At 40.1% G+C, this 1,153,433-nt stretch overlaps 4 protein-coding genes across 6 annotated transcripts; 2 read left to right on the top strand and 2 right to left on the bottom strand.

The window, feature by feature from the left end:
• Positions 1 to 236,697: 236,697 nt before the first annotated feature.
• On the top strand, positions 236,698 to 720,317 carry inpp5a (inositol polyphosphate-5-phosphatase A). 2 transcript variants are annotated; one of them, XM_073027526.1, is made up of 16 exons: positions 236,698 to 237,253; positions 405,705 to 405,746; positions 468,717 to 468,817; positions 473,108 to 473,195; positions 554,991 to 555,054; positions 561,903 to 562,006; positions 584,490 to 584,542; positions 588,169 to 588,288; positions 624,582 to 624,666; positions 661,260 to 661,355; positions 661,437 to 661,511; positions 679,073 to 679,146; positions 693,743 to 693,854; positions 708,864 to 708,932; positions 718,514 to 718,550; positions 718,760 to 720,317. In XM_073027526.1, exons 1-16 carry the CDS (start codon positions 237,179 to 237,181, stop codon positions 718,807 to 718,809), a joined length of 1,245 nt encoding a protein of 414 aa, XP_072883627.1. In that variant the 5' UTR covers positions 236,698 to 237,178; the 3' UTR covers positions 718,810 to 720,317. The 2 variants fall into 2 exon arrangements, with proteins under 2 accessions (XP_072883627.1, XP_072883628.1); XM_073027527.1 differs by having other exon boundaries at positions 718,514 to 718,601.
• Positions 720,318 to 723,182: 2,865 nt separating this feature from the next.
• On the bottom strand, positions 723,183 to 726,159 carry nkx6.2 (NK6 homeobox 2). Its single transcript, XM_073026827.1, has 3 exons — positions 725,494 to 726,159; positions 724,846 to 725,018; positions 723,183 to 724,050 (listed from the first exon to the last, which is right to left on the bottom strand). The coding sequence occupies exons 1-3, from the start codon at positions 725,906 to 725,908 to the stop codon at positions 723,796 to 723,798; spliced, it is 843 nt and encodes a 280-aa protein (XP_072882928.1). The 5' UTR covers positions 725,909 to 726,159; the 3' UTR covers positions 723,183 to 723,795.
• A 145,318-nt stretch (positions 726,160 to 871,477) lies between these two features.
• Positions 871,478 to 907,653, top strand: valopa (vertebrate ancient long opsin a). 2 transcript variants are annotated; one of them, XM_073027524.1, is made up of 5 exons: positions 871,478 to 871,783; positions 881,150 to 881,360; positions 895,866 to 895,983; positions 898,890 to 899,129; positions 904,666 to 907,653. In XM_073027524.1, exons 1-5 carry the CDS (start codon positions 871,552 to 871,554, stop codon positions 904,882 to 904,884), a joined length of 1,020 nt encoding a protein of 339 aa, XP_072883625.1. In that variant the 5' UTR covers positions 871,478 to 871,551; the 3' UTR covers positions 904,885 to 907,653. The 2 variants fall into 2 exon arrangements, with proteins under 2 accessions (XP_072883625.1, XP_072883626.1); XM_073027525.1 differs by lacking the exon at positions 898,890 to 899,129.
• A 48,034-nt stretch (positions 907,654 to 955,687) lies between these two features.
• On the bottom strand, positions 955,688 to 1,152,375 carry cfap46 (cilia and flagella associated protein 46). Its single transcript, XM_073027519.1, has 58 exons — positions 1,152,189 to 1,152,375; positions 1,149,247 to 1,149,311; positions 1,141,364 to 1,141,528; positions 1,140,099 to 1,140,222; positions 1,135,101 to 1,135,195; positions 1,130,812 to 1,130,970; positions 1,130,275 to 1,130,374; positions 1,121,985 to 1,122,083; positions 1,120,419 to 1,120,609; positions 1,117,181 to 1,117,409; positions 1,116,325 to 1,116,442; positions 1,107,857 to 1,107,983; positions 1,088,517 to 1,088,644; positions 1,088,265 to 1,088,416; positions 1,087,917 to 1,088,050; positions 1,086,190 to 1,086,402; positions 1,085,576 to 1,085,789; positions 1,083,013 to 1,083,162; positions 1,082,267 to 1,082,308; positions 1,076,300 to 1,076,407; positions 1,075,197 to 1,075,378; positions 1,064,868 to 1,064,999; positions 1,063,768 to 1,063,933; positions 1,058,499 to 1,058,580; positions 1,057,905 to 1,058,052; positions 1,056,511 to 1,056,694; positions 1,055,478 to 1,055,637; positions 1,054,418 to 1,054,653; positions 1,052,439 to 1,052,552; positions 1,050,087 to 1,050,251; positions 1,047,953 to 1,048,101; positions 1,047,171 to 1,047,269; positions 1,034,757 to 1,034,886; positions 1,032,576 to 1,032,728; positions 1,029,704 to 1,029,904; positions 1,028,541 to 1,028,647; positions 1,026,180 to 1,026,362; positions 1,025,772 to 1,025,907; positions 1,023,598 to 1,023,795; positions 1,017,698 to 1,017,886; positions 1,015,123 to 1,015,320; positions 1,011,557 to 1,011,736; positions 1,006,761 to 1,006,928; positions 1,005,946 to 1,006,043; positions 1,004,249 to 1,004,325; positions 999,974 to 1,000,167; positions 997,481 to 997,599; positions 991,081 to 991,172; positions 988,195 to 988,359; positions 986,167 to 986,234; positions 985,170 to 985,230; positions 984,022 to 984,057; positions 981,124 to 981,226; positions 980,695 to 980,807; positions 977,269 to 977,350; positions 974,407 to 974,543; positions 958,134 to 958,250; positions 955,688 to 956,192 (listed from the first exon to the last, which is right to left on the bottom strand). Exons 1-58 carry the CDS (start codon positions 1,152,282 to 1,152,284, stop codon positions 956,038 to 956,040), a joined length of 7,986 nt encoding a protein of 2,661 aa, XP_072883620.1. The 5' UTR covers positions 1,152,285 to 1,152,375; the 3' UTR covers positions 955,688 to 956,037.
• Between the last annotated feature and the right edge of the window lie 1,058 nt (positions 1,152,376 to 1,153,433).

Below are 1,153,433 nucleotides of genomic sequence, written 5' to 3'. Positions count from 1 at the left end.
CTCAAATCTGCAAGCCAAAGTAAGAGGTGTTTCCATTTTTATAGATTCATCAACTTCTTTTATACATCATGAAACAATTTCAGATCCGCAAGGTAGATTTTTGCTTATTACTGGTCTACTTTTTAATCAAAAAGTTGTTTTAGTTAATGTTTATGCTCCAAATACTGATTGTCCTGAATTTTTTAAATGTTTATTTACATCCTTTCCTAATTTGAATCAATATAGATTGATAATGGGTGGGGATTTTAATAGTTGTTTAAACCCTTTGATGGATAGATCCAAGCCCACCCAAACTCTTCCGAATAAATCAGCTTCTCTCATTAACTCTTTTATGATTGATTCAGCTATTTGTGAAATTTGGCGTTTTTTACACCCTAATGACAAAGAGTTTTCATACTTTTCCCATGTTTACCATAATTACTCAAGAATTGATTACTTTTTCATTGATCACCATTTACTTACAGATGTTATGGATTGTAAATATGACTCTATTACCATATCTGATCATGCACCTTTGAAGTTATCTATTAAGATGACGGATTCATATATTAATACTAAAGGTTGGAGGTTTAATCCTGTTTTATTGCAGGATTCTGACTTTGTCGACTTTATTAAACAGCAAATTGATTTGTTTTTCTCAACAAATTTTACAGCAGAGATCTCTAGTGGAACTTTGTGGGATACCTTTAAGGCATATATTTGTGGACAGATTATTTCATATTCTGCTGGAGTTAGGAAACGAACTAATTCTAAAATATTAACACTAGTTGATAAAATCAAAGCAATTGACAAGATTTATTCAATGACCCCTAGCAAAGAACTTTATAAAGAAAGAGTGGAACTTCAAATGGAGCATAGCTTACTATTATCCTCCTCGATTGAAAGTCAGTTAATTAAATCAAAAGCCCAATTCTATACATATGGAGATAAGTCTGGTAAATTACTAGCTAACCAATTGAAAATTGCTTCGGATAAACGATAGATTACTAGGATTCGTAAACAAGATGGTACTTTGACGATTGATCACAAAGAGATAAATAAAGCCTTTCAAGATTTTTATAATTCCTTATATCAATCAGAATGTACTAAGGGCTCTTCTATAATAAATGAATTTTTAAGGAAATTGAATATTCCAAAAGTAACTGTTGAGGATAGTGTATTTTTGGTTACACCAATTACTGAGTCTGAAATAGAAAAAGCTATTTTTTCAATGAATTCAGGTAAAGCTTCTGTTTCAGATGGTTTTTCTTCAGAATTTTTAAAATCTTTTTCTTCCATACTTTCTCCTTGGCTTTGTAAAATTTTTAAAGATGCATTAAGTATAGGCAAACTACCACAATCTTTTTATGAAGCTTCTATTTCTTTAATTCTTAAAAAAGATAAATATCCTACTGAATGCGCATCCTATCGGCCTATATCCTGGATTTTAAGATTTTCAGTAAAATTTTGGCTATTAGATTAGAAAATATATTACCTCGAATTATTTCTGAAGAACAGACTGGATTTATTAAAAATCGCTATTCATCTTTTAACATTAGAAAATTAATTAATATTATTTATACCTCTTCATCTAAAATACCAGAATGTGTCATTTCTTTAGATGCCGAAAAAGCATTTGATAGAGTCGAATGGCCATATTTATTTAATACAATGAAACATTTTAATTTTAGTTCAAAATTTATATCATGGATTAAATTAATATACCATAAACCCTTAGCTTCGGTTTTTACCAATAATCAAAGATCCCCTTTTTTTCAGTTATTTCGGGGTACAAGGCAAGGTTGTCCTTTAAGTCCTTTATTATTTGACATTGCTTTAGAACCCTTGGCTATAGCGTGAATCACCCAATATTTTCGGTATTACCCGTGGGGAGACGACGTATAAGGTATCATTATATGCGGATGACTTGTTATTATATATATCTGACCCTGAAAGATCTATTCCTGCTATTTCTTCTTTGCTTGCTCAATTTAGTAACTTTTCTGGTTATAAATTGAATTTTAATAAGAGTGAACTACTTCCATTAAATATGCATGTTCCAATCTATAATCATGTACCATATAGAATTGTTACAGATTATTTTACTTATTTAGGTATTAAAATTACTAAAAAACATAAAGATTTATTTAAAACTAATTTTCTACCTTTAATCGATCAAATTAAGCAACTTGCTAATAGGTGGTCTCCACTATCTTTGTCTTTGGTAGGCAGAGTTAATGCCATTAAGATGATGATATTACCTAAATTTTTATATTTATTTCAAGCATTACCAATTTTTATTCCTAAATCTTTTTTTGATATGGTTGACTCTAAAATATCTTCTTATTTGTGGCAGAACAAAAATCCTAGATTAGGCAAAAAATATTTACAGAAGCCTAAGAAGGAGGGCGGCTTGGCTCTACCAAACTTAAGATTTTACTATTGGGCAGTTAATATACGGTATTTAATATTCTGGACACAAGTATCGACTACAGCTGCTTGCCCACAATGGGTAAATTTGGAATGTAAATCTGTGCAAGATTTTTCACTGATCTCAATCTTAGGATCTTCACTTCCTTTTTCGTTACTCAAAATGAATAAACAGATAACTACCGTAGATTCCGGACTACAGAGCGCACCTGATTAAAAGCCGCTGGCTCTAATTTTAGAAATAAAATCAATTTTTTACTTGTACAGGCCACACCGGATTTTAGGCCACACCGGATTTTCGGCCGCAGGTGTCCCACGTTGTAATATGAGATATTTACACAGAAAGATATTACACGTGAGGATTTTTTAACTTTTAATTAAATCCATATGGTAACATAAACAAATACATATTGCAACTGCTTTTTTTTGAACCGTGCCTGTAACAGGGCTACTTTTAAATATACGTTGCGTATACTTTTTTACTGAACAACATTCCAATATCTCCTAACGACTGGTAAAAAATATATATACTGCAGCCTACCAGGAAAAGTTATTGATCGCCTTTAACTTAAAAGCAGCGTTCGCTCAGATCCAAAGCCGCTCCGCCGCTCCCCCCCGTCGTCCCGTTTATCGCAAACCGGTATCCCACAAGACGCGGCGAAACCGGGTGTGATGTCATAGCACCCCGCGATGTAGTACAGAAAACAAATATAGTTAAAACAGTTGTAACTTTAACTAGAAAATGAATTACTAAGCGAAAATATTATAAACTAAATAACTGCCATAAAGGCAGCACAATGCTTTTCTTCGAATGTTTTCCATGTTGATGAGGGTGAGTACAAATGACTGATTTACAATAATTTAATTGTGAAAGTGCGCTTGATTTATCGTACAATTTCATTGGACCTCTGTGAACTACTCATCAATTTTATTGGTCTACTGTTACGAGGCAAAATGTTTTTGGCGGCATGAAAAAAATAATGTATTAGCCGCTCTGGATTAAAGGCCGCAGAGTTCAAAGCTGTTCAAAATGTGGGAAAAAAGTAGCGGCTTAAAATCCGGAATCTACGGTAATCCCATAGTCAAGTATACATTACGAATTTGGTTTCAATTTCGTAAATTTTTTGGCTTGAATAAGTTTATGCTGTCATGTCCTATAATATCTAACTACTTTTTTTGGCCTTCATCTATAGATCAAGCTTTTCTTTTATGGAAAACAAAAGGTATAACATGTTTTCGTGATCTGTTTTTGGATGATAATATTATGTCCTTTGAACAGCTATCTAATAAATATAATTTACCTAAAACCCATTTTTTTAGATATTTGCAAGTCAGAAATTTTCTGTATAATGAATTAAAGTCTTTTTCGAAAGAATGTCCATTGGACATTACAGAAAGAATTTTAGCCCTCAATTCTTGTCAAAAGGGTTTAGTAGCTATCATTTATAATATGATTATGAGTGTACAGCCTGATGTATCAGAAAAAATTAAGAAGGAATGGCAAGAAGAATTGCATTGTCCTATATCTACTGAGCAATGGGAATTTTTTTTATCATTGGTAAATTCGTCCTCTATTTGTGCTAAACATGCCCTAATACATTTTAATGTTGTACATAGAGCTCACATGTCTAAAGATAAACTTGCTCAATTTTATTCTTATGTTAATTCTACCTGTGACAGATGTCATTCTGATGTTGCTTCATTGACTCATATGTTTTGGTCTTGTCCTTGTTTACAAAATTATTGGAAAGATATTTTTAATATTATTTCAAGAGTTTTAAATATCAATTTCCAACCGCATCCTTTTACTGCAATTTTTGGTTTACCAATGATAGATAATAATCGTCTATCCGCTTCATCTCAACGAATGATTGCATTTGTTACATTAATGGCTAGAAGATCTATTTTCCTGAATTGGAAAGAAATTAACCCTCCAACTGTATTTCAGTGGTTTTCTCAAACTATTTCTTGTTTAAGTTTAGAAAAAATTAGAAGCGTGGTTTTTGATTCTTCAGTTAAATTTGAGGAAACTTGGAGACCATTTATTCAACATTTTCATATGAGTTAAGTGGTCTGATCCTGAACCTTACTGTTATTATCCTTAATTATTTGGATGGAGGTTCAGAGTTATCGGCACTACTGTATGTATTTAACATTATGCAATTGCCCATGTTGGTTAGTTTTTTTAAAAGTTTTTTTAAAAGTTTTCTTTTAGTTTTTTGGGGGGTTTTTTTCCCCTCTTTTTTTTGATTCTTTTACATTAATACTATGAGTTTGGGAGGCCTTATATATTGATTATTACATATCTGATTGTCTATTTAAACTATTAATTATGTACTCTCAAATGTTTTATATTCATATTTCACTTATGTTTTTCTTAAAATTAATAAAAAGATTTAAAAAGAAAAAAGAAAGGATGAGGTTATAGAGTACTTGATGACACAAGACAAGATAGGACAAAGTCAGCATGATTTCCTTAAAGGAAAATCCTGCCTGATGAACCTGTTGGAATTCTTTGAGGAGATTACAAGTAGGATAGATAAAGGGGATGCAGTGGATGTTGTATATTTGGACTTTCAGAATGCCTTTGACAAGGTGCCACACATGAGGCTGCTTACCAAGTTAAGAGCCCATGTTATTACAGGAAAGTTCTAACATAGTTAGAACACTGGCTGAGCATTGGTAGGAGGCAACAAGTGGGAATAAAAAGATCTTTTTCTGATTGGCTGCCAGTGACTAGTGGTGTTCTGCAGGGGTTGGTGTTGGGACCACTTCTTTTTATGCAGTATATCAATGACTTAGATGATGGAAAAGATGGTTTGTTGCCAAGTTTGCAGGTGATACGAAGGTTGGTGGAGGGGCAGGTAGTATTGAGGAGACAGGTAGGCTGCAGAAGGACTTAGTCAGATTAGGAGAATGGGCAAGAGAGGGGCAAATGAAATACAATGTTGGAAAATGCATGATAATGCATTTTGGTAGTAGAAGTAAATGTGCAGACTATTTTCGAAATGGGGAGAAAATCCAAAAATCTGAGATGTAAATGGTCTTGGGAGTCCTTGTGCAGAATACCTAAAGGTTAACTTGCAGATCGAGTTGCTAATGAGGAAGGCACATGCCATGTTAGCATTCATTTCAAGAGGACTTGAATATAAGAGCAGGCATGTGATGCTGAGACTTTATAAGGCACTCATGAGGCCGCACCTTGAGTATTGTGAGCAGTTTTGGGCTCCTCCTCTATGAAAAGATGCACTGGCATTGGAGAGGGTCCAGAGGCAGTTCACAAGGATGATTCCAGGAATGAAAGGGTTACCTTACAAGGTTTTGAGTCTGTACTCGCCTAAATTTAGAAGGATGAGGGGGGATCTCATTGAAACCTTTCGAATGTTAAAAACCTAGACAAAGTAGATGTGGAAAGGATGTTTCCTATGGTGGTGGAGTCTAGGGCAAGAGGGCACAGCCTCAGGATAGCGAGGTGTCTATTTAAAAGAGAGATGCAGAGAAATTTCTTTCTCCATCAGAGGGTAGTGAATTTGCAGAATTTGTTACCACAAGCAGCTGTGGAGGCCAGGTCATTGGGTGTATTTAAGGCAGAAATCGATAGATTCTTGATTGGTTAAGGCATCAAAGGTTATGGGGAGAAGGCCAGGGAATGGGTTGAGGAGGGGGAAAGTGAATCAGCTATGATTGAATGGCAGAGCCAAATCGATGGGCCAAATGGCCTAATTCTGCTGCTTATGTCTTATAGTCTTTCAAATTACATAAAGAATTGAAAGGAAGTTTGAGGAATGCAGGGAAGTCTGGTGCATTACATTCTTTGTCAGCTGACACGATTGATCATTCTGGTAAAAGAACAGTGAGAGTTTTACTCCGCAAGGGTGAAGACAGACAATGTGGTAGAATGGATACAAAAAAATTCAAGCATTTCTGAGCTCCCTGCCAAGCAGTGTAGAAGTAAAAGTTGAAATGTTATAGATAACCTATGTATGTACAGTATCTATAATATACAAGAAGGCCATGGGTGGGGTATTGTGAACCTTTTTTCATATTTCCAAAACATGTAAGTACAAGGTGTATTGTAAAGCATAGACCCCAGGAGAAACATTGTCCCAATGAGTGTTGTCGGAAGGTGGAATGCTCTGGTGGAGTTAATGATTGAGGTGGAGATTGCAACAACATTCAGAGGGAAGTTTAATGGACTTTTGGAAAGGAGATTGAAAGAACTATGGGAATATGGGGCTCGGACTATTGCTCATGTAGAAAACAAACAGCCCAAAGATTGGCTCAGCAAAACTGAGTATCACCACGCTGGCATTTTCATGTAAATAATTCCATCGGTGGCCTGATAACAGGGATAGTTCAGGCAGCACGTTAATTACCCAACATTTCAAAAGAACACTTTGTTAGTCAGTGACTCAGCAGTCTCATGTAATTAGACGGAAATGGTATTCAATAAACCCGTGCAACTGATGCTGACAACAGCCTTAATCATGCAGAGTGACAAGTCCCTCCTGCTGACTCCACTTCCTTTCAACACCCTCATGTATAGAAACTCAGGGATATCATATTGCAGTATTCACAAAAGCTCTCCTGTACTTGACACTGTCATTGATTGGCAAGCACAAAAAAACAAAGTGCGTTGGCTGCAAAGATGGGCGCATCTCATTGCAGGTGCCAAAAGAGATCAGAATCAGAATCAGGTTTAATATCACTGGTACAGTGTATGTTGTGAAACTTGATAACTTTATGGCAGCTTGCAATATATGATAATATAGGGGGGGGAAACTGCAAATTACAGTGTGTATATATATGTAAATAAATGTTAAATAAGTAGTGCAAAAACAGAAATAAAGAAAGTAGTGAGGTAGTGCTCATGGGTTTAATATCCATTAAGAAGTTGGGTGGCAGAGGAGAAGAAGCTGTTCCTGAATCGCTGAGTGTGTGCCTTCAGGCTTCTGTACCTCCTTCCTGATGGTAATAATGAGGAGAGGGCAGATGTGGATGCCTCATCTAAACTCTCTCCAGAAAACCTGCTATTCTACTTACATGCAATGTTCACCTTTTTCCTATGACAATAGACAGTCCATTCGGCCCTTCTAGCCAGCACCGCCATTCACTGTGATCATGGCTGATCAAACACAATCAGTACCCCGTTCCTGCCTTCTCCCCATATCCCTTGACCCCGCTATCTATAAGAGATCTATCTAACTCTCTCTTGAATGCATCCAGAGACTTGGCCTCCACTGCCTTCTGGGGCAGAGCATTCCACATATCCACCACTCTCTGGGTGAAAAAGTTTTTCCGCATCTCTGTTCTAAATGGCCTACCCCTTATTCTTAAACTGTGGCCTCTAGTTCTGGACTCACCCATCAGCGGGGACATGCTTCCTGCCTCCAGTGTGTCCAAACCCTTAATAATCTTATATGCTTCAATCACATCCCCTCTCATCCTTTTAAATTCCAGTGTATACAAGCCCAGTCGCTCCAATCTTTCAACATATGACAGTCACACCATTCCGGGAATTAACCTTGTGAACCTACGCTGCACTCCCTTAATAGCAAGAATGTCCTTCCTCAAATTTGGAGACCAAAACTGCACACAATACTCCAGGTGGGGTCTCACCAGGGCCCTGTACAGCTGCAGAAGGACCTCTTTACTCCTATACTCAATTCCTCTTGTTGTAAAAGCCAGCATGCCATTAGCTTTCTTCACTGCCTGCTGTATCTGCATGCTTGCTTTCATTGACTGATGACTTTTCTCTTCTTCTTAAGCAGTCTTTTGAGATCAAGGATAATTTATGTCATCTAGTATTCTACGCATTGATTTGGGTGATGAGTCCAATGAGAAAGCTGCAGACTACCTCAGATCACATTATCCAGATCTTTTGTTGATTACATTCTTAAGTTCAACCTCGATTACTTGCGCCGAGTCCTGCCTGTGGTTGATTCAAAAAGTCTGAATTTTATTTTTTTCAAACCTCCAACTCTGAAGGCAGTCATTGGTATTTAGTCAATTAGTCATTATGTCAGATCATCAGAAGATAAAATCATGGCATCAGCAATTTAACTGCACTTTTACATTAAATCTGCAGCATGGGTTTGAGATTTCTGTCATATCTTTATTTTACATTTGTCATTACTTCAATTCTCTGTGTATTTCATATTAATCCTTTTGTCAGCCAAGTGGCTACTGTATGCCAGAAACTGAAAGCCCGTGTTCCAAGCCAAATTTCTCTCTATTTTAAAACTAGAATAATTTAATGGCTGAACAACCACTTTCCTGTGACAATGGTACATATTAGACACAAACAGACTGGAAGATGAGATGAGGATCAGAGACAATGAACAGGATTATAAAAGACTCTTTCTTTTCTGAGTGTCTTGTGGACTACAGATTAGTTAGGGTGCCACGTGGTTCTCCAACGGTGCAATGCATGAGCAATAGGCCAAATGTCAATTCTTCCTTCAGTGTCGTGTATTGCAGCTGAGCAAAGCTAATGCTGTAGATAGTTTTCACAAAAGATAATGGTCAAACTGGAGTAAGTAAAAAAACTGAAAGGGGAGCCAGACAGAAAAGGAACACGTCTCCTATACTCATGTTAAACTATGGACCATTTTTATCCATCACTTGCCAGTTTCCCATCTTCCATTCCTTCTCTCATCTGTTACTTTCCACTACATGCACAAGAGATTTTGTAGATGCTGAAAATCTTAAGGAACACACATAAAGTGCTGATGGATCTCAGCAGGTCAGGCAGTTCGATAGGGTGGAATACATAGTCATTTTGGGCTGAGCCGAGAGACTTCATTGGGACTGGGATAGAAGGGGGAAGAAGTTAGAATAAAAAGGTCTGGGGAGGGGAAGGAGTACAAACTGGCAGGTGATAGGTGAAACCCGGTGAGGGGGAAGGGGAGTGGGTGGGGGAGAGGGGATGAAGTAAGAAGCTGGGAGGTGATAGATGGAAAACGTAGAGAACTGAAGAAGAAGGAATCTGATGGGAGAGGAGAGTGGATCATGAGAGAAAGGGAAAGGCAAGAGGCTCCAGAGGTAGGGGTTGGGCAGGTGGGGAGAAGAGAAGGGGAAGGAGGAGAAATTACTGGAAGTTAGAGAAATTGATGTCCATGCCATCCAGTTGGAGGTTGCCGAAATAGAATATGAGGTGTTGCTCCTTCTGAGTGAGTCTTTTTTCACTAATTTATTCCTTCTTCTCCCGCTCTCTAGGAGATCTAATGATCACTGTTATTGCTTTGGAGCAATTCTGGTACTTACTTACAGAATACCAGTCTTGCCTTATTAGTGCAAAGGGACCAATTTCCTTGCTTGTCTTGCTTTTCTGTTTTTCATTAACAGGACAACTAATCTCCTAGTTGAATACCCAATACCCAGCACCCAGCACTACTGATGTGCAAAGGAAAGTTCAGCTCCAAGATCTCCAGGAGAGATCTTCAAGACATCTTCATTTTTATTTTAGCAGAAAAATTGGTATAACAGTGAAAATGTTTCAGTTGGATTTTTTCTATTGACAATTATTTTAGCAAATTGCTCTCAGAGTATGAAAGCCAGTTAAGATTATTAGCATCTGGCACAAAGCAGGTACAGGTAGACATAATGTTACCTTGGCTAATTACCTTAAAATTAAACCATAACCACAATATAGGGCTTTGATTGGATTCAGAATGTTATCAAGAGAAAACTTGTGGGCACTGCTTCAGCACAGTAAGACTATATTACAACTCTGTATGCACATTTAACACTGAGAAACAAAACACAAAAGAATGGACCTAGAAGCAGGAAATGACTAAATTCACATTGCAAAATTGGCTTTGCATAGTTTATTCTTTGGAAAGTTACGCCTATCCACTGCCCCACCACTTTTGCAAAATTCTATTACACCTGAAGTCTGAAGACATGAGTGAGAGGAAGGATATGGATAAATTGTTGTAAGTTGTTGTTCATGTTTGGGCAGAAGTGTCATAGGGAAAAATCTGGGTTGAGAGGGTCAGAGAGTTGACAGTTGTGTCAGATGTAGATGATGGGAGATGGGAAGAGTGCCACAATCAGCTGGTGGTGCGAGAGGTTCTGTTTTGTAGTTGGTTGTGATGGGGTGTTAATCAGTGTTGGGGAGAGGGAAAGGAGTGTATGGCAGGAGGCTGAAAAAGACTGGCTACCAGCGATAAGTATAGAGCTTAAAATGAATAACATTTCCATGCAGTGGACTTTGTAGCCTTGGATCTGATGAGGACCTCACATGCATTCATTGTGAAAGGCTGTTCTTGGTGGAATGGGTGTGCTATGTTGGGGTTTGAGGTATTGATTCGTAGGTATCTATGAAGGAATAAGTTGAATGATCCAAATGGTGAATCTCATTTGTAGCTTACTTTTGTGTTTCTTTTGCTCTTTGCATCTACCACATTGATCCCTTCCACATTCATGAAGAGCTGCATGATATCTGAACTTTCCTCCACATGGAAAATCTGATGGAGATTATATCTTTTAGACAAATTGGGATCTTCACTGAAATTTTCAATGTACCTTTGTATTGTTGACACTTCTTTCTCCTCGTTCAGTTATTAATGAAGCAATCATCGTCAACGATTTCAGTAATGAATTTCCCTCAGGAATCAGGAGCAGACTTGTCACAACTAGTTCTACAGTGTTCAGCTCCAATTAGTAGAAATTGGATAATGAAGTAACCCATGCAAGCTGACATCCATGTTGACCAGACAATTGACTGCTGATATTTATTCTTCCAGGTAATAATCATCTTTGTCAGGAAAATGTACAAACAGCTCTAATCGTGTCAACATGAGCAAGCCCCCCCCATCCTCAGCATATTGGGATCACCACTAAACAGACGGCTAGCAGAAAAAGCCTTATCAACACCATGGATATAAATGCAGGGCAGCTGGCCACTTGAAAGTGAATAAATTACCTCTCTTGTCCCTTCCACATTTGGCCCCCAACTCTGAACAGATGTAAAACTCAGATCAGGATCTGAATTCTTAACACTGCAGTCACAATGAAATTGAAGAAGATTTTGTATAATAAAGATGAACTTCTGACTTCACAACCTATACATTATGACCCTTGCACCTTATTGTTCGTCTGCACCACACACTCCCTGTAACTAACTGCAACACTAAATTCTGCGTTTGTACATTGATTGTCCTGCACGGACTCTGCCTGCATTTCTCACTGCCTTGCTAACCAAAAATTCTGCTCACCTTGGACACCCTCTCTTCTCCTCCCTCCCATCAGGCAAAATATGCAAAAGCATGAAAATAGGAACCACCGGGCTCAAGGACAGCTTCTACCTTGCTGTTATAAGAGAATTGAATGGTCCTAGTTCAATCAGAAGGACTCTTGACCTCACAGACTACCTTGTAATGGACTAATGCCTTATTGTCTACCAACGCTCCACTCCCTCTATAACTGTAACACTTTCTGTATTCTATTATTGTTTTTCCTATGTACTACCTCAATGTACTTATGTGATGAAATGATCTGTATGGATGGCATTTTCCACTGTAGTTCGGTGCACACAACAGTAGTAAAACTCTTATTAATTACATCCAGTATAAAGTAGACTGCTTGACCATTGGATTCAAATTCCCACCATATCCAATTTCCCTGCATACTCTTCCTGAGAAAATATTAGCACAGGATCAGCAGAAGCTGTTCAGTTTAGTTTAGCGGCATCTCCCAGTCCTCTAACACTTCCTACCCAGCAGGACAAGAACAGGAATACAGTGGGAATACAACAACCCCAATTCCACTCAAGGCCATACACTATCCTGATGAACAATTATGGCAACATTTTCATGACTGTCAAATCAATATTTCAGCCCTCCAACTTCAAATGTCCTTTTATGATGTGCAGACGTGGATCCACACATTCTGGAGACATGAGCGCAAAATGCACACTGGCAATCAAGTGTATTGCTAGAGAAGCCCTACATCTTTCAGAAGAGAGTTTAACCTGAGACTTATTTTTTCAGATGGTTATAAAGTTTCCATAACACTGTATTGTAGAGGAGCAGCCATGTTATCCTTGGCGTTGTGACCACTACTTACCTTTGATTAACATCACTGAGGCAGATTATCTCGTCGCATTAGATTGCTGTTTGTGGAGCTTGCTGTGCGCTACCCAACTTGATGTGTTTTCTGCCTCACAACAGTGTCTACATCATATTCTCCATTGCTCTAATATGTTTTAGTATCTCTCTGAGGCTGCACAGGTGCTTATATAATTCCAATGCAACAGAATGCAAGATGGAGACACAAGCGATTGTGCAGATGCTGGAAATTTTGAGCAACACACACAAAATGCTGGAGGAACTCAACAAGTCAGGCAGCATCTATTGAGGGAAATAAACAGTCAACTTTCCAAGCTGAGACCCTTCATCAGAACTGGAAAGGAAGGGGGCAGAAGCTAAAATAAAAAGATAGGAGGAGGACCATAAGACATAGGAGCAGAATTATGTCATCATCCCTCTCAAACCCTGCCTCCTCCAAACATTTGATGCCCTTACTAATCAAGAACCTATCAACCTCTGCTTTAAATAGATAGATAGATAGATAGATACTTTATTCATCCCCATGGGGAAATTCAACTTTTTTCCAATGTCCCATACACTTGTTGTAGCAAAACTAATTACATACAATACTTAACTCAGTAAAAAATATGATATGCATCTAAATCACTATCTCAAAAAGCATTAATAATAGCTTTTAAAAAGTTCTTAAGTCCTGGCGGTTGAATTGTAAAGCCTAATGGCATTGGGGAGTATTGACCTCTTCATCCTGTCTGAGGAGCATTGCATCGACAGTAACCTGTCGCTGAAACTGCTTCTCTGTCTCTGGATGGTGCTATGTAGAGGATGTTCAGAGTTTTCCATAATTGACCGTAGCCTACTCAGCGCCCTTTGCTCAGCTACCGATGTTAAACTCTCCAGTACTTTGCCCACAACAGAGCCCGCCTTCCTTACCAGCTTATTAAAGTAGTACCTTTACCCCCAGTACTTTGCCCACGACAGAGCCCGCCTTCCTTACCAGCTTATTAAGACGTGAGGCGTCCCTCTTCTTAATGCTTCCTCCCCAACACGCCACCACAAAGAAGAGGGCGCTCTCCACAACTGACCTATAGAACATCTTCAGCATCTCACTACAGACATTGAATGACGCCAACCTTCTAAGGAAGTACAGTCGACTCTGTGCCTTCCTGCACAAGGCATCTGTGTTGGCAGTCCAGTCTAGCTTCTCGTCTAACTGTACTCCCAGATACTTGTAGGTCTTAACCTGCTCCACACATTCTCCATTAATGATCACTGGCTCCATATGAGGCCTAGATCTCCTAAAGTCCACCACCATCTCCTTGGTCTTGGTGATATTGAGACGCAGGTAGTTTGAGTTGCACCATATCACAAAGTCCTGTATCAGTTTCCTATACTCCTCCTCCTGTCCGTTCCTGACACACCCCACTATGGATATACTCAGTGATTTGGCCTCCACAGCTATCTATGGCAATAAATTCCACAGGTTCACCACATGCTGGCTAAAAGCATCCCTCCTCATCTCTGTTCTAAAGGGACATCCCTGGATTCTGAGGCTGTGCTCTCTAATCCTAGTCTCCTCCACTATAGGAAACATCCTCTTTATGTCCACTCTCTGCAGCCCTTTCAGTATTTGATAAGTTTCAATGCTTGCAGATAATAGGTGAGTCCAAGTGAGGGGAGGGGAAGGTAGGTGGTTGGGGGGGCGGGGAGTAGGTATGAAAGGGAATGATGTGAGAAGCTAGCAGGTGAAAGATGGAAAAGGGCTGAAGAAAAATGAATCTGATAGGAGAGTACAGTGGTCCATAGAATAAAAGACGAGTTGGGGAACCTGAAGGAAATCATGGACAGGTCGTGAGAACAAGGCAGGAGAAGAAAAGGGAAGAGAGGGCCACCAGATAGAGGGAGAACATGGGGAGGAGGTAAACAACAAGGAAGCTAGAAGGGAGTGGTTACTGGATATTGGGGAAATCAGTGTTGATGCCATCAGGTTGAAGATGACTAAGACAGAATATGAGATGTTGCTCCTTCAACTTGCATTTGGCCTCATTGTTGTAGATGTCTGTGTGGGAATGGGATGTGGAATTGAAATGGGTAGCCACCGAAAGATCCTGACTGTAGTGGCAGATGGAGTATAGATAGTTGATGAAGCTGGCCCTCAGTCTGTGTCTGGTCTCATTGGTGCAGAGAAGTCCATACCAGGAGCAACAGTTGCAATAAATGACACTGAGAGCCTTGCAGGTAAATTTCTACCTCACTTAGCAAGACTGTTTAGGGCTCTGAATGGTGGTCAGGGGTGAGGTGTGGGGACTGGTGTAGTATTTAGCACAGCTACAGGGATAAGTGCCAAGAGGGAGATCAGTAGGGATCAATGAGTGGACAGGGGAGCCGTGGAGAGAGTAATCCCAGCAGAAAGGGGAGAAGGGTGAATCAGGAAATGATATTAAGAGGAATAGACAGAGTGGACAGCCAGCGCCTCTTCCCCAGGGCACCACTGCTCAGGACAAGAGGACATGGCTTTAAGGTAAGGGGTGGAAATTTCAAGGGGGATACTAGAGGAAGGTTTTTTACTCAGAGAGTGGTTAGTGGTGTGGAATGCACTGCCTGAGTCAGTGATGGAGGCAGATACACTAGTGAAATTTAAGAGACTACTAGACAGGTATATGGAGGAATTTAAGGTGGAGGGTTATGTGGGAGGCAGGGTTTAAGGGTCGGCACAGCATTGTGGGCCGAAGGGCCTGTACTGTGCTGTACTGTATTGTTCTATGTTGTTCTATGTGGCTGGTGGCACAATCCTATTAGAAATGGTGTAAGTTTTGGAGAATGATAAGTCAAATATAGAGGCATGTGAGGTAGTAGATGAGGACAAGGGAACTTTGTTATGTAGGTGTGATGATGAGGTGAGGGCAAATGTGTAGGTAAATGGAGGAGATATGGGTGAAGGCAACAATGATAGTGGTGGAAAGGAAACGTCTTTTTCTGAAAAAAAAGAGGATGCCTCAGATGTCCAGGAATGGAAGACTTCATCTTGAAAACAGATATGGCAGAGGTGGAAGAACTGAGAGAAGAGAATTACATTCTTAGAAGTGACAGAGTGAAAAGAGGGAGAGTCAAGCAAATAAGACCTTGTTGACTGGTTTGAAGAAGGGTGGCAGGGTACTAGTGAATGTGCTGGACAATATTTAGCCCCTTAACACACATCATGAAAATAGACTATCAGTCTCATATCATGTTGCTGTTGGTGGGCCTCGCAGTGTATACATTGGCTGCTGCACAACAACAGTGGCCTTCATTAAATCTAAAGTGCTTTGCTGTGAATGTGCTGTATCAAAGCTGCATTTCTTTCCAAAACCTTCATGGAGTCATCAGGACAAGAATATGACCATTCAAGGAGAAAGAAGCATTAATGCCTTCTAAGTGCAGTCGGGAAAGGGTAACAAATGAAGTATAGCCAACAGTATCCTCAACCTGAGGGCAATTAATGTTCCCAGAAATCGAACAGTTAGCCTAAGTCAGAGATCAGGTTCTAGATTAAAATGCTGCAAATCTAAAATAGCTTCACCTCAATTAACATTTCAGAAAACTGAAAACAGACGTCTGATCTGCATGCCTGTGGTGAGCAGCACAGTGTGGTAGTATGCAAGTGCAAGCTGATGCTTTGGGAGCTGGGCTGGCACGTGACCAGGAGCTGGCTGTCTCCCCACTTACTTAACTAAACAGCGCATGCTGTCAGCTGGGGCTGATAGGGCAGGGAAGTGAGAGAGAGAGAGAAAACAAGATGAAGCCCTACAGCGTGGGCTTCAGCTTTTTTTTCCAAGAATGCAGAGGCTCCCAATAGCAGTTCCCACTGTGTCAGCAGTATGACACAATTCGTATCCTGGGGCAAGAGGCGAAATCAAAGCCCAGATCCAGTTCTCCCAAGAATTAGCACACTCTTATTTGCGTAAATGTTGAGTTATCTCTTTCTTTGTTGTCATACAGGAATAATTGTTCATTGCTTGGGAATGTGTTTTGAGACAATCTTGCGCTAGTTATGACTAGCTGTGCTGATTGACGCAACACCCATGTTTCTTAAAAGGGGAATGGCTGATGCCTGTCACTGGTTCTGGAAGCCATGGCAGAGAATGAATTAGGGCAGGTGCTACCATTTACAGATCAACCCTTGACTGATGAGCTCAAGAGAATGGCAGCACAGGAGACTATCTGACTCGGTAATCAGACAGCCAGCACTGACCTAAGGGGGTAAATCCCAGGATGGAGTTATCTGCCACATGAGTAACACAGTGGGTCAGCCGATAATTCTGTTGCCTCATTCCTCCAATAACCAACGTATGATCCTGTCCTTTGGATACGACAGTAAGACCAAAGAACTAGTTGTAGACCTCAGAAAGGAGAAGACGAGGGAACACACGCCAGTCCTCATAAAGGGATCAGAAGTGGAAAGGGTGAGCAATTTCAAGTTTCTGGATGTCAGTATCTCGGAGGATCTGTCCTGGGCTCAACATACCAATGCAACTACGAAGAAGGCATAACAGTGGACTAGTCTATATTTCATTAGGAGTTTGAGGAGATTTTGTATGTCATCAAAAACAATTGCAAATTTCTACCGATGTACCGTGGAGAGCATTCTAATTCATTGCATCACTTTCCGGTGTGGGGTGGGGGTGATGCTACTGGACAGGATCAAAATAAGCTGCAGAGACTTGTAAACTTTGCCATCTCCACCTTGGGCACCAGCCATATCACCCAGGACATGCCTTGTTCTTATTATTACCAACAAGAAGGAGATAGGAGCCTGAAACCATACAGTCAACAATTCAGGAACAGCTTTTTCCCCTCTGCCATCTGATTTCTGAATGGACTTTGAACCCATGAAAATCACACAAAATGCTGGAGGAACTCAGGCAGTATCTATGGAGAGAAGTACAGTTGATGTTTCAGGCCGAAATCCTTCAGTAGGACTGGAGAGGAAAAAGCTGAGGAGTAGATTTAAGCGGTGGGGGCAGGGGAGAGAGAACCACAAGGTGATAGTTGAAACCTGGAGGGGGAGGGATGAAGTAAAGAACTAGGAAGTTGATTAGTGAAAGAAACAGAAGGCCATGGAAGAAAGAAAAAGGGGGAAAGAACACCAGAGGGAGGCGATGGGCAAGCTAGGAGATAAGCTGAGAGAGGGAGAAGGGGAGGGAAAATGGACATGGGGGGAGGGGTTGGGGGGATTACCAGATTTCTCAAAATCGATGTTCATGCCATCAGGTTGGAGGCTACCCAAACGGAATATAAGGTATTGTTCCTCCAACCTAAGTGTGGCCTCATCATGACAGTGGAGGAGGCCATGGATGGACATATCGGAATGGGAATGGGAAGTGGAATTAAAATGAACTCTGCCTCACTACTTTTTTAAAATTTTGCACTACTTATTTAATTTAACTATTAAATATATACATATATACTTACTGTAATTTGCATTTTTTCTCTATTATTATGTATCGGAATGTACAGCTGCTGCAAAGACAACACATTTAACGATATATAGTAGGTGGGTGAAGTTAAACCTGATTCTGATTTTGGTACTGTCTACATTGAATTTGCACAGCCTTTATAGTGAATTTATAGATTCCTCTTGGGTGCTCTTGATTTCGGCCACATTCCAGTATCTGGTGGTTGACGAGATAACAGTACTGTAACTCTCTAGTGCAGTTAGGTCAGGGAGAGTCGATGGGCGTGGGGAGAAAAAGAGATGATGGTGGAATGGGACTGATGGTATTGCTCTGAGAGACGAAATAGACTTAATGGGACAAATGACATTCTTCTCTATCGTAGGAAAATGTGAAAAATCTTTGAGAGGGTGCTCCAGTTTCCTCCCACAGCCCAATGGCACGCACCCTGTCGGGGGTAAGCTGACCTAGTGTATAGGTGAATGATGGAATTTGGGGTAGTTGGTAGGGTGAATGGATGCGGACTGTTGTAGAATTTGTGTAAAAGTGTGCTCAATGGTCAAAATGGATTCATTGGGCTGAATGGCCTATATTTGTGCTGAGTCTGGCTTCTCACATTGCTCCGCTGGAATAGACATCCAGTATTCACGTAGCAATAATTTCTGTAATCAAGGACTTTATCAGACAGTTTTTACTCTTGATGTTCCACTAAGCACTCACCGCCACATTATACCGCTATCTCTCAGCTTACATTCTGACCAACCCATAACCTTCTTTATTGCAAGGTTCCCACTAACAGTGATCAGTTTGTTAGGTACCTCTTGTACCTTGGTTATTTGAGCTACAGCCGCCTTCCTATCAGTTTGAATCAATCTGGTCATTCTCCTCTGACCTCTCTCAAAAACAAGGCATTTTCACCCACATCCAACTGTAGCTCACAGGATTTTTTTTGCATCATTCTTTGTAAACTCTAGAGACTGCTGTACATGAAAATTCTAGGACATCAGAAGTTTCTGAGATACTCAAAACACCCCATCTGGCACCATGGTCAAAGTCACTGCCATGTGACTGGCTGATTAGATAGTTGCATTATCAGGCAGGTATGCAGGTGTACCCAATAAAGTGGTCACTGGGTGTACCTGCTTTCTCTGACACTGCTGAAGCCAGCAACAGCGGAAGGCAGGCGAGCAATCTTATGTTCTTCATCTCGTCGCCATCCGGACCACAGCAATGCTTGTCCCTCTGTGCCAAGGAGAAGTCTTTGAGTATGGCTCTAAATAATCAAGATAACCTGAGAGAAGCAAACCTTGTGTGGCTAACACGTGATGGTACGTAGCGGTGATAAGTTAGTATTGCATGACCAATTGTACACGCATGAATGCATGAAGGGACCCAACAGTCAAAAGATACAAATCATTAAAAAATGCACTCTTGTTACTTGCATTCAGAATTAAAAGCAAGCTTGCATCCACCGTGCCAAAGAATTTCAGCTCCTTGTTGTTTAAACTTCCAGCATTTGATTTCTTTCTTCCACAACGAGAGGCAAATCCATGCATGGCCTCCTCTACTGCCATGATGAGGCCAAACTCAGGTTGGAGGAGCAACACCTCATATACCGTCTGGGTAGTCTCCAGCCCCTTGGTATGAACATTGAATTCTCCAACTTCTGGTAATTCCCTCCCCTTCCCTTCCCCCATCCCAGTTTCACTCTGCCTCCTCCTCCAGCTGCCTATCACCTCCCTCATGGTTCCACCTCCTGCTACTACCCATAGTGTTTTCCCCTTACATTCCTTTCCACCTTTCCTGCTTATCCCCTCCCTGCTTCCCTTCCCCCACCCCTTGATCTGTCCTCTTACTGGTTTTTCACCTGGCACCTACCAGCCTTCTCCTTCCCACCCTCCCCCACCTTCTATATAGGGCCCCCTCCCTCTCCCTCTTCAGTCCTGACGAAGGGTCTCAGCCCAAAACATTGACTGTTCATTTCCATGGAGGCTGCCTGACCTGCTGAGTTCCTCCAGCATGTTGTGCATGTTGCTTTGACCACAGAATCTGCAGATTATTTCGTGTTTATGAGAGGCAAGTTTTAACATCCAAGAACTTCAGGATTTGGATCAGGGGTAAATAAAAATGTAAAAAGCACTCAAAGCTGACACCAGTTTTAGGAGAGGCAGGGGGTCACTCTCCCGGGGTAGCTGGTTGTTTATTCAAATATGTTAATGAAGCTGTGTGCTTTGTTCTGTTCTAACTTCAGCAATGCTCAGCTGGAATGCAGGGTCCAAGACATCTTGGTCATTCAAAGGAGGCAAGGAACACACGAAGAAACACTACCTGTGGGCTAGAAGGATCAATAATAACTCTTTGTCGTCCAGCATGCTAATCCGCAAACCTCCTCACCTGTGTCTGGAAAATAAGGGGTGGGGTCGGTTGTAGTTAACAGGCCTGGGATTGATGGCCTAATATCCCAACAATCACACCCTTCACCCTCCGCTACTATCATCATCCTCAGTCCAGTGTTCTCTCTTGACCTCAAAACACACAGTGTTGCCTTGCTGACCTCTGTAATTGCAAGACACTGTATCGGGGACACAAGAGGCTGCAGATGCTGGAATCTGGAGCAACAAGCAATCTGCTGGAAGAACTCGATGGGTCGAGAAACATCCGTGAGAGGAAAGTAATTGTCAACATTTTGTGTCCTGGGTTTTGACCTGAAACTTTGACAATTCATTTCCTTCCACAGAGTGCTCGATTCAGTCAGTTCTTCCAGCAGGTTGCTTGTTGCTCTTACAGGTATATGATATTGCCCAATTTTCTTCCCTCTTCCCTCCAAGGTATCGCTCTCACTTCCCTTCTATTCTTCCCTCTGTTCCTTGTTACCTTCCCAGCTTTGGCTGTGCCCTCATCCCTACACCTTCAACCTCTTCCTCACCCTTCTCTACCCTCTTTAGCTGCAGCCTAGTGCTAAAGAATTGGTACGGATCGTAAACCAATCTCTTGATTTGGATAAAGATAAGAAACAGTTCTTTTCACATGGTAAGCAGTTCCTGCCATTAAGTTAATCAGGAAGAACATGAAGCCCTCATTTATTGAAGTTCATTTGGACTGCATTCAAACAATGACTGATTGGATTTTCTGCTTGAGTGGGTTATAAATATTTTTTCTACCACCCGCTGTGTCTGTGTCTTTATTTTCTCAAACTTGTCAATTCTTTCAACTCTTCTTGTCCATAAGAGCTGTCAAACACTTGAGAGATGCTTCACCCCTTAAGAAATCTGGCTACGACTCAGTATACAAACATCAAACTATAAGAACGATACAAAATCATGGTTAAATATGTAATACAAAAACTATAAAGCTTTTGTTTTCATTGAAATCTGCAAAATTGGCTTTATCATTGCCTGTATATGGTATTAGTATGAAACATTACAATGCTACGACGTCGTTATTTTACATAATTTTGCAATCAGTGCTATCGGGTGATTAGAAAAATAATCTAGACTAATTGTGTGATTGCAAAAGGAATGGAGTATTAATTGTGGTTTTACTCTCCTTATAAAGCAATTATGGAATACAAGAGTTTTGTATAGGGGCTTGCCAGTGAACCAATTAACCAGACTTGCAGTAGTTTATATTAGCAATGTCCAACCAGGCCTTGCAATGACAAGAAATATATTTAAGACAAACGTTTGCACCATTTTTGGACTGCGCACCACTTTCGCACACCGCTTTCAACACTTTCTTCCCTAGGTGACTGGAGCAAGCAGCAACATGGCACGCAATAAGCCTATGATGTGTAGCTCCTCTGTTATCCAGCAACTCACTGGTGAGGTGGCCTTGCATTTCTTGTTGTTCTTAACATCCAGCAGTGTCTTGTGATCATGAGAAAGATGTAAAAGAAGAACAATTGCACCATTACGCACAAAATGCTGGGAGAACTCAGCAGGCCAGGCAAGCATCTACGGAAAAAAGTACAGTCGATGTTTCAGGCCGAGACCCTTTGACAGGACTGGGGCCTGCTGAGTTCCTCCAGCATTTTGTGTGTGCTGCTTCGATTTCCAGCATCTGCAGATTTTCTCTTGTTTGACAATTACACTATTTGTTGGACCCTAAGAGGCCACTGTGACCAACTGCACCACCATCTTACCTGAAGATCTTCACTCTTCCCATTTACTTTCTCCATCCTCTTTCTTTCTCATTTCCTCTCTCATCCACTCTTTTTGTCAACACTCCCTTCTTTTAATTCCTCCTCTCTATCTGCCTGTCTGGCACAGTCTTCTTTCACTCTTCCTCAAACTCTTCTGTCTATCCACCTCTCTCCACCCCACTGTTTCTCGTAACCCTTGCTTCTGTTCATGACTCCCTCTTTCTCATTTTCCCCTTTCTCCCTCTCTCTTGCTCTTCTACCTCTTCCCTCAGTGTCTCTTTCTTCCACCCTCTTATAATTCCCTTCTCTCACCCTCATTCTACTCTCTCTACCTCCCCCACCTACTCTCATCCCTTTTTCAAGTGCTTCAACCTCTCCACTTGGAGCTGAGGCCTGTTTCCTGCAGTCTTTGGTTCCATGGGATTACAAGACATCCCACCAGCTGGGATGGGTGATATGACCCAAGGTAACAAACTGAACTTGGGAAATTGCCAGGGCAAATGCCCAGCCTAAAGTGCAGGAATACAGTTGCCAGCATTAAGGAACAAGGTGCGAGTCCAATCTTGGGGAATGAGATGTGGGTCAAGTTTTAGAAGTGAGGGAGGGGTCTGTTTGGTCTCGAGGAGGTGTGGATAGATCCAGTCTCAGTTGACAATAGTATGTCCATCTATAAAGGAAGCTAGCCGTGAATGCATCCAACCTTGCAGGGAGAAGTAGCATTATCTAGATTTGGGTACAAGGGAACCCAGCAGAATTTAGCCTCTTGTGAGCAGTTCTGGTGGCATGAGCAAGGCTGAAAAATGACTTAATTTCCTGTATGATTTTAGTCCAAAATTCATTAATTCAATTTAAACAGTAAATCATTACCTATTAAAGTAGCCATGGCTCAATGCAATATCAAACAGAGCACATTGATCAGATAGCATTACCTAAAGGAGGGCATTTGTTGGAACTTCAGTCACTATTATCTCTCAGCCATGACCCACCAAAGCAGTCCCTCACAAAGGCATTAACTGATTTCTCTTTCTGCAGAGGCTGCTTGGCTGGCTGAGATCTTCAGCCTTTTCTCTTTGTTTCAGATGAGACAATCAATTGCTTCATATTCAGAATTGCAGTGGCCCTGGGTAGTAGGGTCCAGGGCGTTGGGAATCATAGACTGGATGTCAAATGGAAAATTGCAAAAAGTTGCAGCTGCTTTTGTTTAAACATAATTAAGTACATAATTAATTGCCTTTGAAGCACTCTGAGTCATTTCAAGGATGTAAAATGCTTATTTAAATACAAACTCCTTTATTTTCTTTTATTAGCAGACAATAATTAGTGAGGGCGTGAATATTTTTTCCAGTTTTGTAATTTTCAATTAAGTGAAGAGCTGTGACTTACCCTCACACAGTTTCTCAATGTTAGCAGTCTGCTGGCATCTGGAAACCAGAGACACAAGAATACAAAGGGGTGTGGGGGGTGGTGTTGGAGGGAAGAGAAGGAAAGGAACAGCAATCATCAGGGGTATTAATTTTTCAGTGAGAGACAGGTAGAAATAAATTGCAGTCAAATGTTTCATTGTGTGACTTCATCAGGCATTGTGCTAGTGAAAATAACATGAGGTTCTTCCAAATCAGAAAGGAGAGATAATTAACATGAGAAAGTCTGCAGATGCTGGAAATCCAAAGCAGCAAACACAAAATGCTGGAGGAACTCAGCAGGTCAGGCAGAGTCAATGAGAGTGAGTAGATGGTCAACATTTTGGGCCAAGATTCTTCTTCTGGACTGGAAAGGAAGGGTGTAAAAAGATTGGATGGGGGTAGGAGGCTAGCTGGAAGGTGACAGGTGAAACCTGGAGGGCGGGAAAGGTAAAGGCTGGAGAAGAAGGAAGCTGATAGGAGGGGAGAGTGTACCATAGGAGAAAGGGAAGGGCAAGAGGACACAGGGAGAAGTGGTAGGCAGGTGAGAAGAGGTAAAAAAAAAACCAGAGTGAGGAAGAGGGGAGTGGGAGAGAAAAAATACTGGAAGGAGAAATCAATATTCATGCCATCAGGTTGGAGGCTACCAAGACAGAGTATAAGGTTTTGCTCCTCCACCCTGAGGTTGGCCTCATCTTGGCACAAGAGGAAGTCATGAATAGAAGAGACAGTACCCTTTACGTACTGCAATGCATATGAGTGACTGTGGCAAAAGACATGGAAGGAATGGCTTTCTTTCTGGAAAGTTAATACATTATGTCTCACACACTCTGTCCCAAATCAAAATCAAAGCCGTGTGAGAACTGTGCAGATTGATTAACTTGGTTATCAACTGCTTTGAAATCTGTGAAGCCTAGAACGCATCATCAAAATGACACACTCGTCAGTTAAGTGCTTGCTTGTTCCATTGACGTCAAACTGAACAAGCCGCACGCCATTCCAATTAAAATTTCCAGCCATCTCTGATGTCAGTTGTGCAGCTAATAATTAAAGGGCAGAAATCATTTTCATCATGCATGCTGTTATTGCTGCATTAATGTTGACATTTTTATGCAGAATTGAATTTAAATGACTGGATCAGCTGCCAGCAGAGTATCACATTAGTTACATCAATAAGCGTTGATTGATTGCTTCATTTCCTGCTTATTAAAGGACCTCCTTCCCTTCCATGTTATTTTCCTCCCAATCTGGGATACCTCATGCAACAAAACTGACTTAGAAATGAGAAGGTGAATAGGCTTGAACCACTACAAATGCTCCCCTTCCTTGGGAATTTCTCCCTTCCAATGTTGACCTCTATTTACTGAGTCCCTCAAGTAGAAGGAAGGAGAGAGCTGACTCATGCCTAGGTAGGCTATAGGTTTCACATGGTTGTTCCAGAGACACAAATAGGGTCATACATATTCCTCCATGCATTGGTTTACATTCGGGAATCAATTTTGTTAACAGTCACTAAGTGACAGTCAGCACTGTTTATATATCATAGTGAATGGACGACTGAATCTGTGTTAACTTTAAGCTCCCCATTACATTAATCCTATTTCTTATTTTCTCTAGACTCCAACTAACTTCCCCATACTTCTAGGGCAGTGGTTCCCAACGTGGGGCGTACGCCCCACAGGGGGGTAATTTGATTTTTAAGGGGGGCAATTCGAGAATGAGTTATTAATAGTGAATTTTTTCTAGTAAGTCTGTGTGAGTATGAGTGTGTGTGCGAGTTAATACATATGTGTATATACAGTATGCATACATAAAAATACTTGTGTGTATGTACATGTGTAATTGCGTATGTACTGTATATATAGTGTATCACCATCATTACAACCATCAAATGGCTTTCATAATTAAATTAATGAATTGACTGATGTAGGAAGGAACGAATGAACAAGTCCAAACGCGTAAGAAACTCGTACGAGGTCGCGCCAATGCTGCTTTTTGCAGTAGCTTTCGGTTCTTGGTGGTGTGAAGGTGTGTACATTGCGTCATCTCTTTTAAACGGTGTATCTGTCTTTGTATGCTGTAGAAACGAATGGGCATTGTTTTACTTATTAATTATTATTATTATTTTAATATCACTTAATGTTCTTTTTTTTACAATTTCTTAGTAATTTCTTCCTCAGAACTTTAACAGTCCTTTGGTTCTTTTATTTTTCTCTTTCATGAATGCCATGTTCTTTGGAAGCTTGTTTAAACCAAGTTAATGGTCTTTTAGGCTTCCTCCAGGTGAATAGGAGTTCACTTTTTGAATAATAAGAATTATATATCACCACAGGGGGCATCAGGATTTTAGAGGTGATTAGGTGGGGCATGGCCAAAAAAAGGTTGGGAACCACTGCTCTCGGGGTAATTTACAATGATCAGATCACATGCCTTTATAAGGACACTGGAGCACACATTCACAGTGAGAACTCCAGGCAAGCAAATCCAGAAATGAAGATTGAACTTTGGTAGCAAGAGCGATAAGATGGCAGCTTTACTAGCTGTGCCACTGTGCCATCTGCAAGGACTTTCAATTTTGAGTTTAGAAGATGTGATTTGGTATTGGTGAAAGTGAAGATCTGATTCCAAACAACTCATCTTCCTGGGCAGCCTTGCAAATGGATCTACCAAATACTTCTTTTAACCTTTTGGTCATAGGAGCACATTGACAGGTAAGGGCATTTTCCAATATTGGTTGCTTCTTTTAAGAACAGGCTTTCGTACATACACATCCTTGCAGAAACCTCCTTGGCAACCCAATACCGAGGGCCCTTTTGTGTAAAATATGTGGCTTCTGAAAGCATAGTTCTTCACCCATCTGTCCTGGTATCCTCCGACTCTTTGGGAGTGCATCCCATCGCTCTCCCATTGTTGCAGCATTCCTTTCACTCAACAACAGCACTTTGTGGTGGATGGAAGAATGCTGTTTGCACTCTGATATGTCTCTTTAAGATCCGATTGCAATAGATGCTCCCACTTTGCTAAATATTAACAGTTTTGAGAACTTTTGACAGATCTAAAAGGCATGCAGTGCTGAAGCTTACAATGTCCAACATGTTTCAGGATAGCATTACAAAAGGAAACCTGGCAGTTGCACTCCATGAACCTTACTCTTTATCCAACTTTATCCAATAGAGTGACTCATAATTTTGGAGCATAAAAACATCATCTAATGTCAAAGGCTCTTCCGCTGGAAGTTCATAGTCATCAAGAGGGTCATACAGTCATGTGCTTGCTAAAAGTGCTCCTTCTCCAGTTAAACCAATTTGTCCAGTTGGAATTTCATGACATCATTACATCATGCATTTAAGAAATATGTATCTTGCAGTTATCGAGGCTTCATCAAGAGACTATAAAAATTCACCCATTGTCCGCTATTCACCACAGCCACGTGATGTTATTGGAGAGACAGATAGTAGTTTAAGGGGTCATTCAACCCAAACGATGATGACTTAAGTTGCTCTCAGCAGTGTTGCTGATTCACAGACCAACTTTCACCTACTTACTTACTGCCTGTTATGCCAATGGCGTTTAGGATAGCAATGAAAGTCCATCCCTGGCAGTATTCAAGGCTTCCTTCATCATGTCAGTAGCTTCCCCTTGATTTTTGTTACTGTCAGTCATGCAAATCCTGGTTGGAGACTCAGGAATACCATCACACTCAGATGTAGAAGGATTCTTCATTGCTGTTTCTGTCACAATTTTGTTTTCCCAGTCATGGTTGTTAGCCCTGAGCTGACTCCTCAAACCTGAAGACTGGCAGACCACTCTTAGTCTGGCCTCTACCCTTTGACCTGTTTGGCATGGGCGACCATACCAAGAGCCAAAGCAGAAAGCCTTGACTCCAGCCACCATAGCTCTCCAGGTCATCGAGGCAAGCAAGCCTAGAAATCACGGCAACATTTTTGTCCTCTTGGATCAAGTTTCACAAACTGACTGAAACTGATTCTGTGGATTGTCTCCAATCCAAACTTTGTTTCAATGAACTTTCCAATTTATTTTGGTAAAATCACATAACTGTTCAGTAGATTCAAAGTAAATCAATCATTGATTGAATATAAAAAATCCTATGTTAGAACTACATTTAAAAGAAATGTTATAATAGAAAATTTACCAGTGGTGAAAATTTACCAGCGGAGTCTTTGGAAAAAAATGTCCCTGGGGTGTAAGAGGAAGGAGAAGTTAATACTAAAAAAAATGTGAAATGAGAGCAATAACCAGCTGGAGATAAACATGGGGATCAGCGTCAAAACAACTAAGGAACTTTTAACTGAAACATAGATAGAAAGATTATGGTTAGGATGTGATCCTTAGATGAAAACCTAACAATGTTTAATGCAAGGTTGACATGGTAGGGGCAAGAATAGTGAATCTACAAAGAATAACTGCTTTTTGGAGGCTCAGAATTGTTGAGAAAACTAATGGGCCATCATATGCAACTCCAACAAAGGGATATCAGTTAGGATAATGGGTTAATAGAATTATCAGCATTAAGAAATCAAAAAAAAAACTTCCTAAGTTATATATCAGCAGGAGATTGTAATTTTGCAGAACATCTTGAACAAATATTTAATTCAGAAAGGCGCAGTTGGATCAAAATAATTCTCTTCGTGTCAACTTTCACAGAAAGAGATTTAGTAGACTGCAGACCAATATAATTGCTTCAGGAATCTATGTTGTATGTGGATGTGAATAAAACATGTTTGGAAGAAAATTGGAAGAATCCTAAGAGTACAATGTGCAGAGATCAGCCAAGACTCGCCTATAACCCTGAAGGAAATGAGTGAGGAAGTAGGCGAGGCTCCTAATATTTTCGACCCTTTCATAAATAAAACACTCCAAGCCGAAAGATTAAAACGTCTTTGAAAGTGTTCAGAGAAAATTTACAAAGAATATAACGATTTATAATTACTTTGTTTCAAAATGAAGAAAACTTAAAATACTGTATTTGATGTTACCGATATAAGAGGATTGGCAGTGGAAAGATATGGTACAGGTCTGCAAAGTAGAAAATAGAAGTTCAAGTCAGTTGTTTAACTTTGACACCAAACATAAAATTGGCATACAGAGGTACCAAATAAACAAGCCTTAATTAAGGCAGAAATTTTATTTTTTTTCTCAAATAACCAAATACTATGCTATTAAAATTAATGGCCTGTCGATGAACTCCTTTAAAGAATAAGCTGAACAAACATTTCATTAGGACAGAATTGGCATTTGCCAGGATCACAATCTAAGGGAGTCAAGTACTCTGTGGAACATGGAGGCTTATGCACTATTGGGAACATGAAAACATTTGTGGAATGTAACTAGCCAGAGCTGAATAGACAGTCTGTTATAACATCATCCAGTCTAATATCCTGGAACGATGGTGAATTGGGGCGATAGTGAAATCGGGATATGAGGGGAAATATCAGGACTTTAATTTTTTGGGGGTAGGTTTTCCTATATTATTTATCCCCCCCCCCCAAATGAAATTAAATAAATGCTGTATATTATTCTGCAAGGCAAATTACGTGTGGTCTGGAAAAGTAGTGCATGTTTTGTTCTTCATTAATGATTTTTGATTTTGGTTGAACACCTAGAATAGACAACAATTTTGCAAGTTCCATCAATCTGCTTGTTAATTGCTTAATTGCTGACAGCTCTTGTGAATTTGAAACTTGCTGGAACGTCAGGTTTGTGGCTTTTTCATCAGCCTTGAAGCAGCTCCAGCTATCTAAATAATAAAAGCTCAGCTGGCCTTGACAGAAATTTAAGTAACAGACTTTGCTTTTGGTGTGAGCTGCCTGAAATATTATACTCAAAGAGTTGAAACCCTTTTTATTGATTTAGATGTGATGGTATTAAAGTCTAACTTGATTTAACTTGCTGTAATGCAGTCTTTTCATGTTTCAAACTTAAGTGTTTCTTTCAAAAAAATCTGCTTAGAATTGACTGCAGATCTTTCTAGAGATCACACCATTGTCCTTTATTTTCATTCTCTTGGTTTGTTAGAGGAGCATTATGTCTGGTAAATGTTGTTTTATAAAGTAAAACTTCCTTTATAAGGATGAACAGGGCATAATGTTTACATCAATGTTGTCATTCATAAGTTATTCAATAAGATATTTTAGTAAGTAAGAGAAAGTTGTATAAAATACACTTATTTTTACAAAAATTAAGTATTCCACTTCTCTGAATAGCCATAGTGTTGCCATTTAAGCAAAACCTCAGGAAATCTGCTCCAAGATTGCAATGGGAAGACAAATTAGAAGGCCATAGCTTTGCTGAACATTAGAGTACTGATTCTGCAGTAAGTTTAAGATGTTTGAAATAAATTGCAAAAAGACTTGATTCAATCATTCATCATTTTATTGCAGGGTGAAGAACCTTTGTTCTTCTGCAGCCTTTGATTTTGCAGGATTGCATAGTTTCAAGAACACCAAAACAAGCTGGAGCCTTTGTAAAGGTAAAGAGCTTTTGTGCTTGTATAGACTTTGATTTTGTGTGATTGCTTAGTTTTAAGGACACCCAAAAAAAAAAACCTGGAGCCTTTGTGTGAAATGAACACTCAATGGGTGCATCAGCCTTTGTAAGAGAAATATGATTGACTTCTCAGAAGCATTCCTGATTTTAAATAGATGTATTGACACCCTGTTTATTATTTGCCATTCTGGGTGGAACTTTCTCATGGCCATTCAATGTGGAGAGATAACATTTGGAATGGCACCGAGACCCTGGGCCCTACGTATCAGGGGGACATGGAGCTTCAATGTAAACAATACAAGTGGCAAACCATCTCATCTACCCTCCGGTCACTCACCGTCTGTGGGTCCCACTGTGGCCTCATCAGTCAGCTCACAATCTGTAGAGTAATAACAGCTGCAGGTTATCCACAATCCTGAGGGAATGCTAAAGAAGATATTATTTCTTAGTCTGACGATTCCTCTTCAGTCAATAAGGTTGTCAACCATCTGACACATTTTTTTCTCACCCCTTCCTTAAACATGATTGAGTTTTCCCTGTGCTTAATATCACTCCATTCATCAGTGATTCTTATATCCATCGTTACCACATCTTCCTCGCCACCTCTAAACTTCACAGGGACCATTCCCAATGTGCACCAACATGCCAGAAATGGCTGGGTCAGCCCTTTTCCCTCTGCTGATGCTTCTTTTGGTAATTGTAGTGATTTACATGTAATTCTTTGAATTTAGCTTATTGCATTTACAGTGTACAGTGGGGTCCCTCTACACACTGTAAAGATTAAGCACAGATTAACGGATAATTTTTCAGAACGCTTTCGTAGTCTCCGAAAATATGGCCCTGGGATTTTGGTACCCAGTATACTAATGCTCTGTCCCACTTCCACTCTGAATTCTCAGCCTTGACCTTCTGTTCTCTTTGACATCCTGTTCTCTTCTAATGTAATTCCACAGGAACTAGTGAAGCAGTGCCTCATCTTTTGATTAGGAAAGTTTTTTTTTGTAATCATATTGTTACGGCTGTCATTTAGACAAATCTTTTGGCACAGACACAAAAGAGTCAGCAGATGCTGGAAACCTTGATCAGGACCTGTCAAATCCTGATGAAGGGTCTTGGCCTGAAATGTTGTTTGCGTATTCCCCCTCCATCAAAGCTGCCTGACTTGCTTGAGTTCTTCCAGCACCTTGTGGGCAGACTGATATTTTGATTTGTTACCTCTCCATTATAATGCCACTCAAATTTATGACTAAATAACTTTTCAAGGTAAGTTTTTTGGAGTGAGGACGGGGCTACTAAATAACGAAGTTTAATGCCCTTACAAACCTTGAAATCTGATTTTCAGGAAGTTGGCATCTTTAGAATAAAATACGATTTCCATCTGTGAAAACTATTTTAGCCTTCGTGGAAGTCTGAAACAGCATCAAGCTAATATCATTGACATGTGTCATGAAATTAGTTGGTTTGTAGCAACAGTAAAGTGCAAAACATAAAAATATTACAAGTTACAATAAGAAATGTTTTAAAATAGTGTTAAAAGAAAGCCAAATAGTGAGGCAGTGTTCAGGGGCTCTTCAGAAATCTGTTGATGGAGGGAAAAAAGTTGTTCCTAAAATATTGAGTGTGCATCTCCTGTTAGCCTGGTAGCAATGGGGAAAAAGGCACGTGCTGGATAGTGAGGGTCCTTAATGACGAATGCCACTTTTTTAGGCACTGCTAATTTATAACATGTAATTATAAGCAAATATTCTAAATTAACCTTCATAATTAGAAATATTGCGCTGTAAATCATTACTGCTTGCATCAAGTAGGCACTTATATTTTGAAGATATTTTCAGAAATAGCATTCTGGAAGCAATCTAAATATTATACAGGGTTGTAGTCCATGTAGGAGGCCAGTCGTCAGTATGTTGCCTATATTTAAATAGAATTGCAATTTTAGATATAAAGTAACATCAACTCATCAGAGCCCTATACTGTTATTACTTTCAAAATAATTTAATCACTGTGTATGAATGTTTTTCTGTTCTCGGGGAAAAATGACTCCCCTTTGCAATCAAATTCAGAGCACATTCGATGCAATGGCAATGCAATCTTTTGTACTGAGTTGGATTGCAGGCAAAATGAGAGATTCTGCAAATGTGTGTCATGTAATTAAGCTTTGGTTGTGTGTGCTGTTCACTGTCAGGCTCCCATCAGGAAAACCTAGTAAATCTCGACATTTTGCAACTCAGCACTGGGGATTACGAAGCAAGTGAGGAATTCGGGGGCAGTTTCATGATCTGGTTTTTAGCAGCACTTGATAGCCATGTTATTTGCTATGGTGAAGTTATTCATCAGCATTAGTCACATCATTCCACTTAGTTTTGTGTTCTTAAAGATATATTGGCACAGTTCATATTTCTGTTTCAAAGCTTTGCTGAGAAATTAGTATTTTAGTTGGTATAGTCAATGAGTATTATTAGTGACCAAATATCTACAAATGAAAGCTATTTTAGAATTAATCTGGAGTGCTACATTTGAATGCTTGGATCTGGAATATGGGACTATTATTTTCTGGTTTTGGCTGGCTTTACGGAAGTATCAATTTTGTGCCTGACAGCCTGGAACCTGTTTTAACAGATCTAAGTGATGAAGATTTCATCTGTATTTAATATGCTGACTTGTGTATTAAGGAAGAAATAGTATTCAGCAAGCAAGTCCGTGATCGGTCGGAAGCAGCTGTGTTTTAAAATTAAATGCCATCTACTGGATCTCTGTACATTGTGCAGTGAGGCTACATTGTGTTTCTTTCAATTACACATGATGTAGGGGGTGACTGAAATCTGACAGCACTTGTTGACACGAAAGAATTATTTTCATTGGAGCAATTGACAGCTTGAGTCGTCACAATTCATTTTCATGACCTTGAGGTCAAAGTGCCAATACAGCCAGTGATCTACCTTTTTGGTTCATTACTCTTATCAGTTACTTGTACTCGATAATAGCCAGGTTCTGCTTTTGTGTTGTAACTAGGGAGCTGCTCCAATTTGTGATGTTTGGGTGGAAATGAAAGAATTGGGAGTAAATTGGAAAGAATCCGTCTATTGTTTACATAGTGACAATTAATTATAGATTGGATAAATTATATCTTTGTTATAAATAGGATCTTTACTGCCATCTAGAGAACTTAAGCGGATATTGGCCACGTACAACCAATCTTGAAAGGCTGTGTTTGTCCCAACATAAATGCTGTGTAAGGATGCCTGTTCAAAGCTTAATCGTCAGAGCAATACAGTAGTTTAGGTGGAGGCCATACATTTTCCAAGAGACATGCTATCAGGAGTAAGTTGAATGAAATTGCATCAACTGTTTTCACTTGAATGCCTGAAATAACACATGATTATTCATATCATATGGAAGAATGTTATACGATTGATTAACACATTTCAAAGTCACAGAGGTTAATCTACATATTAAAGTGATACAGAGGGATGTATTAACACCACAAGCAGAGTTCCACTGGGGTGTGCATAATGCACATTCAGTGGACATTTAGTTCTTTGTTTGGGATGTTTATTTATTTATTGAGATATACCCAATATCCAAGATACCCACGATTTAACCCTAGCCTAAACACAGGCCAATTTACAATGACTAACTAACCTATCAATGGGTATGTTTTTGGACCGTGGGAGGAAACCCGAGTATCTGGAGGAAACCCATGCGGTCACAGGGAGATTGTACAAGCCCCTTACGGACAGCGATGGGACTTGAACACAGGTGGCTGGTACTATAAAGCGCTGCGCTAACCACGATGCCACTGTGTATCGTTCACTCCAGCCCTGGATAGAATGAATTTGCTCCAAGTTGGTCACCTGAATGTTCAGGGGAATAACTTGCGAGAAGGCAGTAAGGATTGTTAGAACTTTGGAACAATCCATTTAAATACCGCGTATGTCCCCTTGAGCAGGGGAACAAGTGTCTCAGATGTTACCACCACTTCAATGGCCAGTTCGGTGTGGGAAATAAATGCAGGACTTGCCCATGGTGCCCAGATCATCAAAGATGGATTTGCTACAAAACTGATTCACGGCATATGAGCAACTCACAGTGGCCAGAGCAGAAATGAACTGACCATGCTTCATTTTGATATGGTGTGTCCTATGCTTCATTTATCCCACATTCAAATTAGCTTACTGTCAAATACACCAGGGTGCAATGAAATCCCTAGCTCACATGATGAAAACAGAATAATTTGTGTAAATACAGCAATTAGGGCAAAACAGAGGAATGGTACAAGGTAAAGTAGGGCAATAAAATTGCTGAAATAACAATAAAGGAAGAGGTATAATTAAGAGAACATGTAGCACCACCAGGAAAGTATTGTAATAGAGGAGGCTGGTCTAATGTGTGTGTTTCGGAAGTAGCTACTCTTGAGTCAGGTCCTCAGAACTTTCAAACTCCTGTATCATCCCTAAGAAAACAGAAGAGAGGAAAGGGAATGGCAGGGTGGCAGGGATCTTTGATAATATTATTAACCTTTCTGAAGACACGGACTGTGAAGATGAACAGGATGGAAAAATGTTATCAGCTTGTGATAAACTAGGCAATGTTTACCACTCTCTACAGGATCTTATCAACCAGAGCTGAATAGTTGCCATATCACACTGAAATGAAACTTAACTGGCGACTTCTTTTCCTCTTGCTCCCATTTCGCTGTTGACAGGTGATATTTTCAGATTGATTTTTAAGATATTTGAAAGTTAACCTTTTGTGGACCTCCCGTACGAGGGTTCCCACTTTCAGTTATCGGTAAGTGCGTCAGATTGGCCAACACTGTGATGGATATTCACTTTCCAGGGCCTGAGAGATTAATTGCTAATCTCAGCTCTCTAGCGCAGCGGCGTGACCTTTCCAAAATTTATTGGTGAAAAAGTTTAACATGCGTTCTTTGCTCAGCTTTTTGTTCTAAGCATGAACCAGATTCCAGTTCTTAATGTGAATTGTGGGTAGTAATCAGTTTGAAGTGAAAAGCACAGGCTACTAGCCCACGGCAGGTGATTGGTGCTTAGGGGTCTGGTTTGTAAAGTGAAATGACCAGGAGTCTTCTTGCCTGCATTAGCCAAATGTAAGACACTAGGATTCTGTCACATCAAACATGGTTACAAGTTGGAATGTTTGTATACTCGATGGGTCAGCCACAACAGCATTCAATGTGGAAGTTTAGGTCTCTGTCATCAGAAGCTGTTAAGACCATTTGTGTGAGTTACTTCGTCCCACCAAAGGTATCTGGAAGACATCACATGCAGATGGATGTCATCCAGTGGAAAATAGTATCATTATCAGAAGCATTGGGAGTTGTTAGGAATGACAGAACGAACTACAATTCATTCCACAACCTTCAGTTTTTGCGATGGATAACCTGTACTATTTTCAAGGATAAGATTAAGACGTAGGATCAAGCTATTTATTGAGGAAGGAGGAGCAAAGAAATGTGGCTGCTTTCCTTAACATGTTCTGAGCAAAGCTTGAAGTTGTTGTCAATGAACAGCAAGGCACTCGTGCATGCCTCTGATTGATGTCAATTGCCATCATACCTTTTGCAGATCCAGTGTTATTAACAACTTGGAAGCTGGACCGATCGTCGATAGTTCTTGTGTAGAACCAGACCCAGGGAGCAAGCACTGTCTGTGAAACAGACACATTAATAGCCATCAAAGCCCCAGTCCTTTGCCTAGCACACTCCCATATAATATTGAATTATTGTTGTTCACATCACATACTTTGGAGCATAGTTGTGAAATAATTAGTGAAGACTGGCCAGATAATTCAGAAGTTCTATATTCATGTAGGAAATCCTGAAATTGATAGAAATTGAATGGGAAATGGTAACAGTTTGGAACGTCATTATTTTGCACATTGATTGTGCAAGATTTTAACATTTTACACATTGGTTACTTGTTCATGTATAGTTTGTCATATATTCTATCATATTTTCTTTTTCTGTTCATACCTGCAAGAAGATGAATCTCAGGGTAGTATATAGTAACATATGTACTTTGATAATAAATTTTACTTTGACTACTTTGAGTTTGATTCTCTTAGCATTTTCCTATACAAGTTAGCCCGATAAAGCTAAAAATAGATACTAATCTTCTTGGTTGCTTTTACTAAAAGAAAATGCATTCTTGCTTTTCAAGTGATATATGTACAAGAGGCTAACTGTAATGTGATGAGATTATTCTGAAGGAGAATGCTTGAGGCAATTTTGTAAATTCTTCAATAAGCAAGGAGTTGAGAAATGAATTCCTTCTGAGGCAATGCCTATAGAAAGCAAACCGAGGATAGCCTGGATTATATTTACTTCAATAGTCTAGATCTTGCTAAGAGTCTCATAATTCTAACGTAGCAATATATCATACACGTGGTGTAGATTCAGAAATATCCAGGTTTAATTTAAGTTCATCCTGAGGTTTTTGTATGTAATGAAGATAATGATGGAGGTCTTGCAATTAGAGGCCAGGGTTCATACAACTGATTACCATTATTGCATCTGAGGTATTTGTGTGCATTAGATCCTTAAGGCTGAACTCGGGTAATTTTCTGAGATTTATTAACTTGGACTGGGAGCTGGTAATACCAGTGAGGTACAACAGGCAGATCAGTCTCAGAAGCTAGGACAATGTCATTAAAAGATAGCATAGTAATACAGCAGTTGTTGCTACGGCTTCCCAGGTCCGGATTCATTGGTTTGAACTTGACATTGGGTGCTGTCTGTCTGGAGTTTGCATGTTCTCTCAATGACTCTCTGTGTCCTTTCCTTATACATGCTGATCAGTTAATTGGCTAATGTTCAGGAAGCTGGCAAAAAAAAAAAATCAAAGGGAATTAATTGATGGGTATAGAGTCAGAGTTACTTCAGATGGAAACAGGCCCTTAAGACCAAATTGACCATGTCAGCTATGAAGCCCATTAAATTAGGCCCATGTGCCTACGTAACACCCACTATTCCTCTAACCAGGACTGTCCAATCTGGTTTCCATAGATCCCTTGCTTAATGGTAGTGGTCCATGGCATAAAAAAGGTTGGTAACCCCTGTTCTGAATGTTTCATATCCATTTATCTGTCTGAATATTCTTTAAGCTTGTAATTGTACTTGCTTCTACAGCATCCTCTGGCAGTTTATCAAAAATAACCACTACTTTCTGTAGTTTAATTAAATGCCTTTCATACCAAATTTAAATCCCTCCTCTCTCACCTTAAATCTATGCCATTGAGATCCCCTTACTCTTGGAAAACTGCATTCGCTCTGTCCCTCATGATTTTGTATCTTCTACATGGTCAGTCCTTAGCCTCTCAAGCTCCTGGACCCAGTGCAGTTTGCTTTGATTGAAATTGTGTGGAGACATGTTTTATTCAGAATTGTAAACCATCAATCTGAATGAATGGATATCACATAGGATTCGTTCTATGAACGTTCTGAATTCAGTACTGCCCTACTTACCGCTTTTTTCAAATATCAAAATTATCAGCACCAATGGTGCTTTGACATTAGCAGGACAGCAGCACAACAGGATGAGATAGAACAGGTATAGTCTAGTAACTCACAAAACTGAGAGCAGAATGACACTTTCTTCAGTTACATGCCTTGCAAATTTCTGCCTGGAACACATCTCTTTTAAGGAAAAGCCAAGTCTAATATCGTTTGTTATTTGAATGGTGTGATGAGCCAGCCAATAATGTGCATGTTTCATAGAATGCAGGCCCCCAAATTATCCATTGGTTTGGATGGAAGAAATAAAGCTCCTAAACAGAAGATAATGAGTGACAGCTACCTTAAATTTGAAAAAAAAAATCTCAAGAAGTTACACTCTTGGTATAGGGTGTATGATGTATTGACAGGTTACTTGATGATCTATTGCATTCCTCAGCTTCATTCTGATCTGATGTTCCTGTGAGTATATTTACCAGCAGGGCTCAGTCGATACCAGAAACGCTGGGTTCCCAGCTCAACGTTGGGTCAAATTGTCATTGATGCCTATGGTGGAAAGAACAATCATTTGCTAGATACTTAATATGCACAACTTGGTGGTGCAGTGATCCTTTCAGTACATTGTGATCCATTCATTCTCTGAGCAATTGGCTAAGTACAACAAATTGTAATTATGGTGACATACTTGAGTTGCTAAGATGAAAAGAGACTAGCTGTTGTGGTTAATGCACCAAGTATAAATTATCAATGTGTTTTTATCATTTTCATTAGCCCCCATTATTACAGACACTTGTGTTGAGACCACTTCTGCCTACATTTCAATTTTAATTTACTCTAAATCAGGCAACATTATGGATGCATTGTTTCTATAATAGATCCTGAAGAAGGGTATTGGCCCAAAACATCAACTGTCTACTCTTTTCCATAGATGCTGCCTGACCTGCTGAGTTCCTCCAGCGTTTTGTGCGTGCTATTATAGAAACAAACTAGATGTTTTATCTAATACTATATCAGTGTAATTTTCTGTTCTTTCCAGCACTGGCCGGAAGCAAAATTGTACACCTTCTGATTATGGAGGTGTCAAGGAGACCACAGAGCTGGGTACTTTAATGACAGGAGTACGTCAGCTTAGTACTGGCTGCTCGAGTATCTTGCTTGCAACCAGGGCCAATTATTCATTGTTTTTCTGCCTCAGTAATGATTTCTTGAGTGGTTGACAACAAATAAAGTCAGTCTGGTTAGAAGAGAAGTGGCTGCAGCAAGTGCTGGTAGGCATGCTGGACGTTGTCCTGTGTCTTTTGGACTGAGTCAGCCTGCAGTGACTGTCATCTCCCAAGTCCAGAATTATCAAAGCTTGATGTTGAGGTCACTAAGTTTCTGTGGCCAAGAACCATCATTTAAGACTATAGTGAGAGGCTAGAACCTATACTTAAACTATACATTATTTGAAATATTTTGGTTATGAACTATATATACACAAGAAAAATACTGATTTAATATGACAATATGCTGGAGGAGCTCAGCATGTCAGGCAGCATCTATGGATGGGAATAAACAGTCGACATTTTGGGCTGAGATGATTCATTAGGACCCAAAAGGAAGGGGGGAAGTCAGAACAAGGACTTTTTGTTCTAGATTTCCAGCATCTGCAGTACCCCTTGTGTCTATTAATATGATCTCTTGTGCTCAGAATGGCTTCATATATATGCAATGTATTATGTATTTGCAAATGTTATGAATAAAATATATTTTTGGAAAAACCTAAAACTTGCTGACTTTTTACAAGGAGTTGTTACAATATGCCAATCTGTAATGTCCAGGATTATATGGTAAGGAATGCATTGAAACTTGGTGCAAAAGCTCTGTAAGGACAGAGACACCAGGGGATTTTGGACTCTTTTTATTATGGAATGTATCAAAAGGAATAATTGATGACATACTGATTAATATAATTTTACCAAGTCACTGAAATGATCTGTACTCCACTGAAACAGGAATGTACTGAAATATACAGACTGCCAAATGTTTGAATAACCTGTGCTAGGGATGCATGCTGCAATATCGGGTATGGACTCTGTGTGTGGAAGGGCCTGAAGATTGTCACAGAAAACCAACAAATTTTCCTCTGACAGACTGCAAATCTTCCGAAGTTCTTCCTGAATCCACACAACACATTTCATCTGTACTCCCTCAGAGGAGTGACAGTTGTAATCTCTCCAAATATTTAGCTGCTCGTGTCTTTGTAGATTCCTGGCAGCTGCCACAGTCTTCAATCGTTTCTGTTGAGTTTGGTGCAGGTCCTCAGAGATTTTATTCTAAGACTGTCTGCATTCTCCTTCACTTGAGCAACCGAACTGTGGAAGAGCTTCTCGATGAAGGCATGGGGATGACATGCACTAAGTGAAAGCCAAGGCTCCCTGAAATTTTTGAATCTGTTGATTTGTACGTTTGGTTTTAGAAGTTTATTCTGAGTTCGCCAATGGGATCCTGTGATGGTCAACAACAATGACAATGTGTCAAAGCTGGTGAACGAACAAGTCTGCTTGAGTTTCCTATATTGCAATCAGATGCATTAAGCCTATGAGTGTGATGGTTGCTGCTGGAGTGAGCAGCCCTGCAGACAACCCTTATGATAACATAAGGGAGCAAGGCAGGACAAAGATATTAGACTACTGCTGGCTTTCTGGTTGTTGACTTGCAGTGCACTGTATAGTCACGCACCAGCTAGACACTTTTCATTAACAATTTAACAAGCACCTTCAGACAGTTCTGCACGGCTTCAGGGTGGAAGCTTGCAGTCCTTTTAAGGACTCTCCCTGCTACACTATACTTCAGGGGTATGCCTACAAATGCACTTGTGCCGAGCAGAAGCAAACAAAGGACTGAAGTCTAGACAAATGACTTTCAGCATCTGGCATAGGGTTCCCTGTGGATTTCAGGAACTAGAAAGATCCCAGGAAAACAACAAACACTTGTAGAGTTGTTGCAGCTGCCATCATAAATGAAGGAGTAACCAGGGAGCAATGGATCAACAAACCTGTCATGTTTCCTGTGAGTACCTGAGTGGTCCAGACTGCCTGTTCTGAAAGGGAGTGATGAGGAATGTGTACTGAAATAGAAAAAATGGTGGGTAAAGACAAAAGGTTCCCCTTGTGCTTTTTACCTGCCAACCTTCAGATTCAACAGATGTCACCTTGTAGTCATAGATTCATGCAGCAGGGAAAAAGGCCTTTCGGCCCAAACTGTCCATGCTGACCAGGATGCCTATCCTATTTGCCAGAATTTGATCCATAACCTTCTAAACCTTTCCAATCCATTTACCTGCCTAACTGTATTTGAAAAGTTGCTATTGTACCTGCCTCAACCACTTCTTTCAATCAGATTCCCTTGGATTCCATCCTTTGAAATCAGATGTATTTTCCCTTCAACTTCCCTTTCAATATTCCAAAGGACTGCTGCTTCTATAACGCCCCGGTTCTGCCTCCCATCTCCATCAGCAGCAATCCTCATGCCTTGGCCTCTTCCACCATATCTACAGTGATATAACACTCACTGTTTAACCTTTCGCTCCCTATTACTCTGCTCGTACACTAACAGATAACATCAAAATAGGAGATACTATGGATAGTGAAAAGAGTTATCTAAGATTAGATCATGGGCCGAAGAATACAGATGGGATTTAGCTTGGACTTGTGCGTGGTGTTGCACTTCAGTAAGTTAAATCAGTGTAGGTCTTGCACAGAAAATAGTAATGTTGTAGAACAGAGACTGAGAGTACCGATACATAGTTCCTTGAAAGTAGAGATACAGTTAGACTAGATGGTAAAGAAAACATGTTGCATGCCTCATTGGTTAGGGCAATGAGCCCTGGAGATGAGACATCCTAGTATAACTGTACAATTTTTTTAGTGAGATCACACTTGGAATATTATGTGTAGGTCTGGTCGCCCAGCTTTAAGAATGATGTCATTAAGCTGACAAGTGTGCAGAAAACATTAAGAAGATGTTACCTTGACGATAGGGCTTATTGGAGCAGGTTGAGGAGTGACCTTGTTTAGATAGCGTTCTACGGGTCATAGAAAAGGTGAGTGGCCACAGAGTAGGAAGCCTTAAAAACCAGAAGGTATAAGTTTAAGGTAGAGGGGAAAAATTTAAAAAGGATCGAGGGTCAACCTTTTCATCCAGAGACTGTTGTGTATGTGGAACAAACTGCCAGAAAAAGCTGCAGAAATGGGTATGATTACACTTAGAAAGATTTTAGACAGGTATATGAATATGAAAGTTTAAAAGTGATAATGGACAAATGTAGGCAAATGGGACCAGTTTGAGTAGACAACATGGATGTGTTGGGCTGAAGGACCTGTTTGCCTGATATATACTGTATCTCTGACCAAACATTCCTTCACTTGTATTCCTTTACATTTAATGTACTGCATTTGGTGCCCATGATGTGGTCTTTTCTATACTGGAGAAACCCCAACCACAAAGCTCTGTTGTGTGGACCTACCCGGAGCTTCCAGTCTCATGTAACTTTAATTCACACCTTTAGCTCTTGCATGGTTCCAACTAATCCTAATACAAGTTTAAAATAAAAACAGAATCTCATTTTCCAACGCGTCACATTGCAACCCTTGGAATTGCATATTAACTTCAAATAACCATCCTTTCCAGTTCTAATACAGTAGCAAGTTGAGCAATTTGACCAGCATCTGTGGAAAGAAACAAATAATGTTTTGAATGAGTGATCCTTCATCAAGTATAAGAAGGGAGAGGAAAATACTTTATATTTTATATTTCCAGCATCAACACTTTGATTTTTTTTTTCTTTTCAGTTCTACGTTCTATGTAATATGATGAAAAATCAATAGTTTGTAACATTAACTTTTCTCCCTCCTGCAAATGTTGTCCGGCCTGTTAGGCATTTCCAGCATTCTCCTTTATTTCACATTTTCAGCAGCTGTTGTGTTTCAGTTCCACTTTCTCTCCCTTTCAACTCCATCTAGTTCAGGGATTCCCAACCTGGGGTCCACGGATCCCTCGGTTAATGGTAGGGGTCCATGGCATGAAAAGGCCCGGCAAGCCCTTATCTAATTACATTTCCTTCCTGGACACCAGTTGTGGATAACTAGCCTTTGCCATTCTTCTTCAGCTGGCACCAGCATAATTTATTTCATGAGCATAAGGAATAGGGGCAGGTGTAAAGCACTTCATTCCTCAAGTTTTCTTTGCCTTTCAACAACGTCATGCTGATCTTTTACAACAGTGTTTTCCTACCATATCCTTTGATTCCTCTAACATCCAGAAATCTATCAATCTGAGCTTTTAGTTTGGCCAGTGACTGAGCCTCCACACCCATCAGAGATGGACAGTTCTGAAGATTCACTTCCCTTTGAGTGAAAGAATTGTTCTTCATTTCGGTTCTAAATGGCCTGCCCTCTTATTTAGAGCCTTGGTTCTAGCCATCCTCTAGGCAGGGAAAACATCCCTTCTGCTTTTGTTATGTTGAGGCCTTGAACAGACTTGAATGCTTCAGTGAAATTACCTCATTTTTCTAAGCATTGACAAACTATCCAAACTCTCTTTGTGATTATGACCCTCCATTCCAGACAAAAAAAAAACTTAGTGAATCTCCTCTGCACTCTCTCAATTGATACCACATCCTTCTCATTGTCTGGTGACCAGAACTAGACACAAATTTCTGTACAAAAATAAATTACGCTGGAGAAGGTCACATTCTGTTCCTGTTTCTGATTTATGCATCTTCAGTATTTTCCTTTCTCACCTCTTGGCCTTGATGATTTCTATTTTTGTGTAGCACCCACGTGCTCGCCACTGTAAACAACTTCTTTTCGTATTAACGATGGTTGATGGCAGAGCACACAAAAGAATGACAGCCAGAAATTTTCCCTACATAACTTGTAAGAATGTAGTGTTAGACACTGCTAACAGCCTCCACCCACCCACCCTGCCCAGCAAGTGCTTACATTTGCCTAAAGCAGTTATTTCTTAAACTGCTGAACAAAGCTTCTTAATTTACACAAAAAATAAGTTCTGCCCTTTAGCAAAATGTCAATCATAAACCAAATTTTGCTTGACTTTCCTCCAAATTGTATCACATAATTCTATTAAAACTATAAATTCCAAACTTTCTTCTTACTAATATAAAGTATTAGGAAGACTCAATCATTCAAAACACGTTAATGCTGATCTGAGTTCAATGCTGATTGAGCTTACAGACAGCAGTGAGAGGGTTGAAGTAATTTCCAAGATACAAAAGACTGCAGGTGCTGGAGACTAAATATTTCCACTGAATGTATTTTAAAGGCAATAGAAAGAATGAAGGCAGCAGTTTTTTTTTTTGTTTTTGCTACAGATGAGCAGTGAAGCAGACTAATTTAGTTTCTTTGCCAAGTTTCTCTTGTCATCACATGGTTTAAACAAGCATCCACTTGTTTGGGTATGTTGCACCATCAGGATAATCTTTAACCATATTATATCCATAATCTACAACTAATGCTATTGGTATACAAATTAACAATTGTACATTCTCCTATAAACACCCTCTGGTTGATTTCTTAAATTCCATCTTACTTTAGATAATCTATGCTGCTCTATATATTTTAAAACCTTATAACACTTCTAGATAATGAAACTTTCAGAGACAACAGTTAAAACTTAGTCCTTTGTTGTTTGAACCAGATATGCACTGTGGTAACATATGTACATAAAATTTTATTAAATGTCACTCTTTTGACTTTAACGAATATGAATTTTAGGAGCAGAGTGCATGGAATGTACCACACTGTGAGTTTTTAACTTATAGGGTATGAATGTCTTCCCATGTCTTCATGCAACATCTTTTTGTGGTCACAAGCTTCAGTTGCCTTGCAGACCGCCAGGGAGCCATGCTGATTTCCTGGACGGCTAATGCACAGACTTCTCTAAAATGTGGGTTATATGCATGGAAACTGTTTGGACTGGGTCGATGGTTTGCCTGGTGTGAATTCAATTTCCCCTCTCCACTATCTTTCTGTCATGGGAACAGAATTCTGGAGCCAATTTTTTTTTAATTAATCCCCTTGTGGGAACTGTGCATCTGTCTGTACGTTTTTGTGTTAGATAAATTTTGTGTTGAGACATTCTCATGTAGTAATGATCAGACCTGCAGAGAATTGGTAGCATTGAAGATTCATGAAAATATGGATCTGCAAAGAATGCAGCCCCTGTTACAGATGGATAAGGGGCTCAGTTCATCTGTCTGCATCATTTGCAATCTGCCCTACCCATTGCTATGTAAAGACTAGCTGTCCCTATGGCAAATCTAAATGAGCGCCTAGACTACTAGACTGCCCCAACAGTGCTTATGCACAAAAGCTTCTTTATGGAGCTTGCGAATGTTTACTGGCAGTGGGATTTTTCTGTTTGCTAACTAACAACACGATCACTTTTGCAATTTCCTTTCAGTATCTCTGAGGATCTATCCTGGGCCCAACATATTGATGCAATTACAAAGAAGGCACAACAGCAGCTATATTTCACTAGGAGTCTGAGGAGACTTGGTATGTCACCAAAGACACTCGCAGATTTCTGCAGCGGTATCAAGGAGAGCATTCTAACTGGCTGCCTCACGGTCTGGTATGGAACAGCCACTGCATAGGATTGGAAAAAGTTGCAGGAAGTTGTAAGCTCAGACAGCTCCTCAGCATCAAGGACACCTTCAAAAGGTGATGCCTCAGGAAGGCTGTGTCCATCATTAGGTACCCCCATCACCAAGGACATGCCCTCTTCTCATTGCTACCATCGAGAAAGAGGTACAGAAGCCTGAAAACACATGCATGTTTCAGCAACAGCTTCTTCCTATCTGCTATCAGATTTCTGCATAATCACTGAACCCATGGGCTCTCGGTAACCCTCAGTAATTTTTTTCTCTTTCTTTTTACACTACTTGCTTAATTTAATTTTTTATACCTATTTCTTATTGTAATTTAAAGATTTAATACACATTGTAATGTACTGCTGCCACAAAACAACAAATTTCATACAACATACTGTATTCCAGTGATATTAAGCCTGATTCTGATGAAGTACTCACATTTTAGATTGCATTAAGTGGAGCGCATGGCCTTGATTTTTCTTAGCACTGGAAAATTAACAGATTAACATTTAACAGATTACTTTCCCGGGCCAATGCATGTTATACTGCATTTCTGGTTTGCCATTCCAGAATTCTATTGCATGTGAAGTTCAAGACAGAGAGGGCAATGGATTATAAGACCATAAGATCCAGGAGCTGAATTAAGCCATTTGACCCATCGAGTCTGCTCCGCCATTTCCTCATGGCTGATCCATTTTCTTCTCAACCCCGTTCTCCTGCCTTCTCCCCATAACTTTTCACGCCCTGACTAATCAACAACCTAACAAACTTCACCTCAAATACAACCTGGCCTCCACAGCCACCTGTGGCAACCAGTTCCACAGATTCACCACCCTCTGGCTAAACAAATTTATCCTCATCTTTGTTCTAATTCCGTAAATTAAAAATCCTTCCATTCTGAGGCTTACGCACTCCAGTCTTAGTCTCCCTCGCTATTGAAAACATCCTCTGCATGGCCACCTTATTTAGGCTTTTCAATGTTCAGTATGTTTGGAGATAAGAGGGCGTACAGAAGCAAGGTACACCAGCTAGTTGAGTGGTGTCACAGCAACAACCTTGTACTCAGTATCAGTAAGACCAAAGAACTGATTGTGGATTTCAGAAAGGGTAGGACAAGGGAACACAAACTAATCCTGATAGAGGGATCAGAAGTGGAGAGAGTGAGCAATTTCAAGTTCCTGGGTGTCAAGATCTAACCTGGTCCCAACATATTGATGCAGCTATAAAGATGGCAAGACAGTGACTATATTTCATTAGGAGTTTGAGAAGATTTAGCTTGTCTCCTAAAACACTCAAACTTCTACAGATGTACCATGGAGAGCATTCGGACAGGCTGCAGCACTGTCTGGTATGGGGGTAGGGTAGGGCTATTGCACAGAATTGAAAGAAACTACAGAAAGTTGTAAAATTAGTCAGCTCCATTTTGGGTACTAGCCTCTGTAGTATGGAAGACATCTTCAAGGAGTGGTGCCTCAGAAAGGCAGTGTCCATTGATAAGGACCCCCATCACCCAGGCCATGTCCTCTTCTCATTCTTACCATCAGGAAGGAGGTATAAAAGACTAAAGGAATGCATTCAGTGTTTCAGAACCAGCTTCCTCCCCTCTGCCATTTGATTTGTAAATGGACATTGAACCCATAAACGCTACCTAACTTTAAAAAAATATATATTTCTTTTTTGCACTATTTTTAATTTAACTATTTAATATACAAATATACTTACTATGCTGGCCTGTGGTGTGGTGGCATAAGCACCAGAATTTGAAGCGAATGGTCCTGAGTTTAAGTTTGGCTGGCTGCTTGCATGCTTTCCATCTGTGCTGGGTTGAGCATTGAGCTAGCAACTCAGCCTTGTAAAAAAACAGTCAAACGCTATGGAAATGGCAAAAATGCCACCTGTTGTGTCACAACAATATACTTACTGTATCTGATTTACTTACTGACGTATTTTTTTCAATATTATCATGTGTTTGCATTGTTCTGCTGCCAGTAAGTCAACAAAGTTCATGATTTTTGCCGGTGATATTAAATCTGATTCTGATTCAATGAGGATCCCCACACATCCCCCCCACCCCCATTTTTCTAAACTCCAGCGAGTACAGACCCAGAGCCATCAAGCATTCTTTATACGTTAACCCTTTCGTTCCCATGATCATTCTTGTGACCCTCCTCTGGACCCTCTCCAACAGCACATGCTTTATCAGATACGAGGCCCAAAACTGTTCACAGTACTTCAAATGTGGTCTGACCAATGCCTTATAAAGCCACAGAATTATGTTCTCGTTTTTCTAATCTAGAAAGAAATGAATTCCATTTGCCTTCCTTACTACTGACTCAATCTGCATTTTAACTTTTGGGGAATCCTCCCAAGTCCCTTTGCACCTCTGATTTCTGAATTTGCTCCCTTTTTAGAAATCTGTCTATACCTTTATTCCTGCTTCCAACATGCATGGCCATACACTGTCCTACACTGTATCCCATCTGCTACTTCGTTGCCCGTCCTCCTGATCTGTCTGAGCCTGGTGAGGGAAATGTCCTTAACAAAAAGGAAATATATTTGGTATAGTTCAGAGTACAGAATTCCAGTACCTTGGAATTGCTCTGGTGTTTAAAGCATATTAAGCTTCTCCATTTGCCATCTGCCAGCCATGTATTTGTGATTGACTTACTCCAATCAAACCGCATAAAACTGAGTGCCACTATGTATGTTCTATGTATTGGAACATCATATTTGCAGTGAACCATGAACTAATTCCCCATTTTTACTGAAAATGGAATAGAATTGAAACATAAAACAGCACAGGAACATGTCCTTCAGCCTGTGCCGGACATAGTGCCAAATTAAACTAAATCACTTCTACCTATACATGTTCCATGCCACCTATCATTCACCGTGTAAACACAAAAACTTGCCCTGCATATCGCCTTTAAGCAATGCCCCTCTCACTGTAAACGCACATCCTCTAAAATTTGACATTTCTACCTTGGGAGAAAGATTCTGACCCGTGCCTCTCAATTTTATGAACTTCCGAAAGGTCTCCCCTCAGCCGCTGATGAATCCGAGAAAACAACCCAAGTTTGTTCAACCTCTCCTTATAGCACGTGCCCTCTAATCCAGGCAATGTCCTGGTAAACCTCTTCTGCACCCTCTAACTTTAGTAACTTGAACCTCACTAACTTTAAATTCCCAGGTGTCACTACCTCAGAGAACCTGTCCTGGACCCGTCATATAAATATTACAGTCAGCCCTCCTTATCCGCGGGGGATTGCTTCTGGGACCCCCCGCGGATACCAAAAAACGCGGATGCTCAAGTCCCTTATTTAACCTGGCTCAATGCAGTGGTCTTTAGGACCCAGCGGAACCCCGGACCTGATTTAACCTGTCTCAGTGCGGTGGACTTTAGGACCTGGTGCAGCTCTGAATCTGCAGGGTTTCTGTTCACTGTTTCTGTTCATGGTCACTATTGAAAATAAAGTGGAAGTAATAAAAGCGATTGGAAAGAGGTGAAATGCCATCGGTCATTGGAAAAGTGTTAGACTACAGTCGGTCAACGATTGGAACAATTTTAATGGAGCATTTGAAAGGCCCTGCCCCGATGAAAGCTACAATTATTACTTAGCAACACAGTGGTTTAATTATTGAAATACATATGTGTTTTATATGCATAGAAAGGTAAAATATATTCTATATACTAAGACAAACGTTTTACTAACTGACGCTAAATAATACTGGATGTACCTGTCCTGACTTCAAATCCGACTTAAAGACGGACTCAGGAACAGAACTCATTCATAACCCAAGGACTACCTGTACTTTTAAATCATCTCTAGATTACTTATAATACCTAATACAATGTAATTGCTATGTAAACAGTTGTTATACTGCATTGTTTAGGGAATAATGACAAGAAAAAATAGTCTGTACATGCTCAAACAACGAGTGCTGGAGAGAGAACTTCTGGGTTTTCCTGATCCGCGGTTGGTTGAATCCGTGGATAAGGAGGGCCGACTGTATTGCGAAGAAAGCACGACAGCGCCTCTACTTCCTCAGGAGTCCGTGGAGGTTTGACATGTCATCGAAAACCTTCGCAAACTTCTATAGATGTGATGGAAAGTGAGCTGATTGACTGCATTATGGCCTGGTATGGGAACACTAATGCCTTTGAGCAGAAATTCAGTGATTCAGCCAGTACATCATGGGTAAAGCCCTCCCAACCTTTGAGCACAACTACATGAAACGTTGCTGTAGAAAAACAGCATCAGTCGTCAAAGATCCTCACCTCCCAGGCCATGCTCATTTCTCACTGCTGCCATCAGGCAGAACGTACAAGTGACTCAGGACTCGCACCACAGGTTCAAGAACAGTTACCACCCCTCAACCGTCAGACTCTTGAGCAAAAGTGGATAGCTGCACTCATTTAAGGACTCTGTTATATTGTTATTTCATGCTTGTTATTTATTGCTATTTATTTATATCTGCAGTTGCACAGTTTGTTTATAGTTTACAGTTCCTGATGTTTACGCATTTCAGTCACTGTTCTATAGGTTTGCTAAGCATGCCTGCAGAAAAAGAATCTCAGGGTTGTATGTGGTGACATGTATGCACTCTGATTATAAATTTTAGTTTGAACTTTGAACTTTTCAAAAGCCTCTACATCCTTCCTGTAAATCGGATGAGCAATACTGCACACAATGTTTCTAGATGCGCCCATTGAATTCCTTAGACTGTAGTATTAAACTGAATAGAAATATTTTGGCTCACAATGTACTGTACTTGAGCCTGAAAACCAGCACACAAACAGGAAGCAGAATGGTTCATTGTTGACATTAAACTTCGTGATAACAAGTGGAAATGTAGAACTTCTTCTCCCACCCACTATCCCTACAATAGATAATTTGGCATGGATCCGGGAAGATATGATTAAAGAATCTAGACATTACATGAGAATAGGACAGGAGCAGAAACAACAAACTTGGCTCTTAAAATAATTCTGTTCTTTAAAGAACTCACCTGGAAGTCACATCATTCTCTGAAACTTCCACCATCTTGATAGGGATCCTACCACCACGTACATTTTTACCTCACCCCCACTCTCTGCCTTCTGCACGGATCGCTCCTTCCATGATACCCTTGTCCATTTGTCCCTCCCAGCACCTATCTCTGCAAGTGACACAGTGCTACACCTGCCCGTTCTCCTCCCTCACCTACATTCGGGGCCCCAAACAGTCCTTCCGGGTAAGGCAACACTTTATCTGCGAATCTGCTGGGGTCATCTGTTGTAAATTGGGGGGCTGCTTCATTTGCCTAAAGGGGAACTTCCCAGTGGCCAAATATTTTAATTCTGATTCCCATTCCCAGTCCAACACGTCGGTCCATGGCCTCCTCTTGTGTCACGATGAGGTCATCCTCAGGGTGGAGGAGCAACACTTGATATTCCATTTGAGTAGCCTCCAACATGAAGGCATGAATATTGATTTCTCCCTCCGGTAAAAAAAAAGCAATTCCATCCCACTCCCCCTTCTTCTATTTCCCACTCTGGCCTCTTACCTCTTCTCATTTGCCTACCACATTCCCCTGCTTCCCCTCCTCCTTCCCTTTCTTCTATGATCCACTCTCCTCTCCTATCAGATTCCTTCCTCTCCAGCCCTTTACCTTTCCTACCCACCTGGCTTCACCCATCCACTTTAAACTATCCTCTTCCCCCTCTCCATGTCTTTTTACTCTGGAGTCTTCCTGCTTCCTTTCTAGTCCCGAAGAAGGGTCTCGGCCTGAAATTTGACCTGGTTGTTCATTTTTCTGGATGCTCCCTGACCTGCTGAGTTTCTCCAGCATTTTGTGTGTTTTGACCTGGAATTGGTCAGAGATATGTTAGGATAGTAATTACTAGATTCACAAATGCAGTTCTGCCTGAACTCTTAACCAGTATTTTTTAACTTTCTGATCAGTTTTCAATCCCGTTTTCTACCATTCATGTCATTGCATCATCCTCAATTTTCTCCATTATTGTCTTATATGGGATATTTTACATAGTTCCCATGCACCACATCGTCCATTTATTTACACTGTTACCAACTCAAAGAATTGTCAGCAGTTTTACAAGCACATTTTTCCTATTTTAAATCCACACTGGCTCCTTATAATTATTTATTTGTTGAGAAAGCATAGGTAGGTATGAGTCAGACAGAAGTGACCACTGCTGGACCAGTTTTCCTGGCAAAAGTGGGCTGGTATTGAATAAGGGAGAGGTGCATTAGTTCAGATTTGTGGATCTTGTACAATAAGTAGGTGCAGCTTACTTATTGCACAAGCCACAACCGATAATGTCAGTCACCGTGAACAAGATACGTTGTTATTCATCCTGCCCAACCAGTCTTTTACTGTCAATAGCATCAATCACACCATTGTTTGACAGCTCTCTCCTCTGCAGTTAACTGAGGACAACCCTCCATCTGATTTTACCTACCGAGTTGTAACTAACAGGCCGGCTGGTGGTGTAGTGGCATCAGCACTGGACTTCAAGGCAGATGGTCCAGAGGTCAAACCCAGAATCCCAACCTGGGCAGCGGAAGTATCTGCGCAGAGGAAAGCCCTGGCTATCTACCATGAAAACTCTATGGTCCACGAGGTCACGAAGAGTCGGACTCGACTTAATGACTGAACAACAACAATTGCAACTAACAGCAGCATCTCTTCTTACCAATGCATTGATATTTCTAGAGTGATCCACTGATCCCAGTCTGTGACTGTTAAAATTTACAAACATGGTGATTGGAAGGTACTGACTTCCCATTAAGCTGAATGATTGCATACAGTGGCAATACAATGTGGCCTCCGTCGGTCACGGTCGACCATGGGTACTGCGCCTCTGGTAGTCACTGGGAGTGGCTTCTCCAGGGCGCAAGCCAGCGCAGAGTTGGTATGGAGATCCACCTGTCGCCCATGCAGTGGGACCCTCCTCTCCATGCTGACGACAGGTCCAAAGGAACGATGAAAGTCGATACAGTTTGGTGACAGCAGCATCGCAGGAGTTGCCGTGCCAGTGCTGGGTACAGCAGTCAGCCGCCTTCCGGACTCCGACCGTATTTTTCCTCGGGGTTTACTCCCAAAGCCTTTCCCGTGAGCGAGTATAGCCACAAGGTAGCGGAGGTTTGAAGTCGGAGTTTTCCCTCTCCTAGATGAGCTACCATCTGTGGTTAACAAGCCCTATCTGCCCGGTGAAACTGGTTTTAAGACGCCAGTGGCCCGCCTTTGCCCCTTCCCCTATCAATGAGAACAGCTCTGCCAGGCATGAGAACTATGCCACACGTGAAGGCCAGGAGTTGGACTTGGTTGTCAGAGGCTGTTTGAGACTCACGCCATGAAGAGCATTTGTTTAGCAGTGGGAGCTCGTCCCCACCACCACCCTTTGGCTATGACTACCCTTAATTTTTCTATTCCAAGAAAAAGTAGTTAATCCCACAGTCAGTCAAGCCAATACACACTACTGGCATGTTGGCACTGGAGTTTCTGTGTAATTTCTATTTACACTGAACTTTGTTTTGTAAATGGCTTTGGAGATTATCAGGGTGTTGAATAAGCATTTATAGTCAGAGTGATGAAATGCACTATTTACTCAAGGGTTTCTGTTTGACAAACTCTTGCATAAACAGTGCATTTCAAATTGTAACAAATCAATGAATCTCATTTTGTTTGGCCACATGATGGAAATAATGTTCAATTAGTTTTTTTCTCTTCTGCTTGTCTCAATGTGCAACACTCATGTTTTCATGAGACAATTACTCTAAGCTAAGATTAATATCTGCTCAATTGTTTCCAACCCCAGCACACCAGCTGAACCCCACTTCCATCCACCATTCAGGCATTTGAATTTCCAATAAGTGGTCTAGAGATCTTGATTACTCAGGAAGACCCCATGGTCACAGCCACCTGTATTTGGTCTTAGTGTAGCAATGGTTGATATTACCATCCTGATGCTGATATTCCCGATGAAGCATGCTGCGTATTCTAGGGTGCTGTGGTCTATGTCTTTAAGCTTTCTGAGGTGCCAGCGATCACCTATGGGACCCCTGGAAGGTGTCTTTGTATGATATTAGAAGCAGGGAAGTTAGAAAGTTACGTTTTATTATCTGTGCCGACAGCCACATATATGGGAGTGCCTGCATGTTGTACTGTCCTGAAGTTCAGCTTTATTAATGTCAGAAGCAAGACACAACATGCAGCTTGTATACGATGAAGTCATGTTGAATCATATGATAGTACTTCCAGTTCGTCCTCTGTCAAGTGTTGACTGATAACTCAATGATAACATTTAGGAATTTAAGTCAGCAACTTACCTTGACATCTCCCCTTGGCTGTATGCCTATTGTAGTATTAGATGGGATTATTTATATTCCAGGTGAAACACTAAAAGCTCAGACTTCCTCTGCCTATTAAATAGACAAGAAGGAAACTGTTTAAAGAAGATCAAGGGACAGTTCTAAGTGTACTGGGCAACCTATGTTCCTCATCCAAAGCGAACCTTTGCTGTTTATTTGAGTTGAGTGGATAGGCAAACTGTGCCAAGTGGAAATTGGCTGAACATTCTGAAATTTGGTTGGAAAGCCATTTGCTCCATCTTTATGGCTGGATGATCCAGTTCCAAGGAGAAATGAAAGACCATTCAAAGTCTAGAGATATTAAACATCGCAAGTTTTGTACTAAGTCCTCCACGAATCCAATGAGCTAGTGAGTGGAGGACTAACGTACTTAACTCCAGTGGTCACAATATACACTACTGGACACCACCCCATAATTTCCAGATGTGTGTACACAGCCCACACATTCCATTGACCTTGCAGTAATAGACTTTACAGCGTCCAGCAGTCCCGCCATTTGAGTGACTAAAAAGGGGACTGGCAGCAGAGGCTACAGGCTGCATTTGGAATTCCTCTCAGGTAGGATCCCTTTAAGGTAAGTACTTAAGACCATAAGACCACAAGACATACGAGCAGAATTAGGCCATTTGGCCCATCAAGTCTGCTCCACCATTCTTTCATAGCTGATTTATTATCCTCTTCAATGCCATTCTCCTGCCTTCTCCCTGTAACCTTGACACCCTGACTAATAAAGAACCTATGAACCTCCACTTTAAATATATTTAGTGACTTGGCCTTCACAGCCACCTGTGGCAATGAATTCCACAGATTCACAATCCTCTGGCTAAAGAAATTCCTCATCTATGTTCTAAATGGATATCCCTCTATACTGAGGCTGTGCCCTCTAGTCCTAGATTCACTCACTACAGGAATCATCTTCCGTACATCCACTCAATCCAGACCTTTCAATTTTCAAAGGGTTTCAATAAGATTCCCCCTCATTCTTTTAAACTCCAGTGATTATAGGCCCAGAGTCATCAAATGCTCCTCACACATTAATCCTTATATCCCCGAAATCATTCTCATGAACTTTCTCTGAACAATCTCTAAAGCCAGCACATCTTTTCTTAGATAAGGGGCCCAAAGTACTCATCATACTCCAAGTGCTGTCTGACCAATGCCTTATCAAGTCTCAGCATTACCCCTTACTCTAATACTCTAGTCCTCTTGAAATGAATGCTAACATTGCATTTGCCTTCCTTACTACCAATTCAACCTGCAAGTTAACCTTTAGGGAATCCTGCACAAGGACTCCCGCATCCTTTTGCACCTCTGATTTTTGAAATTTCTCTCTGCTTAGAAAATAGTCTATGCCGTATTCCTTCTGTCAAAGTGTATGTCCATACACTTCCCTACACTATACTCCATCTGCCACTTCTTTGCCCGTTCTCCCAATTTGTCTGTCTTTCAGCAGACTCCCTGTTTCCTCACCATCTGTTTGCCCCTCCACCTATTGTCATATCAATCAGCAAACGGCCACAAAGCCATCAATTCTTTCATCCAAAGCGTTGGCATGTAATGTGAAAAGAAGTGGTCCCAACATCGACTCCTACGGAGCACTGGCAGTCAACCAGAAAAGACCCACATTTATTCCCACTCTTTGCCTCTTGCCAGTCAGCCAATCTTCTATCCATGCTAGCATATTTCCTTGTTAAACAGCCTCATGTGCAGCAACTTGCCAAAGGCCTTCTGAAAATCCAAGTAATCAACATCCACTGATTCTTCTTTGTCAAATCCTGCCTCTTATTTCCTCCAAAAAAAAATCGGCTGATTTGATAGGCACAATTTCTCCTTAAAGAAACCACACTGGCTTTGGCCTATTTTATTACGTTCCTCCACATATCTTAAAATCTCATCTTTCCAACCACTGGTGCTTGTGTAGGTCAGTGGAAGTAGGCAGTTTAAATAGCTCAGCACAGAGTAGATGGGCCAAAGGGCCTGTTTCTGTGCTGTACTTTTCTATGACTCAATGACATTGAAGTCATGCTAACTGGCTGAGAATTTCCATCTTCCTTTTTTAAAGAATGGAGTGAAATTTGCAATTTTCCAGTCCTCCAGAACCATTCCAGAATTTAGTGATTCTTGAAAGATCATTGCTAATGCCTCCACATTCTCTTCAGCTGCCTCTTTCAGAACACTGTGGTGTAGGCCATCTGATCTTAGTGATTTATCTTCCTTCAGACCTTTCAACTTTCCAAGCAGTATCTCATTAATAATAGCAACTATACCCGCTTCTGCCCCCTTGACTCTCTCAGATTTCTGGCATAATAATTACTAATAATAAACTTATTTGCATAATAGATCAATAATAATTAACTGGCTTTCATTCAGCAACTCGAGCTCTCACTGTCTCCTGGTGTTACTTACCACCTCCCTCATGTGTCCTCCGACATCCAGATATTAAAGCTTACACACCTACAATCCCCACCCCTCACCTCCAATTGTAATCTTATCTCTCATGTTGACTGTAATACTACCTCCTTGACTGTTGTGACCTTTCACTACCTCAGCAAGCTATCTTGGGATTGGTGCACTGGTAATCTTCTCAGCAGCAAGCCCTCCAATTGCTGAGATACCAGAACTGAATAAGACACTTTGGGTCTTCGAGGTCATTTGGCCCTCCAAATCTTGTACTGAAACTCACCTACCCATTTATTCATCCTATTTCAATCCTATTTGCTATTCTCCCCACATTGTTATCAAGTCTCCCCGGATTTTACCACTCACCAACACAAAGGCAGCAATTTACAATGGCCAGTAAACCTACCAGCCTGCACATTTCAAGAATATGAAAGGAAACAAGAGCACCCCAAGAAAATCCACAGTCATAGGGAGAGCTTGCAAACTCCACAGCGAGAGCATCCAAGGTCAGGATTATCTCTGGTGCTATGAGGCATCAGTTCTACTAGTTGTGCCAAAGCACAGCCCTTCTTTCCTTTTCTTCTCTTTTTTCTATTTAAAAAAAACCTCTATAGAAAGAAAATAATATTTCATCTTTCTCTCCTCAGCCACACTTACTTGCATTTAATGACAGCAACCAATTTTTAGCCATGTGGACCTTTCGGAGTATATGAAACACATAGGAAGAAATTGGCTATTAATCATTTTGATTGTCTCTCTTATCCTATTTTAATTCTGTTTCCTCGTCCTTTCTTTCCTTCCTTTATTTTACTCTCCTCATTTCTTTCCGTGACATACTATAGATCTACATTCACAGTAAAGAGAGTAGAACTGTAGGTACCTTTCACTTACTTGGTGGGGAGAAAGAAATCTCCTCTTCGTTCTTGTCTCTATCATTTTCTCTTTTGTTGTATGCAAATTTATTTTTATTGCATAAGCTTAATGGGCAAAAATATTTGGCACAATCTTTATCTAACAGTATTTGCCAAACATTGTAACAGGATGTGTCAGATCAGGCTATGTTATTAAAATAACTCTGCAATGCATTTGCGTGCCCTCATTATGGTGAAGATTAAGCATGTGGCTCTACTGGAGCTCTGTTTAATAGAGCATCTCTGCAAGGAGCTATGTCCTGTAATTAATATTTCATTCTTTTTCTTTTTATAAATTTATTTCTTGATAGTAATACTTGCAAAAAAAGAAAAAAATCCTTTATCCCTTCATGCCTCGCCCTCAAACCCTTGCAGTCTCCTGTGTCTCCCTGTCCAGTAAATCTAAAGTACTGACCATTATTCTGCAGCATCTACAAATGTCACGTCCAATTATCAAGCTTTGGTTCTAAATCTTTTGGCTATGACTTTGTTGATAGCTGTCTCACTTCTGAGATGGAAGGTTCTGCTAACCCAAACCGAGATCTTGCATAAATTCTGTTGCATTTGATATATTAAACTGCCCACTCAGCAGCTGTTGACTGGGTATTTTAATACATAAAATATTAACTCAATTTATGTAAGATCCGTGCCATTCCTAGAGGTACAGATGACATCTTCTCCTGTTGGCGATAAAGTTTACAAGAGTTTTTGTAATCCTCCTTGAAAGCAGCACAGAGTGAAAGCACTTTCTCAGTTTCAGGCTGTAGTGAAAACTCGGGGCAGTTCAAGAGGTTGACAATGAGATTAAGCATTTTTAAAATTATCTTTGGAGCTAAGTGCATAGAGGTAAGCAAGAAGCATTGTTCAGTGCAGAGAACTTTTAGATCTCTGATTACAGCCTTGTGAGTGATGGAGTAAGAAATAATGCAGCTGCAGCTTTCTGTATATATTTCAGCCACTGTGATTAAACAGGTGATTCATATCAAGTCAGTAGTGATCTTCTGAATGGTCCTATTGAGTGTAATGGGCAATGGTAATGTAAAAGGAAAATAGCATCTCATTATGCTGTACTTAGATTTCCAGAGGCCAGGAGATAGGTACTGCATCTAAAGTTATTGCAGAAAGTGGAGTCCCATGATGTAGGAGGTTTTTTTTGGGATGGATAGAAATGAGGTCATTTACAAGAAACAGAGTCAACATAAATATTTTTTTCTCATTGGCAAAATGCAGTGATGCACCATGTTACTGATGCCAGATTGTAGAGGAAGGGGCAGAAAGTTCGGAAGCATGAGCTTCCCTCGGAAGAATGCTGCAAGGTCCCATGTGTCCCTGAGCAGTCCAGTTCTTCATCTAGAACAGGGGTTCCCAACCTGGGGTCTATGGGCCCCTCGGTTAATGGTAAGATTCATCGGCATAAAAGAATGTCGGGAACCCCTGATCTAGAAGATCCTAAAGCCATTGTCCACTTACTTTTGACACTCCAGTAGATGTTACTGTAATTATGCTGTTCAGCACCGACTGGAACTCAGACCAAAGAGTAGAAGGCCTTTACAAAATGAGAATTATCCATCTATCTGACTTGGTGGATGAGATATGTTGGGGGCAGTGAGAGCCCCAGGATAATTATGTCCTGTACATCAGGCTTCCATTAAAGACTGCTGAAAGAGAAGGTGATGAATTCCCATCTCCTTGTTTAGGGAGTATACATATATCTCAATAATAAAACGATTCCAATTCCAATCACTTGAGAAGCAATGAACTACAAAATGGCAAATGTGGCATTAGTCAGTTGTTGCATTCAAGCACAACTGTAGAACAAGTGCTGGAGGGTGACTATGAAAGGTGAATAAATCTATTGCTATGGCATCAGGAAACTGTCACTTCCAGAACAATTATTCCTTGGTAGATTTGCTAGGAGTGTGACTTCAAAAGCCACTTTGGCACTGGTCTAGAGAACCTGTTGCCTTCTCACCTCTGTGTTTGGTCTCCCCTGATAAGTTAGAGTTGCACATGGCTCCTATTCTCTGGAATTATTGGATTCACGGTGGGACAGCAACTGAAGTGCCACCAGACAGGCTACCATGGTTCCAGTGCTCACACAGACTTGCTACTGCATCCTCATCCCTTAGCTCTAAAGTAATCCCTAATCCAATAAATCTGTAAGTAATTGCATGTTTCTTAAAATAGTGCAGGTGCATGGCCTGTCCCAGTTGATAAGACTTGCTTTTAGCTCTCTGGTTTTTATTTCATATCTACAGGGGAACCATCGGTTGGTACTGCTCTAGAGTCGTGGTACCCATGTGCACTCTACAGGTTCTGTGAAAACATATGAAAGGGTGTCACTGGACATCTCATTACACAGTAAGAGTAATAGAAGGTTGTGATCATGTTTTGTAATCAATATATTGCGGAAAGTAACTTGCTTGCGAAATAGATGCTCCAAGTTATTCTTCAATACGACAACACTGACTAGGAACTGACTGTTTCCTCCCTGGCATATTTCCTACATTAAGGGAAGAGGTCAAAGCAGAGATTATTGCAATGTTTAAGAGGCATTTTGACAGATACAGGCCCGGAACTGAGGGATTTAAACCACGTGCAGGCTGATGGGATTAGTTCGATTGACTCAGACAAGGCTTGAAGAGCTTACTTCGGTGCTGTTTCCACTTTTTGATGCCTGAGCAGCACTTTGGAAAACCCAAGCAAGGTGCCACATAAACGTAGATTGTTAACTAAGATTTCTGCATTCGGTGCCTTGCAGATGATTACATTCTTGATCCTTTGTGCGTACTAACAAGGTGCAGCATTAGGATAAAAATTTAGGAATACCCAGGAGAAACTTGGTCAGTACTAGTGTTTAACATGGAGACAATCTCTTCGTATTTCACCTCTTATCCTCACCTTATTCCATTCCTGAGCTGTTGAGCCCTATTACAACATGCAACAGATATTTTTTGTACCAAAATAAATAATGACTACATATTTTTACCAACGAAATGTCTTTGACGTACAGAAGAATATTGTTTAGTTTTTTTTCTGCTCACTGCACCTTACAAAAGTAATTTACTTGGCTGCTACAATGATATTCTCTTCTCATCACTTCTTTTTCCTCTCCTTATCGGTTTATGAGAAACGCTTCAAATATTGAATGTCAAAACAAAGCTCGGAAGAACTGATTATCTGATAATACCCTCAGGGGGCAATTATGAAAGAACAATTTATGTGGATTATTACAATCTGCTTTACAGTATATGATTCTGACCTACAGACATGATGTCTCTAATATAAATTATATTTCCACAGGATTCCTAACTTGCCTTGAAGTTGTTCTGTAACGGTGGCTATGTGGGAGAGGAAAGGGATATTTACTTTAAAGAAAAATAAATCCTTCATCCTGTTTTGATGATGCACTGGAGGCTATACTCTCGATCTGACCAAAATCACATTAATGGAGCCCCCAGTTGTAAAATCTATGGTTAGAGCACAGAATTGCCTGTTAATTCTCATCCCAGACTCAGGAAGACAGTAAATTATATTTAGTATGTCAGCTCCACTTCAGAATGTGAAAATTAATGGAGTAATTGGAAAATTAAGATGCTGTTTTGCAAACGAGAAGCCCACAGATAATGTTGGATGGCGTGAGGGAATAGAAAAATATCTTCCACGGATCGAGAGACAGCTCATCGCACTGCATGAAGTGAACGCTGAGTTATATGTGGCAGTGGAACTGGCCAGTGTGTCAGAGGAACCAGACTGGGTTTGGAGGAGTTGGCCTGGGTGCAGACCGTGTTGCTGCCTGCTACCCGACGGCATCAGAGTTGGTGCGTGATGGCAGCGTACCGTGTACTCTATGGTGATTGTCTTGGACACTTTTGTTGCAATCGCAAGACCCTGGTGGACATTAATAACGTAAGACAAGGTCAGCATGTTTTCCTTGTTTGGTGGTCTGACAGGCAGTGTTGGGAGCTGCTAGGCCTTAGTTGTAGTGAGGACCAGGTCTCAAGCTGCAGGCTTGCCTGCTGCTGCAGTCCAGGAGGGAGACTCCAGAGGTGGTGTAGCAAGGTGTCCATGCTTGGTTGGGGGTTTGGCCTCTTCCATTGGTGCTGCCCCCCAGTGTTCAATCAGTGGAATGACAGGCTGGATTGCAATGGTTCCACACTGTTAGGAATCTGTACAATCAATTTGAGGAACATGTTACTTAGGGTTTTGGACTACACATGTGTGTTTTTTTTAGCTCACTATTTTGAACGTGCTCGGAATGCTTGCACCTTGGTCACTGAGGAACGCTGTTTTATTTAGCTGTATTCATGTATGGTTGAAATGATAATTAAACTTGAACTTGATTTGATGTGAATTATGCTTTATTAATTTATGCAAGTATATCAATTCCTAGAAGGTTGCTGCTGTTACTATTATTACAAATAATCAACACTTTGATGTTCCTGTTGTCAGGATACAGCAGGTTTTCAATAAGGTGTTTTCTTTGTGAGATCATTGCCATTATTTTCACTATGGCAGCATTTCTACTGTAGTCTTCATTTAGGTGTTGTGGTGATGGAGATGACAGGCAGGATTACCAATGCCCACAAAATGCTGAAGGAACTCAACGGGTCAGGCAGCATCTATGAAGGAAAATAAACTGTCAATATTTCAGGCTGAGACCTTTATCGAAATCTATTAACCTGAGAGATCCTATGTTTATTTCTCTCCAATGATGCTCCCTAACCTTCTGCGTTCCTTCAGCATTGTGCATGTGCTGCTCGACATTTCCAGTATTGGCAGAACATCTTGTGTCACGGACAGGATCAGGAAGTGTGCTGTCTATTAATCATTAACCCTTGGCGTGGTGTGAGTGATGTGGGCAAACTTGAGGTCCCTCGCTCTGTTCTGATGTCTGGAATGCAATGAGATCTTGTAGCTATCTGCCTGATGAAACAAGGTGGTGATAACGTTAAGATTATGCTCCAGGTATTAATCAGGAGTTCCACTGAAGTTAGATTTCCCTATTTTTACCTGTGCCAATCACATTCTTCCAGAGGAATATAACTTCTCCATTTCTGGGATTGAGGATGTCAAGGAGTATGAGTGAAACTCGGGCCATGGATTGCTCAAGAACAGAACAAAATTCATTATTGGCCTCATCTGTTGCTTTCAATGTATGTCACATGCATTGACTGCATCAGAGTGAGCTCAACATCCATGTTGAGTTCAGTTGACCCACGGTGGATTTCACTGAAGTGTCAAACTAGCTCATTCTTGACGTTGATCCCAACTGCATAAAGATGGTGTTGTGGAAGCTGAAGTGGAGTTACAAGACAGACAAGAAACTGTTCTACTCTGTCACTTCCACTCCACCGCCAAGCTCACAAGAAACTCAGTTATTAATCTACCATATACAGGCAAGGTTTTTCTACATTCATACTTGGAAGCTTAGCTCCAAGACATTAAATATTCCTTAAATATAAGTATATGAGGGGGTAGGTCTTATTGCCGAATATCCAAAGAGCAAAGGTCCTCCACCAACATATTACTTCTGCATAATATTGCCATCAGAGAATCCAGATCCACCACAAGACCATGGAAAATGTATTTCAAATTCCACTTGGCTGGATCTATCTCTCAGCAGACAGCAGGAGGAACACACAATATCCTGCGGGATGGCATGTGCAGGCTCGCATGCCCAACACCAGACGCTTAAAAACTGATGCTCATCCAATCTCTGTCAAGGTAAGAGTCTACCAGGTAGACAGTGGGGAGGATTCAAGGATGTTCTGAAACCCTCCTTCGAAAGGTAGAAGGTACTTACCAACTTGGAGTCAATGAATTATTAGCACGAAAAGTCTGTGCCAGCCATCAAGCTACATTTTTACACTAATCCTGCTCTAGTCTATTTTATTCTTTCCTCATTCCCACCAACACCACCCAAATTCTTTCACTCATCCGTGCAATAGAGCCAATTTCCAATGGCCACCGACCTACGCATTTTTAGTATGTGAGAGGAAACTGGAGCAGCAGGAGGAAATCCGCACCGTCACAAGGAGAACATGCAGACTCCACACAGACAGCATCAGAGAACTGGAATGAACCCAGGTCATGGCAGTTGGGAAGCAGCAGCTCTTCTATCTCTTCCACGACAGGGGAGTGAGAATCTTTTGAGAATCGTTGGTCTATGACCGCTCAGAATGGAGAAGAACCATATGGATTGGCATTAAGGCAATTGCAAATCATGAATTCACGCAGCAGAAGCAACAGAAGTCTCGTGTAAATGGCAGAAGGCTTGCAACACTTTCCAAACTACTTCCTCCCCCACTCGCTTCAGCCACCTTTGTTCCGATCAGTTGGAGGCTGACTCTAAGTCCTTCACAATCTTAGCGGTTCTGATGATCATGACTAAACCCACTGAGTCATCCAGGCAGCCCAGGCATAAGAAAACAGTCATTAAAATCGGAGTGTCACAGAGGGCCAAGAGAAGTGGAACAGAGCAGAATCTGTAGCACTGGAGGCTGGAAAAGGTTACAAAGAAAGGGAGAGGAGAGGCCATGTTGGAATTTAAAATGAAGGGATCATCAGCAATTCATTTGGATTTCCTAATACTTAGTTGGAAGAAACATCTGCTTGCCGAGTACTGGAAATAGAATATAAGCTGCCGGTGGAAGTGATGGAGGGAAATGCACAGTTGATGTTTTACATTGACACCCAAATGGATTGATTGTCCATTTCCCACCACAGATGCTGCCTGACATATTGAGCTCTTCCAGCTGTTTGTTTTTTTTGTGCTCCAGATGACAGCATCTGCAGCCTGTTGAGCCTTTGGAAGCCTGATAATCACTCTGAGAAACGGATGGACTGGTGGTGAGGGGGAGCTGGTTGAAGGGCAACCTGGCAGAAGAGATAATAAATAAGCAAGGAGCAGGAATATCATTAAGTGTTGAAGCCTTTGAGATTCAGTGTGGTACTGACATCTGTGCTCAGGATGGGAAGGCTTAGAGAAGAGACATGGCTAGAATCTGCTTTGATAGTTAGAATCCCCAGTGACCCATTGCAAGATACCTGACTGCAAGAGAGCTGCTGACATGTGTTAGAGAGGGCAAGTAGACTGTTGTATACAGTCAACACGAGGAAATCTGCAGATGCTGGAAATTCAAACAACAACACACACAAAATGCTGGTGGAACACAGCAGGCCAGGCAGCATCTATAGGGAGAAGCGCTGTCGACGTTTCGGGCCGAGACCCTTCCTTGTTGTATACAGTCAATTGGTTTCTGCCTCTGACGTGAACGTGGCTTCAGGTCTAGGCAATGATCCCACTCAAACAAACATGTTATTCCTGTTTTCTGGAATTTTCTTTTGTAGCTGTCGCTGATCACATTTTCTTGTTTTTTTTAAAAGAAAAAGTCCACCATGACGTTAGTTTATAATACGGTACTTCCATTGCCAAAACTTTTATTTGGAATAACATTTCTCTGGCAAACAACACTGCCCTCTAATGGCAAAAGTGAAGTAAGCAACACTGATTCCCTCTGTGGGCTCCCCTGTCTCTTTGATCAGTTGCAAATGGATATCCAGTGGTAAAGACAAAAATGATCATTTTTGAACTTCTGTTCCAGTACCACAAGCTCTCAAGGAGTACGATAATTTTTGTTTTATTTAATTGTGTCACACAGGCGGGAACAGAAGAGCACTGTATTTTTCTTCTCTGCTATTTCTGTTTTATTTCAAAATGACAAAATCTGAGTTTATACTTGTCAGAGCAGGTTTCCCAAACAACTCTGGTCAACCTGGAGGCCGGTGCAGAATTTAGTCATCTGATCTAGGTTGGGTACACCCTGAGTCAATGAGGTTCACAGGGACCACAAATCCTGACAGAGAAGAGATAATTCAATATACCTATTGAAAAGGACAAACATTGTAAAAGACTGGATGGGGACAATTTTATCCCTGATTGCACGTTCAGTCTTATTAACAAAGGGGAAAATCTACAAACTCAGTGGCATAATGTTTGAATTTCCAGGTTATTTCCTTTCCCTGCCTCAGTGGGACAAATCTATCCCAAATTCTGTGTAATTGCTCCCTAAAACAACCTCCACATTCCTGTCAACAACACACACAAAATGCTGGTAGAACACAGCAGGCTAGGCAGCATCTATAGGGAGAAGCGCTGTTGACGTTTCGGGCCGAGACCCTTCGTCAGCCTGAGTCCTGACGAAGGGTCTCGGCCCGAAACGTCGACAGCGCTTCTCCCTATAGATGCTGCCTATCCTGCTGTGTTCCACCGGCATTTTGTGTGTGTTGTTGTTTGAATTTCCAGCATCTGCAGATTTCCTCGTGTTTGCTCCACATTCCTGTCGTGCATTTCCCAGAGTACATCTGTTTCCAATGCACGCTCCCAAGTTCCTGCCTAACAATATCATTAATCACCCTTCCCCATTCAAACACTATCTGCTATTATCCCTCAACAAAGCTATGGTAAAGGTCACGGAGCTGTGGTCACTGTCTCCGAAATTCTTACCCAGTGAGTGATCTGTCACTTGACCAGATTCATTGCCCAGTATGTGATCCAGCAAGACCTCTCCTTTAGCCGACCTGTCTATATATTATGTGAGGGATCCTTGCTGGACATGCCTACAAATTCCACCCCATTTAAACCTTTAGCACTAAGAAGGTGCCAATTTATATTAAGGAAGTCACACATGACAACAATCCTGTTATTTTTGCATCTTTCCAAAATGCATTCCTTTACATGTGTCTTAGGCACGTATATATGGCTAAGGAGCCTAAGACTTTTGCACAGTACTGTAGGAATTTTATGTATTGCACTTTCCTGTCGCTGATGCTGCAAAGACCAAATTTTATAAGATATGTAAGTGATGATAAACCTGATTTTGATATGGGTCTCTATTGTGGACTGAAATTGGGAAGGGGCAGGGAGAGGGGAGGGAACTGGAAGCACCATTCTGTAATGATCAATAAACCAATTGTTTGGAATCAAGTGACCTTGTCCGTTGCCTCAGGGCTTGGTTAATCTGCACCCGCCCCGGCATTCCTTCTCCATCACCTGTCCCGCATACCTCCCACGGCGCTCCACCCTTGCCATTCCCAACATCCTTTGCTCCTGCCAGATTTTCAGACTCGCTCTGCTCCACATTGACTGGATACAGTACTGTGCAAAACTACAGTAATCTGGCACCTGAGTGCTCAGAAGTCCTGTTGGTTCATCCAAAATGTGGACTGAGGGTCCTGAGGGTAAGTCATGCTGGGGTCCACCTGTGGGCCAGGTGTGCATCTTGAGCTTAGGATGGGCAACCTGTGGGCCAGGTTTGCATCTCAAGTTAAGAATGGGCAACCTGTGGGCCAGGTGTGCATCTCGAGCTAAGGATGGGCCACCTGTGGGCCAGGTGTGCATCTCGAGCTTAGGATGGGCAACCTGTGGGCCAGGTGTGCATCTCGAGCTAAGGATGGGCAACCTGTGGGCCAGGTGTGCATCTCGAGCTTAGGATGGGCCACCTGTGGGCCAGGTGTGCATCTCGAACTAAGGATGGGCAACCTGTGGGCCAGGTGTGCATCTCGAGTTAAGAATGGGCCACCTGTGGGCCAGATATGCATCTCGAGTTAAGAATGGGCCACCTGTGGGCCAGGTGTGCATCTCGAGCTAAGGATGGGCAACCTGTGGGCCAGGTGTGCATCTCGAGCTTAGGATGGGCAACCTGTGGGCCAGGTGTGCATCTCGAGCTTAGGATGGGTTCCAGAACTCAAGGACAGGAATGTATGTGCATTTGTAGCTGGAGCTGGGATCAGAAGCTTGCATATATCCCAGGCCCTTTAAACTCAGAAGGGTCATTGGGAAAATTATTATGTACGGCATCTAAAAAGAGTGAGCTAAAAATGTGTCCTGGTATAAACAGGACTAACAACAACTCATCCCAGAAAATCTTCTAGTCCAGCACAACAAAAGAATGCCACATTATGACAGTTTACTGCACTGTGCTTTCTTCTTATTTTTTATATCTTTATTTTACTTAAAACAACTTGTTTTCTTGCTAAGTACACCTTCTGTGTTGGGAAACGTGAGCCTTTTTAGACTTTGGCATCTACTGAAAGGTTGATGACTCACTACCATATGGAATGGGAGAAGGATTGAATGCTCCAAGTATCCCAACAATTAGCTTTTACGCAACCTGAGAACAGGGCCTGGAGCAATGTTAATGTTTCCATTTCTCAATTCTGGCATTACCAAATTGTGTTGTTATAGTAGTTTTTGTGTAGCAGACATCCCAAGACATTCTTTAAGTGAAAGTAGCCAGGGAAGTGGATTTTAAACAGGAAAGAGGCTTGGCTGAAAAGGAGTGGTTTATTTAGATGGGATGGAGGAGGATGGTAGAGGCATACTATCTTCCTCCACTGCCTTCACCTGCATATCCTCTATTTCATGAACATCCACACTCACCCCATCTTGTTGCCATCTTAGCAGGGATCGTGTTCCTTTTGTCCTCACCTGCAACCCCATGAGCCTCTGCATCCAACATATCGTTCTCCACAACTTCCAACATCTTCGACAGGATCCTACCACTAAATACATCCTTACCTCCCCTCACTCGCTGCTTTCCACAGGGATCGCTCTCTCCATGATCCCCTTGTCCATTCGTCCCTCCCAGCTGATCTCCCTCCCGACACCAATCCCTGCAAGTGACAGAATTGCTACACCTGCTATTAATCTTCTTTCTTCCTTCCATTCAAAGCCCCAAACGTTCCTTCCAGCTGAAGGAACACTTCACCTGCGAGTCTGTTGGGATTGATGTGGCCTCCTCTACACTGGTGAGACCTGATGTAAGTTGGGGGACTGCTTTGTTGAGCACCTCTGCTCCATCTGCCAAAAGTGGAAATTCCCAGTGGCATCCATTTTAATTCATATTTCGACGTGTTGGTCCGTGGCCTCCACTTTTGCCACGACGAGGCCACTCTCAGGTTAGAGAAGCAGCACCTCATATTCTGTCTAGGTGGCCTCCAACCTGATGGCTGAACCTCGCTTTCTCCTTCTGGTAATTTTCTTCCCCACTCCCTTCTCTCTTCTTCTATTCCCCACTCTGGCCTCTTCCCTCTTCTCCTCACCTGCCTATCACCTCCCCAGAGCCCCTCCTCCATCCGTTCCTCCCATGGTCCACTCTTCTCTTATCAGATTCCTTCTCCTCAAGCCCTTTATCTTTCTCACCCACCCGGTTTCACCGGTCACCTTCCAGCTAGCCTCCTCCCCTCCCCCCCACTTCTTTTCATTCTGGTGTTTTCCCCCTTCCTTTCCAGTCCTGAAAACGGGTCTCGGCCTGAAATGTTGATTGTTTATTCGTTTCCATGAAAGCTGCCTGACCTGCTGAGTTCCTCCAGCATTTTGTATGTCTTACTCTGGAGTTCCAGGATCTGCAGAGACTCCTGTGCATGTCAAAGATAGTTGTTTACACCAAATGTTAGATACAAGGATCTTTCAAGCCTGTTCTAACATTTAAATGCATCACACACAAAATGCCGGAGAAATTCACTTGGTCATTCAGCATCTATGGAGGAAAACATACAGTTGACATTTTGGGTTAACACGGAATCCCGATGAAACACAATATGTCAGATTTTTTGAGAATGAACTAATATATGTCCCAACAATCAGCAGTAACAGAAAACACTAACTTATGGAGAATTTATTAAAATAATGATCAAGGAACCGTCAGTCTGAAAAAAATCACGAGTACATAATCAAAATCTGTGAATGATTTCACTTGCTTGAAGCACAAGAAAAACTATTGAAAGCATTGGAACAGTTGGTCTTTATTAATAACTGTCTGATGGATCTCCAGAACCTACTTTGTTCTCTGTTTCCAATATATCCACTAAACAAACAGCCACTGGATTGAATAATTTCATCACTTGTTCATACATTTCAAAGCTTTAATCTGGCATCAGTTCTGGATATTATTCTTTGAACTCCATGGCCAGCAAGACTCGAACAGAACAGTAAAAGACTGTACAGAGCACTGTGGGGAGAGAGGCCTCCTTGTGCTGTCATGAATCACGCTGAACTATCGCCAGTGTCCAGCTGTCCTTATTGGCTGATTTCCTTCGAAGCGGGGGGAGGGAGGGAATCTGTGACCAAAGTATTCCAATCAATCCTCTCAAATGATAAGAAACTGGCAGAGGCACTTGAACCTTGATCAAATTTTCTTCTTTGAATCTAGTTATTTCACACGGGTGCAAACCGCAATGGGACTTCTGTAATGGATTCCTTTCCTGCTACTTTCCAGGAACATTGAGCTAATTGTTCAATTGCCTCTCACTGTGTTCATACAGATACCACAACTAGAGCCTTACTGACACTTAGAACTCAGAATCACAAGGCGGACAGCACATTTAGCCATTGGAGAGAGTCCTGTTTCTAATTTCTGCCTCAAATGCATATTTTAAAGCATATTTCCCTCACTCCTGCATGCAGTGTTAAATTCTTCAAAGTTCAAAATGCAAGGTACATTTATCATCAAAATATGTAAGCTATATACAACCTTGAAATTTGTCTCCTTACAGGCAGACACAAAATAAACCAATACAACCCATTAAAAAAAAAGACTGGCAAACACTTAATGTGAAGAAAAAAACCAAATCGTGAAACAATAAAAGTAAGCAAATAACATCCAGAAGTGAAGTTTGCAAAAGTGAGTCCACAGCCACGAAGCCAGTCATCATTGTAGCAGACTCAAGAGCCCATTAGTTGCAGGCCACAGCCTCAGTTCAGTGCAGAGACACATAAACCTTGTGGAGTAGTGAGGGGAACTGGCCCATCCCTCGCCTTCTGCCCAGAGACCCTGACCTCTTCAATCTGGCCTGGTGTGTAAATCATTCAAACCTTGGGTCATTGCTCACTCTCAGATCAGGGCCTTGCTGCTTTGATATGCTCTCAGGCCTGGGCCTGGCTGTCTTGATTCAGTCCATATCAACCTTTCCAATTCAACCCGGCACTTAAATCGTTCCAGCCTCGGGGCTTTCCTCTCTCTTGTGCTCGGACGCCGCCACCTTGACTCTTGCTTCATCTCCGCTTGCCCAGCCTTGGTTCTGCTGCATTGAATCTCCTGCAAGTCCACTGCAGCAATGGGCAAACATTGGCTCATTCCTCACCTTCGGGCCCAGGTCCCAGCGCCTCACTTCAGCCCGTACATGTCATGCCGTGACCAGCACCCTGCACCTCCGAGACTCCTGTTCACACCACAAAAACTAATACTAATACTCTGCTGATATTAACTAATATTCCTTTGCCAGATAAGAATTCTGATGCTTTTTAAGCAGATGGAATTATTTTGAAGGGTCCAGTCCTTTGCACTGGCAGGTACAGTTAAGGAGTAGGCAGTGGATGATCATTCCTCAAAGAGGACTACAACCTTGTCCGGGTTTGAAGGATTGCGAGCCTCAATGACCCGGAGAGCTGTGTTGGCTGGAGTCAGGACTTTATGGTTCGGCTCCTGGTAGGGTCACCCATGCCAACCAGGTCAAAGGGTAGAGGCCAGACTAAGTGGTCCACCAGTCCTCCAGGTCTGGGGCATCAGTCCAGGGGCTAATAACCCTGACTGGTAAACAAATCTGTTACGGAGCAAGCAATGAAGAATCCTTCTACATCTGAGCATGATGGTATTCCTGAGTCTCCACCTGAAACTTGCATGACTGACGGTAGCGAAAGCCGAGCTACTGACACGATGAAGGAAGCCCTGAACACCGCCAGAGATGGAGAACCTTCATTGCTGCCCTAAACTCCAGCAGCGTAGCAGGCAGTGAGTAGATAGGTAGTGGATGTTCATTGTCCATCACTGTCACTGGCTCTGGAGCCTGGCTGCTCCCTGGCAGCAGTACCACAGATGGGACTTGGGTGAGGGAGGTATCATTAAAATGAAATGGAAATGAATTTATCACGGTGATAACTTCCAGAGCTTCCTTCATGGCTTTGCACTGTGGAATAGCTGAGCCGACCGTTACACCCAGTGACGCTGCTTTTTGATCTGAGACTGGTTGAGTTTCTAGTTGAGGTTGGATTCTTTCACAAGAGACTTCAGATGCTCGAGTCTGGAAGTAGCAAATGTTCTGCTGCTGGGGAGCTCAACAGTCCAGGTGGCATTTGCAGGAGGAAAGGAATTGTCAATGTTTCAGGTCCTGATGCAAAGTTTCTTATAAAAATTATTATAGGAATTGATAAGACAGGCAGGAAAGTCGTTTCCACTGGTAAGTGAGACGAGAACTCAAGATTCAGGGGAACTGATTTAAGCTGTAGATAAGGAGAAACTGGTTGTGTCCAGAGAATGGTGAATCTGTAGAATTCTCTGCCCAGGGAAGCAGTACAGGCTACCTCATTACATCTATTTAAAACACAGTTAGATTTTTGCATAGCAGTCAAATTAAGGTTATGGGGAATAGGCAAATAGGTTGGGCTGAGTCCAGTAATGATCTTATTGAAAGGTGGAGCAGGCTCGACGGGCCAGATGGCTGACACCTGCTCCTACTTCTTATGTTCTTATGAGTACTTGTTCACGAGTCACACCTCCTTTACTGCAAGGCTAACTTTTGAGATCTGAGGGTACCACTTAGTGCGACCTTCATACACTGTTGAAGTGGACATGTCTGATTAGCTGCTATGTACTGCTGTCATTAAAGGATGTTTAATGAATGGTTCTCACTTTTTATGATAGCTTCTGCTTGTGTAATACATAGAAATGCATAATCACAACATTAATATTATTTTTCAGGTGTTACGGCTTGAGGGGGATGGAGGAAATCAAAGAACATGGTCCCTTTAAGTAGAGCGAAGACAATAGCAGGCAGTGTATAGAGTATGTTGTTTACAGCAGCGAGTTTGGAAAGGATGAGCAGGCTCAGTCCTTTGCTTAATAAATGGAATGAGTTGAAATGTCCATGATGAATGGCCTTGCCAAGTACTTGGAGAGAGCGCAGAGCAATGTGAAAAAAGGAGGACAATATTTTTATTAAAGCTACGGCTGGAATTGTTAGAGAAGGTAGTGAGTCTAACTGCACAATGCACTGTGGAAGAGGTCCTATATAAGGGCATGGTGACTTTTTTAAGCTGTTGTCAAGTTTATGAGGTACAACAAGTAAACAGAGGAAATAATTGGTAAAACCATTGTCAAGCTGACAAAGATGTACAATCCCCTCAACAGGGCAACGTGGATCTCTCTGTGTAAGTACTGGTGAAGGAGAGAACTGAACCAACTTATTTTATATATCTAACATTTTAAATAGTATGAAGGGAAGCCACCAGTATGAAGGCATGAAGTCATAAAGTTGAGTTTATTATTATGGGTGCAAGGCACGTGTCAGGCTGGCCAGCCAGCAAGGATGAGGACTGGTGGCGAGACTGGAGTTCTGAAATAAATATATGTGCAGTAGCTTCACAGGTACATAGCATCATGTAAGCAGCACTCACCAGAAATAAAATAAATTAAATATAAATTATACACAAGATTTACAAAAAAATTAGAACAAAAATAACCTATAAAATCTATTTTATAGTGGCTAAAGTGTTGCTAAACTGTAATGGTGATAGGGGTTGGTTCAAGAACTGAATGGATGAAGGGAAATAGATGTTCTTGAACCTTATGGAGTTGGACTTCTGTATCTCCTGCCTGATGGTAACTGTAAAAGGGGGGAATGGCCTGGATGGTTGGAATTTTGCTGATGCATGTTGCCTTCTTGAGGCAGCACTTGCTGAAGATACTACCAATAATGGGGAGGGATGTGCCCATCATGTATCAGGCAGAGTCCTCTACTCTCTGCAACTTCATACATTGGAATAGCCATAGTAATAGTGTGACTACTCGAGTCAAGTTTGATATTCTCCTGAGGTGTTGTCTATTGCTGGGTCCTCAGGTGGCTGTAGAGGCTGATCCAAGATCTAGTTATTCTGGTGTAGACTGGTCAAGAGTAGGTGGTGGCTATGGTTAGCGTCTGGGGCATTTGGCTGTTCAGTCCCTCTGCTCGCAGCTGCTGCTTGCCTTCTATGGCACGACGGAGGTCGCTCTCATGTAGCACAGCTCCCTTCTGAGCAGATTTCTTCCAGGTGTATCTATTGAGTGCAATGTCTTCCCAGTTTTTAGATGTCACGTTCAATTTCTTCAGACTGATTTTGTTGATATCATTGAAGCTTTCCCTTTGCCCACCAGGGGCTGGCTGACCTTCCTTCAACTGGGAGTAAAGGATCTGCAAAGGGAGTAAAGGGGACCATGAGTTAGGCATCTGAATAACAGGACCTACCCATAAGAGTTGGCATTGCTTTATCATGATGGAAATGCTGTTCATTTTGGCCTCCTTCTGTACATTGGAGTTTGTGTGTCTGTCCTTCTAGCTGATCCTTAAAATCTTTTGTAAAGATCTTTGGATAGCGTTCTAGGGCTTTCAGGTGCCTACTGTAGGAGATCCATGATTCAGCTCCATACGGTAATGCAGGAAGGACAAATGCTTGATAGACCTAAAGTTTTGCTTGGAACTGTATGTTGCGGTCTTCAAAGACGCTTTTCTTTAATCTAGCATAGGCTCCATTAGCACTACTCAGGCAATGGTTGATCCCTGAGCTGACGTCTGCTTTTGAAGGGAGAATACTACCAAGGGAGGGAAAGTGGTCTGCATTTTCAAGGGGATGTTATCAGCTTTTATACAAGGCTGGATAAATGGTTGGTTGGGCAGCGGCTGATAATGGACCTGTCTCATTTATATTCAACACAAGGCCCAGGGTCCTGCATGCCTTGGAAAAAGTGTTCAGAATACATTGGAGATCTTCAGAGTGGGCTGTAATGGCATTGTCATCCACATACTGAAGCTCCATGGTAGTAGCGGTGTTGACCTTGTTCTTGGCCTTGAACCAGTGGAGGTTGAAAAGCTTGTTGTCCATTCTGTACACAATTGGGAGGTCTTGGCCGATGAGGTCAAGGATTTCAGCAATAAAGATGACAAGGGTGGGTGCAATGATGCAGCCCTGTTTGACTGCTGTCTTAACGGTGAAGGGTTCTGATTCAGCAGCACTTTTGCTGAGTACTGTGGCTGACATGCCATCATGCAGTACCAGACGTGTGTCAGGGCAGCCAGGTCTTGATAGTGTACACCAGAGAGCTTGGCAGATTACTCTAGCAAATGTCTTTGCCACACTGTAATTCAAGGAGTACTTCAGACAGCAGAAGGACTTGGTCGACTTGATTAGTTGTACCAGACCAGTAATGATATTCTCAATAGCTCTCTCATCACTACCTGCGATGCATACAATAGCAATATCATCAGCAAATTTGAAGGTGATATTGGAGTTGTGCTTAGCCACACCATCCTGTGTATAGAGAGTAGAGCGGGGGGCTAAGGACGCGGCCTTGACATGTACCTGGGTTGATGATGATCTCCGAGGATGAGGTGAGGATTACATTTGCTGTTGACCTGTTGCGGTGCTCGGCGAATTGGAACAGATCCAGGCTGTCTCTGAGGCAAGAGTTGATTGGTTTCACCATAACCATCCTCTGGAAGCATTCCCATCATGGTTGACGTATGTTTAAGAATGTGAGCCAGTTTTGCTTAGGGTTTGAATGCTGGACATGCAAAATGAGATGGTGATGGCGACCTCATCTTTATCAACTGTGATGGGTTAAGTGGTCACAAGAAGTGATTTTAGCTGGAGTTCTTGCATCTTAATGGTTGAAAAGATCAGATAGAGTAACGTCCACCTGGCATGAGTGGAAATCAGTGATCTGAGTCCTGCAAGCACATGTGGAAATCTAAAGATTTTAGCGATCTAAAGATTTAAAGATTTCACTGCCACACATTCACCACCTTAGTGGTGCTCTCTTTATTATCTTTTGAGCCCTTTACGTAGAGATGGTAGGTATCCATCCAGGGAAGATGGGACTTGATACAGGTATAGATCACTCAGTTATGTTCTGTTGACAGTATGGGAAGTTACCCAGTGCAACTTGTTAGACAACCTGTTATAGATCTCCTTCCAGGGTGGAGATACATTAATACCAAAGGAGGTGGAAGGTGCTCTTTCTCTTCGCTATCCCGTAGGTCACCCTTGGATAAGTTGGTCCTCCCAATCAGGATCACATGAAGATATGGGAGCAGGTGGTGGATGGTCATATGAACAGCTGGTGCACATCACAAGCCCTGGTTGTGTGACCACTGATGCCAGGCGGAAATCTCTAAAGAGTATTTCTAATGGTTGGGGGTCACCTGTCTTGAAAAGACACTGCCCAGAAAATGGCAACGGCAAGCCACTTCTGTAGAAAATTTTGTCAAGATTGTCATGGCACCATGATGGCCTATCTTATATGACACTTCACGTAATGATGACGATGATGATTCTTGCAGATTTTAGGCCAGTTATCATGGAGTCATGAGATACATTACTGAAGTGACATTACTAAAGCACATGATGATGAAATGTATTTATACTCCTCAATTGCCTTCAGGTTTTCTTATGATCTTTCCATATTCATACTCATTGAGGCATATTAAGACATATATTGTGGGGTGCCACGATAGCTTAGCTGCAGTGTGGCACTATTTCAGCATGGGGCATCGGAGTATGGCACTCAATTCTGGTGTCTTATGTAAGAAAGATTGTATGTTCTTGCCATAAGCATGTGGGTTTCCTGCTGGTCCTCTGGTTTCCTCCAACAGTCCAAAACATACTGGTTAATAAGTTAATTGGTCATTGTAAACTGTCCTGTGATTAGACAGGGTTTAAATAAATGGATTGCTGGGCTGTCCGGTTGTTAGGCCAGAAGGGCCTGTTCCATGCTGTATCTCTAAATAAACAAACAAACAAATCAATATCAGCACACAGGTTGGATTGAAAACAACATTAGATTAGATTCAACTTTATTGTCATTGTGCCAAGTACAGATACAAAGCCAATGAAATGCAGCTAGCATCTAACGAGAAATGCAAAGAATGGTGTTATTTACAAAATAACTGTGAATAAAAAGTAAGTGCTACAGCATACAAATATAAAAGTACTGAGACAGTACAATATGGATGCAATACTGCCTAGCGCTGTGATGTGAGGTTCATCAAGGTCACAGCCTTAGGGAAGAAGCTCTTCCTGTGCCTGCTGGTGCAGGAGCAGAGGCTCCTGTAGCGCCTACTGGATGGGAGGAGAGTAAAAAGTCCATGGTTAGGGTGAGATGCATCCTTGATAATGCTTTTCGCCCTGCCCAGGCAGCATTTATGGTAGATGTTCTCAAAGGTGGGCAATTGGGTGCCGATAATCTGTTGGGCAGTTTTCACCACACGCTGGAGTGCTTTGCGGTCCAATACGGGACAATTGCCATACCACACTGAGATGCAGTTGGTGGGTATGCTCTCAATGGTACAGTGGTAAAAGTCCATCAGTATCCTGGGAGAGAGTTAAGTTTTCTTGATGCTCCGCAGGAAATAAAGGCGCTGCTGCGTCTTTTTGATCAGGATGGACGAGTTCAGGAACCAGATGAGATCCTTGGAAATGTGGACACCAAGGAATTTGAGTATCAAATCACAGATGAATGACTTAGTGTTCCTTTTGTGTTTGAGCCTCCTCCAAGTTTTGAGATTACTCTTGTCATGTGCTTACTTCATTAAGGCTTGACTTTCGGTGAGTTGGTAGTCTAAGTTGTGTTTCAGAAATAGTTTGCATGGTATTACTGAGCAGTGCAGATTGGCAATCAGCCAGAGTGATTGTCATATGTTGGCAAATGCCCCAATTTGATTCAGTCACACAGGTTCTATGTTGGTGCCAATGACCAGTGCTCATACCAGTTGCATGTTGAAGCTGCTGTGGGTGCACTACTGGCTTCTTTAATCCTAGCTATCCAGATTTTTCACACTCTTGCTCCTGTTACGAAAACCCCGTAACCAGGTAACTTACCAGCAAAGATAGATGGATCAGCTGAGTCGGATGCTACTATTTTCAAACGTTTTATTCAACAAGGGCACAAACGTATGGTTAATACAAAACATTCAGATCGTCAAAACTCAATCTAAAACACCGGTGTAATAATAATCATTCAAACCACAAGCTCGCTCGTCGTCTAGGGGTAATGTAGATTTTATATCGTTCGCTGGATATCTAAAAGTCTTTTAGATCACGGCAGTTTCACTTAGTTGCCGGCGGAAGTGTCGCGTTGGTGCACTTTTGTTAGAAAGACAGAGAACATGAAGCATTTACCCGACAGGTTTTCCAACCTGTAGGAGGTAGTCGGAAGTCTCGTTGGGGGAATGGACTCTCATCTGTGGCTTCCCCTGTAGCTAGGCCGTCTTCCGTGGTGAAGTCGCCAATCCCAGGCAAGGGAAGGACGCACACAAACCCCACCACCGGCTGTAGCTATTAAAACGCTGTCGCAGGATTTCTAGCGTTTCTCCTTCGTGTTTCCTTGGTGCATCTGGGTGCGTCTGAGGGTCCTCCCCTCAGACACTCCTTTATACTTCTTCACGGGATCGCAGGTGTCAATCAAGTTGCAGGTATTGCGATCTCTCTCTCAACCAGCCCACCCTGCCCGAGGGCCTTTCACGTGGTCTCCATGAGACAATAGTCAAAGTCACCTTTATTCTGCTTCTTGGGAGAACGTGGTCTTCCGCACGTCTCTCTCTCTTGGGTCAGTTGACCCCCCCTTAACTAGAGTTCTTGCGATTTTCACAAAGGAGGGGGCCAACGGCATAACACTCCTACTTGTTTCATTCTTCTTTAACAGGTAACAGTTCTTGCTATTTCATTGCTTGCCCTGATCTCAGGTCCAAAATAAATTCATTTCTGGTAGGCTTTATTTAGTCCTGCACTAAATGATTGATTCTTCTTGCAATCAATAGTATTTAGATCAGGGGTTCCCAATCTGGGGTCCATGGCCCCCTTGCTTAATGTATTGGTCCATGGCATGAAAGCAGTTGTGAATGTCTGATTTAGAGTTATATTCCTCAACAATAAGTTTCCTGTCCTCTTCCTCTAACTTATTTTGAAAAAACCCAGTTTTCGTATCTGTACAATGCTGCCAGGAAAATCAACAAGATTAGTATTTTTATGTTAAATACCACAATCACTTTTAAAAAAGACCTTTCATCATCGGCCCTTTGATTTTGTCACACATTCCCCAGTTATGAATAACGTTGACCCTATGAGGAAATTCTTTTCTTCTCGATTCACTTGCTGGGTACATTCTTTGAATTCTTTCATCAATGTGACAAAATGATAGTCACACACACAAATTGCTGGAGGAACTCAGCAGGCCAGGCAGCATCAAAGGAAAAGAGTAAACAGTTGATATTTCGGGCTGAGACTCTACATCAGGACTGGAAGAAACCGATGAGAAGTCAGAATTAGCAGGTGGGGGAGGAAGAAGTACAAGGTGGTAGGTAATAGGTGAAACCAGAAGAGAAGGAGGGTGAAGTAAAGAGCTGGGAAGTCGATTGGTGAAAGAGATAAAGGGTTGAAGAAAGGGGAATCTGATAGGAGAGGACAGAAGGCCATGGAATAAAGAAAAGGGGAGGAGCACCAGAGGGAGGTGATGGGCAGGTAAGGAGATAAGATGATAGAGGGAAATGGGTTTGGGGAATGGTGAAGTGGGGGGAGGGTAATTACCGAAAGTTCAAGAAATCGATGTTCAGACCATCAGGTTGGAGTCTACCCAGACGGAATATAAGGTGCTGCTTCCCCAACCTTGGTGTGGCCTCATTGCGGCATAGAGGAGGCCATGGACTGACATGTTGGAATGGGAATAAAGGCAGAATTGAAATGGGTGGCCACCGGGAGATCCCACTTGTTCTGGTGGACAGAGCACAGCTGCTTCTCATCTCTTTTTTTCTCAGTCTTTGCCTGAAACGTCAACTGTTTACTCTTTTCCATAGATACCGCCTGGCCTGCGGAGTTCCTCCAGCATTTTGTGTGTATTACTTTGATTTCCAGCATCGAAAAGACCATACAATGTAGCAGCAGAATTAGTCCATTTGGCTCATCTGCAAATTTTCTGTTGTTTGTGAACATGTTAGTTATCTGATGTTGAATAAGAGGGCATTAGAATACATATTTGACTTCATAACAAGTTTATAGAGTCATAACTAGTGAGCACCCATACATATTAATAGATTCTAAACAGTAAGAAACCATCTGTATTAATCCCATATTCCAGCATGTAGTCTATAACCTTTGATACCCAGGTGATTCAAGTGCTTATCCTGACACTTTTTAAATGCTGTTATCGACTTTGCTTCTACCACTCTCTCCAGCACTGTTTTCTAGCTACTCACCACTCTTTGGGTGAAAAATGTCCTCCTCAAATCCCCTTTAAATCTCTTATCCCTTAATCTAAACCTACGCCCTTTGGTTTTTGATCACTCCTAAGGGGAACAAAAAATCTGTATTTTACTCTACTTCCACCTATTCAATACCTTCCTAAATCTGTACTGCCATCTTCAAAGATTCAAAGTATATTTATTATCAATTTGTGTACAGTATACAACTCTGAGATTCATCCTCACACGGACAACCATGAAACAAAGAAACAACATGGAACCCATTCAGAGAAAACATCAAACACCCAAGGTGCAAACAAAAGAAAAAATTGTGCAAACGGCAAAAAATGAGTGAAAACACACAGAATATAAAACATCAAACTACAGAGTCCTTGAAACGGTCTAGGGATGTTCGGGTTAGTTCAATTCTGTTCAATTTAGCTCTGTGTCATACATTGACTGTGGGCTGCAGAGCCAGTCCACCCTAACCAAAATCGCACAAAATAGCAATGAAAAAGGGAGTGACCGAAAGCTGACCACAAACTGCATCAATTAAACCTTGCCCAAGACCCCAGACTACTGCAGCAATGAGCGAGAAGAGTCAAATCCAGGCAGACAGTGCTGAACACCCGCTCACTTTCTGTTCTCATCCTCATTGATTTCAATCTTGCTTACACTTTAATGAGCGAGAAATAGAGTTGGTCATGGGCTCAAGCCCCATCTCTAGGCTTTTTAGCCTCCAGGCCACACACTCTGCTCCAAACCTCACCGAGCTCCCTTGGTGATAGCAAAGCACCAGATTGCTCAATTGGCCTGAAAACACACCATCAGAATTTAAATCACAGGTTCCAATCGCACACAGCTTATTGGTAGAATCATACTCGAAAGAAGTAAAACTAGTAGATTTGTGAACTTTTTTTATGTACTCATTTACAGGATGTGGACATTGCCAGCTAAGCCAGCATTTATTGCCCATCCCTAGTTGCCCTTTAGAAGGTGGCGATAAACTGCCTTCTTGGACCGCTGCAGTTCCTGAGGTGTAGGTGCACCCACAGTGCTGTTAGGGAGGGAATTCCATGATTTTGACTTGGCGACAATGAAGGCACAGCGATATATTTCCAAGTCAAGATGGTGAGTGACTTGGAAAGGAATATCCAAGTGGTGGTGTTTCCAGGTATCTGCTGTCCTCGTCCTCCTAGATGGTAGTGGTTGTGGGTCTGGAAGGTGCTGCCTTAGGAACTTTGGTGTGTTGTTGCAGTGCATCTTGTAGATAGTAGACACTGCTGCAACTGTTCACTGATGGTGGAGGGATTAGATGCTTGTGGAAGGGGTACCACTCAAGTGGGCTGCCTTGTACTGGATGGTGTAAAGCTTCTTGAGTGTTGATGGAGCTGCACTCATCCAGGCGAGTGGCAGGTATTCCATTACACTCCTCACCTGAGCATTGTAGATGGTGGACAGGCTTTGGGGAGTCAGAAGGTGTGTTACACACCACATAATTCCTAGCCTTTGACCTGCTTGGTAGTCACAGTCTGAAGGATGTTACCTTTGATCGTGTTGTTCGCCAGTGCCATCTTTAGACTTGCACACCAAGGTCCTCTGTTCCTTAATATTCTGAAGGACATTTTCTAGCATATATCTTAGGCACAGTGGTACTCCAAAAATGTAACGTCTCCTACTGATCTGGATTTTATTCCATTTGCCAACACACCAATATCACCCTGTAAAGCTACACTTCAACATCTCTACCAATCCCAGTGTTTTCCAATTTTCTCTTCATCTTCATCTAATAGGGTGAAAGCATCTAATATGTGAACTTCCATTCTGGGCTTCTATTTATCGCTTTCCATTTGTCAGTTTATTTTTTATTAGGAATCAAAGAAAGCCATTTTTGAATGTGGCCACATTTCCTCTGGGCATCAGTTTTGTCTGTTGATGTTTTGTTTAATTTCCAAAGCAATTTGGAGTTTTCTTTTAATGTGTTTTTTTTTGCATGTACTGACTTTTATTGTGGCTGTTTCGGTGGTGGTCTAATAGATTGATGAGTATCCATTTCAGTTCAACTCCTTAGTGTTATGGTAATAGAATGTTTCAACCTATTCATCTGGTTAGAAGGACTTTGATTTTTTTTCTCTGTAGTCTGAGATATCACGCACAATTTCCTTGTGATCTAGGTAATTTCGGAAATGACTTTTAGCTTCCCTCTTACTAGGAGCATTTTCTCAGTTGGCCTTGTAGTTCTCAACCTTGGCTTAGTGCGGATACTGTAAAAATCTGAGTCAGAAAATCATGTGTTCAAATTCCACTCAGAGTCTTTAGTCCCTAATTTAGTCTGACATTTCAATGTCAACACTGAAGTAGTATGCTGCATTTCAGCAGTTCATCAGTGACTATGCTTCAAAAATATTTAATTAGCTTTGACATGCTGCAAGTTTTTTCCCCTCTTTCTGCTTTACTGCTTTTTTTTCTTTATGGTTGATTGTTGGCATGGCAACACAATAAAAGTGAAACATCTACAACACTTCTCCCCTAAACTCTCTGTAATGTGGGAAAATAAGCCACACATCTTTTCATATTAGTTTACCATTTTTAAATAGTATTGATACATAATTATGAAGAGCAAACTTCATCAAGGTATGTATTTTAATTCTTTGTTAATAATGTATATAACCAAAATATTTGTGTATTATTTTTATATATGTTATTAAGCTGAAAATTACTTCAAAGCTAATCATTTCTGATTAGGGAAGCAACTAGCTTTTAAACTCTTGGAAGAAGTAGTAGGAGATTAAAATAATTTCTGCAAATGAGGGGGAGAAAATGCAGACTAATTCAGGGAGCCCACATCTTCCCTGATGACAGGATGCATGTTTGCAGGCACCATCTGTATGTGGTTTGTTTGTTATGCACCACAATAATGTAGGCAATCATGATTTTTCCATGATTATGATTGCTTTTGGCAAATTTCTCTACAGAAGTGGTTTGCTATTGCCTTCTTTTGGGCAGTGTCTTACATTTCCTTTGGTAGTGACGTATCTCCAGCCCACCACCCACAACATATTGTACAATATTAAAAAGGACAGAATAACTTCAACTCAGATAAAGAATTTGATTAATAGCAGGGACAAATTATCTTATAACCTTCAACCTTGTTAATGCTGTAGATGGAAGAAAATGACCATAACATATAGGAGCAGAAGTAGGCCATTTGACCCATTGAGTCTACTCCATCATTCAATTATGGGCTGATACAATTCTTCCAGTCATCCCACTCCCCTGCTTTCACCCCATACCCTTTGATGCCCTGGCTAATCAAGAACCTATCTGCCTCTGCCTTAAATACACCTGATGACTTGGGTGTACCTGACTGACCTCCACAAATACCACAGATTTACCACCCTCTGACTAAAGTAATTTCTCTGCATTTCAGTTCTAAAAGGACTTCCTTCAATCCTGAAGTTCTGCCCTCTTGTCCTAGAATCCCCAACCATGGGAAATAACTTTGCCATATCTAATCTGTTCAGGCCTTTTAACATTCGGAATGTTTCTATTAGATCCCCCCTCATTTTCCTGAGCTCCAGGGAATACAGCCCAAGAGCTGCAGGCATTCCTCATACAGTAACCCCTTCATTCCTGGAATCATTCTCGTGAATCTTCTCTGAACCCTCTGCAATGTTGGTATATCCTTTCTAAAATAAGGAGCCCAATACTCCAAGTGTGGTCTCTCAAGTGCCTTTTAGAGCCTCAACATCATATCCCTGCTCTTATATTCTATACCTCTAGAAATGAATGTCAACATTACATTCACCTTCTTCACAACCGACTCAACCTGAAGATTAACCTTTAGGGTATCTTGCACAAGGACTCTCAAGTCCCTTTGCACCTCTGCAGTTTGAATTCTCTCCCCATCTAAATAATAGTCTGCCCATTTATTTCTTCCACTAAAGTGCATGACCATACACTTTCCAACATTGTATTTCATTTGCCATTTCTTTGCCCATTCCCCTAAACTATTTAAGTCTCTCTGCAGGCTCTCTGTTTCCTCAACACTACCTGATCCTCCACCTATCTTTGTACCATCAGCAAATTTAGCCACAAATCCATTAATACCATAGTCCAAATCATTGACATGCATTGTAAAAAGCAGCGGTCCTAACACCGACCCCTGTAGAACTCCACTGGTAACTGGCAGCCAGCCAAAATAGGATCCCTTTATTCCCACTCTCTGTTTTCTGCCAACCAGCCAATGATCCACCCATGCTAGTAACTTCCTTGTAATTCCATGGGCTCTTATCTTGCTAAGCAGCCTCATGTGTGGCACCTTGTCAAAGGCCTTCTGAAAATCCAAGCCTACTGCATCTCCTTTGTCTACCCTGCTTGTAATTTCCCCAAAGAATTGTAGTAGTTTTGTCAGGCACGATTTTCCTTTCAGGAAACCATGCTGGCCTTGGCCTATCTTGTCATGTGCCTCCAGGTACTCCGTAATCTCATCCCTAACAATCAATTCCAACAACTTCCCAAACAACTGATATCAGGCTAACAGGTTTATAATTTCCTTTCTGCTGCCTCCCACCCTTCTTAAATAGTGGAGTAACATTTGCAATTTTCCAGTCATCTAGTGTAGTGCCAGAATCTATCGATTCTTGAAAAATCATCGTTAATGGCTTTGCAATCTCTCAGGCTACTTCTTTCAGAACCCGAGGCTGCGTTCCATCAGGTCCAGGAGATTTATCCACCCTCAGACCATTAAGCTTCCTGAGCACCTTCGCAGTCGTAATTTTCACTGCACAAACTTCATTCCCCTGACACTCTTGCATGTCCAGTATACTGCAGATGTCTTCCACTGTGAAGGCTGATGCAAAATATGCATTCAGTTCCTCTGCCATCTCTGCATCTCTTATTACTATATCTCCAGTGTCATTTTGTTATGGTCCTTTTTCTACCCTCGACTCGCTTTTACCCTTTATATTTTAAAAAGCTTCTAGTATCTTCTTTAATATTAGTTGCCAGCTTCCTCTCATAATTCAACTTTTCCTTCCGAATGACCTTCTTAGTTTCCTCCTGCAAGTTTTTAAAAGCTCCCCAATCCTCTGTCTTCCCGCTAGCTCTGGCTTCCTTGTATGCCCTCTCTTTAGCTTTTACTTTGGTTCTGACTTCATTTGTCAGCCATAGTAGTGTCCTTCTTCCCTTTGAAAATTTCTTCTAATTTGGAATATATCTGTCTTGCACTTCCCTCATTTTTGACTCCAGCCATTGCTGCTCTGCTGTCCTTCCTGCAAATATCCCTTTCCAGTCAACTTCGTCCAGCTCCCTTCTCATGCCATTGTAATTTCCTTTATTCCATTGAAATACCGACCCATTGGATTTTATTTTTTCCCTCTCAAATTTCAATGTGAACTCAATTATATTGTGACCACTGTTCCCTAAGGGTTCCTTAACCTTAAACTCTCTTATCACCTACGGATCATTGCACAACACCCAGTCCAGAACAGCCGATCCCCTAGAGGGCTCAACAACAAGCTGTTCTAAAAAGCCATCCCTTAGACATTCTACAAATTCTCTCTCTTGAGGTCCAGTTCTGGTCTGGTTTTCCCAATCCACTTTCATGTTAAAATCCCCAACAGTTATCATGACATTGCCTTTCTGACACACCTTTTCTCTCTCCTGCTGTAATTTGTAATCCACATCCTGGCTGCTGTTTGGAGGCCTGTATACAACTGCCATTAGGGTTCTTTTACCCTTGCCATTTCTTAACTCAACCCATAGACATTCTACAGTACTATACACCTTCCAATTCTATGTCATCTCTTTCCAATGATTATTTCTTACACACAGAGCCACACCACCCCCTCTGCCTACTAACCTATCTTTCCGATGTACCGTATATCCTTGGACATGCCAGCCAGCAGGCCACTTCATCATCTTCCAAGGCCACTCACTCACTCAAGTGTCTCACACTTACATGTACATACTCGGGGTCCAGCTTTGGCGCATGTCTCCACAATTGCCACATCCATCCACGTCACCGTGCTCCAAGCAGAGCTGTGTGGGTTTGGTATCTCTCTTAAAAGTGGAGAGCTCAATTATTTAAAGTTTTTGTTAGTTTTTGGAGTAGCATGTAACAATATGTTAAGTGTTTCATTATTTACCTGCAACAGCCAAGCCATTACAAATCTCACAATTTGGTTGGTGGTGTTTAATTCTACACTGCTCTGAGATGCTGGCTTTTTTTTATACTGTAATGTTGAGATTTAACAGTGAACCATCAATAACATCTACTGTTTGATCGAACACTCAGGGTTATGGAAACACTTGCTGCTTCTGTTTTTTTTTGATGAACATCTGAAATGGAATCACAGTTTCTTCTACCAATTCGTGGTGGCAGTAGAGCTGGCAGCTGAACGTCAGAAGAATTCAGTGTTATTCCTGTCAGTAAAATGCTTTTGGACTACAGGTAGTCTGAAATGAGTGCACCTATCTTGGAAACATACATCTTGCTTATTCACCCAGGGGCAGAGCTTTTGCTTGATTGCACATGTATTTATAATCAACTTGCATGCAAATAGTCAAATGATTGAGGAATTTAAAGTGATAATTGCATCCAATGCCAATTGCTCTGATCTGCATCACAATTGAGGGTGACACTTCCCTCAGAACTGGTCAGGTCTGCACGTTCTGACTGAATTCCATCTGCTTGTGCATACTGAGAAATCATTTAAAATAACATTTCTTTAGGCAAACAGCCACCAACTGATATTCTGCAAAAGATTTTAATTATAACTTTTAATTAGCCAAGAAACTGACTACATTATACCAATCTAACAATCATTTAATTCACTATCGTTTTTATAGCTCTTTTCAATTGTTGGAATCTTCTTCCTCAGACATATTCAACTAATTGATCCATGTCCTCTTCACACAGAGAGTGGTGAATCTGTGGAATTCTCTGCCACAGGAAACAGTTGAGGCCGGTTCATTGGCTATATTTAAGAGGAAGTTAGATATGGCCCTTGTGGCTAAAGGGATCAGGGGGTATGGAGAGAAAGCAGGTACAGGGTTCTGAGTTGGATGATCAGCCATCATCATACTGAATGGCGGTGCAGGCTCGAAGGGCCGAATGGCCTACTCCTGCAACTATTTTCTATGTTTCTATGTTTCTATATGATTTTGAGACCCAGACTTCCAACAGCAGGCATCGAGGAAAAATACCACAATGTTGTCTCCGCAAAATCTACCAAATTTCTTGAAATGGTTAAGTGAACCAGTGTCAATATACTCTTTCAGGCTCGCATTCACTGTATGGGACTCTGGTCACATTCAGAGGGATGCTGGTGCACCATCAATAACTCTCGGAGATGGGAGGTGAACGATAGGCTTTTATTAGCAGCAAAAAGGGAGCACGACATCTCGGAGACTGAGGGAGGAGCGGTGACCCAATCGCCTTTATACAGGGGTCTGTGGGAGGAGCCACAGGAGCAGTCAGCAGAGGGGCGTGTCCAGACAGGTATACATAGTTTACCTCAGATGCATTGCTTACTTACCCAAAGCCAATCTTCAAAAACTGATCACAAACAGAAAATCTGCAATTGCTGGAAATCCAAAGCAACACACAGAAATTGCTGAAGGAACTCAGCAGGCCAGGCAGCATCGGGCTAAAACAGGAATGGAGAAATAAAGATAAAGAGTCAGAGTTAGAAGGTGGGGGTGGGGGGAGGGAGGGGAAGAAGGACCACAAGATGATAGGAGAGTTCTTCCCGTCGACAGGAGTTCAGGGAAACCCTATCTCACTGCTCCCCCTCTGTGATATCTCCGACTCTTAGACCACATGTTCACTCAGACCCACTACCACAGCCATGGACTTCCTAACTCTCTACTTCACCCCCCACCCCCCAGTTTCACCTATCACCTTATGGTTCTTCCTCCCCACCCCCACCTTCTAACTGTGACTCCTCATCTATTTTTTTCCAGTCCCGTTGAAGGGTCCTAGCCTGAAACGTCAACTACACTCTTTTCAAAAACTGATGCCGTATTCCAATCTTTGTTGTGGGAAAGTACTATCGGCTGGAAATTTTTTGTTCCGGAACTTCCTGCTTACTATCTGTATAGTGATTCTGTGAATGTATAAATGCTGCTAAATTGGGGATGGGATGACTTGGATTAACACAATTACTGCATAAACCCTGTCCTAACAGGCTAAAAAAAAACAACAGCTAGTTAACCATTTTAGCCAGCTGTAAAGCATATCAAAAACCATTGCTTCAGATATTCAAAACTATTAACACCACTAAAACAGTTAAACTGCTTTAAATATTAACTTAATAATGAACAAAGGAGTTTAGAATAGTGGTCACCAACCTTTTTAAGCCCAAGATCCCCTACCTCGGCCTTAGTAAAAGGCAAGATCGACCCCTGATCAATTAGTTACACACATGCGCACCGGGGCAGAAAAGACCGGAAGTAAAACCAACCCCGCAACCCAGAAGTAGAAATAATGTATAAACACCAGGGGTACCCACCCTTTTTTTGCACTGTGGACCGGTTTAATATTGACAATATTCTTGTGGACCAGCCGACGGGGGGGTGGTGTTAAACACGACGGGAATACAGCGATACTCGAAGCAAGTTCCTTATGTCCAGTCTATTCCGCAATTTAGTTTTCGCGGCTCTCAGCACTTAGCTTCTGTCCCGTGCTGCTCACATTTTTTCCGCTCACAAAACTCAGCGGGTTTGTTTTTAAGTGCAGGGTGCTTGGACTCAGGGTACCGAAGCAGTTTTGAGGGCTTCATTGCCTCATTGGACAGCCTCTGGGCCCGAACTCCAGCCTCCCGCCCACCCGCCACCAGAAGCCTTGGCCAGGTGTGGCTGGTCATGGGTCGGGTGAGAGGACAAGGTCAGGGCCGGAGGTCCCCGTGCCGGGGCTGCGGCGGTTGCAGTCCGGAGAGAGAGTGACCGACCGAGCGAGGAGTGCGACAGGGCCTGCCCGCCCCCCTTGTAGGATCTATCGGCCGACAAAAGTTTGTTTCAGTAGATCGCAGTGCGGTAGCTGCTTTGATACTTACGAAACGCTGAGCCCGAATTAGATCGTCTGTGAATATTTTAGCACCAGATTCCCCATGAACGTTCGGTGTGCTAAGCAGGTTCAGAGGTGGTGCCCATCTGTCTGCACTCCAGGCCAGTACCAATGGCACTTCCCGCCGGCTGCGCGAGGCAGCCAGTGATCCCTGGTGCGAGGGTGTCACTGTGTTTAGGCAACTGATGGCCTTGTGTGGGTTCAAGTTCAACAGTGGGCATGACAGGGAATGAGGAAAGGTGCAGCTGGCTCCTATCTTTTCTTCGCGGCCCGGTGGTTGGGGACCACAGAATTACACTGTGTAGTGCGGGGGAGCTACACGCATGCGCACTGGGCAGAAAGAACGGAACTAAAACCCCGCAACCCGGAAACAATCTCTCAACAGCATTTGTGTATTTTTTTTGGGACCTACTGGAAAAGTCTCAAAGATCGACTAGTCGACCGCGATCGACGGGTTGGCGACCACTAGTTTAGAACAAGTAAAATCATTCAAGTAAACAAAAGTGCTATTAAAATATACAATTTCTCTGTTACCTTTCATCTCTCTTCATCTTCATTCCTCCTCATCCATCTGAATCAAGATGCTCGTCCTGGACAAGAAAATCTGCAGGCAGAGGAAATCCAAGCAGCACACATAAAATTCTGGAGGAACTCTGTTGGCCAGGCAGCATCTATGGAAAAGAGTAAAGAGTCATTTTTTTGACAACTTCCTCCCCCTATCACCATTCCCATTCCCACTTCCTTATCTCACCTCATCTCCTTAGCTGCTCATCAGTTCCCTCTAAGTGCCCCTCCCCTTCCCTTTCTTCCATGATCTTCTATCCTCTCCTACTAGATTCCCTCTTTGCCAGCCCTTTACCTCTTTCACCTATCAGCTTCCCAGCTCTTTACTTCACTCCTCCCCCTCTCCTGGTTTCACCTATCATCTACCTCCTTTGCGTCCTCCTCCCCTTCCCCCATCTTCTCACCTAACTCGAACTTCTCACCTGCAAATTCACTCTCCACAAGAAGTCCAAAACTAGATTAACATTGAATAAAGACTGGTGATCACCCGCCATTGAATTAACAGCACAGAAAGTTGCCCTTTGGTCAAAAGAGTACGACAATTTTACTGCTTCATAGAAACAACTTTCTACCTTGGTTCAACCAAACCAATCTGCATATCAATTCTTCCTTTCTCTCTTTTGTACTTATCCACATGCAGAGTTATTTATGCACATTTTTAAATCTAAACTGGAATATTGGCTTCTAATGTCAATATTGAATTTTGTTTATCAGATTTGTCCTTTTTGAGAAATATTCCTTTATATGAGGGGTGATTGATAAGGTCATGGCCTAAGGTAGGAGTCAATTTTAGAAAACCTAACACACTTATTTTTCAAAATAGTCCCCTCCTACATTTACACACTTAGTCCAGCGGTCGTGGAGCATATGGATCTTGGACTTCCAGAAAGTGTCCACAGCAGGGGTGACTGATAAGTTCGTGGCCTAAGGTAGAAGGAGATGAGTTATACAGCTCTCGTTACATGCACATGCAGGTCAACTCTTTGAGTGATTATGCAGAAAGTTTGAAGTTAATAACTCATCTCCTTCTACCATAGGCCACGAACTTTTCAATCACCCCTGATGAGTTGTTAACTGATGAATATACCATTTCTGCTAATCTCCCATTATTTCTTGGCCAGTTAACTGTTAGAATTTTTAACTAAGACACTTTCTCTACTTGCAAAATAATATTGCTGAAAGTAGTTCATATAAGATTCATTTGCCTCTCTGCTGGGTGGGATACTTCACTGCATGCCCATAGGTGTTAATTTGGTCCAATGTCATCCAACAACAGCAACAAATACTACCTCTCACTTGAAGTTTTTCTACAGATGTTCAGCTGTAGGTTCCAACCAGCCAGAACACGCTAAGTTCTCTACACCCTGCATGAATTGCAAAGGTGGGGAATAGAACAGAATAGTTAATAATGCTTGAAACTTAACCTAACCAGACTTCAAACCTAGGAAAAAAATTAACTGTTGTGGTTATTTATGTAACATTTTCCTGATTACCATCTCTTAAAATAGCCAGCTGAAAACATTCCAACATAAGAATAAATAATTTAATATTGTTAACTGTGATATTCCCACGGTGGAATTTAAAGGCAATTTTTTTTTTAAAAAAGGAGCTTGGCATCTGCATTAGCTTTACACAATGGGATTTGGCTCTCTTGAATCAAGATGATTACACAAAAGATTTGATCACAAGGCACAGCAGATTGAAAGGTCCGGTCTGGTCAAAATGATGCCAGCAAACAACGATTCCTCGGATGACATCTTCCAGCTAGCCAATCTCTTCAATTACTTCACTGTCTTTTGCTTGTTCTTTTGGTCTTGATTGTGTTACAGAAACTGTTGGAGCCAATGACATGCAGTTTAAAATTCAATCGATTGATCTAGCTCTCTGCTATGTCCAGAGAGGGCTGAGAACACGAGCTGCCTTGTAGAGAAGACCAGACACAGGGTCCTGAAGTTGACTAACAACATGAGTTTGCCTCATGGAAAAGACCAGAAATGGAGCACAGGGTCAGGAACGACCATTTCAAAGCATCAAATAAGATTGAAGCATCGAGGTGAATGTGGAGGACCCAGTGGTCACTCTCTACAGAGGCCATAGAGGCAACGGTAAACAGTGGCCAGGTCTGTGGCATTTGAACCCAGCATGATGGTCACTCTTCATGGAAGGACTGAGTTTATCTGGCCGCTCTCCTCAAATGCTGACGGGAAGATGTTTTCAATATTCTGAGATTTATGTGATTATTGGACTGTAGTTTATATTTGTCTCCAGTTTTCAGTGTTTTCTTTCTTGTTGCCGCTTGGCAGGTGGGCAATGTGTTACTTTTTGTGAGAGGGAGCGGTTGGCGATTTGTTGTCTGATGTTCTTGTTGGTATTTTTCTGTGTGGGCGATCTCTTCATTTTTTGTGTGTGGAAGAGGGTGTTGGGATTTTGATGCTATTGTTGCTGTTCTTTTCTATGAGGGGGGCCTTGGGGGCTTGGCGTTGTTGTCACAGTTCTTTTTTGCGAAGGAAGGGGTTGGGGATTTGAGGTGTTTGATGTTCCATCTGCCGTTTTCTGTGTGGGCAATCTGTTAGATTTTTTGTGCGAGGGAGGGAGTGGGGAATGGTTTGGGGTTTGCGAGTTTTGTTTTTTTCTTTTTCCATCCTGGGGTGGGGGGTGTTGACATCTTTCAACAACTTCCGTTGTTTTTCTCTGTTTCATGGCTGCCTGGAGAAGACTAATATCAAAGTTGTATTGTACAAGCATACTTTGACAATAATATGAACCTTTGAATAATTGAATAGTTCAGTAAGTTCCACTTTTAAAAAGGTTTTACCCGTGCAAATTTTTAAAGTTAGAGTATCAATTGGAAGCAGTTCACAGAATGACTTGGTACATTTTACACACCAGTCACAGTTCCTGGTCATGGACAGGCCTCTGCACAAGCAAGCACAAGCCATTAATAGATAGCAGTCATCATTTTGTAGCAGACGTAACTGCATCGTTCTTACTTGCATCATGAGCAAGGAAAATGCTACCTGGTTTGAGGATTAATATATAGGTACTGGGTGCAGGACATTGGGGCAGGAATTTTCTTTGCTTCAGTACCATTTCTCCTCCAGTGCCTCCTCCTATTGGATGTCATGTAGCATGAACTATCAAATAAGTTAAGTGTATCTGTCTTATCCCTTACTGCTCACATTGGACTTAGTTGCCAGTCAATACACACACACACACACACTTATTATTTACTTATTATCATTTAATTATTTATGGTTTTATATTGTTATATTTCTACACTATTCTTGGTCAGTGCGACTGTAACGAAACCTAATTTCCCTCGGGATCAATAAAGTATGTTTGTCTGTCTCTCACACACACACACACACACACACACACACACACACACACACACACACACACACACACACACACACACACACACACACACACACACACACACACACACACACACACACACACACACACACACACACACAAGCAAAATGCTGTAGGGAACTCAGCAGGCAAGGCAGCATCTGTGAAAAAGAGTACCGTCAAAGTTTCAGGCCAAGACGTCGACTGTACTCTTTTCCATAGATGCTGCCTGGCCTGCTGAGTTCCTCCAGCATTTTGTATATGTTGCTTGGATTTCCAGTATCTGCAGATTTTCCATTTTTGTCAACTGCCAGTGTTTGCTGAGAAGCCCAGACCCTTTTCCTGCAATGCGGGTATCTCAATTAGGCCCAAATTCAGTGTTTTCTATGGCTGTTCCCCTATCATCAGGGCAGATTTCAATAAAGGGAACATATTGAAAATACCATTGTTACTTCTGTCTTGCAGAACAAATGGAGAATGCTGGGTACTCTAACTTCTAAACTTCAGTGAGCTTCTCTCTTGAAGCAACTAAGTGCACACCAGGAATCCTTTCCTAAGTGTTACACACTACTTTCAAAGCTAATGTAAAGCATAAGTTTTTTAAAATGTGTTTCTTTGCAGAGGGTACAGCTTATACACATGAGACACAAGGATCTCAGTAAAAGTGTATGCATTTCATTTGAAGGCTCTTCAGAGACTGTATCTGGAACTTCCAACGGATGCTACTGTAGTCTGGAAAGAAGTTGATTGTCCCCAAGCCTTAAAGGGATGACATCCACAAAGGAATAATTTAAAGATAATTTATATGGGTAGCAGCTATTCTAACAAACCAATGCCACCACTGGTGACCTAGCATGAGTTGTTATCCTTGTTTGATGTGCCCTCTGATCATTCCAATAATAATGTAGCAAAAGTCAAAGAACTGTATTTGTTCCTTAATTAGCAACTAACAGAACGAATAATCTTGAAGTGATCCCATTTCTGAAAGTAAGACGAGCAACATTAAATGTAACTAAGTGGACTTGACAGAAGTTAAGTAGAGTTAAGAGATTTCAAATGTGATTGAATAAAGTTAAGCGTAATTAAGTGATCAACAAAAGATATGACACCCATTGATCCCCAGTACTAAACTAAACTGCCCAGAGCAAAGCACGAATACGCAACTTATTCCCTTCGCTTTTACTACGCCCCCACCCATGTGACTAGTTCCCATATTAAACATACTGAACACGCAACGCAGAATACAATGCAGACAGAGAATGGGTGCTTGGCCCCTACAATATGTTTAAAATTATGAGTGACATGAATAAGGTGAATGGTACAGTCTTTTTCCCAACTAAGGGGAATTCAAAATTAGAAAGCATAGATCTAGAGCAAAAAGGGAAAGATTTAAGAGGGGCCTGAGGTGTAACTCTTTCATGCAGGGGGTTTTGCATATATAGAACAAGCTGCCAGAGGAAGTGGTTGAGACAGGTACAACAGTATTGGTTAAGACTTTCTTAAAGGTACATTGAGTGGTGGGGTTTGAGGGATATGGGCTGAAGGCAGGAAATTGGAATCTTATGAATTTGTTTAGTCAAAGAGCCTGCAGCTATGCTCTATTGCTGTATGCATTGCTAATTCTTATTCATTACTCATTATTACATAGGCTATGGGTTATTCGAGATTCAAGGTTGTTTAATGTCATTTCCTGTACTCAAGTGTATAGGAGAGCACAATAATTGTTACTCGGCATCCAACGCAGCACAAAGAAAACCACAAAAGATAAAGAACATAATACTAATAATACGCAATAAATATAAATACAGCTTATATAATTAGATTAATTGGATGTCCATAAATTGACACTAAGCACAGGAATATCTGTACATAAGGTGACAGATATGAAATGATCAAGTAGTGGTGGTTGGCAGTATGGAGGGGTGAGTTAGCTGTAAAATCAAATCCCTTTTCTGTCTTTCTCCATTTAGATTCACCCTTCAGGAAAGTCAACTGAGTGTCTTTATTTTTCAATAAATGTCAACTGAAAATTGGCATTTTCATTAGCGCTACATGGTAAATTCTATTTCTGGGATGTTCTACATAGAAAACTGAACCACCGTTTCCTGTTGTAGTATGAGTTGTGCATCAGACACCCACAGAATGACATAATTCTTCACATCACCACCCTCCTGGACCATTGCAAAGGAACTTCACCATGTTGCTCCAGAGGACTAGAAAGAATTTAGATGGGTGTTGTTGGTGGCTTTGGTATATGATACTAATGGCGATGCCTGACCACCTGCAAGGACAATAAAATCTTAAATCTGCTGAGCTGATCTGGGAGATCTGCCAGTAAAATCATTGGTCCATATCCCCAAAATAAAACACTCCCTGCAAATTCTGAACTCCTGGTGCACCATCCCATCTAATAATGATCCAAAGACCAATCTTTCCCAAGGTGACCTACCTGCCTTCAGACTCTTGATTCACCCACCCCTCCCCCTCTGTTCTATACTAATTCCAGTGTCCAATCACCTTTTCTATCTGAGCCTCGCCAACAGATCCTCAACCTGCATCCTAATACCCACTAAAATTCATAGAAACAATTTTTTCCTGCTCTCATTGAAAACCCATAGTACAAAAACACACTGGCAGCAGTAACCTGCTTCAGATTGTAACGCCATCATCCCCAGAGACCGAGTTCTAAGGTCCCCACAATGGCTAAATGCTTAATTGAGTTTCACAGTAGAAGCCTTGGGAGTCTGTCAAAACTTAAGTTTAATACAATGGAAATCAGAAAGCACCCTGGTGGATGCACAAGAACTTCTTCGTATCACTGTCCAACAGATGTCTCCAAAGAGCGTGTTATTGGGCAGCAGTCTTCCATCTTTGCCCTTATAGGCAACTCTCTCCAGTTGCAGTTCCCTGAATTTCAGCTGTCTTTCTAAGTGAAATTTATTTCAGAGGCATTGTAAAGGACGGGGACGGGGTGTGGCGGGGATCAAATTTCCCTAGCTACTTTTGAAAGTTCGGGAAAAACTCTTCCTCTGCCAGACACAACACAATGAATCATTAATCCACAGATACTTATCTACTGATACAGAACAGAGGAGTTTCTGAGCCCATCCAGCTAAACTAAGGGTGAGGTTGGATCAATCTAAGCACTGGGCCAATTTCGAAAGGTCGGGTATGTTATGGAACATGGTGGCGGTGTCCCAGCCCAGAGTGCGTCAATGTGGTGGGGCCCAGGTCTTAGCGTGGGACACAATCGGACTATTTAAATGCCAGACCAATCAGATTGAAAAGGCAGGATGTTAGGACCAGTGGTGAGGGTCGGGCCAGTTCTGTTTGCTGCCCCGCAACATTTACCCCACTGTCCGCAGCACTGACGCTGAGGCCATGTCCTACTACAGCTGCTCTGGGTTTTGTGTCTTTGAGTTTCACTATGATTTGACCTGCTGCGTGATGAACTGAGGCTGAGGGTGTGGGCCTGCTCTGGTTGCTCCAGGATTCAGGGCTGCGGACTCACTTTCGTTCTGAATGCTGTTGCTTGCTTTCATTGCTTGCGTGATGTGTGTTTTTTCTCTCTCTCTCTGGGCGCTGGGTGTTGATCTTTTTTTTAAATTAGGTTCTTTTGGGTTTCTTGAAGCAGATGAATCACACGGTTGTATAATTTACACATATTTTGATAATAAATGTACTTTGAACTTTTGAACTTTGATTTGCTGTTGACCATAGTAAAGAATGCTGGGGATCACAGTTCTATCCATCTCCATTCAATCCCTGCCTGCGGACCAAAAGTAAGGTCATTATTCACCTTGTAGTCTCCTTATGTTTGTTGGAGACAGGTGCTAGTGACCTATGTAGAATTACCCGAACCGTAGCACTAAGGTTAGGCCATTCATCCAAATGAGTCTGCTTTGCCATTTAATCTTGGCTGTTTTTTTAAACTTTACTTTTCTCTATTCACCACCTTTAAACCTTCTTATCAATCAAAAGCCTGTCAATCAATCTCTGCCTTATATACACTGAGTGACTTGAAGTCCAGGACCCTCTGAGGCAATGAATTCCCCTGATTCACTGCTCTTTGAAAGAAGCAAATCCTCAGCATCTTATTTCTAAAGAGATGCCCCTTTACTCAGAGGCTGCGCCCTCAGATCCTAGACTTCCCTACTCATGGAAACATCTTCTCCATATCTACTCTATCCCAGTTTCAGTGAAATTCTGCATGCCCCCCCCCCACCCTGCAACTATTCTGAATTCAGTTGAGTAAAAGCCCAAAGCCATCAAATAACCCAATGTTCACCATTTTTTCATACGGTTGGAAAAAGGTTTGGATTCTCTCCCAGGATACGTTTTAAAATCTTCTTTCATCTTTCCTATAGTTCATCTTCCTGCACAGTGTACGTTAATATGCTACTTGAAATGTTAGTGATTTACATATGTGCTTTAATCCAAACCCAAAACGTTGACCGGTGTAGCAGTCCACTGCAGTTTCACAATTATTTGTACATTGAATCGTCTGTGGAGGTTGGCACAACTTGAAAGAGATGGCATTGGTTTACCTTCATGTAATTCAGATACCCTGCCAAACAAATTTATCAAACAGCAGAATGTCTTATTCAGTTCTACTTTGTTTTAAGTATTTAAACAACATGATAGATGTAGGTCAGCAGACCTAGTGGGTCTACACCAACACCAAAATAAATTTACATAAATGCTTGGAGTATTTATTCAATTCTTAGTCTACGCCTTTCAACTATAGTCACCTATCAATGAAATAATTTGTTTTAGCCAGTCATCAATCATAATGTTGCTTTAAGCTGTTTCCTGCCAAATGTTTGACTCTAACCATGATGGGATTGGGTGGGGAATGTGGTAAGTCGTGTATGGAGGGAAGTATATTGACACATTAATCTCAGACTGACATTATGGTGTTTAATATTAACAGAAAGCAGAGCTGTTTATTTAATTTATTCATTATTCAGAATGTGGGTGATGTTTCCAAGATCATGAATTATTGCCATCCCTACATGCCCTTGTGAAGATGTTGGTGAGTCAGTTTCTTCAGCCGCCGCAGCCCTTTCCACCAGATCAGAATCAGGAGACAGAGGAGTTGACACTCTTCTAAATTCTACCTCTTCATGGTCCCATTCTGGGTTTTTGAGGATACAAAAAGCAGGGCACCAAGGCAAGGTCAAATGTCGCTTTGAGTACATAAATTTGTAGATTTTTGCCTACAATACAGAAAAATGTTCACAGATTACATGCTCCTCAGCAAAAAACAGTACCTCTTGTACCTAATAAAGTGGCTACTGAATATATGTTCCTGATCTTCTGCTGCTGTACCCACACATTTCAAGGTTTAACGTATTGTGTATTCAGAGATGCTCTTCTGCACACTACTGTTGTAATGCATGGTTGTTTGAGTTACTGTCCCCTCCCTGTCACGTTGAACCAGGATGGTCATTCTCCTCTGACCTCATTTTTGCCCACAGAACTTCCACTTACTGAATGTATTTTGTTTTTTCTGCACAATTCTATTTAAATTCTTGAGACTGCTGTGCATGAAAACCCTAAGAGATCAACAGCTACACACACAAAATGCTGGTGGAACACAGCAGGCCAGGCAGCATCTATAGGGAGAAGAACTGTCGACGTTTCGGGCCGAGACCCTTCGTCAGGACTAACCGAAAGGAAAGATAGTAAGAGATTTGAAAGTAGTGGGGGGAGGGGGAAATGCGAAATGATAGGAGAAGACCGGAGAGGGTGGGATGAAGCTAAGAGCTGGAAAGGTGATTGGCGAAAGTGATACAGAGCTGAAGAAGGGAAAGGATCATGGGACAGGAGGCCTCAGGAGAAAGAAAGGAGGTGGGGGGGGCAGCACCAGAGGGAGATGGAGAACAGGCAAACAACTAAATATGTCAGGGATGGGGTAAGAAGGGGAGGAGGGGCATTAACAGAAGTTAGAGAAGTCAATGTTCATGCCATCAGGTTGGAGGCTACCCAGCCGGTATATAAGGTGTTGTTCCTCCAACCTGAGTTTGGATTCATTTTGACAATAGAGGAGGCCATGGATAGACATATCAGAATGGGAATGGGATGTGGAATTAAAATGTGTGGCCACTGGGAGATCCTGCTTTTTCTGGCGGACCAGCGTAGGTGTTCAGCAAAACGGTCTCCCAGTCTGCGTCAGGTCTCACCAATATATGAAAGGCTACACCGGGAGCACCGGACGCAGTATACCACACCAGTCGACTCACAGGCGAAGTGTCGCCTCACATGGAAGGACTGTCTGGGGCCCTGAATGGTGGTGAGGGAGGAAGTGTAAGGGCAGGTGTAGCACTTGTTCCGTTTACAAGGATAAGTGCCAGGAGGGAGATCGGTCGGAAGGGATGGGGGGGACGATTGGACAAGGGAGTCACGTAGGGAGCGATCCCTGCGAAAAGCAGAAGGGGGGGGAGGGAAAAATGTGTTTGGTAGTGGGATCCCGTTGGAGGTGGCGGAAGTTACAGAGAATTATACGTTGGGCCTGGAGGCTGGTGGGGTGGTAGGTAAGGACAAGGGGAACCCTATCCCGAGTGGGGTGGTGGGTGGATGGGGTGAGGGCAGATGTGCGAGAAATGGGAGAGATGCGTTTTAGAGCAGAGTTGATGGTGGTCGAAGGGAAGCCCCTTTGTTTAAAAAAGGAAGACATCTCCTTCATCCTGGAATGAAAAGCCTCATCCTGAGAGCAGATGCGACAGAGATGGAGGAATTGTGAGAAGGGGATAGCCTTTTTGCAAGAGACAGGGTGGGAAGAGGAATAGTCCAGGTAGCTGTGAGATCAGCAGCTTCTAGGAGACTCAAGCCATCCAGTCTGACACCACAGTCAACGTCACTTCGATCACATTTCTTCTCCATTCTGATGTTTGGTTCAAACAATAAATGAACCTCTTAACTGTATCACCATGCTTTTATGCATTGATTTGCTGCCACGTGATCGTCTGATTAGATATTTGCATTAACGAGCAGGTATGCAGGTGTACCTAATAAAGTGGCCAATGAGTGTATATTAGAATGCTTAATTCTGGAGCTGATTTTTGTGTAATCCACCTCAGTAACACATACTACACCAGTTCCTCCAAATGTACAGGTCCTTTCAAGTCATTTATTTTATTACAGTCTTTGTGCACTGCTACTCAAAGTATTAATGCAATAGTTTAACAATGTCCTAATTGCAGAAATTGAATGTTGTATTGAGGTGTTAATTACCTAATTTCCATGTTGTATGTTTCTTCAGTGTTTATCCTTCAGGACAAATATCAAGTTAGAAGAATTTGCAAACCATACTTACAGATAAAATTACTTCCAAGCTTTTAGTATTTAGACTTTGAATATGCATGATACTGGCACCTGTAGGGAGTACACTTGTCAAGAAATGGTGGAGCATATATTGTCTGAATGCAGTTCCTATAAGATGCAAAGGAAATATCTAATTGTTAAATTGAGATCTTTGGGGCAGACACAGTTTAACATGGAAAGTTTGTTAAGATATCATGCCATCATAATGTATACAAGTGTGTATTAGACTTTCTGAAAAGTATTAGACATTTTGATATTTTTTGAGGTTTTTTTTGTTGGAGGAGAATTTTATGGGTATACTTTTGTCTCTTTGCTCCACGATCCAACTCAGTAGGTAGCAGTGATAGACCATATGTTGGTCTGCCAACCACCATTAAACTTCACAAGAAGAAGGAGGAGTATTCGGACTTCTTGTAATTTGGTCAATTCAATGGCCTCTGTTCTTTCCTCAAAAATTAATCCTCACATTTCAAATGGAGCAGGTTAGAGAAAAGGGAAATACCTCGTACAAGACAATTCCCATATGGGAAATGACATTGTTACATATTAACTGAGAACTACAACCATTTTTGAAACTGGCATGTGTATAATTTGAAAGAATATATTAGTTGATAGAGGATTCACCAGGAACCTCAATGACAAATCTATAATGCTTCACAGTTCAAAAAGTTTGAAGTAACATTTATTATCAGAGTACATTCCTGTCACCACATACAACTCTGAGATTCTTTTTCTGTGGACATACTTTGCAAATCTATGGAACAGTAACTGTAAACAGGATCAATGGACAACAAACTGTGCAAGTGCAGATATAAATAAATAGCAATAAAAATCAGCATGAAATTACAAGATAAAAGAGCCTTTAACTGAGTCCTTAAATGAGCGTAGCTATCACTTGTTCAAGAGCCTGATGGTTGAGGGGTACTAATTGTCTAATTCTGGTTTCATATCAAATTTGGGACCACCTTAAGAGTCCTCACAAGAATTATGAAGTCCTTGATGCTGCCAAAAATGTATTAGTGTCTTTGATAAAAAGAGAACATTCATGAATTTTGCCATGAAAGTTAAAATAAAATGATGTGTTTCTCTATGTCAATTTTTTATGATCCCATCTAAAATTGTTCCTTAAAAATGCTGCACTGTAATTTGAACCTATTACACTGGGTATAGCTGAACTTCTGATGTGCCTTCCCATAAAATTTCCCCTCAAGAGAATTGCTTAAAGTAGAAAACTAACCTTACAGTGGAAACAATGTAGTCATGGATATTATTTAATAATCTAATATGTATTTGGAACTGTGTGTGTGTGTGTGTGTGTGTGTGTGTGTGTGTGTGTGTGTGTGTGTGTGTGTGTGTGTGTGTGTGTGTGTGTGTGTGTGTGTGAGAGAGAGAGAGAGAGAGAGAGAGATAGAAACAGGCTTTTCATTGGAGCTGATTTATTTCTTTAACTTTGTGTAACTTCTTAAATTGGATTAAAAATAATAAAGCTGAGATTTGCGTCAGCTGACAGATTGATATCCTTTGCAGCCTTTGTGTGGGTTGTTGAGCTTATGGATGTACGTTTACCCGAAGAATATAAATGGCATTTTATGCAATGATCATTGGCAAGCAGCACTTCCATGGGAGGTGTTCTGGCATTGCAGCAAATCTGTCAACAAACACTGCCTTTGTGTTTCTGAAACATTTTGTAAGATGAGTTCTCTCTACAATTACTCTGAGCAAAGGAATACAGTGCCTTGTAAAAGTATTCTTCCCCCAAATCTTTGTTCACATAAATGAGTGTTACACCAAGGATTTTGTTCAATTTAACTGAGAACTTTAATTTGTGAATCTCATGCTGTTTTTTTTCACAGTAGAGCCCAAATCAGGGAAATTTTTGCAGCATGAAAAACTAAAAATTCAAAAACTGAAATGTCATCAGTTCAAAAGTATTCATCCCTTTTTCCTTAGTACTTCCTTGAAACGCCTCTTGCAGCTATTACAGCCAACTTGGATAAATCTCTATTAACTTTGCACAACTTGATGGAGCAAGATTTGCCCTTACTTCCTTGCTCAAGCTTTGCCAGGTTAGTTGGGAAGTGTGGTGAACTAGATATACCTGTCTGACTGCTCCTGTGGCTCCTCCCACAGACCCTGCTGACTGCTCCTGTGGCTCCTCCCACAGACCCCTGTATAAAGGCGACTGTGGTCTGCTGCTCTCCCTCATTTTCCCAGGATGTAGTGTTGTTCTTCAGTCAATAAAAGCCGATATCTCACTTCCTAAGTCTCAGCGTGAGTTATTGATGGTGCATCAGGAAGCGAGGGTGGACAGTGTGGTGAACTACATATACCTGTCTGGGCTGCTCCTGTGGCTCCTCCCACAGACCCCTGCTGACTGCTCCTGTGGCTCCTCCCACAGACCCCTGCTGACTGCTCCTGTGGCTCCTCCCACAGACCCCTGTATAAAGGTGACTGTGACCTGTTGCCCTGCCTCATTCCCCAGGATGTAGTGTTGTTCATTCTTCCAGTCAATAAAAGCCGATACCTCACTTCCTACGTCTCAGCGTGAGTTATTGATGGTGCATCAGACAGCAATCATGAGCTCTTGCCAGAGATGTTCGAGCGGATTAAGGTCAAGACTCTGGCTGGGCCACACAAGGATATCAGGTTTCTTCATTTGAATCTGCCCCATGGTTGTCTGGCAGTGTGCTTTGGGTTGGCATCCTGCTGAAATATGAACTTCCTTCCCAGTTTAAGCTTTCTGGCAGAGGCAAGCATGATTTTATCCAAGATCACTCTGTATTTAGCAACGTTCATCTTCCATCAATCCTGACTAGATTTTCAGTCTCTACTACTGAAGAGCATCCGCATTACATAATTCTGCTTCCACCATACTTTACAGTAGGGATGGTGTTACCTGACTGTTGCACAGTATCAGATTTATGCCGTGCATATTGCTTAGGGTTGAGGCAAAAAGTTCCACTTTAGTCTCATCCAACCACAAGACCTTCTTCCACGTCTTTACAGTATCTTCGTAGACGCTTTGCAAAGTCTTTATGGGCAAGGATATACTTTTTTTTTAGCCAGGGCTTCTTTCCTGCAGCTCTTCCATACACAGTATATCGTTTTGTGCAAAGCCTTAAAGATTGTGGAGCCATGGACTTCATCTTCATTTGCAGCCACTGACTTCTGCAGCTTACTCAGAGTGACTGTTGGCATCACAGTAGACTCGCTTACAAGTGCCATTCTTCTCCGTTGACTAAATTTAGAGGGGCTGTCTGACTTAGGCAGTGTGGCTGTGGTGTTGTATTTTTACCACTTTTTCTCAATGAGCTGCACTGAGCTCCGAGCTACGTCCATGTACCCTTCCCCAGATTTGTGCTTCTCTATTATCATTTTCCTGACTTGTCCTGAATGCTCTTTTGTCTTCACTTTGGTTTGACCTGTTGAAAATCTACCATACTGCTGGACCTTACCAAGAGAGGGGTTATTTATTCTTTTGAATTCATTGAAAAGTGGTGATACTCCAATTTTCTACATCAATAAATTGGATGAATTGGTAAGGGAATACGTATGTTGCATCTAAGGAAAGTTAGCATGTAATTACAAAGGGGATGAATACTTCTGATTTTTAATTTTTACTGATTGTGGACAGGTTTTGGAATTTTTTAAAATGTTCATATGGATTTTGAAGTGATGCTTGGAAGCCTGTTGGTCAAATTACATTTTATTCTGAAATTTACTTCATTCACTTACTCATGTAAGATGTTCTGTGCAACTCATCCCCCAATTCCACTGCATATCAGAATCACAATTTCTTTGGAATGCTATTGTGAAATCCATCTGCTGTGTAATTATTGCAGATCAGGGTCATAGAATTGCAGAACCCTACAGCACAGGAGCAGACCCTTCAGCCCATCTATTCCATGCCGAACGATTATACTCACTAGTCCATTGATCTGCACCCAGACCACAGCCCGTGTATCTCCCATCCATGTACTTATCCAAACTTCTCTTAAGTGCTGAAATTGAACCCACATCCACCACTTAGGCTGTCAGCTCATTCCACACTCTCACCACCCTCTGAGGGAAGATTTTCCCCCTCATGTTCCCCTTAAACATTTCATCTTTGCTTCTAATATACGTCATGCTTATACTCTGACAGGAATGGCCAATTTACACTGACCAATGTTCTTTGGTATAGGCCCCTTGGTGTCTGGAATTATAATGATAATCTTTGTATGAGCATAATCTGAATGTACTGCAGCTTGAAAGATTTTAGCAAGCAATAAATACGGGGGCACATGCAGATGGTTTCATGTGGCATGGGCAGATAATTAAAACACGGCTAATGATACAGTACCATTCCAGGATCTCTTCTTGATTTTCTTGACAAAGGTGGAAGATACCTTTTGTAAGGAATGTAATTTTCTGCTGCCATTGATGCCGATCCAATTCTGCCATAATTGAAGCTCGCTGTCCTAGTAGCAGCAATAGGGAGCTTGAAATTTTACTACCCAGAATGACTTGGTTCTAACTTACAGGAGATTCACAAATGATTTCCTCTCCTGTAACAAAATTTTATTTTACTGTACCTCAAATGCTGATGATTTCATTGACATTGCCACTTCAAAGCAAGCACTGCGGAAAGTAGTTTCTCAATTTAAAAATGACTAATTTTCTGTGGTTTAATGTATAAAAAGCAACAAAACTGAGGGCAGTCAAGTGAAGCATTGAATTGTTAGGATGTATTTCAAAAGTCTAAACAATTAACAATCCATTTCTGCATTTGTTGCTTTTATGACGGCACTGTTAATATATTATATTTCCTTTGGATTTCCTGCATACGGAAGAATGCTTTGTGAACAGGTAGGGAATCAAAATTCCATTTGACTTATGCTGTCAACAATTTCTCTGAGTTCATTTTGTTCTTTAGAAAATTGTGACCTTATTGTTGTAGTGTTTTTAAAGCTATACAATATTTTAATTCCTTATACAGGAGAGAGATCTTAACTAGCACAATTAAAATTGTGAAGTTTTATCTTGTAATGTAATTAAAGGATTGACCATACAAAATATTATTTGGGTACTTAACTAGTGGAAAATGGGTGAGAGAAATTCTTTATGCCAGTTTTATTTGACAGTGGAGCCTTCCAGAAAATACACATTAGAGATTCCTGCACAAAACCATTTTTAAACCTCTTACACACCTTCAGCCCATTTGCAAATAAACCCTTATAGCTCTGGGTGGCCCAATGGCACAGCAGTTAGTATAGCTGCCCCACACCTCCAGTGACCTGAGTTCAGTCCTCACTTGAGGTGTTGTGGGGAGTTTACACATTTTCTGTGCAATTGTGTGCATCTCCTCCCACCCACCCCAGGTGTCTAGCATCTCCTCCCACCCACCCCAGGTGTCTAGCTTCCTCCTCTTGCAGAAGACATGATGGTTGGTAGGTTAATTGGCCTCTGTATATTGCTTACTTTACTGGTTGAGCCATCCAACTGTGTCAATTGGTGATGGGTGAATGAGGTGCAATAGAGATGATGGGAAAGCAAGAGGGAAAATGGGATGCACATAAATGGGTGCTCAATGGTTGACATGGAGACATACTGTACGATTCATCCTTTAACTCCCAGATTCCACTATTCCAATGCTGTACTGAACCGACTACCATCTCACATCCCCAGTTAACATGATCTGCACAGGATTTCAAAATTCTAATCTTAATGATCAAATCCTTCCTAGCCTTCAACCAGTACACACCACACCACTCTGCACATATGCACATCTACCTCAGCCTTTATTTGAGACATTTGGATTAGCTTTTTGACATAATCTTTTTTGGCAACAATAAGACTTTCAATATTTTGTTTTACATTTAAAAATATTGTATTCAGTGCATAGAAAATGCAGCACATCACAAATTATATCTTGTTATTCCCATCTCCGCTCAACCATCTAGCCTCCTACGTGGAAAACTAAATATCAGAACTTCGAAAACAATTTGATTCTGATCCACATTAGCTCCCTATGTCAACCTTCTCCCAGGCCACATCCTGAAATTGAAGAAGACTGCACATTGCACATTGGGATATATATTTGTATCAACGGTAAGACTGTATTCGCTTTTAATAGAATCAAATAAATTTATGTCACAGAAGGAGATCCATACCAAGTAAAAATGGACTTCAGGTAAATTGCAGCCTTCCAGGATATGGGCTACCCAGATGTTTTCTCAAATGTGGTGGTGAGTTTTGTCTTCAAACTCCTTTGAGGCAATGAGCGAAAAAATAATTTTCTTATCTCTTTTTTATCGTCTTTAAATTTGAGATGAAGATTAGCTTTATTTGTCACGTACTTCGAAGTATACAGCAAAACGTGCTTTTTGCATCTAGACAAATCAGTGAAGATTGTATTGGGCAGCCTGCAAGTGTCACAACACTTCTGACACCAGCTTAGCATGCTCATAACTCACTGACCCTAAATGTACATCTTTTGAACGTGGGAGGAAACCAGAGCACCTGGAGGAAACCCACACGGTCATGGGGAAAATATACAAATTCCTTACAGACAGTGGCAGGAATTGAACCCCAATCTCATAGTTGTATGCTAACGACTACACTAAAATGAGGGAGGCCAGCTGAGGCTGTGCTGGAATAGTCAGCCCTGAAGGTAATGAATTGAATGAGGATTTCAGTGACAGATGAGCAACAGTGGAGAGAAGCAATCTTCCATTGGTATATTTATGTAATTGGAAGAAGAGGGCACTTAAAAATAAGGATTTCAGCTCCTGCAACAGCAAATCCCAGCATTTATCACTTCTGTGCTCAGTGACCTACACTTAAGCATTGCCATGATTTAAAAATAAACTCTCTTGTTTACGAATCCCTCTTCAGCTATCCATTCCCCTTTCCATCTCTGTGATTTGCTCCAGCCATCCATCCTCAGAGAAACTTGCAGATCCCCTGCATTTAATTGCTTCGTTAGTTACAGACAAGACTTGAGCAAAAGTAGCCTTAAGCTCCAGTAAAATTGTAAAATTCACTGCCTTTCTAACATCACTTAAAAGCTACCTTACTGACAAATCCTCTGAGGGTCTAACATCTACTTTGATTAGATGCTGAATTTCTCAAGGTATCAATACTGCAAAGCACCTAGAGGTCTTTGCTCCATTAAAGATATTACTTAAAATTGTTGTTCTTATCCCTCCCAATGGATTGAATTGACTTTATTGCTTACATCCTTCATAATGAGGAGCAAAAATCTTTACGTCATGTCTCAGTCTAAATGAGCAATGTGCAATTTATAGTAATTTGTAATAAATAGTATGTACAACAGGCCTGTCACTAGAACATAGAAATACAACTGTACATGTACTGTACAGTACACCCTTGTGCTTCATTTTCTGAATTAGATTTTAGTGAGTTGGTGTACTTGTTGTTCTCAAGACAAGCTGCAGCTGAATATTATGGCAATTCTTAAGTAAAGATGAGACCTAGTGAGAGTTGCAAAAGAAATTATTTTGAGTATCTAATGCAAATATTCTATCTTCCAAATTGCAATGAAACAGTTCTTGTTATCACACTGGTCCAGCTGAGAGTAGCGACGTTTTCTGTGTAACACTTGGCTCAGAAATAAGCTTCAATGTGTTACCTCCACCACCGTTCAAAGCAGCACATTCCCTGTGTAGGAGCCGCACATCGCTTCTCTATCTGCGCGTTTCCCATTTAGGAGCCATGCATCTGTTCTCTATCTGCATTATATTATGTCTGGCACATTTACTATGACAACCAGTTCCGTGAGTGAGGGCGTGGTAAAACAAAGGGGATAAGTTACATATCCATGCCTTGTTCTGGGCAGTTTGTAGCTGGGGACTGATGGATGTCATATCTGTTGTTGACCGCTTAGTTACGCTCAATTATGCTACATTCATGCTTAGTACACTTAAGTTTCATTGCTTCAAGTTTGTATGTTTGCCAGTTGCCAATGAAGGATCAATTACAGCTCTTTGACTCTTGGAACAATCTTTATTGGAGTGAGTGGAGGGCATGTCATATAAATATAACAAATCCATGGGGGTCGCCAGCGGTCGGCAATCGGCTTGTTAGAACTGACTGCTACACCCTGAATATAGTGAAGATGGAGGCAGGCACAACAGAGTTTACTGAGAGGCTCTGAGATGGGAAACATGAATATGCAGAGATAGATAGATATGGATCATGTGCAGGCACGAGGAATTGGGAGCATTCGTTTAATTAGCTTGGCACGTTGTAGGCTGAAAGCCCTGTTGCTGTGCTTTACTGTTTTATGTTGGATACAAACGCAGGTAATAAACACCTCAGAGCAAAGCTGTCATTCCACTTTGCTGTAACAATGCCGTCCCAAAATAGACATTTAGCTATTTCTCGCATGGCAATTAGCTCTAAATAATATCTTGACTGCTTGTTTACTGTTGAAAGATGATAGGGCTTCTTTTGATGTTCAACTGAAATTTAGCACTGTGATTTAAACTAATTGGTTAAACAATGGCAGAGCAATGCAGATTTTGTAGGAAAATATCTCTCCTGTGATAGACTTGGAGATACATAAGAAAATGTGATGAAAACTATATGAACAATGGGAGAAACTCTGTTGCTTTATTGTGGCTAATCAGTCAACATCTTTATGCTGGCAGCCACAAGTGGGGCATGTATCCAACACTCCAATACCACTCAGTCACATTATAGATTTAGCTTCCTGTTTACCATCTGCTTAAGACATAACTTCCTTATATTTGCCTGATTACACAAGCAAACATAACCTTTTTATTTCACGGGCAACAGAGATAATTTAAAGAAAAAAAAACAAGCATTCGCAATCAGTGAAACTTCGTAAACAAGGATTTCAGTAGGTTTTTGATGTAGAGATCGGTATAAAATTCAAAGTTCAAAGTAAATTTATTATCGAAGTATATATATCTCACCATCTACAACCCTGATTCATTTTCTTGCAGGCATACTCAATAAATCCTATGACCATGGTAGAATTAATGAAAAATACACTCAGTCAGGTGGATAACTAGCGTGCAAAAGAGAACAAACTAAGTAAATACAAAAGAAAAAAAGAAATAATAAGTAAATAAATAAGCAATAGATATCGAGAACAGGAGATGAAGTGTCCTTGAAAATGAGTCCATTGGTTGTGGGAACAGTTCAGAGATGGGACAATTGAAATTGAGGGAAGTTATCCCCGCCGGTTCAAGAGCCTGCTGACAGAGGGGTAATAACTGTTCATGAACCTGGCAATAAAGCTCCTTTTCTGATGGCATGAATTAGCACCAAACAAATATCCAAATATTCATGGAAAAGCTCAGAGCAGGGACAATTTGCTGATGGCTCACCTTTAAATTAATGTAAATAAATAGAAAAGAGGAAATAAAAGGATGTTAAAATTTACCCCGCATGCAGTCATTCTAAGCCAGATGTGCACTGCTTGCTACATGGGCCACACCGAGAATTGGGTGTTGAATAGTTTTCTTTAGATGATGTTCGATCTTGCGAAGCCCAGCTCTGATATTTAGATGCTGAATCTCCATAGTGCAACAGGGATTTACTTATTTATTTATCTATTTATCTATCTATCTTTATATTCATTTACTTATCTATTTGTTTATTTGTTTGTTTATTTAGAGACACAGCTTAGAACAGGCTCGTCTGGCCCATCAAGCTGTGCCACCCAGCAACCCACCTATTTCACCCTAGTCTAATCACAGGACAATTTGCAATCACCAGATAACCTTCTAACCATTGCATCTCTGGAGCGTAGGAGGAAACCACAGCAGCAGGGATAATCCCATGTGGTCATGAGGAGAATGTACAAACTCCTTACGGCGCTGGAACTGAACTCCGAACTCTGACACCCCGAGCTGTAATAGCATTGCGTTAACTGCTACGCCCTGGCGGAAAGATTGGATAACAGGTATCCCCAGTACTTGCAAAGCAGGTGAAATATGTGATGGGCGATTTCCCATGTCCATACTATTCCACGTTTACTACTCGCTGACTCTGCCAATGATTTCCTGGTATTGTCAGTCTACTGTGAGAAAACAAATGGAAATCAATAAAACCGCAGATATTGGAAATCTGAAATAAAAACATAAAGCAATAGAAAGCACTTAGCAAGTCAGGTAGCATGGGAAAAGGAAAAGGATTAACATTTCAGGTCAAAAATCTGTTCCCAGTTTCATCAAAGGATCTTTAATCTGAAATATTAACTGTGTTTATTTAGCCAGAGATGCTGCCTGACCTGCTGAGTGTTTCTGGCATTTCACTTTTTTTGATCCAAGTACTTCACTAAGTGTATCATTTGCCAAGTCTGGAGTCCTCACAGGAAGAACGTGAACCACTGTGCACTCAGTTGTGTTTTGCACTGAAGTTCCGTTACTGTCCTCTCAACTTCTCCTGTCACTTCGACATTCAGGTCTGTAAGCTTTGGGTGTACGATTCCTGAATCTTTGTCTGTGACAGAGTGTGAACACATTTCTGCTCTTGCAGCAGAATTTGACACACCACAGGATGGTGGAAAACAGCACAGATGGGGCTTTTCTTTTCCCTGACACTTGGTAATGGAAGACGGGGGGAATGTCAGCATTCTGCAGCTGGTTCTTGGCATTTTTTTTCCTCCTCTTCAAGGTGCGTAGTTACACATTGGTGTGTCATAAGCAAGCACTAAACTGCTGGGATTTACCATCACAGCTACATCTACATCCACCAGCCATGTCACCCCATTTCCCCAGTTCATTCTGAAGATCTGAAAGTAGCTGAGGATCTCAACCAAAACCATCGACTGTTTATTTTCTCCTCTTCATAGATGCTGCCTGACTTGCTGCGTTCCTACAGCATATTTTTGTGTGTAGCTTAACTGTCTGTTTGCAGTCTTTTTTGCTAGTGATATATATACTGTCCATTTCCTTAATGTTCAAATAAACTTCTGAACCATGAAGTACTTCTCTCTACTGTCATCAGAAATGCCATTAAAATTGCTTTTGTTGCTTGTCCTTGTCTTTTTTAGGGATCATTAAGTAACTTTAATCAGGAGTTATGGGAGTGGTAGCTTTTTGCACTATTTAAACAGAACATCCATTGTTACTGAACCCAGACATTAGGCATAGGACATCTTGAGTTTGGTACCATTGTTCTGTAAATCATGCAGGAAAACAATGGATACTGGTCTATGTTAATTGGACATATTGAAACCCCCAGGATGAGTTCAGGAAAGGATACCAGATAGTCTTCTTGTCACTTAACACATGGTCGATTACATAGTCAGTCAATATTTGCAGTGTTTTCTTTCTGTCCAGAGAACCACCCTCAACATAGTGATAGAAGAAGCTTGTCTGAATTTACAACAATGTTGTTTGAATATCCAGAGGCAATCCTGTTATTTTGAGATGGGCTCCAGGTGAAGGGTCTCACCCTGTAAATCTGACATCCATTTCCACTCACAGGTGCTACCTGACCCGTTGAGTTCTTCCAACTGCCTATATTTTGCTCCTAAGTCTGCTTGTTGTGCTGAATTAAGACCTTTAACATCTGCAGCTGTGATCTCCTTGTGGCTCATTCAAAGTCATGACTCCCATAGCTGTGCAAATTTTGAAAATAAGATTTCTTTTGGGCAAACATAACACTTGCCTGTTCTAAACTGATAAGACTGTGGTAAGTGACAACTGTTGCAGTGATAACAACTGACTAAACTGGTCTCACATTGTTACACACTGAAATGGAGGACTGTCACATGATTCTTACATCCAATCAGGTATCAATATAAACACACAGAAATAGGAAAATAAATCAAGTTTCATAATTAAGGGTAAAGTACAATCACTTGAATCAGAAATATAGCAATGTCATTGGAGACCGTAGTAACATCTGTACAGAAATCAGCATCCTATTAGACAATTTTACTGAGACATTTGTGAGAGGTGGTGAGCTGAAGAAGGCAAAGTTCATAAAGACAGCCATAGGATTGCTAACTAGAAGGCTTGTTCGTCTTCCAGCTCTATTGAGAGACTGAATTAGGGGTTCAATATTTAACTGGAGTTTGTTTCAGTGGGCTGGTAATTGTGCAAGTGGTTGAATTATAGGCCAGGAGATTTTTCCAGTACACCAGGTGGCATGGTAGAGCTCAATAAGATTTCCTCACAAGGAAGTGACAGTGGATCTCTCCTGAAGGGTTTGTTACCTTGATAGATTCTGCAATAAGTTGTCTCTGATGCCACAGATTGTGGTTCTTGTATACGCTACACTGGGCTCTGGATTCAAGTCTTTCCTCTGTGCAGATTGCTAACAAGAGTGCAAACAGCATTTTGACTCCTCTGGAACCTATTTTCTCATAAATCCATACAACTGTCTGTCCCAGACTATGAGCATGACATTTCTGTTCAGGAGATGCAATATCAAACACGAAGACAGAAAACGTTTGGTGTGGTCAGTTAATTGGGCAACATATTTAGAGAGAGATTTGGGTGATACAGCTTCACTAGATTCTAAGATACTGCAATGTTCTTGTGAGTCCCTTCAGACACAAGCTCCAGGAGACTGCAGTGTCAAACAGCTCATGAACTCTTGTCTAAACCGTAATGGACTCCTCCACCCAGTTACAGTATCAGGCTGAGGTAGTACCAGAGTGGTATTTGGAGCACCTAATAAGGATATTAGCAACCCAATAACGTGTAGCTGTTTATGTACACTGGTAAAACTTTGATACTGATTGCTTTCTCTTTTTGAAAAGTGGGCATTGGTCTTGAGCACTGTAGACAAACACCTGTTCCACTCCTGTCAGACAAATTAGTTTCCAAGATGCTAAAGAGAGAGGAATAGTCTAAGTCACTTATTTATGTATTGAAAGGTGGTTTTATGCAGGCTTGGGTGAAACTTCTGGTCTACTAGTTTATCTAAATCAAGGGATCATTATACTGGCACAGGATGTTAGGCTCTCTGTGTGGTTGATAACTGTTCAAAAGGTGGATTCATTCATTTTCACACTTGCATTTCTGCTTTTTGGTTCATGATCATCACACATGAGATGTCATTAACAAAACACCATTTCACCAACTGTTTATTGTCAAATGGAAGAAAATCAGTGGAGATATGGGATGTCACGTTTAATGGAACTCCACAAAGTTCACTGCAATGTGCTATTGCTGAACAGTTCAGACTTGAGGTGACCATTGGGCCATGGAGCCCTGTCCTGCAGTTCCTTAATGATGCGTTATGTGATGACTATTCTCGTGAACAATGCATTGGTTACCTGTTTAGTCCATAAACAGTCGGAGACTTTCGGGAATTGGAACATAAGCACTCTGATTGTGTGGTGTACTGCTACTTAACTCAAGATATTAAATGCAGGTCTGCCACGGGATCCAGTTTAACTTTGACAGTCCTGACGAAGGGTTTCAATCCAAAATTACAGCTGTCCATTTCCCTCCTTAGATGCCACCTGAGCTATTGATTTCTCAATGCGGCCATTAGTGAGGGGATGCAGGAGCCTGAAGGTACACACTCAATGATTAGGAACAGCTTCTTCCCTTCTGCCATCTGACTTTTCAATGGACCATGAAAACCACCTCACGTTTTGCTTTCTTTTTGCACGACTTACTTACTATTTTAAAAATTTCTAATTGTAACTTACAGCAATTATTTATGTAATGCAATGTAATGGACGTTTGTCCATGATAACGATCCTGATTCTGATTCGGAGTTCGTCCAGCTTTTTGTGTGTTGCTCCAGATGTCCAGCGATCGCAGTTTCTTGTGTTGCTTAACTTTGTCTTGCAAAACAAAGGAAGCTGGCCGACGCACTAATTTTCAGAGAATTGAACAGGCATACTGGGAAGTGATGAAGAAAAGATTCCCATTTATAGACCTTTCACTGCTTGCTTTGTTTTGCTATTTCTCCTCCTCTTCTTCCCAATTCCAGAATGTGATTCCCTGGAGGATCCATAAAATAAAACAGTTGCTGTGTGAGATGCCCTGGAACAATTCAGAATGGATCTTAACCACCCAAGCACTTCATTTAAAGTAAAATTAATTAACAGGATGTGGACTTTGCTATGAGCATTTACTGTGATCTCATCAGGCAGTGCGTGCAAATACAAACGTTTGTATTTAAACTGTCAAAAAGGATAGGCTTTTAACAGGACAACTGCTTGACATGTGTAGCCCATGGTTAGCAAGCAGTAGTAGGGCTAAATTAGTGAGGCTGCACACTCAATTAATGGGTATTGAGGCGATTTGAGTTTTAATTTAAACATTTTCAGAAATCTTCAAGTTGCATTGTTGTCAAAAGAATCTCCTGGGAAATCAGGATTGCATAATAACAGAAGAAAAATGTAAAACTGGTGGCAAATGGGACTAACTTTGATGGGGCATCATGGTCAGCATCGACCAGGTAGGCCAAAGGGCTTAATCCCATAACATTTTTAATATATACATAAAATTAGTCAGCCCCATCAAGGGTACTCATCCGCATAGTATCCAAGACATCTTCAAGGAGTGGTGCCTGAGGCAGGTGGCATCCATCATTAAGGACCTCCGCCACCGAGGACATGCCTTCTTCTCATTGTTACCATCAGGGAGGAGGTACAGAAGCCTGAAGGCACACGCTCAGTGATTCAGGAACAGCTTCTTCCCCTCTGCCATCTGATTTCTAAATGGACATTTAACCCATGAACACTACTTCACTAATTTTAAATTATTTCTGTTCTTGTACTATTTATTTTAACTTAACTATGTAATATACATATAGATACTTACCGTGTGTGTGTATATATATATATGTATATATATATATATATATATATATATATACACACACATACACACTTAAGGGAGAAGAAGAAGAGGATATACCCACGATACTATTCAACATCAATGACGGCCCATTCACCATAGAGGAACTGAAGAAGGCCAAATATGTACTCAAACAGGGCAGGAGCACTGGACCAGATGGGATACCACCAGATGTCCTGAAGAACTGTGACCTGGACAACATCTTGCTGGACATATGTAATATTGCACTGATGAAAGGTGACAAAACAGAACAGTGGTTACTCTCAAACATTATCCCTGTCCCAAGTCTGGATCCCTCACGAAGACAGATGACTACTGCGGTATCAGCTTGACCTGCATCTTAGCAAAGCTATACAATCGGATGATCTTGAACAGGATTTGCATCGCCATTGACCCTAAGCTAAGATTCAGTCAGAATGGTTTTCGGCAGAAGTGCACAACAGTAATGCAATCACTTGCTCTCCGTAGAATCATCAAGGAAGTCAAGAAGAACAACTTACCAGCCGTGCTTGCTTTCATTGATTTTCGCAAAGCTTTTGACTCCATTCACCGAGGTAAAATGCTGAAGATTCTGAAAGCTTACAGAGTGCCAGATCATCTACTGAGAGCAGTAGAGTCCAGCTATACCAAGACCATGGTGAAAGTTGTATCACGAGATGGAGAAACAGCAGTGTTCGAGCTCCTAGCTGGTGGGCTGCAAGGAGACACTCTGGCACCCTACATCTTTATAATCGTCCTTGTTTATGCTCTACGTCAAGCTACCAAAGATCATGACAAGCTTGGTTTTACCATAAAACCAGGACAAACCAAAAAGGTCAGACCAGTTATGCTCACAGATCTCGATTTTTGCAGATGACATAGTCCTGCTCTCTGACCAGATGGAGGAAGCACAGCAGCTACTGACAAAAGTGGAAATTGAGTGCAATAAAGTTGGAGTTCACCTAAACGCTAAAAAAAACACAGTACGTGGCATTCAACTGCGATAAAGGTACTCTCAAGACTGTAAAGAATGATACTATTAAGAAAGTCTTAGACTTCAAGTACCTTGGGTCAAGAATGATGAGTTTGAAGAAGGACATAAAGATATGGAAGGCGCTGGCGTGGAGGGCTATGAACGACATGAAGGAAATCCGGAGGTCGAACCTGACCAGTGGGCTCAAAAAGAGGATCTTCATAGCAGTCAGAGAGTCCATTCTCACATACGGATGCGAGACATGGACACTCACCAAGACCATGCGAAAGTCACTAGATGGTTGCTGTACACAAATCTTTGGATGGTTCTTGACATGAATTGGCAACAACACACGACAAACATCAAGCTCTATGACGACCTTCCGATGCTCACCACTAAAATCGAGGCGAGAAGACTGCAACTAGAGGGGCACTGCCTACGCCACCCTGAGCTACCTGCCAGTCTAATCATTGCATGGGAGCCCAAGCATGGGAGGATGAACCCTGGGCGCCCTCCCAAGACTATGGTCAACACGCTCCTAGAAGATAGCGGCACGGCTAATGTCGATGAACTGAACACACTGATGAGTGAGAGGGAGGAGTGGAGAGTCCCTCATCATGCCCCTCGCCGGCCCCACTAGGCCTGAGTCGACATAACTAACTAACTACTTATCGTAATTCAGTTTTTTGATGTTTATCATGCATTTCATTGTACTGCTGCCACAAAGTTAACAAATTTGACAACATATGCCAGTGACATTAAACCTGATTTTGATATATACTTACTGTAGTTCACTGTTTTTATTATTATGTTTTACAAATGTACTGCTGCTGCAAAACAACACATTTCATGACCTATGTCAGTGATATTAAACCTAATTCTGATTCTGAATAACTCTATGACAGTAAGTAGGCAATGGGAAGAGGCACTTCAGTTCCCTTCATCCTGTTGCCATTTCTCTATTCTGGTTAAAACAAAAGGATGAGTTCAATGGGAAAACATCACATGATGCACTATGCTTTGGAAATGAATACAACTTTCTTTTTGAAGTCTTGGAAATGCTATGCAGTCAGTGATTAATTCCAGCCAAACCTGCTCTGATATTTAGGATTCATGCTGAGAGTTTCGACACCAGATGGCACCACAAGGACAAGTATTTTCCTGCATCATAAGCCCAAAGGCTGCAGGTCCATATAAAAGCCCACAGGAATATCAGGAGACTTGTTTGGGGGAAGCATTCTGCTTTCTTTGCTCTTGTCCTGTTTGTTGCAATATATTTACGTTGCTTTTGAAACAACCAGTCTAGGGATTTGTAAAGAATGACTTGTAAGGGCAGTTTACCTTCTCTGAACATCTTAAATTGGAGCTCATATGATTTTTGCATTATGTACTCTATCACGTTATGTAGTCATCACAATATTAATTTAAAGTACTGTTCAAAATTCTTAGCACATACAGGATATATAGCTAGGGTGCCTCTGACTTCTTCACAGTACCGTATTTATCAATGTGGAGTGGAAAGCAAGCTTGTAAACCTGGCAGCAATGTTGGGAATAGTGAGGATGGAGCACCATGGGAGGGGGTGTCAGACAGGTGGCAAAGAAGGAGTACTGGGGCGGGGTTAGCACGGGTGAAGACACACTCAGCCCTGAGACACCGGGCAAGGTCATTTGATTCCAAACAATTAGCTTATTGATCATTACAGAATTTCTCCCCAGTGCTTCCTGCTCACTCCCCCCTCCATTCCCTTTTTCCCAACCATGATCCCGTTCTCCTTGCCTCCTTCCCACTCTCAGTCCACAACAGAGAGCCATATCAGAGTCAGGTTTATCATCACTCACATATGCCATGAATTTGTTTTTATTTGCAGCAGCAGTGCAGTGCAATACTTAACATAGTTACAGTACTGTGCAAAAGTCTTAGCTCTACATATTTGCCTTTTGCATGTCATCAAAACAGTATGCATGTCATAACAAATATATGTAGATAGTCACACGTTATGTTCATCATCACAATATTAGTTCTATCACTTACTGTATATCCTTGAAAACATCATGCACATCATTACAACATTATATTGTATGTGCCATCACTACACCATAGATATGATGTTTCTGTGGTGCCTCAGTAAGAGTCATCTGGAACATGCCCAATTTCCTTCGCTCTTTGAGAAGTTGAGGATCAGTGTGCTTTACTGGCTTTGGGTACTAAAAAGGGGAGAGGTTCTCTTACTAACCTATTGAAAAAAATGTCTAATGGATGCCTTATGCATACTTAGGGAAAGCTTCTGGTCTACTACCTTACTCAAAGCACTGGACCATTACACTGGAACCATAAGACTGGACTCTATATGTGCTCGATACCTGGTGAAAAGATGGACTCATTTGGTTCATTTTCAACCCCATGTTGCTGCTGCATGGTTCACGATCTACAAATGAGATGCCACTTACAACTTCGGTCACATTTTTTGCCTGTTATTAATTGTCAGATGAAAGAATCAGTGGAGATATGTCATAATGTTTGATGTAACTTAGCACAGTTAGTTCACATGAAATTCACATCAATATTCTAGTCACAAAGTTGGTCTGATTTGGAAGATAAGCATCTCATGAGAACTGGAAGGAGAAAATATAAACCAAGAGAAGCAGTTACCCCAGGTTGAGTGGAGTTGTTAAACCAGTTCTGTATGTGCAGCAGAACCATCTGTTCAGTTGCTTTGGCCCCACAAGATAAATTCTCATCTACTACCCATTCCTGACCACTGAATACTAGCAGTTACCTCCCCCATGCCAAAGAAAGTCCTCAGTACTCTGGTACTGTCATTAAGAGACACTACTATGTAGAACATTTTGCATTATTCAGAAGTAAAGCAACACACAGTTGTTACATCTTGTGATACGGTATTTATGCTACTCAATGCAATTTTGTCAGGAAATGTTTTTGTTACACTGCATTCTACAAAGTCAATAATTCATCTCCAGGGTCTTCCATGAGTCTCATGTGTATACAATTGACAGCATTCAGGCTCAATACTCTAATCCCCAATATATTGCCATGGATTGTATCTTCTGGGCTTGACTGTCTGCATGTATAAGAAGACAGAATGACTGGCACACGGAGTGGCTTTTCAGGAAGTAGGGAGAAGGTCGTAGGATGAGGTTCAATCAACAACATTAGGGTGGCAGGGTAGTGTGGCGGTTAATGTAATGCTCTACACTGCCAGTGATCAATCAGAAGATCGGGCTTCAGTTCCCACCACTGTCTATAAGGAGTTTGTAAGTTATTCCGATGACTGCACGTGTTTCCTCCAGCTGTTCCGACTTCCTCCCACATTCCGAAGACATATTGTTAGATTTGGTAAGTTGTAGGTGTAACACACTGTAAGGTTTCACTGCTAATGGAATGGCCTCTCTGTAATGTTCCACCGCTGAGGTAATGGTTTCTCTATAGCAGCAATGTTTGGGTTATGACTAGAGATAACGGAGCCTTTGGAATGTATGCTAGCCAATGAGCGGGATGTTGTTCTTTCTTGTGGGTCTGGGAGCAGGGATTTTGTGGACTTTTGTCGGCGACGGATGAAGAGGGAAGATGCGTGTGGAGCGAGCTGGTAGACTACCAGACAGGGTGGATGGGCAGTGAGGGTCCGAAGGTCAGCGATGCTCGGAGGAGGTCGATGGTGGTCGAATGGCCTTATCAATGAGCTCCAATGTGCACATTTGACTTTTTCCTTAAAATGGGCCCTTTTTTCTTTTTCTTTTCCTTACTAACCCTATACTCAGATTAAGATTTATAAATTTCAATCATTTAATTGCATACAGTGCACTGTCCAATATTTTGCAGTTCGGATTTATAACCAGGCAGCATATCATGCAGCATCCACACAAACGAGATTTTTAAGTTTTGTTGGTGCCAGAGGCTGTCTTCCCCTGGCCAAACCTTTCCCTCCCACCCACTTACAATTTTCCACAGAGATCGCTCCCTCATGACTCCGTTGTCCATTCATCCCTCCCCACTGATCTTCCTTCTGGCACTTATCCCTGCAAGCAGAACAAGTGCTACACCTGCCCCTACACCTCCTCCTTCACTACCATTCAGGGTCCTAAACAGGCCCTCCAGGTGAGATGCCACTTCACCTATCTGTTGGGGGTCATATACCGTGTCTGGTTCTCCTGGTTTGGCCTCCGGTATATCGGTGAGACCCAACGTAGTTTGAGAGACCGCGTCACTGAGCACCTGTGCTCCATCCACCAGAAAAAGTGGGATCTCCCAGTGGCCACCCATTGTAAGTCCACTTCCCATTGCCATTCCGATATGTCCATCACAGGCCTCCTCCACTGTCATGATGAGGCCACACTTAGTTTGGAGGAACAACACCTTATATTCCATTGGGGTGGCCTCCAACCTGATAGCATGAACATCCATTTCTCAAGCTTCCAGTAATGCCCTCCCTCTCCTTCACTGTTTCCCAACCCCTTTTCCCTCTCTCACCTTATCTCCCTGCCTGTCCATTGCCTCCCTCTGGTGCTCCTCCCCCTTTTCTTTCTTCCATGGCCTTCTGCCTCTTTCACCAATCTACTTCCCAGCTCTTTACTTCATCCCTCCCCCTCCAGGTTTCACCCATCACCTGGTGTTTCCCTCTCCTCTCCCCCCACCTTTTAATTCTACTCCTCTTCTTTTTTTCTCCAGTCCTGCTGAAGGGTTTCATCCTGAAACATCAACTGTACTCTTTTCGTACATGCTGCCTTGCCTGCTGAGTTCCTTGAGCATTTTGTGTGTGTTGTTCGAACTTCCAGCATCTGCAGATTTTCTCTTGTTTGTTGTTATAGTATTGATCTCCTTATTTAAAGAAGGTTGTAATTGAAAGAAAGAAAGAAAGCTTTGTAATTAAAAGAAAGAAGCAGGTTGGAGAAAGTTTACTAGCTTTATACTGTATCTGGAATAACCTGGTTGTCTTGGGAGTGAAGACTAGACAGGTGAATCTGGAGGTTAGATAAACGAAAAGTACTTGATTGAAAGATATTAGATCCTGAGGCATCTTGACAGGGTAGATATGGAGAGGACATTTCTTGTGGAAGATAACAGGACTAGATATCACTGTTTAAGATTAAGGAGTTTTCCATTTCAGGTAAGTCTTTGGAACTGGTATCAAAGAGCAATGGAAACAGTACTTTTGATCATATTTAAGGAAGAAGTAAAAAAAAATGCCTTTTGACGAGCAAGTAGTTAAGAACTTACTGGGAGTAGATTCTTCAGAATGCTAAGGAAATTCAACACATCCCCGTTGACCCTCACCACATGTTACAGATGGACCTTAGACAGCATCCTACCCAGATACATTGCAGCTTGGTATAGCAACTGCTCTGCCAAAAAATTGCAGACACCTGTGACTGCAGCCCAGTCCATCATGGAAACCGGCATTCCCTCCATTGACTTTGTCTACGCGTCCCACTGCGCTGGGAAAGTAGTCCAGGGCAACCCATCCCTCACCCTGCTCATTCTCCCTTCTCCAGGAGATACAAAAGCTTGAGAACAGGTATCACCTGCCCAAGCACAGTTGCTTTCCTGCTGTTATAAGACTATTGATCAGAGCCATAACATGAACTCATGATCTCCTAGTACATTTCTTCATGAAATATTACTTGCTTACTTGCACTCTGTAACTGTAACACTGTATTTGATGTTCTGTTTTTTCTCTCTTTTTGTGCTTGTTCATCAGCTTGATGTACTTACGTAGAGAATGATCTGTCTGGGTGGCATTTAAAGCAAAACCTGATACATGTGACAATAATAAACTAATTCTGCAGGACAGCTACCTGACCAATGCAATACCTGTTTAAAGATTTATCACTCTTCCTTGATCATGTCTCCTTGTTTTATTTTAGGTTCATAAGAAAGATTCTCACTTCATTTAATTCATAGCAGAGATTGTGGCGTTGTTCACAAGTCTAGTTTTCAGGCTTTCTTTTTATAAAATAGAATCAACATATCTCTGTCAATTTCTACCTGTGTACAAAAAAGAGAGAAGCTATGACAGAGTTCTAGTGAAGAGGATACTTATTACTGGAAAATAATTTAATTCTTTTGCCTTAGACGTAATCTTAGTGTTAAACAAGCCTCTTTCCCTTCTCACAATGAAACCCCGCAGTGTATTTTTTGTCATCGATCCAGTTTCTAAGCTAAAAGCAAAACGAAGAAGAGTACTTGAAAAAATGCTAAATGCAGAGCCAATGCAGATTGCCAGGTTGAAAATGGTTATGCAAAAATCAAAGGTGGCAGGGAGTTTAATGTTACAACAGGAATGATCTTAACCTCTCTTTTCTTGCAGGGAAAGCTTCATCAATTGCACCAGTTCTACAGAAACCCTCTTATTCCATTCTCCAATGTTGGCTGAATCTATCCATGTAAAGGCTGAGGAAATGCATATTTGTAAAATCATAAAAGGGTTCCACTCTTGATTGTCATCCATATCTCTTGCCCCATTGTTTATCCTAGTAGCCTCACACAAGGCAACAAGTTTGTGCAAGAATAGATGAGTGCTAATTAACATATTAACCTTCATACACCAGCATCTTTCACTCTGGATTAATAATCCTCTGGTATTAAGCACTTTTGCACTGGGCAGACTGCAAACCCAAAGCATTTTTGGCAGCTTCAAACTGAGCATTCACCAAAGGAGCAAGACAGTTGCTAGCAGTTGCTGCTGTTATTTTCCCTGTCCACAAGATATCATTAATTGAAATAGAATTTTATTTTACAGAGATGTAGTCTGCAGCTGGGAAGCAGGGATGTAATATAATCTTTCCAACGTGCACTAATGCACCAGCACTTTCCTACTGTAGTGGGGAAAACACTTTGGCCTAGAAATCCAATCATGCAGTACTGACATTTTCCAGAGTGTCACTGTGGAAATTTGACCATACACAGTTTAGATAGCTTATTGTAATTCAGTACACATTGCCCAGATAGTGGCCATTGAATTGAATTGACTTTATTACTTGCACCCTTCATATACATGAGGAGTAAAAATCTTTGTTATATCTCAGTCTAAATATGCACTGTGCAATTTATAGTAACTTATAATAAATAGTATGTACAACAGGATAGTCAATATAACATAGAAATACAGTTGTGTCAGCATGAATTAAGCAGTCTGATGGCCTGGTGGAAGAAGCTGTCCTGGAGCCTGTTGGTCCTGGCTTTCATGTTGTGGTACCACTTCCTGAATGGTGGTAGCAGCTGGTGCAATTTGTGGTTAGGGTGACTCAAGTCCCCAATGATCCTTCGGGCCCTTTTTACACACCTGTCTTTGTAAATGTCCTGAATATTGGGAATTTCACAACTATAGATGTGCTGGGCTGTCCACACCACTCTCTGCAGAATCCTGTGATTAAGGGAGGTACGGTTCCCATACCAGGCAGTGATGCAGCCAGTCAGGATGCTCTCAATTGTGCCCCTGTAGAAAGTTCTTACGATGTGGGGGCCCATACCTAGCTTCCTCAACAACCTGAGGCGAAAGAGGTGCTGTTGTGCCTTTTTCACCACACAGCTGGTGTGAACAGACCACGTGAGATCTTCGGTGATGTTTATGCCGAGGAACTTGAAGCTGTTTACCCTCTCAACACCAGATCCATTGATATCAGTAACGGTTGTCCTGTTTCCATTCCTCCCGTAATCCACAACCAGCTCTTTTGTTTTTGTGACATTGAGGGAGAGGTTGTTTTCTTGACACCACTGTGTCAGGGTGATGATTTCTTCTCTGTAGGCTGCCTTATTATTATTTGAGATTAAGCCAATCAGTGTAGTGTCGTCAGCAAATTTAATTAGCAGATTGGAGCTGTGGGTGGTGACACAGTCATGGGTATAGAGAGAATAAAGGAGGGGGCTCAGTACACCTACACTTAGTACACTTGGTTACTTACAGAACAGTAACTTTTTTCACAATACTCTACAACCAGGACAATATAAGATATGTTCAATGCCTACTTCTAACCTCTAGGCAACCCCACATTGATTACCATACTCGCCTTCCCAACAAACCAATTTCCTTATGACAATTTACCAGGCCTTTGACTGCTAATGCTTGTGGAAAACACACATCTGGACTCAGATAACATTTTTTTTCCCAACTTGGTGCAATTCAGCAAGTAATGCCTGATCAGAGCCCTCAGCATTCACACTGCAAACTAAGTGGGAGTGTGTTCCATTGCTTATCCTCTACACTCCTGGGTACAAAGCTTTCTCTTTGCACAAGACGAACTAAAGATAAATCAGTCTTCTCTCTAACTATTGGTCCTTACCAATGGACATTAGTGGTTGCATTGGCAGAAGCTCAGAGCATTACCAATAGCTTTGGACACCTCTGTCAATGCGGAAAGAAAGATGTAACTATTCAACATGCCACTACCCACTTGCAACATGCACTGTACCTAAGCTAGCTTCCTCAGAGTCTGGCTGGATCAAACCCTTGGACCACTCTAACTGATAGCACAGAGTGGACTGAAGGGAATCACGCAGACATAGTTTTCCACCTTCTCAGGGCAACTATTAATTCACAATAATGTGCACCCCCTTCTGGTCATACAACAGTCCTGGAAGTGATTAGATTTATTAACACTGTTAGCTTGAACTTTACCTAGGTGTTTGTACTACATTGATGATGGAATATCCTCACCAAGGAAGCTGTACAGGCCTGCTTTTAAAACAAGGGAACACGTTGTGGATAACAATAGGCTTGTATGCCCTTGAAAATTAAAACATTATAAATAGCCAGAGGGTACTGACTCATCATGAAAGCAGCATGCAAAGCCAGCACGTGTACTTTGCTGTTGAAATGACCCATTACAGGGAAATTTACACAGGCAGATATCTATATAAATTTACGCATACAAGCTATTGTTCTATTTGCATCAGTTTCAATGGGTGGTAGCACATGATGCAAGCAACAGGAGGCAAGATACTTCACAGTCATTTAGATTGAGGCTGACCACATCAAGTGTCTTTGGATGATTGCCTCTGACATTGCACAAAAGGAGACCATTCAGCCCTAGAGCCTATGCTACCATTCAGCACACTCATAGCTTTGTGATATCTGCAAACTTGAGATGTTGCATTTAGTTACATCATCCAGATCACTGGTGTCTAAAATGAGACAAGCACCAATCCTGCCTGTCACCTGGGAAATCACTTTCTTACACTGTTCCCCATCCAACAATGATCATGTTTTATGTTAAAAGGTAAGGCCGGTGTCAAATTAATATCCACCAGGTTTGCTTCCACTGGAGAGAGGACTTAGCTGTCAATCTACTCGATTATCCTATATTTGGCAACAGCAAACCACAGCACTCCCCAAGTGAAGCTAAACTTGTAAGAAACTAAGAACATCAAAAAAGTTGTAGATGCTGAACTAAAATTGAAAATTAAATGTTTGCTGTCTCTCGTCCCACAGACGCTGCCTGGCCCAATTATTGTTTCAGCATTTTGCAGTAAGTAAGTAGGTTTAATGTGCTCATCTAAAGAATGTGGACTTCAGTGGGATTATTGTCTGTGTCCAGTTGGCCTCTCAACTGAATGGCTGATAAAGTCAGTTCAGAGGGCTGTTAAGAGTGTAGCACATTGCTCTGTCTAGAGCTACACACAGCCCAAATAAGTAAACAGGAACACATTCTTTCCTAAGTTCAAAGTAAATTCATTATCGAAGTACGTATATATCACCATGTACAAACCTGAAACTCATTTTTGTGGGCATACTCGATAAATCCAAAATAGAATAATAACCATAATAGGATCAATGAAAGAACACACCAACTTGGCAATATCCTGGAAGATAGTAATGAATTTAATGGTTTTTACAATCCAGTAGTTTCATGGTCTCTGCTACTGATTCCAGCCTTTTTAATCCTTGATTTATTTAATTGCCTGAATTTAAATTCCCCTGCTCCCATGGTGGGTTTTCAAAGTCATGTTTCTGAATCAATAGACCAGTATATTGGTTATTGGTGCAGTACCTGAGCAGAGTGCTTCCCAGCTGCACAGCCATTTGGCAATTAGATGTTTCAATATCCCTCTGCTCTAATGAAATCAGGCAAATAGAAATAGCCGGGGAAAGCTATTTATAGCTCCTCAGATCCAAACTATATGGAAAACGTTAACCAATTTCATGTATGTTCTTCACCAGTGTGCACTGACTCCCAGACTAAACCAGAAATCCTTGGAAAATCTATAATTTCATTCAGCGAGGGACCTCACACAACATTCAGCCACTTAACTCATCTGGAAAATCTTTTTGCAACTTGGATCCTGAATAGCAGAGACTTCCACCAGTATGCTAAGGGACTGCCTTCATCAGTGAGTAAACAGCCACAAGGTAGCTGCATCACTGAACTACAAGCTACTTAATTTTTAATGCTTTCACAGTCCCATTGCTAGATGATCTGGTTACCTTCCACGTGAAAGCAAAGGGAAGTCCCACTCTAGTCACTGTTAGTCGGTGGTCGTCAATTGCTCAATTCAAGTGCAACTCATGCATCTCTTAAAAGGGAATTGAAGTGGCTTTATAGAAGTCCTGAAACTTGCCTGGGTGATATCATAGGCTGATATTGAACTAGAAGAAGTTTGATTCACAGTTCAGGATACAATTTCAATTATAATATCAACTGTTAAAAGTATGTGCTTAATTTCATTTCTTGGCCTCCTCTTTCCTTAAGTTGTCTTCAAGTTTTGCTGTAAAGAGCATACAGCATATTGCTTGTTGCTGTAGTAGTGTAGCTCTATCCCCTGCTCAGAATAATAAAGTGTTACTCAGAGGCTCTGGTAAAGTACTTCACTATCTCTGTTTTAACCCACAATATGATCTTATTACATTTTTTACTCTGACAGTGAGGAAATTGAGTCCTGTAACTCTGAATTTACAACAGATGTCCCGCTTGTGAGTTTCATAAGTGGACTATCCCCTGTTAATCTGGTGAGCTTTTAATAGTTTGTGAAGGTAGATAGAATAAAAATCTTTTGGTAATGAATCTGATTTCCTGACACATCATGAGCATCCATATTTTCAACGGCTGCAAGGAGAAGAACGGCCACTCCATCAGGCTATAATCAAATACTTATTTTTCATTAAATAGGTAAGTGAATAACATTCGGTGTAAGCAGAACATCTACAATAATTACACACTTTATTATGCTTCTCTGTTGTTTTGCCTTCTATATGAGATTTTCCATGGAAGACTGAAAGATAGCTAAGGTTGTTCCACTGTTTAAAAAGGGCTCTAAGAATAAACCAGGAAATTATAGGCCAGTGAGCCGGGCATCAGTAGGAAAAGGTTATTGGAAGGTATTCCAAGGGACCAGATATATGAGTATTTGGATAGACGGGGACTGAGTAGGGATCGTCAACATGGCTTTGTGTGTGGTAGGTCATGTCTAACTAGTTCTATGGAGTTTTTCAAGGAAGTTACCAAGAAAGTTGATGAGAGCATGGCAGTGGATGTTGTCTCCATGGACTTCAGCAACTCATTTGACAAGGTTCTGCATGGGAGATTGGTTAAGAAGGTTCAGTTGCTTGGTATTCAAGATGAGGTAGTAAATTGGATTAGATATTGGCTTTGCGGGAGAAGCCAGAGTGGTAGCAGATGGTTGCCTCTCTGACTGGAGGCCTGTGGCTAGTGGAGTGCTGCAGGGATCGGTGGTACATCCATTCTTGTTTGTCATCTATATTAATGATTTGGACGATAATATGGTTAACTGGATCAGCAAATTTGTGGATGACACAAAGTTTGTGGGTGTAGTGGACAGTGAGGAAGACTAGAAAAGTTTGCAGTGGGATATGGATCTGCTGGAAAATTGAAGTAAAAATGGGCAGATGGAATTTAATGCAGACAAGTGTGAGGTGTTGCACTTTAGAGGACCAACCAAGGTAGGTCTTACACAGCGAGTGGTGGGGCACTCTTGAGTGCAGTAGAACAAAGGCATCTGGAAATGCAGGCCCATAATTCATTGAAAGTGCTGCCACAGGTAGACAGAGTCATAACAATTTTGGCACATTAACCTTCAAAGGTCGAAGTATTGAGTACAGGAGTAAGGATGTTATGTTAAAGTTCTATCAGACATTGGTAAGGCCTAATTTGGAGTACTGTGTGCAGTTTTGGTCACCTACCTACAGGATCAAAGGTTCAATTTAATATTAGAGAATACAACCTGAAATTCCTACTCTTCACAGACAAACAGAAAAACAAAAACAAAAGATGAATGACAGAAACATCAGAAACCTGAAGATTCCACTCCCCACACACAAGCAGGGAAGATGTAAATAAGATTAAAAGAGTACAGAGAAAATTTACAAGGATGTTGCTGGGACTGGAGGATCTGAGTTATAAGAAAAGATTGACTAGGTTAGAACTTTCTTCCCTATAATGTAGAAGATTAAGGGGAGATTTAATAGAGATGCAGTATACCAAATTATTTTATGTATGGATAGGGTAAATGCAAGCACTTGGTGACGGGGTAGAGATATGTCTCTACCTAAGGAGATGTCTGGTGCTCCTTCCCTCCACTAGCCTGCAGGTCACCCTTCGGCAAGGTGTAGCATCTGCTTAGCCCCACGATCAGAGTCACAGGAAGCCATGGGGGCAGGTGGTAGATGGTCATATGAGCAGTCGCTGCATATTACATGTCCTGGTTATGCAACCGCTGATGCCAGGCAGACGATCTCTGAAAAGTATTGATAATGTGTGGGTTCTCCCATATTGTAAAGGCACTGCCCTGTAGAAAAACTTGCCAAGAACAATCATGATCACAAAGACCATGATCGCCTACGCTATACGACGTGGCTCATAATGATGATGATGATGATAATGAAATGCAGCAGGCTTTTTCCACTGAGGTTGGGTGAGACTACAAATAGAGGTCACGGGTTAAGGGTGAAAGGTGAAATATTTAAGGGGAACATGACGGGAAACCTCTTTATTCAGAGGGACGTGAGATTGTGGAACAAGCTGCCAGCGCAAGTGGTGAATGTGACTTCAATTTCAACGTTTAAGGGAAGTTCGGATAGGTACCTAGATGGAAAGGGTATGGAGGGCTATGGTCCAGGTGCAGATCATTGAGACTAGGCAGTTTAAATTGTTTGGCATGGACTAGCTGTGGCGAAGGGCTTTGTTCTGTAGTTTTCTGTGACCCTGTGTCTCTATTTCTGTTATAAGTCTGCATCTCTTTATCCCTGTTCCTTTGTTAGGTTCAGCTACCTATTAACTGGGAAAAAAGGGCAGCCTCAGAATTGTCAGGCAAATTGAAGATACACTAAAGAAAGGAAAAGGCTCAATAAACTGATTATAAGGACTGGTTCTGTTACAGGAGTCAAACTGGACACACTGGAGGCTGTGGTAGAACGAAAGACTCTACAGAAAATCCTGGCAATTCTGGACAATGTTTCTCATGCTCTGCATGCCACCTTGGCTGAACAGAGGAGCATTTTTAGTAATACTTAGACAACTGCACTGCTCCAAAGAGCGCTACATGAGGCCATTTCTACCTTCGGCTACCAGGCTCTATAATGTGTCAACCTATAGTAGGGAAAGTGATGACCCCCCCTTCCTGTTAGAAGTAACATTTTTTTTATTCTTTCTTACTCCTCCTCCTCTAATATTTGTATATCTGAGCACTTGCAATGCTACTGTGACACTAATTTCCTTTGGGATCAATAAAGTATCTATCTATCTAATAACTGAACTCTTCGCATCAAGTGGATAATGTTATTCAGGTTGTCAAGATTAAAGGAACAGACAAGTGAACTGAGATTGCTGATGTGCCGACCTGCTTCAAGCATCTTGAATAATTAAATCCTTTACCGTGTAGGGAAGGAAGTATTAGAGTTTGCAAGCAAGTATTTTGTTCTTTCTTTTTATGAAGCTGTTTAAAACAGAGACTGTAATGCATATTGCATGCAATTTACTGAAAGAACTCCCATATTTGTGTACTGTGACCAGTAAGTAAGGGATTCAACAAGTAAGCCATCAGACACACTCTTTGCACCATATATAGATATAGTTATATTAGGACAAATTCAACAGTATGTTATAAATTCTTACTGTACAGACTTTTAAGGCTGAGAGGAATACAATTTTGGCATGGATATCAACATTTTCCACTATTTGTTGGGATCATGGTTTATACATTCAGTGAGCCCAGCCCATCTGAAAATAACCCAGCAAACGGATAAATATCTTGTTTTAAATATGTGAAACCCAGTAGCTGATTCAAGGCAGTGAATACTTTCTGTGTCCTTTATGATCATAACTAAGCTTTGCTTTCATGTTCTCCAAATTCAATAAATGTTTGCTTCCGTGCCGTTTGCTTTCACTTGCTCTGCGCTGTGAACAGCCTCTGGTTAATACCAAAAATAAATAGATTGCAAATGATTAGTTTCTTCTTTTCAGTATTACAAAGTACAGTAATCATTTACTGTCTAATTACACTTCAAACAGGAAGATGATTTATTTGCATCAAAGCCCAACAAATGTAACTCTCCCTCAATTAAATTGCTGTAGAATGTTTTAAAAGTTGTTTTTAAACCTTCTTTTAGGTGGAACATACAGGACTCATATTTTGCATTTATTTACTTTGCCTCCATATGTTCTAGTGCATTTCCTTTCATTTTATTTTAACGATACATCGCAGAGTAGGCACTTTGAGCCGTGCTGTCCCAACAAACCCCGAAAACCCGATTAACCCTAACCTAATCACGGGACAAGTTACAATGACCTATTAACCTCCACTGTACGTCTGTGGACCGTGGGAGGAAACCGGAGGACCTGGAGAAAATGCACGCATGCCTCAGGGAGGATTTACTGAGACTCCTGACAGGATGACACTGGAATTGAACTCTGATCTCCGAATGCCCTGAGCTATAATAGTGTCATGCTAACCTCTGTGCTACCATGGCCCCCAATATTCAGCAGTTCCATATAAAATAAAATATCTGACAGCTTCATAGATTAGCTCGAAGAGGACAAACACTGAACCTGGAAAAAATTACTCCGGCGATTGAAAGTTCAGCCAGATAGGTCCATGTATGCAGTATATTCTCTTTTTGTCTATTTCAACCTTCCTCACTATTTTCTCAGAAGTGGGGGACATGGAGAATAGACTTCAGGCAATTGATCTCTCTCCTGGAGCTAACAATGGAGATGTATTTGATCCCCAACCCTGAGGAAAGGACCATTCCTGAGAAGGGTTAGAAGGAGAACCGCACTTGGAATATTGTCAACAGTTTTGAGCCCTATATTTCAGAAAGGATGTGTTATCATTGAGAGAGTCCAGAGGAGGTTCACGAGGATGATTCTGGGAATGAAGGAATTAACATATGTGGAGTGTTTGGCAGCTTTGGGCCTGTACTCACTGGAATTTAGAAGAATGCTTGGGGATCTCATTGAAACCTACCAAATGTTGAAAGGACTAGACAAGATGGATGTGGAGAGGATGCTCTGTATGGTGGGGGTGTCCAGAACTAGAGGGCACAACCTCAAAATTGAAGGGCAACTCTTTAGAACAGAGTTAAGGAAGAATTTGTTTTTAGCCAGAGAGCAGTGAATCTGTGGAATGTTCTGCCACATACAGCTGTGGAGGCCAAGACTGTAGATATAGTTAAAGCAAAACTTGATAGTTTACTGATTGGTCGGGGTACCAAAGGTTATGGCGAGAAGGTAGGTGTATGGGGTTGAGTGCGATTAGCTATGATGAAATGGCGGAGCAGACTCGTTGGGCTGAATGGCCTAATTCTGCTCCTATATCTTATGGAGAATGATGGATGCTGCAAGATCCCAAGGAGGTTAGAAGAGGTGGGTGAATATTTAAAGCCTTGAGATGGGAATGCTGAAAACGATTTGAATCAGATATTAGACCAAAAGATACGTCAGAAGAATTAGGCTATTTGGCCTATCAAGTTTGCTCCACAAGTTATTACTAATATATTAACGATGAGCAAGAATTGTTTCAGATTGTTAAACGAACTTAAATTCTTCTGGATTGTATATTTTATTATTTATCAGTTTATTTGTGGTAATATTACATTAGTGTTGTGTGAGTTATATATACAATGCTGTGCAGCTTGGACCAGAGGAACATTGTTTTGTTTGGGGGTATGCATGTTTACAGTTGAATGATAATAAACATGAGCTTGAACTTCTTGCTATGTTCTTCCATGGTCGAGCAAATTTCACACATTATCGAGCAAATTTTAGCCAGGACAGAATGTATCCAGCACGTGTTTGGGTTTTATGGAAGATGAAGGCTAAGAACCCAAAGAGGAGAATTATAGTGTGAAGACTGCAGGTGATGTAGCAATATAGAGGGATTTTACCAGCTGAAGTACAGCAGAAGCTTCTGGATTAGGATTTGTTGCAGAGAGAGAAGGTTATTATTCTATCATGGATTTATTGAGCATGCTTGCAAAAAAATGAATCTCATGGTTGTATATGGTGACATATATGTGCTTTGATAAGAAATTTGAAACAGTCTATGTGGTAGGACAGAAGCACTGAATTGGAAAATCAGCCCAGGGACCAACATGGCTAAAGCTGCAAACAATTTGATCAAGATGCGTGAAATTTGACTGTGCTGTGAGCTGCTCTCTATCATGTTATACGTGGTTTAGTCCAGAAGAAAGAAAGGCGTTAGTAAGCATCCATTGAAATTATATGAGATGTGCAGTCCATATGTACAGTGTATGTATGGTAAGAGATGCAAAGACCTTAGCATTTTCCAAACAAATGATCTCTACTACCACAAGAATAAAGATAACTGACAAATACCCCTGGGTTGTGCTCTATCACGCCTTGGAAATATATTGCTGGTCTTTCATCATCTCTGGATCTAAATCCTGGACTTCTGGTCCAGCATCAATGTAGAAGTGCTTTCAACAGAAGGCTTCCAGAGGTTCAAGAAGATGGCTCATCACCAGTTAGGAACCAGAAAACATTTTTTGTCTTGCCAACATTAACTAGACACTAAAAATGAAATTTGAAGTGTAGCTGCATTCCTTTTTGAATACAACATAATTCAGGGAATGAGCAGGGGGCACACAGTTTGAGCCAACCTGTTGGAAGATGGAGCAATGGGAGGAGGTTGTAGTGAAGACAGCTGAAAGAAGGAGGCAATTCCAACAGCTCCGTGCAAGCTGACAACAGTAAGACCGAGGCGTGGGAGGAACGTTTGCTTCACCGCTTGTGGGTGACTGATTTGAACATTTCATTTAACATTATTTCCCTGTAGGTCAATGTTTATCTGCCATTATGATATCCTTAAATTAGTTGCTAAGAATTTCAATTACGAAGAGAGCTACTGCATTAAAACTGGAGTTCAAAAGTTTTAAGTAAATTTATTATCAAAATACTTATATACCAGCATATACTGTACAACTCTGCGATTCATTTTCTTGTGGACAATCACAGTCAATACAAGAAACACAATAGAATCAATGAAAGACCGCACTCAACAAGATGGACAATAACCAATGTGCAAAAAAACAAACTTTGCGAATACAAAAAGTGAAGGAAAAAAGAAATAATAATAATAATAAATAATAAGCAATAAATATTGAGAATATGAGATGAAGAGTGGATCCATAGGTTGTGGGAACAGTTCAGCGATGGGATGAGTGAAGCCCCTTTAGTTCAAGTGCCTGATGTTTGAGGGTAATAGCTGTTACTGAAGCTGGTGGTGTGAAATCTAAGACTCCTGTACCTCCTTCCTAATGGCAGCAGTGAGATGGGAGCATGGCCTAGATGGTGGGGGTCCCTGATGATGGATGGTGCTTTCCTGCAACAGTGCTTTGTATAGATGTGCTCAGTGATTGGGGGGGGGGGGGCCTTACCTGTGACAGATTTGGCCGTAGGTTTTTCTGTATAAGGATATTGGTGTTTCCATACCAGTCAACATGCTGTCCACCACACATCTATAGAAGTTTGTCAAAGTTTTAGATATCACGCCGAATCTTCACAGACCTCTAGGTAGAGACACTGCCGTGCTTTCTTTGTTATGGCACTTATGTGCTGGGCCCAGGATGGGTTCTCTGAAATGATAACACCAAGGAATTTATAGTTGCTGACCTCTCCAGCTCTGATCCCCCAGTGAGAACTGGCTCATGGACTTCCAGTTTCCTCCCCCTGAAGTCAATAATCATCTCCTTGGTCTTGCTGATAAGAGTTTGCTGTCATGACATGGTTCGGCCAGACTTTCAATCTCCTTCCTGTGTATTGATTTGTCACAACTTTGTTTCAGCCAACGGGCGTGGGGTTGCTGGCAAATTTGTATGTGGCATTAGAGCTCTGCTTAGCCTCACATTCATAAGTATTAAGTGAGTAGAGCAGGAGGATAAGCACACAGCCTTGTGATGCACCTGTGCTGAGGGAGATTGTGGAGGAAATGTTATTGCCAATCCATAAAGACTGGGATCTGCAAGTGAGGAAATTGAGGCTCCAGTTGCAGAAAGAGTTATTAAGGTCTAGGTCTTGAAGCTTGTTGATTAGTTTTGAGGGGATGATAGCATTGAATGCTGAGCTGTAGTCAATGAAGAGCATCCTGATGTACGTATTTTCATTATCCAGATGTTACAGAGCTGAGTGAAGAGCCGATTAATCAGCTGTTGACCTTCTGTGTTGTAACATTGCTATTTTCAGGCTTTGGAAATAGAACAGATGTGCAATGTTTAAATTATCAAAATAATTATACAAAAAACAAAACTTACAATTTAGATACAAGTTCCAAACTTATCAAGACATCTGAAGGGAATTTAAGTTCTGCTGATTAAGTTATCTGATCTAATAATGACAAAGAATATGGAAAATAATAACTTGAAATTAAAAAGTACATAGTCTTGCTCATGACAATGACAGAAAAAATTATGGTGTTTGAGATAGTGATTGTCAAAGGCTTGATATTGATCAGCTGGAAAGCTGGGCAGTGCAATCCAGATGGAATTTAATCTTTGAAGTATGAAATGATACATTCTGGAAGATAGGACATTCACAAAAAATGATAGGGCCCCAGAGGTGTTGATGAATAACTTGGACATTCCACACTTGAAGTTCAGGTCACACGCTATAGGAAAGATATAATTACACTGAAAAGGATACTGAGGAGGCTCAGCAGGATTTTGCTTGGACTGTCGTTTCAGTTATAAGGAGAGATTGGATAGGTGGGGATTGTTTTTCCTGGAGAGAAAGAGGCAATGGGTTGACCCAAAAGAGACATACAAAATTATGAGTGTGATAGATTGGTAGATCATAAGAATCATTTTCCAATGGTATGCATGTGTCAAACAAGCGGGCATGGGTGTAAGGAGAAAAATAAGAGGCCTACGGGAAATCTCGGAAAATTTTGTTCACAAAGAGTAGTTGGAACATGGACACAAAGAGTTGATGGAGGAAGGTTCTAAATTAGCTATCTACCTAGAGTTGTTTGAAAAATTTTAAAAGATTTATGCCATTTCTTCAAACCAGTTGCAAAGCAACACCAACAGATTCTCTGCAACAAGGACAGTAAATGTACAGGGATCAAATTCCTGCATTGGTTATACCTTTCCTCATATTCTAACCTCAAGAGCCAGCCATTACAGAGTCACAGCATAAAACAACCAACACATTTCCAACTACACATGAGTTCTGGTAAGGAATGACTGCTAAAGTGATGGGAGGAGGGTGGAAGGGTGCAGTAGAGGAACCTGCATATGCCTCTGAAGAATAATGCATGCAGAAGCAGAATACTTGTGCAAAGAGCTCTCCTGGAAGGAAATTACTGTGAACTCATGAATGCAAAATTCATTGAAGATTCCCTGCTTTGCTACAAAGCCTGGATTCAATATTTTGAATCAAGAGCAACTATGGCCTTGGCTTTGAATCTGAAAGCAATGATGGTGCTGATTTGCTAGAAAAACATGAAGTAGCAGATCATTTCATTTCTCTGGTTGCCTCTAGGAGTGCTTTATCTTTGCACGCCTGACATGACCCCAGCATCAGGACCATTTCAGATGACATGAACTCCCATAGTATGGTCCTTTTACACCATGTTGGCCATTGTGGTCAATGGGCACTTCTGACTCTTAGGGTAATGTATGGTGATATATATGCACTTTGATAATAAAGTTACTTTGAACTTTAAATCAACACAGAGTGTTTATTGATTTATTGCGATAGAGTGCAGAATAGGTCATTCTAACCCTTCAAGCTGCACCACCTAGCAATCCCCGATTTAACCCAGGCCTAATCACAGGACAACTTACAATAGCCAATTAACCTACCAATCAGTATGTCTTTGAATTGTAAGAGGAAACCGGAGCACATGGAGGAAACCCACATAGTCAAGGGTACAATCTTACAGGCAGTAGCGGGAATTGAACCTGTGTCGCCAGTACTGTAAAAGATGGTGTTAACCACTACGTCGCTATGCCAACCTAGTTTCCAGGCAGCTCTGGACTGGGATGCTGTCAGGCATGTCAATATCTTACCTTCATCCTTTGGGAACATCTCTCCCATCACATCCTCAGTACCGCAATGATATCCTCCCCTCAATGCAGCTAGTATCGCAATCCCCACCAACTGAACTCAACTCCAGTTGATATCCTGATCCCCACGACTCACCAACTCAACCACAGTTGACATTTCAAACTCATCAGCCATACCCTAATCTCATTCTTCACCATCCAAAGTTCAAAGTAAAATTTATTATCAGAGTACATACATCTCACCACATACAACCCTGGGATTCTTTTTCTGCGGGCATACTTAGCAAATTTATAGAACAGTAACTGTAAATTGTTAACATCAGGCACTGTAAACAAACTGTGCAAATGTGGATATAAATAAATAACAATAAATAATGAACATGAAATAACAATATAAAAGAGTTTTTAAGTAAGTGTAGCTATCACCTTTTGTTCAAGAGCTCGATGTTTGAGGGGTAGTAATTGTTGTTGAACCAGGTGGTGCGAGTCCTGAGGCTCCTGTACCTTCTACCTGATGGCAGCAGCAAGAAATGTGCATGGCCTGGTTGGTGAGGGTCTTTGATGATGAATGCTGTTTTTCTATGGCAATCTTTCCTGTAGATGTGCTCAATGGTCAGGAAAGCTTTACCCATGATGTACTGGACTGAATCCACTACTTTTTGTAGGATTTGCTGTTCAAAGCAATTGGTGTTGTCATATCAGGCCGTAATGCAGCCAGTCAGCACACTTTCCACCACGCATCTATAGAAGTCTGAGCAACACACACAGCATCTGCAGACTTTCTATTGAAGTTTGCCCAGGTTTTCGATGTCATGCCAAACCTTCGCAGACGCCTGAAGAAGTAGAGACATTGTCGTGCTTTCTTCACAATAATATTTATATGATGGGTCCAGGACGGGTTCTCTGAGATAGTGACATCCAGGAATTTAAAGCTACTGACCCTCTCCACCTCTGATCCTCTGGTGATTACTTGCTCATGGTTTCCCTCCCATGGTCTACTATCAATCCTTTGGTTTTATTGACATTGAATGAGAGGTTGTTGCTATTACACCAATCAGCAAAATTTTCAATCCCCCTCTTGTATGCTGAACCATCACCGCCATTGATACAGACCACAACAGTAGTGTCATCAGCAAACATGTATATGGTGCTGGAGCTGTACTTAGCCACACAGTCATAGGTACAAAAAGAGTAAACCGGGGGCAAAATACACATCCCTGCAGTGCTCTTGTGCTGATGGAGATTATGGAGGAGATGTTTTTGCCAATTTGAACTGACTGGGGTCTGCAAGTGAGGAAATCCAGGATCCAATTGCACAAGGGGACATTGAGACCCAGGTGTTGGAGTTTACTGATTAGTTTTGAGGAGATGATGGTGTTAAATTAATCATTAAATCATTAAAGAACATCCTGATGCATGTATCTTTGTTGTTGAGGTGTTCCAGGGTTGTGTGAAGAGCCAATGAGATAGCATCTGCTGTAGACCTGTTGCTTTGATAGGCAAATTGGAGTGGATCCAAGTCACCATTCAGACGGAGTTGATATGCTTCAATGCCAGCCTCTCAAACCTCTTCATCACTGTGGATGTACGTGCTATTGGGCGATAGTCATTTAGACAGGATACCATGCTCGTCTTGGGCACCGGTACAATTGAAGCCTTCTTGAAGCAGGTGGGTACCACACACTGCCAGAGCGAGAAGCTGAAGATATCCATGAATACACCAGCCAGCTGGTCAGCACAGGTCTTCCGTACTCGGCCAGGTACTCTGTCTAGACCGGATGCTTTCCTTGGATTCACTCTCTTGAAGGCAGCCCACACATCATCTTCAGATACTGAGACCAAAAGATCATCAGGAGGCTTGGAGGGTGCGCAATGGTTCCTCCCTGTACTGATGGTCAAAGCAAGCATAGAAGGCATTGAGCTCATCTGGAAGTGAAGTTCTGCGGTCCCCTACATCATAAGATATAACTTTGTAGGAGGTTATGGCATTCAAACTGTGCCACAACTATTAAGCATCCCTCATTGACTCCAGTCTAGTCTGGAATCTCCACTTCGCACAAGAGATGGCTTTCCAGAGATCAGACCTGAACATCTTGTAGCATTTTTGATCTCCAGACTTGAATGCCTCTGATCTGGCTCTCAGCATGTTCTGGATTTCATTGTTCATCCAAGGCTTCTGATTGGGGCAAATCCTGAATGATTTCATGGGGACACGCTCATCCACAGCTGTTTTAATAAAGTCTGTAACAACCCTGGTGTAGTCATTTAGGTCCTCAGATGAGTTCTTGAGCACAGTCCAGTCCACTGAATCAAGACAATCCTGTAACCATTCCTCAGCCTTTCTTGACCACCTCTTATCTGACTTGATCTCTGGAGCCTTGATATTTTGGCTCTGTCTGTATGCAGGTAGTAGCAGTACAGCCAGATGATCTGACTAACCAAAATGCAATAGGCTTTCCTTATCATAGTGTAGCAGTGGTCCAGTGTGTTGGGACCCCTGGTGCAATAAATTACATGCAGTTGATAATTGGGCAGGGTTTTCTTCAAACAGACCTGGCTAAAGTCGCCGACTATAAGTTGAAGTGTGCTAGAATGGGCCATTTACAGACAGCATTGTGCAGTTCCGTGAATGCTTGCTTATAATCAGCCACTGGTGGTATGTAAACTTCAGTCAGGATCATGGATGAGAAATCCCAAGGCAAATAGAATGGTCTACATTTAATCAATAGTGGGGAAACAAGAAGTTGACATAACCCTGACATTCATGCACCAATGTGAATGGACTGAAAAGTATACGCTGCCACCTTTTTCCTTACCAGAGTTCGAGGTTTGACCCATTCTGAACATTGTAAAACCTTCCGGTCGTATCACTGCATCTGGTGTATCTGCATCTAACCAAGTTCCGGAGCAACAATTGAGATCTGCCTCATCTGTCTCTGACACAGCAGCCTTGCCCGAAGATCATCAATCTTACTTGCAAGTGACTGTACAGTAGCCAACAAGGTGCTTGGTAGAGGAGGCCTCAACCCTCTGCATTTCAGCCTGGTTTGAATTCCGCCTGTCCTGCCACGTTTTCAACGATGGTGTTGAACCCTTAAAGGAGCTGCGCTTAACTCCACATTTAACCGTTGAGCGTGAGGTCTGAATATCATTGTTGTAATTTCATAGTATGATGTTGAGAGAAAATTTACGCTGTAGTTCAAAAGGAATCTATTTAAGAGGAAAGAGAGAAAAGATGTACACTGGCGCCATCTTGAAAGAGATCAAATCACAATAGGTATCCCAGTCCCTACATCCCTTCATCAAACCACAGCAGTATCCCAGTCCTTCCCATCTAATCCGCAGTTAGTATCTCTGTTCCCCACTCCCCATCATCTCAACTGCAGTTAGTATTCCAGTCCCTAAAACCCCACCTAAAATCTTCTGATATCCAGATCAGCTTACTGGTTATCCATGTTACAACCCTTATTATAGAAATCTCTGTCACTGTGTACAAATTCTCTGCCCCCCCCCGACTTCCTCCCCACAATGTCATCCAAAATTTTGGTAGCCTGGTCTTCTCCCCACCACTCCACCAAGTATGAGTACTATAATCCTGATTCTTTTCCTCCCAATGAGCATCCTCCTGAAGTCCATGCAGTTGGCTTCAGTACTGGTCTGATTGACCTGAGGTTCTCATCCATCCTGAACTCAGTGTTCCAACTATAGGCCAGCTGAAATAATATAACACAACCCACTGTCCTTGAGCTCATCTGAAGTTTGGCATGGACAAATCAGTATCTGATATGGACCACTGCTATTCTGCTGCTGCGCTCATATAATGCTCCTATTGAGATGCAAAAGAACATCTAATTTGATAACAACAAGGCAATGAATCATGATTGAGTATTAATGAGGCAAAATGAAGACTATTCAAAACAGATGTCAAATTGATATCATAGTATTTGAATATCACTTGGAATAAGGTTCTGTGTCAGGTTGTAAAACAAAAATTCTGGAGCTGCTGAAGGAATTATTAGCTGCTGTGATGGTAGGCATGCAAATGTTTTTTCTGTTTTGATGACTTGGGACCAAATGGTCTTTCTCATCTCCTATAATGTGCCAAAAGATGATGCTGTCTGCTGGGTTGAGTGACCCTTTGTTTCTGTTGCCATTCCCCATCCTCTCATGATTTGCAAGAACTGTAAGTTCCCTCTGAAAGCGCTTCCTGGGAGTGAACACTTCCATTACATTCTGTGTTTATGAATAAATTATTTTTGAACTCTCCACAATTTTAAACTCTCCATAACTAGATGCAGGCTAATTGTTATCCAAGTAATGTGACTAAAATCACTTGCTTCAGTTTACAAGTTGAAGGAACAGATGTTATAATAAAATAATTTTGTAATAAAACATGTTGAATTTTTGCCAAAATGATAATATGTCTTCCTTCATGTGGTGCTTGCTGAACATTGAGATTTGCCTGCTGTGAAAAATGTTCCTTAAGAAAAACAAATTGCAGTTGTCTTGGATACAGAGGTAGCAATTTGGGTTGAAATTGACCATCAGTGTAGCTTCGCTCCAGGGAATTGTTTATTTGTGAAGGTCATTTGCAAGATGCTTTCAGAGAATAAAAAGAGAAACACATTTTTGTGGCAACCACTATGAATTGACGTTGTTTTCAATGTGTTGTTATTATTCTGACCTGGCTTTTCTTTCTATTTAGAACATGGTAGGAATGCCCTTTATATGACCCTGCTACAGCCTCTCCCTACACCCTGCCTATCAGTTTCCCTGCAGTCTGGTTAATTTATTTTTTAATGGATATACTTTTGGGATCTGGCTGCCACCCGCAGGGTCAGCATTTATGGCTGATCTTTATTTTTGAGAAGGTGGCTGTGAGGTGATTCTTTGCTTTCCTTCTAGAGAAGATACTCCCCTGGTGTTGTGGTGCAGAGAATGCCAGGTCTAGACCCGATCGTGGTATATTTCCAAGTCATGATGGTGCACAGTTTAGTGGGGAACCACAAAGGTAATAATCTCTGGATTACTACCAGTGCCACATGCTAGTCAGAGTAGAAACAGGAGGATATTTCAGATGAATACGTGCCTTGAAAAATGGTGCAAGGGGGAGGGATCCAAATTTCTGGGGCATTGGAACCAGTTCTGGGGGAGGTGGGACCGGTATAAACAGGACGGTCTGCACCTGGGCTGGACTGGAACCAATGTCCTAGGGGGAGCGTTTGCTACTGCTGTTCAGGAGGCTTTAAACTAATGTGGCAGGGGATGGGAACAAGTGCAGAGAGACAGAGGGGTGTAAAATGGGGGTAGAAGCAAAAGGTAGTAAGGTGAAAAGTAAAAGTGGCAGGCAGGCAAATCCAGGGCAAAAAGCAAAAAGAGCCACTTTTCAACATGATTGAATAAGGGCTAACAGTGTTGTAAAAACAAGCCTGAAGGCTTTGTGTGTCAATGGGAGGAGCATTTGTAACAAGGTGGATGAATTGAATGTGCAGATAGTTATTAATGAATATGATATAGTTGGGATCACAGAGACATGGCTCCAGGGAGACCAGGGATGGGAGCTCAACATCCAGGGATATTCAATCTTCAGGAGGGACAGACAGGAAAGAAAAGAAGGTGGGGTAGCATTGCTGGTTAGAGGAGATTAACACAATAGAAAGGAAGGACACTAGCCTGGAGGATGTGGAATCGATATGGGTAGAGCTGCATAACACTAAGGGGCAGAAAACACTGGTGGGAGTTGTGTACAGGCCACCTAACAGTAGTAGTGAGGTTGGGGATGGCATTAAACAGGAAATTAGAAATGCATGCAATAAAGGAACAGTAGTTATAATGGGTGACTTCAATCTACATATAGATTGGGTGAACCAAATTGCTAAGGGTGCTGAGGAAGAGGATTTCTTGGAATGTACGCGAGATGGTTTTCTAAACCAACATGTCGAGGAACCAACTAGAGAGCAGGCCATTCTAGATTGGGTATTGAGCAATGAGGAAGGGTTAGTTAGCAATCTTGTCGTGCGAGGCCCCTTGGGTAAGAGTGACCATAATATGGTGGAATTCTTCATTAAGATGGAGAGTGACATAGTTAAGTCAGAAACAAAGGTTCTGAACTTAAAGAAGGGTAACTTTGAAGGTATGAGACGTGAATTAGCTAAGATAGACTGGCAAATGATACTTAAAGGGTTGACAGTGGATATGCGATGGCAAGCATTTAAAGATCGCATGGATGAACTACAACAATTGTTCATCCCAGTTTGGCAAAAGAATAAACCAGGTAAGGTAGTGCACCTGTGGCTGACAAGGGAAATTAGGGATAGTATCAAGTCCAAAGAAGAAACATATAAATTGGCAAAAAAAAAACGGCACACCTGAGGACTGGGAGAAATTCAGAGACCAGCAGAGGAGGACAAAGGGCTTAATTAGGAAAGGGAAAAAAGATTATGTGAAAGCTGGCAGGGAACATAAAAACTGACTGTAAAAGCTTTTATAGATACGTGAAAAGAAAAAGATTGGTCAAGACAAATGTAGGTCCTTTACAGTCAGAAACAGGTGAATTGATCATAGGGAACAAAGACATGGCAGACCAATTGAATAACTACTTTGGTTCTGTCTTCACTAAGGAGGACATAAATAATCTTCCGGAAATAGTAAGGGACCGAGGGTCTAGTGAGATGGAGGAACTGAGGGAAATACATGTTAGTAGGGAAGTGGTGTTAGGTAAATTGAAGGGATTAAAGGCAGATAAATCCCCAGGGCCAGATGGTTTGCATCCCAGAGTGCTTAAGGAAGTAGCCCAAGAAATAGTGGATGCATTAGTGATAATTTTACAAAACTCCTTAGATTCTAGATTAGTTCCTGAGGATTGGAGGGTGGCTAATGTAACCCCACTTTTTAAAAAAGGAGGGAGAGGAAAACTGGGGAATTATAGACCGGTTAGTCTGACATCAGTGGTGGGGAAAATGCTAGAGTCGGTTGTCAAAGATGTGATAACAGCACATTTGGAAAGAGGTGAAATCATCAGACAAAGTCAGCATGGATATGTGAAAGGAAAATCATGCCTGACGAATCTTATAAAATTTTTTGAAGATGTAACTAGCAAAGTGGATGGGGAGAGCCAGTGGATGTGGTATATTTAGATTTTCAAAAGGCTTTTGACAAGGTCCCACACAGGAGATTAGTGTGCAAACTTAAAGCACACGGTATTGGGGGTATGGTATTGATGTGGATAGAGAATTGGTTGGTAGACAGGAAGCAAAGAGTGGGAGTAAACGGGACCTTTTCAGAATGGCAGGCGGTGACTAGTGGGGTACCGCAAAGCTCAGTGCTGGGACCCCAGTTGTTTACAATATATATTAATGATTTAGACGAGGGAATTAAATGCAGCATCTCCAAGTTTGCAGGTGACACGAAGCTGGGCGGCAGTGTTTGCTGTGAGGAGGATGCTAAGAGGATGCAGGGTGACTTGGATAGGTTAGGTGAGTGGGCAAGTTCATGGCAGATGCAATTTAATGTGGATAAATGTGAGGTTATCCACTTTGGTTGCAAGAACAGGAAAACAGATTATTAACTGAATGGTGGCCAATTAGGAAAAGGGGAGATGCAACGAGACCTGGGTGTCATTGTACACCAGTCATTGAAGGTGGGCATGCAGGTACAGCAGGCGGTGAAAAAGGCAAATGGTATGTTGGCATTCATAGCAAAAGGATTTGAGTACAGGAGCAGGGAGGTTCTACTGCAGTTGTACAAGGCCTTGGTGAGACAGCACCTAGAATATTGTGTGCAGTTTTGGTCCCCTAATCTGAGGAAAGTCATTCTTGCTATAGAGGGAGTACAGAGAAGGTTCACCAGATTGATTCCTGGGATGGCAGGACTTTCATATGAAGAAAGACTGTATCGACTAGGCTTATACTCACTGGAATTTAGAAGATTGATGGGGGGATCTTATTGAAACATATAAAATTCTAAAGGGATTGGACAGGCTAGATGCAGGAAGATTGTTTCCAATGTTGGGGAAGTCCAGAATGAGGGGTCACAGTTTAAGGATAAAGGGGAAGCCTTTTAGGACCGAGATGAAGAGAAACTTCTTCACACAGAGAGTGGTGAATCTGTGGAATTCTCTGCCACAGGAAATAGTTGAGGCTGGTTCATTGGCTATATTTAAGAGGAAGTTAGATATGGCTCTTGTGGCTAAAGGGATCAGGGGGTATGGAGAAAAAGCAGGTACAGAGTTCTGAGTTGGATGATCAGCCATGATCATACTGAATGGCGGTGCAGGCTCAAAGGGCCAAATGGCCTACTCCTGCACCTATTTTCTATGTTTCTATGTGGCAGCATTCCCATTCACCTGCCTGTAACATCGGATCCCCATCTCCAAGAGTGATTCCACTACATCAGAGAGGAGGAGGAAGGTCAGAAGCACTTTAGTTAAGTCGGTTCATAGTTTGGGAAGCATCCCAAATATCTGCAGAAATTTCAGGATGTACACTGCCTCCTCGATGGCAATGTTGAGTACGTCTGTGAGCAGCTGGAGAGGGAGGATAAAGCAGTCAGAGACAAATAGGTTTAATAGCCACCAGCCCTGGTGTGCAGGAATCTGGAGGAATTATTGGAAATATAGCAGGAACAAAATGGGATTAGCACAGATTTAATGAGTGCTTCTTTGTTTGTGTGGGCTTGGCCTGCTGAAGGACATTCTTCTGTGCTGTATGACACCATGATTCTAGGTTGTGATCTACATCAATATTGCTGATATTAAAAAAAAAATCTCACGGATCCATTGAAAGCATCTACAGTAGGCACTGCCTCAAGGAGACAGCATTTATCATCAAGGATTTCCACCATCAAGGTCAAAGTTCAAAATATTTTATCAAAGTATATACACAAGTCACCATTTACAACCTTGAGATTCATTGTCTTTAGGGCATTTGTGGTACATACAAAAAACAAGATAGAATATTTGAAAGACCACACCCAACAGGACAGACAAACAGCCAATGTGCAAAAGACAACAAACTGAAAATACAAAACCAAAAAGAAAAGTAAATCATAATACTAATAATAAATAAACAAACAATAAATATCGAGAACATGTGACGAATAGTCCTTGAATGTGAGTCCACAGGTTGTGGGAACAGTTTAGAGATGGGGTGAGTGAAGTTTGGTGAAGTTATCCCTTCTGGTTCAAGAGCCTGAAGATTGATGGTTAATAACTTCCTGAACCTGGTGGTGTGGGCCCTGAGGCTGCTGTACCTTCTTCCTGATGGCAGCAAGAGGAGACCATGGCCTGAATGGTTGGGTGCTCGATGATAGATGTTGCTTTCCAGCGAAAGTACTCCATGTAAGTGTGCTCAGTGGTGGGGAGTGCTTTGCCTGTGATGGACTAGCTGTATCCACTCCTTTATGTAGGCTTTTTCATTCAAGTGCATTTGTGTTTCCATGCAAGACCAAGGTACAGCCAGTCAATGTACTCTCCATTACTCACTATAGAAGTTTGACAAAGTTTTAAATGGCATGTCGAACCTTCACAAACTTCTAAGAAAGCAGAGATACTACTGTGCTTTCTTTGTAATGGCACTTACATGCTGGACCCAGACAGATCCTCTGAAATGATAACACCAAGCAATTTAAAGTTGCTGATCCTCTCCACCTCTGATCCCCTGATGAGAATTGATTCATGGACCTCCAGTTCCCCCCTCCTGAAGTCAATAACCTTGGTTTTCCTGACATTGAATGAGAGGTTGTCATTGTGGTACCATTCAGCCAGATTTTCAACCTTCCTCCTATATGCTGATTTGTCTTCACCTTTGATTTGGCCAATGATAGTGGTGTCATCAGCAAACTTAAATATGGCATTGAACCTGTACTTAACCTGACAGTCATAAATATAAAATGAGTAGAGCTGGGAGCTAAGAACACAGCTTTGTGGTGCATCTACGCTGATGGTGATTGTGGAGGAGAAGTTGTTGTCAATCTGAACTGACTGGGATTTGCAAATGAGGAAATAGAGGTTCCAGTTGCACTAGAAGGTATTAAGACCAAGGTCTTGAAGCATATTGTTTAGTTTTGAGGGGATGACAGTATTGAACCCAAGGTGTAGTCAATAAATAGCATCCTGATGTATGCATATCACTGTCCACAGGTTCCAGGGTTGAGTGAAGAGCCAATGAAGTGGCATCTGCTGTTGACCTGTCGTGACGGCACGCAAATTAGAGCAGATCCAAGTGGCTTCTCTGACAGGTGTTGATACGTTTCATCACCAACCTCTCAAAGCAATTCATCACCATGGATGCAAGTGATACTGGACAATAGTCATTGAGGCATTTTGCCACTTTCTCCTTCGGCACTGGTATAATTGAAGCCAGTATGAAGCAGGTGGATATTCAGACTGGCAAAGTGAGAGGTTCAAGATATCAGTGAACGCTCCAGCCGGTCGTTCAGCACAGGTCTTTAATACTCAGCCAGGTACCCCAACTGGGCAGGATGCTTTCCATGGGTTCACCCTCCTGAATGATACTCTTACGTTGGCCTCACAGACTGAAATTACAGGGTCATTAGGGGGTTATGGAAGTTATTGAAATTTCCTCCATGTTTTGATGGTCAAAGGGAGCATAAAAGGCATGGAACTCAGCTGGGAACAAAACCTTGTTGTCACCTTTGTCACTTGTGTTCACTTTGTAGGAGGTGATAGCACTCAAGCCCTGGCACAGCTGTTGTGCATCATTCAGTGACTCAAGCTTGGGCTGGAATTGTCACTTCACATGTAAGATGGCTTTCCAGAGATTGTATGTGGACCTTCTGTATTTTATTTAGCCTTAGAGCTGAATACCACTGATCTGACCCTCAATAAACTGCCTCAATGACTATAGTTCATGGCTGGGGAGAACTCTCAATGATTTTGTGAGGATTCACTCATCTACGACTATTTTTATGACGTCTGTGACTACCATGCTGTTTTTGTTCAGATCCTGTTGAACACAGTCCAGTCCACTGACTTGCAGCAATCCCATAGCCTCTCCTCTGCCTCTTCACTATCCTACTTCTGGGCTCTTGCTGTAGCCACTGCCTGTATGCAGATAGGAGGAGGAGGACAACCAAATGATCAAATACCCCAAAATGTGGCTTAGGGATCGAACAGTAGGCTTTACTTATGGACTATAGCAGAGGTCGAGTGTGTTGGGGCTGCTGGTGCTACAAGTGAAACAGTATGTTGATGATAATTGGGCCTAGAGATTTCTTCAAACAAGCCTGACTGAGGTCCCCCATGATGATTTGAAAAGCATTGGATCTGTGTTTCTTGTTTGCAGATGGTGGCACTCAGTACCTTGGGTGTCTGCTTAACATTGGCCTTTGGCAGTAGGTAAACTGGTCAGGATCAGAGAGGAGAACTCTATTGGTAAATAGAACAGCCAACACTTAATCATTAGATGTTCCAAGTTGGGGAACAAGAGTGTGATGAGACTGTTTTGTCTCAGCACCAGAAAGAGTTTATCATGAAGCATAGACCCCTACCTTTTGCTTTCTCCAAATCAGCAGTTGGTCCATCCAGTGTATTGAGAAGACTTGCCTCTGATCACCAGATCTGGTGTGTCTAGATTGAGTTATGTCGCTGTGAAACACAATGCACCAATTCCTCATTTCTCTCCAACAGAGCAATCTTGCCCTCAGGTCCTTAATCTTGTTCTCCAGTGACTGTACACTTGCTAACAAGGTACTGAGTAGAGGAAGTTTCATCCTCTGACATTTCAGTCTAGCTTGGAGTCCTCCCGTCCTCCCTCGCTTATGGCCTTGACAATGTAGCTCAGTCCACATAAAGGTGCCGTACCTGTACTCTTGAGAGGCTAGTCCGCTGAGTCCTTCTGAAGACTCTTCTGGAATCACTAGTTTGTTAAGATGGTTCAAAAGGTACATTACTTAAAGGTAAATTACAGGCCGCAGATTGCAATGAGAATAGTTCAGAAGGAATATATTTAGAAGATTTGTAAGCTGCCTGCAAAACATTACCATTTTTCACTAGCACCATCATGGTCTTCCTCTCACTATTACCATCAGACAGAAGGCATAGAAACTTGAAGTCCCTCACCATAAGGTTCAGGATTAGTTACTTTCCTACAACCATTAAGTTCTTGAACTGACCTGTACACATTAATCCTATCTCAGCAATGGAACACTGCAGACTGCACTGTGCATTGTCTCAGACTTGTCTATGACTGTGTTTTTCCAATTACGTTTTGCACAGTGCATTCTTTTCTTCACTGTCTTGTATGATTTATGTATATTTACGTTCTGTGTGTTGTCAGAACCTTCATGCGCAAAGACAATAAACTCAACTTGGACTGAAATACTTGTGCACACCCCCAGCTCTTTTCACAGTCTCCTCCACTTACAGTGTTCAGTTTGCTCAACAATTAGCAAGTCTTTGGGATGTCGGATCACAGAACTCAGCAGAAATCAATTCCCTTGAGTCCTGCTGAAGAGTTTCGGCCCAAAACATTGATGGTACTCTTTTCCGTAGATGCTGCCTGGCCTACTGAATTCCTCCAGCATTTTGTATGTGTTACTTGGATTTCCAGCATCTGCTGATCTTCTCTTATTAGAGATCACATGGTCACATTTAAGCTCCACACAGACAGCACCGGAGGTCAGCATCAAACCTGTATCACTGGAGTTGTGAGAGATCTCCACTGACTGCGGTGCCACTGTTCCATTGTACTATGGAGATCAATAGGTAAAGAAATATGATAATGCAGAGGAAGGTGCAGCTGAAGAGAAGGTGCAGATTTGTGGGGCATAACAGCTAGTTTAGGCTAAGCTGGAAGCTGTGAACCAGATGGGTAGCCCCTCAGACAACAGAGTCAATGTATTCAGGCAAGTAAAGCGGGTAACTAAAGGATATACATTGCTTCTATTGAGAAGAGTTTAAACTGGCTAGGCAGGGTAGGGAGTCTAAGCATAAACTTGAAAGGGAGTAAAACAGAACTGGAAATGCACTGTTTGTAGTTAGTAAAAGCAATAAACGTAAGAACTACCTAATGGTAAGCTTGAAATGGAAGTAAAATGGTGAACAAAGCAGATAAGCTAAGCCAGTGATAGAAGGCAGAGTGTTATATATTAGTAATTATTGATATATAGTTAAAAAAGACAGGGCTGCTAGTTCAATACAGTAGTTACAGGATTGCAAATGATGTAGAGAGGGGTATAAACTTGATTTGGGATGTACAGTATATAACAATACTGGTTAAAGAAGCCAATACACAGGGAAAAAGGATGATATGTTTGAAAGATCATCTAATGAGGCATTATGTGTGAGTTATGGGTGAGTTAAAGAACAGAACACCATATACTGGAATATATTTTGTCTTTAAGCTGTCCAGGGAAACGGTAAAAGATTTGACAACTTAATAAAATGGGACAGAAATTCTGGGATTTAAATTACCCAGAACTAAAAGGGATACAGGCTGGGTGAAAGAAACAAGATACAGAATTCACAATTTGCATTCAGGAAAAAAAAATCCTCAGTTTGCACTTAGCAAGGCCTCAAACAGATTGATGGAAAGTCTGGATTTATTTTTAGGGAATGAAGTTCAGCAGATGGGAAGTGTTTAGTAGCAATGATCATAATTCAGTTAAGTTTAGGTATAGATATGGAAATGGATAACAGTACCATAGAAATTTATGCTCTGAACTGGGGAAAGCACATTTTACCAGGATGAGAATGACTTAATAAAAGCAGATGCAGCTACTTAAGGATTACTCTGTCATGCAGGAATGGCAGAGATTCAAGAAGGAGCTTCAAGGTAAATATGTTCCCCACGGGTGAGATCACCAAATCTAGCAAGCCTGATGGACAAAGTTGTTAAAAGGTAAGTTAAGGCAAAAAAGGGAATCTTAACTCAGACATTGAGAAGTTAATACAGCAACAAGCCTAAAAGTATGTAGGAAATACTGAATCAGGAGAGAAAATTGAAGACATACAAGTGCCAGCAATTAAAATAAAACCCAAAGATGTGCTATAATTTCTTTAAGAACAAGATAATAACCACCATGGAAAGAATAGGACCTATGAGAGACCAAAAGGGTAACATGGTAGATATGGTAAAGTTCTGATGAATATATTTAAACTATCTTCACAAAAGAGGAATGCTGGATGAAAAATAAATAAATAGTGCAAATTAAATTAATAACGAACTAGTATTCATGGATTTATGGACTGTTCAGAAATCTGGTGGCAGAGAGAAAGAAGATGTTTCTGAATGGTTGAGTGTGAGTCTTCAGGCTCCTGTTCCTCTTTCTTAAGCTGGCATTTTCCCAAATGGTGAGGTCCTTAGTGACTGGCTTTACTGTTCGGTTTTGGCCTCAAGGTGGATAAGTGAATGGAACCTGTTCTGAAATAAATTCCAAATCCTCTCATATAAAGTCCCAGCAACAGTTACCCACCAATAGAAAATCAACTGTGTTTGCTTAAACTGTTAGTGGGCTTTATTTGTCATAAAGATTTGTTAATCTTATGTCTCCTCTCAATAAATGAAACACAGAATTTTCAAATCATTGCCAATGCCATCATTGGGAGACACACAAAGTGCTTTAGTTATGAGCATTTCCAGCATAAGACACAATGCACTTGAATATAAAATTTTTGCCCAATGATCCACATAAATCATGAATCTGGAATTCAGATTATTTTTCTGCCATAGCTCAACATTAGCATCTGCCACCCATCAGCTCTTGAACCTTAATAGGTTATATTAAGCAACTGGACTTGCTGTGTTGTCTAGAAGACATTTCGCCCCTCTTCCGAGAGGCTACTTCAGCTCTGTTGCATGGTGGGTAATTTTCCGGCTGATAAACTCTGAGAGTTGTTTTAAAGTATAGCAATCACATGAGGGTCGATAAGAGTCATAGAAGTAATGAGACAGTCACCTATCAGCTACTTACAATGTAGTCCTAACACCTTTATCCCAGCATCTCCTCAACAGTTCACACCTTCATTCATGCAAAGGTAAGATTAATGATCCTCTCATTACCTCTACGACTCCTAACAACCTTCATGTGATTGCCATGCCTTTAAACATCTCATAGAGTTTATAAACCGGAAAACTACCCACTATAGTTCAGAAATGATGAAGCCTCTCAGATGAGTGGCGAAATGCCTTCTAGACAACGCAGCAACTCCAGTTGCCTTGATTTACTACTGCTTGATATACAATGACCTGGGTGACTGAGAACCTTCATAGACATATTCTAACAGGTTGATAATGGGACTATCAGCTTCCTGCCAGTCTTTTTTAGCATTCTGTCACGTATTATATCCATGTTTCCCTATTTCCACTTGGTTGAATGAGTCTATGTTGGCTCATTGAGCAATGCCATTTCCCTGTAACTAATTCTTCCCACATTCCCTTCAATTCTACCACCAACCTGCAGGAGGCAATTCATTAACCCTCCAAACCTCACACCCTTATGAATGAGAAGAGAACAGGAGCACCAGGATGCTTTGAGGAGAAGTATGCAGCAATCAGGGGAACTGCAGACTCCACATAGGTAGCACCAGATGTCAGAATTAAACTCAGATCCACACAGCTATCAAGAAGTGAATATACGTGCTGTACCACTGTGACGCCCTTATTTCACTGGCAGTAATTATTTCCTTCAACAAATTAAATGAGTTTTAAATCCGATCTTTTTGTGGTGGAAATCTGAGTCAGAAGTTCAAATGGTAGGTGCCCACTTTGTGTCTGTGGGGAAGGGTAGCCAGGTGTTGAGAATCACAGAGAGGACATCATGGTTCCTTGATGTCATATTTGGGCTGCTTTGCCTGCTCATATGGACTGGGCATTAGGTCTCTTGTTCTAGTAAAGAAGTATCCCTTGCAATCTTGGGGAATCCAATTGCGTTTATAAAGTACAAAGCTCATTGCAGAGAAGTAATATAAACCAAAATGGTAATTTTATCTGGCGTCAAGAAGAACTAATGTGCTACTCGGGGCTTGCAAGAATAGTAAACATCACTCAGTAAATGAAATTGGAAAATAAACTGCAGATGCTGAGAATCTATGGAAAAAAAACAGAACATATTGGAAACACTCAGTAGATCAAGCAGCACCCGTGTAAAACAAGAAGTTAATATTTCAAGTCCTAGTTCATCCTGCATTACGAATCACTGTTGTCCTAGGACCTCCTCCCCCAGTGGAGACACAAGAGACTGCAGATGCTACAAGGTGTAGCAACTCATAAAACACTGAAGGAACTCAATAGGTCAGGCTGCCTCTACAGGAGGACATGGGGAGGTAACATCTCAGATCAAGACCCTTCATGTAGGTTAAGTTCCTCCAGCACTTTTTATGTTGCTCCTCCCCTGGTGATTATTTTATCCTTTTCAAAGCAATCTTTCTACAAGTTAGATCAGCGTTCAGATCAGGTGATCTTGGACTGCCCAGAGACAGCAAGGAGTTTCGAACTTACATTATGTCAATGCCATGGGAGTGGGGAGCCGGCCTAAATCTGGCTTTGACATCAAGCTGCCATCCGAGGGAGGACAGAGGCTGCTTTAGGACAAAGTCCAACATCTTCCACAGACAGTCTGAGTGCTGGTCTTTGTAGCCTATCAACAGCAATGGATAAAGAGAATGAAATTATTCAACCAACAACTATTTTTGCGTTAACTCTCAGGAATAAAAAGCTTTGTTGCCAGAAAATTTAAAAAAAAACACTAGAAGCACTTAACAGGTCAGCCAACATCTGTTGCAATAGAAACCAAATTAAGTTTTAGGGTGATGACCTTCCTTCAGAACTGGCAGTAAAACTGGAACAAATGTATGTCAAATTCTTTACGTGATTTTCAGTTATATATTAATACAAAATGATTTACTGACAAGTGCTGGAATTCTCTGGGTAGCGTATCTACGCGTATGTACACAAATATGCACCCGAAAATAAATAAAGTTAGCACATACACTTTCAGTACCTTGACACTCTAATGTAGAGTTTATTACCAAGCTTGAATATAGTGTTTAATGAAGTTAGATAAACAAAGTAAGTTTCTTGAGATATAACACAGCAGAAAAGTTGGTGATTGGCAAATCTAGACCAAATTACATGCTACGTGTCAAATCAGCCCATTCCATTGTTGAAAGCTGAATCATAAATTAGTATAAATCACACCTCTTTGGGAGCCTCCACTTTGCATATAATTAAACATTACAATTGGAATGTAATTTGAATTAAATAACAGAAGCTACTTGTTAGTCCACAGTTATAGTCACTTGCATTCTCTTTCATTCCTGTAGAAATGAACATGAAAGGATTGATTCTATTCAGGAATGAGGTAGCTCTTAACTTCTGTATCCTTGAACTCTACTTCTTCCTAGCTCCCCACATCTCTCCCCCCCCCCCCTTTATCCATTTGCCAGACCTTCCTGGAAATAAGGCTTGGGAGGATTTTCCAACATTTTCTAGATATCTTATCTGAATTGCGTTTCTTTGAATGTAGTTTTCCAAGTGCAATCCAATAGTCTTGAATTCCAACTGACCTCAGGTTATGTAAACTTCGATCTGGTTCAAATGCTGTTTCCATGAATTTTGGTTTTACTAAGAATACTAGTCAATTAGAAAGATGGTACTGAGTCAGGCAGTATTCAGTCAGATGATGTATAATTTCCATCTGTTCATACTGATGAATTCATTGGATAGGATAACAATATTTGGTGTGCAATACACTGAGGCTGATATTCAGCCAAGAAAGTCATTCCTTATCCTGATGTTCCACACTATGATCCTCCATTTTCAGCAGATCGTCTCTTACCAGTTTCACTATATCAAATCTGATGTTCTCATCAAACAACATTTCCCTCTCCTACCCATACAATGATTCCAAAGGAATGTTTGTTCCCTCCCTAGTATCAGGGTTCACTCCTCAGTTGTTATCAAACCATCTCTTACTGTGCAGAAATACCTGTTCTTCGATATCATTCCTTCCTACCTTCTAGCAAGGCAACTCTTCCCAGCTGAAACAATCAATATAGCACACCGCATTCATGATCCAGATTTGCAAACTGCTTTAGTTAAAGCTTCAAGTGAATGCCACACATTTTCAGTCACTTAACATTAATTTTATAATTCACTACCAGTCTGATCTTTAATTCCTAAGTTTCCTATACAGTCCCAGTGGAGTTGAACATAAACTTGAGGAGCCACATTTCATTTTCTAATCAGCCAGACACATCACATTACATTCCCAACCCAACATTTTGTTGAGCAATGTCAAAATTTCCGTGATTGTCATTTATCCTTGTTACACATTGCTTGCTACTTATTTATCCCACTATCATTTCTAATTTACCAGACACACCATCAATCCTTTTCCAATTTAATGTAACTTCCATCCTAAACCCCCTTTGTTCTTTCCTCCCTCCCTTTCTCTTTCTCACCCAATTAAAGCAGCCTTATCTTTAACTTTTTGCAGTTTTGTCGAATAGACTTGAAATTAAACTCTGTTTCTCACTCTAGATAGGCTGCTGATGAGCATCTCCAGTACTTTCTGTTTTTCTTTCATCATTTTGTTCTCAGAATATGTTACTTTATGATCTCATTGGATCACATTATTTGAAGACTTCTATTTATGACTCAGTCTGAGAACAACAGCACTGACCTCTCCCAAATGAACAGCTAAACAGCTTTTTAAAATCTCTTTTAGCTTGTAGGCTAGTATTAGTTGCATTAAGTATAAACAAACCAGCAGATTTCAATGAACTTTTAATGTCATTATTCTTCTTAACAAAATAATGTGAAAATGAATGTAAAGAGATCCTGAGATCTCCACTACTATAGACACTAATCCTTAGCAAATTTGATTTATTCAATATGACAGCAAGAAATAGCTGAGAGCACTGGAGACAGTCAAGGCTACATGATTTCTACTAGAGATATGCACTTTAAAATTAGTCGCTTCTCCAGCTAAGCTGTCAATGCATTTACAGTACTGGCATCTACTGCCAGACACCATGGAAGTTTGCCGAGTTATGACCTGTTCACAAAAGCCAAAGCAAATCTAGTTTAATCTCCTGCCCTATTTGTCTAATTTCAATCAGCAACAAAGTGATAAAAGCTGTAGCTGATATTAACTTCAAGTAACACCTGCTCACAAATAACCAACAGACTGCTGACCATTTTGAGTTTTGCCAAGAGAACTTGGCTCTGGAACTTATCAGAGATTTTATCTGTGGCCTTAAGAGATGAATTCCAGGAAGGATTTGAGCATCACAGCCCATGACATCAAGGAACTTTGGTAAAGCTGAACTCAATAGGCATTGAGGGGCAGATGTCACAATGATTGACTGTACCTTGCATAAGCAAGGTGGCTGTTGGCAGTCAATCATCTCAGCTCTAGGACATCACTGTAGAGCAATGTCTTCAGTCCAACCATCTTCAGCTGCTTTATTCATGGCATTCCTTCCATTCTTAAACTCTATCCCACGATTGATGAAGGCCAATACACTGTATGCCTTCTTAACCACAGAGTCAGCCTGCGCAGCAGCTTTGAGCATCCTATGGACTCAGACCCCAAGATCCCTCTGATCCTCCACACTGCCAAGAGTCTTACCATTAATACTATATTCTGCCATCATATTTGACCTACCAAAATGAACCACATCACATTTATCTGGGTTGAACTCCACCTGCCACTTCTCAGCCCAGTTTTGCATCCTATTGATGTCTCGCTGTAACCTCTGATAGCCCTCCACACTATCCACAACACCTCCAACCTTTGTGTCATCAGTAAGCTTACTACCCCATCCCTCCACTTCCTCATCCAGGTCATATATAAAAGTCACGAAGAGTAAGGGCCCCAGAGCAGATCCCTGAGGCACACCACTGGTGACCGACCTCCATGCAGAATATGCCCTGTCTACAACCACCCTTTGCCTTCTGTGGGCTAGCCAGTTCTGGATCCACAAAGCAATGTCCCCTTGGATCCCATGCCTCCTTACTTTCTGGATAAGCCTTGCATGGGGTACCTTATCAAATGTCTTGCTGAAATCCATATACATTACATCTACTACTCTTCCTTCATCAATGTGTTTAGTCACATCCTCAAAAAATTCAGTCAGGCTCGAAAGGCACGACCTGCCCTTGACAAAACCATGCTGACTATTCCTAATCATATTATACCTCTCCAACATTCTTACAACATTCCTCATTGTATCCACACCACATGGTAAAAGTTTAGCTGTCCTCTTTAGCAAATCCTTGTTTGAAGGATCTACATTTTCATAATATTCATGAAAATAATTACTCTATGAGCCACAAGCTACTTATAATGTTTAATTTATTTTCAAAATTCTTTATGAAACAGAACACTGTAATTAAGGTATGAAATGTACATGACTGAAAATTGAAAACAATCTGCAATGATAGTGCAGAATTTACATCTGACCAATTTAAAATTAAATTCCTTCTTTGAAATTTAAAAGAATAAGGGGTGATTTTATTGAAACATACAGCATCTTTAGGAAACATGACAGGGTAGATATTTATTAGTGGGAGAATCTTGAGCTTGAGGACATAGTTACAAGATCAGGGCTGGTCATTTAAATCTGAGGAATGTAGGATTGTTTTCTCATAGAGTGGTAAATCTTTCTCTACACAAAAGGATTGTGAAAAGTAGATCGTTGGGGATATTTAAAGTAGAAGTAGATACAGTTGTGAAAGATTGGATGACTGAGGGCTGTGGAGGACTGGCAGAGAAGAGAAGAGGCCTGAACCAGATCAGTCATGATTGTTTTGAAAGATGGAGCAGCCTTGAGAAGCAAGTGGTCTCTTCCTGCTGCTATTTTCTCACATTCTTATGATTTGCTGCTCTTAGCAGAGATATTTGTTTAATGAGACACCACCCAAGGAACTGGGGTTAGGGCATGCAGATAAGTTTCCACAGAGCAGTACAAGTGCATGTGATAAGTCATTGTCTTCCTTTCTGAATCTCTTGCTGACAGCAATAAATTAAAAATCTACGCTTGCCATTTGAATTTGCTCAGCTATCTCAAAGAAATAGCCTTGTAAAATGTAGCTATTGGATCTATGTACAAACACCAAATATATTAATTTATATCACATTGTGCCCAGGACTAATATGCTACACCTCTGGAAACTGGTCAGTGCTCATTTTGATCAGCTATTGAACATGATACACCAGAGTATTGTTGTACTTCTGGACTAATGATTAAGAGAACAACAGCTCAAATTGCACAGTGGGAATCTGAATAGGTTTTTTAAAAATCTGTGAATAAAACATTAGCGTCAACAAAATTGATCCCGAGGCTGCAGTGTTCTCCGTTATCCTTTAATCAAAGAAGAGCAGCTGCCAGACCTTTTCCTGATCGTACACCACTCCTATTCCCCCACGACCCTCGCAAATAGCCAACAACACCTTCAGTAGAGTCACACTGTTTCAGTGACTCAAGAAGAAGGTGCGATAAAACCTCCTTATTTAATAAATGCCAGGTTTGCCAAAAACAACACATCACTAAAAATGGTGGAAAAAAGACACAAATATAAAAATTGCCCAGTTGTATAAAAGCACTAACCATTTTTTCATTGCTCATTTACAGGTAGTCCCCGAGTCACGAACGTCTGACTTACGGACAACTTGTATTTACGAACCGAGGAAGGGGAACGCCGTCTGCCATTTTAAGTTGGATTGCGACGCCGTCCACCCTTTTAAGTCGTTGCCATTGTCTCTGTGTTGAGTGTTTAACTTTGTATTTGGCTTAAATTTTTCTTAGTAAGATTCACCCTGACCCTGCTCCCCCCCCCCCCCCCCACCATTCCGGTTGGTAAGTGGCGCAGTCAGATCAGCACCGGGCTTGAGAACAGAGGTTTCTGAGTTCGATTTCAGTGACAGACCGCTCCCGTGCCGGGTTGATGTCGATCTAGTGACTCTCGTATCATCCGTGCCGGTTTGATGTTGAGCTCGCAACTCGACCTCGTTTTAAAAAAAACACTGCCACCTCCAGTTTAAATTCCTACGTGGAATATTGTGGAGGATTAAATACCCAAACCCAGCACAGCCCCCACTTGTCCCATTTAACCTGCCTCAGTGCGGTGCAGTTTAGGACCCGGGGAATCTGGTGCTGTGGTCCTTAGGACCCAGCAGACCTCGGGACCCGCCGCCCGCAGTGTTTCTGTTCCATTGACGGGAAGCGATCGCAATTGAAAATAAAGTGGAAATAATAAAGCATTTGGAAAGAGGTGAAACGCCATCGGTCATTGGAAAAGCGTTAGGCTACAGTCGGTCAACGATCGGAACAATTTTAAAGGATAACGGATAAAGTGAGAATAATGGAGCATGTGAAAGGCCCTGCCCAATGAAAGTTACAATTATTACTAAGCAATGCAGTGGTTTAATTATTGGAATACATACATTTCTTAAGTGTTTTATATGCATAGAAAGGTAAAATATATACTATATACTAAGACAAACGTTTGACTAACTGACGCTAAATAATACCAGATATACTAGTTCTGACTTATGTACAAATCTGATTTAAAGACGGACTCAGGAACGGAACTCGTACGTAACCCGGGGACTGCCTGTATTGAAGAAAAAAATACAAATTATTTACATTTAATTGCCTGTTACTAATTAGAATTGAATGAGGCATTCAATAATTAATGTCGGTTTTCAATTAATTGCTTATAACTTGATATGTTTTGTAACTCCAAAACATAAAACTAATTGAAAGAAAAAACACAGACCTAGCTGATGCTTGTGCTTTGCTTTGTTTTTACTTCAGTGAGGTGCACACATGTGATGTGGTGGCATAATGATGTGTGCCATTTATGTACTCTTACATATAACCCATAATGAATTATTTAAACAACAAAGAATGCTTAATCAAACAATATATTCACAATATTATTTAAATATTACTGAAATATTAAATACACAACACTCTTCTCTGCTTAGCTATAAACTCCAACTCAATATGAATGCATCTCAAGCTCTGTTCTTAACCTTTCCAAGTATCCACTTTTGATTACCTCTGTTATCCCTCACTAGGACTTCTTGTAATATCACACCTCCTTGTTTGAGGAGCCCGCAGTTTGCCTCAGCTGTTTGCCCTGCATATGCCATAGAAGACTGGGTTTGAGAACATCCAAGTGTGAGCACAAGAGATAAGCCAGTAACAGCGTAGCTGGTGATTGTCGGTTGTGGAGTGTGCTGTGTTGTGATATGCAAGGAGGAAATTAGTGAACTTCTAATTCAATGTCAGTGTAGTGAGTTCCACTGACATTGCTCGCAGTGCATTCTTTGGCCTCTCGACAAACCTTCCCACCATGCCATTTGTAGCTGGGTGGTACAGAGCAGATGCAATATGTCTTTCCATACATGTTCATGAATGCATTAGGGTTCTGCAATAAACTGTGGTCCATTGTCACTGACTAGGTGTTCTGGAACACCAGTCCTTGAGAAGAGGCTCCTCAACACATCAACAGTGTGCAAGGGGTAGTGCAAAGCTATTGGGAACACTTCTGGCTAATTTATAGCTGCATCCACTACTACCAAGTAACTTGTACCCATGAATGGTCTGGCAAAATCCACATGAATCCTCTGCCAGGGCAATGTAGGCCATCCTCAAAGATGGAGAGGCACTGCTCTTGGCATCTCCTAGGCATGTTGGCATCCCAAATATTGCATGGCAAGCTGCTTGATCTGCTGATCTATCCCAGACCACCAGGATAAAGCTTCAAGCCAATGTTTTCATTTTGACCACACACAGATGACCAGCATGTACCTCCTCCAACATTTTAGCTCTCAACTTGGATGGTACAATAACTTTCAATCCCCAGAGAAAACAATCTCTGTCAAGGACAAGTTCATACTAGTGATGGTAAAAATTGGGGAGCCAGAGTTTCTGCTGCAGATTCCAGACATTTTGGGTGGCCTTGTAGATCTGAAACAGTGAGGGGTCTTTTCTAGTTTCCCTTTGATTTCCACAACTTGTAAGGCATGAAAATACCCGACGCTGGCCTCTCAGGCCTGGGTCAACATCATCATCTCACATCAAGTGGAGTGTCCTCCTTTGTACATTTTTCAAGTATTTACTTTTCCAAATGTAAATGGAACAATTTATCCGCATTTCCATGATTAGCCATTCTCTGGAATTCTATCTTGTACTTGTGACCTCCAAGAAACAGATAACCTGTCTGCATTCATGCTGATGCTGTTAGTGGAACACCCTTCTGTGGATTAAAAATGGACACTGGTGGTTGATGATCAGTAATGAAGGTAGACTCTCTCCCATACAAGTACTGGTTGTAATGTTTTACACCACAAATCACATTCAAAATCAATCTGTGCATAATTTTTCTCTGCAGCGGTAAGGGAATGTGATGCAAAAAGCTAATGGGGCGTTCACTTCCATCACTCATAACATATGACATGATTGCACCTCTACCATCAGACGAGGCATCACAGGCAAGTTTCACTGGACAGTGTAAATCACGATGTGTGAGTACAGTGTCTGATGTCACCATTTCCTTTCCCCTTTTAGTAGCTACAGTACCTCGTCCATTGCCACTTCTTCCCGACCTGTGGTAATGAGTGCAGGGAGCACATTAGCCAGGTTTGACAGGAATCTGTTATAGTAATTGGTAAATCTTAAAACGAACAGCATCTGTGGTACATCCTTTGGCCTTGGGGCATCCACTATTTTTTGAATTTTGTGAGCACGCGTGTAATTCTTGTGCATTGATGGTGTGACTACAGTAAATGATGCTCGGTTTAAAGAATTCACACTTGTGCTGTGCTCTGAGACTATAATCTTCTAAACTTTTTAACACTGTCTTGAGATTTTGGACATGCTCCTTTCCATCCTTATTGGTAACAGTGATTCATCCAGGTAACACGCAGTGCCTAGGCAGCCTGGCAGCTTTCTACCAGAGCACTGGAACAGATGCTACCCCATTATAGGGATAAAGCCTTTGTGAGTGCTTATGGTGAGACAAGCTTTAGACTCTGCTTCTATCTCCCTCCAGAAAGATTTGCAAAGATACTCTTGATAACGGTGATAACGGTTCGAGGCCAGGTAGGTTATCTGTGAAGAATAGAAACAGGAAGTATGTCTCTGAGGCCACTGTTCTGCACTGGGTGTCAGATGTGGGAAGTCCAGGAGACTCCCAGCCTCCCGGACGGCCACATTTGTGCCAGGTGCATCGAGCTGCAGCTCCTTAGGGACAGCTTTAAGGAACTGGATACGCAGCTCGATGACCTTCATCTGAACAGGGAAAGTGAGGAAGTGATAGAGAGGAACTAAATAGTCACACCAGGGCCTCAGGAGACAGATAGGTGGGTAACAGTCAGAAGAGGGAAGGACAAGAGTCAGATACTAGAGAGTACCCCTGTGGCTGTCCCCCTTAACAGTAAGTACTCCTGTTTGAGTACTGTTGGGAGGAATGGCCTACCTGGGGGAAGCAACAGTGGCCGTGCCTCTGGCACAGAGTCTGACCCTGTGGCTCAGAAAGGTAGGGAAAGGAAGTAGTAATAGAAGACTCTATAGTTAGGGGGTCAGACAGGCGATTCTGTGGATGAAGGAAAGAAACGCAGATGGTAGTTTGCCTCCCAGGTGCCAGGGTCCGGGATGTTCCTGATTACGTCCACGATATCGTGAAGTGGGAAGGTGAACAGCCAGAGGTTGTGGTACATATGGTATCAACAAAATAGGCAGGAAAAGGGAGGAAGTGCTGAAAGCAGACTACAGGGAGTTAGGAAGGAAGTTGAGAAGCAGAACTTCAAAAGTAGTAATCTCGGGATTACTGCCTGTGCCACACGACAGTGACTACAGGAATAGAGTGAGGTGGAGGATAAATGCGTGGCTGAGGGATTGGAGCAGGGGGCCGGGATTCAGATTTCTAGATCATTGGGACCTGTTTTGGGGCAGGCATGACCGGTACAAAAAGGATAGGTTGCACTTGAATCTGGGGGGGGGGGGGGGGGTGCAATATCCTGGCAGGGAGGTTTGCTGAGGCTATTGGGGAGAGTTTAAACTAGAACTGCTGGGAAGTGGGAACCGAACTTAACAGACAGAGGAAGGGGCTGTTGGCTCAAAAATAGAAAAAGCTTGTAGACGGTGCGAGACGGAGGATAGGCAGGTGATAGAGGAGGGACGCAGTCAGACCGATGGTTTGAGATGTGTCTATTTTTAATGCAAGGAGTATCATGAACAAAGCGGATGAGCTTAGAGTGTGGATCAGCACTTGGGGCATGGTTACTAATAGTGCCAGGCCATAGACGTTTCAGAAAGGACAGGGAGGGATGCAAAAGAGTTGGGGGTGTGGCACTGCTGATCAGAGATGGTGTCAAGGCTGCAGAAAAGGAGGGAGTCATGGAGGGATTGTCTGCTGAGTGGAAGTTAGAAACAGGAAGGGGTCAATAACTTGACTGGGTGATTTTTATAGACCACCCAATAGTAACAGGGACATCAAGGAGCAGATAGGGAGACAGATTCTGGAAAGGTGTAATATTAACAGGGTTGTTGTGGTGGGAGATTTTAATTTCCCAAATATTGATTGGCATCTCCCTAGAGCAAGGGGTTTAGATAGGGTGGAGTTTGTTAGGTGTGTTCAGGAAGGTTTCCTGACACAATATGTAGATAATCCTACAAGAGGAGAGGCTGTACTTGATCTGGTATTGGGAAATGAACCTGGTCAGGTCTGTCAGTGGGAGAGCATTTTGGAGATAGTGATCACAATTCTATCTCCTTTACCATAGCATTGGATAGGAACAGACAAGTTAGGAAAGCATTTAATTGGATTAAGGGGAAATATGAAGCTATCAGGCAGGAACTTGGAAGCATAAGTTGAAAAGATGTTCTCAGGGAAATGTACGGAAGAAATGTGGCAAAGGTTCAGGGGTTATTTGCGTGGCTTTCTGCATAGTTATGTTCCAATGAGACAGGGAAAGAACATTAGGCTACAGGAACTGTGGTGAACAAAGGCTGTTGAAAATCTAGTCAAGAAGAAAAGAAGAGCTTACGTATAAGGTTAAAAAAAACTAGGTAATGATAGAGATCTAGAAGATTATAAGGCTAGCAGGAAGGATCTTAAGAATAAAATTAGGAGAGCTAGAAGGGGCCATGAGAAGGCCTTAGTGAGCAGGATTAAGGAAAAACCCCCAGGCATTCTACAAATATGTGAAGAGCAAGAGGATAAGATGTGAGACAGTACAACCAATCAAGTGTGACAGTGGAAAAGAGTGTATGGAACCGGAGGAGATAGCAGAAATACTTAATGAATACTTTGCTTCAGCATTCACTATGGAAAAGGATCTTGGTGATTGTAGGGAGGATTGAAAAACTTGAGCATATAAACATCAAGAAAGGACGTGCAGGAGCTTTTGGAAAGCATCAAGTTGGATAAGTCTCCGGGACCAGATGAGATGTACCCAAGGCTACTGTTGGAGGCTAGGGAGGAGATTGCTGAGCCTCTGACAATGATCTTTGCATCATCAATGGGGACAGGAGAGGTTCCGAAGGATTGGAGAGTTGCAGATGTTGTTCCCTTATTCAAGAAAGAGAGTAGAGATAGCCCAGCAAATTATAGACCAGTGAGTCTTACTTCAGTGGTTGGCAAGTTGATGGAAAAGATCCTGAGAGGCAGAATTTAGGAACATTTGGAGAGGCATAATATGTTTCGGAATAGTCAACATGGCTTTGTCAAAGGCAGGTCATGCCCTATGAGCCTGATTGAATTTTTTGAGGATGTGACTAAACACATTGATGAGGGTAGAGCTGTAGATGTAGTGTAGATGGATTTCAGTGAGGCATTTGATAAGGTACCCCATGCAAGGCTTCTGAGAAAGTAAGGAGGTATGGGATCCAAGGGGACATTGCTTTGTGGATCCAGAACTGGCTTGCCCACAGAAGGCAAAGAGTGGTTGTAGACGGGTCATATTCTGCATGGAGGTCAGTCACCAGGGGTGTGCCTATGGGATCTGTTCTGGGACCCCTTCTCTTTGTGATTTTTTTATAAATGACCTAGATGAGGAAGTGGAAGGATGGGTTAGTAAATTTGCTGATGACACAAAGGTTGGAGGTGTTGTGGATAGTGTGGAGGGCTGTCAGAGGTTACAGTGGGACATCAATAGGATGCAAAACTGGGCTGAGAAGTGGCAGATGGAGTTCAACCCAGATAAGTGTGAGGTGGTCCATTTTGGTAGGTCAAATGTGATGGCAGAATATAGTATTAATGGCAAGACTCTTGGCAGTGTGGAGGATCAGGGGGATCTTGGGATCTGAGTCCATAGGACACTCAAAGTTACTGCGCAGGTTGACTCTGTGGTTATGAAGGCATACAGTGTATTGGCCTTCATTAATCGTGGGATAGAGTTTAAGAACCGAGAGGTAATGTTACAGCTATATGCAACCCTGGTCAGGGCCCACTTGGAGTACTGTGCTCAGTTCTGGTCGCCTCACTACAGGAAGGATGTGGAAACCATAGAAAGGATGCAGAGGAGATTTACAAGGATGTTGCCTGGATTGAGGAGCATGCCTTATGAGAATAGGTTGAGTGAACGTGGCCTTTTCTCCTTGGAACGAAGGAGGATGAGAGGTGACCTAATAGAGGTGTATAAGCTGATGAGAGCCATTGATCATGTGGATAGTCAGAGGCTTTTACCTGGGGCTGAAATGGCTGCCACAAGAGGGCACAGTTCTAGGGTGCTGGGAAATAGGTACAGAGGTGATGTCTGGGTTAAGTTTTTTTACACAGAGAGTGGTGAGTGCATGGAATGGGCTTCCGGCACCAGTGGTGGAGGCGGATATGATAGGGTCTTTTAAGAGAGTCCTGGATCTGGAACTTAGAAAAGTAGAGGGCTATGGGTAACCTTAGTTAATTTCTAAGTAACTACATGTTCGGTACAGCATTGTGGGCCGAAGGGCCTGTATTGTGCTGTAGGTTTTCTATGTTTCTATGTTTATCCTGGGCAGAGTGTATTGATAGGCCATTTAGGAATCAGGTGGCAGAGGGGAAGAAGCTGTTCCTAAATTGCTGAGTGGATGCCTTCAGGCTTTTGTACCTCCTACCTGATGGTAACAATGAGAAAAGGGCATGCCCTGTGTGCTAGGGTCCTTAATAATAGATGCTGTCTTTCTGAGAAACCACTCCTTGAAGATGTCTCGGGTACTTTGTAGGCTAGTACCCAAGATGGAGCCAACAAAATTTATTGCCGTCCTGTGCAGTAGCACCCCCCCGCCCCCAACATATCAGCAAGTGATGCAGCCTGTCAGAATGCTCTCCACTTTTCTTGAGTGTTTTTGTTGACATACCAAATCTCTTCAAGCTCCTAATCAAGTATAGTAGCTGTTTTGCTTTCTTTGTAGCTGCATCGATATTTTGGGACCAGGTTAGGTCTTCAGAGATCTTGGCACACAGGAGCTTGAAACTGCTCACTCTCTCCAGTTCTGATCCCTCTATGAGGATTGGTATGTGTTCCTTCATCTTACCTTTCCTGAAGTCCATAATCCGCTCTTTCATCTTTCTGACATTGAAAGCAAGTTGTTGCTGCGACACCACTCCACTAGTTAATATATCTCGCTCCTGTACACCTCTTGTCTCCATCTGAGATTCTACCAACAATGGTTGTATCATCAGCAAATTTATAGATGGTATTTGAGTTATGCCAAGCCACACAGTCATGGGTATATAGAGAGTAAAGCAGTGGGCTAAGCACACACCACTGAGCTGCACCAGTGTTGATTGTCAGTGAGGAGGAGATATTATCACCAATCCACAGAGATTGTGGTCTTCCAATTTCAGGAGGTAAGTTTCTGTTTAGATGTTGCAATTTTGTTCATGCTCACTTTCATTCCTGACTGCAACTCAATTGCATCACTTTCTACTGCTCTGCTTCCATTGATAAAGTAATTTCAACTGCTTTTTTAAATGTGAATTGTGCTTCAGTTAGGAGCCATGTTTGAATGCTTTCTTGTAAGATTCCACAAATGAATAGTTCTCTCAGTACATCATTAAGCCCATACCTGAACTGATAATGCTCAAACAATCTCTTTAATTCAACCACAAAAGTTAAATTAGGCTCTCCTACCTTTTGATTCTGTTAGGAAACCTAAAACATTCTGCAATCAACAATGCTTTTGGTTGTAAATGTTCCTGCATTACTTTCAGAAGATCAACAAAGCTCATTTTTGGTTGGTTTTGTTGTAGCTGTTAAACTTCTAAGTAAACTGTATGCTCTTCCACCAATACCACACAGCACACCTGGCCCTCTTTTCTCATTGTCTTTTCCATTTGCTTTAATATACCATTCAATTTTCTCTCTACATATCAGCCAGTTGACAATTGTGCAATCAAATCCATCTATCTTTCCTTTTGTAGCCATTTACTTCTGTGTTCCTTTTCATTTATTTGTGATCACTACCACCCAGTACTCACTGTCTAGCAACACATGAATTCATCTATTTTCTGTCTTTTTTAAAAAAAATTGAATGTCTCACTGCATTTCAACGGGTGGATAGTTGTCTTGGATTCATTCAACGCTTCCTTGTTGCCACTATTATGTTTTATAATGCCACAATATAAAACTAATTGAATGAAAAGCACGGAGCCAGGAGATGCCTGTGCTTAGTTTCATTTTTACTTTAGCGAAGCACACACATGTGACGTGGCAGCATCATGACGTATGCCATTCACATACTTTTACAATATAACACATAATGAATTATTTAAACAACAAAGATTGTTTAATCCAATAATATTACTCAAATATTATGGCAATATTAAATACACAATATAACTAATTTTATTAATGAATGAGGCAACAAAAAGGTTCTTTTAATCAAATTAATCATGTGTCTATTTCTGTTTATTTACTTATATAATGATACAGTATTGTAACCATCTATTCTGACCCAAAAAGCCCACACTGCCCAATTACAGCAATGGGATCCATTAGCCAACTGACCCATTCATCTTTGGGGTGTGGGAGGGAAATGGAGCACACAGAGGACACCCACACCATCGCAGGGAAAATGTATAAACTTACAGACAGCAGCATTGAACCGGAGTCGCTAGCGCTGTAATAGCGCTCTGCTAACTGAGTTGCTACCGTGCCACCCCTTGAAATATACAATTACAGGTTATTTTTCTACTTAACCACCATAACTAAAATGTAGACACACCTCCCTAATTTTAGACTTTAAAAATAGCTTTCTGTCTTGAACGCAAGATTGCTTTAATTACAACATACTCTGCTGCTGGCTTGATGTTCATATCCCACAATTTTATTTAATTTAAAGTTGGCTTACCCATGGAAAAAAAATTATCTTTTGAAGTGGCATATACATGCAACTGTATCATTAAGTATTTATAAAATCAAAAACCAAGACTAGATCCGTAAATGTTTCCTTCTTAAGTAATTCTCCTTTCTGTTTGATATGTTTTTGATTTTTCTCTGGCCTTGCCAGAGCTTTAGTTTCCTGTTTTTTTCCACTAACTAGGCTGGACCTCTACTGGTGTTGTCTGGGAAGCTGAAAGGAATAAACAATGTCCCACTGGTGAAACTTTCAGTTCACACTGTCCTCTCTACCCCAGGTAAACTTCTGTGGCCTCTACTGCCATCTCCTGCTTGGCACGGCACACAACACAAAGGGTGCAGAATGAGTGACAGAATTTGTCACTTCTCTTACTTTTGACCTAATGAATTGCACAAGCTATTCTTAAACTGAAGGCAAAATACAGATTTTCAATTTATTTTTAATTGAACAGCCATTGCTTAAAGGCAACATGGAATGAAACAGCTTAATGCCTTTGAGAAAAGCAAATTTTGAAGTTTTCAGAACCTACTTGCACAATTTCTATTGCAGCATTATCTCAAATAACTTTTTCCTAAATTCCCACAAGGGTTTGGATCTGGAGCATCCTGTGCTGTGGATGATGTAATACTATCTCATTACTCTTCACATTTGTATGTAAAGCACAGCAGGCACAGACTGAATGTATTGAAAAGCCTGCTGCTAGAATTGACTAGGCCCAGAATATGTAACAGGTGACCGTGAACTTTTCAAAGGCTCTCTTCTGTGTTTTTTTTTGGTGTTCAAGTAGCTCAGTGGCTCAAAACAGTGCACCTCCAAGTGTTTGAATCTTGACTGAATTTTTTTTTACCAGAGTTAACACTTATAATAATAGAAGTTGTGTGTGTGTGTGTGTGACCAAAATTTGTTCTACCATTGTCTCTGCCACAAGTAGCAATTACTTGCTTTCACTGTACTGCTGCCACAAAACATGCAAGTTTCACATCATAAAAACCAGTGGCAATAAATCAGATTCTAGTTCTGATTAGTGTGTTCATGAAGTGGATTCTGTTTTGTTCAATCAAAGGCTAAGTCAGTATTTAATCGCCCATCTCAAGTTGCCCTTGAGACAGTGTGTGGTGAACTACATATACCTGTCTGGACACGCCCCCCCCGCTGACTGCTCCTGTGGCCCTCCCACTGACCGTGGCTCCTCCCACAGACCCCGGTATAAAGGCGATTGGGGCCTGAGCCCTGCCCTCAGTCTCCAGGATGTAGTATGGTGGTCAACTACTGCTTGTTCTTTCTTCCAGTCAATAAAAGCCAATATCTCGCCTCACGTCTCAGAGAGTTATTGATGGTGCATCACAGTGGCACTGTGCCTCCTTCAGGAACTACTACAGTCCTTGAGGTCTGTGTAATACCCACAATCCTACGAATAATGGAGTTCCGGGATTTTGACCCAGCAGCATTAAAGGAAAGGATACATTTCCAGGTCACGGTGGCTTGCGTCCTGGAGGGCAACTGCTGGTTGTTAGGGCTTCAATTCTTTTTCAGCCCTTGTCCTTCTGGCTGGTAGAAGTCATAGCTTTTGAAGATGCTGTCCAAGGAACCTGATGGATGTGACATGTTGTTACTCCAGAGCTGCATCCCTGGTCCTCCTGTTCTTCTGTTCACTTCATTGCTTTCATACTTAACACCCTGGTTGACACCCGTGATCATGAATCAATCTGTTATAAATTGAATTTGGAGATATGCAAATTCAACATGCCTTCTGCACCATGTTCAGTTGTCAGAATCAATTAAAGGGGTAATTGGAAGCCATTTCAAAGAAAACAAATTATGTGGCTTATTATTATGGCTTTCATTGCCAGAGTGCCCCAAAGCATTATGAAATCAATTAAATCATTTTTAAAATGTATATTGTATTACATTGAAGCACAGCAGAATATTTGCATACATCAATATTCTAAAATGAACACTAAGACGGTAACAAGGTATGAATAAATGTTGCCTGGAGCACCAGAGGAATTATTTCTAAATATACCAAAGTACCAGAGTCTTTTCTGGCCATCTGAATGGTTTGTCCTAACTGAGAATCTCCCTCAGAGGTAATGATATACTCCAACCATTGGGCTGATCCCTGTGAACTCTGACTTGGATAAGAGAGTAATTCTTGTAACTGAAAGATAGCATTTAATAATTTTTACTTTATATCAGAATCAGGTTTATTATCACTGACATATGTTGTGAAATTTGTTGTTTTACAGCGGCAGTACAGCGTAATACATAAAAAAAACTGTAAGTCGCAAGTTTTTATGGTTGTCCATTATGTCCAATTATGACAGGAAACTTGTGCAGAAGGGTTTTTTAAATTGGGAAATCTGTTGCTCCGGAGCAGTTCCACTCCCTCGACCTCAGAAGTCTGCATCCAGTGGGACAAATAAGTGTGATAAACTGGGGTCTTCCTTGGTTGTAGTGGATAACCATGATGATTTCTCCACAGAGTGTTGCAGTACCACCTTCCTGGCCGTTGGATCTCATCCGCCCAATCCACTGGAGCTGATGTCACATTTTAGGACAAGCATCACTATGGTATGAGGTCACCAGCTACCCTCACCTGGTTTAGCCTGCTTATCAAAGCAGTTATAGTGGGGTGTGACCATTGTCGCATGCAAACAGCTACTTGGAGCCACGAGTGAGTGCTGGTGGGGACCAAAGATGAGTGAGTTGCCCCAGAATGGACATGACACACCCCTTCACCAAAAGGGCTACCCCTCCCTGGACACCCCATACGCCAGATAAGGTACAATAAGAAAACATAAAAAAAACTAGTGTAAAAAGAGTGAAAAATGGTGAAGTAGCGTTCATGGGTTTGTGGACCTTTCAGAAATCTGATGGCAGAGGGGAAGAAACTGTTCCTAAAAAGCTGAATGTGTATTTTAAGTACATCAAGTATATTACTTTTTTGATATTATTCATAATTGATAAATGGTTTGTCCAAAATGTTACTTTACTCCAACAGAGAAAAGCATTTGCTCCATCTATGGTTCCCTAAAAATAGGGTCATAGGTGGTGAAGAAAGCTTTTGGCACACTGGCCTTCATCAGTCAGGCACTGAGTACAGGTGAAGGAACATTATGCTGCAGCTGCACAAGACATTGGTGAGGCCATATTTGGAAAATTGTGTTCATTTCCGCTCACCCAGATATAGGTAATGTGCCATTAAGCTGGAAAGAGGCAGAGAAGTTTTAAGAGGATGTTTCTGGGACTTGAATGACTGAGTTATGGAGAGAGGTTGGACTGATTGGGACTTTATTCCTAGGGGAGAAGGTGATTGAGGGTGATCTTACAAGGAGATCTACAATTACGAAGGGAATAGAAAAGGTGAATGCACTCAGCCTTTTTCACAGGATTGGAGAATTTAGAAGTTGATGGCCTAGATTTAGAGTGAGAGAGGAACCAGAAGGGTAACTTTTTTCACCGTGAGGTTGATTTATATATGGAATGAGCTGCCAGAGGAAGTTACTGAGGAAGGTACATTAAAAACATTTAAAAGACACTTGGACAAGAACATGGATAGTGAAGGATTATGGGGCAAGCACAGGCAAATGGAACTAGATTAGATAGGCATTCCAGCCCATGTCTGTGCTGTGTGACTCTATGATTGTATGATTGTTTGATTGTATCCACAGGCAAGCTCACTTAGAATGAATTTGTAAGACCTTGTTTGGAATGGCAGTCTCGGAATGAAATGAGATGGCTTATTGGCTTATTGGAAGGAAACTGTCCTGTCTTTGGTGTACCAAGGAATTAGAAATAGCTTTTGGCCTAAAACAGATGGAAAAATATAAGCATAAATGCAGTTTTTAAATATCCTGATAGTAAATTGAATTCTGTAGCTTTCCTATGGATATTTTACTCCTCATTCAGAACAAATTGATTTGTGCAGTAGTTCAATGGGAACTGATGACTTCCAGTATTACCAGAGGTAGTGTGTCTCCCTGTGTTACAATATGCACATGACCGCACCAGCTTCCAGGGGTTAGACGCTCTGATCTCCAGAATATGGACAGCTGAAGCAGCCCTGTTAAAGATTCAGGCTAATTGGCAGTGATGTTTTGGCACCGGGATTTTAAAAGAACTGAGGTCTGGTGCTCAATTTTCAGTTTTACTTTGGATTCCTGTCTGCCGCCTTGTTTAGAACCTGTTCTCGCCTCAGCCTCGTATTGTGTCTCAATTCTAGTCTCGGATTCTCCAGCACTTGGTCATTACCATCCTCACCTGGGTCTCTGGCCATGCTCTGTCTTGGAGTATCAAACCATTAGGGAGCTAAATTCAATGTTTGTCCCCTCTTCAAAAAGAAAAACAGATATGGAGATTATAGTGTCTGTGATTCCATTGTAGACAACATGCCAACTTCATGCCCTCTGCTCAATTTGATGATTTCAGCATCCAGTCAGTGCTAACTAATTTGTTAATTAGCTGTAAGCTTCGGCAGGGTTCCAGTAGCATGAGTTTCTAGCATGAATTAAAAGATGATCCTGGATTACTTATAATCAATCTGCACCTCCTAGAGACATCCTGTGTCAGGAGCATGTTCTGGCAGGCATTTTGCAAATGAATGTAATGTGGGAAGGAGTCATCCCATCATCATTTGATTTACAAGCTGCTTCAGTCTAAATTTCCCCTCATCACAAAATGGCACTGTCACGACTGCAGCTGGAACAACACCCAATGACCTGTGTGGTGCACTTCCTGTTACCATATCAACAGAATAACAATGAAGGAATAGAATGCTTCTCAGGTACATGTTCAGTGGCCCCCTATACCACGGCAAAAACAACTGTGCAGCCCATCTGTGGTCAGCCAATAATGAATGAATTGTGTTTTTCTCTCTTTGGTGTGGTTTTTATTTTAGTTACCTCCCTTGAATAACAATGGGAGACAAATCTTGGGAGGTGCAGACATCCTTGTCTCCAACTTCTAAGAATCCAGGTGCATGAAAGCTATTTATAATGTGGTTCAAATTGCAATTTGTGTAAGATTCAGATGTTGGCAGATTTTGAAGATGATTTTTCCATTAAAGCAATGCCATCCTGCATATTTGCCTAGAAATTCAACATCAGTCATTAACAGTAAACAGATTGCTTTGTAAAGTCACTGAATTTCCATGGAATGGATTTCAGAGCATGTTTAGCCCTAAAAATTGACAAAACTTCAAAGGAAATATTCCTAACTGAATGTCAAGCAGAGAACTGGCTCCTGAGCAACTTGTGTGGTATGACTGAAAACACTAGAGACTGCAGGTGCTGGAATCTGGGACAACACATAAAAGTTGAAGGAACTCAGCAGGTCAGGCAGCATCCACAGAGGGAAATAATAGTTGACATTTTTGATGGAGCCCTTTCATCAGGACTCAAGTTTCAAACAAGTCCATAAATTTCCAACATTGGAAATTACAAAATATTATTTTAAAAATAAGGAGGCCCATTCTTCAAAAGTAACTTTAAAATGCGAATGAATTATAATTGTATTCTCTTTCTCATTCAACTGCACAAATACTGAAACATTCTTTCTGGAAAGGACTCATTGTTGAATACTACACTCCATGCACAATCAGAAGGCTGGAGCAAGGGGTTAGTAACTATGACAGAGGAAGTAACAGGTGCTTTGCAAAACTATTAATAGCACTCTAAGAGCTGATCAGATAAAATCCACATAAACTTTTAATCAACAGGAAGCACTACTGGATTTGTCATTTGGTGGAAAAGTGCCATGAGTTCCAGTGAAGAACAGCAAAATATTAACTGCATTCTGTCCAAAGTAATGAGCAGTGGTTGGAAACAAATGTAATTGCGAGCACTACAAGTTTTTGGGCTGCAAAATTTCTATTCCAAACATGCCCAAATTTGCTGATGACATGTTGGAACACATAAAGGTTGAAGTAGAACAAAGGAAATTAGCCCCTTTGGCAATGAAAGGAACACTCCAAGAAAATGAAATTCAATCAACTTGCCAGAAGTTAATTCGTAGAAGAATCATACCAGCAAAGGCTTTGGGCTCTGGTCTGTGCACGGGAAAGAATAGAACCTAAGGAAAGTTGATACGTGTGGTCATGTAACAATTTGTTCTATCAAATAGTTCCCCGAGAGCACACACTTCCAAGTTTTCTTAACAAACAAGAGGAATTCTGCAGATGCTGGAAATCTGAGCAATGCACGCAAAATGCTGGAGGAACTCAGCAGGCCAAGCAGCATCTATGGAAAAAAGTACAGTCAACATTTAAGGCCGAAACCCTTCAGCAGGACTGGAGGGGAAAAAAAGATTTGAAATGTGGGGTGAGAGGAAACTTGGAGAGGGAGGGATGAAGCAAAGAGCTAGGAAGTTGATTGGTGAAAGAGACAGAAGGCCATGAAAGAAAGAAGAAAGGGGGGAGAGCACCAGAGGGAAGCAATGGGTTGGCAAGGAGATAACATGAGAGTGGGACAAGGGAATGGGAAATGGTGAAGGAGGGTGTGCAGTCAAAGAGTAACATGAGAGTGGGACAAGGGAATGGGAAATGGTGAAGATGGGGGTGCTTGCTGTGTATCAGCAAGTCAAAAAAGAGACAAGGCACTGCAGATACTATAATCTGCAGCAAAAAAAACACTGCTAGAAAGATTCAATGGGACAGGCAACATCTGTCGAGGCAGAAAGATGGTTGCCATTTCATGTCGACACCTTGCAGAAGGACATAATCATTAATTAATCAGAGAGAATCTGTAGCAGTGCTCCAGCCTATGAAATGAAGGTAGGTATGGTGTATGATTCACACCAAGTACTCCACTGACATCATATTTTATTGGAAATGTAAGATACAAAAGCAATGGCAACTTCTGCCAATATAAACAGCATAATTCCTCTTTAAAAATACTGTAAGAGCTGCAAATACTGACCAGCACTGGTGAGAAGAAAGGAATTCAAAGTTCAAGTTCAAAGTAAATATTATTATCAAAGTACAGATACGTTGTCATATACAACCCTGAGATTGGTTTTCCTGTGGGCATACTCAATAAATCTATAAAATAATAACCATAACAGAATCAACGAAAGACCACCCAACAAGGGTGTTCAACCAGAATGCAGAAGACAACAAACTGTGCAAATACAAAAAAAAAGAAATAATAATAATAATAATAAATAAATAAGCAATCAGTATCAAGAACATGAGATGAAGAGTCCTTGAAGGTGAGTCCATTGGTTGTTCAGACATTCAATGATGGGGCAAGTGAAGTTGATGAAGTTACCCCCTTTGGTTCAAGAGCCTGATGGTTGAAGGGCATTAACTGTTCCTGCACCTGGTGGGGTAAATCCTGAGGCTCTTGTATCTTCTTACTGATAGCAGCAGCGAAAAGAGAGCATGTCCTGTGTGGTGGGGGGTCCCTGATGATGGATGCTGCTTTCCTGCGAGAGCATTACATGTAGATGTGCTCAATGGTTGGGAGGGCTTTACGCATAATGGACTGGGTCTTATCCACTACTTTTGTAGGATTTTCCATTCAAAGTCATTGGTGTTTCCATATCAAGCTGTGATGCCACCAGGCAATATACTCTTCACTACACATCTATTGCAGCTTGTCAAAGTTTTAGGTGTCATGCCAAGTCTCTGCAAGCTCTTAAGGAAGTAGAAACACTGCCATTTGTTCTTCATAATTGTACTTGCATACGGGGCCCAGGTCAGGTCCTCCAAAATAATAAAACCTAGGAATTTAAGGTTCCTGATCCTCTCCACCTCTGATCCTCCAATGAGGACCTCTGGTTTCCTATTCCTGAAGTCAATAATCAGCTCGTTGGTCTTGCTGATGTAGAGTAAGAGGTTGTTGTTATGACACAGCTCAGCCAGATTTTCAATCTCCCTCCTATACGCTGATTCATCTCCACCTTTGACGCAGCCCATGCCAGTGGTGTCATCAGCAAAATAGAATATGGAATTGGAGCTGTGCTTAGCCACACAGTCATAAGTTGTGGACTTGTGGAATTGTCAAAGCTTCGTCTGTCAAAGAAATAATCATTGGGATTGTTGGTAAGAAAATACGATATGGAATCTGCAGTAGCTTATCTTTCACAAATTTCTGATGAATGACATGATTGAGAACATTGAGGACAAAGGAGAATGTACATACATTGAGAGAAAGGTTGTCACAAGGGGGCCTGGAATATGCAATCACTGGGGGAGAATAATCCATCATTGCTGACCACAAAGTTTTTTACAAAGACCTAATGATCAAAATACAAGAAACTTACCCAACATCTGTGACTCTTAGGTGATGGCTGGAGGACATTCCTAGCATTTAAACATCCTCCCAAGTCATCATCAAATTATCATAGACAACAATGCAGGAGTCAAAAAGAGCAATTTTTAGTTAACATTTTAAACATTATTTACATATTGAATGAAATGATTAAAGTGGAAATTGAAATTCATAAATAAACCATGCTAGTATTTTTCAACATTTAAGACACCTTATACATGTCTAATCTGAATAAAATTTTAAAAATCATAAATAAAATTGATATTTTAATCCCAAGTATATTGTTGAGCCATAATTATGGTTTTGTACTCTATTAAAAAATCACTTAGAATTATAGGGAATTTTTTACAATGGCACTGGTTTGGTAAAAATAGTTTAAAGTTGCATCAGTTCTGGTCTTCTGTTTTGATTACAGTGGAAAACGCTGGAAATAATATGGCCTGTGGAGTCACAGTGAAATGCCAGCAGAAATTTTGGGATCTTAGTGTTAAACGATGTGTGCATAGAAATTGAAAAGGTGTCATTAGTTTCCCAAGTACCCTTAGCGAACAGCCTGTGACTTCATCATGTTGTTAATGCAAATTTAAACAAACTGTATAACTTTGAATAAATTTACATTTGTAACAATGATGAGGTAATGGCATTAGGATCCGAATCTTGGTTATTTGAACTGTCTACATGATGTGAAATTTGTTGTTTTGCCACAACAGTACAGTGCAAAGACATAAAATACTAAGAAATACAACATAAATAAAGTGTTGAAAAAGAGGAATAATGAGATAGTGTTCATAGACCACTCAGGTCTGATTACAGAATGGATGAAATTGTTTCTGAATAGGTGAGTGTGCATCTTCAGGCTCCTTTATCTCCTTTCTGATGGTAGTAAAGAGAAGAAGGCATGCTGCAGAAGGCGAGGGTGCTTAACACCTTCTTGAGACACAGTTTCTTGAAGAAGTCCTCAAGGTTGTGCCTATGATTGTGCTGGCTCACTCTTCAACCCTCTGCAGCTTCTTGCAAATTTGTTAATTGGAAGTTCCATACTAGGCTGTGATACAACTAGTCACAATGTTCACCAACGTATATCTATGGAAATTTGTAAAAGTCTTTGGTAACATGCCACATCTCCTCAACTCCTAACTAAGTAGAGCAGCTGCTGTGTCTTTTGTGTGATTGCACCAATGTGTTGGGCCAGGACAGATTCTCCGAGATGTCAACACCCAAACATAAAGCTCCTCACCCTTTCCATTGTTGACCCCTCAATGGGGATTGGTGTGTGTTCTCCAAACTTCCACTTCCTGAAGTCCACTATCAAATCCTTGGCCTTGAGATTTTTGTTGTGACATCACTCGACATCACTCGACCTTCTAAGTACCTGTTTACGTCCATGTTTCCATCTGAGATTTTACCAACAGTGGCAGTGTCATCAGTGAATTTATTTGAGGCTTCCATTGGTCAGGGCTGATCATGGATGTCATATCCTAACTATCTAGATACGCAAGCCAGGACAGTACAATATGGAGAGCAAGCTTTTCCCATGTAGCTCCCTCTCTCCATGCATCTGGTGAATCCAAAGGAATGGCCGAGACCGATACAGTTTGGCACCAGCAACATCGCTGGAGTTGCCAGTCAGTGTTGAATTCAACATAGGAATATCTTAGAGAGTTCAGATTTTCCCCTCGGGGTTTACTCTGAAACCTTCCCCGTGGGTGAGGTACAGCTGCAAGCAGGGGAGCTGTTACAAGACGCTCCTAGCTGTGCCAACTTCACAACGCTCTTCAGTATTGTGTATGTTCCAGCACTTTCCAAGCCTTTATGCTCTGGGATACACCCCATAAGTATGCTTTCATCTACTTGGGTGATATCCTAATCTTCTCAAAGACCATGAAGGAGCATGTCACTCAGGTCAGGGACATTTTTAAGAGGTTTCTAGACAATGGACTTTATGTCAAGTTGGAGAACCCTGAGTTTCATGCGATGACTGTTTCACTTTTGGGTTTCATCATCTCCCATGGCAATCTCAAGATGCAGACAGTCCGAGACTGGCCACCACCATCCAGTAACAAACAAGTGCAATGATCGCTGGGGCTTGCAAACTGCTACCAGAAGCTCATCAGGAACCCCAGCTTGGTGGCAGCTCTGCTGACCGCGCTAACCGAAAGATCCATGGGACCTCTTGTCTGAACTACTGAAATGGAGCTCAAGCAGTGGTTCACAACAGCTCCTATCTTGGATTCTCCTAACCTGAATCTTCCCTTCATAGTGGAGGTGGACGCCTCAGGTATCAGAGTGGGTGCCGTCATGTCCCAACAATCACCTTCAGATGGTAAGTGACACCCTTGTGCATTCCTCTCCAGGGGGCTATCCTCCTGGCAGAGGGGAACTAAGACATTGGGGATCAGGAGCTTCTTTCAGTTGTTAGCTTTGGAGGAATGACATCACTGGATAGAGGGGGCCAAGAACCCTTTTGTCATTTGGACTGACCACAAGAACCTGGCTTATATTCAGAAGGCCAAGAGGCTGAATTCCAGGTGGTCTTTGTTCTTTAACCGCTTTGATTTCATCCTGACCCATCAACCAGGATCAAAGAACCAGAAGCCAGATGCCCTGTCCCATCAGTTTGATGAACCGAAACAAGAAAAGCAGCCCACCATCATTTTGCCCAACGCCAGGGTGGTAGTGCTGATTCATTGGGGAAATTGACATTCTTGTCCTTAAGGTCCAAGCGCAAGGGGAGATTTGTAAGAATATCCTCCAGGTCGGCCATTCACCCCAAGTTCAGTCTCTTCCCAGGTACTCCAATGGGAACATTCATCAAGAATGATCACTCGCCTAGGGATTGCCGGGATCCTCAGATTTATCAAGAGGAGATATTGGTGGCCCAGAATGATGAAAAAGATACAGCAGCACGTGCAGGCACGTAAGCAGTGCACTCAGATAAAGGAGCACTCCAGCCAACCTCATAGGCTCGTCCACCCGCTACCTGTCCTGGAAAGACCTTGGAAACACATCTCCATGGACTTGGTCACAGGTCTACTGCCATCCAAGGAGAAGTCAGTCATCATGGTAATTGACAATTGTTTTTTAAAAGCCTGCAAGTTCATTGCCTTGGAGATGCTAACATCTGCGGCGGAGATGACCAGAATTGTCCTGGACCAGGTCTCCAGGATCCAGAGACTTCCAGTGGACATTATCTCAGATCGTGGTCCACAATTCACATCACATTTCTGGAGGGCATTCTGTAAACTGAGAGAGGCAACAGCAAGCCTTTTCTCTGGGTTTCACCCACAATCCAACAGCCAGATGGTGTGGACCAACCAGGATTTAAAACCAAGATGCTTAGCCTCAGAAAGACCTGATGAGTGGTGTGACCATTTGATGCAGGCAGAGATCGCCTACAACACCTTGCAGCACTTGGTGCATGGGATGTCAGTGCTCAAAGGCCAGTTGCTTATCCTCCACCTCTCTTTATGGAACAAGAAGCCAAGGTTGGGGTCCCTGAGGCTGAAAGTCTCGTCCTGCTCTGCAACCAAAAACGGATTAGGGCAAGAGAGATTTTGATGGCCTCTACCCACAAGGCCAAGACCGAAGTGAACCAAAGGAGAAGTCAGGGACCCACTTTACAGCCTGGGTAACAGATTTGGATGTCCACTCATGATTTGCCTCTCCAAGTGGAATCTAGAAAGTTGGCATCCATGTTCATTGGACTCTTCAACGTTCTCAAGAAAGTAAACCCAGTGGCTTACACCTTGCAGCTTCTCAAGACCCTAAAGATTAACCCCTCCTTCCAACTCTCTGAATTAAAACCTGTCTACACCAGCCTCTTACCCCCACCACCATCAGCTCTGCTGCCACCCTGGTTTATTGAGAGGGAACAGGTCTTCACAGCGAAAAGACTTCTGGACTTGTGTACTGTTCAGGGGAAGGATTCTGAACCAAGGAGAGGTGCTGGGTACCTGAAGGAGATATCTTGGATTTGGCTCTCATTCAGGATTCTCCTATCAGTAGAGTCGGGTCAACTGGGCTTAGTAGCTAAGCTGCACGTGAAGGCCAGGAGCTGGACTTGGTTGTCAGAATGAATGACCTGTGTAGATGATTTAATCTGAGCTACGATGTCATGAGTGTTGAGGGAGGAGAGTAATGGGCTAAGCAAACTTATTTGAAGGGTGCCAGTGTTGACTGTCAGCGAGGAGGAGATGTTATTACTGAGCTAGTCTTCCAATGAGGAAATCAAGGATCTAGTTTCAGAAGGAAGTACAGAGTCCAAGGTTGAGAAGCTTGGTGATTAATACTGAAAGAATGATGTTATTGAACACAGAGCTCTAATCGAAAAACAGCAGCCTGACACAAAGCAAAATGGAGAGCTAGTGAGATTGTAGTCTCTGTAGATCTGTTCTCTGCAGCAGCAAGCAAGTTTCAGCGGGTCCAGGTCTTTGCTCAGGCGGGAGTTAACTCTAGCCCTAACCAAACTCTTGAAGCACTTCACTATTGTACATGCAAATGCTACTGGTCAATAGTCATTGAGACAGTTCACCCTGCTCTTCTTGGGTACCATTACAATTGCTGCCCTTTTGAAACAGGTGGGAACTTCAGACCGCAGCAGTGAGAGGTTCAATGTATCCTTGAAAACTCCAGCCGGTAGTTCAGCACAGGTTTTCAGTACCCAGCCAGGTACACCATTAGGGCCTGATTCTTTTTTAGAGTTCACACTCTTGAAAGATGGTGTGACATCAGAAGAGATCATGGGCCACAGAATGCTGTGATAATTTGCACAGGTATACTGTTATTTTCCCATTTTAGGTGTGAATAAGAGGCATTGATTGAGCTCATTGGGGAGTGAAGCATCACTGCCATTTATACTGTTTGGTTTTGCCTTGTAGGAAGAAACCCTGCCACACCTGTTCTGTATCTGATTGGGTCTCTAAATTCACACAGAATTGCCTTTTCACTCTCACAATGGCCCTCCATAGGTCATGCCCAGACTTCCTGTAGACTTCTGGATTATCAGTCTTGAACACCACAGATCTATCCTTCAGCAGAATGCAAATCTCCTGCGTCATTCAGCACTTAGTTAGGCAAAACTCAGTATCTTCCTTTTTTGAATTAGGGTGTAGAATTGTGTTATGTTTCTTGTAGTTTAATTTTCCAATGCTTGCTTATGATTTTTGTATGATCATCTGTGTGTGTTTAATTGTTCAGTGAATTTTCCAGTAATTGTAGTATAGATGAATCTGTATTTTCTAGATGTTTCTGAGTTTTTCTGCAGCAGGTGTTATGCCATTTGCATTGAGTTACATTGACTATTTTATTGGTTACATCTATTCAATAGAATGTGTTTTATCTCTAATCTAAATATCAGACAACCACAGCGTCCTTTTCTTTGTCTCTTTTATTGTTCGTTATTTGCTCCTGTAATACTTTATGAAATGGTTATAACCACCAGGTTCTATGCCTCATTCCTGACTTCCAAAGAGCCTGCAGATCAAAATCACCAGATCCAACGTCTTGAAAGCATACACTCATCCATGTGGGTCTTGATGAAGCTAGTGATGGCCGTGGCATATTCATTCATATCAGAAGATGAATCCCTGAATCTGGTCCACTCTACTGATTCAAAGTAGTCCTGAAAAATACTCGTCCACATCTCTTTACCACTCTTTTGCACTCAGCACCACTGGTGCTGTGGTCCTCATTCTGTGCCAAAATGCTGGAAGTAGAAGTAAAGCCAGGTGATCAACTCATGAAAGTGAGGACATGAGATGGCATGGTAATTATTCTTGATGGTGGTGTAGCAGTGATGTAGTGTTTGGTTCCACAGGGGCCATATTGGTGGTAGTTTGTCAGAGACTGTTTCAAGATGGCCTGGTTGAAATCATCTGCAATGATCAGGAAGGCATCAGGGTGCATTGTTTTGTGATTGCTGATCAAAGTGCTCATTACCAGCCTGACGTTCACCAGGGATGGAATGACCACTGCTTCCAGGACGATGGTGGAGATAGCAGATAGAATAGGTGACACTTGATTGCCAGATGTTCCAGATGAGGGGAGCAGGACTGAGACAACTACCACATCTGTGCACCACGAAAATTTAATCATGAAGCAAACATCACCACCTCTGCCTTTTCATGATCCTACCATCTGGTCCATGCAGTGGATGGTGAAGCTCTTGGGCTGGATTGTTGTGTCCAGTGAGCTATGTCTCTGTGAAGCCTAGTACACAACTGTTCCCGATGTTCCTCTGGTACTGCAATCTCGCTCTGAGGTCTTCAGTTCCATCTTCCACAGACTGTACATCAGCCAGGAGGGTGGTAGGGAGGGAGTTTCTTAGGGTTGTGTGTTTCATTTTTACCTTCCCCAATGATTACTTCAATGTGACCGTTCTGGTCTCTAGCGGTACCTTTCATTTTGTGTCAACATCACTTCCTAACATGAGTAAAAACACTTCATCACATGAATATTGATTAATCCTTCTGGTAAAGAAATTTCCTCCCCCCCTTCTCTATTCCCCACTCTGACCTTTTATCTCTTCTCATCTGCCTATTGCTTACCCCTGGGTCCCCTCCTCCTTCCCTTTCTCCTATGGTGCACTTTCCTGTCCAATCAGATTCCTTCTTCTCCACCCTTTGACCTTCCTCACCCACCTGACTTCACCTATCACCTTCCAGCGAACTTCCTTTCCTAAACCCCACCCCCCACACCACAACTTTTTTAATCTGGTTCTTCCCTCTTCCTTCTCAGTCCTGAAGAAGAGTCTCAACTCAAAAAGTTGGCTGTTTATTCATTTCCACTGATGCTGTCTGATCTGTGTGCTGCTATGGAGTTCCAGCATCTGCAGACTTTCTCGTATTTATTGTTTCTTATACATAAGCTGTTTTTTAAAATATAATTTCCGGTGTGGGTTAGTTTTGATTTGATTTGATGCATGGTGGAACAACACTTATCTCCATCCAGTCTTTATTTGCCCTTGAAACAGCAATATCTGTGAGTCTTAAATTTCTGGTGAATTGGTAAATATTTAGTGGCTGTATATATTTTGATGGAAGTATTATGTTTAAATGGTGGTGGGGTGGAGATGTGTCTCTACCAAAGGAGGTGTAAGGAGTTCCTTACATCTCTGCTGGCCTACAGGCCTCCCTTGGGAAAGGTGTAGCACCTGCTTAGATTCCCCCCCCCAACCCCAATCAGTGTCATGTGAAGCCATGAGAGCAGGTGGTGGATGGTCGTATGAGCAGCTGGTGCACATCACAAGTCCTGGTTATGTGACCACTGACGCCAGGCAGACAATCGCTGAAGAGTATTGATAATGGCTGGGGTCACCCAACCTGTAAAGACACTGCCCAGAAAAAGGCAATGGTAAACCAATTCTGTAGAAAATTTGCCAGGAACCAACACAGTCCTGGAAAGACCATGATTGTCTACATCATACGACATGGCACATAATGACCAAAAAATTATGTCTAAGTTTAAAGTTGCACCGCAAGTTTACTCTTGCTTACACTGCATAGTTACGGAGTGTTGCGAGTGTGTATTACCTTGGTTAACAGCAGTTTTGAGAATAATCAACTGTATTCGCAAAGATTACTTATCGAATTTAATACGTATTTTACTTAACTTTCTGAGTTTCACAAGTAAGAAATATCATTGACAACCCTGAAGAAAGCTTCCATTTTGGGTGATTTCTGAGAAGCTGTTTAACCCGCTGTAGAGATGCACAGCAAGTAGAGTGAAAAGATAACTCATCTTAAAAGGTTTTGCCCATGGACTGGATTTGTATCTGTATGTTGTCGATGATAATGCCAGCTTCAAACCCAAGCAATATTGATTACCAAGACTTGGAAGTCAGGTCGGAATGTGACTCATCGATCGCTCGAGTGAAACCATAATTAGCATAGCGGCAGCACAAGTTGGCACCAGAGCTTAAGCAACAAGAATAAGAGCGGCTTATGCAAAGCATGAAGTTAAGATGCAAATAGAGAAAGCTTGTGTAGACATGGGGAAGCCATGCATAGATTTGGAGAGGCTACATTAAGTGAGCTCAAGGAAGAGTGTGAAGCTGTGGCTGCCTTAGCAGAGGTAAAGGTGTATGAAGCAGCAGATGACTTAGACAGTGGTGAGTCAGCCATGCTTTGCCATCACAACTGCCAATGCATCTTACTAAAGAATATGCCCAAACTCATTTTGGACAAAAATGACAGTGCTTCAGCTCTACAAGGAGAAGCTGTTCACACTACGCAGCCGAGATGTCTTTCACACAGCACAGGTATTGACAGTCAAGGTCTACAGCAGCAAAGACCCACAGCTCCCCCTTCCACATTGCCACCTTAGCAAAGACCTCAGACAGGAGTTGCTACTGATGCCAATCCCATCTGCACAAACATGGGTGGACTGAACTTCAATCCATCCCTGTACACACCCTTGGCAAACCAGGCTCCACAACGCTCTCGTTCAGGAGCAACAGGTGCATTAGATTTGGCTTGGTATCTGTGTTTGTATCTGTGGTATCCTTGGCTTCGACCATAAGTCTGCCACTTATCTGTCCTGGAAGTCAAGCTCCACGATGCCATGGAAAAACGAAGTCTCTAGCCTAACAAGGAGCTAGACCTCTGTAAGTGGCTTGCTGGGGAGTCACTGCAACACCCAGAAGGATTAGAAAAATTCACAATAATAATCCAGCTGTGCATTTCCAAATGCAGAGCCTGGACAAATACCATGACTCTCCAGAGACAGTCAAAGAATCTCTCTTCAGTAGACTAGATAATTTTCCAGAGCTCTCACACAAAGAAGCACCGAAGCTACAGGAGCTTGCAAGTCTCAAAAAACCAAGGTTGCTTTCTGGTCAACACACACAAAATGCTGGGGAGCACAGCAGGCCAGGCAGCATCTATGGAAAAGAGGACAGTCGAAGTTTCGTGCCGTGACCCTCCAACAGGAAGTCAGCAGGAAACTCTGGGGCATTCTATGAGTTTCTTGAATGTACCAGGAGAAATAAACCCTAAAGTGGAGAACATTCAAGAAGAGTGGATAACAGAAGTCTTCAGATACAAAATGAAGTACCATGCCCTCTATATGCCATTTTCATTCTTTGTGGAATTCATCTGCCTCCTTGCAGGAATGCAAACTGACCCTATTTTTATGCTTTCAACTTCCGGTAACACCTCATTCAAAGAGAGGCATCCAGCAAAAGCATGGGAAATCAGAAACCGTATCACAGTCAGCAATACTGAAGTAGAAAACTCTTTTATGAGCTCTAATAGACAATGCCCCATCCATAAGAAACTTCATACCTTAAGGAAATGCAGAGGTTTCAGAGAAAAACCACCTGTAGACCAAGACACTCTCTAAAGGAGCATTCAATATGTTTCAAATGTTGTGCTTCAACAGCACACCAAGCAAAAGTCTGTAAAGCTATCATGCACTGCGCTGAGTGTGACAGTGACCGGTGCATATCAGCACTTCATTCAGGGCCAGGACCCTGGGCCATTCCTAGTTCCAGCACCCCCACAGCAGAGTATGGCACAAAGCCATCAGATAGAGCTACTTCCTCAAGCACAGAGAAATGTGGGAAAGACTTCCAAGGGAAATCTTGCTCTAAAATATGCTAGCCAACATCTACCAGAATGGACACCCTGAGCAACAAATAAAGGCATGTGTGATATTAGATGATTAGAGAAATGTATCGCTGGTAAGGTCAACATTCTCTGCCATACTCAGTTTTCAAAGTTCTGTTTCCTCATACATTCTAAGGATAGGCTCTGGGACATCAAAGTTGCCAGAAGAGCCAGTGAATGTGTTGTGGAGTCAATAGGAGCACTGAGGTGAATGCAGAGGGCTTCTGCAATGGCTCTCAACAGAGATGGTCAGCAACCAGATCAATATGTTTGGACCTGGACCGGCGCTTCCATCCCAGATCACATTCTTGCCAACCCTCATTGAAAACGATCATGTTCCCAACAGCAGGATGAAATCCCAACTCCTGAAGCTACACGCAGTCATTCACACCTTAAGGCCATAGCCGACTCCTCTGCTGAGATTCTCCTGTTGCTTGGCAGGGACACCATCCAGGTACAAAAAGTACGTGAAACGGACAATGATCAGCACAATGTACCTTGTGCCCAATGACTAGATCTGAGTTGGGTCATAGTGGGTGAAGTCTGACTCAATGGTGTTCATCAGCCTACTGTCAACACATTTTAGACTAACGTCCTGGAGTGTCATGAACAAAGAGTTTAGCAAAGATGAGTTTGGTAGCTCCCCTTCCTTTTCGCTTTCCAAACAATAGAAGGCAGGTCCTCAGTTGACTCGTGCTCCTCAGTTTCACAATCAGAAGGAAACCAGAACTGAAAGATCTCATTATGTGGAATTCATGGAGAGACAATTCAGGAAAAATCATGCAGAACTATCTCCTCCTCCAGATCCAAGAAGGGAAATTAATATTTGCCCAACTTTGGTGTCTACCACCCAGAAACCTGCACAAATACAAATTGTCTTTGATTCAAGTGCACAGTTTAAAGGCATATCACTGAGCAATCTGCTCTTGCAAGGTCCAGACCTCAAAAACAGTCTGCTCGGGGTCCTCATGCACTTCAGAACTGAACCTGTCATAGTGATGGGAGATATCAAACAAATGTTCCACAGCTTCCTAGCGAAAGGAGAGATTATCTCAGGTTACATGACCACCAACTGGACAACAATATGCTGGAGTACCGCAGCAGAGTTCATGTATTTGAAACTGTTTGTCACTAGATGTGGCAATCCATTGCCTTAAGAGGAGAGCTATTGAGGGAGAGAGGAATTTGGGACTGAAGCACAGAGGTACATAGCAAGGCATTTCCATGTTGAAGGTGGTCTTACATCATCGTCTAGTGCAAAGGAAGCAGTCAGTATGCTGAAAGCAGCTTCAGGCGTGTTGGTAAGTCTGCATAAGATTGCATCCAACTGTGCTGAGGTAATGCAACATTTCCCATCTGAAGATCTGGCCAAAGGTCTACATCTTGATCTTGGACAGGAACTCCCACCTATGCAGCGCAGTCTGGACCATGGATGGGACCTCGTCACTGACAACCTTTGTTTCCAGGTCGCTGATATTTGGCTTTTTTATTTTATTCCCTTTTGCTAAATGCAGTGAATGGAGTGATGAAAAGGAATGCCCAAAGCTGCCAATAATGCTCCAGAGGACGGCGGATGCAGCCTCCTCCTTCCAGGCTGATTCCCCCCAAAGGTCAGATCATGGATGGCTTTTAATGCTTGGTTGAATTAAAGTATTGTTCAACGTGGATGTCCTTAATGGGAAGAACACAGAATTTCACCCAAATGATAGATGACTGTCAAACAACAGTCATCACATTGCCAGTCTAATTTTGGACAAAGGAATAATTTAAATCAGGATATACACTCCAAGGAAAGTGAAACAATGCCCAGAACTTCTTTTGCCTAATGCAATGTTTCTGTGTTGTACTGGAGATTTTCATCTAGAACCAGATCACTAAACACAACGGAATTCTTTGTACATGAAGCATGCAGTTGACTGGATTAGATAAAGATGCTCTGGCACTTGAGGCTCTTGATTTAATCTCGCCAACTGCCCACTTTATGCAAACGGAGGCCACTGCACTTCTATCGCAGCATCAAACAGCATACTTCGCACATTTGGATGTCATGTGAGCCAGATTCAATTTGCATACATTTGTCCTGCAGTGACAAGAATGAGCAAGGCATTTTCTGATCTCAACTCCTCACACCCTGCTCCCAAAGTTCTTGGTTCATTTACTGACTCCACTCGTCTAATTTTTATTTAATCAAACAGAGCCCGGGACCTTAAGCCAGGATTTTAACTTTGGTTGCATCTCCGGTGACTCATTTCCCCACCACCACTGAAGCCTGGCCTGGTCGTATACCAACCACTTCCACCAACGCATCCTTTGGTATCTTAACCTTAGTACTCCAATAACCAAACTCAGTCTGACTCTCCAAGTCTCAAATTACTCCTCTTCTCAGCTTTAGTTACGATCATCCTGCCTAGCTTTCTCACATCACTCTCTCTCTCCAAGCTTTTCCTAACCATCCAATCTCCTTTGTTTTCATGAGGTACCCGTTCTCCCTTTACAAGCTCCATATCTGTGCATCTTTGTATGTGTAACATCTGTCTATCGTGCATAGTACCTTGGGAAGAATCAACAATTTTCTTACGATAATTTTCTTCTGAGATGTTGGCTTGATTGAAATAGATCGTTGGCACCATAAAAACACTTAATTTGCAATTCCTTGAGTAATTCAGATATACAAATTACTTTTAAGCTAGCTAATCATGAAGCTCTCTAAAAGGCATTGTTTGCAGTATGGTTAGAGGGTGGATTGCTTAGTTGTTTTATTAAATAGAATAATAAAGTTTAAATGATTGGACTATCTATATGATTCATCGATACAATGTTGAAATTATATCAAATTGAATATGAAACACAGGTTTCAACTGAGTACGAACTCCAGTCATTTCTTGCAAATTAACTTGAAAAGTGAACAATCCCCAATTCTCAAAGGGTAGAAGAGACACTTGACATGAAAGCAGGCCCCTGGGGCAATTGTGTCCAAACCAAGTACACCAATGTATAACACAAACACAAAAAAAATTACAGATGCTGTATATAAATCCTATTTTGCCCCCCTCAATTTGTAGCTATTTATGCTATTGCATTTTACGTGTTCAGTTTTAAAGACTATTATTTTGATGACCAAAGTGAGCAATTAAACAGAGGTAATACTGGTGTATTTATAGGGATGCCCTTATTTAGCAGGAGAATTTTATTTATGGCAATCGTCAGTGCTTCCTGCAGGCTGACAATGCTTCACAGTATGTCTCCCGTAGTCAGCTTGTGCTGACACAAAGCAGATGAGCATTTTCCATTCTCACATTGCCACACCATTGCCCTGAGACTGCCACAAAAAGGTCCTCTATCAAATCTTTTCCAGATTTATTTACCTTTAATACCCTACATTAATTCATGAGGTAATGATGTCTGGTAGGGAGACACTATACAAAAAGCAATATTTAACTTGTACTGGAGATGCTGGTCTGAAACTTACAGTTACTATGATTCTGAAACTGCATTTATTTTTCAAAACTTATAGCAACCTCGCACATCAGTACGTGGGACTTTGGAAGTTTAGAAAATATTGGATGCTCATTGTACATCTGCAGACATCATTGACAAAATCAAAATGAGAAAAAAATTACCTCAATTTCTTACTCACTACTTCTGTTATTAAAAATATTGAAGATTACTTTCCCTGAAAATAGCATTTGAAACTCCATTCATAGGTTAGAAATTTAATCTTTCTTCAATTGTGCTACATTTATTATTTATTGCTAAAGATTCAAAAGATTCAGAGTATTTTATTATCAAAATATGTATGCAGTATACAACCCTGAGATTCATCTTCCCACAGACAGCCACAAATCATAGAAATCCATGGGATCCGGTCAAAGAAAAAGATCAACCAGCCCCCCCATGTGCAAAAAAACACGTAAACAGCAACAAAAACCAAGCAAAAATAGAATATAAAACAAAAAAGAATCAGGGCCATGAAAAAAGGCATATTCAGTTCAACTCAGTGTTCATTATCTGCAGGCCGCCTTGATTCAAAGTCACTCAAAGTAGCAACAAAAAAGAAGCAACTAGATACACATCATAATGTGAACTACAGCATTGAATCCACAATTTGCATCAACTAAACCTTGCCCAAGACCCAGGACTCCAGAACTCTGGCACCATCGTCCGACAGTGTCGATGAAGAGAGAGAGAGAGCATTCAAATGCAGGGACCTTCCGTTGGGTAGCGAGTGAGAGGCAGTCACGTGCAGATGCCTTCCTCGGGCAGCAGAGAGCAAGAGGCCAGCAGAGGGTACTGAATATTTGCTTGCCCTCCCTACTTGCCTCGATGATTTCAATCTTCTTCAGTGCTTTAATCGGCAAGATTGGCGAGAAATAGAGTCGACCATGGGCTCACGGCCCCGTGTCCAGGCTTCCTGGAACCGTCTCACCAGAGATAGCAAAGCACCAGATTGCTCAATTGGCCTGGAAACACACCACCAGACTGTAGATCACAGGCTCTAACAGACCAGAAACACATTGGAAAGAAAAAGAAGACGAAAAAGAAGTGAAAGAAGTAGTTTTGTCAGCCGTCTGGAGGATGTCGCACTTGGTCGTATTGTTCACTGGCACCATCTTCCTCTGGGCTCATTTATTATTATTATATTTTTAGCTTTTAGCAGCTCAGTCTAGTAAAACCTGAGGTAGGGGCACAGCCAAGCACACTCATTTCTCAAATTGCTAGGAACTTTCAGATTATGCTGGTGGTATTTTTGTATTGTGGCTTTCTGGAGGTTTACATAAATATTATTGTGTATCCCTATTTATTATTTACTTATTATTATTGTTTCTTTTTTTTCAGTTTGTATTTGCACAACTTGTCATTTGCACACTGGTTGCGAGTAGTTACTCTTTGATTCTATTGTGTTTCTTGTATTTACTGTGAATGCCCGTAAGAAAATGAATCTCAGGGCCGTATATTGTGACATATATGTACTCTGATAATAAATTTAATTTGAACTTTGAAGATAGGCCCACTATCATGGGACATCTCTTGTACTGTCACTTTATAATCAGATCCATTAAAACTATCTTATATGTGTTTAAGGGGTAAGTAAATGATAGATGTGAAGTCAATCATATTTCAGCATTTGCTTTTGATATTTCAATTTCCAATTTAATCCCAAATGCACACACTGTCTTTATTTTGTTTTCAATAAAATGTTCAAAGGTTTTTAAACATCAGTGTATTTTTCTTCCTGGTTTAGGACCTGTCCAAATTCAAATACCCGACTGACAGTTCAAGAATGCGTAGAACATTATCAAAAACTATTGACACATTTAGGAATTATTTCATCTGAATTTGATAATGAGCCTACTGTCTGAATTAGTGTGTTTACGGTACTATGGAATGCAATTGTAGATTGGTGGATGATGTATTAAAATACTGCCATCATTCCTTATCCCACAACATTCCTTATTTCATCTCAACCACCACTGCTCTGTTCTTCGCCTCCAGGGTGCTCCTGCTTTCTCCCACATCTCAAAGACATGTTGCTAAAGGAGGTCTATTGGTTACTCATGTTGATGGATGGAATGATAATCAAGAGGACCAGAAAGAATAGAATACAGGAAAATCAATGAGGGAATGGAACTGATAGGAACATCTGAGAGCTGGAATAGACTTGATGGACTGAATGGCCTCTTTCACTGACATAGGGAAATAAAAGAAATAGGAGAAAAATGTTCCTTAAATGAACATGCCTTTACACCCGTCCCTGGAATTAATTCGCAAGACCCATGCACAACCCACAAGTCATGGAAAGAAATTTCTAACCTTATCATGACTGTACCAGAAGTTAAGCATTTCATTCCTTTATTATAAGTTTCTAATTATAAGGCAAACCTTTTGAATGATGGGAAGGATTACCATCTGGGAAATATAAACACAAGAACCACATGATTCAATAAGTGGAAATATTCATTACATCCCAGATTTATTAATGGAAGGGTTATAATTTTACTCAAGAGCGGAAGACATTGAAGGAATTCTAATAAATGTGATGTGTAGGTCAGGGATGGGAAAAATTGTTGATGAACAGGAATAGTCTTTTGAGAAACATACTTATTAGTAGGCATGCTGTTGAATAACAAAGCATACCCAAAAGATGCTAAGAACACAAAACAGAGATGGTGAGTCAGTCAACTAATCTGGAAAGGAAAGTTATTTATTAAGCAGAACATTAATCTTTACAGATACAAAACTAGACAAGATCAGAAAACTAACCAGGATGAAACAAATGAGTGTACTATTAAAAGCATGTGGCATATAGTTATCATTTATCTTGTTGATAAGGAGGTTTCTGTTATTAATTGATTCAAAACAGAATTTACTTACATCTTTTCCTTTGCATAGCCACACACAGCCTGTAAAATAAAAGGGAATAAAAATTCTGAATTATCTCACTCCTTGATGTCTGTCTACTTTTGGAAAGATCAGAGCCACATACAAAGGAAAGGCAGAATGTCTAGTTTTAATCACTGGAGATCTTATTGTTGCATTATTATAATAGGTTTCCCTTTTATACAATGCAATTTTAGACAGCAGACAGCTATTCATCAACTGCTCAGTCTAAAAAGGAAGTAACAACCATCATTGCAACTTGAGAAACTGACCTCCCATACAAAAACAAATGAATATATCGTGACATCTTGTCATAGAAAATCAACTGAAAAACTCACACTTTCTGTGCCAGTGTTAGCCCACAGAAGTTCTATTAATGGTGAGCAAGTCACATCTAATTTTGAATGTAGTTATTGTTTACACAAATCCTAAAATGACAAAAACATTATGACAATTGCTACAAAATGATATACATGACTTGGCAGATAGATAAATGGTTTTGGAGAAAATACAGAGTTCTGAGGAAGCTGATAGGAAGAGAGCAAAACTTGAGGTACTTGTATTTAATGTCAGGTCCCATCCCTTACGCATAATCAGGATATCAATGCAAGCAAATCCATTGGTGCAGACCACTAATGTTTGTAGTCTTGCTGTGACAACAGAGATTTCACAGTCCTCAATTGCTCAACCTACGGAACATAATAGTCATCAAGTAACCTGAACCTGTGGGATAGATGCTTAACCCACTGCTCCACTCTATCAACACACAGGACTCTATGGCTAGGCACATCTCAAATGCTTCTACAAATTTGCTGAAGACACAACTATTGTTGGCAGAATTTCAGATGGTGACAAGAGGGCTTACAGGAGCAAGACCTATCAGCTGGTTGAGAAGTGCTGCAGCAACAACCTTGCTCTCAGTGTCAGTATAACCAAAGAACTGATTGCGAACTTCAGAATGGGTAAAAAGAGGGAACACATGCCAGTCTTCATAGAGGGATTAGAAGGGGAAAGAGTGAGCAATTTCAAGTTCCTGAGTGCCAATATCTCCGAAGATCTATTCTGGGCCCATCATGTCAATGCAGCTACAAAGAAGGCACTACAGCAACTATATCTCATTACAAGATTGAGGAGATTTGGTATGTCACCAGAGACAATCACAGATTTGTACAGATGTACAGTGGAGAACATTCTTGCTGGCTGTATTACCATCCGGAATGGAGGTGGGTGGGTGGAGGGTGCCTACTGCACAGAATCAAAATAAGCTGCAGAGACTTGTAAACTTAGTCAGCTCCATCATGGCCACCAGCCTCCGCAGCATCCAAGACATCTTCAAGGAGGGGGCTTCAAAAAGGTGACATACATCATTGGGTCCCCCACCTCTGAGGACGTGCCCTGTTCTCATTGCTACTATCAGAAAGGAGGTATAGAAGCCTGAAGGCGCACACTCTTTGATTCAAGAACAGCTTTTTCCCCGCTGCCATCTGATTTCTGAACGGACATTGAACACGTGAACACTACCTCATTACTTCTTTATATTTTTATTTTTGCACTCTTTAATACAACTTAAGTGAGTCCAATGGATTAAAAAAAAGTGACCAACTTCAGTTCACATGAAAATTAGACTTCATTTTCTGAGCATCATTTGAATGAATATGCTCCCACATTCTAAAGGTTCCAAGGTATTAAGGGGTTAATTTAGCAGATAACATCCAACTGTACTCTACAGCTCGGGTGGAAAACATTAGCTAAATGGCTAATAGCCAAGCACTGGAATGCTTGTAAGTTTCTGACGTTTTAAGAGAAAGCAGAATAGTGGTAACCATCACAGATAAGGAAACCCTTGGCATTTTAGGAAGCTACTTGGTCACACATTAACTGCGGTTTAGGAACTGACAAACCTAACAGAGAAGAGTTCAACAGGAATAGAGTCAAAATATTATTTACTTTTTCAATTATCAAAAGTAGTTCAAGTTAAGCATGAAATCATTTCAATTTGCATTAATTAGCTGAAACTTATTAACAGAGGGTTCCCATGTCATTTATTTTGGTTACTTCCTTAAGGGACTTTTCTACAGATCTCAGTAGGATCAAGAGGAGAGCCAACATTAGATTTTGTGGGTCAGCAATTTCCACAGGAGAGAAATGCCCTAATTTAAAAAAAAAATAAATTGGGTACATCTTGCGATTTTGTATTAATAAATGATTGAATGGTAATCCAGAAGGCAGTTGCTGAAGTGTACTTCTTATAGGCACATCACCACCAAAATCTGGCTTAACTTTATTCCATAGAGAGCATCTGGTTTCCTATAATGGTTAGGGTAACTATAAGAAAATATAAAACACACATCATTTATGGAAGCATTCTTTCCAGAATTCAGCTAGGAATATTTCCATAGAAATTTAACAATGATCAGTTTATAGGTTAGTTTACTCTTGATAAGGAAAGTACAGTATGTAAAGCTACACACATAATTTTTAAGTCACTAGACGTTGAGTGGAAGCATAGACAAAGGAACAGAGGTCACATCATGCATATTTGTTCACATACTGAAATTCCTGCATCACTTTTTCCATTACCAGCATGGAGGGAGGGACAACAATCGGTTACTACTTTTATCAACCAATAAGATTTTGTTATTGAGTCCTGACAACTCCATTATTAGTTTCCCAATGTAAATTTCAATGGAAAAGTCTCAGAGACAATGTTGCAGCAGCTTGCTCTCCTGATATGTAGAGCTGTGTGAATTAGCTGTCCAGTGCAAATTTTGCTCTATGCATTCTTTAATAGTATGCCTGTGATCAAGGGACTTCCAAATGCTGAGAAATTGTCTTTTTGTTGATGTAGGTTATGTTTTACAAGAGATAAAATCTGTGAAATGGATATTAACTTCTGCTATGCTTTAGATTGCTTATTCAATTCTGATTATATTTCAGCATTACTTACTGTCCATTATCAAGCTGTTCCTCTATCTTTGTCTGTCCTTGGCCATCTTGTCCATTGTACCCCAGGTGTGGTTCAGGGTTCTCAGTTGCACACAGATACAGAAGGATTCTTCATTGCTGTTTCCATAATAGTGGTTTTTTTTGACCAGTCAGGGTTGTTAGAGCTGAACCCACAGACCAGGAGGACCGGTGGACCACTCTTAGTCTGCATTCTACCCTTTGACCTATCTGACATGGGTGACGCCACCAGGAGTCAAAGCACAAGGCCCTGAATCCAGCCAACATAACTGTCTGGGTCATTGAGGAAAGCAAGCCTCCAAACCCTATAAGGATGTGGTCCCCTTGGAGGATATTTCAGAATGGAGGCAATCAAACTATAATTTGTTGTGAATGAGTGTGAATTGTCCATCATGTGCCTATTTATATGTAACTTTATTTATGAGGCAAAAGGTTTCAGGTTCTTCAGAAACTTGAGAATATGATTCAAGTATTGGGGAAAGCTGATGTGTGTAGCATTGTGCCATCTTGTACTGAAGACTCCATAAATCCTTATCAAGTCATTATAAAATATCCTTTAGGACTATATGAGGAAGAATGATGACAATTTCCCATTATATGAAGAACCACTTATACCTGAGCTAGAAAAGAAAACTTTTAACTGGTTATTCATCTGACTGCTGCTTGTGGGATCTTGTGGTGTACAGCATTTGCCAGCCAGGCTAAACCAATTGAAGGTAGCTAGTGGGCCTCATACCCTGCTGAGATGGGAACAAACAAGCCTGTTGTGGTGAACTACATATACCTGTCTGGACATGCCCCCCCCCGCTGACTGCTCTTGTGGCTCCTCCCACGGACCCCGGTATAAAGGCGATTGGAGACACAGCCCCGGCCTCAGTCTCCAGGATATAGTGTGGTGGTCAATTGCTGCTTGTTCTTTCTTCCAGCCAATAAAAGCCTATATCTTGCCTCACGTCTCCGAGAGTTATTGATGGTGCATCACCTGTCCTAGCATCCTAAGTCAGCTCCAGCAGACTGGGCAGATGAGATCAACGGGGAGATCCAACGACCATGGATGTGGTTCTGCAATGCTTCATGAAAAGAGAAGGATATGACAAGGCACAGAAGAAATCACTACAAGTTCACTGCAAAGAAAAATGATTCCAGTTGTGATGACTCTTCGTATCACTGGGCCCAGACTTCAGAGGTCCAGAGAGTGGAACTTCCTCAGTGCAATGGGTTTTCCACTTCAAAAACTCTCCCACACAAGTTTCAAATCTATCATCGTCAGATACAGTGGACAACCAACCAGTCATTTAGATATGATTTTCTTCTTCAAACAGTTCTTTTAACATGAGTAGGAGAAAAGAGCTTTCATCATTTTTGAGTTCTGTTACTTCCATTAGGATTCAAAACATTGCAGCGAAGAATACTTTATTAATTTTCCTTCTGTGCCCATGTTGGAAAGTATCTTTTTTCCCTTCCCCTATTGTAGACTCCCCTGTTGTGAGATTTTTGATAACTCTTGCTGTAGGGAGGAATAATTGCAGGCCTTTAAGCACACATTGTTGAACCCCTACAGCGATGTATATTCTGAGTTGAATTTGAGAGTAATTCCCTTCAGATCATTCTGCAATCTATTCAAAGATAATTATTATTCCAGCAAAAAACCCTGACTTCTTTTGCAGTCAGGAAAACCAGTGTGAAATGTCCTTTTTACCCCCCTCCTCTTTATTAGAAGAGGGTTTCAGACAGAAAAGGCTTGATGGTCTCAAAGATACTGTATGTGAGTATGGCAAAGGAGATGGCCGTTGCTTGGAAACAAATAACATGAGGGACAGAAGGCAATTAGTGCTTTTAAAGCCCCAGGCTTCCACCTTGTCACAAATGATCATGAAAAGCTATTTAACACAAAACTGCACAGGCTGTACATTTTTGTTAATGTATTTTATTAGAAGATTATGCACTGGAACTGTATTTTCCTTAGGATTCTTGATTCCCTGAAATACCTAAGAAATTAAATCTACCCCATTTAATTTAAGCAAGTTTCAGCTTCATCATGGCTTCACTGATATGAAAATGGCCATTTGGGAACTGTTCTATGGGTCTTGAATAGAAATTCACAGCTACTTATCTGCCCCGGCCAATATTTTTCATAACGCTAAAAATAATTGAATGCTTATTAAATATTAAAATATTCTGGCAGGAAGCCACTATGCAAAGGTTGGTATTTTGTGTTCCACTTTATCATGACTATTCAAAATAACCTGTAACTTCACATATAGATTTGAACTTTCTAATATATTATGATGTAAGAGATTTTATCCAGAAGGCTCCTTGTCCTAATACATTTCCAAAGACGTTAATCGATGAAATTTCCACCCAGCCACTATTTTTGGATTTCTTGGAAGTTAGTTACAGATAAATACCGATAGAGCAGATAAGATTTAATATTAGGATAAAACTGTGAAAGAATTACAAGCTGGAGTTACAGGAGTTTCCCACTTTGCTGAGTATACAGAGTTTGTGTTGCAAACATTTTGGCTGGAGTTACTGCAACACTTTGATCTGCCTCTTCATGTTCCTGCTATTTTTGTTCTCTCAGAACAACATACCAGATCATCAGTTCAAAATTTCTCCTAAGAACATTTTCAAACCAGTGCAAAAGTGATGGGATCCTTTGCAATCATTCAGGTCACCCCAACTCTTTTTAAAAAAATACAGCAAATAATGAATAGGTAGTTCTTTCTGATTTTTTAAAAATCAGACTCAAGTTAGTAAGTGGCATGACAAGTTGCAATATTACTTTTTTTTAAATCCCAAATCAGTTATTCCTAAGGTTTTCAGAGTTTAGTTAATTAACCTTAAACACAAGAAAGTCTGCAGATGCTGGAAATCCAAAGCAACACACACAAAAATCTGGAGGAACTCAGCAGATCAGGCAACATCTATGGAAATGAATAAACTGCTGATGTTTCAGGCCAAGACCCTTCTTCAGAACTGAAATAGAAGGGACAAATCATTAGAATAAAAAGGTGGGGGGGATGGGAAGGCTAGCTCGGAGGTGATTGGTAAAGTTTCCCCTAGGTCCTCCCTTCCCTCTCTTTCTCCTATGGTCCACTTTCATTTCATATCAGATTCCTTCTTCTCCAGCCCTTTACCTTTCCCACCCATTTGGCTTCACCTATCACCTTCCAACTAGCCTCTCACCCACCTTTTTATTCTGGCATCTCCCCCCTTCCATTTCAGTCCTGAAGAAGAGTCTTGGCCTGAAATGTCGACTGTTTATTCTTTTCCATTGATGCTGCCTGACCTGCTGAGTTCCTTCAGCATTTTGTGTGAGTTGCTTTAGTTAATTAATCCGTCTGGTTTGTGTTTATTGATCCACATTTGCTTTCTCAAAGTTCTGAGAAGATTAAAATTTTGGTAGCAATTCAGATGAACAAATGCAGCTAATTATCAGTTTTAAGCTTCTTTGCAAAGCAGCATCGTTTGTATTCAGGAACTGTTTGGGACATGCTATCACACTAATATGGTTGTAGTTAAATGTTCTAGATTTAGGAAACAGACATTGTTTATATAATAGTGTGTAACTGTGCCAGAAGCTGCTTGAACTGCAGTGGGCAGATGGAAAAATTTGATAGTAGTATTTATGGGCAAAATCAAAAGCCTTCTTAAGGTTAATGCAGCAACAGGAAGTTTTTACACAACTGTGTCCAATATCAAAGAATTTCAGTCCATTTGCTTTTCCTCAGTTAAGGTAGAATAGAGACTAAATGACTCCACTCATAATCCAGAGGCTGTACTGATGATCCAAAGTCATGAGTTCAAATCCACCAGTAATTATTTAAGTTCATTTAATTAAAAACATCACTGTCTTCAAAAGGGAGGTTTTACAAATAAAATGCAAAATACTGCAAATGCTGAAGATCTAAACTAAATCTGTTTGCCCTTTTGTTTTGTGTGCCTCTGTCCACAAATGTGGCTAATCTGTTAAGCATCTTGCATTCTTTACATTTATTATAGTACTGTATCAGTAAAGGTGCAAATAAGAGTGGACAGCCCGTAATGAGCTCTTCGGGACTGTGTGTGGTGCCGGAGAGCATTGGGTTCCAAGGTTTTTAAGAGCACCTGAATTGGTTAATTGTTGTTTAATAGAAGTCATAGATCATTTAGAGTTCTTTGTGTTTTTCTCTTTGTAGTGCGGTCTCCTAGTGCTTTCTGTTTAAGCTTGTTAAATTTATTTTGATAGGCTCAGGGACTCTGCGGTATTTGTATTGTTTAAGCGGTCACCCGATTAGCGCTAATCGTGGGGTCCTAGTTTTGAGAATGTGACTTCTCATGGTGTCAATTGGCTGAGCTGCCAATGTTCTTTTGGAAATATCATCGTCTCTACTACAGGGTCTGTCTTTCCTCGACACTTGGGTTCTAATATTGCCAACACACATTGTGACACAGCCAGTATCTTTTTCCCGGTGTTGAAATGTCTAATACTAGAGGGCATAAATTGAACGTGAGATATGGTAGGTTCAAAGGAGATGTATTTTTATTGCAAGTATTTTTATACCAAGAGTCATGAGTGCCTGGAAGCAACTGCCCGTGTGGTGGTGAAAGCAAATATGATAGAGGTGTTCAAAAAGCTCTTAGAGAGGTAATGGAAGAAATATGGACATTGTGCAGACAGAAGGAATTAGTTTAGTTGGGTATTTGATTTCTTATTTAGTTAGTTCAGCACAACATAGTGGGCTGAATGGCCTGTTCCTGTGCTGTACTGCTCTATGTTCTGTATTCTATGCCTAAACTCATTGGTTTTACTGATGTGCCATTACATTACTTAAATGGTTTGAACTATAGGTAATTGGTTCAAGGTCCTTAAGTTTCTTTAGACTCACAGCTGTCTTGTGATGCAGCATCACATACAAGTTAGTTCAAGACAAACTGAAGGTGTGCATTAGGTCCTCACCAATGATGGATGCCTAGATCCAATGAATTAAATACGGTAGAGCATATATACAAAGAGTGCTATGCCATCACACAGAATATCTGCTTAAAAGCCTTGAGGAACTGCTGTCTTTTGTTCCTATAAATGCACAGAAGCTTGGGTCCCATTCATGTACCAAGTCTCTGCCTAGAGGACCGTGCTGTTATCCCTACTTGTGTGTTCCCTCCTCATGATCAAGCAGCAGAGTGCAAACATCTACAGCTTCCTAGCAAATACTTGGGAAATTATCCACTGAATGTGAGCCAGTTTAGTCCCAATGCCGGTTTAGTGACTCCATTAATTTCAATGGAGTGGGCGAGCTGTGAGGGCTTGAGAAACTTCCGTGAAATTTTCAATATTTCAATTTAATTAACTTATTTTAAATGTATTTAATTGGTTTAACATGCTGTAGTGGTCACTTAATTTTCTTACTTTGTAACTTAAAATAAAATAAGTTAACTCTAGTTTTTAATGGTTGCTTTTTAAAAAGGTCAGTTCAGATGTGACATGGTTTCACCAGCAATCAATGAGATTTGATTAGCTGATCAGAATCATCAGATTTAACAAGTAGGCAAGTGCTCTCAGAGTGCTCAGGCTGTTGATTAGTTGTACCAGTTGGAAGGAGACCCGTCAAACTCAGCAGAGCCAATAATCAGACTCGTTGCATAAATTTACCATGCCAAGGGTTCAGCACTTACTAATAGCTTAACAGCAAGCAGATAAAGGCAAAGAGTCATTCCTTCCCATTCTTCTTCTCCTCGCTTCCCTGGCCATCTCATCTCTCCACTCTAAATCCCAATGCAGGGCTTCAGTCTGAACCGTCAAGACCTTTCCTTCCCCTGATGCTGCTCAATCTGGTATTCGGTGTGTGGAGAATTCCTACACTGACTGGTCCATTCTTGGCCTTCTCTGCTGCCAGGATGAAACCTAATGCAAAATGGAGGACCAACACCTTATATTCCAGCTGGGTAGTTCTTCCAGCAAGTTCTATGTTGGTCCAGATTCTAGTGTGTCTAGTCTCTTGTATCTCCAAAAGATAGTGGATTTGTGCTCCACAGAACAACAGCCAGGGGTGGCTCTTCTCAGACTCTAGTAATCCACTCAAGAAATGATTGCTTAAAAAGCTGTGAAATCCAAAGATCCCTGTGAATACTGAGAAACTCCACTCTACTGCCAATGACATGAACACAGAGGTTGAAAGGCAGCTCTTATTGGATACTGATCGAAGATTAATTGACTTCTCGTCAGTTGTTTGTTTTATGTTGACGAATTTGCGTTTGGGATTTTCATTCTATGATTTTTTTTTGTTGTTCCAGTATTGTGTAAGTCGACTCTGGCATCCAAATATTAGCCAGTCTCTGCTTCTGCTGCAGTGATTTTGCTAATGAGTTGCTGCACAATGATTAAGCTATAAGTGTGCTGGTGAGATTATCCAGCATTTCCACAGTGCTCCAAGTTGTGCATGAACATGTGATCATCTGACGTGTGCACCAGAGAAAGCACCCGGCCCAGATGCATCATGGCCTGGGATGGCAATTGACCTGCATGTGATGGCAAGAAATGGCAGAGAGTTGTTGGATTGTGGATGCAACTCTCAAAGGAAATTGCAGAGAGCTCTGAACGCAGCCCAATCCATCACACAAACTGTCCTCCCCTCCAAGAATCTTGTCTACACTTCTTGCTGCCTCAGTAAAGCAAGTAGCATAGTCAACAATCCCACCTATTTTGGACATTTTCTCTACTCCCATCCCCCACCATGCCTGAAAGCACATACCACCAAGCTCAGAGACACCTTTTATCCTGCTATTATAAGGCTATTGAATATTTCCCTATTATGATAAAGATTGTCGGGTAGGAGCCATGAAAGCCCAGATACACATGTTGGTTACACTGACTGTAGCTTCAATGGAGAGCAGCTTTAATGTTTGCTATATCCTTTGGAACCTGAGAGCATAAAGCAGGACCATCTAACCACATTGAAGGACACCTTTATTTGACTCAAGCATAGACATTGTTGAAGTGATCCAGATGCCCCTGATCCTCAAAGGCTGACCCCTATTTTCTAGGTGAGAAGCAAGAGTCCAATCATGCAGTGATGTTTTGTTTACAATTTAAATTCGCAATAAACTGAGCTCTCGGCAACTCACGGTGAGGATAACTGAAGTGTGTTGAGCTGACAGATTGGGAGTTATGGCTCACAATGTTGAAGAGGGGTTGTAATTTCCACTGTCTGCAATTTTAAATGAAATGCAATCTTTCAATCTAAAGCACAATTAATGTAGCAGAGAAACCACATGCAAGTGCATATATCACCATCAGCAGCAGTAATTTCAGGTATACAGTTCTTAAAAAAGGCATAAAGTTGGTATCTAGGTTTCATGTCCTCTAGATCTCTTTGGTTGAAGTGCTTCCTACCCTAATTATATTTTATAAATAAGTTTTCTTGTTAAGTAATAAGTTGAGTTCGTCCTAATGAACAAGGAAAATTCTCAACGGCCTATATATTTTTTTCTGCCTTCAACTTCCTCACCACACGTAGAACAAAGTAGATTTGGAAAACCCAGCCTTTTGATTTAAGCTGAGGTTCTGAAAATGAAAGGGATGATGTTACTTGAATGATCACACATGGAATTGTAATTTCAGCTTTAGTTTTCCATAAAGCCAAATACATAGCTAAAAATCATCAAAAAGAAACCTTCATGTCCTGATCTGTGAAAATGTTCCATCTGATTTATTAATCGGTTTAGTCACCTTCACAAATGCAAGTGGTCTATTGTGTTATACTCAGCAATTTTTCTTAGCATGACACATCACCTCAGAATCAGAATCAGGTTTATTATCACCGGCATGCATCCTGAAATTTGTTAACTTAGCAGGAGCTGTTCAATGCAATACATAATATAGAAGAGAAAAAACAAAATAAAATAATAATAGTAATAAATAAATAAGTAAATCAATTACAGTATATGTATATTGAATAAATTAAAATTTGTGCAAAAAACAGAAGAAATGTATATTAAAAAAGTGAGGTAGGGTTCACGGGTTCAATGTCCATTTAGGAATCAGATGGCAGAGGGGATGAAGCTGTTCCTGAAATGCTGAGTATGTGCCTTCAGGCTTCTGTACCTCCTACCTGATGGTAACAGTGAGAAAAGGGCATGCTCTGGATGCTGGAGGGCCTTAATAATGGATGCTGCCTTTCTGAGACACCGCTCCTTGAAGATGGAATCATGACTATCCCTCAATGTCGAGAATGATGGTCTTCATTCCATTGATCTATAAGAAGTGACCCACAGAGCGAAGACGCCTGTGTGTGTATTTGTTTAACGTGTACTTGATGTTGCACTGCAAGAAGCACACGATACTTTACAAATCAACCAACTGATTCCAATGGCATGGAAACCATGACGATAGGAGCTGATGGATTTGTTGCAGCCTCCATCCACCTTCACAGTTGTTGAGTTCGAAGTAACTTCATCCGTCTGTTCCACCATTGAGGTCTTGGTTGGATTGTTCTTTGTCAGGGACCTCACCCTCAACCTTACCACCATGGGTGACCCTACCAGGAGCATAGCTCCAGACTGCATCACTCTCAGGATCTCAGGACCACACAAGCTTCTCCACCAAGACAAGGTGACATTCCACGGCGAAGAAGATGGAGCACTTTGTATTTTGTCCTGGGTACCTTGTAGGCTAGTACCCAAGATGGAGCCGACTAAATTTACAACCCTCTGCAGCTTCTTTGGTCCTGTGCAGTAGCCCCCCCCCCCCCCATACCATACAGTGATGCAACCTGTCAGAACGCTCTCCATGGTACATCCATTAAAAAAAATTGTGTATATTTGTTGACATACCAAATCTTTTCAAACTCCTAATGAAGTATAGCTGCTGTCTTACCTAGTTTATAACTGCATCGATATGTTGGGACCAGGTTAGATCCTCAGAGATCTTGACACCCAGGAACTTGAAACTGCTGACTCTCTCCACTTCTGATCCCTCTATGAGGATTGGTATGTGTTCCTTCATCTTACCCTTCCTGAAGTCCACAATCAGGTGTTTTGTCTTACTGACGTTGTGCCAGGTTGTTGCTGCAGCACCACTCCACTAGTTGGCATATCTCGCTCCTATACACCTCATTGTCACAATCTGACATTCTATCAACAATGGTTGTATCATCAGCAAATTTATAGATGGTATTTGCCTAGCCACACAGTCATGTGTATAGAGAGTAGAGCAGTGGGCTAAGCACACACCCCTGAGTTGATCGTCAGTGAGGAGGATATGTTATCACCAATTCGCACAGATTGTGGTCTTCTGGTTAGGAAGTTGAGGATCCAATTGCAGAGGGAGATGCAGAGGCCCAGGTTCTGCAAAATCAAGATTGTGGGAAAGATGATATTAAATGCTGAGCTATAGTCAATGAACAGCATCCTGACATAGGTGTTTTGTGTTGTTCAGGTGGTCTAAAGACATGTGAAGAGCCATTGAGATTGCGTCTGCTGTTGACCTATTGTGGCGATAAGCAAGTTGCAATGGGTCCAGGTCCTTGCTGAGGCAGGAGTTCAGTCTAGTCATGACCAACCTCTCAAAGCTTTTCATCACTGTCGATGTGTGTGCTACCGGGCGATAGTCATTAAGACAGCTCACATTATTTCTTCTTAAGTACTGGTATAATAGCTGCCTTTTTGAAGGAAATGGGAACTTCTGGCCATAGCAGTGGAGGTTGAAAATGTCCTTGAATACTCCCGCCAGTGGGCACAGGTTTTCAGAGCCTTACCAGGTACTCCATCGGGACCTTCCGCCTTGTGAGGGTTCACTCTCTTTAAAGACAGCCTAACATTGGCCTCTGGAACAGAGATTACAGGTTCATCAGCTGCAGCAGAGATCTTCACAGCTGTAGTTACTTTCTCCCTTGCAAAGTGGGCATAGAGGCATTGAGTTCAGCTGGTAGTGAAGCATCGCTGCCATTCATGCTATTAGGTTTCGCTTTGTAGGAAGTAATGTCTTGCAATCCCTACCAGAGTTGTCGTACATCTGATGTTACCTTTAACCTCGTTCAAAATTGTCTCTTCGCCCCTAAAATAGCCCTCCGCAAATCATACCTGGTTTTCTGGTACAGATCTGGGTAACCAGACTTGAATGTCACAGATCTAGCCTTCAGCAGACGATGTACCTCCTGGTTTATCCACGGCTTTTGGCTTGAGAATGTACAGTTAGTCTTTCTGGCACAAACTCATCCACACAGGTTTTAATGAACATGTTCATCCCAAAAACTTGTCCAAATCAGTTCTTACGTATTGTGAAGGACATCAGATATCAAACGTACATATTAAGTAATCTAAAGATTAGCTTTATTTTCACATGTACATCAAGACGCACAGTGAAATTCATTATCTGCATCCAATCAAATATGAGAGGATTGTGCTGGGGCAATCCGAAATTTTGCCACACTTCTGGCACCAATTGACTAACTTAACCCTAACCATATGTCATTGGAATGTGGTCACGGCGAGAATGTACAAGCTCCTTACAGACCCCGGTGCGAATTTTACACCAATCAGTGAGCTACCATACTGCTATGTTCCAGACTAAGCATAAGGTTTCTAATAAGCTCCCAAACTCTGTGCAACATGGCATCGCCTCAGATAAATGGAAAACCGTGCTGTATCTGGAGGTGAAGCTCAGATCTGGGCTAAAACTAAAACAGAACAGGACTTATTCTTAATAAGGAGATGAAATAACATCACGAAAACTGAGAAACAGCTCAAGATGGAATGTCAATTGAAAACTCTAGTGTCTTCACTGCATTATCCATTTTGGTGTTCCAGTGCAGCACAGTATATATGATTCCCTGCTGAAGGTGTTACATTTTAGATGAAACTTCAAACTCATGTCCCCTCTCTAATGGAAATAAATTCTCCTAATGTGTGACTTTGTACCAGAGTCAAACTAGCATTCTCATTAACTTTTATTTAATTGTATTCCTTAGAATTACATTGTTCTAATTGTGCTGTTGGATAAATATTACTCCATACAATTGGTTGCTGCATTTCCTACATTAAAACAAAAACTTAATTGGCTTAAAAGCACTTTGGGAATCTCAATATGAAACATGCAATATAAACACAGGCTTTTTTTATTTCGTATTTAGCATCATTACCATGCTTTGTTCAATATCTTCTGTAATTCTTACACTTCATTTTTTCCTTAAATTATTCCTCTCCCATTTTTTCGTTCCTTTATCAGTGGGGGATATTTTTCTGGACAAATTTTATTTAAACTGTCTATAATCTTGAAATTTTTTATTGGGTCGCATTAAGATCTTCTCTTTCTTATTATTTCTGAGTGATTTTTTGATTCTTTGGTGAAACGAAGGAATGCATCATGCAGATTTTATTTACTGTTTACATTTTGTGGGAAAAAAACATCAATTTCACTCCCAACTTGCTTGTAAATTTCTGAAGAGTGGAACTCTTCATTGGCATTGGAATTCAGTAATCTGAGGTCCAGAGGGGCATTGGTTTATAAAACACAGCAATAGAATTTATGTCAAACAGCTTGATGGCAAAGCAAGCTCTTGAGCAAAATGCAAACACGAGGAAATCTGCAGATGCTGGATATTCAAACAACACACACAAAATGCTGGTGGAACACAGCAGGCCAGGCAGCATCTATAAGGAGAAGCACTGTCGACATTTCGGGCCGAGACCCTTCGTCAGGACGAGACCCTCCTGTTTAGAATGATGGAGATTATTCTAACATATGAAAGAGGACTAAATTACAACAAAAAAACAGAAGGGTTTAAATACATTGTGTGACATAAAGATCATCAAAATAATGAAAATATAAAATAAATAAGATGAAAAGGATATGGTTTAAATATAAATCTTACAGATTACAAAGGACTTTGTTTCCCACAGGGTAAATAACAAGCTTTCAGAGAAAGTAACTGATTTAAGATGAACTGATAAAGATTTAAAAAAGGAATTGATTCATTAACTCATGAGAGGTAATTTCTATTGCAACAACCAATCATAATCTCCAGATTAATGCTTATTCCATAAAATAAGTATAGGTTTTGAAAATTAGATACCCACTGCAACAGGAAGCTCTCTTACAGGAAGTGCATATCAGAAATTAGAATGTACTCACATGCACAGATTTTCCATCCATTAACTTAAATGAGGACTTTATTTTTATTATTAACAGATTGTGAAGACCACAAAGCCTACTTAAGTTTTAAGTGCACTATTGCTGAACCAGACTTCCTTACAGCTGAGGGGAGTTGGAAAATGACCTCTACAGTTTAAAATGTTACTAAAATAAGACTGATAACATGATTTATGGGAAGTTTTAAATTCCAAGTTATTGTCTGTGCTATCCCGACTTTAAATTTTGTGCTTTGTATCAGATTCATCCAATTTATAAAGCAAAGTTTTATTTTGTTTAAATAATTCCATTTAAGTACACCTTTATTATTTTCTCAGAATCCAATCAAGTATTAGCTTAATATCACTGATCCTTATTTTCATTATTAATGGAGCACATGCTGAGAAGTCCATAAAGCTGCTTAGCTATGCTTCAGCTTTTGCATGCTTCACAGTTTTAGTTTCACACAGTTTAACCATGGGCCTGATTTTCACGTAGAAGATGCTGCAGGAACTCAGCAAGTCAGGCAGCATCTATGGAGGGGAATACGCAGTCAACATCTAGGGCTGTGATTTTTCATCAGTACTGGAAAGGAGGCTGTCCACTTTCTTTCTAGTCCTGATGAAACTTCTTGGCCTGAAACCTCAGCTGTTTATTTCCTTCCATAGATGCTGCTTGACTTGCTGAGTTCCTCCAACACTTTGTATGTGTTGCTCAAGATTTACAGCATTTGCACAATCTATTATGTCTCTGATGAGCCTGAGTTTAATGGGTCTGAGTTTGTGCTGTCACACTAATTACTTTTGCACTTTCAAATTAATCTGTCAAAAATGCATGTCTTGCTAAAGGATCTTGGCCCAAAATGTCAACTGTACTCTATTCCATAGATGCTGCCTGGTCTGCTGAGTTCCTCCAGCATTTTGTGTGTGTTGCTTGGATTTCCAGCATCTGCAGATTTTCTCTTGTTCCTCCAGCTTTTTGTGTGTGTTGCATTGGAGTTCCAGCACCTGCAATCTTTCTTGTGTTTATGCATGTAATCAGTTTAAGAAAGAAGTGTCTTAGTAGATATACTAAAGTGGTTTCTCACAGGTGTTTCAAAGGACCTCTTATACAATTATTTAAAGTGTAGTCATGGGCTTTGTTTATCTGAGACATAATGAATCTTATTGTACTTGTATGTTAGATCAAATCAAACAATTCTTTCATCAAAATTTCACTTCATTATCAATATGTGAAACATACCAGAATTGATTGTGGTTCAGTGCCAGGCACAAGGCACAGGGCAATACCATAACAGACAACACAACAGCAACCAAGGATTTACAAGACAATAGTGCAAACAGCCCTGAGCAATCAACAATTAGCAGAACAGTCACACGCACAAATGGCAATAACCAAATCTATATAAATGTGAACATATGAACAAACTCGATAATTATCAACAGAACAAGGAGAGCAGTAAAGATCATTTAAAGGGTGTTGTGCAGGGACAGTTAGAGTGAGTGAGTTCTGTTGAGAAGCTTAATAGCCACAGGAAAGAATCTTCGGAGGTGATGGATAAGTGAATAGGTGACTGCTAGGGTGGGTGGAGTCAGCAGTAAATGTTCCAGTATTTTTCTTCACTCAGTGAAAGTTTGAGGAATGAAGTTCAGAGCCAGCAGAATTAAGTATGTTGTGGATACACTGTAGTCATCTTTTTTTTTACTTCTATCACATTTTTGATCGATTTGAAAATACATAATGGATTGGGAGAGAAATGGAAGGGTAAACACTGTTGAATTTAATGAAGGTGATTCACAGTTTTGCACAGATAGCTGATGCAAAATGGTGAAATTCTGAACAAACTACTTTATTTTTTCCAAGTTCATTCCTCTTGCCTATTGTATTTTTGTAGCTCAGTTATCTTTGGTCCTTGTCTGGGAGTCTGTGAGCTCTAATAAGTTTGTTAACTGTAGCGGCATTTTAGCTGAATCTCAACCCAGTCCCCACATTTACCTTCCAGCAGGGGGCATTAAGGTCTGGAAAGGGGAACCCCCAGCTAAGAGCCATCTCCCCATCTGATTAACCCTGGAGTATACAGGGTCCTGAAGAAGGGCCATGGCTCGAAATGGCAACTAACTACTCATTTCCATTAATGCTGCCTGACTTGCAAAGTTCCATCAGCTTTTTATGTGTTGATTTGCATGTTGCCTGTAAGATTCCCGCAGCAGTCTGATAGGCCACAAAATCCAACACTCAAACTCAGAACTAGCACTTTGCATAGTGTTAGATAATGGGTTCCCTTGTGCTTACCACTAATTATGTCACAGGTGGACACATCTTCTCTTTCTTTCATTTTCTGCATTGATAAGCGAGAGCTGAAATATATACTGCATTACAAAAGGTTACGATGACTTTTAAGCATAATTGCTTTACTGCGTTTGCTTCCAGAAATAAAGTCAAATTTATTTAGGAGACCATATCAAACCAGCTAAATGTGACACAGTTTAAAAAAGGTATTTTGGGAGTATTTGGTGAAGGTTTTATTATAACAACAGAAGATGCTGGGAAAGGCAGCATCTTTGGAAGGAGAGAACAGTTAAAATTCCAGGACCATTTGGTGGAAGTGGGATGGAGAGAAAACAAGTTGGTTTTCAGTTTATCAAAACCATTAAAATTTATAGCAACTTGCATCAGGAAAGCAAGTATGTTTTTATAGCAGTCTCCTTGGAAGAAAGCTAGAACACATCATTTTTTTGTGCCTCTATGAAAAGCTCTAAAGTAACCTCAACAATGACCTCAAGTCATTGGGACACACAGAATGCTGGAGGAACTCAGCAGGCCAGACAGCATGAATGCAAAAGAGTAAGCAGTCGACATTTCAGGCTCTCTTTCCATAGATGCTGCCTGGCCTCTGTGTGTGTGTGTGTGTGTGTGTGTGTGTGTGTGTGTGTGTGTGTGTGTGTGTGTGTGTGTGTGTGTGTGTGTGTGTGTGTGTGTGTGTGTGTGTGTGTGTGTGTGTGTGTGTGTGTGTGTGTGTGTGTGTGTGTTGCTTTGGATTTCCAGTATCTGCAGATTTTCTCGTGTCAAGTCATTGAGAATGGTCTAGTCAATGACTCATGGAGCGGAAGGATCGCCTTGATTTATATTTCATGGACGCGTAACTGCTTGGTATGGCAACTGCTCCATACGTGACCATAGGAATCTTCAGAGAGTTGTGGACGCAACTCAGAACATCACAGGAATCGGTCACCCCTCTATACTCCTCCCTGCCTCAGTAAAGCAGACAGCATAATCAAAAACCCCACCCACCCTAAACACTCTCCCTTTTCCTCTCCCATTGGGCAAAAGATACAAAGGTCTGAAAGTGCATACCTCCAGGCTCAAGCACAGTTTCTATCCCACGGTAAACAGACTCTTGAATGGACCTCTTGTGCTATAAGATGAACTCTTGACTTCACAATCTCCTTCATTATAATCTTGCATTTTATCATTTACTTGCCCTGCACTTTTTCAGTAGCTTCTACGCTTTATTCTGCATTGTTAATATTTACCTAATTCCAGCTCAATGCATTGTGTAGTGATTAAATCTGTATAAATAAGACAAGATTTTCACTGTATCTTGGTGCATGTGACAATAATAAACCAATACCAATAGCTTCAAGTGGCACTTGATTCTGTTTGAAGCATTCTGACATTTAAATCAGATGTTTTTTTTCCCCTTAAAATGTCTTTAACCATTCTCTCTTTGGAAAAGTAACTTAAATTTATGAGTATTCCAAGCACTTGCTATATTTATTTTTGAACTCAAAACTGTGTTCCAAGATTTGAACATTTTAACTGCCTTAGAGTGCAGAGTGGAATGTGTTGTTAAGAGTTCTAGGGCCTAGACGGTTGCAGTTTGGATGCATTAGCACCATTAAAAAACAATTAACAGTGGGTTCTGTGTTGTAGAATTTAATGGCCCTTATCTATTAATTAAGAAGGGATTAAATACAATGCAATAAAATGGAAAATGCATGAAACACTCAACTGGGCAGGCAGCATATCTTGGTTCCAGAGTAGGTTTGGATGAAGGAAATTTTATGTATTTCTCTCTCCACAAATACAGCCTGGTCTGTCAAATGTCAAAACATTTTAAAAAATCAGACTTCAAACATTTCTTTTTCAAATTTACTTCTAGAGTTCTCATTGCTGGGATTTGTCTTGTGTTTACGATTTGCTGCCGTACTGCCAAGTCTCCAAGGTATGCCTACCCTGAAGAAGTTTAAATCTTTTCTTCAGTGAGACCCTGTTTTATTGCTCCCTCTCTGGGCTCACTGCTGCAACAGTTCTGATGAAGGGTCTTGGGCTGAAATGTTGGCTGTTTATTCCCCTCCATTGAGTTCCTCCAGTATTTAATGTGTGTTTTCTGGCATTTGTTTACTTTGTTAATACTCAAATAGGTACGGAACTTCAAAAAGTAATTTTCTGCGGTTTTATGCTATATCAGGGATGTAATATGGATCTTTGGTAAGTAGTAACTAATGCAAATCACATCTGGGTAGATTAGTAGTACAATAGTAATGATCTCTTTATTTTTAAACCATCATATAGATGGATGGTGGCATTTCAGTAGCTCAGGAGTGTATGAGGATGACTGGCTGGGTCAATGTAGTAGGGTCCAGAATAGACTCACTGGGCCAAATGGCCCCCCCTTGGTGCTGCAGTAATTCTATAATTCTGTGATGTTATAATAAAACTCAACAGAACTGAAGCCTTAATACTCCTAGTGGCCAGTTTAAAAGATGATTAGCAGCAGGCAACATATTTGTCCTCTCTGACACAATACATATGGCATCAGTCCAACAGCAGAGTTTTCATAAAAGGGAGTTTCCATTATATCAATGGAAGAGCACCTTTAGCGTAAGGCCTGTGATATGACACAAGGGAATGGAAAATGCAAAACCTATTATTGGAATAAGAGCAGAACCTGTTCCTGCAATTGATGTAATTTTTTTCCTTACCAATCCAGATGCCACATTGTGCAGAAAAATAAACCAAATTTAACCGATGAATCCCAGGTTAATTTTCTCCAAAACGAATCTGAAGATTAATACTTCATTTTCATAGTTATCTCTCATTACATATACCAAAACTTGAAAGTAGATTTAAATTACTTTTTTTAAAATGCACACAGTAAATAATTTATAATTAGAGTTCTTAAAATGAAATTCTCAAAGCATTGGTTAAAAATAAATATCATACTTGATTTAAATGGAAGGATTTTCAATGTATAATCTTCCACCATTAACTTCTGTTAATGTGTCCATTGATTCCTGTGACATAATAAAAAGAAGTCAAGAATTGAATTTTATTTAATGCATCAAGATGATTCAAATAAAATGTATCCTGATTGTTTTAATCATGCCAGGACAGCAAATGAATGATAATATTAAGAACAATCTTTAACTGAAGTAAATGACCTATTATTTAAATTTGAATGTGTGTGTTCTGGAATGGTGAAACAGAGGAAGAAAATCCACTTTAATCCAGGATATTAATAAAGTTACAAAAAATGTAGCACCATCACTGAGAGAGAGTCATAACATTAATGCTACATTAGTGTAAAGGATTTCCAGAACTGATATACACTGACTTTTCCTGCCTATTGTTTTCACTATACCCGATGCACCTTCACTCTCAACAGGAAACAAGAGATGGTGTTTCAATCATCTTGCATACCACAGACATTACGAGGAAGTTTTACAATGCTGAGTCACAGGCTGCAAACATCATTCAAATACAGTATTTTATACCCATCTGTTGTTTCTTGTATGTTGTAATAAAAAAATTGTTTGATCAATTTAAATGAATTTGCTTTATCATTTCATCAGAAGTAATAAGACACCCAAATGTGGTTAGTCATACATTTTTGCATAGCCTCACAAGATGTGAAATCTACCATATTAAGATTGATTGCCCAGGATTATAGAATGAGGTGTACTATTGACATCTGTCTTCTAACACTGTTAATATCCACTCTAAAACTTTTCTTCAGTTGGGGTCTTTCTCATTTTAACTCTAGAGGAGATTATATTGATTTATAAAATATACCTGGAATAAATGACAGCCTTCATGATCTTTATGGAAATACGTGTTAATTTATTTAAAGTACCTTCGAGAGGACCACAACCTTGTCGTGGTTTGGAGGTTTGCATGCCTCAATGACCTGGAGAGCTATGTTGGTTGGAGTCAGGTCTTTATGTTTTTGGTCGGGTCACCTATACCAAACGGATCAGAGTAGAGGCCAGACTAAGAGCAGTCCAGCAGTCCTCCAAGTTCAGAGGTTCAGCTGGGGGCTGACCACCTTTACTGTAAAACAAAATCGCTATGGAAACAGCAATGAAGAATCTTTCTACATCTGAGAGCAACAGTATTCCCGAGTCTCCACCCAGGACTCGTGTGACTAACAGAAAGAAAAATTGAGAGGAACCTACTGGCACAACGAAGAAAGCTCTGAGCACCCTGGAGATGGAGGACCTTCATTGCAGTCCTAAGCGCTGGTGCATAACGAGCAGCAGGTTAGTGAGTTATTTATGGTAACGTCAGCCTCATCCGAAGCTTTGAACAAGTGGTCATTCACTATGACCTGACTGCTTGACTGATGGATACCATTTTTTAGCCTTGGTCTCACAGCACCCATTTTTCAGGCACTGATAAGATCGATGAAACTCATTATGCAGGCAGGAGGTATGTACACTCCCTGGCTGGAAATATACTTCGTCCCAAACAATGCAAGAACAAATGAGGGGAGTTCGAAGCACCCTTGAAATAGACATCATCCCTTTTTGAATGGTGGATAAATATTCAGTGAGAGTAAAAGGAGTTTCTAGTTCACAATTTCATCTTATGCAAATACAAATTCTGCTTCTTCCTTTTCTTATGGATGGCTTCTATTTTTTGCATTAGTTGTTTGCATTATTAGTCAGCAATTGTGTTCTTTTACTTCTGTATTAAAAGACTTCTTATAAATGAATTCAGTTATCAATCTGATTAATATGGTTTGAGCACATGGTGACATTCATCTTTTAGAACAGAGAGTAATTTTTGGGTGACAATCCTTGCAATCTCCTTTAAGTTATTTCAGTCAGTATGCTGGACGTGGGAATTGCAGGCAAAGTGAAAAATTGTCCTTGAGAAGGTTACATTTCACATTCTTAAACTACTGTCAGTGAAGTTACTCTTCCAGGATTCTCACTCAAAGTCATTAAAACTACAATGACATACTTCTAAGTCAGGGTGATGTAAGACTTAAAGTCTTGTTGTTAGCAAACTGTTAATCTCTTCTTTCTGCTACGATAGGAATGATACTAGCATGGACAGAAGATTGGCTGACTGGCAGAAGGCAAAGAGTGGGAATAAACGGGGCCTTTTCTGGTTGGCTGCTGCTGTCTAGTGGTATTCCGCAGGGACTAGTTTAGGTCTGCTTCTTTTAACATCTTATGTCAAAGATCTGGATGATGGAACTGATGGCTTTGAGTCCAGGTTTGTGGATGATGTAAAGATAGGTGGGAGGGTAAGCAGTGTTGAGGAAACTGGGAGGATGCAGAAAGAAAGACAGATTAGGAGAATGGGCAAAAAAAAAGTTATGGGTGGAATACAACATAGGTAAGTGTATGGTCATCCACTTTGGTAGAAGGAATAAAGGTGTAAACTATTTTCTAAATGGGAAGCTGTGGCAAACTATGTATACCTGTTTGGACACGCCCCTCTGCTGACTTCTGCTGACTGCTTCTGTGGCTCCTCCCACAGACCCCCGTATAAAGGTGATTGGGGCACAGCTCCTCCCTCAGTCTTCGACATGTCGTGCTCCCTTTTGCTGTTAATATAAGCCTATCATTCACTTCCAGTCTCCTAGAATTATTGATGGTGCATCAGAAGCAAATTCATAAATTGGAGGTGCAAAGGGACCTGGGATTCCTAGTGCAGGATTCCCTGAAGGTTAACTTGCAGGTGGAATTGGTAGTAAGGAACGCAAATGCAATGTTAGCATTCATTTTGAAGGGACAAGCATACAAAAACAAGGATGTAGGTCTGAGGCTTTAAAAGGTATTGGTCAGACCACCCTTGGAGTATTGTGAGCAGTTTTGAGCCTCTTATCTAAGAAAGGATATGCTGGCATTGGAGAGGGTCCAGAGAAGTTTCACGAGAATGAATCCAGGAATGAAAGGTTTAACATATAAGGAATGCCCTGGGCCTATTCTTGCTAGAGTTTAGAAGAATAGGGGGAAGGGGAATCATTGAAATGTATTGAATATTGAAAGGTCTAGATAGAGTGGATGTGGAGATGATGTTTCCAATAGGACCAGAGGATGAAACCTCAGAATACAAGGAGGTCCCCATAGAAGAGAGATGAGAAGAAAATCCTTTAGCCAGAAAGTGGTGATTCTGTGAAATTTACTGCCACAGGCACCTATGGAGGTTATGTCATTAGGTATATTTAAAGCAGAAGTTGATAGGTTTTTGATTGGTAGGGGCATCAAAGGTTACAGGGAGCAGGCACGAGAATGGGGTTGAGAGGGATAATAAATCAGCCATGATCAAATGGCACAGCAGACCCAATGAGCCAAATGGCCAAATTCTGCTCCTATGTCTTAAGGTCTTAGGATCTTACCTGGGAAGTTAAAAGTCAAATTTATTACTATGGATAGAGCCCAAACTGGATAAGGAGGGGAGATTTCTGAACATACTGCCTGAGTGAATGGTAGAAGAAGGTAATCTCATCACATTTAAGAAGTATACTGGCCGGAATTGCCAGGCTATAGAAATTTATGGTCCAGCTGCAGTTAATTGGGAGTAGTATGAGAGGATAATTGATGGTCAGCATGGGCAAGATGGGCAGAAGGTCCTGTTTCTGTGTTGTCTGGCTCTATGACTCTATAACCTTTCTGTGAACTAAATGGGCTTTTAATGCAATCCAGCAGTTTCATCTTCACCATGATTGATCCTGTCTTGTTTTCTTCACACTTAAATTTCAATTACATGTGCCAATTGCCAATATGGAATTCCAGCACAGAACTGGACCAATATATCTGAGAGTTTACAAATGTGAAATATTGATGGATTGATTGAGAAAATATGTTACAATTAATTTTCTGTTAGGCCAATATAAGAATTATTATCTCCAATGGTTTTAGCAAAACTTTGCTGAACATTCTCAAGTTGCCATCATAAACTGGTTTACCCCTCCATAGTATTCCTCAGGTAATTAGATGATGTTCAGGAAATCCATGATGTTTCTTCACACAAAGAGAGAACCATCAATAAAATAACAACATAATGTTTTGCTGTGGAATAGGGGATGTGGCAAATAGTCAACAGCCTAAATGAGAGGGATAAGCGTGACTCTTAAAGAAAGGTGGTGAGATGGTAAGGGTTACGGATGGAATTCACGAACTTAGGATCTGGATATTTGAAAGCATGGGCACCCCAGTGACTGTCAAAAGACAGGAAATGGAGGGGGACAGAGATAGGGAAGGTTACGTGGTAGAGTTCATTACAGAGATAAAAAAAAAGACGAGGCACACAAGTATAAGGCGGAATCGAACCTGGTAAATGTTAGGATATGCTGTAGTATTTTTGATGACACTGAACTTATGGAGAATACAACAAAGATCATTAGTCAAATGTGTTTTGGAATAGAGCTAATCGTGACTTGGAAGAAAGTTTCAATTGCATATGAACTAAAGAATAGACATAGTTGGGTAATGTTTCTGAGAAAGCTGGGAAGCTGTGTACAGCTGAAATAGAGCACCAAAATTGGTTTAGTCTTACTCATTTGCCAGGGAGAGGAATAGATTTAAAACTACTTGCCTTCAAGATTGGAGGATAATTCGTCTGTGCTCAGCAACACATTTGTAATGTAAAATGACTAACTATACTGCTGAGTAATCCAAAGTAATCCAAAAATAGAATTTTTATTCACTGATATCTCATTTGAAATACCTCACAATCTGAGTATAGTGCACTTGGCCAAATGAGCCGAGTATCTGGGTTAGGAGCAAGGTAGCATGGTACAGTTTTAATCTGTGTAACTCTAGCTTGTCCATCATCTGTCTCCACTTGATCCTTGATGACTGAATAGAAAGAGAAAACAAAACCAAAAGAAACAAACCATTTTGTGATGGAGAGTTTATGTATTTTTCTTCTTGTAAAGTTTTCAAATATTGATAGCAGTTTGCACAACCATGTTCTTAAAAGTTCTTGTTATGCTGTGAATGGTGCATTGTTCTTATTGAGATAGTAATAATTGGCCTATTTATTCTTTTTTTAGTGTATCTAACATGCTCATACCAGCATACTCCATCAAGTGTTGGGCTTAGAACAGAATGTTTTGAAGCAGGCTGTTCCATGACATTGGACATCCTGAAAGCTTGAACCTTATTATCAATTCAATTAGCGTATTCCTGTCCTTCAGGGTTTTTTTTTCATTTTGTTGTACTGCTTCAATTTCACTGAGGCTACTGATCTGACTCAGCTTCAGCTGCAGTTGTCCTCCAGTAAACCCTATAAAACCATTATGATAGAATCTTTGATCATACAGCATGGAAGCTGGTCCTTTGGTCCACTATAGCAATCATCAAGTACCTTTCTATATTCATTAAGTTTTCCAGATCTCCACTCATAGCATTCGTTGATCTGAGCTAATTTTATTCCAAATGGTTAGTTACATTACAGATTCATAGTTGTACCCCATAGTGATTGGAAGACTTGATGCATTTTCCCTCTTCAAGTGCAAGGTTATGCACAGATGCAACTCGAATAGGACTGTTGCTGCCTAAAGCTATTAGCAATATTGAGTGCAGAAAGATTTAGCAAAAAAAAGAGTGTTTAAAGACTGAGATAAACATTGTCCTTTTTGTAAGCATAGGTCATTGGTAAGAATCTGTTCTGCCCAAAGTGTTAGTGAAAGCTAGGAACCATTCATAGGGTGCTACCTAATATTTCCTTAGCATGTGAAATTAAAGGCCAGTGCTTCCACAAATTGGTCACATTGCTGACTCTTTTTTTTTCCAACTGCTGTTTTTATTTGATTGTAATCCAGTCCTGAAATCATCATAACTTTTATGACATTTATAAAATGATGCATTTTAACTGTCTGATGACAGCCCAGTAATTCTATATAAAGTAGTATCAACAAAAATAACATTTTAGAGTGAAGTAAGCAGAAGGTCTTAACAATTTTCCATTACGTTATTTGGTTTTGTAACTCACTTTTATTGACGACTCTTTGTTCTCCAGGTTTTATTACACCTCTCAGTGCATAGCAAGCAGTTTGTTTTAAAATATATATTTCTCCAGCCTTTCAATTTTATAATGTTTATCTCAGTCTTTTTGACTATCCTCTCGCACAAAAGCCATTTCCAGCCAAGTGCGTGTTCAGTGCATTCTATGCAAGTTTCTATCTGCACTCTCATAACTGATGCCAATGAGATGGGCTGAACGAATCTGGAATGAGTGGTCTGTGAATGTTGTGTGTCATCCAGGAGGGCAAATTTCCTGAGTTTGCTCTGCAACATCTCCTGGAGATGATTCAGAATTTAGGATATGTTGCTCTTTCCTTGCTCTGATAAAGGATGTTGTACTGCCAAGTCATTGCAACACCAAAGTATTACTAAATTCTACTAAAAAATAATATTTTCAATGCAGGCGTATTCGTTATTCTCAACAATTGGTTATAATTTTAAGAGGGTGGAGCATTACTGGAAAAGTTGCTGTTCTTGTCAAACTAACAAGTTTGTGAATTTGAATGCTAACTTTTCATTATCAGTTAATGAATTCTTCACAAGTAAATTATTCTGGCAAAGACCTGCAGTTTTAGAATATATTGGCCTGAAGTCCGTGGGACATGGAAGACTCACTCTGGGCATAAAATGCTTGTATGTTGTTCACAATTTACTGGACATGTTTTGGAGCATTAATCCTCCTATATGGAACTACACTAATTGCAAAATCAATTCATTACATTTCATACCCTTTCCTGGACAACTTAACTTGTTTATTTCCCTATGTAATTATAGGATTACTTACTCAAGTGCGTCACAATCCTTCCATTACTTGGTTAGATGCATGAGTTTTGTTGCTATTTGCCCATTGCAAATCATCCTATGTATTAATAATGAAAATCGTGTTACTTATTGAAGCTGACAATGTCAAAATAGTATAATAGTCTTCCTCCCATGATCCCCTTGTTCATTTAAACCACAAGGCTCTTCAAATTTATATATATTTTCAGGGTCATAGACTCATAGAGTCATAGAGTATGTAAACAGGCCATTCAGCCCACAATTGCAATGTTGGCAAGTGGGTATCAATTCACTTTCCAGAACTAGCCTTAGACAATTCAAGTGCTCAACTAGCCACTTCTTAAATGCTGTCAGCAACTTTGTTTCTACCATTCTTTTGGACATTGTGTTCCAGATACTCACCACTCTTCAGGTGAGAAAGGCTCCACTCAGACCCCTCTAAATCTTTTACCCCTTTCCCTAAATCTATGTCAGCTAGTTTTATCTTCTTTTAATTTTGTTCCCAGTTTCTAATCAGGTCCATCATACTTATTCTAATTTATTCACAAGGTGTGGGTGTCATTGGCAAGATCAGCCTTCTTGGCAGTCTGTGATTGCCTTTAAAAAGGTTGTGGTGAGCCATCTGCTGTGATCTGTGTAGCGCAGGTACTCCTACAGAGTGATGTGCAGTTTGTTCCAGGAATTTGCCTCCACAATGCTATAAAGGAATATTGGCCAAGTCAGGGTGCTGTGTGATTCAAAGGGAACTTGGAAGCAGCGATGTCTCCACACATATTTTGCTCTTGTGTTTCTAGATGTTGGGCTTTGAAAATACTGCGTTTAGAAGCTTTGATGAATTGTTGTGGTACATTATGATGATGTCCTTGCTTGAAGTTGAAGCCAGGAGTGAAATGGTAAGATGTTGGATCAGATGCTAATCAAGTAGGCTAATATATCAGAAATGTTCTTAATCTTTTGAATGTAATTGGATCTATACTCCTGGAAGAAGCTTGATTACACTTGACTTGTCCCACGTTCAAAGGTGACAAAGCTTTGGGAAGACAGAGTCGCTCACTGAAGAATATTCAAGTCTAACTTGTTGAATTGAATTGACTTTATTTCTTACATCCTTCACATACATGAGGAGTAAAAATCTTTATGTTATGTCTCCGTCTGAATGTGAAATGTGCAATCATATTAATTTATAATAAATAGAACAGTCAATGTAACATAGAGTACAATTAACTCAGCGTGAGTTAATCAGTCTGATGGCCAGGTGGAAGAAGCTGACCCGGAACCTGTTGGTCCTGGCTTTTATGCTACAGCAGCAGGAATAGATTGTGGTTGGAGTGACTCAGGTCCCCAATGATCCTATGGGCCCTTTTTACACACCTGTCCTTATAAATGTCCTCAATCATGGGAAGTTCATAACTATAGATGTGCCGGGCTGTCCGCACCACTCTCTGCAGAATCCTGCGATTGAGGGAATTACAGTTCCCATACCAGGCAGTGATGCAGCCAGTCAGGATGCTCTCAATTGTGCCCCTGTAGAAAGTCCTTAGGATTTCAGGGCCCATACCAAACTTCTCAAACATCTGAGGTGAAAGAGGTACTGCTGTGCCTTTTTCATCATACAGCTGGTGTGTACAGACAACATGAGGTCCTTGGTGATGTGGAAGCTGAAGAACTTAAAGCTGTTCACCTTCTCAACCCTTGTTCTTGATGCCTCAGCACTTTTCTGACTATCTGGGGAAGTTTTGGAACAATGGTCATTTTTGGGATGTTGATAGATGCAGTTCTGGTGATGATGACAATGATGATGATGATGACGATGGTGATGATGATGATGATGATGATGCCATTGAAAGTCAAGATGTGGATGATCACATGCAGCACAAATGTTGCTTGTCACTCATCAGCATATACCTGAATTTTTTTTTGATCTAGTTGCAGACTGGGAAAATCTGCTTCTGTTTTTCATGATTTGCAAATAGAACCGAACATTGTACATCATTATTATATATTCCATCTCAGACATAAAAATGGAAGGAAGATACTTGGTAAAGCAGCTGAAGATGGTTGGTGCAAAGCAATTGAACTAAGGGACTCCTTCAATGAAATCATGAGACAGGGACCAGAATCTTTCCCTGTTTTAGGGATGATTCCAACAAATAGTGTTTCCCTTGACACTGTTGACATCAGATTGACGAAACCTCCAAGTATTCTTAAAATCAAAGGTAGCGCTCTCATCTTGACTCTGAAGTTCAGCTTCATTGCCCATGATTAGACAGAATCAAGTAACAAACTCAATCTATGTATCACTAATAGGGTATTGGTGAATAAACTTAGGTCAATATCACAGTTAATGACACCTTCTATTACTTAACAGTAGACAGATGGGATACACCTCGATTTGTAGAGAACCACAGCATGGAATCAGGCTCTTCAGCCCAACTCATTCATTCTGACCAAGATGCCTATTTAAGGTGGTCCTATTTGTCTGCATTTAACCCATTACCTCCACCCAACCTTTCTTATCCATATACCTGTCATAATATTTTGTAAATGTTTTTATTGTACTTGCCTTAACACATCTTCCAGCAGCTCATTCCATATACTTACCATCATAAGCATGAAGAAATTGCCTTACTGGTTCCTTTTAAATCATCCCCTTTCATCTTAAACTTATGTTGTCTTGTTATTTATTCCATTTCCATGGGGAAAAGATTGCATGTATTTACCCTATCAATGTTCCTCATGATTTTATACTCCTCTAAAATGTCAACCCTTAATCTCCCATTCTCCAAGCAATAAAGTCCTAGACTGTCCAACTGCTCTTTATAACTCAGGGTCTCAAGTCTAGACAACATTTTTGTAAATCTCCTTTGCACTTTTTCTAGCTTCTTCTGGAAGATAGGACATCCTCCCTACAAGAGAGTAACAAGAGCAATACACAATTCTCTAGATGTAGCTCACAACATCTTGTTCAATTTGAAGGATTGTTAGTGTCCTAGTTTTCATAAAAAATGTAAAACCTGTATTGTTATACAGATATCTGAAATGCCTCAGACTGGAAATGTTTCTGATTTTGGATTTTGGAATATATAATAAGATAGCTTAGGAAGCCACCATTTCCAACATCAGAATTTATGTGTTACTGATAAGCAGTCTTTGTCTTACACTTGCTCATCACACATATCAGCTTCACAGTAAAAATTATTACAAACCATTAATATAGTGAAAATATAACATGTGCAGGGTAACAAAAACAGCACAGCAGCATCGGGAGAATACCTGAATCAGTGTAGAACAACAGCAAGCAACGACAGGCTTCAGTCTCCACCTATGGTGCCATGTTTTGATTAAAAGGCTACAGTACACTGAATTTGCAGTTCACTTTTTTCTGGCTTTATGTAAGGTAGAAAAACAATCAGCATTGTAGACTTGATCCGGTGTTGGATTTTCATCAGCAGCAATCTTGGCAAACTCACTAATGAATTTCTCTGCTGCTTCGTGATCGACAGATGCTTTAAAAATTTAATGCCGAGCCTTTTCTTAAATTTCTGCAACCAGCCTGCTGAAAATTCACAATTACCTTCAATTTTCAGCTCATCGTGATTGATCTTTGCCTGTTTCATGATCAGCATACTGTTAAGCTGCACATGTTCACTCTGATGCTGACAAATCCACTCTTCAATACACGATCAAAATCTTCATTTTTCACTTTGTGTAGTGTTTCTCTATTTTTCATTAACTTCTGTTCATTACGGAGGTGAGGTCACTTTTCAGACCTGTCTGTGGTGCGTAGAGACATGTGCATCACCTGAAAGCCTTCCCAGTGCCTTGCGGAACTTTCCTTCTGTGACATCATGCCAGCACTTCAAAAAAATATTTGGATTTTGGAGGTTTTTGGTTTTTGGATTTTCAGATAAGGGGTACTCAACCTGTATTGGGATAGCTCAGATGAGTTTTGGCTAGTCATCAAAGTTAGTTTCTCAGTACCACAATTTGGCTCACATATTTACTCTTTCAATAGGATTTGGTCATTTATTGAAAGAATGAGGAGTGAGCTGAATTGGCTTCTTTGATGATGGGCCTCCTAGGAAAAGCCTGAGATGCACCATTTACTGGGCACTTTGAGCTGAAAGAGTTTGCAAATTCTCTAGGATTGTCCATTGAACTCAAGGATGGGACCCTGCCCTTTAACAGGATAAACATATTTGAAGGGCCTTCTACCTCTGTTAGCTGTTGAATTAACCACCCAGTTCTAATGATGAACATAGCAGGACTCCGGAGTGTTGGTGCTGATTTTGAAATCATTTAGCTCCATCTGCAGTATTTTACAGTGAGTCAAGAATCTGAATGCTACAGATTTAGATTCAGTAACAATTGAACACTGCTTTGTTTCTCAGCTGTCATTATGCACTTGAATTTGGGTGTGTTACATTTAACATTTGCTCAACTTTCAACAATGTGATCAGAAAGAAATACACAAAATGGGTTACTGCGCAATTTTCATTGAAAGCACAGCAAAACCCATTTTATTTTCTGGTTAACTAAGGGGTGATTTTAGTTGCTAAAATTTCTTCTGCAAATAAAGGGAGCAAGGTTTTGTCAGTTAAACCCATTGCAATAAGCTGATTTCTGGTACTCTTATTACACTGCCGAAATAATGAGAACCTAAATGCACACACAGCAGACAATGCCATTTCCTGCCCTTTCAGCACTTAGCTCAGACATGTCCCACTCTTCCACTATTTTTCCTTTATCCTAAAAATGAATCCTTCTCTTCTGACAATTTGCTGTAATTGTCTGCACCACAGGGTGTCTGCAGTGTTCCTGCCCAATTTTGGCTGAATTTTCCGATTGAATCACCTGTCATCTTCAATCAACCATTTCGATGCTAATAGCTCTAAGTGCATGGCAACCACCTTCAGTCACTTCTTGGGAGATAACAGAGGTGAGCAATTGGTGAAATATAAAGGAAGGCAGCAGTGACCACTGATTGTTGAGTCATTATCTGAACTTCAGTTTCAATATACTGTTCTGAAGCAATTCAGCTGCTCCAACATTTTAAAGTATAAAATTACAAAAGAAATAACAGGTATATTAGTATATAAAGCGCAAAGCAAAGTCTGATTATATTTTGTTCATTGGGTTATCTGTATTCATTCTTATATTCTGATTATTTTCACCTATTAGTTACTGTGAGGATTACTACTAACTGTATTACTACCTGTGGTTAGTAAAACAGTACTTCATTGTGAATTTTAATTTGTTAATACAAAATATTCTTTGTCCGGAAACCTAAAATGTATTGTTTAAGGAATGTTTCAATGACAACAAGCACTCTCAGATCACTTTATAGGCTAAGGTTATGTACACCTGGCTCAGATCTTTCCCCCTTCTACAATGTAACATTTCTCTTTTGTTACACAACATGATTTATCCTGTGTGGTGCCATGTCAGTGTTAGTTTCTGCTGTCCTTCCACATCTGAGTGGAATATGGTTAACCACACAAGGCTGGCCCTGGCAGGACCAGAACTAGTTAAATGCACATTCATGCAGGTCAACTCTTTGAGTGATTATGCAGAAAGTTTGAAGTTAATAACTCATCTCCTTCTGCCATAGGCCACAAACTTACCAATTACCCTGATGAGTTATTAACTTCAACCTTTCTGCATGATCACTCAGAGTTGAACTGCATGTGCATGTAACGAGAGCTGTATAACTCATCTCCTTCTGCCGTAGGCCACAAACTTACCAATTACCCCTGATGAGTTATTATCTTCAAACTTTCTGCATGATCACTCAGAGTTGAACTGCATGAACGTGTAACGAGAGCTGTATAACTCATCTCCTTCTAGCTTAGGCCACGAACTTATCAATCACCCCTGCTGTGGACACCTTCTGGAGGTCCAAGATCCGTATGCTCCACGACTGCTGAACTAAGTGTGTAAATGTAGGAGGGGACTATGTTGAAAAATAAATGTGCTAAGTTTTCTAAAATTGACTCCTTCTACCTTAGGCCAGGAATTTATCAATCACCCCTCATATAGTCAATGACTATATTTGACACTGTCAGGTTCAAGCAAGTTTTAAGTGTTTTAGATTTCATTTTTGGTTCTGTTTAGTTTTTTTAAATTTGTGTTTAGAAAAATTAAGTATATTCAACAATAAAAAAATAACCACTGCATGCCTCAACTTTTAATCACAATGATAATCCTCTACAGCAAAATCTAAATTTCTGGGGAAGTATAAACGGACTCTGCAGCATTCTTGATTTCATATTTCTTTTAATCTCATACTTTCTTATGACATAACAGAAGCCAATCAACTCATTGAGTCTATGCCAGCTTCCGGAACATTCTCTCTGTTTGATTCCTCAATTTATTTCCTGTTAACATTTTTTCTCTCACGCATTGCATCAACTTCTTCTTGATTGTCTAGAGACTCTCTTACACTAGGGAAATTTACAGTAACTAATTAACCCATTAATGATGTAGGGAAAGGTTGGCTAGGTTAAAACTTTATTCCCTGGAGCATAGGAGAATGAGGGGAGATTTGAAAATAAGGTATACAAAATTATGAGGGTATAGATAAGGTAGGTACGAGTAAGCTTTTTCTAATGACATGAGTGAGACTAGAACTAGAGGTCATCGGTTAAGTGCGAGAGATGAAATAATTAAGGGGTACCTGGACAGGAGGGATCTTTTTTTGTCAGAAGGTGGTGCCAGCAGAAGTGATGGCTGCAGGTTCAATTGCAATACTAAGAGAAGTTTGGATAAGTACATGGATGGGAGGGGTATAGAGGACTATGGTCTAGGTGTGGATCAATGGGACTAGATAGAATAATACTTTGGCATGGACTAGATGGACCAGGAGGCTTGTTTCTGTTCCTTGTCCTCTGTGACTCTATAACCCAGCAGTATATTGTTGGGAGGAAGCCAGAGGCCAAAGGGAACACCTGGACGGTCACAGAGAGAACATGTAAACTCCACACAGAAAGCATGCAATATCATAATTGAACCTGGGACTTGGTGTGTTGCTGTACCGCTGTGCTCCCCCATTCAAAGTGATTAAAGACTTAAGAACATTGCTTCTTTCATAAATGTTAATATCTGGTCCATTTAAACAAGTCATCACCCTGAAATTGCAGTGTGTTGATGAAGCACCCTGTTATTGCCGTTACTTGGGAAACACATTTAAAAGCTGCTTCCAACCTTTCACATACATTAAATAGTTGGAACTATAGCATAGCACAGATTTTACACCCTCATTAAAGTCTTCTTTGGATTTCTGGTGAAGAATGTTTTTAATTTAATTTAAAGTAATAATTATATTTTTTATCTCCTCCAGGGCTTGGATAAATCAATCAGAGGGATAATGTTCTCTGTCACAAACCTAAGATGGCAAAACAGAATATCATTTTCTAAACACTGGTCAAGTTGTACAGTCAAAGGGATCAAACTGCAGCAGAAACCTTATAAATGATTTATAGTATTTAACCCAAACAGTTAACACCTTGATGAAAGAAATCCAATGAGACATTCTAAATGAGAGGATCACTTTCTGTACTGAAGCTATTTCCCGGCAGAGTACAAAGAAAGCTCACATTAGCTGTCATGTACTTGTGAATAAAGCATCTGTATGAATGATGAAAGTTGCTACCTCCTCGAACTACTCTAAGTCAAATCAGCTTCCACACAGTCTAATAATTGTTCCTCTACTGTTTCAAATCATGTTGCCTGCCGAATCTTCCTACAGCCATACCACATATCATTAGTGGGTTAATTCACATCAATTTAGGATCTACTGAGTGCATAGAAAACTTTTACCAACCTATGTTTTCAAAGAGAGACAATAGTACACTTGGATATTTTCAATATTGGCTATTATAGTGCTTCTCCATTTTTTGTTTTGTGGAACCTGGAGAATTGTAAATGGATGAACTGTGCCTAAGGGATTTCATCAAGGGTAATAGATTTTTTTTTAGCCCTCCAGTGCTTGCAATCCTTGTCATATAATTTCTTGGGCAATTACTTGCTCTAAAGCTGGTCCATTTGTGACAGGCAAATTCTGTTACAGAAACTTTTCCTTAAGGAGTAATAACAATGACAAATTAGGAATATAAAGCTCCGATAATCTAGCATTTAAATGCTTCGAAATCCTGATGGTTTGATATTTAACTCACTCATTAGTACAGAGTGTGTTATGTGTGTGAGTTACATGTATCGTGTTGTGCACCCATGCTCTGGAGGAACAATATATACTGAACTTGAACTTGTTATCTACACAATATTCTAATTCTAAAAGCCACATGTGTCATTCATAGAGCAAAATGTGTGAAAACATGATTGACACCTATCGTGTACATACCTGCTACTGATGAAAAAATATTAAAACCTATTTTTCCAAGCAAGCTTTCAACTCCCAATAGTTAAAACAAAAAAAAAGCAAGCGGTAAAAATCCAGTACAGTAATTTCTTTTGGCTGACATGGAATGTCACAGAGGAGAATAATTTCCAGTGCCGACTTTAGAAGCTTTTGTCAATGGCCTGTAATATAAATTTGTTAAAAAGAAGGTGGCAATGAATCAATATGGAACATGACTACAGGAATATTTTAGCTACAACCTGATAAAAGCACAATAAAACTCTGATAATCTGGCACCTTCAGGACCCTGATGGTGTTGTACTGGTAGATCATCCAGACAATTGGATCCTAATCTTATTGAAAACCTCAAAACACCATAATCTAACTTTTTTAAAAGTGTGAGTTCAAAGGGAGCAGCAAAGAGAATGCAGTGAGTTTCATTTGGTAAATTTCAGCTTGTCCTGAAACACTCAGATACTCTGGATCCTAGCACAATATTCCCATGTTCCTGTGTTACCAACCCCAACACTAACCCCAGTTGTATACCTTCCCTTCCTCTGGACCTCTTGCTCACACTCTGCACTAATGAATGTGTTAAATATCAAACCGTCAGGATTTCTAAACATTTGAATGCTGGATTATCAGTGTTTAATTATATTTCCATTTTTAACGTCAAAACACAAAATCTTTCACCTGAATTTTGCAGAGTATTATTCCCTTATTAAATTCTCACAGAGAACTGATGCCAATGTTCTCACTTCTTCTAAAACCTCCAATGTCTGCATACATTTCCAAATATGGCAACTACTGCCCTGAGAAAGCATGATTGCCCTTATTTTCCCCCAAGAAGTGTGAGTATTTACTTGATAATTCGGTTGCAGTCTGATTTCTTGGCCAGGAGATGGATGAGATCTTAGTGATGGAACCATATTGTCTCATCTCTGATCTTATAATTTTGAATAAATAACTAGTTGGTTTCTGATAAATAATCTTTGCATAATTATAGAACATTCCTTTCACAGCCTGGTGTGACTATGACCTCATAATGGAATGGAATGACTTGATCAGTTTAGTAAAGATCACTTCAGGTAACCTTGATAAAACAGGTGTGATTGATCTTGGTTTATTCCTCCCCTATAATCTACCACTCTAATCACTCCAATTTTACTTCCAACAAGAAGCTTGTATAATTACTTATAACAACTCTGACCATCAGCTCAGCTGAGAGTGTAGGTTCCCACTTTCTTTCTAGCTTAGCAGTTCAAGTTCTTTGGAGCTCCTAGCTTCTGAACTCATCCTAAGCCCTTCAGACTTATCAAGAGCTTTGACCCAATTCTAAGTAAACTACTGACTGCTGATTTTTCCTTCTGGTCCCCACATCTCTCTGACTGTGTCTCTGTCTCTCTCTCACACACAAGGCATCATCTTCTTCTCCTTTTAAGGAGTAAGTCTGGAGACTCTGTACTTGCCTCTCTTCTTAACCCTATTTCCCTCCACAAAATCCTTGAATATACTTTTGTCTCCCAATTCTTCAGAATTTCCTCCAAATTCTTTGAATACATCTCATCACACAACACTTGCACAGGACTTATTTGAATGTGTCTAAGGCAATCTGTTCCTTCTTGACATACTAGCAGCTGTTGATCACAGCATTCTTCTCCAGTGCCTCTCCACTGACGTCCCTAGAGGATGGAAGCCATTTCCCATTACTGATTCTATTTCCTAGCCATAAACTTTCTAAGCTGCATTCTGAATCTGAATCATTCTTCTGCAACCAATAGCATACAATCCACTAAGATCTCTTATTTACAATTCAATAGCATCAGCCAAAGCTGTCCCTACCTCAGTCAAACCTTAACACATACCCCTGCCACTTCCAGATTAATCTATTCCAAAGCAGTTTTGCTGTTTTCCCTTGTTGTATTCTCAATAAAGGAAAAGCCGACCAAAACTTCTACTGCCCCTGTCCTTACACCCAGTAGGCTGATGCTTCCTGCTCCAAATTTGCTCCCATTCAAACAATAATTTGACTTAAAAATGATCAAACTTGTTTTCAAATTCTTCCTTGGCCGCACTACTACGACCCATCATTATTGCCATCTCCATGTATTGCATTTTCCCTGTAACCTTCTAGGGCACATTCTTATCAATATGTACTCTTCCAGTAGCTACTCAGACACAGTTTGATGCTAAGTTCAGACCTGCCCTCCAGATCACTAGAGACAGAGATACCATCAAGATCAAAAGATGTGAAGAATTGCATCAACACTTGGGCAATGGTTTTCTGCTTCCTTTCATGCATGTCAAAACTGAAAGCAATGTACTACTCTCCTACTGTGACCACTAGAACTATGAAGTTATATATGTCCTTCAGAGACAGAATCAAGTCTACTATTGCTGGCATAGTGTATGCTGAGAATTATGTTTTGCAGCAGCATTATGTAGCAATACAAACTAAAACAAAGAAGCTATAAATTACAGTAAGAAATATATAGAAAATTAAATTATATTAGTAGTGTAAAAAGAAAGACAAAAAGTGAGATAGTGTACGTGGGTTCATTGTCCATTCAGAAATGTGATGGTGGAGAGGAAGAAACTGTTCCTGAAATGTTAGGTGTGTGTCTTCATGTTCCTGTGCCTCCTCCTTGATGGCAAAAATGAGAAGATGGCATGCTCTGGTTGATCAGGGTCCTTAATGATAGATGCTGCCCTTTTGAGGCTTGCCTTTTGAAGATGTCCTCAACACTGGGGAGGCTAGTGCCCATGTTGGAATTGGCTGAGTTTACAAATTTCTGCAGCTTTCTGTAATCCTGTGCACTGGCCCCTCCATACCAGATGGTGATGCAACCAGTTAGAATGCTCCACGTTATTTTGTACACCTTAATCAGGTCCGACACGATCTTCTGCACTCCAAGGAAACAATCCCAGTCAATCCAGTCTCTCCTCACATCTGAAGCACTCAAAGACAGCCAGTATCCTGGTGGATCCTCTCTGGCTATTCATCTGTAAAACCTTGCGAGAGTTTGGTGGCATACCACGTCTCCTCAAACTCCTCTGTCCATGGTGAGCATGAAATACCCTGCTATACTAATCCCATTTACCAGCAATCAGTTTGTAACGCTCAATGCCTTGAAGATTGAAGTGCTCATCTAGGTACTTTGTACCTGTCTCCAGCACTCATTTGAAATCTTTTACCCATTACTATAAACCACTGCCCTCCAGTTGTAGATACCTCTGCAGTGGGGGGGGGGGGGGGGAAGTTACCTACTACCAACACTATCTCTGCTACACATTATTTTGTACACCGTAATCAGGTCTGACATGATCTTCTGCACTCCAAGGAAACAATCCCAGTCAATCCAGTCTCTCCTTGCATCTGAAGCAGTCAAAGACAGCCAGTATCCTGGTGGATCCTCTCTGGCTATTCATTCCAAGCCACCAGGTTCAACATTGAAAACTAGAAATTGATTTGTAACTAAAGCATCTGCATGGCTCAGTCAACATGGAGTAAACTACTATTTATTACTATTTTTTGGTCCCAATTCTAAACTTGATTCTTAAATGCTTCCTTTTTATCTCGATGCTTACTTTAATGTGATGCAAATTGCCATCTGATGTAATTGTACCAACGCTCCATAGCTTCCTTAATGAATTACCTAATTTTATGTTTCATTTTAGCAATTTACACATTATTAGCAGGAATGCATTACATAATTGTAAAGACTACTCAAGATCAAAGTGTGGTGTTTCCAGTGGTGGAGACTTAAATTAAATGCCATGGAGCTAACTTTGCTAGTCAATGGCATTTGCGAGTCCCTGCCCTTTATGGGCTTATGCTATTTTTGACATCTAAAAGTACTTGAGTTAAATTACAACAATATGTAGTACAGAATACACAAATGCAGCCAATGGCTGAAAATCCTTAAATGGTGAGCTTCCAATCTCAAGTGTATAATTTGAGTTATCCCCCATGGTGTAAACAAGGACATGGGCATTGCCGCAGCCTTCTGTCATGTATTTTACAAAGCATAATTAATGACACATGATCTTTCAGTGAACCAACTTCCCTGGGATTGCCAGGAGCAACAGCAGGAGGAACACTGAGAATATTAGATTTGGGAAAAGGATTGATCCATGGGAGCAAGATAGTGTGAAGTGTACAACCTAGATGCTGGTTACAAAGAGATTTTCAAAAGATGCCCACCCTTTCTCCACTGAACATTGGGTGAAAGGTCTTTGAAACTGGAACCCAGAAGTACGTTTTGCTTTGGAAAATCCCGCCATCCATAAAATATTGCAGGTTGCCTGGTCAGTGGTTCTTAAATGGGACCTCTGTAAATCTTTCCTAAAGTGGCCAATACATTTTAAAACCTTTGCCTTTGTGAAAGCGGGAGAAAAGAACTCGTTCTTTTGAAATTTCATAAAAATCCCCATTTGGCTGCAAAAACACCCCACCCTGGGACTGGTTCCTGTTTCTGAGACTCAGCCTATAGGATGGGGTAATTTTCCATTCTTCCATAGGCAGAATTTAGGTTTATTCCAAATCAGGAGATGTTCTGATCCTCTTAAACATTAGTGAATCATTAACCTCAATCCTGTTGCATCTACACAATCTCCAAGTCAAAGGTCATGAGGGTTCATGTTAAAGTCAGGAATGGAGAAAAAAAGTGGCAGATTCACCAGTAATTTTTAACAAATAACTGGGAAAATACTGGAAGAAAGAACAACATCTACCCAATGTTGAAAGAACAGGACAGTGGAATTACTTGGAATTTTATTTTGCAGGCTAGGTACAAGCAGCAGGTTGTGTAATACCAAGACAGTAAATATCTTCAAAGTGGGATTAATGAGTTTAAAAGAAATACATGCAGGTACCGGAAATCTGAAATAAAACAGAAGATGGTGGAAAGTGTCAAAACATCAGCTGGCTTCTAAGGAGAAAATAGGAGAAGTCAAGTAGTAGCTGTGAAGACAAAAGCAAAGGTGATGTTTCATTAAAATATCTGACAGTCGCCTAAATATATTAAGGCTCTTCACTGGAACTGAAGAGATATCAGGGCAAATGATGAAAAGCCTGATAAAAGAAGAGTGTCTTTAAAGAGGAGAGTTAGAGAGGTGGAGGGATTAAGAGAGGGCTGGGCTGAGAATTTTTAAAAATGTTGATTTTGTGAAGTGACTGAATCTAGGTTAGAAGGAAAACTAGAGTTCAAGAATTACAGGGCATTTAAACGTTCGGAGGTACTATAAAGATAGGGGGATATAGGACAATGGAGGGACTTGGAAAAAGGTGTAAGCACTTTTAAATCAAGATGTTGCTTTATTGGAAACCAAGCACTGGGGCTGATATGAGGATGGGTTGTGTGTGGATTAGGAATGTGGGCAACCATATTAGGATGTCCTCAAGCTTACAAAGGATGGTCAAAGAAGGTCATACAGAATCTTGCAGATATAGCCTAGTCATGAGGTAATAAGGTGTGGATGTTGATTTCAGTTGGGCCAAAGGTAAACATCAGAGTCAAGTAAAAGATTGAGAAAGGTGGTAAGAGTAAATAAATGGTTAGGTGGTCTGGACATTATTAGGGGTTAGATATGATATCAAGGCTTAATTCCAAACAGATTCTGGGTGAAGTTCGTTGCTGGAATACTTCGTCATGTTTCTCAATTAAATGTAAAATACAGAAGGACTGGAAAGTCTGAAATAAAAACGGATGCTATTGAGACCAAGGCCAAGCAGTAACTATGAAGTGAGAAACAATTAGTTTTCCATTTGGTGACCTTTCATTTGATAGGAACATGGTAAATATAAAACTAATTATGAGGTGCAAACAAAAAAGCGGCGAGAGAGAACAAAGATGAGATCTATGACTGGGTCAAAGGCATGGACAGTGAAACACCAGGGAGAAGGGCAAGATGTCTTCAGGGAATCAAAGTGGCCATATCGTAAAAAAAATAATGTCTGTTATTCATTCACGGGACATGGCTGTTGCTGACCAGGCCATGATCTATGATCTGGCACTTTCAGATTGTGAGGTGGATGCAGGGAAATTGTTTCATTGTTTGGACCAGCATAGAATAGATATGACACTTGGGGGTAGGGGTTGTAGAGTGAATTGCATGGCAGGTGCAGAGCAGAGGGTCTCCTCACCATTGGGTCTGAACCAGGAGGGTAAAATTCCCCTTCTGATGGTATCACATGACCCATGGCTCTGCACTAGGAGGGATTTTGGGGTGGGTATCAATAACATGTGCATACAAGTTGAACTGTGGTTTTGGATGATGTTGCTTAGAAGTGGCATACGGGGTGAAGGCCAAGGATAGAACTTTGAAGATGCAACAAGTAATGGAATGGGTACAGGAAGACAAGTTGTCACAGGTGATTCTCTGATTTGGTATAGTCATGAACATATTACTTAGAATCAGAGCTGGCTCCTAAAACCTGATTCAGCTAGCCTGATTGTAACCCAGATTCCGCAGTCCCTTGTACCTGCGGTAACCTTTCATCCCTTTGTGAAAGTTAGATTGAGTAAATATCGATCTGTTTACCTCTGCCTTAAAAGTACTCAATGACTTGGCTTTCACCACTCTGAAGAAGAGAATTCCAAACATTTTGACTCCCTGAGAGCAAAAATATTCTCTCATTTGTTTTTACAGGCGTTCATTTTTGATATGTTTTCCCCCAATAGGAAGCATTCTCTCCACACCCATCCAATCAAGACCTCTCATGAGTTTACACAGTTTTTCATGCTTCAAAATTCTGGATAATTGAGAATTAGCTTGTCTGGGCATTCCTCATAAGAAAACCATCAATTCCAAAGATTCAAATACATTTATCTTATAAGCATGTATGTAGTATTCAACCCTGAGATTCATCTTCCCACAGATATCCATGAAATAAAAGAAGACTATGGAACCTGTATAAAGAAAAATATCAACTCCCCACCCACGTGCAAATGGCAAAAAAACAGTATATAAAACACCAACCCACAAAGTTAATGGAAGAGTCCAGGCATATTCAGTTCAATCTGCGCTGTGTTGTTGATTATCTGCAGGTTGCCCCATCAAAATTGCCATAAATATCAACAAGAAAAGGAATGACCAGAAACCAGAAACACATCATAACATGAACTACCGAGTCCAATCCACAAAGCATATCAATTAAATTTTGCCCCAGACCTAGGCCTCCAACAACATCCTCCAGCAGCGTCAAGTGAGAGGGGGAGGGAGATCATTCAAATGCAAGGACCTTCCTCCGGAAGCAGTGAGCAAAGAGGGAGAGAGAAAGAGATGTCACATGCAGATTCCTTCCTCCAGTAGCAGTGAATATTATTTTAGTAAATCTTCTCTGAATTGTTTCCAGTATAGCACCATTCTTTCTTAAACACAAAGATAACTACTATACACAGTAGTCTAGAGTATTCTCACCACTGTCCTACAGTGCTGATGTATAACCTCCTTACCTTGTGTTCAACTCACCAAAGTAATAACAGTAAAACTCTGTTAACTTTCCCCAATTAATTTCAGTACTTGTATCCGAGCCTTTTTTAAGTGATGCTCTAAGATCATTGGATCCTTTGCACCTCAGAGGATTGAAGACTCTCATAATCTAGATTATACACTCGGTGGCCATTTTATTCAGTAACCCCTGTACTTAATAAAGTAGCCACAGAGTGTATGTTCATGGTCTTCTGCTGCTGAAGCCCATACACTTCATGGTTTGACATTTTGTGCATTCAGAGATTCTCTTCTGCATAATTTGTGGTTATTTGAGTTATTGTTGTTTTCCTGTCAGCTTGAAACAGTCTGGCTATTCTGCTCTGATCTCTCTCATTAACAAGGTGTTTTCATTCCTAACTGTGATATTCACCCAAAACAGCCACCCGATGTTTTGTTTCTCGCACGATTCTCTGTAAACTCTAGACACTGTTTTGTGTGGAAATCCCAGGAAATCAGCAGTTTCTGAGATACTCAAACCATCCCATCTGGCACCAACAATAATTCCACAGTCAATGTCACTTAGACCACATTTCTTCCCCAATCTGATGTTTGGTCTGAACAACGCCTCTTGACCAATTCTGCGTGCTTTTTGTGCATTGAGTTGCTGCTAAATGATTGGCTGCATGCATTAACGAGCAGGTGTATATGTATCTAATAAAATGGCCAGAGTATATATGTCATTTTCCCGCCAATGGAACCAGGGTTTGCAATTCCATATAACTGAATGCTAATTGGTGGCAATGAACGAGGCTGATGTGATTAACCATGATGCTGGCTACATACAAGTAGATACAGATGAGGAAGATTAGATGCGGTTGTTCAGTTCTTATGTAATCCCCTGGAACTAGGATGATTTACTTCACTTTCAGCTAAGAGATAGCTGATGGATTCAATGTGAGTTCTGTAGGCTCTGCCACGGGTAGGACAGAAGATGCTCAATGGGTGTAAAGGAAGTATGTGAGGTATTCGATTCCTTTCACCATTTTTATTGGGCTTCTTCATGCTTCTGATGAAACTATCTGCAATTGTAATGCCTTCTCTGATGTCTCTACTCCATTTAGATCAGTCACAGGCCAGAGACTCTCAAGTTGGTAAGGGAGGCTACACATTTTCAAATGGACTTTGAGAATATCCTTGAAGCTTTTTTCCTTTGTTCTCCAGTAATCCCTTGTTGTGACTGAACTTGGACTAGAGTACCTACCGTACCTTGGGAGGTTATTGAAGGGCGTTTGAGCGAAGTGGTTGGCCCACTGGAGCCAATTAGAGCCTTAAAACTGAGAATATTGACTTGGGGGAGAAGATTGACTTTAACTTGTTCAGCCTGCCAATCGATATGGAGGATTTTGTAAAGACAGAGTTTGTGCTACCTCTCCAGCATTTTGACATAGTGGTTAGCCCATGTCGCTGAGGTATAAGGAATGGTGTTTGTTCGACCATGAGTTACAGCAGATCTGTGAAAATTCTTTCCCTTAGACGGTCAAAGGCTGACCTGGTGCACTGATATCATGGTGTATTTCTTCATTAATGTTTGAGGTGATTCATGTTTTCCAGAATCTTTTCACCAGTTACTTGATGACAATGCAAGTTGTGATTCTAACCAATGGATACATCAGTGAAGGCAGCAAGTCTGTGATGCTGCTCCAACCTACTTTGCAAATTTTGTCTCGGTGGCTTCCTACACATACAACGATTTGCTGCTGGAGTGGAATTAATCTTTAATTTCCATTGTCTCCAATCAAGGACCAAGTGAAGTACATTCTCAAGTCACTGAGTTAACACTGAGCTCTGAATGATCTCTGAAGTTGTAACAGTGGGCTTTTCACAAAACATCTGCAAACCATGGCTCTTGTATTAGATTGTCACACCACTTATTAATGAATTTGCTAAAAAAAAAACCACTTCAACACCCACAAGAAGGTGAAAACCTGATCAAAAAAATTCAAAGCAGCGGTGCCAATATGTTAAAGTACAAACAAGAGAAAATCTGCAGATGCTGGAAATGTTAAATTAGAACATGTTCAGGGATTTTAGAGATATGAGGCAGATTAGAAATGGATCAGTTGTTTGCAAAAAGTAAGGAGTAATTTTGAGAAGAGAAGGGATTGCAGATAGGAAGATGAAGGGATTATAAAATTTGCCTTTGCTGATTACCATGCCAGTCGCATAGGAAAATCCGGACTGAATCTTGCTGCAATTTGAGGCTTTTGCATCTTTCCCAACCTCAGAGCGTCCCAGAGCGTTTTAGAGCCCTCGAAATACTTCTCCAAGTGCAATCGGTGATGTCATGTCGAGAGTCAAATACCACATCGACTAAACTGAGGTTGAATTCACGGTGCAGAAATTAGAATAAACATAGATCACTTGCCATCATCTTATTTCTTGCTTTACTTTTTTCACGGTCTTGCATCAGTTTTAAATCCCGTCCCCGTCCCACCCCCCGACCCGACCCGACCCGGTTTATGCTTCCTTTTAGCGGAGCGGCTTGTAGATGGGCCCCACTGACAACTGAGACAGCGCCCTTTTAAGAGCGAGATCGTTTTCATCTGGTAACTGACGTCAAGACAGTTTAGAAAAAAAAATTCATGCCTTACGAGTCAATTTCACGCAATGTTTCCTGGGCGACAGATTGCCCGAAAAAAAGAGCCGAGGCAAAGATCGCGGAGAGAGTGAAATGTTTGGAAACAGAGCGATCGAAGGCTTGTGTTGAGAGGCGGCGGGGAGGGAAGGCGAAGAAAGTTTCTAGTTGTTGGCGAGAGGCTGAGAATGAGCGAAGGCAGCGGCGAGCACTGAGCAGAGCCCCTGGGGCAGCGAGAGCTGGAGCCGGAGACACACAGCCAGAGAGAGAGAGAGAGAGAGAGAGAGAGAGAGAGAGAGAGAGCGATAGAGAAGAGAGAGAGAGAGAGAGAGAGAGAAAGAGAGAGCGGCGCTGCGAATGAATGAAGGCGCAGTGATCACGGCGTGAGCACGGGATATAAACAGTGCGGGGGAGCAGCCTGAGCGACTCTGACAGCCCCTTCTGCTGACAAGAAACAAGGTGTGCTCACACCCGCAGATTATGGCGGTGAAAACGCCTGCACAGGGCACCGGAGTCTTGCTGATAACAGCCAATGTTGGATCCTTGTTTGAAGATGTAAGTCTACCTCTTGTTTTTAAACAGTATGGGCTGAGTTGGGGGAGGTTAGGCGCTGAGTTTGCGTGTGTGTGGTGTGGGAGGGGGTGTTGGTGGAGATGGTCTGTTTCTTCTCTCTGTACTCTTTTGATCATAGTATTTAAGCAGGCCTGGGGTTTCGCACGCTGGTGGGATTCCTCTCATACTCGCCCCCTCTCTCAGTCTTCAGGAATGAGCAGCCGGAGCTGCGGGTTTGCAGCCTGAGTTGTCCGCTCCCCGTTCCCCCACCGGCGCCGGCTGCAGGGTCTCAGCCCGACCGTGGTGCAGCCGGAGCTGGGATCGCCACCCAGCAGCAACTCGGGCTTGCCAGGTCTGTTGTCAGTAGGATGCGCACTTTCAGATCGGGCACTGGACGGAGAGAAACGGTCCCGTTGCTACCCTGTGACAGTCCGAAATGTGTTGCCGGAGTGGTGACGGGTGCAGAGTAGTTTGTCTGCTCGTTGTCAAAGGAACTCTCTCCGAGGGGCATTACATGAGCCGAGCAGCTGAGTGTGACAGACTGGATTGAACCCTTCCCTCCCCCGCAAATAAGCTGACAGAAAGGGGAGATGTTGTTCTGTGTGTGAAACTGTAATTCATCTCACTCCCTTTGTCCTTTCACCAACAGTGGCGCGTAGTTTGTACCGAGGCGCTTGAGGTATCGTGTGTATATCAACAATTCAGATGTTTTAGAGTTAATGTAGTCCCCAGATTCTCCTCACTAACTCAGATCTGAAACGTAATTCCGACTGTTAAACTGGCTTGACACCTTGACACGGGATTCAATTCCGGAGCTCTGCGTTTTTGGTTCTCAACAGTAACGACGCTCATGTGTGGAATGTGAATGCAAAGTCAGTTTTGAGAAGTTGGCCGAGCTTGGCATGGGTTAAAACTATTTGTCACAAAGTAAAATGCCGCATGTGTTGGAAATAAGGATAAAAAACATTTTAAATACGAAAAGATCTGGCAGCGTGTATGGGGAGAGGAACTGGAGGTATAGTGATTATTGATTATTTTTGGTGCTTTGAAGAAAGGTCAGTGTCCTTAATTTTTTTTCTTCCCGGAGAAACCCCCTGAACAGTGGAGTACATTTTTTTTTGTTTTTGTATCGTCCAAGTTATCCGGATTTGGAACAGTCCAGCGGGAAAAGTGAACATGAATGGGGCCGGGTGGTGTGTAAGACTGTGACAGTCTTTGTTAAACTCGTACATCACTTTTTTTTTCTGATCTAAAAACCAAGTCCAAAGCACCACAGACGCTTAAGGGCTGCAAAGACTAGTTGTTACAGTTGATAGTGGAATTGGTTTATTTGAAGTTTTTGTGGGGCTTGGAATGCAGCAGGGCTGACAATCTACCGTAGTTAGGGCTTTAAGTCTGAAGTACCATTATACTTTTGATGAAAAATTAGTCTCAAGCTCGTCTGTCTACTTATGCAGTCCCATGGTATTACTGCAAGAAGTATAGTTGTTTTTTTTTTAAAGATGAAATTCATGTTTTAAGCAGGAGTTTCAAAATGTAGTTAATTGACCATTCAATTGACCATTGTGGGATCACATGGGCTTATCACGAACAACTGGGAAAGTTTAAGTGAAGAGCTTTCACTGTTTTTAGAGAGGCCTTAGGAAACTATATTGCAAATTCAAATCTCTCTCTCAGCAGAATGACCCAGAATTCTGTTTTCAGTTAAGCGTGAGGAGGAAAGCTGCACATGGACTTCCCTGGGCTTTATTCAGCTAGGCCATTGCTGTTACATAATGTGTGACAGCATTTGTGAGAGAAAGAACTTTTAGCAGTTGGGTAAATTAACTTTGAAAAGAAGGAAAATAGATGGATATTTTCTGAAAAATTGCTGTGAAAATTGATCATGAAAAAAATATGCAAGCTCTGTTTCACTCCTGGACAGTGCTTGCCAGAAATGTTGCATTTTTTGTGAAATTAAGTCTTCAGGAAGATCCTTATAATTTGCAGAAGATGCAGAGAGAGGTCTTCAGTTTACTGTTCCTTACAATCATTAAGTATTACCCTTTGCTTTATATATACAGTTACAATATACACAAGTGTTGTTTAGGGGCCTAGCCTCTATATGACTATTTCTTTGAAAACATTATGGTGCGTCAGAGCTTGGTCATATATAGAACTAATGAGCCCAGATCCCAGCTCAACAAGAACTGCATATTCAAATATAAACTTTAATCCAATTTGAATATGTGAAGTACAGTAGTCATATAATCTATAATGTGTTGCCTTCACATTTTGATATGGTTACTTAATCATTAATGTCAGGATCAAATTAAAGAACACCAATGTCAACTGAAGTGACTACAGTTGTCTAGAGCTGATCCCAGACTAACTTATCTGTAGTATTTTTTATAACTGGTGCACAGTTCACCTCCGCTTGTCAGTAGTGCTATCGGCACATTAGTAAATGCCAGTGAAAGTAATAACTCTGCCTCAAACGTGTGAATATTGTGCGAATTGTGATTTTGCCCTCAAAATGTGTAAACCCAGTGATATAATTAGATATCATATATCCAGCAAAAATGCGTAGATATCATTAAATTAAAAATAAATCCTTAAAAAAAAATCAATGTAAGTTTTCGCTCGATTTTTAGTGTGAATATAGTACAAGTGAGAGAACAACCTATGCTGTTGCAGTCTGGCCTTTAATTGTTGTGTTCTTTGTCATACAGCAGTACAGCAACAGTGCATTTCAATGAATTTGTAGAATAGTAAATCAATGATTAATTTTAAATGTATTTTTTACTTAATTACATTTGAGCTCGTGGCATCAATAAAATTGGGATTAATAATTTTGTCAAATCATTGATACTTAATTGGCAATTTTCTTGATAATCAGGATGCTTGTTTAAGCATGACATTACAGGAAACCAATTTGCACAATTGTGGTGTTGTTGGGCCTGCTTTGAATTTTTATTTCTGTTTCTAAATAAATCGTAATTGTTTTAGAAGCAGTTTTGCTGGCAGAAGCCACATTTATAAGTATCGATTCAGTACTTTATTAGTGAATCAGAATGTGTGTGCTGAAGTCCTACTTGAGAGACCTGAACACAATCTCACTCCACTGTAGTAGTATTAGAGGTGCTTCTTTGGAAGGTGATGTAAGATCTCACCTGCCCTTCCAAATGAATATAAATGTCCTCTGGCACTATATGAAGTCCAATGCTGTGGATAGTATTAATTCCTCAATTAACCCCAGTGAAGGGAATTAACTGTTCATTGACAATCAAGCAAAAAGCTGTATATTCCAGAAGTATAAAATAATATCGTATTGTGGCCCTCTGTTGGTTAAGATCGACCATGGATGTTGCGTCCTAGCTGTTTATGAGAAACGCAAGCCAGGGAAGTACGATATGGAGAGCATACTGTTGCCCATACAGCAGGCTCTCTTTCTCCATGTGGCTGATGAACCCAAAGGAATGGCAGAGACTGATACAGTTTGGCACCAGCAGTGTCACAGGAGTGGCCAGTCAGCATTGAACTCAACATTGAGTCTCCAGCTCCGGTCCTTTCCTCGGATCCCATGAGTGCGTAAGGTTTGAGATCAGAATTTTCCATCTCCGAGATGAGTTGCCAACCACGGCTGACGAGCCTCATCTGCCCGAAGCAACTGGTTTTAAGGTGCTAGTAACCCACCTTTGCCCCTTCCCCTGTCAGTAGAAACGGTTCCGCCAGAATTAGTAGTTAAGCCACACGTGAAGGCCAGAAGCTGGACTTGGTTGTCAGAGGCTTTTTGAGATGCATGCCATTGGAAGCGTATCCCCACTACCTCCCCTAGCTATGACAACCTTGGGCAATCGAAGTAAAAACTGAAATCCATCTGTGGGAGTGATTCTGTACTGTTTCAAATGGTGATTCTTTTCATTAGAACATTAGACAGTTTGACACTTCAAACCAGTTTGAGTCTCTGGCTGTTGCCTTATTTGGTGTGTATTTACATCATTTTTAAAATTATCTGCTCATTGTCTCTTTGCTCTTTGTTGTATGAATTCTGTTGTCACATTTCCTGCATTACAACAGTGGCTACACTTTCAGGTATGTTTAATCCTTTGTAAAGCAGCTTGGCACTTCCTTGGATAATAAAAGATATTATGTGAAGGATAGGTCTTTCTTCATGTCTTTCTCTATTGCATTTTTGGACTTGATTCAAAACCAACGAGCCCTAGGTTGCTACTGGCTTGCTGAATTTTTGAGGTGAAATTAATGTTCTTTTACAAAAGCAGGATTGAGAATTTGTTTCACAAGAAAGCCTGCAGATGCAGCAACACACACAAAACGCTGGAGGAACTCACCAGGTCAGGCAGCATCTATGAAAATGAATAAACAGTCAACATTTCAGGCCGAGACCCTTCTTCAGGACCCTGATTAGATTTAGATTTTTGCTCTGCCAACCCTAGTGACCTCAGTCCTGACGAAGGGTCTCGGCCCGAAACGTCGACAGTGCTTCTTCCTGTAGATGCTGCCTGGCCTGCTATGTTCCACCAGCATTTTGTGTGTGTTGCTTGAAACTCCAGCATCTGCAGATTTCCTGGTGTTTGCCTCTGAGCAGTGCTGAGTTCTGAAGTATCGGTTGGACCTAGGATTGTTACCTTTCTGTTTAAGCAGAATGTTGATGATAAGTGAAAGAAAGTAGTGTTGAATTAATGTGTAACATTCTGTGTATACAAGTTATTTACCATATTTCTGAACTGCACCTTGAAGAAACACATGTTGCGAATGCATTGTAAAGAATAAGCTATCATTTGCTGCTTTGTCAGAGTAATTCATTTTCAAATTATGTTCAATTGGTAATATATTGTGCATTAATGGGTAATTTATTGTGAATCCTTGCATGAAGCACATTACTTATTTCTTACATATTAAAAATAAAAATAATGCATAAATTTCCTTTCAATAATATTCTTCATTCCCCATAAGCTACCACTGAAAAACAAGAAGTTGGTTGTGATGTTTTTTGTAATTCTATTCCTAACTCGTATGTTTAGCTCATTAGTGTCCATACAATGCCGAGAGTTGGATTAGCTCTAAGAATGTTGTTCATTTGTCCGGACTGTGGTACAGGATGATTATGCAGCATGGCACTTGGTCAAATAGTCTAAGTGAAACACAGGCTGCTGTATAAATTGAGCTGTGCTTTCGGAATCTGCTCTATAGTTTGATGATATGTCATTGCACTGCGCCATCCAGTTCTATGAATGAGAAATAATTCAATAAATTCCACATATTCAAAAGAGGTTCTTTCTCTATCAGTACATCACTCGATCAGATAATGTTAATTGCTTTAAATATTATTGACCTGTGTTAGTACTACAATAAAAGTAAACAGTATGTAAACCACATGGTAAACATTTTTTAAAATGTACTTGTAGAAGATTTACTGTAATCTTCATCTTTGATTTGGATGTGGGAATTGATGTACCTCAGTTTACTGGTGAATCAAAGCTTCCTGGCAGTGTGGGCTATGAGGAGGATACAGAGAAGCCTCAGAAGCATATTTACGGGTTAAGTGACTGGCAGATAGGAATGTAATATGGAAATACCTGAGGTCATCCAGTTTGGTAAAAATATTAAAACCTTTTTTTAAAAATGTTGAAAGATTGAAAGGGGTAGGTGTTAAGAGGGACATCATAGTCTTTGTACATAATGCATTAATGGTTAATATCCCAGCACAGCAAGTGTACATGAAGATAAGTGGTACAGAGGATTTGAATACAAGACAACTTTCACAAAATGCTGGAGGAACTCAGTTGATTAGGCAGCTTCTGTGGAAATGAACAAACAGTTGATGTTTCTGGCCGAGAACCTTCTTCAGGTCTGGAAAGGAAGGAGGAAGATGCCGGAATAAAAAGGTTGGGGGGAGTGGAAGGAAGATAGCTAGAAGGTGACAGGTGAAGCCGGGTGGGTGGGAAAGCTAAAGGACTGGAGAGGAAGGAATCTGATAGGAGAGGAGAGTGAACCATTGCAGAAAGGGAAGGAGGAGGGGATGCAGGGGGAGGTGATAGGCTGGCATGAAGAGGTTAAGAGGCCAGAGTGCTGAATAGAAAAAGAGAGGAGGGGGGAAGGGAAACAGTTTTTTACCGGAAGGAAAAAACAATATTCATGTCATCAGGTTGGAGGCTACCTGGATGGAATATAAGGCGATGCTCCTTCACCCTGAGGGTGGCTTTATCAAGAGGAGGCCGTGGACCAACATGTCAGAACAGGAATGGGAATTGAAATTAAAATGTATGCTCACCGGAAAGTTCTACTTTTGGCGGATGGAGTGGAGGTGCTCAACAAAGTGGTTCCCCCAGTTTACCACAGGTCTCACCAAAGTAGAGGAGGCTGCATCAGGGACAGCGGATACAATAGATGACCCCAGCAGATTTGCAGTTGAAGCACTGCCTCACCTTGAAGGCCTGTTTGGGACCCTGACTCTTGAATTCAGGAGTAGTGATATCTTGCTCCAACAATATAGGGCTATGGAGAGACTGGGCCTGGAACGTTAAATGAAGTTCTGGTTTTCCATAGTCCTATATACTTGTAATAGAGTGCAGCAGACTGATTTCTGGGAGCACAAGCTTGCTGTATGGGGAGAGATCAAGCAGACTGAAACTTTATAGAGGAATGAAAGTTGATGTCATTGAAATACTTAAACTTTTTATGAGAGTCTTGAAGGGTGGTTGTAGTTTGAGGTTTTACTGGTCTGGTTAGGATGCTTAGAACCAGGTTTGGCAGACTCAGAATAAGGATGTAAATGAGAAGAAAGTTCTTCATGCAGTTGTTAATTAAGTTTGAGGGTTTTTCTCCCCATCAAGGTTCTGAAGCAGTCATCCCAACCTTTTTATGCCATGGACTAATACCATTTAGCAGGTGTCCATGGAACCCCAGCTTTGGAAGCTCAGTCACTAAGTACATTAAAGACAGAAATCAATAAAATATTTGACACCAAAGGGTTCAAGAAATTTGGTGTTGGTGCAGGCAAGTAATACTGAAATAAAAGTATCAGCCATTAATTTATTGAATGTCAGTGCAGGAATGAGGGGATGAATTGACCGGTACTGGTTCTATATCTGCTGTGCTGTGTAAATTGAATGCCTCAGTAATTGACCCTGAGAGAACTTCATCAAGTGCGGTTTCAACAAGCTCTTTAGAAAAAAATTGTATAAACTTCCTTTGTAAATATGCTTTAATAAATATATTTCAGTTGCATAGTTATCAAGCATACTAATTGAGAATTTTCAGAGGAGTTACAGACTAATGTTCCAAGATAAAAAGCAAATTTAAAAATAATTGCTGCCCTAGATGTTGTAAATCTACAGTGATTATCAAGGTTTAGCGATGGGTTGAATACAGTATTAGAAATGAAACATTTGTAAATGGTTATCAGGGTTGCCTGGATTGTAAAATATTTAGTCTTGGCCGCTTGGTAGCACTTGCATCTAATTCTGTGCGCGACATGAGGTACTTGTGGACATAATCTGAATTCCATTATAGCAATTAAATATTCAGAAGTGTTGGAGATATACATTTTGGATGATGCATTGTCTGCGCCTGTCCTCTTGGGTGGATGCAAAAAGATCATTTGGTAGAATTGAGAAAAGAGCAGGGTATTCTGATGACGTTTATCTCGTAATGACAGAAACCGCAGCTCCTGGTTGTAAGATTCATTGAGTTTTATAAATAGAAGTCAAAAGATCACAAGGAGATTCAAAGAGGCATTTCCAAAATGAAAATGTATGCCAAGCTCCATAAGGAGATAGTAGTAAGACAGATGGTCCAAACCGTGGTCAAGAAGAGGGCATCAAGGCAGCTGAAATGAGCAGGGAAGATTTTGATAGGAATTTTATAGCTTAGGGCGTTGGCAGCTGAAGGTAGATCGCCAAGAGTGGTGCAATTAAATTTAGAATGATCTAGAGGATAAAATTAGCAAATAGATATCTCAGGGTTACATGGCAGAGGAAATTATGAAGAAAGTGAAATGAAGTATCACCTGAAAACAAGAAATAAGATTTTAGGTTGAGGCGCTTAAATGAGGGTTAATGTGAGCCATTTGGCTCAGGTCAGATGGTCAATAGGTCTTAGGATTCAGAAGTAACAATGGCCTAGTTAAAGAAAATCGATGGAGAAAAATACTCTCTGGTCAAGCCTAGATATAATTGACATTTTTTTTTACATTGTTAAAACAAATTAAGTGCTTGTCTCACTGTTGTGCCAAAATTTGTTGCTGTGTTTCCCCAACTTACATAAAGCTTCAAATGTATGTCATTAACTGCAGATTGAATTGGACATCTTGAGGTCAGGGAAGACTTTGTTAATGCAGGTCTTTTTCCTTTTCTAATTTAGGACCCGGTTAGTATAGTATATTGGCATTACAGAAAGCAGTTATAGGGATGTACATCATGTTATTTTCCTGCAAGTTTCAATCCTGACCCAATATGGAGATTAAGAAAAAAGAATAAGCCATGTGATTCCTTGCAAAGAAAGAAGAGTTGTTTGATGCATTGTTAGTCAGGGTCGGAATTAATTCCAACAGAAGTCATTGTTGTTAAGTCCATCACCCCTATTGGTCTGTAGACTGCTGACCACAGCTTGCCAGAGTCCTCTGTCCTGGGCCTATCTTTCCTGGATGATAGAAGGTTGATCGGCCCTGTGGCTTCACCGCACAACTTCATATGTCTTCCAGGTGAAGATCCTTCCTCTCCCAGGGATGGAGCTTCTCTTGGGCATTTCTGTAGTTTTCGCAGATTGCGTTGCAAACCCCAGGCCCAACCCTTCTCTTTTCACATCCGAGCTTGGGACCATTCATGGCAGAGTTAGTTATGTGTGGCAATTGTCAAATAATTATACTTTTGTTTGCAAAGCAGAAAAGAGACCAGATGTACCAAAAGATAGTGGCAAGATCTCATTGCAATTTTATAATAGTTCCTTGAAACCACATTCCGAAGAAGACTTTTTATAAAACAAATTAATTTGATAAGTATGTCACATTCTGTAGTGTCTGCCACATTGTTACTTGATAGCTGTCTTGTGTATAACTCGAAAGCTGATGGATTTTAGGGAATTCAAGCTCAATTTTTAAGACGACAACCCAAACCAGTTGGCCTGAATTGGTGGGAGTGCCAACATTTACTTAAAAGCTGGCACTATTTTTCATAATTTCCAGGCTAATACATATTTCTTAATCACCAATTAAATTGGCCATTTTTTCCATATTATATTTTGTTGAACCTTGTTGTACAATTATATCTTACTGATTTCTTGCTTCTTCTGTTATGTCATTAACTACACTTCAAATGTATTGCCATCAAGTGCTTTGAGACTTCCTGAAGTCAGGAAGTGCTGTGCTTACAAACACGTTCTTTCTTTCTTTGCTGACATACATTTCTTCAGATGCCAGGTTGCTATGGTGTTGTGGCTAGTGTACTTGTGGTGGCCCCCCCACCCCCCCGCTGACTGCTCCTGTGGCTCCTCCCACAGACCCCTGTATAAAAGCGATTGGAGGCACTGCTCCTCCCTCAGTCTCCAGGATGTTGTGTGATGGTCTCTTGCTGCTGACAGTGCTTTCTTCCAGCTTATAAAAGCCTATCTCTTGCCTCACGTCTCCGAGAGTTATTGATGGTGCATCAGTACTTTCACCCCCACCTGAGGGCAGGTAATGCCTCACCTGAAAGACAGACTCTAATAGCACAGCAATCTGATGATACCATGCCGGTAAAATTGAAAATTGATAATGAGGACAGGTGAAAGAATGGGTGGAATAAAAGGAAGAGCCAAAAATGTGGCAAATGTTTATACAGGGTGATGTGTTATACTGTGCTGAGGATCAGACTTCACTGATGATTAATATAAATCTTTTCATAACTATTTTAATGGAACTGAATGGTAAAATAATGATTATAGTGCTGAAACAAAACAGAAAAAGGAATGTGCTCAGAGGCTTAACCAAATACATTGATTTAAATAAGTAACCTAAAGACAAAATAATTTAATAAAGAGGTAAATAAATTTAGGAAAGTAATTCCAAAGGTCAGGGTCCAGATTTCTAAAGCCATGGCTATTCAGCAGAAGTAAGGTCAAGGTGATGGTGCAAAAGACCGGAATGATAGGAACAGGGAGGTTGGATGTGAAAATCACTTCACTGAAGGAACCTGCATGAATTAAAGGTGAACATTAAAATATGGGATAACAACATTCATTTTTAGGTGTTGGACTATTGGCAGTCAACAAGGGAACTGATGATAGGCAAGCAAAATTTTGCACAGCAATTCATTTTGAGCTGAAGTCAGTGCGCGGCAGAGAATGGAAGTTTAATTGTGGGCGATAGAGGGAAAAAGATGCAAGTCTACGAAAGTTGAATGTTGAGGCCATTTGGCTCAGCTGATAATTGAAGTGAGTAGCCCCTTCGTAGCTGAACCCAACGCTGCTCGCAGTTACTCAAACACAATCAGAAGCTCTTCACAATGGCTTTTCTTTCATATTGCATTGAATAGAATGCAGATTTCAATTTGTGTGATGGTTGCAAACTTAATTATTGGTCTGAATATCATTTTTAGCAATATGCCACGTCTTAATTGGTATCAAGCACTCACATACAAGGACTCTGTAACTCATTTTCTTAGTATTATTAGTTTTTCTGTATTTGCTCTGTGGTTGTCAGTCTTTGTGTGTAGTTTTTCATTGATTCTATTGTATTTCTTTGTTCTACTATGACTGCCTGCAAGAAATTGAATCTCAGGGTATTATACCATGGTATATATGTACTTAAATAATAAATTTACTATGGACTTGAAATTTGAACTTTGAAGCAACTTCCCTGACACTGAAAATACAATTTTTGGAAGTGTGCAGCTTCATTCTTTCAGCTTCTAAGTATTGTTTGAGATTTTTTTAAGTACCCCTTTCAATATCTGTTTCTGTCTATTTTATTTCTCTCCTAAATCAGTATTGGTATTTATTTTATTTAAAGGTGCAGGATGGAACAGGCCCTTCTGGCCCAATGAGCCACACTGCCCATCAACCCACCTATTTAACCCTAGCTTAATCACAGTGACCAATTAACCTACTAACCGGTATGTTTTTGGACTGTGGGAGGAAATCGGAGCACCCGGAGGAAACCCACTCATTTACTGGGAGAAGGTACAAATTCCTTACAGACAGCACCAGAATTGAACTTTGAACTCTGAAGCCCTGAGCTGGATAACGTTACACTAACCGCTATGCTACCGTGGCGCCTGGGTTTATTATTGTCATGTGTACCGCGTAACAGTGGAAAGCTTCTGTTTGTGTGGCATCTAGGAAGATTATGCCATGCCTAACTACTTCAAGGTAGTAACAAGAACACAGAGTGCAGATGAGAGTTTAGCAGATATAGAGAAAGTGCATTGCAGGTAATTAAATAAAGTTCAAGAGCCATGACAAGGTCGACTTGTTTCTTTCTTTTTATTTTAGTTATTGAGCCTAATGTGGCATTGAATTTATCATTCTAATTCATGCTTCCTAGTTCATACATGGCTTTGCTCATTAATGAATCTTTTTGTTTTGTTTGATCTTCATTTTATTTGATCATTTTTTAGCATCTGATTGTCGAAGGTAGTAATAATATTTAATCTGATTGCTATGGAGATGCTAACTTGCTTGTACTGTTCACAAGAGGTCTATATGTTCTGTAGAAGGCATTATGCTGCTTGATAGCTCTTGGCCGCAAATGTAATGCAAAGCTCTGTAGAGACTCTGGATAAGTGGAAGTACAACAAATGGTTGTACAGTTTATCCAGTGCTCATCACAAAATTTGGCCTATTATTTTAAATGAGTTTGTCAGTCATAGGTATTTCTAGTGCCCAGACATTACAACTGTCAATATTAGGAAGAATATGCACAATAAATCCCTCTCTGCTGTTATAAATAGAATTCAAATGGGTTAAAGCCTTTGTTAAAACAGTAGACAGAGGGATGATCATGAAAAGCTATTTGGATGAATTCCAGTTTCTGTCAAGGATATAAATATGTTTCATTTCAGAACTATATTTTGCATCTTTCTTTTTCTGTCATGACAAGGCATTTCCTCCCAACTGAAATTGCATCTTTTAGTGTAAAAAAAACTGAGGATGCTTCATTGCAGCTTAAAGTGTCCCTGTTGTTTCTTCCATTTAAGTAAGATTGTTAAGAATAATATTGGGCAAATCTCGAGCATCTGAGCACATTTACTCCGGTTGTCATTTCTCTACCATTTAGTGGATTTATATTTTACTGTGCTGTTTACATTTCTGGCAGTAAGTATCTAAGGTATAGAGGGATTTATCAAATGATAACAATCAGGGAATTAAAGAGGACTATGACTTGGTTTAAAGCCCCCTAGAATAGATGCTTGAGTTAAGCAATATGATTAAGCGTTGTGACATTGATGGGATGTGTCATTTGAATTCCCTAACTTCACTTCGGCAGAATCTCACACTCCCACGACCAGAGGTAATATCAGAACTGTGGATGACCAAACCAGCTTGTTTTAATTTTAGTTGATTTTCTAATAAGAAGACCATGAGACAGAGGAGTAGTATTATACTATTCAGCCCATCGAGTCTGTTCCGCCTTTCAATCATAGCTGGTTTATTATCCCTCTCAATCAAGAAGCTATCAACCTCTGCTGGTGCATTTGGAGAAACGGGTACCCGTTAAAAAAGAGGAGGTGAATGCTCAACATGTAATTCAAAGAGGTGCATCAATCACTGCAGTGGGGTGCAGGGCTGGGGGTTTTCAGCAACAATGTATGGATAAGTTGTATGACTGCTCTGAGAATTGTTGCTATTGTTGCTCCAGAAAAGGAAGCCAGAATCTCCCACGTGCAAGTGGAGTTTAGCCTTCTGAAAAAAAACTTATTGTAACTTTGATCTACAGTACTGTGCAAAAGTCTTAGGCACATATGTATAGCTAGAGTGCCTAAGACTTTTGCACAGTGCTGTATTTGTCAACGTGGAAAGGAGTGGGAGTTTGTAAATCTGGAGGGAGCAAAGTATTTTGGGAATAGCGAGAGTGGAGCAGCACGGGAGGGGTGTGAGAAGGAGTGCTGGGGTGTGGGGTGGTGCAGGGTCAGACAGACCCAGCCCTGAGAAACCAGGCAAGGTATTTTGATTCCAAACAGTAGGTTTATTGATCATTACAGGATGTCTGTCTGGTGCTTCCCACTCCCTCCCCTCTCCCTTCCTGTTTTCCCAATGATGATTCCTCTTTCCCTGCCCCCATCCCACTCTTGGTCAACAATAGAGACCCATATCAGAATCAGATTTATCACCACTCACGTATGTCATGAATTTTTATTTGCATCAGTTACAGTACAGTACATAAAATTGCTACAGGCACCGTAGCTATACTTATCAGTCTAAAACTTTTACACAGTACTGTACTTCTATATTAATCAGTATTATATTAATAGTATTTTGCATGCTAATTTCAGTAGAAGATGCTCATATTATAGCTTGAATGGGAAGAGAGTCAAGAATCATCGAACTCACCAGAAGATCTGACCATCCTGGGAAGTTGTCAGAGTTCAATGAGTGTCAAATTCAATTCACTGGGACTGTCTCTCCCTGGCAGATGCTAATGTTTCACCCTTGGTTTATAAAGGGATGAGTCCTGGTTTAAGGTTCTTCCAAGGTTCTCCTTGAAACCAATGGATGTAGCCCTTCCCCTGCTCTTCACCAATATTATCCATAAAGCTGGCTTGTACTGGAGAAGAAATTTATGAAGGCAAAATTTAAATAATTTCTTGAAGTAAACTGCTGTCTTAAAGGGGTTCTAGCTGAGAGCAGACATTTATTTGACACCACAGTTCCCAACTTTTTTTTTAATGCCATGGACCATTACCATTAAGCAAGAGGTCTGTGGACCTCAGGTTGGGAGCCCCTGAAAGGAAGCAGGCTCTCTATGTAGAGTGGCACCACTTATTCACATGTACGTGCCCCACACACAAAGGTGCTGTTGCTTCAGATGTTGGGTTATGTATTTTCTGTTTAGCTCAATCAAGAACATACAACATTATAGCACATTACAGGCCCTTCAACCCACAATGTTGTGTTGACCTTTTAACCTACTCTATAATCAATTTAATCTTCCCCTCCCACATAGTCCTCCATCTTTCTGTGCCTGTCTTAAGAGTTTCGTAAATGTCCCTGATGTATTTATTCCTACCACTACCCCATCTAGTTTGCTGTATCCAATGTATCCACAGCCTTAACAAGAACAAGACCACATAGCCACACAGAATTCTTGTTCAGAACTATCCCCAGGCTCCACAGCACAACTTTTTATTCTCATGTGTAATTTCAAATTAAAAATAAACTCCAGTGTGGTTCTCCCTTCACTGAGAAGGAGTCGTGCAATTTAAAATAGTTGCTTGGCCAAGTACTCTTCATATGAATAGATGTAACCAAAGTGTTTCTCTGCCTTCTAAGTCAGTGGCTTCATAGAATGTTCCAAAGCAGGTTGTCTCAGGATTCCTGGTCAATGGTCTCTTCTGCGTCCCTCAAAAGAAAAGAATAACCTCAGTTATTTTGCTCATTTCCAAACTTGGTCAGATTACACACCTGTGTCTGAGCACCAAAGCTTTCAGGTTCTCATCTCTCACATTTCTTTTGCCTTCTGGCCCTTCTTTAGGCCTATCAGTTTCTTTGTCAAACCCCTGTATCTATTTAGTGTTATAAGAATGTACGGTAATAAATAAAAGTAGGAGTAGGTATTTCTGTCCCTTTGGTCTGCTTTACCATTCTACTTTTTTACTTCAGTGATGCTCTCATGTTCTAAGAACACTTACTGTTAGCATAGAATGGTACAGCACAGGAAAAGTCCATTTGATGTCTGTGTCAGCATGATGTCATTGCAAAGTCAATTAATATTTTTCTTTGACTTTACTCAAGTAATTAAGCATCCACGGCCCTCAGGTGTTAAGGATTCGAAAGATCCACCGTCACCTGGGTGAATACATTTCTTCTCATCTCTGTCGAAAATGGTCAGTCCCTTATTTTAAAACGGTGACTGCTGGTTCTTGTCATCCAAGGCAGAGGAATCATTGACTTAGCAGCTACCTATCAAACCCTGTACGAATGTTAATGGGGTGACCTCGCACTCTTCTAAAGCTCAAGAGAATTTTTGTTTCTGTTGATTACATGCGCGTAGTTCTCTTGGGTTTTATCTATTTTTTTATTTGCTGCTTTTAGTTTTTTATTTTTATTGAGGTGCAGCGTGGAACAGGCCCTTCCGGCCCTTCGAGGCCCGTCACCCAGCAATCCCCTGATTTAATCCAAGCCTAATCACGGGCCTATTTACAATGACCAATTAACCTAGGAACTGGTACGTCTTTGGACTGTGGGAGGACACCGAAGCACCCAGAGGAGATCCATGTGGGCACGGGGAGAACCTGCAAACTCCTTACAGGCAGCAGTGGGGATTGAACCCTGGTCGTCTGTACTGTAAAGTGTTGTGTTAGCCACTACGCTACCGTGTCACCCTTTGATTATTTTATTGTGCTTTCCATTACTTGTTTTTCAGTTTGAAGTGGGATTCATCAGTGAACCTGTGATTTATCTCCACTTGCACTTACTGAACTCCTATCTGTCTTGTTTCCTTGATCAACTGTGTTTTTTTAACATGTCCGATTCAGTCAGGTTGACTGCCTAACTACCCCCCCCCCCCCACCCCCGAGCCTTGTAAAGTGTGCAAAAATTTCTTCTTCTTGAATAATCCCCCAGGACTGGGAATGTTTTGCTTGCAGTGCAGTTTTGTGAGCTCTATACTATCTGAACGGTGTAAAGTTAGGTAAACTATCTGAACGGTGTAAAGTTAGGTAAACTATCTGAACGGTGTAGAGTTAGGCAAACTATCTGAACGGTGTAGAGTTAGGTAAACTATCTGAATGGTGTAGAGTTAGGTAAACTATCTGAACGGTGTAAAGTTAGGTAAAACTATCTGAACGGTGTAAAGTTAGGTAAACTATCTGAACGGTGTAGAGTTAGGTAAACTATCTGAACGGTGTAAAGTTAGGTAAACTATCTGAACGGTGTAGAGTTAGGTAAGGGCGAAATACAAAGAGATCTAGGAGTCCTTGTTCATCAGTCACTGAAGGTGAATGAGCAAGTGCAGCAGGCAGTGAAGAAGGCTAATGGAACGTTGGCCTTTATTACAAAGGGAATTGAGTACAAGAGCAAGGAAATCCTCTTGCATTTGTACAGAGCCCTGGTGAGACCACACCTGGAGTATTGTGTACAGTTTTGGTCTCCAGGGTTAAGGAAGGACATCCTGGCTGTAGAGGAAGTGCAGCGTAGATTCACAAGGTTAATTCCTGGGATGTCAGGACTGTCTTACGCAGAGAGGTTAGAGAGACTGGGCTTGTACACGCTGGAATTAAGGAGATTGAGAGGGGATCTGATTACAACATATAAGATTATTAAGGGATTGGACAAGATAGAGGCAGGAAATATGTTCCAGATGCTGGGAGAGTCCAGTACCAGAGGGCATGGTTTGAGAATAAGGGGTAGGTCATTTAGGACAGAGTTAAGGAAAAACTTCTTCTCTCAGAGAGTTGTGGGGGTCTGGAATGCACTGCCTCGGAAGGCAGTGGAGGCCAATTCTCAGGATGCTTTCAAGAAGGAGCTAGATAGGTATCTTATGGATAGGGGAATCAAGGGATATGGGGACAAGGCAGGAACCGGGTATTGATAGTAGATGATCAGTCATGATCTCAAAATGGCAGTGCAGGCTCGAAGGGCCGAATGGTCTACTTCTGCACCTATTGTCTATTGTCTATTGTGGCAGATGAGTTAATGTAGGAACAAGCATGCTCTTATACAAATGTGGCAATGGTAGCATATTGGTGGGCAGGTGTGTGGTTTGTGGGGAGATGTCCTCGTTTAACTGCCTATATAGAGCACCCACATGCTCCTGACGCAATCCTTTGAGGATCTCAATATTATCCTGACTCTTCCTTCCTCATTTAGGATGGTCAGTGGCCAGAGTTTCCCAAAGCATAAAGGGTTAGTAGATGCCCACAGGCTTCTTTCTAAGGTCAAAGTACATTTATTATCAAAGGGTGTGTACTTTATACAACCTTGAGATTTGTCTCCTAACAGGCAGCCACAAAACAAAGGAACCCAAAGGAACCCATTAATAAAAGATTGTCAAACACCCAATGTGCGGAGAGAAAATAAACAAGTCATGCAAGCATTAAGTGCAAGCAAACAGCGTTCTGAACTGAAGTCCACAAAGAGAGTCCGTCCTCAGACCCTTACTTCAGTGCGGAGTAGAGATCACAAGACAAAGGAGCAGAAGTAGGCCATTCAGCCCATTGAGTCTGCTCCTTCACTCCACCATGAGCTAAACTATTCTCCCGTCTAGTTCCAATTTCCGGCTTTTTTCCCATATCCCTTGATACCCTGACTAATCAGATACCTGTCAACCTCTTTTTTTATATAAATTTTTTTTATTGAATTTTCAAATTCTTCTCCTTAAAAACCTTCAATGATTGGGCCTCCACAGCTGTATGTGGCAACAAATTCCATAAATCCACGACCCTCTGGCTAAAGAAAATTCTCCTCATCTCTGTTTTAAATGGGTACCCTCTAATTCTAAGACTGTGACCTGTGACTCTCTTGTCCTGGAGTAGCGAGCTGAACTGGCCTACCCCTCACCCTGACCTTTTCAGTCTGGCCTGGTGCCTAAATTGTCATCCAAACGTCGGATTCAGTTGCCTTGATACGCTCTGGTGCTTCAACCCCGCCGCCTTGATTCGGCCGGCGTTTAAATTGGTCGAACCTCAGGACTTCCTTGCTCTTGGCGACGAATCCACTGCCTCACCTACCCTCAGTTCTGCCACATTGAATTGCCTCATCATTGTGCAAAACACAAACAGCAAATAGCACCTTTTCTGGGGTTTCCACAGCTGAGGTTAAATTAATGGAGTTGGAGAATCCCTTAAGTTAATCTCAATTCCTGTTTTAACCATTTAACCAATGTAAACAAAAGTTATTGAAAATTGAAATTTGAAGTATTTCTGCAGAAAGTTAGAGTAGAATAAGATATATTCAAGTCTATGATTTCCCATTGAATGCATGTTTGTTTGGTATGGCATCACCAGTGTTATATGGCACAGGGATAAAGTTGGTTTCCCAGTGAGTGAAACTGGCAGATAGAATTACCCTCCATTAGTCATGTGGGTTTAACGTTTTTTTTCATTACTGCATCAGATTTGGGAGGCAGGTATTCTCTTACTGAAGACTTGGCACGAGGTGGAGCATTGGCTGAGCATGATGGTAGTTGGTAAGTTGCCAGTGCATCTGGCAGTAAATTGCAAGGTCCACATCTGATACAACAGGTACGGTAAATTGGGTAATTGAGTTCTATTATACTGAGGCTGAAGGTGAGGAAATTGCACAATTATTATTAGGTTCCATTTGTAGAAACCCTTTGTAAGGAATCAGCATGCAGAAAGGCCTGTGGAATAGTGCCTTTAATGAAAAGATCCAGGTTCTGAGGAAATATAAAAGGAAGCAAAACCAATTGATTTATAGTGCTGTACTCAGGATGACACAGCACTAGATTTTCCGTGTGAAAGCAGGGCTAATGTCTGGGATCACATCCTTTGCTGTTTATTGTTTGAGCTTATCTTTGCAAATCCTTTCAATCTCTGAAGCAAGGAATAAGGATAGTTGATGTGTATCATTTATTTAGTAGGCTTGTATGAATTTTAAGTGTTTAGCTTTTTTTCCAGAAAAAAAGCCTTTATTCTGCAAACCTTGATTCTAAATGCTTGGTTTCCAGGCATAAAACAGAATCCTAGGATGGTGGTTATCATGCCCGTTTACTTGAATGGGATTTTTGAGACACCCAGCTGACTTGCAACCTTAAGTAGACAAAAACATCAATCGAATATTGCAATAGAGTTACCTACTTAGGCGGTCAGTTTTGTGGTACAATTGAAGAAAATGGATTGCTTCTCTTACTCTTACCTGTCGTTCATCCACATTTGGTTCTGGCTAGGGAGTAAAGAGGGTCAACAGAGACAATAACATGTACAATAGGGTTGAGGACAACTTGGTTCTGAGGTACATGAAGTCTTCTGGTTTTCTGCAATTTGTGTTGTCTTGCACAATGCAAGACAGCAGTCGCCCATGGTTCAAAAACAAAAAAAACCCCAAAATTTAAACATTAATTTATATCATTTGATCCATATTCAACATGCTTACCCTGTATTGTTCAAACTGGTAACTATGAGGTTGAGTTGCTGTATTTCCAATTCTGTCCTCTGTTCCTCTCTCTGTTTCTTGGGTATATTCTGGTTGAGGTCAGCCTCATAAATTCATAAACGACTTGCTACTAACATTCTCCAAAATATTTTAGATAGTAAGAGATGAAATAATAACAGTAAAGCTTTGCCGGTTATTTCTTTTCTCTGGACTTTTAATAGGCCGATAGTTTATCAGAACCTGCAAGCTTTACTATTTTTCTCTCAAGCAATCACCAAAACTGCCAGCATTTGAGTCATCACTGTATTGTGCACTGTCTAAGAGGTCACAGATAAGCTCAAATGTAAATATATTCCCTCTGAAATTGAATTTAAATGGGTGAGCTCCCCTAACATATTGAACAACATCAGATCTTTAACATCAGCACAGCTCATAGTTTCTTATGGAAATCCACTGTATACGAGGTGGCAATAATATTTGCACTGATACAATAAAGATGGTAAATTTAACCATAAAATACTTTGCTGTCCTCTGAATGCATGAAAGTTATGATATTAATACAAGATACGTTTTTTTCATCTTCCCAAGACCTGTGTCATACGAAAATGATAACCGTGCAGGTCTCCCCAGGTTATGTTCCTGTGATCTGTGAACTGTTTATTAGCTGGACAGTTCAGCAGTCAGAAATAAGATCACAATCCAAGTTCCCAGGTAGCAGAAAAGGCCTGCAGTCCTGCAGCATTTGCTGAATCCTTCCCACTGGTCTTTCAAGTGTTCATTTGTATGTCGGGGCTGTGTGTAAATTGGGTGTTTGTAACTTGGGGAGGATCTGTACAGCGATTTAGAAATAAAATGAACAATAATGGATGTTTTTGAGGCAATTGTATTAACATCGATCTGAGGCTGTAAAATGTCCGGGAACTGATGTATTTATTGCATGATTCATATTGGTACTTGCTGTGTGTTGGGATCTTCAAGGGATCCATATGTTTATTGCAGTTTGAGCCATTGGAATTAGGTTTATTAAGCAGTGTCAGTGTAATGACACTCCACTTGTTGACTTCCTGGTAAGTAATTACTAACCAAATGTGGTTATCTTTTGAATGAGTGATGTATTTTTAACATAAGATAAAAAAAATTCTTGGGTGTGTATCGGTTTGTTCAGGGTTCATTGCAAATGTGCTGATATTTGTAAGAAATCACAGGAAGTGCATCAATATTGTGGGGAATCCGAGGGATTATGTGACTTCGTGCAGAGAATCTTTGGCAATATGCCAGAATTGTACAGAACAATATTTGCTAGGGATGTTTCGAAATATCTCAGTATTTTTGAAGGAACCCCAATACTTAAAATATTTGAGACAATGCAAGGAGTACAGGATATAAGTTGGAAGGACTGAACAAGAGACAGATAGAGACGACGTTTGAGGAAATAAGTTCTGTGTGCTGACAAACCCATCTTTACCTCGCTATCTTCTTTTTCAATCCTGCCATTGTCTAAACTGTCACACTGTTTGACATCCAGTACTGAATGAGCAGAAAATTAAATTACTGCCGTTGATTCCCAACGCAAATTGTGTTCTCCAGCCAAAATGAACCATCTCTCTTTCTAAAAAAATCTCTGCAGTAGATCATTTGTAGCATTACTGCAACAATGAATGTTAACATGAGCTTCTGTGAACAAGGCAGTAGTCTATTTCTACCCCTGTAATTACTCTTCACCATCCATGTTTCGTTCATTTGGTCCCTTTATCACCATGCGTTCTTTATTTATTTACTATGAGATAACAGGGCAGAACAGATCCCTCAGGCCTGACGATCTGCACCGCTCGGCAAACCACCTATTTAGCACTAGCCTAATCACAGGACAGCTTACAATGACCAGTTGACCTACTGACTGGTGCGTCTTTGGACTGTGGGAGGAAACTGGGGCACCTGGAGGAAGCTTATGAAGTCACGGGGAGAACATACAAACTCCTTACGAACTGCACCAGAATTGAACTCTGGAACACCCTGGGCTGTAAAGGCATTGCGCAAACTACAACACTACCTTATCTCTAGGCTTGTAATTTCAACGCACCTCTGCTTGACCTTCCACGGGCAAGTCATTCTTATTGCAATCACTTGGCTCTTCATCCAGTTCGAGTAATGTCTTTCCCAGACAATTTCAGAATGAGCCTTGAAGAACATCAAAGTGTAATGGAAAATTGCCTATGGCATCAGCGTTGTGGTAGGATGACAAAAGTTTGTACACCTATCTCTCTGTTAACATTGGAGTTGGTGGATGTACAGTGTACGTCAGAAGATGATCAGGTTCAACACTGAATTCCTTTGACAGGGTACATGTAATTGTGCCAAGACTATGTCAGCAACGATTAATTGCATTCCAGTACTTGGAACATCAAAATGTAAACTCATTCTCCAAAGCAAGAAAATAAGAGATAAACATTTTATTAGAGACTGGGAACAAGTCAGTTATATCAGTAGCAGAGAACATTAGCTGCACATTTAAAACAATTTATTGTGCTTGACATTACAGGAAACTATTTAAAATATTATAATGGTTCTTGGTTCTTTTAACATTGTCTGGTGTCTTACTATCCCATGTAACTCTGTCTTACTTAGACTAAATATATCCTTCTTTCATCTGTGGAGAATCCAGTCACATCTGAACTAGCACTTAAGAACTGACGCAAACTCTGAAACCAATAGGAAGATACAATTCTTTCCAAGTGACAACTGTTTACAAATGCGCTGTTGATGCTGACAACATTGTTTTTTTTTCTCAGGGGTTTCAGATCAGTGCTTGTTAACAGAGCAAAATTAAAACTGTTTATGTATTTTAAGAAACATTCAGGAAACTTTACATTCCTGCTACTTCCCTATTTCTAACCAGAGAGTGACAAACGATTGTCAGCTGAGAGGTTCTTGTGCTTTTTTATATATAAGTGTAAGTCTGAGGTTCCAAACAGGAATATTGACAAACAGCTTGTCTGATTTTAAAAACAGAGGTAGCTTTGGAATAACTCAGTGGATCTCTAGGGGTACTGAACTGTGCAGCCTTGGAAATCTTTAGGGTTAATTCTTTATCTGTGCTGATAGCTCTGTCATCTTTGTCCTCTATCGCATTCAACGATGATAATTGAAGAGTGGGGAGGATGTTGCGGAATGGGTGTAGGGATTGTCTGGGATTCATTGCCACATTTTCTTTGGCGGTAATCAAAGAAAAATTGGCAATGAGCCACTCAGGCAGGTACAGGCACTCAAAGGCTTGATCAAAATGGTTAGGTTTTAAGGAACGTCTTTGGAACTCCATCTCTAAATGAATTTTCCTGTACGGCGGCACGGTGTGGCTTACAGAGGGGTTTCCAGAGTTGGATGAAAGCATGACAGTCAGTGATAGAGCAATTAAATTCACTTGTAACAGAAAAGCAGCTGTAACAAAGAGAGTGCTAATTCACCATAACTGATACTTTCAGGCTTTGAATTTTATCCTCTGCTTTAAGATATCTATCAACATTGTCTAGGGAAGATAATCCCCCACACTTAAAACAAATTCTCTCATAATGATTTTTTATAACTAGTGAAACCACTCATGAAATCAGTGCACGAGTCTCATGTGGACTTGGAATGTGTGCTGCGCTTGTACAATAACCAGATAAGTGTACCAAGTAGCACTTAAGTTACCCAAACACAACTATTCAGACGTGCATGTTCTCAGCCAGATCACATCGTGAGTGCTTAATTCTTTCAGTACACAAACAAAACTGGTGGCTTGGGATGTTGTGAGGAGAGGGGGGTTGTCACTGCATAGTTTTCCAGTGTTGAAACTTGACACAGCACCTACTTAGCAGGACTTGACAATTATTTATGGAGATACAGCGTGGAATAGGCCCTTCTGGCGTTTGAGCCATGCTGTTCACCAAGCCCCCAATTTAAACCTAGCCTAATCATGGGCCAATTTACAATGACCAATCAGTCAACCTACTGGGACATATTTGTACTCTGGGAGGAAGCTCGTGGGTCATGTGGAGAATGTAGAAACTCCCTACAGACAACGGCAGGATTAGACTTGCACAATTGTGCAGACGATGATAACAATTTTTTTCATGCAGTTGTGCCATAACACTGGACAACAAAGATTTTGCTTCCTGAATAGCTTTGGGTGTATCTTATGGATTTTGGGCTGCTGATCATGAAAATCACCACAGAATTTCGCTGTCACCCACCATTTAAAAAAAAACACCTATATCTGTTAATTCAATTCATAATACAAGTCAGAATAAGTGATGCCAAGACTTTGGAAAGTATTTATGTTGGTCCACAAATCAAAGAGGTCATCAATGACAGGCAATTCGAAGAATTTCTAGCGGGACCGGAGAAAATCGCATGGAAGATATTCAAGGATGTTGTTGAAAATTTTCCAGGCAACTACAGAGCACCAGCTATGTGCAGTGGGTTGACAAAATGCTTCAAGCATACAAAACCATGAAGTGCAACATGTCACTAACAATTCATTTTCTGCATTCCCATTTAGACTTCTTCCCTGCAAATCTTGGTGGCTGACAGTGATGAGCATGGGGAAAGGTTTCACCAGGACATTGAGGTCACTGAGAAATGGTATCAGGGCAACTGGAATCCATCAGTGCTGGCTGATTATTGTTGGGACGCTTAAGCAAGAAGCCTCAGACACTAAGTACAAATGAAAATCATCAACAAAGCACATTTTTAGCTTAGTTGAAATTGGGGGCTTGGTGAACGGCATGGCTCAAACGCCAGAAGGGCCTATTCCACGCTGTATCTCCATAAATAATTGTTAAGTCCTGCTAAGTAGGTGCAAAGTGTCAGCACCGTTATGCAGTTAAATGCATTATATTCAATGAAAGTTAATTTTTTGTTTCTCCAAATTCCCACATGATACAAATAGTCTGAAATTAGGTTTCTGTTTATCTTCAAGTGGTCTATCGGAAACAAAAAAAAATTCTGAGGAAGCAACACTTTCAAAAACATTTGTTGTCCAGTGCTCTGGCTAAGAACCTGTGCAAGTGATTGTCTGAACATACCAGAGACAAGAAAATCACTACAGCAAGCAGTTGCCTTTTGGTGTTTCTATACATAGCAGGAAAATAAAACATCATTTAGCAATTTGCCTCTGAAGGATATACAGTATATTATCTAATTTACAACTTTGTACCCCCTTGAACTTCTGTACAGAATCACAGGAAGTACAGATCCTACAGAGACAGTAACTTTATCATCTGTTGAATAGGAGGGTGTCATTTAGTACATCATACCAGTGCTGGCTGTTTGAAAGGACTTTGCATTTAGTTCCACTCGTATTTGCTTTCCGTGCGAGTGATTTTCTTTCTGACTGAAATCCATTTTATTTAAGAATTAATTATTTCATCTGCTTCCACCACTCTTGCTGGTTGTGATTTCCATATTAAAACAACCGGCAACATTTAGCGAGAAAAGATCTCCCCCCATCTATTCCTAATTATCTTAAATCTGTGTCATCTGGTAATCAAATCTCCTTCCAGTAATTGAGAACAGATTCCCTTTTAGAGATTAAATTCAAATCTTTAATGCTTTTGTAGTGAAAGATGTAAGATTCATTGCTTTTCTTCAAATGAGCTTGGTTTGCTTTGACATCAGTAGAGCTGAATACCTTATGATGAACCCATGTGCTTATTTTGATGTCCAACCCGTATACTATTTTAGTTCATTTTTTGTGCTAAATATTTTTGCAATGACAAAACAAGTCATGCAATACAAGAATCAAGTTGAATAGTTCACTGGATATTATTATAGAGGCCATGGAGTTCAGCAGCTTGCCGTTGAAAGTACTTTGGCAGCTTAATGCCTCTAGCTTTCCACTGTACACATACCCTGTCTGCCCCCTGTGCACTATTCCACTCTGACAATAAAAGCTCAGGAGGAGATGCTGGAAAAAGAGGACCATTTCTCGAGAGTTGGCACCAATGCTTCTCTGCAGAATCTTCTGTAATCACTAGAAAGTTCAAAAGTTTGAAGTAAATTTATTATCAAAGTACATATATGTCACCATACAACTCTGATATTCATTTTCTTGTGGGCAATTTCAGTAAGTACAAGAAACCCAATAGAATTGGTGAAAGATCGCATCCAACAGTTTGGACAACCAATGTGCACAAAGAAACAATCTATGCAAATATAAAAAGAAAGAGAGAAAAACTGAAATAATAATAATAATAAATAAACAAGCAGTAAACATCGAAAACATGAGATGAAGAGTCCTTGAAAGTGAGTCCATGGGTTGTGGGAACGGATCAGAAATGGGGTTAGTGAAGTTTGCCCTCTGGTTCAAGGGTAATAACTGTTCCTGAACCTGTTGATGGGGGTCCTGAGTCTCCTCTACCTTCCTGATGACAGCAGCAAGAAGAGAGCATTGTCTGGATGGTGGGGTCCTTGCTAATGGATGCTACTTTCTTGTGACAGTGATCCATGTAGATGTGCTCAATGGTGGGGAGAGCTTTACATGTGATGAACTGGGCTGTACCCAGTTTTTGTAGGCTTTTCCATACAAGGGCATTGGTGTTTCCATAATGCAACCAGTCAAAGTACTCTCCATCACACATCTATTGAAGTTTGTCAAAGTTTTAGATGACATGCCAAATCTTCACAAACTTTAAGAAAATAGAGGTGCTACTGCACTTTCTTCATAAATGTACTTGTGTGCTGGATCGAGGGCAAATCTCCTGAAATCATATCACTGAGGAGTTTAAAGTTGCTGGCCCTCTCCACCGCTGATCCCCCAGTGAGGACTGCCTCATGGACTTCTAGTAGTCCTCCTCCTGGTGTCAATACTCATTTCTGTGGCCTTGCTAACATTGAGTGAGATGTTGTTGTTGTGGAACTACTCAGCCAGGTTTTCCATCTCCCACCTACAGCTAATTTGGCCAACAATGGTGATGCCATTAGCAAACGGACATTGGAGCTGAGCTTGGCCTCATGGTCATAAGTGTAAAGTGACGTGACAAGTCACGTGCATGGTTGGGAGGTTTGTTAAAGAAAGACATGTGAACTGACATCTTGACCAGTCCCAGGCCAACAGCCTTAGCACTGAGGCCCAAGTAACACTGTGTAGGTTATTTTGTGCAGGCCACTTCATTCCCCTCATTGGCAGGTGAACTTGGTGGTGAACAAGGAATGCAGCATCCCAGAGGTTCCTGGAAATGGAGAAGTAGCAGTTAGTATAGTACTTAATGTTTTTGATCAGGTCTACACAGATATCAGTGGCAGAAGAAATGTACTACCACAAAAACTACCCACTTGGGCCATCATCCACTTCCTGTCCCATCCGTGGAAGATTTTATGGTTCCCATTTTTGCTTCATTAATTTAGCCTGAATCCACAAAACTGGGTGGAAGCAAGACATCTTTGATCTCGGGACAATCTAAGCAGAGCACACTGTCTGTTGACAAATGAGAGAAGCAGTGGTGGGGAAAGAAGGTGGAATATCAAATATCTCAGAATGACAGCAATGAGTTACAGTCATATCATGTTTCCCACATTTGAAACAATCATTAAAACTGTATAAAGCAGAAAATGCTGGGACCTTGGATGCCTGCCCAACCAAGTAGCGCTCTCTATCATCTCTGTATTTGTACATTTTAATTTAAGTGCACCACTAGTCTCAGAGCACTGAGAAGTTTTTAACTCTAGAATAATTGAAGGGATTCATTAGTTGTTCAACATTTCACATTGGAAGTAAATTGAAGCTGGCTTTAAAGTTGTAGGTTGTGGATTGTGCAGCGTGTTATAGAGCTTGTGTTTTTACTACCACAGTGAGTCAGTCCTTTCATTTTTAGTTTCAATCTCGAGTGTTACGTATCACTAGGAGGTTGCATTGCTATTCATGGGTAGTTACAAGTCCTTTTGTGTGTGGTGATTCCACTATGAGTGGGTAGAGATTTATCAGGTTCTGAATCAGCAATGACGTGATTTATTTTTTTTGAGGAATTTGGGGTTGCCAGAATTTCCTTATTTTTCTGGCTGGAGGATCATAGATTTTTGGAGGTGCCCCTTCAAGAAGTCTAGGACATAGGTCTATGAAGGTTCTCAGTCATTCAGGTCATTGTGTATCAAGCAGTAGTAAATCAAGGCAACTAGACTTGCTGTGTTGCCTAGAAGCAAGTCCAAGAGGCTTCTTCAGTTCTGACCCATGGTGGTTAGTTTTGCAGCTTATAAACTCTGTGAGTCGTTTAAAGGTATAGCAATCACATGAGGGTCGTTAAGAGTGGTAGAAGTAATGAGAGAGTCATTAGTCTTATCTTTGCCTGAATGGAGATGTGAACTGTTTTGGACACACTGGGGTAGAGATGTAGATAGCTAATAGAAGGTGTCATGTCCCACCCCATCAGTTCAGGGATGGGTTTTCCAGTTTGACAAAGATGGCTTCTTTAACCTCTCATTCAAACCACCTGTCCTCCTTTTCCAAAATGTGCACATTGTTACCATGAAAGGTGTGTCCCTTTTCCTTTAGATGTAAATATACAGCCGAGTCTTGACCTGAGGTGTTAGCCCTTCTATGCTGCGCTATCTATTTGTGAAAGGGGTGTTTTGTCTCACCGATGTGCAGTTCTTATTGCATTGGATAGCATATAGAATATTGCTCTGTTCATGTTTGGATCCTTGGAGTGGACGTGTTTCTGTCTGAGTGTGTTTGTAGGTTTGTCACACTGGACAGAGGGGGTGAGGTATGACACCACCTATCAGCTACTCACAATGTAGTCCTAACATCTTTACCCCAGCATCTTCTCAACAGTTTGTACCTACATTCATGCAAAGATAAGAACGAATATTCCTCTCATTACCTCTACAACTCTTAATGGCCCTCATATCATTAAAACAACTCTTGAAATAACATTGAAACATACCTTTAAACAACTCAGTGTTTATAAGCCAGAAAACTACCCACCATGGATCAGAACTGAAGAAGCCTCTTGGATGGGTGATGAAATGTCATCTAGACAACACAGCAAGTTAAGTTGCCTTGATTTACTGATGCTTGGTATAAGTCTTGGACAGTTGTTGCTGATTGGAGAGGCTGGTTGATTGGTGCTGTCAGAATGGGCTGTTGTGCGTGAGGCATATCAGTTGGAAGACACACACTTGTACTGATGTAATGGTGAGCATTATCCCAGTGTTTTGCAATTCCAGTGACATGTCCTTGCAGAATGTTCTTGAAAGAGCCCCAGGATATTTTGTCTTTCATACACCTCCCTAGATTGTCACGTACATGGTGGGAGGTTCGTTAAAGATCATATGAATGCTGACTAGGCTTGTCAGCTCTGTTGCTGTGATTGCGATTAATGCTATTCTGTGAGGTTTTCACTGCTGCTTGTTTGTTGCTCAGAGTCTGGTAGCATAGTGGTTAGGCCACTAGCGTAAACCACTGAGGCTTGAGCTAATAAGTGGAAGATGTGGTTCATTTCCCTGTGTGACAAATGGGGAAGTTATATTCAATGACAATTCACTAAGAAGTTAGCAATAGTGACCATGAAGATACTGGGTTACAGTAAAAACCAGTGCAATTCCAGTAAATGTGTTACTCTTTATGCAATCACAATGTTTGATTCATAAATGACCAAATAAGCCTTTCAGGTTTATCAGGCTGTTGCAATCGTCAGGAAGTGTAGAGGAGGCTTGAACCAAAAGCAGAGCAGCAGAGATGATTTAGCGGTGAGTGCTAACTTTGATAATAACAGCAAAATTGTCAGCCACAAGAAGCAGCGAAATAGGTGCTGAACACCACGGTCAACTAGGCACTGGGAGCAACTGGTTGAGGCTGGTTAGCTTGAGAGCTGGGTTTAAATAGGCTGCAGGATTACGAGTTGGAAATGACTGGCAGGTGATTCCTACTCCTGTTAGCTGGGAGGTGCCTCCCTGAAGCAATGAAGTACAGAACGGCTGGCCCTGAAGGAACAGCTGGCGTCAAGCACATCCAGCCCAGCACGGTTAACTGTGTACAGTATTGTCTTTCTGAGGAACTGTACTGATATTAAGTGAGCTCCCCAATAGACTGTCACGACAGATGGGGAATTTAAGTCTTTTCCTAATTTTCGTTTTCCAGTTACAAATACAATGGAAGAAAGCTATAGAATCATGGTGGCTCATGGCCCATGGCCAAACAGAGGCAAGCGAACAATTTGCTGAATTCCATCTACTGTATTTCCATAACAGATGTAGCCTTAGTCCTCCATATTAAAAGAAAGCACTTGGCTCAAGAACTGGAGGTGTCAAAGACATTAAGTGTTGACTGAAGGGGGACTTCATTGTCTGGGACTGGCTCCAATGTTTATTATTACAGCACAGAATAGGGCCTTCCAGCCACCTAGCAATCTCCAGGACATTTTACAATAATCAGTTAACCCACCAACCAGTGCGTCTTTGGAAACTCGAGCACCTGGAGAAAACACACCCAGTCACGGGGAGAACGTACAAACTGCTTACAGGCAGTGGCGGAAATTGAACCTGGGTTGCTGGTACTGTAAAGCGTTGTGCCAGCCACTATGCTACTGTGTGCCCCAATGCTTGTTAAGTTATTTCAAGTGCTTTAATGAATATCTGAGTGCGGTCTGGAAGACTTCACCAGAACATTGCCTCAGGCTTAACCATTGTCAGCTGCTTCATTAGTGACCTTCCTATGGTCTCATTAGAAATGGCGTTTTGTTTATCATCACATGTTGTTCAGTTCTCTTTCCGTGTCCTAAATATTTTAACAAGGCTGACATACCAGTATGGGCTTTTCGGTAGAAATCAGTAGGCACAGCATACAAGTCCCAGGCAGTTAATCGGGTAGATGGAGCTCGTCAGCCTGGGAAGGCTGTCCATCTAAGAGAGGGAAAACTCTGATTTCAAACCTACTCTGATTTCAAACCTGCTCTGCCTTGCTGTCATACCCATTCATGGGAAAGGCTTTGTGAGTAAACCCTGAGGACAGATCCGGAGCTGGACTCCCTAAGGCAGTCCGACGTTGTCTTCAGCCTCACTCTGGCAACTCCTGCGACAACACTGGTGCCAAGCTGTTTCGGCCCTTGCACTTCCCTTGGACAACATCGGTGGCGTGGAGAGGGGAGACTTGCAGCATGGGCAACTGCCGGTCTTCCATACAACCTTGCCCAGGCCTGAGCCTGGAGCGGACACTCCAGCAGACTTGACAGGCGCAGATCCTTGGTTTCGCGAGACTAACGGATGCCACCTATGCAATAAGAGTATGGGGACAAACACAGATCAGAAAACGGGCATTCTGCAACTGAATCTCTGAGTCTCAAAAGCGTTCCCACATTTGGGGGGCATTTGTCAGGTAGACGTTGGACCGGTAGCCAATTTTTTGTATGCCCTTGCTTTAAGTCGAGAACCTGCTTGATCGATACCCCATATTCCACTTTTAAATAGTCGTTAGCTTCTTGACAGATGCAAATGATTACAATGTTTCTACCTACATGATGCATTGCAACAACTGGTTAAGTTTTTGACAGCATCTCCCAAATCTACTGAGAGGATCAAGAACACAAGGGATTCTGTAAATGCTAGAAATCTTGAGCAGCACACAGAAAGTGCTGCAGGAACTCAGCAGGTCAGGCAGCATCTGTGGAGAGGAATAAAGAGTTGATGGGCTGAGTCTTGATGATGAAGGTCTTGGCCTGAAATGTTGGCTGTTAATTCCTCTCCATTGATGCTGAGTTCCTCCGGCACTTTGTGTTGAGATGATCAAGAATGTATTTTCCTCCCACTCATTCCTCATCCTAAATTGGTGTTAAATTATTAAAGCCCCACTTGTTGTGAATTTACATAAATTATAGATTATGCAATCACAATAAAAATTACTATGAGTAATGACTGCATCCCCTGTTCACTCCCTCATTCTAACTCTCTCTCCCACACAGACTTTCTAACACTCAGACCAGAAAGGAGTAAGAGAGACTAGTACATTGAGGGGAAGTGCATTGGGATTTTGTCAGTGCATATGGGTCCTGGTCAAGGGTCAGTTACCATCAAAGGGAAAATGATGGATGTTTGTGGAGTGCCTATCAAGGTTTTGGGGAAGAGCAAAGTGGGGAGTAGCGGGCCCACAAGTGAGAGGCAGTTAATAAGATAGTGGGAGCAAATGTTGGTGCTCTGGCCTTCTATCAGCTCCAGTGTAAGAGGGAGCAAATGCTTCTCCAAATTAGCTCATGCTGGCCCATGGGGCTTTCAAGGATCATTTTTATTCGTCATGTATTAAGAATTTCATGTGGAGTGTTGGTCAGGACATGACATGCAACAAAAAACATTATGCAATTATAAAAACTGAAGAATTATATCTAAAAATATGTTCATTGACTATAGCTCAGGCTGCATCGCTGTCTGGTATGGGGGGGGGGGCACTGCACAGGACTGAAAGAAGTTGCAGAGGGTTTTAAATGTAGTCGACTCCATCTTTGGTACTAGCCTACAAAGTACCCAGGACATCCTCAAGGATCGGTGTCTCAGAAAGGCAGAGTCCATTATTAAAGATCCCCAGCACCCAGGGCATGCCCTTTTCTCATTGTTACCATGAGGTAGGAGGTGCAGAAGCCTGAAGGCACACACTCAGTGAATCAGGAATAGCATCTTCCCCTCTTCTGTCCGATTCCTAAATGGACATTGAACCCGTGAACCCTACCTCACTTTTTAAGTAGATTATTTCTGTTTTTGCATGATTTTTAATCTATTCAATATACATATATTGTAATTGATTTACTTATTATTATTAATTTTCCTCTTCTATTTTATGTAATGCATTGAACTGCTGCTGCGAAGTTAACAAATTTCAGGGCACATGCCGGTGATAATAAACCTGATTCTGATTCTGAAATATGGCATCGTTGTCCGTTTCATTGCAAGTCGAGAAAGGTCAGTAGCTGCTTTTCAGCAGGAACAAGTTTAAAAATATCTAAAAGGAAAAGGAGTGTTTTTGTATTTTAAGCAGTGTCCCTTCCAACAGTGAATATTCTCCTGACTTCTAGATATGTTCATTATTAATAAAAAGCCACTATTACTCTTCTGTAATTAACATAGAGGCATAGGAATCTGCAGCATGTTACAGACCCTTCGTGCCAACCATTCTAGAAACTGCCTAGCATAGCCCTCTATTTTTCTATCCCCCATATACCTTTCTAAGATACCCTATTGTATCGATTTGTCTGTCTTTTCTGTAACTTTCAGCTTCTCAAGGATGGGGAATAAATGCCCTGCCAGGGACGCTCGTGTTCAGCCGTTGAAATGGTTGCCAGATGAGAGGTGTGGCTTTGAATAAATTACCTTTTATATCCCCCAGTCTAGTCAATCAGCGCAGTGTAAACACAAATGTGTTTTTCATTGAAATCCAGTGCAGGAGTAAAGTTGGTGTTTACTGCTGGCAAGGGTGATAAGAACTGGTTAATTTCTTGGAGAGAGATGAAATTAAAAAAGTAAATCTCCACAGAGGGCAATTCACAGCTGAATGGAGACCCAACTGCTCTGAAAAAATGATTGATAGATTTTTATATATTATGGGATCAAGGGAGTTGGTGCTCAGGTAAAAGAGGAGCCACGATATTATGATATAAAGCCCTAAACAGGCTGAGCCTTTCTCTTTGTAGTGAACAATAATGAGAGGAAACTTGATAGAGGTGAACAAGATGACGTACGTTCTCCCCGTGGCCGTGTGGGTTTCCTCTGGGTGCTCCGGGTTCTTCCCACAGTCCAAAGATGTGCCAGTTGGTAGGTCAGCTAATCATTGTAGATTGCCCTGTGATTAGGCTAGGGTTAAAAATTGGGGGTCGTAGGTCAGCAAGGCTGGAAGGGCCCATTCTGCATTGTATCTCAATAAAAAAAAGAGGCATAGATACAGTCAGTACCTTTTCTCAGGGCGGCAATAGCTAAAACGAGAGGGTGTAATTGAAGATACACACACACACACACACACACACTCACACTCACACACACACACACACACACACACACACACACACACACACACACACACACACACACACACACACACACACACACACACACACACACACACACACACACACACACACACACACACACACGTCAGAGATGGACTTTCACCTAGAGAGTGGTAAGTGAAAGCCAAGATGGTGACGTGACGCAGCTTGCAGCGGCCACTCCGGAGCTGATTATCTGTTATTTGTGAAGCGGGGTGCCGTGTGCAATCATAATCGGATGAAAAACGGATGTGGGACGTGGGAGCACGGAGGAACATCTGGAAATCTCCAGAAAGACCTTCTTCATTGCTGCTTCTGTGAGGTCCAGGTCTCTGCTGGGAAGAACAGGCCCCCAGTCCTCGGAGTCGTGTTGCCGATGGCCGTTGGTGGGGGCGTCTTAATACGCTCGGCAGAGGATGGTGCTCGGAGAAGCTGTGCCGGAGGGGATGGTCGGAGGCTCGGAGGTTCGACGGACTCGGAGTCCGCTGTGGTCAGAGCGCTTTCACTGTGTGCTATGTCTGCGAGGCTGGATTCGACGGAGCATTCATTGTGTGCTGCATCTGTGAGGCTGAGTCGGGCGGCGCCATGGAAGTCCATAGCGGGGGTATTCCCTTCTGCCGCCTGTGTGGGATGACCCTGAGGACTTTTGGAAACTGTGTGGTGGTTTCTTTTGAACTTATAGTCTTTTAACATCTTTGGGCTATTCTTACTGTGCCCATGGTCTGTTTTTTTTTAATCAATTATGCTATTGTTTGCACTGTTGTAACTATATGTTGTAACTATGTGGTTTTGTGCAGGTCTTGTAGCTTTAGTTTTTGGTCTTGTTTGTCTGGTGGATTTGGAGCTCCTTTCCAGGGAACGCGCTAAGATGGTAGCGCGATATTAATACGCAGCAGCCTCTCCGGACTCTGGATTGGGAATTGCCAAATGTTATGTGGATTTTCTGGTGTAGTCTGTTTTGTCATATGCTTTTATGATATCATTCTGGAGGAACGTTGTCTCATTTTTTAACTGCATTGCATTTGTGGTTTCTAAATGACAATAAACTGAATCTGAATCTGAATCTAAATGGAGCACAGTACCAGAATGGTGGTGGAGGCAGATACATTAAGGGCATTTATGGGACTTAAATATGCATGTGGATGAAAGCAAAATAGAGGGCTATGTGAGAGGGAAAGATTAAGTTGATCTGGAGTAGATAAAAGGTCAGCAGTACGATGTGGGCTGTACTGTGTCTATGTTCTAATGGTGAAGCAAGCACGTGTGGCTAGATAACCTGCTCATGCTTTTATTTCTTATGTTTCTGTACCAGCAGTGCAATCCAGCCCTGCATTACTCTGCAGGAAGTATCCCTGTAACATAATCTTCATGTAAGTTTTGCCACAGTAATTTTGTAGGGCTTTTTACTGATTAAGTATATGATTTTTATGCAAAATATCATGAGGGCAAGAAATATTTATCAATTTGTGACATCAACAACTCTAATTGATGACTGGCAACACACACAAAATGCTGGTGGAACGCAGCAGGCCAGGTAGCATCTATAGGGAGAAGCACTGTCGATATTTTGGGCTGAGACCCTTCGTCAGGACTTGTTGCTTGAATTTCTAGCATCTGCAGGTTTCCTCGTGTTTAATTGATGACTGGTTGTTAATGTGGAATGCCAGTTTGTTGTTGGATTGGGCAAACCTGTTTGAGACCGAGATCACCAAAATGTTGCACCAAAATATATTTGTGAAACCTGACACAGACTGGGAGACCGTTTCGCTGAACACCTACCCTTTGTCCGCCAGAGAGAGCAGGATCTCCCAGTGGCCACACATTTTAATTCCACACCCCATTCCCATTCTGATATGTCTATCCATGGCCTCCTCTACTGTCAAGATGAAGCCACACTCAGGTTGGAGGAACAGCACCTTATATACCGGCTGGGTAGCCTCCAACCTGATGGCATGAACATTGACTTCTCTAACTTCCGTTAATGCCCCTCCTCCCCTTCTTACCCCATCCCTGATATATTTAGTTTTTCGCCCCCTTTTTTTTTCTTTCTCTCTGCCCATCACTGTGCCTGTTCTCCATCTCCCTCTGGTGCTCTCCTCCCCCTTTCTTTCTCCCTAGGCCTCCCGTCCCATGATCCTTTCCTTTCTCCAGCTCTGTATCCCTTTTGCCAATCACCTTTCCGGCTCTCAATTTCATCCCACCCCCTCTGGTCTTCTATCATTTCGCATTTCCCCCTCCCCCTCCTGCTTTATATCTCTTACTATCTTTCCTTTCAGTTAGTCCTGATGAAGGGTTTCAGCCCGAAATGTCGACAGTTCTTCTCCCTATAGATGCTGCCTGGCCTGCTGCGTTCCACCAGCATTTTGTGTGTGTTGCTTGAATTTCCGGCATCTGCAGATTTCCTCGTGTTTGCCACCAAAATGTTTATTTGATTTGAGTGGGAATTATCAGGTTGGTTGGCTGGAATGGGTTCCTTAAGGTTACTTAATAAATTAAGTCTCTTAAGAAATTTAAGTGACTACTAGACAGGTATATGGAGGAATTTAAGGTGGAGGGTTATATGGGAGGCAGGGTTTAAGGGTCGACACAACATTGTGGGCCGAGTGGCCCGTAATGTGCTGTATTGTTCTTTGTTACTATTGCTGTGGGGTGGCAGTGGGGATAAGCTCCCACTACTAATTAAATGCTCTCAATGGCGTACATCACAAATGGTCTCTGACAACCAAGTCCACATCCTGGCCTTCACGTGTGGTTTAGCTACAGAGCTTGGTGGAGCTATTTATACGAACAGGAGAAGGGGCAAAGGCGGGCTACTGGCACTTAGGGCAGATGGGGCTCATCAGCCATAGTTGGCAGCTCCTTTGGGAGAAGGAAAACTCTGATCTGAAACCTCTGCTGTCTTTTGGGTTATACCCAATTATGGGAAGGGAGTAGGCCCCGACGAAAAAGTCTGGAGCTGGAGGCCCTAAGGCAATCCTATGTTGAGTTCAACTCTGACTGGCAACTCCTGTGACACTACTGGTGCCTAACTGGTCTCTGCTGTTCCTTTAGCTTCATCAGCTGCATGGAGAGGGGGAGCCTGCTACATGGGCAACAGCTTGCTCTCCACATCATGCTGCCTTGGCTTGTGTACTGGCTTCCATGTCACGTAGGCAGCTGGGATGCAACGTTCATGGTCGACCCCAATCTACACAAGGTTCTTTGGTATGATTGCAGAAATGTCTGTAATTAAAGTGAGGTCAACTAGAAAAGTGAGTTGTTTATGTTGCTATTACGTGCCAAGTAATCAGCAGTTGAAGCTTATTTCTGAGCACTTGTACTGGCGTCAGTTTGGAACTTTGCAGTAAGCTGAAGTTCTCTGGTTTGCTGATTGGCGATTAATCCTAATGTGTTACTTAGGAGGATGTGAAATGATGCAGACGGAAAATCCTAGCAGTTTATAACAATCAGAAAGATTTTAAAGACATCATTTTGGGCATGTGTTTACACCGGCTTTAAAATCTATCTGACAAACAGCGTTTACTTCTTAACTCTCAATAATTTATGGCATTTAAATGATTGAGATCAAGTGTGCTTTTGCTTCATTTAAAAATATACTGTATGTCAAAAACCCTGCACTTCAATGTAATACAGTGGCTTCAATTAATTAGGACACATTGGGACCAATATGTTTTGGCCCAATTAGCTGAGGTTTCATGGAAATAGTTAAAAAGTATAAAAATGACAAACTGAGTAACAAATTATGTATTTCAATGAAATACAGAACAAGTTAGACCACCACCAAAACTATTACGGTACTATAAAACTGTGCATTATAAAAACCAGCACAGACAGCTAGTGCAGATAATGGACTGCCTTCATAACAGTGCTGTCTACGACTGCATCATCGAAAAGAATTGGAGTACAAATCTTCATTGTAATATTCAACATGTTACCTTCATAGTAGAAGTTACTAAGAACTCAATATCTTCAAATTATTTGTAGTTTCTATCTTGTTAAAGGAGTGAAATAGTTTCATTTCCACTCCTGGCTGTTTCTGGCATCTCCAAGCCTGAATATTTGAAACTGCAGTAAACAAAACAGTTCTGAATTGTCTTATTGCTTATTTCTTGCCGACTGTCAGTGACAAAAATCACTGCTTTTTGAACACAAGCACATACAACTGAGGTTATTTAAAAATCATTCACATGAAATACTGTGTGTTTAGCGGCTCACATAGGTGCATGAAACTAACACTAGTTAGAAACTATTCAGCAACAGTCTCCTGCCCAAATTAAGCGACATAGTGTCCATAATAAACAAAGGGTATCCCGACTTATTCTTGGTTAGTTTTTGATCTTTAAGAATTGTCCCATATATTTTGGATATATACCTCAAGAATGGTTGAAAAGAGATCAATATTTAATGAATATACTGTTGGTGGCTGGTAAAAAGACTCTTACTAGGAAATGGTTATCACAGGAGAGTCCATCTTTAAATACATGGATGGAAATCACAATGGACATTTACAAAATGGAGAAGATAACAGCATCTGTTAATCATAAGCTGGAACAATTTGATTCATACTGGGAAAAATGGTTTAACTACATAATGCCTCATAGGCCTGATTTTATTCTCACAAATCAATGTTGTTTTTAAAAAAAAGATCACTCCCTACTTGTACATAGTTCTTTCCTTTTGCTTGTTTTTTCTTTCCACTCTTTTCTATAAGTGTATACCCCAGATAAATACTTTGTGGAGATTTGTGATATATATGTACAATGTCTGAAATACATCTTATGGAAATGTTTGTTTGATGATGAACTTCAATAAAAAAATAAATTACAAAAAAAAAGAGTTGTCCCAAATAAGCGACTGTCCCAACTAAACATTGGCCAAATTAACTGGAATCCATTGTATTGGGAACTATTTTTGTTCACAGATGTATCATGGGATGTAAGTTTACATTTATGACTTACTGCTTTTTATTATTGCTTCTGCCTATGTTGGAATTTATTTACCGATGGGTGTAAAATTTGGAAAGGATGTTATCCAGGGCAGTTTTGAAACAGAAATGAGTCTTTTGTATCACTTAGTTTACATGAGCCAGTGAATATTAAAGGCTGATACCAACTTACGGTCATACCTGAAAGCAGAAACGAAGAATCGGGTTTCAGTAAAAATTCTTTCACTGCAAATGTCTGGACTAGAGGGCGCAGACTCATAATAAAAGGATATCCCTTGAGAAAACAGATGAGGAAGAACTTCTTTAACCAGAGGGCTTTGAATCGATGGAATTTATTGCCACAGATGGCTGTGGTGGCCAAGTCATTGGGTATATTTATAGAGCGGGTTGATAGGTTCTTGATTAGTAAGGGTATCAAAGGTTATGGGGAGAAGACAGGAGAATGGGGTTGAGATGGAAAATAAGTCAGCCATGATTGAATGGCAGAGCAGACTCGACGGGCCAAATGACCTATTTCTGCTCCTATGTCTTATGTCATAAGTTTAGTGGTGTAATCCCACATGATTAATGTTTGACTTAACAAGCAGGGTAATAGTGAGCTAGCAGCAATGCATATTTCAAAAGGTCGGCTGGAAATTGGAAGAGATGTTGTTTCCTTTGCAGTGTTACTGATATAAATTAAAGGTGTATTAAAGTTAGCATCAGCGTTCAGCAATTGTACTACGCCTCAACACTCTCAGGATCCTCTGCTTTTAAATTTTTCATTTCTTATGTCCAACTGTCGTGCCATGTTACAAGTTATTTTAAACCAATGCCACGTACGCAATTTCAGGTGGACATTAAAGATTCTGTGACTTTGTTCTAAGTTTCACAATCGAGTTCTGGTTAATATTTGTTCCCCAACTACTATAACTGAAGTTCAACTTCAGTCCTACTGTGCCTCAAGATAGACGGGAAAAGAGGTGACAAAGTTAGCAGAGGAAGAGCCACGCGCCTGTTTTCCAAGTGGGTCCAAGAAAGTATTAAATGATCAGCACGGTTTTACATCCAATAGAGGGTTCCTCTCACCTCTGCCGATCTGTGTTCAGTCCTGCTCGTGACATTATCTGGGTGGGGCTGGCAAATTCTCCCTGTCACCCTGTGGAATCGGTTTATTCACACATCCAAAGACATGCAGGTTCGAGGGTTAAACTGACCACGGTAAATTGCCCCTGATGTGTAGATGAGTGGCAGAGTTCAGGGAGAGTTGTTGGGAATGTGAGGAGAGCCCAAGGGGATTTGGGTAGCATAGTATGGATTTAGTGGGTAGAACTGCCTTGTGAGTCTAATTGGCCTTTACCTGTTCACAAACAAGAGAAAATCAGCAGATGCCAGAAATCCAAGCAACATTTGAGCAGTTGAAGTTTTAGGGCTGAGATCCTTTATCAGCACATCAGCAAATGAAGGGTCTCAGCCCGAAAAGTCACTTGTATTCTTTTCAATAGATGCTGCCTGGCCTGCTGAGTTCCTCCAGCATTTTGTGTGTTGGCCTTTACCTGTTCACAGGTTTCTACGTTTCTCTGTATTGGCTTAAAAAAAAAACTGAAAAGAGTTTGGCACTGTGCAGTCAACTTAGTTTACATTACGAATACTTCCTAAATCTGACTTAAATTGCTTGAGAGGAACCAGGAAAAATTCATTTGGTAGAAATTTCTGGGTACCATAAAGTACAAATTCTGAAGGTACAGCCTCAACATCTTTTGATTAGTGTAGAAAAGAAAATCCATATCCATCAAAAGCGATTTTTAGTTCACTCATGTTTGAATGAATGGAAGTGACACTAATGATTTCAGAAGAAAATATTTCAGACATTTCAAATGGATCGCTCTTAGTTCCATTTGTGGACTAAGGTGCAATCTTCCCTTTTGATTCTGTTTGAAACTGAACCTTTGTATACTGCATTCCTGCCGCTATATGGGTTCAGCTGCAGCTGTAGGCAACTTGCCATTTTAAGGAGACTGCCCATCTGCTTCACTTCACATTTTCTACAGTGACACAGGACTGCTTAATGGCTGCTCAAGATTCTTCATCCTGAAAGCATGTAGGTGTCTCCTGTCAAGACCTTCCACATGGACATTTCCACAAATTATCTTTCCAACTTCAAGCAGTATGAGGCTTAGACAAAGATTAGTTGATAACTAACCACTTGGTACTCATCATGTTTAGCAGCTGGACCTTTTAGAGTCAACAGCAATTGTCATCCCTATAAGTCTTTGATTCAATCATGGGACATAGTTGTTATTGTCAAAACATTTAGTTCCTTGAAACGTGTCGGCTGGTGGGCTATTCCAAAGGGCAATTAGGAATCCAGCACATTTCTCTGAACAAAAGATTTCCTTCTCAAAATTATTTAGCAGGACAGACTTTCAACAACTATTTAGAGTTTTCATTGTCTAGCATTCTACAGCTGGCTTTTAGAATTAATTAACAATGTTGATTTGCTAGATACCAGGGTGGGATTTGAATTCATCTCTAAACCATTACTTAATTTCTCCGGACTAGTTCATGAACATAAAGACAATGGTACAGTGGCCATCCTTCATGACAAAAAGGCAGCTAGGGGAACTTTAGAGATAAAGGCACAGTGTGTAGAAAGGGATGGTAGAATAAATGAAGATGAAAGGCTCTGAAAGCTAATGAGAAACATTTCAAGCAATACTTCATGTTAATTCTGTATGTTTGCCAATGTTACTTATCTAAATCTGAAATCCATGTATGCCTTTGTTACCTCCAGATTTAACCTATCCATTGAAGTGTTGACCAGGCTTGCTCACCTATCTTTATTAGGCTTGTTATTTGATGCCCGTGTCCAAATTTGTGATGTTCTAATCTCCTTACTCCAGATAACAAGGTCTTAGTTTTAAAATATTGATACCTGTGTTCAAACCTCATGGTCATCTACCTCCTTATGTTTGTAATCTCCAGTAAGAACTGGAGAAATCTGCTGTCATCTATTCTGGCCCTATCATACAACAGTTCCAATATTTGTAGATATGCCTTCCGCTGTTGAGGACTAGGGTTTGGAATTCCTCTTGAAGCTTCCATTCCTCAACTTTTTCTTCAATGATATTCTGCCGCATGAATGCAATTTGTTATTGTTGTAATTCTTTCCAATTCACCTATCGTCCAGCAGAGGGTAAATTGGAAGAATTAACATGAAGTCAACACGGTGAAAAGATCATCAGATCAAAGCTGCACAAGTCTCAGGTCTTAATCTAACTTGAGTGGGAGATCATGGTTTTAATTTAATCAGATGAGAGTATTATGTTTATTATCTGTTTATTATTTATAACTGTTTATTATCAGTTATATATTTGTGTCTGTGAAAACAAAATTAAAAATCAATTGATAAATTACAACAGGCTGCGTCTTCACATTCATTCAGTTTACACAATTACAAATTGACAAGTCCTTTCCTCATGTGGCTCTGTCATCTTGCATAGATGCAGTTAAGTGTTTTGGTGCACACTTAGTACACAGCTTATTCCAAGATTGTCTATGACACATGAATATATGTACTGTCTGTAGACAAAATAAATCGTCCAGATCAACTTTTCCAGACTCCTAATAATATAAAATTTCCAATTTGTTGATATTGGTTGCAGTTAAATTGACCTTAACTGAGTGCAATATCATCTTGCTGTTGGCTTGTCTTTGTAGCATAAAATTTGGCCTCATGTTAGTTGAAGGAGATTTCTAAGTGGGGTAGAAAAGCCAAGCTATAGATTTTATTGATAGCAAATTACTAACTTCATACTTTGAATTTGCTTTTCAGACCCAATAAATAAAGGGCTGCTTGTAGCTGTAAGGGTTTAGAAAATTGGATGGGACCCTCAGCAGAGATGACTTTTAGAATAAAAGCATAGAAAAAAACATAGAAAATAGGTGCAGGAGTAGGCCATTCGGCCCTTCGAGCCTGCACCGCCATTCAGTATGATCATGGCTGATCATCCAACTCAGAACCCTGTACCTGCTTTCTCTCCATACCCCCGATCCCTTTAGCCACAAGGGCCATATCTAACTTCCTCTTAAATATAGCCAATGAACCGGCCTCAACTGTTTCCTGTGGCAGAGAATTCCACAGATTCACCACTCTCTGTGTGAAGAAGTTTTTCCTCATTTCAGTCCTAAAAGGCTTCCCCTTTATCCTTAAACTATGACTCCTCGTTCTGGACTTACCCAACATCGGAAACAATCTTCCTGCATCTAGCCTGTCCAATCCCTTTAGAATTTTATACATTTCAATAAGATCCCCCCTCAATCTTCTAAATTCCAGTGAGTATAAGCCTAGTTGATCCAGTCTTTCTTCATATGAAAGTCCTGCCATCCCAGGAATCAATCTGGTGAAGGGTTTTTTCCTTCAACAAATAACCACCATAATTCACTGGATCCCTTGTGTATTTTTCATCCAAATACACCATTAAAAATAGAAAAATTAGGTAATTAAAGGTAACTTAGAGTAACACCAGAGGGTAGTTTATTTGTTTTCATCTGCATCCAAATTGAGCACAAATGCTTAACTTAGTCTTCGAGTTATAGTGTCAGCATCCATTATAATTAACACGTGAACAACAGCAAAAATAATAAGATATCCAAAATTTCTTATTGTAAACTCTATTGAATAAATAATAATGAAAAATGAATTACAATAATAGTTTCATTCTAAGGCAACAAACACAAAATGCTGGAGAAACTCAGCAGGCCAGGCAGCATCTATGGAAAAGAGTAAACAGACAATGTTTCGGGCCGAGACCCTTCATCAGGACCTGTCTCGGTCTGAAACGTTGACTCTTTACTCTTTTCCATAGATGCTGCCTGACCTGCTGAGTTCCTCCAGTATTTTGTGTGTGTTGCTTTGGATTTTCAGCATCTGCAGATTTTCTTGTATTTATGTTAGCCTAGTTCTATGAATTTCTTTCTCTGTTTTAGTTTTCATTGACTTATAAGGAGGTTATTGTAAGTGTTGCAACCAGTATGTATAAGAGGTGTTGACACGTGCATGTGTATATTTGAAATTATACATTTTGTGGTACAAATAGCTGAGCCTGGCCTCTTTGAGACAACCGTAACAGGACCTGACTCTGATTAAATTGGATCAGTTGTGGGAAAAAGAAACTTACAAGTCTTTGGGACCAGGGTGAATGAGTCCGGTCAGATCTCTACAAATAAATGCACTAAGATCCAGGATCCTGCAAACAAATACTTTACTTCATAAATACATGTGTTGCTACAAACGAGCAGGGGCCTTAGGGGGCATCTGAACTGTTGATTTGATTGGATGTTTTCTGTTTGTGGGACTCTGGATGGCGATGGTGATGGGTTGGGTGTGCTATCACAAAATAAAATTATAAGTCTTGGCTCAGGTTTGGTTTTGACATAGAGTAGTTGTTTGAGTTTTCAGCAGCCATATAGGAACGCACCACTGTAGGTTTTCTTCCAAGACACATTGTGGCAGAGATATGTGTCGTTGATTCTTCTTTGTCCCTATCGCTGAGTCTGGATCCTGGAACTTCCTAGCAAGTACCATTATTGGAGTGCCGTAAAGAAGAGGACCATAGCAATTCAAGAGGGCCCCCCGTCTTCTCAAGGCCAGTTAGGAATTGGCAATAGATGCTGTTTTGCCAGTGATATCCAGGTGCTGAAAAATGAACGAACGGAAGAAAAGCCTTTTACTAAGTGCTTGTGTATCCCCAAACCTTTTTCAGTATTTCTCAAGCCATCTTTTCCCAATTTTAACTCTGAGTTTCTTACCACCTGTTGGAAATTGAGACTGTTCTTTTATGTGAGAATATTGGATTTTCCCCCTCTGACAGTGCTGCCACAACTGATTGCCAGGGTGCCTTTTGAACTGCCAGTAAGATGCAAAGTCCTTATGTAGTCATTAACTCACGGGAGGAAGGAGTTGCAGCTTCGTAACCTCAGGGTGTCCAAATGAGTGCCTCATTGCTATTGGTGTTATTGTACTGTAATAAATAGAGCAGCTACTTCCATTGAGTAAGGTCCTTCAGACAATAATCAAGTTCAAGTTTATTATCATCTGCCTGTACATATATCCAACCAAACAGAACAAGGTTCCTTCAGACCATGGTGCACCCACATGACATAATACAGACAGCACATAAACTAAAATATTATACTATAAATAAGGTAATAAAATAGAATTCAAAGTGCAAGTAATAAAGCACAGCCCAGCTGAACAGTAAACAGCTCGCTGTCCTATAGCAAGACTTCGGTGGAAACGGTAATAATGAGGTGAATTTAGTTGTTTTTTTTAAACAATGTTTGTCAAGTCCTGAATATTCAGCAGTTCTTCTCATTTATTCATTTGGAAGTTAGTTTGCTCTGCCTGAAGCAGGCACAAGCCAAATTTGGCAGAGATGTATGGACTGAGTAGTTGAGTTTTATATTGTTTGTTCATTCCTGGAACCTGGGATATAAGGAAAAATACCTTGCTCATCTTAAGTTAGTGAAATAACACGTTTGAGTGCAAATGGGATGTCCGCTTAAAGTTGTCACCCGTCTTTGTGTTGCACTGGAGCTTCAGCAGAGTATTTGCTCCTGTCCTGGACCCGGTATCTTCTTCCTCAGTGCTAAGATCACCATGTGCTTGGCTTACTTACTTACTGCCCATCATTCTGCTGCCGCTTAGGACAGCAATGAAGGTCCGCTATCTCTGGCAGTCTTCAGGGCTTCCTTCATCATGTCAGTAGCTTCCTCTCATTTTTCACTCCTGTCACTCATGCAAGTCCCAGCTGGAGACTCAGGAATACCATCATACTCAGATGTAAAAGGATATTTTGTTGTTCTTTCTGTAATAATTACCCTTTGAATTGTTTGGCATGGCTGACCCTACTAAGAGCTAAAGCATAATACCCTGACTCCAGCCAACACAGTTCTGGGAGTTTTTGAGGCATGCAAACTTCCAAACTCTACAACAAGGTTGTGGTCCTCTTGGAAGATATATTTAACTAATTCTCTGGAAATCAGGGATCAGTTGTTCTGGAACGCTATGCTGTGGACGACGGAGACCTTTCATTACTTTTCCATGAGTTAGAGTGCACGCATGGGTCTTGAGGGGACCAGAGACATTTTCAAACACTTAAAGTTTTTGTCATCCTCACTTCAGCTCACTAAGAACAATGGCACTGGAAGTGGATTCCTCAGAAACTTAGTAGAAGAAGAGGGAGCATTCAGCTTCTGCCATACAGCAAGATTATGGCTGATCCTCAACTTCTAACACTAATTTCTTTCCCTATTCCTGTATTCCCAACATTCTTGAGTACTCCAAAAACTATCAAAGTTGGGTTTGAATGAAATCTATGTCTCTGTGCCTCCATGGCCCTAAATGAATGAGAAGATACCATCTTTTGAGTGAAGAAATTTATTATCTTCATTTCCAAAATGATGAATCCTCATCTTGAAACTGTTACCCTTCATTCGAAAGGACAACTTTCTTCCTACATTTACTCTGTCGAATTTTCTAAGAATTTTGACTGTTTCCATGAGGAAGCCTCTCAGTTTTCTAAATTCTTTAAAGAATAGAGGCCTAGTACAGTCAACCTATAGAAGACATTTCGTAGATACTTAGTATTTGGGACAATAGTGGTCTTTATTCTTTTGTCATAGATTTAACTTCTACTGTTTGCAACTTGTGGTGATAATGGGCAACACGGTAGTGTTCCAATCACAAATAAGAGAAAATCTGCAGATGCTGGAAATCCAAACAACAGAAATAAAATGCTGGAGGAACTCAGCAGGCCAGGTGGTATCTATGGGAAAAAAGTACAGTCGACGTTTCGGGCTGAGACCCTTTGGCAGGACTCATGATAGTGTAGTGGTTACCAGAACGCTATTACAACACCAGCAGCCTGGCTTCAATACCTGCCACTGCCTGTAACTGTTTTTATGTTCTCCCCATGACCATGTGGGTTTCCACCGGTTTCTTCCTACATTCCAAAGGCTTGGGGTTAGATTGGTTACATGGTGTAAATAGGCAGAAGGGCCTGTTACTGTGAGGCATCTCTGAACAAAAAATAAAAATAAATAACTGAAGTTGCAGCCAGGACAGATAACATTGACATTTTAGTCCACTAAAAGGGAGCGCTGTTTTTTTAAAGTTGCTTTTTTTTTTGCAGCTGCATTAATTATAGTAAAGAACTTAACCTAAATCTACTCAATTATTTGGTTCCTGTTGCTGCCGTGAATATTCAGGGAGTTAATTTTAGTCAGGCCTTAAAGAGGTTTTCCTTCCCGATTCTGCTAAAAATACACCATAATTAAATAAATACAGTATGAGATATTCCTCACTTATCAGACACTGCAAGTGACCTTGAATGGAGAGCTACTTTTCTTGAAAACAAAATATTAAGTAGTGCTCATTAGTAGGGCAGCAGAGTGGTGCAGATAGAGGATTTGCTGCCTTACAGTGACAGTGACCTGGTTCAGTCCTGACTTCAGGTTGCTATCTGCGTGGGATTTCCATGCATATGTTCCCTGTTTTCTCTGGGTGCCTGGGTTTCCTCCTACTTCCCACGAGCAGCTTGTTGCCTCTAGTGTGTAGGTGGATGATGGGATTTGGGAGGATTTGATAGGGATTTAGTGAGGAGAATAAAACAGGTTATGGTGCAGTTAGTGTTAAAATATCACTTGTTATTTACTTTATTTATTTATTGAGATAGAGCTTGGAATAGGCCCTTCCAGCCCTTTGATCCGTACCACCTAGTGATCCCCTGTTATTATCCTAGCCTAATCTCGGGACAATTTACAATGACCAATTAACCAACCAACCATTTGGTATGGAATTAAATGTCCGAAGGGCCCGTGTTTCTACGTTCTTGCATTAATATTAGATCCTCATGTTGACAGTGAAAATAATAATTTTCACTAAACTATCAACTGACAAGAATTGATCTTTGAAACCAGTAAGTGCCAAATTTAGACCAGTTAGCATATTATTTCAGCTATCAGCTGAAGAAATCAAGGATGTTCTCCAACTCTTTGGACTTGACATTTATTCCATAATTAATGCCCTCACAAAGTAGATTAACTGGCCATTAATCTCAGCTGATGTTGCTTGGAATCTTGCTATCTGCAGAATTGTTGCTGCATTAACCGGTTAGGCAACAGTAGCAGGATTTATGAAGTAGCTGTTTAGTTGTGAATTATTTCTGGAGTTTCTGTAAGTTGGTACATAAATGGAATTTTGTTTTTTTTCCACTTTTAAATGTATTTTATTTAGTTGACTGATTGGATAAGGTATGGAACAAAAGTTTGTAAATTGCTGAGTTTACAACTTTGATGTTGATTGGTAATGTGCTTAACGGAATTGAACACTTAACAGTACTACTTATCAAAAAGAATGTGTTGTCCTTGGCATGAGCCTTTATAAAGGAGATGCTGCTGAACTCTTGACATTAATTTATCCATGAAATTCTTGGTTTGACAAGAGTCATTGCCTAAGGTATATGACTCCCTCAGAATTCACTGAATAATTCTGCAGATGCGGTGCAGAAATTAGGAAGGGTGGCTCTATACAGCATAAAGCAATATAGCCTACCTTTTCTAGAACATTGAATGAAATAATTCCATTGGATTTTGAATAAATTATGCTTAATATATATTATAATCTTTTCCCATTATGTTATAGATTTAGAATGAATTTGATATGGCAAACCTTTTTGCTGCTGTGATTATCGGATTCATTTTGCACAATCTGCATTTTAGATTCACCTTAAAGTGCAACTAAAACACTCTTTTTTAAAAATGTCTTTATTGCTCCCATTTTCAATGTATGCTGATGAGACCTGTGTCTCTTTATGGTCCCTTTACAAAATTTTCAGGAGGTTATCTTTTCTCTATTTTGACCTTTACTCACCAAAAATCTTCTAGATTTTGCTTTTTTTTCCCATTAAAATGTTTTCAGGTTCCATAGTATCTGCACTCTTTGTCTAGGATAATGCAGCTAAATTCAAGCTTTCTTGACAATTTCCTTTTAGTTGATGTTAAGGTATTCATTCCATTCTCTAATATGTACCCACTTCTAGATTTATCACATGATTCTACATCTGTGAACATTTTGTGCATTTTAACCCTGTAAATGCCGGTTGATATCACCCATGTGATCACCATCCCTCTCCCTCCCCAACATCCTCCTCTGGCTCCTCCACAACATTTCCTTTTTATGACCCTCCCTTTCACTACCACCCTCCCTTAGGCTTCACCCACTTCTCACTTCCTATGACACCCCAAGGCAAATTTCCATGACTTAACCGCCAGTGTACAATACTCTTCTGAGATGCCTCTCTTAACCTTAGAGGTAAGCATATCACAGCTTGAACTATAGTTTCAATTTTAATCAAATATTTCATTATTTCACTGACAGTAAGCTGATAAAGGACTCAGTACAGCCTGTCTTCCTTTCTGACTGGTCTGCTTCCTATTTGCAATATTTCTGACTTCCATTTTCTTTACAGCCTTCACAATTTTGAAAGATTTTAGATGAATTTTAGTCACGTGGCCAGTGAACTGAGGATTAAGAGGCTGGCTTTTCTGAACAACCCTGGAACATCTGAACAGTGAAGATGCATTCATCAGGATGCTGTTCATTGATTATATCTCGACATTCAATACTATCATCCCCTCAAAACTAAATTATGCAGCTGGATCCTTGATTTCCTCACTTGCGAACCCCGATCATTTCAGATTGGCAACAACATCTCTTCCACAATTACCATCAGCATAGGTACACTATAAAGCAGTGTGCTTAGCCCCCTACTCTATTCATTTTACACTTATAACTGAGTGCTTAAGCATTGTTCCAATGCCATATTCAAGCTTGCTGACAGCACTACTGTTGTTTCGAATCAGAGGTTGTGAGGAATCAGCATATAGGAGGGAGATTGAAAATCTGGCCGAGTGCTGCCTTAACAACAATGTCAGCAGGACCAGCGAGCTGATTATTGACTACAAGAGGAGGAAATTGGAGGTCTGTGAGCTAGTCCTCATCGGAGGATCAGAGGTGGAGAGTCAGGAGTACTAAATTCCTCAGTGTTATCATTTCAGAGGATCTGTTCTAGATCAAGCATAGGAGTGCCATGACAGAGAAAGCACGGCAGTGCCTCAACTTTCTTAGAAGTTTGCAAAGATTTGGCATGTCCTCTGAAACTTCGTCAAACTTCTATAGATGTGCAGTGGAGAGTATATTGACTCATGGCCTGTCATGGAAACACCAGTGCCCTTGAATGGAAAATACTACAAAAAGTAGTGGATACAGCCCAGTCCATCATGGGTAAAGCCCTCCCCACCATTGAGCACATCTGCACAGAGTGCTGTTGTAGGAAAGCGCCATCCATCATCAAGGAGCACACCATCCAGGACATGATCTCTTTCATTGCTGCCTTCAGAAAGGAAGTACAGGAGCTGCAAGTCCCACACCGCCAGGTTCAGGAACAGTTATTATCCTTCAACCATCAGGTCTTGAACCAAAGGGGATAACTTCACTCAAATCCACTCACCCCAATACTAAACTGTTCTCACAACCTATGGACTTGCTTCCAAGGACTCTTCATCTTGTGTTTTGATATCTTCCATAGACGCTGCCTGACCTGCTAAGTTCCCCCAGCATTTTGTGTGTGTTCTTCTCTATTTTTTGATCGTTTGTCTCTTTCTTTCTTTCTTTCTTTCTTTCTTTCTTTCTTTCTTTCTTTCTTTCTTTCTTTCTTTCTTTCTTTCTTTCTTTCTTTCTTTCTTTCTTTCTTTCTTTCTTTCTTTCTTTCTTTCTTTCTTTCTTTCTTTCTTTTTACTGTGAATGTCACAGGAAAATTAATCTCAAGGTATTATATGGTGACATATATGTTCTTTGGTAATAAATTTACTTTGAACTTTGTAGGTTAAATGAGCACAATAAAGCTGAATAAAAAAATCAAGCTCCATGTTATGGTAAAGGTCTATTTAGACCAGCCGAATGATGTTGATATATTTACTCTGTTCAGTAAGTGTGGGCACTTATCGTTCAGTGCTGCCATTTCAATTGTCTTTATCTAATAATATGATTCTTCAATTTTAGTGACTTGGGGAAACAAAATGTTAACTTTCAGTCAGTTATTTGTTGTGCACAATGTACATGAACAGATAATAGTGTAGTTTCAATTTCCATTAAATGACACAAATTCACGTTATGGAGTTTGTAACAACTGCTTTTGTGTTGAACAATTAGTAACATCAGTTGTACGTGAAAACAAGTGCAGTCAGGAGTGACAACCAGTGAATTACACATTGCGTGTTTATATGATGCCATTGAGAAGGAGAAAGTGCGGAGGGAAGACTGACACAGTATTTATGGAAACTATGTCAGTGGATTTAGTTGGGCTTTTTCTGGAGGTAGTCAAGCTGTGGCAGAACGAAGGGACGTCAGCCAATCAAAGGTCTGACCTTTCACCCTCAGAATAAAGCCTTAAAGAGGGAGTCAGGTAATGGAAGAGAGCTTTACACAAACAGAATTCAGCGGCTGTATAAGATTTCTAATAGACAAAACTAAGGAAACATAGTGAAGGTTCAATTCATCAGTTTAAGCTCTTTCATACGTAAATATTCTCATCATTGTTAGAAAGTCTTGGAATTGTACAGCATAAAAGCAGGCCTGTGGGGCCATTGTGTCTGCACTGTATTTACAGCCTTTGCACTTTACAAAGATTTTAATCATATGATCATTGACCTGAGGATTATGAAACAGTGAGTCATCATTTAATAACTCTGTGAACCGTATGTTAAGTGGTTACAATAAACCTTAGTTTATACCGAATACAAGACCAAGCAACCAATGTTCCATGTTATTGTAAAAGCCTACTTTGGTATATTCACTCTGTTCTATAATTGTGGGTACTTATCACTATTACTTATACTAGTTAAGGCTAAAGTCACCATTCAGCAGGTCTCTGTCTATTTGCTGCCTTGGTTTTAACTTCACAACATAAATCACTTCACACTTCTCTGGATTAAGTTCTCTGTCGGTCATTCTCTTGCCTGCTTTTCTAGTTGATATATATCCTGTTGTAACTTGAGGCAACTTTCTTCACTGTCCACCCTATTACCAATTAAGTATAATCTGTAAACTTACTCATCATAATACCAACATTCTCATCAAAGTTGTTAATATATGTGACAGACAACTGATGGTCCGGCACAGATTCCTGTGACACACTGCTGGTCACAGGCCTCTTCATTTACCAGTGACCCTTCACGCCCACCGTCTGCTTCCTACCGCATAGACAATTTTGTCACCTGTATTCCACGTGCTATAAACCTTCTCAACCAGCCTACCATGTGGGCCTTGTCAAAGGCATATCTGAAGTCCATGTAGTGAAGGTCAACAGCTTTCCCCATGTCAATCTTCTTGGTCCCCTCCTCAGAAAATTCAATCAAATTTGTAAGATATGCTCCAAAACGCTGGCATTCTATTTGCTGTTGCTCACTCATTTCAAATGTGCTTAATTGTCTTCATTTTGAATTTTATCTGAACTTAAAAAAGCATTTAATACAAATTTCCTTTTGCAGAAAGAGCTCAAAGGCCGTTCTTTTTATATCCTGCCTTATTCGAGGAATTGCTTCAGCATTAGTTGCATTAACTCATTATATGTTTGCAGTCTAAACACTTTCATAGATGTAATTTGTGGATTTTTGCATGGCTCCTCTCTGACAAGGCATGCAAAATCCTACTCATATCTTCAAAATGTTGGGGAATTTTACCATAATCTGGCTTCGGCCAAGCATGGCTAAAGCAAAGTGGCATAACTTTAAGGTTTAGAGAGGAAACTATATGGCGATGTTGAGAAATGCACGGTCAGGGTTGGTGGTAAAGGTTGATACAATAGGGACTTCTAAGAAACTTTTTGATAGGCACATAGATGGCAGAAAAATAGATGACTATGCAGGAGGGAAGGGTTAATTTGTTCTTGGGGTGGGTTGAAGTGTGTCGGCACAACATTGTGGGCTGAAGGGCCTGTACTGTGTTGTACTGTTCTATGCTCTATATGCGTGCTATAATCCATTAAGAAAATATTGCAGTTTTTTTGGATTCAGACGTTGGCTGTAGATACGGCTGTCTCTGCTGATGAAGAACATATAGCCTGCTTGCCAGTAACGTACCTGACATAGCAATTGTTGCTTATTGTAGCATATCTTAACCTCTGGGAAGGTTGATGCTTGCATTGGTTGGCAAAGCTATGATGTCAACTAATGGATTGTATTTTTCATACAAAATATTTGCATTAGAACCTGACACGATTATTTAAAAAAATCAATTTTGGCGATTTCCACTGCATTTAATAAAAATTGCTGAAACCAATGGGATTAAAATATGCATATTTATTTTCCCAGATAAGTTATATGTGGTTACCATTATTTGTGATATATGCTTTGTAAGGAAGATATCGACCTCTGTTCAACTGTTCAAACCACATTGCCACATTATGCAATTATGCACACTTCAGAGATTATCATGCTTTAATGTCTAACAAACCAATGAAAACCAAATATTTATGTGGCATAAATAAAAGCTCACATTCTATAAAGCAGTTCACAATTCCTTTCATTTGTTAAAAAGTATTTTATATTTTATTGTTATCATTACTCTGATTATTTTGTAACCTATGCTGCAACCCAGTTTGCAAGTCTCTGACAGTTTACCACATATTATTTTCCACCTCTGTGTATGCATTTCCTGCAAGCTGTGGCTATTTTTGGTTCTTCATTCTTTGGCAGAGTTGTTGGCTTCATATCAATACTCGACTTGAAACTGATCCAGTCTAACCAGTACAGCGCGCAAGTCTCAAAAACTCCAAGTGATGGAACATTTCCAATAAATGCTTCAGTCTTTCCAGAAAATGCGGCAGCACATCAAATGTTTGCCTGATTTGGTTCTACTAAAAAGATAAAGAAAGTGAATAAAATGAGAAGTAAAAAGTGTTACCATTTGTATCTTGTATATGACCCTTTTCATTGCAGTAAGATGTGATATTTCGTGGTCATCTTCTCCTTTTGCATCTAAGTCCTACTTGCAGTCTACCTTTTGCTAGTCATGAGAAGCAAAGAGGAAATGCATTTCCTCCCTCATTGCCCAGTTCTTAAACCATTTGCTTTTATCGTTGTGTGATTATGTGAGATTTTTTCGAGAGTGATTGCCGTATTTTAGGCAGCTAAGTGCGTTCCTTCCCTTGTCAAAGGCCATCATGTTTTGCAGTACAGAGTCCTGCTTTCAAGTGCTAAGTAGCCTCAAGAAAGCCTCACATGCAGCAGGCAGGAAATACATTAGAAGTGTACCAACTGCCAGAGTGATAAACGCAGCATGCAGTGTCCTCGCTTGAAATGAATGCGGGCATATGTTCACGCCAAGTGAACAGAGTTGTAGGAGACTTCACCTCAAAGCTAGTTGAGGCTGAGCCATGCTACACCAATTAACCTAATATTTAATTAACACTTCTGTCAATTGTCAGGTACCCCCCAGCCCACCCATCAACATTTACCCCATTAGGTACCAACTGCTCCACCTGTGGGAAACTCTGACTAATTGGCATCATGAGTCACCGCAGAACTCACAGAAGTTGAGTGGAAGCAAACCACAGGTCTAACACATTAGTTAATAAAGAACTTCTGTCTTCCTAAAAGTGATATACTTTCCAAATCGCTTTGTGAATTTTGAATAAGTCTGCATACTCAGTCAGACAGTATTTTTTTTACGCTTCCTTTTCCATTGCATATCATCTACTCACAGGATTTCTCAGTGTTTCCTGCTAGATGTGATAAAAGGGCTAACAATGCAGCCAGCTATATATGCTCTTTCAGCTGCAACATCTCACAATGGCCCCTTTACTGGTCTCTGGCTCAAAGCAACTGTTCACAATAACTTCTTCTTCAGCTGTTTTGAATGAGGCCGTATGAATGGCAATACCTGCAAAGGCCCTTGGCTTTGAAATGGCGATTGCTTATGGAGCCAAGGTCAAAGAATAGATTAGCTATGTTATAATGAAATGGTTAAGGAGGCTCCAGAGGCCCCCCCCCCTTCCTCCTTCCCCTCTCCTTCCTCCCCTCCTTCCTCCCCCTTCCTTCCTCCCCCTCTTTCCTCCCCTCTCCTTCCTCCTCTCCTTTCTTCCTCCTTCCTCCCCTCCTTCTTCCCTCCTTCCTCCCCTCCTTCTTCCCCCTTCCTCCCCCTCCTTCCTCCCCTCCTTCCTCCCCTCCTTCCTCCCCTCCTTCCTCCCCTCCTTCCTCCCCTCCTTCCTCCCTTCCTTCCTCCCCTCCTTCCTCCCCTCCTTCCTCCCCTCCTTCCTCCCCCTCCCCTTCCTTCCTCCCCTCTTTCCTCCCCTCTCCTTTCTTCCTCCTTCTTCCCTTTCCTTCTTCCCCCTCCTTCCCCTTCCTTCTTCCCCCTCCTTCCCCTTCCTTCCTCCCCTTCCTCTCCCCTCCTTCCTCCCCTTCCATCCTCCCCTTCCATCCTTCCCTTCCATCCTCCCCCTTCCTTCCTCCTGCTTCCTTCCTCATGCCCCCGTTCCCCTTTCCCCCTTCCTCGACTCTTTCCCCTTCCTCTCGCCCTTCCCCCTTCCCCTCCCCTGTCCCCCTTCTCAAGCAGTCCCACAGGATTAAATATAATTTTTTTTCACTTTAGTTTTCTGGGTTCTGTGGTGACAGATGAGGCCAATGTGGGAAGTATAGGTTGTTCCATTGATGGGGCCTCTGTGTGCATTGATTTACAGAAATAAGGTTGTTAAGATCTGGACGTTTGTCAGCGAATCCCAGGAGTCATTTCTCAGGAGGCTTTGACCACATCATTGAATCATTTCCTCCATCTGCTAGTGAATCTCGTCCCACAGCAGTGATGCTGGATATTGGAGAATAACACCAAAGTCCTGAGGCTAGATTATTAGAGGATGCATTAATGTTTGCTGCTTTAAAGTCTGGGTGTCAGCTGATGCTTTTTATTCATTCAGACTTCACAGTAGCTATATTATTTAATTTGACGTTACATTGACCAGGTTGACAGTATCTAGTAAACAATCTAGTGTGTCAGAAAAAGTTAGATCCTTAATTTCAAATTCTTGAATGTTGGGAATTCTTGGTCTGGCCTTAGTTGAGTAATTTCAATCTAGTAACTTCAATCTCCACACAAAATGATGTGGAAAGCCTCGTGTGAAACTGAACCTGACCCAAAATATTCAGCTTGATGCTACTTTAGTAGAATTGTACCACAGCTTACCTTTAACATACTGTTACAGCATGTGTGAAGACATTCCATAATTATTGAGAATTTTCAAGTAAGAAGTTGCAAATTAGATATTATGATTGAAGAGTGGTAAAATTTGTACAGTGCTAAACTTGAAAGCCTCCATAAATGGAACAATATCTCAATGAGATTAATTTGAGCCAGTTGTTTAGTATGTCAGCAACATGCCAACTTTATATTACTTCTCTTCTCCTCCTCTGAAAGTGTTCTGCTCTTTCTCCTACTTCTATTATATTCCGTGGGGATTGCTGATAAAAGTGTGCATATCTGGAAGGAACTGATTTCATAACAATCTTGGTCAGAAAACACATCCGTTAATTCATGGTACACCATTCTCTGCAGACGTTTGTAACTTTAAAGAAAATCAGTAATCATGAAATCGTTGTAATTTTAGGCCCTGCCAATAGAAATCTGAGCAGTTCATAATCCTTTCTAATTGCGTCTCTCCTTATGCTCAATAACAGTGTAGGAGTGGATGGTCTTAGCAAAGAGCTTCAGAGTGGCACCTCCTTTGTCAAATATGCTTATGCTTTGATGGATATTGTACTTTATCTGCTCTGCAAACTTTAGGCAGGAGTGAATTTCAACACCCTCACTAACATGGGCTTCAGCAGGATTTGCATGCATGCTCAGATCAAGTCATCATCTGTAGGGAAATATTAAGTAACTTTTAAGGCAGATAGACAGGTGGTAGTGTATCGGGAGATTGTCACAATGTGGGGGCAAGGGTGCTGGGGGAGGACACAATACACTGTTTTGTGGGGTTGACTAAATAGAGTTTATTACTAGTTACAAGGAGAGCTGTGACGCAAGGATAGAACAGAGAGAAATCAAGGAGAGCAAAGTGGAAACGGGAATAGGCGTAATGGACAAGGACTCAGGTCCTGGACTAGGCCGGGACTCAGGGTCTGGTCTAGGACTTGGAGATTGGGGATCGGAGCCAGGATTTGGAGCTTGAGGATCGGAGCCAGGACTTGGAACACGGACCTCGGAGCTTGGACTTGATACTTGAACACAGGACTTGATACTGGAACACCAGAGCCAGGACTTGATACTGGAACCTCGGAGCATGGACTTGATACTCAAAAACAGGACATAGAACACAGAGCTGGGAATCCTCCTTAGACACAGGATGGAGTCGGGACTCTTCTTGACACAGGGTCAGGACCCTTCTGGGGTACTGGCCCGGGACCCCTATTAAACACAGGACATGGATATGGAGAGCACACAACGATAGACGGTACTATAACTGGGCACAAGTTTGCTTCAAACAGCGGTGAGCTCCTGACTCACCCTGGCGGGTTAACCATGCCGGATCTGCTCTGGCAAGGGATGGTGGCTTGCTGGCACTTGTTTCGGGAGACTTGGCTTGCTCCAGCAAGAAACTTAGTTGGCTCTGGCTAGATGACTTTGGCTCGCACTAGCTTCGGTGACTTTGTTAATGCTCCATAACACTCTCGTGCCGAACAGCTGAAGCCGGAGACTTACAAACTGCCGGTTTGGTCAAGACTAAATTGCCTTTAATCATCAAGCCTGAGGGACACGGGAAAACAGGGAATTAAAGGGAAACAAGGAGTCAATGGTCTGGATGGTAACACAAACAGGGTAAATTTAAAGGGAACCCAATCCGGATCATGACAGATATAGAGTAATGGATAATGTGGTGTTGTGACAAATGAAGGCTCTCCTATTAAGTGTACAGAGAGGCTGAGAGCGTACATTTGGCAGAGTCAGAAGAAGAGTGGATGAGGGCAGACATTGACATATGCAATGAATAGGAACTATATCAAACAATGGTGTATTTGTAGAGTACATTCCAATTAAACCCAAGACATGAGACTAAACTATTAAGTTCTAACTCTGTTTTGCACCATAATTCTAAAAGTAGAAGATTAAAATATCATGAGAATCGGTGCTCAATTGACTTAATCTATTATTTTCTGATAGCAGAATAAATATTCATCAATAAAGTATCTGACTTTCTGCCTTCTGACTACCAATGCTATTTTTAATTCTGTTGCTTCTGTGGGGTCAAGTACTTAATTTCGTGCTGAGGTATTCTACTGAGGATTATGAGAGGAGCTGCAATGCCAGGATTTAAGAGGTAATTTTGGGTCTGTAGTGAGAGACAATTGGTAGAGTGTTGAATCTGCAGAAACTGGTAATGTGTTGGGAAGACTCTCCTAACCAGACGGCTTCTGCATTTAAATTCAGCATGGAAAGCTGTGCAGGAGCAACATCCATGGGAAATGTGGATTGCCAATTTTCAATATGTTAATAGATCAATTAGAATCATGTTAACAGGGCCATCACTAATTAACAGTGCGCCCAGGGGTGTTTTGTGCTTTCTGGAAGGTCTGTAAATGTGAAGAGAACTCTGACATTTGAGAGGGAGCGAGAAGTACTTGTAAAGTAGTGAAACCTCATATCAACTTTCTTAGCTGTTTTGACTGCTTTTATTGTGGAGGCAGGCCAAAAGGTTTTTGAATCTGGGCATCAAGTGGCTGCATTGGTGGGGCTCAAGTGAAAGTGGCAGTAGTGAGCATATCCTGAGAATCTCGCTACACACTTCTCTTGCAATGGGTGTCTCACATTCTGTGTACTCCTCAGATTCTTGGAAATCATGTGCAGAGACTCCATGCTCTGAGCTTTTTTATGAAGAGCACAACCACCCTGGAAATCTCAGGGGATGCTTTTTCAAGTGATCAAACCAGGCAAAAACACACATGTTCAACATCCTTATGGCTTGCTTCTTGATATATCTCTTGGTTACCTTGCAACTGTGCCTCCTGTGCCTCATACCCTGATTTTCAGTGACCTTTTAGCTGTGTCCCTTACCTGAGAACATGCTGAGATAAGGAACACGGAAAGAGTTTAAGTGAGTGGGTGGCTGTGGGGGCAAAAGCACACGTGCAGAAAGATCTTCTTGTAGTTTCACACCCAGCTACTTACTGATGAAGGTGGAAACCTTTGTGGTCTGTAGCCACTTCTGGGTGATCTGGCAGTGACTTCATTATTCTTTTTGTACAGTCAATGGATTTCTAATAATGTGGGTAGTTGTTCAGAACCAAAGTACCAACACCTGCTCATCCTGATGGGCCTTGTTGCAGGAAATGGTGGTGTAATTGCTTCTTCTAGAGAGCAACTGTCTTAGAAATCAGTGTGTGGACTGTAATATCTTTGCAGATACAGTACTGTGCAAAAGTCTTAGGCGCTGTAGAATTTTTATAACGTTTCAGATGGTATGGCCTCTGCAGAGCCCTGATCTCAACATCATCAAGGCTACCTGGGATTACCTGGAGAGAGAGAAGCAAGTGAGACACCCCAAATCTGCAGAAGAACAGTGCCAAATTTTCCAAGATGCTTGGAAGAATCTACCAGTGAATTTTCTTATGAAACTTCATGATAGTGTACTTGAAGAATTGATGCAGTTTTAAATGCAATACTAATGATTTGATTTAGTTTATTTTACTGTTTTCTGCTCTTTATAATATTTTTCTTGGTATTTAGTAACTTTTCATTTCATTAATTTTGAATGCATCTTCACTTAACAGAATTTTTTTTACATGTGCCTGAAGCATTTGCACAGTACTGTAACTCCAGGAGAGCTTGGAATGATCCAGAGATTAGGAAGTTAGCGCTGTGGTAACTTTGACAACAAATGAAAAAATTTGGCCAGCAAGTCCACTTAGCAATACTTCTTGTTCCAGCAAGTTGAAGCTGCCTATCAGCATGCAAAGTGAGACTCTCGACTTCCTTACGTATTGACATTCCAACTTGTTGAAAAAGTTTATCATTGGTTATAAACCAATTGTGCTGGTAGGACCTGGATAGCTGAGCACCATAGATCTAATCCAGTGGAAAACATTACACTGTATAAGACGCTTCCATTCCCATTGACAGATCTCCACAGTGGAAATCACATGTGCTATTGTTCATATACTCTTATCTTTTATCACAAGTGGGGTACTTGCCAGTCATGGAATAGAAATCGGTAGGTGGTTGAAATAAATGATATTAATATGGATCAAAATTACATAGGTAGATTTTTGAGGGGCATTGATAAGGTGGAAGCAAATAGGCTTGTCACCCTCAGGGAGGAGGTTCTAAAAACAAGATGTTATAGGGTTAAGATCAGAACTGAGATATTTAAAAGGGACATCAGGGATAGCTTCTTTATGCAAAGAGTGGAAGAAGCTGCCAGAAATAGTGGTTGAGGCAGGCACATTAGCAAAACTTAAATGTTGTTTAGATCAGTACGTAGGTGGAAGAGGTTTTGAGGGCTCTGTGTAGATGGGACGATCTTACATTTGGCCTGGATGAGTTGGCCCGAAGGACATGTTTCCATTCTATAATTCTCGGTTACTCTATCATACCTTCTTTCTCTGGGAAAGATTGCAGACTATTGCCCCATGTACCTGTTCAGGTATAAAATATCCCTTGGAATTATTGGAAGTAAAAACAGATTATCCTTGATGTTTGTCCTTTTATCCACTTTGTTAAACGTTTCAATGGTTATCTGTTGATTTGTGAGATCCCACGAAAGCAATATGTCCATAATGATTCTCTCAACTGTACCCACGTGGTATAAATTTACAAAGAAGAAACAGAGAGTTGATCAAATTGCCATAGGAATTTGAGAGATCCTGAGAAGAGAGTGGAATTCTCCATGAACGCAGCAACACAGGAAGTGCTGGAGGAACTCAGCAGGCCAGGCAGCATCTACAAGTTGAAATGAACAGAAAGTGATTCTGGCTGAGAACCTTAGTCTGATGGAGAGTTCAGATAAATGGCCTTGGCCTGAATTGTCAACTGTTCATTTCCCTCCATAGATAGATAGATACATTATTGATCCCAAAGGAAATTATAGTGTCACAGTAGCATTACAAGTGCACAAATATATAATATTAGAAGAGAAGTAAGAAGAATAAATCAAATATAAGTTACCCTAAATAGTTTAACAGGAGGGGTCATCACTTCCCTGGCCATAGGTTGACTCATTATAGAGCCTAATGGCCGAGGGTAAGAAAGAACACATGTATGACCTCATAGACCTCATATATATGTGAAAGACCTCATATAACTGTGGAGCAGCACAGTTGTTTTAGTCTATTACTGCAAGTGCTCCTGTGTTCATCCAAGGCGGCGTGCAGAGAGTGAGAAACATTGTCCAGAATTGCCAGGATTTTCCGTAGGGTCCTTTGTTCTATCTCAGCCTCCAGTGCGTCCAGTTTGATTCCTATAACAGAGCCAGTCTTTCTAATCCGTTTATTGAGCCTATTAGCATCACCCGTGTTCTGTGTGTTACTCAAGGTTTCTAGCACCTTCAGAATCTTTTGTTGCTTAATGTATACAAATTCTTTCTTCTTAGCTTTTTATTCAGAAATGTTTAAAATCTATATTCAATGCAGAGTTATAAACAAATTCTTTGGCTTCTGTGTATAACTGAAAACTCTTTACACTCCCTGTTAATGCCTTGGGAATAACTCAGTTGAGTTTATCGATAACAAAGTTGGTAATACTGCAAAGAATAAATAAGGCAAGACAGTATGGCTATAGAAAACAATTGTATAGAAGGTTGGCTGTTAAACTGAACAGGGATCATATTCCATTTCAATTAATTTTTTATCAATAATAGTATTTATCAATAATGCATACACACGGTCTAGACAACTATACCACAGAGGACAAATATTTAAGAAATTTGAGCCCCATGGACTAGGTAGATGAAAGCTAAGGTAGAAGGGGAATTCATCAAGTTGTATAGTATAACAATGCAGGTAAAACAATTCCAGAAGTTTATGGTTGCACAAGTTAGGATGCTGCGATGAGAGGACTCCATTTTAACTGTGAAATTCACAATTGAAAAGTTTTCATTTTAACCTAGAAAACTCTCCTGTCTGTCAACTAAATTAGAAATGTATACTTATAAAAACATTGTAGTTGACTAAAGTACCCTTTTGGAGATTTGTGATTAATGAATAAAAAGACAAGCTTGAAATGTTGCAGTTTGAAAATGCTCAGTTGGGACTTTAACAGTAAAGTGAAAGCTCAAAAAGGCTTATTTCAAATACTTAATGCTATTAATAGGAACAATTTCAATCAAATATGTTTTCTTGCTTGTGCAGTTAAACCATTCCAAAATTATGCAATCCAGCCTCAGTGGCGGTTAGCTACGAATAAACTGTTGGGGATTGCAGATGGTTCACTACTACACTGCTGTTTTTCCAACCTTATATCTGGCGGTACTTTTAAGAATTGCTTTGGCTTTCTGAACATTGAATGATACAAGATTAAACAAGGCACAATCAAAGGTATTGTAGAAAAAAAGAATGTAACAAATTTTCCAAATTCTGTGACAGCATGTGTTTTACAATATTTTATATTTATCACCATTCAGTTATCTTCTGTCACTTGCACCAGCATCATAACCCATGCTAACCAATACTGAGATGGAATGCCATGCCATTCTTGGGGTTTATGGCTCAGGGTGCATTGTCATGTATATTTTCCCATGCTCTCCATCACCCTCCTTTCTCAATTCTGAATTCTCCTCAGACAATTGTTAATGGCTTTAATCATTTTGCACTTTGTGTGAGATTATTATTAGTTCCCATAAGTGATGTGGAAGCCTGAGAAAGGTAAGAAGAAAGGGAACGTGGCTCAGACTGCATGTGGAATCCAGGAGAATATTGTGTGTGGTTTGGAGAAGATGGGTTATTTTTGATGCAGATTATCATGAGAGTAATGAAACATCTGTGCAGGCAAAAGGTGAATGTCAGTGTTTTGTGTGTCGAGCATCAGGACTTAGAGGGACGAGGTAAGATTGCTGGTATGTATGAGTATGAGAGACAGGTTGGACAAAGGCTGCTTGATGGTAGGTGCAATCAGTTTGGAGGGGTGGGGAATGAAAATAGAGAAACCTAGATGAACAGGTCTGCAATCCTACAAAAAGCAGTGAATATGACCCAGTTCATCAAGGGTAAAGCCCTCCCCAGCATTGAGCACATCTGCAAGGAGCATTGTCGCAGGAAAGCAGCATCCATCATCAGGGATTCCAGCACCCAGGGACCTGCTCTCTTCTCACTGCTGCCATCAGTAAGAAGGTGCAGGAGCCTCAGGACGCTCGCCACCAGGTTCAGGAAGTTAGTACCCCTCAACCATCAGACTCTTGAACCAAAGGGAAATAACTCCATTTGCCCCATCACAGAAATGTTCCCACAACATATGGACTCACTTTTAAGGACTCTTCATCTCACATTCTCAATATTTATTTCATATGTATTTATTATTAATATTTCTTTTTGTATTTGCACAGTTTATTGTCTTTTGCACGCTGGTTGAATGTCCAATGGGTGCTGTCTTTCATTGATTCTATTATGGATTTATTGCGTATGCCTGCAAGAGGTTGAATCTCAGGGTTGAAAATGGCGACGTGTATGTACTTTGGTGATAAATTTACTTTGAACTTTGAAGAAGTGAGTAAATATGGTACAGGTATATTTAGGGCAGAGTTAACTAAAATTAGAACTATGTGAGCAATGCAAGTGGAAAATGAGATGCTGTTCTTCCAATTTGTATTTGGCCTTATTGTAGCAATGAGAAAGACCAAGAGTGGCATGGGAGTGGGTAGGAAAATTAAAATGATATGCAACTGGAAGACTAGGATGACCATTGTATAGGTATTGTGACTGTAGATAGTCCTCAAAATGATCATCTTGTCTACACTTAGTTTCTCCAGAGTTTTGGAAACCACATCATGACCAGCAAATGCAATTGGTCAGGTTTGAAGATACCTAGGTAACTCTCTGCCTCACCTGGAAAGGATCCTAAAGACTGTGGAATGGTGGTGAGGGAGGGACAGAGGTACAGGTGTTACACCTCCTATGATTCCGGGGGAAAGTACAAGGGAATGGGTAAGAGTGGCTGGAACTGTATTTGTCTGCAAACACCTCTTTTACTGGGATGTAGCACTCTTCAAGCCGACAGGAAAACAAAGTTTTAGAACTCTGCCAATCGATTCAGGAGGTTACATGGCCCTTACAGACCTGGGAATCAGGTACTGAGCTAAACTAATAGCTTGAAAATATTGGCTCAGTTTCACTTAACGAGGCTTTAAGTCCCATTTTATCTTCAGACCAGAAACAAAAGAAAGTTGGCAAAAGGTGAAAGTAAGCATTTTAGTACCAGTTGTTTGCTACCCCAGTGTTGAGATTACTCAGTAAAAAGAAGTGGCCTTCTTTGAAATGGCAATGGAGCAAAATGGCCAGAATAATCTACAATTGGCTACATTCCATACTGGATGGGAAATCTGGGCCTCTCCAGGCCAAATGTCAGTGTTTGAAGCAGCATCCATCATTAGGGAACCCCACCACCCAGGACATGCTCTCTTCTCATTGGTGCCATCAGAAAGAAGGTACAGGAGCCTCAGGACTCACACCACCAGATTCAGGAACGGCTACTACCCTTCAACCATCAGTTTCTTGAACCAAAGGGGATAACTTCACTCAACTTTACTTGCCGAATCACTGAAATGTTCCCACAACAAATGGACTAAATTTCAATGACACTTCTTCTCATATTCTTGGTATTTATTGCTTGCTTATTTATCTATCTATTTATTTATTTATCTTATCTGTTTATTTCTCTGTTTATTTATTTATCTGTGTATTTATTTATTTGTCTGCCTGTCTCTTTCTTTCTTTCTTTCTTTATTTGCAGTTTGTTGTTTTTTGAACTCTAGTTAAATGCCCTAATTGGGCAGCCTTTCATTAACTCCATTATGGTTATTATTCTATAGATCTATTGAGTATGCCCACAAAATGAATCTCAGAGTTGCATACGGCAACAAAATATAAATACTTTGATAATAAAATTGCTTAGAACTTTGTACTTTGCTCTTTTTCCTGATTTATAGAAAGTTTCTGCGTTTTACATAGAAACTTTGGTTTAGGATTAAGAACAAAATATTCAACTTTGACATGCATTGATCTTTGATCTTAAAGGGATGTGAAATTCAAATGCCATTTCAATATTCCTTAGTTTAAAAAATGTAAAAATCCATTGAATTCAGTTGATTTCTTTATGAGTACAATGAATTAATATCCTGACTTCCTCCTTGCATGGCATTGCAGTAAATCATGAAGGCACAGTGGGTGTACAGTCGAACTGTTGCCCCACAGCTTGTGTGATCTAAGTTTATATTTAACCTGCCTGTGGGAGTTTATGTGTTCTGCCTGTGATTGTTTAGGGTTCCTCTGGCTCTGATGAGATTTCCTGGCACACTCCAAAACTGTATAGGATGGTAGATTAGTTGCCGATGGTAAATTGCCTCTGACGTTGATAAGTGATGCAGTCGATAGGGTTATGGGGAGATTAGGTTGCAAGGAAAACGATTGAGGTGTGCATTTCTCTTTGGGGCAGCAGAAACACAATTGTCTGAATAACTTACCGGTAGATGAGGTAGACTTATTGTGGGAATGGAAAAGGACATGTTCCTTTTTAGATTCCCATCCACCAAAAGAAATCTAAGGCTTGAATTTAAATTCATAATTTTGACTATGTTTGTTTTATTTTAAAAATGGAATAAACCTGGAATTGTTTTTCGTGTTTTAAGGATAAGGCTTCACTACCAAGGCTGGCATTTGTTGCTCATCCCTAGCTACCTTTAAGAAGGTGATGATGTGTTGGAAACAGAAATAACGAGGGTGGCATGTTAGCATAGTGGTTAGTACAACCTTTCACAGTACAGGCAACCTGGATTCAATTCCCCTGCTGCCTGGAAGGAGTTTGTGAGCTCTCCCTGTGACCTTGTGGGTTTCCTCTGGGCGCTCCGGTTTCCTCCCACAGCCCAAAGATGTAGGTTAATAGGTCATTGTAAGTTGTCCCACGATTAGGCCAGGATTAAATTGGGGGGGTTGCTGGGTGGCGTGGTTTGAGGGGCATATTCCGTGCTGCACCAGGTGCCGTGGCTGCATGTTTGCCGGTAACACCATGTCCTCGTTTAGTCACTTCTAATTTATACTGAGATTGTTCCCCAGTGTACTGCTTCAAAATTCTGTTGTATGACATGAGCAGATTAATTCAATTACATACTTCATTCTTCTGTTCCATCTTATTTCTCTTTTCACATCCAAGGGACCACAAAATTAATTGACTTTTCAGGCTGGCCTATTTTAGTTTTCAAATATATTGGCAACTGGGCCCAAAGTTTTATTTCTTTCTTCTGACCTATTCCACAATCGGTGCAAAAAATTTAAATTGGATTGTCCTGTCGAAAAATACATCTGTTAAAATAACTCTCATTCTGTGACTCTCTCCAAATTCAAATGTACCAGTAACAGGAATCCTCAAAGTAATTGTGTCAAAGAGTTGAACCAAAGCAATATTGTGATTAGGTCATGGCCAGAAAATATTGTTTGTTGGACATAAGCCAAGCAATTTTGAATTGAATTATCAATGGATAATACAAAAACAGGGGCAAGGCTCCTGGATGAATTCAGAAGCTCTGAGAAATGATTGTATTCTCACCCTTAGATACAATAGCTGATAATCCTGTCTGTGAATCAGACCCTGAAGGGTCTGTAAAGTAGCCTTGTCTGCTGATATACATCAAGCAGGTTTTAATTGATGTGTTAGCCTATACCTGAGTGTTCACATTAATGACCTGAATAGTTTTGTCCGAACAATATTTTAAAATCCATGTTGTCCTGTTGCAGTGTTGCGATTTCTCTGGAAAAGGCAGGCACTTCCGAACAATATGCCTACCACTGGGAAAAAAATTCTGCTGATGCCACTGTAAGCCTGTATTAAAATTAATAGTTCTGATTTTTATGGAATTAGCTCCTTTCCTTCAAATTTTCACTGCCATTTTAAAGATTTGCATTAGCATACGGTTCAGAAACTGATTAGAAATGAGAACAGTCTTTAGTTGGCTCACACCAAATGATGTGGTAGTTTCTATGCAGAAAATAAAAGATAGATTTGATGTTCTAGTACATGTACCTTGATATATATGATCACATTGTCAAATTATTTGTAGGTAATTCATATATATCCTTATTAAGACTAGTTTAAAGAGGAAAGATTTTAACTGTTCATTTTCCTTTTCAGAATAGCAAAGAGATTACTGAGGTGCAGTATGCAACTAAAAGGTTTCATAAAGGGACTGGATATACATGCTAGAATCATGAAAAGATAATGACCTATTCAGCACGAATTAACACTACTGTATTATTGAGTGCTCTGTCACATTTTTAACTTATAATGAAGCTGCCCCTTTTTTATTTAAAGGTTTCAGTTAATAGGATTTGGGAGTAAAGAGGGATGCATTTTGGACTGCAATTTTCTGTAAATTAAGGCTTTTTGCATTTATACGGCTTTCGCTTTCTCTGGTAGGGAATTCTTTAATGGAAGCTGGGAGCAAAATGCTGCAGTTAGCCCGTAACCTTCACAAATGGATGTTTTCTGACCTTGTGGTTGAAGTGTTACTTTGTATTTTATTTATTGCTGTCAGTTTGTATGGTGATAGTGTTGCTGGAAAATTCAAGGTCCCATATTAACATGTCACATCATAGTTGCTAAAAACGGTATTTTCGTGCTAACTGTGCATCACGTTTTCCCTGTAACATGTACAGCCTTGTTCCCATATACCTTTGTGCTTTTCTTATACGTCACGCCCACCTAAGCCATATTTTGATGTACTTTAGTTTATAAGTACCCCAGGGCATCACGCAACATGCTGATGACAATGTTTTGCGTAAGCCGGCAGTCTTTCAAACAAGAGACATCCGGTTGAAAGTTTCAAGTTAAAAATCATCTCTGCTTCTTTGCCTGTCTGCCTTGCAGCACAAAGTTTTTCCTCAGAGGCATTCTAATTATTCTAAATGAGTATGTAATATGCATGTAAATTCCTGATCTTGCAGTAGTGTGTCACAGATTCAAGGAAAGTTTAAAGGAAATTTGTGAGCCAAACTCTTTATACTTAGAGGGTGGGCGCCTGGAAAGGTGTTAGAAGCAGACAAGGTGGCAATGTTTAGGAGCAATTTAGTCAGACACTTGAATAGAAGGGTATGTGCTGGCAGATTAATTTAAATTAGTGTCATGGTTAATGCAGGCATGGGGGAGCTAAAGGACCTATACTGTCCCTCTGCTGTATTGTTCTATGTTTCTATGTATGTCTCTGCTATTGATAAGAATAAAGAGCCAACTTCTCTTTCTCCCATAGTCCACTCTCCTCTCCTATCAAATTCCTTCTTCTTAAGTCCTTTACCCTTACACCAATCACGTCCCAGCTTCTCACTTCATTCCTCCCTCCCCCATCCACCTACCTTCCCCCTGCAAACGGAAGAAGTGCTACACCTGCCCCCATACTTCTTCCCTCACCACCATCCTAGGCCCCAGACAGTCCTTTCAGGTGAGGCACCACTTCACCTGCGAGTCAACTCGGGTGATATACTGTATCCGGTGTTCCCGATGTGGCCATTTATACATTGGGGAGACCTGCCACAGACTGGGAGACCGTTTCGCTGAACACCGGCGCTCAGTCCTCCAGCAGTGGCGGGATCTTCCTGTGGCCACACACTTCAATTCCACAGACCACTCCCACTGTCTGTCCATGGCCTCCTCTACCGTCAAGATGAGGCCACACACAGGTCGATGGAGCAATACCTTATCTCCCGCCTAGGTAGCCTCCTGCTTGCCGGCATGAACATTCAACTCACAGACCTCCGTTGATACCCCTGCCCCCCCCTTACCCCATCCCTATCTATAATTTTAGTCTGGTTCTCTTTCTCTCTCTTTTTCCCCCCTCACTATAATCTCCCCCCAGCCCTACCTTTCTTTCTCTTTTATTTCCCATAATTCTCCACCTCCCCCCAGCCCATTTCCCTCCAGCCTATCACTTCCCAGCTCTCTACTTCATCCCTCCCCCCACTTCTTATCCTCCTCGACCATCCCACGTTACTTCACTCCTGATGAAGGGTTTCGGCCTGAAATGTCGTCACTGCCTCCTCCCATAGATGCTGTCTGGCCTGCTGAGTTCTGCCAGCATTTTGTGTTTTTATTACCTTCCCCCTTGCCTTGTTTCACCTATCACCTTCTATCTTGTACTCCTTCTGCTCCCTCTACCTTCCTATTCTGTTTTTTTAATCCCTTTTTCAGTCCTAATGAAGGGTCTCAGTCTGAAATATCAGCTCTTTATTGCCCTCCATAGATGCCTCCCTGACTTCTGATTTCCTACAGCAATTTGTGTTTAGCCGCAGTGAGATGTTTTGTTGCTGAAGTTCAGGGAAAATCCTCAAATCTTTGCAATTGCCATGTTCTATAATGACAATAAAATATTTGTGCTTCTAAAGCAATATCATGACACCCCAATGCATTTTTCAACTAAATCATTTTTTAAGTGTAGCTACTATTATACAGGTTGAGTACCCCGTATCTGAAATTCCAAAATCCTAAAACCTCTGAAATCCAAAATTTTTTTGAGTGATGGCATTACGTTACAAATGGAAAATTTCACCAGATGTTGGGAAGGTTCCCAGGTGATGCACAGGTATTTGCACCACAGACAGTTCTGAAAAGTGACCTCACACATATAATAACAAGAGGTTAGTGAAAACTAGAAAAACACTGCATAAAGCAAAAAATGAAGATCTTAATCGTGTATTGAAAGAAAGGATTCATCAGTGTCAGAGTGAAGATATGCCACTTAACAGTATGCTGATCATGAAACAAGCTAAGGTCTATCATGACCAAAAGAAAATTGAAGGCCATTGTGAATTTTCAACAGGCTGGTTGCAGAAATTTAAGAAAAAGCGTGGCATTACATTTTTAAAGCATTCACTGAACAAGAAGCAGCAGAGAAATTCATTAGTGAGTTTGCCAAGATCGTCGCTGATGAAAATCCAACACCAGGACAAGTCTACAATGCTGATTGTATTTCTATCTTACATAAAAACCTAAAAAAAGTAAAATACAAATCCAGTGCGCTGTAGCCTTTTAATCAAAACACAGCACCGTAGGTGGAGACTGAAGCCTGTCATTGTTTGCTGTTGTTCTACACTGATTCAGGTATTCTCCTGATGCTGCTGCACTGTTTTTGTTACCCTGCACACGTTATATTTTCATTATATTAATGAGATGTAATAATTTTTACTGTTAAGTACAGATGTATGATTAACAAGTGGATGACAAAGACTGCTTATCAATAGTACATAAATTCAGTCAGAAATGATGGCAACCCCAAGCTTTCTGATTATCCAAAAAATTTCCGAATTCCAAACACTTCCAACCCCAAGCATTTCGGACAAGGAGTACTCATCATGAAATGTAAAAATGTGGCAGACGTTTGACACAGTGCATGATCCAAGAAACATTCATGATACTGACCACAGGCTAAAACGTTATGGTGGAACACATTTTCTTGTGCCACTTGAAGGAATTAATATAAATTCCAATTATTTACTTTCAAAAAATTGATCCGAACCCGGTTTGTGTAAGATGTGCTAATGTATGAAAGCTGTTGGATAACCAATCAGTCGGGCAAAGCAGGTTTTGGTGCCACATACTCCAGGATTCCCTTCAAGGTAGGCAAATGCTATGAGTCATTTACACAGAAAAAGGCCAAAACCGGAATGAAAAGGGAGCAGTTTTATCCGGTCCATTCCGGGGGAGTTTAAGGCATTGATAAGTTGGGTAGATCCTTCTCATGAATCGTGCTGTTTCAACCCACTCTCCACTCTCTCCCTCCTTCTCCTCCACCTACAAACTCCTCACCTCTGATAGCATTTTTGGGCACCACTTGGCCTTTCAGACCACCACCCCAACTCTCCCCACCTCTCACTGAATGGGTGCCCTTTCTTGTAGTGTCTCATTCCCCTGAAGAGTTTTCCCCCTGAAGTTACTTGTGACCAGCTGCGGGTCTGATCCTAGGCCTGGTATCAGATCTTTCACAATCGCTCCACAACAGTAGTAGGCCCAAAGCAGAGGGGTTTGTGGAGGGAAATACTGTCCTTTTTTCATGTTAGGCCTATTCTATTGCATGCCATAACTTAGCAAAATGGAATACTGCGGTGTGAGAAGTTTGAACAAAACTGGAATCAGTTCCACTCATAGACTCAGAGTTGTGTCACATGGAGCAGGCTATTTGGTCCACATTATCCATTTCAACCTATGTCCAGTCCCATTTACCTCAATTCCTTTCCTATCCAGCTTTGACTGTTTACAGGGAGTACAAACTATTTTGGTTGGGCACATGCTGTAATAGAACTTTTAAATTCATCTGTGAGGCCTTCACAGGATGTCACAGACTTACCTTGGTGCTGAAGTGTTATGCTGAGTTCACTGGACTGGTACTTAATCCACATCTGAGGTGTCTGAGGAAAGTCAGCTGAAGGAATGAAACATGAAGGAATCGGCAGGTGCTGGAAATCCAAGCAACAGACACAAAATGCTGGAGGAACTCAGCAGGCCAGGCAGCATCTGTGGAAAAGAGTAGCTAGTCAACGTTTTGAGCCAAGGAATGGAAAAAAAGATGAGAGGTCAGAGCAAGATGACGAGGGGATGGGATGAAGAAGTATAAAGTGATAAGCGGAACTGGGAGAGGGGGAGGGGTGAACTAAAGAGCTGGGAAGTTGACAGGTGAAGGAGGTAAAGCGCTGAAGAAGAGGGAATCTGATAGGAGAGCATGAAAGAAAGGAAAAAGGTGAAATGTTGGAAGAAGATTTGTGTCTGAATGATCTTTATTTGGATGCATGTGCAGCATTATTCACAGACATCTGTTTTTCTCCCCTTGGTGGCTTTGTCAGTTTAGACTTTGAGCTGCTGGTCAGTTTTGTTTTTGGGGTTTCTATGTTGACGTCACGTAACTTTCATGCAAACTGTTTGATAAAGGTCACTTTTAAGAAGGAAAAGTGTTTTGGATTTATCTTAATGGGCTGCAGCAATAAATTACCTTGAAGTGCAGGACTTTGCTATCTCCACTAATTTAATAACCCTTTTCCCAAGATCTCTGATTAGTGTATCTGCTAGAACACAAGGCAACCATAGTAATGTGGAGCACTTAATATCACAGTGGAACAGCAGACCTGGCAGATACAGCCTTAAGCAGCCGACACTTACGTAGCAAGCACAGAGGGTGCAATTCCTAATGGGAATTCAATTTATTCCCATAAAGCAACCAGGAAGAAATAATTAACACCAGTAATTCATTCCATAAAGCATATTATACCTTGCGAGCCATTACGCAGTGGCCCAGATGTTTGGGATCAGTGGTGAAGGACGGTTCTTGCCGCTGGCCTCAAAAGCCTCATGCTTACCGACATGAAGTAGGCTCTGTGGTCTAAACTTCCTCTTTTCTGATGTGACTTCAATTGTGTATGTACCAGAAGGAATTCATGGCATCAAGCCACAGTGAGAAGGCAATCAAATTGCAAAATCATGACAAGTTGCTGTATTATAAGTTACAGTTTTCACTCTCAAGTCTGTTTTACACGCTCAGTTGTACAAGCGGAGTGTGTAAGATTTTTGCAGAAGGCGAAATAAAGATTTGGACATTCTCACAGGATTAAAATAGAATGTGAAATTTCATATACAAAGGAAATATTTCAAGTATTTAAAAAAAAATCGAAGGATTTATAACTGGTTAGTGAATTGCAGGCCATGCGTATCAAATTGATTCCTCCCTAGCAGAGGTGTATTGCAACATACACACACAAAGTGGCGGAGGGAGTCAGCAAGCCAGGCAGCATCTGTGGAAATGAGATTTTGTGATTTGCGATATCATTGTGTTTAGGTTGCTTTTGGAAGTCACACCCTTTTCAACAGATTGTAATAGTTTAGAAGAATAATAGAAAAACATAATGATTATGTAAGTAGTTTAGTAGAAACACAACGGTATGAAATCATAAAGATCCAGTGACATGAGTTCAAGTCTCATCAAGTACAGATTTAAATTGAAGGTTCAAAGGTTCAAAGCTCAAGTTTAATGTCAGAATATTAATGTATACAATATACATCCTGAAGTGCTTTTTCTTCGCAAAACATCCATGAAAACAGAGAAATGCCCCGAAGAATGAACAACAGTTAAACGCGAGAACTCCAAAGTCCCCCCCCAGCTCCCAACTCCCATGTGTAAGTGGCAGCGAGCAACGATCCCCCTCTCCCCACCAGCAAAAATAAACGCGCATTGGTACCATCAATGAGCCCAAGTGTGTGCTAAGCGATAGCAAAGACACAGACCAAAGTTACCCCAAAGGTTTGCATTTCAAGTCAAATCAAGTCGTCACTTTTATTGTCATTTCGACCATAACTACTGGTACAGTACATTGTAAAAATGAGATGACGGTTTTCAGGACCATGGTGTTACATGGCACAGTACAAAAGCTAGACTGAACTGCGTAAAAAAAAAAAACAAAAAAAAACAACACAGAGAAAGGTATACTAGACTACAGACCTACACAGGACTACATAAAGTGCACAAAAACAGTGCAGGCATTACAATAAATAATAACCAGAACAATAGGGCAAGGTGTCAATTCAGGCTTCAGGTATTGAGGAGTCTGATAGCTTGGGGGAAGAAACTGTTACATAGTCTGGCCGTGAGAGCCCGAATGCTTCGGAGCCTTTTCCCAGACGGCAGGAGGGAGAAGAGATTGCATGAGGGGTGCACGGGGTCCTTCATAATGGTGTTTCCTTTGCGGATGCAGTGTGTAGTGTAAATGTCTGTGATGGCAGGAAGAGAGACCCCGATGATCTTCTCAACTGACCTCACTATCCGCTGCAGGGTCTTGCGATCTGAGATGGTGCAATTTCCAAACTAGGCAGTGATGCAGCTGCTCAGGATGCTCTCAATACAACCCCTGTAGAATGTGATGAGGAAGGGGGGGGGGGGTGGGTGGGAGATGGACTTCCCTCAGCCTTCACAGAAAGTAGAGACGCTGCAGCTGTTTCTGTGCTATGGAGCTGGTGTTGAGGGACCAGGTGAGATTCTCCGTCAGATGAACACCAAGAAATTTGGTGTGCTTTATTATCTCTACCGAGGAGCCGTCGATGTTCAGCGGGGAGTGGTCGCTCTGTGCCCTCCTGAAGTAAACAACCATCTCTTTTGTTTTGTTCACATTAAGAGACAAGTTGTTGGCTCTGCACCCGACATCCGACATTATCCGACATTAGACAAACCACAGGTTCTCTCTCTCCCTGGCAAGGGAGAGGGAGGTGTCTCCCATTTTCTTTATTTCTTGAAGTAAAGAATCACTGAACTGATAACTAAAAAAAAATTAGTTGAATAGTTTCTGGGTCTGGTCTGTTTGCGACAGAAGTCCATGGTTTCTGAAGCGGTCCAGCAAGACTCATTTCAAGGCTAAGGAAATGTGTGTATAATGAATACTAATGGATGAGTAAAACATTTCCATGTAAAGGTGAGGCTCATAACAAGTTTCTGAGTGCATTAGTAATGGCACAGCCTATGGGTGAACAGACATCAGTGACTGCAACTTTTCAGGTGCTGCATGGCGAAGGTTGAAACGCTGCCTTGAGATTTGCAGAGAAGTGATGCTGAATGTTGACGAGCTTCAAAGTGAAAACCAATAATTTTGACAAATGAGTCTGCCAATAGAGATCATTTAATCTTGCTAAGAAGAAATCATGTTTTCATTGGTAGAGGAGATGTTGTTTGCTGAAGTGTTGACAGTCATTGAAAGCAGATTTAGGGCAGGGCAGGACCATCGTACGTTATATTGTAAAGTGAGACTGAATAATACGAAGAACATTTTCTGTCAATGCTTTAGTTCAGTTATGGATAATCTATGGTAATAGAGCAGCCTACAGTAAACGTGAAAGACCGCCCACCAATGGCACAAATGAATGCCAAAATTAATCCTAATTTTTGGTAAACACATTAAAATAAATGTCCAAACTATCTGGCTTCTTGCAAATTTATCTGAGCATGTTTAGAATAGAAATTCCTCCTTGATCAATATTGTATATTCCCAAATTATACATTTTATGACAGTAAATTACAACAATCACCTTTTGTGCAAACTCTACATTTTCTTATAAACATACTTGGATTTTATCTACAGTGCCATTTAAACTGAAGGATATAAGTGCTGTAAACAGTTTCCTAGAAGACATACTTCCACCTTATGAGAGCTCTCTAATAATTGCAACACAGACTGCTATATATCTGCAAGATGATTCAATCCCAAGTCTAAAATCTGTAAGTTAAGTCTAGGTCCTTGGGCTCTTCTACTATTTATTGTTGGTCCCTATTTCTTGAGATGTGGTGGTCTCCCTGTTGGTAGTTAAGGTTTTGGCAAAGGGTCACTTTGCGTTCCCAAGCAAGTGGACCAGGACCATGTGGTTTTGTGGTGACTAATCTTGCCCTGACATCCAGCTCATACAGCTACAAAAATGTTGCGGATAAATGATCATACCAAATCTTTGTGAAGTACCCAGTTATAGAGACATGCACACAGTAATATCTGGTATTTACTCTAGATTTCTATTGGAAAATTAAAAATATCGGGCAAACTGGACTGCACTTCACTATCTATAATTTCTGGCACTCCTCTTGGTGTGAGAAAATGGGTGCCCCACATCTTTTTCCAGTTAGTCTTAATGTGGCACTGCTTCCTTTAAGTTGTGCAGGTGTGAGGCCATGCACTGACTGAAATGCCCCCACGCACATACCCTTTGTTGCCACACTGCTGGGATTTTATATAAACATTTAAAGTGTTGCACAGTTTTCAGGTCACATAAAAATTTCCAGCTCAGAGCAATGGTTGGTCCACACAGTTGTAAAAAAAAATTAGAGGGGATCAGGTGTCAGTCATATTCTAAGTAGGCAATTTACACTGACACTTGGTAGCCAAATAGTAAAAAAAATCAACAACTTGTAATCTCAAAGTTGTGTGCTATTGCTGGTTTATTTTGCATTTCCCGCAGAATTTTAAAATGTCCTTTACTTACTTTAACCCATCAGAGAAAAAAATGAGATAGATTGTTGGGCACTTGGAGCTTCAAACTGGTGACTGAGGTGCACCTGAGGGGCGAATTGAATATGGAACAGTGTGTGAAATGTTTGCACTTCAGCAATAATGTCCTCTTTGAAATTTGCTCTATGCTGTGTCCATAACAGCAACATCAGGGTGACGTAAGGAGTATAGTCCGGGTGGCTGTCACTGACTATGGCAATAAACTTTTATGTTATAGTTTCTGAATTTGGAAGAATTCGCAGCATTTTTCAGTTTATCATTGTTGCCCAGTGGAGGTTCGCTATTAAGAAAGAAGTTATTGTGAGGCTTTCTCTCTCCTCAGATACAAACCGGTACTATACGCTTTTCGTTGGCACAGTACCTGCACCCATGTTGGTGTCAACTCTGTCCTGCCCCTGAACTGAAAGGGAATCATTTTGTGTAGAACTGTGATGAATTGATGCCCAATTCCTCCATGCATCTTGACATTGACAACTTTATAACGTGCCTGCCTATCACTTGCTTCATAGCTCACAGCATTCTTCACAGGATATCATTGCATGGGAAGTTTGATTTGTGTGAAAATATTCTAAAATAAGGAAACTCTCACTTGACCACAGACCTCCAGCGCAGACTGATGATCGTACCCCAACCACAGATCCTCACCAGACCAAGGATCAAGCCATTTCCACACCGTTGACTAAACAGCAAACATTCCTGATATCAAACCACCACCTCCAACCAAGAATCAAATTGCTGTTCACCCGCCCTCCCCCACTATAGACCACCATCCCTGGCCAAGGAGCTCTATACCTGACCAGGCAGCACTAATGATGCATTGGGCACCCTCAACCAGCAATTCATTCCAATGGCTACAGTCCTCTAACACTGAGTGTGAATTTACTGCACTGCACAACTGCTTAATGTATCTTGGCTGTCAATGTTATCTTTGAGTGCTGAGACAAAGAATTATAATTATACCAGAAAGTAACACTGTTCTCTATGTGTGGTGTTTGTATAATTTGCCTGCCAGCACTTCTGATGATTCATGCCCGCACCATAAATATTTGAAACTTAGATATATATTTACATTAAAATTCTTTATGTAGCTTTTTCCACTTGTTCTCCCCTCATTGACACAGCAAAGATCACCTTATTTTCATGTTTGTGTGGGCACAGTATTAACTCTCTATACACAGCTAAATTCACAGTTTAGGATTCCTCTGTTGAACTATAAAGAGAGAATAATTTAGCTCAGTAGAAGGTTGTGGTATAGAGGAATAATAGTCATAGAGCACTACACCACAGAAACAGGCCGCTTAGCCCATCTAGTCATGCCGGACCATTAATCTTACTAGTCCCATTGGCCTGCACAGGACCATAGCCCTCCAATCCCCTCCTGTCCAAGTACCTATGCAAATTTCAATTTCCTCACATTGTCAGAATTAGAATCAGAATCAGGGTTACTATCACACACATATATCATGAAATTTATTGTTTTGTGGGAGTAGTACAGTGCAGTGCATAGAAATTATATAAAAGTACAGTGCAATAAAAAACAGTGCAAACAGAGGCAAAAAAAATGAAAGAGGTGGTATTCATTGGTTAATTGTCATTCAGAAACCTGATGGTGGAGAGAAGGAAGTTGTTCCTAAAACTTTGAGTGTTTATCTATAGGCTCCGCTCTGATGGTAGTAATGAGAAGAGGAGTCTTGCGTTCACCATGATGTATTACGGTCAGACTGGAAGATGTCCTGCCTGTTTTCTTTGTTTCTGTAGCCTGATACTGAATAATGTTAGAATTGATTTTGATGCCACCTTAATGCTTGTATTAAGGATGAACATTAAATCCCAAATGTATCAGTGACTCCCACATCCTGTAGTGAAGAAAAATAAATCTTTGAAGTTTTGTTTTAATCAGAAAACAGAATTTAAGTGTTACATTACTCTTCTCATTCAGGAAACTAAGTTGAATTATTTCTTTCAATATATTTAGAGGAAAATATTTCATTTTAGTGGATTATATGTTTTGTACTCTGTTTATTGATATATTGAAGAAGATTAATTAGATTGTGAATTAAGCAAAATTTAGTAGTGGGATGTCTGTTGACTGGAGGAATACACACAACTGAAGTCGGCTACTCTTGGCACAATGCAGACTGCAGCCCTAACTTTGGCAAGGATTATAAATTCAACGTGATGCTGAGTCTTTAAAGGGCATTGGTCAGAACTCACTTGGAGTATTGTGAGAAGTTTTGGGCTCCTTATGTAAGAAAAGATATGTTGACATTGGAAAGGGTCCAGAGGTGGTTCACAACAATGATACTGGGAATGAAAGGGTTAACATAGGGGAGCTTTTGGTGGCTCTGGGCCTGGAGTTAGAAGAATGTGTGGGGGTCTCATTGAAACCTGTTGAATATTGAAAGGCCCAGATAGAGTGGATTTGGAGAGGGTGTTTCCTATAGTGGAAGAGTCTAGAACCAGAGGGCACAGCCTCAGAATAGAGGGACATCCATTTAGAAGAGAGATGAGTAGAAGTTAGCCAGAGGGTGGTGAATCTGCAGAATTCATTGCCATGCATGGCTATGGAGGCAAAGTCATTGAATATATTTAAAGTGGAGATGGATAGGTTCTTGATTTATCAGGACATCAAAAGTTGTGGGGAGAAGGCAGGAGAATGGGGTTGAGAGGGATAATAGAACAGAGAAGACTGTGGGCTGAATAGCCTAATTCTGCTTTTCTGTCTTCTGGTCGTATTGTCTTACGGTTTTATGGTCTAATTATTCTGGTGGATGCAAGACGCCATTTTAGCAATGTTTGTTCCAAGCGTTCTGGGTAATAGAGGCTGGTATCTCTTCTGGACATTAATGCCCTATTGCTGAGGTGGCTTGCATGGGTAACTCACCTGTTGTTTCTGCAGTCCTGCCACGTCAGAGTGTTTATTGCCCAAAGCAGGGCAAACAAATTGAACAGAAGTCATCAGTGATTATATGTAGTGGCTGATCATGAATCCTTTGTTACAAAATAACACAAGACTAAGTTTAAACAGTTGCATTTGCTGAGTTTCTTGTGAATTTTATTCTTGGCCCCTTCCATTTGGGTCTGTCCTATCAACAGAGGGCATTTGAAGCATCCCTGTCTGCATTGAACCAATAGTTCAACATGCAGTTGACTTTATAATAATCTTAATTGCACCTTTCTTTTCTCCCTTACTCATAAAAAAAATACCAAGTCATGATTTTCAGGGACTTTCAGCTGCTGTCCCAGAGGAACTGGGGCGTTGAAATTGCTCTAGGAGCTGAATTTATGCCACTATACACTGCTGTTTATAATGTCTGAAAATCCGGGGAAGCTCAGGGCCTACAAAATTTTGCCAGTAATAAACCAAGAGGTTAGTGCCTTTCGTTGATGCCTCTACTGAGCAGAACTACATTTTACTTTTGTTGCTAAGAAAGAGTGAATTATGTTTTGTACGGTTTTTCTTACCAGCTTCTTGACTTTGACACCAACTGAGCGATTCTGCTGAAGTAGGTGATACAATCACTGCTCAGTGGGACGCAGGGCCCCAACTAAATACAAGATTGGCACATGCATTATGAATATTTTGTTCTTAGCCAACAGCTTAATAACAAGTTGTTGTATTTCTGGAGGAGGCCTGTAAAATGTAAATGCTTATTACAGCCCTGTTTTTTTGCTAGTTTCACTTTAAAGGTCTGTATTTCATTACAGAAGCAGAGGAGACACAGCTAGGATCGAAAATAGTGTCAATTGTCCAATCCTTGATTCTAGGTTTACTTTCAGTTTGCTTTGCCAGCTTGGAGGATGTCAGTGCACACATTTAACATATTTTCCATCACAGGTCACAAAGACAAACAGGTATTTTGTCGAAGTGTTATCTTGAAATGCCCGTGTGTGGCACAAGGCTTGAACAAACGTGGGAGAGGTGAAGCAAGATACAAAGAGCATTGCTGGACAGTTCAGTTACGTGAGACTAAGCAGACTAATTTTTGCAATGGTAGGTCATCATTATAAAGGTGATGTCAACATTACCCAAAATGGTGGAAGAAGGTGAATTTTTTTATGACAACTGGCATTTTAGATACAGCATGCTTCAAGCAGGTTTCACCTTGGAAGCTCTTCATGTTTTCAGAATGAATTTTCGGTTGCTCTCTTGGAAACTAAAATAGGCGGGCTTCAGAAAGAAGCAAATGTACTTTAGGTTAATATAAAAGTGTACTTGGCAATATGCAAACAAAATGTACTTTTTATCTCTTTAATCATGTTTTTGTTTTAGTATCAATTAAAATCCCGTGAGCATTTGTATTCTGGCAGGGTTTGTATGGTTTAACAGCCCAGGAGATTTCAAGGCTGTGATGATCACAGCCAATACTGTCGCTGCTTTATTTCCTCCGCACGCAACTTCTCATAGTTGTTTGAGAGGAATTAATTTTGACAATTTAAAGTAATTCCTGTGGTCTGTCAGATAGCATAGACAGGATTTTGCCAAGTATTGCAGTTGTGCAAGCTACTGTGTGTTCTGGAACTTCTGCTCTGAAGCACAGATAAACCAAAGTTGTATTCATGTGGAAATCCATTGAATACATTCCAGTAGTTTTGATGCCCATCTGTCTAGGGATGAATATTGCTATATTAGGGGGATTGAGACTTGTGGGAGAAGAAGTTAGTTGTAGTAGTTATCATGGAGAGTAAACTATCTGGATCTCCTAGTCCAATTTCTTTCTCAGATCATTTGATATAAATGATTAATAAAACGGATTCCTGGAAATATTAATTGCCCTTTCAATCTTATGGAGGACAATCTATTGGAAAATATTGGTGCTGCTGAGCAGTAACTTAAAACTGCAGAATTTATCATCCTATTGATTCTACGTGTGATTCAACAAAACACCATTGAATGTAAACGAACAGTGCTAAATGTTCAAAAAGTTCAAAGTACATTTATTATCAAAGTATGTATACATCATACAAGTTTGATCTCTATTCAATCAACTTTACTCATCTTCTAACAGGCCGCCATGAAGCAAAGAAACCCAAAAGAACCCATTTTTTAAGAAAAGACCATTAAGCACCCAATGTAGAGAGAGAAAAAAAATCATACAAACAATGAATGCAAGCAAAAAGCATTCTGAACTGAAGTTCACAAAGACTGTCCTGTCTGATGCACCATCAATAACTCACTCTGAGACGTAAAGGCGAGATATCGGCTTTTATTGACTGGAAGAAGGAACAAGCAGTGGTTGACCACCATACTACATCCTGGAGACTGAGAGGCCGGGCTCAGGCCTCAATCGCCTTTATACCGGGGTCTGTGGGAGGAGCTACAGGAGCAGTCAGCAGGGGTCTGTGGGAGGAGCCACAGGAGCAGTCAGCAGGGGGCGTGTCCAGACAGGTATACGTAGTTCACCACATTCACCCCCCCTTTGTTTTAAAACAGAGTCCCCGTGGGGCGAAGTTTCTTACAAGTATATTTACAGGTTAAGTCTATCAGGCGGTCGAATCTGTTGCTGCGATCTACGTAGCACTGGCTGTGATTGCACAGGTGCCGGTGGTGATTGCACCGGAGACGGTGGTTGTGCTGGTTCCGGCCTAACTGGAGGTGTCAGCCCACTAGGCGTCAGTGATCCCTCACGCGTGTGTGAGGCGCCTGGTATATACGCGTACGAGACGCCCGGTATAGGAGTGTCGTGAGGAGTCTGTGTAGGGCTCGGTGTGCGCGGTGTCACCTCGGGTACAGGGTCCATAGTTACCGTGGAGTGCTCGGGGTAGTGGTCTGCTGCTCCTGCGGGCGCCAGGTCGCGGACGGAGACCGTGTCCTCCCGCCCATCAGGTAAGACCACGTAAGCATACTGGGGGTTCGCGTGTAGAAGGTGAACCCTCTTGACCAGCGGGGAGTATTTATTGCTCCTCACATGTTTCTGGAGCAGCACTGGCCCTGGGGATGTCAGCCAAGCCGGTAGGGTGGTCCCAGTGGCAGACTTCCTGGGAAAAGAGAATAGGCGCTTATGAGGGGTGGCATTGGTGGACGTACATAACAGGGAGCGGATAGAGTGGAGTGCCTCGGGGAGGACCTCCTGCCATCGAGAGACCGGCAACCCTTTTGACGTAAGGGCTAAAAGTGTGGCCTTCCACACTGTGGCATTCTCCCTCTCCACCTGTCCATTTCCCCGGGGATTATAGCTCGTGGTCTGACTAGTAGCAGTGCCCCTAGCTAGCAGGTACTGGCGCAGCTCATCACTCATAAAGGAGGACCCTCTATCACTGTGGATATAGCAGGGATATCCGAACAGAGTGAAGAGCTGGCGCAGGGCTTTTATGATGGACGTGGCAGTGGTGTCGGGGCAGGGGATGGCAAAGGGGAACCGCGAGTACTCGTCGATAATGTTGAGAAAGTAGACATTGCGGTCGGTGGAGGGAAGGGGGCCCTTAAAGTCAACACTCAGTCGCTCAAAGGGGCGGGTGGCCTTGATAAGTTGCGCCGTTTCAGGATGGTAGAAGTGCAGTTTGCACTCAGTGCAGACTTGGCAGTCAGTGGTCATCGTCGTGATGTCCTCCAGGGAGTACGGCAGGTTCTGGGCTTTCACGAAATGGTAAAATCGGGTGACCCCCGGATGGCAAAGATGTGCATGGAGGGCGTATAGTTGGTCGAGCTGTGCACTAGCACATGCTCCCCAGGATAGGGCATCAGGGGGCTCATTGAGCCTTCCAGGCCGGTACAGGATATCATAGTTGTAGGCGGAGAGTTCTATTCTCCACCGCAAAATTTTGTCATTTTTGATTTTGCCCCGCTGTTGGTCGCTGAACATGAATGCAACTGAGCGCTGGTCGGTCAGCAAGGTGAACCTTTTGCCGGCGAGATAGTGCCTCCAGTGCCTAATAGCTTCCACTGTGGCCTGGGCTTCTTTCTCCACCGTGGAGTGCCGAATTTCAGAGCCTTGAAGGGTACGAGAAAAGAATGCTACTGGCCTGCCTGCCTGATTGAGGGTAGCGACAAGCGCGAAATCGGAGGCGTCACTCTCTACTTGGAAGGGAATGGTCTCGTCCACCGCATGCATCGTTGCTTTGGCAATGTCCCCTTTAATGCAGCTGAAGGCCGCGCAGGCCTCGGCAGAGAGGGGAAAAGTGGTAGACTTGACCGGGGGCGGGCCTTGTCTGCGTAATGAGGGACCCATTGGGCGTAATAGGAAAAGAAGCCCAGGCACCGTCTGAGGGCTCTGAGGGTGGTGGGAAGAGGGAGTTCTAACAGGGGGTGCATACGGTCGGGATGAGGGCCAATGACCCCGTTTTCCACGACATACCCAAGGATAGCGAGTCGGGTGGTTCCGAACACATACTTGTCCCTATTATAAGTAAGGTTCAGGTCTTCGGCCACTTGGAAAAATCGTTGGAGGTTGGCGTTGTGATCCAGACAGTCGTGACCACAGATGGTGATGTTATCCAGATAGGGAAATGTGGCCTTCAGTTGGCACTGGTCCACCATCCGGTCCATTTCCCTCTGGAAGACCGAGACACCATTTGTGACACCGAAGGGGATGCGCAGGAAGTGATAGAGCCTGCCGCCCGCCTCGAAGGCGGTGTAGGGGCGGTCCTCTGGGCGGATGGGGAGCTGGTGATAAGTGGATTTCAGATCTATTGTCGAGTACACCTTGTACTGAGCTATCTGGTTGACCATATCCGCGATGCAGGGGTTGGGGGTATGCGTCAAGCTGCGTGAACCTATTGATGGTTTGACTATAGTCCACAACCATCCTATTTTTCTGCCCGGTCCGAACAACAACCACCTCGGACCTCCAAAGGCTTGTGCTTGGCTCAGTGATCCCCTCCCCGAGCAGCCGCTGCACCTCTGACTGAATGAAGGCCCTGTCCCCCGCGCTGTACCTCCTGCTTTTAGTTGCCACAGGTTTACAGTCGGGAGTCAGGTTGGTGAACAGTGGTGGGGGAGGGATCTTGAGGGTGGAGAGACTGCAAGTGGTGTCAGTAGCGCAGCTGTCGGCATGGTGCTGAGCGGGACGTGTGGTTCGGTGTGTGTGTGTGGTCAGTAGCGGGGTATATGGCGAAGATCCACCAAATTGAGGATTCCTGACTGAGTGGTGGGAGGGGCCCGTCATATGCCATAGTCACACTTTCGAGGTGGCTCTGGAAGTCCAGCCCCAATAGCAGGTGCGCACAGTTGAGGCATGACCAGTAGAGCAAAGTTCCGATATTCTGTGCCCTGCACCACCAATGTCGCTACACAACCCACCCGGATATCTGTGGAATACGACCCAGAAGCCAAGGTGATCCTCTGGCTTACCGGCCGTGTCACGAGTCCGCAGCGTTGCACTGTGTCCAGGTCAATAAAACTCTCAGTGCTGCCTGTGTCAAACAGGCAGCTAGTCCTGTGCCCCTCCACCAGGATGTCCATCATTGACCTTGCAAGCTGGTGTGGGGCGCTTTGGTCGAGGGTTACGGTGGCCAGAGTTGAACTGTCGTCTTGGTGCCCGGTAAGCACCGGTGGGTCGGGGGCGGGGTGAGTTGACGACGACAAAGATGGCCGTCCACATCCGGGCAGGCAAGATGGCGGCCCCCATGCCTCACACGCAGCGCTGCCCGACCCCGCTCGTGGTTTAGACTTACAGACCTTGGCGAAATGGCCCTTCTTCCCGCAGCTGGAGCAGGTCGCTTCTCGGGCCGGGCAGTGCTTTTGGGGGTGCGTTTCGAGTCCGCAGAAGTAACACTGCGCGGGCTTTTGACTGGCCGCAGCTGTGGTCGGGTTCGGGGAGTTCGTGGAATCGCGACTGGCAGCGGCGTTGGCGAATTCGCTCGCGGGAACCGGCGGCGGCGGGGTCTGAGGCGTCCACGGGACCGGCGGGGGATCGCGCAGCTGGACAGCGTCAGCGTTGTGCAGCGCAGCCTCCAGCGTGTCGGCCGTCTCGATCGCCGAGCGTAAGGTAAGATCGGCATTTTCCAGCAGCCGCTGACGCACATACACTGACCTGATTCCTGTAACAAAGGCGTCTCGTACCAAGAGTTCCACATGCTGTTCCGCCGTGAGAGTTTTGCAGTCACAAGTTCGGACGAGTGTCTGTAGGGCTCGGAGAAACTGGGCGCTCGATTCTCCAGGCCGCTGTCGTCGCGTAGCTAAGTGATGCCTTGCGTAGACGGTGTTCACCGGCTGCAGGTACTGTCTTTTGAGGGCGTCCAGTGCCCCTTCGTAGGTCGACAGGCCCCTGATAAGTGAGTAAACTTTCGGGATGACCCTCGAGAGGAGAATTCGGTGCATAACAGCGGGGTCAGTTGCACTAACCTCCTCCAAGTATGATTGGAAGCATGTAAGCCAGAGTTCAAAGGCAAAAGCTGCTTCAGGGTCTTGGGGGTCCAAATCCAATCTTTCCGGACGTAAAACGCTTTCCATGTTTTAAAACTTCCAGTCAATAAAATTGATGCACAATGAATGCAAGCAAAAAGCGTTCTGAACTGAAGTCCACCAAGACTGTCCTGTCCACAGACCTTTAGCCCATCTCAGAGTGGAGAAGCGAGCTGAACTGGCTGGTCTCTCACCTTGGGCCCTGACACCCCGACCTTTTCAGTCTGGCAGAAGCGTGTGTTTAGTTTTCAAAAGTAGAAACACTACAGTACAAAGTAGTGCATTTGGTACGATTGGATTGCGCACAAGCTTGCTGTAAGACATAATGCGGTGTAAAATTGGCAAGGATAGTACCTCAGGTAATGTTTAGGAAGCAAAGTGGTATTTGTTGAACATAGATATTTTGCAGCAAATGTCAAACAGATGAAGGAATTAAATGAGTCCAGAGTAGGGAGGCTCATGATGGCATCTTTAAGTGTGTAATGATGATTTGTCTTCAGCATTGCAAGTTCAAACTTGCTGCTCCCTCCCAACATTTATCCCTGTGAGCAGCCCATTCATCCCCTCCTTCACCGCCATTCAGGGCCCCAAACAGTCCTTCTAGGTGAGGCAACACTTTGCCTGCCGATCTGCTGGGGTCGTCTTTTGTGTTTGGTGCTCCTGATATGACCTCCTCTACATTGGTGAGACCCATCGTAAACTGGGCGACCACTTCATCAAGCACTTCTGCTCCAGCCTCCGAAATCAAAACTTCCTGGTGGCCAAGCATTTTAACTCTGATTCCCATTTGCAGTCTGACGTGTCAGTTCATGGCTTCCTCTTGTGCCAAGACGAGGCTGCCTCAGGTAGAGAAGGAACACCTTGTTTTCCACCTGGGTAGCCTCCAACCTGATGGCATGATTATTGATTTCCCCTTCCGATTTAAAAAAATAATAATTAATAATAATTACCCCCCCCCCCCCACCGCTTCTATTTCCCACTCTGGCCTCTTAACTCTTCTCACCTGTCTAACCACCTCCCCTGGGTCCTCTTCTCCTTACCTTTCTCCTGTGGCCCACTGTCCTGTCCTATTACATTCCTCCTTCTCTAGCCCTTTATCTTTCCAACCCATCTGGTTTCACCTTTCACCTTCTAGCTATCCTCCTTCCCCTCCCTGACCCTTGTGTTTAGGTGTCTTCCTCCTCCCTTCCCAGTCCTGAAGAAGAGTCTTGGCCTGAAACGTCTATTTGTCCATTTCGACAGAAGGTGCCTGACCTGCTGAGTTCCTCCAGCATTTTATGTGTGTTGCTTCTTATCTATAGCTGAAGGCTTGGTTGCGGGTTGATTTTTGCTGCTATGGGTCTACAAGTGTTCATTGTTTTCCACAGTAGTTTTAAGTTATTGATTTCAGTACTTCTGCATTATCAATTACTGCAGGACTTGTTTGTTGTTCCTCTCCACGCCTTGTGGCTCATCGGGCAGCAGCCTTGCAGTTTCTTTAGTCTTTGTTTTATTTACTGAGGCTCAACGCTCAAGGAGCCGGCCAGATTCGAACCTGGGACCACTTGCCTCGAAGTCCTGTGCGAATGCCACTACACCACTGGCTGGCTAGGATTTGGTTGTAATAATTACATATCACCTTCATTGCACTGTGACTGAAGGCCCCCCCCCCCCCCCCGGGAGATGGGATTGCATTGTAGACAGCCGTCAATGTGTCCACGCTATTGAACTTTTAAATATCTGGCTTTCTGGGCTAGAGCTGGAAGTAGTTGCATCACCTTGGATTTTGCTTTCTGCCTTTCCAAATGGAACTTAGAAATGACCCTTGTATAATGTCCAGTGATGGGTAGGCCATACAGGCACATCTGTCTACCCAAAGGTAGATCTTATGGGTTCTCATTATGCACTTCTCCTGAGAGAAAGGGTGGCAGGATATATATAATATGCTTCGTTGTTTTGCTTTCAACTCTGAATAAAGTGCCTGAGCTATGAGGTATGAATGGAGGCGTGTCAAGTTGTGCCGTTCCCTGCATGACAGTCTATGCATTTCCCTTTCTGAGAGGTGCAAGCTATCCAGGAGTAGTGGTGCCCATCATTAACTAGTGGTGACAACGTTAGATCCCTGCTGATGAATATGACTAATTAACAATGTGGTTAACAGTGTCCAAGTGTTAAATGTGCTTGCAGCCCGTTACACTGCTGGAGTTTAGGCAGCAATGAAGGTCCTCCATCTCTGTCTGTATAGAAGGACTCTTCATTGCTGTTTCCATAACAATTATTTTTTGACCAGTCAGGGTTGTTAGCTCTGAACCTGTGGGAACCAGTGGACTACTTTAGTCTGGCCTTCACTCTTTGATCTTTTAGGCATGGATGACCCTACCAAGAGCCAAAGCACAAGGCCCTGATTCCAGCCAACATAGCTCTGCAGGTCATTGAGGCACGCAAGTCTCCAAACCCTACGGCAAAGTTGGAGTCCTCTGAGAAATTGTTAAATACAGGCAGTACAAAGTTGGCATGCTGCCTGTGTTGTGAAGAGGACACAAGTTTTTAAAAATTATTTTTCTTCCAACCGAGCTCCCCACATTAGTCTGAGTATGTTTTCTATTATTACAATGGACTTTCTAGGGAAATGTACAGGATAATTGAACTCTTTATCAATTTTTTTCCCCTCACCCACGAGCAACTGTAGTTATGTTAAATTTAACAGAGGCGCAGTCATCTCGGAAAGTGTAACATGGGATTCAACTGTGATTAGATCCTGCTTCAGTTCAAATCTAGGCTGCTGTGAACCGACGCACATAATTGAGCTGGTATAGGTGCAGGTTTGATGGGCCACATGGCCTGTACTGTTTGTTTCCTGGAATTCTATGACTTACAACATTAAATCATCTAGACTATTTCTGATTCCTGGGAGCAACTGGAACCAAAGAGACTTGAAAGCCATTCAAGTAATTAAAAAAATACTTTTAAGTGTTGACATTTGCAGAAAAACAAATTTTAGGACAGTCATCAGGTAATATTTACACAGTCTGTGTGTCAACATGTTATGTTTGTCGCAATGCATACATTGTAGAAGACAGTTGAGATCAGGTAGCAGCAGGCTGGAACTCTTAATAAAATAGCTTGCAACATCTAATAAAATGGTGATCCTTCTACTCAGCAGAAGAGATACTCTATTGCTGAATCTTACATTTCTTTCTAATCTCTTCTCTTTGTCCTGAGGTGAAGGCTCATGCTGAGGCTGTTGGTAGCCCTCTGCTTGTCCATGTAAGATTAGATCCATACAACAGTTTCTAATTCTCCTCAAAACGGTATGGATTGAACACGAAAAGGGGTGAAAATATTTCTGCTGATGCCATTGGTGAGCTCAGCCTGTCTTATAGTCCGCAGCTTTCGGCATGTTATGTCGAACAGTGCGAAGTAATTTTTTCTTCTGGATCAGCGTGCCCTGAAAAGGCTTCGCAGTGGAGTAGTAACGTGAAGGGGCTGCAGATGCTGGAACCTAGAGCAAAGAACAAACAACTGGAGTTAGCTCAGTAGGTCAAGCAGCATCCTTGGAGGTGAAGGTACCTTGATGGAGGATATCCAGCTGAAATATCGACACTTCCTTTCCCCCAGGAGCTACTGTGCTCCTTCTGCAGTGTGTTTTTGTTTTATTGAGAGGATCCTGTGACACTGTGATAAATCATTCACCACTCAGAACAGGGTGATTTCAGAGTTTAGAACACTGAAATTAGAAGAAGGCTTTTGTTAAGACAACAATATGATACACAGCTTTTTGAATAAAATCGTGAAAGTAAATGCAGAATACATTGATAAAGTTAAGGTATGATTGGAGATTGATTAACTTTATTTCACGATAGGACTGTGAATGATTGAAATGGAGGATCATAATAAGTAATTCATAACTACGAGAAAGTCTGCAGATTCTGGAAATCCAAAGCAGCACACATAAAATGCTGGAGGAACTCAGCTGTTCAGGTAGCATCTTTGGAAATGAATAGATAGTCGACATTTTAGACTGGGTCCTGAAGAAGGGGCTTGGCTTGAAACATCGACTATCTATTTATTTCCTTGTGCTGGCTAACCTGCTGAGTTTCTCCAGCATTTTGTGTGTGTTGCTAAGTACTTAATTCATTGTTTACTTATAATTTTAGGGAACAAAACTTCCCCCATCTGCTCTACACTTGATCAAACATGCGCTGACCCAAGAGACTCCTAACTGCTTTCTCTGAGGGGCTTTCAATCCACTTGCTAGGGTTAGAGGAAAGAAAGGCTTTAAGTTGTGTATAGGCTTTCATGTTCTCAAGATATCTTTACAGGTAACTGAGGACCTGTTTGACGCACCTGTTATGCAAACAGATTTTTATTCTCTCTCCTAGCTGCACCATTAATAATCTTATACACATGTGAACTCAACTGCCTGTGTGTTTTCCTCCAAACTTCAGACTCCCTTGGCTTTGAGGTATATCTCTGTCCCTTCATTGCCACTGGACATAAATATTGGATCTCCTTATTCAAACAGTATTGCAGGAATACTTTGGAAGGTTTTGCAGTTGTTCAGGAAAATGGTCCTGCTAACTTCCCAATGGGACTTAGTGAAGGGTTTCCCAGAACCATCCTGATCTCAACAATGGAAGGAAGCAAAAAGCGCAAAGGTGGCATCAACTTAACAAAGGAAAGAAATTACGGTCTGGGATCTGTCAAGAATTATACATTAAAGTTGAATTAAATCAGAAAGAACATGTCAGGTTAGTTGGGTTGGGTCGGTGGGAAGAGGCTAAGGTAAACTTCGACAGCTACAAACCAGCAAAATTTGTCCTAACATGTACTTAAAGAAACAGTCCTCAATGTTATTTATGTAAATAGGAACAATAGAAACAGAATACAAATGTACTTGTAAAATATGATTCAATTTCTGTAAGGTATTATTGCACAGTACAGATGGAGAAAGAAAGTGTTTTGGAAAGCTGTAGGGCCTAGAATTCCATCACTCAGTTGTGTACCAGGCATAGAATGTCATCTGAAATTTAATTACAATGCAGAATCAAACTTAACTCACCCAACATGAAGTTGACATTCAGATTCAGTATTCTTTGTCTATTTGATATGCTAATGTGTGCTAATGCCAATATTTGGCATGCATATTGACGTCCAGAGGCATGTTATGGATACAAATTCTGAAATTCAGTCATGCATGCATGGCCCTTGCATGGTTTGGGGAAGACCTTCAGATGAGCGTGAGACACAAGACGCTGCAGGTGCTGGAATCTGGAGCCAGAAACAAACTGGTGGAGGAGTCAGGGTCCCACTTCCAGTAACCGATGCCCCAAGCCATCCTCAGGACTCCAACTTTCAACATTATCTTCGTGACCCCAGGTCATTCCCATGTGAGGCCTCCAAGCCGTGCCTCAGTATTGCAGCCCGAAATGTCGACTGTACTTTCTTCCATAGATACTACCTGGCCTGTTGAGTTCCTCCAGCATTTTCTGTGTGTTGCTCGGATTTCCAGCATCTGCAGATTTTCTCTTGTTTGTACCGTGAGCCCACCTTGTTTTATTAGACAAACTGGATACCGTATATTCAGTTTCAATAGTGGTCTGGGCCTAGTGTGCACTAGAAATCTGCAAAGGTCGTTGGTCATTTTAATCATGCTCTGGCCCACTCTACGTTGTGTGTTTAGCATAACTTTCCTGGAGCAGAAAAAATTTAAATGACTTAGAAATGTCAAGGTAAGGGTACACTTTCTCTGAATAAAGACTAACGATCGTCCATTGTTTTTTTCCCTCCAATTGATATGCAATACTTCTTTTTGACTAGTCTAATTATTTACCAATATTTGCTTCATTTTCTTTGTGAATGGTTTGGGGATATAAAAAACAATTAGCAGCTTGCAAGAGGAGTAAAGTACATGCAATAAAAATACAGTTGACTTCAAACTTTTGATGCAGAGCGTGTAATGACGTGTAAAGTGCATTTAACTCCTTAAGGGAAGAATTCATGTCGCATTGTCATTGTGGAAAGAGAATAATAATAATAAAAATAGTTATCAGCAAAACAGAACAGTATCATTTTTGGTCTTTGCTTTTGAGCTAGACCTAGTTGAAAACTATTAAGGAGGAAGTATAATGTACTCAGCTGTCAAAGTTATAAATATTACATAAAAAGCACCCTACAGGCAGTCTATTTGGACAAGCTAGTGTACCTGCCAGCTCACGGACTTTGTGTTCTGCACTAAGAGATCAATCTTTGAACCCAGCCAAGGCCTTGTGTAGCAATTCTGATTCATCTGCTGATGTGGGCTTTATTCACCCTTCAAGGAAAGTGTTTCATAGTCCTGATATTGCAGGAGAGAATTTCACATCAAATGAGTCATAGTTTTGATTTTAACCATCAGCAATATAAGGCATAAAATATTACAAGGAGTATTGACAGAGAACAGCTCGTTGGTGGTCAGGCATTTTCCTGGTAGCATTTTATGACAGGGACCACAGCTCACTATGGTAACTTCCCTTTTTTTTATAGTGTTGAATAGGCCAGATGATTAATTTATGTAAGAAAAACTTTCTGAACTGTCAGTTAGGAATGATAGTGATCTCCTTAAAGCAGGTGGGGACCTCAATTTGAAGCAGAGAGAAGTTAAAAATGTCTGCAAGTACCCCCACCAGCTGATCTGCACAGAATCTAAGGACATGGCCAGGAAATCCATTGGGGCCAGATGCTTTCCATGAGGTCACTCTCTGGAAGACTGGTCTTACATCAGCAACGGTAGCTGTGGCTCTCAGGGTGGGTGGCAGCATTCCAATCCCATTATGTTCAAAATATGCAGAGAATGCATTAAGCTCATTGCGAATGGAATAAGATCTGTTTCAGAGCTCCGATGTTGCATGCCACATGCAAGATACAATATTATTGCCAGGCAACCTTACAAGAAGCTGGTGTACTTCTCGCATGCTTTGATGGCACCTTTTCATGACTCTTAGTTTTTCAGAGCCAGGTTGGAAATTTTTAGTCCGTCCATTGGTTGAGGTCGACCAGGGATGTTGCATCCCGGCTGTTTACGTGATGCGCGAGCCAGGGTAGTATGACATGGAGAGCAAGCTGTTGCTCATGTAGCAAGCTCCCCCTCTCCATACGGCTGACGAATCCTAAGGAATGGCAGAATCTGATACAGTTTGGCCTCAGCGGCGATGCAGGAGTTGCCAGTCAGCATTGAGCTGAACGTCGGAATGCCTTAGGGACTCCAGCTCCAGATTTTTCCTTGGGGATTACTCCTAAAGCTTTCCCCATCAGTGGGTATTGTCGCAAGGCAATGGAGGTTTGAGATAAGAACTTCACTTCTCTAACCACGGCTGATGAGCCCCATCTGCCTGAAGTGATTGGTTGTAAGGCACATGTAACCCGCCTTTGCCCCTTCTCTTGTCAGTAGACGTGGTTCTGCTGGGTTTAGTAGCTAAGCCCCACGTGAAGGCCAGGAGCTGGACTTGTCAGAGGCTAATTGAAAAACACACCATGGGGAGCATTTAATAGATAGCAGCAGCTTATCCTCATTATTACCCCCAACTATAACAACCTTAAAGAACTGGAAGTTATGACAGGCAAAAAATGTCAGGCAGGTGAACCCCTGTTTAAGACTGAGTTTGCAAATTGCTGCTGCTTGAGCAAAATGGGGAGGTTGGAAAGATATCCAGTGCTGCTACTGTAATGGGCACACCAGTACTTTGAGTAGGAGACCATTAAAATATGTCTGTCAGTAGCCAAATGACAAATAACAGAGACAAAAAATGTGATTGCTGAAACCTTGCAGGTATCATTAATTCACGACTTGGGACCTCTCAGCTGGGTCATGAACGATCATCTCCCATGATACCAGCTACCTAATTGGTACTTCATCAATCACTTTGCTAATGGCAGATAGTGGCTACAATGTGTGCAGTGCAATTCCTCATCTACAATACTTCCACAGCACTCCTCAATCTCGTAAACTCCCCCAACTCAAGGGCAGCTGGCATCCAGGAGTACCACCTACACCACCTACACTTCCCCTCCAAGTTGCACTACTAGTCGAATTTGGAAGTATATCACTGGTTTTTTCATTGTTGCTGGGTAGAAATCTTAGAACTCACTACCTAAAAACACTGTTGGACTACCTTAACCAGAATGATAGCAGTGGTTTAAGGAAGTGACTTACCATTTGCATCTTAAAAGCCAGTATGGATAGGTACTAAATTCTGTCCTAGCCAGTGATACATAGAGCCCAGGAAATTGTACATCTAAAAGGTTGTAATCATGTTATTTTATGCAGTTTACAGGCAGGGATTATGTGGTGTTTATAGGCTTGTCAGCTTGATCGCATAACAAGATTATAGCTCAGCAGGGGTGGCATGGTAGCGTAGTGGTTAGCACAATGCTTTACAGTAAAGGTGACCCGGGTTCAATTCCCGCCACTGCCTGTAAGGAATTTGTACGTTCTCGTCGTGATTGCTGGGTTTCCTCTGGGTTCTCTGGTTTCCTCCTACAGACCAGAGACATACCAGTTGTTAGGTTAATTGGTCATATAGGCTAGGATTAAATCGGGGGATTGCTAGGCAGTGTGGCTTGCAGGCCCAGAAGGGCCCATTTCATGCTGTACCAAAATAAACAACTAAATAAATAAATGAATGAATAAGTAAGTAAGTAAATAAATAAATAGATAGATAGACTGCCATTTTGTTTTATCTCTTTACTGTTTCCACCTTTATTTCCTTCAGAGAAAACCCTGTAATTCCAGGCATTTCTTCAAAAACTCTTCCTATTCGCCATAACTTAGGTGAAAGATTAGGGGAGAAAACATTAACACCTTTTAAATGGGGCTTTCTCTGACCTTTCGCCTAATTGAAGTTGACTGCTGTGGTGAATCTGCAGCAAACTTTAATGGCAAGTGAACTTCTTCTGGCCAAACTGATTGTTGTCATTCAGGCAAATATAAAAGTAGGTTATGGTGCTTCAAACGGTGTGAAGATTGGGATCAGTAGATTTAATTGAGAAAGAATTAATCAGAGGATTTCTTGTAATTCTTTGAGTAATCACTGGAGATTCACAACAAAAGGCAAGTGGAATCTTAGGACAACATCTTGAACTTACAGACATCTGTACAAGACTGACAGATTTCATGAGCAGCGAGGTATCTCATTACAACTAGGCATGTGTTTGCCTCGACAATTAAGACAAAATGGGTAAAGACTTGTGACGATGTAAACACTTTATGAACATGACCCAAACAAGAGAAAATCTGCAGATGCTGGAAATCCGAGCAACACGCACAAAATGCTGGAGGAACTCCGAGGCCAGGCAGCATCTATGGTAAGAGCACATTGATTGTGTTTTTCTCTATAGATGCTGCCTGGCTTGCTGAGTTCCTCCAGCATTTTGTGGATGAACTCGACCCGTTTTACTTTCTATGAATGAGGTGTTCAGCGTGCAGATTTACGCAGCTGGCAATCTAAGGATGTAGGAACCTGTTCATTCATTAAAATGTTTATAATCCCAGGCAGCGTAAAAAATACAAATCTTCATCTCTTGGAAATCTTACTTTGTTGTTGTTAGAGTAGTAGATTGCAACATGGGGAGAATTTAAATTTTCCATCTGTTAGGCAGCACTTAGAGTAATGCAGCAGCCCTTCAGTATTACTTTATAATGTTTAGCTGGATTGTATGTCCATCCCCTGTACTGATAATTGCACTGTTGGATTCCTTTTGACTCAGAGACAAAAACTGTATGAACTGTACAATACTGTGCATATTGTCAACCGCTGAAAAGATAATTGGGGCTGCAATTAGAGTTAGTCACCAGTAGGTAAAGAAAATAAGTAATTACATTGTAAAAGTGTTGTTTAAAAGGTTGCCTTCTGCTCCCGGTTCAGTACATTTTTTAAAATCTGGGGGGTAGTTTGTATATAATTTATACAGCCATTTTAAGTCTGGTCAATGGCATTATCTTTGAAGAAGCAGGGAAAGGTCCTTCTGGGCCAGTAATTCCATAAACTCTTCCTTGACTTTAAAGGACAACGCAGGCCAAGAGACAAGGGCACTGCAAATGTTGATTCACATGGGTGTGCCTTCTATCCTGCCTCTGATTGCTAGGAATCAGGAAGATTTTTATTGCACAAACATATCTGGTGAAAATTGCTCAGAAAGGGCAGATCTGTTTGAACTTGTGCTTCTGTAAAGTTCTGTCCTGGCTGCTTAGGTGAATGAATTTGGCTTTAATCGTCCTCATACATATACCGCATAAAATGGTTCATGCTTTTTAAAAGTCATTCCGTACTATTTTGTAACATACTCACTGATAAAATTGCCATAATTTTAAAACTGTTTCTGAGTTTGTTTATTATACTTACCCACAAAACAATAAAGGGCTTTGTGATTAGCACAGGAATATGATATTATATTTGCTGCTGGTGCTTTTAAATGTATTTTTCTCCAGAGAGAAATTCCATTCCTTTGCATGGATTTTCCTAGTTCTGAATGTGATACTTTGTATAACCGCAAGTAATAATCATACAGCACTGACTCTTTTTAGTAAGCATTTAAAATTAAAAATCCTTTTTGCAACATAAAGGAAATGTTGATGTCTTCTTGTTGGTAAGCACACTTCTGAAAAAAAATTCTAATTGCTCGTAAGTCCAAAATGAAAACTACTCCCAAAAAGATGAATTGAAGCAGCAATTGTTCTTGGCAAAGGAAATTCGCTGTGGCTGTGGACTTTGTTAATGGAACAGGCAGCAGTGGAAAACAGGATTTCCTGTGGATGCAGCTTTGATAAGCCCAAGCAGCAGTTTCAGCACAAGCTAGCTGATGCAGATTCTGATCAGAAAATTGTGGGGGTGTTGTGTGTTGAATGAACCATTTCATTGGAGCAAAGAATAAAATTATGACAACATTCTAATAACCGCAGGGCAACCTGTGCTTTGCTTTGTACTTGTTTAAATTACACACTATTCTAAATCTATCATTTTTGCCTTTTTAAAAAATCCTGTCACTTTTAATCTGCCACAGTGTTTTCAAATTTATTTTTGGGTTTCTGTGTCACTTACCATCCCTTTGGTATAAGGGTCCAAAGTGATCACTTCTCAGACTTTCAATAACAGGAAGATTCATAAAAGTTGAGGCAAAAAAACCCCCCAATGTCTTCTATTTTGCTGTGGCTTCCATTTATAATTTTCTGACAGTACCTGAGAAATTTGTATTAAAGACGTTATGCTGTTGGTCTCCTGATGGCCCTTTCTGTAGACTCATTTTGTTGTATTATCCTTCCTGGCTCCATTTAATTCCTTAAAACACGCAGGCAGATGTGTTAACATGAATTATTTGTTTGAAAATCCTTAAAGAATGTAGCTCTGTCTAAGGTTAGTCTTGCTGTTGTCAGGCTTTTGATATATTGTTGTTCCATCGGAAAATCAAAAAGCTGTTAATCCAGTTGTGTTGTAAATACAGGTTTTGATACAAGGGTTATTTCAGTTGTGTACTTTTATAGGCAATAGGAACATGTATTTTGATTTCATCTCCATACATCTCTGCCATCTGCAGAGCCATCTGTAGAATTTCCTTCTCTTAATGAGCCACTTGACAAATTCTTATGGAGGGCTGATAAGTGAAGAGGCCATTGGAAGGGATGGTGTGCCAAGGGAAAATGAGCTGGCAGCAAATCCCCAGCACCTGGGAATATTGCAAGTTTAGATGCATTTTGACAGAGGTGTAGAACTGAGGCAAAGCCACTGACTTACCACTGAGCATTTGCCATCGGGATATTCAGATGAGCCCTGTTTTCAGTTTTGGGGGCAGACATTACAATCGCCGTCAGCCCTGCATGGTGGCATCCCCTTAGTCCATGAATGGTGACTTCTCCTTACACCAGGAATGCAGACTATTGTACATACCATTCCTTATCCCATAGATGGAGGGTTTCTCACGGCACCTGATGCAGTGACTGCTGGCTATTGCAAGGATAGTATGCACTCCAGGTCTCAGTGATGCTGACACCACAATGCTGAGAGTTGTGATCACTCTCTAACCCAGAGATGGTGACCACTCCATCTCCCAGTCATGGTGGCCACCCCCTATCCAAGGAATGGTGATTCCCCCCCCCCCCCCCCCCATCCCACTACTTCCTATCTTGGAAATGGTCTCTCCACTTACTGATGCTGACCTCTTTCTATTCTGGGGATTGTAAGCTCTTATTGTATCAGTGAAAGTGACCTTCCTCTATGCTCAAGACCTTGAGCTGTCTATCACAAGAATAGTGACAACTACCAAGAAAGCTCACCAATGCCTGTAACTCCTCAGCATGCTAAAGAAATTTGGCATGTTTCCCATTGACCCTTACCAATTTTTATCAATGCACCATAGAAAGCATCCTATCTAGATCCATAACAGCTTGGTATGGCAGCTGTTCTGCCCGTGATTGCAAGAAACTACAGGGAGTTGAAACTAATCCCCTCCATAGACTCTGTCTGTATTTCTTGCTGCCGCATTAAAGCAGCATAATTAAAGACTCCGCCCACCCTGGATATTCTCTCCTCTGTTCTCCCGTGGGGAAGAGGGGATGAAAGTCTGAGAGCACATGTCTCCATTCAAGAAAAGTTTCTATCCTGCTGTTAAAAAGACTATTAAATAGTTCCTTAGTACAACAATATTTCTACTTCCTTAGAAGTTTGTGAAAATTCAGCATGACATCTAAAACTTTGGCAAACTTCTGTAGATGTGGTGGAACGTATATTGACTGGTTACATCACAGCCTGGTGTGGAACATAAAATCCTAGAAAAAGTAGTGGATATGGCCCAGTCCATCACGGGCAAAGCTTTCTCCACCACTGAGCACATCTACATTGAGTGCTACCTCATCCATCATCAGGGACCTCCACCACCTAGGTCATGCTCTCTTCTCAATACTGCCATCAGGAAGAAGGTACAGGAGCCTCAGGATTCACACCACTAATTTCAGGAATGGTCACTGCCCTTCAACCATCAGGTTCTTCAACCAGTGGGGATAACGCCACTCAACATCACTTGCCCCATCACTGAACTATTCCCACAGCCTCTAGACTCACTTTCAAGGACTCTTCATCTCATGTTCTTGATATTTCTTGCTTATTTATTTATTATTATTATTATTTCTTTTTTTTGTATTTGCACAGTTTGTTGTTTTTTGCAAATTCGTTGTTTACCTGTTCTGTTGGGTGTGGTCTTTCTTTGATTCTAATATGGTTCTTGGATTTACTGACTATCTCAGCTCAAAAACGAATCTCAGGATTGCATATGGTGACATATATATACTATGATAATAAATTTACATTGAACTTCACAATGGACTCTTGACCTCACAACCTACCTCGTTATGAGCGTGCATCTTATTGTTTACATGCATTTTTACTTTACTTTTTCTGTAGCTTTTACATTTTATTCTCCATTCTGTTATTGGTTTAACTTGTACTACCTCAGTGATTTGATCTATATAAATAGTATGCAAGACAAACTTTCCTCTCTGCTAAAAATTTCAGTTCCAAATTTGTTCTACTATGTCACCTTAAAATGGTGATCTCTCCCTGTCTTGAGGTCAGTGATCTCTTTTTGTTCCATGAATGGTAATCTCATTACATTCTGTACACTTGGTGGTCAATTTCAGTGAACATTGATCTACAGAGATCTTTAGGGGAATCATGAATGGGAAGAATATAAAGAATCAAAAGTAGACAACTGCACGGGGAGGATAAAGGGGCAAGAAATTTCCCAGTAATGCTACCCCAATCATGCAGAGTGTTAAAAATTGTTGGTAAGAGTGGTGAAGATGCTATTCTACTCTGGGCTATAGACTGTTAGAGAAAAGCCTGCCTTGTATGTTTTTGTTTTGCTTCAATCTGCTCCATTTTTAAATTCTGCTCTTATATTAGTACATAATCAATTTATGCTATCAGGAGTCTGGATAACACAGTTTTATCTTCTTGTTCATAAAACCAAATTAACCTGCTAATGGAAGTCCCAGTATGCCCTCAAGTAGAGTTTCTACTTTAGATTGCTGTTTGTTGGGTTTCACGGTACCTGCTAGGCTAATCGTTAACTCACACAAAAAAAAAGACAAGATACAAGCCCAATATTTCAAGTAATAACAGTCTGTTGGATGTGCTATTTTAAAGGCTTATGTACAATTTCAAAAGATGATAAAGGATGATAAGACCATAAGGAGCAGAATTATGCCATTTGGCCCATCGAGTCTGCTACACCATTCAATCATGGCATTATCCCCAACTCAGTCCCACTCCTAGTCTTCTCCCTATAACCTTTGATGCCATATTCAATCAAGAACCTATCATTCTCTTCCTTAAATACACCCAACGACCTGGCCTCCACAGCTGCCTGTGGTAATAAATTCCACAAATTCGCCACCCTCTGGCTAAAGAAATTTCTCCGCATCTCTGTGCCCCTCTGTCCTGAGGCTGTACCCTCTTGTCCTAGACTCATGACTATAGGAAACATCCTTTTCACATCTACTCTGTCCAGGCCTTTCAATGTTTGAAAGTTTCAATGAGATTCCCCCCCCCCCACCCCCCTTCTAAATTCAAGTGGGTACAGACCCAGAGCCATCAAACACTCCTCGTACGATAGCCCTTTCATTCCCGGAATCATCCTCGTGAACCTCCACTGAATCTTCTCCAATGCTAGCACATCTTTTCTTAGACAAGGAGCCCAAAACTCTCCACAATACTCAAGGTGAAGCCCCACCAGTGTCTTATAAAGCTTCAGCATCACATCCTTGCTCTTGTATTCTACACCCCTTAAAATAAATGCTAACATTGCTTTTGCCTTCCTTGCCACTGACTCAGCCTGCAAATTAACCTTCAGGGTGTTCTGCACAAGGACTCCTAAGTCCCTTTGCATCTCAGGTTTTTGGATTTTCTTCCTGTTGAGAAAATAGTCTGCACATTTATTTCTACTACCAAAATGTATGACCGTGCATTTTCCAACATTGTATTTCATTTTCCAACATTGTATTTCATTGCTACTCTTCGCCCATTCTCCTAATCTGTCTAAGTCCTTCTGCAGCTTACTTGTCCCTCCAACAATCTTCATATCATCTGCAAACTTGGCAACAAAGCCACCTATTCCATAATCTAAATCATTGATATACAGCATAAAAAGAAGTGGTCCCAACACTGACCCCCATAGAACACCACTAGTTACTGGCAATCAACCAAAAAAGGATCCTTTTATTCTCACTTGCTGCTTCCTATCAATCAGCCAATGCTCTAGCCATGCCAGTAACGCTCCTGTAATACCATGGGCTCTTAACTTGGTAAGCAGTCTCATGTGTGGCACCTTGTCAAAGGCCCTCTGAAAGTCCAAATATACAACACCCACTGCATCCCCTTTAGCATCCTACTTGTAATCTCCTCAAAGAATTCCAGCAGGTTTGTCAGGCAAGATTTTCCCTTAAGGAAATCATGCTAACTTTGTCCTGTGTCTCCAAGTACTCCATAACCTCATCCTTAACAATTGACTCCAACACCTTCCCAACCACTATCGTCAGGCTAACTAGTCTTTAATTTCCTTTCTGCTGTGTTCCTCCTTTCCTACAAGTGGAGCGACATTTGCAATTTTCCAGTACTCTGGCACCTGCCGGAGTGCAATGATTTTTGAAAAATCATGACTAATGTCTCCACAATCTCTACCGTGGCCACTTTCAGAACTCTAGGGTGCAGTTCATCTGGTCAGGATGACTTAAGTACCTTTAGATCTTTCAGCTTCTTGAGCACCTTCTCTCTTGTAATAAGAACTGCACTCACTTCTCTTCCCTTACACCCTTCAACACCTTGCACATTGCTAGTGTCTTCTACAGTGAAAACTGATGCAAAATACTCACTTAGTCCAAGCGCACATTTCCTTGTTCCTTGTTATTTCTTTGCCCTCATTTTCTAGCGGTCCTATGTCCACTCTCATCTCTCTTTTATTTTTTACATACTTGAAAAAGCTTTTACTATACACTTTGATATTTGACTCTAGTTCCCACCTCCCTGCCAAATTAGTTTAAAACCTCGCTAACAGCTCTAACAAACCTGCCCATGAGAATATCGGTTGCCATCTGGTTCAGGTGTAACCTCTTCATTTTGTACAGGTCATACCTCCCCCAGAAGAGATCCCAAAGATCCAAGAACCTGAAGCCCTGTCCCCTGCACCAGCTTCTCAGCCACACATTCATCAGCAAAATCATCCTGTTTCTACCTTTACTGGCACATGGCACAGGTAACAATTCAGAAATTACTACCCTGGAGGTCCTGCTTCTCTTTCTGCCAAGCTCTGTGAACTCCCTCTTCAGGACCTCTTTGCTTTTCCTTCCTATGTCATTGGTACCAATATGTACCAGGACATCTGACTGCTCCCCCTCCCTGTCCAAGTGCTGTAGACGTGATCTGAGATATCCCTGACCTTGGCATCTGGGAGGCAACATGCCATCCGGGTATCCCATTCACATCAACAAGAATCTCCTTTCTGTTCTTCTGACTACTGAGTCCCCCATCAGGACTGCCCCTTCTTCTCCTTCTTTCCCTTCTGCACCACAGACCCATGCTCAGTGCCAGTAATCTGGTCTCCATAGCATTCCTCTAGGAGGTCATCCCCCAATACAATATCCAATACGGTATACTTGGTATTGAGGGGAATGGCCTTATCTCAAATAATAATGAGGCAGCCTACAGAGAGGAAGTCATCACCCTGACACTGTGGTGTCAAGAAAACAACCTCTCCCTCAATGTTGCAAAAACAAAGGAGCTGGTTGTGGAGTACAGGAGGAATGGAGACAGGCTAACCCCTATAGACATCAATGGATCTGGGGTTGAGAGGGTGAAGTTCCTTGGCATACACATCACTGAGGATCGCACGTAGTCTGTACATACTGGCTGTGTGGTGAAAAAAGCACAACAGTGCCTCTTTCGCCTCAGATGGTTGAAGAAATTTGGCATGAGTCCCCAAATCCTAAGGACTTTCTACAGGGACACAGTTGAGAGTATCCTGACTGGCTGCATCACTACCTGGTGTGGGAGCTGTACTTTTCTCAATCACAGGACTCTGCAGAGTGTTGTGCGGACAGCCCAGCGCATTTGGAGATGTGAACTATTCATTGACAAAGATAGGTATGTTAAAAGGGCCCAAAGGATCATTTGGGATCTGAGTCACCCCAACCACAAACTTTTCCAGCTACTACCATCCGGGAAACGGTACAGCAGCATAAAAGCCGGGACCAACAGGCTCTGGGACAGCTTCTGCCACCAGGCCATCAGACTGCTCAACTCATGCTGACACAACTGCGTTTCTATGTTATATTGACTATCCTGTTGTACGTACTATTTATTATAAATTACTATAAATTGCACATTGCGCATTTCGACAGAGATGTAACGTAAAGATTTTTACTCCTCATGTTTATGAAGGTTGCAAGTAATAAGGTCAATTCAATTCAATTCGGCTGGATGCACCTCACCCAGATGTGGTTCCCTGGGAAACTCTGGGTCACCCAGGGCTTCAACATCCAGCATGAAAAACACACAATAGCCATTTACTACACTAGGTACAGCAAGAGAAACTTTAACAGAAACCTACCAAAAACCACCACCTCTTTGGAGCCGAAGCCTCCTTTGAGTCAAAGCCTAACACTCCTGCTCTCACCGCTGGCCTGCTCCCAACAATGATCACCCTTACAATGGCTGCCTGCTTGTCCCTTCTGTACTTTTATTTAATTTGTTCTCACCGCTGGTTGGGCCGCCGGAATGAGCTCGAATACCCATGAAGCTCTCCTTTCAAGGAAGTGTTTGTCTGATGAAGGAAATCCACTCTGTGCATAGCTTGCAGAGCTGTGTTTTTCTGTGACACATAGGCACCTGAGCTTGTGGAGTGAAGGGGGATGTAAATCAAAATTACTGCCAAGGTACTTAAAACACAAAAAAACAATTGTAGCTGTAGGCCTTCTAGTCCCTGCTCTGCCATTCAATTTGGTCATTACAGATCCATATAAGGCCTCAATTCCTCTCTCTGTAGATCAACGTCTCTGAAGTCCTAACTTCATATTCATTGAGCCAGGTTTAAAAAAAAACTTGCAAAGTGACTTTGAGAGCCTGCTGTTATTAGAGTGCTTTTGATCAGAATTCTGGGGTCAACAGCCATCTCTATCCCACCCCTGTTTCATCAATCACCTCTTCTTATGTTAAAGGTGAAAGTCGACAGGCAGGTTGCTAAGATCCTCGAAGAATGAAGCAGTCCACATCCCATGCATCAAGACCTGGATAAAATGGAGACCTCGTTTATATGATGACTTTAATATTTACTCCAGATATTTATCAAATAATGTTGGCTCCCTTGACATTGAATAGTACAAGCATCACATCAACTATTGTCAATGCCTTTCCATAAATTTCAGTGAAACACCACAAGTATTGTAACTACCAGAAGAAAGAAGGATCTTGTGATCCTCTGATGACTGCATGCCTCTTGATTAACCAGAATCTCTCTATTGCTCATGAGCTGCAAGTCAGAAGTGTGTTGCAATATTCTCCACTTATGTGTACAAGTATGGCTATAGCAACACTTAAGAAGTTCAACACCGTTCGGAACAAAGTGGTTCCCTCCACCACTGGCACAGCTTGACAGCACAGTGAACTAGTTACAAGAAGCTCAAGCAATGTCTTGTTGACATCTAATCTGATTTCTACCACGTAGAAGGCCACAGGCAGCAGGAATGGCACCATCTGCAAGTGCAGCTTCTTGTCACACAACACCCTTCCTGACTGGGAAACAATTGCTGTTCCTTTATTGTCACTGCTAATATTTCTGGAATTCTTCATCCAACAGAACTTTTACCACTAGATTTGGAAGGAATTGGTTCACTATTGCCTACTCAAGGGCATTTGCGATGGACAGTATGAATTACTTACGTCAGTGAAACTAAAACAGAAACCTATTAACATTTCAGGTCAATGACTCTTCCTCAGAACTTGGAAGTCCCAGAAAGCACTAAATTTCTTGGTGTTCACCTGACGGAGAATCTCACCTGGTCCCTCAACACCAGCTTCATAGCAAAGAAAGCCCAGCAGCGTCTCTACTTTTTGCGAAGGCTGAGGAAAGTCCATCTCCCACCCTCCCCATCCTCATCACATTCTACAGGGGTTGTATTGAGAGCGTCCTGAGCAACTGCATCACTGCCTGGTTCGGAAATTGTACCATCTCGGATCGCAAGACCCTGCGGCAGATAGTGAGGTCAGCTGAGAAGATCGTCAGGGTCTCTCTTCCCGTCATCACGATATTTACACGACACGCTGCATCCGCAAAGGAAACAGCATTATGAAGGACCCCATGCACCCCTCATACAATCTCTTCTCCCTCCTGCCGTCTGGGAAAAGGCTCCGAAGCATTCGGGCTCTTACGACCAGACTATGTAACAGTTTCTTCCCCCAAGCTATCAGACTCTTCAATACCCGAAGCCTGGACTGACACCTTGCCCTACTGTCCTGTTTATTATTTATTGTAATGCCGGTACTGTTTTTGTGCACTTTATGCAGTCCAGTGTAGGTCTGTAGTCTAGTATAGCTTTCTCTGTTTTTTTTATTATTATGTAGTTCAGTCTAGTTTTGGACTGTGTCATGTAAACCATGGTCCTGAAAAACCATTGTCTCATTTTTACTATGCACTGTACCAGCAGTTATGGTCGAAAGGACAGTAAAAGTTGACTTGACTTGAAGTTCATTGACCAAAATGAGTAATAGTTTTTTCCTTTCCATAGACACTGCTTGACTGGCAGAGTGGTTCCAGCATTTCTGTCTTTGCTTCAGATTCCATTAACTGTAGTTGTACTTGTTTATCCTTGTGTCAGTGAAGCCCACATCAAATCCACTGGTATAGGTGAAAAACGGATTTTTAAGGGAAAGTAAAAAGCTGAGTCTACTAGGAGAAGCTGTGCATTGAAATAAAGACCAATATATTAATTTATTGAAGAAGCAGTGAAGCATGTTACTTGTTAGAAATTACTTTTCTTCAAAACAACGTTTGATTATTTAAAATTGAGAAGATTGACTAAAGCCATTTTAATGTTCTGAATAATCAATCATAATATGTTAATAATGTACTTATTAGTGTAAATAGATTCATATTGTGATTAAAGGACCTTCTATATAAAGAATTATATTGTAGTTGTGTGTTGACATAAAATATTATAATAAATCACAAGATAGGCAGTGATATTATTGAACAGGACACATACACAGAACATTTAATTTTAAATTACATACTGATACCACTAAACCATGTGATTGTTTTAATTAATTTCCAAATTAAATTGGTTTACTTTATTATAAATTCTTTATTATTTACTTTATTATAAATTCTGTTTACAAATACAGTTTATAGATCTCTCATAATTTATTTTTTGAATAGCCTCAGCCTCATTTATAATTAATATAACTATTACTGCTTTGCTCCATTAGTTAATATCAGGGCTTGCATGTTTTCATGGAGCGAATGTAAAAGGGAGTTGGATTTCTTTGAGTCAAGACTGATGAAATCAAAGTGGTAAGCTTGTGAAGTCTACGTATCGTGCCTGGTGAAATACCCTGGAATTTTCTAGGAGTTAGAGCATGATGAGGATTATCTCCACTGTGTTTTAACGTGAACAGTATCCACACTGTGATTTGGGCAGGAACTGTTTGGCCAATGGGTGACGATGGTTCAGAAGAACCTATGATGAGTTTCCTTGTGGTTGGTAACGAGAAGACCTGTCTGCAATTGCCACAGCTGTAATTGTTTTGTTTTTTGAAGATGGTCACAGTAACATCTATCTTCTTCTTCCTTATTGTGGATAAGGGGATAGTGGATTTGTGGATTAAAGTTCCCATGTTCTTCCATCGCCTTGTTATTTCTGAGTTATCATATGAACTTGTCAGCATCTTGTTAGTCAGGGGTGGAACAAGATTGGCCCAATTGGGTTACTGGCAGATGGAGTCAAGCACAAGTTGTGGTTCAGTAGGAAAATCAGATTAGAAGAACAAAGCCTGTGTGTCTCATGGGCACAAATGATCCGGGCTCTCCTACTTGTTTCTGAGGTCTGGCCAACCTACAAGAGCCCTCCATATTTAGCACATCATTCTCCCTATAACTTCTGCCATCTCAAATTCACCATTTCAACTTGACTTCCCATTCCCATTCTGATGTGTTTGTCTATGGCCTTCTCTACTTATATGATGAGGCCAACCTCAATTTGGAGGAGCAACACCTCATATTCCGTCTAGGTAGTCTCCATCTCAATGGCATGAACATCAATTTCTTCAACTTCTAGTAATTTCTACCCCTTTCCTCCTTCTCTCCACATTCTGGTTATTCGCTTACATATCTTCTCCACCTGCACATCACCTGCCTCTATTGCCCTGCCTATTTTCCTTTCTTCCACAGTCCAATGTGCTCTTCTTTCAGATTACTTCCTCTTCAACCCTTTATCTCTTCCACCTATCCCCGCCCAGCTTCATTCCCCCTCCCCCACCCACCTTCCACCTCACCTTGTCTCACCTATCAACTGCCAACTTGAACTCCTTCCCCTCTCCCCAAGATCATATTCTGGCTTCTGCCCCTGTTCCTTTCCAGCCCTGATGAAGTGTCTTGGTCTGTTCATCGACTGTTAATTTCCTTAATAGATACTGCCTATCTTACTGAGTTCTTCCAGTATTTTGTGGGCATTGCTCAAGTTTTCCAACATCTGCAGAATCTCTTGTGTTTATGGAAGCATCCCACAGATGCTATCTCTACAAAATCTTCTTAATTCACTGGAACCAAGATCAATATGCCCAGTAACGAGGACTTAGTTACTGTATATTAAGTCAGCTAAGTTGAGCAGACGACATCATTTGGATGTTCCAAAACAGATACTATATTCTCAGCTTTGTCAAGAGAAATGATTCACAGGCAGATGCATGAAAAGATTCTACAGAAAGATTTTACAGAATTTGCCACAGACTGCTGGTCCATGACCAATCAAAACAGAATAGGAACATTTAGGATGAATAGGAGCATTGAGGATTTAGTGTGGAATAGGAACATTGAAAATGCACCAGGGACATCCGGACACCCTGATTAAACAGCGGAAGGAGTACACCAGCTCCCAAAATAGCCAGCTGTCCCATTGGCTTCCTTTTGCTCCAATTTGGAAAAGTGTGTGGTTCTCACAATAGCATATCAGAACCCTCAACATCTTAGTGCAAGGAAAGCATCGTTAACTTTCAGGGACTACCTAGGAAGAATGCTTATTGAATAATGTATAGATTTATTGAAAAAATAGTGGATCCCTGGGTTATAGAAACGCTTTACAGAAATCTGACTTTATCCAACTGCTCCCAGGGCACATACTTCACTGCAAATTCTCCCATGAATATATATAAACAAACATTGTCTCCATGAAAACAAACCTGTCAACTGTATTTGATCGTGGATACATGGTGTAGTCTTCAAATTTGAATAATTTATGTCAAAAATGTCTATATGGGCAAACGTCCAAGTGTTTTAACCATGGTTTGATGAAAACAAGATGTCTTGGATTTGTTTTGCCTTTGCTGGTGCTCTGTTTTTTTTGACCATATCGACATTGACTGGCTGTAAATGGATGAACTCCCGTTGGTGCTTACTTGTGTTTTTCTTACTGAGGAATTGTTTATTTATGATCTGGAAAAATTGGTTTATGGGCTCTTCTCAGGAATAGACACTTCACTTAACTTGGGGAGTGCCTGTATATGGTTTTATTGAAGATTATATGGGCTTAATAAGTTTGTAAAGGCACAACAGAACACAGAACAATTTGACAGGAGGAGGACGCAATCTGTTTTATATAAGAAAATGTTCTCTCACATTTAGCTTACATGTTGGCAAGGCCAAAGGCTTTGCCAGACAGGGCCACATGAAGTTTAAGAAAAATGCACATTTACTTTGGATGCAGAAAATCTTCTTGTTTTAGTTTCTGTTTCAGGTTTAATACTTAATGGGAAACAATTGATCCTAATTCACCTCAGCAAACTGTGACCAGGTCATCTAAGAGTGCATCTTTATATAACAATTTAATGATTATATCCTCAACATGCCTGTTACTTCTTCAGTTAGGAAGGCATAAAAGTAGATCTTAAATATTTTGTTTATGACTTTATAAAGTGATGTAATCTGATTTCCTTCTCAGTTGGATTTTTGTACTTCTTCCTGTATAGAAATGCTCGTTTTCTACCGAGAATTCCAGTTTTCCCTATTGATGTAAAAGCCAGATGAGGCATGACCACACACTGGAAAATTAAATGATGAAATAAGCTCACCAACATTGTCAGTATATAAACATAGTTCAGTGGGCAGGCTGTGAAAATATTGCAATGAGCAATACTCAGTTTAGCTTGCCTAATACTAATTCACCTGCGATGGTGCTGGTATTTAATTGCTTCTTTTCAAACTGAATAAGGGAATACATTATTTATTTCTCTTTTGGTTTGCCCTTGAACAGAAATGTGCATAAAATGGGCAGGTCACAAAATGTCAAGGTTGCCATTCCCCACAATAGCCATCCAGAAAAGATGTATGTCTATGAATGTGCGTGCCAATGTTTGCTACATTATATTAAGGATATCTTAGCATGATCCTCCAAAAGATAGCAAATGTATGTATACTTTTGCATTCACCTGCTTCATAAAAAATAGGTCTTGCATCTGGTTACTGATGGCGTCCCCTAACTTGTGGCTCTCAAGCACATTATCAACAATGTGAACAGCATTTTGCAGCAATTCAGACAAATAAATGTGCACAGTGGTACTCTGAAAGACTGATTTGTAATGCAGATATTGTGAGATACATAATCACCAATGGAATTGCTTGTCATTACAAGAGATCAATTGTTTCGTGAGTACATATTGTTCCCTTGCCCTCAAAACTGAGAAGGCACTTGGTAAACAAATAAGGTTCTGCAGATGCTGGAAGTCCAGACTAGCACGCATAAAATGCTGGATGAACTCAACAGGTCAGGCAATGTCTATGGAAAGGGGGAGTACTACTGTATAGAAATTTTCAGCTACTAGTGACACTGTTTATCTGCTGGCTTACAAGGCACGCTTAAAATTCTAGTCAGTTTGCTCATCTTTTCTGAATTTTTTGTCCTATTTACTTGGTGATATTTAAATTAGGCTTATTTTCTCTCCTCCTTACTCAAAATAGTTATTTTTAGAACAACGCGTACACCTGTGAAAGTAACATTTCTAATTCTGTCCTTCTCAGAATCCTTCCCACCACCCCACCACCTCTCAAATCTACTCCTCAGCTTTTTTTTCCCCTCCTGCTGAAGGTTTTAGGCCCAAACATTGACTGTAGTCTGTTCCATAGGTGCTCCTTGGCCTGCTGAGTTCCTCCAGCATTTTGTGTGTGTTGCTTGGATTTCCAGCATCTGCAGATTTCCTCTTCCCAGGTTGAGCCTAGTTTTCTTACACTCAGCTGGTCAATGTTGAAATAAATGTTTACCACCAACAGCTCTCTCAGAAACCAGAACTGGATCGTGGTCTCTTTGCCACGGTATGAGCTGAGTTGACTGGCTGACTGTGGCTGCAGGAGCCAAAGATTAATACACTTGGGTAATTTTCTACTTTCCATTGATGTGCAAATAAATGTCAGAGAAGAATTAAACTCTGGCGGAGATGTGCATGGAGAATTCATCTGAACATGCTGCCATTAACTGCAGCCTCAGTTTTACCTGTGATTTCCTCAGCCCTGCTTTCAGACTACTCATGCCTGGTGACTTGCTACCAGTGGTTCCGTTTCTCTGGGTACCACTGAAGCACACACGGTGCCAGTGTGTGAGCTGGGGACTGCAAAACGGTGAAGTCACGAACAGTACCCGGGTCAAGGAAATCACAGGTAAAACTGAGGCTCCACTTAATGGCAGCATATTCCGATGAATTCTCCGTGCACATCTCCCACTTCCCAGCCAGTCCAGCTGAGATGAAAGCAAAATTAAACAGATTAGATGATGGTGGGAGGAGAGCTGAAAAGATGCTTCTGCCACCAAGTGCCTATGAATCAGCCGCGATTGTGGGATAGAAGGAAGTAGGATGTGAAAATATGATTACATTTAAAAATACCTATTAAATTAGTTTATATCTTAAAGTTCAATATAGGTGTAGCCAATGAATTCAGCACCATCTGCTCCATGGGCCATTTTCTTGAAATTTCACGTCATCTTTCTTGCAGGAAAGAAGTAAGTATACCAATAAACATCATGCAGTGTATTTGAGTGCAGTGGCCTTACATTTTAACCTGCTGCTGGTGATTATTTCAGACCAAACCACATCAATTAATTGCCTCTGAAGATGCCAGTACCAAAAAGCACACTTTTCAGTGTCTTGCACTTTGCTCCTTTACTATTTACTCCAATTGCTTCTGTGTCTAAGCATGCCCTAATTCCCCATAAACACAGGACAGTTTTTCTTCTTTCTGCTTCTTCTCATAAGCACCCCCCCACCACCACCCCACCAGGTTCAGTGAATGAAATGTTTGGAGTTGCTCTTTCATTCACGTGGAGCTATCTACTCTTCGAAGTACCTCAGGTCTAGGGTCACTTTCAGAATATCTGCCAGCATCTGTCTCCAATTACAATGAACCTTTCTTTCAAGAGATGCAGGCGAGTTCTGAATAATACAGCCTATCTTTAACTGGAGGAAAAATGTTATAACAATTGCTTTTGGCTTCATTCTGCACCCACTGTTTATGGGTCAGTCAAAATCTTGTCATCAGCTTTTGGGCTCTGCACGCACATAGTGGAATAGCAAGTTGAGAAGCTGCTCAGGGATGGGTTTGACTCTGCCTCCCCCACTGCCTGTATAAATTTAGCAGGTACCCACATCGGCTTCATTTAGGTGCTTTTGTTTTCTCCAGCATCCAAGTTATGTTGGTATAATGACTGACTACTATAAATTAACTCATATTGTGTTAATTCCTTGAAGAATCAGAGTAAATGTTGATAGCATTAGAAGCACAGTAAGACACAGGGAGAGGCAAGAGATCGAGGTTGCTGCACAAGAGCTGGCATGGAACAGATGGGCTGAATGAGGTCTGTTTTTGCATTGTTCTAAGATGGGAACAAATGGAAATTAAGAAGGCAATTTGCATGAAGCAACTGAGGAAGAAGTGTTTTGAATGTTCCAATCTGTACTGTAAGTATGCCAGAAGCAACATCACCAAACGGAATGTTGTCATCTGGCATGAGACCGTCTCACATGTTGCCAGATCAGCCATGGGCTGGCTTAGTAAGCATTTATGTAGACTGCATATGGCACTGTAATATAACCTGAAAAGGCATTCCTCATTTTAGTCATTTGGGAAATATTTTGGCCCAATTTACTGCTTTTTTAGCTAGAACCTTGCACTCCTTGGTGCTGATGTGATTAAAGGATATCACATAGTTTGGAAAAGGAAAAGAATACATTTCTGCTGAGTGTCAACTCTGCCTTCTTTGTACTCTGTAGGAGGTGGAGTGGATAAGCGGCACGTGATCAGTAATATTTTTACTTCCCTCCTGAAACTGGTACATGCTTTATTATTTGCTGTTGGAAAGTACTCCTATTTGGTCATTCCACCCATACACAATACTAGCTGTCAGTCTCACCCGGTGATGTTGAGGGTGTCTTTCAATGAAAGCCACCAGAGAGAGACATAGTTGGCCATGGAGGAATTAAAATATGGAAGGAAACATCAAATTCAAGATCTCAGGAATCAGATACACCAATCATCTTTGCTCTTACCATGTGCTTGCAGGTGATAGAGGCTGCCATTTTGTGAAGCTGCTATGTAACCTCCATCTTGTGAACTGTTTGATGAACTGATTCTGGTCCTGGGGTAATCTAATCAGAGCAATTGCACGTGGTCACAGAGTTTTTTTTGCTATGGATGGTATGAAACTTTATTCGGCGTATAGAACCCGACGGCATTTTGAGTCACTCTGGAGAAAGGCTCCCTGACCCAACATTACAACACATTTTTATATGCGAAAGATCAAAAGTAACAGCAGGACGATTTCTATAGTTACAATTTATTCATAATGCTTCCTTTGAGTTGCATATAACTTTCAAACATGTAGATCTTCACTTCAACACTCCAGACACCCTAAATTGAATGCTAATGATCACCATCTCTGAGCTGCATTCATGCATATGCAGACATCTCAGGTCATTTGGGTGTTTATTGGTCAATGGGGTGTTTTCTGTTTCGCAGTCGACCCCAGTCTGCAGCTCCATTGTTCTGGGCCGCATTTTAAATTCAATCTACAATCAACATTCAGATCTGAAGACTGGTTGCTGTTGAAATTTAATAGTTTCTATTTTCCATAACATCAGAATGTACCCTAACAACTGTATGAGAGCACATGGAAACAATTCAACGATGATAAGATAATTTTCTCAATAGATATTCCTTAAAAGTTTTTCTTTATGCTTTGTTAATAGTTTCTAACAATCGCATGAGCCATCATGTTAAATGTTGATGAATGGTCCAGTTACTGTAAAGCCACTGTGTGCCAAACGTGTTTTCTCTCATCTGATCGAAGGACAAACAATAAAATATTGCCCGAATGTGAAGCTATAGAAACTGTGCTCTAAGTAGCCATCAGTTTCTACTGTCCTGTGAAGAGCAGGAATTACAGAAGGAGGAGGTGTTTTCTCTAATGCATTTTAAGTTTATTGAATGTTTATTTGATTATATTTCCAAATAGCCTGTTTAAATACACCCATATAGCTTTTGTTAGGACATGCCATTTAAAAAACAAAATTGTTGTGCATTTATGTCGGGAGGGTGGAGATATGTGTAATAGTTCTGAAGCTAACCTATTCATTGGGATCAAAGCAGGATATTGTGAATCAGAATCATCACATATCATTGGGCCTTCTGACTCAGCCTCAGTTTGGTGATTTGATCTAACAAGCTTCTGAATTTGTTATTGGAACATGAAGAGTACTTTTGTTCTTGACCCCTTTTATAATGCCAGAAATTTCAAAACTCTTGTTACTGAAGCAATTGCTGTTACTTTTCTCCTGAACTTTGGATTATATAAATAAAAGACCCCTCATGCCTCTTTCTAACCATCCTATGTATTACATGATAAAGTGCCATATGGTCAAATTTTTTTCTGATGAAACGTGGTATTACCAAATACAACTTGTTCAAAATTTTCAGTTCCTTGTCTGAATTCGATGTGGCAAACAGGGTGAGGATGGACTTTATTCATTGCTATTTTGGGGAGCTATTGACCAGCTGCAGTGGAACAAACTTAATCCATTTATCAGGTCATTGTCCCATTTTCTTCCTATTTTCACGGGCCTACTTTGTGTTTGACTGGAACCCAATTTTACTGTCAACCCGGAAGGGCACACGCCATGAGTTCTACAGCTCAGGACTAGCTGTAGGAATCAGGCTGTGGAACAGAAATGGCTTAAGATGAAAAAAAAACCCTGCAATAATAGACATTTTTTAGCTACCAGGCCTTCCATAAAGAAAAAAATAAACCCTGTTTGTTAAGAAATTCATCCCTAGATCAGATGTCAGTGGATTTTGAGGCAGCTTGAAAATGTGCTGATCTAATGAACATTGCAGACCACAGATGAATTTCTCACCAAGTAATGCATCAATTTCTGACTTTATTTGCATCTTTTTATTCAACCTGTGTATATGCAGATAGTTAAGTAAATCTCTCAGCAATTTAATGCATCATATCTGACATTTATTTGCATCCTTTTTCTTTATTCAATATGTGCATATGCAGATAGGTAAGTAACTAGATAGTTAAGGATTGAAGTAAGCTGGAGAGTTGTAAAATTAATTTGCTCCATCATGGGTACTAGCCTCCATATTATCCAAGACATCTTCAAGGAGTGGTGCCTCAAAAAAAGCGGTGTCCTTCATTAAGGGCCCCACCACCCAACACATGCCCTCTTCTCATTGTTACCATCAGGTAGGAGGTACAGAAGCCTGAAGGTGCACACTCAGTGATTCAGGAACAGCTTCTTCCCTTCTGCCATCCGATTCCTAAATGGACACTGGACCCATGAACACGACCTCAGTAATTTCTTTAAATTTCTGTTTTTGCACTACTTATTTAATTTAACTATTGAATATACATATTGAATATGTATCTGGGAGTACAGTTAGACGAGAAGCTAGACTGGACTGCCAACACAGATGCCTTGTGCAGGAAGGCACAGAGTCGACTGTACTTCCTAAGAAGGTTGGCATCATTCAATGTCTGTAGTGAGATGCTGAAGATGTTCTATAGGTCAGTTGTGGAGAGCGCCCTCCCGTAGCCTACTCAGCGCCCTTCGCTCAGCTACCAATGTTAAACTCTCCAGTACTTTGCCCACGACAGAGCCCGCCTTCCTTACCAGCTTATTAAGACGTGAGGCGTCCCTCTTCTTAATGCTTCCTCCCCAACACGCCATTGGAAAAAAGTTGAATTTCCCCATGGGGATGAATAAAGTATCTATCTATCTATCTATCTACATATATACTTACTGCAATTCACAGTTTTTTCCTATATTATTCATGTATTGCACTGTTGCCGCCAAGTTAACAAATTTCATGACATATGCCGGTGATATTAATCCTGTTTCTTATTCTGAAATGTTTGTTAAATATTTGTTGGCTGAATCTTTGAGCTACCATTTACACTCATTCATGTCATCTACCTCACACTGCAGCAGGTAAGAACTGATGACAGTTGGGAGTGTTCTTCATATATCTCATCCCAACTCAGTGTTTTCATCAATGCTTAATGCTGCCTCGTTCTGGCCACACACGAGCAAGAAGTACAGAATTGATGGATTATGTCAAAGACTCTGAACCTTATCTGAATTTCATTTCTCTTTTATCATAAGTGCTGAGGCCAGCTGTCGCCTCTGCAATTATCAGTGCCAAACTGAACAGATTCCAACAAATTAACACAGAAATTGTTAATCCCCAGGACATAATTCCAGAATACACAATATATTTATTCAGGTTTAGAAGGATGATGTCTTGGAAGTGGTGACTAAATGGTAGTTTTTAAAAATATTTATTAATCATCGTCTGTCGTATTCCACAATATGAAGTGCCTCTCGTTATTTACAACTCCCATTAGTTCAAGGAAGGCTAAACTCTTTAGTTGAAACCCCTTTGAAGTAAAGAGCTCAACTTCAGTTTCTAAAAGTTGTCCTTGGTTTGCTTCTCGTTATTAGGTTGGAAGTGCTGAGATGGATTTGGAGAGCCCTGGGATTAAATTCTGTTCAGGAACAGGGACAGACATGAGGCACATATCAGAACGAAGGAATTTTGGAGAGTTTAATATTGGTAGGCAATTCTAGCATTGGTACAGAATTCCAGAATTGAAGTCTGTTTTAGTTTCTAAGGACCACTGTGTCCAAGTCTTTGAAATCCTCAGAACGCTAGTCCTTTCTTGTCAAAATGCTTTGAAGGTATATGGACAACATTCAGATAGACTTCCAGTGCCCTTCAGTGAACAGCATTTGTGAAATTTGAAGAGGTACTCAACAATTCAGAATCTGAATCTGAATCGTAATCTGGTTTATTATCATCTGCACATGTTGTGAAATTTGTTAACTTATCAGCAGCAGTTCAATGCAAAACATAATATAGAAGTAAGAAAGATAGATAGATAGATAAATAAACAGGTAAATCAATTATAGTATACATATACCGAACAGATCAAAAATCGTGCAAAAAACAGAAATAATATATATTTAAAAAATGAGGTAGTGTTCAAAGGTTCAACGTCCACCCAGGACATTGCTGTTACCTGCAAGTTACCTGACATATTTATTTATTGAGATTCTGCTCGGAGTAGGTCCTTGCAGTCCTTCAAGCTACACTGTCCAGCAAACCCTTGATTTAATCGTACCCAGTCATGGGATACTTTACAATGACCAATTGATCTATCAACTGTTATGTCTTTGGACGGTGGGAGGAAACCCACATGGTCTCAGGGAAAACGTACAAATTCCTTACAGGCGTCACCTGCATTGTAAAGTGTTGTGCTAACCACTACACTACCCTGCCGTCCCAGTGCTCGTTGAATACTTGTTATTTCAAACAGTTTATGGAATTTTCAGTAGTTAATCTGATAAATGTTAAAATCATTCATTAATCTGTAAAAAGTAAATTTATCAAAGTATATTTTGAGTAGTTGGATATTCATATCAGAAATGTGATTTATTTTGACATGGGCTCAAGATATAAAATTGCAGCTTAATGTGAAAAAGACTAAGGAGCTGGTGGTGGACCTGAGGAGGGCTAAGGCATCTGTGACCCCTGTTTCCATCCAAGGAGTCAGTGTGGACATGGTGGAGGATTACAAATACCTGGGGATACGAATTGACAATAAACTGGACTGGTCAAAGAACACTGAGGCTGTCTACAAGAAGGGTCAGAGCCGTCACTACTTCCTGAGGAGACTTTGAGGTCCTTTAACATCTGCCAGACGATGCTGAGGATGTTCTACGAGGCTGTGGTGACCAGTGCTATCATGTTTGCTGTTGTGTGCTGGGGCAGCAGGCTGAGGGTAGCAGACACCAACAGAATCAACAAACTCATTCGTAAGGCCAGTGATGTTGTTGGGGTAGAACTGGACTCTCTGACGGTGGTGTCTGTAAAGAGGATGCTGTCCAAGTTGCATGCCATCTTGGACAATGTCTCCCATCCACTCCATAATGTACTGGTTAGGCACAGGAGTACATTCAGCCAGAGACTCATTCCACCGAGATGTAACACTGAGCATCCTAGGAAGTCATTCCTGCCTGTGGCCATCAAACTTCACAACTCCTCCCTCGGAGTGTCAGACACCCTGAGCCAATAGACTGGTCCTGGACTTATTTCCACTTGGCATAATTTACTTATTATTATTTAATTATTTATGGTTTTATATTGCTATATTTCTACACTATTCTTGGTTGGTGCGACTGTAACGAAACCCAATTTCCCTCGGGATTTTTCTTCGGCAGTTTAATGGGGGCACGACTGCACAAGCGCGTGTGAGTTGGACCGTGAGGCAGCGGGAGTATTTAAAGAGAACAGTAGACGGAGCGGGCAACGTTGTAGCGGGCGACAGAGTAGAGAGAGACAGAATAGGAAGGCTTTGTCTCAAGAGGCTTCGGTGAGCAGAGGCTGAGGACGAGCTTCACTCCAAGTGAGGTAAGGCTTCCTTTCAAAGGAGAAAGTTTCAAAAGTCGAGACAAGTATTGGGTAGGTCATGGCAGCTGAGATTGGCCCCGTGGTCTGTTCATCCTGCAGCATGTGGGAAATCAGGGATACTTCCAGTGTCCCTGATGACTATGTGTGCAGGAAGTGTGTCCAGCTGCAGCTTCTGGCAGACCGCATTGAGCGTCTGGAGCTGCAATTGGATTCATACTGGAGCATCCGCGATGCTGAGAAAGTCATGAATAGCACGTTTAGTGAGTTGGCCACATCGCAGGTAAAGGCTACACAGGCAGAAAGGGAAGGGGTGGGCACTAGACAGCGTAGCAGTAGGCAGGTAGTGCAGGAGTCCCCTGAGGTCATCTCCCTCCTAAACAGATATACTGTTTTGGATACTGTTGGGGGAGATGTCTCATCAGGGGAAGGCAGCAGCAGCCAAGTTCATTGCACCATGGGTGGCTCTGCGGCACAGGAGGGAAGGAAAAGGAGTGGGAGAGCTATAGTGATAGGGGATTTGATTGTAAGAGGAATAGATAGGCGTTTCTGCGGCTGTAAACGAGACTCCAGGATGGTATGTTGCCTCCCTGGTGCAAGGGTCAAGGATGTCTCTGAGCGGTTGCAGGACATTCCGGAATGGGAGGGTGAACAGCCAGTGGTCGTGGTGCACATAGGTACCAACGATATAGGTAAAAAACGGGATGAGGTCCTACAAGGTGAATTTAGGGAGTTAGGAGACAAACTAAAAAGTAGGACCACAAAGGTAATAATCTCTGGATTACTACCAGTGCCACATGCTAGTCAGAGTAGAAATAGGAGGATATTTCAGATGAAAACGTGGCTTGAAAAATGGTGCAAGGGGGAGGGATTCAAATTTCTGGGGCAGTGAAACCAGTTCTGGGGGAGGTGGGACCGGTATAAACAGGACGGTCTGCACCTGGGCTGGACTGGAACCAATGTCCTAGGGGGAGTGTTTGCTACTGCTGTTCAGGAGGATTTAAACTAATGTGGCGGGGGATGGGAACAAGTGCAGAGAGACAGAGGGGTGTAAAATGAGGGTAGAAGCAAAAAGTAGGTGAAAAGTAAAAGTGGCAGGCAAGCAAATCCAGGGCAAAAGGAAAAAAAAGGGCCACTTTTCAACATAATTGTATAAGGGCTAAGAGTGTTGTAAAAACAAGCCTAAAGACTTTGTGTGTCAATGTGAGGAGCATTCGTAACAAGGTGGATGAATTGAATGTGCAGATAGTTATTAATGAATATGATATAATTGGGATCACAGAGACATGGCTCCAGGGTGACCAAGGATGAGAGCTCAACATCCAGGGATATTCAATATTCAGGAGGGATAGACAGGAAAGAAAAGGAGGTGGGGTAGCATTGCTGGTTAGAGAGGAGATTAACACAATAGAAAGGAAGGACATTAGCCTGGAGGATGTGGAATCGATATGGGTAGAGCTGCATACCACTAAGGGGCAGAAAACGCTGGTGGGAGTTGTGTACAGGCCACCTAACAGTAGTAGTGAGGTTGGGGATGGCATTAAACAGGAAATTAGAAATGCGTGCAATAAAGGAACAGTAGTTATAATGGGTGACTTCAATCTACATATAGATTGGGTGAACCAAATTGGTAAGGGTGCTGAGGAAGAGGATTTCTTGGAATGTATGCGGGATGGTTTTCTGAACCAACATGTTGAGGAACCAACTAGAGGGCAGGCCATTCTAGATTGGGTATTGAGCAATGAGGAAGGGTTAGTTAGCAATCTTGTCGTGCGAGGCCCCTTGGGTAAGAGTGACCATAATATGGTGGAATTCTTCATTAAGATGGAGAGTGACATAGTTAATTCAGAAACAAAGGTTCTGAACTTAAAGAAGTGTAACTTTGAAGGTATGAGACGTGAATTAGCTAAGATAGACTGGCAAATGATACTTAAAGGGTTGATGGTGGATATGCGATGGCAAGCATTTAAAGATCGCATGGATGAACTACAACAATTGTTCATCCCAGTTTGGCAAAAGAATAAACCAGGAAAGGTAGTGCACCCGTGGCTGACAAGGGAAATTAGGGATAGTATCAAGTCCAAAGAAGAAACATATAAATTAGCAAAAGAAAGTGGCACACCTGAGGACTGGGAGAAATTCAGAGACCAGTAGAGGAGGACAAAGGGATTAATTAGGAAAAGGAAAAAAGATTATGTGAAAGCTGGCAGGGAACATAAAAACTGACTGTAAAAGCTTTTATAGATATGTGAAAAGAAAAAGATTTGTCAAGACAAATGTAGGTCCCTTACAGTCAGAAACAGGTGAATTGATCATAGGGAACAAAGACACGGCAGACCAATTGAATAACTACTTTCGTTCTGTCTTCACTAAGGAGGACATAAATAATCTTCCGGAAATAGTAAGGGACCAAGGGTCTAGTAAGATGGAGGAACTGAGGGAAATACATGTTAGTAGGGAAGTGGTGTTAGGTAAATTGAAGGGATTAAAGGCAGATAAATCCCCAGGGCCAGATGGTCTGCATCCCAGAGTGCTTAAGAAAGTAGCCCAAGAAATAGTGGATGTATTAGTGATAATTTTTCAAAACTCCTTAGATTCTGGATTAGTTCCTGAGGATTGGAGGGAGGCTAATGTAACCCCACTTTTTAAAAAACGAGGGAGTGAAAAACTGGGGAATTATAGACCAGTGAGTCTGACATCGGTGGTGGGGAAAATGCTAGAGTCGGTTATCAAAGATGTGATAACAGCACATTTGGAAAGAGGTGAAATCATTGGACAAAGTCAGCACGGATTTGTGAAAGGAAAATCATGTCTGATGAATCTTATAGAATTTTTTGAAGATGTAACTAGTGGAGTGGATAGGGGAGAGCCAGTGGATGTGGTATATTTAGATTTTCAAAAGGCTTTTGACAAGGTCCCACACAGGAGATTAGTGTGCAAACTTAAAGCACACGGTATTGGGGGTATGGTATTGATGTGGATAGAGAATTGGTTGGCAGACAGGAAGCAAAGAGTGGGAGTAAATGGGACCTTTTCAGAATGGCAGGCAGTGACTAGTGGGGTACCGCAAGGCTCAGTGCTGGGACCCCAGTTGTTTACAATATATATTAATGATTTAGACGAGGGAATTAAATGCAGCATCTCCAAGTTTGCGGATGACACAAAGCTGGGCGGCAGTGTTAGCTGTGAGGAGGATGCTAAGAAGATGCAGGGTGACTTGGATAGGTTAGGTGAGTGGGCAAATTCATGGCAGATGCAATTTAAAGTGGATAAATGTGAGGTTATCCACGTTGGTTGCAAGAACAGGAAAACAGATTATTATCTGAATGGTGGCCGATTAGGAAAAGGGGAGGTGCAACGAGACCTGGGTGTCATTGTACACCAGTCATTGAAGGTGGGCATGCAGGTACAGCAGGCGGTGAAAAAGGCAAATGGTATGTTGGCATTCATAGCAAAAGGATTTGAGTACAGGAGCAGGGAGGTTCTACTGCAGTTGTACAAGGCCTTGGTGAGACCGCACCTAGAATATTGTGTGCAGTTTTGGTCCCCTAATCTGAGGAAAGACATTCTTGCCATAGAGGGAGTACAAAGAAGGTTCACCAGATTGATTCCAGGGATGGCAGGACTTTCATATGAAGAAAGACTGGATCGACTAGGCTTATACTCACTATAATTTAGAAGATTGAGGGGGGATCTTATTGAAACGTATAAAATTCTAAAGGGATTGGACAGGCTAGATGCAGGAAGATTGTTTCCGATGTTGGGGAAGTCCAGAACGAGGGGTCACAGTTTAAGGATAAAGGGGAAGCCTTTTAGGACCGAGATGAGGAAAAACTTCTTCACACAGAGAGTGGTGAATCTGTGGAGTTCTCTGCCACAGGAAACAGTTGAGGCTGGTTCATTGGCTATATTTAAGAGGAAGTTAGATATGGCCCTTGTGGCTAAAGGGATCAGGGGGTATGGAGAGAAAGCAGGTGCAGGGTTCTGAGTTGGATGATCAGCCATGATCATACTGATTGGCGGTGCAGGCTCGAAGGGCCGAATGGCCTACTCCTGCACCTATTTTCTATGTTTCTATGAGATCAAAAAAGTATGTCTGTCTGTCTGTTAACTCCATCACAAATTTTATCCAGCAACCTGCTGCGTTAATTCTTGTTAATTTATCAGTTGCCATGTTTACTCAATGGTTCTTTCTGTTGCTTTTGATTGTCGAAGTGAGCCAAAGAGGAACAATCCCAGTTGGTGTGTCTTTTCTTGCCTTGTCTGATTTCTTCCAGGTCTTCTTCAGTTCCCCATAAGTGATGATATTAATGTGGAGGAGAATAGTCGGCTGAGTCAAGGCTCATGAAACATTTTGACTCACACCAGTAGTGGTATTTAACTAGAAGTGGTGTTCAACAGAAGGATAGAAAATGAGAATTTTTTTTCCTATGTCCTCTACCTTTTAAGTGCGACGTTATCTAGAAAGAAAGTTATTAGATTATTTGTGATAGATTATTGTGACATTGAGCTAGATGTTGACAAGCAGCTGTAGCTGCTTTAGGACTTACCTCATAGGACTACGAGCATCTATGCATAATTAAGTTTCCTCTTTATACCAATTGCCTTCTTGGGGTGCTTGAGTAGTGGTCTTAAGAGGACGTCTTGGCAATTAAAATTTGGAGATTAGTGTCAGTGTTCTTTCTTCTACTGAGGTAGTCCCTTGAAATTAAGGGTGGCCTACTTCCTTTGGGTTCTGAGGTGCCTAAAGAGGTCAATGTAGGAAGTTTCAGTTCTTCCGTAATGGGACAGGAGGTGTCTTTTGGGATAGGTTGGTGGGTAGTTCGTGCAGAAGTACATTCCCTTCTGCTGTCACCTCGGATCCCTAAACCCTGTCTTTTCCGTCTATCTGGGCCGATGTTTAAATGGATCAAACAACAAAACAGCAGAAGGATGCCCTGGAGAGAAAAGTGGGCATTGCAGAGTGCAAGCGAAATCAGCTCTTGCCTCTGATCTGGGCCAGTGTTTAAATTGTCTAAACAGCGTATCGTATCTTGCAGTAGGACCTGGCTACTGCAAAAGGCTCGGGGCCTAAACCATGCCATCCAGCAACTCATTACAGGCCAAGATTTTGTTGCCCAGCCCAAAGCCACTCTCAAGCTCTTCAAATCAGCTCAGTGCCTAGAGTGATCCAACTTCACACCTGGGCCAGTTGTACAGACAGCGAATTTCCTCTGCCCCGACTCCGACTTCTCCTCTCTGAGTTATTTGCTACAATTATTTCTTAATTGGTTTTAATCATTAACAAAAGGCTCTCACATTATTACGTTACCCCTTTGTACAATACACACAAATAAATGTATCAACAGTACCTTCATCTTTTAGATTTCTCTTTCTGTGCATTTTTCAGTGAATATTTTGAATTGAGCTGTAAATGCTAATGATCTAGTAACTTGAAAAGTCCATCAAATTTGTTTTTGTGTTGGAGTTAAGAGTCAAGTAAAATGCCATAATATCAAGACCTTAGCTGAACCGTGAACTGTCCTAATCTGCTGCCAGAATGTAATTATCAAATTAGCTGCCTGATCCCATTTTGCATTCAGCCTAATCTTTACGACGTGCTGCAGTTTCATGTTTGACCTTCCACACAATGTTTCCATTGCTGGGATTCACTGAGCGTTGTCCTTCTGAGTGATGTGAGCTGTAGATTTTGCAAATATTCAGCCTTTGCATCAGTGCTTTCCTCATAATGAACAACAATAATGCTCTCAGTTCAAGTACGTTATTCTTGGTGTAGTAATTATTTCCTATTTCACTAATGATGTTGCAAGTTTTTATCATGCAACCTAAAGTACATCTGTTCAGAAATTCCAAACATGTTTAATCCTGTTTGTTCCTGATACTCATTCTTTGTTCTTTACAATATCTGTTCTTACCATGTTGCCTGTGTTGATCCTTAAGTAGACACGATAGTGAATTTTGCAATCCTATGGACTAGAAGATCATGTGGTAAAGCATTCATAAGGGGTGGAGAGATTATTAAAAACATCTTTTACAATTTCTATCCTATCTACACCTTTCAATTTTTTACATGAGCTTGCTAATGTTCACGAATAGTGATGTTTTCAATAAGTTCTGATCATTTCCTGTTAGGCATGTGAAAGATAATACCATGAGCCTATGATGAAGCTTTTAAACAGGCAAGGAAGAGTTTATTTATTCAGACACGAAGAAGAGAACAGAAATGTAATTTGGTCTTGTGCTTTGTAGATGGGAGAAACATACTGAGATGTCAGGTGGTGAATATGCCAGGATACTCAGCCCACTCTCACTTTACCCCTGGAATACCATCCTCTGATCCACGTTTTAACCGAAGCTGCAGCAATATCTTGAGCCAACTAGAAACCCAAGATGGGCATCTGTGAGCAGGTTATTAATGAGTCTGGTTTGAAGCCTCAGGCGCTATGTGGCTGTCCCATTGAGCTTCTGGTCATTGGTAAGGATGCTGATGATGGAGGACTTCTGTATCGCTCTCTCTTGTTGAAGATGGTCATTGACATCTTTGTGCAATAAAAGTTTCTACCATTTATAACCCCATACCTGAAGCTTGTGGATGTCTTCTTACATGTAGGCAAAAACAGTTTCATTTACTGTGGAGTTGCAAATGGGACTGAACATTATGAAATCATCAGTTAACATTGTTGCTCTGAACTTATGATACATCGACGGCTCCTTGGTAGAGATTGTTAAGAGCACCAAATTTCTTGGTGTTCACCTGGCGGAGAATCTCCCCTGGTCCCTCAACACCAGCTCCATAGCAAAGAAAGCCCAGAAGCATCTATACTTTCTGCGAAGGCTGAGGTAAGTCCATCTCCCACCCTTCATCCTCACCACATTCTACAGGGGTTGTATTGAGAGCATCCTGAGCAGCTGCGTTACTGCCTGGATCGGAAATTGCACCATCTCGAATCGCAAGACCCTGCAGCAGATAGTGAGGTCAGCTGAGAAGATCATCGGGGTCTCTCTTCCCACCATTACAGACATTTACACCACACACTGCATCAGCAAAGCAAACAGCATTATGAAGGACCTCACGCACCCCTCATAAAAGCTCTTCTCCCTCCTGTCATCTGGGAAAAGGCACTGAAGCATTCGGGGTCTCACGACCAGACTATGTAACAGACTCCTCAATACCCAGAGTCTGGACTGACACCAACTTACTGCCCTCTACTGTGCCTATTGTCTTGCTTATTATTTATTGTAATGCCTGCAGGCCCAGGATAATTAGGCCCAGGAACTGCTGTCCTGGGTTTCAGATAATTGACCTTCTAAAACCTATTGCCGTCCTCCTTTGTGCAATGTATGTCTTTCAGGGTGTTCGTTCTTGATGTCAGTGATTTCAGTCTTGATACCAGGCTCAGTCAAACGCTGCACCAAAAAGAATGACAGTAATACTCACCTGACCCCTGGAATTCAGTTTTGTATTTGAGTGAGGCTAGAGCTGAGTGGTTCTGGCATTGGTGAGCAGATTATTGTTGAGTAAGTACTGCTAGATGTTACCGCTGATGGCATTTGTTGTTATTTTGCAGATGATTGAGAGTAGGTTGGTTGTCTGTAATTGGCTGGTTTTGATCTATCCTGATTTATATGGACAAATCATCTTTTTCACTATTTTTGGCTAGATGCCAGCATTATAACACCTTGGTGAGAGACACAACTATTTCTTCAGTTCTGCAGGCTACTTCACAGGCAGGATATTATTTCATTTTGCAATTCTTACTGTTTCAGGTGCTTTCTGCCATTTCTGGACATCACATGGAGTGAACCGAATTGGCTGAAGGTTGGCTTGTGTAATGATGGATTCCTTGGGAGGAAACTGAGATGGATCATCCACACTATGTCTGATTGAACGTATTTGTGAAGGTTTCAACCACGTATTTGCTTTTCAAAAGCAGGAGGCTGATTATATTTTATGATTGTCCTTTTCTCATTTGATGAGTAATTTTTTTTTCTCCAGAATTCATGGCTTTGACTTGATCCATTTGTGTGGGATCGTTTAGCTTTGTCTGTGGCATGTTTTTGGTATTTTGTACACATGTGCCTGCAGCTTATCAGGTTGCAGCTGAGGTTTTACATCTGTCTGGTGTTGTTCCTGGAGTACAGTCCTACGCACCGTATTGAACCAGGGTTGATATACTGGCATGAATTGAATAATTCAGTGAGAGAGATGTCTGACCATGAGCATTGGTGCAGCTACTAATTATCCACTGTGCCTTGTGGATGGCCAGTTTTAATGAGCCAAGTCTATTCTGAGCCTGTTCCATCAATTGCCACAAGAACAGTGGGGTGCATCCTTGATATGAAGATGGGACTTCTCCTCCCCACGGAGACTGTATAGTGGTCACTCCAGGCGCATCTTCTACTGGTAGGTTATAGAGGACGAGGTCTGATAGGTTTATCCCTCATTCAGCTAAGCCATTGGCTGTATTTAAGGCAGAGGTTGACAGGTTCATTAATGGTAAGGGGTTAAAAGTTTGCTGGAGAATGGGGCTGAAAAAGAAAATCAGCCATGATTGAATAGTGGAGCAGGCTTGAAGGGCTGGATAGCCTAATTTTACTCATGGTCTTAAAGTTTTATGCTCATGTTAGTTCACTTGCTCTCTACTGCTGATCTATCTGCCAGCTGAGTACTGCATCTTGGTCACTGTTGGTCATAGGCATTGAAGTCTCCCACGCAGAGTATAGTCTGTGCCTTTGTTACTTTCTGTGCTTCTTCCAGGTAATCTCATCCCACTTGAACTTCAATGATGTGCGAACGCATGCCTTCATGAAGAAGATTGTTCCATATATGACCCTGCCATCTCATGACAGCTGTATTGTTTATCCAGCTGAAGCTGCCTTTTGAAAAGAAAAGTGATTTGGTTTGTTGATTGTACTTTGTGAAGTGCCACGAGTGTTTGTACACCTTCCTTACTAAATATTTGCACTATGTTCTGTCTGACCCCTGGAATGACTTGTTAGGAAGCCGCGGCTTAGCTGCCTCAGGCAATGGGAACATTTTCTTCCAATGAAGTTGCCATGCCAGACCCACCTCTTTACCACATGGAATAATCATGCAGTGTCCTGTGTGGCAAAGTACAGCAGGGTGTACTTTTATGAAGGGTGGGGTTGAATTTGGGGCAGATTAGAGGTATCGTATTGGGACCTAGCTGGTATAAAATGGGTTGGGTCAGATAGCAGGATGAGGGTCGGGTCAGAGAGGGCAGGAAGCTGACTGAGTGTTGAACTGAGAATTGATTAATGTGGGCAGTTGTATTCTGAATTCAGGATGTTCATCTTTGGCTGGGACTGGAAAGAAGCTTAAATAAAGGCAAGGTTAGGCAAGAGATAAGTGCAGGAAGGAGGATGTAATATTTTCTAATGAACTGAGAGTGTTGTATCATTTAGTTTACATGGCCCAGTGAATGATAAAGGATTATTCCAGTTAACAGACATATCCTGTTATAGAAACAAAGAATAGGGTTTCAGAAAGAATTTTTTCACCGCAAATGTCTAGGAAAAAAGGCCACAGCCTCAGTATAGAAAGATACCCCTTTAGACCAGAGATGAGGAGAAATTTCTTTAGCCAGACTGGTGAATTTGTGGAATTCATTGCCACAGATGGCTGTGGAGGCCAAGTCACTGGGTATATTTAAAGAGGAGGCTGATAGGTTTTTGAGTTGTAAGGGCATCAAAGGTTACGTGGAGAAAGCAGGAGAATATGGTGTGGTGGGTGAATAGATCAGCCATGATTGATTTGCAGAGCAGATTTGATAGGCCAAATGGCCTAATTCTCTCATTTGTCTTATGGTCTAATGGCCTTTGCTGTGCAGGGCTTGTTAGAGTCATGGAGTCTTAGCAGAGCACAGCACAGAAACAGGCTGTTCGGCCCATCCAGTCTGTGCCAGAACATTCAAGCTGCCTACTCCCATCAACCTGCACCGGCGCCATAAATCTCCATATCCGTCTCATCCATGTACTTCTCTTAAATGTTGAAATCGAACTTACATCCACCTCTTGCCCTAACAGCTCATTCCACACTCTCTCGACCCTCTGAGTGAAGAAGTTTCTCTTCATGTTCCCCTTAATCTTTTTACCTATTACCTTTAACTCATAATCTCTAGTTGTAGTTCCACCCAATCACAGTCTAAAAAGCCTGCTTGCATTTACCCTATCTATACCCCTCATAATTTTGTATACCTGTATCAATTCTGCCCTCAATCTTCTACGTTCCAAGGACAAAAGTCCAAAACAATTCAATATTTCCTTTTAACTCAGGTCCTCCATTCCTGGCAACATCCTTGTAAAAATTTCTCTGCACTCTTTCAACCTTATTTACATTTTTCCTGTTGGTAGGAAAGATGCACACAATGCTCAAAATTAGGCCTCACCAATATCTTATACAACTTCAACATAACATCCCAGGCTTAAGAGTGGTTTACCCCCAATACTTCGTCCAATATTCTTATATTCTTACAGGTGGATACATGTAAGCATAACATTCCAGAGAGTGTTAGGATTGTGAAGGTTGATGGTGGAACAAAGAAACTGGAATATGAAGAGATCAAAACTGAAGGAAGATAGAGAGCTCAAATGATTGTAAGACTGCAGAAGATTAGACTTACAGCAATAAAAAATTGAAAGCAAAGGCGAAAGTATTAAAATCAACCGAGTCCCAATAAGGAAATCTGGATAGGTTAGGGCACAGCAAGCATGAAGGCAGTGGGAATATGGAAGACATGACAATTCCTTTTACTCTACAGTCTTCAGCCAGATTCTCAGTCCATGTTTCACTTCTGCACCAAATGCAAAAAAAAAGATTTCTGTGGGAACCAGTAAGTCAGCTATCAGTATTTTTTTAAGAACAGTTTTTATGTCAAAATGTTGCTTGAGAAAATATTGACCTTTCTCCTAGGGCATACTTTTGTCTTTTGGCTTGCTGTAACTGTCTCTGGATAGTAGAAACTGCTGTAAATAATTTTATCTTTAATCTTCATAATGCAAATTTTATTTGTCTGAAGTTTGTAAAATGCCACTCTTTTGGCAATCTAGCTGTTCCATTCATTGACTGGTGCCATGAACACTAAACGGTCGTTCCTTTACCTACCACAGATACGGACATGTTATAACTATTGTCTCGTTGCCTACCACAGACATGGCTCTAATATTATCTAGACTTCAGTAAGGATTGAAAACGCTTTTAAATGCCAACATGCAGTGAATGTAACATGCAGTTTTTCTTCAATCAGGGCTTCTAATAATGAACATGGGAACTATGAATTTAAAATGGAACATCTGGAAAAACACATGAACATGAATAAAGACACCCACACTTCAGTTTGAAGTTGGAAATTATAAAAATACACTTAGAATTTTCTTTCAAAGATAAAAATCTATATCTTATTGTTTTACCTTGTTCATGAGGAATTCAGCTGATAGGTCTCAAACGTAGGAAGAAGAAAGGATTTCTAAGAGTAGGGAGTGGTAAAATGTCTTTCAAGAAGCGTGGTATAGAGTGATATAAGAGAGAGGAAAAGAGAAAGGCAGGCACAGTGAAACTTATAAGACCAAGAGAAAAAAGGGGCAAGCCTTTACTTGAGAGAATGGATTTTATAAACCAAAGGGCCAAAGGTATTATCTGCGATTATTAAAGAAATGAATACTTATCTCATAGTAAGTGTATGTAAATTTTCAAAAATATCGTCTGTACTGATACTAAAGAAAAAGTAAAGTACATTTTATTTAGTTCATATGTGATATCACCAGGGCAATTAGTCAAATTTTATTTGCTGTTTTGAATTTAAAGATACCTTGTGAAACAGGACCTGCCAACCCTTTGAGCCAAGCTGCCCAGCAATCCCCCGATTTAACCCTAGCCTAATCACAGGACAATTTATAATGACCAATTAACCTACCAACTAGTACGTCTTTGGACTGTGGGAGGAAACCCACATGGACAGGGGGAGAACATACAAACTCTTTACAGGCAGCGACGGGAATTGAACCTGGGTTGCCTGTACTGGAAAGTGCTGTGCTAACCACTATGTTACCATATTGCCCAAAGTGAAAATGTCTTCCTACATTAGCAGGAGGAGTAGGTCCTTCAAAGTCTTGAGTCTGTTCTGACATTCATTTATATAATGGCTGATTTTAGTTCAATAGTCTTTGTTAACCTTGCATAACAGTAAATGTCAGTTTACCTTTGCATCCCTTTGAGGGAGGTTATCTCACCTTCATATCACCTTTTATGTGACGAATTATTTTATGACACCATCTTTGACTAACTCTGTTTTACTCTTAAGGTCATCCCTCCCTCTTTTTTTCCTCAAAAAGGCATCAACAATGCCTATATCACTGATGTCTTTTGATAAGAAAGCCAGAGGGGTTTGTTTCTGTTTTTGCATGATTTTTGTCCGTGGTGGCTGTAAAAAGACCTGCTGAAGCCTTCAGGAATTTGTCACTTTATCCTGCCATTTCTTTTTAGTCTCTGGTTATAAAAGTGTGTTGATATAGCACGTTACACCCCATTACCCGTAGTTCACTTTTCATCTACCAGCTCACCCCTTAGTCTGAGCACTGCTCCAGGCCCGTGTTATATGTATAACTCCATCACCTCATTTAATTCTTCAAATCAGAAAGCACATCTTGAGTTTTACTTCTCTGCACTGATGATTGCAGGATTATGTGTATACCTTTGGTAACTGTCACTTAGTGATTGCTTCGATCTCCTTTATCTCCATACAGATGTGAATGCTGGAATTGGTACAGTGAACTGACAAACTGCCCTTTTACCTCCTGTCCAAATTGATGGCATAAAAGTTTCTGTTCTCATACAGACACCCTGTCCAGCTTTCCATCTACCTTTATAGAATCCAAGCTGTCAACATTAGACAAGTCTAAGTGAGGGATTATCAATCTAGATCTCTGTGGCTGATACATTGACTCATGACAAGAATATAATTGTAGTTAAATTCATCAGGCTACACCTGTCAGAAGGGGCTCAGAAAATGATTGTAAATTCAGTACATATCTGTCATTTTTAATTCTCTTTTGCCAGTCACGATTTTCACTTTCTTTCTTCAGTGTCTTTGTGTTTCTCCTTCACTTACTGTGCAGTGGCTGAGAGATTTACAGCTTCACATTCTCCCAGCAGGAAGATTGGGCTTTCTTATGGATGTAAAGTCAACTCTACATCTTCAGCAATAGAGGAAGCACTTCACTAAATTTGTTAGGTTTATTATTTCCTTTAGGGCTTTTAGCTGCGATAGGAATTCTGATCTGGGCTCACCTCCATGTCAGAAGCTCCTTAACTACCCTCAGCCTCAGTACCGAAAAGCCGTCACAATCTGTTTCGTGAAGCTATGATGTTAGCATTCTACCCAATAGTTGTTTTCATGGTACCACATATACCACACTTGCAAAGCGTGATGATGCATGCAAAACAAGGAGCATTGCAAAAGAAAACGCACATTCAGCCTTTGTACTGATGAGCAATGGAGCAAAAGATGAACAAGTTGGAATGTCAGATTGCAAGCTGAGTAAACAAGCCCTTGACCTACCCAATGCTAGGAGGCCTGAGTCATTATTGGGTTTGTGTCTAATTAAATTGCTGTAAGAGAAATCTGTTGTCTGAGCATAGGATTGACTTCTACTTAGTCCTGAAAGGTTCACGTTTGTTTGTTTATTTATTTATTCATTTATTTATTTAGAGAACAGTGCGCAACAGGCTATTTTGGTCCACCGTCTAGCAACCCAACTATTTAATCCTAGCCCAATCCCAGGACAATTTACAATGACCAGTTGACCTACTAATAAGTATGTCTTTGGACTGTGGGAGGAAACCAGAACACCCGGATGAAACACACATAGTTTGTGGGGAGAACGTGTAAACTCCTTACAAACGGTGACATAATTGGACTCCGAACTCCTGAGCGCTGTGAGCTGTAATAGAATCGTGCTAACCACTACGCTACCGTGGAACCCAACAAACATGTTTGATTGGATCATGGGGCAGGGATGGGCCTATGCTGAGAGGAAGTGGAGAAAAGACACTTAAGTAGATAGACAGCAGTTCAATCCTTCTAGCAGTATTATTTGGTAACCAACGGGATTATCATTAAAGCTCCTGTAAGTGGAGTACAAATGAGGGGCCAACATTCTCCCATTCTTTTATGTTTGATTTAAGTCAATAACAGGAGTAAAGCCCCAATTTGCTTGAGGCAGTGGTAAATATTTTACAGGTGGCAGGTGCTTATTCATTTATGGTAAAAATTGTATTGGGCAGTTGGGAGCATTATGTCCAAAAGGATCAAAGATAATTTCCCACCAAATATGAGGTAATCCAGTGTGCTTTGGGTACTGTAGTTCTGGAGTGCAGGTACCATAGGTTGAAGAGTTCCCGATGACTTTTGAAGATTAGCTCCATTCCTCTAGGAAGTTAGTTGGAAATGGGATGCAATAGTATGGCAAGAAAGATTGGGAAAAGTGTTGTGGCTATGACACGACCTTGTTTGACATGGGTCTGCACTGAGATTGGCTTTGTTAGTTTGCATCATGGATTGTATACAGTCATTGAGTAAACACAGTATGGAGTGGAAATCTGTGGCAGCTGAGTTTGAGAAGGGTTTTCTACAGTACCTTTTGACTGATGAAGTTAAAGTCTCCGGTGAGTCAAATACGGCAATATATCATGGTTGATGCTCTTTGCTGGATTTTTCTTGGAGACAGTGACAATCATGCTCACTATGTTTCTGATGGGTGGAATCCACATTTTGATTGAGGAATATAGAGGAGGCAGTTGAGGAGGAGCCTGGCAATGTATTTTCTTGTTACAGATAGCACGGAGATCCTTCTGCAATTACTACACTTGGATTTGTTTCGTTGCTTGCAGATGTTCATTGTTTTGACATCTTTGAAGTCCCCGGTTGAGGACATCGAGATGGTGGTTTTGTGACTGAAGCTTTCACAACTGAGTTTTTGGATTTTGACAGGAATACCATCTGCTTCCATGGCTTATTATTTTTGAAATGAGATGTGGACTTCTTGATTTTTTTGGTTGATCAAAGTAGCAGCAAGGGTGGGCCAAATCTGTTGTTTGGGTTATGGCATTAAGGGCACATCATGGACAAAGTCAAGATTGAGAGTGCATTCAGAATGCTTCACCTGGGGACATTGTTGGCTGCTGTCTCCCTGGTGAATTCATCACTGTACTTTCAGTGGTGAGAGTCTAGGGTGTATGTGTATTGGATGGCTTTGACAGTGTAGAAGTGGCAGCATTCGGGATTCAATCCCTCCACTGTCCGTAAGGGGCTGATATATTTTTCACATGACTGTGTGGGTTTCCGCCGGGTGCTCCGGTCTTTTCACATGGTCCAAAGGTTTGCAGGTTTGGGTTAGTAAATTGTGAGCATGCTATGTGGGTGCTGGAAGCACGGCAACACTTGCAGACTGCCCCAGTGCACTCTTGAACTGTGTCCATTGTTGGTGTAAACGACACATTTCATTGTATATTTTGATGTACATGTGACAAGTAGAACTACTGTTTATCTCCTGAGGTTACAGGCGATTGATTTCTTTTCCCTTCAATAAAGGAGGGGCTTTCATTCCAGAATCGGAATGTATTTATGGTTAATTAGCTTCTTCATTTCCTTGTCATTCTCATCAAACCAGTTTGAGTTCTTCGAAACACAGAAGCTGAGAGCCAGTAACAGCAGATTTGATGGCCTTCTGCAGCTCCTGTAATCTGAGTGATGACAGGTTTTCTGAAACCTGTCTGACTGAAAAGAATTGCCTTTGGTTGCTGAGAACTTTAACATTGATCAGATGGCTACATATCTGATGAAACCGATGTTTTGAGATCAGTTTCACTGAGATAATAGTGGATCAGGCAGTGGTCAGTCCAGTCGTCACCAGCGCCTGAAATGGCATGGGTAATGTGAACATTTAAAAAGTCTCTGGCTTAGAAGATGATGGCTTAGTAGGGGTCAGTGTCTGGACCTGGAGTGTTGCCATGATGTGATGAAACAGGCTGCCCGTTGTGATGGGTCTATACTTTAGCCTTCCCTACTACCTTCTTGTCAATCATATTTTGCTGGAGGGTAGATCTGTTTCATTGCTGGTATTGATGAGGCCGCATGAACATAATTTTTATTTTGCTTTGTGGTGGGCACCAGGATCTTTTCAGGTTTGAAGTTGGCCTTGGCCTTCATCTGTAGCCTGCAATGTGAGGCTGTAAGAGCTGAAGACCTTTGGTATTTAGGTTCCATATGAGAATGGGCCAGTGGGTCAAAAGGTGTTTGCTAATTTTGCAAAGAGCACTGCAGAGACAGCGGGCCAGCCTATACTAGGTAGCTAATTATGTTTGATCCTTTTGGATCTCTCTACCACCACTTTTGTTTTCAACTCTCGGACAGAAGTTTAGTGCTCCTAGACCCCACTGATCTTCTGACCTCACTTACTTTTGTGATTTTCAAAGCTCGGCAGTTTCCAACGGCTCAAGCCCCAACCATCTGACCACTACCCGCAAGGCAATGGAAGTCTTCCATTAAACATTCTTCTTTCTCCTGACCATTCAATCAACCCAAGATTGTGACCCACAATTTCCTCTATGACCCTTCAAAGTAGACATGATCTCCAGCCTCATTCTGCTGCCTTTGATCTGACCCATTGCTCTGAATCTCCAGTGTGCCTACCCTCAAGTTCAGGCAGTTCTCTCCATTACAGAAAAGTGCAGTCATCTTTCAGCAGAATTCAAATCCTTACGATGAAATTTACAGCGGAGTTGGGGAGGGCAAAAGAGTTGAGAGCTCCTTGTTACAATACCCACCCATTTGGATAGAATGGGTTTTCTATGTAATCCTACGTAAAATATATAAAACTAAATGTAGTGCAAAGAGAGAAGGAAAAATTACTGAAGGAAAAACTTCAATCATAAACAAGGGAAAATCTGCAGATGCTGGAAATGCAAGCAACACACACAATGCTGGAGGAATTCAGCATCGATGGAAAAGAGTGCAGTCAATGTTTCAGACTGAGGCCCTTTCTCAGGACAGAGGCAGTATTCATAGGTTTATTGTCCATTCTGAAATCTGATGTGGAGGGGAAGAAGTTGTTCCTGAATCATTGAGCAAGTTGAACCAAACCATCCTCAATTTCTAGATTTGCCAGGCTATGGATGGCATGAAGCTGTTACAACTATAATTTTAATAGCAGTTGAAGTTCCTCTTTTGCAAAAGAAACCTCTTTATAGGTCACTGAGTATTTGCTCTGTCTTGACATTAAATTACCCAGTTCACACTATAAATTAGCTGAACTCAGTCATTGAAGCAGTGGGCTGGTGACGTATTTGGAAGTGAATCCCCTTTTCCCAGTTTTGTGCACTTTATGTAGTCCTGTGCAGGTCTGTGGTCTACTGCAGTTTTTATGTTGTTTTACGTAGTCTAAACTTGTAGTCTTTACTTGTGCTGTCTCACATAGTCTAGTGTAGTTTTGTGTTGTTTCATGTAGCACCAGGGTCCTGGAGGAACGTTGTTTTGTTTTTACTGTGTACTGTACCAGCAGTCTATGGTCACAATGACAATAAACTTGACTTGACTTGACTTGAGTCAGCTCCCCAACAAAAACAAGAGAAAATCTGCAGATTCTGGAAATCCAAGCAAAGCGCACAAAATGCTGGAGGAACTCAGCAGGCCAGGCAGCATCTATGGAAAGGAGAACTGTCAACATTTTGGTTTGAGACTCTTCAGCAGGACAGGCTGCTCCCCAGTCTGTTTTCCAACCTAGTTTGTTTGTCCGAGCTGAGAAGCCCTATCTGTGTAATCGACTCTTTGAAGGTTCAGAGGCCGAACCATTTCCTGCAGCTTTACTCTTCAAGCAATTAACTAAGTAAAATACTGAAGATGACTGTGAGGCTTGTGACATTTTATACAAGAGTGTGGTTAAAGTGCCTTGCTGAACATGTCAAATGTACTTACAGACTCACTTTAATCTCTTTTACATATGTGCACACATACACACACACGGCATTCACGAGTAACTTTCATGGTTTAATGACAGTCTGGCTGGAATCCTATTGGATTTGCAGTCCAATGTGCCTGGGGCTTCATTGCAAATTCTGGAGAGATGTATCAGAGGGTATGAGGGAGGAGAGGAGAGGTATTTTGTGGTTTTTGTGTCGTGATCCATATTCAGATGTATTTATCACTTTGAAACATACAGTGAAATATGTCATTTTGCATTCACAACCGAGGCACCAAAGGATTTGCTGGGGGTAGCCGGCAAGTGTTGAAAATATCCAGTGTGAACATATCATGCATACAATGTTGAGCAGAAGAACACAAGCGGCAATAACAACAACAGCAGCAGCAAAGCAAGCCCCTTTCCCACTCACACACACAGACAGGCCTCCAGCTCTAACCATCCAGTCCTTGCCTCCAGTCTCTCAGCCTCCCAGACAGCAGGCCTCCATTCTTCACACCCTGTCCTGGCCTCGCAGACATTGGGCTGGTGAACTCTGGACAACCCAACGTAGGAGCTTCCGCTCGCGGACTCACTAAATTCTGTCTTCGCCCTTGGGACTCACCGAGCTCTGAGCTTCGCTGACATCTGCGTATCCACCTCAAGTCTCAGGGAGGTAAAAAAAACAGATCATGCAAACAATAAACGTAAGCAAATAATCTTTTGAACTGAAGTCCACAAACAGAGTCCGTCCACAGACCCTTAGTTCAGCACAGGGCAGAGCAGCGAGCTGAACTAGCCCAACCCTCACCTCCCCGACACCCTGACCTTTCCAGTCTGGGCCAAACATTGTCCAAACATTGGGTTCAGTCGCTTGAATACACTCTGGGGCCTGGACCCCGCCGCCTCAATTTGGTCTGTACCCGACCTTTCCGATTCAGCCTGGTGCTTAAATCTTTGTCCAAAAGTCAGGTTTAGTTGCTTCAGTATGCTGTTTGATGATGCTCCTGTGGTTTTCTCAGTTAAGCTGAGGCTTTGGTTAGTGCAGGTCCTGAGACTGGTGGCAAATCAATCGAGGAATGACTTTGAAGCGGGTTGAGCAACAGTCTTAGAGGAAATGAGTGGCCCGCCAGCTGAGGTGTTCCATTTGGGGAAAATAAAATAACTTTTCTCGCTGTCTCCCCTGCAAATGCCTTGCTATTTTAACCACAGAATGCTGACAGTTTTTCCCATCAATTTTCTTCAAGCACCTGGCACCCTGATGCTTGAAGAACAACCAGCCCATTTCTTGAAAAGTGATTTTAAGTTCTGATGCATTAGCAGCAGCTGATATCCAGTCAAAATGTATTTCCAGCAGGAAGTTTGGCCATTTTCTCTTTTCTCAGTCCTGCAATGTTAAAATGTAGGAGATGATTTTGCTTCCAAATCTTTGCCACCATAACTCTTTTGGATGTCTTTACCATTTCCAATGCCCATATGTCCTCTATTGCCCTCCCCACCATTCTTCATTCAATGTATTTTTTCACTTAACGCCACAGTTTTCAGTTCTGCACACTCCATCTCAACCAGCATCTTGCGGTCATGGACTTACTGATATATCAAATTTACTCTTGTGTTTAATTCCTTCCATGGACAGCAGCTCATAGGAGTGCAGACAGTTTACTGAATCCACATCTCCTTTGAAGATTATATTCATGTATGTAGCTGTGTCTATGAAGGTTGCGTTGCTAAAGGAATATTTTAAAAGTACTTAGAAGAATTCAATGTCCTCATTGAAAGTAATTCCATGCCTGGGCAATGAAGGGAAATATGAGAAGCAATGTCTGTTGGGACCAGAAAAAGAGCTTGAAAGAATCTATAGAGCATCACAAGTAGTGAAGGCTTTTAGCAAACAAACTTTTTTCAAAAAATGGCAAAATTAAAATATTCACTACGAAGTGAGAAAGTAATATAAATTCAGCTTTATTACTGGCTTGTGGAATAGACTTCAGTCTTGGTTGAACACAGAGTTATACAATGGAACACAGAGTAGGCATGGAAGAGGTTCTTCTGTTTCTCACTGATCACCATGGCTTAGCACAAGCACCCAAGGCCTGCAGATGTGCTTATATGTTCTGCCTTTTCTGCTGATTCTAGGCCATATTTAGGCATAAGCTGCGCTGGTGTACCACCCTCATAACAACTCTCTTCCTCAACCAAATCAACCATATGACAAGAACAGAATATGAATTTTGCAAAGGAAAATATTTTTAAAAATTTGTCTGATTCTCAAATGATGAGTCAATCTCATCAGCTGAATAGTCTCCATTTTGACATAGTGATTTTCTTCCCTTAGCTGATGAAGTAATATATCCCTGAAGATTGACTAAATGAACTCAGTGGAAGGACTCCAGTAAACAGAGAAATGGCTTCATAGCTGCACATCCCTATTCTCCTTGGTTCTGGTATTGTTACCATTGTGGTATATATATGCTCAGCACTTCCATGGTCTTCTTGGTGATCTCACAACACGCCCACAATCATAGGTACCACCACTATACCCCTCTGACAAGATGCACAGCTTGTCATGTGGTTGGGCCAATCCGCACTCCTCCTGCCATTGGTCATGCAACATGTCCGTTCTGAAGGCACTGTCTTCCTGCACCAATTGGAGCTGCTCTGTTGAGAACTGGCATCCACCCATTATAACAACTGGACCCATTCATAACAGTAAAGAATAATAATTAATAGTCGGAAAGTTGGCAAAGTGGGAGTAGTCTAGGATAGTTAACACTTGGCATGTGCATGAAGGGTGGAAGTGCTGATAACCGTGGACTGCTATAGTGAAAAAACAGTAACTATTTTTAGTCATTGGGTGTAAACACATAGCTTTATTGGTTCATTTTCAGAACTGATTGATAAATGTTGATCTTACGCAGATAGTGAATAAGCCATGGAAGAACTATTTAAATGGTATACAATAAAATCTAAATTCTACTATGCTAAATCTAATCAATGCTTTGTTTGAGACTATCCCAGTAAATGGGGCCCGTGTGTGAACAAACACACTCGTGTTTCATCTTGACAGTACAATTAGGGAAGCGAATTAGAGTTGAGTGTTGTGTGTAGCTCATGCTGATTAGAAATGAGAACTTGAATATTCCTGACCTTCTGTGAAATTTGGCCACACCTGTCTTTGCTGTTTGGATGGGCTGACTGAAATCGTTAAATGTGCTGGTCACATCATAACTTTGACAGCATGCTGCTTGCCAGGGTGGCAGTGCACCTTCTGCCCTGTTACTTGGACTAGTAACAGGACTGTAGGTGCCTTGGCTGCTCATTCACAAGGTAGTGCTTGATATGACACTTCGTCCCAGCAAGAAACTTAAGTTCCACACGTGTAAATTTGGAACTAGGAGACGGGAATAATTGTGTTCTTGCTTTGTATATCTGCAACATGTACAGCGCAAATGTAGTAACGGGCTGGGAGCAAACATGACAATTAAAGTTTGACCATATATAGGAGGCCTTTAAAACAAGTTAGTTTTGTACCATTTGTTCACAATATTTCAGTGAATGAACCTCCCATAGCATTTACCCCGAGTCCCTTATGCAGTCAATATGTGCTTTGTTAGAGCCTCACTGAAATCGGAGTCTTTAACTCCTGTCTCTCCGTCTGAATTATTTCAACTCCTCCTGATACCTTTGCAGGCAGAATTACTAGCATTGATTCAGCACTTGACCACTGTATATTGTATCCATTAAAACATATATTAAAACATTTTTATTGTTGGGAACAGTTCAATCAAAAGCTTTCATATGGAGGCAGGAACTGAAATTGGATTAGGACGGGGGCTAGTCTGGTTTGGATATATCAGCAGGAACAAAGTAACTATCATTGTAGATTTCTCGTGCATGAAAGTTTGTGCCTCTCCAGCTTGACCCTGCCATGATGACCTTTGCAAGGATGCGATTTTAAAATTCAGTTAGTTGTTTTATTTGGGACTTAATAAAAGTTCTTTTCAGATTCAACCTCCTAAAGGATATGCTTGACTGAAGGAGCATTAAATGAACAGATTGAATATGAATGTAGGAAATAAATATATATTTTAAGCTAATGAAAGCGTGCAAACCTGCAGATCTTGTATATTGGTTATCTTCAAAGCTTATCTTCACTTGGCCTTTAAATACAGTAATATACATTAAAAAAGCCCCGTAAATCTTAATCGAAAGAAGCTGGAGGTAAGGGATTTAAATAAAGAAAAAAAATAGGGATGAACCCTTAATCTAAATGGGAATTATGAAAATATTCGAGAAAAGGTCCCCACACCTTTTGGAACTTTATGTCCGAATTAAGAAGTTAATAATGAATCTTTTCAAGGTCTAAGCAGGCCATAATGTCTCTGAGCCATTCAGCATGAGTGGGTGGGGCAGCATCTCTCCATCTAAGAAGAACTGCGCATCTGGCCAAAAGAGAGGCAAAAGACAATGTACGACGTTTAGACAGACTCAGATGCTTGTCAGCTTCTCCCGAGGTGACAAGAAGCTATGTGTAAACATATCACAGCTCAGGTAGTAGGCAGTATACCTTTTTTTTTAAACAAATACAGCTCTGTGGCGATAGAAGTTCTGATTAACTTTTCTATACATCGTAAGGTTGGCTTGGAGTTGGGTAGAGGGAGGGTGGGGTGGTAACTAACTTTATACGATTCTACTATGGGTGCTTTTCCTTAACTGTTATGAACTGTACATCTGATACATTTGTTTAAACCTTTTTTTTACTGTTTTTTTGTTGCATTGTAGAAACATAAAAATACAGTAGTATGATCATAGCAGAGGTCAATAAAAAATCATTAGTGATATTTCGTGCTGACGACAGAACAGTCATGTTTGAATTGAATGACCGCAGTGGAGGGGAGGTTAAAATGCAAATATCTGGCTGCACGGAGGTTGCTTTTGCATGTAGTAAGCTTACTGAATGTACAATTACAGCTGTCAAATATGCAGTGCCAGTTATATCAGTGGGCATTACTTGTGAGCTCCTTCAAGCACACTGTTAGGGAGCACACAGGCATTCAATATTATTGCAGAACAAGCATCTGCAAAAAGGCAATATAATGGAAATGATTTAAACTGATGTTTAATGGGCATTACACACTATGTCACATTAAACTCACTCTATCTGAGCTCAGAGTATTGGAGTGTACAGTAATTACTTCCATGTAGCCACTATGTCTCATTTAACTGCAACTTTCTAAGTTAGCAAGCACCATTATAGCTGTAAGATTACTGAACTGGATTTATATGATCAAAAAGTTTTGATACATGTGACAAACTTATTTGAGCATGGATCATGCTGAATTTGAAGGTTGCAAAACAGTCCTTATGCTCAAAACATCGCTTGTTTATTCCTTACCGTAGATGCTGTCTGATCTGTTGAGTTCCTCCAGCATTTTAGATAGATAGATAGATAGATAGATACTTTATTCATCCCCATGGGGAAATTCAACTTTTTTTCCAATGTCCCCTACACTTGTTGTAGCAAAACTAATAACATACAATACTTAACTCAGTAAAAAAAAATGATATGCATCTAAATCACTATCTCAAAAAGCATTAATAATAGCTTTTAAAAAGTTCTTAAGTCCTGGCGGTTGAATGGAAAACCAGATTTTTTTTAAGTAACTTTAATGAATTTGACCAAATGCTGTTGATCCTTGATATTTGATATGAAATGAATCCTGAAAAATCTCCCTTTTCCTTTTCTCGCAGAGGTACGGTTGCTTTGGAAATACAAACAGCAGTGTATACCAGGTTAATTGCAACAATGGCATTGCATTCTTCACCCCTGAGCAATGATCTGGAATGATTTTATACATTAGTCCAGAAAAAAACTAAATTTCAAAAGAACAATTTTGAAATAAGTTCGTGCATGCATAGATTTACCTTGTGTAAAATTATTAAATTTTACTTTAATTATTTTTTCAGAATCTGGGAATTGCAAGCAGAGAAGCCAGCATTTATGCTCTATCTCTTATAGCTCTTCGGATGAAGGTGGCGAGCCATTTTTTGCACAAATGCAGTCCTTTTTGTTGTGGTACTCCTAAAGTGTTGCTGGGGAGGGAGTTTAGGATTTGGACCCAGTAATAATAAAGAAATGATCATGTATTTCCAAACTAGTATGTTATGTGACTTGGAGGGAGAAGTGCTTGATATTATGTTCTTTTGTCCCTGAAGCATTTGTCACTTGTATTAGACATTCGGAGTTGGGGAAGTGCTGTTGGACCAGCCTAGCTGGGTAACTGTGAAGCATTTTGGAAATAGACACACCATAGCCACTGTACAAAATAGTGGTGGGAATGAATGTTTAGAGTGTTAGATAGGACACCAGTCAAACAGCTTAATTGATTTTGGACGTGTCAAGCTTCTTTGGTATTGCTGGAGCTGAGCTCATCAAGGCATGTGGAGAGTAATCTGTCATGTTCCTGACTTGTGCTTTGTAGATGGTGTTAATGACTTTGGGGAATCAGGAGTTGAGTCACTCACCATAAGATTACCAGTCTTTCACTTGCTTTTGTAGCCATTCGTTTATGACTGCTCTATGTAATTTCTGGTTGGTGATCATTTCCAGGAAGTTGATGTTGGTGCCGTGGTGATAACAATGTCATTAAATGTCAAGAATAGGCTTTTAGACTGTTGCGTTGGGAAAGTCATTGCTTGACGCCCTTGTGATGCAAATTTAACTTGCAATTTGTCAGCTGATGTGTGTTAGATAGCTCTTGTTGCATGCTTCATTTTGTTGTATCAGATCCAGAGTAACAATTGTTTCATTCTCCTTTACACTTGTATACTGAAGAATGACAATAAACAATCTTGAATTTTTGGAGGAGTTGCAAAAGGAATTGAAAATGCACAATCATCTCCTATGTTTTCTTGCTTTCCCTCCATTTAACCATTTCCTTATCTTCCTCATTCTCTATCTCCTTATTAGTTATGGTGTAAGAATGTCTATATTTTTATATATTATTACTATAACATGGTGTGAAGGATGATTGGAGTCCCCTGGCTTGCTCTGTTCACACTCTGACCAACACTCTCCAACTTTTTATGTTTCTGTACTGCTGAACTAACCCCTAAAGCAACCAAAATGCTAAAGCTGAAAATCTTCAACCAAGAGAAAATCTGCAGACGCTGGAAATCCAAGGAACACACCCAAAGTGCTGGAGGAACTCAGCACGCCAGGCAGCATCTATGGAAAAAAGTACAGTCGATGTTTCAGGCCAAAACCCTTCAGCAGGACTAAGGCTAACCCTTCTGTCCTGCTGAAGGGTTTCAGCCTGAAATGTACTTTTTTTCCACAGATGTTGTGGCCTGCTGAGTTCCTCCAGCATTTTGTGTGTGTTAAGCTGAAGAGCTTTGCAATCAATGGAGCGTGTATTTAATCTGGAGCTGTACATTGTCAGTTATGACTCAAATAAATTTGAGCAGATTCTGGAAGATGTAAGTATGTATAAAATAATTTGCTATCTCTTCTGAGCTGACTGTATAATCCAGAACAGTGAATTAAAAGAAGCTGTTATAATATTCTCTGCCAGAGCTGTTCAGTAGTACCATGCAGTGGTTATTCAAAGCAGCCAGCTCTTAGCAGACCCTGCCATAGCACAATTTGTAAAATTCATTCGGCATTCTGGAAAAAAATAAAATGACACAGAATAAATGGAATATATGAGGCTACAGAAAATGGCACCATAAAGGAACCTTTTATATTGTATTACTGTTTAGTTGGAATGCTGGAAGCTTCTGGTGCTTTGTTTAAAACATATAATCTTGAACTAGATCACTGAGCCAAGTTAAACGTAAAAGAGTATTTCTAGCTTGAATAGTAGTGTGAAGGTTCTATCAATAGCAAATGTTAAATTACAATCTTGTTAGTGATGTGGATTTGACCAGAAAATCTAAGGTGAAAGGCTGGCCTCAGAGTTTCTGTTCTTTGAATTTATTATCCTCCAGTTAAATTGTTTCAATGCTTTGATCTGTCATGAATCACCAGGGAAAGTTATTTTTGGCACCGCAATCATGGCAGAATACCTGTCCTGTCAATAATGAACTTTACTATTCAGCGAGCCTTTTTTTTGCAGTATGGAGCTTGCGGAACAACTTAGGCTGTCAGGGACGGAAACATTTTGTCATACTTTTCATTTCCGGAGGGAGCTCCCATTTCAGAGTTGTCTCTCTTTCGGCCAAATGACACAGTATATGATAAGAGATATTTTATTTTGTTGACCTGCCCAGTGTAGTTGGGCAGGAATATTTTATACGTCTTTTCTGCTTGGACTATTGCTTGGGGTTGGGGCTGATAATCAGCCTGCCAAAACCTGGTAGCATCTTACTTTAAACATTCTGTACCGAAGATGGTAGAGAAGCAGAAAATGTTGGAAACACTTCACGGTTCAGGGAGCATCTGCTGAAAGAAGAACAGAATTAATTTCGAGTTGAAGACCCTTTATCAGAACTGGGAAAATGAGACATTTCATTTCTAGAGATGGCAGAGGAGGAATAAGTAGGACATGGGACAGAATGAAACAAGGCTTACTAAAGTGTTTCACTGCGTATGGAACTATCTGGTTGATAGATTAGTGCAATTAAACACAATACTTAGCGTGCAGTCTGTGCAAATCCACAGAATTTGGGCCTATATTTTCTAACTTTGCTTGACACTGGGGATATTGGCCTGGCAGAGGGCACATATTGATTTATATATCCTTTTTGTAAATTTGTTAGATTTTGCAAAGGTATTTTTGGTGATATTTTCCAGTGCCTTGATTTGCCTGTGGTAGCTAAACCAGGTATTGGAAGAAGTAAAGGAGGGTAGGGATCACTACTACCCATAGGCCCCGTTTTGTGCTGGGTCTGAGATCTTCGTTGTCAAACAACCTTTTTGTCAATCAGCCTACTTACTTTATTGATTGTGTGGTGAATTTCATAATCCATGTCTGACTTCACCAAGAGGTTGTTCCTGAGCAATGGGAATTCGTCCACAGTTTCCAGGGTGTCACCATCTTTATTGCCCGAGGGCAGTGAGGTGCATCATGGTAGAGGACCTTTATCATGTGGATGTTAAATGCAAGGACCATCTTCTGTGTACTTCCATGATCAAGTTGGGGCTTAGCCTCGAAGCACATGTAAACTCAAGTTGCACTTCAACCACATAGCCTCAAGATTCGGGGGGAATGGATTTAGGATGGAGATGAATAAAGACTGCTTTTCCCAGAGTACTGAATCTGTGCAATTTGCCACCCTGGGAGGCAGTAGAGGCTGCCTCATTAAATATATTAAAGATTTTTGCATGGCAGGGGGCTTAAGGGTTTCAGGGAAAAGGTAGGTGGATGGAGCTGAGTTCATGGCCAGATTAGCCATGCTCATATAAAAAGGTGGGACAGACTTGATGGGCCAGATGGCCTACTCCTACTTCTGTTTCTTATGTTCTTATTTACTGAGGTTTGGGTGACAATATTGTGTAGTTAGAGAAGTAAGTAGAGGAGTTTGATCATGAGAGCAAGGCCTGTTTGCTCCTATGTTTCAGTGTAAGCGCTGCCAGTGCTTTACACCTTGGAGTTGAGCATGTGCAAATGCAGGTGTAGTTTGTATAATGTGGCTTGTTTAAGGTCCAGGTAACTACGGCTCTGGTGTATTCTCAGAATCAAAATCAGAATCAGGCTTATTATCACTGGCATGTGTCATGAAATTTGTTAACTTACCAGCAGTTCAATGTAATACATGATATAGAAGAAGAAAAAGAAGAGAAAAAGTAAGTAAATAAATAGATCAATCAATTACAGTATTTGTATGTTGAATAGACTGAAAATCATGCAAAAAACCAGAAATAATATATATTAAAAATGTGAGGCAGTGTTCACGGGTTCAATGTCCCTTTAGGAATCAGATGGCAGAGAGGAAGAAGCTGTTCCTGTATCACTGAGTGTGTGCCTTTAGGCTTCTGTACCTCCTACCTGATGGTAATAGTGAGAAAAGGGCATGCCCTGGGTGCTGGGGGTCCTTAATAATGGATGCTGCCTTTTTGAGACACCACTCCTTGAAGATGTCCTGGGTACTTTGTAGGCTAGTGTCCAAGATGGAGCTGGCTAGATTTACAACCCTCTGCAACTTCTTTTGGTCCTGTGCAGTAGCCCCTCCATACCAGACAGTGATGCAGCCTGTCAGAATGCTGTCCATGGTACATCTATAGAAGTTTTTGAGTGTATTTGTTGACATACCAAATCTCTTCAGACTCCTAATGAAGTATAGTCATTGTCTTGCCTTCTTTATGACTGCATCGATATGTTGGGACCAGTTAAGGTCCTCAGGGATCTTGGCACCCAAGAACTTGAAACTGCTCACTTTCTCCTTCTGATCCCTCTATGAAGATTGGTATGTGTTCCTTCATCATACGCTTACTGTAGTCCGCAACCAGCTCTTTCATCTTACTGATGTCAAGTGCAAGGTTGTTGCTGCGACACCACTCCACTGGTTGACATATCTCGCTCCTGTACACCTCTTGTTTCCATCTGAGATTTTACCAACGATGGTTGTATCATCAGCAAATTTACAGATGGTATTTGAACTATGCCTAGCCACACAATCATGGGTATAGAGAGAGTAGAGCAGTGGGCTAAGCACTCATCCCTGAGGTGCACCATTGTTGATCATGAGTGAGGAGGAGATGTTGTCACCAATCCGCACTGATTGTGGTCTTCCAGTTAGGAAGTCGGGGATCCAATTGCAGAGGGAGGTGTAGAGGCCCAGGTTCAGTAACTTCTCAATCAGGATTGTGGGAATGATGGTATTAAATGCTGAGCTATAGTCGACGAACAGCATCCTGACATAGGTGTTTGTATTATCCAGGTGGTCTAAAGCCACGTGAAGAGCCATTGAGATCGTGTTTGCTGTTGACCTATTGCAATGGGTCCAGGTCCTTGCTGAGGCAAGAGTTCAGTCTAGTCATGATCAACCTCTCTCTCAATGATCACCATAGGTTGATTATTTTCCTTTTACTTCTGTGGGAAGTTTGTTAGATATAATAAGCAAAGTTGCATCATTATAGTCTGAGGAAATTGCTGGCAACTTTGTTTAATTCCTGTCTTCATTGAGTGTAATTATTTTGTAGACTTGTTGGTTAATTTCATAGCTTTTATATTTCTGGCTTAAAGTTAGATTACATTATAATTCTGAACCATGAAATAATTTATTTTATCCACTCTGTTATTTGAATTATATATTGTGTTTTGTGGTATATTGGTTGCCCAGACTATGATTCAATCATTTCACTGGTAATCTTTTTACTCTTATGACTAATGAGATAAATTGATAGTTTTAACGGGAAATGAAATTTTGTCACAGGAAGATGGAAATACTTACTGCATTAATTGCGGCATTTTGTACACAAAAAAAAACTTTAAAAGAACACAAAATGTGCGAAAAGTAATGCTGGTCGAAATCTGGCTGAATGTTAAACAGCTATTACTTTCTCAGCACCTGTCCTGGTTGGACTTCAAATGCACTGACATTTGGTTCTTGATAGAAGATGACCTACTTAATAGAATCTGATTGTACATTCTCAGTGTTGTAAACTCCAGTGTAAATAATTTTTCTCATTATTACACAATGTAATTTTTTTGAAAGTATATCCTATGAACATGTAAACTACTCAATTTATAAATAACTGTTCACAGTTAACATGTAAAATCATCAGGATAAAGGGGTAAAGCCTTGCATTTCTGACATCCCCATCATATTGGTCCTGGACCCAACCTTTCAAAGCAGTGCAACCCCAGGTTTCTGCCCTTATACCCTTACCGAAATCCTAATAGAGTGGTGAACCAGCAACGGAAAATGGAGAAGAATTTGTTGCTTGTTTGCATCTTTCAACTTTAATCAGAACCAGGAACATTGTTTGTAGGGTCAACCTGGTGTCACAAAACTATGATGTAAGGAGCAAATACACAAACATGAACACGAGGAGATCTGCAGATGCTGGAAATTCAAACAACACACACAAAATGCTGGTGGAACACAGCAGGCCAGGCAGCATCTATAGGGAGAAGAACAGTCGACACTTCTGGCCGTGACCCTTTGTCCTGACGAAGGATACACAAACACATTCCTTTGTACCTTAAACATTACTGCCAAGAGATATCAGGCGTAATATTCCACGTGATGAAGCTCAAAATAACTATTTGTCTTTCATATTAAATTAGAGTATCTTAATTCACTCTGCTAGATATAAAATGAGAACTATTTAATTAGTACAGATATAGAATATGGAGCTTAAATTTTATGTCACACCTTTTAAAACCTCAGAGTGTCTCAGGTAGTTTAGGTAATAATATACTCTTGAAGTTATAACATTGGGAATTATGGAAGAAATTTATGGCACAGCAAGTTTGCACAGACAGGAATGAAACCAATGACCCCAAACCTACTCTGTGGTGCTTGATGAATCATAGAGTTGGCAGGACACTTGGGGGAGCTGCTGTGCGCATTAACCAATTTTCATTATTAGAGGGCAGAAGGACCTTGGTTTAACTTCTTATTTGAAAGATGCAGCTCGCAAGCATATATACTCAAGGTGTGACAAGATTTCACTAGTTCAGAGGGCAAAATTTACATCATTTGTTATATCCGCCCGCAGGTTACAGGTGGATTTTTAGAGCCTTATTAATTACCAGTATGAAGTGAAGTTAGCATGCATGCTCTATGTTAAGCACAATTCACAGGTTTGTGAAACAGTACATATTGTGCAGTCCTGCCTGCGTCTACCACCTGACAAGGCTTAAACAGAGCTGGAACCTGACAATCCTTAAACATACTATCTAATCTCCTCAATTGACCTGTTTCTACTTATTGAACAGTATATTCTCCTCTTTTCCCCCATACAGTAAGCTGTGCTCCTTTTCAATTCCATCCTTTACTGCAACCTCCACATCATTCTTATGCTGGCTTTTAGAAGATGTAAGGGTCAGCTTCTATATACATGCTGATGTAATCACGCACTGCTACATTCTTCAACTTCAAACCAGATGTTTACTGGTTTGGTTGAGCTGAAATTAATTGTTCTTGAGTCAGAATTTCTCTGAATTCAACTGCAGGAAGACTGAGACCATAGTGAACAACTCTGGTTAAAAAAAAATTCCCACTACACGTTAGAATGTAATTAATTGTGCGAAGAGCTTTGAGGTGTGATCTGAAAAAATACTTCAAAAATGTGAGCTATTAAATTTTATTTTGTGCATAATTGGTAAACTTTGGACCTGATGATTCAGGATTTCTATGCTTTTTTTTTGAAAAATAGCATTTGGACTATACAATTGCTTTCCTAGTATTCACCTTGCAATTGACATAAATATTTATTGAGGCACAGTTCCTTGTTGATGTATAATGGAAAGATAAATGGGGGAGAAAGATTGCAAGGTCCAGGTGAACTAGGCTTATTATGAACTAATGGAAAGTGATGTTTGAAAGCCTAATGAAGCACAAACTGTGTTCCTTACACAAACAACTGTTTCCATGGTTTTGGAAGCAAATAGAAAAAAAACCAGAATAGCATTAATATCACGATAAGACTATTATTGCATTAAAGTGTTAGCATTCTTAATTAGTGAATAGTGTGATTGAACAATGAGTATGTCTCCTAGCTGCTTAAGTGCAGAAGGGTTCTTTTTCCCCCCTGATGCCTACTGTTTTGGCTGATGCAAATAGAAATTATGTTTAATTTGTTCATAGAAGGAAGACACATGCCCCAGCATAAGTGCTTTCATGTGAGACTAGCTTTGTGTACTGAGCATCTGATGTAAATATCATTATTGGACCATCTGGAGTTCTCAAACTCTTAAGTACGTTTTGCCAGACAATCCCCTGATTTACAGCATTCGAAGTGTGGAAGATTATTTGCAAATATATATTTAAAATAAAGAAATGTGATTTTTGTACTGGATAAAGCCTGTCTAACCACAGTAGCTTTCACTTAACAAGTGATACTCTCTGTCAAATAATTGGAAATATTTGTTCTGGTTGTTTTGGTCAACGAATGATTTTATTTCTGTCATTTTTAAAACTTCTTTCTTCTTCCATAAGAACATTTCCTTTGTTACCTTTGATGTTCTTTGCCAAGGACCAACCCTAGCTGAGAAATCAGACAAGCTCTTGTGTAATCTTCTGTCATCAAGTTAATATTCTTGGTTCTAACTTTATACCTTATTGAACTCTTGGGTCTGTGCTGTATGACTCTGACTCACTCCATCCTATTGAGTTTTAAGGCAATAGTACACAGAATTAGAACGTCTCATCCATTGGGGATAGTAGGCCTTTATGCAAGACAAGATTAGCATTTCATCCTTGAATAGTCAGTGCCCTACCACTACTGAAGTGTAATATCCATAGCGGACAAACTAATTTTTTAAACAATGAATTAGATAATAACTATTGTATCATCTGGCAGCTCTCGACTTTGGCATAATGTCTCTTGCTTTTACGGTAGTTTGAAGTAAACTTATTATCAAAGTCCATATATGTCACCATATACAACTCTGAGATGTATTTTCATGAGGGCATACTCAGTAAATTCAAGAACCATAATAGAATCAATGATGGCTTTGGCTTCAAGCCTCATCCAAAGAGTGGGGCATGTTCACTAGTCTGATTTTTCGGTGTTTTAGTCAAAACATGCTGCACTGTTAGAAGTACCATTTTTCGGACGGTGTTCTGTCAGCTAAATATCAATGAACTATTTTGAGGAAAATCAAGAACGTTTCTCAAGATGACTTCACTAATAACATTGACATTGCAGAATAAAAAACCATTTGTTCTTTTCCCTTATATCATTAAGTAACTATATTGCAAAAGTGCTGTTATCTGTACTGATGTGTCCAGAATTGTTGCCATGTAAGGAAATGAAAACACAATGAGGCTGTATTCCCAGAATCACAGTCCAGTTGGACATATAATCTGTTTTATTTCATGCTTCTTCAGTATGCATTAATTATCCCTCCCTTTCAAATGACTGCATTACTACTGGGAATATTTTAACATTATAGACAACAGACAATAGGTGCTGGAGTAGGCCATTCGGCCCTTCGAGCCAGCACTACCATTCAATGTGATCATGGCTGATCATCCACAATCAGTACCCCGTTCCTGCCCTCTCCCCATATCCCTTGACTCTGCTATCTTTAAGAGCTCTATCTAACTCAAATAACTCTTAGCCTCCCTTCTGGGCTTATACACTCCAGATTGGTGGATTCTGACATATACAATGAAAAAGTCAGTGGAAGTAAGCAGACTTCTTTGGCTGACTGGGATGGGGAAGGGCAGTTCTATCAAGACAAACCGTTGCTGCTTCATTCTTTATTCTTGCTGTAACTGTCTGTGAGGAAGTGTTTACCCTGCATGGTGAAGTTGAAGTGTAACTGTGGATTCAGAACACTGGCTTCCTTTTCCCAGCATGGTCTCAGATCAGAATGATTTCTCCGGCAGCTAGCACCAATGTCATAATGTAAATCAGTTTGAACTCCTTTCTGTCCAATTTACAATTCTCTCCTCCTTCTGTGCAGATCATCTGATTGAAGATGAGCTTTTCAGTCGGTGCATGGAATGACCAACCGGAGAGTAAAAATAAACCAGTTCATAAGTCCCTTTCCTGCTGGAACTTTTCTTGCTGCCTGCTTGACTCCCACTGTCTGAATGTGCCTGCTTCACTTGTTGCTTTGTTCACTCACAGTGTGGTAATCAGCTACTTAGAGCCATGGCAATTTGTTCATATTTCACTTTTTACATGAAAAAAGCACCGCCAACACCCATGACTCACTGTTTTTGTATAAAAGTGAATTTTCTTTTATACCTGATGTTTTTAGGGTAATGAATATGGCTGGGAAATTTCCTGTTTGGGAAGGATGTATTGAGTAGGTAGTACAAAAGCAGCGGATTCTTTTGTCTCTGCTGTGCATGCTCGCAACTTTCTAATTTGCACTAATAGGCACAAATCTATTTTGGCCATATGTGCACCAGGATATGTCTTGTAAATCCACAAGCACAAAGGATTTCCCTCTGTTCATTCTACAATTGTGAAGGAGGCGGAGAAACGTGTGGGTTGCAGGAGATCTCTGTGAGGAACTAGGTTGGACTGGACCACGGTTGGGCATTGCGATTGGAATCAGTCTTCTTGAATTGGGTTACGTAAAAAAAAGGAAGTGATTGTCTGGGGTATCTAACCTCACTTTCTCTGAGTTATTTTCCAGTAAAAGTAGTTACAGACTTTCATGGTAATGCCTCAGGTGCTTGGTTAAAGGCAAGCACAGTGTTTGTGCTTTATTTAGCATTCCATGTGTATGCTTAGAAATCAACCCCTGGTTGGTAGCATACAGTGTGATTACATAGTACATTAATGCTTCTAACCAAGGATAAATTTCTTGGGGTTATGATTTGCTTGCCAATTGTTAGATGAGAAACATGGGCAGTACCCTTTGTGTAGCCATCTACCGCTACTATTCTGAACTAGGAAGGCCAGGGTTGGTAACTTGCCCAATTCCTACCAAATAAAGTAAGTTTTAGATGTTGTATATCGTTACAGAACAAGGTCTGTAGCACTGAAACTGGAAGGTTGGAAGCAAGACAGAAGGCTTGTGTGTCATGACTTTAGTAGTCCATTATTCTGCCTTTCTTTTTCAAGATCCTGATCTGCAAACATATTAACAATCGTATTTCCTTACTGAAATCATTGATGTGTATTTCTGATCCTTTGAAGATTATTGAAGTTATCTATTCACTAAATATCTCCACTTACAACTGAAAGGTTGTAATGCTGTAGATTCTGTACTTCAAGTTAGGAAATGACAGTGAACTATATGCTGAAGATGCTTACTGAATAATCTCTTCGCCTGAATATGTGTGGTTTCTCTCCTTGTGGTCCATTGGGTGGCAACCTTGCCGTTTCTTTAGCATTTATCTTTTTTTTCAAGGCCGAGTTGTTGGCTTGACGCTCAGCCCGTCACTGATGGAAAGCGTGCAAGGATCAGGCCGGATTCAAACCCGCAGTCAGGCGCAGATGCCAATACATCACTGGCTGGCTTTCGACTACATACAGTGGCATGCAAAAGTTCGGGCACCCCGGTCAAAATTTCTGTTACTGTGAAGTAAGTAGAAGATGAACTGATCTCCAAAAGTCATAAAGTTAAAGATGAAACATTCTTTTCAGCATTTTAAGCAAGATTAGTGTATTATTTTTGTTTTGTACAATTTTAGAGTGAGAAAAGGAAAGGAGCACCATGCAAAACTTTGGGCACCCCAAGAGATTTGAGCTCTCAGATAACTTTTACCAAGGTCTCAGACCTTAATTAGCTTGTTAGGGCTATGGCTTGTTCACAGTCATCGTTAGGAAAGGCCAGGTGATGCAAATTTCAAAGCTTTATAAATACCCTGATTCCTCAAACCTTGTCCCAACAATCAGCAGCCATAGGCTTTATGATGCCCACAAAGCAGGAGAAGGCTATAAGAAGATAGCAAAGCGTTTTCAGGTAGCCGTTTCCTCAGTTTGTAATGTAATTATGAAACGGCAGTTAACAGGAATGGTGGAGGTCAAGTTGAGGTCTGTAAGACCAAGAAAACTTTCCAGAGAACTGCTCGTAGTATTGTTAGAAAGGCAAATCAAAACCCCCGTTTGACTGCAAAAGACCTTCAGGAAGATTTAGCAGACTCTGGAGTGGTGGTGAACTGTTCTACTGTGTAGCGACACCTGCACAAATATGACCTTCATGGAAGAGTCATCAGAAGAAAACCTTTCCTGTGTCCTCACCAGAAAATTCAGCATCAGAAGTTTGCAAAGGAATATCTAAACAATCCTGATGCATTTTGGAAACAAGTCCTGTTAACCGATGAATTTAAAATAGAACTTTTTGGCCACAATGAGCAAAGATATGTTTGGAGAAAAAAGGGTGCAGAATTTCATGAAATGAACACCTCTCCAACTGTTAAATATGGGGGTGGATCGATCATTCTTTGGGCTTGTGTTGCAGCCAGTGGCATGGGGAACATTTCACTGGTAGAGGGAAGAATGAATTCAATTAAATACCAGCAAATTCTGGAAACAAACATCACACCGTCTGTAAAAAAGCTGAAGATGAAAAGAGGATGGCTTCTACAACAGGATAATGATCCTAAACACACTTCAAAATCCACAATGGACTACTTCAAGAGGCGCAAGCTGGAGGTTTTGCCATGGTCCTCACAGTCCGCTGACCTAAACATCATCAAAAATCTGTGGATAGACCTCAAAAGAGCAGTGCATGCAAGACAGCCCAAGAATCTCAGAGAACTAGAAGCCTTTTGCAAGGAAGAATGGGTGAAAATCCCCCAAACAAGAATTGAAAGACTCTTAGCTGGCTGCAGAAAGCGTTTACAAGCTGTGATACTTGCCAAAGGGGGTGTTACTAAGTACTGACCATGCAGGGTGCCCAAACTTTTGCTTCGGGCCCTTTTCCTTGTTTGTTATTTTGAAACTGTAAAAGATGAAAATCAAAAGTAATCTTGCTTAAAATATTAAAAGAAATGTGTCATCTTTAACTTCATGCCTTTTGGAAATTAAGTCATCTTTTGCTTGCTTAGCTATTCACAGTAACAGAAATTTTGACCAGGGGTGCCCAGACTTCTGTATGTCTCTGTATACTGCTGGTTAATGGGACATGCAGCCACGTTGAGTCTGGCACTTGTGCACTCAGTACAATAGGTGGACATTTTCATTTTAGGGTTGGAGTCTGTAACTTGCAGCTCCAGAGGTGCCTAACCGGAAGAAGTTCAAAGCTTTGCTTTGACAGGAGTTCAGTGAAACCCTGTCTCACTGCTCCTCCTCTGTGTGATCTCTGCTGCCCTCCAACTCTGTGACCATGTGCTCACCCAGACCTGCTACCACGGCCTACCACCTTGTACCTCTTCCACCCCCCTCCCCACCTTCTTACTCTGACTTGTAATCTCCTTCCTCCAGTCCCGATGAAGGGGCTCAGCCCGAAACGTGGACTGTTTACTCTTTTCCAGAGATGCTGCCTGGTCGGCTGAGTTCCTCCAGCATCCTGCAGATTTTCTCTTGTAAGTTATGATTGGTGTTTACTTTTAAATCAGGTTTCTCTTGTAAATGCAAACCTCGTGCTAATTAGATAGGGCGAAGGAGAGAGGCCTTGAATGAGGTATCTGAGCAGAAATATTCTGTGCTGTGAGATGCATCTGTGGAATCTACAGGTGGAAGCTAACCACTACTTCTTCCTGAAGCAATAGCCTGTAGATCAAAGTGAATGCTAAAACACCGTTACATAAAACTTGCAAACTTTTAAATATGTAACAATGGGCAAGTTTCATTTACAATATTTGTTTTACCTTGTTATGAGGTTTTCATTAACCATGGTCTAATTTACAACATTCATTTATTTATTCCTCTCAAAATTCTCTATAATCACATTTTGATTAGCATTTTCTTGTTGTGGTTAAAATACGAACAATTCTTGTTGTTATAAGATAAATATCTATGCATTACAGACTTTTTGTCTTGAAATAATATTTGATTCTGTTTGAACTAAGTTGTTTGCATTTAACACTTTCTGACTATCAGTGAATCAGTTACCACTTTGAATGCCAAATACTCAGTGTGGTTATACATTTTTATCTCTGGGATCTACATTTCAGCTTGGTCCAGAATAGTGATATGGGCGTATTTTCTGGTATGTAAGGCATTTAGCAATCACGTATTATTTCCTGTGAATATGTACCTATGCAATCATTCAACATAAATTTGCATAAGATGAGGTGGAATCAAAAAGCTCCTGTGAGAAATAAAAGAAAGTCGCCATGATCTAGTTGGAAATGGCGAGTGTGTTCCACTAGAATACTTGAATTTGTGTGGTTCCTTTAATACAGTAAGTTAGATGTGTTGCCAGCTCTTCCAAAACCCTCACTGGAATAAAAAGCAGAATTTGGCACAGAGCCGCAGAAGGGGAGCCAAAACTGGCAAAAGTGACAAATTTGAAGGAATGCTATAAAGGAGAAATGAAAGGTAGAAGGACTTTTATGAGGAAGAGCATTCTGGAGTAAGGCAGTTGGAGGCGTTGTTAATGGACCTTTGAAAATTTAGGGTATACAAATAGCAGTGTCATAGAAATGAACGGATAGTCCTCAAAGCTCTTCCTGTATATGATACCTCATTTTCACCTTATACAATGCTAATACAGGGTAAAACGTTTGGTGCGTGCTCTTTCTTCAGTGCTGATATTCTCCAACTCCCTCAGTGGCATAATGCACGATTAAACTTTAAGTTTGGAAATTCTGCTTCTGCCTTAGTGTTAGCCAATTATGCTGATAGAAAATAAATTTGCCCAAACAAATTTTTGTCATTCATTGGAGGTGACCTTATCAGTACATAGGCCCAATTGTAATTGATAATCATAAGAGATGAGCTTGTCATTTTTACTTATGATGAAGAATACTGCAATTCACTGGGAGTAATCAGGAAAGCAGATGGAAATAGCTGTCACAATAAGTATGACATTTCTTTTTGTAAGATTCCATTAAGCTTGCATGTACTCCTGCAGAGAAAAAGAAATTTCACTATTTCTGAATTTCATTTTATTAAACTGGAATTATTTTGGAGCCTGACAGAGTCACAGAGTCAGCTCACCTTTTCTACTGAGGAATTGTGGGAATCGTTACTAAAAGCTTTTCCGAATCTTAACACACCAAGAGAAAACAGAACCTAATTACTTAAAGTAGAAGTACATTCCCCTTATATTGTTAACCCCAGTGAATCAGTTCTAACATAATCATCCCAGATTTGATACCCCCAGAAAACTGACGACAGTTGCTGTGCACAGTTGCTATGAGCATCAGTATTTGATCTGTTTGAATTCAGATGAACTCATCAGCTGACTGTTGTTCACTGGGCTAATGAGTTCTGAATCAGAATCAGGTTTAATATCACCGGCATATTTTAACTTTGCAGCAGCAGTTCAATGTAATACATAAGAATAATAGAAAAAAACTGTGAATTACACTAAGCATATATGTATTAAATAGTTAAATAAGTAGTGCAAAAATAGAAAAAGTAGTGACGAGGTGTTCGTGGGTTCGGATGCTTGAGGGAAAGACTGTTCCCGAATCATTGAGTATGTGCCTTCATGCTTGTGTACTTCCTTCCTGATGGTAGCAATGAGAAAAGGGCATGTCCAGTGTGAGGCATTGCTCCTTGAAGATGTCTTGGATTACCTACGGAGGCTAGTGCCCATGATGGAGCTGACTAAGTTTACAACTCTGCAGCATTCATCCAGATTCAAGCATGTACAGCCAAACCTGGCTAATTGCATTTCTGATCAGGAAAGTGGTCACCATGGTGAATTGCATGAAAGTAGAGAGCAGAATGCACATTGTATTACCATACAACTTTTACATTCTTGGTTCCTGCTCATTGTCTATCCGTTACAGTGATATATAACTTGAATGAACAACTTGGCTGTGTTAATACCAGTGGCTCAGCTGAGAGAGAAGAGCCATCAACTTGATCAGTTTGAACAATAATCATTTTAAACTAGATGAAGGAAACAAATACAAACACTTGTGTGTATGAAATGAATCACTAGAAAGGGAAAGCAGCTTCCAGCTGTAGGGATGATAAAGACTATGGGCAGGTCTGGTACATCTTGGTATGTCAGTCTGTATATTTCAACATTTATTCTTATAAATACAAACTATGCAGCTGGTGGACCTAAAACTTAACACGATAACAAATAAAATGCTGAAGCTGCACAGAAGTAAAGGTTCTGGCAGTTGAGTGGAAAATAATGACAGGTTATTTTCACAAGAGTCTTATAACTACGTCATTATCTAAATTGTCATTACATGCTTATCCCTCAAATGGAAATTGGCCTTAAGGTTGTTTGGCACAATCATAATCTGAATTCTGAGCTAGATTTTACACAAGAGACTTCTTTAAAATTAAATTTCAGTTTGTTTTTTTTATCAAGTTTAAACTGTCAGCTAGTGTGAGTTTTCATGTCAGGCAATTAGAAATTATCTGTATTATTGAATTTTATAATTAATCAGTTTTGACATTTTGCTAGCAATTTAATGAAACTCGGCTCTGGTGTGGGCAAAATAACCCGAATAAAATAGAACAATTGAAGTTAGGTGATGGTGATAACCTTGAGTTTTAATAGTTTAACATTGCAAAGGGAACCAAAGAACAAGGCATACAAATGTCCAAAAATGATTGAAGGCATGGAATTCTGTTAATTAATGCAGTATGTTTTGACATAGTGAAAGGGAGGAACAAGAATATACGGCATATTTAGAATGCGCAACAAAGGAATGTAATTCAATAGTACTGCAGTTTTAGCGTGAAAGAAATGCTCCAAATCATTTCAGAGGAAAACTGGTGTAGTCACGGAACGAAAAGAGGGAAAGGCAGCCAAAAGTTTGTTTAAACATATGGTATTGGGTCTGCAGTTTCCCACCTTTATAAGTAGTCAATAAAAGGGTGCACTGTTAATAAAATAAAAGTATTTTATTCCCTTTTGAATAAATATTCACAAGAGTGAAATCCTGGTACTGTTTTTTTCTCGTTCCTCAATGCCAGTTTATAAACTGCCTTGGAGCCACAGGTGACCACAAGCAAGCTAATTTGTTTTTTTTTTAATATAAGAGCTAAAATCTGATCACAGTAGAGAAATTGAATTTCATATAAAATAACTTATGTGTTTACTTAAAAGCATCTAAAGAAAATAATCTCACTATTCATTCTGCATAGTATCACTTCACTTGGTGAATTTGCTTAAGAGGAAGTTCCCATCCTAACAGTTTCAGAAGAAATGAGAGGCAAAATCAAACCAGAATTATTTAGGGACTTCAATTAATTTCACTGCTCTTTAAGGGGATGCTGGCAAGAGCGGCAACATAGCTGTTTCTGCTGGGAATAGATGGAGCACTTAAAGATGTTAAAACCAGCATCTGCGGAATTGATAGCAACACAAATTGTTGGCTTTAATTGTTGGGTCAATCTAAGCTACAGTTAGTTTTAAACATGAATATTTTAAATGGCTGCAATTGTGGTTTCAAGTGGGAAATTCTTGTAATTGGGTAACAGGTTGGTGGTGTGAAATCAATTCTGTAACTGTAAAATAGGTTGTTTTGCGTACCTTACCAAGCAGTGTGGGAGAAGCTCTGGAAGAATCCCATATCTCTGTCCTTGTGCATCTTCACATTTGTGTGTAGCATGGATATTACTGCTACTATTAAATTGAAAGCTTTATACAATAAGTGGGACTTTTCTGTTTAAGTAAATGCTGACATATTCCTTCTGAACATTTAAAACCTCAACAGTTTTTTGCATCATGTCGGGGTGGAGTGAGTACAGTCAGTGTGAGTAATATTTGGGTTAAGCTGGCCCTTGCATGCTTCAGCATGAAGGTACCTTCAAGAATAACAGATCTATATGGATGCCAGACTATATACTGGATATATTTCTCACAATAAATTCTTCTTAATAGCATGAAAATGCAAATGTTCCTGCAAAAAAAAACAATTTGCAAAGCTTAACCTACAAGTGAGGACCCTTAACAACACAGCTCTTTGTATTTCATCCATCTTGATAACTTTGAGAGCTCTGTTATTTTTAGATAAACAGAAGGATATTCTTGACATGGGGAGCTTCAACCTGTTATTTGCAACCTAAATAAACCATGAAGCTTTGTTACTATAGCAGTAACATAAACAGAACCTTTTATGTAAGTGCAATTGTTCACATTAACTGCTCGGCTTAACATGATTTGGTTACCACAGACACAGAAAGCAAAAAATACAGATTGTGAATTTTGCAGAGAAAAATATAAAGCTTCCCATGCAACACACACAAAATGCTGGTGGAACGCAGCAGGCCAGGCAGCACCTATAGGAAGAAGTACAGTCGACGTTTTGGGCCGAGACCTTTCGTCACGCCTGCTGCATTCCACTAGCAGTTTGTGTGTGTGTTGCTTGAATTTCCAGGATCTGCAGATTTCCTTGTGTAAAGCTACCCATCATTTTTCTGATCCAAAATCATGAGTTACATATTATTTAGAAATGCTTTATGAAATAATCTTGAGTGGTTTGTGCTCTGTAGCTATCTTCTCTTATGTTTATCATAGGAGGAGCTGTAAGTCTGCAGCACAACCATTGTACCACCCTCCAAATGGATGATAAAACTCTAGATTAGATTAGTTTATTGTTGAATACACCAGGGTGCAATGAAATTCCTTGCCTGTGTGAAGCTCGCATAGTAAACAGTATACACAGCAATAATAAATGCAACAAAAGAAACAACTGCCAAGATAAAGAATAGTGTAAAGATCATAGTGTAAATCTGAAGTAGTTCAAAAAATATTTGCACAACTGCTTCTTGCTATGTAGAATTGAATCCTTCTGCTGGCTGCATCATCTGGAGATTGCAATTCATCATTGAGGATATTTTATCTGAATGTAGTTCAGATGTAAATGGGATATTGTAGCAAACAGTTTGCATTGTTAACAATGAATGTAATGTTCTTTGTAATGTTTCACTGCTAAGGCTAATGTAATGGCTTCTCTGTAATGTTAACTGCTGAGGTAATGGTTTCTCTGTAGCAGAAATGTTTGGGTTATGGCTGGAGATAATTATGCTTGTTAGCCAGTCAGGATTCTGGTACCCTGTCTGGTGATACTGGAAGCTGTTGGTTTTGCGGGCTTTTGCCAGAGAGGGGGAGAGAGGGATGAAGAGAGAAGACGTGAATAGAGAGATTCAGTAGGCCACCAGACGGAGTGGACTCCAAGCGGGGGTCTGAAGGTCGTTGACGCTCAGAGGAGATCGAATGGTGAAAGGAAGACTACTGAGTGAGCTCCAACGATTGTGCACAGACTGTTTAATAAGACTGGCACCCTTTATCTTTTATATTCTGTTTCCCTACTAACCACATAGTCAGAGTTATTTAATCACATATTGTGTATGTTTGTTATTTCGGGGGACTGATTATTAACAGGGGACACATTGTGCAGCGTCCACCCAAACAAGTTTTATTAAGTTTGGCCGGGCAGGGGGTTATCATCCCCGAGATCAAGCCCCTAGGTGAAGCGAGTGTTACATGAATAATGCTTTAGCCTCATTTGATACATAATGGTATTTATTATTCCAAGCTTTGCCAGTTTGGTGAGGCTTTACTTCTTAAGTTTATTTCAATTTTTGTTTGCCATTCTGCCACCCTATTATTGGTGGTTTTTAAGGACACAGTGGGTAGAAAAGGTAAGGGGGAACCATTAGATGGGGTTTATATATGGTTTATAATATATAAAAAATATAATAAAAAATAATAAAATAATAATAACAAATATATTCAATGCAATGGCATGCCACATGAGTTTTAATTGAAGGACATATGACAATGAGCTTCATGTTAGAGCAGGTGAGAGAATGGTAGAGCAAGGTTTTAAAGAACACCCGAGAAGTTTAGGGAGGGAACTCCAGAACATTAAGGTGAGTTTGCTGAAGGCATCACTGCCAGATGTAGAGTTGGCCAGATTGAGAAAATACACGAGATCCAGTCTGAGTGAGTGCCAGCTGGAGGAGGTTAGAAATAAGGAGCTGTTCTTAAATTAAAATTGGTGAATAGAACTTGTTATGAGCCAGATAGTAGAATTTGAATATTTCAAAATTTGAAAAAAAAATGTAGGGTGGTAGGTTGACCAGAAAGGTATTGACATTGTGACAGTTTTCAACATGGTCAGGGGTTCACTGCTTAGGAAGTAGAGTACGATATATAATAATTTGTGGACATTTATTCTCATCAAGTGCTGGACTTTGGACAAGCTCTGCTAAGGGATTTAGGCAAGATAGTAAAATATAAGTTTGTACTTTAGAAGCAGAGTTTTAATTTCATTTTACCAGTAATGAAACATCTGATCTGTCTGCACATTCCTTCATCACAGTTGCCTGTCCTTAAGACACTCATAGATTTAAAAACCAACCACAATGTCCCATTTGTATGTCACTTGCATGGGCAGACAGCCATAATTAAAGAATATGTGAATAGTCCACATCTACTAGTTCCCATTATAAACCATATATAAACCCCATCTAATGGTTCCCCCTTACCTCTTCTACCCACTGTGTCCTTAAAAACCACCAATAGATTAGTTAAACATGAATTTCCATGATTGACTTTGCTTAGCCCTATTACTCTTCCTAAGACATTTAGTGATTACATTCTTCATTCCAGATGTCACTAATTGCCCTGTTACTAACATTACGCCAAGAAGTTGCAGTTCAAGACCCAATTCCAGATTGGCACTTTGATTTAGAAAATCAAAATTGTTGGAGTGTCATTGCTTGGAAAATCCATTGAAAATCCATCTTTTTCAAATAACTTCCCAGATTCCCAATATTTATTTCTCAGCTGAGATCATTAAAACTGATAAAGAAGCAGAAAATGCTGGAAACACTGGGCAGCTCAGGTGGCATCTGAGCAAAAATAAACAGATTTAACATTTCAAGTCGAAGACAATTCAGCAGAATAGATCTTTGATTGTCAATCATCAAAAAAGCGTATCTGATATTATCATATCACTCTTTATGGGACCTTGAGGGTATGAATTGGCTTCCGTGTTTCTCTATACTGTGGCTGCAACTTCACTCCAATTTCACACTTCAAGGTAAGGAAAGCCAATAAGAAAATAATTGAGGACTGCACATCCGTGGTGAGGACTGAAAAGCGATGGCCAATTGAGGCAGAAATTAGTTTATAAAATTGCTTTGACTTGGTGGACTGGACCATGTTCAGGGATTCATTTCAGATATGTATGAATGTGCCGTGGGTATTACCAATTTCATCGCAACGTGTGGATGAGTGTGTGTCCTGTGAATATAATGGGCAGACACAAACCAGAAGCTGTGGATGAACCATGAGATTCATAGGCTTCTGAGGGCTAGTTCTCTGGTGTTCATGACCAGTGATCCAGAACTCTACAAGACGGAAGGCTGTCTTAAAGAACGAGAAAGGAATTACGAGTGAAGTTAGAGACTGAATTGGATGCACGTCAGCAATGGCAGGGTTGGCAGGCTATTACTTCCTACAAGGTGAAACGTAATGTAAGTGGTTGTGGTGCTTCCCTCCCCAGTGAGCTGAATGCCTTTTCTGCATACTTCAGAAGGGAGAATTAAACTATACCTGTGTGAATCCCTGCAGTATCTGATGATTGCATGATATCTGTTGCAGGGGCCAATGTCAGAACATCTTTCAAGAAGGTGAATCTTTGCAAGGTGTCAGGCCCTGATGGTGTACCTTGCTGGGCACTGAAAACCTGTGCCAACCAACTGGCTGGAGGGCTAACGAACATCTTTAGTCTCTCAGTTGCAGTTGGAGTTTCCCAAATATTTCAAGAAGGCATCAATCATACCTGCACCCAGGAAGAGCAGGTTGTGCCATCACTTGGTAGCACTGACATCTACTGTGGTGAAGTGCCTTGAGAGGTTCATCATGGCTAGAATTAACTCCTGCCTAAGCTAGGATCTGAACCCTCTACAGTTTCCCTACTGCCACAATAGTCTACAGTTGGTGCAATCTCACTGGCTTTCTGCTTGGCCTTGAACCACTTGGATGACAGCAATACCTGTGCCAGGCTCTTGTTTATTGATTACATCTCAGCATTCAACACTGTCATCCTTTCAGAACTAATCAACAAACTTCAAAATCTGGGCCTTCTACAACTCTGCAGCTGGAACGTTGACATTCTCATTGGGAGACCACAGTCAGTGCGGATCAGAAATAACATCTCCTCTTTGATAACAATCAACACAGGCATAACTCAGGATGCGTTGCTAGCCCGCTGCTCTACTCTCTGCACTCATGACTATGTGGCTAGGCACAGCCCAAATACCATCTACAAGTTCACTGATGACACAAATGTTCCAGGTAGATTCTCAGATGGTGACGAGGAGATGTACAGGACTGAGAGAGATCTCTTAGTTGTGTAGTGTCGCAACAACAGCCTTGCATTCAATGTCAGTAAGACCAAGGAATTGTGGAATTCAAGAAGGGCGAATTTCGGGAACACACACCTGACCTCATCAAAGTGTCAGCAGTGGAAACAAAGAGTGGGTACAATTTCCTGGGTGTCAATATCTTTGAGGATTTATCCTTCGGATTTACTCATGCAAACGCAATAAAGGCACACCAGCAGATAAATTTCATTATAAGTTTGAGGAGATTTGGCATGTCACAAAGACCTGAGCAAATTTCTACAGATGTACCGTGGAGAACCTTATGACTGGTTGTATCAGCATCAGGTATTGAGATACCAGTGATTGCCAAAAATTGCAAAAAGGTTGTAAACTCAACCATGGGCACTAAACTCCCCAGCATCAAGCACATCTTCAAAAGCTGGTATATCAAGAAGTTTGGCATCCATTATTAAGGACCTTCACCATATAGGGCATGTCCTCTTCTCATCAGGGAGGAGATACATCCTAAACTCACGCACTCAGCAATTTAGGAACAGCTTTTTCTCCTGCACCATCAGAACTTTGAACAGCACGTGAAGCTACATCTCTATTTTGTTTTTATTTTGTATTACTTATTTTTTGTATTTCTTATTGTAACTTATAGTAACTTTCTAATGTATTGTACTGCACTGGGGACGCAAAGCAACAAATTTCATGACCTTTGTCAGTGATAATAAACTTGATTCTGATTTTGATTCTCCAGCACATAGGTGTCAAACACAAGGCCCGCGGGCCATATCCGGCCCGGCATACAATTATATCCGGCCCGCGAGATCATTTTAGATAGATCTATTATTTTAATTATTAATGGCCCGGCGATATGAAACGCTGATAACACACAAACTACAGATCCCATAATGCAGCGCAACAGCTGCCGATAGGCTACCCGGGAACATTCCCGCGTCAAGCGTCTGTTGCTGTATACAACGCTATTCTTCGCACTGAGTTCGCACTGCGCTTTGGTGACTTTGAAGCACAAAAAATTAATTTCGAGCTGCTTCGCAACCCATTTGCCGTCGACGTGGAAACTGCACCTGTACAGATTCAGATGGAGCTGATAGAGCTGCAGTGTAATGGGACACTAAAGGCAAAGTACGACACTGCAGGGCCCGTACAGTTTATTCGCTCCATTCCTGAAGCAATGCCTCAGCTCCGTCTACATGCGGCTCGAACCTTGTGCATGTTTGGTAGCACATATCTGTGTGAGAAGCTTTTCTCACTGATGAAGATTAACTAAACATCACACAGGAGTCGTCTCACTGATGAACACCTGCAGTCCATCCTGAGAATCTCCACAACACAGAACCTTACACCAAACCTAAACGAACTTATTGCCAAGAAAAGATGCCAAGCATCCAGCTCTGACAAAACGGCATAAGAGCAAAGAAAACTGAGTGTTTTGATTTGTTGTTGTTTTAACTTTTGCTGAAAAGCACAAATTTTATTTATATTTTCAGGGTTTTTTTGCAGCATGCTCATATTTCTAACTTGTATAATACTGACAGGAGATATTTTTATGGAGAGCAAAATATTTAAGTTACCTGTATTTAAAGTTTTAGTTTATTTTTTCTGGAATAATATTCCTGTCTGTTTTTATTCATAATTATGTTCAAAAAATGTTTAGTTTTAGTGTGTTCAATAAATGTTTATCCTGTTCGGCCCATGACATAAAGTGTGCTTTGAGTTTTGGCCCCATGTGCAAATGAGTTCGACACCTCTGCTCTAGCAGGTACAGAAGGGGTCCTCAACTTCATCAAAGCAGGGATCAGCTGAGGCGAAAGATCAGCCATCATTTTGATGAATAGCAGAGAAGGTTCGAATGGCCAATTTCCTTCTCCTGTGCCCATTTCTTATGTTCGCCCCCTTATAACTTAGTGGCTAGTGGAGAAAACATTAGTAGGTCAGCAATTGTTCATTATTCTCCTTCGAAAATGGTGTTTGGGTGAAGTGGTTGGGCTTGTGAGTGGCAGAAGAAATTGTTGGCAGAGGCAAAATATAGTCAGTAAAGATCAATGTTTGTTCACTTCTGAAATTTCCCACAAAATCATGGATTCACAGAAACTGTACAAATTCATATGTTACTGTAAGATCCCTGTGGGTATTAAATATTTAATGTAAATATTGAATAATTACTCAGGAAATGATTTCCTATTGTAATAGCAGCATTTCTAATGAGATGCATTTTAACTATGGTTATTACAGCTTTGGCAGGGGAATGGTAGAAGAGAAATAGGTCACTGCTGTGCGGACAAAGCTAAAGGCTTTTAAAAGAAAATCTGCCTCATTAGATTGCAGTAGGCATATGTTTTTTTTAATATATATGTGTAAATTCAGCACTCCCTCTGAAAATAATTGAAATTTGGACCATGCACATATTTTAATGATGTTTCTCTATGGATTTTATGCCTTTCTTTATGGCTGATGGGAGTATTAGGAAATAGCTATTTGTACATTTGTGAGCAATTCTTAACTTCTAATGAACCAAACATTAGTTCAAAGTTGTTCAAAGTACACTGAAACTGCCAACTTTATTGTTTTCTCTCTTTAGTACTGGTACAAAATTCTGCCGAGGTGGACTTGTGGAAGCTGGAGTAATACAATGTCAGTTATATTTTATTCTAAGGAACTATGCTAGTCTTGAATAATATTCTTATTGGAGAACCTCAATTAGCAATGCCTTTAGTAACAGTGGAGCGCACATATATAGATGGGCATAGACAAAGATATGCACAGACAATTGTCGTAAAAAAGGTAGCAATTGTTCTGATTAACTTTCTCATTAATCAACTCCTCTGTCTCTTCCCCTGCTTGGAAATCATTCTGCCCAGGTATTGTGAGAACATGTCAAAAAAGTAGAAAAGCTTGTGAAGTCCACATTTAATATTTGATTTGTTCTTTTAATTCATGGTTTGCCTTCTGATTAACATAAGATCAAATAGTGCAACTGGATCACAGCAGGAGATGCAGAAGAACTCTCAATGGCCTCAGAGAACCATCATCATTTTGGTTTAGTGCTCAGTATACCCATTTCACAACCACGCAGTGTTAATGTGTTGTTTATTAGTGTTTGTTAAGCTGAGGACATTTCACTGGTGTAAGTGTAAGACTGGTGCCTCACCAATCATTGGCTTAAGGGAAGAATTAGAAAATGCAGAAAATATTCAGAAGATCAGATAGCAGCCGAGATGAGTGACCCAGGGTTGACATGAGTGAATCTGCAGATGTTGGAAATAAATAAAAACACAAAATGCTGGCAGAACTCAGCAGGCCAGACAGCATCTATGGGAGGAGGTAGTGACGATGTTTCGGGCCGAAACCCTTCATCAGGAGTATAAAATATCAACCCAGGGTTGATATTTTATGTCAATGAACTTTGAAAATTCTCAGAAAAAGATGACAGTCGATAAGATCCATTGAACTTTTCCAACTGTGATGTAATGCCATAAAACTGAAATAGTGAATTGTTTCTCCCACCGCCGATGACATGACTGGAGAATGTTTCCAGCATTTTCAGGTGTGTGACATCTGCAGGATTTTTGTATTTGTACAGCGCCTATGAAGCTAGAGTGTCTGAGGCTTTTGCACAGTACTGTGTTTGTCCACGTGGAGCAGAGAACAAGTTTGTAAATCCGGCGGGAGCAAAGGATGTTGGGAATGGTGAGGTGGAGCACCACAGGAGGGATGTGGGACAGGTGGCAGAGAAGGAGTGTCAGGGGTGGGGTGGGGTGGCGCGGGTGCAGACACACACAGCCCTGAGACACCACTACAGAGTGTCTCTCTGGTGCTTCCCACTCCCTCCCCTCTCCCTTCCCCTATTCCCACCCATGATTCCCTTCTCCTTGCCCCCTTCCCACTCTCTGTCTACAATAGGGATCAAAATCAGAACCAGGTTAATCATCACTCACATATGTCATAAAATTTGCTTTTTTTTTCAGCAGTACAGGTCAATGCATAAAATTACTATGGTACTGAGCAAAAGTTTTTGGCACTCGAGTTTTATACATGTGCCTAAGATTTTTGCACATTTCTGTACGTGTAAATATCAGTTGCCAAAATTGCAGGTAATCCTTTGTGCAATGGATTTGCAAAGTGCAGAATCACCCAAGTTTATTATTTCCATATGCTTTTTCCCACTGAATTGAGGTCAAGTATAGTTTGCATCAAGAATGAATCATGATGAGTCTTAAACTGGGAACAAGAGAGTTCCTCAACAGTTTACTGACAACCTCTTTAAAATGACCTAATTAGATTTGAAATGGATTCATATGGGGCATTTGCATGCACACATTTGCAAAAACATGTTTTTCCTAGATTATATGACAGCTGTCTGTTCATTCTCCTCCTCCTCATGCTGAAGACATTATGCCCAAATGGCACATTTCTGGGGTTCTGCCATTGTACAATATGGATTAATAACATTTAATAATACTATAATTGGTTAAGATTAAGATAAAAGGAAGACCAAGGAGTCAATGACAATTGTAGTTGTCAGTGTGTCAGTCAGCAGGTCATGACATTTTCGGTGGTTATCCTTAATGGTAAAAATCATCTTACTTCCCAGTTCTGATTGGCTGCCTGCATTTTTCTAGCATTTCCTGTTTGGTTGACAGATTACTTTTTTCCCCTTCTATTTTCCTTTTGTATGATTCCAGACTCGATACTGCCATTGCTAAACTTAAAACCCTGTTACAATATCAAGAGGTTCAGTGAAATAACAATGTCTTAAAGACAAGTTTAAAATGCTGGATATGCCCAGATGAAAAATAGTCTGTTTAAAAATAGTGCACAAAATTTTAGAGGTTTAATATGTTTTAGATAGCTTAATTAGCAACTGCTGTAACCACTTCGATACCAGTCAAAAGCTTCTGTCATCAATGTGCAATGTTAGGGACTGTGATATGTAATACTGTAATTTTCTCAGCAATAGGCTGTAATTTTGATACACCTTGAGTGAGAGATAATACCATTTTCAGCAATCTTTCTTGTTCAGCCAAGTTCACATCTTCCTACCCATACTCTTGGGTGTCAATTCTTTGAAGTAAAACCCAGAAATGCTGCAGTATTCATTCATTTCCGAATGTTCTCTTCAGTTCTGTGGAACTCAGCAGTGTATTTGGAATTGTAAACTGACATCTTTTGTTATTTTCACGAGCAAGAGTATAAAGCGATTTCTATTTTGTTCTGTACAGCCCTAAAGATGTGTAACTCCATTTTGGTAATCAGCATTCTCAGTTTGTTTATAGCCAACAAAAGTAAATGAAAACTTTAAGCGGAACCCTTTTTTATGTAGTCCTCAAAAGGCAGTGAGTGTATAACTTTCCGGACAGGTTGTTTACTTTCCTTTCATCTTTTGTGTTTTACAGCCTGAAAACCTACAGAAGAATTGGCTTCGGGAATTTTATCAGGTAGGAATGTTTGTAAAAAGTATTGGAGACTTCCTCCCCTCTCACTGCAAACAAAATCAGTGAAAATTGAAGACAACACTGAGAAATGCTATGAAGAATATTGGTGACATGTCAGATCATTTGAATATAACATGTTTTGAAAGGAGATGAAAATGTGTTTTAACTAAGAACTCGTCATATTGCTATTCCATTGCCTGGTAATGATAATTCTTTTTATGGATTGCTGACATTAAGATTTTATGTTTCAAACTGACTGTCGTATCATTAAGATGAAATAAACTCCTAAAAGGGCAATCCTGGCTGGAAATGTTCACCTCTGTTTAATAAAACTTCTGTTATTTTTATAATTATGCACTGACTGACAAAATCTGTTTAGTGTCCCAGCTAATTCCAGCACTCCTGGAATTTACCAGTGAAGATTGATGTGCTTAATTTGACCCGTTCATTGTTTTGAAGCATTTAATTGGGCTTGCATGTAAGACACTTGTTCCCTAGTGTCTTAGCCAGTTTCTCTATTTATTGTCTGATTGTCTTTGACATACTGGGTGATAAACTGATCACTCCATTGCACTGTATCTGTGGAGATTAACCAAAAATGGATGGATTATGCAAGATGCATAAGAAACTGTAATAGTCGTACGTTTGAAATCCTGCATTAATTCGAATAGAAAATACTCTGGGTTTCATGGATTTACTTGCTTCTCAATCCATTTGGACAGGTTCTTTATCTTCCTGGAGATCTATTGTTACACTTTTATTTCCTTTGTTCTGCCATTATGTCCTACATTTTATTCAGTGCCAGGAGAGACTTTTCTACCACTGACTGTAAAGAGTCAATGACTCAAGTGTAAACATTTTGTTGTTTGAGTTAGTATATTGAAATTTAAGGAAGAGTATGTGGTTGTTATCAGGGACAACAGAACACATAAATAGATGCAACATTAACATTGCTGAGTACATGCTGTTTTCAACAGACAAGCTTGACACATTGCATGCCCTATGTGTATAAATAGAGGAGCTTTGCCTTACCTAGAGAAGAATATAACAAACATACCAAAGTTGCTGATAAAGTGGAATAATCCACTGGAGAGTAATGTCAAAGTTGATATGACAAAGAAAATATCACTTTTTTTCAACTGTGTTGGATTTTTGGGTTATTCTTGGCGGGTGTTATCGACAGCAGTTGAAGTTTAAATCGTAATGCAGTCTGCCAAGTCCTTATTTGGCTTTAAAGTTAGCACTTGCCTAATTCTGTATGATGAATCTTATCTCATACACTGGATAATGTACCCAGCAACATAAAGAAGCCTTTTTATTACACCACACAGCAGATGAAATAACTGCCATATATGGCTTGTTTTTGTTTTAATGATAAATAAATTATACAACATTTCTCTAAAAGAATTTTGGGTGCAAATATATTTTAGCTAGCAGGTTAAATGTTCCGGTAACAAAGATAAAATAGACATTAAGTCATGTTTATCTTAACCTTTCTGTGAATGTTAATAGCAGCCCTTATCCACCAATAATATAGAACAATGCCAGGCCATCTGTTTCATGCTAGTAAGAGCTATAGGTTTGGTTGGATGGTGAAGTGTTTTGAAGACTGAGACAGAAATCCACAGTGGGATGAAACTTTGCCATTGTCTGAAAGTAAAGCACTGCAGATGTTGGAAAGCTGGAATAAAACAAAAAGGTACAGGTTTTATTTCAACTGCTAAAGTAGCATCTGTGGAAGGAGAAACAGAGTTAATATTTGAGGCCAGTGGTTTTTCATTCAAGGTGAGGACAAATTAGTTTTTAAAAGTTTTAATGTATGGTGAAAGTGGGGTGGGGCAGAGAGAATGAATGAATAGGCCAGTGATTGGTTGGGAGGGAGAAGTGATTGCCTGCAGAAGCTATAATGGTAAATTGGTTTGTTACTATCACACATACAGAGGTATAAAGAAAAAATTGTCTTGCCTACTGTTCATGTAGATCAATTTATTACAACAGTGCCTTGAGGTAGCACAAAGGCAAACAAAAACAGAATGCACAGTAAAGTATTATAGTAACAGAACATGTGCAATGCAGGAAGACAGTAAGGTATAGGGTCATAACAAGGTAGATTGTGGTTAAAAGTCTTTCTTAACATAGTAAGGAACTGTTCAATAGTCTTGTAACAGTGGGGTTAGAAACTGTCTTTGAGCCTAGTGGTAGGTGCTTTCAGACATTTGTACCTTCTGCCTAATGGGAGATGAGAGAAGAGAGCAGGTCCAGTGTAGGTGGGGTCAGTGAGAAATGTAGGTTTAGTCCATGGGGGAGGAGGATAATGCCAGTTTCTGTGATGTGCTGAATTGGGTCCACTATTCTGTATAGTTTCTTGTAGTCATGGGCAGAGCAGTTGCCATACCAAACCATCTGCATGCTGATAGGATGCCTTCTGCGGTACATCAAAAAAAAATTGGTGAGGGTAAGAGGGGACACGAGGAATTTCTTTAGCCACCTGAGGCACTGATGAGCTTTATTGCCCATGGCATCAACGTGATTAGACCAGGGCAGACTATTGTTAATGTTCACTTGCAGGAACTTGAATGTGTCAACCCATCAACCTCAGCACTGTGGATGTAGACAGGAGCACGTACCTGAAGTCACTGACCAACTCATTTATTTTGCTGACATTGAACAAAAGGCTGTTGACATGACACCATGCCAGGAGGCTCCCTTATCTCCTTCCTGTACTCTGACTCATTGTCATTTAAGATAAAGTCCACCACGGCGATATCATCTGCAAACTTGTAGATGGAATCAGAGCATATTTTGAACACATAGTTGTAAGTGTATAAGGAGCAGAGTAGGGGGCTGAGGATATAGCCTTGTGAGGATAACCATGGCAGAGGTGTTTCTTTTGATCTTTACTGATTGTGATCTGTTAGGAAGTCAAGGATCCAGTTGCAAAGGGAGGTGATGAGTCCCAAGTCCAGGAGTTTGGAAATGAGTCTGATTGTGGATAATAAGAAATAGTCTACTGTAAGTGCATGTACTGTCAAGGTGCTCCATTGATGACCGTAGAGCCAGGGAGATGGCATCAGCTGTGGACCTCTTTTGGCAGTAGGGGAGTTGCAGTGGGCAAGAAGGTTAATACATACCATCACCAGAGAATCATAAAAAACAACAATTATCATTTCCATGGAGGTGTAATATAATCTGAAAATGCCAGAAAAAGAACTGTTAGAAATATAAGATCTAAAAGTTTGGGTTGCTAATAATCTGAAGGTGCTCTAGATTCAACACTGAATTCTACAATTCACACTTCGAGCTTCTGCAGTTCGTATTTCCAGCTTTCACTGTCTTTTTGCCACCAGTATTGAAGGGTGGTTGATTGCTAGGCACAGAGTTCAAGTTCAAGTTTAATTATCATTCAACCATACATAAGTATAGCCAAACAAAATAGCTTTCCTACAGGGCCAAGATGCAAAACACATTACCGACAGCACATAGCACAACTAGCACTTACTAAGGAATTGGATTTGCTGAATTGTGCTAAGATTCAATCACTTCTCTCATAAGAAAAATTGAGAAATTGGCTATAACAAGATTTGAAACAAAATTTGGGAGCTTTACAACCTGAAAGCTGTGCTATCAAGGAATCTTCAATGGGAGAAGCAGAAACCCATTCCTATCAACAACTTCTCTCCCCAACAGTGTGCTGTCGAAGGTCATTCGATCTTAATGGACCCATCCCTATAGCATACAGAGCAGCTGACTAGTTGTTGGCCTTGGAAGTGTGGGAGACAGAACAGTCATGAATGTGTATGACTGCCTAACGCCTGGGTGCTATGAGTAGTCTAAGGTCACAGCAAGGTGTGAGCTTATCAGTGAGGCAGATGAAATACTGATGCATTAAATTACATGGCAGCAAACAACTGGGGACGAGAAAGAAAAATGACTTGGAAAATAATTAGACAGTGAGTTTTGCAGTCTAGCTGATACTTAGATCAATGAGTTGATGTCACAAGGGGACTCTTTAATTTGTGTTGCATTTCAGCATAGTGTGGTCTTTATATTTTTCTCAAATGTATGATAAAGGTAGTTGGTTGAACTTTAAATCTCTAATTTACATCATTACAGGAAGAAATGGACATTGTAGTGACATTTAATAGGAGGATGACTGAAATAAGGTTAAAGTCAGATGTGCTAATGTGAATAGAGCATGGATGTGTCTGATCCATATGAATATTACTTCACCTGAAAGTCAGTAGATATTGTAAATACGTTTTCCAAACAGCAGGCAATTACAGAAAAACTTTCATTCGTGGAGTAATTTATAGTATATGTATTGCACTGTACTGCTATTGTAAACAAATTTCACAATATACGTCAGTGATAATAAACCTGATTCTGATGAATGGACAGGACAAATGTACACAATATAAATTCAATATTCCCTCAGTTGGTGATACTTTCATTTCTAAATGGACTACTTTTGAGTATTTCCCCATGCTTCGAGGTCTTTGAGGAGAGTTTAAACTAGTTATGGCAGGCGAATGGGAAGCAGGATGATAGGTCAGAGGATGGGGCAGTTGGTGTAAAGGTGGATATAGTGTGTAGAGAGACTCTGAGGAAGGATAGGCTCAAATGAGGTCTACCCAAAATTCCAAAGTTCAAAGTAAAATTTATTTTCAGTTTACATACTATACATGTCACCACATACAGCCCTGAGATTCTTTTATCTGCTGGCATACTTAACAAATCTATAGAGCTGTAAACAGTAAACAAACTGTGCAAATGTAGATAATAAATTAATAGCAATAAATAATGAGCATGAAATAACAAGATAAGTGAGTGTAGATATCCCCTTTTGTTCAAGAGCCTGGTGGTTGAGGGGTAGAAACTGTTTTTGAACTAGGTGGAGCGAGCCCAGCATCACCTGTACCTTCTACTTGATGGCAGCAGTGAGAAAAGAGGATGGACTGGGTGGTGAGGATCTTTGATAATGGATACTGCCTTTTTGCGGCAATGTTTTATAAAGCTACAACATGACTTCCTCACTCCTATACTCAATGCCCAAACCAATGAAACTTACCTGTGTGGCTATTTTAATGGAGCAATGGACTTAGATCCTAAGATTCCTCTGTACATCAGTGTTGTTAAAGGTCCTGCCATTAACTGTATACTTTCCCCTTACACTTGACTTCCCAATGTGCAATACCTCTTACCTGCTAAGATAAAATTGCATTTCTGTTTCTCTACCCATATCTGTAACTGATCCATATTCTGCTGTATTTGTTGACAGCCCTCTACACTGTTGACAACTCCTCCAATCCTTGTGTCATCTGCAAACCTTCTAACGTATCCATCTACATTTGCATACAAGTCATTTATATATCTCACAAAAAACAGGCCCCAGCACTCATCCCTGCTAAACACCACTAGTCACTAACCTTCAGCCAAAGTAACACCCTTCCACCACTATCCTCTGACTTTAATGGGAGTCTTCTCAATTTCCTTCTTGTACTTCTAGATTGGGTATCTTTTTGTGGATAGTCTCTAGATATACTCTTTCCTATTAGAAAAAGAAATCATAAGCCAAAGTGTTCAAAGGGAGTGAGGGGTACACTGCATTATTTTTTTGTTGGTTTTCTGAAAAAAAATGGTGAGTGTAAAAGAGGACCTGACAAATTTCTTTAGCCTCCTGAGGCACTGGTGAGCATTTTTGTCCATGGTGTCAACATGATAGAACCAGGACAGACTGTTGCTAATATTCACTCATAGAAACCTGAAGATATCAACTCTCTTGACCACAGCACCACCAATGTAAACAGGAGCATGTACTCTGCCCCTGTCCTGAAGTCAATGACCAGCTCATTTGTTTTGCTGGCAATGAGTTATGTAAATGTCTTGCAGATGGATGAGTTAGTAAGTTTGTAGAACCAGAATCAGGATTAGGTTTAATATCACTGGTATATGTCATGAAACTTATTGGTTTATGGTAGCAGTACATGGCAAAAAATCTATAAATTACAAAAAGAAATATATATAAAAATTAAATTAAGGCGTGCAAAAATTATGATTGCTCTGTCAGGTTATTTGCAGGAGTACCCTGGAAATGAAGCTCTAAATGTAGAATTCCAAGGCAATGCTGGGGAGTTGGCAAATATGCTTAGTGAGCCTGCTCTGTGATTCAGTTCATATAACAAAATGCTCACAGTTGCAACATTCTAGTTCCAGATAGAGTTTCGTTGATAGAATGCAATGAAAAATCTTAAGATAAAGCAGGAAATGCTGATTTTAACTTAAAAGCCAAAGTATTCGACTAACCTGAGCCTACGAACCTCATAGGCCTGGCTTGGCCCTTTCTTTAATGTATTTGTTGATTTTTGTAAAAGCAGACCCCACATAAATTAGACCCAGGAGTTTATGGATGCTGGAATCTGGAGGAAAGAACAAACTGCTGGAAGAACTCAGTGGATTAAGCAGCATTTGTGGAGGGAAAGAAATTGTTGATGTTTCTGGTCAAGATCCTGCATCTGGTTTGAAAGGGAAGAGGGATTATAACCGGTATAAAGAGAAGTGGGGGAGGCAGGGGCTGGTAGGTAAAAGGCAGACTTGTCATCTATCTGTCTCCCAACTGCACCCCTCCCTTCCTTTACCTAGATCCTCTACCAATCATCCCACACCCCACTATTGACCTTTAGCAACCCTCTTCCCCCTCTCTTTAAGCTAGTTATTGTCCCTCTTCCTTTCAGCCCTGATGCAGGAATTTGACCCAAAATATATACTATTCCTCCTTCCTCCCCCCACCCCACAGATGCTGTTCAACTCTTGAGTTGTACTAGCAGTTTATTTTTTCCCAACACAAATATGCAGAATTGTGTATGCACATAGGAGATTCTCTCTGGAACCTACTCCAGTGGATGGCCAAGATTAATATAGTCCTGTGTTTGTCCAAGTCACACACTTCACTCAAGAACAGCTGAAATAAGTTTTGTTTTGCTGTCTGTACTTTAGTTCTATATTTATTTAATTTCTGTGGTACCACTCTGAAAACTGAGATAGATAAGGAAAGAAAGTTGGGTTCTTTCATAAAGTTGCCGTTGTGTTTTCTTTCAGTTAACCTGCATTTCAGTATTTGGTGTCTTTGACACTTCTTGCCTGCTCATCTCTTGAAGTGATGTGACATGAAAGTTTAAAGAATTATTGGAAATATTTCCCATATAAAGCCTCTCAAGCTATTGAGAGTGAGTTAATTATCTAGATAAAATTTATTGTCTCCCTCCTATTCCCCAAAGCATGGGCAATTTGCTGATTCAGTGCACAATGAAGATGAAAATCTAATTCCCAATATGGATTCTAATTTCAATGAACTCTGTTATATAGCATGGATGTTTGGTACTGAAATGCAGGCCAGCTAGACTCAGATTCATTCGGCAGTCATCATTTTCCACTGCTTTATCTAAACGCACTATAATATCTTAACTTTGGTTCATTCAACTTCCTTTTTTGAGGTAGTTCCTACCCTAATATTCAAAGCACTGAGGATATTTAATGTGGCCTAGCATTCAACTCAATTTTGCACCGATTAGTTAGGGTGCGCATTATCATTGTACTCTGTGCCATTTTAACAGTAGGAGTCAGAAGAAAATTAGATGGTTGTTATTTGATTCATAGCTCCACTACCCCTGTGCCATGTTTCAGGCCAGTAATGACAAAGTGTGTTCATGTGAGAAGCTAGCTTCGAGTGACCGGAAACATTCACCATTTCACCCTCTACAGGTGCTTACGCAATGTGCACTTCCATTATTTCCTGTTTATCATTTCTGATTTCTAGCTTGCAGCTTTTGCTTTCACAGAATAGGTTTCGTTGCTCATCTTTGCAAATCTTGTCAGTACAATATCCCTGCTCTTCCTGACCAATGTTAACTTGTGGTTGGACGACACCTGGTCAACGCTGAATTTAACATTGACTGCCAGGTCCTGATCTTTGTAGTTCCTTTCCAAAATCTTTTTGCTTTTGCCCTTTAAAGTGCTTCTTGGTGGGTTGGCATTAATATTTGTTTGATACAGTTCATATGAATCACCTTGAGGTATTTTGCCAATTAAGGGTACTGTAGCGGTGTGCTACACACAGTGCTGGAATAACGACATGCAGACGGTGAGTTGCAGTTGCGTTAAAGCCTTATTCAAACTTTGCGGCCTCGCTTTTAAGCCTTCCCATTTCCACCCTCCCTGGGCAGGAATGCTGTAAGGGCTGCATATTCACAGTCCCTTCCTGCGCGCGGGCTTTTCCCCTTGCTGGTGAAGAAGGCCTGGCGCCCTTTTTGGGGCCGGCCTCCCTGCTGGCGCGCACCGTTTTGTGAGCCGGTTCGAGTGCACTGGAAAGTGGGTTGCCACAGTACCATAAAATTAGAAACTGTTAGTCAAATGCTGTTAAAATCCTCATTTGAATATTTCAGATTTGAGCTGTGCATGAAGCTAAAAGCAGTTCCAGTAAAGCTGATTCTGCCGGATAGGCTGCAGAGAGAAACTAACATCAATGTGTTAAACCTCTGTCATCTACACTGATTTTTTTTCTGTACTTGTACTTATTATTTTCTGTTTTTCCACAGGGTTATTGTGATGGCATTCTTTAACGGTGCCAAACTACTGCTAGATTTGGCATAAAACATAGAATCAATGTTGTAACATTAACAGCCATATCCGAGCCAAGGAGAATAGCAACCTTTACTTATTGGTATTAATAACAACAGGATTATAATGCAGGTTATATTTATTGTCCATTACCCTGACACTGGATGAAGATGTTAGTATAATAACATATACTAACATCTCTTATGGTCTTATTTACAATATGGTGAAAAATATTTCTGATTCAATCTGGCAGATTTTCTTGCCTGTTGAAAATGATGCAACTTATTTTGCAGTTGAACCTCTCATATCCTCCACTAAGTGCACCCCCCCCCCCCCCACTTTGTTGGCTCCTGTAGAACATCTGGTTCCTGTCAATGGCAAAGAAAAACTTTGGCATCACATTGCAAGAAACAATCAGCTGGAGGAATTCAGCAGGTTGAGCAGCATCTGTAGGGGGAAAAGACATTTTGGTTTGAAATCCTGCATCAGGACAATTGGTGATATGTTGTTCCATCTTCTTCACTTGTTGCAACACACTGCAGCTCCAAGCCCTGATTTACTAAAGCCAGGCATTCTGACATGATTGCCCATTGATAACATGGTATGTGTATCCCATGAAGTTACTTTGCTGGTATTCTCGTCGTGAACGATGAGACTTGTGTCCCAGTTTCACCTCTTGATATCTTCAGCTGTTTGAATCATTTTCCACACACATTTCAGGCAATGTCATGGGGTTTCCCTAATTTCTTCTCAGGAATTCAGCAGATTCAGCACGAGCAGTTTGCTTCTACTGTTCATCACAAGGAATTGTTTATCGCGAAGGTTATTCTCAGAGTTTAAGTTGTCACTTTAATTCCAGGCATGCCCATCAGAACTGCTTCCACTTTGATCTGCATGTCTTTTCAAGTTTGGTTTGTTGGACTAGGACCATGGGTCAATGGTTCTGTTTCCACCTTCCTTTGAGTAGAAGGCTTCCAAAAACTCATGAACTTCGGACCCAAAAAAAATGTTTCTTCTTTGCCCTCACTGGATGACTACCTATTTTAAAGCAGTCGCCTCCATTTTCCAGATTCTTCCACAAGAGGAAACATCCCTTCCGCATTCACCCTCTGAAAACACATCCGGATCTTGTATGTTTCATTTAAATGACTAAGTATACCTCAGATAAAGGCCCATCATGAGATATTCCAGTATTTGTCAATTAAAACTCCTCTAAACTGCTCCAAATTATTAACAAGCATACCATTATTGTACATTTTACTTCACATATATTCTCATTTAAAGCCCTACATAGTTGAAGCATAACTTAACATTTTCATATTTAAACCCCGTGCAGTAGCTGATAGTATTCTGCTAGCAAGTGTTCATAGCCTGCTGGTCATGTAGTGGATCCGTACTGGACTTCGAGGCAAGTGGTCCTAGGTTCGAATCCGGACGGCTCCTTGCATGCTTCCCATCCGTGCTGGGTTGAGCATTGAGCTAGCAACTCGGCCTTGTAAAACAGACAAATGCTAAAGAAATGGCAAGGTTGCCACCTGATATGCCAATTAGGCGCAGGAGGATGATCAATCAATTTTACTAACATTCATGATTAAATGCTGTATTTCCATTATAACCATGTGCGAATCATGCACTGGCACACCCAGAAACCTCTACATCTCAGACCTATTCAGTCTCTTATCATTCAGATAATATGGCTTTGAATCCCCACAGATCTACACTATTCTTAACTTGTGCCTTTTTCTGTAATATGGTAACAATATATCACATTCTCTTTGTAACCCACTAATCTCACCACTAAACTCAATGCCAAACAACCAAACCCATATTTCATGATGTCCTACTTCTTCAAAGAAAGGGGCTTTCCTTCCTCCACTATCAATGCTGCCCTCACCCACATCCCTTTCATTTTGCACTGTCTGCCTTCACCCTGTCCTCCCTCCACTCCACCAGGGATAGGGTTCCTCTTGTCCTCACCTTCCTAACAGTAGCCTCTGCATCCAGCACAGAAATATCCATAACTTCTACCATCTCCGACAGGGTCCCACCACCAAGCACATCTTACCCTCCCCCACACTCCACTTTTCACAGGGATTGCTTCCTACGTGACTCCCTTGTCTTTTCATCCCTCCCTACTGAGCTCCCTCCTCATAATTATCTTTGCAAGCAGAACAAATGCCACACCTGCCCCTACACCACCTCCCTCACAGGCCCCCAAACTGTCCTCCCGGTGAGGCCACACTTCACCTGTGAGTCTGTTGGGGTCATCTGCTGTATCAGGTGCTCCCGGTGGGACCTCCTGTATATCGATCTATATTCCGTCTGGGTAGCCTCCAACCTTATGGCGTGAACATCAATTTCTCCAACTTCCGGTAATAGCAACCCTCACCAATCCCGTCTCCTTCAACATTTCCCAGTCCTGTTTCCCTCCCTCACCTACCCATCACCTCCCTCTGGTGCTCCTCCCCCTTCCCTTTCTTCCATGGTCTTCTGCCCTCTCCTATCAGATTCCCCCTTCTCCAGCCCTTTATCTCTTCTACCAATCAACTTCCCAGCTCTTTCTTTACCTCCTCCCCCACTCCTGGTTTCACCTAGCACCTATTATCTTGTACTTCTTCCTCCCCTCCCCCTCATCTTCGTACTCTAACTTCTCACCTTTTTTCCCAGTCCTGACGAAGGGCCTCAGCCCAAAACATTGACTGCATACCCTTTTCCAAAGATGCTGCCCGGCCGGCTGAGTTCTCCAGCATTTTGTGTGTGTTGCTCGGATTTCCAGCATCTGCAGATTTCCTCATGTTCATATTTCATGAATTGTTTTCATTATTTATCACTTCAGTCTGATTTCTATGTCATGAAAAATTTAGCAATTTAATCACACTGCACGTCTAACATGAAATCATGTGACGATTCTTGCATATCTCCAAAATAAAGAGTTCATGTTTAGTTAAAATAATAAGCACTTTTATTTAGCTTAAGGCTCTGACATACAAGTTCAGTGGTGCACAACCCTTGGGTCCCAAGTGTATCTGCCGTGTCTGTAGTTTTCTTTTCAGTGTTGTGAATGATTCAAAATGAACAATAATTAACACTAATTTACTTACAGATATGTCATGGCAGGTGTAGTCAGTCAGATGTCATACATGACCTGCACTTCCCTTTGTTGAGAATGAACATGTCAATCACAGTCTTGGTTGTTAACCAGGAGAAGGAAGGACCCATGGGAGTGTCACTTGGACTCATTAGTGATGCTATTCACAGGCTGCCATCTCTTGTGCCTGGAAATTGGATTAGAGAACGTTCATTTGCTTCTGTGTTTTAGGCATTAGTGCCATGAAGGAAATACGTTTAGAAGCATGATGCACTGCTTGCAGACATCATCTGGAAAAATCCTTTTCTCTGGCAAGTTGGACTTGGTAATTTCCAACAGGATCCATCTTCATGCTGATGTCCCTTGTCCATTGTGATCAGTACAGGGAGGATGTCATCAGCATAAAGATTTGTTGGTGATCAAAATTACCAATCAATGAGTTATTAGTAGATAATTCAACAAGGGCTGTGGGAAACAGTAAAGCCTGTGTCATATAAGGACGTCCATTATCAAGGATCTCCAGCACCCAGGGCATGCCCTTTTCTCACTGTTACCATCAGGTAGAAGGTACAGAAGTCTGAAGGCACACACTCGGCGATTCAGGAACAGATTCTTCCCCTCTGCCATCCGATTCCTAAATGGACATTGAACCCATGAACCCTACCTCACTTTTTATTTCTGTTTTTTTTTTTGCATGATTTTTAATCTATTCAATGTACATATACTGTTATTTATTTATGTATTGTTTATTTATTTATTATTATTATTGTTTTATTTTTTCTTCTAGATTATGTATTGCATTGAACTGCAGCTGCTGCTAAGTTAACAAATTTCACGACACATGCCAGTGATAATAAACCTGATTCTGATTCTGATATAAAGAGACACTGCTGGGGTGACATCCTTGCACTTAATATACCAGTCACTGTATCATTTTAATAAAGCTATCAGCTACCAATGACATGTGTGGGGGTGGTATAGGATTGTGATTCCTCAGCTCAATCTCTAGCACAGGTGGACTGATTGTGACCAATTGCAGCAATTGTACCCCTCCTTGGACTTGTATTTGCTCCATTATAGAGGTGACGTTCTGTTAAAATCATTTCCCCTCAAATCTCCCAAATTTCTCCTCCTTCCCATCTTGAATACCCTTTCTCTAACTCCCCCAGTACGCTCTCTCTCTCTCACACACACACACTCACACTATTTTGCATGGCCACCTGCAACCTGAGGTATGGTACGATCCCTTTGACCACTGACTGTCTCAGCACCTGATAATCATTGCATTGTTCAACTTTTTAAACAACAGTCTGCAGAAGGTGTGCAACTTGTGTTTTAACATAAAAACATGCAGATCATACCTTGTTAAACCAATGATGTCCAAATTTCATGGATTTTGTTTTGGTAGTTTCAGATTTAGTGATATTTATTCTTCATTACATCCTTAATGCAGAAGATATGTCTGTATGGGCATCACTCTTCCTTTGAAGGAAAAGAGAAGCTTTAGTTCTTGTTAAGTTGTAGCCTGGTGTCTGACAGCACATTTGAGGAGATGGGGAACAAAATATTTATTGAACTGGGTTACTATTTAATAAATGGATGCATTAAAGATAATCAGAGTTTAGAGTGTCCATTAATTTGGAAGTCTTTTGATGGTTTTCAATTGATCTGAAATAAAATTGGGTGTTTGAAAATAAAGCAAAGCTCTGCCATGCAACTAGATCACAAGCCATGGGGACATGGGGTGAATTAAGAATGTCAAGGTAAAATAAGTTAACCAGGTTTCCATCACTGAAGAATACATTATTTAATAATTATTTAACAGAGCCCACTTGTGTTCTTTACTGAAGAAAATTACTCTATGTAGCTCACATATAAAATAAAAAGTTTCTGTTAGGTTTTAGTGCAAACCACAGTACAACTCGAATGACCCTTACCAAAAATTGTCAGTGACTTCAGCCTCAGCACTGACGTCAGCAGAGTCTCAATCCTAATTCTTCCTGAGCTAAGTGCTGGTTTCGACGCAATCAACCAGAACACTCTCCTAGATCACCTTTAGAACTGGGTTGGCCTTTCTGCTAGTGCCCTTAATTAGTTTTGTTCATAAATTTTATCTTAGAGAGAAATTTTTGGAGACCAAATTTCTAAAGGATACTATGTATTTTTTGGTGTTACTCAAGAAAGTTTGCTTGGTCCCTACTTTTCTCCTTGTACATGCTTCCCTTAGAAAATGTCATTAGATGCCATAAACGTGATTTCCACAGTCAAGCAGATGATACCTATTTGCATGTCTCGTTTGAGACTGATAATGATAATGCCCTATCTTCTCTGATTTCTGGTATGTCTGCAATAAACAAATGAGTGAGCAATAATTTCCTAAACCTAAATGATGATGAAACTGAAATAGCTTTGGTTGGTCTCAAAGTGAAAAGAGATAAACTTCTTGAGAAACTTGGGAATTTGGCTCCCTTTGTTAAATCAGCATTAAGTAGCTTCGGTGTTATCCTTGATTCAGAGTTGAATGTTAAATTTATTTATTGAGATACAGCACAGATAGGCCACTCTGGCCCTTTGAGTTGCACTGGCGAGCAACCCTCAATTTAACTCTAGCCTAATTACAGCACAATATGCAGTGACCAATTAACCTACCAACTAGTAGATCTTTGGACTTTGGGAGGAAACCAGAGCACCTGGAGGAAACACAAGGTCATGAGGAGAACATACAAACTCCTTATATACAGCAGCGGGAGTCTCACATAAAGAAAGTGACCAGAGTGGCATTTCTATACTTAAGAGATATTGCAAAGGTATGTTTGTTTCTGACAGGTAATGATGCTGAAAAACTAACTCACATCTTATATCAAATAGACTAGTTTACTGCAATGCACTCTTTACTGGCCTTTCAATGCAATCTATTGACAAACTTCAATTCATTCAGAATACCACTGTTAGGCTTTTGACCAAAACCAGGATCAGGGAACATTTTACTCCCGTTCTAGCTGCTCTAAATTGGCTGTCTGTACCATTTAGAATTGATCTTAAAGTTCTCTTACTTGTTTTCAAAGCTCTTAATGGTTTGGGACTGGAGTACATCACAGAATCGTTTTCATTTTCCAATCCTGCTCAAGCTCTCAGGTCTTCTTCCACCAGTCTCTTAAATTTAAACAATCTGCCTCAAAAGATAATTGGCAGGTCAGCTTTTTTGAACTACACTCCTAAACTGTGGAATTCAATACCTAAACTATAAAGGATGCAGACTCAGTTCACACTTCTAAGTGACAGCTGAAAACTATTTATTTAACCTTACTTCTAACCAGCATCTTTTTGTCTTTTATTTTTATGTTTATTTTTATTTTTATTTTCATATTTATACTTTTATCCCATTGTAAAGCACTTTGAATGACATCTGTATGAAAAGTGCTCTATAAATAAAATTATTATTATTAAAATGATTATTAAAAGTGATCTCTGAACAACTTGACACATTTACATCTTTATCTTCTCTCCAGGCCAGTTGAAAACAATTGTTTTTTTGAATGCAGTTGAAGGCTTAGTGCCCACAGAGGAAGAGAAAACTTGTTCAAGCCCCCCATCTAGCTTTCACGGTCTATGCTGCATATTTCAGTTTTGGAAATGAGGTACACAAAAATAGCACTTCTGTCATTTTTTTTGCTACTTTCCACACAAAAGACTACAAAAGACTTTGAAATGCATGCTAACACAGGATGGAAGGTAAACCAAAATTCTGCGAATTTTAATTTTAATAGTTTGGTGTTCTTCATACAGACTATTAATTAAGTGTTTGAACTAAGTTACTGTAGGTTTTGCTGTGTGTCAGATGCAAGTACAGCAGCAGGCAGACTTGCTGGAAAGGGCTGTGGTGCAGTCTGACTACATGAAAGCAGCTGCATTATCTCAAGCAGGCAGGCAGCCAGCTCTATGGCTTTTCTCGTGACGTAATGGAAAGTTGTGGCGTTCTGCATGTTTTATTACATGTTCTGACAGAATCTTCTGCCCACAAATATGGTCAAGACCTCTAAAATATAGTTCAGCCATAGATATGAAAATTGGATTAAAACTGAGATGCTATTAATAAACAGAATTGCATAAATGGTTGAATATATGGCTGATGAATGCAAAGTGTCCGCTTATTGGAACAGTGATCAGTGTTTAGTTTAAAATTATTTAAATTAATATAGTTAGTTGTAGGGTACCAGCATTGTTCTTAGCTGCATATACAGTGATTTGTTTAACTGTTTTGATTAACAAATATTGTGCCTGTTTTTAAATATAACGCTTAACAAGTACCACAATGTGTATATTTTTAGGGACCGATTTTAGGGATAAGGATTTTTGTCTCTAGCAAGTAACTGTCTAGCTTAATTCTCAATGTTCTTTGTAAAGTTGACCAAATGAACTTGCCATGAATTCTGAAGCAATTTTTTCTTAAGGGCTGAATGTTGTAGATTGCTGAAGGCAATATATAAATTGATAAGTTAAAGCTTTATTTGAAGCTTGCCTTATCGAGATGATTCTCAGATGCTGATTAGAACACTTAGCTTTTGTGTTTGCAGGCTGAAAAGAGATTTCCTGCTATATTGAAGTACATTGGATATCCATGTGATCCTGCGTATTTCCTTGAAGTCTGCATTGTTGGCTGACTTAACCAGTTTCACTGGGATCACTGTGAGGATTGCAGTCCACTTTCTTGGACTGTGCTCTGCTTGCACAGAGAAAAAAATTTAGCAGCTTTCGAGGTTTTGCTCAGTGTAACTCAGCAGCTCCACTTGGTTGATTGGTCCATTGGAAAAGGTTACGAAGTTATAAGACCATAAGACATAGGAGCAGATTTAGGCCATTTGGCCCATTGAGTCTGCTCCGCTATTCAATCATGGCTGATCCCTTTTCCCCACCTCAATCCCCAGCCTTCTCCCCATAATCTTTGATGCCCTGTCCAATCCAGCATCTAGCAAGCTCTGCCTGAAATACACCCAACGACTTGGCCTCCACAGCTGCCTGTGGTAACAAATTCCACAAATTCACCACCCTCTGGCTAAAGAAATTGCTCCGCATCTCTGTTTTAAGTGGACATCCTCTATCCTGAGGCTGTACCCTCTTGTGCTCGACGACCCTGCCATGGGAAACATCCTTTCCACATCTACTCTGTCTAGGCCTTTCAATATTCAAAAGGTTTCAATGAGATCCCCCCTCATCCTTCTAAATTTCAGAGAGTACAGACCCAGAGCTATCAAACATTCCTCATATGATAATCCTTTCTTTCCCGGAATCATCCTGGTGAACCTCCTTTGAAACCTCTCCAATGCCAGCACTTCTTTTCTTAGATGAGGAGCTCAAAACTTCGCAATACTCAAGGTGAGGCCTTACCAGTGCCTTATAAAGCTTCAGCATCGCATCCCTACTCTTGTATTCTAGACTTCATGAAATGAATGTTAACATTGCATTTGCCTTCCTCACCACCAACTCTACTTGCAAATTAACCTTTAGGGTGTTCTACAGAAGGACTGCCAAGTCCATTTGCATTTTAGAGTTTTGGATTTTCTCCCTGTTTAGAAAATAGTCTGCATGTTTGTTTCTACTACTAAAGTGCATGACCATGCACTTCCCAACATGGTATTTCATTTGCCCCTCTCTTGCCCATTCTCCTAATCTGACTAAGTCCTTCTGCAGCCTACCTGTTTCCTCAAGACTAGCTGCCCCTCCACCAATCTTTGTATCATCTGCAAACTAGGCAACAAACCATCTATTCCATCATCTAAACACCGACCCCTGTGGAACAGCTCTACTCACTGGCAGCCAACAGAAAAGGATCCTTTTATTCCCACTCGCTGTCTCCTGCCAATTAGCCAATGCTCTTATCATGCCAGTAAGTTTCCTATAGTGCCATGGGCTCTTAACTTGGTAAGCAGCCTCATGTGTGGCACTTTGTCAAAGACCTTCTGAAAGTCCAAATATACAACATCCACTGCATCTCCTTTATCTATCCTGTTCGTAATATCCTCAAAGAATTCTAACAGGGTCATCAGGCAAGATTTCCCCGTAAGGAAAGAATGCTGACTTTGTTCTATCTTGTCCTGTGTCACCAAGCACTCCATAACCTCAACAATTGACTCCAACATCTTTCCAACCACTGAGGCCAGGCTAACTGCTCTATCATAGTGAGAGAACAGGCCAGCTGGTTATCTTGTAACTGTTCAGTTTCTGATACCATGGTGGTGCAGTTTGTAGAACTGCTGCCTCACAGTTCCAGCGACCTGGGTTCAGTTCTTACCTTTGGTGCTATCCTTATGGAGCTTCTAAATTCCTAATATAACTGTATAAGATTCCTCTGAGATGTTCCAGTTTCATTGCAAGTCTCAAAGACATGCAGATTGGTAGGTTAATTGGCTCTCATGACTAGATAAGATAAGATCTGGGGGGAGTTGTTGGGAGTCGGGGAAGAATAATAAAGGAATTATTGTAAGTAGGTATGTCAAGGTCAGCACAGAATTGATTTGCTAAAAGACCTGTTTCTCTGCTGTATGACTCTGAGACCTATTTCTTCAGCCTTCCTTCCATTTGTTCTTTTACTCAGATCGCTTTTGTAAAATTGGTTTCCACAGACCTTTAGAGAGGCCTCATTTGCATAGCTGCAACATTATTCCACCAGCTCTCTAACTTGTCTGATTGCACTTGCAACATTCAAAACTGCACAAGCAGAAATTTCCTACAATTAAATAATGGGGTGTTACGAACCCCGTAACTGGGTCACTTACCAGCAAAGATAGAGAGGTCCGTTGAAGTCTGATGGTACTATTTTTAACAGGATTTATTGGTAAAAATACACAAAATAATATCAATGCAAACATACAGATAATATACGTTGTCAAAACTAGCTCTAAAAGTGCGGGTATAATACTAATCAATAAGAAATAAGCTCTATCGTTGTCTAGGGGATAATGTATTGTCCGATGGAAATATAAAAGTCACTTTAGTTCATTCAGGCTGCAGCTTTTGGTTGGAGTCAAAAGAGGGATTTTTGAAACTTGCCAGCTTTTCCTTTTTATGATGTCGATCCTTCGAAATTTCGTTGGTGGTGGTCTCTTCTTTAGCTAAACCGTCTTGCGTGGTAAGGCCCGCCAATTCCGAGGCAAATGGAAAAGGACGCACGCGGGCCCCCCACCGGCTGTCGCTATTAAACGCTGTCACGGGATTTCTAGCGTTTCTCCTGGTGCGTTTAAAGGGGTTGTTCCCCAGACCCTCTTTTATCCTTACTCACGGGTCTCAGATGTCAGCCAGGTTGGGATGATGCAATCCCTCAACCAGCCCACTCTGGTCATTCCCTGAGGGCTTCAATGAATAGTACAGTACTCAATACACCATTCCATCTCCAAGAAACAATGGCCGGTATCTGTGGCTTTGTCTCGCTGAGGGCAGGACAAACCACATGAGGATTCTCTCTCATTTCCTGGGTCCCCAGACCTGAATTAATAGCGATTTTGCGATTCTCAAAAAGGAGGGGGCTACTTTGTAGAGTTGTGGCACGTTCGTAACAGGGGTAACCTGAAACGGTGACTATTCCCCTTCCAGCTGATGTTGCTTAACCTACTGGGCGATTGCAGCTTGTTTCTGATTTCTAGCATCTGCGACTTTTGTACCAGGAGTGTACCACACTGTCCCTTGAGCCTGCACCATCATTCGAAAGAGCATGACTGATCTCATACCTCAAATCAGCTTTCCCAACTGCCATTTCCCTGATTACCTTAATGTTCAAAATCCAATTGATTTCAGTCTTAAGTATATTAGTAAACAAATATCCACTGCGCCCTCAGGTAGTTTCCAAAGGTTCCCCCAAAAAGTCTATTTTCGTTTTTGTTCTGAATGGCATGCTCGTATCCAAGACTGTGCCCCTGCCCCTGCCCCTACCCCACTCTCCACTGAAGTGAAATGGCCTCTAGCTTGGGGCATTTTTTCTAATCATTCTTCTCAGGATCTTGTGTGTCTCAATTTGACAACTTCTGCCCCAGTGAATACAGGTCAACATTCTTCTTGCTCTCTTTACAGGGCAGTGCCTCATCCAAGAAATCAACTGGTGAATTTATGCCATACCTGCTTATCTTTGCTTCAGTGCATAGACCCAGACCAGTTTTCCAGAGGTGACCTCACCAAAACCACTTCCTAATTCTTTGCTGCAACTCACATGTATTTTCTGTAACTTATGACCAGCATACCAAGACACCTTACACATTAGCTACGTTTTCACTTCTTAAAAATAGCTTTTTTTTCTCTCTCTGCTGAAATACATAACCTTATACTATATTTCTCTGCATCGTATTCCATCTACCACTGTGTTTCTTATCTAATTTCCTTTTCATATTTTGTTATGGAAGGTTGGCAGCTGTTGATTTGCTTAACTGCTCCCTTACGACCAACACCTTAGATTCTCCTTTGCCAAGCAACTGCATCAGCAGCCCCTAGCAGTCATTTCCTTAGCGTGGCCCCAAGTGCATGCCATATGCAAATAGTGCAAGTTTGAATGTTCCATGGACACAATGTCTTTGTCTATCTTGTACTGGCTTCAAGATACTTCCCCATCTCACCTGCAATTCCCATTTGAATTATTTGAGCTCTGCATTCGTAAGCAAAGTCGCATGTGATGCTGTCCATCATTCTTTGGCCTTGCTCATCCTCTTGGATGGTCTGTGTAGCCTTTCTCATGCCTAAATCCTCCTCTAATTCTTTTCTTCTGTTTCATCTACGTTTGCACTTACATGTTCCACTTTTACTTCTTCTGTCCTTTCTTTCTTTACCTCATCATCTCCCTTGGCTGGCTGTTGGCGCAATGGCGTCAGCGCCGGACTCTGGAGCGAAGGCCACCCCCGAGCACACTTTCCACCCGTGCCGGGTTGAGCGTCAAGCTAGCCACTCGGCCCCATAAAAATTACAAGGGTCGAGTCAGGAATGTTCATATCGTGACCCGGTTAGTCCGAAAGGAGACCAATCCTGGCACCACGCACCAGGCAAGGATGGCTGACTGTCTGGTGTGACACGCTAAAAAAAAATCATCTCCCTAGTACTTTCCAATGACTAGACTTGACTGTGCTGAATTCTTTGTGTCAATCCCTTTTCCTGACTTTACCGTTTAATGTTCATCTGTCCTTTAACCTAACCTATCCTGTCGGCTCTTATAGTCGGCATTATTTATTTTTCCTTGCTCCTTTGTGAATTGAAATATACCATATTTGATGTTCATACCATTAAATGTGCATTTTTGTATTCATTGATGTCTTAAATAATTTTTCCCTAGTTTAGTTACGAAGAGCATTTCTGAGATCACATGTGGCGTATTATGCCTTCTTAACGTGTTAGTAGCGGTTCAGAGAAGGTTCACTGGACAAGTATATAATTGGATGCATTGTCTTATGAAGAGACTACTCTTGTATCTGATTACATTTAGAAGAATGAGAGGAGGCTTGATGATTCAAGATTCAAGATTTTTTAATGTCTTTTTCAGTACACGTGTAGAGGAGAATGAAATAGTTGTTCTTCTGGATCTGATGCAGCATGAAAAAAGCTATTAGATAAAGAACACGATAATATAAAAATATATATATATAAATAGCTTATACACCTAGATTAATTCTGTGTTCATAAAGTGACACCAGACACAGGAGTATCTGGGCAGAAAGTGACTTTGACAGAAAATGATAAAGTTTGGTGTTTGGGGGTGTGGAACGGTGGGTTAGTGGGTGGAGGAGTTGATCAGCCTTACTTCCTGGGGAAAGTAAATGATTTTGAGTCTTGTGGTCCTGCTGTGGATCATACATAGCCTCCTCCCTGATGGGAGTGGGACAAACAGTCTATGGACAAGGTGGGTGGGATCCTTCAGGATGTTTCTGGCCCTTCTTCTGACACTTTTCTTTGGCAGGTAAGCTGGTGCCAGTGATGCGTTGGACAGTTTTGACTACCCATTGTAGAACCTTCCTGTCCACCACAGTACAGTTTCCGTACCAAGCAGTGAAGCAGCTTGTTAGTTTCCTCTCTACCGTGCATCTGTGGAAGGGTGAAGGTTGATAAAGTGATTACTCAGGTGTTTAACCATACAGTCATGTGTGAACTGAGTATACAGCAATGGCTTCGGCACACAGGCCAGGGCACCTGTGTATAGGATGATGGAGAGGGAGGAGTGGTTGTGCACTCTGACTTTCTGAGGTCTGTTCATTAGGAAGTTGCACTGTTGTGTGTTTAAACTGAAGAGTTTGAGTTCATTAATTAAAGTCTGTGGGACAATACTTTTTAATGCAGAACTGAAATCCAGAAAGAGCATTCTGATATGTCCTTGTTTTCCAGGTGTGTTAGGGCCAGGTGCATGACAAACACTGTGGCATCTGTCATAGAGTGGTTCTGTCGGTAATCATCCAATGTGGCAGGAATGGAGTTTTTGATACGTGCCATTACCAGCCATTCAAAGCACTTGATGATTGGCGTCAGTGCCACTGGGCGGTAGTTGTTTCGTTCTGAAGGTGGAGAGTTCTTTGGTATAGGGGTCTTTGTGGATCATTTGAAGCACGTGGGCACAGCAGCCTGGGCGAGTGAAGTGTTGAAGATGTCTGCGAAGATGTCAGTGAGCTGGTGTGCACACTACCTGAGTACTTGGCCTGGGAGGTTGTCTGACCTGATCACCTTATAGGGGTGATTTCTGCAGAGCCCTTCTCATATACATATACTACTGTGACAGACAGTGGCTGCTCACCTTTGTGGTGGATAGCTTTCATGGCTGGTGATGTGTTGCACGCCTCAAAGCGTGCTTAAAAGTTGTTTAGAGCATCAGGGAGGGAAGTACCACTGTTACAATCAATGCTGTTTTCCCTTGCTTAGTTAGTAATGGCCTTGTTAGTAATGGCCACATATGCTGAGCATCATTTTTGGACAGGTGTTCCTGAATTTTTTTGTGCATTGGCAGCTCTTGCCGCCTTCTGCCTGAGATGATGTTTCTTCTGGCTGCTTTGAGTGCTATTCTGTCTCCAGGCTTGAAGGCAACATCTTGAAATTTTAGTAGGGTGTGCATCTCTATATTCAGTCAGGGCTTCTAGCTGGGCTGTGAGATGACCGTGGCTGAGGTACCAACATTGTCTACACACTTACAGATGTAGCCGGTGACAGATAAGGCATATTTCTTGAGGTATAAGATTATAAGAAACCTTGCGAACATATAATATCCTTAGAAGACTTGACAGATGAATGTGGTGAAGGTTTTTCCACCTTTTACATTAATAGGGAGAAGTCAGATAAGAGTAGTTGCCCATTCAAGACAGAGGTGGAGGGACTTATCTAGAGAGAGAGAAAAAAAAAAAAAATAATAATAATAATAATAAAAAAATAAGTAAATCAATTACGGTATATGCATATTGAATAGATTTTAAAAAGTGGAAAAACAGAAATACTGTATATGTTTTAAAAAGTGAGGTATTGTCCAAAGCTTCAAAGTCCATTTAGGAATTGGATGGTAGAGGGGAAGAAGCTGTTCCTGAATCACTGAGTGTGTGCCTTCAGGCTTCTGTACCTCCTACCTGATCATAACAGTGAGAAAAGGTCATGCCCTGGGTGCAGGAAGTCCTTGATAATTGATGCTGCCTTTCTGAGACACCGCTCCTTGAAGATGTCCTGGGTACTTGTACCCAAGTTGCAGCTGACTAAATTAAGAAAGCCCCCTGCAGCTTCTTTCAGTTCTGTGCAGTAGTCCCTCCATACCAGACAGTGATGTAGCCTGTCAGAATGCTCTCCATGGTACAACTATAGAAGTTTTAGAGTGTATTTGTTGACATGCCAAATCTCTTCAAACTCCTAATAAAGTATAGCCGCTGACTTGCCTTCTTTATAACTACATCGATATGTTGGGACCAGGTTAGATCCTCAAAGATCTTGACACGCAGGATCTTGAAACTGCTCACTGTTTCTACTTCTGATCCCTCTATGAGGATTGGATTGTGTTCCTTCGTCTTACCCTACCTGAAGTCCACAATCAGCTCTTCCGTCTTTTTGACATTGAGTGCCAGGTTGTTGCTGCGACACCACTCACTCCAGCAGTTGGCATATTTCACTCCTGTACGCCCTCTCGTCACCACCTGAGATTCTACCAACAATGGTTGTATCGTCAGCAATTTATAGATGGTATTTGAGCTATGCCTAGCCAACAGTCATGTGTATATAGAGAGTAGAGCAGTGGGATAAGCACACACCCCTGAGGTGCGCCAGTGTTGATTGTCAGCGAGGAGGATATATCACCAATCTGCACAGATTGTGGTCTTCCAATTAGGAAGTCGAGGATCCAATTGCAGAGGAAGGTACAGAGGCCCAGGTTCTGCAACTTCTTAATCAGGATTGTGGGAACGATGGTATGAAGTGCTGAGCTATCGTTGATGAACAGCATCCTGACATAGGTGCTTGTGTTGTCCAGGTGGTCTAAAGCTGTTTGGAGAGCCATTGAGATTGTGTCTGCCATTGACCTATTGTGGCGATAGGCAAATTGTAATGGGTCCAGGTCCTTGCTGAGGCAGGAGTTCAGTCTAGTCATGACCAACCTCTCAAAGCATTTCATCACTGTCGATGTGAGTGCTACCGGGCAATAGTCATTAAGGGAGCCCACATTATTGTTCTTAGGTGCTGGTATAATTCTTGCATTTTGAAGCAAGTGGGAACTTCTGCCTGTAGCAGTGAGAGGTTGAAAATGTCCTTGAGTACTCCTGCTAGTTGGTCGGCACATCGGGACCTTCCACCTTGTGAGGGTTCACTCTCTTTAAAGACAGCGTAACGTCAGCCTCCGAGACAGAGATCACAGGGTCATCAGGTATAGCAGGGATCTTCACAGCTGTAGTTGTGTTCTCCCTTTCAAAGCGGGCATAGAAGGCGTTGAGTTCACCTGGTAGTGAAGCATCGCTGCCATTCATGCTATTGGGTGTCGCTTTGTAGGAAGTAATGTCTTGCAGACCCTGCCAGAGTTGCCGTGCATCCAATGTCACCTCCAACCTTGTTCGAAATTGTCTCTTCGCCTTTGAAATAGCCTTCCGCAAATCATACCTGGTTTTCTGGTACAGGCCTGGGTCACCAGACTTGAATGCCACAGATCTAGCCTTCAGCAGATGACATACCTCCTGGTTCATCCATGGCTTTTGGTTTGGGAATGTTCAGTAAGTCTTTGTGGGCACACACTCATCCACACAGGTTTTAATGAAGTCGGTAACAACTGCAGCATACTCATCCAAGTTTAAAGATGAATCCCTGGATACAGTCCAGTCCACCGATTCAAAGCAGTCCTGTAGGTGCTCCTGTGCTTCCCTTGTCCAAACCTTCTTGGTCCTCACTGCTGATGCTGCAGTCTTCAGACTCTGCCTATACTCAGGGGGTAGAAGTACAGCCAGGTGATCAGACTTCCCGAAGTGAGGGTGTGGAATAGCACGGTAGGAATTCTTGATGGTGGAGTAGCAATGGTCCAGTGTGTTGTTTCCTCTGGTATTGCAAGTGATTTGTTGATGGTAATAGCTTAGTGATTTTTTTCAGTCTGGCCTGGTTAAAATCTCCCAAAATGCTGGTGAAGGCGTTAGGGTGCGCTGTTTGTGCATGTTGATCCCATTGCTCAGATTATCTAAAGCCTGCTTGACATTGGCCTGAGGTGGAATGTAAACTGTTACAAGATGACCCCAAGAATTCCCCCAGTAGGTAAAAAGGACAGCACTTTACTGCTAGATATTCCAGGTCTGGCGAGCAGAATTGGGACAGCACTGATATATTTGTGCACCAAGAAGAGTTGATCATGAGGCATACTCCTCCACCTCTGCTTTTGAGAGACTCTATAGATCTATCCTGACGATGTATATTATACCCGTCAATCTGAATCGCTGCATTCCTTTTACTGAATACGGTTTATTTCCATATTTAGCTTTAATTAGCTTATTCTGTTGAGCGTCGGTCTGTATGTAATAACCAATCAAAGATTTACATAGTGGCTCATGATCTCATTGAGTTCTCTGTAGTGCTCTTTGTAGGTTTCTTTGATTCGGGGCACACTGAATAAAGCCAGGCAGTGAGACAGACATTGGGTAGTTTGTAGAGAACCCAAAGTCATCTTTTGAGGATGTGGCTGTACCTGCAGTTAAAATGCATATGATGAGTTAGTAAACCCAGTAGGTTTGAATTTTAAATGGGTCAAAAGAGGAATACTATTGTGCCTAAATCAAGCATAAGTACTACCAAATACCTGCTGCGAATACAATCTGAATGGCATTCATTAACCAGCTGAAGTGAAGACAAGAAACTGCCTCTCCATTCTAAGCGAATCCCATGCTGACTCTGTATTTTTCGTTCAGTGCTGAGTTATACAGTATATTGGTTTTGAAGTACCTGATTAAATTTGATTAGAAAGTGGGCAGCCTTCTGTGACACAACAGGATGATAATTCATTGCTGATTCCCTCCATACCAATTACAATATCCTTGTTCCCACTTCAGGTAACATGACATATAATAAGAGGGTACTTGGCAGTTTACATATCTGAGGACAATTTGCATTTTGAACATTTTAAAAGGCTTGTCCTCATTTTTTTAATTTTTAGAATCAAAATAAGAAACTAAAATGAAAAGACCTGCAATTAAAATGCATTTCTAAGCGAGTGAAATGCCTCAGAACTGTTGTCACTGACCTTTTGCCTATTGTGTTGCAACCAATTAGCAAATAGCCAGGTCAACAAATAGATAAAAGGCCATATTATCTGTTTGAAAGTGTTGTTGGAACAATAAATAGGGACCAGGCGATAAGGAGAGTGCCCCTGATATTTGGATTTATTCACTTGTGTACATCTCATTGATCAGGTAGAAACTTGATATGGCATACCTAAACACAATATGAGTAGAGGAGTCTGGAGTTCAAGGCCTGTAGTTTGGGGTCCCGTCATCAGCTAGTCCAGGCCCAGGGGTCAAAGCCTGATGATGGAAACTGGAGGCGTAGAGGCCCAGAGGCCTATCATTGGGGGGGTGTGTGTGTGTGTGTGTGTGTGTGTGTGTGTGTGTGTGTGTGTGTGTGTGTGTGTGTGTGTGTGTGTGTGTGTGTGTGTGTGTGTGTGTGTGTGTGTGTGTGTGTGTGTGTGTGTGTGTGTGTGTGTGTATATATATAAAGGGGCTTGTTTTGATGTTGTTGTTTTGTTGCTGTTGTATCCTGTGTTGTTCTGCTGAGCATCGTGGGCCTATTATGTTGGCACCGGAATGTAGGGCAATACTTGCAGGCTGTTTCCAGCACATCCTTAGGTTGTGTTGGTTGTTAATGCATTTCACTGTATGTTTCCGATGTACAGTTAATAAATAAATTAATCAGAATCTGAATAGAAGTGTCAGCTTAATTTATACAAGGCCCTTCACCAGAGGTGCTACCCCTCCTTGGCCACTACATACTCCTCACAAGTCATTATTGTTAATAAAATCACATTGTGAGGAAAATATTGATTGTTAGGTAGATCTGATGTGAAGATATTTTATTTCCCTCATGGTATAGTCTACACTTGTACTAAAGGGCAGCCAGCTTCCCTGATGCCCTACCAGTTTTGGTAATGGACACAGAAGTCTCTATCCAAAGATAAATTTCCTGAGGGTTTTTTCTAAGAAATGAGCAATCAGCTCCCTTTGGCTTTGCTACATGTTTCTGCTGTTACACTAATCAGTTCTGGATATTTTAGTGCCTTTATTCAGTTAACTATTCAGTTTTGCTTTTTCTCTTACTTCAAGATAAATATTTCGATTGTCACAATATTTAGTGCATGGAAAATATTTAAGACAAAACCTTATCAAAGACTTAAGGTCACAGAATTCTGAAACATTAAAGCTGATATTTGACTACTGAAAATACGTTTTGCAGCATCAAAATTTGGTCATTGGAGACAAATCTAAATTTGACTGAAAATAGCCAAAAATCGATGAGCGGGAAAGTGACAAAACTGAGTTGCGTGAATGATTCAAAAATCATCTCCTGCAGAAATGAATTGGTGCTGTGAACTAATTCTACCCTTGAGTATTAACACTCTTGGCGTTGAATGCTAAGACAAAAAAAATAACAAATACAGGTTGGGTACCCTTATCTGAAATGCTTGGGTCAGGAAGTGTTTTGCATTTCACATTTTGAAATATATAATCAGATAGCTGTAGCTTGGGATCAATATGGTAGGACAGGTATGTCCCTATCTCACCTGGATACAAGGCTGCTGGCTATCCTCACCTGGTTTAGCACACTTGTTGAAGCAGCGTACTCTGGTGTGGCTGCTGCCCCATGCAAAAAGCTACTTGGAGCCACCTGTGTATATGGTGGGGACCAAAGTTGAGTGAGTTGCCCCAAAATGGACACAACAAGGTCCTTCACCAGAGGTGCTACAACTCCTTGGATACTCCACACACTTCACAAGCAATTATTGTTAATAAAATCAAACTGTGAGAAAAGTTTTGAGATGGGGCCTGAGGCTGACCTTGTAAGTTTGTGGATCATGGGTAAATCAGTGAATAAGAAGGACTGAGTTTACAATATCAGGTGTAAAAATAGAAAAATGCTTATCAGATCAGGCAGTATCTGTGGAAAGAAAAGCAGTTAATGTTTCAGGAAAATGATATTTCATCAAAACAAGAAATTTCTGCTTTAGAATGGTCAACAATTTTTACCAAGCTCTAGTAATTATTTCTGGTCAAATATTTCACTTCAGAAGCTTAATCCTGCCACATCTATATGCAATTCATCTTAATGCACCTTATGCTTTGTCAAGTGGTTATCTCCATTTCCACCCTTGTAGGTATAAATTGGACTTCCACTGTGTGAGCAGTGACCTTTCTGAACAATCACAGTACAGCCACAGGGGCAGCCTATTATCATGTTGTATTGATGTCTACTGTACTAGCAACAGAAGACCTGAGTAGGCAGCTTCAGATCTGACAGCAGCTTGCTCAAGTGTCTGCAGCACCTTCCAATGTCTACAGAAAGAGCTAAAACAAACAGGGAGTCCTTTCTTTTCAGCTTTTCGGTGCCAAGATCCTCACAAAGGGCTCGGTGTTGAATAAGCTTTGTCCATGAAAGGTGTGACTACAGACTCATGTTTGGATTTTCTCTCTGCTATTGTTGACTAAAGAGCTGCCAAAAAGGAAACCTCAGCCTTTCTGCTGCGTATCTATGATTCACCTAATATTTTCCATTGTAGAGGGTGGAGCTCCTGACAGCAATGATGCAGGAATGTAATTGCAACATCGACCGGAAACAACCTTCCACTGTTTACCTTCTCAAAATCTTCCAGAATTGTTGCAGCTCTGTCAGATAACCCTTGACCTTTAATGTTTCTGCAGAAAATCCTAGCTTTTTAGTTTTTCTTCAGAGATATAATCTCTTATTCCAAGTATAAACAAAGAGAATCTTCATAGAATGTCAGGGCGCAGCGTTCAGCTAATGCATTTATCTTTAATTAGAATTGGGATTACATTTTTGATGTGGCAAGTTGCTTAATATTGGATTGCAGCTTGGGTGATTGGTGATGTGAGCTCTGACTGAGTAAGTATCCTCATTCAAGCTATTGCTGACTGTATCTCAGCTTGTAGCAAATACCTTCCCCTTATCAACCCTGGCCACAATGATCATAGTGATCCTTGTTTCAGCAAAAAATTAGTTTTGAGAACTTGATTGTTTTTGAATCCCTCCACTGCTTCAGAATTTCTTATCCATCCAACCTACTACAGCCCAACAATTTTTCGAGATCTCTGCACTCCACCCATTCCCTCTTCTTGTGTATTCCTCAACCATTGCCTGACAAGCTCCTTAACTCCAAAATTCCCTCCTTGCTAGCCCTCTTTCTTTGAGAATTTTTTCAATCCTTCTCACTTTGCTGCTCTTCTATCTCCTTAAGTCTCTTATATTCTTTTTTAGTACACTTCTCTGATGTGCCTTGAGATGTGTTACTCTCTTAAGGGTAAAATCTACATATAGTGTCATTGTAGTAAATATTGTTGTTATTGAAGACTCATGTCTCCTTACAGCACTGGACTGTTTCTCCTTGACAAGGCTTTGTAAAGATCAGATGTCGTGCCTTTGAATCTTAACTCAAATTTTACTTTTGTAAGGATAAACTAAAATTACTTCTCAGCAGTTCAATGTCTTTGTATTAAAGAAATGAAATATTTTTTTAAATAAGAGCATCTCTACTTTTGATGTTAGACATGTGGAAGAAGCAGAAGGTCGATGTTTTATAAGTGTTAGCCAAACTTCATTTTGTAGATTTATGGATAATTTGATTCAGAAATTTTATTTGAAACATTTGCACCATTGAGTAAATTCCATGAAATTTGAGGGCATTTATAGCACTCTCAGAAAATAATTAACTAAACCTTTTCTTGAACTTTCCCCGATCACCATATTACCCCTAGGCTGACATTATACTTTGCATGAAAGAGTGGTAACAGCACAGATCCATACCAAAGATGTCTGCCTCTTGGAAGTGCTTAGTCCTATGATGATGGCTTCATAAAGTATTCTTGACTATTCACCACTAATGTCAGTTAGTCTCTAGATAAAGATTTTGAGCTAAATTGTATTCTCATTTCCAATATACCTTGAATTTTCCTCAAAACATTTTCAGAGATGTTATTTGAAAAGGTTTTGGTTTATTTAGGGACAAAAGATGTGCATTCCCTCTCTAATTTGATCATATAGTACTTTCTACACACAACTGATTCAGTGATTAAATCATTCAAACTAGGTAATTGGACACTGCAAATAATTGGAGCGTTGTTTTATGAAACATCAATTGTATTTGATTGTTAAATCACTGTCAGTATGCAAGTAGTTTCCACATCTTTTATCAGTACTCTCTGTTTCTGACAGGCTCGTGCCAGTGGCTATATCAGATGCCGGGAGTTATTAACATGATGTAAAGAGCTAAGCTTACATCTATTTCACTGTAACTGTGTTGAGCTAGCTTTCTGGTGGCCTAAACGAACAAGACACACCCTGTGATTTGAATCAACCCCATAACCTGATTCTATCTGTAGCTGATTGCTCTGTGTTCTCTGTAATTGATAGTTTCGATTCAGTCACTGTCAAGCAGGCTGCTCACTTCACCGCCCATACTCCAGAGTTAGGACCTTGTAGAACATTCACTGCAGTATCTGCTGAGTGTACAACACTGGCACTGCTGAGATGTGTGAGGCTCACAGCAGAGTGTGAGGCCATGAAACGACTTGGGCATGCAGATGACAATTTTAAAAGCGAGGTCTTGAAGGAACCCTGAGCAAATGTAGGCCAGCAGTTATGGTGAACATGGTTGACGAGGACATGCAATCTGCCAAGATTTGGGGAAAAGAATTTGGTAAACTCAGTTTTACAGAGATTGGACTGCTGGCCAGGAAAACATTGGAACTGTCAGGTCTTGCAGTCAATACTGTAATTCCATGCATATCCATGGCTATATAATCTTGCTTTGGATAGATAATACTTCTCAGAGTGCATGATTGAAATTGTCACTGGAAAAGCTAATTATCCAAAATTGCTGAATTAAGTGCTGAGCCCTAAGAATGGTAATGTGCCTTGTCTAGAAGGAGAGATGTTGTTCCTCAGACCAGGCTTACATTGGGTTTCAATGAAAAATTGTGAAACAAGCATGACAAAAATATTAGAGCAAGAGTGGAATGGAAAATTAAAGTGAATGATAGGCATCGATTCAGGTCCAGAACATACCTTAGTGGTTAATTAATCTGAGCCATAGGCTAGGAGATAGGGATGTAACCCCAGGGATCTTTGAACTGAAGAGTAGAGAGCCTGTGGTGCTGAACACATCCTTCTTCAAAGTGCTACACAGACTTATCCCTTGACAAAGGATGAGTCTTCCTTGAATTGCTGATCTTCTCCAGCTTGGTAAACTAACCAACTTTGTAAAACCTGGGCAATTGGAAGCAGTCATGATCTATGTAACTACTGCTCTTGCTTTTTTCCGTGCCATAGGTCACAAGTTTGGGAGGTGTCCTGGATTTATTTAAGAACAAGGTGTTAACAAGTGGATTGCTTTACTGCAGATGGTGTTAAAGTAAATGGGGAACAATGACCATCCTTGCTAATAAGGTACACCGATGAAGGGTCTCAGCCTGGAATGTCGACTGTTTATATTTTCCATAGATGCTTCCTGGCCTGATGAGTTTCTCCATCATTTTGTGCATGCTGCTTGCCAGCCACTTGCAGTTCAGATTCAATGGATTTTCATGTGTGTTCATCAAAATATGGTGACCAGTATACCAGATTTGAACTCTCACTCCACCATCCAAATCACTGTTAAGCCAAGTCATAGGCTACTGATGTACTGGGCCAGGTGCACTTTGTACCCTGAGTGGTGGGCTATGTTCCGCATAATCCAACCCATCATCAGAGGTCTGAAAACGAGAAAAGACCATTATCAAGGACAAAATGAATAGTAATTTGGAGGAGTATGTGTTAATACTGAGCCATCAATATAAATTAGTCTTTAAAGTATATCATGTCATTTCAATCAAAAAATAAGAATTTTTTATGTCATAACAAGGAGGATAACCAGTCAATGTTCTACATGTAGACCTCCAAAAGACATTAATTAAAGATATCTCATAGGTTATTTCTAAAGTTACAAGTGGTAGGATTTTAAAATGTTAGTAAAAACTTAGAAATGTGAAATGTGAAATAAGTGATTGAGTGGTTGTTTTGTTTGTTGAAAAGGGGGAGGTTATAGGACCCTTCAGGATAAGTATAAGGTTCATTGCTTCTCTCATTACACAAAAGCATCATCTAGACTGCAGAATGCAGGCTCTAACTTCGAAGGCTGTGAAAGACACAACATATTTAGTGAACAGGGTGGTGGCAGAAGCCTGGAATGGGCTGACTTGTGACAGAAATTAAAACATAACGTGACAGAACTACTCAACAGATCAGGTGATATCAGCACAAAAGAGCAAGAAGCAGTTAATGTTTCAGGTTGATGATCTTTCCTTAATGCTTTTATCAGTTCTGATGAAGAGTCCTTGACCTGTAATGTAAACTTTTGTTTCACTTCACTTCACAGTGTTAGCAGTTTTTTAAAAATGCTTTTCCAGACATATGAGATGTAGTTTAATCCAGATGAGTCTGAAGAATTAGACCTTTAGAGAAACAACACTCTGAAGCAGTAAAATCTGAAAATTAACCGGACTGAGGAGGTAGCATTCAAGAATATTGGGACCTGGAGGCATATGTTTAAATATTATTAGGGTCGGAATGGCAAGTTGATGAGTTAGTTAAGAAATAAAACCATGAAGTAAATAGAAAATGTATGTTAATCGTAACAAATAGCTGGTTAAATCTGAGTTGTATCCAATTCTGGGTGCCACACTTTCAGAAGGATGGCAAAGTGTAGAGCAGGAAAAGGCCAAGATTTAGATTAGATTTAGAGATTACAGAACACAGGAGATTCTGCAGATTCTTCATAGACACTACAGTCATGGAGGACTTCAATATGCATGTCGATTGGGAAAATGAGGTTGGTGCTGGAGGGGGAATTTCTAGAGTGCCTATGAGATGGCTTTTTAGGGCAGCTCATGGTTGAGCCCACTAGAGGGTCAGCTATTCTGGACTGGGTGTTGTGCAATGCACCAGAATTGATTAGAGAGCTTAAGGTAGAAGAACCCTTAGGAGTAAGTGATCATAATATGATCAAATTCACCCTGAACTTTGAGAAGGAGAATCTAAAGTTGGATGTATCAGTATTACAGTGGAGTAAAGGGAATTAAAGAGGCACGAGAGAGGAGTTGGCCAGACTTGATTAGAAAAGAACACTGGCAGGGATGATGGCAGAGCAGCAATCGATGGAATTTCTGTAAACCATTTGGAAGGCATATGATATATGCATCCCAAAGAGAAAGAAGTATTCTAAAGGCAAGATGACTCAACCGTGGCTAACAAGAGCTAACATAAAGCCAAAGAGAGAACATGTAGTAGAGCAAAAATTAATGGGAAGTTAGAGGATTGGGAAGCTTTTAAAAACCAACAGAAGGCAATTAAAATAGTCATTAAGAAAGTGAAGATGGAATACAAAAGTAAGCTAGCCAATAATATTAAAGAGGACACCAAAAGTTTCTTCAGATACACAAAATGTAAAAGAGAGATGAGAATGGATATTGGACTGCTGCAAAACAATGATGGAGAAGTAGTCATGGGGGACAACAAAATGACGGACAAACTGAATAAATATTTCACATCAGTCTTCACTGTGGAAGGCACAAACAGTATGGTAGAAGTTCCAGGTGTCAGGAGGCATAAAGTGTGTGAAGTTACCATAACTTGAGAGAAGGTTCTTGGGAAACTGAAAGGTGTGAAGATAGATACGTAACCTGGACCAGATATTGTACACCCCAGGGTTCTGAAAGAGGTGGCTGAATGTGAAGGCATTAGTAATGATCTTTCAAGAATCGCTTGATTCTGGAATGGTTCTGGAAGACTGGAAAATTGCAAATGTCTTTAAAGAAATAATAAGTGGGATAGACAAAGAAGAATTGGTTGATATTGTGTACTTGGATTTTCAGAAGGCCTTAACAAGATGCCACACATGAGGCTGCTTAACAAGCTACAAGCCCATGGTATTAAAGGAAATATTCTAACATGGATACAGCAGTGGCTGATTGGCAGAAGGCAAATAGTGGGAATAAAGGGAGTCTTTTCTTTTAGCTGCTGGGGACTAGTGGTGTTCTACAAGGTCTGTCTTGGGACTGATTCTTTTTACATTATAAGTCAATGATTTGGGTGATGGAATTGATTGCTTTATTGCAAAGTTTGCAGACGATATAAAGTAAGGTGGAGGGGCAGGTACTTTTGAGGAAATAGAGAGGCTACAGAAAGACTTGGACAGATTAGAAGAATGGGCAAAGAAATGGCAGATGGAAGACAGTGTTGGGAAGTGAATGGTCATACACTTTGGTAGAAGAAATGAAAGGATTGAGTAGTTTCTAAATGGAGAGAAAATACAAAAAAAACTGAGGTGCAAAGGGACTTTGATTCCTTGTGCAGGATTCCCTAAAGGTTAATTTGCAGGTTTAGGCTGTGGTGAGGAAGGCAAGTGCAATGTTAGCATTAATTTCAAGAGGACTAGAATATAAAAGCAAGGATGTAATGTCGAGACTTTATAAAGCACTGGTGAGGCCTCACTTGGAGTATTGTGAGCAGGTTTGGGCCCCTTACTTTTGAAAGGATGTGTTGAGACTGGAGAGGGTTCAAAGGAGGTTCACAGAAATGATTCCAGATTAAATAGCTTGTCATATGAAGAGTGTTTGATGGCTCTGACCCTGTATTCACTGGAATTCAGAAGAATGAGGGGTAACCTTATTGAAGCCTGTCGAAGGGTGAAAGGCCTTAATAGATTAAATGTGGAGCGGATATTTCCTATGGTGGGAGAGTCTAAGACCAGAGGACACAGCCTCAGAATAGAGGGGCATCCTTCAGAACAGAGATGAGGAGGAATTTCTTTAGCCAGAGAGTGGTGAATCTGGCTTCTTTGCCACAGGGCGCCGTGGAAGCCAAGTCTTTATGTATATTTAAGGCAGAGGCTGATAGATTCTTGATTGGTCAGAGCATGAGGGATATGGGGAGAAGGCAGGAGATTGGGGCTGAGAGGAAAATTGGATCACCCATGATGAAATGGTTGTGCAGACACGATGGGCCAAATGGCCTAATTCTGCTCCTATATCTTAATGGTCTTATCATCTTGTGCTGGAAATCAAGAGTAACAAACAAAATGCTGGAGGAACTCAGCAGATCAGGCAGCATCTTGGGAATGGAATAGATTTAACCTTTCATCCAAACTGATGAAGAAGTCATCTCAGTCCAAAACATAAACACCCTTTTGCTTTCTATAGATGCCACCTGACCTGCTGAGTTCCTCCAGCATTTTGAGTTTCTTCACCCCAGAGATTAGAGAAACAGGGAATGTTCTGTGTATAGCAGGTGAGATCAAGGGTCCAGCATATCGATAGATTGAATGGGTGGGAGAAAACTTGGCAAATGTAGCTCAGTTTGTGAAATGTTATGCACGTTGACAAGTTGAATCAAAAGATGAATTATCATTTAAGTGGAGCAACATTGCAAGTAAGTACACAGGAATGTGTTCTTGTGCATGAATTACTAAAAGTTAGTAAACACTGTGACAAACAGTTAAAGCAAATGGCATATTGACCCACGTGACAAGGGGTTGAAAAGTTTACTGCACCTGTGCAGGATATTGATGATACTCCATCTGGAGTATTGCACAGTTTTGGTTCCTTTTTCTTAAGAATGACAATACAAAGAGATTCATCAGGTTTATTCCTGGAAAGAGAAAAGTGTTCCATCAAGAGAGGCTAAACAGATAACCATATAACCATATAACAATCACAGCACGGAAACAGGCCATTCCGGCCCTCCTAGTCCATGCCGAACTCTTAATCTCACCTAGTCCCACCTACCCGCACTCAGCCCATAACCCTCCACTCCTTTCCTGTCCATATACCTATCCAATTTTACCTTAAATGACACAACTGAACTGGCCTCTACTACTTCTACAGGAAGCTCATTCCACACAGCTATCACTCTCTGAGTAAAGAAATACCTCCTCGTGTTTCCCTTAAACTTTTGCCCCCTAACTCTCAAATCATGTCCTCTCGTTTGAATCTCCCCTACTCTCAATGGAAACAGCCTATTCACGTCAACTCTATCAATCAATCCCTCTCAAAATTTTAAATACCTCGATCAAATCCCCCCTCAACCTTCTACGCTCCAATGAATAGAGACCTAACTTGTTCAACCTTTCTGTAACTTAAGTGCTGAAACCCAGGTAACATCCTAGTAAATCGTCTCTGCACTCTCTCTAATTTATTGATATCTTTCCTATAATTCGGTGACCAGAACTGTACACAATATTCCAAATTTGGCCTTACCAATGCCTTGTACAATTTTAACATTACATCCCAACTTCTGTACTCAATGCTCTGATTTATAAAGGCCAGCATTCCAAAAGCCTTCTTCACCCACCCTATCTACATGAGACTCCACCTTCAGGGAGCTATGCACTGTTATTCCTAGATCTCTGTTCCACTGCATTCCTCAATGCCCTACCATTTACCCTGTATGTTCTATTTGGATTATTCCTGCCAAAATGTAGAACCTCACACTTCTCAGCATTAAACTCCATCTGCCAACGTTCAGCCCATTCTTCTAACCGGCATAAATCTCCCTGCAAGCTTTGAAAACCCACCTCATTATCCACAACACCTCCTACCTTAGTATCATCGGCATACTTACTAATCCAATTTACCACCCCATCATCCAGATCATTTATGTATATTACAAACAACATTGGGCCCAAAACAGATCCCTGAGGCACCCCGCTAGTCACCGGCCTCCATCCCGATAAACAATTATCCACCACTACTCTCTGGCATCTCCCATCTAGCCACTGTTGAATCCACTTTATTACTCCAGCATTAATACCTAACGACTGAACCTTCTTAACTAACCTTCCATGTGGAACTTTGTCAAAGGCCTTGCTGAAGTCCATATAGACTACATCCACTGCCTTACCCTCGTCAACATTCCTCATAACTTCTTTAAAAAATTCAATAAGGTTTGTCAAACATGACCTTCCACGCACAAATCCATGCTGGCTACTCCTAATCAGATCCTGTCTATCCAGATAATTATAAATACTATCTCTAAGAATACTTTCCATTAATTTACCCACCACTGATGTCAAACTGACAGGTCTATAATTGCCAGGCTTACTTCTAGAACCCTTTTTAAACAATGGAACCACATGAGCAATACGCCAATCCTCTGGCACAATCCCCGTTTCTAATGACATCTGAAAGATCTCCGTCAGAGCTCCTGCTATCTCTACACAAACTTCCCTCAAGGTCCTGGGGAATATCCTGTCAGGACCCGGAGATTTATCCACTTTTAAATTTCTTAAAAGCGCCAGTACTTCCACCTCTTTAATTGTCATAGGTTCCATAACTTCCTTACTTGTTTCCCACATCTTACACAATTCAATATCCTTCTCCTTAGTGAATACCGAAGAGAAGAAATCGTTCAAAATCTCTCCCATCTCCCTCGGCTCCACACATAGCTGACCACCCTGATTCTCTAAGGGACCAATTTTATCCCTCACTATCCTCTTGCTTTTAATATAACTGTAGAAACCTTTCGGATTTACTTCCACCTTATTTGCCAAACCAAACTCGTATCTTCTTTTAGCTTTTCTAATCTCTTTCTTAAGATTCCTTTTACATTCTTTATATTCCTCGAGCAATTCCTTTACTCCATGCTGCCTATATCTATTGTAGACATCCCTCTTTTTCCGAACCAAGTTTCTAATATCCCTTGAAAACCATGGCGCTTTCAAACCTTTAACCTTTCCTTTCAACCTAACAGGAACATAAAGATTCTGTACCCTCATAATTTCACCCTTAAATGACCTCCATTTCTCTATTACATCCTTCCCATAAAACAACTTGACCCAATCCACTCTCTCTAAATCCCTGCGCATCTCCTCAAAGTTAGCCTTTCTCCAATCAAAAATCTCAACTCTAGGTCCAGTCCTGTCCTTCTCCATAATTATATTGAAGCTAATGCTATTGTGATCACTGGACCCGAAGTGCTCCCCAACACATACATCTGTCAGCTGACCTATCGCATTCCCTAACAGGAGATCCAACACTGCCCCATCTCTAGTCAGTACTTCTATATATTTGTGCAAAAAACTATCCTGCACACATTTCACAAACTCTAAACCATCCAGCCCTTTTACAGAATGAGCTTCCCAATCTATGTGTGGAAAATTAAAATCTCCCAAAATCACCACCTTGTGTTTACTACAAATATCTGCTATCTCCTTACACATTTGCTCTTCCAACTCACGCTCCCCATTAGGTGGCCTATAATACACTCCTAACAGTGTTACTACACCTTTCCCATTCCTCGATTCCACCCAAATAGCCTCCCTAGAGGAGCTCTCTAATCTATCCTTCCAAAGCACCGCCATAAGATTTTCTCGGACAAGCAATGCAACACCTCCTCCTCTGGCCCCTCCTACTCTATCACACCTGAAGCAACTAAATCCAGGAATATTTAGTTGCCAATCACACCCTTCCTGCAACCATGTTTCACTAATAGCTACAACATCATAATTCCAGGTATCAATCCACGCTTTAAGCTCATCCACCTTTCTTATAATGCTCCTAGCATTAAAATAGATACATTTAAGATACTCTCCACCTCCTCCTCTCTTTTCATCCCTAACAATGCATTCAAATTTATTATCCTTTTCTTTCTTCTCCCCTACATCTTCGGGCTGAGTGCATCCCTTCTCCATCACCTGCCTTTCCTCCCTCACACACTGTCTACTTACTTGCTCTACTGGTGAACTAACCTCCTCTCCCATAGTTTCCTCAAATTGATTTCCGCCCCCCCCCATCTTACTAGTTTAAAGTCTGCCCTGTAGCCCTAGCAAACCTCCCCGCTAGGATATTGGTCCCCCCAGGATTCAAGCGTAACCTGTCCTTCTTGAACAGGTCACGCCTGCCCCAGAAGAGGTCCCAATGATCCAGAAACTTGAATCCCTGCCCCCTGCTCCAATCCCTCAGCCACGCATTCATCCTCCACCTAATTCCATTCCTACTCTCACTGTCGCGTGGCACAGGCAGTAATCCCGAGATTACTACCTTTGCAGTCCTTCTTCTTAACTGCCTTCCTAACTCCCTATACCCTCGTTTCAGGACCTCTTCCCCTTTCCTACCTATGTCATTGGTACCTACATGTACCACGACCTCTGGCTCCTCACCCTCCCATTTCAGGATATCTTGGACGCGATCAGAAACGTCCCGGACCCTGGCACCAGGGAGGCAAACTACCATCCGGGACTCCCGATCACCTCCCCAGAACCACCTGTCTGAACCCCTGACTATCGAGTTCCCTATTACTATGGTCCTCTTTCTTCTATCCCTACCCTTCTGAGCTACAGGGCCGTCCTCTGTGCCGGAGGCCCGGCCACTGTCACTTCCTCCAGGTAGGCTGTCCCCCCCAACGGTACTCAAACATGAGTACTTATTGTCAAGGGGTACAGCCACTGGGGTACTCTCTAGTACCTGCTTCTTCCCCTTCCTGACCGTGACCCACCTATCTGCCTCCCGTGGCCCCGGAGTGACCACCTGCCTGTAACTGCTCTCTATCACCTCCTCACTCTCCCTGACCAGGCGAAGGTCATCGAGCTGCAGCTCCAGTTCCCTAACTCGGTCCCTCAGGAGCCGCAGTTCGGCGCACCCGGCGCAGATGTGGACATCCGGGAGGCTCGGAGACTCCAGGATCTCCCACATCCGACACCGAGAACAACAAGCTGCCCTTACACTCATACTTCCCAAATAACTGAAAATAACAAGAACTAAAAGATAAGCCTACTGTGCCCTCTTCCGCCTAAGCCCTCTGAGCCCAAGCCCTACACTGTGCTCCCGGCTCACTCCACTGCCCGCAAACGAAGCTGCCCGCTGCTTAAGGCTGCGTTCTTTTTTATATCTTCCCTCCTTCCCAGGCCGCCTCCACGCGCCTGCGCAGTCCCACCTCTCAGAACTCCGATCTGAGAAGCAATTTGAAAATGGCCGCCGCCACACTTCCTCTCAAAGCCTCGCTGTCTCCTTCCAAAAGTGTCTATTCGTTTGAGTTTAGAAAAATGGGGGGAGATCTTCTTGAAACAAATACGGCCCCAAGAAGGATGAGGTGGCAGATATCAGGATTGGAAGATTATTAAGCAAGATAAAGGGTCAGTCATTTAAAAACGAAATATGTAAAGTAAAAATCTTTTCACAGGTGGTATTGAAGCTCTGGAGTTCTCTCCCCAGAAAGCTAAGGCGGCCAGTAATTAAAGTGAAGGTAGATAAATGTTTGAACGATCAAAGAATAAGGCCTATGGGCTGACTCCATTGACTGATTCTGTCCCCTCCACAGATGCTGCCTGACCTGCTGGGTTCCTCTGGGGGGGGGGGGAGGGGTGTGTGTGTGTGTGTTCCTCAATATTTCCAGAATCTGCAGAATCTCTTGTGTTTATCTTTTTATCTAGAATGTTCAATGTCATCTCATTTTCATTTTTAGCAGCCTAGTAACCTTCAAGTAATGCAACAATGGGGCATCAAAATAGAAAGTGTGCTCTAGCACATCTTCAGCTCCGATGCCTTGCGGCAGGGAGCTGGACTTGAAGCTCTGAGTGTGTAACTGCCAGGGTTCATCTTCTCCAAGACAAGTGACTTACTTTTTCTTTTGATCACCATTAATGTCTTATTGAAATGGACAGTAGAAACTTCCATTGTGGAATAACCAGGAACACAGAGAAGAACTCTATTGCTAAGCTGGGTTGGCAGTGCTACAGGCTGAAGCTTGCGGTAGGAAAATTTCCTTGGAACTGTTCTGATAGTGGATCTTCATTTAATGCTGTAAATTTCTTCTCAGATTTCAATTTCACAACAACTGTCATATATTTGATCCCTTGATATCACACACCATGCCTAATTCCATTTTCAGTTGTGAAATTTGTATTAAAATGTTCCTTTCTGAAGATAAAAATAATTCTCCTTCCCATTTTTCGGTCAAAGTTCATAGTCATTGACAAATCATTTGGCAGATTTGCACGTTTTAATTTGTGGCCATATCTAGCCTTCCAATCAATTCCAATTGAAGCCAAGGTTTCTCCCAGAGGAATCATAGTGGTTTCTCCTTCCATTTATAATGTTGATGGATGGTTAATGGATTTGCACAATTTAGGTAAGTTTTCTTGCCATTTTGTTAATGCCTTTTTGAAAAATGGGAGACTTTCAGCATCTCTTCAGTGGTTTCTAAAATTTTGAAGGTATTCAATCCATTGAAAATGTGTCACAATTTCTATTTTCTCCTGGTTATACTCACAGTGTGCAATAGTATTATTATAAATGATTTCAGAACTCCAGGTGGGGGAAATCAAATTCAGATTACGAGGCTAAAGTTGATGAAGCAGAGAGCTGTTGTTTTATGCGACATCTTGTCAGACTCCGATTCATTTATTTTGTCCAGAGTAATGATCAGTCATGTTCATAGGGGGTCAGACAATACTGTTCAGCTTTATGGCATCTGAATGCTCTGGCAAAAAAGCAGGAGTCATGATTCTATCTATCTATCTACTTACTTACTTACTTAATTATTTAGTTATTTAGATCCAGCGCAGAATAGACCTGGCTGGCACTTTGACCCATGCCGCCCTGATTTAATCCTGGCCTAATCACGGGACGATATACAGTGACCAACTGGTACATTTTTGTGAGGAAACCGGATCACCCAAGGAATCCACTGGAGTCAAGGGGAGAACGTGCGAACTCCTTACAGGCAGCGGTGGTACTTGAACCCGGGTCACTGGTACTATAAAGCGTGCTAATCACTATGCTACTGTGCCACTCCAATTGACAGAATCACACTTCAGCTATTAGCTTCTCACTTGTTTACTTCACCACTAAAAATGCCTGAACAATGTGATTTTAAAATGTCAGACCAGGTTAAGCACCAATGGTAATAGTTAAAGGTTATGATGCATGCCAGCCTCCTGGTGATCCAGGTGCACAAGTCAAGGGGAATCACTGCATATTTTGGCCCAAAATTTCCAGTAGGATTGAGCCCCTAAGCTGAGTTTTGCAGTATGCTGACAGCTGATCCTTCCTGATGCTGCTTTGGTGCTTGGTGACTCCATGCATGTGGGCTGCCACTGGAAGTGGGAGGAGCAAGTAAGACTTGTGTACTTAACGGCTGAACAATACTCCTAAGTGCCAGCTAAGCCATTGCTCCACGACAGCTAGCTCTCAAAATTCGAAGTATATCTGAGATATACATAATCAGAATCAGGTTTAATATCACTGCCATGTGTCATAGAATTTGTTGTCTTTGCAGCAACAGTACAAAGCAATATGCAATGCACAATAATAGAAAATACATGTATTATAGTAAATGTGTGTGTGTGTGTGTGTGTATTATATATATATCTTAATAAGCTAATAATATCTTAATGTTAATATCTTAATAAGTGTGTCTTAATAAGCTGGTAAGGAAGGCGGGCTCTGTCGTGGGCAAAGTACTGGAGAGTTTAACATCGGTAGCTGAGCGAAGGGCGCTGAGTAGGCTACGGTCAATTATGGATAACTCTGAACATCCTCTACATAGCACCATCTAGAGACAGAGAAGCAGTTTCAGCGACAGGTTACTATCGATGCAATGCTCCTCAGACAGGATGAAGAGGTCAATACTCCCCAATGCCATTAGGCTTTACAATTCTACCGCCAGGACTTAAGAACTTTTTAAAAGCTATTATTAATGCTTTTTGAGATAGTGATTTAGATGCATATCATATTTTTTACTGAGTTAAGTATTGTATGTAATTAGTTTTGCTACAACAAGTGTATGGGACATTGGAAAAAAGTTGAATTTCCCCATGGGGATGAATAAAGTATCTATCTATCTATCTATCTATCTATCTATCTATCTATCTATCTATCTATCTATCTATCTATCTATCTATATATCTATATACACACACAGTAAATTAGCAGAGGGGAAGAAGCTGTTCCTGAATCATTGAGTGTGTACCTTCCAGCTCCTGTACCTCTGTCTTGATGGTAGCAATGGGAACAAGGCATGTCCTGGGTGGTTGGGGTCCTTAATGATGGTTGCCACCCTTTTGACGAACCGCTTCTTGAAGATGTCCTGGAAACTATGGAGGCTGGTGCTCATGATGGAGCTGACTAAGTTTGCAACTCCCTGCAGCTTATTTTTGATCTTGTGCAGTAGCTTCCCACTCCCATACCAGACGGTGATGCAGCCAGTTGGAATGGTCTCCACAGTACATCTGTAGAAATTTGCAAGTGTCTTTGGCAACATGCCAAATCCCCTCAAACTCCTAATGAAGTATAAGCACTATCATGCTTCCTTTGTAACTACATCAGCATGTTGGACCCAGGATAGCTTTTCAGAGATATCGAAACCCCGGAACTTGAAATTGCTCACTCATGCCACTTCTGATCCCTCTATAAGGAATGGTGTGTGCTCTTTCATCTTACCCCTTCCTGAAATCCACAATCAGCTCTTTGGTTTTACTGAATGGGTCAAAAATATTGGGAAACATTAAAAAAAAACTATTAAAATCAATTAAATTCTTTTGAAAAGTATTAAAATAAAAGAAACAATAGTAAAATATTTATCTAAAGAGAATAGAGATTAGGTTTATTTGTCACATGTACATCAAAACATCGAACCATACTGTGAAATGTGTCATTTGCATCTAATTAAATCAGTGAGGATTGTGCTGGGCAAGTGTGGTCACACTTCTGGCACCAACGTCAGTGCCCAAACTCACTAACCCTCACCTGTACGTCTTTGGAATGTGAGAGGAAAGCAGGTACCCAGAGGAAATCCACAATTTCACTGGTAGAATGCACAAACTCCTTACAAACAACGGTGGGAATCAAATCCCGATCTTACAGCTGCAGCACTGTAAGGCATTGCACTAATCGCTATGCTATTGTGCCGCCTATTTAACAAAAAAATAGATAGATAGATACTTTATTCATCCCCATGGGGAAATTCAACTTTTTTTCCAATGTCCCATACACTTATTGTAGCAAAACTAATTACATACAATACTTAACTCAGTATAAATATGATATGCATCTAAAATCACCCTCAAAAAGCATTAATAAATAGCTTTTAAAAAGTTCTTAAATAGTTTACTAAAATACATTGAATGGTAACTTAAGCTCAGTCCTAACCCCGGCACTTCAACATATCTTACCCCTGGCGGTTGAATTGTAAAGCCGAATGGCATTGGGGAGTAATGATCTCTTCATCCTGTCTGAGGAGCATTGCATCGATAGCAACCTGCCGCTGAAGCTGCTTCTCTGTCTCTGGATGATGCTATGCAGAGGATGTTCAGGGTTTTCCATGATTGACCGCAGCCTACTCAGCGCCCTTCGCTCTGCTACCGATGTCATACTCTCCATTTCTGTGCCCACGACAGAGCCCGCCTTTCTTACCAGCTTATTAAGACGTGAGGCATCCCTCTTCTTAATGCTGCCTCCCCAACACGCCACCACAAAGAAGAGGGCGCTCTCCACAACTGACCTATAGAACATCTTCAGCATCTCACTACAAACATTGAATGACGCCAACCTTCTAAGGAAGTACAGTCGACTCTGTGCCTTCCTGCACAAGGCATCTGTGTTGGCAGTCCAACACATTATCTAATTACATTATCTAAATTACATAATTACAAATTAGATAATCACATTATCTAAATGCATTATCTAATGCTTTGCCTTGTGTATGGTAATTTGGTTTTTTATGGCTGGTTCTGCTGCAAAGTTTTTGAGGAAGTGTGTTCAACCGCTGGACTGCATGAGGAATGCAAGGTCAGAACACTTCAGGAAAATGTTGCATTGGATCAAGAGCAAACTAAGGATATCAGTATTTGTGCGTACATAACGTTAAAAGCTCAAATTTGATGGCACTATTGAATTTGCTGCCTAACACTGACAGCAGTTCCTGCAAAATGCAGTCTAACGGTTTAGAAAATGTAGCTTAATTGCTTCTATAGAAAAGATGCTGATGAAGGTGGGACACAGATTCCCTGGGATTTACTCACCTTTCTGGATTGAGGAAGGGAAGGAATGAGTATGGAAGTATTGCGTATGGAAGGCAAAGGAAGGTAGCAAATGGGGAAAGTAAGGTGCTTAGCATTTTCTAGGAAATATGGAAAGGAGCACCCCTTTCAACCATTGAGGCAAAAGTAATAGTTGATATACAGAGGGATCTTCATTTGTTGGGTCACGAGATACAGAAAGTAAACTAGTAGCTCTTTGGAATTTGGAAAAAGTCGGGATATTGGCTTAAGCTGGAGCATAAAAGCAAGTCTTGTTGAAATTGATGATGTCATTTGGGAATTTTGTGCAGTTTTTATTTCCTTACCTATTCAAGAATATCCTGGCTTTCTAGACACTGCAGCTTGATTGACTTTGAGAATGAGGGAATTGTTATTTGAGGAGATTAAATAAGATTTTTGCTAACTTAAGTTCAGGAGAATGAAAGGTATCTCACTGAGACATCTAGGACTCTGAATGAGATTGTTGGGATACATCAGATTTCTTGAGATGGAATGCATAGAATTAAGGGCATAATCCTGGGATTGGTAATAAAGGACATTCAGAATGTTATATACCTGCACCTAAGCTGGGTGCTGTTAGAGGAGGAAGGGGAAAATGAATGAGGCAGAAGTTCAGCCACAGTCTTTTAGAATAGGGGGAAGCTTTTGATGACACCATTCCCACCCAGATCATCCTGCCCAAGCACAAATCAGAACTGAAACAGGTTCTCTTTTACAGCGGGAATCATATCACAAAAAGACTACTGATTATTTGTAGAAGAGGGGAAAGCAAATCTGGACGGAAGCTGCCTCTGCTTGAGCCTTTGTTTCTTATAATTAGAATTTTAGAGGCTTAAAATGCACAGACTCAATTCTCCTGAGACATAAGAATAAACAAGCACCAGTGTAAAAGTATCCAAAACAAAAATGGACTGCAGATGTTCTGATATGGAAGTCAGTAAATATTACCATTTCAAGGAGCAATTCTGTTCCTGCTGGCTTACATTTTCAATATTGGAAAATTATACGTCATCGTCTGTGACAGACCTCTCGAGTGTACCAGTTGCAGAGACTTATTTCAGTTGTTCTCTTATGTCAATGAAAGTGATGGCTGCAAACCTGGTACATTAATTGAATTAAAGGAAACAACACAATAGTGCAGATTTCACAACAAGGTAGTTTGTACTTTTATAGGACCATTAGTAAAGTGTGCCAAAACTCTTCACAGTCATGTTATCATGCTTTACTCAGAAATCTACATCACTAGAAATAGGACAGACTTGATCTGTTATGTTCCTCCCTACCATTGTTATTTTGGAGTACTTATACAATTTTTTAAACTTCTGTTTTCTTAAAATGGAATATCTCCTGCTCTGGAAACTCAGTGATGACCTTTGAAAAATAGGCAACATCTGTTCATTTTAATGCGGAGGTGGTTTTGATCTGAAGAAACAATGCTGATAATTGATGTTTAAGGAATTGGAGGGTACATTTTATTTAGCTGGTATTTTAGAACTGTGCCTATAAATTCTGATGACTTTTATTCCCCCGATAAAAGCCAGTTGATCAGTTTTTCTAATCTAGGGGACAGTGGTTTAGTACAGGAAGAGGAGTTATTCTGAAGTGTTTTGTGAGAGATAACACCATTTGGAAATGTAACCTCTGATACAAGGGAGGTGACGGCACGCTGTTATGTTATTTTATCAAAGGTTATCGGCCTAATTTGTAAGAAATGACCTTGTCCCTTTCCAGTTTACCCGGATCTGAAGAGATGAAAGGGTTTGTCTGGAACAAGCCACTTTTATCTATTTCAATCTGCATCTAGTTAACCTGTGCTATTACGCGGTTCACGGAAGCCAGCTGTTTACTGTGCTGTCTGCAGATTGTGGATGGAGTGCAAATTAGAGAGGTTGTTCAGGTTTGGTGGGTAGGGCCTAAAAGTCTAAACTAATATTGGAAGAAGGGGAAGAGGTGAGGCGGTGTATCAGGAGCTTGACACAAAAAGGAAGGATGGGTCAGTGTGTGCATGTTTCGGAATAAGAGGAGGCACAGCCTGATTTAGCAGACTAGAACCCAAGAACAAGTTCAGATAATAAGTTGTCTGATGAGATTCGGCACCCAAAGGTGCTGGCTGCTTTGCAACATGCGTGGTTGAATTGGGAGACAATTTTTAGTACTTTATCCTGGAGGTGGTAAGATAGCGTAGTGTTTGGTGTAATGCTATAACAGTGCCAGCCTAGCTTCAGTCCCTATGCTGTCAGTAAAGAGTTTGTACATTTCCCCCTTTGGGCACTCAGGTACCCTCCCACATTCCAAAGGTGTACGGGTTAGTAGCTTAATTGGTCACATGAGTGCAATTGGGTGGGGCTTGTGTTCTGGAAGGGCCTGTTAGGGTGGTGTATCTGTAAATGAAAATTAAAAATAAATTCCCTAGGCACGGTTATTCGGAATGATGAATATTTCCAAATTAGAAGGATGGAGGCTGGAGGAGGGTGGCATGTGAAGAGATGGTGATAGTGGAGTCAGGTAGAAGAGTAAACTATAGGAAACATAAACCTGGATCCGTTAGCATTTAAGCAACGCAGGAGATCACTGAGTTTTTGCAGATGGGCACCTTTACAGGTCTTTGTCCCACCCCAATTCACTGGCTGATGTTTTAAGGGCCCCTGATTGGCTATGCAGGCATCATACTATCAGTGCTTAACACCCTGCAGCCCTGCACTCCTCTCCCCTCCTCACTTCCAAATCAAACAAGCCCTATCTGCTTTGCTCTGCATTGTAGACTCAGTTGAGCAAAAGTGCTTGCATTGAAAATGCAAGCCACCTGCTGTGTTTCCAGCACCTGCAGCCTATGGAATTCCACATCTTTGTTCAGAGATGGGACCTCGCCCAACCCTGTGGAGCACGGTCCCTTGAAGCATCACCATTTATGTTCAATCATCAATTCTTTGTGCACATGTTGTATTATTACATTGAATCTACAGCAAAGTAGGTCATTCAGACCAATTGATATATGCCATTGTTTATGGACAAACAAGCTTCCTCCCACCACATCATCTTAGCCCGTCATTGTCTTCCCTCTCTCCCTGATGTTCTTGTCCTCCTGCATTCTCGTTGATGCATCTGTTTTAATCAGCTCATCCTTTCCATGTTTAGGCCAGAATGCTTAAACATCCACACTTTCACCACTCTGAATAGCAAAGTCGGTCTTTTGTGTGAGCTTACTTTCGGAAAGACTTGACGGTGATTATTGATGGCACTTTGTTAGTTCCATTGGTCTTGGCATTTGAATTACAAGAGAACAGATTATGATGGTTTCTGGAAAGACCTCGCATGGTGAGGGGGTAGAATGGTCAAGAGGAAACGCAGTCCATTTGTGATATATGTTCAATAGCATAAATGGGAGTTTGAAATGGTGCTTCTGTTGAGACCTGATTTGTAGGTATCAAAATGCATAATTGGGTGGCACAGAAGCACAGTGATTATAATAATGCTTTACAGTACCAGTGACCCGGGTTCAATTCCTGTCACCGCCTATAAGGACTTTTTACGTTCTCTGCTTGACCACGTAGGTTTCCTCTGGGTGCTCCGGTTTCCTCCCACAGTCCAAAGACGTACAATTTGGTTGGTTAATTGGTCATTGTAAAATGTCCCGTGATTAGACTAGGGTTAAAATGGGGGACTGCTGTGCAGCCCGGCTTGGAGAGCCGGAAGGGTTTTAAGTGTCACTGCAAAGGAGGCTGGGAATGTTCTCAATAGTTTTCTTCCTTCCTGAAGGTCTTTTTTTCATGATATTGAGATGTTCAATGGATCCAGCAAAAATCTGTGCTTTCAAAACTAGTTTTATTTTAATTTACTCTGTGTGTGTGTGTGTGTGTGTGTGTGTGTGTGTGTGTGTGTGTGTGAGAGAGAGAGAGAGAGAGAGAGACCTTCTCATAATGAAGAGAGAGATTTAACATGAAAAAAACAATTGCACCTTTAGATTGTGGTTGATTTCTCTTGTGGTTGAAGTTATAGTTGTGGCCACTAAAGGACTGCTAAGCTGCATGCTAGGTTGTTAGTCCAAGAAACGTGGAATGTGGTAGACCACCTATGGAAAGGCTTCCTGGTACAGGACACTACATAGTGGAAAGGTACCTGTCTAATGATGCCCAGCAGGGACAGCTGTAAAATGAAGAACAAGCACAGAAAGGGCAAAAAAAAACAGCCCCTTTCTCTATCTTGCACATTATAATCTCAGCAGATAGGAAATTTACGTTGCAGAAAGGAAGTGGTTCAGTGTCTTGGCAGAATTTGGGCATTTTACCAATCAGCTTTTGAAATTCCAACCTTACATGCTGAGAAAAGAGCCACTGCATGTAAGTGTAATCTTATGATGAGTGTAAATGTTCTCCCCTTTGGGCAGATGGTACATTGCAACTCCTGAAATTACTTGGCCCTTTAATGGGAGTAAATGCTCACCAGCAAATTAAACAGCTGGACAGCAATCAATTTGAAAGATTCTGATATTGTGTCTGATCGCAGGGCATCTGAAAACTATCACCTTAATGTGATTTCTGAGTCATACTAATCAATGCAAGACAGCCACACAAGCAATGAAAAAGTAGTGGGCTTAATTTAAATAGGCTGGGGTCACTCAGTGGGAAATACAGTAAGCCACAGATTTCAAAAATAACTATCTTCTACGCCTGGCATGATATTTACTTCCAAGTAAAGCTTTGAGGCAATATTCCTTCTTATGCTGGGCTCATACGAACCGCAAGGGGCACTGCCTCCTTTGGCGTGAGATTGCTTAGTCCTCCAGTGCAGCATTTCAATGACCACCTGCAGATTTGGACGGCCTGGAAAGACATTCAGCAGTTTGGAACGACTCTGAATGTATTGACTGGTGGACTGCATGTTTCCAACTTTATGCACCTTCCCTTTTGCAAACCTGTCTGGTGGCTTACAGCTCTGAGAGACAATTATTCAAATTACTTCTTCCCCCCTTTTGAAATAAGCACATAATGTGGCTGCTTGAGCATTTTCCCCAGTGAATCAGAATATCTTTGCTCAACCATGTGGTCTGAAACCATTAATCACAATAATGAGTACGTAAATCCTCTCTAATTCCAAGGCAATGCTATTCTGTGATTGGTCGGTGACATAGAATGCCAGTATAAACTCCCCAAACCATAATAAATTGTTAACATTCAAATAGGCTTATTTGAGCCAACCTGCTAATATGACCTGTGCAGACAACAGTAACATGAAGTCACTGCCTATTAAAGGGAACATATTTCACTTCTGTTTAATATTCAGAATAAAATATTACATTTAGTTTATAAAGCAAGTTATTTAGAGCTTTCCTTTAGTCTGATAGATGACATTACATATACAAAGATGTAGTCTGCAATACATGAAATATTATACACACTTTTCACAATTAGTTCATTTAGTCTGAGGGTTAAATTAACAACTTGATTTTTGGAGGGACACTCTGAAAGAAAATACTAAGTACAGTACTCCCAGATTTCAATCCTGTTGCTAATAATGTTCGGAGAGTCAGAAGACCATGAAATCAAATTGTTTATCGATTTAGATAGATGTCTGATTTCATCAAACTATAATCTCTGTCTTTCTGGTGAAAGGTCACCAATCTGAAATATCAGCTATTTCTCTGCAGATGCTGTTTGACCTGCTGGGTATTTCCATCATTTTCCGTTTTTAATTAACAGTTCCAGCATTTATGATTTTTAGCTTTTTATTTGGTTCCAGATATAACTTGTTGGTTTTAAATTTGAGGAGATAATGGAAAATGCCAAAATGGTTAAAAATCTTAGTAAAGAATTTACTAGCAACATTGAATTTAAAAAAAAATCATAGTACACCCAGGTACACACAAATAACATTTCCTGTTTATCACAAGTCTGATCTAAGTAAGTTGCAGTTTCCCATAATTTCACATCAGTGCTTCTTTGGTGAACTTTAGTAGCATTGTAAGAAGCAAAAGGAAAGATCTAGGAATTGCAGTGTAGTGTGGGAAAATGCGAAAATGTCTATTTTGGCATCGGCAGTGACATCTACTCCCCTTTTAAATAGTACCCTTCTCTGCAAGTGGTGCAAATGTTACACTGACTGCTTTACCTCTTCCATTCTCTGTCAAAAGATCCAGACATTCCTTCCAGGTGAACCAGGGATTCACTTGAATTTCTTCCAATTTTCTGCATTACAAATGGTGCTTACAACCTCATCTTCTGTGTATTGAAGGTGACCCTGAGCTTCCAGTTGCCTGTCACTTTAATTTTCTATCCCTCTCCCACATTGGCCTTTCTGTTGGTGTAAGTTTAAGGATCACTCTCTGATCCTTAGAATGAGTGGTAAGTTCATTCACCACTCTGAATGGATTCTGTGGTGTACAGACTCACTTTCAAGGACTCTTTACAGCTCGTGTTCTCCATATTATATTTATTTGCACAGTTTGTCTTTTTTTGTACATTGGATCTTGATGTATAGTTTTTCATAAAATGCTATTGAGATTCATTTTTTCCCTGTAAATGTCTACAGGAAAATGACTCTAAAGATAGTATGCGGTAACAAGGTTCAAGGTATATTTTATTAATTAGAGTACATATATGTCACCATGTACAACCCTGAGATTCACTTTTCTGCAGGTATACTTAGCAAATCTATAGAATAGATTGTAACTATAGCAGGGTAAATGAAAGATCAACCGGGAGATAATAAGCTGCATAAATGCAAATATAAATAAATAGTAATAAGTACTGAGAAGAAGATAAAGTGTCCTTAAAATGAGATCATTGGCTGTGGGAACATCTCAATGGACGGGCAAGTGAGTGTAGTTATTCCTTTTGTTCAAGAGCTTGGTGACTGAGGGATAGTGACTGTTCCTGAACCTGGTGGTGTGAGTTCTGAGGCTCTTGTACCTTCTTCCTGATGGCAGCAGTGAGAAAGGAGCAAGGCTTGGAGGGGGAGGGTAAGAATCTCTGATGATGGATGCCTCTTTCCTAAGACAGCGTTTCATGTAGATGTGCTCAGTGGTTGTGAGGGCACTTCCTGTGATGTACAGGGTCGAATCCACTACTTTTTGTAGGATTTTCCATTCAAAGGCATTGGCGTTTCCATACCTGGCTGTGATGCAGCTAATCAATACACTCTGCGCTACACATCTGTTTGATGACATACCAGATCTCCACATACTTCTAAGGAAGTAGAAGCACTGCCTTGCTTTCTTCAAATTACATTTACATGCTGGGTCCAGGACAGATCCACTGAAATAGTAACACCCAGGAGTTTAAAAGTTGCTGACCTTCTCTATCTCCTATTCTCCAATGAGGACTGACTCATGGACCCCTAATTTCCCTCTCTTGAAGTGTACAATCAGTTCCTTGGTCTTGCTAACATTGAGTGAGAGGTTGTTGTTGTGATACCATTCAACCAAATTTTCAGTCTCCCTATTTTGATAATAAATTTATTTTGAACTTTGAAATTTGACTTTGTATGTTATAGCCCTCAGAATTAACATTCAATTCAACAATTGTAAATAACTAGATTCAGTGTGTATTAGAACTGGCCAGCATTCTTTGTGAAATTCAAAGCCGACAACTCAATTAGTAAACAATTTGTGAGAAGTTATGAGAAAATAATATTCACTATTAATGCCATGCATTTGTGGGAAGGGTCCCCAGAATATATTTATTCATAGGCAGTTTGTGCTGTCTGCCATTATACAGTGGTAGATTGAGAGCTCTGTCTTATTATTATCCCCATCTTCCTTGGCTTCTGACTCTTAACTGAGCTTGAGTGAATGCCCTCATACTTTTTGTTGTAAAAACAAAAAAAATTCTTAACAGCAGTTTAATTGCACACATCTTAGAAACTTTGCGCTGGCTGGTAGGAATTCCCAGCTCTCATCTGTTGCTCTCGGCTTCTCATCGTTGCCTCTCGCCTCGGAAAATATTGTGAAAGAAATGTGTCTACAGTGAATGTTAATCACTCCACTTAATTAACGGAGTTTCATCCACATTCCATGTGGCAATTTCTGCAACACAAAAAGAGATTGCTGAGGTGGTCAAGTCTATTTTCTTGTCCATTTCTGGAAAAAAGGCATCAAATTTTAAATAAAACCATCATGTTATTCCTTTGTTATCTTTATTAAATATCTGTGAATGCATGTGGTTTTTCAAGCGTTTCTACCTTAAGCCACATGTGCCTTCTTTGACAAGTAAATAAGGCTGTAAGTATAATATGCAAAACTTTTAACTGGTATAGTTGTTTCCATTAACAGAGGTATTTTTTAGATTGGCTGTCAGGCTTGAAGAATGCAGTACGATTTTGAGGGTGATGATGTAGCAAAAAACACATATAATTCTTGGATACAAAAGCTGCTATATTCATGGACAGGAGACAGGAGGCCTAAAGCTAATGAGGTTAGGGAAGAGTTATGAGGGGAGCCATTACAAAGCCTGATCAAAAAAATTAATCTAAAGGAAGGGGAAGAAGTCAAGATGCAATGAGGTACATTTTCAGACAATGGCTCCAAGATAGGTGGTGTCTTCTACCAGCCTGGGGTGGAGGAACTTTCCCCATCCACTCCATTCTGCCAGAGGCAAACACTCAAGAGTCCAGAAATGGCGGAATGCAGGGTTTTGGAATGCTAGCAAGAAAGTCCATGAAGGGCTTAAAAACAAGATGGCGGATTTAAGTTTAGAGATCTTCAGTATTCAGTAGCTAGCATTGAGCAGCAAGAACAGGGATAATGGGTGAATGAGACTTGGTCTGGATGGGATATGGGCAACAAATAATTATGGGCCTCCTCTACTGTCATGATGAAGCCACACTCAGGTTGGAGGAACAACACTTTATATTCCGTCTGTGTAGCCTCCAAACCTGATGGCATGAACATTGATTTCTCTAACTTCCGTTAATGCCCCTCTTCCCCTTCTTACCCCATCCCTATTTTAAATTTTTGTTTTCTCTCTCTCTTTCCCTCTCACAATAACTCCTTGCCTGTTCTCCATCTTCCTCTGGTGCTACCCTCCCCCTTTCTTTCTTCCAAGGCCTTCCGTCCTATGATACTCCCCCTTCTCCAGCCTTGTATCCCTTTTGCCAATCAACTTCCCAGCTCTTAGCTTCATCCCTCCCCCTCCTGTCTTCTCTTATCATTTCGGGTCTCCCCCTCCCCCTCCCACTTTCAAATCTCTTACTATCTCTTTTTTCCGTTAGTCCTGACGAAAGGTCTCGACCCGAAACATCGACAGTGCTTCTTCCTATAGATGCTATTGACATTCCACCAGCATTTTGTGTGTGTTGCTTGAATTTCCAGCATCTGCAGATTTCCTTGTTTGTGTTTTTAAATAATTAAAGTTGTACTTTTTTAAATAAAAAAGTTATGATTGCATTTGTAGTCATGTGATCACAGATGCTTTCCACAACAAGTAAAATGTTTAAAGTCCCCTTTCAGTCCCTCCCACACAGTGCAAGATGAGCAATGATAAAGTTAGATGTTGCTTCTGATGAACCTCTCTCACCCCACAAATTAAGTCTAATCATAGATGCACTATACATAAATTCTCATCAATTTCTTTGATAACGTGCTGGTTTGATGTTTTGGCTTATCAAACTCAAACTCGCATTTCTTGTTCCCTTTCCATAACAAATTGTTTACTTTGTCTTAAACTGAGCTAACGTGCTGGGAGTGGAATATTTTTAGTATTAGCAACTGCCTGCTGGGCACAGATTGGACGCAGAGCAGCCGATGTTGTAAGCAGGAGGAGTGACACAGATTGGAAATGTAGTTTTCAAGATTGAGCTATATAATTTTAAATGCAATATGCATTCAGTGGCCACTTTATTAGGTATGTGTGTACACCTGTTTGTAATGCAAATATCTAATCAGCCAATCATGTGGCAGCAACTCAGTGCATAAAAAACATGCATATATGGTCAAGTGGTTCAGCTGTTCAGACCAAACATCAGACTGGGGAAGAAATGTGATCTAAGTGACTTTGACCTCGGAATGAACGTTGTGCCACATGGGGTGGTTTGGGTATCTAAGGAATTGCTGACCTCCTGGGATCTTCAAGCACAACCGTGCCTAAAGTTGACAGAGAAAATAATAAAAGCATGCGGTGAGCGGCAATTTTATGGGTGAAAATGCATCATTAATCAGAGAGGTCAGAGGAGAATGACCAGGCTGGTTTAAGCTGACAGGAAGGCAACAGTAACCCAAATAACCATATGTTACATCCATGGTGTGCAGAAGGGCATCTCTGTGCGCACAACATGTCCAACCTTGAAGTAGTTGGGCTACAGCAGCAGAAGACCATGAAAATACAAAAATGTATAGATAATTAAATGGCCTGTTCCTAATAATGTGACCACTGAGTGAATGATAGAATAGCAGAATTATCAAAAAATCGTTAAAGTCATTATCATTATAAATAAATGACTTCACCAGATGCCAGTTAACTTTCTATTACAGTTCCTCTTTAATAAACTATTTCATAGTCTGATACACAGAATGCTGGAGGAACTCAGCAGCATTTATGAAAAAGAGTAAACAGGCCACATTTCAGGCCTGAGAAGGAAGGGGGAGGGGAAAGAGGCTAGCTGGAAGGTGATAGGAGAGGTCAGGTGGGTGGACAAGGTCAAGGGCTGGAGAAGAAAGAATCTGATAGGAGAGGGAAGTAAGAGAAAGGGAAGGAGGAGGGGGCCCAGGGGAAGCAATAAGCAGGTGAGAAGTAAAAGGTCAGAATGGGGAATTGGGGGTGGGGTGGTTAAATTTTATTCAACCGAAGGAGAAATCGATATTCATACCATCAGGTTGAAGTGTATCCAGAAGGAATTTCATAGTGTGCATCTCTCACCGATATTTATATATCTTGTTTTGTACTTTCAATGGGATTTCTAGTTGACGGATATATTTTGTGGGATTATTTATTTATTTAATTGAGATACAGCATGGCGTAGGCCTTTCCAGCCCTTCGAACCACACCACCCTGCAATCTCCCAATTTAACCCTAGCCTAATCTCAGGACAGTTTACAACGACCAATTAACCTACCAACCAGTACATCTTTGGATTGTGGAAGGAAACTGGAGCACCCAGGGGAAACACAGTCACGGGGAGAAATTACAAGTTCCTTACAGGCAGCGGCAGGAATTGAACCCAGGTTGCTTGTACTGTAAAGTGTTGTGCCTACCACAATGCCACCCAGGATTAGCCAAATTCATTTACATTTCAGCAGCAGGAAAGATTTTGATGTGCGACTTGCTTTCTGGAGGGAAGAGGTAGAGGGCTAAGACTCTGTTATTCAAGTTGGGAGTTTCATCCCTGTCTTCTTAAAACCGTTTTAAATAATTTTCCATAATTGTGTTTATATCTTAGAAGCATATGAAACAACTACTCGTGGGTTTGATATTACACATGGAAAATCACTAACTTAATCTACTATCATTTTGCTGTGAATCTTTCTGAATAAAATCACATCACACATTCCATAATTTACATCGCCCTCCCTCAGCTGAAGTTTAATTTGTAGTCTTGGTGCCCTTTCCTGGAATATTGATGGCAATTTTAATAACTTGTATTAATGTTGTATGGTGAGGTGAGGGCTTCCGTTGGTTGGAGTTGACCATGCATATTGCATGCTAGCTGTCCAGATATGCAAACCTGGGCAGTACGATATGGAGAGCAAGCTTTGCCCATGTAGCAGGCATGCATATGATGAACCCAAATGAACGGCAGAGACCGATACCGTCTGGTACCAGCAACGACTCAGGAGATGCCAGTCAGCATTGAAGTCAATGTAGGTCTGTCTTAGGGACTCCAGCTCCGGATTTTTCTCTCAGGGTTTACTCCAGGAGCCTTCCCCAAGAGTGGGTATAGCCGCAAGGCAGCGGAGGTTTGAGACAGGACTTTCCTTCTTCGAGATGATTTGCCAACCATGGCTGACGAGCCCCATCTGCCTGAAGCGACTGGTTTTAAGGTGCAAGTAACCTGCCTTTGCTCCTTCTCTTGTCAGTAGAAATGGTTCCCCCAAGCTTAGTAGCTAAATCACATATGAAGGCCAAGAGCTGGACGTAGTTGTGAGAGGCTATTTGAGGACACAAGCTATTGGGAGCATTTAATAGGTAGTGGGAGCTTGTACCCATTACCACCCCCAGCTGTAACAACTTTAAGGAACCAAAATGTTCATGGTATCAAAATGAATATTATTGTATAGGCTTTTCCCATAGGATTTACTGAATGATGCTATGTTTATTTAGCTCAATCTTCTTCCATTTTGTGTATATGAGAAATCCCTAAAGTGAAAGTTGATTTCTTAAATTTGGTCAAAAGATTCAGATTAGGCTTATTGTCATATACGCCAGGGTGCAATGAAATTCTTTGTGCATGTGAAGTTCACAGTAAAAGAAAATATAACAACTAATAAAGCAACCAGCGCAAACAACAGAATGATGCATAGTAGTTCAAGCTGCAGTCATGCTAAAGAAAATGCTGAAAGTACATTACTTGAAGATGTAGAACTAAGGATCGAAGAGCATGACAGCCTCACCAGGGAGGAGATATGAAAGAGTTGATTGGTTCCGAAGTTTCATAGCCATTTTTGAGTCTGGTTACCTGGGCTTTCATGCTCCAATATCTTCTCCTCAGAAGTAGAAGAGAGGAAGGGGAATGAAGGGCACCCTTGACAACATTATTAGTGCATCTGGAGAAGTTCAGGAGAATCCTCGTGGACAAGCCAAAGCTTCTTGAATGCTTCTAAGAAAGTACGTAGGATGAAGTGCTTTCACAGTCACCACAGCAGCATGGAGGGATTGGGGAGGATGCTGGGGATATGGATGCTTAGGAACTTGGAGCTTTAGACCAATTCTGTAGTAGCTCTATTGCTGTGGTTAGGGTTGCGTTCCCCCTGCACCTCCTTTGAGCAACAACAAGCTCTTTCATTTTGCTGATGTTGTTCTGACACTATGACAAAAAGTTCACAATCTCTTTCCTGTACTTCATCTAATCGTTGTCATTGACTTAGCTTACAACAGTGGTGCTATTGATGAACAAGAAGCTTGAGTGGGTACCTTCTTTGGCCGCAATGTCAAAATTCAAATAAATGTTATCATCAAAGTACATAAAGTCAGCATATACATCCCTGAGATTCATTTTCTTGTGGACATACTCAGCAAATCTTCAGAATTGTAAGTAAAACAGGATCAATGAGGGATCGACCAGAGTGTAGAAGACACCAAACTGCAATAAATAAATTGCAATAAATATCAGGAACGTGAAGTAGTGAGATAAAGACTCCTTGAAGTAAGATATCGGTTGTGGGAACATTTCAATGATGGGGCAAGTGAGTTTAGTTATCCCCTTTTATTCAAGAGCCTGATGGTTGAGGGGTAGTAATGGTTCTTGAACTTGGTGGTTCGAGTCCTGAGAGTCTTATATCTTCTACCTGATGGCAGCATCAAGAAGACAGCACAACCTGGGTGGTGGGGATCTCTGATGATGGTCCCCACCCATTGTCATGGGTATACTGGGAGTAGAGCAGGGTACTGTGCATGCAACTCTGGGCAGATCCACTGTTGAGGGTCAGGGTCAACAAAGATCAAAATTCACACCAGGCTGCAACTTGTATATACATTTCTATATAGATAAATAGATAGACAGCTGCCATTTGGAGATGGCTGATGGCACAGTGCACATTGGTCTAAATGAGCAATTCCATCTGGAAAAGAGAGACTGAATAAAATTGTGGTACTGATACCTACTGAGGGAAGTGGTGAAGGTTTGTTAGTTGTATCTTCACCACCACCCAGTTGGCGCTATCATCATTTGTGTCTTTCTTGGTCTCCATCCTATCATGCCCACTCTCTTTGGTCTGTCACCCCTTCACCCCTCTAGAACGTAGTACATGATTAATTTATGAAAAAGAGTGCAGTCGGCATTTTGGGCTGATGAAGGATCTCAGCCCTAAACAGGGTCTCAAACCGAAACATTGACTCTTTATTCCTTTCTATAGTATTTTGTGTGTGTTCGGCCACAAAGGGGGAAACAAATCTTACAATGTAGCAGTAAAATGAATGGCACCTTTGGATCTACAGTACTGCACTAAAGTCTTAGCATATATATAGTAGGGTACCTAAGACTTTTGCATAGTACTGTAGTAATTTTATGTATTACACTGTACTGCTACTACAAAAATAACAAATTTCATGACATATATGAGTGATGATAAACCTGATTCTGATATGGGCCTCTATTGCGGACTGAGAGTGGGAAGAGTGCAGGGAGCGGGGAATAATGGTTGGGAAAGGGGGAAGGGAGAGGGGAGGGAATGGGAAGCACCAGAGAGATCTTCTGTAATGATCAATAAACCAATTGTTTGGAATCAAGTGACCTTGTCTGTTGTGTCAGGGTTGGGTGTGTTTGCACCCATGCCACCTCTTGCCCCTGGCCCTCCTTCTCTGCTACCTGTCCCACACACTCCTGTGATGCTCCACCCTCGACAGCCCTAACATCTTTTGCTCCTGCCAGATTTACACACTCGCTCTTTGCTCCACATTGACAATACAATACTTTGCAAAAGTTTTGGGACCCTAGCTATATATGTGTGCCTAAGACTTTTGCACAGTACTGTATATATCATTCTAGTCTATCATATTGAGAAAGATTCAATAACTAAAATTAGATCTCCTACTGCCTAGTCAGAGTATAATTGTCCTGAGTAATACAGTATATTTTAAACTCTTCCACAGATAGTTCAGCCCCACACCAATGTTTTCCAAGATGTTTAAACTGAAAGGAAATTCTGTCTTTGTCACTGAAGTACATTTTTCAAGAAGGTGCAGGGGCAGAAACAGAAAGAGTTAGAGTACAAGAAGAGAAAATGGTGATGGTTGTGGTCTGTGATTGAGTGATGATGGAAAGTGGAAAATAGTGAGGCACTTCGGAAAGGCTGTAATGAATAATCGCAGAACATTGATGCCTTAGATACACAGTATTTTTTTAGATCTAGCCACTGGTGACTTATTCAGGGCTTATTACCAACGTAGAAATCTGACATGCTGGTTCATACTGCCAGAGGTGATTCTTCTACAATAAGTTTGTTTCCTACAACACTTGTGTTCAGAAGTAGATGGAAACTTCCAGAAATACCTATGTTCCTTGTAATCACATTCAAAATGTGTATAGGACAACATGTGTATCTTTTAACAGATTTACCCATCACCTTGGGAATCAACAAAGGGGGAATTTGCGGGATATGCTCACATCCCATGTAAAGGAGACAAATGGCAGCTCCCCAGTCATTTGTATGCAGGTCGAAGCTGCTTGGTTTAGGCTTACTTATAAATTAAATAATATGCAGAACCAAAGAGCATAGCAAATAATACAAACAGGACCGTACTTAAAGATACATGAAGTGGAATCTGTTTTCACTGAGGTTGGGTGGGGCTACAACTAGAGGTCGTGGGTTCAAGGTGAGAAGTTTAAGGAGAACATGAGAGGAAACTCAGAGGGTCGTGAGAGTGTGGAATGAGCTGCAGCACAAGTAGTGCATGCAAGCTCAATCTCAACATTTAAGAGAAGTTTGGTGGTGGGGGTATGGTGGGTTATGGTCCAAGTGAAGGTCGATGGGAGTAGGCTGTTTAAATGCATCGGTATGTGCTAGATGGGCCAAAGGGCCTGTTTCTGTGCTGTACTTTTCCATGACTCTAAGGATAATAGACCTTTTAAAAGAAGTTTGAAATGAAAACAGAAAATGTTGTAAATACTCAACAGGTCAAGCAGTATCTGTGGAGTCAGAAATTGAATTAAAGTTCCAGGTCCATCAGTTCTGTTTCTCTCTTTAGTGTCATTCTCCGAGTACCTCCAGCATTCCCTGTTTCAGACTCCCAGCATCTACAATGACTTTATTTCAGGCAGTTGTTGTTTCACCTCCAAGAAATGCATTAATGTCAAGTTAATTGGGTTCTCAGTGTTCCATTTGCTTCTATCCTACTTTCTGACTTTTCACTTAATTATCAGTATTGAGAGAACAGCTCCCTTTTAAACTGTAATTACTCTTTCTAAAAGAAGGCAGGAAACAAAAATAGTTTTTCAATATGTCCCAGCATGTTGATTTGAATTAGTCTGTGATGAGTAATTATCAAAGTGCTTTTCAGCTTCTGCTGTGAACAATGAGATAACCTCATTCCTACTGGTACTGAAGGGTACATACATTGAGAGGTGTGCTGTTAGTAAACCACCACTCCAACCACTTCTCAGAGCCAACTGAATCAGAGAGCTGCACAAACAGTGAAGCAGCTAGCCCTCTGTGGCAACTGTGTGTAGACCAACCAGGTCGCTCCTAGGCAATATAACTCTGGGGCGCAACACCTCCAGTTCAGAGACTGATAGAAAAACTGGCTCGAGAACCCAGCTGGAATAAAGTGCTGCACCTTAGAAAACCACTCCCATTTTCAGCAGTGACGTAGGTTGATTGGCAATGAAGGCCTTGTATCTTCTTTCCAGCGCAATTGATAAATCCAAGGACATACATACAGTACTGTGCAAAAGTCCTGGACACATATGTACAGCTAGGGTGCCTGAGACTTTTGCACTGTACTGTATTTGTCAATGTGGAGCAGAGAGCGAGTTTGTAAATCTGGCAAGAGCAGAATCTGGGAGTGTTGAACGGGTAGCTCCAAGGGAAGGGTGTGAGATTGGTGTTAGAGAAGGAGTTCCAGATTTGGGGTGGGGGGGGGGTGTGTGGGTGCAGACACACCCAACCCTGAGACACCAGGCAAGGTAATTTGATTCCAAACAATTGATTTATTGATCATTACAGAATGTCTCTTTGGTGCTTCCTGCTCCCTCCACTCTCTCTTCCCCCTTTCCCAACCACGATTCCCCTCTCTCTGTTCCCTTCCCACTCTCTGTCCACAATAGAGACCAAAATCAGAATCAGGTTTACCATCATTCACATATATCATGAAATTTGTTTTTTTTGTGGCAGCAGTACAGTGCAATACATAAAGTTATTACAGTACCATGCAAAAGTCTTGGGCACCCTAGTGATATATATGTATGTACACACACACACACACACACACACACACACTCTCTCTCTCTCTCTCTCTCTCTCTCTCTCTCTCTCTCTCTCTCTCTCTCTCTCTCTCTCTCTCTCTCTCTCTCTCTCTCTCTCTCTCTCTCTCTCTCTCTCTCTCTCTCTCTCTCTCTCTCTCTCTCTCTCTCTCTCTCTCTCTCTCTCTCTCTCTCTCTCTCTCTCTCTCTCTCTCTCTCTATATATATATATAAATGCCTTATACTTCTGCAAAACCCAGCAAATTAATTTTAATTTGCTTCTATCTTAACATTACCCCCCGTATCAAAAGCTTTATTTTTTAGCCAGACTTGAAGAAGAGTCTTGGCCTGAAACGTCAACTATTTATTCAATTCCATAGGTGCTGCCTGACTTGCCGAGTTCACACATTTTGTGTGTATTGCTTTGGTATTTCATTGAACTCTTTTAGCTGCAGTGGTGACAATATATTTTTCTTTTTCTTTACAGACCGTGCACACACACAAGCCTCATTTTATTGCATTGCATTGCCAAGAAGTTGGAGGGAAGAATTATGAAGCCTCAATGTCCCATGTTGATAAGTTTGTGAAGTAAGTATTGTGTTTACCTAACTCTCAGCGGAATGAATACTTGGGCCTTTATTACTAACAAGGTGAAAACATGGGAATTTAAGACTCATTAGATTACTGAGTTGCTATGTTAGATTGCAACTGTTGTTAGCCAATCTTCATTGACTTGTTTCATATTTCCATTCATCAGTAATGCCTGCACTGTTTTTGTGCACTTTATACAGTCCTGTGTAGGTCTATAGTCTAGTGTAGCTTTCTTTGTGTTGTTTTTTTACGTAGTTCAGTCTAGTTTTTTTGTACTGTGTCATGTAACACCATGGTCCTGAAAAACATTGTCTCATTTTTACTATGTACTGTACGAGCAGTTATGGTTGAAATGACAATAAAAGTGACTTGACTTGACTTGATCATTTTGTACACTCTATAAGGTAAGGTGGAAAACAACATTGTTATGACTGGTGAGCGAACCTTAATTCTTAACAGAATCTGAAGGTAATTGCAAACAGATCTAACAGCATTGTACCACAGTACTTCTTTAAGCTTCATATACATTTGTAATATCTAGTTTCCATGAGGCATGAATCTTAAAAGAATGAATTAAGAACAACAGCCTTGAGTTATTTCCAACAAAGGAGATTCTGCAGATGCTGAAAATCCAGAGCAGCACAAACAAAACTCTAGAGGAACTCGACACGTTAAGCAGCATCCATGGAGGTGAATAAACAGTTGACGTTTCAGTCCTAATGAACAGTCATGTCCTGAAATTTTAGCTGTTTAATCCCCTCCATTGATGCTGCCTGACTGGTGGAGTTCTTCCAGGATTTTGTGTTTTGCTTTGAGTTATTTAAACACAAGTGAGAAACTAAACTGGGCAATGATCTGATGGTTCATATTAAGGTCAATAATAAAAAAATTAAATTAACAAATTATTTGTCCATGAAGAAAGATACCACATTTTAAGTATAATAGTATAACATTTCCTATCTTTATTGATTGACAGTTCTAACTCAACAATATTTTATAGTGTTGGTCTTGATTTAATTTCAGGGATGACTGGGTTGGCTGAAATGTGTTCTCATTGGTTCTTTTGGAGGGAGCTATATTCCAGGCATTGATTTCAAGTAATAACTTCCACGTTTCTAATCCCCATGATTGGAATTTACAGTTGATACCATTCCAATTGATTTTTTAGCAGAGTGTTCAATCTTTCCACCAACTTTGTTGTATACAGACAGACAGACATACTTTATTGATCCCGGGGGAAATTGCGTTTCGTTACAGCCGCACCAACCAAGAATAGAATAGAAATATAGCAATATAAAACCATAAATAATTAAAAAATAATAAGTTAATCATGCCAAGTGGAAATAAGTCCAGGACCAGCCTATTGGCTCAGGGTGTCTGACACTCTGAGGGAGGAGTTGTAAAATTTGATGGCCACAGGCAGGAATGACTTCCTATGACGCTCAAGTGTTGCATCTCGGTGGAATGAGTCTCTGGCTGAACGTACTCCTGTGCCTAACCAGTATATTATGGAGTGGATGGGAGTCATTGTCCAAGATGGTATGCAACTTGGACAGCATCCTCTTTTCAGACACCACCGTCAGAGAGTCCAGTTCTACCCCCACAACATCACTGACCTTACGAATGAGTTTGTTATTTTTGTTGGTGTCTGCTACCCTCAGCCTGCTGCCCCAGCACACAACAGCAAACATGATAGCACTGGCCACCACAGACTCGTAGAACATCCTCAGCATCGTCCAGCAGATGTTAAAGGACCTCAGTCTCTTCAGGAAATAGAGACGGCTCTGACCCTTCTTGTAGACAGCCTCAAACTCCCTTTGTGTTCTCCCCAAACTTCCCTCTGGATTATACCTTCTAGTTCTCAAACATCTTCTAGATCCCACAGTAAGCAAACATAATTTCCTCATTTCCCTTAGTTTCTTGATTGTCAGAATCAGAGTCAGGTTTAATATCACCAGCATATGTTGTGAAATTTGTTAAATTTGTGGTAGCAGTACAATGCAATATATATATATAGAAAAAAACTGAATTACATAATCATTTAATTTATATATATATATATATATATATATATATAGTTAAAATAAGTAGTACAAAAACATAAATACATAGAATAAAGTAGTGAGGTAGAGTTCTTGGGTTCAGTGTCCATTTAGAAATTGGATGGCAGAGGGAAAGAAGCTGTTCCTGAATCATTGAGTGTGTTAGGTATCGATCAAATCATTCTTTACCTTTCCAAATTCCAGGAAATCTGTATTTTTCAGTCTGTTCCCAAATCAATCGATGGGGCCTAGATATAATTCAGATAAATCAATGGCACATTCTCTCCCACTCCCACAGCAGAGTGACGAGGAGTGGTGTCCAGGGCTTCTTACCATGTGCTCCTGTCCCTCTAAATACATTTGTCAGCAATGAGAATGATTGGAAATCAAAACACAGCAGATTCTGAAAATCTAAATGCTGGAAAATTGGCAGTTCAGTCTGCATCTGTGGGCAGAGAACGAGAGCTAATTTTCAGCTTGACGATGCCCTTCATCATTTGACATTCTAAAAGACCTTTTGGATCTTATTTCTCTTTAGATCCCCCATTGTTTCTAACTTCTTAACCATTTAGAAAGTTCTGTTTATTTTGAATTAAAGTGATTGACTTCAAACTCACTAATATTAAAATTGATTTGTCTCTATTTTGCAAATTCATTTAATTTATGAAAAATTATTAACTAATGTCCTTTTTTAACCCATGGCAGGTTCACTGTTAAAATAACACATTTTAAAAATGTACATTGTATTATAGCAGTTAAGGAAGAAGTATTCTAAATTCTAACCTGAAAATATTGCAGATTACATCCTAACCAAGAGCAGGGCTCCCTCTGCTGGCACAGACATACATTTGCAAAGTTTGTTCCAGATATTACTGGAAGTATCTCCCCCTGCTGGTTTGAGCTTAGGTGTGTGTTTGTGTCCAAGAAAGCGGAGCTTTTATGTCTCCTTTAGAGCTCACCTTCCTATCGCCACATCTATCATCTTCATTTTCAGAAATTTAGAATTGGAAGTCCAGAGCAGAAACTCTTTTAATTCTGTATTGAACACTGAGCTTCTTATCAGTAACAAATGATGAGTGTCATACTCAAAATGTCTATTAATTGTTCGCTATCATTTTCAATAATTTGATTCCATCTGGAATTTGATCCCTTGTCATCAGTTGAATTTGCCAACCAGTTCAGGTGCTCAGCCCACACATATAGACTAGCTTGGGGGAGGACACCTTATCATTGTCCTTAATTAGCCTTTAACGTATTTATCTATCTATCTCTCTATTTATACTTTATACAGGAATTATACTTTGTTGGGAGTTGAACCTAATCAGCAGACAGTTTACAATGAGCAATTAAACTACCCGGTCTTTGGACTGTGGGAGGAAATTGGAGTTGCCGAGGGAAACCCATGCATGCTACAGGGAGGAAGTACAGAGGCTCCAGAGTTGAACTCTGAACTTTGGAATGTCCTGAGCTGCATTAATGTCAGGCTAACCACTACGCTGCCATAGGAAAAGGATTGTTAAACAGAATTTTAAAATTATAGTTGACACAAGCATCTTTTGCTTGCTTTGATGTTTTTGGAATACACTTCAGTATAAATGGGAGCCTTTCCACTCATGGAGATAGTTGGGCTGTCCAGGCAGCAGCTTACAAAATGAAACCAACCCCAATGTGGTTGAGAATAGCGTACCTTCACATTGTTGATCAGCTACCTTTGATCAAATCTTTCACAATTCAATCAACATGTAAAGACTACACATATCAAGCTACATTTATGAAGGCATTTGATTTAATCACGTCAGAGCTTTTGCTCTACAACAGTTTTCCACCTTTAATTGGGTATTCAATTAAAATGATCAAAACGTTCAGTGTTTTGTACCGAACCAAACATGCCTACAGAAGGATGGTTTATAAAACTCTACAGTAACAATCTGATTCAAGTAAACCTTTCACCAAGGCCCAAATGTGACAGGACACTATTTTAAAATAGCATAATTAGGAATAAAGGTGGTATTCTCTTCGGTAAGTTTAAAATCAGGGAGCAAATTCTGGATTAAGAGTTGCCCTTTTAAGGTGTGTAGGAGAAGGAATTTCTGTTCTTCTTTGGAATTTTGCTTTGGAGAGAGATGGATGATGAATTACTGAATATGTTCAAGAATTAAAAGACAAGACATTTTGGAGTTACAGTAGCAAAAAACAGACCTATCCTAAAAATCCCATGGAAAACATTTTCCTTCTCTTATTGTAGAGAACTGCTATCGAGTGATGAAATGAAAGAATATAACAGAGCACGAGTATACTTGGATGAAAATTATAAATCACCTGAACATTTTACGGTAAGATATCTTCTTTGTGTTAATCTTGGAATTGAAGGAAGCACAATATTAGAATAAGCACTCAGTGGCGACTTTATTAGGTACCCCAGTACACCTGCTCATTAATGAAAATTTCTAATCATCCAATCACATGGCAGCAACTCAGTGCATAACAGGATGCAGATATGGTCAAGAGGTTCAGTTGTTGTTCAGACCAGATACCAAAATGGGGAAGAGATGTAAGTGATTTTGACTTTGGAATGATCGTTGGTGACAGACGGGGTGGTTTGAGTATCTCAGAAGCCGCTGATCTCCTGGGATTTTCATGTACAACAGACTCTAGAGTTTACTGAGAATGGTACGATAAACAAAAATAACATCCAGTGAGTGGAAGTCCTGTGAGTTTTGCTAATGAGAGGGGTCAGAGGAGACTGGCTAGACTGGTTCAAACTGACTGGAAGGCGACAGTAACTCAAATAACCACACGTTACAACAATGGTGTTCAAAAGAGCATCTCTGAATCTACAACACGTCGAACCTTGAGGTAGACGGGCTACAGCAGCAGAAGACCACACTGTATTTCACTCCTCTACCTAATAAGGTGGCCACTGAGTGTATGCCTTCATTATATATTACGTCAAGCATTTCTAATGCAAAGTAGAAGCATAAACGTTTTGATGTAATTCAGATACTAAAATGAGATTGTTTTACTGACTTCAACACACAATAAATATTAAATGATTTATTATTGTTGGGGATCAGATGATCTAGCAATAATTCTAGCCCACCCCTAGCACTGTCAGAACAAATTTGCAACTTCCAAGATGAAGTTGCATAAGACTCTGAAGATTTATTGGTATTAATCTTGCACATACTGTAAGGCAATTGTCTTTTTTTTGTTGAAACATGGATTTAAATGCTTTAAGTGGATTAGTAAATTCCAGTAACGTGAATGTCTTTCATGGGAGTTGGATAGAATTTTGGTTAACTGTGTGGATCACAGAAGTCACAGAAATATAATTGGCAGAGGATAGTTTGTGACTTACAAAGAACAAGTTTTTTCCTCCCTCTGTCTTGGAACTTGCAGTAACTTGAGGTGATGCTTAATACTGCTGATTTAACTAGAAATGAGTTTGTAATAAATTTGATTGATGGTTTACTCTTTATCACGTAGAAAAACTTAATTGCCCATTTGTTTGGATTTGCACAAATGATATCTGTGACATTCCCAGTAGATTGGATTTATTTAATTTTGGATTTTTGTTGAGAGAACCGGAGAGAGATACTGCACAATGTGATACCCGGAATTCTTGTTGGAGGAAAATATTGATAGTGGAGGTAATGTACAACAAATTTGGGTTTCAATTCATCAAACGAATTTATGATAGGAAAGGCGTAGAATGATTTTTGAAGGATTCTAACAGACAATTGGCTTGTATAGTGGTTCCTTGGTGGTTTAGGATAATCAGTAAATCCTCACTCAAGGAATGAAAGTTACCCAGAGGCTCTTGTGTCAGTAATGTAAGCAAACTTAACTTTGTTTTTTGTAGCCAAAAAACTTCATACATTAGATCAATTAGCCTAGCTTACAGTAACAGATATCAATACTCCTTAAAAAGCCCTTTCAAAGAAGTTCTTCCTACTCATTTGCTGCCAATTTTCATACCTGATTGTACTTTGAAGAGCATCGCAGCAGATGTTTGCTCAGTGTTGCTTTCTGATAAACGTACATCACTAATCTAAACCAAACTAACGATAATGATGCTCGTGGAATTTGGTTAGTCATTGCCACCTACAGCTCACTGTACTTATTGAAAAGCTATATCTTTCTCCACTTTTATTATTCAAACTCAACTTCATGCATGGAAGTCTAATGGTGAGTGGTATTTTAAACTGCTTCGTGATTGATAGAAACAGATGCACCAAATCGTAAAAATTTGTAAATATCCATGTTCAGTCCTGCAGAAGTGAAAAGTTAAGTTCATTCTCTAGCATTACACGCGGCAAGAAAAATAAGCTGAGAAAGTAAAGAGTCCACACATTGTGTGTAAGTATTTCAAAGCTGAGTTTAGACAGTCACATGTCTGTAGTGGTAATTTTGAGATGAGACTTCACAGTAGATAATCAGACAGACAGGTGTCTAGTCATCATGGACACTTGGTTTTCTCGTGATTCTGTACTTTGACTATTTCTCCCCTTTTCTGTGATTTGTATAAAACTATTTCATCAGCGATTGTATAGGTCGGCAAGCAAATCTGAAATGTTGAACTTTGACTGCACCCTGTCACAAGCAATATGACAGCAAATAAGAACGCAAGCCAAGAGATGTGATGATGTTCTTTCGGATGTCAAATTGGGTTTGAAAAAGTTCATTGTGGCAGATGAACAGGTATTGACTCTCAACAGAAGGTTTCTGCCCGGCAGAGACTATGCTTCCAACTGGCTTGCCTATTTAATGACCTATGGGATCTAATACCTGCTAAATTACCAAGTTAATTTTGCTTGAAGGGAGTTTTGGCCATCTTGCTACTCTGTCCTGAAGAAATGTCAACTTTTTATTCCTTTCCGTAGATTTTGCCTGACCTGCTGAGTTCCTCCAGCATTTTGTGTGTGTTGCTCAGATTTCCAGCATCTGCAGATTTCCTCGTGTTTATGCTTTACTCCACCGTTGTTGCTTCACTCCCTTAAACTCTGCTGCTTTTTCCCCATGCTGCTTAATTTGTTCAGCCCCTTCCAGTTGCCCCTCAGTCCCATGGTCACTTTTGCACTTCAATAGCATCTTACTGAACCGCCCTGAATCAATTTCAGTGCCTGGATTGAAGGGAGTGCATGCATATTTTAATAAGTAGTGTTGAAAAAGTGTGGAAAAATTCAGCTTGGCATATAGTTGTGCAGTTAATCTCATGTAATAAGTGCTCAATTTTGTTTTAGATAGGTAGTTCTTCAGACTGGTGAATATCTGAAAGAACTCTCAAAACTCTGGAATTTATACTGATTAATTATACCAGGTTCTGACACTAGGTGTCACTGAACAGCAGGAGTTCCATTGCAACTGGAGTAAAACAGCTGGAATGAGGGTAATGAAAAAAGCAGGGACTGCATTTGAATAATCAAGAAAGAAAATAGTAAATGATGCGGTTTCTGACTTCAGTATACATATTAATGATGCCAGAGTTTTCTTTTAAACAAAGGCAAGGAAGCACAACATAAATTGGTGTAAATGAAACAGCTGTTTTTTTTGGTTCTTACTATTGCGGTACATGTGGAGTTCATTCTGCTTCCGTGTAATTAGGTGATTCAGAATCTGAACAATTCAAATTCCATTGTTTATTGTTTAGAAATCCATGATTCTTAATCAGTTTTTGAGAAATGTTTTTCTTGTTTCCAACGAGCTGGTTTCTGTTGACTGCATTAAATTCTGTTGTCTAACAGCAGTGAAGGGTTTTAACTATCTGGATCATCATTTTTTCAGTTTGTACACCTTCAAATTTTGCATGAAAACTGCAATATTTTAACCTCCAGGTTTGTTTTACTCAAGTAGCCTCACGCTGATTATGCAGAGTTTATAAACACTTAGTAAGACATAAATTTGCTCTTCTTACAATGGACAGGAATTCATGTGCATTTCCTAATATGTTTTTACCACAATGATTAAGGATCAAGGATCAACTTTATTTTCCATATACATTTGGATGTATTAGCTGCTCTAACACATGTATTTACCACAAGAAGTACATCCTCTGTTGAGCCTTTTTGTCAATGAAGGAGTTATGGTTCTCCGACACGAGGTCCTGCAAAAGAATGATGCCCAGCAAACCTGAATGTTGAAACAGTGCTAACTGTAGAGTTATTGATGATGTACGCGTGGAAAGGAGTCACATTTCTCCTCAAGTCAATATGCATAATAATTAATTTTAGAGGTGGTAACTGCAAATCAGCAACAGGTTGGATTTTTGGGATTTGGGCCAAGAGGCCTCATCACGAGCTCTACAGTTCAATCCAATTCAAACTGTGGTCATAAAGAACCGAAGGAAATAGGGTTTGTGGTTTCAATTCCATTCTGAGTAGATGTGCCTAATACATTACTGAGCACTGCTTCAGTTAGGCATGTGTTGTCAATATTAAACTAGTACAGTACTGCAGTGCAGGTGGCACATTCTTGTATTGTTCTTAAATCACTTCATTGGAGCAGGATGGAAGGAGCAACTTCTTCCTGCTGTTCATCTGCCAGTGCTTTGGTGCCATCCCTTAAACTTAACAGAATTTAATCTTTCAGCCCTGACATCTCTCGCCTTAATGAGTCGATAAGTAAACAGAATTCCAAACATATCCTTCTCTTTGTAAAGTGACCACAGCTTGGTTCTATGGTGAGCTCATTGCAGCCGGGAAGAAAGGATCTGTCAATATCTGTGGTGGGAGCTTCTCTATTCCTAGAACTATGGCTCTCAGATGTCATCTCAACAGGAGTCCAGCATTAAGCCGGCAGGACAAGAAACGTGAATAAATTGTTAAACATAACTTCGTCACTCGGAGGGTGAGTGTGGAACAAGCTGCTGGCAGGAGTGGTGATACAGGTTTGATTTCAACATTTAAGAAAAATTTGGATATGTACTTGGACGGGAGCGATATGGAGGGCTATAGTCCAGGTGTAGGTCAATGGGAATAGGCAGAATAACTGTTCAGTATGGACTAGGTGGGCCAAATGGCCTGCTTCTGTACTGAAGTGCTGTCTGATTCTATTATACAAACTGCAAAAAAGATTGGAACATGCTCAGTTGTTTAAAGTAGAATCTGTGCAATTGTTTAAAGTTTAAAGTACAATTTTAAATACCTGAAATGAGCATTAAAAAGGCAAGAGTTGTAAGTAGAGTTTGAGAAGAATAGAATAGTAATACAGTAATTTGTTTCTTAGAGTGGAGTATATCAACTCAGGACGTACAATTTAGTGCTCATGTTGATGGTGTTTTTAGAGCTTTCCACAATAATACTAGTTTGTAAATCTTTGGAATCTCGTCTCTTCTGTGGCTTACTTGATCGCATCAGTGAAAGCTAGAATCAGCACAGTACCAAAGTAATCCACATAAAGTGCTGGAGGAACTCAGCAGGTCAGGCAGCATCTATGAAAAAGAGTAAAGAGTCGACTTATAGGGCTGAGAAATTTCATCAGGACTCCTTGATCAGGACAATACCTAAACGCTGTTTTCAGCATAGCACTTACGTGTAATATATGCTATGAAAAATTAAAGCTGTTGTCATTTTCAGGATAGAATGATAATGAACAGAAATAGTTTTGCCATATTTGTGCAGCAGAAAATGAGCTAATAGGAAGTACATGAATTCTGGCTAAATTTACTGATTCCAAACTGAGAACAGTGTTTGCTTGTCTGCTTATGTTAAATATGCTTTGTTACACCATAAATTCAATGTGATCAATAACTCCTTTATTCTTGTGCTCTCAGTTGGTCACCAAAATCTTTGTCTGTTGGATTTGGTGATAATGCTTTATTTGTTGCTTGTTTCAGTTAGATCTTCATGTTAATTAGCAGTTTGTTCTTCTGTGATCAATACTACATCTCTCAATAAATTACAGATTATAGATTTCATATAATTTCAACAGCTTTCAGTTGGAGAAGAGGAGTTACAGCCATTTGTGCCTCTGAGCATCTTTTGTTTGTCACCCTGAGATTTTTCCCCTTCTCGGACATATATTTCACTGCTTGCTTCATGCCTCAGAATTCCCTCCTTTTGAGTAAATGTCTTCATCCCAGAATAAGATCCCAGGTAGTGTTAATTTTTACAGATAAAAGAAATGTCATGCATAATAGGTCAATATGAAACCAAAGTAACGTGGAATAAATTACAAACTTAATTATTGGGAGTTGTTAGATTACACTATTAACAGTTGTGTGTTCAACACAATCTATTGTAAAAATAGCTGAAAGTTGTTTGCTAATAGTAACTAATTAATTTATTACTGTTTGTTGGTCATGTCTTAATGCTGTATTGATTAGACTATCGTGCCCAGCCTATGTAGCTTTGCACACAACTTTATTTAACTGACATTTGAATAAAGGTCAAAGACAAATAGTAGCAATAAAAATATCCAAACTGCCTGTAGGTCAGGACTGATGGCTGAAAGATTTTGATGGTCTCAGAAGGGCTCTTAGTTGAAGTTAATCAGAAGGCAGCTTTGTTACTATATAAAAACTAGACTAAAATCTACTTGAACTGTGGCTAAATGTCTTTCAAATTAGCAGTTGAGCAAAACAAGCACCAACAGAATTGTGTCACTAGCAAGTAGTGGCTATGTTCATACTAGCCAGTACCAACACCCCACTGCCCAACAACACTGGCCCTAACCCCAAAATCAATACCTAGTGATTCAACATCAAATCGCAGTCAATAAGGCAAGCAACCCTGTACAGCATCCACTGTTTCTGAAAGGTTTCACATGAGCCATGAAACTGGCAAATGGGACAATGTCCCCAATGTCCCTCTTTAAAAGTCGCTTTAATATGGTGAAATTTAGTGATACGATCATATAAAGGAGGAAAGGGCTACCTTTCCCTCTTGATGCTCCATTTTCCATTTGTAACTTCAGAAAGTTTCCAGAAAAGTTGTGTGATCAATCGAACCTCCAGATCCTTAATGATAGGTGCGAGAACATTAGATATAGGTTGAAGTGATTTTTAACTATCCTTTTGAACTGAGATCTTCAAAAAAAATGTTGAAGTAATAGGACCCACATTGTATGGTATTTAAACTTACCACACCAAGGGAATGAGATGAGGAAGAGGACCAAAGATGCAAATGAAGCAGACAGCACAGGACGAGGAAGGGAAGACAATGTTAATTATGTTGAGAGAACTGCGAATAGAGCCAGGAAGTTAGACAATGAGGTTAGATGAAGAGGGTCTTGAGCATTATAGTATTTATTTTATTCCTTTTATTTTAGAGATGCAGCATGTTAACAGGCCCTTCTGGCCCAACAAACCTGCACCACCCAGTTACACCCATGTGACCAATTAACCTATTAAGCCCTGATTATCACGAGTGGAAAGGAAGGGAGAAGAAGCCAGAGCTTCGTTTCCAGTCATGACGAAGGGCCTCGGCCTGAAATGGCAATTGTTCATTTCTCTTTGCAGCTGCTGCCAAACCTGCTAACTTGCTCCTGCATTTTGTGCTTGTAGCTGTGGATTTCCAGCATCTGCAGACACTCTTGTGTTTAGTCTCTACTAACCGGTACACCTTTGGAGGAAGCCAAAGCATGCAGAAGAAAGCTGTGCAGTCGTGGGGAGGACGTACAACCTTACAGTCAGTGGCAGAATTGAAGTTGGGCTGCTGCTGTGATAAGTTTATACAAACCACTGCTCTACCGAGCCATCCTGCTTACAATCAAATATGCTAACCATGCAACTAAATTCTAACAATATAGTGTGAACACAAGAACGCATGTAAATAGGAGCACGAACACGTCACCACGCCTCCCCCCCAAGCTTGATCAGTGCTATTCAATATGATCACTGCTGATCTATGCAGGACTCCTCTACTGTGCCAATTCCCCACAACCCTCAATTCCTTGATCTTTCAAATATTTGTCCACCGCCCTGGCAGCAGAGAATTCTGAAGATTCACTACCCACTGAGATAAGACATTTCTTGTCATCTCTGTTTTAAATGATGAACTGCTTATTTTGCAACTATGCCTCCTTCTTTGTGACTCTCCGACTTGTGAAAACATCTTGACATCTACACTGTTATGCCCTTTAGAATCTTTCTGTTTGACAAAGTTTACCTTTCATTCTTCCAAATTCCTTACTGTCTAGACTTTGTCAATAGGACGATTACGTACCTCATCCTAAGAGTTAGCAGGCAATTTCCACTGCCTCTTACCTCTTCTCCTCACCTCCCCCTGGTGCTCCTCCTTCTTCCCTTTCTCCCATGGTCCACTCTCCTCTCCTATCAGGTTCCTTTTTCTCCAGCCCTTCACTTTTCCTGTCATCTATCATCTTCCAGCTCGCCATCTTCCCCTCTGCCCACCTTTTTATTCTGGCATCTTCCCTCTTCCTTTCCCGTCCTGAAGAAGGGTCTCAGCTCAGAAAGTCGACTGTTTATTCATCTCCATAGATGCTGCCTGACCTGCTGAGTTTCCTCAGCATTTTGCCTCTGTTGCTCCAGTGCTCCCTTATCTTTTTTATAGGTGAAGGAACCTAAACTGTGCACAGTATTCTAGATGTGATCTTAGCAATACCCTGTACAACTCTGATATAACCCCCTTAGCATTAAACTCCAAACCTTGTGCAATAAAGGTGAAAATGCTATTTGCCTTCTTCATTAACTGTTGCACCCTCCATGATTACTTTTAGTAATTCATGCACGAGAACACCTAGAGCTTCTTTCATTTGCAGTCTCTGTTCATGTACATCGATAAAACCTTCTAATCCCACTTAGAGAGGTGTGTGACCTCACACTTCCCCACATTAAACTTTGTTCATTAGGTTTTCACCAGATGCTCTGTGTATATATATCCTATTGCAGAATCAGTGTATTCTCATCACTACATACCCTTTCATCTGCTTTGTATCATCTGCAAACCTCCTCCAAATTATTAATGTAAATAATGAATAATTGAGTGCCAAGAACCATTCCCTATTATTTATACCTCACCAGCTTGAGAGGATGTATTTGAAAGTTCAACGTAAATTTATTATCAAAGTACATATCTGTCACTGTTTACAAACCTATGATTTATTTTCTTGTGGGCATACTCAATTCATTTATAGAATAATAACCATAATGGACTATGGCATTCAACCAGAGTGCAGAAGACATCATGCTGTGCAAATACAAAAAGAAAGAAATAAAGATAATAATAAATAAGTAATAAATATCGAGAACATGGGTTGAAGAGTCCTTGAAAGTGAGTGCTTTGGTTGTGGGAATATTTCAGTGATGGGGGAAGTGAAGTTGAGTGAAGTTAGTCCCTTTGGTTCCAGAGCCTGACGAATGAAAGGTAGTAACTGTTTATGAACCTGGTGGTGTGAGTCCTGAGGGTCCCGTACCTTCTACCTGATGGCAGCAGCGAGAAGAGAGCTTGTCCTTGGTGGTGGTTGTCCCTGATGATGGATGCTGCTTTCCAGTGACAGCATTTCACATAGATGTGCTCAGTGGTGTGGAGGGCTTTGCCAATGATGGACCCATATTTCCAACTCTTTGTTTTTAAGGTGCCACCTAGTTTTTAATCAGGGCTACACACTTCCTCAAATATCTTAAGTTATGCCCCAGGATCTTACGTGGCACCTTGTCAAATGCTTTTAGGAAATCTAAATATACTTCATCAGCTCTCCCTGTCACAGCTTCAAACAATATAAACAAATTTGCCAAACATTATTTACCTATTATTAAACAATATCGATGAAGTTATCCTTCTGAAACGATCAGTAATCTCCTCTTTGATTATCAACTCTAGCTTTATGCCAACAAGTTGATCTATAGTTCCTCACCTTCTGAATTCTTTCCGTTTTGACCAAAGGTATCAGATTGGATATTTTCTAATCTTCTGGTTCTCTCAGAATCCAGTGAGTTTTGGATTTTGTCAGCCGATGGGTCATCTATCTCTGCAGATTTGTCCACTTGAATGCAGGCCATTGGGTCCTGGTGATTTGTTCATCTGTACCCCTGTGAGTCTCTCCAATACATTATACCTTGTGCTTATGGTTTTTACAAGTTCCTCCATGTTATCTGAAACCTCCATCTGTTATCTTAAGAATGTTTGCAATTACTCCAAGGTGAAGGATGATGTAAAAAATTACCAAATATATCTGCCATTGCTTTGCTTCACATTATTAACTCACCAGCCACACTCTAGAGCTGCCACATTTTCCTTAGCCATTTTCTTCCTATATATGTATCCATAAAAACTCGTACTGTTCCCTTTGAAATTGATTATATTTTGTAAACAAAGTTCGTGCAAGAATCTGATGATGACCCTTTTAAGCAAATTGATTTTCCTGCTGGTTGTGTAGGAACAGTTAGAGTTACATACAGAATTGCAACCAAGACTTTATTTCAATATCTTAATTAACTTCACAGGCAGTAATATCTATAAAAAACAATGAATACAGAAGAGCTTTAAGCAGAATGACCAAAAGCTAAATTTCAATTAAAAATTTAAGACACTCAAAGCCAGATCATATCTTTGATTCAAGGCCAGCATGAAGGTACAAAAGTGAGGAGGAATGATTAAGAATCGAGTCAGTGGAATACACATCGCAATGACAAATCTTTCCCTGAATGGAACTGAATTTCCAGGGCAGAAGAGAATATGCACAGGTATTCTGCCTCATTACTATTGAAGGCAAGTTTCTATCCCATAGCCACTCTGATGCTAGGATAAAGTTTGGAAATTAGAACTAAACCTGGTTTCAAGAGGTCTAAAATACGAGCAAGGATGTATTGCTGAAGATTTGTAAGGCACTGGTGAGGCTTCCCCTTGAGTATTGTGAAGAGTTTTGGGCCCCTCATCTTAGAAAAGATGTGCTGGCATTGGGGAGGGTGCAGAGGAGGTTCACAAGGATGATTCCAGGAATGAAAAGGGTTATCATTCGAGGAACGTTTGATGGCTCTGGGTCTGTACTCACTGGAATTCAGAAGGATGAGGGGAGGATCTCATTGAAACCTTTCGAATGTTGAAAGGCCTAGACATAGTAGATGTGGAAAGGATGTTTCCCATGGTGGGAGAGTCAACTGGGGATTGTACTTCTCGAGTAGATGAAAACAGTTCAAAAGCTTGAGACCTCAGTGGTCTGCAGGCAATGTATCCTTGTACGACTGTCATGGTAATGGTGTCCAGATGTTCATTGCCTATATTTGGACACCAGAGAATGGAGGAATATAGTCCATGTGCAGGCAGAAGGGATTAGGTGTCACTGGCTTAATTAGCTTGGCACAACATTGTGGGCTGAAGGGCTTGTTCCTGTGCTGTTCTGTTCCATGTTCTACCACTGCACATGTCCAGTTACTTTCATGCATTAGAATACCAAAAGCTTGGTTAATCCAGAAGCAAAGTTGCAAGCATCTGTGATAGATGTGATAAGTCCACTATCATATTCAGTTTTCCAATCAAATTCAATGCTTTTAATCAAAGTGCAAAGAAGGTCATTGCAGGGTCATGGGTTTGAAATACAGCTCACATGAGGGGTGCATGCTATTGCTGTGCTATGAATAGAATTTCCAGATCAGTCTTTTTGCATCTTTTTATACATTCCGCAAAGAAAATCCGCAAATGTAATTTGAAATCAGCATTTCTTGCAATTGCAATTTTAGCAAGAGTGATATGGATCTCATTTCCCACCTTGATTGTCTGGACATTTGTGGAACAGTTACAGACACATCATGTTTAGTTGAGATATGACTACTGGACTTGTATACTCCATGCAGCTCAACGGTTCTACACACTATCAACCTCTAATACTGATGTGAGCTTGTGGGCTACTCACTTGGAGAGATTCAGACATTCAAGGGGTGAGAATGAAAGCAAAAAAACCCAAAACTTATTATTTATACCAAAAACACTAGAGAATGTAAGAAAAACCTGATTTATTGTTAATATATTTTGTAACATGTTACTTTTGTAGCAAGTAGGTAAAGCATTTTCTAAAGGAGATTAGAAAAATGGTTAACTCCTGTGAATGGAGCAAGTTGTCAGCTTACACAAGTGTCCTTGGAAGTGAAAATTGATTGGGTTCCATTGTACAAGGTGTTTTGCATGGCCAGTTTTTGCCAGGTATCAGTTGGAAGCCTATATATAAATCGATGATCGTCAATTGTCACAGCAACATGGAAACTCCATGGCACATAGTTGACCACTTACATCTAGACCATTTTAAAGGAGGTGCTACACTTCACTGCCCGTGTCCAATAAGATCTTGAACATCTTCCATATTAATACATAACTTGCTAAACATTTGAAGAGTGCTGCAGCCTTAGGTCTGCATTAGTTGGGAGTTTACCATGGTAATTAGTGAGAGCAGTGAAAACCAATAAAAGGTTTTTTTTTAATTGAACTGATTTTTAATGTATGCCTCTATAGAACCAGGAGGTGCCAAGTTCTCTGCATCCAAGCCAAGGGCTATGGTCTGGCTTGCCTAACAATCAGCCAACCTTCCACAAAATACATTCCTGAGGGTCAGTGCAGACAGGGTTGGAGGGGATGCAATGTGCAATTTATGTTCCTCTCATTTAGGCTGCCCTTGAAGGCAGGAGAGTTGAAAATCCTGCCTTGTGTTAAATGATCATCAATGTCAAGCCTCGGAGTAGAAGAGCAGGTCACCACTTAACACTTTCCTACATTTTGCATTGTTGACGCTTTCAAACATTAAACAATTGCATTTGAACTATTCTTTTAAATGCAATAAAGTAATAGTTTAAATATCTTTACAACATTAATCTTCCATGGAATTGACCAAGCATAACATTTTGTATTTTGATTGTAGAAGAGATGCCGGTGAGAAAAGCCCCATTACAGAATTAAATTAATTTGATTAAAATGGCTCAGCAAAAACCATATTCGCTTCTAAGGCAGATGGAGAATCTTGAGATAAAGTGCAACCATATTTAATATTAATTGAGACTGTCAACTTCCTGCACATTTGGTTTATTTGATATTCACATTGACAACCATATCTTTAACATTTACATTTGACCTTTACTGTATCACTCCTTTAACTCATTTTCTATTAACTTTCCTGCTCTTTTTAGGCGATAATCAACACAATATTAATCTCCTCCAAAAAGTTACCCATGGCCTTTAAATGTATCACTTGAGAAATCATTACTGCAATTATCAAGGATAATTAACTTCTCTTTAATAAGCTACAAAAGACTTGGCTGTAAGCATGGTCTCCATCAACCTATGGCTTATTAAAGCAAATCATTTTATGCAAACTCTTTAAAAGCACAACTGCTGTAAAAGCGGCTGGATTCTTTGAACCAAGAAGCATGATCCTGTGAACAGAGGATAGATTTTTGATTGAGAATTGTGTCTTGAATTTATGTCGAACATAAACTCTGAGTGCATTTCCAGCTTAGACAAAATGTGACTGAGATGGAATAAGCCATCCAGCCTTTCATTTTGTCTAAGGAAAGGCAGAGTAGTTCCAAATCATTGAAATGAAGTAGATGTCACAGAGTAATACGCTATGGCTGTAATTCTTCTTCCTGTACGCACAGACATACAGAATGGCGATCAATGAATCCACCGTAGTAAATGAATTATAACTGTGTATTTCAGGGCATGGTTTCAGGTTTGAATAATTTTGTTTGGAAATTTATGGAAAATTAATTATAGTTTACAGATGTTCCTTGGCTCAGCAAAAATTGGATGCATTTATGATGAGGGACGTAATCTTCTTTATGAAACTGTCTGTGCTTTGCTCAATAAAAGACAGGTCTGATAAACTGTAAGAGCTGAGATTGGTTTACTAAGGGCATCAGGCGCTTCATGATGGGCTAAATCATTCCTGTCTGGCTCCATGTCTGGATAATGATGTGATTCTAGCGTGGCTGCACCTACATCACCCACTGTACATTATGATGTGCTGCAGTCAACTGGCAGGGTCTGTAGTGAAGGTGAAACTGTCATATCGATCTTTTTAGCGCTAAAATATGAGCCACTTTACTTTGCTCCTGAAGCTGTGATGTGAAAAATAATAACTTGAACCCAAATTAAAAATATTGATCATTTGATGTGTTGAGAGTAAATAAACACCTACAGAAGTTTCAGGTCATTTCAGGAATGTTGTTTAACAATAAATAAGGCAACCTGTCAGAATTTGGGGGAGGGAGGTGCATCTTTTATTTCCCCCTTGCAAATTGATTTCTCATCATTTACATCCCATAATGTTGCAGACAACATTTTTAGTCCTTAATTGCACAATCTTCTTGATATTTCGGCAAATCATCTCTCACGAGTCGATGAGTTGTTGTTAATCCACTTGTGCATTGATTGATTGATTCTGTACTCAATAAACTTGCATTACTTCACTTTATTTAGAGCTTCCATCATAATTTTTTGTACATTTAAGTTTGACTGTTTTTATTTCCCATGTAACTGATGAAAAGACATTACTCTATTAAATACAAGGCTGACAATTGCTACACAGTTTGCTTTATTGTTATTTTTGTGCATTTTAAATAGGGTGAGGTATTTTCTGCATCACACTGATAAAATGAGCAAGTAACAGCACTGTTTAAGGAGCAATTGTTCAGCTAGAAACAGCAAAGTTGGAGGGGACGTTGAAGGCTGACCTATGGGTGTTACTGTATGTATGGAAGCCATTTAACTCCTTTGACACCTGTTGCCTTTGCTGTTTCACAGTTAAAACTCCTTTATTAACCTTAATGAAGTTGTTTTCAATGTGATACACAGTTCCTAAACGATGAGTTCTTTTTTTCACCCAGTTGAACCACAGGCTGAACTAAGGTTGAAGACTCATGCTTCTGTTGTTATTGCTGCTCAATATCTTTGGTCTTTTAAGGTGTATTTACAAATAATTTAGATCACAAATGAACTTGAATGTAGTAGTTTCAAACAAATTGATGGAATCATAAACCCTTTCCATTTGGGACTGATACTGGTTCCAGATACATTGAATATGTTATTTTTATAGCAGATAATCTCTAGTCAATGAGGAAATCCACAACTTAAGCCTAAGGGACTGAAGAATGATAAAAAGACAATTAATTCATTTTGTTTTCTCTATGTATCAAGGACAGACTCCATCGGCCCCTTATCTGATAACTGACCTGAGTGCCAAATGAGGTTGTTGTGTATTCAGATATAATAACTTCCACTGTGACGGAAGCACCTAGTTTAGACAAGATATTGGTGACTCCTCTACATGCTGACTTTTGTGTTCACAAATTTGCTTCACCTACCGTAGATGTCGGATTATAAGCCGCTACTTTTTTCCCATGCTTTGAACAGCATTGAACATAGCGGCTTATAATAAGGTGCGGCTAATAGAAGGTTTTTTCCCATGCCGCCAAAACATTTTGCCTCGTAACAGTAGACCAATAAAATTGATGAGTAGTTCACAGAGGTCCAATGAAATTGTACGATAAATCAAGCGCACTTCACAAATTATTGTAAATCAGCCATTTGTACTCACCCTCATCAACATGGAAAACACTCGAAGAAAAGCATATGATGCAGCTTTTAAGTTAAAGGCAATCAATCTGGCGGTTGAACAAGGAAATCGAGCTGCTGCGCGTAATCTTGGCATACAGGAATCGATGGTGAGACGGTGGAGATTTAATTTGGGACTGCCGCTTCAGGTCAGGAATGGCTCACGTGATATTAGACAGCAGTACAAGGGAGGGAGGGAGCGAAACTGAGGATTCCGCTGCACCGAAACTGCTAGCGATTCAGTAAACAAAAAAACAGTAAAACTCGTGTGTGAATGGTATCGGGCCAATAAGGACACAAGTGTCCGATGTTACCAAATACCGGTAGGTATAACAAAGTTTAGCCTTACCAAATATGTGTAGCGAGGGTTTGGTTTGGGGGAAAAAGGAGTATAAATAAGAGCAGAATGTAAGGGGAAGGCAAAACGCGTTCTGCAATAAAGCCACGCTGCACTATAATCCGGTGTTGGTTGTCTCTCTTCCAAAACGAACACAGGGCAGAATTTGAAGCCCAACACGTGTAATATCTTTCTGTGTAAATATCTCATATTACAAGCGGCCGAAAATCCGGTGCGCCGAAAATCCGGTCCGCCGGAAATCCAGTGCGCCGAAAATCCGGTCCGCCGGAAATCCAGTGCGCCGAAAATCCGGTCCGCCGGAAATTCGGTGCGGCCTAAAATCCGATGCGGCCTGTACAATTAAAAAATTGATTTTATTTCTAAAATTAGAGCCAGCGGCTTTTAATCAGGTGCGCTCTGTAGTCCGGAATCTACGGTAATTTGTAGGTGTTTGATATTTATCTATTATAATCTATTCATACTTGATTGTCTTAATTTTCTCATTTTACCTACCTGAAAAAGACATGACAGGAGGGGAAAACGGTGTAAAATAGACAATGTAGGTAATTCTATTTAAGCTTCTGAGGGAATAACTCAATCACACCTTTCAAAAGTCAAATGAAAACACTAAGTGAAAACAGAAAGTCTTGAGAATGCTTAGTTGGTAAGGCAGTATCAGTAGAGAGGAAAGGAGTTTGCAGTTCAGATCAATAGCCTTGTATTATTAAAAAAAAACTTTAACTTTGATTTGAGCTTGACAAAATCTGCCTGATCCTCCTGAACATCTCCAGTATGTTTTGCTTTCGTCTTCTTGAAGTCGGTGAGGGAAAACCAAACATTTTTTGAAAGAGTTTTGATAGACATGTTAAAATAGCTCTCCATTCCCTTTGATAATGAGTACTGGCAATCTTTTTGATTTCACATCACAGCTAAAATTAATCGGGATTTTGGGCCATGTTCATGAGGATCTGTGTGGCAATTGTATTGTGCAGCCCAAAATCTTATTTTACAAATTGGATTGAGCTTTTTTCAGGAGGTAAATGATGAAAGCAGGGTGGTAGAAGTCCAGTGGTTTATATGGACTTTGACAAAATCCTGCAAGTAGACTGGTCTAGAAGGCCAGAGTCCATGGGATTCATGGTATATAATAATAATAATAATAATAATAATAATAATAATAATAGTAAGTACTTTGTTGATCCCAAGTGGGTAATTATTCACTACAGCAGCAACATCTAAAAACACATTTAGCAATAATAATGAATATAGTAATAATAAAGTACATGATACTGATATACACAATAATAATTTACCAAGGTGCAATAATGTGCAATAATAATAATGTACAAAATAATAAAATGGAGACTATTGTACTATGGTGTGTGTTCTCCTGTCACACAGAAATGAAACTGTTGTATATGCTTATTGCATTTTGTAGGAAAGATTATATTCCAAGCTGGCTCTAAAATTGGCTTATTGATAGGAGGCAGAGGGTAGTAATTGAAGCAACACACACACACACACACACAAATGCTGGAGAAACCCAGCAGACCAGGCAGCTTCTGTGGAAAAGAGTAAACAGTCAAGGTTTCAGGCCAAGACCTTTCATCAGGACATTTGTGTATGTGCTTGGATTTCCAGCATCTGCAGATTTTCTCGTCTTGGTAGTAACTGAAGGATGCTTTTGTGTCTGGGAGTCTGTAACTAGTGGTGCATTGCAGGGAATTGGTGCTTGGGCCATTTGTCTGATAAACAACTTGTGTGAGAATGTATTGGTCTTATTAGTAAATTTGCTGATGGCACATAAATTGGTGCAATATAAGATAGAGAGGAAAGTTATGGAAGGATACAGAGATCTACAGATCAGCTAGAAACTTGGGTGGCACAATGGCAGATGGAATATAACCCAAACAAATATGATGTAATGCCTTTTGAGTTGTCAGACGCTAATAGGACATGTACAGGATACATCAGGGACTGTAGGGTGTTGCTAAGCAATCTTAGAGTACAAGATCCCAGCTTCTTGAAAGTGGATAGGGCAGTGAAGAGGGCATTCAGCATGCTTCTCGTCATAGGCCCAGGCATAACATCTAAGTTTTGGCATGCTGTGTTGCAGCTGTACAAAACGTTGATCAGGTTGCATCTGAATATTATGGATGTGGTAGCACTAGAAAGAATGCAGAAGAGAATCACAAGGATGTTGCTTGGAATGGAGTGCATTGCTTATAAGGAGAGATTAAATGGGCTAGGTCGTATGTTTGGTAACTCCAAAACAGGAAACTAATCTCAATAAAAACATGGAGCCTGGAATAAAATGTATAACTTCATTTTTACTTTAAGCGAGTTACATAAAAATAAGGTGGTACTGTGATGACATATGTCATTCATGTACTATTACACATTACTCATAATGAATAATTTAAACAAATAAAGAATGCTTAATCAAACACATTTACTTATTTAATTTTACAAAAACTTATTTAATTTAACATACAGGTTTCCCCCACTATCCGAAGGTAGAGCATTCCTATGAAATAGTTTGTAAGCTGAAATGTTGTAAAGTGAAGAAGCAATTACCATTAATTTATATGGGAAAATTTTTTGACCTTTCCCAAACCCAAAAAAATAACCTACCAAATCATACCAAATAACACATAAAACCTAAAATAACACGAACATGTAGTAAAAGCAGGAATGAGATGATAAATTTACAGCCTATATAAAGTAGAAATATTGTATGTACAGTGCAGTTTCACTTATCAGAATCGGGAGACAGCGAGCCAAAATCAATTTGGAGAAAAAAATTGGCACTTACACACATATGCACGTACACGCATGTGCACACAACTGCCCGCACAAGGCTTCATGGTCATGGTAGTCTCTTTCAGAGTAAACACACGTATAAAGCGGGCGTCTTTTTTTCCGTAAAAGTGAAAATCCTCTTTGGTTAGTGAAAACAGGTACTAATATAGGTCTTTCATAATAGCAAGCGGTCATAAAGCAAACGTTTGAAAAATGTGTGTGTGTGTGTGTGTGTGTGTGTGTGTGTGTGTGTGTGTGTGTGTGTGTGTGTGTGTGTGTGTGTGTGTGTGTGTGTGTGTGTGTGTGTGTGTGTGTGTGTGTGTGTGTGTGTGTGTGTGTGTGTGTGTGTGTGTGTGTGTATAACACACACATACATACACAAAAACTTGCTGTAATTCAGTTTTTTTCTATATTATGTATTGCCACAAAATTAAAATATTCACAACATATGCCAGTGATATTAAAACTGGTTCTGATTCTGTCTGATATTTACAATATTACTCAAATACCATCAAAATATAAAATACACAACACTCCTCACAGCACAGTAAATTTTAAATTGTACCATTCAAGCATAAAGATTTCATTGCTGTTGAGGATTCCTTACTCTTGTGGGGTAACATCTTTCCTCACGAGGGCAGTCACGACTTGTGGCTGTGAAACAAGCTCAGTTTGCTGGGGCTTCCTTCTTGATGGTTGTAGGAAGTGGTCACCTTTCTTCTCTAATAATTGACTCTGCTCTCCTCAGATGATCAATGTGTCATCTCCAGATGACATGAGATGCAATCTCTACTGTGTGAGACTGGTCCAGTTCTGCCCTTAATTTTTTGATTGATTCAGGACAGGACTGGTTGTCCAGGAGTGAAACATTGAACCTCCCTGTTTGAGGAGCCCTCAATTTGTCGCAGTTGTTGTCCTGTATGCTCCTTCAGAGATTGGGTTTGAGGAGATCCAAGCGAGAGTGCAAGGGATGACCCAGGAACAGAATAGCTGGTGAATTGTTGGTTGTGCTTTTTGCTGCATTGTGATATGCAAGGAGGAAATTTGTGAGGTTCTGATTCAGTGTCAATGTAGAGTGTTTTGCTGACATTGTTCGCAGTGCGACTTTCAGCAAACCTTTCTGCCAAGCCATTTGTAGCTGAGCAGTGGTATAGTGCAGATGTAATTATGTCTTATGCCACTCATTTTAAGGAATGACTGAAAGTGTTCTGCAACAAACTGTGGCCCATTGTCACTGGCTAATTGTTCTGAACACCAGTCCTTGAGTGAGGCTTCTCAACACACTAACCGTCTCTGAGGCTGTAGTGGAGGCTTTAGGGACACTTCCAATCACCTTGTAGGTACATCCACTACTATTGTAAATTTGTGCCCATGATTGATCCATTTTAATTAATTTGTCATTTGCTTCTGGTGTAAGGCAAAATGCTTGTCTCTTGTTATTTTCACATTGTAAATCACGAGGCTACTCAGTTCTGAGCCACTCTCTTCAGCCACTCTCTCCATCAACAACAATGCAGATTAGTACTCCTTTTGACAGTTTGACATTTAATCTTTTTCTCTTCCCTGGGCATCCATTTATTTTTGACTGTCTGACATGCTCTGTGGATGTGTCCTGCTTTGTTGCCTTTTCTGCAAGTTTCACCTTTTATCCTGCATTGATTTGGTGCATATGATCCCCTGCCATAACGGCTGCACAATTTGTTTGGTCAGGCCAGTTTCTGTTTAGACCAGGGTTGCCAAACTTTTTTATGCCATGGAGCCTTACCATTAACCAAGGGGCCCATGGACTCCAGATGGAACTCCTGGTTGAGATGTTGCAGTTTTGTTAATACTTATTTTCATTCCTAATTGCAACTCAATTGCATCTCTGTCTGCTGTTTCCGTTGATATAGCCATTTCAACTGCTCTTTTAAGTATAAGTTATGCTTTAGTTAGATTCCACAAACTAAAACGTTCTCTCAGTGCATCATTAAGCCCATAATTGAACTAACAATGCTCAGACAATCCCTTCAATGCAACCACATATGTTGAAATGGACTCTGCTTCCTTTTGATTCTGCTTATGAAACTGAAAGCATTCTGCAATCAACAATGGTGTCAGTTCTAAATGTTCCTGCATTATTTTCACAATATCATAAAAGCCAATTTTGGCAGGCTTGACTGGAGCAGAACAACTTCCAAGCAAACTGTTTGCCTTTAAACTTGATGCAATCGGCAAAGCTGGTACTAATTTCTCATTGGCTATTCCATCTGCTTCAAAATGCTACTCAGTTCACTCAGTATACAGTATCCAGTTATCTCTTCTGCAATAAAACACATCTGTCTTTCCAATGTAGCCAGCTATTTCAGCTCTTTTTTTAAAATTTATGATGTTTATCACCAGGAGTTCACTCTTTATGGACCCATCAATTTGTCCATTTTCTGCCTTTTCCAAAGAAAGTGCATTGTGCTTTTCTTTAAACTGGATTGTTTCTTGTATTTCAACTGGTCGGTAGTCATCTTGGGTTCATTTAAAACTTCCTTATCACCACTATTATGTTTCATAACTCCAAAACATAAAACAAGTTGCAAGAAAAGAACGAGAGCCCAGGAGAACGTGTATTAGTTTAATTTTTTTACATTAAGCGAAGCACATATGAATGATGTGGTGACATGATGACATATGCCATTCATGTACTTTTTCATATAACCTGTAATAAATAATTTAAACAATCAAAAGAATGCCTAATCAAGCATCATATTTACCATATTACTCAAATATCACTGGAATATTAAATACACAACACTAGGTTTATTCATACTGGAACATAGGAGGTCGAGGGTGATCTTAAAGAAATTTATAACATTTTGGGGGGCATGGACACGGTAGATAGTTATTCTTTTTCCCAGGTGTGAGAGTCTAAAGCTAGAGGGCATAGGCCTAAGGTGGAAGGGGAGGAATTTAAAGGGGATCTAGGAGCAAGTTTTTCCACACAGAGGGTGGCAGTTATATGGAATGAACTGCTAGATGAAGTGGTGGGGGAAGATAGAAAGAACTACAGCATTTAAATTCATGTGCATAGGAAAAGAGTAGAAGAATAATTGGCCTAACATGGGAAAATTAGGTTAATATAAATAGGATTGGTATGAAGAAGTTGGGCCAAAAGGGCTGTTTTTGTGCTGTACCCCTCTGATGCTTTATGAGACGGAGAAACTTGGTTAATGTTAATGGAACAAGGGTTCGAAAGGTCATTCAATATCCAACTGTCTTAAGTTAGCCTAGTCAGGAAATTACATCTTGCTTTGATCTTCTTTGTAGCACATCACTGAATGTATATAGCTATAACATCAGGGATCTTTGTGATTAAATCCTGTATGGTTAGATTTTTTTGTGTACACTACGGCAAAAGCAATTGTCCTAGAATTGTTCTCCATCATACAACTTTATCTGCAGAGCTACACTTGGGAACACACAGAAACTTTGAGAAACTGAACTGTAGATAAAGTTTGGAATTCAAAGTGTTCTAGAGATTAAAAAAAAAGCATCACTGTATCATTGTAAATGCAGAAACATTTTGTGAAATTACATCATTTGGAGAAAATCAAAAATATGTTTATAGTGAAAATCTTAGAAACTTTACAACAGGAAATAAACATTTTCCTGAGGAAAGATCTTGGCTGAATAATGAATATTAAGATATATCTTTACCTGATATTTATTTTGTCATAACCCTGTTGCATTAAGTGATTGTTCTTGTATCTTTGTACAAAAGGTAATGAATGACATGCTTAGTACCTTTTAAGAAGTGCTGTAAGCCACTTATTTCAGCTCTTTGAATTAGCAGTCTTGTTAATTAGATCTAAAACTCTGCAGTAGCCTTTTCAAGAGCTTCAGGCACAGCAGGTACTTAAAAGTTGTTGGAGGTTAGGAGATCCATACAAGTATTAAATATTTAAATTGTTTAGGGCTTATAATACTTGAGAAGTATTCAAAAATGCTCCTCTATTTATCAGTGTTAGTCTGGATTTTGTAGTCAGAATATTAAATGCTTGTTGAATCAGATACCCAGTTCTAGCGAAAACATAGACACTATCAGGAAGTTAGTCTGATGTGCTCTGTTTCTCGTATAAACTTCATTACCCTAATCCTGCCTTATCAAAAGGATCAACATAAAATTCATGAAGGAAATAAAGTTACATTTCTTGCCTACTTGATGCCCCTTAACAATATCATAATTCAAGGGCAGTGAATTCTTAATAGTGCAGTATGGCTAATTTAGTACTAAATGACCTCTACATTATTCTGAAAATTAATTATATCAAACTTGGCATCTCATTCCCTCAGCATTTAATTGCTGTTAACATTCCTTTAAAGACAAAAGTTTAATTTATTTTACTATTTCTCATTCACTTTTATTTTGTTTTCAGTGCATTATGTGGCATTGAATTAAATGTTCAGTCTGACAATTCCTAGTTTAGGCTCTGTTTGCATCATTGAGTGACTTCAGTCTGATTGTTTGAAGAGACTTCTCATCGCTCTAAACTACTCTTGGGTCCAATAACAGAATCTCAATGACTGCAAATCTGTGCTCAAAACCCAGTAATCTATGGGGCAGCTGAATAAGCAATGAGCTGTGAACATTGTGCATTTACTGCTGACAATTTTAAGGTCAGTCTGTTTCAAATCAGGTGTTCTGAATGAAAGCCAACATAGGATTCCTGTGAATGTCTGGTAAAGGCTGTATAACAACAGAAGAGGAACTGGGAATATGGCAGCGGTGTTTAAATTGGTGAAGGCAAATTGGACAGAGTTGCACAGGATTAAAGAACTGTAAAGAGTGTTGAAATGGCATGCCCCTTCTTGCATCTCAGTACAAGGAGAATTTCTATCTAAAGTAACTTTATTATCAAAGTATATATCCATCACCATATACAACCCAAGATTCATTTCCTTGTGGGCATAGTCAATAAATACATAAGAGAATCATAGCCATTATAGAATCAATGAAAAAAATCACACCAACCTTTGCACCTTTGAATTTTGTTGAACTGGAACTCTCACGGTTATATGGGGTAGAATAATGCAGAGACAGCCATATACAACTGGTATGGTGAGAGGCAAGCATCTGAGTTGAGACTTGGGTTAATATTCACTGTTACACACTGGAGATAAACTGAAAGAGCAGGTCATATTCAGCCTGGATGGGGTATCTACTAAAAATCAAGCTAAAAATCAACTTAAGTTGGAAGGATAAAAAAAATGGACATCACAAACAAACTGAAAATACTGGAAGGGCTGAAGTTTCATGTAGAGAAAAGCAAAGTTAACGTCTCGTGTCAAGGTCCACTCATCAGAACTACTTTAAGAGATGTCGAGGCTCTGGTCAAGAAAAAGAAGGAAGTATAAATTCATGTGAATTTCTTGATGACTATAAAAAGATCAAGAATACTGGAGGGAAATCAGGAGGGCAAAGCGAAGGTATGAGATGGAGCTGACAAGTAACGTTAAGGAAAATCCTAAAAAGTTCTTCAGTTTAAGAGTAAAAAGGGTGGCTAGAGAGAGAAAAGGTCCCCTTAGAGAACAGTCCTATTACAAGAGAGGAGGTTTTTGCAGTTTTACAGTGATTTAAGTTGGATAACTCCCTAGCGCTAATACCTAGAATGTGATTTCCAGCTGCAATTAACTAGGCAGTGAAATAGCAGTCGGACAAATGCATAAAGACAGAGTCCATAGAAAGAGAAACAGACGACTTTTTATCAGAACTAGGAACATTTGGAGATGGAAGAGGTTTTATGTGAGACTGAACACCAAAAGGGGAGGAGCAACAGTATGTGGTGGTCAAAAGGAGATAGAGGAAAAGAAAGATAGACCTAAAGGAGCTGCTGATGGCAAAAACTTGGAGATGGAAATAAGGGACTGAAATCCAAGGAAGGATGTACATCAAGGTTGCTATGCAAAGTGTATGTTGGTTGATGGACAACTCCAGCAATGGAGGTAGAGAAGCCAAAAGTAGGAAGTGAACCATAGAAATGTGTGAGAGGGATGAAAATTTGAAAAGAATCTTATGTGATTTTCCAGTGTAGAGTATGAGGAAGAAGTGACACTAAAATAGTCAACAGGGAACAAGAGATTGGATGAGGGAATAGCCCAGAGTAAGAATGGGACAAAAGAGTGAAGAGAATAGGAGGACTCCAGAGAGGACCTACCATCTCCTCATGGACAATCAGCACTGGTGCACTGGGAGGACACGTGCTTGACTCACTGCTCTACTCTCTCTCCACCCACGACCGTGTGACTAGGCAATGCTCAAACACTATCTACAGTACACATAAATTTGCCAATGTCACAAATATCGTTGCCAGAACTTTAGAAGTTGATGAATAGGCATACAGGAGCGAGATAGATCACTTGGTTGAACGTTGTCGCAACAACATTGCACTCAATGTCAGTAAGACCGTGGCCCTAGCAGAGATATACAAGTCATCTTTTGCGACAGGGGAGGTACCAGAGGATTGGAGGACAGCCATTGTTGTTCCAGTGTTTGAAAAAGGATCTCAGCATAAAACACGGAATTATAGGCCGGTAAGTCTGATGTCAATTTTGGGAAAGTTATTGGAAGGTTTTCTAAGGGACCAGATATATAAGTATTTGGATGGACATGGACTATTTAAGGATAATCAGCATGGCTTTGTGCTTGGTAGGTATGTCAAACCAATCTTAGGCAGCTTTTTTGAGGAAGCCACCAGGAAAATGGATAAAGGCAGGGCAGTGGATATTGTCTACATGGACTTTAATAAAGCATTGGACAAAGTCTCAGATGTGAGACTGGTGAAGAAGGTTCAGTCACTCGACATTTAGGGTGAGGCAGTAAATTGGATTAGCCATTGGCTTTGTGATAGAAGCAAAGAGTGGTAGTAGAGGGTTGCCTTTGACTGCAGGCCAGTGACTAATGGTGTACCACAGGGACTGGTGCTGGGTTCTTTGTTGTTTGTCATCTATATCAATGAACTGGATGATAATGTGGTTAACTGAATCAGCAAATTTGCAGATGTCACCAAGATTGGGGGTGTAGTGGACAGTAAGGAAGGCTATCTTGGCTTGAGGAGGGATTTGCATTAGGTGGAAAAATGGACTGAAAAATGGCAGATGGAATTTAATGCAAGCAAGTGTGAGGTTTTGCATTTTGGTAGGACCTGCCAGGGTAGATCTTACAGATTGAATGGTAGGACACTGAGGATTGTGGTAGAACAAAGTGATCTGGGAATACAGATCCATTATTCATTGAAAGTGGCTTCACAGGTAGATAGGGTCATAAAGAAAGCTTTTGGCACATTGGCCTTCATAAATCAATGCACTGAGTACAGGAGATGGGATGTTATGTTAAAGTTGTACAAGATGTTGGTGAGGCCTAATTTGGAGTATTGTGTGCAGTTTTTGTCACCTGCCTTTAGGAAAGATGTAAATAAGGTTGAAAGAACGCAAAAGAAGTTTACAAGGATGTTACTGATTCTGGAGGACCAGAGTTATAAAGAAAGATTGAATGGGTTAGGACTGTATTCTTTAGAATGTAGAAGATTAAGAGGAGATTTAAAAGAGATACAGTATACAAAATTATGAGGGTATAGGTAGGGTAAATGCAAGCAGGCTTATTGCAGTGAGGTTGGGTGGGACATGGGTTAATGGTTAAAGATGAAAAGTTTAAGGGGAACATGAGGGGAAACTTCTTCACTCAGAGGGTGGTGAGAGTGTGGAATGAGCTGCCAGCACAAGTGGTCCATGTGTGCTCAATTTCAACATTTAAGAGAAATCTGGAGAGGTTCATGAATAGCAGTGGTATGCAGGGCCTTGGTCCTGGTGCAGATTGATGGGAGTAGGCAGCTTGAATGTTTTTGTCATGGATTACATGGGCCAAAGGGCATGTTTCTGTGTTGTACTTCTCTATGACTTTTTGACTAAGACCAAGGAATTGATTACGGGTTTCAGGAACGTGAAGTCAAGGGAACACACACCATTCCTCATCGAGGGATGAGCAGTGGAAAAAGTGAGCAGTTCCTGTGTGTCATCATCTGAAGATCTATCCTGGGCCCTATATACTGATGCAATTACAAAGAAGGCACAACAGCAGCGATATTTCATTTGGAGTTTGAGGAGACTTGGTATATCACCAGAGACTCACGTAAATTTCTGCTGTGGAGAGCATTCTAACTGGTATGGAGAGGCCACTGGACTGGTTTGGAAAAAGCTGCAGAAAGTTGTAAGCTCAGGCAACTGCATCATGGGCACTAGAATCTCTAACATTGAGGACACCTGCAAAAGGTGATGCCTCAGAAAGGTGACATCCATCACTAAGGACCCCTATTGTCAGGACATACCCTCTTCTCATTGCTACCATCAAGGAGGAGGCAGAGAAGCCTGGAGGCACATTCTCAACATTTCAGGAGCAGCTTCTTCCCAACCACCATCAGATTTCTGAGTGGACAATGAACCCGTGTACGCTACCTCACTATCTTTGCTCTCTTTTTGAACTACTTATTTAATTTAAATACATCTCCTATTGCAATTTATAGTTTATTATTATTGATTGCAATGTACTGCTGTCACAAAACATTTCATGGCAGAAGCCAGTGATATTAAACCCAATTCTGATTCTGAGGTATTAATATCCAGGAGAAATGATCCTTCACATTTTGGATTACAGGACTTGCTGATTTCTGGTAGTGGTATCATTTCTTTCTGCACAAGAAACAATTGCAACAAAAACTGGCAACTGGTCAGCGAAGGCTTCTTTCTTTGAAAGTGAACTTTTCAAAATTACTCCTGTTGTGATAGATAAGTAGTTGAAATAGAAACTGCAGCATGAAAACATAAGAAAAGCATTATTTCCAAGAAAGAAATGTTAGTTTAAAATGTCCATTGGAGGGGTAGCTTTCACAAACTGGACTATTTGGAAATGTTGCATTTCTTTATTTGGGAGAGAAAGCTTAAAACAGTAGAATACGGACATCCTTTAAATCCAAATTCAAATATTTTTGATTAAATTGTACCTTTTTATAAATTGCTAATGTTACTAATATTATTAGCAATAAAATCACTAGTGAAGCAATACTTACATGAATTGATGATAATAAATATAGTAGTCTTCTCCCTAAGTTATGTCTGAATTAATGTATGTAACTGTAAAACTTCTGAACAATGTCATCTCATATCTGCTAATTGCAAATCAGTGAATGTGGCAATGCAGAATAGAGTTTATCCATGTTCTCACAAGTACAAAAATAACCCATTTTTGCCATTTTCAGCCATTTTTGAGTGACCTTCAATGGTTCCATTAAGAGCTGTTACTTAAATGTTGCCCAGTATAAATCCAATGCAGGCTTCACCCTGAAAACGGCAATCAAGATCCTATTTGTATATTTACACAACTTCCTACTAGAAACAGATAGATGGTTCATTTTCTCATTTATAGTCTTGCATGAAATTCAACATCATGGGTTTTAGCTGAATTGTCCCTTAGCCATCTTTCAAGTCAAATGCCCATCTTGCAAATGGGAAAAGAAAAATATTGATTGATATCACCTCAAAACATTTGACCAATAAATTATTTAAATCACTTCTAAGCAATTATCTGTAAACTGCTTTTGTGTGCAGGATAAAGCTTCTTTATCAATTTTGTTTTGCTAGTTCACCACTAAAACAGATTTTTGTATTCCTGAACTTGCAATGATCCTGAACTTTTGCTGTTTGAAAAAAAAATCCATTAGAGATGCAGGTTAAGAAGACAAACTAGCAGAAGATTGAAAAATAAAGATCCTTAAGTTTATTTTTGCTGTTGGTTAATTGTTGGCTCCTTTAGAGGGGCAAGGCATTATAGAACTAAGTTGTCAATGCAAACTGGTATCCAAATAGAGTAAAGCTGGACAGGATCAAAAATTTGATAAGGTATTTTGAATGCCATTGAACTATTTATGTGATTAAATTACCTAATGCTTAAATTCTAATGTATGTTGGTAAATGTGAGCAAGCTGGAGATTACTACTGTGAACAGCACCCTTTTTATTAACAGCTGTATTAAATTCAGAGCACTGTCTATAAATGAATGTTGGCCATTCCATTTAGCAATACAATTATTTAAAGGTTTTTAGAAAGGGTTAGGGAAATGAAATAATACAATTACTTTTTGTATTTCATTCTGGAGTTAAGTGCATTTTCATTGTGTCATTTTTGGAATCTGCCCAGTTTTCTTCCAATATTAAAAATAATTGAGTTTGTCCCATAAATTAAATTTATCAAATTGTGTTATCCCCTTTGAAATTGGATAGGTATCCTGGCAGTCTGACCAAGAAGTTAATCTGCTTTCCTTAAGCCTTCAGTGTCTACAACTGCAACAAGATTGCTACGATAGAACATCTGCCTGTCACCCTGGACACTGTGTAATTTTTCCCATATCCCTTTTACAAATAATGATATTTGGATCGAGCATTAACAGGCTTAATTACTTTAAAATTGTCATTTTAATTTACACTGATATAGTATTGATCATACAAGCAGAGATTAAACTGTTCACTGAAGCAGATGATGGGGAATTAAACATTAAAGGGTCCTCATGGGGCTGAGAGGGTAGTCCAGAATGTGCCATGAGAGGAATGATATTTCTCTGTAATGAACTGACAGGATGCAGGGACATGAATCTTTGGCCTGTAAAAAAAAAGGAAATAATGGGGTTTGGGAACCATTTGCAGGTTATTCATTCACTGCCATGCACCAATTCTCCTGTGATTCATCTACTTTACTTGCATTTATTTATCCAGTGAATTCAGGTTACTGTATATGACCTTTTAACTGAGCAGATTTTATATGAGGGTTCAGGGTGGATTTGCAGGTGAAAGAATCTGCTGTCGACAACAATCTTAGAGTACCAATAATCAACATCATTAGCTTTATGCGCTTCAGACCTTTCGCATTGCTATTGTACACACAAGGTGTTTTACATACACAAATAAAATGCCTGCTTATTGCTATTAATAGAAACATCAATTGAAAATAAATATTGCCATCCACTTTTATTTGAAAGAATCTGATGGAGTTAGTGCCTTTTTGAATGTAATGCATATATATTTTTCTAGAGAATGGATATTGCAGGTATAATTTTTTATATAATTGCTGCTGTAAATTAACATCTAAATCTAGGTAAACAAATAATGGTATTACCTGAATCTAATAAATAGTTAACTGCAAAGTAACGTATATGGTAAGACTAACTTTATTCAGTTTCTTTGGTTGACCGCTTTCAATGCTTCAGTTCAAGTTAAGAGTAGAGAATGTATGTAAATCTTTAGGATGGAGGGTTGAGGTGTTTGATGTAGCACCGAGCTTGGCAGCTATTTTATCACTAGTCGAGGTGACATCCTCAGTGCACAGTTGTAGGTGTTTCTCTCCGGGAGTGCTTGTGTTTATATAGGCCCTCTGTTCGCTGCGTCGGTCCTGATTGGCTACCCCTTCAGTTGACCCTTGAATTCTACTGGCTCGTGTTTCTTTGGCTCTTAGGGGTTCGTAGATGGCATCTATTTCGATATGTTTATTTACGGAGTTATCAGAAGAGAACCACTTGTGCCTGCTTCGTGTGGGCCTGTGCCAGAACCTCCATGGTAAAGTGGCGTCCTCTCAGTCTCGTGTACTGAGACCAACAGTAGTGGATCATGTCTGGGAACTGCCAGTTTGTGTTCCCATAAACGAGTTGAGAGTTTACATCCTGCCTTTGTAAATCTTTGGGTCACTAGGAAATTCTCTGTAGTACCTCTGCCCCAGCTGCATTGTGTTTGCCCTAACTAGAGTTTGACTTGTTTCAAGATAAACCACCTTCATCCTGTTACTGACTGGAATGATCATGTTGGTTTCAGTTTCAAAATTAGCTGCTTTCACACCGACATGAAATGAGCAGATCTGGGAGTTTATCAGGGTCCTTTTAATTTTACTGTGTACTTAAACATGGCCATATTTACACAGAGACCGAAGCATTAACAATTCGTCTGTGTGGGTCTAATATGGTGGTATATTTCAGGCTATAACTCAGTAAAGTTCTCAATTTGTAAAGTAATTTATGAATAAAACTGATATCAATATGTTACTTATTAACGGAATGTCCCACCAGTACCCTCACCCCCACTTCAGCAGCATTCTAACGAGTAATAAATTCAGACAGAATCCTGGTGTGGTTTTAAGACCCAAGCAACTTCGTAATGGGTTAAGCACTGTGCAGCCATATAGCCCACGGCACCAGAAGCTACCGCTTTGTCCCAGTTCATCTCAACAGTATCTAGTTACTGCTCAATTGATTATAGGTGCACAGTTATGATTAAACAAGCAAGACCTCTTCTGTTTAAAATTCACATGAAGATAATTTATTCCTTCAACCTATTCTATATTAGCAATTTTTAGTCATTTCTTGAGAGATTTTATATTGATTTTCAATCAATAATGAGGTATAATGACCTTTTATATATCTTTAGAAAGTGACGACATCCTAAGCTTCATTCTATGAATGAACCCTCTTCATAGATTAGGCAGATACTTAATAACCAACTCAGAATCGCATTGCTGTGCCTAACGTTTCTCTTTGATTCCTTTGCATTACAAAACATTTCAGAATATTTTGAAACAAGTAAACTGAATCTAAAAGAATATTTCATTACATATCATTATGGTGACTGGAAACACTTAATAATCGAAAGAAGCATTTGAAACAGAAATGTCACAATTATGGAGGTAGGCATTATAATACATTTATGCACAACAAAATTCCACAAATAATTAAAAGCTATTTTTCAAGTATTTATGGTGGTATTAAAAATAAAATATTACAAATGTGCAATTATGTTCAAAATGTGATGCAAGTACATAAACTGATCTCTAACAAGGTAGTATTTCCTCTGTGCTACATTTAAGTGGCAACAAAGTTTTCTCTAAACCATGGGTGGGTATAAACTCACAACCTTTGTATTTGGAGTCCAGGTACCAATTGGACAAGGTAAGTGAAAATATGCTTAAAATACTTTTGAAGTAGATCTGAGCCACTGAAAATGGTATTGGCTTAAGGAAATTGTGTGGGAGCCAGATCCCTGAAGGCAAACGTTTCAAACACTCATTTAAAAACAATGTTTTCCTAGCTTGTCTGTTTGTACAAGTTCTGAAACTTGGAAGAAGTAGCAGTAGAAACAATTTAACAGCTTCATATTCCTTGTCACAGAAGAGAGAACATAGCAGGTGATTTCAGAAACATTGTAATGAGGATTATCTTCAAAGTAAATTTATTATCAAAGTGTGTGTGTGTGTGTGTGTGTGTGTGTGTGTGTGTGTGTGTGTGTGTGTGTGTGTGTGTGTGTGTGTGTGTGTGTGTGTGTGTGTGTGTGTGTGTGTGTGTGTGTTTCTATCACCCTATACAACAATGAGATTTTTTTTTCTTGTGGGCATATACAGTAAATCTACAGAATAATAACCATAACAGAATCTGTGTGAGACCACACTAACTTGGTCATTCAACCAGTATGCAAAAGACAACAAATTGTGCATATACAAAAAGAATGAAATAATAATAGTAAATAAATAAGTAATAAATATCAAAAACATAAGATGAAGAGTCCTTGAAATTGAGTCTACAGGTTGTGCGGATTTTTCAACGATGGGGCAAATGAAGTTGAGTGATGTTATCGCTTTGGTTCAAGAGCAAGATGGTTGAAGGGTAGTAGCTGTTACTGAACCTGGTGGTGTGAGTCCTGAGGCTCCTGTACTTTCTTCCTGATGGCAGCAGTGAGAGGAGAGCATGTCCTGCGTGATGGGGGTCTCTAGTGAAGGATGCTGCATTCTTGAGTACAGGTTTGATATTGATGTGCTCAAAGGTGAGGAGGGCTTTACTCGTGATGGACTGGTTCATTGCCAAAGCAGAAGCATGGCAGGAGAGGGGTGTCTCCAAGTCAGGCTGAAATGCAGAGGGAAGAGTCTCCCTCTACCCATCGTCTTGTTAGTAAATTTACAATCGCTGGAGAACAAAGTTGAGCACCTGAGGGCAAGATTGCTGCATAGGAGGGAGATGACGTACTGTTGTATGTCTGAGTGAGACTTGGCTGTCTCCCAGCATGCCAGGTACAGTGGTCAGACCTCAAGGCTTCTCAATTTTCCATATAGACCAAACTGCTGATTTGGAAAAGGCAAAAGATGGAATTGTGTGTCTTATGATAAACTCTGGGTGGTGTTCCAATGTGGCAATTTTGTTGAACTCATGTTAGAAACATAGAATATAGGTGCATGAGTAGGCCATTCGGCCCTTCAAGCCTGCACCGCCATTCAGTATGATCATGGCTGATCATCCAACTCAGAACCCTGTACCTGCCTTCTCTCCATATCCCCTGATCCATTTAGCCACAAGGGCCATATCTAACTCCCTCTTAAATACAACCAATATAGTCTTTCTTCATATGAAAGTCCTGCCATCCCAGGAATCAATCTGGTGAACCTTCTTTGTACTCCCTCTATGGCAAGAATGTCTTTCAAACTGCACACAATACTACAGGTGTGGTCTCATCAAGGCCTTGAATACCTAATGGTCAAATGCTCTCTGTTCTATTTACTTAGGGATTTCTCCTTCATAATCCTGACTGCAGTTTACATATCATTAGCAATATGATGCCACCTCCAAACAACAAACTGTCCATATTAACATAGAACATAGAATAGTACAGCACATTACAGGCCCTTCGACCCACAATGTTGTGCTGACCTTCAAACCCTGTCTCCCATATAACCACCCCTCCCCACCTTAAATTCCTCCATATACCTGTCTAGTAGTCTCTTAAACTTCACTAGTGTATCTGCCTCCACCACAGACTCAGGCAGTGCATTCCACTCACCAACCACTCTCTGAATGAAAAACCTTCCTCTAATATCCCCCTTGATCTTCCCTCCCCTTACCTTAAAGCCATGTCCTCTTGTACTGAGCAGTGGTGCCCTGGGGAAGAGGCGCTGGCTGTCCAGTCTGTCTATTCCTCTTAATATCTTGTACACCTCTATCATGTCTCCTCTCATCCTCCTTCTCTCCAAAGAGTAAAGCCCTAGCTCCCTTAATCTCTGATCATAATCCATACACTCTAAACCAGGCAGCATCCTGGTAAATCTCCTCTGTACCCTTTCCAATTCTTCCACATCTTTCCTATAGTGAGGCGACCAGAACTGGACACAGTTCTCTAAGTGTGGCCTAACTAGAGTTTTATACAGCTGCATCATTACATCACGACTCTTAAACCCTATCCCTCGACTTATGAAAGCTAACACCCCATAAGCTTTCTTAACTACCCTATCTACCTGTGAGGCAACTTTCAGGAATCTGTGGACATGTACCCCCAGATCCCTCTGCTCCTCCACACTGCCAAGTATCCTGCCATTTACTTTACACTCTGCCTTGGAGTTTGTCCTTCCAAAGTGTACCACCTCACTCTTCTCTGGGTTGAACTCCTTCTGCCACTTCTCAGCTCACTTCTGCATCTTATTAATGTCTCTCTGCAATCTTCGACAATCCTCTACACTATCTACAACACCACCAACCTTTGTGTCATCTGCAAACTTGCCAACCCACCCTTCTACCCGCATATCCAGGTCGTTAATAAAAATCATGAAAAGTAGAGGTCCCAGAACAGATCCTTGTGGGACACCACTAGTCACAACCCTCCAATCCGAATGTACTCCCTCCATCACGACCCTCTGCCTTCTGCAGGCAAGCCAATTTTGAATCCACCTGGCCAAACTTCCCTGGATCCCATGCCTCCTGACTTTCTGAATAAGCCTACCGTGTGGAACTGCATGTGGAAATGCATATCTATGCATTTCAATTATAGTCGGGGACTTCAACCTGGCTTGTTTGAAGAAAACCCTGCCTAATTACCATAAACTTAAAACATGTAACACCAGTGGTCCCAATGCACTGGACCACACATACCAAGATGAGTAATGCCTACCGTTTCATGCCCAGACCACATTTCAGTAACTTGGATCACTTGGCTCTCCTTCTCATGCTTGCATGCAGGCAGAGGCTAAAGAACAAAGCTCCAGAGATCAGGACAACAAAGAGGCAGTTGCGGGAGGCAGAGGAGCAGCTATGGAATTGCTTTGAATCTGTGGACTGGGCCATGTTCTAGGACTCATCTCTGGATCTGTATGAATACACCATGGTTGCATAGGACTTTATTAAAACAGTTATATCTTCATGAAAGGAGATAAATCTGATTGTGCCCATCACAGAGGGGACTCTTTGCTTTCTGCCACAGAGAAAGTAATTTCAGCGAAAATCATTCAGTATTCATGGAGCTTCTTGACCTCATAATAGTCTAGACTGTCAACTGATCCTTCTCAAATTTGGCTACCTTTAGAAACTTATCCCCATCCTGTGTCTGCGTGGTTCTAAACAGCTGGCTCACATCACACCCAAGTCCAATGCAAACTAGGTTGCATCATCACCTCAACAGATTTCTCAATCTAGGTACAACCAGCTTCTTTCTGGAGTGGAACTAATTTGCAGGATGAGTGGAAAGTCACTTAACCTGCATAACTTCCACTTCCAAACCAAGAGCACTCATACGTTAGCCATTAAGCTTTCAAACTGTAGAGCACAGGCAGTGTTTGAGAATGTGCACAGTCAGAGACCAAAGTCCAAATCACTGTAATTTATTCACTAAACAGAAAAATAAAAGTATTTAAAAACTAAGTAGGCAAATAAATAAGGTGCTTTACCAGCTGCACAAGCATCAAACCCTCACAATAAGAATTCACAACAGAACAGTGGAAAATATAAATCATTTTTGTTTCTGACATGTCACTACTCAGTGACATTGATGGTGAAATTCCATACCATTGGCATTGTGCTTCTGCCAATGGTAGCTGGTTATCTGAGGGAGAAAATTTTTGAAAATCAAACCCAGCATAAAAGTTCTAGTCTACCACGCAGCACTGATTCCTCCTATATATCTCTGAGGCCTGGGTTATCTACAGCAAGCTGTTCAAAGCTCTAATGATGTACCACCTACACTGTCTTTGCATTGTCTTTCAATTCCACTGTCAGGTTAAGCAAACAAGTGTCAGCTAACATCCTTGAAATTGAAGTTTTAATTGTAGTCGACAGGTTCTGATGGGCAGTCTGGGTTGCTTGCCGGAGCAGACTCATGTAAGTGTTTACCAAATGGACAGAGGTAATGATTCAAGAATATTATGAGAGCCTCCATGCAAAGGTCTCAATTTGTAGCCCATGACCACAGAGGCCCAACAAAAACAATGGATGGAGCACATTGTCTCCAATTCTTCCCATTTCATCAAATAATTCTTGCTCTTGATGAGGTCTTCTCATGAGCCAGAGAACTGGAATGGAAGACAGTCATCCTAGGAATCGTCTCAGAACTGCCACCCTGTTCCTTCATCAACTCAACAGTATTCCTTATTCTTTCAACCAATGACAATTATTTTCAGTTTTTTTAAAAAATACAGAATAGATAAGGCTGGGTCAGTTGAAGTGGTGTATTTGTATTTTCAGAGGCTTTTGTTTGGGTGCCCTACAAGAGATTATTAAACAAAAGTGGAGAGCACAGTGTAAGTGGGAAGTATACTGGGAATGATGAGGATTGTCCAAAGGTCAGGATTCAGTGTATCGGAACAATCCTATATTTATTATGTGTGAGGCTGTGACAACTGAGTTGCCACAAATACTTGTGATATGATCTATCAGAATGAAATGTGTGAGAGGGTCCAAATGTGCTGATGATACAAAGCCAAATGGCAATGTGGGCTACCAAGAGTTTGCTGAGAAGCTTGGGAGGAATACAGACAGGTCAGGTAAATATGCAATCTAAGGAAGGTGCACCCAAGGTATAGGGAGTGCAGTAAAGATTTGCAATATTGACACCTGGTTTGGTGAGCTAGTTGGTTGAGGTGAGATTCAGTAGGCCAGAGTTCAGAACAGGGGGAAGTGACCACATTGGAATGTACAAAATTCCTCTGCTACTTGATGTTTCCACTGGTGTCATGTACTGTACGTATGTAACTAAGAGAACAGTCTTAAAATACGGGTGTAGCCATTCAGGATGAACGGAGAATAGAGAAGTAACCTTTAACATTCTCAACACAGGAGGGCAGTGGAAGCTTATATGCTGAGTGTATTCCAGAAGGAATCAATGGACTTTAGATTAGAGAATCCAGGTTAGTGCTGAGGGGAAAATTTTCCCATAATCTTTTTGAATGGCATGGGCTGCCAGATGGCCTACTCCTGTTTCTGCTACTCTGTTCTTTTGAATTCCCAATGAAGAAACTTAAGTGTTCAGTTTTAATTCAAACTGAAATTTTGTCATCTATTCTGACACAAGCTTTATTCCAGCTTCACTTATGTTTCACATATTTGATAATATAATATAGTGTCCTGATGAAGGGTCTTATCCCGAAACATTGACTATTTATTCCCATCCATAGATGCTGCCTGACCTGCTGAGGTCCTCCAGCATATTCTGTGTATTGCTCTAGATTCCCAGCATCTGCAATACCTCTTGTGTCTATGATAATTTACTTGTTTTCCAGTTCTTTTGTACATTTCTCTAGTTTTTTTTCTCTGTTGCTTTGAAGATACCAGCCAAGGATACACGTTTATGAATATAATGGAACTCCTAGTAATCATATACAGTAAATAGTCATTCCTTTAGTTTGAGTCCAGGCAAGAAATCAAAGCGACCCCTCTGTTGGCTGAAGAGGATCACTTCACATTTCATACATATTCAACACCTTGCCCAACAACAAGCGGGTGTAGAACTTACTGAACAAGTATGATTTCAGGCTGAACCCATCTCTCTTCTCTTCCAAGAATAACTATGATCACATTTCCTCTGCCCCCAGTCATCTCATCTGGCACAGTATGTACTGTAGGAGGGACCTTTCTGATCTTCTTAGCATAACATTCCCATTTGGTAAATTGACTTAGTATTGAAAGCATGGGTTTGAATATCTGTGCCTGTGGTAGACCTGGCTAAGTCTACAGCTCTCAGCAACCTCTTGTGATCTTCTGCATTGAAGTCTCCATACCAGACAGTGATGGAACCAGTCAGAATGCTCTCTACCGTATATAGTACTGTGCAAAACTCCTGGCACATACGGTATAGCTAGGGCCCCTAAGACTTTTGCACAGCACTGTAGTAATTTTATGTATTGCACAGTACTGCTGAGACAAAAAACAAATTTCATGACATATGTGAGTGATGATAAAACTGATTCTGATATGACTCTCTATTGTGGACTGAGAGTGGGAAGAGTGCAGGGAGAGGGAAATAATGGTTGGGAACAGCGGAAGGGAGAGGGGAGGGAGTGGAGAGAGGGACGTTCTGTATTGATCAACAAACCAATTGTTTGGAATCAAATTAACTTGCTTGGTGTCTTAGGGCTGGGTGTGTCTGCACACACCAGCCCCCTGCCCCGGCACACTTTCTCTGCCACCAATCCCACACTCCACCCGTGGAGCTCCAGCCTTGCCATTCCCAATATCCTTTGCTCCCACCACATTTACAAATCCGCTCTCTGCTCCACATTAACAAATACAGCACTGTGAAAATGTCTTAGGCATCCTTGATGTATATATACATAAGACTTTCGCACAATACTCTATCTGCTCTAATGAAATAGAGCCACTGATGTGCCGTCTTTGTGATTGAATCAAGCCATTGGGCAAGCAACATCAGCGGAGGAAAGGAGATAGTCAATGGGATAGAGATTCCCGATCAGGACTGAATCCGCTGAGTTCCTCCAACAGTTTATTTATTACTTTGCTCTGGATTCGAGCATCTGCAGACTCTTGAGATTCCAGTAATAGTGATATTTTCAAAAGGAAGACTCTTACAATAAAATCAGCTGTCTGCGGGACCCTTGCATTAATATCAGTGAAACTATGTAGTTCAGCAGAGTTACCTTATCAGGAATGACTTGTCATATACAGTAACTCTGCTCTGCCTTCGATACTTAATTCTTAATGTAAGCCGAAGGCTTAAATTATTTAAGCATAATAACCACTGAAATGTAAAAATCATCAGCCAACTACAAATTACTGAAAGTTCACAATTTGTCTTCCAGGACCTCCATGGTATCTGATGCACAGAGGAGCCCAGAGCTGCACAGCAGAGGGAGAAACTAGCAGTTTTTATAAGACCTGCCTTTTTATTACTTACAAGGCACCAATCTGAGCTGGTCCCAACCGATGAACCTGGGAAACCACCTCAGGTTGATTCTCTTCCACTTCCATTACTCTCCCATTGAAGAGGTCATAACTAAGAAGATCTTCTTCCCTGCTGTTCCCCTTCCAACAGCACTGACCACCAAACCACCTTCACAGTTGTTACCCAGAGCCCCATCCTTGCCTGCAACTGGTTGTTAACCCTTCACAGATAGTTTTCTTTTCCATCCCTCAAGGTCTTCAAGTTTTCAGAATCCATTCTGGCTCATGGCAACCAATGGCCTTGCCTCACTGCCACAGTCTGCAGCCACATCTTGATTCCTCTCTCACATTAGAGAAGAACCTATCTAGCCGTGCTTTGTAATTTTTCAGTGTCTGGCCCTTGAATAAAGTGCTTGTTGGCCCACCACACGTTGCTCTATTAATGCAGTTTGAAAGTATCAATCAATTACTAGGTACTTGTTTCCGTAAGGTTAATCTTAAGTTTATTTTATGCCTGGTTAAATCATGTATTGAAGTAAAAACAGCATACACTAGAAAGTGATGGAATGGGAATCTGAGTTGATATTTCAGGTTGAAGAACCTTTCCTAAGTTTGAAATCCAAGGACTGACTTATAATTATGATGTGTATTTTTTATTTTGCTGCACATGGTCCTTTGTAAGATAGTCCTTTTTACAGGGTTGCATCTATAAGAGTGACAGGGATATGGGCGGAGCAGGACTGGTGCCAACCCTGTCTACCTACACCTACAACTTGCAGGTAATTACATTGTTCTGCAGGTGTCCTGACGTATGGGCTTGTGCCTGAAGATTGTACGTAATTTGTACACCCTGGAATGATCACCTGAAGGGAGTTGACAGTGTAGATGGGACATTGTGCTATTCCCTCTCTTAGCATAGGAATGGATTAGAGAAGGGAAGAGACAGGATGGGTCAAGTTGATGTAACATGAGGAAGTAACCCCATTTCTGTATTTCCTGGCTATCTGGAGAAGACAAATATTAGAGTTGTATTGTACTTACATATATTGACAATAAAATGAACCTTTGAAACCTTTGTAGCCAGCATTTTTACCTTAATGATTAAAATGGGACAGCAGGCTCCACAGACTGTCTGGCTCATTCCTCCTACTCCTTTATCTTCAAATCTCATCAACTACTGAACAGTGAAACAGTTTGAAACCCTGAATAGTCTTTCCCTTCCATTTCTCATGCCAGGAAAACTTTGGAAAGGTTATTGAATTGGGATTGTTTGCAGGTTGAGAAACAAAAACAAAATGAATGACGAGATTGCAAAAGTGGAACCATTGAAAGAACATTGCACTAGCATGCCCCTGAATTTCTATGGGATATTTTTCCAGGCTGGCATAAAATCCATGGAAGATTGCTAGACCTGTCTCCTCCCCCCCCCCCCCACCCCTCGACAAAATGCGTCAATGGTGAGAATCAGCCACTAATGCTGTTTCTCTGGGGATTGCAAACACCTCCAGCTGGAAGTGCAGCTGTAAGTATGGAGGGACCCCCACGTGGATTCAGGCCTGTTTATTAGCAGTGAGTTGCTCATACAAAATATTGAATGGTTGAAGTAGGGATATAGCTAGTAATTTGAAGATACTCTGATAGCTGGCAAATTGCTATTTTGCTGTGCCTAAATTTTTCCAGATTCAACTTGACATGGACTGTAATTGTTGATATATTTCAATATTGATAAGTGATAATGAATTAACTAGTGGGCAATAATTGAAATAGATTTTCCTTTTGCAGATATAAGGTATGGTGTTATATGCTACCCTGACAATGCTGAATTGTCCCGAAGTCCTGTGGACTTGTAGGCACAAGATATAATTCAGCTGTCGACAGAAACTGGGAGACACAGCCCAGTCGATCACAGGCAAAGCCCTTTCCACCACTGAGCACATTTACATGGACTGCTGCCACAAGAAAGCAGCATCTGTCATTAAGTACCCGCTCTATTAATGTTATCCTCTATTCTTGCTACTACAATCAGATAGGAGGTACGGGAACCTTAAGTCCCACATGACCAGGTTCAGGAACAAATACTACCCTTCAACTATTAGACTCCTGAATCTTTATGAGTAACTTTACTCATCACAACATTGAACTGATTCCACAACCTACAGACAATCTCAATTTCAAGGACTCTGCAACTATTGTTCAGTATGTTTTTTTTAGCGCATTTTGGATTTTTTTCCTACATTGGCTGTGTGTTAGTCTTTGTATACAGTTTTTCATAAATTCTATTGTATTTATTTTCCTGTAAGTACCTCCAAGAAAATCAATCACAAGTTGTATATGGTAACATATAAGTTCTTTTATAATGAATTTACTTTGACTTTTGAGGTGAAAAGATAGGGTATTGGTGATATTTCCTGATTTCAAACCTGAATTTCTTTTCAGGTGAAGTCTCTGTTTATAACCAGGTGATACAGATTTTTAGTAGATAAAACCTCAGAGGTTCTGTAGGGCTTGCTCGCACCCCTGCACTTATCTTTTATCTAACTGAATGCAGTTGTTTATGCAAAGACTTTTCATCCAATGGTCGAGACAGATAAGCAGGACAAACTTGAGATGCAGAGTGATTGAGGTAGAATTAAAAAAACCATTATAACACAATTACAAATGTAAACTAAAAATTATGATATTCTGAAAACCACACAGAAAATCAATTATATTTCCATTAAAATATACTATGGAATGTAATTTATTAACGATTACGAAATAATCAACTTGCAAACTGATTTCTATTCATGGATTACATGACAGATTGGAAAAGTTGCAGTTTAGACTGTGCTGTACTTCTGCAGAGAGATGACATTTATAACATTGCCGTCTCTGTCAGTGTGACGTTATTCATAGGCTTCACCATCAATTTGCTCTACCATCACAGAATTAGACTCTGAGGCCCTCCATTGGTTGCGATCAACCATGGATTTTGCATCCCAGGTGTCTTATGTGATATGCAAGCCAGGGCAGTAAGATATGGAGAGCAAGCTGCTGCCCATAAGGCAAGCTCTCCCTCTCTACGCAGCTGATGAATCAAAAGGAAAAGCAGAGATGAATACAGCAGCATTGCAGGAGTTGCCAGTCAGTGTTGAACTCAATGGAGGACTGCCTTAGGGACTCCAGTTTTTTCTTGGAGGTTAGTCCCGAAGCCTTCCCCATGAGTGGGTACATCCACAAGTCAGCAGAAGCTTGAGATCAGTTTGCCTTCATAGGTTTGTAACGTAAAGAACAAGGAACATAATACCTGGAAATTATTTGCTTGTGTCTTAGCTTTTATTTATGAATTCTAATTATAATAGCCCTGCATGCTTTACCTTGTGTCGGGTGGAATCTGACCAAATTTTGAGACCTTACGTTGCAAGAGTTCAGAGGCGGGTATTGTGCCTGAATGGTTCACTAGCATTACATTAGAGGAGGGCTCCATTCTCATGCATTAAATACGATTACCAATATATGAGAGCTGGATCGAGAAGTTGCTGAAAGAAGGAAGGCTTTGATCAGAAATTTACTGAACAGGAAACCAGTAAAGTAATATTTATTGAATCTTATGCTAAATCATTATGATAAAAAGAAAATCCACAGGTGCTGGAAATTCAAGCAACACACACAAAATGCTGGAGGTTTCTCCAGTCCTGCCCGAAACGTCGACTGAACTTTTCACCATAGATGTTGCCTGTCCTGTGATATTTTGTTGAATAAAGAGATTGCTTCATATCTACCAGTACTTCTCCCCAGTGACTTCATTCACGCAACAACAGATCATGACCGAGATGAATCTGTAAAAAAATATCAGGCAGACCGTTGAGACTAGTGCTGTCATGGCTTGATCTCCTAAGTGGTAGCACGCAACTGTACTGCATGGTATCTGGGATTCAATAATTTGGGTTGAGCCCACTGATGCAGGCAATAATAGACTCCTCAAAAGTGGTATAAGTAATTAACTATCCATTTAAGAATCATATAGTTGGGGCTGTTTCCTACTGTCAGGGCCTGTTTTTCCATGTATGGAGCAAGCTGCTTCTTTGCTGCATTTGTGCCAAACAATTTGGCATCAGTGCATTACGTGAGAGTTGATACCATTTTTGTGCCCAGTTTGTTTCAGATGTATGAATGTTATGCAGACAGAACCACGTGATTTCTCAAAAGCAATTTTGAAATATTCAGTGAAGTAACAATTATGGATAATGCAGTAATGCTTCAAAATGCACAATGTATATGAGTTTTCAGATTTTGACTTCACATCTTTATGGGTATATTTGCATCTGCTTTTATAACAGATGGCATTGCAATTATTTTTGTCATCTTTTAACATTCTCTTATCCATAGAAGCGTAAAAAACAGTTTAAAGAGTTTAAAACATGTACCACTTATTATTTGATTAATGCTGGATGGTACTTAGAATATATTGGTGCAGAATGCAAGGACTTCATTAAAACAAAAAATATATAATGTCAATTGAACTCTTGATATATCTGGCATGGGAATTAGAATGGAGCATTGTTTTTTTTCATCTACATAGCCTTAGTGCTTTGGTTAGAGAGTTTCAAAATATTAGATGGTGATAACGCAGTGGTGATATCTTTTGTCATGTAGAATCTGTGTTGTTAATCATGATGAGATCAGTGGATTACAGATCTACAGTGCAAAGCTCATCCTATAATTGAAAGAGAATACCCACAAACAGAGATTCATTCATGATGCATCAACGTCATCATCATTATTATGTGCACTCATACGTGATCATGGCCTCAAGACCATGATTGTTCTTGGCAAATTTTTCCTACTGAAGTGGCTTGCCTTTGCCTTCTTCTAGGCAATGTCTTTACAAGACGGGTGACCACAGTTACTATCAATACTCTTCAGAGATTGTCAGTCTGTTGTTATTGGTCACATAACCAGGAATTGGGATTTGCATCAGCTGCTCATACAACCATCCACCAGCTGCTCCCGTGGCCTCATGTGGCCCTCTTTGGAAGGGTAGGAGCGCCTTTACACCTCCTTTGGTAGAGGCATACCTCCACCTCGCCATCTGCACATTAATCATGCACGTACCCTAAAACGTGCTTTCTTTTAATTATCCCCTCAGTTTTCTCAACCATCATCTGACAGCATTTTTCTGAGAAACTGTCTTGCGATACATTCTGCGATGTAATCAAATATCTTTTATTTTTCATTAAAGTTTTTTTAATGCCTCAATTCAAGATATAAAAAGCCCATTTTACAATCTGGACAATCACATGCTATAAATAAAGCAGTCATATGCGCAATTCTAAATTGGACTTATTCACTTACTTGCATTCTGAATGCAGTAAGTGTCAGATGCATCAGTACTACTCTTTATAGATAAATGAATAAGCCTCATATGGCCTAACCTTGTGCTTTTTGAGTCAAGTAAGAAGTATATTGGCACCCTTGTTTTCACTGCTGGTGTTTCATTGATTTTCACAGATTTAAAGCAAGCCTAAAACATTTATCTATTCCATTTACTGAAGTTCTTTTACTGTAGTTATAAATGAGTCAGGGTTATAGTTAACACACACAATGATTGACTGTTTTATTATGATTAAGAGATTTTTAGGGACTGTTTTTGTGACTGGCCTTTTATAATCAATATTTGTATGAAATAGAACATGTTATAAATTGAATTGCAGATAAAGATTTCTGATAAAGCTGAGTCTAGATAAATAATCTATTTATGAGGAATATAATGATAATAGAAATAATGAGAATGTTGATATTATTTAAAATTATGCAGTAAATGAAGTGATTATCTTTAAGAAAAGAACTGTTAACTTTAGATCTCTATGGTAGTAGATTGTACTAGAACTGTAAATATAATATTTACATTTCAGTTTTAAAATTGAAAAGCTATGATAGCACTCTAATATATCTAGGATAAAATTCTGCTATCTGAATGATGATTATTTGACTATTTTAAATATTAAAATGTGCTTAGATAGTAACACTGAGCAACAAATTAGTTTGAAAGTTTTGCTTCCTCAGAATTTCTTTTTTTGTTTCTGATAAACCATTTGAAGGTGAACACAAATATAATTTCAGACTACTTGTATCACATAGGAATTTAGAGAAACAAAAAATTAACTTCTATTGAGTATAATACATTTAATTGCATAATGGTGCTGATATTTGGCAATAGTTCAACAAAGCTAAAAATGTTTTGTTAATGATTTTCATTTGTACTCAGTGCCTGAGGCTTCTTGCTTAAGTGTCCAACAGTAATCAGATAGCATTGAAGGATTCCAGTTGCCCTGATACAGATTCTCCATGACCACAATGTTCTGGTGAAACCTTTCACAATGTTCGTCACAGGGAGCACCAAGATTTGCAGGGAAGTAGTCTAAATGGAATACAGAAAATGAGTCTTTAGTGACATGTTGCACTCCTTGGTTTTGTATGCTTGAATCATGTTGTCAATCAGCTGCACATAGTCTTGTGCTCTGTAGTCACCAAGAAAATTTTCAATGTCCTTGAATGCTTTCCTTGTGATTTTCTACAGTCCCACTTGAAGTTCTTCGAATTGCCTGTCACTGATGAAATGTGCTATTTATGGATCAACAAAAAGGTCTTCCTTTATCTTGGTATCAGTTATTCTCACTTGAATTATGAATTGAAATAACAAATACGGGCAGTTTAAAATGGTGCATGGCAGCGAAATTTCATGCTGATTTTCATTGTTCAGCAGCTCAAAATATATAATAGTATTCAGGAAGCAAAAATCTTTCTTGTCCAGTGTAATTTGTACTTGACCTTTACCCAAAATGGTTGAAAATGTCCTAAATATGAAAGAAGCCAGAGATAACTCAACTACTAAAGCTTGTTGGTCTTGAAATTTGATCTCACACGGTTGTTTATTTCAGCATTGGGCATTTAAAACTGGAGGTTTGAATAAGTGAAATGTAATAATATCAATTCTAGATCTTTCCACATCTCTAGAAATTCAATCAGGCACTTCATTGACTTGATTTGCACAGTTGCTTTCGATACAGTCACCACATCAGATGCATGTTATGTGATGTCATTCCCTATCCAATGTTCTGCTAGAATAGGTAGGAAGAGAAAGATAGGTGGAAAGAGTGAGGTGTGAAGGAATGGAGATAAAATCCAAAATAAACAATTTCTTGTAAAAACAGAATTACCCGCCTAAAAATTTGGATTGATTGCTATTATAATGTGAACAGTTTACCTGGAGTAAAATTGGATTAGATATTTACAAATCTATCTGCATTAGCTGTTCTAATATTTTTTTCCAGCATTAGGTGAGCACTTCAGATGTTCTTGATTAGTAAGGGCATCAAAGCTTACCAGGAGAAGGGATAAGAATGGGGTGAGATGGAAAATAAATCAACTATGATCAAATGGCAGAGCAGACTTAATGGATTGAATGGCTGAATTTTGTCCCTATGTGCTATGGTCTTTATCTATATTTATATATAAATATATATAAATAATACTTAGTCCTGCTGAAAGGTCTGGGCCCGAAACGTCGACTGTACTCTTTTCCATAGATGTTGCCTGACCTCCAGCATTTTATGTGTGTTGCTGAGACCTGGAGTCCTTAAAAGTGAGTCTGTAGGCTGTGGAATCAGTTGAGAGTTGAAGTGAGTGAAGATACCCACACTCATTCAGAAGCCTGATGGTTGTAGGGTAATAACTGTTCCTGAACTTGTTGGTGTGGGATCCAGAGTTCCTATATCTCTTACCTGATGGTGGTAGTGAGAAGAGAGCATGGCCTGTATGGTGGAGGTCCTTGATGATGGATCGTACTATCTTGTGGCAGTGCTTCTTTTAAATGTGCTCAGCGGTGTAGATGGCTTTGCCTGTGTGGGACTGGGCTGTATCCACAACTTTCTGTAGACTTCTCAATTCCTGGGGATTGGTCTTCCTATACCAAGCCATGGTGCAACCAGTTAGGATACACTCCACTGTGCCTCTACATGTCTGTCAAAGTTTTAGGTGGCTTTCCATATCTATGCAAACTTTTAAGAAAATACAGACACTGCCATTCTTTCTTTGTGATGGCACTTCCGTGCTGGTCCCAGAACAGATCTTCTGATAAAATAACGCCAAGGAATTTAAAGTTACTGACCTTCTCCACCTCCAATCCCCTAATGAGGTCTGGCTCATGAATCTTCAGCTGCTTCCTCCTGATGAAAAATGATCTGCTCTTTAGTTTCAGTAGTATTTTTTCTTATGTGTATTATACTTCAGAAGCAAAGTATAAATAACACATACTTCTATATTTACATGTTTAGTGCAAGCAATTGCAAACAAATTTCTACTCCATAGACCTGGAAAGAAGAATATTTAACAGAACATTTCCTAGAAAGGACTTACTAGGTTATTTCAAGCTGATCTTAAATTTTACATTAAGGCCTGAAGAGGGTATGATCAGTAAAGTGAGTACGAATAGTTAGAGGAAGCTAACAGAAAGTACATGCTTGGCTTTAGAGGTGGGTAGAAGACATGAGATAAGACATAAAACCTCAATCTTAGTGTTTTTTTTTGTCTGAGTCAGTTATAATGGGATCGTAACACAAGAAAACATTGATTCTACCTTATTGCAATCTTCAAAGACTTTAAGTATTACTATTAAAGCAAGAGAAAATCAATCCATATTCTTCATAGACCACAGGAAAAATTAGTTTTTTATTACAATCTCATTTTTACACTGTCATTATAGAAACCTATAAAACACTTGACAAACTTGACATATACTTGGTATATGGAGGAATTTAAGGTGGGAGGGGGTTATATGGGAGGCAGGGTTTAAGGGTCGGCACAACATTGTGAGCCGAAGGGCCTGTACTGTGCTGTATTGTTCTATGTTCTATGTAACATATAGTGAAGCAGAAGTAAAAGTGTGAGAACAGCAGGACTTGCTTGGGTATTGCAGACTTCCGAATACTTGGGCCAAATATTTCGCTAGTCGTTGAAACTTAAGACAGTGATAACAATTCTGGTTACTCAAGAAACATCTTTGAGAGAATCAAAAGTAATAAAACATGAACTACACGAAGAGTGAAATGAAAAGTACAAGCATGAGATAGTCTGCAGATGCTGGAAATCCAAAGCAACACACACATAATGGAGGAGGAACTCAGCAGGTCAGGCAGCATCTACGGAAACGAAGAAACTGCCAATGTTGTGGGCTGAGACCGTGCTTCAGGATGAAAAGGGAGGAGAAAGACATCAGAGTAAAAAGGTGGTGGGGAAGGAGAAGGAGGTGATTGGTGAAATTGGGTGGATGGGAAAGGTAAAGGGCCAAAAAGAAAGAATCTGATTGGAGAGGAGAGTGGACCATAGGAGAAAGGGAAGGAGGTAAATGAAAGGAAAGAAAATGAAAAGTAAAGAATTTCTTTCAGTTATACCATTTTTTGTATTTGTAGCCAGTATATTATGCAACCAACTCAGCCAATATAAAAAAGATACACATGCTTTTAATTGGCCCTATAGACTAAATTGCAGCTTGAAATTTTTATCTTTTTATTAACTATAATTTTGTCTAATGTATTTTAAGATAATGAGATGATGCCATTCGTTATTTAATAATATCAGACATCATTGGAATAAATACGAGTAATATAAGCTTAATTGTTATGAGAAATCCCTGCAGAATCAGATTTGGATATTTGGCCTTTACATTATGGTAAGTGGTGAACTTTGATGCAATTAGTAATGAGGATAATAGGTTGAATATAAAAGCTTTATGGTCCACTAAAAGGTTGAAGTAATTTGCTGCAACTAATTTCAATGAAGTTATGTTTTCTTATTCCAGTTTTGATTTTCTCAGATTATATTGCCATCTGTGTCATGAAGGTGTTGAAAACTCTTAAACATAGATCATTAACATCAAAGAGCATCCTGTTAAGTTTGGGGCTATGAAAGTACCAAAAGAATTATTATTTTAATCAGGCATACAACCATACAGGGTGAAGTTCAGCCAATTAATAATTTGATTAAAAGTTTCAAGGAAAAGGAAACTGAGACACTCTACAATAGAAGTGTTTTGGGATGCAGATATTGGATCTGATTGTTCCAAAAACAAGCGAAGTTGCAGGAATGAATAAACATCTAGGACTATACGTGCTGAAATTAAAAAGAAAGTGAGCAGATCTTATAGAAACATAAAACTATGAAAGGGTAGATTGGATAGAGGTAGGGAAGTTGTCTCGACTGGCAAGTGAGGGGAATAGATTTAGGGTGGAGATGAGGAAAAAATGCTTTTCCCAGAGGGTGGTGAATCTGTGGAGTTATTTGCCCAGGGAAGCAGTAGAGACATAGATTTTTGCATAGCAGGGGAATTAAAGGTTGTGGGAAAAGGCAGGTAGGTGGAGCTGAGTCCACAGCAAGATCAGCCATAATCTTATTGATCAGTGGAGCAGGCTCGATAGGCCAGAAGGCCTTCTCCTGCTACTATTTCTTATTTAAAGTCAATTCTAAGAAACAGTTTAAAGAGGAGTATATTGAAAGTCCTTGACTATTTAGTTACATTCAAGTGAAGTATGACAGTAAGTATTAAAACAAAACAATATATCTGCAAATGCTGGCAATCTAAAACAAAAACAGAATTCTTGGAAATGCTCAGCATCTCAGGCAGCATCTAAGGTGGGAGAAAGAGAGCTAATGTTTCAGGTGAATAATCTTTAATAGGCTGAAATATTTAATGATCTTACTTATGTTCCTACTTGCTATGACATAGAAGCTGGCTATTGAACCCATCAGGTTCGTATCAACTCCTCTGTTTTTATTTATTCTCATACTTGCTCATCTACTCCTTGGTATATTCACCATTACCCTAAAAGAGTAATTACCTATTGCCAGTTGACTCACCACCATGCCTTGGGATGTGAGATTAAACAGAACACAGGGTAATAAACCAGGCAATTAGCAGAACATGCAAACTCCTTACAGACAGCACCCAGTAGAGATTTTCTGTCCCCACAGCTGCTACTTGACTGGTTGAGTACTCCCACCGTTTTCTGTTTTTATGACAAAAACTCTTTCGTTTATAGAAGCAAATAATAAATTGCTTATGATATTATGCAATTCCTGAGGACACTAGATTAAGCTGCATGTGTACAATCATCTTAGGGTTGCATAGGTTTAAAGCTAAGTAAGACAACAATTATTATAAAGTAAAAGTAACATTCAATTTAAATAAACACACACAAATGCTGGAAGAAGTCAGCAGGTCAGTCAACATCAATGGAAATGAATAAACGGTGAACATTTCGGACCGAGTCCCTTCTTTGGGACTTAGTAGGGGTTCTCAGCTAATAGAGTCGACTGTTTATTTTGTGTGCATTGCTTTGGATTTCCAGCATCTGCAGACTTCTCATGTTTATTAAATTTAAATATTTCATATGATTGTTTCACAATAGTACACATTGGTATGGTGCCAGCTTTTGCTTTTGGTAAGTTACCTGCTCAGGGACAGAAATTCAGTTTAAATGAACATATCTTCAGTATTCTACATGGGCCTTTGAGGCATCATCATCATCATCTCCAAATACTGGTTACACCGGTGACGTTTAGGGTGGCAATGCAGGTCCTCCATCTCTGACTGTCCTTCGCCATCTTCGCTATTGTGCCCCAGATGTGGTTCAGGGGTCCTCAGTTCTGTCTTTACAGTACAGCACCAAATTGACTTTGGTCTCCCACATTTCCTCCACCCTCAGGAGTCCAATGAAGTGCTGTCTTGATGATGGAGTTGGCCTCTCTTCTCATCACCTTTTAGTAAAGATGTTTTAATGTCAATGCTGATATTTGAATCTGAGATCATTATCCATAGTAATTCACAACCTTTAAGTTTTTTTTTAATACTATTCTCTCATTTTCACCAATTCCATCATTTCCAGAATGCACCTAGTCCAGATGTACTTTTCATCTCCAGAAATGGTGTGAAATGTCAGGAGGATGTTATGAGAATGCAGGGTGACTTGGACAGGTTGGGTGAGTGGGCAAATGTAAGGCAGATGCAGTTTAATGTGGATAAATGTGAGGTTATCCACTGTGGTGGCAAGAACAGGAAGGCAGATTACTATCTAAATGGAGTCAAGTTAGGAAAAGGGGAAGTACTACGAGATCCAGGTGTTCTTGTACATCAGTCAATGAAAGCAAGCATGCAGGTACAGCAGGCAGTGAAGAAAGCTAATGGCATGCTGGCTTTTATAACAAGAGGAATTGAGTATGGGACTAAAGAGGTCCTTCTGCAGCCGTACAGGGCCCTGGTGAGACCCCACCTGGAGTATTGTGTGCAGTTTTGGTCTCCAAATTTGAGGAAGGACAAACTTGCTATTGAGGGAGTGCAGCGTAGGTTCACAAGGTTAATTCCCAGAATGGCAGGACTGTCATATATTGAAAGATTGGAGCAACTGGGCTTGTATACACTGGAATTTAGAAGGATGAGTGGGGATCTGATTGAAACATATAAGATTATTAAGGGATTGGACACACTGGAGGCAGGAAGCATGTTCCCGCTGATGGGTGAGTCCAGAACTAGAGGCCACAGTTTAAGAATAAGGGGTAGGCCATTTAGAACAGAGATGCGGAAAAACTTTTTCACCCAGAGAGTGGTGGATATGTGGAATGCTCTGCCCCAGAAGGCAGTGGAGGCCAAGTCTCTGGATGCATTCAAGGGAGAGTTAGATAGAGCTCTTATAGATAGCGGGGTCAAGGGAGTTGGGGAGAGGGCAGGAATGGGGTACTGATTGTGTATGATCAGCCATGATCACAGTGAATGGCGGTGCTGGCTAGAAGGGCCGAATGGCCTACTCCTGCACCTACTGTCTATTGTCTATCATATTTGCCTTCCAATTCAGGGGAAAACATGTTTTGAAGCAAGAGAAAATCAAGGGTAATTGCAAAGCAACAAATTTACATCATTCACTGCATGTCATTAGTGAGTGATATCTGTCCTTAGAAATCAAAGCACCTTCGATTATTTGTGTCACAATTGCTAGATGCCCTTTTAAAAAGCTAACGGCAGACTGGTGTGACCAACAAACAACTTCTGGGTATTTGTATTGAACTGATCAATAATTGCAATACCTTTTTCACAAAAATTATGAAAATACCCTTAATCTTACCATTATATTAACAATAAATTCCAGTCTCTCATTTATTTTGAAATTCATACCTTGATGTTCAGGAAAAATGTTTTATAAATTTAACTGAAGAAATTAGTTCTGACTTGTCTGTTGCATTGACATTTAATTGACCATGGAGACTTTATGACTGCATACAGAAATATGTGCAATACTGTCTTCAAGCATACATTAAAGGAGATGATAACAAAGTTTTGTTTTGAAGGGCACCCCAACAATGAAGAAACTAATTATTGAAATTGCTTTTATTTAATTTTGCAGTGAAAAGAGATTGATAGAGTAGGAATATTGTACTTAACCTTTTTAACCTTAAGATAATGTAGTGCATTAGTCCATAATCTAAATGATCAACACTCCAATGTAAAAATAAACTTGCTTCTAATTTAAAGGGATTATTTCATTGACTATATGAATCAATAATATTGTGGACTGTATCAGATTAATTATTGTGCTTCACCACTACGGTATTTTGGCATACATGTGGCTTATGTTTGGGCATTCTTTTCTGATCCACGAAGAAATTGCAGAGTGCTGCTTTGCTTTTTTCTCTGTGATCTGACAGGTAAGTTTGAATTTATTTTAATTTGTGCCATAAATTAACAGCAGATGATTAAGAATTAAATGGGGTTGAAATTTGCCAGGAAAAACAAGGTTAAACATAAAAAGGAATAGATGTTTAAATATTTCCTATCAGCTACCAGCAGCCTTGAGGGGAATAACAAATTCAGGTTGCTCTTGAGAAGCTACCAGGTTCAGGCACATTACAATTGGCACAGATTTCAACTAATATTCTTTGGTTTACTTCACACTGTACAATGTTTTTTATTCTCCTCTTAACAATGAATGAATGTCATTGTCTAACAGTTGCAAAACAGAAGTCAGGCAATATATTAATTTACCCAACAGCAATATACTACAAGGCATTGTGTAAGTACTTTAATGTAAATAGAAGAAAAACATTGTCTGGGTTTAAAAACATGTTGATAGCGGTCAAGCAATATTGAAGATGATGTTAGATCAATGCCAGCAGCAGCTTATTCAAATTTCTAAAGGAATTTGGCAGCAACGCAGTGACAATTTTCATAAATCATTTTTATTGTGGTATTTATGGTTGAAAAGCAGTACAAATCCAACATGGGGAACAATTTGTGTTCCTCAAGTAACAAGGCGTATATAACATAACAAGGCTGTACAGAATCCAATCATTCAAGTGCAAATGACAATCTAAAGTTGTCAGTGGAGCCCCTGGTATCATTGTCAAAGCACAAACTAATCAGTGGCATTTGTTTATTGTGGTTTGTTGTCCTCCTGTAACAATGATGATCCCAAATAAAATACTTAAACCATTGCTTTGAACATGTAGAGTTGAAGCGGTCTCTGGTTTACAAGTGAAATATTAGATATTTTTTAATTTACAATGTGGAGTAGGCCTTTCTGGCCCTTCAAGCCCAGCCGCCCAGCAACCCCCCCCCCCCATTTAACCCTCGCCGAACCATGTGACAATTTACAATGGCCAATTAACCTACCCACTAGTACATCTTTGGACTGTGGGAGGAAACCGGAGCACCCAGAGGAAACTTACACATTCACTGGAGGGATTATGAGCCAAAAGATTGGGAATAACTAGACCAGATAGCAGAGGTAACTCTCTTCCTGCTTTTAAGCCATTAATTTTGCCCCTGTGTTTCAGTAGTATTTATTCCACTCCCAGTTACAATGTACAATATTAGTACAGTGGATTCCAGTTGATTGAAGCACATCAGGACGAGTACATTTAGCCCAATTAAGCAGCAATCTGAAGTTTTATGGAAATAGTTAAAAAGGCATACAAGGTTCAAAGTTCAAAGTGAATTTTATTATGGGAGTACATATTATGTCACCACATATTCATTTTTCTGCAGGCATACTCAGCAAATCTATAGAATTGTAACATAACAAGATCAATGAAAGATCAACCGGAGGACAGCAAAGCATTCAAATACAAATATAAATAAATAGCAATAAATAACAAGAGCATGAAATAACAAGATAAAGAGTCCTTAAAGTGAGATCATTGGTTGGGGGAACATCTCAATGGATGGACAGCTGTTTATAGTTACCCTTTTTTGTTCAAGTACCTGATGTTGAGGGGTAATAATTGTTCCTCAACCTGGTGGTGTGAGTCTTAAAGGCAAATTACAATTTAACTGAGTAACAGATTAAATATTTAAATGAAATACAAAACAAATTGGAATACTACAAATACTTCTTTCGGACCATAAACTCTGTACTAGTACGAGTTCCTAATAACTATCAATGGTACGCTGCTGTGTTCTTTTGATTGACTGTAAATTAACAAAATCAGTGGAGACACCTCGTGTAGGTAATGGTCTGCCTTCATGCAATGTTTTTGATGACTGAAATCTTAATTTTCATTATAACATTCAAGATTATTGTTGATACATTGAAATTCTTCATAGTTCCTAACGTTGAAGTAGAGAAATCATTTCATTTTCACTCCCACCCATTTGTGGCATCTCTAGGCCTCAATGCTTGAAACCGCAGTGAACAAAACGGTTCTGGATTGTCTTACTGCTTATTTCTCACCAAAATCACTACTTTTTGAACACAAACACACGTAACTGACACTATTTCAGAACTGTTTGCTTTAAGCATGGTGCAGTGTCTAACGGCCGCACAAGTGCACATAATTGATGCTAATTCAAAGCTGTTCAGCAACAGTCTCCTGTCCTAGTTAAGTGGCAGGGTGTCCCAAATAAACAGAAAGAATCAGAGCTATTTTCTCGATTGGTATTTGTTCTTTCAGAGTTGTCCCAAATAAGCAGCTGCCCCCATTTAAACAATGGCCCAATTAACCGGAATTCATTGTGTTGTAATAAGTCAAAATAGTTTCACATTTGACAATAAATGCAACCAGTTTGAAGAGCTAGCTGGCTATATCAGCATTAAACTGTTTGATGGTGTACATCTCCTAGAAGTGAGTACAGCAGCTGTTGATTTGCCTCTCTGATGATGCAAATTGCAGGATGACTGATAAATGTTCTCTGTCTTTCATTGTGTAAGACCTACAGAAATGATTACGTAATATGTTGCCTGTATAGCAAAGTACTTTGACCACACACAGCACAGGATGACTAAGGTGTAGAGCTGTTCAGTTTATTTATTAGTAACAGGTTTGCCTATCTTGCCAGTGCTTTTTGACATCTGATAGATAAATAGATAGATAGATAGATACTTTATTCATCCCCATGGGGAAATTCAACTTTTTTTCCAATGTCCATAACATATGAGAGCAGAATTAGGCCATTTAGCCAATCAAGTCTGTTCCACTTTTCCTCTCAGCCCCAATCTTTCTTCTTCCCGTATCCCTTCTTGCCCTGACCAATCAAGAATCTATCAACCTCTGCATAAAATATACATATATACTAGGCTCTACAGATGCCTGTGGCAACAAATTCCACAGGTTCACACCTCTCTGGCTAGGTGATCATTATCTGCAGTGATCATCTGTCACCACAAGGAAACTGGCATGGAATGGTTTTATTTTCTGAAAATCAACAGGAAAAAAGCAGAGAAATATAACCAAAATAGTTTTAAAAGTTGCTGAAATATTCTGACATAATTCCTGTCATTTCCCTAACCTCCAATATGCATTCTGTTGACTAGAAATTCTGGGCGTCTTTCTTGGGAACCATCCTGTACTTCTCACCACTCCTTCCCCAAATGAATACTTAAGTCCCTGATCAATGGACTACCATTGATGATCCAGCCCACTAGAAAATTCCCAGATCATCAGATGGGCAGACTTCTAGTTTCTATAACTATTCTATCCCACATCGCACATTTTGTACTGAACTAAATTGTACAGGTGCATTTTCCCAAAGGATCTAGGCCAGCTCATTATTATAGAAGTTTAAGGTTTTCATTTAAAGCAATACCACTGCTGAACTTCACCCAGAGTATGTCATCAGCAATAGCTGAAATTGCAGTTCTTACAAATATAATCTTGTTGCTGGCATAGGAGATACATGGTTCCTTCAAATATGCATTTGTTACATTATGCTGGTAAAAGGTTTGGCTGCTATAGGGAAATGTGCCAGAAATGATGCACTTTGTGGAATATTTAACACCTTGAATACAATGCCCTAAATTCAATAGGGAACAGTTGAACAGCATGTCTGATGATTCTCGGGCCTACAGGAAAGAATGATTCAAAATGTACAAAGTCAGTGATAGATCCTGGTCCCCAAAGACAGGTGGAGCAATTGAGATAAGCAGTATTTGCAATAGATAACCTCGGTGACATATTCATCTTAATGATGATCTCTTTCCTAATCCAACGGCCAATAACGTGTTCTGCCAGAGTGGTTCTGCTTTAATCTATTTGATAAGTGCAAAGAACAATTTTAGCAGTGACTTATTTCCCCCCTTTGCATCAGGAAGAAAATCTGAAAATACCATAATTTACTAAGTTATTTTCAACTTTAAAACTTGAACACAAGTTAGTGAGAGAAACTAAGTTAATAATCTTCCTCATGATCATAAATATTAGTATTGACACAAGCGTCCAGCAAAGCCTTGCAAATTGTTGATGACTTTGGTTCCAGTTGTTTCCCTTTGATTAATTAGTTTCAGGAATAACGTGCATGTCAAAAGGAGTTCATAACTTTAAAAAACATCAAATGCACATACATCTGCATTAATTTTATATGGTTACTGTTCTTCCCACTGGCTGGTTCCCTTTTCAATTTTTATCTTATGTCCATTGCAGATGTAGTTGGTCTTTGACTTTTTAAGATTCTGAAATTATTTGGAAGGGTCTTGACATAAAAAGCAAGACATCCAGGTGTGAAATATAGACACATGCAAGAGTAGGAAGACAGGGAAACTAATGAGGTGTACACGTTGTAATCACTTTATAATATTGTGCATATTCTTTCTTAATCTAGTTGCTTATAATATAGACAATCACTAAGAGGTGTGGAGAGAGCTAGAACATCAGAATCAGGTTTATCATGAAAACAATGAATTTCACAACATATGTCAGTGATAGTCTGATTCTAGTTTTTATTCTGGAGTTTTGCTTTCTCCACAACTCAGTCTCTATATTCCTGTATTGTATGCAATGAGAATAAGAATACACACACACTCACACTCGCACTCGCACTCGCACACACACACACACTATAAAGTGGTGACAACAATATGCATGATTTGATTCAGAATTGAAATTTGGTTCAGCAGCACGGCTTAGAATAGATTCTTCGAAGTTATTCTTAGATATTCTGTAGGCAAAGTCTGAAAACTTTGTTTCAGGGTGCCTCACAGTTATTACAGGCTATAATGCCAAGATTTGTTTAAAAAAATAGGTGCAGTAAGCTGTAAGAGCAGGATAGATAAGAACAAAATGGTGTAGTTTGGTTGTATTTGTATTTAAAGTGAACAGGATGGTTCAACAATGGAGATTTTACAAGGTGAAAATAAAGCAGGCAGTTTATGAGAAAGAGAGCCCGTTAATTTTGATGTCATGCACATACATCGATTTTTCAATGTCACATAACATTACCAAGAACCAAAGTTTCACTAAACTTGATGTTCTGCACATGCTTGTTAGAATGTGGAAAAGGAGGTTAGCAGCGATTTGCAATTATTGCCCTAAATTTCCCTGTCACAGTGGGATACATGATTGAAAATCGTTGAAGCTACCATTGACAAGGTACTGCATAGTAGAGATCATTGCCAGTGCAATCAAGATGGTTGCCAATAACCTCAAGTATTGAAGAAGAAAATCATACAAGCCTTTGAGTATCTACGATAGTATAGATGCACATAGGATAGTGGTCGGTGTGGTGGTGACTAGATGTGTTCTGCAGAAATCTGCCCACTGCTACATATTCTACAAAAGATAACCTGGGTAAAATTGTAGATGGCTGGATTAGTAAGTTTGCGGAGAATTTGAAGGTTGGTGGTTTTGTGGATAGAGTAGACCACCAAAAGTGCAGTGGGATATAGATCAATTGCAGATATGAGCAGAGAAATGGCAGATGGAATTTAAAATGGCCAAGTGTGAAATGTTGTCTTCTGGGAGAGCAACTATAAAGAGACAGTACACTGTTAATGAGAAGTTGCCTGACAGTGTTAATGTGTAGAGGGATCTTGGGGTTCAAATCCTCACTTTGGACACTACCTCACTTTTTAAAAAAAATACAGCATTTTTGATTTTTGCACATTTTTAATCTATGCAACGTATGTATACTGTGATTGATTTACTTATTTATTATTATTATTTTACTTTATTTTATTCTCTTCTCTTTTATTTATTGCATTGAACTCTTGCTGCTAAGTCAACAAATTTCACATCACATGCCGGTGATAATAAACTTGATTTTGATTCTGAAATCCATTGCCCCCTGAAGGTGGCTACAAAGATTGTTAGGGTGATAGAGAAGGCTTATGACATGCTTGCCTTTATTAGCTGAGGGAACTTTGATTGGGCCATATCTGGGGTATTGCATTCAATTCTGGTCACCTCCTTATCAAAAGGATGTCGAGGCTTCGAAGAGTGTGCAGAAGAGGTTTACACATTCCAGTGTGTCAGTCCATAGCCTCCCCTTGTACCTAGATGAGTTCACCCTCAAGGTGGAGGAGCAACATCTTATATTCTGTCTGGGTAGCTTCCAACCTGATGGCATGAATATCAATTTTTTCTTCTGGTAAACACATTTCCACTTCCCCCTTTCCTTAATTCCCCACTCTGACCTTTTACCTCATCTCATCTGTCTATTCCTTTCCCCTAGATCCCCTCCTCTTTCACTTTGTCCTATGGTCTACTCACTTAACAGATTCTTTTTATCCCCAGCCCTTGACCTTTCCCATTTTCCCACCCATCTGGCTTCACCTATCACCTTAGAGCTAGCCTCCTTCCCCTCCCATTACCTTTGTATTCTGGCATCTTCCCCCTTCCTTCTCAGTCCTGAAGAAGGGTCTAGGCCCAAAATGTCAACTATTCATTTTCATAGATGCTTCCTGACCTGCTGAGTCGTTGAATCTTTGAATCCTCCAGCATTTTGTGTATGTTGCTTTGGATTTTTAGTATCTGCAGACTTCCTTGTGTTTACCAAGTTGTTGCCTGGATTAGAGGGTAGGTTCTACCAGCAGAAGTTGAACAAACTTAGTTTGCTTTCTCTGGAGCAGCGGAGGCTGTGGGGAGATGTGGTAGAGATTATGACAGGCTTAATTAGAGTAGACAGACAATATCTTTTTCCCAGGGTTGAAATATCTAATACCAGAGTGCAGGCATTTAGGGTGAGAAGCGGTAAGTTTAAAGGAGATGTGTGAGACAAGTTTTTTACACAGAGAGCAGAGGGTGCCTAGGATGGTAGAGGAGGCAAATGTAATAGAGGTGCTTGAGAGGCTCTTGGATAGACGTATGAATGTGCAGCAAATGGAAGGAAATGGACTTTGTGTGTGAAGAAGGGATTGGTTTAGTAGGGCATTTGATTGCTACCTTAATTAGTTCAACACAACAAAGGGCCTCTTTCTGTGCTATACTGTTCTATGTTATTGTGCAAAACCCACAAGAAGTGTCACGGTAGCGTAACAATTAGCATAACGCTTTACAGTGTCTGTAAGAAGCTTGTATGTTCTCCCTGTGACCACATGGGTTTCCTCCGGGTGCTCTGGTTTCCTCCACATTCTAAGATGTATAGTTTAGTAGATTTATTAGTCCCATGGATATGATTGGGTAGCACAAGCGTCTGTTTCTGTGCTGTGCATATAAATATCTGAAAAGAAGTAAGTGTGAAGTTGTACAGAAAGCAGTGGTTTAATTTTGTGCTAAAAGTATTTGCAGATTTATAGCAACCACTCAAAGAAAAAGCAGAAGCAATTTTTCAGGCATAGAAGCCTGATAGGTATGCAGAATTTAGATTGTTCCTAGGCATAGCACGGTAGAACTTGTTTGCCAGATCTTGCACTAGCATGGTACTCAGGGTGCTCTCTTCAGTTACCTGATGAGGTAACTGTAGTCTTTGGCCAGGAGCAGATGTCATCAGGTAATGCCCAACCTTCATAGAGAGTTTCAACCCTTAACCACTGTGCTGTCCAGCTGGCGGGTCAGCAGTGGTGGCCAAGTCACTGCCCATCTGCTCCTGACTTCCAGCTCAACTCCTCTCACCTGCTCCATATCCAGAAAGAGGCTCTTTCTGCTTCCACCCCCATACTGTGAGCTGCTTGGTTCTTGCTCTTTTTGTCAAGCCCCAGCACAGACAGCAACCTCCATGCCGACCTTGCCTTGAACCGTCTACAGCCAATCTCCATGGGCAATAGTCACACCTGCCATCTTTTGTACTTGCATTCCTGGACTACGGACTGGTACACCAGGGCCTTCCTCCCATGAACCTCCTTGCATCCTTCCCCCCATGGTACTGTGAGCTCCATTAGGATGATCTTCTTCTCTTTGGTGGACCGCAGTACGATGTCTAGTTGAAGTGTGATTTGCACCACCTCTGGGAACTGCATCTTCCCCTCCACATCGACCTTCATCTCCCGTGATTTGGCAGTTTGCAGCAGATTGGATTTAGGCCTCTTTGATATGACTGTTGTGGCCCTCTTCTTGATAAAAATGGCTGCCCTGTTTGTCTCTCTGCCAGCTGGTCTTGTTTTACATCTCTTCTGCTCCAGTGTGTCAGTACTGGTGTCATTATATCTATTGTTAAAAGAAAATCAAAGGAAATCAAGAAGGGCAGTTGGAGCACAATGCAATAAAGGCAGAAGACTGCTACTTAGAATCCTGTGTGTAATAATATGTATATTGTATCTTTGAATTATGAAGAAGCAGCTGTTATTACTCATGTACTGAACAGTGGTCATGGGACCATGACTATTTGCCTTTACATCATTTGCAGTGATGAGCAGTGAGAGAAATTATGCTCATATTCAAATCCTAATTGTCTATAGAGTGGAAATATTTTATTAGTTCCCATTGAGCAGACATTTACTTTAGTTACGGTTCATCGTAAAAAATAAAATGCGTTTCTTAGCTATGTTGAGTCTTAACCCTGTTTTGAAGAGCTAGTAGTTAAATATAGAATATGTCAAGATTGCAGAACCAAGCTAGCCAATGCACATTTGCAGAGTTAGAAATGGCATCGACCTATCCAAAAAATACACATTGAGAAATGGACTGCAGACTTCTTACTGTTTTTTCTTTGCATTGTTATTTGAAATGAAACAAAGTGGAACATAATAAATTAACTGGCACAGCAGCACCCAACCAGAGAACTGAGATCCATTTTCTCAAGCCATTTGTTTCTTTTCTGAGTGCTTTGATACAAAATAATATGAAGCAGACTCTATCACAAGACCAATCTGTGTGAGGCAGCACAGCTGGAATGTAAGTGAGAATCATCAAAGAAAGAGTGAAGAAACAAGTATTACAGTGGTGCTTGTCTTTAGAATTTGATTAGTCATTTTCACTCAACTATGCGATGGTTCCACCTTCACACAAATTATACTCCTGCTCAATAAATATTTAGCAAGATTCAGAATATGTCTGAGCTTAGTTCATGTTGGGGTTTTGAGGAGAAGGTACTTACTATTGCTGGTTAGCAAAAATGGGCTGAACACCCATCAGATGTTGTGGAGGTCTGGATGGAGCTGGCTGGTGTCATGATTGCTTTGTCATGTTTGCAGGGCCATTGTTGGGTTGTGATCAACCTATCTTGTGGGCCTCCCAAATGTGAGGAAAGTTTGTAGAAGTGTTGTGCATTTCATGCCATTACACACCAGTGTACCTGTCCAGATGCTTCATAGCTCATGAAACACACCGAGGCCCAAAGACAAAATATGAAGCTTGAGATCACAGTAAGTTGCTTCTCAAAGAAAACATTTTGTTTAGTAACTTAAATGCACTACATGATAAAACCTCTAGCTTTCTGTTTATGGTAGATGTATCGTGGCACGGTAGTATAGTGGGGTGGCATGGTAGGAGAGTGGTTAGCACAATGCTTCACAGTACAAGTGATCTGGGTTCAATTCCTGCCGCTGCCTGTACCGTCTCTCCATGACTGAATGTGTTTCCTCCGGGTGCTGCAGTTTCCACCCACAGTTCAACCGTGTACTGGTTGGTAGGTTAATTGGTCATTGTAAATTGTCCCTAGATTATAGAGGATTGCTGGGTGGCATAGCTCGAAGTGAGGGAAGGGCTCAATAAAATAAAATGCTGAAAGTACTCAGCAGGCTTGGCAGCATCTGTGGGGAGAGAAACATATGCTGCTGACCTACTCCAGAATTTTCACTTTTAATGTCAGGTTTTAGGCATTTGATTACCTTTTTCCCAGTATTCTCATAGAATATCCAGTTTCTGCTGGAATGTGAATCACGGATGTTTTCAAACCACAGCAAAACAAATCATTCAACATATCGTCTGGTATTGTACCTTAACAGAGAAGAAAATTGCTCCTTTTTCTATCTCTCATGTCATTACAAATATCAGTAATGTCCTTTATTTAAAAATACAACAGTGAGCACTGCAAGGACAGCATATTAAAATAAGCTTAGCACATGCCCCTCTGTCTGGAACTGACTTGTTATGTTCTAAATTGTCAAACAAAAAACCTATTCATTTCTGCCCTAATTGGGAGATCTGTAATTGGGGAATATGACAGAGTTCAACTGCACTATGTACCGTCTGCCAGGTCCCATAGTGTATGCTTTATAAAATGCTCTTCAATTCAGAAGCAGAATATCATTAACTTTGTAAGTGGATGAACACAATGGACATGCAATTTAATTAACTTCTAACATTGTATGTTGGAAGGTAGACAAAATGAAATTATGCACATATTTCTCAATAATGCAGGCAACCTTGAAAGGGCTTGATTGAAGCAGGTCAGACTGGGGTACTGCTTTGTCCAATTATTTCATATTTACTTGAACTCTAATTTTTTTTTAACTTCTGTAGTTTATAAATCAATCATGGTTAAATGTATGACATTTCCAAAGATTCTCAAACTTGGAGCAGTTTAATATGAGCTCTGATATGCTCAGTGTATCCAGTTACAATCTAATGCCCTTTTTTAATGACAATGACCGCACAGATATTAAATGAAGTGGGCAATAGGATTTGTTCTGTTTCTGACGTTCCATGACAGAATATGGATGAAAACCAATGAAAATCTGCACTGCCTTAGACACCATTTGTCTAGTCCCTGTTGCTGCTTTCTAAAGAGAAATTAATAATATCAAGGCGCAGAGAATATTTGAAATTAGTGTCTTAAAGCAAATATATTATAAGACTTGATATTATCAATTTCTCTTCAGAAAACTAAGCATAGACTAGACATTTTGCAATACAGTCTAATAAAACATTAATGGTATGTACCGTGTCTGATAAGCTCAAATCAGCGATGATAAATAGCTTACAGCCTATCCTTTTTGATATAAAATTTAATGGATTTACATAAATGTGAGCCATGCCTGTTTGCTGGTCACACCTCTCATTGTTAACATGTAACAGATGCCACAACTCAATATTTATTTTGTAATTATGGAACAGGTTTTTCAAGTGAAATATTCACAGAGTTGACACAACTGATACTAATAATGAACACATTAGAAATTTTCCTATGAGCTTTTGCTAATTAAATTAATTTAAGTAACATTAGAGTTACTGTAAACTTACCTTAGCTGTCCAGAGTTTCTACTTTATGCATCTGTGTCAATCATAGGAATTCTTTTCGATATTAGGGTGATTTGACATTCTTCCATATTTTTTCTTCAGATTGCTTCATTTTTCAACTGTTCCTCTCTGCTGGATGGACAGAATAGAGATGAGCTTTTGAGAATAATGGATAGAATATTTGTATCTATATAGCACCTTTCACAACAGCAGGATATTGCAGAGCACTGTCATAAATAGAGGACTGGTCCTTGAGGTCAACTTGAGAGTACAGGCCCTCTCTTAATGGGAAAGCTCTTCACTTGATGAAGGTGAGGTCAGCACCTAAACATCTGGACAGCGTCTCTACTTTTTGCAAAGGCTGAGGAAAGTCCATCTCCAACCCCCATCCTCATCACATTCTACAGGGCTTGTATTTAGAGCATCCTGAGCAGCTGCATCACTGCCTGGTTCGGAAATTGCACCATCTCGGATCGCAAGACCCTGCAGTGGATAGTGAGGTCAGCTGAGAAGATCATTGGGGTCTCTCTTCCTGCCATCATGGACATTTACACTACACGCTGCATCCGCAAAGGAAACAGCATTTTGAAGGACCCCCATGCACCCCTCATACAATCTCTTCTCCCTCCTGCTGTCTGGGAAAAGGCTCTGAAGCATTCGGGCTCTCACAACCAGACTATGTAACAGTTTCATCCCCCAAGCTATCAGACTCCTCAATACCCGAAGCCTGGACTGACACCTTGCCCTACTGTACCGTTTATTACTTATTGTAATGCCTGCACTGTTTTTGTGCACTTTATGCAGTCCAGTGTAGGTCTATAGTCTAATGTAGCTTTCTCTGTTTTTTTATTACATAGTTCGGTCTAGTTTTTTGTACTGTGTCATGTAACACCATAGTCCTGAAAAACGTTGTCTCATTTTTACTATGCACTGTACCAGCAGTTATGGTCGAAATGACAATAAAAGTTGACTTGACTTGAACTGCATGGGTGCAGCTGTATCCCGCCACTGACACTTTGTTCTTGAGAGCTTCAAAGTGAATGAGAGTAACTCATAAATGATTATTTATTGATGAGCATTTTATTAATTGATGGATGTTTTGAATAGTATCACCATAATTACAGATAAATGGGTGGTTTTCAGCATCAGTTCATGACTCAGCTTGTGCCACATGTTGACTGGGATACACAAGGATACCAAATGAAATACAGCAAATTTAGAAAAATCATATTCAACGAAGAAATAACAGGTAGCACACACAAAATGCTGGAGGAACTCAGCAGGGCAGGTAACATCTATGGAAAAGAGTAAACAGGCGACGTTTCGGGCCAAGACACTTCAGGACTTTGTGCAGCATTTTGGGTGAGCTGTTTGGACTTCCAGCATCTGCAGATTTTCTCTTGTTAGTGAATACAGGTAACTTGCTAATCCTGAGAGAATTGCTCAACGGGAGTAATTGCTTAGTGGCTGGGTTACGTGAATAAATTCTAGATAAGATATACTTTTCCATAATGCTCCATAAAACATCATTTACAATATGATTGTTGTGTTTATTTCTGTCTGCAGTTAATGCAATTACTCATTTTCTCCTTTGGGCCCTACTCAGAAGTTAATAGATGCATTTTACTAATGGAAAATTAAGTAGAACTACTGACAGTGAGGTTTATAAATATGTAAAATATAGTTTTAATTATTTCAAATGAAAATGGCAGAAAATCAATGAAATGAGACGTGACAAACATATAATTGACATATGCTATTGTTAAGAGATCAGGGTGCTATCAGCAGAGCATTTTCTAATTAATATTTTTTGATTGGAATTTCTAATCCATTCACTAGTAATGACATGCGAAGTATTAAAAGAAATCATTGCTCAATTTTAGTTTGAACTCTGACATCTAAATACTTATAGTTACATGCACAATTGCTGGTTTGCTCTATTGTTAGTCATATGCAGTTAATTATAGGTTGTGAGTTATAAACTTAAGTATGCAATTTTGTTCATGAACTAAGTTTGTATATATGATGTCTCTGTTGTGGCAGCATTTATTGTTGCTTTGTTGATTTCCCAATTTTCATCTAAAAAAATGTAAGTAAATAGAGCTGTGAACAATGGGTTGTCTCAGTGGGTTGCACAGGAGACCTGAGTAAAAATCTAGACTGGCAATTTTATTCACTGAGTGTGGGTGCCGATTCCTTGGGAGTTTGCTGCGTTCATGGGCAAGGCATTCTAGTTGCTTGTTGGTAGAGACTTAGTTCAGAAAATCAAAAGCCATCAAGGAAATCTGTGAAATTGAATGAAAGAAACTTTTTGATCAAAACTGGCAGCAAGGCGATTCTCAGATTGCTAAGAGCAGGCGGTTTTCTAAGGGAAGAAAATCTCACTTGGGCTCTACGCCGTTCAAATCCTATACACTTGACTCTTAAAGGTCTCAGATTTGTTCTGTGTCTGCCACAAGGTTTAACTGATTTTGTGAATGTGCGATTTTAACTGTATTGCACCTATCGAGTACTTTTTAAATGAATTAAACACTGGGTTGCTTTATTAGGTACAGGAGTGGAACAAGGGTGGTCTTCTGCTTCAGTAGTCCATCATTGTTGTGCATTAGCAAGTGATGCTTCTCTGCACACCACTGTTGGAATGTGTGGTTATTTGAGGTACTGTTACCTTCCTGTCAGTTTGAACCAGTCTGGCAATTCTCCTCTGACTTCTCTCAGGTGTCTTCACTCTCAGAGCCGCTCTCACCGTATGTTGTTTTAAATGTTTTTCGCACCATTCTCTGGAAACTGTAGAGACTGCTGTGCATGAAAATCCCAGGAGACCATATACACAAGAGACAACACACACAAAATGCTGGTAGAACACAGCAGACTAGGCAGCATCTATAGGGAGAAGCGATGTCGACGTTTCGGGCCGAGACCCTTAGTCAGGACTAACCGAAAGGAAAGATAGTAAGAGATTTGAAAGTAGAGGGGGAAATGCGAAATGATAGGAGTAGACCGGAGGGGGTGGGATGAAGCTAAGAGCCGGAAAGGTGATTGGCGAAAGTGATACAGAGCTGGAGAAGGGAAAGGATCATGGGACGGGAGGCCTCAGGAGAAAGAAAGGAGGTGGGGGGGGGAAGCACCAGAGGGAGATGGAGAACAGGCAAACAACTAAATATGTCAGGGATGGGATAAGAAGGGGAGGAGGGGCATTAACGGAAGTTAGAGAGGAACATTCTGCTTTTGATCAGCTGTTTCTGAGATACTCAAACCACCCTGTCTGGCGCCAACAATTATTCTGTGGTCAAAATCACTTCAATCACACTTCTTCCTCGTACTGATGTTTGGCCTAAAAAGGAACTGACCTGCTTGATCATGTCAGTATACTTTTGTGTATTGAATTGCTGCCATGTGATTGGTTGTTTAGTTATCTGCATTTTGACGAGCAGGTGTGCAGGTGTACCTAATTAAGTGAGAATTAAGTGCATATTGGTGGACCCGGAAACATTTGGTTTATTGACTAAGGAGGTTTGACATTCACGAAAGCAATAAAACTTGAGTATCACTGCAAAAGTATTCTATAGCTTATGTAAATAGGATGTCATCTAGGTTGTAACTTAATTTGTTTATATTGTCCTTCTTAATGTGTTTATGATTAAAGGTGTTCAAAAAAGAGTAAAAAATCAACTATTGATCTGTGCAGCTTGTGGGAGTGGGGGCAGGGCTTTGCCAAAGCATTTAGCAGCTGTGGTGCAGACCATGGTACTGTGGTCTGGGTTTCCTTGGGCGTGCAAGGTAAGCCGTCCACATTTGGCATGGTTTTGTTTGGATGGGGGGCAGTGCTCCATTTAGGAAAATGCTGGTCTCATTTTGAATTGTGATCGCAGCAAAATTGTAATTCACTTTTTCAGCTGGGGCTGCCAACATTCATTGTTGTTGTTGATGATGTTCAGTGTCGTTGAGTCGCTATCGACTCAGTCATTACCCACCCATAACTGCAACTGAGATAACGTTGGTGATTTACCATCGGTCAAGGTGACACTGAGTTGGGATCTCCGTCACGAATGTGCCTCAGACGTAGTTGTTTTAGAAGTGTGTAGGCATGGTTGAGGGGGGGGGGGGGGCAGAGAATGGAGTTAGGGATCAAGTGAGGGTCAGGAATGTGGGGGAGTTAGAGATCAGATGAGGGGGTTAGGGTCAGGAATGTGGGGGAGTTAGAGATCAGATTTGGGTTTAGGGACAGGGATATGAAGGAGTCAGAGATTAGGCCTCCACTCTGCATCTTACGTTCAAAGTCCTGCGAAGTAGACATGGGAATGAAGGACATCCAGAGTCTAGTCCTCTGCTACGCCCTCGAAGGCCAATGACATGGACGGGTGATGAAGAACGTGTGGATGTTGGGCTGCCTCAGTATCAGTGGGTCCTGGGATTGGATGTCCATGCAAGCAGGTCACTAGGACGATCAGTCGGCAAGCCCTTGGGGCCTTGTCAGTAATGAAGATCGAAGCCTGCAGGTCAACCAGTAGTCTGGAAGTTGAATCCAGATAGCTGAAGTCTGAAGATTGGAAGCTGGAGACCGGAGGCTTGTCCTGGAGTTGGATGACTGTCCATGTGTGGAAAGAGGCTTGTCTTGCTGTTGCCGTTTTGTTGCTTATGTTGTTCTGCCAAGCATTGAGGATATGTATGTTGGCACAGGAACGTGTGGCAAAACTTGTGGACTGCCCCCCAGCACATCCTTAGGAGTGTTGGTTGTTTACACAAATAATGCATTTAGTAACTGAATCTTTGCATACTCATCCCCAGATTTCATTTCTCTTCTTCCTGCATGATTTTTAACTGTCGATTCAACTGAATTTTATTTGTAAAAATAAAGGTATAATTTAGAAAATTATATCCAGATTGGTGTGCCAGAATAGAGACTTTCTCCCTGAAGAGCGAGATAAGCTGCAGTCTTTTCCCCCTCTTATTTTAATTGTGTGCAACACTAATTTTGCCTGTTCCACTTTCTCAGATTCATGGTTGGTGAAAATACTTATATAGTGAGAGTAATATTTCATTGAAAATAATGCAGATGTGTGTAGACTGCCTAGAAATTAATTGCCGGTCGAGAGTGCCAAATATACAACGTTATAGTGGCAGCACATTGTTTCTGTGCCTTTAAAGTTCAGTTTCATTAACTTCGGCAGAACTGAATTGCATAATAAGAGCAGAACATGTTGCCACCGCTAAAAACACATTTGATACCACTGACTAGACCTAGACTTCTAGAATGATTAGTGACGTACAGCAAAAGGGATATCTCTTAAATCCTATGATTGATGTCAACCCTTGGTGATCTGTTATTTTCATTTTAAAGTTAAAATTATGGTAGCGGGGTTTTTATTCATTTTTCAGGTTATTGTCGCACATAATTGCCCATCCCTAATTGCATTTGAGATAATGGTAGGGAGCCACCTTCTTGAAGCACTGATATCTTTCTTGTTAATTAATGAATCAGAATCGGAATCAGGTTTAATATCTCTGGCAAATATCTTGAAATTTATTATTTTGTGGCAGCAGTACATTGCAATACATAATAATAAAAATCTATCCATTACAAAAAGAAATAAATATACATATAAATTAAATAGTGCAAAAAGAGAGCAAAAAAGACAAAAAAATTGTGTGAGGTAGTGTACATGGGTTCATTGTCCATTCAGAAATCTGATGTCGGAGGGGAAGAAGCTGTTCCTGAAAAGCTGAATGTGACACTACAAAGTTGTGTGCCTTCAGGCTCCTGTACCTCTTCCTTGATGGTAGCACTGAGAAGCAGGCATGTCTTGGGTGATTGGGGTCCTTAATAATGGATGCTGTCTTTTTGAAGCATCACCCTTTGAATATGTCCAGGATGCTGGGGAGGCTAGTGCCCATAGGAGCTTGGTGAGTTTACAAATTTCTGCATCTTTTTTTCCAATTCTGTGCAGTGGTCCCTCCATACCAGATGGTGATGGAAGCAATTGGAATGCTCTCCATGGGATATCTGTAGAAATTTGCAAATCTTTGGTGACATACCATAAAACTGCTAATGAAATATAGTGGCTGTTGTGGCTACTTTGTAATTGCATCAATGTGTTGGAGCCATGTAGATCTTCAGAGATGTTGACACCTAGGAACTTGATACTGCTGACCCTTTCCACTGCTGATCCCTCAATGACAACTGGCATGTGTTCCCTCAACTTCCCCTTCCTGAAGTACACAATCAGTTCCTTGGTCTTACTGATGATGAGTGCAAGATTGTTGTTACAACACCACGCAGCCAGCTGATCTGTCTCACTATTGTACACCTTCTCGTCACCATCTGAAATTCTGCCGACAATAGTAGTGTCATTGGCAAATTTATAGATGGTGTTTGAACTGTGCCTAGCTACACAGTCGTGAGTGTAGACAGAGTAAAGCAGTGGCTAATCATGCATCATTGGGGTGCGCCAATGTTGACTGACAGCAAGGAGGAAATACTTTTTCCAATCCACACTGATCGGGTCTCCCGATGAGGAAGTCAAGGATCCATTAGCAGAGTAATGTACAAAGACCGAAGGTTTGGAGCTTGTTAATTAGACCTGAAGGTATAGTGTGTTGAATGCCAAACTGTAATCAATAAACAGTAGCCAGGCATAGGTATGACTATTGTCCAGGTGATAGAAGGCTGAGTGGAGAGCCAATGAGATTGTATCTGCTGTAGATCTATTGTGGCGATAGGCAAACTACAGAAGATCCAGGTTCTTGCTTAGGCAGGAGTTGATTTTGGCCATAACCAACCCCTCAATGCCAAGCATCAGATTTATTCTCAGTCGCTGAGGTCTGATTCTTCTTTAATTCAACTTTTCACCCTTATTATTGAAGCTCTGGACAAGACAAAATGAATGATCACAATGCCCATTGTTCTTTTTTATATATTTACTATCAGAATCTGGGCTTGTGGCAGGGCCAGCATTTAATGCCCATCCCTAAATGATCTAAATTATGATCCCTAAGTAAGTTAGCCTCTGAGTTGGGGCTCTGCAGGTCTTTTAGTCATGGTACTCCCATTGAGCTATTGGATGGAGGGTTCCAGGAATTAGACACAGCAATGCTGTAGGATTGAGTGTATGTGCCCAATTCATCATGACGGGCATCTCAGATTAGAGCCTGTAGTTGTGGTGTTCTTGTTGTTCCTGGTGGTAGGAGATATGGGTTTGGGAGGTGTTGTCAGAGTAGCTTAAGCTATTAACTGCAATGCCTTTTGTACATATACCTGCAGCCACAGAGAATTATTGTTGTGGGGGGGAAATTGTACTTAGGATGGTGGATCAATCAGCTTAATGCAGTGAAGCAGCTCCAAGAAGAATGGTATACACTATACAAAAGGCATTCATCGTTATACACCACCTACTGACTGGACAATTTAAACCACTCACATTACCTATGGCAAATAGTCATACAGTGGTCGAAGTCTTATATAAAGAAGACTCTTCCCTAATGTATCCTATAACAATGAACCTGCATGCAAAGAAATGCAAGAGTTATACTCATTAGTAGTTTAAAAGCAATTTTAGGCCAAAAAAATAACACCCAAAGAAGTTAAAATGATATGTTATGTGAAAGCAGCACTCATATTACTGGTTATTCTGTAAAGCAGAAGTCATTTGCAGTAATTGGAGAAAATGACTCATCCTTTGGCCCACATCAAATTGTCTATTCTTGAAATAAATTGGAGTAGTTAATATAAGGCTTTTTGTTAAAAAAAGTGCAACATTTGTGAATAATGTGTACGTATCAACTGAGAAAACCAGCAGAAGATGGCCAACAGCTTCAGAAAGATGGAATGCAGAATGGAGCTGATGATGAACAGCATGAGAAAACAATTAGTCTTTTGGACAAGATGATTTAAACTGCAGCCTTGTACCATGTCCTTTAATTTGTGTTTGAGGGAATACAGTTGTAAGTACATGAAAGCCTGAAGGATGGATGCTAACATTGATGGTACAAAATAGCAGGGCCATAGCTATACTCTCCCTGAGCACAACTGGTGAGAAAAGATTTTATACCTTAATATAAAGCACAATGTGTTTTAATTAATTCTCAGCTTAATTATCAGATGTTAAATGAAAAAGCAAAGTGTTATTTAAAAAAAACACAAGCTCCCACTCACCCATGAATCTCACATTCCCATATTTTCTTTCTCCCTCTTCATATCCATCCCATTTCTGGCACAAAGAAATTAATTTCCAGAACCCAGAATTCTAGTTCCTCTATATTAGGTATGATTCTTTTGCCTTTTCTAGAATATAGAGAGCAGACTACGTCAGATACAAAGCTGATATTTGTGGTTATGATTACTTGCCAGAATAATATTGTTATGCTAAGAGTGTACCTTGCACACAAATCATTCTAGTCAGACTCTTGGTGTCAAGATCAACCATGTGTAATTTAACTTGTACACATGTAGAGATTGTCCACATCACTGAAGGTTTAAGTGATTCTCCTTAAGTTTCCTCTATCCAGCTTGACTGCCTGACCATTTAAAATGCAATGCATTGGGAGTTATTTCCTCTGCAATGTCAAGATCAAACTAGTGAAAGAGTATCCCTAAGAGATAGGCACTATGATCATAACTGATTTAATAAAGACTGAGCTAAAATCAGAAAATGTTAGAAACACTCAACAGGACTGACAGCAAATCTGGAAAGAGGAATAGAATTGATGTCTTCGGGTTCAAGACCCTTTGTCAGAACACTTTGATTTTCATAATGATTGATCCACATTTTTTTGGCAGTGTGAAGAATTAATAATTTTCCTGCACTTCACACAGTAACTTACCGTAAGTTGAAGGCAGATATTATTTGGCCATCTAGGGGCAAAAGTACAAAGCCTCGTGCACCTTATTGTTCCTTCACTCATGGTCCTCATTCGAAGGATCTAACACTTATCTACCCTCTTACATTTTGGCTTGGGGCTCTATTTCATGAAACTACTATGATAGGCAAGTGATAAACGATGGATTTTGTCTTTTAAACCTTGCTATTTCTGATCACAAAATGAATTTTTCTCAACATCAAAATAACATTACCACATAGATGGAACTGTCCTTGTCTTAGAAGTTGTTCACCTTGAGTAATGCTGCCTCTCATGGTTTTCTTCATTTGCCACTTTCAGTAAGCTCAGTACAAAGTGGTTGGGTCACAATAAGAAGTACTCATCAATTAAATGTATGATGGTATTGTTGCAGTGGATGAACTAATATGTCAAGGAGATGGGCAGGACCTCATGTTTGGGCTTTTGACAAATCAGCAAATGTTTAATCTCAAGATGTGTGGGTACTCATAAATAATGCAGTGGTTACTGAGACAGAACTCTGGCCACGTTAATGTCTTCCTAGTGAATGTGATCATTGAAAAAAATGTCAATTAAATCTCTTCCTCTTCGGTTACATCTTCAACAGTCCAATTTTTTCCCCCCAAATTTTATTTACTTACCATATGTTTTATATTCCCAGAAAGATTAATAGAGATACCCTTTAAATGTCATTCTTGTGAAATAAATCAATATTTTGTCTGTCGGTTTTTAGAATTCATCACAGATAAAGAAATCTTGGTTGTGCTTTCACATTTCAGATTGTTTTTTGTGTATGAGTCTCAGTTACAATTCCTTATCGATGAAAAGTGCATCGATCAAGTTAGCTTTCCTTAAATAAATCTTTGCTTAACAAAATAATAGCAATCCTATTGAGATCTGCAGCATTTTACTCTTGGAATCTTTTCTCCAGATATTTTTCTTTAATGTAGAAGTAATGAGAACAGATTTTATTTAGGACATCACATTTGTGATTTTGAAGTGGCGAGGAGATTACAAGGATCCGTAAATGTATTTGTTGTCAAGGTGCAGACTCTTGGTCTATCAGTCAGCTGGTGAGTATCTGATCTGAAAGCCAGAGCATTGAAGTTGTTGTTAAATACTCAACCATGTCAGTCCTGATAATAAGTGTTAACAAGGTCAAGGCAATGCCCTAAAAATAGTGTAAATACCTTTTGGCAAGAACTCCATAGATGAAAATACATTTGACTTCTAATTCTAAAACAGAAGACTATTAAAAGTATAAGATAATGAGATTTCTACCCTCTGAATTTATTCTAAAGACCTGTCATATGCTATGCCAACCTATAGGGATGTTTCTTTGTACATGTGCACTATTTTCATAAGTACAAACAAAATTACCTTTTTTTTATTAAACAAAATATACATTATTCAAAAATAAATTTAGGTACAATAAACCATTCAATGACTCTCAGTCCTTTACAAATGTTTCCATTACAGTCTTTACATTCCCACACTTTTGCCACCCAGGTGGCACTCTGTTATTCCATATTTACATACAGTGGTTTAGGGGTATACACCCCGCCACCCACCCCTCAACTCCCACGGGAGAAGGACCCTAGAATGTACCTTATAGGGCAAAGCAGAATGTGTTGATTCAGTATCAAAGAAAGTGACTTTTAATGTTGTCAGAGTACCCATTTGTTGAGCCACAAGCTATTTGTAATGAGCTCTTTGGGATTCTGTGCAGAGCCTGAGAGTGTTGGGTTCCAGGGTTTTTAAGAACATCTGAATTGGTTAATTGTTGTTTAATGAGAGTTCATCATCATTAAGAGTTCCTTGTGTTTTTTGTTGAGCGACTCAATCTTCATAATGTGGTCTCCTGGTGCATTCTATTTAAATTTGCTAAGTTTATTTTGATAGGCTTGGGGATTCTGTGTTATTTGTATTATTTAAATAGATTTAGCTCTAATTGCTGTGTCCTAGTTTGAGAATATTGTGTCTCGTGGTGTGGCTCAGCTGAGCCACTGATGTTCTGTTGGAATTCTTATGAACAGACTTGGGTTGCCGTCTCTACATCAGAGTCTGTCTTTCGTCTGCACATGGGTACCAACATTGCCATGCCCATTGTGACATATTTCCCTGTAGACATTTAAACTGGAAAGACATCCTTAATTTTCTGTTAAGATTAAAACTAAATTCGCAACACTAGAACTGATCTAAAATTACAAATCGCTGTTTTAAAAGAAAAAGCAGTCACCATTTTTAGCTATTTCACTAAACACTTAGTCTTTTCACAGGGTGCACCATGAAAACTCAGGGGTCAATTGTTTTTTTTCTGTCCTGAGCTGACCACAACCTTTGCAGGAACAAAAAGGGTGGAATTCCTCAGCATGGCACACAGAATTTTTGCTGGGAGAAGCAATCATCATTTCAGGTGGAAGAACCTCTGTCAGAACTGATCTTAACTTTCAGCAGAGGTGGAAAAGAGAACAGTCACTAGACATGGCAGGCAGTAGACAGTTATAGTGGGAGGTCAGTCTGCTGGTGCTTAGTTTGCTAACCAAGAGCTCACTGATCACAGAACTCAGCTCAGAATTAACTTGCAAAAAAAGGGTCTGATAGTAAAGGAAGCCTAGGATTCATTTTCCAAAACACTGAACAAACTGTGTTTGTTCCTGTCAGAATAAAAAGCAAGACTTAACAAGTTTATTGGGGGTGGGGGGGTATTGAAGCCCTGGTTAAAAAGAAGAAGGATATCCATACTGGGTATAGGCAGCAAGGGACAAATGAGGTGCTTGAAGAAAATCTGAAATGCAAGAAAATACTTATGAGGAAAGACAGGAAGGTTAAAAGCTGGCATGAAGTTTCTCTGGCAGACAAGTTGAAGGAAAATCCCTAGAGTTTCTACAGATGTAAAAAGAGTCAAAAGGTTAACAAAGAACAAACTTAGTTCATGTGAAGATCATCTATGCAACGAGCCAAAATAGATGGGTGGAATCCTAAATGGATTTTTTTTTTGCATCAGTATTCACTCAGGAGATGGACACGGAGATAATAGAACTGAGCAAAACAATAGTGAGGTCATGGACCATATCCAGATTACAGAAGAGGAGGTGCTTTGCTATCTTGAGGCACATTAAGGTGGATAGGTCCCCAGGGCTTGACAAAGTCTCCCCTTGGACCTTGTGGGAAGCTAATGCAGAAATTGCAGAGATCATGGCAGAGGTATTTAAAAGATCCTTAGGCATGGGTGAAATGCCGGAGGACTGGAGGAGCACTAATGTTGTTCCTTTGTTCAAGAAATGCTCTTAGAATAAGCCAGGGAATTATAGGTCACTGAGCCTGACATCATAGTGGGCAAGTTATTGAAAGGTATTCTAAGGGGCAGGATTTGGATAGACCAGGACCTGATTACGGACTGTCAACCTGGCTCTATGCAAGGTAGATCGTGTCAAACCAAACTTAGAGAGGTTTTTTTTGGTGATTACCAGGAAAGCTGATGAAAGAAAGGCAGTGGATTTTGTCTTCATGGACTTTAGGAAGGGCGTTGATAAAGTCCCACATGGGAGGCTGTTCCAGAAGGTTCTGTTGATTGGTATTTAGGATGAAGCCATAAATTGGATTCAACATTGGCTTAGTGGGAGAAGCCAGAATATGGTTGTCTCTCTCTCTCTGACTGGAGGCCTGTGACTAATGGTATGCCACAGGAATCGGTGCTGAGTCCGTTGTTGTTTGTCATTTATGTTAATGATTTGGATAATGATATGGTAAACTGGATTGGCGGATTTGTAGATGATACCAGCTTTAGAGGCATAGTGGACAGCGAGGAAGGTTATCAAAGCTTGCAGTGTGATCTAGAGGAGTTGGAAAAATGGGCTGAAAAATGGCAGATGGAAATTAATTCGGGCAAGTAGAGATATTGCACTGTGGGAGCACAAACCAGGGTAGGAATTACACAGTGAATGGTAGGGCACTGAAGAGTGTGGCAAACAAAGGGATCAGAGATTACAGATCTATAATTCATTGAAAGTGGTTTCACAGATAGATAATGTCATAAAGTGAGCTTTTCATAAATCGGAGTACTGAGTACAGGAGATGGGATGTTATGTTGAAGTTGTATTAGATGTTTAGTAAGGCCAAATTTGGACTATTGTGTGCAGTTCTGTCCTCTACCTGTAGGAAAGATATGAATAACATTGAAAAAAGAACAGAAAAACTATATAAAGATATTTCCAGGACTTGAGTGCCTGACTTATAGGGAAAAGTTGAATAGATTGCGACTTTTTATTCCTTGGAGCATAGGTGAATGAGGGGAGATTTGAATAGAGGTATATAAAATTTTGAGGGATATTGACAGGGTAAATATAAGTGGGCTAGAACTAGAGGTCATAGGTTAAGGGTGTAAAGTGAAATGTTAAAGGGGAACTCGAGGGGGATCTCAGAGGGTGGTGCATGTCTGGAACAAGCTGCCTGCAGAAATGGTAGATATGGGTTCAATTGCAATATTTAAGCAAAGTCTGGATAAGTACATGGATGGGAGGGGTGTGGAGGGCTATAGTCCAGGTATGGCTTGATGGGACTAGGCAGCATGGATTAGATGGGTCAAAGGGTCTATTTCTGTGTAGTGGTGTTCTATGACTCTAGATGTGTGTGTTCCTGAACGACATTTCTACTCCCAATTTACAACCCTGAGATTCCTTTTCTTGTGGGAATTCACAGTAAGTACAAGTAAATGAAAGATTGCACCCAATAGGAAACAGTGTAATCAATATGCAAAAGGCAACAAACTGCAAATACAAACAGAAAGAAGGAAAAAGATACAGTAATAATAAAAAATAAGCAACACATATTGAGAACATGAGATGAAGAGTCATTGAAAGTGAGTCTATAAGTTGTGGACACAGTTCAGTGATGTATGAGTGATGCACCATCAATAACTCACTCTGAGACGTAAAGGCGAGGTATCGGCTTTTATTGACTGGAAGAAGGAACAAGCAGTGAGTGACCACCATACTACATCCTGGAGACTGAGAGGCCGGGCTCAGACCTCCATCGCCTTTATACAGGGATCTGTGGGAGGAGCCACAGGAGCAGTCAGCAGGGGGCGTGTCCAGACAGGTATATGTAGTTCACCACATTGAGAGAAGTTATTCCCTCTGGTTCAAGAGCCTGATGGTTGAGGGGTGATATCTGTTTCTGAACTTGACAGTGAGTGGCCTGAGGCTTCTGTATCATCGTCCTGATGAAGAGCATGGCCTGGTCCTTGATGCTGCTTTCCTATGACAACGTTCCATGTAGATGTACTCAGTGGTGAGGAGGGCTTTACCCATGACGGTCTGGGCTGTATCCACTACTTTTTGTTGGCATTTCCATTCAAAGGCGTCGATGTTCCAATACCAGGCCATGACGCAACCAGTCAGCGTAATCTTTACTGCACATCTGCAGAAATTTTTCTTAGTTTTAGCTGATATGCCAAGTCTTTGTAAACTTCTAAGACAGGAGAGGTGCTGCCGTACTTTTTTCATAATGGCACTTACGTGCTGGATCCAGGACAGATCCTCTGAAATGATAACACTTAGGATTTTAAAGCTGCTGGCCCTCTCCACCTCTGATCCCCCGATGAGGACTGACTCATGGACCTCTGATTTCCTCCTCCTGAAGTCCATTATTGTCTGCTTGGTCTTCCTGACATTGAGTGAGAGGCTATTGATGTGGCACCACCAGATAGATTTTCAATCTCTCTCCCATATGCTAATTCGTCACCACCTTTAATTTGGCCAACGACAGTGGTGTCGTTAGTAAACTTAAATATGACATTAAAGGTGTGCTCAGCTTCACACTCATAAGTATAAGGTGACTAGAGCAGGGGCCTAAACACGCAGCCTTGTGGTGCGCACGTGCTGATGGAGATTGTGGAGATGTTATTGCCAATCTGAAACGTGTGCAAGTGCAGAAATTAAGGATCCAGTTACACAAAGAGGTATTGAGGCCCAAATGCTGAAGCTTATTGATTAGTTTTGAGGTGATGATAGTATTGGATGTCAAATTGTAGTCAATGAAGAGCATCCAGATGTATTCAGCTTCGCTGTCCAGATGTTTCAGAGTTGAGCGAAGAGCTAATGAAATAGCATCTGCTGCTGACTTGTGGTGATGGTAGGTAAATTAGAGCAGATCCAAGTCACTTCTCAGGCAGGAGTTGATAAGCTTCATCACCAAACTCTCAAAGAACTTAATCTCAGTGGATGTAAGTGCTACTGGAGGATAGTCATTGAGGCAAGTTAACTTGGGCATTAGTATAATTGAAGCCTGCTTGGTTTAGTTGGGTACCTCAGACTGCCAAACCAAGAAGTTAAAGATATCAGTGAACACTCCAGCCAATTGATCAATGCAGGTCTTTAGAACTCGGTCAGGTACCCTATCTGGGCCGGATGTTTTCTGTGAGTTCACCTTGTTGACGCGTGGCCTAGTGGGCAAGGCATCAGACTAGTAACCTGAAGGTCACTGGTTTGAGCCTCAGCTGAGGCAGCGTGTTTGTGTCCTTGAGCAAGGCACTTAACAACACATTGCTCTGTGATGTCACCTGTGCCAAGCTGCATGGGTCCTAGTGCCCTTCCCTTGGACAACATCGGTGGCGTGGAGAGGGGAAGACCTGCAGCTTGGGCATCTGCAGGTCTCCCATACAACCCTGCCCAGGCCTGTGCCCTGGAAACTCCAGGCGCAGATCCATGGTCTCTCGAGACCGACAGATGCCACCACCACCTTGTTGAAGAATGATCTCAAGTCATCCTGAGGGACTGAAATCACAGGGTCTAATCACAATGTCCCTTAATTTAACACTCACAGCCAACAGCTCTGACACCATCCCATTAGGATCTGTGTATAGTGAGTCAGTGGACTTGGATAGTTACAGCAAGAGCAGATAGAAAGATAGTCAGTTCTAATCTCACCAAAGATCACAAACAAACTCTGCTGCAGACAGCTCAGAAAAAAAGGTTCATTGGAGAGCATACAAAAGGAGTCTGGTGCCAATGCACTGTGAACTATTTAGTGAATTGACAGGCCTGGCAGAAACCCTAATTCAATGTGAAGGTAACACAAGGTTGAGAGTGTGAGTTAGCTAAAGTACTGTGCTGTGCCATGTTTGAAACCCTGGGCTCCTATGCAGCCTACTTCCATAGGTATTCACTATTTATGATTTACTGTGTACATACTTGCTACAAATGTCAGTGTCAATCCTGAAGGTCACTTGTATCATCTAAAAAACAAGAATCCACTTTTAATCTCCAAATCCATCCTATTGTAATTTTTGAAGTTACCTCTCTTTACTCATTACAGTTAATTAGGTAACTTAGTTCATTAAATGTGATGTGATTTGTTCATTTGATCACAATCTATAACTTTTCAGCACAAGCAACAGGCAGCTTCAAAGAAGGGTCCCAGCTCGAAACATCGACTGTTTACTCTTTTTCATAGATGCCGCCTGGCCTGGAGTTCCTCCAGCATTTTGTATATGTTGCTTGGATTTCCAGCATCTGCAGATATTCCCTTGTTTGTAATGCAGCTTCAATACCCATTTGAAACGTATTATAAACTATCTTTCCAGGACTTTTCTCTCTTGTAGAAAGGTACAGTAGCAAGGAGCAAGACTTCACCACTTGTCTTTTGGTTTAGAAAACTTGGCATGAGTGAAATGGGCAGCAACCATTGAAGAAAAATATTATGGCAGAAAGATAATAAAGTACGACCAAATAGTGCAAGTTCCTGTCAGAGGCAACAAGTTGAATTTTGAGGATCCAAAACAATTTAACAAGTTCTTGAAATGGTTTCATCACTGAAATATAAATCTTTCTACCTGTCTATTTGTGATTTGTAGCATGTTAAACATGTTGATTTGTACTTTTCATTCCTACTTGCTGCCTGCCTACCTCCTCAGTTATGATGTATAACCGATGTGGGAACATTGATTCTGAGCAATGTCCCCTCTACATTTTTTTACAGCTGTGCAAACCAGCCATTACTCTGAGCAAGAAACTTTTACATGGCCTGAAAGCTGCATAGCACTTTAATTGTTTTTTTTTGTAACATACATACTATGAATATTTTGAATGAAAATTGAAAAATCACATACATTTGATTTTATAATAATAAAATACAGTACAACAAAGACAATTTTTCATGTTGCATTCAGCAGGCTGGCAGTTTACTAACAATGAGCTATGTATGGACTTCCATTCTGTGTTTATTGTTACAACTTCCAACAGTGTTGTAAATTCTAACACGGAGAAAGTAAAGATTGTGGTATGTTTATTGTTTTGAAATTTTATGGATTATATTCATTAACACATGATTAATTAAAAAGGTTTGCACAATTTTATTATCATAATTTCAAAATTACATTAACATTCTATAGAAGAAACTTCCAGCTGCGTGGCAACAAAGGCTGAGAGCGCGGAAGTATTTCAGTGACTGCGCAGTCCCGCATCCATGCAGCTTAGAGGAAACATTGATTCTGAGATTACTTCGTGCATGTGTGACAGAAAGCGTGGCACATGATAATGATGCTGCGACAAGGCACAAACAAGAAGGCATGATGCACATTTATTATAGAATTACATTTGAGATAAAAACTCAGACTTAAAATCTTATATGGTAGAAGTGATTTGCTAATTGGAAAAATTCAAAGCAGATTTGTTATCAAAGAATGTATAAATTATACACCTTGAGATTTGTCTGCTTACAGGCAGTCACAAAGCAAGAAACCCGAATATCCCAATTTAAAAGAAAAAGAAAGACCAAAACCACTGCACAGAGAAAGAGAGAAAATAATAGAAATCATGTAAACAATAGAATCAAGCCATCAGCATTCCGAACCAGACTGAATCCCCAGAACTGCTTCCGGAGCAGCTGTAGTATGCCCAAGCCTTGGTCCCAATTCATCACACCAGATCAACTTTGTGTCTTCTCCATGTTTCCAAATAAGGTCACTAGATAAGCCATGAGCTTAGTCCTTGTTGAGCTGCTTATGCCGAAAGTGGAGAATGAGTCTTTCTGCACAGGTTTAAGCTGTGTTAGGGAGCTCAAATATTATCTCACCCATGGTGAGGTTGTGCAGTTGCTTAGCTAGAGTTTATAGTCTCTTGCACGTTTTCTTTTAATCAGCCTGCCAGGTCCAGGAAGGAACAAGAAGTTAGGAGTGTGGCAAATAAACAAAGTACGGGTAGAGTGGAGTGAACTAGGAGATTTGGCTATGTGGGTTCGGATTGACGCAGCAAACTGAGAATAGATGGTGAAACACAAAATCACTGTGCCAAGGCAGGCAGATTAAACAAGATGCCCACCAGCTCTAGTGATGTTACATTCACTGCAATTGTAGGCCCACTGGTATTTGGGATGTAACTGAGCAACTGTGAAAGCATGACTGCCAATATGTTGCAAAATCACCATTCTCATCATGGCTCCTTTGCAGCATTCTAATGTTGTGTGTCCTCAGCTTTATTGCAGAAAATATCTTTTAGACATTGCCACATGATGATTTCATGAAAATGTTTTTATTGTTTTATTTTTTACAATTATTACATACATCAGAGTTAAATAGAATGTAACCTCTAAACCTTTGTTTCTTTTTCAGGCTTTAGGAAATCTTTACTTTCTTCATGAGTCTTTGAAAAGCACCTATCAATTTGATTTTAAAGGTAAGCTTTGAAATACAATCAGATACCATTTGTTACCGGACCCAGTAATCATCATTAATATTAATGTATTTATTGATGTTGACATTGCATTTGGCACTAGATTAAGTGTGATACCCTACCTAAAGCTTCTTACAGCTGGCAGTTTTGGCTCATTGCTTAACAAAGTAATTGGTGCTTAATTAACTCATTCATTGCTGCTTTCATTCCTCAGATATCTCGTGCACACATACTCATCACAACATTGATAACAAAATTATTTGTACATTCAATTATTTTGAAATGAATCAACTAAATTGCTTGTGAATGAAAAGTAATTTTATCTGTGACCATAAGGGTTTAAAACCTATTTCCGGTATTTAAAAAAAAATAAATAGTAAATTACTTCTGTTATGTAAGGGAGTTGCCTTAGTCTAAAAAAACATCAGTGATAAAGAATATTTGTGACCATGAGAAATAGATTGCCTGCTAATCTTGCTTTCTATTGAAAGTTTTACATTCCCCATTTTCTCATTATAAATCAATTTATGAAATATCTGTCTCATTTCTTAATGAAATACCACAGAGATCTTCACTTCAAGTATACTGTTGTGCAATGTTTATATTAAAACACTGCCATATTTAGTGAAATATGAATATATAGTTTGATAGTCAAGCAACAAAGAAATAATCTTTGAACAGGTTATTCGCTCAGACAGGAAACTGACTCCTCATTCACCACTAGAAGATAGAATACTTGAATATATGGCTGTGATCCAAAATGATTAAACTTTCCAGTTCATTATTTGGGTGCAGAATAGAATCATTGCAATACATTAGTTAACCCCATTCACTATGGTCCATGTAAGATTGAATTTTGTTTGATCATGAAATTATCCTATCATAACACTTCATATTCTTCAATCTCTCCAATAAATTGGTCCTTAACCTTTTCAACTCTAGTGGGAAAAGTCCAGGTTTCTAAAGTCTCCCTTCATGACTATAACCCTTAACCCATGGCAACGTGGTAATGAAACTGTAGTGTTACAAGAAATGCACATCTGTTTTCTGAGTTTATTTTTACATTTTACTGGTAAGTCCAGCAATACTATCATGGGCAATCTAAGCTTTGTTTGCATCACAAGAGAATTGTTGAGTATTTTTTTCTTTTAAAATTTATTTTATTTAGTGATACAGTGTGGAGTAGGTCCCTCAAGCCACACTGCCCCCAGCAACCCCTGACTGTATACGTATATGTACACAAACTAAGTGGCCACTTTATTGGGTACTAGAATAGAACTCGGTGTGGTCTTCTGCTGCTGTAACCCATCGACTTCAAGGTTTGAAGTGTTGTGCGTTTAGAGTTGCTCTTCTGCACATGACTGTTTTAACGCCATTTACTACCTCCTTCCTGTCAACTTGAAGCAGTTTGACCACTTGCCTCTGACCTCTCTCATTAACAGGGCACTTTTGCCCACAGCACGGTTGTGCAGTGGATGTTCTTTTTTTTTTGCCCAGTTCTAGAGACTGTTGTGTGTGAAAATCCCAGGAGATCAGCAGTTTCTCAGATACTCAAACCACCCCATCTAGCACCAACAATTATTCCACAGTCAAGGTCACTTGCATCACATTACTTCCCCATTCTGGTGTTTGGCTTGAGCAACAACTAATCCTCTTGACTATGTCTGCATGCTTTTATGTTTTGAGTTACTGCCACATGATTGGCTGATTAGATACTTCCATTAACGAGGTGTACAAGTGTACCTAATAAAATAGCCACTGAATGTATATCTCAAGAGATATACATTTAAAGTCACATGGTGTGTGTATACACACACACACACACACACACACACACACACACACACACACACACACACACACACACACACACACACACACACACACACACACACACACACACACACACACACACACACACACACACCCCCCCCCCCCCCCCCCCCCCATACTTCCCTGCACCACTCCTGCATTGTTGTTCTATCTTTACAATTGACTTTCCAGTATATAAACATGGAGGAAAATTTCTTTAAACAACAGTCTGAATATTTCTAAAAGCAGCATCCAACTGATTCACACTGAACCATAGCAGAAGAAACCAGTATGTAACAAAACTGCATTTAATTGAAAATGACATCAAATTAGCTATCATGAAAAAGCGGTCTGTGGAAGTAAGAACTTAAGTAGTTTTGAACCCCATTCCCAGATTAAGGGATTGATCTTTAGCAGATCTTATAACAGTGAAGTTATGGTGCAATATTATTGGAATAAATTGTAATTCTTATAACCATAACCATATAACAATTACAGCACGGACACAGGCCATCTCAGCCCTTCTAGTCCGTGCCGAATGCTTACTCTCACCTAATCCCACTGACCTGCACTCAGCCCATAACTCTCCATTCCTTTCCTGTCCATATACCTATCCAGTTTTTTTTTAATGACAATATCGAATCTACCTCTACCACTTCTACTGGAAGCTCATTCCACACAGCTACCACTCTCTGAATAAAGAAGATCCCTGTCATGTAACCCCTAAACTTCTGCCCCGTAACTCTCAACTCATGTCCTCTTGTTTGAATCTCCCCTACTCTCAATGGAAAAAGCCTATCCGCATCAACTCTATCTGTCCCCCTCATGATTTTAAATACCTCTATCAAGTCCCCCTCAATCTTCTACGCTCCAAAGAATTAAGACCTAACTTGTTCAACCTTTCTCTGTAATTTAGGTGCTGAAACCCAGGTAACATTCTAGTGAATCTAGTAAACTGGTATGCATAAATTCATTGTCATCTATTTATTATATAAACATATTAGCCTAGATATCCTGTTGTGTGGTGGATATTTTTTCTGCACTTTTAGAGTTTTAGTGTAACATTGCTCAATGAATATGATTAGAACTGTAACTGTTCTGTATTTGTAACTGGCGGCACGGTAGCATAATGGTTAGCACGACACATTACAGTACCAGCCAGCGACCCAGGTTCAATTCCTGCTGCTGCCTGTAAGGAGTTTGTATGTTCTCCATGTGGGTTTCCTCCGAGTGCTCTGGTTTCCTCCCACAGTCCAAAGACATACCAATCAGTATGTTAATAGGTCATTGTAAGTTCTCCCATGACTGTGGTTGGCAATTCATCTTTCCTCAAAGGACAATAGATGGATCATCATCATCACAAGCCTGAGTCAAGATCCCCCTCTCAGCCTCACTAGTGTAGTCCAAAGGAAAGCTTGTGAAGCTTTACATTTGGCCCCAGCTTGGCTGCAGGAGCTGCCGGAAGGATGGTCAATGATGTACAGCCGCCTTAGGAGCTCCACTCCGGATTTGCTGTCTGGGTTTACTCCCATAGCTGTCGTCTCTCCCGAGGTTGCCCACAAAGCAGTGGGTCTATTTACGAGCACCAGGGCATGTCCACACACTGGTGGGCCTGCATGCTATGTGTGCAGGGGCCAGATCTCCTCCCTGTCCTTTACAGTTCAGCCTGAGTCTGAAAGGAGCTCGGTTTCCGTGTGACGCCAACAAGGAGGCACTGCGTGAGGCTTGCTGTCGGAGAGGCTGTGCACTGGCAGTGAGAGACTTACACATTCAGCTCTGCTCTTCACAAGACTGCTAGTCAGCAGTGCAAACTGAAAATGAGAGCAGCAAACACTACCCACTACACTATCACACTCAACGCATCACAACAACCATGTCTCCCCTGATTAGACTAGGGTTAAATAGGTGGGTTGCTGGGCAGCGTGACTCAAAGGGCTGGAAAGGCCTTTATCTCAATGCTGTATCTCAATAGATAAATAACAAGTGCATAATGCTTCCTGTAGATGTCGATTGCTTGCTGTTCTGCTCTTAATACCCATTAATATGAAGCACATGGTGATCACAGTTTGATTGTCCTCTGTGAAATTGACTCATTCATCTGCAAATGCAGAATATTAATGTCAACATCTTGCCAGCCAATCAAATGGAGGCAAATGACCAACTGCAAAAACAATACGATTGTGTGAAAAATACATTAAATTTTCTTGGAAGACCGTTTTTCTTTAAAGAACACATGAAATAATAACTTCTGCAACTTATTCAAATAAAAAATCAGATATCTTCTTCACAAAACTGCATTGAGTAGTGGAGAATTACATTTAAAGCATGTGCATGATATCAGACACATACACCAGGAGTATTACAGTTACCAAGCTTAATTCAGAATGAAATTTCCTAATCATCTCTACTCCACCTGGCTTTAACATGAGCCCTAAGAGCAACCTTCAGGTGTGGGCCTTTTATAGAAAAACACATCTGAATCGCAGGGATTGTTTCATATAATTATTAATTACCTGCAGACTCATTTGGAGGAGATCTCACTGAGTGACATAGAACTGAAGACAACAATTGTACTCAAGTTCCTGCTGAAGATGCTTGGCCCAAACATCAACTGCGCTCTTTTCCTTTGATGCTGCCTGGCCTGCTGAGTTCCTCCAGCATTTTGTGTGTGTTACTTAGCTCAAGTTTCTGATATTTTTGCTGAAAATTGGGAGCCATAATATTGGTCCCACTGCTCTTTCAGCTGTTACAAGAGCAGAAAGAACAGGGCCATACATAAGGTCAATGGAGCAGGGAGAGAGAAATCTTACTAGTGTCTTGCTAACTTAATCTCCAGAGTCTTTCTTCAACTAGGTGTCTGCCTTTGATTGTCTGTAGGCCAAGGGTTTCAAAGTCAATGATCCTTCAACCTTTTATTAAGTTCCAGCCACACACCCTCATTTTAGACTGTTTTTCTCTCAGAGGTCAAGGTCACTACCAATCTGAATTTTGTAGTCTAGAATCATTCTAGGTGCTGATGAGGGATCCATGCTCCATTTTGCAGTGTGCAGTTCATTTCTGTCACAGAAATTCTCCTCAGAGAGAAAGGTCTGGTAGGCCATTGTAAATTACCTGTCGAATCTGAGTGGAGCTGATGGAATGTGGGGAGAATTAAATGGGATTAGTGTAGGATTGGTATAAATGGGTGCTTGTTGATTGGTTTAGACTTAGTGGGTCAAAGGGCGTCTGTGCTGTGTGACTCCATAACGTTGCCTCCTTCTCCCTGACTAGAGGTTAGAAAGCATCATGAGCATGTAAGGTTTGTTAAATTGCAAGCTTCTCTCTCTACGTCTCCATCAGAGTGTGAGAAGCGACATCTGAAAGGTCTTGGAAGAGCGGATGTTTCATCATGGAAAAATCTGCAACAAGGGTTACTGTTTGAAAAGAGAGGCTACTCACTTATAGCAGAGATAAAGCCTTTTGTTTCCTCTCAGGAAGTCATGTGTTTGTGGGAATCAGTTCTTCAAAAAGTGTGGAAGCAGCATCTTTGAATATTATTAAGGCAGATGCGGGTAGATTCCTGATAAATAATGGCACTTGAAGTTAGAGAGAGACGGCAGGAATGCAGAATCGAGTTTATATTCCATTCAGCTACGGACTTAATGAATGGCAGAGCAGTTTGAGGGACTGTGTCGCCTCCTTCTCTCCTAATTTCTATGACTGTTCCTCACTAAATATCCAGATAGTAAAATAGCCAGCTGTAAAAATCTCTGCTGTCACCATTTTGCACCCAGAAAGCTTCTGTGGTGTGTTCATTCTGAAACTACCCACTCTGTAGGTTATCCTAGACTAAACACTGTGTATATCTTTGGACAGTAATTGCAATGATACCAGGTAACCACACAATCATAAGTGTTATACAGGCCAAAGATAATGAAAAGTGGTTTAAAATCAACTTCAAGGTATGGGGCTGGAATCTTCTTTGGGATTCTTCACCACTGCCACAAACTTGATAGAAAATACATCCAGAGAAGTAAAGAGATTATCTACTAACTTCAGAGTCATGGTATCATAGAAAAGTACAGCACAGAAACAGGCCATTCAGCCCATCAAGTCCAATTAAAAAACCTACTTCCAATAACTTGCACCAAGACCTCAGCCCTCCATAGTCCTACCATCCTGCATGCACTACTTGCACTGGCAGCTCGTTCCACACCCTCACAATATGCTATGAAGAAGTTTCCTCTCATGTTCTCCTTAAACTTTTCACCTTTCAACCTTAACCCTTGACCTCTAAATAGTAGTCTCACCCAACGTCAGTGGAAAAAGCCTGCTTCCATTTACCCTATCTATACCCTTCATTATTTTGTATACCTCTATCAAATCTCCCCTCAATCTTCTTTGTTCCAAGGAATAAAGTCTTAACATGAATAACATCCTATTTCCTGTACTCAGAACTTAAGATTTATGAAGGCCAATGTGCCAAAAACTTGCTTTACGATCGTATCTACATGTGACACCTCTCTCAACGAATTATGGACCTGGATTCCCAGATCCCTTTGGTCTACAGCACTCTTCAGTGCCCTGCTGTGTAAAGCCTTACCCTGGTTGGTCCTCCCAAAGTGCAACACCTCACACTTGTCTGCATTAAATTACCTCTACCATTTTTCAGCCCATTTTTCCATATGGTTCAGATCCCACTGGAAGCTCTGATGGTCTTCCTCGCTTTCCACTACACCTCCAATTTTGGTGTTCAGTTTTGACCAAGTTTGGGGTAGAGGAGTGAAAAAACTTGAAAGCTAGCAAGAGAAATGTTTTCTCAAACTTCCCATGTAATTAAAGTCTAATATGAAAAGTATTAACTTGATATTTATTATATTCTGTATTTAATTACAAGTAAGTATAAAGCATGTTAATCACAAACATCACCATATCAGAGGAAAGCGTGTAGCAGCATGTGCTATGGTGTCTTGAAGAGTCTGCAGACACTGTTTTATTGAGGAGATCAGTCACATTGTTGACGGATGGTTTTAGTGTTTTTTGTGCTTTCTTTCTTTTAGCTAAAAAGTACAAAAAAGTAACGGGTAAAGAAATATACTCAGAAACATTAGAAAGCACACCAATGCTCGAAAAGGAAAAGTTTCCACAAGATTACTTCCCCGAGGTAAGTTGCATTGTCTTCTACCACATAATACATACGAGGTTGTTTCTTTGAGAGATTTTATTATTCAAAAAAATCTAAATTGAATAATTGAGGTAGGATGCATGCAAAGGAATTGAAGAGGAAGTTTGGTAAGTGGTAGATAGAGAACCACCTACATTCTTCCAATCATTGCTTGTGGGCTCTTTTAATTACATGATGTTGTTGCAATAATTTCTACATTAAAGTTCAGTTATAGAAATGTTTGTTCAACACTCCCATGACCTGATGTCATGAAGCGTAATCAACATTATGTCTGGCTTGTAACATATACTATCTTGATGTACAGGAGTAGAACCCAGTGTGGTTTTCTGCTATTGTAACCCTTCCACTTCAAAGTTTGACATCACCGTTGAAATGTATGGTTATTTGAATTACTATTGCCTTCCTGTCAGCTTGAACTAGTCTGGCTGTTCTCCTCTGACCTCGCATTAACAACGTGATTTCACCCACAGAATTGCCGCACACTGGCCATTTTTTGTTCTTCGTACCATTCTCTGTAAACTCTAGAGACCATTGTGCGTGAAAATCCCAAGGGATCAACAATTTATAAGATACTCAAACGACCCTGTCAGGGACCAACAATCATTCCATGGTTAAAGTCATTTAGGTCACATTTTTGCTCCATTCTGATGTTTGGTCTGAACAACAACTGAACCTCTTGACCATGTCTGCATGCTTTTATGCATTGAGTTTCTACTACGTGATTGGCTGATTAGATATTTGCATTAACGAGCAGGCCTACAGGAGTATCTAGTATATGGCCACTGAGTGTATGTTACCAAAACAAAATTTGGGGGACCCCATGTGCCTAGATGTGCATCTTATATAAAGCCAGTATGTGCTGTCTTTTCATGTTTATCTGCTTTCCCTATTTGAAATCTGGTGCGGACATCCCTCAAGAGATTTTAGCTCCTTTTCTGTTTGCTGTAAATTAAGTTGTGGTAAAGCTTCTCTGTTTTGTTTCAAACAATGACCCAAGTTCTTTACATCTTTTTGAGGTATTATAACTCAAAAATTGTTCTATTGTGCAGATGATTTAATATTGTTTTCAGTGATGTAAATAAAGTCAGAGTATTTATAACTGGTAAATATATCAGATTGAAAACATCGCTTTTAATCTTAATAATAACCTGCTTCATTGTACAACTGACAGATATGCAAATGATCCTCTCAATTGGTTTAAGACTGATTTCTTTCTCTTTATTACTGCCGCTTAAAGATGATCTAAAAGTAATTACATTGATTGAGGTATAATGCAATCCAAAATAATTACAATTCACTGCATATAAAACTAACAAAACTTTTCATGGTGATTTATTATACCTCTTGGCTGTATATGAATCTCAAATGATGCCTTTGGGACCAGCACTTGAGATAATGTTAGGCTATTTAAAAAGAACAGATTTGTGTAGTCTATCAGACCTGAATACTTTTTGCCAGTAGTGAGAAATTGGTTGTTATCATACATCACAGATACTGCTCAAAGCTCTTATGAAAGATGAATTAATTTCACTAATGCTTCAATGTGAACCTTTCATGAACAAAGCTGTACAGGGATAACCTTGTAGGGGTCTCTAGTTTTTCAATGGTGATTTATGTCATCTTTTAATAAAGGAAACAGCCTGTATATAATCCATCTGCCGTGCAAAGAAATGATACTGGCATGGACTGCTTGGGATTTTTTAACTTCCATTTTTATTTAATGCTGCAGACTGATGAAAGGTTTCAAGGAGACTAATATAAGCCTGGTTTACATTTGCTGTTGCTAAATTGATTGGTAATCCAGCCCTAAATTATACCGAACCCCTCCCCAACCCCATCAGTAATTGTCATCATAAGGATGGATTACTACGAAGAAAGCTATTGAAGGAACTGACAAAATATTTATACGGACATTTCTCTGCATCAGCCTCATGGGCTTTATGAGATCCAGAAGGTAGTGTTAGGATTCTTTAGATTTTGCATTTGTCAGTTCAGCTGTGGGCACAAAGTTTAGATTTAGAAGGATTTTTTTTAAAGTTTGCCTCAAAATGTATCATTCTTTGGCTAAAACACCCAGAGTAGCTTTATTCTTGAGCTTCAACCACTCTGCGAAGTACCAAAATAGAGATGACCTTCCTTTTTAATTCTTACTCCCTCATTTATGAGGGTCATTTACATTTTGCACTGTGTGGTTGACATTTTGTTTTTGCCAAGCCATTACTAGAAATCTAGCATGGAAGCTAGAATGTGAACCTCCAATCCTTGATCAAATAACAAGGATTACTTATGTCACAAGTAACACAAGAATTCTGCAGATGCTGGATATCATGAGCAACACTCACAAAATGCAGGAGAAGCTCAGCAGGTGAGGCATGTCGATGGAGGGGAACAAGCAGTCACTGTTTCGGGCTGAGACCCTTCATCAGGACTGGAAAGGAAGGGTACAGAAGCCAGGATAAGAGGGTGAGGGGAGGGGAAGGTGTTCAAGCTGACAAGTGATCGGTGAAACCAGGTGAGGGGAAGGTAGGCGGGTGGGGGAAGGGAGATGAAGTAAAAGCTGGGAAGGATAAGGTGGAAGAGGTAAAGGATTGAAGAAGAAAGGATCCAATAGGAGGAGATAGTGAACCATGAAAGGAAGGGAAGGAGAAGGTGGAGGGGAACCAGAGGGAGGTGATGGGCAGGTGAGGAGAAGAGAAGGATTGAGTGAGTAATCAGAATAGGGAATGGAAAAAAGAAAGAAGGAGAGAGGGGGGCAGAAATTACCAAGAGTTGGCTTCGATGGGAACTGCTAGTAGTTAACTGTCCCCACTCAATTACTTACCAGATCACACAAAGCTGCTGTTAATCTGGGGCTTGCTGAGTGGCAGATACAAGGATTTTTGTCTCTTCTCTTCTATATCACCGGATATCACGTGGAGTCCAGCACTGAACTGAGAACTCTTGCCTCTCCAATACAACATCAGTCAGGCATAGGCTGGGATCAGGGATCGTACTCAGTTGAGTAATTGTTTAGCCTGGAGGTTTAATGAAAAAAGTTTAGGTTTACTTATTTATTTCTAAATAGATTTATCTTTATTTTAAATTATTTTAATAGATTTTGTGCCTCAAGTTTAGCCATTCTTCCAGAGAGGTTTAAATCTTTAGAAAAGTCCAGAAGCTTTGACTTTCTTTTCCACTTTGAGGAACCAAAGCTGCATGGAGAGTCATTGAAAACATGAGATGAAGAGTCTTTGAAAGTGATCCATAGGATGTGGGAACAGTTCAGTGATGGGCAAGTGAAATTGAGTGAAGATATCTGTCATTGGTATGAGTCATGAGGTTCCTGTACCTTCTTCCTGATGGCAGCAGCAAGAAGAGAGCATGACCAAGGGGGGTGGGGGTCCTTGATGATGGATGCTCAGTGGTGGAGAGTGCTTTACCCAGGATCTTCCAACAAATGCCATTAGTGTTTCCATACCAGGCCCCGGTGCAACCAGTGAATATACTCTCCACCACGTGTCTACAGAAGTTTGTCAAAGTTTTAGATGTCATGCCAAACCTTTGCAAAATCCTAAGGAAGTAGAGGCACTGCCATGCATTACAATTCCCTGCTGGGCCGAGGACAGATCCTCTGAAATGATAACACATGGAATTTAAAGTTGCTGACCCTCTCCACCTCTGGTTTCCTCCTCCTGGTCAGCTCCTTGGTCTTGCTGACATTGAGTGAGAGGTCGTTGTTAAGGTACCACTCAGCCAGATTTCCAGTCTTTCTCTTATATGCTCATTCATCGCCACCTTGGATTCAACAAACTTGTGGTCTCGTCAACGAACTTAAATATGGCATTGGAGCTGTGCTTAGCCACCACAGTCGTAAGTATAAAGTGAGTAGAGCAGGGAGCTAAACACACAGCAATGTGGAGATGTTGTTTCCAATCTGAAGTGATTGGGGTCTGCAAGTGAAGAAATCAAGGATCCAATTATACAAGGAGGTATTGAGGCAAAGGTCTTGAAGCTTATTATTAGTCCTGAGCAGATGATAGTATTTAATGGTGAGCTGTAGTCGATAAAAAGCATCCTAATATATACATCTTTGCTGTCCAGATGTTTCAGGGTTGAGTAAAGAGCCAATGAAATACCATCTGCTGTGGACCTTTTGTGCCAGTAGGCAAATTGGAGCAGATCAAAGTCACCTCTCAGGCAGGAATTGATGTGTTTCATTGCCAACCTCTCAAAAAACTTCATCACAGTGGATATAGGTGCTACTGGGTGATAGTCATTAAGGCAGGGTTACCATGTGCTTCCTAGATACCAATATAATTGAAGCCTGCTTGAAGCAGGTGAGTACTGCAGACTGCTGAACCATGACTAAGCAGAAAATTTTGGGATCCAATCCAAAAGATAGCTTTAGATGCAGTGGTCTTGGCTGAAATGTCAGCAAATGTAAGATAATCATTTACTCTCATAATTGTCAAAGTATATGTTGATATTTAAAATGAAAATTTAAAAAAAGCCGAAAATGCTCAACCAGTCTGGCAGCATTTGTAGAGCAAGAGTTATGGTTAGTATTTCAAGCTAGTGGCCTTTCATCAGAACCAAGCAGAAATTTGGGGTGTTCTACAATGCTTAAGAGCCAATAATAAATGTGCCTGTGTGTATCAGGGTTCTTGCTAATGTAATGTAACAAAATAGAGTAACGATGTTTGCCAGAAACTTGAAAGATTTCCTGGCAAACATCATTTACTTCATTTTTAGCATCTGACTTTACTGACATGTTATTTTTGTGCTATTTCTGAAACTAACCATAGTCCCAATAGATATGCACTGGCTTGCTTACACTGATGCTGTGTTTGTGCTTTAAGTTTAGGCTGAACGCCATGTCATGATATGCCCTGACATAGAAATAATCTGTAGTGAGATTCCTTGGAAAATGTTGCCCTTGGCTCATTTTGCATCAAAATCAGTTTCTGTTGTAGTGAGGGCCAAGTTTTTTGGCTCTGTAATGATGCTGAATGTACAAACGGTAATTTGAGTGCACCATGGGAATAATATTTGCTTTCTGAGTGCAGACATTTTTTTTCATGATATGAAAGGATATCCTCCATCCCATTGAACCTGTTGGTTGTCAGAGCAATCCATTGCAGTCCCTCACGTATCCTGCAAAACATACTTTCTAACTTGGCCGTGAACTCCACCTTGTTTCTTCACTTGGGGTAATTTAGAGTGGCCAGTGTCCAGCACATCTTTGGGATATGTGAGGAAAGTGGATCATCCATTGGAGGAAAACCAATGGAAATCTATGTTATCACAGGGAGACCATGAAAACGTAACATTCAGCATTGGGGCCAAAGTTGGACTTGGGTTGCTGAAGCTTTGGGGCAGCACCAACCTTCCCAACACCACTATCTGACTCCAGTTCATCAAATTGGTCTCACTGAGATCAAAACTGGCAAAGGGTGCAACTGGGTAGATCATCATACACAAGGTGAAGATGAAAGTCTCCTCTGAAAATGTTTTTTTCTAGAAATGAGTGCAGAGTTCATCAGCTTCATTCATTTGGAAGACTAGCTACAGAATGCTGGCAGGTTGAGAACTGATGTCTGCGTCTGGGATCAAACACTCACTTATTCACTTGCACATATAGCACAGGCAGGCTGCATTTCAAATGGAGCATTCAGTTGCACCTTATGTTATTGGATCACTTATTAAATGCAATGTTCCTCAAGATACCTTAAGAAAAAGAAAGAAATATTGAATGTAGAGTCATTACAAACCTAATATAATCAATAAGGGGTAAATAGCACCTGGTCAAAAGTTCAAAGTAAATTTATTATCAAAGTACATATACATCACCATATAAAACTCTGAGATCTGTTTTCTTGCAGGCATATACAGTAAATCCAAAAAAAAAATAGAATCAAAGAAAGACGGCACCCAACAGGATGGAGAACCAACCAATGTGCAAAAGACAATGAACTGTGCAAATACAAAAGAAAGTTAGATATATAAGTTAATAAATAAATATATAAACAAGAAAGCAAGCAATAAATATTGAGGACATGAGACAAAGAGTCCTTGAAAGTGAGCCTGTAGATTGTGGGCAAGTTCAGTGATGGTACGAGTGGTTGAATGAAGCTATCCCCTCTGGTTCAAAGCCTGAAGCTGGAGGTGAGGGTTCTGAGGCTCCTGTACCTTCTTCCTAATGGCAGCAGCAAGAAGAGAGGAGGATGTGGGTGGTGAGGGACCCTGATGATGCAGCTTTCCCGTGACAGCATTCTGGGTAGATGTGCTGAATGAAGGGGAGGGCTTTACCCGTGATGGATCCACTACTTTTTGTAGGATTTTCTGATCCACAAGTATCTGCTAAGCAAGCACATTTTAATTACCACATAATCCATTAAGGAATTCTATAGATACATATTTGTTTAAATACAGAAATCACCATCACGTGGAATGATTGAGGTGACTGGTTTTGAAGCATTTAATGGGAGGAAGAACAAGCTTAGGATGGGAAAAAAAACTGAAGGATGTGTTGAAAGAGTGAGATGTAATAAGCTAAGAGGATGTTTAAATGCAGACACAAATTTTCTGGATCAAGTGCCCAAATTCTGTGCTGTAAACCATAGATATATGCTCAAAACACTAAAACCACACCATTGTGGAGTGCACTGGAGTGCCCTATGAAGCAAACTTCAGAAGATGAAGATAAGATTTGGATACCATCAGTTTGCGTGTACGGGTGGGGGGGGGGGTTAAATACCTTGTGAATTATTAGAACTAGGAGTGAATGATGATTTGTGTAGGCACATGTAATTTGGAGACTCTGAGGGTGGTACTGAACTGAAGCCAAGAAATGTCATTGCTATGTTACTTTGGTTGAGATGGGTTAAAGGAAATACATTTTTAGTAATGAAAATCAAAAGCTGCAGATGCTGGATATCTGAAATTAAAACAGAAACTGCTCAGCAAGTCAGGCGGCATCTGTGAGAAGAGAAACAAGAGTTAATGTTTCAAGTCAGATGTGCTTTGTCAGAACTGGAATTTTTCTTAGAATGGCCGTAGCATTGTCAAGATAGCTATGGAAGAGTATAGGCTTGTTTGCTAAAATAGACATGGAGAGATCCAGAAAGGAAAAGGAAATATCAGAGATGAGCCATATGAAGATGACACCTCTTTGGAAAATGACAGTAAACACAATTATGTTTTAGAGTTTTGATTAACAGTCACTGACATTAAGCATTAACTCTATTTATTTTTCCACAGATGCTTTCTGGCCTACTGAGCATTTCCATCATTTTCTGTTTTTATTTAGCATAAACTTATAGATAGCATGTTATGATCTCAGAATATCTCAGAGCATTTATCCAGCCATGTGTAGAGCCAGAGCAGTAGGGCTGACTGGATAACAGAGTAACAGTGATAGAGGGGCAATAATTTTGTCTGATCAGGAGAGAATGCTGAAAGATAAAATGTCATTGTTGCAGACATATAGAGTGGAAAGGTTACATTAGACAAGGTAACAAATTCAGGCACTTTAGAAGAAATGGGAGTACAGACCACTGCTATTTTGTTGGAAAGGACTGATGTATGCAATGCTATATTTCAGAAAGGGCAGAACAGCAGTAGTTTAAAAGGCAATGTAAAAAACGTGGGGAAAGAGCACTGTTGAGATAATCAGGGTGCATGCAGGCTAGACATGATGTGGACTGATCAAGGCCAGAGTTGAAATCATTGTTTACTGGCATGGACAAAATGGGCTGAATGGTATTCTGTGTACTTTGAACTTTAAACTATGTTGTAATTATTCTCTGAGTTATGAAGGGAATCAAGAGAGCAAAGAATGAGCTCAGGTCACTGAGTCTGAGTCAGTACAAGTGACCATGGAGAACGGAGGAAAGGCAGAAAAGAAAATTTAGAAACTGTTGATTTAATTAATTTAACATAAGAGAAAATCCCTGAGTATTTCACAGTGTGAGTGTGGTTGAGAATGGAAGGGGTGAAGTACCAAATGCACAAATCCTCTTCTACCCAGAGTGATTTAAATTAAAATTAGTTTGCAAAAAAGAGGAAACAAAGGACATATTTAACATTGCGTGGTGATGATATCTTACCAGTGGAACTAGTAAAATGGAAGACTAATTATTGCCATCCATTCTCAGTTAAAAGCACCCATTCAAGTCAATTCATAAAATTGTGTTGAGTGCTCTATGACATGACAAATATGAGAAAGATTAAAAGGTGCTTTGTTAGTAAATAGCAGTAAATAATTCACATGATAATTTGCACACTGATAAAAATATGCTTTGGGGTTATTTTTAAATCTTGAACATTTTAAACATGAAATTTATCATTTAAGCCATAATGTAATCACAGTAATGAGGTTGGATGAGTTCAGTTTTGGTAAATAAGTTAGCTTGACATTAATTTAGGCAGCTGGCCTTCCCTCGTGCTCGTGCCAATCAGATGTGAATCATTGTCCATTAATTTGCACAATCTGCCTTGGTATTTTAGCATAGAGATGGGTCACTACTAACTCTATACACTATTATATTGCTTGCATTAAACTGAACAAGGAAGATAATTATGCAACGGAAAATACTATTTTAAATCTGTGCTAGAATGTTACTCTTTAAATGGCATTTAGTTACAGATTAGACAACAAAACCATAATATAATGTTTATATGTTTAAACCCTGAACTTTGGCTAAACAAAGGCATGATTTCATTCTGTGTGACATTTTTAGTTTTGGGACATATCAAATCAATTTGTGCAGCTGTTTGAATCGGCTACTATTAATTACATGCGCAGATGTGTTGAACATCACCTGATATATCTAATGCTATTAATTTAATGTATCAACAGATTTAGAAATAAGCACTAATTGAGCATTTCTGCTTGATAAGTACTTACCCATTTTGTTTGTTTTTATTTTTCTCGTCTGGTCTGCTGGATACTAAATGACTCCTGTTTTATTCCCGGCAGCATTAGAATGACTTAAGGTTAACTTCTGGTATAATTTCAATGATCTTTTGATTATTGTAGAGTGACAGAGTACAGAAGGAAACCAGTTAGGCTCTGGTGCCTTTACCCAAATCAATTATCAACGATCCTTGAATTAAAATGTCTTGAAATATCCCAGAATGACATTGGTGATCCTCATAGTTGAGAGCATCCAACTAATTTAGCAACAGTAATTTCAGTAATTTTATTTCTAGAATTGTTTTATGATATAAAGAGCTCAGAGATTTGCCTTCTGGTGGAGATTTGCCTACAACCTTCTGCAGTAGAGGAAGATGGGATGCAAGTTGGTATTCTAAAAATGGTCAGTTGGAAGGTCGTAGATCAACCAGTCTGGATCAGTGGGAAGGAACTTGATCATTTGCATTACGTGGAACAAGACTATGAGGAGGAAGCCACCCCTCACACTGGTCCCTCCGTTATGTTTCTTTAGCAGTTTGAGACCTGACATTTAGAGTTATCAAAGGAATTCTGCCATATAAATCCTTGCAAGGTTCAATGTTGATAGAATCATTTTTTGGAGACAATTATAAACCCTAACCCTGGGGTACTGATTGATCCCAGGGAGTTCATCTTTCACAGCCCACTGATTTCCGAAAAGAACTTTGAAAAATTCAAATCGTGTTACTTTACTTGGTTAAGCCTTTGGCTCCCTCTTTTGGAGAAGTGGAGTGGGCTTCCACAATCCAGATGACCAAATGACGATGCAAATGGAGGCATGAAGTCCTTCAGCCTGATTCAAGGTAACGTTCAATCAAGAGTGGCAGTGAGTTGCCTTCATAATATATGGGCAATGAGATCACAAAAGAAACTCTTCTACTGGCTGGTGACAGACTTACTTCCCTAATAACTCTGGTTGTTGCAGGCCTAACATTTAAGTCCCAGGACATCACTGAGGGCCCAATTGTCTTCGGCTCATTCCTCAATTATGTTCTGTCTAATGAAAATTCATAAATCATTATGCAGTGTTTAGCTTATAGTTGCTCTAAAGCCATTCCCTTGGCAAATGAATGATCCGGACGACAGTCAGGCATCTGCTGATATATTGTCAGTTACATTGTGACACGTAAATGTTCACTGGTGATCTTTTCAACAAGACAAAATCAGGTACCTTCCTTTCATATTTTATGACATTATCAATATTACATTTCCTCTCATTACATTCCCAGGGGTGACCAATGACCAGGAATTTAATAGGACTTTAAGACATAGGAACAGAATTAAGCCATTTGGCCCATCAAATCTGCTCTGCATTTCAATCATGGCTGATCTGTTTTCCTCCCCCCTGTAACCATTGATACCCTTACTAATAAAGAACCTATTAACTCCTGCTTTAAGTATATCCAATGACTCGGTCATCTGTAGCAATGAATTCTACAGATTCGCCACCCTGTAGCTAAAGAAATACCTCCTTGTCTCCGTTCTAAAGCAACATCTTTTTATTCTGAGGCTGTGCCCTCTAGTCCCAGACTCCCCCACTATAGGGAACATTCTGTCCACATCCACTTTCAATGTTCAGGTAGGTTTCAATGAAATCCTCCCTCATTCTTCTAAACTTTAGGAATTATAGGCTGAAATATCCTCATATGTTAGCCCTTTTATTTCTGAGATCTTTCTCATATAAAACTCCTCTGGACCGTCTCCAATGTCAGCATACCTTTTCCTAAATATGGGAACTATTGATTAAATGAGGTACATAACTGGACAGTAACTGCAGTATTTATCACCCAAAGTATGCACCCAAACAGTCTGACAAGGCTTTTTCTACAGCTCCTCCCAAACCCATGACCTCTGCCACTGGCAAAGAGAAATGCAGGGAAGCACCACTGTAACAAGTTCCATTTCCAAGTTACATTCATCCTGACTGTTACTTCCTCGTCATTGGGAACCCTGAGACTCCCCAACACGTGAACATTGTTAGAGTACCTTCATCGCATGGACTGCAGCTGGGATCGCCAATGGCCAGCTCCTGAGGTCAGTCACAAATGGTGACAGAGGTGTCCTTGTCATAAATTCAAATGGAAAATATGATCCAACCATAGGAATTGGAATGGTCTCAAGCCTAGTGAAGTTAGTAGGCAGAAATCTCCATGTTGTTGCATTAGTATGACAGAATTCCAGAGATCTTTTTTTGAACTGGGAGACATCTTCAATTTGGTGTAAGGGCTGTTTGAATTGAAGTTGTATTTCCTGTGTCTCCCCATGATGGATCTTGCTGTTAGCTGAGCTTGGCTGAATTACCTAGTTTACCACGCCTGTGAATGGTGCACTAGGTGTGATGGTTCTTCCTCCTCACATGAATTTAGAACTTTTTTTCAATGTGTACTACTTGATGTTCCCACTGTTAATTAAGCCTTGCAATTTTATTATGTATTGAAATCATTACATTCCCTTGAGATGCCTCCTTGATCTCCCTCACATTCACGCCTATGTTTAATAATAGATATGAACACTTGTCAGAGTCGATGGCACTTCCTCCTTTGTCTCTTTCTCTTGTTTACTTTGTTCAGTGAAATCAATCCTGCTGTGTTGCTGTTTAATTTGATATGACTTCTCTCAGCAAAGCAATAGAAAAGATGAATTGAGACATTGCATGGAACATTATCAATCAAACTTGTAAGCATTAGTTATTACTCACAGTGCATTTTGACATTAGCCTTCTGTAACCTTTGTCTCCTTGTTGATGTTCTATAGAGGTTTTACCCCATATACCTGATGTATTTATGCTGATGCTGTTTACACAGGTTGTTTAAAAGGTCAGTAAGAGCTTTCTTTAGCTTAAGCCCTGCTTTAAATGTGACATTGCATATGAAATGTCTAAAGCCAGTGTATCATCCTGTGCTTACAAAAGATTAATGAGACCTTAATCAAAAAATACCTGGTTATTTATGTGTATTGTTATCCATTTACTAATATACAACTGTATGAATTTAAAAACATATCTTTAGCAACCACTATGATTTGATTCATCAAGAAAGGCCAAAGGAATAACATCCCTGGACAATTTCTCATTTATGTATACTGTTAGTAGATTTCCTAGAGATTAATACCAGGTGTGGACTAAAAGAAATATGCAATTTTGAGGTGAATTTCTGGAAAAATTGTCAGCATTTTGGACCAAGATGAAGCCAGTCCTGATGAAGGTTTTTTAGCCTGAAATGTCAACTGTTTGCTCCCACCTATAGATGCTGCCTGACCTGCTGAGCTCCTTCAGCGTAGTGTGTGTTGCTTTAGGTTTCCAACATCTGCAGTACCTCCTGTGTCTTGGAAAAAGTGCATCTTTGTGAAAACTACTGAAATGCATTAAGATATAGAGCATATGCAGAATGTATGTTATTGTTCTGGATTTTGAAATTGTAGTAGAGCTAAAACTGTCAGCATCTGCCACCTTAACTCTGTAAAAGAAGCAGCAACTTTGGAATCTCTGAACATGAGAAGGGTGATGGTGAAATCACAAAGGTGGTCTAAGCATTCAGTCTCTGCAGTGAGCTGTGCTGTTCTCCATCCAAATAAAGGAGATTTGTTGAAACTGAGGAAAATTTCAAATATGTGCAAACTGGTGTCACTGTTAAATATCCTGAACATTTCACAATTCATTGTTTGGTGTCACAGTAATGTCTTAATATCGTAGTAGTATCAAGTTCACATGACATCATGAGGGCAATTAGCTGAATCAACAGGCAGGACTTCCCAAGTGTGAGGCTTTTCAGGTCCTAAAGAGAACAACTTTACAAAGTAGTAAGGACTCTTTAGGAACCTTTTGGACTTTCCCTCCCACCTCACTTCCCAAAAAAGTTTAAATTTTATGTATGTGGAATGTAATTTGATCAAATAAGTACATCAAAATGGATTTTTTATGGCAACACAAACTGAGTGGGATGAAGAGACTGTTCACTGTCACATGACACCGTCAGTATTGATAGAAGAAGTACTTAAAGACAGACTTGTGTATGGACTTGGAGACTTAACTGTGTAAGATAGATTGCTTTCAGAAACTAACTTGACCTCAGAGAAAACCAGTGGCATGGAGCAAGAAGAATATTTTAGTTGGTCGTCAGGATAAGTGCAGTACCTAAAACTAAGTAAATCTCCATGGCTAACAGTGATGGGCTGCAACTGGAATTTAAGGGAACTCTATGATCAAAGAAAAATTATGAGAGGGAAAGCAAGTTTTACAGGAGAAAACTTTACCCTGATTTAATTTTCGCAAGAGCCAAAAGGCAAATACACCTACCTGGAAAATAATCATTTATATGGAATGGGGTAGCCAGAACAAGGAGAAAGTGCTTGTTTAAAAATTAGAAATTTTTTCCCATCAATGAGGTCAATGCTTACAGTATGAATGCTTATGAGTATATTACATTTAGCTGTGATTCAGGCAATTGCTTGACATTTCAAATAGATACAAAATTAGAACATAATTTAGTTTTACTTCACGTCCATGTAGAAGTACGTAATAATTTTAAGCTTGCTAGAGTGGAGCTGTTTAAACCTGCAATTGTAACCTATGGTAAAGCTGGTCTTCCAGTTTGGGGCAGACACCACTGTTACATCAGTGTAGTGAGATGAATGTCAATTGGACAGGCAGTTTGATTCTAAAACCTCTTTGAATGGAAAGCCAAGTATGATGATAATGATTTACTTAATCAAAACATCTGATGGGGGGGGGTCACCAGATATGTGTTAAAAGATTATTACCCAGTAAATAAGGAGTACTTATTACAGAAGTATTCTTAAGTGATGGAAGTAGGCAACTTACGGCGGAGTACCGAATCAAGTTTGATGAAACAGTATGGGATCGAATACATTTTGCCTCTCCCAAGCTGCTTGTGGCTTTAAGACGCAGGCTGAAAGAAACACAGGATGAAACTGTGAGACAAGATCATTCTCATTCTGCAACTGCAATAACCACTAAGATTTACTCAATGATAGCAATGTTGAAGAAAGTTGGGTCATTATGCACACATCTAGATCCTAAAGGTTTGAATAAAACTTCTGAAAGAGCTGATAGCCTCATGCCTACAAGACGCTGAAATTCTTTACAATTCAGGATATTTGAAATGGGTTTTGGGCAAATGAGTTTAGATTACAATTTCTCATACTTAACTACTTTGAAAGTACCATTTGAGAGGTATTGTTGGAAGTATTTGCAATCAATAGTATATTAAAAGCTTTCCAGAGAAAATGCACAAAATGGTTGAAGACTTCAACAAGTCAAAGTCATTGCTGGGGCCTTTGTGGCCATGGAGTTCAGAGCTGGAATTAGCAAACCAAAGGCAATGTAAACGTGCAGTGAGTGTGGAATAGTGCAAAGTGAAACTCTGGGGGCAAGAACTTATGCTTATTGGATACTTGGTAAAGCAGTCCCCACTGAAAAAAGTGGCAGAGATCCAGTGTTAGTTGGGATTGGGATTTGCTCCATATCTAGGTTTCACCCTCATCGATCATATTTGGCAAGGCTGCTCAGAGATATAAAATAGAAAGATGCATAGTGGTTCTGGGAAGACTTCCAAGAATTGGTGCTGAAAAGTATGAACTAGCTTGTTAGATAGCAAGAATGATGCAGAATGGACAATTGTTGCATAGGCATCAAGGGCATTGATAGTATTGGAGATGAGATACAAACAAAGTGAGAAGGAGCTCTTGCAATGTTTTTGTTTACCCGTGGTAAATTTGAACTGTATAACTATGGATAAGCAATGACGAGCAGTGAAGTAGGCCACTGACTGTTGGAAACACTGTTGTTCCACCTCTAAATTTTGCATGCAACACTTAAGGGAATGCTCCTGTGCTAATAACTTGTTCCTCTTTTAAAATTGTACAAACAAATGTGGTAAAATGATATTAGCATATACATTGATTCCAAGCATAATTGTATCAATGATTTATCAGCTAGATGATACTAATCACTGTAAAATGCATTCAGTTGGAAGTGCAAGTCCAAAACAGCAGAATCTTATAGCGGTAGATAAGCTAGCTCAGAGGCAGATATAGCTGTGAGTTGTTAACAAGTATGCTCTAAGGTCACATCAGAGATGTCTGAGTGCCTCTAAGTCTTCACTCTGATTACTGAGATGAACTATCTGTACAAGGAAATCTGGTATTCAGAAGATGGTAGCTCATGGGCCCAGTTCTCTGATGGAAAGTACCTTTGTCATTCAATATGTTAGCTTTGAATGTGGTTTTGTAGAATCCAAGACTAACTCAAATGGCTGGTAATTACAGTTATTCAAAGTGTAGTGTTTGGCACCCTGACATATGCCAGGTAAGAAAATATCATTTAATCACCACTTTGTAGGTTCATGCTGGGCATAGGTCAGTGCTGATCTGTGAGAGTAATATGGCCATTCTCGTTGTGGTGTGATTATTACAATTGCTTTGTTGATGTGACTAGAATTTCTTCAATTACTATGAGCAGATGCTTTGAAAGAAATTTACATCACCTTTGCTAGATTTAGAATACCAGAAAACCTGATTATTAATAATGGACTGCAGTTTACATCCAGAGAATTTGCAGTGTTGTCTATGAAATGGAGTTTTTGATATGTGATGTCATCACCTTTGTACTCACAATCATAAGTTACATCTGAGAATATTGTCAGAGCAGTTAAGCTTTTCACAAAATACAAGAGTTATGGTAAATATATATTTTTTAAATTTGTTGGACTGATGCAACACATGCGGTAAAGTACTAGAATCTAGTATTGCACAGAGACTAATGGACTGTAGTAGCACGGCACGGTAGTGTAGTGGTTAGCACAACACTTTACAGCACCAATGACCCGGGTTCAATTCCCTCCGCTGCCTGTAAGGAGTTTGTATGTTCTCTCTGTGACCGCGTGGGTTTCCTCCAGGTTCTCAGTTCTGGTTGCCTCACTACAGGAAGAATGCAGAGGAGATTTACAAGGATGTTGCCTGGATTGGGGAGCATGCCTTATGAGAAGGCCTTATAGGTTATGTAAACTCAGCCTTTTCTCCTTGGAGCAAAGGAGGATGAGATTGAGGTTGTACACCTGATTGAGGTGTACAAGATGATGAGAGGCATTGATCGTGTGGATAGTCAGAGGCCTTTTCCCAGGGCTGAAATGGTTGCCACAAGAGAACACAGGTTTAAGGTGCTGGGGTATAGGTAGAGAGGAGATGTCAGGGGTAAGTTTTTTACGCAGAGAGTGGTGAGTGTGTGGAATGGGCTGCCGGCAACGGCGGTGAAGGGGGATATGATAGGGTCTTTTAAGAGACTTTTGGATAGATACATGGAGCTTAGAAAAATAAAGGGCTATAGGGAAGCCTAGTAATTTCTGAGGTAGGGACATGTTCGACACAACTTTGTGAGCCAAAGGGCCTGTATTGTGCTGTAGGTTTTCTATATTTTTATGTTTCTCTGGTTTCCTCCCACAGACTAAGGACCCACTGGTTAGAAGGTCAATTGGTCATTGTAAATTGTCCTGCAATTAGGCTAGGATTAAATTGGGGTACTGCTGTGTGACACAGCTCAAGAGGCCAGAAAGGCCTGTTGCTCAACAAATAAAATAAACAAATAAGCAATGATCCGACTGCAGACACTCCACTCTGAAAAGTCTCATACACCAGCATAAGAAACCAGCTGATATTGACGATTGTTCTAAATAGTTCTCCAGCAACTCCAGCTCTCCAGTAGCTGAAGCAACTACAATAACATCAATAGCTACTGTTGCCGCAAGTCACTGACTTTAGATGTGTTAGACAACATTAGGTGCCAGCCCACTGGAAGGAATATGTGCTATTATAGAAGTTGTCAGTTTGCTTCAATTAAAAGTAAAGGTATCACTTTAAGCAAAAAAAAAAGATAAGATGAACAAAAACGATATCAGAGATCTATGAGATTACCTGAGTAGATTCATTTATTTACATAATTGCAAAGAAATCTTGGATATATCTCTGCACGTGAAACAGAAAAAAACAAAGCAGTCTACAAAAATGTTTGTCTCTTTTAATGCGGTTGTTCTATTTTACTTAAATAAAAGTCAAGTTCTCTTTTGTAACAAATCTTGACTATGCGTATAAATTAAAGAGGAATCAATACAGTTGCAGATGTATGGTGAACCATTAATTACTTTGCCACTGGTCACTGTACGTACATGAGAAAAGTGAGAACAATGGTCCTCTAATAAACTTACGGTATCGAATCCATCCCTTTTCATTCTATTCAGGCACTTCTTAAAATCGATAATCTTTGGGCAGAACGTGATGATCGTAAGCAATGAATGGTTTAAGTAAATCTATTTTCCTTTATTCATTCATGAAGTCCAGCACTTATTGCATCCCCAATTACTTTTCGCTTGCTAGGACATCTTAGAGGGTAACTGAGAATCAAACACTTTGACATGGATATAGATTCACGTGTTATTCCGACTGGTTAAGAATGATAGATTTCCTGTACTTCTCCTAATGATGCTGTTTTACTCCAGTGCCTTAGTTTCACGGCCACCATTACTGATTCAGTCTTTTACTTATTTAAATGCATTTAAATTTCCCAGCCCCTAAGCCATTTCTTCTCATCTCAAATTTAACCATTCTACTGTCGTCAACTTCAGCTCTGAAGTTTGGATTTCATGAAACTCTGCATCTTCACTTCATTTCCATCTTTCCTTATCACTATCTCTGCAACCAAGCTTTGGGTTATCTGTCCTAATATCAATCTTCTGTGACTTGGCTTGAACTTCATTTTGACAACAGCCGGTGAAGTAGCTTGGTATGTTTTACTATATGACTGGAGGAATACAAATGGGAGCTGGTACAATTGCATTAATCTTCGTGGCGTGCAGTATTTGGCTATGTTGGTCATTGAGGTACTTGGCTTGTTAGTGACTGCCCAGCATTAAATGGACATATTTGACATCAGATCAACTTAGATTTCTTTCCTTCTGTCTGCGTCATCCTTTGAAGATTGCTTATTGGATCTTGTGCAAAATGTACAGGGGGGAGATTAGAGGTTAAGATACATGCATGAAAGACTGCCGCTGGAAGTGGAAGTTTCAATTGAAGGAGCACTGGTCTCAGAAAATTAAGGAAAGATGCTGCTGGATCTTATGGATTCCAACTGACCGAGTTGGCTGATACGTGGAATAGCTGGAGTGGTGGCTTTGACTTTGCTTCATTTCACAAATGCCCTCAGTGACCACTTTATTAGGTACACCTGTACACCTGCTCGTTAGTACAAATATCTAATCAGCCAATCGTGTAGCAGCAACTCAATGCATGAAAACGTTCAGGCACGGTCAAGATCGTTTTCCAGACCAAACACTAGATTGGGGGAAAAATGTGATCTTAGTGACTTTGGTTGTGGAATGATTGTTGGTGCCAGATGGGGTGGTTTGGGAAACTCGGAAACCGCTGATATCCTGGGATTTTCACACACAGCATTCTCTAGAGCTTACAGAGGTATAAAATACTGCGGTATAAAAATATCTTAATGAGAGGGTTCAGAGGAGAATGGCCAGACTGTTTCAAGCTGACAGGAAGGTGACAATAACTCAGATAACTAGCCATTACAATAGCGGAGTGCAGAAGAGCATCACGTCAGACTTTGAATAGGATGGGCTGCAGCAGCAGAAGACCACAAACAGAATGAAAGGTAAATCTCCAAGTGCGCTGAATAACAACTTGACTGAAATGAAGCAGCTTGCATCAGTAAAGTGAAATTATCAATTGTTACAAGACAACTGAGGCAACATCCTAGAAAAATCCTAGAAGATGACATTCAAGGTGCCATATTAAAATGCACATTAATGATAGATGGATAATCATATAAATATATATAAAAGAACTTTGGTATATTAGCTCTTACTAAGTGGTATTTTCAAACTGTCCAAGTTTGGGAATAAAGTAAAATCCCAAGAAGTAATAAATTTTCCAGAGTAGCAGGGGTTCTCAAAAATATAGTCAAAATGGATGAAGAGTTATAGCAACACTGAGTGTGACAAATGAGGTTAAAGCAGTTATAAGAAAAGGTCTTAGCCCAGTCAGTATGTGTAGAGCAAAGGAGAACAAGGAGCAGAAAATAGTGGTATATATAGATAGAGTTAGACAGCACATAAATCAGGCTATTAGAGGAGCTTGTGCCAATGATAATGCAGTTGTACTGAAGGAAACTTTAATCTTATAGAGTCTCCATAAACCAAATTGTCGGAACTTCTTTGGAGGATGATTTCACAAAATGCTGTTTTCTGGAACAAAATACTGAGCAGTCAGTTGACAACCAATTTTGATACAACTGTGTGAAGAATAATTATAATATAATAGGATTTTTATTAAGAATAAAATGGCTATGGAGACTTGAGATGCAAGTTGACCAAAGTGCATTGGGAAATTAGATTAAAGGACAAAATGGTTGATGAGCAATGGCAAACACTTAAAGAAATAACTCATAATTCTCCTTAGATATTCCTTTGAGAAATCAAAACTCCATTAGAAAAATGACTAACTTCAAAAGCTAAAAATAGTTTTTGACTGAAAGGCAAGGTTTGCAAAGGAATGGCAAAGAAGGCGATAAAGAGGATAAAAGGGAATTGTTGGTAAAAATATGAAAGCAGGTTATAACAGCTTTTGTAAATATCTGAAAAAGAGGTAAACAAAGTTAAGCTTATAGAATGAAGGAGTAAATTAGAGACAAAGAGGAGAAATTGTAGTTGAGGATAACTAAATCACAGACACCTTTGTGAAACAAATATCTTGCTGTTTAAGGTCATCTGATGAGTAAGAATCACACAGAATAGGCCACATTCTTTGTTGAAGAATAATAGGTGATCTCAGTGAGACATGTATGACTTTTAGAGAGCTTATTTGAGTAAACATTGAATCTGTTTCCCCGGCAAGAGAATCTAGCCTTGTGAGCCATGGTCTCTCAATATCCTGAATCTGAGATGGCAAGTTATTTCTCCATTCACAAGGTTATCGATATTTGGAGCTCTCTACTGCATAAGACTATAGATGCTCAAATGTTCATGATCATTAAAATCATTAATGATTAGAGGATTGCTGGGCACTAAAATTGAAGACAGTGATACAGGGGTTCAGAAACAGAATTGGGTTTAATGTCAATTGCATGTATCATGTGTTGTTTTGTGACAGCAATACATTGCTATAAGGTACATAATAATAAAAGTTATAAATTACTATAAGTATATATAAAAATGTCAATTATATTAAGCAGTGCAAAAAGAGGGGGAAAATACTGAGGTAGTGTTTGTGTTCATTGGCCAGTCGGAGATCGGTTGGTAGAGGGAAGAAGCTGTTCCTGAAACAGCTCCTTCAGCTCCTGTACCTCCTCCTTGATGGCAGCAATGAGAAGAGGGCATGTCCTGGGTGATGGGCTCCTTAGTGATGGATGTCACCTTTCAGAGAGATCATCTTTTGAAGGTGTCCTCGATGCTGGGGAAGCTACTGCCCATGATGGAGCTGACTGAGTTTACAACTTTCTGCAGCTTTTTCCGATCCTTTACAGTGGCCTCTCAAGACCAAATGGTGACACAACCAGTTGGAATGTTCTCCTCTGGTACATCTGAGAATGTAGAAATCGGCTCTGATTGTAATGTATTGAATGCTACCAATCCTATTTTTTATGTTATTAACCTTTATTTTGTGTTCATCGTGCAAAGGTGTTCCTTACTCACCTTGAACAGCTGGGCAATATTCTGCACAGGATGCTGGCCAGTCTTGTTTTGAAAGCAACAATGAAGTTAAAATTCTTTTTGCAGCACCATCAATCTCACAAGATGATGCTGAAAAACTATTAAACTATTTGTTAAATGCCTTTGTTATTGCTAAACACCACTGCTCAGCAGGATCACCGAATCACACGGAAGGAGATCATCTTTGTCTGTGCTGGCTTCGTGCAAGAACAGCTTGGGTCTTTCCACTCTCCCACCTTCTTTCTATCACACTCTTTGTCTTGTCCTTTTTGAGAACATATCCAGTTCCTTGGTTCTTTGCAACAGGTGCTTGACATTTTAACAGTTTATCTGTCTGTAACATTACATGATTATAAATACTTGTATCAGATACCCACTCACACCGTTCAATCAACCCCATCCATTCTATAATGGGGAATTCTATCCATGAAATCAAAGATTCTGGCCTCAGGAGTCATGCTTTGTTACCTTTCCTTAGGTCTTCACACCTTTCCTGTAGTGCGCTGTTCAGAGTTGGACAGAGTAATCCAAATGTAGCCAAGCTACTGTGTTATGAATGTTCACCTACTTTTTGTACACTTTGCCTTAATTTAAAAAGGCCAGGATCCCCTATATTTTTATCACTGCGTTATTAATCTTCCCAGCCACTTCAAACATGTGCACACGTTCTTCCAATTCTCCCTGTCCCTATAACCATCACAAGATAGAATAATGTGACCCACATAATGGATCATAGGATCACCAACATACATTAAACGGATTGCCGTTTTCTAATGAGCTGATCTGTAGATTATGTGGATCATTCGGGCTACTGCAATTTTTACTTCTCTACTATTATTCTACCTCATTATTTGCATTATTTATTTATTTTGTAACTTATAGATAGTATTTTCTATATTGTGCACTGTACTGCTGCACAAAACATCAAATGTCACAAGATCTGTCAGTGATAATAAAACTGATTCTTCTTCTTTTGCATTCATACAAATGAACCACTGAAATACAGAAATAATGTCTAAACTTAGTGCACCTGTTGAACAATTTGCTAACAAGCTGATGAAGAAGTTCATGTGATCCTATGAGCATGAGTTTATTGAGAAGGAAAATGCTTTCAGCATCCAATTGATGGCACTAACTGCCCGTCATTTGTTCCTCAGCCTTAGCTGCAATTGGAAAAACATCACAAACTCACATCTTCAATTTGTGTGCTACTCTAAAATGAAGCAATGGTGCATGTAAATATTTTGAATGTTGACCTTTATCTGCTCCAGGATATGGCAGGTACCCAATGTGCTGTGGATTTCATGATTGTGCTGAACTCCGATCCGGTAGAATTCTGAAATAATACACAATATTTTGACAGTACAAAATGAGTCTCCCCTTTTCTTGTCAGTTTTGTGTAAATGTTTGTGTTGAGATATGTTGCGGTTGCATCTTCTCTAAGTGTAGCGGGTGTAGGGTGATTAATTTCTTTGCCAAGCCGCTACTTTCCTTGAATCTAGTGGAATGAACTGCGTGTGATTACAGTGATTTATAACCAAAGATAAATTATTGCCACAGATATAAATCAAATGCCTTTTCTTTTCTGGCTCAGTAATTTTCCGCTGCAATTTGATAGTCTTCCACTCTGCTCATGTTATAAATGATGTGTACAATATCTCTGATAGCTCCAGACTTTTTGGAAAGAGAAAAAGCTTCTATATAATGTTCAAACTCCGTTTCCACACTGTGAAAATTGTGCTCTGTTTCATGTGCAATGTAAAATTCACATCCTTATTGTTTCTTTTTCCATTAATAGTGTAAATGGTCCAGAAAAGGCTTTATCAGAACACGATGGAGTGTCACTGATTGGTATGTTCCTGTGCTTTTATTTATTTTTTTTAGTTTTGCAATTATTTGAGATATAGTTAATGGTGGAGTGAGTGTGATTGGGTCAAGTCATGATTTGACATCCTGACCTTTGTCAGTCATTCCGCTGTCATTTGGTATCCCAGGTGTCCTTGAAACTGATTTTCTGATTGATCCATCAGCCTTGGCCAAATTTTACATGTTTCTGAGGATATTTTCACTGTAATTTAAGCTTTTGATTTACCTTAATTCAATTGCTCCATTTTTTCGATGAGGAACCCTTCCAAGTTTCTTCTTTTTGGAATTTATGCATGAATCTTTCTTTCAACATAATAGCGGAGAACCACACCAAAATTTTACCATTTAACCCACACTGCGCCTTTGAAAATCTCCCTCTCCAAACAGGTTGCTATCTTACCGATTGATATTTCTGTGATTTTCCAGTTTTCTTTCTTGTGTGAAATTTGTTTTTGCAGGTGGTCTGTTACTATGTGCTTGATTAGAAATTCTAGTATTTTCCCTTCTTCTTAAGTTACCAGGCCTTTAATTTCTATGTTTTTAATGTTTCCTCTTTATCTCCTCTCTCCCTTTTACTCTCTCTCTTTCACCCTCTTGTGTGTCTCCCTCTCTCTCACACTCACCTCTGAAGAGACTACTTTGAACCAAAGTAACTCCTTTGCCTCCTTTATTTTCTCTCTTTGTTGTATCTTGTCTGGCATTTTTCTGGCTGTAATATATCACATAATCTTTTGATCCTGTTTTTATGTATAACTGGTATAGAATTCTGCCAGTGCTCATATACTGTATTTAACAACCACCTACTGACAGATAATGAAAGAAATGGAAGAGAATGGTACTTTTGTTAATGTGTATCTTTTTCTCACAAGTTTTTCCAGCCATCTTCTATAAACCTTTGTGTCTTGCTTCCTGCAGAGCAAAGCCAAATGCCTTTTCTTCAATTTTATATCCCAGGTGTTTAAAAAATCTAACACTTCCCTCACTCAGTGCGCATAAGTCTGTGCCAAATTTGATGAAGCTTGGAAGTGGGATCAGTGGTCAATGTTGCCCCTTTCTCGGCTGTGTGATCTCAGCAGTTTTGAGCAGCGCCCAATTCAATAGACAACTGAACACAGACCAACAATCAAACTTCAGATTTTTATGAACTTGAATTGAGAAGAATACATTGAGAAATTATTATTTAATTCTGGGGGATAAATTAATATTTAATCTATGTTCTGAAAAAAATAATATTAATTGATCTATGTTTGCGGAGATTTCGCTGGGCCTTGAGTTGCCATTTCAATACAAATGGTAACAGGCTTTCTATATATCACATGTGAAGGGATGTATGACATTTCATAGTTTTGAGCTTGGCTCCTCTTTTTCTCTTCTCCCCTGCTGAAGGTAGTAGCCCTGAATTACCAGGAGCTTGTTACAACCCCCAGTTGCAACTTCAATGGAAGTTGATGTAAACAACTGAATGTTGTAGTCCCATTTCTCCAGGGTCTCTGCCAAATTCCCATCAAAGTTGACACAGCAATTAAGTCAATAATTGATGGCCCTTTTTAAGAGTAGTCTGTAGAGTCATAGAAAACTACAGCAAAGAAGCAGGCCCTTTGGCCCATCTAGTCCAAACCAAACCATTTAAACTGCCTAGTCCCATTGACCTGTACCTGGACCATAGCCCTCCATACCCGTCCCATCCATGTACATATTCAAACATGGAGATCGAAATTACAACCACCACTTGCACAGGCAGCTCACTCCACATTCTCACCAGCATCTGGTGAAGAAGTTTCGCCTCATGTTCCCCTTAAACATTTCGACTATCACCCTTGAGCCATGACCTCTAGTTGTAGTCTCACCTAACCTTGGTGGAAAATGCCTGCTTGCATTTACCCTATCTATACCCCTCATAATTTTGCATACCTCTAACAAATCTCCTCTCAAATGGTGCACATTCATTGAGACTAGCAGTCAAAAGTTCAAACCCCGTCAAACATTGTAAAATATTTTAAAAAGGGGGAGTCTGTGGGAAGGCACCAATAAAAAATTGTTACAAATACCCAATTGTTTCATTAACATCTTCTAAGGGAATGAGCCTCCTTGACCTTCCCCCAGGTCTAACCTGCACGTAACTCTGTCCCCACCATACATGTTTGACTCCAATGACAGCCAGAAATGGCAAAACAAGCTACCCTTGACATGATGAATGCTGTTCTGAATAGACAGAAGATGCTATGGGGCAGGGGCGGCGCCCTAATTACTTGAATTGTAGATCTACAGTGATATATGTAGCTGTACAGGTCCAGCTTTACCCTAATGATGGAGCTCTGGTCTAATCCTCACCTAATATATGCACACATTGACATTCCAGCAGGGGCTTTTGGTTGATCGCTAGGTCCTGAAATACCATTTCATTTTCATCCTCCCTGCTGCCAATGCAGTAAAATCAAGGCCATTTATAATGCCATCCCATTAGTTCAATTGAAATCGATGAACTCCATGCAGGTCAGAGACATGAGACCTTCCAACCAAAATGACTGCAGACTATGGTGCAACTACCAAACGTGAGCTCACAGGAGCTCTGCTGGGTCCTGGTTGTTGCATATGATTATGTTCCAAAAGGTGCTGTTTAGGGTATCAAGTAGTCTTTCCTGAAGCACATTTACCTCAAAAAGGAGTCCAATAATTAATTTAATGGCCTGATTATTGTACAGTGACTTCATTTGTATGAAAATATAGTTACGGCTCTGCTTTATTTGAATGCTACAAAAAAAAAGTGCATTACATCAATCTGTGTAAGGTGAAATGTAATTTGTAGATAGAATTATTAGTGATCACTTTCCATTGGTTGGGAGATCTAAACACCAACATTCTTCACCAGATTTAGTATCCTGACTAATATTTCACAGATATATAGTTACTGTAATGTATAGCTGTGGTCACACTGGAAGCAGAATTAAAGGAAATTCTCAGCTAATGAATACTACTTAACAGGAGAAAATTATTTTCTTATTTTTATATTTTTGTGTAAAACTGTAGCCTCGGTTCTCCTCATAAATCTGAGAGTGCTTCTGAATGCAGGCTATAGAACACTTAAAATAATGAAGTTCAATTTTACAGATTTTTAATGACACTTAATAAACTAATGTATGAAATGGCACATTTTTATGAGTATGTTATTCCTTTGTGAAGCTGCACTCCGAAGTATGTACATAGGGGTACATTATTTGCTTTTCATAGATTAGATGGCAATAACGTTCAATATATAAGGTGTGGGCTGACAGGTATAACGAGGTTCCATCTGGAAGGTGATAGATATCAGAGTTTACTTACAATGTATTGTTTAAAAGCAATTCCCCATTAAAATGACAGCATGCTTAGTAAGCAAATATGAATATTGTCAAGCAAGGAAGCTGAGCATTATTATTGACACAGTTTTACTTTATTCACCACATTAATTAATCCCAGTATCCACAGAGGGCATGATCTGAGAATACAAAATGTTTTTATAAAGCTCTGATTATGGCAGTTTGATTTGGAAGAGTACAATTTTATAAATTCTATCATGATCGTAAGAGCACTTGCATGATGATTCCCTTATGTGATGGTTATTTTCTTGACAGTGCCTTTGACTTGGTGAACATTCATCTTTTCCACGATGCTTCCAATTTAATTGCTTGGGAAACAAGCCCATCTGTCTACTCAGGAACCCGACAGAAAGCTCTCACTTATGTGCTAGATAGGTAAGCAATATATCTACTTTATATTTTGTCTCCTGAAACCACATTCCTGTCTTGGAAAATAATTTGTTCTGATTTGGTGACCAACATCATAAAACTTTTACTTTAATTTTGTGGCTTGCCTTGGTGAATAGAATAAATATTAAAGGAATACTTAATTTCTGAAAAATACTTGCTTTAGGCTCCTTGCTCTGCAGACAAACCCACCACACAAATGTGTCATTGCACTAATTGGGCAAACATTCTGGGTCTGAAATGATGTATCCCATCTATGTCTTTTAAAAATATAAAACAATACAATAGTTTTTCATGACATTGTTCCCTTATCTGAATTTCATTCTTAAAGTGCATTGAATTTTCAACAAACGGAGTACCAATTGGGAGACAGCAGTGGGTGGAATGTCTTCACGTAAAGCTGTTCACAAGTTCTTAATTTGAAAAGAGGGTGGGATACTTTTTTTTCTGTCTGTTTTCCAAATGATATCCAATGTGCAAGCACGTAAAGGTACACGGAGCACCATATCATGAGAATATTAATGCATACAAATCCCATCAGACTTACTCTGCAGTCTGAAGAATATACTGCGAAAGTGCAATGTTGCCTTGATTTTTGACTTTTTATTTTGGAGTTCAATGCTTCACCTAACCCTTTCATGTAACCAAACATACCTGAACATATTCAGTTGGAAGAAGGACCCTCACTGGCTTTATTTAAGGGTATCATCAATTAATGTTGATTTGTGATTGGTTTCAATTGGCTGTTGTTGAGTTTGCTGTTTCCAAATGTGTGTTGAAATTGCCATAATCTGCAGGGAACGATACAGCAGATAACATTCAGTTGCTTCAGAACTTTTGCACAAATAATTCTTCCCTCAGACACATACCTGTTTCTGGCATTCTCCTCCGAATGCGGCACAGGAGCGAGAAAGTGCAAAGTGTGCTGAGTTACCCTCAGTTTAATCACCTGCATCAGGCCTTGAAGATGACCTTTCCCTTTTGGGAGCAAGCTTCTGCACAATCCTTGATCCCCTGACTGCGGGCACCCTGTAGTGTAGCGGTTCACAAGATGCTATTGCAGCTCCGGGCATTCTGCAGTTCGAAGTTCAATTCCATTGCCGTCCCTGCATGTCCTCCCAGGGAGCGTGCGGGTTTTCCCTGGGTGCTGCAGTTTCCTCCCACAGTCCAAAGATGTACTGGGTAGGTTAATTTGTCATTGTAAGTATGTTAGGGTTAATTGGGGATTGTTGGGTTGCTGGGGCAGCATGGATCAAAGGGCTGGAAGGACCTACTCTGTGCTGTATCACTAAATAAAATAAATAAGAAAACAGTGTCCAGTATGTCACTATAGTATTCCTGCCTTTCAATTAGATAGAGGATCTGTATCTGAGCTTGTGGCTATGAGTATTAACTGGGGAGGAAAATGGGATGCAGGAAGGAAGGTGGTAGGATACTGTAACCTTCTATGGTTTCAATTCCACTGCATTCCACAACCTTGGCAACAGGCGCAATGATGGTGAACTTTATCAGGTGATGCATTTGTGACTGTGCATACAATTATTTAGTGTATTTGTGTGGCCACCGGACCCTCCTGCAACAGGGGCAGTGGTATGTCTCTGACTGCACACAATGTGTTTGGATGATGCGCCAGGCCTGCTTGAATAGGTGGCAAAGTTTGCAGGCTGTGAATTGTGGGTTCTTGCCGTGCACCAGTGTTAGCTGGTGATATCTATGAGGCAAAACTGTAGGTGCTGAGTCATCTACTTGCATTCCTACATGGTTTACACTGTCTGCATGTGATGGTCTGCATGAAGGTGGCATTGCCCATTCAGTATCACTGCCCTCTCCTTCTCTCTGCCCACGCCCCTTTCCAATCATCATCTTGTTTCCTATTGTACGGCTGGTTCAAGCAGTAATGGTGCACATTCACAAAGAATCTAAAGCATTTCTTACTGAGGAATTGAGCCTGTAGAGAGCTGAATTAAATATTTAACTTCAATGAGAACAAAGATGCTGCAGTCATAAAGCAAAGATGTATTACGAACTGGTGTCAGATTAGCAGATCCGATGCATTCACACCTGCATGTTTGGCTAAAGCTATTTTTGTCATGCCTAGCCCAGAAAGGCTAAGCTTTAAAAATACTACCTTATATCTATTGGGTGAAAATCCACTTAAAGTTATCTTTGCAGACCATTTAAATTGGTCCAATTCAGTCAAAGTTTTAATAAAGTTAACTTTCTCTGAACCATATTTTATTATTTTCTATATTCTCCACTCCTTATGTTCTTAAATTTCAAAATCAATAGAAATTACCATTGTTAATTTTTTGTATATTTGACAGATTTATGTTAATGTTTACTTTCTACTATTTTAATTCAGACCTTTGTATTGGTAAAATGATTGGTTAATATGTTAAAGACTTATAATAAGTATACTATGTATTTGCAATAACATTATGGATAATAATTTCAACCCTTTGTACTGAAGCAAATTGAAGCTATATTTGCATACTTGATTTTGGGTGCATTGTGAACTTTGTGAGACGGTAAGAGTTTGTAACATAACTCTTTTTTTTCTGTCAGTATCAATTATTTTCTTTATCCCTGCTGCTCTATTCATTTCAAAATCTTTACATGTTGGACTCTATTTTTCTTCTCAGACTTCACTGTGTAACTCTCCACAGTGGTTGTGGCTGGCAGTTGTTGAGAGGGTGTCGGCTGTAGTTCACTTTTTTTAAGAAAGTGACCAAACCAATTGTGTATAAGCCTTCCAACATTTTGACAGCAGTGTTTGCCCTGACATGGAGAGGTAGAGCATTTTATTGGCATATTGCAATGTAGGTCTAGAATCCCTGATTTAATTTTACTCGCAGAGAAAGCTGCTTCCTGTGGTTTTCCTGGCTGCCTTAAATAACGTCTTCGGTCTCCTCATCACAGTCAATCTTTTGATATCAGTACTCCCTCTACTTAGCTGAAGAGTAATAGGCAGCTGGCACTCTCTTCCCATTTGCTGACAAGTATTTAAGCAACAAACAAGTTGGGGCAGGACTGTGACATCCCAGCAATGATAGAACTGGACTGGGCCCCAGAAAGTTTCACCTCAGAATGCTGTTTGAGCCTTTGACATCAGCAAACGTTGAGGATGTAAATTAATTAATTAAAATCAAATTAATGTAAGATAATTAAAATGAACTTTCTCCCTTGCTTCTGTATCCACAGCCCACAGAATCTTTAAGTAAGTAGCAGTTTCTGATCCTCTAATGAGTCTGACCTGTGCCAGGCTCAGAAAAGTGATTTCCCGATGTACTGCAGGAAAATCTCCGCAGGGCCAGGCTCTAGCACTAAAGAACTGGACTCTCGTATCTCACTCCCACAATGTGCAACCTTGACTCTGTTCTGGATACTGTACCCATGATTAATCTGCCATATTTAATTTCAAACTGGTCAATCACTGTCTACAGGTTCTATCTTAGATTCTGAGATACAATATCAGGCGCATCTGAATTACTTTACCACTATAAAAATGTAGTCAAGTCTTAAGATATTTGATCGCTCCCTTGGGTGCTTCACTGGGGTTGGCAACAGGATTGCAGTGAAGTGTACAAGTGGGCACCACCACCTGGCAGACGTTATGGTGCCAACTCATCTTTTGTTTTGGTTTTGCTTTTTGCTTTCACATCTTGACCTTTCTCCTTCTTCGTTGGATAAACTTTGGCTCTGTTTGTATGAAACTGATTTCAGTCTTAGTCATTCTTAAAGGGCAGAAACCCAAGTGCAGTGTTGGTAATTGAACCCAGTTGCAAATGCACTTTTTATTTATCTCAAGGCATTAACTGAGGCAAGTGATTATTGCTTGGATCCACCCAGAAATCTCTTTTTAACTGTTTCTGTGCACAACTTCAATACATAGGCAATACATCATGTAACATGATTTGGAATAAGGTTTGTCCCCAAAATTCAGCAGGATAGGATTGAGTTCTTAAAATTTGAAAATAGTTATATCTGACCTTAACCAATTTACTACAGAATTTAGTAATGGCTGGACAGTAATAGGTTAGCAAGCTTACACCAAAAAGGTAGCATAAGTGTTTGGTTATAAGCCCCAGATTTTAACCTTCTTCACAGAGTGAATCCTTTGTTGCCAAGTGTCATAAGCCTCAGTAAATCCATTAGTTTAAGAGAGATGAGGATAGATTTGGAGCAAAGTGATGTGTGTTTATTCTATTGTTATAATCCAAGCTGAGCTGGAGAACCTTCTTTCTGAACACCAGGATTATCGTTTCCCCGCGCTGAGTCATCATGGCCACCCTACCCACACCCCTGGATCAGGTGCCAGACTTATCCATTTGGCAGCAGTCCTTGACAATGTATGCAGCCCATTCTGGCGTCCTCTCTGCCTGGATGAAAGCCAAGCATGTTAGATCAGATTTTAGGTGGGGAAACTGGTGCTTAACATAAATATGATGCAGAACTAAAATCATACTATAAATGGAAATCCAGGCTTCTGGATTCCTGTCCGAAACTCATCCAGCCGTGCAAATCACCTTGTAAGTTTCTGGGTCAATGGGCGTGGGGAAGGGATTAGAAGATCGTAACTCCAAACTCCTGATGGAGACAGTTAAAAATGCAAAGTTATGGCATGCACTCAGCAATCCTGCAAGTGGAGCACTGTAGTAATTCACCTGATTGAGACTGGATGCCCCAGACCTGCCCTGGATCTACGTCCTCTTTGTGTTGAAGGTGCTTGCAGTCAGATCCACGATGTCACACAGGTGCTCGTCTCTGACCACTGCCACCTTCGAACTGACAGCAGGCAAGGGGATGTTGAAGTTGAGCAGAAAGCTGCAGATCCCTGAGAACATCAAGGGGCCATACTCAGAATCAGAATCAGGTTTATTGTCACTAACAAATGTTGTGAAATTTGTTGTTTTGCGACAGCGGTTGAATGCAATACATAAAAAGTTACTATGTTACAATAAAAGTAAATGGTACAAAAATAGAGAAAAATAGTGAAGTCGTTTCCATGGGTTCATAGACCATTCAGAAATGTAATGGCAGAGGAGAAGCTGCTCCTAAAACATAGAGTGTGTATCTTCAGGCTTCTGTATCTCCTCCTTGATGGTCATAATGAGAAGTGAGGATCCTTCACGATGGATGCAGCCCACCTGAGGCAACACCTTATGAAGATATCCTCTGTGATGGAGAGGCTGATGCCCATGATGGAACTGTCTGAGATACAATGCCCTGCAAGTTTTTTCAATCCTGTGGATACCAGGTGGTGATGTCATCAGTCAGAATACTCTTCAGGCTACATCAATATAAATTTGCTAGAGTTTTGGTGCCGTACCAAATCTCCTCAAGCTCCTAATGGCCTTCTTCATAATTGCATCAATATGTAAAGCCCAGGATAGACCCACTAAAGGCTGATTTATACTTGTGTATACGGGCTATGCCGTAACCATGATTTTCACTTCTTTGTTGGCTCTATGCCGTAGCGAGCACGCATTGGTATGCGCCAAAACGCTAGTTGGCGGTGGGGTTTCTATGCCACTGTGTTGAGTTTCTTCGTGAGAGACATGGACGAGGAAATGCATTTCAAACATTTTCGCATGTCGGCAGGTAGATTTGACTATTTGTTTCATCTATTTCGCATCGGTGTACAGACATGGCGGAGAAGAAGCAACTGGAAATGCGTTGCTACCAAGCGGACCAATCACAGTTGTTGCAGTCTGCGTCGCCATGCCGCGTGAGTTACTTTTTTGGGGAGGTGCACATCACCCTAGGACGTAGGGTACAGGGTACCTATGGCGTAGATGCAACACACAAGTATAAATCAGCCTTAAGTTGATGCCTGGGAACTTGAAATATTCACTCATTCCACCTCTGACCCCTCGATGAGGACTGGTGTGTGTTCTCTCACCTTCCCCTTCCTGAGGTCCACAATCAGTTCCTTTGTCTTACTGACATTGAGTACAACATTGTTGTGACAACCACTCAAACCAGCTGATCTACAGTATCACATTCCTTTATGCCTCTTCGTTGCCATCTGAGATTCACCAGCAACAGTTGCGTCATCAGCAAATGTATAGATAGAATTTGAGCTGTACCTAGCCACACTGTCATGAGCGTAGAGAGTGTGGAGCAGTGGGTTTAACACACATCCTTGAGGTGCACCTGTATTGTGTCAAGTGGGAAGATCAGAATCAGCATCAGGTTTAATATCTCTGGCCTATGCCATGAAAGTCAAGAAGTTTGTTAACTTAGTGGCAGCAGTACAATTAAATACATAATAATAGAGAAAAATCTGTGAATTACAGTAAATATATATATACTGATGAGAAGAGGGCATGTCCTGGGTGATGGGGGCCTTTAACGATGGATGCCACCTTTTTGAGGCATCGCTCCTTGAAGAAGTCCTGGATACTACAGCGGTTAGTTCCCATGATGCAGCTGACTAATTTTACAAGTCTCTGCAGCTTACTTCGATCCTGTGCAGTAGACACCCCTCTACCCCAATACCAGATGGTGATGCAGCCAATTAGAATGCTCTCCACGGTACATCTGTAGAAATTTGTGTCTTTGGTGACATACCAAATCTCCTCAAACTCATAATGAAATTTAACCGCTAACTTGCCTTCTTTATAGCTCCATCGACATGTTGGGTCTAAGTTAGCTCCTCGGAGATATTGACACCCAGGAACTTGAAATTGCTCACTCCTTCCATTTCTGATTCATCTATAAGGACTGGTGAGTTATTTCCAATTCACACTAGTTGCAGTGGCAGTTTACAAAGGCCCAGTTTTGAAGCTTATTTATTAGTACTGTTGATGGTGTGGATGATACTCACGTTGGGAAACCATGAAGCTCCTGTTTAACTCCTTAATACACTGCTGGGAAGCAACCACGGAGACTATGAACAGTTGTTTGTCCTCAAGAGACTGCAGAAAACAAGATAGAGTCAGAGGGAATGTTGTCAACTTCAAATGAACTTGCAGCAAATTCTGCTTCTGTACCCAAAGCGAGGAGTGAGCAAGCCTTGCTATTTGCCTCAGAATCCTCTAAGATCGTCTTCTGTCCCAGAGTCTACTTTGTGGAACAGGATAAGATGTGCTTACATTACTTTAATCAAGGGACTTCCAGGGAGGGCTTTGTGAACCGCTGCCTTGAGGAAGAAGATGGTTCACGGACAGACATACTAAGGATCTGTAAATCCTGTGGCAGTGTATATGCATTCCCTGCCATTCATGGAAAGCACATTCTAGAAAGTTCCTGACCACGAGACCATCAGGCGGTGGTCAGCACTGAACCTCCTCCAGGTGGATCCTGTGGGATGATTTCTGAAGCGGACCATCAAACTCACTTGGCAAAACTCTTCATCACCCGAACTCACCAAGAAGCCACCAAGACCTTGTTTAGCTAGCAGTGTGCTGCGGTGTAAAATTTGAGCAAGAAACATTGAAAGAAATTATTGGGGCTGTGACGTAGCAACAACACTGTTAGGAATGATAATAATAAAGTGAATGATACAACATTCCAACATTATCCAGATGAGCACTTTAATTGCTAAGGTATTGAAAGTTACAGACCAAGTCCTGGTAAATGGGCTTAGTGGAGCTGGCTATTTCATGGTTGAATGGGCTTCATAGACCAAAGATCAAGCTTCTATGCTGTATATCTCTCTGACCTTATAACTTTTGCAGGTATTCCATGAATATAGTTCTTATTGTTTTTATCTTTTGTTCAGAAGTCAGAGTTGGTATTTTGGAGGTTGTCAAGTCCTTGACTACAGTACAGGGTTTGCTTCAGCCAGTCAGGTGCATGATTAGTAATAAAACAGAAGATACTGGAAATACTTCGACCTGAAATATTAGCTCTATTCTCACAATTGCAGTCTGACCTGCTGAGTATTTTCAACATCTTCTGCTTTGCATTTTTTGACTTGCATTTTATTGTTCTTAAAGTTGATCAGAGTCACATGAAAACAGAAGGACCAGTGATTCAAAGAGTTGCAGTCTATTTCTGATGGGTGTTTTTCTTCATATGTCGCAGGGAGCACTCTCAACCAGGACATTGACGTACTAAACAATTAGAGGCACAAAACACAACACAAACATTCATCAATGGAAGTAATGTGCAAATGCTCACGGTCTTAATTGATTTATGGATTGAAGATGAACTGAAAAGTTGTCACGGCATTCTGATAACATGCACTTTGAATTTCGTCTTTATTTATCTCCATGTTTTGAATGCAAATGAAACCAGTTTTCACTGGCATGAACTTTATGCAGGCCGACAGAGTATAGGAAAAGTGATTTGCAAGTTGACTATCAAATAATCCACTGGCTAAGCTTCAGGCTGGTTTACTTCAAGTCTGGTCTGCATTCTATACTGTAAAGTAATTGGAAAATTACACCGGTTGGTGAGATGGAGAGCAACTGGGTACCACCCGCCAGCACAATGAGAAACTCTAAAGTAAGAGACCACAAGACCAGAATTTCCTTGAAGATCCTACAACAGAGGTTCCAAGTCTGGGGGTCTACGGTGGGGGTCCATGGCATTCAAAAGGTTGGGAAACCCTACCCTACAGGAATACACTTATCTTGGTTAACCTTTTCTGTCTGCAAGCCAGCTATCAATAAGGAGGACAATAGTAGAAGGTTTAGGACAGGACTTGAACAGTCTTTGAGCAGAAGCCTTTCTTTCTGGACACTTGTTCCACACCAAAACCAGTGATCCGCAACTGGAAACGTTAGAACTGGAGTCATTCCTTTTTAGCCACCTGTTTACACGACAACAGAAAAGTTTTTATGTAAAGTGCTGATCAAACAATACAATTACTGGAACAGTTCTGAAGATCTGACATTGGGCTCAGAATAAGCAATGAAAACCAAGCCTATAAGAGAAAATGTAAAAGCCTACCTGTGCATTTCAGGGTGGACTGTGCGAAAGATATTCAATGAAGAGTAATGAGCTGACCATTTAGTCATCTGTTTTCCATCAGTGGGAATTTATATCCAATTTGGAAGGCAGCCTCTTGTTCATTTTATTTTGCTTTTTTTTAACAAGTCAGCTGAACATTGCCCCCTCTCAGTGATCAGTGGTGTGTTGGGTGTCCTGATCCCAGGACACAAAGCTCTGAAATCATAACATTTGTAATTGGTACTGTGTAGATGACAGACTTTTGTGAAATTGTGATGCAAGTTGTATAGAAACCTCCAGCCATCAAGATATGATTGAGGAAATCCTCCTTGTTTCTGAAAGCATGTGTAACAGTATCAGGGAACAATGCTAGAGGTAATTCCAAGTGATTTTGGTAAAATTGTTCAAGAAATGTAAAAGATTAATAGACAGATTTAAAGCATGACATTATCTTCTTTTTAAAAACATGGCTTCCCAATTGGGACCTCCCACAATGTACTGGGAAGTTTATAGCATTTTTCACTTTTGGGCCAGAAGTTTTATAATGTATATCATTAGAATGTTGCAGCGCCAGAGCTGGCAAATTCATTTGTCTTAGAGGAGAGTAGATTTTATGGTGTGCAACTATTGTGGGCTTCATTTGCACAAATCAATTATTCTGACTGATCGTCCAGCCACAGATCCGGACCTCCATCATGAACAGTGGCAGGGAGACATAATAGGAAAGCTCTGTAGAGCAGTGAATAATGGGAAACTCCTTTCATCAGTGCAGCTAACCTTTTGGCAGCCACCAGCAAACTCTATTCTGATCCACTGATAGAGGAAACAATACACTGGGCTGAGTTTGAATGAATGCTGCCACCAACAGTGTAGCCATTCAGAAGGTTTTGGGAACCATCTTTGGCCATTGTTCATCACTACTCCTGCCGACAGTAGGAAAGAAGAACTGAGAACAGCTATGGTGTAAACCTCTTTTTCAACTTTAATCTCTCTGAAAAGCAGTGTAGATCTACATTTCCAGCAGGGATACAGTAGCTATGTGGTGTCAGATAATCGCACAAGAGAAGTTTCAAGCTGGGCTTTTGAATCACTTATCTGCATGAACAGGGGCAGCTTTAACTCCATTCAAAAGGGAGTGATTGTCTTTCCTTGAGCCTTTAAACTTGCGTAAGAACAGCATTTTAACACCAAAGTGCTTCTCACTGATAGTGTATACATAAACAGTTTTTGAAGGCAGCAATTTAGTCCTGTGTTCAGCGTAACTGTCTGACCGCACACCTAAAATACCAAATATAGATTAGAGCAGAATTTCAGCATTTTTGGTTCAACTAAACTTTTTTCAAATCTTTTAAAACTTTTGCAATTGGGAAAAGTAACGTGCTGCAATTTACCTGTCTCTTACTTTGTTCTGTATCATAATCCTAGTCGCAGTCCAATCCAGGGTGCCTGCTTCCTTCAATGTGCCAACCATTGAAACTTCCTGAAATTGTCCTGTGTATTCAGCTCTGTGTAGCTAGATTTCTAAAAAGTGACAGTACTCCTCTGTTTGCCTTTTGAATGTTCTCTGGCCTAGTTCAACTGCAACATTTTTACATTACAACTGTGAAATCTTGGCATAAAGCATCTCTTTGTCCCTGCCATTATTGTCTCACATATATAGTCCATTGTCACATAGCTGAAGTTAATTTGATCAACATTGGGACATTTAACTTTTATGTCTAGTCAAAAGAGCTGTTTCATGCTCATTTTGCGTATTCTAAAGAAATGATTGCCAGAAAAATAATGTTACTATTAACAATTCAAAGCAATTAGTTTCCCAGGGAGAGGCTATGTGGTGCACAGGCTACACACAACAATTCTTTGTCATTTTATGGATGCTCATCAGTCAACTGTCACCACATTTCAAAGACCCTCCAATCTAAATGTTTCCCTTTTGGCTTTTCCCAGAACTGGTAGTTGAATAAAGGGAAGAAAAGCTACTCAGTTTCTAGGCAAAGACACAGGCAGCCTTAAAGATCCAGCTTCCCACTGGCATATTTTGGATTGGCCATCCAGCCTTGCCACATTCCTCACTATCTCCCACCTCCTCACGCCCATCCCAAAAACCCCACCCCAAACACCACTGCCCTGTAACCACAGTTGTAAAGAACAATGAGAATTCCCTTTTTTATTTTTGTTTATTCATTCAGAGATACAGCGTAGAATAGGCCGTTCAAGCCACACTGCCCAGCAACCCCTGATTTAATCCTAAACTATTCACAGCACAATTTACAACGGCCAATTATCCTACTGACTGGTATCACAAACACGAGAAAATCAGCAGATGCTTCTACTCTTTCTTTACAGTCTTGATGAAGGGTCTTAGCCCGAAACCTCGATTGTTTACTCTTTTCCATAGATGCTGCCTGGCCTGCTGAGTTCCTCCAGCATTTTGCGTGTATTGCTACTAACTGGTATGTCTTTGGAATGTGGGAGGAAACCTGGGCTCCCAGAGAAAACCCACACATTCCACAAGGAGGATGTACAGATTGCTTACAGATGATGCCAGAATTGAACTCTGAACTCTGACACCCTGAGCTTTAAAAGTGTTGTGCTAACCACTACACTACTGCGGTGCCCGACCTCACCTGCAGTTACCTGAAAATCCAGGTAAATGTAACAGGCATTCAACAAGATGGAGCGATGAGTGAAATTATCATGTTAAATAAGATTGTTTTGGTTAGATGAGAAAATGACAGGCATGAGTGACTGCTACGATTCACAAGTGATGCAGTTCCACTCACCATTACCATTATTGCATTTGTACACTTTTTCCTTGAAGTTGCTCCTCAGCTATCAAGGAAGTGTTGTAATACTCATCTTTGTAAATTCACTATATCCACCATCCACCACGACTATATTTAATCATATATCAGAGTCAAGCAAACTATTATAGGAAATAAATAATTATAAATATTCCAATCAAAAATAAACTTTTTTTCATTACTAGTAATAACTTTGGACAGAGTAAGGTTTGAAATTTAAAGTTCTATAAATTATCCACTGACAATATGAGTGAAACCTGATGTCAGGGTTACACTCCTTTTGTGGGTCATTTGACTGGGCAATACGCAGCACCCATAGGGCACACTGAACAGGCTGAATCTAATCTCTGGACATACATTTCATGCTATGGCTATGAAGCATCATATACAAAATCATGAGGAGTTTAGATGAAAAGCCTTGCATGATTTTACTTTAATGAAGTGTTAAAATATTACTTCAGTTACTTAATTGGATTGCATCATCACTGTAGCATAAATGGGCAATGCCCTTAAAATGCAAATTAGTTAATTTTGGAAGGTCATCAAGCCAATCTTTTTGATAAATTTCGAACATGATCAAGGGTGCCATTGTTAGGAAATGAAGCATTTCTCTAATTTTGACAAACGGTCTAAGGATCGAGCCCTCCTGATATAACTTCACCAACTATGCCACCTGAAGATGTTCCGTGGGACCACCTCCAGAAAGATTCCTCCTAAATGCACCTGGGTGAAATGTTACTGCTTTACACCAGTTTATCTTAGCTTCTGCCAGTAAGATTGCTGGGCTCGTGCTAATTATTATAATGCCTCTGAACGGAAAATCCTACAAAAGGTAGTGGATTCAGCCCAGTACCTCCATTGAGCACATCTACATGAAACACTGTTGTAGAAAAGCAGCATCCATCATCAGAGATTCCTCAGCACCCATGTCATGCTGTCTTCTCACTGCTGCCATCAGATAGGAGCCTCAGGACTCACACCACCAGGTTCAAGAACAGTTCCTGCCCTTCAACCATCATGTTCTTGAATAAAAGAGGATAACTTCACTCATTTGCCCCATCATTGAAATCTTCCCTTCACCAATGATCTCACTTTTAAGGACTCTATAACTCATTACCTCGTGTTCTTGTTATTTATTGCTATTTATTTATATTTGCATTTGCACAGTTTGTTGTCTTCCACACTCTGGTTGATCTTCCATTGATGCTGTTGTAGTTACTATTCCATAGATTTGCTGAGTATGCCCACAAGAAGACAAATCTCAGGGTTGTATGTGGTGACATCTACCTACTTTGATAATAAAAGTTACTTTAAACTTTGAACTAATGGACTGTTTCCAGTTTTGACTCTATCTCCAGTAGATACAAAGATAATCCCAAACCCATTTTTTGGGACTGTTCCAACCAGTGTCCCCTCTAATTTGTAGTGACCAGTGTGTGCAGAAATCTTGTGCTGTGCAGTTTTTTGCCCAGTGACGACAACATTTGCGTACTGAATAATTTCTTCAATATAAACAATATAAATAAGCCAGTTCTAATGTCTGCAGGCAAATCCTCCCAAACTCCACGTTGTAAACACTGTCCATATCAGAAGCCGTTAAAGGAAATGTGATTGTGTACAATCGTGAAATGTATTTAACAATGCCAGGGAGTTAGAGGGTGACAACCTTCTGTGCACAATTTAGATTCCTTTGTGCGCTAGTAGCAAAAGGTATGTGCACGTGCACACCTTAGAGGGAACATTGGTTCCATCCTTTGGGGGAAGATCTTTCTTCCATCCTAAGGGCTAGTGGGCCGTTGGAAAAAGAAACAATCTAATTTTGGAGTAAGTGATTGTCCAAGTTTTTCCCATTGTTGAATCTTGATAAACTCTTTGATATGTTGTCTTCCATTTACTTCTGCAAACTTGTTGCATGCCATCAACACAGCAGTTGTCAAGATTTTCCTTTATCCTTTCAACCTGTGACAGGAACCAGCATGTTTCTAAAAGATGAAATTGACACTGGACCAGTATTATAATTGTAAAAGTGAAAATAAAATCTAGCCATTTTATGTGACCCAAAAAGGGTGATTTACGCTAAAAATATTTTTGCTCTTTTATAGCTGTAATACTATTATATATAATTAGAAAGTCTGTACAAGACATTAGTTCACACAGGAGGCATAGAAATTTCTTAGGAACCAGCAGGTTAAACGTTAATGTGTAAACTTGTAACTATTAGCCTTTGCTAAGTTTTCCCTTTGCCAATTAGATTGTTTCAGTTGGCTTTAGCTGTTAGATTATGCAGGCTACAGCTGCTTTATGGTCCGATCAACTGGCAGCTATCAACAATTAAGTATTGTCTTACAGTGCAGTAAACATCACACTTGATTGGTCAGGAGTGACGTGATGTTATTTGATTTCTATTTATTTGAAAACCCTCTTAAAACAATCTTGGACTTCGTTAGTCCCAACGGCCAATTTACAAAGGTCCCTGGCAGCAACACTGAGAACACCACAGAAAATCCATTCTCTGTGAGTGCATTTTTAGTCATTTAAAAGATAACAGCCAACTGCCCCATTAAAAGACTGAAGGCAAAGATTATATCCCAAAATGAATAGAATTGCAATACAGAAGTTCTTGAGAGATTTGCCCAAATTGTTGCCAATGCTGCATTCAGCCGAGTTATTTAGTGATCATCGATATCAGAAATAAAATTTTCTTAACGGATGAACGAACTGGCAAATGTTCATAAAATTTAAATTCTCTCTTTTAACAGCAACGATGTCCTTACATTTGTTGCAGTATGTTAAAATGGTAGAAATCATTCATGTCTTCCTGGGTTGCCTTCACTCATAAGAAAAACATAGAAAATTGAGTATTGTTTATCAAACTAAATGGGAAAGTAAGTAAAATGGAAAATTTATGCATTTTGTTTTGTTTTCAATTGCACTGAAGCCTTGGCTGAATGATGTACTGTTTTATAGTGCCTGTTTTTATAACATGCATGACTGAAACCCTCGGATGTTACACACCATACAGTGTGAAAAATTATAAATATGATGGAAGGCAAGAGATAAAACATATACATTATGCCACTAATGATTAAATAATTGTTGCAATTTATCACATGAGTCAGCAAACATTACAGCCTTATTGCATTAAAGCTCGAATGTGAAGCGGGGAGAAAAAATCTATGTACACATGATAAATCTATTGAGAAAGGTTTGATTTCCCATGTTCTTTGGATTTTTCTTATGCAGTCGATGTTTGAAGTACATGCCCATTTTGCTTAGAATTTTGCAAAATCTTACCCACACCGCTCAATCATGTCTTGAGTTTTGCCCTGTTCTTGATACATCTCGCATGGCGTACTAGTTGAAAGGTGGGGAAGCAGCTGGTTTTCACCAGTGTTCTAGTTTTGTCATCAGCCAAATTGCACAATTTTGGGGGGACGTGAGGTGATTGTTCGGGCAAATCAGAAATAAAGAGAGATTGATGTCTGAGTACAGTTTAGATTATAACTCCGCCTTGTTGCTCTTGCCAGGGGAATGAAAGGGGTTTCTTTAATTCTTTCTGAGTAATGCACAAACTACTCAAAATTGCAGTAGTTGGGATTTGGAGTCTGGGCCTGAGATTGGAAAATAGGACCTCAAAATGTTAGATTTGTTGTTACCTTTCCTCATACTGCTGCTACTTAATCACATTGTGGAACGGCATTGAAACATGTGTTACCTATTTGACTGAATCTAAAATGGCTCTATTAATTGGAAATAAGTACTTGCACCCCGCTGTTAACGTATCACAAAATGGATACATAAAATCAAGCCCTTTATGGATTAATACGTTTCCAAATTATTTCTAATGTCAAATATATCAATTTGAGTGTCAGGAGTAAATGTGTTTTGAATATTTAAGCAGATGGAAACGAGGGGCACAAAATTTAATTTGTGTGAAGAATTAGATCTGGAGTTGTTTATTGAGATTTGTTCCTCGAATCTCCTTTTCTTGCACTGGAATATCCAAAAGATCCCTTTCAGATTTGTTATCTGTGCTTTAATAATCATTATTCTGTTTGTTACTGGATTTATAAATCTTCCCAATGTTAAACACGCTTTAGTCTGATTTTGATGCACTACAAAAAATGACAAACTGATCCTAATGAATATATTTTATTTCCACCTGTGTTTAGATGAACCCAGTGATTTATGGAATGAAAGCACAGTAAAACTGTACTGGCCTCAGTGCCTGGTGGATTTATATCCGAACTAATAATTGAAGTCATGCCTTGTTAATATAGTGGCAAAAACCATTGGCATCAAACACTGTTTTAGTCTAATTTCATATGGCAAATACGAGCAGAAGTCCGGGGTTAATAGTTTCATGTTCAATCATAGCTTGTAAGATTCAAGGTGAAAAGTTGAGAATGCTGAAGTGAGTCTGAGCTTTGCTTCAGCATCTAGAATAGTAATGTAGTAACAGCCGAGCTGTTGGTAGGGTTGCAATCCAAATACTGCATAATCGGGAAACAAATTTGTTGGAAGCAGAAAAGATGCACTATACCAGATTACACATGTCCTAATAATAATCCTTCTTGTGAGGGAAATAAATTGTGAAAATGTGAGAGTGCGATTCAGCGGGTGTGCTGTCTATAAAGCTGGAACTCCTCAATCAATTGAATTTTTGTGCTGATGGTATTTGCCAAACTGGCAGTAAGAACAAAGGATTGGTGATTAACTATGTGCTATGTATATCGTGCCTGTCATTCACAAATTAACTTGTTTATCATCTAGTGAGACTTAAGCTAATTACTGGCTATTGGTTGTAGGTTTCCATTGTACTTCCCAGTGCCAGCAAAAGGGGGGAATGAAGAAACTTCCATTTTTAAAGAAAAGCCCAGTGCAGTTGCAAAAGATTCATTGTTATTTGAAAGCCTGTCTGGAATATTTAGCGGTTCCTTCTTTCTAAATTATACCGGTGTCAGCGTTCAACATAAACCCCTCACTGCTTCAGTGTGTGTAACAAAAGCAAAAGGACAGAAATATTCAGCTTGTCGGCAAGCTTCTATGGAGAGAGAAATGGGGTTGACCTGCAATATTAACTCTGTTTCTGCATGGCATGTATTTCCAATTTTATTCTGTTTTTAATTCAGATTTCCAGTGTTTCGCAGTTTTGTGATTACATTCAGTTAACATTCAAGCTTAGGTGGTTAAGGCAACAAAATTTTTCTTCTAACCATGCATTCCAAATTACATAAAAGCATTTCTTATGTAACAATAAGAAAAATGATAGTGTGCTTTATAGAATAAATTTATTTATACTATGGGCAGTGCCTCTCTAACTCCCAGTGATTTTATAGAATTTCGTCTTTGATATGAGGATGAAACCATTAAAAGGAACAAGTTCTAGTCCAAGAATTAACATGACATATTTTGCAGAAGAGAGGATATGATCATCTCCTAAAATTAGTTTATATCTTTGAAATTCTCCTCTGACCTTTCTCATTAACAAGGTGTTTTCACCCAAAGAACTGCTGCTCACTGGATGTTCATTACCTTTTGCACCATTCTCTGTAAACTCTAGAGACTTGTTATGCATGAAAATCCCAGGAAATCAGCAATTTGTGAGATACTCAAACGACCCCGTCTGGCACCAACAGTCATTCCATGGTTAAAGTCACTTAGATCACATTTCTTCCCCATTCTGATGTTTAGTCTGAGCAACAACTGAACACCTTGACCGTGTCTTCATGCTCTTATGCTTTGAGTTGTTGCCACATGATTGGTTGATTTGCATTAATAAGCAGGTGTAATAAGTAGTGTATATATATATTCTAAACATTACTGCTAATTGCATAGTATAATACTGGCAAGTAGCTTGTCATCATTGCAATTGCAAAATCAAAACTTCTGCATTTGAAGATCTAACTTATTTATAAAGAAGCGTGTTTATAGAGCAGTGATCATCAAAATCATGGCTTTTTAAAACATTTTTATTTAGAGATACAGCACAATAACAGGCTTTTCTGGCTCACATATGCCCACTGCCCCAATTACACTAATGTGACCAATTAGCCTACTAACCTATAAGTCTTTGCAATGTGGAATGAAACTTTAGCACCTGGAGAAAGCCCACACCGTCATGAGGAAAAGGTACAAACTCCTGATGGACAGCACTGAACTGAACCTGGGTCGCTGCTGCTGTAACTGCTATGCTATTGCACTGTGGTTCTTTCTCAGCATGATTTTCCAGGACTAACAGTATATCTATCCTTTGATTCCCTTCATACTCAGATATGTATCAATGTACTTAGTGATTAAGCCTCTGCAAACCTCTGGAGTCGGGAATTCCAAAGATTCATCTGAGTGAAAACATTTTTCACTCTTAAAAGGACAACACATTCTTTGAGAATTGTATTGCCAGTTTTAAACTCCTCAGTCAGACAGCACGCATCAAGCACTTTAAGAATTTTGGAATTGGGACAATAGATGTAAGTGACCATGCACCTATATATTTATCTGTTGATTTTGACCTACAACCAAAGAGTACTATTTGGAAACTAAATTCAAGTCTACTCAATGATCCATACTTTAAGGAACAAATTAAAAAAGAAATTGGTCTCTACTTAGAATTTAATGATAATGGAAAGGCTTCACCTCCCATTTTATGGGATACTCTGAAGGCGGTCTTAAGAGGGAAAATTATAGCGATATCTTCATATAAGAAAAAAAAGGAATAAAACATTAGAGGAATTACAAAATAGGCTGAAGGAACTAGAGAAACTGAAAAAAAGATAGCAGAAAATACAATTCATAGAATTAGGGACCCAAGAACGAAAATGATAAAAAATAATCTAAGTGAAATTCAAGAAGCTTTTGAAGTGTTTTACAAAACGCTATATTCCAAAGTTCCAGGGGGAAGCATAACCCAAATTGAATTCTTGAATTCTTCTTGAATTCTCTAGAGTTACCCACTTTAAGCGAAGAACAAAATAGAAGGATGATTGCTGACATAACTGAAGTTGAATTAAAAGCTGCAATTAGTAGGTTTAAATTAAGTAAGTCACCAGGATCAGATGGGTATACGGCAGAGTGGTACAAAGAATTTAAAAATGAGTTAATTCCTGTTTTACTCCCCACACTGAACTGGGCTCTAAAAAAGGCACAAATGCCACCCAGTTGGAAGGAAGCGATAATCTCAGCTATACCAAAAGAAGGCAAGGATAAAATGGAATGCGGGTCATTTAGACCAATATCCATTCTTAATGTAGATTATAGGTTATTTACCTCCATCATGGCCAAACGATTAGATGAGTTTCTACCCACACTGATACGTAATGATCAGACAGGTTTTATACGACAACGCCAGACTCAAGACAATATACGAAGGACACTTCACATTATGGATCATATGCAAAAAAATAAAATCGAAGCAATAGTGATTAGCGTGGACGCTGAAAAAGCATTTGATTCGGTTAATTGGAATTTTCTTTACAGAGTTTTACATAGATTTGGTTTCCAAGACACAATTATTAAAACTATACAGACATTATATGACAATCCTACTGCTAGGATTAAAATCAATGGATATTTATCAAATAGTCTTATCCTAGAAAGGGGCACGAGACAGGGTTGTGCATGGTCACCACTACTCTTCGCCCTATATCTGGAACCATTAGCTCAATACATCAGACAAAATGAAGATATCAGGGGAATTACTATTAAAGGGACAGAGCATAAATTGGCTTGTTATGCGGATGACATTTTGATCTATCTAGGGCAACCAACATACTCTCTACCTAATTTGATGCAATCCTTTGAACAATATGGTCATTGATCAGGATACAAGATCAACATAGATAAAACCCAATTACTTTCATATTACTATAGCCCACCAAGAGAAATTGAAAGTCGATACCCCTGGGCATGGCACACAGAGTCTTTCAGATATTTCGGCATCATTATGCCAAAAGATTTGGCAAAATTACCAGAATGTAGTTATCAGCCTCTATATAAAAAAATTAAGGAAGATGTGGCAAGATGGAGCCTGATTCCTTTTTTAGTCTCAGTTCAAGGATTGAGTCTATTAAAATGAATATACTGCCCAGACTGTTATATCTCTTTCAGACTCTACCAATAGAGATTAATCAAAATTAATTCAATGAATGGAACAAGATGCTATCAAGGTATATTTGGCAGGGTGAAAAGCCTAGAATTCGTCTCAAAACTTTGCAATTAGCAAAGGAAAAGGGAGGATGGGGCTTGCCTTCCCTTAGAGATTATTATTTTGCAGCACAGTTGAGAGCTGTGATATGTTGGTATAACCCATCATATGACGCTCAATGGAAAAACATTGAGGAGTGGGTACTTCCTATCTCCATACAAGCAATTTTGGCTGATAACAACCTGCAAAGGTACATAAATACTATTGATAACTCATTGGTGAAATTGACTCTTAAAATATGGAAAAACACTATAAAAGAATATCATCTAGAGGGAGATACTGCAATTCTTAAATGGTGTGCATATGACTCTGATTTTACACCAAATAAATTGGATGCTAGATGTAAGGACTGGACAGCTAAAGGAATAACAGTTCTTTGCAACATAATGAAAGAAGGAACACTGTTCAGTTTTGAAATGCTTAAAGAGAAACACTTATTAGAAAAACAAGATTTTTATCGGTACTTACAGATGCGACAATATGTTAATAAGATGCTTAAAAATGTAACCAAGGCAAATACATGCTTGATAGAGCTCTTTAGAAAAGCATATAATTCAGATAATGGTAGTAGAATCATTTCAAGCATGTATAAGGGGTTGTCAAATCTTAAAACACATTCAACTTCATACATTAAAACAAAATGGGAGAAGGAAGGAGGGATAATTATATCTGAGGAAGAATGGACAACAATATGGAGATATCAATGAAAGTGGACCAGTTCACAGAAATGGAGGGAGTTTGGATGGAAAAACTTGATAAGATATTTTATTACACCCTCTCAGAAATCCCATTATGATGGTAGCCTCCCTGTTTGCTGGAGAAATTGTGGAAATCAAAATGCAAATCATTATCATATTTTTTGGGACTGCCCTGTTATCAAAAACTATTGGAGGGGGATACACAATGCCCTACAAGACATCTTTAAATGTGAAATACCCTTGGAGTGTAAGACCATATATTTTGGATATATACCTCAAGAATGGTTGAAAAGAGATAAATATTTAATGAATATACTGTTGGCTGGTAAAAAGACTCTTACTAGGAAATGGTTATCACAGGAGAACCCAACTTTAAATACATGGATGGAAATTACAATGGACATTTACAAAATGGAGAAGATAACAGCATCTGTTAATCATAAGCTGGAACAATTTGATTCATACTGGGAAAAACGGTTTAACTACATAATGCCTCATAGGCCTGATTTTATTCTCACAAATCAATGAATCTGTTGTAAAAAAAAGATCACTCCCTACTTGTACATAGTTCTTTCCTTTTGCTTGTTTTTTTCTTTCCACTCTTTTCTATAAGTGTATACCCCAGATAAATACTTTATGGATATTTTATGATATATATGATTATATGGTGTATATGTACAATGTCTGAAATACATCTTATGGAAATGTTTGTTTGATGAACTTCAATAAAAAAATAAATTACAAAAAAAAAGAATTTTGCACTTTGATAATAATCTCCTCCCATTCTTTTCTAAACTCTAGGGAATATAATTCCAGATTATTCCACCTCCCCTCATTATGTAAACTTGCCATTCCTGAAGCCAATCTACTGATTGTTTTTGCTTTATTCCACATTACGTTCCATCTTCCTGTGTTTTCACACAACTTCCTGAAGCCCCTTTGTCTCCTTTTTGTATTCATAATTTCCACTTAATTTAATATCATTATCAGCAGGTTTGGAAGTATGTAGTAGTAGTAGAGCAATCATTCGAATCGACTATGACATTCTCTTAAGGGTTGTCCGTTGGAGGGTCCTCAGGTGGCTGTGGAGGCCAATCCAGGATCCACATTTTCTGGTGCAGTTTATACAAGAGTAAGTAGTGGCTATGATTAGTGGCTGGGTCTTTTGGAAATGTGACAAAAGTGTGGATATAGATTGTTAGTAGCTGGGTTCCAAGCCTACCAACTCAAGAATGATCAATTCATCACCATTCTTTTCTTTCTGTGTGCTAGCAATCTTTCTGTCCATGTGTATTTCTCCTGATTCTGTGTTCACTAACCTTGGTCATCTTCCTCTTGTGTGAGATCAAGAATCTTCAGACAATCCAAGTGCAAAACATCCATAGGTTCCACCTTATTTATTAGCCAAATATTACTTCCTTTTCATAAATCTAAAGTATTCAAATATTACATCATAATATTTACATTTTCCATAATTCAGGAGGTTTCACAGTTGTAGGAAAAAAGCCTTTACATTTCATTTCAGTTAACCTATATTGTATATTGGAACAACACACACAAAATGCTGGTGGAATGCTGCAGGCCAGGCAGCATCTATAGGGAGAAGCACTGTCAATGTTTCGGGCCAAGACCCTTCGTCAGGACTAACTGAAGAGACAGATACTAAGAGATTTGAAAGTAGTGGGGGGAGGGGTAATTGCGAAACGATAGGAGAAGACCGGAGGGGGTGGGATAAAGCTAAGAGCTGGAAAGGTGATTGGCGAAAGTGATACAGAGCTGGAGAAGGGAAAGGATCATGGGACGGGAGGCCTCGGGAGAAAGAAAGGGGGAGGGGGGGAGCACCAAAGGGAGATGGAGAACAGGCAAAGTGATGGGCAGAGAGAGAGAAAAAAAAAACAAACAACTAAATATGTCAGGGATGGGATAAGAAGGGGAGGAGGGGCATTAACGGAAGTTAGAGAAGTCAATGTTCATGCCATCAGGTTGGAGGCTACCCAACCGGTATATAAGGTGTTGTTCCTCCAACCTGAGTGTGGCTTTATCTTGACAGTAGAGGAGGCCATGGATAGACATATCAGAATGGGAATGGGCAGTGGAATTAAAATGTGTGAGCACTGGGAAATCCTGCTTTCTCTGACCGACCGAGCGTAGGTGTTCAGCGAAACGGTCTCCCAGTCCTAGGTTGGAGGAACAACACCTTATATACCGGCTGGGTAGCCTCCAACCTGATGGCATGAACATTGACTTCTCTAACTTCCGTTAATGCCCCTCCTCCCCTTCTTATCCCATCCCTGACATATTTAGTTGTTTGTTTTTTTTCTCTCTCTGCCCATCACTCTGCAGGTTCTCCATCTCCCTCTGGTGCTCCCCTCCACATTCTTTCTCCTGAGGCCTCCCGTCCCATGATCCTTTACCTTCTCCAGCTCTGTATCACTTTCGCCAATCACCTTTCCAGCTCTTAGCTTCATCCCACCCCCTCCGGTCTTTTCCTATCGTTTTGCATTTCCCCCTCCCCCCACTACTTTCAAATCTCTTAGTATCTGCCTCTTCAGTTAGTCCTGACGAAGGGTCTCGGCCCGAAACGTCGACAGTGCTTCTCCTTATAGATGCTGCCTGGCCTGCTGTGTTCCACCAGCATTTTGTGTGTGTTGTTTGAATTTCCAGCATCTACAGATTTCCTCGTGTTTGTATATTAGAATACACTTATGCAGTTCTTCATATGATGCAGTAAGTTATAGAAACAGTAGTTGGCTATGTGCATCTTAAACATGTTCTGTCATTCAATAACATCATGCCTGATCCTTCACTTCATCTTTTTTCCCCAATTTTCCTTTGATTTCTTGAATTAAATGTTCACAATGATCGAGCATCTGTTGGGCTGAGAATTCCAATGGTTCATAATTCACTCAATGAAGAAATGTCTCTTTGTCATGGGGATAAGTACATAATAATACTCTTAACACTGTGAGTATATCTGTAACTAGAGGTTCTCCTACAGGGGAAATAGACCTTCACTATCCATTCTCCTATGTCTTCTCTCTGTCTAGGAGGTTGTATATTATTGAATGTTCAAGATTTCATATTAAAATTGGTGGACACATAATCAATCATTCATTTTGATGACAAATTGACCAGATATTTCATGGAAGGAAGATTGCAATAGGAAGAGCTGAGGAATGGCACAGCTTAGATTGCTCTCGTCAAATAGCCTCTTCTTGTGCTGTTATCAATTCTACAATATTAAATGTGATATAGATTGGATTACGAGGCTGGTACGTGTAATTATTATTATAGCATAAAAGCTATGGGCAGTAACTTGATTCATTCCATTTTCAGATTCTCATTTTCTCAAAATCAACACAATTGTTTTTAGTGCTTTGGGAATCATGCCAGTTTTCTTCACTTACACAGTCTCCAAAAACTTTGAAATGTTGTAACTACTTAAACCGATCTTTAGAACTGATTTAATAAACTAATGGTTTGTTTCATAAGTGTTATGCATTTAAAGAGTGATGCAGGTCTATTATTTTTAAACCATCAGGTGAGTTATTGAGTTCTGCGTCAGCCTTTCTCATTTTTTCTAGACTGAGCACTGCTGCTGTTTTGCAGTTAGCAGTAAATTACCATGGGACAATTAACAATTTCCTGGAATTACATTGATCATATTTTATGCTAGATGATGATTGTTGGATCACATGCCGGTCCTCTGCTGCAACAAAAGCAGTTGCAAGAGAACTGAAGCAAAATACTATGGTTAGTCAGCTCGTCACCACTCTCAGAACTTAAGAATATATGGAAATAGGAGCAAAAGTAGAGCAGTTGTCCCCAGAAACCTGTCTGGTCATTCAACAAGAGTAATCCGCCCAAGACCTTAACACCTCTACTGCTGTGATAAGGTTCCTGTCAGGCTGGAGAACACCTCATCTTAGCAGCAAAGGAGATAACCTCTAACATGTCACATGAAAATTGATTTCTCTACTTTCCAGTAATTTCTACCCCCTCCCTCTTCTCTCTTTTTCAGTTTCCCATTCTGGCTCTCCCTTACCCCTTCTCTTCTCCTGACCTGCCCGTCGCTTCCCTCTGGTGCCCCTCCTCCTTTTCATTCTCTCCTATCAGGCTCTTTATTGTTCAGCCCTTTACCTTTTTCTCCTATCATCTCCCAGTTTCTCACTTCACACACCTACCTTCCCCCACATCTGGTGTCACCTGTCACCTTCTAACTTGTACTACTTCTGCTCCTCCCAATGTCTTATTCTGGCTTCTGCCCCCTTCCTTTCTAGTCCTGACAAAGGATCTCAGCCTGAACTGTCAACCGTTTATTCCCTTCCATAGATACTGCCTGACCTGCTGAGTCCGTCCAGCACTTTGTCCGTGTTACTCTGGATTTCTAGCGTCTTCAGAATCTCTTGAGTTTATCTTAATACCTCTTCTCATGTCCACATTCTTTTTGAATGTTATAACCCTGCTCTTTAAATACCTTCAGTAATTTGGTTGGCATGACCATCTAGAGAAGGTAATATCACAGGTTCACCACCTTTGGTCTACGCAATTCCTGTGAATCTCACTTTTAAATTATGCCCCCTTGTAACTTTTTTTTTAAATGTTTACTTAAGATATCGTGTAGAATAGGCCCTTCTGAAACTTTGAGCCGCGACACCCAGCAACCCCCGATTTAATCCTAACCTAATCATGAGACAATTTGCTATGACCCATTAATCTATTGACCGGTACGTCTTTAGTCAGGGAGAGGAATCCCACACAATCTCAGGGAGAGCATAGAAACTCCTTACAGACAGTGGCGGGATTTGAACCCAGGTCACTGGCACTGTTAAACATTGTGCTAACCACAACACTATTGTGGCACCCTCCGTGACCCCTTTCTCAGGTCTACCCTAGCTCTCTCAATTTTGAAAAATATCTCAACATCTACCCCCACCCCTTTTGTTTCCCCTCATTCTGGTGGACCTCTCACTCCTTCTATTCCCCTCCCCCATCCCCATGACCTGCCTATCATTTCCTTTGGTTTCCCACCCTTTATTTCATTGTCTACTATACTCTGCTCTCACATTCCTTCTTCAGCCCTCTGCGTCTTCTACCTATCACATCCCTTCTTCTCACATTCATTCCCTTTCATCCCCTCCCTCTGCCACCCTCCTGCTTCTAGCCGTCACCTATCACATTCTAGCTTGTACTCCTTCTGCTCCCCCACCACCCCTGTCACCTCCTTATTCTGGATTTGCCCCCATTCTTTTCCAGTCCTGATGAAGGCCTCGATTCGGCTGTTTTTTTCCATGCTGCTTGACTTGCTGAGTTCGTCTCGCAATACCGGTGTGTTTCTCAGCAGCTACCCTGTGTTCTTTTCCTTTATACATTTCAATAAGGTCACCCCTCATTCTTCTAAACTTCAAAGAATACAAATCTTACATTTTCAGCTCTTGATGAAAGGACAACCACCTCATCCAAAGAAATGGCCTAGTGAATCTCTCTGGACTGTTTCCTATACCCTTTCTTAAACAAGTGGAGCAAAACTGTAATGTGTACTCCAGGTTCAGCTTCATCTACATCCTGTACAATTATAAAAAATGTTACTTCAATTCCAAACTCCAACGTCCTTGAAGGCCAATATTGTTTTCCTAATTGGAATGTTGTAACGTAAGGCCTCGATAGAGTGGGTCTGGAGAGGATGTTTCCTATGGTGGGAGAGTTTAAGACCAAAGAACACAGCCTCAAAAAGGAGGAACTTCTTAAGCCAAAGAGTGATAAATCTGTGGAACTCATTGCTACAGGTGGCTGTGGAGGCCTAGTCATTGGGTGTATTTAAGGCAAGGGTTGATAGATACTTGATTAATCACAGCATGAAAGGAAACGGGCAGAAGGCAGATTATTGGGGCTGAGAGGTAAAATGGACCAGTCATGATGAAATGGTGTAGATTCAATGGGCCAAATGGCCTAATTCTGTTCCTATATCTTATGACCTTTAACTACTTGCTGTAACTCATCTCTATCAGTGTTTCATGTACATCACATCAACTCCAAAACAGAAATTTTGTCCACAGGAATCTACTAAAGACAAATTTAAAGACTGTGCCCAGTTGTCAGAAGGCAATTCCAATGGGGAAGGATGATATACAGTTGCCAGAAAAAGTTTGTGAACCCCTTGCAATTACCTAGTTTTCTGCATTGATTATGCATAAAATGGGGTCTGATCTTCATCTAAATCACAATAATAGACAAACATAATTTGCCTAAACTAATAACACACAAACAATTCTACTTCTTCTCAGTAATACTGAGTACACCATTTAAACAATGACAGTCTGGGTTCAAAAAAGCATGTGAACCTCTGGGTATTGCCTTCTACAAAAGTTATTTGGAGTCAGGTGTGCCAATCAATGAAATGAGATTGGAGGTGTGGGTTGTAGAGGTGTCCTGGCGTTTAAAAAAGACACACAAAGTCAGGTTACTGACAGAGCCTGTTCTTCTCAAGAAAGATCTGTTTATGTACACCATGCCTTGATCAAAAAAACTTTCAGAGGACCTTAGAAGAAGAATTGTAGAGATGCATGAAGCTGGAAAAGGCTATAAAAGCATTTCTAAAGACCTGAGCGTTCATCAGTCCACAGTAAGAGAAATTGTCTGCAAATGGAGGAATCTCAATACTGTTGCTACTCTTCCTAGGAGTGGGTGTCTGCAAAAATCACATGAAGAGCACAATGTGCAATGCTGAAGGAGGTGAGAAAGAACCTGAGTAACAGCAAAAGACCCACAGAAATTTATAGAACTTACTAAAGTCTCTGTTTTGAGTTCACTGAAAGAAAACACTGAACAAGAATGGTGTTCATGGAAGGATACCATGGAGGAAACCGCTGCTGTCCAAAAAAAACATTACTGAACATCTCAAGTTTCCAGGCCAATATTCTGGTGCACAGATGAGAAAAAAGTTGAACTTCTTGGCAGAAATGCGCACTGCTTTTTGGAGGAAAAAGGGCACTGCACACCAACACCAAAACCTCATCCCAACAGTGAAGCATGGTGGAAGGAGCATTATGGTTTGGGGCGGCTTTGCTGACTCAGGGACTGGACAGCTTGCAACCATTGAGGGAACAATGAATCCAAAATTGTATCAAGACATTTTACAGGAAAATGTCAGGATAGCAGTCCATCACCTGAAGTTTAATAGAAGCTGGATGATGCAACAAGACGATGATCTGAAACACGAGTAAATTCACAACAGAATGGTTTAAAAAGAAGAAGATTCATGTTTTGAGATGTCCAAGTCTGATTCCAGATCTTAACCCAACTGTTATGCTATGGTGTAACCTAAAGAGGGCTGGTCATGACAGGTATCTCAGAAATATTGATGAACTAAAACAGTTTTGTATGAGGGAATGGTCTGAAATTTCTCCAAGCCATTGTGCAGGATTGATCAACAGTTAAGTGAAATGTTTGGTTGAAGTTATTGCTGTAAAATGGGGTCACACCATTTACTGAAAACAAAGGTTCACGTACTTTTTCCAGCAAATACATGTAATATTGGATCATTTTTCTCAACAAATAAATGAACAAGTAAAATGTTTTGTGTTATTTATTTAATTAGGTTCTCTTTATCTAGTTTTAGGACGTGAAGATATGACCGCATTTTAGGTCATACTAATGCAGAAATAGAGAAAATTATAAAGGGTTCTAAAATTCTAAGCACAACTGTATAAATGATGAAAAAAGTAGAGAAAAAAACAAGATTCGCTGTGCAATAAGAAAATTGTGGCTGTCTGTACTGGAAAATGCCAAATAGGTAGAGGTGATTTTTCCTTAGAAGAGGAATGACTGAGGGATGACTTGATGGAAAATTTAAAAGACTTTAGAAGGAATAGTTATTTTTCCACTTGCTGAGACAGACAGAACTAGAGGCTATAAATATAAATTGGGTATTAATAAATCCAGAAGCGAATGTGGGAGAGTTTTTTATTTGGAGAGTGATAAAAATGTAGAATTCACCATAACAAGTTAAGTATTGGTGAATTGAAGAGAAAGCTTGAGATAGGAAGTATTCATGAGATTGGATAAAAAGAAGAGCTTTCTAAAGATTCATAGTCCACTGAGCGAAGAAAATTTTTGTCATCGCGTTTCTAATTGCTAGTCCTGATAAAGGGTCTTGGCCTGAAACATCGACTGTTTACTCTTTTCTGTGAATGCTGCCTGGTCTGCTGAGTTTCTCCAGCAATTTGTGTGTGTTGCTCTTAATTGCTAGAGACTGGGTGGTGGGCATAAAAGCTGGCATGGATGTTTGAGCAAAGTGGCTTGTTTCTTTCCTGAATGTATTGAATGTTGTCAGGTGAGAGGTATGCCTTGTAGGAAATAACTAGCAGCATAGATCTCTGGGGCTGAAATAGATAGTGGATGACTGAAATGAATTAAACATTAAATGTTAGTGGCTCCTGTAGGCAAGAATAATGGATGAATATGTGACACATTTCTCTGACATCTTTCTGTCTCCTCTATCAATGGATGTATTAACCTATTTGAAATAGTTACAGAGGAATGTCATCAGAATGCTGTTATTACTAACACAGTAAGTTCTCACCTCAGAACAGTTGAGCTCCAAACATCCATCATCCTGCTCTGCCACTGAGAAAATGGAGTAACAGGACTTGTCAGCAGTTGATATTTATACACATAACCTAATCTAACTTCTAGGGGGAGGCATATTTTAATAAAGCTCTAGATTATCTGTGAGGGGAAGGGCTTGCAATTCAGTGAATTAAAGGACTTCTTTTCCAAAAACCTCATTTTCCCAAAACCATTACATAACGTTTCAGGTGATTTTGTAATCAACTTGTGGCAGGCCCCATTTCTGCCAACTCAAAGTACCTTATACAGCATCCACTTTATGTAATTGTGGTCTGTTATGGACAGCAAGAAAAGAACTTGGCGTGGCAGGGATATTGGGGGGAGCGAAAATGTACATGTGGCTTCGCTCAGTCATAATGCCTCATTCTGCCCTCCGTTTCCAAAGGTCTAAGACAGAAATTATCTACTCCTCTACCACCAGAAACCCTCAGAAAAGAACAAAGACCAAATTTCTTCACAATTCTTGCTTGTATTCACCCCAGTAATTTAGATCCACTTTTACTTACAGAACCAATATGACAGGATTTTTAACGGCATATACACAACTGCTCTTTCAGTAATTTGAACAATATGCCTGACGAGAATAATTTTAGTAAGTGTTCCTGATATTTCCTATTGCTTCTCCAGAAACCTGTCATACTCGTCCTCCAGCCTCAAACACAGCCCAATGTAGATTCCCATCAGGGCATAGGAGCCTGTCCCTACCTTCTGAAACCAAAAAGAAGATACGCATGCGCGGCAGAAGGATATCTCTGAGCCTGGCTGATGCTTTGACTCGGAGGAAGGCACTTTGTCTCCTAAATTCAGGCAACTAAATTAGAGATCACTGAATTACTCCACGGGCGGAGCAGTAACTTATCGCACCCAAATACCCTGAGACTGGAAAATATCTGCTTAATAAAGTACTTCACTGACTGCTACATATCAGCATTGAATTGTTGTGTGAATTATGGTGAAGAACAATAGCACAGATAAGTACCAAGCGGTTTGGCTGCCACTGTTTCAGAATTATTGCAACCTTTTTGTATATTTAACTTGACGGCCAAAATAAAAAATTCTTACCACCAGGGTAATTGGCAGAACTAAAGCTACTTTTGACTGTATCTGTCATTCTCCACTGTGTCCACTAACCTTCCTGTGACCTTTAATGCTAGTTTGCATTGCTCCTAGTGACTTCTGTTCTGGATTCTGTGCTTTGGGAGGTCACAGAGACTTTCATTTCATATGGAATGTATGTAAATTTCCCTTTTGTTTGAACATTCTACAGTGCAAGTGCTTAATAAAAATTAGTGACAGTTCTGACAAAACCCACTTTTCTAACAGCTACATATTGCATTTCAAAAATCTCTAATGGCAAATACCAATTTGCCTAAAATCATTACCGAGTAGGAAAACTGGAAGAATAAACTCTTCTCAGCGGTGATAAATTATGTGTTGACCCCCAGAACATCTCTTCTTAGCAGGCTTGATGAATCGTCACCTCATTCAGTCTGTTTGATGGAGCTTATTTTTAAAATCTTTTCACTGATGTCAGCCTGGGATGAATTGGCCAGGAGAAGCATGTTTATAGACTGTGTGAAGAACTTTGTCTTTGTGTGGGAATGTTGGTGACACTGTTATGGTTTGCTTGAATGAACTGTGATGACGCAGCTAATAAGGCATCCTGCTGGGTGTCATGCCAGGCAGCTTTCAGACCTCCCACCTAAAGTCATTCAACTCCAGCCACTGTGGATAATTTTCTATTCCCAATTCTTCCTCTACAAAAAGCAAAGTCAACTTTCACAGGGAATGCCAGATAAGTACTTCAGGAAACAATCTTGTAAACAAAATGTTACCTTCTGACCTGCAGCTGATACCTTGACTTAGAACAATTGAATGATACAGGCTATCGTATTAGGCATGGCAATTAACTGAAAAGGCAACTGATCCTTCTTACAGAATGGCTACGAAATGTTATAGCAAATCAGAGGATTTTGCCCTCAGTCGTTTTACTGCTGCAGTGTCTGACATGGCTACTTTTGTGTTTTTTGTCCTGTTTTTTGACTTTTCAAAAGCTTATGGTTTATTGGCAGCACTGAATTGAGAGGAAAACGTAAGACTCTAAGCTCTTCCATTATTCCGGTAGCACCATCTGTCCTTTGACAGTTGATTCAGGAAGAAATCTCTTTGAATGCCTTCGGTTTTATCCCTTTTAGAAAGGCCAGGCCCAAATTTCAAAGTGTTTTATCTGCACCAATCAGAAGAGACGTTCTTAAAATAATGTCCTGTTTCTGAAACGTTTTAATTTCTATTTAAAAATCAAATTGCCATTTCCCCCCATACATCAGGCAGGTAACTATGTTATATCAAACAGGGGACTGTGTACTTGCCCAATTCTGACTCCCACATTCAGATGTATAAAACCTCCATAAAGTCAAAGTTCTTGTTGCATATACATTTTTGATTTGTAACATTGCAAATTTTTGATGAAATGTGCAAGCAGTCATACAAGGTGAAATTAAAAACTAACAAAGTCTGTGCTCATAGTGTAGTGGTATCTGTGTTGGACTTCAGAACAAGATGTCCTCGGTTCAAATCCGGCCGGCTCCTTGAACTTTTTCCATCCATGCTGGATTGAGTGTTGAGCTAGCAACTCAGCCTCGTAAAACTGACAAAAGCTAAAGAAATGGCAAAATTGCTGTCCAATGTGCCAAACAGGATGCAGGGAGGTCTCTAAAAGCAAACAAAATTACAAAATTACGAGATTTTAAAAAAGATCAGTATCTCATTAAATATAGCTATAGTGTATTCATGACTAACCTAAGAAGTTCACAATTGTCAAACATCTTTGTCGAAATACAAAGTGTGCTTGTGTCAGTGATTGCATTGAAGAGTACGATGTTATTTTTATACTGGTGATTTTTACTCTGGATTTCAAGAGGTTGGTGTCACCTTCCAACAATCATAGTGCTCAGTGAAGTGACTTTATGATGGTGATTGTATCCTGGAGCCTGGGTGAAGAAGTAGTGCAACCACAGAGGCTTGACACCAGACCAGTGCTGGCCCCTAGCCTTAAACTTCATTCAGTGTCAAGTGGGCCAAGTGGAACCCTGTTTTACAGATTCAAGGGGAACCTGAAACATGTCGAAAGAAAACCGGTGCAGTTTTTAGGATTCTGAAGAAGCAACAATGTGCTAGAAAGAATTGAAAAGGCACGAATCCCCTTAGGGTGGCAGTGGGCAAATAATATATAGACCTGAGGGCAAGAATATCTATTTCTCCTTCTGGTTAAAAAAAGATTCCCTCCCGCTCCCCTCTTCTATAACCCACTCTGGCCTTTTAGCTCTTCTCACCTGCCTATCACTTACACCTGGGTCTACGCCACCTTCCCTTGCTCATATGGTCCACTCTCCTCTCCTGTCAGATACCTTTTTCTCCAGCCATTGACCTTTCCTACCCACTTGGCTTCACCAATCACCTTCTGGCTAGCCTCCTTTCCCTCTCACTGCCCTATTGTTTTGGTGTCTTCCCTCTTCCTTTTCAGTCCTGAAGAAGGGTCTCGGTCTGAAACGGCAACTGTTTATTCATTTCCGTAGGTGCTGCATGACCTGCTGAGTTCCTCCAGCATTTTGTGTGTGTTGCTTTGGATTTCCAGCATCTGCAGAATCTCGTGTTTATATTATATAGACAGTAGGGTAGAAGTGAGGAACCTAGATCAAAATAGTATATCTTGTATATGATCTCTATTCATCTCCTCAGTTTTAAGTACAGCAGCAAAAAGCATAAGGGCGTGCATCAATTGCTTCAAAATAATAGACAAGGCACTGTGAAAAGTGAAGAATGTTGTAAATTTTTAAAAAGATGTTTTGAATTATTTGATCACTGGGAATCAGTAGTTTTGTTTATACATTTTGTATTACCTGTAAAGAAAGCAAACTGCTATACAGTTCCAGCTGTATGGAGGTAACAAATAGGTTCAATTTTTAAATTTTATGCACAAGTGGGAAAAGACGCAGAAATCACTCAATCTGGTAGCTATACATCCACAGTATTGCAATGAACGGCATCAAAAGCATATAAGACTGATAAAAAATTAATTACTAAAAGATGAGAGAGAGTGGAAAATAGTTCTACTATTTATAGGAACATATGTTTGTACGTACATAGACTTTTGAATGTAGTAGAATAGTGGGAGTTTCTTCATGCAGAAACATAGAAAGCCTACAGCACAAATCAGGCCCTTCAGCCCACAAAATTTTGCCGAACATGTCCCTACCTTAGAAATTTCTAGTCTTCCCCATAGCCCTCTATTTTTCTAAGCTCCATGTACCTATCTAAAAGTCTCTTAAAAGACCCTATCGTATCCACTAGACCCTATCGTATCCACTAGACCCTATCGTATCCGCTAGACCCTATTGTATCCACTAAACCCTATCGTATCCGCTAGACCCTATCATATCTGCTAAACCCTATCGTATCTGCATATGTAGAGACTTCCATAAGTCAGATGTACATAACTTCAGGACAGCCTATTGTCCAGTCAATGTCACAGAGCCTACTTGATTATAATTCAGCTAGGCTGAATCAGAATCAAAATATGTTATTATCACTGACATATGCCATGATATTTGTGGCTTTACAGCAGCAGTACAGTGCCACACATAAGAAATCACTATAAGTTACAATAAGAAATATATTAAAAATAAATTGGATATAAAGTGAGAGAATAATGAGGTAGTGTTCATGAAATTTAATGGCAGAGGGGAGGAAGCTGTTCCTGAAATGTAGAGTGTGTTTATATTTAAAATATTGGAGTTATATTTATTCCCAAGGTGATGTTCAGATCATCTGGCCTTGCCAATACTATGTCCGGCTGCCTTCACTCATATAATATTACCCAAGTCTGCCCTTGCTTCAGCAGATCTGCTGCTGACAATGTCATTGATAACTCTTCGTTCACTGAAGACTTGACTCAATGCATTCCTAACAAATGTATCTTGGTATAATCTGTCAGCGTATTGTCATTCAAAATATGCTGTTTCATCTAACACCACTGATCTTGCTGACTTACAACAGCTCCCATTTAAGTAATGCATTATTTAAAATGTTTATCCATATTTTCAAATCACTCTATATTCTTCCCCTCAGTTTCCATAGCATTACAGCTCCTCTTTGTAACTAAACTCACAGTCATCAACAAATTTATTCGTCAGCAACTTTGATTTCCTTGTGGTGTTATTTCACTATTGCCATCAGGAGAGAGGTACAGGAGCCTCAGGACCCACACCACCAGGTTCAGAAACAGTAATCACCACTCAACCATCAAGTTCTTGAACCTGAGAGGATAATTTCACTCAACTTCATTCACCCCAACACTGAACTGTTCCCACAACCTCTCGAAGCACTTTCAATGACTCTTTATCTTCTGTTCTCAATACTTCCTGGTTATTTATTTATTATTATTATTTTATTTGTGTTTTTAATTTTTCGTATTTACTGTAAATGCCCACAAGAAAATGAATCCCAGTGTTGTATATAGTAACATATATAGTACTTTGATAATAAATTTACTTTGAACATTGAACTTAGTAGTCTGTTTGTAGTTTATTGTTGTCAACTAGTAATGCTCTACACTGGAATTTTCTCTCTAAACTTGCTGTCTCTTCAAATTGCTCATTTCAAATACCTATTTAAAAATTGACCAAGCCATTGGGCATTTTGGTATTAATGTGATAGACTTTGGTGTATACATTATTTTGTTAAGTAATACAAAGCTGGTGGCGATATAAGAGGCAAATCTTCTGCTCTGATAACACAACTTATGCCGTCACTTACCACATATCATGGCACAGTGTCCAGCACTGGGTTTAAACTGGCTGTGCTGCGTCAGTGGACTCCTCATGAACTCGAATGAGGCAGTGAGTTTCCATGACTTACCAGCTCTCATGCTGGGAAATAGAATCATAGAACAATGTAGCACACAAACAGACCCTTTGGCCTATCTAGTCCATGTTGAACTATTTTTCTGCCTAGTCCCATCAACCTGCATCCAGATCGCAGCCCTCCAAACCCCTCCCATCCATGTACTTACGCAAATTTCTCTTAAATATTGAAAACAAATCTGCATCCGCCACTTCCGCTAGCAACTCATCCTACACTCTGGCCACCCTCTGAGTAAAGAAGTTCCCCCTCAGGTTTCCCTTAAACATTTCATCTTTCACACTTAACCCATGACCACCAATTCTAATCTCACCCAACCTCAGTGGAAAGAGCCTAGTTGCATTTACCCTATCTATACCCCTCTATCAAATCTCCCCTCAGTCTCCTACACTCGAGGGAATAAAGTTCTAACCTATTCAACGTATCCCTATAATTCAGGTCCTAAAGTCCCAGCAGTATCCTTGAAAATTTTCTCTACTGTTTCAAACTTATCGAAATTTTTCTTGTAGGTAGGTGATCAGAACTGCACATAATATTCCAAATTAGGCCTCGACCAAATCTGCCCACTGATCAGCCCAAACCCTGGCAAAGGTACAATAACCGCTTCCCATGAATAAGGAAGAATCTGCTGCCAGAAGAAAAGTTTACGGAGTACTTTGTTTTATTTACTTTGATATTTTAATTGTTTTAAGGCGTCAGCATGTGGATTTCAGTCTTTTAACTTTCAATAAAAACTTAATACTTTTTAAATTTTGATGAGCTTTGAAGACAGGACCTCACTGGCTGTCAAAGCCTCTCCAGCTGTGCTCTCTGACATAATTCTTGTATTGAAACAACTGATGTTACTGTGATATGGGGATCCAGCAGATGACTGTCCACAAACCCACACATGACGGAACAGGCACAAGTAGCCCACAGTCTCCAGGCAGCTGAAGATCTGCTCCAAACTTACTTTAATATCAAAAGTTGTTTTATCCAAAGTTCATAATTAAGGAGAAACTCCCCGGTTCTGCACTTTACGGCAGGAAGCCACTTGATGGTGTTTATACCTTAAACTATTTGAAACAAATAAAATTGAGCTGAAATGATACGGAAAATGCAACATGAATTTCCCTGTTTTTACCCTAGGATCACCGACCAACGATATGAGAAGGTGCCACACTTCCTGTTTGGTGATTTTAACTTCAGATTGGATTGTAAAGGTGTTATAGAGGTAGGTGTTGCAGTGTGCATGTTTTACTGTGCTTTATTTCTGTTCCAGTAAGTACTTGCTTTTAACATCAAGAATTAGATGATTTTGCTGCTATAAAGTTGCTTCACAAATGCAAGTTCTTTGTCATTTTCAAGAAATCCAAACTGTTGCTAATAACTGTTACAATTTAATTTTGCAATTAACAAAAAATCAAATAAAAAATGAAGTAGGAGAAGGTGATGAGATTATGTAAGCCACTATATGTAAATATCATTGAAATCATTTATATTATCATATGCAGCACTTACCCCTCTATATGGAAATATCCTGTCCTCTTGCCCTGATATTATTAATACAGTTACAAGCCGCCCCATTTTCTGCTGGAGGGGGAGTTGCAATTTTAGAAAGTGGTTTGTATTGCAATTTTCTATAATGTCAAAACATGTTATCTGTGCATGCGTTGAGCAACGTGAGTTGAAAAAATAGTTGTTGTGTTTATTCATTTAGATTTTCCACATAAATTCCAAGTGATCAACTTTATTCCATATCTCAATATTTTCTGCTATTGATCTGTGAATTCTGTAAAGGCAAATTTCCATCACCCAGATGGTTGTACAGGGGTGTTGAGGAATGGGGGAGGGTGGAACGTCTGTATATATTAACTTTTTAAAGTGAAATGTCACTATTTTTGTTTCATAGCAAATGGGAAATTAGTATGCTTACCATCCCTGACCACTAATGTTCTGATTTGTAAGCTACTGATTAACATCACATGGAGAGTTGAACAGAGTCCAGTGATATCCATGCAGCAGACTATATAATACACAGACAATCTTAATGAATATAAAATTAAATGCAGACAATTATTGGTAAAAAAGAACTTTCGAAGCAAAAGGAAGAAAACAGAGAAGGTATAATTTTACTTATTGGCAAACATTGCAGTAGAAAGAAGTGTAATATTTTGGTAGCATTTGCATGCAGTGAAATAACTTCGGCTGGAAGAATTTCATTTCCCCAGTGAGTGGATGAAACACATCAAATTGTATTACCAAGGTACAAATATTCACCAGAGTTATCCAATCGAATTTTTTTCTTTTACTTTTTATGTAATAAAAAAAACTAAATGCTTCAGATTCACAGGTTTTATTTAGTCCACATGAAAGCTAGGAGCAAGATAACCTAGACATTCAATTCTAATTCAAGTTCAAGATTGTTTAATGTCATTTCCAGTACACAAGTATAAAACAGAATGAAGTAATTATTACTCTGCTCTAATGCAGCACAATAGACACAGTAAGATAAAGAACACAATAATAATAAAAACACAATAAATATAACTACATATCTTATATACATAGATTAATCGTACATCCATAAAGTATTGCTAGGCATAGGAGTGTCTGTACATAATATTGTTGTGTGAATGAAGTCACCGGAGAAGAGTACTGGTAGAATTGAAGTAGTCTCTTTATTCAACAAAGCGTGCATCAGATTGAGACATTTTTGGTGCGAACATCTGGCTGGCCCAAAATGGGGCTCAACATTTTAAGGGCTAAGCATCAAAGGACAATTCCATATTTACACTGTATCCACAATGCTTTCTTTGAAGCTACACACAAATGTCACACCTCCCAATTCGCACAGACATATAAATGAATTTTATTCACCATTGCCTGGACTGTGGTTCAAAGCTTCTAGGAACCAATTGTTCAGAGCTGCATTTTAAATTAAATTACAGTTTATATTCGCATTTGAAGATTGGTGGCTGAAGACATTTGCTAAATATAAATGTGCTAAACCCAAAAATTGCTCTTAACACATAAGGAGACTGAAAGGAAATGATAAAGCAGTGGTAATTGGGGCACGGAGGGCGGATTATTGGCTGGTCGTGTTGATCAACTTACTGTTTAGGAAAAATAACTGTTTTTGAGTCTGGTGGTCATGGCGTGAATGCAGCATTGCCTACTTCTTCATATGAGTGGGACCCTACTTATTAGTAGGGTGGGTGGTATCCTTCATGATGCTACTGGCTCTTTTCCAACATCTTTCTGTATATATGTCTTTGATGGCGGGTAGGCTGGTGCGAGAGCCTTCCTGGCCACCACAGGGCAGTTTCCACACCATGTAGCTTGTTAGGATGCTCTCTACTGCTCATCTGTAGAATGAGGTGAGAATAGATGTACGTTCTCCAGGTATCTTCAGCCTTCTCAGAAAGCTGAGGATTTGGTGAGTTTATCTGATTGTATATGATGTGTTCTGAGAGCATAAGAGGTTGTATGAGATGTGCACTTCCAGGGGTTTGAAATTGCTTGCAGTTTCCACTTCTGAACCAGCAATGTACAGAGGGGTGTAAGTGGTCCAAGCTCTTCTGAAGTCGATAACCACCTCCTTTGTCTTGTTGACATTGAGGAAGAGGATATTTGCCTGACACCAGGCCTTGAGCTCTTTCACCTGCTCTCTATAGGCCATCTCATCATTATTGGGGATGAGCCCCACCACTGTTGTGTCGTTTGCGAACTTGACAATGTGATTACTCAGGTGCCTGGCTGTGCAGTCAAGTGTGAGCAGCATGTACAGCAGTGAGCTCAGCACACAACCTGGGGTGCACTTGTGTTGAGGATGGTGGTGAGGGAGGAGTGTTTGTGCACACTGACTGCCTGAGGTCTGTTGGTTAGGAACATATAAGAATGGTGAAATGTTTTAGAACTGAATAGTTACTTAATATGTTAAAAAGGCAATGCAAAATGAAGTACAATCTGTTTTTGCACATAGAAGTATTTTTATTTTGATGATAAGAATCCGTAGAATTAAGGCAAGAAAATTATTTATGCAAATAAACCCAGGGATTCTGATTTCTGCTTCTTAAAGGTTCATTCATTATGTGTCATGTCGTATGACGTGGGCGATTATGGTCTTTCTATAACCATGATTGTTCTTGGCAAATTTTTCTACGGAAGTGGTTTCCATCACCATTCTTCTGAGCAGTGTCTTTACAAGACGGGTGACCCCAGCCATTAACAGTACTCTTCAGAGATTGTCTGCCTGGCATCAGTGGTCACATAACCAGGACTTGTGATATGCACCAGCTGCTCATACGACCATTGCCACCTGCTCCCGTGGCTTCACATGACCCTTATTTGAGGGTGGGTCAGCTAAGCAGGTGTTATGCATTGCGCAAAGGTGATCAGGCAAGCAGACGGAAGGAATGCTTTACACCTCCTTTGGTAGAGACGTATCTCCCCCCCCCCACCCCACCCCCCACCACCTAACTACTTATAAGACAAGTGTTAAAAAACTACAGGTCGACCTTCACTAATCCAGCATCATTAGACTGTGGAGTGCCAGATTAGTGAAAATGCCGAATGACAGAAGGATCACATTAAGCAATAGCTAACCGCCTCATCATACCTTTAAAATATCATGTAAATCAGTACGTTAGATAATAAAGAAAAAGAAATATTAAATGAGTAGCAAGTGAAATTTTAATAAAGTAATATACCGTATAGGCACCGATAAAATAAAGGATACAGGTAAAGGTACAGGAATTAACTCATACAGAACAGTTGAGCACTTCCACTTCTAAAGTGAGACATTTAATATACCTTCAGGCAAAGTTACATGTCTGCAAGTGTGGGGTTGTCAGGATCATCAACATCTTCATTTTGAAAATTCAGTGAAGCATCAGGAACTGGTGCTGAAACTGGCACAATAGTTTCTTCAAAAACTGTTGATGTTGATGGCAGCACATCTGGATGAGCAGAAGCAGAAGTCAGAGAAAGGAGGTCTTCTATACGCCACATTTCACATGACCGCCAGGCAGCCAGGGATTCGGCGCTGGACTCTTCCCTCTTCACTCACAGTTACTGAGGGAATCCTCATTAGTTTCTGTTCCTCCACTTAGTAATATGCTTAAATTCAGCAGGTCGCCATGTCTGATCTGAGGTCATAGGCAGAAGAGAACGGAGCGCCGGCCGGGCGACGCTGGAGGGCAGTGTGCAACTGCCAGCAGGCGGGCGAGAAGGCAGACCGACCCAGCACGTGCCAGCTCCCCTGCTGCTGGCGGGTGCCAGGCAGCTGCGCCTCACGCAAATGATATTAATAAATGCAGGAAAACAAGCAGGAATTGCCTGTCTGTGCTTACAAGAGTGTGCCAACACGTGAACAAATCTAGCACAACCAAAACAATGCGCAGCAGATTGCTACGGTGGCCCGGGAAATTTGAAATTACAGTTGCGTGGAAAATTTGACATCAGTGCTGGATTATCGAAGGAACCGGATTACAGGTAGTCGGATTAGTGAAGGTCGACTGTATTGAAAAATTTGTTTGTAATGATGGCATTAATGAAAATTAATTTTGGAAATAGATTGAATCATGTTCATATTATAGATAGGAATGATCACTACTAACTGGGTATGAGTTTAAAAGCATTTATAGTTTGAAGTTAATTAACTCCTGTTGAGTCACTTACGTATAGGCTTAGTTCAAATTTGATCTTAGTTTGACCAATAGTTTATTTACCCTGTGGGGTTTTGTAGCAGTTCAAGGCTATTTCAAATTTTCAGCCACTTTAAACTTGCAGCAGCCTTAAATCTACTTTTTCCTGTAATGTGCCACAATGAAGTTGTTGAGATTACTTCCTCCAAACAATTTCATTCTTCCTCACTGAATTTCCAAGAGAAGTATTGATTCTGGAATCTCTGTTTACACCATTACCACAGACAAATTGCTTCACATACACACACATACTACAGTTGTAATGGATTTTTTTCTTATTTATTTATTAATTTACTTATTTTCTAAATATGGGTATTGCCACCAAGGCCAGCATTTATAGTCCATCCTGATTGCCCTTAAGAAGGTGCACGGAAGAAAATTACTTGAACTACCGTAGTTGTTCTGGTGAAAGTTACTTGCACTATGCTATTGGTTAGGAGCTTCAGAATTTAAACAGAGAGATGATGAAGATCTTGTGACGTATTTCCAAATCTGGGTCACATCCAGCTTGGAAAGGGGCCTGCAGGTGTGATGTTCCTGTCCACCTGCTGCCTTTGTCCTTGCTTTCTTTAAGAGGTTGTGAGATTACAAAGAGCTGTGGATTTAGGGGTTTGGGAAATGCTCCCTGAATAACTGAGGTGAGCGCTTTTTGCAGATAGTATATAAAGCAACCCTGGTTCACTAGTGGAGGAAGAAATGAACATGTGCAGTGATGTGTGGGGTGTCCATAAAGTGAGTGACTTTGGCCTGAGTTTCTTGAATGTTGTAGGAGTTTCACATCCTTGCAATAGAAAATATTTTGTTACACTCTAGACTTGTGCTTTGCAGATGGTGGGAAGACTTTGGGGTATCAGGATGTGAGTGAGTCACCACAGGTAGCCATAATCTCTTGTAGCCATATAATTTACTTGGCTGATCCATATCTTGATGTTGGTCTTTAGGACTTTGATGGTATGGGCTCTGCAATGCATGCCACTAAGTACCAGAGACAAATGTGAAAGATATCCTAACTGAAATCAATGCTGGTCCACAACATTTGGGAATGGTTGCAAATGCCTGTCTAGATTACAATATGGCCAAAGTGACACACTTAGCAACTAAATATCTTCATTTCTGTTACCCACTGAGATGCACTGAAGCAAGACAACCATCAGCAGACTGGTGTTAATAAACACAGGTATCTGCTGGAGAAAGACTAATGATGTTTGAAGACTCTTTGCAATCACAGGACTTTCCTATTTCCAAAGATCCTGCAGTGGAGGAGCTCACTTCGTTTACTTTGTGGTGATCTGCGAGATAAATCTATTTTAGGAATTGCTGTATTTTGATTTGCACTGTCAATCAATGTTCAGATGGGCCTGCTTAAATTATCTTTACTTATACATTTTCCTTTCCTTTTTTACTTTGAGCAAATTGGATTATTGTGCAGGAGTCAGGACAACAACTCAGGAGAGCTCATTGCCCACAACAGAAATTTATTTCTGCCCATTTAAAAACATATTGCACCTCCACCTGTAATAGGTCATCCTAGTTAATAAGAGAGATAGATAAAGTGATAACAATCATTTGGACTGGACTGACAATTGTATCCCTGATTCCACTGCCTACATTAAAAGTCAAAGTCAGGTTTAAGCTTATTGTCATATGCACATGCGTAATGAAAAAATTACTTGCTACAACATCACAGGCACATAGCATCAGATGAGCAGCATACAGTCCAGAAGAAAAACATCAATTAAACATAAAATATACACAATTTTTTTACAAAAAGAACACAATTAGAACCAAGAAAAATATCCATTGTAGTCTAAAGTAATTAAGTGGCCATAGTGTTGCTTGAAGTAGTGATTAAAGTTATGCCAGTTGATTCAAGAACCAGAAGGTTGAAGGGAAGTAGCTGTTCTCGAGACCGGTGGTAAGAAACTTCAGGCATCTTTACCTGCTGCCCAATCATGCTGTGAGAAGGTGATGTGGTCTGGATTGTGGGGATCTTTGATGATGGATATTGCATCTTGAAGCAGCGTGTCATGTAGATAATTACATGTAGTTTGATCATCTATTAAGGATGTTTCAAAATGCCATCCTAATTACTGTAATTTTACAATGTCTTTGTAATATGCATTGTAAAGTGTGTTTTGACATGCCATAATTCAATGTCCTATTAAATCATTGTTATAGCTTGAAACTTTAGCCCCACTCAGACTTAAACCACATCATGGCAATATTGACAGAGAATATCTATAGTATTTTTGATGCAGATTCTGGGAAGATTATTTTGGTGCCAGGATTTTCAATATGAATGGAAGAGCAAAAGGCCTAAATATTCTTTTCTGTAGCTCAGTAATGAGGAGCATTGTGCAAATGAATATCCATGAAGTGTTTGGTTAAAAAAAAGTTATAAACTTAAAGTGCATATTGTGAAGTCCATATGTTTCTTTCCAATGTTTCATGGTGTGCTAACACATGGGCAGTTGTGTCCAGTGATGGGCAACTCGTGTCTGGATGCTGCCGTGTGATTCTCATCCAAGCATACGTGGCCTATGTGCACTGCCCATACATGCACATACCTCACAGCATGTATATCATTATAAACCATCATTACTAAAATGATACCTACTATAGCAGGTCCATTCCTGTCAAATATGACCTTGAGAGACAAATTCAAGTAGGTTCTCTTGGTGATAGAACAATCCTTACAGCCAATCTCCTTCTAGTCTGGTGGTGACCACTCTTTCTTAATGATGCAGGAAGTCCTAACCTTTCTTGGATCGTTCCTTTTCGTGACCTCCCAACACACTTTGGACTTACAATCTATCTAATTGCTTGATGAATTTCAACACAGTAGATGAAAGAGCTATTACACTCCCCATGTATCTTCACCATCTCATCTTCCCCATCTATCCCCTAATGCTTTCATCCTCCACATCTGTGCCCCCACCACCACCATCCTTCCCATTTATCTCCCACCACTACCATAACCCTAATCCCACCTGGTCCATCCTCACCCAGCTCTGTAGACGCACAGCAGATTTACTGTTGTGCAGTTCCCAATCTTCCCAGCCCATGCACTGTCTTTGCCAAAGTAATTCTCAACCATTGGTGAGATTGGCATGGTCTTTCCATTGGCAGTCCCTTGACTTAAAAATCAAGTTCAAAGAAAAAGAAAACATTTTTATTGTCCTATAATATTTTCATGTTGCTGAAGATTAATCTTTAACTTTCGACTCTGGGATAATCTTGGACGATTGGGAACTCCTCATAGGCAGGTGTATGGCAGAGACCACATGGATGTCTGAGCCCCAGATAAACAAATGGTCCTTTTCATCCTCCTCAAACTGACTTTATTACAAATTATTTATTACTTCTGAGCAAATCGGTGCAAGGTTTTTAAAGGCCTGGCTTTGCCTCTATTGTTTCCTTGCTCCATTAAAAAACTGAAGAGCAAATATCACTTCATTGCCTCGTTGCCCTGAGCACCTAATCAGCACCAATTGCTGGAGCCACTTCAGTACTTGTAATTGGTGCTTCTTTGTCACCACTGAGATAATGCAGATTTCAAGCTCATTATTCACGTAATCACAGCCATCACAGCTGTGTTTATTCTAAGAGCGCATTGTTACCACTGCTGTTTATGCCCATTATAGGGGAGGTTAGAATGGGGATACAATTCATTTACAAAGTCAGGAGGAGAGAATGCTGCCTTGAAAGAAGCCATATCTTATACTGGGAACAAAAGGTAAAAGCAGGACAATCCAGTCATAAAAACAGGAAATTTCATCGTGAGTGTGGGAGGGTTGCATGAAAGCTGGCAAAAAAAATCCTCAAAGTTTTCTGTGTTTTGGTTTAAAGTCACATGGAGAATTATCTGGAGGGCACGTGTAAAATTTGTATAGGAGTGGGAACATTTGTAAAGCAGTGATCGGCAGTGCTTATACTTCCTTATCTTCAGGATCATATAGTAAAAGTTGTGCAAGCAGCTCCACTGGTGCATACAGTAATTCCTTGTTTATCTACATGTAACCAGAGTAAAACTATTAAATTCGACTGATAGTTGTGGAATCTTGGGGCCACTTTCTTCCTGGGCCATTAGATGGAGCTTGCATGGTAGCATCACTTTATGCTGACATGTTACTCTCGATTGGCCCTTTGTAGTCTGTGTGCTGTGACTATTCTGAACAAGTCATTTTCACACAGAGTCTGCATTAACTTGCCCTGCAGAGCTCTTTTTTTTTACCATTTCACTACTCCTGTACTATTTACCAATATGGTCTGGTGCTGACTCAAGGCTGAAATTCTGCTTATCCACTTTTCCAACTATCTCTTTTGGTTGTCTGTTTTCCCTCTTTCCTCTTGTGCTGAATCAAAGGCAACTGGTCCTGAAGGGAAAGTCCCGACTGTTTGCTCTTTGTCTGTTCCTGCTCTACCAAGCGTTGCGTTGAAACAACATAAATCAGCCCCAAGGATCCTAATCCAGTCCCTACTCAGTACTGTGAGTCTCTATGGTATGGTTTGTTGCAATTATGGGCAACTTGATCTCCCCATTATCTTGAGCAAGGGTTCACCTCACTTCTTCCAGCGTTTTACAACACTTATCAAATCTTCAACGAACATTTACTATGAAAGAATATATACATTATACAACCTTGAGATCTGTCTGGTTACAGGCAGCCACAAGGCAAGAAACCCAAAAGATGCCAATATATTAAAAAAATCAACACCCAATGCGCAGAGAAAGAGAAAAGCACACATCATGCAAACGATAGATGCGAGCAACGGCATCCCGAACCAAACTGAGTCCTTGCATCCGAATCTCTGAAACAGCCAGGAGCCTCAGTTCATCATATTAGCAGGATAAATCACCACGAAGCTCGCAGACAGGGCAGTCTTGCAGCCTCAGCATCGCGGAGAGGAGAATGAACATCGAGAGCGAGCCAGCAAATTCAGTCCAACTCTCACCTCCGGTCCCAACACCCTGCCTTTCCAGTGCATCTGGGCCGGCGTTTCAATTGTCCAAGCAGCAGATCGAACCTCGCATTAAGACCCAGGCCCCACCGCAGCAAAATGCTCCAGGCCTAGGCCATGCCACCCAGTGATTCGCTCTGGGCCACCTCTCTGGACTGCACCACTGAAGCCGTTCTCGATCTCTCCAACTCAGCTCGGAGCTTAGGGCGATCCAACCTCACACCTGGGTTAGTTAGATGACTATCGAAACTCCTTTGCCTCAACTCCTCCCCTCTGAATCACTCACTCCAGCACGGCTCATCCCTCAAATTTGCTCGCCTCTTCATCGCTTGCAGTGATAATTTACCACAATTTACTTAAGAAAAGGAGTTATTAATAATATTTTAGTCAACATTCTTGCCTTTTGAACTCCCAGTAAGCTGTCACACGCCTTCAGTAGTGCCCTCTTAAACACCAGAGTATGTTAACTTTCTATTAATGGAGCATCCACAGTGGGTGTCTTCCAGTACATCATTATTGCAGTAATATCCACACATATTATAATATCCTGGACCATTTATTTTAATGTGGCTATGTGTATAGCTTTTGCCATGGTAGCAGCTGTGGTGTAGGTGCCATTGAATATGTCTGTAAATATATCACCTTTGGCCTCAATGCTGTTCAGGGCATCTTCATGAATCTATGTGGCAGGCAACTTTCTTTATCTCTGAGCAAACTACAGACGAGAATTCTCTGTGTCAGCCACATTCTGTTTGCTTCTCCAAGACAGTGCCAGATATTTGGTTTTACTACAGTTGAAACCATGAGCTGTTTCAAATGGGCAAACGGAAGCAGAATGGTTTTCTTAACAGGGATTCCTGCCTCATTCAATCATGCGATTTACAGTTTTCTATCTCCAGGGTTCCCAGGGCTGAATAGGTTTCCCACTGAAACTGTCCTTGAAGCCATATAGTTCAGTTCTACATCTTGAGCAACTTTGCCATCAATCTTAAGGTAGCAACTTTCCTTGGTGACGAAAAGAGATATAAAAAACAATCAAATCTGTCTCATCCAACTGCAACTACTTAATTTCAATTTATTGTACCTCCTGCTTTCTTTTAGAAACTGATTGCAGTCTTAATTTTGTCCATTTTCCTATCCTCCTCTGTGCAGCGATGGAACCAGTTCATTTAAGCCATTCTGCACAAAGCAATTATGTTCAATTCACTCTGTCACATCACTCGTTGGTTAAGTTCTAACATCCACTTGAAGCAAGTGCAGTCCCTTGCAAACTCCACAAAGACAACACCGAAGGTAAGGAGTGAAAGCAGTGCAGTCAAAATTTCATGTAATTCTCCATAAATTCACATACTGTAGACTCCTGGTCAAGTTCCCAGGTATAAACCTATGAGTTAACAAATTGTTGATTCATCTTAAGCACCAGAATTTTCAGTTTATAATCCAGACTGAAACTACTCAGCAGTGTTCTCTGTTGGGTGTTTAATATTTCAGTAATATTTGACTGATATTGTAAATATATTGTTTGATTAAGCATTCTTTGTTGATTACATAATTCATTAAGGGTTACATGTATGAAGAACGCGAATGACATACGTCATTATGCCACCTTCTCATAAGTTGTGCCTCACTAAAGTAAAAATGAAGTAGACACGTTTATCCCTGAGCCCGTGTTTTTCTTTTGTTTAGTTTTGGAGCTATAAAACGTAACAGTGATGATAAGTAAGTTTTAAAAAAGATCCCAAGACATCCACCTACCTGTTGAAGCACAGCAAGATGTTAAGTTTTAAAAAACAGTGCTGCATGCTTTCTTCACAAGAATGAGAGAGATGGTCAGCTTTATTTTAAAAACGCAGAAAAAGAACAAAATTCATGGGTTCATAAACAGTGAGTACTGGGCGGTGATAATAATAATTTTTAAAAAAGCAGAAATCAATGACAACATTAGAAAGATAAATGCTTTCGATTGCACAACGGATAACTGGGTAATGTGTACAGAACCAATTGAGCAGTATTTTGAAGCAAATGCAATAGCCAATGAGAATTGAGTACCGTGTTACTGAGTGCAAAGGTGGGAAAGTATACAATTTGCGTAGAAGTTTGACTGTTCCAGCCAAACTAGCCGAAATTAGCTTTGCTGATATTGTGCAAGTAATGAAGGAGCATTTAGAACTGAAACCATTGTTCAATGCAGAATGATTTAGGTTTCATAAGTGGAATCAAAAGAAAAGGGAGTCAATTTCAGCTTATGTGGCAGAATTGAAGAAGTTGCCTGAGGTTTATTAGTTTAGTAATGGACTTAATGATCCACCAAGAGATTGTTTAGTTTGGAATCTTGCAAGAAAACATTCAAAAATGGCTTCTACATTTAAAACAGCAGTAGAATTTGCTCTATCAATGAAAAAGACAGACAGAGTTGCAATTGAGCTGTAGTCAGGAATGAAAGTGAACATGAACAAAATTGCAATGTCTAAACAGAAACTGGCCTGGCCGAACAAATTGTGTTACCATTGTGGCAGGGGCTCACCTACACCGGACCAATGCAGGTTTAAGTGTGAAACTTGCAGAAAATGCAACCAAGTAGGGTACATACAAAAAGCATGTTTGGCAGACAAAACTAAATAGATTGCACAAGGAAGAGAAAAACATAACAAGTTAAGTTGGAGTTTCAGAAAGAGCACTAGTCTGCATGCTGTTGATGAAAAATCTGATGATTATGTGAATGACACAGTACTGGGTAGCCTTGAGATTTATAATATGAAAACTAACAACATACAAGCAGCATGGCTTACACCTGAAGTGAAAAGCAAATTAATTAAAATGGAATTGAACACTGGCCCAGCTGTTTCAATCATTCCACAAAATAAGATTGAAAGGCATTTCAAAGACACTGAATTGAAGCTTGCATATTTCCAACAAAGAACTCATACTAGAGAAAAGATAACTCACGTGAGAATGACATTTGTAACTGTGAAATACAACAACCAACAAATCACATTGGTCTTGGTTTGTGGTAAAAATTAAGCATTGTGGGGTTGTGATTGGCTGAGACAACTACAACTTGATTGGAGATCCATCTACAATTTGCATACCACATCCCTGCAATAAAACCAACTAAAGGTGAGTTAAGAAAGGCACTGGATGATGCCACAGCAGTGATCAAGGATGGCATCGGAAAACTCAAACATATCAAGGGTAAAATAGTGTTAAATCAAAATGCCCCACCCAAGTTTCACAAAGCCCATCTAGTTCCTGATACTATTGTCAGCTAGATCACAGGGAGGCTGAAGGAATTCTTTCCAAGGTTGAGTGGAGCCCATAGGCAATGCCAGTGGTCCCAGTAGCCAAGAAGAATGGGCTGTCAGGTTCTGTGGTGATTTCAAGGTCACCACCATCCCACTACTGAAAGCAGATCAATACCCTCTGTCCAGGATAGATATCTTTCTAAACCTTTCTGGAAGGAAACACTTCAGGAAAGTGAACTTAACTGATGCCTACCTACAAATGGAGATGGAAGAAGTGCCTGAAGTGTTTCTCACCACAAACACTCACAAATCATAATCAGTACCATTGGCCTATTTTTGCAGAACCACCTGCATCTCTACTCTGGCAGAAAGCTATGGACTAAGTGCTGCAAAACTGCCCAGGCAGTTTTACCTGAATAACATCATTGTTACCAGTAGGGGTGACAAGGAACATCTCCAAAATCTCAAATCACAAACCAGCACTTTAAAAAGATTGAGATTATGGGCACAGAGCACAATACAACAAATGTGAATTCTTTAACCGAAGCATCACTCACTATGGTCACACTATTGACACACAAGGATTACACAAGCATACTGAGAAATTTCAAGCAGTCGTGTATGCCCCAATTTCAAAGGACATGTTCGAGTTGTAGTTCTTTTTAAGTTTTGTCAATTGCTATAACAGATTCCTGCCAAACTTGATTACTGTGCTCCACACCTTGAACTCATTACTACTGATCAGGAAGAAATGGCATTGGACAAAGCAGTGTGATATTGTTTTCCAAAAGACAAAGGAAATGGTGACAGCAGACACTGTACTCACGCATTATGATCCACAACGTCCAGTGAAGCTTGTGCGTGACAACTTGCCTCATGGTATAGGTGCAGTCATGTCACATGTTACCAACGATGGAAGCGAATGTCCTGTCGCCTTTGCTTCACATTCCCTTACCGCTAATTTCACACAGATTGACGGAGAGGCGTTGAGTTTGGATTGGGGTATAAAACATTTCAACCAGCACTTGTATGGGAGAGAGTTTTTCCTCATTGCCGATCATCAACCACTGGTGTCCATTTTCAATCCACATAGGATGTTCCACTAACAGTAGCGGCACAAATGCAGAGATGGACTCTGTTTGCTGGAGGACATAATTACAAGACTGAATTCAAGAGGACCACTAATCATGGAAAAGCTGATGTATTGTCCTGTTTACCCTTGGAAAAGGAAATATCTGATGAATTTACAAAAGAGGACATTCATTTTGAAGTTTGTCCCAAATTTCTCCCTATTAGGGCAGAGATGATCCAAAGGGAAATCAGAAAAGACCCCACACTGAATCAGGTCTACATTGCAACTGAAGGTGGCTGGAATGTGCAGTAGAAATTTCAGTGCCTGCATTTTTACCAGCACCAGGGTGAACTTGCCCTTGACAGAACTTGCCTTCTGTGGGGATTGAGAGTTATTGTATCATCCATGTTGAGAGCTTACCTGTTGGAGGAGCTACATGCTGGTCACCTAGGTGTGGTCAGAATGGAAGCGTTGGCTCGAAGCTTTGTTTGGCGGCCTGGGATAGATCAGCAGATTGAGCAGCTTGCCGGGCCCTGTTTGGGATGCCGACATGTCCATTAGAAAGGTGTCCAGAGCTTTCAGAACCACTTCCTGCAACCACCACAGAGGAGGCCTCAGAGCCTGAGATTGTTTCACAGCCGCAAGTCTCACCTGTCAGGCAGAGTGACCGCCCTTGTCAGGAAAGATGTTATTCCACAAGAGGAAGAAATCCCCCAGAGTGATTAAATGTTTGAACATAAATCGGACAATTTAAAATTTGCTATGCTGTGGGATGTCTATATAGTAGTTGTATTATATAGTATACTGTATATATGTGTGTGGGTGTGTATATATATATATCTGTATGTACAAACATAAAAGATGAGATGCATTCCATATTAAGTTGGAGTTTATAGTTAAGCAGGGAGGAGTGATGTGTATTTAAAATTTCAGTAATATTGGAATAATAGTGTAAATATTTTGTTTGATCTAGCATCTCTGTTGTTTACATACTTCATTATGGGTTGTATGTACAGAGTATTTGAATGGAATATATGATTACGCCACCACATCATAAGTGCACGCCTGACTACAGTAAAAACAAAGTAAACGCGTTTGTCCCCAGGCCCATGTTTTTCTTTCGATTAGTTGTGGAGTTACAAAACGTAACACTATTTTCTGCATGTAAAATCATTTCCTACCATTTGGGATGGATATAAAATCTCCAACAGCACTCTCTGAAAAGATTTTGTAAGTTGTGTTAGTCTCTTGACCCAAAATTTATCCTTTAACCAATACCTTCACAACTGCTTCATCGAACTGGTGTATAAGCCTTACTGTGTACAAATGAGTTGTCATCTTTTATCTAAAATTAAGGGCCTGAACTTTACATCTAATCCATTGTGCTTTGAGGGTGTCAAGAGGATGTGAAGGGCACACTGTATGTGTTCCATTTACATGTTATATTCTACTTTTCAGCCTCATTTTTGAAAGAAAATGCATTTTTGTTTACCTGTTTCAAATCCTTTGTAAGGCAGCTGTTACAGGCCAGTTATTAGGAGGTAAATGAGTTTGTATGAGGATAATATGGTCTCCCTTCTGGTGGTGAAGCTCCTAGACTGTTCTTTAAACCTTGTACAAGAGAGATCAGAAGCTTGCTGTGTGTTGATGAACTGCTGTTTCCTTTATCCAATTATTGAATGCTAGGCCACTCTGCTCCATATTCTAGCCTGATGAACAGTATTAACCTTATTCTTATTTAAGCAAAAAAAAACACATTTTGGTGTTATAATGCACAAAAATTCATTTAATGAAGTGCTGCAATTTTTTTGTAGCTTTATTCTATTGTCTTCATGCATCTGGGTATGTGTTACAGCTGAGGCCGGGTCGTGACCTTTTTTTTTATAAATTTGAAAGCATCCCACAGATCAGTGTTTGCTTCTTGCTGTCATTTTGTTCTTTTAACATGTAGCAGTGCCCTTTCCCCTGTCCTGTCCAGGCAGATGTTGTTACTTGCTGATTGATTTATTTGGCATGAGGGAGGGGAGCCCTTCTGGGGAGGGGGAGGGGATATATCCAGCAGGCCCTGTGAATTTGATGTGAGAAAAAGAGAGTACCTTTCACAATTCTAGTGGAGTGAAAACGGTAACTCCCCAAGGACAGCTTGTAGGCTTAATTCATAACCTGGTGACTTCTGAACTCCTTGCATCTCAAGGGCACTTAATATTGAAAGTCCAGAACTATAACGGGCACCCAGAGAAGAAATGAACCTGGAGCCAAGGTAAAGATAAATGATCAAAAGGTATCTGAAGTGAACCAATTCTTAATGCAGCCAAAATGAGTTCTTTTTTTTGTCTAAAGGGGAAATAATTGTAGCTCCCTTGTTAAAGACAGAGGAATGAGAAGGACTAACACTAACCGGTGAAGTGAATGACCCAGGCTTTGTATTGTAATAGTCTGATTTTACGTTATTCAATATCACGCCCCGATGTTGCATAGACATTTATGGATCTACAAAGCCAGACGATTTTCTGAAAGAAGCATCGTGAAGAAGGATCACAGCCCAAAATGTTGATTGTTTATTCATTTCCTGCTGAATTCTTCCATCATTTTGTGTGTGTTGCTCCAGATTTCCAACATCTGCAGAATCTCTTATGTTTAAGATTTTCTCCATGTTTGTTTTAGTACCGCCAGACCTAGAACAGGAATGAGAAAGAATCTCTTTAGCCAGAGGGTGGAGAATCTGTAAAATCATCGCCAAGTCATTGCGACCCAATTATGCCTACTGGATGGAGGTATTTTAGGATAGCCTCTACTGAATGTGAATGTTGCCTCAAGGTGATTCCCGATTACTCTAGATGCAAGGCAAATTTACTGTGTAAGTTACTGAAATGCATTGGGCATATATACACCTGGATCCTTTTACTGGCATCTTGCACTACAAGATCTTTGGGCTTCCTCTTCACTCCTATGGAAAGTAAAGAGAGATCCTACAAGTAAATCTGAGATTCAGATTCAGAATCTGAGATTTAGTCAGATTCAGATTTAATTATTACATGTACATTGCAACGTATGGTGAAATGCATTGCAACGTACAGTGAAATGCATTGCTTGTTTTCACAACCAGTTCACCCAGGGATATGCTGTGGCCAGCCCACACGTGTCACTACACTTTCCTGCATCAACATAGCATGGCCGCAATGTTCAACAGCACAACACAAGCAGTAACAACAACAACAGAACAGAACAAGCCCCCTTACCACCCTCCCGCCCCCTCACACTCACAGACAGGCTTCTAACCCAAAGCCTCCATTCCTTGGCCTCAGATTCTCAGGCTTAAAGACATTGGGCTTCTAACCTCCAGTCCATGGCCCAGACTACATACTTGACCTTCAGTCCTTGACCTCTGGATTGCCAACTTCCTTCTTCAACCTTCAGCCTTTCTACCTTCAGAATCTCTAAGCTCCAGACTTTGCCGACTGGGTATCGATCCCAGGACTTGCTGATCATGGGTTTGACCTTTGTGCCTCCGCTTCTGGGCATGCATGGATCTCTGACCCAGTAAACTGGAGTTTGGGTCTGGAGGGGGCACAACAGACCTGTGACTCATATTGCTGGCCTCCTCAGTGCCTGCCAACCCGGACTCTGAGCACCAGCTCCTGCACCTAATTCTTCATTTTCCCTCATCGACCCCCAACTCCCAGTGCTGTCCCCAAAACCATCCCAATGAACCTAAAAAAAAATACAACTAATGTTAGTCTCGATGCCAACAGACATCGCAGCTTGATGCCATCTTGTTCCAAGCATGGGCACTGAATGAAGAGTCTTGGGTGGGAGCCAATGACCACCTTCATGACTGTCCCTAAACCTAAACCTGCACCCTAACACCTCACACTGTCCCCAGAACCATCCTTATTGCAATGGAGGAAGATGAAATGAGTATCAGTAGTGGATGTATTTGTTATGTCTATCCTATAAAGGGAGTTTTGGAGAATCTGCAAAGACCTCAGGGAATGTTTCTACGGAGTAATGCAGTTATGTATGTTGCTCCTGCAATGTTCGAAATACTTGGGAAGCAGAGCCTGTGCAATGTCTCCTGCACCATTCATTGCCCATCAGTTGTCAGCTCGATTTACTCTACTTCCCTTCATTCTGCTGGGTAAACCCATCCTGCCTCCTGCTTTCTATTTCTCCTGGAGTGAATGCACTTGGACAGATGCTAATATGCTCTGATGTTTGAAGAGAAGCATTTACTTTCTGTTCCCCATCACAATAAACAAAGGCAATGTCGAATGCAGTTCTGGTCACCCCATTACAGGAAGGATGTGAAGGATTTTGAGAGGGTGCAGAAGAGGTTTGCCTAGTGTGGTGAACTACATATACCTGTCTGACTGCTCCTGTGGCTCCTCCCACAGACCCTGCTGACTGCTCTTGTGGCTCCTCCCACAGACCCCTGTATAAAGGCGACTGTGGGCTGCTGCTCTCCCTCATTTTCCCCAGGATGTAGTGCTGTTTATTCTTCCAGTCAATAAAAGCCGATATCTCGCTTCCTAAGTCTCAGCGTGAGTTATTGATGGTGCATCAATTTTATTGACTGGAAGTTAAAACATGGAAACCGTTTTACGCCCAGAACGCTTAGATTTGGACCCCCAAGACCCTGAAGCAGCTCTTGCCTTTGAACACTGGCTTGTATGCTTCCAATCATACTTGGAGGAGGTTCGTGCCACCGACTCAGTTGTTAGGCTCAGACTTCTCCTCTCGAGGGTCGCCCCAAAAGTTTATTCATTCATCAGGGACCTCTCGACCTACGAGGGGGTGCTTGACGCCCTCAAAAGACAGTACCTGCGGCCGGTGAACGCAGTTTATGCCCGGCATCGCTTGGCAACACGAAAACAGCGGCCTACGGAGTCGACTGCTGAATTTCTCCGAGCTCTACAGGCACTCGTGCGGACTTGTGACTGCCAAACGCTCACAGCGGAACAGCATATGGAACTCTTGGTCCGAGACGCTTTTGTGACTGGAGTCAGGTCAGTGTATTTGCGCCAGCGGCTGCTGGAAAAAGCTGATCTTACCTTACGCTCAGCGATAGAGACGGCTGATATGTTGGAGGCTGCGCAGCTGTACGCCGAGGCGGTCCAGCCGCGCGATTCCCCGGTTCCGAGCGAATTTGCCAACGCCGCTGCCAGTCGCGGTATCACGAACTTTTCAAATTCGCCGGACATAAAACTCTGTTACTTTTGTGGGCTTCAGAAACATTCCAGAAACAGCTGCCCGGCTCACGAAGCGATTTGTTCCAGCTGCGGGAAGAAGGGCCATTTCGCCAAGGTCTGTAAATCTAAACCTGGTTGTTGTTCGGACTGGGCAGAAAAATAGGATGGTTGTGGACGATAGCCAGACCATCAATAGATTCACGCAGCTTGACGCGTACCCCCTACCCCGCATCGCGGATATGGTCAACCAGATAGCTCAGTACAAGGTGTACTCGACAATAGATCTGAAATCTGCTTATCACCAGCTCCCCATCCGCCCAGAGGACCGCCCCTACACCGCCTTCGAGGCGGGTGGCAGGCTCTATCACTTCCTGTGCGTCCCATTTGGTGTCACAAATGGGGTCTCAGTCTTCCAGAGGGAGATGGACCGGATGGTGGACCAGTACAAACTGAAGGCCACATTTCCCTATCTAGATAACATCACCATCTGTGGTCGCGACTGGTCGGATCACGACGCCAACCTCCAACGATTTTTCCAAGTGGCCGAAGCTTTGAACCTCACTTATAACAAGGACAAGTGTGTGTTCAGAACCACACGACTCGCTATCCTTGGGTATGTCGTGGAGAACAGGGTCATTGGCCCTGACCCCGACTGTATGCGCCCCCTGTTAGAACTCCCTCTTCCCACCACTCTCAAGGCCCTCCAGCGGTGCCTGGGTTTTTTTTCCTATTACGCCCAATGGGTCCCCCATTACGCAGACAAGGCCCGCCCCCTGGTCAGGACTACCACTTTTCCCCTCTCTGCCGAGGCCCGCGCGGCCTTCAGCTGCATTAAAGGGGACATTGCCAAAGCAACAATGCATGCGGTGGACAAGACCATTCCCTTCCAAGTAGAGAGTGACGCCTCTGACGTCGCGCTGGCTGCTACCCTTAATCAGGAAGGCAGACCAGTGGCGTTTTTTTCTCGTACGCGTCTATTCCGGGGACCTCGCACACACGCGAGGGATCCCTGACACCTCCAGTTGGGACAGAACCAACCCACTCTCCGCCTCCGGTGCAAACACCACCTCCGGCACCTGTGCAATTGCAGCCGGAGCTACGTAGATCGCAGCGAACGATTCGACCACCTGATAGACTTAACCTGTAGATATACTTGGGGACTTTTTTTTAAAACAAAGGGGGGGTGAATGTGGTGAACTAGATATACCTGTCTGACTGCTCCTGTGGCTCCTCCCGCAGACCCTGCTGACTGCTCCTGTGGCTCCTCCCACAGACCCCTGTATAAAGGCGACTGTGGGCTGCTGCTCTCCCTCATTTTCCCCAGGATGTAGTGCTGTTTATTCTTCCAGTCAATAAAAGCCGATAACTCGCTTCCTAAGTCTCAGCGTGAGTTATTGATGGTGCATCACCTAGATGCTGTGTGGATTAGCGGGTATGAACTACGTATAAGGAGGTGTTGGATAAACTTGGGTTGTATTTTTTTCTAGACCATTTGAGGCTGCTGAAGATTCTAAGTGCATTTATTATCAAAGAATGTATAAATTATACAACCTTCAGATGTGTTTGCTTAACAGGTCTTCGCAAAGCAAGAAACCAAAAAGCACACAATTTTTTTTTAAAAAAGATGTATCCTCAGTGTCCACAGAGAAAGAAAAAGAAAAATCAAAACAAATCATGCAAACAATAGAAGCAAGCAACAACAGCATACTAAACCAAATTGAGTCCTTAGATCCAAATCCCCAGAGTAGGCCCAAAGCCTCGGTATTCAATTCATCATATTAGCAGGGCAAGTCGCTGCAAAGTTCGCAGACACGAAGCACAGCAGCCGGGGGCAGTGTCACAGCCTTAGTGTCGCAGAGAGAGGGACCCCTAGACTATCAGGGCCAGCTTTTAAATTGTGTGAAACTCCCATAAGGACCCAGGCCTTGCTATGGCGAATTGTTTTGGGCCTACAACATGCCAATCAGCAATCGCTTTGGACCTGGATTTTGCTGCCGAAGAAGCCATCCTCGACCTCTCCAAATCAGCTCAGCACTTAGTGTGGTCCGCCCTCGCACCCAGGTTAGTTGGACAGGCATCAGAACTTCTCCATCCTGTCTTCTCCCCTCCGAATCGTCCACTCTAACCAAGTGCATCGATTTCACAGCGCACCAGCATGGCACATCCCGCAAATTCACTTTGCCCTCACCTGTTCTTCATTGTTTGAGGTGATAGTTTACCACAATTTAATTTTTTTTTAAAAAAGCATTATTAATAATGATTTTAATCGAATTTCTTTGCTTCTGAACCACCAGTAAGTTGTCAGATGTCTTCAGTAGCCCCATCTTAAACCAGAAGTTTATAACGTTCTGTTAGGCATGGACAGAGTAAACAATCATATCTTTCTCCCAGGGTAGAAATGTAAAATATGAAAGCACATGCTTTTAAAATGAGGGGGAAAGTTTAAAGGAGATATGCGGCACATTTTTTTTACAAAGGGTGATAGGTGTCTTGGACAGACCACCAGGGGTAATGCTGGAAGCAGATGTGATAGAGGCATTTAAGAGGCTGTTAGATAGACACTTGAATATTTGGGGAATGGAGGGGTATGATCATGTATTGGCAGAAGAGATTTAGTTTAATAGATAGACATGAATATTTGGGGAATGGAGGGGTATGATCAAGTACTGGCAGAAGAGATTTAGTTCAATGCAGCATTGTGTTTGACACAGACGTCATGAGCCTGGGCCTATGCTGTGCTCTTCTGTTCTATGTTCTTTTCTCTCTCGTCAAGAATGTAGCTGCACTTACAGTAACACATGTACTCTTTGAAGTGGTTGATCACAAATTAATGCTAACTGTTCACAAGAAGTCAGAGTTCAAGAGAGCCCACTACTTGTTGAAATGTCTCAAAGAAGAGTTTTCATCACTCTTTCCATTACAGGGAACACACAGAATAATGAAATACCTCAGTGCTTACAGGTAGCTTGGTTCATCGTTAATCATAAGGAAACTGCACCAAAAATAAGCACTTTGTCCCAGCAAGTCTGCATCGGCCATCGCACACCCATTTACACTCATCCTACGTTAATAAAAATTTTCTATTCTCCTTACATTCCCATCAGCTGCCCCCGCTACCACAATGCATCTTGGGTAATTTATCTACCAACTTGCACATCTTTGGCATATGGGATGAAACTAGACCATTTGGAGGAACCCTACGTGGTCACGGGAAGACGTAAACTCTGCAAAGACTACAGCTCAGTGTGGCGTCTCTGCTGACAGTTTCTTAGAACAAACAAAAGAAACTCCCTGAACCGTAGAAGGTGACATGAGAGACACATATAAAATAAGTGGTGTTAAAAGTATGCATCATTTATTTTAACTGCAGTTATTTATTTCTTATGGCTGGAAATAAATGCACCCAATTGAGGTACCTCAGTTAAAGAACCAGGGAGATGACAGTGAAATGTTAAGGGTCATCCTTTGGATTATGGCTTGTTGTTGCATAGAAACCACTGGAAATAAGAAAACTAGGACTTAGAAAAATGTTTTGTGATGTCAGGGTGACAGGATAAAGACGAATAGCTTTCCAGCACGTGTTGTGAATTGAACAGACCCTATAAGTGGTCACTCTGATGGTCCAGTACCAATGTAGTTTTCTTTATTTCATGACAGAGAAATAGCATGATTTTTCTGTTATTTAAGATGCAGAAGGTTTAAATTATTAAATAATTTGATGAAGTAAGATGAAGGATGCAAAGAATAAAATAATAGTTTAATCTGACCCAGAGTTAATGAAAATTACACTTGAGCCTTGAAATCTTCTGGAAGTTTAGAAAATTTATATGAAGGTTCTAATGACATACACATTTGGGCATACAATCCTATTTCATAGCAATGCACTGGCATCTCATTTGGTTTGAATATAACATTCATAAAATAATCATGATTTTTTTTCTCTGTTTCTCTCAGAATATGAGTCATCTTTATATTTCACATTGGATGTGTGAGTTTCTATTATGTCTCTCAGTTTAGGTTAATTTGCATTTGTGCGTTCCTGGAAAATAAATATCATTGCTTTCAAGGTGCATAATTAGACATGATTTTCCTTCAATTGTCTTCTTACAAGACCTTGAAAAATTAGCATCCATTAATCCCTTTTAGAAGGGTAGGAATTAACATGGATGAAAATTCTGTGAATATTACCTTCTACAATTGTACCACTTCCATGAAACTTTCGCCTGAGGTTGTTCATGTAATAGTTATTTAAACAGTTATCCATCTTCAAGGAACCCCCACCATCCAAGCCATGCTGTCTTCTCACTGCTGCCATTAGGAAGGAGGTACAGGAGTCTCTGGACCCACACCGCCAATTTCAGGATCAGTTTCTACCCTTCAACCATAGGCTCTTGAATCAGAGGGGATAGATTCACTCACTCGAACACTGAACTGATTCCACAATCTATGGACACATTCTTAAGGACTCTGTAACTCGTGTTCTCAATATTTATCGTGTATTTGCACAGTTCGCTGTCTTTTGCACGTTGATTGTCCATCTTTGCCGTGTGCAGTTCTTCACTAATTCTATTGTGTTTCTTGTGAATGCCCTAAAAAAAAGGAATCTCAAGATAGTATATGGTCGCATATATGTACTTTGGTAATACGTTTATTTTGAACTTTGCCAAGAGAAATTTATAGCATGTTAAATTTTATTATGTTTAATGTTTTAAATTGCTACAATAAAATGAGTGTATTCTAATACATTGTGAGAACCTGAGAACAGCCCAGCCCTTTTCAGTGGAGCAGCCAATAAAAGCAAATGGTGGGAAATTCAAATCTGGGCACTACCAAAGCCTGATATTTTATATCTACATTAAGGAATATGGCATTGGGTCTTTGTAACCTTGTGAGTTTTAAGCTTCTTCCTTTCAGAAAGAGATTTTTATAAATGATAACCACTCTGCCACAGAGACGCAACATGATTTTCAAAAGAAATCAAAGTTCTTTAAAGGTTTCAAATAAAAACTATTATTTGGAGCTTAACTTATTAAGTACAATTAAATGCAATATTAACTACATTTGGAGCAAAACTTATTTCAGGACAGTGTGTTTTCATTGGCTCAGTTGAATGACATCACATTCAATGATAGTGATTATTGTTTCATGATAGGCGTCTACTAGCTTTTAGTTCATTAAGTTCAAAAAGTTCAAAGTTGAAAGTAAATTTATTATCAAAGTACATATACATCACCATATACAGTACTGTACAAAAGTCTTGGAAACGTACATATACCCAAGACTTTTGCACAGTACTGTATTTACTTACAATTCAATTTCTTGCAGACATTCAGTGGAACAAAAAAAATCAAATGAAAAACTACACACAAGCTAAGATGATAAGCAACCAATGTGGACAAAAAGACAAACTGCAAATGTAAAAACAAATAATGACAGTGATAAATATGTAAACAATATTGAGAACATGAGTTGTAGAGTCCTTGAAAGTGAGTCGTTCAGTTGTGTTCGGTGATCAGTTCAGTGTTGAAGTGAGTGAAGTTATACATGCTGGTTCAGGAGTCTGAGGGTTGAACTTTCTCAACCTGGTAGTGTGGGATGTGAGGCTCCTGTACTTCCTTCGCGATGGCAGCAGCAAGAAGAGAGAATGGCCTGAATGGTGGGGGTCCTTGATGATGGATGCTGCTTCCCCTTGACAGTGCTCCTTGTAGATGTGCTCAGTGGTGAAGAGGGCTTTTCCTGTGATGGACTGGGCTACATCTACCACTTTTTGTAGGCTTTTGCATGTTTCCATACCGGGTGATGATGCAGCCAGTCAGGATACTCTCTCCACTGTAATCTATAGAAGTTTGTCAAAGTTTGGGATGGCATGTGGAATCGGTGCAAACCTCTAAGAAAGTAGAAGCACTGCCATGGCTTTTGTAATGGTACTTACTTAAGTGCTGGTCCCAGAACAGAACCTTTGAAATGCTGACTTCTGACACCAATGTAGTCTCTATTCACAGTTTCTCAGTGGTTTTACAGGAGTCTCATATCAGTAGAGAGGGATTTTTGTAGACTTTGTATTCTTGGGCATTCGTGTTTCTATACCAGGTCATGATACTGTCTCCACAATGATCTGTTGAAGTTTGTCAAACTTTTAGATGACATGCCGAATCGGCACAAACTAAGAAGGTAGAGGCACTGCCAGTAACCAGACAGTGACAACTACCTTTTGTTTGCCTGTGGCTAAAAGGGATTTCCTCCTTGGTAAGGTGAAGAATAAATTGGATTAATCAAATCATCCTGTTAAGCTCTCAATATCAGATGTAACAAGGTGCAGTATTTAGGTTAGCATTCAACCTGTTTGGTTGGCACCCAACACAGGTTTCCACTCTCCATGCTGGAATTTTACATCCCTCGCTATCATCATTATTACTAAAACAAAACATTTTAATTTTTCTGCTCATATAATTAAATGAATTTAACCTATATTTTAAAATGTTTGGGATATGAAATGGGGAGTATAGCATCTTTTGAAGCTACGAAAGTGCTTTCTATCTCCACCACATGTCTAACAGTGAGGATCTTACATGTATGGAGAAGTATTATACATGGAAAGGGTGCGAATATGGTGCTGTGATGGGTTAGATATTCTCAGTTTGGATGATGGGTCAGGTTTGAAGGGCCAAATGGCCTGCATATTGTCCTATTTTCTAAGTTTAAAAGTATATGCATGAAATTGGGAGAATGGAGAGATATTGATATAAGGGCAAGGTTGTATTGTTCATTCCTGTTGATTAGAAATTCCTTTTCACATAAAGCCTCTCAGTAAGGCAGATGAAATCAGATACTTTCCCTGCACCCCGACCAAGCTTCTAGATTTGAATGAAGCAAATTAAAAAAATCACTTCTGAAGGAAATGAATTGCTATTTGGATGGTTCATCAAAGGAGTAATGTATCAGTCAACTGGCATTGTTATGCTCATCTATAAGCACGATCTTGGCACTTTATTTCAGACATATTACGTTGCCCAGCCTATAATGATTTGAAGTGTGCGATAGTTTCTATCAGCAGGAAAGCATTATCCAGATTCCCTCTGTTAATACCCTGATATGCCCTCAGATTGTATCAAAAACCTACATGTTTCCGGGTATAGGTTTACTCTGTGGAGATCAGTGACTGAATGCTGCAGCCACCCTTGCATTAACAGAATAATTAATTGGATCAGACATAAAGAATTGACTTCAATTGACCTTTATTCACTGATCTCCTTTGAAACCGAACAAAAGGCACAGCCACGTGGATACTAATGGTGTCACTATGCTCTCCGGAGGTGGTCCGCATTCCCGCCGAAACAGCAAGCTAATAAAAGCTTGGCTAGACCTTGTGATTGGCCAGACCAATCACAGACATTTTCCATGAAGCCAATGTGTATAAAAATGACTTTCGAAGAATTTTTTTAAAAGGAAAAAGGTCTGCAGATTTTTAAAAATCTGTAACCTTTCTAGTTTTAAATGCAATTGAAATGTAAAATGCAGTTATGTCGCTCAGGCAAAGCAAACCATTGTGCAATGGTTTAACTTCTGCAGACAGTATGCACCCTCCTTCATGTATCATTTTTCATTAAACAAAAGCAGACATATACCTAATCCTTTTGGATAATAAAGAAAGAATTCTTCATTTACAGATTCCTTTGAGTAAGGGACTCATTATTCAGATGGGACATTAAAATCTACCCAGTTAATTATGTGATAAAGATCCTATGACACTTATAAAAAAAGCTTGGAATTTCTTTAAGTGTCTTGGCCAATAGTTGCCCTCCAACCATTATCACTAAAATTACTTCATTCGTTGTTTATCCTATTTGTTGTTTCTGAGATCTTGCTGTGTGCAAATTGATGGCTAGTTTATTGGGATACAGAGCAGAATAGGCCCTTCTGCCTTTTGAGCAATGTCATCCAGCAAACCCCAAATTAAACCCAGCCTAATCACAGGACAATTTACAATTGACCTACCGACCGATACATCTTTCTTTGGATTGTGGGAGGAAACTAGAGCACCCAAAGGAAACCCACACGGTCACGGGGAGGATGTACAAACTCCTTACAGACCGTGGTAGGAACCGAACTCAGATCGCCTGTACTGTAAAGCATTATGCAAGCCACTATGCTAGCACGCCACCCCCATAAAACAGCGCATGCAACTTTCAATAATTTTAGAGTTGATGAAGAGTCTGGGCCCAAAACATTGACTGTGTACACTTTTCCATAGATGCTGCCTGGCCTGCTGAGTTCCTCCACCATTTTGTGTGTGTTATCTAAATAATTTTACTTCATTAATCTATCCAGGCTCATCAGTCTATGGAAATTGCTACTTAATGATTGATTCTTTTCTATATCCATACAGAGTTTTCTTTTTAAAAATATTTTATCCTTTGTTAGATACCTTGCATTTGGGGTGTTCATCATAAATTATGATGTAAATCTCATTTATTGGACTCTTTTGAGGGCAGAGCATTAATGTAATATTTGCTTAGCTCAGTGTCTTTTTTTCATTCCGTTAAAAAGTTTCAACAATGTGCCACAGAATAAATTATAATTTACAGCTAAAGTTAATCTATTATAAAGCTCAGCAAACAAAGTTTGGATGTTATTCGTCATCTATCAGAATGCTAAATAGACTGTTACTTTTTTGATGTTATGATTAAGACATGATCAATTCAGAAGGCCAACAGCTTTTCCAGCAGCAGATCACTTTTTCTATTCTTTTCACTGGGATTTTTGACACTTCCAATTCCTCCCTGCCACTAACCTTGCTACGAGAAAGATCCATTGGAGGTTAATTAAATCCATCATCAAAACAACGAGAAGCCAATGAGGCATATAATCACTGAAATAGTAAATTAAATGATGCAATTGTTTTCCCTTCCATCATTCAACGGGAGGGCAGGAGCTGTGTTATCAATGCAGCTGACTGTATTGTTTCACAACTGGCGATGGGCACTTCCAACCCCCAGAGAATCTGGATGCATGTGGCCATAAACCAGGTTTTAATTTGCACAAACAGAGGAGATTAAACTGTATCAGATCCTGGGTCCTACAAAGCTTCATTATGTGGAAAGATGACACTGTTAAAGAATAAAAGAGAGGTTATTCCCAGCTGGAATTAACAGCATCGCCTATTTGAGATGTAAATTAATACAAACAGGGTAACTGACTGGAACAGAAAAGCCAGGACTTTGATCTAATTTGCCGAAGCACTGAGCATAATTAAAACATACACAGAAAGAATGCAGTTATGTTGCATTTTTAATAGGCCGTAGCATCATTAATGTAATTAATAATAACATGTTTAAAAGTAGCTGCTGCTGTCAGTGTGAGCATGTGTCTGAATAGTAGCAACTGGCAGCTGTGGGCTTCAGCTGGCATGGTTTGACATGGAGAGACAGTGGTACCAGTAACACTCGTCACTGAGCTGGGAGCCTGGCGCGAGATGCTGCCACACCTGCCATTCATCACAGAGCCGACACTGATGATGATTGATGGAGGTTTGGAAGCTCAGAGCTTTCCTTGCCAAGGACTAGCTGTGACTCTTGCGGAGTCACCAGCTGTGCCTTGTTGCCAGGGTTTTTGAAGATGAGGCTCATTTCTCTAGAGCTTTATCTTAATCAGGCTGTCATATTTTCAAAATTAATTAAGACTTTGTAAAAGGAGTCATTGAGCCAGCTCTATTTTAAATGTTCATCACCACAGAAAAAGCCATGGAAAACATCTTAAGCACAAAACATGATATTGTCATTGACAATACTGTTTAGGAGAACCCACTGCAAAGATCATTTTCCTTTCTGATGGATTACAAGTACTAACTATGAAAAGCCCGTTTTTTAAAATTATAAACTCTGTTATGTCCATGAACTGTAAAGGGAGCATGTGGACTGGCACTTTAAATGATTGCTAAGTTGGTGCATTCTCATTATCCTGAATAGATCATGTGATGCGGCCCTTCAAAAGGTAGCAAAACCGGATTGTAGACTCGTTCTGCGATATAGCGAAAGTGGGCATGTTTCCCTTTCTACAGCTGACTTGCTACTTATTAAATTGGTACTTTGGAATTTTAGTTTTTTTTTAATTAAAGACCAGAAAAAATACTTGTTTGCAAAAGAAATATGGATGCCCATACTTCCAGATTACTGCTTCTTTGCCCAGAGATAAACAAGGTAAATTTAGTCAAGATCACAACAGTTCAATCTTTGCCCAGTGATCAGCTATTAATTATACTATGATGTCAATCCAGTTTTGGTTAAGTGCAGCTTAGTGTTGTGCTAATTGATCCTTTTTAAAGAATAATGGTCATCCAAAAGTCCTATGTTCTGCTAATTGATTCTTCTGACAATAACTGCAGTTCTGTGGAAATACATGACTCTCATTTGCTTTACTTATCCTCTTTAGTTTTATCTCTGTCAGGATTTGTGTTTTATTGTCTTGCTCTACAAAAACAATTGCAGGTATCATTTTTTTCCCCCCAGAATCACAGAAAGTGCTTCTTTTGGGTTGTGTGCTCGCATTGGTTTAACTAACATCTGTTTCCAGATGAAATCGGGTAGGCTCTAGCTGTAGCCATCCTCGTAGCTCTCTTCTTATCCCACACCATTGTTCCCAATTTCATGCTATCAGAGCCTACATGTTTTCCTCAGCCAAGTTGTCAGAGGCATAAAAGCTGAGGAGCAGGGTCACATTTAGAGGGATGGGCATGAAAAATTGGTAAAATGTATCGGAAGCCCACCCACTGGATGGTTGCTTTGTGCTGCTCAGACTTAGATTGACCAAACCTACTTTTAAATTCATTTCTGGATGCACACAGTTAAACCCAAGCTCTCACCAGTCTTGCTCAATGATAGGAGCCTGTGTGTCTTTTAAAATACTGGATCAAAATGTGCAATGATTTTTTTTAAATGGTAGTACTCAAATGAACGTGCTAATCACTGCATTCTCTTTTCTTTTCAACTTTCAAATATTATTTCTGTCCCCACCAAAATTCACACCATCACTGATAAACCACTGAAATTAAATCGACACTACTGCATGTATCAGCATAACAGAACAAGAACTTAAGAGTTCTTTACCTCCTAAATTTCTATGTTTGCAGGCTTTTTCCTTAAAAATTAAAATTCTTAATTTTTGGAAGTAGTTTCACTCAAAAACAAAGCACCACAGCCTGACAAATGTTACAGGGCATGTCTAAATCTAACTCACTAATGAACCTCCAGATTCACGCATTGTTGAAAGCTAAAGCAAGTGTGTTAGGCATCATTAGAATTTCTTCCTTTGAGGCAAAATTGTAGTAACTGCTCTCTTGAAGAAATGGAGAGCTTTATCCTTCACTTCATGGACGTGTCATGCATTTTGTATGTTAAACAGTCTCATGGACATCTGTCATGATTGGTTTTAATCTGCTAGCTAAAAGTCTGGATTTAATCTTGCATTACATCTCTTTGTACTGCAGTCAGTAAGTGACAGTATTGCCATGAAACAATGACTGTACTCATTCCATCCAATATGCCATGTGGTAGACCTTTTTTATGGACCAGTTCTTTAGAAAAGAATACAGGACAATGAAGCATCTGGTGGGCTTTTCCTGTTTCCAAGTTTTTTTTGTTAGTAATTCTACTCACCCAGGCCGCACATTTCTCCCTTGATGCTACTCACCGAGACAGGGTGTGTCAACCTAGTGGTGAGAGGTCAACAGGCCAAAGTGATGAATTTTTATGCTGCTGTTTCTTATGTTTCTGCTCAGTCACAATTTTCTGCTTGCAGTGCAAACGCTGAAAGGAATCACAGAGAGCAATTTGTCCTTCTGAGCAGGGAATTGGATGGCAGATGAGTTAAAATGTGGAAATCACATTGAGCAGAAGAATACACAAATGTCTTCCTGTGGAGAAACAGAATACTGCTGTCAGGGTTTAACACAGGCAGTACATTGGAGATTTGTGGTTCTCAGCCATACCGGATTGACAAATGAATTTAATAGCACTTTTTTAGATATTGAAAGGGAAATAGCACCTCAATACCTGCTGAGGAGCTTGTCGATGTGCTCCAAGTGTTCTACTGAAAAAGGACATACTACCAACATCTCCAGAATATATCAAAGTCATTCCTTTTTCCATTAACTGTATTTTATAATGAGCACCAGCAGAAATCTGATAATTAATATTTTTTATTAGCTGAGTTTTTAATAACACCCATAGTGATTTTACACTGAGATTGGAGAGTGGTACCACAGCCTATGACATATCTTTCTGTGCAGCCAGCCGTTTCTTTGATGTCATGTGGGTTTTTAAGTTTTCAAGTGGTCATTCTTCAACCTCTCTACATTTCAATGCCTCCTCGAACGTTCTTGATTCCTTGCTTAAACATATTATTCTAGAAATAAATGAAGCCAGCAGTATGATTCTACACTCTCTTCATTTTTCAGGTTAATCTGGAGCTCTGATTGAGCTCATTAAAGCCATAGATTAATTGCAGTTCATAGTTATTACATATTTTAATGATGGTAGCAGATTTTTTTAATGTTGAGTTCATTTGCCTTGCAACCATCAAAAAAGCATTAAAAAGATAAGTGTTAAATTATTTCTTCAACGATATTGTTTTATCACTTAATCAACTAGCCCTGTGAGCTTTTTTTAGGGTATTATTATGCTTTAGTTCTCTAAATTGAATAGATTTTCAAAATAAAATTCACCGACTTGCAACCATATCTTAATTTGGGGATGTTTTAACAGCCTGACAATATCAACAAAATGTGTATAGATGAAAAAAAAACGTAAGTTCCCGTTTAATTCATTACTTTTATATATTTTACACACTTGTTCAAATAGTAAAGGGACACCATTGTTGTAATAGCCCTTTAGAAAATCACTGCAAAATGGAATGTAAACATCCTATGCAGCTACCAACCACAATCTCATTAGGTATGAATGCCAGAAAAGTCACTTGGTAAAGCCAATGATGCAGAAAGGAACCCCAGTTGTAATTAAACCAGCAACTAACACTAACATCTTTTGTAAATCTGATTTCTGATGTATAATCCAGTATTTGAAAGGCTGTAGATCAGGAGAAGGAGAACAGTGTCTAAATGGAAATGAAGCTACCCTGAGATCATTTCTGAATTTCGTTACTTCAGAAAACATGAGAATAATGGATTATTTATTTTGATCAGCAGCATAGGAGATTTTTCCTACTTAGTGAAACATTAAATTGGTTCGATATGAAGGCAGTCCAGGTTCTCAGGAGGTGCTTTAAAATCATGACTGTTGAATTGTGCCCGCTTGGAGATTGGTACAATGACTTTTGACAGTGACAGTAACTCTGCCTTGTCCTTTGCCGTCCTTTTCACCCATTCACTTTGGAAAGCAGCTTAAGCACACTTAAGCGCATTAGCATTTGGATGCTTGGACCATATTGACCCTTGATTGGAAAGTTTAAATGACTGAAAGATGGACCGATTTGTTGGGGCTTTAGAAAGCTGGAGGTTTCTGCTTTGGTTTGTTCTGGTACTTGTTCTGATGTGGTGCAGCATTTCAAGACGACCAGGCTGATTTGTGACATATGAGTCTAAAGGGCTCTTTGGTTTGATGTGATTAACTAATCTGTGCTTTGAATTTAAAACTTTGAGCCAGTTGTGTTCAGTATGGGAACCGGCTCTTCTGTGGATTATGTCATTTGAACACAGATGGTAAACTGTTCCCTGATCAAAAGGGGAAAAAAGGGACAGAGAGAACTGGTTTGGTTTGAGTGCTCAGTGGTGTGTGGCTGAAATCATTTTTACATACTAGAGTTTTGAAAAACATTGTACAGCATTGATTAGATACTGATGGATATTAACGGTTTCAGCACATACTGGCAGCATTTGATTATTGTTCATATTTTAGTGGTTTATCACCTGCCTAGGAGCTATTTGGGTGACAGAAATTTCTCTTTTTTTTATTCTCATAATTAGACCAGTCTTCATAACCATTTGAATTTACTGTCCTCTATTATTTACATATGTTCCACTACAACTTTTGATATTCCTATTGGTCCCTGTCAGCTCACTTTAAACGAAGCCTCCATTTCAACCTTTATTTTATGCTGGATTCATTAGGAGTTTTATTACACAATGTGTCATTTATGCATCTGATAAAACAAGTTTAATTTTTTGCGACCAAAGCAACAAGAATTTGTAAAAATGCAGAACAAGCTACTGTAAGACATAAAGAGAATCAGATGGAATGTACCCATGGTCTGGAATTAAACAGTCTAACCCAAGCCTTGTAAAATTACTGTTGCTACAGAGAGCAGTGGGAAACTGGTCCAGTGACTTAACACTTTAGCACAGGCTTCTGGAGGTGTACTGGGGTAGATGCTGGCCATCCAATAATAAGAAGAGTTCCACGGCCTCTTAGAATTTTAGTTGGATTTGTCCACGCCTTTTGCTTTCCAACCAGCTCCTTGAATGGGAAGACTTTCCTACTCACCTGGATGTCTTGGTATGAAAAATGCACGTTGCAAGTTCCCCTTAGATGATGTTATAAGCAGGATATTTAACTCCTGGTATTCAATTTTCTTGTAGAATTTTAGCAGAGTGGCACAAAGAAAGCAATGTATTGCAAGCATTGATATTGCTGCTGAATTGAAGGGTAGGTTATTTTTGGAAAAAGCTCAGCTGGGATATGTGTAGTAAATCTATTGATAGTACTGTATCCCTTGGGAAGCATGAGAGTAGCCTGAGCACAAAATGTTGGCTCCTTTACGTAGAGGAACACATACAAAGTGCTGGAGGAACTCAACAGGTCAGGCAGCATCTATGGAGAAGAATAAACTGTTGATGTGTTGGGCCAAGACCCTCATCCCGGACTGCGAAGGAAGGAAGGAGATCCCAAGACAAGAAGAGTCAGGCTACTCAGCCTCCTGATGTTGCCACACTTGTATTTTTTGTGTTCTTTGGAAACTAGATACCTTGAATGAAGCCCTCATCACTTAAGACCTTCTTCTGGAAGCTCCAGTCTTTGCCCCATTAATTTCAATAAGGTTAGCTGTCAAATCAATATGCAAGGTACTGCAGAGGCTTGAATCTGAAGCAGTATGATGCATTGGGTCTTTCAGTCCAGATGAAGATTCTTGACCCAAAACACCAATTTTTGAATGTTTGGTATGGGCCCCCACATCCTAAGAACTTTCTACAGGGGCACAACTGAGAGCATCCTGACTGGCTGCATCACTGCCTGGTATGGGAAATGTACCTCCCTCAATCACAGGGCTCTGCAGAGAGTGGTGCGGACAGCAGAGTGCATCTGTAGTTGTAAACTTCCCATGATTCAGGACATTTACAAGGACGCGTATGTAAAAAGGGCCCGTAGGATCATTGGGAACCCAAGTCACCCCAACCACAGTCTATTCCAGCTGTTACCATCCAGGAAGCGGTACCGCAGCATAAAAGCCAGGAACAACAGGCTCCGGAACAGCTTCTTCCACCAGGCCATCAGTCTGATGAACTCAAGCTGATTTGAGTGTACTCTATATTACATTGACTGTTCTATTAATTGTAAATTACTATGATTGCACATAGCACATTCAGATGGATGTATGTGAAGGATGTAAGAAATAAAGTCAATTCAATTGTCCATTTTCCTTCATTGATGCTGCCTGACCCACAGAGATCCTCCAGCATCTTGCATGTTGCTTTAGGTCAGCTGTAACGTTCAGTTCCAGGCGAAGTGTCAGCATTCCTTCTGGGATCAATGTTTGCCATAATAGCTGGGTCCATATTTTCAGAGCAGAATTCAGTGTGCCCTGGCATATTACATTAGAGGAATTATATACTCAGTGGTTACTTCATTAGATACACCTGTACACTTGATCATTAATGGAAATGTCTAATCAGCCTATCACGTGGCAGTAACTCAATGCATAAAAGCTTGCAGACATGGTCAAAAGATTCAATTGTTATTCACACCAAACATCAGAATGGGGAAGAAATGTGACCTAAGTGACTTTGACCATGGGATGATTGTTGACGCCAGGCGGGGTGGTTTGAGTATCTCGGAAACTGCTGATCCCCTGAGATTTTCTCTGGAGTTTAGAGAGAATGGTGCAAAAAACAGGAAGACTTGCAGTGAGTGGCTGTTCTGTGAGTGAAACGCCTTGTTAATGAGAGACGTCAGAGGAGAATGGCCAGACTGTTTCGAGCTGACAAGAAGGCGACAATAACTCAAGTAACACCCGAAGCAACAGTGATATGCAGAGGAGCATCTTCAATGTGCAACACATCAAACGTTGAAGTGGATGAGCTATAGGAGCAGTTGATATTGGTGTACGTGATAATGTGGCCACTAAGTGTCCTTGTGCCCTTCCGAAAGCAAATGTTGTTATTGCTTAATTTGGCGGTATCATTGAAACTGACAAAGAACATTAAAATGTTAGGGATGTCCAATATGTACCTGTGTTTTCTCTCGTTTTGCTTGAACGGTGAACCTCATGTGATAGTAGTTCAGATAATGGAAGTTCACTCTTACAGAATTCACAAATCCAAATAAAGAATGAAAATTTGCTCATATGGAATTTATGCAAGAGAGAAAAAAATAAAAACAAAATGTGAAAGGAACAATTTGAAAAGGGCTGGCTATACTGGTGGTTTAAGGAACAGCTATCCTCAGTACGGTATCTGACTTGCAGTGAAAGTACAGACTGAGTAAGAACAGAAACTCCTTCACATCACCATAATATAAGCCACCTGCAGATGCAATGTGTGTGGACAACTGAGACCTGATTGCTTTTGGAGCTAACATTAGGTTAGGTCAATTTTCAGACATTATCGACAGACTACCAATATTTGTTTCCCCTTGTATGCATATCTAGATGGCCTAATTCCAAATTTTAAACCATTTGTCACAAATTGCCTTGATCATTATGTGAACCTAGATATAGAGTGGACAATGTCTATAAAGCTGTGGCAGTCACAATTCTGTATTGCATTATACCAATTTTCTACACCACCATCAGCCTTCATCACTGCTCCAACTGTCTCCCATCCAGCCTTGGGTGCTGTACCATTCCTCCTCCCAGGACATACCTTCTTGCAGCTGCTGGCAAGGCAAATGTGCCAAATCTTTGTTTGCAAATGGGAATATTTCCTTGTGCTGGAAGTGGGATGAAGGGCAGGACAGCTTACTGAGATGATGCCAGTGGGTCACCAACTTATTAGTGGGCCTCATTCCTTCCATTGGACTACCTATGTAATTTGATTTGAGAGCAGATGATTTCTTTCTCCATCCTGTACAATGACAGCTACTTGTTTCCTCAGACAACAAAGGAGGAGATCCTTTTAAATGGTATATGATTCTGACTCAACAAGTTGATACAAAAGTAGTTTTAATTGCTTTGTCCTTAGTGTTGAATATAATTGGATGTATCATACTGAATAAATACATTTTCACCAGCATCTTAAACCACACTGTTTCATATCTAACAGTTCCTTCTCCAGTTCACTGCAAAAAATCAATTGTAAAAATGAAGTCAAGGAAGATCAATGCTTAATTCATTTTTTAACAATACTTTTGGTCACTGTATACCAAATATTGACAACCTAAGTAGTAATTTGATGCACCTGCTTTACCAGTGCTTGTTTTAATTTTGTTTAGGCACTCTGTGCATCAGCAACAATGCAAACTATTCGGGCTGCAGACACCAATCAAATAAACAAGCTAATTTTCCGTGAATCAGTGAATGATCGGAAGGTATGTTTTACAAGGAAAAATTATTAGGTGAGCATGCTTCACGCAGAATATGTATTTAAATACATTTTCTTTTTGCTACAGGTGGTGCTTCAACTAGAAAAGAAGCTTTTTGATTATTTTAACCAAGATGTATTTCGGCAAAACAATGGTGTTGAGGTGAGAATTTGATTTGCTTCTCAAAGGGTGGGATTATGACATGGTTAATTTTGAGTTGTTTATCGAGTCTCCAAACCTAAAGCAATGGCATAAAGTGAAATCTAATTGTCTTAAGATACCTGTCTATCTAAAATGTGACAGTTCGTTAATGTGTGTTGTTACAGAGCTTTTCATCATCCAGCACAATGTTAATCAATTAAATTACTTAACACAGCTTTTTTATTGAGCTTGGCTTTTGAGCCAGAATTAATGCATCTCTCCAGATTTTCATTTCCATTGGCTTAATTATAAATAAGTAAAAATCAGTACACATGTATAATGGGGAAAAAATTGATATCGTGAAAAATTTGAAATTGCTGCAAATGAGTTCACAGAGTCTTGAGCAAGGAAAGTGTATCATATTAAGAAGATACAGTTCTGTACAGATAGCATTCTGGAGTATTTTTCCCTCACTGGATGTTGTTCTAAAGTATTTGGTCTTTATAAATGCAGTGCCTTTTTCTTGGAGTCTTAGAATTATAGAATCACACAGCACAGAAATAGGCCCATTGGTCCACTGGTCCATGCCAACCAAAATGCCTCTTGCAAGCTGGTTCCATTTGCCAGCATGTAACGCACAACTTTCTAAACCTTTCCAATCCATGTACCTGTCCAGCTGTCTTCTAGAGTTATTATTGCACATGCTCACTTCTTCCTCTGGCAGCTGATTCCACATAGACACCACCCTTTTTTTGTTAAAAAGTTGTCCTTCAAGCTCCTCATGACTCTTTCCTTTCTCACTTTAAACCTATGTCCTCTAGTTCTTTATACCCCCGACTCGGGGAAAAAGACTGAGTCCGTACACCCTCCCCTAATGATTTTTAAACTCGTCCATAAGATCAACTCTCAGTCTACAAGATTCTGCATCTTTTTGTTAAAATGTACATTGAACTTTCCATACTAGGCTATGATGCAACCAGGCACAATGTTTGCTACTGTACATCTATACAAATCTGTGCCAGACTTAGGTGACTTACCAAACATCCTCAACTCCTAATGACATGCATTCTTCACAAGTGCATCAATGTCACATCAGTCACTTGCCCCATCTTGTTACCACAAGTAGATCAAATACCCTTGCCCCATCTTGTTACCACAAGTAGTTCAAATACCCTTTCCCTACTAGCTACCTTTGTATTTCATCCATGGAAGTTTTCCTGAATGCCCTTAACAGAATCTACTCATTTAAGCCTTAACAGTATGGCGTTCCCAGTCTATATTAAGTAAGTTGAAATCACCTACAATGACAACTCTATTGTTCCAGAGTCCCTTTTGCAGCCACAGAATCTCTGGTCTGTCCCCCTAACTATCAAATCCCTTATCACTATATTTCTTCCTTCTTTCACTCTTCCCCACTGAGCAATCCTTGTGTCATTTCCACTCCCCTCCCAATCATATCCAAAATGTTGGTAACCAAACTAGCTTTCTGCCTGTACCTTCGGTGTGACCACCTCACTAAAATTCATATCTATGGAACTCTCAGCATCGCAGATGATCCTGAGTGCATCCCACTCCAGCTGCTTCACGTGGTTGGCCAGGAGCAGCAGCTGGACACATTTAACATGTGAAGTCCTCATTGACACTGGAAGTCTCCCTGGTCTACCACATGCTACAGGAAGAACATGCCACTGCCTGGACTGCCATCTGAAAGCTCTAAGACTATGAAAGAAATTTAAGGAATATTTCCTGCATCTATGCTCACCAAAACCTCTTAAATCAGAAACTTATATTGATTCTGTGAATCTGATGTAGATTTGCAAATTCAGTCTTCAACCTGCCACTTAAAAAATGCCATTCCCTTAGTTGTTTAATCAGTCTTCAATTAGATTATAGGCAGACTGCCAAGTCTGTAATAATGCTAACAGAGAGGGACTTCTCTTCCTCCCAGGGAGGTGGAGTTTTGAATTTTGAGAAGTGATGGACATTGCTGCAAGCATTCATCATTCTTCACTCAGCAGACAGAGGGCAAGATTTGTTTGGAAATTCTGTTCTTTGGTGATCGATTATCTTTGCACCAGTTAAGGGTGAATGTTTGTTTTCTGTTATATTGTACATTATTGAACTCATTATAGCACAATGAGAAGTAGTCCATCAAGTAACTAGTGTTATTTTCATATTTTCCTCTACATCTTTTCTTGGCATTTATTCTCATTCCTACTCCACCAACTTACCCTTCGTCCCACTCCTGCCTGAGTATTGCCACTAAAGGACTGAAAGGCTGCTGCTACTAATGGAACAAACATTCCAGGACCAACAGAAAATTTTGGTTGAAACTCCTGTTATTACAAGAAACCTCAACTCTGCTCTGCTTAGTTGAAGTGATTTTAAGTGGTCACTAACACCACACCCATCCTCCTGCTTTGATAATCCCTTGGTGTCAAGGATGTCTTGGTTCCCCTGAATTTCTGAAGAGTGGAAGATGCCCATGTGTGAATTCTTTTAACATCTGGTGACCACTGTTGAGTGAGATCTTAGTCTATTTGTCAAGGCTGTCCAAGATAATAGGTGATGAGGTTCTGCTGCATAGACTTAGAACACATAGGTAAAGGGAAATATACAAACACACCTACACAAACCCTATGTCCGTGTCCAATACCATGATACCATGCAACAGCACAAGCAATTATGAAAGAAGGATATTGAAAGGAATTGATTTCAGGAGCATTGTAGATTATTTAGCCACTGCCACAGTGCACTTGAAATCCTGCCGGTTTCCTTGGCTGTGTAAATCTAGGGAATATACATTCCGGTCCCGCCTCGGTTCCGCTCTCCCGCTTTATACCCTGGTTTCTGTGGATGCTGTGTAACTTTCTATCCTGTTACAACTCAGTGCCAAGAAATAATAGGTAGCACACCACATACAATTAAAGGAATTATATTTATGAATCTTAACTGATGGGTTAGTAAAGAAAAGAAAGAAAAAAAAACAAAAGGAGCCCATTATAATTAAACAGTCAAATGTGCACAGTCAATTGTGTTCAACTCTTCCCAAAATTCATATTCACGGATCCTCAGTTGATCTTGGCACCTTGCTCCATTGAGTCACGGTCCCCCACCGGGTCAAATCCTACGACTGGTTCTCTCCAGCGCCTTCTCTCTTCATCTTCACCTCAAACAAAGGATGCAGCTCACATTCCAAAGCACCCAGTATCTCTAACCATAACCCAAACACGGCTTCTACAGAAAGACCATTACATTAACAGTGAAACCTTTCCCAGGGTGTTACACACTGCTAATATGCAATTAATATTTGAGCAAGTTTATAAGTGGTCCTATAGTTTGATTTATATTTCATGCCTAAACATCAAAAATAATATTTGTATAATATAACACTCTACTTCTGAAATACAAACGATGAGGTTTGGTAGGAATAGTTCCGTGGAAAAGACAATGGTTAAGTGCGCATAAGACTGTTTTACAATGGGTTGTAGCATTCATATTAAATCAGAGTTGATCCAAACTGAAAGTGATAGTTCAGCATTTACCATCACCTCTGCCCTGAAGCAATTCACATGCCAGAAGATATCAAACATCAGTCCCTAACTCATGCACTGACGGTATCCTTAGGGGCAGCAAGTAGCCAGGTTTCAAAGGTGACTGTTTACATCAGACTGAATTTAATCAAGCTGAATCCCAGCCGGTTTTAACCCAGCAGCACAACAAGGGAGTTTTTATCTGAACAAAGATTTGAGTAAATATGTATCCCCCATTTCGGTGAAGGTTCGAATGCGAAACATTTCCAAATTGAGAACAAATATAAAAGTGCCCTTTGGTATAAGTAGGGTTATAGTGCATGAGTGTCCTCTCTCTTGAGCAGTAAAACTTCTTGTACAGTGATTAAATCACAGGTACATTAGTGAGAACCACAATAGGCCTAACTAATTCCATGGATGAGAAAGTCCCGAGTTATTTTTCACATTGGGAATACTCAGTTTAGAGCTTTCAGTTCTTCCTATCCTAAATAACAATATTATGGCATCACGTTTATTTCCTGAAGTGAAACAATTTAAACAAGGGAATTTTTTTACACTTGAAATATTCTTTAGGAAGGTTCTTTTATTTGGTCAAAGTTGAGATGTCAGCATCAGGATTGCTCAGAGAGTCTCCTTTGTTAGCTCAGTGACTAAATTCCTTGCCCTGTTTTACCCTGTCATGTGACTACCTGGAAGATTTCTGTTTAATTTCAGATCTCTGAAATGAGACCCAGCAGTGTGGCCATGATTCTGGATTTTGACTCCTACTGAAACTTTGTCATGGGAGATAATGAATGAGAATAAGGATTAGATTTAAAATTGATGAACCATTTGGGCTTAATGCTCTTTGTATTTTGGCTTGTACTTGTGGTATGATAACTTGGTGACTTTCCAAAGGGCTGCCAAAAGCAGTCGCTATCAGAAAGAATTTTAATTTAATGTGAAAACATAAAGTTGGGAGAAGGGGCAATGTCTCAGGGTAAGTGGTTGCTCATTTCAGAATCATTTTTATTAACACTGGCATACAGTATGCGTGAAATATGTTGTTTTGCAGCACAGCAGTACTGTACAATGCATTAAAGATACATTACAATAAGAGTGTGTGTATATGTACAAGGGGTGATTGATAAGTTCATGGCCTAAGGTAGAAGGAGTCAATTTTAGAAAACCTAGCACATTTATTTTTCAACATAGTCCCCTCCTACATTTACACACTTAGTCCAGCGGTCGTGGAGCATACGGATCCCTTCTTTGTAGAAGTCGTCCACAGCAGGGGTGATTGATAAGTTTGTGGCCTAAGGTTGAAGGAGATGAGTTATTAACTTCAAACTTTCTACATAATCACTCAAAGAGTTTGACTGCATGTGCATGTAACGAGAGCTGTATAACTCATCTCCTTCTACCTTAGGCCAGAAACTTATCAATCACCCCATGCTGTGGACCACTTCTGGAGGTCCAAGACGCCGACTTCTACAAAAAAGGGATCCGTACGCTCCACGACCGCTGGACTAAGTGTGTAAATGTAGGAGGGGACTATGTTGAAAAATAAATGGGCTAGGTTTTCTAAAATGGACTCCTTCTACCTTAGACCATGAGCATCAATCACCCCTCATGTGTGTGTGTGTGTGTGTGTGTGTGTGTGTGTGTGTGTGTGTGTGTGTGTGTGTGTGTGTGTGTGTGTGTGTGTGTGTGTTGTTCATGGGTTGGTTCATTGTCCATTCAGCAATCTGGTTTTGAAAGCAGTTCTTTAAACGTTGAGTGTGTGTCTTCAGGCTCTTCTACCTCCTGCCTGATGGTAGCAATAAGAAGAGGGCATCTTAGTTGATGATGATGCCTTTTGAAGATGTTCCTGCTGCGAAGGAGGCAGTTTTTTCTGACTGATCCTGTGCAGTGGCCCCTGCACACCAGATGGTGATGCAACCAGCTAGAGTAGTCTTCACGGTGCACCTGCTGAAATTTGCTATAGTCTTTGGCAATATACCAAATCTCCTCAAGCTCCTAATGAAATATGGCTGCCAACATGCCTTCTTTGTAATTGCATCAATATGTCGGACCAAGGATAGATATTCAGAGATGTTGACACCTAGGACCTTGAAGCTGCTTACCCTTTTCCACTACTGATCCCTTGAAGAGGACTGGTGTGTGTTCCCTTGAATTCCCTCCTTAAATCCACAATCGATTTCATGGTCTTACTGATGTTGAGTGCAAGTTTATTACTGCGATGCCACTCACCAGCTGATCTATCTAACTCCTGTGCTCCTTCTTGTCACCATCTGAGATTTTGCCAACGTAAGTCATGTCATCATCAAATTTATAGATGCCATTTGAGCTATGCCTAACCACACAATCATGGGTGTAGAGAGAGTAGAGCAGTGGGCTGAGCACGCATCCTTGAGTTGGTCCCAGTATTGATGTCAGCAAGGAGGAGATGTTCTTTCTAATCCACACTGACTGTGGTCTTCCGATAAGGAAGTCAAGGCTCTTAAGGCAAGTCACTTAAGACCGAGGTGAAGAGGAATTTTCTGTGTGATAATACAGGGCCCAATTGACATTTAAATTGTTAAATTATTTTATTATTCTCACATGTAGAGTGAAAAACTTGTCTTGCATGCCGTCCATGCAGGTCAATTCATTACAACAGTGCATTAAGTCATTACAAGGAAGACAATAACAGAGAACAGAATAAGGTTACAGGGACAGTGCAGTGCAGGTGAACCTATCTCTGTCGTTACCACAAAACTGACATCAAGGAGGAGCAGTAGTGAGATAAGGTGACAATCTGGCAATCATTAACTCTTTCATGAGGACAATTTGGAATAACCAATAATGTTGGTGTTGCCAGCCACACACAGACACACTGATGAATGAACCACACTGGAAGGTCTAAGTATGGGGAAAAAACTGTTAATTATAATGAACTGATAGAATATACTCCTGCTAAAGTAAGGGTGCGATTGAGATTGCTTGCTATTCGTGCCGTTTTATGTAAGTTTGGTTAAGCAGCTTCTTCTGCTTATTTACCAGAAACATCTGTATACTTCAGCTCCAATTTAAGAGGCTGCTGCTTCTTCTTCACGTAACTGCACAAGTTTGAAGGGATGTTGTGTATGAGACTTCATTTCTGCTAGAAGCCTGGATTATTCATGTTTCAATACATACGACCTGCAATCATTCATGCACAATAGAAAAAGCAATCCTCTGTCCCTTCACAGAAAAACTATGAATTAAACCCAGAGTGTGAATTTTCCTTAGCGATCTCTCTGTCCATTGAAACATTCTGAAAGCCAGTCACTTCTTCAACTTTGAGGCAGATTTGTACCTGAGTGGAAAGCATCACTCATCTCTATTGATGACAGGACAAGATTCTTGAACTGTTTCCCCTTGGAAACAATAGAATCTCAGAACTATTTAAGAGGAAAGACACCATTTCTTCACTGCCGTATTCCTAGTAGCTGCCCTGGTAAGGTCAAGCCTCATAATTGACAGTTCATTATTTTTTTAATTCACGGTCATGGTAAGGAATGAACCTGCAGTGCTATTTTATGAGAGTAATATTGGATTACGTTGCACCTACTTGCCATCTCTATATGCTCAGCAGCCCCGTGATCAACACAGGATAAGTGCTACTAGTTTCCGAAAGTGCCATCTGCATGTATCAAATTCCGTACCACATTTAGGAACTGGGTTTAAATAAATTTCTACCATGTAGTACATCAAACAGCCGGGTAGCACTTCTGGACAATGAATGCACAAAATACAGAAAGGTCTGTAATGCAAACATTCTATTTAATTTCTATTGCTCGATGAGCCATTTGAAACTATAATTGAGCAACTTTGATAAAGTTTACTTAAGTTCTTTGCTGAAGTAGATTATCAAGGTGAAACAATTACTCGCAAGGGGTGACTGGTTAGTTCATTCCTTTCAAAGTGCTTCCTCTCCGACAGTGGGCAAAAGTCACTCTTGGCCCATCTATAGTCGAGAACACAGTGGGATTTGCAGATGTGATATCAAGGTAATAGAGGCGGGTACTCTTAAAGCCAAACATAATCTCTCATTCTATTTTTCTAACACGAATCCAGTTGTAATGAATGCTATTCCCTGACTGTTGCAAAATTATAGAAAATGTTTTTGTACTCTTACTGAGGGAAGTGAGAGCATAAAATTTAAGATGCAGTTTCTCCCCTGAAGATGAGCAGTTTCAGCAATCTTCCACTGAGGTAATACATTCCACTTGCTGCTTGCTTTTCTGACTGTGAACGTACCACTTCATTTTTTCACGTTCACCATGTTACAGCAGGATTCATTATGTCTGATTTCATTGCAATGCGAGAAGGTGAGCAGCTCTTCTAGATCAACTTCAGGGAAAGATAAATGATTTAATGAGCCATTTGAGATAATCTAATCTTCATGGTCTAGCTATACACAGAGCAGTGTGATCACTAAAAACAAACTGCCCTTCCTCAGGATGAATGTTCCTAGACCAAAATCCCCCCAAAAAAATCTATTGCATCCTTCATCAACCACTAGTCTTGTACCAGGTTGACAGAAATTTAATTCAAGTCAGCTCTTGAAAATAATTATTGTATTTTGAGAGCAGTAATCATTGGTTTGGACATGATTGAATGTGTCCATGCCTATTGACTTTTTCTATGATTTATAGGTTTGTTTAGTCGATATTCCCATCTAAATTGTATAATTAATTATAAGTGTAGCTGTCAAGTCAGAGGATGGAATGCACTGATGAGTATTTGGGTAGATTAAATTTTCCTTTGCCATACAGATGTAGAATTGGGAATTTCACAGGCCTGCTGCTGGATAAAGTTGTTCTTGGTGCCTGCTTATTTAGTCTCTGACTTGCTGCATGCTGAAATGCCATTGATTTTTTGGCTTTATCTGTGTGATGTCTCTCCAGTAACACAGGAATCTATTTAAATTGAACAATCACTGAAAAACTTTCCTGTCAGTAAACTGCTCTGTCACTGTCCTCTTAGTCTCTCCCACACACAGTCTACTAAACCACAATTTTATCCTTGCACCACTTTATTAGATGTACAATAATATACCCTTCTGGAATTTGTTTTGTTTATAAGGATGCATTTGTAATTAATGGGATTTGATTTTGTTTTTGAAACAGTTTGTTCTAAAACATCTGCTACTTTTTTGTCGGCAGAGTCTAAATATGTTATTTTCCAAAGCTGAATTCTAAAGTGAATAACCCCCTAAATGCCTGTGTTTTGTTCTCTTGTGTTCAAATCATCTGAGAAATAGAAAGGTTAGAGGTAAATTGTTCGAAGTGTGTGTTTTAGCTTAGTAATAATCCAGTGCCTTTATAACATGTCATTAAAACTCAAACATAGCTTTTTAAAGTTTTGCAATACATTATGTAGCACAACAAATAGTTACATAATTTTGCAGGTTTGACATGATTGTTGATAGCAATGGAGGCAGCACACCAAGTTCAAGTTCTCACCTTATCTCCTTACCTGCTCATTGCCTCCCTCCGGTGTTCCTCCCCCTATCCTTTCTTCCATGGTCTTCTGTCCTCTCCTATCAGACTCCCCCTTCTCCAACCCTTTATCTCTATGAATCATAGCAAATTCAAAAACGTTCTCAAAGAGTAAAACGTAAATGTCTTTTATTTTTATCATTGCTAGTATACTAATTTGAGTAGCCTAATCCTATTTCATCAGTTTCCAACAATTTATTACAGTTGGTTAACAATTCGAACAGCAAACTTTTCTAATGTTCTTGAAGAGCTGATTTATCTTTGTAATGCCACACAGATAACAACAATCAATGGGACAGCAGCTATTACTGTTCAGGAAGGCAGGGATCATGTAAGCACAGGTCAGACTGGGAATGAGGCTTGTTCTGGTGCGTACAGGTACCCAAAATGTGAATTTTCTCTGGTCATTCATCAGCTAAATGTAAAGCTGGCTGTTCCTACTAAATAAGTAATCAGAAAGACCAGAAATAAATGACTTCTGACAGATTGCATCAGGCTTGTAGCCAATTGTGCAAAACCTGCATTTGGGGAACTCAATGACTCTAATGTTTTCTTAAGGCATATTTATGTTGCCAGTTAGGAGAAGCAGGAATTAATGTTATAAATGTCGCAGGGAAGTTTCTAAAATCTAAGTTAAAGGAGGACCAATATAAACAACCGAACTGTGTTAATTCACAAGAACTAAGCAGCCTAATATCATCCAAAAAGGTTTAAGGAGATCCTAGCTTCATCATTCCGTGCTTTTGATTAGTACTGGTGCATTTATTTAGAACAAACTTAAATAGACAATTCAAGATGTTTTCAATTGATCAAAACTTTCATTTGCAGACCTTACTATCAGGCTATTTCTAAAATGCTAGTCACATTTTCCCTTTCTCCAAACATCATTTAATGTTTGCATCAGCAGTGCCTCTAGTGAATGCTGCTGATGAGTTTGACAAATGTAAGCAGCATCACCTCTTGATCTGGCTCACTGCAGGTTTGGTCTTTGGATACTGAAGAGTAATAGCTGCTGTTCTGCTGACTGTGGTAGTCCAGAATGTGCCAAAGAAGAATTAACAATTCAAGAACAGCGGAAAAGTTTCTGAATTCCTGTCAAATAACTGCACTGAATCATTTGCTACATTTTACATTTCCAGTATAACTATTTTCTATTTCCTTTCATTCTTTTTCAAATAATGTGAAGGACAAAGCAAAGAATGAAGAAGCTCAGTGTGAGGGCGGCATGGTAGTGTAGTGGTTAGCACAACGGCTTACAGTACAGGTGACCCAGGTTCAGTTCCCGCCGCTGCCTGCAAGGACTTTGTATGTTCTCCCCGTGACGCCGTGCATTTCCCCCCACAGTCCAAAGATGCACCAGTTGGTAGGTTAATAGGTAAATTGTCCCATGATTAGACTAAGATTAAATCAGGGGATTGTGTGGCTCAAAGGGCCAGAAGGGTCTATTCTGTGCTGCATCTCAATGAATAAATACTTAAACATCACTGATTGTTTGTCTCAGATGGTATGAAGGCCATTTTTCATCATTGATCCTCAAGAAACTATCTCCTCACTACTTATTGGGAACCTTAATGAATATAGTCATGCTCCAGCATTTTGTGCGTATTGCTTAGATTTCCAGCACCTGCAGATCTCCTCTTGTTAGTTAGTGCCTTCTTCATAATTAATAGTTAAAATTTTCGATGAATGAGTGACACTAATGTGACACCTAATGACTTGAATGGGCAGGAGGAACCCTGAACAGGTGCGCTGCCAAATTTAACTGTTCTTGGTGGCCACTATGGGCATAGAGAGCTGACCAAGCTGGCTCTCTGCATGCGGGAGTTGTCTTACCAAACAGCGTGAATGCAAGTGGTTCGGACACCCTACCTTTCAGACAAAGACATCTAAAAACTGGTCAAGTAAATGTTATTAATTCCCCAAAAATTAAAAGGTATTAAAAAAGTTAAATCACTTCAATGTGAAAACAATTAATTAAAAACATTAGTGTAATAAAGTAAAATATGCCAACATTCACCTGCACTTTCCATTTTAGTTAAGATGGGCAAGTCCATTCTAATGGCCGGAGTTGGGCTTTTTCTTAGGGTCAGAATAGTTTGTACCCAACAAACTGTAAAAATACATGCATGGTGCAAAGTATGTGAGAATGTGGTGGATTAAGTGAATATTGGGCATCCTGATAAGGGATTATTGGTTGGTGAGTGCTGGGAAACTTGGGAATTAAACTGTCTGTAAGGCAAGAGACAAAACTTGTTAGATATGGAGTCTGAAAATCTTTGTCTTTACCCACATTGGCCAGCAGAGTGAGGTTAATAAACCTCCCAGCACTGCATTCAGGTTCTTCCTCACGTTGACTATGATAACATTTACTCCCACTGTTTTTGATATCTGGAACCTGATCCCACCAGCATTCCGAGAGACCTGTGAATAAATGGGATATTTTCTACTTTGCATCGTGTGCTCCGAGGTTTCATGCAGTCAGAATATCTTGGAGTTTCGCTCTTTCACGTTGCACATGACAAAGTCTGTGTTATTTTTCCACTTTAGAAACATAGCACAGTAACAGGTCCTTCCGGTCCAACACAACCGCACCACTCAGTTGCACCCATGTGACCAATTAACCTTCTAACCCGTACATTTTTGGAATGTAGGAGGAAATCCTAGCGGTTACAGGGAGATCATACAGTACAGGCCCACAATCCCTTCTCCAAAATCCTTGGGGCCAGCTGCATTTCGGAATTCAGAACTTTTTGGATTTCAGTACCCCTCCTTTTTGGTTACGGGACCCCCAGCAGATACCAAAAAACCACGTATGCTCAAGTCCCTTATTTAACTTGTCTCAGTGCGGGTGGACTTTAGGACCCGGCAGTGCTCCATTCCTATACGCATCCTCCTGAATGCTTTAAATCATCTCTAGATTACTTATAATACCTAATACAATGTAAATGCTATGTAAATAGTTGTTATACTGTATTGTTTAGGGAATAATGACAAGAAAAAAAAATTCAATAAAACATAAAAATATACAGCTTCAAACAAACTGAATCAAACACATGGTAAATGACTTATTGGAAGAAATGTAGAACGTCACCGTCACTATAAAACTTCAGTAACTTGTCTCTCTGTTTCTTTAAATCATATAAAGTGGTAGTTCCAACACCATATTCTTCAGTAAGACGCCGCACAGACACACCACGATCAAGCTTCTGCAATAACTCCACTTTCTGCGTTATTGATAATGATAGATGCTTCCTTCTCTTTTTCCTATCGTTACCCATAGGGGTATCTGCAGCTCTTTTTGACATTTTCCCAGTGAAATTAAACACAAAATCAACAGTGAACACGAAGTATCAGTGAACAGCAAATGCACGTGTAACCAGAACGAGCGCTGAGCCACAACTGACAACTGGCGGCCTCTGCTAGTGCTGCCATGTCACACCCGGGTGATGTCATCTGTTGGCGGAAAAACATTGGTTTTCAGAGCTTTTGGAATTTCAGAATTTCGGATAAGGGGTTGTGGACCTGTACCTGGACTTTAGAGATTATTTGAACCCTGATTGCTGGCTCTGTGAAGCATTACGCTACCTGCAGTGCTACTGTACTGCCCTCAAATCGTGACCTAATTGTAGAATGGCATCATTTGCCAGTGCATGTTGCAGCTACACTTCACCACAATTTAAGAGCTACAATCTAGAATGTTACTGGTGCCCTGCTGGTGCTCCTAACCCAATCAAAGCAATGAATAATAACAAAATGGGGACTTTACTGTGCAATGCAACATTGAACTTTGTGTAACACACACACAAAATACTGAAGGAACTCAGCAGGCCAGACAGCACCTATGGAAAAGAGTAAACAGTCAGCGTTTCAGGCCGAGACCCTTCATCAGGTCTGGAAAGGCAGGGGAGCAGTCAGATTAAGAAGGTGGGGTGGGGGAGGGAAGGAAGAAGTAAAAGGTGGCAGGTGATAGGTGAAACCAGGAGAGGGGAAGGGGTGAAGTAAAGAGCCAGGAAGTTGACTGGTAAAGGAGATAAAGGGCTGGAAAGGGAGGAGACTGATAGGAGAGGACAGAAGACCGTGGAAGAAAGCAAAGGGGGAGGAGCACTTGAGGGAGGCAATGAGCAGGTAAGGAGATAAGGTGAGAAGTTGATGTGCTGCCTTGATTGCTATCAACAAGCTGAAAAAATTCATGTTTGACAATCAGCTTCAATAGCAATTACAGTGCAGGGGTGTTCGTCGCCATCATTTTGGAAGTGGATGTGACAACAATGTAGATTTGAACATCAAGTAGGATACCCAGGCTGTAAGTAGTCTGGCACAGCCTCAGCCAGTTACCACAGACTGTAATGAAATTGGAGCCTATGATAGGAACTGAGTTTCTGGCAGGAGCTGAGGTCAATTGCTTTGTTCTTCACGTTATTTAATCTTCTCATCCGGTTATAGATTTTGAATAAAATCTGGTGTGTCATTTTGTTTTGGGTTCCACTTGTACATCAGGAGAGGAACTGTGATTGCAGTAATTTTCTCGGGTAAATCAAATGAAAAAAAAAACTGCATTTGAAACTACAAGGGAACTTGGAGAGACAGGCTAGCACCAGGAAGAATCTTGCAGCGATTTAGGAATGAGTCCAAGACCAGTCTGTTTTGTTGCTCATTCACATTGTGCCAAGCAGTCAATAACCTGAAATTGAGAGGTGCAGCAAAAGGCTTTGAAATCTTCACTACCAGGGACTCAAGGATTGGTCATAGGCATATACATAGGCACATATATGTAGCTGGGATGCCTAAGACTTTTGCACAGAACCGTACTTGTCAACCTGGAGCAGAAAGCAAGTTTGTAAATCTGGCGGGAGCAAAGGATGTTGAAAATGGCGAGAGTGGAGTGTCACATAAGGGGTGTGTGATAGGTGGCAGAGAAGGAGTGACAGGGTGGTGGGTGCTGTGGGTGCAAACACAACCATCGTGGAAACACTTGCCAAGGTCATTTGATTCCAAACAATTGGTTTATTGACCATTACAGAATGTCTCTGATGCTTCCCACTCTTCCCCCTTTCCCATCCATGATTCCCCTCTCCCCACCTCCTTCTAATTCTCAGCCCACGATAGAAACCCATATCAGAATCAGGTTCAACATCACTCACTTATGTCATAATTTTTCTTTGCATGTCATCAGTACAGTGCGGTGCATAAAACTGCGGCAGTACTGTGCAAAAGTACTAGGCATCCCAGCTGTATATATGTGTGCCTAAGACTTTTGCACAGAACTGTAGTTAGTGTTAGCAGATGAGAAGTTGCAACAAGAGATGGCCCTTTGCCCCTCACGCTTTCTTGGCCATTCAGTGGAATCAATGCTCATCTGCATCAATGCCACTTTCCTGCAGAGTCCTTGTATCCCCATCACCTTAATATCCAAAAACTGATTGATGTTGAATACACTCACTGAATCAGCCTCCACAGCCTTCTTTGGAAGAAAATTCCAAATATTCACTGTCACTTCTCTAAAATAAATCTTATCATCTTGGTCCTGAAGGGCTGATCCCTTACTTTGGAATGGCAGTTTCTGGTTCTGGAGACCCCACCCAAAGAGATCCATCTCATTCCTGACTACATATATGTGCCCATGGGGTCTCTAGCTAATAAGCCAGCCCTTCCTCAACAGGAAAGGTTTCCTCAGATACAACGGGTCATGGCAGTGTCTCCTGATGGTCATTGCCATATTTCTAAGCAGCAGATACTGCATCCTCAAGCAGAATGAATCCTTAAACTTTTCCTGCCTCTGCTACCTAGGAAGATGAACAATGGCCACCCTCACCAAAGTTCAAAGTAAATTTATTATTAAAGTGCGTCTGTGTTGCCATTTGATTCATTTTCTTGCAGGCATTCACAGTAGAACAAAGAAATATAATATAATCAATGAAAAACTACACCAAAAATATGCAAACAACCCACATGCAAAAGAAGACAAACTGCAAGTAAAAAAAAAATACTGAAAACATGAGTTGTACTGTTCTTGAAAGTGAGTCCATAGATTGGTTCAGGATTGAGGTGAGTGATTTATCCACGCTGGTTTGGGAGCTCAATGGTTGACGTGTGTTAACTGTACCCAAGGCTCCTGCACATCCGTCCCTATGGCTTGACCCACTGAGTTTTTCAGTAATTTGCTTTCACTTTGTGAAGAGAGAGACTGAAAAGAGGCCCTCTTGTGCTCAAGGGGACATGAAAGTGCTCAACAAGCCACAGAGAGCCACGTAATCAGAGGAAGGTCCTGTACTCCACAGACACTAGCTAGGTCCTCCATGGAGACAAACCTTGTGAGGAGGGGGCTCCACTTTCCTCCTCCAGTATGAGACTCTGCAATTTTTCAATCAATATAGAAATAAGATTTGCCCTCACAAAATATGCCAAGGTGAGCTGTAGACCATTGAAAACAGTTGGAGCAAGCTATTTCTGTAATTAGACCAAGGATTAATTTTTGAGTGTTTTATCATCAGTGTAAGTAGCCCTGGAAAAGGAGGACCTGAGAGTTTATTATTTTTCACCTGGGCACTCTCAGCTGATTATCAGTGTTAAAAGGAGAGTGTGGAGAGGGGTCACTGCAGGCACTGGGTGCTATATTTATCCTTATATAACGTTTCCCTCATCAGGGAGTCCCCTTGCATTCAATGAATTGCCTCTCTGCTGTGTTGGGAGGAGAGGCTGTTAGTGTTGGATGGTCGCCATTTTGGGTCAAGTCCCTGAAACAGGACAGACTGCAAGATGTACCCAGCCTGATTTTAACCAACCCCACCCCCAAGCATCATTCTCACTGGGATAAAGCTGGGGCAGTAGACCCACCAGCATCTAAATATGTTTGAAATACAGATGTAGAAAGCTACTTTTGTTCAAAGTTAATAAAGCATTTACAATTTTAATAAGGTGATCATTGAATAAAATTATTTGGATGGAGTTCATAAGTCCATGTTTGATAAAGCAGTAAAAATATTTGAACAATGTTGCCATGATGCAAGGCGATTCCTGCCTCTCAGTGAAAGGTGAGAACTGGTCATCCTTGCAGGTGGTTCAGGTGACTGCTTTCATACAGATAATTAATGTGTACAAGTAGCTGCTAATTTTGCATTTCAGGAATGATTTATGAGGTGGCATGGGATAGAGGGACATAATCTAATTTAGATCAGAACCTCTGCCACCCATACAATGGTATCTGCACAGCTGTGAGATGAGAGATGATTAATGGGCAGTAACGTAAACATGCTGCAGTCATAAAAGGTGTTATTTTGATGACATACTTGTCAGAATAGGAAATGGCACTTACAAAGAGTGATGGTCAGTAGCAGAACAGATTATTATGAGCTTTCAGTCACTTATTCACTTGCAATCCAGGTTGAGTACAAATATTGATGCAAAGATAATGCTGTTTGTAACAATGTGAATAGCTGTTTGTACAAAAGGCGCTAATAGCTCCATGATCTAACCTTGGGCTTCAGTAAAAGTTACAGAGAATGGATCACAACTCATTTAATGGGAGAATAATGCACAAGAGCTGTATTATGTGTGGAAAATGAATGTCATTACTTTCAGACTCTTGAGATTGTACCAACTTCAGGTAATCACAAACCAAATTGTATGTTATCCTCCAAACTAACATAATAAAAAGTGTGAATAATCCTGCTTTCTCTCTGTGCACGCCACCAGCCCATCTCCCCATCAACCACCGCCTACTCCAACCCTCCTCCTGCCCCCAACCACTTTATGCTCTTTCAGTCATGAGTAGGATTGTTTCCATTGCAGCCACAAATATTAATTGACAATTTAAAATTAAAGGTGATTTTTTGCCTGGTTGTAGGGGTTTGCTGTTAATCAGCAACTAATAGGCTTGGAGGACATTGATGAGGACACAGAGCTGTCACCAAAACAGCTTTTCACTGTCCACATTTTGATTTCAAATTTCACATTACTTTTAGGTAAGGTTGTTTAAACTAGGTTAAGAAAGGAAAATTAATAATGGAAAAATAATGAAATAAAAAGTTAAAAAAAATTAATAAAAAGAATCTCTGAAAAGATTTGTGAACGGAAGCGCTATTTTTATGATCAAGAACTAACGTCCAAAAGTAAATAATTGTAATAAGGTTAACTGCAGTGAACGGTCAGTAAAGTATCAACTGGTAAATAACTAGTTTGTTCATTGAATGACTGAGTTACGCATTGATGAGGAAGTGCCTGGGTTTCCTCCACGTCTGTTCTCAGACAGTGTACTGTAATTAATTTCTGTATTGTTGGGTAGCAAGGGGGAAGTTAGCCACTTTTATTTTCCGCGGTGCAATTGTGGATTGGGTCTGAACGTGATGTTTGCAGTATTCAAAAAATCTGCCCACTCCAACAAAGTATCTATGTTCAGCTAACTGGACCCCTTCAAGGAGCAAAGAATTTCTTAAGATAATGAAAGGGAATAAATTTGAAAATATTTTTAATAATTCAGTTGCAATGAAATTCTATAATTATAAGCTATTGTGAATTAACATTTTGTTAATCAATTTCTTTTCAGCTTTTAGAATTTGACAGAGAACTGTCTGTATTTAAAGACAAGTTGAGTGAACAAGAGATTGCATTTCCACCCAGGTATCAAATTTATCCTTTCTATATCCTGTTACAAACATTGAACTGAAAGCAATTTTCCTGCATGAAATATAAAAAGAGAACCTTGAATATTTAAGGTGTTTAATTTTCTTTACAATGATGTGAAAAGTGGTTCTGTCCTTATCAGCATCCTTTGCAAATGTTTTATTGGGATCACAAATGATTAACAGGGGCACTGATCCCAATGAAAATGGAGAGAAAATACTTCTGTTTAGAGTAAGGTTGTGTCTTGACCTTTGACTGTGTATGTCATTGAGTGCTTTATTAAAACTCAGTTGGATTTTTTAATCTTGCACTTAAGGTAGGGGATCTTAAAAATGTGTTCATGTATGCATTTCAGTAACTATAACTTTTTAATATTAGCATATCATATATTTCAGATTCTGAAATTAATCTAGTGATAATACAGATCACAAACGGTATATTAAGTAAAATACAGAAAACATTTGTATTTTACATTGCTTTACATTGTATGTATTGATATTGCATATCAGAACATGTTTTCTAGGCCAAACAGCTTGTTTATTTTCACATCTTTCTGTCAAAGAAGACAGGGTGGAAAAGCCTGCCCTTTCTTTGAATATCTGGACATTCTTTGAAGAAAACCAGAGTGGGCACTGAACAATAGCATTAAAAGGGAGAAGAGAAAATGGAGACAGGATTGGAAAAGATAAATTGAACAATAACCATAAGACCAAAAGACATGAGTGCAGAATTAGGCCATTCGGACCATCGAGTCTGGTCAACCATTCAATAATGGCTGATTTATTATCCCTCTCAACCTATTCTTCTGCCTTATACCCAATGACTTGACCTACATGTCCACAAATTCACCACCCTCTGGCGAGAGAAATTCCTCCTCATCTCCGTTCTAAAGAGACATCCTTCTGTTCTGAGGCTGTGACCTATGATCCTAGACTTCTACTGTTAGAAACAGTACAGTCTGTCTAGGCTTTCCACATAACAGATAACAGGAAGTTTGTAGACTGAACCAGATTGAAAGAGAGTACGGTACTCATCTTTGAAGTGGTATCAGAATTTTTACAGCCATTTAAAAAAAAAGCAGATTGTGCTTAACATTTCATCCAAAAGACAGTGACAGAAATTTATTGATGTTGAGGAAGGCCTTTTGCACTCTGTACCACTATAAAATACTCATAGGAATGGATCAGGTGAACCTGGGACCATGACCAGGTTTGCAGAGATTGCCCAAGGACTAGGTCGGGTCAGAGCCTTAGTAATAGCACATGAAAGCGCCCTCCAGCTTGAGTTTGGATTGAGAACAGTGTTAGGAAGCAATTATATGGGTGAGATCGGGACCAGAGTCAAGAAGCGATCACAGAGTTGGGTTAGAGGGGGAGAGCATTTAGAAATTTGGAGCCAGAGGTCGAGTGCAATCAAAGCATCAGGAGGTCAAATCAGTAGTCAGGTTTAAAGTTTTAATAATGCTACTTGAGTAGTAACAACGTTCCCTCTAATTTGTAATGACACGTATGTGCAAAAATCTTGTGCTGTGCAATTTAATAATGTGTGCACCAAATAATTTCTTCAACAAGAACAGTATAAATAAGCCAGTTCTAAAACCTGCAGACAAGTGATTGCAAACTCCACTTTTTCAACACCATCCGCAGCAGAAACCAGAAAAGGAAATGTGATTGTGTATGATCACGAAATGTTCTTAACGTGCCGACAAAGTAGAGGGTGGCAACCTTTTGTGCACAGTTTAAATTCCTTTGTGTGCTAGTAGCAAAAGATCTGTGCATGCGTACACCAGAAAAGGAAAATATCTTTAAACCGCCAAATAGTAAATAACAAATATTTTGAAGCTTCTGACTCAAAATATTCTTCAAATATTTCATAATTTGGCCTGTGTTCGTGTGCGCATGTATGTGCATTTGTGAGTGTGTGTGTCTTTTTGAATGTGCACAATGTGCACACACTCAAATTGAAGTTGATGTTCTTGTCTATTTTGTATCTACATTGACTCTCAGTGTACCGCACTTCTCTATATACTGCATGGATATTTTGTTTATCAATTATGTATTGATGCTTTTTGACATTAATATTGAATCTGCTTTCATCATTCATTCCAACAGTTATTTCAGTACACAATGACTTGCTGTATCTTTTTTTCCCTTGTCATTTCTTTAAATGTATCTCTTTGGTATCTATCATTCCATCACTGAAAGAAGATTCTCCTTATTAACTCTTTCAAGTTTCCCCTTTACCTTATTTGCTTCTTGGATAAATAACCAATTCTCTGGTCTCTCTAATTAACTCATGCCTAGAAAGTGGATTGGTTAATGCCTGTTTTTATGAAGAAATCACACATAAATGCAACTTAGCTAGCATTTGATGAAATAGTGTCACTGGCAATTCCAGTCAGTCTTCATCTGAGTGAATCTGATTGTTTTCTAGCATTGGACATGTACTTGATCTTTCTCTCATTTAACACCAACTTCTGTCCTGACTGACATAAATTAGAACAGTTGGGCAGAGAGATGCTTTTCAGTTGGAGCTTGTTAAATCATTGTACCCATCTAGACATTTTGATTTCATCACACACCATTTTAATGTCATGATAGGTCACCAGCCATCAGTTGAGACAACCAAGACAGCAGAGAATTTCCTCCCACATTCCAAAAACGTATAGGTTGGTAGGTTAATTGGTCGTTGTAGATTGTCCCAAGATTAGGCTAGGGTTTAAAATTGGGGAATTGCTGGGCGGCATGGCTTGAATGGCCGGAAGAGCCCATTCCGTGCTACATCTCAATCAATCAATCAATCTATAAATCAATAAGTAATACCTCATATTCTCTGCTGCAGAATCATCTCTTCTGCTCATAAAACATTAACAAATGAATCAGTGAATCATTTAGTGAAGCAGCTTGCTACAATTGTTTGCAGTGGTGTGGAAGCACATATCTTGTAAGGATAAGAAATCTACTTGTTCAAAGCTAGATAGAATCAGGATACTCATAATAGGAGGAGTGGTCAGGGTCTTCCTGATGAGTAGCTTAGTGTCACCTCTTACCAGCCTTGATACATCACTTCACATTTATTTTACTGGTGGCCATAAGTGCTGGTGCCTAGCTCCTGTATGAAGTATGGCACTCTTCTCAGACTGGGACACGAGTTGTTAAAAATGTTAGTGAACTTAGTATAATCCTATTTTAGGTCTGATTCTCACTGTGAACCACCATAATATGGTTTCAGGTTTTTTTTTGGCCAGATTCACTTTTTTTTATGAATGAAAGTAAATATGTGCCAACACGATGTGAAGTACTTCCTTAGATCACCAAACTGAGGGATATTTCAGTTTCTCATTTTTAATTCTTTGTACCATTTAAGAAACGCTCTTTTTCACCCTCTGAAAGGCATGTCTTGGGTGCAGAATTTATTATCATATTTTAACAACTCTAAACATTGCTTTGCTAAGATTCAACATAATCAGTTTAATTTTTCAATGAGATCCCCCTTCATTCTTCTAAACTCCAGTGAGTACAAGCCCAGAGCTTTCAAACACTTTTCATGTGTTAACCCTTTTATTGCTGGGATCATTCTCATGAGCCTCTTGGACCTTCTCCAAGGTCAGCACATCCTTTTTAGATAAGGGGCCCAAACTGCTCACAATACTCCAAGTGCAGTCTGACCAATGCTTTACAAAACCTCAGCATAGCGCCCTGTCTATACCATTGGTACTGTTAACATTTCCAAGTTTTGTGTCATCTGCCCGTGATAAAGTCACTTATTCACAGTATTTCAAAAAGAACAGTGATGCTTTTAGAGATTCAGTCAGGAAATAAGACAATATTCTTAACCTTACTGATTGAATTAGAAAAACACTGCATTGATCCAGTAGCTTCCACTCCCTTATAATGGCCCAAAGCACAGCACAGCTATCAAACTACCTTTGAACTGCTATGACTGTCATCCATTAAGGTTTGAAACTGAAATGAGATAACTGACCAAGAACCCTTGATTTAGTATTGCTGATGGAGGATTATTGTTGATGGGACTTCAGAAAATGTGTCTGCTACCTTTGGATAGTATCCAGAAATATGTTGCATTGGTTAGAAAAGGAAAGAGAGAGAGAGAGAGAGAGAGAGAGAGAGAGAGAGAAAGAGAGAGAGAGAGAGAGAGAGAGGGGGGGAGAGAGGGAGAGAGAGAGAGAGTGTGTGTGTCTCTCTCTCTCTCTCTCTCTCTATATATATATATATAGGGATGCTGTTTAATGATTATTCTGAAAGGCTAAACCCCTGGCACTGCAGCAGCCTTTTGATACTGAATGAAAGTCAGGCTTGATCCCATTGTTTCTAACCCAGATGTAAGAATACTTGAGGCCCTCCGTTGGTTGGAGTCGACCATGGATGTTGTGTCTCAGCTGTCTGTGTGATAAGCAAGCCAGTGTGCTAGCCAGGGCAGTACAATATGGAGAGCGAGCTGTTGCCCATGTAGAAGGCTCCCCCTCTCCGTGCAGTCAATGCATCCAAATGAATGGCAGAGATCGATTCAGTTTGGCACCAGTGGTGTTGCAGGCGTTGCCAGTCAGAGGTGAACTCAGCAAAGGACTACCTTAGGGAATCCAGCTCCAGATTTTTCCTCGGGATTTACTCCTGAAGTCTTCCCAATAGCTAATATAGCCACAAGCTAGTGGAGGTTTAAGATCAGAGATTTTCTTCTCTTAGATGAGCTGCCAGCCATGGCTGAAGAGCCCCATCTGCCCAAAGCAAATGGTTTTGAAGGCACCAGTAGTCTGCCCTTGCCCCTTATCAGGTCAATAGAAATGGTTCCACCAGGCTTATTAACCTGGTGCAGGCCAGAACTATTTGAGACGCATAACACTGGGAGCATTGTACAGGTAGTAGGAGCTATGACATTCTTAAGGAACCAATAAGGCTATTATGATTTCTGCATCCAAAGTGTGGCAGAAATATGGAACTTCCACAAACAGCATATAGCATTTAATGTGAGTTTTGAGATTGATAGATGGCCTACTCCTGCCCCTATATTCCATGACCATTCGATATAGGAGCAGAATTAGACCATTTGGCCCATTGAGTCTGCTCTGTTATTTCACCTTGGCTGATCCAAATATCCTCTCAGTCCCAGTCTCCTGCCTTCCTCCCATATCCCTTCATGCCCTGACCAACCAGGAATCTATCAACCTCTGCCTTGGCCTCCACAACTGCCTAAGGCAAAGAATTCCACAGATTCACCACTCTCTGGCTAAAAAAAATCCTTCCTCATCTCTGTTCTAAAAGGATGCCCCTCTATTCTGAGGCTGTGTCCTCTGGTCTTAGACTGTCCCACCATAGGAAACATTCCCATGACTAATATTATTTTATAATTTGCAGCTATTTTATAATAATCTTACCAATGTCCCAATATTAATGTGACATCTGAAATTAGAAAAAATGTAGCTTCTACTGTCTTAAAAATTCAACAAGTGTGATTTACTTTAGATCAGCAAAATGGAACCTCACAAATGACACTGCATTATGTGTGAATGCCTTTATTCCATGTGCAAACACCAATCTATTTGGCTTCAACCTTAAAGAATAAGTTTGGTAATAAATAATTCTTATGTCAGAAAAGGAATCAATTACTCAGGGTCCCAATTACATATGAGGAAACCATTCAACTGTAAAATAATTTCAATATTGACTTTTTATAATGAAAATAAAACATTTGACACTGAATTAAGCAATTGGATTTACAAACCAAGTATTAACATAAATCAAATCATATAAAAACATAACAGATTTTGAGTACTTCACCCTGAATTCTTTAAATATTTTTATTTTTTTTAATTAACTCATTGGATTTGTTTGAAAGAATATTTAATTTGTTTGACTGAGTTCACTTAAATACATTTGAGTTTATCAAGTTCAGTTCATTCCTAATCTGTCACATGAGTGTATAATAATGAAGAGGTTATTGAATAGGATCAAAACTGGGACACACACAGTCTGTTTAAATGTGTCCAGTTCTTCAGAACAAATTACAATAAAATAAAAATTAGAAACAAAATAAAAGTTGTTTTTTTTAAATTAGTGATTTTCACTTGTCAGACAGTATTGCAAAGTGTTTTATGAGTTTATTATTTAATATGTTCTTCAGTGGAGAAACATATAGCACAAGCTTTGTTGTTTATTCCCATTTGAAGAATAAGATGTACAATTAGTTTATCTTTGATTCAGCTTGTTCCCGTCCATCACAGAACACAAACACTGCATTTTTTTTTTCTCTTTTGGAAGTTTCATTTCTGACCCATCCTCACAGACCTGCAGAGTTTCTCGGATGTCTGCTAACTTGCCAAGGCGAGCATCAAGCTAGTATCAACTTAGTCTTAAACACCAAACGGTGAAGGGACAACAGTATATCATTCCTCACTTCCATTGCTGCTGTCTAGACTTGGCAAACACCCCGATGTGGGAAAGGAGCCATTCGTTTAATCACTACGGCTGTGACTACAAAGTATTCCCTGCTGGGCGCGTTAGCAGTTTTAAACATAATCAATGCCTAATGGCTTCATAAATAATACAACTGAGACTCTTAACAAATTATCATTTAATTTTATGAACTGTATAAGACTAACTCTTCATTACCTAATGTTTAATGTCAATTCTGGCTCTTTCTCTTCTCCTTAGATAGTTTACCATCATGCAAGTCAGTGCATTTGTACAAGTATTACAACCAATTGCACAAAATCATGCAACCATTGTACAATCTATATTGAATATTGACTAAAACTAAAAGAAATGATACATTATTCTATATTCTTTTAAAACAAATGATTAATCTGGAATCTTGATGTTGTTTTGGTGCACTCAGTTATTCCAATCAGTATTTTATCATTGAAACTAATGAGCAACATCTAGAAGATGCCATCACATTTGACAGTCAACACTAGGGCTATATTACAGTTGCTTTTAATGTTTAAGATTTTGTTAATGCCCCTAACAACAAGTACAAATTTTGTGTTAAAAGCAGTACAGAAATAAATTGTACTTAGCTTAAAAATTGTGTACATTGTCGTTAACACTTCTCTAATGATGGAGGATATTTCAGCAGGAACAAATTTGGAAGAAGTTTCTTTTTGAATATGAGTTTATCATAACAAGAGCTTTGAAATACTTAGTGAGAACACAGCATTATATCATTTCCATGTCACGCCTCCCTGACTCCAGAATGAATGCTAACATGGGAAAGCCAAATTCAGCACAAATGTGTGCAATGTTCAGTCTTGTCACAACTGACCTGATGGATGACTTCTTGAATGTAAGCAATATGAATTTACAGCTTCTATCATATACTTTAAATCACAGCACAAGGTACGGGAATGTAACTTTCACTGATTTAACAAACTAATGTACAAAAATCCATTAATTATATTTTGAATAAAACAAAAATCAAGGGTCCATTGACCAGGTCACAAAAGCTCATCCATTTTACAATACTTTATGCATCGTAGAATTTATTAAAGGGCTATGCAGGTCAAGGCTTAAGATTAAAACATTGTATTTTGAAACAATTTTAAAACATTAGTGGAATGAGTAGCAGCAAGTTAAAGATTTGGAGAGGCAATTTCTGAGAGCAGGGTTAATGATTTCATCAATGTAGAGTGTAAAGGCATTGTAGGTTGCATATGAAATGCAGAGCTGAATAAGTCTGCAGTGGTTGAATAGAAAAAGCCCACAAAATACATTTAAAGATTGAGCCTTTCAAAGGTACCTCAGCAGAGGTAAGGAAATTCACGAAGATTGGTAAAGATAGGTGACTTTAGAAGAAAGCTCTGTTTAGGATAGGATATTGGCCACAGGGCAGTTGGTGGAATTAAATGAACCTCAAGTGATGAAATTGTGGATAAAGATTTGGTGCCATAAGTTTTGAGTTTGAGGTAATGTTGTTGCTGATTCAGAATCACAGGAGGTAGATTTGCTGATGGAATTGCTATAGCCAAAAGCCAGTTTTTTGTTTGAGTTCCTCTCTGTGCCTTGTGGTACATTGGACAGCAACCTTGTCATTTCTTTAGCATTTGTCTGTTTTTTTATGATGCCAAGTTGAAGCTCAATGCTCAACCCAGCACGGATGCAAAGAGCTGGCCAGATTTGAACCCAGGACCACTCGCCTGAAGTCCAGTGTAGATGCCAATACACCACCAGATGGCTCAAGACCAATGTAGCACAACTGAATGGCATGTTGCAATTTTGTATGTGTTGTCTCTATTTAGAATTCTGAGTCACATTTATTAAAGGCACATTAGGGAAGGACATGGACATTAAAATCTTGCTCCTGATTTTGATTCCATTGATTTCAGCAGAACTAAATTTCTGAAAGAGCATTGACTACCAGATACTGCCTCATGCATTTTAAGCCTATAACCAAGGGTATTCTTTTTTGAAGATTCTGAAAATATTTAGGCTCAAACACAGAAACTGGATTTTGCAAGGAAGTACCAATTAATAAATCTGTCACAGACTTTGTAAGAAGACAACTTCTGTGGTCCAACTGGTGGAAGAAGTGGCAATCCTGAAATTAAATTAAGCTCCAAAAGCGAGATGGAATTGTCTTGTGGATAAATGAAACTTGTGGTGAGGCCATCATTATAAGCTTTAGAATCACAGGTTAGAGAGTAGGCCTTGCATAATTTTTGCACAGAAAATACAGTGGAAAACACTGGATTATAGGTTTGTGTCCACCTCAAAGTAGAAAGGGATCAGTGGAGAGATGGATTTTACTCTAAGGCAAGGGTTCCCAACATGGGGTGAACACTGCTTAATGGTATTGGTCCATGACATAAAAAGGTTGGCAACCCCTGCTCTAGCAAGGCCCAGGATGGGGTGAAGTGTCAAAGTGTTAGTCACAAAAATTGAGATCAAAGGGCATCAGGCATGATTACTATTACCCACTGGGGTTGAGAGCTGGATCCCATTTGTGAGTAGGGGGAATAAATGGGTCTGTGTTCAGTTTCTGTCTGTTATCCACATTTCAGTGGGTGCCAGTACAATACCCCCCAGGACCATGTACTGTAATAAGTTTTTGTGGCACTTTTTCAAAGACCTTGTGAAAGTCTTAGTACACCAAATTGACATATCAGTTCTGCTAATTGCAACCTCAAAAACTCCAAATATTTGTCACATATGATTTCCCTTTCATAAATCCATGCTGAATCTGCTAAATAGCATCTTATTGTCCAGGTTTATGATTACCACTGCATCATAATGGATTCTATCCTTTCCCTGCCACAGATGTCTGGCTAATTGTCTATTGTTCCTTGTATTTTATCTGATTCCTTTGTCCCATTTACTATGTTTAGGTTGAGATACCTGTCCTAAAATGCATGGACTTATGGAAATAACAAATAATATCTCCACATCTGTGTCCTTCAGAATCTTAGGATGCAGGTCATCTGTTCCTGGTGATTAGTCACCTTTTAACATCATTAATTTTTTCTAAACATTTTCTTTAACTGATACTATTTTCTTTTGATTTCCTCATTTACTTTTGCAGCCATAATTTTATGCTATTTCCAGCAGTTTTCCTGTGTTAGCATCCATGAAGACGATGGTTCAATGGTTCCATTTAATATCAGAAAATGTATACAGCATACAACCTGAAATTCTTACTCTTCACAGACATACACGAGACAGAAGTAAAACCCCAAAGAATGAATGACAGAAAACATTAGAACCCCAAAGCCCCTTCTCCCCTTCCCACTCTAGCAACAGCAAAGCATCACCTGCCCCACCACCTGCCAGGCAAGCAATAGCAAAGCCCCCCACTTCCAACTCACTTCTTTAAATTCTTCTGCCATTGTCTCCCCCCCCCCCCCCACCGATATTAAGTCTCCTAGCAGTGATCTCTTGACCACTTCCTGACATAACCCATAATGCAATTCTTGCCTGCTGACCAGGCCCAGAGTCACACAACAGAACTTTGTCAGGATGAATCACGTCTGTGATTCATGCCAAAAGAGTACTGGAGGATACGCCTAACTTGGCCTGGGAACTCACTGAGAGCTTTGTTTAAAATTTCATTCCCTGACCTGAACACTTTAGTCTGAAAGTAAGTATTGGTCACATTAAGCAGAGACTTGACAGCTCCAGCTATTAGCAATAGAAGAGGTGCATCTTTTAATTCAGGAATATTAGTACACCACCAATAAATGAGCAGAAAGCAGTTATGAATGAAGACTTCTTGAAGAAGGGCAAACATGTAAGTAATTGATACACTATCAAGCAATTCATTAATTACAGTATTGACTCTAGAAGGTTGTAAAGTGACATTGTTTAAAAGTGATTTTTTTTCCATTGTACACGCCCTTTAGTGAAGTTTGCATTCTGATAAATGTGCAGGAATACTAATCTAGAGAAATTAATCAGCTTGCAGGAGTGACCTGCACATGTTTTTCATTGTATTATGTTGCCATGTAATCTGCAGGGATACACAAGATCTGCACATATAACAGAGCATCCCAGGCTAGTTTACATTGTGGTTAATGAAGTCTTGTTCAGGACTTATCATCTGCAATCTAGCCCTTTACTTTTGAGCAAATTTGATGAGATATAGTTATTGGTCTGTGAGATAATTAAATATTGTTAATTATAAGTCCAAATTTATTTAGCATTTTTATTAAGTAGAAATCAGTTTGATAATAACAGATGTGGAACATTAAATTTAGCCTTTCCAGGCTTTTTTAAAAGGAATGTTTTCAGCTTCTGTCGACAGAAGAGATCAAGAATATATTGTAGTAAACCTACCTGGGTAATTTTGATCTGATATGCAGTGGAGTGATTTAAGTATTATTTGCTCTACTTGTCCTTTGCTACTGCAGCCTGATTGACCCCATTTTCTTCGAAAACCTTTGACCCCATTGTTAGCTTGGTCACCATGGTGTTATTGTAACATTTGCAAGTAGCAGCTGTTTAACACGTAGTATTTTAACTGTAATGTTTGCAGTTCTGTGTTTACCATACTGATTAATTTTTCAAATGAGCTGCAGAACATCACTTTATTTATTCTGCGAGAAAGCTGCCAGTGGACATGTTTGAAGCTTAATGCAAAACCAGAAAAACAAAGTCATTTTTTTAAAAAAGTAATAAGTCAGATTAACATGGAGAACAATGAATTTGCATTTTAAAAATTCCAGCATTCATCTCAAAGGCCCTTTATATCAGCTAATAAGCTCTATTTATTCAGGTGCAATGTCTATTTTAAATGATGCTTCTTCTATTTTAGTAATTTCACAACAAAATTAGGAATCTGGCTAATTGTTTCAAATAATATTATTGGTCTTTACAATGCAATAATTATTTTTGGAAATGTGTAATACCTTAAAGTGATTGTACCCATTCACAAGGAGGTGTTATGTTTGAATGGATTCACACATTGATTTTAGCTTTGTAGCTAAGCGGTTTCTAATTCAATATAACACTAATGTTGTGCAAGCAGGTTTATTTGTACTGAAACAACTTCGGATCACAGTGGGAGATCTGAAATTAAGTTTAAAAAAAGGATTTACATAAAAAATCATTCTTGATTCCTTGCACTAAATAGATCTGTATATCAGTGCTTTATAGATGTGTTATTAGCAGAATATAATATTCCACTGTAGCACACACAAAATGCTGGAGGAACTCAGCAGGTCAGTCAGCATCTATGGAGAAGAATAAACTACTGACATTTTGGGCCAAGACCCTTCTGATGAAGCACCCCCTAGTATTTTGTGTGCTTGTTACTCTGGATTTCCAGCGTTTGCAGAATCTCTTGTGTTTAATATACCAGTGCAATCATAGGGCCCACGTAAGCCAATTGCCTGACACATGCTCCTGTTTCGTGTGTTTTTATGTTCTTCTCAATGTATTATGATTATCTATGCTGATAATTCCATTATCTTTGGTGATTGCAATGAAGTTTATTATTGATCTTTGACCCACTTACCCACGCTTCGTGATTGTGTACAGTAATTGAGTTTGTTACAGGAGGATAAGGGCAATTATTTATTATTCATTCAGATACGGGGCTCTACTGGCCCTTTGTGCCACACCACACAGCAACCCTCGATTTAACCATAGCCTAACCATGGGACAATTTCCAATCACCAATTAACTTACCAACTGGTATGTCTTTGGAGTGTGGGAGGAAACCGGGGGTACCTGGATGAAACCCACGTAGTTGTCAGGGAAACATACAAACTCCTTACAGGTAGCAGCGGGATCCTCTCTGTATCCTCAATATCTTCAGTTCTGAGCCTCAACTTGGCCCTGGGTGTCTAGTGTATTCACCAAGAGGGGACAGTTAGCAAGTTATCCCAAAGATCATTTGCCGTAGATGAGTGGCATGTTCTTTTTTCCGGGGGGGGGGGGGGTACAATGAAAGAAGCAACCCTAGAATCAAAGCAGGAGCTGAGACCCCTGTCAGAAATACGCCAGGGTGTGAGCACTAGTCTGTAGCTAGAGGCTTGAGAAACAGAGGCCTAAGATTGCTATTCACAATAATAAAGAAAAGGGTGGGTAGGTAGGTAGGTAGGCCTCTGTTAGTCTCGATAGATCATGGATTTGCGCCTTGGAAAGTTTCCAGGGTGCAGGCCTGGGCAAGGTTGTGTGGAAGGCCGGCAGTTGCCCAAGCTGCGAGTCTCCCCTCTCCACACCACCGATGTTGTCCAAGGGAAGGGCATTAGGACCCATACAGCTTGGCACCGGTGTCGTTGCAGAGCAATGTGTCGTTAAGTGCCTTGCTCAAGGACACACACGCAGCCTCAGTCAAGACTTGAACTAGCGACCTTCAGATCACTAGACAAACGCCTTAACCACTTGGCCACGTGCCAACACAAAGAAAAGGGTACTGTGCAGATGAAGATAAGCGTATCTGAGAGTAGAGCAAAAATTCCACCTTTTCCCAAACATTTTAGTGCCTGGACGAAAACTCATCTGCCGACTTTCCAGCAGAGATTTTGTCAGCAGTAGAATCACTTGTCCAGAATAGAAAAGATTTCTCTCCCCATTTTTTATTCAGCTGAAGCAACACCATCTGAAGGGCCAGCTCTCAAACGGCGCTCTTCACCAAGATATTTCATATCGCACTTGTAGCCTTACTACAAACTGTACAGGAACTCCAGTTTCCTGCCAAAGATACCTAAGATACAGGTATTCAGTTTTGTTAATTAACTAGCCACTGTAAATTGTCTCTACTATATTGGTGAATGATAGAATTTAGGAGGAGTTCATGGCAATGTGGAGAGCATCATAATGGGAATAAGAACTTGATGGCTTGCACCAACTCAGAAAGCCAAAGGGCGTATTTTTATTGCACTCTATAACATCATAAGTAGCAAAGGAACAATATGCAAAGTGGCATAGACCTTACTCAACCAGAGTTTTTTCATGGGTTGATGCACACTACACACTGCCCCCATTCCTGGCCATACACCAGTCTTTGGCTCGATTGGAATCATCACCATCATGTAGGATTTGCAGTGCAGAACACTAATTGAAAGTGAGGAACTGTGGTGTTTAGGAAATTTCCTGGGCTCCACCTGTTTTGGTGAGAGAATGGGGTTGAGGCTCATATCTGATCTTTATAGATTCTAGGAGAGGAGAACTTTTACATCGGGGCTCACCTCACCTCTCCCCAGTAAACCAAAGAAATATCTGGTGACCACTGAAATGGATCTTTTCAATGAATGCAGAAATTTCTATGATCAAAGTTCACATGTAGGCATTTAACACATTCGTGCTACCGTGCTTTTTACATCTCCTCTAGGAAATGCAATTATCTAACAAAACAAAATTAAAACTGCATGGAAATGTGGTTAAGTGGTCTTTAGCTTTTGTTTGTGATTTTTGCCAACCAAAGTGTAGTGAAAAGTGAGTAACATTCAGAGTATGTTATAAAGTCCAGGAGGACTGAAGCAAGAATTCCAACCATCTTGGAGATCTGGCCCAACACTTGCCAATTTACAAATCTGTGCAAACCAAGAATTGTTTCAGATTGAAACTGTAAGGCTAGAACACTCCTTTGCTCAGCTAGATATTAACGTTTCTCTGGTCCTTGCTTCATTCAATCTAACCACTGCCCTATGGCCAGTAGTTGTATCTCTTTAAATATTATAAGGCTCCCTTTGAAGAATGCATCTTACAAGCCATCACTTCTGAAGGGAGAAAGTGGTGAATGTGAATGAGCTGTCGATGAAGAAGAAGTCATTATGGAATCCCTTGTCCTCTTTTGTTGGAGCAAGAGAAAATTATCTTTGTCCCCTTTTCTCCTTGTGGTTGAAATGCTGCTTAAAAAGGTGCTCAGGAGGTGGGTGAATGGAGGAAATACTCGGGTAATTTTAACAACAAAGAAAAAAGTAAAGCTGCTCTCCATATAATAAAAATAAAATGATAAATAACAAAACATGCTGATCTCTTTGCAAAATGCTCAAAAGGTCAAGTTAGACATCAGTACCTTTTGACTTGTATTATTTTAACAGTTGGGAAATGTAAAAGCTATATAAAAAATTTTAAGCGCAAAGTATTTTATTTTTCTCCTGTATGAAAGAGAGTGAATTACCCTGGTTTCCCTTTTCCAGCTATCCATACAGTGAAGACTCAACTCAGGGAAAGCAGTACATGAATACAAGATGTCCCTCGTGGTGCGATCGGATTCTTTTGTCACATTTGGCACGGGATCTTATTCATAAAGTAAGTAGGAGGCTCAAACTTTTGTTCCACTAATACTGAGTAAAGATAAGAATGAATATCTAGTTAGGATTCACTACAAGTTTTACATGTCTTATCAGTCTGCGCATAAAATTACAGATGACCAGAGGACACGGCATAGAGGGGCGGCCATTTAGAATGGAGATGAGGAGGAATTTCTTTAGCAAGTGATTGGTAAATCTGCAAAAATTGTTACCACAGGCGGCTATGGAGGCCAAGTCATTGGATATATTTAAGGATGACGTTAATAGATATTTGTTTAGTCAGAGCATGATGGGATATGCAGAGGAGGCAGAAGACTAGGGCTAAGAGTGAAAATGGATCAGCCATGGTGAAATGCAGAGTAGACTCGAAGGGCCAAATGGTCTAACTCTGCTCCTATATTGTATGGTCTTATACTCGTATTTTGAATACCTCACAGCGAAAGGTCCTTGAGGGAGTTGGATAATTTCTTACTTCGTTGTACTTCATTAATTGCAGTACAAAATTAAAGATTCAAAGATGAGCTTTATTTGTCGCGTGTATCACAAAACCTCAAAACATACACTGGAATGCGTCGAACGCATCTGTGATCAGCACAACCCGAGGATTTTGCAAGTGTCGCCACACTTCTAGCACCAGCATAGCATGCCCACCACTCACTAACCCGGACTGCACGTCTTTGGACTGTGGGAGCAAACTGGAGCACCCGGAGGAAACCCACACGGTTACATGGAGAATGTACAAAGACCTTTCATTCACGGGTGGGAATCGAACACCAATCGGTAATCGCTGGCATTGTAAAGCTTTGTGCTAACCACTACCCTAACCATACTGTCTGATTAATCTGTTAAAGAGTAAAGTGATTAATAAGGATCAGAAATACCTATTTCAAGCTATGTACAATTTGTTTGCTGTATCCTCCTGAGATGAAAGATCAAGGGAAAAACTTTCTCTAGATATCAGCTGTTCTCTAATTCAGCAGGAATATGTTGCACAGATACAGTCTGAAACCAGGTGACCCTTGATACTGGCTGAATGTATGATGAATGTTGCAGTGCTGATTTTTTTTCTTAACTAACAGACGTTCTGTTGGAGGCATTCAGTGGGACAGCATTATAGAGCAATAGAGAAGTAGAGCACAGAATCAGGCCTTTTGGCCTATCTAGTCTATGCTGGAAAATTATCCAGCGGGGGGGGGGGGGGGGGAAGAAATTGCCTGTATGTCAGGTCAAGACTAGACCAAATGCTTATCGACCTGCTGAGTTCCTCCAGCAGACTGTTGTTTATTTTTTGCTCCCTTTTTCAGAATTTAAAACCACTTGTGTCCTCATTTTTTTTCTTGTTTGACTGAATCAGTATAAATCTTTTAGTTTCTGTCCATTTTTCCAGTTTCTCTTCCTTTAACCTGGCTGCTGTGTTGTGCTTCCATCAGTTAAATATCTGGTGCCTTGGTCATCCGACCTGTTCAGAAACATCCCACTAGCCCTTGTCAAACAACCCATCTGAAACGGATTGAACAGCTGGAGCCAAGTACAAAATGGCCATTGAGACTAAGAGTCATATTTTTTATTAGTGTTTATTAAAGCTGTAATTTGCAATTTATATTAGCTATCCATTCACAAGACATTTTCATGGTTCAGAGCACTGAAGGTCTATTATGCTCCATCATCGAGTGAAGGGAAACCAGGTGAATTGATGTCCTTTGGAATCCACAACAAATCCCATGAATTTTTGCACAGCACATAACCTGATTAACTACCTGAACATTATCATTTTGTATAAAAATGCTAGTTTTTTTATTGTGCAATAATGCATTAGCATCAGACCATTTTGCATTCTGATGAAATGTAGGTTATCCCACTATTTCCCACAAAAGATTCTAAATCTCCGTACAATGCTCTATGCGAAAAAGAAACGTTCCTCTCTATTGGTGTTTCCTAATGTAGACATCAGCAGTTGTCACAGTATTTCACTTAAGGACCAATATCTTTAATGATATGAGGTAATATGGTTAAGAAGTATTTTATTCCAAATCACTGCTTAGCTTTGCATTCTTGCCTTTAGCAGTAAGGGTAATTTTGAATCGGTAAACCTGACTGACAGAATGATCACAGAATAAATCTGGTCAGGGCAAAAATTGTTCTCTGGATGTAATTCTTTCCATGTCTTCTTTATATTTGTATGTATTGATTCTCTCTCTCTGTCTCTCTGTCTCTCTCTCTCTCTCTCTCTCTCTCATCATAATCAGAAAACCTCAATTGTACACCTTTATCACTGCCCTACCATGAACCAAGAATAAACCATCCACCTGATGTAAATCTGCTCACTCCCATACACTTGTGTCTGCTAATTTTATTACTGCCTCCATGATCAAGTAAAGGTAGCATCTGTTTCTTCCCATAATCCTTAACTTCGCATTTTTCAAACTTTACTCTTTATCACAACTGCAGCCAAGAACCAGGTATTTATTTGATGTTACCTGTGCAAAGGTGAATTTTCATGGTAATTTTGAAATTAATGTTGCTACCATTAAAACAGCAATAGATTAGTTACATGGCTCTTTAATGCACACACTGAAACCAATGTATTATCATTCTTCTTCTGTGAATGGTCCTTCAGTATTTGTGAAGGTTTCGTTGCTTTTACTTGGTGGTAATGTCTTCAACACTTTTTCTCAATTTGCATTGGAAATTAAAATGGATTGTTCAAAAAACTTAATAGAATTTGAATTAACTCACAAAATGGCAATTTATTTTCAATAATGAAATCAAACTGATCTTTCTATTGGTGGTATCATGTAATTGTTTATTATCGATAATTCTAAAACACACTTCAAAAAGAGACACATACCAAACTCCAAAGTCCATTTGTTTTTCTAAGTAATGACAATGGTAAAGTGCTAGCCTAATAAACAGAGTTTATCTTAAAATCAGATTAATGCTTGAGAAATTGTTTTATTGAATTGTCATTTCCGGAGGCAAAAGTACAACATTGAAGTTTAGCAGGCAAATATCTGGTAATTTAATGTCCAGGATTAATAATAATGGCTTAATTATTGACACAGTTAATTATCACTTTTATTTTATGTACTTTTCAGCCGGTTGAACCCTGTTGCCTTTTGACTGCTTTCTATGATCATTCTCATCAGTTTGATATTGCTCCTGTGGTGATCTTTCTCTTCTCTGATTTCACACACTGCATCTTCTTCAATTCAGAATAAAAAGTAAATCATCTGATCCGTAGAATTCCTTTTGCATTGTAATTAGATTTTGCCACTTTGCACGTTTATATTATTGCCTCCATTCATTGCCCAGGTACATAATTGTACAGATAGAGAGCTCACTGTCGGATATTGGGGAGAGGGACCCAGCTAATGTGTGAATCATCTCACATTAACAAACGGCATGTTGAACACAATGCACTAGGCGTTACAGATTGTACAGACATGGAGCTGTAAACAGCCACTGTGCAACATCATCTATCATGCCATGGTCCGTTAACTCACCATCATGTTATTTTATGCTTTCTGAGCCCTAACACACCAAAGGTTGGCCACTGCTATGGAGCTGCATAACTGCTTGATAGCATGTGATAATGAATGCTCAGTGAAGTGTAGTTTTGTTTCTGCTTGTGTGGTGCTGTAATTTGTTTATCTGTCTTAAGATTATGCAGCTGAAAATCTACAATTTTATGCTGCTTTTGAAAATTATCATCTTGAATTTGATTAATGCACTTGAACTTCCTGCTGTGACTACATGATGATTCCAGAATATTGAAAGTGTCCATGCATACAAAGAAAAGGTTACATTTTGATTGCAGGCAACAGTGCTTTATAATAACGTGTCTGACCTTAAATCAGCTCATTGCATTTAAAACTAATTAGAAGATTGTTGATTTTTTATGTTTTATATTGTAGCTTTATTTCATTTTCTCTGGTGCCCATTTAACTGTGCATCATAAGTATGAAGTAACTCTACCACCAGAACCTTTTTGTCAAATCCTTTTATAAATGAGATTTTTTAAAATAGCTTTTTCACTTGAATCCATTGCTTGAATAGCAACTGCTTGTTTTGATATATTTTCTGTTACAAATAGATGGTTGAAAGGATTTTAGACTTAGAGCTATAGAATTGTTATGACACGGAAGGAGATTATTCAGCCCATCAAGTCCTGGATGGCTCCTTGCAAAGCAAGCCAAGTTGTTCCATTACCCCTACCACTTCCTCAGAGCCTTACAAGCACCTATCCAACTGACCCTGATTCCCCTACCCTCTTGGATGGTGAATTCAAGATCCTGTGCAATCACTGCTTAAAAAAACTTTTGCCTCACATTGTGTCTGAATATTTTGCCCATCTCTTCTAATCCATCACCCAGGCCCTTGAATCATCCACTAACGGGAACCACTTCTCACTATTTGCCCTTTCTAACTCCATTGTGGTCTAGAAAACCCTTATCAAATCTCTTCTTAGCATTCTGGGCTCCAGAGAGAACCGTTCAAATTCTCCACACAGACTTCGTAGTGTGCTAGTATTGGGTTTGCTGACTGTGAGGTTCTGAACTCAAATGAAGAACACATTATAATACACTGATATAATACACATTATAACACACTGATATAAATAGTCACAGGGAGGATATACTGTAGCTGCCGAACCTTCACAGAATAGTTCATTTCCCTGTTCATCCTCCACGGCGAGTTTAGCTGCCAATACCCATTATTTGCATGGTGGGTCCCCCTCCCTGCTAAGGGGGATATACTTACAGCTAACAAAACACAATTTAGTTTCATTGAGACACGTTTAAATCCAGAAAAGCTTCTTAAAACGCATTTAAAACTCACAGAGGATTTCTATCTTATAAAAGATTTCCAAATTATAAAGCATTTCTAAAACACAAAGAATTTCCAAAGCATAGATTCAGTTCCTGTAAGCTAAAAAGACATACCCATGAGCTGCAGACAAAGCAGACACCCGTCACAGAAATCGAAGGCAGAGGAATGGATTCTAGTTCATGCCATGTTTCTGTCATTCTTCTTGATGTTTGTTAACCATTCCTAAAAAGCCTGAACTGCTCTCTAAATTTAGTCAGCATGTCTTAAAATGCACCTCTTGAACAGTTAGACCAGGTGCTGTGAGCCAGCAAATCTGCTATATAGACAGTGCCGTTGTTTGCAAAGCTGTGTTTTTAACTTCAAACTGATTATTGCTTGCTATTTACATTAATAACTGGCAGGGTCCTGTTTACGAACAGAAGCTAAATATAGAATATTGGCTGGAAGTTTAACTTATTAAAAGGCAACAGTTTGATCTTTATAAGTGGCAGTTGCTATGTTTTGAAAGCTGAGCTTGGCAAAAAGGCAAGCCCAACCCCCCCACCCAGCATAATAAATATCTGTCACAGTAGCTGAAAGTCCTCATTCTTAGAATCATAAACACAACAGATTCTGCAGCTGCTGGAAATCCAGAGCAACATACATAAAATGGTGGAGGAACTCAGCAGGTCAGGCAGCACCTATAGAAATGAATAAACAGTCAACATTTCAGACCGAGATGTCGCTCTCCACAACTTCCACCATCTTCAGTGGGATCCTACTACCAAAAACATATTTCCCCCCGCCCCTTTTCCTCAGGGATCGCTCCCTCCATTATTACCTTGTCTATTCATTCTTCCCCACTAATCTCCTTCCTGGCACATAGCCCTGCAAGCAACTGAAATGCAACACTTCCTCCCTTACCTCCATTCAGGGCTCCAAACAGTCATTCCAGGTAAGGCCACACTTCACCTGCAAATATGTTGGAGTCATCTTCGGTATCCAGAGCTTCCGATGCAGCTTCCTCTACATTGGTGAAACCTGGCATAAATTGGGTTCCGCTTTGTTGAACACCGCCACTCCATCCACCAAGAGCCGAATTTTCCGGTGGCCATCCATGTTAAATCCAATCCCATTCCCATTCCAAGATGTCAATCCAGGGCCTCCTCTTTTGCCAAAATGAGGCCACTGTCGGGGTGGAAGAGCAATATCTCATATTCCACCTGAGTAGCCTCCAACTTGATGTCATGAACTTTGATTTCTCCTTCTTAAAGAAATTTTCCTCCCCCTTCCCTCTTCTTCTATTTCCCACTCTGTCCTCTTAACTCTTTTCCTTACCCGCTTATCACCTCCCCCTGTTGTCCATATTTCTTCCCTTTCTCCCAAGGTCCACCCTCCTCTCCTGTCGGATTCTTTCTTCTCCAGCCCTTTACCTTTCCCAACCACCTGGCTTCACCTATCACCTTCTAGCTAATCTTCCTTCCCCTCCCCCCACCTTTTTATTCTGGCATCTGCCCCCTTCCTTTACAGTCCTGAAGAGGATCTCAGCCCAAAATGTTGACTGTTTATTCATTTCCATGGATGTTGCCTGACCTGCTGAGTTCCCTCAGCATTTGGTGTGCATTGCTCATCCTTAAAAGCATTCTGCTTTATGCACTAATCAATTCACGGTCATCATGGGTAAGGTCCTGCTTTATTTGAAAGCATATCACATGAAATACTTTGGTCTTCAAACTGCTCAATTTCCTTTAATGTTAAAGTCATTTTCTTTTTCTTCTGAAAATTACAATCAAGGAAGGCAGACTAAAAGGAGAAAAGAAAACAGAATCCTAGTCAGAAGCTGTGGCTTGCAGGCAACGAGAGAACATTGAAGCTGCCAACACAACTTGTTGGCATGAACGAAGTTTAACTAGAAGTTAATACAGAAAATCAGCACTTGCTGTTGATATTCTAGTTTACATAGCTTCAAACATTACAGAAAATCATGAGATATTCCTTTGCTTCGATTGCATTGCTTAATTTGTTGAAACACTGAGGTACTGTCTTACTACAATGCTGACCACAGATCTCTCATAGATCTTCCCCCAGGCATGTGAAACCTCTCCTTTCAATAAATGGGAATATAAACTAGCGGAACAAAAGTTAAACAGTAGTCACTTTATTCTTTAATCCAACAATTTTTGGGGCTCTTGGCTAGTTTCAATGTATGTGTAGAATTATTTTTCATGATAAGCTCTTTGATCCTTATTTTTATTTATCTTTTCCTTTGTTAGTACACTTCTGGCCCTTTGTGCCACACCACCCCAGCAATCCCAGAACCCTGATTAACTACCCTAATCTCAGGACAATTTACAATGACCAGTTAATCTATCCGGAATGTCTTTAGACTGCGGGAGGAAAGTGAAGCACCCGGAGAAAACCCATGCATTCCACAGGAAGGATATACAGAAATTCCTTACCGAACGGTGCCGGAATTGAACTCTGAAATGCCCGAGCTGTAATAGTGTCACACCAACCGCTACTTTAGCCCAAGGCGAAAATTGCCAAAGAGTAAATTGCACTTTCCTGTAAGAGTAGGCATCAGTCTTGTGGCAGAAGGATGACAAATATACTCCGAGCAGTATTTGGGTGCCCCAGACATTCACTTAATCAGCCTATTAGCTCCTTGCAAATGTTAATGGGAAAGTATCGATCTCTTCAAAAAACTGAATACCATTCAGAGTTAAATAAAGGCTCAGAATCAGCACATAATGTTCTGCGGCATAGCCAGTTACCAGTTTTTTTTTCTCTAAAAAGTATTCTATCTTTGTTTAAGCTCTTAGGAATAAACAAACTCCTTCTAGCTCCAGAGAGCCACTGCTGGCCCTGATTCACTCCCAGCTCCTATTCTTCGTTCAGCCCCCGATCCACACCATCTGCAAGCATGCCTACTTGAGGGCCACTGACAAAGGACCATCCAAATTGGAAATTGTCAGCCTAGGAAGCTGCACTAAATCAGCACGTGCTGGCAATGATATTGAACCCAAATTCTTTGAGATGCATGTTTTCTGTTGCTAATTTTTGCCCTGGATTGAAAACTTTGATACTGAATAGGGTCACTGATCGCCTGAAAATTTATTAATGACTTAAGTGAGGGTAAATAGGGCTAAATTTCTGGATTTGGGAATGAAGTAAACTTTGAAGAGTAGTGAACTGTCAAGAAGGTAAGAATAGAACTGAGGGATATATAAAAAGGCTGGTGGGATTGGCAAGAGGAGTGCAGTTAAAATTTACTGCTGTGATATGTGAAGTGCTAGATTTTGGTAGAAAGAATCAGAAATGACTATAAATTAGAGAGGACAACACTAAAAAAGCTACAAGTGCAGAGAGATCTGTGCATAGTTCATTAGAGGTAGCAAGAAAGCTCAAGAACATAACATCTTAGAGTTGGGTTTTTGAATAGAAGAATAGAGTAACCATGAAGTAATATTGAAACCATAGATCACACTGTCTAGTTTTGAATGCCACGCCGTAGCAAAATTGGGAAAGACCTGGACATGGTGTGGAAGAGAATTACTAAAATCATTTCAGGTATGAGGGACTTGGATAGATTGATTAGAACAGACGAGATGCGGAGAATTTAATGGAAGATGAAAATAGATTAGACAGAGAGGAACTATTCCCAATGGTAGATGGGCCAATACAAAGCATAATAAAAGTGAAGCTGATGGGCCAAAGAACTAATGTTGATTTGAGGACAAGCATCATTATGCACCAACCTTTTAAGGGTCTGGAAGACAATGCTGGGCTTGTGAGGCCAGATTCATTTGCACCATTCAAAAAGAAGATGGAAGCCAATAATTTGAAGAGCTATGCACTAGCAGAGAAGGTGGGAGAGTGCAACCAACACCCTCATCCCTGAAATAATTCTAGCAAATCTTTTTCACACTATCTCTAAATCTTTTTACATCTTTGCTAATGCACTGACCAATATACTTACCAACAGAACCACTCTACAATAGATGTCATAGCATCTGTCATGCACCTGGCCCTGACACACCTAGAAAAAAGTGGCACTTATGTCAAAATGCTGTTTCTGGATTTAAGTTCAGCATTCAACACTATTCTCCCGTTGACCTGGTTAACAAACTGCTGTTCCTCGATCTAAATAGATCACTATGTGTTGGATGTCCTAACCAACAGACCTCAGATAGTCAGGATGTACAATTGCTTCTCCCTCCCCATCATCTTCAACATAGGTGCCCCTAGGGTTGTGTGCTGAGCCCATTGTTGTACACTCTGATCACACATGACAGCACAGCCAAACACCCGAATAATCACATTTTAAAGTTGGCCAATGAGATGAGACGGCCTACGGAGAGGAAGTGGAAGAGCTCAAGGCCTGGTGCCAGGCAAATGCCCTCAGTGTTACCAAGACAAAGGAGGAGTTTATCAACTTCAAGAGAACTCGCACCACTCACACGCCTCCTTACTTTGGCCGCACAGCAGTGGGAACTACGAGCAGTTAGTGCTCCTGGGAGTGCAGATCTCACACCAACCCTCATGGTCCCAGAACATATTCTACACTATCAGGAAAGCTCAACAGTGCCTCTACTTTCTGAGAAGGCTGAAGAGAGCTGCACTATGCGCATCTATACACACTTCATTCTACAGAAACATAGTAGAGAGTATCCTAACATACTGCGTGGTGCAGAAACTGCTCTGCAGCAGACAGGAAGGCCTCACAACGAGTAGTCAAAAGTGCTGAATTCATCACCAGCACCAGCCTACCCGCCATCAAGGACATATATACAGAAAGGTGCCGGATAGAGCCCAGTAACATCATGAAGGATCACACATGGACGGTTTGTCCCGCTCCCATCTGTTAAGAGGCCAGGACCACCAGACTCAACATTATTTTCACTAGCAGTAAGGCTGATTAAACACCTCCACCCACTAACCTACCCTTCCATAACCCTCTCCCCACCAGCACCAGCACTACTTTATCGTTTCCTGTCAGCCACCTTATGAACAGATCCTCCTGTGCCTCTCATCACTTTATGGGCGTACAATCAATCTATGTAGATAAGCTATCTTATGTATTTATATTTAATGTGTTTTTATTTTTGTGGTTTTTTTTGTGCTGCATCAGATATGGAGTAACAATTATTTTGTTCTCCTTTACACTTGTGTACTGGAAATGGCATTAAGCAATCTTGAACAGTTAGATGCCTGATAAATGAGAGTAGTTTGCATATAACAGGTGTGTGGGTCTTACTGTACTGGCAAAGGGCCAGCAACATCATCTTTTCTCCTCCAGTCCTGCCGAAAGGTCTCGGCCCAAAACATCGATAGTACTTTTTTCCATAGATGCTGCCTGGTCTGCTGAGTTCCTCCAACATTTTGTGTGTGTTGCTTGGATTTCCAGCATCTGAAGATTTTCTCTTGTTTTTGAACATGAAGGATCAACTCAGTTCCCCTCAAATAAAAATGTTATTTTAGCTGTCCAGAACATGTATTTGGTGTTCTTTTTTGTCCATTTTGTACATATATCTTTAAACAGATTCATTTAGGGAGTTAGATAAAAAATAAACTTTCTTAATCAGTTTGTGCAAGATAATGAGTTGTTTACACTTTCTCAGCTCACTGGTAAGTTTGAAAGTGAGAAAGTCTTGATGTAGCCTAACAGTAGTACCTGAGTGCATAATCCAGGATAATATTTGAAGGAGGTACTTGTATGAAGGGGGAAGGAGCAATGTAGAAAGGAGGCCCTATCTACCTCTCCATATGAATGGAAAAGACCCATAAGCATCTTTTAAACGAGAACATGGAAAATTTCCCAACACCCTGATCAGCATGTATGCCTTAACGTACATCAACATCGCAGATTTTTCAAGTCATTAATTATATCGATGTTTATGAAGCCCTACTCTGTAAAAATTTATGTATGAATAAACATACCGTAGATTTCAGTTAATTGAGCCATTGGTTAATTCGGGCAGTCACTTAATTGGGACAACTCTTAAAGAGCAAATTGAGAAAATACTCGGGATTCTCTTCATTTATTTGGGACACTCTGCTGCTTAGTTGGGTCAGGAGACTGTTCAAAGTTTCAAAGGCTCATTTTATTGTCAACGTATGCATGTACAGTACAACTCTGATATTTGGCTTCTTCAGATAGCCAATGAAATACAGAAAGACCATGGGGATTAATGAAAGAAAAGACATCAACTCCCTCCCCAGCCTCCGGCACGAAAAAGAATAGACACAAAACTGGCAGACCACAAACTCCCCTGCCCCCTTCTCTGCCGAAACAGCGCAACAGTTACAATCCCTGACTCCCTCACTTGCAGAGAAAAACAGCAACAATAAGAATCACCAAACTCACACGTAGAAAAAGCAGCAACAATAACAACGCCCACCCCCTCTCTCACAAGAAAAAAAACAATGAAAATAACAATCCCCAACCACCTCACCCACAGAAAAACAGCAGCAACAATCAATAACAATCCCTGACCACCTCCCCCCACCCCCAACTGGCAGAACCCTGACCCACAGGAACAGCTACAGTAGCATCAAAACCTCTACTTCCCCCACACAAAAAATTAACAGATCACCCACTTGCCAATTAGCCACAAGAACGAAAGCACCCAAAATCTGAAGGAAATCAGTCCAATAATTATATAAATCTCAGAGTATCAGAAGCATCTGTTTGTGTGGTTATGAGGAGAGCGGCTGTACGAACTCAGTGTTTCCATAGAGAGTGACAGCCAACCCAGGTCCTGCATTGGCCTGAATGCTTCAATCTGCTTCGTCGCTTTGAGATGGAGTCGATCATGACCCTGTGCCGCATCTCTGGTCTTTTCCACAAGTGAGCTTGTGTTCTCGGTCCTCTTCGGCCCCGCAGTTTCTAACTAGTGTCAGCAACATTCACTTTTGTGGCTGTATGACACTACACTGTTTTTCAAGTGAACAGTTGCATCGTTGTTATTAATTTGGGCTGACGGACATTGAAATAGAAAGCAGTGATTTTTGAGACTTCTTCATGCAGAGGGGCAATGGAGACCTATTTTCTGCATTCGTGTCTGCACTGATGTGTTAATTTACAGTCAATCAAAAGAACACAGCAGCATACACTGGATAAATTCCTCTGTCAATAAGTTTCAGGAACTAATACACAGTTTTATAGCACTGTAGTGCTACTGATAGTGTTCTAATTGGTTCTGCATTTCATTTAAATACATGATGTGTTGCTCAGTTAAATGGTAGGTTGGCTTTTTTTTAATACCTTTTTAACTATTTCCATGAAATCTCAGCTGATTGGGGCAGCTGCTTGATTGGGCCAAAATGTTCTGGTCCCAATATGTCCCAATCAACCGGAATCCACTGTATTTTGAAAATTAATTCACAGATTGTGGGACATTCTGAGAAAAGAAATTAGAATGCAATCTACTTCCTTTCTTCCTTTGTCACTACCATTACAGTGTTGACAATATGGTGAGGAAGGTAGGGGGTAGGGCAGCAAATTTGGAAATGGTGTAAAATATTCTGAGTCAGCTTATTTCAGTTACCTTTTTTATTTTGAAAAGGTCTTGATACAAAGAATATGTTGAAGCTCAAAGCTACATTATGCCCCAAGTAAGCAGGGCTGTTCTTTTAAAAGAAAGAATAAGACAAAAAAAAAACAAAACTCATTAGTTTCTTCGTCGAAATATTACCCTCTCAAGAGCAAAAATCCTGGTGTTCCAGTTGTCTAGCCAGTCATAGCCAACTATCTATTGAGATTGACCGAATTCTGGCAACTATTCTCAACTGTTTCCAGGTCGCTTTAACATCTACAGCTTTTCTTCAGTCATTTAATATTTTACAAAACTTCTAACAGAGGTTAAAGCAGTAAATGTATTGTGCATATAGTGTAATACAGCTTGGCTCCATAGCTTATTGGGGAGTTGTTAACTGCAGTTCATTGTCTATTTGGGCAGTATGAGCTTCTGAAAAGTTTCGCACAGTCTACGATTGGATATGTTACCATTCAATCATTTATGTCATGTGGTCATTAGCTGCTTGAGAATCTTTATTAAATCATTATATATTGATCATGATAAAATCATTTTGCAAGAAATTATCAATCCAAACTTATATTTGTACATCAGATTCTTAAAAAAACAGACTTTGAAAGTGTAATTGACATTTTTGAAATACACACTTAAGGGAAAAGCTAATATAGACTTGAGAAATAGACCTTTTAGTTTTTTTTGGTTTATTTTTGCTAATTGCTGTTTGGTTCACATACAATGGCAGATCAACTCATTTTCAAGCATCCTTTCAGTTGCTCTCAATGCTTCTCTCCACTCGAGGCTAAAAAGAAAAAGTTTCTCAAAAACCTGATCAAATTTACAGTAGATCTGTTAAAGTTTTGTTAATATTAGTTTAAAATCATCAAACACTTATAACAACTCATTCTGAAATGTGAACCCCACTTATGTGAAAAAAATGTTTGCAGTTGTTCTCAATTACTTTTATAAGATCATTAAAGTAATTGCTCATCTAATCACAAAACCTTTTTAAAAGCAATTATCTGTAGGTCAATCTGAACTTTGTCACACTGGGTTATTATGCTGTTACTTAATAATGAAACAATGGTGAGTTTCCTCTGGAATTGTTTTGTTATTGTCACATATTGGAAAGCTTGTCTTGCATACTATCCAAACAGAACAAATCACTACACAGTGCAATGAGGTGGAATAGGGTAAAACAGTCATAATTCAGAATGAAATGTACAACTACAGAGAAAGTTCAGTCCGATCACAAACAGTGAAAATCTGCAGAAGCCAGAAATCAAGGCAACACACACATAATGCTGGAGGAACTCAGCAGGCCAGGCAGAATCTATGGAAAAGAGTAAACAGTTGATGTTTTGGGCCAAGACCCTTCATCAGGACTGGACAAAAAAGATAAGTCAGAGTAAAAAGGTTGGGGGGGGGGGGGGAGGGGAGCAAGAAATGCAATGTAGTAGGTGATAGGTGAAACCGGGAGTGCGGGAGGATTGAAGTAAAGATCTGGGAAGTCGATTGGTGAAAGAAATAAAGGGCTGGGGAAGGGGGCATCTGATAGGAGAGGGCAGAAGGGCATGGAAGAAAGGGAAGGGAGAGGAGCACCAGAGGCAGGTAATGGGCAGGTAAGGAGATAGGGTGAGAGAAGGAAATGGGAAATCTTCATCGATTTCTCGAATTTCAGGTAATGCCCCCCCCCCCACCATTCCCAATTCCCGTTTCCATCTGTGAGGGCCACAGAGATGAATGAAAGTCTCAAGTAGGCCAAAAGCAGAAAAAAATTGAAACCACAGGATTAAACCACAACATAGTTTCCTGAATAGTTACAAATGTCTGAGAGCAGAAACTTAAAAGCACATCTATAAGTAAGATAATTCATAAAGAAGAGGAAAATGGACAATGCCAAATGTGGGAATGATGCCATCAGGTATCCAATTATATCTACTAGTGGGGAAGAATTATGTCAGAACAGAGGTTCTGCATATTAGTAAAAGCTCGCTATAATAATGATATTCTCCTCTGAACTGATCTGCTGGTGGCCTTTTTTTGAAATACTCCAATGTTTTAAGAAGACCACAGTAATGGAAACTAGTGTTTCTTGCTTAACTACTTGAACACATAAAAGAGTAAATACCAGTATTTATTATTAGCAGTTTTGAGCCTTAATTTGCTGATTTGTACAAAACATTTAGCAATCCTGTGGTAATGGCTTGTAACCATAGTCCTTTGCAAGGGGTCCTTACAAGCACTTCTGTTGCTGAATCACAAAGAATGAAAGAATGGAGGTATTATAACAAAATCATTGATGTCAGCAGATTGCCAGCAGGATGCGGTACAAAAGCTTTTGCTATTATTCCTTGTAACTGCTTATCTTTATTTACCCTCCCACACCTGCTTACCACCGCCTTAGATCCACTCCCCTCTCTTTCCCCACCTTTACCTAATGCAATAGTTTTATTTTGTAATCAGGCTAACTTTCAAATGTTCAGAAGAGTTTTTACAAATCCATGCAAGGATAGCCTTCCAACTCTACTTGCTTGTTGAAACTCTTGTAGATTGCGTTCTCACTGCGTCTAAATATTTGTCTTTGCAGCTGAGCAATTGTGCAAAGGTCTTTGCTGTGAATAGCCACTCTGTGTCTAAAGAAAGTGATCTCTGTTTTACAGGCTGAAAACGATGAGAAGTCAGTTATCTATGACAACATTGGACCAAATGTTTGCATGGGGGACCACAAGGTAAAGAGTACTTTGTTGTTGAATTCAACGATTCTATTGAATGCAATGAATGCTATTGTTTCCTCTATTGGTAGCAGTGCTCTATGGTATGTGGCATGTCAATTATTTTTATTTCCATTATGGTATATTTGCCATAAGGTATGTAGTTGTTCTATGTTAACTATCAAAATCTAATTATTAGTTTGAAACAATGTTAGAAAGAATGCAGCTAACAGGAAAAATGCATTGTCCAATTAAAATAAGTACTATTCCCTTGGATGCATTTAAATGAAACTGGTGTGATGATCTCACCCATTAGTTCTACACTGTAACCAGTGATTCAGATTCAGATTTATTTTTTCACTTATACATCAAAGCATACAGTGAAAAGTGTTGTTTGCGTTAACAACCAACACAACCTAGGGATGTGCTGGGAGCAGCCTACAAGTGTTCTTAAACCGACATAGCCATACCCACAATGCTTGGCAGAACAACACAGAACACATTAAGGAACAAAACGACAACAGTAAAACAAGCCACTTTTCTCCCTCCCACCCAACCCACACGCATCTCCAGGACAGGGCTCCTGTCTCCAGGCTTCGGCCAATGGGCTTTGACCTCTGGGCTTCCAATCGAATGGAGGTTGAGGCTATTCAGACTCTGTTGTTAGTGCTCATTGTCAAACGTGCAAGTGCTGATAGTCGTCGTTGAGATGCATTGACATTGATTGTATTCATAAATATGGATAATTGGGTTTGGTTTTGAATTTGTAGGCTGTGAATAAGCAAATACTTCAAAGATTGTCAGCAGAGAGAGTTCTGACGAAATGCCTGTTCTCTTTAGTTTTATTCGCTCAGGAGATGAGGGTGCTACTGTTAAGCCAGTGGGTTTTGTTCACTTGAATTATACTTGAGAAAATGGTGGTGCTACTTTTGTGAACAGCTACAGATCTGTTCTGTCAATATCCCATCTCCACATGGAGATTTTACCAATCGGATGTTAATGCATCAAAAGTATGGCTGATATTGAAATGATTCATTCCTTTTAACATGTTCTGACAATTATTTTGTATCTTGATTCACCAGTACTTATCACCACTTACTACCAATTTCTGACATCAATCCCACTCTCCCATTCTCCTTTCTCTACTCACAGATTCACCCCTTCTCTCCTCCATTGGCTATCTCCCCCGTTCCCCCCTCCCTCACTTTCTCTGAGTCCAAGTGAAAGATCTTGATCTGAAACGTCGACTGTCCATTTCCCTGTATAGATGCTGCCTGGCCTGCTGATTCCTCCAGTGTTTTGTGCTTTGCAACCTACCAGCTAATGTGTCTTTGAAATTGGAGTGGCTGGGGGCAGCCACACTATCACAGGGTGACTGCAGGCTGAGTGGTGTCACAACATCAACCTTGCACTCAATGTCAATAAGACCAAGGAATCGATTGTGGATCTCAGGGCGAGGAAATTTATTATGTGTTTACTTATTTTATTTCATCCCAGTGACACAATGCAGAGTGGACCCTTATGGCCCTTTAACCCACCCTGGCCCAGCAACCCCACAACCCAAATTAGCTCTAACCTAATTTCGGGACAGTTTACTATAACCATTTAACCTACCCGGTAAGTCTTTGGGCTGTAGGAGGAAACAAAAGCACCAAGGGAAAACACATGCATTCCATGGGGAGGATGTGTTCCTTACAGAACCCCGCACCAGAATTGAACTCCAAACTCTGATACGCCCTGAGCTGTAACAGTGTCGCATTAATTGCTACATTTGACATAGCAAAGTTGTCAGCACATCAGTATATCTTGGTTGAGAAACATTAAAATCTATTATAATAGAAATTAAGGATTAAAGAAGAAGTAGAAATTAAAACAAAAAATAAAACCACACGAAGCACTTTTAGATAAACTGACCCGGGACCTGAAGTGTTAGGGGGTCCTGATTGTTAGGGGTCCTGATAGCAAGCTCCTGATTGTTGGGAGACCATGCAGTGACCAACAGAAGAGAGCAGCCAGGAAGATGCCACAGGGCTCTGCCGGTGGACAAGACCTTTCCAAATTCACATGGGGGTGCTGAATTTGCCAAAACCTGTCTGCTGTCCTCTGTGGAACTGCTGGCCAGACCCGGGAAACAGGAGCCTCTGTGTTTTTACAGATCACTTGTGACTTTTCTATTTGTCAAACACTGTTGCCTTATTCTCTACAAAAGGATATTCAAATTATGAAATTATATTCACGCACTGAAATTGAAAACGAACAATTCCGTGATGGTGAATCAAGATTCAAGCTTATTCATCATGTACGTCGAAACATACAGTGAAATGTATCATTTGCATTAGTAACCAACACACCAAGGGTGTGCCACGACTAGCCCATAAGTGTAGCCACACATTGCAATGCCAACATAATGCCTGCAATGCTCGGCAGAACAACACAGAGCTCAACAAAACAGTACACAACAAGCAACAAAATAAAAACAGCAAAGCGAGTCCCTTTCCTCCCTCCCATCCACACACACACACACACACCCTGTCCTCTAATCTCAAGACTTCTTCAGTCTCCAGTCTTCAGCTGACTCAGAATCCAGCACACATGGCGATGGAATATATATACTCCCAGAAAGCAGTTCAATATAATTGTCGGAGCTCGTAGGACTAGATGTTTCAATAGAAACATAGAAAGCCTACAGCACAATACAACCTTTGGCCCACAAAGTTGTGCCGAACGTGTCCCTACCTTGGAAATTACTAGGCTTACCTATAGCCCTCTGTTTTACTAAGCTCCATGTACCTATCTAAAAGTCTCTTAAAAGACCCTATCGTATCCGCCTCCACCACCGTTGTTGGCAGCCCATTCCACGCACTCACCACCCTCTGAGTAAAAAACTTACCCCTGACATCTCCGCTGTACCTACTCCCCAGCACCTTAAACCTGTGTCCTCTTGTGGCAACCATTTCAGTCCTGGGAAAAAGCCTCTGACCATCCACATGATCAATGCCTCTCGTCATCTTATACACCTCTATCAGGTCACCTCTCTTCCTCTGTTGCTCCAAGGGGAAAAGGCTGAGTTCACTCAACCTATTCTCATAAGGCATGCTCCCCAATCCAGGCAACATCCTTGTAAATCTCCTCTGCACCGTTTCTATGGCTTCCACATCCTTCCTGTAGTGAGATGACCAGAATTGAGCACAGTATACTCCAAGTGGGGTCTGACCAGGGTCCAGATAGCTGCAACTATAATCCCTTTGATAAGCAGATCCGAACTCGGGTCATAGCATAAAGATCTTGAAGTAGGGTTTAGTGGGTGGCAGATGCTTCCTGGGGGTCATCAGGTGGGCACCCCCCTTCTTAGATGTTTCGTCAGTTTAAGCCGACTACATCTCCAGGGGGCTCAACAGTGAGATCCGGTGTTCCAGGTGCACCCACTTTCACAGCTGGCCACCCATGGGTCATTTTAGGGCCCAGCTGCCGTCACTCTTCCTCATCCATAACCAGTGGCTGCTTCGCTCGGCTGCCTCCCAGAGTTCTTTTATAGCTTGCTGCTGGCCCTGTCCTCGGACTCCCAATCCCTTCAGCAGTCTGTCCATGGAAGTAGCCACAAATCCTCTGTGGCCAGCCTCGACAAGGAAACTCCGCACCTTCCATCCACGCTGCTTAGCAACTGTGGTCAGCTCAGCGTGTCTTACATGTTTCTGCTCGTACACCTCGCAGACTGCGTCTTCCCAGGGCCCTGTGACCTCTGATATTACTACAGCCTTCAGACCAAGTCTGGCTGAGGGTGGCAGTGGCTATCTCCGGGGGAAATATTAGCCTTTTGTCAGTCAGGAGCAGGCTCCAGTATGCCTGACACCAGCCCAGTCACTGAGGGTGGCACTGTCTGTCCTTGTCGGACAAAAGGGATGGTGGTTCCAGTCATATGGGGCTTAGAGTTGTTATTCAGCCTTTGCTCCTCCACAATGGATGCCAAACCTCTGAGGACCTGGTTGTGCCTCCATGTGTATCTCCCTTGAGTGAGGCTTACACTGCAAGACGAGCGGACGTGCTTGAGGTTTGCTGTTCTTCCACAGAGTAGGACAAGCTGGATCTTCACCGAGCTACTGGGTCAGATTTTTGGGAGTTGGGAGAACATCATAAACTGTTCTTATAAGAAAGCTCATCTTTCTTCCTTCTGTTTCCCATAAGTCTTTCCAGCTGAATTTTCTTTTTTTGTCCACTGTCGCTGTTTTGCCTGAGACACTGCTCTTGCTTACCTCATCTGCTCCTCCTGTCGCTGTACTCGCTCCACCACCACAACTCACCTTTGCTTTTGTGTTGTCAGCTTTTGGAGTTTATTATTGGTTTCTGTCATGTTTTGTAACTTCAAAACATTAAATTAATTCAAGGGAAGACATGGGACTAACTTCGCGTTTACTTTAAGCAAGGCATATCACGTGGCAGCGTGATGATGTAGGCAATTCACGTATTTTTACATATAACTCGTAATGAGTTATTTAAGTGAACAAGAATGCTTAATCAACAAATGTATATATAAGATTACTCAAATGTTACTCGAATATTAAATATACAATATTCCTCCCTATTTAGCTATAAACTCCAACTCAATAGAAAATGCATCTCAACTATATGCACAGTATGCTATATAATACAACTACTATATACAGATATCCACAGCATAGTAAATTTTAACTTAGCCTATTCAGGCCTAAGGATTTAATCACTATGGAGGATTTCTTACTCTTGTGGGATAACGTCTGTCCTGACAAGGGGGATCACTCAGCTTGGCTGATGAAACAATCTCAGGTTCTAGGGCCTCCTCTGTCATGACTCTGAGATTGCAGGAAGTGGTTCTGATAGTGGTAGTCAACTTTCTTCTCAAACAATTAACTCTGCTGTCCTCAACTGGACTCCAGATTATGTCAGATTCAATCGCCACTGTGTAGGAGAGTGCTGTAGATCTGTCCTTAGTCCCACTTTTGATTACCCAAGATTATGGAAGACAATTACCTAATACTTCCCTAAGCAATGACAGGGACTTTACATTTCAGAGCAGCAGACTTTGTAAGTATGCAAAATGTATTTTCAAACTATTTTTTCACCTGCAATTTTATCAGATCTACCTAATGAGTTAAATTTTCTTAATTTCACACTCCAAAAGCTGCAAGACTACAGGCTGAGTGCTGTCCAGTTTAGTTTTTGGTGCAGCCAGTCTGCCCTGGATTGCTAATTTGCACCATAACCTCTTCCTTTTGTCCTTGGGTTTTATGTGGTTATCAAGAAAGTGAAAAGTTAATATCGCCGGTGCATTTGTACGGATTCATATATGCCTGACAGAAAAATAATTAGCATGCAAGTTTGTGAGCAGAATTTAACTATGGGACAATTGCAGACAGTAATTGAAAAATTAAGTTAGCTGTTGCAAAAAAAAATCATTAATGCTATAATAATTTATGTAAATGTATAGTAAGTGGTCAAAAGAAAGGAACTTTTACTAAGCTAAGCCATAATTAGAACAAATGTGTTTGCTTTGCAGTAGGTTTTATTGATATAAGGAGTAGGCTGGTTCCACTCAGTGAAATAACTTGATCAATTCCCCTTAACAGCGAATCAGCATCCCTATGTGAAAATCTGCTGAGGATAGAAATACTCTTCTGGTTTCCCGGAACTACGGGAGAACTTTTACCATATCTGTGGATGTGGCTGTGTCCCATTTCACATTACGTTTCAGGTGGCTGTCATGTCCTCTTTGAATGTAACAGCTTCAGTTGGGGCAGATTTGCCTGCAACATCAAAATGAAGTTTCCAAATTGTTGCAAAAGGTCCTGGATATGGAATGGTGCCGGGAAAGGCACATTAATGGAACTTGCACAGTGGGTCAACAAAGGAATGCTCAAAGCCCAAAGCAAAACGTGGAATTTTAGTCATAAACACAGAACTAATGCACAGGAGGAAGGTGATTCTACAGCAGATGATTTGAAGTGGAAGTAATCAATAAACCAGTGCACCGTTGTCCAGTAGAAGGTGCTACAGTATCTCAGAAAGTAGCTGGTTAGGCTGCGGTTAGATAGCCAAAGGTAGAACTTAACTCGAGCCAGGGCCAGATCTGCCCAGCTTCTCAATTGCATGTGTAGAATTATCAGGAATGGAAAATCTCGAGTAGTTGTTAGGACAGAATGCATGGAAGAGTATTGTTCATCAAAAGTTCTCACTCCTTTACACCTGCTTCCAATGAAGTTAGTGAACTAAATATGCAGAGGTGAATACCTGGCAGGCAAAACTCTTGCATATGTTTGAAGATAAATATTTGCCTCCAATTATGTAAACTCCAAATTGGTCTTAAGAGTTAGAGCTACATCATTAGATTCACATTGTCCTTCTAACAGTCCAACTTTGTCATTGAACAATTAGAAGAACTTACTTGTAAGAGAAGTAGTTTAACTTGACATAACTTTATTGTTAATGAGGTAAATTGGATAATTTATGTTTCAAACAAAATTGCATAAAACAAAAGAGGCAAGATAAAGGGAAGAAAATTGGAGTACATTTATTTAAGAGGTGTGCTAATGTACTTTTCAGAATTAAATTACTATTTGATTCTCAATAACAGAGGCCATTTGAACCCAGTCCATGGTTATTATATTATTAAATACATTAAATGGTATACTTCAGTATAATTTATTAGAGAAGTGGCTGCAGTATTATCTGTAAGATTTTATCAAGTGAGGCAGTATAATTTGAAAGGAAAGTCACTGATCTAATTTGTGAAAAAACTGAAAGCCACTCAGAGGCACCACTACCAAATAATCGTAGGACACAGTTAAAACTGCAGATGCTGGAAGCTGAACAAAAACCAGAAAATGTTGGAAGAGCTCTGCCAGTCGAGCAGCATATGTGGGAAGAGATAACAGTTCAGATTGAAAACCCTTCATCAGAGCTAAAAAGTGACGATTGTTGTATCTAAATGCTGTCTCCACATCTGTCCCACTCGCATAAAGATGTGCTCAAAGCAATGCCCAGTCTTGTTAACTGTAACAAAAATATTTTTTTCATTGTTGTTACAGTTAACAAGACTGGGTATTGGGTCTTTCTCAAACTTTTTCAGGCCGGCACCATTTAAGAAAAACACGCAACTTCTTACACCCCTCCACTGGAAGATGATAGTAATGGTAAATTTTCAAAAGATTGTTTTCATCTACCTTCCCCTTCATTATGCAGCTAATGGTTTCAACTTTACTCTCTGTTTCCCCAATTATGTTCTTGGCTTCTGGATGTCCCACATCTCACTCTTTCACTGGTATCACTGCTCTCCAGCTGCAATATTTTGATTTTTCCTTCTTCTGCTTCAGTTTTGGTAACTCCACACATCCCCACATCTCTCACACTTTCCAAATGGGTGTTCGTTGTTTACCCTTTGCTCTGCATGTCCTCTTTCTGCATCATAAGTTCTTTCACTATCCTCTCCCCTTCTCACCTCTCTCTATTACCTTTCTTCTCACTTTTCCTTTTGGGCCTCTCCCCTTTTAGCTCATAAGTAGATGGTCTTCTTTACTTTCAGAATGAGTTAGGATGCAGTATCAGGGGAGCATAAGAGAGAAGCGAAAGGAGTAACACATCTATATCAGGCAGCTGGGAAACAGGACTTTAATAAAGCAAGGGAGACCTGAGCTTCAGAAAGATTTATGTGCACATGCTATAATGTTAGTTCATTTTAATTTTAGGTCATCATGAGAGCCAGGCTGAGGTAAACCTGGAGAAATTTATAGCTTTTTAATTTTACATGCAATAAAGCCTTTCCAATGTCTTATCCTATTGTCTCACTGAAAACTATTACAACTTGTTTTAAGTAACATGTAATCATTAATATGAGTGCCTCTGCTGCTGCTAAAAGGTTCCTGATGTGTTTCAGCATGTAAAGACTTCTGCCCGGTTGCTCCAAATCAGAAGCCAAATCCACTGTTGCAGCACGATAGCATAACAGTTAAGACAATCACTTTACAGCGACAGAAATTGCTGATCAGGATTCGATTCCTGTCGCTCTCTGTTAGGAGTGTGTACGTTCTGCCCATGACCATGTTGGTCTCCTTTGGGTGCTCTGGTTTCCTCCCACAGTCCAAAATGTGAGGTTAGGGTTAGTAAATTGCAGGGTGTGCTCTGTTGGCATTGGAAGCGTCGACACTTGCAGGCTGCCCCCACAATTCTTGCTGATTTGACTTGACGTAATGACACATTTCACTGTACGTTTCCGTATTTTTATGCACATGAAACAAATAAAGATCATCTTTATCTTTAATCTTTAGGATGCCTAGTGTGCTAACTGACTCCCTGCCTCTATTGCCACATTCAACAGACCAAAAGGTGGTTCTGCTGCGAGTTCCTGTACTGACTGGAATTTAGAAGAACGTGGGGGTGGGGGGATCTCACTGAAACCTACCGAATACTGAAAGGGCAAGATAGGGTGGATGTGGGGAGGATGTTTCCTATGGTGGGGTTATGCAGAACTAGAGGGCACAGCCTCTAAATTGAAGCATGACCTATCGGGACAGAGGTAAGGAGGATTTTTTTTAGCCAGAGAGTAGGGAATCAGTGGAATACACTGCCACAGCCTGTGGTGGAGGCCATGTACGTGGGTATATTTAAGGCGGAAGTTGATAGTTTCCTAATCAGTCAGGGCATCAAAGGATATGGCGAGAAGGCGGGTGTATGGGGTTGAATGGAATCCAAGATCAGCCATGATGGAATGGCGGGGCAGACTCAATGGGCTGAATGGCCTAATGCTGCTATTTCTTATGGTCATGGAAACATAGAGTATTACAGCACATAAAGAGGTCGTTTGGCCCATCTAATCTGTACCAACCTGGTATTCTGCCTAATCCCTTCTATTTGCACCCAGACCATAGCCCTCTGTACCCTTTCATTTACGTACTTAATCAAATTTCTCTTCAATGTTGCAATTGAACTTAAAACTACCACTTCTGCTGGCAGCTCGCAGTACCCTCTAAGTGAAGCTCTGTCTCAGATTCCCTCAAATATTTCATGTTTCACCTTATACTTATGACCTCTAATGCTAGTCTCCCCAACCTGAGCAGGAAAAGCATCCACGCTATCTATATACTTCATAATTTTGTATATTTTTATAGGAATTAATTAATGATAGTTAATGTTAAGTTATTGATACTGTATTTTTCCTTAAAGCATTGCATTTTCTCTGTGTTGTTTATTTTGGCCCTATTATCTCTCAGCTCCATCATGAAGTGTGACAAATCTGCATGTCTATGACTTGTTGCCTCATTTGCGTACAGATTGTTCACACTTCATGATGGAGCTGAGGGTCATGTAGGCCATACCCTGTATTAGAAATGCAATGCTTTAAGGAAAAGTGCATATCAATAACTTATCATTAACTGTCTTTAATTAATAATGCCTTCCCAAAAACACCAAACTCACCCCTAAAATTATCACATTGAAATAAATAGTTTAGCTTGTTGATTTCCCACTTGTTAAAATAAATCTCATTTAGTTATCCCAACTCGTTCCTTGAAATCCAGCTTGTAGTATTTTGCAATGTCTCATTAACTCAGTGACATGTTCTTTTCTTCTTCTAGCCTGTCTTCCTGTTCTTTCGAATAGCTGCTGGGGCAGGTAAACCTAATAGAAATATGCGCAACTGTTGTGTGGTGCAGTGATGTGGTGGTAAATATTAATGTTTTATTTTACTTTTTACAATTCATCAACCTTCTTTTTGGGCCTTAAATTAACATGCTGGTACAATTGAATTTTGATTATTCTGACTTCCATACATTACTGTACTGAACAAGGTTTTGTTTGCTGCTCTTTTGCTCGCCTTGCAGGTAAAAAGTGTCAACGAAATGAGAAGATCTTTCGCGAAACTGCCCTCTAGTCCGTTTGCACCAAATTAATGAAAGTGGACCAGCGGGGACATCAGAACACTCACAGACATCTTTGTAAATCCAACCTATGTTGATGCTGTATTTCTTGGGCCCTCACCTCAGACTGTTCATCATCCATTCTGCTTTGACGCCTGAAGTCTGTTCAAGATGGCCACACATACCTCACCATTTCGTACATTCCTGTGACACTTGAATTGAATGTGGGACAATTTTAAAATGTGTCACAGATTTGTTGCCAAACGCTAACAGTAGAATTTACTACACCTTTTAAATATCTCACATTTATAATATTTAGCAGAAAACATTGTCTGTCTTTTAACAAAAGAAGCTGTTTCCTCATGTAAAAATGTATGAAGTGCAATGCGAAAATTGTATATCAATACTGTACTAGAGAGGGTTTTTTGTACATTCGATTGTATAGGTAGTGGATTTCCTTTCAGCCATGATTTTATTGAGATTTCTCTCACCATTTTATGTCTGTGTTAGGCTAGTTAGGTATTTTTGTTTTGGTGAATTCCTATACTACGTATTGCCACATTATCTTGTTTTGAATCACATTTTAGCTGCTCTTCGGTTTTATATCCACTTTTAAAGAAAAAAACTAATTTATAATATACTTTCAACTGCCCTATGCGAAATTCTTTTTGTAAACATTGGCTGCTTGTCATCTGACATATCACCTTAGTTATTATCAATAGTAAATTCAATATATAAATCTATAAGTTCTTGACCAAACTATGCTTTAGATAACTTAGATTATGCCATTGTTGATAAAGTAATCAGATTTATTATAACCACCATACATAAATAGCCGCCTGTCCGCGTTAAGTCTTTCAGTTGTAACTTATTCCTAAATAATGCCAAGTTTTCAGAATGTGAAATTTATTAAGATGGGAACCATGAGATTTTTTGTAAACTATTTCTGTCTATTTTTGTTACTGCATATGGTGCCAAGTATCTATGGACAGAGTTTAGTGGGAATCCTTTCTTCAGCTTTATCTTGCTACATGTGCTTCAATGGATTGTATATAAACCCCCGAAACCCAAAGTTGCAAATTTCGTATTCTACCGCCTATATTTAATCTCCATCGCTAATATCGCCAACTTTACACGCTGCCTTCTTTACGGCATTTAAAAGATGATTAGGTCTGAAGATTGGAAACACAGCCAATGGCGAAACGTTTCTTCTATCGATTTAATTTAGTACACTACAAAGTTCACAGCTACTTGATGGCAGTGGATTGATGCGTGTTTTCGTATAAATCACTACGATTGGAAATGATTTTGTGTCTACCGGCAGAATTTATGCGCCCGTGACCGTGAGATCATTCTCGTTTGTAGACAAAGTGTAAACAAAAATACAGTGCAGACAAGCTGTACCAATGTGCCCATGTATCGATAGCCACTCACTGTAAACTATTTTATTAAATCAAAGTTTCAACTTATGTGACGTTTATGGGCTATAGAAATAAATTTCTTTCTTTCTGAAACAATTAAACGGACATAATTCGTCTTTTCTGTTTCGGACTGGTCTTTCTAATGACTGGGATCATCTTGATACGTATCGAGAATCCCTTGTTTTGCTTTCTTTGCACTTCTCGGCGGCCTTTCCCGTCCCCAAAACCAAGCGTCGAACGCGAGAACGAGATTTCGAATGTAGGAGGTGCCTCAGTTCGTAGGCAAAAATGAAGGCTGAAGTTGAGGCGGGTGCCTGTCCCTCACTCTCTCTGTCTCTCTCTTTCTCTCTCACTCACGGTCACACACACACACCAAAGTACTGTGCAAACTCCGAGAGACAGAGAGAATGGCCCAGTATCAGGCAAAGAAGGGAACAAAAATAAACAAGAAGATGACCAAGTTTACGATTAGACTATTATTTTCATCCTCCAGCAACATATCACAGGAAAGTTGTCTTGAACTTCCACGGCTGCTTTGATGCTTCAGTAACAAGTGACGCGTTACTATCATCAGAGATGCATTGTCAGATATAGATTTAAATGATGTCACATTAAATTTAATATTAGTGAGACATCCTTGTTCTCAGCTCGAAATTGGCGGACACTGTCAAGTGGCTGACGTTATCTCTAGTCATTTAGTAACAACCAGATCTGGGTGGGTTTCTAACATATTTAACTCTGTACAAAGCTCGAGTGTCTTAGCAGGGAAAACTTCCTGACATGAAAACCTGGTGCCGAATGCATCACGTCCTTCCAATTAGCTTATCATCTTTTTTTTCCCATAACCCTCAATTCGTGCTTGAAAGTTGATACAAATTCACTCAAAAGTCACTGTTAATTTCAGAGGGTTAGGAAGCATCTCAAATGAGATAAACGCCAGATGATTTTTTTTGGGGGGGAGAATTGAAACTATAAGATGCTGTAAATATTTCAGGAAAAATAGCTTTTAAAGTAAAGGATCACTTTATATCATTGAAAGTTGGTTGTTTAATGCCGTCAGGAGAACCTCTAAAAACTATCCGACCTCTCGTCATATTGTTTCATTCGCCTTAAAATATTTACTTCCTTCTTATAATTTACAGACGTTTGTGACAATTATTTTGTGTTTTAATCTTTTTATAATTTTCTTTTGGTTTGTAATCTCGGCGAAAGACAAGTTTCTTATTCTTAAATTTAAACTTCGCACAATATCGTGGACGGTAACAACTGCAGCAAAGAGAGCATGTGTTTCTATCCACAAAATTCTGCCCTTTTTCAGAAGCAATTTTGCGGCTCAAAGTAAATGGGGCTGGACGAGAATCCGCTTTTCAGCCCTTCCGTACCTCGCTTATTTTAATCAGCGCTTTTCCTCATTTCTGTTTGCTGCTCTGTAATGTTTAACACAGAGATCAATGTGACCTTTCCATCCGATCAAACCTCTGCTCTGTCACTTGGACATGTTTCTGACAATCTGTCCTAGCTCACGACGTGAATCACCCCTCCGAGATTTCACTAGTTTTCTCCGGAGTTTTTGAAGTTTTAAGGCGCGCTCTCTTTAACAAAATGTCCCCGTTCACTTTGGGATGTGATGCTTTAATTTATTTCCAGATCACAGTTAAATGGATTTTCCTAGCTCTGTATGCAAAGCCACCTTCAATACCAATAGCTGGTCTCCACAGAAATAAAAGGCTTACTTGCCCTCAAAACCTCTCTCAAATCCACGGTAAATTCTTCAAAACTATACATTTGAAGTAATTAAACGAAATCCACAATCTGCGCCAAACGGTCGTGAATTTTTATAAATATTCGAACGTTAATTTAATTGGCTCAATGTACTTGAATATTTCGATACACTTTCTAAAAGAAATGGCTTTGAACAAATTTTCTGAAAGGTCTCAAACGTACGAGACCGTGCGTTTGACCTTCTATAGCCATGGACGGAATAGCCTGCCTCAATGTTTTAAAATATATCTGCATTTCGGCTCTTCCGTCGACCTACTAACGAATCTAGAAATTAGAAATTAAACAAGCGTCTACTGTTGCAAATATGATTTTGGAATAACGTGGGCCGAATATTTATTTTGCCCCAGAGTAGAATGGCCAGAAGCCTAGCCCACACCTCATACGTCAGACCTTCACAATTCTAGGAATCAAAATGTTTTAAACGATACATTTTCATCATCTTAACTATGGCATGAACACGTAGTTTATCGAGGGCGAAAAAGCCACTGAACGCATATAAACAATTTGCATTAAAACGTGTCAATTCAAACATAAAAGATGCTAAAACAATCAAAATCGTGACTATAAACTCCAAAATATTATACAATTAAGCTTAACGTGGCCAAGAATTAAATTCCAACCTGTTAAAATTGAGAATATTGGCTGGGTTCATTAGTTGCCTTATCTGCAAATCTTACCAGACTGATTGTAAAGTTAGATGTTTTAGCTACTAGGATGTTGTAATATATTCAGTCATTCTGGATCCTAACATGTTATTACAAATTATTCTGTTCCAGACACTTCGAATGTTTAAACCTGTTGATTTCTTTCTGCTCGAGTCCATTTATAAGCACGACAACCACTTTGCTGATCAACCCGAATTTTGTAAAAATACTTGGGAATTTGATTTCAGAGTGAAACCTTTCCTTTAAATAGTATTAAATTGTATTGCGCAGAATAAATATCTACTGCATGTGGTTATGAATTCGCACTGTGCTATCAAACTTTAAGGTATTTCAGGTACCATAATACCACAGACCCGATATTCAACAGCTTTTGTTAGATTGATCACCGATGGTTCACAGTAATTCACAGCGAGCCAAAAGCAAGTGTTTTAACCAGATATAATTTGACCCATTGCATAAGTGATCCGGCACTTAATTCGGCGGACAAAACCAGCCGGATTCGGACGACTAGGTTTCATATTGTTAAATAATTTATTGGCAATACAAAGTTCTTTTTTCAACTATCGTGAACGCAATAATATCCTTCCAATCATCTTCAACAGAATATTCAGAGGTTTCCTTGGGATTTAATGGCCCCGATTTGGAATGAAGCCTCCGAAGGAATTCACCATCACGGGCGAAAACAAAATATTAGCTTTTGAATGTAAATACACAAAAAATTTACATTTAATTTTTTACAACACAAGCGTGCATCATAATATGTACAGCTACAGTTTAAATCTGTAATTCATACAAAACGATGAGTTCTGGTTGTTATTTCTTAACACCGAAAATCCTAAGAAAAAGACGGGAATAATGGAGATTGAAGGGGGAAGATAAAATCCCAGCTTCTCTTTCCAAATGGTCTGTCTTCTGCACAGGTTCAGTCCGTAATTGATATAATCAGGCTGTAAGATAATTCCATAACTTATTCTGTAAAAAATATATACATCTCACATACATTAGGCTGTACAACACATATCACTTATTTCTGTGGAACATCGATTTATTTAAAACGTTTTTATACCCTGGTTAATTCAGCCTTTGAAGTTCTTCAAATAATTATTTCGCCTTTTTTTTGTGTTGAAGTTTGTCACAAAATTTCTGGGCTGTTGTTGTGTGGGTCCAGGATGGTAAGGGAACTGGCGGTTTTGTGCTTTTTCAGTAATCGTGTGATTTTCTCGTCGTCTGAGTTGGGATCCAGAGGTCTATTGTACTCATCCTCGTCCTCTTCGTTTTCCGACGTTTCTTTAAGTTTTTCAGTCTCTGAGTCGTGCTTCTTCTTGGCCGTAGCCATTTCGGCAGCGTGCTTCTTCCTCCATTTGGTCCGTCTGTTCTGAAACCACACCTGTTGCAAGCACACAAAATGGAACAAAATAAATGATGCGCATTCCACTGCCATTTCCCGCTACCCTTCCAGCCTTACTTTCATTTGCAAGGCCGCAACAAAACGACAACAACCCGCAACGTAATTAAACTATTTTCTTAAAAATTGCAGATGCAGCGGTGGGAGGAGCTGAGTTTTCTATTTGCCTAATAGCTCTTCAAAGTCTTAAAACTAAGTGAAAAGAAACAACGGCGTGTAGAGAGGAAATTGTGAACTGTTTTTGGTCTCAATACACATTTCGGCAGCATCACGGTTTACCCTGAAACTATTTGCGGTGGAGAGTCTTGCAAAAACAAAACAAAAGCACTAGCAATAGTCTTCAGGCCAATATCGTTAATTCTTAAAGGACAACCAGTTGTAGTAAGGTAGAATACATGTACACAATGAGCGGTTTACCGTCATTCAGAACTTTTACCTTACGACCTACAGTATATTCCCAACAATTTAAAAACAAAACACTTGGCCATTTTTATTTAAGTGTTTGTAGAGTCTTCCATTCGCTTGAATATCAAAAAAGTATTTTAGTTTGTTTCAAATCCTGGCCTGGTAAAAGTATTCGGATTATGTTTCCTGAACTCTGGTCAGAAATATCTACAATTCGGCAGCGTTCAACCCAAGGTTTGAAAGTCCAATTAAATAAGACTCTTGTAACATTTAATCAAGAAAGCAGCGGCCTGTTTGCCTCCGAATTGGTGTGCAATACATTTCCTGTCTCTTTTAGTTTATTTATTGCAGTGAAGATGGAAAATGTTTTACCTTAACTTGGCTTTCTGTCATTCCTAGAGAATAAGCTAATCTGGCTCTTTCTGGTCCGGCTAAATACTTCGTTTGTTCAAAGGTCTTCTCCAAGGCAAAAATTTGTTGACCTGAAAATGTTGGCCTGGAATGTTTCTTCTTTCCGTCCTTGTCCAGAACTAAACTACCTTGCGCTGTGGGAAGAAAAGGAAAACAACTTAAAAACAACGAAATACATCAAAACACACGAGCCCATTTAAACTAGCTGGTCGTGTTTTTAAAGTTCAGCGTATGCAAGTAAAGAAACAGAGGCGGGTGTTGTTAACTGATATTAGCTCTGTAATTATTTTTACAAATTTGAACCAACTGGTTAAAGAATATTATTTCCTCCCACAATAGAGAAGTGATCATCAGGCCGCATTGATTAACGAGCCACGTCTCATCAATTGAATCAATGTTTATTACCGATGTTTACGACAATGGCAGCTGTATATCAGCCAAAGTTTTGAAATGCTTAACTGAAAATATTTCTACAAAATCAGAAATGTCAAGACCGTGTTTTGGCGAGAGAAATCACACGGCAGTCTTGAGAGCAGACTCCTGCGTGCTATTATTTTATATATTTTTTTTAATTTTAAAAAAAAGCAAATGTGCGTTCACCGTACGTACTTGGACAGGCCAACCTGGGATCTCTCCATGGGGACCCCTGCATCATTCCCGGCCAGAAGATTGGTGGTCTCCCCGGCAATTCAGCAAGGGGCTTGGGGTACCTCGAGACGGCAGCTGCTGTTGGACTAAAATACATCCCCGCCGTAGTGGCAAGTCCGCTCAGTCGAGGAAGTCCGGAGAGCAGATTGCCAGTTGTGGATGGGCGGCCTAGAATGTCGCTAATTCCGTGCGGCGTTCCCAGTGGGATCTGTGCGTTCAAACTCGCCAGAGCCGGGGCTTTGAAGCTCGAGGGATTCTGCAAAGAGTAGGGAAATATAGATGTCTTCATTTCAGTCATATTATGAAGCGCAGCCAGCGGCGTACTGCTCAGGACGAATGCACTCTGGCGATTATCCATCTGCCCGACGGCTAACATTTGATCAGATCATAAATTTGACAGGACCCACCAGTAAATGCTGCGAGATCTTGGGTCGTGTTTGCTCTTGATTATTTTTTAAAATCTGGATTGGAGATAAGTGTGCCCCTAATGGCAAGTGTTGTTATTATTTTTCCAGGAGAGTGTATCCAGAGAAATGTCCAAGAAGTCTGGCTGCTCAAAGCTCTGTTCTCTTGCCTGCACGCTTTCCCGGGTTTAAGGTGAAATTGACTCGATTCGATCGCTAGGGCGCGGGAGATGCGCTGATAAACCACAGCAGCACCTGCCACTCTCCCATCCCGATTGGTCAACGGCGGCCACTGTGTCCATGTGATTGGGCGATCGCCTGCAATTCCTACTCCTTCCTGGCTCGCTGGAGGTGCGTCATTTCGGAATTCGGAGCAACCGATTCTACTTAGAGACCAAAACACTTATCCAGACCACAGGCTGTACATTGGTTTCCGTTTGAGTTTTATTTCATATTTGTCTAAGGAACAATTAAATCTCTTCCTCCTTCTCTCTTTCTCCCGCCCCCTCTCTCTGGAACGGCATTCTTCTCCTTCATTTTCAAAATTTGTGCAACTTTGTTTTTACTATAATTGGACTGGAGTTCAGGTTGTTTCGGGCAAAAGTCCACAGAAGTCAAACTCATTTAGTTGCAGAACGAAGAGTCTGATGCCCGCGTTATCCTTAATTGCCGTGTAATTTAACAGATCTCACTCATCTGTGGTATTAAATGAAATGATCAACGAAAAGAAGGGAAAGGCTCATTGAAACAAATGTAATAATTTCACTGAAGTATATCGCTATCTTTCAGCAATGGGATTTTCCTCTGGAATTACGATTCTCCAGAAATATTTAAGGGATTGTGAGAATTTCTTCTTTGGGCTTTTAGTGAGTTCAAAGTTAATAGCTAAGAGCAAGAATTTAACTTTCCAAAAAAGCGGACTATTTAATGTCAAAAATAACATCTTAACAACGAATTCACCGAGTTTATTTTTAAAGTTAGGCATAACCCGCTTCAACATTTGTGATTTGAAGGATTGTGGTACACGAATATTCCACGACATTGCTTGCAATTTCAATTGCCCGCAAAAACCGAAGAATTCATCTCATCTACTTGTTGCTGAAACGGAAATCATAAAGCCTCCTCTTTTTCGGTGTGCCTGATAGTAAACGAACTAATTCGGAACAGCTGTTCCACTCGTTATCATGGGGAAAAGACTCATTGTACATGACAGCTTACAATGTGAGTGAAATACAATTCTCTGATGCTCCGTTAAAATGCCTGTCATTTTTTTTTATTGCCATTTCATTCATTTAAAATTATATTTAATTTTTTTTGGAAATCCACAGTTTGTGCGAGTTTTGAAATAATTCACAAGCGTTACAAACCATGATTTCATTTTTACGTCGGATTTGTTTTAAATATTTGAAGGTTTTCAGGTTCACCGTTTAAACATTAAAAATGATCGGCTAAACAACTGGACGAATAATGTACAAGACTGAACTCAGAAAGTGAAATGGCTTGTAAATGTTTATTCAGTATTAAACACTCACTTAAATTAATATGAAATATCTTAAAACATAGCTGAATAAAATTCAACTTATATGGAAAACTTAAATTGTACTATTGTTTATGAAACTGGTCCTCCTTTTCCTTCGAGATTAACAAGTTTTAATATACATCAACTCTCCCTGGAACTAATTATAATCCTCTATCATGTTCCATGTAATTTGAAATTATAATTAATAGCTCCTATGATACATATTTCCACTGCGATGGTTACTTGAAAGTTATACTTCAATCATTTAATTCAACAATACCACTTTTAAGAAATCACCCGTAGCATTAACTGTGATATGCGAGCTCATATGGAAAGAGATTATAATAGGCGCAAGTATTCGCATTTGGTACAAAGTTTTGTAGTAACGAGAATCGGTTTGTCTTAGTTTCATCCCAAGCAGAGTAGTTCAAGCAACTGTAAAGTGTAAGTAGCGGAGGTCAATGTTTTACCAAGCAAGCGCTTTGAGAATGTACGGTGAGACCTCTAGCGAGCAAAGAGGGTTTAGCAGGGATGGACTCAAACCCAGGCTCCCAAGTCATAGCACATTCATTAGAAATTTAGCATTAACTATATTATTTCAGTTAGTAATCGTAATCTTCGACAACTGAGCATCCTTTTTGTACTAAAGGCATAAACTGGTGACAACAATCACAACAGGTAAGTGGGAATAAGGCAGGTTCCTTTATGTTTCAGTAGCGCGTTAAGTACCATCTAACAGACCCGCGCATCCAGCGTCCTTATCCAACACAAAGTATTGAAATCCAAGTGACTTCATATAAAATCGAAAAGATCAGATTAGCGTCAGGTAACACGGTCGTGATTAATTGGGACATTTTCATTTCGAGGGAACGTTTACCAGACACTTATCGATTGCCAATGTGCAAAGTATTTAAATTAGGACTTAATGAATTTCCTTAATCTAAAAGACTCAACTACGGCAATGCAACAAGATTGCTCTAATTACCAATTTTGTTCATGCCGGTACCTCCCATTTCAACATTCTGTTCAGAGAAGCCCCCCGATTTGCACTCCACGTTGTTTTATATCTCAGTTCATGTCATTTTTCCATAACATAGTGACATTTAAAAATAATATATCGGCGATTTGGTCTAGCTCCTTTTCAACTGCTGTTATTAATCCGTGTATATCCCGTCAAATTTAATCTCAATAAGGGTTTACATCTTGGAATTAGTAGACCACTAGGTTTTGTTTGAAAGATTGTCTTTGATAAGCCCCGTCACTTTCAACCGGTTTTATATTCTCACATTCGCTGCGACCGACCGATCCACTGTATCAAGCGGCATGAAACTTCAATATTCTCCAATTTATTGCAAAGTCCAAATGACTTGTTTTGTGATAAGAATGGCTTCAACTGACGTTTTAAAAGGAGCAAAGAAGAAATAGACGTGTTCACTGCAGTCGATACCGTTTCGATATCGAATCTTTTGAACTAGATAGGTTCAAAAGATTCAAAACAACGACCGGTTTATGAAAAGTTAGGGCAGCAGTCATAGAAACATTGGACATTTATGTTTTTACAGTTATACGTATAACTTCATTATTTTCATATATTTACGTAACTTATGAATTGAAAGTGAACAAATAACTCGTTTTAATTGAATTTGAAACGTCTATTTTTATCTTACATTTATTTATTTCAACGGGAATTGATAGTTTAGGGAAAACCAATTAACGTCCACATCTAACACCCGCTCTCCCCACAGCACCCACCGTCTGACCAATTCAAATGAACAGACCATGATTTAACGCTGTGAAACCTCTTCGATTCCTGTTGACTTGTGTTGGGTGTCATTAAACATACTTGTTTTAATGGTTTCGACACGGAAGTAAATGGCTGCTGTCTTTTTTAAGATCAAGTTACATAAATTATGGAGGAGCTAGCACACGACAGGTCCGTAGATCGATTCGACCCTCAGAGGTAAAGCAAGCAATGGGATCCTCCAAATGGGCTGAGATTCAAATGACGGTGTAGAGTTTCGCTAAGGGTACAGGTTGTACTTATTGAAGGGAGACAAGTCAGCATTCCCATTCGTATCGTATCCAGAATATTTTGAGAACAAAATGCCGACCGGTGAAAATGCGCACAGTGCTTTCCACTTAAACCTCCAAATCGACTTGCGATGGTGCAACTTGACATGTTCTGGTTAATTCTAAAACATTAAACCACTTCAGTGAAAGTCAAGTAAATCTAGAAAACGTTTTGAGAGGAGGTTAAATTATCAACTAATTATTTATCAATTTTGACTAGTATTGGAGTCTAGTGAAATTGAAAAGAGAAATCTTTCGTGATTAGAATTATTATTTATTGTATATCAAACCTTTTCTGATTATTAAAGCAAGCTGGGTACGATACACGTAAGTATACTGAGTACCTTCATAGACGGTGTATCCATTTCTGGAAGAAAATTTCGAGAATAAAACAACTCGTATAAAAACAGACTGCCTGCCGCACATGATTTTTGTGTGCGGATCAAATTTTTGAGTTAAGGTGTAACAACTAGTTATAGATGCTTGAGAACTTAATGAACACGCATAACAAAGACAGAACAAGCAGACAATTGTCTCTAACTCTTTTCGGTTTCTCGTGGTGACTATAATGCTATATTAATAACAGCTGACTTAGTTTGGGAGTCCTTCGACCAGAGTCAACTTCAACCCTTATCTCTTCAACTGAATATCTCAATACTCGCATTTCATAGACTGCACATATATACATTTCAGTTTAATTTGTATCAGTTCTGGACACATTTGAAGACTTGGCGTAGATGTTTCGCGAGTTTCGTGTATCTGGTACTTAAATGGCTACTTTTCAATTTTGTTTCCAAGTGCAAATTTTGGATTCGGACGAGAATTAAACATATTTTATTTGGAAACAAACTGATATTGCAATACGTTTTATTGAGCCGTTAAAAAAAGAACAAGTCTTAGTGTAATTTCTGAAGGAAAAAGACACAATGCTGAAAGTACATACTCATCGAAGCTGAACTCAATGTTTTCGCGTTTGGCTAACCTTCTGGATAATTGTAGAATATTCGCTGCTCGGCAGTTACTATAGTCCGATAGCAACGCTAGAACATGCTAAATCACTGCTCATTGGGATACCTATTTCAGGCCTAAAGGGGAAAATGAGATGAACAAGAGTCCAGTAAAATATTAACACTGACTTTAAAAAAATATTTCGCCCAAAGCTGTTTAAGAATTAACGTGAATCATATTGCATTCTGTGGATAAGCGAGTATTCTTGTGATCCGCATAGTTCCATGATAATTCTTTACCACCCCAATCCCATTAAACTATCTATTACACTTGAAACTATGTTGGGATTGTTTTGCGGAAAAGCTATTTTCGGCAAATAAGATATCTAAATGAGAGAATTTGATTTTAAAAACGCAAACACGAGGAAATCTGCAGATGCTGGAAATTCTTTCAACACACACAAAATGCTGCTGGAACGCAGCAGGCCAGGCAGCGTCTATAGGAAGAAGTATACTGCCTGGCCTGCTGCGTTCCACCAGCATTTTGTGTGTGTTGAAAGAATTTGATTTTCTGTTTACAGTTACAAATGGAGGCATTTAATTATAATGTTCATTACAGAATAAATTGTTTTTTAAATACTTGAAAGATTTAAAATGTAAAAAAAAGAAAAATATCCTATCTACTTTATTAAAACAGAAACTGAAAGGTTTTTAAAATGTTCCAGAAGCAATATGAGTCATTTCAAATAATGTTTAATTACCTTTGAATTTTATGGAATATACATGCAAAATATTTTTACTCAATAGACAGTAAATGTATAGCAGTGCATCAAAATAAAATCATTTATTGATTTCAACAATTGATTTTGGTTTAAAGCCTTCAGATTAACTTGACTTGCACAATGATTCCATGAAAGCAGGAGAAGCTTGCAACAACTACTTATGCAAAGTATGGTTTTTGTTCAATGCATCTGCCACATGTCAGCATACCAGCATTATTTTAATAACCAATATTTTTCATTCTGTTTTCTGACTTGGTAATTGAAGTTTGAAATCAGCTACCATTCAGAATTCACTAAAAAGCTACTAACGTTAAATTGAAATTGAATTTGTAGCATTTAGCCTTTGTTGTTTTGCATGGACACACCAACTCACTGTGTTTCTATCATTGGGCTGCTTGGTGTATTATGGCAGTCATTAGAAAAGAAGCACATAATAACAGACTTTGAACATGGCAGTCTGGAGTCCATTCCAATTCACCGCTTTTCATTTCAGGAGTTCATTGACAATATGATGCACCCAGCACATAAGAAACAATGTCCACTAAAAACAAGTAGGAGACTTGCATATCAAATGTTATGAACAGCATTAAGAAATTATCAATGATCACTTGGACAAGGGCAGTACTTGCTCCAGACTGCTATTTGTTGAATACAGTTCAGCATTCAACCCAATCATACTCTCAGTTCTACTGTATTTAACAAGCTCCAACCTCCCTCTGCAACAGGATCCTCGACTTCCTCACTGGGAGACCACAGTCTGTGGGAAATAACATCTCTCACTGGCGGTCAGCACAGGTGAACCTCAAGGATGTGTGCTCGGCCCACTTCTCTACCCTCTCTACACTCATGATTATGTGGCTAAGCCCAGCTCAAACACCATCTATAAATTTGCTGATGGCACAACTATTGTTGGCAGAATTGCAGATATTGATGAGGAGGTGTACAGGAGTGAGATAGATCAGCTGGTTGAGTGGTGTTGCAGCAACAACCTTGCACCCAACATCAATAATTCCAAGAAGTTGATTGTGGATTTCACAAAGGGGAAGTTGAGGAAACACACAGCAGTCCTCATTGAGGGATCAGCAGTGGAAAGGGTGAGCGGTTTCAAGTTCCTGGGTTTCAGCACCTCTGAGGATCTATCCAAGACCCAACATATTGAAGCAATTACAAAGAAGACAGGGCAGCAGGTGTATTTCATTAGGAGTTTGAAGAGACTTGGTATGTCACCAAAGACTCTTGCAAATTTATACAGATGCAGTACGGAGAGCATTATAACTGGTTGCATCACAGTCTGATATAGCAGGGGGTGGAGGGGCACTGTACAGGATCGGAAAAAGATGCAGAAAGTTGTAAACTCAGCAAGCTCCACTGTGGGCACTGGCCACCCCAGCATGCAGGACAGCTTCAAAATGCGATGCTTCAAAAATGCAGCATCCATTACTGAGGACCTCCATCACCCAGGACATGCCTTCTTCTCATTGCTACCCTCAATAAGGAGGTATGGTCGCATGAAAACACACACTCAGTGTTTCAGGAATAGCTTCTTCTCCTCTGCTGTCAGATTTATGAACGGATAATATACCCATGGACACTACCTCACTATTTTCACCTCTTTTTTCACCACTTATGTTTTTAAATGTGTACTTTTTGAATGTATAATTTTTATTATACATTGCATTGTACTGCTGCTATGAAACATCAAATTTCATGATATATGCCAATTATATTAAACCTGATTCTGAAAAACAGAAGTTGACACTAAGGAAAATAAATCCAGAAGGAACATTCAGTGAATCCCAGTAACACTGATTTCTCAACTTCCCAGTAACTTCTGCCTCCTTCCCTTTCTCTCCCCTTCCATTCCCTATTCTGGAACCCCCGTACCCCTTCTCATCTGCCTATCACCTCATTCTGAATCCTCTCCTCCTTCCTTTCTCCCAAGGTTCACTCTGCTCTCCTATCAGATTCCTTCTTCTTTGGCCCTTTACCTTTTCCACCTATCACCTCCCAACTTCTCACTTCATCCCCCTCACCTGTCTTCACCTACCACCACACAGCTTGTACTCCTTCCCCTCCCCCACCTTCTTATTCTGGCTCCTTCTCCCTGCCTTTCCAGTCCTGATGAAGGGCCTTGGCCCAAAATATTACCTTATTACCTTCCATAGATGTTGCATGACCTGCCAAGTTCCTCCAGCATTTAGATTGTGTACTCTGTCATAGGGTTTCCTGTGGCAGAGGTGAGTGGGTATAGATTTGATCTCTGGGTCTCAGCAGAATTATAATTTACTCAATCTAAGAACCTCAGGGGTCCACCAACAGCATTTGTGTACCCCCTCCCCACTCTGTCCATTGTCAGCAATTAAATGTAGACCAATGAAGTTGCTCTAAATCCTTCCTAATTTTTCTTTCACCATCCTAGTTCTTCTATCAATTTACTTGTTAAAACTGGAAACAGGGTGAGTAATACAATAGAGACCTCATTAATGTTTTTTAGGTTATTGTTTCTCACAATGTGTTTTTGATATTTGAATTCTATCACACTTCTGTGTTGGTCTGAGAGTTTGAAGATTAGCCTTATCATTATCACTCATAGATGCTGAGATTTAATTAGACAATTTACAAATAACAACATTTCCTAAAATATACACATTAAAAGCAGAATTCACACTAAATCAATGGTCTTGAGAGTTACTTGTTCAATAGATGACAATATATATCTATCATGTTAAAGCAGAACATCCCCCAAGTCACCTGAAGTATGCCAATGGAGATGTTTTAGATTATTGAAAAAAACTTAATCCTATTGTAACATGTTTCCCATCTCATACTTCGAGAATCACTGAACCGAACAATTCAGAAGCACAATTTTCAAGGCACATCTTTTATGCCAGTTCATCACACCAGATACACTCAAGTTTGTAAAACAGCAAGAATATTGAGGGACTAAATATCACACAAGTCAAAGTCAGGAAAGACAGACAGACATACATTATTGATCCCGAGGGAAATTGGGTTTCATTACAGTCGCACCAACCAAGAATAGTGTAGAAATATAGCAATATAAAACCATAAATAATTAAATAATAGTAAGTAAATTATTCCAAGTGGAAATAAGTCCAGGACCAGCCTATTGGCTCAGGGTGTCTGACAGTCCGAGGGAGGAACTGTAAAGTTTGATGGCCACAGGCAGGAATGACTTCCTATGACGCTCAGTATTGCATCTCGGTGGAACGAGTCTCTGGCTGAATGTACTCCTGTGCCTAACCAACACATTATGGAGTGGATGGGAGACATTGTCCAAGATGGCATGCAACTTGGACAGCATCCTCTTTTCAGACACCACCGTCAGAGAGTCCAGTTCCACCCCCACAACATCACTGGCCTTACAAATGAGTTTGTTGATTCTGTTGGTGTCTGCTACACTCAGCCTGCTGCCCCAGCACACAACAGCAAACATGATAGCACTGGCCACCACAGACTCGTAGAACATCCTCAGCATCGTCTGGCAGATGTTAAAGGACCTCAGTGTCCTCAGGAAGTAGAGACGGCTCGGACCCTTCTTGTAGACAGTCTCAGTGTTCTTTGACCAGTCCAGTTTATTGTCAATTCGTATCCCCAGGTATTTGTAATCCTTCACCATGTCCACACTGACCCTTGGATGGAAACGGGGGGTCACCTGTTAATAAAATAAAGAATTGTTGTGAAAGCAATGAGTAAATATTAAAGATCTTAAAATAAAGATTAGCTTTATTGATTACATCGTATGGAAACATTAAAACGTAGAGTGAAATAATTTGTGTGTATCAACAGTTCGAGGATGTGCTGGGGGCAGCCAAAAGTGTCATCATGCTTCCAGCACCAACATGGCATACCCAGAACTGACTAACCCTAACCCATACATCTTTGGAATGTGGGTGAATACCAGAACAAGTTCAAGTTCATGTTAATTGTCATCGGACTGCATATATATATATATATATATATATATATATATATTGGGCTCATAAGGGAGAATGAGGAGGTGATAGACAGATGCTGCAGGGAGGAGGTCACACCAAGGTTTGTAGGAGACAGATAACTGGGTGACTGTCAGGAGAAGGAGGGGAAATGCACAGCCAGTGCAGAGTACACCTGTGGCCGCTCCCCTCAATAATATAAAACTTAGATACTATTGAGGAGGATGAGCTATCAGGGGGGAGCCACAGTGACCGGGTCTCTGGCACTGAGTCTGGTGCTGTGGCTCAGAAGAGCAGAGAGGTGAAGAGGACTGCAGTTTTGATAGGAGATTCTTTAGTCAAAGGAATAGAGACAAGGTCTGTGGGTGTGATAGAGAAACCCAGATGATATGTTGCCTCCTTGGTGCCAGGATCAGGGATGTCTCGGATTGTGTCCATGGCATTCTTAAGGACGAGGGCGAGCAGCCAGAGGTCTTGGTACATACTGGCACCAATAACATAGATAGACAAGGTCAGGAGGTCCTGAAGTGAGATTTTAGGGAGCTAGGTAGAAAGCTGAGAACCAGGACCTCCAGGGTAGAAATCTCTGGATTGCCAGTGAGGGTAAGAATAGGATGATTTGGCAGGTGAATACATGGCTGAGGAACAGGAACTGGTGGAGGATGCAGGGGTTCAGATTTATGAATCATTGTGATCTCTTCTTGGGAAGGAATGACTTGTACAAAAGGGACAGATTACACTTGAATCCAAGGGGGTCCAATATCGTTGTGATTAGGTTGGCTAGGGTTGTTTGGGTGAGTTTAAACTAATTTGGCAGGGAGATAGGAACCAGACTGATAGTGCTGAAGATGAAGTAGTTGGTTTACAAACAGAGGCAATGTGTAGCAAGACTCGTAGTAAGGAGATGCTGATGATAGGGCAAAATTACAGCCAAAAGGTTGAGTTGCAATGTTAAAGGAGGACAAAATTGAAAAGGGTGAATACAGAACTAAAGGTGTTATATTTGAATGTGCATAGTATATGGAATAAGGTCCATGATCTTGTAGCACAGTTACTGATAGGCAGTTAAGATATTGTAAACATCACTGAATCACGGCAAAAAAGGAGATTATAAATGGGAGCTTAATGTTCAAAGATGCACATTGTATCTAAAGGAAAGAGCAATACTACAATAGTCATGGAGGATTTCAATATCAAGGTAGATTGGGAATATCAGGTTGGTGCTGGATTCCAAGAGGGGGAATTTCTTGAATACCTATGAGTTAGCTTTTTAGAGTAGCTTGTGGTTGAGCCCAATAGGGGATATGTTATTCTGCATTGGCAGTTGTGCAATGAACCATAACTTAAGGAAAAGAACCCTTAGGGGAAAGTGATCATAACAGGATCGAATTCACCCTGAAATTTGAGAAGGAGAAGCTAAAGTTAGATATATCAGTATTAGAGTGGAGTAAAGGAAATAACAGAGGCATGGGAGAGAAGTTGGCCAGAATTGATTGGAAAAGAACACTGGCAGGGATGATGGCAGAGCAGCAATGGCTGGAATTTATGGAAGCGATTCAGAAGGCATAGGATATATACATCCCAAAGAGGATGAAGAATTCTGAAGGCAAGATGACACAACCATGTGTCATGGTCCCCTCTGGCAATCCCCCACCTTGCTATTTACATCAGGAATTGTGTCTCAATCCCCTCGTTTAGTTTCCAATCATTCCCAAGTTTCCATCAGAAAACGCAGGGTAAAGACACTGTGATCACAACAAGGAGCTGCCAGTTCATTGGTTGACTCTGGTGTGAGTAACCTTGTTTCATGGTTCTTAGGACTGTCCGTTCTAAATCTAGCATCACTCCTGGATATCGATTCCACACTTGCTACATCAATAACACCTCCCGACTCTGTCTCTGCGCCTGTGTTCTGCACTTGGGTTCGTCCACCACCACGCTCGTGTAACACCATAGCTAAGTCAAAGCCAACATAAAAGCCAAAGAGAGGGCATATAATAGAGCAAAAATTAGTGGTAAGTTAGAGGGTTGGGAATCTTTTAAATAACAACAGAAGGCAGCTAAAAAGACATTAAGAAGGGAAAGATGGAACATGAAAGTAAGCTAGACAATAATATCAAAGAGGGTACTAAAAGGTGTATCAAGAGTGAGAGTGGATATCGGACTGCTGGCAAACGATGCTGGAGAGGTAGTAATGGGGGACAAGGAAATGACAGACAAACTCAACAAGTATTTTGCATCAGTCTTCACTGTGGAAAACACTAACAGCATGGTGGATGTTCCAGGTGTTAGGGGTCATGAAGAGAGAGAAGGTTCTTGGGAAACTGAAAGGTCTGAAGGTAGATAAGTCACCTGGACCAGATGGTATACACACCATGGTTCTGAAAGAGATGGCTGAAGAGATTGTGGAAACATTAGTAATGTTCTTATATGAATTACTAGACTCTGGAATGGTTCTGGAAGACTGGAAAATTGCAAATGTCACTCCACTCTTCAAGAAGGGAGAGAGGCAGAAGAAAGGAAATGATACACCAGTTAGTCTGACCTCACTGGTTGTAAAGATGTTGGAGTTGATTTTGAAGGATGTGGTTTTGGGGTACTTGGAGGCACATGATAAGATAGCCTGTAGTCAGCATGCTTTCTTCAAGGGAAAATGTTGCCTGACAAATCTGTTGAAATTCTTTGAAGAAATAACAAGCAAGATAGACAAAGGAGAATTGGTGATTCACGTGCACTTGGATTTTCAGAAGGCCTTTGACAAGTTGCCACATATGACGCAGATTAACAAGCTATGAGCCCATGTTATTACAGGAAAGATTCTAGCATGGATAAAGCAGTGGCTGATTGGCAGGAGGCAAAGAGTGGAAACAAAGGGCTCCTTTCCTGTTTGACTTCCGGTGACCAGTGGTTTTCCATGGGGGTGTGTGTTGGGACTGATTCTTTTTATGTTATATGTCAATGATTTGGATGATGAAATAGATGGTTTTGTTGCAAAGTTTACAGATAATACAAAGATAGGTGGAGGGGCTGGTGGTTTTGAGGAAATAGAGAGGCTATAGAAGGTCTTAGACAGGTTAGGAGAATGGGCAAAGAAGTGGCAGGTGGGATACATTGTTGGGAAGTGTGTGGTCATGCACTTTTATAGAAGAAATGAAAGGGTTGACTATTTTCTAAATGGAGAGAAGATACAAAAATCTGTGGTGCAAAGGGATTTGAAAGTCTTTGTGCAGGATTCCTAAAGGTTAATTTGCAGGTTGAGTCTGTGGTGAGGAAGGCAAATGGGATGATTGCATTAATTTCAAGAGGACTAGAATATAAAAGCAAGGATGTAATGTTGAGACTTTATAAAGCACTGGTGAGGCCTCACTTGGAGTATTGTGAGCAATTCTCAGCCCCTGATCTTGGAAAGGATATGTTGAAACTGGAGAGGTTTCAAAGGAGGTTCATCAAAATTATTCCAGGATTAAACAGCTTGTCGTATGAAGAAAGTTTGATGGCTCTGGGACTGTATTCATTGGAATTCAGAAGAATGAGGGGTAATCTCATTGAAACCTATCAAATGGTGAAAGGCCTTGATAGAGTGGTTGTGGAGAGGATGTTTCTATGGTGGGAGTGTCTAAGACCAGAGATACAGCCTCAGAATACAGGGGTGTCCTTACAAAATGGAGATGAGAATGAATATCTTTAGCAAGTGTGTAGTGAATCTGTGGAATTTATTGCCACAGGCAGCTGTGGAGGCCATCTTTATGTATACTTAAGGAAGAGATTGATAGATTCTTTATTTGTCAGGGCATGAAGGGATATGGGGAGAAGGCAGGAGATTGAGACTGAGAGGAAAATGGAGCACCCATGATGAAATGGCGGAGCAGACTCGATTGGCCAATTGGCCTAATTCTGCTCCTATATCCTTTGGTCATAGGTCTTAGAAACATAGAAAATAGGTGCAGGAGTAGGCCATTCGGCCCTTTGAGCCTGCACCACCATTCAGTATGATCATGGCTGATCATCCAACTTAGAACCCTGTTCCTGCTTTCTCTCCATACCCCCGATCCCTTTAGCCACAAGTGCCATATCTAACTTCCTCTTAAATATAGCCAATGATCTGGCCTCAACTGTTTCCTGTGGCAGAGAATTCCACAGATTCACCACTCTCTGTGTGAAGAAGTTTTTCCTCATCTCGGTCCTAAAAGGCTTCCCCTTTATCCTTAAACTGTGACCCCTCGTTCTGGACTTCCCCAACATCGGAAACAATCTTCCTGCATCTAGCCTGTCCAATCCCTTTAGAATTTTATACGTTTCAATAAGATCCCCCCTCAATCTTCTAAATTCCAGTGAGTATAAGCCTAGTCGATCCATTCTTTCTTCATATGAAAGTTCTGCCATCCCAGGAATCAATCTGGTGAACCTTCTCTGTACTCCCTCTATGGCAAGAATGTCTTTCCTCAGATTAGGGGACCAAAACTGCACACAATATTCTAGGTGCGGTCTCACCAAGGCCTTGTACAACTGCAGTAGAACCTCCCTGCTCCTGTACTCAAATCCTTTTGCTATGAATGCCAACATACCATTTGCCTTTTTCACTGCCTGCTGTACCTGCATGCCCACCTTCAATGACTGGTGTACAATGACACCCAGGTCTCGTTGCATCTCCCCTTTTCCTAATCGGCCACCGTTCAGATAATAATCTGTTTTCCTGTTCTTGCAACCAAAGTGGATAACCTCACATTTATCCACATTAAATTGCATCTGCCATGAATTTGCCCACTCACCTAACCTATCCAAGTCACCCTGCATCTTCTTAGCATCCTCCTCACAGCTAACACTGCCGCCCAGCTTCGTGTCATCCGCAAACTTGGAGATGCTGCATTTAATTCCCTCGTCTAAATCATTAATATATATTGTAAACAACTGGGTTCCCAACACTGAGCCTTGCGGTACCCCACTAGTCACTGCCTACCATTCTGAAAAGGTCCCATTTACTCCCACTCTTTGCTTCCTGTCTGCCAACTAATTCTCTATCCACATCAATACCATACCCCCAATACCGTGTGCTTTAAGCTTGCACACTAATCTCCTGTGTGGGACCTTGTCAAAAGCCTTTTGAAAATCTAAATATACCACATCCACTGGCTCTCCCCTATCCACTCTACTAGTTACATCTTCAAAAAATTCTATAAGATTCGTCAGACGTGATTTTCATTTCACAAATCCATGCTGACTTTGTCCGATGATTTCACCTCCTTCCAAATGTGCTGTTATCACATCTTTGATAACCGACTCTAGCATTTTCCCCACCACCAATGTCAGACTAACCGGTCTATAATGCCCCGGTTTCTCTATCCCTCCTTTTTTAAAAAGTGGGGTTACATTAGCCACCCTCCAATCCTCAGGAACTAATCCAGAATCTAAGGAGTTTTGAAAAATTATCACTAATGCATCCACTGTTTCTTGGGCTACTTCCTTAAGCACTCTGGGATGCAGACCATCTGGCCCTGGGGATTTATCTGCCTTTAATCCCTTCAATTTACCTAACACCGCTTCCCTACTAACATGTATTTCCCTCAGTTCCTCCATCTCACTAGACCCTCGGTCCCTTACTATATCCGGAAGATTATTTATATTCTCCTTAGTGAAGACAGAACCAAAGTAGTTTCAATTGGTCTGCCATGTCTTTGTTCCCTATGATCAATCCACCTGTTTCTGACTGTAAAGAACCAACATTTGTCTTGACCAATCTTTTTCTTTTCATTTATCTATAAAAGCTTTTACAGTCAGTTTTTATGTTCCCTGCCAGCTTTCTCTCATAATCTTTTTTCCCTTTCCTAATTAAGCCCTTTGTCCTCCTCTGCTGGTCTCTGACACCCAGTCCTCAGGTGTGCCACTTTTTTTGCTAATTTATGTTTCTTCTTTAGACTTGATACTATCCCTAATTTCCCTTGTCAGCCACGGGTGCACTACCTTCCCTGGTTTATTCTTTTGCCAAACTGGGATGAACAATTGTTGTAGTTCATCCATGCGATCTTTAAATGCTTGCCATTGCATATCCACCGTCAACCCTTTAAGTATCATTTGCCAGTCTATCTTAGCTAATTCACGTTTCATACCTTCAAAGTTACCCTTCTTTAAGTTCAGAACCTTTGTTTCTGAATTAACTATGTCACTCTCCATCTTAATGAAGAATTCCACCATATTATGGTCATTCTTACCCAAGGGGCCTCGCACGACAAGATTGCTAACTAACCCTTCCTCATTGCTCAATACCCAATCTAGAATGGCCTGCTCTCTAGTTGGTTCCTCGACATGTTGGTTCAGAAAACCATCCCGCGTACATTCCAAGAAATCCTCTTCCTCAGCACCCTTAGCAATTTGGTTCACCCAATCTATATATAGATTGAAGTCACCCATTATAACTACTGTTCCTTTATTGCACACGTTTCTAATTTCCTGTTTAATGCCATTCCCAACCTCACTACTACTGTTAGTCTTATACAACCAAATGAATCAACTTTCCTCTGGATCATGGTGCATCCAAAAAACAGATAACACACATAGTACATCAACCAAAGTATTACTATAAATAATTTAATGAAATAAAATTTAGATGTATGCACCTGCAGAAAGTCTATTTGTTCTCAGAAGACGCACACACTCCATATGAATAGCATTTTAAGTTTGCCTATCAAAAAGGATAAATGATTAAACTAATCAAATGTTTTAAAGAAATTGCAAACTACCTTTTTTCCCAGCAGAAAATCTGCAGTAAATGTACTCTTTATAGCATATGAAAACCATATGCAATAAGCAAAAATAGAATGTTTATTAATTGTCTTGAAATTTCATGTATTAAATTGAAAACACCTCTGGAATTAAATCCCAGCAAGACCCTCTTGTAGATCACAGGGCTCGGCTGGAAAAGTCAGCACCAGCTCACTCATTCCTCATTATTCTGAGACCCAGCATCACCTACTTAATAACTTGTCATATTCCATCATTTCTCAAAATTCCTCATGCTGTATTCTAATTCTGTTCTACCTGCCACATTTTTTGTGGCTTGGATTTTGCAACATGTAAAAATATTAACAATAGTAATTTATTCTTACACAACATCACTAATGCAGTAAAACACCATAATGTGCTTTCGTGGAATATTGCAAACAAAATTTTGACACAAGCACATTAATAGATACTGAAGCTGGTGGTTAGGTGGTTGATCAAAGACAAAAATTTTAAATAGGTTATAAACTTTCAAGAGGAATCACTGAACTGAATATTTCAGAAGCACAATTTTTTAGACTATAAGACTATTAGACATAGGAGTAGATTAGCCCATTCATCCCATTTAGGTTGCTCCACCATAGCTAATTTATTATCCCTCCCAACTCCATTCTCCTGCCTTCTCTCCATAACCTTTGATGTCCTGACTAATCAACCTCCACTTTAAATATACTCAATGACTTGGCCTCCACAGCAGTCTGTGGCAATAAGTTCCACAGATTCACCACGCTTAGCCTAAAGAAATTCCTCCTCATCTTTGTGCTAACTGAATGTCCCTCTATCCTGAGGCTGTGCTCTCCGGTCCTAGACTCCCCCACAATATTGGAAACATCCTCTCCACATCCACTCTATCTAGGCCTTTCAATATTTGATAGGTTACAATCAGATTCCCTCTCAATCTTCTAAACTCCATGAGTACAGTTCCAGAGCTATCAAACACCTCTCATATATTAACTCTTTCATTCCTGGAATGATTGTCCTGAACCTCCTCTGGATCTTCTCCAATGCAAGCACTCCTTTTCATAGATAAGGGGCACAAAACATCTCACAATATTTCAAGTGCAGTCTGACCAATGCCTTATAAAGCCTCAGCCTTACATCCTTGTTTTTATATGGTAGTCAATACAATATGAATGTTAACATTGCATTTGCCTTCCTTACAATTGACTCAACTAGCAAGTTAACTTTTAGGGAATCCTGCACGAGAACTCCAAAGTCCCTTAGCACTTTCCAATTCTGAATTTTCTCCCCATTTGGAAGATGGTCTACACCTTTATTTTTCTACCAAAACACACAGCCATACATTTCTCAGCACTATATTCTATCTGCCACTTCTTTGCTCACTTTTCTAATCTGCTGAAGTCCTTTTGCAGGCTTCCTGCTTCTTCAACACTACCCAGCCCTCCAGTTATCTTCATATCATCCAAAAACTTGAACACAAAGCAATCGATTCCATCATCCAAATTGTTGCCATTCAATGTGAAAAGGAGTGGTCCCAATACCGACTCCTGTGGAACACCATTAGTCACCGGCAGCAATCCTCTGCCCATGCTATCATATTTCCTGTAATACCAAGGACTCTTATCTTGTTAGCAGCCTCATGTGTGGCACCTTGTCCAAGGCTTTCTGAAAATCCAAGTAAACAACGTAGACTCTCCTTTATCTATGCTGCCTGTTATTTCCTCAAAGAATCCCAACAGATTTGTCAGGCAGGAAAACAATGCTGACCTCAGCTTATTTTATATGCCTCTAAGTACCCTGAAACCTCATCCTTCATAATGAACTCCAACATCTTCCCAACCGCTGAAGTCAGGCTAATTGGTCTATCATTTCCTTTCTTTTGCCTATGCCTTTCTTAAAGAGTGCAGGAGCATTTGCAGTTTTCCAGTCCTGCAGAACCATTCCAGAATCTAGCAATTCTTGAAAAATCACCGCCAATGCCTCCACTATCTCTTCAGCTTCCTCTTTCAGAACCCTACGGTGTAGTCCATCTGGTCCAGGTGAGCTATCTACAGTATTTTCAGATCTTTCAGCTTCACAAGCACCTCCTCCTTAGTAACAGCAACTACACCTAGATCTGTCCCCATCACTCTTGAAATGCTGGCATACTGCCCCATGTCTTCCATAGTGAAGAGTGACACAAGGCACTTACCGGTAATTGATTCATCTGCAATTTCAAGGCATACAGTATCTTTCTTTCTTTTCTTTTTAAATCTTTTTATTAATTTTAAGAAAAACATAAATGAAATATGAATACGAAGCGTTTGAAAGTACATAATTAATAGTTTAAATAGACAATCAGATATATAATAATCAATATATAAGGCCTCCCAAACTCATAGTATTTATGTAAAAGAATCGAAAAAGAGAGAAAAAAAAACCCGAAAAAAAGAAAAAAAACTAACCAACATGGGCCATTGCATAATGTTCGAGGAATTGAGCTCAAAAGTCAGGTAGTTATGTTATAGCTTTATAAAACTCTGGGTTGCATCTGGAGTATCTGGTCACCTTCATTACAGGAAGGAAGTTGAGACTTTGGAGAGGGTGCAGTGGAGGTTTATCAGCATGCTACCTGGATAAGGGGATATGTACTAGAAGGAAGGGTTCGTTTCCCTGTAGCTGTGTAGGCTGAAAGGAGATCTGAAAGAGATCTCTTTTTCCCAGTGTTGAAATTCTAATACCAGAAGGCATACATTTAACACGAGGTAGGGTAAGTTCAAAGGAGCTGTGTGTGGCATGTATTTTTAAGGGAAGAATGTGCTGTCTGGTGTGATGTTGGAGGCAAATTTGATAGAGGCATTCAAGAAGCTTTTAGATAGACTCATGAATGTGCAGGAAGCATATGGACATCGTGTAGGCAGAAGGGATTAGCTTATTTGGGAATTTGATTACTAATTTAGTTAGTTTGGTACAACATTGTGGGCTGAAGGGCCTACTTCTGTGCTGTACGATTTCAGTTTCTATTTTCTAAGATGGCGTTCAATGGTTTGGGGCATTAGCAAGACTCGTAAGGCTATGGAATACAGAATGATAAAGAGGTCAGAATTTATCAGTACATAGTTTCTTTGGGGTTTTGTTGAGCTACAGGAGAATAGAGAAGGGGGAAGTGAAACCATGGAAGGATTTTTGAGCTTAGATTAAAGACTTTTCAAGAGAACAAAAAAATGAAAAAATGAAATGTTATTAATTATATGTTAAGTTTATTGTTCAGTATGGTTTACAATATTTTATTCCTATAGAGAGAAAAATGCTATGCCATTAGGCCTTAATATGAAAGCCCAAACAAAAACAAGAAAAATCTGTTACTGTATGTCATTGAAGCATTAAAATCACATAAAGTTAGGTTATAAAATACAACAGCTTTACGTTGATATGGAATTTGGCATTGTAATTCTGGTGAAAAGCTTGTGTTCACCAAATGTGTAAAAACTCTGCCATCTACCTATGCACACACACAAAAACAGAGACCCGTAAGTCACTATCAGTAATATCCTGTTTCTCCATAACATTGCAATTTTTTCTCTAATTAATACAGAATCAGTGAATTTATGATAACCTGATTTTAACACACTATTCCTGCAGTAAAATCATTAGTAGCATTAATCTCTTTGGAATGAAGTGATAGAGAATTTTTAACAGCTTAGTAAATTATAGTTACTTGTTTCCATAGACGGTGCCAGATCTGCTGAGTTCCATCTGCAATTTGTGTGTGTTGCTACCGAAAAACTTTCAGAGTCCTGTAAAACTAATTTGATAATTCTGCGGTTTCATTTACTTCATCCTGTTATATTATTAAACAAAGAATATTAATTTTAAATTTGCTATTTTACAGAGTCTTTACGAAGATACAGCTTGTATCCTAATCCCACGGATATGGCCTAATCTTCAATTAACTTATGTTTTTTGACAATCTGAGAGAAATATAATCAGCAGACACAGCTACTGTGCATGACTATTAATGTCACACAAAGCAAACTTCAACTGTCAATCAAAGTTCAAAGTAAATTCAAAATTCAAAGTTAATTTATTATCAAAGAATGCATACCATGTACAACCCTGAGATTCATTTTCTTGCAGGCACCCTGGGAAAAACAATGAAACACAACAGAAACCACTAAAAGCTCACACAACAAAGACTACTAAACATCCAATGTGCAAAACAGGACAAACAGCGCAAACAATAAAAAAGTAAACAATGATGCATAAAACATGAGCTGCAGGTGCGAGGTCCGCGAAAGTGACTGAATAGGCTCTGAAGTCAGTTCATTGCTGAGGTGAGTGAAACCAGCCCAGGGGCCTGATGGCTGGAGGGCAAAAACTGCTCCTAATCTCGGCAGTGTGGGAACCAAGATTCTGCCAGCTCACGCCTGATTGGAAGGGAGGGAGGTGGTTCAAATACAGACAGACCTGTTGGGCTCAAGTGGGGATATTGGCTAGTACGAAGTAGTGGGGCTGAACATTGTTTACCACTATCCAGCCTCAATGCTTTCATCTGGCTTGAAGTCCATCCCAGTGATGTTGACCTTGATCTTTGAGGTGCTGTACCAGCATTCCTGAGAGTCAAGTTCACCAGATCCTTCAGGAGACCACAGGTTGCATATTACAGCTATTGTAGTTCTGAAGAATTATATCTATTTCTGGAAGGATGGTGGTGTGCTCAGACCCAGCAGCTTCTATCTGTTCACTTGCTTACTTTCTGCCCATTATGCTGCTGGTACTTAGGGCAGTAATGAAGGTCCTCGATCTCTGGCGGTGTTCAGGGCTTCCTTCATCGTGTCAGTAGCTTCCTCTTGGTTTTCACTACAGTCAGTCATGCAAGTCCTGAGTCGAGACTCAGGAGCACCATCACACTCAGAAGTAGAAAGATTCTTCATTGCTGTTTCCTAAACAATTTTGTTTTATCAAGGAGGGCTGTTAGCCCTGAGAACCCCCAATCCTGGAGGACCAGCCAGGCCTCTATCCTTGGACTTGCTTAGTTAGCATGGGTGACCCTACCAAGAGCCAAAGCATAAAGACTTGACTCCAGCCAACATAGCTCTCCAGGTCATTGAGGCAAACCACGTTAATGATGCCTCCAAACCCAACAACAAAGTTGTGGTCCTTTTGGAGGTTCTATAGGGTCAACCAAAGACGTTATTGTCTCTTTAAAACATATTTCTACGACATTATGAACTTAAAGTACTGCAGGTTTACCCCATCAGCAAGTTGCTCTTTGATGGTGAACCTGAAGGAGCTGGACTTGGTGTGGACTGTGATGCTGCCTGTGACAGAAAGGTTTTGGTATGCAAAGGCGGTGTGCAGTCTAACAGTGAATGATCGTCTTAGTCACTTCTCTTGTGATCGCAAGACCTTGTTTGACGTTGTTAATGTAGAATGCTGCAAGTCACTGGTTTGCTGGTGCAGTGGGGTGGGGGGGACAGCAGTGAAGCTGTGTGGCCTTGGTTGGAGCGAGGACCAGGCCTCAAGCTGTGGTGACACCTGCTGGCAGCCGCCCAGAGTCAGAGTTGGGTGCCCCAATTCCAATTCCAATTTGGATGGCAGGTGAAGCTGTGAGGCCCAAAGCTGTGGTGTCGCCTGTTTGCAGCCACCCAGGGGCAGGCTTTGGAGTCAGGCAATCCTACCTCCAACACATCATTGACCTTATAGTCAAATTGAAGGACGAGCTTGGCATCAAACTTCTGGAAACAAGGTCCTCTCCTAGCTATCCCTACTGCACAGTACTCTCAGCAGGGGCTCTTAAGACGTGGAAAGTAGTTGACAAATTTACCAGGTCTTGTCATGGATTGTACAGTATATGTTAGAGTATGTGCTGATGAAATTTACCATCACCTTCAAATTACAAATCTATCATTCATCCTACTGAAGAAAAAATATTTAAAGACTAAGACTTCAAGCGCACCACCAGCATCATGATCTAACAAGTATGTACTTCAGTTTTGGTCACAAGAAGAGGCTTGCAGTAGGACAGAGACAGTGTTAAAACAACCTTCTTAAAGGCTTTTTAAAAAGTTGTAACTTTCTCACAAACTCAATGAACCCCTGGCTCACAATTGTTCAAAATGGAGACAAAATATCCAAAAACGCACTAAGAATCCTGAACTACTATGAGAGGAACTTGAAGAGATAATTCTCAAAAATAAAACAGAAGTATTTGATATTCTGTCCCACCCATTTGTGTCATCTGTGGCAGAGTCTGCAGATGCCACCAAGGATTCTTCATCCACCACACAGCTCACAGAATTAAAGTGTAAAGAAAACTTCTGCAAATGCAGCAGACTGCCTAAAAAGAAAAGGTCAATGTGCCCATTTTTCTTAATTGACTCAAAATCATGCTGATCTTTTGAGGGATATTATACACTTTTGAGTCTATAACATAAATATAAAGTTAATTATAACTCATGTGTTTTTACTTCCTGATTTGCTTTCTGAGCAACTTCTTCAGTTTGTTTGGCTCCTCAGGCTGGTTGACTTTGCTGTTCCCTTATAAGAAAGGCATTCAGCCAAAGTTTCAACTGGATTAGAGAAATTAGTGCTAAAGTTTCTACTTAGTCTTTGCAGATAACTTAATGCAATGTCAATGTTACGTGCCATCAATGGCTTCAAAATATGTGCCAATGTATCTTCCCAGTGACATTGTTGGCCACTGCACTTCCTCTGCAAATTAGCACAGGGTTTGAAACTTCCATTTTGGCAAAGAAAATTACTCTCTATGAAGTCATAGGATATTTCAAAACATTTTCAGATGATAAAACTTCAGTGTTGCCATTTCAGTAATGTAACTGCAAGCACCCACAAACAGTGACAAAAGAAATAACTCAGTTATCTGTCCTAGGTTACTGGTGGAGCATAAGTGACATCTAGGGCCACATCTCCTTTTTCTCTACAGGGTATGTAAATTAGGTAAGTGTTTACCTTAACAAATGGTCATTTATCTGAAATGTTTCTCTCCCTACAGGTGATAATTGTCCTGCTGAATATTTCCAGCACATTCCTATTTCTTTACTTCGTTGTATTTCATGTTCAGCTATTTTCAGCTCCTTGTATATTTTCTTATCCGCATCTCACTTTATTTCAATATCTAATGTTCAATTGTCTGAAAATACCCCTCGAACGAATATCTCATCTACTAAAAGATGAACTCTTGTACTTTTGATCTCCCAATCTATCTTGTCAAGCCCTTGCAGTTTACTTGTCTATCTGCACTGCACTTTTTAATGAAACTGCAGCTCTACTTTGTGCATCCTGTTTCTCTTTTCACTACTTGATTTAATAATATAATGCATGATCTGTCTGGATGACGTGCAGGCAAAAAGCTTTTCACTTTGACTTGGTAGATGTGACAATAATAAATCAATCCATTGCAATCTGATTGCTCGTTGCTCTCTATCGGCAAACACATTCGTTCTGCTAACCACTTCCTCAATTTGCATTCTTCCTGTGACAAATTACCTGTCATTTCCCCACCTGTTCAGTGAACTGGACTCACTTTCAAAGGCTCTTCATCTCACGTCCTCGATATTTATTGCTTATTTATTTATTTTGATCCTACTGTGTTTCTTGTATTTACTGTGATTACCTGCAAGAAATTGAATCTCAAGGTTGTATATAGTGACATATATGTATTTTCATAATAAATTCATTTCGAGCTTTGAAATTTGTCCTCTAAACCTCCCACTTCCTGGATTCTGCATTGAAGCATCAAGTAAAACATAAATTATTGGATAAGGGATTGGAGTTCTGAGAACCTTTCTCACTCAGTACATAGTGAGTTGCTGGAATAAACTGCATGAGAGAATAGTGGAAGCAAAGTCACAGACAGAATTTAAGAAGTACCCAGATTCAAGATTCAAGATTTAAGTACATTTATTATCAAAGAATGTATAAATTATACAACCTTGAGATTTGCTTGCTCACAGGTAGCCACAAAGCAAGAAACAGGAAAGAATCCAATTAAAGAAAACAAGAATAAAAATAAAAATAAAAGAGCACACTTGATCCACAAGAGAAAGGAAAAAAGACAGGTCATGCAAACAATTGAAGTAAACAACAGCATTCGGAACCAAAAATAAGTCCTCAGATCTGAACCCTGGAGGAGCCTGGAGTAGGCCCAAAGCCTTGCTTATTGGTTCATCATTTTAATGAGTATTGAGCACAGCAGCTGGGGGCGGTCCTCATAGACTCAGTGCTATGCAGATGACCATCGCAGAGAGCGAGCAAAATTGGCTCTCGTACTGACCGAAACCTTGTCTTTTTAGTCTATCTGGGCCAGTGTGTAAATTGCCCCAATGAAGGAACAGCGAAAGGCTCTGACACCCAGGAGAGTGGACTGAAGATCTTGGAGAGCGAGTGGAATTGGCTTTTGCCTCCATTCTGGGCTGGCGTTTAAATTGTCTAAACAGCGCATTGTACCTTGCACTAGGACCAGGCACCGCTGCTACGAAGGGCCCCAGGCCAAGACTACTCTCCCAGCAACTTTCCCTGGGCCCAGATTTTATCATCCAGCCTGAAGTCGTTATCTGGCTCTTCAAATCAGCTCAGTGCCCAGAGCAATCCAACCTTGCACCCGGGCCAGTTGTATGAGCATCAAAATTGAATCTCCTCTGCCTGGGCCCTGATTTCTTCTTATTGCACTCAGATCAATCCAAGCTCGCTCCCGGGCCAGCTGTACAGGCATTCGAACTACATCTGCATTGATTCATCACTTGAACTCGCCTTGCTATTGCTCGTTCTGTCACTGCGGAGATAATTTAACTCAATTTACCTCAGAAAAGTATTGTTAGTGATGTTTTTAGTTGGATTTCTTCGCTTTTTGACTACCAGGAAGCTGTCACAAACATTCAGAAGCTCCATCTTAACTGGAAGTAAACAACTGAATTACAGAAATCTTTGGCCATTTGCTAGAAGAAAATGGGATTAATATGGCTCCAAAGTGATGGAATAAACATCAATTTCTCTAATTTCCAGTTATTTCTCTGCCTTCTCCTTCTCTCCTTTCCCGTTCCATTCTGCTTCCACTCCTCTTTCCCTTACCTGCTCATCACCTCACTCTAGACCCCCTCCTCCTTTTGTTTATGGTCCACTATTCTCTCCTATCAGATTCTTTCTTGTTCAGCCCTTTATCTCTTCCACCTATCACCTCTCAGCTCCTTATTTCACCCCCCTTTCCCCACACACCCACCTTCCCACTCACCTGCTTTCACCTATCATCCACCAGCTTGTACTCCTTATCTTTCCCCCACTTCTTAGTCTGACTTTTGCCCCCTTCCTTTCCAATCCTGATGCAGTGTCTTGACTTGAAACATCAACTGTTAATTCCCCTTCATAGATACTGTTTGTCTTGCTGAGTTCCTCCAGCATTTTCTGTGTTGTTCAATATGGACGAGACCTCGCTGGTCAGTGAGGATGTGTTGGGCTGAATGGCTTGTTTCTAAGCTGCATGCCTCTGACAGCCCCCTGACTGAAAAGCACCTCCAACAAACTAAGCAAGTGCTGACGTTTGATCATCTCTACCTCATATTTCTCGGATATTCCATGTTCACGACAATTGAATTGTATTTCCACATCTGGAAAGTGCTCTGAGAAACCTTGACACTGTGAAAGGAGATCATAAGTCATTATCTTTCTACTGTGTTTTGTTTCTCGTCATCATTTTTATCAGACTTTACTCACCCTAACTAGGTAACAAGCCAAATACAATAGACAGTGCAGATTTGAAATGAAGTTGAATGTACGGAAAACACAGCAGGTCAGGCAGTATCAAATCATTAAGCTTAAATATGTATTTTTTACTCATTGTATGCTCTCAGACCTGTTGGACCTTTCTAACACTATTTTATTTTAGGTAACTTCTTGACTCACCATTCTCTCAATTATCTCCTCTTCCTAGGACATGAGCATACCTTTTGACATTCTGATCACCCCTCTTTCCACAAACAGCAAAAAGAGCTCTGGAAAAAATCATCTGTCATGCCAACCAATGATCCAAATGCCCACTGCCACTTCCATTCCCCCTTCTCCTTTCCCTACTTCTATCCAACCCCCAGTCTCCAATTGCTCTCCACTGCCAACCCCATTTTGTCTGTATCCAACTGGTTTCTGTATTCATCTGTCCAACTCCCAATTCCAATTGCCTCCATTGTCACCCCAGTTTTAGAGTATTCTCATTGTTAATTTGAATTGACAACTGTTTTCAAGTGTCAGAGAAAATCAAAAAAATCAAGTCTATTTACCTAAGGGGTGGACCTTCTGGATTCAAAACAATAATTTCTAAACCCTTTGTGGTCACATCTCTACTCCTGTTTTTCCCCTTTCTCTCTCCCATTCAAAGTTCCTTTTCCCTTCAACTCCCATCCTTGATCCACCTCTCTGTCACTTTTCTCCAACTTCCTGCTCTTTCTCCCTTTCCTTGATGCCCATTTTCCTTTCTTTTTCATCCTGTCCTTATCCTCTCGAGTAATCGCTGCCCTCCTCCCACCCTGCCTTTTCAATACCCCTTTCTTTATATTATCGATTTCCTTCTTCTGCTCCACCCTCTGCATCTGGGAAAAGACAAAATTGTGAGCCAAGGTTTGTTTTATTCAAGAAAAGTTATTTTTAACTGATTCCCCATTTACAATATATTGTATGTGAATATACAATGTTAATCAATACATAGAACTCACACAAAATGCTAGAGGTCAGGGCATCCATGTTCTTGATGAGGAGTATGAGCCCGAAAGATCAACTGTTCATTCTCCTCTATAGATGCTGTCTGACCTGTTGAGTTCCTCCAGCATTTTGTATGTGTTGCTCAAAATTTCCAGCATCTCTTGTATCTAAACAATATGCAATAGTTTTATTTAGTCAATATCAAATGAGCCAAAATTATTTTAAATTTATTACACTGAGTGTCTTTGCAGTAATATTTCTGCAGATCTATTTCATAAAACAGGTTTTCTTGCAGATATAAGTGTGATCTTTATTGTCAAGGGGAGATGTGTATGATGAGACACACCGGTAGAAGGCCTGTGCTTTGTGGGTGTTGTGTACAACACAGTCTCATGAAGCCTATTGTTTGCACGGTACCGAGGGGCAGCATTTGGTCCCCAGATTTGACCCTGACCTCGGGCGCTGTCTGTGTGGTGCTTGCACTTTCTTCCCACCTTCCAAAGACGTGCCGGTTAATTGGCTGTCATGAATTACCCATTTGTATTAGTAAATGGCAAAAGAATCACAAAGAAATGGTGTTGGGTATGTGAGAGAGAATCTCTAGTATGGCTACAGGGAAGTAAAGGGAATGGGATCTTTATGTCCTGGATTCCAGTGAATAGCCAAAAGGCCTCCTTTGTGACACAGTAAGTGAGAGTGAGAATAGGCTGGTTTGAGTAACATGTTTCAGTGAGTGAATTGACAATGACCTCAACCTTGCCTTCTGAATAATATGATCCTTATCTGGTTGGCTGCCAGTGACTAGTGGTGTTCTGCAGGAGTCGGTGTTGGGACCACTTCTTTTTATGCTGTATATCAATGATTTAGATGATGAAATAGACAGCTTTGTTGCCAAGTTTGCAGATGATGTGAAGATCAGGAAGGATGCAGAAGGATGCAGAAGGACTTAGACAGATTAGGAGAATGGGCATGGAAGTGGCAAATGAAATACAATGTTGGAAAATGCATGGTCATGCACTTTGGTAGTAGAAATAAATGTGCAGACTATTTTCTAAATGGGAGAAAATCCAAATATCTGAGATGCAGAGGGTCTTGGGAGTCCTTGTGCAGAACACTCTAAAGGTTAACTTGCAGGTCATGCACTTTGGTAGAAATAAATGTGCAGACTATTTTCTAAATGGGGGGAAAGTCCATAAAATCTGAGATACAAAAGGAGTTCTTGTGCAGAACACCATAAAGGTTGATTTGCAGGTAGAATCGGTGGTGAGGAAGGCAACTGCAAGGTTAACATTCATTTCAAGAGGGCTAGAATACAGGAAAAAGGATGAGATGCTGAGGCTTTATAAAGCATTAGTGATGCCTCACCTTGAGTATTGTGAACAGTTTTGGGCTCCTTATCTAAGAAAAGATGTGCTAACATTGGAGAAGATTCAGAGAAGGTTCACAAGGATGATTCAGAGAATGAAAGGGTTATCAATCGAGGAATTGGAATTTGCTTGCAGGAATTTGAAGGATCGGGGGTATCTCATTGAAACCTTTCGAATTTTGAAGGGACTAGACAGGGTAGATGTGGAAAGGATGTTTCCCATGGTGGGGAGGTCTAGAACAAGAGAGCACAGACTCAGAATAGGGGGTTCCGATTTAAAACAGAGATGCAGAGAAATTCCTTTAACCAGAGAGTGGTGAATTTGTGAAATTTGTTACCACAGGCAGGTTGTTAGGTGTATTTAAGGCAGAGATTGATAGGTTCTTGATTGGACACGGTATCAAAGGTTACGGGAAGAAGGCCAGGAAGTGGGGCTGAGGAGGGGAGAAAAGGATCAGCTGTGATTGAATGGCAGAGCAGACTCGATGGGCCAAATGGCCTAATTCTACTCCTATGTCTTATGTTCTTATCATTTTAAAACATCTGAAAAACTATACTTAAGCAAGTCTGGACCATTAATTTCACAATTTGAAAACTATTCTTACTTTCTAAATGTAGGTTATTTGCAATTCCTCTGAAACTTGATTTTACAAAGGGTGGGTGTATTCATTTGCTTCAGAAAGTGGGAAGAAAATTTCCAGGCAAATGCCTAATGGGAAACTATAATTTGCAAAGTAGAACCATTTTCTCTTAATTTATAGAGCAATGGAGTCATTAAGTATGGAAGCAAGCCAATTGGCCTGCCAAATCCATGCTAACCAGAGGAGACCCATTTGTATTAATTCCATCTTCCAGCACATGGTCTATCATCTTTTATGCCTCAGCAATTCAAGTGCTCATTAAGGCCCTTCTCAAATGCTGTCACCAACTCAGCTTCCATCAATCTCTCAGGCAGTGTATTTCTGGTATTCACAACTCTCTGGGTGAGACAAGTCCCCCTCAAATCCCTTCTAGACCTCTTACCTATCACCTCCTAGCTTTTTACATCATTCCCCTTTCCCCCTCGCTGATCCACCTACCTTCTCTCTCACCCAGATTCCACCCATCACCTGCCAGAACATGCTCCTCCGCCTCTCCTCACCTTTTCTTTCCGGCTTCTGTCCTCTTCCTTTGCAGCCTTCATAAAGGGTCCCGGCCCGAAATGTCAACAGTTCATTTCCTTCCACGGATGCTGCTTGACCTGCTGAGTTCTTCCAGCATTTTGTGGGTGTTGCTCAAGATTTCCAGCATTTGCAGAATCTCTTGCGTCACCCTAACTATCTGCTAGTTTTACACTGATGCGATTGAGAATGTAAAGAGCTCAACAGCAATAAAGAAGTATGTACCTCGATAAACTTGCATCGTCAGGAATGTAGCTTGGAGATCATAGAGATGCTAAAACTAATCACACTAAACAATCATGCTGTGTATTGAATTCCTGTTTTAATAAATAGTTGGTACATTGTATGTTGATGGCCTCAGGGGCATAACCTGAACAGTGAGTCCTCAATGCTGGCAGTTGCTGAGTGTCTTAATGGATCAGAGCTGTCAGGAAAAATAGCATCAGGATTGTGCTCAGAAATCTGAAAATCACCCGGGTACGATCGGGTGATGGTTGTATCCTGGAGTTACTGATAGCTTTAGCGCTAACCCCCGGAGACATTAAGTTCATAAAGTTTATAGCAAGTGCTAATTTCTGTCACAGCAGTATGTTTTCCATTAACATATTTTGTTTTAATCTCCAAATAATATTTATCCTAAGTGCAAGGAGGTTCACAAAAAGGCTGCAGATGCTCAAGCTCACACAATTACGATGTTACTATTAAAAAGAGCTTTGACCAGCAGCCAATCCGGACACCCCAAGTTTTGAGAGGAGGGGTTTTCAATCAGGTCCACTTCCCGAGGATAAAAGGCAGCAGGGGTCGCACAGTGAGAAAGCGCTTTGACCAGCGAAAAATCGGCATTTGGGATTGATTAGCAAGGCAGGGGTAACCACAGCGGCCATCGTCAGAGTGGACAGTATCAGAGTGGTGATCTTGAAGCTTTAGCTCTTCAAGGCTTCAGCAAGAGAGGCTTCAGTGAGAGAAAGCAAAGAAACAAAATGCTCAAGTTTTTTTCATTCTCTTCTTTATATCTGCTCAGCCAGGACGGTAGGGATACCAGAACAGGATAGTGGACTGCTCCTCTTGCAGGATGTGGAAGGCAGGGTGACCTCCAGTAACCCTGACGACTACAGTTGTGAGAGATGCATCCAGCCGCAGCTTCTAACAAACTGTGTTAAGGGGTTGCAGTTACAGTTGGAGTTGGAGCTGGATGAACTCCAGATCGTTCAGGAGGCTGAGAAGGTGACAGAGAGGACATATATAATAGAGGGGTAGTTACACCCAAGGTGCAGGACACAGAAACTTAGTGACAGTCAGGAAGGGGAAAGGGGTTAAGGAGCCAGTGCAGAATACCCCTGTGGCCACCTCCATCAACAACAGGTATATCAGTTTGGATAATTTTGGGAGGTGGGAGGAAATGACCTAACCAAGGAAAGTCGCAGTGGGTGAGTCTCTGGTATTGAGTCTACCTTGGTATGTTGCCTCCCAGGTGCCAGGGTCTGGGATATCTCGGATCAAGTCCTCAGCATTCTTAACAGGGAGGGTGAACACCAGAAGTCAAGGTCCACGTAGGTATCAATGACATGGGTAGGACGAGTGACGAGGTTCTGTATAGGGAGTTCAGGGAATTAGGTGCTAAGTTGAAGGGCAGGAACTCCAGGGTTGTGATCTTAGGATTGCTACCTATGCCACATGCTAGTGAGACCAAAACTAGGAAGATTATACAGTTAATAAGGAGTTGATGTAAGGCATAAGATTTTTGGATCTCTTCCAGGGAATAAGGAACCTGTACAGAAGGGATGGTTTACACCTGAACTGGACAGGGTCTAATACCCTAGTGGGAAGGTTTACTGTGGGGTTTAAGCTAGAGTCGCCTGGGAATGCGAACCAGAGTGCCAGATCAGTGAGTGGAGAGGTTGTGGAGCAGATGTTGGTAAGACCTCGGACAAAGTTGAAATCAAGAAGTTGGGCATAGTGTGAATAGTGTCCTAAGCTGCATATATTTCAATGCATGAAATATCATAGGAAAGGTGTTTTATAGTGCTGAAGGTGAGGTAGCTGGTTTACAAACAGAGGCAATGTGTAGTGAGGAGGGGCTGTTAATAGGGGAAAATTGCAGTCAACAGGATGAAATGCAACATAAAAGGCAGACAAAATCGGAAACGGTGAATACAGGACTGAAGGTGTTGTATTTGTATGCGCGCAATTTACGGAATAAAGTAGGTGAACTTTTGGCACAGTTACAGACTGGCATGTATTATGTTGTAGGCATTATGGAATCATGGCTGAAAGACGATTATTGCTGAGAGCTTAATGTCCAAGGATAAACATTGTGTAGAAAGCACAGGCGGGAAGGCAGATTTGGTGGAATTGCTCTGTCGGTAAAATATGAAACCAAGACGTTAGAAAGAGGGAAGGTGTTAAATCATTATGGGTAGAGCTAAAGAATTGCAAGGATAAAAAGACCCTGATGGGAGTTGTATGCAGACCCTCAAACAGTGGTAAGGATGTGGTTTACAAGTTACAACAAGCGATAGAAAATGCATGCCAGAAGAGTAACATTACAATAGTCTTGGGGGACTTCAATAAGCAGGTGGACTGGAAAAGTCAGGTTGGTGCTGGATTCCAGCAGGGGTATTTCTAGAGCACCTACGAGATGACGGGGATGATGTCAGAGCAGTAATAACTGGAATTTCTGGGAGCAATTTGGAAGGCAAAGAGTATATACATCCCAAAGGGGAAGAAGTATTCTGAAAGAAAGATGACATGACCGTGGCTAAGAAGACAAGTCAAAATCAACATGAAAGACAAAGAGAGGGCATATAATTTTAGCAGAGTTATTCAGAAGTTAGAAGATTGGGAAGCTTTTAAAAACCAACAGAAGGCAAAGATGGAATAGGAATAAGCTAGCCAATAATATTATATATGCTACCAAAAGCTTCTTCAGAAACATAAAGTGTTAAAGAGAGGCAAGAGTGGATATTGGACTGCTAGAAAATGATTCTGGAGAGGCAGTAATGGGGGATAAGGAAACAGCGTATACACTCAATAAATATTTTGCATCAGTCTGCACTGTGGAAGCTCCAGGTGTCAGGGGTCATGAAGTGTGTGAAGTTATCATTACTAGGGAGAAGGTTCTTGGGAAACTGAAAAGTCCGAAGTTAGATAAGTCACCTGGAGCAGATTGTGTACACCCCACAGTTCTGAGAGAGGTGGCTGAAGAGATCATGGAGGCATTAGTAATGATCTGGAAGACTGGACAAATGCAGACATCTCTTTATTCTTCCTGAGGGGAGAGAGGCAGCAGAAGGGATATTATAGGCCAGTTTGTCTGACCTCAGTGCTTGGGAAGATGTTGGAGTCGATTATTAAGGATGTGGTGTCAGAGTGTTTGGAGGCACATGATAAAATAGGACATAATCTGCATGGTTTCCTCAAGGGAAAAACCTGCCTGGCAAATCTGTTGGAATTCCTTGAAGAAGTAACAAGCAGGATAGACAAAGGAGAATCAGTTGATGTTGTGTACTTGGATTTTCAGAAGACCTTTGACAAAGTGCCACACATGAGGTTGCTTAACAAGCTATGAAGCAATGGTATTACACGAAATATTCTAGCATGGATAAAGCAGTGGCTGATCGGCAGGAGGCAAAGAGTGGGAATAAAGAGAGCCTCTTCTGGTTGACTGCTGGTGACTAATGGGATCTGTGTTGGGACCAATTCTTTTCATGTTATTTGTCAGTGATTTGGATGATGGAATTGATGGCTTTGTTGCAAAGTTTTCAGACAATTTGAAGGTATGTGGAGCAACAGGTAGTTTTGGGAAAGTAAATAAGCTACAGAAGGACTTAAACAGATTAGGAGAATAAGCAAAGATGTGGCAGAGGGAAGGGGAGTGTATTGTCATGTACTTTGGTAGAAGAAATTAAAGGGTTGATTATTTTCTAAATGGAGAGAAAATACAAAAATCTCAAATGCAAAGGGACTTGGGAGTCCTTGTGCTGGATTCTCTAAAGGTTAATTTGCAGGTTGAGTCTGTAGTGAGGAAGGCAAATGCAATGTTGGCATTCATTTCACGAGAACTAGAATATAAAGGCAAAGAAGTAACATTAAGACTTTATAAAGCGCTGGTGAGGCCTCACTTGGGGTTTTGTGACCAGGTTTGGGCCCCTCATCTTAGAGAGGATGTGCTGAAGTTGGAGATGGTTCACAAGAGTTTCACAAAAATGATTCCAGGTTAAATGACTTGTCATATGAAGAGCATTTGATGGCTCTGGGCCTGTTTTGACTAGAATTTTGAAGAATGAGGGATGACCTCATTGAAACCTATTGAACAGTGAATGGCTTTGATAGAGTGGATGTGGAGAGGATGTTTCCCATTGTGGAAGCATCTAAGACCAGAGCACAGCCTCAGAAGGGGTCTCATCTTAGAATGGAGATGAGGAGGAATTTCTTTAGCCAGAGGGTGGTGAATCTACAAAAATTCAGTGTCGTAGGTAGCTGTGGAGGCCAATTCGTTATATATATTTAAGGCAGAGGTAGATAGATTTTTGATTGGTCAGGGCATTAAGGGATACAGGGAGAAGGCAGGAGATTGGGGCTGAAAGGAAAACTGGATCAGCCATGATGAAGTGGTGGAGTAGACTTGATGGGCCAAATGGCCTAATTCTACTCCTATATCTTATGGTCTTATTATTTATGACTTAAATACACACCAACCCTACAGGAATGCACCAGCCAGACCTCTCCGAACTCCTCCCACCCCAAGTTCACTCCACCTCCTCAATTCAGATACCTTCTATGATCAGGAGCACCTGACTCAGTTTTTAAAAGTGACCCCTGTTGATATTTTAAACCTAATAATCAGTCATTTTCTTGCATTTTGGAATAGTTTTATGTACTATTTCCCAATTAAATTAAACTCTGATTTTCAATGCAAACGCTACTTAGCTTATGTCAATTACTATGCATGAATATTTAAGACCGATATCATTAATAGGTGCTTAAAGTGCTGAAGTAAACAGATAATGCCATGTCTAAGAAGTTAGTCACAATGAATGGAGTCTGTGGTGCTCTTGAGGAAGATATGTACCTAAGGCAGTGTTAACACAAAGTTATTCACCTACAAGTGAGGAAATATAATTTCCTCCTAGGTTCCATTTCATGTTTCCTATCATATCTGCACTTATTAATCTAAAGTTTAGAGTCATCCAAAACCGCAGCCAATCCCTCTTAGAGGATCAGTAGCTTTAAATTCCTTGGTGTTATCATATCAGAGCATCTGTCCTGGGAGCAGCACATAAATGGCATCACAAAGAAGGCATGACAGTGCCTCTGCTTTCTTAGAATTCTACATAGATTCAGTATGTCACTGAAAAATTTGACAAACTTCTATAGATGCACAGTGGAGAGCGTCTAAACTGTTTGCGTCATACTGCAGTGTGGAAACAACAATGCTGAGGAATGGAAAAGTCTACAGAAAGCAATAAGGATAGCCCAGTCCAACACAGGCAAAATCCTCCCTACTATTTAGCGCATTTGCATGGAGTGCTGCCACATGAAGCAACATCCATCATCAAGGACCCCCATCATTCAGACCATGGTCTCATCTCGGCAGGAGGTAGATAACCCTTGTCCCACACCACCAGGTTCAGGGACGATTATTACTCTCTGACCATCAGACCTTTGAACTGGTGTGTATAACTACACTCACCACAGCTCTGATCTGATTCTACAACCTACAGACTCACTTACAAGGATTCTTCACTATTCATGTCCTCATTTTTTTGTATATTTGCGCATTATGTCTTCTTTTGCACATTGTTTAGTTGTTAGTTGTTTTGCTTGTTTATAGTTTTATTGTACATTCTATAGTATTTCTTTATTTTCCTGTAAATGCTTGCAAGAAAATTCATCTCAAGGTAATATATGCAAATATATATACTTTGATAACAAACTTTGACTTTGAGATAGTTTTCTGCTCAGCAAAGGAGCTATGGAAAAAAAATCCATATTTAGAACCCCAAGCAAGCTAAACCATTGGGTTTTGGAAGAAGGAGGATTGCAACGTATTTTGGAAATATAGCCCTGGATCTAATGGCTGAGTAGTTAATAGTTGCCCTGATAATGATTTTGGTTCATTGTTACTACTATTATGACAAATTAACAACCATCTTTGAAGCTGTTAACATTAAAATTGGGAGCAAAATTGGGTTTTGATGTGGACTTCAGCTTTTCCATTCTGTTAAAGGCCAGTGAAGCTGAATATCGTACAGAGCACAGAACAGTGAACTGATGCGATACTAACGATTTTATACTGTTCAATTTCAAGAGTTTCAGTTCATCAGTCAAGACATTCTTTTTAAACTACTTCAAACTGGTATGTTGCAAACCACATCAAAATTGTCAATGTGCATTGCTTAAGCACTGAATTTTTCATTACTGTTTTGCAATACATTAACAATCTTTCAAGAGAAAATCTCTGGCGTCCTGCCACATTCCAAAGATGTACCGGTTAGTAGGCTAATTGATCATTGCAAATTGTCCTGCGATTAGGCTAGGGTTGAGTGGATGGGCTGCTGGCCGGAAGGGCCTATTCCTTGCAGTATATCTAAATAACTATAAATAAAATTAATTCTGCTTCTTTTCGAGGCAGGTAACTGCGGGAGGGAATGCAATTGTCCTGAATGACAGCGCCCTCTCCTGGAAAACTTTGAGAATGGCAATGGTTATTCCAATTGACAAAGTGGAAATCAGCTCATCTTTCTGTGGAGAAACAGAATACAGGTATACTCCCTCGGAGTATGTATGTGGCTAGAGCAGACTAGGAAATAAGCTATAGGCTTTATATTTACATATAGAATGTGAACTTGCATCATTTAAAAATATAGACAGGGTGTACAGTGAATATATGTTAGAGACAGGGGTAGTCAATTAAGTTGAAAGTCATAAACAGAAGAGATTCTGCATATGCTGGAAATCCAGTGTGATGCACACAAAATTTTGTAGGAACTTAGCATTGATGGAGGGGATTACATCGACATTTCAGGCTGAGGCCCTTTATCAGGGTCTTGACCCATCTATTCTCCTCCATCGATGCTGCCTGACTTTTGGAGTTACCTCAGCATTTTAAGTGTGTCACTCTAAGTTGAGAGTCATGTAGATCGGTGGGAAAGTTCTTATGATCATTGAATTTTTGTTTTAATGCAATTAGTGGAAATCAAGCCTTCATCTAGGATCTGTCAGCTTTAAAGTAAAGAACTATGTCTTTGTATCTATGTCTTTCATCTCTTCAATAATTTTCATTATACTATTAATATCACAGCTGGTGAAAATCCTGCATTGATTCCAGCAGTTCGCAGTAACAGCCTAACAAACTGAATATGATTAATTTAATACGGAGGTCTCCTTATTATACATGAATGAATCGTTGATATTTGTTAATATAAATTATCACAGCAACTTATTGTTCAGAAATATTGTATTTAGAATAGTAAATTAATGCCTCTTGACATCCCATTATAATGCCTACACTGAGTCTCCTTTATATATCGACACAGATATTTGTTATCTGAAGAAAAACGTTTGAAGAATTTTCATGCCTGCCAGCTACTCATACAGAAAAAGGTTCTCACAATGCTTATATTTCTACGTAATTAATGGGGGTGTGGTGGGTGGGGGGAAGATGGTTGAGCAGATGGAGGAGGCGGTCTGCCTGTAGGTCCCAAACTGGTGTAGGGAACCCAATGCAGACGGACCTTTATTAAGTTAGAAATGTACCTGTCTCTCGTTTATGTCCATCAACTAATAGTCCACTCTTCCCAGTTCTGGAATGACCTTCCCCAATACTCCGAGCCTTTGACTAATTTGTACCTCCAGTTATCGATTGCACCCTCATCAACCACCCACAAACTACTCCACTTGAAAAGCAATCTCATTTCCCCAACCCCTCTGTGACCACTTAGTAATCATAGTGCCCACCCAAAAGGGACCACACCCTTCCCATAATCACCAAAGCACACGTGCAATGACTGACAACTCTGAATAACCCATCCATCAGTTCCAATCCCTTGACCACCCTCCTCCATCTCCTTTGATAAGAGGTCCTTAGCCCAATCCGATTGTCCCAATTGTCCCAAACCAGCTATCAAATCTATCTCTCTTTAGTTATCAAGGCCAATCCTTGACCAGTGACTATCTCTCATTGGTCACTACACAGCCAGCTCTTAGCTCAACAACTGTAACCATTATAAATAAAGGAAATATTTTGGAAACTAGTTCAGTGCAAAGAGAAAGTGAGTTGATGTCAATGATCTTTCATCAAGATGAGGAAAGTAAAAGAACCCTCTTCCTGTAAATTGTGTTCAAATCCCAATCTTCCCCCCTCAGCCTTGTGAACACTTCTGGCTTGACCAAGGTCTGAGTCCCAGCACCAGATCTGCCTCATTCTTTTGCTTGGTGCACAGGAGTTGAGAGTATCAACGTTTGAAGCACCTTGAACCTCACGCCCTTTTGAACTTCCAGCAGCTGCCACGTGAACATGACTTTTGATGGTCTGCTCCGAACTGCCTTTCAAGGGCCACCAATAATTCTCTAGGCTTTTTTTTGCCCCTTTTTGGAATTTGCTACTTTTCAGTTCTCCTTGACTATTTCATAGTCCAGCAAATTATTTATTTAGTTATTCACTTACAGGATGTGGACATTGCCAGCTAAGCCAGCATTTATTGCCCATCCCTAGTTGCCCTTGAGAAGGTGCTGATGAGCTGCCTTCTTGAACCGCTGCAGTCCCTCGGGTGTAGATACGCCCACAGTGCTGTTGGAGAGGGAATTCCAGGATTTTGACTCAGCGACAATGAAGGAACGGTGATATGTTTCCAAGTCAGGATGGTGAGTGACTCGGAGCGGATTTGCAAGTGGTGGTGTTCCCAGGTATCTGCTGTTCTCGTCCTTCTACATGGTAGTGGTCGTGGATCTGGAAGGTGCTGCCTTAGGAACTTTGGTGTGCTGTTGCAGTGCATCTTGTAGATAGTACACATTGTTGCAACTGTTCAGCAATGGTGGAGGGATTGGATGCTTGTGGAAGGGGGACCAATCATGTGGGCTGCCTTGTACTGGATGGTGTAAAGCTTCTTGAGTATTGATGGAGCTGCACTCATCCAGGCGAGTGGCGAGCATTCCATTTCACGCTTGACCTGAGCCTTGTAGATGATGGACAGGCTTGGGGGAGTCAAGAAGTGAGTTACACACCACAGGATTCCTAGCCTTTGACCTGCCCTGGTAGCCATGGTGTTTATATGGCTAGGCCCAAGATAACCCCAAGGATTTTAATAGTAGAGGATTCAGTGATGGTGATGCCACTGAATATTTCTTTCCACTTGTCAGCCCAAGCCTGGATTTTGTCCAGGTCCTGCTGCATTTGGGTATGAACTGCTTCCCTGTCTGAGGAGTCACGAATGGTGCAGAATATTGTGCCGCCATCTGCAAATATCCCCGTTTCTAACCTTATGATGGGAGGAAGGTCATTGATGAAGCATCTGAAGGTGGTTGGTCCTAGGACTCTTCCCTGAGGAACTCCTGCAGTGACGTCCTGAGGATGAGATGATTGACCTCCAACCACCACAACCATCTGCCTTGGTGTCAGGTAACAATCCAACCAGTGGAAGGTTTTCCCCAATTCCCTTTGACTCCATTTTAGCTAGGACACCTTGATGCCATATTTGGTCAAGTGCTGCCTTGATGTTGAGGGCTATCACTCTCAACTCACCTGTGGTATTTAGCTCTTTGATCCATATTTGGATCAAGGAAGAGATGATGTCAGGAGCTGAGTGGCCTTAACAGAACCCAAACCGGGCATCTGTAAACAGGTTATTGCAGAGTAGGTGCTGCATGATAGCACTGCTGATGACCCCTTTCATTACTTTGCTGATGATTGAGAGTAGGCTGATAGGGCGGTAATTTGCTGGATTGGATTATCCTGTTTCTTGTATACGGGATATATCTGGGCAATTTTCCACATTGCGTTGTGGCTGTACTGGAACAGCTGGGCTGGTGGTGCAGCAAGATCTGGAGCACGAGTTTTCAGGACTATAGTTGGGATTTTGTCTGGGCCCATAGCCTTCACAATATCTAGTAATTTCAGTCGTTTATTGATATCATGTGGAGGGAATCGGATTGGCTGCACACTGACATCTGGGATGCTGGGGACTTCCGGAGGAGGCCGAGCTGGATCATCTACTCGGCACTTCTGACTGAAGATTATTGCAAATGCCTCAGCCTTAACTTTTGTACGGGGTGCTGGACTCCTCTATCATTGAGGATGGGAATATTTGTGGAGCCTCCTCCTCCTCCAGTGAGATGTTTGATTGTCCACCAACATTCCTGGCTGGATGTGACAGGACTACAGAGCTTAGGTCTGATCCGTTGGTTGTGGGACCACTTAGCTCGCTTACTTGCTCCTTCTGGTGCCTGGCATGCAAGTAGTCCTATATCGTGGCTTCATATTGAGGTATGCCCGGTGTTGTTCTCGGCATGCCCTCCTGCACTCTTCATTGAACCAGGGTCGAACACCTGGCCTGGTGGTAATGTTAGAGTGGGAGTATGCCAGGCCATGAGGCTACAGATTGTAGTTGAGTACAATCCTGCTGCTGATGATAGCCCACAGCACCTCATAGATGCCCAGTCTTAGGCTGCTAGAGCTGTTTGAAGTCCATCCCATTTAGTAGGGTGGTAGTGCCACACAACGCGGTGGAGGGTTTCTTCAATGTGGAGACGGGATTTAGTCTCCACAAGTACTGTGTGGTAGTCACCTTTACCAGTGCTGTCATGGACAGCTGTGTCTGTGGCAGGCAGGTTGGTGAGAATGAGGTCAAGTGTGTTTTTCCCTCTTATTGGTTCCCTCATCACCTGCTGTAGTCCCGGTCTAGTAGCTATGTCCAATAGGACTCCACCAGCTCGGTCAGTGGTGGCGTTACCGAGCCACTGTTGGTGATGGGCATTGAAGCCCCCCAATCAAAGTACAGTCTGTGCCCTTGCCATACTCAATGCCTCCTCCAAGTGCTGCTCAACATGGAGAAGTACTGATTCATCAGCTGAAGGAGAACAGTACATGGTAATCAGCAGGAGGTTTCCTTGCCAATGTTTAGCCTGGTGCCAGGAGACTTCATGGGGTCGAGAGCTGCCGGGGCAACGTCCTCCCTACTATATACTACTCTGTGCCACCACCTCTGCTAGGCCTGTGCTGCTGGTGAGCCAGTACATACCCAGGAATGGCGATGGTAGATGTTAACTGTAAGGTATGATTCTGTCAGTACAACTCTGTCAGGCTGTTGTTTGACTACTCTGTGAGACAGCTCACCCAACATTGGCACGAGTCCCCAGATGTTAGAAAGGAGGACTTTGCAGGGTCAACAGGGCTGGTTTTGCCGTTGTCGTCTCCAGTGCCTAGATCAATGCCGCGTTATCTGTTCGGGTTCATTCCTTATTATTTTCTTTTTAGTGGTTGGGTACAACTGAATGGCTTGCAAAAGTCAACCACATTGCTGTGGGTCTGGAGTCACGTATAGGCCAAACCAGGTAAGGACGACACGATTCCTCCCCTAAAGGACATTCACCATCTAAATTCACCGTCTATTACCTTTGAGGCTATGTCTAAGCTATGAGCCATCAGATTCAGTGGGCTTGTCAGGCTTTGGTCCTAGCTCTCCATCTGATTTTCTTTAGAAATAGTAACTTACAATGATCACTCATTTTATCCTTGTTTCCACCATTTCTAAGACACTTCTGTCTTCTGTGGTGAAGACAGAAAGCCGGTGTACTCAGCTGCTGTGTATTCATTGTCCTGCATAATTTGTGTATAATTTATGTTCTGTGTGTTGTCCAAACCTACGTGCCTGTGATGCTGCCGCAAGCACGTTTTTCATTGAGCCTGTACCTCACCATACCTGTGCGGAAAACAATAAACTCAACCTGACTCACCCTGGAACATTAACAGACATTAATGCATTGTTTTTGTTGGGTGTGAACAGCAGCATGTTGTGCATCCACACCTGCTCCCTTCCCGAGTCTTCAGGCTCACTGCCGTAATTTTCATGACCGTAGTTTGCTTGCTCATTACTCAATGGTTGCTTGATCAATCTGAAGCAAATGGGATGGAAATTCCTTCCTAGACATGTGTGTTAAGTATGGAGCATTATCGCATATTTGAAAGGTAATCATTATGCAGTAAAGCACATTATGTGGCATAAATGTTATTCGAGTATTTAAGCTTAAGTTGGCTCCAGGGTCCATTAAATGAAATTTGCGATCAATGAATTGAATACCCTACTGCAAATCATCAGAAAATCACTACTAGTAAATGTTCCTGCTTGATCTGCTCTTCTCAGTAATTTTGTGGTCTCTCAAGTTCATTTAATTTTCCTACTAAGTAGTTACTGATTTTTCTTTAATAATACCTGATGCACTTCAGGCTTTTTTTTGGAATTTTCTACTGATGTAACAACATTTTATACAGAAGTTTTGTTATTTAATTTCAGTCTGTGTTGAATGCTTTGTATACCATTTTACAGTTCAACGAGACTGAACTAACACTTTGAATACCTCTTAATTTCAGATTTTTTGTTTGTTCCTCTCCGTGCCTTGTGGCATATTGGGCAGCAACTTTGCCACTTCTTTAGCATTTGCCTCCTTTTATACAAGACTGAGTTGCTAGCCTGCAGGCACCCGGCCAGATTCGAACCCAGGACCACTCGCCTTGAGTCTGGTGTGGATGCCACTACACCGCCGGCTAGCTAACTTCATATTAATTGTTGCTTATTAATGTGTTCAGATTACTAGGCTTGAAACATTGAGTCAGGTTTCTGTCTGCCAAACAGATAATATTCTCCCAAGACCACTTGACGTGTTCTAGACAATCGGGCAATTTGCGGCAGTGGATAAATGGGAGACAATTTCAGCTGACTGAAGATTCCGAACTGAAGGACATAATCTGAAAATTAGATCAGGGCTATTCAGATTTGTTAGCACAGGCGACCTTTTCATAGAGAATAGATGGAAATGGAAATCTGAAGCTCCATCTTCCCAAAAGCTGCTGAAAAATTTAAAACGTAATTTGATAGATTGTTCTGTCAGTGTATTAAGGAATATGAAAGCACGTCAGGTAAATGGAGTTAAGGTACGCACGACTAAGGATGAATTGATTAATGGAACAGGCTTGTGGATCTGAATAGCTCACTCCTGCCACTACATAAGACAAAATTAATTTAATCTGAAGCATGGCAAAACATTGAATTATTACCATTAGTGCCATTCCTTTACTAGGTTAGGCCTGGAAGAACTAAATTGGAATGCTTACTTTAATCTGTGACTGAACTTCAAGCATTGAACACATTCTGTCTTACATTGAGTCCTGCTTGTTAATCAGACAACCTAGTCTGCTGGTTCTGCTGTCTTCTGCTTCCCCTTTCCACCATTCACTTTGATGACAAGGCTTTCAAGTAACTTAAAGCATAGAACAGTACAGCGCCAGAGAAGGCCTTCCAGTCTGTGCTGAAAATGATGTCAATCTACCTGACCCATTTGCTTGCACAGGGCCTACAACCCTCTTCCCTGTTCATGCGCTTGTCTAAATGCCTCTTAATTGTTGTGATTATATCTGTGATCTTTATTCCACACTTCACAAAATTACTCTGTGCTTCTATGTGTGCCCACAAAACTATGCTAGGCAGCGCAGTTTGCATGGACAAGTCTGCCTCCCTGCTGTTTGACTCTCTGGCTCTAACTGTCTGAATACTTCATCCAAACCTTTTGGGCATTTCACCTGATCTCCTTATACAGCCTTGGAGTCCATTTCACTTCTTGATTTTTGTTTGCAAAAAAAGTATCAAAATGCAAATTGTAATTGCTCCCATCATCTTGAGCTGCCAGGAATGTCTACCTGCCCTGCATTTCACAGCTCCCACATACTTTTGTCTAGGTTTTTGTTTTGTATGTGTTCTCAATCTCTCACATCTTCCATTGACTTATTGACAGTAACCTTATTTACAGTTTAGCCTAATGGTCACTCTGATTTTCCACTGTCAGAGATAGCTGCCTCCCCCATTGTTCCTGCACTTTAAGCTCCTTCTGTCTCATTTCCAGTTCTGATGAAAGCTCTTCAACTTCCTACACATGCAGCCCAACCTGCTGAATGCTTCCAATATCTTCTGTTTTTATTACACAGTAGCAGAGAATCACAGAGCGGTAGAGCACAACTTGTCTGTGCTGACTAAATTATCTAGTTTCACTTGCCTGTGTTTGGATTATATCTCTCTAAGTGTTTTCTCTCCATGCACTGTCTTAGTAATAACCATTGTAACTGTGTCTGCTTCTACAGCTCCCTCTGGAACTTCATTTTGTGTACCCACCACCCTCTATATGAAAAAGTTTCCCCTCAGTTCCCTTTTAAGTCTTTCCCCTCTACCTTAAATCCTTAGATTCCCCTATCCTATTTACACCCCTCGTAATTTTATGTACCTCTATTATGATCACCTTTCAGCCTCCTACTTTCCAGGAAAAAAAATGTCCCAACCTTTCCAGACACTGTATAACTCGAGCTCTCGAATCCAGGGTAAAATTTTTGTGAATGCTTTCTGTGCCATTTCCGGCTTCATGACATCCTGCCTTACAGCTGAGCAACCAGAGCTGCACAGAATACTCAAGCGTGGTCTCACCTTGGCTTGTACAGTTGCAATATGACAATCCAGCTCCTGTACTTAACGTCCTGAGTTAAATTCCATCTGCTTCTCCTTAGCCCATTTCCCCAATTCATCGAGATCCTGTTCTAATTATAGATAACCTTCTTCGTTATCTCCTACACCATTAATTTTGGTGTCATCCACAAATTTACTAACCACGTTAACAATGTTGTCATTCAAATTGTTAATATAAATGACAATCCACCTAGATCTCTATGGCACACCGCCAGCTTCCAATCTGAATGTCAATCTACTGTCATCCTCTGTTTTCTCCCACCCAGCTAATTTTGTATCCAACTGAAGAATCAACAGGTTCTCTAGATGCTGAACAATTTGAACAACGCATACTAAATGCTAAAGGAGCTCAGCAGGTCAGAATAGACACTCAGCAGCATCTAAGAAGGGAAATAAACAGTTAATGTCACCCTTCGTCAGAAGTGGAAAGGAAGGGGGAAGAAGCCAGAATAAAAAGGTGGGAGAAGCAGCACAAGTCAGCAGGAAATAGTTGAGTCCGGGTGTGTTGTATATTTAATATTTCAGTATTGTACTGTGAATATATTGTCGATTACACATTTTTTGTTGAGATAATTCATTACAGGTTATAAGTAAAAAGAAGTGAATTGCTTACATCATGAAGTGTACTGCACACAGCTCACTTAGAGTAACCACAAAGTTAGAATCACTTTTCGGACTCCCCCCTTTTCCTTTTAATTAGTTTAGCGTTTTGAAGTTACAAAGCATAACAGTGGTGACTCAGTATTTTAAAAATAAACCTGAGACGACTATCTGCCTGCATAAGTGCAGCAAAATGGTTGAGTTTAATAAGAGTCATTGCAACATGTGTTCTTTGGAACACAATCGAGTTTAAAAAAAGGCAGAAAATGGAAGAATTCATGGGTTTTTAAACATTGAGTACTGGGTGATAATAATCTTAGTTTAGTTTATGTCTACCGTACAAGTGAAGCAATGTCATGGAGTTCAATACATCTTAACAGTGGATCAAGCTGCTCAATACTGTTTCTGCAAAACTAGGAGTAGATTGGTGCCTATTTTCAATTTCTACATTTAATAGCACATCCTAATATTTTTGGTTAAGATCACTGTTGTTTTAACACACATATGACAATTTTGTTTCTTTAAAGCCATTATTTTATGACTGATGGATAAATATACTTCTTTCATATATTTTGATTGGAATTAGAAAAAGCTGAAACATATGAGCAAAATAACACTGATAGTATCTGCAAAATGTTAATAACCTCTGATGAAGATGAAACAAATACCTTGAAATTTGTTATTTCTCTGTAGATTAAATAATCAGTAACAAGAATAGTTGTTGTGAATTAATACTTCAATAAAATTCAGTTTCCAACAGATATTGGTAACTTTTTAAATATAACTTCAGCAAGTTCAGCTTACCCTGAAGATTGTCCAGTGGAAGAATGTTTTATATTCATTTATTGAATTATGCATTTTAATTTAGAGCCAGTATGAGTTAAAATGGCATGGGGAATAATTTGTATTTGATTTGATAATAATCTGATATTAAATGAATAAATGTCTCTACAAAATAATTCAACTTCCTGTCTAAAAAGAAATGCCCAACTTGTGTGCAGCCCATACACCTGAACTAGTATTCGGAAGACCTGTGGGCCAACCGAGTTCATCTGCCGTCTGGGGACTTGGTTCATGGCAGTATTTATGATTTGCAAACTGTTTGGGTTACAAGCAGTTCACAGGCACGGAACTCTGCTGTAACTGGGACCTGTAATGATTACTTCAAATTTAGAAGAAATAAGTAAACTTTAATTTTATTGTGCCTTTCAAATGTTCAGGTTATTTCAAAGCAGCAACATAGCAAATGAACATAGTTTAATGAAGTTAAACTTGGTATATCTCCAGAAGAGCAATGGGTTTGTTTCAGAGATGTTGAGACATTTGGAGAACTCTGCTAATATGACCGAATAGTGACAACAGGTCTTTTACATCTACTTCAACAGACAAATGCCCAAAGTTCAATGCTTCGGATAACACCACAAGTAATAAAGCACTCCCTCAAAACTGCTTTGAAATGTCACAGAAAGTATATGATTATTTCATTAGTGGATACTTCGAATGCAAAACTTTGGAATTTTGCTATCGTTAAGCCAAAGTAGTTGATAAGAGCTTGTAAAAAGCAACCAATAGTAAACAGAGGCAATATGTTGACAACTGATAATCATTTTTTGGATTTGGTGTGTAAGTATGCACCAGCAAAGCCTGACCATTCCATGATGCACTAATTATTACCCCGGTGAATTTATAAATACAATAAGGCAGGGAATCAGGGTTAGTTATGTTCATGATTAGTATCAACTTCATATATCTGAGAAGCTGGATTTCCATAAGTACCGAGTCTTCTGCAGAGAGTATCACTAGTACATGCCAAGAAACCTTTTCCCAGTAACAACTTTTGACTTTTAGCTTTGTGGACCTGAAAGCAAAAATAACTTCAATGACAACTTGCCCCTGGAAAGGAAGTGAGAACTATAGTAATGAATGATAAAATATGCATTCAATCTGCGCACATACCTACCGAAAAAAAAAAATGTGGGCGAAAACCCAAAGGCAGAAAGAGAATCAAGTAAATCAATAAGTAAAAATCTACCTTAGTGTATAATTCCTTTGGAAAACTGGTAACTGTTTCAAAGATATTGTATGAAAAGTTCTATTACACTGACTTTGTAGCAATTACAGTGAGAAGCAGACCTCTGAACCAGGAGATGTTTGTGCACCTTAAAATATGAAGAACGGAATGAATGTTTCATGTTCACCTGTGTTAAGAAGTTTCTTCTAATTTGTCAGTTCTTAATATTGATCTACATACGCCAGGGAAGTATTGGGGCTGAAAGATATAGGACTACGACCAACTCTCTGGCAGTCTGCTTAATTGGTATTAGTCTGACTTCCTTTCTTGTCCAGCATAGGTTATCATTCTGAGAACATGCAGTCAAAGAAGAACATGTCATGGCATTTAGTCTAACTGCTATTATGATGGATATTCACTTTCCAGGAATGGAGATTTGATAGGTGCCATTAAAGAACTTCATGATGATTTGTGCCAGTGCCACTGGGTGGTAGTAATTTATTTCTGAGATGTGCAGCTTTTTTGGTACGGGGATGATAGTAGCTGATTTGAAGCGTTTGGGGATAGCAGCCTGGATGAGAGAAATGATGAAGATGTCTGTGAAGACATCAGTGAGCTGGTGTGCACACTCCCAGAACTTAGACTGCAATGCTGTCTGGCCCAACCGCCTTATGGGGGTTGACTCTGCAGTGTCTCACATCTGCTGCTGTTACAGAGAGTGGCTATTTACTTCGGGGGGTAGCTTTCATGGCTGCCCTTGTGTTGCACGCCTTTAAGCGTGCATAAAAGTTGTATAGAGTGTCACTAGTACTAGTACATTTCTTTACTCAGAGAGTGATAGCTGTGTGGAACGAGCTTCCAGTAGAAGTGGTAGAGGCAGGGTCGGTATTGTCATTTAAAGTAAAATTGGATAGGTATATGGACAGGAAAGGAATGGAGGGTTGTGGGCTGAGTGCAGGTCAGTGGGACTAGGTGAGAGTAAGCATTCGGCACAGACTAGAAGGGCCGAGATGGCCTGTTTCCGTGCTGTAATTGTTATATGGTTATATGGGTACAGTCATCACTGTTTCTCCTTACATTGTCAGAAATGCCCTTAATGCCCAGCCACGTATGCTGGGGATCGTTATCGGACAGCTGCTCCTGAATTTTTTGTGCAGAGGTGGACTTTGCCCTCTTGATGCCTAAGATTAGGTTCCTTCTGGCTGCTCTGAGAGATGTGAAGTCAGCACCCCAGGCTTTTAGTAGGGAGCGCACCTCTGCATTCAGCCAGGGCTACTGGCTGGGCCATGAGATAACTGTTCTTGAGGTACCGACATCGTCTACACGCTTACTGAATATTGTAATAGAGATCAAGGAAGGTTCCAGACTAGACTGGTTTAAACACATCAAACATGGCTCCAGGTATGCTCAATCAATAGGTGGGATAGTTGTGTATTCAGAGAGTCAGCGCTCACAACTTTAATTGTTTTATGTGGCTAGTTAAAGTATTGGAATCATATATGAGCTGGATATTTTTCATCAATTCAATCATTAGGCAAAGTCTGGAACTGAATTCAAAACTTGTCCAGTCTGAGAATACAATATTCTACTCAAAATTTGCCTTGACCATATGTCAAACTAAAACTGGCACAAGATAGCGGCTCAGCCTTTGACTTAGCATCGAACAGTTTTTAGACAACTTTTCTCAACAACTCTTCAATATAGCACAGTTTTTGTGTAAACCTGAATACTTCACTTCTTAAATTCCCAAATACTGCTAATGTACTGGTGGGAAAGAAAATTTCAGGTAAATCTGGAAATGATAAAATAAATATACTATGAACTTAAATAAACAAATAAAGATAGTGGAAAAATAATTAATGTGATTATAAATCTTGGCCTCTTATGCCTGCCATCAGCACGACATGGCTCGAAAAGTTAATGCCTGTGCTTATTGTTGTCACTGGCATTGCTCAGCCTTATAATAACTGCTCACTTTAAAAAGTTTGCCAGCATCTTATTCAAAATGCATCTTTATTTGTCAATGTATCATAGAGCCTTGGGTAACAGCCAGGGTCAGAATCCTGTTTGTGACTAGTGGAAATTTAATTGTGTGCTTCTTGTTCCAGATCCCAGCATCTGAAGTCTTTTGTGTCTCCTTTCTGAAATCAATCAGTTTAATTGGATTTTGATAGAAAATCTGAAGCATTTTATGTTTTTCTTTTAAGTAATTCCTCCAACTGTGCCAAAGTGCTGTATAAATTTTGTTTTTTCTGATGTGAAATTTAATCGAGGTTGGTAGTTCAGAATGAATGCAACTGAATATTAAATGGCAGTTATTGCAACAGGAAGCCATTATTCAATCTGAGAAAAAAACCCGAATGTTCCTTGTGCTGTAATTGAGCAATAGCCCCATTCTCTACTGCATAACGACAAAGGACAACTGCAACTTTAGCACACTTTTTACCGTGTTTCTTTCTTGCTTTCAGGTGCCTCTTTTTTGCTTTATTAAATAGATCTATTGATGAATCTATATACTGTAAGATCAAAAAAAAAGTCTGAATGCAGCTCTTTGGAACAGTACATTGTAAAACAACTTAAGTTAATATCCAGCTTTTAGTACATCTAGTACCTTAACAAACACTAGAATTTTGGCATTAATAAATGAATATATTTTCAACATATGTAGGTAATTAATGTGTTTCAATGATTGTGAATTTAGATTTTAGTATATTTAAGTTGGCTAAATGTCAAAATTAATTATTGACAGAAGAGCATAAAACACTGAGTTTGTAATATCTGGTAACATCCATTTTATTGAACAAATATCTGAGTTCCTGAAAAAGGATCTAGTGCTTTCCTGGCATATAGGACGAATAAACTCTTCTCGGACTTCCAACCAGGTACAGGTATCAATTATAACCGATATCCTTGATGAAGATGGTGAAGAATGTTATTGAAATGTCAGTTATGATTGATACCTGTACCCGGCTGGAAGCCCAAGAAGAGTCTATTCATCTGAGTTCCTTTTGAGTATATAGTTTATACCTTCCAAATTATACCAAGGACTAATTGCATATTGATTTTCATTTCCCATATCACCCATGGAATAAAAGTCAATTATTCATATTGGAAAATAATACATTTGGATCAGACAATATGTTTTTCTCAGTCTTCTAACAATTGCAAATGCACCTTTCAATATTTTGCATGCTCTTTAAACTGTAAAATTTAGAACTGTCCAAAAGAATGGGTATATGGAATCCCATCATCAAGAATTTCAAGAACATTATTTGTCACCATTGTTTTGTCAACCGATTTTTTTCTCTGTTATAATGTCTGAAGAACAGACTTAGAAGTATTTCAAACTGACAGCCTGGAGTTGGAAGCTATGGCCACCAGATGGCATTCCCTAATGATGAGTTACTAAGAATTCTAACATCCAAAGTAAGCTTTATTGCCTTTTATCAGTACACAAATGTAAAGGAGAATGGAATGGTTGTTATTCCAGATCCGATGCAACATAGTAAAGCACGATAAGCATAAAGAACACAATAAAAACTCAATAGATATAAATATATAAGATTATCTTACATACATACTGTAGACTGATTGTATGTTCATAAAGTGAAGCTAGGTACAGGAGTATCAGTACATAGGGTGACTCTGACAATAGTGGTGGTGGAGGTGTTGATCAGCCTGATCGCTTGGGGGAAGTGACTGGTTTTGAGTCTAGTGGTCCTGGCATGGATGCTGCACATCGTCTTCCCTGATGGAAGTGAGGCCAAAAGTCCATGAGCTGGGTGGGTGTCCTTCATGATTTTACTGGCCTTTTTCTGGCAGGTTTATATGTATACCGTGTGTTAGGAAGGCTGGTGTGATGCACTATCAATAACTCCAAAAGACTGGAAGTAGAGTAAATACTGAAAGGCTTTTATTAGCAGGAAAACGGAGCACGTCTATGCCGGATGACTGCCCCGGACTGTGGGAGGAGCAGTGACACAATCACCTTTATCCAGGGGACTGTGGGAACAGCCGCAGGAGCAGTCAGCAGAGGGGCGTGTCCAGACAGATATACATGGTTTACCACACGGTGCCAGCGATGTGTTGGGCAGTTTTAACTGCCCATTGTAAGGCCCCTCTGTCCACTGCAGAGTTGTTTCTGTGCTGCACAGTGATGCTGCGTTAAGTTGCTCTCAACTATGCATCAGCTTCTGACAACAGCTTTTTTTCCGAGCATTTCTAGATCGATTAAATTACTTGAATTTAATGCAAGAAATGATCCATGACTCCACCTGCTAGTGTAGGGCTAGAGGTTTGGGCAGGTAGGTGGACTTAAGCAAAGTAATTTACATTTGATTTTTCTAAACAGAGAAATATGCTCTCATGACATGTTTCTGCTCCTACTTTTATGTTCTGAAGCTGTGAAAGCTGATCTTTTAAATAACTGAGGCTGTGAAATGACTATACAGGTATATAAAATCCTCCACTCGGTCCGCCAAAAGCAGAACATCCCAATGGCCAAACATTTTAATTCTGATTCCCATTTAGACAGGCCTATTCTTGTGCCATGATTAGGTCACCCTCAGGGTGCAGGAGCAATGCCTTATATTCCATCTGGGTGGCCTACAATTAATTTCTCCTTCTGGTAAAAAAAATATCCCTCCCCCTCTTCTCTTCTTCTATTTCCCACTCTAGCCTCTTACCTCTTCTCAGCTGCCTATCACCTCCCCCTGGGTCCCCTCTTTCTTCCCTTTCTCCTATAGTTCATTCTCCTGTCCTGTCAGATTCCTTCTTCTCCAGCCCTTTATCTTTCTAACCCACTTGACCTCACCTATCACCTTCCAGCTGTCCTCCTTCCCCTCCCCCACCTTTTTATTCTGGCACCTTCAGCCTTCCTTTGCAGTTCTGAAGAAGGATCTTGGCCTGAAATATTGACTATTTATTCATCTGCATGGACGCTGCCTGACCTACTGAGTTCCTCCAGCATTTTGTGTGTGCTGCGTAAGGTTTCCAGCATCCAGAGTTCCTCTGGCATTTTGTGTGTGAAGCCCGTGAAATTTGCACAACAATGCGATGCCCTTGATTGGCTGTGACTACGCTTGTGACTGCTTTCTTCGTACACCTGTGCACTGTTTCCAATACTTATCTATTTTCCTGTAAAATTATGTAGAATTGTCTGCTGCAAAGACTCCTGGAGGAAAAACATTTAATTAACTCTGTTCATGGAAACAAATTCTGATGAATACTTCCTCGAAAATAAGGGAGATAACAGAAAACATTGAGAGTGAAATCGGTTAAAGGAGCAAACAGAAATTCCTTCATGGAGATAAACAAAGCTTTCTCAGGTGGCCATTACTGAAAGAAGAGTGGTAGGGAATTAAGCAATAGATCATAAATTAGCGAAATGTTGTAGATGTTGAAAATCAGTATTAAAAATGGAAAAACGCTAGATGTACCAGCATTTGTCAGAATTTGATGAAAGATCATCAACCTGAGATGTTAATGCTCTTTCTCTCTCTATGGATTCTGCCTGATTTGCTGAGTATTTCCTTATTTGTTATTCTAATTTCAAAATTCCAGCATAAGCTTTATTTTGTTTTAGTAATCATCATCCCCATTCTCTCAAAGCTAAAAGTTCAAAATACATTTATTATCAAAGTATGGATGTAGTATACAATCATGCGATTTGTCTTCCCACTGTTGCAATGAGCAGCTGGTGCGGACCCAAGTGCAGGACACAGGCACGGAGAGCAGGTTAGGATTCTTATGCGAACTTGAACGTTGACTTGGACTCTGAGCCTGGACTTGGACTTGGCTTGAACACCGAGCCTGGACTCGGACTTGGCTTGAACACCGAGCCTGGACTCGGACTTGACCTGGACACCGAGCCTGGACTCGGACTTGACCTGGACACCAAGACGACAAAACAAACAACAGACAATTCGTATTGTGGCTCGGAGCAGCGGCAATCAGCCATCAATACTTGGCTGTACAGCAGGCTCCCGACTGGACGCAGGAACCGCGGACGGCAGGCTCCCGACTGGACCCAGGAGCCGCGGACGGCAGGCTCCCGACTGGACCCAGGAGCCGCGGACGGCAGGCTCCCGACTGGACCCAGGAACAATGTACAGCAGGCTCCCGTCTAGACCCAGCAGCCGCGGACGGCAGGCTCCCGACTGGACCCAGCAGCCACGGACGGCAGGCTCCCGACTGGACCCAGGAGCCGCGGACGGCAGGCTTCTGACTGGACCCAGGAGCCGCAGATGGCAGGCTCCCGACTGGACCCAGGAACAATGGAGGGCAGGCTCCTGACTCAACTCATTCTCAGCAGCCCGGAACGAACATAGCCACACTGCTGAGGTGACGAACCAGCAGCGAGTAGATGTAAGTCGGAGTTTTTATGCTGCCGCTTCGAATGAGGATCAAGCGCCCTAATCAAGCAGCCCAGTGGAACAGGGAAAAGGAAATTAACTGAAATGAGGAGTCAACAGACTGGACCGTGACACCCTCAGGCAGCTATAAAACAAAGAAATACCATGAAACTCATTCTAAGAAAGCATCAAAAACCCAAATGCAGAAAAAAAGAATAAATAGCACAAATGGCAAAAAAAAAGAGCAAAAAACAGAATATAAAACTTCAAAGCACAGAGTCATTGAAACAGTCTAGAAACCCATATAATATGAACTGCAGAGGCCAATCCAAAACACTCTTTGATTATCAGTCAGCAGTGAGCCTCACTACATCAGGAAGACTATTATAATTTTCATCGCAAGTCCAGATATGAATCTTGGGATGGTTTATTACATTTGAAGTGTAAATGCCAGGTTTTTGTTGTACAAGTGGATGCTGGAAATAACTCAGTGGCCAGGAATCAGATGGTTTCAGCGTCTGTGGAGGGTCGAGACACTTCATCTGGGCAATCCATCATCTGTCCTCATCCATCCATCTTGAATTTCTATTTCTCTCCAGAGACACAGCCTGATCTGCAGAATTTCTCTATTGTTTTGTTTGTTGCTCCAGATTCCAATGTCTGCAGTCTCTTGTATCACTTGTTATTGTGCTCTTCCTGGATGGCATCACCATCTGGGAAACCAGACTAGAAAACTGACTGATTGTTTCTTCATAAGCTAAGGCACTGAGCCCAAATTCTCACCTGTTTGCTCTGGCTAACTTGACATTACTACTGAATTTCAAATTTAATTATCATTCAACCATACATGAATAGCCATGAGTACAACCAAACGCAACAGCATTCCTCCGGGGTCAATGTGCAACAGTACATCAAAACGCACAGTACCAACAATCACACACAGAACAAGGCACATATAGTACATTAAAAGTGGAAAATCGGTATAACTTTTTAAAGCAGTTGTTATTAGTAAAGAAGAGTATACTGTTTTATTTCTATAGATATTGATTTAACAAATAATTTTGTCTTTAATAGGGCAGGCACAGCCAGATAACATGCTGTGAGCTGCAGGTGTCACGGAGAAGATAACGATGAAGGCATCCAGCTTAAACTGATAAATTTTATTGACTCAGAAGAACAAATTTCTACACAGCAAAATGAACTGGAATTAATAATAAGTCATAAAAGAGATTTAAACCTGCCTGAACACTTTGAAGTTAAAGGTGCCAGAAATAGTGTCAGGCACTTTGGAATTATTTGAACTTGTTAGCAAGTATTTTTTAAATCCGTTATGTAGAAAGAAATTAATGAAATGAAACAACAAATTATTTGGAGCGGGCTCATTTAATGTTTATTCTCAATATCTTTTTAAAATTATGTTATTTGTGGGTGGTTTTAGATTTTGGTCTGGAGGCCATTTTCTGACTTCAGTAATGTATTGAAACTGACATGTTATTAGAGAAATTAAAGTAATCTTTTTCATCAATCTGATCTGTACGTCATTGTTAGTTTTAAGTCTGGTGAGTGTTTGATGTGTCAATAAACCATGGGGATCAAATATTTCAGAGTCTGTAAAGTATACATTCCTCTTCTAGAATCATGAAGTGGGATACTGAGTCCAAGAAGTTTGTGCCAGAAATTGGAAGACACTTAAGCATGATCCCTATTCTCCTGTCACTCTCCCAGAGACATCCATATCCCCCCCTTCAATTATTTATCAATTAACTTTTCGGAAGAGTTGTTGAATCTGCTTCTGCTATTTATTCCATCAGAGTAAATTATAACAAATTGCTGATGACCGCAAATCAACCTTACTCCATGTTAGCTCTTTTTTCAAACAAATAATGATGTTGTTTAGTTATAGATCCTCCTGTCAGAGGAGGCAGTATCCAGGAGGGGCGATTGATAAGTTCGTGGCCGAAGGTAGAAGGAATCAATTTTAGAAAACCTACCACATTTATTTTTCAACATAGTCCCCTCCTACATTTACACACTTAGTCCAGCGGCCGTGGAGCATACGGATCCCTTCTTTGTAGAAGTGGGCCACAGCAGGGGTGATTGATAAGTTCGTGGCCTAAGGTAGAAGGAGATGAGTTATACAGCTCTCATTATATGCATGTGCAGCTCATTCTTTGAGTGAAAATGCAGAAAGTACAGCTCTCATTACATGCACGTGCAGCTCATTCATTGAGTGAAAATGCAGAAAGTTTGAAGTTAATAACTCAGCTCCTTCTACCTCAGGCCACAAACTTAACAATCACCCCTACTGTGGACCACTTCTGGAGGTCCAAGACGCCGACTTCTACAAAGAAGGGATCCGTACGCTCCACAACCGCTGAACTAAGTGTGTAAATGTAGGAAAAATAAATGTGCTACATTTTCTAAAATTGAATCCTTCTACATTAGGCCACAAACTTATCAATCACCCCTCGTATGTACTTTATACAAACGTATGTCCGGATCCTTGATGATTATGAATAGTTTGGTCAGATCTCCCTGAACACTCACTGCTCCAGGAAGATAACGCAAGCATCTCTCTTTTTTTTCTAGATGGTGGATGTTTAGCATTCCTGGTAACATTCTACCATTCCACTTTTCCAGGAATTATCCCTGTACCTTCACTAAAACTATTGGGCTCGAAGTTGGCTTATACAACTCAAGAAATGTGGCTATTCCCATCTAGGGCAATTTTGTGCACATTAAAGGTGCTTTAGTCAGTAAGGTAATCAGTCTTCTCATTTCTTCAATGAGATTGTAGTTCTTCCTACAGCTTTTCTTCCAGCATAACGCTCCCCCCACCAATAAGCTCAATAGTGATGCAATATTCAATATCCATCTGCAGTGAGATTTTTAAACTTGCTGGTAAGAAAACAAAGGATAATTCTGATTTACTCTCAGAACAACCACATTTTATTAATCCCTCAGGCACAAGATACTGCAAATGCTGGAAAATAGAGCACAGTCTGATGAAGGAAAATTTTTTAAAGATTATCTTTATTCATCACATGTACATAGAAACGTATAATGAAATGTGTGGTTTACATAAAATTAAATCAGTGAGGATTGTGCTGGGCAGCTCACAACAGCTGCCGTGCTTTAGACACCAACATAACATGCCTACAATTCCCTAATCCTAACTGTGCTTGTTTGGAATGTGGGAGAAAACCAGATCACCCAGAGGAAGCCTATGCCATCATGGGTAGAATGAACAATCTCCTTCAAGGCATCAGCGGGAATAGAACTCCTATCTGTGATTGTTGGCACTGTAATAGCCACAATACTATACCAATCTCAGTGGGTTAACAGCAGCTCGGAGCAGAAAGGAATTGTCAATGTTCGGAATTGAAACCCTGCATCACTTCCCCTGAAACAGTGCTATTTGAACAATGAGTATTCAAACTACATTCACTGTCCCCACTGAGATCCATAAGCTGCTTCAATGTCAAGTATAACCTCGTGTTTGTGCCTTAACTGTGCGTGGAGGTTAGTGTTGCGGTCACTCTTAGCTTCCTAGGCTTAACAAATGTTAATCTGATAATAAACACAAGAGATTCTGCAGATCATAAACTTGAGAAATTCTGCAACACACACACAAAATGCTGGAGGAACTCATCAGGTTAGGCAGCACCTATGGAAGTGAATAAACAGTCAATGTTTCGGGCTGAGACCCTTCTTCAGGACTGGAAAGGAAGAGAGAAGATGCCAGAATAAAAAGGTGGGGGAGGGGAAGGAGGATAGCTAGAAGGTGACGGGTGAAAGCAGGTGGGTAGGAAAGATAAAGAGCTGGAGAGGGAGGAATCAGATGAGAGAGGAGTGTGGATCATAGGAGAAAGGGAAGGAGGAGAGCACCCAGGGGGAGGTGATAGGCAGGTAAGAAGAGGTAAGAGGCAAGAGTAGAAGAAGGGTGGCGGGGGGGGGGGGGGGAGGATTTTTTGAACTGGAAGGAGAAATTGATATTTGTGCCATCAGGTTGAAAACTACCCAGACAGAATATAAAGTGTTGCTCCTCCACCCTGAGGGTGGCCTCATCATGGCTCAAGAAGAGGCCATGGACTGACATGATGAATGGGAATGGGAATAAGAATTAAAATGTTTGGCCATTGGGAAGTTCCACATTTGGCAGATAGAGCAGATTTGCTCGACAAAGTGGTCTCACCAGCATAGAGTAGGCTGCATCGGGAGCATCAGACAGAATAGATGACCCCAGCAGATTTGCAGGTGAAGTGTTGCCTCACCTGGAAGGACTGATTAGAGCCTTGAATGGAGGAGGTGAATGAGCAGGTGTAGCACTTTGGTCACTTGCAAGGATAAGTGCTGGGAGGGAAATTAGTAGGGAAGGATGACTGGACATGGGAATCTGCAGAAAGTGGAAGAGGGGTGGGAGGTAAAAGTATGTTTGGTGGTAGGATCCCTTTGGAGATTGCAGAAGTTGCCGAGGATGATATGTTGGATGCAGAGGCTCGTGGAGTGGTAGGCAAGGACAAGAGGAACACTATCACTTTTAACGGAAGATGGTATGAGCGCAGATGTTTGAGAACTAGAGGAGATGCAGGTAAGGACAGCATCAATGGTGGAGGAAGGGAAACATGATCTTTGAAGAAGGAGGACATCTCAATGGACTGGAAAGAAAAGCTGAATCCTGGAAACAGGTGTGGTGGAAACAAAGGAACTGAGAAAAGGGAATAGCCTTTTTACAGCAGACAGGGTGGGAAGAGATATAGTCAAGATAACTGTGGGAATCATTAGGCTTATAAAAGTCATTGTTCAACAGTTTGACTCCAGAGATAGAGACAGAGAGACTGAGAAAGTGAGACAGTAGATGTAGTGTATATAGATTTCAGCAAGGTATTTGATAAGGTACCACATGCAAGGCTTATTGAGAAAGTAAGGAGGCATGGGATCCAAGGGGACATTGCTTTGTGGATCCAGAACTGGCTTGCCCACAGAAGGCAAAGAGTGGTTGTAGATGGGTCATATTCTGCATGGAGTTTGGTCACCAGTGGTGTGCCTCAGGGTTCTGTTCTGGGACACTTACTCTTCATGATTTTTATAAGTGACCTAGATAAGGAAGTGGAGGGATGGGATAGTAAATTTGCTGATGACACAAAGGTTGGGGGTGTTGTGGATAGTGTGGAGGGCTGTCAGAGGTTACAGTGGGACATTGATAGAGTGCAAAACTGGACAGAGAAGTGGCAGATGGAGTTCAACCCAGATAAGTGTGAGGTTGTTCATTTTGGTAGGTCAAATATGATGACAGAATATAGTATTAATGGTTAGACTCTTGGCAGTGTGGAGCACCAGAAGGATCTTGGGATCTGAGTCCATAGGACACTCAAAGCTGCTGCGCAGGTTGACTCTGTGTTTATGAAAACATAGGATGCATTGGCCTTCATCAATCGTGGAATTGAGTTTAGGAGCCAAGAGGTAATTTTGCAGCTATATAGTACCCTGGTCAGACCCCAGGTGGAGTACTGTGCTCAGTTCTGGTTGCCTCACTATAAGAAGGATATGGAAACCATAGAAACGGTGTAGAGGAGATCTACAAGGATGTTGCCTGAATTGGAAAGCATGCTTTATGAGAATAAGCTGAGCGAACTCGGCCTTTTCTCCTTGGAGTGACAGAGGATGAGAGGTAACCTGATAGAGATGTATAAGATGATGAGAAGCATTGATCATGTGGATAGTCAGAGGCTTTTTTCCAGGGCTGAAATGGCTAGCACGAGAGGGCACAGTTTTAAGGTGCTTGGAAGTAGGTACAGAGGAGATGTCAGGGGTAAGTTTTTTATGCAGAGAGTGGTGAGTGCGTGGAATGGGCTGCCAGCGACGGTGGTGGAGGTGGATAAAATAGGGTCTTTTAAGAGACTCCTGGACAGGCATATGGAGCTCAGAAAAATAGAGGGCTATGGGTAACCCTAGGTAATTTCTCAGGTAAGGACATGTTCGGCACAGCTTTGTGGGCCGAAGGGCCTGTATTGTGCTGTAGGTTTTCCATGTTTCTCTGTTTCTATCTTGTTGTTTTTTGTATATTGGACCAATATATACAGAATGTCTATTCTTTGATAAACTATTTGGTTCCCTGGACAAATAGCTTATCCATACAGCAATAGCACATATTGTAGGAATTGAAATGAAAATAGTTTATAGATTATAATTAAGTTAAACTATCCAAATTGCTTTCATTCATTTCTGAGATCACAATCTTTCAATTTGGTTATTTATACAAAACTTTGGGGAAAAGAAGCATTAAGCCAAAAATTGCTTAAGTGTAGATAAAATGTATCAGAAGATGATGTCAAAAGAATTTAAAAACAGCTTAATGAAATGACTGTGCAATGAAAACCATTGCCTGAGCATTTGCTAAATTGACGCACAGTACAGAATTTAAATGCAAATTGCTAAATGGATATATGGTACAGAATTTAAATGAGTGAATTGAAGTCAGTGATTGGTATTGTAGAGGAAAGATTGCAGTTCTACCTTCATAATTACTGATGTACATACAATTCCTTTGCTGTTTACTGCTCTCATCTGACTTACACTGTCATAGCCATGGAACTTCATATCAGTGTGTAATTTTGCAATCAGTTTCTGGATTCCAATTGAGTACACCACAGGTATCATCATTAACTTGAACAGTAAACCCTTTATTCTGGTTGTCATTTTGGCTGCCTATTTTCTGAAAAACATGGTTCATTTTCATTAATGTATGACTGTAGTAGGCAGAGCTAGTTATTTGTCCCCCTACAAATTTTGCTTTCCCATTTTTATCCTTCAACTTGTATCAAAATGAATTAACCTTTATTTTAATGCCATGAACCCATATCATTAACTGATGGGTCCACAGGCCCCAGGTTGGGAACTCCTGACTTACCAGTGAATGACCAGAGGATGTCCAGCTACTTCATAGGAACCTGTGATTTTGGTAACCCAATGGGGTCATTGAACTGTGACAGAAGTCGATGATTCGGAACAGCCCACAGAGAGCAGAAAGACATGGACAATGGTGAAATTAAATAACTGGATGAAATCAGAGATGAAGTTGGTTACACCTAATGAAACCAGAAAAGACAACCATGATGGAAATGTACCAAATGGAAATCCAAGCTCATTTATCAATTAATGTTTTCATGGAAAGAAATACCCAAAAAATGTGTCTGGTTTAAAAGTTATTTTGCTGTAAGATGTAAGGTAAAATAACTACAATTCCATTGAGACTGATAATCAAGGACCAGAGTACATATTAATTGCAGCAGCAATAACATGTTAATCGGGATTTTACAATTTCTCCCTTGGAAAAATACATTTTATGTGTGCAGTAAGGAGATGGAAATTATTAGAAGATAATAATTAATAATATTTAATTAATTGATATTCAATTACAGTTGAATATCAGGTAACTATTTCCACTAAAACAAAACTCTGCCACAGCTGGAGCAATCAACAAGTTAAATAAAGATCCATCACTGGTGCTGGTGGATAAGCTAAATTTGTCCAAGGGAGAAGCCTGAGGAGACAGCAAGAACCTAGGATGAAATCTAAATGTGAACTAATTTTCTATGCTCCTTTTACATTTGCATTAAGGAGGGGTTAACTCTATCTGCATGAAGGCAATTTGTTTGAAGAGTTCCTGTCCTGTGGCAGAAGCATCATCCTTTATGGCATTCATTCACTCCAGCAGATTCAGCTACACTATTGTGATTGATTGCTTTCTGTTAGAAAAATGCTTGTTTAGGAGCTGAAGCTATGAAGCAAAGCCTTTCTAGAGTTCTCTCCCATCCTTGGAATAAATTGTGATACTCTGGCTTGCTGCTATAACACTTGCTTATCTGTTCCAAACATGTAAATGCTTCAGGTTTGGACTGCAGGATCTCAAACCTGAGGCTTGCTTAAGTAGGGACTTCAGTTTTACCAAAAAACTTATAACAGATTGCTAGATATTTTATAGAGGGCAAATCAAACAAGAAAATCTTGTCCACAGAGTTTCACAGACTCTGCCCATGAAGTAAATAGCTCATTAATGAGGCCAAATGTGTAAACAGTGAAAAGCCTAACAACTTTATGAAGTAACTATTTGGACTATATGAAACTGAACATTGAATATCAATATTACCTTTCCATTCATACTTATCTCATTTGTATTTCATAATCTTCCTCAAGTATTCAACTATATTGTTAATATTCAGGAAGAGCTAGTTACAATCTATTTTGCCACTTCAGTTCTGTTCCCTTCTTGCCTAATAAATTAGAGGCTGATCCACTGGCCTCGATTAAGTTTGCCTATGTTACCCATGGTTGTGATGAGACATTTTGTACTGAGACACAGCAGCCATTTTGCCAGAACGATGTCTTGCACCCTAGTTTCTTGGCTATTTGTAGCTGCAAGGTTGTTCCTTCATCCCCCACTGTCCCTGCTGACCTGCCAGTGGAGCTCAGTAGTTGGATTGAGTGGCATTTGCGGTGAACTACATATACCTGTCTGGACACGCCCCCCCACCCCCGCTGACTGCTCCTGTGGCTCCTCCCACTGACCGTGGCTCCTCTCACAGACCCCGGTATAAAGGCGATTGAGGCCTGAGCCCTGCCCTCAGTCTCCAGGATGTAGTATGGTGGTCAATTGCTGCTTGTTCTTTCTTCCAGTCAATAAAAGCCGATATCTCACCTCACGTCTCAGAGAGTTATTGATGGTGCATCACTATGTTATCGGGAAGCAGAATAGTTTGTGATGTCAGGTTACCTGAGAAGAGCAGAGGATTAACTCAGAATCTTTCCGCTCCACCACCTTCAGCACAAAGCTGCCCGCTGGACTGCCCAGCAAACAGTTTCCCACATATAATTTGTGTGCCAAAGTCCATGAGTTGGCTTCAGACACTCTTGCTGTCTGCTGACTATTTCTGGCTTTTCTGCTTTATTCCCCTTCCCATCATTTGCACCAATATTGTGATAGAACACTTCCAATTCCTCGGCTTGGCATTTGCTGGACAATGGGTTCAGGATGGACATATTGGCTCTGAAGAATGACTGTAAAGATCTTGAGATCCTCTTTGGAGTGGGTGGACTTTGCAGCAGTCCCCCCATCCAACTCTCCCTCTCTCTTTCTCTCTCTGATACATTCTACATTTATCTGGTCAAGAGTATAATCTCAGATGATCTATCAGATGAATCCCTGACTGACATTAGAGACTCTCACAGCCTCTATGCGTGTTAATACTTTTCTTACCTTACACTGCCAAGCTAGACCATAAGACATAAGATTAGAATTAGGCCATTCGGTCCATCAAATCTGCTCTGCAAATTCCCTTCTTGGGAGTAGAGCCTAACTTGAAGTGAGGATATGTCCAGCTCAAGGAACGGATTTGGTTTGATGCCGACTTGGAGGGGTTAAAGATCACAAAGAGAGCAAACTCAGATTAAAGGACAACCTGTCAGCTTCACCCATGGCTGGAATATGTTGTATCTTCTGGGCTGCGAGCTAAGGCTTGGGTGCTCTGCTATTGATGTACATGCTCTGTCTTATCACTCCACTGCCTGGACTGAGCCTGAGACCCTACTGCTTCCTGAGCTGGAGAACTCCTGAATGCAGTTCTTGATGCTCGGCCTGCATTACTGGAAGCAGAGGTAACCCACGGCTGCAAAGGACGGGAGACTGCAGATTTCACAGGGCTCAACACGTAGTAAGGGAAATTACAGGGAAATTAACAGTTTAGCTGCCAACATAGTAACACTATCTAACAGTGTTTCAGATAAACCAATGCACCATGATTGGAGATAAGGTTAAGGGTATTTGCTTCAAAGTGTTTTGAGAGCTGAGTGGTTAGTGTGTTCACCAGTGACTGTCCTTCCTATGGGACAAAGTCCTGGCAGCAGGAACTTGTATAATGTAATGTGAATACATGCACAAGCCCTCTCTACCCCAAGGCTAAGAAAAATATTTGACGGTTGGCTGGTCATGTTCCATTTGTAACTGGCTGGCAAACCTGTCTGAAACATTGAATGCTTCTGAAGACACAGACATCAAAAAGTACTGAAGCAAACACAATAACTAAATATGATGAAACAATTAAAAAGTAATACTGAAAACAAACAGAAACACTGTAAGACATTTAAAAACACATTAAAAATATAACTCAGATAATACATTTCCTGCCTTTTGCGGCTGTTCCTCCCCATCAAAGGCACCTTGCTCTTTGTTCCTCTGCCAGTTCCAAGCTGGCATAGGTTCTGAGGGATGTAAGTACTGAGAATTGGCAAGAACCAAAGCTGGTCAGTAAAATCCCAAGTCAGTCATCACCCTGACACAGTGGTGTCAAGAAAACAACCTCTCCCTCAATGTCGGAAAAACAAAGGAGCTGGTTGTGGATTACAGGAGGAATGGAGACAGGCTAACCCCTACTGACATCAATGGATCTGGGGTTGAGAGGGTGAACAGCTTTAAGTTCTTCGGCATACACATCACTGAGGATCTCACGTGGTCTGTACACACCGGCTGTGTGGTGAAAAAAGCACAAAAGCACCTCTTTCACCTCAGGCAGTTGAAGCACAATTGATAGCATCCTGACTGGGTGCATCACTGCCTGGTATGGGAACTCTCAATCGCAGGACTCTGCAGAGAGTGGTGCAGACAGCCCAGTGCATCTGTAGATGTGAACTTCCCACTATTCAGGACATTTACAGAGACAGGTGTGTAAAAAGGGCTCAAAGGATCATTGGAGACCCGAGTCACCCCAACCACAAACTGTTCCGCAGTGTAAAAGCCAGGACCAACAGGCTCCGGGACAGCTTCTTCCACCAGGCCATCAGACTGCTTAATTCATGCTGACACAACTGTATTTCTATGTTATATTGACTGTCCTGTTGTACATACTATTTATTATAAATTACTATAAATTGCACATTGCACATTTAGATGGAGACGTAACGTAAAGATTTTTACTCCTCGTATATATGAAGTATGTAAGCAATACAGTCAATTCAATTCAATAGATTTGAGACCTCCAATTTGCCAGCCATCTTAAAATTGCTGATGGTGCAGAAGATGGCAATGGTGGGGTTGGGGGCTGTGGACAGGAGGAGGAGGAAAATGACAGTGGCTCACTTCAGCACAGAGGTAATAATGTTTTTTTTAATTAGAGAATCAGCACGGTTACAGGCTCATTCAGATCAACAAGCCAACGCCAGCTGATTACACCCCTGTGACCAATTAACCTATTAACACGCAGTTCTTTGGAATGTGGGAGGCTACCGGAGCATGCAGAGGAAACCCATGTGGCCTTGGAGAGAGTTGTACAGACTTCTTACAGGCAACAGCAGAATTGAACCCAGGTCTCTGGCACTGCAATAGTGTTATGCTAGCTGTTATGCTAACGTTGTCCCAGTAGAGTGCTGTTCCTGTAAGTGATTGACAACAACTATTTTTCTTTAGACCTGTATGAAAACAAAACTCATCATAAATCACTTACAATGCACATAGCTGGTCAAGCAACACCAGTAGACAAGGTGGACAGGAGAAGATAGTCAATGTTTCAGGTCAAAGACCCTTCATCAAGACTAGAAAAGTGAGATCAGAAGAACATTTTAAGGGAATGATGAGGTAGGAAAAGCAGAGGAAACGGCCATTTGGGTGCACTCCAACATTGTCAAGCTAGTAATTACTTTAAAGCAGGCAGCTGGAGACAAACATAAGAAACAAATAGATATAAAGATCTACTGCCAAATTTGTGGAGCGAGAAAAATAATCATGGTATATATATACACATACATCATGGAGGCAGAAAATAGAGACACCTGGAAGGGAGTGGAACAGAAATTAAAGTTAGAGCTAATGAGAAGCTCAGGGTCACCTTCATGGAGTAATGGGAAGTGCCCTATGAAAGGAACTGCTTTGGCAAAATGGTCAATCAGTTTGTGCTTGATACTCCAACACTGAGGAGAACATATTATAAGCAGTGAATGCTACAGACTAAATCTGAAGAGTGCAGATGAACTGCTGTGTCACCTGGAAGGACTGTTTAGCTGTTTGAAGGTGGGAAAGGAAGTGGTAAAAGAACAAGTATTGCATTACAGCTGCAACAGTTACCAGCAGGATCTTCAGAAAGGGAGTGATTGGTTGGGGCTTCCTGCATCTGCAATTTACTTGCTCACAAGTGAGACACTAGGCTTTCAGTTGCTTACAATATATATTTTACAATATATAGTAAATTCAGAAAATACAGAAGGCCTTCTTTCCTGTTTGGTCTTTGATTAGAATGTTTGAGAGATCACAATACATCAACTATTGCAGTGAACATACGTGATTAAAGTTGTAACGGAGATGTTGGGGTTGAAATGGAAAAGTCTAGCAAATTTGTGCAATGAGCACAATGTATCATTAACCTCTGCACATTTCATCACCCCTTACATTGTCACTGTCTACTCTTTCTCACAACTCTAGAGTCTGTGGTGAACTACATATACCTGTCTGGACACGCCCCCCCCCCCCCCCCCGCTGACTGCTCCCGTGGCTCCTCCCACTGACCATGGCTCCTCCCATAGACCCCGATATAAAGGCGATTGGGGCCTGAGCCCTGCCCTCAGTCTCCAGGATGTAGTATGGTGGTCAATTGCTGCTTGTTCTTTCTTCCAGCCAATAAAAGCCTATATCTCGCCTCACGTCTCAGAGAGTTATTGATGGTGCATCAGAGTCAAGCCAGCGACCTGTGCTGTTCAACACCTGAAGCATCACTTTAAAACATGTAGTGGAAGATATCCAAAAGTTGCAAGCTCCCTGCTTAAATCTCGCCTTCAAGCTCGTCCATGCATGATCACCTATACTTTAGCTAATAGCTTAGAGCATTGGCTCATGAAAATGCATTTTCCTACTTCAGAATTCTGTACTCCACACAAATATGAAGGTTATTCATGGGACTGAGGTTATAAGTAGTGGGACAGGGAATGGACATCAAAGGAGAATGTTCACACGATCTGAAACTTTTCAGCAGAGATTGTGGGATGAGAATAATGTGAGATGAGAAAAGGAAGATTACTCCATTTCGAATTGTCTGAGCACATCACCTGCCATTGGATTCCTACATGATAGGTTAATTGGTCACCATGATCAGGTGAGATGCTGGGCAGCATGGCTTGCTGGGCTGGAGAGGCCTGTTCCATGATGTATCTCTAAATAATATTAATAATAACCCCTGGGAGGTTTTCTGCCCCCATGGGGTGCATCCCCAGGTGGCAGATTGGGGAATGCTCTGCAGATATGCAGGACAGGTGGGAAATAAAATACCGCCCACAGACCAAATCAGAAATGAATCCAAGCACACCTGTACCCAGACTGGGCAGTGCTGTGGTCAGCGTCTGTTCTCCATGTTAGGGGTAGCTGAAACCAAAGCCTGGCTGTAAGTATAAAAAGCAATACCCTTTCATTTTAGAAGTGGAGAGATAGCTACAGGACGGTGTGATGCAGCCACTGCCTGGGGATCACCAGGGCATGTCTGGAGCGAGCACTAGGCATGACAATAAGAGAACTGTTAGTAGTGCTCTGCTGAATAAGAGGGCCGTCTCTGGGAAACCCAAAAAGTAAAGAGACACTTATTAAGTATCACAGCCTTCACAGAACAGAACTGGTAGGATTATAACATATGGACAGCCTGGATAGAATAGAGAGTTTCCACAGTGAATGAAAAGACAAATAAACTCTAATTGAGTGTTTCTTCTGGAGAGCCTGATGAGCTATGGAGAATTGTTAACAGTTGACAGAAACCTCAGCCCTCAGTATAATACAGTAGCAGAAGTTGCATTTGCATGTAAAGCTTTAAAGTACATGTTAGGAAATTTTCAGTTTGTATTTCTCCCACCTGTAACTGAGCTTGGATTCATTATGTAGTGCTGATCACATGAAGACTGTACTAAATGCAGTCTGTGGCTCCATTGGCAAAGCTGGGCCATTTGAACTATGGCAATCTTAATTTACAATCTGCCCAGGCTGTGCTCTCCCTAATCCAGGAATGTTTGGCAGGCTGGAAACTGGGAAGCTTTTGTTTGTTGTTTTGCTCTGAGGGGATGGTGGGGAGAAGGGATTGCATTAGTACCATAATATCCCACTCCAATTATTACTTTAATAATTATCTCCTCATTCATTGCCACAGAAGCCCCTTTCTATAACAGGGAGGAAGAATACTGGTTCTGTGAAGAGGCAGTTTTAGTAACTCTGCCCAGTCCTGGTCCCAGTCCTTTAATATGATTGCAGATCATGGGCAAGACACAATCCTTGGTAAAGGAGTCAGCTTTGAGTGTATAAGGCAAAACATTGACCTGACAGATCATGAATGATAGAACTTTATACTTGGGAATTGAGAGGGAGAAATCACAGGATATAATTTTGACAGCCCAATTTTGGGTGCCCAATAATTGCCTTCAGGTAACTAGGGATTTATACATATGGTCACATTTCACAAGTGGACAAGTTTAGTCCCAATAACCCAGGGATTCCCAACCTGGGGGTCCATAGACCCCTTGCTTAATGGTATTAGTCTACGGCATAAAAAAGCTTGGGAACCCCTGCTATAAAAGGGAAAAATAGATATGAGATAAACAAAATATATTCAAGTGTCAATAACTGTAAATAAATTCAGGTTAAATATAGAGTTAAGATTAGATGAAAGTAAGGTATATCATATGTCTCCTGCAAATTATGCATTACCTGGCATCCTCCACTGAATTTGTTGGCCAAGAATGCAATATTTAAGATAAGGGCAACAGTTTTTCAAGGACCATAGTTACAATGAAACAAATGGTACATTTACTTAATAAGTAAGATTTAAGACTAGAGCAACAAACAGAGGAATAACCACAGCTGAAAATTAATTTTCAAATCAGGTTCGGCAGGAGGGAAAACAAATAGAAAGAATGTATTTAGAATGAGAGAGAGGGAGAGTGATAGACAAAACTAATAAAACTTGAGATGCTACTCATTTTACTGATCAAAGTCTGATTCAGAAATGTTGTGATGTGCATCGTTAAGTAGAAGAGAAAGTAGGTGCTAGAATCTGGAGCAACACATGAGATGCTGGAGGAACAGCAGCTCAGACAGTGTTTAGGGAGGAAAATGGACAGTCAACACTTCAACTTAAGACCTTTCTTCTTGACTGGAAATTTGGACTAGTTCAGATGAAGGATCTTGACCTGAATCATTGACTGTTCATTTTCTTCCATAGATGCTGCATGACCACTGAGTTCCTCTAGCATCTTGTATGTTGACATAGAGTACCAATTTCTCAGCCTTTGAAGATCCAGTTGGCTTCATCCCTATACTTATAATAGGGCAACCACAGCCAATGATCTTCAGGTAAGGATACTAGATTACAGGGAGGTCTGAACTCAGACAAGTGGATAATGGTACCATACAAATGGAGTACTGTACCATGTTTGTGCTGGTATCATAAAGACTGAAAACATAATGCAGTAGCTGTTTCTCCTAGGCAAAGAATTCATCCAGAATGTGACTATGATTTGGATAGGTCTCAAAAGAGGGTATTTTTATTTCCAAGAACATCTGTCAGTTTTGCTGATCCTGCTTGAGAAATAATTCAAAAAGTTGAGTCCCGATGAAGGGTCTCGGCCCGAAACATTGACTATAGGCTTTTCCGTAGATGCTGCCTGTCCTGCTGAGTTCTTCCAGCATTTTGTGTGTGTTGTGTAGAGATAAGTAGGATTCAGAATGAGAACTCCAAAGCTCATTGTTGTAATAGCTGAAAAGGAAAGTGCTATACCACTTCAATCCTTGGTACATTTGTTTTACATCTTTAGTCTGTTTTGGCCAAATCAAAAGCTTGACTGCTCCTGAATCACTGTCAGTTTTCCATTTTGAGTTACACTGTAGTATTTCTATGTATATATCTAGCACACACTTCTGCAGAACCCATTGAGGTACAGTTTATTCATTCAATATGCGTGAGACACTGATCTTTTGAACAGAGGAGACAATTCTACAAGGCAGATAATCTACTTTGCAGATACTTGATGAACGAAGAACAGATACTAATTCAGATACTAATTATTCTCTTTCAACATTCCCAACTGACAGTTTTTATTCTTATAATATTCAGAGTTAAGCTTTAAGTCACTCATAATGATAGAGGTTGATATTTTAAAGGATTTATCTTCAGCTACAATGCACTTCTAAATATAAATTTTGCCAGAAAGTTAAATAAAACAGTATTTAATCCAATTAAAAGTATGTCTATCAAGTAATTAGCTCTTTAATTTTAAATAACAAATGATGCAATGAAGATTTGTTGACTTTTAACATTTTTCAAGCAATTGTGTTAAAGAAACTGAGTGGTCACTAAGCCTGTGATTCCAATTAACTTTGACAACACTGGCATTTTATAGAATGGCTTGCCAGTGAAAAATAAATCAGCTTTACTGCATAAATGGCAGTAATTAGTTTTTAAAAGCTTTGCCATGATGCCTCTTACTAATTATTGAGGAGAAATCAGGAGAATATTTGTCATTAAGTGTCAGTGATAAGGCATATCAGTGAACAAATTCTAATGCATATTTTAATATGTGCTGTTGGACTGTTTTCTGCTCCTTTTTAAAAATGTAATAGCTAATAACTCAGTGTTGCATCAAGAACAATCTACTAGTGCAGACAGAGTCACAGATATCTTGGATAATGTTTACAAAAGTATAATTAATACCTTGATAAAATAAAGTATCATTATCATATCACTGTGACTAGACTTTACGACTGTTTTAAATTGTTGGAATGGGTTATAGAACTGGGCATATTATATGAGTTAGTTTCTGAAAATATATTAACATTATTTTAGGGCAGCAATGAATGAGTCTATATACCTACTGTTTTATGTACTGTCTGATTTTGTAAATAGGCCAAGCTAGTGATTAGATAAGGCAAAAGAACAATATCCAAAATCTCCTTCCCCTAAAAACTAAAATGTAATAATAGGTTTTGCAATGGCTGATTTTTCTTTTGGATACATCATACTTGGGATGATGAACATTGTTGAAAAATATTCAAAATATTCATCATGACATCTTCCAATTAGTGATGCGAGATTGCAATCAAAAACACCATTATTTTGAAAAGATAACCAGTGGTCTTTATTGTTGTAAAGGGACACATTCACCTTAAGAATCTTATCAATTGCTACATGCTATGCATATTGCTACAATGGGTTTAGGAAGTGATACTAAAGACGTTATGAGTTGCTGCTCAATCTCAGTAAATTTGTATTTAACATTCATAAGTGGAAGTAATTTTATGAAAAAAATATTGGTATGAGAAAGTATAATACAGCAAAGCTCTATAATACTAAAATAATATTTTGAATTGTGAATACATCATGCTGAATAGCTATCCAAGTTAGCCTTAATTTACAAAAGATTTACAGTACAACCTATCATGTTACTCCAAGCCTGTTTTACCATTTACCTCTTTTAACTTTATCTTCATTTATTGTCCACAGTATTTTCTTATGTTGTTTATCTTTATATTTATCTGACATTCTTTTATTTTATTTTCATATTTGTACTTTTATCCCATTGTAAAGTACATTGAACTACATTATCTGTATGAGAAGTGCTCTATAAATAAAATTATTATTATTATTCTTTATTTTCTCAGCTCAACCCGGTAAAACTAAGGTACGGGCATAGCCAAGCATGGTCATTTGTCAATTGCTAGGAACCTTCAGACTATTCTAGTGGTGTTTAGCATTGTGGCTTTCTGAAGATTTACATAGATATTACTGTGTGGCCCTAATTATTTAATGCTATTGTGTGTGCCTTTGGGATGACGCCAGTTGTAGATATTACTATCAGGAAGATGTATATCCTGTTCCTGTTTCAAAGTCTTTCAATTTCCTCTTTTAATTCTGCATATTTTTGGTGTTTTTCATTTATTGATTTCTGTAAGTTATGTGTGTTTAGACCGGATGCATCTATTAAATAAGTTGTTCTTGCTTGTTCATCCTGTATTATTATATCGGGAACCATTATTATGGATTGCCCGATCCATAACTGATCAGTCATAATATAATCTGTGGTATTCTGACTCTAAAACCAGATCAGGCTTGTATTTATAGTAAGGTGTTATTTCATTTATGAGTTCATATTTTACAGCAATATTTTGATGAATGATGATGATGATTATTATGTGGAAAAATATTTGTGGAAATTCTTTTCAAAAGGTTTTAAGTCCTTTCAATTTCTTGTATACACAATGCACCCACTGGAATTCAAAAGAATGAAAGGGTATATTAAAGAAACATCAAATTATGAAATGGATAGATAGATAGAGACAGGAAAGTTGTTTTCACTGATAGGAGATACTAGAACCAGGGGCATATCCTGAACATCAAGGGAATTGATTTAAGATCGATAGGAGAATCTGCTTTTCCCAGAGATTAGTGTATCTGTGGAATTCTTTGCCCAGAGAAGCAGTAAGGCAATCAGTAAATCAGCAATGGAGGTGTTGAGATGCCAGTTTAGCTCTTTCTTAATATGTAACTCACTCTGTGAAGATGATGTTTTGCTCTTCTGGTGGAAGGTCCTCTGATTCTCTTATTCTGTTATTAATCTGACCAGTTCCTGCCCACTGTGTTTCATAGATATGTCAAAGAATCCAAGGTACCTGGGCTATGATGGCAGAAAAGTGCTTAGGTCAGTCATTGATGGGTTTGCCCATGAATGTCTTGTTATCCAAGTTCCTGAACACCATCATAAAATGCAGTGGAAGTTGCTTATGTATGATTTCCTTTCAGAAGGTAACCATTGCACACCAACACCAGAGAGGGTTGACGGAGCAATGTCCTGATTCTAAGTCAAACCTCCTCAGCTGTAAAGCTCACAGCAGGTACTTACTTTTTCAGGTTTTCAACGGGTTTCTAGTCTTATGCATTTAATCTACTGTACACTTCATTATCCTTTTCTATCATCACAGCCTTCCAAAGCTTCATTTCATGGAGTTTCCCATGAAAGTGTTGGTATCCAAACAGAAGTTCCACATAATTTTCCAACAAGATTTGGAAATTGTGAGGTTATCAAAGTCAAATGTGCTACATTTTCACATATTGTGATGGAAATATAGAATCCTTTATAGACCTTGAAATAGATGGGTGCTAGTTTCATTAAAATTATTTCTTAATTCTGCATATTTTCCCACTTTGGACACTACCATGCAAAAGTCCTAGACACATATATATAGCTAGGGTGCCTAAGACTTTTGCACAGTGAAGTGAGTGAGGCCTCCTTCGGTCAGGGTTGACCATGAATATTGCATCCTAGCTGTCTTGGTAGGCAAGCCTGGGCAGTACAATATGGAGAGCAAGCTGTTGCCCATGTAGCAAGTTCCCCCTTTCCACACATCAGATGGACCCAAAGGAACGGCAGAGACTGATACAGTTTGGTACCAGCAGCGTCGCAGGAATTGCCAGTCAGAGTTGAACTCAATGTAGGACTGCCTTAGGGACTCCAGCTCTGGATTTTTCCCTCAGAGCTTACTCCTGAAGCCTTCCCCAAAAGTGGGTATAGCAGCAAGGCAGTGGAGGTTTGAGATCAGAGTTTTCCCTCTCATAGGTGAGTTGCCAACCACAGATGATGAGCCCTGACTGCCTGAAGCAATTAGTTTTAAGGTGCCAGTAACCTGCCTTTACCCCTTTTCCTGTCAATAGAAAAGGTTCAGCTAGGCTTGGTAGCTAAAGCACACAAAAAGGCCAGGAGCTGGACTCGGTTGTCAGAGGCTATTTGAGGTGCACACCATTGGGAACATTTAATAGGTAATGGGAATATGCCCCTTAAGCACCCCTGGCTATAACAACCTTAAGAAACGGGACTGTACAGTACTGTAGTAATTTTATGTATTGCACTGTACTGCTGCTGCTAAAGAAAAGCCAAATTTCATGACATATGTGAGTGATGATAAACTGGATTCTGATATGGGTTTCTTTTTGTGGACTGAGAGTGGGAAGAGGGCAGGGAGAGGGGAATCATGGTTCAGAAAAGGGGAAGGGGGAGGGAAGGGAGTGGGAAGCACCAGGGATTTATTTTGTGATCAATAAGCCGATAGTTTGGAATCAAATCACCTTGCCTGGTGTCTTAGGGCTGGGTGCGCCTGCACCCGCACCACTCACCGCCCCGGCACTCCTTTCCTGCCACCTATCCCACACCCCTTCTGTGCCACTCCACCCTTGCCATTTCCAACATCCTTTGCTCCCGCCAGATTTATAAGCTCACTCTCCCCTTCACATTGACAAATACAGTGCTGTGCAAAAGTCTTAGGCGCCCTAGTGAACTAAATGTGCCAAGATTTTTGCACGGTACTGTACATGAAAGCATTTTTGATCTCTCCTATAGATGTATTAACAAAAATTTAAAGTCTGCACAATAGTTGACTAGTATTGTCAATATAATCATTGTGATGATAAATGCACTGCAGACATGATGCACTAAGATGTTCCACACAATTAATCTAAATATTGCATCTTATTACCTTGATAAATGACTGTTTCTCTCTTTAGGCAAATATAATTAACAGAAAGATTTTTCATGTCATATATATGTGACTGACCACTAAGCACTAACATTTGTTGAAGGCTTGTATTCCAAAATCATTATTTGTGCTTTGTAACAAATACATTGACTAACAAGTGATGTTTAATTTGCAGCTAACAGCGTGCCATGTTTTTGACTCTAGTTTTAATGTGTTGTTTCTTGTTGTAGAAGATCATCTACAGAAGTCTACCATACCATAAATAAAAAGAAGGCTTTTGCAGTAGGAAATCTGAATCACAACTTTTCTAATTACTGTAAACCCGCATTACGGTTCACAGTCCGGTCCGTGGAATCTGGACTCCGGGTCTTCTGGCTGTCCATTGTTTCGGTTGGGCTTAATCTCAAGCACCTGATTCTCATATTGGGGCTGGAATATAAGTGGTCCTGGGTTGAAGTGTGGTTGCTGGTTTGTCTTGTTGGTATCCTGTCCTTGCTTTTGTGTGGGTAAGTTAGGTGGGTCTTGTTGTTACCCTATGGTGGGATCTGTCCTTGCTGAGGATTAATAACTGTTACTGAACCTGATGGTGTGGGTCATAAGGCTTCTGTACCTTCTTCCTGATGGCAACAGCAAGAAGAAAGCGTGTTCTGGATGGGGGTGGAGATCCCTAATGATGGACACTGCTTTGCTGTGACAAAGCTCCATGTGGATGTGTCCAAAGATGCAGAGGGTTTTACCCATGATGGAGTGGGCCACACCCTCTACTTTTTGTAGGATTTTAAAGACTGATTGGGGATAATCAGCATAGTTTTGTTCATGGGAGGTTATGTATCACAAATTAGATTGTTTTCTTTTGAGGAGGTGACCAATGGAATTGATGAAGTCAGGGCAGTAAATGTTTTCTACATGGACTTTACCAATGCTTTTGACAAGACCTTACATGCCATACTGTTCTGTGTATTCCTGAAGGTTAGAATGCATGTGATCCAGGATCATAGCATGCAGGATACAAAATCTGCTTTGTGGTAGGAGGCAAAGGGTAGTCATGGAAGTTTAATATTAGGATTGGAGTCTTGTAATCGCAGGTATGCCAGAGGGATCAGTGTAAGATCCTTTATTGTCCATTATGAATATTAATGATTTGGAAGAGAATGTAGGTGGCACAATGGTAAACTTGTAGATAATGCCAAATTTTATTTGGAACTTAACTCAAACAAGTACGAAATTGTGCCTTGGGGAAATTAAAACTGGTTAGAACATACACAATGAATGGTTGGACCTTTGAGAATGTCCTTGAATAGTTGGACCTGAGCAGACAGGACATAGCTTGCTGATGGTGGAAATGTAGCTGGACATTCTTCTTCACATTACTGCCATCAGGGAGGAGGTACAGGAGCCTGAAGACCCACACTCAAATGTTTTAGGAACAGCTTCTTTCACTCTGCTATCTGATCTCTGAAAGATCCATGAAACCATGAACACCGCTATTCCTCCTTTGCACCATTCTTCTATGTAATTTTTATTGTAGGTTTTATGTCTCACACTGTACTGCTGCCAGAAGGTGACACAATGAGTTTAGTAGTTGTGATTTCCTGCCACATTTGTACCAATGTTGCTTAGAATGCACTTGGAGTATTGAGTATAGTTCTGGCCACCATACTGTAGATGGAATGTGATTATGCTCAAGAGGTACAGAAAAGATTCATAGGAATTTTGTCCAGATTGGAGGTTTTGAGTTGTAAATAGAGATGGAATAGGCTGAGGCATGACCTTAAGGAGGTTCATAAACTGATGGAAGGCATAGACAGGGTAGATGGTCACAGTCTTTTTCCCAGGTCAGGGGAGTTTAAAATTAAAGGTTTAGGGTGAGAGGGGAATAACTTGAAGGGGATTTGTGTGGAGGGTAGTGGGCAAATGGAATGAACTGCCGGGGAAGTTGTACCGATAGGTACAGTTACTAGGATTATTGCAGTTGTATTATCAAAAATTGGATAGCTTGCGGTCCTCTTCCAAATCCTGAATATAGACAGCAAGTAATTCAAACCCATGAAATGATCCTTGTCATGCTTCTGTAATTGAATCCTTCTGGAAAAATACCCATTTGTCTTTTATATGATGACAGTCTTCAATCCATGCTGACAGATGTCACCAACACTGTGCATTCTTATCATATGTGATTGCTTTCATGTGCCACTTTGTGAAATGCCCTTCAGAAATCCAAAAAAAAAACAAAAGCCACATCTATAGGTTCTTCCCTGACAACTGCTGCACCCTCAAAGAACACTGTCAAGTTTGCACACATGATTTATCTTTCAGAAGATCATGTTGACTTAAGTTTGTTCACAATAAAGTTCCTTAATGTCTGTTGGCAAAATGCTGTTGGAATAACTGGTGATTCAGAGAAAAGGGCCTGTCTTCACTTTTGCTGGCTTTACATATCATCTCCCAGCTTCTTGCATCATTCCCACTCCGCACCTCCTCAGCACATATCACCTCTTTACCTAGATCCATCCATCACCAGCTAGGTCTTGTTCCACCTCTCCCACTCACCTTTTTATTCTGGCTACCTCCCTCTTTCATTCCAGTCTTAATGAAAGATATTGATCTGAAACATTGACTGTTCATTTCCCTCCATAGATGCTGTCTGACCTCCAGCTTATTTATGCATGGCTTTATAGGCCATAGTTTCCTGTTTTGTTGTTTTTTTAATCTTCCTCCCTTGAATATAGATGTCACATTAGTGATTTTGAATTCTCTGGTAACCTACTGGAGCTCAGTGAGTTTTATCTACTTGTTTTAAAACCTTCTGGTGCAGAATATAGGATCCTGGCAGCTTGTTTACCACAAGTTCCATTTGATTCTTCAATGCTTAGCCTTTTGTGATAGGAATTGTTACAAATTCTTCCACACTATTTGAAACTATTCATTTTCACCACCATTACATGTTGTGTTGTATTGATGTGGGGGATCATGGTTCTATCCATAGCCAAGACTGTTCTTGGTAAAAAATTTTCTACAGAATTGGTAGTGCCGCCTTCTGGGCAGTGTCTTTACAAGATGGGTGACCCCAACCATTAACAATTCTCTTCAGAGATTATCTGCCTGGCTTGAGTGGTTGCATAACCAGGACTTGTGATATATGCATCAGCTGCTCCCATGCTTCACGTGACCCTGACCAAGAGGCTAAACAGGTACTACACCTTTCCCTGGGTGACTTGCTGGCTAGCAGAGGGAAGGAGCACCTTCTACCCCTTTGGTAGAGATGCATCTCTACCACCCCCCCCACCCCCCAGCCAAGTGAAACTGTTACCTTTGAGATACTTGCTGTGTTATTTACATTGTGAAGGAGTGGTTTGAATAATCTTATTATCAATTCCAAGTCTCAAGGTCTCATAGTTGCCTTAGCTACCCGTTACCTCTTCGTACATTAATTGAAGATACTTCTGTTTATTTTGATATTACTTATCAGTTTTCTCTTGGTCTTCCACTGCTAGTTCCAGAAACATTCCCAGTTTTCTGGCCTATCACTATATTTTGCTTCAATATGCTCCAGCTTTTGATTTAATATTTCCCCTAACTTCCTTTGTTAACCACAGATGATCCAATTTTTAAATCCTTTTTGCTCATAGAAAGAGTCTCAAGCTTTGACTTTATGATTTTTATTTATTCTAGATTCACCTCTTGCTGCAAACTTTATTAAAGTTGTTTTATTAAGCTTCCCATCATCTGACCACTACCCCATTTCCTTCCTCCAACTATGATGAAGATCTGGTGATATTTTTCCAGGTAATTATGGTGTGCAACTGGGAGCAGAACCTGCAGGTATCAGTGGTCCAATATGTCTGCTACCCCTTCTTTCTGGCAGAGGTCACATGTTTAGGAAATGATGGTTAAGTAGGCAGGGAGAGTATCTGCAGTATTTAGTAGATTGCACACTGTACAACCACTGTGCTGGTTCCAGATGTGGTCTCAATCAAGTGGGATGCTTACATGAATGTGTTCAGTTTGTATCTTTATTTTAAATAGAGATACAGCATGAAATGGGTCTACCAGTCCAACAAGCCACACTGTCCAGCAACCCACCTATTTAACGCTAGCTGAACAGATAGATACTTTATTGATCCCAAAGGAAATTACAGGGTCATAATAGTATTACAAGTGCACAGATATAAATATTAGAAGAGACATAAAAAGAATAAAAAAGTTGCCACAAACAGTCTAACAGGAGGGGTCATCACTTCCCCAGCTATAGGTTGACTCATTATAGAGCCTAATGGCTGAGGGTAAGAATGACCGTAAGTACTGCTCTCTGGAGCAGAGTAGTTGTCTTAGTTTATGACTAAAAGTGCTCCTCTGTTCAGCCAAGGTGGCATGCAGAGGGTGAGAATTGCCGGGATTTTCCATAGGGCTCTTTGTTCTACCACAGCCTCCAGTATGTCCAGTTTGACTCCTATAACAGTCAACCTTTCTAATCAGTTTCTTGAGCCTGTTGGCATCACCCATGTTAATACCATTGTCCCAGCACACCACAGCATAGAAGACTGTACTGGTGACAACAGACAGGTAGGACATGTATGCAGGCCTCTCCTTCACTCCAAATGACCAGTCTCCTCAGGATGTAGAGACAACTCTGGCCCTTGTACACAGCCTCTGTGTTGGTACTTCACTCAAGTCTGTCATCCAGGTGCACCTCAAGGTACTTGTAGGTCCTCACCACATCCTTACCATCAATAGTACAGGGAGCAATGCAGACTTAGTCTTAAAATCCATCACCATCTTCTTTGTCTTAGTAATCATAGGAGAATTTATAATAATCAACCAGTATATCTTTGGACTGTAGGAGGAAACTGGAGCACCTGGAGGAAACCCACATGGTTCATGGGGAGAACATACAAACTCCTTACAGACAAAGCCAGAATTGAACTTCAAACTCTGGAATGCCTCAATCTACTATAGCGTTGGCCCAACTGCTACACGAATGTGAAGAACTGCTAAAGCTGCATTCTTCCAGACAAGAACAGCAGCACACTTCTGGCTTGTAAACTGATGATGATGATGGAAGTATCAGCAGATGGATCCTCTAGGTCTACTGTAGAACACTCAAATCCTAAATGGCAGATGAAATCAGACAATTTATACATCTATTCTAGTTGAGCTTTTGGTCAGTCGGAAAATATGGGACTGTGATGGTAATGCTAGTGATGGAAGATCAAGTGTATGTAATTAGATTCTATCTTGTTTGAGATGGTTAATATTTTTCATATTTGTGAAGAGGGTGTTATTTGCCATTTATCAACCTTTGCCTGATAATTGTTTTGGTTTTGCATTGTTTGATTTACTTGCTGAGGAATTGTGAATGAAACTGAACATTGTGCAATTATCAGCAAATATCCCCATTTTGGCCATTCAATGGATGACACAGATGAAGATGATGAGGGTAAGGCTGTTAACATGAGGATGTTGTTGATCATCCTGGCCCCTGCAGTAATATCCTGGGGCCAGGATGATTGACCTCCAAACAATCACAGCTGCATCTTATGGAGTATAATTCCAACCTCAAGTGTTTTCCCTTATACTGCATGCAATCAAGATTTGCCGTGCAGTCAAAATAGAGTTATTTCTACCTCGGATTTGAAATTCAGCTCTTTGGTCCATGGTTACTTTTAGATGAGTAAATGCTGGTGTTGTAGCTATACAGGGCAGCTTGTTCAGAGATGCACCTGGATCTGAAGCATGGGACTTTAGTATTACAGCTGAAATTTTGTCTGGTTCCTTTTTTCTAGATCCAATACTCTCTCATTTCTTGGTCTTACACAAAGTCCATCAGATTGGTTAGAGATTGGTTTCTGTGATGGGTGGGGACCTCAGAAAGAAGCCAAAATGGATAATTGCTTTGGCACTTCTGGCAAAATGATTATTGATGCTCCAGTCTTCTCTAGTGCTCCCATATGGTCTAATTCTGTTATGGACATAGAACACAGATCAGTAGAGCACAGGGACAATATTGTGCTGAACCTATCAATCTTCAGGGATGGGCATGTGCCTGGAGCTGCCTCCGCCTCTTAGCAGTTTAATTGCCCTCCATCAGTTATTACAATTAGAGCCAGGCTATCTTAAGGAGCTCAGTAGAGATCAAGATAGTCTTGCTTATGTTTACCTTCTAATTTACATTCTTACATTTCACATTTACTGAGACAGCATGGACTCAATTGGCTTAATGACCCCTTTCTCCTGAGTAATGCATGCCGTATGTTAAATCAGTGATTATGCTTCATATCTAAAAAGGAAGGAAAGGCAGCCTGAATTTTTGTCCTGTTTTTGATGTGGAGAAAAATAATATATTCCTACATTTAAATGAAATGTAGGGATATATTAGGTGGTTTAAAATTACTTGTCCACAGGGGCTAGCAGTACAGATGACGTGTGTTCAATTCCTGCGCTGCCAGTAAGGAGTTTGTACATTCTCTCATGATTGTTCAGGTTTTCTGCATGTGGTAGGTTAATTGGTCATGATAAATTGTCCTGTGATGAGGCTAGAATTAAATTGATCAAAGGGCAGAAGGGGCTACTCTGTGCTGATTCTCAATGAGAAAATAAGAAGAATTAACTAATTAAAGTTTTGTCATTAGATCTGGTAAATATAATTCTATAGATGAACTTAATCAAATCCATTCCTACAAATGACAAAAACGTATTGAAACTTAATGTTACTCCAGGCTCTCATCAGTGCTTGAGAGATGGTCTTTGAAATGGGAGCGAGAGAAATGACAATCTTACTCAGCATATAAAGGAGCTTGCTATTCTAAAATCTGCACAGTATTTTATCTTTCCAAGCAGATCATGAAACATATCTTATGAAATACTTCCCCTTTTCTAATAAAGCTGCCATGTTTAACGATTTTTCAATTGACACCTTGATATGTTTGCTATTTAACTTATTTTCCCTAAACAAGTTAGGTAATGTACTGAATTCCTTATGTCATATATCTGTTCTAACAGGATTTCTGAACTCACTAAAACTTAAGATGGATCCATTACCTTAACAATTATGTGATAGATTTCTACTTTTGCATTTTGAATGAAAAGACTTACTCATGAGCAGTCTTATTAAGACACTAATTCATGAAAACAGGAAAAAGCAGGAATTGGTCTGGCAATATTTGTGGAGAAGGAATCATAGTTAAAAATAGGGGCTGACCTAAAACAGCTCTTGCCTAATTTGCCAAGTATTTCCCACATTAGTTTTGTCTTCACTGCAGATTTGCAGCATATGCTGTATTTTGCTTCATTTTATGTACAAACCCCATTTCCAGAAAAGTTGGGATATTTTCCAAAATGCAATAAAAACAAATCTGTGATATGTTAATTCATGTGAACCTTTATTTAACTGACAAAGTACAAAGAAATGATTTTCAATAGTTTTACTGACCAACTTAATTGTATTTTGTAAATATACACAAATTTATAATTTGATGGCTGCAACACACTCAACAAAAGTTGGGACAGAGTTAAAATAAGATTGAAAAGTGCATAGAATATTCAAGTAACACCGGTTTGGAAGACTCCACATTAAGCAGGCTAATTGGTAGCAGGTGAGGTATCATGACTGGGTATAAAAGAAAAGTCCATCAAAGGCTCAGTCTTTGCAAGCAAGGATGGGTCGTGGCTCACCCCTTTGTGCCAAAATTCGAGAGAGAATTGTTAGTCAGTTCAAAAGGAATATTTCCCAACGCAAGATTGCAGAGAATTTGGGTCTTTCAACATCTACAGTACATAATATTGTGAAAAGATTCAGAATTCAGAGACATCTCAGTGCATAAAGGGCAAGGTTGGAAACCACTGAATGCGCGTGATCTTCGAGCCCTCAGGCGGCACTACCTAAGAAACGGTTATGCTACTGTGACAATTATAGCCACCTGGGCTCAGAAGTACTTCGGAAAACCATTGTCACTTAACACAGTCTGTCGCTGCATCCAGAAATGCAACTTGAAGCTGTATTGTGCAAGGAGGAAGCCATAATCAACTCTATGCAGAAACGCCGGCGCGTTCTCTGGGCCCGAGCTAATCTCAGATGGACCGAAAGACTGTGGAACCATGTGCTGTGGTCAGATGAATACACATTTCAGCTAGTTTTCGAAAAAAACGGGCATCGAGTTCTCCTTGCCAAAGATGAAAACGACCATCCTGATTGTTATCAGTGAAATGTGCAAAAGCCAGCATCTGTGATGGTACGGGGGTGCATCAGTGCCCACAGCATAGGTGAGTCGCATGTATGTGAAGGTACCATTGACTCTGAGGCATATATTAGGATTTTAGAGAGATGTATGTTGCCATCAAGGCGACATCTCTTCCCAGGACGTCCATGCTTATTTCAGCAGGACAATGCCAGATCACATTCTGCACGGGCTACAACAGCGTGGCTTTGTAGACACAGAGTGCATGTGCTTGACTTGCCTGCTGCCAGTCCAGCTCTATCTCCTATTGAAAATGTATGGCGCATCATGAAGAGGAGAATCAGACAACGGAGACCACGGACTGTTGAGCAGCTGAAGTCTTGTATCAAGCAAGAATGGACAAAATTTCCAATTGCAAATCTACTACAATTAGTCTCCTCGGTTCGAAAACGATTAAAAAGTGTTATTAAAAGGAAAGGTGATGTAACACAATGGTAAACATGCCTCTGTCCCAACTTTTGTTGAGTGTTGCAGCCATCAAATTCTAAATTTGTGTATATTTACAAAATACAATTAAGTTGGTCAGTAAATCTATTGAAAATCTTTTCTTTGTACTTTTGTCAGTTAAATAAAGGTTCACGTGAATTAACATATCACAGATTTTTGTTTTTGTTGCATTTTGGAAAATATCCCAACTTTCCTGGAAATGAGGTTTGTAGATGGTCAAGGCCTATTCAGCATGATTTTGTGCTTGGGAGGTCAAGTCTGAAAGATCTTTTGATGTATTTCAAAGAGGTAACTATGGAAATAGAATTATGGACTTTAGTAAAGCCTTTGACGTGGTCCTGCAAGGCAGGCTAAACTGGAAGGTTAGGTCACATGGGATTAAGTGGGAGCTAGTGAGTTTGATTTATGAATTGGCTTGATAGAAGGTTGATATTTTTTTTCAACTGGAGGCCTGTGACTAGTGTATTGCCCCAGGAGTAAGTGCTGCATCCACTGTAATTCATTATTTATGTAACTGGTTTGGATATGAATGTATGTAGCATAATTAGCAAGTTTGATGCCAAATTAGGGACACTTGTTGATAATGACACAGGTTGCAATGAATTGCAAAGAAGTTTTGATCAGTTAGGGAGATAAGCTGGGGAATGGCAAATTGATTTCAACCTAGGTAGGTGTGAGGTGATACATTTTGGAATTCAGAAGTGTTGTGGAAAAGAAGTTCTTTGGAGTACAAGTGTACAGTTGCTAAAAGCAGCCAGACAAGTAAACAGGGTGGTGAAGAAACATTTAGCAGTCAGGGCACTGATGTTAGAAGTCGGGACATTATGTTGCAGTTATACAAGGCATTGGTGAGACTGCACTTGGAGTATAGAGTACAGTTTTGGTCATCCTGTCAGAGGAAAGGCATTGCTAAGCTGGAGGTCACACAAAAGATGCTACCTGGACTAAAGGATCTGAGTTATATGAAGAAGTTTGCTATGTTAGATCTTTATTGCTTGGAGCATAGGAGAATGAAGGGTTACCTCAAAAGCTTGTAAAATCATGAGTGGTACCATTTATCTGTAGTCTAGTCCCTTTTTTTCCCCCAGATTTGTGGAGTCCAAAACTAGAGGCACAAATACTAGGTAAGAGGGGAGAGATTTAGAAGAGACCTGAGAGGTGGTGAATACCTGGAATGAGCTGCCAGAGGAAGTGGTCAAGATGGATACAAATGCAACATTTAAGAGGCATTTGGATAGGTACAGTGCTTGGAGGGTTATGGGGTGATTGCAGGTAACTGGGATGAGCAGGGATGATGTGGTCAGCCTGGTCCAGATGGGCCAAACAGCCTTTTTCTGTGCTGTACTTCTCTATGATTCCATAATTTCAGGTTCAGAATTCTACAACATTATATTATGATTGTATGCATGTAGCATCAAATAAATCCTTTCAGTTAACTGACTTGCACTCTCATCTCAAATCCCAGTCCAGGCATCAAATAGTGCACAATTCAATTTATAAAGGATGATCTTGGTCTATAAACAGCACATATCTGAACTGTGAAAGAATTGTAAGTATTTATCAGAGCTTATCATGACTACAATACAAAGCTAGATCACATTTGACTTAGCATAAAACAGCAGTGTGCCTCCCAAGAGATCCCCACTGGTGAACTTTTGCCATTTACGCTTCCATTATCTTTCAGGTATCACTGCTGTGATCATCTAAGTGGTATGGTCCATGACTGATGACTTCATCAGCAAGCAACACATTTAGATGCTGCCCTGATGGCCATTGACAGCTTGTGCTGTTAGAATCCTTTCCCACTCTAACTGTCTCTGGAATACATTTAAATAATTCAAAATAATGATTTATTTACTTGAAAGCATATTCAGCTTATTAAAATTTAACAGAAAATACTAAGAATTCTTAAAATAAAAGTTTAATTAAAAATACTTTTGGCTTTGCTTACATTTTAAGTTTACCCAAATGAGTGGGGTTGCTTTTTTTAAAAAATAACCATGGCTCATGTCAAATCGAAGAACTAGATGTGAAGTGTTTCTAACTCCCAAAGTCAGGAAAATTGGATCACCCTACACCAGCTCCCCAAACCTCCTCACTTCCCAAAGACTTTGTGCTGAAACTCAGCAGTTGATTAGAATGTATTCACTTTCACATAGCTTTATATTAGGTGTGAAATGCTGGAATGTGCTCACATGTTGATGCATTATCAATTACACCAAAAGACTGGAAGTAGAGTAAATACTGAAAGGCTTTTATTAACAATAAAATGGATCCACGTCCACACTGTAGTCTCTCCTGGAGTGTGGGAGGAGCAGTGACACAATCGCCTTTATTCAGGGGTCTGAGGGAGGAGCCACAGGAGCAGTCAGCAGTGGGGTGTGTCCAGGCATGTCCAGACAGATATACATGGTTTACCACACATATACACTGTACTTTGCTGGTGATGTTCAGCAGCACTGTCCACTGACCTACTCCCACAACTATGTATGAAGATCTAGCACTGAGAATGATTTCTGTAATAAATTCCCTTAGTTTTCATTCTTCATAATGGCTAAGTGGCCACCTACCCTATCACAAACAAGAGAAAATCTGCAAATGCTAAAATCCAAGCAACACAAATGCTGGTGGAGTTCAGCAGGCAAAGGAGCATCTATGGAAAAAATATAGTTGACTTTTCGGGCCAGAACCCTTCAGCAGAATTCTTCATCTTCTTCTTCAGTCTTGGTAAAGGGCCTTGGTCCGAAACGTCACCTACTTTTTTCCATAGATGCTGCCTGGCCTGCAAAGTTCCTCCAGCATTTTGTGGGTGTTGTTTGGCCACTTATCCCGTTTGTTTAGTATCCTAACTACAGGAAAGATGTAAATTTTTCTCTGTATTCTTTTGAATGTATTTACAAGGATGTTACTGGAACAAGATGGACCTGAATTATTAGGAAAGATTGAATAGGTTAGGACTTTATTCCTTGGAACATAGAGGATTGAAGGGAGAATGGACAGAGGTATATGAAATTATGGGTGGGACTACAACTAGATGTTATGGGTTAAGGGTGAAAGGTGAAAAGTTTAATGGGAACATGAGGGGACACTTCTTCACTCAGAGGTCATGAGAGTGGAGTGAGCTGCCAGCGCAAGTGGTGCATATGAGCTTGATCTCAATGTTTAAGAGAAGTTTGGATAGCAACACGGATGGAAGGGTATGGCAAGCTATGGTCTGGGTGCAGGTTGTTGGGACTAGGCAGCTTAAATGGTTCAGCATGGACTAGATGGCGAAAGGGCCTGTTACTGTGTTGTACTTTTCTATAACTCTATGACTGTATTTTATTTCTCCACTCCAGCTCTTTAGGTTAAACTGTTCGGAAACCCCAATTAACTAAACAGTGCTTCAAACATTACTACAGACCTACAGCTAACTCAACACGTGTTCTTTATCTCTGTTTTTCACTTCTTTCAATTACGTTGGTTTATTTTCTCAGCTCTAATAATTTCTTAGCTCCTCCTTTCTCAGAGCATCACTAGTTTAGTTCTGCAGGCTGGACTTAATTTAATCACATTATAATCAAAGGTTAATCCATTTGCACTAAACTCTTAATACCACAGGAATAGTCACATGTGTCTACTTAAGGCTAACAATGAGTTTAATTTGGAAAGCAACTCTGTGCATTCATTATAGCAATTTCAGAAGTGGCTATAACAGATTGAACATTGTAGTTTGCAAATTTGATTTTGAATTAATGATGCAGCTCGTATTTCATTCAAAATTTTAGCCTTGTTGAACATTTTTTCATGAGGCCCATTTTTCTCATACGTTGTCACGGAAAGCAAACTTCTGCTCTAAAGTGTTAGTCATGCTCAATTTAACTGCCTTATCCCTTGGCTCAATATTGGAATGTCAAGAATGTCAAGCCAAAACGGACCAATGAAGTTTTGAAAAAGTAACCTATCCTCCTAAACTGATTGCAATTTGAATGAGCAAGTGAGTCATTGCTGTATAAAATATTACACTTAGGAAAAGCTTTTTATTTAAAATTAAATCTTGCAGGTTCTGTTTTTGTTTTGTGAACTGTTGCATATTAATTTAATTTTCAAAACAAAACTTCCCTGTGGAATATTATATTAGAATATTGTTGTGAAATTGGGCAGATTAGCATCAGTTTTGTTAGTGCTATGGAAACTGATGTTCCAGTTTTACTTCCAAGAAATATACTCAAACTTTTAGAACAATTTGCTCTCTACAATTTGCTTCTCTCCGAGAAGTTAGATAGGACTACTCGGTTAGTAGCATATATCTGTAAATCTGCATGTTGATTCAAGCACTCTTAAATTGGACTACAACAGGCTTAATGTTGTGTGCTAAAACCAGAGGAAATATGGAGTATAATTTTTTAGGAGTAAAATATTTATTCCTCCACAAACCCCTTTCTCTACCATTCTCCACATATGTTATTTTAAAAGAATTGTCAGGCTTGCTGTTGATTGAGTAGTTCAGCTCATCCAAGTAACTTGAATCATACATTGTTAATTCATTGCATTGGGAAGCTATTATTGTACCTATGGATTGAGTTTTGTGTTTGGGCTGATGTGGAATTTCTTTTTAAAAGTTCAGACATCTGGTCATTGCACTGAGCCTCCAGCATGATGGAGAGGAATATGACATGTCCCTGAAGCAAGGTAGGCAGCCAGAAAAGTGTAGGAAGAAGAGAAAGGGGACGTGTATACTCTGGTCACTTCATTAGGTAAAGAAGTGGAACCTGGTGTGGTCTGGTGCAGGTTATCTATTTCATGGTTCAATGTGCTGTGTGTTCAGAGATGCTCTTCTGCACACCACTGTTGTAACACATAATTATTTGAGTTGGCCACCTTCCTCAGCTTGAACCACTCTGGCCATTCTTCTCTGACCACTTATTAACAAGGCATTTCCCCCCACAGGACTGTCACACACTGGATGTTTATTTTTATCGCACCATTCACTAAAGTCTAGAGACTATTGGGCATGAAAATCCCAGGAGACCTGCAGTTTCTGAAATACTCAAACCACTCGGTTTGGCAAAACAATCATTTCAGTCAAAATCACTTGGTTCACATTTCTTTCCTATTCTGATGTTTGGTCTGAACAACAACTGAACCTCTTGACCATGTCTGCATGCTTTTCTGCATTGTTGCTTCCATATGATTGGCTGATTAGAAATTTTAATTAATGAGCAAGTTTACCTAATAAAGTGGACACTGAGTATATTCATCAGATTTGCACTTTGGTGATTCTATGCATCCAAGTAAACAGGTAGTGATTGCAATCTGAGGCCATCAATTTCTTCATGGACCGATTCTCTGCTAAATCTTCCCCAAAATGAGACTGTAAACTACTTTGATTTACAGTACTCATGAATACATAGTATGGTGCATTAACAGAATACAGACCAGAACTGTGGTAGAAACCTGACCACTTGCCTGGATGAATAGAGGAAAGACATACAAGAGGCACGACAATATACGAGAAGTAATCAAATCACAAGCAAGAGAAAATCTGCAGATGCTGGAAATCCGAGCAAGACACACAAAATGCTGCAGGAGCTCAGCAGGCCAGGCAGCATCTATGGGGGGGTGGGGGGGGGGGGAAAGTACAGTCGACATTTCCAGCTGAAACCCTTTGGTAGGACTGAAGAAGAAAAGCTGAGGAGTAGATTTGAAAGGTGGGGGGAGGGGAGAGAGAACCACCAGGCAATAGATGAAACATGGAGGAGGGATGAAGCAAAGAGCCAGGAAGGTGATTGGTGAAAGAGACAAAAGGCCATGGAGGAAAAAAGAAAGGGGGGGGGGAGGAGCACCAGAGGGAGGCAATGGGTGGGCAAGGAGATAACATGAGAGTGACAAGCAAATGGGAAATGGTGAAGGGGTTGGTGGAGGCATTATTGGAAGTTTAAGAAATTGATGTTCACGCCATGAGGTTGGAGGCTACCCAAACAGAATATAAGGTGCTGTTCCTCTGACCTAAGTGTGCCTTATCTTGACAGTGGAGGAGGCCATAGATGGATGCATCGGAATGGGAAGTGGAATTAGAATGAGTGGCCACCGGGAGATGCTCAGCAAAGTGGTCTCCAACTCTACATTGGTTCTCCGAGTGTGGCGCCTTGTACATCAGTGAGACCCAACATAAATTACCTCTCCTAATAGTGAGCAGGAAGAAACATCTCAGTAGATTAAAGTTTCATCACAAGAGCAAGGCCATCATGTAGCTCCACTCAGGGAAAATGACTGAGATTGAATGCGCTGACAGGGAACATGTAATATAAGAATACTTCTGCGAACACAGGGGAAAGCTATCAGACAGAAGAGCTTGAAAAAGGCATGTTTCCATGCAATCTACAAGATGGGAGAAGGAAAGGAGTTTTGCAGAGGGAAGGACACCAGAGAGGACAAAAGTCAAAGCAGAGAGGCATGGCAGGAAGCATGAGTTAGTGGTGGAGAGAGCTGGAGAGAGAGCTGGTCAGAAAGAGAAAAATAAAGAATCATCTGCAATCATCACAAGATATCATTCATTGGTGTTTGGTTCAAAAAGAGCTTGGGGCCTTTCAGAACACTCAGAAGGGGCCCTTTCAGAACACTCAGAAGGGGCCCTTTCAGAACACTCAGAAGGGGCCAATTAAAAAGATTAAAGTCTGTCCCGAGCCTTATAGGCTCATCAGGCCAGTGCTTATGCCGGTTTCTGTGGTGTGAAGCAACTGAGAGTATGAGACTTCTGGTAATGCCCCCACCCCCACCTTCACCATTCCCCATCCCCTTTTCCCTCTCATCTTATCTCCTTGTCTGCCCATCGCCTCCCTCTGGTGCTCCTTCCCAGTTTCATTCTTCCATGGCCTCTGTCCTCTTCTATCAGGCTCCCCTTCTCCAGCCTTCTCTCTTTCACCAATGAACATCCCAGCTCTTTATGTCATCCATCCCCTTTCAGGTTTCACCCATCACCTTGTGTTTCTCTCTCCTCCCACCACCTTTTCAATCTACTCCTCAGCTTTTTTTCTCCAGTCCTGCTGAAGGGTCTTGGCCCGAAACGTCGACTGTATTCTTTTCCATAGATGCTGCCTGACCTGCTGAGTTCCTCCGGCAATTTGTGCTTGTTGTTTGATTATTGTAAATTGTATATGTTTGAATTTCTCACTTACAAGCTCAATCACCATTCACTATAGAGGTGTTAGTCAATTGAAACTTCCAGAGGACTTCATGATATTTTGAAGTTATTTGAAGCTAGGAAAGACAATAAAGCCTTAGTCTGTGTATATGTTACACATCTTTCCTTTATCTAGTCTGTCTCCGGCACCCCCTATTATGTAAAGAGACACTATGTCTTAGGAAGACCTTTCTGGAGGTATCTCACTAAATAGACCTCACTTGACTGGTTTACACTTGGCTGTAGTGTATTTCATCTGTGGTAAGCAGATGTGTCTGGACTACAGCTGCCCCAGGCTATCATTGTCTTTATTGCAACTTCCAAACCATGGCTCCTCATTTCTCCCTACAACCCACCTCTGACAGGATTTTCATGAAATTATCAGGGCCTTGTGATCAACTGCTGAACAGCAAATATATTTTTTTGATTGAGGTCGTTAATAGAATAGTTAAATCAACCTTAAAGTTATGATTAACTTCTGAAGTTTATTTGCAATTAACAGCCAGAAAAAGTTCACTTATAACTCCCTGGACAACTTGGCACACAACATTCAATGATTTCTTTTAAGGTCACACTTCTTGAAGCCGTGACATCAAAGCTCAGATCTTTCAGAGCAACTGATTGATAATACTCTGTGGATTTCAAAGTTAGTTTTAAAAATAAATAGTCTTTATCTTGGATCGTTTTATCTTCCTGGAATCCTTTTACTCTGAAGGATCCAAAGTAAATCACAAATGAAGCAACTTTGAATGGAGTACGTATTTCATTTTCTGAGCCCAGAGCTTCAAAACAAGCAGCTTTTTAACTTTCATGATTTAACTTTTATTCTTCTGTCTCTGTGAATTAGTTGTGGGGATCAGGCAAAAAAGTGGAGGTAAGGTCAATGATTAGATCAGCCTTCAATCTGCTGAGAAGAGAAGGCTCAAGGGATTATATGCTTTGTTGCTCATTTTTCTAAAGTTGGACATTTTCAGTGCATAAGGTATATATGATGTAGACGTCACTGAATCATGGCTGAAAGAAGGTTATAGGTGGGAGCTTAACGTCCATGGATACACATTGTATCAAAAGGACAGACAGGTAAGTAGTGGGGGAGTTGAGGCTCTGTTAGTAAAAGATGAAATCAAGTCAATAGAAAGATATGACATAGGGTCACAAGGTGTTGAATCATTGTGGGTAGGGCTAAGGAACTGCAAGGGTAAGAAGACCCTGATGGGAGTTATATACTGACCCCCAGACAGCAGCAAGGATGTGGTCTACAAATTACAATGAGAGTTAGAAAATACATGCCAAAAGGGCAATGTTACAATAGTCAGAATCAGAATCAGGTTTATTATCACCGACATGTGAAGTGAAATTTGTTAACTTAGCAGCAGTACAATGCAATACATAATATAGAAGAAAAAAATAATAATAATAAATTATAGTATATGTATATTGAATAGATTAAAAATTGTGCTAGAAACAGGAATAATATATATTAAAAAAGTGAGTTAATGTCCAAGGGTTCAATGTCTATTTAGGAATTGGATGGCAGAGGGGAAGAAGCTGTTCTTGAACTGTTGAGTGTGTGCCTTCAGGCTTCTGTAACTTCGAGAGTGGGTCATGACTAGACTGAACTCCTGCCTCAGCAAGGACCTAGACCCATTGCAATTTGCCTATCACCACACCAGGTCAACAGCAGATGCAATCTCAATGGCTCCTCACACGGCTTTAGACCACCTGGACAACACAAACATCTTGTGTCAGGATTTCAAAATGCAGGTAGATTGGGGGACAAACAGGTTGGTGCTGGATCCCAAGAGGGGGAATTTCTAGAATACCTATTGTTATGAATGTGAAGCAACTCTGAGGGGCCGAAGGGTACAAAGTCGCCCCCTCCTTTTTGAGAATCGCAAGATCGCTATTAATTTGGGTCTGGGACCCAGGAAATGAGAGAGAGAGAGACACACAGAATACACAGGGTTTGGAATGTGTCCTGGCCTCAGTGAAACGGAACCATTGATAACGGCTATTGTCTCTTGGAGACGGAATGGTGTATTGAGTACTGTACTATTCATTGAAACCCCTCGGGCCAACCAGAGTGGGCTGGTTGAGGGATTGCATTCTCTCTCTCTCTCTCTCTCTTCCTCCCCCCCCCCCCCCCCCCCCACAAAGGCTGCAGCCTGCATGAACTGAGTGAACTTTGTATTTCCATCGGACAATACATTATCCCCTAAACAATGATAGAGCGTATTGATTATTATTATACCCACACTTTTAGATTTAGTATTGACGACGTATATTATCTGTATATTTGCATTGATATTATTTTTGTCTTTTTACTAATAAATACTGTTTAAAAATAGTATCATCGGACTTCAACGGACCTCTCTATCTTTGCTGGTAAGTGACTCAGTTACGGGGTTCGTAACACTATAAGCTCGTTGATGAGCCCACTAGGAGATCAGCTATTTGGGATTGGGTGTTGTGCATTGAAACAAAATTGATGAAAGCAGACAGTAGAAGAACCATTTGGGGCAAGGGATCATAATATGATCAAAGCAACACACTCAATGCTGGAGGAACTCAGCAGGCCAGGTAGCATCTATGGAAAAGAGTACAGTTGATGTTTCGGGCAGAGGACTCGGGGGGGGGGGGGGGGGGGGAAAAGATGAGAAGTCAGAGTAAGAAGGTGAGGGGAAGGGTAGTGGCTGATGGGTAAGAAGGGAAAGAATGGGGTGAAGTAGAGAACTGGAAAGATGATTGGAGAAATAAATAAAGGGCTGGAGAAGGGGTATCTGATGGGAGAGAACAGAAGGCCATGGAAGAAAGAAAAGGGGGAGGAGCACCAGAGGGAGATGTAAGGAGATGTGAGAGGGGAATGGGGAATGTTGAAGTGAGCTCTGTGCCTGCCATAATGCCGAGCTCTTCTTCTGCCGCCTCTGTCTCCATGCCTCTTCTTTAGTAAGGACTCCCCAGCCCACACTGATGGTCCCTTCTCCCACCTTAACCTCTCCTCCTCTTCCTGGATATGCCGCTCTGGTCTTCTGCCTTGATCTGGATCTTTTCATTGCTAACTGCCAATGAGACATCAACTGTCTCGACTTCACCACCTCTCTCCAATTCCAACCTCACTCCTTCCAAACGCTCTGCCCTCCACACTAATCCTAACCTCACCATCTGGCAGACAAACCTCTACCTTGCTGAGGGCCCAGCAACAACTGTCAGATTCCTCTTAATTACCCCTTGAACAGGACCCAACTAAGGAGCACCAGGCCATTGGTCCCACACCATCATTGACCTTATGACCTCTGGGAATCTCCCATCTACTGTCACCAATCTCATAGTTTCCTCACCTTGCACCTCTTTTCTACCTCCTACCCTAGATCCACAAACCTGCCAGTCCAGGTTGATGTATTGTTTCAGCTTGTTCCTGCTCCACTGAACTTGTATCTGCATACCTCGAGTCAGTTTTATCCCCCATGGTTCAGCCACTTTCTATCTACATCCATGACACTTCACACACTCTTGATCTTTTCAATGATTTCAAGTTCCCTGGCCCTACTCATCTCATTTTCACTTTGGATATCCAGTCCCTATACACCTCCATCCATCACCAGGAAGGCCTCAAAGCTCTGTTTCTTTCTGGACAGCAGATACAACCAGTTCTCCTCCACCACCACACTCCTCCATCTGGCAGGACTTGTTCTCACTCTCAATAATCTCTCCTTCGGCCCCTCCCATTTCCTTCAAACAAAAGGTGTAGCCACAGGCACTCGCATGGGTCCCAGCTATGCCTGCTTTTCTGTCGGCTAAGTGGAACAGTTTATGTTCCAAGCCTACACTGGTATCACTCCCCAACTTTTCCTACGCTACATCGATGACTGCATTGGTGCTGCTTCCTGCACCTATGCGGAGCTTGTCGACTTTATCAATTTTGCCTCTAGCTTTCACCTTGCCCTCATTTACCTGGTCCATTTCAGACACATCCCTCCCCTTTCTCCATCTCTGTCTCTAGATAGAGCATATCCACTCATGTCTTTTACAACCCATGGACTTTCACAGCTACCTGGACTATATCCCTTCCCACCCTGTTACTTGTAAAGATGCCATCCCCTTCTCTCAATTCTTCTGTCTCCATTGCATCTGCTCTCGGGATGAGGCTTTTCATTCCAGAACTAAGGAGATATCCTCTTTCTTCCAAGAAAGGGGCTTGCATTCCTTCAGCACTGCCCTCAAATGCATTTCTTCCATTTTGCATGCGTCTGCCCTCACCCCATCCTCCCACCACCCCAACAGCGATAGGGTTCCTCTTGTCCTCACATACCACCCTACCAGCCTCTGTATCCAGTACATAATTCTCCGTAATTGCTGCCAACTCCAACGGAATTCCATCACCAAGCACATCTCCCTTCTTCCAACCCCCCCCCAACTTACTGCTTTCTGCAGGGATTATTCCCTATGCAACTAACTTTTCTGTTTGTCCCTCCTCACTGATCTCCTTCCTGGCACTTATCCTTGCAAGTGGAAGAAGTGCTACACCTGCCCCCATACCACCTCCCTCACTGCCACTCAGGGCCCCAAACAGGCCTTCCAGGTGAGGCAACACTTCATCTGTGAGTCTGTTGGGGCCATCTACAGTATCCGGTGCTCCCAGTGTAGCCTCCTGTGTATCAGTGAGACCCGACATCGATTGGGAGACCGCTTCACCAAGCACCTATACTCCACCCGCCAGAAAAAGTGGGATCTCCCAGTGGCCACCTGTTTTAATTCCAAAGCCCATTGCCATTCTGGCATGTCAGTCCATGGCCTCCTCTACTGCCACGTTGAGGTCACACTCAGGTTGGAGGAGCAACACCTCATATTCTGTCTGGGTAGCCTCCAACCTGATGGCATCAATATTGATTTCTTGAACTTCTGTAAAAACAAAAAAAACCCACTTCCCCCCCCCCATCTTCAACATTCTCCATTCTCTCTTCCCTCTCTCACCTTATGTCCTTACCTACCTACCTACCACCTCCCTCTGGTTTTCCTCCCCCTTTCTTCCATGGCGTTCTGTCCTCTCATATCGTATTCCTATCTTTCACCAATTAACTTCCCTGCTCTTTACTTCACCTCTTCCTGCCTCCCAGTTTCACCTGTCAGCTACAACCTTGTATTTCTTCCTCTCCCCCTCCCACTTTCTTACTCTGATTTCATCTTTTTTTCCCTCCAGTCCTGCTGAAGGGTCTCGGCCCAAAACGTCCAGCATTTTGTGTGTTACTTGGATTTCCAGCATCTGCAGATTTTCTCTTGTTTATAATGTGATCGAATTCACCATGAATTTTGAGAAGGAGTAGCTAAACACAAGTGTTTCAGTATTACAGTAGAAAAGGGAATTAGAGGCATGGGGGAGGAGATGGCCAAAATTGATTGGAAAGTATTACTGGTCGGGCTGATGGCAGTCTGGTAATGGCTGGAATTTCTGAAAACAGTTCAAAAGGCACAAATATATACATCCCAATGAGGAAGTATTATAAAGGCAAGGTGACACAAGTGTGGCTAACAAGAGAAGTCAAAGCTAACATAAAAGCCAAAGAGGGCATATAATAGAGCAAAAATTATTGGGAAGTGAGAGGATTGGGAAGCTTTTTAAAAACCAACAGAGGCCAACTAAAAAAAGTAATTGAAAAAGAAAAGATGGAATATAAAGTAAGCTAGCCAATAAAGAGGATACCAAAAGTTTCTTCAGATACCTAACGAGTATAAGAGAGACAAGAGTGGATATCAGACCACTGGAAAATGATGTTGGAGAGGTAGTAATGGGGGACAAGGAAATGGTAGCTGAACTGAATAAGTATTTTGTGTCAGCCTTCACTGTGGAAGACAGTATGGTGGAAGAGCCAGAACGTTAGGGGTCAGCAGTATGTGAAGCTACCATTACGAGGGAGAAACTTCTTGGGAAACTGAAAGGTCTGAAGGTAGATAAATCACCTGGACCAGATGGAGAACACCCAGGGTTCTGAAATATGTGGATGAAGAGATTGTGGAGGCATTAGTAATGTTCTTTCAAAAATGCCATACTAGATCTAGTATTAGGTAATGAACCGGGTCAGGTCACAGATCTGTCAGTGGGTGAGCATCTGGGGGACAGTGATCACTGCTCCTTGGCCTTTAGCATTATCAAGGAAAAGGATAGAATCAGAGGACAGGAAATTTTTTAATTGGGGAAGGGCAAATTATGAGGCTTAAGGCTCGAACTTGTGTGTGTGAATTGGCATGATTTTTTTTGCAGGGAAATGTGCTATGGACATGTGGTCGATGTTTAAGGATCTCTTGCAGGATGTTAGGGATAAATTTGTCCCAGTGAGGAAGATAAAGAATGGTAGGGTGAAGGAACCATGGGTGACAAGTGAGGTGGAAAATCTAGTCAGGTGGAAGAAGGCAGCATACATGAGGTTTAGGAAGCAAGGATCAGTTGGATGTATTGAGGAATATAGGGTAGCAAAAAAGGAGCTTAAGAAGGGGGCATGAGAAGGCCTTGGCAAGTAGGGTAAAGGAAAACCCCAAGGCTTTCTTCAATTATGTGAAGAACAAAAGGATGACAGGAGTGAAGGTAGGACTGATTATAGATAAAAGTGGGAAGATGTGCCTGGAGGCTGTGGAAGTGAACGAGGTCCTCAATGAATACTTTGGTATTCACCAAAGAGAGGGAACTTGATGATGGTGAGGACAATATGAGTGAGGTTGATGTTCTGGAGCATGTTGATATTAAGGGCGAGGAGGTTTTGGAGTTGCTAAAATACATTAGGACGGATAAGTCCCCAGGGCCTGATGGACGAGGCGAGGGAAGAGATTGCTGAGCCTCTGGCTAGGATCTTTATGACCTTGTTGTCCACAGGAATGGTACCGGAGGATTGGAGGGAGGCAAATGTTGTCCCCTTGTTCAAAAAAGGTAGTAGGGATAGTTTGGGTAATTATAGACCAGTGAGCCTTGCGTCTGTTGTGGGAAAGCTGTTGGAAAAGATTCTTAGAGATAGGATCTGTGGGCATTTAGAGAATCATGGTCTGATCAGGGACAGTCAGCATGGCTTTGTGAAGGGCAGATCATGTCTGATAGAGTTCTTTGAGGAGGTGACCAGGCATATAGATGTGGGTGGTGTAGTAGATGTGATCTACATGGATTTTAGTAAGGCATTTGACAAGGTTCCACATGGTAGGCTTATTCAGGAAGTCAGAAGGCATGGGATCCAGGGAAGTTTGGACAGGTGGATTCAGAATTGGCTTGCCTGCAGAAGGCAGAGGGTCGTGGTGGAGGGAGTACATTCAGATTGGAGGGTTGTGACTAGTGGTGTCCCACAAGGATCTGTTCTGGGACCTCTACTTTTCGTGATTTTTATTAATGACCTGGATGTGGGGTTAGAAAGGTAGGTTGGCAAGTTTGTAGACAACACAAAGGTTGGTGGTGTTGTAGATAGTGTAGAGGATTGTCAAAGAGTGCAGAGAGACATTGATAGGATGCAGAAGTGGGCTGAGAAGTGGCAGATGGAGTTCAACTCAGAAGTGTGAGGTGGTACACTTTGGAAGGACAAATTCCAAGGCAGAGTACAAAGTAAATGGTAGGATACTTGGGAGAGTGGAGGAGCAGAGGGATCTGGGGGTACATGTCCACAGATCCCTGAAAGTTGCCTCACAGGTAGATAGGGTAGTTAAGAAAGCTTATGGGGTGTTAGCTTTCATAAGTCGAGGGATAGAGTGTAAGAGACGCAATGTAATTATGCAGCTCTATAAAACTCTGGTTAGGCCACACTTGGAGTACTGTGTCCAGTTCTGGTTGCCTCAGTATAGGAAGAATGTGGAAGCATTGGAAAGGGTACAGAGGAGATTTACTAGGTTGCTGCCTGGTTTAGAGAGTATGGATTATGACCAGAGATTAAGGGAGCCAGGGCTTTACTCTTTGGAGAGGAGGAGGATGAGAGGAGACATGATAGAGGTGTAGATAGAGGAATAGACAGTGGACAGCCAGCGCCTCTCCCCCAGAGCACCACTGCTCAGTACAAGAGGACATGGCTTTAAGGTAAGGGGAGGGAAGTTCAAGGGGGATATTAGAGGAAGGTTTTTCACTGAGTGGTTGGTGCATGGAATGCACTGCCTGAGTCAGTGGTAGAGGCAGATACACTAGTGAAGTTGAAGAGACTACTAGACAGGTATATGGAGGAATTTAAGGTGGAGGGTTATAAAGGAGGCAGGGTTTGAGGGTCAGCACAACATTGTGGGCCAAAGGGCCTGTAATGTGCTGTACTATTCTATGTTCTAAAAATAACTAGATTTGGGGATGGCTCCGGAAGACTAGAAAATTGCAAATGTCACTCCACTCTTCAAAAAGGGAGAGAGGCAGAAGAAATGAAATTGTAGACCAGTCAGTTTGACCTCAGTGGTTGGAATCAATTGTTCAGGATGTGGTTTTGGGGTACCTGGAGGCACGTGACAAAATAGGCTGTAGTCAGCATGGTTTCCTCAAGAAAAAATCTTGCCTGACAAATCAGGAATTCTTTGAAGAGATAACAAGCAAGATAGACAAAGAAGAATCAGTTGATGTTGTGTACTTGGATTTTCAGAAAAGGCCTTTGACAAGATGCCACACGTGTGGCTGCTATGGTATTACAGGAAAGATTCTAGCATGGATAAAACAGTGGCTGATTGATAAGATGCAAGGAGAGGGAATAAAGGGAGCCTTTTCTGGGTGGCTGCCAGTGACTAGTGGTGTTCAACAGGGGTCTGTGTTAGGACTGATTCGCTTTACATTATGTCAATGATCTGGATGATGGAATTGATGGCTTTGTTCCAAAGCTTGCAGATGATACAAAAAAATAGGTGGAGGGGCAGGTAGTTTTGAGGAAGTAGAGAGTCTACAGAAGGACTTGGACAGATTAGGAGAATGGGCAAAGAAATGGCAGATGGAATACAGTATCAGGAAGTGTATGGTTATGCACTTTAGTAGACTAAATGAAATGGGAGAGAAAATTCAAAAATCTGAGGTGCAAATGGACTTGAGCTCCCTAAGGTTATTTTACAGGTTGTCTGTAGTGTGGAAGGCAAATGTGATGTTAGCATTAATTTCAAGAGGACTAAAACAAAAGTAAGGATGTAATGTTGAAGATTTATAAAGCACTGGTGAGCCTTCACTTGGAATATTGTGAGCAGTTTTGGACCCATTATTTTGGACAGGATGTGCTGACACTGGAAATGATTCAAAGGAGGTTCACAAAAATGATTCCAGGATTAAACAGCTTGTCATATGAAGAGTGTTTGGTGGGTCTAGGCTTATGTTCACTGGAAGTCAGAAGAGGCATGACTTAATTGAAACCTATCAAATGGTGTAAGGTCTTGATAGAGTGGATGCTTCCTATGATGGGAGAGTCTAGGAGCAGAGGTCACAGCCTTAGAATAGCTGAATGTTCTTTAAGAATAGAGATGAGAAAGGCAGTGTCCATTGTTGGGGACCTCCAGCACCCAGAGCATGCCCTTTTCTCACTGTTACCATCAGGTAGGAGGTACAGAAGCTTGAAGGCACAAACTCAGCGTTTCAGGAACAGCTTCTTCCCCTCTGCTATCTGATTCCTAAATGGGCATTGAAACCTTGGACACTACCTCACTTTTGGAAAAAATATAGTATTTCTGTTTTTTGCACAATTTTTAATCTATTCAATATAACTACCGGTATACTGTAATTGATCTAGTTATTTTATTATTCATTTTGTGCTTTTTTTTCTTCTGTATTATGTATTGCATTCTACTGCTGCTACTGTTAACAAATTTCACATCACGTTCCAGTGAGAATAAACCTGATTCTGATGAGGAAGAAATTCTTAATCCAGAGAGTGGTCAATCGGTGGAATTTTTGTTACCACCGGCAGCTGTGGAAACCAAGTCTTTATGAATATTTTAGGCAGAGGTTGACAGTTTATTGATTGGTCAGGGCATGAAGGGATATGGGGAGAAGGCAGAGGATCGGTGTTGAGGGGAATAATGGATCAGCCATGATGATGTGGTGGTGCAGACTGGATGGGTCTAATTGACAGCCTAATTCTGCTCCTATGCCTTATGGTGTGTTCACAGTTTAAAGTGCATTTATTATCGAAGAATTTATAAATTATACAACCTTCAGATATGTTTGGTTACAGGCAGTCACAAAGCAAGGAACTCAAAAGAACCCAATTTTATATATTAAAAAAAACCAACCCCTCCCTCAGTGCCACAGAGAAAGAGGAAAAGAAAGCCACAAAATAATCATATAAAAACAGAGGCAAGCAACAACTAATGAACCAAATTAAATCCTTAAATCCAAATCCACAGGGCAGCCCAGAGTAGGCCCAAAGCCTCGGTATTCAGATCATCATATTAGCAGGGCAAGTCGCCGCAAGGTTTGCAGCAGCTGGGAGCAGTCTCACAGTTTTAGCCTCAGAGCAGCTAATGGACTGGTGCAGAGCCAACAACCTGTCTCTGAATGTGAATAAAACAAGAGAGATGGTTGTTGACTTCAGGAGGGCACGGAGCGACCACTCTCCACTGAACATCGATGGCTCCTTGGTAGAGATCGTTAACAGCACCAAATTTCTCAAAGTCCATCTTCCACCCCCTATCCTCATCATATTCTACAGGGGTTGTATTGTGAGCATCCTGAGCAGCTGCATCACTGCCTGATTTGGAAATCGCACCATCTTCGATTGCAAGACCCTGCAGTGGATAGTGAGGTCAGCTGAGAAGATCATCAGGGTCTCTCTTCCTGCCATTACAGACATTTACACTACATGCTGCATCTGCAAAGCAAATAGCATTATGAAGGACCCCACGCACCCCTCATATAATCTCTTCTCCCTTCTGCCATCTGGGAAAAGGCACCAATGCATTCGGGCTCTCACGACCAGACTATGTAACAGTTTCTTCCCCCAAGCCATCAGTTTCCTCAATACCCAGAGCCTGGACTGACACCAACTTACTGCCCTCTACTGTGCCTATTGTCTTGTTTATTGTTTATTGTAATGCCTGCACTGTTTTGTGCACTTTATGCAGTCCTGGGTAGGTCTGTAGTCTAGTATAGTTTTTTTTTCCTGTGTTGATTTTACATACTTCAGTGTAGTTTTTGTATTGTTTCATGTAGCACCATGGTCCTGAAAAACATCTCATTTTTACTGTGTGCTATACCAGCAGTTATGGTCGAAATGACAATAAAAGTGACTTGACTTGACCTAGTCTAAATGCGCCGGTATTTAAATTGTCCAAGGTAGGATCCGCTCTGCTTCCGGTGAATCGCTTTGGGTTTAGATTACACTGCTCTTCTCGACCTCTCCAAATACACTCAGGCCCAGAGCGATCCACCTCGCCCAATTCTCAACACCCTGCCTTTCCTGTCTATATGGGCCGATATTTAGATTGTCCAAACAGTAGACTGTACTTCGCATTAGGACCCTTGCCTCACCTCAGCTAATTGATTCAGGCCTTGAACATGCCACCCACCAATTACATGTTATATAAATATTTACATAACATCAACTGATCTCCCTTAATCACCTCAAGTGATTAGATGCAGATAGGGTACTGTTTATGCTTGGGATTCTGGAGTGTGCATTATGTTGATAAAAGGCTGCTCATCTTCCTCATTCCAGTTTTCTTAGGATTAATATTTAATGACATATTTCTGAGATTAGAGACCAACACAACTCACCTGAATGATGATGGGATATTTTCTTTGGATTGACCACCAGCTGAATTATCAATGAAAATGCAAGAGTTTAGGATCCCTTTACATAGTACCAAAATATCGCCAAAGTGCTGATTGCGCAACCTCCAACTCCAACCTTGACCTCCAGACCAGGTCTTCATGTGCTGCCACTGGAACCCCCCCATCTCCCCTTCTCCCACCACCACTCTGCAATCCCATCTCTCTCAGCTCCCACCGCCAGCTCCTGCGTCCCTGGAGACTCCATCTTGCTCTCACCCTATTATCCCTGATCACCCCAACCCCCCCTTCACCTCAGACACCAACAATCCCCTTTCCCCTCTGATCCCAGCTCTCACCCATGCCAGGTTTTCGCTATCCCCTCTGACCTTCCCTTCTCTGAGGAAGAACAGTCTGTCCTCAGTAAGGGCCTCACCTTTGTCTGTCTGTGCCCACCTGAGTTTTGCACCCGCCGCGACGCTGAGCTCTTCTTCCACCGCCTCTGTCTCTGAGCCTACTTCTCTGGCAAGGACACACCACCCCGCACTGAAAACCCCCCTCTTCCTGGACACCCCTCCCGGATCTTCTGCCTGCCAACTGCTGACGGGACATTAACTATCTAGACTTTAACAGTCCTCTCTCCAATTCCAACCTCACTCCTTCCAAAAGTTCGGTTCTCCATTCCCTCCACACTAATCCTAACCTCACCATCAAGCCTGCAGATAAGGGAGGTGCTGTTGTAGTCTGGCGAACTGACCTCTACCTTGCTGAGGCCCAGCACCAACTCTCAGACACCTCTTCTTGCTTACCCCTAAACAGGACCCAGGCCACTGTCTCTGACACCATCACCAACCCCATTGACTCTGGGGATCTCCCATCCACTGCCACCAACCTCATAGTTCCCGTACCCCGTACCTCCCGTTTCTATCTCCTACCCAAAATCCACAAACCTGCTTGTCCAGGTAGACCCATTGTTTCAGCTTGTTCCTGCCCCACTGAACTCGTATCTGCATACCTTGACTCTGTTTTATCACCCTGGTTCTGTCCCTTCCCACCTACATGATACCTCACACATTCTTGGTCTTTTCAAAGATTTCAGGTTCCTTGGCCCCCATCTTATTTTAACTATGGATGTCCAGTTCCTATACACCTCCATTCCCCACCAGGAAGGGCTCAAAGATCTGTTTCTTTCTGGAAAATAGACCCAACCACTTCCCCTCCACCACCACTCTCTGTCATCTGGTGGAACTTGTCTCAATAATCTCTCCTTTGACTCCTCCCACTTCCTTCAAACAAAGGGGGTAGGCATGGGCACTCACATGAGTCCCAGCTATGCCTGCCTGTTTGCTTGCTACGTGGAACAGTCTATGTTGCAAGCTGACACTGGTGACCGTCCCTCATTTTTTCTATGCTACATTGATGACTGAATTGGTGCTGCTCCCTGTACCTGTGCTGAACTCTGATTTCATCCACTTTGTCTCCAACTCCTACCCTGCCCTCAAATTCACCCGGTCCATTTCTGACACTTCCCTTTCATTTCTTGATCTCACTGTCTCCAGAGAGAACTTATCCACCAACATCTATTTTAAACAAATGGACTCTCTCAGCTACCTGGACTATACCTCGTCCCACCCTGCTACTTGTAAAAATGCCATAACCTTCTCTCAATTCCCCCATCTCTGCCACATCTACCCTCAGGAATGAGGCTTTTTATTCTAGAACAAAGGAGATGTCCTCCTTTTTCAAAGAAAGAGGCTTCCCTTCCTCCACCATCAACGCTGCCCTCAGAATCAATCAGGTTTATTGTCACTGGCATGTGATGTGAAATTTGTTAATGTCACAACAGCAGTTCAATGCAATACATAATACAGAAGATAAAATAATAGCAATAAATAAAATAAAAATAAAGTAAATCAATTACAGTATATACATATATTGAATAGATTGAAAATGTGCAAAAAAAAGAAATACTGTATATTAAAAAAAATTGTAGTATCCAAGGGTTTAATGCCCATTTAGGAATCGGATAGCAGAGGAGAAGCTGTCCCTGATTCATTGAGTGTGTGCCTTCAGGCTTCTGTACCACCTACATGATGGTAATAGTGAGAAAAGGACATGCCCTGGGTGCTGGAGGTCCTTAACAATGGATGCTGCCTTTCTGAGACACTGTCCTGGGTACTTTGTAGGCTAGTACCCAAGATGGAGCTGACTAAATTTACAACCTTCTGCAGTAGCCCCTCCATACCAGACAGTGATGCAGCCTGTCAGAATGCTATCCACAGTACATCTATAGAAGTTTGAGTGTATTTGTTGACATGCCAAATCTCTTCAAACTCCTAATAAAGTATAGCCGCTGTTTTGTTTACAACTACATCAATATGTTGGGACCAGGTTGGATCCTCAGATCTTGACACCCAAAAACTTGAAACAGCTCACTTTCTCCACCTCTGATCCCTCTGAGGATTGGTATGTATTCCTTCATTTTACCCTTCCTGAAGTCATAATCAGTTCTTTTGTCTTACTGATGAGTGCCAGGTTGTTGCTGTGGCACCACTCCACTAGTTGGCATATCTCACTCTGTACACCCTCTCTTCACCACGTGAGATTCTACCGACAATGGTTTTATCATCAGCAAATGCCTAGATAGTATTTGAGCTATGCCTAGTGTTATGAATGTACCACAGCTCTGAGGGGCCGAAGGGTGCGGGGGTAGCCCCCTCCTTTGTGAGAATCGCAAGATCACTATTGAGTCAATTCAGGGGACACAGGAAATGAGAGAAAGACATGCAGAATCCACAAAAGGGTTAGAATGTGTCCTGGCCTCCGAAAGGCGGACCCATTGATACCGGCTATTGTCTCTTGGAGACTGACTTGTGTATTGCATCCTGTACGATGCAATCAAAGCCCCAGGCAATGAACCAAGGAGGAGGTTGGTGGAGGGATTGCATCATCCCAACCTGATTGACACCTGAGACCCTGTGAGTCAGGATAAAAAGAGGGTCTGTGGGAACAGCCCCTCAGACGCACCAGAAGAAAAGCTAGCGAACCCGTAATAGCGAAAACCGGTGGAAGGCCACATGCGTCCGCTTCCATTTGCCTGGAATCGGTGACCCTTGCCACAGAAAAACGGTTTTTAGCTAACAACGGGGAACTCAACTCTCAACGACTCTCGAAGGATTGACATCATAAACAGAATGGGCAAGTTTTAACCCATCTCTCTCTCTCTCTCTCTCTCTCTCCAACAATTGCCACACAGGGTCCCCAATGGCTGCAGCCTGTATGAACTGAACGAACTATATATTTCCATCGGACAATTCATTATCCCCAAGACAACGATACAGCTTATTTCTTATTGATTATTATTATACCTGTGCTTTTAGATTTAGTATTGACGACGTATATTATCTGTGTGTTTGCATTGATATTATTTTTGTGCATTTCTATCAATAAATACTGTTTAAAAATAGTACCATCAGACTTCAACGGACCTCTCTATCTTTGCTGGTAAGTGACCCAGTTACGGGGTACATAACACTAGCCACACAGTCAAGTGTAAATAGACAGTAGAGCAGTTGGCTAAGCACACACCCCAGGGGTGCGCCAGTGTTGATTGTTAGTGAGGAGGATATGATATCATCAATCTGCAAAGATTGTGATCTTCGGGTTAGGAAGTCGAGGATTCAATTGCAGAGGGAGGTAAAGAGGCCCAAGTTCTGCAACTTCTCAATCAGGATTGCGGGAATGATGGTATTAAATGCTAAGTTATAATCGATGAACAGCATCCTGACATAGGTGTTTGTGTTGTCCAGGTGGTCTAAAGCTGTGTGGAGAGCCATTGAGATTGAGTCTGCCATTGACCTATTGTGGCAATCGGCAAATTGCAATGGGTCCAGGTCCTTGCTGAGGCAGGAGTTCAGTCTAGTCATGACCAACCTCTCAAAGCATTTCATCATTGTCGATGTGGGTGTTACCAGGCGATAGTCATTTAGGCAGCTCATATTATTATTCTTGGGCACTGGCATAATAGTTGCCTTTTTGAAGCAAGTGGGAATTTCTGCCCGTAGCAGTGAGAGGTTGTAAATGTCCTTGTATCCTCCCACTAGTTGGTTGGCACAGGTTTTCAGAGCCATATCAGGTACTCCATCGGGACATTCCGCCTTGTGTGGGTTCACTCTCTTTAAAGACAGTAACAGTGGCCTCTGAGACAGAGATCACAGGGTCATCAGGTGCAGCAGGGATCTTCACAGCTGTAGTTGTGTTCTGCCTTTCAAAGCATGCATAGAAGGCGTTGAGTGCATCTGGAAGTGAAGCATCGCTGCCATTCATGCTATTGGGTTTCGCTTCGTAGCAAGTAATGTCTTGCAAACCCTGCCAGAGCTGCCATGCATCCGATGTCACCTCCAACCTCGTTTGCCTCAACCACATCTCTTCCGTTTCACACGTCCGCTCTTACCCCATCTTCCCGCCACACCACCAGGGATTGGGTTCCTTTTGTCCTCAACTACTACCCCATCAGCCTCTGCGTCTAGTATGTAATTCTCCGAAACTTCTGCCACCTCCAACTGGATCCCACCACCATACACATCTTTCCCTACCTCCCACTTTCTGCTTTCTGCAGGGATCACTCCCTATCTGACTCCCTTGTCCATTTGTCCCTCCCCACTGATCTCCCTCCTGGCACTAATCCTTGCATAGCAGAACAAGTGCTTCACCTGCACCTACATCTCCTCCCTCACTACCATTCAGGGCCCCAAACAGTCCTTCCAGGTGATGCGACACTTCACCTGTGAGTCTGTTGGGGTCCTACACTGAGTTTGGTGCTCCTGATGTGGCCTCTTGTATATCGATGAGACCCGACGTAGATCGGGAGACCGCTTCACTGAGCATCTACACTGTCTGTCAAAACAAGTGAGATCTCCCAGTGGCCACCCATTTTAATTCCACTTCCTATTCCCATTCCAATATGTCCTTCCATGGCCTCCTCCACTGTCAGGAAAAGGCCACCCTTAGGTTGGAGGAGCAACACCTTGTATTCCGTTTGGGTAGCCTCCAACCTGATGGCATGAACATCAATTTCTCAAACTTCACATAATGCCTCCACCACCCCCTTGTCCCTCTCTCAAGTTATCACTTTGCCCTCCCATCGCCTCCCTCTGGTGCTCCTCCTCACCCCCTTTCTTCTTTCTTCCATGGCCTCTGTCTCTTTCACCAATCAACTTCCTAGCTCTTTGCTTCATCCACCCCCCCCTTCCAAGTTTCACCTATCACCTGGCATTTCTCCCTCCCTTTCAAATCTACTCCTCAGCTTTTTATCTGCAGTCCTGCCAAAGAGTTTTGGCCTGAAACATCGACTGTACTTTTTTCCATCAATGCTGCCTGGCCTGCTGAGTTCCTCCAGCATTGTTGTGTGGGTTGCTCGGATTTCCAGCATCTGCAGATTTTCTCTTGTTTGTCCTTTTAAATGCTGTTTGTGTGGCAGAGATTTCTTTCTGTATCTGTATTCTGTAAAGGTTCATTGCCAAAAGAATCAACATTACAACTTTGAAAATCATATTAATGCCAAATGAAGCAATCTTGTGCATTTTAGCACTGTGATATATGTACTTTGAGAAAGAGTTTTGTGATCATGAGGACGTTTCCCAGCACTGTGCTCATCTCAATGATATCATCAGTAACGCAACACCCAAAATGTATCACCAATGATTTTCAATCACAGCAGAGCCAGCTTCTATTAATCCTGAACCCTCAGAAAAATAATGTTATTTAATGACCAATCACACTAAACTTGCATTCATAATTAGAGCAACACTCACAAAGTGCTAGAGAAAGCAAGATAGAAGGTATGATTAACAAAGTATAGGGTATATTGTATATAGTTTGCGATAGATCTTACTAAATTTAACGTATCAGAGTTCAAACACAGTGAATATGATGCTTGTGTAACATACATACCATCTGTTTCCTATATCCTTAGAAAGTCTACCTGGATTGAGATTGACTTGCCTCCATATTTGTGGGCTTCGTAGACTTTCAGATAACCGAAGCTAATGGCTAGGAGGTGCCTGAAGTTCTTTATGTGGTGGTGTTGCTTATACAAGACTTCCAATGCATGGTCTTGAAATTAACATTGTAGGTAATTGGTCACAACATGAATCTCTTTATTTATCTCACAATTCGCAACCCATTTAGGATTCGTGAAGTAAATAAATGTTTATTAATGTTTTTAACTTTGAAAGATCTTGACTTTATTTTACTTTAGAAAAAAAAAATCTCAATTAAATAAGGAGCACCAGCCTAATCATCTTGCAGTGGTTCGACATCCACATATTGTAAAGTTCACTGTAATCATTCAATCTTCTCTGCAGGTTTATAAAGAATATTTTTGGGAAGCTAAACTCTAATTGAAAAGAGGGTAAAGAAAATTGCAGTGTTAATGTACATTAATTATTGGAAATTCCTTTCAAATCTCATCAGCCATCTTCTTTCAATGTTTTATACTAAGATTTATCTCTGCTGCAACCTGATTTCTTTTCTTTTCCCTGACATTAGATTAAATTTAATGGTAGAATTTTTGCCATGTGTCTACATTTGTAATGATTTCCACAGTAATTTTGAAATTAATATGCTTCTGGACAAAATGGAATCTGAGTTCATATATGTACAGCTCATTGTGAGGGTAAGTTCCAGTAGACTATTAGGGCACTGTAGCGAATATATATTTAAAAGGCTCACTGACAAGTGAATGGGAATTTATTCAGTAAAATTAAATCTATAAAAGTTCCTATGCCTTTTTAACGTTGTGGTATTCATGCGGCTGAGTGGCACATCCTGAAAATCCTGCAAGTATTGATTAAAATTGGTAAGAACAATGAATTTTTCCTTTGCTCCATTTTCTCAAGTGTGATGAAGCTGGAAATATCACAATTTTATATCATTAAAAACATAGGCAAATCAGCCAAGGAGTTCAAAAACTAAAGCTAGCAGTAGTTCAAAGCAATATAAAATGGGCGGATGAAAACACAGCAACGGAACACTTATTCCCGGATCGTGCAGATGACAGATTGCCTATGGAAAAATAATTCTGTTTATCACTTGAACCAGAAAGATTTTGCCCCATTTGAATGTCCTTGGATATGCAAAGGATTTAGGGGTTTCTTTATTATTGCAATAAGTCCGCAATGGGGTAAATTAAAAAGCTATCACACTGTATGTGGCTTAATATCTCAAATACTTTTCCACTCTTGAGGTATCTGTATGTTTGACTAGATCATCAAACAATATTTAAGTACTTGGAAACAGTGAGCTATGTTATAAGAGCTTATTAGAATATTGTCAGTAGATCCAAATTGCGAAGTTCCCATTGATTTCACTGTTGCTATGCCAAAGAGAATGTATCTCTACATTCATATCTCATGAATAGCAAATGTCTAGTCTTTTCTGAAAGATGATACTTGATTGAAAGATTGTAGTCACAGCATTGGAGAAAAGCTTTTGGCTGAATGGTGATCTGATACTTTTAAATCAACTCAAATATCAATTTAATGCCTTATTTGATTCTGTTATCAGATATCACAAGGCAGCTAAAAAGAACACCAAATAGAAATATGCAATAAGAGTGAAATGAGATTAAAAATTTGTTATAAATTATTCTTAAAGGATTGGCTTTATATTAAATAGTTCTCAAAACTTCAAATATTAAAACACTTAAGTCAGTTGGAATTTGAATCATTGCTGCTCTAAAGTGAGGAAACACAGCAGACAGTCTAGGCAAAGCAAAATTCCTTAAACTGTGATATTTTTAATAGTCTAATAATATGTTCCTCTTTTTGATTGAAAGAAAATATTGTTGAGGAAGTCCAAGACAAATCACCTGCTTGTCTTTTAAAGTTTCCTAAGTGAATCACTTTTGGTGAAACAGTGAAACCCGTGCATTGAAATACAAACATAATCTCAGCTAAAATGGTGCCTGGAGACAAATGGAACAACAAAGTACTTTGGAGGGAGGGCAAAACAAACATGACCAACCAATTCCAAATTGGAGATGATGAAGTGGAAGTTGGGTAGGTGACATAAAGAAAGAGGGTACTATAGATCAGTTTGAAAGTTTCTAAAATGATTGTTCAGACCCTAAAGTTAAAAGATATTGAGGCAAAGGATGAATCTTTATTCTTTAAGATTGCTATGTCTGGGAAAACTGCCGCACCGAAGAACGGGAAGTTGTGAATCAGAGGAAATCAATCAAACCTATAGAGAGAACATTAATGTTCAGCAAAATACTGTGCCAATCTGAACTGAAATTACAGAAAAACATTGGTACCTAAACTAGCAACACACACAAAATGCTGGTGGAACGCAGCAGTCCTGACGAAGGGTCTCAGCCCAAAATGTCGACAGTGCTTCTTCCTATGGATGCTGCCTGGCCTGCTGTGTTCCACCAGTATTTTGTGTGTGTTGCTTGAATTTCCAGCATCTGCAGATTTCCTCTTGTTTGGTACCTAAACTACACGCATCCACTTTGATTCCCTGCACTTGACACCTATAATTGATTGCATATGGCATTATTTTACTAAATGATGATGAGTGTGCTGTGCCATACTTATTGGGAGAAAATAATGCTGTTGACATCACATTCACTGACACATAAAACATGTTAATTATTTTATAGTTTAGTTGAGAGAGAATGTAATGAGAAATTATTATCATAATGCAGAATAAGACAGTGCCGATTCTTTGAGTGCAGCTCTGATGGGAATCATCAAATATTCCCATTTAGGACTACGTGAGCTAAAATCCACAGCCACAGCCATAGTACTGCAGTAAGTAGATATTTTTTAGTCTAAAATAATGTTATCGATCCTGAAAATCAGCAGACCCTGAATGGCAGATTCAGATTGCAAGTGGACTTCTCCTTCAAGAAAATAGAAGCGTGGAAGGTGTATTGGGTTAATGGTACGATTGACATGCAGAAGCCTTAGACCTTCCACTCCTGACTATCCTGCTGGTGAATGTACAGTCTTTGGAAAATAAAACTGAAGACCTCAGAGCAAGATAGCAAGTCCAGAGGTACATCAAGGACTGATGTGTACTTTGTTTCATGGAAACTCACTCCTACAGTTTTGGATGCAGTGCTGCAGCCTGAGGGCTTCACTATCTACTGAAAAGACAGGACATCTGAGGTTTCTTTTAAAAGGTAGAGGAGGTGGAGCATGCTGTGTGATTAATTCATCATGATGCAAAGACGTGGTGGTTCTGCATCAGTCCTGCTTGCTTACCCAACCTGAAGCATCTTGTGGTTGTCTCCCCCATTTTATCTGCTGAGGGAGGGTTCAGCCATTATGCTGGGTAGTGATGTACATTCCACCTTTGGTCAATGTCAGATAGGCACTAGAGGAACTGAGCACCATGATCAGAAGTCACAAAATCGTGCACATTGATCCCTTCCACATCATTGTGGAGGAATTTAACCAGGCCAACTTGAAGACATCTCTGAACAATGATATTCTGGGATTCATCTTTGAATCTGACATCTTCAAAAGGTGATGCTTCAAAAGGCAGTATTCATCCCCTCTGCCATCAGAGCTCTGAATAGATAATGAACAAACTCAATGTCCTTTTCTTCTTTGTGCTTTTTTTTGCTCTACTTCAATTTTAAAAATATATTATTGTAATTTATAGTTTTGCTTTTAATATATTTTGTAAAGTACTGCCACCAAAAACAAAATCACGACATATCCCAGTGATATTAAATCTGATTCTGATTCTAATGTGTTAGAAGAGCAAGGAAAAAGTTAGGAGAGGTTGCACAACAAAAGATGAGATAGAGGCAGCCCAATACTTAAAGGAAACATTTCTGAGAATTTGCGGACAGGAGACAGTTTCATCAATAGACTGTGCGGGGTCTTTTTACTTATAAGTGCATCATTCTGCCCCAGAATGCCTTCAATGGTCAGAGAGACTTTGCTCTCTCATTCCTCAGCTAAAACTCCCAAATGAATTGGACTTGCAAGTCATTTGTTGCATTTTATAAATGTGAAACCGTCTGAAATTTCTCCCACTTTTAGAGTGTTATTCCATCTGTTAGGCATATCACATAACAAATGACATTGTTTGTAATACAGTTTTAATTCTGATGCTCTGGGTATGCTGTAGCTAGATCTCACAACTACTGGAACACATTGAAACTGCATGCTTTCTAATCTAGTCATGAATGGTTCTAGACCATGAAGCAGATAGTGTGAAGAGAAAGCTCCATGGACAAACCCATCCTCATTAATAGTAAGCCCAGCATGAGTGCTAGATGCAAGGCTAAAACATTCACAACCATTTTCAACTCGAAGTGCTAAGTGCATGATTTATCTCAACATCATCCTGAGATCCCCATCGTCTCAGAAACCAGTCAATTCATTTAACACGAGGTTCTGCAGATGCTGGAAATCTTGAGTAACACACACAAAATGCTGGAGGAACTTGGCAGTCAGTCAGCATCTATGGAGGGGAATAAACAGTTGACGTTTGTACACCTTCCCCAACCTTTTTATGCTGCCCTATTCCTGTCCAGTTCTGATTAAGGGTTTCAACCCAAAACATAGGAAACCTACAGCACAAAGCAGGCCCTTCGGCCCACAAAGCTGTCCCGAACATGTCCTTACCTTAGAAATTACCTAGGCTTACCCATAGCCCTCTATTTTTCTGAGCTCCATGTACCTATCCAGAAGTCTCTTAAAAGACCCTAATGATTCCACCTCCACCAACTCCGGCGGCAGCCCATTCCACACACTCACCACTCTTTGCATAAAAATCTTACCCCTGACATCTCCTCTGTACCTACTTCCAAGCACCTTAAAACTATGTCCTCTTGTGTAGCCATTTCAACTTTGGGAAAAAGCCTTTAACTATTCACATGATCAATGTCTCTCATCATCTTGTCCACCTCTATCAGGTCACCTCTCATCCTCTGAATAAAACATTGACTGTTTCTTCCCCTCTATGGATGCTGTTTGACTTGTTGAGTTCTTCCGGCAGTAAGTGTGAGTGTGAGTGTGTGTGTCATTTAACACCATGTGATATCAAGAAACATCTGATACTTTTGCATCCAGCAAAGGATATGGAACCACACAACATCCCTGCTGTAGTACTGATGTTCTGCATTCCAGAACTAGCAGCAATTCAAGTCAAGGTATCCAGTACCAATATAATCCCACAATGTGGAAAACTGCTGAGATACGTCCTGCTTCCAAATGTAATTTAGCTAATTACTTCTCAATCAGTTTACTTGCAATCATTAAGTAAGTAATGAAAGTTGTAACACTTACCAGTGAACTACTCACGAACTACCCGGTTGGGTTTCACCAGGACCACTTGTCTCAGACCTGGTCACAACCAAAGAGCTGGATTCTAAAAGTGACCATTTGACGTAGGAGCAGATTTTGATCAATAAACCAATTGTTTGGGATCAAATGACCTTGCCTGGTGTCTCAAGGCTGGTTGTGTCTGCACCCACCTCTAGCACTCCTCCTGTGCCACCTGTCCCACAACCTTCCTGCTGTGCTAGACTTTCGGAATGGCCAACATCGTTTGCTGCCACCAGATTTACAAACTTGCTGTCCTTCCCATGTTGACAAATACAGTAATTGTGCAAAAGTCTTAGGCAAACAAGAAAATGCTTGCTCACTCACGTAAAATGTTGAAACTGCAGAAAAATGTTCATTGTTTTCTGATGAATGGCAGGATACTCTTCTTTCGCAGAAATCCATATCTTGTCCAGGGACGTCAATAAATCTCATTTTGAGTGCATGATCAGACTGCAACTCACTAAGTTCTTCCACTTCTCTCAAAGTCAATTTCTCAGGCTGAGCAGAAGATTCAGAGAATGGGTCCCTCACCCAGTCATACACTTGTTTTGAAGGGGAGGGAAAATACTGTTCAGTTTTGTTCTACAGTTCTTCCAGATGGTTTTCAATAAGACTGGAGACTTTCTGATATCCTTCCTCACTCTCAAGCCCAAGCAGCAGTGGAAACATTTGAAGATTTCCTTATGCAACATGATTTTTTCCAATTCAGTTTCCTTTTAAATCCAGGAATTTTGTCACGTGAAGTCAAAACGTTTTCCTCAAGGCCTTTCAGAGACTTGTTCAACTGATTCATATGATGAAAAATGTCTGCTACGTAGGCTAGTTTCTGTAACCATCCTTCATTTACAAAGCACTCAGCAAAATCTGCTGCACTATTTCCCTGAAAGTACTCCTGCAATTCACTTTTCAACTCAAATTGCTTGTTTCAGCAATTCTTTGTAACAAGAAGTCTTCTTGAATTTCACCATCATTTACAAATCTTTAAAATGCTACAACATGGTGGCATTATTAGGTTCTTGCCAATTGTGTAACTTTTTCTTTTCTGGGTAATAGTTTCTGCTACTAAATAATTTGCTTCCTGAAACTTTTTTCTGGCTACGACTTCACTAACAAAACTTAACTCAGTTTGTTTTGAAATTCCAATAGCCTTTAAAATATCAGCACTTTTGCATGTCATATGGCTGTGATTTGTAATTTAGTGTCTTTTCAATTTTGCGGGAGCCATTGCTGCATTTGTAAGTTTTTGCCACAGACTGGTCAGAATGGAATCGGACAACTCGGATCACCAGTCCATGGAAAACCCATTGATAAGTAGCTTTCATTGTGAAGACGGACTTCTTTATGTCCCGTGTTGCACTAGTGCAGTGAAATGACTCAGAAGACTGTAATTCTTCATCATTAACCTTATCAGAATTGTCTGTAGGCCTAGTCCTAGAATCCTCCTCTTCCATCTGACACCTCCTCTTCAAAATTTGCCACACTGGACCATCTTTAGAATAAAAAATTTCCCACCATGAGTAGAATTCACTCGCTTCCATAAGTCGGTTGGTGGGAAGTTAGGGGAGGTAATTTGGGAGGGAGAGGACTCAACCAAATAAACTTGGTCCTACTGTGCACTGCCATACTGGGCTGAGAGACCTCTAATGAGATTGCTAACGAGGCTGGTCAGTCACTGCACACCACTATGAGCACTTACATTGTGCATCGCGTGAAGTTCAAAAAATGATGTTTATTTTTTTAGTCACAATCTCTCCAGAGAGGCAAAGTACCAGAGAGGCATTCTGTAATGATCAATAAACCAGTTGTTTGGAATCAAATGACCTTGCCTGGTGTCTCAAGTCTGGTTGTGTCTGCACCCACCCCAGCACCCCTCCTGTGCCACCTGTCTCACACCCCTCCTGTTGTGCTCCACCTTCGGAATGCCCAACATCCTTTGCTGCCACCAGATTTGCTGTCTGTTCCATGTTGACAAGTACAGTATTTGTGCAAAAGTCTTAAGCACCCTATCTCTCTCTTTCTCTCTCTCTCAAGTAGTTAAGGCATTGGTCTAGTGATCTGAAGGTCATTAGTTTGAGCCTCAGCTGAGGCAACGTGTTGTGTCCTTGAGCAAGGCACTTAACCACACATTGCTCTGCGACGACACTGGTGCCAAGCTGTATGGGTCCTAATGCCCTTCCCTTAGACAACATTGGTGGCATGGAGAGGGGAGACTTGCAGCTTGGGCAACTGCCAGTCTTCCATACAACCTTGCCCAGTCCTCAGTCATCATCGAAAATTGATGGACAGCCGAAGAAGGAGAGAGAGAGAGAGTGTGTGTGTGAGGTATATATACCTAAGACTATTGTATAGTTCTGCAATTGCAGACATCTTTAACATGAAAGATGTCTTTTAGTAACACCACTCCTGAAATTATTTCATCAAACTAAATTCTTGGAACTTCACAGCATAAGTAATCTAGAGTACTTCCCATTAGGAATCAAGACTGTTGCAGTTATTTCTCTTAAGACTGATTCCGGACACCACAGACAATGCTTGGAAGTTAGTCCCCTGATACCTGATTCAAACATGGGTTAGCTTTCAAAAGTATTCATCATACAAAACAGAGTTACAGACAAAATTATTATAGTAGATCTTCTAATATGGAACCATTTGCAGCCTCTGCAGTAGAACAGTGGTGGAAGGAAGTAATTAAACCTTTATTCATAACTATCTGAAGAACAGAGTGTGGGAGGGGAAAGGCATGAAAATAATTTGTCTGTGCTTGAGGCATAGAACCACAGAGCTGTTAATGCCCGCTCCTGGTAAAGCTGGCCTCTCAGTCTCATTCTCCTGCTCTTTCTATGAAACCTAGCAAATTATTTTCTCTTAAGTGCCTATCCAATTTCCTTCTGAAAGCCTCCGTTGATTCCATTTCTACCATCTCTGCAGGCAGTAAGCTCTACTTCATAACCTCTTTGTGTCATAATATCTTTTCCTCAGTCCTCCAAAATAGCAAGTAATATTTCTCAGACTGGCCTGAAGATGGGCCTTGTTTCAACAATTTAAGTACAACCTAGAGGCTTGTTCCTTCAATAGGCAGACCTTTCATTTGAAGACATCAGACTAGTTGTTTTGCTTACTACTTTACTTAGGAAGTTGCCACGGCCAATATTACTGTACAGTCACACCAGAATGTCAGGAAATATTATCCCAAAACAATTTTTCCAAAATTTCACCTGTATATGTCAAACAGGATGCCTCAAATGTTACTTGTCACATTCTACAGAAATCAATTGGATGTATTTTGCTTTTAAGAAATTATGGAGTTTCTTTAGAGATATGCACACACAAAATTGTTGGAAAATACAATTAACTTCAAATTTCTTAGAGAAAACAGATTAACAATCAGTTACTGTTCAAACAAATTACCACCTAATTTTCAAAAATATAATTATTCCATCCCTCAGACCCTTTTTTTGAATAGCAATTACGAATTATTTTACAGAAGACTTTCTTTTTCTAAACATAATTTCACTCCAGATCAATTATGTGATAGACACTCATCTCAGAATTACGTTCCTCAGTCACAATACCATCAATATTGATCCTCCCATAATGGAAGTGAACAATTTGAGAAGCTTAAGCAAAATATAATAATACATCATCACAAAATGAATCTACATGCTTCTTTAACTGCAGTTTTATTGTGGCAGGTTTTAAGGCCTACAACTTGCTTCTTGGTATAGCACTTGGTTGACATACTTAAATCAGATTCTTACCCTGAAATTAGGAGACTTTCACTACTGTATGTCTAATTAGATCTTACTCAAGTACCCTAGCAACACAATAAAGGTATGGGCTGCCTATTCTGGAAAAAAAAGTATTTTTTTCTGTCAGTCATTGGAAGCTAAAGACAAACAAGAATGTTACAATTTTGTTTTGCAAATTTTTCTTGGACCATCCTTCCAGAAATTGCAGTCAGACTAAATCAATTCCCGTATTCTCTTCTCCCATCAATCTAAAGAATCTGTCTACTGCCTGCACGCTTAATAGCTGCTGGGATCCATCTGTAATCTGTGTATTATCACATTCAGAAGTTGAACATTAAAGACAATAGTCAGGCCATTCAGTTTTAGGCCCTCCATTGGTTGGGTTGACCATGGATGTTGCATCTCAGCTGTCTACATGATATGCAAGCCAGGGCAGCACATTATGGAGAGCAAGCTGCGGCCCATGGGGCAGGCTCCACCTCCCCCACAGCCGATGAATCCAAATGATTGCCAGAGACTAATAGAGTTTGGCACTAGCAGTGTTGCAGGAGTTGCCAGTCAGTGTTGCACTCAAAGTAAGACTACCTTAGGGATTCTAGCTTCAGGCTTTTCCCTCAGGGTTTACTCCTGAGGCCTTCCCTATGTGTGGGTATAGCCACAAGGCAGCAGAAATTTGAGATCAGAGTTTCCGTTGTTCTAGATGAGCTGCCAGCCATGGCTGATAAGTCTCATCTGCCCGAAGCAACTGGTATAAAGGCACTAGTAACCTGCTTTCTCCCTTTCTCCTGTCAATAGAAATGGTTCTGCCAAGCTTAGTAACTAAGCCACGCTTGAAGGCCAAGCGTTGGACTTGGTTGTCAGAGACTATTAGAGTTGCACAGCATTTGGAGCACTTTATAGGTAGTGGGAGCTTATCCCCACTGCCACCCCTGGCTATAACAACCTTGGGAGCCAGGAAGAGGAGACTGGTTGAGGGTCCCTGGTCCCACTTTGCAGGACCTCTTATAAGAGACTTGGTGTCCTGTCTTGAAGTGACCAGTCATTTGGGACAAAAAAATTCCTTCTGGTTATGGAAAGCACAGAGGTGGTATGCAAGGCATACTGGTGCCTCAGGCTTTGCACAGAGATTGCTGCTTATCCTTAGAGGTGTCTATTCCACTCGACAGAGTTCTTAAAGATAGCGGAGTCAAGGGACATAGGGAGAAGGTAGGAACGGGGTACTGATTGTGGATGATCAGCCAAGATCACATTGAATGGCAGTGTTAGCTCGAAGGGCCGAATGGCCTACTCCTGCACCTATTGTCTATTGAAAAGCAATACCCTGCTTTTTGGTCAACATCTTAGTTTTCTTTAGAGAAGCACATAGTCACAGGCATATAGAGCAATGAAACAAGCCCTTGGCTCACCAAGTCTATGGGTCTCATCCAGTTATTGGGTGGATAAAATTAATTTACGATAATCTGACATTAAGTTCATTCCGTCTAGCTTCTACCACTGCCTTACACAATAGTGGGAACTTAGAATAGTCAATTGATCTATCAACTTTCTATCCTTCGGGACATCAGAGGAAACTGGAGCACACAAGGGAACTCCATGCTGAATCTGGGATTGAGCCTGAGTTTCCGGCATTGTGAGGCCGCAGCTCTACTATTAGGGCCATTGTACTCCCCTTGTTACAAGAAGTGACTAGTCCCAATATACACTCAGAGGCCACTTTATAGGGGTACTGCCTGTGCCTAATAAAGTGGCCACTAAGTGTATGTTCTTTGTCTTTTGCTGCAGTAGCCCATCCTCTTCAAAGTTCAACGTGCTGTGTGTCTGCACACCACTGTTATAACATGAGGTTATTTGAGTTACTGTCACCTCACCTTTGTGTCAGGTTGAAACTGTCTGGCCATCCCCTTCTGAGCTCTCTCATTAACAAGACTCTCTCAGTGAATGTTCTTCACTTTTTACACCATTCTCCATAAACTCTAGAGAACGCTGCGTATGAAAATATAAAGGAGGGAGGTTGAAAATATGGCTGAATGATGCTATAACAAAAACTTCTTGCTCAATGTCAGCAAGATCACGGAGCTGATTATTGAGTTCAGGAGGAGGAAACCAGAGGTCCATGAGCCAGTCCTCATCAGAGGATCAGAGATGGAGAGGGTCAGCAACTTTAAGTTCCTTGATGTTATTATTTCGGAGGACTTGTCCTGGGCCTAGGGTGTAAGTGCATTTATGATGAGAGCACAGCAATGCCTCTACTTCCTTAGGAGTTTGCATGATTTCTAAAATTTCGAGAAACTTCTATAGATTTGTAGTTGAGAGTATATTCACTTGCTTCATCACAGCCCGGAATGGAAACACAAGTGCCCTTGAATACAAAATCCTACAAAAAATAGTGGTTACAGTCCAGTCCATCACAGGTAAAGCCTTTGCAACCTTTGCATACATTTACACAAAGTGATGTCACAGGAAAGCAGCATCCATTATCAGTGACCCTCACCACATGCTCTCTTCTCACTGCTGCCATCAGGAAGTTGGTACAGGAACCTCAGAACTCACACTACAAGATTCAGGTACAATTATTACCCCTCAATCATCAAGTTCTTGAACCAAAGAGCATAACTTCACTCAACCTCACTTGCCCCATAACTGAAATTTTCCCACAACATAAGGACTCACTTTCAACGACTCTTCATCTCATATTCTCACATTAATTGCTTATTTATTTATTATTTTTGCTTTTTTTTTTGCTTTTGCTATTATTCTATGGATTTCTTGAGTATGCCCACAAAAACGGAATCTCAGGGTTGTATCTATTGACGTACATGTACTTTCATAATAAGTTTACTTTGAACTTTGAAATCCCGGGAGATCAGCCCTTTCTGAGGTACCCAACCATCTTGAATGGTGCCAAGAATCATTCTACAGTCACGTTTCATTCCCATTCTGGTGCCATATCTGAACAACTGAACCATGTCTGCAAGCTTCTTTGCACTGAGTTGCTGCCACATGATTGGTTGATTAGATATTTGTATTAATAAGCATTTACACAGGTGTACCTAATAAACTGGCCACCAAGTGTATACAATGGGTGTGTACATCTGAGTGAAGATTCAGACTGCTGACTCGCACAGTCATATGGATTATCCAATGAATTTCATTTGCAGAGTTTCTTAATATTGCTGCAATCTGTCCTCAAACAGACCATTAAATTGTTGAGATGAGAGGGCCACACAGCAAGTGACAGTGACTTAGGAAGCACAAACCTACTTTCCTCTCTCCAGCAGGGAGTGTTCAGCCTCTTACCCCTACAGGTCTGTCAGTCACAATGCTACTGAAAATCAAGAAATCAGAAATAAAAGCATAAAGTACTAAAATAGTCATCAGACCAGTTAGCATTTGTGGAGAGAAGAATAAAGCTCTGTTGCTGAAAGGTCAATAAATTGAAACACTAACTCTCTTTCTCACTTCCCGTTAGTTGCCTGACCTGATGTGTATTTTCAGTATTTTTTGCTTTAATTCAGAGAGCAGTTATCAATTGTACTGAACTACATATACCTGTCTGGACATGCCCCCGCCCCCCCGCTGACTGCTCCTGTGGCTCCTCCCACAGACCCCAGTATAAAGGCGATTGGAGGCACTGCTTCTTCCTCAGTCTCCAGGATGTTGTGTGGTGGTCGATTGCTGCTTGTGCTTTCTTCCAGCCAATAAAAGCTTACCTTAACTCACTTCTCTGAGAGTTATTGATGGTGCATCATCAATGCTCTTAAAAAGTAAAAAAAAAAACTGCATTTACTGGAAATCCAAGGAAATCCAAAATCAGCTAGCATTCTGTGGAGGGAGAAATGGCATTAATGTCTCAAGTCAATGTCCCTTCATCATAACCTTTGCTATGGTGTGTTACTCCTTCAGCTTGGCCTGGTACCATATCATGATGGCAAATTCCACACACAAAATGCTGGAGGAACTCAGCAAGGCAGGCTGCATATATGGATAGGAATAAAAAGTCAATGTTTTGGGCTGAGACCATTCATCAGGCCTAGTCCTGATGAAGGGTCTTAGCCCAAAACATAGACTTTTTATTCGCTCAGTCCTGATGCAAGGTCATGGTCTGAAACATTGACTGTTTATTACTCTCTCTAGATGCTGCCTGACTTTCTGAGTTTCTCCACCATTTTGTATGTGTTGCTCAAGATTTACAGCATCTGCAGTATTTCTTGTGATTACAATGGTGAACTCCATAGCTGGACTTTCTCAATGTTATCCTCCAAAGTCATCTGCGTCTTCTTTGAAAATCAGCAGCTGACACAACTAGGCTTGTTGCAACCAATGACTGGCCAAAGTACACACACCAATCAGGTTGCAAAGCAAAGCACAGACGTGATCAGTTGATCTTCATATGAAATATATTAGCTTGTCAATTTATATACACTTCTAGAAGTTTCAGTAGCCTTCAACTTCATCTTGTGGGCAAGCAGATATTGATATGGGTAGCTACAGAAGAAAGATAAAATGTGAGACTGCTGATCTGTGACAAACAGAGGTTTTGATTAGAACATAGAAATCTACAGTACATTACAGGCTCTTCAGCCCATAATATTGTGCTAACCATGTAACCTACTCTAGAGACTGCCTAGAATTTCCCTGGTGCATAGCTCTCTATTTTTCTAAGCTCCACATGCCTATCTAAGAGGCTCTTAAAAGATCCTATTGTATCCGATTCCACCGCCGCCGCTGCTAGAGCATTCCGTGTACTCCTCACTCTCTGTGTGAAAAACTTACCCCTGATATCCCCTCGTTACCTTTTTCCAAGCACCTTAAAACTATGCCCCCTCATGTTAGCCATTTCAGCCCTGGGAAAAAGCCTCTGGCTATCCACACAGTCAATGCCCCTCATCATCTTATACACCTCCATCAGGTCACCTCTGATCCTCCATCGCTCCAAGGAGAAAAGGCTAAGTACACTCAACCTATTCTCATAAAGTACGCCCTCCAATCCAGGCAACATCCTTGTAAATCTCTTCTGCACTCTCTCTGTAGTATCCAAAGGATTAGTGGAACGGTTCTTCATGAAGAGCCTGGGGGATGTGGTTGTCCAAAATTAGCTCTTCCCTTCCTCTTCCTCCTCCTGCTCCTAAGCTGTTTATCATAGAGCTGGTGAAGAGGGCTGAGCCTCATGTTTGTGAACTCCGCCTACCGGCTATGGACATGTAAGTCTAGACGCTTCTTATCCGCCTTTAATCTCTCCCTTTTCCGATTTAAACTTTGAAATTTCAACTTTATTCAGTCGGATCAGTTATAACTATGGCTACTCTCAGAAGTGCCAAAAGAAATTCGGACCCAGGCAATGGAAAGTCCAAGAAAATTGACGAATTCTTGGTGGAAGCCCCCCTGGGTAAAGAGACTAGAATCTCAAATCAGCAATATCAGCATTGAGATAACTCAACGAAAAGAGAAATTTGAAGGAAAAGTCGACTCTTTGAGCCTTGATCTTAAAGAAGTTAGTCGAAATACTGCGGACCTTTCTTCACGTTTGGAAAAAGCGCAACAACGGATTGTTGACCTTGAAGCTCGATCACGTTGGAACAATATTCGAATTGTTGGATTAAAAGAAAATCAGAATCAGCTGACACACTGGATTGTATCGCAAAAATGTTTCAGTCTTTATTTCCGGAGGTTTGTTTACAGCCTTCAGATATTGAAATGGCTCATAGGATCGGTACTTTAAAATTTTTGGATCAAGGTAAAAACAGACATATTGTGGTGCGCTTTCTCCATTTCAGAGACAAAGACCGTATTATTAAGCTTGTGAGAAAAAAAACTCTTTCAATATCAGAATTCAGACATTCGTTTCTATGAAGATTTTCCACACAAAATAGTTAAAAAGCGTGCTGGATTTACAAATGCTATGAAATCAGCGTTTTTTTTTTCTGCAGCATTTAAATGAATTAATTGTTTTTTTTGTTTCATATGCTTTTGTAAAGATTTTTAAAAGTAATTACTTGGATTTTTTCTTTTTTTCTTTTTTCTTTTTTTATTGAGGTAGGCGGAGTTTGTATTTGCATTCACATCTATGCTCTTCTTGGGGCTTGCGTCGATTGATATTGACTTGTTTCTGGGCATTGTAGTTTAGGTGGGACTTTTTTCTTTTTTCCCCCCCCATTATGGAATCCTGGAGCCTACGCCAATTATTTTTATTGTTGTTCATTTGATATCAATGGTGGATTTCTGATTGTTAAAGGAACAATTTGTAATAGAAAAATGGTTTTGGTTAATATTTATGGACCAAATGTTGACGATCCCTCATTTTTTAAAACTGATTTTGCGTTATTACCTGATTTAGATGAATATATGTTATTAATGGGTTGTGATCTTAATACTTGTCTAAATCCTTTAATGGATAAGTCATCATCCAAATATCAACTCCCTAATCATTCTGCATCACTTATTAATTCCTTTTTAATTGATTACAGTTTAATTGAGATCTGGAGGCATATCCACCCTAGTGATAGAGAATACTCTTTTTTCTCACATGTTCATAATAAATATTCAAGAATCAACTATTTTATAGTTGACCCTCGACTTTTATTCAATGTTCAGAAATGTGAGTATGATGTGATCGCTATTTCTGATCATGCTCCTTTAAACTTAATATTTGAACTGAAAGATGTTGTTTCTACCAGACCATTTTGGCGTTTTCCAGAACATTTATTACAAAGTTCAGAATTTGTTGAGTTTATCGAAGCTCAGATAAAAGAGTTTTTTCTCTTTAATAATATAGGAAACGTCTCTAAGTTAGTAATTTGGGATACATTAAAAGGTTATTTACACGGTCAAACTATTTCGTATGTAGCTAAACTGAAGAAACAAACAAGAATGGAATTAGATAAAATCTCTAAACAAATTAAAGAATTAGATAACATTAATGCAATCTCTCCAAATGCTGTTTTATTTAAAAGAAGAGTAGAATTACAATCACAGTATAATTTATTACTAACATATCCTATTGAAGAATATTTGCTTAATTTGAAAAGTCAATTTTATATCTTTGGGGATAAAAATAATAAGCTCTTAGCTTCTCAATTAAGAGCAGCTAGAGTTAAAAGACAAATCTTAAAGATTCGTAAAAATAATGGAGATATAGTAAGTAACCATGAGGATATGAATAATACTTTTCAAGATTTTTACTCTGATCTTTATAGATCTTAATTTCCTGCAGACTCCTCTAAGATGAAGGCTTTTTTACATAAGATTAAATTTCCACAAATTTCTTTTGAAGATCATCAGATGCTTGATGCTCCAGTTACCGAGCATAAAATTCAGAAAGCTATTTTATCAATACAATTAGGTAAAGCTCCTGGACTTGATGGTTATTCAGTGGGATTTTACAAAAAATTTGAAAGATTACTTTCTCCGTATCTTTTGGAAATATTTCATGAATCCTTTGACAAGGGTAATTTACCTTCTTCTTTTAATGAAGCATCTATTTCCTTAATTTTTAAAAAAGATAAAAATCCTGTTGAATGTCCATCGTATAGACCTATTTTGCTATTAAATGTGGATGCAAAAATTCTCTCTAAAATATTGGCCAATCGCTTGGAAAATATTTTAACTAAAATTATTTCTATGGATCAAATGGGCTTTATTAAAGGCCATTATTCTTTCTCTAACATTCGGAGATTGATGAACATTATATATTCATCATTATCTAAGCAACCTCAATGTGTTATCTCTCTCGATGCAGAAAAGGCATTTGATAGAGTTGAGTGGCCATATTTGTTTAAAGTATTAGAAAAAATTGGTTTTGGTTATAATTTTAATAGATGGATTCAAATGATTTATAAGAATCCTATTGCCACGGTCATTACTAATAACTGCCGGTCTTCTTTTTTCTCATTTTCTCATGGCACTAGACAGGGATGTCCATTAAGTCCTTTATTATTTCATCTTGTATTGGAGTCTTTAGCTATAACATTACGTGAAGCTAAAAATATCCATGGTATCTCTATGAATGGAACCATACATAAGATTTCTCTTTATGCAGATGATCTTTTATTTTTATTTCAAATCTTGAGGAATCAATTCCTAATCTTTTGGAAATACTTAAAGATTTTGGTAAATTTTCTGGATATAAACTTAACTTGAATAAAAGTGAATTGTTTCCATTAAATGTTCATGTTAGTACTGTTATGACCCCAGCCCCCTCCTTTGTGAGATTCGCAAGAGCCCTAGTCAAGGGGGGGTCAAATGACCCAAGAGAGAGAGGGAGACGTGCTGAAGACCACGTTCCCCAGGGAAGCAGAATAAAGCGACTCTTTGACTATTGTCTCATGAAAACCACGTGTAAAGCCCTCGGGCAAAGTGGGCTGGTCGCTCAACAAGACAAAAGCCTCAGACATAGCCATTGTCTTGGGAGACACCTTTGTGGGATAAGGAATTGGCCTACGTGCAAAATCTCAGGGCAATGTGAGATGGGTGATGGGGGAAGGATTGCCTCGCCCCCCCCACCCTGATGGACATCTATAACCCTGCCAGTCCAGATAAAAGGTGGGCTGCCGAGACGGGGCGCCAGACGCACCAGAAGATACGCGAGAATTCCTGCGACTGCGTTTAGAGAGCGACAGCCGGTGGTGGGGTCCGTGTGCGTCCTTCCCTTGCCTGGGATTAGCGACTTCACCACGGAATAACGGCCTAGCTACAGGGGAAGCCACAGATGAGAGTCCATTCCCCAACGAGACTTCCGACTACCTCCTACAGGTTGGAAAACCTGTCGGGTAAATGTTTCATTCTCTCTCTCTCTTTCTAACAAAAGTGCACCAACGCAACACCACAACCGACGGCGGCTGGTGGAACTGCAGTGACCGCAAAAAGACTTTTAAATATCCAGTAAACAATATATATCTACATTACCCCTAGACAACTGTAGAGCTTATTTCTGATTGATTATTACTATACCTGTGCTTTAGATTGAGTTGTGATGACGTATATGATCTGAATGTTTTGTATTAACCATACGTTTCTGCCCCTTTATAAATAAAAACGTTTGAAAATAGTAGCATCAGGCTTCGGTGGATCCATCTATCTTTGCTGGAAAACTACCCGGTTACTGGGGAATGTAACAGTACATATAATGATATTCCTTTTAAAATTGTTAATACATTTAGATATTTAGGTATTATAATTACTAAAAAATCTGAAGATCTCTATAAAGCGAATATAGCTTCTTTAATGGACTCAATCGAACAATTATTTTCTAGATGGAATCCACTTACTTTTTCTTTAATAGGTCATATTCATGCTGTAAAAATGAAGATTTTATCTAGATTTTTATATGTTTTCCAAAATATACCTATCTTTTTAACCATAAAATTTTTTGATCAAATTGACCCTCTTATTTCTTCTTTTATTTGGAACAATAAGAGACCTAGAATTAATAAGTATCATTTACAAAAATTTAAAAAAGATGGTGGACTTGCACTTCCTAATTTAAGACTGTATTATTGGGCTGTGAATATTAGACAATTATGTTTTTGGTTATATTGGTTTGATAAGAGCCAAAAACCATTATGGGTTGATTTGGAATTAAAAGCTGTTAAACAATTTCATTTAACTTCAATTGTAAGAGCTCCATTACCTTTACAGCTCTCTAAAATTCCAAATTTAAATCTCTATCCAGTTATTAAACAATCCCTATGTATCTGGGTTCAGTTCCGTAATTCTTTTAATCTTAAACAATTTAAGTTATCTAGTCTTTTATATCGGAATTTTTTATTTAAACCTTCAACAACTGACCTCATTTTTCTTTCATGGAAAAATAAAGGAATTCATTCTTTGAACAATTTATTTTGTGATGGTCGATTGATGACTTTTGAGGAGTTAATTAATAAATTTTCTCTCGCTCATACACATTTTTTGCAATATTTTCAGGTTAGACATTTTTTATAACAATATTTACCTAAGATTCCATATTTACAAGAATCTGATTTGTTGGATACCATTTTGAAATTGAATCCCTTAGTGAAAGGTTCCATTAGTAGAATTTACAATTTACTTTTGTTACATAAAGAGAACCTATCACTAAAGAATAAGCAAGATTGGGAGAGAGAACTTAATATGACCTTTGTTAATGAAGATTGGCTTTGAGTTTTGAAAAACGTAAATCCTTCTGTATGTGCCAACCATTGTTTAATTCAATTTAAAATCATACACCATTATTACTTAACAAAGGACAGACTATCTAAAATATTTCCTAGTATAGATAACTATTGTGATAGCTGTAAAACTGAAGTAGCTACTTTGTCACATATGTTCTGGTCATGTTCTTCTTTAAAATCGTTTTGGAAATCTTTATTTTCTACAATTTCTAAAGCTTTGAAAATTAATTTACAACCTAATAGATTAACTGTTCTATTTGGAATAGTTCCGCATCATATTCAGGGTATCTCATCTTCAGATCAACATGTAATTGCATTTGTTACACTGCTGGCAAGAAGGGCTATTTTATTAAAATGAAAGATATTTCCTCCCCTACATTAATTGAATGGTTTTCTCAAGTGATGTTATGTCTTAGTTTGGAAAAAATCAGAAGTAGAACATTTGATCCTCGATTTGATTTTGAGAGAAGATGGTGTTCTTTTGCTAAATATTATCATTTAATTTGAATTAAGTTATATGGTTTCCTTCCAATTTTATTTTTTTATATAAATATGAAATGATGGTTGATGACTTTAAAAAATATACTTAGATGATGGTCAAACATATTGCTCCGGGGGGTTGATTCCTAATGGTTTTTTTTATATAGTTAGTGGGTTTTTTTTTCTTAGTCAGATGGGGTTCTTTTTTCCCCCTTTTTTCTATATATAATTTTTTTTCCATTTTTATATTTCAAGATCAGTTTTTCTTCTTTTCTTCAGCTTTATTAATTGTATGCATATCAATCTGTTAAAGTTTTGTATCATTTTATAACTGTTGATGATTATGTATTAATAAAAAGATTCTAAAAATGAAAAATGAAAATGTTTGTGAGGTTTTCCAGCATGCAGAAGATTAACAAAACTCCTCACCTCATTTTGACAGGTACTGCAGATCTCAATTGGACTGATCTATGCATTGCAAACATAAGAGCAGTACAATAATCATCAGCTCTTTCACCATTTGTATCATAGTTTTAATTGTGAGACCCATGAGTTGTCTAACAATAGTTATAATAGTTAACCATTTAACAATTGTAACCCATTTGATAACAGTTACCCACTTTTTCCTATTGGTATACTGCTGTAGCTTCTACATAAATTGCTCAGTAGCCCTATAAAATATCCCATGGGAAAGGTGGAAGTATTGGGTCATTGAGATCTTCACACAAACACAGAAGTTGAAACGTCTCATAGATTGATGAGAGGGTTTTAGAGGGCTATGGGCCAAGCATGGGCAGATGGGAATAGCTCCCTGGGAAACACAGTCAGTATGGAAACGCTGGCCTGAAGAGCTAGTTTCCATGCTGTAGGATGCTACAACACTCTATACATTTGTAGAATTGCTAACTGAATACACAAAGTAGATATGGTCTCCTACTGGGAGTCTTTCGCACCTTCCTCATCTATCTTTCAACAGCAATGTCTTGCCCTTCACCTCTAGTCATAGGGTGCAACACAATAATGGATAGGGATGACTTGATCAGAGATGCCAGCTACTTCAATTTGTTCTAGAAAGCATCAGACACTCAAAGAAATGCAGCAATACAATGAAAAGATAGACATGTATTTAATTTGTGCATAGCTTTAGAAAGAGCGCATTGACTAGAGGTCTGAGCTCTGAGCTGGTAGCTGTAGTGTCATATTGTCATTGTGTATTTATTGACCAGCCTTCTTTGTATGCACTTGAAGTAAGTTAGTGCACTAAAGACCTACAATGTGGAGTCCCTTGTGACTTAGATCATAGGCATACTGTACACATACTGAAGTCACTAGTTTGGGCTCGTGACATCTGTTGTGCCAGAACATCAGGTTTTAACAAGTTCTGCTTTGGCTCCAATACTGTTACAGGCTTCATTAATTCCAAAGTGTATAATCTGTTGACATTAAGCTGAGAACAAAGAAGATTGATGGATCAAGGTGCCGCTGGTGATGTGTCCATTTCAGCTGACTGAACTCCAGGACCTTCTCTATACTTGAAGACTGTGCTCACATGCTTGAGGCAGCATGTCTATTACTGCAAAACTAGAAGGGTCATCTATAATGCACTCTCTAGATACCTCATCAACACTCTGATCTTTTATTTAAGAATGTGTTCAGATTATTGATGTTTGTTCTGCTTATCCCTGACTTGAGAGTTAAACATCTGTTGGTCATGTATAATGACTAAGCAATATGGTGTTATTTTAAGACTCCTGTCCAGGCCAATGTTTTGGAGTTATTTTAATCCAATAAAGCTCCTCAACACTCTGATCTTTCATTTAAGAATGTGTTCAGATTATTGATGTTTGCTCTGCTTATCACTGACTTGAGAGTTAAACATCTGTCGGTCATGTATAATGACCAAGCAATATGTTATTTTAAGAATCCTATCCAGGCCAATGTGCACACTTTGCAATGGGTTAATGGGAGAGAGGAGAAACATAACTTATAGTTTTAACAGTCTTCTTTACCTAGTCCAGTATCATGTCGGGAGTGAGTGAAATTATAATAATTTTATATTTTCTATAGCATCTTGAATATAGTAAAACTACCTTAAAGCACTACACAGGAAAGTTAGTGAATATCAGCAATGCTAGGGATCTTGTTGGAGGCAAGTGACCAGAAGTTTAGTTAAGGAAACAATCTTAAGAGAGAAAAGGGGAGGGAGACAGAATGAATCACAGAGTTAGTGGTCTTGATAGGTGATGTCACAACCAGCAATAGTGAAGTGATGACATTTGATGATGATTAAACTTGATCAGAATGGGAGGAGAGCATGTATCATAGACATCTGTAAGTCTAAAGGAGATGAGAGAGAGAGAATAGCAATGATAATCTAATTGATCTGCAAACAAGTCTATGAATTTTAATATTAACTGAGACCCAATTAGCAAACATGGGTGATGGGTGTTTAGGCACCAGAACAAATCAGGATGTAGGCAGTAGAGTTCAGGAAACCCTGGAATTTTCAGAGAATACAGCAAAGGAAGGGATCGTAATTACATATCTGAATAGATTGGTAGCCTTGATGATGTTGTAGCAGCAGAAAGATCAATAACTCTGGTATTTAGTTTCAGTGATCTGAATAGCACGGAATGTAGTTGTTAGTGTAACACTATTACAGCACCAGCTATAACATCAGGGTTCAATTCCTGCCACTGCCTGTAAGAAGCTTGTACTTTCTCCCCATGGCCACGTGGCTTTCCTCCAGGGGGATTCCTCCCAAATTCCAAAGATGCACAAAGTCTAACAAAGAATTAGTGTGCTGTGATCATGCTATGATAGTGCCAAAAGCATGTTGGGCTGCCCAACATGACCCTCACTGATTTGATTTGCCATAAATGACACACTTCACTCAATGCTTCAATGTACATGTGACAAATAAAACTAACCTCCTACTAGAATTTTATTTGTGCTTAAGGCAATGTGTACACCAATTAAGAGGCAAAAGTTGACTGGATTTGTGCTTTGGTTTAATAACAGTGCTAAGCAGCTGAAACCTGCTGTTTCTGCAGGTCGTTCATTCATTTGAAGGCAAATGGGCTATTTGTTAGCTTGTCTACCAATTGAATCAAGAACCTAGCAATAAAGGTGAGGAAAGTCAGCACTGATCACACCGCCATCAGTGGTAAATGAGATGACATTCCTCAACATGCCTGAGCATGCCTTCCTGTTTTCATAGGCAGGGAATCTCCAGCTTTCCCAGCCTACTCCACAGAAGAAAAAAGCTAGATATGCTTGGAGTCATTGGGAATGCTTAATGTTAGATACATTAGGTATTACAATATCTTACAAGTTGGCCAAGGTGAGATATCAAACTGGAAATCTTCATCCAAGACACATCCTTGATGAAAGAACTGAAAGTTCCTTTATAAACATCTGGGAGATCCTTAAGATATTTGCTGCCACATAAACTGGCTGCCAGCGCTCACTAATGAAATCCCAGATTCTGATGGATTACCTTGAACCTAACTGAGAACAAGGAAGTAATTACAGTGAATTTTTCATTATACTTATAAATTATAGGCAGCCCACAGATGGCTCCAAGAGTGAAGAATACTGAAGCATGTGGAGACATGTATATTTACTCAGAAATTCTAACTTTTTAATATCCACAGGCAAAAGGGAATGGTTAGTCAATGAGATCAATGGGTTTGCAGAATGAATGGGAATACTCAATCAGATGAGACCAAATATGATCAGTTGCAATGGAAGAGTAAACTATGGACATGAGAGATTTCTCTCCACTGCATGCACAGGACACTCCTCCTTCTCTGTGCTTACTTAATGTATGCAAGATCCTGTGCACTAAATCCCCAAACCACCCTCCAGTGATCGCTAGTTTGCTCTTTTTGTAACTAAGATGGACCCAGCACACAGTGCTTAGTAAACATCATGCTTAACTAAAGCCTAATTTATCAGGGCCAGGTAAATTCTGACTTGGATAATCACAATGCATTCTAAAACCTGACTTTCAAATGGTACCCACTTAGAGTTTACTTCTTGCTTTTCATCAAAATACCCCTCAATTTTTCCATGCTTCCAAAATCATGCATTTCCTTTAAAAGGTTTATATACGAAGTGTATAACTCAGCTTGTCAAATTAAACTTTATTAAAGAATTGACAGGAAATCATTTGCCATGCAAAGAAATTATCATTAATTTTCAAACAAAAATATTCACTGATGTTAAATCATAACCTTATGTTACTATAGAGCAATTATTAATTATATCACTAGAATATGATTTTGGTTCAACTGACAGCGATTTACCTCAGAATTAGATTTGCCTTTCACAATGGAAGGAAAGGTCACTAACAACCCCATGCACATTCTGTGTAAATCCTTTCGAGCTAACTTCAGACCAGAATTGATTTTCACTGTTTTTCACATGAGCTTCAACAAAAGCTAGTTATTCCCAAGAAGAATAGCAACACAATTAAAACTAATGTTATTGAAGTCACTTTATAGTGCAAAATAATTCACTACCAGTGAATTGCTGAGATCATATAAATGCAAGTGTTCCATTTTTGAAAATACTTTATGTTTTGAAAGAATAATTTGCCTTCCCTTATGATTGATAAGCTGCTAAGTGATGAACAGGACAATGATGTTGTGATGATCAGATATGTGCATTGCAAATCGCCTTGACAGCAAAGGAGATGAATGACCAGGTGGCCTTTTTGGTCTTGGTTAAAATAACCTCTCACTCAATGTTAGCAAGACCAAGGAACTGATTGTAGACTTCAGGAGAGGAAAACCAAAGGTCCATGAGCCAGCAGTTCTCATTGGAGGATCAGAGGTGGAGAGGGTCAGTAACTTTAAATTCCTAGGTGTTACTATTTCAGAAGATCAGCCCTGGACCCAGCATGCAAATGTAATTGCAAAGAAAGCAAAGCAGTGCCTTTACTTCCTTAGGAGTCTGCGGAGATTCAGCATGACATCTAAACCTTCGACAAACTATTGATGTGTGGTGGAGAGTGTATTGACTGGCTGCATCGCAGCCTGGTATGGGAACACCAATGTCTTTGAATGGAAAATCCTCCAAAAGTTTGTGGATTCAGCTCAGTACATCATGGGTAAAGGCCTCCATAGCATTGAGCACATCTACATGAAATGCTGTTGCAGGAAAGCAGCATCCATCTTCAAAGATCCTCACCAACCAGGCCATGCTGTTTTATCACTGCTGCCCTCAGGTAGAAGGTACAAGAGCCACCAAGTTCAAGAACAGTTACTACCCCTCAACCATCAGGCTCTTGAACAAGCAGGGATAACCTCACTCATCTGCCCATCTATTGAAATGTTCCCACAACCAATGATCTCACTTTAAGGACTCTTAATCTTGTTATTTCATGTTCTCGCTATTCATTTATGTTTGCATTTGTACAGTTTGTTGTCTTCTGCACTCTAGCTGATCTTTCTTTGTATCTTGTTATAGTTACTATTCTGTAGATTTGCTGAGTATGCCCGCAGGAAAAGGAATCTCAGGGTTGTATGTGGTGAGATATACAGTATGTAATCTGATAATAAAATTGATTTTGAACTTTCTTCATTTGCACATAAAGCTTTTCTTTTATCATTCTTGTTGGCTCTTTCACAAACTGAGCTTCACCTTTTCTGGAATTGCCACATCAGTTGTTTCACATTCTGTTACAAAGTGTTTTGCTTCAGTGAAATTGTCCTTTACACATTTCAAACCTCCCTTGTTCTGTCTTGTAATTAATGTTCTGACTCTAATATACTTGTTTCAAGTCCAATATTTCATTAGCACATTGCTATTAGATTTAACATAGTTGTTCTCTCCCTTGATATCTGCCTGTTTCAAAAGTAGTAATGCAGTCTTAATTAGTAGTCCAATCTTCATGCCTGCAATTTTTATTCATGTTTCAGTTTGGTATTATTATTACAGAGAGTGTAAGGAACTGAACCCCGATCCTACAGCTGACACTGGAAAGCATTACACTAACTGCTACACTACCGTGCAGTCCTTTCCACGCTTGCATGGTCTGATTTATGCTGTTCAATATTTCACCGACTGAAAGCTTTGCAAATATTAATAAGAAGCTGCATGGTGATAAAATGTCCAACTGAAAGCTACATTAGATAAGCTGGATTTCCCTTAAGGAACATTAATTTGTTTGTACTGAATCCTGTTCCTCTAAGCACCCTGCTTCAATGTTTGTTTTATGCTTATTAGTATCAAGTACAGGATTACCTTCAATACATTTCTCATGTCTAACTAAACATTACAAAGCATGACTTTCAGTCTCAGAAGCCAACTTCAAATAGCTGCGAAAATTCTTTAGGTCTGCACTGAATTTGTTACAAATATCTCACACACACTGAAAATACCGTCACGGTGTGCGCTGACAGATGACAAAACCCGGGTGTGGAGGAATGACATACTCCCATGTCGAGACAGAAACGAGAGTTTATTCACTGGAACTCCTACTGAGCGTGACCAAGTGACACCAAGAGATGAGTCATTCTCGAAACACACACAAGGACCCCACGATGAGCTCTAATCAGGAGTCCACTTTAAGTAATCACAGAGTGTGGATAACCCGTGCTATTCACAATTAACTTGACAAGATTAAACAGAAAGCACTGAGCATGATGACTCTAGTTAAGACAACGTTTAATAAATGCAGGTGCTCGAGAAACCTGGGAGCCCAATGCTCTGTGGCTCGCCGCAATCTCCATTTTTTATGTCAATATAAACAGAAACTTTCTTCATAAACACAAGAGGTTCTGCAGATGTTGGAACTCTTACCCCAATTATATAATTACATTAAAACTATGCAAGTCTTACAGACAATATGAGATGAAAATACTAGGTTTCTCTTAATGCACAGTGCAGCACCTGCATGAGGAGAGAAGGAAAATCTGTTTGCCCTTTTGCAGAACCAGATACACTTTGATGTTGCATGTGAGTGGTGATTATAGATAATGTCACAGAGAAAACATTCCCTGATATGGATCCAGTTTTGTGGAGAATGTGTGAATTAACTGTTTGTTTTTATGAGGTGATTTACATTGGATGATCCTGTCATATTGCCTTGAACTGTTAGAAACATAGAAACACAGAAAACCTGGAGCACAATACAGGCCCTTCAGCCCACAAAGCTGTGCTGAACATGTCCTTACCTTAGAACTAGCTAGGCTTACCCATAGCCCTCTATTTTTCAAAGCTCCATGTATCCATCCAGGAGTTTCTTAAAGACCCTATCGTTTCTGCCTCCACTACCACTGCCGGCAGCCCATTCCATGCGCTCACCACTCTCTGCATAAAAAACTTACCCCTGAAATCTCCTCTGTGCCTACTTCCAAGCACCTTAAAACTATTCCCTCTCATGCTAGCTATTTCAGCCCTGGGAAAAAGGCTTTTACTATCCACATGATCAATGCCTCTCATGATCTTGTACACCTCTATCAGGCCACCTCTCATCCTCCATCGCTCCAAGGAGAAAAGGCTGAGTTCACTCAACCTGGGGAATCTTGCCTAACACATCTTTTGGAATTCTTTGAGGACATAAGAGGCAGGATAGGCAAATGAGAGTCAGTGGATGTTTACTTGAATTTTCAATAGGCCGTTAACAAGATGCCATACAAGAAGCTGCTAAACATAAGAGCCCATGGTACTGCAGAAAAGATACTAGCATGGATAGAGGTTTAGCTGACTGGAAGAAGGCAGAGTAGGAATAAAGGGGGCCTTTTCTGTTTGGCTGCCAATGACTAGTGGTGTTCTGCAGGGGCAGTGCTGAATCAACTACCTTTCATGTTACATGTTAATGATTTGGATGACAGAATTGATGGCTTTGTGACCAAGTTTGTGGATGATACAAAAATAGGTGGAGGGTGAAGGAGTCTTGAGGAAGCATGTAATCGGCAGAAAGACTCGGACAGATTGGGGAAATGGATAAAGAAGTGGGAGATGGAATTCAGTGTAGGGAAGTGTATGGGCATGCACTTTGGTAGAAACAATAAAGGTGCTTTCTAACAGAGAGGGAATTCAGAAACTGGAAGTTCAAAAGTACCTGGGAGTTTGATAGGTACTCAGTTAGTAAGGGTGACAAAGGTTATGGCAGATGAATAGGATTGTGAGGAAAAATAAATCAGCCACTCAAATCAAATCTTGGAGCTCACTCAATGGGCCTAATAGCTTAATTCTGCTCCTATGTCTTATGGTCTAGTCCTTGGTGGGAAACAATGTGGGAGACATCTGGGCTTCTGTAAAGAAGGTTTCAGTGAAAATATTGAAATTTGTCACTCGATGTATCTGCAATACCCAGGGAGGGGCAAAACTTGAATTGCCAGTTGACTTAAGAATCAGAATCAGATTCAGAATCAAGGTTCTGACATATGTCAATTCTGGCACATTGCAATACTTAATTTTATATATAAACAATTACAATTAACTAAGCAGTAAGTAGAGAGAAAAAATAGTGAGGTAGTGTTCATGGGTTCATTGTCCATTCAGAAATCTGAGGACAGAGGGGAAAAAGCTGTTCCTGAAATGTTGAGGGTGTGTCTTCAGGCTGCTGTACCTCCTTTCCTGATGGTAGCAATGAAAACAAGGCATGACATGAGTGACTGGGGTCCTTAATGATGGCTGCCGCCACGTGAGGCATCACCTTTTGAAAGTGGTCTCGATGCTTGGCAGGCCTGTGTCCATCATGGAGCTGGCTGAGCTTACAACTTTCTACAGCTAAATGTGTAGCAGCTTTAAGGTAAATGTGGACATGAACCATTATATATCTGGCTCCTCTAGAGTAGAGATAAAGAGAGTGATCACAATATTAATTCCCTTATGTTTGAAACTGGCAGGTATTAAGACTATACTGTGTAACCAAGATTGTTGACTTTAAAGTTATAAAGGCTCTATCATCATCTCTATGCATATTATTTCATGGATAATGCATGGAACTCTGCCGACATTACTTAACTCCAAATGATCAGGTCATGTTCCACACAGTATAAGGTCTAAGCAGCATGTGTAATCCAAATGTAAGGAACTTACAGTCTCCAAAATCTACCTACCTAGCCTTGACTTGCAAGAGCATTATTATTCCTACTCACCTACTATCAACATCATTGGGGTTATCAACAACCACAAACTTAAGTGGACCAGCCATATAGATGACTACATGATAAAGTACCCATGTTTCCTGTATTCACTGCTTTTCAAAGCATTTCTAGCATCTACAATACACAAATCATGAGTGTAAAAGACTACTCATTATTTATCTGGATGAGTACAGCTCAAGCAACACATTAGAGGTCAGATTCAAACACTTGATTGATAGCACATACATCACTTCAGGTTTGCATTCGCTCCACTACCAACAGATCATGGCTGCAGCATTTATTAGTTTTAAGTTGCATGGCAGGTATTCACCAAGGGTCATTCAGCAGCACCTTCCAAACATCCCCTTCCCCCAACCATAAACTCCTCCAAGAAGAAAGACAAAGGAGACCCAGACCAGGGCACTGGGAAACACTTTCATCTGAAGATTTTTCTCAAGGAAAACACACCGTCTTGACATGGAAATATTTTTTCTTAGTAGAAACCCTGGAAGTGCTTACACATAAAACTTTGGGGGTGCCTTCACTAGAAGGATAAATTTTTCTAAAAAGTAGCTCACTACCATTTCCTCAAGCTGACTTGCAATAAATACAGAACTTCCCTATAAGATCCTCATCCAGTATGGGTATAGAAAATTTCCCCTTGGAATGCAATTACAATGTAATCACATCAGTGGAGCATTTTCCATTGGCCATGAAATTTAGCTGATGGATAAGACAATCTATTTAAAAAAGGACTGTGCAGGAAACCCAGCCTTTCAACTTCTCATATAATTATAGCATTTTATAGCTGGAAAATATTCTAACCTGAGATGGCTCCATCACAATGATGGTTGTTGATTTGATCATTGGACTTACCACCATAATATTTAATGTTGATACAAGCAGCCAGTTTGAAAACTAGTGCAGATCACTGTTAAATTACTAGAAGAGAACACAGATTAATAGATGTAAGTTAAAGGTCTGGAGCTTCCATTATAGATGAAACTATATTTATGCTGTAGGGAAATGTGGTGGAGATTGGAATTTGAATTGACTTTATTTCTTACATCCTTCACATACACGAGGAAGAAAAAATCTTTACATTACGTCTCTGCCTGAATGTGCAATGTGCAAGTTATAGTAACTTGTAATACAGTAAATAGTATGTACAGTAAGATATAGAACAGAACAGTCAATATAGCTTAGAAATACAATTGTGTCAGCGTGAATTAATCAGTCTGATGGCCTGGTGGATGAAGCTGTCCCAGAGCTGTTGGTCCTGGCTTTAATGCTGCGGTACCATTTCTAGGATGGTAGCAGCTGGGACAGTTTGCGGCTCGGATCTCCAATGATCCTTCTGGAATTGCGCACAGTTGATCTTAGTGTTGTTGATGCACGACTTCCAATCACACATCTTACAGAAGTATGGTTAAGTATTTTAGGATATAGTGATCTCCTTCTGCCTTTTGAACTGGAACTTCAGGCTCTTGATACCATCTGGAATACTCCTTATCCAGTTTATTCTGTCATGGATTTGTGATTTCCAGCAGCTTCTGGGAATGTTGCACTTTCTTGAGCAGCTTTGAAAACGTATTCTTGATTTGCTTTCTCTCTCCTTTTGGTAATCTCTTGTAGAGACAAATTTGTATTCTGGTGTAGGCCTTGTGAATGACATGCTTTGAACATCAAAGCTGACTCTTTGCAATTAGAGTCTCACTGGTCAGCATGTGGGCCTTAGAGAAGATCCTGACATTGGTTTGCTTATGACACCAGTACATTTTGAGGATTTTGCAGAGTCAGAATTATTGATATCTCTCCAGTGCTTTGAAGTGCCTTATGTAGTAGTCCATAACCCAGATATATGAAAGAAGACAGGAATCACAACTACATAATAGAGCAAAAACATTCTGTTGAGTTTGACATCTTAATGTTCAAATACACTTTTCATCAAATGGCCTTTTTTGTGTTGGTTCACTAAAGCACCAATAAAATTCATCATTGATAGCTGTCTTCATTAACATGACTCCTGAGACATGCAGAGTGATGTGCTTTTGTGGGTCTTATTGTGAATCTTTATTGTCAGAGGGTGTTTGGCAGAGCACTGTTGCTTTGTCACTGTTAAGTGTAAGGCCCATTCTCTTGTGGGCTTCACTGAACAACTTGTCAATGAGTCTGAGCTTCACCTCCAAATATACACGGCCACAAGGGTTGTCTGTATCCCACAGTTCCATAAATGAAATCAGGGCGATCTTGTTTCTTGAATTGTAACTCTATGATTTGAACAGTTGCACATTTGTCTTGTAGTTAGCCCTTTCTGGCTAGAACCTTGTTGAAGGTGTATTGCAACAAAAATAGTCTGACAGAAGTACTAGGGCCATGGTACTGTCTTGTACAATGATAAGATCTGTTGTGGCCCAATAATTAAAATTATAACTTGCATGAAATCATGAAACAGGTAAAAAGAGACACATTCCTACAGACAGCCAGATTTGCAAATGATTCTCTAAATTCTCTCTTGATTAAGATATTAGAGATTTTAATGAGGTCTAAAACGCCTTTAGATAATGGATGATGCTACTCTTTGCATTTCTCTTAAAAGTGACACAAGATAAAATTCATGTCCATAGTGTCTCCAGATGGGCAAAATCCACATTGCAATTTAAGAAACAGCTCTTTCACCACTGGGAGGAGACTAGATTTGTCTTCATTCTTGAAATTGTCATGAATATGGCATCACTGATATCCTCTGCATGTGTATCCTCCCAATGGAAGATGAAATTGTGAACTTTTGATTAAAGTTCTTCCCTGCCACAATTTAGAATAGTTTATTATTTTTCCATTGGCAAATAGCATCTTCAACTTCATCTCAAGTGTGGCAGTGATGGCATGGTTATTGGTAGCTATATAGAACTGATTCTAAGCCTTAGCGAGTTGAATTTCCCAGTGGCCCCATCAGGCAATGGTATTGATATTTAGTACCAATGGAATTAACTGGCCTCCATACCCAGAGTTATGTGAGCTGCAGGAGGAGTCATTAGAAAGAGAAAAGGTATTTTTCAACAATTTTAAGTGTTGTGTTTAATTCTGAGTATGAAAAGCCAAACTGCTGATCAGATGCATAGTTGTCAAGTCTTTGAATCCTTCCATTGATAAGCACATTTTGGCCAGACAACTTCAGAGAGAGTTTGAATGTTGAATAAGACGACTGTAGCTTTTTGCCACAACAGAACTGTAGGTTTTGCTAGAACACAACGTACTACTTACGGTTAATTGAGGTGACGTATGATGTTTCTATAGACTGGTGTTCTTAGAGTGACAAGAATGAAACTTCTTTTACATGTAATTGACAGTCCTTTATCTCACCACTGTTTTCATGGGGAACCTGGCCTTGATGATTTGACAGAATATTTTGGAGGGGCAACTAAGCATATTGATGAAGAGGTTAGGTGATGCAGAATGGTTTACAAGGATTTTAGTAAGGCCTCTGATCCCACGTGGTAGACTGTTCCAAAATGTTAGAGCCCATGGGACCCAGGGTGAGTTGGCAAATTGGCTTGGTAGTAGGAGACAGTGTGTGGTGATGGAAGGATGCTTCCTAGATGGGAAGTCTGTGACCAGCGGTATACCACAAAAATAGGTGCTGGGACCTTTGTTATTTGTAAAGTACATTAACAGCAGGAATATAAATGTTGGAGATATAATTCACAAGTTTGAAGATAACATGGTAATTGGTGGTAACATAGATAGCAAGGAAGATAATGTAAGTCTATAGCATGATGTTGATCAGCTGGAAAACTGGACAGATTAATGGCAGATAGAATTTAATCCTGAAAAAATTGAAGTGATTCATTTTGAGAGGCAAACCAGTGTACAACATATACACTAAAAGCTAGTGCCCAAGGAGGTGTTGGCGAACATCAAATTCAAAGTTCAAAATACATTTATTATCGCAGTATGTATACCATACACAACCTTGAAATTTGTCGTCTTGCAGGCAGCCACAAAACAAAGAAACAGAATAGAACCCACTAAAAAACCTCACCCAAAGTGAGAAAAAAGAACAAATTGGGCAAATGATATAAAAGTAAACAAATAACACACAAACGTGAACTGCTGATCCCCAAAAGTGAGTCCGCAGCCACAGAGCTAGTTCACCTTTGATGTCTTTTGTCTAGGTAAGAGTTTATCTTGTGAATCTACTACAACACAGAAGAAAGGTTCAAGGAACACGGCAGGTCAGACAGCATCCATGGAAATGAATAAACAGTCGTGTTTCAGGCTGAAACCCTTCGTCAGGACTGGAGAGGAAGAGGGAAGTGCCAGAATAAAAAAGTGTTTGGGGGGGGGGGGGGAGAAGGATAGCTGGAAGGTGATAGGTGCAGCCAAGATTGTAGGAAAGGTAAAGGGTTAAAGAGGATAACATCTGATAGGAGAGTAGACCATAGGAGGAAGTGAAGGAGGAGCAGACCCGGGGCGAGGTGATAGGCAGGTGAGAAGAGGTAAGAGGCCAGAGTAGGAAATAGAAGAAGGGGGAAGGGGAAGGATTTTTAAAAATCTACTTTCTTTTATGTTTAGTCCAAGGAATGAGTTGCTTGCTAGCTGGCATGCATTGACAGTATAATATTTTCTAATATATAGTGCTGAAAATGAGTCTTATTTACAGGAATCAGAAAAAGAGAGATGTGCACAGCGGAAATGGATTATTTTATTAACTCATTTCCCTCTCATCTCTCTATTAGGGTGAAAAATACCAATCAGGCATCACACATCGCTAAAACAATGAAATGAATGTCTGTCCTACGTATGTCCCTGGTTTCAAAGTGAGATGCTTTGTCATGCTTCGTCCTTCTTGCTTGTCAGTGGGAGAATGCAAGAGAAGGCTAAAGAGGTTACGTTGTTTGAGAACAATGGATCCGGCACTATTAAATTAATCAGGATTATTGTTTTCTTACAGAATTTAACATTGTATAATGGATGCCAGGGTAATTCTGTAACAATAATATTCGCCTGCTTATCTTCCCTGAAAACCAAGAAACATGATTTTAAAAATCACTAGCACGCTATACACACGTAGATGTGAAATGAGTATTGCTTCTCTAATGATGCATCATCGCTACTTCCGCAGTAAATGAAAACTAAACTAATAGATTGCAGATGCTGGAAATCTGAAGGCTTGGCAAATTAGAGCATTGTGGGAAAACAATGTTTCAGTACTGAAATATTGACTGTTTCCGTGTCCACAGATGTCACCTGACAGGCTGAAGTGTTTTTCCCCACCTCTTCTGGTTTTGTTTGTAGATTTTCGCCAATATGCGAATGGAAAACTCTACTTCCCCTAACGTTTTTTTTCGCTAAGACTAAGGGATAGATGGAAACGAATAGTCAAATGTTCTCACTGTGAAATGCTCTGCCCCAGAAGGCAGTGGAGGCCAAGTCTCTGGATGCATTCAAGAGAGAGTTAGATAGAGCTCTTATAGATAGCGGGGTCAAGGGATATGGGGAGAAGGCAGGAACGGGGTACTGATTGTGTATGATCAACCATGATTACAGTGAATGGTGGTGCTGGCTAGAAGGGCCGAATGGCCTACTCCTGCACCTACTGTCTATTGTATATTGTTGTTCAGCGCCCAGATTGGACATTCAATCACGGGACGATTAACGCGTTTCCATCGTAACAAAGCGAGTTGTGCCACCAAGCATTTTAGAAGTTAGTTTATTGGAATCATGAGGTTGTGCCTTTTCTATAGGGGCACAATTGAGAGCATCCTGATTGGCTGCATCACTGTCTGTTCTGGGAACTGTACTCCCCGCAATCGTAGGACTGCAGAGAGTGGCGCGGACAGCCCAGCGCATCTGTCGATGTGAACTTCCCACCATTCAGGATATTTTCAAAGACAGGTGTATAAAAGGGCCCGAAGGATCATTGGGGACCCGAGTCACCCCAGCCATAAACAGTTCCAGCAGCTACCATCCGAGAAACGGTACCGCAGCCAGGACCAACAGGCTCCGGGACAGCTTCTTCCACCAGGCTATCAGACTGCTTAATTCATGCTGACACAACCGTATTTCTGTTATACTGAATGTTCATATTTAACCATCTTGTTACTGTCCTGTTGTATATACTATTTATTATAAATTACTATGAATTGCACATTTAGACGGGGACGTAACGTAAAGACTTTTACTCCTCTTGTATACGAAGGATATAAGAAATAAAGTCAATTCAATTCATTACAGCACAGAACCAGTTGCGCATTTTGTCCATGCCGACCGTTTCGCCCATCTACACTAGCTTTATTTGTTGGGTTAAGGTTATGCATTCGGTCAACACATCTCATTGTGTTCTTTACAGTGAAGCTTTCGGCTGGTTTCAAATGTATACAATCAAAATCGACTAAGTTTATTTTAGTCACTTGTTCCCTATTTTTTTTCAGCTGGGCTATTGTACACATGGGGATATCAGGGAGTTTAGCTAGTCAGCAATATACAGAGTTTCCTTTATTAGTTACCACCTGTATACCTGCCCGTCAATGCAAATATCTAATCAGCGAACTAGGTGGCTGCAAATCGATGTATAAAATCATGCAGTAATAGACAAGAGACGTGGTTGTTGTTGAGACCAAACATCAGGATGAGAAAGAAATGTGTTCTAAGTGGCTTTGACCATGGAATTCTGGCTGGCGCCAGAAGAACTGCTGATCTCCCGGGATTTTCATCCAGAGCATTCTCCAGAGTTTCTGGAGAAAATGGTATGACCCCTCCCCCCGGAAGATGCAGAGAGCGGCACCAGTTCTACTGGTGAGAACGCCTTGTTTATGAGAAAGACGAGAGGAGAATGACCCGGCTTGATCAAGCTGATAGGAAGGCAACAGTAAGTCTAAAGTTGACGCAGTACAACAAAGGTGTGCTGAGGAACACCGCTGAACGCACAGCACGTCAATGCCTGGAGTGAGTGGACTACAGCAGCAGAAGACCACGAGCATGCACACTCAGTAGCCACTTTATTGGCTACATTCATAATAAGGTGGCCATTTGGTGCATCGTGGCTGCAAGTCAAGGTAAGCATCACTCGAGGATCATAGACGATAATATTGGGCATCATGGTCCAATCCTAAATCGGCGCACGTGTGTAGCGACCCACACAAAATGCTGGGGAAACTCAGCAGGCCAGGCAGCATCTATGGGAAAGAGTACAGTCGACGTTTCGGGCCGAGACCCTTCAGCAGGACCCCGTACTTTTACAGTAGATGCTGCCTGGCCTGCTGAGTTCCTCCAGCATTTTTGTGCGCGTTGCTTGAATTTCCAGCATCTGCAGATTTTCTCTTGTTTGCACACATGTAGCGTTGGTCTTGGACAGATTTTCAAAGTTAAATAAGAAGGTAGGGATGTTACGAATTGAAAGGTTTGTTGAACGAGGACAATGCCTATTTTGTCCGGCACGCCGAATGGGAGAGCGTCGCAACACGGTGTCTTATCGTCAATTCCTGATGAAAGTTGTTGGCAACTTAGCCCGGTAAGTATAAACGGACTGAACTGTCACTAGGAGTGAAATGCTTTTGCCAGCTGGTCACATTTAGAATTCAGCCTTGCATGTTGCCTTCCCTCTCACTTCAGTCAGTACCTTCCAATCGCCAATGCTACTAAAATATGAGCATAATCAATATTAATGTCAATAATGACTGTGAAGACGTTTTAAAAGAGGTTCGGGCTGTAGAAGAGTAAATGCAGTTTTTTTAAAAAAATGCGGTATTTTCCTCAGAAAGAAAGGAAAATATTCAGAATACACAGTACTGTGCAAACGAAGGATGTTGGGAGTGGCGACGGTCGGACGCAACGGGACGGATATCGGGAAGATGGCGGAGAAGGAATGCCTGGGGCGGGGGTTGGCGCGGGTGTAAACACACCCCGTCCTGGGACACCAGTAAGGTCATTTGACTTCGGAAAGGGTAAGAGGAAGGAACACACTCCACTCTTCATAGAGGGACCAGAAGTGGAAACGGTGAAACAATTTCAAGTTCCCAGGTGTCAACATCTCTGAGGGTCTATCCTGGGCCTAACGTGGTCAGGGAGTGGTATCAAAAAGGCAGCGGCCGTTATTAAGGACCTCCAGCACCCAGGGCATGTCAAAGCGGGAGTTTTCGGAGCTTTGGTATGTCATCAAAGACGCTCGCGCATTTCTACATGGGTACGGTGGCTGCATCACCGTCTGCTGGGGGGTGGGTGGGCACTGCACAGGATGGAAATAAGCTGCGGGCAGTACCAACTCAGTCAGCTCCTTCATGGACACTATCCCCCTGAAGGATCGATGCTTCAGAAAGGCAGCACCCATCATTAAGGACCCTCGTCACCCAGGACATGCCCTCTTCTCATTTTCTCATTGTTACCGTCAGGAAGGAGGCACAGAAGCCTGAAGGCGCACACTCAACGACTCAGGAACAGCTTCTTCCCCTCCCATTTGATTTCTGAATGGATATCGAACCCATGGACGCTACCTCACTTTTTTCACTATATAGTTAATCTAACTCTTTGGTTATATACTTGCTGTAATTTACAGATTTTATTATGTATTGCAATGTACAGCCACCGCATATCAACAGAATTCACAACATATGCCGGTGATGTTGAATCTGATTCCAAACAATTGGTTTATTGATCATTACTGGGTGTCTCTGGTACTTCCCACCCACTCCGTCTTCCTTCCCGTTTTCCCAAACGCGATTCCCCTCCTCTCCCTGCTCCGTTCCCACTCTCAGTGCACAAAAGAGACTCGTATCACAGTCGGGTTTATCATTACTCTCATGTCACGAAATGAGTTTTTTTTTGCGGCAGCAGTACAGTGCAATACATAAAATCACTACAATTCTGTGCAAAAGTCTTAGGCACCCTAGATAAACACGTATTGGCCCAAGTACTGTATAGGAGATGGAATATAATTCAAACCCATTTACACGTCGCCGAATGTCATTAAATGTTAGCAGAACGTGTTGGAGCCGAACTGAAATTGCTCTCTACAGCTGGGTATGTAATACTAGCGAAATATGACTCTCCCGCCTGTCTTCTGATTTGGATATACGTTGCGTTCCGTCCACCGGACCGATTCAAAGCCTGTTCAGTTGCATTGTGATAAACTTCCGTTACCGATTCCCTCCCAAATCACCCAGAACCTTGGTCGATTTCCCCTTTGAGACGGATCTCTGGGATGTTAGTAAACACTGCATTTTTGCTTTTATTTTTTTTTGGTAATGCGACATGATGTTACAGCAAACCTGAATGCTCAAATGTTTAGTGTTTCCTCCTTAAAAAATAAACCATCTTGACAATTTACTTGAGATTTACGAAACTTTGTTGAGGGAGCTCATCGTTTCCAGGTCCAACACAAGTAGTCCCCTTTACGTTCCAGTAGTGCACATTGTAACTTCAAGCCATCGATTTCAGTATAAAAGGGGTCCTCGTACCCCTCCCTTTTCAGACAAGGACTATGCTGTCAGATGTTTCCTGCCTGGAGATAGTTTAACTAATTGCGCAGAACTCCAGGCGCATTTTAAACAGAGAAGTAGGCAAGGAACAAATAATCTATAGTTTATATATATTATTCGTTTGTTCACTGGGGCTGAGGTTTGGTCAACATTAACAAGCCCGTAGTGATTGGTGGATGCTGAAGGCGAATTTCTCCAACTGCGTGCGTAAAGGATGAATTCCTCTTGGGGAAGTACGGTGAACGCAAGCCTGCCCTCTAACACGATCTCCCCACCAGCAGACCCGTTCAGCGGCCCCCTGAACACCATCGAATCCTGGAACTTCAAACTTCTGGCGACTTTAATGTTTTTCGTGACATTTTTATCACTTTCTGAAAACTTCACCGTGTTGTTGGTGACGTACAAATATAAGCAGCTGAGGCAGCCTCTGAATTACATCATTCTCAACTTATCCCTGGCTGATTTCCTCGTCTCGACTATCGGCGGGACTCTGAGCTTTGTCACCAACTTGTATGGATATTTCGTCCTGGGAGAATGGGCGTGTGTTTTAGAAGGATTTTCCGTAACTTTTTTTGGTAAGTCACATTTCTTTTTGAAGATACTAGGCATCAGCTTTATTTCTTGTATCAAGTAAGGTGGCTGTCAACTGTTATAGGTAAAGGTAACCGGGAAGAAAATAGTGAGTAATGTTGGGAATTTAACGTTATACGGACATTTCTATTCGCCTGATTGTATTACTTGATGGAAGATTAGTGCCCTGTGCCTCTGTCACAGGGCATTTGCAGTGAAAATACAGCATTCCTGTATCAGGTTAAGTAGGAAAAAAGACCTATTGCGAATCTCTGGGAGTCCAAGCATTTTCAACAGAAGTTTATTAAGAATGCATCATCTGATCGATTTTATCAGTTGTTCATCCCCGACATGCCGCCGAAGTATGAATCGCAATCCCTTTGCTCCCTCCTCAGTTTCAAGTTGAAAAACTTATTGCAGAGCTCGCGTTTCGTCGCAGAGCGTGGAGCGAAGGCTTCAAATCTGCAGCGAAATGTGCGTCGACCTGAAGCTAGGCGTGTGTTTATTAAACATGGAGTGAAGGTAAACCTTGCTTGGAACATACTACAGTCAGAGAAGGAATCTGTTCTTGCAGTCAAAGGGAAGGGTAAAGCCGGCATTTCAGAACCGTCTGCTGCAATAGTGGCTATTTCTGAGCTTTGCAGCGGTCCTCCTTCGCAGTTATTGAGACCGATTCAAATCTCCACCCCTTTTCCGTCAAGCCAAGTTTCACCGACAGAAGATGCTCTCAGAAACGTAAGCGTGTCCTGTAAACTAGTGCTCCCAGAGACGTTGAAACAAAGGGCCGAAATATAAAATTTGTGTCCCAAAACCATCTGGGCGGACTTTCGCTTTTACCGCCAGAGCAGGGGAAAACCCGACGGGGACGATGCAGAATTGAAGTCAACTTTCTACTAGCCTTTAGTTTGAACGCCGAGCCGTTTTGGCTTGATAGCGAGGAGAAGCTGTTTTAATCAGGCAAAAGCAGACACTGGATATACCTCAGCTGAGAGTGGAAGTAGAACGAAATATTAGTCCGCAGGGGAGAATGGGAACTTCATTCTTCCAATGCACAAGAGTTCGTTGCAATTGCAATTTGACTCAAGTGTAGAGCAGGTGAGCGGAGCTTTGTAGGATCAAAATCACAGACGCGCAACACTATAAGGCTGTCACCCTGTGAAAGCAATAATGCAAATAATCTTCATACTGCCTTTTTATTGTAGCTTGGGTGGAGCGATGCTCAGAGATGAAGCTCAAGTTCAAGCTTATTTGCCATTCAACGGTTCATGAATGTAGTCTAACCCAAACGGCCTTCCTCCGGGGTCAAGGTACAAAATACATCACCAACGCACACGGCACCCTGCACATAGCACACATGGTTACGGTTTGAGAAAACATACAGCCACAAAGAAAGAAAAATATAGCCCAAATCCCTGAGGGGCAAGTGTAAATTGTCCTGGTCTAGCATGTTCTTCCATCGAGCGAACACCAGAGGGCGGCACCAAGCGAACACAGGAGCGCCCAGCTACCAACCCAGTACGGATTTCAACGCGCCCTTCTGCACCGCCGCCGCATGTCATCTGACCCTACTCTGCTTTTAAAAAAAAAACTTAATTAGTTAAAGCAAAATAAAACGAGTATTACCTGATCATTGGGTTGTAAGGAGAAACAGAAAATCAGTACCAGCTTCATTATCACTGAAATATGCAGTAAAATTTGTGGCAGCAGAACTGTGCAAGACAACTTTTACTACCAGTTACAGAACTCAAATAAATAAATGCTGCAGTGCAAAAGCGGTATTATTATTATTTTTATTTTATTTATTATTTCTCTCTGCTAGATTATGTATTGCATTGAACTGCAGCTGCTAAGTTCACAAATTTCACGTCACGCGCCGGTGATAATAAGCCTGATTCTGATTCTGACAGACAGTGTTCATGGGTTCGTGGACCATTGAGAAATCTGACGGCGGAAGGAAAAGAAGCTCAGTGTGGGTCGTCAATCTCCTGCACCTTTTTAATAATGAGAGGAGGGCACGTCCCAGATGGACGCTGCCTTTTTGAGGCACTGCACTTGGAGGTTGTCTCGATGGTGGGGAGGGTTGTGCCCGCGTGAAATGCACTCTCCTGTAATCCTGTGAATGCGAGCCTCCATACCTGGCTGTGAAGCAACCAGGTCAGTATACTCTCCGCAATATAGCTGTAAACATTTGCTAGTCTTTGGTGACGTGCCAAATCTCTCCAAAGTCCGAATGAAGTATAGTCACTGGCGTGCCGCCTTCATGATGGCATCAATGTATTGAGCCCAAGATTGATCTGCTGAGATGTTGATGACCAGAAACTTGAAGCTGCTGACTCTTTCCACAATGAGAACTGGTTTGTGTTCTCCTGACCTCCCCTTCCTCAAGTCCACAGCCAAATCCTTGGTCTGGGTCTAAGAGCAAGGGTGTTTGTGGACACTACTCAACAGCCAACCTACTTTGTATCTGTACACCTCCTCACTTCCAACTGTCAACAACAGAAAATACTGAAGGAAAGTGAGCATTCAGTATGATAACCTTTAAACAGAATCACCAGGATGTGCAGTGTTTTGTAGTGAAACCATCTTTTTTAAAGAATATAATTTATTCTTCATATATGCAATTAATTCAATCAAGTCTGATCTTTATCTATACTTAATTCACCACATTTCTTTACAACGCATTAACACCACTCAAGCTTCCTCCTTAAACAACACAACGGTGAAATATTTGAGAAGGTTGCACACAAGTCCCAGCCCATTGATAAACAATGATAGCGGAACCTTTGACTGTGGTCCATGTTCACTGAGTCTGGGCAGTGGCTGCACCAAAGTTCGTTACATCTCTCTGCATCCAATCCATCGACTTGGAATATGGCATTCATTTGCGGATATCTCCTTCCACTGGAAGAGATTAGCGGCACAGCAAGTTTAGGGCAGAGCAAAGTGTGTCATACATGGGGTTGATGATCCTCCAACAGCAGGTGATGTTTACCTTGGCATGCCTCGCTGGGAGGAGCTGATGTATCACAGAGGATTGTGTTACACAGTTGCTCTAGGTGAACCTTGTCAAGGACCACTGCATTCCTCTCTGGACAATCTTCGGAAACATATATTCCATGAGGAGGTAGATGATCATCTTATCCGCACCACATCCATCTCGAAGCTGGCACAGGGTGGCATTGAATCAGATAGGAAGGGTCCCCTTCACTCTGAGCTAGGAGAGGCCTCGGTGATTGTGAGCTCTGGCAATGAAACATTCTGCCAAATAATGTTGACAAAGAAAAGAAAATCTGCAGATGATGGAAATCCGAGCAAAAACACACACACACACACACACACACACACACACGCATCTATGGAAAAGAGTACAGTTGACGTTTTGGACTGAGGCACTTCATCAGGACTGGAGAGAAAAAGATGAGGAGTCAGTAAGAAGAAGGGATTGGGAGGAACACAAGGAGATAGGTGAAATTGGGAGGCGGGAGAGAGGGGTGAAGTAGAGAGCTGGGAAGTTGATTGGTGAAAGAGATATAGGGCTGGAGAAGGGGGAATCTGGTAGGAGAGGACAGAAGGCCATGGAAATGAGAAAAGGTGTGAGGAGTACCAGAGGAGGTGATGGGCAGGTAAGGAGATATGGTGAAAGGAAATGGGAATGGGGGTCAGCTTGTGGAATCACCTCTCATGTTCCATTTTCTCCTTCTCACTCAAGGCCTCTAGGACATCCCATGTTGTCCCTGCCTGATGGACAGATGGTCAGAGGTGTGAAATATCTAGCTTGGCAGATGGAGATTGGCCTTGTCACACCGTCTTTGACTTTTACAGTGCCAGGTGTGGCTCGGTCAGTGTACCACTCATAACCCTGGAAGCAACGTTGTGAGTTCATTGGGCCATTCTGCAGTCGAGCCACTAAAAGCTAGTCTCACACTCCTGACGGATGGGCTCCGTTAGAAACGTTGAGTATTCATTCCCCTTCATAGATGCTGAGTTTCGTGTGACCTACTTTGAATTTCCAGCAACTGCAGAATCTCTTGTGTCCATGCTCCAGTGCAGCACCACAGAGGGCTCCAGTGTCAAGTACGCGATCACAGCTGGGATGCCACCCAGATGGGCACGAAGGATCCCACGGCACCATTTTTAGCAAGTGTAGTGGAGCTCTCTAGAAGTCCCAAACCTTTCTTCTTTAAACAATATCACCACAAAATTCTCTGCTCTTCTCACATTATCAAATGATGGACTTCCTAAGCACAAATGGACAGGCACATTCCCTACATTGCACCCCTTCAAACGTTCTTTATCAGATGTAAAGCTTTTTGGAATATTTTCAGATTTTGCAATATACTGCACCTGTCTTTAAGAATAGTTCTTTATGTGCCTGCGCATTCCAGATAACTGACACTCTGTTTAATAAGAAAAAAAAATACTCCCTCACAACTCTCCTTTAAACTTTACCCCTCAGCCTTAAACTTAGGCTTTCTAGTATTTAACATTTCCACTCTGGGAAAATGACGCTGACTATCTTCCCTATCTACGCTCTTTATAATGCTTTACACGCCGTGAGCTCACTCCTCGGCCTTTGGCACTCCAGACAGAGAAATCTAAGTTTATCCAAATTCTCTTTCTAGCTAATACGACCTCAATTCAGGTGAATCAGTTTTCCACCCATTCCTCAGCCCCCACTTCCTTCCTATGGAAGGAGAATAAAAGGACTAAGTGAACTCAAAACGTGTGTGACCCTCAGGTTCGGCTGGCGGCGTTAGTCTAGGGAAGACAGTTTCTGGCCCCACCAAACATATGGAATCTGAGGTCTAAAACCTCCTGTTTGTGATCAGTTCCCCTGTTACAAATCAGCACCACAAAATAATAGACAGCACACCATATGCAATTAAATGATTTGGCTTTATAATTTTTAATTTGACTAAAGGAAACAAAAAGTGACCATGGACGTCACTTGCCAGCTGTCTACATAACGTGCAAACCAGGGCAGTGTGTTATGGAGAGCAAGCTGCTGCCCTTGCACCAAGCTCCCCCTCTCCACGCAGCCGAGAAGTCTAAAGGAATGACAGAGACCGATACAATTCGGCATCAGTGGCGTCGCAGGAGTTGCCAGTCATTATTGAACTCTGTCTGGGACTGCCTTAGGGACTTCAGCTTCGGATATTTCTTCTGAGATTACACCTGAAGCCTTCCCCTTGAGTGGGTATAGCCGCAAGGCAGCGGAGGTGTGAGATCAGAGTTTTCCTTCTCCTAGATGAGTTGCAAACCGCGACGAGACGACCCCATCTGCCCGAAGTGACGGGTTTTAAGGTGCCAGTAACCCGGCTTTTTCCTTTCTCCTGTCAGTAGAAACAGTTCTGCCGGGCTTAGTAGCTAAGCCACATGTGAAGGCCAGGGGCTGGACCTGGTTGTCAGAGGATATTTGAGGCACACACAATTGGGAACATTTAATCGGTACTGGGAGCTTATCCCCACTACCATCCCCAGCTCTAACAACCTTGAGGAACTGTAAGGGTATCAGAGTTTGAGTAATTAGCCTAGGTTGTGGCAATTCAGCTAACTGATGCTGGAAGACTTTTCAGCCAAAAGAAAAAACTGTTAGGGAGATTGCTGATATTCAAAGTGACTTTTCTGAATTGATTGAGAGAACAAAGTATTTGCAATGGTTTTTAATGTGAATAAAACTAATCTTCATCCTTTCCTGGCAGTATTTGCACATGGATTGCTGTGCACATGGTTATCTTTGTTCATTTTTGCTGGCAAATATTTGGATGGAACTATGAAATATTTGCTGACTTTAAGAGCAGTCAGTCCGCAAGTAATTAAAATCTTTAGCGGTACCGTTCATGATGTGACAGAGTTGATATATTAAAGTTAGTTGCCAAGATGGGAATTGGTCTGGGAGTAAGAGCTGTGATTCGGGAATGGGAAGGACGGTGGTGGTGCAAGCAGTTTAAGATTCTGGAATTGATAGGAGATGGATCCTTGAAGTGTGAAGTAAATTGTACAAGCCCTAGAAACTAGGGACCAGTGATCACTATAAATGCACTCTATTTGTGTGTGATAGTAAGCGTGAACAATTGTAGAAGTCTGGAAAGCAACAAACTAGAATGGAAAGTCGGGATTTGAAGCTGGAAATATTGAGGAGGACAGCAGCAAACAGTGTCTTTGGGGAAGAGGAAATCAGAAAAAAGTAAGCCCAAAACTGTTAATGTTCTCTGTCAAGCTATCAGACCTCTGGCTGTTCACTGTCTCCTACTCATCAGCAGATTCTCTGCTTTGATCACTACTGTTCATGACTGTTGATGTACTCTATTTAAGCTTTGCTTGTTATTATGCCCCTACCTTAAACAATACTCTTCTTAAAATTGCTAGGTGAAAAATAACGAGTAGGATTGGACAGTATTTTGGTGTGCTTCCCAATGTGCCAAAACATGTCATGGGCCTTATGGCTTACCGTAGATTGTTGAGTTTCTGGGGTTTTTGAACACCTGTATTTTCTAATCAGTATCTTAACTAGAGTTGTTAAATCTTGTGTTTTTGGATTAACCTTGTCAAGTTAATTGTGGCTGGCATATGTTTCCCAAGGTCTATAATCATTTAAAGAGGTCTCCCATTCAGTGCCGCAAGAGGATCATTGTGTTGGACAGAATGAATTGTCTTGTGGTGGTGTTCAGTTGCTCCTCTGGGGCTCCGTTGGTATTCCAGTGTTTAATTTCTTGTTTCTATCTCTTCTCGGGGATCCTGCCTTTCCTCTGCTCCTGGTTTGAGACATGAGCCTGCCGTCTGCAGTTCCTGTGAGCAGGGTTGTGTCTGAGAGGACAAATTACCCCGTGGTGTCGCTCAGTCCCTCCTCCAAGGCTCTGATTCCAACATTAAACTCTTGTTTCTCTCACTTCCTAGGGATCCTGCCATTTCTCCGCACCTGGGTCCAGTCCTTCATGAGTTCACTGTGACAAAACAACTTTTTGTCAATACTAGACATAAAACTTTATAATTTAATGAAACAGCCTTTGAGATTTCAGAAGTACATAGCTTATATAATTTTAGCCAGTTTTTTTTCAACAACCAATTGATTCCCTTTTTATTTCACTTGTGTGTTCTGAGGATACAGAATTAGATGGGATTATGAGGAGGGTGGACAATTTGAAAAGGACATGTATAAGCTAAAGTGTGTGTGTGAGAATAAAGTAGGTGGAATGATGTGATGAAATGTAAGGTTATTCGGTTTGGTGCATGAACCGAAAAGCAGAGTATTTGTTATGATGATCAAAAAGGCCTGAGCATCCTTGTTCACTGAAAGCTAATAGGTGAAGGGATCTTCCAACCTTACCTGAAGTTGACAACTCAATTTTCTTTCAGGTCTTAGCAAAAACTTAAACATTTTCAACCCTTTCACAAGTGGAAATACACTTTATTCAAATCATGTCCCTGAATAATGGCTGGAAACATGCTTAGAGGGCCCAGGCGTTATCAAAATCTCCGGAGTGTGGGAAGTAGAATAGGCCATTCGGCTATTCCTACTTGGTCAATGAATGAGAACAATACAGCATGGCAACAGGACCTTCAGCCCAACTTGTTCATACCAATCAAGAATACCCATCTATTTGCCCACATTTGACCCATATCCCTTTCCTCCATTCCAATGAATTCCTTTTCATTTAGATTCCGTGATCGTTGAGGTAAAAGAAGCAGCTGCAGCCTTATTTGCTGAGAGGGGTTCAAAGTTTAGAGTGGCAACTCAATCAGTTTGGATTTGCAGTCTTTGACGTGGTGGAGCAAATCATTCTCTTCCAACATCTCTCCTTGGCTCTCCTCCTGGAAGGGTTACTCTTCACTGGGTTGACTAACCGGTCTTCAGAAAAGAATCATATGCATTGAAAATCATGCAAATGGTAAATTCTTCACTCCCACGTCTTTAATTCAGGAGTTCTTCATTCATCTAGTTTTGGCTTTCTCCCTTTTCTCATCTATGATTTGCCTTTTGATTTCATCATCTAAAAACACAAGTTAGTGGAAGATCCTTGGACCGATCACACCACGAGCAACTCACTCCAGTCCTCTTCTGGCATTTTGCAGTGGGTAGGGTTTGGCTAGGAGGCTGGAGCTGATGAGTGTCATGAGCTGTCTCCTGAAGCATTTCATGATGGTGGATCTCAGAACCATCAAGTCATCATAGTGGAAAGACATGTTACCTTGCTCTTCTTCCATACTGGGCTGATAGTGACCTTCTTAAAGCAGGTGGGAACCTCAGACCTCAGGAGAGTATGAGCAGAAAATATCACGAGTTGTTTCTATGCCATCAATCACTGAGAATTATTTATGTTAGTGTGCAATATTCTTGATAATATTTTTATTGAAGGAACATTTTGTTGAGTGTTTCATCAAATAACCTACTTACATTGAATGATACTGATGAATATTTACAGTAGGAATTTCAGCTTGTTCATTTTGGACTTGTAAATAAGGAGCAGTCATTTCTGATATTCCCTGCAGATTGATCTGGCAAATTCAATAAATTATGTTACGCATTGTTATTCACTGTGGTTCAATGTGAAAGCCTCATATATTCAAAGAGACGCTTGCTGAACAAGCATCTCATTTACCTTCCTAAAATGATTTTTGATGTTTAGGATTTAGTAGTATTATCAGGACAGGAGGTGAAGGTGGTAGATGATGGCTTGATAAGGAAATTCTAAATCAAAAACATTTCCACCGGTGACTGCATGGGTGGAGAGAGGAGTCTAGCTGGTGAGTCATATTTATTGAGAACGTTATTTATTTATTAAGTAACACAACTTTTCATCTACTGAGATTATTAGTTTGGATTAAGTGGATCTATTGAACTGAAAAGATTGTAACTTCAGTGAGCAACACACACAAAATGCTAGAGGAATTCAGCAATACAGACAGCATCTATAGAGGGGAATAAACAGTCGATGTTTTGGGCCGAGACCCTTAATCCCAGTGAATCCTGATGATGAAGGGTCTCAGCCTGAAACTTCGACTGTTTACTCCTGTCCATAGATGCTGTTGGACTTGCTGAGTTCCTCCAGCATTTTGTGTGTGATCCTCAGAACCTTTTATATCAGTGAGATTATTTACAATTTTTTGTAAATCACCAATTTATCTTGGTTCCAGTTATGAATAAATTATTTTCCTGCATTTTGGTGGGAGATATTTATGTACCATAGTAAGGGATGATTGAACAAAGAATTGTTTAACCTGCTTGAATGACACTGTTTGATTAAAAGTCTACATAGCAATGGAATGTTGTATGGATGGTATACTTTAGATACTTTGTATACTTGTGTGAACACAATTACATAAATAGAAATTACAGATGTGATTATTAGGGTTCTGTGTCTGTTTTTCAGGGATTGTGGCACTTTGGTCATTAGCAGTGTTAGCCTTTGAGCGGTATTTTGTGATCTGCCGACCATTGGGTAATGTCCGTTTGCAAGGAAAGCATGCTGCCCTTGGCATTGTCTTCATTTGGGTGTTTTCTTTCATCTGGACCATCCCACCCACCTTCGGCTGGAGCAGTTACACTGTTAGTCCAATTGGCACCACATGTGAACCTAACTGGTAAGTCTGTTACTGAAACACATTCACTATTGAAAGCATTAGGAAAAATGTATGTTAACTTGCAATTGTTACATTTTTCCTGAGCTTAGTTGATTGATACGAATTTGAAACTTTGTATTCCATGGATGATCTACAGTTTTGTTTCCAAGTTACAGACAGACTTAAGCTATGAACTGTAAAAAAACAACACACACAAAATGCTGGTGGAACACAGCAGGCCAGGCAGCATCTATCGTCGACAGCGCTTCTCCCTATAGATGCTGCCTGGCCTGCTGTATTCCACCAGCATTTTGTGTGTGTTGTTTGAATTTCCAACATCTGCAGATTTCCTGGTGTTTGAACTGTAAAATATTTTTTTTTAAACGTCAGAATTTATTCACCCTCTCATAATATTCAGATTGTCAGATGACATTCCTTATATTTTTGTCACAGAATGGTAAAGCCAGCACAGCTCATGTTTATCACATTTTATTTAACATAATAGTGGCATTTTCAGTCCCAATATAAAAAAAAAATACTCTTTATCTTCCATTTCCTCAGAAGAAAGGTTTATGCAAAAGCTTTTGTCCTGAGTAGAACATGTTCTATATGAATTATAGAAGGAAAAATATGTGAGTATCTGGTTATATTGATCATCTTCACTGAAACATTTTGATTTGTTATCCCAATAGTAATTTCATTTTGCTGTGGGGCTTTGGAGTCTCGGTATAATGTGTGCAACGCTGAGTGAGTTGAGTTTAACCTGAGTGCCTTAGGATGGTTTTGAATTCAGGACTGGAAAGATCAGCAAGGGTTCTCACAATTTGTTCTCCAGTGACATTTACAAGAAAGTATACTCTGTGCTAGGTGAGGAGTACGTTAACTTGTGTCTTTTACAATGACTGAAGACTGACAACGCAAAAGAAGAACTAGAGTCAGGAGTTGGCCACTCAGTCCCTTGATGCAACTCCACTATCTAATACCATCATGGTGATCTGATTATACCAGCGGAAGTAAGTTCACTGTGCTTGTATATTTCAGTGTCTCTAGCTCTTTCCAACCTGGTGATAGTAATGTTAATAATATCTCCGTAGGGACAGCACAGCATTCCGTCTGCAAGCTAATGATGCTAGAACTGAGCTGCCAAAGGAGCTCAGCAGGTCAGGCAGCATCTGCGGTGGCAAAGAGTTATGCAATGTTTTGGTTCGAGACCTTGCGTTAAGGCAATTGTCCAGCCTCTGACACTTGTGAGAAAGGACAGCTGTTCAACAGAAGTTTGCAAGTATACGTGAAAGATTTGAGATTGTCCCTATTTGCTCTGGAAACATTTAAACATTCAGTCTACTGGTTTGAGAAATGCCAGCATGATAAACAGATATGGATCATTCTCAAGTTGTCCTTAAGTTACAGTGCACTACTGGAGCTGCACTTTATTTAGTGAAGATGTTCTGACAAGGATTCAAGGTAGGAGTTATATTGATTTTGACCTGCCAATAATAAGACCTTCCAACTGCAGATAGAATTAGACTTTGTCCCAGGAGCTTGATGGCAATGCTACGATGCATCTATTGGCCTTTCCTTTTTTTAGGTGGTGAGAGTTATAGGTTTGGGAGAAGATGTGTAATTCAGCCTATAGATAATTGGCAAGGCAGCCAAGCTACACAGAAAGGAAAAGACTGACTTTTCAGTTTGCTTCTGATTTTTGACTTCAGGGGTGGTTCTGCCAATAGTTTTAAGCTATTCTTTCAAGGCTTTTTGCCTCCTAACTCAACAGATCTGTGTTCAATCCTGACTTTGGAATCAGTTTGTGTGGTATTTGCACACACTTTCTGTGGCAGTGAACATTTGCCTCAGGACCTTCCAGTTTCCTCCAGCTTCACAAAGACATGGCAGTAGGTTAGGTTGCTCTAAAGCTCATCCTTCGGTGTAAGTTAATGGCAAAACAAGTCAAAGGGGAATGTGAGAGGAAAAAAGTTATAGCAGTACAGGGAAATAGGAGGAGGAATGTTATTGATACCTTGGGAGCCAGAATAGATCCAGTGGGCAGAAAGAATGGCTTCCTTCTGTGTTATAACCATAAGACAAAACACATTTTAGTGCAAAGGAGAAATAATTTACTCATCTTTCATTAGCTGATTTTTAAGCTGATGGCTCATAAAAAAAGATGAGACTGGGAAAGACTCACTCAGGCAGAAATCTCACTGTTAAGTGCTTGCTTCCTTTGTCAGAGGCCATGTTGGACATCATTGATTTTCAAGAGCAGAGGAGGAGTGTGAGAGAGTGTAGTTGAGGATCTTCTGTTGTCTTCACCCAAAACTCACTGTCTATGATGGCAATTCAAGGGTATCTGAAATGGAGCCCACATAAATGTTCATATAGGAGGCATGCCAACATGAATAACTTTTCTTGGGCTTCCAGTCAGGTACAGGTATCAATTTCACTGGATGTTTTGATGATAAACTCTGCCATCTTCATCAGGGATGATGCTAACATATCCATAGTAGAGGTTAGTGTGACGCTATTACAGCTTGAAACTTGCCGAATAATGATGGGGTCAGATATGATTAGCCAATTATAATTGAACACTTCCTGCATATGTTTAGTCATCCAAAATGATTACTTTTTCCCAGAGGAGGACAAATCAGGAATGGTTCTTCTTTAACCAGTAATGCAAGGATACATTTTAATTTCATGTTTAGTGAGTGCTGAAATAATCTCACCATCCCAGACATCTGTTATTGTTATCACTGCACATATTCATCTAGAGAAGTATTAAGTATGACACAGTAATAGATATCAACATGTACTTCTGTTCCAGCTCAGAAGGAAACTTCATTAGTAGAATTGACATGCTGAATCTTGTCATCGGATAAGGGTGGCGATTTGATGTACAGAAAAAAATTTGTGGTGCAGTTTTCTCTATTATTGGAGCTGAAAAATCTCAAAATCTTAAAATTACTAATAGAGTGAACCTATTGGAATCAAGGGACAATTGTAACATTCTGAGCAGGTGAAATTCTTGTATTCACTGGACCATTAGTTCACATTTTTGTGTGACAGCTGTAGAGTTTGACTACAGTATGTTAATGGCCCGAGATAACCTACTAGCTGAAATGTTTTTGCTTTTGCTACAGATGAACGTGATGTGTCTTTTCTTATGTATTTAGGATCAACACCTAATAAAGTGTTAGTTTGATATTCAGTGGTTAGACCCTGCTTGAGTGTGGAAGTTCTGTGCATCATGTGAACAAGAACAAGTCCAACTCATTAAACATTTGAGAAGTATTAATTGAGGGCTAACTAACACTCCCAGACTTAGCCAAATGTAAAGCTAGCCAAACTTTGAGTGTTTTTTGAATGTCTCTGACATTCAGAAATACTCAAAAAATTGACTGAATAATTACAATAATTTAAAAATACTATTTGAACAATTTAGAAACAAAAATTTAAGCATCTTTAATTGAACTCAATTAGTTTGAAAATATGTAAGTAATCTAATTTTGACCTTTTCCTTTCAATACAAATGAATGAAAGTGCTTTTTCTGTGCAAATTGTCACCTGATATGTTCAAAGCAGACTCTCCAATGTTGAGTATTAGATGCTCAAGTCATCTCCATGAATCAGGGAATCACAGAAGTTCAGCACAGAAACAGGCCCTTTGGCACAGGTAGTTCATGCCAAACCATTTAAACTTCCTACTCCCATTGACCTGCACCAGGACCATAACCCTCCATATGTCTACCATTCATGTACCTATCCAAACCTCTCTTAAATATTAAAATCAAGCTTGCATGCAGCAGCTGTGCTGGCAGCTCATTCCACACTCTCACAACCCTATGAGTGAAGAAGTTTCCTCTCTTATTCCCCTTAAACATCTCACCTTTCACCTTTAACCCATGACCTCTGATTGTAGACCCATTCAACCTCAGTGGAAAGAGCCTGCTTGCATTTACCCTATCTATACCTTTCATAATGTTGTATACCTCTATCAAATATCCTCTTGATCTTGTATATTCTAATGAATACGGTCCTAACCTGTTCAATCTTTCCTTATAACTCAGGTCCTCCAGACCTGGCAAAATCCTTGTAAAATTTCCTGTACTCTTTCAACCTTGTTTACATCTTTCATATAGGTAGGTGACCAAAACTGCAAACAATATTCCAAATTAGGCCTCACCAACGTCTTGTAGAATTTCAACATAACATCCAATCTTCTGTACTCACACTTGCCTCCATTAAATTCCACCTGCCACTTCTCAGCCAATTTTTTTCCCCTTAGCTGATGAGGGATCTCTGCAGCCATGATAGCTGCCTTCACTGTCCACTACACCCCCCATCTTGGTGCCATCTGCAAATTTGCTGATCCAGTTAACTACATTATTGTGGTGAATTACATATACCTGTCTGGACACGCCCCCCCACTGACTGCTCCTGTGGCTCCTCCCACTGACTGTGGCTCCTCCCACAGACCCCGGTATAAAGGCGATTGGGGCCTGAGCCCTGCCCTCAGTCTCCAGGATGTAGCATGGTGGTCAATTGCTGCTTGTTCTTTCTTCCAGTCAATAAAAGCCTATATCTTGCCTCATGTCTCAGAGAGTTATTGACGGTGCATCAATTATCATCTATATTATTGATATAGATGACAAACAACAACAGACCCAGCACCAGTCCCTGTGGTGTGCCTCTAGTTACAGGCCTCCAGTCAGAGGAGCATCTAGTCCTTTTACAGTGTGGGATCCCTTGTCAATATGTAGAATGTTAAAATCACCTTCTATAACAACCTTGCGTTTCTTCCAAAAGTCTGCGATCTCTCTACGGATTTGATCTAAATTCCTCTGACTGTTGGGTAGTATATAATAAAGCCCCATTTATGTGATCGCACCTTTCTTATTTCTCAGTTCCACCCATAATGCTTCACTAAACAAGTTCTCCAGTCTATCCTGACAGAGCACAGCCGTGACATTTTCCCAACTAGTAACACCACCCCTCCTCCTTTAATCGCTCCCACACTGTCACATGTAAAACAATGTTATCCCAGATTATTGAGCTGCCAGTCCCATCCCTCCTGCAACCAAGTCTCACTAATGGCTATAATATTATAATTCCAGGTATTGATCCATGCTCTGAGCTCGTCTGCCTATGATACCTCTTGCATTGAAGTATACATAGCTCAGAACACTATTTGCACCATGCTCAACCTTTTAATTCCTGACTTTATCTGAGGTCTTACCAATATCTGTCTCAGTAACCTCTCCACTAACTGTTCTGGCACTCTGGTTCCCATCCCACTGCAACTCTCATTTAAACCCCACTGTGCAGCATTCCCACTCAGATATTAGTCCCCTTCCTGTTCAGGTGCAAATTGTCTCTTCTGTACTGGTCCCACTTTCCCTGGAAGAGTGCTCAATGATCCAAAGATCTTATGCACTCCCTCCTACACCAACTCCTTTGCCCTCTATTAAACTGTATAATCTTCCTAGTACTGACCTCACTAGCATGTGGCCTGGGTAGCAATCCTGATATCACAACCCTGGATGCCCTTCCCAAAAACTTAGCATCTATCTCCCTGAACTTCCTTTGCATAACCTCGTCACTCGTTGTACCAATGTCAACAGCCTCTGGCTGTTCACCCTCCCACTTAAGAATGCTGAGGACTCAATCCAAGATGTCCCAGACACTGGCACCTAGGAGGCAACATACAACCGGGAATCTTGTTTTTGCCAAGAGGACCTCCTTTCTGTTTCCCTAACTAACAAATACCCTATCACAGCAGCTCGCCTCTTCTCCCCCTTCCCTTTTGGGTCACAGAGCCAGACTCAGTGCAAGAGACCCTACCACTGAGACATTGCTCTCGTTGTCCCTCCCAACAGTATCCAAAGTGATATACCTGTTGTTGAGGGGGATGGCCACAGGGGTATTTTGCACTGTCTCCTTACTCCCTTTCCCTTTTCTAGCTGTCATCCAGTTTCCTGTGTCCTGCCCCTTGGGTGTAACTACCTCTCTATACATCCTATCTTTCACCCCTTCAGCCTCCTGAATGATCTGGAGTTCATCCAGTTCCAGCTCCAACTCCTTAAAGCAGTTTGTTGGGAGCTGCAGCTGGATGCACTTCTCGCAGTTGTAGTCATGAGGGACTGCAAGATGACTATCCCACTATCCTGCCCGGCATCTCTGCTGTTCTGACTGAGCAAATGTAAAGAAGGGGAAAATACCTCTACCTACAGCTTTTACTTTTTGGCTTCGCAGACTGGAGCCTCTCTTCGCTGAAGTCTCGAAGAGCCAAAGCCTCAAATTCTCCACTCTTTCAACTCCAACAATGGCCGCTCCACTTGCCCCTGCCTTCCTTCAGTTTGTTCTTGCTAATCAATCCCAAGTGCTTTGGTCAGAGCTCCAAACAGCTGCTGTGAGTTGCTGCCTTTTATACTCAGCCAGTGAACCTGAGTGAAATTCAGTCCTCTCAAGCTTCTGATCTCCTGATTGGTCACTGGTCAAAGACTACCAAACAGGTAGAAAGAAGTAGGCTGGCATAAAGGAGCCAAGAATTCAGGATTTCTACATTCACGTGCACTAATTAGCACCCAGTATGGGGAAATATCCGTAGATCCATGTATTAATTCCAGCATTCCCTGCAAACTCCAGAAAACCAACAAACTTCATTCTGTTACCATATTATAAGTCAACTTGTAGGAAAGCATCAGCTATTCCTTGCATTACAAACAACTAAAAAACTATGTTCGGAATCCGATTGGTTTGATAGACTTTTGCCACCCTTCCCCAAAGCTCAAGAGAAGATGCTGGTGAGGCTTCCCACAAAACATGTAAGGATGGGTGTTTGAAGATGCCATCCTGAAGAAGGCCCAGCAGTGGATGTATTTCCTGCGGCTCTTGAGGAAATACGGTCTGCCTCAGGAATTGCTGCTGCAGTTCTACACTGCAGTCATTGAGTCTGTCCTGTGCACCTCCATCATTGTGTGGTTTGGAGCCACCACCAAGCAGGATAGAACCAGACTACAGCGCACAGTGAGGACTGCCGAGCGCATTATTGGAGCCTCCCTGCCCTCTATTGTGGACCTGTACTCTTCCAGGTTGAAGAAGAGGGCGGGGAACATCATAAAGGACTCCTCCCATCCTGCGCACGGACTGTTTGATCTGCTTCCGTCTGGTAGGCGCTTCAGATCCCTCCAGACTAAGACTAATAGGCACTGGAGAAGTTTTTTCCCTACTGCGGTCACTTTGTTGAACAGTTAACTGTCGGCTAACTATTACTTGGATTGCACTACCTGTATGTATAATCTATATTTTCATTTATATTTATCATTATTATTGTTATGAGCAGAGAGACAACATCTGCCGGAAGTAAATTCCTTGTATGTGCATTGGTACTTGGCGATTAAAGTCTGATTCTGATTCTGATATCATGATAATAAAGGATATTTTGCAATCTGAGGGGAAACTGAATGCACTGCTCTAGACAATGGAGGCTGCAGATTTGGGAGAAGGATTTTAAGAAGACAAGATCTATTGTTTTAAATCATCCCATGGATGATACAGCTATCTGCTATGGTATGCGGATAGCAGAAAGTGAGAATTTTTCTTTGCTCCAGATTTTTTTACTTCAGAGGATGCTTGAGCTATCTGTTTTATATTACGATTCAATTATTATTTTAAATTAAGGAACTGTATACTTTGTGCACTACCAGGATATTAGAAACATAGAAAACCTACAGCACAATACAGGCCCTTTGGCCTACAAAGCTGTGCTGAACATGTACTTACCTTAGAAATTACCTAGGTTACCCATAGCCCTCTGTTTTTCTGAGCTCCATGTATCTGTCCAGGAGTCTCTTAAATGACCCTATCATATTCGCCTCCACCACCGTCACCAGCAGCCCATTCCACGCACTCTCCACTCTCTGCGTAAAATCTTGCTCCTGACATCTCCTCTGTACCTACTTCCAAAACTGTGCCCTCTCATGCTAGCCACTTCAGCCCTGGGAGAATGCCTCTGACTATCCACACGATCAATGCCTCTCATCATCTTGTACACCTCTATCAGGTCCCGTCTCATTCTCTGTCACTCCAATGAAAAAAGCCCAAGTTCACTCAACCTATTCTCATAAGGGATGCTCCCCAATCCAGGCAACATCCTTGTAAATCTCCTCTGCACCCATTCTATGGTTTCCACATCCTTCCTATAGTGAGGCAACCAGAACTGAACACAATACTCCAAATGGGGTCTGACCAGGGTCCTATAGTTGCTGCAACTTTACCTCTCGGCTCCTAAACTCAATCCCACGATTAATGAAGGCCAATGCTATATTCTGCCATCATATTTGACCTACCAAAATGAATCATCCTATCAATGTCCCACTGTAACCTCTGACAGCCCTCCACAACACCCCCAACCTTTGTGTCATCAGCAAATTTACTAACCCATCCCTCCACTTCTTCATCCAGGTCATTTATAAACATCACGAACATTAGGGGTCCCAGAACAGATCCCTGAGGCACACCACTGGTGATTGACCTCCATACAGAATATGACCTGTCTACAACCACCCTTTGCCTTCTGTGGGCAAGCCAGTTCTGGATCCACAAAGCAATGTCCCCTTGGATCCCATGCCTCCTTACTTTCTCAATAAGCCTTGCATGGGGTACCTTATCAAATGCCTTGCTGAAATCCATAGACACTACATCTACTACTCTATCTTCATCAATGTGTTTAGTCACATCCTCAAAAAATTAAATCAGGCTCGTAAGGCACAACTCGCCTTTGACAAAGCCATGCTGACTATTCCTAATCGTATTATGCAAATCCAAATGTTCATAAATCCTGCCTCTCAGGATCTTCTCCATCAACTTATCCATCATTAGTTTGGTTTAGTTCCGAAGCTGACCCAAGGGATTATACAAGTTAGATCAATAAGTGTTTGAAATGAAGGGATTACAGATATGATGCTATTTGGTGAGGAAATATACCTTCACACAACAAAGATATTCGGTTATCCTTGTCTAGAATTTGGAAGCTGTGAGTTTTGCTTATATCATATGATTAAAAAAATGCCTGCTTCAAAAATGCAGACAGCTCTTTTGAACTTGCATCTGCTGCAGCAGTTTGAAGTGTTACATTTTGGACTGAGTGCAGAACTTAGGCTTCAAGAGTTTGTAATAACGCCCCAGAATTTAGGGCACCATGGTAGAGTAGCAGTTAGCACAAAACTATTACAGCTCAAGGTGTTCTGGAGTTCAGAGTTCAATTCCAGTGATGTCTGTATCACATGGGAATCCTCTGGGTGCTCAGTTTCCTCCCAAAGACTTGATGGTTATTAGGTTAATTGGTCATTGTAAATCATCCAGTGATTAGGCTAGGGTTAAATAGATGGGTTGCTGGGCAGTGAGGCTCATTGGGCCAGAAGGACCTGTTCTGCAGTGTATCTATAAATAAAAGCAGAAAGGTGTGGTGGGAGGAGGGTAGTAACTATGTTTAATGAAGAAGGACTTCAATGAAGTCCACTTATATGAAGTGAGATGGATTCCACATAAACTGAAGTGAAGGCAGATTGATCTGTTTCCATGCTTGTTGAAATTACCTTAGAATGGTCATTGCATAGAAGGATGTCATTCAACCCTATTGATTGTATTAGGTCAATGGTAGGGCAATACAGCTGGTATTACTCCATTACCCCATTTTAATGCTTCCCATAGCCTCCCTCATGAGAAATGTTCAGGAAATACAGGGATGAAAGCCACGGTAATGTCTTGAAGTTTCAATTGTAAATGAGAAAGTAAGTTGCAAAATAGACCCTCAGCAGTTTAGCTACTAGAAAACTGCCTCGACATCATTAAACTTTCCAGGCTGCAGTTTCGGCTGAAAATATATATCCATGTCAGTGAATGCAAGGCATCGTTTTTGAACTAATGACCGGCTTTATATGAAGATATTTTCACAAGAATTCTTCCAGTGAGATAATTATTTAATAATGGATTACCATCATTAGTTGATTATCTCATTATTAAAGTAGTGTACTAAATGGTTGTAGTGACGCATCTGGTGTGGTAGTGGGTAGTGCTGGTTACTCTTGCTCTCCGCTTTTCCACTGCTGGCTAGCAGCCTTGCGAAGAGGAGAGTTGAATGTGTAAATCTCTCCCTGCCAGTACAGAGCCTCTCCGACATCAAGCCTCATGTAGTACTTCCTCGCTGGCAACACGTGGAAACGGAAGTCCTTTCTGACTCAGGCTGAACTACAGAGGATGGGGAGGATGTATTTTGCCTGCACACCTAGCAGGCAGGCCCACTGGAGTGTGGATACACCCTGGAGCCCCATTGCCTTGTGGGCAGCCTCAGGAGAGATGAAGGATATGGGAGTAAACCCAGAATCCGGAGTGGAGCCCCTAAGGCAGCTGAATGTCACTGGATGTCCTTCCGGCAGCTCCTGCAGCCAAGCTGCTGCCAAATGTATTGCTTCATAAGCTTTCCTTTGGATTATATTGGTGAGGCTGAAAGAGGGATCTTGATGACAGGGCATCCAAGGATCTTCATACCTTCAGGCCACGCTTGCCCCCTAGTGGACACCCATTGTCCTTTGAGACAGACGGATGCCATCTTCATCATCAAAGCACAAAAACCCTGTGTTCTGGAATAAGACCTTTACTTGTGGCAATCTCACAAAGTGAAACCCTTGACTTCCTTCACAGTGTTGTTAGGACATCATGGATATTCAGAATAGAGACAGCGTCTTTACTTCATCTCTAGCTCACTCATTAGGATGACAACATCTGAAGTAGAATTAGAATCATGTTTAATGTAACAGGCATATGTTGTGAAATTTGTTGATTTGTGGCAGCAGAACGTTTCAATGCATAATATATAAAACTATAAATTACAATAGGAAATATAGATATAATTTATGAAATAAGTTGTGCAAAAATGAGGAAAAAAAATACTAAGGTAATATTCCTGGGTTGATTGTCCGTTCATAAATCTGATGGCGGAGGGGAAGAAGCTGTTGCTGAAATGTTCAGTCTGTGTCTTCAGGCTTCTATACCTCCTCCTTGATGGTAGCAAAGAAGAGTCCTAGGTGATGGATGTCCATAACCAAACAATCCACCTTTTTGAGGCATTGACTTTTGAAGGTGACCTGGGTGCTGGGTGTATCACAGACTTGTTCTGGTTCTCAGGATCAAAGGTTCAAAGTTTAATTATTATTAAAGTATACAACTCTGAAATCCTCCTTCTCCAGATCGCCACGAGACCAAGAAAGAAAAGAACAGCAGCACGGTTATCAACCCCCAATCCCTCCTCCCTGAACAAAAATGGAACAGGCACATCCAGCCGCAAATCCCCCTCCCCATACACAAAAAAATGAGAAAGATCGGGCAGACAACACAGAATATAAGACTGAGAAAACATCTATAGTCCAAGTCCATATTCAAAACGCAGAAAACTGGGGTAACATTCTCTCGGCCCAGCGGCAGACCTTTTGCTCTCCGTAGCAGAGTGATCCCACCAATGATCAAAAGGCTTTAAAAATTTTAATTCCACGACTTTCCACTGAATTCCACTGAATATTTACAATTACCTTGAATTGTTAGTTCATCATTGCTTGTTTCATTATCAGCATGCTGTTAAGCAGCATATGTTCACGCTGAAGTTAATGATACATGATCGAGATCTTCATTGTTTGCTTTATGCAGTAGATCTCCCGCACTATCTCCATCGGTTGGGGTGCCCCACTAGACTGTGTGCTTAGCCCTCGCTCTACTCACTTCATGCTTATCCAGTGCTCCCACTGCAGCCTCCAATGCCATAATCAAGCTTGATGAGAACACAACTGTTGTAGGCCAAATCAGAGGTGGTGATGAATCACAATATAGGAGGGAGATTGAAAATCTGGCTGAGTGGTGCCATAACAACAACCTCTCACTCAATGTCAGCAAGAGCAAGGAGCTGATTATTGACTTCAGGGGAGGAAAACCAGAGGTCCATGAGCCAGTCCTCATCAGAGGTGGAGAGGATTAGCAATTTAAAATGCTTTGGTGATATAATCTTGTGGACCTGCACTGGAGCCAGCATGTAAGTGCAATTACAGAGAAAGCATGGCAGTGCCTCTACTTTCTTTGGAGTTTGCAGAGATTCAGCATGGCACCTAAAACATTGACAGACCTCTATTGATGTGTAGTAGAGAGAATATTGACTTGCCTGCATCACAGCCTGGTATGGAAACACTAATGCCCTTGAATGGACTACCCTACAAAAAGTAGTGGATATGACACAGTCCATTGCAAGTAAAGCCCTCCCCACCACTGAGCACAACTATATGAAACACTGTCGCAGGAAAGCAGCATCCATCATCAAGGGCCCCACCGCCCAGGCCAAGTTCTCTTCTTACTGCTGCCATCAGGAAGATGGTGCCGGAGCCTCATGACTCACACCACCAGGTTCAGGCTCTTGGACCAAAGGGGATATCTCACTCAACTTCACTTGCCCCATCATTGAATTGTTCCCACAACAAATGGTCTCACTTTCAAGGACTCTTCATCTCATGTTCTCGATAGTTATTGCTTATTTATTTATTATTATTTTTTTTCTGTATTTGCCAGTTTGTTGTATTTTGCACACTGGTTGAATGCCCAAATTGGTGTGGTCTTTCTTTGATTCCGTGATGGTTATTATTCTATAGATTTATTGAGTACGCCTGCAAGAAAATGAAACTCGGGATTATGTATGGTGACATATATTTACCTTGATAGTAAATTTACTTTGAACTTTGAAGTCATCCCATTTTTCATTAACTTCTGTTCATTACATATGTGAGGTCTCTACTCAGAACTGTCTGTGGTGTACAGAGACCTGCATATGCCTCCAGTCAGAGATGCAACTATCTACAACTACTCTCTGGCTTATTCCACAAAGCCAATGTCTGAATGCAAAACTGGGCTGAGAAGTGGCAGATGGAGTTCAACCCAGATAAGTGTGAGGTGGTTCATTTTGGTAGGTCAAATATGATGACAGAATATAGTATTAATGGTAAGACTCTTGGCAGTGTGGAGGATCAGAGGGATCTTGGGGGTCTGAGTCCATAGGACACTCAAAGCTGCTGTGCAGGTTGACTCTGTGGTTAAGAAAGCATGTGGTGCATTGGCCTTCATCAATCGTAGGATTGCGTTTAGGAGCCGAGAGGGAATAGTTAGATGGATGAAAAAGGCAATCTAGTTCTCCACTTCTGTTTCCACACATTTCCATGATAATGGAAGTATTTATGGCAATATATATAATTTCTGGCATTATGTCTTGTTTCAGCAGAATTCTTCCCTTGAAATTTCTTGTGACTTAGTTTAATCATGCTAAGGAGAACTTACATTAGATGAACCTACACAAAATGCTGGAAGAACTCAACAGGTCAGGCAGCATCTATGGAGGGGAATAAAAGGACGATGTTTCAGGCTGAGACCTTTCATCAAGACCAGAAAAGAAGGCAACAGAAGCCAGAACAAGAGGGTAGGAGGAGGGAAAGAAGTTGCCAGAAGTTAGAGAAATTGATGTTGGAGACTACCCAGACAGAATATGAAGTATTGCTCCTCCGACCATGACAGTAGAGGAGGTCATAGACAGACATGTCAGATTGGGAATGGGAAGTCAAATTGAAATGGGTAGCCACCAGGAGATCCTGCCTCTTGTGACAGACGGAGTGAAAGTTCTTGACGCAGCAGTCGGGGGAGGCTGCGGCGACACTACCAACACAGAGGAGGCTGCGGCGAGAGCACTGGATATAATAGAAGACCTCGATGGATTCACAGGTGAAGAGCTACCTCATCTAGAAGGACTGTTTGAGGCCCTGAACGGTGGTAAGGGAGGAGGTATAGGACTTGCCCCACCTGTAGGGATAAGTGCCAGGAGGAACATCATTGGGAAGGAAGTTACGTAGAGGGCAGTCCTGATGGAAAGAAGAGGGGTGGGGGGGGGGGGGGGGGGGGAGGATTGCTTACTTATAGGTTCCCATTGGAGATGGCAGAATTTATGGAGGATGAGATGTTGGATGTGGAGGCTGATGGTGTAGTAGGTTAGAACATGAGGAAACCTATCCTTGTTCTGACAGCGGAGGATGAGATTAGGGCATTAGATTGTTAAGTGATATGAAATCATGTTGAATATTCTTTACAGAAAGCTCCTGTAATTGGAAGGACATGTGATGTCCTTTTTGAATTAGGCAAGTTATTAATGTGACATTATATGTAAACAACACAGTTTATCATACTTGAGCCATGTAAAACAATACTTCAACTGCAGTAACAATGTTGTAGTGTTTAAGGCTGCTATCACAAATGAGAGAACATCTGCAGATGCCCGAAACATTGACTGTACTTTTTTCCACAGATGCTGCCTGGCCTGCTGAATTCCTCCAGCATTTTTTTGTGTGTTGTAAGGCTACTATCAGATTTTAACAGTGCTGCATTCTAGTTTTTAACATCTGTGCTTAATAGTAATTAATACACTGATAGTCAATACAACTGTTTTATTTCTTGCAGGTATTCTGGAGAATTCAATGATCACACCTACATTATTGCTCTTTTTACAAGTTGCTTCATTATGCCTTTATTGGTTATATTTGTGTCTTATGGGAAGCTGTTGAGGAAACTAAGGAAGGTAAATTATTCAAAGCAAATTATTCTATTTTTTGGCTTAATCATAAATCTCAAGAATGTTAATTTTATGGTGTGTTGGTTTTCTTAATAAAAATCTGACCTTATCATTTTATTCAAACTGAGCTGGAGCTTACTGCAAAATGCCAGTAGTTACATATAGAACACAATTTGTAAGTGCCAGCAAGTTTGAGATTCCTTCATAGATCCCTGTGTTGCTATAGTTTATACTGGAGTCTTCACAAGTGGCCTACACATGGTTTAGGATTGAAGCCCAAGAAAATGTAACTTAATGGTGAACTGACTGCAAAGGCATCTAGAGATTTGAGATGTTTCTCCAGAGACAGGAGCTTAAATCCCATTATGGCATTTGGAAGATTAAAATTCCAGTAATTAAATAAATCTGAAATAAAGAAATTGGTGTTGATAAAAGCTGGCTTTGCACAAAAGCCTGTCTAGTTCACTGTTGTCCTTGGAGATAAATGTATGATCCTTCCTGGTATAGTCTACACTTAACTCTAGAAGAATCCAACCCTGGACCTAATTGCCTCCTCAGAAGAAAGGCAATAAATAATGGCCTTCAGCAAGGCTATATTATATGGATAAGTTAAAAGATAATTATTTGAATGGCACTTCTGCAGATATAAGGAAGAAAGTCAAAAGTTGAGTTTAGTTTCACATGTACAAGTACAGGTCCTAATGAAAATCTTACAGTGCATCACAGGCACATGGCATCAGAGTCACAAGAAAACATTCACATCAAAAGAAAGCAAACTGTAAACAGAAATTAAACAGAATTATACAAGAAGGAACAACTGGGAAATAAAGAAGCCCGTAGTGGTGAAAAGTGGTCATGATGTTGCTCTTCTTCGGGAGTGATTATACTTGTGCAGGTTGGTTCCAGAAACAAATTGATGAAGGGGGCAACTGTTTTGAAACCATGCAGTGTGGGAACTTTAGGCTCCTGGAGTTCTTGTCCAATGGCAGCTGGAAGAAGGAAGGGATCTTTGATAACGCATGCTGCCTTCTTGAAGTTGCGGCCTGCATAGGTACTTAGGATGGTGGAGAAGGAAGTGCCGGTGGTGCAGGGGGCAGAGTTCATGATATTCTATCATTACTTAGGTTCAAGTTGCACCAGACCATGGTGCAATCAGTCAATGTTTTTAACAGTACATCTGTAGTTTGTTACAGTGTTCAGTGACATGCCGAACCCCTTCAACCTTCTAAGAAATAAAAATGCTGGCAGAGGTTTCTTGTGATTTCATCTATATGTTGGGCGCAGGATAGGTCACCTAATAAGTTAATGCCCAGGAATGTGAAGCTGCTGATTCTCTCCACTGCTGACTCACCAATGTAGACTGGCATGTGCGCACACTCCCTCCCCTTCCTGAAGTCAACCTGCATTTCTTTACCTTCACTGACATTGTATAAAAACGTTGCTGTGGCAAGCAGTTCGAAATGAGGTTATTTGCATTTTAAAATTATTTTTATTTGCTGCATTGGTACTAATTACTTAGAGCATTTACATGTTTAATTAAATAATGGAAAGAATTTGGTCTGTATTGTTTCCAAACATTGTTATCAGAATCAGGTTAGTATCGCTGGTAATTGTCATGAAGTATGTTGTTTTGCAGCAGCAGTACATTGCAATTCATAATAAATTTTAAAATTAATAAATAATTTAGTCACATATATATAATTAAGAAATGTATATAAAATTCAGTTACATAAGTAGTGCAACAAGACAGCAAAAAAAGTAGTGAGATAGTGTACATGGGATCATTGTCCATTCAGACATCTGATGGAGGAGGGAAGAAGTTGTAGACCTTCAAACTTTGAATGTCAAGGATATTCAAAGCATAGAAGGATCAGTTTTTCCAGATAACAAGTGGTGGGATGAGCTTCTGCCTTCTGTGAAAGGGTTTCTCAGCCTTTTCCTGGTAGTATTTGTTTTGGTTCTCACCTGACAAGATTTCCTTTCAGGCCTCAGCACTTCAAAACAAGATATAATCATCTTTAGTTTTATTCCCAGTTGGTTTAGAATGTTCGTTCCGTGATGAATAGCTCTGGAAATACTTGACCAGTGACTTGGTCTCCACATGTGACTGTGGCAATGAATTCCAGAGAGTCTCCACATTCTGGCTAAAGAAGTTCATTTTCATTTCTGTCCGAAAAGGATCTCTTTCTATTCTGAGGCTGTGTTCTCAGATCTTAGGGACTCCCGCTATTGGAAACATCCTCTCCACATCCAAGCTTTTTAGGCCTTTCAATATTCAATAGGTTTCATTGAGATCACCCCCTCCCCGCCGTTCTTCTAAACTCCAACAAGTACAGTCCCAGACTCTTCAAATGTCTCATGTGTTAACCCTTTCATTTCCAGAATCGTTCTCGTAATCCTCCTCTGGACCCTCCCCAATGCCGGCACATCCTATCTCAGATATGGGACCAAAACTGTCATAATACTCCAAATGTGGTCTTTATAATGTCTCAGCATTACATCCTTGCTTCTTTATTCTAGTCCTCTCAATGAATGCTAACATTGCATTTGCCTTCCTGGTCACAGGCTCAACCTGCAAGTTAACCTCTAGGGAATCCTGCACAAGGACTCCCAAGTCCCCTTGTTGCTCTGATTTCTGAACTTGTTTCCCTGTTTTGAAAACAGTCTATGCCTTTATTCCTTCCACCAAAGTGCATGATGATACATTTCCCTACACTGTTTCAAATTTCAGTATTTCAAAAGGCTCATAATAAAGTTGACATGGAGAAAATATGAAATCTGCTATCAGAAAGGTTACAAGTATTTACAGATTTTTTGGCCTTGAAATTTGTGTGAAAACAGATAAATAACTAAAATGCAAGACAACGTTAAGGATGGAGCAGTTGACTATACTGTACCTTCTCTTGCTGTAGGTATCAAGTACACAAGGGAGACTGGGAGTAGCAAGAAAACCAGAAAAGCAAGTCACCAGGATGGTTATTGTTATGATACTGGCCTTTCTGTTCTGCTGGTCCCCATACGCAGCTTTCTCCATAACTGTGACTGCTTGTCCAGCCATTGAGTTAGATCCTCGGCTGGCCGCAATACCAGCTTTTTTCTCAAAAACTGCTACAGTTTATAATCCAGTCATTTATGTGTTTATGAACAAACAGGTACGATATTATTTCACCCAGGTTTTCAGTGAAAAAAGCTTGCTTTTGCTAATATATATGTCAGTAACAGTGATAAGAGTCAAACTTGCTGCTATACAAATAACAATGATAGAACTGTGCGGCAGTGATTACACCACATGCATTTGAAGATATTTTGCAAATTTATTGGGAAGTTAGTGTTGTAACACAGTATTTTGAATATGGTGTTAAACATGGAAAGCCAAATGTTACTTAATGTCCCTACCACAACACATTAATTATATAAATTAAAATGTTGATGGGTACAAATGCATTTATATAAATAAGATATAGATAACTTTTCACATAACTGTTGCCAAGATGGAGGAAATACATACCAAATACATCAGCTGGTGGTATAGTGGCATCAGCACTGGACTTCACGGCAAATGGTCCTGGGTTTGAATCCGGATGGGTCCTTACACGCTTTCCATCCGTGCTGGGCTGAGCATCGAGCTAGCAACTGGGCCTCGTAAAAATCAGTCACTTTGTCACGGAAACAGCAAAAATGTTGCTCGATGCACTACAAGGTATGAAAACGTACAACAACATAACAGCATAACAAATGTCATTTGACAAATCCCTGTGCAGTTTATAGAAACTTAGAACATGGTACAGGAACAGGCCACTTGCCCCACAGTGTTGTGCCAAACCAGCTAAAAAGCAAATTAAAAACGCCCGAACACTAATCCCTTCTACATATACCATATGTATATCCCTCTATCTTCCTAACATCTATGTACCTATCCGAACGTCTCTTAAAAGCCTACAATGTATTTGCCTCTACCACCATACCAGGCAGTACATTCCAGGCATCCACGACTCTCTGAGTAAAACCTTACCCCTCACGTCCCCTTTGAACTTACCCCCTCTCACCATGGGAAAAAGATACTAAGTGTCCACTGTCTATGCCTGTCATAATCTTGTAAACCTCTACCAGATCTATCTTCAGCCTCCGGCACTCCAGAGAAAACATCTCAAGTTTATCTGTCCTCTCGTGACAGCACATACCCTCTAAACCAAGCAGCATCCTGGTAAGCCTCTTCTGCATCCTCTCCAAAGCCCCAACATTCTTCCTATAGTAGGGCAACCAGAACAGTATGCAATATTTCAGATGTGGCCTAACCAGAGTTTTATAAAGTTGCAACCTAACCTCTTGACTTTTGAACTCAATACCTCAACTAATAAAAGCAAGTATTCCATAACCCTTCTTAATCACTCTTCTTGTTTGTCAATTTAATTGAAAATTTTAATAATACTTTCATGAAATAAATCATAAAGGATTTTACAATTTCACACCAGCTCCAAAAATTTTTTTGAAGAAAAGAGACCCCAAAAGATAAAAGATCTGGCAGATTGTGACAGAGTACATGTTGAGATTATGTTTCCTCCTGTGGGAGAGCCGAGAACTAAGGGTTTTTGTGTAAAAATAACTGGTTATTTTTCTCAATGGGCGACAGAAGCAGAGTCAGTGTTTGCCAGGGTTAGAAAAGAATGTAGAGTATTGTTACAATCGTAACAGCAATTATTGTGCCAAATATTGAAATAGGCTACTTCTGCTCTCTATTTATATGTGAACTAACTGGAAAAAATAGATTGCTTCATGTTAAAAATTTGACTGGAAAAGCAAACTTAATTTTCTACCCGTGTGAAACGCTCCTCTCCCACACCCTTATAGCTTTTATTTATCCCTCTCCCACTCTATTTTCCTTCATTTTCTAAGTGGGAAGTGTGGGAACGGTGAGCTTAACCAACAGCTATTATTTGTTAAGTGCAGTCGCACACTGTCATTTGTATAAGGAAGGAAGAACCATTGCAAAATACAACATCAAGATATGGTAAACACAGTGTCCAGAATTGTCAAAATTTACCGATACAGCTAAGCAAATACGAGTGATAGAATTGATTTCATTTGCATACAAAATTAGCCCAACGAGTGATACCTGAGTTACCGTAGATCAGTTTCTAAAATTACACATTGTTTAACCATGCTGGGAATTTGGGATTTTTTCGAATGTAAGCAGCAGAGTTCTGAATGGTATCAAGACTATTGACAGTAGTGTGGGAAAGGCAGCTTGGCATCTGATAGAATAGCCAGTACTGGAAGCAATTACGAAATGCCGGAAAATATCTGGGTGATTTGCGGAATATGTTCTTTTCTGCCATTTATTCCAATAAAAGGTAGATTATTTTATTTGACTACATTTAAGTAATTCAGTTAATATTCACATATTCTTTGTGGTGTTATGCTGAAGAAGTCATTATTACAGATTTACTATCTATGTCAGTTTGTGAAGAACTTGTGTACTACTAACCTACCACTGATTTATCGACAAGATCTACCTTCACATAGAGAGGTCAACAGATTCAAGATATCTGGAGGTATCAAGGAATTAGAATTAGAATTAGACTTTTTTTTATTTCTTACATGCATCTCACAACATACAGGAGTAAAAATCTTTATGTTGTGTCTCCATTGCTAAGTACAAGCAATGCTTAAGTATAAGGATTGTCTTGAATACACATATGTACAGTCTGATACAATGTACAGTCAGATACACAATCAGATCGATGTGTATTGATAAATCTGATGGCCTGGTGAAAGAAGCTGTCCAGGAGCCTGTTGTTCCTGGCATTAATGCTGCAGTGCCGTTTTCCAGATGGAAGCATCTGAAACAGTTTGTGGTTGGTGTGGCTGGGGTCCCTGATGATCCTCCGGACCCTTTTTATGCACCTGCTGCTGTAAATATCCTGAATAGAGGGAAGTTCACATCCATAGATGAACTGGGCTGTCCACACCACTCTCTGCCATGCCTTGTGATTGAGGGAAATACAGCTCCTGGACCAGGCGTGGACACAGACAATCAGGATACTCTCGATGGTGCTCCTATAGAAAGTCCTGAGGATCTGGGAACTCATGGCAAACTTCTTCAGGTGCTATTGTGCTTTTCTCATCACACAGCCGGTATATACATTCCAGTTATCATCCTTGGTGATGTGTATACCAAGGAACGTGAAACTATTCACTCTCTCAACTACAGTCCTATTGATGTCAATAGGGGCTAGCCTATCTGCATTCCTCCTGTAATCCACAATCAGCTCCTTTGATTTTTTGACACTGAGGGAGAGGTTGTTTTCTTGGCACCACTGTTGTCAGGGCATTGACTTCTCCTCTGTAGGCTGTAGGGAGTAAGACTTCCTCCTGTTTTTCTGCCTCAGTGACCTTATCCAAGACAAGGATTTCTGCATAAAGAAGCTTGTACCATTAAAGATGCTGCTGATTTTCTGAATTAACACCTGTATAGCTCCATCAGGACTTTGTACTGTGGGTTCACACTGGTCATAGTGTCCAGCAGAAATATTGTGTTGCTGTTTCATTGCATTCCCAACCTATATTCATTATTCCAATACTGTGAGCCCAAATGACAAATAAAATGGTCAGAATTTTTAATCCTATAATAGGTGTAACCGCTAAGCTTTTTCGGGCAGCATAACATCCCACAAGATGTACTTTCTTTCCATTTTCTATGACATGGAACCCTTCTCCGTCAAACTGTAGCATATGCAGAAAGTATAAAGAAACCACTAATAGACTGAGGTGTAATGTGGGCAGCTGAAAGTTCAAAGTAAAAGTTCCAAGTAAATTTGTTATCAAAGTACATATATGTCACCAGACGCAACCCAGAGATTCATTTTCTTGTAGGCATATTCAATAAATCCATAATAGAATAACAACCATAACGGAATCAATGAAAAACAGCAAAAGCTGGGACATTCAACCAGTGTGTGAACGACAACGTTGTTGCCACTTTCCTGCAATAGTGCTTCATGTAAATGTGCTCAGTGGTGGGGAGATCTTAACATGTGATGGACTGGGCTGTATCCAGTACTTTTTGTAGGATATTCCATTCAAGGGCATTGGTGTTTCCATACCAGGCTGTCAGTCAATAAACTTTCCAGTACACATCTATAGAACTTGTCAAAGTTTTACACGTCATGTAGAATCTTTGCAAACTCCTAAGGGAGTTTATCTTCTCTAACCTAGTCGTATCTTCATCTGGATCTTTTCTTCTTCTCAGAATGCAAACATTGTTTCCAGTTTAGGTTTGCACATTCTGAAGTGGTTGATGGGACCCATGTTGACTTCTCCTCTGTAGGCTGCGGGGGGTAAGACTTCCTCCTGCTTTTCTGAGTGAGACCCACAAACCCTGCTGTGGTGAACTAGATATACCTGTCTGACTGCTCCTGTGGCTCCTTCCACAGACCCTGCTGATTGCTCCTGTGGCTCCTCCCACAGACCCCTGTATAAAGGCGACTGTGGGCTGCTGCTCTCCCTCATTTTCCCCAGGATGTAGTGCTGTTTATTCTTCCAGTCAATAAAAGCCGATATCTCGCTTCCTATGTCTCAGCGTGAGTTATTGATGGTGCATCACCTGCCAGGGATGGGGCAGGAGGTGCTTAATAGAGTGGGGAAGGTGGATTGTTCAGGAGATGATCTTTTGCCTTTTATGTTGTGCACATGTGTGTTTCTGATCCATGACCTCAAGGCTGTCAGAGATAATAACAACTTGTTCCACTGACAGAAATTCAAAATTTCCTTCCATTTCCTATAATGCTAGACTGCAGTCTCAATACAAGGAAAATATAGATACATATATATACATTATGAATCTAGGTTAAAACATCAAAGCACCAGCACATGTAAATTCTGCAACAGCAGATCCTGCCTAACCGGCTCCCTTCTGCTTGTCATCACAGGCCATAGGAAAGCTCTGCAATAGATCTGAAAGCAGTTCAATTTTTCACCTTTCAGATGAAAGTTGGTGTGTGAAACCTTGAAACATAAAAGTGCCTGGCAGTGCAAATTCATCAGAGTACTTCAGAGAGATTGCAAGATGTAATGCTGTTGCCACAAAGCATTAGCTAAATCCAATAAAATCTTTCAAGCAAATCTTTCAATCCTTCAATTGATCATAAGTAAAATTGGAACTGCTGCCTAAGTGATGTGGGATTTTATTTCTACATGGTATCTTTGAAAAATTCTCAATTTGTGCAGCTGACGAGTAACCTCAAATCATACTGTGTTACACTTTGTAACAAAAAACAAAAGGTAGCCCTGCCTTTAAAAAACAATCAGAACTTAACGAAGTATTAATAGTCATCTTCAATCTAATTTGTACTTCCAGTTTATTTTGGGCTCCATTTATCAATCTCAGCTATTAATCCAATGAAGCAATTTTTTCCAACTAATAGGGGAGTGATGTTTTCAGAAAGAAAACTTCATAGCAAAGGTTAAAGTTTGTTTCTGATGAAACTGTACTCATTTCTTCTGGAGAAACATTCACCAGCTAGAAACGGACACTTTCTTCCTCCACAGATGGTATAGCAATTGTTTCCTATTTCAATTTGCTTTCATGTTTGGCAGGATAATAGTACAGTATAAAGGTTAAAATTCAGACAGCAATTATTAAAGCTTTTCTTACATTTGACTTACAGATCTTTTCTTATCTTTATCCAGTTTAGGCAATGTGTGCTGCAAATGTTCAGCCTCAGTGAATCTGACGCCAACCCAACAGCAGACCATGCAATGCAAGGTGGTAACCATAATAGGAGCGAAATGTCCACTGTTGCAAGAATGAAGACTTCTTATGTTAATGCAACAAAACATGAAGAGTGTAGCAAACGTGATACCTTTGCTCAGCAGCCAATACCCGAGAATGAAGTTTGCCCAGTTTAAATACAAGGCACCAGTAACACACTGCATTAAATTGTTGCAATCCATTATCTGCAAATTGGATGAAAAAGATCTGTAATCCAAGTTTTCAATATTCACTTCTTTCACAAAGAAAACATTGACCATGCCAAGAATAATGCTTCATATAATGAAGCAATGTGAAGATTTGTCAATATTTGTAGAATAGGGGGTTCTATCATGATTGCTGCTTAATCTGTTAATCATACTTTTCATGTAGAGATGTAATTTTTGTTGCTATTTGGAACTATGTGGTTGAGGTGATTCTTCAGCTTTTGTACACACTCTTCAAAGTAGAAACTGCAGCTTCAATTATTTCAAGTATTAAGATGACACAATAGATATTGGATTGAAAATATCATATATTTTAGACTAAAAGGAGCAATTACCTTTTCAGCTCAGAACATCATTTTATGAATTGAGTACCAGCCAACAGACTGCTTGCTAGCTTTTGCAAAGATTTCTGAACTCAATGTGACATGAAATCATAGATTCAAGCTACTGAATGGTGTACCATGACATTAAGATCAATTATTCACATTATTTGAGTAGGGACATGATAGCTGAAGCACACGTCCAGATATAATGTGAGTCAGCCAAATGCTTGACTACTGCAGTATTAGCTTCTGCACTGAAGTTTTCAGAGTGGTCAGATTTCAGTGGTACTCAATCTGTAATGTTGATTTGATACCAATTTTGCCACTTGAAATCTAAAATTAAGCAATCATTCTGGGTTCATATGGTATTTAGGGGTCAGTTTCTGAAATCAGTACATTTTGGAGCTGGCGAGAGAGCAGGCTTCACTAGACCCACCCTCATCTGGCCATTTTCAACACACTTCAAAGGTGTCAAGTTCAAGTTCTAGTTTATTCTAGTTTATTGCTATTCCACTATATACACGTATACTGCCAAACAAAACAATGTTCCTCGGGATCAATAGGTACATTTAATGTCACAGAAATGTATGCAATATACATCCTGAAATTATTTTTCTTCGCAAACATCCATGAAAACAGAGGAGTGCCCCAAAGAGTGTATGACAGTTAAGTGTTAGAACCCCAAAGCCTCCCCAGCTCCCCCCTCCCACGCATAAGCAGCAGAAAGCAACGAACCACCCAACCACCAGCAAAAAAGCATCGGCAGCCCCCACCGAGCATTCAGGTGTGCAGCAAAGCATCAATAAAGACACAGATTTGTAGTATCCCAAAGGCTACTCATTCACCCGGTGATTCGACATGCCACCAGCTCTCTCTCTCTCTCCCTAATAAGGGAAAAAGAGGTGTCCCCGTTTCACAGGTACACACAAGATGGCACTGGCAACATACAACAATGTTTTGTGTGCTGCTCATAAAACTACTGGATATACTTCTGAACTATCATCACTGCCTGTAATTTCCCTTTAAGAAAAGCAAATTTCAACAGCTGAAGAAACTATCAATTTTATGATGTTCTGAAGGCTTCGGCAAACTTGACTCTCAAGAATGCAGGTACAGCACTGGGGACAGATGCTGCATCGAGGCCAGAGAGCAGATACAAACCTGTGCTCAGCTTCATTACTCTGTGAGACTCTGAAGTGTTCCCGCGCCAAATATCGACTGCACTCTTTTCCTAGATGCTGTCTGGCCTGCTGAGTTCCTCCAGAATTGTGTGTGTGTTGATCAATTTTATAACACTCCCTTTTCTTCCAAATTGCTTTTTTTAAAAAAAGCTTAAAACTTAATTCCGTAATATAATTCATTTCTATTTTCATTTTTAACAAGGTTTGGCAATTTGTTCTATTATCTGCTATTGAGTCCAATATCGATATTTATTTGATTACTCCAACTCTACCCCCCGGCGCCCTGTGGATAATCAAACTTCAGATTACCCTTGGGATTTTGTTATACCATAAGCACTTTATTAAGTACACCTGTATAAATGTTTATTAATATCTAATCAGCCAATCATGTGGCAGCAGCTCAATGCATAAAAGCATGTAGACATAATAAAAAGGATCCTTTCTTGTTGAGACCAAATATCAGAAAAGGGAAGAAACGTGATATCAGTGACTTTGACCACGGAATGATTGTTAGTACCACATGGGCTGGTTTAAGTATTTCAGAAACTGCGGATTGCCAGCAAATTTTCACACGCAACAGTCTCTAAAATTTATAGAAAATAGTGTGAAAAACAAAAAATATCTAGTGAACAACAGTTCTGTAACCAAAAAGGCATTTTTAATGAGTGAGGTCAGAGGAGAATGGCCAGTCTGTTTCAAGTTGATAGGAAGACAGCAGTAACTCAAATAATCATACGGTACAAGCAAGGAATGCAGACAAACCTCTCTAAACACGTGACACATCAAACCTTGAAGTGGGTAGGCTACAGCAGTAGAAGAGCGCACAGGGTTTGACTCCTGTGGCCATTTTATTAGGTACACTGTTGTACCTGATAAAATGGCCATCGAGTGTATACATAATTGCACGTTGTTCTTGTTGCACAGATGGGTTGTTGATGCCTTCTCTCAGATGATGTTGAAGTGGGTTGATTTGTCATTAGTTGGAAAGGTGAATGGAAAGTTCAGTTAATATCCCTTTATTGAAAGGTAGGAGAGAAGACAGAACTGTGCTGTCAAAGAAAGATCATGATCTTTGAGAAAAGGTTGCATGGTGATCCTTTCAATAAATGCTTCTTGAATCCTCAACCTGTGTTTATTGTCCATATATCGGTCCATTGAAAATGTTTGTTTTGTGTGGATGTTGTGTTCATGTCTGAAGGTGGATTGGGTTAATGTCTGAAGAGGCAATCAGAAGCAATTACAGACTTTTGGAATTAAAATGCAAAAATAATCCTCTTGCTTAGATATGTTTCCTTGTTGTGACATCTGCAGATCTCTTTGTTTCAATGTCTCCTCCATTCTGTCATATAATCATAGAATCACAGAAAACAACAGCACAGAGTGTTTAGCACTTCTAGTCTGTGCCAAACCATGTAATCTGCTTCATCCCATCAACCTACATCTGGACCATAGCCCTCCATCCTCTCCCATGAAACTATTCAAACTCTTAAACTTTCAAATCAAAATCGCATCCACCACTTGCACTGGAAACTCATTCTGCACTCTAACCAGCCTCTGTAGTTACTTATTTGATTATCGCTCCCCCCCCCACCCTGCCCCATGTGTAATCAATCTCCAGATTACCATCATAATTTTGTATACCTCCATCGAATTGCCTGTCAATCTTCTACGTTCTAAAGATTACAGTCCTAACCTATTCAATCTTTCCTTATAATTCAGGTCCTGTAGTTCCAACAACATCCTTGTAAATTTTCTCTGTACTCTTTCAATCTTATTTACATCTTTCCTTTAGGTAGGTGACTAAAAGTGGACACAATATTCCAAATTAGGCATCAACAATGTCTTATAGAACTTCAATATATTCCCAGGTTCTTTCGTTCTACTTCACTCCTCAGTGGGTTACCACTTACTGTATATGACCTACTTTAGGTGGTACTTGTAAAGTGTAACACTTCAACTGTGTCTACATTAAATTGGATCTGTAATTTTTCAGCCCATTTTTCTAGCTGGTCCAGATCCCGCTGCATGTTTTGAGAGGCTTTATTGCTGTCCACTACACCCCCCAATCTTGGTGTCATCTGCAGACTTGCTGATCCAGTTAACCACGTTATCATCCAGATTGTTGATATAAATGAGAAACAACAGTGGACCCAGCACCAATCCCTGCAACTCTCCACTAGTCACAGGCATGCAGTCAGAGAGGGAACCGTCTACTACCATTCACTGGCTTCTACTACAAAGCTAATGTCTAATCCAATTTACTAACTCACCTTAAATGCCAAGTGACTGAACCGTCTTGACCAGCTTTCATGTGGGACTTTGTCAAATGCCTTGCTGAAATCCATATGTGGACAACATCCACTGCCTTGCCTTCATCTACTTTCCTGGTAACTTCCTCAAAAAACTCTATAATGGTTAAACACGACCTACCATGCAAAAAGCCATGCTGACTATCCCAAATCACTCCTTGTCTATCCAAATACTCGTATACAATAGAACACCTTCCAATAACTTTCCCACAACTGAGTAAGGCTCTCTAGCCTATAATTTCCTGGTTTATTTTTAGAGCCAACAGCAGAACAATATTAGCTGTCCTCCAGTCCTCTGGTAAACTTGATTTAAATAATCCTGCTAGGGCCCCTGCAATTTCTGCACTTGCCTCCCACAGGGACCAAGGGGGCATCTTGTCAGGCCCTGGGGCTTTGTCCACCTTAATTTGCCTCAAGACATCAAACAGCTCCAGCTCTGTGATCCATGACCCCACTGCTGCTTTGCCTCACTTCTATGGACTCCTAAGTAAATAGAGATACAAAAGATCCATTTAAAATCTCCCCCATCTCTTTTGTCCCCACACATAGATTACCACTCTGATTTTCCAGACCAATTTTGTCACTTGCAATCACTTTGCTCTTAATATATCTGCAGAAACCTTTAGGATTTTCCTTCACCTTGTCTGCTAGAGCAAACTCATGCCTTTTGGTCTTCCTGATTCCTTTGCATCTCTCATATTCCTCAAGTACCTCATTTGTACCTACCTGCCTATACCTGCTATGCACTTCCTTTTTTGTCTTAACCAGGGCCTAAATATCTCTCAAAAACCAATGTTCTCTAAACCTGTTATCCTTACCTTTTATTCTGACAGGCACATACAAGCTTTGTACTCTCAAAATTTCACTTTTGAATGCCTCCCACTTACCAAGTACACCTTTGCCAGCAAACGGCCTGTCGCAAATCACACATGCCAGATCCTTTCTGATACCATCAAAACCGGCATTTCTCATTAGATTCTTCACCCAAGGACCAGGCCTATCCTTTTCCATAATTACCCTGAAACTACTGACATTATGATCTCTAGATGCAAAATGTTTCCCTACACAAGCTTCTGTCACCTGCCCTGACTCAGTCCCTAATAGGAAATCAAGTATTTCTCCCTCTCTCATTGGGACTTCTACATCCTGATTAAGGAAACTTTCCTGAATACATTTGACAGATTCTATCTCATCTAGTCCTTTCACAGTATCGGAGCCACAGTCAATATATGGAAAGTTAAAATCACCTACTATCACAACCTTAGATTTCTTGCAACAATCTGCAACCTCTCTACAAGCTTGTTCCTCTAAATCCTGCGGACTATTGGGTGATCTATAACATAGCCCCATTAACATGGTCAGAGCTTTCTTAGTTCTGTTACGAACCCCGTAAATGGGTGTCTTACCAGCAAAGATAGGAGTAGCTGTTGAAGTCTGATGATACTATTTTTAACAGTATTTATTAGTAAAAATACACAAAAATAATATCAATGCAAATATACAGATAATATACGTCATCAATACTAAACCTAAAAGTGCGGGTATAATAATCATCAATAAGAAATAAGCTCTATCGTTGTCTAGGGGATAATGAATTGTTCAATGGAAATATAAAGTTCAGTTCAGTTCATACAGGCTGCAGTCATTGCTGATCACCGTGTGGCAATTGTTGGAGAGAGAGAGAGAGAGAGAGAGAGAGAGAAACTTGCCGACTTTCCTTGTTACGATCTTGATCCGTATCCTTCCTTTAGCTAGACCGTTCCATGGAGGACTCATCACCCAGGCAAGGGTGGACACACACACAAGCCCCCACCGGTCTCGTAGCGTCTCTTCTGGTGCGTCTGAGGGGTTGTTCCCCAGACCCGACTTTTATCCTCACTCACGGGGTCTCAGATGTCGATCAGGTTGGGATGATGCAATCCCTCAACCAGACCACTCTGGTCATCCCCTGAGGGGTTTCAATGAATAGTACAGTACTCAATACACAATTCCTCCTTCAAGAGACAATAGCAGTAATCTCTCTCTTTGTCAATAGGAGACATTTCAACCTTTGTGTATCCCTGCGTTGTCTCTCTCTCATTACTGACATGATGTGTATCTCTCTCATTTCCTGGGTATCAGACCCGAAATAATAGCGATCTTGCGATTCTCCAAAAGGGGGGGGGGGTGGCCATTGGCGATTCTGTACCCTTCTGCCCATCAGAGTTTCTCCTCATTCGTAACAGTTCCACCCATAAAACCTCGCAAGATGATTTCTCCAGTCCGTCCTGACTGAGCACTGTGGTGAAATTTTCCCCGACTGGCCACACCATCCCTCCCTCTTCAATCCCTCTAACTCTATCACATCTGAGACAACAGAACCACAAAATATTGAGCTGCCAATCCGGTCCCTCCTGCAACCAAGTCAGTCGATCCTTGTGGTTGCGGAGCTTCAATCCTCTGTAGTGCATGAGGAGTATAAGAGAAGGGAACTCAACCCTCAGATTTACACTTTCCTAAGTAACCATTTTTCAGGAAGAGAGAACATGAAAGCACAAGTAAACCTTCAGTTGCTTCACACCAGATCATGTTGGACCAGAGGGCACAGCCTCAGATTAGAAGGATGTTCCTTTAGAACTGAGATGAGAAGGAATTTCTTTAGCCAGAGGATGGTGAATCTATGGAATTCATTGCCATAGATGGCTGTGGAGGCCAAGTCATTGGGTACATTCTAAATGGAGATTGATAGGCTCTTGATTAGTAATTATGTCTAAAGTCACAGGGAAAAGGCAGGAGAATGGGGTTGAAAGTGGTAATAAGTCAGCCAATACAGAATGGCGGAGCAGACTTGATGGCCTATGTCTTCTGGTCCAATCATATTCATCATTTTAATGTAAAGGTGCTTAAAAGCACATACAATATAAATGCCAGGAACAATCAGATCCTTCAGCTATTACCACCCTTCATATGCAATTCGCAGAAATAATAGATTTCAAAATTTACGATGTCTGTCATGAAAGGTTCAGAGAGTAATTTGCTGGTGTGCATCTTGAAAAAATAATACTTCATGCAAACTGCTTGCAAAATTAAAGAAGGATATTTGAAGTATCATCACACCATTGATATCATTATTAACATGAGACCTCGTCATATATAAGTGCATAGTGAAAAGGGGAAATTCAGTTCTTCTTGTGCCAAGGAATCACTTTGACAGAGCTTTGAGACAGAAAATTGTATTTCACGTTGCTGTGTTCAATATGAGGGATAGTGCAGAGCACACCAGGACACCAGCATGCAGGATACTAAACTGAACTTTATTGAAAACTCAGCTTGTACAGTATGTGAACACCTCCCATGTAAGATTGACTAACTGGCTGACATAGGAATTAGACCATTAACTCCCGCTACATCTCCCCTTCTTGAAAAAAAAAATTAAAAATTGTTATGTACTTCTTGTTCATAAAAATGCCTTGAAATTGTAGTCACTGTAATTGAGCAACTCTGTTCATTTTACCCATAGCACATAACTTATGCTCCTTCCACTGTCATAAAACTGAAGTACCAACATTACAACTGTCTTTCTCTTTGTTTTTAATGATCTCTCACTCTCTTTATTTCCTCCATTTTTTCCCACCAATTCTTATTTTTTTTAAGAACAATCTCATTTTGTGAAATGTTTTCAACACTAGAACTCTTTTAAAAAAACTAAATCTAATGGAAGTCAGGGTAGATTCTGGTAAAGTGAGAAGAAGATTATTTTGCCTCTGTAGTCACTTGCCCTAAGCTATTTGGCTGTGGAGTATATCTCTGTGATGAGACAGATAAACAAACCAATCTGGTATAGGTTCCTGGAAGTGTTGGAGTGGATGGAGATTCTTAAATAGATGTGTCCATCTCAGGCAAGTGGCCATCATTTACTTCTTTCTCTACCTTTCGTGGACTTTGAAGGTACATGAGCACACGTTTGTTCCACCTGCTTTCACCTTGTGATGATCTGATCACAAACGATCATGGTGCATGCTGCTGGACTATTGTTCCTTTGTTGAATCGGTCTGAAACCCAAACAGCTTCACCGCTCCTGAGCGGCGACAAAGATTTTGCTTGAGGTCCGAGATCATGCGTGCTCTTCATTTGTGTTGTCTCAAAATGTCTCACTTTGTCCAGTAAGTGAGGTAGGAGGAGGGAAGGAAGGATGCAAGGCTTGTTCTCAATCTCCGGCCCATGGAATGTAGCCAATCACAAGAGGTGTGTAGTCAAAAGCTGGCATGCTTTGTAGGAGTCTTTTGCCTTCAGAAGGGGGCTCTTAACAGTTTGCACTGCTCTTTCCACTGCTCCATTTGTCTGTGGATACTGTGGACTGCTTGTCTAGTGTTTGAACTCATAGTCCCCAGTAAAGGCTTTGAATTCTGAGCAGCTGATTTGTGGACTGTTGTCTGACACAAGTGTCTCTGGTATTCCATGGTAAGTGAGTACAGCTTTGTGGTGCTGTTTAACTGCTGCTGAGGATATAGAGGACAACTTGGACACTTCAGGATTCTGTGAGTAGTAATCCACAGTGAGAAGGTATTTGTGTCTTTTCAACTTGAAAATGTCTGTGCCTGCAAGTTACCATGGAAAGTCTGGGAGTTCTATGGGACAGAGAGGTTCACTATGATTTTTGTGCAGTTGTCTGCATTGCTTTACATAATCTCCCAGCTGCATTCTCAAACTCACACGAATTGCCTTGCTCTTAGGTGGCATTTTTAGATGCCTTAATGTCCTTGGTGGATTTGACTGATGATTTTGACATGCATAGGCACAGGGACAATGTGTCTGAAGCCCTTAAGCAGCAAACCATGAAGAATGGTGAGTGTGTCTCTTTCAAGCCAGTAAGGTTTGAGGTCTTGAGCTCCTTTTGGAACAGTTGTCCATCCATGCTCACTGTATTGCATAACTTTGCTGCATATTTGGTCCTTTTCCAACTCAGTGTGAATTTTGTCCGGTTTACTCGGCGATGCAGGAAAGCTTTTGTGTTCCTGAGCTAAGTAGATGTTGCGTGTCTGTGTCTCTGTGCACTTCCTCAGGCTTGTGGCCCACAGATTATTACTCTTGGGTGCAGCCTGAAGACTTTGCCAGGCAACCCTGGCCTGTTCTCAGTTCATGCAGTGCAGACAATTAGCCATTAGCAGTTTAGGTTGATATGTCTCCGGATATTTTTCATAGATGTATGCGAACAAGAATAGTCTCACTGTCAATTCCTTCTTGTTGGGGACCTCACTTGGTCTGTGGCATCAGTTCACCAGTAATCAACCACTTCTGGCATCATGTTGCATTCGATATGAGGGATAGGGCATCAGGCGGCCAGCGTGCAGGAAATTCAACAACTGAACTTTATTGAAAACCCCATTTGTATAGTGTGTGAACTCCTCCCGTGTGGGGGTAACATAAGAATAACACTATTAACTACCACTATACTTGTATCTCTTGCTTTAGATGAATGGATAATAAATTATTTGGGCTAATTTTGATGCTGTCTTTCCGTGCAGCCTGACTTTTTTAACAGTGCCAGGAACCTGAACAAGGAAATAAGTCCTAGATAAATTCCATTAGCAGAGAACATAAATTCAAAAGGATGTTCATCTGATTCACTAACAAACTAGAGAGGAGAAATTCCTAAGGGCATAAAATGGGATGAGAAGAAATAAACCAAAAGAGTAGTAGCAAAGTATATAAAATCAAAATGAGACCGACATAAATCTATGTAAGATATTACGAAGAGCATAATTCTTTCTGTACTCAGCAGTGAATTCTTTTGCCAGGACAGATAGTAAAGAGGAGAGTTTGACAGAGCTACTCCTGTCAGTACCTCCAGTTGAACTCTGTTATTTTGTGTGTTTCCCCTTAGCTGTCAGTCTGTGGTTTTATATTGCCATGTGCTCCTGTTCCTGCTCCTGTTCTACTCCGGCCCCTGTATTACTGAGTACTCTGCCTCTCACCTGTTTCTCATTATTACCTGTATTGCTGCCACCTGTGTCTCATTGTGCTCCACCTATCATCTGCCTCTCAGTTCATTGCTCAGTGTATTTCAGTCCTGTGTTTTCACCTGTTTGCTGTTAGATTGTGCCAGTGAATTTTCCTGAGCCTTTCCAGCATTTGTACCTGTACTCTGTCTGAATAGCGACTCCGCCTGTTTCCCCATTCTGGTTTTTGGATTTCTCTGGATGTTTTAATCTCTGCCTGAACTTTGACACTGACTTTGTTGACACCTTGGGATTTGTTACTCGATGAATATCACTGTGTGCACAGTACTGGGTCTGTGATTGGATTCCTTCTCCAGTGTCCTGACAGCTCCATAATTGTTGAGACTAAGGAGACAATACATTGGTGGGTCTTTGTCATTTTATTTATCCATTCAAAGAGTAGAATACCAGCTGAATTTATCAGGATGTTCAAACCACTTTTGATTATTATAATAACAATGTTAATTAAATCAAGTAATTGTTTAAAAATGACACTTCTAAAATGAATACAGTGGATTCTGATTAATTGGGCCATGGGTTAATCAGGGCAGATGCTTATTTGGAATAGCTCTTAAAGAATACAACTATTTGAAACAATTGCCATGATTCCCTTAACTCATTTGGAAACTATGCTGCTTAGCTTGGGCAGTAGACAGTTTCTGAACAGTTTCCAACTCTGTCATATGCACTTGTGCTGCCATTAAATACTACACTGTGTTTAGAGTGAACAGTTTTTGCATTGTGTCGTTATGTGTGTTTGTGTTCAAAAAGCAGTGATTTCTCACAAATAGTTCACAGAAATAAGCAATGAGATAACTTAGAATTGTTTTGTTCTCTGCAGTTTCAAGCATTTAGGCTTGGAGATGCCAGAAATGGTCAGTAGTGAAAATGAAATGATTTCATTACTTCAAGTTAGGACGTAAGAAGAATTTGAAGGTATTGACAATCATTTTGTATGTTACAACAAAAGTGAAGATTTAGAGGATGCATTCATCAGAAGCATTGTATGAAGGCAGGACAGTATCAGTACCCAGTGTCTGTACTGATTTTGTTCAATTACAGTTAATCAAAGGAAATACAATAGTGCACACTGGATGAATTCAGGAACTAATGTATAGTTTGCTACCATTGTAGCAGTATGGTAGTGTTCAAATTTGTTCTGTATTTTGATTTAAATACATAATTTGTTCCTCAGTTAAATGAATAGTTTATCTTTTTGATACCTTTTTAACTATTTCCACAAAACTTCAGCTAATTGGGGTAAAATGTACTGGTAAAACAACAAATTTCACAACACATGCCAATGACATTTAACCTGATTCTGTTTCCTAATGGGGCCCAATAAATCGGAATCTGCTGCTCACCACTACATGCTTGCTTAAAAATTTTACTAATTCAGCAGCAAACATGAAGTAATTTTTCTGTCCTCACTTTCCGTAATAACATCCTGCTTATCAATTTGACCTTGCATTTATTGGTCATTCAACACTTATTATTGGCAAAATGGATTTGCAGTCTAAAAATAATAATTATGATTAACCTCTTTGTTTCGAAAGTAATTTCTTGTGTTGCCTTTAGTTAGAAATGTATGAATATATGTATATTTCCCTAAATGTATTGAAAGCCACTTGTTAATGGTGTTCCAGAGTTCCAAGAAAATAATTTTTGAATATTCACTCAGTGGCCATTTATTAGGGACACTTGTACATCTGCTCATTAGATCTTAAGACCATAACACATAGGAGCAGAATTAGGTCACTTGATCAATCATGTCTGCTTCACCATTCAATCATGGCTGATTTATGATCTCTCTCAACCTTATTCTCCTGCATTATCCCCATAAATTCTTGATCCATCAGAGCATCAAAAGTTAACTCTGCTTTAACTATACTCAATGACTTGGCCTCCACAGTCATCAGTGGCAATGAATATCACAGATTCACCACCCTCTGGCTAAAAGAATTTTTTCTCATCTCAGTTCTAAATGGACATCCCTCTATTCCAAGGTTGTACCCTCTGGTCTGAGACTCTTGCACTATTCTCTTCCCATCCATTCTATCTAGTCCTTTTGATACTCAATAGGTTTCAATGAGATCCTCCCTCATGCTCCTAAATATCAGCGAGTACAGGCCTAGAGCCATCAAACACTCATACGTTAACGCTCTCATTCCCAGAATCATTCTTGTGAACCTCCTTTTGAACCGCTCCAATCCCAGCATACCTTTTCTAAGATGAGGGCCCAAAACTGCTCACAATACTCCAAGTGCAGACTGACCAATGCCTTATAAAGCCTTAGCACTGCATTTTTGCATTTATATTCCAGTTTTTTAAAATGAACATTAACATTGTATTTGCCTTCCTTACCATCAAATCAACCTGCAAGTTAACCTTTAGGAAATCCTGTACAAGGACTCCAAGTCCCTTTGCTTCCTGATGTTTGAATTTTCTCCCTATTTATAAAATAGTCTACACCTATATTCCTTCTACCAAAGTGCATGACCATATACTTCCCTACACTACATTCCATCTGTCACTTCTTTAACCATTCATCCAATCTAAGTTCTTCTGCAGACTCTCTGCTTCCTCAACTCTACCTGCCCCTCCACATATCTTTGCATCATCTGAAACATTGGCCAAATTACCATAAATTCCATCACCTAAATCATTGATGGAATTTAGCAATCTCAACACAGACGCCTGTGGAACACCACTAGTCACCAACAGCCAACCAGTGAAGGCCCCCTTTATTACCACTCTTTGCTTCCTGCAAGTCAGCCAATCTTCGATACATGCTAGTATCCCTGCTGGAATACCATGGGCCTTTATCTTGTTAAGCAGCCTCATGTGTGGCACCTTGTCAAGACTTTCTGAAAATCTAAGTATATAACATCAGTTGACTCTTCTTTGTCTATCCTGCTTGTTCAATGAATTACAACTGATTTGTCAGGCAAGATTTCCCTTTAAGGAAACCATGTGGACTACGGCCTATTTTATTATATGCCTCCAAGTACCCCAAACCACGTTCTTGATAGTGGACTCCAACATCTTCCCAACAACTGTAATCGGACTAATTGGTCTATAATTTCCATTCTTCAGTCTCTCACTTGAAGAGTGGAGTGATATATGTGGTTTTCCAGTCCTCCAGAAACATTCCAGAATCTAGTGATTCTTGGAAGATTAATACTAATGCCTCCACAATCTATACAGATGCTTCTTTCAGAACCCTGGAGTGTAGTCCATCTGATTCACGTGACTTATCAACATTCAGACCTTCAGCTTCTCAAGTATCTTCTCCTCAGTAATTACAACTACGTACAGCATGACACAGGCAGCAATCTAGAGATTACTATCCTGGAGGTCCTGCTTTTCAGCTTTCTACCCAACTCCCTCCATTCTTCAGGACCTCCTCTCTTTTCCTACCTATTTCATTGGTCCCAATATGTACCATGACTTCAGACTGCCCACTCTCCTTTAGAATGCTGTAGACCTGATCTGAGACTTTCCTTAGACATACATTAGTTAATGCAAATACCTAATCAACCAATCATGTGACAGTAACCTAAGTGTATAAAATCATGCAGGCATGATCAAGAGGTTAAGTTGTTCAGACAACACACCAGAATAGGGAAGAGGTGATCTAAGTGACTTTGACTGTGGAATAACTGTTGGAAGCAGGCTTGGTGGTTTGAGTATCTCGGAAACTCCTGATCTGGGATTTTCTTTTTTATAATTTATTTTTTTATTGAAGTTCATCATCAAACAAGCATTTCCATAAGATGTATTTCAGACATTGTACATATATATCATATAGTCATATATATCACAAATCTCCACAAAGTATTTATCTGAAGTACACACTTATAGAAAAGAGTGGAAAGAAAAAAACAAGCAAAAGGAAAGAACTATGTACAAGTAGGGAGTGATTTTTTTTTTTAACAACAGATTTATTGATTTGTGAGAACAAAATCAGGCCTATGAGGCATTATGTAGTTAAACCATTTTTCCCAGTATGAATCAAATTGTTCCAAATTGGATAAAATTCTCATGTTTGATTGGATTTAATAGCTGATTCACATTAAAAGAAATGAATTTTGCCTTGTCCTTAGCCATCTGTATTTATCTGTCAATGTGTCATTGAAATTAGAATAAAACTTAATCGATCTACTCCCTGAACAAATAAGAACCAAGAAACGCAAATAATAACAAAAATGGCAATGAACGTGTAATTCCAAGGCAGAGGTCTCTAGTAGATGACCCTGCGTTGAGCTAAAGGAAATGTCTAGCTGTGGGGGATAACCCCTCCTACTTGTGAGTTGAGGGCCCCCATTGCAGTATTCATAAAAGTCAGTGAACAAATCCATTACACAGAAAAGATTTCCCTGTGTACTCCTCCTACATATACATATATATGCACACACACCTATTCTCATTTTGGTGGGGAAAAAGGAGTAAGTGAGCAAATAAAGAATAACAACTAAGTAATATAAAATCCACATTATAATAAGTATTTCTCGAGATAGGTATATCACTGTGTACTTTTGCTTCTGTTTAGCTTCTCAACATTTTTAAAGTTAGCCAAACCTTATGGCTCTTCTGAAGGGGGTGAGGACTGTCTTTAGGAGACTCCCGGTTCTCTCTTGATATATTTCTCTCAGCCTCCTCCCGTCTCCCGCCTTCTCGATTCTCGCACTATTTCCCAAGCGGAGCGGGATAATTCCTCAGCCAGGCTTTCCCTCGTTTTGGTCAAGCTGATGGGCAACCCTCTGGCCTTCATGTCTGTAGTCGCCTCTTCCACTGTCTGGTACAACCGCATCCCGTTATCATAAAACACTCAATTCAGCAGGGTACGGAGTTTGAAATCTAATTTTTTTTTTGCATTAGTACTCGCTTTACTTCAGAGTATTATTTGCATTTCTGCAGGACCGCGGGGGAGGGGGGGTGGTAATTTTGGTCTAAATATATTAATTTATTGTTGAAAAACACTCTCTTCTTACCCCAGGCCCTTCGTAGAATCTCTGCCTTGGTGCTGTACTGAAGGAATTTAATTATTATTGAGCATAGCTTTCTATCCTGGGTAGGTTTTGGAACGAGTGTGCGGTGGGCTCTTTCAACTTCCAGCTTCATAGCTGAGGGAAGACCCAGCGCGTCCCGCAGTAACTTTCTGATAAACTCCATCATAGACGAGCCCTCCGCTCCTTCGGGGACGTTGTAGATTCTGATATTTTTCCACTGTGATCTTCCCTCCAGGTCAAACAGTTTACCTTCTTGGTGATGTAATATTTTTATCGTCTTACTCAGTATCCGTTCCACGTTTTGAAAGCTATCTTCCAACTTCTCAATTCGAGTCTCTGCCACCGCTATTTTTTGATTGACACTGGCGAGCTCTGACTTGATATCATGGAGCTGCTGCTTTATTTCTTTCAGGATTTTGAAAATATTCGCCACTTCGCCTGAACGAGGTCCAGCATCCGCCTCGCTAGCACGCGGTCGGGTCGGAGAGCCGCTCGCTGCACTCCTCTCGGCCACAGGCTCTGCAGTGTCACTTTTTTTATTTCCATTCTTTTTCACCATTCTTGCCCCTCATTTCAGTTCAAATATTTTTTGAAAAATACTATATTTGATGGGTTAACGCATTTTTCCGGAGGAGCTAGTGACTTAAGCCGCCATTCTCAATGATGACGTCACTGGAACCTCTGATCTGGGATTTTCAACTGCAACAGTCTAAAGTTTACAGAGAGTGGTAAGAAACACGAAACAAGACATAGTGAGCAGCACTTCTGTGGGTGAAAATGCCTTGTTAATGAGAGTTCAGAGGAGAATGACCAGTCTGGTACAAGCTGAGAGGAAGGGGACAGTAGCTCAGGTGGCCACGTGGTACATCATTGGTGTGCAGAAAAGCTTTTCTAAATGCACAAAATGTTGAACCTTTAAATGGATGGGCTACAGCAGCAGAAGACCATGGACATACACTCAGCTACTTCTGGCTCATGTTAAATATTTCAGCATTGTTAACCCACTTTTCCCAGTAATCTCTCCATGTCAACAGCAAGCAGGTTCCTTTTGGATAATCTACTGATATATTCTATCATGCACTCCATTTTTACCATTGCTTCCCATTCCCAAACACTAATTCTTTTTTCCCAGTATCTCCATTGGAATATTTTAAATCAATGGTCAGACTCTAGTATAAAATTATACTTCCCAACCATTGTTTTGAATCTGTAGGGGTCAGTATAAAATCTATTTAAAGGCACTTTTTGCATAACTGTTTGAATTGAGTCATTATCAATGGCCCATTCATAATTAAATAAATCATCTTACCAGCTGTAACAAAACTGATAAGAAACTCTCTGGCACATACAGTTACTGCACTTTGAAATATTATTTCAATAATGACAGCAGTGATGAATGAAAACTTTCATGACATTTGATAATCAGATCTCGCTTAATGAAGAAAAACGAATCTCTTGTAACCTTTTCATTTTCAAATGTTACTGCGTCTAAAAAAAAAAGGCACATAACTGGCAAATTTCCAAATACTCTGAATATTGATGGTGCAACTAATATATATCAGGAAGTTAAATTGTATGAAACTTTTCAAGAATTGCAAGTATTATGCTTTAATTGGTGATTTAACAAAAACAAGCTGTGGCTGGAGACAGAAACTTTCATTTAATCTCAGAGTGGTGAAAAGGAATTGTGACTTTACAGGTAAATCAATTCTGAGTGATGAAATGGGTGTGATGTTCAGAGTTTGTGAATGGGTGATCTAATGGTAACATGCTGATAATATTTCTGCTGATCTATAGAAACTTCTGAGGTCGGAGTGTTAACATGGATAGATTGGTTTTTATATAGAAGACAGAGTAGCAATAAATAGGCTTTTTTAATGTCTTGAAGGATGTAACTACTGGAATGTCCCAAGGATCAGTTCTTGGGCTCAATTATTTATGATTTCATTAATGATCTGCAGGAAGGGACATTGTGTAACATATCCAGGCTTAACAATGCCTGAAAATAGGTGGGAAGGTACATCATGACTAGGGTATTAGACCTTTACTGATGGAAACAGGCTAAGTGAGTGGGAGAAAATTTGGCAAATGAAGTGTAATAAGTGGAATTGTACACTTCAGTAAGTGGAATCTAAAGGAATACTATTACTTAAATGGTGAATTATCTAAATTTTGGATGAGTGAAAGATTGAAGTATTCATGTGTGAATAACAAAAGGTTAGCTGGCAAGTGCAGCAAATAGCTAGGGATGCAAATGGCACATGGTCCTTTATTACAAGAGGTGGAATTTAGATTGAGGAAGAATTATGATCATATTATGCACTAGTGAAATCAGATATGGAGTACTGTGCAGTTTTGGGTTTCCTTATTTATGAAAGGATAAAATAGCACATGAGGCATCTAAAATACATTAATTAGGCTAAATTCTGGGATGAGAAGCCCTCAATGAAATATGTCCCTAATGCAGCCAGAATTTCAACAGAGCCATTAACTGCATTGCTAGAGGGTGTTAGATGAGAATAGTTGACTTGAACCTAATTCTTCCTGGTAGTTACCATTTCTTTTACCTGTGTTGAAATAAAAAAGAAAATGACAAAATAAAAGAAATTAACTTTCTTGAGCTTGAGAGCATGAAGAACTGAAAGAGATTTTAATCTAAGGTATATAATGACCAGAATACATTCACAGATATATAGGCAAAATGCATGCCTTACATGAAAATTAGATTCAACAAATGAAAAAAAATCAAAACCTTTTTAAAAAAAGATTTTCACAACTTGTAGGATGGACTTGGGATAATTTCCCATTAAAATCTTTCTTCCAACCATGGTCAGTGTAAGTGTAGTCTATAAATTTATTTGGAATATAACAATTTGAGGTACCAGAGAGAATGATCTTGCAGTAGATTAATATTGGCAGTATGCAGTCTTAATAGACCAATTCAAAGAATCAAAGGTTTAAGATTTATTTTATTATCAAAGTTTGCATGCAGAATACAACTCTGAGATTTGTCTTCTCCAGATAACTATAAAAATACAGAAACACCGTGGAAGTTGTTGAGGCACAACAAAGAATAAGAAGTAAAACTCGCAAGCCCCAAACTACCCCCTCAAACTCTCCCTTGTACAAAAACTAACAGATCAACTAGCAGGCCACAGCAGCTAAAATGTCAAAGCCCTAACCCCCAGGCTCCTCCAATGCAAGATCAGTGACAATGCTATCAAACGCCCAACCACCCTCCACTCAAAAAAGTAACATATTACCCACTCACCCAATCAGCAAACACGGAAAAACTGAAGGAGTCTAACTAAACTACAGTCCCCACTGATAATCACATGTCTCAGAATTTCAAAAAATCCTCTGTCAGCATCAAGAAAAGCAACAGCTCAAACTCTTTTTTTCCATGGGGCCTTCATCCACTGAGAAGTGGCCTCCCAACCTCCGGTCTGATGCGGCCTCCCGTGGAAAGCGACCTCCAGCCCAGCACACCTTGGCGAATGAACATTATTAAAGTGGGCAAGAGAAGGAACATAGGCAAGTCTGCTCTTTAATTTCCTTCAAAAACTTGGTGAATAGAATCTAAATAATCCCCATAATTACTCACTTAAGGATATGAAATAATTATGTTGAGTGCCTTTCTCAATGCACAAATATAACAAATATTATTTATGGTTTAATGTTAATATAATTAAAATGACCTAATATCAGTTTATTTAACTAATTTGCTTTAGACTTCAATATAGAATGGTCTCAATTTGATATTGACACAAGCTGAAAATTCTGATTATCAACATAATTGAAATAATTTGCTGTAAACTAAAAAAAATCTTTCCTTTCACGGTTTTCTGAAGATATTTATTTTGCAGACCATAAACTGAACATAATTTTAACATTCTCCTCAGTAGTTCCATCTTTAACTTTTATCTTAAAGGATTATTTTGAGTAGCTACAAAATAATAATAATCCAAATGCATTTGTGATTGACTCATATTAATCACCGTAAAAGAGCTTCACCATATCTTCAGATCTGTGAATTTCAGCTGGGAGAATCTGTTAATTTGCTTGATTGATAGTTTGGCTTATTTGAAATGCAAGGACTGTCAATGATAAAATCATAGGTTGATCCATTGCTATTTCCTGAGATATTAGCTCTTATTTTTATGACAGATCAGCTGGAGCCCAATGCTTTTCCTTAAGCAAAGGAAAAGGAAAACTCTGGCTGCATATTTAAGAATTTATAAAACAACTGAGGCAAGAGCAAAGACCTTTAAAAGTCACCTTCTAGCTCACTAGTCCAGAAATTGTTCCACATCTCAAAATGCCGATACCACATTTGAGGTCTGAGGGCGTGAGCTTGGGGACTGGCATGTGTTGGCATCCTGCAGCAATATTTTATTGCCAGTGTGGAGAAGTATTCACCTGTGAAGAGACAAATAGGGACTTCCGGTAAGATGGCGATTGTTTAGCTGCTCCGAACTTTTGTTCCGTTACTGTCGCTACCTTTGCACTAAAGGTCTCCATTTTTTAAACCTTAGTTAGGAATTATTTCGGTATCTCTTACTTGCCTGTGAATATATCTAACTTACAATGTCTAGCAAGAGTTCTAAATCCGGGAGAAAAGAAGCTATGACCCCATCGGACGAGACTATGGTTGCGCTGGGAAAGCTCCGAGACGAAATCCTAAAGGAATTTAAAACCGCTGGGGACTTCCGCAAGAGTTCTAAACCTGGGAGAAAAGAAGCTATGACCCCGTCGGACGAGACGCTGCTTGTGCTTGGAAAGCTCCGAGACGAAATCTTAAAGGAATTTAAAACCGCTTTCAAACAGTCAGAAGACAAACTGGATCGGATCAACGATAAAGTGGACAAACATGCTGAACACTTATCTCGCATTGATTCGACTTCTGAAGATTTAGAAAGTCGTGTTCGATACTTGGAGACTCTCTGTTCCAGCTTAGAGGAAAAATCTAACAAACTTCTTTCCAAAATGGTGGATCTCGAAAATCATAGCAGATGCTGCAACATCAGAATTCTGGGATTACCAGAGGCGACTGAAAAGGGATCAACCATGAAGTTTTTCGCTGAGTTTCTCTGTGAGTTATTTGGGAAAGATTTGCTTCCGAAGCCGCCCGAGCTCGAACGGGCACACAGAGTTTACGTTCCCCTCGGAATTCTGGGCTCCCGTCTGCGACCAGTAATCTTGTGTTTCCATCAATACCAGGTAAAACACAGTCTGATCGTAGAGGCGCGTCGCAGGGGGTCGCTTGCTTTCAAGGATACAACCATTCGCTTTGTGGAAGATTTTGCACCCCAGACCTTAAAGATGTGCGCTGAGTTTAAAGGCGCAATGAAAGTGCTTTTTGATCGTGGTTTCAAACCTTCCCTTCGTAACCCTGCTGATCTATGAATCAAGCTTAGTACCGGGAAATCAGCGAAGGAAGCTGAAGCGTTTGTGGCAAGTCTTCCGGCTATCCAGTCATCTTCGGAATCTGATCGGACCTCATAAAATGGTGGATAAGTACTCCTCATAGTAAAATTACTTTCTCTGGACTCGGAAGTCACTTGAATCACTCAGACATTATTCATTGAAACTTTAAGGGCCGTTGACAATCTCTCCCGGGATTTGGTGTGTGTGTAATCTATTTTTATTCTTGTATAACTTTACCTACAGAGTTCTGCAACTAATTCTAACTTGTTTTGGAGGTTCAAAGTCTTTAGTGAAGGCCTCCCTGTTTGTCGGTTCACAGTTCGACTGCTGATTTATTTTTCCTTTGTTTTAAATATTTATTTATTTTATCTTTTCCTTTTCTTCACCCCTTCTTTCTAATCTCTGAAATTTTTTCTCCCTTCTCTGTAAATGGTTGATAAACACTCGTCTTGAATTTATAACTTTCCCCTTCCTCTTTTTTTTCTTTTCCCTTCTTACCTTTTTTTTCCCCTTTCTCTTACTTTATTCTTCTATAATGTTTCGTGGGTAGGTTAGTTTTGGCTTTCTTCCGATTTTCTCTGTATTAAGTTGTATATTTCTGCAGAAGGTGTTCTAATCTGTAGTTATGTTTTCTAGTGCATAAACTAGTTATTATTTGCTATAATATTTATACGGAAATGTTGTTAATGACACAGATCTGGAAGTTGTATTTGGGTTAATTTTTTTGGTAGAGCTAGCTACTTGTTTTGGTAGCCGTCTAGTTTTGGGTTGTGTGGGTGGGGTGGATTTTCCAGTTCCAACATCTCTTTATTGCTTAGGACATGTTTTTATATTTTGACCTTACGAATCTATGTTTACATCTCTGCTCCCAGACTGCTATTGTACTGCTTGACTTTTTATATGCCTGCTGCCTTTTATGCATTAGTAATTGATAATGGCTCGTGCACTTAAATTCGTGAGCTGGAATGTAAAGGGATTGAATCACCCTGTTAAAAGGAGGAAGGTATTCTCACATATCAAACAACTCAAAGCTGACATTGCTTTCCTTCAAGAAACTCATATTCGTTGTTTTGATAACTCCCGGCTTCTGTCAAAGTGGGCGGGTCAGCATTTTCATTCATCCTTTGCCGCTAAAGCTAGGGGAGTTTCCATTCTTATTAATTCAAATATTCCTTTTGAACTCCATAATAAAATATCTGATACAAATGGCCGTTTTATTATTGTTTCTGGTAAACTATATAACACTAAAGTTGCACTAGCAAACCTGTATGCCCCCAACTTTGAGGATGTTAACTTTTTTGAACGTTTTTTTCCCTCACTACCAGACTTAAACTCATACTCTCTTATATTGGGTGGTGATTTTAACTGTTGGTTGGATCCTAAACAGGACCGATCGTCCTCTGTTACCAGATCACCTACTAAATCTGCCTTAGCTATTCAATCGGTTCTTAATTCGGATCTAAAGTTCCATAAGGTCTGGGGACCTTTTATCGAGTACTTTCATAACCTTCCTCTTGACTAGGGTTTTTTTTCTCTCTTTTTTTTTTCTTTTCGGTCCCTTGCTTTCAGCTCCCTTTTTTTTCTGGTAGTAGGCATTATTATCCTCTGTTGCTAAGTGTATTCACAGTCTGGGAGTTTGACTGTCCGGACTTATACTCTCTATATTGTGTGGTGGTTGGTCTGGAATTGTTGTTTTTTTCTTGTGTTGTGGGGCTTGGGGAGGACGCTAAGCTCACTTGTCTTTAATTTAGGTGCTTTTTTTGTTAAATTCTCTTCCTTTGTAGCATATTGTTATTGTATGCTTAATCTTGCACTGTATTAATGCTCCTCATTGGGATTTGGGGTTTTTAATTTTGTAAAATGTTTTGAAAAACTAATAAAAAAATTTAAAAAAGAAGAGACAAATACAACTCAACAGAGAAGCACGTTATGAAATTATGAGCTATGGGCTTCATGAGGTGAGAAGGTTTGCAGTTACACTGGACTCAGGATGGAATGAGAAGGTAACATGCCACACCTGAAGAGCATTGAGAAGTCACAAAATGAGAAAGAATTGGTGAGCTATAGTTATGAGCAGCTGGTGGAGTTGGCAATGTCTTTTCCTCATAGCTTTTCAGCTTTTACTTCTGTGCACTCTACTCATCCAAGACAAAAACCTGCATTATCCAAATAGACTTAAAGAAGAAAGACTATGAAAGATTTTTAGTGTATATAGTAATAGTGAAATTAAGAAGAAAATGTACTGGAAACAAAGTCTCTGAATTAGTATTTTTCAAACCAAAGGCCTAAGGAACACATTTTGTAGACACCCTCTATATTTTGAAGGCAAATAATTACATACAATGAGTAGTGATATTTCTGTGGCTAACTCTGCAGAAATCCCCAGAGACTCCATTTGGTGTTGGCTACAGTTCCTTCCTCCTATTCCTTGTGAAGATTGAAAACTTGTCTCCAGCAAGGCATTAATGAATGAGTAGACTTGGCATGTCCATTGTCCATTTTCCTCAGCCCCCTGCTAAGTAGGCTGCTCCAGAGTCCAAGAATCATAACATTTGCAATGCATCTTTAAATAAGAAATAGGTTTGGAGTCAGGCTTTCTAGCTGAACCATTACTCAAGAAGCTTATGGCTGATCTTATACCTCTACCATATTCTAGCACAGCACCTTAATTTTCTTACTGTCTAGAAAATCAATCTATTGAACTTCTACAGTCTTCTCATTGGAGAATTCTAAAGGATCATTGCCCCCCTGATTGAAAGTCTATCTCCTAAATGGCCTACCCATTATACACAAGCTCTACTCCCTGGTCCTGTAATCCTTGGCTAAGGGAAACATTTTCCCAGTATCTGGCCTGTCAAGCTCGTAGAGACTTTATATGTTCAATGGGATTTTCTCCTATGTTAGAAACTCTAGAGAATACAGTCCTATTTATCCACCATCTATGGAACTAGTTGAGTGAAGATTCTGAACTTTCAGATACATTATTGATCCAGAAGTCACAATTAGTTCAGGTTTGCTGCATTCATAAGACGATTCTGTTAATAGCTTGCAGAGAAGAATGAGAGAGAAGTCTTTCTTGATGAGCACATCCAGATGAATTTGGAGAAGATGGATATGGAAGTGAATGGAAGGAGACAGAACCACCACGTGGATGTGTTGCTAAAAGTAGTTCAGCAACCACAGATCTATAGATAAAATGATCTTGAAATACCAAAAAACATCACTCGCCTTAGACTCTGCTTAATGGATCACAGCCTTGTTATTTAACTACCAACAGCCTCTATTAATCAACATTTGTAGCCTCATCAAACCCTCATACAGCTACGAAACTTAGATTACACATAATCTAAGTAGATGACCATGGCAGGTAGATCACCCTTAGCACATACCAATCTATCTTTTCCAGAAACTATTTAGTGTATGACAAGTGCCAGCAACAATAAACTAGTGTGGAGGTAGCTGTGCAACAGCTTGACACTCTACAAAATTGAGAGCTTGGCACAAATGAAATGTTCATTGGGAACATGAGGGGGAACTGCTTCAATCAGTAGGTGGTGAAAGTGTGGAATGATCTGCCAGAGGAAGTGATGGGTACACATTTGAGTTCAACATTTAAGGGAAGTTTGAATAAGTACATGAATGGGAGGGGCATGGAGGGATTTGCAGGTCAATGGGACTAGGCAGAATAATCGTTCAGCATAGACTAGGTGGTCCAGAGTCCTGTTTCTGTACTGCAGTGCCCCCTGACTCCTTGGCTCTAAGTTGTCATTACAGAGTCTAGGGCCAGCAACTGGCAGGGAACACTGGGAACATTGACAACGTTGATGTGCTCTGATGATAGCTGCCTGATCAAATTGCGTTGTTGCAATCCTGTGATATGTATGCTTTAGCTGATATAAGCAGACATCCCTTAACTTCCAAGCTCTGTGCAAAGCTCTATTTAATCAATTACATGCTGCAGTGACAGAACTGTCAGAATTTATCACAAAATATCAAAGAGCAGATCCAGAGCTTACCTCAGTAGGGGGTCTGCACAGAGACTGGTCACCATCTCTGTAACTCTCATGCTCAAAGAATCTTAAACAGTATCAAGACATCTAGAGATGTCCTCCAACATGTTACCAGCATGAATAAGAAGACTGATTATGATTATATGACATGATTCAGCTATCACCTCTCAGACAATAATACATCTCTGCTTCTGCTCTGACTGTTGCCCAGCATTTTAACTTACATCCCACATCTCCAGACAGTCTGAACTACTGTAAGTCATGGTGAAATGATACAGCCTGATGCCAAGTCTTCAAAATCCATCATCTCCTCCATTAAGAAATATGTCCTCTATTATCAGCTGCTTTGCATTCATGGGAGACATCAGGGCAAGCAAAAGGCAGGGTATAAAGCAATGCACATGTGCAATTAATTGACTTTTATGTGGTGTTTGCTGCAGCATACTGAATAAATGTGGCTTTGAAACTGATCTTGCATTTGATTTCATTTTGTCTGTCAAAAGGTCATTAACAGAGGGAAGGGAGAATGGGGAATTGAGGTTGTATTCACCAATAGCATGTTTGATGAATCATACAGCAGACTACAAATAAACTTGAGAACCTTTCTTCTGGACGGTCAGAATTTTCTCTGGAGAAGAATTATCTGATCACACCATTGATTTTGACTTATAGGCTATGGCACACTATTTGATGAAAACAAATGTCATTGTGTGCTTAGTTTTGTGTTCTGGAGTCAAAGGTCAGATAGTAAGATGGTTGATTGTTGCCTGGTCATACCCTTTGCATCGAGTGATGGTTTACGAATCATTGACTTTGTAGACTGAAACAAATGATTGTATCTTGACTGCTTGCTGGATACCCTAAGGAAGCACAATGATCTTGGATAAGGTTGCACAAACAATACATCTTGGATGTAAGATCCTTCAGGTTAGGTTTGGAGTTCTTATGTGTTGCTGCAACATGCTCCGCTCCGTTAAGGTGAAGAGTTGAACTATTTCTGTGTGTTGTCTATCACTCACTGCTAAGGAAGAAGAAGAACAATGTGACACATGCTCTCCTAAAGCAGCTTCCATGTTGTCCCTAAAAAAAAAAGTGTATTGCAAGCAAAGGAATGTTGCAGCTTCCAGTAGGATAATTGTTTCTTCCACATCTCCACTAGTTCACCTTTGAAGTAGGCAAGAAGTATTGAAATTATATTATTTATTTAATATCCAGAATTATTACTTCATGATAACTATTTCAAACTGTTTTGCTTTATGTATGTTGAAATGTTGGGTTAAATGGTTAAATAGTATTCAATCCTCTGGATGTGCAACTGAATCAGAATCGGGTTTAATATCACCAGCATATGTACCGTCTGTCATGAAATTTGTTGTTTTGCAGTAGCAGTACATTGCAATACATAGTAATAAGTTATAAATTACAATAATCTTAAAAAATAAGTTAAATAAATAGTGCAAAAAAAGAGGAAAAATACAGAGGTATTGTTCATGGCTTCATTGTCCAATCGAGAAGAAGCTGTTCCTGAAACATTGAGTGTGTGTCTTCAGGCCCCTGTACCACCTCCTTGATGGTAGGTAGATGGACTGAGAAGCAGGTCCTGAGTGATATGAGTCATTTTTGAGGCATTGCCTTTTGAAGGTATCCTGAATGCTGAGGAGGCTAGTGTCCATGAGGAGGCTGGCTAAGTTTACAACTTTATGCAGCTTTTTGTGATCCTGTGCAGTGGCCCCTCCATACCAGACAGCGATGCAATCAGTTAGAGTGCTCTGCATGGTACAACTGTAGAAATTTGCAAATGCTTTTGCAGACATATCAATTCTCCTCAAACTCCTAATGAAGTATAGCCACTGTCTGCCTTCTTTGTAATTTCATCAACATGTTGGGCTGTAGGTAGATCCTCAAAGATGTTGACACCCAGGAACTTGGAGTTGCTCACCCTTTCCACTCCTGATCCTACAATGATAACTGGTTCATGTTCTCTTGACTTACCCTTCCTGAAGTCCACAATCCGTTCCTTGATCTTACTGATGTTGAGTGCAAGATTGTTGCTGTGACACCACACAGCCAGCTGATCTCTCTCGCTCCTATACACATCCTCGTCACCATCCAAAATTCTGCCAACAATATAAAGTACAAAGTAAATTTTATTATCCAAGTACATATATGTCACCATATACAACCCTGAGATTAATATTCTTGTGGGCATACACAATACACCTATATAGAATAATAACTGTAACAGAATCAGTGAAAGACCAACCAACCAGGGTGTTCAAATAGAGTGCAGAAGACAACAAACTGAGCAAATGCAAAAAGAACAAACAATAATATATAATAAGCAATAAATACCCAGAGCTTGAGATGAAGAGTCCTTGAAATCGGTTGTGGGAACATTTCAATGATGGGACAAACAAAGTGAGGTAATGTTATCCCCTTTGGTTCAAGGGCCTGATGGTTGAGGGGTAATAACTGTTGCTCAGTTTGGTCATGTGAGTCTTGAGGCTGTTCTACCTTTCTGATGGTAGCAGTGAGAAGTGTGTTTACCCCGGGTGGTGGATCCCTGATGCTGGATGCTGCTTTCCTGCAATGGATTGTTCTCAAAGGACTGGGACATATCTACTAGCTTGTGTAGGATTTTCCATTGGAGGTTTCCATATCAGTCAATATACTCTCCAATACACATCTACAGAAGTTTGTCAAAGTTTTAGATATCATGTCGAATCTCCACATACTCCTAAAGAAGTAGAGGCGCTGCCCTGCTTTCTTCGCAATTGTACTTACATGCTGGGACTAGGACAAGTCTTCTGAAATAATATCACCAAAGAATTTAAAATTGCTAAACCTCCCCACCTCTGAGCTTCCAATGAGGACTGGCTCATGGACCTCTGGTTTCCTTCTCCTAAAGTCTATAATCAGCTCCTTTGTTGTGTCATTGGCAAACTTAAGCTGTGCCAAGCCATACAGTCATGGGTGTAGAGACAGTGCAGTGGGCTAAGCACATATCATTGAGGTGTGCCAGTATTAACTGTCTGAGAGGAGGAGATGTTATTGCTGATCCGCACAGACTGTGGTCTCTCGGTGAGGAACTCAAGGATCCTGTTGCAGAGGGAGGTTCAAAGGCCCAGGTCTTGAAGCTTTTTGACTTGAACTGAGGGTATGATTGTGTTGATCGATGAGCTGCAGTCAATAAACAGCAGCCTGTTGTAAGTATTACTATTGTCCAAGTAATACAAGGCAGAGTGGAGAGCCACTGAGTTTGCATCCAGTGTAGACGTATTGTAGCAATAGGCAAATTGCAGCAGGTTTGGATCCTTGCTTGGGCAGGAGTTGATTCTATCATAACCAACCTCTCAAAGTACTTCATCATAGTAGATGTAGTGACGCTGGGTGATAGTTGTTGAGGCAGCTCATTCTGCTCTTCTTGGGAACTGGTATGATTGTCTCCCTTTTGAAGCAGATGGGAACCTTAGACTGCAGCAGTGAAAGACTAAAGATGTCCTTCAACACTGCCACCAGTTGGTTGGCACAGGCTTTTGGAGCCCTACCAGGTATAGCATCAGGACCTGACACCTTGCAAGGGTTCACCCTCTTGAAAGATGTTCTGTATTCAGCCTCTGAGACAGTGATCACAGGGTCATCGGATGCTGCATGGATTTGTGTAGATCTAGTTCTATTCTCCCTTTCATAGTGCACATAAAAGGTATTGACCTCAACTCGGACTGAAGCAGCACTGACATTCATGATGTTAGTTTTCACTTTGTTGGAAGTAATGGCCTGCAAACCCAGCCAGAGCTGATGTGCTTCCAATTCAATCTCTAACATCAATCAGAATTGAAATTTTTTGCTCTTAAGATAGCCTTGTGCAGTTCAAACCTGGACTTCTTGTATAGTTTTAGATCACCGGTCTTGAATGCCACAGATTTAGCCCTCAGATAACTACAAATCTTCTCGTTCATCCACGCCTTTTGATTTTGACATGTCCGGTATGTTCTCGAAGACACACACTCATCCACGTAGATTTTGATGAAGTTGGTGGCAACTGTGGCATATTCATTCAGTCTCAAAGATGAATTCCTGAATATTGTCCAATTGACAGACTGAAAGCTGCCCTGCAAGCACTTCACCCTCTCCCTTGATCATACCTTCTCCTCATTACCGATACTGTGATCTTTAGTCTCTGCCGAAACACCAGGGTAGTTCAGCCAGGTGATTCGATTTTCCGAAGTGTGAGTTTGGGATGGCATGGTACATGTGGTTGCTCAGTGACTTCTTCAAGCTGGACTGGTTGAAATCTCCTGCAATGTTAGGGATGGCATCAGGGTGTGCAATTTCGTGTCTGCTGATTACATTGCTCAGCTTCTCTAGTGATCAGGACTGAGATAGAACCTCCATGTTTCTGCACCATGATGAGTTAATCATAAAGCATTCGCCACGTCCTCTGCTTTTAAAAGACTGAGCTGTCCTGCCTATGTGGAAAATGATGAAGCCATAAAGCTGCAGCACTGCTTCCAAAATGTTGGGTGTCAGCCATGTTTTCCATGATGTAAAGTATGTAGCAGCCTCTGATGACCCTCTGGTATGGCAATCTTGCTCTGAAGTCTTTAATTTTATTTTCCAGACACTATACATTTGCCAGTAGGATAGTTGAGACTGGAAGTCTAAAACTTTTGCATTTCTTTTTTTGTAATTTATTTTTTCATTGAAGTTCATCATCAAACAAACATTTCCATAAGATGTATTTCAGACATTGTACATATATATCATATAATCATATACATATATCACAAATCTCCACAAAGTGTTTATCTGGGGTATACACTTATAGAAAAGAGTGGAATGAAAAAACAAGCAAAAGGAAAGAACTATGTACAAGTAGGGAGTGATCTTTTTTTTTTACAACAGATTCATTGATTTGTGAGAATAAAATCAGGCCTATGAGGCATTATGTAGTTAAACCATTTTTCCCAGTATGAATCAAATTGTTCCAGCTTATGATTAACAGATGCTGTTATCTTCTCCATTTTGTAAATGTCCATTGTAATTTCCATCCATGTATTTAAAGTTGGGTTCTCCTGTGATAACCATTTCCTAGTAAGAGTCTTTTTACCAGCCACCAACAGTATATTCATTAAATATTTATCTCATTTCAACCATTCTTGAGGTATATATCCAAAATATATGGTCTTACTCTCCAAGGGTATTTCACTTTTAAAGATGTCTTGTACGGCATTGTGTATCCCCCTCCAATAGTTTTTGATTACAGAGCAGTCCCAAAAAAATAATAATGATTTGCATTTTGATTTCCACAATTTCTCCAGCAAACAGGGAGGTTACTATCATAATGGGATTTCTGAGGGTGTAATAATATATCTTATCGAGTTTTTCCATCCAAACTCCCTCCATTTCTGTGAACTGGTACACTTCCATTGATATCTCCATATTGTTGTCCATTCTTCCTCAGATATAATTATCCCTCCTTCCTTCTCCCATTTTGTTTTAATGTATGAAGTCGAATGTGTTTTAAGATTTGACAACCCCTTATACATACTTGAAATGATTCTACTACCATTATCTGAATTATATGCTTTTCTAAAGAGCTCTATCAAGCATGTACTTGCCTTGGTTACATTTTTAAGCATCTTATTAACATATTGTTGCATCTCTAAATACCGATAAAAAAATCTTGTTTTTCTATTAAGTCTTTCTCTTTAAGTATTTCAAAACTGAACAGTGTTCCTTCTTTCATTATGTTGCAAAGAACTGTTATTCCTTTAGCTGTCCAGTCCTTAAGTCTAGCATCCAATTTATTTGGTGTAAAATTCGAGTCATATGCACACCATTTAAGAATTGCAATATCTCCCTCCAGATTATATTCTTTTATAGTGGTTTTCCATATTTTAAGAGTCCATTTCACCCATGGGTTATCAATAGTATTTTTGTACCTTTGCAGGTTGTTATCAGCCAAAATTACTTGTATGGGGATGGGAAGTACCCGCTCCTCAATGTTTTTCCATTGAGCGTCATATGATGGGTTGCACCAACATATCACAGCTCTCAACTGTGCTGCACAATCATAACCTCTAAGAGAAGGTAGGCCCCATCCCCCCTTTTCCTTTGCTAACTGCAAAGTTTTGAGACGAACTCTAGGCCTTTTACCCTGCCAAGTATACCTTGAGAGCATCTTGTTCCATTCATTGAATTGATTTTGATTAATCTCTATAGGTAGGGTTTAAAAGAGATATAACAGTCTGGGCAGTATATTCATTTTAATAGACTCAATCCTTGAACTGAGACTAAAAAAAGGAATCAGGCTCTATCTTGCCACATCTTCCTTAATTTTTTTATATAAAGGCTGATAATTACATTCTGATAATTTTGCCAAATCTTTTGGCATAATGATGCCCAAATAGTTGAAAAATTCCGTGTGCCATGCCCAGGGGTATCGACTTTCAATTTCTCTTGGTGGGCTATAGTAATATGAAAGTAATTGGGTTTTATCTATGTTGATCTTGTATCCTGATAATTGACCATATTGTTCAAAGGATTGCATCAATTTAGGTAAAGAGTATGTTGGTTGCCCTAGATTGATCAAAATGTCATCCACATAACAAGCCAATTTATGCTCTGTCCTTTTAATAGTAATTCCCTGATATTTTCATTTTGTCTGAGGTATTGAGCTAATGGTTCCAGATATAACGCGAAGAATAGTGGTGACCATGCACATCTCTGTCTCGTGTCCCTTTCTAGGGTAAGACTATTTGATAAATATCCATTGATTTTAATCCTAGCAGTAGGATTGTCATATAATGTTTGTATAGTTTTAATAATTGTGTCTTGGAACCCAAATCTATGTAAAACTCTGTAAAGAAAATTCCAATTAACTGAATCAAATGCTTTTTCAGCATCCACATATCACTATTGCTTCGATTTTATTTTTTTGTATATGATCCATAATGTGAAGTGTCCTTCATATATTGTCTTGTGTCTGGCGTTGTCGTATAAACCTGTCTGATCGTTACGTATCAGTATGGTTAGAAACTCCTCTAGTTGTTTGGCCATGATGGAGTTAAATAATCTATAATCTACATTAAGAACGGATATTGGTCTAAATGACCCGCATTCAATTTTAAAACTTTTGCATTTCAATCAATCTTGTAGACTGGTGTAGCATTGCCGCTTTCACTTTCATAAAGGGAAACTGTACTCGTGACCTGAGTCTGCCATCTTAGATTCATCAATTTTGTGTATTGATAGATTTTTAAAACGTTTGAAATGTTTTAGCTTACTGAAGTACCCATGGCTGTGACTGTGGATTTCAATTCTAGTGGTCCTAACCAGGGTTATTTGATTATTCCCATTGGAGCTTCAGGTAAACAGCTGCCACTTAACGGCATCATCTTCAGTATGATCATGATTTGAAATACTAAACAAATTAACACAATAATTGTAACCTAATTATTCTTCAGCTACAATGCTAAGCACATTTCAGATTAATTTCAGTATCAAAGTAATGAACTAGCAACACACACAAAATGCTGGTGGAACACAGCAGGCCAGGCAGCATCTATAGGGAGAAACGCTGTCAACGTTTCGGGCCGAGACCCGAAAAAATAACTAGCAGTTATTTTTGTAACAGCAACATATATATATATATATATATATATATCTATATCTATATATAAATGTAATTCCACTACTTTTATAATATTTTAATTAAAGAATATAAACAAGGTATCTGACATGAAGTAAGTGTTACAATCACGGATTCGGCAGCGCATCAAATTCGGCAATTGTGGTATTTGTCGAGACTTGGACGTAGCTAGGCTTCATTATCTGCATTCCGCCTTGCCTGAGGAATTGGACTGTCGAGTCAACTGGCTCTGAGGACTAGCGGTATTCATTTTATTCTTAATTGTCCTCTTTCAGCCGCAGTGTAGACTTCGTTTTCAATTTGAGTGTTTTGGTCAACGGCCCTGGTTGGGCCTAGTGTTTATTGTTTTCTTTTTTCCTTTAACATTGTTTGCATTAAAGTCTGTGAAAATAACATGAATTAGAAATCTCCAGAACATATATTTTTAATTTTTGTCACTCCATGACTTGCTTTCCCTAAACAATGTCTCACTACATGTTTCACTTCATGTTTGCCATAAGAATTTTCAGGAATTATTACAAATTCACCAAAAGAAATAGGTCTTGTAAATAAATATTTATTAAATTATAGCATAAAATTGAACATGAATGGGTCCTTATCGGCTGGACAATGCAAGAAGCAATATTTGCATCTTCTGTAAATACAACATATTGTATGACACCTTACTGCCCTATTGTCCTGTTGATTATTTATTGTAATGCCTGCACTGTTTTGTGCACTTTATGCAGTCCTGGGTAGGTCTGTAGTCTAGTGTAGTTGTGTTTTTTTTTCTCTTTTTTTATGTAGTTCAGTCTAGTTTTTGTACTGTGTCATGTAACACCATGGTCCTGAAAAACATTGTCTCATTTTTTCTATGTACTGTACCAGCAGTTATGGTCGAAATGACAATAAAAGTGACTTGACTTGACATACTTGAACAGAGCATAAAGAGCATGTAAAGTGACTGGATGCCTGTCATACCCAGCAATACCAGAATTAGACCAATCCGAATTAGAAATTTGTGTGGGAGAATTCCACTCTCTCAACCTCAGAGGCCTAGGTCCAGTGGTCCCAACAGTTACCACAACTGCGGTCTTCCTTGGCTGTAGTGGTGATCATGACCTCTTCTGTGGTTTATCATGCTCTTTGCTCTCCATGAAGCATAGGAGAACTCATCTCCTGGCTGTTGGAGCTCTCTGTTGTTCTCATCCACTGGAGTTGACTTACAACATGTACAGTAATATTAGTCTTTATGAAATATCCAAATGGATCTTCCTCTGTGGAATTGAATCACTTACAATGAATTAACACTCAGTATGTGTCATGCGCATGAAAACAGGCTTGAAGAAGAATAAATCTTGTGCTGTCTGAATGTATCATTAATCACTTGCAGGCAAATTAAGGAGTGAGTTGGAGCTGAGGTCAGTTTGGTCAAATATGTTGAGTTACGGTTCAGCCATTCAAAACATTGTGAAAATCTTTAACCTACAATAATGATTTTTTTTTAATGATCATATTAGGCATCCGGCTCTGCCTAATGAAAGCCAAATAAGGAAGGAGTAGAGGATCCTTCCTCTGGAGAGTACAGTTCTCCCTTGAGCCACAGTCACAGTCCTCCCTTGAGCAATGCATCCAGTGGTGAAGATTTTCAAGGAGATTAATGATGGAGATTTGTCCTCTTCTGCATGCAGACCTCCAGTTATGAACTCGGCCTTCAGCTACCTGACCTAAACGTGAAGGTCTTTGTATCTGAACTGCTCCAGGGATTGTGGAGAATAATACATAACAACTTTCCCAATTTGCAAAATCACAAGTTTTTTTTTGAATGTTTCAGAAGCTTGCTACCTTTTTCTTGAGTTGGGAGCAGCAACAGAAAAGGCAGAAAGATTTGCACTGCATTTGGATTGCCCAAAGTTTTAGAAGGGAATAACAAAGCCATGTGGAGCTCTAGGAAGCACAATTGAGCTTAGGATTTCTCACAAAAGGAAAGCCTCTCAATCTCTGAGCTACCGGCTTGGACATGTTTATCAGCAAGAGAATTCTCATTGCTAGTTCTATTCACTTGAATGTTCACATGATTCACTCATCCTGAAGCAATTCATGAAACATGCCTCCTTCCAGCTGCCATGTTGATAGGAAGGAAGGGGATTTGGGATAAGGAATAGCATAGTGTTACAATAGGCAGTGCTGTTGCCTCAAAGCACCAGTCACCTGGGTTTGATCCAGTGAAGGTAGGACCGATTAGAGATAAAGGTAGAAAGATGTGCCTGGAGGCTGTGGAAGTGAGCGAGGTCCTCAATGAATACTTCTCTTAGGTATTCACCAATGAGAGGGAACTTAATGATGGTGAGGACAATATGAGTGAGGTTGATGTTCTGGAGCATGTTGACATTAAGGGAGAGGAGGTGTTGGATTTGTTAAAATACGTTAAGACGGATTAGTCCCCGGGGCCTAACGGAATATTCCCCAGGCTGCTCTACGAGGTGAGGGAAGAGATTGCTCAGCCTCTGGATAGATCTTCATGTCTTTGTTGTCCACGGGAATGGTATTGGAGGATTGGAGGGAGGCGAGTGTCGTCCCCTTGTTCAAAAAAGGAAGTAGGGATAGTCCAGGTAATTATAGACCAGTGTGTCTTATGTCTGGGGTGGGAAAGCTGTTGGAAAAGATTCTTAGAGATAGGATCTATGGGCATTTTGAGAATCATGCTCTGATCAGGGACAGTCAGCATGGCTTTGTGAAGGGCAGATCGTGTCTAACAAGCCTGATAGAGTTCTTTGAGGAGATGACCAGGCATATAGATGATGGTAGTGCAGTGGATGTAATCTACATGGATTTTAGTAAGGCATTTGACAAGATTCCACACAGTAGGCTTATTCAGAAAGTCAGACGGCATGGGATCCAGGGAAGTTTGACCAGGTGGATTCAGAATTGGCTTGCCTGCAGAAAGCAGAGGGTTGTGGTGGAGGGAGTACTTTCGGATTGGAGGGTTGTGACTAGTGGTGTCCCACGAGGATCAGTTCTGGGACCTTTACTTCTCATGATTTTTATTAACTATCTGGATGTGGGGGCAGAAGAGTGGGTTGGCAAGTTTGCAGACGACACAAAGGTTGGTGGTGTTGTGGATAGTGTAGAGGACTGTCAAAGATTGCAGAGAGACATTGATAGGCTGCAGAAGTGGGCTGAGAAGTGGCAGATGGAGTTCAACCCGGAGAAGTGTGAGATAGGACACTTTGGAAGGACAAACTCCAAGGCAGAGTACAAAGTAAATGGCAGGATACATAGTAGTATGGAGGAGCAGAGGGATCTGGGGGTACATGTCCACAGATCCCTGAAAGTTGCCTCACAGGTAGATTGGGTAGTTAAGAAAGTTTATGGATTATTAGCTTTCATAAGTCGAGGGATAGAGTATAAAAGTCATGGGGTAATGATGCAGCTCTATAAAACTCTGGTTGGGCCACACTTGGAATACTGTGTCCAGTTCTGGTTGCCTCACTATAGGAAGGATGTGGAAGCATTGGGAAAGTTACAGAGGAGATTTACCAGGATGTTGCCTGGTTTAGAAAGTATGCATTATGATCAGAGATTAAGGGAGCTAGGGCAAGATATTAAGAGGAATAGATAGAGTGGACAGCCAGCGCTTCTTCTCCAGGGCACCATTGCTCAGTACAAGAGTACATGGCTTTAAGGTAAGGGGTGGGAAGTTCAAGGGCGATATTAGAGGAAGGGTTTTTACTCAGTGGTTGGTGCGTGGAATGCACTGCCTGAGTTGATGGTGGAGGCAGATACACTAGTGAAATTTAAGAGACTACTAGACAGGTATATGGAGGAATTTAAAGTGGGGGGGTTATATGGGAGGCAGGGTTTAAGGGTTGGCACAACATTGTGGGCTGAAGGGCCTGTACTGTGCTGTACTATTCTATGTTCTAACCTGATCTGGTGCTGTCTGCGTAGAGTTTGCACATTCTGACTAGGACTTGCTGGGCTTCCCTTAGGTCCTCTGGTTTCCTTGACTATCTCAGAGATGTACGTTTTGGTAGTTTAATTAGGAGAATCAGTGAGATGTATTGAAAGGACAGGCAGGTAGGCAGAGGAGGTGGCACGGGATCAGAAGATGTAGAATCCTTGTGGGTAGAGTTAAGGAACTGCAAAACTAAAATTATCCTGACGGAAGTTATATAAGGCCTCCTAACAGAAGCCAGGATGTGAGCTACAAATTACAATGGGAGATAGAAAAGGCATGTCAAAAGTTCAATGTTACGATAGTCAAAGGGAGATTGGAAAAATTATGTTGGTGCTGGATGCTAAGTGAGAGAATTTGTAGACTGCCTTACAAGCTAGCTTTTTTAGAATAGCTTGTCGTTGGGAATCAGCTGTTCTGGATTGAGTGCAGTGTAATAAACTGGATTTGATTAGGGAGCTTAAGATAAAGGAATCCTTAGGAGACAGTGATTTTAATATGATAGTATTCACCCTGCAATTTGAGAGGGAGAAGCTAAGCTTAAATGTATCAGTATTACAGTGGAGTAAATGGAATTACAGATGCATGACAGAGGAGCTGACCAAAGCTGATTGGAAGAGGAAACTAGCAGGGATGATGGCAGAGCAGCAATGGCTGGAGTATTTGGGAGCAATTTGAAAGGCATGGGACAGATACATCCCAAAGAAGTAGTATTCTAAAGGTCAGATGACATAACTGTAGCTAAAGGAAGTGAAAGCCAACATAAAGCCAAAGGGAGGACATATAATGGAACAAAAATTAGTGGGAAGTTGGAGGATTGGGTAGCTTTTAAAAACCAACAAAAGGAACTAAAAAAGAGATAAGGAGTAAGAAGATAAAATATGAAGATAAGTTAGCCATAACTCTAAAGAGGATACCAAAAGCTTTTCCAGTTATATAAAGAGTAAAATAGAAATAAGAGTAGATATCGGACAGCTGGAAAATGACACTGAAAAGGTAGGAAGGAAATGGCAAATGAACTGAATAAGTATATTACACTAGTCTTCACTGTGGAAGACACTAGCAGTATGCCAGAAGTTCAAGAGTGTTAGAGGGCAAGTGAGTGCAGTTGCTATTACTAGGGAGAAGGTACTTGGGAAGCTGAAAAGTATGAAGGTAGATAAGTAACCTGGCCCAGATGGACTACACTTGAGGGTTCTGAAGGAGATAGCTAAAGAGATTGTGGAGGCATTAGTCATGATCTTTCAAGAATCACTAGACTCTGACATGGTTCTGGAGGAATGGAAAATTGGAAATGTCACTCTATTCTTTAAGAAGGGAGGGAGGCAGAAGAAAGACAATTATAGGCCAGTTAGCATGACCTCAATGGTTGGGAAAATATTGGAATTTATTGTTAAGAATGAGGCTTTGAGGTACTTCGAGGAACATGATAAATAGGCAAATGTCAGTATGGTTCCCTTCAGGGAAAATCTTGCCTGACAAATCTATTGGAATTCTTTGAAGAAATGATAAGCAGGATAGACAAAGGAAAATTGATGGATGTTGTGTACTTGGATTTTTCAAAAAGCCTTTGAGGGTGCCACAAATGATACTATTTAGCAAGGTAAGAGCCCATGGTACTACAGGAAAGATACTAACATGAATAGAGTATTGGCTGATTAACAGGAAGTGAAGAGTGGGAATAAAGACAGTCTTTTCTGATTGGCTATTGGTGGTCTGCAGGGTTTGGTGTTGGGATCACTTTTTTTACATTGTATGTCAATGATTTGAATGATGGAATTGATGGCTTTGAGGCTAATGTTGCAGATGATACTAAGATAAGTGGAAGGGTAGTGTTGAGGAAGCAGAGAGTCTGCAGAAGGACTTAGACAGACTGGGAGAATGGTTAAAGAAGTGGCAGATGGAATACAGTGTCAGGGAGTGCACGGTCATACATTTTGGTAGAAAGGATAAAAGCCATACACTATTTTCTAAACAGAGTTGCAAAGGAACTTGGGAGTCCTCATGCATGATTCCCTAAATGTTAACTAACAGGTTGAGTCAACCACCAGGCTCCTCATCACCCTAGCCATGCTCTTTATTCCCTGCTGCCGTCAGGAAGACAGTACTGATGGGCTGAATGGCCCAGTTATGTTCCAATGTCTTACAGTCTCATGGTCTTATAGATGTTGATGTATATGTGAGTGGAATAAGTTACAGGCAACTGAGAGCATGTTTGTGGAACAGGATTCTCTAAAATCCAGCATAGAACTAGATGGGCTGAGCTGCCACATATATTGTAATAAAATATGAGAAATATGAAAAAGACTATCCCCTGTAGCAGTGAATCTTCATTCCTGTTACACTAGACAACTATAACCACAAAACTTTAAGGAGCTGAATTGAATTGAATTGACTTTATTTCTTACCTTCACATACACGAGGAGTAAAAATCTTTATGTTATGTCTCTGTCTAAATGTGCAATTATAGACATTTATAATGAATAGAACAGTCAATGTAACATAGAAATACACTCAAATCTGCGTGAGTTTATCAGTTTGATGCCCTGGTGGAGGAAGCTGTCCCAGAGCCTGTTGGTCCTGGCTTTTATGCTGTGGTACCATTTCCTGGATGGCAGCAGCTGGAATAGACCATAGTTGGGGTGACTTGGGTCCCCAATGATCCTTTGAGCCCTTTTTTCACACTTGTCTTTGTAAATATTCTGAATCATGGGAAGTTCACAACTGCAGATGCGCTGGGCTGTCTGCACCACTCTCTGCAGAATCCTACGATTAAGGGAGGTCCAGTTTCCATACTAGGCAGCGATGCAGCCAGTTAGGATGCTCTCAATTGTGCCTCTGTAGAAAGTTCTTAGGATTTGGGGGCCCATACCAAACTTCAACTGTCTTAGGTGAAAGAGGCGCTGTTGTGCCTTTTTCACCACACAGCCGGTGTCTACAGACTATATGAGGTCCTTGGTGATGTGGATACTGAGGAAATTGAAGCTGTTTACCCTCTCAACCTCAGCTCCATTGATGTCAATGGGGGTTAGCATGTCTCCATTCCTCCTGTAATCCACAACCAGCCACTTTCTTTTTGCAACATTGAGGGAGAGTGGTCTTGACACCACTGTGTCAGAGAGGTGACTTCTTCCCTGTTGTTCACCTCATTATTGTTTGAGATTAGGCCAATCAATGTAGTGTTGTCGGCAAATTTAATTAGCAGATTAGAGCTGTGGGTGGTGACACTGTCATGGGTATACAGAGAGTAAAGGAGGGGGCTTAGTATACAGCGCTGAGAGGCTCGGGTGTTGAGAGTCAGAGGGGTGGACATGAGGGAGCCCACTCCCACAACCTGCTGGTGATCTGACAGGAAGTCCAGGATCCAGCTGCACAAGGCAGGGTCAAGGCCGAGGTCTCTGAGCTTCCTGTCGAGCCTGGATGGAAATATGGTGTTGAATGTTGAAATGCAGTCCAAGATCGGCATTCCAACATAAGCATCCTGCTTCTCCAGCTGTGTAAGGATGGTATGTAGAGCTGTGGCTATTGCATCATCTGTTGATCAACTGTGTCACTAGGTGAACTGTAGGGGGTCCAGTGTGGGTGGTAGCAAGCTACAGATGTAATCCTTGACCAGCCTCTCAAAGCATTTGCTTATTATTGAGGTGAGTGCAACAGGACACCAGTTGTTCAGGCATGTTACCTTGGTCTTTTTGTGGTACAGCGACAATGGTGGATGTTTTGAAGCAGGAGGGCACTCTACACTGGGGGAGGGAGAGACTAAAAATGTCTGTAAACACACCTGTCAGTTGTGCTGTGCATGTCCTGAGTACTTGCCCTGGGATGCCATCCAGTCTCGCAGCCTTGCAATGTCCACTTGTTGGAAACACGTGTACCTCAGCCTCAGAGATGACCAGGTGGCAGTTTGTGGCGGTGGTTTTCCTCGGAGACTCAGAGTGAGTGACGTTGAACCAAGCATAAAAGCAACTGAGCTCATCTAGGAGAGAGGCCGCGATGTCGGCAGCACCATTATGTTTGGCTTTGAAGTTGGCGCTGGTATGCAACCCTCACCACACGTCACGTGTGCTTTTCATTGTGAACTTCAACTCAATGTTGTTTCGCAACCTTGATAGCTTTGCGCAGATCGTAGCTGCTTTTCTTAAGTGGAAAATGAACTCGAAGGTATGACTAGACTGCTTGAAACGGGCATCTGGCCGTACTCTCCACAGAAACTCTCACGTTTCATCATCATTTGCCAGTGATATTACTGCTTTTCGAGAATTTTATTTTAAGTTCTTATTAAATCACTGATTTCTCAAGTTTACACTTTAGAAATCAGCTAAACAGCCCTTACTATGGTGGAAGTAAGTGGGGGCAACTTAAAAAATTTCTGGAAGGATACTACATAGCATCGGTTTGAACAAAATCTATCTTAGGCTTCATCTAGAGCAGGAACCTGGGGTCTATGGACTCTTCGGTTAATGGTAGTGGTCCATGGCATAAAAGAAGGTTGGGAACCTCTGTTCTACAGCAATGAAGCATGTTTGACCAGTAACCTCATGGTATGGGGATTTTTAAAAGGAAAGTTTTTGGCTTCAATACAATAAGATTGAAGTCGAATCTTGAACAAAGCACAATATATACCGGTAGATAATATTAGAGCAATGGCTAAGATTGTCTGAAGAAATAATTTGAAATATTAGTTAATATGTATATAATTGTCAGCATTAATAACATATTTTAAAGTTCTCAATGAAACTACATTTCATTAACAAATTAAAAATCCAACAAGGAAAATGAGTCATTATTGGTTAACAAAGAAGGCTATGAATGATATTAGATTAAAAGAAGAAGCTTTTACACCTACAATGAAAAGCAGTAAGCTTGAGAGTTGGAAGTGATTTAGAAATAAGGGAGAAGATAACAGTAAATTAGCAAGAAATACAAATACAGGTTGTCAGAGGTTCCACAATTTTATATAAAAATGAGTAATGTAGGAAAAATAATCATGAGTCAATTAGAGTCAATGACAAGAAAAATGATGGTGAATAAAGAAATAGCTGTAGCATTTAAATACTCATTTTGTATCTATCTGCACTGTAGAAGCCACAGTAAATGTAATTATGGTAAGTAAAATGACTGAATAATCTGGACTTGACAGTCTCTATCCCAGGGCTCTAAAAAAGGTGACTGAGGTAATAAATTCATTAGTGATTATTGTTCAAAATTCTCTAGTTTCTGGAAAGATTTGAGCGGAGTTTTTCCAATGCTGAAAGATCAGTGTCAATTTAGAATAAGAGCTCTTCACTTGACTGGTTTCCTACATACAAGGAGAGTGCTTGAGGATACAGACAACCCCTCTGTTACTGCAATTCAAGTAATGGAAATTTGCTGAGCAGAGGACTGTGTCTTAGCCTCCAGTTGGAAATTGCTCAGTTACAGGCAGATTGATCAGAATATCTGTGCTCTAGAGAAAGAGCATAATAGGATGAAGATATAAAAAATCTGACTTGAATTATAAACTTGAAGTCTGATTTTTAAAAAATTGTTAGATACGTACCTATAAATCCATCATAACAGCTAATGAATGTAAATATCACAAATAATGTATTATCTTGTTTGTTTATACCAGGAGTTCCCAATCTGGGGTCCACAGACCCCTTGGCTAATACCAACAATTTCTTTGAAAGGAGGTACTGTTCCAGCACTGAAGAAGATCATATTTGTAGTAGTAAAAGGTTACAGTGGCCCTCACCTTTTAGATGTCTTTCTTTTTTTCAGCAGCAAAGCTGATATTTAACTTTAAAACTACAGTAGATATATGAAAGTTCTTAATTAAAGGAATGAAGTATGTATTTTTTGTTCTTTGGACAAAGAGCAGTGGGCAGTGCAGGCATGTGGATTTACAAAGACATAAGGTGGCTCCAATATTCAGCAAGTGGAAACTGTACCCAAGTGGTGTTAGGGGCTCCACAGAGGAACCTCAGGTTGAACTGAAATAATCTATACTGTTCAAACATGCATATGTTCTACTAACAGGCAATAATAATTGAGAACACTCAATTATTTTTGGGCAGTATGAATAGAAATGCCCACTACATTTCAACCGCTACGGCTTGGTCTCAAGGGCAAAATTCCTGGCTCTTCATACTGGCTAGTACTCCAGAAAGTGTTCCCATTAAAGTATCCATTGAGGGCAATGAAGGAACAAAAGCCACAGGGGGAACAACAATCAGGGCCCTTAAACAAGAATGGGGAGCAGCCCATATTTTATTAACATTACTACATTTGCATTTGATTTCCTGAATTATATTCTGCCCAACATCACACTTGCAGAATTTATAAGCTTCTCCCCTATATGTCTCGTGTTTGTACTCTCAATCGGTTTCTACATCTTAATTTCAAATATTAAGATCTGTGCCTAACATCATCCCCTATCATTTGCTATCCTGGAATATTTAATCTGATCTTCAGTCATGTCACAATTACTTCCTGTGCCTGTGAGGTTCTGTGTTTCACTTCTAGCTCTGCTTCCTAACAATTTGAGCAGAGAATCATGCAGGACTCCCATCTCTACTGCTTCATCAATTTATTAAAATTCATGCCTTAATCAATTTAGCTTAACTAATTTTAACTAATTACTTAGTTGATTGTGTGAAATATTTACCTGTTGCTTATACCAGCTGTTCCCCTCTTCGCTACACATCAATCCATTTCCAGTGTCACTCGGAGATTTACAGACCATTCCTTTCTACAGCTTCCTCTTGGCCTTGTCCATTTCTGACCATCAGTATATTGCTTATCTGCATTCACTCTGCAGAAGCAAATCTGAGCCGAATGGCAGATAGAGCATAAGTGAAGCAGTGATAAAGGAGGTGTCTGGGTTTCTAATAGGTATTAGCCTCTTGTTCAGACCCTGAAATGAAGATAGGCAAGGTGAGGTAAGGAAGAGAAGATTTGGATATAGACTATGTGAAGTTGATCAATGAAAACTGGCAAGTGTTGAATTTTTTCAGCTCCGGGTACAAGCAGAAATCAGTACACATTTGTTGTATGAGCAACATCCATCATCAACAGGGAAGGCACCAGTACAAGTAACAATGTTGGAAGAATGTAGGACATGCACACGGTAAGATGTGTGCATAATTGGCCTGAATGCCATAAGTTTAATAGACAATCTACCGTATCCACGTGCATACTGCTTCATTGCACTGTGGAGTGAGTGTCTGTTCTAAATGTTTATACATCTTAACCAGCTGTACATACAGCCAGGGCTTCTAGCAGGTACTTCATGAAATGGTGAACATCAAGAGTTCTTACAGCAGCTTTTGAAATTCTTCCTTTACCATGTATAGTCATCCAAAACATAGGGATAGAGTAGCATTGTGACGTGCTGTGTTTAACATTCAATGTGCAACATCCAAATTATTTGCGAACAACAATGCTCTAATGCAAATTTGGCTGGACCCTCAATACTTAACCTACAATGCCAAGTTAAAGGATGGCTTTTGGGAGGTACCAGCAATAACCTGACCACCAGCCTCTTCACTCATGTCACATCCTAGTTATAGATACAAAGGGTCTGATAAGGGAGTCATGCTACCATCTGCATTCTCAGACATCTTTCAACAATTTACCTAGATATCTATAACTGAAATTTAGAATCAATTCATTATATGATGAAATAGAACAGTTCTTAAAAATGAGTTTCTAGGATTACTGACAATGCCAGCTCTAATGCTAACAATGTACTTGAGACTAAAGGAAATTTTGACATCATGGTAGAATATGATATGCAATCATGAAAAAGTAACACACCTGACTAAGATTGTTCCAGAAGCGCGTGGACTGCTGATGTATTTTCAACTAGGTAGGGCAAAAGACAACTTCTTTCATGATGTTGAACAGAAACAGGAAAATAATTTGAACTGAAGTCTTTGGAAATAGTAGAAAGAATTATTCTAGAAGAAAGCAGGAGCAGGCTGGTCAGTTAGAGAGCTTAATTAGAGTTTATCCTTGTCTTCCAGTTTTGGTGCTGTTTTAGACCTTGGCTTACATGAACCCCAACAGACAACCAATACAACAAAGTTCAAGGCTGGGAAACTGGGTTTGGTTTGCTTCTTCCAAACCAATTCAGTCATCGTTCCAATGATATCAATCACTACAGTACTTTCTGAATAAAACTGCCAAAATATTGTCAAGTGAGAACTTTCAGCAGCCTTTACATCCAATGCTGGAACAAGCAGGAAAAAGTAATTTCACTGGGAATTTGTAATGAAATCTGGAAGGAAAACCTCATATTTTGGAAGCTCAGTCTGACAATAATGAATTGGAATTGTATTGTATCTATTCCACTAACAGTACAGGCTTTCAGGTGAATATGTTGACTTGAAATGCTACTGCCTCAGGGAACAGTGTTGAGACCATGAAGTACCAATAAACCAAGTCATGGATGATGCACAATATCGGCCACCTGCTTTGAAAGGCATCTAGTAAAATTAACAGAATAAGCATATTCACAAAATTGGACTTCTTGCATGTTTGTGCACAAATATAGTCAACAGAACCCAACCATAAGTATGCACAAAGCACTTTTTTTACAAGTCTAGCTATGTAGTCTATTCTTTGCAACAGATTTTTTGTGCCATTTGTGGGGAAAATATTGTGTAACCAAAATATTATGAGCACAGAAGAAAAAAATCACCTGATGTTGGAGAATGCTTTCAAGAGATTAGATGAGCGTGATATGAAGTTAATATGCAACAATGATGTATTTTGCAACCATGAAAGTTAATGCTAATAGCATGAAGAAAAAATGTAGAATGCAGTAACAATGCAACAAAACTTGAAATTGTAGCAGAGTGAAATCATGGAAAAGTGCAGTGTTAAATTTAATTTCTTCGGATGGTGTTCACTCCATTGCATCCCTTGTTTAAAAAGATGTGAAATAGATGGGGAACAATGCACATGTGATGACTGTAAGAAAAGATCAGCAGCTGAAGACCTCCTTGTTCATTATGACATGTTACATGAGATGAAGTTGGCATGCCATGTATCAAGTTCCGATGTAGGTGCTGTATTAATCAACTTGCTGGATAATAACCAGAAGCAACAATCATGGGATAAACCCATCAACTTTGTTTCTTACATTCTTGGAAAAAGTGAGCTCAGTTTGGAACAAGTTGAGAGAAAACCTCTTGGAATGGTACTTGAGAACAGAAATTCCACCAAATTTTATCCTTATCACAAGCAGTCACTAGTAACATCAAGACCCAGATCAATGAAGCCTATTATGAGAGTGCTGACAGTTCAAAGTTGGGCAGTTATTCTATTGCAGTTTGAGCACGAGTTCCAAACAGAATGCTTTTACAATTATTGGTTATGGCTATGCCATAAGAACTCTTATGGTCAAAAGAAAATGTGATCTACATATCAAATGTGGTTGATGATAAATTTCCAGTAACTACCTCTGAAAATGTAGGTAAGACCCAGAAAGATCCTCTGTTGAAAGAGGTGCAAGAACAAACATTGCAAGTATGGACAGAATGTGGCCAGACTACAGACAGAAACCATCACAGTGAATTGTCATCGGAGCAGAGGAGCTAATGAGATCACATAGTGGTAACATCCACTAGAGATAATGGAGATTTTCAACAGTTTAATGTGCTTTTTTGACAACTTAATTTATGAAATGGAGTGGTGTCAAACATATGCAGGCTCTTTCAAATCATCTGAATTCTAATGAACAGGCAAGAGATCTGTCCGAATAGGTAGGGAAAACTCTAGAATGAAATGTTGCAAAAATATTCAAATCGCAGTTTGAAACATTAGCTGGCCAGTTTCTTGCTGAAGTACAAAATGGCTTGTACTGTACACTGTCACAAAGTATATATACAATGTAGCACTTTAATGAAAGACATGAGAAAAAGCTAGAAGCTGATTTAAATAAATTTGACTTATGGAATTGACATAAGCAGTTTAGCCAAAGACATGACTATGACAGTAATCAGAAGGAATTCAATTGCAAACAATATTATTAAACTGTTCGTGTTCTTAGTTTGAGAACTTATGCAGTGGGAGGTCAAAAAAGGCTTACAAAACCAAGAAAAATTTGAATGGAATTGGCGATAAAATCTAAAGCATGCATGATCTAACGATTTCTGTTAGAGAAGAAATAGGTCTGAGGAAGCGCAACTAGCTAATTAATTTTAACTTCAACTATTTTTATTAATTTTGTGCAAGATGTATCCTCTGCAGTTTTCTGAAATGAAGTACCAAATCCAACCCAATTTGACACAGAAACTAAAATAAAATTAGCAGGCAAATCCAGAAGAAAACCTTCCAAAGCATTAAGCAACATCAAAATGTGAAAAATTATCCGGAAGACTCCAAAATCATAGTGCAAGTGACCCCACCTTACTGTTGAGGGAGAGGGAGGGTTGTTCCTGGAAAATAGTCCATATCATCATTTTTCGTAACTCTGAGCTGTGTCATTTGAAAGATTCAGCATGAAGTTAATGGAAGTGTTTATTTACTTTATTCACATTAATACTGTGAGAGTGAATTAAATTCCGTATCACAAAATTTCTGGTAGTGACTTGTGAATTACGCAAGGGCAAATTTCCATTTGCCAAATGATTATAATATGACAGTCATCTGTTCTACACTGGACAGTTGTTCCTTTGAAATCAAATGTCTGCTATAATTGTGTGAAATGTGTGTAGTTAGTGAAAGGAAGTTAGAGATTTATAATATACTTATTGTATTTGCATTGCAAATAAGTTACCAACTTATTTGATGTAAGTGTATTGCGTCTAATGTTCATTTCTTGTATGTCTTCTCTTTATCTTAAATGTGTTTCCGGAACTGTTAGACTTAGACTTACAGTTTGGCGATTGACTAAGTGATCTAGCACTTTCCAGGGGATGAGTGCGGGTCTTGTGGTGAAACTTAGAGATGGGGTGCAAACCCATGATCAACCCCATTTCGCTGATTAAAGCATCCATCAATCAGCGATTAAAGAATTGAGGAAGATTGAAACATCCATGAGAATGCAGAAAGTGAGCGAGTGTTCAGCACTGCCAACGTGCCTCTTGCCATGCTTTGACGGATCCCTGTCAGGTGAGGCATCTGTGTGTGACTGCCTGTCTCCTGCTGTTGCCGGTTAGGGTGTCTGTGATCTACAGCCTATCTATTGCTTGAAGCTGCTGGATAAGACGTCTGTGTGTGACAGGCATCTCCCTCGCTGCTTTGTCTCTGTTTTTGAGTGGTCTCCCTCTCCCTTGTGGAGAATCCCCATGGGAGGAGGTTAACAAAATTGTGCAATTTAATGGATTTATGGACTGGACTGGACTTTCTTGCATTTTTTTGTTGCTTATATTCTGTGTTTTTGCCCATCCTTTCTTGCTACCTTCTGAGCGATTTAGTTTTGGTACAATTTGTAAGATTTTTTTTGTTCAGAGGGGTTGGGGCTTGATATTCTTGCAGTTCGCCAATTTGATTTCTGTGTGGAGGTGGAGGGACAGAATTTGATGCTTTTTTTTGCCATTGCAATTTCAATTCGGGGTGAGTTTTCTTTGACTTCCATAGTTTTCTTTGTTTTGTGGCTATCTGGAGTAGATGAATCTCAGAGTTTAATACTGTATATGTACGTACTTTGATAATAAGTGAACCTTTGAACCTTTTAATGTATTTATGGAGGCACTACAAAAGTCCATTAACTGGTACTGTAATAGTTTGGAGATGACTTTGGAACAGCTCTGAAGCAAGAGAATATGGTTTCAGTCTCTACTGTCAAACAATGAATAGCAACAGGTAGGGCTTGGTGGGTGACAGGCAGCAGAAAAGGCACAGGTAAGATCACAAGTGATCCCATCTCACAAAATGACAACTTACTCATGTTCCACTGCTGTTCTATCAAATAGTTATTCAAATGAGCTGTCAGCAGTCAGATTACTACCAAAGCCCATTAAGATTCAAAGATCCAAAGTACATTTATTACCAAAGTATGTATGCAGTATACAACACTGAGATTCATCTTCCCACAGACAACCACAAAACAGCAGCATTAAGCCTGTTCAAAGAAAAACATCAAACAACCAAATGCATAAAAAATAGAACAAAACACACAAATGCAAAAAAAGAGCGAAAAACGCGAAATATGAAACATCAAACCATAAAGTAATTGAAACAGTGTAGGAATGTTCAGTTCAGTTTATCGCTGTGTCGTTTGTTGTCTGCGTGCTACAGAGCCAGTCTTCTCCGATCAAAATCGTGCAAAATAAAAATTTTAAAAAATAACCAGAAACCTGAAACAGATTATCATGTGAACTACAGAGTGTAATCCACACTGGATGAGAGGGAGAGAGACAGTCACGTGCAGGCACCTTCCTCCAGCAGCAGTGAGTGAGAAGAAGAAGGAGAAGGAGAGATAGACTGCTCAAATACAGGCACACCTGCTCGCCTTCTTGTCCTCATTGACTTCAATCTTGCTTGACACTTCAATCAGCAGCATTGGCAAGAAATAGAATCACTCCTAGGCTCACTTTCCATCTCCAGGTTTCTTGGCCTCCAGGGTGCACACTCCACTCAAAACCTCATCCAGCTCCCTCTGAGACAGCCAAGTACTAGATCACTCAATCAGCCCGAAAACACAAATTTAAAATATAAGTCACAGGTTCCAATAGTAGCAGAACTATATTTGAAGAAGAAGTAAAAGAAGTAGTTTTGTGAGCTGTCCGAAGGACTTTGCCTTAGGCCGCGTTATTTGCTGGCACCATCTTATTCATCTGCCATTGAATAATAAACATCCAGAACCAGTGTGTGGGCTTTGATGACCACAAAATTAACTTGTATGAGAGCTGTCTAAGCTTGCACATTGGATATTTGGGCATCCAGTTATTTTATATTTGCTGAAATAAATGATGATCCTTTGACTGTCAAATAGTTATGTTATAAATGTTGAAACCTGACTGGTCATAACTTGCCTGCTGGAAAAGAACAGTTCCAGGTTCTGTGAAGATCCTTCAATGAGTTAACAGCATAATTCCAATATGCAACTCAGCAGTGACTGCACGCGTTCCAGCACTTATCAGCTTTAACTCTGGGCCCAACTATTTGAGATCTTTTTATACACTGACACAGAGTTTCGACTGACAGTTAATCCATACCTGCTGTCTAGCTATCTCAGTTACTTCTAATTATGTGATGAGTCATCCACTTCCTTCCTAGTCACTTTCCTTTCATACTAATTCCTCACAATTCCCAAATCCCCTCCTTTTGGCTCATAAGCACCTATCTGTCCTTCGCTCCTGTCCACTGTGAATCCCATTGAACTTCTAAAATATTTATTTCATATGTAGCAAAATTCCCTTATATACTGTACATTATTTATGTACAACGTACACTTCCCACCAACAGTGACCTTCCTTTGTCCCATTATCCGTACATTATAATATGCATGTTAACACTAATAATCAAAAATATGACAGCTTTCAATTATATCAATAAAGTCCTTTCATAACATCCTGTTTGCCTCCCAGCCCAGGTCTGTGATAGTACTGTGTAATTATCTGTCTGACATCAAACATACCTGTTCTTCATTGTTGTTGCTATCTAGATCCTAACTTCTGCTTATTCCATTTTTCTAACATTTACTCTTCTCAGTGCTCACCTTAAACTTATCTTCCTGTTTTAGCTGCATCTCTTCCAAAGACCTTCTCCTCCTTGTCCAAACTTCTTCCATCTGCTGAAAATCTATACTGCTCTACCAGGGTTTCCATCAACTTTTCCTCAACTTTTCTCTTTCCTTAGCACATCGCACAATCCCATCTCTAAGGTAATATCCAAAAAATGAATTTGTTCTTCTCTAGAAAAGTTTAGCAGCCCAGTGTTTTATTTCACTTTACTAATCTTAATTTTATTTTTTTAAATTATTTTTTATTTAGAGATACAGTGAAGAATAGGGCCTTCAGGCTGTGCCACCCAGCAACCCTCGGTCAATTTTGACCTTCCAAGGTAAATAACTTCACACTTGAACTCCATCTGCCTTTTCTCAGCCTAGCTTAGCATCCTATAAATGACCTGTTGTAACCCTCAACAACCTTCCTATGCTCAACACAATCAAAATTCATACCATCTGGAAATTTACTAACCCACCATTCCACTTTCTCATCCAAATTGTTTATAAAAATAACAAAGAGAAGGGGTTCCAGAACAGCCCATGTGGAACACCACTGGTCATCGACCTCCAGTCAACAGGATGAGTTACAATGTAAAAGATGAGCAAAATCAAAAAAGGTGTATACAGGACTGCAGGTGTTATATTTGGATACACACAGTATACAGAATAAGGTAGATGAATTTGTAGTGCAGTTACAGATTGGCATGTACAACTGTACCTGTATGAAGTTGTGGGCATCACTGGGTCATGGCTGAAAGAAGATTTTTGCTGAGAGCTTAACATTCAAGGACACACATTGTATTGAAAGGACAGGCAGGAAGGCAGAGGGGGTGGCATTGCTCTGTCGGTAAGAAATGAAATCAAATCATTAGAAAGAGATGACATAGGATTGGAAGGTGTTGAATCATTGTGGGCAGACCTAAGGAACTGCAAGGGTTAAAAAAAAAAGCCCTGATGGAAGTTACTTACGGACCCCCAAACATGAGTGAAGATGTGGTCTACAAATTACAATGGGAGATAGAAAATGCATGTCAAAGCAGAATGCTATGATAGTCATGGGGGATTTCATTATGCAGGTAGATCAGGAAAATCAGGTTGGTGCTCCTATGTCTTATGGAAGACCTTTCAGTTTCCCAAGATTCTTCTCCCTAGTAACAGCAAGTTCACACACATCTGCTCCCAGACACTCTCGAACTTCTGGCACACTGCTAGTGTCTTCCACAGAGAAGACTGATGCAAAATACTTGATCATTTATTTATTGTTTTTTTTTCCAGAATCCAGTGAGAAGATATAGCTATGCTCCCACAATTGTTACCATTGCTTCAAACTAGTGAATAATAGAATATGAAATATTCCATTAACCAGAAAATTTAGGCCAAAACATTCAATATGGAAAATAAAATCACACAATAAACTTGTTAGAAATAAGAACTGCTGATTCAAATCTTATAAATCCAACCAAAATATTTTTAAAATGCATAACAGAAATATTAAAATTACTTGAATTCTATATTTTTAGAAGTTAACACTGAAAATTCTAAAAGATTTGCAACAATATATACTCAGAAATTTAGTACTTCATTTGTAACAGCTCAGGTGACAATAAGATTTGGCAGTCCATAGAGTATGAAATTAAAAGCACTTTGCTGAGTCATATATTCTTCTGGGTGATACTTCCTTGCCTTGTCGCTAGAATCCTCAGATATAGAACCAAGATGTCCATCATTCACTGTGGCAAACCTGGATCCTGTTTGGATTAAGTAAATAAAAACATTATTAGCACTGGATACCAAGCACCATACTAGAGTTAAAATTCCTTTACTGCTAACAAGAAAGCAGAAAATGAATTATCCACCAGAATTTTATTTATTGTTTTTTTATAATCCAGTGAGTGTTGCCAGTTTTGACTGAGTGGCAAGAATACTGCCCATAAGATGTTCAACATTGAATGTGGAAGAGGCAGTTGAAGAATGTAGACAATCCTGACACAGGAAGGTATCCAGTGTCAGGAATCCTCAATCTGCCTCATTGTGACTTGGAGTGTCCTTAGCTGATGCTCATCCACTTGCAAGGAGGTAAACTGGAAATTTGCCTTCAAAGGCTTGCAATGGATGTGGCAGATGGTCAGGGCAAACAAAGTGTGCAAGGGTAATATGGGAGAGAAAAGAAGAAGGGTGGGGGATAAAGTCAGTCCTTGATAAGGCAGGCAGCTACAATCTATTTTAAGGGTTGGAGAGAGCTTCAGCCCGGAATTCCATTGTGTCTGCAGGTATGTTTTGACAGCAAAGTTTAGTTCTTAGACCCACTCAAGACAGTACAAATGCCTACAAGCATCAGTGGTCTTTGAACGGATGAGTTTATGTGGTCTAATAGCTTATCTGTAAATTTTTCAACTATTTGTTAAAAAGCAAAAATAAATACTGGATCACAATTCTTGAAATGTGCAAGATAGAAAATACTGTAAATACCAGCTGTTTAGATAAAATGAACAGAGAGAAACAAAGTTAATGTTGTAAGAATAGACTAATTGGGCTGAGATTTCAAGGAACCTGTTATCTTTTATCTCTCCTTAATATCCATTCTGGTTCTGTCAAGCCACTTCCTTTCAACCCTACCTTCCCCCCCGCACCCTGTTACTCAGCTATTCTCCTCCTACGGCTGGTTCCTTCTGCCCTTCAGCTCTCGTTTACCTGGTTCCATTTATCGCCAGCCTTACTTATCAGGTTTCAGCATCTAAAGCTCTTTGTTGTCTCCACCTATTATTCCACAGCCTTTTGTGTCTACCTTCATCTCCCCCCCCCCCCCCCCACCATCTGGCTTCATGAATCCACAAACCCCTTCGCACTTTGTTTCAAGTCACCTGCTTGACCTCTTCATATTGACTCTCTCTCCTTTACAATCAAATCTACTCTTCAGCTTTTTATTTCCAGTCCTGCTGAAGGGTTTTGGCTCAAAATGTTGAATGTACTCTTTTCCTGGATGCTGCCTGTCCTGCTGAGTTCCTCCAGCATTTTGGGAGTGAATACAGAATGATAAGCAAATCTATACCTCTGACTAAACTGAAGGCCTTAGTTAGGCAATCACCCAAATGGCTTTACCCCTCCAATGATAAAGAGATTGCACTACAAGTGGCAAGTAAAATCCATCTTACCGAAGATTTTGACCATTTCCAATATTTTCCAAACAAGCTACTTTCTATTTACTTCAACCACTAAACCTAAACCTTGATGGTAGCCTTGTACAGTTAACAGCAGCCAATTTAGGAATTTGGCTGACATTAGAGTGGGACTCTGTTCAAGTAAACACATGGAATCATGGCTTGAAAATTCCTTGAACATGGATAACATATCTCCTCTTGTTCAAAATTTTGTGGCCAAATAATGATCAATTACTCTTGAAAGTCAAGCTTTACTTTTCTTCTGATTTCACTGATGGTCTAACCACATTGCTTCCCTCAAGAATCAAATAGATGTTTACAAATGCAGGAAACACTGATATCCATAATTATTACCAGTTCCTTATCAAATTGCTAAAGCAACATAATACTTTCAGGTATATTGCATATAAAAAAAACTACTTTAATCATGGCATTTAATTGTCTCTTTAGACCATAAGTCAATTTAGAAATTACAAATTCACCTGCATACATTGAAGATTAGGTTTATTAAATACTATAGATGAAACATACCTGAAATAAACGGATTCTCAGTAGAAAATTCAGTATCAGTTTTAGAAATGTTTCTCCTTCCATTTTTGGCAATTTCAAGAATTGTTTGACCAGTTGTCTTCCCTAGTTCCAACAAATCTGGAAGAAAATGTAGTCATTGAGTAAAACAGAAAGCTAAAGCTGACTTTCCTCCTCCCACTCCACTTGCACACCATGTTGCAGTACCACAACCAACTGCAATATACTAACCTGTCCCCAGATTGCATTAGTGTTCAGTTCCAGATTATTTAAAATAACCATAGCAATTTACAATACCTGCCTCTGCCCAGGCAACTGCTTGGAATAGAGCCTAGGAAATCACTAACACCTATAGGCGTTTCAGGTCAACTTTAATTGGGGCAGTTCATATTAATGAAAGTGAACAGTCAGAATCAGATTCATTATCACTGACTTTATGACATGAAATTTTATGATTTACAGCTGCAATGCAAAGACATAGTAATCTATAAAGAGAGTAAAAATAACAAGGTAGTGTTTACGGGCCACTTAGAAATCTAATGGTGGAGGTTAAGAAACTGTGCCTAATTCTTCAGGCTCCTTAACCACCTCCCTGATGTAGTAAGGAGAAGAGGGTATGACCTGGATGGTGAGGGTTCTTAATGCTAGATGCTCTTTTTGAAGCATTCTTGAAGATGTCATCATGATGGGAGAGTTATGCCAATGATAGAGCTGGTTGAGTTTATAGCCCTCTGCAGCCTCTGCATTGGAGTCTGCATAAGAGGCCATGATGCAACCAATGAGAATGCTCTCCTCCATACATCTATAGAAACTTGTAAGAGTTTATGGTGACACACCAAATCTCCTTAAGCTCCTAACCAAGAGTTGCCAGCATGCCTTCTTCATAATTACATCAATGTGTTGGGCCTGGGCTAGATTCTCTGAGATGTTGATGACCAGAAGCTTGAAGCTGCTCACCTTTCCACCACTGAGCACTCAATGAGGACTGATGTGTGTTCTCCCCAATTCCTCTTCTGAACAGCATAATCATTTCCTTGGTCTCGCTGACATTAAGCATGAGGTTGTTGATCAACACCCTTTAACCAGCCAATCTAGCTTGCAGAGGGAGGTATAGAGGCCTAGGATTTGAAGGTTGTTTTCTTTAGCACCGAGAGAATGATGGTGTTGAATGTTGAGCTGTAATTGATAAACAGTAGCCTGATGCATGCCTTGTGCTCCAAAGCTAAGTGGACCCAATGAAATTGCATCCACTGTGAAGCTGTTGTGGCTGCAGGTGAATTGCAATGGGTCCAGGTCCTTGCTCAGGCAGGAGTTAATTTTAGTCAGAGCCAACCTCTCAAAATGCCTTCATTATTGTGGATGTGAGTGGTACAGGGAGATAGTCATTGTGGAAATCACCCTGCTTTTCTTGGGCACCAGAATAATTGTTATCCTTTAGAAGCAGATGGGAACCTCAGACCACAGCAGTGAGTAGTTGAAGATGTCTGAATACTCTAGCCAGTTGATCATAACTGGTTTTCAGTACACCAGATGCCTTGCAAGGGTTAAGCTCTTTTAGGATGTCAAGACATCAGCCTCCAAGGTGAGATCACAGGGTCACTAAAAGCTGTGGGTCTCATGCAGGTGTAGCTTTATTCTCCCTTTCAAAGCATGCATAAAAGGTGTTGAGTGATGAAATTCAGTCTGAATTCTGACTGAAACATTGATCAATTGATGTAAAAATAGCTTGTTGGATTAGACAGCATAATTGTTAATTTCTTTGTAGTTTAACTTTCTTAAGCTTGTTAATATTTTTAGATAATTACCTATGTATATGCAATCGCGCAATGTGTTTCTTAGTAGTTACAGTTCCTCTGTATCTTTCTGAAAGTTTCTTGGGTATCACATTATTTGAATAGGGGCCATCTTATTGATTGATTTAAGCAACAGAATTTGAATGGAATTTATTGCTGCTAACAAATTGGTATATGAAGGTTAGATCATGTTCTATCAGTCTCATTTTGCTTTTGTCTTCACTTGCTACTATGCTGTGTTTTCACTACTCTCCTTTCCTAATCCCTCTGTTCTCTGAGCACTTACTAAATGATCATAAGAAACAAGTTTTATGCCTCATTCTTGATTCTGAAGAACCTTCGATCAAATCATCAGTATCCAACAATTTTGGCATAGTCAGCAGAGGATTGCAACAACTTAAGCATTTGGAAGAATCCCAGACAAAGTGGAAACTTATGGCGTGCAAATTTAAAAGGAGGTACTGTGGCAGTGTGCTACACGCAGTGCTGAAATAATGACACATAGTCGGTGAGCTGCAGTTGCAAAAAAGGTTTATTCAAACTTAGCGGCCTCGCTTTAAAGCCTTCCCGTTTCCGCCCTTCCTGGGCGGGAATGCTGTAGGGGGCGCATATTCATAGTCCCATCCCGCGCGTGGGCTTTTCCCCTTGCTGGTGAAGAAGGCCTGGTGCCCTTTTTGGGACCAGCCTCAATGCCAGCGCACCCCACTTTGTGAGCCGGTTTGAGTGCGCTGGGAAGTGAGTTGCCACATAACCCCCCCCCCCCCCCCCAAGAACCGGCGATACACCCCCCAATGTCCTCATTCTGGGTCGGTTCCTGTTTGGGAGGTCTGCCTCTACACCGTGGTGCCTGAATCTCGACCAGCTGCGCCGTCCACATGGGCCGGTTTGAGTCAGTCCACTGTGAAAACCTCCTCTTTCCCCCCAATGTCCAGCACAAATGTGGACCCGTTGTTTCTGATCACCGTAATCGGCCCCGCGTAGCGATGTCCAGTGTCCGCCCCGTCGTACAAAAACAAACTTACAGTTCTGCAGGTCATTGGGTACGCAGGTCGGGTTCTGCCCATGCTGTGAAGTGGGTATGGGGGCCAGGTTACCGAGCCTCTCGGACTGCTGCGGGTTCTTCCTCTTGCCCCCTTGGGGCTGGTATGAACTCTCCTGGGACGACCAGGGGTGTGCCGTACACCAACTCGGCCGACGAGGTGTGCAGATCCTCTTTGGGCACCGTGCGGATTCTGAGCAGGACCCAGGGAAGCTTGTCCACCCAGTTAGGCCCTTTGAGGCGGGCCATGAGAGCCGACCAGGTGACGGTGGAAACGCGCCACTAGTCTGTTCGACTGTGGGTGGTAGGCAGTTGTGTGGTGCAGCTGTGTCCCCAAAAGGCTGGCCATAGCTGACCACAGGCCGGAGGTGAACTGGGCACCTCTCTCGGAGGTAATGTGGGCTGGTACACCAAAGCGAGATACCCAGGTGGCGATCAATGCCTGGGCGTAGGATTTGGAGGTGGTTTCGGTAAGCGGGACAGCCTCTGGCCGTCTTGTGAAACGGTCTACGATAGTCAGGAGGTGCCGCGCTCCTCGCAACACTGGCAGGGGGCCCACGATATCCACATGAATGTGGTCAAAACGCCGGCGGGTGGGGTGGAACTGCTGCGGCAGAGCTTTAGTGTGCCGCTGCACCTTGGCTGTTTGGCAGTGCATGCACATTTTGGCCCATTCACTGACCTGCTTGCGGAGTCCGCGCCAAACAAACCTGCTGGAGACCATCCGGATGGTTGTCCTGATGGAGGGGTGAGCTAAGTTGTGAATGGAGTCGAAAACGTGCATGTAGTGCCAAACAGCCAAGGTGCAGCGGCACACCAAAGCCCTGCCGCAGCAGTTCCACCCCACCCGCCGGCGTTTCCAGCACTCCACCGACTGCCGTGTTAGATGCGTCCAATGTGAGGGCGGTAGGGACGTCTGTTCTGGGGTGCACTGGCATCGCGGCGTTTGCCAAGGCTTCTTTGTTTTTAACGAAAGCGGCAGCAGACTCCTCGTCCCAGGTAATGTCCTTGCCCTTACCCAACATCAGGGTGAACAGGGGGCAGATGATTCGGGCTGCTGAGGGGAGGAAGTGGTGGTAGAAATTCACCATACCCACGAATTCCTGAAGGCCTTTGATTGTGTTGGGTCGGGGGAAATGGCGGACCGCGTCTACCTTGGCGGGCAGAGGGGTTGCCCCGTCTTTAGTAATCCTGTGGCCCAGGAAGTCGATGGTGTTGAGCCCAAACTGGCATTTGGCCAGGTTGATTGTTAGGCCGTATTCACTCAGTCGGGCGTAGAGTTGACGGAGGTGAGACAGATGCTCCTGACGACTACTGCTGGCTATGAGGATGTCGGCAAAATAGATGAAAGCGAAGTCCAGGTCATGTCCAACCACGTCCATTAACTGCTGGAACATCTGTGCGGCATTCTTTAGGCCGAACGGCATGCAGAGGAACTCGAAAAGGCCGAACGGGGTGATGAGTGCCATTTTGGGGATGTCGTCCGGATGCATTGGGATTTGATAGTATCCCTGGACGAGGTCTACCTTGGAGAAGATCCGTGCGCCGTGCAGGTTTGCTGCAAAGTCCTGAATGTGCGGCACAAGGTAGCGGTCTGGTGTTGTAGCCTCGTTCAGCCTGCGGTAGTCGCCGCATGGTCTCCAGCCCCCTGTTGCTTTGGGCACCATGTGCAGGGGGGAGGCCCATGGGCTGTCGGACCGCCGTATGATCCCCAATTCCTCCATCTTCTTGAACTCCTCCTTCGCCAGTCGGAGCTTGTCCGGGGGAAGCCTTCGAGCACGGGCGTGGATACGTGGTCCTTGTGTCGGGATGTGGTGCTGTACGCCGTGTCTGGGCATGGCTGCCATGAACTGCGGTGCCAGAACCGACGGGAAATCCGCCAGGACTCTGGTGTAGTCGTTGTCGGACAGCATGATGGAGTCTAAGTGTGGGGCCGGCAGCTGGGCTTCACCCAGGGAGAACATTTGAAAAGTCTCGGCGTGGACCAGTTTCCTCCCTTGCAGGTTGACTAGTAGGCTGTGAGCTCGCAAAAAATCCGCTCCCAGGAGCGGTTGGGCTACGGCGGCTAGTGTGAAGTCCCACGTCAACCGGCTGGAGCCGAACTGTAGCCGCACCATACGGGTGGCATAGGTCCTTACTGTGCTGCCGTTCTCGGCCCTCAGGGTGGGATCCAGTTCTCTGTTGCGGGTGTCGTAACTCGTCGTAGGTAAGACGCTGATCTCAGCTCCGGTGTCGACCAAAAAGCGGTGTCCCGACCGCTTGTCCCAGACATACAGGAGGCTATCCCGATGGCCAGCCGCCATAGTCATCAGCGGCGGCTGGCCCTGGCATTTCCCGGGAACTTGCAGGGCGGGCTACAGCAGCGGGCTTCTGTGCCCCACCGCTGGTGGTAGAAGCACCATTGTTCGTTGGTCTCCTCACCCCTGCCTCTGGGGTTAGCGGGCTCTGTGGCCGGGAGCTTGGCCTGGTGATCTGTGCGACGGACGCCCCACTCTCCTTCTTGTCTTTCCACAGCACGTCTGCCCGGGCCGCCACCTTCCAGGGGTCACTGAAATCCGTGTCGGACAGCAGCAGGCGTATGTCATCTGGCAGCTGCTCCAGGAATGCCTGCTCAAACATGAGGCAGGGCTTGTGTCCTCTGGCCAGGGACAGCATCTCATTCATCAAAGCTGGTGGCGGTCTGTCTCCCAAACCATCCAGGTGCAGTAAGCGGGCAGCTCTCTCGCGCCGTGAGAGTCCGAAAGTCCTTATGAGCAGGGCTTTGAATTCCGTGTATTTGCCGTCCTCCGGGGGCGACTGTATGAACTCCTCAACCTGGGCGGCTGTCTCCTGGTCGAGGGAGCTCACCACGTAGTAGTAACGTGTGGCATCCGAGGTCATTTGCCGAATGTGGAATTGAGCCTCTGCTTGCTGGAACCATAGGTGAGGTCGCAGCGTCCAGAAGCTTGGCAGTTTTAACGAAACTGCATGAACAGATGCGGTGTCGTTCATCTCTGGTCCAAATATCGTTTGGGCCGTCGGGGTCACCAATTGTAGCGGAGTGCTACACGCAGCGCTGAAATAACGACACATAGTCGGTGAGTTGCAGTTGCAAAAAAGGTTTATTCAAACTTTGCGGCCTCACTTTAAAACCTTCCCATTTCCGCCCTTCCTGGGCGGGAATGCTATAGGGGTGCATATTCACAGTCCCGTCCCGTGCGCGGGTTTTTCTCCTTGCTGGTGAAGCAGGCTTGGCGCCCTTTTTGGGACCGGCCTCAATGCCGGCGTGCGCCAATCTGTGAGCTGGTTCGAGTGCGCTGGGAAGTGGGTCGCCACAGTACGATCTTCCTCCTTATTTTAAAAATTCTCCTAGAAACAGTCTGGATCTTGCTTCAATACACCCTCTAGTGGACATTTAAGAGCAAAGAAATGCTACTCTGAAAATATTAAAATTATGATCAAATTAAGTTCATACAAACTGGTGAAGTAGCTAAGAAATCTTCTGATTGTGATCTAGTGCTTAAAAAATTAAGATTGTAAACTAGAGAGGAAAAATTGTTTGAAAACCAATAAAATATTGATTGCAATCCTACAAAACTTTGATTGCAATCCTATGATATTTCAATTGCATTTCTAAGATAACATTCCAATCAAAATCCTAAAATAAAAGTCCAATTGCAATCTTAAAACAATGTGTCAATTATAATCCTAAAATAATTTTGATTGCAATCCAATAATACTTTGACACAAACAAATGGTATTTCAATCGCAGTCCAAGTGATAAAAAGTACATACAAATTAAGTGTTATATGTGACTGAATTAAGACAAAAAGGCATGTACCCCAATGCAGTAAAAGGGGAGCTATATCTCCAGTTATGTGTGAACAGACAACTGAGCATTTGAGTTCTTATCTGAATAAAACATTTCAATTTGATATCATTAATGAAAAAAAGGATGAAATATTGAGTTTAATGAAATGTGAGTTTTGCATGATATTGAGAAAGTATGGGAAAAGATCCAGAGAATTCTTTGGGATAAGGAAACAAATGGTTGGACGTTAGCTGTATTATTACAGTTAAGAAAATGCGAGCACGTTGGGTGAGAAGAACAAATCTGAGTTTAAACTAACATGTGGTCAGCTTGAGAATCGAATTTGTGAGTTAACTGGACAAGTGAAGTTAAATGCACAATTGGAAAAGCAAAGGGAAACACAGTGAACTACAAAAGCATTTTGATAAAGACGGTAAAATGTCTGAAGTGCTATTTTTTGCATTAGCTGAATGAGTGAAAAAAACATGTTAAGTGTAATCAAATTGAAGTGCATTGTGTGGAACTTTGAAGTAAACTGAAGCAGCATACGAAAGCCCAGCAGGGACCCCAAGTGGGCGGTCCTGCCAGTGATGCAACTCTTTGAGAAACACCCCCTACATTGGATAGTCGTCCAAGACAGCAGCACCATCCAAACTCTGAGGATGGACATGACATGGACTCTACAGCAACCTCTAGCGAAGATGGCAATGATGAAACAATAGGACTGGCAGCTATGTCACGGCTGGCTCCTATAAAGATCAAAGAAGTGAAGACACATAGGACTGAAGATGGAACCTATGAAAGGAGACAGATGGTTTTCCATCAACCACCATTGAAGAGTGCTCCAAAGAGGTTTCACATCCTTAAAAAAAAGAGTTTGAAGACATGGGATGAGTTTTAACACATTAAGAACATAAACAAACTGCACAATATGATGGCATACAAATTTTAACTACTATGTTATCTTCTCAGCAAATCTGACAGCTGACTCATAGAATTGATGACAATATGGGAGATAATAAACAAATACAAGATAGTTGGAATGCAACTAAGAGGTGGCTGAAAGAATAGACCCAATACAGACTGATTGGAGGAGAACGATTGATTGCAAGTGAAAGATTTCTGAGGATATTTCTGAACATGAGGAACATTACAGGACAAGGGGTTTGTTATCAGGAGTTCAGGGAATAAAAGTTAGCATGGAGGACTGTACATATGGTCCCTTGAAGTAAACTTTTATGGAAGGCTTGAAACCAGGTATCACCAAAATGATGAAGCTGACAAAACTGAGTTGGAGTGAAGTCGGTGTTCTATATAGTGATCTAGTGCAAGCCGCCAAACAAGTGAAATGGGATATTGAAATCCAATTAAGATCACTACAGGTGGGTCAGTTACCTGTTGATCAACAGCCACAGACCATGGGTCAGCAGTCACAGCTGCTGCAGGTGAGTCAACAGCTAGCACCCATTAACCAATAGAAAAAGTGGGACTGGAATTCACCAAGCACACTACAACCTCTGAGGCCAATCTCTAAAACAGAAAGTCACTTTTTTCTTAAGAAAGGACATTGGACTAGAAGCTGTAGGTATAGGAAACAAGGTGGACAACATAAATGAGCTCAGCAGTAAGTTCATTGCCCTGCCTCACAAAGCTTGGAAGATCCTAATTTGATAATACTAATTTGCTTGTTGTTTCACCAAGCAACCTTAGATATAGTGGACTATCGTGACATTCAAAAAAAATGACTGAAGCCCTTGCTTGCCTTGATAGAGCAAAAACTAGACATATGTGAACTTACTAATTGGAAGTGAATGTACTGAATTATTTTTAGACTAAGATTACTATGACTGTGCAAGAATAATAACATGCCATGAAGATACAGATTATTACAAAGAAATCCCTCTATTGAGCCCAGAGTGGATTCTGAACACCAATGACTCCTCTACAATTGAAGGAGAAATTTGAATGGCTGGATGGGCCATTGTTTCTGAAATTGAGGAGCTGATATCAGGAAGCATGGCTCCAATACCTCTGCGAAACAAGCAGAACTGAAAGCTCTGATTAAAGCCTGTAAGGAGGTAAAAGGAAGATCAGCTAATATCTACACTGACTTTTGATATGCTTTTGGAGTTGTTCATGATTTTGGAAACTTATGGAGACAAAAGAGATTTCTTATGGCTGTAGATACTCCAATCAAAAATGGCCAATCAGTACAAAACTCATGAATATCGTATAACTGTCGTCAGAAGCTGCTGTATTAAAATGTAAAAGCCACTCCAAAATAACTGCAATGGAAAGCCATGGAAATGCATTTGGAGATGAAAAATGCAAAAAAGATAGCATGGGAAAGGGCAAAAGAAATAAAATTAAATAATTGAAAAGGATCATAAAACTTTAAAAAGTACCTTGAACATGGCAACTGAAATTATAGAAATGAAGTTGAATTCTGTGTCACAGGTGGACATACAGGAAATTTGAGAGCTGCAAGCTCAACACTCTAACCAGGAAAAGTAGTTCTTGATGGGAAATCGCAGTGATGGAGCATGGGGATACAACACTAGTCATAGACTAGCAGCTTCAACTAAGTTGATTGCTTATCTGGCATAGCAGATACACTCCTTAGGACATATTGGAGTGGAAAAGGTGATCAGCAGAGTGGAATCCAAAGTTTAGGATGAAGCTTGACAAATGTATAAAAGATGCATGACATCCAGATAACAAATCCTGGAGCAGTGAAAAGCTACCGCAATTGAGTGCTTCTGCTCCACCTGGCCCATTTTTACATTTACACGTGGAGTACATAACTTTGACAAAGTGTCAAGCATACTCAGACATACTGGTAATACTGGATAAGGTTTCATGATGGGTGGAAGTTATTTCAATAAGGAAAGCCACCGCTACAGACATAGCAAAAATTCTGATTAAGGACTATATTCCAAGATGGGGATTGCCATGTCACATGGACTGACCACGGAGCACATATCACTGGGAGTATTTGTTAGGAATTAAGTTGATTGATGAACATTAAATGGTATTTTCATTGTCTGCATCACCCAGAGTCATGGGACAAGTCAAATGAATGAATGGAGTCATCAAGTATCATGAATCTTTCCACAGTCTTATGTAGCATCAGAGCAACCCCAAACAAGAAAACTAAATTAAGTTCATTCAAAGTAATAACAAGGTGTCCTATGTCGCTGCTAGGAGCTCTTGATCACAGAGAGGCTGATATACATATTATCTCAGTTTAGTCAACATTGTGTAAAATTCTCAGGGTTGTGTACTGTATACATACTTTGATAATAAATGTACTATGAAACTTTGATATTAACCCAAGTTCAACAATCTGCTTCTCAACAGGTTTCTGTGCTTGGAGTGCTCCAACAAAAGGAGGACACATCCTAATCCTTGGTAAGTGGGTCTTAATTAAGAAACCACATAAGTGTAATTCTCTGTTCAGCTAGCGGATGATAGCCTCCCGGCCCAACGAAACTTGAAAAATATCATTTGGGTGGATGTTGCGCGATGCGTTCCCTGTTACAAATCAGTACTATGAATTAACAAACAGTACACAACATGTGATTAAATGATTAAGCTTTATAACTCTTAATTTGACTATATGGCTAGTAAAAAACAAAAGGGCCCATTCTCATGAAATAGTCTAATACGCAAACATTGGAGCTCACTGATAAGGCCGTTTGTCCACCATCCCTCCTCTGATCATCGCTGACCTTCAGTCCCTTGCTCCAAGCCCACCCTGTCCGGCGGTCTACCCACTCTCGCCATTCGCGTCTTCTCTCCTCACCTTTCCCCGGCAAAAGACCACAAAATCCCTCTCCCAGACACACAAGAAAGAACAACATCCCGCTCATTGGCTAACATGCCATAACCCAAACATTGCTGCTACAGAGAAACCATTACCTTAGCAGCGGAACATTACAGCGAGGCCATTACATTAGCAGTGAAACCTTACAGCATGTTACATAAGGAACCATTGGGTGCTCAATAGGAAGGTCTTTATTAAGTGCTGTTAGTTACTAACTTGGTGCTGAAAGTTAAAAGTAATTGGATACACATTATCTACTGCAAGTGAGCTAAAGCAGTACCTGATGAGGAGACAAGCACTAGCGTTAGTGTGCAACACTGCTGGGCTACAGTGAGCAAATCACTAACCAGCCAAAAGACTTCAAACAGAGGTGACAGCTACTGAATATTATGAAATTTATCCTAATATTATTTGTTGTTGTTATATTTCTGCCAATTTTCTCCACTCACAATGTGCCAATTGAGATAACTCATACTACATACTTGCAACTATTACATGATATTTTTAATGCCTCTAGCTACTGGGCATACCTATACTGCACATTTCAAAATATTCACTAGTGCTAGGCATTCCTGCAGATCTACAACAAACATGTGCCCTCTTCCTTAAGCAAAGTTCATTATCACAATCCCAGCAATAGCAATATTGACACTATGCCCATGATTCATTATCTCGGGGGAGACATAAATAGACGATAATTATGCCCCCACATACCATCTTGAACTAGATCATTTATACAAATATAACCAGCATGATCTAGGGAATCATAAATCTGACCCTACTCATGTTTTGTCCTGGGATATCTCTGTATCTGCTTCTAATGATCGTGATAAAACTATTAAATCTTTTTATGCATTCACTATAAAATCTACCTTTTTGGAGTTCAGAAGGTACCATTCCACTCGGGCAATTATACTTTACATTGCCCTAAACGTGGTGATGACTCTGGAATTTTCATTTACGATGTCCGTCAGAAAATTATTACAGTACAACAAGGTTCCTCTCAATTAATAAGAAAAGGTCTATGTTCCTGGAACAATAAGTATCTTATACGTGGAAATGGGCCTTATATCTCTCTTTCATGTAATTGGCTAGGATCTTGTTATTTGGGCTATATATCGTTCCTGCTATCAAACATTCACAAACTTTATTTTACATCCCAAGTCTAGAAGTGAACAGGACATTTCAAAAGGAGCTCATTTTGCATCAGATTTATTCCAAATTTTTACATCAAATTTATGGTGTTGCAAGAAGTATAATAGAGATTAAAAATGCTGTTACAGCCTTTGAAAGAACAAGCAAGACAATGCAGGTGCCTTGAAAAAAGTAACAACATGTGTAAGATGGTTCTTCAAAATCAAATGGCATTAGATCTTCTCTTAGCAGTGAAGGGGGGAACGTGCAGTTATAGGCAAGGAGTGCTGTACTTGAATAACTGATGAGTCTGAAGACAAAACAGATTTGGCTGATTGTATTCTTAAAGAAACAGAATGAATTCATCAATCTAATTGATGGGATTTCTTAGATTGGATTAATTTAAGTCTAGGAAGCTAGGGTTACTCAATATTACAAGTTCTAATATTTTTCCTGATATGTCTTATCATAATTAACATTTTTTCTTGTATAAGGGCAATCATTAATGGAACAGTTCAAACTCACATAAGTGTGCCTACTTGCAAGAACAATCTATCTAGCAATGACATAATCTTATAAATACTCTTTCATATTTCATAACATAGGTGAATTTTTGATCATTTTATATTTAACAGATATCACAAGTTTATCTGCCTCTGAATTTTCAAATGTAATGATTCTAAGTGTGTGATTTAGAATCAGATGGAATGCTGGGCTGTATAATTGTTATTTTCCTTGCAGATTAACATTTTATGCTTGTTTGTATTTTTATATAGTTTCCTATGTATATGCAATTATTCAGTGTGTTTCCTAATGGTTAAAGTTCCTCAATATTTTTCTGGCTGTATTTTGCATATCAACATTACTTGAATGGTGCCTATCTCATTGGTCGATTCAAGCAATAAAATTTGAATGGAATTTATTGCTGCTAACAAATTGGTAGAAGGTGGCTAGATCACGTTGGATCAGTCCCTTTCCACTTCGCCTTCCCTCACTACTAGGTTCTGCTTTTGCTGTTCTCCTTTCCTAATCCCTTTCTTCTCTTAGCAATTAAACAAATGACCATAAGCAACAAGTTTTAAGCCTCATTCTTGACTTTCGAAAAACCTCAGATCAAAAATATCAGAAGCAATAAGACTTCTGGAATGGCACAGGACTTCTGTAAGCCTTCTATCAGCAAAGGCGCCAAAATCTAAGATTCCAAGTAAATTGTGGTGGTGCAGTGGTGCAGCAGTTAGTGCTGTTGCCCAGAGCTCCAGGGAGTTGCGTCTGATTCTGACCTCAAGTGTTAACCCTATGGATTTTGTATTCTCACTTCAAGGCTGGTAACTTTGGTTTTCAACCACATCTCAAAGATGTGCTGGTAGGTTAGTTAATTGTTATAAATACCCACAAGTGCAAGAAGTGAAGAATCAAAGGAAGACAAGAGCTATGTGAGGGAGAATTGGTTGCAAGGAAATAAGGAAAGGAGAAAACAGGACTGATGGTTTACTATGTTGGGATATGGTATGAACCCAACGGGCCAAATAGCTTTTGTGTTGTATTAATTAGTATGCCAGTCAGTAACAGAGATTATGAGAACAGCCCCCCACACTTTGCTCCGATAAAGCTCCATGGATGACAGATGCAAATCAACTATTAGCCCTTTGCGTCCTCCTCATCGTCTTCCAAAGAACAGGTGGAAACCACTAAAGAAAGGCTCAACAATAAAGTCTTTAGTTCCTTTCCCAAGCCCCAATAGATCAAACAAGGAAAAAGGGAATTAATTATCAGGAGTGTGTTACACAGGCCTTTCCTAAGTATCATTGTTGAGTATTTTTGAACGTTTGAATAACATATGATCTATGATCTAGCTGAATGATAGAACTGGCTTAATAGGCTGAATAACTACTCCTATGGAAGAGGCAAACAAAAACAGAATCCATGTTTCTAAGTGTTCCTTAATTGATTTTTCTTTGCTCAAAATATTGCTTTGGTGATCAGTTTCCAATAATGATCCTTATTCAGATTCAGATTATTGTCATTTAGAAACCACAAATGCAATGCAGTTAAAAAATGAGACAACGTTCCTCCAGAATGATATCACAAAAGCACATGACAAAACAGACTACACCAGAAAATCCACATAACATTTGGCAATCCCCAATCCAGAGTCCGGAGAGGCTGCTGCGTATTAATATCGTGCTACCGTCTTAGTGCGTTCCCCAGAAAGGAGCTCCAAATTCACCAGACAAACAAGACCAAAAACTAATGCTACAAGACCTGCACAAAACCACATAGTTACAACATATAGTTACAACAGTGCAAACAATAGCATAATTGATATAAAACAGACCATGGGCACCGTAAAAATAGTCCAAAGATGTTAAAGGACTATAAGTTCAAAAGAAATCACCACACAGTTTCCACAAGTCCCCAGGGTCCCAACAGACTTGCCATCCCACGACGGCGGCAGAAGGGAATATCCCTGCTGTGGACTTGCACGGTGTCGCCTGACTCAGCCTCGCAGACGCAGCACACAATGAAAGCGACCTGACCACAGCGGACTCCGAGTCTGTCGAACCTCCGAGCCGACGACCATCCCCTCCGGCACAGCTTCTCTGAGCAACATCTTTGGCCGAGCGTATTAAGACAGCCCCGCCAACGGCCATCGGCAACGCGACCCCAAGGACTGAGGGCCTGTTCTTCCCAGCAGAGTCCCAGACCTCACAGCAGCAGCAGCAACAAAGAAGGTCTTCCTGAAGATTTCCCGATGTTCCTCCGTGCTCCCACGTCCGTTTTCAATTGATTATGATTGCGCACGGCACCCCACTTCAGAAATAACAGATAATCAGCTCCGGAGTGGCCACTTCAAGCTGCGTCGCGCCGCCACCTTGGAAATTATATTCACCAACATGACAGCTTTTCTTCAACTTTCACTTGTGACTTAGGAACTGGTTATAGAAAAAACTAATCTACATCACATACAAAAGCAATCACTCCTTCTGGACAATTAATACAACAAGTTCTTCCTCAATGAAGCAACATAAAAATTCTTTGCAATACACACCAAGTGCTGGAGGAACTCAACAGGTCAGGTAGCATCGATGTAAAAGATAAAACAGTTGATGGTTTGGGCCAAGAACCTTCATCAAGACCAAAACATTGACTGTTTACTCTTTTCCATAGATGCTGTCTAACTTGCTGAGTTCCTCCAGTATTTTGTATGTGTTGCTTTGAATTTCCAGCATCTGTAGATTTTCTCATGTTTGTGATCAAAATTCTTTGTTTCTGTTTACTCTACAGGATGTGTCAGAATAAAGATCAAATCTTTTAGATATGATTAACATCATGACAATAAACATAGAAAACCTACAGCACAATACAGGTCCTTCGGCCCACAAAGCTGTGCCGAACATGTCCTTACCTTAGAAATTACCTCGGGTTACCCATAGCCCTCTATTTTTCTAAGCTCTGTGTACCTATCCAGGACACTCTTAAAAGACGCTATTGTATCTGCCTCCACCACCGTTGCCGGCAGCCTATTCCATGCACTCAACACTCTCTGCGTAAAAAAACTTACCCCTGACAGCTCCTCTGTATCTACTTCCAAGCACTCTAAAACTGTGCCCTCTTGTGCTAGCCATCCTGGCCCTGGGAAAAAGCCTCTGACTATCCACATCATATATGTCAAACTCAAGGCCTGCGGGCCAAATCCGGCCCGCGGTGGAATTATCTTTGGCCCGCGAGATAATATCTAATTACTATTAAAGCTGGCCCCAGTAATCGAAGCGCCTATGGCGTATGATATGCCTAATGCTGAGTTTATTCAGGTACCAGGTTTTCAGGGTTTTTAGTGTTTATTCGGCAGTCTTCTTCATAAGAAACGGTATTTGTAAAGTGAAACATTTTGTAGTTATAGCAGAGACTGAGACACATGAGAGCAGGCTGAAAAAACGGAGGCAACGAAAGCTGCGTTCGCACGCGTCCGACTGATCCGGCCCGCATGAAGCTGCATTTTGCTTAATCCGGCCCGTGACCTAAAATGAGTTTGACACCCCTGATCCACATGATCAATGCCTCTCATCATCTTATACAAGAAATAACTAGCAAACTCTTATAGCGGGTGAATGATATTACAGTTTATTTTTCCCAGGTATAGCATTCAGCCGCAGCATGAAAATTCTGCCAACTCATTCTGCTCCTCTTCACATAACTCAAAAATATCAAACTGTGAAAAATTTAACATACAGATATGAGCTGCAAAATTTAATTGTGCTGGGTATTTGAAAAATTATCTATTTAGTCCCAATTCTTTAACTTGGCATCTGGATAAAGAGGAACAACTGGATTTCCTATATCTAGACTTCCAAAAGATATCTGATGTGGTACTGTATTAAAGGTTACTGATGAAAGTGAAAACTCAGGGTGTAGTACTATGCAGTGTGTAGCATAGAAAATTGCCCGTATAATCGAAAAAGAGAGTAGGTTTTTTTTTTGGTTGGCAATAACTGGCCATAAGGATCACTGCAAAGGCATCAACTTTTTATGATTTATGAAATAATGTAGATGAAAGCACTGAACATGGGATTGTTAAATTTGCTGATGGTATAAGGTTAGGTAGGAAAGTAATCTGTGAAGAAGACATAAGATTTTGTGAAGAGCTATAGAAAGGTTAAGACAATAGGCAAAAATCTGGTTTAAAACATACTTACTTTTTGACAGTTTCTTAAACTTCACTGCATTGTCCTGAAGTGTACTATGCCACTGATTAAGCATAACAGAACGAACACCAGTCAGGCTTAGGAGTATTGCTGTATCCATTTGCCCCTCTGCTGACAAATGTAATGCACTGCCAAAAAAGATGAACAAAAACTAAATTATAAAACAGTTGCACAATGAATTAGCAATGAAAATACACTCTTTCAGATTAAAAGATACACTGCTTAGAGTGAAGCAAAGCACAAGTCAGTAATTATATATTAAGAATATTTTTGAAGCTTAAGGCATGGTAGCCCATCAGTTAGCGCAACGCTATTACAGTGCCAGGAAACTGGGTTCAATTCCCACTGCTGTCGGTGGACAGTGTGACCGTGTGGGAATCCTCCAGGTGCTTTGTTTTCCTCTCACATTCAAAAAACACATGGGTTAGGTTTAGTAAGTTGTGGACGTGCTATATTGGCCACAAAATGTGTGAACTGCCCCCAGCACACCTTGGATTGTGTTGGCCATTAATGCAAATAAAGCATTTCACTGTATGTTTCCATGACCTGTAACAAATAAAGCTAATCTTTTAAAAAAATCTTTAATACCATGTCTTGTTCTACAGGTAATCTCCGAAGAGTTGTGGGAATCTGCATTGTACACCTGGTATCTACAAGCAGCTGGGATGTGGGTTGAGATCAGTACTTCTGGTAAGATGATGGCATGTTCGGATGCAGCAACGTCTTGGGGGACAACCAAAGGTGTTTTTCCTTTTGTGAAGTGCCTTTTTATGATAGCAAGACAATGCTGCACTCCAAGAACTTTGGGTACTGCAGGTCTACCCTACCAGTGAGATGCCCGTTGGCAGAGGTGCTGGACTGGGTGCAGACCATGCTGCTGCCTGCCAGAGGAAGGCATTGATGTCATCAGAGTTGGTTCACGAAGGTGGCATGCAACGTAAGCATGGGTGATTGTCTCGGACATTTCTCTTGCAATCACAAGACCCTGTTGGACATCGATAATATAAGATGCTGCAGGCCTTTCTCCCTTGTTTGGTGGCGTGACAAATGGCAGGGGAGCTGCATGACTTTGGTTGTAGCAAAAACTAAGCCTCAAGCCACAGGCTTGCCTACTGCTGAGGTCGGGGAGGAGACACCAGAGTAGGTGTAGCATGGCATCTGTGCTTGCTTGGGTGCTGGCCTCTCCCATTGGTGCTGTCCTCCAGTGTTCGATTGCTGGAATGATAGGCTAGATTGCAAGCATCTGCACACTGCTGGAAACTGTACCGTCAATATATGGGAAATGTTGCTCAGGGACTTCGGCTATATATATGTCTTTATGTTCACTATTCTGAATGTGTTGTGTATGTCTTTCACCTTGGCCCCAGAGGAATGCCATTTTGTTCAGCTATATTCATGTATGGTTGAGTGATAATTAAATTTGAATTTGAATTAGTTGAGTGAACATATTGAGATTAATTGAGCCTGGAATAACATTTAAACATTCTACCTCAATCTTTTATTGCTAAGATAGCTTGGTTGCTCTGCAGTAAAAAAAACTTAAATGGAGATATTTTCAGTGTTTCCATTCAAAGATATTTATTAGAGCTAATTAACAAAATGTATATGGTCATGAAATGCATTGCTTTCACCATAAATATTAAATTTCTTATGGAATGAACACAACCCTCATGATGTTTAGTGTTGTTGCAATACAAACTATTAAGTGCAAAAAAGAACTGAGATTAAAACATCCTGTGTGCAATTACTAAAATTCTGGGAATTTATATAAACTTTGACTTTTCATAAAGCAAACCTAATAGTGAGTCAAGCATAAGCTCTAGTTGTGGGTGATGATTGTAAAGGGAACCATCAGCTACGAGTCCCAATCTTAATGTTGATCCATGGTAAACCATGTATTACTTGATTCAGAATCCAACTCCAAAATAAATGTGCTGAAAAACCGCAGAAATATTTTGGGGAATCCATTCTGTGATTATATATCAACCAGACTTCCTTTATTATTTACTGCTTTCTGATCAGTTCAGTTATTTCTAAGTGTTTAATGCATTTATTTTGTTTTAAATGCTTATTTGCAATTTAATTATTTTTAATATAAATCAATGTTTATACGTAAGTTTTTGGATTTTGGAGACAGTTAAAAACTGTTGGAAAACCTTGACATATTTGATTGAAGACTCCACATACAGCCTTGCCTCCTATCAGAGATTGTTATGGAAAAAACAAATTAGAGGAGTTGTGCTTCAAGTTATGCTAACTGAGATAGAGTCACCATTGAATCACAGAGAGCATAACATTTAACCTAATGCTTTACAACGACAGTGTTCAGTTCCCACCAATGTCTGTAAACAGCTTGTACGCTCTCCCCATGGCTATGTGGGTTTCCTCCAGGTGCTCCAAATTCCTTCCACATTCCAAAGATGTACAGGTTAGAGTTACTAAATTCAGATCATGCTTTGTTGGTGTCGGAAACATGTCGGCACTTGCAGTACGTTGGCACCAGAAACTTATCAAGACTTGCCTTCTGCCCCCAGCACATCCTCAGAATGTGTTGGTTATTGATGCAAGTGATACATTTCATTGCATGTTTTGATGTACAAAACAAGCTCATCTTTGAACCCTTACTTCAACCTCTTATGTGGTACAGGAAAGTGCACATAGATACTGCAGCCAAAAAAGGCAAATTCAGCTTGAAGTGGCACACTTGAAAAAAGCCAAGGAATTCTTTGGATATCTTTTACATTCGCCTTCAGAGAATGAATATCCCGTTGCCCACATTTCACTTTCTTGTGTAAATGGTAGACTTTTATGATGTACAGTGGCTTCTGCCTGATTTAACATTTTAAATATTACCTTTTTGCTCTGTCTAGTATTGACTGTCGTCCGTAGCTTTGACTGGTCTGGACCAGATCAAGAAGAATCACCAACTGACATTCTAGCAAATAAGAGCAAAAGTATAAAAGAAATGAAATACAATAAAACAGATGTTTAAACAAATAATGTTAAATGATTATATCCATGCTCTTAGTTTTATCCCTCTTTACTTTACAGATGTCTCTGTGATATAGATATTGGATTATTACAAAATTTTACAATTTCCCACCCAAAAGAGAACCCAAAAATGGAAAAGATATTAATCTTTCCTGACAGTATAAAGCACACAAATATTTAAATACTAGCAAATTTTTCTCCCTGTAATTTTTAATCACATAAGTGAAGGTTAAATGGAAAATGCAGGCCAGGTTTTGTATCTTAGAATAATCACAAATTTCCATGTCAGCATCTATCAACAGTACCTTAACAGAAATGTAAATGCATAGTAATATGACATTTGGTGTCAGAAATGTGGTACCATTGACTTAAATGATGCAAGTTTTTTTGAAGAGGAAAACAACCTTTTTATTTTTTGGCAATGAGAAACTGGGAACATAGATCTAACTTATGTATGACCTCTGCATATTGGCAAGGAGCACAGGCACTTCACACAATGAATATTAAATGGCCATATTTGACTTTGTTCTGTGTAATTACTTGTACAAGTATCAGTCCATAGAAACAACTGTGGAACAACGGCTAAATAAATTTCCAAGTATAGAAAGTAAGGCATATACTGCTGTAGAAAAAAAATCTACAAGAAGGATTAACACCAGAAAAAACTGAACAATATTGAAATACTGCAATCCATTAAAATCACCAAACCTGTAGCAAGGTAACCAGTGCGATATATAATCATATGGCTAAAATCTACAAGATCGAACTTGGCTCAATATAGCATGTAGAAAAGAACCAGATTGTATATTAATGAAATGACAGCACCAAACAATCTTCAGATTCAACAATAAAAGTGAAATAAGCATGGATATTATAGTCCAATAACAGAAGGGCCTTAGCAATGAATTGTAGCGGCACCATACTCAGTTGAAAACAGTAGTGAATGATTAGGCAACATACAAAAACATACATGTGTAATGCTCCAGTTCACATCTGCAATGTTATGCTGTAGGTATTTAATTTAGCAGCTCTGTTCTGCTTTCAGCCTTTTTGGGTTATTGTTGAAGATAAGGGATGATGTGGAATGTGTGCCACCCAATTAGTGGGAGGTTTTCTTGGTGAGGGACAATAAGGTAGGTCTTGGGCTTTTGCTCAACAGAAGATGAAAAGAGAAGACACTGGGAAGAACCAGTTATAGCATACAATCCGGTGGGAGACCTATTTGTTCGAGATGGATTGCGAGTGATGTTCGGAAGGAGGTGTGGGCATTCACGCTGACCGACGGCCCATTGCATGAATGACAGAGAAGTTCAAGATGAGCTCCAACTTGTGCACATTTGACTGTTTAATTGGAATGGGCCCTTTTTGTTTTGTTATTCTTTACAAATCCTCAAGTTAAGATTCATAAATATAATTCCTTTAATTGTACTAATTTTGGCACTAATGGCACTAATTTTGTAACAGGGTAGTGAATTACACAGCATCCACACAAACTGGGGTTTGGGGTGGGACGAGCTGTCTCAATGTCACGAATTTGGTGGGACTTGAGAGTGCCTTCCCTAAACATATGCAGCCAAGGAAACCAGGGTGTTTCACATGTTTTCAAAGATAATACAGGCATATCAAGAAAATAACGGGGAAGAAACATTTCAGGGATTTTGGTAAAAATTATAAAGGAGATTTTTTTCTAACTACTTTTCTTGCGGTCTTTCTGTCATGCAAATTAATAATGGCCAGCCAGTTTGCTTCATACTGTCTCATACAGGCCAAGCAATTTTCATGATTCTTTGATTTTCCCAATTATCATGCTACTACAGCCTTTAGCAAGATTGTCCGCCTTCTCTTGTCCTAATACTAGCTTGTTATCTTTGATTAAACATTCTTCCTGCAGGGTTTAGAGCCAGAATGAGGTATATGCTTGTTGTAAGTAATGTGTTATATATTTTCTAATGTTAACCATTGCTGCTTTGCTGTCATTTCCCAGTCTACCACAGCCAACTTCATATTTCCTTAGTATATACTGTAGAAGAAGGGCATTTAAGTGTTTCAAATCTATGGCAGTTCACAGAGCCATAATTCTTCCTATATCTTTTTCTCCCCAATTTCCCATCAGACCCCACCCGGATTCTATTACCCAGCTAATCATTCGGGGCAGTTTACAGTGGCCAATTATCTTGGCCACCTCTACATCTTTGGGACATGAGAATAGAACAAAGAAGAAAACTCAAGTGGTCACAGGCAGAATCTACAAGTTGACAGCACTGGATGTCAGAATTAAATTTATTTGCTGGAGCTGTGAGACAGTTAATCAGCTAGCTGCACATCTACAACTCATGTTTCATATCATCATAATTGCTTCCCTTTCTGAAGACCTTGGTTTCGTATTAAATCACTTACAATATTTATACCAAATTCTATCATTATGACCACTTTTCATTGAAGGCCATTTAAGAACCGGATTATTGATTAACTATTTATTTTTTAAAAAGAAATAACATAGCCCATTTCCTCGCAGTTGCTTCAGACATAGAAATAGATATCCATTAAGTATTACCATCATTATAATCTACCATAGCTTTACTACCAATTTGATTTATTACCCTTTGTTGTATAACTCATTCCTTTCTTGATTTATACTGCATTATCATAATTATTTGTAGTCTATCTACAATTACCAATATTTTTTGCTATTGCTATCTCTTAATTCTACACAAAATGACTATACTTTGATTTCTTATCTCTCTACTATGTTTTCCCTATTCTTTACTATCAGGGCTTTCTCACTCCTTTACCATTTTACCTGTCTCCACTCAACCTTGGTCATTTGCAACTATCATTTCTGTTGATGGACAATTTAATTCTATTTGTTCAGATAATCCATCTATTTTGTCATAAATGGAACATGCATTCACAGAATGTGTCTTTAATTTTGTCCTTCTAACTTCTATGTTAATATAATCTTATGTTGTGCCTCCTCCTGATACATTCTGATTATCATTACCATTGTCTCTTTAACTTTATAACTTTTTCCTCACTAAAATGCTCTTCTAACTACTTTATTTAAACCATTCCTTCCTTAGCTCTTGTTCAATTCAATTGACCCTCCTCATTTGAAGAACTTCCTTTTTCCCAAAACCTCATGAATTGAAAGCCATACAATTCAAGCAAAACTTCTTGTTTAAGAATGCTATAATTAATGTTACCTAAAGATTATTTAAAGTTATTACTGATAAGAGAAGAACTAAATACATGAAATAAGACCAAAAAAAATAAGAATCCAAAGAATACCTGGGAAATTCATAGAGACAATTTTTGATGGCAATAAATTTGCCAGAAAATGTTCCTTTCCATAAAAGATGAATGCACTGCAACTTTTTAACAGCTCTTCCCATTTTGCATGACTATGAAAAAAGAAAATATTTGAATTCTTATTTAACATTAGAAACAAGTAATTTGAAAGCTAGGTTAAGCATTAATGTGTCAATTAATAGGAAAATAATTTTTTTTCCATTTTGTCATCATGAAGCATTAGTCAAGTTATGGAGGATAATAAATATTGTAAAGTAAAAGGTATTTACAAATTGTTGCAAGATACATTATTAAAAAGACTCATGATGCACAGTGTAGAACTGAAGATGTAATTGAGCATTTCTTCAGAATTGTTACTTTCATCATTTAGTGGAGTAGCATTTGAAAAATATTGAAAACACAACCCACCTGGGAACATGCTCACATCCCATAACTCCAGCCCAGTGCCCTGTGAATTGTGAACTGTATGTTTCAATTATTTCTGTCATTACTTTCACAGGACTGAACAACTCTAGGAAAAAAAAGTACAAATAAATTAAGTGACCATAGTTTACTCCTATGTCACTATTTACATGTTATATACTGAATAAATTTCAGCCGGTACTGTTCAGTTTATTTTGTACACATGTGACTTTATAGAAAACACAAGCAAACTTGAGATACAGTAGATTTGCATGCTAAAGTATTTAATTCCTGGGGGATAGGGGTAGAGCATAGGATAGGGACAGCACAGGACAGATTCTTCAACTCACTACATCTGTGCCAACCATGATGCCAATTATAACTAATGCCTGCACATGGTTCCTGTTCCTCTATTCCCTGTCTGTTCATTTGTATGCTGAAGTGCTGCCTAAACATTGCTATCACAGTTACTTCTACCATCTCCCCTGGTAGCATGTTTCAGGCACCTACCAATCTCTGTGTAAAAACAAACTTGCCTTGCAAATCTCCTTTAAACTTAATCCTTTTCATCTTACACCTATGCCCCATATTAATTAGCACTTCTACATTGGCAAAAGAGACTCTGAATATTTATTCTATCTATCCTCCTCATAATTTTAAATGCTTCTATCAGGTTACTGTCAGCCTCTGATGCTCCAGATAAACAATGAAAATTTATCCAACTTCTCCTTACAGCTCATACCCTCCAGACAAGGCCACATCCTGGTGAACAACCTCTGCAACCTCACCAAAGGATCCATGAAGGTAAGTACACCATATGCCTTCTGTATGCTCTATCCACTTGTTCTGCCACTTTAAGGGAGCTAAACACTTCACTTCAAGATTCCTCTATATATCAATGTTTCCAGCAGCCCTCCTTAGATAAACCTTATTACTTAACAAAATCAAACAATGCCTGAGGATTCTGAAGAATAAGTGAAGGTTACAGCAAGATGGTTCTAATGAAAATTAGCCCTAAACCAAAGTGGTATACCTAATAACATATCTAATATGACTACAATGAACGAGCCTCTTCTATATTTTCACTCATTCTACTAGATAGTGATGGAATGGTCCCAAGAGTCATTGCATTTATCATATTTTTTGTAATAGTTTTTCATCAGCTGTTACTGAAGTTACTAACTACTCTATTTTAACTACCATTTTGGAATCTTGCAGTTGATTACTAATCTTAATCTATTAAATCACCCTTAAAAGCTTGTGAGCTTAGTCAATACTGATGTTACCTTTATACACCTCCACAGACCCAATTTCATCAATATCTGACTAACAATGCTAAGGCATACAGTGAAGAGGAGGCATTTTCATGCCTATAGCCGGTGGTGGCAGTCATCCAAGGTTTGGGATACTTGACAAAAGTCATGCCAGAGTACAGAAAGTAAATATGAATCCCAATTTTCAGACTCAGATGTGGATGCAATGCTTTAACAAGTAAAGAGAAGAGATGTCCTCTGTCTGAAGGAGTCCAAGAAACCATCCAGAGAGACAATCAAGCAGAATGAGGAAAAGTTCAATGATAATATCAAAACCAGAAGTGAAGTTCCAGAGGCATGGACCCAGTACTACAAGAAGCTCATTAATTTCACTTACATGGATGCATTATCAAATACCCATTTCCAACAGCCGCAACACTAATCTCAAAGGCAGCTTCATACTGCACTCCCTCATCACTGATCCACCAACAATCTCCTTCAAACGAGAATCCAGACAAACAGCCTTGTGCTCCATCACAACTCTGTACTACTACTACTCTGACCATCACATCCCCATTTCACAGCTTTCACTTACTTCTTTCTACTTAGCCATGGCAGACCCATTACCAGACACTTGGCAAGACACCCGCACAGCTTTCTTTCTCTTGAAGGAGGATGTTCCACCAACCATGGGTCAAGCCAAATCCAAAATTTTTCAACTGATGGTTACTTCTGGGACTGGCACAAATGGGAAGCAGCACATAGAAAACATAGCCTGCAAATGCCTATATTTCCTTTCCAGTTGCTGCCTACATTGCCGGAGAGACCAAGTTCAGTCCTCTGGTGCTATCTGCGTGGAAATTGCACATTTTCCTGTGACCATGTAGGTTTTCTCTTGATGCTTGTTTCCTCCCACATCCAGAAGATGTGTGAGTTGCCACTGTAAATTATCTCAAATATGTTAATGAGTAGTAAATATGGTAGGAGTTGATGAGAATGTGGCAAGACATTTTTAAAATGGGATCAATGAAGGTTTAGTGTTAATGGTAGCTGATTGTCAGCATGAACTAGGAGGGTTGAAAAGTCTGTTTCTATGCTGTATCTCTTCATGACTCTATATCCACTTTACTTTTCATTGCATCATCCCTTTTAATAACGAACTGTGCATTTCTGACTTACTCCTCTCCCCTCACCATGGCATCGTCATTTCTGCACCTTCCTCTTTCAGATAACCAAAACCTCCCATCAGGCCAGTGGTCTAAATGCCAGAAATTAGATGAATTCTTTGTTATAATGGGTGTGTGAAATGAAATATTGCTGCATCCAAAGTTCGTAATTAAGTGTGCCCTTGGTCATGATGAGATAAAAATAAAGAGGATGCGCTTTATTCACACCTTAGCCAGTTGTGAGTACTGGAAAATGGAGAGTGTGAAAAATTGTTGCAAGATTTTGATATTTTCATAGTTCCTCAATATCTGGCATACTGTATACCAACAACTGCTTCAATTAATGCCATTTCTTATTTATTATAATAAAGATAGTAAATGAGCAGTAATATGAATGGACAGGTTAGTAACTACATTCAGGATACATATTTTTGAAACTTAACATACATTACCAAAATGCAAGTTTAAGATTAGTGCTCTCTTACCCAAGTCATTGGTTTCATCATAAGGATCTACAACATCTGACCAATCCAGTTAAAGTTTATCCTGGCATGATTCATAAGGGCTTACTTTACATGACTGCACTATATATCAAATTTTGAAGGTCAATTGTACAGTACGTGCCAAAATTTCTATTATACACCATCCATCACAGAGGTCCATTGCCAGGTTTGAAGCCAATGTTTGCAGTCCTTTCTCAACAACTACGCCATATAAAATCTTCACAATTTGCCATAAATTATTATTTGTGGACAAAATTATAGGAAATATTTTTCCTGCATCTGGATTATTAACTTATAAAGCAGCTTGAAAGTGAGATCATATTTAGCCCAAAAATAGTAAAGTAGTGTATGTGGGTTCATTGTCCATTCAGAAATCAAATGGCTGTGGGGAAGAAACTGTTCCAAAAATGTTGGATGTGTGGTTCAGGCTCCAGTACCTCCTCCTTGATGTTAGCAATGAGAAAAGGGAATGTTCTGCATTTTAAGTCTCCAAATACATTTAACATGTGTTATACTGAATCTTAAAAAAGGTATGAAAGCCAGAAATGAATAAATACTTAATTTGAAATATAATTTCCTTAAAGCAAAGCAAAACCTATGATTTTTACATTATGGGTCAAGTAAAACTAACTGTAAGAAATGTGTCCTTGGTCAAGAGCAATAAACTCTCCATTGTTACAACACTGTTTTGAAATTTAATGGAATTGATTTCAAAGAAACTGAAACTTGGAAATTAATCACAATGCCTGGTGGCTAATATATTACACACGTCAAGGAGAAATGTCTATTCTCTGCTTGCATTGATGTAGTCAAGGATTCCATATGCTCTTTTAACATTCATTTAAACTTGTCTAGCTACCTTCAAAGGCAGTAACTTGGACTATGGAGAGGATACAGGAGGCTGCTGGGGACTAAGACTGGCTAAATGATTGACCAAGAGCTAATACAGTGTTGAAAAATGTAAGGAAATACGAGAAATATTGTGAAAATCATTACTTCTAAAAAAGTCATATCGTAAGGTATAAATTGGTCCATTACCGTTAATGGCAATAACTAGGCTACTACTTCACAACATAAAATCCTTTCAACATATATATTATTTAACAGATTAAAATTAATAGAAAGGATACATCTGAAGTTGTGAGTATTTACTGGAAAACAACTAGGAGGCACAACACGATCGATAGCTACCTGCAATTTAAACAAATAGCAAACATGAAGCAATGCTGAAACAATTACAGATTAAACTTCTGCTTCAAATTTTACAATACATTTATATTTTATATACTGATTTTAATATAGTGGGAGTTACAAAAGTTTGGGTATGCTGTAAATTTGGATATGCTGTAAATATGAATTCAGACCATCCAAACTGTAAATGTGGTTAGATATCGTGGCTCTTGATTTGCAGCTTTCTTGTTGGTAGTCAAACCAATACAAAGCCACTTAGAAGAACTCTCCTGAACTGAGAGCGCTGCCTCATTAGCTTTTAGGTCATGCTTGAGTACATTTTGGAATCAACCCAGCGATCAAAACTAAGCTAGGTTTAGATCAATGTCATTTAGGATTTTTCATCATCAGTTTTTGAACAGCTGACAATACTGGGAATATGAATCTCATTGGAACTCAGGGAACACAGAAGCAAAATTTACCATTTAGTTCCTCCATTCTGTGACTGCAGATCTAAAACTCCCCACACTCAAATTGATTCAAAATCTTATCACATTTGGTTAACAAGGATTTCAGTTTTTAAACAAAAAATTAACATGGAATCAATTGTCATTTGCAGAAAAAAATTTCAAACTTACCCCAATATTTACTTGCCATTGTATTTCATAACTTCTACTTGAAAGAAGCTTTATTTTGCCCTAGACCACACCTTACTCTCATCAATCTGCAGAAATGTTTCTCAACCTACCATAAAAGTTATTTTTTTAAAATACGTAAACTATCCCCCGTGATCTTCTAAGCTTCGCAAAGTAAAACTAGTTTCACTAAATTAACCCAGGTATCATTTTACTTTGAACTTTTGAGCCTTAATTACTCTTCTTCTTAAAGCAGACCAAGTTATCTAGCATATGTCATGTGTTGTTTACTGTCTATAATTAATTAGCTTATGCTGATTACCATTTTAATGTTTTTCTTTTGGCTTCCTGCTCCTCTGGCACCTTTAACATCCTTTGTGTTTGGAGTTTCTGTTGCAAGAGGAAACAAACAATGAACATGAAGAACAGAAGAGTTCCACAGAAAATTAGGCATGATTATAACATCTACACTAATGAAATAATGCAGCTTTATCCGATTATCAAGATAAAAATAGCCTGCGCAAATTTAGTCTTCGAATGATATAATTCCCAAGAGCCAACCATCAATTGTTCACAAAAAACTGTTCTATTAAGAATGTTGGCACAAGTAATAAGCAAATAAGATTTCCATTTTCTTCAGCTCTTTATAAAGAGACATTTGGTTGCATATTCCTCAGATTTCAATAATGTTATGCTCTTCTATTCTGAAGTTATCTTAACTCTAGTTTCTATGGAAAAGCAAACCCAATTCCATGGTGAAGCTTAGAAACGGATTGTCCCCTTTTTTGGTGTACTAAGATGTTGCAACATCCTTGTGCTTATTTCCAGTACCAAATTAGATCCGCTCCAAACATTTCAAAGAAGAGTAAATCAGGAATGCAACACCACTAGTGTGTTTTAACCTAGGAATAAGCATGAAAGCAAACCCACCAGGGCCAACAAGGGAAGTGGATTTTTAACTGGTATAAATTCAGAAAATTTAATTAATGCATGGAGTAAGTAACTTGGTCCAGTTCCACAAAGTACCACTATCTGTAATGGAACTTGGGACTTTGGTAAGAGGAGGACTGAGGTAAATTGAAATTAAGAGGTGCTGATCTGGTACCTTTTTTCTGCCTGGTGAGTTAAGAGAGTAAAGACACTAAGCGACTACAAATGACAAAAAGATACTCTGAGAAATGCTGCTGCTAATCAGTATTTAGTTCAGTATATTGATATATTTACAAAGTAGAGGGATGTGCAACCTTAAGAGTAACCTGCAGGTCATGTTCTCATGTGCATGCTGCTCTTGTCCTCCTTAGTGGAAACCTAGGCAAGTAATTGCAGTGTATTTAGTGGATGATGTACAGTACACTGCACCTAGTGTGGGGTGGTTATAAAAGAATGAATGTTTAGGGTAATTAATGAGGTGTCAATCAATTTGGTTCTTTGTCCTCTATGGGCTTCTTTGAAAGATATTGGCACTGAACTCAACGTGGCTGAACCAGTGAGCATTTCCCTAACACTCCTGGCTTGTGTCCTTTAAATGGCATGCCAGGGCAAAAGTCAAATGCTCTTGCACCCAGCCACGATAATTCTGGTCAATGGTGATTCTTCCAAGGATATTGATGGTGGGTCACTCAGCAATGATAATGCCATTAAAAGTCAAAGCTGGGTGGCTGGGAGCTCTCTATTGGAGATGGTCATTGCCTGGCACTTGAGTGGCATGAACATTTCTTGCCCTTTACCTTCTCATGCCTGAATGTTGTCCAGGTCTTGTTCCACATGGGTATTGGGACGTTTCATTAGCTGGGACCTTATGTTGAAAGGAAGGTCATTAATGAAGCAATTGTTTAAATATAAATTGCTTTCTAGTATTTATTTCCCAAACGTACACCTTTTTAAAATTATTTATTTGATGATACAGCACAAGGCAGGTCCTTCCAGCTCTTCGAACCACGCTGCCCCAGCAACCCCCAACAAACCTGATTAGTCCTAACCTAATCATGAGACAGTTTACATCAACCAATTAACCTACCCAGTATGTTTCTGGATAGTGAGAGGAAACCAGAGGACCTGGAGAAAACCCATGCACTCCTCGGGGAGGACATACAGACTCTTCTTACAGAATGGCACTGGAATTGAACTCCGAAGTCTGGAATGCCCTGAGCTGTAATAGCATCACACTAACCACCATGCTACCATCACTCCCTTTCACTGAAGACCATCAAACCCTTTTTCTTTGATTAATTCTGGTCACACCTCCCATTTAGGCTCAGCCTCTAATTTTCCCACATTTTGTGAATTTTTATGGACAATTTATTGAGCTCCTGTAAAGTAGAAAATAATCGACTAGTTTATTTGTGTGTACCTGACTCATTTCTGTGCTGCCGATTGTATAGCAATTGTAATGAGAAGTCTCTTGAGATCGAGCTGATTACTTCTTTCTGGAAAACTTTCAGTGCCTCCAAGGGTAGCTCCAACAAGAGTTTATCAGCCAACAGGATTACAAATTCTCCTAAATCTTGAGACTGACCTGAGAAGAATTGATTTAAATCTTGATTTAAGGTGAAGTATCAGCAGTCAATTATCAAAATACTTGAACAAAAATACCTGAACACACACACACACACACAAACATTCAATAAAGAGATATTTGAACAGAAAGCAGCATGTTATGCCATTTCATGTAATGGAAAATAACAGACACTTTATTGATATGCCCACATAAAGAGCTCATCTTTTCAGTTAGGTTTTTAAATAGTAAACGCCATTCAAGATGATGGGCTTCCCCACGGAAAGAACTTGTTGTGGGGATAACTCTCCAGATAACTTACATTTGCTTCCTATTTGGTCAAATAATGAAGTGAATTCCAAACAAAATTAGTTACTAGTGTTAATTGCATTTCATTGAAAATCACATTTGTGCATTTGATGGATATTCTGAACATTTGCTTCTTCCTCATGTTTGCTAAGCATGCTTTCTAAAAACACAGCATCTACCACTTGTAAGTAAACTTCCAACTAACAGTTTGTTTAGTTTCTAGTTGTAAAAGGAAGTCTGTGTTCAGTTCTTAAAATGCAAGTAGAAAACACTAATCAGCTTGAAGTTATTAAATACAGCTTTGCGAACAAGCTCTGTATTTTGCAGACACTGTGTAGAAGCAGATGCTAACTCACAGCATCCTATCTTTCTGTTCTCTCTCCTTTTGTTACTCTCTCATCTCAGGTAGCAGTGAAGAGGGGAGGGGGGAGAGAAAGAGAGACAGACACACATGATGGACAGCTGCGTTCAGTTCAATGATATTTAACTGAGCGTCAGTGCCAGCATCAGTGTGTGCATGAAGGCTGGTGGCGGAAACAGCCACTGAACTTTTAAGTACCCACAAAGGGTGGGGCTGAGGATCGATTAAGAGGAAACGATCTGTGACTATTAGTACGTGTAAAGGGCGACCCTGTGGTATCTACTGGTGTGTCTAACCCTTGCCTGGGTTGGTAGATTGTCACTTGAAGACAGCGCACTTAAGTTGGTCACCTTTGGCTGACTTGGAAGATTTGGAGGACATAGAGGAGGATCGACGACACCTGTTTATTCAGATCACAAGTATCTTTCTCTCTCTCACTTCAATCCCCTGCATCTGAACTAAACTTTTCTTACATACCATCGTAAGACTGTATCACTTACCACTTGAGCTTGAATAAGTTTGGGAATTTTATTTACACCTATATATGCATAATACCGTTAACTCTTGACTTACCTGGTTTAAGTTACTATATGACGTAGTAACTAATAAAATAGTGTTTTGTTAACAGCAAAACCAGACTGTAAGTGTGGTCTATTGCTGCTGATACTTTCACAGGGTTGCATGTATGTGACAGTGGGTATTCGCATTGATACTCACTGTGGAGAATAAACAGAGAAGCAAACTAGTCTTTGAAGAACGGGCAGTTCCAGTATAATCTCCCTTTTGTGAGAGTACTCAAGACTATTAATAAGAGTTTAAAGTCTTTGAGGTTAGAATTTAGCAGTCTGAAAACCTAATACTATCACAAGCAAAGTGGTAGCGAAGTTATGTATGAGATTTTCACCGGCAGTGATTCTGGGTGGAGTTGGAATATGGTAACGTTTTGACGATGGATGGTTCCTTGTGTAGTGTTGAAGCCAGCGGAGTGAAGAATACAGGTGGTGGGTATACTTTGAGGAATAGAATGTTGAATCATTCCTCACAGAATACTCAACTTATGATTGTCTTGCAGTCAAAATATTTTAGCAGCTTGTCTTTTTTGTCATTGGAAACTTCCAGGAGTTTAAAAACTTGATGACGGTAATTGTATTGAATGCCACAAATGGTAGTTTGACTTTCTCTTGTTGAAAGTGTATGACACCAATAGTCTCAGTGCTATCAAGGTCTTACTTTCAGAGACACAGAATGTTTCATTGTTAGAGAATTGTTAATCCAATGAACACTCGGCAAGCATCAGCAAACATTTTCATCATAGAGAATCACATGATAGAGCAGCCCGCTGAGGAAACATAAAATTATTGAGCTTATCGCCTTCCCTGAATAACACAGAGATTTTGCATGACTGAAATCATCAATCAGCTGCAGCCACAATCAACTTTCTTTGATTTGAGCTAAACTTCAGCTATTGAAGAGTTTTCCCCATGATCTCCACTGAGTTTAATCTACAAAGTCTTCTTGGGAGTTTTGCTATTAAGATTAATCATCCTCCCCTCAACTCTGGAATTCTGAACTTTTGTTCACATTTGATATATGGGCAGAGAAAAATAGTTGAGGTGTTGTTGAGGGTGTAAAATTTGTGGACGGTCAATGTTTTTTTCAATTTCCAACCTAAAAATATCACAATGCATCTAAAACTTTAAAATGGAGAAGCTGTCTCACAGTGGACATTCAAAAGCATTCATAAATGGTCTTTTGTATACATGCATAACCTGACTAGTGTGATGTAGGGAGAACATGCAGAGAGTGAAGCAAAGGAGACCTCAGGACTCTAAGCAGATGAAAACTTATTGTGCCATTAATCCTAGAGGAATATAGTTATCTCATTATTCAATCACTCATAAAGATGTTTAGGGTATAATTAAATAGGTGTCTCTTAGACTGCTCAGCTAAAAAAAAGGCATAGAATGGTTTGACCGGTCAGGTTAAATTCAGACAATAGAAACTAATATTGATCAAACTTTCAAACATTATAACTTGCCAGTAAATTCCACTTCACATTTTATCTCCCATACCTGGAGTTGATTTCCCACCCACTGGCTTTTCCTCTTTCTTTTTGTGTTTTGATTTCGCTGAATCCATTCCTGTTACTAGGGGAGTTGCCGGGCTGAAAGAAAAACCTTTAATTAGGATGTATCGTCAAAAGATTTCCATCTTCTACACTAGCCTACGTTGACTTGCTTCATTCTAGATATACCAGACCTTGTCTAGCTTGTTGCATAGCTTATAAGGAAAAGTAAATGCTGTTACTTTCTAAACTATTATGCATAAGTAATAAGGATTGTTTGAAAGTTCAAGTCTATTGTCATTTAACTGTACACATATATACTGCCAAGTGAAACAGCATTCCTCCAGACCAAGGTGCACAACACAGTACACATAAATTACATGCATTAAACGCAAAGTAATATTACCACAAATAAATTAACAAATAATAAGATGCACTTATGATACAAGTTAAAAAGTCAACAGCATAATGCTCTGAGTGCTTCATATGTGATAAGCCCTGGGTGGTGGCAATACAGCCTGCGGGAAGAAGCTGTTTCCCATCCTAACAGTTCTTATCCTAATGCTACGGTACCTCCAGCTTGATGGTAGGGGTCAAAGACAGATGGGAAGGATCACTGAAAATGTTAAGGACTTTGCAAACACAGCACTCCTGATAAATAGCTCTAATGGGTGGAAGAAAGACCCCCATGATCCTCTCAGCAGTCCTTGCAATTCTTTGTATGGACTTACGGTCGAATGCCTTGCAATTCCCATACCAGACGGTGATGCAGCTGGTCAGGACACTATTGTGCAGGAACAAACAGTCGGTGGCCACTTCATTAGTTACCTCCAATTAGTACCTAACTGACAGTGTGTTCATGGTCTTCTGTTGCTGCAGCCCATCCACTTGCAGGTTTGGTGTGTTTTACATTCAGATAAGCTCTTCTGCTCACCACTGTTGTAATGTGTGGCAAGTTGTGCTACTGTTGGCTTCCTGTCAGCTTGAATCAGTCTCTCTTTCTCCTCTGACCTCTCCCATTAACAAGGCGGTTTTGCTCGCAGAACTGGATGTTTTTTGGTACCATTCTCTGAAAACTGTTGTGAGACTGTTGTGTGAGAAAATCCCAGGAGATCAGTAGTTTCTGAGATATTCAAACCAGCCCACCTGGCAACAATCAATCGTCAAAGCCATTTAGATCACATTTCTTCCCCAATCTGATGTTTGGTCTGAACAGTAACTGAACCTCTTGACAATGTCTGCATCCTTTTACACGGAGTTGCTGCTACAGGATTGGCTGATTAAACGTTTACATTAAGAAAGGGTGTACAAGTGTACTGTACTTAATAAAGTGGCGACTAAATATGAGTGGTGGCATAGGGAGGGGTGAGGTAAGAAGGCATGGAGGATGGACTATCATATATGTAACACATGATTAAGATTTTTACTGCTGTGCTGTAGGTATTTCATTCTAGCAGTTCTGTAAGTGCAGTCTGTTCTGCTTTCACCCTGTTTGGGTTTGGGTTGAAATAAGAAGCTTTGTTGTTCACCTGAGGAATGCAATGTCAGCCAATCAGGATGGTGGAATTGGGACAAGGTTCGGGAGAACACTGTTGTGGGGAGATCTTTGTTGGCGGGAGCTGGGAGCAGAAAGGAGGGAAGATGTCTGGGGACCTGTTTATTCGAGGTGGATTTCAAGCGACATTCGGAAGGTGATGTTTTCACACAGACTGAGGACCCAGCACGCGAGTGACAGACAAGTGTAAGATGAACTCCAATTTAAGTGCACATTTGACTGTTTAAGAATAATGGGCCCTTTTTGATATTTTCCATTTAATAACACTTTGCTTAAGTTAACATTCACAAATAACTTTAAATTGTATGCAGTGTACGATCTGTTATTTCTTGCCAATGGGTGATTGCAGGATGGGCAGGACATCCCAACCTCAGGGATTTGGCAGGACCAAAGTCCTATACACCCTATCCGTACGAAGCCTGAGAAAGGTGAGTTTCTCTCCGCAGAGTCTAGTGGCTTTTAGCGAGGCACATTTCCAGAGTTGCCCAATAAAGAAGGGTTTTATTGTGGGGGCATTGTCCTGGATTGAATTCGTTGAACGCTGTGTGATTGCCCTAAGAATTGATTAAGTGGGTTTGTGTTTAAGCTTGTATCACACTACTGTCTGGGAAAGTGATTGAGATTTGTGGTTATGGATGCCACAGGGATTAAGCAATGGTACAATTCAAAGAGATTGCCCTTAACTAATGCTTGTGTTCTGAGTGGGGTGGATATCCACAAGCCAGATGAATTGTTAGTGAGGGTTTTGAGTACTGTTAGAGCATTGAGAAAAGCTACAACCACATTGCAGAAATATGGCCAAACGGCGGGCACAGTTGTGGTTTTAGATCCGTCTAGCTCTGACATAATGGGAATGGATCTGCCTGGTACTATTGGAGTACCAAGACAGATGGGGCCAGGGACCGTCCATACTTTCAAAGAAGAGGGGAGTGTTGGCGAGGGTGCCAAATTGGAAGTCAAGTTTCCTGTACTGAGGGTGAAGATTTTTTTTAAAAATTGCTCTCGTTTCAGTGAAGGGAAGGGAAGGAGTTGTCTGATGTGATAGGTCTACTGAGTCCTTCAGCTGTTGATTTAAATTCTAAGCTTGCTTTGGCTAATACATCACTGGCTGATAAATGCAGAAGTAGATTTGCGGAGAGCCAAAGTCATTGTAGACTGGGAGTGTTCTCTGTGGTCAAGCCCACACCTGATGGGGAAAGAGAATATGAGGCTTCGGCTGAGCAGACATCTCAGTTACCGGATGAGTGGCAGTGCTTAGATAATATGAAGAAACTGAGACTGGTAGAGAACTGAAAGGGGTTGGCAGTTGATATAGTGATGTTCCTCAAGGCAGAAAATCCAATAGCTACATCAGCTAATTATCAGCAAACTCTGGAAGGTGCTTTTGGCACCACTGGAAGTGTAGCTGATCTCAAAATGAAGTTTAGGCACACATTCAAGGAGGAAGGAGAGAAGTTGTCTGTCTACATTTTCAGGTCGGAGAAGCTGCTGCACTGTTTGTGCCACAAAAGGGGCATTCAGCTGTCTGAGAGAAATTGCTTGAGGGTGGAGCAAGCTGTGAAGGGTGCAATGTCACATGACATGATGCTCTACATATTCAAATAACCCACAAGATGCGACCTTCTCTATTTTTTACCAAGTTACTCTGAGAAGTTAGAGAGGAGGAAAATACGATGGAGGAGCGGGAGGCTTCTGTCAGCAGGACATAGTCCTCGGTAGCAGCCCCTGTTGCTAAAGTGACCCCTGATACCACACAAGAAGGGGTTTTGCAGGATGTTGGGAAAGATCTGAGGGCCAAGGTATTTCGGATAATATCAGTCCGTGCTGCCATCAAGCACGACAAAGCAGATAGGAAGCCGGACCCACTGGTGGGGCATACCAAGGCGAGGGCTGCTATTGAGTGCGGCCCCTAGACCAGAGAAGTGACCAGTATTTTCTGTAAGATGGACATTTCAACCAGGAGTGTGAAGGACAGGAAAATCTTCAGAAAATAAATCAGCAGTTAATCAAACAGAGAAGAAAACTATGAAGGGACCTAGTAAAGGAAGAGGTTGGTGTTTTGGAGAGGATATGTTCCTATCAGAGTGTCCAGGAAAATACTAAAGTGCCAAACATTATTCCTGGGACCAAGCTATGATGCATCCATACAGATTGAAGGTGTTTATGCTAGAGCCACACTTGACACAGGTTCTCAAGTTACATTGCTTACTAGATACTTCTACAACTAGTATCTGACGCATTTACCATTGACGCCACTCAGTGCCCTTGAGACTCGAGGGCTTAGTGCTGATCAGTATCCACATGGTGGTTACTTGTTGTTAAAGCTGGAGTTTTTGGAAGCAGATGTTGGGGTAACTGAGACTATTGGCATACCCGTGTTAGTCTCAAACACGAGGAAATCTGCAGATGCTGGAAATTCAAACAACAACACACAAAATGCTGGTGGAACACAGCAGGCCAAGCAGCATCTATCGGGAGAAGCGCTGTCGACATTTTGGGCCGAGACCCTTCGTCGTGTTAGTCTGCCTGCTTTGGGTTGAAAAAGGTGAAGCTTCTATTCATGTGGGAACAAAAACTGCCTTTGTGAGAAGGCTCCAGGGAGCATGCAAGGAGAGAAATGGAGAGAACTTTTTGAAAAACTTGTCCATTCACCGTGTTCAGAGCTGCTTTTAAGAAGGTGAAAGTTTCTTCTAAGCAGGATGATGAGCTGAAACGAGGAACTGTGTGGTGCACTCAGTCTAAACCTGTCATGTTATGTCCTGGAGGATTAGCCAGATTGACTGGAACCTCAGAGTTTGCCAGAGTGGCTAAAGAATGTAAAAGAAGATTAACTGAGGAGATGTTGGGGCACACAGATACATTTTCAACTGATGAGGCTGATGTTGGTTACTCCAGGAGTACTTGCCACACTATTAGAATGATGGAGGATACTCCTTTCCAAGAGAGGTCTCGCTGATTAGCACCATCAGAGGTTGAAGCTTTTTGGCAGCATCGGCTTATACTGATGGAAGTTAAATTCAGTCATGGAGCAGGGAGACTTGAGCCACCAGAAGACATGAGTGATAGACAGGGGAGGCACCCTCTAGTAGACAGGAAGGGTCACAAGGGGTGGTTGAAACTGGAGGAGCTGAAGATGGGATAAGGAGGTCTCAAAGAGCCAGGAAACCCCCAGATGGGCAGTATTATGACTCACTGGGGGAACAGTGTGTTGTGTCCATCCCCTTGGTGAGATATGTCACTACCATTCACAAATGGATTAGAGGTCCTGACATCACAAACTTCCACTGAAAGCTGTCTTATTAATGATGGTTTGATCATTTTCAAAGTCATGAGGACATGACTATTTTTAGTGGGGAGAGAGTGCAATGCCCTGGTTAAGATTTTTACTGCTATGCTCTAGGTATTTCATTTTAGCAGTTCTGCAAGAGCAGTCTGTTCTACTTTCACCCTGTTTGGGTTTGAGCTGAGTTAAGCTGCTTTGTTCTTAGGAATGAGATGTCAGCCAAACAGGATGGTGGAATTGGGAGAAGGTTCTGGAGAAACTGGTGTGGGGAGGCCTTTGTTGGTGGAAGCTGGGAAAAGAAAGGTGGGAAGATGGCTGAGGATGCTGTTCCTGTTGCACAAGGTGCTTTTTCAGATGAATGCCTTCAAGGAGGAAGGAGCAACACTCCCGTGGGAGACCCATTTATTTCAGATGGATTTCAAGCATCATTCTGAAGGTGGTATGTGCTTTGTGTTTTCATGCAGACCGAGGGTCCAATGCATGAGTGACAGACAAGTTCAAGATGAGCTCCAACTTAAATGCACATTTGACTGTTCAAGAATAATGGGCCCGTTTTGTTCTTTCTTTCCTTTAGTAACTCCTTAGTTAAGCTAATGTTCATAAATATACTTTCTTTATAATTGTATGCAGTGTATGATCTGATATTTCTTGCTGACCAGTGATTGCTGGGTCTGTAAATCACACAGGATTCACACAAACTGGGGTTTGGGTGGGCAAAACATCCTAACCTCAGGGAGCTGACAGGACCAAAGTCATAGATACCTACCCTAGATGTACGAAGCCTGAGAAAGTTGGGTATCTCGCTGCAGAGTCCTGTGGCTGTTAGCAAGGGGCTAATGAGCTGCATTTCCAAAGTCACTCAATAAAAAGGGGTTTCATATACAATGCCTTAAGAATCATGAATATAAGAACTTCTCTGCCATTGAGCTTTGATGCAAACTATTGTGGCCTTTCTTTGCCATGGATGGTGAACTTTTTTGAGACTATGCACCCAATTTGGCCATAAGCTTCTAAAAAATTCTCACACTTGCCATGGTAATTTTGAACAGAGATTATTACTGATTAGTAATAATTAGTAATAATAATTATGAACGTATTTAAGGTAAAAGGATGAGTTCAATTGCTTATTTATCTGTATTGTTTTACTATTAATAAAACAGTTTGAAATAAATAATTTTAGAAAACCTGTTCAAAATTACAAATATTTATCTTTTAAAAGGACTATTGACAAGTAACATCATTTCTACATTATATTGTTATTGTATCTCATATATAACATAATATATCTATAAGATCCATATAAGTTTTCCATTACTGGGAAATAAAATCAGCTTTTTTTTTGCAGATATTTCACATAAAGTATGGCATCAAGAAAAGAGTAGGTACTCTGAAAACATTCATGTAATGGCATTCCTTTGTTACTATTTGATGTATTACAATGAGGTTCATGTTACCTATAAAAATTATGAAAGTAGTAACATAGAAGTGCATTATCAGGACAACGTGCAAGCTAAAAATTTAGTTTACACATACTTTATAAGAAAGAGGCGCAATCTCTGTGGTACTTACAGAGTAAATGTAAAGTTAAACTGTGACAAAAGAGGATTCAAGTATTCTTCCATTGATTCGATAATACCAGAGAAATCCTCATCAAGCGCATGCTCATATTTCGGAATAGGTTTTGTCTTCTTTTAATTTTAATACAAAAAAGTAAGTTAAGACAGAATCAGTTACAGAACAATTTTACCACTGAAGGAATCCGTGCAGTTCTGTGAAAGAACCATGCAATTAGTTTCACACCACTGCCCTCTCCCCATAGCCCTCTAATTCTTTTCCATCGAGAAACTTACTGATTCCATTTCGAACTCTTCACATGAATCTGCTTCACTACTGACAGTGCAATCCAGATCCTTGCTGTGTTATAACATTGTGTTTTCTCCCATCATTTTAGGTTCTTTCACCACACATTTTCATTCAATGCCCCTTGACTCATGATTATTTCACCAGTGAGAAATGTTTCTCTCCATTTTGTGATTTAGAGTATTCTAAAAGCTATTACAAAATCCTATCAAGAACAATTCTAGATTCTCTAGTCTCTCCATATAACAATTCATTACTGGAATAATTTCTGTAAAATCCCACCTGCATCATTTCTAAGGCTTTCACATTTTTTAAAACAGTGTTCAGACTGGATGCAATTATTGCCAAACCACTGATGTTACATAATTTCTTTCTTGTGTACTCCATGCATTCATTTATAAAGTCAAAATCTCTTTATATTTTAAGTGTTTTCCAACCCGCCGATAAACTACATTCCAAAGCCTCCACATTCTTGCGCTTCTTTTAGAACTGTTACTTATAGTTTATATTGTCTCTTCTCAGCTTTTCTAACAAATTATTTCTACCGACACTGCATATTTTCAGCATTAGATTTTACCTATTATCTATTCCGCAAGCCTGTCTGAATTTATTTATTCATTTTTATTTAGAGATATAGCATGGAACAGACCTTTCCAGCCCCACAACCCAACAATTTAAACCCTAGCAAATCACAGGACAATTGACAATGACAAATTAACCTACTATCTTTGGATTGTGGGAGGAAACTGGAGCACCTGGAGGAAACTCAAGCACACATGGGAAGGAATGTACAAACTTGCTGCGACTGGTATTATTATCCTCCTCACAATTCATCACCATTCCAACTTCTACATTACAAATTAGGTCATTATGCCCTGAACATCCAGTCTCAAATCATTTTTTTAAGAAAAAGAGTGATCCCAGTGACATTTTGAACTGCTACAGCTCAGGAAATCTCCCATATAACACAACATAATGCACAATACAATGTAATGCCAATGCAATATTCTCAGCACCATTTACAGTTGCAAAGGTTTTATTATTGTATGCTGTCCTGGGACTGAATTCTATAGCTCTTCCTTTTCCATGATATTGAAACGTCAATGGTTACAGATACAGTGTACATCATGTGGCTGCTTCCTTTACTTTCTTTTACTGTGACTTCATCTTTAGGAATTCATGGTTTAGGTTTTTATGTTTTACTGAAGTATGGGATGGGGAAGATATGATTGGTGGTAGGAACACATTGTAGTTGCTATTTTGAAGAATCGTGCTGGATGTGGAGGTTGTTGGGATGAAAATTAAGGACTGAGGGAACTCCAGAACAACACACACAAGCTGCTGAAGGAACTCAGTGTGTCAGGCAGTATGTATGGAAAAATCGCAAGTCCATCTCTGCTCTGTCAAGGGGTTGGCAGGATAAGAACAGGAGGGCAGGAAATAGAGGACAAAGACAAGAAAATCTGCAGATGCTGGAAATCCAAGCAACACACACACCCACACACATGCTGGAAGAACTCAGCAGGCCAGGAAGCATCTATGGAAAAGAGTAAATAGTTGACATTATGGGCCGAGACCCTTCTTCAGAAGTGGAGGCAGAGGGTGACAGCTCCATCAACCACACTGGAATGGTAGTCAGATTTTCAAAATGAGAACATCTCAGAGTAGTGGTGGTGGAGCTGGAGAAAACAAGCGAAGCCAAGGGTGTGAGGACATGCAGCTTAGGCTACTTGTGTATCAATGGGATTGAGAAAAATGTCAATAGATAGTTTATCTACTGAAATGGAGACAAAGGGATCATAAAAGGGGAGAGAGGTGTTGGAAACAGCCCAAGTGAATTTAACAGCAGGTGGATGTTAGCAGCAAAATTGATGAAATTGACAAGTTCTGCAAGGGTGCAGAAGGTAGCACCTATGTAGTCATTGAATGTACTGGAAGAATGATTGAACTTTACCTCTGTCTTCATAAAGACAAGGATGAAGTTCATGCTATGATAAAGGGAAGTGGGCATGAAAAAACATTAACCCACAAAACATCAGCTAAAATTTCATAGCTGAGAGTCTCATGATAGTTTCCTTGATGCTATCAATATGGACTAGAATCCGAGGAGTGTATTTCTATCCAATTTTTTCTGCATGAGAGGCAAAGAAAATAGCAATAGCTCCATAATAAACATAGAATGACAAAACCAGGTAAACTCACCATTTCTGGATTTATATCTTCATGTAATTTCTGAAATATCTTCTTCCTTTGCATTATGTGATTATATTGGTTTTCAAATTTTAACAGATTTTGAGCCAACTTATTCTTATAATTGGAGACCTTTGCAATTAAACTTGAAAATAGTTGTGGATTTACAGGCACACGAAAAATTTTAGCTTGTGTTGGACCTGGACCTAAATTAGTATAACATAAATATTTGAATCCAAGATGCATTTAATGATTCACAATGAAAAAGTAAATAATGCTTAATTATGTCAAAATACACAATTAATGTTAATACTCATACTAAAATAATTACTTATTTCTAAAGATTAAAGATAAATATGGATCTGATTAACCAGTGAAGTAATTTATTGCCCTTTAACATTTTAGGCATGAATCAGAAGTCAGCATAAAGTCTATAGCACCTGCCCCACTACCTTCTGTAGAAACTAATCAGCAGTTTCCTTGGAATGGCACTAATGGGGATTTGCTTCTGCTTTTCAGTGAGCATTTAGTTGCACATAGTGATTTAGGTGGACTATTGAGTTCCAAAACAGAGTTGGTTTCAAATTAACAATCCAGGCCATTAGCTATCATGATCTGCATGCTTTTCCAACTGAGTCTAACAGCCTCACTAATACGGTCACAAGACATCTCTGGCCTGAGCAACATACACAAAATGCTGGAGGAACTCAGCAGTTCAGGCAACATCCATGGAAATGAAAAAAACTGTCAATATTTTGGGTCAAGACCCTTCTTCAGGACTGGAAAAGAAGAGGAAGACAGCAGAATAAAATAGTGGGGGATCAAATCACAAACAAGAGAAAATCTGCAGATGCTGGAAATCCAAGCAATACACACAATATGCTGGAAAGTCCTGTCGAAGGCTCTCAGCCCAAAACTTCTTTCTATAGATACTACCTGGTCTGCTAGTACTTCCAGCATTTTGTGTGTTTTGCTAAATTGGTGGTGGGGGGTGAGAAGGGACGGATAGCTGGAAAGTAATAGGTAAAGCTAGCTGGTTGGGAAAGGTAAAGGGCTGGAGATGAAGGAATCTGATGGGAAGGAGAAGGGGCACTGGGGGAGGCGATAGGCAGGTGAGAAGAGGTAAGAGGCCAGAATGGGGAAGGGGAGGGAAATTTTTTTTGGCTGGAAGGAAAAAAAACAATACTCATGCCGTCAGGTTGGAGGCTACCTAGATGGAATATAAAAGTGTTGCTCCTCCTTGGCCCTCAATGTGGTAAAAGAGGAGGTCATAGACCAACGTGTCGGAACAGGAATGGGAATTGGAATAAAAATGTTGAGTCACCAGGAAATTCCGCTTTTGGTGGATGAAGTGGAGGTGTTTAACAAATCGGTCCCCCAAATTATAACCAGTCTCGTCAATGTAGAAGTGGCTGCATCAGGAGCATCATTGGCCTGTGCATCTTTGCACACAAGTCACTGTAGATGAGCATGAAGGTGGAGCAAGCAAGTAACTAGACAAAACACAAGAGATTCTACAGATGCTGGAAATCCAAAGTAACACACACAAAATGCTGGAGAATCTCAGCAAGTCAGGCAACACCTATGGAGGAGAATAAACAGATGCAATTTAATGCCCAGACCCTTCATCTTGTGACCTAAGACAAACTGTATATTGGCCTTTATCATAAGAGGATTTGTGTAGAATGAAAATAAGAACAGTTTAAGAATAAAAATAACTTGAAAAAATGATAAAGTGTCCTAGTGAGACTGCAACTAGAATACTGTGAACAGCTCTGGTCTCTGCATAAGGAAGAGTAGGGAAAGCAGTATGAAGTTCACCAGATTGATTTCTGGGATAGAGAATTTGTTCACTGAGGAGAGGTGAACGAAAGGTGTTCTTATCAAAACACCTTTTCAGCATGAAGGTGTTTCACCTTTTCATATTTTCAGAAGGCATTTGATAAGGTCCCACATAGGAGATTGGTGGGTAAAATCAAAGCTCATGGCATCGGGGGGAAGACATTGACATGGATAGAAAACTGGTTTGCAGATAGAAAGCAAAGGGTAGCGGTGAATGGGTGTTTCTCGGAATGGCAGGTGGTGACTAGTGGGGTGCCACAGGGCTCTGTATTGGGACCACAGCTGTTTACGATTTACGTCAACGATTTAGATGAAGGCATTGAGAATAACATCAGCAAATTTGCTGATGATACTAAGCTGGGTGGCAGTGTGACATGTGATGAGGATGTTAGGAGAATTCAGGGTGACTTGGATAGGCTGGGTGAGTGGGCAGATACTTGGCAGATGACGTTTTATGTGAATAAGTGTGAGGTTATCCACTTTGGGAGTAAGAACAGGAAGGCAGATTATTATCTGAACAGTGTAGAGTTAGGTAAGGGAGATCTAGGAGTCCTTGTTCACCAGTCACTGAAGGTGAATGAGCAAGTGCAGCAGGCAGTGAAGAAGGCTAATGGAATGTTGGCCTTTATTACAAAGGGCATTGAGTACAAGAGCAAGGAAATCCTCTTGCATTTGTACAGAGCCCTAGTGAGACCACATCTGGAGTATTGTGTACATTTTTGGTCTCCAGGGTTAAGGAAGGACATCCTGACTGTAGAGGAAGTGCAGCGTAGATTCATGAGGTTAATTCCTGGGATGTCTGGACTGTCTTACGCAGAGAGGTTAGAGAGACTGGGCTTGTACACGCTGGAATTAAGGAGATTGAGAGGGGATCTGATTGAAATATGTAAGATTATTAAGGGATTGGACAAGATAGAGGCAGGAAATATGTTCCAGATGCTGGGAGAGTCCAGTACCAGAGGGCATGGTTTGAGAATAAGGGGTAGGTCATTTAGGACAGAGTTAAGGAAAAACTTCTTCTCCCAGAGAGTTGTGGGGGTCTGGAATGCACTGCCTCGGAAGGTAGTGGAGGCCAATTCTCTGGATGCTTTCAAGAAGGAGCTAGATAGGTATCTTATGGATAGGGGTATCAAGGGATATGGGGACAAGGCAGGAACCAGGTATTGATAGTAGATGATCAGCCATGATCTCAAAATGGTGGTGCAGGCTCAAAGGGCCGAATGGTCTACTTCTGCATCTATTGTCTTTTGTCACAGAAAATTCTTACGGAGTTATTCGGAGTAGATACAGTAATGATATTTGCCATGAAACCAGGGATCACAATCTCAAGATAAGAAGTTAGCCATCCAGGATAGTGATGAGAAGAAATTTCTTTACCATAACAGTGAATCTATGGGACTTTTGAAATCAGGATTACAAGGCTTAGTTGCTAAGTACATTCAGAACATGGTTCAAAAAAGTTTTGGATGTTAGATGAATCAAGAGTTCTGGGGTTAGTGCAGCAAAGTTGTATTGAGTTAAAAGATGTGCCATGATCTTATTAAATGGCAGAACAGGTATGAGGGCCTTGTGGCCTATAACTGATCCTATTTCTTATGATTTTCAGTTTGCAGCATGCAAGTCAGCCAATAGTAACTTCTGATATATTACACATACATATCTGTGGCCTCTGCTTTTTTTTGCTGAATACATGCTAAGTTCCTAAAACAGATATGGGAGTCACAAGTGAAGTTCAACCATATTTTCATTGGCATGAAGCAAAAATTAAGAGGGTCATCACTATCAAAAAGTAGGGCAAATGAGGTTTTTAATTGAAGATCGAAGGACAAGCTTTTATCACTAAATAGCTGGCCTGAAGAGACAAAATGTAGGGATAAACAAAAGAAAAAAAGTTAATAAAATAAATTGACTAAACATAAAGAAAATGGTAAATATAGAAAAGTAAATCCACATGCCTAGATCCAATGATCGATTGAGTAAAAGAAAAAAAAGAGATTGTTTTATAAAACACAGATTTTATCTACTTTAGTTTAAATGCAGTTAATTTCTAACAACAGCTATATGACATTACTAAGTAAAACTAAAAATATACTCAAGGTGTTCATGGAAACTTAATCTTTAATTGTTCAGCCAATTACAAGTGGCATTAGCAGATATCTGGCTTTTTGCTTTCAACAATTATTAAAAATAAATCAAAAATTAAAACTGAGTATAGACATTATAGAAGACAACACCTTCAAAATTATGTGGGAACATACAAAGAAATCTGAAGGATATGCAGAGCAAAATATTGGTACATTGCGCTGAATTTGTGAATAAATGTTTTAGTGAACTCGCATAGTTTGAGGCGATTTCATTTTAACTTTTCAAGTAGTAAATAAAATGTTGTATGAATACAAGAACTGTAGAAGTTACTATTTTGGAGAAAAGCAAACTTTTTCTTACTTTGACGTCCTTTTGCCTTTTTCTCAGCAATGGATTTTTGTTTAGGTTTTTCAAGAAGTGCTCCATACAACAGAGATCTACAAGATATTTATATACAGTATTTGTCATTTTCACAGCCACAAGAAGGTAAATTGTGTAAAGCATAATAAGGCATCTCACTCATTACATTTTCTACAGTTGATCTGTATTATGAGCTGGATCCCTGAGCTAAGTTGGGCATCCCTGGAGTGTGTGTGTTGGGATCAGGATATGTGAATAACCTGCAGCATATGGCTTGATACTGCCCACATTCACAATTTGTTTTGTGAGTTCAATGATATGGTTGTTGCACCAGTCACCTTCAATTCTGCAAGGTATTACATTAGAATTTATCCATATGTCCTAATTATATTTTCAGCTAGTAGATACTTAAGTTAGTTGATGCTAATTGAAGCCTTATAAAAGGGAGATGCATTGTGAACCACATTGCACACCACACTGGAGATTGCTTGCAACCAGGGCAGATCAAGGAAGAGATTAGGTAATCCAATATAATGAAATGGAGAGTTTAGATAACAAGATGACAAGCAAAGAACTTGCAAGAATTAAAGAAAGACTGACAAATAGCAGTAGGAGTAGGTAAGGAATTAGATCACTATCAGGCATCAAACTCCAGGGTGATAAGGAACTTTATGCAATATGTACATTGTTGAAATCACCCTACACCACAAAGAGATATCTGAGCAACTGTTTCACTAGCATCCAAGATGGTGGGAACTTGAAAATGAGTTAATCACAAACTGAAAATCAATACCAAAAAAAAACTGTAGATACTGGAAATCTGAAACAAAAACAGAAAGGCTGGAGATATTCAGTATCAAAGAAAAGTAAAACAGAATGAACATTTCGGATCAAGCACCCTTTCCCTGAACACTTATTAGCCAGTCAGAGTAGTTTGGAGCATTGTCCCATACTGATGGCAATAGTTGTGTGCCAGCTTCTGCAAGGGACAAAAGACTGTTAGCTCCTTGTCATTCATCTGGGTAATGTAGCTGGAGTTGGGTTTGTTGGTGGAAGCTATGAAATTGGGGTAGACTTAGAGTAAAAGACTTTGAGGGCATTTGTACAGATATTTGAATATGGATTTGGTGATGTTTTCACTGACCTTGATCATGAATGAATGATCACTATACTTCAAACACATTGTTTCCATGTCCTTAGGGGCCCAATCCTGAAGACTACAGCCTCCTCTTCCTGATAATTAGAGATGTATTTGCAGGGCCACCTGTGGTCCTATGCACATAGGACAGCTCTACTTCTTTCCACCTCATTGACAGGCACCCTGAGCTTCATCTTAAAACTGTCTCACCTGCTCTGCTTCTGACTTCCATTGCTTCCACTAAGTAAGAAAAATAACAGCTTCCCTGTTATAAGGTTTCAATGAGCATCAGTCACTCAGAATTTCAGGCTCTGTGGAATGTGCTAAGTGAAAAACAGTACTGTCTAGGTACTGAAATTTTTCTAATTAGGGCTGGGCAGAGGTTAAATATTAAAGTTTAAGATTAGCTTTATTACTAGTCACACACATCGAGACATACAGTGAAATGTGTCAACGATCAATGCATTTTGAGGGTTGTCCTGGGGACATCTTTACACAATATTTTACCTAAATATTATCAGAGGAAGTACTTTGAACAAAATAGAAATTCATAACGTACCTGTCTTCAGAATGTTGAAGAACAATTATATTAAAATTGGAAGGAAATTCACTCAAAAAATTGAGATGCTGTGGTTGAATTATAGTATTTTTCCAAGCCTGAAAAGAAAAAAAAATGAGGAATAACAGATAAGAGTAGCTTTACATGCTTGAAGTTAAAGTAATGTAAAATATTATCACTATATACTTAAAAGAAAGCCTCTTTAGGTATAGTATTCCTTGTCTTCTTTGACTTTTCAGAAATTGTGCTGAAGTACAGAATATTAACGTACTACTGATTACTAAAATTGTGGTATTTTTAAAAAACTAATCAAGTTTACTATTAACTTTTTTATACAGCAGAACATTTCATGACAATGAGCTTTGACATCAATTGCGGTAGCTACTATATAATAAACAGCAAAATACATTTATCACTGATTCATGTTTAATTGAACCTGCATATATTGATTTATATTCTAGTTGATTCAGGTCTTCAGTTTCCCTTTTGCCAATATATCTTACCTTCCTTCTATTGCTGTCCATCACATGCTCTGCTCAAACACCACCCAAAATACAAAGGAAATATTCTAAATGAAATTTTAAAACCAAATCTTTACAGATCCACTAACAGTCATACATACATTCAACAGAAAAGTTGGCATTTAGTTTGTATTGGAAACAAATGTGATTCACATAGTCAAAATTCAGTACCCACCTTTATTGGCAATGAAGTTTAATCTTCCTCCCTTCATAATGATATTGTAACTATACTGTGGGAAATAGTCTTGTTATTCATTTCATTATTAAAAATAAATGTTGAAATTTTAAATTTACCTCAAAATTTGTGCTAAGCCTTTCATTAACTGTCTTGAGCATATCTTTCATAGTTCCATCCTTCTCCAGTTTTTGTTGAAGATGCAATAATGCTACAAGCTGGGAACTGCTGGTATCATATCCAGTCTTGATCAAGGTATCTCTAAGCATAATTGATGCTAAGCAACTCTGAAACAATTTCAAATGTATTTTAAAACTTTTTACCAGATTTTCAAGAATTCCATCCAAGCTACATTATCTAAAAATTCTGTGTATGTGTAGTTCACTCAGTTGTCATAGAACTGAATGTGCTATATTTGAATATCCGCAGTGCGTGTACGAAATAAGGTATATTTCGTTGGCGTTCATTCCAAGGGGGAATAGAATACAAAAACAAGGAGATAATGCTGAGGCTTTATAAGACACAAGTCAGGCCACACTTGGAGTATTATCAACAGTTTTGGGCCCTATATCTCAATGTTGTCATTGGAGAGAGCCCAAGGAGGTTCACAAGGATGATTCCGTGATTTAAGGGGTTAACAAATGAGTGTTTGGCAGCTTTGGGCATGTACTCACTGGAATTTAGAAGAATGTAGGGAGATCTCATTGAAGCCTTTAAATGTTGAAAGGACTAAATAAGGTGGATGTGGAGAGGATGTTTCCCGTGGTGGAGGTGTCCAGAACTAGAAGGTACAGCCTCAAAATTGAGAGACAACCTTTTAGAACAGAGGTAAGGAGAATTTTTTTTAGCCAGAGAGTAGTGAATCTGGGGAATGCTCTGCCACAGACAGCTGTGGAGGCCAAGTCTGTGGGTATATTTAAAGCAAAATTGGATAGTTTCCTGATTGGACAGGGCGAGAAGGCAGGTACATGGGGTAGAATGGGATCTGGGATCAGTCATGATGGAATGGCAGAGCAGATTCAATGGGTTGAATGGCTTAATTCTACTCATTACTTAAGGTCTAAGGTAAATGATCTTATAGTGCAGTTATAAAAAGGCAGACATGACACTGAGGGCATCATTTAATCGTGGCTGAAAGAAGATCTCAACTGAGAGCTTAATATCCAAGGATAAGCATCATATCATAAGGACAAGCATGTGGGCAGAGGGAGTGGGATGACTTTGTTGGTCAAAAATGAAATCAAATCTTCAGAGAGGGATGATGTACGATCAGAAGATGTGGAATCCTTACAAGCAGAGTTAAGATAAAAATCCCTGATGGGAGTTATATACAGGCCTCTGAGCAGTAGCCAGATATAGGGTACAAGTTTCAACAGGAGAAATTTGCAACTGTCAGGAGGGAGAAGTGAATGTAGTCGCAATTACTCAGGTAAAATTGATTGTGACATTGCAATGTCTGAAGGTAGAGAAGTCACCTGGGCCAGATTTCTTTGTTACCCTCATGGAATAAAAGTAAAGTATGATGGAAGTACAATGGAAATCCGTAATTGTAAAGAAGGCAAACATGTTTTCTGATTTCTCTTCTCTAAATCATGACTTAAATAAAACAAATGGCATTTAAGATACAACAAGGTGAATTTAACATGGTTTTGAAAAATCTGAGAGTACAGGAAATTAATGAACATGTCAACTAATGGGGATGACAATCTTCATCTGAAAAAAAAATTATTCCTTCCCCCTCACAAAAACATTGTTTAATAAATATGTGTTACTCCAAACCTTTTGTCATCTGTCATTTTAATTCTCCATTACCCTATTATTTATTTATAGTTGTGTTCCACTTGCATCTCCCAAAACAGAAAGTGAAAAGCAAAATGTAAGTAATATTATTGTAAATATATCATCAGCTGAGCTCATGGATTTGCTCTCTGAATTGAAGTTAAATTTACTCTTATGATATTTCTTTTTCAACATTTTATTGCTTCCATCAACTTTGTGGAAGCTTTAAATCGTTAGCTACCTGAGGTGAATTAATTATTTTTATTTTATGGTAGTTATTTCTACCTAACAGCCCACTAGCCTCCGCACTTGCCCCTACACCTCCTCCCTAACTACCATTCAGTGCCCCAAACAGTCCTTCCAAGTGGGACAACACTTCACCTGTGAATCTGTTGGGGTCATATACCGTGTCCGGTGCTCCTAATGTGGCCTCCTGTATATCAGTGAGACCTGACATAGATTGGGAGACTGATTCGCTGAGCATCTACGCTCCACCCACCAGAAAAAGCAGGATCTCTTAGTGGCCACCTATTTTCAATCCGTTTCCCATTCCCATATGTCTATCTATGGCCTCCTCCACTGTCGTGATGAGGCCACAATTAGGTTGGAGGAACAATACCTTGTATTCCATCTGGGTAGCCTCCAACCTGACATCAAGAACACTGGCTTCTCAAACTTCCAGTAATGGCCCCTCCCCCACCCTCTCCTTCACCATTCCCCATCCCCTTTTCCCTCTCTCACCTTATCTTCTTGCCTGCCCATCGCCTCCCTCTGGTGCTCCTCGCTTTTATTTTTCCCCCCATGGTCTTCTGTCCTCTTCTATAAGACTTCCCCTTCTCCAGCTCTTTATCCCCTTCACTAATCAATTTCCCAGCTCCTTATTTCATCCCTTCCCCCCTTAAGGTTTCACCTATTACCTCATGTTTCTCTTCTCCAACCCCCCCCCCCAACTTTTAAAACTACTCCTCAGTTTTTTTTTCTCCAGTTCTGCCAAAGTATCTCAGCTCAAAACATCAACTGTACTCTTTTCCATAGATGCTGCCTGCCCTGTTGAGTTCCTCCAGTATTTTGTGTGGGTTGCTTGGATTGCCAGCTTCTGCAGATTTTCTCTTGTTCTCTTTATTTTATGTCATAAAATAAAGAATTGAAAACAAAAGTGAATAAGTTTAAATGGTAAATTAAAATGAAGCTAATGATTCATGGGAGAAAACCAGTAATCCTACCTCTGATCCCATACCACAATAATTATAGAGAATTAAATTTGTAATTTCCAGAAGGTAATCAGAATTCACTGACCAATCCACTTATAATGTTAATATTAACATTCTTCTCTCCTCATCTTTCTCTTATTTTCCTATTCTTTTGTTAGATGTTGGATTTCTTAAATTGATAAATTGTCATCTTTTACTTTATCATACTGAAAGAGGTATAAAGAGAATATTCTGTTCTTACAAGAAATGTTGGTTTTTTGTTTAAAAGACAGTATAGATTTTAAGTTCAATATCTGTAGAGAGCAAATGGATGTCTAGATAAAATATAAATGTCAGTTCATAAGCACTGAACTTGGAAAGACTATAACTATCTGTAGTTGTGGAAACAGAAAATAGGAAACAGGGTTGGAAAATTCCCATCAGCATTTCAGATTATTGACTTTTAACAAGTCAACCTAGTAACTGGATTTAAATATTTCTGCTGCATTGAAACATGACTGCACTTAGCACTAGTCCCAAATTGGGCCCCCTCAAAGAATTATGAAACTAGTCTGAAGTAAGTTTTCACAGAAAATTAGAGTGGTTTACACAAGAAGGAAACATTAAAATGAAAAAATGTATAGTTCCTGGCCAGACCATCTCAATTCAGATACCACTGCTGACATTTAGTCATTTCACAAACATAGAAGGGTATCAAATTTTAATCCCTGTGGCACCCAGATATCAACTACATAGTGGGAGGTAGGTACCTTTTATGGACATTAAAAAGGTTAAGGCATATGGGATACAAGGTTACCTGTTCATCTGGTTAATTTGAAAATAGAATGCACACCAGGAAATGGTTACTAGTACAATTTACTCCAATGTCAAGTCAATTTTGGGTTAACTACTGCTTAAAGAAACAGTGCTACATGATTTAATTTTTTATGCTTTGCTGCTATATTTAGCTTCGATGTTGGTTTAAATTATCGATGATGAGGTAATTAAAATTGACCATGATATGAAAAAAATCTGGGCATTTTAGATGTTAAAGATTAACTATCAATTAAAATCCTCTGGATAGATCATGAAGCCATATATTTCACTTTTTAATGTCTTTTGCATTTGTTTTTCAGCTTGGATATGATTCTGGAACTGTCAGCCCGTGATTTGCTCTTTGGATACTGTTTGGGTGTTCCTGCTCTCTGCAGTCTCCAAGAAGATTCTGGGAGACAGAGGCAGCATGCACGAACCTCATGGTGGGCAGGCTGCGGGACGAGGTGCAAGCCGATGTTCAACTCCATTTCGCCAATTACAGCTTCCATTTTTCGCCGAATGAAGCAATGAGGGAGACTGATACATTGAGACGAAAGCAGAAGTTTGGAGATTGTTAGGGTGCTTCAGAGCTCTGCAATCAGTGAGAGGATTCCAAGAGACAAAGGCAGCGTATATGAATGTCGTGGGGGCAGGCTGCGGAATGGGACGCTAGCCGATGTTTAACTCAATTGCACCAATTAAAGCTTCTGGTGTGCACCGATTAAGGTGACGAGGGAGATTGAAGCATCGAGGCAAGTGCGGAGAGCAAGCTCTGGCTGTCCACTTCTTGATTGCTCTGCTACGCTACTGGAGTGGGGAGAGCCTGCTGAGGTGCCTGGAGAGTGTTGCCCAGATTTTCTGTGTTTTGAATCTGAACTTGGACAATAGATTTTTTTCAGTCTTAGAGTTTTTAATATTCTGCGTTTTTCACCTGATCTTACTCATTTTTTTGTGCAGGGAGAGGGATTTTTTTGGGGGTGGGTTGATGTGCCCGTTCCATTTTTGTTCATTTTGTTTGAGTTGGAGGACAGATTTTGGGGTTGATGTCTGTGCTGCCTTTCTTTTCTTTCTTGGTTTCATGGCTACCCGGAGAAGAAGAATTTCAGAGGAATTACAACCAATTATCATACCTGGTGTAATGCTAAATATTGACTCCCAGAAACTGGGTCAAATTGTCCAAAACATTCAACCATGTCGAGGCTGGCTGCTGCAAGGATTTTAGTAAGCTTGCTGTTTAATGCCTGATTCATAGACTGTAACAAAACTTCACTGGCATGAGCACAGTAAACTTGAGCAATGGCTCGATTTTTCTAGAAAATGGAAAACAAAACAGACAATGAATTGTAATTTTATTCTGTTTAGAGAGTAATTTGAAACAATATGAAGCCCAAAATGAAACAAAACAATAAGAAAGAACAAATAGAATATTAGCTAATAACAATTATGAAAGGTTAGAAAAAGATATGTAACAGATAGCTTGTGTGGAGCATAACATTGTCATTGAGTGATTGAAGCAGAAGTTCTCTTGGTGCATTCTATATAATCAAACAGTAAGGATATAATCAGATAGTAAGAGATGAAGTTGGTCCTCTTAAAGATCAGAGTGGTCGGCTATGTATGGAATCAAAAGAAATAGGGGAGATCTTAAATGGTTTTGTTGTGTCTGTATTTACTAAGGAAACTGGCATGGAGTCAATGGAAATAAGGCAAACAAGTAGTGAGGTTATAGAACCTATACAGATTGAAGAGGAGGAGGTGCTTGCTATCTTGAGGCAAATCAGAGTAGATAAATCCCCAGGACCTGACAGGGTGTTCCCTCGGACCTTGAAGGAGACTAGTGTTGAAATTGCAGGGGCCCTGGCAGATACATTTAAAATGTCGGTATCTATGGGTGAGGTGCCAGAGGATTGGAGGATAGCTCATGTTGTTCCGTTGTTTAAAAAAGGCTCTAAAAGTAATCTGGGAAATTATAGGCCAGTAAGTTTGACATCGGTAGTAGGTAAATTATTGGAAGGAGTACTAAGAGATAAGATTTACAAGTATTTAGATAGACAGGGACTTATTAGGGAGCGTCAACACGGCTTTGTGCGTGGTGGGTCATGTTTAACAAATCTATTAGAGTTTTTCGAGGAGGTTACGAGGGAAGTGGATGAAGGGATGGCAGTGGATGTTTTCTACATGGACTTCAGTAAGGCCTTTGACAAGGTCCTCCATGGGAGGTTAGTTAGGAAGATTCAGTCACTCGGTATACATGGTGAGGTAGTAAATTGGATTAGACATTGGCTCAATGGGAGAAGCCAGTGAGTGGTAGTGGAGGATTGCTTCTCTGAGTGGAGGCCTGTGACTAGTGGTGTGCCACAGGGATCAGTGCTGGGTCCATTGTTATTTGTCATCTATATCAATGGTCTGGATGATAATGTGTAAATTGGATCAGTAAATTTGCTGATGATACAAAGATTGGAGGTGTAGTGGGCAGTGAGGAAGGTTTTCAAAGCTTGCAGAGGGATTTGGACCAGCTGGAAAATTGTTTAATACAGACAAGTGTGAGGTATTGCACTTTGGAAGGAAAACCAAGGTAGAACATACAAGGTAAATGGCAGGGCACTGAGGAGTGCAGTAGAACAGAGGGATCTGGGAATATAGATACAAAATTCCCTAAAAGTCCCACCACAGGTAGATAGGGTAGTAAAGAGAGCTTTTGGTACATTGGCCTTTATAAATCAAAGTATTGAGTATAAGAGTTGGACTGTTATGGTGAGGTTGTATAAGGCATTAGTGAGGCCGAATTTAGAGTATTGTATGCAGTTTTGGTCACCGAATTATAGGAAGGATATTAATAAGGTTGAAAGAGTGCAGAAAAGGTTTACAAGGATGTTGCCGGGACTTGAGAAACTGAGTTACAGAGAAAGGTTGAATAGGTTAGGACTTTATTCCCTGGAGCGTAGAAGAATGAGGGGAGATTTGATAGAGGTATATAAAATTATGATGGGTATTGTTACGAATGTGCCACAACTCTGAGGGGCCGAAGGGTACAAAGTAGCCCCCTCCTTTTTGAGAATCGCAGGATCGCTATTAATTCGGGTCTGGGACCCAGGAAATGAGAGAGAGACGTCCTGAATACACAGCTTTTGGAATGTGTCCTGGCCTCCGCAAGGCGGAACCATTGATAACGGCTATTGTCTCTTGGAGACGGAATTGTGTATTGAGTACTGTACTATTCATTGAAGCCCTCAGGGAATGACCAGAGTGGGCTGGTTGAGGGATTGCATCATCCCAACCTGATCGACATCTGAGACCCCGTGAGTAAGGATAAAAGAGGGTCTGGGGAACGACCCCTTCAGACGCACCAGAAGAAACGCTAGAAATCCCGTGACAGCGTTTAATAGCAACAGCCGGTGGGGCTCGCGTGCGTCCTTTTCCCTTGCTTGGGGAATTGGCGGGATCGCCACAGAAGAACGGCTTAGCTAAAGAAGAGGCCACCAACGAAATTTCGAAGGATCGACATCATAAAAAGGAAAAGCGGGCAAGTTTCTAAAAACTCTCTCTTGACTCCAACCAAAGGCTGAAGCCTGTATGAACTGAATGAACTGAGTGATTTTTATATTTCCATCGGACAATACATTATCCCCTAGACAACGATAGAGCTTATTTCTTATTGATTATTATAATATCCGCACTTTTAGATCTAGTATTGACGACGTAGAGTATCTGTATGTTTGTATTGATATTATTTTTGTGTATTTTTACCAATAAATACTGTTTAAAAATAGTACCATCAGACTTCAACGGACCTCTCTATCTTTGCTGGTAAGTGACCCAGTTACGGGGTTCGTAACAGTATAGATAGAGTGAATGCAAGCAGGCTTTTTTCACTGAGGCTAGGGGAGAAAAAAGACAGAGGACATGGGTTAAGGGGGGAAGAGGGAAAAGTTTAAAGGGAACATTGGCTTCTTCACACAGAGAGTGGTGGGAGTGTGAAATGAGCTGCCAGTTGAAGTGGTAAATGTGGGCTCACTTTTAACAGTTAAGAAAAACTTGGGCAGGTATATGGATGAGAGGGATTTGGAGGGATATGGCCCAGGCGCAGGTCAGTGGGACTAGGCAGAAAAATAGTTCGGCACAGCCAGGAAGGGCCAAAAGGCCTGTTTCTGTGCTGTAATGTTCTATGGTTCTAAATTATAATTTCAGGTCTACAGAAGGCACATTCGTGCTGTCAACTACACTAAACATATTACTAAATATTGTATTGATCACTATAACAGAGAAGGGTGTAGATGTGATGTAAAATACACAAATTAGATCAATTCCTTGTCAAAAGGATAAGCAAATGGAAAAGAATTAGAGAAACTCAGTGTTTACTGAGCAGAAAGATGATTGCTGAACAATGATCTTGGCCAAATACCAAGTCATAAAGAACAAAGACAAGGTTAATTCAAATAGTTACTTCAAAGTAAAAATGTTCAGGATCAGAAAAAAATAAAATTGCCTTCAGAAAAAAATACTTTTCAACCCAATATTAAAAAGTGTATCTCTATACAAGTGCTGTGCCAGGTGGAGTAGTAGACAAAAAAATTCTGTGTATGTTCAAAATATTGATTCCTGAGATGGGAGTTATATTAAAGTGATGAGTTTATGGACTTCCTAATCATTAGTCTTTCATGTTCTTAGTTAAGCAGTATATTAAAATAGTTATTACCTTAATTTGTTTAGCAATTGCAATGCACTTTGCCAGCTGCTGAGCTGAAAGCTGCCCTTCTGAATGCTCATGATTTGATTCGACTTGTCCATTTTTGTCCTGAGTTGTGAGTTGCAAGTCTGTATGCTCATAGTTAGATTCCAATGTTTCATTTCCTTCTCTGGATTTCACTTCTTTTGACAGGCCATTTTTATTCTCCTGCTTAAGATATGGATGTTAACAGAAAGAATGTCTACAAGGTATGCAACAAATGATATTACCCAATGGTTCTGCAACAGGACAATTCCCAGTGAAGACTGGTGTTAAAAAGGTTGCATCACTGCCCCAACACCTTTCTTGATTTTTCTTATATTTCCAACAAACTCCTTACAGGAGTGAAGTTAAACTTCAGAACTAATAGTAACATGCTCAACCTACAAGATCTATTTTCCAGTAGTCAAGCCACAAGATGATGATGAGATTTCCAGTTATGCATGCTCAGAGTCTGGACTCCAAGCCATTATCACCACAGGATATGGGCATTTTACTCAACTTCTGCAGAGCCAAGATCCTCTACTGATTCGCCCCTTCTGTACCACAGTGGGAACCACAATAGTTCATTGTGTGGTTCTGGACTATGGACACTTCCTATATCTCAGATGCTATTTATTTATGAAGGAAGATATTAGAGATAAAATTTGCCACTCACCTCAATGCATCAGCATACTCTTTGGTCCATTCAAAAAAAGGGTACTTAAAGATCAAAATTTCAAACAGCCCAAAATTTATGGTCTAACAGAGAGCACTGATCTCAATGCTTTTAAGACGAGACAACCGACAACACACCACTACCATGTTTCAAGTTCAATGGCAAGACAAGCAAACCAATGTCAATGTCATCTCCCATATCACTATCACCAGTACTAAGTCCCTAATTATACTTAATCAGCTGCTTTAAGCAGGCCATGTCACAATATGTAATTATTAGATGGACGACAGACTCATGGGCATCTTTGACCTATGACTGCCCAAAGTGGAGAAGGAATATTCAGAACGGTAACCGCAAAGTACACTGCAGATGCTGTGGTCAAATCAACACGTACAGAAGCTGGATGAACTCAGCAGGTTGGGCAGCATCCGTTGCAATGAGCAGTCAATGGATGCTGCCTGACCTGCTGAGTTCATCCAGCTTTTGTACATGTTAATATTCAGAATGGTATTGAGGCCATTCCCCAGATGCACACAGAGACTCTGCACAAGTGGCGAAGGAGCAGACTACTCCCCAAATTACCAAGCATCAATCACTTGTCCTATCTGTAGAAGAATCTGCTTTAGTGATATGATCTAATTCTCCATTGCTTCCCTCCTTTCCCCTACCACCTACTGCAAAGGCAATGCATCACTCCTTCAACACACGCAAGTTGACATGAAGCATATTAGAATTGAATGTGCTAGCCATTAACTATATTGGGCCCCTTATTTGGATTTGTAGCTATTGAAGAATACAGGATGAGACTTGAATGTTCCTATTTCTCAGTTTGAAACAGTGCTGGAATGAGTGAGAAATAAAGGACACAAATTGACAGAACAGTGTACAGAACATTGGTGAAACCTCACTTGCAATATTGCTTGTAGTTCTGGTCAACATACTACAGGAATGATGTGATTAAGCTAGAGAGGGTGAGAAAAAATACAGGGATTGAATTACTTGAGTTATGAGGAGAGACTGAATAGGCTGCGAATGTTTTCTTGGAGCAAGAAAGGCTGAGAGTGACTTTATCAAGAATTATAAAATTGAGGGGCATAGATAAAGTGAAGGTTGCAATCATATTTTTCCCCAGGGTACGGAACTCTGTAAGTAGTGGGTATTGTTTTAAGGTGGGGGGGGGGGGGGGGGGGGAGTCCTAAAGGAAAATGGGGTGGAGGCAAGATTTTCCACAGTGTTTGGTGGGTACATGGAACAAGCTGCCAGAGGAGGCAGTAGAAGTGGGTACAATTAAAACATTTAAAGGAAAATTGGGCAGGTTTATATATAAGAGAACTTCAGAATGATATGGATCAAATGGAGGCAAATGGCACTAGTTCAAGAAGGCACTTTGGTCAGAATGAACGAGTTGGGTTTAAGGGCCTGTTTCTGTGCTTTTCAAGTCTATAATTTTGAAATGGGCTTTTTTTTTAAAAAAAACAAATGAGCCTGAGAAATGATTTAATCAGGGTAAATAAACTTATCTGAGGACATGGTTATCATGGAATGATCACCTGTCAGAGGAGGAATCAGAAACTAAGGAACATAGATGAATGGTAATTAGTGGATGGATCAGCAGGGAAAAGATAGCAATAATAATGTCACCAACCCAGAATGGGGGTCTCAGATTTGCTTGCAATATTGCTAAAGGCAAAAACACATATAGCATTTAAACACCTCCCATTCTTAACACATTGGTGAACAAATGCAATAAACTCTCTGCAAAATAGGTACAGAAATAAAAGGAATTCCTCCAATATAAAGACAGTACATAGTAATAACACCTTTACTACAGTATTTTAAAGAGATTAAAATCCACAAGTGTTAAAATGGAAGTAAAATAAATCTTACCAGGGTGTCCTGAACCCAAACAAAGCCTGGATTAATTGGGTCTATCTGGACAGCCAACAAACGAAGACATTTCCCAGTTAGATACAGGCATTTGGCTCTAAGCTCTTTAGAGCCACTGCTGAGGCTATATGCACTCTGAAGCTGAGCCAAAGCTTTTTGTCCTAATGACTTAGAAACAGCCATCCATTGCTGAACAAAAATAAAATTTGGGCAACGTTATATTAATTCACAAAAAATAACATTAGAATTTGTGATTATTAGATACCATAATTTATAAAATCTCAAATACATAACCAAAGCAATATTTCTTGGGCCTATTCTTTGACAGCATTTTATACATTTATCCATCAATATAAGATTTTGTTAATAAGTAACATGCTCATACAATTAATGTGATTTCTATCAATGTCATGAATGAAGAACAAAATTGTTTATGTTACTCACATTATTTATGCTAGTAGGTTGTTTATGCTAGTAGGTTGTCAGAAAATTGGAATTCAGAGATATTTTAGCAATAATAACTAACCAAAAGGACACATAAAAACTATAAACCTGGAAAAATATACCTCTTAAAAATTATTAGGAAGGTTTTCATCCTAATTTCTGTTAAAACATGACAGTTGCCAACAGCGATTACAACTGACATGTCTTGGCCACTAGAAATCACAAAAATCATGTCTTAGCCTTAAAAAAAAACACCATGCACTAAACACTGGAGAAACTCGGCACGCCAGGCAACACCTATGGAGGGAAATGAACAGTCAGAATTTCATCGGAATTGAAAAGAAAAAAAGGCAGAATGCAGAAGCCAGAATAAAAGGGTGGGATGTAGTGGGAGGAGCACAAATTGGCAAGTGATTCTATCAGATTCCTCCTTCTTCAGACCTTGCCTCTTCTACCTATTATCTCCTAACTTCTCACAGTATTCCCTTTTACACTGTCCCCTAATTTCCTACCTTCCCCTCTCATCTGGATTCATCTATCACCTGTTAGCTTGTGCTCCTCCCCCTTTTCCATCCTACCCTCACATTTATTCTGGTCTTTGCCCTTTTTTTGCCAGTCTTTATAAAGGGTCTCAGCCCAAACCATCAAATGTTCATTTCCCTCTATAGATGCTGCCTGACAGTATCATGGATTGGATTTGTTAGCTAGTTCCAAACTCAATGTAACACCCTTAATGCAAGCACCTCCTGCCAATGCACAGGGTCTTTACTTTGATGGTTGAGTTAGCTGGAGTATGTAAGCTGATTCCATAATATTCTCCAAAGGCAAGTGTAACTTTAGACCATAAGACATAGGAACAGTATTAGGCCATTTGGCCCATCGGGTCTGGTCTGGCATTCCACCATGGCTGATCCACTATCCCTCTTAACCCCATTCTCCTGCCTTCTTCCCGAAACCTGTCATGCCCTGACTAATCAAGAACCTATCAACCTCTGCTTTAAATATAAACTATGACTTGGCCTCCTCAGCCATCTGTGGCATTTAATTTCACTGGTCACTACTCTCAGCCTAAGGAAAGTCCTCCTCATCTCTATACTAAATGGACACCCCTCTGTTCTGAGGCTGTGCCCTCTTGCTAGCGTCCCCACTATTGGAACCATCCTCTCCACATCCACTCTATCGAGGCCGTGTTTCAATAAGATTCCCCCCCACCCCCACTTCATTATTCTAAACTCCAGTGAACACAGGCCCAGAGTCATCAAACACGTCTCATACATTAACCCTTTCTCATGAACTTCCTTTGTTCCCTCTCCAATGACTAATCTTTTCTTAGATAAGGAACCCAAAACAGCTCATAATACTCTAAATATGGTCTGACTAATCCCTTATAAAGCCTCACATTAACATCCTTACTTTCATATTCTAGTCCTCTCGAAATGAATGTTTGCATTTGCTTTTCATACCCCCAATTCAACCAGTAATCTTTTAGAGTATCCTACATGAGGACTCCCAAGATCCTCTGCACCTCTGATTTTTAAAAAAATTTTCTCCCTCCATACACTTCACTACATTATATTCCATCTTTGCCCATTCTTGCAATCTGTCCAAGTTATTCTGCAGATCCCCTGCTTCCTCAAAACTACTTGCCACTCCTTGTATCATCTACAAATTTGGCCACAAAGCCATCAATTCTGTCATCCACATCACTGGCATATAACATAAAAAGAAACAGTCCCAACACTGCTAGTCACCGGTGGCCAACAAGAAAAATCCTCTATTATTCCCACTCTTTGCCTCCTGCCAGTCAGCCAATCTGCTGTCCGTGCTGGTAATTTTTTAGTAATACTATGGGCTCTTACCTTGTTAAGCAGCCTCATGTGAGGCACCTTGTTAAATGACTTTTGAAAATCCAAGTAAACTAATTTCTCCCGCCAACCCTTCCTCTATTCCCCACTCTGACATTTTAGTTCTTCTCACCTGCCTATTACTTTCCCCTGGAACCCCTGCTCCTCTTTATCCTATGGTCCACTCTCCTCTCCTATCAGATTTCTCCTTCTTCGGCCCTTGACCTTTCCCATCCACCTAGCTTCACTTACCACCCTCCAGCTAACCTCTTTTCCCTCCTCCTACTTTTCTTTCTGGCACTTACCCCTTCCTTCTCAGTCCTGAAGAAGGGTCTCGGCCCAAAATGTCAAATGTTTATTTATTTCCATAGATCCTGCCTGACCTGCTAAGTTCCTCCATTATTTTGCTTAATGTATATTGACTGTTGTTTGTCTATCCTGTCTATTATTTCATCACAGAACTCCAACAGATTTGTCTGGTAAGAATTCCCCTTAAGTAAATCATGCTGACTTTGGAACATTTTATTATGTGCCACCAAGTACCCTGAAACCTCATCCTTAATAATGTACTACAATATCCTCCCTACCACTTGTCAGGCCAACTAGTTTATAATTTTCTTTCTTCTACCTCCATCCCTTCTTAGAGAGAGAAGTAACATATGCAATTTTCCAGTCCTCCCAAAACATTCCAGAGTCTAGTGATTCTTGAAAGATCATCACTAATGCCTCCATTATCACTTCAGTAACCTCATTCTGAACTCTGGGGTATAGTCCATCTAGTCCAGATGACTTATTTACCTTCAGACCTTTCACCTTTCCAGTACCTTCCCCTTAATGGTAGCAATTACACTTACTTCTGCCCCCTGATACTTGCAAATTTTTGGCATACTGCTAGTGACTTCCACAGTGAAGACTGATGCAAAATACTCATTTAGTTCATCTGCTGTTTCTTTGTCTCCAGTTACTACCTGCAACATTTCTTTCCAGCCATCTCTTGCCTTGCCTCACCTCTCCTTTACTCTTTATACTCCTTTAACCTCATATTTCATCTTTTCTCTCCTGATGGCTTTTTAAGATGCCTTCTGTTGATTTTTAAAAACTTCCCAATCTTCTAACTTCTGACTTTTTTTTGCTATATTATATGCCCACTCCTTTGCTTTTATGCTATCCTTGACTTGTTAGCCACAATTGTCTTATCCTTGCTTTGGAATACTTTATCTTTTGGATGTATCTATCCTGCATCTTTTTAATTGTTCCCAGAAACTCCAACCATTGCTGCTCTACCACCATCCCTTTTCATGTCCCCTTCAAATCAACTTTGGCCAGTTCCTCTTCCATTCCCCTGTAACTCATTTTACTCTGCTGTAAGACTGATACACCTGACTTCAGTTTCTCCTCCTCAAACTGCAGGGTGAATTCTATCATATTATGATCACTGTCTCCTAAGGGTTCCTTTACCTTAAACTCCTTAATCAAACTTGGTTCTTACATTACACCCAATCCAGATTGTCTTTCACTTAGTGAGCTCAACCACAAGCTGCTTTAAAAAACCACCTAGTAGGCATTCTACAAATTCCCTCTCTTGAGATGTAGCACAAACCTGATTTTCCCAAACTACCTGCAGATTGAAATCCCCTATGACTATCATACTATCGCCCTTTTCATGTGCCTTTTCTGCCTCCCGCTGTGACTTGTATCCCATATACTGTTTGGAAGCTTGAATATAACTTCCATCAGAGTCTTTTTACCCTTGAAGTTTCTTAACTCTTTACAGCACGAGCAAGAGACCAGGGTAACCAGATCACTGTTGGGAGAACATAAGGGGCTATTTGCATGCTTCAGGTATAAAGAACCAGAAATGATGTACTGTATCAAAGATTGTAATAAAGAATGGATTAACAACACAAGGTGCAAGTCTTTGCTGTTAAATAATTGGCATTCAAGAGGGATAGCTATGCTTCACTCATTACAGAAAGTAAGTTACTTAAATACTAGAATAATACTCACATCATATCCTTCCTAAGAATTTTAGCGCAAGTCTGGTTTAGTTAAATGAAACAAGTAGCAAAATTCAATTATCTGTCCCTATTCTGCTAGATTCAGAATACCAATACCTGTAACTGTGTTCACATAACAGCATGACTATAGAATGTTTTTTTTCTCTCTCATTACTTTTGATATGATATAGTGTCTCCCTCTAGTTAATCTTAAAAGCATCACAGCCTTATTTTTGCTCTCTTTATTGCTGTTCTTGCTAGACTTCATCTGAACTTTAAAGAGCAACGAGAGCATCTTGACTAAGAATCTCAGGTTAATTTTAAATCATGAAACAAAGAGGTGATTAAAATGAACAAGGAGGACAACATAATAGTTATATGCTTACATTGCAAAGCCCTTGACCTAACTCACAGTATGATCAAGGACATTGTAGTATTGCTGTTAACCATCCTAGAACTAAATCAGTTCATCATAAATGAAAGTCATATAAACACTGGTGTGTGGTTGCTACGGTGTCTAATGTTTGAATGATCATTTGATTTAAATGTATGCTATAAGTCTCTATTACAAGCAAAATTGATCTCAAAGCATTGCTTAAGTTTTAAATACAGATGGATAAAAAGCAGAAACAAATACAAAGGTAAAGAAGATGTTGGTGATTACTGCAAGGATAAAGTACAAAAAGTACACAAATCCTGCTGTAACTGTACAATCTTAGTGAAACCACACCTGGAGCACTGCCTGTAGTTTTGTTCTCCTTAGTTAAGGAATGATATACTTGCCTTGAAGATAGCATTACGAAAGATCCTTAGAATAATTCTTAGAATGATGGAGCTGATCTATCAAAATATATTGAGCAGAATGCATCTATACTAAATAGATTTTAGGAGGAATGGAAGTGACAACATTGAAGAATGTAAGATTGACAGAGTTAATGCAATCAAGAGCAATACACCTTTTAGAGAAATCGAAAACAGTAGAATGGATAAGAGGCTAGTCATTTATAAATGAAGGGGTTATTTATTTTCCCATGTTTCTGAATCTTCAGAATTTTCTATCCCACACTGTATAGTTGTGGAAAATGTCAAAACAATATTTTAAAACTTGAAACTGAAAGATTTTTTGAACAATAAGGAAATGAAGGATGATGGTGATCAGATAAAATTTTATCAAATCAGTCATAATTCTAAATGACAGAAAAGACTCGGTCGAGATTCTGTCAGGCCTGCTGCCGCTCCTGTTCTTGTATTTAAATGAATTACTCCTCTATTCAGCTTGTGAATGCTGAAACACAGCATTATATTTGAAAGTGCATTGTACAATTTCTTAAGTTGCATTCAGCTTCTAAACTGTTTGTACATTATAAAAAGTTCCTAATTTCTGCTACATGAGCAAATATCTAATGTATTAAATGATTCCTGCCTACTATCATAAAAACATGTGCATTGCTAAGTTCAGAAAAGTATGAAGAGTGATCATTTTATTTCTCACTTTAAATTTACAGTTTTTGATCAGCATTTAGCTAAACCTTAAGACATACAAAAACTGTGTGACATTTTCCATGCATCGTATTTAAAACTACTAAAAAGATGATATAAACAGTATTTAAATTACCTTTTCTACAGGTGTGTAATCAGGTGTGCAACTAACAAATTCTTCTACAATTAGTTGTAGCAATCGTTTGCTTTTTGCTGATTCAGCTTCCTTTTTGTCTTTTGCGGTAATTAGTTCAAGCATGTCCAAAACCAATTGTACAAAAGTTAACTTAAGAGAGGCCAGCTTTCTCATTAAAGGTAAACTTACACCTGTCATCTGAAAATAAACATTGACAAAATATCCTTAAGAAAAATAATACAAAATGGTATGGCCTAAATATTGTATGGCATTTATAACAGATTATAAAACTGGTTGCATTAATAGCCAATGAAAAGTTGACTTGAGGATTCACTGCTACAATATTCTGTTGTGCAAGATGTCCATTCACTCAGAATCAGAATAAAGGTCAGGTTGCAAAAGTCAGGGCAAGCAGGTTGAGTGATTAAAAGGGAGTTGGGACATCATAAGTGGGGCAGGAAGGAAGAGGGCTAGGGATAAATGGCACAGGAGGTTTATCTTTTATGTAGGGCAGTTGCTTAGTCTTACAAGGCAAAGAGAGCTATTCAGACACTTTAACTAATAATTAAGACAACTTCCAATCATTATGATGATCTGATTCTGCATTCGTGTACTGTGAACTTCTAAATCATGGAATAGCAGATACCAGCTGCACACCTTGGAGTGTTGCTACTCATGTCCATTAGAGCATTTTGACTCTAAAGGTCATCTGTTTTCTACTTTTCTCATAACTTTATACTATAGGTAACCAAAAATGTAAAAATGGTTATGGAAATAATGATAAAATGAACTTTAACTTGGCATAAATGAAAAATAGAGGTAGATATTTGGAGGGATGAACCGTAAAATATATCATTAACATGTTGATTCTGAGTGAAGTAGAAACAAAATGCTGGAAATATTTGATGGGACAGTCAGTATATGTGAAGTGACAAAGGGAGATATCATTTCAGGTCCATAAACTTGCAAAAGGTTATTAACATGCAACATTAGCTCTGATTTCATTCCACATATCCAGAGAATTTCCATCAATTTTTATTTATTTCAAATTTCCAGCAGTTGTAGTTCTGTTGCTTTTCAGTTTATGGTGTGTGTATTCATTTTTGGGAAACATGCACGGAACAATTTTGTTATATGCATCTACGTACATATTGTATTGTAAGATAAAAATGTATACTCTTCACCAAAGAAGTCTGCATTCTCTTTTCTGGAGATCTTAAATACAGGAATTTTTAGCTCCTCGTCATACCAAGGTTGTAGCCCAGTGTTTGTAGTAAATAATTTCTTAATTGAATTAATTCTTAATTAATTTCTTATGTTAGTGGCCAGAACTCTTATCTGAGTAACTCTCCTCACTCAGGATACCATGCTGGACTTGTTCCATAATGTTTCCCTTCTATGACTTTTCATCCCTTAATACTCAAAATGTCTGAATTTTTAAGATTGGGATCAGAATTAGGAGTCCTCATGTAGCAAACCATTTGCTAAATATAATATACTATACAAGCAAGATCAGTTGCTAATCCTCTAGACAAAATGCTTAGCATTTGTAACATGGCACAAGCTTACACTGGATAATTCCAGATCATATTTTGCTTCTGAAACCATGAGGCTTGATTTTCAAGATATTGTTGTTAAGTGTAATGGGAATGATTTGAAAACACGTTAATGCTGAGTACTATTGGATCTACCAGAACCATGAGTCCGATATTGCAACAATCACATGAATGGACAACAGTGAAATTATCTAGTGTCAGAAGAGTGTAGGAGGGAAAGATTAAAGATTTAAAAGTGACCCAACAGGTAAATTCTTCCATATGGAGTGCGGTTTTTGGTTGGTATATGGAATATATGTGGTTGGTATACAGTATATGGAATGAGCTGCTAGAGGAAGATGTAGAGCCAGCTACAATTCCGAACCTTAAACAACATTTGGATAGGTACATAAGAAAGGTTTAATGGATATGAGCCAATCCTGGGCAAATAGGACTATGTTAAGTAGGCATCTTGTTAAAGTATGGATGGCTGAAGGCCTATTTCCATGCTGTATGGCTCTATGACTCTAAAGTAAAAACTTTACTATTCAGGATAAACCCACTGTTTTGCATATTGTCATATCTCTTGCTGAGGTTGTTTTCATTCATTCAGTTTCAATTTTGGTTCTTTTTTTTTACCGCTTTGAGTGGTAACAATCTCATCACGTCATTGAAAGCATCTTCTTCAATCCAGATGGCCTTTTGTATCAGTGCATATGCATCCAACAGATGAGCATGTTTTTTCTCCTCTTCTTCACTACATTTAGCGATGATGCTTTAGGAAAAGAAAGTTGCAATAAAGCACGATGCAGAACTAAATAGATAAAGCTTTGACTCAATACTAAAGTTTTCATTATCCGCACATTCCTCTCAAAAAAGGGAAATTAACAGCATGCAAAAGATAGGAGGAAACTGATCAAAGGAGGAACGTGACATGAGCATTGTCAGGTAAAAACGGAGATTAATTCTACCAAAATAAAGAGACTGTGGTAACTATTTTCCTCACAAGTATTGAAGATGTATTAAATTACATAAAAGTGAACATACATTAGTGTACCAACATGTTCTGTCATCAAGTCCACTGATTCTTCTCTGTATCCATGTTGCATCATGATGTTTGAATAATGTTCCATTTTAACACAAGCAGAAATCAGCTTTTCCATAATGTCAGGTTTCTTTAATTTAATATCACCTAATGCCTTCATGGATTCTATCTCAATGGAGGTCAACCTGTAACAGAAAAGCTAATTTAATGAATAGTATACACAAAATTTATTTAGTAGATATTGAATTGAATTGACTTTATTTCTTATATCCTTCACATACATGAGGAGTAAAAATCTTTGTTACGTCTCCATCTAAATGTGCTATGTGCAATCATAGTAATTTATAATAAATAGAACAGTCAATGTAATATAGAGTACACTCGTCAGTGTGAGTTCATCAGTCTGATGGCCTGGAGGAAGAAGCAGTCCCGGAGCCTGTTGGTCCTGGCTTTTATGCTGCGCTACCGCTTCCCAGATCGTAGCAGTTGGAATAGTTTATGGTTGGAATGGCTTGGGTCCCCAATGATCCTACAGGCCTTTTTTATACACCTGTCCTTGTAGATGTCTTGAATCATGATAAGTTCACAACTACAGATGTGCAGGGCTGTCCGCACCACTCTCTTGCAGAGTCCTGCGATTAAGGGAGGTACAGTTCCCATACCAGAGAGTGATGCAGCCAGTCAGGATGCTCTCAATTATGCTCCTGTAGAAAGTTCTTAGGATTTGGGGGCCCATTCCAAACTTCCTCAACCGTTTTTAGGTGAAAGAAGTGCTGTTGTGCCTTTTTCACCACACAGTTGGTGTGTACAGACCACGTGAGGTCCTCGGTGATGTGGACGCTGAGGGACTTGAAGCTGTTCACTTTGTCAACCCCAGATCCATTGATGTCAATAAGGGTTAGCCGTTTCCATTCCTCCCGTAATCCACAACCAGCTCCTTTGTTTTTGCGACATTGAGAGAGAGGTTGTTTTCTTGACACCACTGTGTCAAGAGATACAATGGGAAAAATAAACTCTCAGGGATTCAAACAGGTCTTAAAATTTAAAGCATATAACAAAGTAACAAATATATTGTGTGCAGTTTGACTTTAAATACTTGGGCAATAATCTGGCAGATGTGAACGGATGCAAGCCACCATCAGACCACCAATCCTGTCAGCCAGCACCACTGCGATAGAATTAATCACTTCCTCTCTTCCAAAACATTTTCAACATCTGTGTTTTAATGCTCCCTCCTGAGTGAAGTTTAGATTTAGTTTATCTTCTGCTGTTTACACATTACTCATGCATGCCTATGTAATTGCCCACCACTTGTATCATTGTGTTTGATTTTCACCCAATCATGGACCTTCCCTTTTATTCTTCCGCACTGCACTTCTTCCTCTGTAACTGAAAACGTGCCAGTTCTAACTTTTCCAGCTTCCAGTTTTTCCAGATGTCATCAACCCGAGATGTTAATCCTACCTCTCTCCATTGTTCACAAAAAAGGGAAAATCCGCAGATGCTGGAAATCCGAATAGCACACACAAAATGCTGGAGGAACTCAGCAAGCCAAGCAACGTCTATGGAAAAACTGTCAACTGTACTTTTTCCCATAGATGCTGCCTGGTCAGCTGAGTTCCTCCAGTATTTTGTGTGTATCTCTCCACAGTTGCTAACTGATTTGCTGTGCATTCTCAACAATTTATATTTATTTCAGACTTCTAGCATTTTCAGTAAGTGTGCTATCATCTGATGTTAATTTTATGGGAATAGATGAAAGAAGCTGGAGCTGCTTGAAATTAGGAATCATTGAATCATGAAGTAGCAGTTTTCAACTCTAAAATGTGTGACCTCAAGCTCTAAAAGACATAGTTAAGTTAATGTAAAGTAGGGCTAAGTTATTTCAGCACAAAGCTAGTGAGGAAATCACTAAAATAACTTGAGTCATTTTATTTGACTAATTAAATAACGTCACAAGTATTTGCCCAGTGGGGGGGGGGGGAGGGGGAAAGACGAGAAATGCTTGAATAAATTTTAGTGCGGAAGTGGTTATAACATTGAGTTATGTAGACTTGAGAGACTGGAGAAAAGATATCACAAGAATCGTTTCCTAGCTCATTTTTCTTTTTAAATAATATAAAAGATGTTTAACTGTAAATAGCAGAACACAAAGTCCACAATGTAATGATATACTGTGCTCATAATTAACTTATTGATTCATGTCCCTATCTTTAAATAATTTAATATGAAACATTAATCAGAGAACGGTTTAGAGAAAAGCAGCCAATCCACCAGTCTTAATAAACACTTCACTCTGATAGATTCTATTAATTTGCTTCAACATCAATGACATTTCACTATTTTCTTTCACTGTGCAATACCTGGCTTCCATTGAAGTTATCAGAAATTCAAGAACTGAAGCTCGATTTGGTGTCTCTTCTAAAGCAGTCTTGTATGCTCCAATTCCCTGTCTTAAGATCCTACAAGCCTGGGAATATAGCAATGCAAGTTAAAAAGATAAATATTAACATCATTGGTACAGCTTTTTCAAATTTACTCCCAAAGATCCAGGCAGAGACAGACAAAATTACAAATGTCATATCTAATTTTATGAATACCTTAAAAACTTGACACAAGTTGTAGGACAGATAAAAAGCAGATTGGTAAATATACAGACGTACATTACAAACAAATAGACATGGCAGACAGATAAATCTTGCAGATATCATTTCTCCTCAGGACTTGTCAAGTTAGCAAGATGATTTAGGAATGCCCAGGCTCAAGATTTCTTATTTACTTTGCACTGTGATGTAAGCAGTTCACAGTGAAAACAAAGCATTGATGTCTAGCTTCTTTTAATTTCTATCTTCCATACAAATTGAACAAACAAGCATTGTACAAAACACAATTAAAACTACATTTTCTCATCAAACAAGTACAGCTTGAGGCTTTGGAACATTGTGGGTAAAGCCCACCCCACCTTTGAGCCTGTGGTAAGTTGATGGAAAGGTGGGTTGAATAAACAGTGATTGGAATAGGATTACTAAAATTGGATGCTTAGTGGCTGATGCAAACTCATTGGACTGAAAAGGCTGATTTTCTTACTCTACAAGTAAGCTCTCTGCAGTCACCACAGCCAGTATTTTCATCAAATGCTTGGTGTTTGGAAGTAAACTTACACCAGCAAAAAAATAGCAAAATTCATTCTATAAAATCTATAAGATTCATTCTTAGTCTTTAATGGTATAAATTTGAAAACAATGATATTATCTCTTATAATAGCTGAAACATATTGGTTGTTTGCTTTTGCACATTAATCGTTTGTTCATCCTGTTGGGTATGGTCTTTCATTGATCCTGTTTTGTTTCTTGGATTTACTGCGTGTGCCCCCAAGAAAATGCATCTCAGCGTTGATATACGGTGACATACAGTATAGGTACTTTGATATTTACTTTGAACTTTGAAGCCTGAATTGTTTCAGTTCATTAGTGCTTCCTCTTAATCATCTGTTTCTTGCACAATGGGGCTAAAACTATTTCCTTACCTCCTCCTTCGAATCTTCGAGATTCTCTCCAAGAATTGCATTCACTAGACAAGTAATAACATTGTACCAGAAGTATTCATTTCCTCCAATGTCTTGAGCTTCTTTTAAGAGCTGTTTCGCCTGACCAAAATTCTTTTCATAGTTAGCTAGAACTGCCAGAAGATAAAAGGCATTTGCCAAAGCTTCTTTGTTCTCCAGTTCCTAGTTTAGAAAATAGAGCAGGTTTTTTCTTAAAATCTTAACTGTATTATGTGTGAAAGTTGCAGAAATTCAGTAAATGTTACTGTGCAAAAGTCTTAGGGACATATACTGTATATAGCTATGGTGCCTAAGACTTTCACACAGTACTGTAGTAATTTTATGTATTGCACTGTACCGCTATCAGAAAAAAAAAAATTTCATGACATATGTGAGAGATAATTAACCTGATTCTGATATGGTTCTCTATGGTGGACTGAAAATGGGAAGGGACAGGGAGAGGTGAATGGTTGGGAAAAGGGGAAGGGAGAAGGGAGAGAGCAGGAAGCACCAGAGAGACATTATGTAATGATCAATAAAACAATTACTTGGAATCAAGCTACCTTGCCCAGTGTCTCAGAGCTGAGCATTTCTGCACCCATGCCAAACCTCGCCCTGGTACTCCTTCTCTGCCGGAACTGCCTATCCCCTCCCTGCTTCCCCTCCCCCACCCCTTGATCTTTCCTCTGATTGGTTTTCCACCCTCCCCCCCACCTTCTTTATAGGGCACCTGCCCCCTCCTTCTTTAGTCCTGACGAAGGGTCTCGACCTGAAACGTTGACTGCTCCTTTCAACGGATGCTGCCTGACCTGCTGAGTTCATCCAGCTTTTTTGTACATCTCTATATGTGTCCAAGACATTTGCACAGTATTGTGTAAATAAAAATATAAATATAATAATCCAGGAAGTTGAGCAGTTGAAAACATATAAATATAAAACTTAAGATGGAAGATCAAGAACAGATAAAAAAAACCATCAAGGCTGCTCCACTATTTTGTAAGGTCATGACTTTTGATGACAGATGTACTATGCTACCTCATTCGCAAATCATTTCCTATGAAGTTTAGAGGCCTATTGACTCTAATCTTGAATATTCACAACCCTATGGCAGAGGGAACTCCAAAAATTTTACACCCTCAAGTGAAAAGAAAAGATTTGATTCCATCTCACTCTAGCGAAGCAGTTAGTGTGACGCTATTACAGCTCGGGGCATTGGAGTTTGGACTTCAATCCCAACGTCCTCAGTAAGAAGTTTGTACATCCTCTTCGTGCAATACATGAGTTTCCTCTGTGTGCTCCGGTTTCCACTCACAGTCCAAAGTCATACCCGTTAATATATAATAAGTCATTGTAAATTGTCACATGATTAGGCTAGGGTTTGCTGGCAGCATGTCTCGAGGAGAATAGGACCAATCAAGTGGGACTTCAGTTACTTGGCCTGTCTTGTTCTCTAAGAGGGAGTCAAAACTTGCTCCTTCCCAAGTAGGTTCCCCTATATATTGCATGAAGAAACTACATTGAAAGCACCACACAAATTCTGCCACATCCAAACCATTGTCCAGTGGATACCAGGAAAACTGAAATCACCCAATGGGTCAACCCTTCTACTAACACAACAGCATGCAATTTCTCAACACATCTGCACCTCAAGTTCCCACTGACTATTTTTTTGAGAGACGGTCTATAATACAGCTCTATCAATGTGGCTATACCCTTCTTATTTCAGAGTTCTACCCAAATGGCTACATTAATTGATACCTCAAAAATATCCTCTACAAGCTTTGCTGTTATGTTCTCCCTTATATGAAAGGCAACAACCATTCCATCTCTTCCTGTGTCTTGCCTAAAGCATCCAGAACATTGAGTTGCCGGGCGTGTCCTTTTCTCAGCCACACTTAGGTTAAGGCCACAATATCCCAGTCCCTAGAAGTAATCCGTGCCCTCAGTTTATCTGCCTTACCTGTTAAGCTACATGCATTGAAATCGATGCAATTTAAAGCAGCACTGCTCTTATACTGTAAACATGACTATCCCAATTCCTAAATCCAAAGCTTACACACTTTGGTTGCTGCATGTACCCCTGTCTTTTCTCAAGTCCCACTCCTGCCAGTCTAGTTTAACCTCATCCCTTACCAAGTGGCAAAAGAAAATTTCCCCACCAAGATATTGGTACCCATCTGGTTCAAGTGCAAAACATCCCTCGTGTCCAGAGCGCCTCTACCCCAGAAGAGCTAACGTTCACCATCACTTCAGGCAATGCATTCCAGATATTAGCCCATAATTGCTTGATTTCCTTTCTCGCAGAAAATGAAAGTGTTACACTTTCATATTGCAATGGTTCAGTTTCTTCAGAGACTCCAGCCAAATTCTCTTGTAATTTATTTACTATCATGTAATTTTGCTTTACCATAATGGCTGCTAATATACCTGGTATGGTGTAACCCTCTAGAAACCCCTCAACAGAAACATGAACCTATCTCTCCATTTTAAAAACTTCTTTATAATGCAAAAGACGTTTTTGAGATCTCCATTGACCTCTGCTAGCCCACCTGCCAGAATTGACTTCATTTTCATTTTTTGTATAATTTCCCAAGTCAGGATCCAGTGTTTTATGTCTTCACTTTGCATTTTAGAAAATATATTTTTATATATATGAAAATTACTACTGGAAAGTAAATTTTTGATATATTTCCATTTGCAATTTCTATCAATCTTTTAATGGTTCTGCTGTAGCTTCGAAGGTAAAAAATACCTTTACTACAAATGATAATATTGATTTATTACATGACCTTAATTTCTACCAGAAATTGTGAGCAACAACATTAAATCATCCATGACAAGGCAGTTAACTAACCTTTGCATATTTGCAGGTCTCTGATAACAGAACTCTGGCAGGTTGGTGAAATTCAAGCTGCAAAAAGGTTTCTGCTTTATTGATCCACATATCCATCACACAAACACCACTCAGTTTCTTTCTGGTTAACACAGGTGCAGAAAATTGCATGTTCTATATTTAAAAAAATAAAATTCCTTTGAAAATACTATTCACCATGGAAGTAAATTTTCTGCAAAGACTGTTTTCAATGCACTGATTAGTATATTTGTGTCTAGTTTCTGTAAGTGTCACAAAATATTTGTGAAATATCTGAACGCCCTAGCTACAAACATTTATGTCAAACAACTGGTTTCATTTTGCCCACGTTAAAAAGGTTTGGCACTGAGGATTGTAACACACCATTTTAAGCAACCATTGTCAGTTCCTATCTGCACTTTTGAATTAAAAATGCTTTGTAAAGCTTATTTCTTTTGAGTAATTTTGCAAATTTGCACTGTGGATCCATATCCAATAAACATAGACTGTGACTGCCTCAAAGAAAAGTAAAGAATGATATATAAACTCAGGACATTTAGCATCTGCAGTCTTTGGCTCCAGTTTACTGTGGTTACCTTGCTTTGTTCATGTCTAGCAAATGAAAGATAATCCATTCATCAGGATCATCATTTCCCAGCAATAGTAACAAATTTAATGATTAGCTTTATTTGTAGATCAGAACAGTGAAATGCATCATTTTGTGTTATCAATCAACACAGTCCAAGGATTGTGCTTAGGGCAGCCCATAAATGTCACCATGCTTCTGGCCCACAACTCATTAACTTTAACTCTAACTGTACATCTTTGGAACGTGGGAGGAAGAAATTTTTGAAGTTTCAACTATTTATTAGAACATGGCACTGCATTCTTGATGTTATGACTCGAACCCAATCAACAATCATAAAATCGAGAATGCAATCTTGTACTTTTGCATTTGCTTTGGCAGGTAAAAATAGTGGCACTGAGCTTAATGCCTCCTTTAAGTCGGATAACAATTAAAACTGGGTTTCATTTAGAACCTCATCATAAATGTGCATTTGACACATGTAATGTTGATGCACAGGTCCTGGAGCCTGATTTTGCAAAAGGGAGATAATATTTCCACCATACCACCTCTCCTGACATCTAAGTACAAGCCTAGCCTTCCAACCTTTAGCCTCACCCATTCTAGGTGAAATCGAGGACAACTACTCTGAACTGCTCCCAATATTTTACATCCTTCCTTGAATAAAAATGCCATACATCTTGAAGAAGTCTCACCTTTTATAGTTGACACACAATATCCTTGTTTCTGTATTAAAATTCTCCTGTAATAATCCATAACATGCTGCTAGCTTTTCTAATTACTTGATGAAACCAATATGTTTTTTTTGCAAACCACACACTTGGCCACCTAGCTCCCTTTGCATCTCAGAGCTTTGCAACCTCTCATACTTAGACAATACCTTTTATTAATTTTTCATGCTAAAATAATCAATTTCACATTTTTGCACAGTATACTCCATTCACATGGTCTTTGCCCAATTACTTTACATCTCTGTGTCCTTTGTAACATTTTCCCCATGCCAGATATTAAGTTAACAGCCCTTTAGTTTCCTGCTTCCTTTATTCCTCCTTTATTGAATACAGAAGACAAATTCAATATTCTTGAAACTGATAATAGTTTCTTGCTAAGAATATGTGATTTGCCAGCTCAGGTTTATGTCAGGTTTGAAGGGCTACATAAAAGGTATGCAAACATTTACTTTTCCTAAATTTCTTATTAATTTGCAGCCAAGTAGTAGGGACCTGAGTGAATTTGTGAGCTCATGCTTTCACAGGAAAAAGACCTTCAGATCTGCCAACCTATTGGATTTTGTTTTCCTTAGCACTGTTGAATAGAGGGTATGTTCTGAGCCCAGTATTTATTTACCAATACTTATTCAAATTGGGATCATAATTTAAGCAATCAGGAGAGATAATCTTGTGCTTTAGAGTAGCTCTGCTACATTATTCATTGATTCAGAACATAAGGTCAAATAAACCCATGATGTTAGCCAATTTTTTCTCAGCAGTCTTATTTTCATGAAGTGTATCTACAGCCATACTTATAATCATCATAAAAGACAGGAGATAAGCAAAATGATAAATATGGCATAATACAGTACCAGAGCTACATCTTACCAGTTCACTGTTAAAGGCTATTTTTGTTGTTGTTGTTGTTGGTGTTACTATGCTTCGATTTGAAGTCAGTATGCTTTCTTCTGAAGTCTCTAAATGCAGATCTTTCAGTCGAATAACCTCTTGCAGGCATCTTAAAAAAAATAATGTGAAGCATTCTTACTACTTCAGGCTTCAATTATTTCTGAGTAATTGTGACTAACTACTTGTACCTGTTATTAGTTGAGGAAAGCACTGCAAGTATCTGAAAGCAGCTTTCATTTATATTTCTTTACAGTATTGGCCAAATAATTCTCTTTGAACTCAAATTTATCAAATTGATCCTGAATGAGAAAACCTCACCTAATTGTCATGGTGCCAATGAAGGGTGGTTTTCTATCATAGTTCTTGGCAAGTGTGTGCACATGCTTAAAAGAATAATGCCTTGATTTATTCTCTGTTGCTTTGAAATAGTTACTTAGTAATTAATGAATATCCCCAACCTGATCCAATGTTAACTGATTCTGGTTATTAAAACAGGATTTGGTCAATATTTTCACTAGCACAGGATGTTTGTTTGGAACTATGTGGGCTGCAATAGATTTTTACATACTCAGGGGAGAATAAAGACCTTAATATTCTAGTGAATGAGGCTGAGGAAGTAAGTAAGGAAGTAAGTTCCACTGAATACCACACCTCGACTCAATAGGGGGAAAGAAACATGACACCAGTCATCTGATCAAGGCCAGTGCTGTAAAATTAAATTATTGTCTGACTACCAGATTTGTTATAACCACACACTATTTACTATGAAAATACAGACATATGAGAGTACACTAACTTGCATCATACCTACACATGTGCAAGAGCAAATATAATGCTTTTTATCCATGGCAGCCATCTTTTATACCACGCGCTCAAACTCCATGGCAGTCATTTCTCAGAAATGCATTTAGAGTAATTAGTTGAAATATATCTTGCTAGGCACAGTGTCAATGAACTCTCACCTACCTCAACAAACAGAAAAAAGAAGGGGCCTTTTGACCCACAATCTGACTCAGCTAAAGAAATTGGTACAGCTAATCATTATTTCTGACATCATTAAATCAGTAGGCCATTGTAGGTCAAACGTCATTGTGAATGATGATATGCATTTAGCTAGTCTTCTCCTTCATGTCTCTCATCCCCTTGAACTAATCCATTATCTAAACAACAGACACAAAATGCTGGAGGAACTCTGCAGGACAGGCAGCATCTGTGGAAAAGAGTAAATAGTCGACTGACTCCTGATGAACGGTCTCAGCCCGAAACACCGACTGTTTACTCTTTTCCATAGATGTTACCTGAGTTCCTCCAGCATTTTGTGTGAGTTTCTTGGATTTCCAGCATCTACAGATTTTCTTGTCTTAGTCCATTATCTATCTCTGTAGATTATCATGACTAGTAAGCCCAATTCTTCAACACAACATCTCCTCATCTTTTCATTATTCATTGCAGAAATATAACAGATTCCCCTTTAGATGCTCTCCCCACTCTTCTATTAAGGATATAGACTCTCTAGTGCAGAACAGTAAGAGCCCACTACACGTTTGCAGATACAACTAGTGCAATTTTTCTTTCTAAGTCAGGGGTTCCCAACCTCTTTTATGCCATGGATCAATAGCATTAAGTAAGGGGTCCGTAGACCCCAGTGGGAACCCCTGTTCTAAGATAATCCCCTCATCATGGGAATCCAGTGATCTTCTCTGAAATGTCTCACATGGAGATATAGTCCTCTTTTAATACGAACAAAAGTACCGTATATGCAGTACTCAATGTGTGCTGTTGTCTGTGCTGTGTTGGTTTAGGTTAATCACTTTTGCAACAAAGGCCAACATTTCATATACCTTCCTAATAAATGTTTTCCTGTGTGCTGACTTTCCTATGGAACTTGTTAATCAGTGTAACTGACCTAACTTTCCTGATCCTTAGCTTTCTCTTAGATAGCCTATCTTCTTATAATGCTGATAAGTTACCCCACAACTAAGTTAACAAATGACTCTTGAAATTCGAATACACTATATCTATTGATTTGTTCTTATACATCCTGCTTATTGCATGTTCAAAGAAAGCAGCAGCAATCAATGCAGCATCTTCCAAAATATTTGCCAACCTTTAGTGCAAAGGATATTTAAAATTCAGCCCTTTGTTTTGGCCCCAGATTTTCATTCATTAGAATCCTTTCATGTCTTCTTCCATGAAAACCTGATAAAAAATTTTCAAAGTCGCAGACATTTCATTATTCACTATTGCTACATCTTTCCTTTTGAAATACTGGGTAAAAATACTTACTGTTTATTTGCACATTTCTTTCCACCTTACTTTCATTATCTATTGTCACTTTCATTTTGCACCTCATTGACTAAAATAATTAAATATTCTGTATTAAAACAATTCTGTAATAATATAATGTAAAATGTCAAAATGGATATTACTGCATTTACCTTTGCAGTTACTGAACACCAAGACTAAATCTAGCAAAACTCATTGCCTTCCTTTTCAAATAACCTGTAAAGTCAGAAGATTCTAGAAGATGCTTATAAAATCGTAGAATCAAAACATTGTTGATTCACAAGATAAGGTCACTTGTCCCACTAATCCCATGATATCTCCCTTGATTCTTCTAATCTTGAGCAAATACAGGCCCAGCACCTTCAAACACACCTCATACATTCACCCTTTCATTCCAGAGATTAGTTTCATAATCTTCCTCTACACCTTCTCCAACACCAGCATATTGTTTCTTAGATGAGGCCCAAAACCACTCACAATACTACAAATGTGGTCTGACCAATGCCTTATAAAGCCTCAGCATTATGTCCTTGCTTTTATATTCTAATCCTCTTGAAATGAGGACTAATATTGCTTTTCCTTCCTTAACAGCAACTCAACCTTCAAGTTAAACTTTAAGGAATCCTGCATGAGGACTCCCGAGTTCCTTTACACTTCTGAGTTCTGAACTTATTCCCCATTTAGAAAATAGTCTCCACCTTTATTCCTTCCACCAAAGTGCATAACCATACACTTCCTGATACTGTACTCCATCTGGCACTTCTTTGCCCATTATCCTAATCTGTCCAAATCCATCTGCAGACTCCCTGCTTCCTCAACACTACCTGCCCTTCCACCCGTCTTTGTATCAACTGCATAGTTGGCTACTGTCATCAATTCTGTCATCTAGATCATTAATATATAACGTGAAAATTAGCAGACCCAACACTGGCCACTGCAGAACACCACTAGTCACGGGTAGCCAATCAGAAAAGGCCCCCTTTATTCCTGCTCCTTGTATTCTGTTAGTTAGCCAGTCTTCTAATCATACAAGTATATCATGGGCTCATATCTTGTACAGCAGCCTCATGTGTGACACCTTGTCAAAAGCCTTCTGAAAATCCAAGTGAAGTACATCCACTGACTCTTCTTTGTCTATCCTGCCTGTTACTTACTCAAAGAATTCTAACAGATTTGTCAAGCAAGAATTTCCCTTAAGGAAATTATGTTGACTTCCACCAATTTTGTTGTGTGCCTCTGAGTATCTCAAAACCTGATCCTTAATAATGGACTCTGACATCCTGCGAACTACTGAAGTCAGAATACCTGGCCTATAATTTCCAGTCTTTTGCCTCCTTTCTTTCTCGAAAAGTGGACAGTTGCAATTTTCAGTCCCGTGGAACTATTCCGGAAACTATTGATTCTTGAAAGATCACTACCAATGCCTCCACAGTCTCTTTCAGACCACTCAGGTGTAGTCCATCTGGACATATCTACCTACAGAGCTTTCAGCTGCCCAAGGGCCTTTGCCTTAGTAAAAGCAAATAAGCAAATGCCCCCTGACATTCTTGAATTTCTGGCATGCTGCTTCCACATTAAAAACTAACACAAAATAATCATTCAGTTCATCTATCATTTCTTTCTTCCTCATTACTATCTTCTCCGGGTCATTTTTCTGCAGGTATTCAACAAAGCTACCTGTCTGCATATTGAAATCCACCATGACCATTCCTACATTGCCAGTTTTACATGCCTTTTCCATCTCCCATTATAATTTGCAGCCTCCATTGTGCTACTGTTTGGAGGCTGTAATGGCGAGCTAAAACAACAAATAACAACACACACAAAATGCTGGTAGAACACAGCAAGCTAGGCAGCATCTATAGGGAGAAGCGATGTCGACGTTTCTGGCTGAGACCCTTCATCAGGACTAACCGAAAGGAAAGATAGTAAGAGATTTGAAAGTAGAAGGGGGAGGGGGAAATGCAAAATGATAGGAGTAGACGGGAGGGGGTGGGATGAAGCCAAGAGCTGGAAAGGTGATTGGCGAAAGTGATACAGAGCTGGAGAAGGGAAAGGATCATCGGACGGGAGGCCTCAGGAGAAAGAAAAGTGGGGGGGGGGGAGCACCAGAGGGAGATGGAGAACAGGCAGACAACTAAATATGTCAGGGATGGGGTAAGAAGGGGAGGAGGGGCATTAACGGAAGTTAGAGAAGTCAATGTTCATGCCATCAGGTTGGAGGCTACCCAGCCGGTATACAAGGTGTTGTTCCTCCAACCTGAGTTTGGATTCATTTTGACAATAAAGGAGGCCATGGATAGACATATCAGAATAGGAATGGGACGTGGAATTAAAATGTGTGGCCACTGGGAGATCCTGCTTTTTCTGGCGGACCGAGCGTAGGTGTTCCACGAAATGGTCTCCCAGTCTGCGTCGGGTCTCGCCAATATATAAAAGGCCACACTGGGAGCACCAGACGCAGTATACCACACCAGCCGACTCACAGGTGAAGTGTCACCTCACCTGGAAGGACTGTCTGGGGCCCTGAATGGTGGTGAGGGAGGAAGTGTAAGGGCAGGTGTAGCACTTGTTCCGTTTACAAGGATAAGTGCCAGGAGGGAGATTGGTGGGAAGGGATGGGGGGACGAGTGGACAAGGGAGTCGCGTAGGGAGCGATCCCTGCGAAAAGCAGAAAGAGGGGGGGAGGGAAAAATGTGTTTGGTAGTGGGATCCCGTTGGAAGTGGCGGAAGTTACGGAGAATTATATGTTGGACCTGGAAGCTGGTGGGGTGGTAGGTAAGGACAAGGGGAACCCTATCCCGAGTGGGGTGGCGGGTGGATGGGGTGAGGGAAGATGTGTGGGAAATGGGAGAGATGCGTTTGAGAGCAGAGTTGATGGTGGACGAAGGGAAGCCCCTTTGCTTAAAAAAGGAAGACATCTCCTTCGTCCTGGAAAGAAAAGCCTCATCCTGAGAGCAGATGTGGCGGAGATGGAGGAATTGTGAGAAGGAATTGCCTTTTTGCAAGAGACAGGGTGGGAAGAGGAATAGTCCAGGTAGCTGTGAGAGTCTGTAGGTTTATAGTAGATATCAGTAGATAGGCCGTCTCCAGAGATGGAGACAGAAAGATCAAGAAAGGGGAGGGAGGTGTCGGAAATGGACCAGGTAAATTTGAGGGCAGGGTGAAAGTTGGAGGCAAAGTTAATGAAGTCGACGAGCTCAGCACGCGTGCAAGAGGCAGCGCCAATGCAGTCGTCGATGTAGCGAAGGAAAAGAGGGGGATAGATACCGGTATAGCCTTGGAACATGGACTGTTCCACAAAGCCAACAAAAAGGCAGGCATAACTGGGACCCATACGGGTGCCCATTGCTGCACCCTTGGTTTGGAGGAAGTGGGAGGAGCCAAAGGAGAAATTATTGAGAGTTAGAACTAATTCCGCTAGACAGAGGAGAGTGGTGGTAGAGGGGATTTGGTTAGGTCTGGAATCCAAAAAAAACTGAAGAGCTTCAAGACCATCTTGGTGGGGAATGGAGGTATATAGGGACTGAACGTCCATGGTGAAAATAAGACGGAGGGGGCCAGGGAACTTAAAATCATTGAAAAAATTCAAAGCATGAGAAGTGTCACAGACATAGGTGGGAAGAGATTGAACAAGGGGGGGGATAAGACAGTGTCAAGGTATGCAGAAATGAGTTCAGTGGGGCAGGAGCAAGCTGAGACAATAGGTCTACCTGGACAGGCAGGTTTGTGGATCTTGGGTAGGAGGTAGAAACGGGAAGTGCGGGGTGTGGGAACTATGAGGTTTGTGGCAGTGGATGGGAGATCCCCAGAGCTAATAAGGTTGGTGATGGTATTGGAGACAATGGCCTGGTGCTCCTTAGTGGGATCATGATCAAGGGGTAAATAAGAGGTGTTATCAGAGAGTTGTCACTGTGCCTCGGCCAGGTAGAGGTCAGTACGCCAGACAACAACAGCTACCCCCTTATCAGCAGGTTTTATAGTGAGGTTGGGATTGGTGCGGAGGGAGCGGATAGCAGGGCATTCGGAAGGAGTGAGGTTGGAATTGGAACAGGGTGTGGTGAAGTCAAGCTGGTTGATGTCCTGTCGGCAATTAGCAATAAAGAGATCCAGAGCAGGCAGAAGACCAGAGTGGGGTGTCCATGAAGAGGAGGAGGGTTGAAGACGGGAGAAGGGGTCATCGGTGGGGATAGGAGAGTCCTTGTCCAAGAAGTAAGCTCGGAGACGGAGCCGGCGGAAGAAGAGTTCAGCATCATGGCGTACGCAGAACTCACTGAGGTGTGGGTGAAGGGGGACAAAGGTGAGGCCCTTGATGAGGACAGAGTGCTCTGCCTCAGAGAGTTGAAGGTCGGAACAAATGCCTCTTCGTCAGCTAACAACCAATCCCAAACTGACTTTCACCAATTGGCCATTGTTTCAATCAATGTCTTGAATGTTCCCTGGGCAAACAATTTAAATAGTCGTGTTTTGGGATGTACAGTTGAATTTTGAGTTTGAGATTTTGTAGTTATGTGTATTTACTGACAAAGGAGTATTTTGAATTCCTATGTGTCCTAGCTCATGACTTCTGGTCTCATCAATAGTTCTTGGTGAGTGAACACAACAAACTGGCAACAAGATCCTGTATTATATCAAATTGGCAATTTCAACAGAAGACTTGCGTACAATTCTACAACAGCAGCAAGCTCAATTTTAAGTGACCCAGCTAAAGTTAATCAAAACCTTAACGAACAGGTTATCAATGAGTCCAACAATGTTGGTGTCAAACACAGATCAGAACTCACTTCAGTCAGTTGTTGCATCTATTACCAACTTCCGGTTTGATACTGCTTTGGCAGTTATGTTTCAATCATGGTTTAAATGTAATGAAGATATATTCCGGGTCAAGTTCACCAGTAAAGACGGCTCGTGAAAGACATGCACTTTGCTCTTTAAACTGGATACTGCTGAACATGAGCATTATTTCAACTTCATTCCGTTTAAGAACACCCATGACCTATTGTTTGATGAAACTGTCCACAACTAGCAAGCAATTCTGGAGAGTTTTCACATCTTCAGTATTTGCTTCCAATGCCTAAAACTCATTAAACATGATGCCAATGAATTTATCACATATGCCAGTGTCATCAATTGCAAATGTGCAAAGCTCAAGCTGGGTAATGTGACTGAATCACAATTCAAATGTCTGATACTTATTTGTAGACCTCAGGCACCTGGAGATGCAGACATTTGCAAAAACTCCAGGCCAGACTGGAACAAGACCCTAATATGATTCAATAAGCTGTCACTCAAAAATGTCAGTGTTTAATCAACCTGAAACACAATTCCAATCTGGTCGAACAGAAACATGTTAATGCAGTTCCAATGGCCCAGACATCATCACTCAGCAGGTCTTCAAGCTGCCAGATGCAGTTTGTTGGAAGTGTAGTGCATAACATTACGCAAGAAACTGCCAATACAAGAAACATTTTTGCAGCACAAAAAAGTCTTTTGCTATCCTTCACTGTCTTCTTGACCAGTGAAACACAAGGACAAGAAGTTTTAAAAGCCATCAAATCCTACAAGGAATTTAATGTCACATTCAAGATTGACTTTGCTCCCAGGAAAAGGTACATCAACATATTTATCGACAATCAGTTGGTCAAGCTACAACTCGATACTGTGTCAGACATCACCAATATCTCCAGATGCACATGGCAAGCACTTGGTTCCCCACCAGACAAATCAACTCATCACTCCACCAGCATTGCATTGAGTAGAACACTCCAGCTGTCTGCTGAAATGAGCTGCATGGTGAAGCTGAATGGCAAGTCAATGGTGTGCGTAACCTAACAGACCAGTCAGTCAACACCATGCCACCGTGTGTGAGACCACACAACAACAACCGCTATTGCACTGTGTAGAGTGTTTCAAGAAGGTTTAGGTTGCAGCACCAAACTGCAAGCAGAGCTCCATCTCTGGTCCAGCTGCAAAGCTAGACTTCTCCCTAAGGTCAGGTCAATACACTGCTTTACCAACTGTGGAGCATGCGCTAGAACGCCTGCAACAAGTTGGTGTGATATAAGCTACTCACATTGGGCAGCTCCAATATTCATTATCAAGAAAGTCAATGGTACAGTAAGGTTGTGTACAGACTTCTCAACTGGTCTCAGTGCCACTTTGGAGACACACCAGTTACCATTACAGGAACTGGCAGATCTCTTTGCAAAATTGAACAGTAGTCACTACTTGCAAAGTTGGACCTCCCTGAAGCCTACTTCATATAGAAGAGACAGAAAATTCACAGGAGCTTCTCACCATTACAACACAAAAGCAGTTGTTTTCCTTCCTCCATCTGCCTTTCGGGTTAAAGCCAGCTCCTTCAGTTTTCTAACAGCTTATGGACACCACTCTGAGTGTAGCTTTCCTCAACATCATCATTATGATGGGTATGGAGCAGACAGAGCTATGCCAATGCCTAGACCACATTTTCAACAAACTTCAAGACTTCGGACATGACCGACGTTGGGCCAAAAAAAATGCAGCCTCCTGATGCCTTGAATCAAGTATCGGGGGCTCATCACAGGTGGTTCATGTCGCTGCCTTCAGAGAGCCTGCTAGTTCACGTCGCTTCCCTCAAAAGGACCACTGGTTCATGTCACTGAATGGCTGCTGAATTGTATTGCTTCCCCTTGGACAGGCTGCTGGTTTGTATCATTTCCCTCGGAGAGGCCACTGGTTCATGACGCTTCCCTCGGAGAGGCCACTCATTCATGTCTCCTCTCTTTGGAGAAGCTCTGGGTCTTGATGCTCAGAGATATTAATATTCTGACATTTATTGGTTGGACTGTAGTTCATATTGGCCTCTTTCAGTTCTATGCTTTTTATCGTGTTCTCACCCATCCTTTTCTTCTTGCTGATCAGTGAGCCGGAGATTTGGATCTTTTGCTTTTTGTGCAAGGGAGGGGTTGGAGGGGTTTGGGGTTTGCGAGTTTTTGTTTCTTTTTCTTTTTCTGCAGGGGGGATTGATACCTTTCTTTCAACTTCAATAGTTTTCTGCATTTTATGGCTACCTGGAGAAAACAATTCTCAAGGTTGTATTCTGAAAACATACTTTGATAATAAAATGAACCTTTGAACCTTTAAATCTCCTGGAAGTATCCATCCTAAAATGCTGTGACAAAATTGGCATAGTACTCCAGTTGTATTAATGAAATTCAACACTTACTACCAACTTTTTGTCTGAAACATAAGAAAATCTGCAGAAACTGTAAATTCAGAGCAACTCACACAAAATGCTAGAGCAACTCAGCAGGCCAGGCAGCATCTATGGAAAAGAGTAAGCAGTCAACATTTCAGGCTGAGACCTTTCATCAGGACTGTCCCTCTATTTATGAAGCACAGGGTACAAAATAGCTCACCAACTGCTCTCTCTCAGCTTATCCTACCCCATTCAAAAATTTACATAGCATTAGAGCTCTCGTTCCCGCAGGACTTTTAGAAAAATGTGCTGTTACTCCTATATTGACTCTCATTTTTTGTTGCAATATGTATAAAGTGTTTTACTTCATAGTGCTCTGCACTATGCCATGTCTGCCAGTTCTGCAAGCCTATGTCCTCCTTGTAGTCCAGGACTCTAGATCTTGATTTAATGAAATTTGTCAATGATGAGAAGAGTCAGTTTGGAAATTGACAAGGGTATATTCATGACTAATGATGACACCTATTATCCTACAGTGATTATGAACTGGATAAAACAATTGGATATCAGCTGAAGGTTACATTGATTACCAGCTTATTAACTGCTCCATGTATGGATTTGCAAGGTTAATAGGCTAGATTCATTATGGAACTCACAATGAAATATTGAATCATTTTATGAGAATAGTCACCAGAATTCTGTTTCATTAAGCCAGTTCTATGTCATGGGTATTATTAACAGCATTTCAAGATATTCCCAGTGGGAATCTTTCTGATCTTACAGTTATCAGAAGAAGGGAGAATTAGCAATGACTTTCCCTTAATAATGTTTACACATTGAAATGCACACACGGTTTGCATAAGGTGACATTCACAAAGAAACCTGTGATTTGTGTTATGCATTACAAAGTAACCTGGCACTAAGTTCATTCTTTGGCCACTACAACACAATATTGAAAAACACTTTCACTCAATACTTCCAGCCACTGATGATTGCCCACTTGTTAGTTAATCTTTGATACAGTCTTTGGTGAAGTATCTATAAATAAATGTGTATAAAAGTTGTATAAATACAACTACAATCTCAGTTTTAAGAAATGGTGTTGTTTTGGTCGTGTTCTGTACAGAAACATTTTTGGAAGTCTATTTTCTCTGCAATTTCTAAAGTTTTAAATATTAATTTACAACCTAATAAATTGACAGTTTTATTTGGTATAATCCCTCAATATATTCATGGTATTTCTCCATCAGACCAACATGTAATTGCATTTGTTACATTATTGGCCAGAAGGACTATTCTGTTGAAATGGAAAGATGCTTCTGCTCCTACTTTGATACAATGGTTTTCTCAGGTGATGCTATGTCTTAGTTTGGAGAAAATCAGAAGTCAAACTTTTGATCCTCGATTTGATTTTCAGAAAAGGTGGGGTTCATTTGCTCGCTACTATCATCTGATTTGAGTTAATTAATATGGTTTCCTTCCGATTTTTCTTTAAATGGATTTGAGTTGGCAGATTGATTTTTTTTTGTGGAAGCTTGCATGATGTTTAAGTCACAGTTTAAGGATAAAGGGGAAGCCTTTTAGGACTGAGATGAGGAAAAACTTCTTCACACAGAGAGTGGTGAATCTGTGGAATTCTCTGCCACAGGAAACAATTGAGGCCGGTTCATTGGCTATATTTAAGAGGAAGTTAGATATGGCCCTTGTGGCTAAAGGGATCAGGGGGTATGGAGAGAAAGCAGGTACAGGGTTTTGAGTTGGATGATCAGCCATGATCATACTGAATGGCGGTGCAGGCTCGAAGGGCCAAATGGCCTACTCCTGCACCTATTTTCTATGTTTCTATGTATAGCTCCGGGATTGTGCTCCCAATGGTTTTTTTTCTGCTGTTCTTTCAGTTAGTAGGGTTTCTTTTAGTTAGTAGGGGTTCTTTTTTTTCCTTCTTTTTCTTTCAAAAATATTACACTTTATTTTTTCTTCTTATTATTGATAAATTGAATAAGGGGTAGGCCATTTAGAACGGAGTTCAGGAAAAACTTTTTTACCCAGAAAGTTGTGGATCTATGGAATGCTCTGCCTCAGAAGGCAGTGGAGGCCAATTCTCTGGATGCTTTCAAGAAAGAGTTAGATAGAGCTCTTAAAGATAGCAGAGTCAAGGGATATGGGGAGAAGGCAGGAATGGGGTACTGATTGTGGGTGAGCAGCCATGGTCACATTGAATGATGGTGCTGGCTTGAAGGGCCGAATGGCCCACTCCTGCATCTATTGTCTATTGCTTAGCTTTGTTAATCAGTTATTTGCTAACTTAATTCCTTGTTGTACATAATGACATACTGGCTTAATGTATCTTTTTTGTTAATCTTCAATAATAATTAATAAAAAAGATTTTAAAATGAGAAATGGTGTGATTTTAGAAGATCAAAGGGGTTCCACTTACTCTACTGGAGTTTATTTTCTACATCTTTAAATCTTTGGAATCATGAATATGATATAACAGAAAGGAATGTTCACTTTCTAAGTCCCAATCATAATATACTTCTTAGTCCATTTCTCACCATGGATAATGTAGAGTTAATTTAGACTTCAGGTGGAAGTGCATGAGGGATGACATTGAATATCTCCCCCAGTTTTCAATTCTACTGAAATGATTTCATGTTTAAACCAATGGGTATTAGTTTAAATAATATATTGGGAGATTTATCCCTTTCATATATCCATTCCATATAGATCAAAGTAAATGAACACATTCAGTTGCCTAGTAAATGAGATCCTTTATCAAATGAAGATTGGATATATTTTACCAATTATGAAGGACAGAGTTTTGTAATTTCTATCTATGTGCCATATGCATCCACAATTTGAAAATGTTTATTTATTTAACTAAACACAAACTGAGATATATTGGGTAATATTAAAAAAATATATACTTAGTCTGCTCTGTATCATAGATGTACATTGATCCTGGTATATTTTCATGGTACTGAGCAGCCTGGGTCAAATTCAGCTTTAAACATATCTGGGCAATTCTGTGGAAGATAAAGGCATGATTGGTAATTTAGGCTAAAACTCATAACGAAAAAATGTGCAGAAAATGTACAAATTGAATACTGTGATGCATTCAAGAATTTTAAACGATAGAAATTTAATAGACCAATTACCAATAGAGATTAGCGAAGAGAGATAGGCAAATATGTATATATGAGCATTAAAATATGTAAATAAATTTTAGAGTTCATAAAATTTACTTATTAGAGAGCATGTGGGCAGTCAGATCTATAGATTACGGAACCACTGTTAAGGGTAAGACTGCTTGACAAGATGGTCACAGTAGCCTCTTCGGGTCCAACCAATGGTGCAAATGTGTGCCTTAAATGTCTTTTCTTATGATCACAAAATACTATGGAACAGTGGAAATAGAAAACACTGCAAGTCCAGTTCATTGGTTCATTGCCAAGACAGATGTTGGGGAAGCTGTGTGGCCTTGGTTGGAGGAACTCACCAGGACAGGCAGCATGTATAGAAAAGAGTGAACAGTCAGTGTTTCTGGCCGAGACCCTTCATCAGTGTCCTGGTGAAGGGTCTCAGCCCAAAAGTCGATTATTATTTTTTACTGACTGGATAATAAGAATTTTTATCAAGAGATAACAAAGCATTAATTACTTAGACAATAGTTTATTAAATAGTATTTAGAATATAAATAAAAAATCACCTGAGGTGATACAAGTCAGAGAGACCCTTGTTATCCAGTACTTCCTTGGCTATTAATTCTTCAAGCTGAAGAATGGGCAGTGTCAGGTGTGTATACGATAAGCTTTGCAACTCTTTCACTAATAAATCCATGTAGAATAAAGTGTAGGTCTTTCAAAATGGAAAATAAATCAGTTAATATTGTGAAAACTATATTTTTAAATTTAATGCAGTAAGCATTATTGTTGGGTTATTTTCCATTCAACAGTTCAGCACAAGATACTAGCATTTGCTGCACTAGTTTGTGAGATTTACTTAGTCCTGACAATCTTTGCTCAACAAGCAGCATCAAGTATTTTCAAGGTATCTTTCTGTCTTGATGGAAATCAAAGGTCATTTTCTTTTGTTTATATTGCACATAAAAAGCAATCAGGGTCTAAGGAGGTTATATCTGTGCAATGAAGTACAAAATCTGAAATTATGACTGCGTGTAGATCAAAATAATGATTTGGAAATTCAGCTAAATATTGATTTCTAGTATATTAGAATTAATATTATGACACACAAATAAATACATTGCATTTTAATGTAAAACAATAATATATAGTAGAAAATGCGACACATAGGATATTTCAGTCAAATGCTTTCATATATGGAATAGGTTTAATGTTTACAAGTAACACTGGACAACAAAGATTTTGCTTCCTGAATACCTTTAGGTGTATCTTATGAATTTTAGGCTACTGATCATGAAAATCACCTGAAATTTCCCCATCATGCACCATTTTTTAATAAACTTATGTTCGTTATTTCAATTCATAATTCAAGTCAATTAAAATGTTTCCTACAATGTAAGCTGGAAAGTTTCCTATCTTGTCCAGGCATGCTTAGGCGGTGCGGCTGCTGCGTGGCAGGACAGGTTTTAGTAATAATTATTGGGTTCAGGACTGTAAGGATGGGATTTGCTATCACCAGGCACAAAAATTTCTATGAAGGATTTTGATATTTGAGACAGATGCTTCCCAGAATAACTGATGCCAAGATTAAGGAAAGCATTTTAGTTGTTCCACAAATCAAACAGATCATCAATGACAGGCAGTTTGAAGAATTTCTATTGGGATCGGAGAAAATCACATGGAAGGCATTCAAGGGAGTTGTTGAAATTTTTCTCGGCATCTACAGAGCACCAAACTACATGAGGCTGGTCGAAAGCATGCTTCAAGCATATAAAACCGTGAAATGCAGCATATCACTAAAGATTAATTTTCTGCATTCCCATTTAGACTTCTTCCCTGCCAATCTTGGTGCTGTTAGTGACGAGTATGGTGAAAGGTTTCACCAGGACATTGCGGTCATGGAGAAAAGATACCAGGGCAACTGGAATCCATCAATGCTGGTGAATTATTGTTGGACACTTAAGCGAGAAGCCTCAGACACTGAGTACAAATGAAAATCATTAACAAAATGTTTTTAACTTAGTTAAACTATGGTAAAGCATCAGCACCATTATGCAATTAAACACATTATATTCAATACAAGTTAATTTGTTGTTTCTCCAAATTCCTACGTGATACAAGTAGTCAAAATTATATTTGTGTTCATCTTCAAGCAGTCTATCATAAACAAAAAAACTTCTGAGGAAGCAACACTTCTGAAAAAAAATGTTGTCCAGTGTATCATTGGCCAGTGTTTCTTCTAGTGACAATTATAAGAGCTATTTTTTACATCAAATGATACATCGAGGTGTGCAGATCTCAATGGACTTCATCATCTTGAAAATAAATTGGCTGCAGGTAAACATTAAATTATTGAATGCAGCATTGCACACAGCAATTAAATTAAAAATTTAATGGAACAACAGGCACCAATGAATTTATAAATTATGAAAGCAGTATGCAGATCAACATCATTGACTGAATGATTGAAGTAGTCGTCAACAGTGAATTAAGTCCTTTGCTAACCTTTCCATCATTGTGTCTGTTGATTAACTTTTACTATTAGCAGCTTACTTTGCCAAGTTCTGTAACTACTTTCTGACAATAAAAGCAAGTGGAAAGAAAATCTAAAGCATTTCTTTGTTAATGTTCTTAATATTTACATTAGCATGACAAATCACTGGCCAATTGTGTTCTCAATGAAATGTTTCTTATACTTACAGGTGTCAAGATATTTTTCTTGTTGATCAGGCAACTACTTGTGCCTCTTTTGAAGGCCTCTCGAACTTCACTGGGACAAACATAAAGAGCCCATTCTGCTGGATTAGCTGGCATAGCTGCAGGTGGTAGATTTGATTGAGATTTCTCTTGACCATCAGATGCTGGCTATTAGAAAAGAAAGATACTCCAGAAATAAAAACACCTAAAACAATAATACAAATGAAGGGTCTTCAACATGTATTAGTTCTATTTCTCTTCCCACTCATCGGTCTGACCTGTTGAATATTTTCTGCATTTACTTTTTTTAATACAGCTACATTGCTAGTCTTGCATTTATGCAGTTGTATCCTATTTAATAAATCTATTATTAAACCTAGAATATAATTTTGTCAACAGGCCAATGCAGCTGAAGTTTGATAATTACCACGAATCTCATTCATATGTTACCACTCTTCTCTCGAGTTATTCACCGTTAAAACCTTTATTCCAACTTGATTGCTTTAAATGTCTCCTGGCTAGATTCACCATCAACCTATTTCAATTCATCTCCCAATTCACACATAGAACCACTTATTCATTTCCCCAATCTAGCACTAGTTTAAATTTAAAAAATCTAACCTTGTGTTCAGATCCCTTCAGTATCCTGTTTTATATGGCTGAAAGCCCCTATAGATTTACAATTTTTAAGAAAACTTTACTTCCTGTTTTGCTGTTTATATTTCCTGATTTTCTACAATCTTTTTTTGAAGCCACATCCTCAGCTTAAGAATTCCATTTCAAACTGTCCCTACATGGCTATCTTACTCACTTCCTTTAGTGCCTTGATCCATATTTTTCTAAGAAATGACAGAAGTATTTCTTCACGTGATAGGAAGGCAATTTTTCCCAATCAAATTTGCACAAACTTTTCAAGAGATTCTCACCCTTACTATTCTGACTACATTAGATTTCTCATGAAAACAATGGCAGAATGACAAATTCCAAATATACCGGCTGACCCTGTGTCAGGGAAGGGCTGATACAGGTTAAGCAAAACCATTTGTTTTCTACAAGTGACTCTGAGAAACAAAGGCAAAATTCAGATTAAGTAAAGCTTTGTTGAATAAGTTTCCAGTGTTCTCAAGTGCCTATTTTTAAAAGGAATTTGTATCAGCATTAAAAAATTTTAACAACCAGATTAATTTTAATAGGCTTTGAATATAATCATTCACACATTTTTTTTCCCCATTTTGTATCCAAGAAGACTGAGAAGTTGGCTTAGCAGCCTGTATGAGCACTTCAATGGGTATGATTTGCCCATTAGGAATTCACCGATCGGATTCAAATTGGCTTTGTAGAGCATGACAACTGTCAGGCTTATTATTCACCATAAATTCCAGAGCAATATCTTTAGTAAAATAATTTCTATTGTGGTCCCTAAAGTATTTCATGACACTGATGTGTCAATAGGGCTAAGCAAAAATGAGCTGTAGTTGAAATCCCTAATATGTCATAGGAGTAACAATTAGCCATTAATCAATTTATAGTGCTTTAAAAACCATGTGGGATGTACAATTCAAAAGGCTCTTCCAAACAGTTTTCATATGAGGTAAATATACTATATAAATTTATTATGATAAGTATATTGAAACTAAAGTATGAAGCAAAGATAAAAAGTAATCAAGACAGAATCAATTGCTAAGATCACAAAGAAACATCAAAATGCTGTTACAGAACCTAAGCTGGTGGTATTTGATTATATGTCAAGGTTTTTTTTTGTAACTATACTATTGGCACCATTAACATGGAAAGTAATCCAGTGCTAAGCTAACAACGAAAAGGATTCGGACAGTAATTCCAGAATGTAATAATTTAGCACATCAGATGCTTTGAGTTGTGTTGCTTTTTCAAATAATTTGTTTACAAATATTAATTCCTTTTTACTGGAGAAGTTACTTTCTGTAATCCACTGCAACAGAAGATCAGATATTGATATTGAGGAAAGAATATCCCTCAGAACTTAGTCCAAATCATACAGTTGTTTATGTTACTTCGGCTACTCTGTAGAAGTCAATCAGCACCTTCTGTCTTTGGGTTTATGTGTCCTCTGAGTTTATGGGTGTGGAATCACATGTTGTATATTGGATAGACAAGAGACCGCAGATACTGGAATATGGAGCTAAAAATAAACTGGTGGAAGAGCTCAGTGAGTCAAGCAGCATCAGTGGAGGAAAAGGCACAGTTGGCATTTCAAGAAGAGACATTATTATTTGTGTACTAGGATTATGGATGTGCAATCACTTGCTACACATGAAGTGCCAAAATCAAATTACATTTCAGATAAATATGAATTCACACAGTTATGCACAATACCTCTTTCTTGCCCTTTGATTTATTTGATTTGGTTCCTGTGTCTACACGAGTCGTCTTTGGAGGAGTTGCAGCAGCTAACTCCCTAATGAGTATCCTTGCCGATGCCAGAGATACCTACAATTACAATTTAAGGAAACAAAGAATTTGCTAAAAAGTACAATTGATAGCTTCAAGTAGAATCTGTTATCAGAAATTAATTTGTAACCAAGCTTAAAAAGTACTATATGCTTAGGGATTGTTAGTGTATTGTTTACTGGAGAGATCTCTACTCTTAATCAAACTGTGCCACAGCATCCTTTACCTCAGAAGGCAGAAGGTGAAATATAAAACAGTTAAAGATGCTCATTGTACAATGAACGCTCCCCAGTGAAGAAGAAGAAGAAACATAGCAAAATATATAGTTCAAAAGCCAATAGTGTTTGGATATACTGTATTAAAAGTACTGGAAATAGAAAAGGATGGGAATGGCTAGTAACATTCAGAGCTGGCAAAATGAGTGTCCAGGATGGGGAAACTTAAGGTGTAATTTAGACAACAAACTTAAGGTTTGACTTAGGGAACAATGGGATCATAATCCAACAGAATAACAGAATTATGGTAACAGAAGAATGATTTTCATTTAGCACAGATTAGGTCAATTGTCGAGCATAACTTATGCACTTTCAATGACATTTACAAGTAGTTTGATCTAATTTAATTGTTGGGCCTCATTTTAATATGCGTAATGTGCTGGCTGGCAGTGTTGAATAGGCTGTTCAGCAAATAGGGTGATGTGATACCTCCACTGCCTAAGAACACAAACACAGAGTTGTTGCCGCCAAATGATTCATTTAAGTAAAGAGCAGTACTTAACCATACTGGGCAATGAAATTTTCCATATGTTCAAAAGAGTACTGTTAAAACACACAACCAAACAGGTCATATCTGAGAAGTACTTCGATAAACAAAATACTTCAAAAGTAGGGGTGATACCATCATTCATGCAACATTCCTTCTGGTGCACTCTGTCCCCACATTGTTCCATTCTAGGAATTCTGCAAAGGAAATCAATAATTCAACTTTATCCTGCGGCTTCTTAGCCCACTTTACACTATTCTACAGCCTATTGCTCTAAAACCATGATCACCAGAATCCCAGGCTTCGGTCTCCAGATCTGATGCTCCAGATGGCCCAGGCTCCAAATCTTCTATCAGTACTTATTCACCAACCATCTACATCACCACCTCCATTGCAAATCTCCTGATTTCTCCTTTTAAATGTTGGTAGTATCTGATTATCTCTCTCCTCTGTCCTCTCACTCCCCACTGCCAGTGGTGCTCCATTGCTTGACCCAAATAGGGTACCCAATGAAGTGCACCAGGAACTCTAGGCATAAATGCATTAACTAATATCTTCCTTCAGAATCAGGCTGATTATCACCAGCGTGTGATGTGAAATTTGTTAACTGAGCAGCGGCAGTTCAATGCAATGCATAATCTAGCAGAGAGAGAAAAACAATAAAATAAAACATAATAAATAAACAAGTAAATCAATTACATATATTGAATAGATTTTTTTTTAAATGTGCAAAAACAGAAATACTGTATATTTTAAAAAGTGAGGTAGTGTCCAAAGCTTCAATGTCCATTTAGGAATCAGATGGCAGAATGGCATAGAGGAAGAAGCTGTTTCTGAATTGCAGAGTGTGTGCCTTCAGGCTTCTGTATCTCCTTTCATTGTGTATTTCCATTTTATATGCGCTTTCATAGCTTTAGTTTAAGTTGTAGCTCTAGAACTAGTCAAACTGGATTTCAATTTTTTTCAGTCTTAAGCATAACCTGAAATTGAAAATGGATTCTACATTTCATTGATTCCCAATGAAATTATTATAACTTTGTTTAATAGGATAAAAACAGCTGGCCGATACCATCAATGAAAAAAGAATCCTGTTTGAAACCTGTAAAATTCCCACTATAAAGCAGAATTTATCTCTTACGTACCTGCCAAATGCACATAACATAAGCATAAGCCATTAAACAGTGTTTCTCGGATGAAGCACGGCCTGCAATTGTTGCCATTATAGTTTGCACTATAACCAGTGTTTCCAGTTGTCTCACATCCTGCAGGCCTGCTAAGGTCAGGTTAGTGTCAATACTTTGTGCTCCTATCAGTAGCTGATGATTTACTGGAATGAAGTTTTCACTTTTTGGCATATCCGCATTACTTACGTGCTCTTCTGTGAAAAAGAAATATAACAACTAAAGGAAGATATCAGAACCAAGATCCAAAATTAAAAGAGTAAAAAAAATTATTTAATTTGACACATCTATGAAAGCAGAAATAAAGGTGATGAATTTTCTTAACTGTCTATTGAATTACAAGGATCGTCTTTTTTAATGCATCACTAGATGGCACTATTTCATTCCGTCTACTTATGAACATCCAGACGACAGATTTTCAGAAGGGATTTTCAGAAGGGGAGTTGTTTACAATATGAATTAGCATAGTGCATAGAAAGGGGAGTTAGTTCTTCAGCAGTTTAATGGGTATAAGGTCAAGACATCGGACATAGGGCTTTCATGAATAGGATGCAATGTCCTATGATGATAAATTGAAGCTTGGACGAAGAAACTGGACTCCACTCTATAGTTTATTTGGGGCTATGCGTGCCATCATATTGTTTGGTGAGTCAAGTGCACACTTTTAGTATTACCTACAACATTGGGCACACTGTGTACACTGCCAGTTAGCACTAGCTAGTGACTCCAAGGTGTGAAAATGAGTTCTGAATACATTCCCATTCAGTATCCATCTGCTCAGATAAGTACAACCACACATTGTAAGTCCCACACCCCTTACAAGAACTATCAAGTTTCTCTTTTCAAATTCTTGGTTGATATCAGGCATTCATGTGCTTGCGATGTGCTTAGGTCTCATAATGACTGGATTCTCTGAATATCAGAATGACATTGAGCATGCAGACTTGCAAGCAAGAGCTGTAAGCGATTTACCCCATCATAAAACTTATAACTTTGGAAAAAAGAAATCAGTTTAGCTCACCTTCATCCTCCGTAGGTTTTACCCAATGTTTCATACTCAGAAGTATATCTACTGCCCAGTCTAATTGACAGAGAGCATCAGTGATAGAAAATCCATTGCAATACAACCATTCACCAAATTCAATCAATTCTTCAATCTTCTGCCAGTTACTTTCTGGTTTCTGAACAAATCAAATGCAATATTAATAGAATCCACAAAATAAATTCACATGAGAAGGCATCAAATTTTAAACATTGTGTTACTCATTTTTATACTATTGGACCAGGAAATTGAAATGCTGGAATATATAAGCTCATGTTAAAGAAAAGATTGGCAGTGAAAAACCGGGGTTTGCTGTAGGTGTGCAGTGATGATACACGGATTGTTGCACATAGCATTTCAAAAGGAACTTTGTGGGTAAGTAGTGAGGCTGGAATTAACAGGAACAACTTTGCCGGCGGAGGTTCGATTTGTAGGGGTTCAATAATGTGGCACAATGCAAAAGTTTAATAAGAAACTAAACAAAAATGACATGGCATACATAGAGAAATGGAAATGCCACAGAGAAAAATGAGAAAATTCATAATGACAAACTGAAAAAAATGATGGTAGAGATTAACAATAGTGTTGTGTGGTTATGAAATGGAGACTGCTGGTTCAGAACAGTAATGAGACAGCATTCTACTGTGCCTTAAGCTTGGACTTTAGGAATGATCAGATGATCATGATGAGATGATATGTAATTATAGAAGGCATATTATGAGAAATTATTTTGCAGATGCAATAGGCCTAGAAAAGAGTCTGAAGAAAAGATTGGTGGAGATGTAGTCATTTTCGTTTAATTGCTGAGATTAGGAATTAATTACATTTTTTTTGGTTGGATTACTTTCCTGTTAATTTTGATTCTCTGCTTTATTACTATAGATCTAATGTACCTGTTTTAACATTAAGGATTAAATATTTAAGACTACAATTGTTTATAATCATTTAAAGTTTTAAGGCAGAGAACCATTCACTATAGCTTACTGTTATACTGAATACATGTGCAAAATACCTTCAATGCACCAATTGAATTCTGATAGCAAGTTAATTGATTTGCTACGTCCTTTGAGAACACTGCCACACGGTGCCACAAATATGATATATGGTCTTCACTTTCATCATTTAATTTCTGCATATCCATCTGGATATTGCGACCAAGCCTGGCATTTACCACAATTCTATGCTTGAAAAGAAGCCTTAAAACAGAAAGAAAAACATCAAGAAAGTTTTGTACTTTTTGAAAATATTTTACATTCATAAACTGATTAATGCATAAGTTAAAAACAAACTTATAAAAATACAATTTAAAATGCATTTTTACATCTATGAATAGAATGTACTGTTGTATTCATTCTCAGCCATTGCTTCCTTGGTGGTATCTGCAATTTAGGGAATTTCTCAATGTATAACATCTTCAAAAGATGGGGCACCTTACTAGCGATATCCCATTAGAGCAGAATTGCACCTCACCTATCCAGTACTCGCTGGACAAGTAAAGTGACTTCTTTCATATACTATTAATTTCTTCCATTCAAGGTGGTGCCAAGCTGTGGTCTTAGTCAAGGTTGTGGTTCAACCTGAAACTTAAGTTCCAGGTTGGTAGGGATGGTTTTTGGAGCTAGAGATCAAGTTAGCATTTAGGTACAAAAATGTAGAGAGTTAGGGATAAGGCTGGAGTCTAGGCCTCCACTCTGTGCTCTGTGTTCAAAGGCCAATGACAATGTAGACAAAGGACATCTTTAGACAGGTGTTGGGCTAGCAGGTGGTCTGAATGAAGACCAGTGAGGATTGGTGCCATTCCCACTACCCAGTCAGCAAGTTCTCCTCAGGATCAGCAAAATTAAGACACAAGAGCTGATTCTCCCTTGGTATGCAACTTGGCAAGTCCAGAGTTTGAGGTCCTGTCATTGGTGAGTCCAGAATTCGAGGCGTGGAATTCAGTGCTCCATCATCGCTGAGTACTGGAGTTGATACCAAAGATCAAAGCCCAAAGGCCGATTGGAAGTCCTGAAGTTGAGGCCTGATAGCCAAAGCCGTGACTCTGTGAGTCCACGGTGGACATTGGAGGCCTGATGTCTACAAGTCCATGTGTCTAATGGAGGCTGGAGGCCTGGAAGCCTCCTGCCCTGGAATTGGAGGACTGTCTGTGTGTATGTAATTGGATGGATGGAAGGGAGGAAAGGGTTTTTTTCTTGTTGTTGTTTTGTTGCTATTGTTCTGCTGAGCATTGTGGCCATGCTTTGTTGATGCCAGACTGCGTGGTGATATTTATGAGCTGCCCCAGCACAACCTTAGGTGGTGTTGGTTGCTAAGGAAATGATGTATTTCACGGAATGTTTTGATGTACATGTGATAAATAAATGAAAATGAATCTAATTTTTTAGGAACATATCTCATTTTACTTACAGCCTCTGCTTTGTCTTCGGCATTTCACTGATAGCATTGTCCAACACCTTTAACCCAGCTTTCCAGTCTCCTTTATTTGCATTAATGTGAAATAAAAGACCATACATTGCTGCCCTTAACTTGAGATCATCTTCAGCATCACCAATAGCTTCAAACAAATGTAATGAGCTATAATTATTATACAGATACTGTAAACACCAGGGACGACAAATTGAACAAACACTACAATCTCAAAATAAGGGCTTAGATGAATGAGATGAGAATAAATTCCTTCATAAAAATTAAACTGTAGAAGGTTCAGGACATAGAGAAAATATTTTACACAGAAGAGTGTGACCCTATAGATTGTACTATAATTTAAGTACAGGCCAAAATGAGTTTTAAGGAAAGGAAATGAAAAGATAGTGATCTTGGGCGTATGGATTACAATTACCAGTGTGGACAATAGATGGTATCATGGACTAGCTGGGATGAACAATCAATTTTTGCCAGGTAGTATTTTTTTGCTGTTACTCCTAAATTAGTCTACAACTATGTTAAGAAATGATTTGTCAACTTAAGAGGCTGCTGTAAAGAACAGAAGGTTTCACTTACATATCAGAAATTGATCTTGAATGGAATAATGTGTTTGCTGTTTAATTGTTGGGTGTGGAGACATTTCTTCCTTTTCTCCTTCCTATAGTGCACAAGGAAAAGATTATGCAGTGAAAACAGCCTTGAACCTGAGCCACGCATTTAAATCCTGAAAAATAATTGGTCAAACCAATACATTTCTGACTGTGCGATGCTAATAGGAGTTTATTAATGGATTCATTTTTTGGTATAAACATTGGATACTAAATGCATGATTGTGATTAGAGAGGCCACACATGGTTCTAGTGAAATGGTAGACATTGAAATTCATAAATGTTCAGCTTACATATGCAGAAACATGAAGACTCTCTTTGAGTCATACAACACAATAGATCATTGGGTCATTTGTGCTCTGTCACTTCCTGGAAACAACTAGTGGATTATTTCCATTCCATTGTTTATTTTCCCTTAGTATTACTACAGTTTCCTATTGTGGTACTCACTTTCTTATCTGCTGGTAAATGTTTTGGTAAGTACTGATTTGACTCTGTTTCTATCTCCTTGCAGAATATCTGACCTGCTGAGTATTTCAAGTATTTTCTATTTCAACTTCCTATTTCCAGCAACCATAATATTCAATCCTTTGAATTAAAAAAAATAACTATGTTTCCCTCACCACAGAGTATAGTCAGTCTGTTTCTTGTATTTTACCGCAAAGCCATATAACTTCTGATGTTTGGCTTAACGTCAAATCAAAGATGGTGTTTCAACTTCAGCACAACTTTCATTGTGAACCACAATTTACAAGTAGACTTTAGGCAGAGCAACCCAAAGTCCAAAGTTCTAAGTAAATTTATTAGCGAAGTACGTACTTCCCCTCCCTGGAATTTTTCATGTTTTATTGTTTTACAACATTGAATCACAGAGAATTTAATTTGGCTTTTTTGATCAACAGAAAAGACCCTTTTGTGTCAAAGTGAAAACAGATCCCAACAAAATGATCTAAATTAACATGAAAACTTCCAGGAGGGAGGTGAATACTTTTTATAGGCTCTGTACATGTCACCATATACTACCCTGAGACTAATTTTCTTGCAGGCATACTCAATAAGTCCATAATAGAATAATAATCACAATAGAATCAATGAAAGACTGCACCATCTTGGCTGCTCAACCAGTGTGCAAAATACAACAAACTGTGCAGATACAAAAACAAAGAATTAATAATAACAACAAATAATAATACATAACTAAGCAATAAATATTAAGAACATGAGATGAGGAGTCCTTGATAGTGAGTCCATAGGTTCTGGGAATATTTCAATGATGGGGCAAGTGAAGTTGAGTGAAGTTCTCCCCTTTGGCTCAAGAGCTTGATGGTTGAGGAGTAATAGCTGTTCCTGAACTAGGTGGTGTGAACCCTGAGGCTCTATACATTCTTCCTGATGGCAGAAATGAGAACAGAGGATGGGCTGACTGGTGGAAGTCCTTGATGATGGATGCTACTGTGCTGCGGTAACGCTTCATAAATATGTGCTCAATGGTGGGGAAGGCCTTATCCATGATGGACTGGGCCATATCCACTACTTTTTGTAGGATTTTCCATTCAAGAGCATTAGTGTTTCCAAACCAGGCAGTGATGCAGCTGGTCAATATACTCTTTACCATATATCTATAGAAGATTGTCAGAGTTTTAGATGCAATACTGAATCTTCACAAAATCCTAAGGAAGCAGAGGTGGTACCATGATTTTTTTTTGTAATTGCACACTCATCTACAACTGTTTTACTAAAATCCATGACAACCATGGTATATTCATTCAGATCCACAGATGAGTCATTAAACGCTGTCAAGTTCACCAATTTGAAGTAATCCCACTGTCTCTCCTGACCACCTCTTTGTTGTCCTAATCTCTTGAATTGACTATGTCAACAGTACAGGACCTTTCCAGGATATGAATGACCTGACTTACAGAAAGTAAAGCACCTTATTATTAAACAATTAGGACTACATAGCAATATCTATGTAAATCTTCAGAAAGTCACAATACTAAACACCACTAAAATAGTCCAGAGGTTCCCAGCAATTGAGAAAAGAGTGTGCTGGCTATGCCCGCACCTCAGGTTTATCAGCTTGAGCTGAGAAATTTAAATATAATATTACTAATAATAATATTATTAATAAGGTAAAACGTATCTTTTACCTAAAAGGGGAAATCAGAAAAGATCCAGCAACATATCGTCCTATTACCTGTTTACAAATATATATAAAATTGTAACATCATGTATCTCACAACTAACCACCACTCAATGGATAACCACAATATACTTACAGAAGAGCTGAAAAGATGCTGTATGGGTATGAATGGATGTAAAGAACAACGGATAATAGATTTTATCATTCTAAATCAAGCCAGGCAGAAAAGTAGAAATCTTTCATGTTGCTAAATTGACTACCCAAAAGGCATTTGACTCTGTCCCACATCAATGGTTAATATATAATAAATATATATAAATATCTTAATATGTATAAGCTACACCCAATTTTTTGTGAAATTCCTTCAACAGTTCATCAAGTATTGGCATACTATAACCACGCTATCTATTAACAACCAAAAAAGAATAACTACCATTATCAAAATAAATAGTGGCATTCTCCAAGGTGGCTTTGTAAATCCACTATGGTTATGTCTAGCTTTAACCCCACTCTAATTTACTGAAACGGAGGAAAATTAGTTATCAACTTAGAAACAATGAAATGAGCTATACCTTAATGCATCTCTATACATGGATGATTTGAAATTATATGTTCCTTCATCACTGCAGCTAAAGTAATTAATTCAAAAGAACTATTTTCGAAAGATATAAATGTAAACTTTGGACTGGATAAATGCAGAACACTAAACATAAAGGTGCATAAGAGCTAATAGATTGCAAAACAGAGCAGCTGGATACAATACAATTAGGGCTACTCATTAATATCTACATAAATCTTCATAAATCCACAATACTAAACACCATTGGAATAGTCCAAAAGTTCCTAGCAATTGATAAATGAGTGTGTTTTGCTATGCCTGCACCGCAGGTTTTACTAGCTTGAGCTAAGAACAAAATAAAAATACTAATAAACAATTAGGGCTACACAGCAATATCTATGTAAATCTTCAGAAAACTACAATACTAAACACTACTGGAATAGTCCGAAAGTAACTAGCAATTGAGAACTGAGTGTGCTTGGCTATGCCCACACCTCAGGTTTTACTAGCCTGAGCTGAGAATTTTTTTAAACAATAAAATGTTTTGCGGTATTTATTAATGACTGGATATTGTATATATTCCATTAGTTTGGTTAATGGTAACATGGGATGATTTGCCAATGAAATGAAAGAAGTACAGCTCCAGAAAACAAAAGTATCGAACTAAAAGATAAATCAGATTATGGACAGTTCTCAGGAACAGACCACTTAAATGACCCTCAGACTACCTGTATTTGCAATCCACTATGCTGCAACGATAGCCGTTTGGCATGTTTCTACTACCCCCTTTTTTAATTCATACTTACACTGTGTCCACTTTATTAGATACACCCTGTACCTAGTAACTTGGCCACTGAGTGTATATTTGTAGTCTTCTGTTGTTGTAGCCCAGCCACTTCAAAGTCAACATGTTGCGCATTTAGAGATGTTCTTCTGTACACCACCATTGTAATGTGTGGTTATTTGAGTTACTGTCACCTTCCACTCAACTTGAACCAGTCTGGCCATTCTCGTCCATGGTCAAAGTTGCTTAGGTTACATTTCTTTCCCATTCTGATATTTGGTTTGAAAGACAACTGAAGGTCTTGACCATGTCTGCACGTTTTTATGCATTGAGTTGCTAACACATGATCGGCTGATTAGATGTTCTCTATAATGAGCAAATGCCCCTAACAGTAGCCATTGAGTGCATCTTTCCAATTTAAAATATCAAAATCAAACTATTAACCTAAATTTTGAAAACCAAGTGGCTTTTATTAACCAATAAATTCTGAAAATCTATTCACAAATTCATTGTGGTTTATTACATATTCAACCAACTTGATTTTGTCATTTTAAATTACAAACCTTTCTAATATGAATGTTTGTAAATCTAAACATCCCTATTATTGGGGAACAATTAATTTTAAGGGTATTTCTGCTATGATGCCCAAATGAATTATAAAGTTGCTCTCTGAATTTATTTTAGCTCCTTATATAAATGCAGTTTCTTCCAGTTTTTAACAGGAACATGGTGCAAGCTGTTTGCAGTATGACATGTGAAGCCTAGTTACAGTTCCAACCTCACTGCCAGACTTGAGGGTGCAAGGATCAGTGAATATCTTGTGGAACTCCATGACTTTCAATATGGTACTGTTAGTGACTTAAAGTAATGTTTGATCCAACTTTAAAATATATATATATATATATATATATATACCTGGTCAGATATTCAAAATGAACTAAGTCCTTAACTTGTATAACATGCTTTTTCTTCTGTCAGGGCATGTTTAACTGGGGCATACATTCTGCTCCACATAGGGTCTAATTGCTGACTGGAAATTGAAACTTGACTCAAGGGCATGGAGGGTGATGAGATCAACCTTCCATGTCTGGCTCAGGGGTAAATGAGAACGTGTGGGCATTTTGGCTGATAGTTCAAAATAGTGTGCTTGGTTCAAAAAGATCCAACCAAATAAGATAGTTTTAATTCAATTTAGTTATTCAGTTAGTTGTTTTAATTAGTTATTTCAAATGTTAAGAATTTTTAAATATCTTGGGGTTATTGGAATCACTGAAAACAACTGAGTAAACATCATGCTTCCAAGAATGGGTCATGCACTGCTTCTCTAGGCATGGGCATGACCACTATAAATACCCATAAAAACAATAGCAATCGCTGTTTCTGTACTAAACAGTTCGAACCTGGCCTGCTCCCTTGCATGCTCTCCATCCGTGCTGGCTTAAGAGCTGGTGATCTCATAAAAAAACTCACCTGGCAGAAGGCAAAGGCAAGCCACTGCTGTAATTTGCCATGTACATGATTTCCCAATATGTCAGAGCGGCACGGAAGGAAATCGTCCACCAACTGGAAATTCCAGATGCGATCTACTGACGACAATTTACTCGGTGGATTCTGGCCGGTGCAGTATAAAAGGATACCAGGTGGCATATCATGCTGAGATTACACTCAATGACAGTCATCCGCAATTATGTTTGGTTGACAATTATATGGTACCTGAAGAAATACTACTAAAATTATTGCAAGTACCTTACCTTTTTATTTTTGGTGTATGTATTGTGAATGGCCTTTAAGAAAGATTTAAGAGGCTCTTCAAGTATAGTTCTTTCCACAATAGATGGTATCAAAGACAGACAAGAATTCCAAAAGTGCTTTGCTGAATTCATTACAAGTTTCATACATCTAGCCTTTTCTCCGTGACTGTTAAAGAATACAAATATCTATTAATGTAGTTTCTTCTCCGAGATGCACTGTCACAATTTTGTCCACTATTGAGAAGAGATGAAAAGTATGAGAAATTATTTTCCTTGCATTACATCAGCTTACATTGGAGTTCTCGGGCTTGTAGTCTGCAATTTACATTATGTTACCTCCTTCCTAGAGGTAATTAAAATTATGATCCCTTCAATTCATCAAAGAGATAACTATATCACATGCCTCACTTTTAAGAAAAATAGTTATCACTTCTTAAAATTTATCTGCCTTTAAATCTACCTATTGCCAGCTTTGGCTTCATCATCAGTAGCAGATCTCAAGCAGGACTTACACATCTGCCAATCTCCAGGTCAGTAGCTTCCTGACATAAACATTTCTTTCTCCATTGTCACTCCAAATAACCATTAATCCTACAAATCTACAAGTAATATCTGCTAAAACTCCTACATCTTACTATCTCTCTTACCATTGAATAGCACTGAGAAAGAAGGTCTGTCAAATATTTATTTTTGTTATTTTACTAACCGGTGCTACTTTGTCTAAAATCCAAACCTTTCTATCTAAATCTAAGGAAATGTCTATAATCAAAATCAAAACTACTAGATAAAAATAATTCAGCAATTCAGTGAACTGTGAACCTTGACCCCAAAGAATTAGACCTATGAATGGGCAGGGAATCAAGGGATATAGACCATGTCAGGTACATAGGATGAGTTAGATTAACATGATGGTCAATATCGGCATGTTGGGCATAAGAGTTTGCTACTGTGCCATACTGTACTGTGCTCTATTTACTTATCAGCATATTTCTGATGCTGCAAATTAATAAAACTTATTAATATTTTAAATGATTGTATTAAGCCAAGACTTTATGAAGAAAGTTAGCATTCATATTTGTTCTGCTCTGAAATAAAATTACCTTGCACTCATTTCAAATGCTCTGATTGCAGCAATACGCATTTCACTATTTCCAACTCCAGTCTTCATCAAGTTCTGTCCTTGGATACAGGCAACAACACTTAGCAATTCATGCTTAACTGTATTATTATGCCTGGATAAACACAAATAAAAATCCATTTTCTAATTGCAATCAACAATTGTTTTCCAAAACTGGTTTCGTCTTTTAAATGGCACCCAGACTTCACAAGCTGGATCAGCAATGTGGTCAAGGAAAATACGTTTTTCCATTTAAGGTAGTCTCACTAAGGTAGTATCATACATTTCATGGTATGCATGGCACATGATTACAGTTTCCATGTTTACACATACAGTAAGAACATAATAAATTCATGAATTAGACCATCCAGCCCATCTAGTCTGCTCCACCAACTTGACTGATCTTCAAACTCAGCTCTACATTCTTGTACTAACTACACATTCTTTGATTCCCTTAACATTTAAGCATCTATCAATCTTTGTTATGAATACACTCTGAGACTTAGCCACTACAGTCCTCTCAGGTAAAGGCTCATTACCCTCTGGAAAGTACAGGCCTAGTCTGTTTAATTTTTTCTCAAAGGAAACAAATCCATCATGCTTGAATTCAAAATGATTAAAATTGCATTTGATGGAAATGATGAAAATCATAAATAAAAAAGCAGAAAAAGTTGCTAATATTTAGCAGGAATGGCAGCATAAAGGACCTGAAATATTAGCTCAGTTTTTCTTTTTAAGTATATTTCATAACCTGCTGAAAATTTCCAACATTTTCTATTTTTATTCTACAATTTAGTCTGGGGAAGTTTCACAAGTGTATCCTTTTTAAGGCTAAGAGATAGAAGACTGGATTTGGAGTTATTAGAGTTCAATCTCACTGAAGGAAAGTGACTTTACTCATGAACTCAAATAGCCTATGCAAAAGGTCAACATAGCACTTGCCTTCCTATATACCTGCAAAACTTGCATAATAAAGCATATTAACTTGCTGATGTATGCAAAGGAACTCTCATATCTGTCTGAGCCCCATTATTTTCAATCTTATATCATTTAAATAATACTCTGCCTTTCTAATTTTTGTGTTGAAGTGGATGGCCTCACATTCTTCCATTTATATTCTATTTGCTATGTCCTTGACTCTTCACTTAACTCCTAAAGTCTCTTTGCAGCCACCGCACCCCACACAGCCTGTATATGTATGAACTAAGATATAATACACTTCATCTCCTCAATTGATATGGAGAATGAATAACTGCGGCCTCAACAGTGATCCCTGTAAACTTCACTTTTCAAAATCTCAAACTGTTAAAAAAATCATTTATGCCTTCTGTGTTTTTTGTCCATTACCAATAATCTGGACATACCAATCTATTACCCCAGTACAGTGAGGCCTTCAGAATGTCCAATACACCAGACCAACTGGCTTACTAATGCTAATGCTAAGGAGGCGCTCTGTGAACTGTACGGGGCTATTAGCGAACTGCAGAACGCACACCCTGATGGACTGTTTATTGTCGCCGGAGATTTTAACCACGCGAACCTGAAGTCAGTGCTCCCCAAATTCCATCAGTATGTTGACTTTGCAATGAGGGGGAAGAATGCGTTGGACCTGGTTTACACAAACATCCCCGATGCGTACCAGGCGGAGCCCCGCCCCCACCTCGGTTACTCAGACCACATCTCTGTTATGCTAATCCCAGCATACAGACAGCTCGTCAGGTGCTCCAGACCAGTTCAGAAGTAGGTGAAAACCTGGCCAGCAGGAGCCATCTCTGCTCCTCAAGACTGCTTTGAGCACACTGACCGGCACATGTTCAGGGAGGCTGCAACCGATGGCGACTCTACCAACTTAGAGGAATACACAACATCAGTGACTAGCTACGTCAGCAAGTGCATCAATAGCGTCACTTTGTCCAAGACCATCACTACACGCGCTAACCAGAAGCTATGGATGACAGCAGAGGTGCGTGCATTGCTGAGGACCCGTGACTCTGCCTTCAGAGCAGGTAACAAGGCAGCCCTAACAACAGCGAGGGCTAAACTGTCCCGGGCCATCAGAGAGGCAAAGCGTGCACACGCCCAGCGAATCCACAGCCACTTCCAGGACAGCGGCGACACGGGACACATGTGGAAGGGCATTCAGGACATCACCAACTACAGGACAACATCATCTGACTGTGTGGGTGATGCCTCCCTCCCAGATGCGCTGAATAACTTCTACGCTCGCTTTGAGGCGGAAAATGATGTGGCAGCGAGGAAGTCCACCCCTCCTCTAAATGACCAGGTGCTGAGCTTCACTGTGGCCAATATGAGAAGATCCCTGTGCAGGGTCAACCCACGGAAGGCTGCTGTACCAGACAATATTCCTGGTAGAGTGCCTAGAGGATGTGCAGACCAGCTAGCAGATGTTCTAACTGACATCTTCAATATCTCCCTGAGCAATGTCACCATTCCAATGTGCTTCAAGGCCGCCACCATCGTCCCTGTGCTGAAGAAGACTTTAGTGTCCTGCCTCAATGACTACATCCTGTTGCATTCACATCCATCATCATGAAGTGTTTCGAGAGGCTCATCGTGAGGCACATTAAGACCCTGCTGCCCCCTTCACTGGACCCCTGCAGTTTGCGTACCGTCCCAACCGCTCAACAGTCGACGCCATTGCCATCATCCTCCACCTGGCCCTAAACCACCTGGTCAAAAAAGACGCATACATTTGAATGCTGTTCATAGACTTCTGTTCAGCATTTAACACAATCATCCCTCAGAAACTGATAGGAAAGCTGAGCCTACTGGGCCTGAACACCTCCCTCTGCAGCTGTATACTAAACTTCCTGTCTGGGAGACCTCAGTCAGTCCGCATCGGGAGCAGCATCTCCAACACCATCACACTGAGCACGGGGGCCCCCCAGGGCTGTGTGCTCACTCCACTGCTTTTCACCCTGCTTACCCATGACTGTGCTGCAACACACAGCTCGAACCACACCATTAAGTTCGCCAATGACACGACCATGGTGGATCTCATCTGCAAGAATGACGAGTCAGCATACAGAGAGGAGGTGCAGCGGCTAACGGACTGTTGCAAAGCCAACAACCTGTCTCTGAATGTGAACAAGACAAAAGAGATGGTTGTTGACTTCAGGAGGGCACGGAGCGACCACTCCCCACTGAACATCGACAGCTCCTCGGTAGAGATTGTTAAGAGCACCAAATTTCTTGGTGTTCACCTGGTGGAGAATCTCACCTGGTCCCTCAACCCCAGCTCTATAGCAAAGAAAACCCAGCAGCGTCTCTACGTTCTGCGAAGGCTGAGGAAAGTCCATCTCCCCCCCCCCCCCCCATCCTTATCACATTCTACAGGGGTTGTATTGTGAGCATCCTGAGCAGCTGTGTCACTGCCTGGTTTGGAAATTGCACCATCTCAGATCACAAGTCCCTGCAGTGGATAGTGAGGTCAGCTGAGAAGAACATCAGGGTCTCTCTTCCCACAGTTATGGACATTTACACTACACGCTGCATCTGCAAGGGAAACAGCATTATAAAGGACCCCACACACCCCTCATATATACTATTCTCCCTCCTGCCATCTGGGAAAAGGCACCAGAGCATTTGGGCTCTCACGACCAGACTATGTAACAGTTTCTTCTCCCAAGTTATGACTCCTCAATTCCCAGAGCCTGGACTGACACCAACTTACTGCCCTCTACTGTGCCTATTGTCTTGTCTTTTATTTATTGTAATGCCTGCACTGTTTTGTGCACTTTATGCAGTCCTGGGTAGGTCTGTAGTCTAGTGTAGTTTTTTTTCTGTGTTGTTTTCATGTAGTTCAGTGTAGTTTTTGTACTGTTTCATGTAGCATCATGGTCCTGAAAAACATTGTCTCGTTTTTACCCTGTACAGTACCAGCAGTTATGGTCGAAATGACAATAAAAAGTGTATTGAATTGACTTGACTTGCCCAGACCTACTTTGGTAGCTACTACCTCAAAATATTCTAATAGATTCGTCCCCTCATACAGTAAATCCATGTTGACTCTGCTCAATCCTGTTATTAAATCTGTAGTTCTCTATGAGAGCTTCCTTAACAATAAATTCCACCATTTTCCTATTACTGATATGAGGCTAACTGTAGTTCTCTATTTTCTTCCTTTCTTATTTAATGAGATTAGATTTGCTACAGTAGGAATCATTCTAGAATCTATAGAATTCTGAAAGATAGCAACCAGTGCACCCACTCTCTCTGTAGTAACCTCATATTACACCCTAATATGCCTTTCATTAAGTCCTTGAGATTTATTGCGTTTTACTTTCATTAATATCACAAGTATTAGATTTTCTAATACTTTCTGCTCCTTATTCAGTCTGGACCTCTAATGTTCCATAGTTTTATAGTAGTTTGTTTCATCTTTTTCTGTGACAGTAGACACAAATTGGCTACATCATTTCCTTAATCTCTAATATAGTTTATTTTGTCTTATTCCATTTGGGACCCAGATGAACTTCTATTAACGATTTTGTAATATTTATTTTACTGTGAATTATCAGTAATACTATTGGAAAACCTCTCTCCAAAAGTAACATTTTAGCTAATGAAACCTCCAATAAAAATGTCCTGTAAGGAATATACTGGCATTTATGTGCAGATAAATTAGTGGGCTGAATCTGGGTACAAGAATCTGAATATGCACGTCCACAGTATATAATTATGTGACTGGCTAGTGCCAGATCAAGGTAGCTGATAAAAATCTGGCCTTAATAGAGAGTTGCTTTATGACTGCAATAGGGAATGAAAGCAATTTCATAAATCTGTGAAAACTGCAGAAATCAATGACTATGGGCACAAAGACAACCTCAGGTTTTTGAAGTGAAAATAGAGGCAAAAATCGATACTCAACTTCACTTGTTCTATCATTGAAATGTTCCCACAACATATGGACTCACTTTTAAGGACTCTTCACCTCATATACTCAATATTTATTGCTTATTTATTTATTATCATTATTTCTTTCTTTTTGTATTTGCACACTAGTTGAATGTCCAAGTTGGTGCAGTCTTTCATTGATTCTGTTATGTTCATTATTCTATGGATTCATTGAGTATGCCTGCAAGACAATGAATCTCAGGGTTGTAAATGGTGACATACAAGTACTTTGATAATAAATTTACTTTGAACTTCTGCATTTTGGACTATTTCTGCTACTTTGCATTTTCTGCACCAAAGCCTCTGGCATCATGTCTGAAAATAAAAACATAAACAGTTCTTCTATCAATCTTGGATGTCTCCTAGGTTTGGAACTCTTTCAAGAATCTGCAGTACAATACCACGTTATCACCTCTAACCCTAAGAGCTACAGAATAGTGATAAGTGGTACAAGTTAAGTGGGGCTATCCATTTGTCAATTTCAGTATTCTGCTGGGACAATGAGCAGCTTGGCTAATACTGGTGACAATCTTGTAAATCAGCATGCAGCATGCAATTGGTTTACTCCCTGTATTGGAAGCAATGGGTGCTATTGTCCCTCATCAGAAGAGCCCCACAGGGTTGTATCCTGAGCTCCTCCTCTACTCCTATGACTGTGTTATCTCACACAGCTCCAATCTGCTGATCAAATTTGCAGATAACACGACAATGATAGGCCTTATTTCCAACAATGAGGAGACAGCCTACAGAGGAGGTCAACGCCCTGACACAGTGATGCGAAGAAAACAATCTCTTCCTCAATGTTGAAGAAAATGAAGGAGTTGATTGTGGCCACACATTTTAATTCCACGTCCCATTCCCATTTTGATATGTCTATCCATGGCCTCCTCTACTGTCAAGATGAAGCCACACTCAGGTTGGAGGAACAACACCTTACATTCCATCTGGACAGTCTCCAACCTGATGGCATGAACACTGACTTCTCTAACTTCCATTAACGCCCCTCCTCCCCTTCTTACCCCATCCTTGATTTATTGATTTCCCCCTTTTTTTTCTCTCTCTGCCCATCACTCCATCTCCATCTCCCTCTTGTGCTCCCTTCCCCCTTTCTTTCTCCCTAGGCCTCCCATCCCATGATCCTTTCCCTTCTCCAGCTCTGTATCTCTTTTGCCAACCACCTTTCCAGCTCTTAGCTTCACCCCACCCCCTCAGGTCTTCTCCTATCATTTCGCATTTCCCCCTCCCCCTCCTACTTTCAAATCTCTTACTGTCTTTTCTTTCAGTTAGTCCTGATGAAGGGTCTCGGCCCGAAACGTCAACAGTGCTTTTTCCTATAGATGCTGACTGGCCTGCTGCGTTCCACCAGCATTTTGTGTGTGTTGTGTGAGTTGATTGTGGATTAGAGGAGGAATGGAGACAGGCTAGCCCCTGTTGACATCAATGGGACTGTAGTTGAGAGGGTGAGTAGTTTCAAGTTCCTCAGAATACACATCACTGAGGATCTCACCTGGACTGTACATACCGTCTGTGTGGTGAGAAAAGCACAGTAGCTCCTCGTTCACCTCAATCAGCTGAAGAAGTTTGGTATGAGTCCCCAGATCCTCAGGGCTTTCTACAGGGGCACCATCAAGAGCAACCCGACTGGCTGTACCACCAACTGGTACAGGAACTGTACTACCCTCTATTGCAGGGTACTGCAGAGCATGATGTGGATAGTCCGGAACATCTGTGGATGTGAACTTTCCTCTATTCAGGACATTTAGAGCAGCAGGTGTATAAAAAGAGCCCAGAAGATCATCGGGGACTCCAGCCATCCCAAGCATAAACTGTTTCAGCTGCTTCCGTCTGGCAAATGGTATTGCAGCATTAAAGCCAAGACCAACTGACTCTGGGACAGTTCTTTCACCAGGCCATCAGATTTATCAATACACATTGATCTGATTGTATATCTGACTGTACATTGTATCTAATTGTACATACATGTATACAAGACAATTACAGTGCCGATAAAAAGTATTCACCCCTTACCCTTAGAAGTTTTCATGTTTTATTGTTTTATAACATTGAATCACAGTGGATTTAATTTGGCTTTTTTGACACTGATCGACAGAAAAAGACTCTTTTGTGTCAAAGTGAAAACAGATCTCTACAAAGTGATCTAAATTAATTACAAATATAAAACACAAAATAATTGATTGCATAAGTATTCACACCCTCCCTTTCATATGACACACCAAATCATTACTGGTGTAGCCTATTGATTTTAGAAGTCATGTAATTAGTTAAATTGAGATCACCTGTGTGCTGTCAAGGCGTTTCTATTGATTGTGGTAAAAATATACCTGTATCTAGAAGGTCCTACAGCTGGTGACTCAGTAACCTGGCAAAACTACACAATGAAGACAAAAGAACACACTGAGCAATGCTGCGCCAAGGTTATTGAAAAGCACAAGCCAGGAGATGGATACAAGAAAATTTCCAAGTCACTGAATATCCCTTTGAGTACAATTCAGACAATCATCAAGAAATGGAAAGGATGTGGCTCTGCTGTAAATCTGCCTAGAGCAAGCCGTCCTCAAAAACTGACCGTGCAAGAAGGGGACTAGTCAGGGAGGCCACTAAGAGACCTATGATAACTCGAGAGGAGTTACCAGCTTCAGTGTCTGAGATGAGAGAGACTGCGCATACAACAACTGTTGCCTGGGTGCTTCATCTGTCACAGCTTTATGGGACAGTGGCATACAGAAAGCCACAGTTGAAAAAAACTCACAAGAAATTTCGGCTAGAGTTTGCCAGGAGGCATGTGGGAGATTCTGAAGTCAGCTCGAAGAAGGTTCTATGGTCTGATAAAAGGAAAATTGAAGTTTTAATTAAACCAAACACCACACATCATCAAAAACACACAATCCCTACCGTGAAGCATGGTGGTGGCAGTATCATGCTGTGGGGATGCTTCACTGCAGCAGGCCCTGGAAGGTTTGTGAAAGTAGAGGGTAAAATGAATGCAGCAAAATACAGGGAAATCCTGCCTGGAGGAAAACCTGATGCAGTCTGCTAGAGAACTGCAACTTGTTAGAAGATTTGTTTTTCAGCAAGACAATGGTTCCAAACATAAAGTCAAAGCTACATAGGAATAGCTGAAAAACAACAAAGGTAATGTTCTAGAGTGGCCAAGTCAGAGTCTAGACCTCAATCCAATTGAGAATTTGCGGCTGGATTTGAAAAGGGATGTTCACTCACGATCCCCATGCAATCTGACAGAGCTTGAGCAGTTTTGTAAAGGAGAATGGTAAAAATTGCGGTGTCCAGATGTGCAAAGCTGACAGAAACTTATCCACACAGACTCAACGCTGTAATTGCTGCCAAAGGTGCATTTAATAAATAATGACCTGAAGGGGGTAAATACTAATGCAATCAATTGTTTTGTGTTTTATATTTGTAATTAATTTAGATCACTTTGTAGAGATCTGTTTTCACTCTGACACAAAAGAGTCTTTTTCTGTTGATTAATATCAAAAAAGCCAAATTAAATCCATTATGATTCAATGATATAAAACAATAAAACATGAAAACCTCTAAGAGGGATGAATACTTTTTATAGGTACTGGACATATACAATCTTAGTGTTTGGGCAATATCCTCCCACATTTCCCTTCCTTATTGCTTGTACATAGCAATGGAGGTGCAACATAAAGATTTTTGCTCTCTTATGTTGTGAGATGGATGTAAGAAATAAAAAATCTAATTCTAATTCATCATAATCCCCATGGCTGATTTCAGAAATTACCCAGCTCTTGATAATCTTTCTGGAATTAATGATACCTTTAAAACCTTTTCTATAACATGAGTTTTAGGCATCCATACTTAAAAGTATAAGATTATTAGTTTCTAAAATGGATGTCAGGATCAGAAATACTGAGACAATGAGATATAACTTTAATATTTAGTTGATTTACAGAATAAATAGCATGAGCTAGAAATAAAGATAAAATTAATTTTAAGTAAACAGGTGAAGCGAAACAGAAGAGGATAAGCTAAAGTTTTCCTTATTTATGGTCAATAGCATGGCATGAATGCTAACTCTGACATTTGATATTTTTGTTGTATACAGGTATTAGCTGAAACATAGAGCATTAACCACAAACTTTTATTAAAGTGAAAGAACCAGCATTTCTGGGAGAAGAGATGCTGTTCCAAAAGATCCCCACTCGCACAGGTCAATTTAAGTTGCTCCGCACAAGAATGTTATCACACCTTTAGTTTCATTGTTCTTCATATTTTTAACCTGAAGTGTTACACTCTTCTTCCAGGAATGCCTAAACTTTAACAATTCTAATATCCTTTTCAATTGTGACGAAGGACCTCAATTCTGAAATGTGACAGCTTCTTTTCCCACACGTGCAGCCTGATCTGCAGAGTCTTTCCAACATCTGCTGATTCTGCTTAATTTTTCACCACCTGAAGTTGTTTTTATTTTACATACACATATTTGTTGAATTCACTGCATGATTAAACAAACAGTCCTACCCTGCTCTGCTCTCCTATGGGATTTCCATTTGTCACTCCTTCCTTGTTCACCTGCCTTGGGTCCTTTTCCCTTCCTGTCCTTGAAGAACTACGTACCCTCCTCCCAACCACACTGCAGTTTTACAAGCTTCTTGTGTCTCATTTTTAGTTCTGTTACAGCCAAAACATTGACTTTCTGACCTGCTGAGTATTTCCAGCATTTTCTGTTTTTGTTTATATTATTTTGTGAGGATAGATATTAATCATTTACACAGAAATTGATGCAAACATTTAGAAATGTTAAATGCATTTTGTCATTTTAACAGTGCAGAAATTATACCAAAAACAAACAAGATTTTCAGACTCATTCCTGCACACATTAAAAGGTACTAATTTAACATTTTAATTGCATCCTTACTGTTTTTCTCTCCCACCCAATTATTCTGGCTATATTTATTTTCCTTTCTGAAATTGACCTGAATCTAATTCAACATCTCTAATTTCACCATATGCTGTGTTTCTTTTAATTCATAAATTCCACATCCTACTGGCTTCACTGAGATACCAGATGCCTGTTTCCTATACCATTTTTATTAGCTCTTCTATCAAGTTACGACATTAAATAATTTTTGCTGGGGTAGATTAATATATCTTACAATCATGCAGCAAAGAATATCCAACCAAGGAAGATTAGGAGTATTTGATTCTTTTTTTGTCATTCCTGTATTTGACGTAAAAAAAACAAAAAAAGTCTCAACCATGGAACCTGGATGTGTTCTGAGGGCAGGGATAAACTAAACTTGACTTAATTCAGATCACAATTACTCAGCAAATCATCTACAGTATCTAATCAAAGAGTCATCCAAATTAGAAAATAGTTTATACTTACTTTTCATGCTTCTTAAAATCAGGAGATTTAGAAACATCTTTTTCCAATTCAAATGCTTTCTGGGCACACTGCATTACGAAGGAGTCATCATTATTCAGGTATGCAAGTTGCATCAAACGTGTCCATACCTCCAGCTCCAGCAATTTATCAGTCCAGGAACAACTTGATATTTTATTTTCCAACTGTAAATGTTCACATAATTTATATTAAGAAATATATAAATTTTATCCTGGAAATTCTCAGGGGGAATGATTCCAGCAGATATGCCGTGGTCATGACTGCTGTCAAGATCTGACATTGATCTGGTCACAATTTGCAGCAGGGTCCAAATGAAAAAGTGGTTTGGAGAATCATCTGTGAAATTCTAACACACCCTCATTAATGGCCAAAAATGCCAAAGAAGATGACCAAAATTAGTTTGAATCAGAGAAGGCTGTTATTTTACCACACAAACCCAGGGATTATGACTGCACCACACATTTTAGGTGATTATTTGACACTCAATAGCTTTCTTCTTTAGGGATTACTTAGTTGCATACTTTTTATTACATTGTATACATTGTGGGTACGAGTAAAGTCTCAGTCTATCAGATATCATCCTGGGAATTAAACCTAGGTTCATAGCTTACTGAGTCAATAGAGGTTTCAAATATTACAGCATGGAATCATTTGCCCCACAGAGACTGCATCTACCACCCAAGTACACTGATCCTATATTAATCCAATGTTTCAGTGTTCCTATAGCCTCATCAACTCCCCACAAATTTTACTACTCACCTACACCATAAAGGCACTTTATAGTGGTCTGATAACCAAGCCACACATCTTTGGAATATGAGGGAAAACTGGAACATCCAGAGAAAACGCATACAGTCAGAGGGAGAATGTGCAGACAGCACCCAAGATCGTTATTGAGCCTTGGTTGTTAAAACTGTAAGGTAGCGGTTCTACTAGCTCTACCACTGTGCTGATCTAATTTAAATCATTGTATGGTACAGTTATACTACTTTTATTGGAACTAACATTGTTTTATGGAATAACAATTTATATTGAAATGTATTAATATTTAAACTTTTCATCACAATGTCAGGCCAATTTTTTACCTCAAGAAGACTGGGAACAGTAAATTTCATCAGCCTGTTGCTATTGCATGAACACATCTCCAGTGCAATAAGAACTTGGACCATTGAACTCTGGCTGTCATTACTTTGCTGAAATAGATGAAGATACATCAAGTCATATATAAGCATGAAATATAAAATATTGAAATATTTCATGAAATATTCAAATATACTGAAACTTTAAGTGGAATGCAATGTCAATTATTTCATTCTGATTTACAGAGAACTAAAAGAGAACAACTGTTTGCATTAAATTGCAATGCTGTTATACTAAAGCAGTGCTCCCCAAAGTGGGCATTATCGCCCACTGGGAGGAGGAGGAGTTTATAAGGGGGCAATAAAAGGGGCAGAGGGTGTGGAGCTCGGTAGCAAATTGGGGCTAGCTGAGGGATTACAGGCATAATTTAAGAAATGAACTATTTATTATAAGCATTTAATCCTCAGTGCCTCATCATTGATTACAATGATCATGTAATAACCTCCTCTCCCGCTAACCCACCATTCTCTTAGACTTTGCTCGAAGTGCATTATAGTTGTTGAAAAGCATTGTGACACTTCTGTAGCTGTGAATTCTGGATTGAAGAAATCATGTAATTTCCAGGCCCAGCCTCTGTATCCTGATGAAGGGTCTCGGCCTGAAACATTGACTGCTCGTTTCCACGGATGCTGCCCGACCTGCTGAGTTCCTCCAGCTTGTTGTACGTGTTGCTTTGACCCCAGCATCTGCAGTGTACTTTGTGTGTATTATAGGCTGTTCACAACTGTGTTAGCTAGTACAATTCCCATAGTCCAAACACAGTGAGGCAATTCCTCTGGATTAGGGTATGGTGTTCAATGGGATAAAGTTCAGAATCCACCCTTACAAAGGTTTTTGACAATATTTCTCTAGCCCACAGCCCAACTGAGGCATTGCTGCCCCACTTTATGTATTTTCAAGCAGAGAGTCAAGTTTTTGCCTGAGCTATGATGAAGTCATAACTTTCCCCTTTATTGATTACAGTTAAGTTTGGACTTAATCAACAAGTGATTGACCGTGGTCATTAATCCATAACAATAATGGCGAAGAAGACCAAATGAAAAAGAAGTATAGACAGTCAAGTGTGGAGCAAGCAACCAATGTGTCTATTCCGTGAAAAGGTGTTTTGTTCTCAAATGAGGCAATGAAACTGTCCAGGCTTCTTGAACATTTGAAGAGAATACACAAGAACTTGCCTTATCTTCAGTCATTTTGTGAAAACTTTCAGAAACAAAAAACACTTCAAAACACATTTGCCAGCACTTCATAACAAAACAGTGATAGTTTGTGTGCTGCACACAACATTTCATCACACATTGCTAAATTTGGAAAGCCCCATATAATTGGATAAGAACTGATTCTGCCAGCAGTAAGGGAGGTTCTGAGTATGGTTTTGCATAAGTTACCAGATAAAATAATTAAAGTGATCCTGCTCAGCAAAAACTCAGTTCAGAGATGAACAGATGAAATGTCTGAGAATGTGGAAGACACATTGTGCACATACTTGGGACAACAGAATTTGCTCTGCAGTTGGGTAAGTCAACTTTCTCAGGCAACAAATCTTTACTTCTTGTTTATGTTCACATGTCATAAAAGATGGTTCAAAATTTGTTATTTGCAAGAGGATTAGAAACAGATACAAAGGTGGAGTTAATATTTTGTGTTGTTGAGCAATTTCTCAAAGAGAGGGACATTCCACTCACCAACATGCTCACTTCTGCAACAGATAGGGCACCAATGATAGGACGCCATTGTGGGTTTATTAATTTCTTGATAAAAACTGTATCTAACATATTTACTATTCACTAGGTAATTCACAGAGCACATCTTGTCACATAAAGATGTGATCGGCTACACAAATCATTAAATACTATTATTGCAGCTGTAAATGAAACCAATTCCCATGTTCTTAATTCTCAACTATTTCAAGAGGTTTTCAAGAGATTTTGAGAATAATGAACAGTTTGAATGTTTACTGTTGCAAACAGAATATTAGGCATGACATTGCTTATTTGTCACAATTATTCGCAAAGTTTAATGAAATCAACCTTCAATGCAAGGAAATTATGTGAATCTTATCAAAATCAAATGTTGTCTCCATATTTCTGTCCAAGTTAACACTATCTAAGTGCAACATTGGCCATCATAATCATTTCCAGTTTCCAAGCCTCTTGAGTTGGAAGAGAGCTAACATAGAGATGATGATCTTCAAGTATACTATGCCCACCTGGGCGAGCTGCATAAAGCCATGTCAGAGAGATTTCAGGATTGTCTCTCAAAACGAGTTCCTGATTGGTAGTAAATCTCTTCCTCAATACTTGTAATGAGGAATTAACAGGAAGGATATTGGAAGACCAGATCTCACTACAAGATCATTTTGAACTGAAACTGAAGTTCAAAAAAAAAATTACATCAACACTTTTGGTCGCAGAAAGAAATCACTGAACACTATCCTGCATTGTTGAAGTAGGTCAAAATGTACTGTATTGCCTTTCCTATATTATATTGATAAAAGCGCAGTTTCAGTACAGTCACCCACCTTCTTTCAAAGCAACAACACAAACTGCAAATTACTGAATGTGGGGGATCTAAGACTACTGACTGACATTCAGCCTGATGTTGTGAAGCTGATATCACTGTGCCAAACCCCTCCATCTGATTGAAAGGTGAAAAAGCAATGAAGTAATAAATAGTTAGACTGCTAATGTACACTCTAAAATTGCTGATGAAAGTTTTATTGTAATCAAATAATTTTATTTGTAGCTTTAAATAGATTTGAATAATCTTTGCTATTGTTTGTCACTGCCTTGAATTTGTGGTTCCTATTTTCTTTCACTAAGCATCATAAATCAAAATTCTGTATAGTTTTTATGTAATGGCCAAATAGGGATGAAGAGGGCACTGGGGATGTGTCTGGGAACCAAGGGAGCAGTAACCCCAAAAAATTTAGGAACCTCTGCACTAAAGTCTCACCTGATTTTAATATAATGCAAAAACTAAATTAGAATTAGACTCAGGCTTATTATTAGTGACATGTTGTGGTAATGAGCAAGCATGGTAATGAGAAGAATCTAAATTCATCATATTGGATGAGTGAGATTAAAATGCAAAAATAAAAAGAAACAGAACTGAATCTGAAATTAGAATAACAAAATCTCCCTTTTGCTAAACAGATGCGTCATCAAACGAAAAACCAACACTGGCCTCTAAGAGGTAGATTTTAGGGAGATTTTGAAATTGGGGAATGTAGAACACAGGGTAAGAGCTAAGGCCTTGATAGTTGAAGTTATGATAGCCAAAGGTTGACTGATTAAAGTCAAGATAAACCTGAAGTATTTTGGAAGGTTGTGGGATTGGAGGAATTTTCAATGAATGCAAAATCTCATAACAATGAGAAATTTTAACTTGAAATTTTGCCTGAACTAGAACTCAAGTAAATAAGCAAACACAGGGATATAAGATGCATAGTAGTTAAAACCTTTACAATGCCCCTTGTGGAGACCAGGATGAACAAAACTGTTAGTTCTGGGCCTTATAACCTAGAAAACACCCCTTTAAAATAGTCTACTCCTTGCTTGATCTATCATCTGCTTTCCCCAGTCCAAGCTACTAGACACAATGACATAACTCCTGCAAATGGCACATCCCTGCAATGGAATTCACTGATCACCACACAAACCCATCCCATTTCCCAAGCTCCACTACACTTTTAATAGGCCACACCAGCTTCCATCAGACAAACCCCACACTCACATCCTACCAGAATCAATATGTCCTCCCATAGTTTTGATTAACACCCCTAATAGCCCCCACTTTTACCAATCTGCAGCCCTAAAATTTTACTCCCACCTCGTTTCCCAATCTATAGCTTGTAAACTGAGTTCGTAAGAGACTGAAGATATTGTAATGCAAACTGCTGGAAGAATCTAATAGCTCAGGCAGCATCTATGGAGGCAGAGGAAATGTCAATGTTTCAGGTTGAGCTGTTGTCTCCCAACTCTACCCCTCCCTCTTCCCCGCTCAGCTCCATCTGACCATTATCCATCTTTCACCTTTCTCACCTCCTTATACTGTCTATCCCCCTCTGATGCAGGGTCTCGACCTGAAATGTCAACCATCCCATTAACTTTTCAGATGCTACTTGACCTGGTGTCTTTCTCGGGTTTTTGCTGTCAACTGTTTTTGCCTGAGAGCAACAATTTTCCGTAAAGCAATTAAATTGCAGAAAACATTTAGAAAGTCTCTTTGATTGACATATTAGCACACACATTTATGTGTGCTTTCAATAATGTATACACACATGCACACAGAGCAGACACCACAGAATACAAGTTATACATGGATTTAAAGCAACACATAAAATTCTGGTGGAACTCAGTAGGTCAGGCATCATCTATGGAAAGGAATTATCAGTTGCTGTTTCAGGCAGACACTATTTTAAGGTTTCAAGTCTATGGATTTAGAATTTTAAATGTTGCAGCATTACTAAAAATAAAAGTCAAACAATCCCCAGGTTGCAACAGCGTTTCTTTCCCAAGAAATGCTTGCAACTTGAATTTTTTTGTAAGTTGAAAAGAGAAGATCACAGAAACAATAATCAGCTGCTAGCTAGCCACTGTGACTCATTGAGCTCAGCACTTCTACCTCTGCTTGTCCCAACATTTAAGTATTGCAGCTCAAAGGTGGAATGGAGTAAGTGGAAAGAGAAGGCATGCAGAAATGCCCTGTCCCACCCAACAGAAGATACCAGCTGCTCCAGAGCAGACAAGAAGTCCATCCTCATACGGCCCACTGGTCTCCCAAATGCTTGTTTGCTGGTGTGATCTGCTCAAAAGTGTTGGTTACCCAGTGAGGGCTTGTACAGAGCACAGAGGCAGAGTAAATTGGAAGGCAAGATCAGAGCTAACAGGAATGATTATGGTAAAATGGCAAATTATAATATGTTAAATAATGAAAAGGATAATGATACATGGCAAAAAGGAAATAGTGAAAGGTGAAGCAAAAGAAATAAAACATGGCTCGGGAGCAGATTTGTAACACTAGCTTCAGCATCTGCTGTTCAAACATGACATCTTCAAAAGAGTATCCAGAAGTTAATCAAATCATGTGGTGACTTCTTTCAATATTGGAACATAGTACAGCACAGTATAATCCCTTCGACCCACAATGTTGTGCTGACCCTTAAACCCTGTCAATTAGACACCAATGAAGTGTGGTATGACAGACTGAAGTGACAATTGAAGTGCTCGATGAATAGAAGTGACCAAATGCACATCTATCCTCTGAGTAGAAAAGACCTATGTTTGATCTTACTATTTTAAAGGAGAATGTGCCATAAGCTGAGTGAAGTGCATGTGAACTGCTATGGGCATACTGAGTTTAGAGCCTTGAGTGGCATCTCTTGCACTTATTCGAAAAGCAAGCAGCTGGGAATGACAGAAGAGTAGACCAGGAATGGACCATTCTGAGGAAATGATATTTTTAGAATGCTGAAAGATGAGGGGGAGATGGCACATTATATCACTGAATATAATGCAAAGGCTGAAGATGATATGTTGATTGCAGAAGCTAGTGCAGCTCATTTTAATCTGCATCTAACATGATCATCATAAGTCATTCTTTGGAGTCTAGGCTGGGAAAATGAGGCACAAGAACATGAAGCTTACATGAACTAGCAATTTCTCTATCAATGGATACTAAAATCTAATGTAAAGTAACATTAGAAGGCTTTATTGTCAGATTTACACTAATTTTCATAACAATTTAGGGATAAACTAGCTATTAATTTCTGAGCTGTTATTCCATCTTAAAAGACAAACCAAAATTTTAAAATTCATCGTTATGTTGATTGCATTATCATTCCTCTTCTCTTTTTGCAATGTGACAGTAAGAGGCAAATATCAGAGCCTCGTTGACAACTGCTTGATATTCACCTGGGCTTCCTCTGCATCTTGTCCTTGCTCTAACCATGTCATCTAGAATAGAACCAAAAAAGAAGCCTCACAATCAAACCATAATCACAAATACATTCTTCTAACTCACATTTTCCTCCCCTGTCTCTGCAGCTACATTTGGAAGAATTATGTCATTCTATTACCAATTCCCTGAGATGAAGATTGGGATTTCCATACCATAACTTAAGATAACAACTTAATCTAGCTACAGCACACGTGCTGACTCTGATTTAAATTAAATACAATGTTCAATTAATATGAAAGTCAATGTCAATTAAATTGCAGCATCTGACATAAATTTATTTGAAACCACATCACATACCATCTGAAATTTTAAGCCACACAGTTAAAATTTCAGTGCCAATTCCTTCAAACAAAAATAGCATTTGGCTTTCTCTCTCATGGGCTTGTAATTGCATCATTAATAGCACTTCTATCTTTAATCCCCAAATTACCCTGATCATTCTGCACCTAATGGGTTAATGGCATTTTTATATTTAAGTGCCACAAGGCTTCATGGCACAATCCATTTCCTACATTTAATTCCCACACTGCTCCAGATCAGTGCCAAGTGTAATATATTGACAAAGGTTTAACCATTATTCTGTTGATGAATGAAAATAATTTCAAACAGTCAATTTTCCAAGTGAGTTAAAAGAATCCCATCATGAAACATTGGAAAGTAAATCAAGAAATGAAAGTAAATAACTTGCAAACTGTTTTACCTCCTCATTACCTCCCAGATTTAGTCCTATCTGATGTTGCAGAAGCTGTTTTATCTTGACCCATGTGATTATAAGCTGATGCCTCACAGCAATAGGAATAACATCAGAGGGCACTCTTCCATTTGTTATGCGTAACGCATATTCACAGATCTACAGTCCAAATAATACTGTATTAATCATTCTCATTAATAGCTCTAAAATAAACCAAGCTCCTGCTTATGCAGGGTTGCCTCCAGAGTCTGAGTTAGTTTTATTTGGAAAGCCAAAGTTTGATGGGGGAAACTGTTTAAGCTAGACAAAATTATGAGGGGCACACACAGATAGAATTGGTAGATAATGGGAAATGATTCTCCTAAGCATACTGCAGGTCAATAGAAGGCAAAGCTTTAATGTAAGAAATAGGAGTATGGAAGGAATTTGAAAATGAATTGTTTTGAAATAGAACACATAATTTGAGAGAGTAAGGAAGAAGATACTCTCAAACCATTTAAGTAGTATTTAGATGAGTGTTTGATGCATCATAGATAGATACAAAGCTATAGGCCAAATTAGTACACATAAATTATTGATGGCCAGCACATACATGATGAGCCAAATGGCCTGCTTTCATGCTCTATGACTCCCTATCAATTTATAATATTTATTACATTGAAAATTTATACTTATGCAGGCACTTAGTATGTCTTCTGTGGTTTATGTTCCATGCAGTGTAGTGATTTTAAACACAAAGTTTAGCTTAATGATATAAATCTAATAGGTAATTAATTATGATTTCAATGGAATGAATTATGTACACATCACAGGAAAACAGTCTCAGTAAACCTTAGACTTGTCACATATTTAAAAATACTACTTTAGATCATGACGTTAGGCCCAGAATTAGGCAATCTGGTGGTGCAGTGACATCAGCACCAAACTCCAGAGCGAAGGTTCCCGAGTTCAAATCTAGTTGAGCCGTTCCCGGACATGCTTTCCATCCGTGCCAGGCTGAGTGTCGAGCTCGCAACTCGGCCTTGTAAAAAAATAACACTGCGCTGTGAGAAGGATGTGGGGACCACTCACAGAATCTTTCCTCCAAGACAACCACTTTGAAAAAAGTGGTTGCTGAGGCTCTGGCAGAGTGTGGCACACAAAAAAAAGACTGCTTCGCTATTCAAACATGGCTGATTTATTTTTCCCTCTTAAAGCCATTCTCCTGTCTTCTCCCATAATCTTTGACACCCATAATAATCAAGAACTTATCAACTTTTGTTTTAAATATATCCATGTACATTTAAAGGTTGCATGTGATCCATTTCAACACTGCTTTAAGCTTAGTACTTTATCAATGCTGCAGACAATCCTCCCTTCTTGGTAATTTATGTTAATCATTTCAAATGAATATCATTCCTTTAATATGCATCGCTATAATATAATGATAATGATTGCAGTTAAATTATGTTGCATGCAGGATTGAAATACTGAAATTTGAAGGACAAAGTCAAATAAAATCATTTTGTTTTTCTGCATCATGCCATTAAAAAACCCTCTCAGAATACTTCTTAGTTCTATCAATGTTCAAATTTCGAAGTACATTTATTATCAAAGTATGTATAAATTATTCAACCATCAGATCTGTCTGCCTATGGACAACTACAAAACAAAAAGCCTGAGCGAACCCAATTAAAAAAAAAATCATGTAAACAATAAAGCAAGCATCAACATTCTGAATGAAATTGAGACTATAAACCAAAGCCTGACACAGCCGGAGTAGGCCCTTTAGTCCCAGTCTCAGTTCATCACACAGAGGTGCAAATCACCATGAAGCTTGCAGACACTAAGCCCAGAGCAGTCAAAGCACGACATTGCCTCAGCCTCAGCATTGAGGAGATCAGAGTAAAACATCACAGAGCAGAACTGGCTCAACCCTTGCCTCTGATCCCAACATCCTGCATTTTCAGTCCATCTGGCTCAGCGTTTAAGTTGTCCAAGCACTGGGTCACCCCTGCACTCGGACCCTGGCCCCGCAACAGAGTTATGCTCTGGGGTGCTTCTGGCCCATACTCAACCTTTCCAAATTGGCCTGGTGCTTGGATGGAATCAACCTCGTCCCCCCATTTAGGTGGATGGGCTTCAAATCAACTCTGCTTTAACTTTTCTCCGGTCTGCTTACACTAACTTCGTTTCTGACTCTGACTCAAACTCCAAGTTCTCCTGGAACATCCTTCAACCTCATTGCAACTCTGTCTTGCACCCACAAGCCTTGACCCTCAGATCTGCCTCACCTTTGCTCATCCCTTCATTGTTTGCTGTGATCATTTACCACAATTTTCCACGTAAAAAGTGGTATTAATAGAGCATTTAGACAAATTTCTTGATTTGAAGACCACCAGTAAGCTATCGTCCACCTTCAATAGCGCCATCTTAAACTGGAGACATATGTAATCTATATTTCACAAACTACTACTCTATTTAAATTTCTACAGGAAAACATATTATAATGCAATTTTCTGATAGCTGGAGCTTGAGGAATGCACTCAGAACAATAGCATAACCTGTAAAAATACTTGGTGAATTCCCATACCTGGAGAGCTTCATTTAAGTGAGGAATACCTGCAGGATCAACAGACAAAACCCGTGGAATGTTTGTTTTGTCAAGTTTTTTTGCAGCTGGCTTTTTCTTATCAGGATGTGGAGAACTCTTGTCAGATTCACTTTTTTCAGTGCTAATTGGTATCCAAGGTTGAATCAAGCCTTGACATAGACCATTGCATAGCATTACTAAAAGCACAGTTTGCCTATTGAATAACAAAAACAATTTCTTAAGTGTCATATCCTTTATTGACTTGTGTACAACATAACAAACAGTATTAGCATGCATATCAATATTTCTGTTGATGTTTCAGGTAATGATCCTTATTGAATACCCTCAAAAGAATTGTTCTGCATTCACAATAGTGTTAATTCTGCCTGTTATATGTAATGCTGGCGGTGTCTTTAAGGCTCATAATGTGTACACCTTTCCTTGTTTTATTTTTCATGACTATTTTTCAAAATGCCATATATGTGGGCATGTAGCTTTTCCTTTAGTAACATTAAACCTGAGAGAAAGTTCAGTTTTTTATGGCCAATCCATGCTACGCTGGTGGGAGAGGAAAACTGGCCTTTTTCACGCTATCACTGGACACGCAAACTTACCCACGGTGTCCTGTCTTCTTCAATGCATCAAGAAGTGCCTGAAATGGTTTCACAAGTTCCTTATATCTCCCAGCAACTAACAGGTGGTGATTATAATTCCAGATATAGACTGCAGCGTTGCATACAATGATTGCTTCATTTAATTGCACACCCAGTTCTGCAGCTCGTAGAAAGCTCTGTGTGGCAGAATTGGACAGATAATCTATCCAGTTTCTGAAAATAAATACATAAGTATTAAGGATAGAATATTACATTGTACCTCCATATCAGCGATATCTTATATTGTAGACTGTACAGATTTTACGTTGTTGCTGGAACTTAAGTGCTATGAACTACTTGTTGCCACAGTTGAAACTAAATTCAAAACCCCTCCAAAAACAGGTGCATGAATTACAATGCAGATTTATATGCTTTTTCAGTGGAATGCAGGAAGTAGTTTTAATTTTGAACATTAAATTCATTGGTGCAATTATAGTATTCTTTCATCTGAGTCCACAGGCAAAAGATTAATGTAAAGTGACTTGCTTCAGTTAGAACTGGTCATCATTGCTTAAAACTATTCTGTACCCTTAATGTTGATAATCAGAATCAAAATCAGGTTTAACCCCACTGCCATATGTCGAGAGATTTGTTGTTTTGTGGCAGCAGTACAGTGCAATACATAAATATACTATAAATTACAATAAAAAATATATTCTTATAAAAATTATAAGAAATTTGAAAAGTAGGAAGAACTAACCAAATGGTAGGGAAGTTGGGGAGGGGGCGGGGGGAGATCAGCCAATTTTTTGTGCAGTCAGTGCTGGATCTAATTCTATTGCTGAGGCCTTCCGAGGAGAAGGGAAAAACAGTTTAGATGATGCATATTGAGATGAAATTCACCCAATAATATCACAACCAAAAATTATTCTGATGTATAGGATGTAAATAACAGAAGAATGCACCTTATACTTTGTTCCACTTTCTGCATCACAATCTTACTCCCTTCCTTTTGGCATTTCAAATTGTTAAGAACTGCAGCTGTTTCTGTGCTGTAGCTCTCTATGACTCCATTGGGACAGGTATGGTGGGTTACGATCCAGGTCCCTGTTGAGGCGACTAGGCAGAATAACAGTTTGGCATGGATTATATGGGCTGAAGAGCCTTTTTTGTGCTGTAGTTCCCCATGGCTCTATGAACAGTCAACAGATGAATAGAAATTGCATAATAGAAGGTATAGGCATTCTAAAACCCTCAGTCAACATCTGAGATTCACTTGTTCCCATCCTTAGCAGGAACTTTGGTGAAATTGGCAGAGAAAGTAAGGTTGCAAATACTGCAAAAAAGAGATAAGTGGTTTTCCAGCAATGACTGCGGTCCAGGAGGAGCAGGAAATTCACCATTCTGATTCCAGCAATTAGCACTCTTATAGTTCTTAAATATTATCAGTTCAAACATTTAATCAGACCCTGCTGTTTCAGCTGAAAAGATTTTTGTTTTAATTTCACAACCTCAAAACTGCAAACTAGAATCCACATACCATTTCCACATTAACATGTTAATACTGGATCTTTATCTCTAACTCTTACATCATGCTTTTGTAAGACTTGAGATCTTCAGGCTGTTATCACATTTATTGCTTTTAAGAAAAAATTGTAAATTATATCTTCTTTAAATCTATTTCACTTTATGCATGAGAAATAATTTGAGAAAAGAGGAACAGTGATAAAGACATAAGATTGAAATACCTGTAAGTAATCCATTCTGGAGATTCCTCTAAATTTTTGGCTACAAAGCCTGGAGAATGAGTTTGTTTGTCTCCTGGGAAAACTGCCTTGTTGTTGAACAGTGCACCCTCTGATCTTAACAACTGAATTGTTGCCTGAACAAGGAAGATGTAATAATAAACCTTTAACTCAATAATTAAAGAAATAAATGTCACTAAGCAAATTTATTATTTTTGGAGAGACAGCAGATGGTGAAATCTAAAACAATAATCTTCTAGAGGGACTCAATGAGTTCAGCAGCATTTGTGGAGGGAAAGGAACCACTGAGATTAATGATAATTTAAACCAACATATTAATGAACTACCTACCTCTCCTTTAATGAAGTGTATGTCAGCAAGTAGTCTGATTACATCAACACTAGAATAAAATGTTTTGCGTGATGAATGTAACAACAATGATGAGATCTTAGGACTATTGTCTAAATGAGCATCAGGAACAGTAAGACTTGCTGCATTATCACCTAAAATAAATCAAAAATGGCACGCATGATACATTTTCCAAAGTATGCAGATGAACTATGTACTTTTTAAAAAATAATACAACCATTTCTTTGATCTTACCTCCCTCACTTCTTTCTAGTTTCCATCGTCCATCATCATACAGCAGGCAAAATTGACAAGCAACACGGCAAACATCCCAAACTTCTTGCTTACGAGCAACTTTAACTAAATCAGTCCAAATTCCCACCCTATAAGCACAATAAAATATTAAACCAATGTTCTGTCTGGTTTCCCATGTATATGTACAAGAATCTATGGTGTAATTTAAAAAAAATCTGTTACATTCAATGCTCTAGGCAATATACACGCTCCAATCACAATTTCTGGTGATCAGGTTATTAACATTTCCCTGATTGATAATATTTAATAATGCATATATCGGCCGCTATATAGGGGAACAGGCCTACAATCCTCGGACTTGCCTGATGTTGGGAGCCGGAGATGGAGACGTCTAAAGCGATGTGCGAGGAAGCAGAAGTGAGGCAAATGGGCAGGGGCCCATGCCAGGCTAAAAGCAAACCCTAGCCGGCCGGCTCTCCCGTCCATTCTGCTCTCCAATGTCCGCTCCCTGGACAATAAAATGGACTACATCTGACTCTAACGTAATACTCAGCAGGAGTACAGAGTTTGCTCCGCATATGTCTTCCCAGAGACATGGTTCACTGATGGGATTTCGGACGCTGCCATCCAGCTAGATGGGCTAGCTTTGTTTCGTTCAGACAGAGATGCAGCTGTCTCTGGTAAGGTTCGCGGTGGCGGTGTCTGTGTTTACATTGACACAGAATGGTGTAAGAACTCTGTGCTGGTTTCCAGACACTGCTCATCGTTAGTGGAGTTTATGGCAGTTCGATGCAGACCATTTTATTTGCCACGGGAATTCACCTCTGCCCTTATATTCGGTGTCTACATTCCCCCCAGCGCTAATGCTAAGGAGGCGCTCTGTGAAATGTACGGGGCTATTAGCTGTTATGCCTGCAGCCCCCTCCTTTGTGAGAATCGCAAGATCACTATTGGGTTGGGTCAGGGGACCCAGGAAATGAGAGAGAGACGTGCAAAATGCCTCATTCCCCGGCGATGTAAAGCTACGGGACATGGCCATTGTCTCTTGGAGACACATTTGTGGATTGAAATACTATGCTACGTGAACGCCCTCAGGCAAAGTGGGCTGGGTGAGAAAGAGATTGCATCACCCCAACCTGATTGACATCTACGACCCTGCGAGTCAGGATAAAAGAGGGTCTGTAGGAACAGCCCCTCAGACGCACCAGAAGAAACGCTAGCGACCCCGTAATAGCGGGAAGCCATTTGAAGGAGGCCACGTGCGTTCAGTTCCGTTGCTTGGGACTGGTGGCTGGAACCACGGAAAACGGCTTTTAGCTAGCAACGGGGAAATCAACTCCCCCGACTCAAAGGACTGGCATCATAAAAGACCTGGGCAAGTTTAAAACCATCTCTCTTAAATCCAAAACGCTGCAGCTTGAATGAACTAACAGTGACTGTTATATTTCCATCGGACAATACATTATCCCCTAGACAACGATAGAGCTATTTCTTATTGATTATTATTATATCCGCGCTTTTAGATTTAGTACTGATGACGTATATTATCTGTATGTTTGCATTAATCTTATTTTTGTGCCCTTTTATCAATAAATACTTTTAAAAATAGTACCATCAGACTTCAACGGACCTCTCTTTTCTTTCTTTTTAAATCTTTTTATTGATTTTAAGAACATAACATAAGTAAAATATAAGTACAAAAAAAACATTTGAGAGTACACAATAGATTCATTAATAATCAATTATATATTATCAATGTAAAAAGTCTCCCAAACTTATAATATTAATATAAAGGATTTAAGACAAAAAGCACACAAAAAAAAAACCCCAAAAAAGAAGAAGAAAAAAAAACCAATATATATAAAAAAAAACTAACATGGGCAATTGTATAATGTTAAGTACACACAGTAGTGCCAATGACTCCGAACCTCCATTTATACAATTCAGGATGGTAGCAATAAGGTTCAGGATCAGACCATTTAACTCACATGAAAATGTTGAATAAATGGTCTCCAAGTTTCCTCAAATTTAACTGAGGAGTTAAAGACCACACTTCTAATTTTTTCTAAACTCAAACAGGAAATGGTTTGAGAGAGCCACTGAAATACAGTTGGAGGATTAATTTCTTTCCAGTTCAATAAAATAGATCTTCTAGCCAATAGTGTAGCAAATGCAATCATTCGCTGAGAAGAAGCAGATAAGCACATATTATCTATCATAGGTAGACCAAAAATTGCAGTAAAAGGATGTGGTTGAAGATTAATATTTAAAACTCTTGAAATGATATTAAAAATATCCTTCCAATAGCTTTGTAAACAAGGACAAGACCAAAACATATGAGTCAATGTAGCAATATCAGAATGACATCTATCACAGGTTGGATTAACATAAGAATAAAATCGAGCAATTTTATTTTTAGACATATGGGCTCTGTGTACAACCTTGAATTGTATTAGAGCATGTTTAGCACAAATAGAGGATGAGTTTACCAATAATAAAATTTTTTCCCATTGCTCAGTAGATATAGGGTAATGCAATTCTTCCTGCCATTCCTTCTTAATTTTTTCTGATATATCCGGCTGTATCTTCATAATCATATTGTAAATGATAGCTACTAAACCCTTTTGATAAGGATTAAGAGTTAAAATTCTCTCTGTAATGTCCAGTGGACATTCTTTCGAAAAAGACTTTAATTCATTATATAAAAAATTTCTAATTTGTAAGTATCTAAAAAAATGGGTTTTAGGTAAATTGTATTTGTTAGATAACTGTTCAAAGGACATAATGTTATCATCCAAATACAGGTCACGAAAACATTTTATACCTTTTGTTTTCCATAGGAAAAAAGCCTGATCTATAGATGATGGCCGAAAGAAGTAATTAGATATTATAGGACTTGACAGTATAAACTTATTCAAGCCAAAAGATTTACGAAATTGAAACCAGATTCGTAATGTATACTTAACTATGGGATTAGTTATCTGTTTATTAATTTTGAGTAACGAAAAAGGAAGTGAAGATCCTAAGATTGAGATCAATGAGAAATCTTGCACAGATTTACATTCCAAATTTACCCATTGTGGGCCAGCTACTGTAGTCAATTCTTGTGTCCAAAATATCAAATACCGTATATTAACTGCCCAGTAGTAAAATCTTAGGTTTGGTAAAGCCAAGCCACCCTCTTTCTTTGACTTCTGTAAATATTTTTTACCTAATCTAGGATTTTTGTTCTGCCACAAATAGGAAGATATTTTAGAGTCAACCATATCAAAAAAAGATTTAGGAATAAAAATTGGTAATGCTTGAAATAAATATAGAAATTTAGGTAATATCATCATCTTAATGGCATTAATTCTGCCTACCAAAGACAAAGAAAGTGGGGACCATCTATTAGCAAGTTGCTTAATTTGGTCTATTAAGGGGAAAAAATTAGTTTTAAACAAATCTTTATGTTTTTTAGTAATTTTAATACCTAAATAGGTAAAATAATCTGTAACGATTCTATATGGTACATGATTATAAATTGGAATATACATATTTAATGGAAAAAGTTCACTCTTATTAAAATTCAATTTATAACCAGAAAAATTACTAAATTGAGCAAGTAAAGAAGAAATAGCAGGAATAGATTTTTCAGGATCAGATATATATAATAATAAATCGTCCGCATATAATGATACCTTATACATTGCCTCTCCACGGGTAATGCCTAAAATATTGGGTGATTCACGAATAGCTATAGCCAAAGGTTCTAAAGCAATATCAAATAATAAAGGGCTCAAAGGACAACCTTGTCTTGTACCGCGAAATAATTGAAAGAAAGGGGATTTTTGATTATTGGTAAAAACCGAAGCTAAAGGTTTATGATATATTAACTTAATCCATGATATAAATTTTGATCCAAAATTGAAATGTTGCAATGTATTGAATAAATATGACCATTCGACTCTATCAAATGCTTTTTCGGCATCCAAAGAGATAATACATTCAGGGATTTTAGATGTAGAGGTATAAGCAATATTAATTAATTTTCTAATGTTAAAAGATGAATAGCGATTTTTAATAAATCCGGTCTGATCCTCAGAAATAATCCGAGGTAATATATTTTCTAATCTAATAGCTAAAATTTTACTAAAAATCTTAAAATCCGTATTCAGCAAAGATATAGGACGATAGGATGCACATTCAGTCGGGTCTTTATCTTTTTTAAGAATTAAAGAAATAGAAGCTTCATAAAAAGATTGTGGTAGTTTACCTATACTTAATGCATCTTTAAAAATTTTACAAAGCCAAGGAGAAAGTATAGAAGAAAAGGATTTAAAAAATTCTGCGGAAAAACCATCTGGACCTGAAGCTTTACCCGAGTTCATTGAAAAAATAGCCTTTTCTATTTCAGACTCGGTAATAGGTGTATCCAAAAATACGTTATCTTCAACAGTTACTTTTGGAATATTCAATTTCCCTAAAAATTCATTCATAATAGAAGAGTCCTTAGTACATTCTGATTGATATAAGGAATTATAAAAATCTTGAAAGGCTTTATTTATCTCTTTGTGGTCAATCGTCAAAGTACCATCTTGTTTACGAATCCTAGTAATTTGTCGCTTATCTGAAGCAATTTTCAATTGATTAGCTAGTAGTTTACCTGACTTATCTCCATATGTATAAAATTGAGCCTTCGATTTAATTAACTGACTTTCAATCGAGGAGGTTAATAGTAAACTATGTTCCATTTGGAGTTCCACTCTTTCTTTATAAAGTTCTTTACTAGGAGTTGATGAGTAGATCTTATCAATTGCCTTAATTTTATCAACTAATGTTGATATTTTGGAATTAGTTCGTTTCCTAACTCCAGCAGAATATGAAATAATCTGTCCACGAATATATGCCTTAAAAGTATCCCATAAAATTCCACTAGAGATCTCTGCTGTAGAATTTATTGAGAAAAACAAATCAATTTGCTGTTTAATAAAGCTAATAAAGTCAGAGTCCTGCAAAAGAACAGGATTAAGCCTCCAACTTTTCGTACTAATATATGAATCCGTCACCTTAATAGATAACTTCAAAGGTGCATGATCAGATATGGTAATTGAGTCATATTTACAATCCATGACATCTGTGAGTAAATGCTGATCAATGAAAAAGTAATCAATTCTTGAATAACTATGATAGACATGGGAAAAGTATGAAAACTCTTTGTCATTAGGGTGTAAAAAACGCCAAATCTCACAAATAGCTGAATCAACCATAAAGGAATTAATAAGAGAAGCCGATTTATTCGGCAAGATTTGAATGGGCTTGGACCTATCCATCACAGGGTTTAAACAACAATTAAAATCTCCGCCCATTATCAATCTATATTGATTCAGATTGGGAAAGGATGTAAATAAACATTTAAAAAATTCAGGACAATCAGTATTTGGAGCATAAACATTAACTAGAAGAACTTTTTGATTACAAAGTAAACCAGTAATAAGCAAAAATCTACCGTGCGGATCTGAAATTGTTTCATGATGTATAAAAGCAGTAGATGAGTCTATAAAAATAGACACACCTCTCACTTTAGCTTGCACATTTGAGTGGTATTGTTGGCCCTTCCAGAACCTAAACAAGCGCTGACTATCCATCTTCCTTACATGAGTCTCTTGTATAAAGATAACATTAGCATTCATTCTATGGAATACATTGAATACTTTTTTCCGTTTGATCGGATGATTTAAACCATTAGTATTCCAAGAAACGAAATTAATAGTCTTAACCATCATGACAGTATATATTATAGTTAATACATAAGTTCAAAAGAAAAGTGAACTCATGAACCCGGAAGAAGGAAGTAAGTTCAAAAGGAAACCGGAAGTCATAGCACTGCAGCCATTTTTGTAGTTTCATATGCGCCCAAAAAATAAAACTAAGCAAAAAGCAAGCAAAAAACAAAAAAAGAAAGAAAAATCCCCCTCCCACCACCCTTGAAACCCCAAGAAAAAAGCCAAAAAAGGCAAGCGAGCAAGCTAATACTAAAACTACCCCCATGTCTCAAGACGGCAACTCGAACGTAATAGAGTTAAGAAAATACACACAACCCACATTATAAAAAGGGTAATACTACAAAAGTTAAGATATAAAATTAGTGTTATAAATGTATATAAACAAAAAAGTTAAAAGAAAAGAATTAAAACAATAAATAAAAGTTTCAAACTTTCAAATACATCAAAACAGTTATGACGCTCCAAACACTGGAGTCAGTCGGGAAGAAGAAACGCCATTTTTTTTCTCAGTTTTAATATTCAGATGTTAAAAGTATAAAGGAAAGCGTATATCGTTTTTTATTTTAAAAAAAAGAAAAACAAAAGAGAAACCCTAATCGGTCATTTTCAACGCAAATAGATTAATAATATGAAAAACTATAAAATCGGCATAAACCTAGCAGGGAAAAAAAGCTTTAATCGTATATAAAAAGTATATGCAAGCCATATAAAAAAAAGGGACCCATATATCAAACCATAATAGATCCAAATTTATAGGCTAAATTACACTGATCAGCCCAATAGAATGTCATTGATCCAGGAAACCTTGAGCATCCGCAGGCGATTTAAACAGCCGAACAGTTCCATCATCCAGGGCGACTCTCAGATGTGCTGGGAATAACAGCGCTTGCTTGTAGCCTTTCTGGTGGAAATTCGACATAACCGATCTGAAAGCCAGCCTAGCCCGTAATACTTCTGGGCTATAGTCTTCCAAGATACGAAACTTGAAATTTTGATGGATAATCATACCTTTTTTACGAGCCACACGGATCAAGCGATCTTTGATATGAGGATAGTGAATCCTCAAAATTATGTGCCGCGGCTTCGAAGTTGAACTTGCATAAAATCTTGTTACCCGATGTGCTCGATCGATTATTGGGGGGGGATCCAGGACCTCTTTGCCCAGGACATCCACTAGAAATTTAGAGAAGAAAACGGTAAGATCACCGCTTTCAAATCCTTCCGGGATCCCAATTAACCGGAGATTTTGCCTTCGAGAGCGATTTTCCAAATCCGTAATATTAACTTTATAACGATCCATCTGTTGAGAAGTCGAGGTTTGCTCTTCTTGTATCTTTTCAATCATACGATCTTTCTTACGAGCGGCTTCTTCAAGAGCCAAAATGCTTGCCTGTTGTTTTTGTGATTCCAGTGAAAGTTCCAAAAACTTTTCTTCGAGTGATTTCAAACGATCGTCATACTTCGAAAGCCTTAGGAATAATTTTTCCTGCATCTCTTCAAATTTAGCTTCCACAATCTTCGCAACTGCTTCTAAAGGTACCAATTCTTTCGACAGTTTCGGTTCTTTTGCTTTAGACATTTCAGCAAGTTGAGAATAATTCAAATAGTTTAAAAAGAAGAATTCAGTATATTTAACCCCTTTAGAATAAGTTTAAGGGGTGTTTATAGGCTAAAAAAACGTAAAAGTTTTGGAGCAAAGCCTAAGTGCGGTTTACTCCATGAGCGCCATCTTGAGACCTGAACGGACCTCTCTATCTTTGCTGGTAAGTGACCCAGTTACGGGGTACGTAACATAGCGAACTGTAGAACGCACATCCTGATGGTCTGTTTATTGTCGCCGGTGATTTTAACCATGTGAACCTTAAGTCAGTGCTTCCCAAATCCATCAGTATATGGACTTTACAACGAGGGGGGAGAACGCATTGGACCCGGTTTACACAAACATTCCCGACGCGTAGCCCCGCCCCCACCTCGGATACTCAGACCACATCTCTGTTATGCTAATCCCAGCATACAGACCGCTCGTCAGGTGCTCCAGACCAGTTCAGAAGCAGGTGAAAACCTGGCCAGCAGGAGCCATCTCTGCTCTTCAAGACTGCTTTGAGAACACTGACTGGCACATGTTCAAGGAGGCTGCAACCGATGGCGACTCTACCAGCTTAGAGGAGTACACAGCATCAGTGACCAGCTACATCAGCAAGTGCATTGATGATGTTACTCTGTCCAAAACCATCACTATACGTGCCAACCAGAAGCCATGGATGACCGCAGAGGTGCGTGCGCTGCTGAGGTCCCGCGACTCCGCCTTCAGAGCAGGCGACAAGGCAGCTTTAACAACAGCAGGGGCCAAACTGTCCCGAGCCATCAGAGGGGCAAAGCGTGCACATGCCCAGCGAATCCACAGCCACTTCCAGGACAGCGGCAACACGCGGCGCACGTGGAAGGGCATCCAGGACATCATCAATTACAAGACAACATCACCTGACTGTGCAGGTGATGCCTCCCTCCCAAATGCGCTGAATAACTTCTATGCCCAGTTTGAGGCGGAAAATGACGTGGCGGCGAGGAAGTCCACCCCTCCTGCGAAAGACCAGGTGCTGTGTCTCTCCGCGGACGACGTGAGAAGAACCCTGTGCAGGGTCAACCCACAGAAGGCTGCTGGACCAGACAACATCTCTGGTAGAGTGCTCAGAGGATGTGCAGACCAGCTAGCAGATGTTCTCACTGACATCTTCAACATCCCCCTGAGCAGCGCCACCATTCCAACGTGCTTCAAGGCCGCCACCATTGTCCCCGTGCCGAAGAAGTCTTCAGTGTCCTGCCTAAATGACTAACCATCCCGTTGCACTTACATCCATCATCATGAAGTGTTTTGAGAGACTCGTCATGAGGCATATCAAGACCCTGCTGCCCCCCTCACTGGATCCCCTGCAGTTTGTGTACCATCCCAATGGCTCAACAGATGACACCATTGCCACCACCCTCCACCTGGCCCTAACCCACCTGGACAAAAAAGGCACATACGTTTGGATGCTGTTCATAGACTTTAGCTCAGCATTCAACACAATCGTCCCTCAGAAACTGATTGGAAAGCTGAGCCTATTGGGCCTGAACACCTCCCACTGCAACTAGATCCTAGACTTCCTGACTGGGAGATCTCAGTCAGTCTGGATCAGGAGCAGCATCTCCAACACCATCACATTGAACATGGGGGCTCCCCAGGGTTGCGTGCTCAGTCCACTGCTGTTCACTTTGCTGACCCACAACTGTGCTGCAACACACAGCTTGAACCATATTATCAAGTTCACTGATGACACCACCGTGGTGGGTCTCATCAGCAAGAACGACGAGTCAGCTTACAGAGAGGAGGTGCAGCGGCTAACGGACTGGTGCAGAGCCAACAACCTGTCTCTTAATGTGAACAAAACAAAAGAGATGGTTGTTGACTTCAGAAGGGCACGGAGCGACCACTCCCCACTGAACATCGACGGCTCTTCGGTAGAGATTGTAAAGAGCACCAAATTTCTTGGTGTTCATCTGACGGAGAATCTCACCTGGTCCCTCAACACCAGCTCCATAGCAAAGAAAGCCCAGTAGCGTCTCTACTTTTTGTGAAGGCAGAGGAAAGTCCATCTCCCACCCCCCGTCCTCATCACATTCTACAGGGGTTGTATTGAGAGCATCCTGAGCAACTGCATCACTGCCTGGTTCGGAAATTGTACCATCTCGGATTGCAAGACCCTGCAGCGGATAGTGAGGTCAGCTAAGAAGATCATTGGGGTCTCTCTTCCCGCCATCACGGACATTTACACTACACGGTACATCCGCAAAGGAAACAGCATTATGAAGGACCCCATGCACCCCTCATACAATCTCTTCTCCCTCCTGCCATCTGGGAAAAGGCTCCAAAGCATTCGGGCTCTTACGACCAGACTATATAACAGTTTCTTCCCCCAAGCTATCAGACTCCTCAATACCCGAAGCCTGGACTGACACCTTGCCCTACTGTCCTGTTTATTATTTATTGTAATGCCAGTACTGTTTTTGTGCACTTTATGCAGTCCAGTGTAGGTCTGTAGTCTAGTATAGCTTTCTCTGTGTTTTTTTTTTATTACATAGTTCAGTCTAGTTTTTTGTACTGTGTCATGTAAACCATGGTCCTGAAAATAGTTGTCTCATTTTTACTATGCACTGTACCAGCAGTTATGGTCGAAATGACAATAAAAGTTGACTTGACTTGACTTGATATTTCCAATATTGCAGCAGCAGCTCTATCTCAGAAAAATACTGCATTCATTGTGAAGAGACATGAAAAGGATGGAAAAGTGCTGTTGAATGTAGTTCTTTCTTCTCTTGCCTACACTAATACAATTTGGCATCTAGTTTTCTATGAATACTGTAGCAAAGTTCTTAAAAAAAGTCCTTGGAACTTTATGTAAATGATCTATTTTGTAACAAAGATTTGTCCAAAAGTTGTTCAACTGATTTTTAGCTTTCACTTGGAAAGGCAGGGACTGATCAGGAGAAGCCTACATTTTTTTTCAGAGAAGATCATGAATCTCAAATCTACCTATATATTTTGAAAATGAACTAAGAAAATTGAGAAAGGCAGAGTGGTAGACATGGTTTACTTGGGCTTTAGTAGGCCTTTAACAAGATCTCACATAGTAGACTTATGGGGAAGGTAAGGCACATGGAACTACAGCATGTTAGTAAACAGAATCCAAAATTGGCTTGATGATGGCAGGCAGAAAGTAATGGTCAATGGATATTGTTTCTGACTGGAAGAGTATCACAAGTTGTGAACTGAAGAGATTGGTGCTGTACCTTTGTTGCTTGCCATATATTTAAATGATTTGGATGAGAATACATTTGATCTGATTAGTAAGTCTACTGATAATACAAGAATTTGTGAAACTATGCACTGAGAAGTCAAATTCTAGTAGGACAATAAAAGTGTGGGGAGCTATTGGCAAAAGAGAGATTTTGGAATACAAGTCCACAGGTTCCTTGAAAATGGTGACACAAGTGATGGGGTAGTTTAGAAGGCATTGCCAGACTCTTCAAAACCTGGCTGTGATGCCACATGTGTACCCTGTGTGAGGCTGGTTTTGCAGCTTGCTAGGATATGCTTGAGGGTTGCCGGAATCAGGCACAGGGAACAAGTTGGGTCCTCACTGAACCACGAGCGGAGATTTTTCTTTGAGGGAAGCACATCACATGTAGCTATGATGAGAAGCTAAGTCTATCTGTTTCCATCTCCCATATGCCCTTCCAACTGATTTTCCTCCTCTCAATGCTTTCCCACCACACCCATTGCCCCTGCTTAGCCAGGGAGACAGCCTTTGCACTTCCTTCTGACGCTTCTTGTCGCCACATTTTCTCAACAACTATCTTCCTCTGCTCTGCGGCCTTGTGCCAGGTGGGTCCACTTGCTGCCAGACCAAAACCAGCCCTGCCCCGTTGGACTTGCCCCACAACATCACTATGGCTAAGGGCTACGCTTGCTCGCTGCATTGCATCAGCTGGAGTCCATTTCTGCCCAGCTGATAAAGTCCATGCAGCACTACTGATAGTCTTGTCACAAGAGTCTTTGAGTGTCATCTGTAGACACAACTTAGAACACTTGAATTCCTCTGTAACGCCAGTGAAAGGTAGTTCAAGGACTCCTTTACCTTACAGACTGATGTTACTAAGACACCATGGGACACAGAGCCACTTCTTTATGAATGACATGATGGTTCACTCGAACTTCTTCATAGTTGTTAGTGGGACCTCATGCACAGTGAGTGGCCACATCACGGGGGGTAGGTGTCCAAACTATAAGCACCAGAGCTTTAGTTTTCCAGGCAGCATGGTCTTGTTGATGTTATACAGACCATTAGTGATGTGTTGCTTTAGTTGCTGCACCTGCTCTTTGTCTGTAAGGCTGGTGTTGTACCATCTGCCCAGGCTTTTGACAGCCTGTTCAAACACTGTTGGAATTAGGTCATCACTGATGAAGAATTTTATGTCTTTCAGCATTCCCTTGACTATGGAGATGTTTGATTCTCATTCTGGCCCTCTTGATGTTTTCCTGCAGCTTTCCAAGTAGTCGCTTGGTGCATACTGCACTGGTGGTTAGTATTGTTATATCGTCCATGTACACCCTAATAGGGGGAAGATAAAGTCCAGCACTTTTTCTTTCACCACCTACCACTTATCGTGAAGCCCTGATAATGACCTCCATGGCCACTGTGAAGGCTATGGGTGATATAGTGCAACCTGCCATAATGCTTACTTCCAGACTCTGCCAGGTTGTGGTAAAATCAGCTGTTGAGATGCACAACTGCAGGTCTTGAAAGCACAACTTCACCAGTGTTGTGATGGGCTCTGGTATCTGGCAGAAGTTCAGATGCTTCCCAGAGGAGTGCATGGAGAATTGAGCCGAATGCTTTGGTGAGGTCCTGGATGAACACATAAAAGATTTATTTTGTCCTTCCTAGTTGCTTGGATCTGGTGCCTTATCATGTTTGTATGTCCCAAACACCCAGAGAACTCTGGAATTCCTGCTTTCTGTACAGATGTATCAATGTACTTGTTTTTCTCCAGGTAGCTGGTCAGCCTCTGTGCTATTAGAGTGAAGATTTTCCCCTCAACGTTCAGAGGGCAGATTGGTCAAAACTGACTGATATTTTCTGTATCACTTTCTTTTGGAATCAGGATACCACCAGCCCTTCGCCACAATTTGAGTATTATTGGCCTCTGCCATACTACCCTCACAAGCATCCAGAGAAACCACAAGACATCTGGTGCATTCTTATAAAACCTACATGGTACTCCATTAGGCCTGGGAGCATTTGCCATTCTTGCCTGTCAGACTGCCTTTGCTGCTTCACTCCATCATGGAGGGTCAAAATCCAGGTCAGAAGTGGGGGGCTGAAATGGCAGGATGTCGGATGGAATGATCATATGTTCCTGCCTTTGCGAGTTGGGGTCATTCAATGTCTGTAGTGAGATGCTGAAGATGTTCTATAGGTCAGTTGTGGAGAGCGCCCTCTTCTTTGTGGTGGCGTGTTGGGGAGGAAGCATTAAGAAGAGGGACGCCTCACGTCTTAATAAGCTGGTAAGGAAGGCGGGCTCTGTCGTGGGCAAAGTACTGGAGAGTTTAACATCGGTAGCTGAGCGAAGGGCGCTGAGTAGGCTACGGTCAATTATGGAAAACTCTGAACATCCTCTACATAGCACCATCCAGAGACAGAGAAGCAGTTTCAGCGACAGGTTACTATCGATGCAATGCTCCTCAGACAGGATGAAGAGGTCAATACTCCCCAATGCCATTAGGCTTTACAATTCAACCGCCAGGACTTAAGAACTTTTTAAAAGCTATTATTAATGCTTTTTGAGATAGTGATTTAGATGCATATCATATTTTTTACTGAGTTAAGTATTGTATGTAATTAGTTTTGCTACAACAAGTGTATGGGACATTGGAAAAAAAGTTGAATTTCCCCATGGGGATGAATAAAGTATCTATCTATCTATCTATCTTTTCCAGGTGCTCTTCCAATTCCTGCTTTGATGTTTTCAAAGTTCCACTTTTTTCCCCCAGTGTGAAGAGACCTTTAATGAACTTAAAAGGTCTTTGTAGAACTGTGTTCTTGTTTGTTCTTTCTTTCTGCGCAGCTTCCTTAGATTCTCAGCTCTTCGCAACTTTGGCAGCTGGCTCTTGATGTCTGCTTGAAGTTAGTTGAGGCCTTCCCTCTCACTATCTGGGACTTTTTTCCATTGTTTCCTCAGCAGTTTCCCTTCTCAAACCAGTCACTCAATCTCCTGCTGCCTCCTGGACTTTATTGGTGGCAATGATGTTTTTCCACTCTTCCTTGCGCTGACTCTAAATTGCTCTTCCCTGTAGCAGCAGGTGACATCTCCCATTGCATCCAACTTCTTTTCTGCTGTTCCTTTTAATTGCTACAAGATTTTCATCAAGTCTTTATCCTGGGGCAGAGGAGACCAGAACTTGATGGCATGGGTTTCAGGGGAGTGGGGTGACATTTAGAAGAGATCTGAAGAGTAAGATTTTCATACAGAGGTTGGTGTTTGCCTGGAAGGAGTTTCCAGAGAAGTTGGTGGAGCTAGATATAATTACAACTTATAAATGTAGATAGTAAAGGCAAAGAAGTATACAGGCCTAATGCAACAAATGGGATTAGCATAGATAGGGATCATGGTCAGCATGAATAAGATAGGTTGAAAGTTCCTACTTCTGTGTTGTATGATTCTATTTGATATGTAATGAAGTTCAACTGATTTTTCATAAATCAACACTTAAATCCTTAAAATGTATGCTAGGTCACAGGCTTTATGAATTTCCCATAAGTGCCTTTTAAATTTTCTGGCTAATGAGGAGTAGTGGTATCAGTAACAAAGATAATTCTTTAACAGAATAAGAAAACCCTACTCTCATTAGCCCTTTAAAATATAAAGGACCAGTGCAAACCTGTGTCACAACATAAATAGACCATCCGAAATTTCCTGCCAGTCTTGGAGCCTTTTTGGCCTGGCTGTCCAAAATGTTGAGCTTGACCTGGACTATACCTCTTTCAAACCTGTTACTTGTAGAAGTGCTATCCACTTCTCTCAATTCCTTTGGGTCTGCCACATCTGCTCTTAGGATGAGGCTTTTCATTCCAGAACAAAGGAGGTGTCCTCCATCAAAGAAAGGGGTGTCCCTTTGTCCACCATTAACACTGCCCTCAACTGCATCTCTTCCATTTCGTGCACATCTGCTCTCACCCCGTCCTCCCGTCAACCCACCAGTGATAGGGCTCCTCTTCTCCTCAGCTACCACCCCACCAGCCTCCACGTCCAGCACATAATTCTCCAGAATCTCTGCCACCTTCAACAGGATTCCACCACCAAGCACATTTTTCCCACCCCCCCCCCACTTTCTGCTTTCCACAGAAATAGTTCCCTACGCGACTCCCTTGTCCATTCCCTCTGATCTCCCTCTTGCCACTTATCCTTGCAAGCAGAGCAAGTGCCTCACCTGCCCCTACACCTCCTCCATCACTACCATTCAGGACCCCAAACAGTCCTTCCAGATGAGGCAACACTTCACCTGTGAATCTGTTGAGGTCATTTACTATATCCAGTGCTCTTGGTGTGGCCTCCAGTATATTGTTGAGATCCGATGTAGATTGGGAGACTGCTTTGCCAAGCACCTATACTCTGTTCACCAGAAAAAGGGATATCTCCCAATGGCCATCCATTTTAATTCCACTTCCCATTCCTATTCCGACATGTCAGTCCATTGTCTTCTCCACTGTTGCAATGAGCCCACACTCAGGTTGGAGGAGCAACAGCTTATATTCCATCAGAGGAGCCTCCAACCTGATGGCACGAACATCGATTTCTCGAATTTCTGGTAATACACCTCCCCCCCCCATTCCCCTTTCACACTCTCACCTTATCTCCTTACCTGCCCATCACCTCCCACTGGTGCTCTTCCCCCTTCCCCTTCTTCCATGTCCTTCTGTCCTCTCCTATCAGATTCTCCCTTCTCCAGACCTTTATCTCTTTCACCAATTGATTTCCCAGCTCTTTACTTCACCCTTACCCCCCTCCTAGCTTCACCTATCACCTCCTCTCCTCCCCACCTTCCTATGCTGACTCCTCATCTTTGTTTCTCCAGTCCCGATGAAGGGTCTCAGCCCAAAATGTAGACTATACTCTTTTCTATAAATGCTGCCTGACCAGCTTGGATTTCTAGCTTCTGCAGATTTTCTCTTGTATGTACAATAAGATTTTATTTCTTAAATTGCCAATAACCAATATTCATTGAGCTGGGAACTTCCTTGAAACTTTTCCTTCCCAAAGTTTTAAAATTTCACTTGTTATGTAAAGTAACAGTTTTCACGGTATTTTCAGCAGATTGAAATGGCTTTGAGGAAACCAGCCTTAGACAATTCTTGTTTCTTGAATATGTGAAAAGGGCAAGAGGAATAATTGAGACTCAGCCAACAAACACAGAAAACTATGCAACTGTGAACCAGTTTTTGCACAACAAATTACCATTTCCCCTAGTGAATACAAAACTTCAGAAAAATATATTAAGAATTCGTGTCTGTAACCACCAAGCTCTCATATACTTGGCAGCTTAATATCCGAATGAAAATGTCTTCTTGACCTCTTGTCACAAGAGGTTGTTGATTCCCTTTGCTCTCTTGTATTTAACTATTATATGCTTCGGATTTCTTTTCCTAGGACTTAACATTTCTCTGTAAAAGCCAACCTCCTCTAACTGAGGATGTTTTATCATTTTTAATGAATACCTTCTTGTCCTATTGCCTTTATTTACCTCAAATATCTGATCAATTGAAGTTGGGTAAGTCGCTGGGACCGGATGAGATATATCCCAGGCGACTGTGGGAGGCGAGGGAGGAGATTGCTGAGCCTCCGGTGATGATCTTTGAATCATCAATGGGGACGGGAGAGGTTCTGGAGGATTGGAGGGTTGTGGATATTGTTCCTTTATTCAAGAAAGGGAGTAGGGATAGCCCAGGAAATTATAGACCAGTGAGTCTTACTTCAGTGGTTGGTAATTTGATGGAGAAGATCCTGAGAGGCAGGATTTATGAACATTTGGAGAGGCATAATATGATTAAGAATAGTCAGCATAGCTTTGTTAAGGGCAGATCGTGTCTTAAGAGCCTGATTGAATTTTTTGATGATGTGACTAAGCACTTTGATGAAGGAAGAGCAGTAGATGTAGTGACTATGGATTTCAGCAAGGCACTTGATAAGGTATCCCATACAAGGCTTATTGAGAAAATAAGGAGGCATGGGATCCAAGGGAACATTGCTTTGTGGATCCGGAAGTGGCTTGCCCACAGAAGGCAAAGAGTGGTTGTAGATGGGTCATAGTCTGCATGGAGGCCGGTGACCAGTGGTGTGCCTTAGGGATCTGTTCTGGGACCCTTATTCTTTGTGATTTTTATAAATGACCTGGATGAGGAAGTGGAGGGATGGGTAGTAAGTTTGCTGATGACACAAAGGTTGGAGGTGTTGTAGATAGTGTGGAGGGCTGTCAGAGGTTACAGAGGAACATTGATAGGATGCAAAACTGGGCTGAGAAGTGGCAGATGGAGTTCAACCCAGATAAGCATGAAGTAGTTCATTTTGGTAGGTCAAATATGATGGCAGAATATAGTATTAATGGTAAGACTCTTGGCAGTGTGGCGGATCAGAGGGATCTTGGGGTCCAAGTCCACAGGACGCTCAAAGCAGCTGCGCATGTTAATACTGTGGTTAAGAAGGTGTATGGTGTATCGGCCTTCATTAATCATGGAATTGAATTTAGGAGCTGAGAGGTAATGTTGCAGCTATATAGGACCCTGGTCAGATCTCACTTGGGAGTACTGTGCTCAGTTCTGGTTGCCTCACTACAGGAAGGATGTGGAAGCCATAGAAGGGATGCAGAAGAGATTTACAAGTACATTGCCTGGATTGGGAAGCATGCCTTATGAAAACAGATTGAGTGAATTCGGCCTTTTCTCCTTGGAGTGACAGAGGATGAGAGGTGACCTGATAGAGGTGTATCAGATGATGAGAGGCATTGATCATGTGGATAGTCAGAGGCTTTTTTCCAGGGCTGAAATGGTTACCACAAGTGGACACAGGTTTAAGATGCAGGGGAGTAGGTACAAAGGAGATGTCAGGGGTAAGTTTTTTACGTAGAGAGTGGTGAGTGCGTGGAATGGGCTGTCAGCAACAGTAGTGGAGGCGGATACAATAGGGTCTTTTAAGAGACATGGAGCTTAGAAAAACGGAGGACTGGGTAAGCCTAGTAATTTCTAAGATAGGGACATGTTCAGCACAACTTTGAGGGCTGAAGGGCCTGTATTGTGCTGTAGGTTTTCTATGTTTCTATACAAGAGAATTCCAATCCCGTCATTACTCAAAAATCTCAACAATATCTTTCTAGCATTTCTCTTAGTTAGCCTCATCTCTTAAAGACTTCATATTTTATTGCTTTATATCCAGCAATTACTTTCTTTAATTTATATGGTTCTTTCCACTAAGTTTGGACAATTTTCAAAATATTAAGTACCCAAGTTAGATTTTAAAAAATACTGCAACTATTGATGCAGCAACTAATACTTCAACCTTTGAATTATATATCCTAATTATTCCATACAATAAACAGTTTATACACCACTAGATCAACTTTTAAACATGTAAAGCCCTCAAGTTCGTAAAGACATTAGAATGATTAAGGGAAATAACAATATTTTCATCATAGTCATTTAGAGAATAACTCTACTTCTTCACGATAAGAACACTAGATAGACTAATGGGTAAGAAGTTAAAATAGTAAACAAGAAAAGTTGCAGTATGGAAACTGAACTGTGCACCATATTATTATTTCAAGTATAAAAATCCACTGCAAATAAAAAATATGCAATTATTGTGAGTTCAATAAAACCTAGCTTTTTTTCCTGAGCCCTCTGTGTATTTTATGTATTAGAAACAGACAATTGTATAAATCAGCAGTGCCATCCAATGCACAATTCCTCACTATTTCCTTGATTTGATCCAAGCAAGCATGAGCCTTGGATCGAGCACACCAGTCACCATGAAAGAAGCCATAATGGCATTTGCAAGGTCTTTTTTATTGATACTTAAAAGGTCATGGGTGAACAAGTCACAGGACAGGAACTCTGCTCAGGTTGGTGCCCTTTAAATAAAGTTTATGCCTACTGTGAAACTTACCACCCACCTCTAACTGACCTCTGGCCATACCTCTAGTCATTCTCTCCCTTATCAATCTCCCACCCAGCAACCTAAACAACAGTCCAATTCTTGTTCAAAACTAATCACTCACCCTACTTCTGCCCACCTCCATGAACAGCCAGGTGCCTTCAATTGAACTCAATGGTCCCAATCCCTGCTGAAAATCTATCTGAGTTACATCTATGGAACATTCTCCCCACATTTCCATACCTCTATGTCCTTTGCACCCCTAGCTCCCCCCATCCCAAATCCTTACCCTCACTATAGTGCAGAGCACCTTGCATGTCAATAAAACTAGCTTTCCATCCATGTTGGGGTTGAGTGTCGAGCTCGCAACTCGGCCTCATAAAAAAAAACTGCGGTGTGAGAAGGACGTGGGTGATCACTCACAGAATCTTTCCTCCAAGACAACCACTAGGAAAAAAGTGGTCGCTGAGGCTCTGGCAGAGTATGGCACACACAAAAAAAAGAAATTGGTATTTGAGCACTTTGAAAATGAGAATGCTATTTGATACCCTTCCATTGTACATTATCTGATCTTTCATTTGGAAAACACTGGAAGAAAATTTAGCCCTCTGATAAGAATTTTTGATATCAAACACTAAACAAGCGCTGAAAATTTCCACTTGGTAAGGATTTAATATTTATAATTTATCATCACTTGTAATTTTTTTTAGCTGGTTCAAATTTTGAAATCAAACTGCTGTCAGTAACTTTAATTTTCAAGCAAGTTTTCAAGATGAGAGGTACATAGCATCTCATCTCATCTGCACTTCCAGGCATTGGAGTTACTTCACCTACCTCAATTTATCATTTGCTTCTTCAAGTCTTTCCAAGTGACCTTTGGTCTTCTGTATACAATTCATGTAATTTTGAACTTTGGCAGCAAGTAAACCAATTAAGCCTGTGTTACCACGGCCTACAAAAACTGTAAAGTAGAACATAATAGCATCAGTAGAGAGATCCTGTGAACTTCATTAGTTAACTGTATACTATTCCTTGGGGATTTGGCAATGTAATGGGTTAAAAACTATTAAACACTATTTTGCATTGTCACTAATTTAGTTACTTATTATTTAAATTAATTTAATATACCAAAAGTAGATTAAATTAGCTAGAAGTAATCACACATTTATATTGTAAATCAGTAAAAAAAACTGTATTTGAAACTTCATATTGATAAAACCAGTTGTGCTGGTGGCAGTTAAGCGTTTTGTATATCTATGGGCTTATAGTAAAAAAAACATAGTATCCTGTGAACTACATTCAAGAATGCCCCATACTAGACCTTTGTGTACTATTTTTTAGCTAGCAGACCTGTAGCAAATCCCAGCTCAAATTTCTTGGTTTCCATGCCAGCTTATGCTAACACCAAAGAAGGGAACATGCTTGAAGTTACTTACAATTTATCTGTTCTCCACTTTATCACATTACATAGGCCAGGTATATGTAGCACAGTCACTGCTTATACCTTATTATTTATATGGCTTTCAATTATTTTCATTATTATATCCTTTCAAACCATTTTTTTTAACATCTCTGATCATCAGAAACAGTTCAAAGGCCCCTCCACCTACCCAATGCATTACCTTCCATTCTCTGTACATATCTAAGAGTCTCTTAAATGCTTCTATCATATTTACCTCTGCTCCCATCCATGGTAGCACATTCCAGGCAACTATCACATTTTGTGTAAAAGAAATGTCCACACATCTCCTTTGAATTATCCCCTCTGGTATTAGACATTTTGACTCCGGTTAAAAGATATCAGCTATCTATCTATGCCTCTCACAATCTTATAAGCTTCTATCAAGTCCCTCCTTAGTCTTTGCTGTTCCAGTGAAGACAACCAAGTTTGTCTAACCTCTCCTCATAAAATGCTCTGTAATCTAGGCAGTATACTGGTAAAACTCTTCTGCACCCTTTCCAAAGCCTCAACCACCTTCCTATAATGGTATGACCAGAACTGAATGCAATACTCCAGATATGGCCTAGCTAGAGTTTTATAAAGCTGCAATATAACTTCCAGTCTCTTGAACTCAATGCCTCAACTAATGTAGGCAAGCATACCACGTGTCTCCTTCACCACCCTATCAACCTGTGCAGCCACTTCCAGGGAGCTATGGACTTGGAACCCAAGATCCCTCTACTCATCAACAGTATTAGCCTTGCCATTAACTGTATACTGTCCCACCACACTTGAACCCTAAAGTGCAACATCTCACATTTGGTCAGATTAAACTCTGTCTTATGCAATTGATCTATATCCTTTGGCAATCTGTTAAGTTTTCTAAGACTCCATCAATCTTTGTATCAGCTGCAAACTTACTAACCCACCCATTAAAATTTTCATCCAGATCATTTATAAATGTATCACAAACAGTAGAGGTCCTAGTACAAATTCCTCTGGAACACCAGTAGTCATGGACCTCCAGCCAGAGTAAATCCCATCAACTACTACCTTCTGTCTTCTCTGGGCAAGCCAATTCTGAATCCAAATGACTAAGTCACTGTGGATCCCATGTGCCTTAATCTTTTAGGTAAGTCTCCCAAGAGGATCATGTTAAATGACTTACTGAAATCCATGTTGACAAACTACATAGTTCTGCTTCATCAATCACCTTAAAAAAAAAACCTCATGGAAAAACTTGATAAGATATTCTATTACACCCTCTCAGAAATCCCATTATGATAGTAACCTCCCTGTTCGCTGGAAAAATTATGGAAATCAAAATGCAAATCATTATCATATTTTTTGGGACTGCCCTGTTATCAAAAACTGTTGGAGGGGGATACACAATGCCCTACAAGACATCTTTAAATGTGAAATACCCTTGGAGAGTAAGACCATATATTTTGGATATATACCTCAAGAATGGTTGAAAAGAGATAAATATTTAATGAATATACTGTTGGTGGCTGGTAAAAAGACTCTTACTAGGAAATGGTTATCACAGGAGAACCCAACTTTAAATACATGGATGGAAATTACAATGGACATTTACAAAATGAAGATAACAGCATCTGTTAATCATAAGCTGGAACAATTTGATTCATACTGGGAAAAATGGTTTAACTACATAATGCCTCATAGGCCTGATTTTATTCTCACAAATCAATGAATCTGTTGTAAAAAAAAAAAAGATCACTCCCTACTTGTACATAGTTCTTTCCTTTTGCTTGTTTTTTCTTCCCACTCTTTTCTATAAGTGTATACCCCAGATAAATACTTTGTGGAGATTTTGTGATATATATGATTATATGATATATATGTACAATGTCTGAAATACATCTTATGGAAATGTTTGTTTGATGAACTTCAATAAAAAAATAAATTACAAAAAAAAACTCAATCAAGTTATAAGATGCCACACAAAGCCATGCTGAATGTCTCATATTAGGTCATGGTTCTTAAAGTGCTAATAGATATATCCCTGAAAATCCTCTCCAGTAACCTCCCTACCACTGATACTGTATGAGACTCACCCATCTATATTTTCCAGGATTACCCCTACTTCCTTTCATAAATAGCAGAGCAATATTAGCTATTTGCCAATCCTCCAGGACCTCACCTGTGGTTAGAGTGGACCCAAAGATGGAAAGCCCCAGAAATCTCAACTCTTACTTCTCTCAACAACAATAGGTATATCCCATCAGGTCCTGGGACTTATCCACTTTAGTAGTACAAAGGAAAATATCCTACTCCCATAATATGTAGCCCTGGTAAATTGCATCTGGAATATGTTGTACAGATTTGGTCTCTCTACCTAAAGAAGATAAAAGGAGTGCAGTAAAGCCTCACCAGTTTGATTACTGGGATGGAGAATTTGACAGAAAATACAATAAGGAGACTGGGTTTATACTTTCTAAGTTTACAAGATTGGTAGAAGATCTAATTAAAACATCAAAAATGCTAAAGGGTTTTGACAGCATCATGGTTGATGGTGTCTCTGATGGGGAATCCAGAATTTGGAGCAGTCTCAAAATAAGAAATTGGTGATTCAGGACAGAAGTGAGGAAAATTATTCTTGGCACAAAGGATAATGAATCATTGGAGTTGTCTACCCAAGGGCTGTCTTAATCATTTGCTGAAAATCCTAAAATATATCAATCAAATAGAGAGATAAGCTTAATGCTAGAAAGCGATGTTGAGCCAGAAGATGAGTCATGGACTCTATTGAATGGAGTAACAGGCATAATGGTCTGAATGTTCTATTCCTGTTTGAAATTCAATGTTCTTAATTTAGCTGAACTGACAGCCTTTTGCCAAACACATTAAATATGTTAGTTTATTACATCTGTTAGCAAACATATACTGTATATATGTGTCAATGCGATTGTCATCTAAATTGGAATTAGATGCAGTCAAAGATAGGACTCTAATATTAGGCATTGTAAGACACCCTGAGTCTTGTCCTTCCAATTACAACATTCTAATTTTGCTTTCAACAATGTTGCTTGACCTAAACTGAATGTAATTTTTTGTTTGATATTGCTCATACCTTGCTGGTCATTTTGCCTTTGCTTTATCCATGTGTTGGGCTCTTTTCACTGCACTTTTATTATTCCCCATTTGACAGAATCTGTTTTTTTTTTGCATTCTTGTACATATTTATTTGATTTTATGTTATGCTTTATTTATTTAATTGTCAAAAAGTTCTTGTGCCTTTAATATTTCTAAGTACTTCTGCAATATATATATATCATGTTAAAACACTTTTAAATGATTTTCAATGATCTAAAATAAAACCTGAAAGTGCTGGAAATACTTGGCTGGTCAGCCAGTATCTGTAGAGAGAGAAATAAATTTAAGATATCAGATTGATGATTGTTCATCAGATCAAAGGTTTTGATAAGAAGATCACTAACTTGAAACGGTAGGAAGGAGAAAACCAAGACTGCAGAGACTGGAATTAGAAGCAAAGGAAACAAATTGTGGAAGCAAAGAGATGGTTGACTTTCAGGATTGAGACCATTAAGTCTTTTGACACAGGAACTTCGCTGTCCTTCCTACAGATAATGCTGGCCTACTGCATCTTCTGGTTTTTTATGTTCCTACCCAATTATTTTCTGTTGTTTTATGTATTTTGATGTGCATAATTTACTTTAGATGATTCTGCCGTAATGCATTTAAGGTAATTTAGTAGCTGTTCCACACTTCTTTCTTTAAAACGACGTCTTGATTTTAGCTTTATTAAGATAGACTATCAAACTGTTAAGATTGTTGTTCATTACAAGATCTATTCTGAGATTGTTCTTGTTGACTCCATGATATATTGCTGCAGTTGACTATATTCAACACATTTAAGAGACTTATTACCTATCTGACATGCCCATCAGGATATTTTAATGAAAACAGCAATTATAAACCCTGCAATTGAAATCACAATGAATTTGTTACAGGCTGTCTAATCCCACCATTTATGCATTCTAGCACTTCACAGATGATATGCAATACTTCCCTACAGTCATAAATTATTTTCTATTTCTCATTTCAACCATAATTCCCACTATCTGTTTACGGCACATGATGTTTTAACAAATGAGTAGTGATAGCCATACTCATCAATTTTATTCTGCCTCTTTTACCACATTCCCATTGCTTCCTACTGAATTTATGACTTGATGCTTTTATTTCCCTATTCTGACTGTCTTGCCAGATTTTAATGATGACTGTCAAAGTCCTATCACAAACTGAAATTGAGCAAGCAATCAACTAATTTGACATCCTAAAATGTCACAATTTAATTTGATCTCCTATCCCAATGTACTTCTCACAAATTTCTTACTTAATCACTTGATATATTTTAATTTCTTTTCTTTAGCTAATACCCAATTTCTGACGAAAAACATAGAAACTTGTTAGAAACAATATAGAAACTTATAGAAACAATATCTTAAATTCACATAGCAAATTTTCTTATGTACTGTGCAATCTATATACAGATTAAAAATTGATCAATTTCCTCATGTCCAAGTCACAAAATGTGAAATTCATGCAAAAATACATTACATGCATTGCTCCAAGTACGTAATGCAACCACATATGAAGGACAAAAGGTATGCAGCAATGATATTAATTACAGTAGCATGAAACTGAGGAACCAAACAGGACAAGAATCAGAAAGCAGGACCCATCCAGAAGCAGACCTGATTTGACACTCTACAAATGACAAACTTTATTTGGGGAATCCTTGAAGAAAAAACAATTGATTGCAATTAAAACACCTTCTCAGTTTCTGAGCATTACTAAAATAAAGTCTTTTGCATTTTCCAGGTATAGGGAATATCCATTTACACTGTCTTATAACTATATAACAATTACAGCATGGAAACAGGCCATCTCAGCCCTTCTAGTCCGTGCCGAACGCTTACTCACACCTAGTCCCATCGACCTGCACTCAGCCCATAACCCTCCATTCCTTTCCTGCCCATATACCTATCCAATTTTACTTTAAATGACAATATCGAACCTACCTCTACCACTTCTACTGGAAGCTCGTTCCACACAGCTACCACTCTCTGAGTAAAGGAGTTCCCCCTTGTGTTACCCCTAAACTTTTGCCCCCTAACTCTCAACTCACGTCCTCTTGTTTGAATCTCCCCTACTCTCAATGGAAAAAGCCTATCCATGTCAAAATAGGACATACATGGTAAATGGTAGGGCATTGAAGAATGCAGTAGAACAGAGTGATCTAGGAATAATGGTGCATATCTATGGTGTCCTATCTATCCCCCTCATAATTTTAATTACCTCTATCAAGTCCCCCCTCAACCTTCTACACTCCAAAGAATAAAGACCTAACTTGTTCAAGCTTTCTCTGTAACTTAGGTGCTGAAACCCAGGTAACATGCTAGTAAAACTCCTCTGTACTCTCTCTATTTTGTTGACATCTTTCCTATAATTCAGTGACTCAGAACTGTACACAATACTCCAAATTTGGCCTCACCAATGCCTTGTACAACTTTAACATTACATCCCAACTCCTATACTCAATGCTCTGATTTATAAAGGCCAACATACCAAAAGCTTTCTTCACCACCCTATCCACATGAGATTCCACCTTCAGGGAACTATGCACCATTATTCCTAGATCACTCTGTTCTACTGCATTCTTCAATGCCCTGCCATTTACCATGTATGTCCTATTTTGATTAATCCTACCAAAATGTAGCACTTCACACTTATCAGCATTAAATTCCATCTGCCATCTTTCAGCCCATTCTTCTAACTGGCCTAAATCTCTCTGCAAGCTTTGAAAATCTACTTCATTATCCACAAAGCCACCTATCTTAGTATCATCTGCATACTTACTAATCCAATTTACCACCCCATCATCCAGATCATTAATGTATATGACAAACAACATTGGACCCAGTACAGATCCCTGAGTCTTGATCCACAGTGTAATGTCAAAAACATAGGACGGTCAATTCAGTTTCCATACCAGCTCCCTTGCACTTCTATCAACTTCTATTGAGAATAAACCAATGAAATGATGGCAGTTTATTTATAATTCCTAACATTATGTATGGTTCATGTACAAATATCTTAAATATGGCATTTATGAGTAAATTGTTTTCTTATTGCTGCAGACATGATTTATACCATGTTGATCCATGCTATCAGGAATGATTTTTGTGCACGTACATCTTGAAGGCACCACACATCCTTCAACTGAATTCCATCTACAACAGTGATGAATGAACTAGTTCAGCAGCACAGTAAATTATTTTTCACATCCTTATACTGGCTTGAACCAGTTGCAAATTTCAACAACTTTCTGTGGGTGCTCACTGACTCATGACAGAAATTCTTACTTTTTGCATTGTTCAGAGAACCATTTTAAAACCCTCATATTTTAAAGATAAGGTTTTAATTTTAGTAATTTTACCTACTGGTTACTCAGATATATACTGTACTTCTAACTTAGTTAACAAGAATCTGCCAAGATTATGAATACTTCTGTGCTCATAGTAGCATCTACTGCTGCCTATTGGCAAATATGATTTTAAAAATCTGCCTTATCTCAACTACTATTTATAAGTAGTTACATCCTAGTCTGTTTTACAATTTTCTTTGGACATTTTTTTCCCCACACATTAACTTTCAGCAAATATCAAAACAATTAAATGAATAGCAGTCAACTGCAGTTGCTGGAAATGGAGAAACAGAAGTACTGGAAATATTTAACAACTCATACAGTATTTGTGGTTAATACGATTTCAGTTGTCACCATCTTAACCTTACACAGTCAAAGTATTTTCAATCTACCTTGTAGGTAGGTCGTTTCTTCAACTTTCCACCTCATCCACCAAGAGTTTCAGTGTTATTTTCAAAAACATGAGTAATCCCTGTCTCAAATGGTCAGCTATTCCCAGTAGATTCCGATTCAATTCCAGACTGGAGGCCTGTGATTAGTATACAGGTCCAATGATGTGAAACAAAATGAGCCTCCTCCAGATAAAGCTGAATTTGCTTTACTTGCACAATGATTGTAGTAGCACAGTAGTATAGCAGTTAGTGTAATCGCTTTACAGTGCCGATCAGAGTACAATATCTGTGGCTGTCTGCAAGGAGTTCGAGTATTCTCCCAGTGACCATGTGGGTTTCTACCCATTGCTCTGGTTTTCTTCCACATTCCAAAGATGTACAGGTTAGGGTTAATAAGCTGTGGACATGCTATGTTGGCACAAGAAACGTCGTGACACTTGTGGGCTGTGCCCAGTGCAATTCTTGAACTGTGTTTGTCGTTGACACAAAATGACACATTTCACAATATGTCTAGTTGTTTTGTTTTACATGTGACAAATACAGCTAATCTTCATCTTTACCAATACACAATGAAAAAAAATCTGTGTCAGTATTACAATTCCTTAGAATGCCTCAGTAAAGAGTGGTGTGGTTCTATCCTTTACTGCATCATTCCAAGGAATTGCAGACGAAAAAAAGAACAGAAGATTTTTATGTGCATAGTTAGATATATGTGCAAACACCAACATTGTTACAATGTTATTGTAGCTGATTATTGTATTAATATCAATATAGGAATTCAATTGGTAGTTTATGAAAAGTTAAATCCTGCTCCAGGTTACAAGGAATACATTTCTGGTTGAACATGGACATGCATATATGGACAGTCAATCTGCTATCTGATCTCACTGATAAAACTGAAACAGAATTCTGTTACTGTTTCCATATCAAAACATCTGTATTGAACACAGGTTCCATAATTACACATATAGTGAATGCCATATAACAGACTCACCTTTGGCTTTATTTTCACTATCCAGAACCTTTTGAAAATTAGGAGCAAGAGCTCCTCCAGCCTTAATCATTAAAGATCGATTGCTTTGTCCACATTTCAAGTCATCGTGTTTTTTGACCTAAAATACAGGAAATACAAGATCTTCTTCAGTTAACTTGCTAGGAAACAATAGCATTACCGAATATATCAATAGAACAAACAGTCTACTTTCATCAAAACACCATTTGGCATATAAAATAGGTATTTTTCCCATTTATGAGATATATTTCTCTAATGCTCCAAAATAATTATAGATCTTCCAAGTAAACTCAATTATGATAAGTAGCTTCCCTATTTTTTACTTTCCTATGGAACTGTTTAGTAATTTTTGACATGGTTAAAATACACCTATGGTTCATTCGTTGTAGTAAAGCAACAAATTTCTTGAAGTAATATATCACAAATTGCAAGTGTTACTTATAGAAAAACAGTTAATTCATCAAGGTTGCAACTTTGGTGGTGCTAGAGTGGCAAATTTCTGATATATTAAATCTTATTCAATTTGATATCTCAAAACACTTTTAATTCATTTTTTATATGTACTATTATTACCAGTGTCTTGTACAGCTGCAACAGAACTTCCCACCCTGTATGATGGAGGTCAGTGTGCCAAAAGCTTTCTTCATTATCCTGTCTACTTGTAACTCCACTTTTGGGGAACCAGTCATCTGAACTTGAGGGACTCAGTTACAAAGAGAAGGTGGACTGGCTGGGACTTGTTTTTTAAGACTTGTGGAAAGGAAGATTTTTTTTGGTCTTTCTGTCTCTAATGAAAATTACGTTGTATGATGAGTTCGGCTCATGTTCTACAATTTACCTGTTCAATGATCAGGATGGCTTGATCTTCTGGCAGTTTTGGAGACGTGTAAACGGATGAGTACAGCTGCAAACGGTGCATTGCTTGTTTGATGTAAGTCTTGTAAGGCCCACTATCACTTACTTGAAGTGCCTTTTTAAGTTGTTCCAAGGCCACTTCTATCCGATTTTCATCTTCCTCAGTCTGAGCTATTTCTATGTGAACTTGACAACGGAGCTGAATCAACAAACTAAAACACATTTGAGAAAGATTAAATGCTTTTGTAATGCAATAAGTTTAGAATTAGGAAGATTGGGAAATGACGGAAAAGTACACATTCTTGTGAGTAGCCACACATTTGGAATTTGAGAGTAAAAATTAATCTATAATCTGCGATAGTCATAAAGTATTTAAAATTATTTCTTTGTTAGCTTATATAAACACATCAATACATGTTATTGTTATAGACAATATAAAGCATATTTAGATCATTTATAAGTTTTATTTGTTAACAATTATTTCTTGGAGCATTGTTGCAGATAAATTGGATATCTACAATACAGGGCCAATTTAACATTATTATGTGAAAAGGACACTGGGCTGTACATAAAAAGTACATAACTTAATCCAATCTGGAACTTTCTGGGAGCTTTGAAGTGATCAGGCACTATCTGTATCAAAATACCAAGCTGTTGCATGTCAACTCTCTGTCTGTCACCAAAATGGTCTAAATTATACTGTCTATGATCAAGGTCTTTGATGGAGCAATTGAAGACTGCTGTTTCTAGGTACTGTCCAACAACCACAGCCACCTTCCTTCATGGAAGATATGCCTCTAATCAGTAAAATATTTCCCACTTTATATCCATTGATTGTCGTTTTGCCAAGTCTTGGCAGCTTACAGTATCACTGCTGAAATCCTAAACCCAGGCAATATATATTCAGCTATTACTCCACAATCTCAACATCCATATCAGGGAAGAAGATATCGACAAACTTCAGGGATGCTTCAATTATGATGACCTTCAAGAAATAAAACATCTCTCTCTGTGGTAACTGCAGAAGTATTTTCCTGTTATTTACCATAGAGGAAGTCATCACTAGGATTTTTCCTGACCTACCACCTTCCAGTGGCTGATGAGCTGCTGCCCATATCACAGTGTGGGCTCCATCTATCTAGAGACACAGTAGACATTATCTTCATCATTCAATAAAAACCTCCAAAAAATGTACAACCCATTATATAAGGCTTTTTCAACCAAACATCTTTAATTATGTTCATACTTCAGCAGCATAACCTCTTCTTTTTTCCAGTGTCTTCATGATCTTCCACAAACCTTCATGATTCCATAGTTTACCATTCCTCATCACATGACACCAATTCACTTACACTTCTTCCAATCTAGTATACAAGTGACCCTCACATTACAGCCATTTGGGTTATGAAAATTCACCTTAAGCGTATCATAATCACTATCAAACAATGAGATATGAAATATAATTTGGTCTTGCAGAACTTAAGTGGAAGTAAGTAAGTAAATCTTGATGTATCCACAGATGATCTGGCTGTGTGTTATGAAAAATTGTGATATAAACCATTTTCTAGCAAAGCAGCACCCCCCCCCCACCAATAACTTGGGGGTTGCCTGAGTGTACCAGGTGCTGGTAGTTTACTCTACACTTGAGAAACCCAATCACTGATTTTGTGATCAGTTAACAGAGTTTACATGAGTGTCCTGAGCTCTTGCTTACCTGCCAGATTAATTTAGCATTCCACTCCCACTCTGACCTTTCTGCTTGTGATCTCCTCCACTGCTACATGGAGGCCCAATACAAGCATAAGTAAAAACACCTTCTGGCTGAGCACATTGCAGCCTTCTTATTCAATATCAAATATTCCCACGTTAGGTTATTCTTCTTTCTTTTTATCTACAAGAGACCTAGCCATTTCTTCCTATTATCACTTAGCTCAGTTTTCTCTAATAATTTATATAGTTTAGCCTGTTGGGCATATTGCACCACTTTGCTATGAATAATGTTTAAAACAACAGGTATAAGGTGCTTGTAGTTTCTCTCATTCGTTTATTTGAACACACCTTATCAGAGATATTCTTTGTTCTAACCATAACTCACCCACCCTCCCTGCTACTGAAAATTAACTCATTGTTTTTTTCTGTTTCTAATGAAATGTTAAATATTTCTCATTCCATGGATGCTGCTTGATGTGCTAAGAATTTTCTGCATGTTTTGTTTCGATTTCAGTATCCTTCATTCTTCTGTAAGCTAAGGTTGGGCCCTTTTCCTTTTACTTCAGAATTCCATAACTTTGGTGAATGGATACAAAGAAAGAATGTATTTAAAATATGGCTTATTTTTAATTTTTTAAATCACTTATAAAAATCCATTATAAAACTGAATAAGGCCTAGGTAGATAGAAACAAAATTGTTTTCAGTTAACTTCACAGTTCCGTTAACATTTGCTGTTTACCCAATGACTCGAAATGCCATTCCATTCCAACAATTAGTAACAGCTAAAATACTAGTTTGAATAATAAGCCATGCAAATATTTTTGGGATGTTCATATTTTGAGGAAAGTAATGCAGAAAACAAATACATTGATGAACTGATTTGACCGATATTCTCAATCTATTCAGTTGCTCACCTCTGTCATCAGAAGAATTATATGAAAGAATCCGGTTTCACAAAAATGTTGCAAATGATGGGGCATGACTCCAGGACTCTTAGAGCATTATAAAATAAAAACTGAAACACTGAATTATTTGGGTATTTGTTGCAACAATATCCAAAGTTTGTAACAGCAAAATTAGCAACCTAAATAATTAAACTACGTATTGATAATTTCAACATTTCAAGAAATTTGGAACCATCACCTTTTGCCTGATGCTAACTTCACATATAAAGCAAATCTAAAGGTTGATGATGTTCAGGATCTTTCCTCTCCAAGGATTTCATGGGTGTGAATGTTCTACCCTGGATTGCTATACAAACTGTGGGAATTTGAAACCTTTTGTCTTCCTTTTTTTTCCATTTTCCACCTTTGCCAGGATCACTCTTGTTAAAATATTTCTGTTTCCATATGAAACAAGTGAATAAATGTGTGGCAAGGTTTCCGACCCAATTCACTCCTGTTCATCCATCTTATCATTACTGCATTGCAGGGTGTAACTACTTCACTTGGTCAAAGAGTATTTGATACAGATTTTTTAAAAAAGAGAAACAGCTTTAAGTTCTAGTTACCTATCAAGATTATTAAGAGCTGTTGCCACATTGATCAGTGGTTTGTACACATGCTTTCGCAAATTAGGTTCAAGCAAAGGTAGGCAAAGATTCCATTGAGTCACACAAACAGTCTGAATTAGATCTCCATTTCCCTCACGTACAGCATTCTGCAGGACTTGATCTATTCGTTTAATTACTCTCAAGGATTGCTATAAAAAGGAATTAGCAAAATCAGGTCAACAACAAGATTCAATGTAAAATATACAAAGCTGTTTTGTAATCCAAGTGTTTCAACAATATTAGAATGAAAACTTAAGCCTGTAATTGTGAATCGAATATGACATATAATTTCATTATGTTCCTTGCTGAATATCAATATGCAAGTTATAAGACTGCAAGATAGTTTGCAGAATAAGACCGTACAACCCATTGAGTCTGCTTCACCATTGAAAGATGGCTGATTTTTTAAAAATATGAAATCTATTTTCCCACCTTCCTTCCTAACCCTTAAACATCCTCTCCATTTCAGAATCAGAATCAGGTTTATTATCACCGGCACGTGTCGTGAAATTTGTTAACTTGTAAATTTGTAAATTTCCACTCCATCCAGTCTGTCCAGTATCTTGTGGGTTTCAGTGAGAACACTTCCACACCTCATCCTTCTGAACTCCATCCAGCAAGACCCAGAGACATCAAACACTCATCATACGTTAACTTAACCCTTTCATTCCTGAGACCATTCTTGTGAACCTCTCCTGGACCCTCTCCAGGCCAGCACATCCTTCTTCAGATATGAGGCCCAAAATTGCTCACAATACTCCAAATATGGATTGACTTATAAAGCCTCAGTAGTACATGCTTATTTTTATATCCTAGCCCTCGCAAAACAACTTCTGACATTGCATTTGCTTTTTTTACAATCACATTTTGTTTTATTGAAATGCACACAATTCTTCTGGAATTTGACAGGGAAGTTATGGAAATTGTGTTTCTCTTGGGTGGCTGGGGTGTCAAGAAACTATAGTTATTGTCTCAAAATAATGGGACAGTCATTAAGGACAAACATAATAAAGTTATTTTTAGCCCAGAGGACTGTGAGGCTTTGGTAAATCTCTATCCAAGAAGGTTAACAAGATTTAGTTGCCAAATATATTCAAGACAAGAGTATTTAAATAAAGGAGTCAAATGATTATGGGGTAAGTTCAGGAAATGACACTTAGAACTTATTAAATAGCAGCAAAGCTTTAAGGGACTGAATGGATTTCTCTTTCATTTATTTGTTACTGTTATTTGCTCTAAATAAAGAAAAAAGACCAGACAGAAATGTGAGTGAACATACTATCCTATAACTAACATTCTGAAAATGTTCCAATATCGTCCATCATGTTCTTTGGAATTATACTGTCCTTTAAATCCTAATCCAAAATGTCTTTCTTCTCTAATGTAAAAGACATCCTTATTGCATTAGCTACATATTTACCATTAAACCATTCTAAATAACTGGAGTATAATGATCCAAGTTGACATGAAGGATACAGAAAATTATAAACACAAAATGAAGCTGGAAAAAGTAAGTATTAATACCTCTACAAAGCTCTTGGTACATTTCTCTGCCTTTGTTCCCAGCTTTTGTATTTCAGATTCCGATTCCAAACACTCAATTTCTATTGCTGTTGCCTTATCCTGCAGAAACAGGTTGCTCAAAGTCATCTTATTACACTGTTGGCTCTAAATTACATCTGCTCAAAAGTATAAGTAAGACATAAACTTATAGCAAATGATTTTGTTAGTCATTTAAAAAAAATACAAAGTCTCTTGTAAGTATTATCAGTTGAATGAGGTAATACACAGAAGTGCCTAATTAACCATCTCTTTCAAAAATATTGTTTATTCTTAAATATCTAATAGTATACACTCACATGTTGCTCTTTCAGTACAAGCCACATTATTTCATTTACTTACAAGATTTAAATTATGCCAGTATGTCATCAAAATATTTCCTTTGCTTATAATCCTTGTGTAAACAAGTTGCTCACTTAGCAAGTTTAGAATTTTCATTATCTATGCAAAAGAATTTTCCACGTTTGGACATTAAATGAACGAAACTATAATAGGCTTGCTCACATCATTGGTGACAAAGAAACTATTTAATCAAGGAAGATACTAAAAATGGAGCATAAAAGAAACTGCTGGAAGAAATCTGTGGGTCAGGCATCACCCATAGATCAGAATAGTCAATCATTGTTTCAGGTCAAAGTGTTTCATCTGGAACATGAAGTTTTGAATAAACTTCAAACCAATAGTGCACTTTTTCCCCAAGGAACTCCACCTGTAGCTAATTTGTCACGCTTTTTGCATAACTTTCACAAGGTATTAACTTCTTTGATATACTACTCTTTAGTCATGATGCAACTGCTGAAATCCTCTTCCATTATTTACATACCACTAATCTGTGATGGATAGATACTGTATTGATCCCAAAGAAAATTACAGTGTCACAGTAGCATTACAAGTGCACAGATATAAATATTAGAAGAGAAGTAGAAAGAATTAAAAAATAAGTTACCATAAACAGTCTAACAGGAGGGGGTCATCACTTTCCCGGCCATAGGTTGACTCATTATAGAGGCTAATGGCTAAGAATAAGCATTACCTCATACAGTGCTCTTTGGAGCAGTGCAGTTGTCTTAGTCTATTACTAAAACTGTTCCTCTGTTCAGCTAAGGTGGCATGCAGAGAGTGAGAAACATTGTACAGTATTGGCAGGATTTTCCAAAGGGTCCTTTGTTCTACTACAGCCTCCAGAGTGTCCAGATTGATTCCTATAACAGAGTCAGCCTTTCTAACCAGTTTATTGAGCCTGTTGGCATCACCCGTGTTGATGCTGTAAGACTTCAAAAATGCCACTTGTTATTACATTTAGTGATGGCATCACATTTTACTCATTAATGTATTTTTTTATTCTGATCTGGGTAAATTAATAGTAACTGTATTTAGGTGGTGTGCATCACTTAAAGCATTCTCCACATCTATTTAAATCAGTAAAGACTCCAGAAAAAAATGAACAGAGAAAAATATGCATTTAGAAACATTTAATAGCCGCACAGATTTGTTAGTCAAACAATGTTTGACAAACTTTTTTGAATATTTTCATGTTGCAAAAACAATTATTTAAAGTAATATTGTCCCCACTAGTTTCTTACTTAGCATACATTATGTTTTCTATATGTTTCTAGGAACAAGAATGCTAATGGAGGTTGTGCTAAAATTGGCCACTTTATTAGGTACACATGTACACCTGCTGTTAATGCAAATATCTAATCAGCCAATCATGCAGCAGCAAGTCAGTTCATAAAATCACACAAACATGGTCAAGAGGTTCATTTGTAGTTTAGACTAGTTAAAAACATCAAAATAGGGAAGGAATGTGATCTAAGTGACTCTGACCATGGAATGGTCAATCTCCATCATCACAGGAATTGTAATTGCAAAGGAAGCACAGCATTACCTCTACTCTCTCTGGAGTCTGAGGGGATGCAGCAAGTCATCAAAAACCTTGGCAAACTTCTATAAATGTGTGGTGGAAAGTGTGCTGACTTGCTACATTGTGACCTGTATGGAAACACCAATGCCTTTGAGTGGAAAATCCTACAAAAGGTAGTGGATTTGGGTACATCATAGGTAAAGCCTTCCCAACCACTGCGCACATCTACGTGAAAAATTGTTGTAGCAAAACATGCATCCATCATCAAAGATCTTCACCACACAGACCATGCTCTTTTCTTGTTGCAGCCATCAGGTAGAAGGTACAAGTGCCTCAGGACTCACATCACCAGGTTCAAGAATAGTGACTACCCCTCAACCATCAGGCTTGTGAACCAAAAGGAATAAATACACTCATTCTATTTCCGGTGTTCCCACAAAAAATGGTTTCATTTAAAGAACTCTTTATCTTGGTATTTCATACTCATTATTTATTGCTATTTACTTACATTTGCATTTGCACAGTTGTTGTTCATTGATGCTGTTTACAGTTACTGTTCTATAGATTTTCTACGTATGACCGCAAGGAAAAGAATCTCAGGGTTTTATGTGGTGACATGTATGCACTCTGATAATAAATTTTACTATGAACTTTTAACAATTGTGGGTGCCAGACTGAGTGGTTTGAGGTTCTGAGATATCCTGGGATTTTCACACACAACAGTCTCTAGAGTTTACAGAGAATAGTGTGAAAAACAGAAAAAAAAATCCAGTGAATGGCAGTTCTGTGGGCAAAAATATCTTATTAGTGAGAGGTCAGAGAAGAACGGCCAGATTGGGTCAAGTTAACAGGAAGGTGACAGTAACTTAAATAACCTCACATTACAACAGTGGTGTGCAGAAGAGACAGCACCTCTGAACACAGAACACATCAAACCTTGAAGAGGATAAGCTACAGCTGCAGAAGACCAAGAAACATACACGTATTGGCTACTTTATTAGGTACAGGAGGTACAATCCCCTCCCAGATGCTGCACATTGCCATGCCGAGAAAATGGCATAAATTGTTGCCCTAATCCTGCACACTCACGGCAGTCAATTGCCTAAAGAAAAGAGACTGCCATTGAAGGCTGGATTTGGGCAGGACCAGGACAGAGGTGTGAGTCTCAGTAAAGTGTGCACCATTACTTGGAATTGGCAGTGGCTGTTCCACAGATTATTCTGATCCCAAGATCTCACTCATCATGTTATTGTTGGACTTAGACAAACCTCCAGGCAGCATGGAGCTGTGCAAAAAAGAACAGGGGAGACAACACTGAGCAGCAACTCCATTTGATCTCATTCGCTCACCATCAACTTTCAAAAGCAGTCTCTTCACAACAAGCTGCAAGCAACTTTCAGCTATAGGAGCTCGAGCTGAGCGGCTTGTATCAGGATCTGAGCATCAGGGTTCCAGAGATAGTATTGCTTAACAATGGGAAGGGTCAGGGTTAAGTAGAAGTAACATGGACAAAAAGATAATGTTCTAAAAGATATGCAGGCACAGATAGATCTGGATGTATATGTGCATAAATATATGGCATGTATGTGAGAGATTATGTTGAGGCTATGGCTGGTACCTTTTAAACGATCCTAAGTTTAAAGCAAGGTGATTATATTAATCATAGATGAAAACATAAACTTGACCACGACTGGACTAATGTGTCCAGTTCTGTTGCGCATACTTTAGAAAAGATGTGAATGTGCCAAAGAGGGTGCAAAAAATATCTACTAGGATGATTCCAGGGAGGAGTGATTTCAGTTACGAAGTTAGCCTAGAGAATCTGGGAATATGTAAATTTGATTGAGAGATCATGGCAGGTTTGGATGAAGAAAATAGCAAGAAATTTTTCAAATAATGAATATTCAAGGACTAGGAGGAACTGGAAGAGGCGGGCAAAAACACAGGGTTCTTAGGAGGAAAATCTTTTGTCTATATGATATTTAGTAACTTAGGGATTTCAAAAGCGAATTGGAAAGGTATAAGGGACTTTTTCTGTACTGAGCTAAAAGAAAAAGCAAGGAAATAGAACTGAATAGATTACTTTCTAAGAAATCCCTGCAGATATTATGAAAGGAAGGGCTTCTTTCAGTGTTGCAATGATCACCAATATGACGCTAGTGTACCACAGTGATGACTTGTGCGCCATTTACACAACTTCTGAATATACCTCTTCTGAATTACTCTCACTGCGATCTGCAGCCCGTAATTTCCCTTTAAGCAACATACTTTCAAACCGTCCCAATGAACTAGCAATTTCACAATCTTCTGAAGGACTCAGTAGTCTTAATTCTCAAGTATGCAGGTACGGCACTTTTAAGCGGACAAAGGTACATCACCTTTGGAAGAAAGGAAGGAGGGCAGGACTCCAAGCCAGACTGAAAGGTCAAGCAATGAAAGTTTCTCTAGCAAGCATCTTGTTAGCAAATGTACAGTCACCAGAGAACAAGATTTAAAGACCTAAGGAAAATAAATGAGGAATTGCCATATTCTGTGTTTCATAGAGATGTGGCTCACTCGAGAAACGGTAGTTACATCAGTAAGATCCAGAGGCTAGACTGTTGTAGATACAAAAAACTATAAGACTTTAAAAAAAAGTCTATACCCTGATACGAAGGATGAACAACTCTGATGGGCAGAAGGGTGCAGAATCGCCCATGCCCCCCCCCCTTTTTGGAGAATCGCAAATCGCTACTATTTCGATGCTGTTATCAAGGAAGTAAGAGAGACAAAGGAAATCTGCCAGGGCAGTTGTTATTGATAACAGCTCATGAAAGTTAATGAGAGAGAGACACACAGCTAAGAGTTACCCAGGGTGGATCGGCTCCTACTAACAAAAGAAGAGCGGAACCATTGATTACTGCTATTGTCTTTTGGAGAAGGATTATGTACTAGGTACTGTTCTATTCATTGAAACCCCTCAGGGGGCAACCAGAGTGGGCTGGTTTGATGGGTTACATCATCCCAACCTGATTGACACCTGAGACCTCGTGAGTGGGGATAAAAGTGAGGTCTGGGGTAACACCCCTCAGATGCACCGGGAGAACACTAGTGAGCATCAGAACCCCATGAGACAGGGTGGGAGATCAGAGACCGAACGAAGGGTCAGTAAATTTTAACTCACAGTGTTTTGTAGCGAGACCGGTGGGGGCCTGTGTTGTGTGTCCACCCTTGCCTGGGTGACGAGTCCACCATAGAAGAACGGTCTAGCTAAAGGATGGAGGGATCATACATGAATGGCCACAACAACAACGCATCGACGGATCAAAATCGTAAAGAAAGGTTGGCAAGATAATAGCTGTTACTGTTCACACGTTTTCTCTCTCTCTCTCCAACAATTGCAACACATCGACAAATAACTACCGCAGCCTGCATGAACTGAACTGAACTTTATATTTCCATCTGACAATTCATTATCCCCTAGACAACAATAGAGCTTGTTTCATTAGTGATTATTATTATACCCGCACTTTTAGGTTTAGTATTGCTAACAGATATTCTCTGTATATTCGCATTGATATTATTTTGTATATTTTTGCTAATAAATATTGTTGAAAATAGTATCACCAGACTCCAACGGACACTTCTATCTTTGCTGGTAAGACACCCAGTTACGGGGTACGTAACAACCCCAAGTCCACATACAGAATGTAGCAAACCTGGGCAACACTCTCTGCACACAGCAGCAGCTTCTCCCTCTCTGGTAGCGTACCAGAGCTATCAAAATGCAGGCAGCCGGCACTCATCCTCTGCACTTGCCTCAATGCTTCAATCTCCCTCATCACTTTAATCGGCGCACAATGGAAACTTTAATGGGCGAATTGGAGTCAAACATTGCTTACACCCTGTCCTGCAGCACGCATGCTGCTTCTGTCTTCCGGAATTCTCTTGGAGGCTGCAGCGCTGGAACATACAAACATTCTCCAAACAGGATCCAACAGTTCCAGAATCACATTCAAGAGAAAAACAAACGTAGAAAGTATAAAAGAAGTGAAATATATGGTTTCCTGATTTATCCAGAAGATGTCATTCAATTAAAGGAGCATTGTAGACAAGCACTATCTGAACCAGAAGAGCTCCAAGATGTCATGCACAATAGAATTTGCCTTTAAATTTTATGCAAATAAAGACATTTTCTCCACCAACTCCACAGGTGGAAACTTAGTTACGCTCTGGATCATAACACATTGTGTGTCATTGGTGAGGTTTAGGGGATATCATGGAGAGAGTCTGGAAGTGGGAGAGGTTTGACGATACAATTAGGGGTGTGCATGGATGAATCTAAATCATGGCTTTAGATGGAAGCATCAGGTCACTCAAGATCAGCTGGGGCAAGAGTGGGTGTTGGAAGATATAATGGAATATACATAGGTCTAAAAGATCCAGGAGTAAATTCCATGATGATGGATCATTAAGCCAGAATATGATTTGACACAGCTGTGACCTGGACCTCTGGAATCTGTACTAGAAATGTTGACAAACATGTTCCATGCACTAAGATAAATATAATCAAATTATAGTACAAATTTGACTATGTATCACATGAAAGTACACTAAATGACAGAATACCTATGCCGCAAATTCTGTATTTGACTATGCTATTTCTTCTGCGAAGAACGTGAGGCCTCTCGAATGACTTTCACCACTGGTTTCAAGATGCAAGCATTTCCTATTTCCCCTTTAAGAGGAAGAGTCTGCCTTTAACCACGGTGAGACTGGACTGCATGGGGAATTGGACCAAATGAATGTATTCAGTCTGATGACAAATAGTCCAGTTAATGGTCTAGATGCTGAAATCACTGTAATGACTGTGTACATAAATTGTGAGTGTATCTTGTACTGATCAAGTAAGTGCAGGTTAATCAGAAAATTATGATCCTAGCATACATTTTTCACTGCTATCCTGACTGCCAGTATGGTGTTGTATACACTTCAACCTTCAGAAAACTAAAAATCCTGTTTATGCTGATTCTAAATGCTATGCTCACTTTCAGGAGTCTCAAAGACATAACATTTAATGCTCATGTACAGTGACTCCAACAGCATACTTTGTTTGAAAGCAACATGAGGAGTGCAAATAAATACAAGAGATTCTGCATGAAGTGCTGGAGGAACTCAGCACTCAGGCAGCATCTATAGAAAGAAAGGAAATTTGACTTTTCAGACCGAGACCCTTCATCAGGCCTGGAAAAGAGGGAGGAAGACCATGAATAAGAAGGTGTGGGGGGGGAGGAGTACAGGTAGAATGTGATAGATGAAGGTGAAATCAAATAGACAATTAAATAAGTGCATACTATCCAAAATACTAATACATTAATTTGAGAAGAACATTATCCTGTTCTCTTCATACTAACTGAAAAATAGTAGCAAAAGGAATGAAATTAATGTACAAGATACTTCTAAAAATGACATAGCTTAGTTATTAAAATTTTCAGGAGTTAATTTATTGATCTCACTTTTCTTAAGCAGTAGAGGTCATAAATACAGCTACAAAACTGTGGTGCCTCCTGAAATAAGACGCCTTTAAGGGCTGTTCACCAATAAAAATAGATATGGATATTCTGCCTACATCTTGACAATCAACATCATAAATAATTACATTTTTTGCTCTCCTATTTATATTTTATGAGTTAACAAATGCAATTGGATACTTTCCCCGCCCATTGAAAAGAAAAGCATCAAGACCTCAGAGTATTTAATTGTTGCTAATTTTGGGGTAAGCTTTATCAGACTGGCATTTATAAAGCTTTCCCACAAACATTATTCTGGGTCTGTGCAAAACAGAAATTATAAACTGTACAATAAATATAAGATGATCATAACAATTCAGAGGTTAAACTTATTAATATTAAAAATTTACTGAAAATACATGAACTCACAAAGATATTTCATTTCTATAATGGCAATATACATTAAGGTCTGTGTTTGTAAGTTTTCAAGTGGCTAAACAGATAAACCTTCATACCAACCTACCAACACATACGTCTTTGGAATGTGAGAGAAAACAGGAAAACCTGGAGCAAAAACCCATGCAGTCACAGGGAGAACATACAAACTCCTTAAAAGACAGCAGTGGGAATTGAAACCAGGTCACTGGCACTGTAACGTGTTGTGCTAACAACATTATTGTATGTGGCAGTGGTTGTAACATGAGGAGATACTGGAACTCAAATTATAAATAAGGGCAGTTTCTCCATAAGTATTTGTATGCAGATACTTCAAATATAATTGCATAGAAATATGATGAATGCATCCCTTCCTTGATTATACAACTTATTACATGATAAAATTATTTTTATTGGATATGTAAACAATGTTAAATAATATAAATTAGTGCATATTGCTACTTACTTTTGGTTCATGACTTTTGAGTTCATTAATAATGTACGATGCCATCTCAGAATGTTTTACTTCTAATGCAAAATGGGCCAACTCCAACAGCAAAGATAGCCTGGAGATAGCAGATTGAAAGAAGCATTAAGTTAGACAAGGCTGTACTGTATTTACATGGATAAGTCCAAAAATAAATGTAACACAACAAAAACAACTGACTTTCCCCTGGAATTCTATATGTATTTGGAGTACAGTTTTGTTAAACTATGCAGAGAATAAAATATTATGAGCTAAATTGAAAGTAGCATTCCACTATATAACAGAAAATATTTGGGAATATACAAAGTACTAGTGCCAATATAATGCTTTTTCATATTATTAAACATTTACTCTACAATTTATAATTTACAATTTATACTCTACCATTCAAAATAATTTCACCAGCCTGATATTTTTCTGCATCAATTGCTACACATCAATACACTGAAAACATCTAGTATTTTTTTGCATGATGAAAATACATCCAGAATTTCAATTCAATGTTACCAAACCTACCTTGCATTTTTTGTCAGCTGGGTAGTAGCTGACTTTTGATCTGTATCTGACAGGCCAGCCAAACTTGTTGCTGAGGTGCTTTCACATGATTTTATGAGTTGATATATCTGATTCAGCTGAACTGTGAGGTTTAATGGAAGTTCCTTTACTTTGAATTTTCTAAATGGTCAAAATTACAAAGTCATGTTTTAGTCACCAAAATATTTTTAAGCTGTGCAAAACTATAACATTTAAAATATTTAATTTTAATTATACAAAGCTTAGAAGCCAGGTACAATTAAAAAAAAAACCCTTACCTGTTCCTCCTCATTCTTTTAAATTTTTTTTTGGTAAAGTTTGGATATTGCTTCCATGAACATTGTTTATGGTACAAACCTACCTGCCTTTGGGAGAATAGTTTTGAACCACCTCCAACTGCTGCAGCTCTCACAGAATACTTCTCTTTATTTTGGTTTTTCACAGTTGATTTGACATTGAAATTAACATTTTAATTCTTGCTTCCCAATTCAGATTCTGAAGATATTAGTAGTTTTCAATCAATTGTTTAAGGAAATACAAAGCTGATTTCAATGCTTACATAGATCTCAGACGTTTTGACAGCTAGCTAAGAATAATTTCCAATACAAAAACTCAACAGCTGTCTTCATTTATTTGTAGCTGCACAATTAGACTTGCAGGTTAATTGTATTTTTCTCATTTTTTTCATTTTCAATCTTTTTTTGTTTATTTTCCAGTAAAGAAAAAATTACAAATCAGAGAAGAAGTTTAAACAAACACATAATACAAAAGACATATAAACAGCAAAAGAAAGTATATAAAAAACACAAAATGCTGGCAGAACTCAGCATGCATCTTTAGATGCTGTCTGTCCTGCTGAGTTCTGCCAGCATTTTGTGTTTTTATTTATTTCCAGCATCTGCAGATTCACTCGTGTTGCCTTTAAAAAAAAGTATATATTGTCAAAGTCAATTCGGTACAGTATTACACTGTTGTATATATAATATAAACAAGATAATATAAACAACTTCTCTTGACAAATCAAAAAAAAGATTGTAAGTTTTATTGTATAACAAGAAAAAAAAACCCCGCTAAACTAACCTAAAACAAAAAAAAGAAAGATTGGGCAGTCTATTTGAGGATATAATTAGAAGGAAAAAGAAGAAAGAAAAACATCCTTCCAGTCACCTCCGAACCTTCACGGATAAGGAAATACTTTTCCTTATAAAAAATTAAAAATAATAATAAATACCGTAGATGCCGGATTATAAGCCGCTACTTTTTTCCCACGCTTTGAACAGCTTTGAACACTGCGGCCTTTACTACGGTGCGGCTAATGCATGTTTTTTTTTCATGCCGCCAAAAACATTTTGCCTCGTAACAGTAGACCAATAAAATTGATGAGTAGTTCACAGAGGTCCAATGAAATTGTACGATAAATCAAGCGCACTTTCACAATTAAATTATTGTAAATCAGTCATTTGTACTCACCCTCATCAACATGGAAAACACTCGAAGAAAAGCATTGTGCTGCCTTTATGGCAGTTATTTAGTTTATAATATTTTCGCTTAGTAATTCATTTGTTAGTATTTTCTAGTTAAAGTTAGAAGTGTTTTAAGTATATTTGTTTTCTGTACTACATCCCGGGATGCTATGACGTCACATCCGGTTTCGCCGCGTCTTGTGGAAAAATACCGGTTTGCGATAAACGGAAAGGTGGGGGGGGGAGCGCATTAGACCCGAGCGAGAACACTGCTTTTAAGTTAAAGGCGATCAATAACTTTTCCTGGTAGGCTGCAGTATATATTTTTTTACCAGTCGTTAGGAGATATTGGAATGTTGTTCGTGCACTGTTCAATAAAAAAGTATACGCAACGTAATTTGTGTGTTACCGATACGTATGTATATTTAAAAGTAGCCGTGTTACAGGCACGGTTCGAAAAAAAGCATTTGCAATATGTATTTGTTTATGTTACCATACGGATTTAATTAAAAGTTAAAAAATCCTCAAGTGTAATATCTTTCTGGGTAAATATCTCATATTACAACGTGGGACACCTGCGGCTTAAAATCCGGTGCGGTTTGTACAAGTACAAAATTGATTTTCTTTCTAAAATTAGAGCCTGCGGCTTTTAATCAGGTGCGCTCTGTAGTACGGAATCTACGGTAGATAAATAAAAACAAAAAATTATAGCATATGAAAATATTGAATAAAGGGTCGCCAGAATTGCTCAAAAGTAAAAGATGTATCAAAGGTCTGGCTACGCCTCTAACTTTATTCATCGACGAGTGAAATAAAGGTCCTTTCCAAAATTTGAAAAACCTGTCTTCATCCTATTTCTGTATTTTTCCTGTGCAAAAATAATATCTGCGTTAAGTGGTTTTAATTTCTTAAAAGTCTTTTTACACTTAATAGGATGATCCACATTGTTCAGATTCCAAGAGATTATATTAATTTTATTAACATCTATGTTTAAAATTTAATTTATTTTATTAAAAAAAACTATTACATAAGCACAGATTGATCCAAAAGGCATGGGTGCTACTGGAAGGAGTGACGTATTTGCGAAAAAAAAATCCATCGAAAGAACCGTCCAATTGAGAAAAAAACCTATTCTAATAGCCCCACCCCCCCCCCAACAAAGCAAGAAAGATAGTAACCAATTGACTGGCCACATGCTAACCTAATAACCCTTGACCCTATCCTCCATTTTGCAGCTACGTATATTAAATTTAAAATATTAATCCCACCCAAAATAGACATAATAAAAGGAACAAACAGATTTCAAATGTTACAATGTTCTGTCTAACAGTAGTAAAAACATAATTGGCGATGGCCATCTTAAATTCGTCTAAAGTATATTAATCACATATTCAAAGAAAAATAAATCCAAGCAAATAATATTAGAGTTCTTTCTCTCAAAAAAAGAGAGAAAATAATTGTATATATATATATATAGACCTTTATAGTATAATACTGTAAGAGTTCTCTACAAAACAGTTTTTATATATACACAAACATACATACACACACACACATATATACACACTAATTATTACTGAGTAAAGAAAAGTTTATTCAGCCACGTCCCATATCAAAGACTTAAAAAGCATAGAATGGACTTAACTCAGGATATCTATAAACTTCTCATACATCAGAACTACCTATTCATTAATCGGCTTAACTTTAAGATTTTTAATGTACTCCCATCACTCCTGGGGAGAGTAGATGCTCAGTGACTTAGACCCTTCAGGAAAAATTATCAACTGTGCTGGGTGCTGAAGAGAGGGGTGTAAATTTAACTTATACATTTCACTCATGACTTCTTGGTATTTCCTTCTTTTGGCAAAGATCTCAGGGGGGTAATCTTCAACAATACGAATTTCTGTTGATTTAAAGATTATCTTTCGCTTTTTTTCTGGTCTCTTGAAGTATGGCTTCTTTGGTTGTATAATAATACAAACAAAGTACATCTGGTCGAGGACGTAATTCAGGTGAACGTCGAGAAAATGGAACTCTGTGGACTCTATCAATTAAAGGGCTAGCTTTCAGAGTCTCGCCAAAAAGTGAATATAACATATCTGAAAAGAACTTTAACAGATCGCCAGTTTCAGTATTTTCAGGCAGTCCTAATATACGCAAATTCCTCCAACACCCTCTACCATCTAAATCAGCCATATTTTTCTTTGTTTTAGATAGTTCCGAGGTAATTACATTGATTTTTTTTTCCCATCGAAGACAACTTCACTCCTTGACCTTTAATAGTTTGGCTGAATTGATCATGTTTGTTCTCGATTCAGTTTGTAGTCTGCTTAAGCGTCTGAAGTTAAAAGTCCAAATTCTTCAGAGAATCTTGAACAGTAGAGATAGATTTTTCAAGCTTCCCATTGGAGTCCGTCAGCTTATCAACCTTAGTGTTGAGCAATCCGAATTCTGACTTCAAGTCTTGTATTGAAGAAAATATTCCTGCTAAAGTAACAGGTTCCTCCGCTTTCTTTTTGTTCAGTTTTCTCCGTTTCAGGAAAAGTCTTGCCTCTTCTCGGTTCAATACCAGAACGACTTCTTTTGGCCATCGTAATTAAATCGTAAATCCTTCAGTAGAAGTAATAAATCATCAAACTTAAAAGGAATCTGTCAGTTGGATATAAAATATAAAGAAAAGTGGAACCGCTGTAGAATGCGACTTACTCCATGCGCTGAAAAATGGCGGATCTCTGTATTTTTCTATAACTTATATTGATATTGTTTCATTGTGAAAAAAGAACCTATCAGTCCAAATTAGATACTTACGATTTCAACCTCTGAATCTTGCAAATTGCTGTCAGATGGACGGACCCTTTCAACTCTTTACTGATTTTGTTAAAATCCACAAGGTTGTGAAATACCTAAAGTCCAAAAGTTCAATATAAGCATGGATTTTCAAAAGCAACAAATTAATAAGGAAAATATTTGGACTCAGTAATTTTGTGCAGAAAAAGAGATCTTACAATTAGAATTTCACAAGCCCTTTTCCCAAATGTATTAAACTAATGCACAATCTAATGGAAACATTTAATGGAATACAAACAAATATATAGACCTAAATCCTCTACAAGTCTTTTATGGAGTAGTTTGCTGTATTTTACAGATTTTCACTACTGAAAAGTCTCAGGAAAGAAATGAATTATGCTTGTATTGTGATATGTAGTTAACCTGTGTAGGTCTGATCTTATGCAGGTCATATTTGAAATTTGCGATTAGACTTGTTCATGAAATCAAGTTCTACATATTATCAACCAAGTAGTTTAGTATATATTCTTGATGTGTACCTTCAGGGGTCTTCAGCGCACTGTTCCCTCTAACCTGTGTGGGTGTGGAACCACGCAGTAACTGAAATATCTCCACTTACACAGCCTTTGTTGCCATGCAGCTGGAGTTTTCTTTTATATGATGCTAATATAATTTTGAAATCTACGTTAATATAACTGTGAAATCCCCTGTAACTATGTTAATTAATATAATTCATAAATTTCTAAATAATAAATGTACAACAACCTTTACTTTCAAACATATTGGCATTATCAGTATTTCAAATTACAACACTGTTACAAATTGTAACACTAAACACAGAATGGAAATTGGCAACTCATTGTTCTTCAAAGCAATAGTTGGTCTGCACAGCTGTAAAAAATATAGAGGGAACATTGCTTCAGCACCAGAAATAAATTACGAGGGGTGATTGATAAGTTCATGGCCTAAGGTAGAAGGAGTCAATTTTAGAAAACCTAGCACATTTATTTTTCAACATAGTCCCCTCCTATATTTACACACTTAGTACAGCAGTCTTGGAGCATATGGATCCCTTCTTTGTGGAAGTCAGCATCTTGGACCTCCAGAAAGTGGTCCACAGCGGGGTGGGGGGGGGGGGTGATTGATAAGTTTGTGGCCTAAGGTAGAAGGAGATGAGTTATACAGCTCTCATTACATGCACGTGCAGTTCAATTCTTTGAGTGATTATGCAGAAAGTTTAAAGTTAATAACTTTTGTGGTATTTCTGTTTCAGATAATTGAAAACTACAAGTAAGCACTGTCTGAGAAAACGGACATCAGCCTTTGTGCAGTCATCTGCTATCTCGGTCTCAAGGGCTTATCACACAAGGAGGTCCACTAGGACATGGTGGCAACACTAAGGGAAGGTGAAAAATAAATGTGTTAAGTTTTCTAAAATTGACTCCTTCTACCTTAGGCCACAAACATATCAATCACCCCTCGTAATTGGCAGTGACTGAAGCCATGACAGCATTTTTAAAAGGGCAATGCTCATTGCTTTGAACAGCTGCAGGAAGTTACTGTTCAGGTTTTACTCAGAAAAAGGGCAAAGGAAACCAGGGATAAGAGCAGATATCTCAACTTTCAGCCACAGATCCGGATATCTTATTCAGAGGGTTGGAAAGGGTGAGAGAGATCTTCTAGGACCAGAATTTATCTTGAACCATCAGTAAAAGAAAATGGCTTATGAGATCTAGTTTAAGAGTTTAAGATCCTGCATCTGAATCCCTCTCTGGCTAAAGTTTATGATCTCAAGACCCATTTTCCAACAACTGCACAAACTGTCTCAAGCACAATTCAATTGCTCATCTCAAAACAATTTCGTCCAATAATATTTTTTACTAAAACCCCAAGTATCCTTGTGCAATTAGTGCAGAAAAACTACTCGAATCATCACACCCACATCCTATCCCTAAAACACTCACAGTCTCCAATCATAAAAAATATTTTACATAGATACAATAATGTAACTCTTCCTCTTGCAGGTTAAATGGCACATAATTGCCACCATTGACAAAGACTGGCAACATACATCATCTTTTCCTTCTGTCCAAAAGCTTAGAAAGCAGAGTGCTTCCAGTCACAAGAGTTGTCAGCATAAAGTCAATTGCATGGGCTCTGCAGATATTATTGAAAATTAACTGAATGTTGTAAACTTATGGAACTTTTGTGCAACAAAGCAAATTTCTTAATTTATAGTACTACTTGGTGAGACCGCACCTAGAATATTGTGTGCAGTTTTGGTCCCCTAATCTGAGGAAAGACATTCTTGCCATAGAGGGAGTACAGAGAAGGTTCACCAGATTGATTCCTGGGATGGCAGGACTTTCATATGAAGAAAGACTGGATCGACTAGGCTTATACTCACTGGAATTTAGAAGATTGAGGGGGGATCTTATTGAAACGTATAAAATTCTAAAGGGATTGGACAGGCTAGATGAAGGAAGATTGTTTCCAATGTTGGGGAAGTCCAGAATGAGGGGTCACAGTTTAAGGATAAAGAGGAAGCCTTTTAGGACCGAGATGAGGAAACACTTCTTCACACAGAGAGTGGTGAATCTGTGGAATTCTCTGCCACAGAAAACAGTTGAGGCCAGTTCATTGGCTATATTTAAGAGGAAGTTAGATATGGCCCTTGTGGCTAAAGGGATCAGGGGGTATGGAGAGAAAGCAGGTACAGGGTTCTGAGTTGGATGATCCGCCATGATCATACTGAATGGCAGTGCAGGCTCGAAGGGCCGAATGACCTACTCCTGCACCTATTTTCTATGTTTCTATGTTTCTAGAAACAGATCAGTCTACATCATATATGTCAAACTCAAGGCCCACGGGCCAAATCCGGCCTGCGGTGGAATTATCTTTGGCCCATGAGATAATATCTAATTACTATTAAAGCTGGTCCCAGTAATCGAAGCGCCTATGGCGTATGATATGGCTAATGCTGAGTTTATTCAGGTACCAGGTTTTCAAGGTTTTTAGTGTTTATTCGGCAGTCTTCTTCATAAGAAACGGAATTTGTAAAGTGAAACACTTTGTAGTTATAGCAGAGACTGAGACACATGAGAGCAGGCTGAAAAAACGGAGGCAACGAAAGCTGCGTTCGCACATGTCCGACTGATCCGGCCCACATGAAGCTGCATTTTGCTCAATCCGGCCCGTGACCTAAAATGAGTTTGACACCCCTGGTCTACATGAAGAGGTAAGAATAGTTCAACTCTTTTAAGTTCGTAATACTGCAAAAGTAATTAGCAAGTCAGGTAGCATCCGTGGAAAGAGAAAGAGTGTTAATATTTCAGGTTGAAGACCATCATCAAAATCTGACAGAGACTAGGGATCTAAAAAAACACCTATTTCATTATAGAACATCAGCAACAACTCTATGCAAGCTACATCCAGGATTTGGAACCAGCCCCAGCCAAAGATTAATGACCTCACACTTGCAATCAAGTACAAATACTAGCTCCCAATTACTGTCCTAATAACCTCACACAGTTTTATTAAATTGCTCAGTAATTCACCTAATAGTCAATGGCATTGACCAGATCAATGCAAAATATTATTTCTGTTTCTCTTTCCACATATTCTGTCTGACCTGCTGAGAGCTTTTTGTTTCTTTTTCCTAGTTTTCCAACATCTGTTTTATTTTGATTCTCATGAAAATAATGATGCATTTATAATGTTTCTTTTCCTCCTTACCGTATAATATTTTCAGACTTACAAAATTCAGGCAGCAGAAGTATGCACTTCTTACTTCTCCTTTCCCATATTTTTGTCCCCTTCCCCCTTCAAATATTCTCACCTGCCTGGGCCATGTTTGCAGAGCCACTGAGCAACTCAATCTGGCACTCTAAGACATTGACTCAAATACCAGAATTCAGTATTCTGTAGCAAGTACTTTAGATACAGGATCTACTGATGGTTATTGGAAACAAATAGGTTGAACCAGCTGGTAACCCATCTTCATGAAGGAAAAGTTCGCATGACTTCCCAGATAATGATTCGGAAAGCCCAACTAGAGAAGAAAGCAGGTGGGTTTTTGCCTGAAAGTCTACATGCAGTGTTAAGGAATAGTACAGCTCCTTTAAGATTCTAACCTGCAAAAACAGTCAAGTGAAATGATCTGTAACTTAAAGCAATACTGAAAACATAGGCATGCATATGTATTTGCATCTTTTGTGTAGAGGAAAATTGCAAAGCTAGAAATCTGAAACAAAAACCAAAAATACTGGATAATCCCTCTAAATCTGTGGAAAGTGAAATGATAGTAAATGTTTCAGGTCGGTGACCTTTCTTATAAGTGGTACTCCAATAACCCAAAGTATATCCCCACTTCTCTCCCCAGAGATGCTGTCTGACCGTGAGTATTTTCAGCTTATTCTGCTTTTAGAGCAGAGGTTAATTTTTTCCCAGGAGGCATTGGTACGCAGACACATTTATTCAGATGATTTTATGTATAAAATATGATTTTCTTTGTATTCATTCACAGAGGGTCTTTCTCAGCCAATGTTTATTGCCTGTTCCAAACTGCCATCATATGGAATGTCTTGATGAGGCATTGCAGAGGGAAGTTAAAAATCAACCACATTCTTTTGGGAGTGGAGTCTTTTACTGGAACTTCACTCACCCAGAAAACTCAAACCCAAGACACAAGTTGTTACCCCATTCCTCAGTTTAACCCTTCCCACTCACAACTCTATTATAGCTCTACAGCTAATTCTCAAGCAGTGTCATTGTATTTACAGCTTCTCATGCTGGATAAGATAAAGATAGTAGGAGCAAAGGAACATTACACATTTCACATCACAAACCATCCTAATTCAGGAAACAACTGAAGAATGTAGGACAATGAAAAAACATAAGATAATGCTAATGTAAGCTAAATATTTTGTTTTTACTGTAGATTTATTATGTATATTTTATTATCACTTAGGTACTGAAAAATCTGCTTCTTTTTGAAATATCAAACTAAAAGCCTTTTACCTGAATAGAAAGTATCTTTGGGTACATGTGGGGAACATTATATTTAATGAAGTTTGCAGTACTGTTTGAAAAGTTTGTTGCATCTTGCATTTTCCCATCATCCAAATAACATTCAATAAGTGCTCTGAAAAATTAAGTAGAAATGTTTGAACTTTTTATAAAAAATATAGTGAGGCATAGTTAACAATAATTATTTTAAACTAAATTATTGTAATCTAAAACCTTGCTTATTTCCTCACTTGCAAAGTGGCTTGCTGGCTTAAGTCTTCTTCCCCCAAATCATAAGTGGAATATATAAATTTATATTTGACTTATCCTCTTCTAAGAACACGAGGACCTATCAGAGCATACCAATCATAGCCAAGAGATGACATCAATGAAGCCAGCACCAAATGCCAATGAATGTGACAGTAATGTATGTTTCAACATCACAGAGTAACGCCATTGGCGTCACAGACAGAAGCAGCATAGTGGTCATATTCCAGCATTGAATCACCACAACAACTATTTGTCACAATGGGCTTCCACAAACGCCCTTGGTTATAATCAATACAGCTGTGAAATTACTATCACCCAGAAGCCAAAGATATGGGTCCAAGAGATGGATTTAAATCCTATCTTGATAACTGTAAAATGTTAGTTCAAGTAATTAAATAAATTTGCAATCAAGATGCTAATAGTAAAATGGTAAATATGATTTTACTGTACTGTTGTGAATATCAGCCCATTTCCAATATTTCCAAAGTCAAATTATAATCCTCAGTGCTACCAAAATGAAAAACAAAATTGCTTTGAGATTTCTCTTCAGCAACAATATCAATGAAAGAATTTTCTCATATAAATCAAATATCAGAATACATCATGCTTAGCTGAGTTGCTATTTCAAAAAGCAAGGTGTTAACTCAATTCAACACGTCCTCTCCAACTAATATCATTCAAATGGATTATCTTTAATTATCACATTGCCATTGTGGAAGTGCCCTGTTTATAAATTAGCTGCCAGTTTTTCTATGTTATAAATTGTGATTACATGCCAAAAATATTTCATTAGTTGTACGCACTTTTTATATATCCTTAGGTTGTGAATATACAGATGTAAGCTTTTATTAATGCTTAAAATTTTGCTTTAACGAAAAATCACAAATATAGTCTTTCAAAAAGTCATTACCAAATATATTCTTTTTGCAGTAATTATGTTTTACCTGATTGCTGATACGTTATTGAACTATATGTGATTTTACAATGAAAAAGAATAAGCAACTTACATCATTAATTGAGCCCTCCATTCATAATCCAAATCTTTAGTCATTTCCAATGATTTTATTACTTCAGAAAGACTTGAGATCACATGGGTATAGAAGCCTGGCTTTAAAAATAGCCTTATCACCATCCAATATATAACAGAGGCATTGTAAATGAGGAAGTTGTATCTGTAAAAGAAGGCTTCACTTTAATTTCTACAATGATAATTAACTATTATGGTAGCTCATCCATAGAAATGTGTTACAAATACATTATTTTTCCAATTTTATTTCCATTCATTTCAGTATTGAATTCTGAGTGGAGCCTATGTGGAAGGTAAGATACTGGTGGGTTGTTTTTGCATGACCTGAATTAGCCAAAGATTCTCAGTAAGGCCTCCTCTACATTAGCAAGACCAAGCATAGACTAGATAACCATTTAGTGAAACACCTGTACATCTTTATCCTTCTGATCCATCCAAGTTCTAGAAACATAGAAAACTTGCAGCACAATGCAGGCCCTTAAGTCCTCAATGCTGTTCTCTCATCCCACTTTTCTGCCAACATACTCCCAAGCCCTCTATCACACAGTTTCATTCCCCTATCTCACCTGCTTACATCTGTCTACATTCTTCTTCTTCTTTTGTGCTGATGGCAGCTTTCACCTATCAGGAAGTTGCATTACCATCACCTGCTGTAACATAGTATGACAGGAGCCATGACGGGGATCAGAGGTTGCCTCCCAAACCCGTTTTAATTTAAAAGTTCACCAGGACCCTACATGACTTAACCACCCCTGCCTCAGATGCCAGAATGTTCTGCAAACTAGGCACCCCAGATCTACCCAATAATTAGCTAACCTGCTTTCAATGTCCCAACAAATATCTGTGGCACTCCATGATCACATGTTCCACTGCCGCTGGGACCTTACAAAAAAATCACACCACCCAGTCCCATACTTCCCAACAAGAGCCAAAGTGGAGTGCAAACCTGTTTGTCCCAACCACTATCTCAACAACCATACAGCATCCCTCCTATTCCTTCCCAATGGGCAGAATTGATGAAATCAAATTGTAATACCATCTACCTGTCCCACCCCTATCCATTTTCCAATCCCAAGATTTGGCTTCATACTTTCCTATTTTGACTATAATATCTACCTCTGACTTAGTAAGTCATTACCCAATACACCAACATGTGCAATTACTCAACAAAACTGTGCTACTATTAGCACACTCTCCAGAACATACAAATTATAGTACCTTCCATCAACAGATCAAGTCTCCTTGAAAGCTTTGATTCCAAACCCTGCAGTACCGAGGCAGAATCTGAGCAGATCACGACTCTATTTGATTTAACTTGTTCGACTCATTGCAGACTAATGATAATGGACATAAATTCTGCTGTGTAGATGGACAACACATCCATCAGCCTTTTCCCCTCCTCAACATTAAATCAGGGTATAAATATCCCAGAGCTCACCAGGTTACTGGGTCTTTAGGACATCTGTAAAGATAGGTAAAAAGGAGAAATACTGCTGCCGTAAATAACCAGACACCCTCTCACCACCCACAAGAATCTGCCTATTCCCCAAGTAACATCAAATCTACTCCCACATCTGGAATTTCCATGGTGGGACTCCCGGCCAGGCTACAGTTGGGCTAATCTACAAATCCCCAAGATCATACTCCCATACATATTCCCTAATTATCCACACAAAACATCTACCAACTCTGCTAGTATATCCCCAACAATCCATTAAAATGGAATACGTCAAATGGGACGTAGCCAACCTATTATGGAAGTCCAGTGTGCAAGGCTCAATTTTTCTCTCCACATCAAGAGGCATCTCGCCTAGTTCAACCCCCAATGCATCTCTTGATATGGTCTGGAATGCTCCACTACAGACTCAAAGTGCACTGGCTTGTAGGACATCTAACCTATATAAAGATGAACAAGCTGCCTCCCCATAAATCACTCAAACATAATCCCGACGAGAGTGCATTAAAGTGCGATGGAATCTCCTTAGAAGCTCCCCAGTCATACCCAGCCACCAGCACATAAAATTATTGATTTGCTTACAATTATCCTCCAAAAACTTTATATATGTTAGCCAATTCAGTCTCGAATCTAGCCATAGCCCCAAATATTTAAGCATAGGAACCCTAAACAGCGAACAGACATACAGAGTAGGGTGAATATTATCCAACCTATGTTTCTGTGTAAAAACCACATACTTTGACTTGGAAACAGAAAATCTAAAACCTCAGTTCAAAGACCATTCTTCCATTGCTGATAATGCTGTTTGCACAGACCTTACCACATAGGCAGATTACGACCATTTTTCCAGAGTCCCATTATCAGCATATAAAGCCAAACTGAACCCAGGCACAACACCATCAAAAATATCATTAATAATCAGATTAAACAATACTGGACTAATAACACCACCCTGGGGGTCCCACTATCCACCAAAAACTCAGATGGTAGTTCTTCACCCACCCTCACTTTAAATGACTGGCCAAACAAAATATCCAATATCCAGTTGTAAAACCTACCACCAATACCAAGCTTACTGAGTTTAATCAAAAGCCCTTTCTCCATAGCATGGCATAAGCTTCTTTAATGTCCAAAAATAGTACAACTACTGATTCTTTTACTGTAAAAGCTTTCTGAATATCATTTTCTAGTAGTACAAGGGCATTATATGTAGATCTCCCTTTAAGAAGCCCACATTGGTAGCGACTAAGGAATTCTCTCATCTCCAAAACAAATATCAGCCTTATTACTATATTTTTCTTCATTATTTTACATAAATAATGGAGCAAAAGGCAGCATAGGATCCTCCCCAAGTTTAACAATAGATGACACCATAGCCCTTTTCCAATCTCCTGGGAGCATTCCTAGCTTACAGACCTTATAAAACTCAAGCAACTTCTTTAGGGCTGCCTCAGGCAGATACTGGAGTCTATGACAGGTAACTGTATGCTGTTCTGGGGCTGTAGTATTTGGCACAGTTGACAGTCAATTTCAGTTCAGCCAACATAGTCATCATCTATAGTACTCTCAAACATCTTGTGTCTCACAATTCTTCCCACTGTCTATCAAAATGCACTGTCACTTCTTAATATATTCATCACCTAAAATGTCTGATCTATGTATCTTTGCAAATGTGTTTCCCAGACATTCTGCTTTTTCTTTGTCCATTGCAGCCAAATTTCCATTCTTCACTAACACTGAAATCTGGTCACAACCTCTGTCACCATTCATTATCTTTAGCATTCTCCACAGCACTGTCATGCCAGCTTCCCACCCAACTGATGAGAAAAATCTCCTCCAAACCACCCTTTGAGCATTCCAAATAACTCCCCTTGCTATCACTCTTACCTGCTCAAAATTCATCAAAGGTTTTTGTGTTAATCTAAGTTTCAAAACATGAAATTCCTGTCTCCGGTCTCTGATGGCCTCTGCACATTCCTGTGTCCAAAAGGAACACGTTTTTTACCACTCTCCTAGACACCAAAAGGATGGCTTGATGGGCTGTCTCACATAAAATAGAAATTATATTCTGATAGTCTTTTTTTTGGTATTGCCTAGAGACAATCAGTCAAATGATTTACCACACTCAATTGAATTTTTTCCCCAGTTTGCCCTCTTAAAGCATTATTTAGTACCAGAACCCAAATTCTGACTGTGAACCTTGATCCTTACAATACACAAGACTGGGAAATGATCACCTCCCAAAAATCAGCCATGACATCCCAGCTATTAAGTACAGCAAGTGGAGCAGAGATAAGAGTAAAATCTAGACAAGAACCCCAACTATTGGCAACATCTATCTCAGTCTCTTTTCCATCATTTAAACAAACTAAATCATATTATTCCAGAAACTTCTCTACTGCTGTCCCATTAGCATCTGTAGTCATACTGTCCCACAAACCACAAAAGTCACCACAAAAAATAATTTTACCAGAATAAGTTCCCATCATTCTCCCCAACCCTCCACATTCAGTTCCCAACCTGGATTATAAAAGTTCACAATTCTGATCCCACCCTGTGGATATAACAATTCAATAATTACACATTGAGCAATCAATGGAGAAAGCAAAATTCTGTACAATAAACCCTTCTTCACAAAGGTGGCACAGCCACATCCCACAGCTGTACGTCTATCATAACTCAGAACCTCATAACCCAGAATCTTAAAATGATAAATGTGATCACAGCCAAGTTTCTTGTACACAGATAACACTCAAAGGAACACCAAAACATAAAATATATGCTTTAAATTCCTATTTGTTGGCTAACAGACTTCTTGCATTCCAACAAAGAACTGTAAGTTGAACTGAAAAGATCAATGTGTAGCACCTTATGTACAATCATCCTCCACAACCAGCCCATTCCTTCTGCTGTCATTCCTCAAACCTTCTCTCCTAAGTACTTCATGTTCCTGCTCTGCATTAATTCCAACTTATCCCAAATACCTTGATGTTGCATCCACCATGCAGATTTATTTCCTACTCATACTGTTCAATTAACTACTGCACATAGAAATGCAAGTAAGTCTATTCTCAAGAATCAATACCTCACTAGATGCTTCACCCCCAACCTCCCACCTCTTCAACCTCACTCCATGATCTTCCTCCATCCGAATCCTTGTGTCTATTTTAAGCCAACACCCAACAGATGTCGAGGAATGAAATCTTCTTGTAACTTTATCAGAAAAACACAACAGGACAAACTATTACATATTTTCCCTTCTCTCCAAGTCTGTCATCTCTTAGCCAATACGCTTTACTCCCTCTCAAGTTGTCCCTAATATCCTCCATAGATACACACAGAGCTATCCCTGAAATAACACCCGGACCTTCATTTCTCCCTCTACCAATGTAGTAACAATATTAGTCCCATCTAGAGACTTCATTTTCAGTATTTTCTCCTATTGTTTTAAATCAGCACATGCAATCAACACTTTACCTCTGCTAAGACATATTACTGATTTTACTTTATCAATATCCTTCTGAATAGCTTTCATCAATCTAACCAGATGAAGCTTTTTGTTACAACTAGGTATGAAAGTAATCATTATCTTGAAGTCAACAGCATCTTCTACCCCAGTCCCAATGCCTTTTGCCAGATGTCCCTTCTCATCCAAACCCATTCCCTCTCATTTACTTTCCTTTTATTTCTTGACAAAATCCATTCCATAGTATCACATAACTCCCTAGCTGAATTTTCCACCATAGGCTCCCCACAGTCACATTACAGGTGGTGCAAACTGCCACCCACGTCATTCTTGCCAATACTGACTACAATGCCCAGAACAACACGGTGCTGCTCTCGTGCACAAGCACCTGTCTACATCAGTCTATCACCAAGTCACTTTACCTATAAGGTCTCATAACCAATCTCCAAATAGTTTTACCTGCCCCTTATTTCTCTATCTGGGTCCACATGACCTTCATTACTTATCAGATTCCAGCATCTGCAGCCTTGTGTCTGCACTATCCCGTCTCTGTCTCAACCTCCATCCGCCAATACCACCCAACCTGACTCCATCTACACCTTCTTACTCTCCCTCTTCTTGTCTGTTTCTATTATCCACCATCCACTATCTTTTAATTCAATTCCTCCTTTCCCCTACCTGGCCCCGTCTGCCCTCTTCACCTGGTACCTGCCAGCCCCTGCTTCACCCCTGCCTCTCAGTTTATTATACTGGCTAACTCTTCTTTACACTCTCACTCCCATTGCCAGATATGGACCGCAAATATCAACCACCCCTCTGCCTCCACAGCAGATTATGTTTGAACACTAAGTTGCTCCTGCAACTTGTTATTTTCACCAGAAAGTTGCCTGGATTGGAAGAGCTTAGTTATGGGGATTAATTTGAAGAGCTTAGTTATGGGGATAGATAGATTTGTTTTCCCAGTAGCAAAGGAAGCTGAGGGTGATCTGACAGAGGTAAGTAACATCATCAGTTACATAGGTAGGGAGACAGTCAGAATCTTTTTCCAGTGGTAGAGGCAGCAAAATCAATAAGACACACATTTAAGGTGAAAGGAATGATTTTAAAGGGTGTGCTTAATATCTAGACAGCCTAATTCACTGCCGAGGAAGGCGGTGAAGGTAGATAGAATTACTACTTTCAACAGACATTTAGAAAGGTGTTATATTTTGTAACTCTAAAATGTAAAACTAATCAAAATAAAAAAAAGGGAGTCCATAATAATGTATCTAGCTTTGTGTTTTCCTTTAAGCAAGGCATGCATGTATCACATGGTGGCGTGATGACGTAAGCCACGTATGTACCTTTACATACTGCATAAACGGCAATACATTATGTAAACAATATTACTCAAATGTTACTAATATATTAAATACACAATGCTCCTCCCTGCTTACCTATAAATTCCAACTTAATATAGATGCATTTCAACTTAAATGCAGATACTACATATACAGTACACTATATAATGCAACTATACAGACATCCACAGCATAGTAAATTTTAAATTGTCCCATTCAGGCCGAAAGATTTCATTACTGTGGAAGATTTCTTACTCTTGTGGAATAATGTCTTTCCTAACATGGGGGATCAGTCTGCTTGGCAGGGTGTATTGTGGCTGTGAAATAATCTCTGGTTCTGGGGCCTCCACCATGGTGATTGTAGGAGTTGACTCTAAGACTGCTGTAAGTGGTTCTGGACACCTTTCTTCTTCTCTTGACTTTCTCTCTGGATCTACTTCAATCCTTGTTTCTCTCTCTTTATCCCACTCCTGATTCCTTTCTTTTCCTTTCTCATATTCCTCCTCTCTTTCATACTTTTCTCTTTCTCTCTATCTCTTCTCTCCTTTTCAACTTCTTGTCTTTTTTTTCTAAACCACCTTACATTTTCTTCTTTCCAGGATGTGCATTTTGATCTTGGGAATAATCCTTCTATTGCTTCCTTTAAGATCTGATCCTTCCTCTTGGTTTCCTCATTCACAACATCATCTGACAAATCCTCTGTTTTATATCTCCACTGACTCTTTTCTTTTTGGCTTTCCATTCAGTAAGCTGGGCTTCGGTCATTTGTATCTACTTTAACAAGCAGCTTTTTGTCTCCCATTTGAAGTTCATGCAATAAATTTAATTCACAAAGAGTAAATTCCAGTTTCTTTATAATCACAAAAGCCAAATACTTCCATCTTTCCTGAAGCCCCTTGAACTCCATTCCAGCTTAAAACCCAGCGACATTTTGCAAGTAACTGCCTGATTAACATATCAGAGGTTTTCTCAGCTATGTTCCCAACACAAACTGTTGCACTGAGCGCACTGCTTTCATTACTTCCACGATTCCTCTGAGCAGCAGGGTTCTTTCTTGGTCCAGTATGCTTTCCAGCCAGAGGCACAGAGGTTGGTACCAACACCTCTTTGCCCTCTGTTCAGCAATGGTTCATGGTGTACAACATGTACAGACTGTTGTGGCATCATCCGATACCTTTCTTCATTCACTTCCAGTTGACTCTGTTACAGGGGATGTGGCATGTTTCTCTGGATCGTTAAGCAAGTTGCATACGTATCATGTGGTGGCATGATGATGTACATAGTTTACATACTTTTACATTTAACTCACAATGCATTATGTAAATTCAACAAAGAACACTTAATCAAAGAATGTATTTACAATATTACTCAAACATTACTAATATATTAAATACACAACAAAAAAGTACTTAAGAAGGTAAGGTATAGAAGGTTATGGACCTAATGTGGGCAATGGAGTTAATGTACATGGGCAAACAGTTTGGCATAAACATATTTGGCCAAAAACTTGTTTCTGTGCTGTACAACTTGATGACTTTATAACAAATATTTTAACACTTTTCAGCATGACATATTAAATGTCTACATCTAAATCATTGTACCTTTTTTCCTTTCTTGCATGTTGTATGGCCTCAAGTATGTACCGCAAAGCTTTATTCAGTTCATGCTGTAAGCAAAAGCATGCAATTACGGTAAGTATCTGAAGAAAAGAAAATAAACTCAAAAACTAGATTTTTCCTCACGCACAAACATCAGCCAGCTGTGAGTTTCCTAAATGTTCGTATGTTGTCAAGTTGCATTGATTTTTTAAAAAAAATACTCTGCACTATTACAACCTTTTAAGTTTGAAAATAATAGTTACCATAGATCCATAACCTTCATTTGTGGCCTTTTAGGTATAACTCGCAGCTACAAGATTACATGCAAATTGGTTTATTCTAGTTTTAAAAAATCTTGCAGTGAATTTAAAACTTCAACAATTCTCGACTGCAAATCCAAACTGCCTCTAACCTACCAACTTAACGTGGAATAGACTGGCTAATTGAGTATTTTAATAAATCTGACAGTGTCAATTTTTATTGTCTTTATAGGATTAACAATTGTCTTAGGAGACCCAGCAATTCAGGACATGTTTGCCAGGTTTTGAGGAGGAGGCTAGTGGCCTTACAACACTATTTGTGGAACATTAAGGGGAAAAGTGTTTCTCAGCCTCCATTCCTCCTCCAGTCTCCCTGCCTTTTAATCTTACCTTTCCTTGGATCAGATCCCCCAGAATACAACATTGTCCCAATGGGATTGGTATCTATTCCCTACCCCAACACCAAGCAGACAGTTGACAAACAGATGACAATTATTTTTTGCCTTACTATACAATAAGATGTGTCAATATTAGATTCACATTAGCTTAAAATATTTGGTATGATAAAGAAGCAGTTTAAGAAGCAGAGGTTATTAAACTGTTGCTTTGCTACAGATGACATGTATGTTTAACATGAAGCACAGAACAAGGGGAAGTTTTAAATCCATAATAAACAATTATTTTACAAATGTATCCTCACCCAGAACAGAAAACAGAATACTGGAAGAACCCAATTTGTCAAGCAGTTTCTGTGGAAGCAAAAGGTGTATATCAACATTTTGGGTTGAGACCTTGCATCAAGAAGGGTTGAGTGGACTAGGGATCTGCTCAATACTGAGACAGATACATCAGTCAGACTGATTTCTGGATGAGAATCCTCTTGTAAAATAATTATTCATTATGGATTTAAAACTTCCCCATCTCCTGTGCTTAGTGTGAGAGATTTCATGCTCCACAAACACACCCCTTTTTATACAAACCTGTTTATCAAATCAACATTTGCAAAAGTATTTTCAAGCTATACAGAGGTACTAAGATACAAACAAAAATTTCATACAAGTTTCTAAAGATGTCTAGAAAAAAAGCATAACTCCTTTAACTTCATAATTGGCAAATTTAAAAATTGACATTCCATTATCACCAGAGCTGACTAAGGAAATGCATATCTAACACAGAGCCAGGCAACATTACTCAACTTTTCTCCCTTGATTAACTTTTTTTTTCAAATAAAGTAGATCATCTTCTTATTATCACATCCTTATTTGTTAAATCTTGTAGTATTCTTGATGGCTGCATTTAAAAAAATGTTCTTGGATGTTCTGAAAGGGACGTGAAAACTATATAAACACCAGTCTGTTTTAGAATATTCCTGTGTCAATAACACAGGAATATGTCACCCAGATAATTAGTTTTTACTTCATTTCTCTTCTCTTTTTTTCCCTTTTCTTTCACCCTCTTTCTCTCTATTTCACTCTTTTTATTTTCCTCTCTTTACCAATGGATACAGATGACCAGGAAATCAGACACAAGGAATATTTTTGAATTAATATTGATTCTATTTGTGCATCTGAATGGTTCCATTTGGTTGGAATGCAAAATCCAATTTTTTTTGTTGCAGATGGATAATAATATTGCCAATTGATGTGCTGGCCTCTAAGTTCCTGCAAGTGTCAAACAATACATTGCTTATCCAAGTATATATCATACTCTTTCAGTTCAGACTGCATTTGATTAGCAAATGAAATTAAATGGACTAAATCGTCCGGTCACTTACCACTGATTTGAAAGAAATGCATGCATTTGAAAGACAATATTGGTAATTGTCAGGTATTAATACAGGAACCCTTGCTGCCTAACAATGGTGATGCCATTATGATGACTGAGCTCTGTTTTTCCCCCATATACAGCAAAAAAAGGAATAAATAAAGGCACAAATATTAACAGAGAGCTTAAATAAAGATCAGAGTCAGATTGGGATAGTAATTGGAAGTGTTGCAACATCAGAAGTCCATTTGTAGAAGAGCAAAGAATCACTACCAACACTTCCGGATTTCTATATTCAACTACCTGTGTGAAAATCCTAACGTTTCTGTCAATTTTATGGAATGGTGATGAATGCAAACATTACATCAAGTATTACTACTACATATTATTTTTTCAGAATAGAAAGATGAAACTTTTCCATTTTAGATGCCCTATTTTGGCATTATTCTAAGACCAGCTACAGTAGGCCAAATACATACACAAATATAGATTGTGGCTTCCTAGCTTCTGTCCAGAAATGTATCCTTAGTTTTCAAAACATTTAGTTCCCCAGCAATAATATTAATGGCCTGGTCAGCAAAATATTGTGGGCCAAAAAGTCCTGTGCTGTGCTGAGCCATACCGTTCAATGTTTTATGTTCCATGTTCAATCGTCATTTGCTTAGTTGCCTAATTTTCAGGTGAGAAATTGATAGTGAATCACTTGCTCTATATTTTAACAAAAACCATGCTTGTTATTCCTTGAAAAATGTTTTGGAGTTCCAAATATTTGTTATTTTACATACAAGTGCACACAAAAACAAAGATTAACATGCATTACTCAAAATCTGGCAGTTATGTTGAGGCATATGTTAAGAAAGTTTTGTTATTAATGATATTAATTTTAATTGCTGATTTCATATAGATAAAAATAAATCTTACTATGTTTGTAGCAGTTTTTGGAGCATACAGTTGAGCTTGGCAAAGGCATGCCCTGCACAAAAACTGGTTTTGCGGGCATGTTCCCTTAAAATACATGTTCAAGCAATCCTGGCTAATATCTTCGCGTTTAAACTAAAAGAGATAAAAGTTCTGCATGTAACTAAAAATACAAAACAGAGAAATGTTTATTCAAAAAACAAATGTTTCAAATATACAGAATGTCAACTGCAAATAAGATATGTTGCATCTTATTTGGGTTTTTTTCTTTCCAACTACCCTGGAAATAAAACAAAGATAGAAAAGTTACACTTTTAGCTATCAATGTAATTCAAATTGTCTATGATTAGTAACGTACATCAAAGATAAAATTCCAAACATTGGCAAAATACAGCACAACATTTATCATCTATAAACGGATAATGTATGGTAAAGCTATGTACAAGGCATTTCTCCCTCAGAAGAGAAGAGGGAGAAAGAATGACAGAGATCAAATTAAAACAAAATAGAAATACGGGCAAATGACACATAGTCCAACAGACAGAATTTGAAAGCCTTCTAAAATGATGATAAAAATAATTTGATGACCCCGGGAAGAACATGTACCAATCAAATGATTGAAATCACAAACATAAGAATATCTGCAGATGATGGAAATCTAAGCAACACACACAAAATGCTGCAGGAACTCAGTAGAGCAGGCAGCAACTATGGAAAAGTGTAAACTGTCCATGTTTAAGGTCAAGATTCTTCTTCAGGACTGGAGAAAAAAAGATGAGGAGTTAGAATAAGAAGGTGGAGAAAGGGGAGGAAGAAGCACAAGGTGATAGGTGAAACCAGGAGGAAAGGAGGGTTGAAGTAAAGAGCTGGGAAGTTGATTGGTGAAAGAGATACAGAGCTGATAGAAGAGGACAGAAAGCCAGGGAAGAAAGAAATAGGGTAGAAGTATCAGAGGGAGGTGATGGGCAGGTAAGGAAGAGAGAGGGAAATGAAAATGGGGATGGTGAAGGAAACAGGGGAGTAAGGGCAGCATTACTGGAAGCTTGAGAAATCAGATTGGAGGTTACCCAGACTGAATATAAGGTAAACACAAAGTACACTGCAGATGCTGTGGTCAAATCAACATGTACAAACAAGCTGGAGGAACTCAGCAGGTAGGGCAGCATCCATGGAAATGAGCAGTCAATGTTTCAGTCCTGACGAAGGGTCTCGGCCCGAAACGTTGACTGCTTGTTTCCATCGATGCTG

The sequence above is a fragment of the Hemitrygon akajei genome, chromosome 23 (genome assembly GCF_048418815.1).
Source record: "Hemitrygon akajei chromosome 23, sHemAka1.3, whole genome shotgun sequence".
Classification (NCBI taxonomy): domain Eukaryota; kingdom Metazoa; phylum Chordata; class Chondrichthyes; order Myliobatiformes; family Dasyatidae; genus Hemitrygon; species Hemitrygon akajei.
This window is presented reverse-complemented; position numbering and strand designations above follow the sequence as displayed.

What these genes read in the sequence shown, in the direction of transcription:
- inpp5a (XM_073027526.1), top strand. Translation starts at nt 237,179, where the DNA reads ATGGCGGTGAAAACGCCTGCACAGGGCACCGGAGTCTTGCTGATAACA. An exon ending in CATGTTGATAAGTTTGTGAA is followed by an intron (nt 468,818 to 473,107) that starts GTAAGTATTGTG and finishes CTCTTATTGTAG; the next exon opens with AGAACTGCTATCGAGTGATG. An exon ending in AATCACCTGAACATTTTACG is followed by an intron (nt 473,196 to 554,990) that starts GTAAGATATCTT and finishes TTTCTTTTTCAG; the next exon opens with GCTTTAGGAAATCTTTACTT.
- nkx6.2 (XM_073026827.1), bottom strand. Translation starts at nt 725,908, where the DNA reads ATGTTAGCCGTCGGGCAGATGGATAATCGCCAGAGTGCATTCGTCCTG. An exon ending in TCCCAGGTTGGCCTGTCCAA is followed by an intron (nt 725,019 to 725,493) that starts GTACGTACGGTG and finishes TTCTTCCCACAG; the next exon opens with CGCAAGGTAGTTTAGTTCTG. An exon ending in TGACAGAAAGCCAAGTTAAG is followed by an intron (nt 724,051 to 724,845) that starts GTAAAACATTTT and finishes TGCTTGCAACAG; the next exon opens with GTGTGGTTTCAGAACAGACG.
- valopa (XM_073027524.1), top strand. Translation starts at nt 871,552, where the DNA reads ATGTTTTTCGTGACATTTTTATCACTTTCTGAAAACTTCACCGTGTTG. An exon ending in ATTTTCCGTAACTTTTTTTG is followed by an intron (nt 871,784 to 881,149) that starts GTAAGTCACATT and finishes TCTGTTTTTCAG; the next exon opens with GGATTGTGGCACTTTGGTCA. An exon ending in ACCACATGTGAACCTAACTG is followed by an intron (nt 881,361 to 895,865) that starts GTAAGTCTGTTA and finishes TATTTCTTGCAG; the next exon opens with GTATTCTGGAGAATTCAATG.
- cfap46 (XM_073027519.1), bottom strand. Translation starts at nt 1,152,284, where the DNA reads ATGTATTTTAAGGGAACATGCCCGCAAAACCAGTTTTTGTGCAGGGCA. An exon ending in CAAAGATACTTTCTATTCAG is followed by an intron (nt 1,135,196 to 1,140,098) that starts GTAAAAGGCTTT and finishes TTTGGACTTTAG; the next exon opens with GTATTTCACAACCTTGTGGA. An exon ending in CAATTGCTAAACAAATTAAG is followed by an intron (nt 1,011,737 to 1,015,122) that starts GTAATAACTATT and finishes TCCATTTTCTAG; the next exon opens with AAAAATCGAGCCATTGCTCA.